The sequence below is a fragment of the Scyliorhinus canicula genome, chromosome 15 (assembly GCF_902713615.1).
Source record: "Scyliorhinus canicula chromosome 15, sScyCan1.1, whole genome shotgun sequence".
NCBI classification, from domain to species: Eukaryota; Metazoa; Chordata; class Chondrichthyes; order Carcharhiniformes; family Scyliorhinidae; genus Scyliorhinus; species Scyliorhinus canicula.
Window position 1 is genome coordinate 121,310,117 of NC_052160.1, and position 1,072,519 is coordinate 122,382,635.

Below are 1,072,519 nucleotides of genomic sequence, written 5' to 3' on the forward strand. Positions count from 1 at the left end.
TGTTTCAGTCTGCTGGGTGGATTTCAGAACACTGGGAATTGGTGCAAAGAGAAAACAAACAAGGAATTCTCTGGACGGAACAGTTTTCTGTTTTGCAAAAGATCCTGGCGTTTCAGGAGTTCTTTGAGAATACAGAAGGGGCTGTATGAATGTGTGTGTTTGCAGTTGGAAAGGACAGAACACTGAATGAAGACAAAGAGTGAGGGATTCTGGATTGGCCAATACCCAATGCTGTTGAGGGTGTGCAAACCATTTAAAGGAGCGAGAGAAGGGACTCTCTACTGATTCTGTTCCATAATGTTTAACTTATGACCCATGAGAGAGAGATTTCATAGACATTCATCTTGCCTATAGTAACCATGCCTGGGGGCTTCAGGTTAAAGCTGCTGGTGAATGCAACTCAAGGGTAATTAAATGATTATGTGGAAAATGAGAGATCATTCAAATTGTAGGCTGAGTTTAGAGTCTGTGAGATTATACGTGATGCCACATTTGTGCAGGAAGTAATGTGAGTGCTGAGGAGTAACTTGTTGTGTCTACTATGTTATGGGCCAGGGTTAGAGAACCCCAAAGTGTATCATGGAGTTCACCTGACCCACAACTTTTAATAGATTGTGGTATGGGGAGCACACGGCCCACTCTACAGGTGTGGTACAGCAGAAATGGAAAAGTATTTTTTAAAGCAAAATAATGTTTATTCTATGAACTCAAGTTAACCTTTTTAAAACATACAGTGAACATCTTAGCAACCATAATTCAAATACAACCCCCTAAGAATACAACGCTAAGTAATCCTTTAAGCTTTCCTTTTATCATCCATAAGACTTAAAGCACCTTTTACCAGAAGCACATCAGGTTAAAGTCACTACTGTTATTAGTTTTAAATCACCAGGATCGATTTACAGTCTTTAGGTTACAGAGAGAGACTCTAATACATCTTCTGGCTGTGGCTGCAGCTATCCAGCTCTGAAAACGAAACCAAAACACACCCTGCAGCAAATAGCCTAAATCGAAAGTAAAAAGCTGACAGACAGCCCAGCTCCACCCCATCTCTGACATCACTGCAGTATTAAACACCGATTTCTTAAAGGTGCTCTCACTACAGATATATATATGCACACCCAATTATAAACACCCATTTCTTAAAGGTACTCTCACATGACAGCTATTTAAAATGAAAGTAATGTTTTAATTGCGTTGTTTTTAATTGGTATGTTACAGTAAAAGTTCTAAAAAATAAAAATCTTGTTCAGTAGTTTTCTTTTTGCTGGCATCGTGGGGATACTTTACTTTTTAAAAAGTTATCGGTCTTTATAGTGACTGAACATTATTCCATATTTTACTGCTTTGGTACAATGCTGTTTTGAAATAAACTGTATGATAATGTATAAATCAACCATTAATACAAACATTTACATATAACTGTATAGAAATGGAAAAATATTGATACTAATTGATACCAACAATATTGATATTAGTGACAAGCAGCATGTCTTATACAACTGATTGGCATTGATTAATACAATGCCGAGTTCAATTGTTATCCTGAAGTTCCACCAACTCTACAATGATGTACAGTTTTCTGTGATTTATTGTCTTGGAAGTTTTAACCGTCAGTTACGACTCTATCTCAAAAGTGGTTCCAAATGATGAGCAAAGTCAATCATGGTGAAAAATGTACAAGTTATCTTCAATAGTTTTTTTCTTACAGCAGTGCTTCAGAGTTTGACTATCTGTGAAAGCCAGATAGTTTTTTGTTTTCCAATTAAGGGGCAATTTAGCTTGGCCAATGCACCTACCCTGCACATCTTTGGGTTGCGGGGGTGAGAGCCACGCAGACACGGGGAGAATGTGCAAACTCCACACGGACAGTGACCCCAGGCCGGCCGGGATCGAACCCGGGTCCTCAGCGGCGTCAGGCAGCAGTGCTAACCACTGCGCCACCGTGTCGCATGTGAAAACCAGAAGTTGAAATAAGATCTTCCTCTTGTTTACAATGAATGAAAATGAAAATCACATATTGTCACGAGTAGGCTTCAATGAAGTTACTGTGAAAAGCCCCTAGTCACCACATTCCGGCACCTGTTCGGGGAGGCTGGTACGGGAATTGAACCATGCGGCTGGCCTGCCTTGGTCTGCTTTAAAAGCCAGCAATTTAGCCCAGTGTGCTAAACCAGCCCCTTACAACAAGGTGTCATCACCAGTCCTCATGCTCCCCCATGTTCAGTCTATTCTGTACTTTCACCATCCTTGCTTAAGTGTATTAATACTTTGCAAAAACAGAAACACAAGATTGAGATAAAATTGGATTACCCACACAATTGCCTTCATTCCTCACAAAAATATTTCTAAAATTTGTTAAGGGTGTGTGAGGAAGGGTTAAAAAATGATTTATTTACCACTCCAATGTCTGACCGTAACAAAATGTTTTTTGTGAATTTGTAAGGATGAAGGTATTTGCTCAATGTTTGCGCTTAATCATTTTTGTGGTGACTGCAGTCAAGGAAAATACAAGGATGCCCTTTTCTTAGTATGCTGTAGGTCCAGAAATCTTAGATTCTTTAATAAACAACAAGCTCACCACTTAGATGTGCCCAGCATGCATGGGAAATCTTGCCCCATAAAAATACTTTAACACGGTGTATTCTTAAAAATTATGGACTGAAAGAAAATGACATGCCACCCTGCTGAGTAGGAGATATTCTTCCGCGTTGAATTTTAAGAAACATCCTCGGTCCCAATTTTGAGATTGATTCTGAGAGATATTGGGAACAGAAAGCGAAAGTTACATTTCAGAATTTAATGTATAAAAGCAACAGATCCCCGCACCCGGAAATGGGATCTGGTTGGCTTTTTGTTTAGCTTTTCATACTTTCTGGCAGTCAAATATTCTAATGTCATGGTCATGTTAATGCCTGGCTCTGAATGTGCTTCTCTTCCAAGGTAACAGAGGAGAAGGACAGGGCATTACAGAAGCATTCTAATTTCAAATGAAAATTCAAAAAAATTAGTTTATGCTGCGAAAACCGACTTCACAGTACTAAATAACATAATCCTTCGTAGGGTCCGTGATGTTTAGAATTGCTCTTCCCATCAGACTTTGTGCCAACAAACTACAGCAGGAATTAAATCTTAAATTATTGGGGTCATGTGTTATCTCCATTCTTGTAACAAAGCAACGATATTTCAAGGTTTATAAAGGATTTATTTTTCAACTACTCAAGAAATAGGTAACTGCTGACGCTAACAGTCTTGCATAAATTTGATTAGAAATTGTATTAACAACCACCCTGGTGTAATGTTTTAATCAGGTGAGGAGTACCAATATTGGAAAATGGTTCATAATTTTGAGCATCTAGAGCCAACACATGACATTCTTCCTACAGTCATTTGTGCATTGAAGTTTAAAGCCCTCGTGATCTGTGCCCCGTGAATCAGGAACAATAAGATGTCCATTGTATTTAAAATTAACCCAGTTGACGTCGTTGCTATCATCCAGGATGAGGTTATATGAATCTCTGCATGCTTCTTTACAAATCTTTCTAACCTTTTGAATGATAGGTTTTGTGCAGTGCGCCGTAGATGCAAACTGAAACCCTTTTGTGGTGCAAAACAAAATGTACTCTAAAACCAACTCTGAGAGAAATCCAATACCATCATTGTGCATTATTTTTTCATTTCCCACATGAGTCATCATTGTGACCTCTCTTGAGTGAGTCTTCCAATTTGTATTTAAATGTGATCAGCCTTCTGCTGTGCCTCCAATGAACTGGGTTAAAACTGCCCAAATTCATTTCTTGTTAGGACACAGCCAGCAGAGAAAAAGAGACATGCATTCAACAGCCTGGACTGAGTTCAAGCCCCAGGCTTGGATGTGAAAGGCCATCTGCTCCCTCACTGCATGTTGTACTGCTCCATCTTTCAATATTCCGGCGAGAAAGATGTTTCTTTTCCTGAGTTAAAGGGAAATTCTTTTTGTTTCCTAAATTTACAAAATTATTCTCCTTAAATTTAGTGTAATTTATGAATTATACACTTTATAATATCCCATCGTGTATAACAAATAATTCCCCGGCTTTGGGTGTTTGGAGTTACAAAGGAAGGGTATGTGGTGCTAATGCTATGTAAAAACAATAGAATGTGTTGTAACTGGAAATTGTTGTCAGCCATTCTGATATGCAAGGATTGGTTTCATTTTCCTAATTTTAGGCAGAACTAAAATTAGCCGAATGCAAAGTCAGTAAACAAACAGTTCAACCAGTGAGGGACAAAAGAAGACATTCATCAGTGACTGGCTGTGCATGCCTGCACCTATTAGTTACATTACTACAATTGAGAAGCTGCTTTATCTGCCTGCAGCCATTCATGTCTGTGTAGACTGGCAAAAACAGCAGGCTTCATTTGTAACTTACGGAATAGAGTTATAGATAACCGGGCCTGTTTAGAAAATCAGGATCTTGCGCACAGGACGGATAAAGTAATTCAAGCACTTATATTTCAGAATGTTAACATGATGTCATTCAAAACCATGTTGGATAGCTGGTACCGACCGCTTCATTTCATCATCATACAATTTACAATGCGGAAGGAGGCCACTCGGCCCATTTAGTCTGCACCTGTCCCTGGAAAGAGCACCAAACTCAAGCCTACGCCTCCACCCTACCCCTGTAACCCAGTAACCCCGCCCAACCCTTTTAGAGACACTAAGGGCAATGTAGCATGACTAATCCACCTAACCTGCACATCTTTGGACTGTGGGAGGAAACCCACAATTTCTGAATTTCTGAAAACCCTTTCCTTAACTAAAGCAGCGTGCGACATCCACAATGGAAGACTTGCAATGCCTTGCATCTTTCACACTTGCACTTTCATACTTGAGTGTTTGGGACTGAACCCTGTGTGGTTGCCTCCTTAAACTATTTCTAATGTCACACTCAGCTGGACTATGTTTTACTATCAAGTTAAAATGAAGGGTGGTGTTAACATAATGATTATGATATTCCGAGATGCGTGATGGGTGGCGTGACTGTTAGGAGACTGGACCAAACCCCAATTTATGTTAGGATACTGGATAAGAAACCATAACAATTTGCAATTTGTAAAACTGTGAGGGAGGAATGATTCAGCTGATAAACAGGGGCCTTTAGGTTAAATCAAACTTTATTTTTAACATAGTATTAAACACATTAACATCACATGTACAATGCACAGTTTAGCAGCACTTAAATAAAATGAAAAACTTTAACCTATGCCCTACAACTTCACTATAAACATTCTAAATCAAGCAACCCAATTCAGTTCAAATACCACTTATATATAACGTTCACAAAACAGGCTTACTTGTTTATCTGAGTAAACCTTTCAGAAAGAGACCCTTTTAGGAGCAAGTCCAGTACACTTCTGCCTTGGCAGACCCTTCTGCTCAACCTGAAAGCATTTGGCAAAACTGCAAACTACAGACAGACCTGGCTCCTCCCATAAATTACATAATCTGTATCCCACTAAGATTCCCCATGCCCTGCTTAGCTAGGACTAAATACCATCCCTCAAAATACCTATACCCCAGGGAACCATCCAAAATATAAACACCATTCCATTAACCCTTTATCTGTAACCAAGTATGTGGTAGAAATGAATAATTACCTCACTCTTATGACAACTTAATTACAACTGTAGCGGACACAGTACGGGTATCTTAACCGGTGTTCTTAATTAATATTGCTGTAACAAATCTATAACTTAACTATAGCAATAGATACATAATACAATGTATAAAACAATTTATTACATTCATCACAGTAGTCATGCTGATCATTTGGTCAGTTTAATGTGATAATGGCCTACGGATTCTTCATGAAAAAAAATATTTGAAAAGCTAACAAAAAGTCCCTGTCTTTCTTGCTGCATGCCACTATTTCCTGGCATGATGGCACAGTGGTGAGCACAGCTGCCTCACATTGCAGTGATCCAGATTCAATTCCGACCTTGGATGACTGTGTGGAGTTTGCAAGGTCTCCGTGTGTCTGCATGGGTTTCCTCTGGGTGCTTTGGTCTCCTCCCACAATTCAAAGACTAGGTTAGGTGGATTGGTCATGCTAAATTGCCCCTTAATGTCCAAAGGTGTGCAGGTTAAACGCGGTGTCGGGTTATGGCGGGGGCGTGGGCCTGGATAGAGTGCTCTTTCAGAGGGCTGGTGTAGACTCATTGGGCTGAATGCCCTCCTTCTGCACTGTCAAGATTCTATGATTTCATTCCCCCCTCCCCCTCAACTCTACCACCTTCTCAGAACATTGCTAGCCTATCCCCTCTTGATACTCTTAATACATGGTTCTCCTTCTTTGTATGCTTAAAAGGACACAACACATCAGACACAGATAGTTTTGGACAGCTTGTCAGCGCTATAGATGAAAACATCCCCCTGATATGTCCGAAACATTGGAACGTCTGAGCATGACAAGTATCTGCGCCACCAGAATTCTGGTGGATGAATCGGCCTAATTGTTTATTGTAGCCGCTATTCATGGCTTTGTCAATTGAAACTTCAAGCTAGCCCTGCAGCGAGCACCTCCTCCCCACTGGAAATAGTGGTGCAGTTTGTTTTGCTTTTTCTCAGCAGAGATAGGGCTGTGCCACTAAATGAAAGCTCAATGTCTGCTGCCAGGATGTTGAGCATTACCTGTATTCATCTGTTCCTGCGGTCTGCCACCATCTGTACATTAATAGAAAGAAAGCTTTTTTGCCATTAATATGTGTAATTGCGGTGTCTAGAGGAGAACTGATGGGCATATCATATCTGAAAAGGTTCTGGGCTCGCTGAAGCTAATGTTCCCATTCCATAGGGAAAGTGATGCTGTTTCCCCTGGCAAACAAAATTTCTGTAACTTGAATATTGCTGAAAAGAGAGATATTTTGCCAAATATTTTCACCTTGCGCCCATCAGGGCAAACACAAGAATGGCAAATGATCACAACAATTTATACTGCAGGAGAAAAGCGTTCTCATTAGTTGGCAAGTCGACTCTGGAGAGACATTTCCATGGAGAAAGCAATAGGGAATCATAGGCTCTCCGATCTCCTGGGTAATTCAGAAAAGGTGTCAGGTTTTAACATATTTGTGGTGGTGTGGCTCCTTTAAGGAGGCGGGCTTTGAGGTCCACATGACTGGCTAGGGAACAAACATGCAAGACAGGAAGCACAGAACCCTGGGAGCAGGGGCCGAGGCACTGTGGACCCTGGAGCTGGAGAGTCAAGACCAATCCAGCCTTATTTTGTGCCTGTATATAGTTACCTTTGCCTACTGTTGCTAAACCCCCATTGCCGTTACTGGAAGTGTCCAGATTATACATTGGTGACAAGGTTGATTGTTGGTCTTCAGCAGTTCGGGATTTGAGGGGTGGAGGAAGAGATCTCCAAAGCCAAACGAGAATCGGGAACCACCGACGGTAGCATCAGAAAAGGGAGTGAAAATGCCAATGATTGGAAAGTTAGACCCGTTTGACCAGGAGATCGAAGACTGAAGTCAGTACACCGAACAACTCTGCTATTTCTTCACAGTGAATGAAATAGCAGGGGAAGACAAGCAGAAGGTGAGAGATACTTTTGATAGTTTGTGGGCCTCAATTCAACAACTTGATAAGAAATCTTACATCCCCGGAGGATACCCACTCAAAAACCTTCGACTAGTTAGTCACATTGGTCAGGGAACATTTTAACCCCATGTCCTCAATGAACCAACAGTGGTATGAATTCAACTCTGCTGTTTGGACCCAGAAGAGTCAATCTCCGCCTTTGTAGTCAGACCCGACAAAATAGCCGAGCATTGTCAGTCCGGTGCATCGCTCAGCGATATGCTGTGTGACTATTCACAACCTCAGCATTCAGAAAAAGCTGCTGACTGAATCTAAAATCACATCAGACAAAGCAATCGAGGTAGCTCAGGTGACAGAGTGCACCAAAGAGGGTGGATCTGAGATCTCTAGCGTGCAAGAAGGGGGAGTGAACAGTTGTGAGCTGGTTTGGCTGCGAGGCACGCATTGAGGCACAGAAGAGAACCAGACAGGGTCCACCAAAGTCAGCAAACAGGGAAAAGAATGGGTCGCCAGCCCAAGACAGATGTGGATTGCTATTGATGTGTGGAAGACCACCCCCAGGAAACTTGCCATCATCGTGAGTTTGTCTGTTTTTGTTGCAAACAAAGGGGCCATAATCCAAGCACATTGCCATGCGAGGCAGAGGACAGCAGTGAAAAATGATCAGCAGCAGCAGCAGTCCACAACATCACTGAACCAAGTGCAGAAGAGTTAGGAGGAGGAGTAGGAAATATGCCATCTGATTGTCTCAAATTAAATGAGACAGCCCTAAAGTAATTCTGCAAGTAAATGGAAGACATTTGAAGATGGAGGTCGAGACTGGGACATTGATTACGGTTGTGGGGGAGCAGACATTTGATTACATTCAAGAAGAGGTTCAGACCCTGAATTTGGAAAGCACCACAACCAAGCTGTCAACCTACATGGGGAAACCGTGAAAATTCTTGGGACCTCCAGTACCCCAGTAGCTTACAAAGAACAAGTTGCCCAGCTGCCTTCGGTTGTTGTTGAGGGGCACACACCCCAAGCTTGCTGGGAAGGGACTGGTTACTGTGAATTAAACTAAATTTGCTGTTAATCTTTAAAATTTCAAACAGTTTTTTCAAGACGATACAAGGATGTGTTCTACAATGATCTAGGCCGGATCAAGGGCGTGAAAGCCAAACTTTATGTCAATCCAGACTCAATGCCAAAATCTTTGAGACCAGGCCCCTAGGCCCTGCATCAAATGGTCAAAACTGAGCTAAAGTGATTAGAGAAATTGGGAATAATTCAACCAGTGCAATTTTCCGAGTGGAAAGCCTCCATAGTCCCCGAGCTGAAGCCAGACCAAGCAATACGAATATGTGGTGACTATCAGCTAACAATCAACCAGGCTTCCCAGATGGATAACTACCTGAACGCCTGAATCTTGGACCTCGAGGCCAAGCTGGAGGAAGGTCTCACCTTCTCCAAGTGGGACCTCAGCCAAGTATACCTGTAGTAGGAAATAGGAAATAGATTAAGAGTCCCAAATGTTAGCCACGATCAATACACAATACACAAGGCGACCTTTCGGAATTTCCTCAGCCTCCACTATTTTCCAGCGTGCCATGGATAACCTCATTCAGGGTATCCCAAAAGCAATGGTTTACCCAGATGATGTTTTAGTCACTGCGGTCCCACACAAAGATCATGTCAAGTTTGGGAGGGGTATTAAAGTGATTCAGAGATGCAGGAGCCCACCTCCTTTGGTGGACCGTGTCCGATTCTCTTCTGTGCCTCACTGTGTGCCTCACAGCCAAACCAGCAATGTACCCCCCTGGCTACAGAAGTCAAGTACTTGGGGTTCCGAGTGGATGCCACAGTTCTACACCTGCTGAAAGAAAAAGCCAAAGGCACACGAGAGGTCCCAGGACCCAGGAATGTAGCCAAGCTGAAATCCTTCCTGGGAATGATGAACTATTATGGCAAGTTCATTGAAGCCTGACCACGTCATTGGCGCCATTACAGCAGTTACTAAGGAAACAACGACATTGGCAATGGAAGGAACAGCAAAAGGAAGATTTGGTAAAACTCTGCAATCATTGAACTTTTTAGTTCATTTCGTCTCGGGGAAGCCAATTTTCCTCACATGCAACTCATCGCCATATGGGATAGGGGTCAATCGATCCCATAAGTTGGAGGATGGATTGGAATGTCCAAATGTATTTGCCTCAAGGACTTTCCCAGAAGCTAAGCGAAATTACACCCAAATCGAAAAGGAGGGACTAGCCATCATCGATGGTGTTAAATGTTCCGCCAATGTGTTTATGGTTGGCAATTCATAATAATAACCGTTCATAACCCGCTATTCATATTTTTGAGAGAGGACAAGCCAATACCCACAATTGCATTTGCCAGGGTGAAACGTTGGGCCTTTCTGTTAGCGGCCTACAACTATACTTTCCAACACAGGACTGGCACACAAATCTCCAATGCCAACCGATTGAGTCGACTCCCCTTCCCAAACAATTTGGCGCCACCGCCAGTACCCCAAGAAACCATCTTGGCACGGAATGTCTTGGACATCTTGCCAATGTTGTCCAGACACATATGAAATATCACCCAGTATCACCCTGCATCCGATTGTTTGGCAGAAAGGGCTGTACAGACTTTTAAAAATGAGATGAGGTAACAATCAGACTGAACATTGCGGCAACAAATGGCCAACTTCCTATTGTCCTACAACACATCCCGCCATGCCGCCACGGGGGTCACGTCGGCTGAATTGCTTATGGGCTGTCGCCTCAGAACTCAGCTGGGCTTGATATTTGCAAATTTGTCAGGGAGAGTGGCGATACGTCAGTCCTCCCAGAAAAATCAATATACTTCACAAAAGGGTGACAGTTCAATCCAGGTGGGTGACCCAGTTCTGGTTCAAAATTTCCCCTCCATGATAACTAGAGGGGTCTCAGTCTACGGAGTCCTCCTCACTCTGATTAGCCTGATGGACCTTGTACCAATCTGGGCCCATATCAATCTGGTAAATGTCAGCGGTAGGACTGTGCGGAAGAATGTTGACCATGTAGGGAGCCGGGGGGGGGGGGGGGGGGGGGGGGGGGGGGGGACCCCCAACCCCCAACCCCCACTCCCGATCAGATGTGTCCAACTAATGCCACTGGAGTTTCTGTGACTGTTCCAGAGTGGAGGGGGCTGGGAATTTCAGAGTCAGCTCCGTCAGCAATCCAGGTATGAACTGGTGAGGTGAGTAGCCCTACATAGGAGGTGGCATCTCCTGAACCGTCATCTTCTGCAAATGAATAAGACTACCTCGCAGACCATGGAGCCGGCTGGAGAACTAAGGAGGTCCACAAGGACTCAAAGGTGTTGTGCAGAGGCAAATGATCAGGATTTATCAACAGAAATCTATTCGGGCAATTAACAATTATACTGAGGGATAGTTGAATTTACATAGTATAGAATAGGATGCTGAGCAGTAAAGGACAATTTTACAAAGATGGCGATTAAAAGCTGATGTGTTAGCATCTGCAGCAGTCAGCATAAGTGTCAAGTAACATGCTTGCAGTTTAACTAGCTCTTAGTGACCTTAACAGCTTGTTCTTAAGACACAATTTACAAGTAGTCAGGATAAAGATCAACAACATATTTCCTTAACTCAACCTAAGATCCGGACACATCTATTGGTCTGGCACCAAGTAGATAGAACATAGAATTTACAGTGCAGAAGGAGGTGGTTGAGGAGGAATCCATAGAAATGTGAAGAACAGATAAAAGTAGATAACATTCACTCTGCTGGGGTGCACCTTTGCAACTTACTTGATGTAACATTTAAAACAGATGTGATCAAATGTAAATGTAAATATTCTTGCCTACGTAACTGGCACTGTATAAATGTTAACTAATTTCTTACGATGGGCTGAGACCACTCCAGAGGCCTTCCTGTTCCCACAACATGTTGGTCAATTGAGGATAATTCAGTGCCTGAGATCCCTCTGGTTATTTCAGGGGGAGTGGGGGGGAAACACAACAACGATCCCCAGACAGACTGACTCTGTGACTAACTCGTTTCCCTTCTGCCTCTTGACCTTGTATATAGCACTTGTATACAGCTTAGTTTGTAAAATGTAATGAGGGACTTCAGGGGTGAGTGATGTGGTAGCATGTCCCCTTTAAGGTGACAGGCTTTTCGGTCCACGTGACTGGCTCAGGACCAATCGCTCGGGAGTGCATGAACCCTGACCAATAGAGAGAAAAGTCGGGGACTTGGGAGCAGGGGCCTGGACAGTGTGGACCTCTGAGAATCAAGACCTATCCAACATTGTTCTTTTCCTGAATCTAGTTGGCTTTGCCTATTATGAATAAACTCCTTTTAGTTGTTACTCCAGCGTATTGTCTGAAGCCACCACAATATTCCTTTTGTTCAGAGAGAATGGGTCCCTGTGTAGGGATGTATGGTCACTTCTCCTTCCTTTTGGTTTCAAGAGCCTTTTGGTTTCTCCATAGCAATGCCTCGGCCAATCAGAGTCAACGTGCCAACCAATCAGCACCTTTTGCTCCTGCAGTATGAATTGTCAGGATTTTATGAAATTTGACATTCTCGCATTTATCCTGATGAGTGCAATGTGAAAAGCTTCAGCGACATGTTTCTCTTTTCAGTAATATTCAAGTTCTGTACTACCGATTGACTCTGTTTCTGTGACTTGTCTTGTGCACGAGTGGACTGAAAACTGATTATTGTGTCAAATGTCTTGGAAGGAGCCTGTGACATAAAAAAGTGTAAGTGTGATAATCATCATAGCCACAGGTATCACCATCTGTGTGTTAGGTTTTATCTAAAAGTGACTTTCAAAAATGGCATAATTCTGTAACTGTGGACGGAATATTCTGATCTCTCTGGGAAGCTGCATAGAATTCCTACAGCACAGAAAAAGGCCCTCCGAAAGAGCACACCATCTCGGTCCACTCCCCGCCCTATCCCCGTAACCTTGCACATCTAACCTATCCACCTAACTTGCACATCTTTGGACCGTGGGAGTAAACCGGAGCACCCAGAGGAAACCTGCACAGACATGGGAAGAACATGCACACTCCACATAGAAAGTCACACAAGGCTGGAACTGAACCCAGGTCTCTGGCACTGTGAGGCAGCAGTGCTAACCACGGTGCTACCCTGACTCTGCTTGGAAGGCAGGGGAAGTTGAATTGCAGTAGGGTAAAAATCGGTTTCCGAATGGTGAAATTAATTTTTCTAATTAAGATCTCACCATTTTAAATGTGGGTGAAAGGCAGACCGAGCTTCCCAACGAAACATGTCGGGAAACCCTTTTGCATGAATTAGTATGTCATGCATGCTCATTAAAAGGCCAGCTCACTGGAATTAATTTTCTCCTCCAAATTAAGCTCATCGCCTGTGAGAAATTATAACATTCACTTTTACGACTGCACATAAATGGCATACACCTGGCGAGGTGGATTTTTCTTTTCCATGATTAGCAGTGAGTTGCCACTGCATTTTCTCCTTGAGGGATTGTCTGTAAATGCCAGTCTGTGCTTGAGGCTGGGTGGTGACAATGCAGGTTGTGTGGGGGATAACCAAGGAAGAGTTAGCAGAGAAGTGTGGAGGCCGTGGCAAGACAAAGTTGGAAGCAAATAGTGCAGGCGACACGAGTGTCCTTTAAACATCGCACCTGAACCTTTGACCCCATGAGGCTACGGCAGGGATGATGACTTCCTTGATGCTCCCACTGTACCAAGTGGTAAGATTACACGTGGTCAGCCGTCCTTCCCACAGAACGGAAATCACTCCCACCTTCGTCACCACCACAATGGAAGATTCCAGCTTGTATTTCTTACCAAGTGAAGACTTGGACTTCACATAGGTGTGTCCAGGCTGGATTCACTTTATAATGAGGCCAGATAGGAACCTAGTGCTTGAAGCGCAGTTTAGTCTGCAAATATTCCCCTTGCCTGATCCCCTCTTCCTCTCCCAAATCCGTCACTGGCTTTGGAATTCCTAATAGAATTCCAATTTTTTTTACTATGATTGGTGCTAAAGAATAAGCTATTGTCTTCAGCAGTGCTGTGGGAAAAGATGCGTGGGTGTAAAAGTACCGTTGGAGGCCGGGATTCTCCGTTTGGGAGTTTTCTCTTGCCGGAGGTGAATTGGAACTGTTTGCGCTCCCGCTGGGAGCAGAAATCAGGAAGAATTTCAGTATCCCTCACCACGCAAATTTATACATGGTGAGAAATGCACGAGGAATCTCACTACCAGGCTGCCCGCTCAGTTAAGTTTGATTTCCAGCTCAGCACTCCAAAATCACTCAAGCACGAGGGGGGGGGGGGTGATTGGAATGCACTTAACTCTCTTTGAAGTGGTTGATGTTTGTAAACATTGTGGTTACCACACTTCATAGTTACGCATCCATGAAGAGGGATGAATGGAGCAAGGCTAACAGCTGTGTTTATGGAAGCTGTCAGTCACAGCTCACTAAGAGAAATGAATGAATGGCTTACAGCTCAAGGATCTGGACACATGGTGCTTTCTCTATCTGAGCCAGCAGGTGTATTCCTGGTGAGTGTTACAAGAGTAGTTTTTTTCACTTTGCCTGTCTGGACTGCTCTCTCGCTTCCAGGCATGTGTCTCTGTTCTGAGGCGTTTGTGGTGGGGGTGGGGGTCCTTTAGTTAGGGGGTCTCTGTGGGGAGTCCTTTTAGTGAGAGGGTCATAGATATCATAGAATTTACTGTGCAGAAGGAGGCCATTCGGCCCATTGAGCCTGCACCGGGCCTTGGAAAGAGCACCCCATTTAAACCCACAACACCACCCCATACCCGTAACCCAGCAACCCCACCCAACCCCTTTGGACACTAAGGGCAATTTAGCATAGCCAATCCACCTAACCTGTACGTCTTTGGACTGTGGAAGGAAACCGGAGGTCCCGGAGGAAACCCATGCAGACACGAGGAGAACGTGCAGACTCCACACAGATTCCAAGCCGGGAATCGAACTGGGACCCTAGAGCTGTGAAGCGACAATGCTAACCACTGTGCTACTGTGCCGCCCCTTTAGGTCCCTTTCGGTAGGGTGTCTCTGTGGGGTACTCGTTTAGTTAGGCGGTCTCTGGGCATCCCTTTGGGTAGAGGATCTCTGGGGCTCCCCCTATCCATGGGGTCGTGCGGGAGTTTTCATATCTAGGGAGGCTCTGGGGATGTCTCCAGTTTTAGGGGATCTCTGGAGCAGGTAGGGGGTGCTCTGTTAAGGAGGGGTGGGTAGTTTGTGTATTGTGGGGGGGGGAAAGAGGGTGGCCCTAGGTGGACTTTGGAGCCAACTCCCTTAAGGGGTTACCCCCTTGGCCCACAGTGAGATCCACCACATCAGCAATACGTTTGGTAATACTTTGATACCCGGCCCAGAGGACCACAGAATCGCAAAGATCCAGAGATTCTGGTGCCAGACCCGCTAAGTGGATGCAAATGGGTCATCAGGAGACATCTGCATCCATTAGCGTCCTCCCGTTGGCACGTGGGCGTGAACCCCGATCCGCTAGTGGGGGACCAGAGCATAGTGGTTAGTTTGCGCCTGGCACGAACCCCGATCGGACGCCCAATTCTCCGGCTGATGACAATCCGCGTTTCCATCGCCTTTGGGTGGAAAACCCAGGCCTGTTACAAAACATGTACACCAAAGCTACTGCAGGCAGGACAACACAAAAAACAAAACAGTTTTAAAAATTGTTGTAAAATATTGATCAGATCTTATAATAATCATAATTTTAATTGTCACAAGTAGGCTTACATTAACAGTGCAATGCAGTTACTGTGAAAATCTCCTAGTTGCCACATTCTGGCGCCTATTCGGGTACACAGAGGGAGAATTCAGAATGTCCAATTCACCTAACAAGCACGTCTTTCGGGACTTGTGGGAGGAAATTGGAGCATCCGGAGGAAACCAACGCAGACACGGGGAGAACGTGCAAACTCCACACAGACAGTGACTCAAGCCGGCCGAATCTGGGGCCCTGGCGCTGTGAAGCAACAGTGCTACCTACTGTGCTACCGTGCTGCCCAATATTTTAAGAACTGTAAAAACCCCAGAAGGCCCACAGGCAAATACTAATTAATCTGCCTGTGGGGCTCTTGGAATAAAGGTTTCTCCACTAGTGGGAGGAGGTCCACACAGCTGGGGCTCATAAGATCGAGCATACAAAACGGCACGAGCAGGGACCAGCATGTTGGTTGTCCCAATGGGAACTGTGAAGTGTAAACAGCTACTGCCGTGGACAAACTTTATTTTACCTTAATTAAAATCTATGTTCTTCTTTCTGCTGCCCTCCTGGTCCTTAAACTGGCAACAAGGAAAAAGGAAAATCTGAACTGTAATTCAGAATGCCCCAGCCGTTCTGGTAGATTGTTGTGCAGCAACGTGTGGAGTTAGCTTTCAACAAAGTTGCTTTTGGGAAACTGGAGGCCTTTGATGCAGGCCTGGAACATTGGGCTCAGTATGTAGAGTGGATGATGGGATCTTGGGAGAGGACCAATAAAAGATAATCCTCCTGGCAGCTTGCGGGGCCCCATTCTTCAGTATTATAAGAAGCCACTTGTATTCGGCTGCTCCGGATTCAAAATCATTTGATGAATTAGGTCTAACCATTATGACCCAAAACCATCAGTTATTATGGCATGGTACTGGTTCAACAAGGTTGCACGAAATCCCGGAGAGTCAGTGACTGATTTCTTAACCAATCGTCAGCGGCTGGCTGAGCATTGCAAGTTCGGTCCATCCTTAACCGAGATGCTGAGGGATTGGCCTACATGTGGTATCAATAAAATGGCCACACAGAGCAAGTTGGTGGTGGACCCTACGTTGGTTTTAAATAGGGCTTTGAGCTACTGCTGCCCTGTGAAACGTGGAGAAAGGAACTCTAAGGTCCCATGGACTGGAGTGTCCCTCGTGTTGCTCGACCTCCATACCGGTCTTCAATAACATGGCCACATCCCAGGGCAGTGCCCGAATGACCAAGTCACTTCCAAAGAGACAACCAAAGGCGGTGTCATATTCTGGAGTTACCAGAGACTAGCGGGACACCTCCCATAAGGCGAGGGAGAATTGCGGCAACATTGCCAGGCATGTGGGGATGGAACACATGGTAATAAAGGATGCCAGAATTGGTGGAGAGGGTGCGCCCTGGACAGATGATGATGTCACCCCCAAGACAGGGCCTTGCCAGTGGCCCCACCCGAGGACAACCTGATGCAACTGAGTTGCATCACGGCCCCAACGGTGGTGCCAATTCAGGCCACATTGCAGATGAACGGGCACCCTCAACGATAGAGATGAACACAGGGGCTGCCATCTCCATCATTGATCAGTAGACCTTCCGTTGACTCCGCACAGGAATCTTGCCACTAAGCATGCATGACACCAAGGCCAGATTGGCAACTGACACTGGTGAAACATTGAACATCATTGGAACCGCCATGACCCCGGTAACCCATGGGCAACAAACTGTCAGGCTACCTTAGGTCATGGTGCAAGGGCCAGGACCTATGCTGCTGGGGCGTGAGTGGCTATGGGTCCTCTGTTTCAATTGGCAGCAGTTTTTCCGGAAGGACACTGGAAACTTGTATGTGGTCCTCAGTAAATATCAAGGGTATTCCAGGAGGTCCTGGGCAAGATAAAGGGAGCCAAGACCCACGTTATGGACCTAGAGGCTCAGCCCCCTATTTTGGGGCCTGTTCACTACGCCTGGCTCACCAAGCTGACCATTGAGTTGCAGCACCTGGAACATTTGGGCGTCATACACCCTGTGCGATTTGACGAGTGGGCCGCACCCATGGTTCTGGTGATGAAGCCAGACAAGTCTATTCGCCTCAGTGGGGACAGCAAAATAAGGGCGAAAAGGGCATCTCACCTGGAGCATTGCCCTATGCCTCCTTCACGGACCTGTGTGCAGAACTGGCTGGAAGATGCTCATTTGCCAAACTAGATATGAGCCACGCATATCTGCAGTTAGAACTGGACACTACATCGTGGAAGTATGCAATTATAAATACCCTCCCTCACTTTTGGGGCCTTTTCAGCCTTTAAAATCTTTCAAAGTGTGTAGGAAGGCATACTCCAGGGACTACTCAAGATGGCGATGTATTTAGACAATGTGCTCATTATGGGCCACTAAAAAGCAGTACATGTATAATCTAGAGGTGGCCCTTCAACCATTCTCCCAGGTAGGCACCTGCCTGAAGAGAAGCAAGAGTGTTTTTCGAGCAAAGGCTGTAATGTGCTTAGGGTATAGGGTGAATAATCTCAACTCTCAGCCTGTAGAGGAGAAGATTCAGGGCATAAAAGGGGGCCCAACTCCATAGAATGCTATTAAATTACAATCTCTATTGGACCTCGTAAATTATTACGGAAAATTCATTCCAAACTTGGCCTCTCTGTTGGCACCCCTTCACATCTTGTTGAGGAAGAACCAGAAGTGGGCCTGGGGAACTCCAGAGGAGGAGGCATTCACAGGAGTGGAGAGAAAGTTGGCATCCTTCCAGCTGCTGGTCCACCATGATCCAGCCCGGCCAATTGTTCTCACTTCTGATGTCTCCCATCATGGCAACGGGGTGATGCTGTCCCATAGATGAAATGATGGCACGGAGCGCTCTATAGCGTTCACACCCAGAACTCTGGCAGACGTGCAGTGCCGCATATTTCCCGAGAAAAAATATTGAGTATGTTTATAGACAATAGAACATACAGTACAGAAGGAGGCCATTCGGCCCATCAAGTCTGCACTGACCCACCTAAGTTCTCACTTCCACCCTATCCCTGCAACCCAATAACCCCTCCCAACTGTTTTGGTCACTGAGGGCAATTTAGCACGGCCAATCCACCTAACCTGCACGTCTTTGGACTGTGGGAGGAAACCAGAGCACCCGGAGGAAACCCACGCAGACACGAGGAGAACGTGCAGACTCTGCACAGACAGTGACCCAGCGGGGAATCGAACCTGGGACGCTGGCGCTGTGAAGCCACAGTGCTAGCCACTTGTGCTACCGTGCTGCCCTATAGGTGACACTCTTCACAATCACCGACCACAAGCTACTTTTGCGCCTCTTTCAGGAGGCCAAGTGGATTCTGCCACAGCCTCAGCTGAATTCAGCATTTGACACTTTTTCTGGCAGTGTGTAAATATACTTTTCAATATTGCCCAAGGGTCCAGCTAGCCCTCGCTAACTACCTCAGTTGTCTTCCGTTGCTTGTGAGTCCCCCATCTCCACCAATGGCGGACCAAGTCATGGCGACTTTAAATATTATGGACACTGCAGGTTACAGCCATACAGATATGCACGAGAATGCAGAAGGATCCCAAATTGGCGAAGGTCCACCTTCGTTACAGCATGGCGGATTTCAGGGGAATCCTCCAGCAGCCCTACAGCCCCATACCTCAAATCAGCAGGAACTGAGTGTGGAAGACGGCATTATCCCGCCAGGCCAGGAATTAATCCTGCAGGATTTACACATGATCACCCATGAGCTTTAAAAATCAAAATGCCGGGTCAAAGTTATGTCTGGTAGGCAGAGATCAATAGGGATATCGAGCACTTCGTGCCAAGTTACCCAGCATGTCAGGAGCACCAGGTGTTCCCCCCTTCGACCGCCCTGGGAATGGCCAGGGCATCCTTGCTAAAAGGCTGCATGCAGACTTCGCTGGGCCTTTTATGGGGTCCATGTTTCTAATCCTGTGGGCGCCCATATTAAATGACTCAAGGTATATACGCTGGCCTTCACCACATCGATGGCCACCATTGAGAAATTCAGGGGCTCAATCAGCATCCACGGGATTCCTGAAGTACTGGTCACCGATAACGGGACTCCGTTCACGATCGAGGAATTCTCCACATTCACACAGATGAATGGAATCAGACACAAACGAACCATCCCGTACCACCCACCATCCAATGGCCTGGACGAACAGGCAGTCCAAACCTTTAAGGGAGGCATGTGGAAAGAGACCAGCTCCTTGGTCACCCGACTGGCGAGGTTTCTTTTTATCTATAGGACCACTCCACATGTTACAACAGGGGAGGAACCAGTGGAGCTCCTGATGCACCAATGCATCAGAACACGATTAAGCCTGACTTTCCCAACCTGGGCAGGAAGGTAGAGCCGCAAAAAGACTGGAAGCATACAATCATGACCACAGGACTCCAGCACAGAATTTTCAACCGGTTTATGCCTGTAACTTCGGAGATGGTGCACTCTGGCTCCCAGGGGTCGTATTGAAGAAAACAGGGCCTGTATTGTGCAGGGTTAAGGCCCATGGGAAAACCTTACACAAACACATGGACCAGCTGAGGGTCTGCACTAGAGGACGCCCGACCGGGGACATTGATATCTCCACCTACCTGCCAACCTCTCCTTAGGGAAGGCATGCAACTCAGCATGGCCTACCGCTCGGACGGTCAAGATGAAGACAAAGACGACTCTGGCTCAGAGATGGACACTGAGGCGTCCACACAGATGGATGATGCCACATACGGAGCCGAAGTCACGACAATAACTGTCGGTCTAAATCGTTTGGAAAAAGGTGGCCTACCATCACACACACCTTGACCCAAACCCACCTCTGGTGGAAGCACAGCCACGTGCGTAGCAGCACCGAAGGCCTCCTCAGGTGTTGCGAAGGGGGAACTTTCAGACCTGGAGGTGGGGGTGGGTGTAATAACCCCCATGAGGCCCACGGGCAATCCATAATTGATCTCTCATGGGGCTCGTGGAATACCAGCTTTCCCCCTAGAGGGCGGAGGCCCACCGAACTGGGGTTCATAAGACCGAGCATAAAATCGAGCCCAAGGAGGGACCTGCATGTTGGTTGTCCCAGTGGAGTTTGTGGCATGTAAGTAGTTCCTGCCATGGGCAGACTTTATGCTACCTTAAATAAAATCTTGTTCATCCTATCGCTGGCTTCCTGATCATTAAAAAAAAAAGTTCAAGAGCAAGTAAGGGGCCTCACGGTAGCATGGTGGTTAGCATCAATGCTTCACAGCTCCAGGGTCCCAGGTTCGATTCCCGGCTGGGTCACTGTCTGTGTGGAGTCTGCACGTCCTCCCCGTGTGTGCGTGGGTTTCCTCCGGGTGCTCCGGTTTCCTCCCACAGTCCAAAGATGTGCGGGTTAGGTGGATTGGCCATGCTAAATTGCCCGTAGTGTAAGGTTAATGGGGGGATTGTTGGGTTACGGGTATACGGGTTACGTGGGTTTAAGTAGGGTGATCATTGCTCGGCACAACATCGAGGGCCGAAGGGCCTGTTCTGTGCTGTACTGTTCTATATATAATCTCAGGGCTCAATCTAAATGGCCAGGTGTGCTGGAAGAGTGAGCAGGTGAAAAAGATTGTTTTTTATTTGGGACCAGATGATTATCCCCAATTATTCTGTTCAATTAGACTCGTCAATGCTCCACACATTACCTTGAAGACATCAGTACATTTTTAAATTGCAAAGTTTAATGCCTTGAATTGGGCACTCAGGCCTACAATCTCAATTCAGTGAGGTGAGCTCTTGGAATACGTTGAGACTGGGTCTATTTTTTATTATACATGGAAATAACATTGAATCAATGGGAGGACAAATGGCTGCCCAATTCCGTGCCCTAATATTTTTGTGATTTTTTTTTACATGCCCACAAGAAGCAATCAGTTTTTGCACAATCCGTGTTGACAAGTGAGTGAGGAATGTACTCTTCTCATCCTTCAATGTCATTGGAGCTCGTGGGGGTGAGGTGGCTTGTGTCACTGTTCTTCAGCCTGCGGTGAAACACGGATCTACTGTGAGATATCACGCCCAGAGAACCAGCTGAGAAGTATCAGAATTAATCTTAGCTGTGGCGGGAGAATTGAAATATTTTAGAACAACAAAGATCATAAGAACCCTGGGGTCTAATTGATTAGTTCTGCATGCTACACAGATTAAAAAGGTAAAATAGATCCTTGAGGCCTTCCCCATCAATATGAAGAGGTGACTTTTTTTTTTTTTACAAACTAGCTATTTTAAACTATGTTTTAGCCGTCAGCCTTAGGTGACTATATATAGAACCAGAAATTAAATGAAAGATCTGAGTAGAGGACAGTAACTTTTGCATTTCTATACAGTCTCTTAACTATGTTGCCTTGCACGCACCAGAACATCAAAGAGTGCCACTCATTAACAGGAAAGGGTTCCACTCCCTGAATGTTCAACTCGTGTGCTGCCATCACCTGCAGATCATGCATGTGTGTGCACGTTTCCCAGGTAGCATGCACGGCAGCTACATCCTGGGACACACGGAGATCCCCAGCATCTTCGAGGACCATCCCAAGATGATGTGGTGGCTCCTGGGGGTAAGGGGTACTCACTGAAGTCTTGGATGTTGACACCAATGCAGAGGGTGGAGACTGAGGCGGAGACCCGATATAACAAGATCCATGTTGCCACCCGTGCTGTCAGTGAGCAGTGCATTGGACTGCTGAAAATGCAGGTCTGATGCCTGGACTAAACTTGTGGTGCATTGCAGTACACCCTCCAGAGGTTCTCCTGCTTTGTGGTGGAATGCTGTGCCCTCCACAACTTGGCATAGCAGCGGGGTGATATGAAGGAGGAGGAAGAGGAGGAACATACGGCCTCGTCTGAGGAGGAGAAGGAGAAGCCAGAGCAGGAGGGGATGGTGGACAAGCCCAGGGAGAGGCCTCAGGTGGAGCCTGAGGCTGGAGGACAGGTAGGGGCCAGAGTTAGACATGCCTGAAGGACCAGGGAGGCCCTCAACATCGCCTGCTTCTGAGAGGACAAGACTTTGTCCGTCACCACACTCCCGACCCCCCTCTCCCCTCCTTCCCCCATTTCATTCTTACCATCCTCCTCCTGACTACCCCATCCTATCCTCACAGTATCTATGTAACAATACCCCAGGGTGATGGGTCTGCATCGGCACTGGCAGCGGTGATGACCATCAATTCAGTCGAGATAGTTTGTACCAAAGAACAGTGGCTTTAATCAACTAGATGTTCGTCAACCTGTAGCTTCTCCCACACTGAGAGCCTATCTCAGATTGGCCGGTTATATACCTCCTCAGAGGGGCGGAGCCAACAGCAGCATCAACACAACAATTCAACAGCAACAGTAACAGCAACAACAGTGAGTATGTACAATAGCCATACGTGGCTCACCACAAGCGGGTCAATGTACAAGGCAGGAGAGTGATGATTACCTGCTGTGTGGTAAGCTCTGGTGCTCCTCAGTTTATGCCAACGTTGGCTCCTGTCTTTCTACTGACAGCATCCTCACACCCATTCCCTGCCCAGGTCTGCCTCGTGGGCGTTGACCACTGTGCCTGGGGGCGTGTGGGGTGGGGGAAGCGGAGAGAAACAGGAGGAGGGGCTGCAGGTAAGCCCATAGTGAAGATTAATGTGGCAGAGGCTGCGCATGTTTTAATAGTGAACATTGGACAATTCCATTCACCCCAGCTACATATTGTCACCGCAACCGCAACCCCCCCCCCCCCCCCCCCCCCCCCCCCCCCCACCCCCCACCCCGCTCCAATGCCCTCTCAGTGCTCCTCAATCTTCTTGATCTTCCGCAGTCCACAGTCTACTGCTATGTCTAGGTGTGTCCCCTCCCTTAGCAACTGGGATATTATGTCGCAGCCCTCAGCCATGGTCATCACAGACTGAGCCATGCCTTGGACACTGCCACTCAAGATGCTGACGTCAGGCAGTACGGTGGCAAAGTAGGTTAGCCCTACTGCCTTACAGCACTGAGGTCCCACATTCGATCCCAGCTCTGGGTCACTGCCGTGTGGAGTTTGCACATTCTCTCCGTGTTTGTGTGGGTTTCGCCCCCACAACCCAAAGATGTGCAGGGTAGGTGGGTTGGCCACGCTAAATTGCCCCTTATTTGGAAGAAATGAATTGGGTATTGTAAATTTTTTTTTAAAAAAGATGCTGACCTCAAGCTCCAGGCTTTCCACTGCGGTCGCAACCTTTGCAGAGTAGGCCTCGGTGCCACGCATTGTCAGCGTTATCTCTTGCGCCCGAAGCCTTTGGGATCCTCCAATCGGCTATGCACTCGCTGGAATGTTACTGCCATCCCCTCCTGGATCCTAGCAATTGCATCAGCTCTGGGATAAGCTTGTCCAGAGGCTCACCATCTGTCCGGCACTCATCTGAGTCCTGGGATCCAGCAGACCTCTGACCGCTGTTTCCCTTGAATGTTTCTGCTTCCACCTGATATGCAACAGTAACTGTGTGGCACTCACCAGATTGTGCCCCAGAAGCCAGTCCACTAATGATACTCATTGAGGTGAGTGTGTCTGTGCTGGTGGAAAGTGGAGTGATAGCGGTGATGCCTCGATGGTAGTCTCCTCGGAGCTCTCCTTCGATGTGATCCCTTGGGTAGCAGTAGATGGAAGAGTCCAGATGGCCCAGCCCCATCAGGTGGAGATCCTGCAAGAGAGAGTGGACACGTGGTCAGTGAGAGGGAACAGTCATTTTGTCTGACGTGAACAACTCATTTGTGACAGGTCATCTGTGTGAAGGGGCAGTGGAACCTCACCTCTCTGGTATAAGCCAATCTCGGTGACTCCTCACTCCTCAGTCAGCCCGCAATCTCCAGGGCCCATCCCTCATAGGGGATGAGGATTTGGATCTCTGGTGTTCTGTCTTGGCGCTTTCTTGCTCATTTTGGGCTATTTTCTGCTGCAGGAACAGAAAGAGGGTTTTGTGAACCACACAATTAATGGATCAGGAGGTATACAGCAGATGGCATTGCAATTCTCCGCCCCGCCACATTTCTGTCTCACCCCACCAGCGGGATGGTCCATTACGCCAGCGGTCAATGGGGTTTCCCATTGTGGGGCTGCTCCACGCCGTCGGCTGCTGGAAAAATTTGAGCATCCCATCGGCAGAGACTCCAGCCCATGATGTCCTGTCAGGTTATTGGTAAGATTTTAGAGTCCATTATTAAAGATGAGAGTGCAGAGTACTTGCAAGTGTTAAAATAGGACTGAGTTAGCATGGCTTCGCCAAGAGGGGGTCATGTCTGACAAATTTGTAAGTGTTCGTTAAGGAGGTAACAAGGAAGTTAGACAAAGAAGAACCAGTGGACGTGATTTATTTAGATTTCCAGAATGCCCTTGACAAGGTGGCACATAAGAGACAGTTAAATAAGTTAAGAGCCCATGGTGTTAAGGATAAGATCCTGGCATGATAGAGGATTGGCTGATTGGCAGAAGGCAGAGAGTGGGGATAAAGGGGTCTTTTTCAGGATGGCAGCTGGTGACTAGTGGCGTCCCTTAGGGGTCGGTCCTGGGACCACAACTTTTCTCGATATACATTAACGATTTGGAAGAAGGAACTGAATGCTCTGTTGCTAAGTTTGATAATGATATAAAGATATGTAGAGGGACAGGTAGGACTGAGGAAGCAAGGGGGGCTGCAGAAGAATTTGGACAGGCTAGGAGAGTTTGCAAAGAAGTGGCAGATGGAATACAATGTGGAAAAGTGTGAGGTTATGCGCTTTGGAAAGAGGATGGAGGGATAGACTATTTATGGGGAAATGCTTAGGAAATCAGAAGCACAAAGGGACATGGGAGTCCTTGTTTGAGATTCTCTTCAGGTTAACATGCATGTTCAGTTGACAGTTAGGAAGGCAAATTCAATGTTAGCATTCATGCAGAGTTGTCTAGAATACAAGAGCAGGGATGTACTTCTGAGACCGTATGAAGCTCTGGTCAGACCTCATTTGGAGCAGTTTTGGGCCCCGTATCAAAGGAAGGATATGTTGGCCTTAGAAAGGGTTCAGAGGAGGTTCACAAGAATGATCCCTGGAATGAGGAGCTTGTTGTATGAGGAACGTTTGAGGACTCTGGGTCTGTATTTGTTGGAGTTTAGAAGGATGGGGGGGATCTTATTGGAACTTACAGGATACTGCGAGTCCTGGATAGAGTGGACATGGAGAGGATGTTTCCACTTGTCAAAAAAACTAAAAGCAGCGGGCACAATCTCAGACTAAAGGGACACTCCTTTAAAACAGAGATGAGAAGGAATTTCTTCAGCCAGATGGTGGTGAATCTGTGGAACGCTTTGTTGCAGAAGGCTGTGGTGGCCAAATCACTGAGTGCCTTTAAGTCAGAGGTAGATAGGTTCTTGATTAATAAGGGGATCAAGGGTTATAAGGAAAAGGTAGGAGAATGGGGGTGAGAAAGTATCAGCCATGATTGAATGGCGGAGCAGACTTAATGGGCCGAGTGGCCTAATTCTGCTCCTATGTTTTATGGTCTTATGATCTGTCTCATATCACACTGTCGAGAAGCCTTGTTGGGTTGACACCCCAAAAGCGAGGAGCAGGTCTGCGCGCTGCCATCCTTGTGTGTCAACTGGCATGAGGGGTGAGAGCGTGCTTCAAAGAAGCTCCTCCTTGTTAGCAGCGAGACACTGAGGTGCGAGTCTGGTGAATCAGACGGCGAGACAACCAGTAATGGTGAGAAGCTCATGCTTTTGACAGTAAGTGCCGTTAAATATGGCCTCGATCTCACCAACCACACCAAAATGACACTTTGGGTTATAACCTGCCCGAATCCTATTGGCTGAGGACAATTGGTTACCGCATGCTTCTTGGGGAATATGAGCTCCACCAATGAGGGGGTGGGGGCAGGACAACCACGAGTAGTTGCAGCCGTATAAATAGAGCTGGCCATTGTTGTACCGGCTGGAAAAAGAAGCAGTGGTGAACTACAGCTGTTGTGTACTTATGGTAAATAAAGTTATTTTCTGTTTCACACTCCAAACACGTGCTGGACATTACCAGAGCGGTAGATAACACACAAAAGGTTGCTGCATAAGATAAAGATGCATGGGATTAAGGGTAAAGTAATAGCATGGATAGAGGATTGGTTAATTAATAGAAAGCAAAGAGTGGGGATTAATGGGTGTTTCTCTGGTTGGCAATCAGTAGCTAGTGGTGTCCCTCAGGGTTCAGTATTGGGCTCACAATTGTTCACAATTTACATAGATGATTTGGAGTTGGGGACCAAGGGCAATGTGTCCAAGTTTGCAGACGACACTAAGATTAGTGGTAAAGCAAAAAGTGCAGAGGATACTGGAAGTCTGCAGAGGGATTTGGATAGGTTAAGTGAATGGGCCAGGGTCTGACAGATGGAATACAATGTTGACAAATGTGAGGTTATCCATTTTGGTCGGAATAACAGCAAACGGGATTATTATTTAAATGATAAAATATTAAAACATGCTGCTGTGCAGAGAGACCTGGGTGTGCTAGTCCATGAGTCGCAAAAAGTTGGTTTGCAGGTGCAACAGGTGATTAAGAAGACAAATGGAATTTTGTCCTTCATTGCTAGAGGGATGGAGTTTAAGACTAGGGAGGTTATGCTGCAATTGTATAAGGTGTTAGTGAGGTCACACCTGGGGCAAAATTCTCCGACCCCCAGCAGGGTCGGAAAATCGCCTGGGGCCGCCGAAAATCCCGCCCCCGCTGTGGCAGAGATTCTCCGCCACCCGGGAAGTGGCGGTGGTGGGAATCTCGCCACTCCGATCGGGGAGGCCCCTGCTGTGATTCTCCGGTCCAGATGGGCCAAAGTCCCGCCGCTGGGAGGCCTCTCCCGCCGCCGAGGTTTGAACCACCTCTGGTGGCAGTGGGATCGGCGGCACGAGCAGGCCCCGGGGTCCTTGGGGGGGGGGGGGGGGGGGGGGGCGGGGGGCGATCGGGCTCCGGGGGGTGCCCCCACGGTGGCCTTGCCCGCGATCGGGGCTCCCCGCTCAGACTCCGGGCCAGTGCCCTGGGTGCACTCTTTCTCCTCCGTGGCCGCCACAGCCTCCGCCATGGCGGAAGCGTAAGAGAAACCCACATCGCGCATGCGCCGACCGGCGAAAGTCTTTGGGCCAGCCCCGCTGCCGGGGGCGCCGGTGTTTTGCGCCAGTCTTCTGGTGCCAACCGCTCCGGCGCGGGGCTAGCCCCCAAAGGTGGGGAGAATTCCCACCTTTTAGAATTCCCCACCTTTGGGGAGGCCTGACCCCGGAGTGGCTGGCGCCACTCCCTTACGTCGGGACCCCCCGTCACGCCGGATAGGGGAGAATCCCGCCCCTGGAGTATTGTGTTCAGTTTTGGTCTCCTTACCTGAGAAAGGACACACTGAAGGGTGTGCAGAGGAGATTCACTAGCTTAATCCCAGAGTTGAAGGGGTTGGATTACGAGGAGAGGTTGAGTAGACTGGGACTGTACTCATTGGAATTTAGAAGGATGAAGGGGGATCTTATAGAAACATATAAAATTATTAAGGGAATAGATAGGATTGATGCGGGCAGGTTGTTTCCACTGGTGGGTCAAAGCAGAACTAGGGGTCATAGCCTCAAAATAAGGGGAAGTAGATTTAGGACTGTGTTTGGGAGAAACTTCTTCACCCAAAGGGTTGTAAATCTATGGAATTCCTTGCCCAGTGAAACAGTTGAGGCTCCTTCATTAAATGTTTTTAAGATAAAGTTAGATAGTTTTTGAAGAATAAAGGGATTAAGGATTATAGTATTTGGGCCATAAAATGGAGCTGAGTGCACAAAAGATCAGCCATGATCTCATTGAATGGTGGAGCAGGCTCGAGGGGCCAGATGGCCTACTCCTGTTCCTAGTTCTTATGTTCTTATGTCCTTATGTTCTTCGTGGCCCTCACAAAACTTAGAACTGTTTCTGTTAAATTGCCTCCAAAGTTCCCAATGATGGGGAAGTCCAGAACTATGGGTCATAGTTTGAGGATCAGGGGTAAACCATTTAAGACTCAGGTGAGGATTAATTTGTTTACCTGCAGAGTGGTGAATCTGTAGCATTCACTACCATGGAAAGTGGTTGAGGCATTAATCTCTGAGATTTCAAAAAGGATTTAGATGTCACACTTAGGGCTAATGGATGAGGGGATATGGTGGGAAGGCAGGATCAAGATATTGAATTTGATTATCAGCCATGATCATTAAGAAGTCTTATAACACCAAGTTAAAGTCCAACAGGTTTGTCTGGAGTCACTAACTTTCGGAGCGCAGCTCCTTCATCAAGTGATGAAGAGGTGGGTTCCACAAACCTACAGAGTCCCCTCCGTCATCCAGTACTTCCCCTGAGCGGGGAAATTCTGCCATCTTCTTTGTAGCCTTCAACACATCATCGATGAAGACGAGCATCTTGCCAAAGCCATTCCCAAACCCCCACTACTTGCCTACAAACAACCGCGCAACCTCAAACAGACCAATGTATGCGGCAAACTACCCAGCCTTCAGGAGAACAATGACCATGACACCACATAACCCTGCCATGGCAACCTCTGCAAGACGTGTCAGATCATCGACATGAATACCGCCATGTTACGTTAGAACAGGTCCAGACTACCATCTGGACCTGTAAAGACTTAACTACCTGCAAAGACTTGCATTCAAAGTATCATCTTGCATCATTGACTTTGTCCATATACGAGTTTGTGGAACCCACCACTTCACTCACCTGATGAAGGAGCTGCACTCCGAAAGCTAGTGACTCCAAATAAACCTGTTGGACTTTAACCTGGTGCTGTAAAACTTCTTATTGTGCCCACCTCAGTCCAACACCGGCATCTCCACATCATGACCATTATGAATGGTGGAGCAGGCTCGTAGGGCTGATTGGCCTCCTCCTGCTTCTATTTTCTGTGTATGTTTCTACGCATGTTACTGATATCATTAGCCAATAAATACATTTCGGTTTGAAATAATGAATACAGGAGTTTCAAGCAAACACGTAAAAAATTTGCATGCTGATTTTGCACAGAAACATCCTCAAAGATAAATTATTCTAAATACATTCTGAAATGCTCAAGGAGCACAGAGAAATATTTAGAATAGAGCATGACCATTCCTGGAGACGAAGTAACAAAATAACGGATGACTCACCTGATATCACAGTGTATTCACTTAAATTCTCATGTTTCACATTTGGTATTCTCAAGAAAATTAATTTGCGAGACATTTAGTCTGGAACAGATATTAACTACACTTTTCTTTACACTTTGGCACGTAATATTTTAAAATTTAATTCCTCACACTTGTTCAAATGACTATTAATAAATAATTGCCAATCCGTAATATAACACAAGTTATAGCCATGAGAAAATTGCATGAGGTTTATACAAAAAAAATGTTCTCACCCCTTTATAAACCATTTTCGATTGATGATTTTAAACCTTTTTTATAGCAATACTTAATACGAGTGGATTTCTTGCCTAAACAACTTTAGTTCTGTTGGTGTTTTTCTTTTTCAATACTGGAAGAAATATATATGATTGCAATGGGTTTTTGAACTTGTTCCTAACACTCAGCAATGAAATTGTCTTCTACATCTTATTTAATATTTTCAAAGTCCTAGAAAGGTACAAGTTCACCTTTGGTTTTCTCGAACTGAGCAAAGCCAACAGATGACATTTCTGTGAAGAAATATTACTGAATGCAGAAATATACTCCTAGTTATTAATATTAAAGTGACTTCAGAGAGCAAGGGTCATCACGTAAACACACAAGGTCTGGTCTAACCACGCACGCCTGTCATTATTTCTATAGTCCTGACAGACAAAATAGCTACCTCTGGCAGAAAATCTATACCATCTGTACACTGGCCATTGCGCAGTGAAGTGTCAGTATTAGCAGTCGATGTAAACCTGATGTGGAGAAAATTTGATTCCTAAATGTAGTTGTCCTAATTCATAAATATTATGCAACATTTCATCACGGAGAAACCATTTAAGAAAGATGCAGAGCACGAGGGAGTAGATATTCTCCCACAAAAAATGAAGTACAAATTGGCAACCGGTTTTTACATCCTGCCTTTTGTTCTGTTCCATGAACCTCAAAGTCGTTTTGCTATCAACCGCTTTGTGTTACTGCCCAAGAACAATTTTACCGTCAACACAACGAATAGATTAATCATGGCGCTTTTTTAAAAAAACACGTAAAAGTCACCTGAACGGGGCAGAGCAAACCTCAGCAGAAGTCGGGTTTTGGATTACTGTAATAATCAGGGTGAACTACCCCACCACCACCGTGATTCCAGAGGTAACTCGCCAAGGTTGCAAGACCAAACATAGGCCTCTTGTCTCACCAACAGCAGCTCTTGAATCAGTCCTTCAAAAGTGAGGATGGAGAACATTAGAGGGTGCAATAGTGGGCCAGCAGTGACCCACATTAATTATGAGGAGTGAGAGAAGCACTCCTGATCCCCACCTCCTGGCTGCAGATTAAGTTTTTTTTTTAAATTACATTTTCCTTTCTGCACTAGCTGCCTCCTCTAAGAATCATTGTGGTTAGGTTACTGCATAACTGTAATCAGCATGCTGTGGCAAATATTAATGAGTTTCACAAACAGATGTTTGGTTTGAGCACTGACTCCTCATCATACTGTAGAAATGAGGACTGGACTTGTTCAAGGCAGTTGAAAGGGTGCCCAAAGAGAGACCATGCCAAAATGGCCAAAATGCACACATTTCATCCAAGGCCATATCACTGCTAAATTTGTCATGATTGCACTTGTTTTATGACCACCGAACCCCTGATGCTGATTTTCTTCACCAATGGTAAGAATTTTGCTGGATTGAAGGCATAAAATTGCTCGTCCACAGTTTTCCAAAGTGAGTCGAAGCGAATCAGAAAGACAGTTGGCCTTGATGGAAAAGAAAATGGGGCATTCACCATCTCACATCCCTCAAAACCACCAAAAATTAAAGGAACCTTGTGCTCCTGGACATCCCGCATGGAAAAGATAATGCAGGAAGGCCTAAGACCAAACCAGAAGTTGCTTTCACTAAAATAAAAGTACGTTACTGCAGAAGCTGGCGATCATAGAATCATACAGTGTAGGATTTGGCCAATCGAGTCTGCACCAGTCCTTGGAAAGAGTTCCCTATTTAAGCTCACACCTCCACCCTATCCACCTATTCTTTTTGGACACAAAGGGCAATTTAGCATGGCCAATCCCCTAACCTGCACATCTTTGGACTGTGGGAGGAAACCGGAGCACCCGGAGGAAACCCACACAGACATGGGGAGAATGTGCAGGCAGTGACCCAAGCCAGGAATCGAACCTGGGACCCTGGAGCTCAGAAGCAACAGTGCTAACCACTGTGCTGCCGTGTCACCCATCTGAAATAAAAACCGAAAGTGCTGGAAAGATTCAGTCGGCCTAGCAGCATCTGAGGAGCGAGAAATGGAGTTAACATTTCGAGTCCAAATGACTCTTCTTCGGGTCCACGTTGAACTTGAAATGTTAACGCTGTTTCTCTCTGCATGGGTGCTGCCAGATCTGCTGCATTTACCGCCACTTCCTGTTTTTATTTCAAGAGTGTATTCACGTGGCTTCCAAGGATACGGAAAAGTATTCAAACGACTGAAACACATCCAAGTCCAAAGAAAATAGAAGTTAAATGTTGACAAAAAAACTCTTCAAATCTCTTTGTATTGCGAGACTACATGTTTGGTCACAAAGAGCAAGGAAACATCTTCAGTTATTTAAACCTTACAGGGCTACATGGGGAAAACAACTTTTCATTATCAATAAACCTTTGGGTCAGCAACAATGTTGAGAAATGCTATCAAAGATATGGCGATTGAAGAAAATAGAAACCCTAATGGTAATGTACTTCAGAGACATCAGTGAGACAATGATTGCACAAAGCTTAACACTGCAACAGAATGGTGCATCAGTAGTGAATCAAGCACCTTGGAGCCGAAAGGCACCATCTCGATGGACCATCAGTGAAATATATAGTGCAGTGCATAATATTGTAATAGAAATCTTTCCACTGCACCATATGTTGCTATCTCATTGACAATGTGTTACTTACGTATGTGAATGTATAATATTCAAAACTGTTTAAAAAAAATTGTTCTCAAAATTTCCCTCAAGCACACAGACTGTCACAGCCCTTTTCCAACCGAGTGGGCAACTACAGACAGACTTCATAAATAGTGCAGCAGTTTATTTCGCACCCTGTGCATTGGGAACAAATTTGCTGCGCTGATAAAATACAAATTGGACTCTATTGAGACTTGCGAGTGGTTTATTGTTCCCAATGCAATAAAGCTTAGTGAGGTGGCACCGGCAAGATTCGATTTTCTGTGAGAAAACAAACGGTTTAATTTTGTAATGTTAACCCTCCAAGGACACTATTTCTTGCCATTTCATAAAACAGAACATGATTAGAATGTTTTGCCTCTTCCCAAGAACCCTATTAAAACAGCAAAATCTCCTTTGCAGTTCAATCACTTGTTAACACCGAGTCAATACTCCTTTCATATATGCTCTGCAAAAATATTAAATTCTGAAATATTTCAGACAAGCTAAATTGTACATATTTTTAAACTGGAAAGCAAATAACTGCACCATACTACTACAGTGTTGATTGGCAAGGCAAGAATGGGAAAAAATCATTTATTTGTCGGTATTCAGCTAGGGAAACCAATTTAGGTGCCACATCCCATTTATGTTCCTGTCCTGGGAGAGTTCCCCTCGGGATGAGGGGGGGGTTGCAGTGACACAGGCATTTTACAATAAGCAATGCAGAATACTCCCTGGTCCGGCACAACTGTAATGATTATTTCCATTTGTCTTTGAATACGTACAAGATACTGAATTATTCAGAATAAATCCCAAAAATTCTAAATGCCTCTGGTATGAGTCAGGTGACCTTGTGTCTCTTCAGTTAGAATGTCACTTCACAATTAGATCCAACATGATGAAGTATTATGGATACTATCCGCTACTGCCTATTAGGTAGATACCTGCTCACCCATCAGCTGCAGCCCCAGCAAGAGAATTTCATTAAAATAAGAAAATTGACCCTGATAAAAGTTGAGATAGATGTTTGGTGCAGGTATGTGCATGGGTAAGTATGTCATATTAAATTTTCTATGTGTGGATATGTGTTTAAAAGCAGTTTAATCGCACTGTGGGATATAGATGGTGAGGTTGATTTTGGTCCTTCTGCCACTCTGTTTTTGGCAGGAATGGAGCAGCACCAGACCAGAAGTGTCACCACGCCTGTCGAAATCGCACCTGCCCTCGTTCTTGGAACTAGCTTGGAGATTTCTTCATTGTCGTTTATCTCATCGACACTGGGTCACAATCTGTGACACCTCATGGGCCGACAGCTCTCTCTACTTTCACCATTCGGACAGCAGCAGTTCAAGGGGGCAGCTCGCCACTGTGAATTTTAATAATGAGCTTCCAGGCCTCAGGTGAATGAAGGTGGGGCCTGCATACAAATCAGAATCCTATGATGTACACAGGACCCTGATACAATTTTGAATTGCGAACTGGAGGCTCATGGCTGTGTTGAATTAATGACTGTTTTGAGAGGCCAGGAATAGCATTAATCTTACCACCTGTTGCCAGACCTTCAGAGTCCCCCAACAATCATCCCTTAAGAGAAACTCCCTCTTAAATTTCAATTGGCAGCTCTGCCTCATGAAGGAACCACTGATTACCTATGACCACAGCCCACTATACCCAGTTTGACTGGCACTCAATCAACCACCTGAGACTGTAATAGATCCAGAAGGAGGCCTAACACCATCTTCTTGGTCAATTAGGGATGGGCAATAAATGCTGGCCTTTCCAGCGATGGCTGAATCCTGTGTATGAAGAAATTTTTTTAAAGACGTTTGCACGTTGATTGTCAACAGTCATTTCACATTGTCACCTCAATGTTTCTTATTTGAAGCCTAATCACGGAAATAGCTCAGATCTCTGTGGAACCACTAGTGGGCAGCAAACTTGCTCCACTCACCCACCGCCGATTCTCCGGCCCGGATAGGCCGAGCGGAAAAAGCAGAGTCCCGCCGGCGCCGTTCACCCCTTGTCGCTGCCGGCGGGAACTCTGCGCGAAGGGTCGGGGGCGGCCTGTGGGGCGGGGAAAGGCGCTCCTTCACTGGAGGGGGGGGGCTTCGATGGGGTCTGGCCCGCAATCGGGGCCCACCAATTGGCCGGACGCTTCCCCCCCCCCCCCCCCGGGGCTACTTAGTTGCGTGGCCGGCCCCTGAACCCCCACACCATTTTGCGTCGGGGCCGGCGTGCTGAAGAAGTCACCCGCACATGCGCGGGTTGGCGTGGCCCAACTGCGCATGCGCAGGTTGGCGCGGCGCCCATTTGAAATGAAATGAAAATGAAATGAAATGAAAATGAAATGAAAATTGCTTATTGTCACGAGTAGGCTTCAATGAAGTTACTGTGAAAAGCCCCTAGTCGCCACATTCCAGCGCATGTCCAGGGAGGCCGGTACGGGAATCGAACCGTGTTGCTGGCCTGCTTGGTCTGTTTTAAAAGCCAGCGATTTAGCCGAGTAAGCTAAACCAGCCCCTGTAAAAATTTGGCACTGGAAAGGAGGCTGGAGCGGCGTGAACCACTCCAACGCCGTGCTGGCCCGGTTGTCCCCACACCTGTTTCGCGCCATCGTGAAATGTGATGGCGTTCATGACAGCGCGACCACTTCGTCTCCATTACGGAGAATTGCGCCCAACATGTATGTAAGGCTGAGGCAAACCTAGGTTGGAAATTGCAGTACACTTAATTTTGCGCAGTCTCTTTGTAAATGAGCAAAACTGAACTTACCTTGTTTAGGGATTTAACAGTTTTGCTGCACATCGATACTTTGGTAAGGAAACTGATTTCTTCCCAAAAGCTAGTGTAAATTTACAATACAGTCATGGAGCTCCAGTGTTGCTCACTCTCTCTAAACTCCACAACACATGTTTCATGGTCAGGTGAAGCTGTTTAACATGATAATTGCTCAGCTCTTCCTGTTGGCAAAGTGGTCTAAATAAGCACTGGACGGTATCCATAAATGGGCAGCTATCAAATCCTTAGCTCCTGCCCTTGAAGAAAGACCAATTTAGCACGATATGGAAAAAAAAACAGCAGGAAATCAATAGCTTTGATCCTTTTCTTAAACACAGCTAACGTGGAATGGGATGAATCCATGGTTAATCTTAGACTTTAACATTTCTACATAGACAATAAGGTATTGGGAAATGTTTCACAAATCTGATTTGCATTTTCCCGGCGACGATGTGTAATGGGGTTTTGTTGTCACCTGTCATGAAGCTCTTCTGAGATCAATTAGTATTTGTAGATGCCGAACTTGGGATCAGAAATGCTTTACTGGCTTTCACTGTTATTCTTATATTTACAATTTCACCTTGGCCTGAAGGACTCTGGAGGGAAACGACCCACCCCGCAATCTACAAAGTCCAAGGCCAAACAGTTTCTGTTTTAGCCTATTGCAATCGGAAGGCTGATTGCAGAAAGTTCCACCTTTTGAACTCCAACAACAGAGGCTGCACTGCCGAGAATGTCAATGGAATGTTGCTTCTGAATTTCAACTAGGAAAGTCACTTGCATCAAGATTTTACCAGAGTACAAAATGGTTGAGGTATATGATCCATGGACAGATATATGGGTGCGTGGTTAATAATGGCTATAAAAGCGCACTAATATTTACACATTGTGACACTTTATATTAGTATTATATTACATGTTACAATGCAGGACTTGAAAAATAGAGTGCACTTAATGCAGGGTAATTTTGCAATCGAGCTGACATTAATATTCCCTGTAATTCTCGCTACTGTATTATTAATCTGGAACACCCTTCTCCTCTTCTCCCAAGACTGATTGCTACAGCCTGAGATATTAAACAGCCTGAGATATGGGGCGGGATTCTCCCAGCCCTGCGCCGGGCCAGAGAATTCCCGCAACCGCCGGGAACACGCCGCCCCGACGCCGGCACAGGATTCTCCACGGAGCGGAGAATCGGCGCCTTTGGCACGGCGTTGGCTGCGGGCCGCCCTAGGCTGCCAGGCCACCAATTCTCCGTCCCGGATGGGCCAAGCGGCCGCTCTGAAAAGGCAGAGTCCTGTCAGCGCCGTCCACACCTGGTCGCAGCCGGCGGGAATCTACGTGCAGAGTTGGGGGAGGCAGCCGATGGGCGGGGGGAGGGGTCTCCTACCCGGGGGGGGGGGGGGCGGGCCTCCAATGGAGCCTGGCACGCTATCGGGGCCCACCAATTGGCCGGCCTCACGCTCCCCGGGATAATTTTCTTACGCGCCGGCCCCTGAACTTCCACACCATGTTGCTGGCATGTTGAGGGAGGCCACCGCGCATGCGTGGGTTGGCGCCGACGCCACTGCGCATGTCCTTGTTAACGCCGGTGGCACTGCGCATGCGCGGGTTGGCGCAGCGCACAATTTGCACCGGGATGGGAGACTGTCATCGAACCAATCGCGCATGTTTACACCACTCCAGCGCCGATTGGTACTCCCAGCGGCCCATTCACGCCGTCGTGAAACACAACGCCGTTTCCGATGGCGTGGGAAGTCTGCCGCCGAATGGGAGAATCCCGCCCATGATTTCCAGCACCTCAGCCAGTGTACAATCATTACAGAGGGTACTTTCCAGAGGAGATTTTGAGGCATTTCGGCAAATGGACAGTGATCATCAAGAAACTCATGATTCCACTTTAGTCTTACAACTCAGACCTTAACTGGAACATTTTCCAGTGAAACAAAACAATCTGGTTTTTTCCTAAGTAGTTACTAATATTTTCCCTTTTGAAATAAGCTATATTCCAACAATGGTTACAATGTGGCCTGATTGCACAAAGTGGGGAATGAATGTTTGAAATCTTTCCCAGCCGCACCACTAAGTGCGCCAGCAGTTACTTACTCTGGATTGGCACATTGGGGAATGAAGACGCAGCTGTCATGATCTTAATTTTTCATCATTCTTTTTGGATGAGTGGCTACATCTCAGCAACTTGACATTAAAAGTTGCTGTGTTTAATTCTCCAGAGAGGTAGACCTCGGTAGCCAATATCACCAGCATGCATAGCATCTGTGGGCATATCTATCACTGTTACAAAATCTCAGACCAAGTGGAAGAGATCCAGAAAGAATATGAAGGTACTCAGTGTGGGATGCATAAATGTAGAGTGAAAACAATGGGCTGATCCTCACTGGGAGAGTAGTCACTGTTTTCAATTTCCTTGGTGAGACATGGGAATTATTGGCCCAGATCTCCCAGTCTCCAGATCATCAGAGAGTATGACCAAAGATGCATGGCGGGACCCTCTGATGTGCAGACTACTGTAGGAATTGTGAGGGAAGTTTTATCTTTCAGTGGGCAATTCCCCTGCTCCCGGGGACCCTGTGTGAACGTCTCCAACTCTGACTCAGAGTCGGAGACTTCTGAGAGTTCTGACGTACGTGCCTGGATAGTTATCCAGGAAATGCGAAACCGACTACCACCTACTCTAACACATGGGTAACGACACAACTGAGACCCCAGTCGCTCACACTGGTGCTCGACCACCAACCCCTCCCCAATCCCCCCCCAACCACCACTTCCGACCACTTGATTATCTCCCTGATCCCCCAACTACCTGTCAACACGGCCTGACCAAAATACTCCCACCTCCCCTCACGAACCTGACCTGATCACCTGCCCCAACAACATGACCTCCCGACTACACCTGACTACTGCCCCCCCCCCCCCTCCACCTGACTACCCAGTTTGACCAACATTGACTACCCTGGCCCACTTACCCACCTGCCTCACTCACCTGACACCCTACCCACCTCACTCACCTGACACCCTACCCACCTATCACCTCACCAACCGATCTGCTCACCCCCACCTTATCCAGTAACCACGTACCCATCCTACCATCCTCCATATTCACCATGTTCCTCCACTCACCCATTCACCATGTTCCTCCACTCACCCATTCACCATGTTCCTCCACTCACCCATTCACCATGTTCCTCCACTCACCTATTCACCATGTTCCTCCACACCCATTCACCATGCTCCTCCACTCACCCATTCACCATGCTCCTCCACTCACCCATTCACCATGCTCCTCCACTCACCCATTCACCATGTTCCTCCACTCACCCATTCACCATGTTCCTCCACTCACCCATTCACCATGTTCCTCCACTCACCCATTCACCATGTTCCTCCACTCACCCATTACTAAGATTCACACTGGACCATCAAACCTACCATACAGCAGCTAGTGCTGTAAAAGGGGCTCTGTCCTGTCTTCCCCAAAATCTACCATGATCTGATGGAGTTCTCCAAAGAGTTCCCGTACCAGCCTCCCCAGACAGGCGCCGGAATTTGGTGACTATGGGCTTTTCACAGTAACTTCGTTGAAGTCTACTCGTGACAATAAGTGATTTTCATTCATTTTCAGAATACTGGTTCACGAAGCCCGGGCCCCGGACCTATTTTATGAGCCACTGGAAAATCTGAACTTAAAACGCAAATGGCATTTATACTTTTAAATTTCTCAATTGATTCCAATACAGCAGTACACGCATTGGGGTGGTCAACACTGGCTAACAGAAATAGATTAGTCTACATTTTCCTGTGTCGAAAATTGGCCATCATGCGCTCTTTGAGTGGTGGAAGTAGAGAGGTACTAGTAGAGAGGGGCCTGACCTTGTCCCTGACCTTCGAGACCCAATTCAATAATGACCTCTGTGGAACTGTAAAAAAGCTGCAAGTAATGGAATATTCCATTTATCACTGTGGTTGACTTTTTGTTAAACTGCATCAAGCAAATTGGATATTTGGATATTTTCAAGTAGACACAAGTAAGTTTTTTCAATAAAAAATACTTAAAACGTATTTTTCTGAAATTTCTAAACTTCCTATTTATTACAAAATTTTAGACTCGTCCACGTAGAGCACAGTTTTGCCACATTTGATCAAGTTGTAAAAACATAATACCCAATTTTTGTTATCGTGAAAGGGTCACATCAGACAAAATGCGGAACTCACTTCAAAAACAGCGGTTTTAACACGTTCTGCATTTCTGGGAAAGTCGGATTTGGTAGAACTGGCAAGATGTGCATGTGCGTTGTGACAGGGGAAAATTCAAGTGGAGTGGAGACCCGATGATGATTGTCACTCCTTCATTTGAAGATCCGGGCCATTATTTTTACAAACATTCAAGCTCTAAATTAGTCTTGTAACCTTTTCCAAATGTCCTCTCCTCCTCTGCCCCTCTGCCTCTTTAAGGCACTGACTCTTGTTGGGGTATGATTTACACAGAAATCAGTACTTTGTGAGCTCAGTTACTTGAGATTGTTCAACATAGTAAATGTCACAACTGACTGAGCCTGTTTTCATCCAACACCCACACACACATATGCACGTCCTCCATTAGGAATCGCTAGTGTGAATCCTATTTAATTTTCACCCACTCTGAACTTCATCTAACCGATTGGAATGAAGCCAACTGAACCACTGTTGCTAGCTAACTCCACAAAGATCACACTGAAGGACCTATGACCTATCTACTTTGATGTTTGGTCAGGGAGGGATATAACCTTTAATTTAAGCCTCTCTTCCCTGCTTAATGGTGAAATATTTTACACTACCTTGATCAACAGATTTAGATCAGCCAAGATCTGTCAAATATAATGCCATGGATGAGAATTTAGCCATAGATAATAACATCTGTAAACCCCAGAAGGTCATCTTTACCTAACCCATCTCTATAATTTGCTTAAATAACAAGATGACATGGCAGTAATTTTCAATGGAATCGAGTCTCATTTTAATTACCACCCTTCCCAAAAAAAATCTAATTTTAAAAAAAATTTAGAGTGCCCAATTCATTTTTTCCAATTAAGGGGCAATTTAGCGTAGCCAATCTACCTACCCTGCACATCTTTGGGTTGTGGGGGTGAAACCCATGCAAACACGGGGAGAATGTGCAAACTCCACATGGACAGTGACCCGGAATCGAACCTGGGACCTCGGCACTGTGAGGTAGCAGTGCTAACCACTGTGCCACCATGCTGCCCCCCAAAAATCAAATTTTAACATGACTATAGGCTCCAGAAATGGTCACTTTCTCCTTTGGCAAAACCAATGTACACGATATAGACTGTTATCCTACTAGTAATGCCTTTATTTCCTTCACACATTTATTCTTTATAAGTCCTTGATCTAAAACCTTGCCTTTATTTTGAGTCCTTTCTGACTTGATGTGTCTTTATTAATAACACAGCCAACGCTAGCCTCCAGCCTTGTAGACAGTCATCCAGCTATCTCTGAATCTGTGATTGTTGTTTGCGTCATTTCTCCATGCTTTCTGCTGATATTCTACTAAGTTTCTGGCAGAAGATCAGAAAACCCAGCAAAACATTCCCGGTCTAGGATTTTAAAATAATTGTAACATTCTAAGCAGGGAGAGTATGATTGTTTTTTGGTTTGTCTTCTTTACCTTCACTGATTACAGCAGGAATTTTAATTCATGTTTAGAAATGTACCTTTAACTCAAAGTAAAACAAAGAATTCCGGATAAACATCTCAGCTTGGAGACATGCCCATGTGATTCGGTTGCCACGGGGAGCGAAACTCAAACAGAAGTCCTTTGAGGTAGAGGTGGTGGTTATTAACACCTTTGTACAGTATCTCAGAAAGAAAAGGACAACTAAGGGGAAGCAAGGGAAACTACCTTGCTGGTGGTAATCATATCTGACAAAAAAACAGGCTGAGGGGAATGGTTATCGAAAGACACTGGAAGTTTTGACCTTGGCAGGAGAGAGTAAACCTCTACTGAGGAGCTGGGAGAGATAGTGAGACTGTTCCTATAATACAACATATCTGCCAGATGTGTAGCATTGTGTAAGACTGTTTCAGAAAGCATATTTCAGTTATGTTACTTTCTGAATGTGAAACTTACCTTTTTCCTTAGCTTAACGTATTAGTCGCCTGTTAATTTATGTTTCATCAAATTGATTTCAGTTTGCTTGTTCTAGTAACAGTGTTAAAATATGGAATATTCTCCTTTCTGACATTTGCTGGTAATTTATCTTTTTTCGGAAGGTCTCCACGTGGATCAGGACATGTCATTCTGCAGGAGGAAGGGGATTACAGTAGCAGATGGGAAACGTGGAAGTAAGGGAAGCATGTTCATCAATGTCTTTTGTCATAATAATGAAGGAAAAAGATTGTATTATGTCTAGTAATATTGAACTTTGAATAAGACCTATGAGCTTTTAAAAATGGAATATAAGCCAAAGATGACTGAGGATGTAAAGTCAATCACTGGTTGAATTGCTTGGATAATTCTCTGAGAGACAATTGAACCATCCTGTTTCCAGACAAAGATACTTCTAAAGCATACAGAAACTAATTGCTATCTCCGGTGGAGACAATGGGACATAATGACAGCTGAGTATCATCTCATGAAGAGATATCCTGTGCAGAATGTCCAGACAGATTTGTGGATATTGCCTTCCAGGAATGTACAAAGGCTGGAATAAAAGATAGCAGCAAAGTGTGTGCGAGTGTATGGGTGTGCATGGGTGTGCGTGTGCGCGTGTGCGTGTGTGTCACATAGAAACAAAAGGCCAGCCACCAGCACCCTTGCAAAAGCTGCAGGTAAGATTGCAGTAATCCAAGTCAGAAAAGACCACAATTGAAACAGAAACATAGAGGTTCTCCACTAAACTGCAGAATATTGGAATGTCAAAACCTTCTATTCACCTGCTGAAATCAGCGCTAGAGGAATCTCGAATCGCAAAGGCCGCAGTGCTCAATCTACTATTCTTTCCGAATGAAGGACTTTTGCGTATATTATTTATTACTTACTTTGGACTTAATTTTCACTTTGTTATGACCTGCCTGCTTATCATTGGCTGGAGACTAATGACAATCCCACAATCCTGTGAGAGTATGAGCTTCCCCGATGAGGGGGGCGGAAAAATTATTAGGAGACTCCCTGCATAAATAAAGCTGGCCAGTTTGAAACCAGCAGAGAGGAGTTAGAAGCAGTCTTCCGGGTCGATCGACACGAGATTGGCTCGTTTTTTGTTTTCCTATAGGACCACACCCCATGCGGTGACTGGGGACGCTCCCGCAGAACTCCTAATGGGCCGGAGACTTCGCACTCGCCTTAGCATGGTTTTTCCAGACATTGGCGCAAAAGTACGCCGCACACAAGAACGGCAGGGACATGGTTTTCCTCGGCATTGGCCGATTCGGCAGTTTACACCAGGTGACCCAGTGTTCATTCTGAATTTTGCTGGTGGTGCCCAGTGGGTCCCTGGCGTAATCTTTTGCCAAAAGGGCCATATCTCTTACCAGGTGCAAGCCCAGGGTTGTCTCCAGCGCAAACATGTAGACCATGTTCAGTCCAGAAGACTATCACTTCCAAAGATTGCCCGCCCCAGGAGCTCATTTCTACAGCCACAGAGACCAGACACAATGGAAAGTATTCCTCACAATCTTCCTCTGGTGCCTTACTCAAAGCCTGCGCAGGTCGTGACAGAACCGCGTGGAGATAACGACGTCGAGATGACGGAGGCAGCAGACTCTGACTCTGAGATCGAGACACAAGACATCTCGGAGGGGGAATCCTCGGGCCCACGGGTCGTGGATGGACAATCGTTGCGCTGTTCATCAAGGAAGCGCCGGTCTCCATCTCGTTACACGCCGCCCGATCCAGCGCCTCGTGCAAATGGGGTCCGACCTGCGGCAAAACGAGTCCGACGCCCTCCTTCGCCAGGGTCTTCAGTGAATTCCTTGGACTTTGCGGGGGGAGGGATGTTATAACCTGCCTACTTACCATTGGCTGGGGACTAATGACAATCCCACAATCCTGTGGGAGTATGAGCTTCCCCAATGAGGGGGGCGGAGAAATCATTAGGAAACTCCCTGCATCAATAAAGCTGGCCAGTTTGGAATCTGCAGAGAGAGAGGAGTTAGCTGCAAAGGAAGTTGCTGCTGTTGTATATGTATGTTATTGTAAATAAATGTTATTTCTTAGTATCCTGAAAACTCGTGCTGGATTCTTCGTGGCCCTCACAAAACTGGCGATGAGGGTGAAAGTGAATAGCTGTCTACACTGCTGAAACCACCTCCCTGGATTTTTGTTGGATACAGGTTGGAAGTTGTTTTCTATTACACCATGCCTCTGTATGGACGTTTGGATGTTTTTGATGCTGAGCTGGAAAGCTGGAACCAGTACGCACAACGGATGCGTTACTATTTCCGGGCAAACAACATCACCGAAAACGAGTACCAGGTGGTCATATTGCTCACCGCCTGTGGCCCGCATATGTTTGGGGTGATTAGGAGCCTTACATACACAGCTGCGCAACCTCTTCCATCCAAAAGCGTCCCCCTGCACCCCTGCGGTACCTTGGGCGAGGCGACGTCCGGATCGGCGCCAATGGCCGTCGGACATTTCGCCCCGAAGGGTGCCCTCTCCAGAACCAATGGATGAGGAGCCATGTCCGTGTCAGACTTGTAGGCGCCGACCCAGTTGAGGACGCTGGTCTTGGCGGCGCCAGAGGCACCGTCGTTCCGACCGAAACTGGGGCCAGCCCAGGGGCCGTACCTTTCATTTGGATGAACCTGCGGCGACTACTCCCAAGGATGTGGAGACGGAGGATGACTGCCTGCAGCTGCATTGTGTGGCAGCTCCCCATGTGGCCCCCATTAAAGTGACAGTACGGGTCACTGGTCACCCGCTTGAGATGGAGTTGGACACTGGCCCAGCGGTCTCCGTGATCGCCCAGAGGACATTCGACCACATCAAGCGGGGTATACAGACCCTTACCTTAACCGACACACAGGCCAGGTTGGCCACCTATACGGGGGAACCATTGGACATTGCAGGAACTACGATGACCCCTGTTGTTTATGGACTCCAGGAGGGACGTTTCCCACTTATCGTGGTGCGCGGCCATGGGCCCAGGCTGTTGGGTCGGGACTGGTTGCGCCATTTGCGGTTGCAGTGGCAGCACATCCTCCAAACAGTTTCTGGAGGGTTGACTGAGGGGCTGGGACGATACCCAGATGTATTCCAGCCTGGTTTGGGGAAAATAAAAGGGGCTGCAGCCCGTATCCAAGTCGAACCAGGAGCCACGCTGCGCTATTTCCGGGCGCGCCCGTGCCTTACGCCTTGCTCGAGAACGTAGAAGGTGAGCTCACACGTTTGGAGACTTTGGGTGTCATCAGGCCCGGCCGTTTCGCTGACTGGGCAGCACCAATTGTACCTGTAATGAACCCAGATGCCACAGTTCGCTTGTGCGGCGACTATAAACTTAGTGAATACGGCTTCCCAACTCGACCGATACCCAATGCCTCGCATAGAGGACCTATACGCGAAGCTTGCAGGCGGACTCACGTTCAAAAAATTAGATACGAGTCCGCCTACCTGCAGTTGGAGCTGGACCCTGCCTCCCGGCCATATGTAACGGTTAATACACACCGGGGCCTGTATGAATATACACGTTTGCCCTTTAGAGTATCCTCTGCCTGCACTATTTTTCAAAGTGTCATGGAAGGCATTTTGAGAGGTTTACCATATGTTGCTGTCTACTTGGATGACGTTTTGATCACAGCGACGTCGGAGCAGGAACATTTGGAAAATTTGGAGGCTGTCCTTCGACGCTTTTCGGAGGCTGGAGTCTGTTTACGTCGCACAAAGTGCGTTTTTCAGGCAAAGGAAGTAGTCTACCTGGGTTATCGGGTGGACCACGAAGGTTTGCACCTTGTCGCAGAGAAGGTGCGCGCGATTCAACAGGCCCCCGCCCCGACTGACACTTCGCATCTTCGTTCGTTTCTCAGCCTCGTAAACTATTCCGGAAAGTTCCTCCCCAATCTGGCAACTACGCTGGCCCCATTGCACCTTCTGCGAAAGAAGAATCACACCTGGGTTTGGGGTCTGCCGCAAGAAACCGCTATCCGGCGGATAAAACAACAATTGTCGTCGTCTGGGTTACTAACCCACTATGATCCTGGAAAGCCTTTGCTCGTCACATGTGATGCATCCCCGTATGGTATTGGGGCTGTCTTGTCCCATAAGATGGAGAAGGGGGCCGAGCAGCCGATAGCTTTCGCCTCCCGCACACTGACTGCAGCGGAAAAAAAGTACGCGTAGTGGTCTTTGCGGTGAAACGTTTCCACCAGTACGTATATGGCCGCCACTTCACTACCGTGACTGATCATAACCCGCTGCTGGGACTTTTCAGAGAGGATAAGCCAATACCGCCCATTGCTTCCGCACGGATCCAGCGCTGGGCTTTGTTGCTCGCTGCATACGAGTATTCTCTGGAGCACAAACCAGGAACCCAGATAGGGAATGCCGACGCACTGAGCCGATTGCCTTTATCGACCGGGCCCTTGTCGACCCCCACGACCGGTGAGGTGGTTGCAACCCTAAATTTTATGGACACCTTGCCTGTCACAGCATCACAGATCCTTGAGTGGACCCAGACGGAGCCAGTCCTGTCAAAGGTTCGGCACATAGTCCTGTATGGAGGGCAGCATAGACAGCTCCCAGGCCAGTTGTGGGCATTTTCCTCCAAGCTGTCCGAATTCAGTGTGGAAGACGGCATCCTTTTGTGGGGGATGCGTGTGATTGTCCCGGGAAAAGGACAGGAGCTGACACTGAGAGACTTGCACAATGGGCATCCAGGCGTGACCAAAATGAAAATGTTGGCCCGGAGTTATGTCTGGTGGCCAGGCCTCGTCACCGACATTGAGAAGGTGGCCCAAAACTGCTCCATTTGCCAGGAGCATCAGAAGCTTCCGGCGGCCGCGCCCCTACGTCACTGGGAATGGCCAGGGCAGCCTTGGGCGCGCTTGCATGCGGATTTCACCGGCCCTTTTCAAGGATCCATGTTCCTGCTATTAATCGACGCCCAGTCTAAATGGCTAGAGGTGCATATGATGGGAGGCACAATGTCCTGTGCAACAATCGAGAAGATGCGTTTGTCTTTCAGCATGCATGGCCTCCCCGAGATGCTGGTCACGGACAACGGCACTCCGTTCACAAGTGAGGAGTTTGCGAAGTTCATGAAGGTGAATGGCATACACCATATCCGCACTGCCCCTTACCACACGGCTTCAAATAGGTTGGCAGAGCGCGCAGTGCAGACATTCAAACGGGGCCTCAAGAAGCAGTCTTCCGGGTTGATCGACACGAGACTGGCTCGTTGTTTGTTTTCCTATAGGACCACCCCCCATGCGGTGACTGGGGTCGCTCCCGCAGAACTCCTAATGGGCCGGAGACTTCGCACTCGCCTTAGCATGGTTTTTCCGGTCATTGGCGCAAAAGTACGCCGCACACAAGAACGGCAGGGACATGGTTTTCCTCGGCATCGGCCGATTCAGCAGTTTACGCCCGGTGACCCAGCGTTCGTTCGGAATTTTGCTGGTGGTGCCCAGTGGGTCCCTATCTCTTACCAGGTGCAAGCCCAGGGTCGTCTCCAGCGCAAACATGTAGACCATGTTCGGTCCAGAAGACCATCACTTCCAAAGATTGCCCGCCCCAGGAGCTCATTTCTACAGCCACAGAGACCAGACACAATGGAAAGTATTCCTCACAATCTGGTGCCTTACTCAAAGCCTGCGCAGGTCGTGACAGAACCGTGTGGAGATAAAGACGCCGAGATGACGGAGGCAGCAGACTCTGACTCCGAGATCGAGACACAAGACACCTCAGAGGGGGAATCCTCGGGCCCACGTGTCATGGAAGGACAATCATTGCGTCGTTCATCACAGAAGCGCCGGTCTCCATCTCGTTACACGCCGCTCGATCCTGCGCCTCGTGCAAATGGGGTCCGGCCTGCGGCAAAACGAGTCCGACGCCCTCCTTCGCCAGAGTCTTTGGTGATTTCCTTGGACTTTGGTGGGGAGGGATGTTATAACCTGCCTGCTTACCATTGGCTGGGGACTAATGACAATCCCACAATCCTGTGGGAGTATGAGCTTCCCCAATGAGGGGGGCGGAGAAATCATTAGCAGACTCCCTGCATAAATAAAGCTGGCCAGTGTGGAACCAGCAGAGAGAGGAGTTAGCTGCAAAGGAAGTTGCTGCTGTTGTGTATATATGTTATTGTAAATAAATGTTATTTCTTTGTATCCTGAAGACTCGTGCTGGATTATTTGTGGCCCTCACAAAACACTTCTAATCTGTATGAATATGTATGCATGTGTTTTATCATTGTCTTGCCTTCAGCAGTTAATACACTCACTCTATCTTTAACTCGAGAAAGCCAACAAGATTTCAATTTTTGGAATTTACTTTCACAGGAATCAGAACCAATGTGAATTAAATATGAATTAACAGCCAAATCAAGCTCAGTATAAACTATACATTAGACATGGAATAGTAGATACAACAAAGATTATATCATGAGATTATGAACATTTGCATCATCCCCTGCACAGATATTACACCACATGTAATCTCACAGACTTCCAACACAGCCTCTGTTACTACAGAATCCCTACAATGCAGAAGGTCATTCAGCCCATCGAGTCTGCACCGACCCTCTGAAAGAGCACACTACCAAGGTCCACTCCCCCACCCTATCCCTGTAACCATACCTAACCTGCACATCTTTGGACACTAAGGGCAATTTTAACGTGGCCAATTCACCTGATCTGCACATCTTTGGACATTGGTACATTGGATCTCTCATGTATCTCACTCAATTAGTTTGACCCTGGAGTCGCTTGCCCGAGGATCTTCACTCTTTCCAAGTTCCCTGGAAATATCCATCACCCAAATAGCAGGCTCTGGCTGAACCTCTTTATCTAGGTTCACAACAGTCTTGATAACACAGATTCCCCAGAGATTCCTTTAAATGATTTATTTAATATACCTCATTAAACAATCTGGCCACCTCTTACAAAACTGAAGAACAGTGTAATTGTCCAGTTCACAATCTGCATTAACCTTGTCTTCAGTTTTAGGGCACGATTCAGAGGCATGAGTTAAAGTCTGCTGAATGGCACATTTAGCTGGGTGTTTCTCGGTGCATGCAGTGCTGAGAAAGACCCTGCTATTCAATGGTTTGGCCTTGGCAAGGAACTCCCCATCGAGGCCGTACTTTAACTCATTTCCTGCACTGGCCAGCTCGGCTCACCAGTGCAGGAAGTCAACCCGCAGATTGGGGCACAAATTTTAAGAGCAGCTCAAACCTTAACACTCCCCCCCTCCCCTCAGCACCCTTATGGATTCCGCCCCCCCCCCCCACTTCACCCAATGTACTTCTTACGGGGTCCTCGAGTCCCACCCAGCCCCACCCCGCTCTTATGGACAAGGACCCTGGGCCTGTCCCCTGGCACAGGCAACCTGGCACCCTGTATTCCTGGCAGTGTCCCTGCTAGCCTGGAAGTACCACCAGGGCACCCAGAGAAGCACTTCCAGGGTACCGGTGTGGCCATGCCAAGGTGCTAGCCTGCCAGGTGCCATAGAAGTGCCAGAGTGCCACCTTGCTCTGTCCCCCATCAACTGGGGGTCTCCAATGGCCTGGGTGACTCCCCAGGTGCCATTAAGTCTGGTCCGTGTTTGTGTGGACCAGTACTAAACGGCGCCCTGGTGTGTCCCAGTATCCAAAACTCAGACTCCGGCTGATCAATGCTGAGCCGAAATTCCTCGAGCAACCAACACTTGCTGCAGATATGTTCACCAGGAACCACAATGAGGTCCACCAGCTCCCACATCATGCAGGTACAACACATCGCCTGGCCCTGCATTTCTATTTTAGTTCATTAGTTTTTAATCATTTTAAAAAATTTCGAGCCTTTTTAATCTGTAAAATATTTCTCTTTTTACATTTAATCTGAAAGCAATCTAGAATAGGTAATGCAAATTAGCAGTTACTTACCAGCCAATTACTTTGTTGTTTGCCTGTGATGTCTCGCCTGGATTGATTTTCGAACTCAGCACGCTGCCCAGAGGTGTTCCTCCCGTTCTTTTTGAATCCCCGCTCGCCCACTTCCCTAAATTCCCACTTTTATCTTAACTCCCAGTGCTCAGAGCAAACTGGCACTCCCAGGAAGCAATACGTATGGACCCCAAATTCCATGTCAAAATCATTTATAATGGAATTTTAACATAATGGAAATAACAGTTCATCTATCCTGAGCGGGCCGTGCAGTGCAGCCAAACACTTTGCACTTATGTGCAGAAGTTGGCAGATTGGAACCAGCTTTCTGACATGCTGATAAGTTTCATGCTTGTAACCCCTTCACCCCCATTCCCAAACCCAATCCCTCCTGCGAGTTAAAATTGCCAACTAATCGCAGTTTGTTCTTATGGACGGCTATATTTTTCTGCAAAAAGTAAGGCATAAAACAGCTTCCAAATATCTTCTCTGCTGGTCATGTAAATTTCATTCAATTCTATTTGAAAACATTTTCAAAATAGGAGTTTGAAGCTTGCTGTTGGCATAGCAATCAGGGAAAGGCTGCTGGGTGAATGTGTGTACTCCATTGAACTGGCTGCTTCCAGCTGTGCAATAACCAATTGAAAGTGATCGCAATGCATAATACACAGTGTATTATGATCACCTTAAATTGGTTACTGCACATAAACTCATACATACATAAACTCCCAGAAAGCAATGATATAATTATAAAGGGCGATTTCACATTACCCTGAGCAATCTACGTTCTGGAAAGGCAGGGAAGAAATGGACAGAACTGTGCTGGGTCCCTGTGTCCATTTCTGCATCCCAAAATTTTCTGGGGTTTCACCAACCAATGGGACTGGGCCAGAACCTGCAGGAGGTGCCAACCCAGCTCCATATAAAAGAGGTGTGAGTACCTAATCAGGGCCTTCACCATCATATCCTGAGGCTGCTTTTTGGATGGTCCAATGTACATCCACCTGTAAATATTCATTGCAAGGCCTGACTCTGGGCTGACATAGACAGGAGAGTCTGCGACATTTCAGATTGCAGGCCAGAACCTCAGCAGAACATTAGTAAATGTTATTTTTTAAAACCCACCCCCTTCACACCACCATCCCGGGTAGGTCAGAATGTCACAAATTTCAGGCTGCTGCTTTCTGATTTTTTGACAGATATTTAGGTACACGGCTATGTCCAGGGGTCGAGGGGAGGGAGGGGAGGGAGGGGAGGGGGGGGCGTGGGATGGTGGATTGTTGGGGTGGGAGCAGACAGCAATGGGTCTTCACCTTTGCAAACATCTTCAGGCAGAAGTGTTGCTTCGAAGAAGCACCTTAGCTCCTCCTGGGGATCCACCATTGCAAATGACAATCTTCAACCAATTTGACTCACTTCATGTGATATCAGAAAACGGCTGAAGGCACTGGATACAGCAATGGCCGTAGACCCTGACACATTCCTAGATGTTGTGCCGAAAATTTATGCTCCCAATGTTCGAAGGCCCACCTGTTCCAGTACAACTACAAACTGGCAATAATGTGAAAAATTGCCCAGGTATGTCCTGTTCACAAAACACAGTCACATCTAATTTGGTCAATGAAGGCCCCAGGAGCCTTGCCTCAATCATCAGCAGCATGGCAGAAGACATCGTGGACAGTGCTACCAAACAGCAATTTCTCAGCAATGTTCACTGGTAGTCAGTTTGGGTTCCACAAGGGCCATTTGTTTCCTGACATCATGACACTCTTGGCCCAAACACGCTCAAAAGAGTTGAACTCCAGAGGTGAGAGTGGTTGCCCTTGACATCAGGGCAACATTCATCCTAGGATATTATCAAGGGCGTTTCGGAATGGCCAACAAATGATTGGCACGACTCGTTAAAGAATGAGAAGAAAAATCACCCAAGGCGAAGTGAATATGCAAAGTGAATATGGAGGAATAAAAGCAGAGGCAGTTTTTTCCTCTCAGTGTAAGTCAGGTGCACCTTCCGTGCCCTCAGCAGTTGCCCGTGGAGGAAAATATCCTCTGCAGTCTTTTCTTTCATTTATTATAAGGCAGATCTCCCCAAACCACCGCAAACCTAAAAGTCAACACAAATGAAAAGAGTGGGCATTCGTATTATTCTGAGTTAATGGAATGGTGCCTTTCTGAGAAAAGTATAATGCAATTGGCTGGATTCTCCGTTCCACAGACTAAGTGTTGATGCCAGGATAGAATTTGTGGACTTCCACGACAGCAAACCTGGTGCCACACCTAGACTGATTCAGAGACTGTTCAGGGGCTAGTACCGGCCCCAAGTGGAACACAATAAATTTCAATGAGAAATGGTGTGGGATTTGAAGGTTTCGCAATTGACACTCAGGAGGCAGACAAGCACTTACACACACTTCACTCCCCACACGCACAATCCCAGCCAACAAGATGGCATCAAGACGCGCAGCGCCAAGATTCACAGATGCCGAGCTCGAAGAGAGGTAAGCCACCCTGTATCTCGGTCTGGGAAGGAGGCTGTCAGCCACCGCCATTCGCCGTGACTGAGCGCAGGTCGCAGAAGCAGTCAGCGCCACGAGCAACACCATCCGGACCAACCTGCAGTGCAGGACGAAACTGCACGACCTGCTCAGCGTTAGCAGGGTTCAAAGCTTTGACAAATGAGCTTTGACAAAGGGTCATCTGGACTCGAAACATTAGTTCTTTTCTCTCCTTACAGATGCTGCCAGACCTGAGATTTTCCAGCATTTTCTTTTTTGGTTTCAGATTCCAGCATCCGCAGTAATTTGCTTTTAAACAAGTCCGAGATACACACTTGGATGATTCACATCATGTGTTCACAGACGATTGGGATATTGAAGAAGCAGAATCCCTTGTATTATATAAATGACTCTGCATGATCATATATAGAGCGCAGGGCCATGTTAGTGCAGTCTATCACACAAAACATCTGGGGCACGCCAGCTAAGCGGTCAAAGCCCAGGGCCCTGGCGTCTTAGCTCTTCTGGTCCTGGTCCAATTTGATATATATGTGGGCCCTCACATAAAGGCCCTCTGTAACCTCTGCAATGCATTTGTGTACAGCTGGCTGGCAGATGCCATACAGATCAACGGTGTTGCTCTGAAATAAGCCGCTCATATAGAGGTTCGGAGCGGAGGTGATTTTGAGAGCAACAGGCTGTGGGTGTCCTCCCATTCCACGTGGTGCCAGCTCTTGCAGGACACGTCAATGGTTGTCCACCATCCCCTGGGACAGCGCAGTAGTCTCTGGCACTATGGCTCTGACATCTGGAGATAGGTAGCCCAACCTCGAAGACCTTTTTGCCAGTACAGTCTCAAACAGGCTGCTCCCTCTCTCGTTCAGCTTCCTGTATGGGCCCAGCCTCCTCCTCTGACCTCTCATGGCACCCCACCAAGTAACCTTACAGTCACCCCAGTGCAAACCCTCAGTAATTCACCTCCTCCCACCCACTTTCCAGGGAATTGGGAACTTTTGTACCATTTGATCTCAGCAATTGCTCCAAAAAGACTAATTTGTGAGTTGGATGTTCCGGTCTCCCAGCCGTTTGTTTCCTGACGGCTTGCCATTCGCTGGCGGTGGGATTTTTCGTTCCCACAGCTTGGAATTTCCCACTGACCACGCTGGCGGGAAACCCACGGGCGGGAGTGCACTACCAGCGGGAGCGGAGAATCCCACCGGCTGGAGAATTCCGGCCTATATAACACAGTGTTAACTTTTCCAGTCCGGAAAGCTGAAATTCGTCCGGGAATTTCTTTGAACAGATCCACCCAATTCTCAGACACCTCAGCCACGGTGCTGCAGCAAATCACACAATAGTGAACGTGATAGTCTTTGTGGTTATCCGAATGGTCCCAGTTCTGCTGCAGATACGAGTAAGAGTATTTGGCTGTTTCAGTGGGAAGTCCACAGGAGAGACAAGATGGACGGCTAATTAAATAGGAATTAATAAATCAAACCTTTCAAAAGGTAGGAAGGAGTACATGGGCAATCTTACTGGGGAAGTTAATTTTTCTCAATAGTTTCAATAATTTCCCCAGCCTGGGCTTGTTGATGGTGCTCATTCTAGATCCTGTGTGTTCTGAGTTTGGGTCCTTCTGTCTTGGACTTTAGGCGTGGGACTGGGTTCTTTGACAGACAGTAGACACACACCTATCTGCTTAACACTTGTTTTTGGAGCTACATCTAAACAAGCTAGAGAATGAGCTCGTAGCTCCGAGGCGTGATTCTAACCTCTGCCTCGCGAGAGCCCAACACATGACTGATTGGTATCAGTGGTACATCATCAATTACATCATATACATCCGCACACCCCATCTGTTAATCCTTCATATGGCACTGTATAGCACTGTGACCTAAGCCTCTGTATGTCCACACTGCAGTTACCAGATGCATTACCAGCCATTGTCCATCTTCAGTTCAATTACCGCAGTGATTTTGAACAGACCCAGTGTAGAGTTTGGCATTTTAAACCATGGCATCTAAGAAATGTGTAGCAAGCACGGTAGCACAGTGGGTGTCACTATTGCTTCACAGCGCCATCGTCCCAGGTTTGATTCCTGGCTGGGGTCACTGTCTGTGCGGAGTCTGCACGTTCTCCCCGTGTCTGCGTGGGTTTCCTCCAGGTGCTCCGGTTTCCTCCCACAAGTCCCGACAGACGTGCTGTTACGTAATGTGGACATTCTGAATTCTCCCTCTGTGTACCCAAACAGGTGCCGGAGTGTGGCGACTAGGGGCTTTTCACAGTAACTTCATTGCAGTGTTAAGTAAGCCTGCTTGTGACAATAAAGATTATTTTTTAAAAAGCATATTTAAAAAAAAATATTCGTGCTTTATAAGGTTGCATGGTGGCACTGTGGTTTGTACTGTTACCTCACAGTGCTAGGGACCCAGGTGCAATTCCAACCTTGAGTTACTGTCTGTGTGGAGTTTGCATCTTCTCCCTGCATCTCTGTGGGTTTCCTCCGGGTGCTCCCATTTCCTCCCGCAGTCCAAAGATGTGCAGATTAGGTGGATTGGCTATGATCAATGCACTTGGTTACGTGGATAGGGAAGGGGAGTGAGCCTAGGTAGAGTGCCCTTCTGGAGGGTCAGTACAGATTCAATGGGCCAAATAGCCTACTTCTTCACTATTGGGATTCTATTGATTTATAATATTTCAGACGCATATTTATATCCAGTTCACTCACTTGTGGTTGAGAATTGGAATAATATTCCATTATTCAGAAAATTCAGAGATCCAGAATGCCTTCTTCCCAACCAATCTAAACAGGTCAGATTAGAGGTTTGAATTTCCAGGTCCAGTTCTTTCTTCTTCATTCTCCTCCCGCAGCTTGAGTGCATGGGCGCGATTTAATGGAAAGGTTTCTAAGTGCGGTAGCGAGCAGGAACTGCCGTCAGCTTACTGACGCTTGAGCCGTCACCAACATTATTGGCGCCAGAGCATGGCGACTCTGCGAGCTCTCCCTAACAGATCCCCTTTTCTTACATTGTTCTAATCTTTTAAAATTTAATTCTAAGACATTATTACCAACCTCTCTCTTTTATCTACTTTGTGTTGCCCTACTGTGTATTTTCTTTTATTTTGTTTTCTTTTCATGTACTTAATGATCTGTTGATCTGTTGAGCTGCTCACAGAAAAATACTTTTCACTGTACCTTGGTACACGTGACAATAAACAAAATCTAAATGTTAATTTGTTCACTTAACAGGGCCCCATGGCTTTGCGTTGCAAATGATGGTCCCACTGGCTGATTCGCCGGGATCCCTCCCGCCAGCTCCCCCCTAATAAGTGGGAGCAAAATTTAATCCAATCCTGCACAGCAAACCCCACATCTCGTAGCCATACCACCAAGGAGACCAGCCCCACGATTCGGGAATGCCGACTAAGCCAGATTGTTGGACATGGTCGAGACCAGACAGGAAGCCTTGTTCCCTCGAGGGGCTTGGAGGGTCAACCACAGTGCAGCCAGTGCCATCTGGTATGAAGTGGCAGCGTCCGTCAGCTCAGCGAGTGTCACCAGGAAGATTGGCACCCATGTGCCATAAGAATACCAACGACCTCCGCCGGGCCGTACTGGTGGATTGGCACCGGACCCCTGGAATCACCCCCGCCTGCAATCCCTCCCCATGAACATGTGCCTGGTTCTGCCCTCATCCAATACCGTACCATGCCCCGGCCCACCCATATCCAGCAATGCCATTCATACCGCCGCCACCCCATCCCCCCATATTCCCTATGCCGCCCCACCATATCCTCCCCCCACCCCCACGATGAATGAAGCCTGTGGCTCATGATGTCCCCTCTGTGTACCCGCAGGAGAAGTTGGCCCACAACAGACGGAAGAGGGCCCAGATGGGCAGCTGGGTCCTGGATATCAGAGTCCTCACCCCTACGAGGAACAGACCCTGGAAGTCGCGGGGATGGCCAAGGATAGATCGGTCACTGGCATAGAAGTTGGTGTACGGCGCAGAGGTAAGGATCCACCATCCCCAATACAGATGACCTGTCACACATGAGTTTCTAATGCCATGCAGACTGACCCATCCCTCCCACTGACCTCATGGATGCACTTGTGGGTTGTAGTTTGTGAGATGCCACACAGGTCACCACACGAGCCCTGGAATGATCCTGAGATGTAGAATTTCAGGGCTGCGGTGACCTTGACCACCACCGGGTGTGGGTACCCTCCTCCTCTGCAAGGATGTGGCACAGGTGCCGCTCAGTCCCTTTGTTGAGACGGAGCGTCCTGCGGTACATGCTGTCCATCATCTGTTCGAACAACCAGCGACACCTGTATACATTGGGCCATCACCAGCCTTCCCCTCTGGGTCCCTCCCAGGCCTGATGGGTGGCCGAGTCCTCAGGGTGTGGAACATGGCCCCGCACATGGGCCACCGACTTCAATCTCTGGCGTCGTTCCTGCGGCTGCCTTCTCTGGCATCTGGCCGCCTGTACTGCCAGCAACACCACAATAGCAGCTTCTGCGGGGCCCAAGGTATCATCCATTTTGTGTAATGTCTGTAAGGAATTGGAGAGGGTGTAAGACTGACAACCAGCAGTGTCTTCCACCCCAGGACCCTCCATTCCCCCCATTGCTCCCCGCTTCCCCCTCACATCCCCTGCCATCCGACACGCCCAGGTCACGCACCCCGGCCACAGTGCGAGCCCCTGGTCCCCGGACTCCACATCTTGTACTCCAGATTCCCACACGTAATATTACCTGTACTGGGTGCTGGTCACTTCACTGATGCCCTCCTCTGGTCACAGAAATGTCCCCGGTGCTGGGGTCCAGACCATGGGTGTTCGGACGTTGGCCGCTGCGTCCGTGGTGTTGCTTCCTGCAGTGCTCAGCCACAGTGCCCTGGCATCTTGCTCTGATTGGGACGCTAGACAATAACTCCCACATACTACATGGCACGCCTCTCCACGGGAATCTACTTGGGAGCTGTAAAGTGCTCATTTAACCAAGCTTGCAAATTTTCTATTATCAATAGGCTTCAGCCACACGGCCAAAGGCTTCCATAGTCAGTGGGTGCTATGGGCCCATGGGTGGTCGGTAGGACAGACAGGCAGGGGCTGGAGTTGCCCCTGTAATGGGTACTCAGTATCCAGGCGGTGGCATGGCTGATCCTCAGGCATCGAGACACTCAGCCCCCTAGACCATGCGTGCCCCACCACCCCTCCCGCCCCACCGATGGCATCCTACCCCCTCTTTAGCACTGGGGCAGCAACCCCAGTGGCCAAGGCTCATTGCCTGGGATAAAAGATGGCTACTCACGTCCTCAGGTCCCCTCAGCAACTATGACACCAGCTCCACGTTTTTAAAAAGGTGTACCATTCGGCACACGCGTGACCACTTGCTGGGTCACAGGAGGCCGTTGGATCAGGGGACATTCCCGTTACATTGGCTTAAGTGGTGATTATTGGTTTTTCGCCACATCATGGCGGTATCCTGATTTCTCTGACTGGAGAGGGCCGATTAGATCCCAAACCTATCGCCGCCCAGCGCGGTTCTCGATTTTGGCCTCTCCCATGATCCTAACAGCTGCGTTGCACTCTAGCTCAAATGCAATGCGGACATTAAATCGTGCGTCATGCTTATGGCTGTTTCCCTAGCTATTTTTTCTGAAAACAGGTTACCAGCCAGTCACCAGAGGCCATAGCTTAAGGGGTGCCAATCCACATTGAGCCTGACTGGTCAGGATACTCACCCACCCTTACCGCCTCCATATTGGAAGGATTTATAGCTTAATAATCAACCTGCTTGGCCATGTTATGAACACACCTCCCTTGGCCATTAAGACCTGACTCGAACACAGAGCCTCTGGCTCAGAGGCAGGGGCGCAACCTGTTGTACCACATAAACCCCCTCCAATTCATCGGTGTTGCAAAAACATATGATCAGTTTAGGAAGAAAAGGATGGGCTTGTATGTGATGTTAAAATTGTACACAAATCATGATTACATTCATGTAATCACAGAGTCATAGAATTGATACACCGCAGAAGAAGAGTATTCGGCGCATCCTGTCAACACTGCCTCTCCGAATGAGCAAGCCCCCCTCGTGCCATTCTCCTGCCTTCTCGGCGTAACCACGCTCATTTTTCTTTTTCATATAACAGTCTAATTCCCTTTTGAGCGCCTTGATTGACCTGCCTACACCGCACTCATCAGGCAGTGCATTCCAGACCTTAACTCACTGTGTGAAAACGTATTTTCCCTCCTCGCTTTTGTTTCTTTTGCCCATTACTTTAAATCTGTGCCCTCTCATTATTGATCGTTTCACGAATGGGAACAGGTTCTCCTTATCTCTTCAGTCCAGACTCCTCATGATTTTGAGCACTTCTTTCAGATTTCCTCTCAGCCTTTTCTTCTCCAAGGAAAATAGTCCCAACCTCTCCAGTCTATCTTTATAACTGAAGTTCCTCATTCCTTTTCTCCACCCTCTCGAATGCCTTCACATTCTTCATAAAGTGTGGTATCAAAGCTGAATGCAAAGTTCCAGTTGAAGCCAAGCAAGTGACTTATACATGTTCGTTTAACCCCCTTGCTCTTATACCTCTTGCCTCTGTAAATAAAGCCTAGGGTACTGTATGTCTTTTTAGTCCCTCTCTCAATCTGCCCTGCCACCTTCAATGAATTATGTCTAATGGTTTTGTCACTGGACTCATAATCCAGAGACCCAGGTAATGCTCTGGTGACCCGAGTTCGAATTCAAATTCAATAAAAATCTGGAATTGATTTTCATGAAGACCCTTCTGGTTCACTAGTGGGAGCGATGCCACGGCCTCATCACGCCTGACTTGATGTTGGGAGGAGGCCACTGAATCTCGTGAGGCACCGCGATCTGGATCTCGCTGGGCTAATTTAAATATGCGCTCTCCCAATTCACCCAGGGCCCAGAATTCACCGGCCTCTTCAGCGAGACCACAACTGAGCACCATTTGGTACTGGTTCATAAAGTCGTAAACTAGTTATGATGGCACGTCGGGGCGGCTCCGCTGGGGAGTTGAGACACCTGGGTGATGGGAGAATGGACAGTGTGGTAACCTGGCACACCCCTGGCACCTGGGTATCTTGGCACTGCCAAAGTGCCTGGGTGGCATTGCTAGGTGAGCAGGGGCACCGCCAAGGTGGCAGGTCGGCAAGATGCACAGGTTTCCCATGCTATGGGCCGGGGTTGGGCCAAGGGAGGGTCGTGCCCATTAGAGGTGGCGTGAGGAGGAGCCCGAGGACCACAGAAGTGGCCATTTGGGTAAGGTGGGGGGGGAGGGTGTCTTGAGGCCATGGTGGGAGGGGGGTAAAAAGATTGGGGCTGCCTTTAAAAATGGCGCCCCAATTTGCAAGTTGTCATCCGGCACTGGCGAGCTGAATTCCCCAGTGCAGGAAATGACTTAAATAGTGGTTTCAACGGGAAGTTCCTTACCGACGCCAAAAGAAATTGGCAAAGTGCAGTTGAATAGCGGGGTCTTTCCCAGCACTTCAGGCGTCAAGAAACACCCTGCTAAACATGCAGTTCAGCTAACTTTATCTTGAGTCCGTTGTATCAGACCCAATGTCCTTTAGGGAGGAAAATCTATCATCCTCACCTGGTCTGGCCTACCTGTGGGTCCAGGTCAACAGCAATGCGGTTGGCTCTTAAATGCCCTCTGAATTAGCCTAACAAGTGACCCAATTGTATCAAACCTCTACAAACTCAATGAAAAAGGAATGGAATTGACCGAGGCACCAGAAAGGACAACAGAAATCCCAGCCCTGTCGACCTGCAAAATCATCCTTACTAATATCTGGGCTGTGATTACTAGAAGACTAAAGGAATATTGGTTTTTAAGCATTGGGCAACTTAAGGGTTAGAAGCCTGGGATTGTGCTTGACTGCAGTGGTCATGTTTTATTAAACATAATTCTGTTTTGCAGGGCTTGGGTGCTTTTAGCAGCCAGAAGGTGAAATTGACAAAGGAATGTGTCATTCAGTCTGGACTAATGGACTGTGGTTTGACTGGGAAAGTCCCTGGGGAGTTAATGTGCTTTTCAGCCGACAGAGATCATTTGTTTTTTAGCTTGTGAAAATGACATCATTGCTGGGTGGAGTCAAGGAACACAGAGAGACATTTTTACAAAGCTTCAGAGTGACAGTTTTTGGAGAAAGTTTTGGAATGAGGAGTTGACTAGCCAAGCAACGGCCTAGCATAGTCATCCACATGGAATCATACCTTCCGGACAATAGAATTCCTACAGTATAGAAGGAGGCCATTCGGCCCATTGATCCTCCACCAACCTTCTGAAAGTGCACCCTACCTAGGCTGACTCCCCCACCATAACCCCATAAACTGGTTTCCTCCCACAGACCAAAGATGTGCAGCTTAGGTGGATTGGGCATGATAACATTTCCCCTTAGTGTCCAGACATGTGCAGGTTAGGTGGAGTTACAGGGATAGGGATGGGGTGTGGGCTTAGGTAAGGTACTCTTTCAGAGGGTCAGTGCAGACCCGATGGGCAGAATGGCCTCCTTCTGCACTGTAGGGATTCTATGTTTCTGTGGTGCTGAGTTCCCATTGCTTCTCTAACCAATGGTTGAGACTCTATTGCCAAAAGTAAATTCCATCCATGATGTCTTTAGCAGAGGGTCAACTGCATCTCTGAAGCCAATAATACACTTCAGTAAACGATCGATAAAAGTATTTTTTACAGAGTGTACAAAATGCTTACAAAAAAGCAGAGGAAATATCAAAGTGTCCTCCATGGTTGGCTTGCAATGCAGAACAATGCGAAACAAGACCAGCAGGGCGGGTTCAATTCCTCTACCAGCCTCCCCGGACAGGCGCCGGAATTTGGCGACGAGGGGCTTTTCACAGTAACTTCATTTGAAGCCTACTTGTGACAATAAGTGATTTTCATTTCATTCATCTAATTTCAGGTAATTTATGAGTTGCATCAACTTGCATTAAACTTCTGAATCTAAGTTATTGATTGAAAGCATCAACTCCTGGGATGGCCCACTTTTACTACCACCCATCCCACACCAACCAACAGCACCCCTTTAGTAAATTGGAACCATTTCCTTTCTTTCAGCCGAGCTCATATCCATATGCAAATTTCACATTGAATTCCCACTGCTTTAAGCTTATGTAACAGCCTCTTGCATGGAACTAAATGAAAAGCTTTCTGAAAATCAAAAATTGTGGTCTGGCAACATCTACTGTGTCTGAATAGCAAGCGCTGCCCTTTATAGAGAATTATTATTGTTCACTTTGTCCTCCAGTGGATTTGTAGTTGCTCAGGTATGTTCTGTCACTTTTTTTTTAATGCTACATGAAAATGTTTCCAATCCAGCAGAACCTTCCCAGTATTCATTGATTTTCTCAGCTGACAGGCAACACTTTTCAAATTTGATACTGTAACTCAACATTCTGCGATAAATAGCATCCATTTCAGGAAATATCTTTTGGAATTCTTTAAGCCTTACTCGAAGCTCTGATTTATTTTGTCAAAATTTACTTGGGTTATCTTTGGTAATGTCCCGCTTGCTTTTAAGCTCTTCCTTAGTAGGCAACAATAAAATGTACAATGATTACATGCATTACTTCATTCTCTCTCCAAATGGCAGTTGTAGTTGATTTTGATTTTATAATTAACAGGATACGGGGCTATTTTTAAAAAATGAAACATCGAACAGAACCATAGGGTGGAATCCCCAATTTTTGAGACTCAGGCATGTACCGGCCACATTGTCTCTCAATGGGTGCACGGTGCGGTTGGTAGATGCTGAGGGAGGCCTCCCCAGGCTTCCCGACAACCATTACGCCTCGCGAGATCTAACCAGATTTCACGAGACGCCGCGATCTGGATCCCGTCCACAATGAACGGGATCTGGTCTCGCACAGCGAAATTGGTTTAGAAACTGGTTTACCTCTGCCTTTGCCGGATTGAAAGGCAACCCGGCATCTACCGGCCTCGCTCAGGAGACCCCAGCTGGTCCCTACAAATGGGGACCAGGAGGATCCATACCTGAGGGGGTCTCCCAGACGACCGGAGGGCCCCGCCACTGCCAGCCTGGCTCTCTGGCATTACCTCTTGGACTCCCTGGCAGTGCCATTCAGTTTCAACCTGGCAGTGCCAGAGTGCCCAGATGGTGCTTCCAGGCTGGCAGGGGTATCAGGCTAATAGTGCCAAGGTGGCATTGTACCCAATCCAGAGATCAGGCATGGAGGTGCCCTTCCCGTATGTGGTGGGATGTGGGGACCCGAGGACCAGGGGCAGGTGAGTTAAGACATTGGGGTGGGGTCCAGGGGTTGTGTCGGGGGTCGGCAGATCGGGGCAGCATTTAAAAATGGTGTCCCAATCCCATCCTGCACTGAGGGCTTCGCTCATAGGAGCTCCTCAGTGTCTGAAATGCACCTAAGTGCGGCCGTAGCCGGGCATTCCCCGTCGGGGCAAAAAAACAAGACAGAGTGCCGTTAGATAGCAGAATTGTTCCAGCGTTTGTAGTGCTGGTAGCGACCCCGCTAATCCTGCCCAGAATGGCAGAATTTGGGTGGTTCAGGGATGCTTGGTATCCAGGTTTGTGGGGGTCAGCTTAGGCAGGCCTAGAGTCTCTCTGTGCCTGCCTGGGTGCAAGAACAGCCAGAGGTTATTCATTAAATAACCAAAACCATGCTGTGTGAAATGGTTATTTAATGAACATTTTTACGAAAATCTGATGTGACTGTCATTCAAAGTTGCCAGTAGTTTTAATCATTTTAGCTTATATTGTTAATCCTATGTTTCTCCATAATCTTACACATGCAAATTAAAACCATTATTTTATAATGATTATCAAAATGGCATTTCTGTTTTTTTTCACGTAAGCTAAATAAATCTCAAAGGGAAGTTATTGTGCATTTGCATTTATCAAAACATAAGAACTAGGAGCAGGAGTAGGCCATCTGGCACCTCGAGTCTGCTCTGCCATTCAAAAAGATCATGGCTGATCTTTTCGTGGACTCAGCTCCACTTACCCGCCCACTTACCAAAACCTTTAATTCCTTTACTGTGCAAAAATCTATCTATCTTTGCTTTAAAAATATTTAACGAGGTTGCCTCAACTGCTTCACTGGGCAGGGAATTCCACAGATTCACAACTCTTTGGGTGAAGAAGTTCCTCCTCAACTCAGTCCAAAATCTGCTCCCCCGTATTTTGAGCCTTTGCCCACTAGTTCTAGTTTCACTCGCCAGTGGAAACAACCTCCCTGTTTCTATCTTATCCATTCCCTTCATAATCTTATCTGTTTCTATAAGATCGCGCCTCATTCTTCTAAATTCCAGTAAGTATAGTCGCAGTTGTCATAATATATACTGTACCAATATACCATGGTGCAGACACACACTGGTGGACACACACAGGGACCAATCAACATGTACAAGCACCGCAGCCAATCACCAGTTAGAATACACACACTATAAAGGCAGAGGGCACCACGGTTCCCGCTCATTCTGGGTGCTGCCTCTGAATGTAACAGGAACTTATTCAGCCCAGCCCAAACTCACAACATGTGCTGAGAGAATCAACTGGTTCGAACAAGGCTTAGGTCTCTAGTTCAAGTTAGCATTATTTAGACCCACAGTCATCATGTGTTAGTTAGTTAGAAGTAGTTAATAAAATTGAGTTGAACCTTCATCTGTGTTGGAAGTGTCTGTTCATCTCTCAAGCCTACACAAGTAAACACATCAGCAGTCTACTCAGTCTCGCCTCATAAGCCAGTCCTCTCAACTCCAGAATCAACCTAGTGAATCTCCTCTGCAACCCCTCCAATTCCAATACATCCTTTCTCAAGTAAGGACACGAAAACTGAACACAGTACTCCAGATGTCGACTCACCAGCACCCTATACAGCTGTAACATAACCTCCCTGTTTTTAAACTCCATCCCCCTAGCAATGAAGGACAACATTTAATTTTCCTTCTTAATTACCTGCTGGACCTGAAAACCAACATTTTGCAATTCGTGCACAAGAACACCCAGGACCCTCTGCACAGTAGCATGCTGCAATTTTTTTATCACTTAAATAATTTTCCATTTTGCTGTTATTCTTACCAAAATGGATAACTTCACAATTCTCAACATTGAACTCCATCTGCCAGACCCTTGCCCACTCACTTAAAATATCTATATCCCTCTGCAGACTTTCAGTGTCCTCTGCACACTTGGCTATACCTCTCTCTTAGTGTCATCTGTGAACTTTTACACATTACACTTGGTCCCCAACTCGAAATCATCAATGTAAATTGTAAACAATTGTGGCCCCTACACTGATCCCTGAGGCATACCACTAGCCACTGATCGCCAACCAGAAAAACACCCATTTATCCCCACTCTTTCTTTCTGTGGTTAACCAATCCTCTATCCATGCTAATACATTACCCGTAATGCTTTATCTTATGCAGCAGCCTTTTGTGCGGCACCTTGTCAAATGCCTTCTGGAAATCCAGATACACCACATCCACTGGTTCCCCATTGCCCACCACTCTCGTAATGTCCTCAAAGAAGTCCAGTAAATTAGTTAAACATGACCTGTTTTTCATGAACCCATGCTGCATCTGCCCAATGGGACAATTTTTATCCAGATGTCTTGCTATTTCTTCCTTGATAACAGGTTCAAGCATTGACCGCACTACAGAAGTTAAGCTAACCAGCCTATAGTTACATGCTTTTTGTCTACTTCCTTGTTTAAACTATTTTCCAATCTGCTGGAACTGCCTCAGAACCCAGCAAGTTTTAGAAAATTACCAAGGGCGTATTTTCTATTTCCCCCGCCATTTCTTTTAGTACCCTGGGATGCATCAGGGCCAGGAGACTTGTTTACCCAACACTACCTCCTTAATGATAATGATATGAAATGAAAATTGCTTATTGTCACGAGTAGGCTTCAATGAAGTTACTGTGAAAAGCCCCTAGTCGCCACATTCCGGCGCCTGTCCGGGGAGGCTGGTACAGGAATCGAACCGTACTGCTGGCCTGCTTTAAAAGCCAGCGATTTAGCTGAGTGAGCTAAACCAGCCCCGAGTGTGCACAGTGTGGAAAATTTGGACCAGATCATGTCAATTCAAATGACATGCAATTATCATCTCCTTACATAAAACTTGCAAATCTACTACAGCGTTGCTTCTGCTGTGCCAGGGACAGTAGAGATTCTAAGATTCTATGAACCAGATGGGTTTCTACAACAATTCCGTAACTTCATGATTAATATTATTATTATTTTATTCCAGATTTATTAATCAATTGAATTTAAATTCCCTTGGCTGCCATGGTGGATTCATGTCTTTGGAGAATTAGCCCAGGCATCTGGGGATTGCTAAACCCAATACTATTACCATGATGCTATTGTTCCCCTATTAGTCTGATAAAACCTTTTTCGATTGTTCCCCAATTTCTCTGCCTCAGAACTTTTGCTGGAAATCTTGGGAAGACTGCAAGAAGTGCCTTTACTCCTGGGATTTTGCTAATCTTCTATCAATGTTAGACTGGGTGATCGGGGAGCATACTAAAATAAATTGGCACTTATGTGCCACGCACCTACGTAAATCAATAAATAAAGGCAGCAGATTTTTACCACGACTACTTATCTACTTTGGAAAGCTTGAACTTTGAGAAATACATAAAGCATTTTTTAATTGGCATCTTTTCCAATATCTCTGCAACGACACATAGTGTTAACAAAATCTTCTGCTCATAAACATATGTTTAAACTCATTACTTCTCTTCAGAATCTTTCAAATTTGAATAATGATACAATCCTTCCAGAAATTGAATTATGTTTTTTTGAGTTCTAAGGTAATATATATAAATAACAGATAAATATTTATAAACTAGGTAAAAATATACAGCTGGTGTCAGCATTTAAATTGTATGAGAAACATAAGGGTCTGAGGCATTCCTACCTAATTCTTTCCCCTATCTATACATCCTACAGTTTCTTTGGGGTTGAGAGGATCAATATGCAAGTGGCTGACCCCTGGCTCTGGGAAATGTGTAGGCCTTGAATTTAATTCACCCGACAGTCAATTTACTACTTTCTACTTCCCTGTCGCTGCAGCATTCAGCAAACATTTTTACAGCTGTGTTCTTAGGGGGGAATGTAAGCTGCAGAAACTAGCAGATATTGATGGGGTGGGTGGGCTTGGGGGCTGGTGGTGTTGGTTGTTGTTCAGAAAATAAAAGTAGCTTCATGGGATTTATATTTGTATGGGTAAACATGAGAAATAGGTTGAAATGTGTTTAATTTAGCTTTTCTTTGCCTGGAGGGCAAACCTTCTCTGCCTGTGACCAGATTCAGTTAGATTCATTCTGGACAAATGTGCTTGTATGTGTGGGGGTTGGTTAAGTACCAACAATGTTTCTATTGTGCTTAGAGTGGGCCATGTGTGAAAAATAAACAAGGCATAGCGTCAGGGATCAGGGTTCAATTCCAGCCTTGGGTGACTGCCTTTGTGGAGTTTGCCCTTTCAGGGTGTTCCGGTTTCCTCCCACAGTCCAAAAATGTGCTGGTTAACTGGATTGGCCATTATAAAATTGGTCCTTAGTGTCCAGGGATGTGCAGGTTAGATGGGGTTAAAGGGATAGGTGGGTTAGTGGCCCTACGCAGGGTGCTCTTTCAGATGGTCGGTGCAGACCTGATGGAATGAATGGTCGCCTTCTGCACTGTATAGATTCTATAATTCTATAATTATAAGCGTCTGGCTGTTACTTGACAACTAGAGGTCCTTGTGAGGTGAAAAGCTTTTAAGTATTAGTTGAGCTACTTTGAAAGCAGTTAGAGACAGGGCACTGAGGAGGGAACAGCTCTCAACTCTGCCAGAAGCAACTGGACAGAACAAGGAAGTTATAGAGATGCGAGTTTCCTAATGAACAAGATAAGTCTAGATAACCAGGGAATAGGAACAGAAAAATGTTTAAAATGACTGAAACTAAGTAAACAGAGACCAAAGTATTGCTTAGAAGAATTCAAGGAAGAGTAAACAAAATGTTCTGAGTTAAAATATATTTGCAGTAACTAAATTTAAAGTGGGTCAGAAGACTTCAGTGGTAGGTGAAAGGTTTGATGTTATTTTAATTAGAGTCTGGGGATTTAGAGTTAAAGTAATTGAGAACAGTTTACAAAGCAGTTAAGATAAAGAATCCTAAAGGATTTGGTGTGAAATCTTGGACTGGATTCGCTGTTAAAAGTAGAGCGGAAGCTTCATTCAAATGTGTCAATTGGAATACCTGGGGCGGGATTCTCCGGGAAGCGGCGGGGCGGGCAGAAACGGCGCGGTGGACTGGCGGGAACCACTCCGGCGTCGGGCCGCCCTAAAGGTGCGGAATCCTCCGCACCTTCAGGGGCTAGGATGGCGCCAGAGTGGTTTGTGCCCTGCCGGCCAGCGTGGAAGGCCTTTGGCGCCATGCCAGCCAGGGCCGAAGGGGCTCCGCCGGCTGGCGCGGGTCCGCGCATGGGCGGGAGCATTCACCTTCATGTTGGCCATTGCGGACACATATATGGCCGGCGCGTGGGAATAGAGTGCACCCACGGCACAGGCCCGCCCATGGATCGGTGGGCCCCGACCACGGGCCAGGCCACATTGGGGGCACCCCCCCCCCCCCGGGGCCAGATCCCCCCGCGATCCCCCAAGAACCCCGGAGCCCGCCCGCGCTGCCGGGTCCCGCCGGTAAGGGACCAACTCCAATTTACGCCGGTGGGACCGGCATAGAACGGCCGGTACTTCGGCCCATTGCGGGCCGGAGAATCGTCGGGGGGTCTGCGGCAGCTGCCGACCGGCGCGGCGCGATTCCCACCCCCTCCAAAGCGGCAGTGCCGGAGAATTCGGCAGCCAGCAAAGGCGGGATTCACGCCAACCCCCGCCGATTCTCCTACCCGGCGGGGGGGTCAGAGAATTCCGCCCCTGGTTTGGATTTTAGAAAGCAAGCTGCTCAGGGAAAGCAATCTGAGAGAAGATTTTAAAGTGTGTTTTTGAGAGTGGAGTTTGGAAACTTTCACACAATAATTATCTGACTGGAGGTGGGCAGGCAATCTTACCTGCTCTAAGGTGGTAGGTTATCACCTTAACCATGAGAATGAAGTTGCATGCCTTGTCTTTCTTCATTATTTGAAATGTAATAATGGACAGCTAAACCCACTTGCCACTCATCTACTGCCAGCGAGCCTGCCAATTCTCCCACTCATTACTAGAAACCCACCTACCCCATCCCCTTCAAATCTTCTGAATTCTAACCCACCCCCCCAGCCCGCCAAAACAAGGGCTTGATTTTCCCCGATCCCCCAAACTATCTGAACCCTGTAATCTACCAGGTCTACCTTCACCAGAACAAGTAAACACCTTCCCTCCCACCCACACCACCTGTGAACAAAATATATTAATAAAAAGGTAGAATTAATGGCCAGAATTCTCCAGCCTTTGGGGTTCTCTGTTCCTGTGGGAAGCGCATCTCCATCCATTGACAAGCGGTGGGAGTAGAGAATCTCGCCACCAGCAAATGGTAAGCTGCCGAGAAACACAAGACTGGGGAACTGAGAATCCCGGCCAATTCATGTTTAGGATATTATACTTTAGAATTGAGAAAGTGGACACCTCAAGTACAGCCATTTTGACTCAGGAGATTTAAAACATATACATGGGCAGCACGAACTGTCAGCTTTGGTCTCAACCAGTGTTAAACAGGTCTCGTCTGTCCGACACACAAACTACCCCAGGGCCTTTCAAGTTCTCTTCACACTAAGTAACGATAGGAAAAAGGTTTAAAGTCATTTTCTAAGGAACTTAAAAATCTTTTCTGATAATATTGTCCTTCCTTACTTATCCATTTAAAAGACATTCTTAAATTTTACCTCAGCAGATTAGAACCCTATTTTCCATAAAGGTTTAAAATTACTTCTGCAGAAATGGAAGCAATTGGTGGTAAACAGGAAAAATATTAAGGGCACATGTTCTAGCATGCTGACTATATATCTGGCTCACAATGTGAATAATAAAACCATTTTAACAATTAAATCATAGAGAATTATAAGGACACATCTGAGGAGAAGAATCAATTAAATAGAGAACACCTGTTTGTTGCTTAGTAATGATGTAATATAGTTTAGAAGGCTGTAATTGTTCCATTTTCCTTTCATAAAAATTGTAGAAGGTACTGAGAGAACCACGTCAATGTTTCTTAAGTTGTTGAGGAGTTGGATATCGTAAAGCATATAATGTTTCCACCTAACTTCCCCAACAACAGGTTCACTTAGAATTCAGGTAACACTTTACTTTGAATAATGATGGATATTTTTAAATTGGTTCACTTTCTCAAACCCAAAATAAGTGTCTGTGTGAAGTGGCTGCCTTGAAATCAGGCGAGGGAGTTCTCCCGGTCCAGGGTAGTCTATATTTAGGGCTACAGTTATAACCCACTTTACACCCACTTCCATCGGAATCAGACTCAGGATTGAATAGCCCCCCACCACCACCACCCACGCAGTGATGAATGTAAGAAATTGGTATATATATCGTATTATATTTATTTGTTGTAGCATTGTTTTAAAAGCCTGGGTTAGGGCGTGTATATATCTATTACAGTAATACTTTTTTAAAAATACTGGTTTAAAAGGCAGACAGACTTTGAGGTTGCAAAAGATGCAATTAAGGTGTTGTGAAAGTGAGATCATCATTCTTTCAGACCATGTTTATGTTTATAAAGGGAGGCCTAATGGGATTTTGTTACATCTGGGATTCCCTGTGAGTAGATAATTCGATACATTTTGAGGTATTCTCTATTGGTGGGATCCTCCACGCTCCCAGTGCGCACCCATGCCCCCGTATTTCCTGACAGCATGAGGTGGCCCCACAATTGGCCAGCTGTGTGAATGGTAAATCACACTGCTGGTGGGGGCACGCTGCGCCGGAAAACAGGGCTGAGGGAACAGAGTAAGTAAGTAGATCATGCGATTTGAGTAGGATAAAGATGATGTGAGTAATGGGAGGAATGTTAGCTGGAAAGAATCTAGCAGAATCACTCAACACTTAGATATGCTTCAATCTCAATCTCAAACAGTTTATTACACTAGCAGACAGCAGTCCACTGGGAATTGCAAGCATCTGTCTGCTGGACATGATAAATCATAAACATTTCATACAGACAGAAATGAGACAGGATTGATTAATAATCTCACAGTTAGGGATCCTCTCGGAAGGAGCAATCATAATATGGTGGAATTTAAAATACAAATGGAGGGTGAGAAGGTAAAATCAAACACTAGTGTTTAGTGCTTAAACAAAGGAGATTAAAATGGGATGAGAGAAGAGCTGGCTAAGTTAGACTGGGAGCAAAGACTTTATGGTGAAACAGCTGAGAAACAGTGGACAACCTTCCAAGCGATTTTTCACAGTGCTCAGCAAAGGTTTATACCAACAAAAAGGAAGAACGGTCGAAAGAGGGAAAATCGACCATGGATATCTAAGGAAATAGGGAGAGTATCAAATTGAAGGAAAAAGCATACAAAGTGGCAAAGATTAGTGGGAGACTAGAGAATTGGGAAATCATTCGGGGCAACAGAAAGCTACTCAAAAAGCTACAAAGAAGGTGTAGGGTGGATACGTGGGTTTGAGTAGGGTGATCATTGCTCGGCACAACATCGAGGGCCGAAGGGCCTGTTCTGTGCTGTACTGTTCTATGTTCTATGTTAAGAGTCAGATAGATTTTGAGAGTAAACATGCTTAGAATATAAAAACAGATAGTAAAAGTTTCTGCAAATATAAAATAAAAAAGGGTTGCTAAGGTAAATATTGGTCATTTAGAGATGGGAACAGAGATTTAATAATAGGAGATGAGGAAATGGCTGAGGAACTGAACAGGTTTTTTGGGACAGTCTTCATAGTGGAAGACATAAATAACATGCCAGTGACTGATAGAAATGAGGCTATGACAAGTGAGGATCTTAAAGACGATTGTTATCACTAAGGAGGTAGTGATGGGCAAGCTAATGGGGCGAAAGGTAGATACGTCTCTTGGCCCTGATGAAATGCATCCCAGGGTACTAAAAGAGATGGCTAGGGAAATTGCAAATGCCTCGTCATAATTTACCGAAATTCACTAAACTCTGGGGTGGTCCCAGCGGATTTGAAATTAGCAAACGTGACACCACTGTTTAAAGAAGGAGGTAGGCAAAGAGTGGGTAATTATAGGCCAGTTAGCTTAACTTCGGTAGTAGGGAAGATGCTGCAATCTATCATCAAGGAAGAAATAGTGAAGCATCTAGATGGAAATTGTCCCTTTGGACAGATGCAGCATTGGTTCATAAAGGGCAGGTCATGCCTAACTAATTTGGTGGAATTTTTTGAGGACATTACCAGTGCAGTAGACAATGGAGAGCCAAAGGATGTGGTACATCTGGATTTCCAGAAATCTTTTGACAAGGTTCCACACAAAAGGTTGCTGCATAAGATAATGATGCATGGCATTAAGGGGAAAGTAGTAGCATAGATAGAGGATTGGTTAATTAATAGAAAGCAGTGAGTGGGGGATTAATGGGTGTTTTTATGGTTGGCAATTAGTAGCTAGGGGTCAGTATTGGGCCCACAATTGTCCATAATTTACATAGATGATTTGGAGTTGGGGACCAAGTGCAATGTGTTCAAGTTTGCAGACGACACTAAGATGAGTGGTAAAGCAAAAAGTGCAGAGGACACTGGAAGTCTGCAGAGCAATTTGGATAGTTTGAGTGAATGGGCTCGGGTCTGGCAGATGGAATACAATGTTGACAAATGTGAGGTTATCCATTTTGGTAGGAATAACACCAAAAGGGATTATTATCTAAATAATAAAATATTAAAACATGCTGCTGTGCAGAGGGACCTCGGTGTCCTAGTCCATGAGGCGCAAAAAGTTGGTTTACAGATACAACAGGTGATTAAGAAGGCAAATGGAGTTTTGTCCATCATTGCTAGAGGGATGAAGTTTAAGACTAGGGAGGTTTTGCTGCAATTGTATAAGGTGTTAGTGAGGCCACACCTGGAATATTGTGTTCAGTTTTGGTCTCCTTACCTGGGAAAGGATGTACTGGCGCTGGAGGGTGTGCAGAGGAGATTCACTAGGTTAATCCCAGAGTTGAGGGGGTTGGATTATGAGGAGGTTGAGTAGACTGGGACTGTAATCGTTGGAATTTAGAAGGATGCAGGCGGATCTTATAGAAACATATAAAATTATGAAGGGAATAGATAGGATAGATGCGGGGAGGTTGTTTCCACTGGCAGGTGAAAACAGAACTAGGGGGCATAGCCTCACAATAAAGGGAAGTAGATTTAGGACTGAATTTAGGAGGAACTACTTCACCCAAAGGGTTATGAATCTATGGAATTCTCTGCCCAGTGACGCAGCTGAGGCTTCTTCATTAAATGTTTTCAAGATAAAGATAGATAGTTTTTTGAAGAATAAAGGGTCATGGTGTTCGGGCGGGAAAGTGGAGCTGAGTCCACAAAAGATCAGCCATGATCTCATTGAATGGCGGAGCAGGCTCGAAGGGCCATATGGCCTACTCCTGCTCCTCGTACTTATGTTCTTATGTTCTTATGTTACACAGCCCATGTTGGCTGGACAAAATCCCACAACTAACATTGGATGCTAAGCAACGCAGGGTTGCTCAATCCTCCCTTCTCAGCTGTCCTTGGGTTCCCTGGATACCTATAGACTAGGACTACACTATCTGCATCTCTGTGTTATAAGCAGCAATTCGTAAGGGCAGCTGCTGATAAAGATTATCTTGCAGAATAGACCTTTTCAGTGCAGGCCCATGGAAACTAAGGGTTTACATATGTGGCCAAGCTAGTTGGCTAAAGACCCATGATGCCTCCCTACCTGCTATGTTCCATTTGGGAGCTGGTTTTAGGATTATATAGGATAGTCAGTGTGTATTATGGTATATGTGTTAGTAAGTATGTATAATTATAGTTAGTGTGTGTGCATTATTACCGTGTATTTGTGATTAGTGTCTGTCTACAGATTGTGCATGGATATGTATTCATACACATACATATATTGCAGGTGTCTGTGCCCCAGGAACCATGCCTAAAGGAGCAGGCAGTTTTAGTTTGTTTTATGTAATCTGTGAGCTGAACAATATCTTTTTCAGAAGACTGTCAGATTCATGAATGAAATGCCAGTGTATGACAAAGAGTCAACTTCAAATTTATGGTGCTCGGGGTGGGGGTAAGGTCGGGGTCGGGGTCGGGGTCGGGGGGGGGCGGGATGGAGGCAATACTAGTGTTAGGACCAAGTCATAATGGGTGAACTGACTCCTTGCTCTTCTCTCAATCCCCAGATTGGTTTGTCACTGAGTTTGAATTTAAAAAGGATGTGACATTGGCAATTCAATGTGCATTTGATGGTGTGCTGTTGTAGGGAATAAGGCAGGCACATAGGTATTCTTTTTTTAAAATAAATTTAGAGTATCCAATTATTTATTTTCCAATTAAGGGGCAATTTAGTGTGGCCAATCCACCTAACCAGCGCATCTTTGGATCGTGGGGTCGAAACCAATGAAGACACGGAGGAACATGCAAACTCCACAAGGACAGTAACCTGGGGCCGGGATTCGAACCCGGGTCTCGAACCCGGGTCCTCGGCGCTGTAGTCCCAATGCTAACCACTGCACTACCGTGCTGCCCTGAGGAGTTTGTTTTATTGCTAAAATCCACAGAGGTAAAACATTAAGGACATTAAAAATGATATGCAAATATGTCCTTCTCCCCTGGTGCTAAAAACAGGCACATGCATGCAAAAAGAATTAAACTGATACAGATTGTTAATGTGGCCAAGTAAAAAAGCTGAACGAAGTAAAGTCAATAAAAATTGACTGATTGTCTGGACTTGCCCCTTCACTGAAACAATTACTCCGTAGCAGTGTCTGGTCAATCTCCTCGAATCACTGTTACTGGCTTGGAATCTTCCTTTTAAAATTCTCGGTTTACAGGAGGTTTTCAAGCTGGTTTTCAAGCTAAAAACAGGGCTCAAAGCTTTCTTCCGAATTTTCGGAGAGTGCGGGAGTTGTGGGGGGGGGGGGGGGGGGGGGGGGGGGCGACGTTCAAGGCAGTCACCCTTGCTGGAGCCTCAGTCTGCCTGTTCAAGTTCAAATTCAGCATTCACACACACAAGGTGGGTTACGTGATCTCTCTCTGGCTTGATCACAGACAGCAGTTCACAGAAACCAATGGTGAATTCCAGAAATCAAAACATAAAATGCTGGAGTGTTTCAGCAGGTCTGGCGGCACCTGTAGAGAGAAAAAAAAACACCTGTTTACCCACCTTGTCTACGGTTTATCTCCAGCCACTGTTTCTTTTAGCTGAGGTACTTATTTTTTAAACATTCCAACCATTAACACCTGAATTATCCGTCCTCCATCTTGATGAGATGGGAAGGAGCTGGTCACATCTTCACAGATGCCATTGTGTGTTTGAGATCTTCATAGTCCCGCTGTCCCCATGAAGTAAAATGTGACTTCATAGGTGCAATTTAGCAGCCAATTTAAAGTTAGTGGGCAGAATTGTCCAAAAGTTAAGCTGCGTCATTTTCGACGCGAAGACCGGTGCCCCGTTGGCTAGGTTAGGTCCGCACTAGAGGCACTTCCCGACGTGAAGAACTACCTGATTTGCTCACCCTGGGAGTCACCTGAGCGGTTCTATCAAGGGGAGGTTGCATTCAAACAGCTCCGCAGCACCTGGTCTCAGTCAAGCCAGGAGGATGACAGTGAAGAAGCCGGCTGGCCACTTCACAGAGGGGACCCTCATCCATATGATTGACTCCCTTTGAGGACAGAGCACTGGAGTTCACAGGAGCAGGCCAGTGCAGAATGTGGGCCTGAGAGAGAAAAATTAGGAGCCCCCACATTTTCATCCAGCTGCCCCAACTCCCATGAGTTGTGTGTGTCCCAGACCTTTGCCCTGGCCAGGCACTAATCCCATGTCCCTTTCCTTGCAAGAAAACCTGGCCCTTCCACAAACAGGGTTCCACTGCCAACCCTCGACACCGGTTCAGAGGATATGTCAGAGAAGGATACATAAGATGTGTCACGGCTGTCACCCGCAATGTCCGCCAACACAGAGACACACACATTAGTGAGAATTGTTGGCAGGCTACGGGGTTACTATCTGTTGAGCACCACACTTCTGCTGATGTACATCAGGTACAGGCAGGGAGATCCCAGGGATCATAGATTATCATAGAATTTACAGTGCAGAAGGAGGCTACTCAGCCTATCGCGTCTGCACCGGCTCTTGGAAAGAGCACCCTACCCAAGGTCAACACCTCCACCCTATCCCCATAACCCCACCCAACACTAAGGGCACTTTTGGACACTAAGGGCAATTTATCATGGCCAATCCGCCTAACCCGCACATTTTGGACTGTGGGAGGAAACCTGAGCACCTGGACGAAACCTACGCACACACAGGGAGAATGTGCAGACTCCAAACAGACAGTGACCCAAGATGAGAATCAAACCTGGGACCCTCTAGCTGTGAAGCAACTGTGCTAACCAATATGCTATCGTGCTGCAGTGAGAACTTTATCATTCTCACCTCCATTGGCTCTCCCATCTCTATGTCAATCAAGGACTTCTCAATGTGAAAATCTGCAACTTACTCATATTCTCACCAGAGGTGGGTTGCTGACCTGGAATCAGACCTGTCCCCTGTTCCTCCCTTCATGGTGAAAATTCAGTCCCTGAACACAATTCTTTAATTTGTAAAATTCTTCAAAGTGTGAAATAAACCTTAAACCTGGACACTCATACCTGCCATTTCTACTCATTCCCTCCATCGCCATGTGCAAATGCTGTGGACCTTTTTCTCTTTGTCACCAATGTAAAACATTAGCCCGAACTGATTTTTCTTGAAATCCCATTGCTATTGCGTACAATTAAAAACATTGTTTCCATGCTTTCCAACTATAGGAATGGAGTGTGGGAGCTATTGACCCTTCCATTCCTATCTCAGTTCTGACAGCGTGTAAAGTTTGTAGCTTGTGTAAATAACTCTCAGTAGACTTATCTCACACGTTATTTATTCTTCCCTGAGAACATGCAGCTGGACTCTCCTCAGTCTTAACCGGTTGAAGATCGAAAGACCCCAGGAGAAGTGGTGTCTGGGGTAAAAATGTTTACACTTTGCGGCAAGCGGTTTCTACTGGTCAGGGTGGGAAATTTGGAGGACCCCCTCATTCTCCCTCATGGCATTTACGTATCAATCTACATCTCCATATAACTGTTTATCATAACAATGCATTCGGTAAATGCATTCTGGAAGTGTTCACGCATTGGGGGCTTTGATTATATTCAGGATTTGCTTGATGGGTATCTAATTGTTTGAAAGATATTGCTTAAAGTCATGTAAAATTGTTGGCTGAGAGCAGCATCCCTCACATTAGCTGAGCCAGAAGCTGCCAGCATGCCCTTTGCTAAATAGTAGCACGGCCAGTGTGAGTGATGTAGCATTGGTAACAAGCACAGAATCTTTACCTTGACAAGTATATTTGTTCCTTGAAAATGTACAAGGGGGAGAATCAATTAATTATAAAAAATAAACCATCAAGTGACATAAGGCCACATAACTCATGACTGCCAGATATGCCACCCAACATCCTGAAAGCTATATCTTTTCATAAATCTCTGGTTCCTTATTGTACGTATTTTATTCATACAACTTGTGTTCTGCTGCACAACAAGATACCTTGCCAGTCATGGCTCATAGTTCATTATTCAACTGAAACAGTCCATTGATCTGCCATTATTGTGTTACATGACTAGATTGAAGAAATCGGTATTCCCAGAGGCAGTGCTAGAAACTGGAAGCCGGCAATAACAATAATTATATTTCTACAGTACCTTTAATGTAATAAAACTTCCCAAGGCACATCACAGGAGCATTATAAAATAGAATGACAGAAAGCCAGATTAGGGGATATTAGATCAGATGACCAAACTCATGGTCAAAGCGATTTAATCAAGGAAAGCAAGTTAGAGAGGCAGAGAGCTGGGGTTGGGGAGCCACCAATCGAGGGGCAATTAAAATCAGGAATGCTAAAGAGGCCAGAATAGCGAAGAGCAGTTAAGTCGGAGGGTTGCAGGCCCTGGAGGGATTTTATAACAAGGTTGAGCATTTTAAGATCAAGACATTGCTTGGCCAGGAGCCGATGTAGGTCAGGGAGAACATAAGAACTAGGAGCAGAAGTAGACCATCCGGCCCTTCGAGCTTGCTCCGCCATTCTATAAGATCATGGTTGATCTTTTCGTGGTCTCAGAACCACTTACCCGCATTCTCGCCATATCCCGTAATTTCTTTATTTTTCAAAAAAACATCTACCCTATCTTTAAATATATTCAATGAGGTAACGTCTACTACTCCTTTCGGTAGGGAATTCCATACTTTAACCACCCTCTGAGTGAAGAAGTTCCTCCTTGATTCAGTCCTAAATCTGCTCCCCCTAATCTTGAGGCTATGCCCTCTTGTCCTACTTTCACCTACCAGTGGAAACAGTATCCTTTCTACTTCTATCTTATCCATTCCCTTCAAAATTTTATATGTTTCTATTAGATCCCCCCTCAACCTTCTGAATTCCAGTGAATATAATCCCAATCTACTCAGCCTCTCCTCATACGATAACCCCCTCAACTCCGGAATCAGCCTAGTGAACCTCCTCTGCACCCCCTCTAGTGCTAGCACATCCTTTCTCAAGTGTGGAGACCAAAACTGCACACAGTACTCCAGGTGTGGCCTCACCAGCATCTTGTACAACTGCAACATTACCTCTCTACTTTTAAACTCAATCCCCCTAGCTATGAAGGACAAAATTTAATTTTCCTTCTTAATTACCTGCTGGACCTGAAAACCAACATTTTGCGATTTATGCCTCTGCATAGCAGCATGCTGCAGCTTTTTACCGTTTAAGTAATAATCCGTTCTATTGTTACTCCTACCAAAATGCATGACTTCACACTTATTGACATTATACTCCATCTGCCAGACCTTTGCCCAATCACTCAATGTGTCAATGTTCCTCTGTAAGATTTTACAGTCCTCAGTACACTTTGCTCTGCAACACACCTTCGTGTCATCTGCAAACTTGGATACCTTACACGTAGTTCCCAACTCCAAATCGTCTATATAAATTGTAAATAATTGTGGTCCCAACACCGATCCCTGAGGCACACCACTCGTCACTGATTGCCAGCCAGAATAGCACTCATTTATTCCCACTCTTTGTTTCCTGTTAGACAACCAATCCTCTATCCATGCTAGTACTCTACCCTTAACACCATGCATCCTTATCTTATGCAGCAGCCTCTTGTGCGGTACCTTGTCAAAGGCCTTTTGGAAATCTAGGTACACCACATCCACTGGGTCCCCTTTGTCTACCTTGCTCGAAATGTCTTCATAGAATTCCAAGAGATTCGTCAAGCATGACCTGCCCTTCATGAATCCATGCTGCGTCCGTTCAATGGAACAATTTCTATCGAGGTCCCCTCCTATCTCTTTCTTGATAATAGACTTAATCATCTTCCCCACGACAGAGGTTAAGCTAACCGGTCTATAATTCCCCATCTTTTGTCTACTTCCCTTTTTAAACAGTGCTGTCACATTTGCTGTTTTCCAATCCTCTGGGACTGCCCCAGTGTTCAGCGAATTTTGGAAAATTACCGCCAGTGCATCTGCTATTACTCCAGCCACCTCTTTCAGTACCCTGGGATGCATTCCATCAGGGCCAGGAGACTTATCTATCCTGAGCTCCATTAGCTTGCCCAACACTTGCTCTTTCGTGATAGTAATGGTTTCCAGGTCCTCACCCACCTTCTTCTCTCGGTCAATTGCTGGCACGTTATTAGTGTCCTCCACTGTGAAGACCGATACAAAATATTTGTTCAATGCCTCCGCCATTTCATCATATCCCATAACTAAATGACCACTCTCATCCTCTAACGGACCAATGTTTACTTTAGCCACTCTTTTTAGTTTTATATAATTATAAAAACGTTTGCTATCTGTCCTTATATTCTGTGCCAGTTTTTTTCATGTTCTATCTTACTTTTCTTTATGGCTCTTTTTCTGCTGACCTTTAAAGTTTTCCCAATCTTCTAGTTTCCCGCTGATCTTGGCCACTTTGTAAGCCTTCTCTTTCAATTTGACAGCCTCATGTATCTCCTTAGACACCCATGGTAGATTACCTCTTTTCTTACAATTCTTCCTTCTCACTGGAATATACTTTTGTTGAGCACTATGAAAGATTTCTTTGAAAGTACTCCACTGCTCCTCAACTGTCCTACCATAAAATATTTGTTTCCAGTCTACTTTAGCGAGGTCCTTCCTCATTCTATCGTAGTCCCCTTTGTTCAAGCATACGACCCTGGTATTGGATTCTGTCATCACACTCTCCATCTGTATACTAAATTCAACCATGCTGTGATCACTCCTCCCAAGAGGATCCCTAACGATGAGGTAATTAATTATTCCTGCCTCATTACACAGGACCAGATCTAGGATAGCTTGCTTTCTCGTCGGTTCCATTACATATTGTTCCAGAAAACTATCCCCGATACATTCAACGAACTCCTCTACAAGGCTACCCTGACCGAGCTGATTTGACCAATCTATATGCCGATTAAAATCTCCCATGATAACTGCTGTACCCTTTTCACAGGCATTAGTTATCTCTTCATTTACTGCCCGTCCCAGTGTGATGCTATTATTTGGTGGCCTATAGACTATGCTTATCAGTGCTTTTTCTTCTTAGAATTTCTAATTTCTACCCAAATGAATTCAACCTCATTCTCCATACAGGGTGAACAGTGAATGGGAGTTGAAGAGAATTAAGATGCGAGCAGCTGAGTTTACAGAGAATGTGGGAGATTAGCCAGAAGTGCATTGGAATAGTCAAGTCTAGAGGTAACAAAAGTAGGGGTGGGGTTTCAGCAGCAGATAAACTGAGACAGGGAGAGGTCAGACCATGTTATGGAGGTGGTCTTAGTGATGGCGAAAATATGTAGTCAGAACATCGTCCCGGTGTTCAATATGGCACCAGGGTTGTGAACAGCCTCACTTAATCCTGGACTGTTGCTAGTGAGAGGATTGCAGTTGATAGCTAGGCAATGGAATTTTCAGTAGGCAATGAAAATAGTAGTTTCAGTATTTAATATTTAATGGGATGAGATTACTGCTCATCTGGCAATGGTTTTTGGATAAGCAGGCTCAAAGTTTCACAACAGTGGAAGGGTTGAGGGAGATTGTGGTGGGACACAGCTGGACACAGCTGCATGTCAGCAGCGTGCATGTGGTTTTTAATGCCATGCCTTCATGTGATGTTGCCATGTGGCAACATGTTGATGACAATTAGGAGGAGGTCAGGGTTAAATTCTTGGCAGCACAGCACCAGAATTAACAGTGAAGCAGCAGAAAGTATAGCAATTGCAAGTGACACTTGGGACTGGATTAGATAGATAAGGTGCAGGACTTACAGGAATAGGGCCTTGACAGAGTGCTCTTTTGGAGGGTCAGTGCAGGTTCGATGGGCAATATGGCCTCCTTCTGCACTTTAGGGACTCTATGGATAAGAATGGGATGAGGTCAGGGCAGTCCCACCCAGCTGGGGAACAGTGGAGTGACATAGGAGCCAACGACAAAGGCTGCAGAGAGGACAAGAAGGGGAAATTTACCTTTGTCACAGTCACATCAAAGTGTAAAATGACATTCTATAAGTTGATTGGATACTATGGTGGACCCAAAATCCTGGTTGGATGGGACATTTAGCATTTGACTCTCCAAAACAAGGCAGCTGCACAGAGCAGAATGCTTTCCTTTTGGATCCAACTTCATTCAGCATTTGTCATTGTATTTATTCTCTGTATTTTATTCTTGGTACTTCCTTTTGAGACTACTATAAATGGAGCTGTCGGAGCTTTTTATGTTTTATGTTAATTTACAAATATAATTATTATTATATGCTATTTGGCTTGTTATATAGGTGAGATTTTGAAAGTGCAGTCTATGCAAGACAAAAAGCACCATCTATAAATCAGCGCATCAAATTTGCACAGTATAGCTATTAGCTAACCATGTATATTCAAATTCGTACAATGAATTATAGGTAATAAGCGTGAAGAAACATCACCACTGGGACTACTTGCTCTTTTTAAATCAGTGACAAATCATAACAGCCTTCATTCAAACATGGACAAAAGAGCTAAACTCCAGAGGTGAGGGGAGAGTGACTGCCCTTGACATAAAGGCAGCATTTGATCTAGTATGGCATCAAGGAGCCATAACTAAAATGGAGTCAATGGGGATCAGGGGGTAAACTCTCCGCTGATTGGAGTCACACCTGGCACAAAGGAATACGGTTGTGAGGTCACTAATTTCAGTCCCGGGACTTCATTGCAGGAGTTCCAAAGGGTAGTATCCTAGACCCAACCATCTTCGGCAGCTTCCTCAATGGTCTTTTCAACATAAGGTCGGAGGTGGGGATGTTCACTGATGATTGTACAATGTTCAGCACCATTCGCGACTCCTCAGACACTGAAGCAGTTCACACGCAAATGCAGCAAGATCTGGAAAATATCCAGGCTTGGTTTGACAAGTGGCAAATAACATTTGCACCACACAAGTGCCAGGCAATGACCATCTCCAATAAGAGAGAACCAAACCATTGCCCCTGGACATTCACTGGCATTACCATCACTGAATTCCCCCATTATCAACATCCTGGGATTGCCATTGACCAGAAACTGCACTGGACTAGCCATATAAATATGGTGGCTACATGAACAAATCATAGGCTAGGAATCCTGTCGTGAGTCACTCACCTCCTGACTCCCCATAGCCTGTTACAACACACAAGTCAGGAGTCTGATGCAATATTCCACACTTGCCTGGATGAGTGCAGCTCCAACAACAATCAAGAAGTTTGACACCATCCAGGACAAAGCAGCTCGATTGATTGGCATTCCTTCCACAACCATTCACTCCCTCCACCACTGCTGCACAGTACCATCTAAAACAGGGGTGGGCAAACTTTTCCGTGCAAGGGCCGTATTCAGAAATTCACAATTCACAAAGGGCCGCATAGTATATTAAGTAAAATAATTACTTCACCTGGTTATGATTCTGGGCGCCTCATATAGAACATAGAACAGTACAGCACAGAACAGGCCCTTTGGCCCTCGACGTTGTGCCAAGCAATGATCACCCTACTCAAGTCAACGTATCCACCCTATACCAGTAAGTAACCCAACAGCCCCCCCACCCATTAACCTTTAAAAAAAATTTTTTTTTTTTTTTAATTTAAAAAAAAAAAAATGTTTTTTTTTTTAATGACTTGGTGGGCCGCAGCAATACCTTTGGCGGGCCGCATGCGGCCCGTGGGCCGTAGTTTGCCCACCCCTGATCTAAAAGATGCATTGCAGGAACTCATCAAGGCTCCTTAAACAGCACCTTCCAAGCCCCTGACCAGTACCATCAAGAAGGACAAGGGCAGCAGACACCTGGGAAAACCACCACCTGGAGTTTACCCTTCAAGTCACTGAACATCCTGGGCTCGATTCTCCACTCCTCACTAGGCGTGGGAGAATCGCGGGAGGGCCCTCTGACAAAATTCACGCCCCCCCTCGCACCCCCGCGATTCTCCCCCCCCCCCCCCTCGCTCGGAAGAATCGCCGCTCGCCGTTTTTCACGGCGAACGCCGATTCTCCGACCCGGATGGGCCGAGCGGCCTGCCGTTCACGGCCGTTTCACGACGGCGGCAAACACACCTGTTTGCTGCCGTCGTGAAACGGGAGTGAGAAGCCCGTTTGGGGCTTGTAGGCCTACAAAGGAAAGAGCACCACGACTGTGCACGGGAGGGGACATGCCCGCGATCGGTGCCCACCGATCGTCGGGCCGTCGTCCAAATCGGACGCACTATTTCCCCTCCGCCGCCCCGCAAGATCAAGCCGCCACGCCTTGCGGGGCGGCTGAGGAGAATGACGGCTACCGCGCATGCGTGGGTTCGTGCCATCAGCGTCATGACGTCAGCCGCGCATGCGGGTTGGAGCCGGCCAACCTGCGCATGCGCGGCTGACGCCATTAGGCGCGCCGGACATGTCATTCTCGGCGCGACGCCCCCGCGGCCAAGATTTACGGAGCGCCGCTCCTAGCCCCGCCGTGAGGGGAGAATAGGGGGCGAGGAGCGGCCTCCGAGGCCGTCGTGAAACTCGGCCGAGTTCACGACGGCCCTCCCGATTTTTCCCGGGAGCGGAGAATTCCGGCAGCTGACTTTGAAATATACCGCCATTCCTTCACTGTCACCAGTTCAAAATCCTGGAACACCCTCCCTGACAGCACAGTGGGTGTACCTACACCATATGGACTGCAGCGGTTCAAGAAGACAGCTCGCTGCCGCCTTCTCAATGGTAATTAGGGAAGAGCAACATATGCTGGCCTAGCCAGCAACACCCACATCCCATAATGTTTTTAAAAAAAACATCAGAGTAATGATCTCCTGACTGAAAATTTGACCCTGGCGCCTCTGGAAAATATTGAGTGCCAAAACGAATATGGTAACTATTTGCAATATCTTCACTGATGCGGACAAGCAGATGGATTATTTTAGACATAAGTATTGGATTCCTTAAAGCAGAAAAACCTTTGTACACTTGTGCAACATTCTCATTCAGAAGAAGCTGGAAAATAAAAAGGTTTCTGCTGAGATTCATGCGCCGGATTTTACAGACAGCAATGTAGTGACAGCAAAAGCAAAATACCGCAGATGCTAGAAATCTGAAATAAGAACATAACATGCTGGAAAATCTCAGAAGAGCATCTGTGGAGAGAAACAGGATTAATGGACATGTTAACTCTGTTTTCCTCTGTGAATGCTGTCTGACTTGCTGGGCATTTTCTGTTTTTTGTTGCTCATTGTTGCTCTTGAAGAAAGCTGTGGCCACAATGATCTTGCAATCTCAGTGTCAGTTTGAATCTGGCACTACGGCAAGGGTATATTCAGGCATTCAGCAACAGTGATGTCATCAGGCAAGGTAAGCAGCCAATCACAATGAAGTACTCACACACACAAACACACACACACAGCAAAATAGTAAGTAAAATACTGAAAAGGCTGTGGGCCCTGACAACAGTCCAGAAATAGTACTGAAGACCTGTATGCCAGAACTAGCCACACCCAAATCAATCTTCTCCAATACAGCTCCAATGTTAGAGTTTACCCGGTAATATGAAAATTTTCCCAAGTATGTCCTGTTCACACAAAGCAGGACAAATCCAAACTGGCCAATTACTGCTCCTTCAGTCTCCTCCCGATCATCAGGAAAGTGATGGAAAGGGCCATCAACAGGGCTATCAAATGGCACTTGCAATATCCTGCTCACTGATGCTCAGTTTGGGTTCCACCTGGACCACTTAGCTCCTGGACCTCATTACAGACCTCAAACATGGACAAACGAGCTGAACTCCAGACGTGACGTTAAAGAGAGTGTCCTTGATATCAATGGAGCATTTTACCACATTTGGAATCAAGGGGCCCTAGCAAAATTGGAGTCAATGGGAATCAAGAGGCAAACTCCCCACTGGTTGGAGCCATACCGAGCAAAAATGGGAATAGAGGGATATGGACCCAGGAAATGTGGAAGATTTTAGTTTAGACGGGCAGCATGGTCAGCACAGGTTTGAAGAGCCGAAGGGCTTGTTCCTGTGCTGTACTTTTCTTCGTTCTTTGTTCAAAGGAAGATGGTTGGCATTGTGGCAAGTCAAGCATCTAGTTCCAGTTCATTGCTGCAGGGGTTCCTCAGTGTATTATCCTAGGCCCAACCATCTTCAACTTCTTCAACAATGACCTTCCTTCCATCGTAAAGTCGGAAGTGCAGATATTAGCTAATGATAGAACTATGTGCAGCACCATTCGGGACTCCTCAAATACTGAAGCAGTCTGTACCCATTTGCAGAAATACCTGTACAACATTCAGGCTTGGGCTGATAAATAGCAAGTAAAATCCGGTCCACAAAAGTGCCAGGCAATGGCCATCCCCAACAAGAGAGAATTCAGCCATCTTCCCAGGACATTCAATGGCATTACCATCACTGAATACCCCGCTATCAGCATCCGGGGTCACCTGTTAGAATCCTTCCTTTTGATTTTCCTTTGTGCCCATTTCTTTTATTTTGTTGTGTTTGGTCCGTGGAGCCATAATCGTGATTTGCCTTTAAACAGTGGACTTAAGCTGAAGCAGCCTGCTAGTCAGGACATTGTGTTCCAGGTTTTGCCGTTGAAGAGCAGAAAACAGACTCATCGGTGAATCTTAAGAAGCAGCTTTGGATGAAGTTGGTTGACTGGCAACCTATGGGTTGGCCAGGGACAGTGTTCTGCCTGACAACAGTCAGTGATTGGTTCCTGTGTGATGCTTCTGAAAGAGCTGGGCAGAAGTGATTGGACTCTGAAAGGAGAAGGGACTCTCTCTCTTATTACTGAAGTAAAGAACATTTTTTTTTGTTCTAACACCAGTGAGAATCTGGCACATCTTTACTATATGTTTGAAATGATCCTGTATCTACAGAGAAAGTGGGTGGTCTTGCCAGAGAAAACCAGCTCATGTCTGGAAGGAATAATCATCAAAATAAAAGCTTAAACTCCTGAATAAGAATCGCTTATTGTCACAAGTAGGCTTCAATCAAGTTACTGTAAAAAGCCCCTAGTTAGCACATTCTGGTGCCTGTTCGGGGAGGCCAGTACGGGGAATTGAACCCGCGCTGCTGGCATTGTTCTGCCTTACAAGCCAGCTATTTAGCCCACTGTGCTAAATCAGCCCCTATAGAATTTAACTGGAGTATTTTAAAATAACATCTAATTTCATCTGTGTTGCAACTCTAGGTCAAGAGGGTCTGGCCCAGGATGGTGTGTGACGCCATTGACCAGAAGCTGAATTGTACCAGCAACATAAATACTGTGGCTACATGAGTAGGCCAGAAGCTAGGAATTCTGCAGAGGTTATCTTAGGTTCTGAGTACCCAGAGCCTGTCCACCATTTACAAGTCAGAAGTCAGGAGTGTGATGAACTACTCTACACTTGCCTTGATGAGTGCAGCTCCAACAGCATTCAAGAAGCTCAACACCATACAGGATAAAGCAACCCACTTGATTTGTACTTCTTCCACAAACATTCACTCCCTCCATAACAGATGCACAGAGGTAGCCACATGTACCAATTGCAAGATGCACCATAGCAACTCATCAATGCTCCTTCGACAGCACCTTCTAAACCCAGAATCTCCACTATCTAGAAGAACAAGAGCTGCAGACGCATGGGAACATCACCACTTGGAGGTTCCTCTTCAAGCCATTCTCCATCCTGACTTGGAACTATTTTGCCGTTCCTTCACTGTCGCTGCATTTAAATCCTGGATCTTCTTTCCTAACAGCACTGTGGGTGTACCTACAGTACAGGGACTACAGCGGTTCAAGAAGGCAGCTCGCCACAACCTTCTCAAGAGCAGTTAGGAATGGGCAATAATGCTGGCCTAGCCAGTGAAGCCCGCATCTCATGAAAGAAAAAAGATGCCCCGAATATCCTTCGCTTTTGATGAAATCTTTCTGAGCAGAAAATAAATTCTTGGGACATGGATTTAGGATTAAGGTAGAACCTGAAATATAATTTGTTTATCGTATGAAGAGAGATTGAACAATTGAAGTCTATACTCTCTTAAGTTTAGAAGAATGAGAGGAGATCAAATTGAGGTATACAAGATGACAAAAGGTATGGATAAAGTAGACATGGAGCGAATGCTTCCTCTTATGGGACATTCTAGAATGAGAGGTTATAGTTTCAGAATAAGAGGTGGCAAATTTATAACAGAGTTGAGGAGAAACTACTTCTCCCAAACGGTTGTGACTCTGTGGAATTCGCTACCCCAGAGTGTGTTGAATGCTGGGACAGTGAGTAACTTTAAGGAGGATCTTTAATTGGTAAAGGGTTGAAAAGTGATGAAGAGTGGGCAGGACAGTGGAGTGAAGACAACAATGAGATCAGCCATAATTGAATTGCAAAGCAGACTCGATGGGCCAAATGGTCTAATTCTGCTCCTATATCTTATGACTTTATGAACCTATAGAGAAACTCGGCATTCCACAAATATGAAATCAGTTTACTGAGGGACAGTGAGGACATCTTACAATAATTATGAAGTTAATATGCCATTAAAAACAGTTACATATCCTTAAACAAGGGTTTTTGCTCAAAGAACAATTGCGCAAAAGTGTACATTAACACCAGTTGAGCGATTCTCATTTGAGTATATACTGCAGGACCTAAACCATACTCTCACTGACAGCAATTTCTGGACTGTTACGTTTACTGACAAATGCAGATTCCAGACCTTCATAACAATGTGTGCTTCCAGTTTCATTATCATTTCTTGTGCAAAATCTGGCCCATCATGTTTTAGAATACTGGTGCAGTTTTGACCAATAGATGTACAAAGGTCTTGATGCATTAGAAGAAAAATAATGTATGTGAGTCTGAGACTTGGCTGGCTAAGGAGAAACAATACGCCAGATGCAAAGATACCTCAAGCAATTGGGTTTGGCTGTTTTTCCATCGCTAAAGAATTAGCATTTGGGCAAATCACAATTCATAGATTCACCTCAGCTGGTGGAAATTTGCTTTGAGACAAATATATTTGCATGTCAGCCAATCAGTGGCAAGTGTGAAAGAAAATTGCTTTAAATTTATCTTCTGTGTACTCTGAATTACGTGTTGCATCTGAGTTGTGACAAATTCAGGAAATGTAATACCACAAGTGTGATGGATGCAAAGTATGTACAGTTGTCTACTGTTAAAAATAAATAAATAGTTTTACAAATGAGACATACACACATATTACCAGTACTCTGTAATATAAGGGTATGGCATATATAGTTATTATGGACTATGGACTAAGTACAGTAACCACCCACATATGTACACACACACACAATGATGTAAGAAAACACATGACCCTAGAGCCAGCCTAGTGTTGAACAGTCATGTGCACAAACAAGCATGGGGACAGCTCCTAGCTTGAATAATTTACAATCTATGTGTACATAATTCTTGTTGTTAAGAAATACATACAGTTAACCTCTTAAGACGACAAAGACTTCATTAAGACCCACCTTAATAGTATCCAACACCCCCACCAACATACTCATACTTGCAATTCACTAACTTTGCCATAGCTATGTCTCAGTACATATTATACAGCTCTCAAACAGATGTACATTCTTGTCAATGTTCACACTGCACTTATAACTCTTTTTGTTGGTACAGATGCTGGTCTGCTCATTTAGTGACTTGTTTCCGCATAAAGATACTAATTAGTTGAGTGCTTGTGAAATGTAAGGCTCAGTTCTCTAAAGGTTCTTTACTAATCACTTCCATGAATGATCTCGCGAACAGTGTATCAGCCTGCAGAATTGTGGATTTACCGGCAGCCTTCAGCTCTTCACTGTCTGTTCAGGTTAAGATTGTAATGCCTGTGCTGAAATGACAATGTCACGTATTTTGGTATTTCGACAACCCTCTTTGTCAATCAAATGAATGAGAGTTGAAATGCCTGATTAGAAAAATGAGTTAATCATTTACCTTCTCCCTATTTATGTTGTGTCTGAGAATGATTTTATCTGCTTAGAAGTAAAGCTTGTTATGACGGTGCTGTTAGCAATAAATAGTTTCTTGAACACTAACATAGTGGCAACACATTGCTGTATCAGCACAGTGCCAAGCTATTCTAGATAACATGCTGTTCCTTTCAAATGGGAAGCAAATTAATCCATTTATAAAAACTCTTAAATTTATGTCAGAAATGCCAGAATATCCATTGAATTTTTAGATCGTGGAATGTCAGATTGTTACCTCACTTAGAGAGGCTGTTCTTCCATTCTGAGTAACTAACACAAGACCTTGCACAAGGGCTGAAAGAAAGATGAGAAGTGTTGAAAACTCCCTATATTGACTAGAGAGTGCAAAGCGGCAATAAGCTAATAACCCACCTATCTCTTTATCCCTGTCACAATCAGCCTAACTGCCCCCACCCTCCTCCTCCAACCGCCCGCCCTCTGCCCCTCCTGGTAAGTTCCCTCTCCTCTCCTCTCCAGGTCTTGCACTGACACCCTTAGTCCTTCCCCTACAGAGCCCAATCTTCCCAATATTAACGCTGGGGTCAGCTCTAGACAGCAGCCTCCTACAACCAGCATTCAGGCTGTTAACTTGGCCAAGAGCCAGCCTGGAAATGGAATTAAAAAGTGATTAGGCTCTGCCATTAAATTTAGCAAGGCCTCAGCTGGTTTCTGAGTTACAAACACAATCGCCCACTGTCTCCCTTTAAAACTGGGGCTGAAAATGTATTCTTATCACAAAAGTTCACACCACTCAGATTGATGGTCATGGTTTGGAAGACTGTAAATAAAGCCAAATATTGATTTCTTGGACAAAAATCCAAACGTTGCCCAACAAAATGTATCAGCAATACCGTTTTTGTTAAGGCAACTCTAATTATATGCTGAAAGACATAAATACCTGTCCTTCATAATGGTACACTGTGGATTGAGACCAAGATTAGTTTATTTCTCATTTCGAATTAATGGGCCTGCAAGTTCTAATGTTCTGGCATTGCAGATCCAAATGGAATTCTGACTGCTACTAATGATACCATTAACTATTTTTTATGTTCTGTCTTCCTAACTCTCATTACCCAATGTTAAAGCTCTTCATTGATCTTCTAACTGTATTCATTCATTTTCAATGACTAAGTTAGTCGGGAACTCGTTTATTCAGAGTGTCGACGCAATCTTTTCTGACACAACTCAGGTACTTCAACTCAGGTACTTTCATAACAGCTTAAAGCAGCGATAAACTGAAAGCGCTCGGTCAAACATGTTGCGAAATGAACATCCGTGCCCCTTTTTGATGAATCAAAGCGGGTATGAAGAGAAAAATGTGCGAAGGAATTTTGAATGTTGTGCCTATAACTAGAACTATTCTATATGCACAGGAATCTCTAGCTTCCCAGCCACATGTTTCTTGGTGGCGGGAGGTGGTGTGCCGTTCGCTGGCGGTGGGATTCTCTGCTCCCACCGCTGTCAATGGGAATTACTATTGAAGGGACAACACGCCGCTGGGAAACCCATGGGCGAGGGAGCGCTGCCGGTGGAACCAGAGAAGCCTGCATCGGCAAATCGACGGAGAATTCCGGCCACTATCTTTAAAAATGGTCACAGAGCAGTTAGGCTAAATGTACACGCAGAGCGTGGAGTTTATGGATTTAAGTGAAAGCATGCTGCAGATGGAGAAAGTGCGACAATGAAAAAAGGCAACAAAATAACTCAACTTATTCTGCAATACTATTGGGGTTCACTTTGCTGTTCTGTGGCAGCAGAGCTGATGGTTTTTGAGAAACGCACCTGTAACACTGAATATAAATCAGGTTGTTTCATCATCTCAATCCTGTACAGCTTATGACATACAATGTGCTGGAAGCAGACCAAGGTCAATGGGTAAGTTGTTGAATGCCTGCATCTCTTAACGGGCTGCAGTCACCCTAACTCTTGCTTCTGAGGAGGGGAAATGGCTCTTAGAGAAACTGTAGCGTTTGCAACAGTCAGCTGTAGAATCGTAGAATCCCTACAATGCTGAAAGAGGCCATTCGGCCCATCAAGGCTGTACCGACCCTCTGAGAGAGCCCACAGCCTAGGCCCACTCCCCTGCCCTATTCTGGTAACTCCACCTAACCTGCACATTCCTGGACACTGAAGGACAATTTAATATGGCCAATCCACATAACCTGCACATCTTTGGACTGTAGGAGGAAAGCAGAGCATCTAGAGGAAACCCACGCAGACACAGGATGAACATGCAAACTCCACACAGTCGCCTGTGGCTGAAATTGAACCCGGACCTGCTGTGAGGCAGCAGTGCTAACCACTGTGCCACCGTGCTGCCCCACCTTTCATCAATTGACACTGCTTTTTGAAATGGAGGGATATGCAATCTGAGTATTCAGAATTGAACTTGCAGAAGAGATAAATGCGGTGTCACATGTGAAGATATAAGGAATGGGTTTGCTGCTTTCTGAAAGGCTGTCAATGTAAGTGTGCTCCCACTATGCATAAATTTTACAATCTAGCTTTTCAGTGAATGTCAGTGCCACTTCAGAGAAAGCTATGCAGCATGTTGACACTCTAGCAACTGTGTACCAGCTTTCCAAATGCACAGATTTGCTCAGTGTTTCTGCAGGGCACACTATACTTTTGCTGAAACAATACATTGGCACCGTTGCCAATAAATCTTGCACATTGCCTGAATGTTGTACATTCCTGAGCACCAGAATAAGATAACTGATAGTTTGGGTCTTGGTGCCACTGACCTTCTCTCATCACCTTCAGCCCAACACATGTCTGTTGTTTTTTTTATCTTTAGAGGTGGTTTCATGTAACAGGTGGCAGCAGATTGGGGTTCTGTGTAGTTAAGACATTTGAGTCTCATAAATATTCTGCGTACATTATATAAACTATGTTCCAAATGCTCTGCATATCTGGTGTTATTACTATCCAAATGGAGGAAATGGAGGTTTAGCACACTGGGCTAAATCGCTGGCTTTGAAAGCAGACTAAGGCAGGCCAGCAGCACGGTTCGATTCCCGTAACAGCCTCCCCGAACAGGTGCCGGAATGTGGCGACTAGGGGCTTTTCACAGTAACTTCATTGAACCTACTCGTGACAATAAGCGATTTTCATTTAGGGGCTGGTTTAGCTCACTCGGCTAAATCGCTGGCTTTTAAAGCAGACCAAGCAGGCCAGCAGCACGGTTCGATTCCCGTACCAGCCTCCCCGGACAGGCGCCGGAATGTGGCGACTAGGGGCTTTTCACAGTAACTTCATTGAAGCCTACTCGTGACAATAAGCGATTTTCATTTCATTTTCATTTCATTTCAATGGCAAAGGTCTACCACATCTCTACCACATCCCATATCACTCGATATTTAACACTGTGGAAATGAGTAATGCGACTATAGAATTGTTCATTCCAGAGGGTTCAGTTAATATGCTGCAGGAGAGAGAACCTGGTGAATTATTGAACTAAGAAATGGAGCAAATGCAAAATTCACAACTTGTGACCAGCTCATGTTCTTTCCATGGGCAAAGCCCAAGGATTCAGGCCTGCCTGCAAACTTAGTATTGGTATTTCCTAAAAACACTTGAAGGACTACGATAGAAATGTTAACAATCTGTCTGGTGATGTATGATCATATCATTGAGATGGGCCTTAGAGATTGTGGACGTATCAAGACCGTGTGATCCAATGTCTCCCCACTTCCCCGTTTGGCTGAGATTCTAAGCACAGACATAGTTGTCTGGTGCCCTGAACGTGTTGAGCTTTACAGCACTTGATCTTGACTGCATTCGTTCTGATGGAGAGGTATATTTAAAAAAGTCTTGAGGCTTTTACAATTCAATGCCGCTCATGATGTGTTCTCACACAAGTCTGAATATGCTGAAAAGATGTGAAGCAGCAGCTGGATAGATGGAGATGTAACTCTGGACAATGCGACGTGTATCTCATCCATCTATCTTGCTCAAATTGTTGTACGATGTGTTAATGTGGGTATAGATCCAAGAAGTCTATTGATCTAGCACTAATCAGCACCAGACACCACGGGCGGGATTCTACGCGATCGGCGCAACAGCCCGACACCGGCATCAAAAACAGCGCAAACTACTCCGGTGTCTGCCTGACCGGAACCGTCACAAAACCTCCGACCCGGAAGGGGCTAGCAGCGGCATGACGCCATTCGCGATGCGTCACCCGTCATTGACGCTGCGCGGCATCATACATGCTGCGCGGCGTCACAGCACAAAAGACGCCCCTGCCGGAGACCTGGCAAAATGGCCGCCCGCAGCTCCGCTCCGAGGTTCCAGGAGCGCAACATCGAGGTGCTCCTGGACACAGTGGAGCAGAGGAGGGAGGCCCTGTATCCCAGGCACGGCCGCAGGGTCACACCACAGCTCAGCCGGGCGCCTGTGGAGGGAGGTGGCAGAGGTCGTCAGCGTCATGGCTGTAACAGCCAGCACAGGCATCCAGTGCCACAAGAAGGTCAATGACCTAGTCAGGGCAGCCAGGGTGAGTACCCCCCCCCCCCCCCCGGTGGGCAGGACAGCCGTACCTGAAACCGACATGGCTGCACCCACCCATGCAGGTTGAATTGGCAGGGTGGATGTGAATCTATGCCAACATACCCACAACTGCTGGTCCGCATGTATGTTTCTGCCTAACACTGTTGCCCTTCATCCCTTCCACCCTCCCCGCAGGAGAAGTGTGCACATAACAACCGGGAGCGTGAGAGGACCATAGGGGGTCCACCTGAATTGTGCCCCCTCACCTTTCACGAAGAGAGGGCCCTGGGCCTTGCAGGCGGACCCGAGGACCGGGAGGTTGCGGATGCAAAGGTTGGGGGCGCACCACCAAGTGAGACGCCCAACTGCCTGTCCCCCTCTCACCCTTCACCCTTTCCCTCCTTCCCCCATACCCTCTTTCCCCCTCCCCCTTTTCCACCTTTCCCCCTTCCCCATTCCTCCCTTTCGCCCATCCCCGTCTGCGTGTCTAACCATGCATGCTGTATTGTGTTTTGCAGGACCAAACGTCGACCCACCTGTCCCTGCGGATGCCAACCGCCCCCAGGACATGCCAGGGCGCCCGCGAGACAGGGATAGACCCGGCCCATCAGGCATACAACGCCCCCACCATGTGTCAGGGCACCCACGAGATAGGGATAGACCCGGCCCGTCAGGCATACGATGCCCTCACCCTGTGCCAGTCTGCCCATGAGACAGGCACAGACCCGGAGCGGCAGGCATACGACACCCCCACCCTGTACCAGTGCGGCGGTGCCGGCGGGCGACGCCCATCGACGAGGAGGGCAGCCACATTAACAGGCCCCCGTCCCAGTCAACCCGGGACACTGACACACATGACACAACCACCCAGGAGATCCACATACAGGGCACAACCACCCAGGACACTGACACACAGTACACCCACACACAGGACACTGACACACAGTACACCCACACACAGGACACTGACACACAGGACATTGACACACAGGACGTCCACACAAAGGACATTGATAAACAGGACACTGACATACAGGGGACGGATGGACAGGAAATACCACCCCAGGGGAACCCGGATGTCGGGTCAGATGAGGACCACGACATGACGCCACTGTTATCCCCGACACCCTTCACCATCGCGGAGACACTCACCTCGGTTGGGCACTTTAGTGATACACTAACTGGTGCGCACAACACAGCTGTCCCGGTACAGCAGGTGGAGGTAGGAGCAGCCGAGGGGACGGGTGGTCGGAGGGCAGCCCGGCGCAGGCAACCATCTTCCGCCCAGACGGGTCCCGGGTTCCTGGAGTTACCACACCCATCCACAGACTCGATGCAGTCATGGACTCAGGGACGATCGAAGGTGGTGATGGCCAGCTTGCGGCAGCTGTAGACAAAGGTGGAGGAATCTGGACTTCCGGTTGCGGCTATGCGGAACTAAGCCGCACGTTCGGCAGCTCCCGCTTTAAAAGGACTTGTGGGCTCTTTTAAGGGCCCAAACGGCGCTGATTCGACGATTCCCGGTGGATAAAGGGGTCTGGAGCAAAACCCCCCGGGATTTATGGTTCGGACTCTAAGTGGGGCGAGGAGAAAAACGGCAGCAGCTCCGCTGGAAAAGCGGGGGAAGGTGGACAAAATGGCGGCCGGTGGAGCCCCTGAGGAGTGGGGGCAGTGGGCTGAGGAGCAGCAGGCGGCCCTTCTGCGCTATTTCACGGAGCTGAAAGGGGAGTTGTTGGAATCCCTGAAGGTGACGACGAGTAAGCTGCTGGAGACCCAGACAACCCAGGGTGCAGCGATACTCAAGTTGCAGCAGCAGGCCTCTGAGCGCGAGGAGGAGGTTTCGGCCCTCGTGGGGAAGGTGGAGATACACGAGGCACTTCATAAAAAGTGGCAAGATCGGTTCGAGGAGATGGAGCTTCGGTCACGGAGGAAGAACCTGCGGATCCTGGGCCTCGAGGAGGGACTGGAGGGGTCGGATCTGCCGGCCTATGTGGCCGTGATGTTGACCTCGCTGGTGGGGGCAGGATCCTTCCATCTGCCCCTGGAGCTGGAGGGGGCCCATAGAGTGCTGGCCAGGCGGCCTAAGGTGAATGAACCCCCGCGGCGGTGCAGGTGCGGTTCCATCGGTTCAGCGACCGGGAGTGTGTTCTCCGATGGGCCAAGAAGGTGAGAAGTAGTAAGTTGGAGAATTCGGTAGTGCGTATCTACCAGGACTGGAGTGCGGAGGTGGCCAAGCGGAGAGCCGGGTTTAACCGGACGAAGGCGGTGCTCCATGGAAAGCAGGTGAAGTTCGGCATGTTGCCACCTGCGCGCCTGTGGGTCACCTACAAGGACCGGCATCACTACTTTGAGTCCCCGGAGGAAGCGTGGGCCTTTGTGCAGGCTGAAAAGCTGGACTTGAACTAGAGATTGGGGGCTGTGGGAGTTTTTCTATTCTATTCATGTATCATTGTTTATGCTGTAGCGGGTTATTCTGTTTGTTTTTGTTTTTTCTCTCGCTTTCGGACGATGCGGGTTATGGTTTTGTGGGGTACTGGGGTTTGTGGTTGATCTGTGTCTTTGTTTGTATGGAGTTGGTGGTTGGGTTGGGACTGCGGTTTGGGAGCTGCGTTGGTGGGGTGGAGCAGTGTGAAAGCGCGGGCTTTTCTCTGGTTTCCCGCGCTGCAGGACGAGGGGTGGGGCTGGTGGCGAGGGGCGTGGCTATTAGACCGGATTTCCCGTGCTGAAGCGGTGCCAAGCGGAGAGCCGGGTTTAACCGGACGAAGGCGGTGCTCCATGGATGCAGGGGGGGAGGGGGAACCTCATATCGGGAGGGGTCGGAGTTAGAGCGGGAGCTGCCGGGGTCAGCAGAAGTCAGCTGGCTCACGGGAGTACAGTGGAGGGTGAGTCGCGGCTAGGAGGTGTCCTAGCCTTGGGGGGGGGGGGGGGGGGGATACCGGGTTGCTGCTGGATTGGCCAGGGAGGAGTTCGGTGGGGTCGGGGTGAGGTTCTATCGCCGTGGGAATCGGGCCAAATGGGTGATGGCCAGGGGCGAGCAGTCGATGGGTTATGGCTAGTCGACGGGGGAGGGGGGTGGGGTGCCCCCTGATCCGGCTGATTACGTGGAACGTGAGGGGGTTGAATGGGCCGGTTAAGCGGGCCAGGGTGTTTTCACATCTGAAGGGGTTGAAGGCGGACGTGGCCATGCTCAAGGAGACCCACCTGAAGGTGGCGGACCAGGTCCGTCTGAGGAAGGGGTGGGTGGGGCAGGTTTTCCACTCAGGGCTCTACTCGAAGAACCGGGGGGTGGCGATCCTGGTGGGGAAGAGGGTGGCGTTTGAGGCATCTGAGGTTGTGGCTGATAGTGGCGGCAGATATGTGATTGTGAGCGGTAAGCTGCAGGGGGAAAAGGTAGTGTTGGTTAATGTGTACGCCCCAAATTGGGATGATGCTGGTTTCATGAGGCGTATGTTGGGCCGCATTCCTGGCCTGGAGGTGGGGGACGTGATCATGGGGGGGGACTTCAATACGGTGCTGGATCCCCTACTGGATCGTTCTAGTTCAAGGACAGGGAGGAGGCCAGCGGCGGCCAAGGTATTGAGGGAGTTTATGGACCAGATGGGAGGAGTGGATCCCTGGGGGTTCGGGAGGCCGAGGGCTCGGAGTACTCCATTTTCTCCCATGTGCACAGGGTTTATTCCCGCATTGATTTCCTTGTTCTGAGCAGGGGACTGGTCCCAAGGGTGGAGGAGGCCGAATATTCGGCTATCGCGATTTCGGACCATGCTCCGCATTGGGTGGATCTGGAGATGGGGGAGGCGCGGGACCAGCGCCCGCTTTGGCGCCTGGACGTGGGGTTGTTGGCTGATGAGGAGAGTTCGGGGATATATCGAGAGGTACCTCGAGGTCAATGATACTGGGGAGGTCCAGGTGGGGATGGTGTGGGAGGCTCTGAAGGCAGGGATTAGGGGGGAGCTGATCTCCATCCGAGCCCATAGGGAGAGGGGGGAGAGGGGGAGACTGGTGGAGGAGCTGTTGAGTGTGGATAGGAGGTATGCGGAGGCCCCGGAGGAGGGATTGCTGGGGGAACGGCATAGCTTGCAGGCCAAGTTTGATTTATTGACCACCAGAAAGGCGGAGACACAGTGGAGGAAGGCGCAGGGAGCGCTCTATGAGTATGGAGAGAAGGCGAGCAGGATGCTGGCACACCAGCTGCGTAAGCGGGACGCGGCTAGAGAGATTGGTGGAGTGAAGGATAGAGATGGGACCGTGGTGCGGCAGGGGGCAGAGGTCAATGAGGTCTTTAGGGACTTCTATAGGGAACTGTACCGGTCGGAGCCACAGGCGGTGGGGGGGGGGGGGGGGGGGGGGTGGGGGGGGGGGGGGGGGGGGGAATGGAGAATATTCTGGACAGGCTCCGATTTCCAAGGGTGCAGGAGGAGCAGGTGGAGGGACTGGGGGTGCCGATAAAGTTGGAGGAATTGGTCAGTGGGATTGGCCACATGCAGTCGGGGAAGGCGCCGGGACCGGATGGGTTCCCGGTTAAATTTTATAAGAAATATGCGGACCTGCTGGGCCCCCTGTTGGTCAGGACCTTTAACAAGGCATGGGAGGGGGTGTTCTGCCCACGACGATGTCTCGGGCACTAATCTCCCTGATCCTGAAGCATGATAAGGACCCCTTGCAGTGCTGTTCATACAGGCCGATTTCACTGCTGAATGTAGGTGCCAAGTTGCTGGCGAAGATCTTGGCTACTAGAATAGAGGTCTGTGTGCCAGGGGTGATACATGAAGATCAGACGGGTTTTGTGAAGGGTAGGCAGCTGAACATTAACGTGCGAAGGCTGCTAAATGTGATAATGATGCCGGCAGCAGAAGGAGAGGCGGAGATTGTGGTGGCATTGGATGCGGAGAAGGCCTTTGACAGGGTTGTCAAAGTAGGGGTACTTGTAGGAGGTGTTGGAGAGGTTCGGGTTTGGGGTCGGGTTTATTAAATGGGTGAGGTTGCTGGACATAAGAACTAGGAGCAGGAGTAGGCCATCTGGCCCCTCGAGCCTGCTCCGCCATTCAATTAGATCATGGCTGATCTTTTGTGGACTCAGCTCCACTTTCCGGCCCGAACACCATAACCCTTAATCCCTTTATTCTTCAAAAAACTATCTATCTTTATCTTAAAAACATTTAATGAAGGAGCCTCAACTGCTTCACTGGGCAAGGAATTCCATAGATTCACAACCCTTTGGGTGAAGAAGTTCCTCCTAAACTCAGTCCTAAATCTACTTCCCCTTATTTTGAGGCTATGTCCCCTAGTTCTGCTGTCACCCGCCAGTGGAAACAACCTGCCCGCATCTATCCTATCTATTCCCTTCATAATTTTAAATGTTTCTATAAGATCCCCCCTCATCCTTCTAAATTCCAACGAGTACAGTCCCAGTCTACTCAACCTCTCCTCATAATCCAACCCCTTCAGCTCTGGGATTAACCTAGTGAATCTCCTCTGCACGCCCTCCAGCGCCAGTACGTCCCTTCTCAAGTAAGGATACCAAAACTGAACACAATACTCCAGGTGTGGCCGCACTAACACCTTATACAATTGCAACATAACCTCCCTAGTCTTAAACTCCATCCCTCTAGCAATGAAGGACAAAATTCCATTTGCCTTCTTAATCACCTGTTGCACTTGTAAACCAACCTTCTGTGACTCATGCACTAGCACACCCAAGTCTCTCTGAACAGCGGCATGCTTTAATATTTTATCGTTTAAATAATAATCCCGTTTGCTGTTATTCCTACCAAAATGGATAACCTCACATTTGTCAACATTGTATTCCATCTGCCAGACCCTAGCCCATTCACTTAACCTATCCAAATCCCTCTGCAAACTTCCTGTATCCTCTGCACTTTTCGCTTTACCACTCATCTTAGTGTCATCTGCAAACTTGGACACATTGCCCTTGGTCCCCAACTCCAAATCATCTATGTAAATTGTGAACAATTGTGGGCCCAACACGGATCCCTGAGGGACACCACTAGCTACTGATTGCCAACCAGAGAAACACCCATTAATCCACACTCTTTGCTTTCTATTAATTAACCAATCCTCTATCCATGCTACTACTTTACCCTTAATGCCATGCATCTTTATCTTATGCAGCAACCTTTTGTGTGGCACCTTGTCAAAGGCTTTCTGGAAATCCAGATATACCACATCCATCGGCTCCCCGTTATCTACTGCACTGGTAATGTCCTCAAAAAATTCCACTAAATTAGTTAGGCATGACCTGCCCTTTACGAACCCATGCTGCGTCTGTCCAATGGGACAATTTCTATCCAGATGCCTCGCAATTTCTTCCTTGATGATAGATTCCAGCATCTTCCCTACTACCGAAGTTAAGCTCACTGGCCTATAATTTCCTGCTTTGTGCCTACCTCCTTTTTTAAACAGTGGCGTCACGTTTGCTAATTTCCAATCCACTGTGACCACCCCAGAGTCTAGTGAATTTTGGTAAATTATCACTAGTGCATCTGCAATTTCCCTAGCCATCTCTTTTAGCACTCTGGGATGTATTCCATCAGGGCCAGGAGACTTGTCTACCTTTAGCCCCATTAGCTTGCCCATCACTCCCTCCTTAGTGATAACAATCCTCTCAAGGTCCTCACCTGTCATAGCTGTACGAGGCCCCGATGGCGAGTGTAGCAACAAATGGGAGGAGGTCCGATTACTTCAGGCTCCACCGTGGGACGAGGCAGGGGTGCCCCCTGTTCCCCTTACTTTTTGCGCTGGCAATTGAGCCCCTTGCCATGGCTCTTAGGGAGTTGAGGAGGTGGAGGGGTTTGGTGCGAGGTGGGGAGGAGCACCGAGTGTCGCTGTATGCAGACGACTTGCTGTTGTATGTAGCAGACCCGGTGGGGGGAATGCCGGAGGTGATGGAGATTCATGCTGAGTTCGGGAGTTTCTCAGGATATAAATTGAACCTGGGCAAGAGTGAGCTGTTTGTCGTACACCCGGGAGATCAGGAGGAGGGGATTGGTAGGCTCCCACTCAAGAGGGCAGTGAGGAGTTTTAGGTACCTGGGGGTTCAGGTGGCTAAGAGCTGGGGGACTCTGCACAAGCTCAATTTTACTAGGTTGGTGGAGCAGATGGAGGAGGAGTTTAAAAGGTGGGACATGCTGCCGCTGTCGTTGGCGGGCAGAGTACAGTCCGTTAAAATGACGGTGCACCCGAGGTTTTTGTTTTTGTTTCAGTGCCTCCCCATTTTTGTTCTGAGGGCCTTTTTAGGAGGGTGAACAGCAGCATTCTGGGATTTGTTTGGGCACACAAAACTCCGAGGGTAAGGAGGGTCTTTTTGGAGCGGGGCAGGGATAGAGGGGGGCTGGCGCTGCCCAACCTCTCTGGGTACTATTGGGCGGCTAATGTCTAGATGGTACGTAAGTGGGTAATGGATGGGGAGGGGCAGCATGGAAACGGATGGAGATGGCATCCTGTGGAGGCACGAGCCTGAAGGCACTGGTAACGGCGCCGCAGCCACTCCCTCCAACGAGGTACACTACCAGCCCGGTGGTGGCGGCTGCCCTCAAAATTTGGGGGCAGTGGAGGCGAAATAGGAAGGAAGCGGGGGGCTCGATGGAGGCCCCGCTGCGGGGGAACCACCGGTTTGTCCCAGGGAACATGGATGGCGGGTTCATGGGGTGGCACAGGGCGGGCATTAGGAAGTTGGGAGACCTGTTTATCGACGGGAGGTTCGCGAGCCTTGGTGAACTGGAGGAGAAGTTTGAGCTCCCCGGGGAATATGTTCAGGCACCTTCAGGTCAAGGCGTTTGCTAGGCGACAGGTGGAGGGGTTCCCTTTGTTACCCCCGCGGGGGGTATGGGATAAGGTGCTTTCGGGGGGATGGGAAGGTGTCTGACATCTACCAGGTAATGCAGGAGGTGGGGGAGGCGTCGGTAGAGGAGCTGAAGGCTAAGTGGGAGGTGGAGCTGGGGGAGCAGATTGAGTAGGGGACATGGGCGGACACCCTGGAGAGGGTGAACTCCTCCTCTTCATGTGCGAGGCTCAGTCTCATCCAGTTCAAGGTCCTGCACAGGGCCCACATGTCCGGATCTAGGATGAGTAGGTTCTTTGGGGGTGAAGACAGGTGCGTCAGGTGTTCGGGGAGTCCAGCGAACCATGCCCATATGTTCTGGGCATGCCCGGCACTGGAGGAGTTCTGGAAGGGGATGGCGAGGACGGTGTCGAGTGTGGTGGGATCCAGGGTCAAGCCAGGTTGGGGACTCGCGATATTTGGGGTTGGGGTGGAGCCGGGAGTGCAGGAGGCGAAAGAGGCCGATGTCTTGGCCTTTGCGTCCCTAGTAGCCCGGCGGAGGATCTTGCTGCAGTGGAAAGATGCGAGACCTCCGTGTGGAGACCTGGATTAATGACATGGCGGGATTCATTAAGTTGGAGAGGGTCAAGTTCGCCCTGAGGGGGTCGATACAAGGGTTCTTTAGGAGGTGGCAGCCTTTCCTCGACTTTCTAGCTCACGATAAGGTACCAGGTCAGCAGCATCAGCAACCCGGGGGGGAGGGGGGGGAAAGGCGGGGGGGGGGGGGGGGGGGGGGGGGAGGGGGGTGGCTGGTTTGGGGGGATAGTGTTTAAGTTAATTTGCTTCTTGTTAATTTATTCTGTTGTTTATTGGGGTTGGGGGGGTGTTGTTATATGCATTGTTACGGGTGCCGGGGGGTGTTTATTATTATTATTATTATTGTTATTATTGTATTGTTTTGTTGATATATATTTTTCAAAAAATTTCAATAAAAATTATTTTTTTTAAAAAGGTGGGGGAATCCACCCGCGTGCAGGAGCAGGGAGTGGAGCCGGTCATATGTGCCACCCAGGCCGACACCGCAAGGGTGGTGCCCGCGGTGGAGGCAATGGGTGCGACGGTGTCAGACATGGAAAGAAGAATGCAAGGCCTGGGGCTGTCCGTGCGGGCAGCATCTGTGGCCTAGGACATGGCTTCCCTCTCACAGGAAGCCATGAGCCAGAGCCAGCAGCGGAGCTCAGAGGTGCTCAACGCCATGGGCCAGTCACAGCAGGCCATGGCACAGTCCCTGCAGGCCGTGGGCAGGTCTCTGCAGGCCGTAGCCCAGCCTCAGCAGTCCATCGCCCAGTTTCAGCAGGCCATGGCCCAGCCTCTGCAGACCGTGGCCCAGTCTCAGCAGGCCATCGCTGAGGGCATCGGCGCCATTGCCCAGGTGCTGGCTGGCGTCGCCCAGACACAGACAGGGATGGACAATTGCCTGAGCTCCACGGCTGCAAACGTGCAGACCCTTGTTGATACCAGGGTGGGCCTCCAGGACTTGCAGTGCCAGGTGTCGGGGGGACGTCAGGTGTTCGGGTCCGTTCGCATCCCCGACCCATGTAGAGGCCCGAGGGCCATCAAGCACCCCAAGGGAGGAGGCGGTCCTGGGGGCCGTTCTGGGTGCATCTGTTGGGCAATGGGCAGAACAGGCTGGCACCACGCCATCCTAGTCACCCGAGCCGCGGCCTGGCCCATCCAGGCCGGGTCACCCCAGGAAATGGCCGCCAAAGGGGTCCCTAGTCACAAGGCAGGAATCACAGGAGTCCACCTCCAGTTCTGCTGTACCGTCTGAGGAAGCACCTAGACATAGTCATAGGGCCCGTAAGGCCAAAAAGTTGACCACTGAGTAAGTTGGCACCGGTGCAGGGCACAGACTAGGTATATGGGCTCGGGATGTGTATGAACTGTTTGTAATTAAAATCACTTTCACACCTACAGAAGCTGCCTCTGTGCTCTGTCCGATGCGTGTGGGGGTGTGGTGTGCGGTGAATGGCAGTGTGTGTGTGTGAGGGGTGATAGGACGTCGGCGTCAGGTGAATGTGTGTGTCCCCCCCCGGGTCACCCTCGCCATCCCCCCGGGCAGACGACGGGACCGTGCGCTGCAGTGTCACGGCCGCATGCAGGGACGGCCCAGGTGGAGGGCGGTACTGTGGCCATTGGTCAGAAATTGTCTAACGACGTAGACCCTGGAGCTCATCGCAGAACGGGTTGTTATCATCCTCCATGGCCTGCAATAGACACGCTGCCATCGGTGACCGTGTGAGCCCTGCCCATTGTGCCGCATGAGGTTGTGCATGCTGGTGGGGTGAGGGTGATTGGTGGTGGGTGGGTGGCGTGAGGGTGGTTGGTGGTGGGTGGTGTGCGGGTGGTAGGCTGGTGCCATACTGTGCCATCTGTGCCCATACCTGCCGATTCACACAACCCCATAGTCTGTGAACCGGGCGGCTATCAACCCATCCTGTGCCCGCTGGCCCAGCCGGTAACGGTGTGCAGCCACCCGTCCATGTCCAGCCCGCTGTCCTGCACATTGCCCCCATCCTCCTCATCCGGGGAGGCCTGCCCTTTGTCATTCTTCTCCTCCCCCTCCCCCTCCCCCTCTGCTGGGCTATGTTGTGCAGGATGCAGCAGACCACAACGATGCGGCCGACCCTATCCGACGGGTACTGGAGAGCCCCCCCCAGAGCGGTCCAGGCACCTGAAGCGCATCTTTAGCAGCCCAAAGCACCTCTCGACCACACCCCTGGTTGCTGCATGGGCATCGTTGTAGCAGTACTCCCCGTCAGTCTGTGGCCTCCATTGATGCGTCATCAGCCGCGACCGCAACGGTTAACCCCTGTTGCCCAGCAACCAGCCCCTCAGCCGGGGTGGCGTCCCTCGAACATTCCGGGGATGAACGACTGTGCCAATACGAACGAGTCATGTACACTGCCCGAGTACCGGGCGCAGACGTGCAGGATCCTCATGCGATGGTCGCAGACCACCTGAATGTTCATGGAGTAGGTCCCCTTCCTATTCAGCTGGTGACCGCACGGCGACATGCATCCCCTCGATCACCCCCTGGACCATGGACATCCTGGCCAGGGCAGCGAAGCCTGCTGCCCGGGCATCCTGGCTCGCCCGGTCCTCAGGGAATTGGATGCACCGGTGCACCGATGACTGCGAGATGCCGGACAGGTCTTCACTCGGCAACTGGAATGACCCCGTGGCATAAATGTTCAGGGCCACTGTAACCTTGATGGCCTCCGGGAGAGGGTGTCCTCCCCCAGTGCCATGCGGTGCCAGTTGTGCCATGAGATGGCAGATATGGGTGACGGTTTCCCGACTCATCCGGAGCCTCCTCCTGCATGCCCAATCTGTGAGGTCCTGGTACGACATGCAACACCGGTACACACGTGGCCTCATCGGCGTCTCCGTCGTCGTGGCACCACCAGCTCCTCCTCCCACCTCCCTCCTCCTCCTCCTCCTTCTCCTCGTCGTGTCAGCCGTGTGGCCCTGCAGACTGGGCAGTTGCCACCTGCCTCCCTGCGGCACGCTCCCCTGCGGCAGCTTCCGCCGCCTCCCTGGCACGCTGCTGCTCCATGTAGGGCAACATGTAGAACAGCGGCTCCCGCCACAGCGGCCAACATCGCTGGCTGATGCCCAAACATTACAGTCTGCAGGGGGTGGGGGTTGTGGGATAGACGACATGTCATCATTGCCCATACCCCCTCTCCGCAGCCAGGCGCCATGGGCTGCATGGTTGAGGCTGTTGCCCCCCATCCCCGGCACTCCCCCTCCCCCCCTCCCCCTCATCCCCGGCACTCACCCCCCCCCCCCCCCATCCCCGGCACTCACCCTCCCCCCCTCATCCCCGGCACTCACCCTCCCCCCCCCCCATCCTCGGCACTCACCCTCTCCCCCCCCCATCCCCGGCACTCACCCTCCCCCCCTCCCAATCCCCGGCACTCACCCTCCCCGGCACTCACCCTCCCCCCCCTCATCCCCGGCACTCACCCTCCCCCCCCCCCCATCCTCGGCACTCACCCTCCCCGCCCCCATCCCCGGCACTCACCCTCCCCCCCCCCTCCCAATCCCCGGCACTCACCCTCCCCGGCACTCACCCTCTCCCCTCATCCTCGGCACTCACCCTCTCCCCCTCATCCTCGGCACTCACCCTCTCCCCCTCATCCCCGGCACTCACCCTCCCCCCACCCATCCCCGGCACTCACCCTCCCCCCCCCCTCCCAATCCCCGGCACTCACCCTCCCCGGCACTCACCCTCTCCCCCTCATCCCCGGCACTCACACCCCCCCATCCCCGGCACTCACCCTCCCCCCACCCATCCCCGGAACTCACCCTCTCCCCCTCATCCCCGGCACTCACACCCCCCATCCCCGGCACTCCCCCCCCCCCCCCCCATCCCCGGCACTCACCCTCCCCCCTCCATCTCCGGAACTCACCCTCTCCCCCTCATCCCCGGCACTCACACCCCCCCATCCCCGGCACTCCCCCACGCCCCCCCATCCCCGGCACTCACCCTCCCCCCTCCATCCCCGGAACTCACACTCCCCCCCCCCCCCATCCCCGGCACTCACACCCCCCATCCCCGGCACTCACCCTCCCCCCCTCATCCCCGGCACTCACCCCCCCCCCCCCCCCCATCCTCGGCACTCACCCTCTCCCCCCCCCATCCCCGGCACTCACCCTCCCCCCTTCCCAATCCCCGGCACTCACCCTCCCCGGCACTCACCCTCCCCCCCCTCATCTCCGGCACTCACCCTCCCCCCCCCATCCTCGGCACTCACCCTCCCCCCCCCCCCCCTCCCAATCCCCGGCACTCACCCTCCCCGGCACTCACCCTCTCCCCTCATCCTCGGCACTCACCCTCTCCCCCTCATCCCCGGCACTCACCCTCCCCCCACCCACCCCCGGCACTCACCCTCCCCCCACCCATCCCCGGAACTCACCCTCTCCCCCTCATCCCCGGCACTCACAACCCCCATCCCCGGCACTCCCCCCCCCCCCCCCCCATCCCCGGCACTCACCCTCCCCCCTCCATCCCCGGAACTCACCCTCTCCCCCTCATCCCCGGCACTCACACCCCCCCATCCCCGGCACACCCCCACGCCCCCCCCATCCCCGGCACTCACCCTCCCCCCCTCCATCCCCGGAACTCACCCTCTCCCCCTCATCCCCGGCACTCACACCCCCCATCCCCGGCACTCCCCCCCCCCCCCCCCCCATCCCCGGCACTCATCCTCCCCCCTCCATCCCCGGAACTCACCCTCTCCCCCTCATCCCCGGCACTCACACACCCCCATCCCCGGCACTCCCCCACGCCCCCCCATCCCCGGCACTCACCCTCCACCCCTCCATCCCCGGAACTCACCCTCTCCCCCTCATCCCCGGCACTCACACCCCCCATCCCCGGCACTCCCCCACACCCCCCCCCCCCCCCATCCCCGGCACTCACCCTCCCCCCCTACATCCCCGGAACTCACCCTCTCCCCCTCATCCCCGGCACTCACACCCCCCCATCCCCGGCACTCCCCCACGCCCCCCCATCCCCGGCACTCACCCTCCCCCCCTCCATCCCCGGAACTCACCCTCTCCCCCTCATCCCCGGCACTCACACCCCCCATCCCCGGCACTCCCCCACCCCCCCCCCCCATCCCCGGCACTCACCCTCCCCCCTACATCCCCGGAACTCACCCTCTCCCCTTCATCCCCGGCACTCACACCCCCCCATCCCCGGCACTCCCCCACGCCCCCCCATCCCCGGCACTCACCCTCCCCCCCCTCCATCCCCGGAACTCACCCTCTCCCCCTCATCCCCGGCACTCACACCCCCCATCCCCGGCACTCCCCCCCCCCCCCCCCCCTCCCACCCCCGGCACTCACCCTCCCCCCTCCATCCCCGGAACTCACCCTCTCCCCCTCATCCCCGGCACTCACACCCCCCCATCCCCGGCACTCCCCCACGCCCCCCCCATCCCCGGCACTCACCCTCCACCCCTCCATCCCCGGAACTCACCCTCTCCCCCTCATCCCCGGCACTCACACCCCCCCATCCCCGGCACTCCCCCACCACCCCCCCCCCCCATCCCCGGCACTCACCCTCCCCCCTCCATCCCCGGAACTCACCCTCTCCCCCTCATCCCCGGCACTCACACCCCCCCATCCCTGGCACTCCCCCACGCCCCCCCCCCTCCCCGGCACCCACCCTCCCCCCCTCCATCCCCGGAACTCACCCTCTCCCCCTCATCCCCGGCACTCACACCCCCCATCCCCGGCACTCCCCCCCCCCCCCCCCATCCCCGGCACTCACCCTCCCCCCTCCATCCCCGGAACTCCCCCCCCCCCCCTCATCCCCGGCACTCACACCCCCCCATCCCCGGCACTCCCCCACGCCCCCCCATCCCCGGCACTCACCCTCCCCTCCTCCATCCCCGGCACTCACACTCCCCCCCCCCCCCCATCCCCGGCACTCACACACCCCCCCCATCCCCGGCACTCGCCCCCCCCCTCATCCCCGGCACTCACACTCCCCCCCCCATCCCCAGCACTCACACCCCCCCCATCCCCAGCACTCACACCCCCTCCCCCATCCCCAGCACTCACAACCCCCCCCATCCCTGGCACTCACATTACACCCCCCCCATCCCCGGCACACCCTCTCCCCCTCATCCCCGGCACTCACACCCTCCCCCCCCCCCCCCCATCCCCTGCACTCACCCTCTCCCCCTCATCCCCGGCACTCACACCCTCCCCCCCCCATCCCCGGCACTCACCCACCCCCCCCCCCCATCCCCGGCATTCACACTCCCCCCTCCCCCATCCTCGGCACGCACCCTCCCCGGCACTCACATTCAACTCCCTCCCCGGCACGCACACCCCACCCCTCCCCTGCACTCCCCCCACCCACAACCCCGGGCCGCCGACCACTACCTCTGCGCTGGCCGGTGTCAACCAGCGTGACTGGTTCACGGCGCTAAATAGGTGGTTTGATTCATGCCGGCGTTACCTGTGGTCACGTCGGTAGGACTTCGGCCCATCCAGCCCAGAGAATCGGAGCAGCTCCGGGGCCCATAGCGTCGCGCCGGTCCTCGCTATTCTGCGAGGCGCACGGCACAATTCCTATCGGCACAACTTTTTGGCTGCCGGAGGATATCGTGGGCGGCATGGGGCGGAATTCACGCCCCCCCCCCCCCCCCCCGGCGATTCTCTGGCCCGGCGGGGGGTCGGAGAATCCCGCCCCACCACTTTGTATTTGGAGTCTTGAAAACATTCAATAAGGTGCCACATGAGAGGTCATTACATAAAATTAAGGCTCAGACCTAAGAGTAATACATTAGCCTGGATTGAAAATTATATGCAAAAAATATTATTTTGGGGCCAGAAAAATGGGATAATCTTATACGCCAGGTTGACTTATATGCTACAGTTTATGGCAGTTTTTAAATGCTGAGAGGCAGGAGATTGTTGGTATTTGGAGGATTTGGGAGTCCTGCACAAAAACATTATTATACAGGTACAGCAGGCAATTCGCAAAGCAAATGGTGTGTACCTTTTATTACTAAGTGGTAGGAGTATATAAGTAAAGAAGTATTATTACAGTTAACTAGAGCCTTGTCATGTACAATTTTGAACATAAGGCTATAAGACGTAAGAGCAGGAGTAGGCCATTTGACACAACGAATCTGCACCACCATTCAATGAAATTATGACTGGTCTGATATAATCCTCAACTCTACTTTCCCACCTTATCCCCTGATTCCCTTACTGATTAAAAATCTGTACATCTCAGCCTTGAATATACTTAATGACCCAGCCTCTACAGCTCTTTGCAGTAAAGAATTTAACAGATTCACTGTCATCTGAGCAAAGAAATTCTCACTCGCCTGTGTCTTAAATGGATGAACCCTTACTCTGAGATTCTGCCCTCTGGTCCTGTGCTCTCCCAGAAGAGTAAACAACCTCTCAGCATCTACCCTGTCAAGCTGCCTGAGAATCCTATATGTCTCAATAAGGTCGCGTCTCATTATTCTCAACTCAATGAATACAGGTCCAACCTACTCAACCTCTCCTCACAAGGAAATCCCTCCATACCTAGGATCAACCGAGTGAACCTGCTCTGGAATTCCTCGAATGTCAGTTTATCCTTCCTTAGATAAAGAGGACCAAAACTGTTCACAGTATTCCACGTTGGCCTCACTAGTGTCTTGCATAGTTTTAACAGGACTCCCCTATTTTATACTTCATTCCCTTTGAAATAAAGGCCAACATTCCATTTGTCTGCCCAATTTCCTGCTGGACTTGCATGCTAGCTTTTTGTGATTTATTCATAAGGTTCCCCAAATCCCTCTGTGCTGCAGCTTCTTGTAGTCCCTCTCTATTTAAATAATATTCAGCTCCTTTATTCTTCCTACCAACGTGTATAACTTCACATTTTCTGACATTATATTCCATCGGCCTAGTTTTTGCCAACTCACCTAACCTGTCTATATCCCTCTGTAGACTCTTCATGTCATCCTCATCAGTTGCTTTCTCACCTATTTTTGTGTCATCTGCAGGCTTGGCTTGACGTTCACTTCCCTCGTCCAAGTCATTAGTATATATTGCAAATAATTGTGGCACTCCACTAGTTATAGGTTTCCACCCTGAAAATACCCACCTTATCCCAACTCTCTGTCTTCTATCAGTTAGCCAACCCTCTATCCATGCTAACATACTATCCCCAACACTGTGGGTTCTTATTTTATTAAGTAGCCTTTTGTGTGGTATCTAATCAAACACTTTTTGAAAATCCAAGTATATCACAATTAATTTGTCAGGCATGATTTCCCTTTGATGTCACCACGTTGACTATGCTTCAGCATAGATTATCATAGAATTTACAGTGCAGAAGGAGGCCATTCGGCCCATCGAGTCTGCACCGGCTCCTGGAAAGAGCACCCTACCCAAGGTCAACACCTCCACTTCTAACCCCATAACCCAGTAACCCCACCCAACACTAAGGGCAATTTTGGACACTAAGGGCAATTTATCATGGCCAATCCACCTAACCTGCGCATCTTTGGACTGTGGGAGGAAACCGGAGCACCCGGAGGAAACCCACGCACACACGGGGAGGATGTGCAGACTCCGCACAGACAGTGACCCAAGCCGGAATCGAACCTGGGACCCTGTAGCTGTGAAGCAATTGCGCTACCCACAATGCTACCGTGCTGCCCAAATGCTTGATTATAGTATGTATTTCTAAATGCTCTGCTATTACATCCTTTGGAAAGAACTCTAACATTTTCCCAATGACAGAAGTTACGCTAACTGGTCTACAGTTACTTGCTTTCTGTCTCCTTCACTTTTTGAATAAAGGTTCATTGGCAGTTTTCCAATCCTCAGGGACTTTCTGGAATTTGAGGATACTTGGAAGATTATTACCAGTGCACCCATTATCTCCATCGTTATTTTCTTTAATATCCTGAGATGCAACCCATCAGATCCAGGGGACTTAGCGGCCTTTAGCTTCATCAGTTTCCCTTGTACTTTTTTTCTAATGATTGTTATTGTATTTATTTCCGCCACCCCCCCTTCCTCCTCCTTCTGCCCCTTGATTAGTTATTATTTTTGGAATATTATTAGTGTTTTCCACCGTGAAGAATCTGCAAAGTATTTGTTTAACTACTCTGCCATTTCCTGGTTCCCCATTATTATTCCCCAGTCTCATTCTCTAAGGGGCCTATGTTCACTTTGGCCTCTCTATTTCATTTTATATTTTTAAAGAAGCTCTTGCTGTCCATTTTTAGATTATTTGCTAGCTTATCCTCATAGTTTATCTGCTCCCTCTTTTTTTGGTCACCTTTTGTTAGTTTTTAAAATTCTCCCAATCCTCTGGCTCATCTTTAATCTTTGCCACATTTTTTTCTCTTTCAATTTATCACTATCCTTCACTTCCTTGGCTGAACATGGTTGATTTATCCCCTTCCTAAAATCCTTCTTTCTCACTGGGGTATATCTTTGTTGTGAGTTATGAAGTATTTTCAGAAATGTCAGCCATCTCTAATCAGCTATCTTTCCTACTGAACTCTTTTCCTCGTCCACTCCAGCTAACTGCATTAATTTGTTCATAATTAACCTTATTTCAGTTTAGCACAGTTGTTTCTGACCCAAGTATCTCACTCTTAAATTGAATACTAAATTCCACCATGTTATAGTCACTGCTCCCTACAGGACCTTTTACTCTGAGATTATTTATTAAAACTCCCTCATTACACATTACCAAAGCCAAAATAGCCTGATCCTTAGTTGGATCCACAACATATTGTTCCCGGAAACTGTCCCAAATACATTTTGTGAATTATTACTCATGGCTACCTCTGCCAATTTGATTTTCCCAATCTATCTGAAGATTAAAGTCACCCATGATAAAAGTACTGCCTTTTTTACATGCCTTTATTATCTCTCGATTGATTCTCCATCTTCTAGTATATCTATTGTTTGGTGGCCTATGGACTACTGCTACCAGTATCTCCTTAAGGTTGATATTTCTTACCTCCACCCATATGGATGTGACATCTTCGTTTCTTGCCATCATACTTATTCCATCTCATATTAACGAAGCGACCCCACCACCCTTTCCATCCTGTTTATCCTCACAAAAAGTTATGTACACCTGAATTTTTAGCTCCCAGATTTGATCTCCTTGTAAGCAAATCTCTGTAATGGCTATAAGATTATATGCATTGTCCTCAATTAATACCATTAATTCATTTATTTTGTGCCGAATATTACGTGTATTTAGGTAAATAGCCAATAATTATTTCTTGATACCATTTTTTCCCCTTTTTGACCCTATTTTTTGCTGTTTTTTGTACACTTTGTATCTTCCTGTCACACTCTGGGTATCATTACCTAAATCGTTGCCTGTAATGCTGTCTTATTCTTTTGCTTTGTTAGCCTACATATCCCCTCTACAGAATCAGCCCCTTCTCTATTTAGTTTAAAGTCCTCTTTACTTCCCTATGCAGTTTGCAAGAACACTGGTCCCAGCATGCTTCTGATGCAGGCTGTCCCAATGATACAGCCTCCACTTTCCCCAGTACTGATGGTAGTACCCCACAAACTTAAACCCACTTCTCCCACATCAGTCTTTGAGTCACATATTCATCTCTTTAATTTTATGCACGTATGCCAATTTGCATGTGGCTCAAATAATAGTCCACAGATTATAAATTTGGAGCTTCTGTTGTCCAATTTAGTGCGTAGATCCTCAAACTCTCTGGGCAGAACCTTGTTCCACATTCTACCCATATCTTTGGTACTTACCTGGACCATTACAACGGGATCCTCTCCCTCCCACTGCCCGGAGCCGATGACCTGAACCCTCACACTGAACAGGTAACACAACCTTCTGGACTCTTGATCCTGGCTACAGAGAACGGCAGCACGGTAGCCTTGTGGTTAGCACAATTGCTTCACAGCTCCAGGGTCCCATGTTCGATTCCGGCTTGGGTCACTGTCTGCGTGGAGTCTGCACATTCTCCCCGTGTGTGCGTGGGTTTCCTCCGGGTGCTCCGGTTTCCTCCCACAGTCCAAAGATGGGCAGGTTAGGTGGATTGGCCATGCTAAATTGCCCTTAGTGTCCACAATTGCCCGTAGTGTTGAGTGGGGTTGCTGGGTTATGGGGATAGGGTGCAGGTGTGGACCGTGGGTAAGGTGCTCTTTCCAGGAGCTGGTGCAGACTCGATGGGCCGAATGGCCTCCTTCTGCACTGTAAATTCTATGATCTATGATCTATTCCCCTAACTATACTGTCCCCGACTACATCTGCATTTCTCTCAATCAATCTCAAACCTGTTGGACATGGGTAACTCCTGCAAGTGCAACCTCTTGGATCCCTCTACCTGCTTCACTTGTAGTCACACTCTCCTGTCCCTGACCATTGACCAAATTCAAATTCGTTAACCTGAGGGATGTGACTGCCTTTTGAAACACAGCATCAAAGTAACTGTCTCCCTCTCTTATGTGTCGCAATGTCTGAATCCCGGACTTCAGCTCATTAACTCTGACCTGAAGTTCCTCGAGCAACCAACATCTGCTGCAGATGACCTTCATTCTCAAAGCAAGTCCGATAAGGTAGAAGGCTGAAACACTCACCCACTGAACAGTTACCTGTGATATCACACGGTGTGTTCATTCGATGTTGTAGGACTGCTGCAGCTCATCTTCCATCTGGCCTTGGTCTGTTCCTGCTCCCACTCAACTGTGGATGTAGTAAGGGAATCATGACAGCAATACCTCCCTCACCCACTTCCTTAAACTCCCACACTTAGCTCAACTCCAGAGTTTTACTCTCTAGTTAGCATTCCATGCAGGTACAACAATCATTTCGCAAAGCAAATGGTGTGTTAGCCTTTATTTCTAACTGTTTGGAGTATATATGTAAAGAAGTCTTACTACAATTAACTAGAGCTCTGGCCTATACAATTTTGCCCTCCTTACTTGAGGAAGGATATAATTGCCTTCGAGAATGCACACCAAGAATTCATTAGACTAATTCGTTGGTTGAGGGGATTATCCCTTGAGGAGATATTAAGTAAATTAAACCTCTACTCGCTGGAATTTAAAAGAATAAGAAGTGATCTCATTTAAACGTAGAAAATTCTTAAGGAGTTTTGCAGAGTAGATGCTGAGAGGATGTTGCCCCTGGTTAGTCTAAAATTGGAGATCAAGGCCTCATAATTAGGGTTCAGCTATCCAGAACTGAGATGATTGGCCTGTACATCCGCAGAGTGGTTATCAGAGCCTGGTGGATTCCAATAGTCAGTGACGGGATAGGGGTAGGGCAGTTGGTGGGGGGGGGGGGTGAAGGTTTGGGTGGCCTGTGGCGAGGGGGATGGGGTTCAGATGATCGAAGGATGGCTCCGGTGCTCAGATGGGGGGGGGGGGGGGGGGAGTTGGTTGTCAGTGGGGGGATCAGATGGTCCGAGTTACGCTGGATGGGGGGTTGGGGGGGGGGGGGGTGGAGGGGGTCCTATGGGAGGTCGAGGTTGGGGAGTAACTACAGTTATCCAGGAGATAGAATTGGTTTAAATTTTTCTAACTTTTTCAGTACAACTATTCCGGTAAGACAGTTGGGACCATCCCAGTGCAGGGCAATTTCCCAATGAAAGTTTGAACTTCCCAGGCATTTGCCATGTGCGGTCCTGACCTGGGGTATTCTGGGACGGGCTTCCCAAGCGTATCATTGGGGTACCTCACAGTTATGATGCTCCAGAGCTCAGAAGCTACGGGCCGATGGGAAATTTCCTCATTCAAAGCGTTGCAAAGATTTGGGATTCTCTCCTCCATCGACTTATGAATGCTCAGTCATTGAATGTGTTCAAGACAGTCTTAGACAGCAGGAGAAATAAAATCAGATATGGACATACCACCTTTAACATCATAAAATATCCCCAACCACTTCAGAGGAGCATTATAAAACAAAGTCATTCTTGGGCCTCAAGAGTGGAGGTCTAAGTACAAAAGTATTGACATTATGCTGAATATTTTATGAAGCTCTGGTTAGGCTACCACCACTGTATTGAATCCAGTTCCGATCACACCACTTTGGAAAGGATTTGAAGGTCCTTGTGAGGGTGCGTAGGAGCCGGGAATCGAACATGGGACCCTGGCGCTGTGAAACAACAGTGCTAATCACTGTGCTGCCATGCTACCCCCATTATGGTATCACGCTGCCTATGTCATTATGAAAATAAACGTGATGTTCAGTGGTGGTGGAACAGCCTTGTAGCAAGATTAAATACAAGTACAAGATGGTAATCAGCCTTAGATCATGTTACATGTCATGAAGTAACCCTTGGCACTACGGTCAGACCTCAGTGAAGTCACAGCATCAGTGAGTGTTGAAGATGCAGAATGGTGACTGAAGATGCAGTGCAGCTATAGTATTCAAGTAAAGAGCCGAGAAATAGACAGGTGAAATTTAAATGCAGACTCTATCCGTTCAGTGAGTGGGGCAATGTTTTGAGAGGACCAGCAATGGGTTAGCTCAATCTGGAAAGCCCAGTGACCAGGGTGTGCTTCAGAACAATAGTGAACAGGTGAGACTCAAACAAAAAAAATCCCCACAAAACCGTCATAAAATTTGGCCAGAGAAAGTTGCCATTATAATGGGCGGAGTTTTGGAAAAGTGGGCGAAAGTGGCTACAGTGACACTCACCCTAAGGGCTAGCAGAGAAGGAAAAGTGTTAATGTCAAAATACCCACAAAAATTCCCCAGATTGCATTGGTATGCTGCTGACCTATCATCCTAATTCATAATGTTTAAACAACATACAGAGCTATGGGGCAGGATCCTCTGACCCTCCGCGCTGGAATCGCGACTGGCGCGGGGGCGGAGAATAACCGTTCATGCTGGTAGTCCAGCACGACGGCGTTTCCGCGGACCCGCCAGTCGACGCAGCGCCGATGGGGGACCGTTGGAACAGGCCCCCAAGCCGATTCTCCGCAGTCGACCGGCCGAACTCCCGCCGGCATGGTTTACATCTGTTACCACCCGGCGGGGAGCTCGGACCTGCAGTTGCGGTTGGGGTCCTGGTGGGGGGCGGGGGGTATCTGACTCTGGGGTGCACCTCAGCGGTGGCCAGGCCAATGATTGCGGGACACCAATTGGCGGGCCATCGCAATCTGTGGGGGACCTATCTTACTCCATGCGGGCCTGCTGTGTGGCTCCGCCATGTTGCCACCGCCCGCGCCGTGGTGGGCCGCCACTTGTGGCCGCCTTGCACATGCGCGGCTGCGCGGTCTGGACAGCAGGGCCCCGCCAGCAGCCAGAGCTGTGGGATGCACGCCGGGGCTCTGCTAGTCCTCTGGAAAACAGAGAATCACCCAGGACTTGAGGAAAAAGTCCTGAGTGATTCTCGCCCATTTTACCACTTAGTCCCCAAAAGGGAGAATCCCGGTCATGGTTTCTTGATTCCGGTGTGTCTAAACCAGATAAACAAGCCGGAAAAATTCACCTAGCAATTGGGAATGAAGGTCTACACAGGCTGAATATGTTAGGATTAACAGCAGAATAACTAATGGATTCCATTGGAAAACCAGTTCAGAATCAAACTTTCATATTCATCGACTAGAGTTGATGTCAATTCAACAATAACCTATAGAATCCAAAGACTACTTCATCAGCAGATGCAGAGAAAAAGGTACATGTTGCGATTTTTCAAAAACAGAGCTAGCAGAAAGAGTTGATTCCAGAAAGACCTGCTTGACAAGCCCAAAATGTATAGCATTGAAGACTTATGCAAGGATGGAGGTAAAAAAAGAAGCGATCCTCGCAAGTCAACAAAGCTTACAGATCCTAAGAACAGCCCCAATTGCTGACAAACTAGAGCACCCAAACCAAGCAAGACATGTGGCCTTCTGCAAGCACCAAGGAAGATGACTAACGTGCACAATACAAATGTGGGTAAAGAATTGCGACGTTTACAGTTGGGATAACAAGTTTGCATCCAGGATCCCACAGAAAGTGCTTGGCAACCAGCGGAGATGACAAGGATTTGTTTGGAACCAAAGCCCTTTGAAGTAATTACTTTCAAAGGTGCAACGGTGAGGTGTAACCTAAGACAAATTAGAGACATTTAAGCTCCAAATCCATCGGACAGTCCTGTTGCATTGAGGATCACATCCCAAATGGAACCAGGAACAACATCCAAGAATGGCACTCCTGCAAACCTTTATGAACTATTGAAGAAACCTCCAGACAAGGTTACCGTTACAATATCTGGATGTACCAGCAGGTCACCTACATGCTTCAGTAGAGTCACAAGTCTTATTCACATACCTAATGGTAACTGTATATGAGCATTTATTATAAATAGTTATACTTCTTTCTGAGGGGGTAAACATCCCTATAAAGAAAGGGGGTTGTAATAATATGTCTTTAAGGGATAGCAACAGTACATCACTAGAAGGGAAGTGTGTCAAGTAATCCAGTCTCATTTTCACTCTGGCCTGTGAGCAGACCATACACAGCTCTGCTACTAATGTCTTCATGCTCTCTATCCATGTATGTGTGTTCTCATATGCCTAGTTTAAATAAATTAACCTACAACATGCTTACACAATTCCTTAGCTATTGGTGGCTTTGTATCATTATAAAAGCACAAAAATCAGGCGCAGAGGTAGGCCATTCGACCCCTCTTGAGCCTGTTCTGTGGGGCAGCACGGTAGCACAGTGGTTAGCTCAGTTGCTCCACAGCTCCAGGGACCCAGATTCATTTCCCGGCTTGGGCTACTGTCTGTGTGGAGTCTGCACGCTCTCCCCGTGTCTGCGTTGGTTTCCTCTGGGTGCTCCGGTATCCTCCCACAGTCCAAAGATGTGCACGTTAGGTGGATTGGCCCTTAGCGTCCAAAAAGGTTAAGTAGGGTTACTGGGTTACGGGGATGGGATGGGGTGGGCTTAAGTGGGGTGCTCTTTCCAAGGGACGGTGCAGACTCGATGGGCCGAATGGCATCCTTCTGCACTGTAAATTCTATGATTTGATAAAGTCATTGATGATCTGTTTGTGTTTCAAGTTCTGCATCCCCTTTACCTGTGGATATTTTGATCCACTTGCCGAACAAGAATTTATCTACCTACACCTTAAAAATATTCAATGCCCTCATCTTCAAGGGCAGGGAGCTCCAAAATTGCTTAACCCTCTGAGAGATAAAATTTCTTCTCTTTGTCCTAAAAGCGCTGGCCATAATTTTAAAACAGTGTCCCTTTGTTCTGGATATTAAAATGCAACAAGTTGAATGGTGCACCTCAAGACACATACATTGCATATTGAGGCACTAGACGGTTAGCATCCCATTGACAAACATCCATAGACAGGATGCAGATTTAACAAGGCAATATTGTTCCAGTGATGAAACTGGAACAAAGCTAATTAGCATTGCTGTGTGAATAGCAGTTGAATTCTGATACCCAGCAAGGTGACTTACTTTTATGAAAAGGGCTTCAAATGCTGAAATGCCTAACAGCCATTTCCTGATTATAGGTGCTGAGTACCTGTGAGTATTTTAGCGAGTCTATCAGACACTCTGAACATACTGTGGCGCCATCAGTCACCCTCAATAATCTTGGGGGTATCTAGCACATGCTAGCTCCCTGATACATGTTGGCATGCTAAGTGATACAGGCACACAACAAGCCAAATGCTTGAAGACCAGATAGTCTTGGACACTAGTTTTCAACTATTGCTATTGCTGAGCCCACAAAATTGACCTCGATAGCACTAAAAATTACACAACACCTTAAAAACATTCAATGCCCCCATGATTTGTGCAAAGCTCAAATTGCTTTGCATTGGTGCTAAGCCAAAACGTATATTTAGTGCCAAAACCTTGAAGTTGCATTTACTTTCAGTGAAACATTCCTGCAAAGTTTTCCACTAATGGTACAAGTTGGAGTCTGAAATTCTGAGGAGAAATGAGTTGCATTTTGCAATCAGTGACAATGCGATATTGTCTGCTGACCTCGAAGAAAGTTTCTAGCGATATTTGTGGCTCGTTTACAGTATCCCCTTTCCCGCTGACAGTTTAATCAAGTCATGGGGATCTTTGACACGCATCAGCAGTGATGTCAGCAAGCAGGAAGCAACCAATCACATTGAAATATCCATACACAGTGCAAATCAGGAAGTGAAAAGCATTCAATACCCCTCACATTTAATTAACATTTTCTGATAGTGAAATAAATTTAAATGATTGTATTTGGATAGAAGCTGAAATATCAGTATCAACGCACTATTATTGTAATAAAGATGTGAAGTTTTAAAACTATACTGGAGAGATTTAACATTCCTCAAGTATAAAATGAGCTTTTCAGGTGTGGTGATGATGTAAGAGGGGTTGATTAGCTCAATGGACTGGATAGTTTACCGATGATTCAGAATATCGTCAATAGAGTGCGTTAGATTTCTGGTAAAGATAGACTTGCAACCTAGCCACACCCACCTTACCCAGACCCAGAAAGTGGAAGGCAATTTCAAACCAACTCTGAAAAAATCTGCCAACAAAAAGTTGTGCAGGTTAGATAGATTGGCCATGCTAAACTGAAATTGCGCCTTCATGTCCAGGGATATACAGGTTATCTTACTCTTTGGTAATATATCGTTACTCTTTGCTTTATATATCCAGAATGGTCTGATGGTGTGATTCTTAACAAACCACCAATCTTCAACTTAAAGCAAAACAGATATATTGAATGACGGAATTGATTAATATTGAGTTTGCACACTCTACAGAACTATAACTAGTAATCAAGTAATCTATATTGAAGTATTAAATAATAAAACTACACATGCTAACTATGCTGTGATCTAGCTCTCTAACACTGCTGTCTAGTCACTCCTGATTGGAAGAGACCCAATATCCTTTGCATTCTCATATATATATATAGTGGAATATAGTGTTGCCCTCTAGTGGTTGTGTTGCACTAAGATGTAATCATTAGCCCTTTACATGTCTCTATATATACATATCACTACACAGGTTAGGTTACAGGGATGGGGCGGGGGAGTGGGCCAAGGTCAGGTGCTCTTTCGGAGAGTCAGTGCAGACTCAATGGGCCAAATGGCTTCCTCCTGCACTGCAGGAGTTCTATGAAAATGACTCCAGAGGAAGCTTCAGCAGACAATATGCCTGGCATGACTTCATCGAGAAGATAAAGTCATTGTAGACATAGTATGTTGTTAAAAACCCAGGAAAACTTCATTTAAAAAGGTGGTAACTTTTTCTAGCGGTCTGACAGTGAATGTCAATGCATAACATTTTTCTTTAATTGCAGTCTGCAGGGGAGGGCTTGTTTGCCTCAACAGCACAACTTCCACAGCAACGTAGAATCACTGACTGCAACCTCTGGATTTCCATTTCAATTTATGCATTGAAACCCTGCAGTTTCCTATGTCTCTATATATACATATCACTACACAGGTTAGGTTACAGGGATGGGGCGGGGGAGTGGGCCAAGGTCAGGTGCTCTTGGTGCCGCAATGACGATGAACAACCTCTTTATGACACTTTGGGTTACCACTGAAAACAGCCAGGCACATGTTCTGCATTTTGTGCAATATATTCGAAGGAAATAGATATTAAGTGTTCATTGATAAACCTTCCCATTGTTTAAATGAATTATAGTTAGCAGCAACATCAATTAATCAGATTGTATGTTTATCTTTTCGACCATTTTCATGTAAACAATGAGTCATTTTGGAACTTCAATATGTTGTGCTGTGGACTCGCGAGGATATAGGCTTGGGATCCCTCAGTTTCAGCTGCCCTGTGAGTGGGGGCCATCCAGGAGTAGCATTTGTAAGATGAGTCAAGTGCAGAGGGCCAGTAACAGAAAATGCTGAATAACGAGAAGCTGGCTTTCAGTGCCAGCCCTCTTTGTTTCAGACAGGAGTGTGGTGTGATGAGGCCTACAGTAAGGAAAGGATAAACTATTAAAATAAAATGCACTGATATAAAAAAAAGAATTCACATGGCTTCATTGTGGGAATTGGCAAAGAAGTGTTATCTAACTAACCATGTGAAGAAAATGAATTCAAATCAGTAAATACAGTCATTAACACAGAATGCTTCAGTAATCATTGTCAATTCAACTGTGTATGCTAATTCAACTCGCTTGACATCTTTCAAGCCATTTCCCTCAATTATATAATCAGCATTTTCTGTTTAAGCAAAAATATTCAAAATATGTTAAATTTGATCATTAGGCTTACTAACTGATTTTTGTTCAAAAAATGTTGGTGATGAGCGATTCTCTTGACGATCCTATTCTGTGACCTCACCACTGCTCTTGCAGTGCAGTAACTGCCACGCCACCAGAAATAAAGACCATATTGTGCACAGCAAGATTCGAAACCAGCAAAGGAATGATTGACCAGTTAATCTGGATTTGGTTGGTGCTCGTTGAAAGAATGTTGCGCATAGTATACCAGGAGAACTCCCTGGCCCCACCAGCGTTACATTACGGGACCCGTGACTTGAAATTTCTTCTCAAAGTTCCACGCAATGTAGCGGAGAAAACCCCCATTGTCGTCTGTGACTTCAACACTACTTTCCCCGGCCGACATCAGACTTCACCGATATCAGAAAATCCTACTGGGCAACAGAATCTATCTGACTAACCAGCACAGCAGGGGGACTTGTCTTTAACATCTACTGAAATGGACAGTGTCTCTGGTAACGGTACACTGCCTCAATACTACACTGGAGAGTCACTAAGACTCATTTGCATTTATTTACATGCTGCCACTGGCATGCAGCCTGGACCTCATTCCCGCCATCAGTGGGGGAGGGGTGAGAGCATCACGATTGGATGGGCGCCTGGTTTCGATGCCAACTTTGCCCTGACATTCGGTTCTCTGTCCCATTAGGGAATCCGATCCGGGCATCCCGGGACAGAGAATCCCGCCCTGATAAATTCTCTCTGAAGAATCCAGTGTGAGTTCTTTTCTTTCCCCAGTAAGGCTGGATGTCATTTTAGTGCAACTGCAAAGGACTGAAATTAAAACTCGGGCTCGAAGCTGGGTTTGGTGTGAGACAAAACATCTTACGAGAGATGCAATCTCAAAGGTTCACCTTTGAAATGAAGACCCAGTTTAATAAAGGCCTAAATTTCTATCCAAAATAAGTCCTACTGTCTGTTAGCACTGAATGAATGTAACTGCCAGAAGACCATCACCAACTGTATACAGGTGGCTTCGGGCAATCAGCAAGCTGAGAGGATTTCCTACTGCAAAGAATTCAGCATCAAAAGCAAGGACTCATTCAATTTTTACCTTTATCCCTTGATTTGCCTATTCCACCCCTCTGTGTTTATTTGTCTTGTGTGTGTGTCATTTTTCTGTTGTAATTACTGCAAATTTCATCTTAATTTCTTTTTTTTTGATAAACAATTTTATTGAGGTAGTTTTTGGCTTTGTAAACAGTTACAGACATCAACAGAAAGAAAGCAAAAAAGGCAAAAATGTGCAAACATCCACGTACATTCAATACTTCAATCAGAACATACTGCACAAGCCCGCTCCTCTCCCACTTCATCTTAATTTCTGATATAAATAAACAGTCATTTTGTTTTAACTTACCAACCAGGCAAATGTAAGGGCAGCCAAGGGCCATTGATTTTGGGAATTTTATGTGAATTATTGGTTCATTGATTTGTGTTGGGGCTCTGGGGCCTGTTGGGCAGGAATAGACTGCACAGTAGCCCAAGATGTCAAAACATAAATTGAAGGCTCGTCTGGAATGTTTGGAACATTTGATGGCAAATTTGGGTTACCATAGAATCATAGAATTTGCAGTGCAGAAAGAGGCCACTTGACCCATCGAGTCTGCACCAACCCCCGGAGAGAGCACCCAAACCATCCTCTCCCCGCAAACCCAGCAACCCGACCGAGCCCCTTAGACACTAAGGGATAATTTAACATGGCCAATCCACCTAAACTTCACACCTTTGGACTGTGGGAGGAAACAGGAGAACCCAGAGGAAACCCACACAGACACGGGGAGAAAGTGCAGACTCCATACAGACATTCACCTGAGGGCATAATTGAACCTGAGTCCCTGGAGGTGTGAGGCAGCATTGCACACCATGCCGACTTTCTCTTTTTCCTGACGGGAAGATAAGAATCTGCATTTAAGAAACTGAAATGAAAGAGAAGGACACGGGAGTAACCTTTAGTGTGAATGGAGACAAGGGAGAGAGAAGCAATTGGTGAATGCTTCAGGATGTGATGAGTGAGATAGCTGGAATAAATGGAAGAGGCGATGGGTGGAATTTTCTGCTCCTCCCAACAGTGGGAATTGTGGCGGGTGGGACTGGAAAATTTGGAGTGAGGCCAAAAGTTGAAAATCCGCTGGCGGGAAAACATGCTACAAATTACACCTCAGTATTTGGGATGCCTTTCCCATTAGTGAACAGGATTGTAATTTGCGGGCAGGATGGTGGCGCAGTGGGTTAGCCCTGTTGCCTCACGGCGCCGAGGTCCCAGGTTCTATCCCGGCTCTGGGTCACTGTCCGTGTGGAGTTTGCACATTCTCCCCATGTTTGCGTGGGTTTCGCCCCCACAACCCAAAGATGTGCAATGTAGGTGAATTGGCCACGCTAAATTGCCCCATAATTGGAAAAAATGAATTGGGTACACTAAATTTAACAAAAAAAGGATTGTAATTTGCATGTCATGAATTCTGATTAATGGGGCTATAGGCCGGAATCTTGCGTCTCCATGAAATCTTCCACCCACCAGCAGGAAATCCGACCATTCCCAATCTTGTATAACTTAAAATAAAGGCAGCAGGTTTGCAGTGATATAACAGGATGGCTTTGGAAGCTGCTAAGCATTTTCTTAAGGTGGAAGACATATCTCTGGTTTATTGAAAACAGCTTTGCAAAGACACCCTAGCCGAATTGGTACGTGAATTAAAAATAGATGTACCAGCTGGAGCTAAGAAGATTGAGATAATTGAAGCAATTGCTCAACATTTGACTTTGCTGGAGATGCTAGGAGCACAGGGGAGTCCACAAGGTAGTGCAGCTATGTTTTCTGATGGGGAAAGTGAGCTGGAAAGAATTTGTTGCAGTTAGAGCATAACGGCAATTAAAAAGAATAGGAATGGAGATGAGGCAAAAAGAAATGGAGATGACGCAGAAAGAAATGGAGCTGGAAATGAGGAGGGAGGAAAAAGAAAAGTGAGAGAGAAAAGAGAAAATGAAAAAGAAAGAGAGAGAGAGGTAGGATGAAGAAAAAGAAAGAGACTTCCAGCTTAAGGCACTACAAATGTGTGGGAAGGTGCCAGAAAGTAGAGGGCTGTTTAATCTTAGAATGGAACCCAGTGGTGATATGTTTAAATGTATACAGGCCCTCCTGAAATTTGATGACAAGAAAGTAGAGATTTTTTTGGACTTTTGAGAAAATAACCCAAATGGAGTGGCCAAGATAAAAGTGGACATTACCCATGCAGAGTAAACCGACAGGGCGGACACAGGAAGTTTATGCTTCACTGTCAGAGCAGGAGTCTATGGATTATAACATGGTAAGAAGGGCTATTCTGGATGCATATGAATTGATTCCCAAAGCATATAGGCAGAAGTTTCAGAATTTGAGGAGACAGCAGGGACAGACTTATGCAGACTTTGAAAGGGTTAAGAGAAACAATTTTGAAAGGTGGGTACGAGCATTGGGAGTTAAAACTACCTATCAGACTCTAAGAGAAGTCATTCTCTTAGAGGAATTTTAGAATTCCCTACCTTCTGTAACAAGAACCCATGTTGAAGACCAGAGGGTGTAAACTACAAGACCACCAGCAATTTTGGCTGTCTATTATGAGCTAATCCATGAATTCAAACCTTTGTTCCATCACCCCCATAATTTTGAAAAGGATAAGAAATGGGAGAGTGGAAGGAAGGCAGGTAACCAAGGTAAGGAATGGGTCGCTGGGAATGTTCCGAGATTTTCACCTCCGACCAGGAAGTTAGATACTGGGTTGGAAGTGAGAATTGGAACCCTAGGTGTCACCCTTATAATAAGATGGTACATGTCTGTTCAGCATGTTGGAAGTTGCAAGGAAAACCCATGGGACTTATGGGGTTTCATAAGGACGGTTTTGAAAAGGGAACAGAAGTGGAGAATTCTACAGGGCAGACAGTAGCGTTGGCTGGAGACCTAAGGTAAGCACTGCTGTGGGTGCAGGTGTGAGGGATGAGGAAGGTGAGAGATATATCATTTTTTTGTTGAAAGGATAGGTCACCCCATTTTCCTCAACTGATGTAGCCAAGCCCACAACAATATTAAGGGGCACAGGGGCTACTAAAACTCTCGTATTGGGGAAGAATTTGGTTTTTCCTCCAGAGAGCACAGTGAAAGTTGTGCTATTAGTGAATGGGATAGGTGCCAATTGTATCCCAGTTCCATCGTATAAAGTGCAATTAGAATGTGATTTAGTGTAGATTCACTAGTTTTTGGAGTGGTTAAGGAATTCCCAGTGGAATAAGTAGACTTAATTTGGTAACGATTTAGCAGGAGTGAAGGTTGTAGCTTCACTCATGATTACAGCGTGTTCGGAGGAAGTATTGCAGATAGCACATGAGATGCCGAAAGTAGGGCATGTGAGAGTTAGGAGAACTGATTGGGCAATAAATGACTCAAAGAAAGAAATGTTGAAATATATGGATCACGGTCCACAGTGCCTCTTCGAGATAAAAGAAGCAGGTAGCAAGGGAGGTGAAATAATCAGTAATCAATTCTTTTTTTGGAATTAAGGGGGAAGTGGATGGAGAACCCTGCTGTAATTCCGCAAACACATATGTTGGAAAAACAAAAAAAATTATAAAGCCAATAATGTGCCATCCCCTGATCCTGAAAGTGGAGAAGAATCATTGGAATCTGGAAGGCACAAATCAAGTCAGTCGTATTATTAATTGAAAGTAAAGGTTGTGATTATGAAAACTATGATGGGGAGGTCAAAGTTGTCATGCAAGGAACGGTGCATGTGACGGCAACCAACTCTGAGAGGATTGAACCCTTAGCTACACTTATAGCTGAAGGTTGCCAGGTGCAGAACAAGAGAAAATGTGAAGATGGAGGTATTGAAAAGAGTTTATTGGTTAAAAATGAACCAAAGATTTCCCTCAGCGTTGACAAACAGTTCTTGCAGTTAAGTTGCAGCAAATTCTCGAATTTGGTCAAACTTTCATTGGACATTCAGGAAAGACTGCATTAACTAAGAGGCAAAAAGAGACAGATACAGTAAATATAATGAAAGAGTACAGGCGGAGTTGTAGGGAAATACCCAGGAGATCTCCATTAACTAATCATGACATAGCCACAAGAAACTTTGAACCACTAAAGCCACATCCATCTCACCTAAAACCACAGATTGGCTCAGTTAGAGACTGAAGAACAATGCATATTGGATTAGTTGCAGAAACGAGTGAAGCCGCTATGGTCCATGGTACATCAAATAAAGTTTGGGAGATGGAAACTATGTTGGAGGACGATCCGGTGCAGGCTGCCCTTGACATTTCCAGATCATAATCCAATTGTGTTTATAGAAAGGTTTAAAACCTGGAATGCAAGATTATTACATTGGAGATTATCATTATAGCCATTCAATATTAAAACTGTACATATTCGCAGAGAAGATCATATGTTTGTGGATGATTTGCCATGCGGTTAAAGGCTGACTCATTACTAATGTAGGGACTGGGAAGGGGACTGTTTAATGGGGTTGATTTGGATGGGTATGAGTTTGTGTTGTATGTCTTGCATACCTCATAATGAAAAGGCCATGCCCTAAAGTTTAATTCTTTTGGAAGGGGAGATATATATGATCCTCCTGTTTGAACACAGTTTGCCCCCTGTATAACCCTTCCTTTTATTTTATTTTTGCTATTACTATTTTAATTCATGGATGTTTAATGGACATGTGACTTTAAGGAAGCCATGGCCTATGCCTTTAATTCAAACAAGCAGCTCTCAGAAAGCTGCACTGTTTTCGATTGATATCAGTGACTCGAATTGACTGACTTGGCTGATGGCCAATGAACTGGCTTAAATGCTGGTCTTTGCTGATAGCCAGTGATGATTGGTTCTGATTTCTCTGGAATGTCTCTCTCCCCAGTAAGGCTCCATTGTTTTAGTTTTGTTTTCAGTTCAGACGTTGGAAGAAGCCTCTCTGATTTTCTCTCTCAACGATCTGGTGAAGTCTCTCTGAAGGATCCAGTGTGAGTACTCTTTTCTCTCCCTAGTATGGCTGGATGTCATTTTCGTGAAACTGCAAAGGATTGAGATCAAAACACAAGGTGGAAGCTAGGTTTGATACAAGACAAAAAGTCTTATGAAAGCTTGGACCTTTGAATTGAAGGCCGAGTTTAATATAGGCTAAAATGTCTCTCCAGAGGAAATCCTACTGCCTGTGAGTGCTGAATGAATGTTCCTGCCTGAAGACCATCACCAACTGTACACCGGTGACTTTGATCAATCAGCATTCTGGGAGGACAGCTTACTGTAAAGAATTCAACATCAAAAGCAAGGACACATCCATATTTATCTTAATCCCCATTTTCCTTAATCCCTTTCCTCCCCTCTGTGTTTGTTTGTCCTGTGTGTGTGTGGATAGAGGATGGGACAGTTCAGGGGGAGTGGTAGATTAGTTTGCCATTATTCTGTTGCAATTACGGGATCTTTCATCTTTATTTCTGTTTAAATAAACAGCAATTGTGTTTCAACATTCTTAACTTGGTGACTGCAAATTATTGGGCAGCCAAGGGCCAAAGAGTTTGGGAGTTTTATACAAATTATTGATTTATGCACATGTGTCGGGACACTGGGGCCTGTGGGTTTGGAATCAACTGCACACTAGCCCAGGGTGTGGTAACACCTGTAATATGATCAGCAATGAATACATAGCAAGTAAATAGGTCTGTTTCGATAAGAGGTACACCAAGCAATTTTTCTAACTGCTCTCAATGCATTTATTCCTACCATTATCTCTTTTATTTTAACCAAGGTAATACAACCTGCCTTGTTTACACGTAAATTGCACTGACAACTTCTGCAGAACTTGTTGCATCGTGTTACTCCATCAGCCTGCCAGCCAGCAACAAGTTGAAAGTAATAACGGTATGAAACAGTTTACAGTTCAATTAAAAGTATGCAATAAATTGAGCAATTGAAAATTTGTAATACTACTTCACTGTGAATTACTGATGACTAAATTCTCCTGGGAAGGGAATTAAATATCATGTCAGGCACTTAACACGAATTAACCACAAGCTAAAACAAAATCTAGTAAAAAAGAAATTCCCAGATGTAATGCCCCTGGGTTAGGGAGAGGAAGGAACATCATTCCCGAGTTCCCATTCCTAAATTGTGGCCAGTGATCCCTGATGTTATTGTGTGGCAATTCAGTAAGAACGATGATCGGGCTTAGCTGTGATTTTCCAGACAATGGGACAACCTACAAGTGCTCAATGCTCAGGGAACCGCTGGGTGAGGTACCAGAGAACAACAGTTGCCTGCAGCACCATATCCAAGGCAGACTTTGTACCTTCAGAAGAGGAATAGGGTGATGTTGGTGAGCCAGGAGGGAAGGAAACAGAGGGAGAAACCACAACACTTTTCCATCGCTCAGGATTGTCATCTTGGGCATCAACCAGGTAAGCTGCCATTTTATTGAGTTCACAATCAGCTGCAAGTACTGCAGAATCCTACTAACTTTAGCCTTCATTAAAGATTTTAAAATGTGGTTATTTGGGGCTTTGGGTTTCAAGTTATTGGCGAGCCTGTACTTATTGAACTAGTGGTAGATAAAGGTCAGGAGTGATATTATTGGCACCACCATTTTTATCAGAAAAAAACATTTGAAGGTTATTCATGCCATCGCTCACTCTAAAAAACTGAAATGAAATATTGATTTCTAAATGTCAACCAGATTAAGCAACTGCAGAGTAATCAATAGAATAATGTTTATTTAATTCTTTGTTCAAATGCTTCTATATTTATACATAGGAGCCAATAATTTTCCCAAAATTATTTAGATACAATTTCATTTCTACCCTCTGGATTATTGTACATATCTTATAATTAAAGGCCCATTTCAATGGTGGTGTGGAAACTTGTGGGCCCCTTAAATAAGCGACATCTAGGACTTTCAGCAAAGGTAGCTTATTTCTAAACTCACAGCTACTAAACGTACTTGTGCACTTCCAGAATCCTGGGCTCCCCACCACATGACCTCTTATGTAACTGCATCATTGCATTCTCAGCTGACTACTCAGTCCACAGGGTGGTTACATTAAATGTCAATGAGCTGGAATATACTTGGAAGCGGGGATGGGCATTTCACAGCACTTGGACCTCTTTCTGCACCCTCCAGTTTGAAAATGTTTTGCGTCCTAACTGCCTGAGATTGCAGGTTGATAATGGCTTGGACGTTGGCAATTGTGAAATTCAGGTCTCATTCTATGACCAGAACAACATCTATTTAAACAATGAGACAAAAGGCTCACAGCTCCAGGGTCCAGGGTTCATATCCGGTCTCGAGTGACTGTGCGGAGTTTGCACTTTCTCCCCGTGTTTGCGTGGGTTTCCTCAGGTGCTCCGTTTTCCTCCCTCAGTCCAATGTTGTGCAGTTTAGGTGGATTGGCGATGTAAAATTGCCCTTAGTGTCAAAACGGTTCGGTGGGGTTACTGGTTATAGGGATAGGGTGGAGGCATGGGCTTAAATAGAGTCCTCTGACCAAGGGCCGTGCCGACTTGATGGGCGGAATGGCCTCCTTCTGCACTGTAAGTTCTATGATTCTATAATTGAGAAAGAACCAGAAGCAGATGTATTTTGGAGCCCAATCAGATACGGATTGAGAAATGACTGAAAGATTAGATAGATTATTGATTCGGTTGGGGCTGGGTGGCAGTCACAAAGTGGTATTGTCACTGGACTAGTAATCCCGAGACCCAGGGTAATGCTCTGGGGACACAGGTTCAAATCCCTCACCACTGCAGATGGTGAAATTTGAATTCAACCTGGAATTGTTGATTATTGCAAAAACCCATCTGGTTCACTAATGTCCTTTTCGAGAAGGAAATCTGTCATCCTTACCTGGTCTGGCTTACATGTGACTCGAGACCCACAGCAATGTGTTTGACTCTTAACTGCCCCCTCAAGGGCAATTAGGGATGAGCGATAAATGCTGGCCCAGCGACGTCCATATCCAAGGAACAAATAAAACAAAGGACAGTAAAATTAGATAGTGAGGAAATATTTGAGGAGATACTGAATAGCCTCTGCCAGCAAGCTGCTTTGGGATGTAGCTCATAAGAACATGAGAACATAAGAACTAGGAGCAGGAGTAGGCCATCTGGCCCTGCGAGCCTGCTCCGCCATTCAATGAGATCATGGCTGATCTTTTGTGAACTCAGCTCCACTTTCCAGCCCAAAAACCATAACCCTTAATCCCTTTATTCTTCAAAATACTATCTATCTTTATCTTAAAAACATTTAATGAAAATGTGGTGAATGTGATTCACACCGGATTGTAATCTGTATATACATGTGTCTGTATTGTAAGTGCAGTTGCACTACCTGTCCTCCAGGTGGAGTAGCTCTGGGAATGCTCGAGTTGTATGGGGCTTCTCCCTTGGCTCTGCCCAGGACTCCTCCCCCGGAAGCTGCTGTATAAAAGATCAGTGCCACATGGTCAGCCGGCCAGTTCACCGAAAGTCCAATGGCTAATAGGCTGGCTGTGTTGTGAGTATATTAAAACCGCTATTCCAATCCTATAAGCACGTGTCCGTAGAATTGTTGGTTCCAACAGAAAGAGCCTCAACTACTTCACTGGGCAGAGAATTCCATAGATTCACAACCCTTTGAGTGAAGAAGTTCCTCCTGAGCTCAGTCCTAAATCTACTTCCCCTTATTCTGAGGCTATGCCCCTTAGTTCTTCTTTCACCCACCAGTGGAAACAACCTCCCCGCATCTATCCTATCTATTCCCTTCGTAATTTTATATGTTTCTGTACAATCCCCCCGCATCCTTCTAAATTCCAATGAGTACAGTTCCAGTCTACTCAACCTCTCCTCGTAATCCAACCCCTCAACTCTGGAATTAACTTAGTGAATCTCCTCTGCATACCCTCCAGCTCCAGTACGTCCTTTCTCAGGTAAGGAGACCAAAACTGAACACAATACTCCAGGTGTGGCCTCACTAACACCTTATACAGTTGCAGCATAACCTCCCTAGTGTTAAACTCCATCCCTCTAGCAACGAAGGACAAAACTCCATTCGCCTTCTTAATCATCCGTTAAACCTGTAAATCAACTTTTTGCGACTCATGCACTAGGATACCCAGGTACCTCTGCACAGTAGCATGTTTTAATATTTTATCATTTCAATAATCCCTTTTGTTGTTATTCCTACCAAAATGGATAACCTCACATTCGTCAACATTATATTCCATCTGCCAGACCCTAGTCCATTCACTTAACCTATCCAAATCCCTCTGCAGATTTCCAGTATCCTCTGCACTTTTTGCTTCATCACTCACCTTAGTGTCGTCTGCAAACTTGGACACATTGCATTTGGTCCCCAACTCCAAATCATCTATATAAATTGTGAACAATTGTGGGCCCAACACGGATCCCTGAGGGACACCACTAGCTACTGATTGCCAACCAGAGAAACACCCATTAATCCCCACTCTTTGCTTTCTATTAATTAACCAAGCCTCTATCCATGCTACTACTTTACTCTTAAAGCCATGCATCTTCATCTTATGCAGCAACCTCTTTTGTGGCACCTTCTCAAAAACTTTCTGGAAATCCAGGTATACCACATCCATTGGCTACCCGTTATCTACCGCTCTGGTAATGTCCTCAAAAAATTCCACTAAATTAGTTAGGTATCACCTGCCCTTTATGAACCTATGCTGCGTCAGTCCAACGGGACAGTTTCTATCCAGATGCCTCGATATTTCTTCCTTGATGATAGATTGCAGCAACTTCCCTTCTACCAAAGTTAAGGTAACTGCCCTATAATTACCCACTTTCTGCCTACCTCCTTTTTTAAACAGTGGTGTCACGTTTGCTATTTTCCAATCCGCTGGGACCACCCCAGAGTTTAGTGAATTATGGTAAATTATCACGAGTGCATCTGCAATTTCCCTAGCCATCTATTTTAGTACCCTGGGATGCATTCCATCAGGGCCAGGAGACTTGTCTACCTTTAGCCCCATTAGCTTGCCCATCACTACCTCCTTAGTGATAACAATCGTGTCAAGGTCCCCACCTGTCATAGCCTCATTTCCATCAGTCACTGGCATGTTATTTGTGTCTTCCACTGTGAAGACCGACCCAAAAAACCTGTTCAGTTCCTCAGCCATTTCCTCACCTCCCATTATTAAATCTCCCTCCCCATCCTCTAAAGGACCAATATTTACCTTAGCCACTCTTTTTTGTTTTATATATGTGTAGAAATGTTTACTCTGTGTTTTTATATTCTGAGAAAGTTTACTCTCATAATCTATCTTACTCTTCTTTATAGCTTTTTTAGTAGCTTTCTGTTGCCCCCTAAAGATTTCCCAATCCTCTCGTCTCCCATTAATCTTTGCCACTTTGTATGCTTTTTCCTTCAATTTGATACTCTCCCTTATTTCCTTAGATATCCACTGTCGATTTTCCCACTTTATACCATCCTTCCTTTTTGTTGGTATAAACCTTTGCTGAGCACTTTTGCTTGATAAAGAGAATCACGGTGCCTATGACATACATCTCGGGCCTACCTGTTCAGGCACAAGGATTGACCTCTGGATCCTTTGCTCACTTGCTTTTGGGTGCAAAGTGAGTCTCAGTATATAATCAAAGACAAAATCAATATAGATGTCAGTCTTGCCAGAAAATCTATGTTTGAAGTACAAAATAAATGTTTTTTATACTATACATATATTATCCATTCATGCACACTTTCGATCTCTGCATGGCACTTGAATTCAGCTGCATAAGTGGTGGGTTTCAGTGGTCTTACTTTTCAGTACAAGCACCTTGAGAAATCAAAATGCTTCCTACATTAGGAGTACTAGAAAAACTGTTCAAGCTAGCATGCTGTGCACTGATGATTGTCAAGCAGCCTGTAACAATCCCTGTCAGAAACCCAAGTCTAGCTAAAAGGTCAGATGAGAAAAAAGGAAATTTGAAGCATTGTAAGTGGAACGGCATTAAGAATCATTCTACGAAACTGAAGACCCCTCGTCATTATTTGTCAAAACTAGTTTAGATTCTGGACAAACTCGGGTATGCAGAAACCATAATAACACTGGCCTCAACAGAGAGCATTGGAGAGGATTCATCTCAAGTTAGCGTTCATTACACTGCCAGATAAGGTATAGGAAGATCTCCGTCACTTGACATGAGATAACCTGTTAATGATACCATCTGGTGCAACATAGAAAAAAAAAATTACGCTTTCCAACACAGCTACTCCTTCCTGTGATAAGCGTAAGAAAATGGAAGGGGACTGCGCAGTTTTTATAATGAGCCCTGTTGAGCAGCGATGGAACAGGACACTGTAACTTTAACATCAACTGGGTTTTTTTCTGCAAGAAGTTCCTGCTGCGAAAAAGCCTTTGCAACAAGCAGAGAGCTCTGATGTAATTACTGTGCTGTTCACAAAGAAAATCGGCCGACAGAAGAGTTCAGCTTAATAGGTGAAAACTGTGCTGATGGTTTCAACCTTGGAACATCCCAGAAGATTGAAGTTGAAATAATATCATCAGTGCAAATTACGCCCAAATGAAAAATACACTTACCGGTTTTAGAAATACATTACAGAGTGAGTCACGGTTCAGTCAGCCAGGATTGTTTGGATTGCAAAAGAATACAGACTGGAATTTGCGAACACTGCTCAGAATCCTCAGACTGATCAATAAACCATTTAAATTTAATGCCTTGGCCAATGCCCTGGAACAATAATCTGACTTGCTGGTGTGGCTTTTATTTCGTCTGTGTTACTTCGCCTTAGAAGCTTTCTTTTTGCAAATATACTGTAAAAACTCTTCATTAAATGATGTGTCGCGAAAATAATCACAATTGCAGCAGCATGCGGTTTTCCTCTTTATAAAGCATTCGACTCGTGTTCAATATTTCCCTAGTCTCTCTTTTTGGCTTTGAAATTTCCCTGCGGCAACACACCTTTCATTTGAAATTCCTCTGCCAGCTAATTTAACAAAGGTGCAAGTCCATTAAACAAAGGACGTGCATCCATTTAACCTCCTTATCAGCCTCAGGTGTATCAAAGTAATACACAACCAACGAAGTACTGTTTGAAGTGTGCCCCACTGGTATAATATAGAGTCAAATAGGTTTACAGCACAGAAAAAGCCCTTCAGCCCCTCTCATCTGCATCGGTCACAAACAACCACCTAAATATTCTAATCCCATTTTCCAGCACTTGGCCCATAGCCTTGTGTGTCTCAGCATTGCATGTGCACATCTAAATACTTCTTAAATGTTATGAGGGTCTCTCCCTCCACCTTTCCCTCCACCAACTGGGTGAAAATGTTTTTCCTCACATCCCCTCTAATTCTCCTGCCCCTTACCTTTAATCTATGTCCCCAGTCATTGATCCCTCCATCAAGGGGAAATGTTTCTTCCTGCCTACTCTATATATACCCCTCACAATTTTACACATCTCAATCATGTCCCCCTTCAGTCTCCTCTGCTCCAAGAAAAACAACCCAGTCTATCCAATCTCTTTTCATCGCTAAAACTCTCCAGCCCAAGCAACGTCCTGGTAAATCTCCTCTGCACCAATTCTAGTACTATCATATCCCTCCTATGATGAGGATTTCAGAACTGCACATGATACTCTAGCTGTGGCCTAACCAATGTTTTATACAGTTCCAACCTAAGTGGTATATCTGTTAGAAAGGGGGATGGCCACGGAGAAATCCTGTACTCCCTCCCTTCCTCTATTCTGCCTGGTGGTCACCCATGCTCTTCCTGCCTGTTCAATCTTCACCTGAAGTGTGACCACCTCTCTAAACGTGCTATCCATAACTTGCTCAGCATTGTGGATGCTCCACAGTGACTCCATCCTCAGTTCCAGCTCCGAAATGCAGTTAGCCAGTATCTGCAGGTTGGACACACTTCCTGCAAACGTGGTCACCAGGGACAACTGAAGCTTCCATGATTTTGCACAGAGCACAGGGGGAGCATAGCATGGGTGGAAGCTCTCCTGCCATGACTACCCTTAAGCCCCTTATTTACTCCTTTTTAAACAAAACATTATGCTTATAAAAGTATACACTTAACTTACCTCCCTTGCGCTAGCTTTACTTCCCTTACCCTACTTTGTTTACTTATATTACTTAATTATAACATATAGGAAACGCTGCCTCTAATTTGCACCCAGCAAACTCTCACAAACAGCAATGTGATCATGACTGGGTGATCTACGGGTGGGATTTTCTGCTCCATCAGCAATGGGCACCCTGCTGGGCGGAACAGGAAATCATGGAGAACAGCAAAATCTCTTTTTCCCACTAGCGTAAAAAATGTTGACAATTTTCCATTCCAGTCTTTCATGGCGGGTCAGGCAGCCCACCTTGCCATTTTGGGAAAGTCATTTTCATGCATTTGAATAACATGAAGGGTCATTAAAAAGGTAGCCCGCCAGAATCACACTCCTCCGCCACACACCCCCTCCCCTGCCACCCCCACTCCCCTTTGGGAAAACAGCACACAGTATGTAACTTGCGGAGTAGGGTAGTGCGGATGTTGGTGCAATTAGTAAGGGGAATCTGGAGATCACTGCCGGATGGCTGGCTCCACCTGGGCAGAACAGAATGTGATTGTGTATCTTGCTCAATAGAGTGTCCACAATGTCTCAAATGTATTTGTGGGCAGATACTTGTGAAATGCTGCAAAGATACTTGTGAAATGCTGCATTCCATGTGAAGTCCTGGAATGAGCCACTCATGAAGAAGTTCAGAGCGGCCGTCCTTTTTAGCGCTACTAGCAATGGATGGCCTCCATTCTTTGTGACGTCAACTCCTCCTGCACAGTATGTCAGATGTGAACTACCACATCCCTAGACATGCAAAGATTTGACGGCACTGTCACCCTTCTATCTGGGGGAACGAGAGGCTTCGACTGGACACCCTTGGGCTTACCAGATGCTCGGTCAGCCTCAGCCTCTGACTCTTGAGCGGGCCCTGCTGGCCCTTATTCATCAGGGTGAGACTCTTCCCTTAGCCCAGGCTGGCGGTGACAGGGCCTTCTTCCCCTCCATCATAGTTGCCTGATTTTCAGGATGAGGCCAATGTTACCTGCTTCATCCATGCGACACCGTGGGCGGGATTCTCCGACACCCCACCAGCTCAGAGAATCACCAGGGAGCGGCGTGAATCGGAGAATCGCCGGGGAGCGGCGTGAATCCTGCCCCGCCGTTCTGACGCTGGCTGCCGAATTCTCCAGAGCCGGTTTTTTGGCGGGGGCGGGAATCACGCCGCACCGGTTGGGGGCCATTGGCAGTGCCCCTCCCCCCCACCCCCGGCGATTCTCCGGTCCCCGATGGACCGAGCGGCCACCCGTTCTCGGCCTGTCCCGGCGGTACAAGCATTGAAAAAAATAACTCAATGTGGCCGATTTTGAGTCCACGCTCTGCGCTCGTGAGAAACTCGGCACGTGTTCAAAATCCAGAGAGAATCAAAAAAAGCGATTCTCGGCGGTGTGATTGGCTTTTGGAATTGTCCCCCCCCCCCCCCCCCCCCCCCCCCCCCCCGCCCCCTCCGATGGAATAGTGCGAATTGCAAGGCATGAGCCCGGGAACCCAATTTTAATACATTAGTTTGTCATCAGCAAGCACTCTGTCCAGGGCTTCAACTGTCACAAAATATTCACAAGGCACTGGCGTGATGTCACAGCACTGACTTCATTTACAACAGGTCTACAAAAGTGTGAACCTGGCAGCCTCATCACCGAGGGGGATGTCGGAGGTGAGCGTTCAGGCAGCTGTGGTTCTCCAATTTTCAGTGCGGAGGGTGCACCGGACAGGACATGGGGGACACACATCATTTCAACTCGTGACCCGGGCTGCGATTCAGTAACTCATTCTTGGGGGAAGGGGTCACTATCAGGCATTCCAATCACTTTGACGCACCCCTTGCTTTAAGGGGGTCTGGAGGCTGGCATGCAGGTATCACATCCTATGTCCTCCTTGGTGGGCCTGTGGCCAACTCACTGCTGAGGGAGTGGCTGTCCTGAGTGGGAGCTGCAAAGTGGGTAGGTGGAGATGAATACTGAGGATCTGCACTGGCGACAATTGTGCCCTCCCATGGGGTCCCATGAGAGGTCAGACTGCAAGAGTAGAGTGAGGTTGTCAGCAATGGATTCCATCCTTGCCTCATGTGGAATGAAGATGCTCTCACAGGAGAAAGCACAACCGAACTGTGAGAGGACGCCACATTCAGGCAGAACTCTGAAGATCAAGGGGTTAAGTTCTATTGAATATAAATTCCATTTGCCTAGGAAGTTTGGGCGCGATTCTCCGACCCCCATGCCGGGTGGGAGAATCGCGGGAGTGCCAGGCGAATCATGACACGCCGCCCTGGCACCCACACGCGATTCTCCCACCCCGCCCCCAAAACGGCGTGTCAAGTTTTGCGACAGGCCACTCGGAGAATCGCCGCTCCGGTCGAGCGGCGATTCTCTGGCCCGGATGGGCCGAGCGGCCTGCCGAATCCGACCGGTTCACGCCGGCGCCAACCACCCCTAGTCGCTGCTGGTGTGAACAGCGTGCAACCGCTGCGTGTGGGGCCTGTGGGGGGCGGAGGGAGAATCGAGCACCAGAGGGATGCTCAGGAGCGGTCTGGCCCGCGATCGGTGCCCACCGATCATCAGGCTGGCGACTCTGAAAGACGCACTCTTTTCCCTCCGCCGTCCTGCAAGATCAATCCTCCATGTCTTGCGGGGCAGTGGAGGGGAAGACGGCAACCACGCATGCGCGGGTTGGCGCCGGCCAACCTGCGCATGTGCGGGTGACATCATTTAGGCGCCACCGGCCGTGTCATTCAGGCGCCGTCGCTTTGACGCAAGCGTCAAGGCCCGGCGCGCGAGATCGACACACCGCCGCTCCTAGCCCCCGGGGGGGGGGGGGGGGGGAGAGAATAGGGGGCGAGGAGCGGCCTCAGACGCCGGAGTGAAACACTCCGGTTTTCACTCCGGCGTCGGCACTTTGTCTCCCTTTGGGAGAATCATGGCCTTTGTCTCTCAAGAATAAGGGTGTCGGGCTGTGAAATGGGAGAATGAGGGTGCCCTCTAGACGTGTGTTTTTCATGCTAATTCACTCTGATCAGCTGTGCATCGTCTGTCACAAGTGACATTTGATTGCTGGATATGCAGTTTCACCCTGCATTGACATGCCAACTGTGCCAATGAAATATACAGAGCTAAAAGTTCACTGTCACTGATTGAAGTCCCATACAGGAGTTTACATCACACAGGATGCACTGATGTGAACCCCAATACAAGGGGCGAGATTCTCCCAAAACGGGAGAAATCGTAAAGCTGGCGTAAAACCCGGGCGGGTTTTACGGCAGCGCGCCCCTTCCCGACCGGGGACCGATTCTGGTCCCCGGTCGGGGCTAGCAGCCCGACGCCGTAGGCTCCGGCAAGACGGGCTTAACGAAAATCGTTAAGCCCGCTTGCCGGAGTTAGCGCCGGCTGACGCGTCATATGACGTCAGCCGCGCATGCGCAGTTTGGAAGACTCCAACCCGCGCATGTGCGGGTGACGTCATCGCGTTTTTGCGCGAAACCCGCGCATGCGCGGGCCGGGTTGCCCCTCAGCCGCCCCGCGAATGGATACTGCGGGGCGGCGGAAGGACAAGTAGTGCGCGGGCATCGGGCCCGCTGCCCGCGAACGGTGCCCACCGATCGCGGGCCCATGGCACCCTTGGCACGGCCGTGGTACTGCCGTGCCAATCGGTGCCATGGTTATTAATAGCGAGTTTGTGACGCCGTTTTGACGAACGGCAAGACCAGGTGTGTTTGCCGTTCGTAAAAACGGCGTAAAGGGCTGGGACTTCGGCCCATCTAACAGCTGAGAATCGCTGCCGGCCGTAAAAAAACGGCGGCCGCGATTCGGGTCGGGACTTCGGCAGGGGGGGGGAGAGAATAGCGGGAGGGCGGCAAAAATGTCGGGAAGGCCCTCCCGCTATTCTCCCACCCGTCGTGGGGGTTGGAGAATTTCGCCCAAGGTTTCACGCTGGAGTCTATTGTCACTCACCCGTTACAGGTCATGACCAAGGGCGTCTTTGAGATGTCCGTGAGCAAGCAAACGCGGGTTCCATGCGTCCACTTAATGTCATCTAACGCAAGGAGTTGGATGGGGAGTGGGGGGTAGGTTGGGGAATGGCTGGGGAATATGCCGGTGAAGTTCCCGAGTGCTCAGGCGCGTAATCCGGCTGGAGGTGCGAGGGACAGGTACGGTCATGCCAATGTGGGAGGGGGGGTTAGTGGAGAGGCATTCACTGAGGGGGAAGCTCATGGGTGAAGGTCCCAGAGGAGTAGGCCACGGAGGGTAGGGTTTTCTCAGAAATCCTCACCACTCACTTTGGTTTTCTTCACTTTTCAGTGCATGATTCTGGAGAACCAAGAGTGGAACTATACCTGGAGGTGTGAACTGAATGGGAGATCTTTGCTTCCGGAAGGAGCATCGAAGAGTTACTGACACACATTCCTCCTCGTTGTCTGCTTCAGTGAGAACACCAGGTTTCCTCTGCTTCCATCTCGGAACCCAAGTCCTCATTAATGGGGCACTTGTAGGTCTCAAATTGTTTGATGACAGCAGCATCTGGAGGGATAGCTCCTTGGAGACAAAGTGCACCCAATAAAGAGGTGGCTGTTGATGCCTGTGTGGAGGCCACAAGCTGAAGGGGAGACTCACTCCATCAAAGCTCAAACTTCAATGTGCATGCTGGTCAACTAGGCGATTAGACAGCTGAGGATGCAGTTCCTGACCCTGGACCGGCCCGGGGGCGGGGGGGGGGGGGGGGGGTGAGGGGGGGGGGGGGGGGCTGCAATACAGCCCTCAGAAGGTGTCTCGCATAATAGGGGACTGCTGCATTCTCCACAACTTGGCTCTGCAAAGGGGAGACCACGTGGAACAGGAGGAGTGGGAGGAGTGCCACATCTCCTTGGATGAGGAGTGGGTCGAGGAGTGGCATGGCCAAGGCTCACTTGGGCCATTGGGCCAGGGATGCCCTCATAGCCTCTAGGTTTGCAGGATAGCAGGACTAGGGATGAGGAGATCTCCAAACATGGGGACTGTGATAGAGTGATGCCAACGGTAGGTTCTGTGATGATGCCCGATTCCATGGGTAGGGCACTAAAGTCATTGGTCAGACTGCAGGAGAATGACGATAACTTGAACTGATGACAGGGTGATGCTCCTCTATTCCGCAGCGATATGTCTGACTACAGCCTGACAGAGCATTCATTCGGGCAGCACAGCATTGCAGTGCTACCATCGTCAATGTTGGGGGCTGGATGTGTGTCGCTCACAGGGAGGGGTAGCACCAGATGGACTGGAAACCCCAGCATCCCTTGGGTGGAGGACTCCTGCCAATCCTCTTCCATTTGGATGCCCACAAGCTCCTGGACTCCTCCATGGGATAGAGGAGCTGTTGGAGTGAACTCCAGAAGATCTCAGAAGGTTCTCTGGCACTGACGCTCGTGGATTCCCACCAGTGCATGCACCATATATTCGAAGCTCCAGGCATGCCAACAGCCATGGAGGTCATGCTCTCAGCCATGGAGGGGACATCCCCCACCATGGAGTGGACGTCCTGCACCAAGGTTTCCACCATTACAGTGTTGGTCTCATTGAGTTGCATTGACGGCGCCTTTACCATGGTCAGAAGCCGATTTGAATCCTAGAGAGTGGGCCTTGCAGTCAAGGAGGGATGATATCATTCCTTCCTGGTGCTTGCGACTCTATCTTGACAGTTCCATCAGCCTGGGGATGTCCAGACTCAGGGGCTCGTCATCAGCCAGAGGCTCAGCAGTGTCCTGGGCTCCATAATCCGTCCAAGTGCCATATCCCTGTGATGTCCCCACTTGCTGTGGATCAGCAGGTGTGAGGTCCTCACCAGTGAGGGACCATGAAGCCTGCCCAAGACTGAATCGCACCGAGGTGTGAGTATCTGTGCTGGTGGAGAGTGTGAATGGCAACTGTGATGCCTCCTCGATCGTGATGTTGGAGTATTCCCCTTCTGAGCTGCTCGGGTCTTTGGTTTCCAGGGGGTATGAGGATGGCCTGGGTGGCTCTCCTGATTGCCCTGCAAATGAAGGGAGATGGCATTAGTGCATCATTGGGGATAAATGATGTGGGATGTTTACTCACGTGAGATTTGACAAATGACTGTGTGTTCTTCGGGTTCTCAATTTTTCTCACTGCCCCCACTTTGCCATCAGCACAGGCGTGGTCCTACTCCTCCCCGGCCAGCTCAAGGGCTCTTTCCTCATGGGGGGTGAGGGTACAGAACATCCACATGACTTCAGGTGGCTGTGGGTGGTGAAGGCCTCGTGACAGCTGGGCAACCCGCGAGGTGAGTGGGTGAGAGATCACCTTGGAGGTTTGAGGGGTGGCTGAGGGGGTGTATTAAGAGACTGGAGGTGGCAGACTTACCCTGGCTGCGCAAAGCAGGTCATTCATTTTTTTTACAGCACAAACTAAAGATGCAATGCCCTCCCTGGCGGGGCTGTTGCTGTTGGGCCCCTTCCTGCAGTACTGCGACAGGATGACCCACCTCTGCTGCGCACCATCCACGATTCTGGTCAGGGTTCCCTCGGAGAAACATGGTGCTGGATCAATGGCAGCCATCCCATCAAATAGATCCTCTAACAAGTTCTGGGGAGGCATTTAAATGGAACTCACCGATTATTAAGTTTCCCTTGGGCAAGCAAACCAGCAAGAGGCTGCCAAGAGCGCGGTGTGATTCATATGGGCAAAAAAACATTTATTTAAGGGCCTCAAAACTCCATGAGAAAGTTGGTGGGATTCGCACGGTTTTTCTCACTGGAACTGACACTTTTTTTAGTACGATTCCCGCTCAATGTGTCGTATACCTTTATGCATATCTTATAAACTAGATCGCCGAAACGTTGGTTCTTCATCCTGGAATCTGAAATTCACACTCCCATCTCAGCTAACACTTGAGTTGCCGTTGAGATGAGTCTTTTGTGATGGGTGGGAGGAGGAAAACTATCTGGAGAATGACTGCTTCCTGAACTCAATTACATCGACTGACAAGCTGACCCAGAGATCAGCAATGATAACATCAATAGAGGTGCCTATAGGCTAGAATAGCCCATACTTTTAATTAAGAAAGAAATAAAGAATGTATAAAACAATCAACGATAGCAGGAGGTTGGTGGCTCTAACAATTTTTTAAAATACATATTTCTTTGTTTCTTAAGTAGTAATACAGAAAAAATGCCTTCAGAGACAGAACTGACTACATTTCAGATTCTTGGAAGTTTGAAGATATTTGGGTTTAATGATGAGTAGATTCTGCATTGCTCATAGATATTCTGGCTTTTACTGCAATTTCAACATGGCCCAAACATAAGGAGATTGATTTTAACCCCAAGCACGTTTTGGTTGCAGTGTGGGGTGGTGGTTGGGAGGACGAGGAAGCATGTGTGGAAGGTTTTTATTGGCTTCAATTCAAGAGATGGGATATTTTAACCCCCTGGTTGGCTTACATTTTGCCAGTGAGTTACATAGAACAGTACAGAACAGGCCCTTCGGCCCTTAATGTTGTGCCGAGCCATGATCACCCTACTCAAACCCACATATCTACCCTATACCCGTAACCCAACAACCCCCCCCTTAACCTTACTTTTATTAGGACACTACGGGCAATTTAGCATGGCCAATCCACCTAACCCGCACATCTTTGGACTGTGGGAGGAAACCGGAGCACCCGGAGGAAACCCACGCAAACAGGGGGAGGACGTGCAGACTCCACACAGACAGTGACCCAGCCGGGAATCGAACCTGGGACCCTGGAGCTGTGAAGCATTTATGCTGACCACCATGCTACCCTGCTCCCCCCTGTTTTGTCTCTGCTAGGATGAAGATGGCAGTCATCAAACAGGATGGTATGAATGTCCGGGCAGCAAACAGCTCTCAAACAGCACCAAGGAAAAGTTCCCTACAAGCAGAGTGAATTACTAGGAGGGGAATTCACGAGGCTTCCACCCCTCTGTCTGCAGGCCAGCTTCAGTCCAGCAGGAAATGGCAACTTCCCTCCTCGGGCACATATTCAAATATCATTGTGCGTCTGTTTTGATGTGGCCCTCATTAGCAATACTTCTGCTTTAAAATTCTGCACCTCATTGGCTTGAAGAACCTTGCAGGTAAACATGGTAAATGGTACAAAAGGGTCAGGTTTGACTGGGTCAGTAACCTTCTTCTCTCTTGTAATGGCCTACAGGGCCCTGTTTTCCAGAGTACATGAAGAGTTCAAATCAACCAGAGATATTCACCCATCCATGAAAGTTAGTGAGCAATATTTTTGTTGAATAATAAAAGGAACTATATTACGCAGTTTTCTGGTGCCGAAATTCCATTACCTCGCAGATATAATAAGAGCAATATCATTTAAGTAACACTTCACAAGACCCGACTAAATACAAATACAAATAACTTGCAAATATCTTCAAAGCCCAAGTGGTTGCTTCAGATTGAATATATATCATACTCTCACTGTCATGAAGAATTTACAGTACTCTTTGACATGCCATTTTGTTGCTGGTTTATGTGCTCGTTGCTGACTCTGTGGGCTGAATCTTCCCACCTCAGAATTTTTTCTGTCATTGGGACCAAAAGCGGATTCCAACTCAAATGGTGTCAACTGGTCACATGGCGTCACGATCTTCCAGTAGGCAGCCAAGTTAGGACGGTGGTGGGGTTCCTGGGATGGGAGGCCCAATCAAAGGGCTCAAAGCTGTGGGCTGCTCGCAGCCCCTCTTAGAGAGGTTGGTGCGGCTGAGGCAGGTAGGAGATAGTGAGGGCGCCCCAAGCCGGATCCGCTCTCTGAAGACTCCTGTAAATTAAAAAATAAAGGATGCCACAGCTGCAGGTTGTCATTGTGGAGGAGGAGGCCCTCCACAGGATTGCTTGTTACCACCCCTTTAGTGCTCTAACCAGCTCAACGTAGCCCAGCCTCCGAGGCAGGCTTGGGTGATTACCAGAGCCTGAAGGAAGCCATATGTGAGTGAAGTTCACCCCTTTATTTCAAGTATAATGGTTCCATGATGGTGGAACTGATATGAGGTGGGGCTGGTGGGGCGGGAGGAGGGGCTGCCCCCACGTACCTGCTGGGCTAGTGCAGCAGCAGGGGCACCAACTGAAGGCAGGAAGATCCTGGCAGTGGCAGCATATTGTGCCCAAGTGGCTTAATTTCCCAGCAGCTAGATAGGCACGGCAAGATTGAACCCACCTCTAGGAAGGTCACTGAGGCAGGAATGGGTCAGCCAGCTGAGTCGATGTGCTATCTTCAAATTTTACTCCAAGTCCCACTCGACATCACCTCCATGGAACTGGGAACATTGTGCCATCGTTCACTTTCCTGGGGGATTTTGGCTGATGTAACAAGTCCGACCCTCGGGATCATAGACACACTGCACCCAATAAAATATTTAATTCAGCTTAATTTGGAAAAAGTGGTGCTTTTCCTCAACCTCATGTACACAATATAATTTAGTTATGCTTATTCTTTGTATCCATACAGCACAGGCAGATTTTCTAAAATGTTCAGATCTCATGTTGAAATACCAACGGCACTCTGTAAATTTCTAATGAGCGTCTGCGACACCAATTTATCACTGTAATCAGTGTGTAAATCGCTCGTCTTCCTCTGGCTCTGTAATTGGTGAAAACAAATGTTTGGGTCAGTGAAATGTGAAATGAATCCTGATTGATGACTGGTGTATAACTGAGGGGATTACAAATTCAGGGCTAATATTCAGGGTAGTGGCTGAATGCACTTTAGCTGCAAAGCAGAGAAAGCAATGAGCGAATAACAGGAGCTCACTGAATCAGAAATCATTATCCAGGGTCCTACTGTGGCTGTAGCGCTTCACAGCATCAAGGTCTCTTTTTTCGCTCATTATGGTGACGGTTGACAGCTTCTGAGATTGGAATATATTTCCTCTGGCATACCTATGATTGCTAACAAGTATGGTTATTTATAATAATGCAATAATCATTTAGTCTTTGCTTTGATTTCCTGGTATTCTTCCAGTTAAGAATAAACCAAATGAAGTGACAAACATTTTCATTCCTCACTGAGTTGTCTTGAGATCGGCCTTATCCACCTTTCCAGAAACTTGGCACTGTATCAATTTGTTCCTCTGTAGCTCTGACAGACCTGGTGTAAGTGCATCATTAGTGCTTTGCTGCATTATTTTACATTCCAGTTTTACAGTGCCACACAAGTATCTCGCTTCGTTTTGCAACATTTGGCTACTTCCAACTTCCAGCCATCAAGCCCTGTAAAACGTCCGTACAGGTGGAGTGTAATCATCTCCTGCTAAAATCTCATTCTGAGGCTGAGAATTCCTCTCAGTTTTATAAAGCAGACACAGGTTTTGTTACGGGGTGTAATGAAATGAAAATCACTTATTGGCACGAGTAGGCTTCAATGAAGTTACTGTGAAAAGCCCCTAGTCGCCACATTCCGGCGCCTGTCCGAGGAGGCTGGTACGGGAATCGAACCCTGCTGCTGGCCTGCTTGGTCTGCTTTAAAAGCCAGCGATTTAGCCGAATGAGCTAAACCAGCCTTCAAAAATGCTAAAGTCTTGCATGAGTTTCTGTTTAATTGTATTTGTGACAAATTATGTACAAAGAAAGGGTTCTCATCTCAATACTGTTCCATGTCAATGAAGCTGCCTTCAAGATTGGGTTTAGCTTCATTGTCAAACATGTCCTTTCCCCTCACTGACCCTTAGTTGCCCATAAATTGTCCATGACTGATCCAGTACCTGTAACATGTTTTCCAAACACCCCTCTCAGATACCAACGAAAAATGCAGAAACACGTTCCCCTTCCTCGCATGACTTTGTTGACCAACATTTTCTTTACCTGTAGTGACCTGTATCTAGGAAGGTATGTAAAGGGTGAACATCTTTAAGTAAGTGCTAGATAACCACTAGATGGCAGCACCAGATATATGTTTTTAAGGTAAACTCAGAGAGAGTTCCCGCCTCTTCCTATCAGGAGTGACTAATGAACAGAGTGTGAGAGATATAGCTAAGTGTGCAGGTGTAGTTAATCATTATGTATATATAATCTTATTTATCTAATCTACAGTTATAGTTAAAGAAGAGTGAACAGACTCATAGTTAATTCATAGTAGAATTCAGTCTGCAATTTGAAAGAAGGAAGGTAGAATCAGATGTAAAGGTTTTACAGTTAAATAAAGGTAATTACAGGCGCATGAGGGAGGAACTGACGAAAATCGACTGGAAGCAGAGCCTAGTGGGAAAGACAGTAGAACAGCAATGGCAGGAGTTTCTGGGAGTAATTGAGGACACAGTGCAGAGGTTCATCCCAAAGAAAAGAAAGGTTATCAGAGGGAGGATTAGGCAGCCATGGCTGACAAAGGAAGTCAGGGAATGCATCAAGGCAAAAGAGAGAGCCTATAATGTGGCAAAGAGTAGTGGGAAGTCAGAAGATTGGGAAGGCTACAAAAACAAACAGAGGATAACAAAGAGAGAAATAAGGAAGGAGAGGATCAAATATGAAGGTAGGCTAGCCAGTAACATTAGGAATGATAGTAAAAGTTTCTTTAAATACATTAAAAACAAACGGGAGGCAAAAGTAGACATTGGGCCGCTTCAAAATGACGCTGGTAATCTAGTGATGGGAGACAAGGAAATAGCTGAGGAACTTAATAAGTACTTTGCGTCAGTCTTCACAGTAGAAGACATGAGTAATATCCCAACAATTCAGGAAAGTCAGGGGGCAGAGTTGAATATGGTTGCCATCACAAAGGAGAAGGTGCTAGAGAAACTAAAAGGCCTGAAAATTGATAAATCTCCGGGCCCAGATGGGCTACATCCTAGAGTTCTAAAGGAGATAGCTGAAGAAATAGTGGAGGCGTTAGTTATGATCTTTCAAAAGTCACTGGAATCAGGGAAAGTCCCAGAGGATTGGAAAATCGCTGTTGTAACCCCCCTGTTCAAGAAGGGAACAAGAAAAAAGATGGAAAATTATAGGCCAATTAGCCTAACCTCGGTTGTTGGCAAAATTCTAGAATCCATCGTTAAGGATGAGATTTCTAAATTCTTGGAAGTGCAGGGTCGGATTAGGACAAGTCAGCATGGATTTAGTAAGGGGAGGTCGTGCCTGACAAACCTGTTAGAGTTCTTTGAAGAGATAACAAATAGGTTAGACCAAGGAGAGCCAATGGATGTTATCTATCTTGACTTCCAAAAGGCCTTTGACAAGGTGCCTCACGGGAGACTGCTGAGTAAAATAAGGGCCCATGGTATTCGAGGCAAGGTACTAACATGGATTGACGATTGGCTGTCAGACAGAAGGCAGAGAGTTGGGATAAAAGGTTCTTTTTCGGAATGGCAACCGGTGACAAGTGGTGTCCCGCAGGGTTCAGTGTTGGGGCCACAGCTGTTCTCTTTATATATTAACGATCTAGATGACGGGACTGGGGGCATTCTGGCCAAGTTTGCCGATGATACAAAGATAGGTGGAGGGGCAGGTAGTATTGAGGAGGTGAGGAGGCTGCAGAAAGATTTAGACAGTTTAGGAGAATGGTCCAAGAAGTGGCTGATGAAATTCAACGTGGGCAAGTGCGAGGTCTTGCACTTTGGAAAAAAGAATAGAGGCATGGACTATTTTCTAAACGGTGACAAAATTCATAATGCTAAAGTGCAAAGGGACTTGGGAGTCCTAGTCCAGGATTCTCTAAAGGTAAACTTGCAGGTTGAGTCCGTAATTAAGAAAGCAAATATAATGTTGTCATTTATCTCAAGAGGCTTGGAATATAAAAGCAGGGATGTACTTCTGAGGCTTTATAAAGCACTAGTTAGGCCCCATTTAGAATACTGTGAGCAATTTTGGGCCCCACACCTCAGGAAGGACATACTGGCACTGGAGCGGGTCCAGCGGAGATTCACACGGATGATCCCAGGAATGGTAGGCCTAACATACGATGAACGTCTGAGGATCGTGGGATTATATTCATTGGAGTTTAGGAGGTTGAGGGGAGATCTAATAGAAACTTACAAGATAATGAATGGCTTGGATAGGATGGACGTAGGGAAGTTGTTTCCATTAGCAGGGGAGACTAGGACGCGGGGGCACAGCCTTAGAATAAAAGGGAGTCACTTTAGAACAGAGATGAGGAGAAATTTCTTCAGCCAGAGAGTGGTAGGTCTGTGGAATTCATTGCCACAGAGGGCGGTGGAGGCCGGGACATTGAGTGTCTTTAAGACAGAAATTGATAAATTCTTGATTTCTCGAGGAATTAAGGGCTATGGGGAGAGAGCGGGTAAATGGAGTTGAAATCAACCATGATTGAATGGTGGAGTGGACTCGATGGGCCGAATGGCCTTACTTCCGCTCCTATGTCTTATGGTCTTATGGTCTTAATTCATCATTGTTACTCAATAAACAGTATTTGCTTTATTTGAGGACTTTGAGTGTTTTTTTTAAGATACGTTTTATTCAAATTTTCACAAAATATCAATAACAAAATACAAAAAGAAAAGAGGAAACAAACCCCCCCCCCCCCACCCCATACATACAAAAAAGAAATAAATTAACACCCGTCATCAACATTGAACAAATATACACGCCCCTTCAACGCAAAACAAAGAGACGACCCCCCCCTCGGGGGGTTGCTGCTGCCGACCTTATTTCTACCGTTCTGCTAGGAAATCTAGGAATGGTTGCCACCTCCTGAAGAACCCCTGCACCGATCCCCTGAGGGCAAATTTCACCCTCTCCAATTTAATAAACCCCGCCATATCGTTGATCCAGGCCTCCACGTCTGGGGCCCGCGCATCCTTCCACTGAAGAAGAATCCTCCGCCGGGGCTACCAGGGACGCAAAGGCCAGAATACCGGCCTCTTTCGCCTCCTGCACGCCCGGCTCCTCTGCAACCCCAAATATTGCGAGCCCCCAGCCCGGTTTGACCCTGGATCCTACCACCCTTGACACCGTCCTCGCTACACCCTTCCAAAATTCCTCCAGTGCCGGGCATTCCCAGAACATATGGGCATGGTTTGCTGGGCTCCCTGAGCATCTAACACACCTGTCCTCACTCCCAAAAAACCGGCTCATCCTTGTCCCAGTCATGTGAGCCCTATGCAGCACCTTAAATTGTATGAGGCTGAGCCTCGCGCAAGAAGAGGATGAGTTCACCCTCCCTAGGGCGTCCGCCCACGTCCCCTCCTCGATCTCCTCACCATGCTCCTCCTACCACTTACCCTTCAGCTCCTCCACCGAGGCCTCGTCCTCCTCCTGCATCATTTGGTACGTTGCCGCGATCCTCCCCTCTCCAACCCACACCCTCGAGAGCACCTTGTTGTGGACCCCACGCGGCGGCAGCAGTGGGAACTCCGCCACTTGCCACCTGACAAACACCCTTAGCTGTATATACCTGAAGGTGTTCCCCGGGGGGAGCCCGAACTTCTCCTCCAGCTCACGCAGGCTCACGAACTTCCCATCCACAAACAGGTCCCCCGTCCTCCTAATACTTGCCCTGTGCCAATTCAGGAACCCGCCGTCAATTCTCCACGGGACAAACTGGTGGTTCCCCCGTATCGGGGACCCCACCGAGGCCCCCACATCCCCCCTGTGCCGTCTCAATTGCCCCCAAATTTTGAGGGTAGCCTCCACCACCGGGCTCGTGGTATACCTCGTTGGAGGGAGCGGCAGCGGCGCGGTCACCAGCGCCTCCAGGCTCGTGCCCAAACAGGACGCCATCTCCATCCTCTTCCAAGCTGCCCCTTCCCCCTCCATCACCCACCTGTGCACCATCGCTGCGTTGGCAGCCCAGTAATACCCACAGAGGTTGGGCAGCGCCAGCCCCTCCTATCCCTACCCCGCTCCAGGAACACCCTTCTCACCCTCGGGGTCCCCTCCGCCCACACAAACCCCGTAATGCTCCTTTTAACGCGCCTGAAGAAGGCCTTCGGGATAAGGATGGGGAGGCACTGGAACAGGAACAGAAATCTTGGGAGCACCGTCATCTTGACTGACTGCACCCTACCCGTCAAAGCCAGTGGTAGCATGTCCCACTTCTTAAACTCCTCCTCCATTTGCTCCACCAGCCTCGTGCGGTTAAGCTTATGCAAGGCCCCCCAACTCCTGGCCACCTGGACCCCCAAGTACCTGAAGCTCCTCTCCGCCCTTTTTAGTGGGAGCCTACCAATGCCCCCCTCCTGGTCCCCTGGGTGAACAACGAACAACTCGCCCCATGTTGAGCTTGTACCCTGAGAAATCCCCAAACTGCCTGAGAATCCTCATTACCTCCGGCAATCCCCCCACCGGGTCCGCCACATACAACAACAAGTCATCCGCGTAGAGCGTCACTCGGTGTTCCTCCCCACCTCGCACCAGCCCCCTCCAGTTCCTCGACTCCCTCAACGCCATGGCCAGGGGTTCAATTGCCAGCGCAAAGAGCAGGGGGGGACAAGGGACACCCCTGCCTCGTCCCTCGGTGTAGCCGAAAATACTCCGACCTCCTCCTATTCGTGGCCACACTCGCCACCGGGGCCTCATATAACAGCCTCACCCACCTGACAAACCCCTCCCCAAACCCGAAACTTTTCTGCACCTCCCACAAGTACCCCCACTCTACCCTATCGAAGGCCTTCTCCGCGTCCATCGCCACCACTATCTCCGCCTCCACTTCTATCGCCGGCATCGTTATAACATTCAAGAGCCTCCGTATGTTAGTATTCAACTGCCTCCCTTTCACGAACCCCGTTTGATCCTCGTGAATAACCTGCGGCTCACAGTCCTCTATCCTCGTGGCTAAAATCTTCGCCAACAACTTGGCGTCTACATTCAAGAGTGAGATCGGCCTGTATGACCCACACTGCAGGGGATCCTTGTCCCGCTTAAGGATCAAGGAAATCAGCGCCCGAGACATCGTCGGAGGCAAAGCCCCTCCTTCCCATGCCTCGTTGAAAGTCCTAACCAACAGAGGGCCCAGCAGGTCTGCATACACCTTATAGAATTCGACCGGGAACCAATCCGGCCCCGGCGCCTTCCCCAGCTGTATGCTCCCTATCCCTTTGACCAATTCCTCCAGCCCAATCGGCGCCCCCAGTCCCTCCACTTACCTCTCCTCCACCCTCGGGAATCTCAGCTAGTCCAGAAAACGCCCCATCCCCCCCTCCTCCAATGGGGGTTCGGACCGCTACAGTTCCTCGTAGAATTCCCTAAAGACCCCTACCCCACTTCGCACCACATTCCCCTACCCCACTTCGCACCACATTCCCTCCCCTATCCTTAACTCCACCGATCTCCCTATCCGCATCTCGCTTCCGAAGCTGGTGCGCCAGCACCCGGCTCGCCCTTTCCTCATATTCATACACCGCCCCCTGTGCCTTCCTCCACTGAACTTCCGCCTTCCTGGTGGTCAACAGGTCGGATTCGGCCTGGAGACTACGTCGCTCCCTAAGCAATCCCTCCTCCGGAGCCTCCGCGTACCTCCTGTCCACCCTCACCATCTCCCCCACCAACCTCTCCCTCTCTCTCTGCTCTCTCCTCTCCCTTTGGGCCCGAATGGAGATCAACTCCCCCCTAACCACCGCCTTCAGTGCCTCCCAGACCGTCCCCACTCGGACCTCCCCATTGTCATTGACCTCCAGGTACCTTTCAATACATCCTCGGACCCGCCCGCCCACCTCCCCGTCCGCCAGCAATCCCACCTCTAAGCGCCAAAGCGGGCGCTGGCCTCTCTCTTCCCCCAGCTCGAGGTCCACCCAATGCGGGGCATGATCAGAAATGGCTATCGCAAATACTCAGTATCCTCCACTCTCGCAATCAGCGCCCTACTCATAACAAAAAAATCAATCCGGGAATAGGCCTTATGCACATGGGAGAAGAATGAAAATTCCCTGGCCCTCGGTCTCACAAACCTCCATGGGTCAACCCCTCCCATCTGGTCCATAAACCCCCTCAGCACCTTAGCCGCCGCTGGCCTCCTACCCGTCCTGGATCTGGATCGATCCAGCGCCGGATCCAGCACCGTGTTGAAATCCCCGCCATTATCAGGCCCCCCCTTCTCCAAGTCTAGAATCCGGCCCAACATGCACCGCATGAAACCCGCATTGTCCCAATTCAGGGCGTATACATTGACCAGCACCACCCGCTCCCTCTGCAGCTTGCATCACATACCTCCTGCCACTGTCTGCCACAACGTTCGACGCCACGAACGACACCCTCTTTCCCACCAGGATCGCCAGCCCCCGATGTTTTGCATCCAGCGCCAAATGAAACACCTGGCCTACCCATCCCTTCCTCAATCTTACCTGATCCGCCACCTTCAGGTGCATCTCCTGAAGCATGACCACATCCGCCTTCAGCCCCTTCAGGTGCGCAAACACGCGGGCCCTTTTGACCGGCCCATTCAGTCCCGTTACATTCCAGGTTATCAGCTGGATCAGGGGGCTACCCACCCCCCTCCCCCGCTGACTAGCCATTACCCTTCCTCAGCCCGCCACGTGCCCGCGCCCCCCACTCAGCCCATTCCCCACGTCGGCAGTCCCCCATCCAGACCCCCTCTATCTGCTCCAGCTCCCACTTAGCCATTCCAGCAGCAACCCGGTACCCTCCCCCCTCCCCCAGGTAGGACACCCCCCCCCAGCTGCATTGCTCCCTCCATTGCACTCCCGTAAGTCAGCTGACTCCTGCTGACCCCGGCCACTCCCGTCCCTCCTTTGATCCCTCCCAGCGTGGGGCTTCCCCTCCTTCCCATTGCCCACCAGTAGGTTCTCCTCCTCCCCCTACCGCTCTCAGCGTGGGAAACAGCCCGCGCTTCTCAGCTCTGGCCCCGCCCCCTTCAGCCCTCAGCGCAGGAAGAAGCCCGCGCTTTCCACCTGCCCGCTGACCCCGCCTCCTCTGACGCCGCTCTCTTTACCGGCCCGGTCCCCTCGCGGGGCCCCAGCCCCCCCTTCCCGCCATCAGCCCTCCACACTGCAGGTCTACCCCCCTCCACGAGCCCATCCGACAGACCCAAGCAAAAACAGTGCCCCACCCACCCTAAAAGCAACAAAGAACCAACAATAAACTGAGAACCCCCCTCAAAATATAACACAGCTACACGCAAACCCCCGTACCCAACCTTCAGTTGGAATCCAATTTTTCAGCCTGTACGAAGGCCCACGCCTCCTCCGGGGATTCAAAGTAAAAGTGTCGGTCCTTGTAGGTGACCCACAGATGCGCCGGCTGCAGCATGCCGAACTTCACTCCCTTCCTGTGTAGCACCGCCTTCGTCCGGTTGTACCCGGCCCTCTTCTTTGCCACCTCTGCACTCCAGTCCTGGTAGATCCATACCTCCGCGTTCTCCCACCTGCTGCTCCGCTCCTTCTTGGCCCACCTGAGCACACACTCACGGTCAGCAAACCGGTGGAATCGCACCCGCACCGCCCGTGGCGGCTCATTAGGCTTGGGCCTCCTCGCCAATACTCTGTGGGCCCCCTCCAGCTCCAGGGGCCCCTGAAAGGACCCAGTTCCCATCAGCGAATTTAGCATGGTGACCACATAGGCCCCCATGTCCGACCCCTCCGGCAGGCCCAGGATCTGCAGATTTTTCAGCCTCAAACGGTTCTCCATCTCCTCGAACCTCTCCTGCCATTTTTTATGAAGCGCCTCGTGCGCCTCCACCTTCACCGCAAGGCCTAAGATCTCGTCCTCGTTTTTGGAGACCTTTTGTCAGACCTCTCGGATCGCCATCCCCTGGGCCGTCTGGGTCTCCAGCAGCTTATCAATTGAAGCCCTCATCGGCTGCAGCAGGTCCGCTTTAAGCTCCCTGAAGCAGCGCTGAAGAGCCTCCTGCTGCTCCTGTGCCCACTGCATCCATGCCGCCTGGTCTCCACCCGCCGCCATTTTGTGCTTCTTCCCTCGCACCTGCTTTGGCTTTGCTACCACTTTTTTACACGCCCCACTCCTGGTCCAGGCCATACACTGCTGGGGAAATGTTGTTGAGTCCTTCCCACGTTGGGAAACGTCGAAAAAGTACCGCTGGGGGCCCTATAAAGAGCCCAAAAGTCAGTTCCTAGCGGGAGCTGCCGAACGTGCGACTTAGTTCCGCAAAACCGCAACCGGAAGTCAAGACTTTGAGTGTTACTGGACATCAAGCATACGACCATTCTGGCAGTAAGCAAATGAGTAAACAAGATATTACTAAACAGAATATAACATTATCTTTCTCCTCTTATTTGTTTTATCAATATAATTAGAGTCATTGTCAGCAAATGTGATGTGAGAAGAAGATTTTTCGCCTGACAAGTGGCTCGTTTGGAGAGCCGGTGCAGGAATGCCCTCCTTCTGCACTGTGACAATTCTGTGACTCAATCCCCCCGAAATTTTCCTGCCTTATTCCTTCACCAGATCTGTTTCCTTCCCCTGACATGACACCATTTGTTGTTTTGTGAAGCTCAAACCTCGAGAACTGTTGTCTCTCGATCTTTCCCTTCTCTTGCAGTGATCAGGCTATTAAAACTTAAGCTGGTCAATCTGGATGAGCACTGCTCCTCGCTTCTGCTTCTCAATTTAAAAAAAATAATTGTGGTGCTATCTGAAGAGAAAAGTGTCAATTTTTAGATTTAAAATTAAACGCTGATGAAATGCTTTAACCGGTTTCCCATTTAGGTTTGGATTTATAAAGAATTTGAACCTGACTGTCACAATTAACCGTGCTCTGTTGTCAAAAATGTTCTCGAAGTTTAAGACTTTCCCCTCTTGTATGTCAACAGTAGCTTCAAGAGATAATTAAAACCAATAGCAATATAATTGATTGGTGGAAGTAATTTATGTTTATTAGAATTTAGGGAAACTTATAGTAATCGAGAACAAATATACCGCATTTAAAGGATCATTTGCTACACTCGAGTGGATATGATTGGAAATGGAAAAGGCATTGCTGAAGGAATTGCTTTCCTCCACTAACTTTGAGGGCTCCAATAAACATTTAGAAGATGACCTCCCTTTCTTTCAGTCTGCCTTCTTACTTAACAGTACAGATGATTCAATAATGCTGCTCTGTCTTGCTTATCTACCAGAATTGCATTGTTTATCATCAGCATCACGGCGCAATGCAAGGTCATTCTTTAATGCAAATTGCAGACTTCCTGCAGCTCCAAGTAATTTTACAAAATCAGTCTTCAACACTTCTGTACTAAATTATGCCACTCAGTTCCAATTATCATTACATTATCTCAAAATGCACATGTGTTTTCAGAGTTTTTCTTTTATTTATAAATATAAGACAGTAAACTCATGGATAAATCAAATTTTTATGTTATTTGTTCAGCGTGTTCCCATGTGTTTATTCATTTATGCCACTCTACTTTGTTTGCTGCACTTCTGTGATCTTCCCATCAGGGGGGTCATTTAAGTTAGATTTATAGCGAAATGCATTACTCAGTATAATCTATTAATAATCAACAGGAACATGTGACTGCAAAACTAATATTCATAAAGCCACTAAACTGTTCACCCACTGAATTAATTTTATGTTGCAATATTTCATGAGTAAACAGACTCTCCTCCATAAATGGTATTTTGAAAATATATTCATTAATGTCAATCTTCTATTGACTATATCAATTAATGCAATATCTTTTTTGTGGAATCACAAATAAGACATGTCCTGTTTGATCATGATTGCAACTCAATCAGCTAATAAAAGAATTTCAGAATTTACATAGCAATAAATAGCACTTCCATCACTGAGTAAATACATAGGTTCCAAGATGTTTTGTAGTCCATTGTGTTTCCACTATAGGTGAAATCGAGCCCATCAAAAAGGCAGTGCAAGTAGAGACTTTGAATATTTTTAAGGCAGAGGTAGATATATTCTTACTGAGCAAGGGGGTGAAAGGTTACTGGGGTAGGCGGGAATGTGGAATTGAGTTTACAGTCAGATCAGCCATAGCTGCACTAAAGGCAGAGCAGGCTTGAAGGACTACTCATGCTCTGAATTTGTAGGGTCACATGTCACATGAACAACTGCACAGCACCCTGAGTGGGTAGGGTGGACAGCTATTAGTCACCATACACACTGGGATGAACAACATCGATAGAAAGGGGGATGCGGTCCTGCAGTCAGAACTTAGGGAGTCAGGTAGGAAATTAGCAAGCAGGACCTCAAAAGTAGCAGTCTCTGGATTTCCCGCAGTACTGTGTGCAAGTGAGCATAGGACTAAGAGGATAAAACAGATGAATGCTTGGCTGGAAAGATGATGCAGGCGGGAGGGCTTTAGTTTCTTGGAACATTGCAACTGACACTGGGAAATATAGGACCTGTACAACAAAAAACATTTAACCATCAACAGCATTACCACTGCTGAATGCCCCTTTATCACATCCTGGAGGTTACCATTTATCAAAATCTAAAATGGGCTAGCCATATTAATACTGTGGCTACCAAAGCAAGTCAAAGGCTAGGAGTCCTACAGCTAGTAACTCACCTCCTGACCCCCCCCCCCCCGCAAAAGCCTGTCCAACTACAAGGCACAAATCAGAAGTGTGATGGAACGCTCTCCACTTGTCTCGAAGAATGAAACTCCATTAACACTCAAGAAACTTGACACCATTCAGGACATAACAGCCTGCTTGATTGCACCTCATCCACACCTTAAGCATTCACACTCTCCACCACCAACACATAATGGCTTCAGTGTGTACCATCCACATTGTATACCGCAGCACACACCAGGGCTCCTTTGGCGACACCTTTGAAATCTGTAACCTTTACCACCGAAAGGGACAAGAGCCGCAGAAGCATGGGAACACTGCTACCTTCAAATTCCTCTCCGAATCACACGCTGTCCTGACTTGGGATTATATCACCATCTCTTCCCTATTGCTGATCACAATCCTGGGACTCCCATCTAACCGCACTCTGGGTGTGCCTACACCACATGGACTGCAGCGGTTCAAGAAGGCAGCTCACCACCACCTTCTCAAAGGCAATTAGGGAAGAGTAACATTACACACATTCTGCAAAAGGATTTCTAAAAAACTGTCTTCAATAAGTTGATTCTGTACATCCTTCAGTCGCTAGTACATGGAGCCAGAAAGAGATATGCAAAATGAAAAGATCTGAATTGGTCAAATGTTGAGAAAGATTTTGGAGCAATCATATCAATTACTTTGGAATACTGTTTTGCAGCTCCACGAGGAATGATCTGAATATTTTTCTGAGTTCAGTTTTTCCATAATGTATTTGATACATACATATTATGTTGTGCGATTGGTGTAAGAACTACAATATTCTGCAGATGCTCTGGCCTGAAGCCTTAGCATTTGTTGAGTACGATTGGCTTTTATGACCTCATACAATCTCATAAACAGAACTTCCCATTGAACCAAAGCAGACTATTCTTTTTTCTTCTACATCTGTATTCTAAGTCTGTATTACAATCTATTTAAAAGGGCTTTTGTAATAACCTCATCAATGCTGTTTTCTTTTCCAGTTAAATTTAAATTCACTGCAGTGAACTGTTTCCTGGTGATCTTGTTCAGTGTAGGGCTTGGGTGAGTTTGACTTTGGCACATGTGGTTTAAAGTTGGCATGCAGATTGTTGGTCGGTTAGCTCAGTTGCTTGGACAGCTGGTTCAGTCCGGAGCACCAACAGACTGGGTTCAATTCCTGTATTGGCTGGGTTTATTCATGAAGACCCAACCATCTCCAGCTCGCCCCTCACCTGGAGTGTGGTGACCCTCAGGTTAAGTCAGCTCTCAAAGGGGAAAGTAGCCTCTGGGACTGTGGTGAACATTTACCTCCTAATTGGTCCTAATCCTCAAATACTTCTCAATCTATTCAAAAATATTTGGACATTACTTTGTACAACAAAACATACCTTTAAGATTTTTGTACAACATGTGATGTTAAGATTCCGATCATCTCGAGCAGGCACTGATAGGGAAGCATGTTCATGTGAAAGACACCAAAGTCCAGGTGAATCGAATATAAAATCCAAAGTATATGTCACAGCATCATATAGATTTATGTTCCTCATGTAGAAAATTGAATTGGATTTCTGTATTCCTCCAGTGTTGTGTTCCAGGCAGAATTAACAGTGACACTTTCAGGAAGACATCCCGTTCACTTTGGACCGTCAAGCACAGGACATACAACAGGGGTTGGCAGTTCAGTTAAATCATTACTGGGGCTCCGACATTTGCCCTTAAACTTTCACGTAATAGCAAATAGCAAAGCCTATGGATTGGTTTCAGCGTGATACAGTCAGCAGCTCTTTGGAACACGCTGCAAAGCCTGAAGGTCAAAACCAATTTAACAAACTGTTAAATTCAACACAAAATTGGGGACGAAGATATTGATTAAAATATTTTTTTAAATCAAAATGCAATTATCGGTAGCTGAAATGCGGCTCCAGCTAAGTGAAGGCTGACAATTAAATACACCCATTCCTTTTAAGCAGAATAGAAAAAGAAGGATGAGAGGACAGATAATGGTATTAATTACAGACTATTGTAGAGGTAAACTGTACAGATGTAAATTAAAAACTGGTCCAAAATGAAACCTTCCAGATAAATTTAAGAAACAGTATTCATTGATCGTGCCACTTCGTGTACATTTTAGCCAGCCACACCATGGAATGGAAATAAAGACAAATTAGGGAGGGATGTATTAACAATAGTTATAGCTGTGGAGGATTTTGATTATTCCAAATGAAGCTGAATGAAGAAAATGTTTGTGGTGAGGAAGGTGAGGGTGATATGTTCACATTGATTCCTCAGTCAATACGTTACTGTTCCAACTAAAAAGAAAACACTACTCTGTCAGGTTCTGGCTAATGAAGCAGAGAAAGTGGCTGATCTAAAAGCAGTAGAACATTGGGAAATGGTGACCACAATTTAATGAAGTTCAATGTAAGAGTAAAATATCATCGCCTCTCTTACACAGAAGAAAATTCAAGGCACGGTTTATGTGACTGAGGGAAATAAACTGTAATGAGATAAAAAGGGTGCGACCCAGTTTCAATGGAAAAATGCGAAAGGGGCACAGGTCACCAGTTAAATAGGAGATAAGACAGCATCAATCAATCAAGTGTGTTCTAGAATGAAAAAAAATAAAGTATATTGAAGCTTGGAGTCAAATGACTAGATGACAGAAAAGCGGGAAATAAAGGTCTGAGCATCTGCGCCTTAAAATCAGTTGGTGACAATCTCTCTCTGAGTCAGGGGTCCCAGGTTAATGTCTCTTTCCATGGAAGGAGCATCCACGTTGCTCAAAGCCAGTCGTTAATCAGCCTGCAAAATCCATCCAAAACTCCCCACTGTTCTCCAAAAAGGAGATGAGTGTGAAGATACTGCCATGGGAATGTCCCTTTAAGAAATGTTTTTGTCTTATCACATGGCTTCAGTGATGTTATTGTGTGGGTGGAGCTGGGCTGTTTTGAGTTGGTTTTAGCTTTGCTTTGGGTTTGGAGCTGGTTTGTGGATCTGAGGTTTTTTTTCACATTTGGTTGCTGTAGACTCAGATCGAGAAGTATTTTGGCCTGTCTCTCTATTTTTAATTTTAAAGAGTTATTCCAAGTATTATAGTTACCTACTGTTTTGGCAAAAAAGGTTTTTTGGCTTATGGAATCTTGTTATTGACTTGGAACAGTTAAGGGGGGATTTATTAAGGGCTATACATAGATTACTGTAGCTATGTATGGTCTTTATGTTTGTAATTGATAATAATTCTTACTGCATGTGTTTATAAAAATGTTCACCAAATTCATAGAATAAAGCTTGTGTTTTGAATAAAAGTGCCTCAGAACTCTGCTGAATAACACCTGATAGGCAGATTCTTGTACTGATCCTTGCCAAATTCAATAAACAGTTGTAGGTCAGGTGAACTCCATAATATGCTTTGAAGTTTTCTGAACCCTGGCCCATACAATACACAAAACAAAAACTAAGGGGAATTTAGAAAGGCTGAGAGAAAATTAACAAAAAAGCTTGAAAATCGATAAACAAGTTTTTGATATGTACATCGGTAGAAAGAGCATGGCCAAGCGATGGGAAAGGTTAAGGAGGGAAGCTTTTAAAGAGGCTGCAGTGAATGACGGAGCTACGAATTAAGCATATTGCTTTATTCTGTAAAGAGATGGATCTTGGTGTTATAGATTCATCAGAGAAGGCTAGTTCAGTGGTCACAATGGACTCCAACCAAGAGGTGTGAAGAAAGTACTTTTATTACAAAGTAAACTATATACACATTAACTTCAGGTTCCAACTGGGACTACACAAGCTCAGCTCCCATCTAGGCCGCTTTTTATGCTAGTGTCCATTTACTCCTTTGTGGGGTCCCAAAGCCAACAGGGAAGCTCGTGTGCCATGAAGCTCACTGGGAGAAAGATTGGTCCGTCCCCATAGGTCTCCTGCGGATTATAACACCCCTTCCACCTCAAAATCAGAAGACCCGTCGGAGAAAGGTGGAGCAGGACAGCGTGCTTGTGCCTCCTGTGCCTGAGGGACTGGAACAAGATGCGTACATCTGGATGGCGAATGTTATTTCCTTGCTGATAGCCACGGGGGGAACGACACCACTGTTCACAAGCTGGTTCACCGTCAGAAACGCCAATGCCTGGGTCTCCATATCGGAGTCCGAGTGCTGGACCTCTCACATGACTGTTGGGCAATCCTTGGATTCATTGGTGCTGTGGCTGTCTGACTTGAAGCTGGTACCTCCAAGGGAGCTTCGCATTGAGCTGGTCTCCTGCTTCTGAGTGGTCGACGTGCTTTTTCACCCGTTTCGGGGTCCTGAGCTCAAACCTGGTATGAAACTGGCATTGTCCTGGGACCCACTATCCCTGAAGTTTCTAATGTAAACTGCGTCACCTGGTCCAGATTCTCTAGTCCAGGTCCACCTGTCTGAGCAACGCCCCTGCTGCTCCTGACTGTGACACACTTTCCTGCCAATATCTGGGAATGGGAGGCTGAGTCGCATCAGTAGTCTGTGGCCCATTAAAAGCTCTGCCGGTGCTACGCCGGTCGGGGCATGTGGGGTGGTACAGGAAAAAATAAAAACCTGGCCAGTCGTGTGTCGAGAGGCCCTGAGGTCTGCTTCTTTTAAGTCTCTTTTAAACCTTTGCACCGTCCTTTCAGCCAACCCATTCAAAACCGGGTATTACGGGGCCATGCAGAACCTCACTCCATTTGCCTTCTCAAACCTCCCGAACTCTTCGCCAGTAAAAGGTGTGTCCTTGTCAGTGACCAACACCTCCGGGATATCATGTATGCTAATCGAGAGTGGTAGTTTTTCAATTGTCGCCTTCAAAGTAGTGGACAACATCCTGTGGACCTCTAGTCACTTTAAACGGTCATCCACAACAACTTAAAACAAGGAGCCCTAAAAGGACCTGCAAAGTCGGCATGAAGCCACACCCAAAGCTGATCCAGCCATTCCCTTAGGCGAAGAGGCACGGCGGGTGGGAGCATCTACTGTTCCTCGCATGCGCCACACTGCTGAGCCAGCTCTATCACTGCAGCCAGGCCTGCCCACCAGACGTAACGTCGGGCAAGCATTTTCATTTTTGATACCGTAACGGTGCCCGTTACGCAGACCTCACAGTATAGAGTCCTGACCCTTGAGTGGTACCATGATGAGAGTGCCACATAAAAGGATGCTGTCTTCAACGCTGAACTATCATATTGCAGTCCAAAAAGCCTTTAACTCATTGGGCAGTTTCCAGTGTTGGCCACCGTATAGCACAATATGGTGGACTTTGTACAATAAAGGATCTGTTAGTGTCCATTCACGTATTTGGGCCGCCATAACTGGCAATGTATTCATGAAGTTAGTAAGGAATGAAGTTAAATCGATAGCAAGGAGCGATATAGGATCAGAAGGCATAGAATCTCTGTGGGTAGAGTTGAGGAATCGCAAAGGTAAAAAGACCCTGATGGGAGTTATGTACAGGGCCCTTAGCAGTAGTCAGGATGTGGGGAAGAAAATAAATCAGGAGATAGAGAAAGCTTGTAAAAAAGGTAATATCACAATAATCATGGGGGACCTCAATATGCAGGTTGACTGGGAAAGTCAGGTTGGTAATGGATCCCAAGAAAAGGAATTTGTGGAATGTTTACGAGATGTTTTCTTGGAGCAGCTTGTGGTAGAGCCCACGAGGGAACAGGCAATTCTGGATTTGGTGATGTGTAATGAGGTAGACTTGATTCGGGATCTTAATGTGAAGGAACCCTAAGGGAGCAGTGACCACAATATGATAGAATTTACCCTTCTGGAATCAGATGTAATGGTATTACAATTAAATATGGGTAACTACAAAAACATGAGGGAGGAGCTACCCAGAATTGATTGGAAAAGCAAACTAGCAGGGAAGACAGTGGAACAGCCACGGGAGGAATTTTGGGTGGTTATTCGGGAGGCATAGCAGAAATTCATCCCAAGGATGAAGAAACATGCTAAGGGAAGGACACGGCATCCATGGTTGACAAGAGAAGTCAAGGACTGCATAAAATAAAAAGGATTAGTGGGAAGCCAGAGAATTAGGAATCCTTTAAAAGCGGGCAGAAGAAAAGCAATAAGGGGAGAGAAGATGAAATATGAGTGCAAGCTAGCTAGTAATATAAAAGAAGATAGGAAGAGTTTTTTTACATTATATAAAAGGTACGAAACAGGCAAAAATTGACATTGGACCACTGGTAAACGTGGTGGAGAAGTAATAATAGGAAACAAAGAAATGGCAGATGAACTGAATAGTTACTTTGCATCAGTCTTTACGGTGGAAGACACCAGTGGGATTCTCCAGGAGAATCAGGGGGCAGAGGTGACTGCAGTGGCCATCACTAAGGAGAAGGTTCTAGGGAAACTGAAAAGTGTGAAGGTGGATAAGTCACCTGGACCGGATGGACTACACCCCAGGATTCTAAAAGAGATAGCTAAGGAGATTGTGGGGGCATTGGTGGTGATCTTTCAGGGATCACTGGAGGCAGCAAGGGTCCCAGAGGACTGGAAAGTGGCTAATGTAACACCACTGTTTAAGAATGGAGGGAGGCAGAACACGGGACATTATAGGCTGGTTAGCCTGACTTCAGTCATTGGTAAGATTTTAGAGTCCGTTATTAAGGGTGAGATCGTGGAATACTTGGAAGTGCATGATGAAATAGGACTGAGTCAACATTGCTTTGTCAAAGGGAGATCATGTCTGACAAATCTGTTCGAGTTTTTTGAGGAGGTTAGACAAAGGAAAACCAGTGAATGTGATTTATTTAGATTTCCAGAAGGCCTTTGACAAGGAGCCGCATGGGAGATTGTTAAATAAGTTAAGAGCCCATGATTTTAAGGGTAATATCCTGGCATGGATAGAGGATCGGCAGACTGGCAGAAGGCAGAGAGTGGGGATAAAGGGATCTTTTACACGATAGCAGCCGGTGACTACTGGTGTGCCTCAGGGGTCTGTGCTGGGACCACAACTTTTCAAAATATACATTAATGATCTGGAAGAAGGAACTGAAAGTCAATGTTGCTAAGTTTGCAAATGATACAAAGCTCTGTAGAGGGACAGGTTGTATTGAGAAGGGAACGGGGCTGCAGAAGGATTTGGACAGGCTGGGAGAGTGGGCAATGAAGTGGCAAATGAAATACAATGTGGAAAATTGTGAGGTTATGCACTTTGGAAGGAGGAATTTAGGCATAGACTATTTTCAAAATGGGGAAATGCTTAAGAAACCAGAAGTACAAAGTGATGCGCCATCAATTAACACAAGACAAGTAGTGAACGAAACTTAGGCTTTCATAAGCTAAACAGAAAGCCACCTGGCCTCTGATCCCGAACTGAGGCAGGGCCGGAGGTCAGCCACCATTATACCGAGCCCGAGGGGAGGCGGAGCCATCAGGCAGAGGTTTACCACAATACATGTAGTACAGTAACAGTTTACCACAATACATATAATATACTAACAGTGGTTTACCACACAAAGGGACTTGGGAGTCCTTGTTCATGATTCTCTTAAGGTTAACGTGCAGGTTCAGTCAGCAGTTAGGAAGACAAATGCAATGTTAGCATGCATGTCATGAGGGCTGGAATGCAAGACCTGGAATGTATTTCTGAGGCTTTATACGGCTCTGGTTGGCTCCCCATTTGGAGTATTGTGAGCAGTTTTGGGCCCCATATCTAAGGAAAGATGTGCTGGCCTTGGAGAGAGTCCAGGGGAGGTTCACAAGAATGATCCCTGGAATGAACAGCTTGTCGTATGAGGAATGGTTGAGGACTCGTTGGAGTTTAGATGGATGGGGGGGATCTTATTGAAACTTACAGGATACTGCGAAACCTGGATAGAGTGGATGTGGAGAGGATGTTTCCACTTGTAGGAAAAACTAGAACCAGAGGACACAACCTCAGATTAAAGGAACAATCCTTTAAAACAGAGATGAGGAGGAATTTCTTTAGCCAGAGGGTGGTGAATCTGGGGAACTCTTTGCTGCAGAAGGCCGTGGAGGCCAAATCACTGAGTGTCTTTAAGACACAGAAAGATATATTCTTGATGAATAAGGGGATCAGGTATTGTTGGGAGAAGGCAGGAGAATGGGGATGAGAAAAATATCAGCCATGATTGAATGGTGGGGCAGACTCGATGGGCCGAGTGGCCTAATGCTGCTCCTATGTCTTATGGTCTTATAAGTTCAACATGGCTACAAATTCATCAGCTCGAGGGGAGTTGGTGGTTGTGTCGCCAGCAGACAACAACTCAGTGCATCTGCATTTGCAATTTGTGTGCCCGGTCAGTGTTTGAATGTGTATTGATACGCCGCCAATAAAAAGGCCCATCGCTTGTTATGGGCTGATGCGATGGACGGGATATCCTTGTCCTCCTTGAAGAGTCCCGACAACGGGTTGTGGTCCATCAGTAATGTAAAACCGCGCCGATACGCGTATCGATGGAACATTTTAACTGCAAAAACCATGGCCAGTCATTCTTTATCAATTTGTGCGTGGTTTCTCTCTGCCGCAGCTCGTGTCCTGGAGGCAAATGCAATCGGCCGAGCTCTACCTTTGTCCAAGCAGTTCAACAAAACTGTACTGATGCTGTACAGCGAGGTATTGCATGTAATTGCCAATGGTTTGGCCGGATCGTAGTGTGTCAGCAGGTCGAATGAAGTTTGTTTATTTTTACTTGGTAAACACCTCTTCCTGTGGCGTTCTCCTCACCAATGCGCCTTGTCAATGCAGCCCTAGATCCGCGTCCCTGACCTTTGTGGTGTTCGCCCCAAGACAGGGATCTGGGGTTTCCTAATCTGGGGGGTGCTGACCACTGAGAGGCGGTACACCCCACACTGTTCACTTCCATCCCTTGGAGTTCCTTTACTCCCTTTTCAGCACTTTCCCTTCACAGGGAAATTTCTACGGCCTCCTTAAGGTCTTGTAATGGCTCAGCCAGTAACTTTCGTCGGGTCTCCATAAGGTTCACGCCACAAGCTAAATGGTCCCACAGCATAGATATCATAGAATTTACAGTACAGAAGGAGGCCATTCGGCCCATCGAGTCTGCACCGGCTCTTGGAAAGAGCATCCTACTTAAGCCCACACCTCCACCCTATCCCAGCTAACCTTTTTTGGACACAGAGGGCAATTTATCATGGCCAATTCACCTCACCTGCACATCTTTGGACTGTGTGATGGAAACCGGATCACCCGGAGGAAACCCACGCAGACATGGGGAGAACGTGCAGACTCTGCACAGACAGTGAGTGATCAAGCCGGGAATCGAACCTGGGACCCTGGAGCTGTGAAGCAATTGTGCTAACCACTGTGCTACAGTGTTGCCAGAAAGGGAATGTTCTTGATCCCAAAATTCAGCTAGTTTCCTCAAACACGTTACAAACTTGGTAACAGACTCCCCTGGGGTCCTCTCAGCCATGTTAAACCAATAATGTTGCGCGATGACCGACAACTTGAGGTCATAATGGTTTGCCACGTGTGCCACCAACTCTTCAAAGGACTTGGAGTCTGGGGCTGCGGGGTACATGAGGCTGTTTATCATGCTGAAGGTGGGGGCTCCACAGTCAGTCAAGGGTATTACTGTCTGTCGCTCTTCAGCAATTATACTGTTAGCCCTGTAAACATATTGCATATGATCTGCTTATTACATCCAATCTTCCATGCTCGCATCAAACACATTCAGACTCCAAAAAGTGTATTTTAATAACAATAAACATCTTTAGTGTCACAAGTAGGCTTACATTAACATTGCAAATGAAGTTACTGTGAAAAGCCCCCAATCTCCACATTCTAGCTCCTGTTCGGGTACACAGAGGGAGAATTCAGAATGTCCAAATTTTGAAATCAGTGCAAATCTTCGTCTGATGGTACACTAGGAGATGACCATTCTTCCAACAGTAGCAGCGCTGAGCATGTGTACTTTTGGCTGGAACCTGAAGTTCTCCCACTTTTGTCCTTGTCGCCAATTTAGTTGGCACAGAGGAGTCCAAACGAGAGGCGTGAAGAGAGTAGTTTTATTACAAAGTAAACTATATACACAATACACTTCAGGTTCCAACCAGGACTACACGAGCTTGGCTCCCACCTGGGACAGCTTTTATGCTAGAATCCATTTAGTCTGTTGATGGGCCCGCGCCCCTCAGCAGGAAAGCTTGTATTCCACGAGACTCACAGAGAGGCTGATTAGTCTGTCCCCATAGCTCTTGTGCGGGTTATAACAGGTAGTTACAATAGTGGAGGCTAGGACTCAACAAGAAATAGAACCAAAGAAGTTAGCTCGACTGTCTGTGCGGAGTTTGCACATTCTCCCGTGGTGCCCCTTGGTGTCCAGGTATGTGCTGGTTGGGTGGGATTGTGGGGATGTAGTGGGGGAGTGGGCCTAAATAAGGTGCTCTTTTAGAAGGTAGGTGCAGACTCATGAGACTGAATGGCCTCCTTCTGCACTGTGATTCTATTGTCAAATTACCAAAAACTACATACAATATCCAGAGGAAACCGAGGGAGGAAATAGTAAAGGTCCTGACTATAATTTTCCAATTTTTGCTGCAATGAAAATTGTACCAAAGAACTGGAGGGTGATAAATGTCACCTCTCGCTTCAGAAAGACAATTACGATAATCCAAGAAATTCCAGCTCGGTTGTTCATCTTTAGTTGCTGATAAACCACCTGTTGGGAAACTAATGCAATGGGACTGGCCCCCTGTATTACACAGCTGTATCATTGCATTAAATTCACTTTGACGTGCTGCCACCAAGGTTGAAAGGCCTCACCTATCTTTACAATGGAGGGTGGGGAGCAGCCTGCAAGTTCTGAGTATCAGTTCAGTATTCAGAGCCAGTCCTCTGGTATCTGGTTTCTCAGGTGTCCGGAGTGGGTTCTGAGTCAACTTCCTGACTCAGAGGCAGGAACGTTACCAACAATCCCCTTCCAGAGTCCATAATACCAGGTGACATTACTTAATACTTTGAAATATTGAACATGGACATCATGTTTCAAATAAATGTTGAGGATCATTTGAACAATTTACAGGACTGTTGCATTAAAGAATGATAGAGGTTTTGCTCTACGTGGATTTTCAAAAAGATTAAATGAGGCAACACATGAAAATGGCGTGGACTTTGCAGCCAGCGGTGAAGAAATAGCACTCATGTTGCTGACAGCTCCACACAAAGTTTCCAAGGGAGATTTGTTCTAATCTGGTGCTGGATCCTGTGCGGTGCCCTCGACAGGGAATCGGTGGAGCAGGGCAGTATTGCAGAATGCAATCAGATTAAATAATCCTCACTGGGACGCACAAGGCATGTAATTCTTAGTTGTGTTATTGCAGCCAATGCGGTTTTCCCAGGGACAGGTTGCACCACCAGCTGCTATGATGGACCATCACTTTTAAGTAATGGTAACATTACTTAAAAGGCCAAGCACCCTGATTGGGGGCAAGTTAAATTTTCGGAACTTTTCTACAGCAACATGTCTGAAGGTAATCTGTAGTGTTGTTGAAGGTGTTTCGGTGTAATCATGCATTTGCCAGAGTGTTGTTTCATCCTCGTAGGGATGGCAGTGCAGTAGGTGACCTGTGCACACAAAGGTTTCAACAGGTAATGGGAGCAGCAGTGACAGGGTCGTCAGCATGACCATGCAACGGAGCAGGGGCTACAGAGAGAGCGACCAAGCCATTCGCTCTGCCAAACTCCTCAAGGCTCCTTGACAGTGGGAGGGGAAAGTCTGGCAATAGCATTTCAAAATGCGTGTCCAGTCAGTGCTGTCCATCTCCGCCGAGATCCTCATCCGTGTCCTTGGCAACAGAACTGATACTAACTCATTACTAGCTTGAAGAGCACACACGGTGCCGGTATCTGACCTGCTGGCTGTAAGTGTCTGATCCAGTGTCAATGTTTCTTCATTAGTGTTGTGTTGTCGCTCTCTTTCTTCCTCCTGGGGACATTTTGGATTGGTAACAGGGTGTCTGAAAGTAGGAACTCAGGAGTGGATGTTTGGTGTGAGGGAGGGGATGGGAAGGGTGGAGCAAGTGTCCATGGTCATGCCAGCTGCAGCTTGTTAATCAACCCTGACGGCAGGATGTGTATATGCTGGGAGTTCAGAAGAAACATAAGGCAGGAACATGTTGTGATTCTTAATGTTCTTACAATGCCGGATGCTACGGATTCCATTGCATCTTATTTGCCATGATGCAGGGAACCATTTCTAATCTGCTCCCTTCTATTGGCAGAATGCCATTGATTGTGGCACTGTCTTTGGGCAACGTACCTGCCACAGCTGAATAGCTGGAGGTGTGTACAGGTTGGTGAGAGGCTTGCAGCATTAATAGGTGTGTGAGGGTGAGGTGAAGTATCTGGATATAAGTTATGAGCCCTGAGTTCGAGGGACTGCTGCTGTGTGAGTGCTGGGGCTGTGGTGCCTTGAGAGGTGTGAGAGGTGGTTAGCAGATGTCATGTGACAATGCATTGATCAATCTTGAACAGCTGTGGTGACATCATTTGACTGCTCATAGAACTGCCCCTTTGTCACTGAGTCCTGATTCTGGGAGTTGACCTCCCTGACTGCCTCCCAATCCCTGCTGAAGGTGGTCCTTGAGGATCTCCTGGTCCCCTCGTGGGACTGTGGCATCTCTCCTCATGACCACCTGCACCACTATTCCTCCAGCACTGGATCCCTCTGTCCACCCTGGTGATAATTTCCAAGAATTTACATTACAGCAATCTTTTCATGCAGCGTCCCTTTAAGAGACAGCTTGCCTTCAAGAAGGAGCCAGCTGCCCGTACCGTGTGATCAGCAATCAATGCTGCTGGGGCCTCCTGTCGTGTGCAGAACAGCGTTAAGAGATCAGTGTTGGCAGCACATTAGCTAGGGGCACAATCATTCAGACAAGATGATTGCACAAACTTGTGAGATCTTGCAGTCAGAGATGCATAGGGAACTTGATGAGGGAGGAGAGGTTGTATCACAAGGCGCTGTGGTTAACTCCATTGAAATTTGGGTCGAGAAAAATGAGAAAGGATCATTTACCTTGAGGCAACAGAGAGAAGAGTTACTTTGAGCCCAGTCCCCACTTCTATGTTCCCTTTCATCATCATCTATCGCATGGACCATCTGCAAATCATTGCTGGCAATGTGTTGGGGAGGACTTTGCTGCAGACCAGTGGGGTGATGTACAGCCAAGGCCAGGGTTTCGTGAATCCAATTTTAGGTGCTATTTGTGGTGTGTGAGCCATTGATAAGGGTTTGCGCAGCCATGCCAAAGTACTTCAAAGGCCTGTGCACTTAAATGACTTAGCTGAGCAATTCCAAAAAAAAAATAGCAGGTCCATTGCCTGTGACATTATGCCTCTCATGCTTGAGGTGACTTCCTCCAATCTCTTTGCAAGTGTGCACAGTGCAGCTGGAATGCCTGTCAGTACATGTTAATTCCTTGCCACTGCCCCAGAAGTGTTTTCTTAGTCAACGGCCCCCGGGTACGGCATCTGCATCCAGCTGAGCAGGGCTCGGAGCATGCTACATCCTCTGATGCAGACTCTCCGCTCCTGTCTCCACCATCTGTTTGTGCTCACTTGTACTGTGTGAGGCACAGGATGACAACCCAGCCATCTTCCTTTCCAGTCCCAGTGAATTGTGAGTATCTGAGCTGGTGCGTGCTTTTCTTGAATCCAGTGACCTCCTTCGAGGAGTCATCACGGTCCTTCTGCAGCAACTCCTGCAGGATACCTGAAGGCCACGTGGGAGGCTAAAGATGTGAATTACAACTGCTGAGGTAAGAATGTTTTAAGCGTTCACTGTTTACGTCAAATCAATGTGAGACATATATGCCATGGTGCATGTGTGATATTTAGTTCCGGCACGAGGTAGCTGAGAGGCCCCATCTCTGAATGCCAGACACTGATGATGCCCAGCGCTTCCTTGCCTTCACCTGACAGTGTATTTATGCATGTCCTATGTTTTTGTCATGTATGGAACAATGTGTCTGGACTGTACGCAGAACAATACTTTTCACCATACCTTGGTACACGTGACACTAAATCAAATTCAATCCAATCCAGTTGTGATATTTCTGAGGACCGATCACCTCTTCCCCTCATGTTCTATATGCTCTACTCTCAAGGATGCAAGGATGGGAAGAGACCTATGAGTGAGACAAATGGACTGTGTTGAATGGGTGAGTGGAGAGCATTTTTTAAGGGCAGCACGGTAGCACAGTGGTTACCACAGTTGCTTTACAGCTTCATGGTCCCAGCTTCGATTCCCGGCTTGGGGCACTGTCTGTGCGGAGTCTGCATGTTCTCCCCGTGACCGCGTGGGTTTCCTCCGGGTGCTCCGGTTTCCTCCCACAGTCCAAAGATGGGCGGGTTAGGTGGATTGGCCATGTGAAATTGTCCTTAGTATCCAAAAAGGTGGGGTGGGGTTACTGGGTTATAGGAATAGGGTAGAGGTGTGGGCCTGGGTAGGGTGCTCTTTCCAAGGGCCGGTGCAGACCCGATGGGCCAAATGGCCTCCTTCTACACTGTAAATTCCATGATTCTATGATTTATAATGTTGAAGGGGAGTGTCAGTGATGGGTGGAAAGTTGGGAATGTGAGGGAGCACTCAGGCAGAAAGAGATGGATTCACCTTCAAGCTTAGTTGAAGTAAAGAGTGATGTGCAGGATGTGAGGAACATATTGAATGTTCTAGCAGGGTGGACAGGAAATCGCCCAATCGGCTGCAATGTCCAGACACCAGACTTAAACGATACCCACGCGGCCAGCCATTCACTCACTGCAAGCCAAGACCTCCAGATCGTGTTTTAAAAATGTCCAGAAGCCTTAAGGTTCAGTGATGCCTCCCTGGACATTCTCCATTCCATCAAGGAAAAATGGGAGGTTCTCTTTCTGAGGGATGGGAGCATGATGCCCTCCCGTCTGACCACGCCAGTCTCATAGAAGATTGCCAGTGAGGTGAGCGCCCATGGCGTCCAATCAAGGGCCACCCTGCAGTGCAAGAAACAGGTGAACAATCTGCTGCATTCCGCCAGGGTAAGCCAGACCATGACTCACAGTAAATTCACACTTTCACAAGGACATCAGGCAGTCGAACAGAGTTTACAGGGCTGTCACACATCATCAGCAGATGGCTCATCAGCACTTAATGTGCTATAACCACTTAAAGCTCACCAACTGATCTAAGTCCCTACACATTTGGAGTCTTGATCCCTTACTTGGGAGGGCTCAGCAGGCACAAGAGGCATCCAATTTTCTGAACCACTCTTCCATCCACAGTGCTCGCGCTCAATCCAGCTGTTGTTATACAGGTGAATGCAGAAAACAAGCCAGAGAGAGCCAGGTTTGGAGGAGGCAGTCTGGATCCTCACTGCATTTCAGCAGCAAGCGTAGAACTGGCAAGGAAGGAAATTAACCAAGCCTGTGTGGAAGGTGAGATTCACCTAGAGCAACAACTTAGTGAGAAAGGATCCGCTATACAGTGGCAAGATGCCGACAATGACCAAATAAGCTGCAATATGTCAGCCTGCCTAGTCAACCACTAATTCTCTCTTCTATACATTCTAGGTACCAACAAGAAGAGGGAGGGACATCATCCTCCACAAGAGGAAGCTCCAGCCCCCAGGCCACCTCAGGGGTGGAAGAAACAGTTCCCGTACCTGTACAGCTGTCATTGTGTTCACTTCCACCCTCCACCAGTGCAGATCCACACACCTCGGTGGGAGTTAGTTCTGGAGTAGGCTGGGTTCACAATCTGGTGATCACATCACTGACATGAGTCCACAGCAGGCGGAGGCATTGGCAGACATGTTCTCCGACACTCTGAGGACTGCTAGAGACCAGGCCCGTGCTGAATCCGAGCCTGATGACAAGCCTCTGGAATCAGTCCTCGGACATATGAAGGAGATGCATATAGAAGCTGGGGAACAACAGGCAGCATTGCAGATACCATCAGCAGATTGGGATGAAGGATGGACGAGTCCATCCACACTTTCCGTGGTGCCATGGCTCCAGCATGCAAAGACATCAAAGTCTTTACAGGAAGGCTGGCGGCCGCCTTGGAGACCCAGGATCAGAAAGACACACAGTTTCTTTCGGAATTGCAATCGGACCTGTACTCCTTTGCTTGCGTAAGGGGTGCCTTCCAGCAGTGGCTAGGCTAGAGGAGAACAGGGTACCATTACCTTCCTCCAGGTGCCCGCCTCCTCAAGGAGTCAGGGAGGGGCCATCAGGCACCCAAAGCGAAAACGAGCGTCAGCCAGGCCCACTGGGGGGCATCACCCAGGGCAGTCCAAGGATCCTCTGCTGCCCTGCAAGTGACCCCACTGCGTCCAGCAGGCTAGGCCGAGGAGTGCTATCCTGCGCTCGAGCAGGTGACCTTTAGCAGGCTAAAACCCTCAAGGCTTCGGGCCTCCAAATTATTCCCACCAAAGTCATCTCCAACAAGAGGGCATCGCAGTCAGTGGACGTCCGACATTTCTGCTACGGGGATGCACGTAGACATAATGATGGGGAAAGAAAAACTTTGAAGTATTGAATGCACACTGCTGGCATGGGTGCACTCATTGTATATATTTTCACTGTTGTAAATACACTGCTTTATTCTTTCTACAGGTCTCATGGATTCAATAGAGAGTCAAGTGATGCAACATTCTGTGTGCATACCCCAAAGAACTCACATCTGGAATGTCTGTTGCATTGGTTCCCACACAATCTCACCTCAGGGGGTATCCTTTAGTTCCACATCTCCGCCGTCCGCAATGGCACATAATATGTGACCATGATGGCTGACCAATACATGTGTCACCCTTAAATCCCAGTTAAACATCATTTGGGTTTGGAAGAATTCCTCACCAGTACTATTGATTATTCTGCTGCGGTCGCAGTGACCTCTGCTTTCTGTGCATGGCAAAATCTGCTTGTTTCTGCGCACAATGCCATTGTTTCCCCAGTGCGTATCTTGCAATGGCGTTTACTTTATGAAAGTGAGTATTTGGAAAATGTAGTATCAAATGTCCAGCACATCGGGCTTCCATGTCTCCCAGAAACTTGTGACCATTCTTGCATTTAAGGCTGAGTGTCCATCCATACTTAATCCCCACTTGCCCCATCTATTAAACTGGACCAGGGCAGGAAGGAATACACAGAATAATCTCAAATGTCTGCAAGAGGGGTTTGAGTGTGTGATATCAGAGGCGTGTCCTCGTCTTGATGAAACCATCTCCTTACCTGTGACAATTTTGCACTGCTCCTAGATGCCTGGTTAACGCTGCTTCACATTATCTTTGTGTGAAGGCACAGCCCACAACAAAAATTGAATCAATTGCAATGACTGTGCACTCATTGACCTTGGCTCAATGGAAAGGACAGGCCGTGTGTGAGTTTGGCAATGTTGAGAACCATGAACGTCTCCCAAGTTGCCATTGAGGTTTGTCATTGACTGCTGTGCCAATACTGACTGGCCGACGTTTCCCCATAACGCAAAGCTCATTCAGAGCAGACGCTTGGCTGGCTTCTGACAAATACAGGCTCCTGAGTGTTAGTAAACAAGCAAACCTATTGTCCTGATGAGGCACTCTGTGTAAGGACAATGCAACACAACTCATAGCTTTGGGTTCATGGTGTAGAGTTGCGGTTCACTGTGTCCAGATGTGCGAGGACCTGTTAGGGCTTAGTAACCAGGTGATGCCTCTCCATTAAGTATCCATCAGGGCTGGCGATGGGACATATGGAGGCCTCTGGATGCAGCTTCCTCTTAAAATATCCAAATGCAAAGCGTTTAAAATTGTCTTTTTGGTTCAGACTGCATAACTGAGCTGGCGTCATATTGCTACTTCCATGTTTAAATCAGCTTTGCAGTTGCTCGAAAGCTGCTCTGCCCATAACCTGGTGAGACTATGGTTGAAAGAGCTGCACTATGTGGAGCGCAATTCACATTCCACAGTGGCCGCATGTTGCCAAGGCTACTCAGCATTCCAAGGACAACCTCATTGTTAGGGAAGAAGATGACTAACGCTGATTTGGTGATCAAATCCAGGCGACTGAATGATAGAAAGCAAGCAGACCCATTATCCTGTGGAGGCCCTCTCTGTGAGGAAAGTGCAACACATCCTTCTCCTGACATAATCATGCTGAGAATGATGGTGTTGTCGTGTACCTTGCCTCAAAGACTGAAGAGAGTCTCCATTATGAAAACCAGTCATGACTGTGTTCCTCCGGGACAGCACGGTGGTGCAGTGGATAGCACTGCTGCCTCAGGGCGCTGAGGTCCCAGGTTCGATCCCGGCTCTGGGTCACTGTCCGTGTGGAGTTTGCACATTCTCTCCGTGTTTGTGTGGGTTTCGCCCCCACAACCCAAAGATGTGCAGAGTAGGCGGATTGGCCACGCTAAATTGCTCCTTAATTGGAAAAAATGAATTGGGTACTCTAAATTTTTTTTTTAAATGAATGTGTTCCCCCTGTCACCTTGTGGCGATGGGGTTGTCATGGGTACATCTGCATTTTGCAGTGAAATGGCATCCTCGTGGCTCTTCTGCGTCTTCGGACTCTTCAGAGTCAGCCTCTTCAACTCAGGAGATGCCTCACTCTTCCATGTCTCCCTCTGGGAAATCATACCCCTTTGCAATGGATGGCTGTGCAAGGCGCAGCAGACAACAATGATACACGAGAGCCTTTGTGATCATTATTTGAGAGTCCTGCTTGACTGGTCCAACCATCGGAGGCTCATCTTCAGAAGGCCAATGATTTGTTCAGTCAGGGGCCTTCCAGGGATCTTATGTTGCATTGTACATCTCCTCAGTTACACCAAAGAGCCAACACTCTAAATGCAAGGCCCCTTAACGATGTGTGGCACCTCAGAGTGACTCAAGATGTAAGACCGACCGACCTTCACCTGCCAGAGCCATAGCCTAAACCTGCCACCCGGCACATCGCACTTAGCTATCCGATTACAATGATTCCCTACTACTAGCAGTGTCCTGAGTTCTCCCCCAAAGACCTCACCATTGCCAACACCACAGACATTTAACAACCATTCCCAGCCACCCTTCCCTAGACACTCTCCACCGTACCACCTGCCAAACCTCCCCCCCCCCATCCATCCCTGGTATCCTGCATAGCCTGCCAACCCTGCACAGCCTCTGCCCAACCCACCCCCACACAACCTTTGTGTGGCTCCCATTTACAGCCTCCGCTCCGCCCTTCCAACCCCTTGCACCCTCACCCATCTCCTCTGCCCAGCCTCCTCTCCCCCCCTTCCACCATCTACCACCCCCACCCCACCACACTTTGCATCCTTGGCCTGCCTCCCTTTTCCAATCTTGGCACAGCTTTGGCTCCTAGAACCCAATATGAGTGAAGTTTATGAGTGGGTCCCAAGAACATGAAACTAGTGAAACTGAACTGTATGCCCGCTGGTGGGGTGTTTAATTTGGAGGGGGTGTGGGGGCAAAGTTCCTCTGTGATAGCCTTTTTATGAGCATTCATGAGATTTAAATGGGGTGCTCAACATAGCTCCGCGGATCACTCGATCTGTCTTTAATCGCCATGAAAGTTGGGAGAACAGGATTCCAAACTAATGTCGCGCCAGCGGCATATGCTTGTAGGCCTCCTGCCAAATTTTTCTCCCCCTCCCGCAGGATTCCCGCTGTTGGTGGGAGCAGAAGATTCCGCCACATGTGCCTGCGCAGTGGCCAAATGATCATGGCCATCCTGTGGGCATGTTCTGTCTGCCAGTTCACAAGAAGAGTGCAACTTAATATGCAGTTTACAGCGGAACTCTTGTGCTGTATCCCCAAGTCCTGGCTTGCAGTATGATAAGTTGATTAGGGACACATGTGAGTAGTGCTATTTCATCTGAGCAGCCTGTCAAATTCATGCTGTTCATGGCATTTCATGAATTAGTCAGCGCAGAGCTGGGATTCAATTTGGCTCCTTTAACAAGCAATAAATGAACCTCTTCGTTCCCTGTTACAAAAAATGTAAAATCTCCAATGAAGATGTAGCGAGAAGATTTCCTCTTTGCCTACTGTGCGGTAAATTCAGATTTGTTCCTTTTATAAATGTATAATATAAGGTGTCAGCCATGGCCCAATTGGTAATACCTTTGACTCTTAGTCAGAAGGTAATGGGTTCAAGACCTATTCCAGAGCCTTCAGCCCATCTGCTGGTGCAACATTGAAAAAAATATTTACCATGGTTTTACATTAGCGGTCACTTAAAGGGGCCACCTTATATGTGGCCACACAGGAACTTTGGTTTCCAGCCATCCAACTTAGAGAGACAATTGCCAAAGATCCTGTCTGCCCTCTCCACTGGAAGTGAAAGATCCCACAGTACTATTTGAAAAATAACAGGGACTTCTCCTGGTACCCTGGGCCCTGAACCAACATGACTAAAACAGATTATCTGGTCATTGTCAGGCTGCCATTTGTGGGTCTGAGCTGTGTGCCTCATTGACCATTGCAAGAATGGCTGCACTTGAAGAGAGGCTATCTTCACTGTAAAGTGCTTTGGGACATGTGGAAAGTAGTGACACAGCTGCATTAATGAAATGAAAATCACTTATTGTCACGAGTAGGCTTCAATGAAGTTACTGTGAAAAGCCCCTAGTCGCCACATTCCGGCGCCTGTTCGGGGAGGCTGTTACGGGAATCGAACCGTGCTGCTGGCTTGCCTTGGTCTGCTTTCAAAGCCAGCGATTAGCCCTGTGAGCTAAACAGCAAGGACCTCATTCAAGTGGAAATATTACGAAAGGAGGGCAGTAATATCCAGCTCATGCATATACCCAACCCCACATTACACAGCAACATAAGGGCACAGAGGACATCAGCAACTAAATCAATCTCTGGTCCAACCCTTATATAATCTGACATGATGTGATAAAACCGACAAGCCAGAAACTGACATTAACTGCAAGACAGAGAGTACCATATATGAAAACTATAAAGGGTGAACGTGCATTTCCCATGCAAAAAATAATTTAGTTTTAAATGGCTGCGTTAGCGTATTTTCTAACGTATCTTTGAATCCACACTTTTTTATTCTTTGGGGAATTATGGGCAGCAGTGATGGAAGGATTCCCAGGCTGATCGTCAGCCCATTGAACCACATTGAACCCTCCTTCCATGGCCCACAAGTCCTGGGATTGGACTTGAACCCAAGGCTTCAGGCCAGTGGTGGGGGGACTACCACTGCACTACAAAGCCTCCATCTTAAAGCATTGGCTAACAGATAATGGCAATAGTTGCTGCTAAAACAAAAGGAGAAAGAAAAAGCTGCACTATGGAGTTAAGTTATCATGTCGAAATGTGTAAAATAATTACTCTCCATAGAATGATACCATGAAGGGATTTCACTTTGCATTTGCAACAGCATCGCAGCTTTAAAAATGACTTGCATAGCTGGAAAGCTTTGGGATGTCATGAGGTCGTGAAAGGCGGTATTCGAATGCAAGTTTTTCTTTTACATCCAGTGATCATTAAGCATAAAGCTGGTTCCTATGGATGCGAGCATGGCATGACAGGTTTATATGTGCGTCTGATGGCTGACAGAGGTTATGAAGCGTTTTCACTAGTGACTGCCCTAACTGAAATGGATGCCAATCAGATTGTTCCTTATTTCTCATTCCAATGCCTCTTTATTTTTTGCTGGGGTAGATAATTGGAGACTTCATAGTGGGTGCGTAGCGCATCTGCAGTTCTCATTCAGTTTAAATTGAATCCCCCTTTTTGAGATCAATGTCATATGTTGTAATCGTTTTACACACTTGCCTGAGATTTATTAGGAACTGCTTAACTTTACTATTAACAGTTCAGGTTTTTGCTACAAGATTAATAGTAAGGCTATACGTGCTCACTGTTATTGAGGAATAAATCACACAGCAACTTCCAGAGTCCACAAAAGCACCTGGGCAGACAGAGGGGGCTCTAGGCCACCTGGACTGCTGACACCCTCAATATTCCAACTGAAAGCTGCCTCCAGGCATTTGAACTGGCCTCTGCTGCCTCTGGGAGACTGGAGACTGACTGGAAAATGTCAGTCTTAATAGACCTTGACAGGTTTTTAATGACATTAATTAACCTGCCACCTCCATCAAAATAGCCCAGGGGCAAGATGGATCTGAGGGACTGGGGCATCTAATGACAAAATTGGCTAAAAATCAAACACCCGGTTTAGACAATGCCAACCCTTCAAGCTGACTGGTTAAGAAGCTACACTAATACTTGCTCTGTTCACAGCAGTCCCAGATCCTGTGTGGAGGACAGCACACTGATTCGGATTTCTGCGCACCCTCATGGGAAGTGTGTATATGGCGAGCACCATTCACTTGCCCCTGAAACATTCTTGTCTTATTCTTGCTTCCCCCCGACAAGAGTAGGTTTGTAAATTGAATTTGAAGTTTCCTAATGCTTACTCCCGTGGATTTTCTTATTAGAGGCATTGCATGGAATTTTGTGTCATTAATATCCCCTGTATTCTCATGTGTTTTATTCAAACAATAGCAATGCTTCCTACTGTTCCCCTGACACACTTTTGGCTCACATCTACTTACTGAGGAACTACAGGGTATTAATGTAGCTGTTTAGTCTATTATTAAGTGAACACAGAGAGGATATGGAGCTAATTCTTCATGTCAGTATATGCTTGCTGCGCTTAAATATACAATCTATGTTATCTTTACTCGGCAAGCATTTATACAGTCTAGTCAGCATAGAGTAAAAAATGTACTGAGTTCATGTTACACATAAGAACATTAGTGCCTTACAGGTATTATAGTCTATCTAGAATTATATACATAGTTATCCAGGCTGACCTGGATAACCTGTTTATGTTTGTCACCTTTATTGTTACTTAACATGAACCAAGTTGAGATTAAAATATAATCAATTATTCCTGTGCATGTATCCATACAGTGACTGGAATTACCGAATGTGTGAGGGCTGCTTGCTAGCGCAGTGCAGTTTCATTAAGCTGTTCTCCCTTTCAGTGTCTGCTGAAGTTTTTAATGTATTAAATTACATGGTTATGCTTCTGATCTTTTCTGGTAATTAGTTTGAAGCTGGCACTGAAGTGGAGGTGAACCATCGGCGATAAAAAGATAATTACCTGAGCATCTGCAAAACTTTTTTTCTCGTTCCGGGGAAAGCTTGAGTGGGTTTGAATAGACCATTGTGTCGGAATACAGAGACAAGTATGTAACTTTTTAAAATACAGGCATTTGGGTATTTGCTTTTAGTCCACACCTGTTTGCAGCGGGTGACAAGAAGGGGATGCATACAAAGGTTCACCACCCTGACCATCCTCGCTCACCACAAAATGAGAATCCGATAGCAATTTTGTTCCTTGAGAAACCAAAGCAGGGAGCCAAGTCTCCCAGCGCAGGAGAGCAAAAAGTGGACAAAATGTAAAGGGGGAAATGAGGTCACTCAGCAATCGGTGAGGAAAGACTAAAATAAAGAGTGAAAAATCCATAGAAACACTGCAGTGCAGAAGGAGGTCATTTGGCCCATTGAGTCTGCACTGACCCATCCGAAAGAGCACCTCACCTAGACCCACTGCCCATCCTATAACCCCAGCTAACCTGCACATCTTTGGACGCTAAGGGGCAACTTCTAACATGGCCAATCCACCGAACATGCAGTAGAAGGAAATCGGAACACCCGGAGGAAACCCCCACAGACACGGGGCAAATGGGCAAACTCCACACAGACAGTTGCTCGAGGCTGGAAGTGAACCCAGGGCCCCGGTGCTGTCAGGCAGCAGTGCAAACCACTGTGCCCCTGGTACGGGTCTACATTTGTAGAGCGTCTTTCACAACTTCAGAACGGCCAAAGTGCTTTTCAGCTAATGAAGTACTTTTCAAGTGTAATCACTGTTATAGTGCAGGGAAACGCAGTTGTGCACACAGCAAGGCCCTGCAAACAACAATGAGACACATGATTAAATGATCTGTTTTACTGATGTTGATTGAGGGAGAAATATTGGCCAGGACATCAGGGGAAATCCCCTGCTCTTCTTTGGATAATGCCAAGGATCTTTTATATCCAGCTGAGCAGGCAGATGTTGGTGATCAGTGCAGGCTTCCCTGAAGTGTTAGGCTGGATTATGTGTTCAAATCACTGGGGTGAAGTTTGCCATGGTCTCCTGACTCAGAGGTAAAAATTGTATCAAGTGAGTCAAAGCTAACACCAGCAGTTGTTACAATAAAATAAAAATCTGGACTAGAGGGAGAAAGGGATTACTTATTTGATAACTGGGTGGGGGCAGGGCAATGTGGGAGGAACTTGTTCACATAGCCTTGCATTAAGTGGCGCTACACAGACTTTGAAGGTGATTTTGTGCCCACGTTGCACATCGCACATCTTGCTATCCAAGGAGAATAGCAGGAGAGCCCCGAATCAGAGTATGCGCCAGGTGTCAAACGGAGCGTAGTGCTCCTGGCCTGCAGTACCTGATGTAGTCTGATTCACGCCTCCGCTGGGTGTTTCAAAATATACTCAGACCCTTTCAAGCCAGAATCTCCCCACCAGGGCAGGGTGAGCCCATGGGGATCGCTATCCATCTCCATCAACAGACGTGATGGCCCCAATGCCAGTGATTCTGGAGAAGGGGGTGCAGGGCTGCACTCTCACTTGGAGATGCCTGTGTGGCCAGGCTTGCCATCATCTTTGGCTCCAACACAACCCTTTTGCAGCGGGTTTCATCCCTAGCTCCAAAAGAATTGCGAAGGGAATTCCGGCATGATCCAGGTTTTCCCGCCCGAGGTGACACTTAGGCTGGGATTCTCTGGGGTCACCGGTCAGTGATGGGTGTCCCTATGACCCGGTGAGTCAGGTGTCAGCCAAAAAACGGATTCCGTGAAATCCGCAGCAAGTCTCGTCGCCCACCCCACTGACCCCGATGATATTCCCGGTGGCCCCAACGAGGTTCCTGGTCCGACCTGGCAGGAGCATGCAAAATCATTAAGCCTAATTTGAATATCATTTACAGACAGGATGCCCGATTCAACAGCCTCCCAGGATGCTCCAGCCCCTCCAGCTGGGCGATCCACTCGCATGAATTGGTGCAAATCTTAAAAAATGGGCCCAGTGGCTTGCACTCCGAGGGATTTCAAGGGAATGAGTACCCTCCCTGCAATTGGCTCTAGGGTGTCAAGGGGAGTCCTTTAGGGGAGATGGGCATCAGGGAGCTTGTGCCGGACTGGAATGGCTAATGGCCCTGGGATGGGGGTTGTTTGCCTTGTCTTCCTATCGATAGCCTTTATTCTTTTAAACTGTCTGTCAGTGTCTCAAAATTAAACTTCTCTGACAAGAAAATGAAAATCCTTCCCTTTGCAGCGTTAAAACCTTTGAACTGGCTGTCAGCATGCCAAGGCAAGCACGGTAGCACAGTGGTCAGCACAGTTGCTTCACAGCTCCAGGGTCCCAAGTTCCACGTTCTCCCCGTGTCTGCGTGGTTTTCATCCGGGTGCTCCGGTTTCCTCCCACAGTCGAAAGCTGTGCAGGTTAGGTGGATTGGCCATGCTAAATTGCCCTTAGTGTCCAAAAGGGTTAGGTATGGTAATGGCGTCTGGGTGGTGGCATGGGTTGAAGTAGGGTGGTCTTTTCAAGGGCTGGTGCAGACTTGATGGGCTGAATGGCCTCCTTCTGCACTGTAAATGCCATGATTCTATAAGTTCAAAGATGAATGAGATGAAGATAAACGTATTCCCTTTAATGTGGTGCAAACCTTTGAAATGTTTTTTTGCCCACTGTCAATTTTATTGCCTTCAACATTTTCTAGCCTATGTGTATGCCTGGAAGCCTTAAAACGTTGAGCTGCATTGTTTACATTCAATTTCATGGATCATTGCCTTTTGCAAGCTTTTTGATCGACAGTTCCGGGCAGTTTCAAAGGGAGGATTAAAGTTGTTTATGTAGCTCCACAGGGGTCCATTAACTTGGAGGAGCAGCTGTTTTTCAACCACAGTTTTTTTTAAAAGAGGCTGCCTCTTTATTTTCAAGAGCTTCCAAGGAGGGAGCTTGAAAAGGGGGTGAATCATGGGGGGAGGATAAAGCAGAGAACTTGGGGACACGAGGGTGGGAATAAAAGGGAGGGTTGAAGGGGGAATTTAGGGGGCTGAAGGGGCTGACTGTGCAGGGCGTCCTTGCCAGGGATGTGGGGTAGTGGTGGTGGTTGGGGGTTGGGGGCTGCAGCAGAATTCTGAGATTCCCAATCTCTGAGGAGTTGGACCTGTCAGAGAGATTTGGTGGTTCCGTCACCATCAGGTACAATGGGAACCCCAATGTGCCAGTGAATGGCATGGAAACCCCGATCCTGAGTAAAAACATTTCTAAGTGCCATTGAATCGGGTTCGCTCCTATGTCAGCGGGAATAACACCAGTATTCCCGATGGCAGGAGCACTTAGTCAGGACAATCATGCTCTTCATCATTTTTGGGAGAGCTGCACATTCCAGTGACATTTTCTTTATTCTTCATGAGAACTGGCATCAGTGACAAGGCTAGCTACCATTTTTTGCTCATCCATAATTGCGGTTGAACTGAATGGCCTGTTAGGCCCATTCAACCACATTGCAGTGGGCCAGGAATCACACGTAGGCCAGACCAGGTATGGATGGTAGATTTCCTTCCCAAAAGGACTTTAGCGGACCAGGTGGGTTTTTAGAGCAATCGGTGATAGTTCTGCACTGTAAATTTTATGATTCTATGATGATTTATCCTGGTTACCATAACTGAGACAAGCTTTTAATTCCAGATTTTATTAATTGGATTTAAATTCCGTGCTGGGATTTGAATGCCTGTCTCCCGAGCAGTAACCTGGGCTTCTGAATTACTAGTTCAGAGGCAATGCCATTACAACTTGGGTGATATCAATGAGGAAAATCACATGGGGTTGCACAGACCATAAGATCATAAGATATAGGAGCAGAATTAGGCCATTCAGCCCATCCACTCTGCTCCACCATTCGATCATGGCTGACACCAGATTTGTTCTTAAGGTGCTGTCACCCACAGGGCTATAGACCAAGAGCTGATAGATGGAATTAGATAGAATAGTTCTTTCTTAGAACATAAGAACTAGAAGCAGGAGTAGGCTCCACCGTTCAATATGATAATGGTTGATCTCACATCACCTCATCTCCATCATCCTGCCCATTCTCTGTAAACATTCAGCATGTTACTAATTAAAAATCTGTCTAAGTCCTCCTTAAATTTACTCAATGTTCTAGCATCCACCACACTCTGAGGTAGTGAATTCCACCAGATTCACAACCCTTTAGGAGAAATAATTTCTCCTCATCTCTTTTAAATTTGCTACCTCTTATCATGAGACTATAAACTCTCGTTCTAGGATGCCCCACATGAGGACTCATCCACTCCATGTCTACTTTATCCATACCTTTTAGCATCTTGTATGCATTAATTTGATCTCCCCCATTCTTCTAAATCTAAGGAGTGTAGGCCTAAACTGGTCAATCTCTCTTTATAAGACAAACCCCTCATCTCTGCAATCAATCGAGTGAACCATTCTGAGCTGCCTCCATTACCATTACATCTTTTCTCAAATAATAAGCCAAAACTACGCCCAATTCTCTAGGTGCAGTCTCACCAATGCCTTGTACAGTTGCAACAACACTTCCTTACCTTTATACTCTATTCCTTTCGATACAAATGGCAACATTCCATTCACTTTCTTTATTATCTGCTGTATCTGCATGCCAGCTTTCTGTAACTCTTAGTTTTCCATTTTTTTTAACCAAAATGGATGACCTCACACTCATCCACGTTAAACTCCATCTGCCACATGTTGGCCCACTCTCCTAACCTATCTATATCCATTTGTCTTCGTATATATTCCAGAGAATGCAGTGTTGGTGCACAAAGCATTTTTGTCATTTCAATGGCCTCATATTGAGTACAATTTATAAACGTTTCTGAGAACTCGCACAGAAATTTTAAACACTATTGGGGACGATCGCATCACGAGAACCCATCAGCGCGAGTCTCGTTTTTCAGCTCTCACGAGATTTTGCACCCCCCTCCATCACCATTTACGTCTGCGGCAAATGAGGGCACAAGATCCCCCACCCCCATGGTTTTCATTATCACCGTAGACATAGAAACCTATAATGGTGAAAGCAGACAGGAGTGTGTGTAAATGGAATTTTTTATTATATGTAACACCAGAAAAAGTTATAGAGGATCTTTATCCATAAAGAGTGACAATCTTTAATGACTATGATGTAATTATATATTAATATATATATTATGCATGTAACATACATATCTTTAGTTGCATAATGTACTGATTTCCTAAGAATTAAGACTTGAACAAAAACAGGTTGTGACACAAGATGCTTCAGCAAGCTTTGACAGGAAACAGAGATTAGCATTTTTATCAAGGGAATAATTCTGTGAAGCAATGATTTTCTATTTTCATCTATATCATGTCCATCTGCAGAAAATATCGGTGTCGCACTGGCACTAAGCTTTGAGTAGAAAGGGCCACAAATGTAATTACTCACACTTTTATTGAGAAGTATCCAATTTTGATGGCCTCTCATGCTGAGATGGTTGAGCTAAATGTGTAGCAGATGAAACTTGGAAGCTGCAGAAGAACCCGCCTGTGTTACTGAGCTAAGCAATGATAGTTCTACCTCACATTTCAGAATGTAACACAGTATATCATCTCTCATCTTTATGAACTCGAGAAGATAATCAAAACTGAAGGGTTATATAACATGTTTAATTTCAGTGTATAAAACTCATCCTGCTGGTAATATGTAGACTCACATTTCATTGCTTCACGAAGCAGGGACAGAGCTCCTAAACCCTTTATTTCACTCATCATCATAAAATAAAAGATTCTACTCCCAGCCACCTTCAGCCCTCAGCCACTGCCATTTTTAAAATCTACACCAACAGATGAGGAGAAAATTGTGCCTCAAATTCCTCAGGGCATTGTGCAGTAATTGTTGGGGGCATTTTTCTCAACAAAAGCGATGTGCTGGCACTCAGAGGGAGATACTGAAAACCGGAGCTGTGAAGCCCTTTTAATTCTCTTAACAATTCGAGGGTTTTTTTTCCTCTTGCTTTGTTACGGGTCAGAGTTTTTGATAAAATGCCTGATGGCCATGGAGTCAGCAGACAACAACGGCAGTGAAATGGCTCTTTCACTCTCCAAGGCCCAAAGGCCTCACATCTGCATTTGCATCGTTTAATGTCAGGGTTAGAATTTTTCAGTTTATTAAGAGAATACTCTTAATACACACGTCTTTGTGGCATTCTGCCCTGTGACTGACTGCATTTGATGATCATTTTAAAAAATTCTTAACAGCTGGAGGCGAGGGTCACCAGTGAAGCACAATGAAGCTCTCTCTATGCCTCAGTGCGTGCGTCTACACCACATCATTCTCAATGTCAGAAAACTTTGCTTCATATATTTATTTCTATTTTCAGTATGGTGTTAATTATAGGTCAATAATATTAATACCATTTCTACTTAATTCAACTGTGTACTTTCTTTCTGAATCCAGATAAATGAAGGCCAAGCTCAAATGTAGAAATGATCACACCACTGATGCGATTGATGCCTATTTTACAATATTTGACAAAATCTCTTGGAGAAGTAATAACAAATTTAGTCAAAATTTAGCGGTATTGTTTTCAAGAAGGCGTGTTCTAATTTAAAAGGGATTGTATTGCTCTCCCAATTATAAGGTGGCGCGGTGGCGCAGTGGTTAGCACTGCTGCGAACAACGTTGAGGACCCAGATGCGATCCCGGCCCCGGGTCACTGTTAGTGGAGTTTGCACATTCTCCCCGTGTCTGCGTGGGTCTCATCCCCGCAACCCAAAGATATGTGAGGTAGGTGGATTGGCCACGCTCAATTGTCCCTTAATTGGAAAAAGATATGATTGGGTACTCTAAATTTATTTTTAAAATAGATAAAGTTTAACATCCAACTGTAGCGTTTCATTGTACAATTTTATATTTGTAATTTTAATTATTAAACTTGAAATTGCAATGTCATCTAACTTCTATTGTATAAATGTCAATGCATAGCCTTGAACATCCTGCTTTATCACATAAGTTGTAATTGAATTAACTACAGGAAACATTAATTAATATTATAAACAGGCTTTCAAGGTGGTTGGCTGGAGTAATATCGCCAGCAAAGGTGTTACCATTACCTTTGCTTTCAATTACTTAACCGACTAATGATTCAGGTTACAAGTTGGATCACATAGCTTTTATATTTGGCACAGGGGGCCGGAGAATCTCCGCGACCAGGCCACGCCGCCAGAACATCGGCATGCGATTCTCCGCAGAGTGGAGAATTGGCGCCGGAATGGTTGGCGCGGCGCCGGTTGCGGTCCGCCAATTCTCCGGCCGAGTGGCCGTAAAACCGAGTTCCGCCGGCACAGTTCTAACCTGCTCTTGAAGGATCGGGTGGTGGCCTGTGGGGGGGGGGGGTTCCAACCCCGGGGGAGCCTCCGATGTGGCCTGGCCCCTGGCCCGCGATCGGGGCCCACTGATCGGCAGGCCGGCCTCTCTGACTGGGGGCTTCCTTTACTATGCGCTGGCCCCTGTAGCCCTGCACCATGTTGCGTCAGGGCCGGTGCATTGAAGGGCGCCACTGCGCATGCGCGCGTTGGCGCTGGCACCACTGCGCATGTCCGCACTGGTACTGGCGCCACTGCACATGCGCGGATCCCGCGTAGCAGAGTTCATGCCGCGATCGGCAGCTGGAACGGCGCGAACTGCTCCAGCTCCGTGCTGGCCCCCTGTAGGGGCCGGAATTACTCCTCGCAGCGGCCCATTCATGCCATTGTAAAACGCGACGGCGTTTACAACGGCGTGGACATCTGCCGCGGGATGGGAGAATCCCACCCAGGATTCCTGTAAGGGGTCTTATCAAATACTTTCTTAAATTCAGCCTACAATTTGGCGAATTACATTAAGTCACCAACTCAGTTTAATAATGAAAGAATTCTAAAAGACTAAAGGGGCAGAACTTGACCTTTTTGAACACTGCCTGTCATAAAACAAAGGCTGACAAAAGAATTGACCCATGTCGGGAGTATTGATTACCGGAGTGACAATGTGGACCATTGCAGCTTAATTTTAGAATCTAAGCTGCAAAATCCATAAGCCAACTGCAGGAAAGGAATAAGTTGCAAGTGTATTCCAATGCAGCTTCCAAACCAAGGAGAGATATGGAGCCAGTGTAGGTATATGGTAGTGACATGCTACACCCAAAAATATTGACTGCCATCCTTTGTTCATTCAAAGCCTCAGTTGTGCCTTACACCAATGGAGCCGCCCACTTTAATAAGCCAGAGTATTGCAGTCAATAAGGAGGGCGTAAACGAGAGTCAAAAGTAGTTTATTTCTTACTCGCATCAGGAAACACAATAACAAAGGAACAGTCCAGGTTTCCTGCCGGGATCATCCTGAGATGCTGGCTCCTTCCTGGATCGGCTTTTATCTGAGGGACTTAATGAGCCTGCGGCTGGCCCTCTGTCCCTCAGCGGGGGAACTCATACTCAATCGAATCATCTCTGTGGATCTTGTGGGGGTTTTAAAACAGAGGTTGCGAAAGGCTGAAAAGTTAGAGAGTGATTTAAGGGCACACTTAAAAGAATTCTCCCGAGCCCCGCTGGCCGGTACAATCGTGCGCATAGGCGGAGAATATAGCGTGAGGCCCAGAAATCAGTTTTATACTGGTGCGACTTTACAGCAGGACCATCCACTGGTTCCCGCCATGGCGGATCGAGAAACCAGAGGCCGGCGTTAATGGGGTGCAAATAATCCCACCTCCACCATGCCAGATTCTCCACCATGCCATCAAGAATACGTGTGAAACCTGTTTGTCGTGGAGGGAGTCTATCTTCCAGCCTCAGAGTTTGAACTTTGTCCCTGTAGTTCTAACTTTGTTCTCAAGATGTCCATCGTCTTTTCTCAGAGAGATCCAGCTTCATTTTCAGATGGTCCACCTTTTATTTTTCAATAGTGGGTCATGACATTGGGCATCTTTTCAATGTGGCACCCAGACAAAATGGCAGACAACGTGCCTTTCAAACCTCCCGCGCCACCGAATACGCCGTAAAACACCTAAGTACATAACACCGCAGTACATAATTAATGAGGAAAGGACTGGTAGATGCGGCATGTTTTCCCGCCAGCTTCCACAACGGGAAACAATCCATGTTCCTGCCCATGCCACGGTAAGCCTCAAAATGGTAGAACTCCGCCACAAGTTTGAACTTAAACAAATTGAGGTGTTACATTATTCTTTGGAGAATCACTATAATGTTTTGAGGTTTCAGTGTTTTGGTGAAATTTGCAATGAAGCAAAAAATTGGATATCTCAGTATTATTAAGTTGACAACAACCTGCATTGATTGGCTATATTCCCTTGTAATTATTTATTCATTTGTGGGATGTGGGCATTTTTGGCTCAACCAACATTTATTGGCCATCCTTTGTTGCTCTTGGGAATGTGGTGATGAGCTGCCTTCATGAACCGCTGCAGACCAGGAGGTGTAGGTACTGCCTGGGAGGATGTTAGAAGCGGGTTGCCTCTCACCCTTTAAAAGGTACCTGGATGAGCACTTGGCACATCATAACATTCAAGACTATGGGCCAAGTGCTGGCAAATGGGTTTAGGTAGGCAAGTCAGGTATTTGTCATGCGTCGGTTCAAACTTGATGGGCCGAAGGGCTTCTTCCGTGCTGCATTATTCTGTGATTCTGTGATCCGGCTTGAGAATGGGATCTATGGAAGCTGCCCACTGGGAGAAATGAACTGGTCTGTTTATGCTGAGTTCCTCTGATCTCTTGAGCTCAGCTTCAACTTTCTGATGCAAGACATAAGGAATCGGTCTGGATCGAAGAACATTGGAGTCAAATCCAGATAGACACAGATTCTGGTTCTGACGCCTTTAATGCAGCTTACTTCACTGCGAAAAATGTCCTCAAATCTTCTCAGGACATCTTGAAGGACACCGTTGGAAATTTAAAACATTTCCAACCAGTTAATTTGATTTGCTGAAACCAATCCCTTCCCATGAGGCTGGGTGTTCCACAGCTGGGTGGGCCTTGTGCTCCTTATAAGCCACTGGTGTGTTGGTGGACTTAAGGAGTTTCAAAGTTTCCCCAGTATAAGTTTAAAGCTCCGACACAAATATACTTGAAGGTCTGTTCCCCCACAACGGTCACCAAGACCCCAGTGTCAACTTCCATTTTCAAAGGTTTGCCGTTTACCTTTATAATAATTTCAGTTGGGGCCGTCTTGTTCAACGAAACTGCATTAAAACGATACACAGTGTGATCCCCTTTGAAGCTCCTCTGCACTATGCAAGAATTATAGCTGGGGGAAAGGCAATTATGATGCTATTCGGCAAGACTTAGGATGTATAGGATGGGGAAGGAAACTGCAGGGGATGGGTACAATCGAAATGTGGAGCTTTTTCAAAGAACAGCTACTGCGTGTCCTTGATAAGTATGTACCTGTCAGGCAGGGAGGAAGTTGTCGAGCAAGGGAACCGTGGTTTACTAAGGAAGTTGAAGCACTTGTCAAGAGGAAGAAGAAGGCTTATGTTAGGATGAGACATGAAGGCTCAGTTAGGGCACTTGAGAGTTACAAGTTAGCCAGGAAGGACCTAAAGGGAGAGTTAAGAAGAGCGAGGAGAGGACACGAAAAGTTGTTGGCAGATAGGATCAAGGAAACCCCTAAGGCTTTCTATAGGTATATCAGGAACAAAAGAATGACTAGAGTAAAATTAGGGCCAATCAAGGATCGTAGTGGAAAGTTGTGTGTGGAATCAGAGGAGATAGGGGAAGCGTTAAATGGATATTTTTCATCAGTGTTTACACTGGAGAAAGACAATGTTGTCGAGGAGAATACTCAGGTTCAGTCGACCAGGCTAGATGGAATTGAGGTTCAAAAGGAGGAGGTGTTATCAATTTTGGAAAATGTCAAAATAGATAGTCCCCTGGGCCAGATGGGATTTATCCTAGGATTCTCTGGGAAGCCAGGGAGGAGATTGCAGAGCCTTTGTCCTTGATCTTTATGTCGTCTTTGTCGACAGGAATAGTGCCGGAAGACTGGAGGATAGGGGCAGCAGGGTAGCATGGTGGTTAGCATAAATGCTTCACAGCTCCAGGGTCCCAGGTTCGATTCCCGGCTGGGTCACTGTCTGTGTGGAGTCTGCACGTCCTCCCCCTGTGTGCGTGGGTTTCCTCCGGGTGCTCCGGTTTCCTCCCACAGTCCAAAGATGTGCGGGTTAGGTGGATTGGCCATGCTAAATTGCCCGTAGTGTCCTAATAAAAGTAAGGTTAAGGGGGGGGGGGTTGTTGGGTTACGGGTATAGGGTGGATACGTGGGTTTGAGTAGGGTGATCATGGCTCGCACAACATCGAGGGCCGAAGGGCCTGTTCTGTGCTGTACTGTTCTATGTTCTATGTTCTAAATGTTGTCCCCTTGTTCAAGAAGGGGAGTAGAGACAACCCTGGTAATTATAGACCTGTGAGCCTCACTTCGGTTGTGGGTAAAATGTTGGAAAAGGTTATAAGAGATAGGGTTTATAATCATCTTGAAAAGAACAAGTTGATTAGCGATAGCCAACACGGTTTTGTGAAGGGTAGGTCATGCCTCACAAACCTTATTGAGTTTTTTGAGAATGTGACCAAACAGGTGGATGAGGGTAAAGCGGTTGATGTGGTGTATATGGATTTCGGTAAGGCATTTGATAAGGTTCCCCACGGTAGACTATTGCAGAAAATAAGGAAGTATGGGATTGAAGGTGATTTAGCGGTTTGGATCAGTAATTGGCTAGCTGAAAGAAGACAGAGGGTGGTGGTTGATGGCAAATATTCATCCTGGAGTTCAGTTACTAGTGGTGTACCGCAAGGATCTGTTTTGGGGCCACTGCTGTTTGTCATTTTTATAAATGACCTGGAAGAGGGTGTAGAAGGATGGGTTAGTAAATTTGCAGATGACACGAAGGTCGGTGGAGTTGTGGATAGTGCTGAAGGATGTTACAGGATACAGAGGGACATAGATAAGCTGCAGAGCTGGGCTGAGAGGTGGCAGATGGAGTTTAATGCGGAAAAGTGTGAGGTGATTCACTTTGGAAGGAGTAACAGGAATGCAGAGTACTGGGCTAATGGCAAGATTCTTGGTAGTGTAGATGAACAGAGAGATCTCGGCATCCAGGTACATAAATCCCTGAAAGTTGCCACCCAGGTTAATAGGGCTGTTAAGAAGGCATATGGTGTGCTAGCCTTTATCAGTAGGGGGATTGAGTTTCGGAGCCACAAGGTCATGCTACAGCTGTACATAACTCTGGTGCGGACGCTCCTGGAGTACTGCGTGCAGTTCTGGTCACCACATTATAGGAAGGATGTGGAAGCTTTGGAAAGGGTTCAGAGGAGATTTACTAGGATGTTGCCTGGTATGGAGGGAAGGTCTTACGAGGAAAGGCTCAGGGACTTGAGGTTGTTTTCGTTAGAGAGGAGAAGGCTGAGAGGTGACTTAATAGAGACATATAAGATAGTCAGAGGGTTAGATAGGGTGGACAGTGAGAGTCTTTTTCCTCGGATGGTGATGACCAACACGAGGGGACATAGCTTTAAATTGAGGGGTGGTAGATATAGGACAGATGTCAGAGGCAGTTTCTTTACTCAAAGAGTAGTAGGGGTATGGAACGCCCTGCCTGCAACAGTAGTAGACTCGCCAACTTTAAGGGCATTTAAGTGGTCACTGGATAGACACATGGATGAAAATGGAATAGTGTAGATCAGATAGGCTTCAGATGGTTTCACAGGTCGGCGCAACATCGAGGGCCGAAGGGCCCGTACTGCGCTGTAATGTTCTATAATGTTATGCATCAGCTGTGCACGGCATTGTTGAGACCGCATCTTGAATACTGTGTGCAGTTTTGGTCTCCTTATTTAAGGAAGGATGTAAATGCTTTGGAGGTGATCCAGGAGAGGTTTACAAGATCGATACCCGAATGAGTATGTTGTATTATGAGAAAAGGCTGGACGGACTGTGCTTGTTTCCACTGGAGTTTAGAAGAGTGAGGGGTGACTTGATTGATGCATATAAGATCCTGAATGGTCTTGATAAGGTAAATGTGGAAAGGATGTTTCCTCTTGTGGATGAGTCCAGATCTAGGGGACACCATTTTAAAATTAGGCGTTGCCCTTATAGTACAGAGATGAGGAGAATATTTTGCTCTCAGAGGGTTGTGCGATTTTGGAACTTTCTGCCTCAGGAGGCAGTGGCGGTGGATCATTGAACATTTTTAAGGTAGAGACCGATAGATTCTTGGTAGGCAAGGGAATCATACGTTATTGGGGTTAGATGGGAATGTACAATTAGAAACACAAATAAATGAGCATTGATCTTGTTGAATGGCAGAGCAGGCTCGAGTGGCCGAATGGCCTACTTCCACTCCTATTTTATATGTTCATATGATTATGAAATCTGGGCCAACATATTTGCAACTTAGGAAATGAATGTTCAACATTGCACTGACAAGCGTCAAGAAAATTGAGAGATAATCAGAGTTATGGTGTAAAGAGAAAGATCACCATCATGTTCAAAATGTTTGACTATTTTTCCCCGTCTTTTGGAAAAATACAGTAACTTTTAATCTTTACAGCCAAATATATTCTCACAGAAGGTATACTCCACTACTCAATATGTGCAACTGTGATTGGTGTAAATGGTCAGGGAGATCAGGCACAGAATGTCCCACAGACATTTCACCATACCATTTGCAAACGTCCGGGGGAGAATGTATAGTAAGGTAAAGTTGCCATAGTCCCAGATAACCATAGGCTGCTTTTCCCTCTGAGGGGGAGAGCTGACTGGTGGAATGTAACAATTATATTCACATTATGCTAATAGAGATCATGTGTAAGATCATGAGCTTGTTCTATCGTAGATTTATATGGAATAGTAAATTGTATCTTCAAATGTCTTCCACCATCTACTTTATTCTTGTCATTCATTTGATGCAAATCTGCCTTCTACCCAAATACTGAAAGTTGCTATTGAGCAATGATACAAAATTATCGCAGTATCAGTCTTGCAATCTGATAGAAAATTGCTTTAGACAGTATGTAACGATGATCCTCTGCTAAAGAATATTAATGCAGTTGCAAAAGGTTACTTGGCTTAAAAGCAATGTTATTTTAATAAAGAGCTTGATGAAATTATTGTCCAATTATTGTGTAACATTGATTCAAACTAACGCATGAATAACTTAGATCGCCCTCAAACAAAAATCACTATGGTCCAACCAGCACGGTTACCTTATTGCTTTGCTCATTCGAAAACGAAAAAGGAATTCTAACATTTTATTGATGAAAGATTTATATTTAAATTTCATTTGAATGTCTACACGATTTTAGCAGCATGAAGATGATGTTATTTTGCTTAGCTTCCAATGTTAACACATATGTGCTGTGGTTTTAAAATGTTAAGTGTTGAAAGTAGGAAGCTTATTTTATTGGCATAATATCAAACAATGCAGACATCAAAATTATTCCGTTTATGCACTCTTTCTATCTACAAACCCATATTTCATGTTATATTTTTCTGTGAACTCTTTCCAATTTTAAATTTCCGTACCCCACATTGCAATGGAAAGAATGTGTAAATTTGTCTCACTGTAATTACATCATCCTACCAGTTGGGACATTACAGCATCTCAGTTCTACATCTCCCATCTCAAACTAGGACGGCTTTATTACCGACCAAATATTACCTACAATTTGAATACAAAATATTATGTAAAAACGATTCCCGGCTTGGGTCACTGTCTGTGTGGAGTCTGCACGTTCTTCCCCGTGTCTGTGTGGGTTCCCTCCAGGTGCTCTGGTTTCTGAAAGACGTGCTTGTTAGGTAATTTGGACTCTCTGAATTCTTGCTCAGTGTACCCGAACAGACGCCGGAGTGTGGCAACTAGGGGATTTTCACAGTAACTTCATTGCAGTGTTAATGTAAGCCTACTTGTAATACTAATAATGATTATTATATTATTATAAATAAAGACAAAATGTCTGACTTTGAACATCAATTAAATTGGATCTTGCATACCCCTATCCAATTACCCTTCAAGAGCATGAATGACCTTTATACAGCCAGGATAAGTCGCCTCCTGATGTGCGCTGCTGCACCCCTTCACACACCTATCACACCTCCACCGTGATCTCTCACCCAGCCACCTCATGGATTATCAAGGCCTCCCCTTGGCCCCTCCCAGCAGATAATCTGCTCAGAGCATCCCCGCTCCCACTCATGTCCCACGCATGCTAGACTCCATCGCTATCTGACCTGGGAGGAATCCCACCTGCACTTTCCCAAGCTGTCTCATTACAGGACAAACTCGAGCACAACCAATGTGAGCGGGCACAGCCTGCCAGAGTCATGCCCGAGCTGAGATACCTAACACCCTTTGAGGAGAGAGCCCTTGATGCTGGCAGGTGAAGAGCAAGTCCAGTCCTGTGCAGAAGGTAAAGAGGGAGCAGCAGACTAAAGTGAGAACCCTCAAGACATGCAGCCATGGTGCAAGCCTCACTTTCTCCCATCAGTTATCGCCCACAATGTACGAATGCCATCTCACTTCCCTTGCAGGTAAATCAGTCGACCAGCCCAGAACACCCACACGCCCTCTGGACACCACAGACCTAATCAGCTCCAAGGGACACTCGGTACCAAGTATCATGGAGACATTGCAGCTGTCACCTGCACTTTGTACCAGTGGAGACACTCACACCTCGGTGGGGTATAGTATGTGAATTTCTGGGTTACTGACTGGTGAGCACGTCACAGCTGGTAATCCACAGCAGGCAGAGGAAGGAGCTTCCCAGGGGATCTGAACTCGAAGGTATCGTGGAGCCCAGGGCACTGCTGAGCCCCTGGTCAATGACGTGCCCTGAGTCCGGTTAGCCCAGAGCTGCTGGAAATGCAAAGTCTTCTCCATCACTGGAGCTCTGACATCTGGAGGTAGGAAGGATGACACTTGAATACCCCTGGTTAGTTTTGTCTCTACCGAGGCTCTGCTATCTGCGTCCTTGCTCCCGGAAGAACAATGGGACCATTCTCCCTCTCCACTGCAGGGCACTGTTCCTGGCCATGTGCAGCTGCACATTCAATGTTACTGCTGCTGGTCGATCGCTATCAATAGAATTGCCAACTCGACTGGCTCATAGGGCCATTAGACCATAAAACATAGAAGCAGAATTAGGCCACTCGGCCCATCAACTCTGCTCCGCCATTCAATCATGGCTGATAATTTCCTCCTCCTCATTCTCCTGCCTACTCCCCATAACCCCTGATCCCCTTATTAATCAGGAACCTATCTATCTCTGTCTTAAAGACACTCAGTGATTTGGGCTCCACAACCTTCTGCGGCAAAGAGTTCCACAGATTCACCATCATATGGCTGACGAAATTCCTCCTCATCTCTGTTTTAAAGGATTGCCCCTTTAGTCTGAGATGGTGTCTTCTGGTTCTAGTTTTTCCTAAAACTGGAAACATCCTCTCCTCGTCCACTCTATCCAGGCCTCGCAGTATCCTGCAAGTTTCAATAAGATTCCCCCCTCATCCTTCTGAACTCCAACGAGGACAGGCCCAGAGTCCTCAACCGTTCCTCATACGACACGCTGTTCATTCCAGGGATCATTCTTGTGAACCTCTTCTGGACCTTTCCAAGGCCAGCACATCTTTCCTTAGATACGGGGTTCAAAACTGCTTACAATACTCCAAATGGGGTCTGACCAGAGCCTTATACAGCCTCAGAAGTATATCCCTGGTCTTGTATTCTAGCCCTCTTGACATGAATGCTAACATTGCATTTGCCTTCCTAACTGCCGACTGAACCTGCATGTTAACCTTAAAAGAATCATGAACAAGGATTCCCAAGTCCCTTTGTGCTTCTGATTTACTAAGTATTTCCCCATTTAGAAAATAGTCTATGCCTCAATTCCTCCTTCCAAAGTGCATAATCTCACACTTTTCCACATTGTATTCCATCTGCCACTTCATTGCCCACACTCCTAGCCTGCTGCAGCCCCCTTGCTTCCTCAATACTTCCTGTCCCTCTGCAGATCTTTGTATCATCTCCAACTTAGCAAGAGTGCCTTCAGTTCCTTCTTCCAGATCATTAATGTATATTGTGAAAAGTTGTGGTCCCAGCACCAACCCCTGAGGTACACCACTAATCATCGGCTGCCATCCTAAAAAAGACCCCTTTATCCCCACTCTCAGCCTTCTGCCAGTCAGCCAATCCTCTATCCATGCCAGGATCTTACCCCTAACACCATGGGCTCTCAACTTATTTAACAATCTCCTATGTGGCACCCTGTCAAAGGCCTTCTGGAAATCTAAACAAATCACATCCACTGGTTCTCCTTTGTCTAACTTCCTTGTTACCCACTCAAAGAACTCTAACAGATTTGTCAGACGTGACCTTCCTTTGACAAAGCCGTGCTGACTCAGTCCTATTTTATCATGCATTTCCAAGTACTCCGCGATCTCATCCTTAATAACGGACTCTAAAATCTTACCAATGACCGAAGTCAGGCTAACCGGCCTATAATTTCCCATCGCCTGCCTTCTCAAACAGTAGTGTTACATTAGCCACTTTCTAGTCCTCTGGGACCCTTCCTGCCTCCAGTGATTCCTGAAAGATCACCACCAATGCCTCCACAATCTCCCTCAGTCCGCAGCTGCCCTGGCGAGGGGCAGGGGGATCATTCATCGGGGAGGGCCTCATGGACGGCAGGGGTAGCGATTGGGCGGCACTGATCCGCGGGCATGCATGATCACGGGGGGGGGGGACCTACGTTACTGGTGCTGCTCCGCGCTGTGAGTCCGCCATTCCGCACAGGGCAGCAGCCACAGGCAGCCACCGTGCACGTGCGCGGACTCCTGACCGGAAGTGCAGTGCCCAGTATCCACAGCCAGAGCTGCGGGAAACACTTTGAGATCCTGCTAGCTCCCTGCAGATTAGAGAATCACTCTGGACTTTCTTAACATAAGTCCAGAATGAAATGCCCGCATTTTGACACTGGTGTGGGGACATATCCCTATTATTGGAAAATTCCTAACCCCAGTTTCTCCTTTTGTTAGGCGAGGCACACCTGATTCATGTGAAGACTGTAATTACCAGGTCAACTTTAGCCTTAGAGGGCACCCTCATTCCCCCAGCTCTTGTGGACTGCAGATTAAACAAGCCTTCCAACTGGAGCAGCCAGCCACCCAGAAACTAATCCCTGACAGCCTGCCCTTCATAACCAGTGGCCTTGAACTTCCATACAGCTCTAGCCCCTGGTTTCACAATGCTGCCTGAGTGTGGTGGTTCATCCTGACTGCCCCCTGTGTAAGGGTCTCCAGGCCTCATGAGGCTGGAAAACACCCCTTGTCAGACTCTCCTGCTGACCCTATGTATTCACCTGCTACCACCCACTTTCCAGCTGTCGCTCTGGAAGGGCAATCTGTCAGTGGTTATATCGCCACAAGCCCTGCAAGGACGACATGGGAGGCACTACCTGCAAACCAGCCAGCAGACTCCTTTAAACGTAGAGTCTCATAGTCATGAAGGACCCCTCAGGTCTGCGAGTGACTTCACCTGCCGTACTGCAGATACTGAACACCACCGTCCCCCCAGCCCCAAGGTCTGGGTCTTCCATGTGGACACTTGACCGTGACTCCTACTCTTTCAATTCTTGTGATTTGCATGAAAATGTTAAAGAGTGCAAACATTAGGACTTAGCAACATTGGCATCAAAAGGCAACTGCATAAATTATTGAGTGATGCTTTTCAAGAGTTCATGGATTTACACAAGAATAATTACATTCCCTGGGCATTACTGTGCTATTAATCCTTCCTCGTATTGGGTAAGTACTGTACACATCTTTTGGTTCTAGGTCAAAATGAACATAGAACATAGAACATCACAGCGCAGTACATGCCCTTCGGCCCTCGATGTTGCTCCGACCTGTGATACCACTCTAAAGCCCATCTACGCTATTCCCTTATCATCCATATGTTTATTCAATGACCATTTAAATGCCCTTAATGTTGGCGAGTCCACTACTGTTGCAGGCAGGGCATTCCCTGACTACTTTCTGAGTAAAGAACCTACCTCTGACATCTGTCCTCTACCTATCTCCCCTCAATTTAAAGCTGTGCCCCCTCGTGCTAGCAATCACCATCTGAGGAAAAAGGCTCTCACTGTCCACCCTATATAATCCTCTGATCATCTTGTATGCCTCAATTAAGTCACCTCTTAACCTTCTTCTCTCCAACGAAAACAGCCTTAAGTCCCTCAGCCTTTCCTCATAAAATCTTCCCTCCATACCAGGCAACATCCTGGGAAATCTCCTCCGCACCCTTTCCAATGCCTCCTATAATGCGGCGACCAGAATTGCACGCAATACTCCAAATGCGGCCGCACCAGAGTTTTGTACAGCTGCAACATGACCTCATGGCTCCGAAACTCAATCCCTCTGCCACGAAAAGCTAACACACCGTACGCCTTCTTAACAACCTTGTCAACCTGGGTGGCAATTTTCAGGGATCTATATACATGGACACCGAGATCTCTCTGCTCATCCACACTACCAAGAATCTTACCATTAGCCCAGTACTCTCTCTTCCTGTTACTCCTTCCAAAATGAATCACCTCACACTTTTCTGCATTAAACTCCATTTGCCACCTCTCAGCCCAGCTCTGCAGCTTATCTATGTCCCTCAGTAACCTGCAACATCCTTCCGCACTGTCCACAACTCCACCGACTTTAGTGTCATCTGCAAATTTACTCACCCATCCTTCTACGCCCTCCTCCAGGTCATTTATAAAAATGACAAACAGCAGTGGCCCCAAAACAGATCCTTGTGGTACACCACTAGTAACTGAACTCCAGGCTGAACATTTCCCATCAATCAAACTGATCCAAACTGCTAAATCACCCTGAATCCCATGCCTCCATATTTTCTGACTGGCCCTACACTTACCCTAGTCATTCTTTTATTCCTGACATACCGATAGAAAGCTTTAGGGTTATCCTTGATCCTACCGGCCAAAGACTTCTCATGTCCCCTCCTGGCTCTTCTTAGCTCTCTCTTTAGGTCCTTCCGAGCTAACTTGTAACTCTCGAGCACCCTAATTGAACCTTCACGTCTCATCTTTACATAAGCCTCCTCCTTCCTCTTGACAAGTGATTCAACTACTTTAATAAACCACGGTTCCCTCGCTCGACCACTTCCTCCCTGCCTGACAGGTACATACTTATCAAGGACACGCAGTAGCTGTTCCTTGAACGAGCTCCACAATTCAATTGTGCCCATCCCCTGCAGTTTCCTTCCCCATCCTATGGATCCTAAGTCTTGCCTCATCGCATCATAATTGCCTTTCCCCCGACGACTTCCGGTTGCGGCTATGCGGAGCTAAGTCGCACGTTTGGCAGCTCCCGCTAGGAACTGACATTTGGGCTCTTTTTAGGGCCACCAACAGTACTTTTTCGACGTTTCCCAACGTGGGAAGGAGTCAGCAACATTTCCCCAGCAGTGTATGGCTCAGACCAGGAGTGGGGCAAGTAGAAAAGTGGGAGCGAAGCCAAAGCAGGTGCGAGGGAAGAAGCACAAGATGGCGGCGGGCGGAGACCAGGCGGCATGGATGCAATGGGCGCAGGAGCAGCAGAAGGCTCTTCAGCGCTGTTTCAGGGATCTTAAAGCGGACCTGCTGGAGCCGATGAAGGCTTCAATTGATAAGTTGCTGGAGACCCAGTCGGCCCACGGGGTGGCGATCCGAGAGGTCCGGCAAAAGGTCTCCGAAAACGAGGACGAGATCTTGGGCCTTGCGGTGAAGGTGGAGGCGCACGAGGCGCTCCATAAAAAATGGCAGGAGAGGTTCGAGGAGATGGGGAACAATTCGAGACGGAAAAATCTGCGGATCCTGGGCCTCGCGGAGGGGCTGGAGGGGTCGGACGTGGGGGCCTACGTGGTCACCATGTTAAATTTGCTGATGGGAGCTGGGTCCTTTCAGGGGCCCCTGGAGCTGGAGGGGGCCCACAGAGTATTGGCGAGGAGGTCCAAGCCTAATAAGCCGCCACGGGCGGTGCTGGTGCGATTTCACTGGTTTGCTGACCGGGAGTGTGTGCTCGGAGCGGAGCAGCAGGTGGGAGAACGCGGAGGTACGGATCTACCAGGGCTGGAGTGCAGAGATGGCGAAGAAGAGGGACGGGTACAACCGGACGAAGGCGGTGCTGCACAGGAAGGGAGTGAAGTTCGGCATGCTGCAGCCAGCGCGTCTGTGGGTCACCTACAAGGACCGACACTTTTACTTTGAGTCCCCGGAGGAGGCATGGGCCTTTGTACAGGCCGAAAAATTGGACTCAAACTGAGGGTTGGGTACGGGGGTTTGCGTGTAGCTGTGTTATATTTTGAGGGGGGGTTCTCTGTTTATTTTTGGTTCTTTGTTGCTTTGAGGGTGGGTTGGGCACTGTTTTTGCCTGTTTTTGCTTGGGTCTGTCGGATGGGCTTGGGGAGGGGGGCAGGCCTGCGGTGTGGGGGCTGATGATGGAGAGGGGGGATGGGGCCACGCGAGGGGACCGGGATGGTAAAGGGAGCTGCGGCAGAGGAGGCGGGGTCGGGCAGGTGGAAAGCGCGGGCTTCTTCCCGCGCTGAGGGCTGAAGGGGGTGGGGCCGGAGCCAGGAAGCACAGGCTTTTTCCCGCGCTGCAAGCGGTAGAGGGAGGAGGAGAACCTGCTGGTGGGCACTGGGGAGGAGGGGAAGCCCCACGCTGGGAGGGGTCGAAGGAGTGGCAGGAGTGGCCGGGGTCAACAGGAGTCGGCTGACTTACGGGAGTGCAATGGGGGCAGCAATGCAGCTAGGGGGGGTCCTAGCTGGGGGAGGGGGGGGGGGTGGGGTACCGGGTTGCTGCTGTAATGGCCAAGAGGGAACTGGAGCAGGTAGAGGGGGTCGAGACGGGGGTCTGCCACTGTGGGGAACGGGCTGAGTAGGGGGCGCGGGCACGTGGCGTACTGAGGAAGGGTTATGGCTAGTTGGCGGGGGAGGGGGGCGGGTAGCCCTCTGATCCAGCTGATAACCTGGAATGTAAGGGGACTGAATGAGCCGGTCAAACGGGCCTGCGTGTTTGCGCACCTGAAGGGGCTGAAGGCGGATGTGGTCATGCTTCAGAAGACGCACCTGAAGGTGGCGGATCAGGTTAGATTGAGGAAGGGATGGGTAGGCCAGGTGTTTCATTCGGGGCTGGATGCAAAAAATCGGGGGGTGGCGATCCTGGTGGGAAAGAGGGTGTCGTTTGAGGCGTCGAACACTGTGACAGACAGTGGCAGGAGGTATGTGATGGTAAGTGGCAAGCTGCAGGGGGAGCGGGTGGTGCTGGTCAATGTATACGCCCCGAATTGGGACGATGCGGGTTTCATACGGCACATGTTGTGCCGGATTCTAGACTTGGAGACAGGGGGCCTGATAATGGGGGGGGGATTTTAACACGGTGCTGGATCCACCACTGGATCGATCCAGATCCAGGACGGGTAGGAGGCTGGTGGCGGATAAGGTGCTGAGGGGGTTTATGGACCAGATGGGTGGGGTTGACCCATGGAGGCTTGCGAGACCGAGGGCCAGGAAATTTTCATTCTTCTTCCACGTGCATAAGGCTTATTCCTGGATTGATTTTTGAGTAGGGCACTGATTGCGCGAGTGGAGGATACTGAGTACTCGGCGATAGTGATTTCTGATCATGCCCCGCATTGGGTGGGCGTCGGGCTGGGGGAAGAGAGGGACCAGCGCCTGCTTTGGCGCTTAGAGGTGGGATTGCTGGCGGACGGGGAGGTGGGCGGGCGGGTCCGAGGATGTATTGAGAGGTACCTGGAGGCCAATGACAATGGGGAGGTCCGAGTGGGGACGGTCTGGGAGGCACTGAAGGCAGTGGTTAGGGGGGAGTTGATCTCCATTCGGGCCCACAGGGAGAGGAGAGCAGAGAGAGAGGGAGAGGTTGGTGGGGGAGATGGTGAGGGTGGAGGTTACAGAGGAGGGATTGCTTAGGGAGCGGCGTAGTCTCCAGGCTGAATTCGACCTGTTGACCACCAGGAAGACGGAGGTGCAGTGGAGGAAGGCACAGGGGGCGGCGTATGAATATGGGGAAAAGGCGAGCCGGATGCTGGCGCACCAGCTTCGGAAGCGAGATGCGGATAGGGAGATCGGTGGAGTTAAGGATAGGGGTGGGAACGTGTTGCAAAGTGGGGTAGGCATCAATGGGGTCTTCAGGGACTTCTACGAGGAACTGTATCGGTCCGAACCTCCACTGGAGGAGGGGGAATGGGGCGTTTTCTGGACCGGCTGAGATTCCCGAGGGTGGAGGAGAGGCAAGTGGATGGACTGGGGGCGCCGATTGGGCTGGAGTAGTTGGTCAAAGGGATAGGGAGTATGCAGCCGGGCAAGGCACCGGGGCCGGATGGGTTCCGGGTCGAATTCTATAAGACGTGTGCGGACCTGCTGGGCCCTCTGTTGGTTAGGACTTTCAACGAGGCATGGAAGGAGGGGTTTTGCCTCCAACGATGTCTCGGGCACTGATTTCCTTGATCCTTAAGCGGGACAAGGATCCCGTGCAGTGTGGGTCATACAGGCCGATCTCACTCTTAAATGTAGACGCCAAGCTGTTGGCGAAGATTTTAGCCACGAGGATAGAGGGCTGTGTGCCGCAGGTTATTCACGAGGATCAAATGGGGTTCGTTAAAGGGAGGCAGTTGAATACTAATATACGGAGGCTCTTGAATGTTATAATGATGCCGGCGGTCGAAGGGGAGGCAGATATAGTGGCGCGATGAATGCGGAGAAGGCCTTTGATAGGGTAGAGTGGGGGTACTTGTGGGAGGTGCTGAAAAGGTTTGGGTTTGGGGAGGGGTTTGTCAGGTGAGTGAGGCTGCTATATGAGGCCCCGGTGGCGAGTGTGGCCACGAATAAGAGGAGGTCGGGGTATTTTCGGCTATACCGAGGGACGAGGCAGGGGTGTCCCTTGTCCCCCCTGCTCCTTGCGCTGGCAATTGAACCCCTGGCCATGGCGTTGAGAGAGTCGAGGAACTGTAAGGGGCTGGTGTGAGGCGGGGAGGAACACCGAGTGTCGCTCTATGCGGATGACTTGTTGTTGTATGTGGTGGACCCGGTGGGGGGATGCCGGAGGTGATGGGGATTCTCAGGGAGTTTGGGGATTTCTCAGGGTACAAGCTCAACATGGGGAAGAGCGAGTTGTTCGTTGTTCATCCAGGGGACCAGGAGGGGGGGATTGGTGAGCTCCCACTAAAAAGGGCGGAGAGGAGCTTCAGGTACTTGGGGGTCCAGGTCGCTAGGAGCTGGGGGGGCCTTTCACAAGCTTAACCTCACTAGGCTGGTGGAGCAAATGGAGGAGGAGTTTAAGAGGTGGGACATGCTGCTGCTGTCTTTGACGGGTAGGGTGCAGTCAGTCAAGATATCGGTGCTCCCAAGATTTCTGTTCCTGTTCCAGTGCCTCCCCATCCTTATCCTGAAGGCCTTCTTCAGGCGCGTTAATAGGAGCATTGCGGGGTTTATGTGGAGCGCGGTAGGGATAGGGGGATGGCTGGCGCTGCCCAACCTTTGTGGATATTACTGGACAGCCAACGCGGCGATGGTGCGCAAGTGGGTGATGGAGGGGGAGGGGGCAGCCTGGCAGAGAATGGAGATGGCGTCCTGTATGGGCACGAGCCTGGAGGCGCTGGTGGCGGCGTCACTGCCGCTCCCTCCAACGAGGTATACCACGAGCCCAGTGGTGGCGGCTACCCACAAAATTTGGGGGCAATGGAGACGGAACAGGGGGAAGTGGGGGCCTCGCTGGGGTCCCCGATACGGGGGAACCACCGGTTTGTCCCGGGGAGAATTGACGGCGGGTTCCTGAGTTGGCACAGGGCAGGTATTAGGAGGATGGGGGACCTGTTTGTGGATGGGAAGTTCGCGAGCCTGGGTGAGCTGGAGGAGAAGTTTGGGCTCCCCCCGGGGAACACCTTCAGGTATATACAGCTAAGGGCGTTTGTCAGGCGGCAAGTGGCGGAGTTTCCACTATTGCCGCCGCGCGGGGTCCAGGACAGGGGCTCTCAGGGGTGTGGGTTGGAGAGGGGAGGATCTCGGCAACGTATCAGGTGATGGAGGAGGAGGACGAGGCCTTGGTGGAGGAGCTGAAGGGTAAGTGGGAGGAGGAGCTGGGTGAGGAGATCGAGGAGGGGATGTGGGTGGGCGCCCTAGGGAGGGTGAACTCCTCCTCTCCTTGCGCGAGGCTCAGCCTCATACAATTCAAGGTGCTGCATAGGGCTCACATAACCGGGACAACGATGAGACGGTTTTTTGGGAGTGAGGACAGGTGTGTTAGATGCTCAGGGAGCCCAGCAAATCACACCCATATGTTCTGGGCATGCCCAGCATTGGAGGACTTTTAGAAGGGCTTAGCGAGGACGGTGTCGAGGGTGGTGGGATCCAGGGTCAGGCCGGGCTGGGGGCTCGCAATATTTGGGGTTGCAGAGAAGCTGGGAGTGCAGGAGGCGAAAGAGGCCGGTATTCTGGCCTTTGCGTCCCTGTTCCCTGTCCACCTTTCCAAAAGGCAATTTGTTGGGTCTCAACAGTCATTTCATTTCATTTCATTTCATGGTAGCCCAGCGGAGGATTCTTCTTCAGTGGAAGGATGCGAGGCCCCCAAGCATGGAGGCCTGGATCAACGATATGGCGGGGTTTATTAAATTGGAGAGGGCGAAATTTGCCCTAAGGGGACGGTGCAGGGGTTCTTCAGGAGGTGGCAACCATTCCTATATTTCCTAGCAGAACGGTAGAAAAAGGCCAGCAGCAGCAGCAACCCGGGGAGGTCGTCTTTTTGTTTTGCTTTGAAGGGGCGTGTATATTTGCACAATGTTGATGACGGGTGTTAATTTCTTTCTTTCTGTATATATGGGGGGGGGGGGGGGGTTGTTCTCTTTTTTCTTTTTGTATTTTGTTATTGATATTTTGTGAAAATATGAATAACAGGCAGAGCAAGGCCAGCAACGTGGGTTCAATTCCCATACTGGCTGAGGTAATTCATGAAGGCCCCACCTTCTCAACCTTGTCCCTCGCCTGAGTTGTGGTGATCCTCAGGTTAAATCACCAACAGTCAGCTCCCTCCTTCAAAGGGGAAATGGCTCATGGTGATCTGGGACTGTGACGACTTTAACTTTTTTATTCCCTGACTGTTGAGACCCAACAAATTGCCTTTTGGAAAGGTGGACAGGGAACAGATAACCAAAGATCTTTCCCAATTGCTGGCACATTCCAACACGGTACACACATACTCGTGAAGAATCAAACTGTCACATCAACTGCTTGCCTTCAGATCAACAGTGCTGCCCTGTACAGTGAAACACTCGAGGTACACATTTTCAACAGTGGTCTCGGGAGCAGCAATGTGAATCCTGCTTCCTTTAAAGTCAACACGTTCTGAGTCATGATGCATCTTTTGTGCACAGCTGCTTAAACTGTTCCTGCAGCACAATTTACCATTTTCACCTTCACATATTTTCACGCCTCCATCGACGTGTTTGAAACTAAAGAGGGATTCTTACAGGAGAGGAAGCTTAATTCTTTAATTAAGTGGTTGACTTGCAACTCAGTAAACCAGTAACGCTGACATTTATGCGGCTGTTTGAAAAGCTAGTTGTTATTTATCTCAGCTGAACATTTTGCTGGAAAGAACTTCTACATGAAAGCAGAGCAATTAAACTTGTAAAATTGGAGAGAATTGTAGAAAGAGATAAACAAACTGAGCGTTATGACCAATTTTGGTCATTGGAACAAGAGGAGATTCCGTCACTGGATGCAATATAGAACCATAGGATTGATGTGTAACATAAGAGGGAAGAATGTGGGTTTTGTGGCTTTGTGCTTTTAGTAAGTGTGGTGATGTTGTGGGCCTCGCAGTGGGCTGAAGGGGTAACTCCTTATGGAAGTTAACCTTTGTAGAAAAGCCTCACCTTCGAGTTTTGGCTCGAGTTAATTGTGCTCTGTGGGAACTTTGAATGTTGTGGTTGGAGAAGAGTGTTGGGCTATCTTGTAAATATCTGTTGGTTATTCTTTGTTCTTGGGTGGGATGGTCTTTTCACATGTTTTATAGTTGTTGATGGGGGTTAACTGTCTTGTAGTTTTATGTAATATTGTTAGAAATATATAACTCCCGGTGGGAATTTGGTATTTATAGAGATGATGGGTTATGCTTTACTTTTTTATATCCGGGTCAGGCAGTAGTGATCTCTTTTTCTTTCTTTACCCTGGGTTGGGGCTGCTCTGTTAGCAGTAAATTTAGTTAGCTAATGGGAGCAAGGTGGTGGGAGGAGCTTCAGCTCATCGAAACAGTTTTGCTTGGTTCAACGAGCCTCGCATCTTTGTTTTGTTGGGGTTTGTTGGGAGGCGGTATTGTTAATTTTCGCATAATCAGTAAGGACATTTGGAAGGGGTGTCGTTCGGGAGAGGGGTGGGGTTGGGGGAAGGGTTAGTTTTCTGAGGGTGACTACAGACCTTTCTTTGCCTCATTTTGTGAGTGAGCTTGGTGGCCATTTTGGGTGGGCCTTGGGCCTGTACTCTCTGGGCTGGTGCTTGATAATCCTTTTCGGTGAAAATGACTGGCTCTGAGATGAGGGATGATTTGGTTGGTCACCTGGAATGTGAGGGGTTGGATGGCCCAGTGAAAAATTTGAGAGTATTTGCTCACCTAAAGAATCTGAGTGCTGATGTGATGTTTCTGCAGGCGACTCATTTGCAGGTAAGAGATCAGACCAGATTGCAGAAGGGGTGGGTGAGTCAGGTATTTCATTTGGGCTTTGGCGTAGGGCCAGGGGGGGGGGGGGGGGGGGGGGGGGGGACAATTTTGATTAACAGATGGGTTATTTTCTCTGCTACCAAAACCACGATGGATCCCTACAGGAAATGCATGATGGTCAGTAGGTCTTTGGCAGGCACATTGGTGGTATTGGTCAATGCTAACTTGCCAAATTGCAGCATTATTTAGGAAGCTGTTGGCTTCTATTCCTGATCTGGAAGTGTTGGTTTTGGAGCAGATTTAAACTGTGTACTTGATCCTAACTTGGACCGTTCCAGGCCTAAGCCGTTGGCTCCATCTGAGGTAACAAAGGTGCTGTTAGCTTTTGCAGACCAATGGGAGGGCAGACCCGTGGTGGTTTTTACACCCAAGAGATAAGGAATTTCTGTTCTTTTCCCAGGTCCACAAGGTTTATTCTAGGATCGCCTTTTTTCTGGTGGGTAGGTAGGTCTCTTCTTCCCTGGGCGAGGAAGGAGTACTCGGCTATAATAATTTGACACCATGCTCTGCATTTGGTGGACTTGGTTTTCGAGTCGGGCTCCGCCAGTGCCCACCATGGAGGCTGGATGCAGCGCTCTTAGCGGATAAAGGGTTTTGCGGGCACATGTCTGCTGCCGGATAGCAGGGGAGTACGGCATGTTGATGTTCTTAGATGGATTATTCTTTCCGGTGATGGAGAGAGTGAGTCGGGAGAAGATACTCAAAGCTATTGGATTGATGCAAACAGATAAAGCTCCTGGCCCTGATGATGGGTTTTGCATTGAGTTTTATAAGAGGTTTGTGAAATGAAATGAAATGAAAATCGCTTATTGTCACGAGTAGGCTTCAATGAAGTTACTGTGAAAAGCCCCTAGTCGCCACATTCCGGCGCCTGTCCGGAGAGACTGATACGGGAATCGAACCGTGCTGCTGGCCTGGTTGGTCTGCTTTAAAAGCCAGTGATTTAGCCCAGTGAGCTAAATCAGCCCCTGATTTAGCCCCTGGGTCAGTTGACCCAATGGACATGTTCAATGACACCTTCGGCATGCTACATTTTCGCAGACTTCTATGAAGAATGTATGGAGACAATAATCAAAAAGACTTAGACATCCTCAAAACATCATCTTCAGGAGCTGACATGGTTTAATATCACCTATTTTACTTGGATCAAGATCAGGGTTGCACGGTAGCCCAGTGATTAACATTGCTGCCTCACAGAGCCAGGGACCCGGGTTCAATTCCAGCCTTGAGTGACTGTGGAGTTTGCACATTTTCCCTGTGTCTGTCTGGGTTTTCTCCGGGTGCTGAGATTTCCTCCCACAGTCCAAAATGTGGAGTTTAGGCGAATTGGCCATGCTAAATTGCCTCTCAATGGCCAAAAGGTTCCCTCAGTGGCCAAAAGGTTATGTGGGGTTATTAGGTTACGGGGATAGGGTGGGGGTGTGGGCCTTGGTAGGATGCGCTTTCAGAGGGTCAATGCAGACTTGATGTGCCGAATAATCTCCATTTGTACTGTAAGGATTCTATGATTCTATGAAGGTCAAGGACCCCATGGAATGTAGGTCATATCGACCCATATCGCTATTGAACGTTGATGCCCAACTATTTGCCAAGGTGTTGGCATTGTGGCTGGAGCCATGTCTCCCGGAGGTGGTTGTGGAAGACGAGAAAGGTTTTGTTCAGGGTCAGCAATTGTCAGCCAATATACGGTGGTTGTTGAATGTTGTTCTTTCCTCCTCTCCCTGGCCCAAACCAGAGCGATTGTATCCATGGATGCAAAGAAAGCATTTGACAGAGTGAAGTGTAGATACCTTTTTTAGATCCTCAGGTGGATTGGTCTGGGGCAAAGGTTTATCTTGTGGGTTTGGTTATTGTATAGGGCAACCACGGCATGTGTCCGTACTAATGCCTTGAGCTTCGGCTACTTTCTATTGAATAGAGGAACAAAACAGGGGTGTCCACTGTCCCCTCTCCATTTTGTTTCAGCAATTGAAATCATGGCCAGTGCTTTGAGATCTTCTGGTAAGTGGAAGGCGATAAGCTGGGGGAGGGAGCAACATCGTCTGTTCTTATGCTGACGACCTGCTGCATCATATTGCAGATAGTCTCTACTATGGCTGAAATAATGAAGCTACTGAGGAGTTTTGGCTCCTTCTCAAGGTACAAGTTGAATCTGGGGAAGAGTGAATACTTTCCAGTTAATCCCCCGTGGAGGGCAGCCAGCCTGGGGATGTTACCTTTTTGTCTGCCAGATCTAGCTTTTGTTATCTGGGTATCCGGGTGGCCCATGATTTGGCTCTGCTTCATAAATTGAACGATGCCAGTTAGGTGGGCAAGGTTAAGGCCGACTTGACAAAGTGAGATAACCCTCCCCTGTCCGTAGCGGGCCGAGTTCAATCTGTTAAAATTAATATTCTCCAGATGTTTTTGTTTCTTTTTAAGGGTCTCCCCACTTTTCTCCATAAATCTTTTGTTGTTTAGGTTAATAAGTTTGCAGCATCCTTTATATGGGCGGGTAAGACTGCAAGGATCTGTAGGGCATTTCTTCAGAGGGACAGACAGTCGCAGGGTCTAGTTCTGCTCAATTTGCTTTTCTATTATTGGGCAGTCAACATTGAGATGGTGCTGGGATGTTTCAGCGAACGGGATTCCATGTGGGACAGATGGAAGTGAGTTTGTGTAGGGGCTCTAGTTTAGATGCATTGGAGAACAGCCGTGTTCTCCTATCTCCCATTTGTGAACCTGTTGGCGGTGTCCACTCTAAAGATATGGAAGCAACTTAGACAACATTTTAAGCTTGGATCCATTGTTGACCCCTATTTGTGATAACCACCAATTTACTTATTTGCCCTGTTGAGATTGGACTCAACAGGATCCCCTCGGGAATTCTTCGCAATCCTTGCCATGCATAAATTTGCATGATGAAGTATTGGGAATCGCTTCCTGATCTCAGCTGCAATTCAATTCCGGCAAGAGTACATAGACTCCCAAACAGAAGAGAATGTTGCCCATTCCCTTCAAATAACTTCTACAGATACCTGGAAGATCTCTAGCAAAACGCAAAGGACACTTTAGCAGTAGGGGTAGTGTTTGGATAATGTCCCATCATTCAATGAAAATTATTTAGCGTTATTCCCAGCCAATAGTCATTCATATGTCACCCAAATGTCCAGCTCTAATTCCCACAGGTGGAAGCAAGCCTGGGTGCAGGTTTATGTCATTATGTTGTTTCTCCGCAGCCTGAATCTGATCTTCCTCATGTACTGATCTTCTTCCACGGCCAAGGAACCGATTCTCTGGTGACAAATCCACTACCCAGAGATAGTGTATACATTGTATGTCCTTTCACTTCTGAATCATCCTGTTCGCCCCCTCTTCCAGTTGCACAGTAATGTTCCAGCCATCGGTTACTCTGTGCACACTCTTTGACAAAAGCTGGTGATAGCTATTCATTTCTATTTGCCCGATGTTGATCATTCGAAATCTTCCTACTTGATCAATTCAATGTTTTTATTCGCAAAGAAAACATCATTGTCCATCTCAGAACAAACCGTTATTGCATAAATAAGGTTTCATAGATAAATCTGCATCAATGAGAGATCCATGCCAGATGGAATCACTGCTTCTTGCTGCCAAATGGCCTGGATCATTCAATGGTAAAATGTTCATTTTTTTCCCTTTGATTCTCTATGGGCTTTCTGTAGTTTATATTGATGCTAGTTTCCTCAGCTGGAATGTGCAATGTTAAATGTCTTCATTGATTATTCTGCACAAAGTGCAAAGTAACTGGAACTGTGCGCAGTAAATGCTTTGGATTCAATCATTGATTGAGGAATAAACAACTGCTGCTGACCCTGTCCAAGGTGCTTGGTGAAAAACTATTATTAATCCTGGTTTAATAGACGCTCCACTCTAAAGGCAAAACAATGAACCCTACAGTTCATCATTAGGATTTCATAGCTCAATGAAATACAATGAACCATTTAACAAATATGATCAGAGATGAATGCATTGGCTTTGAAAGAGATTAAAAACAAATTGAACCTTTGTAAAATGTGATATAAGCACCCATGGGAAGTTCAGTCTCAGAACTAGTTGACTGACAGGATCCAGGCAAAGTAGAATATAGAATATTTGTAACATTTTGTCGGGCTTAAATATATACGTAAATTAACTGATTATTTATCCGGCATTGGTAATTTCAATATAGGTGTGCTTTCTTTCATCATATTGTTTCAATATACTGCTCAACCTAACAGAAAACATGCCTCTTGCATCTTCAGGATCAAGCATTTGAATAAGTTCACTGAGCCCGTTCTCCCACCAGGGAACTGTGTTTGAAGAGGCAATTGGCTGTACATAGGACTACAACAAAGCAGTGCCAATTCTCCAAACTCCACTAGCCTTTACTCGGAACGTGGAAACTTTACCCTATTTGTTGTAGGAATGGTAAGAAGTCTTAAAACACCAGGTTAAAGTCCAACAGGTTTGTTTCAAACACGAGCTTTCGGAGCGCAGCTCCTTCCTCACCTGAGGAAGGAGCTGCGCTCCGAAAGCTCGTGTTTGAAACAAACCTGTTGGACTTTAACCTGGTGTTGTAAGACTTCTTACTGTGCTCACCCCAGTCCAACGCCGGCATCTCCACATCATGTTGTAGGAATGTACATTGCTTATGTATGGATGAACTAAAAACATAAATAATACAGCAAGGAGGAGGTAATTTGGCCCATTGAGTCCTGCACTACCCCATTATATGTTATCTCCCTCTGGTGGCTGGGAGCCTGGGTTCCCTCACAGGTGCAGCCATCTTGGTTCATTGTATTATACTGTTGACGCCAGAGCAGAATTAATGGACCAGGATCGATTCAGTGACTGTGGAGGGGCTAGCACTGGCGGCACGTGGAACACAGTCGATTCCAATGAAAAACGGTGCAGGATTCACCAGGTTTGTGATTGACACTCGGAAAGCTGCAGCCGCTTATACACATTACAATTCACACACACACACACATCCCAGCCAACAAGATGGCATCGGTTGTGCTGGAGCACGCCCATACAGCTGATGGGTCAGCTGGGGCAAGAAGGCATCTAGGGGGGTGGCCTGGGGGGACACCCATTTGATGTGTGGCCCGAAGTTCATACTGGGCTGTCAGCGGGGTGCATAGCTGCATGGTTGCCTTTACGGCTGCGGCAACGGTGTTCCGTGCCCATCCATCCCGACCCCACAGCCCACCTCCTGGCCACCTCCTGCTACTCCTCCCAGCCCTGGCAGACGCCCCCCACTCCGGCCAGCAGCACAACTGTCAGCAAACTATGGCGATGTTGACACTTTCCGTACCTCCTCTCTCTCTCCCTCAGCAGCCACGATGCCAGTTTCACGATTTTCAAAAGCACAAGTGAACCGTGCCGTCAGGAACTTGGCCTATCGGACGTGGAGAATGGCGGAGGCCCTGGAGAATATCCGTCCAGGCCGGCTAATGATATGCAATGGGTGTTTATTGTACGTGCGTTCCGGATCGCCTTGACGGCGCTGTCGAGGTGACGGAGAATTGTGATTTGGCATCAAATCAGCACCCGCCGCAATTTTTGCGTCGGAACCTATTCTCCACCCAATCGCATTTCCCGATTTTGACGTCAGCCAAAGGAGAATCTGCCCCACAGTCTCTGGGTGAAGAAATTTCTCCTAATCTCAGTCCTAAAGTTCCACCCCTGTGCTGAACCACTGTGTACACCTTTATTAGGGGATGTAAGGTAGGACCTGTACTACAGGTTCGCCGGTAGCCCCGGCCGGCTGGCTCCGCCCATAAGGAGCCGTATAAATATGCGCGTCCTCCATTGATCTGCCATTTCGCCAGCTGCAGTAGGAGGCCACACATCTGGCTGTAATAAAGCCACAGTTGTACCCAATCTGAGTCTTTTGTGCAATTGATCGTGCATCAACCCCGCATCCTCAGACTGTGTCCCCTGGTTCTGGACGCCCCCACTATCGGAAACATCCTTCTTGCATCGACCCTGTCTAGTCCTGTTAGAATTTTATAGGTTTCTAAGAGACTCCCCTCATTCTTCTCAACTTACTTCAACAGTAACTGACCCTTCACTGCTCAGGTACAGTGTCTCGTAGATCAGTAACGGGAGAGGTAAATCTGGGCTTCGGCAAGGGTGAAACAGCTGCCTTTCAGCAAAGTAGAAACAAAAATCCTTCAAGATAACTTTGTCCAAAGTTTAAGTAGTGTTTGAATATGTCCTGAAAACGTTTGACTTTATGATATTTTAATTTAATAGAAAGAAATAATTAAAAGAAAAGCAGCAAAGCAATAAACAAGAAAAGGGGCGGTCAGATTTGCGCTGTATCTCCAGCACTAAATTCACAGATTGACTTTCAGACATCACATTTCAAGCTTAAACCTTCGCAAGATTTAGTGCTTGTAAGCCATGCAGCGAGATCGAATGCTTCCACATAGAATAGTAATTCATCTCAAAGTGGTGAAGCAACAGTGGACTAACAACAGTATTATCTCACTTCATGAAAGCAAGCCACTCGGCAGTGAAAAATGCAATTGTGTTTTAGTGTGGCAAGTCCATGTACTGGACCATTCTACCACTCTGGCTGAAAAGTAAAGTATGCAGACCGTGGGCGGGATTCTCCCATTCGGCGCGTTTCACGACGGCATGAACGGACTGCTGGGAGTACCGATTCTCGCCCCCACAGGGGCCCTGCACAGTGCTGGAGTGGTTCATGCCGCTCCAGCCTCCCATCCTGGTGTGAACTGTGTACCGAGGGATCCGTGCATGAGCAGTGGCGCCGGCGTCAATGAGGACATGCGCAGTGGCACCGGCGCCAACCACCACATGCACGGTAGCCTCCCTCAACGCGCCGTTCCCGACTCAACATGGGCGGGAGTTCAGGGGCTGTCGCATACGAAAATAGGCCCGGGGAGCGAGAGGCCGGCCCGCCGATTGGTGGGACAGGCACCATCGGCTGCCCGCCACTTCCCGATCCCCCAAATGTTGGGAAACGTGAATGTGGTGGGGAGGAAATCTTTCTAATCTATTGAGTACAGCATGAACCAGGTCAAGCTTTGAGAAAATGAGTGGATTGTTCCAAATATATCATCACAGGTGAGTAGCAGGTAAGAAAAGTGAGAAATATTAAGAGGAGCTGCTGTTAAGTATGAACAAAATACATCAGGGTATGAAGTGATTGTTACATTTCAAAGGTTGAATATCTAATCAAAATGACAAAATCATTTAGGACCTATTTCATACGCCTGGACATTCTGTTGCTACATGGACTGAGATCCAAAGGGTTAAATTGAGAACCCATTTGTTTTTAAGCACTATGCGACCAAATAAGACTCAAAATTCAGACTAAGATAGACGCGCACACTTCCAAGAGCACTTGGTGCCGAGAGGGAGGGGTGGCAGGTTGAGCCTGCGTCTTGGCCTAGCCAAGCTGGCCATTAATAGATCCAGGCAGTGGATGTCGAGGGGATCGTCCATCCCAATTGTCAGGCCCCTCTTCCACAGCTATGTTTGCTGTCGGGTATCCCTGGAAAGGGTGCGCGCGGTGTCCACCAGCACCGTCAAAGCCTTCCGTGCCTGGTGGGCACCGCAGGGACTAGGATGCATTCTCGCCCCCAGGAAGCAATTATTTTTTTTTAACATTTTAAGTTTCTTTGATGCGGTATCCCTTTAAGGAATTGATTTTTTAAAAATTCATCCCACCATTTGTTGATTCAGTTTGTTTGGTTAATGAAAAGAAGCACACTTCCAAGAGGAAGGCTGTGGAATGTTATCTCGGTAATGGAGTTTGGAAGCACCTAACAGCCACCAGTACCAGACAGAGAAGTGCTGTGATGATAGTGGTGAGTGAGCAACATTGATTTGAAGCACTGAGCAGAATAGCGTTAGACATTGTCAATTGCCTATAATGATCAGATGTAGAGCTCATTTGAACTGACAACCAAGTTGGTCATTTTACCTCGATTACAACTGAATATTTCTGTGAGTAGTCAAAAATAGAAGGCTCTTGAGCCAATGGTTGGAACCCAGGTACTTCAGTGTCTCCCAATCTTGTTGTTTACTGTAGCAATCATACTGTATTGTAAAATAAATTGAAAGCAATCTTAAATGCATGAGCATTAAATATATTTTGCAGGCATGGATGACTAAGTTTATGTTGCTTTGTAAATGAAATTGGGCATGTGAAGAACCAAAAAACATGTTCAAAAGATCTAAGTTGGATAAAGTATAATTAATTAAAATATAATTATTCCAAGCAGCTAAAACTATAATTTGAGTTTTGCTGCATCAATTTTATGACACACAGCAGCTTAAAATTGTTTTACATATATAATGAAATGAAATGAAAATCGCTTATTGTCACAAGTAGGCTTCAAATGAAGTTACTGTGAAAAGCCCCTAGTCGCCACATACCGGCACCTGTTCGGAGAGGCTGTTACAGGAATCGAACTGTGCTGCTGGCCTGCCTTAGTCTGCTTTCAAAGCTAACGATTTAGCCCTGTGCTAAACAGCCCCACACGTATGTATTTTTATATTATATGTATATATATACATATATATATATATGGAATGTGCGTAATGTGTAGTCAACAACTTAGAAAATATTTGAGTCTAAATTGTAGTTTGAGCTTTTTCCTGATGATGGTTGTCTGTGTTAAACCCCTGCCAATGGGTTCAATGGTAGGCAGGGAAGAGAACACAGCGGAGTCCAAAAATTAGGGGCGGGATTCTCTGCTGCCCGACGGCGATATCGCAATCGGCGATCGGGTGGAGAATCCCCATTTACGACTGAATCGGGGGCGGCGCCTTTTTTTTGGATATTCCGCCTCCTCCAAAACGCCATCATCGAGGAGCACGGCACACGTCGCGGTGAAGGGGGCGGAGCATGTGCAACCTGCATGAAACAGGTGCCGCCCCCGATTCGGTCGTAAAAATGGATTCTCTGCCCGATCGGCAATTACGATATCGGCGTCAGGCAACGGAGAATCCGCCCATTGTCATCGAGGGTCGTCCATCTTTTAGCCTCAGAGTGTTGCTGGAGATTCATCAGGGTAATAAAAGTAAAATATTGCAGACGCTGGAAATCTGAAGCAGAAACAGAAAATGCCAGACAAACCGGCAGCATCAGTGGAGAGAGAAACCCGAGCTTGTGTTTCGAGTCCATATGGCCACTCTACCCATCTCTCCAACTATATAATTAATTACATTTCCACCTCTCGTCAGTTCTGTAGAACGGTTGCTTGGAATTGAAACTGGGAGCAATGTAAAAGGACAAAAACAGATTCCCATTTCTGGCACGTTTAGTGGGGTGTTTCTCGGCACCTGCAGTGCCAAGAAAGACCCGGCTATTTAACGGCACTTTGCCGTTTTTCTGGCTTCAGCGTGGAATGTACCGCCGAGGCCGCAGTTACATCATTCCGAGTACTCACGGATTGGGGCACCCTTTTTAAAGGCCACCCTGATCTTCCAACCCCCTTCCCCCCCCCCCCCCTCCCCCACCCCCCACAGCCACCCAAGTCTCTTAGGGGTTCCTCAAGTCCCCCCTCACCCTTCCTTCCATGAGCAAGGCACCACGTGCCCAACTCCTGGCATGGGTAACCTGGCACCTGGGCAGTGCCCCTTCCACCCTGGCAGTGCTAACGTGCCCAGGTGCCAGCATGAGTGCCAGGCTACCCTGTCCAGAGCCCAAGCACGTGGGGGGTTTCTAATGGCCTGGGACACCCACTCCAGGGGCCGCTGGGAAAGATGAGATCACGATGTCTCACAAGATTCACTTGGTTCTCATGAGATGTTTCGAGCATCGCAAAACTCCTGAGCGGCCTCCTGCGAAATTCAACGGCCTCGCCGCGTCACCCTGATCGGGCATAACAAGGCCATTAAATCCCGCCACCTCTTTCTCTCTCTAGAGATGCTGCCAGACCTGTCGGGTTTATTCAACTTTTCTGGTTTTATTTAGTTCTCAGATGTACCATCTTCTTTCTTCAACTGTGCAACAGTGATGTTGGGCGACCTTTCAGTTTGGCACCCAGATACGATGGTGGGGCATGCACCATCATACCCACCCCTCCACAGTATACAGCACTGAACTCCCAGGTGCATAATTAATGAGTTTAGGACCAAAGGACATGGCATGGTTACCAGCCAGATTCCTGCCCTCACCACAGGACTTCGTCCCAGATGGGAGGTATCAGCACCTTGCCACCTGTGAAGCAAAAACTTGCATCCTCAAATGTACCATTTGTGGGATAAAGGTCTGGGATGATGATGGTAAGTGGCGACGTCACATGAGTAGCTACAGGGTACTGTTCTGGGGACCTGGGTTTAAATCCCAACATGGCAGCTGGTGGAATTTAAATTTAATAAATAGTTCTAGATTTGAAGTTTAATCTGAGTAAAGGTGGCCATCGATTATTGCAACAATAAAAACCCATCCAGTTAACTAAGGCCCTTAAGGGAAAGAAATCTGCCGTTATTAACCTGGTCTGGCCTATATGTGACTCCAGACTCACAGCAGTTTCTTAACTTCCCTCTGAAATGGCCGAGCGTGCCACACAGGTCAATAGAAATATGGGATGCCACTTGCCATGATGCCCACATCCCATCCAAAAATATTTTTTACAATCTCCCTAATTCCAGTATATCTTTCACAAGATCAGGGTGGAATTCTCCAGCCATTGGGATTCTCTTTTCCTGCTGGCAGCACATCACTGCCCGCAGGTTTCCCGGTGGCATGGAGTGGCTTCAATGGGAAATCTCATTGGCAAGCGTCAGGAAGATAGAATTCCGTCACCAGTGAACGGCATGTCGCCGAGAAACCCCCTGGGTCATTCAGCCCAGATCAATGTTTATCAGTTAGACTATGAGGCAAAAATTCTTTACACGTTAAATAAAAGTATAGAAGCAGTAAAACATGACAAAATATCAATACAAGGAGTAGACAGTCTTAATTTATGAAAACGATGGGACCTAGGGATGGCATAGTCAACTACAATTCTTATTAGAGCGCAGAGACGCATTGCTGGGTGTGGAAGAAACAATGGGTGCGATCTAACCCCTGCATCGCGCCGGGCACAAATCCGCGTGAGCCGGTTAGATCACGGGGCGGCCTAAGTTGGGAACGGCGCCGGGCGCCAATCGGTTTTCGATCTAACTGGCTCGCTTCCATTGGCGAGATCCGGATCCTGCCACAACGTGGCGAGAAACCATTAATCACCAATGAAGACCAATCTCCACATTGTTAACAGGACATACCTCTATCTAATGGCCTCCTGTGATCTCACTGTGAGTAGTCACACAAGCGCGAATTAGTATTGGTCCACACAAATGTGGACCAGGCATCATGGTACCTAGTGGTCTCCCAGGCCATTGGAGATTCCTGGTGGTCAGACACAGGGCAGGTTGGCACCCTGGCTCTCTCTCTGTCTGGCACCAAGGCACCTTGGCATTGCCACCCTGGATCTTTCAAGGTGCTAGGGTGGCAGTGCCAGGGTACCTGGTGTGCCAGGGTGTCACTGCCAAGGGTCAGTGTCTGAGGGAGTCATGTCCTTGAAAGGAAGGTTGAACGGGTATGAAGTTTGGGGGGGGGGTGAAGGGCAGGTATGAAGGAGCCTCCAGAATGTTGGGGGAAGTGAAGGGTAGTGGTCCTGGAAAAGTTGCAGCAAAAGGGGGCGTGGGGAAGCCTGAAAAGGGAAGGCCCTCAGAGACTCCAAAGTGGGGTGTACTCACTTGGGAGGTTTTGGGATAATGCACATGTGTGTGGGGGGGTGACATTGCCCATGAGCGGGGTTTGTGGTGGACCCTCAAGCTCACTTGGAGATGGGGGGGCAACATTTCAAAATGGTGGCCCAATCTCTGAGGAGCCAGTCTGGCCAGCAAGTTCAGCTCCCTAGTGATGAAAATAATTCTAAGTGTGAGCTTGATGGGGAAGAAACCCCCCAGGCCCCAAGAAACTGACTAAGTATTTTTTCCCATTGTATTCAGGCTTTTGCCAGACTAAAGCTGAGCAACTGGAGCTCTGTTTTATACCTTGCGGTGCATTTTATGATGGAGCTAGAAAACAATGGTTGAGTTTCACAGACCTGACATCTTTCTTAGATAATGTGCTAATATTGCCACATCCTCTCTATATTTCCCTCAGGAACTCCGCATTCAGAGATTAGAATAGTCAGTTCCGCTGTCTGTCAGTCCACGTGTTAACAGTTTTCAATAGTCAGAGGTGAGATTTATTCTCCCTTTAACGTTATAATTCTGCCATCACATTGCCTTAACAGTTCCCAATAAAAAAATTGTAAATCAATTCGGCCAAAGTTTTATTTACAAGTCACATATAAAACATTTCCTCAACCTCCCCTTTTCCAATCACCACAACTTAGACCAAAATTCTGAACAAGCACATTGGATGATGCCATTTTTGATAACTGCTTCCTCTGGGATACATTGACACCATCTGATACATGCAGCCTGTTACCTGTGCTGAGGCCATCAGAGCAGATCTTCATATTTAAAGAGGACCCCACTGACTTGGGAGCAATCGGATTAAAAGGAAGATAAAAAGACTATTCAAAGACTTGCATTTATGCATGAGCACAAAAAGTCCCAAAGTGTTTTTGCCAGTGAAGAACATTTTGAAGTGTGGTCGCTGATGTAACGTAGGAAATCCAGCAGCCAATGTGAGCACAGCAACGTGGGAATAAGCTGATCATCTCTTTGTTGTATGTTGTTGATTGAGGGGTAGATAGTGGCCAGATGCCAGGGACATTGCCCCCGCTCCTCTTTGAAGTAATGCCATTGGATCTTCCGCTCAAACCTGACAGAACAGATGGGACACTGGTTTATTTAATTTGAAAGGCAGCACGTCCCAGAGTTCAGCGCTCCTTCAGTACCGCACAGAAGTGTCAGGCTTGATTTTGGTTTGTGCTGAATCCTGGGATTAAATTTTCTGGCCTGACAGCGGGATTGTAGCGGGGTGGGGGGTGTTGGGCGGGGGGGGGGGGGGGGGGGGGGGGGGGGGAGGGGGGGGGGGGGGGTTTGAAGCGGGACATGCCCCTCTGTGTGGGAATTGAACTCACAACCTTCTAACTCAAAAGTGAAAGTGCTCCGAACTGATGGGGACAGGAAGGTAGACAGTGAGCACGTTGCTCCAATTTAATGCCCATCTACCTGGTTTCTGTCAGCTGGGAAAAGTTAAGACTGAAGTCAATGCATCCATTGTGTAGACTTGCTGACTTTTATGAAATTATGAAATTTTCAGTGTGTGTACTTTATCCCGCAATCACACTTATATATTACCCATTGGAGGAGAATCTTCTAAGGGCAGACAGAAGACCTGTCCACTGCCAATCAACACTCAGATAAGCAGTAAATGGCAATGGGCTTCTGAGAGTCAGCGGTACTGTGCGGCCTCTTGGGATGGCAAGGGCCAAACGCTTTCCATCCTTAACTTTCAACCAATTGATCCAGAATTGAATTGCATCTGACATTTTATAATAATTTTAACCCCATAAACATGTAGATTTGAGTTGGGTTGGAAACCACGATGTCAAGAAAAACTCCCAACCCAAATTTAACCTGCCTCATACAAAAAAAATAGATTCAGTAAGTGGGCAAAGATCTGGCAATTGGAGTATAAATTGTCCATTTTGGCAGCAACAAAAAAAGAGCCCTGAGATACAGAGAAATCTGGGTATCTTAGGGCGGATTCTCCATTCCACAGTCTAAGTACTCCCATTAGCACAGAATTGCAACACTGTTGTGCTGCCACTAGGAGCGCTGGCGTGCAGCAATTCATGGTATGCCAATCGGCCAGCATGCTGGCAACAAGCATCCTGCCTGAATCTGCGAATCTGCAAGAAACTGATTCACTGGGGCCGGAAAAGCCATTGAGAGGAGGACAAACTGGAGTGGTTTTTAAGTTTTCCACGCAGCCCACACTCTCATTACAGCCAACAAGTGGCACATAAGAGACCCGCTCCCAGGTTTCTGGATGCCAAAATCACAAGGATGCCGGATGCCCTCGAGGAGAGGAGAGACACTCTCTTCCCAGGGGCGGGGTGGAGACAGCAGCCATCGTTAATGAACAAAGCCTTTGAGCATGTGGCAGAGGCAGTGAGTTCTGGCAGCCTCACCAAGAGAACCGGCATGCAATGCAGGCAAAAGATGAACAATCTCCTTCGAGCGGCTTGGGTGTCCCTGGCATCGCTCCCACCCTTCACCCCTCACATTTTCCCCAATCCTCGATATTCCAGCAACGCTCCACCTGACAGCATGTCCCTGAACCCACTCTCCAGGAAACTCCAACACATGTCCTACTCTCCAAGGCCAGATGCCTTGCCCACACATGCCATGAGCTAGAAACCACCCCCCTCCCCCCATAAAAAGCTAACCGGCTGGCATCTCACTATGGTCCATCTGTCTCCCCAAGGATATGATTGGCCATAATCGGAGAGAGCGTCGCAAGACCACCGGGGTTAACCCAGAGATTCGGGTCCAAACCCCCTTCTAAGAAAGGAGCATGGAACCCTCAGGGAGGCCAAGGAGAGGGCAATGGCTGACAAGGTGTTTGGCCTGCGGCGAGGAAGTAAAAGTCCAATTCAAATCAGATCTCCCTACCTCAAGTGAGTCCATCCTCTCCCACAAACCTGTTCTTCCTTAGATCTGACCCCATGTCTTTTGTGCTCCAGGATCCCCATCAGATGAGGCCAAACCATCTGTGGTTGCAACCTTCCGATCCAAATCCTCAGAACACCCTGCTCCAGGGAACAAACTGACCCCTCGGCACTGCTTTTGCCTGCATCACCTACCATCGCAGAGACTATCACCTCGGAGGGTAATGTTAGTGATCAGGTTCCTGGATCACCCTCTGGTAAGCACCACACACACCCTGCAGCACATCAGGTGGGAGGCAGGGACTCCCAAGGGAGTGGACCGTCAGAGGGATGCCCGTCCCCGAGAACAGTTACCGGCAAGACAGAGGTCATGTCTCTGGAAAGGATGATCCCATCACGGGTTCAAATGCAGCTTCAGAGTCAGAATCTACAGGAGGCGGTGACAGCAACAGTCTAGCGCTTGCAAGAACAGCTGGATGAGTCCAATTGCCTTCAGGTGCAGGAGATATTGCCAACAATGCGTGGCACCCAGGCTATCCCTGAAAGGGTGGCATCTGCCGTTGAAGACTTGGGGCAAGAATTAAGAGTCATGTGACAAGATATCCAAGGCTTGGGGCACACTGTCCTATCCATGTCTGAGATGCAGGACAGGGGGTCTAACCACTGACAGACATGTCCTGGCTGCATTGAACATTGCCCTGGCGCTGCAGAGTTTGGCCCATTCACAAAGGGTCATGGCTGAGGGCATCATGATCATTGATTGGACGCTAACTGACTTAAGCCAGTCAGAGGGACATGTAAAAATCACAGAGGCAATGAGCGACATGGCTCACTCACTGAGGGATGTGTCCCAATCAGAGAGCTCCAGGGCTGAGGGCATTGACACCTTGGTTCAGACCGAGTCGGGCCTCCAGGATTGACAGTGCCAGGTGATGATGAGGGTTCTGGAGCTCACCCTGGCTCACCCTCCATCCCTTGGGCCAGCAAGCACCCTGAGGGAGGAGGAAGTGAGGCTGCCCATCCTGGCACTCCCGCAGGGGAAGCACTGGAACACTTCATCTCCCACACCTGACACTGGCACATCTGCTGGCATCAGGTAGATTAGAGTGACATGTCATCACCTGTGACACCTGTAAATTGGTCTGACCAATCAAGGCCCACGGACACCTGCCAAGGACATCACAGGGTAAAGGACAGATGAAGCAGCAGGCCACCTTCACTCTTTATGTGCTGTCTGGGGCAACACCCAGAAAGAGCGGCAGTGCATGAAAGATAAGGAAGATGAAGATTCCTAAGTTGGCACCGGTGTGGTAGATTGAACCTTGAAGCAGGGTAGCATGGTGGTTAGCATAAATGCTTCACAGCTCCAGGGTCCCAGGTTCGATTCCCGGCTGGGTCACTGTCTGTGTGGAGTCTGCACGTCCTCCCCCTGTGTGCGTGGGTTTCCTCCGGGTGCTCCGGTTTCCTCCCACAGTCCAAAGATGTGCAGGTTAGGTGGATTGGCCATGCTAAATTGCCCGTAGTGTCCTAATAAAAAGTAAGGTTAAGGGGGGGGTTGTTGGGTTACGGGTATAGGGTGGATACGTGGGTTTGAGTAGGGTGATCATGGCTCGGCACAACATTGAGGGCCGAAGGGCCTGTTCTGTGCTGTACTGTTCTATAATCAATTTGGAAATACGCACCATTAAACACTTTTACACCCCAGTCCAATCTGATTCCAATCTCCACCCCTCTGGTGGGAAGGATGGACTGAGGCTGGGTGTTGGTTAGTTGCCGGGGGAGGGAGAAAGGGGTTCAGGACGTCTTAGGCACATGAACATTCCACATGTATACACGCCCATCTAATGTGACTGCCCTTGGGAGCCGCAGTGTGAGACTGCCAAGTGTGATAGCTTCCCCAGTGAATGAGCCAAAAACCATTCACCATGTCCCACCAATCCACCCAGTCCTCCAGGGTTCTGGGGCCCATGAGAAGGAGACCCCATCGCACAACAAAGCATCATCCGAACGGACAGCGGTATGGGCCGGGATTCTCCTGGAATCGGCGGGGCGGCACATACAGGCGCCAAAGAGCAGTGTGAGCCACTCCGACGTCGGGCTGCCCGGAAGTTGCGGAAACGTCCGCACTGGCTGTCACTGGAGGGGTTTATGATGGCACTGGGCGGAGCCAGCAAGCAGGGATCTACCCCCGTACCTGTAGTACAGGTGCCTTACCATATTACTTCTCATATACGTAATATATACGAACAGTGGTGGCTACCACATTCACCCCCTGTTAAAAAAGATTCCAGCGGGGTGGTGGGAAAACTATTTACACGTATGTGAGCATTTTTAAAGTGTACAGTTTGGGGAAAGTTCACAAATTTAGCCGGTCGGGTGCCTTGATCCTCCGTTGTGAGCGCCACAGTCCCGGTGGCGATACAGGCGCCGGCTTGGTCGCCGGTGACTCCGGGAGCATGTAGTCCTCATCTTCATCCCCGGGTGGGACCAAGAGGAGGACAGTTCGTCCTGGAGTGGGGGCTGTAGTGAGGTGCGCTGGGGGGATGATAGGTGGTGCCGGGGAAGTTGGGGGGAGATGGGGAACCAGCTGGTGCCAGGTCCCTGAGGGAGATTGTGTCTTGGCGACCACTTGTGCGCTGGCACATGTACCTCGGGATAGGGCATCGGGGGGCTTGTTAAGCTTACTGGGGCGATACAAAATCTCGTAATTGTAGGTGGAGAGCTCGATCCTCCACCTCAAGATTTTATCATTTTTGATCTTGCCCCGCTGTGTGTTATTGAACATGAAGGCAACCAACCGTTGGTCAGTGAGGAGAGTGAATCTCCTGCCAGCCAGGTAATGCCTCCAAGTACGCCACATAGGCGTACTGCAGGTTTGCATGGAGTCTGCACCCTCTTGACCAACGGGTCCGCCTTGTGGAGCCACACATGCTTACGGAGGAGAATGGGTCCTGGAGCTGCCAGCCATGTTGGGAGTGAAACCCTGGAGGTGGAGGTCCTAGGGAAGGCAAGGATACGTTCATGGGGTTGCATTAGTTGCAGTGCAAAGTAGCGATCAGATGGAGTGGAGATCGTCGGGGAGGACCTCCTGCCAGCGGGAGATCAAGAAATTTATAGACCGTAGGGCCAGCAAGACGGACTTCTAGACCGTCCGTTCTCCCTCTCCACCTGCCCGTTTCCCTGGGGGTTGCAGCTGGTCATCCTGCTCGAGGCAATGTCCTTGCTGAGCAGGAATTGATGCAGCTCATCACTCATAAAGGAGGATCCCCGGTCGCTGTGGACGTAAGCGAGGAAACCGAACAGAGTGAAGATGCTATTGAGGGCTTTGATGACTGTGGCAGACGTCATATCAGGGAATGGGATGGCGAAGGGGAATCTGGAGTATTCATCGACCACGTTAAGGAAGTACGTGTTTTGGTCGGCGGAGGGGAGGGGTCCTTTGAAGTCCATGCTGAGGCGTTCAAAGGGGCGGGAGTCCTTCACCAGGTGCGCTCGGTCTGACCCGTAGAAGTGCGGTTTGCACTCCACGCAGACCTGGCAGTCTTTGGTGACCGCCCTGACTTCCGAAATGGAGTAGGGTAGGTTGCAGGCCTTTATGAAGTAAAAGAACCGGGTGACCCCTGGGTGAGAGAGACCATCGTGTAGGGCCCGGAGTCGGTCCGCTTGTGCGCTGGCACATGTACCTCAGGATAGGGCATCGGGGGTATCGTTAAGCTTACTGGGGCGATACAAAATCTCGTAATTGTAGGTGGAGAGCTTGATCCTCCACCTCAAGATTTTATCATTTTTGATCTTGCCCTGCTGTGTGTCATTGAACATGAAGGGAACCGACCGTTGGTCAGTGAGGAGAGTGAATCTCCTGCCAGCCAGGTAATGCCTCCAATGCCACACCGCTTCCGGCTGGGCCTCCTTTTCGACGGAGGAATGCCGAATTTCAGAGGTGTGGAAGGTGCGGGAAAAGATTGCCACGGGTTTGCCGGCCTGGTTGAGGGTGGCGGCCAGGGCGATGTCTGATGCGTCGCTCTCGACTTGAAAGGGGAGGGTCTCATTGACCGCATGCATCGCGGCCTTGGCGATGTTGGCCTTGATACGGTTGAAGGCCTGGTGAGCATCGGCCATCAGGGAGAAAACGGTGGAGTGAATGAGTGGGTGGGCCTTGTCCGCATAGTTAGGGACCCACTGGGCATGGTATGAGAAGAACCCCAGGCATTGTTTGAGGGCCTTGGGGCAGTGGGGGAGGGGGAGTTCCATGAGGGGGCGCATGCGGTTAGGGTCGGGCCCTAGAACTCCATTTTGCACCACATAGCCAAGGATGGCTAAGCGGTTGGTGCTGAACACGCACTTCTCCTTGTTATACATAAGGTTCAGGAGTTTGGCGGTGTGGAGAAATTTGAAAAGGTTAGCGTCCTGGTCCTGCTGGTCTTGGCCGCAGATGGTGACGTTATCCAGGTATGGAAAGGTGGCCCACGGTCCGTACCGGTCAACCACTCGGTCCATCTCCCGTTGGAGCACCGAGACCCCATTAGTGACGCCGAAGGGAACCCTATATAAGTGGTAAAGGCGGCCGTGTGCTTCGAACACAGTGCATTGGCGGTCCGCCTTGCGGATGGGGAGCTGGTGGTAGGCAGATTTCAGGTCCACTGTAGAGAAGACCCGATATTGTGCAATCTGATTGACCATATCAGATATGCGTGGGAGGGGGTACGGGTCGAGCTGCGTGTACCAATTGATGGTCTGACTGTAGTCAATGACCATCCTGTGTTTCTCCCCAGTCTTTACAACTACCACTTGGGCTCTCCAGGGGCTGTTGCTGGCCTCGATGATGCCTTCCCGCAGTAGCCGCTGGACCTCCGACCTGATGAATGTCCTGTCCTGGGCATTGTACCGAGTGCTCCTGATGGCGACGAGTTTGCAATCCGGGGTGAAGTTTGCAAACAGGGAAGGTGGGTCAATCTTAAGGGTCGTGAGGCCGCATACAGTAAGGGGTGGTAAGGGCCCGCCGAATTTCAGAGTTAGACTTTGGAGGTTGCACTGGAAGTCCAGGCCGAGTAGCAAGGCAGCGCAGAGGTTGGGGAGGACGTAGAGCTGGAATTTGCTAAACTCTACGCCCTGGACGGTGAGAGTGGCGTTGCACTACCCCCGGATCTCCACGGAGTGGGACCCGGAGGCCAGGGAGATTCGTTGAGTAATGGGGTGTACCGTGAGGGAGCAACACCTTACCGTTTTGGGGTGGATGAAGCTCTCCGTGCTCCCGAGTCGAGAAGGCAAGGTGTCTTGTGGCCATCAACTTTCACAGTCGTTGTCGCGGTTGCGCAGTTATGTGGCAGGGGCGAGCTGCAGCTCGTGTTGGTAGGCCCCGGGCTGGATGGCGGCGGTTGCAGGCGATGAGCGGCCAGATGAGGTGCCCGACGAGCAAGAGTCCTGAGGCGCCATCCAAAATGGCGCCGAAGATGACGGCACCAACGGGGCGCATGTGGCGGTCGCGTTAAAGATGGCAGTGCCTACTGGCCGCACGAGGTCTGATAGGGGGAAGATGGCTACGCCCGCGGGCTGCACGTGTTCTGATGCGGGGCAGATGGCGGTGCCCACGGACGCACGTGGGTTGCGGGGATGAAAATGGCGGCACATACGCGTCGCACGTGGGGGGTTCAGGAACAATGGGCCTAGTTACAGCGGCGATTGACCGGGCCTGGCACACTGCAGCGAAATGTCCCTTCCTCCAGCAGGCCTTGCAGATTGCGCTCCGTGCCGTGCAGCGCTGTCGGGCGTGCTTTGTCTGCCTGCAGAAATAGCACTTGGGCACCAGTTGGCTGGCTGCCGCACGGCGCATGCTTGGGGTTGGCTGGGGGCGGTCGCTGGTGGGGTCCACGATGTCCAGGAGGGGGGCACCGTGCGGTCGGGGGCGTACGCTTGTACATTACGGGAGGCTACCGTTAGTGAGGTCGCGAGTTTCTTGGTCGCCACGAGTCACCGTGTGTACAGGATCTGGAGTTTCTGTGCTTCTGAGGGTTGTTCTGTCGCTGATCCGATGTAGGCTTCAAAGCAAGCTCACCAGTAGTCGAAGGCTGACGTGGCATTGTCTGCTTGAGGGTGCAGCTGCAGGTGATCTGGCTTGATGCGTAGATCCATCGCTGTAAAATCTCTGCTTAATAAATTGATGCACTATCAGCCGAAATGGCTGCAGCTCGGTGAGCACACACATTTATACTCCGCCTACTGGGCGGAGCCAGCAGGCAGGGATCTACCCCGTACCTGTAGTACAGGAGCCTTACCATATTATTTCTCATATACGTAATATATACAAACAGTGGTGACTACCACAACAATCAAATCAGCTATGATCTTCTTGAATGGTGAAGCAGAGTTGAGGGGCTGAATGACCTATTCCTGCTCCTTGTTTGTATGTTCATATATATGTTAATAGACACTCACTTTCAATTTCAATGGAGGTAGGGCCACCAATCCATTCTCAGTAGCCGGATCCCTGATTTAAATATGTTAATTATGATTTTATCACTCTTCTCACTGGTCGACTGGGCTGCCCAGTCCTTTGGAAATCTGGGAGCTGAAGGGAGGTGAGGACTGCTGGATGGAACGGGCAATTGTCCCTCACGTCCTCTGCTTGTGGACACAGGAGTGCTTCCCAAGACAAAACGCTCACTTCTTCACCCTCCCAGAGAAGGGATCCCCTCCTTTTTTCTCTCCAGCCAGTTATCTTCCAGACTATGCCATCCCCAGCCTGCCATTTTATTATCCCTGGTCAGTGATTTCTCTGGATGACCCCACGATGTACATCCTCGCAGCCCAGAAATTGCTCTGTTCTTTCTCTCTGCAGCTGGCTGCGGCCTAGTGCCCCAGAGGAACCAGCCGACAACCAACCAGCCTCTCAATAATAACTTTTGGCCAGACTCCAGGGAAGCTTTTCTTCTGGGTTTCCCGACTGCTGAACTGTGTCCCTCCACCAACCAGGTTCCCTTTCCAGAAATATCGGTGAAATAGCTGGAATGGGCGGGTTGCCTTATGAGGAAAGGCTGGACAGGCTAGGTTTGAATCCACTGGAATTTAGAAAAGTAAAACGGGCCTTGTTTGAAACATGTAAGTTCCTGGGGGTTGTGACATGGAGAAGATCCATGGCGGAAAATCCAGAAATATCACAGTGAAAATGGGCGATCGAAATGGACAATATTGGCAGGTTCCAGTGGTTCTGTTGCCCAAACAAGGATTGAGTTTCTTCAGGAGATAAGGGGTGAAAAGTACGTTTGAATGCTAATGCAGTGGTTAGCATTGCTGCCTCACGGCGCTGAGGTCCCAGGTTCGATCCCAGCTCTGGTTCACTGTCCATGTGGAGTTTGCACATTCTCCCTGTGTTTGCATGGGTTTCACCCCCACAACCCAAAGTTGTGCAGGGTAGGTTCATTGACCACGTTAAATTGCCCCTGTATTGAAAAAAAAGAATTGGGTACTCCAAATTTATTTTTAAAATTTAAAAAAGTTTGAATGCTAATGATACAGAAAGGTTAGAGATAACAGGACCAGTGGGTGACTCTGAAAAGTTGGCAGCTTTATTGTGGTTCCTGTGCCCTGTCAGAAAACACTAGAAACTATAAACAATATAATAATGATTCCGTTTGTTTGCTTATACGCCAGAGAATATGTTTCATGGACATTGTCATGACATGCAGACATGCAGAGAATGATATACAGACAGGCACAGACAGGCAGCTAATGAACACAGAGAACAGGACATGACCAATGAGCAGGCAGGACACTTAGGGGTGGTATCTCACTATAAAAGGCACAATACACTCACACTCCCTCTCTTTTCCACTGATGAACATCTACAGAGTGAGTCAGGGTGTATTTACAACATCACACCTCCAGCACGTGGCTAAGAGCTAGTCTGGTTCAGTCAGACAGAGTAACCACACTTAGGTTATCAGAGAGTCGAACTCATAGAGAACTGTGCTAACTGTGCTACTGGTTCAATAAATCAGATTGAACTAACTTCAAGGTCTGGAGTATCTTTTGGTTAAAGCTGCACCCAATTGCATCCTGTGTCATCCCAGAGTACATAACACAACATGCTACCAGGAGACTGCTTAATCTAGGTGGTTTACCTCAGTCCGTCCCGTGACGACCAGCGAATGTATACTGAAAATCAAGCATATGACCCTGTCAGTCGCAAGTTAAATCTGCACAGTGCTTGAACACGCCAAAAAACGCTATGCCCTGTACAAATTGTCTGAAAATGAGAAACGTGCCCCCCATGTGGCAGAGAGTGTGCAGGCCATCTCCTGGATGCAGCACCTCAGCATTGATGAAAGCGGCCATTTCGCGTGCTTTCCCGGGGCCCCACGCACGCGCGATGCGAACGGGATAATGAAGCAGCCGACACCCGCACTGCGCATGTGCGACGACGTGCGGAGCGTCAAGACGCCGACATCATGATGTGCTCGAACTGCGGCAATGTCCACTTAAAGAAACACTGTCCTGCAAGAGGCAGGCGATGTTTAAACTGCGGGAAGCCTGGACAATATATAGCCTAGTACAGGTCTGCACCACCAGTCAGGGGCCAACGCTCCCAATTCCGACAACGGCGCGTTCAGAGTGTGCAACATCGATTACAGGATTCTGATCCTGGCAGCACAACGGATCCAGAGAAAGAATTCCTGGACTCTGCCTATTGTCAACCACTGCTCCATCCAGTTTAAGCTGGACACAGGTGCTTCTGCAACCTCTTCTCACAGGTAAATTTCAAATGAATCAAGAAGCCCCCCCAAGGTCCTTCCAACAGCCTGCAGGCTCCTGGATTACAACGGAAATGCTATCACGGCACTGGGTTCCTGCCATCTACTCATCTCCAACCAGAGCACCCATGCATGGTTACGTTTTGAAATTGTCAAACCAGATAGGACATCCCTACTTGGCGCACATGCCTGCAAGCAGCTGAACCTCGTGCAGCGGGTTTACACAATGATTTCCTCCAATGTGGATCTTCAGGCTGGCATTGACGACATCCTCGCTCAGTATCCAGATGTGTTCGATGGGATGGGCACGCTGCCATATCGATACAAGAGTCTACTACGATCTGATGCCAAGCCAGTGGTCCAGGCACCGCTGAGGGAGCGCCTGAAGGCACAGCTCAAGACCCTCAGCAACAGGGCATCATTTCCATGGTAACCGAACCGACTGACTGGGTCAGCTCGATGGTATGTGTTAGAAAGCCTTCGGGAGACCTGCGCATCGGCATTGATCCCAAGGATCTCAATAAGAATATAATGCGTGAACACTACCCTATCCCGAAGGAGGAGGAACTTACCAGTGAGATGGCACATGCAGATTTTTTCACCAAGTTAGATGCATCACACGGATTTTGGCAAATCCAGCTGGATGAGTCCAGCAGAAGGCTCTGCACCTTCAACACACCGTTTGGCAGATACTGCTATAATTGCATGCCGTTTGGCATTGTCTCGGCATCGGAGATCTTCCATCACATCATGGAGCAGATGATGGAGGGCATTGAAGGGTTTCATGTACGTGGACGAATCATCATATGGTCCACGACCCCTGAAGAGCATGTTTCCCATCTCCAGCAGGTATACCGCTGTGTCCATGCCAATAACCTGAAGCTCAGCAGGTCCAAATGTTGCTTTGGCATGTCGACACTCAAGTTCTTAGATGACCAGATCTCTCAGCAGAACGTGCGCCCGGACACAGACAAGGTCAAGGCCATAAAAGACATGAAGGTCCCTGTAGACAAGAAGGCGGTATTGCGCTTCCTGGGCATGGTCAATTTTCTGGGCAAGTTCATCCCAAACCTGGCCTCACACATCACGGTCCTACGTAACCTGGTGAAAAAGTCCACTGCCTTTGAGTGGAAGGCAGCACAACAGGCAGAGTGGTTGGAGCTAAAAGCCAAGCTCACCACTGTACCCATCTTGGCATTTTTCGACCCAGGCAGGGAGATGAAGATCTCGACAGGTGTGAGCCAGGATGGCATTGGTGCGGTGCTGCTTCGCCGCGATGACACTTCATCCTGGGCACCGGTAGCCTACGCATCGAGGGCCACGATGCCCACCGAAACAAGGTATGCGCGAGTAGAGAAGGAATGCCTGGGTCTTCTCACTGGCATTCTCAAGTTCCACGACAATGTCTACGGTCTGCCGACATTCACTGTCGCAACGGATCGTAGGCCTTTGGTCCACATTATCCACAATGACCTGACCAACATGACGCCTCGGTTGCAGTGCATTCTCCTCAAACACAGAAGCTACGACTTTGACTTAGTGTACACGCCTGGCAAGGAGCTCATTATCGCTGATGCATTGTCCCACTCCATCACATTGCCTAGTGAACCACTGGAAATCATCCAGCAGATTGAATCACAGGTGCAGCTGTGTGTTAGCACCCTCCTGGCGTCTGATGAGAAGATGGTTTGTATCCGCGAGGAGACGCCAAAGACCCTCTCTTGCAGCGTTTCATGCACCACCTCACCAATGGCTGGCACAAAGGGCAGTGCCCTCAATTTTACAATGTAAAGGACGACCTGACGGTGATTGATGCTATCCTCCTCAAGCTGCACCGGATTGTCATTCCATTCAGTCTCCAGAGCTTGGAACTCAGCCAAATCCATGAGGGACACTTGGGCATCGAGAAATGCAGACGCAGAGCCAGGCAGGCTGTCTACTGGCCCGGTATTAGCCAGGACATCTTGAACATGGTCCTCAACTGTGCAACTTGTCAACGCTTCCAGCCAGCGCAGAGCAAAGAGACACTCCAGCAACATGAAATCGAAACCATCCCGTGGTCCAAGGTTGGCATCGACCTCTTTCGTGCAAATGGTCGTGACTATGTGTTGGTTGTTGACTATTTCTCCAACTACCCTGAAGTCGTGAAGCTCTCAGACCTCACATCTCGGACCGTCATCAAGGCCTGTAAGGAGACGTTCTCCAGGCATGGTATCCCACTCACTGTCATGAGTGACAATGGCCCGTGCTTCAACAACCACGAGTGGTCTATGTTTGCCAAGTTATACCATTTCAAACATGTCACTTCCAGCCCACACTATCCGCAGTCCAATGGGAAGGTTGAAAAAGGGGTGCACATTGTGAAACAGCTCATCTGCAAGGCCGCGGATTCTGCTTCTGGCATCTACCTTGCGCTGCTTGCGTACAGGGCGACCCCACTTCCGACTGGCATGCCGCTGGCTTAACTCCTGATGAACAGGGACCTGCGGATGACACTTCCAGCCGTACACTTGCCCAACCTGGATCGTCTCCCGTGCTGCAGAAGGTGCAGCAGCTCCGAAACCAGTAAAAGCAGGGCTATGATGTTCATGCCACCGATTTGCCCGCAACCGCTTTCTTCTCCATTTCTGTCTGTTGTTTTGCCACCTCCTGATACCTCGAACCACCAGTCAGGCTATCATCCCGCCTGTCAAGGTGCCATCGTCCCCATCACCACCTCTCCAGCGGTCGACAAGGATCAGACGCAAGCCCCAGAGACTGGACTTATGAACATTTGTTTTGTTTGCTGTGTTCTGTTTTCTCACATTAGACAGCTGTCTTTGCATGTAAATACACTCACATATGCCACCGCTTGTAAATATGTTAATATATGCCACCACATGTAAGTACGTTCCCATATGCCAACAAAACATTAAAAAAAGGGGAGATGTCATGATATGCAGACATGCAGATCATGATATACAGACAGACACAGACAGGCAGCTAATGAACACAGAGAACAGGACATGACCAATGAGCAGGCAGGACACTCAGGGGTTGTATCTCACTATAAAAGGCATGAGGGGCTCACACTCCCTCTCTTTTCCACTGATGAACATCTACAGAGTGAGTCAAGGTGTATTTACAGTATCACACCTCCAGCACGTGGCTAAGAGCTAGTCTGGTTCAGTCAGACAGTGTAACCACACTTTGGTTAGCAGAGAGTCAAACCTATAGAGAACTGTGCTAACTGTGCTACTGGTTCAATAAATCAGATTGAACTAACTTCAAGGTCTGGAGTATCTTTCGGTTAAAGCTGCATCCAGTTGCAGTCTGTGTTATCGCAGAGTACATAACACAAGAGGCATAAGTAGCTGTTTGTTTCTTTGGGAATGATTAATGCTGAATAAAATTCAAGTATGCAAAGAATGACAGCACCAATTTGGTCATGAAATCGATGATGGATGAATCATCACCTTAAACATAATTTTATTGTCATTTCCATTGTAATTGCACAATTATTGTGCAAATCTCTTGTGTTCCATTTAGGATTGTAAGAGGACCAGCTGTTTCATAAGGAAATCTTGGAAGCATTGGCTAATTTAGCCCATGGAATATTCTGGTGAGAATGGTGTGATCCATCATTTTTTTTCATCGAGTGACACATTTTGTTCATTTTGGACTCTTTTTCGTAAACTGGAGTTGACCACTGAACGTTTCTGTCTGTATCCAAGGGAACTTTCTGATTACCACTGTGGCTGGATGTGACAGTCACATCTTTGCTCGCCATAAAACCCCTTAGGCATCCTCTGTCCTCACCTCCTCAGGTGAACTTCTACAGTTAAGGGAAGCAGAATTTCAGTGTGGGCTGAATCGTTTCCAGCAACAGGGGGGTGATAAATGAAATGCAAGCTAGTCATTTCACAGCGATTGAAAATTGCTTCAGCATTGCAACCCTATTCTGAGCTCCCGGGAGAAAATTAATCTAAGTGTCACAAGGAGGAGATAGAAGCAAGTGAGGGATGAGAATTGAAGAGAAAGAAAAGCACAATTTCTTCACTGGAATGAAGAGGTTTTGTTCTTATGTCCTGGTTTGCAACAGGAAATAGGTATCTGGGTGCAGAGTAAAAGAGACCACCTACTTTCAAAGAAGGAGGTCAATATTTTTAAGTAAAAGACAATTTTATCATATAAATAATCACAAATATTTGAAGATGTAAATTGAAATATGTGAGTGTACAATCATTTTATAATGAAGAATTTGGGGCAGCTTCAAAGATGTTAATTTTTTTAATAATATCTCAAAACTCTAAAATTGTTTTGAGGGTATGAGTGCTACAGTCCCCCATGAAATAGTGAGTCAGTTCATGTCGGGAGACTTCTATTTTATCGCTTTCAATTTCCGAATCCAAGTAATTAGTGTACATTAATGGTTCCAACAATGAACACTCTGCTCATTTCTTCCTCCCCAACTGGAGAATATGCCTCTAATCGGTAACTGTCATTTTCTAAATGTCAGCCAATTTCTGATCCATATCAAAGTTGTGCCTGGCGTCCCGGCAGCTTGGAAATCAATTCGTAGGGCGGAGTTCTCTTTTTGGAAGCACAGTGATGTGGCGGGCAGGAAGTTGGTGAGATTCCCACTGACCAACAGGTCAGAAGAACCCACACACCCATCTTCCGCTTTTCAGCTCATAATTATGAATCAGCGAGGAACTCATTGAATCTCATTGCGGGTCGGCCCGTAATTCAGTCTGCCTGGTGTTACCTCATGGGGGGGGGGGGGTCAAAATTACTGGTGCCCGCACAGGCATTCACCTACTGCAGACCAGTTGTGTCATTCAGGTTCCCCATGGCGCCAAACCCTCTGCTCCACTGTTCAGTGAGGTCTCCATGGAGTTTCTACCACAAGCTCTCCAGGAAAGGGAGTGATGGAACCATCAATTCAGCGAACACGTGTAGTTGGATCTGAACAGAGGCTTTAATACACTTACAACAGAGCCAGCCTATTCGTCATTGAACTCCAGATGACTGCAGGCTGGCTGTAAGGCACTGATCTTTATACATCGGTCCCAGGGGGAGGAGTCCTGGGCGGAGCCAAGGGAGGAGCCCAGTACAAACTCTCGCGTACTCCCAGAGTGACTCCCCCTGGTGGTCGGATAGTGCAACTGCACTTACAATGGTGGATAGTGAACATATATACACAGAGTTATATTGGCAACTACATACAGCATTGATCTTACAACGGGTAGATAACGAACATATATACATGGAGTGATATTGGCAACAATATATAGTGTGAATCACATTCACCACAACTATATATAGTGTGAATCACATTCACCACAACTATATATAGTGTGAATCACATTCACCACAGGGAGCAGTTTCTCTTACCTCAGGATGGGACCAGGAGGCCCTCCCACGTGGCTATGCCAACCTGGGAAACGGTCACCAGGGAGGCCAGCATTTATCGTAGAATCCCTACAGTACAAAAGGAGACCATTTGACCCATTGGGTCTGCACCGACCCTCCAAAAGAGCACTCTACCCAGGTCTACTCCACCGCTCACCCCGCCATATCCTTGTATCTCTAACCTAACCTGCACATTCCTGGGCACTATGGGACAATTTAGCACAGTCAATCCACCTAACCTGCACATCTTGGAATTGTAGGAGAAAACCGGAGCACCCAAGGTCGGAATCTAACCTGGGTCTCTGCCGCTGTGAGGCAGCAGTGTTAACCACTGTGTCACCTTGCCATCCTCACATGTGGAAACAAACTGCAGGAAAATGATGAATGATCTGATGTGCTCCCTGGTATTTGCGCTTGTAATTGATCAGATAGAATAGAACATAGAACATACAGTGCAGAAGGAGGCCATTCGGCCCATCGAGTCTGCACCGACCCATTTAAGCCCTCACTTCCACTCTATCCCTGTAACCCAATAACCCTTCCTCACCTTATTTGAACACTCAGGGCAATTTAGCATGGCCAATCCACCCAACCTGCATGTCTTTTGACTGTGGGAAGAAACCCGAGCACCCGGAGGAAACCCACGCAGACATGGGGAGAACGTGCAGACTCCGCACAGTGACCCAGCGGGGAATCGAACCTGGGACCCTGGCGCTGTGAAGCTACAGTGCTAGCCACTTCTGCTACTGTGCTGCTCAAGGAATGTTACTTCCTTGGCCATCTCTTCTCTTCTTGATTGTAAGGGTCCTTCCCATTAATTCACTTATTTCTCCTTCATTTGTTTCTGCCGTTATCATTTTTGATCCATGGATGCTCAATGAACATGTATTTTTAAGTCAAGCAGCAGAGAGGAATTCAAGAAGTTGCAGCATAGTATATGGTGCTGCTAGCTTTGGACAGCAAGACCCAGGCTTAGCGACACCTGGAGAATGGGGTGGCTCTCTGTTTGAATGGTTGCCTGGTGACCATCACTAGAAGGGAGGCCTATCCTGTGATCCAGCCTCAGTTTCACTTTGCCCGGTGAGCAGAGCACATCACACACAGCTCAGCTTTCTACCTTTGTAAAAATGTCCTCATGTGCCTAGTCTCAATAGATGACCCCACAACGTGCTTACCCAACCCATTATGTATGATTGGTGCCTTTATATCATTCTCCAAACATGACAGCTGCACTTCTGGACCATTCTGCCATGACAATGACGAAAACACACGGATGACTCATGATTCTCATTTTGTGCTGCATGTAGAACCATCTGTCGGGACTGTCTTCTCGAGTAGTGCATACGCCTAGGTTGTTGGGGCATCTGTCCATGGGTTGGGTGTAAAGCGGTTATGTGAGGCTGCCCCAGAATGTCATAGTATGGGTTGAAGCTTATAAGACTCTGCTGTAGTAATCCCTTAGAGTCGCACATGCCTGCAAGTACCGTATGCTAATTTCATGATTATGGGCAAAGCATTTTCAGTGCCCACACTTGTAAATGTGACAGATGGAATGGTATGTGTCGGGACATGAAGAATCTGGAGATGGGGTCCTGATACCAGCCCTAGAGGTTCCATGCTCATTTCACTTGCTGTGAAGTCTTGTAATCTCCTATAGCTGCAAAGATGCTGACATCTCCATGGGTAGGTGTGGTGGATCTTTACAGTGAATGCCAGATGTGTGGACATTCCTTGCACATTTGCCATAGGTGGACAGCAACATCTGAAGTTTCCTATGGATAGTTTTTAATGGGCAATAATAAGTAGTTGGCCAACATTTAAAGCTTATACTCACATGACAACAAATCCAAGTCTCGAGGTGGGCGCGTAAAACCAGGCACCTTCCCCCTCCCTCTACCCATCTGGATGATGGTAATTCAGACCAATGTCCTGAGGCCCAGTGAATATCAACAGGTGAAAGTTTTGCAAAGTAAAACAATGATGTTTATTCATGATTCACAAAGGTAACTGCACATAAACTTCAAGATGGCAATCTATCAAAATCTAAATTATTCCATTTTCCCTCATTACGTTCCATGAATGACACTGCTGTATTATTTAATTAGGTTTTTGGCTGTGCATATATTAGACATGCACATCAATTCCATTTGAACAAAATATTTGTCTCATTACATTTTGAAGTGTTTTAATTGACGTAGCATGAACTTGTTTAGCACAATTTCTGTTGATTCCATGGATGAAAATGTCCTACTTGAAGCTTGCAGGATTCCTTATAAATGTTAACCATACATTATTACAATTTACAATCTGGATCATGTTCCTCGTGATTTGTAGAATCAAATCTCCAAATAATATTTGCACAATTACTGTGAGGTCTGTTTAACACTTCACGTTAGCTCTTTAGTTCTTTTTTTCATACAGTCCAAGCTTATATTAGGCGGAATTCTCTCATCTGGGGACTAAGTCCCTTGGCATGGGTGGGAACATGGTATGTTTCTTGCTGCGATGGCTGGTGGGAAAGCATGCCCCCAACCTCATTAGTTAAGTAACTGGGTGTTTTGCACCATATTCCATAGTGGGGCAAAGTCCCTTGGACAAAGCTCAAGAGACCGTAACTTTTTATTTTTTTAAGAAACGTGGAGGGGTCACTGTAATGCCAGCTTTTAACAACAATGAAAATTATGAAACATGAAAAGTTTAACTATAATATTCCTTCTCTCCCATTTGGCTTCACAAATGTTTACAGATTTTAAGGATACCACAGGTAACAAAATATGTATTAGGCTTGTATGTTCTCAATCAACATGGTCCCTGCAATGCAGTAGGCTATCTGTAGTCAGACAATGGCCCACTCTGAAACCAAGTGGATGATGCCATTCAATCGACCTTCTATGAATTTCTCTTCAAGTACCAACTCCCCCAGATGACTGTCACACAAGTGTTTCTAAACTCCATTCTCAAAAATACATTCCTTCAAAACTTACTTCAGCTATTGCTTTCCATTGGTTATTTTCATCAAGGTTCCACCTCCAGGTTTTCCATCTATCCTTTCTAACAAGGCTTCATCGCCATTGTTTTAGCAAGGCTCTGCCTCCGGATTTTCCAACTCTCCTTTCAGTGTTCCTTTGGCTTGAATGCTTTTATGTTTTTATATAAACTCTCAGAGATCCAGCCACTAATTGCTTCAACTATCACTTTACATGCTTTAGTAAAACACCACAAACCTTTGGATCACTTTAGATATTTTTGGCGTCTCACAAGTTAACTTCTCAGCTTTGTTTATGACTTCCAATTCCAGTTTTCTCTGTTCCTATAATTTCAGACTTCCTTGAAACTTCTCTTTATTTCAATAGTTTCCTTAACTAGCTGTTCTTTAGATTTCTAGCTCTTGCTTTCTTGCCCATTACTCCATTCTATGGCTTTTCTTCTAGCAAAGCTGTGATAGATTCCCTCTTTCCCTGCAAAGCTCCTTTCACACTGCATTTAAAACGAAATGTAAAAATCTATTTCCCCTCAAAGTGACCCCTGGTTGTTTCGCAACATCTCCTCCTTTTCCCAAGCCCGTCTTTACTTTCTCCATCATGAACTCTATTATAGACCAATAGAAACACAGAGTGAGATTTTACACAGCAGCTTCACGGCAGCAGGGGCAGCCCGCCATTTGTGGCAATGGAATCTTCGAGTCCCACCGTTGTCAACGGCGTGTCCCATTGCACGTACCTCCCAGAGCCAGGGAACCCACAGAGAGAGCTCACCATTGGCGGGACAGGAAGGTCAGAAAATTCCAGCCACAGTTTGAACTGAAACCAAAACCCCATAACATGCAAACACCTTTGCTTAAAATCAATCTATCTAGTGGTTTACCCTTCCTTACACATAAACACTGAATTAACCCCAGTTAAACCTATATCTGATTTCTAATATTTAACAATACAAATATAGATCACTGAAAATTACACCCGTTTTCCTGATAGTTTGAATAGGTTTAAAAGAGACCAAAGCAACATCTGCACACAAAGAAAACTTTGGGCAAGGGCCAGCAGTAACAGGAAATCACAGGTGTGTATCTATTAGAAGCAAATTAAATTAAGGTATGTAATTAAATGTTTATTAAAGGTAATTACATTTGTAACTGCAGAACCTCAATGGAGAGGGCAGAGTCCTTGGCAGCTAGGGTAGCAAAGGGACTTCACCTCGTTGTACAACTTCATATGGTGGTATAACAGAGAGTCATGAACGGTCATTGATCATATTAACTATTACAGTGCCACATCTTGACATGACAAAAAATCATGATGACAATATGTGGAGATTTAACATAACAATTTCACGGTAAGTAATTGTACAGAAATGAAATGTGCAATCTAGATAAGAATGTTAATCTGTTATAAATTCAGAGCTAAAAGAGAGCAGAAGAACATAAACCTTTGGCTTACCACAGCCTTCTCAAATGCAGGTAGGGATGCACAATAAGTGCTGGCCGAGCTAGCCATGCTCACATCCCATGAAAGAATAAACAAAACTAGTAAGCAATTGGAAAGCTGATTCAAGTCAATTTCAATTTAATGCCATCTCACTTGATTGTCCTTCCAGAAATTCATTTCAGGGACATTGCTCATTCATTAAAACAATACATATAAATGAATAATAATAACAATAAAAAGAAAGCAAGTAATCCCATCACAGAGGTCTAACATTAATTAAAGTGTGTTAAAAACTGTTCCAATGCATTAAAATAATCAGTCAGTGAGTCCCGTCATGAGTGCATATCCACATCCATTCATCAAATTCCTGTCGAAAGTCCTTATGGAAAAAGGCACTAATGAGCTGAAGAACTGATTTGTCCTACATCTGAGAGATTGTAATCTTTTCCCTGAATGCAGCCAGCAGTGATACTGAGACAAGCTACGAGATTTTCCACGTCTTCCGCCAGGTGTTTCATGGCAGCAGAGGCAGCCTATCATTGGCCGGTGGCAGGGTCTTCTGCTCCCGCCGCTATCAACAGGGTTTCCTGTTTTATGCACCCCCTGCTGCAGGGAACACCGTGGCGGGGGATGTGCGGTTGGTGGGATCGGCCGAAGAATCTCCGGTCAAGGTGTGCCTCTCAGTATTCATGACACTTCTTACCTTCATCCAAATTCTTCAAGAGCTGGTTTTGTCAAGAAAGATCTTCTCACAAAATGACCTTCCTACTTGGATTAAGGATCTCTGTACCCTTGCAAAGTCTACTTTCCAAAGAGAACAGGAAAAGGAGAGACATCCAAAAAGGAAAACGCTCTCAGCTGGAGCCAGACAGAAGACTTTCATGGGCCGGGATTCTCCCCTACCCGGCGGGGCGGGGTTCCCGGCGTGTCGGAGTGGCGTGAACCACTCCGGAGTCGGGCCGCCCCAAAGGTGTGGAAGTCTCGGTACATTTAGGGGCCAAGCCCTCACATTGAGTGGCTAGGCCCGCGCCGGAGTGGTTCCCACGAACGGCCTTTGGCGCCACGCCAGCCGGGGCCGAAAGGACTTCGCCGGCCGGCGGACGTCCGAGCATGCGCCAGAGCGTCAGCGGCTGCTGACGTCATACTGACGCATGCGCAGGTGAAGACCATGGCGAAGGCAGAAGGAAAAGAGTGCCCCCACGGCACAGACCTGCCCACCAATCGGTGGGCCCCGAATGTGGGCCAGGCCACCATGGGGGCACCCCCTGGGGTCAGATCGCCCCCCGCCCACCACCCCCAGGACCCCGGAGCCCGCCCACGCCGCCAATCCCGCCGGTACCAGAGGTGATTTAAACCATGCCGGCGGGAGAGGCCTGTCAGTGGCGGGACTTCGGCGCATCGTGGGCCGGAGAATCACCACGGGGGGCCCGGCGCGGGGGGCCCGCTGACCGGCACGGCGCATTTCCCACCCCCGCCGAATCTCGGGGGGGGGCAGAGAATTCAGGATACGGCGGGGGCGGGATTGATGCCGGACCCGGGCAATTCTCCGACCCCCGGGGGGTAGGAGAATTCCGCCCATGATTGCTGCATCTACTCAAAAAAGTTTACATTTTCTGGGGTAGTTTAATCGTGTTTGTCCCTTGGCTGCCACATCTGTACACTGCTTTCTACAATTCGACTCATCATCCCTTTCATACCTAGATATTTGTAGTTATCAACTATTTCAATGTCCAGAGTATGAAACTTCATGGGAAATATATATAACTGTCTTTTCCTAAAGTCCATAACTAGTCCGTTCCTCTTGTGCGGGATTCTTCAATAATGGGGCTATGTCCCCACTCCGGCGTGAAAAGCAGCACCAACCACTCCAGCGTCAATGGTCTCCGATAATGGGGAATGCTCCCCTTCTGAGGGAGCTCCGTTGGCGCCGGAGTGGTCCATGCAGCTCCAGCCGGCGCGGAACGGCCCATGCAAGTTCGCGAATGGGTGGAAGGCCAACGTATTTCCGCCAGCCTGCCCGCCAATCGGTAGGCCCAGATTCCCCCCCCCTCCCCCCCCCCCCCCCCCCCCCCCGTACACTCACCTTCCAGGTTCCGCCGTGTTGAATCTGAGTACCCCACACCGGCGGGACACGGCCAAACTCGTCAGCCACTTGGCCCATTGGGGCCCGGAGGATCACTGGGGGGGGGGGGGGGGGGGGGGGGGGGGGCTGTCAACGGCCCCCAACTGTTGCGACGAGAATCCCATGGGCATCTGAGAATTGGCGCCGGAGAATGGGGAAGCCGGTGTTATGGCGGTGGGGCGCGATTCCCGCCTCCCCCCTGGGATTCTCTGACTTGGTGCCAGGTCGGAGAATCCCGGCCCTTGTTTTTCTGTTCAATTTAAGAGAATTGCCGTTGTGGCATTTTACAAACTTCTCCAGTGAGTTCCTGTAGTTTACTTCAACCAAAGATATTCAACAATGATTTGGCGAAGGGATTCCCTTGTTTGTTCAATTTGAAGAAATTCATGAACAAAAGGCAATTAGCAGACATGATATAAATGTCTAAAACTGATTAATAAAGAGGCAGATTAAGAATACAACCAACAGCATTATAGATTAAACATGTGGCATGGTCAATGATCTGTGTTGAAACTTGTAATCTTCCATATCAATACATTTGGGCATACATTTAAAAAGACTCATATCAAAATTTGCTGACGAAATTGAAAACCAAGGGAAATTGAGAAAGAGTGGCCGGAATCTTATATATGAATGAATTAGATGTAGGCCATTCAGCCCCTCGAGCCTGCTCCACCATTCAATAGGATCATAGTTGATCTGATTGCAACTTCAATCCCACATTCCTACCTACCCCCGATAACCTTCCATCCCTTTGTTAATCGGTTCCAACTGCAGTGGGCAGCTTGGTGGGTAGGGGAACTTGATACGACAGGAGGCCAAAAATCAGTCAATCAAAGGCAGGATGAAATTAGGCAATTATTCTCTCGGGACATTTTTTAAAATAAATTTAGAATACCCAATTCATTTTTTCAATTAAGGGGCACTTTAGCATGGCCAATCCACCTAGCCTGCACATCTTTTGGGTTGTGGGGGCGGAACCCACGCAAACACAGGAAGAATGTACAAACTTCACACGGACAGTGACCTTGAACCAGGATTGAACCTGGGACCTTGGCGCCGTGAGGCAGCAGGGCTAACCCACTGCACCACCATGCTGCCCATCTCGGGACATTTTAAGAAGAATCACAATGTCCATTCACATGTCGTGCATGCTCATTAAAAGGTCGTCTCATCAGTTGGGACAACATTTCTAACTTGGTGGGGAGAGCAAAAGCTGATCTGGAAAGGTGGGATGGTCTACCTCTGTCACTGGCGGGTTGGGCACAGCCGATTAAAATGAACGTGTTGCTGCAATTCCTGTTTATTTTCCAAGGCTTGCCGATCTTCCTGCCAAAGACTTTTTTTAAAGAGAGATTCAAGGAATGATTATCTCGTTTATATGGGAGGGAAGGTGGCTAGGTTTAGAAAGGTGCTGTACAGAGGGGAAAACAGTTAGGGAGTTGGGGCTTCCGAACCTGATGTATTATTACTGGGCGGCGAATGTAGAGGAGATGCGGAGCTGGGTCAGAGGGGTTGATTATCAGTGGGTCAGAATGGAGGAGAGTTTGTGTATGGGGTCAGGATTGAAGGCACTAGCAACAGGGCCGCTCTGAATGTGGGATTGAAGTTGCAATCAGATCAACTATGATCCTATTGAATGGTGGAGCAGGCTCGAGGGGCTGAATGGCCTACATCTAATTTGTATGTTCATATATAAGATTCCGGTCACTCTTTCTCAATTTCCCTTGGTTTTCAATTTCGTCAGCAAATTTTGATATGAGTCTTTTTAAATGTATGCCCAAATGTATTGATATGGAAGATTACAAGTTTCCCGATGGCCCCGGGGAAATACTCAAGAGAGTCCGGTAGTAATAACATTGTTAAGAATTTGGAGGCAGTTTCGCCAGCACTTCGGGTTGAGGGCAGGATCAAGGGAAATGCCGATTTGGGGGAATCACAGATTTGAGCCAGGGAAGTGGGATGGAAATTTTCGGAGCTGGGGGGAGAAGGGGATTAAGACACTAAAAGATTTGTTTCTTGGGGGTCGGTTTGCAGGATTGAAGGAGCTTGGAGCGAAGTATGGGCTGGAGCAGGGGGAATTGTTTAGATATATGCAGGTTTGAGACTTTGTGAAGTTGGAGATACAGAGCTTCCCGGTAGAGCCGGTCTCCACATTGCTGGAGGAGGTGCTGAAGACAGGGGAACTGGAGAAAGGGGTAGTGACGGCGGTTTATGGGGCTATTTTGGAAGAGGAAAAGGCACCGCTGGAAGGGATCAAAGCAAAGTGGGAGGAGAGTTGGGGCAGGGTATGGAGGAGGGGTTTCGGAGAGTGAATGCCTCCACCTCGTGCGCGAGGTTGGGGCTGATACAGCTGAAGGTGGTATACAGAGCGCACCTCACAAGGGTGAGGCTGAGCCGGCTCTTTCAGAGGGTAGAGGATGAGTGTGAACATTGCGTGGGGGAGAGGGGGGCTCATAAACCACGTTTATAATATTTGGTCCTGTCCAAAGCTGGAGGATTACTGGAAGAAGGTTTTTAGGGTAATTTCTAAGGTGGTGCATGTGAAACATGACCCAGGCCCTCGGGAGGCCATATTCGGGGTGTCGGACCAGCCGGGGTTGGAAGCCGGTGCGGAGGCAGATGTTGTAGCCTTTGCCTCACTAATCGCCCAATGGCGGATCCTGTTGGGGTGGAGATCAACCTCTCCACCCTGTGCCCTGGCATGGCGGGGGGACCTGCTAGAACTCTTAACTCTTAAGACGGTTAAGTTTGAACTGAGGGGATGGATAAAAGGGTTCTACAATTCATGGGCGTTATTCATTGTGTACTTTCAGGAATTGGATGACATCGAACTTGGGGGGGGGGGGGGGGGGGGGGAGGGAACGGTATATGTTAATCATGACTATGAGTGATTCCAGATTCCTTTTTGTTTATTTGATGTTTTTGTTCACAAGTGGGCTGTTGCTTGGGGTTTGGTGGGAGGACGGGATTGTTGTCGCTGATAAGGGGTTTGACATTGTACTTGTTACTGTTTATTGTTTGTTGGTGGGTGTAAATTTTGAAGAAAACGTGATGAACGAGTAGAATAAAAATATTTTTTTAAAAAGGTCACCTCACCAGGATTAAGTGCCCCCAACAAATTAAGTTCTCTGCCAGTCAGAAATGAGAACTTGTATATTTATGACTGCATATAAGTGGGATGCGACTGGCGAGGTAGACCTCTCCCTGGCATTTGAAGTGAGTAGCCACTACTGTGGACCTATTGGGGACCGTGGAGAAATGTCAGCCTCTTGATTGACATTGGGAGCTAGTAGGTCAAGCTGTGTGGAGGCTGGACAGAGGAGTCAGGTTAAGGGTGTCCAGGGGCGAAAGCCAACCTGTCCAGTACATGTCAGGAAGATGTCCCAACAAGGAAGCCAGACTGTGCAGGGATTATTTAGGAAGGTTTCTGGTGAAGGAAGCCAAACTGTACCAGGGTTTGTTTAGGAGGGTATCTGGTGATGGAAGCCAAACTGTACCAGGGTTTGTTTAGGAGGGTATCTGGTGATGGAAGCCGGACTGTGCCAGAGTTTGTTTAGGAGGGTGTCTAGTGATGGACACCAGACTGTACTGGAATTGATTAGGAGGGTTTCTGGTGAAGGAAGACATACTGTACCAAAGATTGTTTAGGAAGGTGTCTGGTAAAGGAAGCCAGACTGTACCGGAGTTTGGTTAGGAGAGTGTTTGGTGAAGGAAGCCAGACTGTACCAAAATTGTTTAGGAGGGTGTCGGGTGAAGGAAGCCAGACTGTACCGAGATTACTTAGGAGGATGCCTGCAGCGATACCTTCATGCTATTTATATGTAAATTAAGTACATGAGTTCTATTTAGTTGTGGATTTGTGGTGGGATTTATTTACAGCTAAATTAGAACGAGCTGTGGAGCAATCTCTAGACCCATCCTAATTTCTAGTATACTACAATGCAGAGAGAGGGATCATGGTTTCTGTCACATAGTGCATCCTGGTATCTGACTCAACTGCATGTTGAGTTTCTTAAAGCGACATAACCCTTAAAGCGATATTACAACAGTGTTTGAGGAAGGAAGCCAGACTTTCAGGGGCATTTTAGAGTGGTAAGTATGTCATACATGCCTGGTCCCATTGTAAGGCCTCTCTGGGCAGTGAACATGGTCGAAGATGAGTCTAAGGGACTTGATCTGTGAGTTCAAGAATTTAGTCCTCAGGGGAACATTGGAACTCTGGGGATACAGTCACAGTCAGAGGAGAACGTAGGATCTGAAAGTGCAGAAATGCTAGGCTCGTGAGGGGGTGGGGGGCATGGTAATCAAGGAGGAGTCCAGAAAGGAGAGTCAAAAATAGTTTATTTTCACCCGTTGGTTTAGGAAACGTATATACAAGCAACAGTCCAAGTCCCAGCCGGGACTATTCTGGAAACCGGCTCCTACCTGGCTGGGCTTTGTCCTGTGGATTTAACCAGCCTGCTGATGGGCCTCTGCCCTTCTGCGGCGGGGGTTGGAGGGGAGGGGGGCTCATATTCCACAAGGCTCATGGGGAGATTAATTGGGTCGTCCCTGTGAATCTCTTAAGAGTTATAGCAGGGGGTAGTGGATGGCCTCATGCTAAGGGAGAGTTACAAAGATCAGGGCATAATGCGTCTTGAGAACGGGAGGGGTCAGGAAGAGCACAGCCCTGCCGACAATGAAGGGAACAGTGGGGATAATAGGGATGTCAGCAAAAATTATAATTGGCTCCAGGGTAAAGGGGGAAATTTGAATGGTTACAGGATGAAGAGAAATGACAAGATGCTGATTGGGTAGGGGGAATGAATGAAACTTGGTAGGTTACAGGGAGAGTGTAAAGATGCTTGACAGGCTGGCAATCCTCTTACACACCATGCTGAAACTCTCAATGCTGTTGCTCAGTTGAGAAAACCTCTTCAGCATTCAACGGGAGAGTCACTTTTTGAGTGGGCGGAGTTAAGGCCTCGTTTTTTTGGGCCAAGCAAAGGGGCGTCCTATCACTTATTAGTGTACTTCATGGAGAGCCAGAATCAGCTGCATTCACGTCTTAATGTTCCAATGGTCAATAAACCAGCATTGCTCCCCTAATGGGTCACATTCCAGTGAGCACTCATTAAGGCCTGGAGCTGCCGTACATTATTTACCGATTGGCATCTGCTGCTGTCAGAGGCAGGAATGAAGGGAGGGAAGTTTATGCCTCCAGGGGCACGGGTGGTGGACGGCAGGAAACCCCCGAAACCAAACCTCATCCTCCCAAGTAAGTGGCCATGGCTGACAAGGGTTCACATGAAATGACAAGGCAATGGTTTTTCTATAGTCTCGAGGGTAATGTCGGCAAGCTGAATAGTGACTGAGGGAGGGTTCTTACATATGGCAACTAATAGAATATTGACAGCATGAGGTGGCTGCCAGTCATTCAGTGCATGTCTGTGTCTTATATTCTGCGGAGTCCTGCAACCCAAACCCCTGTCTGACATCCCTGTATACTCACACACCTACACTGCCTGATGCCCTTATGGGAGTCACTTTGCTGTGAATAGATGGTGCCACTTATCCTGGTGCAGCACAGTACATTTTTCATTATTTTTCAACACTTCTGGGCCCCTGGCCGCGAACATATACTGCGACTTCTGTCAGGCTGCTGTGTCAGAAGTCTTACATCAGGTTAAAGTCCAACAGGTTGTGGAGATGCCAGCCTTGGACTGGGGTGAGCACAGTAAGAAGTCTTACAACACCAGGTTAAAGTCCAACAGGTGTGTGGAGATGCTTCCACATCAAGGCTGCTAGTGATCAGACGGGAGGCCTCCTGCTGCCTTTCATTGACGGCCTGGAGGAGAATGTGCAGAGAGGCTTCACTGGGGCTGCACATTGTCGGCTCTGCACAATTCTGTTCCTGCAGCATGTGTCCCCCTCTAGAAAGGCAGCTGGACCGATGCTCCTGGCTTACAGTGAGTGAATGGCCAGGAATAACCTGATGTCACCAAGGGAGTGGCTGTGTTTTTGTGAGCTCCAATCTGCTCACCTTTCCATCTTTGTTTTTACCCTTGAGCACATCTCGATATATTTTTTTTGGTTTACATGCCTTTTACTATGTACCGAGGGTTGATGTTCAATGTTTCAGCAATTTATTGGTTCCTTTTGAGATAAGACAATAATATACTTTCATCCTCGTTGATTCATGGCAGCTGGAGGGAGTGGGGGTGGGAAGCCTTTGGTGGCGCAGCTGTCTTTGAGGGGTTTCCTGCCCTGACGATACGGTGCACACTGAAGGATGGTGACTGCGATCGATGAAGGTGATCCTTCTGATAGTTTTGGCTTTGCAGTCCACTAAAGCCCAATTCCAAGAGTTACAAGGTGGCTTTATGGAGGTGGTGGTGGCGCACAAACAGGTTCTTGTAGCAGAGGTGAAACTGTTTCTGCTGGAAACCCTACGCCGCAAAGTCGTGATGGGCATCCCTCAGATTTGAATCCATAATTATCTGGAGAAGTGGAAAATACTTTATTATTGGCGGTTTAATTTCCCTTGCATGGTAATAATGACTACACTTTAAATAATTTATTGTATGGAAAATGCTTTGGAATATTGCTGAATTTTTGTTTTAAAAAAAAAAGGGCTCTCTTTTCATTACCAAACCAATCGATGTTCATTTTCCCCTTGTAAAATTTGCCTATTAATTTTATATTTTGCCAAAGAGGAGGATTTTGTGGTTTGCTCCCAGGTTTCTCAGGCCTTGTTTTCAGATAAAGGTTGCATAACGGCAGGCTAAAATGTTTCCCTTCCTTCCTATGGTCAGGGAGGGTGGTGGGAGATGACCCATGGCTTCAGGCTGTCAGTTCCAGGATAACACAGTATGGAAAAGCATGAACTCAGAGCATCATCAATTTTAATTTTTGAAAATACTTTTAAAATGACAGCTTTTCAAAAGATACCGGGTGAGATTCTCTGGTCGACCCACAACATGTTTCTTGGTGGCCTACCATTGGCCACAGGTGGGATTTTCAGGTCCCGCCACGGTCAATGGGATTTCCCATTGGAATCCAACCCACGCTGCCGGGAATCCCACGGCGGGACTGCGTAGTCAGCAGGACTGGAAGATCTTGCCCATAAGGATGCATTTTTGCACTGGTGACTTCAATTTTATGAAGGGGAACAATATGCCCGTTTCGGCACCCAAACCAATATTGCAAGTAGGGGAAATTTTCCAGTTTTCAGATTTTATAAAACGTGAGATATATTTGCCACTATGGACCACGTGTAGCATACGTTCATCAGTTGCACCACAAGAAATCTGGGCTTGGAATAAGCAGAAAAAACATTTCCAAATTAAAAGAACCGATTCATTCTTGTGTATAATATTAATCCTAGTACAATTGTTTAAACGGCAAAATGTTTGATTTTCCAACTCATAAAGTAAGCGTGAATTGGGTGGATGTGCTTTTCAAATTGACAATTTACACAGTTTTCACAGTTGAGTTCTTGTTGCATGGCCTTGCGTCCATCCTAAAGGGAACAGCTCCGGTTTGGTTCCACAGTCTAAAGATGTGCAGGTTACTTGGATTGGCCATGATAAATTGCCCCTTAGTGCCCAGAAATGTTAGGTTGGGTTATGGGTTGTGGGATAGGGGGTTGGCCTGGGTGAGGTGCACTTTTGAAAGGTCAGTGCAGTCTGGATGGGCCTGATGACTTCCTTCTGTACTGCAGGGATTCTGTGAAAAAAAAGGCGGTGCCTTTTCTTCTTCAGGTCCAGGTGAACTGTGCACTATCCTTTTAATGGCTGGGATATTCCCATTAGGGAGGTGTCAGTCATTTTTTCTCATGTGGGCCTCCCTCTTTGACTGTTATTGGTGTCTGTGATGGCTGGTTGTGGTGGTGTTGGATAGTGAGCCTCGGTGTCATGGACACAGATATGGACCTATGTTGGCTTTTGGGTGGCCTAATGCTTTCTTCCTTTGAATGGCCTTGGTTGCTGGGAGATGGGGGTCCTGTGGTTTGGGGTGGGGCATGCAGTTCCCAGGGAAGTTCCCAGTTTGGGGGTCTCTCTGACAGCACTCCCATCCTGGAGTGGGTTTCCCACCTGTTTTACAGTTGGGACCAGTTGATATTCCTTTTTGTCCTTGGCCCCATGTTACCCTGCTCTTGAGGGTGGTACTGGTTCTGGTGGTTCGGTGACCTGTTTTGTCCTTTGACCTGGGGCTGGGAGATGGGATTATGGAAGCTCAGATTCTTGCTCTTGTCTGTTGTTCTTGCTCTCTGTTTACTTCTATGGAAGATCCTTGCCTGAATATTAAGGTGTGTTTTTTTTCCCAGCCTCTCTTTGTCTTTGGTTTTGTCATTTTGCCACCGAGAAGCTGTAGGCTGCCTGTTCTTGTTTAGATCGGGAGAAGAGTATAAATTGCGCTGTAAGAGTTTGTCGATTTCCTCTCAGCACTGTGGTCCTCTGGGTATTGATTTCTTCTGTCATTCTGTCTTGTAGCTAAGGGTGTGATGAAAACGCTAAATTGAAAATCCCAATAAATAGGCCTGTACGGCTGGCTATTGGGGTGCCTGTTAAGTATGATGCCAGGACTTTCAACCCATGAGGTAGCGAGGGAGGGACATTCCGCTTGTCCCCACCACACGATTCGCCATTCTCCTCACACATGCATATGTAATGAGCTGAACAGCATGCAATTATGGGCGGGAGTTTCCGCCTGCCGCAACGGTTCTTTCATGGTTGCCCACCATTGGCCGACGGTGGGATCTCCTGGTCCCACCCTATCGATGGGTTTTCCCATCATATGCACTCCCTCCCCCCACCCCTGGTGGTGGGAATGGCCAGAAGGTTCTCGCTGACATGTGGCCCCGAGCGGAAATCACCTTCATTTTTACACCCTCCACCCAATTTATATTCCAGAATGGATGATAGAGCCCTCTTAATCGAATGAACCAATGTTAGGCAAATATGGCTCAACATAAATGAGTTAAAAGGACGTTTGGGGGAAAATAGCAGGAAATGGAAATACCTCCTATCCTAAAAAACTCGCTGTAAAGTCTGGTTACAGAGTGGTGGGAGTGCGGACTTACAGATCTTCAAAAACATAGGCATTGAACAGTAAAGAACAGAAGTGATCTTGAATCTGCACAAGGCAGTTTTTAGCCACATTGGAATTGTTGATACAATTATAACCATCCATGTTGTAGGATGATGCCAGGGATTAAAGGATACGGTTATAATGAGAGTGTGAAAAGCAAAGGCAATATTTCCTGGAACTAAGAAGGGTAAAGAGGGATTATTAGAAATGGTGAAAGGTTTTGAAAGGGAAGTTATGGTTGGCGAATCAGTAACAAAGGGGTCACAGATTTAGGATTAGCATTGGAATCTTAAAGCGGACGTTAGAAGAATTGTTTTTCACTTAAGGGGTCATTAAAATATGGAATGCATCATCACGAATGTTTGAAGCACAAACAATCACAGCTGTTAAAATACAATTAGATAAATGCTTGAAGAAGAAAAATATCAAAGGGACCGAGCATAGAACAGAATAAAGGGATTAGAATCAATAGCTCTACTGCAGAACCCGCAATTGCACAGGCAGAATTTTCCAAATGGCTTCCTTCTGAGTTCCAAACTCCATGAATGGTTAAAAGAGACAAGTCTGCTCGAAGTCCAGGGGGGTGGCAATCATGATCGACAAGCGGGTGCAATTTGAGGCGGAGGGCATAGCCGCAGACAGGGGGGGCAGATACCTGATGGTACGGGGCAGACTGGAGGGGAGAAGAGTGGTGCTGGTGAATATATATGCCCCAAACTGGGATGACGTGGACTTCATTAAAAGAGTGCTGGGGAAGATCCCGGACTTGGATTCTCGCAGGCTAATAATGGGGGGGGGACTTTAACATGGTCCTTGACCCGGTTTTGGATCGGTTGTGTCCCAGAATGGGTAGACTCCCAGCAATGGTAAGGGAGCTGAAAGAGTTTATGGAACAAATGGGGGCAGTGGACCCCTGGAGAGCCAGACAGCCGACAGGAAGGGGCTACTCGTTTTACTCGCACGTCCATAAAGTATATTCTAGGATAGGTTTCTTCGTACTAAGCAGGGATTGTATAGGGGAGGTAAAGAACACGGAATATTCGGCAATTACTATCTCAGACCATGCCCCGCACTGGGTAGACCTGCAGATCAGGGGGGCGAGCTACCAACGCCCGCAATGGAGGCTAGACGTGGGACTGCTGTCGGAGGAGGGGTTCTGTGAAAGGCTTCGGAGGTGTATGCAAAATTACCTGCAGGTGAATGACACGGGGGAGGTCTCAGCGGCGACCCTGTGGGAGGCGCTAAAGGCAGTAGTGCGGGGGGAGCTGATTTCAATTGGGGCCCACAGAGCCAAGGCAGACAGGGCAGAGATGGATAGATTGGTCAGGGAAATGGGTCGGATAGATGAAGAGCACGCGGAGTCCCCGTGGGAGGTTTTACTCAGGGAGAGGCAGAGACTACAGGTGGAACTGGGGGCACTATCCACGAGTAGGGCCGTGGAACAGCTTAGGAAGGCGAGGGGCATGGTGTATGAGCATGGGGAAAAGGCTGGCAGACTGTTAGCGCAGCAACTCAGGAGGAGGGAGGCAGCCAGGGAAATAAGCAGAGTGATGGTTGGGGAGGGGCGCAAAGTGGAGGACCCGGCAGGATTGAATAAGGTATTCCGGGACTTCTATCGCAAGCTGTATACTTCGGAGCCACCGGAAGAACCGGAGGAGATGAAAAGGTTTCTGGACGGGTTACCATTCCCATCAGTAGGTGGGGGGCGAGTGGATGAGCTGGGGGCCCCGATTAGAGTGGAGGAGGTATTGGGGGGCCTAAAGGCCATGCAGTCGGGGAAAGCCCCGGGTGCCGGATGGATACCCAGTAGAGTTCTATAGGAAGTTGTCTGAGCTGGTGGGCCCGGTCTTGGCGAGGGTTTTCAATGAGGCAAGGGACAGAGGGACCCTGCCGCCGACAATGTCGCAAGCCACTATATCACTGATATTGAAGCGGGGTAAAGACCCGGAGGCGTGCGGGTCCTACAGGCCAATCTCCCTGATTAATGTTGACGCCAAGCTCCTGGCAAAGGTACTGGCGGTTAGAATGGAGGACTGCATACCGGAGGTGATTGGCGAGGACCAAACTGGGTTCGTGAAAGGTAGGCAGCTGGCGGCCAACCTGAGAAGATTACTTAATATGATAATGATGCCCCCGGCGGGCACGGAGGTGGAGGTAGTGGCGGCAATGGACGCCGAGAAGGCCTTTGACCGGGTGGAGTGGGACTATCTATGGGAGGTGCTCGGACGGTTTGGGTTCGGGGAGGGACTGGTGGATTGGATCAAATTATTATATCAGGCCCCGAAGGCCAGCGTCAGGACTAACAGAGAAGTGTCGGAGTACTTTAGGCTGTACCGAGGGACCAGACAGGGCTGCCCGCTCTCCCCGCTGCTGTTTGCGCTGGCCATAAAGCCACTGGCGATTGCGCTGAGAGCCACAGAGGGATGGAAGGGGATGGTGTGGGGCGGGGTAGAACATAGGGTCTCTCTTTACGCAGACGACCTGCTCCTGTACGTGTCGGACCCAGTGGCCAGGATGGGAAGTATACTGGGAATGTTGAGGAAGTTCGGCCAGTTTTCAGGATACAAATTAAATACGGCCAAGAATGAAATGTTTGTGGTACAGGCAAGGGGCCAGGAGAACAGATTGAGAGGGCTACCGTTTAGGCTGTTTGAGAAAAATTTCCGGTATTTGGGAATCCAGGTGGCACGAGACTGGGGCAGGCTGCACAAGTTAAATTTGGCCAGGGTGGTGGAGCAAATGAAGGGAGAGTTTTGGAGATGGGATGCACTCCCGCTGTTGCTGGCAGGGAGGGTGTAGACTGTAAAGATGACAATCCTCCCTAGATTTCTGTTTGTTTTTCAGTGCCTCCCGATCTTTGTCCCACAGTCCTTCTTCAAAAGATTTAACAGGATGATCATGAGCTTTGTCTGGGCGGGAAAATCCCCGCGGGTGAAGAAGGCGATGCTGGAGAAGAACCACAGCGAGGGAGGGCTGGCTTTGCCGAGTCTGATTAATTATTACTGGACGGCCAACATCGCTATGATAAGGAAGTGGATGGTGGGTACGGGGTCTATCTGGGAGCGGGTGGAGGCGGCTTTGTGCAGGGGCTCCAGCTTGGCAGCCCTGGTCACGGCTCCTCTACCGCTGCTGCCGGCCAGATACTCCACCAGCCCGGTAGTGGTGGCGACCCTGCGGATATGGGGCCAGTGGAGGAGGCATGTAGGGGAGACGGGGGCGTCGGTTTGGGCGCCAATCTGCGACAACCATCGGTTTGCCCCCGGGTGTATGGATGGGGGGTTTCGAGCATGGCGGCGGGAGGGGGTGGGAAGGGTGGGCGATATGTTCCTGGAAGGGAGCTTTGCGAGTTTGAGGAGCTTGGAGGAGAAATCTGGGCTGGTAAGGGGAAATTATTTTAGGTACCTACAGTTGCGGGACTTTGTTCGCCACGCCTCCCGCCAATGGGGATCCAAGACAGAATAGTCTCTAGGGGGGAAGAAGGGGAGGGTAGAGTTTCTGATATTTATAAGGTGCTCATGAGGGAGGAAGGGTCCCAGACGGAGGAACTGAAACTTAAATGGGAGGAGGAGCTAGGCGGGGAAATGGAGGATGGGCTGTGGGCAGAGGCCCTCAGTAGGGTAAATTCGACCGCAACATATGCCAGGCTCGGGCTGATTCAATTTTAGGTCGTTCACCGGGCCCACATGACGGTGGCTCGGATGAGCAAGTTCTTTGGGATAGAGGACAAATGCGCTAGGTGCGCGGGAAGACCAGCGAACCATGTTCACATGTTTTGGGCATGCCCTAAGCTTAGGGGGTACTGGGAGGGATTTGCGGGCATCATGTCCCGGGTGCTAAAAACAAGGGTCCAGGGGTGGCAATTTTTGGGGTTTCGGAAGACCCGGGAGTCCAGGGGGAGAAAGAGGCCGATGTTTTGGCCTTTGCTTCCCTGATAGCCCGGCGACGAATACTATTGGCGTGGAGGGACTCAAAGCCCCCGAAGACTGAGTTGTGGCTTGCGGACATGTCGAGTTTCCTGGGTATGGAAAAAATTAAGTTCGCCTTGAGGGGATCTGTACAGGGGTTCGCCCGGAGGTGGCAGCCATTTATTGACTTCTTTGCGGGAGAGTGAGCGTCAGCGGGGGGGGGGGGGGGGGGGGGGGGGGGGGGGGGGGGGGGGGGGGGGGGGGTGGGGGGGGGGGGGGGGGGGGGGGGGGGGGGGGGGGGGGGGGGGGGAGGGGTAAAGTAGAGTAAGAGGGATAAAATGGCGGGTAGTACCGGTGGGAGAGGAACGGGCTTGTGCCGCATGTTACGATTGAAGTATTGAATGTGCGTGGATGTTTGCACATTTTTGCCTTTTTTGCTTTCTTTCTGTTGATGTCTGTAACTGTTTACAAAGCCAAAACCTACCTCAATAAAATTGTTTATTAAAAAGATAAGTCTGCACAATTCAACGTTAGTGTCCAACTGCACAGATTGTAGCATAAAAGACATTGGCATGAAACATTAGAATTTTTAAAAAAAATTCCAATTAAGGAGCAATTAAGCGTGGCCAATCCACCTACTCTGCACATCTTTTGGGCTGTGGAAGTGAGACGCATGCAGACACAGGGAGAATGTGCAAACTCCACACGGACAGTGAGCTGGGGCCGGGATTGAACCCGGATCCTCGGTGCTGTGAGGCAGCAGTTCTAGCCAGTGCACCACCATGCCGCCCCGAATCATTAGAATTAATTGAAATCTAATAGGTAATGTTGGCTCATTGATTTATGATGGATAAAATAGGCTCTTGGGCATATGTCCTAAGAAAACATATGCTGATCTTTGTTTTGGTGTTACTTGGGTGTGACTGGCAAGGCCAACATTTTTATTGCCCATTCCTGGTTCCATTGGGAGGATGGTTCGAGGTCTTGATCTGCTACAGTCCATATGGCGACGGTGCTTCAAAGGCTCGATCAGATACGTAGTTCCAAGGTTATAACCCAGCAACAGTCATGTGTGTCCAAGACAGAATGGTGTGACTTGGAGGAGATCTGCAAGTGATGGCGTTCCCGTCGCTGAGTATGCATTCGTCACATCCTGATTCAATATATGGATCACAGCTGAGTGATTTGCGTGAAGCTTTTAATTACAATGATTTGATGCAACAAAGTGGCTAACCAGGCCACTTCGAATGACAGCTAAGAACCAGCAACTTCAGCGCAGGGCTGAAGTCACAAATAGGCCAGACCATGTGAGGATGGCAGGTGACTTTCCCGAAATAATCTTAGTGAATCAACAGGATTCATACAACAATACAACGCGACGGCGTTGTGGTCACTTTATATTTATAACCTTTGTGGTCACTTTATAAATATAACCAGCATTTTACTTCTGGATTTTTCAAATTCTCAAGCTGCCATGGCAGAGTTGGAGCTTATGATTTAGATTATTAGTCTAGTCACAAAACCACAGCACAGCAGTGTATTCTATGTACAGTCATGGATCGTTACGCACTCAACATAGGAAAGCACTCTTCTATAGACTTGATTTCAAACCATGAAATATAAATAATTTCTTTATCACCGGTTTTAGTCCTAATGATTGAGGTAAGAACCAGTTATGAATAATGCTTTTGATTTTCGAAAAGAACGATCAATATTTTGCAGTGCCCTCCGTTTCAGTTTGAATTCCTACAAACCTATCTGTGCAAACCTTGACCTCTTACTCATAGCATGGATGCCTTTCATAAGCATACACCACACACATATATATATATAAATAACATATCATTGATCTTGTTTTTGTTCATGCAGACAAGTGTCTTACAGATGCAACTAAAATTAATACAAATCACGTCTGAGTGTGTTGGAGAAACAGATTATCTCAGTCAAAGATCTGAGCATTGGTGGTTGAAAACTGGACTCAGTAGTGAGTCTTTTGCCACTCAATTTATTGCCTGTAAATTGCTTGCCTTAGAGAAAATGAATCATACATGCCCCTATAACCATTACGATGTGATGTTTTGCTGTAATGGTTGGCAAATGTCCACTTTCTTGAAATGGGACTGAACTTGGCAAAATAAATGTTTTCCCTGTAGTCAACCATAGTACTTTTAATAAAAAGTGAATTTAGTTCAAATCTGATATTTTTTTCACCTCTATCTCAAACTCTCTTTTCTTTCTTTCACTTTGCTGCTCTCTCTCTCTCGCTAATTTCCTTCCATCTCGGAGCACTGTCCTTGTTGAACAGTGTTTGACAATCTCATTCCTCTGTCCTTTTGATATTTTTTGCAGACAGGGACACTTAACCAAATATACAATGAGTACTTACAAAGGTTTAATGTTGTCACTACTTTCATGGTCGTCTTTGAAATTGTGTGCCCAGAAATGTGGTATATACGACAAATTTAGGCAGCTTGCATCTGATAAATATGTGATATTGGGAACCTCTTCTTAAGTTTTAAAAGAGCGCTGATGTCGGGGCGGGTGATGTGTTGGGTAAGCTGGGTCTGCGAGGATGGCGTTTACTGCAGTGGTGAGAGAGACAGGCTACCAACACTTGAAGAAGTGCAACTCGATTTTATTGAACACTTAACTATAATACATGCTTTAACTGTGGGTTGACACTATGCTGACTTGACTGGAGACCTGAGGCTAACCTGACCAGACTATCTTACTACCACATGGTGTTTGTTCTAGTTGCTGCTCACGAGCTCTGACTGTCAAAGAGGCTGGATCCCGAGAGAGCGGGAAAACTAGTGCCCTCTGGCTTTATAGTGGTCGTGTCCTGTCTGGTGATTGGCTGCTGTGTTCTGTGGGTTGACCGGTCATCCTGTGTGTCAATCACTGCCTGTCTGCACACCATCATATACTTGGATGTATATTATGACAGCGGGATTTACGTAAATGGGAACAAAGTCCATTAGCGAGCGCTTTTAACTGCGCCGAGAAACGCGCTAGAAAATGGCACCTGGGTTAGATAGGGGGCCTTAACAGGGAATGCATGGGTGAGGCCACACATAGCCCCGTTTTGTGAACTGAGGAGCTCCGCTCACAGGAACTCCTCAGTGTAGCGAGAGATCGAGACACCATTTTTAAATGGCTTCACGATCTCTGGAGCCCATGAAGTGTTCACTCCAAGCCCCAACACACTACAGAGGGCTCCCCGCACACCCCCAACACCCATGCAGTGGACCCCCATCCCAATCACCACCGCACAAAAGATGCCAGCTTGGCACCTTGGCAGTGCCAACCTGGCAGTGCCACAGCTGGCAGTGCCATCTGGACACCTCAGCAGGTCCAGGCTGGCACCCAGATGGCACCAGCAGAGTGGCAGGCTCGCACATGACAGGGTGCCAAGCTAGCAGTGACAGGGTGCCCATGTGGCACCAGCTGTGCCAGGGTACCACCCTGCACAAAGGGCGTGCACCTGGGGGCCTTCAATCCCCTGAGTGATTAGCACAAGTGCCGTTCCATCTGGTCCCATTTGTGGAGACCAAAATTGAATGAGCCCCACCCAAGGTCTTCAAGGCAAAGGGGATAAATCCCAACACCTCAGGTTCCTCGGGAATCTGCACATTACATTGCAACGTTTCTTGAGATTGCGTTAGATCTCATGAGGCATTGCAAGCTGGGGCTGGTTTAGCTCACAAGGCTAAATCGCTGGCTTTTAAAGCAGACCAAGCAGGCCAGCAGCACGGTTCGATTCCCGTACCAGCCTCCCCGGACAGGCGCCGGAATGTGGCGACTAGGGGCTTTTCACAGTAACTTCATTGAAGCCTACTCGTGACAATAAGCGATTTTCGTTTCATTTTCAAGCTGGATAGATCCTGGGAAGCGGGGTCTCCTTGCTTCTATCGGCCATGCTGCACCACAGCAAGCTGCTTGTCAGGTGCAGTGTGGCTGTCTGATTGTGCTCCAGGAGAAAATCATGTTTTTTAGCTACTTGGAGAATAGGAAAAGAGGTAAATGAGTTATAGCCTATTTCTGTTTTAAACATCCTACCATGTGCAAATTTAAATTAGATGTATTTATGTCAACCTAACATGCTTACAGAGAAATGAAGACTAACTTGTCAGTGACTGTGTTATATTTTTCCAAATTGCTCCCTAGTTTTCTCAGAGTTTTTGCTCAAGGTGATGGCTCAATCATAAGCACCACAGATCCCTCATACTTTGCCCAAGTGGCAATCCTTCATATTTAAACAGTCAACACTGGCAGACCATTCAACAATGGGAACATTATAGTACAATCTGTCATGTCTGTCTCCAAAATCCAGCTAAAAGCTGATCATTTAATGAGACGCACAAAATGGCATCCATATTTTCCCTACATCCATGGACACTGAGGCTAATTGTCGTCCCTTCACCGCTGCCTTTCCAGTATGGTTAGCTGAAGTAGGAGGAGTTTGGAGACTCATGTGGAGCATTTCACCAGTAAAGACCAAGGAGGCCAAATGCCCCATTTCTGTAATGTAAATACTATGTAATGTGGTTTGTGGTTTGTGGTTGTCAGAATATGCCACAATTGTGTCATTCCTATTACGAGCATAAAGATTTTGAAAATTGAAATTCACACATCTCATTGTTCGAGGATGGACCAAAACTAACAAACAATTTGGGTTTGTAGACAACCCGTCACCAAGTTTTGCCAGGGGCAAAAGAGACACCAAACTGGAGACACCAAACAAAATGGGTGTTAGGCAAATGTGAGATAGATCCCTTTGACAATTTATTGTATAATGATCACCCCCACACCTCACAACCCCATCAAAACACAAAGTCCTTAGCTGTCTAAAACTATCAAAGTTTGAAAAGCCACAACACACAATGCTTATTGGCCCAACATATCACCTTATTTGGAAAAGGACTTTGGAATTGTAACAGGTCACATGCATCAGATAGTTATGTAACTGCCTGCTTTCAGAATAATATCAGAAGCTGTTCTGAGACAGAGAGGCCAACAGAAAGCAATGGAGACAACCACAGCCAATTAAGCAGCCAATTATCAGCAATGCCTTGAAATGCTCTTTCAAATCTGTCCCCAACAACAAATTCACCTGAAAACCAACCTCTTAGCAATTCAGCCACTAGATGCTTCATAGCTTCTGGAGAATCTCCTTCTTTTAAGACCTTTGCTTCAGTCAAAGCATCAACTCATCTAATAAATTACAGCCCTGATACAAATTAAACTGAAATAATCCAAAATACAATTGTATTGTTATTTCGTCACCTGTATCTAATTTTTGTGTGAGCAATGGGAAGTGTGAGTTGAATTAGTGAGAAGTCACGGGCGCAATTCTCCGCTCTCACGCCGGTTCAGAGTATAGCGGGCCACGCCGATTTTCATGGCGACGCCCTCCCGCTATTCTCCGAACCCCGCACAAACTACACATCGGCATTCCCGGAAAAGGCCTCGACAGACCCCCCGACACGACCAGAAGCCTGACTTTTTGGCCCCCCGTTATTCTCCGGCCCGAATGGGCCAAAGTCCCGACGTCATCACGCAATGTTTTCACGCCGGCCAACACACCTGCTTTACAAGTTCGTCAACCAGTCGTGCTGGCTGACGAGAGCATCGAGGAGGTGAGCGCACCGCTCAGCGCACTGCTGGAGTCTGGCCACAAGGGGAAGGCATCCCCGAGAACGGGAGGGGGGTCCAGAGCGGGGGGGTGTGTGGGAGACTGAGGGGGAGAGTGGGAGATAGAGGGGGGGAGGTGGGAGACTGAGGGGGGAGTGTGGGAGACGGAGGGGGAGAGGGAGATGGAGGGGGGAGTGGGAGACTGAGGGGGATAGTGTGGGAGACGGAGGGGGGAGTGTGGGAGACTGAGGGGGGAGTGGGAGACTGAGGGGGGAGTGTGGGAGACGGAGGGGGGAGTGTTGGAGACTGGGGGGAGTGGGAGACTGAGGGGGGAGTGGAGGTGAGGGGGGGAGTGTGGGAGACTGAGGGGGGAGTGGGGGAGACGGAGGGGGAGTGGGAGACTGAGGGGGGGAGTGTGGGAGACCGAGGGGGGGAGTGGGGGAGATGGAGGGGTGGAGTGGGAGACTGAGGGGGGAGTGTGGGAGACGGAGGGGGGAGTGGGAGACTGAGGGGGGAGTGGGAGACTGAGGGGGGAGTGGGGGAGATGGAGGGGGGAGTGTGGGAGACTGAGGGGGGAGTGGGAGATGGGGGGGAGTGTGGAGACGGAGGGGGGAGTGGGAGAGAGGGGGGGAGTGGGAGACTGAGGGGGGAGTGTGGGAGACCGAGGGGTGGAGTGGGGGAGATGGAGGGGTGGAGTGGGAGACTGAGGGGGGAGTGGGAGACTGGGGGGGAGTGGGAGGACTGAGGGGGGAGGAGTGTGGGAGACTGGGGGGGAGTGGGAAACTGAGGGGGAGTGTGGGAGACGGAGGGGGGGAGTAGCGGATACGGAGGGGGGAGTGGGAGACTGAGGGGGGAGTGTGGGAGACTGAGGGGGGGAGTGGGAGACTGAGGGGGGTAGTGTGGGAGACGGGGGGGGGAGTGTGGGAGATGGAGGGGGTGTGGGAGACTGAAGGGGGAGTGGGAGAAGGAGGGGGAGACTGAGGGGGGAGTGGGGGAGACTGAGGGGGGGAGTGGGGGAGATGGAGGGGGGAGTGGAGACTGAGGGGGGGAGTGCGGGACTGAGGGGGGAGTGTGGGAGACGGAGGGGGGAGTGTGGGAGATGGAGGGAGGGGGTGTGGGAGATGAGGGGGGAGTGGGAGACTGAGGGGGGGAGGGGGGAGACTGAGGGGGGAGTGTGGAAGACGGGGGGGAATGTGGGAGACGGGGGGGGGGAATGTGGGAGATGGAGGGGGGTGGGGACTGAGGGGGGGAGTGGGAGTGGGGTGGTAGGGAGAGATGAGGGTGCAGCCACGGCGCCAGAGCGACGACCAAGGCCGAGGGGGTTGTACCGTGCCGGATCTCTTTCCTAACAATGACGGACATCACCTGCAGGAGGAGACTCGGCTGAGTAGGGGGACGGTGACACATATCTGTCACCTCGTGGCGCACCTCGCCCCACATGGAACGGGGGGAGGACACACGATCCCGGTTGCCATCAAGGTGACGGTCGCTCTTAACTTCTATGCGACCGGCTCCTTCCAGTCTCCAGAGGGGACCTCTCCGGGATCTCCCAGTCATAGGTCCACAGGGCATCTGGGATGTGACCGATGCCCTCTATGCCATCGCCGATCGCTACGTCACCTTTCCGAGGACCGAGCAAGTCAAGATTCACGAGCTCGTGGATTTGCCAGCGTGGCCGGATACCGAGGTACAGGGGGCAATCGTTGTGTTCACGTCCCCATGCGCCCGCCTGCAGGGGCAGGGAGGTCTTCACACAGGAGGGGGTGGTACTCCTTCCGGTTGCGGCTATGACTAGCTAAGTCGCACACTGGAAGCTCCTGCGACAAAGGTGTTTTCGGGCCAACTGGAGGGCCCAAAGGTGCAGTAAAGACGAATCCCGGTGGGGGAAGGTCCCCTGAGGAGAACTAGACCGATTTTATGGTCGGTACCGGAGTGGAGCGGCAAGAAAAACGGCAGCAGCTCCCCAAAAAAAGCGGGGGAAGAAAATCAAAATGGCGGCGGCGGCGCCGGAGGACTGGAGGAAATGGGCGGAGGAGCAGCAGGCGCTCTCCTCCGTTTTTTCACGGAACTGAAAGTGGAGCTTAGAGTCCATGAACGCGACGAACACCAGGTGATGGGGAGCCCAGGCGACCCAAGAGGCGTCGATCAGAGAGCTGCAGCAGGAGATGACCGCGAGGGAGGAGGAGGCCACAGTCATCGGGGCAAAGGTGGAGGTGCACGAGGCACTCCACATGAAGTGGCAGAGCCGCTTCGAGGAGATGGACACTCGGATGAGGCGGAAAAATTGAGGATCCTGGGCCTGGAAGAAGGCCTGGAGGGGTCGGATCTCCCGAGATATGTGGCGGAGATGTTGAGCTCCCTGATGGGGGAAGGGGCCGGTCCGGCGCCCCTGGAACTGGAAGAGGCAACGGGTCTGGCCAGGAGGCTAGGGCAAACGAGCCCCGAGGGCGGTGATGGTGCGGTTCCAGCGGCTAAGTGATCGAGGAGAAAGTCCTGAGGTGGCAAAAAGGGAGAAAGCAGCAAGTGGCAGAATCGACGGTAAGGCTGTACCAGGACTGGAGTGCGGAGGTGCAGCAAAGCGGCGGGCCGGTTCAACGGACAAAGGCGGTGCTACACGCGAAAAAGATCAAATTGGAATGCTGCAGCCGGCGCGCTTGGGGTCACCTACAAGGACCAAACATTATTTTCGAGTCCCCAGAGGGCTGGACTTTGTACAAGAGGAAAAGTTGGACACGAACTAAAACCTGGGAGCACGGCGGTCGTAGCCGCCTGGGGACTCTTGATTGAGCAAGTGGCCATTTTCTTTTTCAGGCCAGGTCGGAACTGGGCAACAGTTCGTGGATTGTTTGGGGTGTTTTTTTCTCGAACGTTTGACTTTCTGAAATCTTGAAGGTTCGAGTGTTGGGTGTTTCTGTATTTGAACTGTTGAAATCTCTATGTGGGTCGTTGGCTTTTATGGGGTGTTTCTTCCCGTCTCCAATTTCCTTAGTCATTTACCCTTTTACCCTTTTCCTTGGGTGCTGTTTTATGTTCTTTCTTTCTTTTCTGGTTATGGTTATCTGTGGTATTTATACTGTTTGATGGAGGGTGATGGTTGAGCACACTGTAGTTGATAGTAGTTAATTATTTTGTTATTTAAGTATGTAGTTAAGTATTAGTATTTATTTGCATGGGTATTTATATCGTTAAGTTGGGGAGACAGGACGGGGGGGAGTGGGTGATTATGCGGGTCTTTCTCTGGGGTTTTAAGGGGATCTTTCACGGGCGCAGATGGGGCGAACCGGGAGGAGTCGGAATGTGGCAGGAGCAGCGGGTCAGGGAGACAGCTGACTCGGGAGTACGAGTTGTGGGTACATCGCGGCTAGGAGGGGTCCTAGCGGGGGGGGGGGGAGGGGGGGGGGGGAAGGGGGGGGGGGGTTAAAGGGGGACACGGGTTGCTGGAAAGACCAGGGACGAGAAGGGGAGAGCCGGGGGGGGGGGGGGGCATCGCTATGGGAAGCGGGTCAGAAAAGGAGGGATGACCCGGGGCAAGCAAGGGAAAGACATGGCTAATCGACAGGGAGTAGGGACGGGCGCTCAGCGATCCGATTGATCACGTGGAACGTAAGGGGGCTGAATGGGCGTTAAAAGATCAAGAGTCTTTCCACCTGAAGGGACTGAAGGTGATGTAGCAATGTGCAGGAGACTCATTTGAGGGTAGCAGAGCAGGTCCGCCTGAGAAGGGGGTGGGTGGGAAGGTGTCCACTCAGGCTTGGATATCAAGAACCGGGGGGTGGCGATTTTGGTGGGAAAGAGGGTGCCGTTTGTGGCGGCAGAGGTGGTGGCAGATAAGGAGGGCAGGTATGTGATGGCGAGGGGTAGGTTGCAGGGAGAGAATGGTATGGTAAATGTGTATGCCCGAACTGGGACGACGCGGGTTTTATGAGGCGCCTGCTGGGCCTCATCCCGGGACTGGAGGCAGGGGGCCTGATCATGGGAGGGGACTTTAATCGGTGTTAGACCTGGGTTGGATAGATCGTTCCAGGACGAATAGGAGGCGGCAGCGGCAGCAGAGGTGTTAAGGGGGTTCATGGAGCAGATGGGAGGGGTAGACCCATGGAGATTTGGTAGGCCTAGGGCGAGGGAGTATTCTTTTTTCTCCCACGTCCACGAGTGTACTCTAGGATAGATTTTTCGTATTGAACAGGGGGCTGATACGAGAGTGCAGGACACGGAGTACTCGGCCATTGCGATATCGGACCATGCACCACATTGGGTGGACGTGGAAATGGGGGAGGCGCGGGATCAACGCCCGTTGTGGCGCCTGGATGTAGGGCTGTTGGCGGACGAAGAGGTGTGCAGAAGGGTGAGAAGGGCATTGAGAACTATCTGGGTACGAATGACACAGGTGAGGTGCAGGGGGGACGGTCTGGGAGGCCTTGAAAGCAGTGAGAGGGAGAGCTGATCTCCATAAGGGCACACAGAGAGAGGAAGGAGAGGCAGGAAAGGGAGAGGCTGGTGGGGGAGTCCTAGAAGTAGATAGGAAATATGCGGCGGCACCAGAGGAGGGGCTATTAAGGGAGCGGCGTAGTTGCAGGCCAGGTTCGACTACTGACCATAGGAAGGCGGAAAACGCAGTGGAGAAGGGCGCAGGGTGCGGGTATGAGTACGGGGAAAAGGCGAGCAGGATGCTGGCACACCAGCTTCGTAAGCGAGATGCAGCCAGAGAGATTAGGGGAGTGAGAGAGAGAGGGGGGGGACGTAGTGCAGAAGGGGCAAGAGGTGAATAGGGTCTTTAGGGACTTTATAGGGAATTGTATAGGTCTGAACCGCCGAAGAGGAGAGGGGGAATGAAGAACTTTCTCGACAAATTGAGGTTCCCAAAGGTACAGGGGAGGGTAGAAGGGTGGGGTGCCGATAGAGCTGCAGGAGCTAATTAAAGGGATAGGCCAGATGCAGGCGGGGGAAGGCGCCGGGGCCGGATGGGTTCCCGGTGGAGTTTTACAGGAAATTTGTGGGCTTGGTGGGTCCAGTGGGTGAGAGCCTTTAATGAGGCGCGAGGGGGGGGGGTTCTGCCCCAACAATGTCGCAGGCCTGATCTCCTTGATTTTGAAGCGGGGACAAGGACCCGGTACAGTGCGGGCCTACAGGCCCATCTCCCTCTAAATGTGACGCCAAGCTGTTAGCAAAGGTCCTGGCAACCAGGATAGAGGACTGTGTGCCAGGGGTAATCCATGAAGACCAGACGGGGTTCGTGAAGGGACGCCAACTTAACACAAATGTCCGGAGATTGTTAAACGTGATCATGATGCCAGCAGTGGAGGGGGAGGCGGAGATAGTGGTAGCGCTGGATGCGGAGAAGGCATTTGACAGGGTGGAGTGGGATACTTGTGGGAGACGTTGGAAAGGTTTGGGTTTGGGGAGGGATTTATCAAGTGGGTAAAACTGCTCTATTCAGCTCCGATGGCGAGTGTGGTAACAAACGGGAGGAGGTCAGAATATTTTGGGCTCCATCGAGGTACTAGGCAGGGATGTCCCCTATCCCCCTTACTCTTTGCATTAGCGATTGAGCCGTTGGCGATGGCACTGAGGGGTTCAGGGGGGGAGGGAGAGGACTGACAAGGGGAGGGGAGGAACATTGGGTCTCGCTTTATGCGGATGATTTGTTGTTGTATGTGGCAGACCCGGAGGGGGGAATGCGGAGGTAATGGGGATACTAGCGGAGTTCGGGGACTTTTCGGGGTATAAATTAAATCTGGGGAAAAAGTGAGGTCTTTGTAATACACCGGGAGACCAGGGGGAGGGAATTGGGAGGCTCCCCTTCAAAAGAGCAGTTAAAAGTTTTAGGTACTTGGGGGTGCAGGTGGCAAAGAACTGGGGGACCCTCCACAAGTTGAACTTTTCCAGACTGGTGGAACAGATGGAGGAGGAGTTTAAGGTGGGACATGGTTGCCGCTGTCGCTGGCAGGGAGGGTGCAGTCAGTTAAAATGACGGTCCTCCCGAGGTTCTTGTTTTTGTTCCAGTGTCTGCCATCTTCCTCCCCAGGGCCTTTTCAAGAAGGTAACGAGTAGTATCATGGGGTATGTGTGGGCACATGGCACCCCTAGAGTTAGAAGGGTCTTTTTGGAGCGGAGTAGGGATAGTGGAGGGCTGGCGTTACCCAACCTTTCAGGATATTACTGGGCGGCAAATACATCGATGGTACAAAAGTGGATGATGGAAGGGAGGGGCAGCCTGGAAGGCATGGAGAGGGCGTCCTGCGGCAACATAAGCTTAGGGGCACTGGTAACGGCACCATGGCCGCCCTCCCACGAGGTATACCACGAGCCCGGTGGTGGCGGCCACCCTCAAGATCTGGGGGCAGTGGAGGCGACACAGGGGGGAAGTGGGAGGTCTGATAGGGGCACCATTAAGAGGGAACCACAGATTTGCACGGGAAATACAGGAGGGGGATTCCAGAGCTGGCAGAGGGCGGGTATTAGACAACTGAGGGACTTGTTTATAGAGGGGAGGTTTGCGAGCTTGGGAGAGCTGGAGGAGAAATTTGGGCTCCCCCGGGGAACACGTTCAGGTACCTCCAAGTGAAGGCATTTGCCAGACGACAGGTAGGGGTTCCCCGCGCTTCCGATAGGGGGGTGAGTGATAGGGTGCTATCAGGGGTCTGGGTCGGGGAGGGGAAGATCTCGGACATTTATAAGATTATGCAGGAGGTGGAGGAGGTACAGTAGTGGAGCTGAAAGATAAGTGGGAGTTGAGCTGGGGGAACAGATAGAGGACGGGACATGGGCAGACGCCCTGGAGAGGGTCAACTCGTCGTCGTCATGTGCGAGGACTAAGTCTCATTCAATTTAAGGTACTGCATAGAGCCCACATGACGGGGACAAGGATGAGTCGGTTTTTCGGGGGTGAAGACAGGTGTATTAGATGTTCGGGGAAGCCTGCGAATCATGCACATATGTTTGGGCATGTCCGGCACTGGAGGAGTTCTGGAAGGGGGTGGCAGGGACGGTGTCGAGAGTGGTGGGGTCCAGGGTCAAGCCAGGATGGGGACTTGTGATCTTCGGGGTTGGGGTAGAGCCGGGGGTACAGGAGGCGAGGGAGGCTGGAATATTAGCCTTTGCGTCCTTGGTGGCTCGGAGGAGGATCTTGATTCAGTGGAGGGACGAAAGGCCTCCAAGTGTTAACACTGGTTAAACGACATGGCAAACTTCATCCAATTGGAAAGGATCAAATTCGCCTGAGAGGGTCGGTGCAGGGGTTCTCAGGCGATGGCAACCCTTCCTGGACCTCTTAGATCAGAGATAGAAACTGAGGTCGTGACAGCAGCAACCGGGAGGGGAGGGGAGGGCGGGAGGGAGGGGGGGGGAGGGGGGGGGAAGGGGGGACAACAACGAAGGAAGTACGGTAGCGGTGGTGGCACGGGCAAGGCTGCCGAGGACACTGCCAGAAATGATAAGTTGGTCTGACTGTCGGTTCGCCGGCGGGGGGGGGGGGGGGGGGGGGGGGGGGGGGGGGGTGGGGGGGACGCGCGAGTAGGGGGTGGGGGGGACTTTTTGTTAAGTAGGGGGGTTTGACTCTGTTTTGATATAATTTAAATTAAATGTAGGGGGGGTTAAAATGTTTGTATTTGAAAAATTTCTTCAATAAAAATTATTTAAAAAAAAAAACAGGAGGGGTGATACTCCATGAATATCCAGGTGGTATGCGACACCCACATGAGGTTCATGAACGTCTGTGCAAGGTTCCCAGGGAGTGTGCATGACTCCTACATACTGGCGCAGTCGTACATCCCTGCGATGTTTGAGGGACATCTCCCCCCGGCTGAGGGGCTGGTTGCTGGGCGACAGGGGTTATCCGCTGAGGTCTTGGCTGATGACGCCTATACGGAGGCCTCAGACCAATGCGGAAACCCGATACAACGAGGCCCATGCAGGAACCAGGGGTTTGGTGGAGCGCTGCCTTGGCCTCCTGAAGATGAGATTCAGTTGCCTGGACCGCTCTGGAGGGGCCCTGCAGTACCAACCCGACAGGGTCGCTCGCATTGTTGTCGTCTGCTGTGCACTGCACAACATCGCGATGCAGAGGGGAGATGACCTGCTGCAGGAGGCGCAGGGAGAAGCCAGTGGCAGTGGTGCCAGCACAGAGGAGGAGGACGAGGAGGGGGAGGAGGAGGAGGAGGAGGAGGAGGTTGGCGGAGTGGCGGGCGCATCACGCAGACACGACCCAGGTGCTGGTGATGCCCAGGAGGCGGCACGACGGACCCGGCGAGGGCGGCGGGCACGCGACGCCTTGGTGGCAGCACGGTTCACGCGTCGCATGCGACGTCCCCGCTGAACACCAAACCACCACCTGCATCGCCAGTCGTGCAGAGGGTCAAGACACAACTGCCACTACCACCACCACCCCCCCCCCCCCACACCCCCTCCCCGTGTACACTGCTCCACTTCGACATCACCCTTACCACTGCGGCACAACGGTATGGCGCAACATTGATGGCTGTGTCAGCGGGTGTGATCAGTGCCATGTGGAATGATGACAGCCTGCTCTGCGATGAGCTGTGAGCTCAGAATCGTTAGAGAGAGTCTGACCCATGGTAACAGCTGAACCATCCACCTTGGTGGCCGCTGAATTCGTCACGGACACTCCATCACGTGCCCGCATGGGCTAGCTGTGGGAGGGGGTGGGGGGGAAGGGACTGCACACCCGGCACCGAAGTTTCATCGCTCGTCAACCCCAGCGACATTCGGTCACCATCACGATATCTGTGGCTGTGGAACAATCACACGGTATTACAAGTAAGGTGGAACAGTGCGTTTAATGTTAACAATAATTTACAGATGCCCTAGCCCCTAAAACTAAACTGTGCCCTTCACCCGTGCCAACTTACTCAGTGTCTCTCTTAGTTGCCTTACGGGCCCTACCACTAGGTCTAAGTGATTCCCCAGATGATACAGCAGGAGTGGAGGAGGGCTGCTGCGAATCGCCCCCTTCGACTTGTTTCTCCTTCGGCAAGCGTTTCCTGGCGACCCGGCCTTGATGGGCCAGGCTGGTCTGCGGGCGTCTCGGGTGACGTTGTGCCACCCTTCCCTGCCCGCTGCCCATCCGATGCACCAGGGATGGGACGGGGGGATGCCGAGCATTCCGGGACGTCCCGTGATGGAGTTAATGGGACGGGCCCCGAAACCTCCTCCTCCCTTGGGGAGCCCGGTGGCCCCCGGGCCTCACTGGGGGACAGAGGTGTGAGCGGGGAGGTGCCTCGTCGCACCACCGACACCTGGCGCTGCCAGTCCTGGAGGCCTGCAATGGTATCCACCAGGATCCGAAGGTTTGCAGAGACGGAGTCCAGGGAGTTAGACATTCCCGCCAGGGACTGTGCGATCTCAACCTGTGAGTGCACAACGCCATCCAGCACGTGTGTCAGGCGGTTGATGCTCTCCGCGACTGACTGCTGGGACTGTGCCATCGATTGCTGTGACTGTGCCATGGTGTGCTGCAACTGGGCCATGACCTGCTGAGACTCGGCCAAGACCCGCAGCGCACCGACATGTTTCCCATCCCGTTCCTGTGCTCGCCCGCGCCTTTTTACGACATCGGGCGGCGTCACGTGGGCGTGTTCGTGGCGTCGCACATTCCAACGTCATCTGGAAAGTAATTGCCGCGGCCCCGTTCCTAGCCCATTTCCCGGGCGTGAATACCTCAGGAACGGGGCCGTGTCGGGCCGTCGGCAAATTCGGCCGTTTTCACGGCCGACTTCGCGATTTCCCGCGGGTGCGGAGGATCGCGCCCCACATTTTTAAATAAGTGTGGGAGAATAAACAATTTCCTTATTTTAAAACTCACGAAACGTCATGATGCTGGCATTATTTAAATTAGGAGAAACACTCAAATACAGACACCTCACATACAGATATCATTTTGATCAGAGATTGTAAGAGAACAATTCAATTCTGTCAATGACGATATATATTTTATTTCCTAGTATGTGTATTCTCGGGTCAATGTATTAAATTATGCACTCTATTGACTTTTGATGGGAATGAACGATCCTGGCGGTGGGCCAAGCTGAAAAATCCCAATGTATGCTTACTTTATGGACGCTTAAACTAAAGCACTTGAATCTCTGCAGTTGCATTTGGAAGCAGAACTTTAAAAATGTATTTTTTACACTGTCCCACATTGCTGGAAGGTGAAGATAAATTGCAGGACGGTCTTTGCTGTTGGTTTTCTGGAAGCAACTGCTGGAAGTTACATACATAGTACTCATCTTCCCCTCTTCGTCTCTCATGAGAAAGCACACCATTTGCATATGGCACCTGTTCCCAACAGTGCACAAAATTGGAAACCCTTCATCTAAGGATCTTTGGTTCAAGCTCATGTTTTGTTGCATTACAGAATACTTCACAGCCGAATGAACTAGTCTTGAATGAGTAATTTGGAAATAAATACACAGTTTCCTGCCAAGGAAAAGCTCAGACCAGTATTCTTATTTCCCAGTTTTACAGGCGTTCCATTTGAACAGATTCAAAACCAATTCGGACCAACGTTCTTGCTCTCCAGTTTTTAATCATAGAATTTACAGTGCAAAAGGAGGCCATTCAGCCCATCGAGTCTGTATCGGCTCTTGGAAAGAGCACCGCACCCAAGGTCAACACCTCCACCCTATCCCCACAACCCAGCACCCCACCCAACACCAAGGGCAATTTTGGACACTAAGGGCAGTTTATCATGGCCAATCCACCTTACCTGCACATCTTTGGACTGTGGGAGGAAACCGGAGCACCCGGAGGAAACCCACGCACACACGGGGAGGATGTGCAGACACCGCACAGACAGAGACACAAGCCGGAATCGAACCTGGGACCCTGGATCTGTGAAGCAATTGTGCTATCCACAATGCTACCATGCTGCCCTCTTACTGGTGTTCCACTTCAATGTGCACAAGACCAGTGCAGCCCGGTATTTTCATTTCCCCATGTTACTGATGTTCCCTTTTAAGGTATACGAGGCCACTTGGGACCAGTGTTCTTATTTTACCGTCTTTATTGTTTTTTATTTCTGGGTGACTCAGCAAGGATGTCAGTTTTCTCTCAAGTGTGAGAGAAAAGAAAATGGTGTCATGACTGTGGACAAGACAAGTAGCTGTGCTGAATGTCCTTTACCTGGTCACGTTCCCATTCCTGTACCACAGCAAATAGGCCTTCATCTATCACCCTTGCAGAATGAAGTGGAATTTGTTTTTTAAAGAAATATCAAATTTTTTTTCTTTTCTTCAGATTTATCACGTTACTGGATCCTTGCAAAGGACTTTGAAAGAAAGTTGTTTATATTTCAGAATACCTTGAGACATAATCATATCCTGTCAATTGTCACTCTGAGACTTTGAAAGCTCAATGAAGCCTTTCTAAACATTCCTTTCATTTATCACCGTGAAAAGAAAGAGCACTTGGGTTTTACGTTATGATCTTTACTAGTTGACATTGAAGATGACGCTCTTTGCAGCAAAATCAGTGTGAAGTACCTCAGGTACTTCATTCAGTGAAACACAGCAATTTTGTGTGGATTTAGATTAACTTGATTTTTCACAGCGAAGCCTGAACCTTGCTGTCTGGCTGATTAAATTGAAGGACAACAAATTAGAAACAGGCTAGCTTCTTAATAAATGACACAAAAACATTAATTGACAGAACAAATATAGAGGAACGTTTTCAGAATGAATTATGTGTTGTTGATCTATTTGATACTACTTTGATTTGTATACCTGGTTTGATGAAGCACTTTAATTTGAGAACAATGTGTTTATTAGCATACACAATAATTAGCAGAACAAACAATCTTTTAATGAATGCTTTGCCGCTACTTTCTTCTCAGCTGAACATCTTGGAACAAAAGAATGAACATTCAGGACCGGGCTTTCATGGAGTCGGGAAGATTCGGCAAATATATGGCAGATGGGATTTGGATGTGGAAGTCCCACTGCATTTCCAATAGATCCCATTTTTGCCAACAGAGGAACGTGAGCGGGAAATCTGAATTTGGCAGGGATATCTGAATTTAGTGCTGAGATCAAACAGACCCCATTTTGGCTGGTGTAAGGGTCCTAATCCGCAGTGAGGGAGTCAAGCATTGATGGAGTAGATGTAAGCGCTCTTACAAGATGAATTAGGTGTGTTTCACCGTCATGATCTTAAGTTTTTAAAAAATCCCCTGCACTTTAAACTGTAAAATAAAGGTCTGGCTGCAGCTGTTAGTGGTTGTTTAAAAAAAAAACTCTATTGTATTGTTCTGTTGGACAGGCCAACCAGACCGACACAGTGGCACAGGGTAGCACTGCTACCTCACAGTGCCAGGGACGCGGGTTCGATTCCGACCTTGAGTGACTGTCTGTGTGGAGTTTGCACGTTCCCCTGTGGCTGTGTGGATTTCCTCTGGATGCTCCAGTTTCCTCCCACTTTCCAAAGATTTTCAGGTTAGGTGGATTGGCCATGCTAAATTGCCCCATACTGTCCAAAGATGCACAGGTTAGGAGGATTGACCATGATCAATGTGTGGGGTTATGGGGTTAAGGTGAGGGGATTGTGGTTGTGTGCTCTTTTCGAGGGTTGGTGCAGACACGATGGCCTACATAGCCTCCGCATGCAGAGATTCTATGGATTTTATGGAACTGGTGTCACATCTGTTGAGCAGGTTCAACAGAGTTATTTGTTGACAGTTGGCCAAAGGCCCATTCATTATGAATGTTTGGCTGAGTTTCAAATCCTATGATTATCTCATCCGGGGGTTCTGTATTCACTATTTGCTTGATAGCCCAAAGAGGATAAGAGGATATTAAAGGATTTGGGCATGGGCAGTTTTTTTTAATAGGAGTTGAACCACATGAGGAGATTTAAAAGCTTTGATGCTTTCAGTGATGTAATTTTTTCACTATCGATATAGAAGTTTTTTTTTCCATTTCCACATGGCTCCTGAGGTTTTTCACGGTGAATACTGGGTGAGTTGGCATAGAGTGTATGATGAAGCATGTGAGTGGATGCGGGTTAAGTGACGAGGGTTAGAGGGGGCCTAAAATCTTCCAAAACAGAGAACAGAGGCAGGTTTTCTCGCCGGTGCACCTCGGCACTTGCCTGCCCCAGTCTCCTCGTGCTATCTGCTTCTGAGGTCAGTGGGTCCAACGTCACCCCACACCCACACCCTTCACTCTGGAGTAAGAATCTCGTGATTTGAATACTATTTGCTCAGGTTTATCAAGGAGCTGGAAAAATTCCTGACTCAAGATACCGACCCTGTTAGCCAATTACCTCCATAAGTGAACATGGTGAAACCAAGCAAGGATGAACGATGAACAAATCAGTTCCAAAATTAATGGGGATCTGGTGAATAAAAAACAGAAAAATAAAAGTGAGGTGCTCGCTGACAGAAATGGGTGACAAACTGGATGAGAACAAGATCATTTTTGAATTCAGATTGTTTGCACTGAATGTACTGTAGGTGGTGCTGTCTTCTGTGCCGACAATATCAAGCAACAGCACATCGCACTTTAGACCCAGTTATTGGGATAATTATCGTTGGACCAACAGAGGAATACCATGGCACTTATATCATTAACCAATGTCAGAAATGCTTCTCTGTTTTGTTGATTACTATTATTCTTTTTGAGCTTTATGAAAATGGTGTTTCCGGTCTGATTGCGGCCATCAAAATAACTGCTGTTTCAGATATAAAGTAGAAATTCGCTCTGCCTTGATTGAATAAACTTTATTCATAGTCACCAGTAGAAAAGCGATTCTCAAGATTGCAGCAAAAATTAAGTTTTTTTACATTAGATTTTTTTTTCTTAGAAATTTGCAGGGCATCCATTTATAGAATCATGGAATAATGTACGCAGTGAAAAGGTAATTCAGAACCTCAGATCTGCGTAAGTTTTTCAATCCAGTTAGTCCCTCGGCCTCACCCTTCACCATATCTCCACAATTTTGTCTCCTTCATGTATTTGTTAAATTCCATCTTAATAGTTACCATTGCATCTTTATCCAGCACCTATCAAGCAGTACATTCAAAATCTGAACAACTCATGATGGAATAAATGCACTCCCCCCCCCCCCCCCCCCCCCCCCCCCCCCCCCCCCTCCCCGCCCCTTTCCCGGCACAGTTGTCTCTGGTTCTTGTGCCAACCACTTTAAATTTGTGCCCTCTCATGACTGACCCTTGAACCATTTGGAAATGATTTTATTTACTCTATCGAAACCCTTTGTGATTTTGGATAGCCTCGTTAAATGTCTTTGAGCCCTTTCTGCTCTCGGTAACAATACCAGCTTCTCCAGTCTTTCCACGGAATTATAATCCCTCATCCTTGGAACCAGTCTAATAAATTCCCTCCAAAGCCTTCATGTCCTTCCTGATGTGTGATGCCCAGAATTGAACACAATACTCCAGCTGGTGCTGAAATTTATATATTTTGCCTCACTTGCTGGGTTTTATGTTCTACGCCTCTATTTGTAAAGCTCACAATCCCATATTCTTAAAAATTGTTTTGTTAAAATGCCATCCCACGAACAAAGATTTGTGCCCAGGCCTGACTTTAAAAGTGCACTATGCAGCTTATATTGTTGCTTCTTTCGCTTCTAAACTTGTTATTACCTCATACTCTTTGCATTTTGTCTGCTGTGTGTCCACCCATTCCGTCAGCCACTCTGTGTCCTTCTGAGGTCTACTTACTATCTTCCTTACCACTTTCCAATTTAATGAGAATGTTTGTCAGATCATAAGAAATAGGAGCATTAATAGGCTGTGTGGTCCCTTGAGGCTGCTCCATAATTGGTTAATAGGTTTTCCCATTGTGGCCGTCACCTCACGCCGCCAGGAAACCCACAAGCTTGGGTAAGCTACTGGCAGAACAGGGAATCCCGCTGACAGAGAATCCCCCCCCCCCCCCCCCCCACTTATTTTAAATCTGTGCCCCCTAGTTCTAGAATCCCCAAGAGGAATAGCATCTTCTCAATATCTACCCTCTCAAGCACCCTCAGAATTTAATATGCTTCAATAAGATCATCTCTTACTATTTTAAACTCCAATAAGTATGGGCTCAACCTACTCTATCTTTCTTGATAAGACACCGTCTGCATCCCAGGAATCAGCCAATGAAGCTTCACTGGATTGCTTCCAATGCAATCATATCACTCCTTAAGTAAAGAGACTCTACTTGTGGCCTTGTACAGTAGTAGTAAGACTTTCCTACTTTTATCCCCCTTGCATTAGAGGCCAACATTCCAATTGACTTCCTAATTACTTGCTGTAACCTACATGCTCTGTGATTCAAATGCAAAGAATCCCATATTGTTCTGTGCTGCAGCATTCTGCAGTCTGTCTTTTCTATTTTCTGCTTTTCTATTTTTCCTGCCAGAGTGGACAACTTTACATTTCCCACAGTATACTCCATCCTCCAATTTTTTTGCCCACTCATTTAACTGAACTGTATCCATTTGCAGACACGTTCGCACAATCCAGTGGCCCTGTTAGCTGTGGGCACAAATACCATGAAACCTTGCGAGCAGCCAGAACTGGGATTTGCACAAGCGAGGTTTCAGTTTGAAATTCTACCCATCCCCCCCGCCGGTGCCATGATCAGGTTCATGCTCAGACACAGCGTGAACCCGATATACATATTCCAACATAAATTATAATCTCATTAATGCGCTTGATGGCATAGCGTCTGCCCATGATGCATCCTCCACCCCCCCCCCCCCCCCCCCCCCCCTCCTCCTCCACCCCACCCCTGGCAGTGTGAAGTCACACCAGCGCGAATCACGACTGGTTTTCAAAAACAAAACTAGTCGTGATGGCCATGACACGGAGATGACACGGAGAGGGCACGGAGATGCTTGTAGGCACCGGGGTTTAATGGGCCCGACCCCGCTGAGCAGGGGTCACATGCAGGGCACCATTGCATGGGGATCACTCTCCTCCACTGGGGGGTGGTTCTCCTTCTGCATGTGTGGGTTGGGGCAGGTTCCCCTCGTCCGCCAAGAGGTGCAAATGTCCCCGGGGGTTCCTGATGTCCATGGGGTGGGGTGGTTCAATGTCTGGGGGGGGGGGTCCCGAAGTCTGTTGGGGGGGGCCCTGATGTCTTTTGGGGGGGGGGGGGTACTTAAAATTAACTTTGAGATCGGGGATCCGTTTAAAAATCGCGCCCTGATCGCAGAACCCTAACATTATCAACATGGTTAGGCCCCACCCTCCCAGCTGGATGTCTGATCCTCGCTGGCACTTTGAAAATACATGGACCGCTTTTTAAATCAGGCAAAGAAAAGGTGTCTGTGAAGCAGACATGTTTTATTCAGCTTTACTCACCTGTTTCCTGGGAAAACTGCACCCTTTCTATCCTGCTCACACTTTGCTGCCGATCTTTGTATCATCAGCAAACCTGGCAAAAATACACTTGGTCCATTCATCTAAGTCATTAATATAGATTGTGAATAGTTGAGGCCCAGCACTGATCGCTGTGGCACTCCAGTGGGTGTAGTTTGCCAACGTGAAAGTGACATATTTACCCCAACTCTCTGTTTCTTGTTACTTAGCCAATCCTCAATCCATGCTGATATAAGTATCCCAACATCATGGGTGCTTATCTTATCTCACTTTAAGAACAAGTGGTTAGCTGCCACAATACATTACATGTAACAACTTGGATTTAGACATTTTATGACATCACACTGATGGGGAAATTCACAAAACAAATTTTAATTCGGCAGCGATAACAACAACAACTTGTGCTTATACAACCGTGGACAGAATTTTCGCCACGCCAAGATCTGCCGGCGGGATCTTCTGGCCCTGCCGAAATCTACAGACATTTGCATGGCTTTCCCACCCCGTCGCTGGGAAATCCGCTGAGGAGGATCAACTTCAACGGGACTGGAAGATCCCGTCAACAAGAAGAACCAAAAAGCCCCACCCAGTGTGTATAGTGCAATGTCCCATGGTGTTTCCCTGGAGCATTATTACACAGAATTTGACACTGAGCAACATAAGGTGATATTGAGGCAGGTGACTCAAAGATTTGATCAAATGGGTTTTAAAAAGGAGAGAGGTAGAGAGACAGTGAGGTTTAAGGCAGCAAGTCCAGACCTTAAGGCTTAGGCAGCTACCAATAATGAGATGATCAAAATCGGCGATGCAAGTTGATTGCTGGTAAGTGTAGGACCAGATGCTGGTGGAGCCTTTAAGAGTGGGGAAATTCTAGGGCAGCACGGTGGCCTAGTGGTTAGCACAACTGCCTCACGGCGCTGAGGTCCCAGGTTCGATCCCGGCTCTGGGTCACTGTCCGTGTGGAGTTTGCACATTCTCCACGTGTCTGCGTGGGTTTCGCCCCCACAACCCAAAAATGTGCAGAGTAGGTGGATTGGCCATGCTAAATTGCCCCTTAATTGGAAAAAATAATTGGGTAATCTAAATTTTTAAAAAAAGAGTGGGGAGAATCAGGCCGAAGACCAGAGTGGGACCGGGAGCCAGCAGGAGAAGAGCGGCCGCCTCGATAAGTCGGACATGGTGAGTATTTCTACTGTCCTTAATACTCTATAAAGCTGGACGAAGTGAAGGTAAAGGGAATACTTTAAGGGAGACATGGTAGGGCAGCTTGGCCATGTGGAATGCTCCTTATGTGCAATGTGGATAGTCAGGGACACTTCCAGTGTCCAGGGCAACCACTTGTGCAGGAAGGGTCACCAGCTGCAGGGACTCGATCCAAGTTTTGGAGCTGGAGATGGTGTCACTGTGGAGCATGGGATAGGCTAAGATATTAATGGACAGCATGTACAGTGAGGTGGTCAGACCACAAGTAAAGAATGCACAGCAGGTAGAGAATGAGTGACTGCCAAACAGAGTAAAAATACGAGACAGTGGGAGGGGGAGAAAAAAGAATGGGATAGCAATAGTGATATGGGGATTCTATTGTAATAATAATAATAGCTTATTGTCACAAGTAGGCTTCAATGAAGTTACTGTGAAAAGCCCCCAGTCACCACATTCCGGTGCTTGTTCGGGGAGGCCGGTACAGGAATTGAACCCGCGCTGCTGACAGACAGGTGAATTTGCAGTTGTGCTCAGCTTCATTTTTGGACACTCCACCCTGGGATTTGAAGGACGAAGCATATCCCTCGCATACACACTCTCTTATCCCCACCCCTTGCAGTCACTCTCTCTTGCCCCTACCCCTCGCACACACTCTCTTATCCCCACCCCTTGCAGACACTCTCTCTTGCCCCTACCCCTCCCACACAATTTCTCTTCCCCTCAACCCTCCCTCATACCCCCTCCCCTGCCCCGCCACCGCCTTCCCCCCACCCCTCTGAGGTGCAGGAGTTCTAATAGAATGTGTTGGCCATACAATTTCTCTATTACGTTCTTTTCCTATGTATTAATCATTTGTAACCCCAAATGTCAGTTAAACTCCTCTTTCTGTGTGAAAATGATTTGTGCTGCTTGGCATTTTATTTTGAATCATGAATGATTGGTCTTTAGCATAGCTAGAACTGTTGGTTAATTCTGTAATTCAAGCCTGTTACAACATGAATAACAGAAAACGTTACTGACAGGGTATGGCAAAAGCTGGGTAAAAAGCGTTAAGATACAGATCAGCTCTAATGGCGGAACAAGCTCAAGGGGCTGAATGGCCTACTCTTCTTCCTGTGTTCCTATCTAGATATTAATGAATGTGGCTTGGCACATATGTACAAGCATTAATGCATCAAGTTTTTTCTTCAGTCAATTCAAACTGATCCAGATCTTAAAGAACTATTAGTCCGCTAAATTAATGACTCGCTTACTATCCCTTTGATTTTCTCCAGTATTCGAGATTAAATGTTATCAGGTCCAGCAACCTGATCAATCTTCAATGCCTCAATTGAAGCTAAGGCCATTTATGCATTTATATTCAAGGAGTCAATATCCAAAGCATTCGAGCCTACCGCTGTATAATCTTCAATAGTGAAAGTGAATATATATTTACATTTCAGCTATATCTTACTCCTCAATCCTAACCACCGTGCTAAACTTTCAAACGACCTATGTGGTTTTTCTGATCACTGACAAAACTTGTAAACCTTTGCCAAGGAAATACCACCTGATCGTTTTTTTTTCCCCCAATGTATCTTTGGCTTTCAATTGTGGCTTTAGTTAACTTTAGCTGTATCTGATACCTAATCTTGCCAATGTTTCATACTTTGTGAAATATATTTTTAAGATACTCTCTGACTATTTATAGAAAAGATTATGGGCTGGATTCTCCCAAAATGAGACTATGTCCCCCACGCCGGTGTAAAAATGGTGGAGTTTTACTCCCGAAATTCCTATTCAAAAGTTGAACTAATACAATGCCCTGCAGGAGGCTAGCAGGGGCCCGGAGCGAATCTCACAGCTTTTGCTGTGGATACGGGACCCCGCACTTCTGGCTTAGAGTCTGCTCATGTGCATGACGGCAGCCTCCAGCGGCCGTGCCGAGCTCCGTGGCGTACACGGACTGCGGAGCCACACAGAGAAAGAAGACACCCTCGATCGGCTGCACGCCCAAGCCTGAAATCCGCGCAGATCTAATCCCCTGGCACCTATAAGGCCCGCCTGGCTTCCGATCCCCCAGCCCCCGCCACGCCAGCATCCCGACCAGCAATAGGTGGTTAGTTCCACGCCATCGGGAACTCGGACGGTTGGGAGCGGAGGATTGCTAGGCGGACCTCTGGCAATGGACCCCCGGCCGTGCAGCGTAATCCGCGGTCACGCTGACTTTCGGGGCCCAGAGAATCGGTAGATTACGGCGGGAAAGCCGGCAGCGATTTCAGCGCAGGGCTGCGGAGAATCCAGCCCTATATTTTTCTTCTCAATAACCTCCATTAACCAGCACATTCCAATCTCCATTTTAGAAACCTTTCTTTATATTTGGGAATTGAACCCATTCTTACAGCAGGCACAGCAAGTTGTCTGCAGCAATACTTCTCTCATCCAAATGAAACTTGATGATACTATTGATCTGAATTGAGTGATTGTTAGGACATGGAATGTTCCCGCCAGAAACTGTGGCAGGAATAGTCTTTGTCATACATTCAATATCTGATTTTTTTTTCAAATAGAGAATAGATCATTCTTTTTGAGAGCTGTGCAGTTGCGAAGATAGGTCAAGTAGCTTCTTTCTGTGCTGTGAAATTGTATGGGTTCCCCCATGGAAATCGGATATCAGCTCAGGAGTACCTGCTACTGATTAAATCCATTACTTCACAACATGTTGAGCAAGGAAGGAAATTCTCGCCTGCATCCTCAACTATCTTTTCCCTGCCTCTGTTGAGTAAGGTCACACACCCTAATTTCTGACCAATTATCATAGTTTCATCATATACATTATTAATTTTAGGTATTTAGGCTTAAATAAGATAAATTAAGTGATTGACAAAACATCCCAGGTCTAAAGAAACCTCTATACTCTTCGAGAATTTTGCATAACCCAAGTCCTGATCCTTGTAAAATATTTATTAGGTCGGGAAGCCTAAAGAGGTTGTGACCCTGGTACTGAGATTCTATAATAGGGGCCATTGCCTTGATTCACTCTCGCTTCCAATAACACAAAGGGAAAAAGGGCATTAATCAAAAAGCAGAATACTTTGTTCTTTCGGAGGGAATGCAGGCTTAAAGGGGACTTCAGTGCTCGGGATAGAAATTTATCTGCAGAATGTGCTTTTTTTCTCCCAGTGTGCTGGTGGTCCCAAAAGACGCTGTTAGGTCATTTGGACATTCTGAATTCTCCCTCTGTGTACCCGAACTGGCGCCAGAATGTGGCAACTAGGGGATTTTCACAGTAACTTCATTGCCGTGTTAATGTAAGCCTACTTGTGACAATAAAGATTATTATTATTAATATTAAATGACTGTGATCCTGGTTCCTGCCACCTCCAATTCCTGCCTCATCCACGTGACAGCTTGATTAACTCGGCAGTGTGATGTAAATCCTGAAAGGGCTTTCAAAGTAGTTCTGCCCTTGAATGGCTGTGAGCAACCCACTCATCATTTTGGGGCCGCCTGTTTGGGGCTCAGTACTTAGGCAGGGTGTGTTTCATTATAAATCTGCCCCTGGAACAAACGGATGCTCTGCAACTGCACATGAGATACCAGGATGATATGTTGACTCCCTGTTGCCAAGGTCAAGGACGTCACTGAACAGCTGCAGCACATTCTGAAGGATGTGGGTGAACAGCCAGAGGTTGTGGTCCATAAAAGGACCAACGACATAGGTAAAAAGTGAGATGAGATCCTGAAAGCAGAATATACGGAGCTAGGAAATAAATTTCAAAACAGGACCTCAAAGGTAGTAATCTCAGGATTATTCCCAGTGATATATGCCAGCGAGATCAGGAATAGGAGAATAGACCTGATGAATGTGTGGGTTGGGCAGATGGTGTTGGAGGGAATGACTTAGATACTTTCCTTCCTGGCACAAAATGCAACAGGTAAAGCAGCCCAACCATTGCTAGCAAAATAAATTAAAGATACTATTAGATCCAAAGTCAGGTAAAGTTGCTGGGAAAAGTAGCAAACCTGAGGTCTGGGAGCAGTTCAGAATTCAGCAAAGGACCAAGAGATTGGTTAAGAGGTGTCAACTAAAGTATGAGAGTAAACTTGCAAGGAACATAAAAGCGGACCGTAAAAACTTCTATCAGTATGTTAAAAAAAAGATTAGTCAAGTCAAACACAGGTCCCTTACAGTCTGAAACAGGGGAATTTATAATTGAGAACAAGGAAATAGGAGAGCAATTAAACAACTACCTTGGTTCTGTCTTCACAGAGGAAGACTCAGAGAACTTCCCGGAAATGCTAAGGAACCAAGGATTTAGTGAGAAGAAGGAATTCAAGGGAGTTTTTAATCGCAAAAAAAATAGTGCTGGAGAAATTAATGGGACTGAGAGCTGATAAACCCTGAAGGCCTGATCATCTACGTCCCAGGGTACTAAAGGAGGTGCCATAGAAATAATGGGTGCATTGCCTGTCATCTTCCAAAATTATATAAATTCTGGAATAGTCTCAGCAGACTGGAGGGTGACAAATGTAACTACACGGGCAGCATGGTCGCATTGTGGTTAGCACAATTGCTTCACAGCTCCAGGGTCCCAGGTTCGATTCCCGGCTTGGGTCACTGTGTGTGCGGAGTCTGCACGTTCTCCCCGTGTGTGCATGGGTTTCCTCTGGGTGCTCCGGTTTCCTCCCACAGTCCAAAGTCCAAAGATGTGCAGGTTAGGTGGATTGGCCATGCTAAATTGCCTTTAGTGTCCAAAATTGCCCTCAGTGTTGGGTGGGGTCACTGGGTTATGGGGATAGGGTGGAGGTGTGGACCTTGGGTAGGGTGCTCTTTCAAAGAGCCGGTGCAGACTTGATGGACCGAATGGCCTCCTTCTGCACTGTAAAGTCTATAAAAAAGGGGAGGAAGAAAACAAAAGTACAGGCCTGTTAGTCTAACAGTTGGGAAAATACAAGTGTCTATTATAAAGAATGCGATAACAGGACAATCAAGGCAGAAATTTGCCATTTTTTGGCAAAGTGTCATCTCAGGCGGGAAAAGTGAAGGGCAGCCCTTCGGTTGCATTGCCGGCTTTTCTTGCTGTATTTTTAAACACTTTGTCAAAAATAAGTGAAGGGACGGGATCCACAAAGTATAAAAGCAAATTACTGCGGCTGCTGGAATCAGAAACGAAAGAGAAAATGTTGGAAAATCTCAGCAGGTTTGGCAACATCTGTAGGGAGAGAAAAAAGCTAACATTTCGAGTCCTATTACTTTTTGTCAAAGCAGACCCACAAAGTCATGCCGGTGGGGTGGGCTAATTCTAACAACTTTAGTTTTTAAAAGATGGGGCGCCCAATTTAAAAAATAAAAATGGAAACCACCGCCACCCTTCACGGAGCTACCCACCCCCCGCACATGGAACTTTCCCTCAGACCACCTCCTCCATAGAACTCCTCCCACCCCCGCACGCAATTCTCCCCCTACTACCGAACCCCCTCTCTACACCCCACCCCCTTCTGAACCCCTCCGCAGAGCACCCCTCCGCGCCCCACCGGACACTGAGACTCACTGTCTCAGTATACAGGTAGGCCATTTAGGACTGAGGTGAGAAGAAACAGCAAATTATTAGACATATTTAACCAACAAGTAGACTTCCAAGGTGGGATTCTCCCGTACCCGGCGAGGCTCTTGGAACCACTCCGGCGTTGGGCCGCCCCAAAGGTGCGGAATCCTCCGCCACGCTAGCCGGGGCTGAAGGGACTCCGCCAGCCGATGCGTGTCCGCGCATGCGCAGGAGCGTAAGCGGCTGCTGACGTCATCCCTGCGCATGTGCAGGGAGGTTCAGATACGCGTCGGCCATCACGGAGGCTGACACGGCCGGCGCGTAGGAAAAGAGTGCCCCCACTGCACAGGCCCGCCCGTGGATTGGTGGACCCGATCGCGGCCAGGCCACCGTAGGGGCACCCCCCGGGGCCAGATCGCCCCGCGCCCCCCCCCAGGACCCCGGAGCCCACCCGCGCCACCAGGTCCCGCCCGTAAGAGACCTAGTCCAATTTACGCCGGCAGAACCTGCATATTACGAGCGGGACTTCGGCCCATCGTAGGTCGGAGAATCGCCGGGGGGCTGCTGCCAACGGCTGCCAACCGGTGCGATTCCCGCCCCCACCAAATCTCCAGCGCCAGAGAATTCGGCGGCCAGTGGGGGCGGGATTCACGCCGCCCCGCGGTGATTCTCTGACCCGGCGGGGGGTCAGAGAATCCCGCCCCTAGACTCTAAAGGCATCAAGTGATATGGGGAAGACAGCAGTATGGCATGAGATGATCGAATTGAATGGCGGAGCAGGCTCAAAGGGGAATATAGCCTTCTCCTGCTTCTATTTCCATGTTTCTAAAAGGGCCCAGTATTGAAGGAGTACAGGATTCTCAAAAGGTTGTCAGGCTGGAGGAGGTTATAGGAAAAAGAAGATTGGTCATATTGACTTGAGGTAGTGTTTCATTCTCTGCATTTTTACTGATTTCTTTTAAAGCATTAAAATTATCGGTGTGCTGCTACTAGAGTAAATCTATGTTCCTTAGATGCTTCATTGCATCTAGCAGAATGCCAGTACTTGAACAGTGCTGGTAAATGAGAATTAAAGTAGTCAATATAGAAGTTCAATTGACTGCTTTGTGGGGAAGTATTGCTTCACCACTTGGAATCTCTATGGACTCTCAGAGTAGGATTGACAGGTTGTGAGAAATCATTGCTGTGAACCCAGAAATTTGCTACACTTTATAGAATGATATCTCACTGGAAGTCCCCATTTGATGTATTTTCACTTTTCTTCAATTATAGATTTTGCAATAGGGCTGCAGTGATTCTATTCCAGATCCAACTCTTTGTAATAATTCCTCGTTTTTACGTTGAACTCTAATCCCCTGTTCATGTGGGGGTGAATTTCTACCTTCATAAAGATGAGAGGAGGAAGGTGAGTGGTGAGGAAATACACCACTGTCCTACTTTCAGCGTGTATCAGCATCAGCTAACCTCCGTGGTAGCTGCAGAGCAACACATTTTTACTTTGCTCCAGTAGTATGGGAGCAATCCTCGGTTGCTCTTTCTCTCGTTTCTGGCCTGATCTTGACAAGTTCCCATGGTGATGTGTAAAGTGGATGGAAGGTGTAAAGTGGCCTGTAGGTTACATGCTTTTGTTAAAACTTCTTCATGCGTCCTCTTCAAAACCTTTAGTTTGAAGCATAATTGTGCCTTTTGGTGTTTGGAGCAGAGGGAATCTTTTCCTCTGTTTAGTATTTTTTGCGGAAAGGCAAATTATAAATTCATTTCAAGTTCTTCAATCAATAGAGCAAACTGAGGAGAATATATCTCCAGGTAACAAATTGTTCATTGCGAGTCACAGGTTCTTCCTTTTAAGATGATTTGGTTGATTCTACAACATTCACCTTGAGTCCGTAGCTTTTTTTCTCTTTTCTTTTATGGGATGTGTGTGTCACTGGCAAAGCCAGGGTTGGTTGCCCATCTCCTATTGCCCTGGAACTAAACATTTCAGAGAACAGTTAAGAGTCAACCACAGCGCTATGGGTTGGGAGTCCCAAGTCGGTCAGACAGGGTGAGGATGGCAGATTTCCTCCCCTGAAGGACATTCGTGAATCAGATGGGCCTTTATGATGATTATTTATTATTTCATGGTCATCATTACTTAGACCAGTTTTTATTTGCAGAACTTAAACTCCGCCAGCTGTCATGGTGGAATTTGAAACTATGTCCTTGGGGCATTGAACTGGACCTGTGCATTACTGGTTCAGTGACTTTACCACTATGCTACCATCTTGCCTTTGAGTACAAATACTCAATAACATGAAAAGTGTAGCAACCACAATTTGCTGTTACAGGACATGAAGTTGGTCATGCAATTACAACTTTCTAAATTAGAATTTTTTTTAATGCAAACGTTCTTTGTGAATGTCAAACTTTAAAAGCAAAATAAAATCCTAAGGCAGTAGACAAAAGGATCTTCTGTCATCCACACTGAGGATCAGTGTCATCCTACTAATCTGTATGTATCTGTTGTAACTTATACAAGAGTCAATGGACCAGACCGCTCAAGTTTCCTGTGACTCTCGAAGAATAAGAACTAGAAGAATAAGGGGGCAGAGTTTCCTTCATGAGTGGAATCACCCGGATATTAAAACCCTGGCCCGGATGTGGGCTCGTGGTCACTTTTGATGCCTTGCCCTACGGCATCAGGGCAATCCTAGCCCAATGAATGGACAATGAGAAGGAGCGCCCGATAGCTTTTGCATCCCAGATGCTCGCAGCAGCCAAACGTAATTATGCTCAAATTGAGAAGGAGGGTTTGGCTGTGGTGTTTGCCATTAAGAAATTTCATTAATATGTCTACGGTGCTAACCAATCATAAAACACTGGCAGGGTTGTTTAAAGAGGACAGGGCAATTCCGTCCATTGGGCCTGCTAGGATTTAAAGGTGGGCCCTACTTCTGGCAGCTTAGAGTGCGTGTTGGAACACTACCCTGGAACAAGATTCCACACGCAGATGCCTTGACTTGGCTCTCACTCCAAACCAGGCTACCAATACCCTCCAGTGCCGGCGAGATCATCGCCACCTTACTCTTCATGGACACTTTGCCCATCATGGCAGTCCAGGCATGAGTGTGGATCCAGACAGACCCCAACTGGCCTGGGTTCATAGAACATACAGTGCAGAAGGAGGCCATTCGGCCCAACGAGTCTGCACCTCAGACTCAGTTCTGCCAATGGTCTCCGAGCTGACCTCAACCTCCATCCAAGAAGAGCACCCACAATCACCGCCGTTCTATCTTGACCAAGTCCCACTTACTAATCACCCTTGTCCTGGCTGACCCCAAGACTGCCCTGATGTATTTGCTTTTCATCTGGGCTTCATCCCTCACTATCTCTAAAACCTCCACCAATGCTACAATGAAACACCGTACTTTCCCACAGCTCTCCATTCAGTATAGCTTCTTGTGTGATGCCCTTCTGTCCCCAGGATTAGTGGTTGTGCCTCCAGTGGCCTAGCCGCCCATGCTTCTGTTGTACACAGTACATAGAACATACAGTGCAGAAGAAGGCCATTCGGCCTATCGAGTCTGCACCAACCCACTTACGCCCTCACTTCCACCTTATCCCCTTAACCCAATAACCCCTCCTAACCTCTTTGGTCACTAAGGGCAATTTATCATGGCCAATCCACCTAACCTGCACGTCTTTGGACTGTGGGAGGAAACCGGAGCACCCAGAGGAAACCCATGGAGACACGGGGAGAACTCCGCACAGACACTGACCCAGCTGGGAATCGAACTTGGGATCCTGGCGCTGTGACGCCACAGTGCTAGCCACTTGTGCTACCATGCTGCCCGAAAACATTGTTCTGTGTGGGGCCCAGCATTGCGCACTACCAGGCGATCTGAAGCCGTTTGCGACCAATATCGTGGAACTCAGCGTCAAAGATGGGATCCTCTTGTTGGATACACGCATCGTGGTTTCAAAGAAGGAGCAAGGTCCCATCCTGGTGGACTTACATAATTGGCACCCAGGGGTGTCAACGATGAAAATGCTTGCCCGCAGCTATGTGTGGCAGCTGGGCATGGAATTCGGAGATTGAATGGCTTGCTCCGTGCTACAGTCTGTGCTTTGAGCAGCAGAATCTCCTGCCAGCAGCACCCCTGCACCTGTGGGATTGGCTGGGGCGCCCATGGGCTCACCTCCATGCTGACTTTGCTAGCCCTTTCCAAGGGTTGATGTTCCTTATCCTCATCGACGCCTACTTGAAATGGCTGGACGTGAACCATGTGTTGTCGATGACCTCCAAAGTGATAAATGAGAAGCTCCAACTCTCCTTCAGCATCCACGGAACACCGGAGATTTTAGCCTCGGAACATGGAACACCCTTTACTAGAGCGGAATTTGGGGTTTTCGTGTGGTCCAATGGGGTACGCCACGTCCATACCTCACTGTATCACCCTGCGTTAAATGAGTTGGCCGGTCCAAACATTCAAATGTGGAATGTGTAAGCAGACAACAGGGTCCCTTGATACTCAGTTGGCATGTTTACATTTTTGTCATTGGACCACACCTCACACTACCGCGGGCATGTCCCCAATAGAGTTGCTCATAGGGCATCGCCTAAGGAGCCACGTAATGCAGGAAGATTTGCCGGGGACAGGAAAGGTTGGAGCATAGCTCTGACGGACATACGCCACTCTGACATAGAACATAGAACAGTACAGCACAGAACAGGCCCTTCGGCCCTCAATGTTGTGCCGAGTAATGATCACCCTTCTCAAACCCACGAATCCACCCTATACCCGTAACCCAACACCCCCCCCAACCTTACTTTTAGGACACTACGGGCAATTTAGCATGGCCAATCCACCTAACCCGCACATCTTTGGCCTTTAGACTTTGGGGGGGGGGGGGGGGGGTTGACGTTTCACACCTGGGGACATGGTCCATGTGCAAAACTTTGCGATGGTGCTACTTGCGTTCCGAGCATTGTCATTCAGTGGACAGGGCCAGTGTTGTGTACAGTCTGCAGATAGGACTGGGAGTCGAACCACCACCTGGAACATTTCTGCAGCCGCGCACCGGTACTGCACAACCTCCCGATAGAAGGCCCATTGTAGTCTTTGGCAATGCCGCCGCCACCCACTGCATGCCCTTAAGTATTTTGACGCCGAGATGTCAGAGGCTGATGCCTCGGACTGTGAGGTGTAGACACAGCCACCGGAAGGGGCTGGGAATGACAGCCTGAGAGAACGGCCGCCAGAGGCAGTGGCACTAAGCTGATCAGCAGCGTCAATCCCCTGGTCGTTATACGCCGCTTGTTCCAGTACCGCCGACACCTGAGTGACACCCACGGGCAAAAAGGCAATGGGTCTTCCCCTGCACCCCCTCTTGGTGGATACATTTTTGGGCTGGGGGGGGGGGGGGGGGGGGTGGATGGAGCATTATAACTTATACGAGAGACATGGGAACGGACCGATCAGGTTCCCCGTGACTCTCGAACAATATGAACTGCCCGCTAAGGGGGCGAAGATTCTTTCATCAGTGGGATCACCCCGAATTTAATAACCCCGACCTGGACTTGGCCGGGACACGGGAGTCCCTTTGGTAGGAGGTATAGAGTTTGCAAGTGTTTATTAAACGTTGTTTGTTTTTCCTTACGCTTTCATATGGTTGCTTCCTCAAAACCTAACAGTTTCCCAAATGGCCAACTGCACTGAGGCTAGTTTATTAGGACATTAATTACATGTCCCAATGACGGTAAATGATTCTAATTCTTGGTCATTACTGTCATAGCCACTTCCATGTCTGATACAAATTATAGTATATTGATCAAAACATTAAGATACAGCACAAAGAAATAAAAAAAAAGTGTTCAGATAGGATTTGGGTTGTGTCCAGGTGACCGAATGCACCCTAGTGAAAACTCAGATAAATCCCTCCATTACACTCTTGCATCTGCGTTCATAACAATTGAGTCATTGGGTAGTATTTTCAGGCAGATGTGGTCGAAAAGTACTAGCCTTGGCTGGGATGCCTGTTTCCTGACATTGTTCCCACCACCGAGCATTTTACGGGAATCAATTCTGGGGCCTAGCCAGGTTTCCTGACCCCAGAAGGTGCCTCGTCAAGCAGGTTCATTAAGGGTGCTAACAGGCAGCCACCTTGGATTTTCCAGTCGGCCTCCAGTTTCCCGTTGCAGTGGGGGCAGTTTATCTGCCTGGAGGTTGCCGCAGCAGCAGGTTAGTGGGGGGCTGGGGGAGTGGGGGGGGGGGGGCAGTACCCCAGGCATGACTGCAGTCCGCCCTTGCTTGCCTCCCTGGCTCTGGGTGCCTGCCGGCCTGGCTGTGGATGCAGCCAAAGGCTGCCGTGTAGAAGGATTTCACCCCATAAGGGTAGCCTGGGTGATGTGACCATCAATTCACTAGACACACGATTGGAAGTAAACTGTGGTTTTAATAGTCTTACAATTAAGCCAGCCTGCGACCAGACTGAGAACAGGCTTATGGCTGCAGCACTTTATACTTACGGTTAGTGGGAGGAGCCATGGGCAGAGCCAAGGGTGGAGCCCAGTACAAACTCCTGATCTCCCCTATGGGCAGAGCCGCGTAACAGATCACATACAGAGTCCAGAAGGACACAATACAACGCAATGCAATACAGTGTGAATTACATTGTAGTATAATTCACCACACTGGGTGCCACCCTTTTTTGTTTACATTTTAAAAAAAGTTGGTGAGAGGACACTTCCATGTTGAAGCACCCTCTCTTTTACTGACCCTTTGTTGCAACCTGCTGCCCTTCTCAAGCTAGAAAGTCTCCGATTGGCCCTTTGAGTTTTGAGAGCTCACCTACCGAGCAGGTAACCTATCTCCATGCTCAATAAGGGGGTTCCTCTGTGAAAAACCCAAGTTAGGAATTGCTACCCTAAGGGCACGTTCAGGACATGGAAAAGGCCTTGTTCCTAATTTCCCGTCCCCAGAGAGGAAATTCAGCCCATTGCAATTCCTTGGTTTTGGATAGCACAGAAATTCAAATATTTTCAATCCCCAGTGAAAGAGTTTGGACTACAAAGAGTAGCTTCTAATTGATTTCAGGAGACGTAGATTATATTAAAATAAATCATAAGATAGAGAAGAAAGCCAATCTGACCTTTGATTGACCTGAGGATCTGCTGCAGGATAACATTCTCTAATGTACCTCAAGAAGGCAGAACAATTACATGCTGTGGCCTTAAAGTGACTGTCTAATTACACACAGCTGCACTTTAGCAGCGAAATAATGTATACCAATTCCTATGGTAGAATGCTCTTGTTCTTGCAAAAGAGTATATTCTGTGACTTACCATATGCAGTCCTACAGGAGACTTGTTCGGGCAATGTAAAGGAGGTGAAGAGGAACATCGTGACATAGAAGTGTTTTTAAAAGACCTGAGGCTGTTTAAATAAAAACACAAAATATTTGAACTCAACTGCTGAATAATCAACCGGTCAAGCACCCCCTGTGGATAGAAACAGAGGTTTCAGGTTGATCATGACCCTTTACTTTTTAAAGCAAAATTATACAGTCCGTCATGCAGGGGGCGGGGCAGTAAAATGCGGCGAGTCATTCAAAAGTCCACTAACTTCAGCGGGAGCGGAAAATCCCAGCTGGCGGACAAAACCCAAGTGTTGACACTTGAGGTTATCATAGATTATCATAGAATTTACAGTGCAGAAGGAGGCCATTCAGCCCATCGAGTCTGTACCGGCTCTTGGAAAGAGCACCCTACCCAAGGTCAACACCTCCACCCTATCCCCATAACCCAGTAACCCCACCCAACACTAAGGGCAATTTATCATGGCCAATCCACCTAACCTGCACATCTTTGGATTGTGGGAGGAACCCCGGAGGAAACCCACGCACACACGGCGAGGATGTGCAAACTCCGCACAGACAGTGACCCAAGCGGAATTGAACCTGGGACCCTGGAGCTGTGAAGTAATTGTGCTATCCACAATGCTACCGTGCGGGGTGATGGGTGAGGATCTGATTTATTTAAAAAATATTAGTGTGTTAATATGGTGATGCAGCTTTACTTCTGCGTGAAGATATGAGCCCCGTCTGTTAAGATAATTACCCCCTCCAACTTTGCCCATCATTACTGGATGCAGAATGGAATCTTCCAATGATTGATGAAAACCTAAAATGATCGGAGTAATAAATCTGCTGTTAATAAACTGAACAACATAACAATTTGCATTGACATAGCCTCCTTAACAGACAAAAATCCCAAGGTGCTTCATAGGAGTGTTAGCAACCAAATATGGCTAAATGGCTGGATGCACTGTGTAGAATTTTCACCTATGCATTGCAAGTAGGAAGATCCAAAGTTCAACGTTTGCTCTGCAGTGATTTAACTGCTCCTTGTTCGGTGGAAGTTCTGCAAGGAATTGAAGAAATGGCCGTGGTGATTAGACAGGGGCATTAGGTGAGACAGACACACCTGAAGTGCCTCACACAGTGTAACAGCCTGGCAAAAGTAATTCTCACATATTGAGAATAGCTACTCCTATGCAGTACCATTGGGTTGCCTGGAAATATGGTCCTGCATTTCAAAATTAATCTGAATGAAATTGCAGTAAATGGAGAAAATGTGTGTTTGAGAGGAAATTAACTCCTGATTTAAGCATATTTGTTATTCAGTCCCAGTTTTGTCTCATTTTTAGCATGTGTGCATCTATAACCAGATGTGTTACGTGATAGTTCAGCTACATCAATACAAGATTTATTCCATCTGCCTTTTTTGGACTGTACAGAGTTAGAAATAGAGATGTGCATGAGAATGAAAAGCCTACAATAGACGTGATATTAACCCCTGTATATCTAATTTATAATCTATGCTGTAGGTGGTTCAATTTCATTTTTAAAATTACATAGCAGCTCCTCTTATGGTATGCATCAACATCACTCAAATAAAGCATGAATAATATTGAGCCCTTTCGGTTCTCACACAATACTTACCAATGAGCTTTATTTCAAAAGTACTCATTGTTGGAGGGAAATGTTCTGCCAAATGTGTGCAGTTCAGTCTCATCCGCAGCAAATAAGCTGAGTGACACAGTTTGTGGTGATGTTGACTATGGGGGACGGAAGGCCCATTTGTGAGATTCAGCAGACTTCTGAATTTCTTTCAGTGGCAGCGTCACTGGTGAGGTGGTGTGCCCTCGAAAAGATGTGCCCTGCTTTTGAACTGCTGCAATCGAACCTATGTTGGATTGGATTTGTTTATTGTCACGTGTATTGAGGTACAGTGAAAAGTATTTTACTGTGTGCAGCTCAAACATTTAGTACATGGAAAAAAAATACATACATCAACCCGCTCAGGCGCAGAGGAACAAGGTTTAGTAACGCCGAAGAAAATGCCGGAAACACTCAGCACTTCGGGCAGCATCTGTGGAGGGAGAGAGTTGACGCTTCGCGCCCAGCCTGTCCCAAATGTGGTCAACCTCACCGATGAGCAGCAACGTTTAACGTGGGCGGGGTTTCCCTGTTGCCAACCGTGTGCACCCCGAGAAACAGTGGTCAATCATTTATCAATTCCATTCAGAGTGAGAAAAAAAATTCTGGCAGCAAATTCAAACCTAAGAGTTAGTGGATTGACAGGTTTCTCCTGCTGTGGTGACAAGAGAGAGTCTGGTGGTGGTGGTGGTGGGGTGGGGTGGGTGGGAAGAGTATGCTAATGAGCACGCAATATGCTAATAGGCGTCATAGGCTAATGAGTGCGTGATATGCTGATGAGGCGTATGCTAATACGCGTACTATGCTAATGAGCCAGTGGCGGAGCTGTGTCTGCGCTGGGATTAGGAGAGAGAGAGAAGGACGGAGCTTCTGCGAGGAACAACATTTAAAAGGAGAAGCTGAGCGGAGTCAGTTCGGGACTGGGAGCGGGGATCACACTCCCGGAGGAGGAGTGCATGCAGCCACAAGCGAAGAGGAAATTTAAAGAGGGAAAAGAAGCACACAACATACAGACAGTGAGTGAAATGTTTTCAATTATTAACGTGGAGAGAGAGAGAGAGAGAGAGCAGAGTGGATTAGGCAAGAGGAGGAAAAATTTGCAGAGAGGATATTTTTAACATGTTGGTGTGAGTGGGACATTTCTGGTCGGAGTGTGGGGCTTGGGGAAAGGGGGCGAGTGGGATAGCTGGAGGGAGAGAAGTTGCTGCAGCCACTCGGCTGGAGGGAGGGCGAGGGTGAGGGTGTTTTGGAGGTACAGCTGAGGATGCAGAGGGTGAGACAGATGGTCCCGGGGGCGACAGGGAGCCGCAGCTCCTATAAAACATGACCAACTATCAGCCGGCTCGCCCTGCAAACTGCGGAGACTGGCAGCAGGGGAGACGCCAGAGAAGGGAGAGCTTTTCCTGCAGGTTAGCAATTGTGTTCCTGGTCTGTTTGCTTCCCCCCCCATCATACAGGATGGAGAGACTGGCACTGGGAAAAGGCAAAGTGACTGATGGGCAGATTACAGAGGAGCAGATGGGAGGCTCCAACTAGAATGAAATTGTCATAAATCTGTCAATTTCTTCCTAATAGTTTTTTTTCCAACAAGGGCGGATTAAGCATTTCTCAGCAGCCTTGTCCCATCACTATTTTTTTTTAATCCTTTCTTTTTAAAAAAAATCATTAGTGGATTGTTGCAGTTTGACATTTTTGGCTTCAGTTGGGTACGATGCCTTTCGGCTTTAGAAAGAAATTGTTTCAGGAAAAGTGTAATCCCCGTGCGAATGTGAATCCACTTCAGGTTAATCCTGAACCAATTGGGAGTATGGGTGTCTCGGGGTCTGCGGGCAAGGTAAAGGTGTTCTAAGTCACAATCGGTTAACCACATGAGAGGGGCGCAAGGGAAAACCGTAACAAGAGAAAACGGTGAGAAGTAAGGACAGGTTCTGTCAGTAACATGGATAAGGAGAGGTGTTTTAAATATATATTGATTAGAATGGAGGGGGTTCTGTGAATAAATTTGAGTGTTGTATATTTTGAAGTTATTGTACAGTGCGTTTACTCATCCTTTTGTAGCGTTCAGCAAATACTGTTGTACAGTTCTCTGCACATCGGGGATGTTGGATCAATGCATAGCAGTAACAGATGTCTGTTTCTGTTAGTTTCCTCTACTGATGGATATAGCCAAAAGGGATCTGTTTAATTACATTGTATATGCTAAAGCTATGGAGCAAGTTCAGCAGGAAAATACAGAATATGCTGGAATAGGAAAAAGCCCCAAAGCATTATTTCTTTTTGCAAATGACCTGAATTACTATCTATCCAAAAGCAATTTTAGAACCTATTCCTGGCAATATCTTTCCAGACTCTCTCTCTCTCTCTCTCTCTCTCTTTTGGCTTGTGCTTTTTTTCTCTCTCTGTAAACTGCCATTCACCCTTGGGCATCTCTTTGGGGGTCAGGTTGCTCTGCCAAGAAAGAAATTGTGAGCAGTAGGGGGAAGTGGAGGACAAATTGTACTGCTCAAATGTGCCTCCTAGTGGCTCCGGGATCATCACTGACCATGGCCACAGGAGGTACTTTTTATGCAGGACCTGGAAGGCAAAGGGGATAAATGGGGCTTGGGACCAAAATGAAGCCAAAAAAACAATGATTTTTTTTAAGAAAAGAAAACACTAAAACCTGTGAATATAATTTCGCAAGTTAACAGGGATATTGGTAAATGTATAACATGATCATCACAGGCAGCTGGTAATGTCTTTTTCAGGCAATGTAACTTATGGTTCGTACATCTGACAGGAAAATATTTGAACAAATCCAAAAGCATAATCATCTGTGATATGCCTTAATTTCTGGCATCCAAGAATCTTGTGCACAAAGGAGCCAGAAAAATTTGTTTGAAAAGTGGAGATAGAGATGCTAGTCAGTAAAACTTAGAGGGTGGGGGCGGTAGAGGCAAAGATCACTCATGAAGAATTACCTGAAAGAATACCTGCTTGCTTTGCTGGGGTCTAGATCCCTTTTTTTTGGTTCTAGTTTCTTGTATCCGGAAAGGGGGAAAGAACATCGATATCTGTGATTTTTGTCAATGCATTGTCAACTTTATTCAGCCAGAATGGAAGATCAGTGGTCCAGGTTGGTGTATACCCCTGTACAGGTTTTCATATTGGTTGGGAGGAGCTTTGTTTCAGGAGATGTCACTAATTTTGCACCTCCGAAACTGTCTTCCAGTGATCTGTGTGCTACGGCACTGAGCATGATCTAGTGTTCCACTGGGTTAACTGCTCCAAGGAGAGTGGGTGCATTTGAATGTCCGAATCAATGAGAATTACACTTGGGAGGTATGACTATCACCCATGATTAACAGTTGGATTTTTTTTGTGTTCAGCAATCCTTGCGATGTGAAGTTTGCGGGCTGTTCAAATGGTTGAATCAGCTATTTAATTCTTCAAATCAGTCAAATATGGGCAAACTAAACATTTGTGGAGATACGCTATTCAATTTGTAGAAATATTAATGTACAAAACTGTAAAGAAAGCAAACCTCTAAATCCCCCTAAAACAGCACTGCTGTAGGTGCAAACTGCTCTCTCTTCACCCTTCTATCTCACCCTTCCGTCACCTCAATTCTTTTCTTGTCTTCTGAAGGAACTTTACGCTTCTGTATAATTCAATGGGTGCCACCCATTCCACTTTATCCATGAAAATGAAAAATGAAAATCACTTATTGTCACAAGTAGGCTTCAAATGAAGTTACTGTGAAAAGCCCCTAGTCGCCTTTTCGGGGAGGCTGTTACGGGAATTGAACCGTGCTGCTGGCCTGCCTTGGTCTGCTTTCAAAGCCAGTGATTTAGCCCCGTGCTAAACAGCCCCAAAGTGGGCATGCTTCATTTGTCAGCAGGCAGTAAGACCCAGAAATCTGTGGCTATACCCAAAGTTCTAGTTCTAGAGCAGTGATCATCAATGGGGGGCTGATTTACTTTCTCTATTCCTAAGCTGGGGTGTTAGGGCCAGTTGCAGTGATCTGCTGGAACATCAACTTTCATTTAAGGGAGAACTTTTAATGCAATAAAAGTCCGGAGGTGTTTCACAGAAGTGTCGTAGAACAAAATATGGCACTAGGCCAAATCAGGAAATGTCAGGCTAAATGGTCAAAGATGTAGATTTTAGGGAGAGACTTAAATAAGCGAGGAGAGGAAAATGAAATGAAAATCGCTTATTGTCACAATTAGGCTTCAAATGAAGTTACTGTGAAAAGCCCGTAGCCGCCACATTCTGGCGCCTGTTCGGGGAGGCTGGTACGGGAAGAAGAGAAGGTGGAGAGATATAGGGAGGGAATTGTTCCCTCCCGTAAGAAATTGTAGATCTGGGTTTAACCCCAGGGTTATGATGTATATTAGTACACAAGGGCAGAGCATTTAGCCAGTTGAGCCATTGGGGGAGCTCTAGAACCAACCATTTTGCACATCGGAGTGTATGCAAGATATGGGAACTTGTAATGACCATTGTTCTTTAAATAATGTGAGTGAGGGACTATTCTCTTGAGAAGCTTCTGTTCAGATTCCATTACGTTATTGGCAGTTATGCTTGAAAAGACTGCATATTTTATAAGCTGAAAAGAAAATTCAGCATCTAATGTTGTAATTCATACCACACAATTGTGTTGAGAAGAAACACTGTTTAAACACAGCGTGCGTATCTTGAACTGTGAAGTCTGAGTTTGGAGCTGGCCTTGATTGAGAACAGGGATTGCAAAATCTATATTTTGTTGACATTTGCGCTTGAGCTTCCATTAAGGTGATTTTGCAATCATGTGTGAATCACTGGGTAATGCATTGACTGACTGAGGGGGTGGAAAGGAAAAAGTGGTATAGGTTTCTCTTGGACTGAACTTTGTATCCATTTTGATGGTGGAGGAGGTCTATCAGTTTCTGAGAATAGTGCCGCTGCTCTTGTATCCCCCAAAATGTACAATGGGGCAAAAATGGGAATAAATTAACAAATCAAAAGTACAATAGAGGAAAATGTAAACCGTATCAAGTGCAGAACTAAACCGATAATTAATATGGGAAGAACAATAAAGTGAGTTTTGAATTACAGTATGGGATGTTTTAAAAATCGGTCTTTGCATTCGTTAAATGAGGAAATCCTTTTGGGAGTTTTGGGTGACAATGGTCTCTTTATATCCACACTCTAGTTCTCTTATTGAAGAATGTGAACATCATGCCAGAATGAGCATTTTCACCTTACTGGGTGCTATTGGAGAGCTGTGTTTTATTTTTATTTTTTAAGCAAGCGCAAACTCCACTTCAATGCCTTTTGAAGTTGGGGATAAAATTATGATGGGCCGGAGAGTTTGCGAATCTCACTGCATTGAAAACATGGTTCAGTAAAAAGGATTCCTCCGAAAGCAACTGGTTTGGAATATCTTGCTAATTATTCTTGCCCAAGCTGAATAGCTACAGGCTATCTGCCTCTTGGAAAGGTGGGCTGGCGATGTAATTGCCTCTCCATACCAACTTTTATTTTAAACGTTTCGGTGAAAATTTGCAATGACCATGGTAAAATAGGTTTATTAAGTATGAATGCTTTGGGTGTTTGCATGAGCACCCAAAATATTTATAGTTCGTATTGGGTTGCATTTTTAGAAGATTTACCCTTGCCTCACTGTTAACAACCTCCCCTTGGAGTTAGTTATAGGATGCAACCTCATCGCAGCGCTTGAGAACATAATCTGGCCTGATTCTTCAGTGGAGCACTGAGGGAGTATTGCATTGCCCGAGGTGCCATTTTTGGATCAGATGTTTAATTTGAGGTGTGTTTGTCGGGTGTACATAAAGGATGCCATGCCACTTGCTTGAGCAAGGAAGTCCTTCTGGTGTCCAGCCCAATATTTATCCTTTTAACCAATGCCAAAAATGGGTTAGCTGTTTAATCTTCAAGCTTCAGGTATCCAGGTGGTCGAGTGGCTCGAGATTGGATCCGGCTCCATAAATTGAACTACGCCAGTCTGGTGAGTAAGGTTCAGTCTGACCTGCAAAGGTGGGAGAACCTTCCCCTCTCCTTGGCGGGCAGGGTCTAGTCTACCAAAATGAATATTCTCCCAGGGTTTTTGTTTCCTTTTTCAGTGTCTTCCATTCTGCAATCCTTTTTTGGGAAGGTGAATGGATTGATAGCAGCTTTTATCTGGGCAAGTAAGGTTCTGAGAATTCATAGGACAGTTTTACACCAGGGCAGACAATCGGGGGGGGGGGGGGGCCTGGCATTGCCCAATTAGCTTTTTTGAGCAGCCAATGTGGAAAAGGTGTTGGGTTGGTGTAGTGACCCAGAGGCTGCTTGGGTCCGGGTAGAGGTAATGTAGGGGTCAGGGCTGGGTGCGCTGGTGATGGCTTGCTCCTGTTTTCGCCGACATAGTATTCTACAAGTCAGTTATTCGTAGCCACTTTGAGGATAAGCAGACCGTTACTCAACATTTTAAGCTCTGTCGAAGTTGGCCCCTATTTGTACCAACCACCTGTTTGAGCTGACGAGGCTGTATGCTGTGTTCTCCTTTCGCACCATACTGGTGATTTTAAATGTCGAATTCGGGCCCTGTTATCAGGTTGCTCTATTTGGGGTGTCGGATTCACGAGAGCTGCAGACAGGGGCGGAGGTGGATGTCCACAACCCCACTTGGCATGGTTAGGAGACCTAATGGAGTTTCTGTACCTAGAGAAGGCCAAGTACACCATGAGGGGATTGGTTGATGGATTCTACCGGAGGTAGCGCCCTTCATTGCCGATTTTAAGGAATTAATAACTGTCAGTTGCTTGAGGGTGGGGGGGAGTGGGAGCGGGAGGTGGGGTTTGAGGTGCATGGGTGTGTGTTCTGTTTAATATTTTTTCTGTCAGGTTGCATTGGTGGTTTTGTAAAAAAAAATATTTTTGTGTAATATTTGGTAAACTTAAGGCTTTAATAATTTGTTTTTAAAATTGTTTAATCTTTGCTGTTTGTGTGACCTGCTGTAGTAATAATAATCTTTTATTAGTGTCATAAGTAGGCTTGCATTAACACTGTAATGAAGTTACTGTGAAAATCCCCTAGTCGCCACACTACGGCACCTGTTCGGGTACACTGGGGAACAATTCAGAATGTCCAAATCACCAACAGCATGTCTTTTGGGACTTGAGGGAGGAAACCCGCACAGACACAGGAGAACGTGCAGACTCCGCACAGACAGTGACCCAAGATGGGAATCGTCCCGGGTCCCTGACGCTATGAAGCAACAGTGATCACCACTGTGCTACCGTGCATGCCACATAGCTGGAGTTTGCCCAGAAAGCAATAGTGACTACGTTTGAAAAGAAACACATTTCCCCCAACTTGCTCTGGGACATCCTGAGGATGTGATAGCTACTATGTAAATGCAAATTTGTTCTTGTGGACAAAGCAGGAGTTTAAAGATATAATTTTCCCCTTTCAGATGCTTCCCATTCCTTTTAAAGGCTACCCTGCAAAGCTTTTGCATGTTCTTGGTTGAAGAAACAATAAGGATTTCTTGTTATTATAGATTTAATACAGAAAATTACACTGAAGTCATTTGGTTCAAATAGTTATGTGAATGAGACATTAACTTAAAACACTACTTCCTCAGGGTATCTGAACCTGTGCAAGTTCAAAATCATAATGAATAATGGTGTGTGCAAATTATTTTTTGCACTCCAGGCCATTTTTAACTTGGCATGAGAACAGATTGTGCTCATGTACATAATACCCCAATGGGCTCTGAATGTGCTATGGTAATTTTAGGATCTTTTAAATAACTTGGGCAAAACTGTTCACTTTTTTAAATAAGGAGGTGAAATTAGTTTTTGAAGTAGATTATGCCCTCTCTGAGCACCATTACAGGGGTGGTGTCACCATGTGAGGAGTTTTCATAACTTAAATGGGAACAGGGCTGGACCATTTGACTTCTCGAGCTTGCTTTGCCATTGAATGTGAACGTGGCTGCTCTGCCTCAGCTGTACTCTTTACCCTCCACCCCCAATCCCTCGATTCCCTGAGAGACCGAATATCTGCCCATCTCAGTCTTAAATATACTCTACAAGAGAACACCCACAATCCTCTGGAGCAGAGGATTACAAAGATTCACAACACTTTGAATGAAGAATTATCTCCCCATCGCAGTCCTAAATGATTGGCTCCCTTATCCTGAGATATACCTGATGGGTGCCACAGTGGTTAGCACTACTGCCTCACTGCGCCAGGGACCCACGTTCGATTCCTACCTTGGGCTGGAGTTTGCACATGCCTGTGTGGAGTTTATATATTCTCCTGCATGGGTTTCCTCCCACAATTCAAAGATGTGCAGGTTAGGTGGATCGGCCATGCTAAGTTGCCCCTTAGTGTCCAAAAGGTTAGGTGGTGGTCATGGGGATAGGGTGGGAGAGTGGGCCTTTGTAGAGTGCTCTTTCAGACGGTTGGTGCAGGCTCAATGGATCGAAATGGTCAGCCATATGATTGTTTTGATTTTGTCAATTCATTAGAGAACACTTTTTTAAAAAAAATGTACTCTTTAAAATGCCAGGTCGTGGGTAGGCATACTGTAACATGTTGTCACTGAGCAGCCAAGCAGTGGTGGTGAGGATTTGATGTTGGCCGAGTTACTGTGGTTACACCTTTGGATGCCTTTTCACTGGGTTAAAATCATACCAGAAGCTGTACAAAACCAAAACTTTTAATACCGTATACAGGCACTAGACCCTTTAACCAGCATTCCATCTGGAAGGATCTGAAGACTGGCTACGTTTGAAGCTGGGCAGCAATTTGAATAAAACCCATTTATTCTCGTTATTTTTCCAACTTTAATCGATGCAAAAATGCGAAGTCGAGGACAGCAAATCCCTAATTCCACCATATCCAGCCCTGAGATTCACGAATATGGTGTCTAGTACCTATAATTAAAGCTGAAAGAGAGAATCCTCGTAGCTGCAGGTGTTTAACTTGCAGTTGGAAACACCAAAGGGAGTTGGGTTTTTAACACTGGAAACTTCAAACTGTGCTACGTCCCCTGATAGAGAGTGCAAATTGCTAGTATAACTCTTGTCTGGACTGGTCTCAATGTAGATTCTGGAGCCTGTGATACAAGTGAAACATTAGACATTTCTTTAGGGGTAAATCCGCTTTCACCTAAAATGAAGTAGTGTACCTGAATTAAATATCATGAAGGTTTGGCAATTATCTCCATCTTTGAAGAAAGGTGCATTGATCTTTCCATGGGGTATACTATTTGCTTAACTCTTTAAGAATCATAAGAGAAGTCTTTATTAATTTAACACAGATAAATGTCAGGTTTGATCAAAAGTGTGAATTAGTGGAGGTTTTCTGGGGGAAGTTGTCTTTGTTTAATGGTGTTTGCTGAACAGCTGCTTTTTCTCTGTTTTTCATGAACCAAACCTTTGTACCGGTGCCCGAGAGGCAGCATGTCACAGTGTCGAGTCCTTCAGTGGAACTTAACCATCTGGGCACTGAGTCTCTCTTTTCGCTTTCTGCATGAAAAGATGCTCTGAATCACATAGCAGGCCCTGAAAGGACCTGCCACTACTGTACAATAACCCTGCCGTGTCGATATGCCCGTAGGCCACTAACAGCTGCAATATCTCGTGCACAGAGCAGGTGAAGTGTTCAGCTGGATCACTGGCTTTTCTGCTTTCAGGCTCGGCTGATGTGAAACATGAAAACTGTCATCGTGATCACTTTTATCGTCCTCTTTTTTAAAAAAAAATTTAAGAGTACCCAATTCATTTTTCCAATTAAGGGGAAATTTAGCACAGCCAATCCACCTACCTTGCACATCTTTGGGTTGTGGGGGCGATACACACGCAAACACGGAGAATGTGCAAACTCTACATGGACAGTGACCCAGAGCCGGGATCGAGCCTGGACCTCGGCGCTGTGAGACTGCAGTGCTACCACTGCGCCACTGTGCTGCCCTAACCGTCCTCTTGATAATACAAATGAAATGTAACCTAAGCTTATTAACACAAGAAAATCAAACTATCAGTAATACTCATAAACACAAGACCAGTAGCAAAGATGAAAGACATTGATACAAATCATTTGCTGGCACAGAAAATTTGTCAATCGACACTTAAGCTAAATTTTTTCAAAATTAACTCCGGGTATGTTAAGCGGTACAAGAGTGGTTTGTCACTGCATTATTTGGCTTTTTACATATTTTTGACTTTCCTTCATTTTGGTGATTGCTTGCTCACCATCTACAGTGTCCAACGGTCGTCTTAACAAAAAAAACCACAAGAAACCCAGGAATGTACCACTGATTAACCTAATCTTTATGCTGATCCAATCAAGTAGCTGAGCCATTGGGAAGTTGAAGCATATGGATATTGGAAATTCTGACCACATTTACAGTTGGACTCAAAAGAAAATTTCTTGTAGAATGGTGGCACTGCTGTCTGAGTGCCAGGGACCAGGGTTCGACACTGACCTCGGGTGACGCTCCAGATGTGAAGTTTGCACTTTCTCCCCGTATCTGCGTGGGGTTTCTCCGGGTGCTCCTGTTTCCTCCCATGGTCCAAAGATGTGCAGGTTAGGTGGATTGGCCATGCAAAATTGACTCTTATGTGTCCAAAGGTTAGGTGGGGTTACAGGGAGATGGCGGGGGAGTGGGCCTTGGTAGGGTGCTCTTTCAGAGGTTTGCTGCAGACTTGATGGACCAAATGGCCTCCTTCTGCATTGTAGGGATTCTATGAATGGTATGGTGGCTAAGTGATTAGCACTGATGCCAGGGACCACAGTTCAATTCTACTTTTGAGTCACTTTTATGTGTGGATTTTCTACATTCTCCCTGTGTCTGCATGGGTGTACTTTGGGTGCTCCAGTTCCCTCCCACAGTTTAAAGATGTACGGGTTACGTAGATTGGCCATGTTAAATTGCCCCTTAATGTCCATGGATACGAGTGTGCATGGATTTGCAAGTTAGGTTATGGGGATAGGGTGGAGTGGACATAGGTAGAGTGTTCTTTCAAAGGGTTGATAGAGACTTGATGGGCTGAATTACCTCCTGCACTATAGGGATTCTATGATTTTAACATTATTATCTATTTCCAAATGAGCCAATGCCTTGTAGTACACAAACATAATCAGCGATGCCCAAATTAACTTGTGTATCAAAAATTTGTAACAAGTTTAAAAAGTAATAACAGTAATTATTTTTGTGGTGCAATTGATCAACATTGATGCTATTCATGACAAATTTATTAGTTTGTTGGGGAAGTAACAAACAGGATGGATAAGGGTGAACCAGTAGATGTAGTGTATTTGGATTTCCAAAAGGCATTCGATAAGGTGCCACATGCAAGGTTACTGCACAAGAGCTAATGGTGTTGAGGGTGATATTAAAGCATAGATAGAGGATTGATGTAACAGTAAACAGAGTCAGAATAAATGAGTCATTTTCAAGTAGAGAAACTGTAGCCAAGGGACCACTGCTGGAGCCTCGTCTATTTATAATCTATATTGGATGAAGGGATCGACTGTATTGGAACCAAACTAACTGCTGATAGAAAGACAGGAAGGAAAACAAATTGTGAGGAGGTAAGGTGCTCTTTGAGCTCACTGAGCTAAATCGCTGGCTTTTAAAACAGACCAAGCAGGCCAGCAGCACGGTTCGATTCCCGTACCAGCCTCCCCGGACAGGCGCCGGAATGTGGCGACTAGGGGCTTTTCACAGTAACTTCATTGAAGCCTACTCGTGACGATAAGCAATTTTCATTTTCATTCATTTCATGTGAAGAGTCTGAAAAGGGTAAGGGAGTGGGCAAAAAACTTAGATGGAGTGCAATGTGGGAAAGTGTGAGGTTGTCCACTTTGGCAGGAAGAATAGAAAAGTAGAATATAATTAAAATAGTGACTGCAGAATGTTGAGGTGCGGGGGATCACGGCAGCATACTAATGAAGTCCACATGTAGAAAAACGGATGGGATTCAATAAATCTCAATAGCAAAAAATGGCAAATTCATTGAAGGTGTCATGTTTGAAGCCTTAATTATGTTTCTGGCATCAAAGTTTGCGTTGCTTCCTTTAGATGGCTTCACCAGTTAAGCGGAATGTGAGGAGCATGCAAGAGATTCATTTGAAAGGACAAAAGGAAGGGTATTTTGTCAACACGCGTTTGAGTCCTTGTATTCTAGTTTATAATAAATTATTCATTAACAGTTGTATTATTAAAATGATACTGCTGGGCCAGGGTTTCACTCTAGCATTTTTAATGAACAGAAATTGTGTTCAAGTAACACTTCACAGTCGTAGTTAGGTCTTGGTGTTGTATGATCTCCATTATCATTATTCCAATTATCTTACATTTTGGTTTGGCACCAGCATTATCTTGCGACCGTGACTTGACCGAGTCACGGCAAAAACCTGCCTCTTCCTGTCTATCCTGAATCACCGTTTCAAACCACAAAAGACTAAATTCACTTTAGATTTTGTATCAAACTTGTCTTCATCCCCATTGCCTTCGGGCAGTTTGTGCTATTTGTATAAGGACAGGATTTGTGGACTTACTTACCTGTCAATTTTGATTATCAATCAGGGTAAACCTCCTGCTACGATAAATAATGGAGGCTCCACCACTGAGCCCTTCAGATGAAACACGCTAGGCTGCTGAAAAGTCGAGTGTATTTTGCAAAACCATTCCAGCCTGCTGCTTCTATCTTCCTTTCTTAACAAATGAAATGGATGTTAAAATATAAAATGTGGACAAAAGGCTTGGTTCTTTCTGCAAATTTCTCATTTTATTCCTTCCTGTTCTGCAGTCCCCGATGGAGTATTGTTTCTTGGATGCCCTTTGGATCTCCTCGGGTGTCCTATTTTCATGTGTAATCAGACAGTGCTTGTGCATAATGGGTTCTGGAATGTGGAAGTGGAGGGGAGGACACCACACCTAAAACAAATCTTTTTATCCACGATAGCAATCCAAGTGCAAAATCTCTGATCAGTATTCTCTTCCCCATCCCATTTAGTGGGCTTGGTGGATTTCTGCCGCTGTCCCAACTCAAATTAGCTGACCCCCTACAGTTCAACGGTTTAAACCTTAAAGCTTCCTTCCCTATGTCGGTCAGTTTAATCTTTGGATAGACTTACTATGACATCGTCATTTTAGCGTTCGTTAAAGGTTCCTGTGGTGTCCGGTCCCTTTAAGGGTGATCGGCTTGGTTTTTGGGACCAGGGTGGGGGCGATTCACCCTAGCTGGTTTTGGGGTCCACCGTGGGGGATTCGCCCTAGCTGGTTTTGGGGACCAGGCTGGGGAGATTTGCCCCAGCTGGTTTTGGGGACCAGAGTGGGGTGGGGGTGGGGGGGGGGTCACCCTTGCTGGTTTTGGAGGTCAGGATGAGGGGGGGGTGGGGTGCACCCTAACTAGTTTAAGGGACCAGGATGGGAGGGGTGCACCCTAGCTGGTTTTGGGGACTGGGGGGGGGGGGGGGGGGGGGGAGGGGTTCACCCGAGCTGCTTTTGGGGACCATGGTGTCGGGATTCATCCTAGCAAGTGAGTTTTTGCCTCCGATCGCCTCTAGACGTTGACTGTCGGCCACGATGCTGCAAGACTCAGTAAGGTAGTATTTTCCAAATAAACGTTAGCTGTTTCATATCGAGCTGGAGAGCCAAAGTTATTACATTGGCGACGAGGATAAAGCCGAGGCTGTCTGATCCCAAGACTGAACGTAGAACCTGCTGAGGTCAGTCCGGTTGCAACTCCGAAGTGTGCTGCAGGAAAAATGCCTCCATTCGGTCGATTAGATCCCTTTGATACCTTCATTGAGGATTGGACACAATATTTAGAACATCTACGTTATCATTTTATGGCCAATGGAATAAAGGAGTGGACGAAGGCAATCGTTTCAAACACTTGTGGGACTCAGGCCTGCTGTCTAATCCATACCCTTTCATCTTTCAAGATGTCCAATTTTAATTCATTCATGGAGATAGTGTACCTTCACGATATACACTATCATCCAAAGTCCTCTGACAGCCTGCAGCGTTTTAAGCTTAATTCCATAGGAGAGACCGTTGTGACCTATTACGAAGCTATCGCAAAGCTTTGCAACTTCGGGGTCACGCGGAATGCTACGCCAAGAGATAATTTGTTGAGTCAATAATGAGGCCATCCAGAGAAAGCAGTTGGTGGAGGAAAATATCAATTTTAAAAAGGTACTGAAATTAATGCGCACAGGAACTTCAGACAATGCAAAATGGTGGCAGGGTTCATCAATTAAAGATGGAAGTTGTGGTCAGCAGTGGGGCCAAAAATGAAGACGCAAGTTTTAAATAGGAAACAAATGTAACAGCAAGCAGAGCCTGAAGTGAATGCAGCAAGGATTGAAGCCGAGCGTTACCAGTGCGGGTGTAATCAGGCTCCAGAAACTTGCAGGTTTAAGGAAGCCGAATGTTATTCATGCCGCAGGCAGGGGCACTTGAACCCCCAGTGTAAAAGAGAGCGAAACCTGTTCACTAAAGGCAGCACGTCGCAAATACACCGCGTAGAAGGTTTCCCTACAAATGATTTTGAGTGTTCATTCACTGAACAACGTGAAGGCTGGCAAGGTAGCCCCCATCACCGTGGTGCTTTTGGTTCATGCCAAAACTATAGATATAGAAGTAGACACTGGAGTATCCGTTAACGTAATAGCGGAGCACATGTTAAGATTGTGAGAAGGGGGGGCAGCATGGTGGCGCAATGGTTAGCACGGCTCCGAGGTTTGATCAGGGCTCTGGGTCACTGTCCGTGTGGAATTTGCACATTCTCCCCGTGTTTGTGTGGGTTTCGTCCCCACAACCCAAAGATGTGGAGGTTAGGTGGATTGGCCACGCTAAATTCCCCTTTAATTGGAAAAAAAATTAGGTAATCTGAATTTTTAAAAAAGATTGCAACAGGTTTCAACCTTTGAATTTTAAGGATTATCAGCAAAATTGGTCCCGTATATGGGAGAGGCCATCAAGATCATGAGTATTACCACCATGCCAGTGAGTTATCAACAGTAATCCGCCCAACTCCCACTAATAGTTGTATCAGGCCGGGGACCAAGTCTACTGGGCCGTGACTGGCTCAAAGAAATGAAACTAACTTGGACAGAAATGTTTTTTTAAAAATAAAAAGAGGACTGCTCGAATTAATAAAGAAGTACAAGGATGATTTTGCGATGGGCTGGGCGATCCATGTACGCCCAGTGCAGCCTTGTTTTGAAGACCAGACCCATCCCCTTTGCCTTGTTAGAAAAGGTGGAGACAGAATTGGAAAGGTTAGAAAAACTGGGAATCATCCAGCCAGTGCAGGTTGCAGAATGGATAGTCCCCATAGTTCCAGGTGAGATCACCCACATCTGTATGGGGACTACAAATTGATGGGATCAGGCTGCTAAGTTGGCGAAGTACCCGATTCCAAAGATAGAAGACTTGCATGGAGAGCTGGCCAAAGGCCATTCTTGTATAAAGTTAGATGTGAGCCATCTCATTAGCAGCTTGAGTTGGACAATGCTGCCTGTAGTTCTGTTGCTTTTAACACACCCACATGGGTTTGTTTCAGTATATGCACATGCCTTTCGGCGTGTTGTCAGCTAGTGCCATGTTCCAGAGAATGGTGGAAAGTTGGTTGCACGAATTGCCACGTGCAATAGTTTCTCTGGATGATGGATTCATACTGGATCGATGGAGGCCAAGCACCAAGCTAACTTTAAAGAGCAGCTAAGATGATTTAAAGAGGCTGGGGGTTCAATTTAAAAAAGATAAATGCACTTTTCAGGCTAATGAAGTGGCTTACCTGGGTTTCTAAGTAGATACACATGGGCTGCACCCCATGGAAGACTAGGTTAGAGCAATAAACGAGGTACCGGCCTCCAGAAACACGTCTGAGCTGAAGTCCTTCTTTGGCATGCTGAAGTTGTTGATACTGTTGGCCCCCCATAAATGTGTTGTTTTTGGAGGACACTTTTGAGAGAAGCTTTTAATGAAGTAAAGCAGCTCTTGTATATGGTGCACTTCAACCTGCCCAGAAATTTTGTGTGAATTTGTGATGCCTCTCCTTACAGCATTGGTGCAATTTTGTCCCATATGATGGATCTGAAAGACCTGGAGGATATGCCTCCCGAATCCCCTTGAGGTCAAAAAAGGCTACTCTCCAATTGAAAAAGAAGAGTTGGCTGTTGTGCATGCAGTAATAAAGTTTCACCAGAATGTGTATGGAAGGCATTTTACCATTGCAACAGACCAAAAAACCACTTCTGGATCTTTTTAGGAAGGCGGGGCTATTTTGCCTGTTGCATCAGCAAGGATTCTGTGTTGAGCACTAATCGTATCAGCATAAGAGTATACATTCCAAAACAGCCTGGACTGCAGATAGTAAATGCGGATGCATTGATTTGCCTACCATTGTCTGATGTAGGGCCCAACCCCGGTACCATGGGAAATTGTGACGCACTAAACCTCTTGGTATACGTTGCCAGTATCAATGCAGGAAACCAAATATTGGACCAGCAGAGAGCCACTATTGTCCAAAATGAAGCACCAAATATTAACAGGATGGATCAACCAACCAGTGTCTGAAGAGATTAAGATGTGGCGATGCCGGCGTTGGCCAGGGGTGGGTACAGAAAGAAATCTTACAACACCAGGTTAAAGTCCCAACTGGTTTGTTTCGAATCACTAGCTTTCGGAGCGCAGCTCCTTCCTCAGGAGATTCACCTGAGGAAGGAGCTGTGCTCCAAAGGCTAGTGATTCAAAAAAACCTGTAGGACTTTAACCTGATGTTGTAAGACTTCTTACTGAAGAAATGAAGATCTATTATATTTGAAAAGACAATATGATTTAAGTTGTGAAGCCTGCATCATGCTTTTGGGGAGCAAAAGTAGTTGTCCTTGTATCAGTAAGGGAGTTACTCTTGGCTGAATTACATAGTGCCCATCTGAGTCTGTCAAAGATGAAGATGTTTGCCAGGTAGTTATGTTTGGGGGCCTCGTATAGATGCCAACATTGATTGCAGTGCTTCACTAACCTCTCGGTGCCAGTCACAACAAAAGTTGTCTCGCTACAACCCCTTTGCACCCTTGAGAATAGACTGGTCAGCCATGGGTGTGTGCCAAGTTGATATATGGGGCCCATTTGTGAGCCCAATGTTTTTGCTCATGATGGATGCCCATTTGAAGTGGATGGAAGTGTTCAAAATTAAGTCTACCACGTTGCAGGCCACAGTTGAGAAATTGTCACCGTCTCGCAGCCCATGGGGTACCTGAAGTAATCGTGTTGGACAATGGAACGGCCTTCACAAGTTCTTAATTTCACTTCCATGAATGGTATAAAAGCACATCCAGATTGCGCTATACCACCCAGAATCCAATGGGCTGGCTAAACGAGTAGTACAAGCCTTTAAGGCAGATCTTAAAAAGCTGTTGAGTCCAAAAACCAAAATGTGTCTCTATTTCTTCTGTTAGTGGACAACGCCGCATTCTACCACTGTGCTGCCAGTGGAATTACTATTAGATTTAGATTTAGATTTAGAACAGTACAGCACAGAACAGGCCCTTCTGCCCTCAATGTTGTGCCGAGCAATGATCACCCTACTCAAACTCACATATCCACCCTATACCCGCAACCCAACAACTTCCCCATTAACCTTACTTTTTAGGACACTACGGGCAATTTAGCATGGCCAATCCACCTAACCCGCACATCTTTGGACTGTGGGAGGAAACCAGAGGACCCGGAGGAAACCCACGCACACACGGGGAGGACGTGCAGACTCTGCACAGACAGTGACCCAGCCGGGAACCGAACCTGGGACCCTGGAGCTGTGAAGCATTGATGCTAACCACTATGCTACCGTGCCCCAAGGCTGGCATATTCGACCAGACCATGTCTGGCATTTCGGTGGGTAGAGAGAGGCCAGTCAGAAGAAAAATCACAATTTGGACAAAGTAGCAATGTCGTTTGCAATATATGAATCATATGTGAGAAATTTCGGAAGCGGACCAAGATGAATCCCAGGAGTTATTGTAGCCAAGATAGGATGAACAAAGTGAATGTTGAAGATGAAGGTGTCAGGAAACCTGATGGGCCACCAGACAAGATTGTCCTAACATGCCAGTAATTCAGCTTTAAACCATAGCGGCAGCAGGAAATGTTATCCAAACAGTGAAGTACCGAGTCCATCTGTGCCAGAGAGCCTCCTGTCGCTACAGAAACAGGTGAGGCTGAGTTGCCAGTCCCTGAGGAGATATCAGGTGCAGCGTTTCTGCACAAAAGTTACCCAGCATAATCGCCCAAAGCCGGTGGCATTGCACTGCTCTGCCAGAAAGGCAGGCATGGCGGCACAGTGGTTAGCACTGCTGCCTCAGTGCCAGGGACCCGGGTTCAATTCTGGCTTAGTGCGACTGTGTGCGGAGTCTGCACATTAGAAGCCTGTCTGCGTGAGTTTCCTCCGGGGTGCTCCGGTTTCCTCCCACAGTCCAAAGGTTAGGTGGATATGTCCAGAAAGGACAGGTGGGGCTACGGGGATAGGCTGAAAAGGTGAAAATCGCTTATTGTCAAATGAAGTTACTGTGAAAAGCCTCGAGTCGCCACATTCCGGCACCTGTTCGGGGAGGCTGTTACGGGAATCGAACCGTGCTGCTGGCCTGCTTGGTCTGCTTTCAAAGCCAGCGATTTAGCCCTGTGCTAAACAGCCCGGAGGTGTGTGCTTTAAGTAGGGCGCTCTTTCCTAGGGCTGGTACACACCTGATGGGCCGAATGGCCTCCTTCTGCACTGTAGATTCGATGACATTATAATATAAATGATTCAATACTAAATTGTTTATTTGATTTCATTAGAAACAGCAGCCAAATAGATTACCAAACGCTTATTGCAGGCCAACATTTTCCAGCTAATTCTTGCTGGAGGAATCTTCAGATCGGACTGGCGGTACCCCCACCTCCACCTTAACCGCAGGTTCCCCTGCAGTGAAGGGGGCAAATAATGAGACAACCCATTGACCGCAGACGAACCAGAAGAGCCCAGCGCCGGCCAATGGCAGGCCACAAGACACCGTGGGGGCACATGGAAAATCCCACTCTTCGGTTACAAGCGAAGTAGCCTATATCATAAGCTTTCTCTGGTAAGTCATTGTAGAAAGGGAAAGGTTGGGGCTTACCCAACCTTGTTATGGAGCACTGGAGGAAGGCCATCTGCCCAGGAGGAGCAAAGGGTGCCAATTAGTCGGGTTGGAGTGCTTTTTCTATCTGACACCCTAGACTGCGTGTGTATTCAATGAATGGAAACCATTTCCAAAAAGTGCTCTTATTGTGGGCAGGTGTTCTTAACATATGTAGCTCTCAAGCAGTTGGCCCCAAGGCATCCGGAAAGTCTGCTGTTTGTTACAGCTCGTGTTTAGTGTGCTATTCCTGCTGGGCTTGACCACAGGAAGGCAAAATAATGACCTGGTGTTACCGAGAAGAACATCAGTCATTTGAAACGTGCAGTATGATTGCGGCACCTGGCTAAAGCTTGATTACTTCACTACCCCTCCACTTCAAGATGAGCCAGAGGTAGATAAAAGGTCAATACTGCCATGACCTTTGCATGCAGACAGAGCTCGGTTTCGATGTCAGGAGCAGGGGCCACATAAAAGCGAGTGGTATCCAGGTTTCAGCACTGCAGTACGGAGTTGATATAAGTGTGTATGAAAGAAATTAATAGGTGGTGAAATATGGAACACATTCTGGGTGTAAGTAGTGTAATATATGTCAATTCATATTGATAGTTAAGAAGCCGTATTTCTTATTTTCCACTCTTAATTTAAATTCAAATAATTTAATTCCATTTTTTATTTTGAAGCCCTGAATTCCAACTTTTCTGTGTTATAAACATTGAATATTTAAATAATTGGATAATGTTATGAAGTGAATGTGACAAAAGATTTTGAAATGAGAATTAGATTTTATTGATAAATATGACAAGTAATCTGTTACGGTGCAAGGAAGATTCATACAAACCTTTTTGTCTTTTTTTGCATCTATCTGGTTCAGTGCTCTTATTCAGATTGTTACCAATATATTAAGAGTAAAAGATTACTATGTTTTCATTCAGTATGCTTTGCAATGTTGCCAGTGCGTACTTATTCCATTAATATGCAGATACGTTGCTTAGAAGATGTATTAACAAGTGTAACTGGTATCTGATTTTTAAAAAAACTGTCCAGCATTTAATGGGTGTTTTGTGTTTAGTGCTCACAGTCCAGTACGGTGTCTGGACAGGAAATGTTGGATTTTGTGTAGCCTAAGATAACTTTGCCATAATGGATGGAAAGCAACTTTTGGGGAAGCTGATGTTTTGGTCCGACGAAAAATGGACTTCATTGTTCTCTTTATTAGAGTATTGCGTGTACACTGAGAGGTACATTCAGTTAAGCGAACTGTTTCCAAATACTAGATGCCGCTGTTTGAGAAGAGCTGGGAGGGTGCTTGGATTTAGTTGGCTCCATGAGACAACATGGGTCTGTTTGCTTTGGGAGAACAGCTGATTGTTTCAAAAACTGCCTGTGCTGAGTGGATGTATCCGGCCTATTAGAACATAAACAATGGCTAAACTCTACACTGAGTAAAGCATTAGATATTCTTTTTTTTTAAAAAAAAGAATAGAATTCTTCATGTGGCAAAACCCACTGTTCAAGTAGTTTATTTCTCACATTGAGGGGATGTGATTACAGTGAAGTACTCTACTTCTCTTAATAAAATTTCAAAACCAGTTATTTGCTTAACTCCTGTCCGGAATATTGACATCAACTAAACCGATGCTTCAAAAGTCAGTCTGTTAGTGTTGGCTCGGGGAAGGCAAAAAGGCAATTTTGTTTTCACAGTCATCCAGTATTTCCCTTTGGCCCTTTACCTAGCAATAGACGACTCTGTTCTGTTGTTTTGCATCCTTTGGGGATATTTTCTCACCCTTTTTAGAGACAGGCTGTGAAATGGGAGTCAGGGAAATTTGAAGAGTTGAATTTCCCAACTCTGGCTGCTTTTCCCCAGGAGCCAACCACTGGTTCCAGAGGGAAACTTGCTTGGCAGTGACAGGAAATCAATAAGGCCATTTTAGCACCCAATAGCCAGTGATTTCCCGCAGGTAATGGCAGTTTGCCAGAAATGTATAGTTCCTTGCTTTGTCTGCAGCTTATCTCCTTGCAAGAGCACAGTGGAAGATTGCCAGGAAATGAATATACAGTAATATCTTCAAATGGACACACTGGTTTCGTACTCACCGCGCAGCCACGGGCAAATGCTTTAAAGTGGAAAGCATTTCTCCTGAAGACAGATCCACCCGAGTTCTGGATATCATAGAATTTACAGTGTAGAGGGAGGCCATTCGGCCCATCGAGTCTGCACCAGCTCTTTGAGAGAGCACCCTACCCAAGTCCACACCTCCACCTTGTTCCCATAACCCAGTACCCCACCCAACACTGAGGGCAATTTTGGACACTAAGGGCAATTTAGCATGGCCAATCCACCTAACCTGCACATCTTTGGACTGTGGGAGGAAATCGGAGCACCCGGAGGAAACCCACGCACCCACTGGGAGAAGTGCAGACTCCACACACAGTGACCCAAGCCAGGAATTGAACCTGGGACCCTGGAGCTGTGAAGCAATTGTGCTAACCACTATGCTACTGTGCTGTCCTATTAGGAGTTGTCTGCCGGTTCTAGAATTAGTAGTGTGTCCCTTTCCCCCTCTGTTCGCCTGAGCAGTGCATGTCGTTCTTAGTGGGGCTACAGGTGAGCCTTCCCTTCTGCCGTCCCTGCAAGGCGATGTGGAGGTGGCTTGTTAATTGGCTACCTCCCATAAAATTACACCAAAAGGCACATTGCTGACACGAGCTGATTCTCGACCTAGGAGTGATCCCAACGCACTAAAACATACAGGTGAAAATTCAGAACCAAGATTCGCTGGAATGACTGTTACCTAGTCGGATAGGTGCCCAACCCATTAGTTCTATGATTTTACACTGCTCGACAATGCTTATTGAATTCAAATAATTCTCTGTACTTTCAAGTTCCTGTGCTATCTGATTTTCTTTAAAGGGTGATTTATCTTGGACTGCATAGTAGTGAAGCTTCCTGGACAATTTCTAATGTTTTCTTTGAACTGCCTTTGCTCACACAGCACTTGCAAGTGCAGGATAAGACTCGGGACTAATAAATTATATGCCAGATATCAAAACGGAACTGAGGATCACGATTTATTTTCGAGGATGAAGCCTCAATTGATGGAACTGCCTTGCAGAACCTGCATTTCCGACAGAAGTGAGTTTAACGCTCCTCCTGCCATCCTGCCAGTATTCATCAGGAAGGAGGCAGTAAAATAGAACAAGTTTCAGCGTCTGCTTGCTGAAACTGAAGCTATTTCAGCAGAGTAATAATAAAATTTGCAAAGGTAGGGGCGGAAGAAAATGGTTCATAATGACTTGGAAATTAAATGTTTGGCTTTTCACCACGGACGTCCAATCCCTCTGCATTTCCATCCCCCACTTGAGCAATCTGAAATTGCTCCACTTGATCAGAGACTCATCCAATCTCATACCACCACTGTCCTCTTCCAACTGACTGAACTTGTCATAACTTCTGCTTTAACTCCATTTATTAATTGATAAATTGTAATAAATTATACTGCTCCTGGTACTCACTGGAGTCCAAAGTGTAAAGGCCTTTGTGTGGGATATGTGGAACGTTCTTTGCTCCAGTCTTGCTCTCTCATCTCTCTTTTTCAGTGCCATTTTCTGCCCGCACCTTGAACCGGACAATTGAATTAACTTTGCTTCCAATTTCCACCATTCCGCTCCCTTTATGTTGTCCATAATTGCCTTTCCCCCTTCCCATTTGTGGGGCAATGCTAGGCTATCAACCAATATTTAATCTCAGTCACACACACGCATTTGCAATCTTGAATGAGATTTCTTCCACCCTGCTTCCCATAATCAATCAACACTCCCAGTTTCTCCATATCTGTTCTGACAATGCAACCTTCCATACTCGGGTATCCATCATGTCTTCAACCAAGGATTTCCTTCCACTATGGTTGACAGGGCCTTCGCCTCTCATCTTTCCATTATACACCCTTCTCTCATTCCTTCCCCTCCCTCTCCGAAGCAGTGTTCCCCTTGTCCTCTCCTTCCAACGTATCGAACTCTGTATTCAACGGTTCATTCCCGCCTTTCATTTTGTAATATGCCACATCAGCATGACATCATTAGAAGGGAAATGCTACTCTGAGTCCAGTAATAATAGCTTCATTGAAAATTTAGAGGCAGTTTCACCAACACTTCGGGTTGGGGGCAGGGTCAAGGAAAATGCCGATTCGGGGGAACCACAGATTTGAGCCAGGGAAGTGGGATGGAAATTTTCGGAAATGGGAGAAGGGGAATAAGACACTAAAAGATTGGTTTCTTAGGGGTTGGTTTGCAGGATTGAAGGAGCTGGAAGCAAAGTATGGGCTGGAGCAGGGGGAAATGTTCAGATACATGCAGGTGCGAGGTTTTGCCAGAAAGGAAATATCGAGCTTCCCGGTGGAGCCGGCCTCCATATTGCTGGATGAGGTGCTGACGACAGGGGGACTGGAGAAGGGGGTACTGTCGGTGGTTTGCGGAGCTATTTTGGAAGAGGAGAAGGCACCACTGGAAGGGATCAAAGCAAAGTGGGAGGAAGAGTTGGGAGAGGCTATGGAGGAGGGGTTCTGGTGTGAGGTGCTCCGGAGAGTGAACGCCTCCACCTCATGCGCGAGGTTGGGGCTGATACAGCTGAAGGTGGTATACAGAGCACACCTCAAGAGGGCGAGGATGAGCCGGTTCTTTGAAGGAGGAGAAGATGTGTGTGAACGTTCCGAGGGGGCCTCCGCTAATCACAGATATGCTTTGGTCCTGTCCAAAGCTAGAGGATTACTGGAAGGAGGTTTTTAGGGTAATTTCTAAAGTGGTGCACCTGAAACTGGACCCGGGCCCCCGGGAGGCCATATTCGGGGTGTCGGACCAGCCAGGGTTGGAAACTGGTGCGGAGGCAGATGTCGTAGCCTTCGTCTCGTTGATCGCCCAAAGGTGGATCCTGATAGGTTGGAGAGCAACCTCTCCACCCTGTGCCTTGGCGTGGTGGGGGGACCTGTTGGAATTCTTGACTCTTTAGAATGTTAGGTTTGAACTGAGGGGTAGGATGGAGGGGTTCTACAATTCATGGGCATTATTCATTATGCACGTTCAAGAACTGGATAACATCGAACATTAGTTGGGGGGTGGATGGAGGGTTGGGGGGAGGGGGGCTGTGTGTTAATGGTGACATAAGAACATAAGAACTAGGAGCAGGAGTAGGCCATCTGGCCCCTCGAGCCTGCTCCGCCATTCAATTAGATCATGGCTGATCTTTTGTGGACTCAGCTCCACTTTCCGGCCCGAACACCATAACCCTTAATCCCTTTATTCTTCAAAAAACTATCTATCTTTACCTTAAAAACATGTAATGAAGGAGCCTCAACTGCTTCACTGGGCAAGGAATTCCATAGATTCACAACCCTTTGGGTGAAGAAGTTCCTCCTAAACTCAGTCCTAAATCTACTTCCCCTTATTTTGAGGCTATGCCCCCTAGTTCTGCTGTCACCCGCCAGTGGAAACAACCTGCCCGCATCTATCCTATCTATTCCCTTCATAATTTTAAATGTTTCTATAAGATCCCCCCTCATCCTTCTAAATTCCAACGAGTACAGTCCCAGTCTACTCAACCTCTCCTCATAATCCAACCCCTTCAGCTCTGGGATTAACCTAGTGAATCTCCTCTGCACACCCTCCAGCGCCAGTACGTCCTTTCTCGAGTAAGGAGACCAAAACTGAACACAATACTCCAGGTGTGGCCGCACTAACACCTTATACAATTGCAACATAACCTCCCTAGTCTTAAACTCCATCCCTCTAGCAATGAAGGACAAAATTCCATTTGCCGCCTTAATCACCTGTTGCACTTGTAAACCAACCTTCTGTGACTCATGCACTAGCACACCCAAGTCTCTCTGAACAGCGGCATGCTTTAATATTTTATCGTTTAAATAATAATCCCGTTTGCTGTTGTTCCTACCAAAATGGATAACCTCACATTTGTCAACATTGTATTCCATCTGCCAGACCCTAGCCCATTCACTTAACCTATCCAAATCCCTCTGCAGACTTCCAGTATCCTCTGCACTTTTCGCTTTACCACTCATCTTAGTGTCATCCGCAAACTTGGACACATTGCCCTTGGTCCCCAACTCCAAATCATCTATGTCAATTGTGGGCCCAACACGGATCCCTGAGGGACACCACTAGTTACTGATTGCCAACCAGAGAAACACCCATTTATCCCAACTCTTTGCTTTCTATTAATTAACCAATCCTCTATCCATGCTACTACTTTACCCTTAATGCCATGCATCTTTATCTTATGCAGCAACCTTTTGTGTGGCACCTTGTCAAAGGCTTTCTGGAAATCCAGATATACCACATCCATCGGCTCCCCGTTATCTACTGCACTGGTAATGTCCTCAAGGAATTCCGCTAAATTAGTTAGGCATGACCTGCCCTTTATGAACCCATGCTGCGTCTGCCCAATGGGACAATTTCTATCCAGATGCCTCGCAATTTCTTCCTTGATGATAGATTCCAGCATCTTCCCTACTACCGAAGTTAAGCTCACTGGCCTATAATTTCCTGCTTTCTGCCTACCTCCTTTTTTAAACAGTGGCGTCACGTTTGCTAATTTCCAATCCACCGGGACCACCCCAGAGTCTAGTGAATTTCGGTAAATTATCACTAGTGCATCTGCAATTTCCCTAGCCATCTCTTTTAGCACTCTGGGATGCATTCCATCAGGGCCAGGGGACTTGTCAACCTTTAGCCCCATTAGCTTGCCCATCACTCCCTCCTTAGTGATAACAATCCTCTCAAGGTCCTCACCTGTCATAGCCTCATTTCTATCAGTCGCTGGCATGTTATTTGTGTCTTCCACTGTGAAGACCGACCCAAAAAACCTGTTCAGTTCCTCAGCCATTTCCTAATTTCCCATTATTAAAACTCCCTTCTCATCCTCTAAAGGACCAATATTTGCCTTAGCCACTCTTTTTTGTCTTATATATTTGTAAAAACTTTTACTGTCTGTTTTTATATTCTGAGCAAGTTTACTCTCATACTCTATCTTACTCTTCTTTATAGCTTTTTTAGTAGCTTTCTGTTGCCCCCTAAAGATTTCGCAGTCCTCTAATCTCCCAGCAATCTTTGCCACTTTATATGCTTTTTCCTTCAATTTGATACTCTCCCTTATTTCCTTAGATATCCACGGTCGATTTTCCCTCTTTCTTCCGTCCTTCCTTTTTGTTGGTATAAACCTTTGCTGAGCACTGTGAAAAATCGCTTGGAAGGTTCTCCACTGTTCCACAACTGTTCCACCATAAAGCCTTAGCTCCCAGTCTACCTTAGCTAGTTCTTCTCTCATCCCCTTGTAATCTCCTTTGTTTAAACACAAAACACTAGTATTTGATTTTACTTTCTCACCCTCCATCTGTATTTTAAATTCCACCATATTGTGATTGCTCCTTCCGAGAGGATCCCTAACTATGAGATCATGAATCAATCCTGTCTCATTACACAGGACAAGATCTAGGACCGCTTGTTCCCTCGTAGGTTCCATTACATACTGTTCTTGGAAACTATCGCGGATACATTCTATAAACTCCTCCTCAAGGTTGCCTTGACCGACCTGGTTAAACCAATCGACATGTAGATTAAAATCCCCCATGATAACTGCTGTACCATTTCTACATGCATCAGTTATTTCTTTGTTTATTGCCTGCCCCACCATATCGTTACTATTTGGTGGCCGATAGACTACTCCTATCAGTGACTTTTTCGCCTTACTATTCCTGATTTCCACCCAAATGGATTCAACCTTATCCTCCATAGCACCAATGTCATCCCTTACTATTGCCCGGATGTCATCCTTAAATAACAGAGCAACACCACCTCCCTTACCATCCACTCTGTCCTTCCGAATAGTTTGATACCCTCGGATATTTAACTCCCAGTCATGACCATCCTTTAACCATGTTTCAGTAATGGCCACAGTGACAATGGGTGATTTCTGATTCCTTTTTGTCATTTGTTTATGTGAACATGCGGGCTAATGTTTGGGGTGTGGTGGGAGGATGGGATAGTTGTTATTGATATGGGGATTGAAATATTTATTACTGATTATTGTTTGTTGGTGGGTGTAAAATTGGGAGAAAATGTGAAAAAAGAGGAGAATAATTTTTTTTTTAAAAATTTGAAAGGAAATGCATCATGTGGGGGCCTCCCGGTAGCATGGTGGTTAGCATCAATGCTTCACAGCTCCAGGGTCCCAGGTTCGATTCCCGGCTGGGTCACTGTCTGTGTGGAGTCTGCACGTCCTCCCCGTGTGCGCGTGGGTTTCCTCCGGGTGCTCCGGTTTCTTCCCACAGTCCAAAGATGTGCGGGTTAGGTGGATTGGCCATGCTAAATTGCCCGTAGTGTAAGGTTAATGGGGGGATTGTTGGGTTACGGGTATACGGGTTACGTGGGTTTAAGTGGGGTGATCATTGTTCGGCACAACATCGAGGGCCGAAGGGCCTGTTCTGTGCTGTACTGTTCTATGTTCTATGTCATGTGATTAGTTTCACTTTTGCTTCGAATAGCGCGTACGCGTACAACTCTAATGTCTTCAAGAATTATATCTACGTCAAACTCTTCCTGTGCCTAGTTTCAATATAGGAACCAAAATGTATTTACCCAATCCCTTATGAGTGTTGGTGCCTTTGTACTGCAAATAAACCCAAGGTTTTATATCCTAAAATTCAGCAGTGAAGAGCCATATGGCAGCAAGATTAAAAATGGGTACTACATGTTGAACAGCCTTAGATTGTGTCACGTGGCATGAGGCAACTCTTGACATTTTGTCAGGTTGTGACAAAGATATGGGGCGCTATTCTCCGCTCCCCTCGCTGGGGGGGTGAATCGCGGGAGGGCCGGGCGAATCACCCCACCCCCCCCCCCCCCCCCCCCCCCCCCAAAAAATGCGACGCGCCGCTCGGAAAATCGCCGCTCGCCGTTTTTCCCGGCGATTCTCCGGCCCGGATGGGCCGAGCGACCTGACTACCCCGACTGGTTAACGCCGGAGGCAACCACACCTGGTCGCTGCGGGAGTGAACATCGCGCGACAGGTAAGTGTGGGGCCTGTGGGGGGCGATGAGAGGATCGAGCACCACGGGCGTGCTCGTGAAGTGACTGGCCCGTGATCGGTGCCCACCGATCGTCAGGCCGGCGTCTCTAAGAGACACACTCTTTCGCCTCCGCCGCCCTGCAAGATCAAGCCGCCATGTCTTGCGGGGCAGCGGAGGGGAAGACGGCAACCGTGCATGCGCGGGTTGGAGCCGGCCAACCTGCGCATGCGTGGCTGACGTCACTTAGGCGTCATTCTCAGCACGGGGGGGGTGCAAGAGAATAGGGGGCGAGGAGCGGCCTCCGACGCCGGAGTGAAACACTCCAGGTTTCACTCTGGCGCCGGCACTCAGTCCTCAGTCTCCCTTTTGGAGAATAGTGCCGTGGTGTTGGAATGTGTTGAAAATGCAGCATGGCATCATGACTGTGAAGTTTTGGTGATGCAACACTGGAACTAGTACTGGTGAGCAGACAGATCCAACAGCGTATAGAGCTATATTTGATAGGAACCAGATAGGCAAGCCCTAAAAATGTACCGAGCAATTGGCAATAAAGGTCTACACCGGTCGAACGTGTCAGGATCAACCGAAGATGAGCTAAATTCATTCCAGTGCTGGCATATCATAGAATCCGTACAGTGCAGAAGGAGGCCATTTGGCCCATCAAGTCTGAACCAACCGTCTGAAAGAGCACGCCACCTAGACCCACTCCCCCACCCTATCTGCACAATCCCACCTAACCGGCACATCCCCGGAGGTCACATTTTAGCATGGCCAATCCACCTAACCTGCACATCTTTGGACTGTGGGAGAAAGCCAGAGTACCAAGGGCAAATCCATGCAGACAAAGACAACGTGCAAACTCCACATATAGTCACCTGGGTTTCTCGTGCCGTGAGGCAGTAGTGCTAGCCACTGTGCTATCCTGATTCAAGCTCCTGAAGATGTCGAGACCTTTTAAATTTCCTGTCTCCATATGTTCCTGATTTCGCTCAAAAATAGTCATCACTACAGAAATTGTTGCCAAAGGATGTGTCTTTCCAGTGGCATGGAGACCATCCATACCTCCTTTTGAGGCACTGCAGAAGCATTGATATCGCAATTTTCACATCTTCTGGAGACAGCTACCCTGGAGCTAGTGCCTCACGGAAAGATCTGGGAGTATGCATACAACAAAAAGGCAAAGCGATTTGCATTTGTTTTCAAAATCTGTGTCCGTAACAGCACAATCCAGCTACTCCAGAGTTGATCAGGAAACATTAGCATGATGTTTGGAGTCAAGCATTTCAGATGCATCTATTTGACTCGGGATTTGTGGCAGGTTCTGACCGCAAGCCACTGGAGATGATTTTACAAAAGCTATTGACTGGTGCACCATAAATATTGCATCATCTCTTTAAAAAAAACATTCGTGATTACGAAGGTAGGATGAGGTACTAAGCCAGAAAATCTGATGGTCACATCAGATACACTTTGCCTAATCCAGCAATAGCCAAAGCTGTATCCTTGGATCTACAAGTTGATTTCACTGACATTGAACTTGGAAGGTTTCTCCAAATTGATCTGGTATATTTTGAGCAATGCAAATGCCAGCAGCATGTGGAAAACTAGCATCAAAGTGTTTTTGTAAATTCACCACTCTGTCTTAGAATTCCCCCTATACCAAAAAGGGCCGATATTCCAAATGGTGAACAGGGATTCTCACTCCCTGACTCCGATGCAGGCTTCGGTGGGTGCTATTCAGGTCAAACTATATTTCCAAGTTATTCCCCGGTATAACCCATACCTTCACCGAAGAATTTTACCTTCCTTCCCCTTAATAGCATCGATGTCCTGGGTCCTGCATTATTATGGAAGTGAAGTAAGCTAATAACCACTTTTTCAGGTTAAGTTATTTTATTATTATACTTTTTTTTAAAGTTGCAAACACTTTCTTTACAGAAAGGAAAAACGATTAGTGATTCTGGATGCTGCTGGCTTGTTGTAGGGACCTTCAGACTCTCTCTCTCTCTCTTGTAGTTCTCCTCCCCTTCTCTCCTGTTGCTGTTTCTCTGTTTTCTCTGTTCTCTGTGTTCTGTCCTCTGTCCTCCCCATTGCTGCTGGTTTGTTGTAGGGACCTTCAGACTCTCTCTCTCTCTCTCTCTTGTAGTTCTCCTCCCCTTCTCTCCTGTTGCTGTTTCTCTGTTTTCTCTGTTCTGTCCTCTGTCCTCCCCATTGCTGCTGCTGGTACACTTCTTTAGGTTGGGCCAATTTTATTTCAACCTTGCCCTTCATAGCCTGAGCTTTCTTGGGATCAATAACTCTCCCATCAAGTTTGTGCTCCCCATTCAATACCCTGTCTACTCTTTCAGGATCCTTGAAGAGGATAAACCCAAATCCTCGCGAACGCCCAGTCACAGGATCCATTTTAATTAAGCAGTCTACAATCTCTCCACATCCAGAAAAGCAGTCCCTTAAATCTTTCTTACTTGTTTCCCAGCTGAGTCCACCAACAAACATCTTCCTTCTCATCCTCCTAATTCTTGCTGGCGTTGATCTTCGAGCCTTCCACCTCCTTGAGGGGAGCAGAGCTCCCCCGGGCCGTGTCCCGGCCGCCAGCTGTTGCTGCTTCGCGTTCTGCTGCTCTCTGCTCCTGCCTCGCGCATGGGGGGAGGGGGAGGAGCGAGGGGAGCCCGCGCTTAGTGCTTTTTGGCGGGAGAGATCGGGACCTCCGATAGGGGATGGACTACGGGGCTTAAAGGGGCATGGTTGGACACAACCAGGCCAATGGGTCCCCCTCTATTCAGTACGTCACAGTGCTTCAACACAGCACAAAGAAATCTATGCAATCTCTCCTTTTCTTTTTCCCTTTCTCCTGCTGCAGGTTGTAATAACAATTCTGACAGACTGAAATTGACTGCATTTTTGACAGAAGAGCTGACCACAGTTTCTGCTCTTTTCAGCTGCCATCAACCACTTGTGGGATCTTTCCCTGCACTCTCCCAGACCAGATATTGGCAGACTTCTATGTTTCAAATGACACATTCTGTATTTTCCAGAACAAAAGGATGGTCTGATTCATTTCAGCAAGCCCATAAACGTGTGAGACCGTTGTGGCCTTATCAAGCTGAGCGAGACATCTCCCAGGAAGTCACTTTTAAAGGCAGGCAGGTCACCAGACAAGAATATTTGCCCCCAAAGGTCTTCAACTCACTCATCACTCAACACATTGAGCAGAAATCGGGCAAGAAGACTCCCTAGAAGGCAGCCCATTGGCTAGCATGAGCAATGACATTGACGTCATCACCAAGATATGTTGAGCATATGGCAAATTAGCACAAAGCATTAATTCCGGGATACAGTTGGCAATGGCGACGACGTTTGTGACATAAAAGAAAGTCGGATGCAAATTTAGAGCAAGGATAGGTAGGGACTTGGTGCAGAATTAATGGTGCTTTGTGATAATTTGGCATATTTTATTTTCTATACCTGGAGAGATCAGAAATGATGACATTCCGCAATCAATTCATAGATGTTACAGTGCAGAAAGACGCCATTCGGCCCATTGAGTCTGCACAGTGTTGCGTTAGGTACATTGGTATAACACTGGCTGCAACTGGATGCAGCTTAGATCAAAATGATACTTCAGACCTTGAAGTTAGTTCAATCAAGTTTATTGAACTAATAGCACAGTTAGCACAGTTCTCTGAGTTCGACTCTCTGCCAACTTAAGTGTGGTTACTCTGTCTGACTGAACCAGACTAGCTCTTAGCCACGTGGTGGAGGGGTGAGATTGTAATAACACCCTTGACTGACTGTCTAGATGTTCATTGGTGGAAAGAGGCGGAGTATGAGTGCCTCGTGTCTTTTATAGTCAGATCCCACCCCTGAGTGTCCTGCCTGCTTATTTGTCATGTCCTGTTCTCTGTGTCCATTAGCTGCTTGTCTGTGCCTGCCTGTATATCATTGTGTGTGGCTGCATATCATGACACACCGGCCCTTGGAAAGAGCATCCTACCCAAGCCCACACTATCCCAGTAACTCCACCTAACCTTTTTTATCACTAAGGGCAATTTAGCATGGCGAACCCACCTAACCTGCACATCGTTGGACTGTGGCAGGAAATCTGAGCACCCGGGGGAAGCCCACGCAGACACTGGGAGAACATGCAGACTCCGCACAGACAGTGACCCAAGCCGAGAATCAAACCTGGGACCCAGGAGCTGTGAAGCAACTGTGCTACCGTGTTGCCCTAATTCATAAGCCATTTCAGGATACGGTATGTGTAAGAAGTGGAATAGCGATCACAGTACTACTTCTTCTCCATACTCTAGATCAAACGTCCTAGTTGACTGATTGGCATGGTGAGATCCCTAATTCTCAAATGTTGACTGACCAAGCAAGATCTACACATCTGAGAGCAACACCTTTTTAAGTGCAACAGTTTCATTACTGACAAAACTCTTATTCTTCATTCTTCATGTTCGCCCATATTACTCTAACAAAACTGGATAGAAATTCTTAAAACTATAAGAGATTACAACCAATGTGCAGGTACAGAGTTGCCAAGTTTACAATTGGGTTCACATCTTGGATTCTAAAGAGGATGTGGCAACTAGCTGAGGTGACAGGATTTGTTCTGATCCATATTATGTATGAAGGTGCAATGGTAAGGCATACTAAGGACAAATTAGATCCATTCAACCACCATGCAATCCTATTGCATCTGAGGCAAGATCTCAAATACAACGAGGAAAACATCCAAGAGAGAATAATCCCACAGATCACTGAGCGATGAAAGAACCCTTTTAAACAAGGTTACCATCTCAAGATCTGGATGTACCTGCAGGTGACCTTTATATTTTAGAGACTTGTAGATTCATCAGTTCCAGTAAGTAAACGGGAGCCTGAAGTCTTAAACTCTGTTTTTCTCTCTCCATAGATGCTGCCTGGTCTGCTGAGTATTCCCAGCATCTACAATATTTTACTTTGGCAAAAGCTTCTGCAAGTTGCGCAAAGTTCCCCCCAAGTGTTTTAAAGCTAATGAAGTAACGTAAGCTGTTTTGCATATGAGGCAGCAGTACAGCGTGGAAATCTGAATAACGAGTCCTCCCAGAACTGACTAAAAAGTGATCAGTGTCTCCTGTAGAAGGGGTCAGAGGTGTTAACGAAATGTTTCTGGATTTCCACTGGAAAATGATTTTGGGTAGATTTCAGTCCTCAGTGGACACAAACCTATAAAACAGAATTGTCTATAGGTTTGTCATGCCCCAGTTCTCATTTGTCAAAGCAAGCATATGAATGAAGATGTCACACATCTGTGGAAATAATGATTTTTGCGGCATGGGTGCATCTTTAGTCATGTGGAGGAAGGGAACTGTATGCTCTGTATTGCTGGATGTGATTTGTTTGATTGATAATGTTGCTGAAGTAAAAGTATATCCATCTCCAACTGCATGCGCACATGTGCATTCATTCTCGTTCTCTCTCTCTCTCTCTGAGGAATGCAATTTACAGAACTGAAAGAAATATACTGACCATTTTTATATCAAGTGCTTTGTTATCTATGACACCATGCAGTGTGAAAATGCTCATTATAAATAGTGATCATTCATGGTATTTGGTAGCTCAGCAGTGCTATAAAATAGATTTTCACAATAAATTAATGTAATGCATGCTCCTGTACTGCATAGTTCAAACTAAATTCAGCACTCGTAAGATTAATTTTCTAGTCACTGCGTGTTTGAGGAATTAGCTGTGTACTGCTCAGCACTACTTTCTAAGGACACAGCCATGCTTACTCAAATCAAGATTACTTAAGAGTTGTATTACTTTATTATAACAACATGTGTAACTCTGCTTTAATCAATTACATCAGTGGAATTTTGCTTGTCCTATTTTTAAAATCCTGTAAATCCAAAACGGATTTACCTTTTGTGTACAGTAACACAAGTGAACTGCATGTGGACCTTTAAATTACTTATAGTATCCCTTTTTGAGCTCTTCGCAGCCAAAGGTCATTTAATTTCATGCTGAGTGTCAAAGCCTTAATTCTGTAGACTACGCTTCCCCAGCCTTGCTCTTTGCAAAAGTGTCACCACAATTTTACTGATTTCACAGCCCGAACTAATCTGTCACAGACACAGAGTTACCAGCCTGGAATTCTTGGATGTGCATTGCATTCATGACGGCTGGTCTGATCCTTTTTAACTCTTCCAGATTGATTTGTAGGGTCTTACAGCTCAGCTTGTCCCTCTTGCCCAGTAATTTTCAAAGCTTTCCTCCGCAGTTACCTTCAGTTGGCCTGGGGCAACTGGGCAATCTTCACACTGAGCTCTGTTCCTGGGCATCCACCAAATACAGTAGAAATAATTGAAGTGACTAGTTGACTTGCTGTCTGGTCACATAGTTGATTATTTGATTCATAAGAAAGGAAATCCAGCAAATTGAAATTAATTCTGCATGGGTCTCCATTCATTTGAGATTTGTGGTGAAGAGGCTTTGTGTTTGGTTCCCATTGGTGCTGCACAATTTTTAGTGTGTCATTATGCTTCATCTCACACATCTGGGTTCGGTATAGCTTGTAAATTATTGCACATGCAAGAGGCCTGCTGCAATTGTTCTGCCACGTTATATATAGGCATATTGTAACTCGGGAAGGAGAGTTTATTGTTTTTTCAATAAAACTCTCATCCTGCCACACCGTTTTATTATTTTTTGCTCTTTTGTCTGCTCTGCAATGCTGATTTTTATGTATTTCCTCCTCTGCCTATGCCTCCTTCCCTCGCTTTCGTATCCCTTGACAGTGTTTACACATTCGAATCAAGTTTCACAGGTACCAGGTGACCTCCTGAAAGAGCTAACTGGGCCATTGACCATCTGTGTATGTCTAAATAACAGTATTCCACCTTAGTAGAATAGTTTTATTGTTCCCAATTTCAATGCTGTGGTTCATAAGATTCCAGATATGTACAGAGGTGACAGCACTGTAATCAAGAATAGGGGTTGGACTGTTCAGAAATGGGGCTGTGTCCCCACATCGGCGTTAAAAAGTCATGGGGTATTCTCCTACCTGCAGGGGGCTGGCAGGGCCCCGGTGCGCTTCACGCAGCTCTGGTTGTGGATACAGGCCCCCGCACTTCCGGTCGGGAGTCCATGCATGTGCAGGGCAGCGGCCGCGCCAAACGCAATGGCGGACTGAGCCGGCAGACTGACATCGAAAATGTAGGGCCGCCGCGAGATGGCACGCCCGTGGATCCAAGCCACCCGATCGCTGCCTCGGCCGCCCTTGAGGTCTCTTTCCCCCCCCCCCCCCCCCCCCCCCCCCCCCCCCCCCAACCGGTGCTCGATCAATCAGGAAGAGAGGGTAATGTGTGTATTAGGTGCAGAGTTCAGCCTGTTCCCTTGTGCTGTCTTCACCTTTGTGTTGGGTAAGCTGGGTCTATGTGGACTGCGTTTGATACAGTGTAGAGAGAGACAGGCTTCCAACACTTGAAGAGATGCAACACGATTTTATTGAACAACTAACTATAATCCATGCTTAACTGTGGGTTGACACTCTGCTGACTTGACTGGAGACGTGAGGCTAGCCTGACCAGACTATCTTACTACCACATGGTGTTTGTACTAGCTGCTGCTCACAAACTCTGACTGTCTCAGAGGCTGGATCCTGAGAGAGTGGGAAAACTGGTGCCCTTTGGCTTTATAGTGGTCGTGTCCTGTCTGGTGATTGGCTGCTGTGTTCTGTGTGCTCACTGGTCATCCTGTGTGTCAATCACTGCCTGTCTGCACTCCATCATATACCTGGGTGTATATTATGACACACCTTTTTTATGAGGATGGAAAAATGCACCTTGCACAAGTAGGTCATTGTGAAGCGGTATAGGACCAAAATGCTTGTTTTCTCAGCACTGGATACTCCTTGGAGGCACTATTCCAGAATGCTGACCGCTTCATAGATTGTGGCGTGGGCCGCATGGACTCGTGGTATGGTTTTAATGTGCTGTCACAGGTGAGGTGCAAAAGTTTCGTCTTTTTCATTTGGAGTCGGCTGAAGTTAATTGACTCTGGGATCACAAACCCTAAGGATTTTTCACCCACTTCCTCTTTCAAAATCTGAACCTTCTCCTCTGGAAAGTAGCGGTAAAAACCGTTGATCAGTGCAACCAGATCTGACTGAATGAGGTTTGCCAGTCTATTGACAGTTTCCTTACTAACATGATTTTCTTCGATGCGTTGTAGCAGTGTGGGGAATATGTAGTAGTTTTGGCGTTGTACTTGCACGTGCCAAACTTTTAATGACTTTTGGAAAGCATTTATTTCTTCAGTGTCAAATGCAATTATCCTTTGCAATTTGAGGCTCAGCTCATTTAGAATTGATAAGATGTCCGCAAGACATAGTTTGCATCCAAGTTTCATCGCCAAACAAATCGACCAGAGGGGCGATTTCTCAAGGAGGAAAGCGTGGATTTCATACCTCAGTTTGTACACTCTGACAAGCACCTGACCCCTTGACAGTCAATGTACCTCCGTGTGGAACAATAAATGTGTGTGCTAGGCCGTAATATCGGAACACACAGCCTCAAAAAGCCTGGTCTGAATGTGCTGATTTAATGAAATTCAAAACTTTTACAATTCCTTTCAACACCATTTCAAGATCAGATGGAATTGTTTTTGATGCCAATGCCTCACAGTGAATAAAACATTGGATGGAATTCCTTTCGATGCCAATGCCTCTACAATGATTCCGAACAATATCCTGACCAGCTGCCTCCTTAATCTTTATTTTAGCTCCGCTGTTTTTCCCAGTTATGTTGGTTGCCCCATTTGAACCCAGTCAAGCCCGCACTTTCCAACCATGGAGCTAATCAATGCAAAAATCTGTGTCAGTCATGATGGTTGGTCGGGCAACACAGCAAATCCTCAACAAATCCATTGTGCCAAACATACCTAACAAACTAGCAAGTTTGCACAATCTGAAATGTTTGTACTTTCATCCAGTTGTATTGAGAACTCCTGTGCTGACTCTTAATGAGAAATAAGCTGGGCTTCTTAATTCTCAGTAATATCACAAATTTGGCGAGCCACTAGGACCATACTAGCCATGTCTAATGCTGCAGGGAGAATTAATCTCTTTGCTACAGTATGGGGCATGTTTTTATTTTTAGCTACACGGGAAGCCACCATGTAAGAGGCTAATTTTGCTTTGTCATTGTGTTGCATTTTTGCTCAGGACTTCAGCTTTAAGTCCTCGCTGCATTCTTTGAAAAAATAAATCAAGAAGTTTGTCCTCTAACTCGCCATGCTTAGTCTTCAAATGCCTTTTTGAAGTTTTGAGGGTTTTAAAATTTCATTTGCCAGTACTTCCCTGCATATAACACACATGGGCTTTGCATCCAGATTTGCATTGGATAATTAACAAAGCCAGACCACAAGGAATCATCTTTATACTGCATTGTTTCCAATTTCAGTTTCACCAGAGACCCTGCAACTCTGTATTCAGCGCTCACAAGCACTGCTTTGTCCTGCCGTTGACTCTCCTGTGCAGCTCCATCAAGTAGATTCAGTTTTGAAATCCTGGCCTGTCTGTCTCTGGCATTTCCTTCTGTCAAAACGATCAATCTTCAGTTCTTCACAGTCTCAATGCCATGCTTTCTGGCAGCAAGAAAGGAGGAATCTCCTCTGCAATTATGTGCCAAAAGCACTTATGTACAATGTGCATAATGACAGTGCAGAGGCCAGGCGCTTGACCTGCTTTCAGGTGGGAAGACCGCATCATTTGCATTTAAAAGCCGGTTGCGGCCGGCATTCTTAAAAGCCGGTCATGGCCATAGAGCACTTCGCCCGCAATTAGAAATGCCATGATCGATCGCTCCGCAACCCACAGTTTCAAAAACCCTGCTCGAGGGTCATAATTCGACCAGTCTTCCAGAGAAGGGTTATCATAGATCATAGGTGAAATGCAGGCTCAAGGAAAGCCCAAACTCTTCTCTCCACCATGGACATTTGCAGAAACTGCAATGGCTGCTGTACAGCTGACTGGAAATGGGTAGCCAGTTAACTTATCTATTAGCGGCCATTTTATGGCCCTCTCAACATCCTATCGCTGTTGGAACAGCCCTCTGCTGTGTGAGGAGACCACACACATAGGTGGCTTCCTTGGGGCGAGCTGGGATTTTTTTCCTGAGGGCTTCATGCCCCATAGAGACTCCTCCCCCAGCAACTGTAGTTCACACACCTTCAATCGATGGCTTGCCTACCTGGCCACAGCACATTTTAAAACGTTACTTACCTGGCCTTGATCTTTTTTATCTGGCGGTCAATCGGCCAAAAATAGATAGCGACGTGAGCAAGGTGAATCAACTGGCAAAATGGTAATACTAATCTCGTTTTCAATTTATTCTCCGAGATTAACATCGCAAAACAACTTGAGATTTTTATGGTTGTTGTGTGGGTCCTTCTTGTTCAATCTCCGTGTAGTTACCAGGAACTATTGTCAGTCTAAACTGGTGATGAGCAGCAATCTCAAGACCTCTGTTTTGAAAGAAGGCTTTCATGTCAACAGTGCCAGCTTTGCGATCTCCCCTGCTTTACTGGCAAACAATGCCCCCTGCAGAGCAGATGTGACAGATAATTTATGCCGTACATTGAGGCATTAAGCAAACCACTTTTTGCCCCAATCAGGATTGTCTGTAAGCAATTAATATAAACAAGAGGTAAACTGTCCTGTCAAGCTAATGCCTATAAACTCCAGGCAGCTGAAAAATCTCCTCCAGAAAGCAGTCAATGGAAACTAGTTTAAATTTGTCATTAATCTCTAATGCATCCCAATGGAGAAATATTTTTAATTTCGGTCAACAGGCTAGCGAGCTGAAAGGGCAAAAACAGAACTGGGAAACAGCAACCATGCTTTTCCATTGTGTTTTTAAAAAAAATCCCAAATACTGTCTCGTCGTTACTTAAATAAAAAGGATACCACACTAGAAATATTAAAATAAGGCCGAACAGATCCTTGTTTCCACCACAGCCAGGTGTCTTTGAAGAGCTTCCTTTGTCCTCCTCTTGTTTCGGATCCTTCCTCGAGCTGGGTGAGGAAGATTTGCTTTGGCAGTTCCGATTCTGCAGAGTTGGTTTCAGATGATCATGGTCTCGATACTAGTGCTGTTGACTCCTTTGAGGGCACGAATGTTAGCACGCCTGTCTTCCCAGCTGTTTCAGAGCTAAAGTACATTTGGATTTTGCAATGCATTTTAAGCTGAGTTGTTTACGAGTTTCCCTGATGTTATATTCATCCTTAGAAGCCCCAGTGATTACTTCAAATGCTTTAACAAGTTTATTGCCTCAGTTGATATATGCAAGCCTCCTGTGAGTTCATGTGATCTGTCTGTCTGACTGGTATTGCAGCGAATCAATCACCAATCCTCAAGAGTGTACTGCCAGAGGACGTAGTTCCAGTGGGTAGAACTGTAGCTTCACAGCTCCAGGGTCCCAGGTTCGATTCCTAGCTTGGGTCACTGTCTGTGTGGAGTCTGCACGTTCTCCCCGTGTTTGCGTGGGTTTCCTCTGGGTGCTCCGGTTTCCTCCCACAAGTCCCGAAAGAAGTGCAGTTAGATGAATTGGGTATTCTGAATTCTCCAGTGTACCCGAGCAGGCGCCAGAATGTGGTGACTAGGAGCTTTTCACAGTGACTTCATTGCAGTGTTAATGTAAGCCTACTTGTGACACTAATACTTGTGACAATAATAAAGATTATTATTATTTCAGAGATGTGTGCCAGAATACTGCGCTTCAGCAGCTGCTACTTTTGCATGTTGACTTTGTCAATTAACAAGTCACAAAACCCTTCCCCCTCCCCTTAAAACAATGGTCCCATTGTTAAGTGAGAAAATATATTTATTGCAAGAAATTTGTAGGCAGTTTTAGGTCATTGTTCAGTTGATGAATTTAAACTTTAAGTTAAATGTTAACTGGTTTCAAAGTTTTGTACTTATAAAATTATTTTTGTTAATAAATATTTTACATTTCAATTTGAGCTTCAACGAATGCCTTGCTGAAACATCAGAACACAATTAATTGAGATAATTAATTATGAATGAACAAGATAATTGAAGTAAACAAGGCAGAAACATATTTAATATGGTGGCAGATTTGTTAGCACTGCTACATCACAACACCAGGGACCTGTGTTCAATTCGGACCTTGGGTGACTGTGTGGTGTTTGTACATTCTCCCTGTGCCTGTAGATTTCTCAAACTATGGAATCCAACCTTAGAATTTCTACAGTGCAGAAGGAGGCCATTCAGCCCATCAGGTCTGCACTGACCCTCTGAAAAAGTCACTTAGGGGCAAATTAGCTTGGCCAATCCACCTACTCTTCATTTCCTTGGACTGTGGGATGAAACCAGAACACCCAGTGGAAACCCATGCAGCCACTGGGAGAAAGTGCAAACTTCACACATTCAGTCACCCAATGCTGGAATTGAACCCGGGTCTCTGGTGCTGTAAGACAGCAGTGCTAAGCACTGTGCCATCATTTCCTCTGGGTGCTTCAGTTTCCTTCCATAGTCCAAAGATGTGCAGGTTAGGTGGATTAGCGTTGCTAAATTGCCCCTTAGTGTCCAAAAAGTGGGGGAATGGGGATAGAGTGGCGGCATCAGCCTAGGTAGGGTACTCTTTTGGAGTTGGCTGGGGTTACCAGGATAGGATGGAGGTGTGGGCTTAAATAGGGTACTCATTTCAAGGGCTGGTGCAGATCCGATGGGCCGAATGACCACCTTCTGTGCGAGTCTATGATTCTGAGTGTCAGTGCCGACTTGATGGGCTGAATGGCTTTCTTCTGCACTGCAGTGATTCTATAAACTCCAATCAGATGTTACAAGGACAGTGACGGCAAGCAAGACGTTACGCGCCATTTTCCGAGTGAACAATGTTTATATGAAAAGGCTTTTTGTGTTTTCCTGTGGATCATCTGCTGGTTTATTTTATCAGCAAGTAAGCCGTTTGATAAGCATCATCACTGCTTCTAGCTGTCCTTTCTTTAATGGCATCGTAGTATTGCCCTACTGGTTGCTGGTTTTAATATTGTACTCCCAAAATGGTAAATCGCATTGTAAACGGCCATTGGTTATAATGACTGTAACTCTAACTCAATCTCTGGGCTCTTCTATCACTTGTTCTTGGAGCAACATACTCTCAGTTTGAAGTCATAACAGCTTCGATCTACACCCATAAAATCCATCATTTTTATGTATAATTGACATGGCCACTCAAAGCGTTTGAGCCCTCGAGTATATCTGAGGGAACTGTTTCCTGTTCTGCGCTGTTGCAGAATATTCTCGCTAGCACATTCCATACTTCAGATTGTAATGTGTGGAGTGGGTTACCCATCTGTGGCCTGGTGAGACGTTCCTTGTAGTCGTATATTCCGGTTTACTCTTTTTCCTTCTCTCCTCTTTGTTCTTCCACCTGCCTCAGAATGTTTATGTTACTGAAGGTTTTCTAATTACTGTGCGTCTTTCCTGAAACAGGAATGTGGGACAGGTGGGCTGCAGCCGAGTGCATACTCTGCATTTGCTGTTAGCACTTGTGTATCAATTACCCTGAAATGCCTGTTGTTGGCTAATTTCACATTTGGGCTCTCTTGGAAGGAGGGGGGGGGGGGAGCGGGAAATATCGGAAGGAATTGCTTCAACATAAAAGTCATTTGTACAGTAGAACTCCAGCCTAGAGGGTATGTGGGGGTAGCAGCGCTGTGAGAATAGAGATGCAGCTATTGCCCCATTCCTGCCACTGCCGCTTTCTTGAGCCTTCTGTGAGAAGGGTCAAGGCCAGACGGCATGTTGGAGTCTAATTCTGTTAGGCTAACCGGTGTTCTTATACTTTGAATCTCAATGCAAACTGAGTCACTGATGTAATGAGTTTGCCATGCGAGTTCTGCCCAGTGGTATAAAGAGTGTGCATGTACAACAGCACATCTACCTGGAAGATAAAACCTCCAGCACAAGTTGGTAAAAAGCCATTGGATTCTTGCCCATCACAATCTGTGAGCTGCCCATGAGCATTGGCTCAATGCTCACTGATCAGATGTAAATGAAGCTCGGGCATCACGCCAAAAACATTGGGTGGTTGGCATAATTGCACCGAACGATGTCTGCCTGGTGTTCCAAACCGACCCCTCTGTGTAACTAGCGAATAGAGAAATTTACCTGTATAATCAGAAACGGCTGTTTCACTTCAAGTTGGCATTGTGTTGTGTGGTTTCCTCGAACAGTCTTTTGAGTATTCGCTGCAAGGATGTGCCGTGATGTGCTGCCCTAGTTAGCAGCATGAGGTTTTGGTGCTTGATAGCCTGTAGCGTGAGAAGGTTTCTGTAACGTGTAAGGGAATAATTGTACCTTGTATGACAGTTAATGATCTTCGACATGGCACTCTGGAGAATAATCAGACAGAATTACTTCAACATCCAGCTTCCTGGGGTTAGCATTACCAGAAACTAAACTGGATCAGCCATCTAAATACTGAGGTTACAAGAACAAGTTAGGTGCTAGAAGTTAGGGCGGCACAGTGGTTAGCACTGCTGGCTCACAGCCGCAGTTAGTTGGGTTCAGTTCTAGCATTGGGTGATTATCTGTGTGGAGTTTGCACACTCTCCTTGTGTCTGCGTTGGTTTCCTCCCACAGTCCAAAAATGTGCAGGTTAGGTGGATTGTCCATGATAAATTGCCTCTTGGTGTCCAAAATATTTGGTAAGGTTATTGGGATAGGGTGGGGGTGTGGCTCTTTCAGAGGGTTGGTGCAGACTCGCGGGCCGAATAGCCTCCTTCCGCACTGTAGCGATTCTATAATTCTGCAACGAGTAACTCCCCTCCTGACTGTCCACCATCTATAAGGCACAAGTCAGCAATGTGTCATAGATATATCATAGAATATGGAATGCTCTCCCTTGCCTGGATGAACGCAACACTCAAAAACATGGCACCATCTAAGACAAAGAGACCCGCTTCATTAGATCACCATCCTTCACTCCCTTCACTACACAATGGCAGCAGTGTTTACAATCTACAAGATGCACAGCAGCAACTTCTTCTCCGGAGCTCACCGATCAGTGGGCGGGCCTGTGCCATGGGGGCACTCTTTCCCTTCCGCCTTCACCATGGTCTTCACGATGGCAGAAGTGACCCACTCCCCTGCGCATGCGCGGGGATGACGTCAGCAGCCGTTGACGCACCGGCGCATGCGCGGGCTTCCACCAGCCAGCGAAGTCCCTTCGGCCCGGCTGGCGTGCGCCAAAGGCCGTTCCCGCCAGCCGGCGGAGTGCCAACCACTCCGGCACGGGCCTAGCCCCTCAATGTTAGAGCTTGGCCCCTAAAGGTGTGGAGACGTCCGCACTTTGGGGCGGCCCGACGCCTGAGTGGTTCACGCCACTCCATCACGCCAGGACCCCCCACCCCGCCGGGTAGGGGAGAATCGCGGCCGTGGCCTCTGCCATCTAGACGGTCAAAGCCAGCAGATGTATGCAAACAGCACCAGCTGCAAGCTCCCCTCCAAGCCACGCGCATCCCGACTTGGAACCATATTGGTGTTCCTTCACTGTCACTGGTCAAAGTCCTGGAACTCACTCCCTATCAGCACTGTGGTTGTTATCTACATCGCTCGGATTGCAACAGTTCAAGAAGGTGCCTCGTCGCCATCTTAAGAGCAATTGGGAAGGCGCAACAAATGCTGGCCGAGCTAGTGACTCTCATCCCGGGGAAGAATGAATAAAATGTTAATGTTGCTTCAGCTAACCGTCTCGTTGTTTTGTGAGCATTATGACCAATGTACTCGCTCAACTGGCTGCACAATGGGCCATGGAGATGCAAGATGTTTATCCAGGATGGATTTATTTTTTTGTTTTGCAAGCATCACAACTTAATTTAACTGAGTCGAAAAACTGCTTCTAAGCTTTGTCTACTAGTTTGAAATGTTACTGTCTATAGGTCAATGAACTTTGGAATGGGCAAATAAAATAATTGAACCACTGAAAAATGGCAATAACGCACCTCGCAGGTTACCTGACTTCAAAAGCCTGGCTTAAACGAAAAGGGTTCCCCTGACAATGCGGAATTTTGTTACTTAGTTTTAATTTTGACTGGGGGTGTGAGCTCATGGATTGGAAATTCATATCTGTAAACTATAACATACAGTGTGAAGATCCGTGAGAAATCGTTTAACCAAAACTGTTTGACGAATGCATTCTGAGAGGAACATTCAAATTTCTTATTGACCAACTATGCGATTTACTGCGCACCTGTCTCCATAATCCCCTCCAGCCCCACATTCTAGGGCAGCACGGTAGCATTGTGGACAGCACAATCGCTTCACCGCTCCAGGGTCCCAGGTTCGATTCCGGCTTGGGTCACTGTCTGTACCGAGTCTGCACATCCTCCCCGTGTGTGCGTGGGTTTCCTCCGGGTGCTCCGGTTTCCTCCCACAGTCCAAAGATGTGCAGGTTAGGTGGATTGGCCATGATAAATTACCCTTAGTGTCCAAAATTGCCCTTAGTGATGGGTGGGGTTACTGGGTTATGGGGATAGGGTGGAGGTGTTAACCTTGGGTAGGGTGCTCTTTCCAGGAGCCGGTGCAGACTCGATGGGCCGAATGGCCTCCTTCTGCACTGTAAATTCTATGTCTATAAAGAGCTGAGCAGAAAGCACTCATCCTTGAAATGATCTATTAGTTTGGGGTAGCATGGTGGTTAGCATAAATGCTTCACAGCTCCAGGGTCCCAGGTTCGATTCCCGGCTGGGTCACTGTCTGTGTGGAGTCTGCACGTCCTCCCCGTGTGTGCGTGGGTTTCCTCCGGGTGCTCCGGTTTCCTCCCACAGTCCAAAGATGTGCGGGTTAGATGGATTGGCCACGCTAAATTGCCCGTAGTGTCCTAAAAAGTAAAGTTAAGGGGGGGGGGGGGGGGTTGTTGGGTTACGGGTATAGGGTGGATACGTGGGTTTGAGTAGGGTGATCATTGCTTGGCACAACATCGAGGGCCGAAGGGCCTGTTCTGTGCTGTAATGTTCTATGTTCTATCCCTTCAACATACCTGCATTCATTTAATTCTGGCCTCCTGAGCAACCCTGATTTTAATTGCTCTACTGTTGGTGGCCGTGCCTTCAGCTGCCTCAGTCCAAAGTTCTGGAATTCCCTCCCGAAACCCCTCTTGACTGCCATAAATTGCTCCTTAAAACCGACAACGTGACCAAACGTCTGAATGTCGCTTTATGTCTAATTTTACTTCATAACGGTCTGGTGAAGTCTTGGACATGTCCACAAGACTCCCTACAGTGCAGAAGGAGGCCATTCGGCCCATCGAGTCTGCACCAACCCGCCAAAGTCAAAGGTGTTATAAAAATGCAAGGTGCTATTGTTTCTACTGTTGTATTATTCATCTTGTAGGTGAATCTTATTAATTTTAGCTTGAACAATTTGGTATTCCCTGCTCTTCAGAGAAGTCTTGCATTTTCCACTGGCTCTCTGTATCATAATGTACCATACGGGAACCATTCTTAAGCATGTACATGAGTTTTAAAGTTTTGCTTTGCAGGGGTTTGGTCTGTTGTGGAGATTACGTTTTACCATGATTGCAAATGAGCTGAATGCCTGAAATATACCAGGGAGATATTTTGTCATAGCTTTCACAAATCCTGACATTTTTGTCCATTTTTAGCAGGGTGGACATTTTTCTTGTTTGGCAATCCTGTTGAATTTTCACTTTGTTTAATGTGAATCGGGTTTAAAAAAAAACCTGCTTGAGAAAAAAAATACAAAATTTTTAAGGATTTTCTTCGAAGTGATCGGATTCCCGCTGTCTCCTACAAGATTTTGGAATAGGAGCTCTTGCCAGAATCCTTTGCTAAGGCTTTTAAACAATAATGTGTATTCGCTTTTGAAGACTGTAGCATATGTGAGGGATTACAGAGCTTATGCTGTGTGTGTCTAGTTACAGGCATTGCTCAATGAATCATAGTGATGTACTGGGGTTGTGGTATTGCATCACATTGCAGAATGCACTTACTCAGTGTTTGAGAGTGCATTCCTGAGGCTTTAACCAGCAACGGAATTGCAAATGTTTGATATCCAAAATCAATAAGTGTTAAAATATTACAGGTTCAGTGGCTGTGGCAGCAACAAAATATTAAGAAAAGTATTTTATTTCCAGGAAAGTAATGCATAGCCACATAACCAGCTAGGACTAGCAATTCTGCTCCTAAGTGGCTGAAACAAATGTCTTCAATTTTGTGAAATTTGTAATTAATCTTTTGCCCAGAGAAGTAATTGTAGCAGCGATGATACTAAGTCGGCGATTGGGATGCAGAGTGGAAAAAGGAAGAAGTCAAACAACTATTGAGTAACGTCTTTAGTACTAGCACACAAGTGATTGACGGTATCGTTTGCAGTCCTGCACATTTGAGCCTTGATATTGGCACAAGTTGTCTCTCCCAGTCTCCGCTACGTTAAGGCAGTTTAGTGCAGCTGAATTTTACCCGTCTCGAATGTCACTTGCGCATTACACGGAAATAATTTTCGAACAGCTGTTTTGAACAGGGCTACCTAGTTTTAAAATGAAAAGTCTTATTGATTTTGTGAGTTACTCCCCTAAATATAAAAGTGGAGCTTTTTAAATGCATTTTTAACGATTCCCCATGTTTAATAGAGCTACTGACCTCTTGTTTTTTTTCTTTCTGGACTCCAAATTTTCCCACCAGTTTGCTTCCCTTCGACGTCAGTGGTGCATGCTCACGCATGCTTCATAGCAGGTATTCATCCTTCTTCTGTAAGCTTGGATAGTGAGTCATCTGTTTCACCCAGGGGAACGGCACTGCAGCTAATTCTAACTGGGACATAGGAAAACTTGTCGGACATTCTGTCTCTTGAGCCTGTTAAATGTAATTCAATGAAATCATGGCTGCTATATGACTTGACTCCATGTACCCGTCTTTGCCAAAAACGGGAGTGATGGTGACGAAATGATAATGTCACCGGTAGTCCAGAGGCCCAGGCTAATGCTCTGGGGACATAGGTTCAATCCCACCATGGCAGCTCGTGGAATATTACGTCAATTAATACAATCTGGAATTGAAAACTAGCCTCAGTAATGGTGACCGTGCAATTACCATTGATTGTTGTAAGTACCCATCTGGTTCAATGGCATATTGGTTTTGTCACTGGACTAGTAAACCAGTGACCCAGAGAAATGCTCTGGGGATCCAGGTTCAAATCCTGGTGAAATCTGAATTGAAAACAAATTCACTGCAGAAGGTGAAATTTGAATTCAGTAAAAATCTGGAATTATAAGTATTGTTGAAACCATTGTCAATTGTCGTAAAAACCCATCTGGTTCACTAATGTCCTTTAGGGAATGAAATCTGCCATCCTTATCTGTTCTGGATGAACTGTGACTCCAGACCCACAGTTATGGGTTGACTCTTAACTGCCCTCTGGCCTACCTAGATATTTAGCTCAAGGGAAATTAGGAATGAGCAAAGAATTCTGGCCTTGGCAGGTATGCTTATCCCATGGAAGAATAAAGAGTAAAAAATCTCATGTTATCAATATCAGTTTTAAAAATAGCAATTGATCGAGCACCTTTTGTGGAAGAGAGTTCCAAACCTCTACCATCTTTGCATGTGGTAATGTTTCCTAACTTCATTCCACTCACATGATGAAGGAGCTGCGCCGTCCGAAAGCTAGTGATTCCAAACAAACCTGTTGGACTTTAACCTGGTGTTGTAAGACTTCTTACTCATTCCAGAAAGGCAGGGGTCGGTGAACATCTTGGCCAGCGGGCCACATCTGGGTATGGGAAAGGGGTCATAAATTCTTCAGAAATGTACAATTGTGATTCGGATAAATTTTGGTTTGGATAGACAAAAACCTTTTTTTATTATGAGAATTTTGTCATAACGATTCCATTTATTTGCACGTTGTTGTTCTTCTTTAATGTGAACAATACAGTTGGCCACCTCCCTTTACAATTGTGCCAAATTCCGGCATTGTTTTGCTTGTGGCATGAACTCATGGTTTGTGTTTATTGGTCCACCTTGCGATCTTCCCCCTGTGAAGAGCCTTGGGCCAGATTAGAAACGCCCCGAAACAAATGTGACCCATGGACCACAGTTTGCCTGTGCCTGATTCAGGTGATGTTGTCTTATCCTCAGTCCGTGAAAGTAGTTTATCTGTACCTACCTCATCAGCTCCTTTTTAATACCTTGTAACCTTGGATCAATTCACACCTTTGCCTTCCAAAGTCAAAGGGATGCACCCCTAATTTGTGTCCGCATGTAGATGTAGTGATATCATGGTTGTGTTGTAATTCACCGACTGAACTCTAGGAGTCCCATTAGTGTATAAGTGAATGTTAGAGCCAGGTGACCACTCAGACTGGCTGGAGGAAGCTGAAGGGAGAAGTTGCTTGTGTTTAATCTTGCTGTTATTCATCTGTCGTTTTGTACATAGTTTACCCACAATTAATGTTAATAAATTGTTTATAGCTTTAGCTACAGTTGTTCTTGTAATGTAAATCAGACCATCTAACATAAACAGATAAGTAATGGCAATTCCATGTTAATAGTTAAATTTGCAAATTGTCATAACATTGTGATGGAGTTTTGATTATGTAATGTAATCTTGTATAAATCGATTTTATCTTGCATAAGTAGGACCATTTTTAATGCAGTGCCCAAGGTTGGTGTAAGTCAATTCCCCTTTGAATGCCTTGATTGAATCTGTTTCCACCTCAGACTCCAACTCAGACTGGACTTCCTGCTTCTCGTAATCGCATAGTGACATTTGCTGGGAAGTGTGGAGTTTGGGTGAAATAGGAATCGGACTGCATTTTAATGACTGTTGCTTCCATGCTGCATGTATGCAAACCGCTCTAGTAATGACTTGCACCCACGTAACATGTGCAACATAGCAAAGCATCCCAGGGTATTTTACAGGTACGTACTCTGACAACAGTCTTACTGAGACAAAGAAGGCATTATGACAGATGACCAAATGCTTGGTCAAAAATTTAGGAATTAAAGCAGGGGCGGGAAGGGTGGGTGATATGTTCCTGGAAGGGAGCTTCGCGAGTTTGAGGAGCTTGGAGGAGAAATTTGGGGTGGTAAGGGGAAATGATTTTAGATACCTACAGTTGCGGGACTTTGTTCGTAGACAGGTCCCATCTTTCCCGCGCCTCCCGCCAATGGGGATCCTAGACAGAATAGTCTCTGGGAGGGATGAAGGGGAGGGTAGAGTCTTGGGTATTTATAAGGTGCTCATGAGGGAGGAAGGGTCCCAGACAGAGGAACTGAAACTTAAATGGGAGGAGGAGCTAGGCGGGGAAATGGAGGATGGGCTGTGGGCAGAGGCCCTGAGTAGGGTAAACTCGACCGCGACATGTGCTAGGCTCGGGCTGATCCAATTTAAGGTCGTTCACCGGGCCCATATGACGGTGGCTCGGATGAGCAAATTTTTCGGGATAGAGGACAAATGCGCTAGGTGTGCGGGAGGACCAGCGAACCATGTTCACATGTTTTGGGCATGCCCTGAGCTGAGGGGGTACTGGGAGGGATTTGCGGGGGTCATGTCCCAGGTGCTAAAAACAAGGGTGGTGATGAGCCCAGGGGTGGCAATTTTTGGGGTTTCGGAAGACCCGGGCGTCCAGGGGGAGAAAGAGGCCGATGTGCTGGCCTTTGCTTCCCTGATAGCCCGGCGACGAATACTATTGGCGTGGAGGGACTCAAAGCCCCCGAAGACGGAGTGGTGGCTAGCGGACATGTCGAGTTTCCTGGGGATGGAAAAAATCAAGTTCGCCTTGAGGGGTTCTGTGCAGGGGTTCACCCGGAGGTGGCAACCATTTATTGACTTCTTTGCGGGAGAGTGAGCGTCAGCAGGGGGGGGGGGGGGGGGGGGGGGGTTAGAGTAGAGTAGGAGGGAAAATATGGCGGGTAGTACCGATGGGAGGGGAGCGGGCTTGTGCAATATGTTACGGTGGAAGTATTGAAAGAACGTGGATGTTTGCACATTTTTGCCTTTTTTGCTTCCTTTCTGATGATGTCTGTAACTGTTTATAAAGCCAAAAACTACCTCAATAAAATTGTTTATTAAAAAAAAAAAAAATTTAGGAATTAAGCAGCAGCTTAAATAAACATATGGAAGCAAAGGGCTTTGGGGAGGGGAATTTCGGAGCTTGGGGTTGAGGTGATGGAATGCACAAGTGCCATCAGTGCAGTGAAAGAAGTGGGGGTTGGACAAGAAGTCGAGCAGTCTCTTAGGGTTACAGGGCCAAATGAGGTCGCCCAGATTGTGATGGGCAAAACCTTGAAAGGATTTGGATAGTAGGACTAGAATTACATCATTGTGGCCTCCAGGATTAGGAGCCAGGTGGGGAGCATTGTGCATTCCCGACTGCCATTTAAAATGTGCATTCAGCGAGAATAAACCTCTCCACGAAAGGAGGCAAGAGAATTAGAAGGGCGGGCTGTGGTTGCAAATTAGTTGTGTTGTGCATTGTAAGTTTGATGTAATTCAGTAGTTTCTGGCTTGTTGGAGATGTGTCACAGGTGCTGAGTCCATTCTCTTTGTCGGTGATGCTAAACCTAACCCCGAGGGAATTAATCAATGAAGCAGCATTTTACATCAAATTTACAACATTTTCAGCAGGAGATTTAAGATTTTAATGTATTATGGCGAAAATGGATGGCTAATTTTGAATTAGGTACTCGTGTGCTTTGAGCTCAGATTTCTGACTAACACTTTTTTAGAATTTGGTTAATCTGCTATTTAAGAATTGTTCTATTTAACATTTTATAAGCTGACTAGTAGAAACATGGGGGTTCGGGTAACAACGTATTAACAAAAGGAAATTAAATTTCAGCCTTTTATTTCATCATCAGACTCTCCAGTTTGTGTATGGAATTGAATGATTATATATAAAGTTTGATAGTCATTGTGAATCCGTGCTAAGGGAAACTGCTACTTTCCTAGTAATACAAGACACATTTGAATGCATGTAGGGTCCAGAGACCAAGGATTTACCCCCCATTCAAACCAATCTGTTTCCTCTCTGAAAACTGTCTGAGAATGAAAAATATATGCTTAGTCAGATATTTGGGATGTATTAAAATAGCAGAAACCTGTTATGATATCTGTAGAGATCAGCAACTTTTAAAAGAGCAATTGAACTTCCAGTTATTAGCTGAATGGTGGCACGTCAAAATGTAATGTTTTACAAAACTATGGCCAGAATTTAAGAGGAGGAACAATCGCCGTCTGATTGCCATTCCACTCCATTTTAACTTTTCAAGATCTGGTGTTGCACATTTCTCCTCCCGCTCTTCTGGCTAGGACTTGGTGCGAAATGTGCAGCATGCCTGGTTCATAAGGCCTCCCGTGGAGGGCAGCAGCTGTTGAGAAAAGTGAAGCCACATCTTTTTAAAAAGAATTTACAATGCTGAAGGAGGCCATTCGGCCCGTCACATATGCACAGGCCCTTAGAAAGAGAACCCTATGCCTCCACCCTATCCCAGTAACCCCACTTATCCTTTTTTATAGCTGTCGTTGCCATAAACCAGGTGAGTTTAAGGCTTCCTCTGTTTTAAAAGCACTTTGAGAAGTGTATAATTGTGAATCCATGCTAAGAGAAACTGCTACTTTCTGAGCAATACAACACCATATCTGAACGCATGTAGGGTCCAGAGACCAGGAATTTACCCCCATCCCAACCAATCTGTTCCCAATCTGAAAACTGTCTGAGAATGAAAAATATATGCTTGGGATGGGAGGTGGTGATGATGGTGGTAGGGGGAGGAGGGGTAGGACAGGTCAGGGAGTTGGCAGAGGTCAGGATGGTGGTCGAGGTTAATAGTGAATCCAATAATCTGATCTCAATGACTTCCACTGCTGCCCTCTTCAGGGCAATGGGAACACACTAGTCCTGGGTCCAAGTAGAAATATTAATCAGTGACCTCTAATTACCATTGCTTTTTAACGTCAATCAAGGTGCAGTTTCAGCCCAACTATTTGCAACTCGATATCAATGATATTTTTCTGGTTTAGGAGACTTTGGGTCATCTTATTGTGGACTTAGAAACAACTGCCATTGGCCCCAGGTGTAAGCATTTGGCACCTCTCTTTCAATAACACAATGTAACTCTTTTGCTTTAATTTAAGGGTTCTTTCCTGTAAATTCCCTTTCTTCCCCTTTTATGTTGGCTGCTATCATTTTGATCCATGGTTGCTTAAGGGGCATATAATAGGTCAAGCAGGGAAATTAGCAACTTGAAAGTTACAACATGGTACGCTGCTAGCTTTGGACAACAAAACCCAGACTTTGTGGCAGCCGAGAAATGGATTGGGACTCGCGTTGACTGATGGTCAATGAATTGGTCTAAAGGCTGTATTCTGCTGGAAACAACCATCTGAAACAAACATTCCTTTCTTTATCCCTTTCTACTTATTATATTTGCACCCCTCTTCTCCAGTGTGTATTTGTGTGTGTTCCATATTTAATTATAGTTACTGTTATTAATAAACTTAATTGTGTTTAAATTTAAAAACCGGGTGACTAGTTATTGGGCAGCTAAGGGTGAAAAACTTTGGGTGCTTTTCTAAGAAAAATATTTATAACTTTCAGTTGTGTTGCAACAGGGGGCTGGAATTAACGCTCACAAGCCCAGGGGGTCGTAACAACAACACCGGAGCCACCCGAATGTATTGTCAGACTCCAACATGACTTTTTTCGTTCAACCTACATTTAATGATACAGCTCCAAACTGTTATCTATAAACCTCACACTTATAACAATACTTTTCGGAGTGCTGGAAGATGCCTTGTCTTCCAGTTAAGTCTTGCACAGTATTAGACTCATTGTGAGTGGCTGCCTTAAACTCTAGGAGTAGGTTCTTAACTCAATTAGATCTCCCCTCATTCTTGTAAACTCCAGCAAGTATAGGCCTAAACTGTTCAATCTCGCTTCATAACAAAAAGTCCTTCATCCCTGGAATGAATCGGATGAACCTTCTCTGAACAACCTCAAATACATTTCCGCCTGTTAAAATGACCTACGGGGATGGGCCTTTGGGCCAATTAGCTTCCCCTTGAGCCTCGGTGAATACATACTTCCCCGCATCAGCGGAGTAAATGTGTAGTCCACAATGATGCTAGAGGTTTGTAAAGTTTGTAATGAACTAACTGGTAGAAGGTGTGTTCAATCCTGAAAAGAAAATAGGTAATGTTGCAAACTCTGAATCTGCAATGGAGCTTGAGGCCCAGAAAGACCCCTTGAGAAGAGGGGGAAATGTGTTTGTGTGGATGAACTCGCATTCCTGCGGTAACAATTGGGCAGCTGGCTGCCAAGCTTGAGGGCTGGTTGGCTGCCTGATCCCTCTGGTGGGAGGCTTTGTCAATGTGAGCCATGGAAATGCCAGAAATTTGCACATCCCAATTTAACATCTAACTGCAGCTCACTGGATCCTGACCAACCTAATATCTCCCAACCTGGAGGCAAACCTTGTAACTGCATGTAGTCTGCATGTTTGAACATCCTGATCCAACCTTTAGTGAAATTGGATTGCTAAATTATGCAGATTTTTTAAAAATGCAGTTTTAAAAAAAAATCCAGCCTTTTGATTTGATGAGACACAGGATTTGCAGCATAGAAACAGGACATTTGGCCCAACTGCTCTATGCTACTATGCTAATTTGAGAAGATAATTTATCTTCTTTCTCATATCATATGGTCACTGTAATTGAACTTAATTAATCAAAAAATCCAGCAAAATGGGTGCTTCTGTGCCTTATTTTATTTCAGATTATATTCTGTGGAAGACCACACTCTCTTCTGCAGTGACTCAAATGAATTTCTTGGCTCGACAGTTAAAATATGTATTCGCTGAGAAATGGAATCTCTCAAGTCATATTTTCAGGTAGCCGTGTTTTCAATGCCTTGCAAGTACTGTGTTGACTGTGCAGAATGAGCTACAGCTCTGTGTATTGAACCATTTCAACAGTATTTTGCTTACAAAATGATTGGCACAACCCTAACGCTATATGTGCAGTGCATATGCACCTTAGTTATTTTGCACAATGTTCTGGAGAGAGCATGAGTTAACCTTTTGTCTATTATCATACAGTGGTGCAGTTTGAAGAGAAAGTAACTTAACTTTTAATGGGAAATATTTTAATTAATCTCCTGCATTGTTTGGCATCCTTGCTCTAAACCAACTGCTACTATTTACCTCATGGTTAAGTATTGTACGGTGATGTTGTGACGTGCCTCTATCAATGGTAAAACATGTTGCCTTGATATTAAAGCAGGTAGAAAATGCAGTTTTCTGTTCCATGGTTGTTAATGGTCAGTGCTATTAATTGGAGGGCAAGCTTGTTGTTAATCTGCTTTGATAGACGATTTTGAAATGTGCTGTTCATCTGGAAAGATATTTATTGCTCCAGTAAGCAGACAAACCCCAACTTTAAATAAACTTCTTAATTGTTCTCAATTAACTTGGTTCCTTAACACTTTTCCTGGAGCAGATTTTGATTTTATGGTACATGAGCCATTGAAGAATTTTTTAACAGGTCTTGTGTTCTTCACCTCTTCTTCTCCGGTTGGGATATTACCAGTGCAGTTTCTTATTTCTGTTGCTTGATCCCATTACTTTGGGCTTTCTGATCCAGCTGCTGAAGTTGTTAGTCAAGTCATTGGCAGTCATTACGGAAGGCTTTTATACAACCCTAGCGTTTTTCATGTTTTACCTCGACATTTTGAAAGTGCCTATTGAGGCATTCCAGTAAGAAATGTCTTTCTGGTTGTAAGGGAAAAAAGCACTGGTGGCTCGTAAAAGGGTAGTGCAATCCATCATTGTGTGACTGTATATCATTGTGAAATACTTGTGGAGAACACTACGCTAATAGCATTCAGTGAGTTGGACCATACGTCTAAACATTACAGGCTTGACCACTAAGCGATTTCTATGACTTTTTCTATCAATCTTCTGGAATTTCTGCTGTAGTTCAAGTTCTTTTTTTTAAAAAACAAATATGCTGTTGTAATTTTATAAAGCTGTAGCATAGATTGTGCATAATCACTGGCTAAATTGTGTTTTCCTCATTTAACATTCATGTTTAGTTTAGACCTCCCGAATAAAATGCACCCCAGGTTGACTATTATCTTCTTCAATGCCAAATAAAGGTGACAAACAAATACATAGTTTAAAGGGCATGTGAACTTGCAACTAAGCCAAAAAGGTACTTAAAGAGGGTTCTTTACACAGTTGTAATTTAAATGCTGTGGCTTATATTACTGGTACTTTGAGTCTACAGGACAATTTTGCATTAATGATTTATTATATACAAGGACCCGATGTTCTTATTTGTACCACATGTTGATTAAAACAAAATAGTTTTCACCTCCTTGTTGTTCTTTCATAGAATCATAGAATCCCTACAGTGCAGAATGAAGCTCTTTGACCCATCGAGTCTGCACTAACCATTCGAATAAGTGCTCTATCCATCCCCACTTCCCTACCCTTTCCCCGTAATCCCAGTAGCTAACTTGGACACTAAGGGGCATTTGAGCATGATCAATCCACCTAACCACATCTTTGGACTGTGGGAGGAAACCAGAGCACCCATAGGACATGCATGCTGACTAGGGGAGAACATGCAAACTCCACATAGACAGTCACCCAAGGTTGGAATTGAACCCAGGTCCCTGGTGCTGTGAGGCAGCAGTGCTTACCACTGTGCCGCCATGCCACCCTGGAGGTAGTGAATTGAGAAGATGTCTTGGGCTCGCAGATAGTAACACAGTGCATTATTTATGGTAAGTGGACAATGTTGAGTGTTTGGTTGTTGAACCCTAACTGAGTTCAACTTTGACCTCCTTCAGCAAGCACAAATATAGGTCCCCTTAAAGGTCACTAATTAATTTGCAGAAATTCTGGATATTTTTTGTCCCCAGGTCAAATGTAATTTTTCATTTGGCGCACTTTGGCTTGGCTGTTTTGTACATAAATTCTCTTTTTAGTAAGATTTTCATTTATTAAAAAAACACTTGTTTACAACTGCAAATCTTGAAAATATTAATTTGGCTGGTGGAAAAGGACAAAGGAAAACAGTTAAAATTACAATTGGGCACAAGTTGTGTCAATCCTTTGGAGAGCGTGTTTATTAAATAGTTGTTTTTATTTAGCAAAGCACAACAAATAAATCATTGGCATTCCGTTTCTGGTGTGGTATAAAGTAACATAAAATCCGACTAACCTAGTTCTGAGAACAGACAGGTATTTTAAAATCTCCAAGGTCTTCTCTACATGTGATAAAGTGGTGATCAAGCAGCTGTCAAGACTGTTTCTTCCTTTAACTAGTTTATCATCTGAAGAAAAGACCTCTTGAGGTTTTGGAAGCTTGTACGATTTTCATTACAGAAATGATCATGTTGAAGGGTTGAGGTTTTCAAAAGGCAAAACACGTCTCTCCTTCTGACGTGTTTTTATTCTTTGACGTGTAAGTGTGCAGAATGGTTTTATTCTGTCTGCCAATCGTAGATCATTGCTCTTCATTAATGGTGTGGAGGCCATATGCCATTCACCATTGCTTTTAGAAGTTTTCCCAAGTATTTCCTGTCTGTTGGAATGTCCTTTGAAGGTTTGTAAGGTTTCCAGTAAAGTTCGTGATCTCCGAAATGTTGTTGAGGAAGTTATCCCTAAAAAACCTTTTAGACCACACCTTTGGGTGCTGTGCACCACATCGAAGGAAGGATACATTGACCTTGTAGAAAATGCAGCTTCGATTCACTAGAATGATACCTAGACTCGAGGGTTAAGCTATGAAAATTGGTTAAATAAATTAGGGTCGTATTCCAGGAATTTAATGTATAAATGGTGATGTAATCAAATTTGCAAGCTATAAAGTGGCATTGATAGGGTAGCAGGAGAGAAACTGGAGGGAACATGGATTTGGCTCTAAGTTTTATCCTTTGAGAAGTGTCATTAGGAAACACCTTTTAAGTGTTAGCTTCTGAAAGTTACTATTTGTGCTCCGTGTTCATCTTTTAAGTCTGAGATTTTATTTGGTTAACCCGCTATTAAGGGATTTGGGACAAAGAGGGGTGTCTGGAGTTTTTCTTGTCCCCATATTTCTGTCATTGGTGCCATTTTAATGAATGGTCACAAGTGCATCAACTTACCTAAATTAATTTGAAGCCTGGTGTTCAGTTAAAATATGATTAGATTGTTTATTAGATTATTTACACAAGAAAATGTCATTGTACTGATTTGAATATATTGATAATCAACTGGTAACAGAATGTTTTCTTTTGCAAGGGAATCTCCTCATTAACTTGACCTTCATTCAGATTGATAAATCTCACCAGAAAGCATTGTGGACAGAAAACCCTGTTAAAATTGTGAAAAAGAGAGCTTTCAGTCTGCAGCCAGTTTTATTATCGAAAGGAACTCTGATGCAATGGGTCATTTTTCACCGATTGACACATTCTCTCACACACACGACACACACCCACACACACTCCCCCCTCCACTTCCCTCTTCTTTATCATAGAATTTACAGTGCAGAAGGAGGCCATTCAGCCCATTGAGTCTGCACCGGCTCTTGGAAAGAGCACCCTACCCAAGGTCAACACCTCCACCCTATCCCCATAACCCAGTAACCCCACCCAACACTAAGGGCAATTTTGGACATGAAGGGCAATTTATCATGGCCAAACCACCTAACCCGCACGTCTTTGGACTGTGGAAGGAAATCGGAGCACCCGGAGGAAACCCACGGGGAGGATTCTTTAGGTTGCTCCTCAACATTTATATATTTAGCCAAATATTTGTGCACTTGTTCTAATTGTTATATGTCAGAACGGCAGTTGAAGGATAGAACTGTAACCAGTCTTTACACGCGTTCAATAAACATTTATTTAGAGTAGCACAGTGCATTCATATACCTCCTTACCCAACAACCACAGTTTCAGTCTCTTATCTATACGTGCACAAGTGAGTCCCCAGTAAATGCCCATCTGCATACAATTTAAACACAATGGGCACGATTCAACTAAAAGGGAACAAGGTCTAATTATAAGCACGTTTAGCCATGTCTTTCCCAGCATTCGCATTGCCAAGAAACATGGCTATAAAGTGCCACCGTTAGGTAAGGGGTCGAAGCAGGGAGCTCACGGCTGAGGCCACACATGGCCCCATTTTGTGCACCTGAGGAGCCCTGCTCACCAGATCACCTCAATGTAGCAAGTGTGGTCCTCAGCCTCTCCACACACATCCCCAATACCTGCGCAGGGCACCTCCAGCCCAATTGCCAGCTTACAAAAAATGCCAGCTTGGTGCATTGGCTGTGCCAGGCTGGCACCCAGGTGGCAGGATGGCACCAGCAGTGTCAGGATACCACCCTGCCCAAACGGCTTGCACCTGGGGGCCTCTGATGCCTGGGTGCCATTCTGTCTGTTCCCAGTTTGTGGAGGCCAGTACCTGAATATTGCTCAGGCCTCCCAAGGCGAGGGTGATTGATCCCACGCCTCGGGTAACTCGGGAATCTGCACCTTAAGTAAAGTGAGATCATCTGTCTTGCATTAATATGCAGATTTAATAAAAATCTGCCCACAATGGGCAGGATTTACATCGCAATGTCTCAGGCGATCGCATTAGATCCCTTGAGGCGTTGCAAACCGGATAGATCCCGATTTCTATCTCCATGTGCCTCCCTGTTCAATTCTGTCCGATTAATGCTCCAGAGAAGCGCCTTGGGAAGTTATTGTTTCTAGATTGAAAGTGGTATATACAATGCAAGTAGCTGTTGTGATTCAAGATTTGAAATGGTTGTTTCTGACTTCTAGGTTTGTGGAATTTTCTGCATGTTAAAAACATGTGAAATAACCTAACTGTCTTAGTTACTGGAGCCTTCATTCATTAATATTAGAATATAAGTGTGCCTTTACCACAGCACAACAGACAATTTCCATTTTGTCTGAAAGTGGTAGTATGAAAGCAACTCTCCGTTGGTACCTTATTTGGAAAAGTGTGATTAATGTTTAAATTTTTCAAAAAAATCTTGAATACTGATAAATGCTGGCTGCCCTAAGCCTGAATGTATGAGAGAGTTGAATTAACAGCAGCAGCGGCAAGCTGTGGTGCTTCAGTTCAAGCTGTGAATGTTAATTCGGCTCTCTAATCCTATGGGGTTCAGTGGTTCTCCTATGTCATCAGGATCCTCAGCTGAACAAAGGTATTTTTAGAACTGAACAGAAGGACTTGTTGCTTTTGCTATTGGTTTAAAAGTACTTCTGGCTAGTTTTGATTTCATATTTTCGCAAGTCTGTGTTCTTGTACCTCCTTTTGTTTATTTTTTAACACTTGACTGGATCAAAACCCTTGAGTACTACCTGCTGGCAGCAGGCTGTTCAGTCGAGAGCTGCAGAGAATGAAGATGAAAAAGTAGTTAGTGCTCCAGGATATTAGGACTTATTCTCCAGTGCCTCTGCATTGAGACCCATCTTTAATCATGATTTCTGGTTTCTATTACTTGGTCTTTTTGTTGATCAATCGCTGAAGGATGCTTCAGAGTGGACCATTCTGCGACTTGAGTGATCTTCAATTGGATGATGTGATCGTCCCTTTTGACTATTCCCATTGGCTGTGTTTTCTTGCAGGGAAGGGGTTCAATGGTTTACATTGCACTGGACCTTTTATAGTTAATATTGAGCAATGGTTGGACAAGGAATTCAAAAGTTCACAGTGAGATATTTTTGAGAATGGATGTAATGGATAATTGTTTTTCACTTTCGCAGCCTTGGCAGGTAGAGAGATTCCAGTTATTTCCCCACTGGGGTGGTAGTAATTAATAGAAGTTACAGTGCACAAACCGGTCATTCCACTCGTGTATTTTTTATGCTGGTGTTTTTTGCTTTGCTGGAGATTTCTCCCACCTATTTCTATCTAACCTAGCAGCATATCCTTCTATTCCTTACTTATCTGGTTTCGCTTAAAGGTGTTTCTTCAGTTCACTCGACTATTCCATGTGCTAGTGTGTTTTGTTGTCTGGATAAAAGGAAAACGTGACCATGAGATGGTCAAGTAGATTTTAAAATGAGGAAGAAACTGAAGCTATGCTATAGCTGCTGGATTTGTGAAAAGGATTATAACCACAGACTGCTGTAACTTCAGCCAATTTAAATGACAGCTTATGAAATAGTTTTAATGTGAAAATGCAACTTGACGAGCCAAAACTATGACTTGGAATATGGGTGCTGGCATTAAGAAATCTATAACTTCATGTTTTTGTCACTATATATTGTTTTCTGAAGCTTAATTGTAACACTTTTTGTATCCAAGGGTTAACGTAAAGAAAGACCTTCCTTTAAGGGTTAACGTATTAAGGGTTAACGTAAAGAAAGACCTTCCTTTCACATAATGCCTTTGAGGTCCTTGGGACATCTGAAAACAGGTCGTAGCCAATTCATTTTAAAGTTAGGTCACTTTGTTTCCTCGATATCCATCAGCGGCACTCTAGCACAGTGGTTAGCACTGCTGCTTCATAGCACCAGGGACCTGGGCTCGATTCCCGGCTTGGGTCACTGTGTCTGCGCGGAGTCTGCACGTTCTCCCCGTGTCTGCACAGGTTTCCTCCGGGTGCTCCTGTTTCCTCCCACAAGTCCCGAACGACGTGCTTGTTGGGTGAATTGGATATTCTGAATTCTCCCTCAGTGTATTTGAAGAGGCGCCGTAGAGTGGCGACTCGGGCTTTTCACATTAACTTTATTGCAGTTAATAAAGTTCCCATTGGCTGTGTGTTTTCTTGCACGGAAGGGGTTCAGTGGTTTACATCGCACCAGACCTTTTGTATGGTTAATATTGAGCAAGCATATTTGCTCAATATGGTTGCTGACATAATGTAAGCCTACTTGTGACACTAATAAAGATTATTATTATTATTAGCTGCTCCAGCTGTCTATAAATTCTGAAACTTATCCCACCATAAATCGGAGTTCTTCAATCTGATTGGCTCAAGTATGTTGCACTCGTACAAATTTCTTTGTAAAGAGCAGGTGAATCACTTTGAAAGTATTTCCATGCAACATTTTTTCACTTATCCTCCAACTACATAAGGTTTGAACATAATGAAAATGTGGCATGGATTTTATATTTTTGCCAATAATGTTGCCCATTAGATTGGGTACAGATCATTGAGACTTTGAGATGCATTGTGCAACAGCGTCTCTGCATGTATCAGTTGTATTTTAAGTCGCCAAATTATACATTGGTTACAAAATTAATTGTAGAAAACCTAGAGTAGGAAAGGTAAGCATTTATCACACCAAATTTAGGTGGATTTATAAAAAGAAATGCATGTGTGTGTATGTTCCACCTCACTGTTGCACCATTCCAGCTACCTTGTGTGTATCTATTGACTGTCCATGAGTCACACCTGAGGAGCGATACTAGTTTTATTGTAGTATTTTATGCTGTAGTCTATTATTAAAGGACAAGCGCGTGTGCACCTCTGGTTATTCACACTTGGAATAAACTGCATCAGTCAAAATATTCACTTTCTGTTTAGTTGTCATTATTTTCTTCATCCAGCAGATTACAGAGATAGAAAAAAGTTGGAAATAAGGTGTATAATGCATTCATACAGATGCATATTTTGCATTGCAGTCAAATTTGTTCCCACAATCTTTTGAGCCATAATTTTACCTGCCGATTTCAGCCTGTCTGAATTCATTTTTTTTAAACCTTTGCCCGAGTCCTCCAGCTTTGTTCTCCCAAGGTAGGTGGCACTGCAGTGCTAATGCGTGTCATCCTAGCTCATCGTCGGGCCACGTGCTAGTTGGCTTGTGCTAACATTGCCAACTCAATTACTGCCTCCTGATTTCCCCTGGGTTGCAGTAGGATACAATGTTGATGTTTCTTCTGTGTTTTTCAAACAGAAAATCTTATTTTAAAGACCACTGCTGAATTTCAAAGCTGGCTGCTGGTGACCAGAGAAAACAAGCTTTTGTCACTGGGGCAGAGGCCAGTGGGGGGAGAGGAAGGGGGTTGGTGTGGTGGTGGTTAGGGGGTGAGGGGGAAGGAAGAGAGGAGAGAGAAATGCTTTTCCCGTAGGTATTCTTCACGTTTACGTGGGAAATGTTGTCGGTACCATCTCAAACAGACTGGACCTTGAACTGCCACTAGTTGATGCATCCCGATCCCAAGTTGTATAAACCCCACCTACCATTCAATACTTTGCTAAACTCATTGACCATAGTTGGAGTTCCAAACGCAATTGCTTCACAGTGTACGACCCAAGCCATTACCTCTAACATTCTAGTATGAATACTGGTGGATTTCCTTTACTGATTGAGCTGATCTGTGCAATACCTCTGCTGCCCTGCACCTTGCCACCTCCTCCTGTGCACTGATCAGAATCACCAATTGGACTTCGGGATTTAAAAAAAATCCCTATCCACAATCCATGGAACCCATCTTCTACTCCCTTGATTTCACCTCTCCCCAAGTCTAATCGCCTAATTATTTTTCTTGCTTGCGAATGCATACACATGATGTACACTGTTTTTGTCATTATCCCACCCTGCCCACTCCATATCTCGCTGCAGTATTTGACATGACCAACTGTACCATCCTCCCCACTGAACCAACCCTTTTCTTTTAGACTTCTCCACTGTGGTTCTACTGATCCCTATTCAAAAACAGCAAATATATTGTTGTCTTGCCCCTGTGCAGCCATAATTGGCGTTTAAGAAGACTTTTTTAGCTCTCTCATCGACATGGTGCCTCTTGGTGGCCGAGTGCTGAACACACTTCTCCATTCTCCAAATGCTTCATCGTTTGAACATCTATCAACGTCTCTGACATTGCTGCCTCCAATCTTTTCATGCATCAAGCTTGGCTTTCTATCCTACCTAATGGATTGGGTTGATAGTTTTTTTTTGGCATCTGCATGAATCTCTTCCCAACGTAAACCAGTCTTCTATTTGCAGTCTCCTCCAACAATTTATCCCTTGTGGTGATACAACCACTGTATATATGTGTGCTTGCAGTAGGGGGATGTATGGCTGTACCTGTAATACAGGTTTCTCCGGTAAGCCCCTGCCGGCTAGCTCCGCCCACAGGGAGCTTGTGTATAAATATGCGTTAGCTTCACTGAGATACTATTCTACAGCTGCCGCCGGAGGAATAGCATCTCACAGCAATAAAGCCTCTCTTGTACTTCACTCGAGCCTTTGTGTACACTTGTTAGCGCCACATCCCTATTCTTCAATTCTATTCTGTTCCTTCTGTGCATCCTTTCTTTTGCTCCTCCAATGATGACTGAGCTTTCAGTGCCTCAGTCCTACTTTCTCTGGAAGTTCTGCTGAAACTTCATCAGCTCCCATTTTTTCATTCGCCTCTGAATATCGCTACTATTTCAATCAAGCTTTCACTTATTCCTCTTAACTATTCCACCACAGCTTGGCTCCTCCTTGGCTTTTTATTGATCCTACCATGAACCGCTATCAGATGCTTCTCTATATTAAAGGTGCTATACAAAGCAAATTGTTACTGCTTTAACCTGAAAAGCAAGAGTAGTGCGTTATTAATGCTGTATACTAGCTGATACCCCATAACTGCAGTTTTCAACTAGAATAGGGATTTTATAGACACATTGACAGAGGAGCAAACTACAGTTTGGAAATACTTTAGTGGCACCAAAACACAGAATGGGTCTTGACAGATTGCAATTCTTTTATTTAAGTTTGATCTGAACAAGAAGTTTCAAATGAGCACCAGAGATAATATGAATAAAAATCTTTAAATGGTTCTTGTTTTGAAATTGTTCGGTTAGTTTCTTCATGCAAAATGACCAGCTTACTGAACCATGTAACAAAAATCTATATATCCCCACACTGAAAGCAATAATGTGCGTGCATATAGTGCCTTTGATGTGATAGAATACTCCACAGCACTTCACAGGAGCATTTCAAATGGAATTTGACTGATCTGCGTAAGAAGAGATTTAGGATAGGTAACCGAAAACTTGGTCAGAGCGGTAGATTTAAGAAAAATCTTAGAGGATAGAGATGCGGAGGTTCAGGGAGAGAACTCTTAAGCTTGGGATGTAGATAGTTGAGCACACGGCTGATGGTGATTATTACAATGGCTGCACGAAAGAAGGGTATTGAGTTGTCAGAGACAATCAGGCAACCCAAACGACATCGGAATGGCAATTCAAGATTCAACCATTGCGGTTGACCTGACATCCTTCTGATTAGGATGCAAACATCCATCTAAGGATTACGGCTGTGCAGCCTCGTGGCGCAGCACTAATGACCAGATTGAACGGGTGATCAAGAAGAAAATAAAACTTGTAGAACTGACTGCAGCATTTAACTGCGGCTGACTTCTCTAACCAGGGTGTTAAATATTTATGTGAGCTGAGATTGTTTTCGTTCTCCCATGCATTTCACAAATGTGAAATTATTTTCTCTGTCGCCTTTTAGGACACCAGGGAGAATCGATCATTCGTTCACTTTGCAGTATGATAGGAAATTAAGAATCTTCACGTGACGTCCTGAAGTTTAAAAGCATTTGTTTCCTGTGAGTATGTCATCCAATCAAAAAATGTGCAAACCTACTTTCGAGCCATATTTTGATAAGGCTCCTGGCTAGTCAATTTAAACAAAAGTGCTGTCAATTGGCAATCATTGTACTCTACTCATTTAATCATTCTTTCAGGAGTTTTATTTAAGCAGTGTTTGGAAAAACATGAAACGCAGCGGAACAATTTAAAATTAAATATCTTCTCCCAAGTGCAGTTCCAGAACAAAATGGTTGTATTTAGCATAAATGTTAGGTTCAACTCTGAGCACTGACAGCCTCTTGCCTCGATGGTGTGTTTTTGCCAAGGGCTACATAATTTACTGATTGATGACCCTATAAACTTGTTTTATAAAGATGACATCTAGAGTTTGACCTGATCCTGTTCTGTGAGGAGACCTGGTCAATCTTTCAACTCCTGAGCCTTGATTAATTGGGGGGAAAACCAGGGTTTGCAGTTTATTTGCAGCCAGTTAGAAACCAATTTTGAATGATGCAGGTTCCACCCCCTGAGGATTCTGGTGTCCTGAAGGCTCAGTAGAAGAGCTGAGTGTGATGTTCTGACGGTGAACATAAGCTATGATTATCAAAATATAGAAGAGGCAAATTGTAAGGGAACAGACAAAAAAGAGCAACCAGATCGGAAAAAAGGCTGAATCTTTTTGAGCTTTTTAAAATCTTTAATACAAACCCTGCCACCATTTAAAAAAAAAACTAAGATATTCCTGGCATTTGCAAAACAGAGCCTGGCTAATCTTGTTTCTCTATTCAAAGAATATGCCATGATGTGGAGATGCCGGCGTTGGACTGGGGTGAGCACAGTAAGAAGTCTTACAACACCAGGTTAAAGTCCAACATGTTTGTTTCAAACACTAGCTTTCGGAGCGCTGCTCCTTCCTCGGGTAGGAGGAAGGAGCACCTGAGGAAGGAGCAGTGCTCTAAAAGCTAGTGTTTGAAACAAACATGTTGGACTTTAACCTGGTGTTGTAAGACTTCTTACAAAGAATATGCAACACAGAAATAATCTAGTCAGTCTGACAAGACTATGCTGCTTGCGGACGACATACTTCCAGTAACCACTTATATATCTATCTCTATTTAACTGATATATGTTTACTTGTACACTGTACCAGTTACACTGGATTTAGATTTTTTTGTCACGTGTACCGAGGTACAGTGAATATTTTTCTGCACACAGTCCCAAGCAGATTGCTCTATACATGAAAACATAGAAACGTAGAACATATATAAATGAATGAAAATACATAAACATAGACAGAGGGTGTAGTATACGGTATGTGCTAAGGGAAGTGCGAGGGGTGCAAATGCTCTGTATACCAGCTGGGTCTCCTCATTGAAGTTCAGCCTACCTGAACTGCATATATCCAGTAAAGAGTCAGTCTGTGCAATCCACAAACACAGATCACAATTGTGTCTTTAGCCAGGCAAAAAGGACATGCAACTCCCTGCTGCAATGAGAAACCAGGGATAAAATCCCCAAAGTCCAACCCCATTGCAGAGGGGCTAAGACGAGGTCTGAAATTCCACGTCACATGTGAGCTAGGCCAGACCAGGGTGGCAAGTTCCCAGGCCTGAAGGATGCTTGAGAACCAGTTGGGGAGTACAATCTGACTGCATACACTGTTTCTTTCCAGCCTTGTTCTATTTCCCATTTAATCAAATAATCAAACTCAAATTCACAAATCTCAATGGTGAGATTTTGAACTCGTGGGTCGGGATACATGGACACACAGAAGATAGGAGCAGGAAGAGGTCTTTTGGCCAATTAGGTGTTAGTGGGCTCATGCAATTAAGGATGGTGGATAGGGTCCTGAGGCTGGAGGGTGAATAGGAGACCTACCAGCAATGAGACTGTGTGTGGGTGTGTGTGTGTGCGTATAGGTGGGTAACCTTGCCACAGGACAGCCGGAGTGCCCAGGGTATGTTATGTTCCTAACGGGATGAAACCTTGCTTGTAGCCTTTAGGTTCTCAGTCCAGTAATTGACCACTGCACCGTTTTTACTGCCTCTGGGTTTAGCTGAGGTAGTATGTATGTACCATATCGTCCAAAGATGACGGACATTCCAGCCATGCAGCACTCTCCAGTGGTGCATCAGCCATCAACTCTGACTGAGCCACGGGAATCTGGCTAAAATGAGATCCAAATTGAAGAAACTCCTAAGAACTGGGAAATTAGCTTGGCAAGAAGTTGACTGTTTCAAAGTGAGAGTTGGCAACATTTTTCTATCGTACATGTGGCCTTTCATCCAGCAGAATAACTGTCTCGACTACCCAAAGAATAACTTCACGCAGGCTCCTCTTTGAACTTGCTCTGTGGCTGTCATATTAAAATTCTAAACCAGAATTGAGGTGAAATGTTTTGGTTTGTTCGAGCTCTTAATATAGCTGCTTGCAGAGCTTCTGAAAGTATTGATTTATTTTTTTCTCAGAGCTGTAGATTTTCGGCTCCTTTGGTGATTATATATTCCACTAATAAACTTGAAAACCTCTCTCCAGCAATTCAATTTTAACCTGGAGGATGTTTAAAATGACATTTTTTTTTTGGTCTCTTGCTGCTCCGCTATCATTGAAGTATATTTACAGCTGGTACAATAATCAGCTAGTTCGACAGTCTTCACACCCTCTGCTTGATGGTAACTGTTTAACATCAGAGTCTGAATCCAAACGCCAGTGAATGGAGCTGGGCACAGACTGAGTAGGCAAGACCAGCTGGCCACTGTAACAGATGGAAGCTTCTTTCACTGTTGGCTGGCTGGAGAGTGGCAGCACATCAACACTTTACGACACCTTCCTAATGAAAATTAATGTGGCAGTGACAGAAGTGAGACTGGTCCACATCTGCAAGGAAGGCTTCCTCTGCCACCGTGTGCATTGTTTGCCCTACGAATGTCAGATTTGTCCAGCTCATTGGATGGGACTTCAAGCTTCACCTTGACCCCAGTGAATCAGCCAAACACTTCTTCTACTCAGAAAACTAATAGTGTACCATTTGGAATAGTTTCTGGTTGCAGATTATGCAATCAGAATTGCATTATGCAATGTTAGATTTCACATAGCCCTGAGCATTGCATTGTTGGATAATAACTTGGCAAACCTATTAACAGCAAAAGTAATCGGAACAAATATCTGACAAAACTAAGGCAAGAAAGGCAGCAGAATTCCCCATCAGCGGGATCCTCCGCTCCGCCGGCAGCGCACCCACGCCCATGGACTTCCCGACGGCATGGGGTGGCCACAATGGGAACTCCCATTGGCTGGCTGCTGGAAAGGAAGATCCCGTTGCCAGCGATGTCGGTCACCACGCTGTGGATCTGCAGTCGAATGTTGACCAGATAAGGAGGGCAGACTTCCTTCCCTAAAGGACATTAGTGAACCAGAAGGATTTTTAATGACAATTGGTGATGGTAATGGTGACTGTGAAATTGAGACTGGCTTTTCAATTCCTTCAATTTACTTCCAGTGATATTACCCTTATGCCACCATCTCCCCATTGTTGGCAATAAGGTAGTCATTAAGGACTGCATTAAGCCATTGAGGGATTGTATGGAGCCAAGATATGACCGAAGATTTCTGATTACTTTCCATCAGTCTTTACTGCTGAGAATGATGCTGAGTTATCAACGTGGAAACATGGGTTTGATACTCAAATATAGCATGTCTGAGCGGCTGCAGAAAAAGTACCCACTTAAAATCAGGTCTCCAAAAGCAGATTGGGCTGTAGGCCTTAACTGTATCAATCGATGGTGTTAAATGAAATGGGGGCCATGTTATACAAACCAATACACATATGCTTATGCTGCTCATTTAGGTTTTGGATTGTTGCCATAAACTGGAGAGAATCTATGGTGCATCTCTCTTTTAAAAAGGACAATGTCAAATCCAGGAAACTATAGTTAGTTTAACTTTGGGCAAATTGTTTGAAGGGATAGTTGGAGGTGTGCTCTACGTGTATCATCAAAGAGGAAGAACTATTAAGGGATCCCAGCATGTTTTCTGCACCAGTTTGTCACCGACTTAATTGATTCCAACAGGATCTAGTTTGGAGTTGTTGCTTTTCATAATTGTCATTTTAAAAATCTGGATGAAAGATTCAGGGAATGATTTGTAAGTTTGTAGAAGACCAACTGTGTGGTGGCTGGAAGAAAAATAGTTTGTTGGCAGATTTAAATTTGATGGATGATTTGATACCATGTCTGCCAGGTGTCTTTCAATATAGACGAGTTCATTCTCCTCATGAATAAGACACGTATGCTTGCGTGTTGAGTGGAAGAAGGGATTATGGGTTATAGTTCATGAAACAAGGTAAATCCATTTTCATTGTTGCCAAGCTCTTTTAAAGACAAATATGATTTTCTGATGGAGCATGGCCAATTTAATTTAAAGCTAAAAGCACAATCCTTGTACAAAATGACTTGGTCGCTAATGCATGCAATGAGGATGTATTTGTGCTAAGTGTTGCTTAGTAGAGATTAGTGGTAATAGTCTTTACTGGTGATTTATTTTACCCTATGGTGGCCACTTGCCATCCCCTTGCTCTCTCGCTCTTTTACCATAGTTGACTGCAAGCTCAGTCATGGCAACTTTAATTACCTTTTACATAAATCTTCATTGGGCACCTTTAATTACTATTGCTCTTCTTTTCGGCGATCACCGTACTGCAACATCGGAAGATTTTTGGGGGTGGGGGTCTCACTCCCATGTAAAGATAATTGGCTTTACCTCAGGGAAAAACGAGCTGCGAGTGGGTGGTGGATGGAAGTCCAGGCTGCACTTACAGCAGTAGCCCAATCTTTTGATACCCTAAAATGTTTCTATTCAATATATTTGGCATGTTATGACATTTTTAGATGTACTAATCATGTGGCTTGTCTTTCAGAGCCATGTAAGCATCTACATTTTGGTAGAGATTGGAATTGAGCACTTTTTGCAATGAAGCCAAGGAAAGGGTGCCCCAAAATGTCGAACTGTGTGGTTCCTCTCGCTATCCTCCTCATTGTATTTACGCAGTCCTCATGGAGCAGCAAGGAATACGTCAACTTTCCCATCCAAAATCGGGATTGGACACTCAACCACTTGGCTGTTCATAGTATAACAGGCAATGTTTATGTTGGAGCTGTCAATTGGATTTACAAATTATCAAGCAACTTAACATTGTTATTGAAGCATGAAACTGGTCCAGAAGAGGACAACAAATCCTGCTATCCTCCGTTGATTGTTCAGCCTTGTAATGAGCCCCTAACAATGACTAACAATGTAAACAAATTGCTTCTTATTGATTACTCTGAGAACAGGTTGCTGGCCTGTGGGAGTCTCTTTCAGGGAGTCTGCAAGCTCCTGCGATTGGATGACCTCTTCATATTGGTGGAGCCGTCACATAAGAAGGAGCACTACTTGTCGAGTGTTAATGAAACCGGGACAATGTATGGTGTAATTGTGTCATCAGAAGGATCAGACAGCAAGCTCTTTATTGGAACTGCGGTGGATGGCAAACAAGACTATTTTCCAACTATCTCGAGCCGGAAATTGCCACAGGATCCTGAATCTTCTGCCATGTTTGATTATGTGTTGCACAGTGACTTTGTTGCTTCCTTGATTAAAATTCCTTCAGACACCCTGGCTATGGTGTCTCACTTTGACATATTCTACATATATGGTTTTAGCAATGGAAATTTTGTATATTTCTTAACTGTGCAGCCAGAAACTGAAGGAGTTACTGGGTCAACAAATGATCAGTTCTATACCTCCAGAATTGTGCGATTGTGCAAAGAAGATCCCAAATTTCATTCATATGTTTCGCTCCCTGTAGGCTGCGTAAAGAATGGAATCGAATATCGTCTTTTGCAAGCTGCATATTTGTCTAAACCGGGCAGTGTTTTGGCAAAGTCCTTAAATATTTCAACGGACGATGATGTTTTGTTCACCATATTCTCCAAAGGCCAAAAACAGTATAAGCACCCACCGGATGAGTCGGCACTCTGTGTGTTTGTTGTGAAGTACATAAATCAGCAGATAAAGGACAGACTGCAGTCCTGTTACCGTGGCGAAGGGAATCTGGAACTGAACTGGTTACTAGGGAAGGATGTCCGCTGCACCTATGCGGTAGGTCTCCCCACTATCCATCCCCCTGTTGAAACATTTCTGTGTTCAAACTTTGTTTATATGCCACTGAAAATCTATTTGCTTCACTCATCCAAAGTAAGTTTTGCACTCCTGCAACATATTTCACAACCTCGGGATGTCACAAAGCACTTGTAGCAAACAGACCCCTTTTGAAGTATAGTTTCCATGGTAATGTAGGCAGCCAATTTGTGCACAGCCAGGTCCCACAGCAGTAGTATGATGGCCAACAAATAATCTGTTTTTGTGAAGTTGATTGAGGGTAAACATTGGCCAGGGCACCAAGAGACCATCCCTGATATCCCTCGAATCACATTTGTTGTCGATCATGTCTGCACTGGCTGTGATTCCTTGAAGCACATCACGGGATCTTCCTACATCCACCTGAGAGGCTGAATGGGGGGTGGGGGATTTAATGTCTTATCTGAAAGACGGCACCTGCGATTGTGTAGTTTTCCCTCAGCACTGCACTGGAGTATTAGCCTAAATTTTGTGCTCAAGTATATTTCTAATCCAGGTAGACTGCAGATGGTGTAAATCTAGGATAGTTATTTAAAAAAATCATGGAAATAATATTGAATTGAAAATATCTTTCTGCACCCACAAAAAAATTAAATATTGATTGCTTTACTTTAGGATGAAAGCCAAGATATGAAGGGAAATCTATTTCCATTATTTGATGGTCTGGCAGCTAGAGGACATAAAAAATATAATGAAACGAAAGATTAAATTTCTTTGTTTTAAGATTTAACAAGCATTTGTGAGGATATGGAACACTCTACGGGGGGGGAAAATCCTACATTAAGCAGACTCCATCATAATTTTGAAAAGAAAAATGGTTACATATATTAGAAACAAAATTGGAAGTGTATTTTGGAAAAGGCAGGAAATGTACAAGTGTGATGGGATAAATAACCTATGCAATTCTTATAGAACATGGAAAAGGACCTGATCAGTAAATGTTGGTGTGTAAGTGTTTTTAATGTTAATATGGCTGTCCTCAATCTCGATTGCCAGACTGTTTTCCGGATGTACTGTGGCATGCAGTGGCAGGATATCACTGTGCTCATGTACACATGGTGAGTTCTCAATCTCATTCAGGACTTATCATGGTGAGGTGTTTGTATTTAAATTGAGGTTAGGAGCTTCCTCATCGGAAATTGGAGAACTTCATATCTTTATGGCTGACTGCAAAGTGAGCTGGCAAAGGTTTGACAATAAGTCATCTACCTGCCTTTTTAGCAAAGGGTGAAAGCATCAATATGCCTATCTGGAAGGAGAAAGGATAGTAGTTTCATCAAATAGTAAGTTTTATTGATGTGCAGGTACAAGTGTTTCAAATCCAGCTGTCTGAAAACCAGACATATTTTGTTTTTACAAGCATGAATTTTAATTCGTATGAAATTAGTGAAGTGACTTCGCAGTTTGTTCGGCCAGCTGGGTGCTGCACTGGCACGGTGGCATGGCGGACCAGTAATCATCTTTGTGCGCTAGTCTTTTCCCAAGTTCCGAATGGCCGGAGTGACTCTTGACTCAACCTAACCTGACTTGGCAGCAAGATCCAAAATCTGGCACGACCGCCATCTTGAGATTGCTGCATCTGAAACACTGTACCTCTATATCTTCACATTGTTTATCTTTGCAGTAGAATTAAGTAGCATTTTTCACTAACACACCAGGTCTTACAAAAGCAAGCAGTTAGCCCAATCTTGAATCGGTGTCACAAACAGTTCAATTGTATGCTTTAAACTGAGAAATGTTGCAAATCCCAGCTGCTGACATTGGGTCAAGACATTCCGTTCACGGGGACGCAGTGGTTAGCACTCCTGCCTCACGGTGCCGAGGACCCGGGGGTCGATCCCGGCCCCTGGTCACTGTCTGTGTAGAGTTTGCACACTCTCCTCGTGTGTCCCACAACCCAAAGATGTGGAGGATAGGTGGTTTGGCCACGCTAAATTGCCCCTTAATTGGCATAAAATAATTGGGTACTCTAAATTTATATTAAAAAATATGCAATTCATATTTATTGTACAGAAAGTCATTTTGCTTCAGATTCATAACCCTTGGCTTCACCGGCGTCTATCATGACTTCCACTATACGCTTCAGTTATGGAACTACGATGCCATGAGATGAGTTTTTCGTGTTGGACATGGGCATTGCTGGAAAGGCTGACGTTTATTGGCCATCCCCAGTTGCTCTTATGCAATTGTCTGGCCATTTTTGAGGGCAGTTTATGGTCAGTCAACCATCTTTGTATGGGGGTGGAGTCAAATATAGACCGAACTGGGATGGACAAAAAACATTAATGAACTAGTTGAGTGTTTATGACCACCCAGTAGTTCCGGAATCACTTCCCCCAGATACTTTTAGGATGCAGTTCAATCACATTCTCTGGGCAGAACGGTGGTGCAGTGGTTAGCATTGCTGCCTCACGGCGCCAAAGTCCTAGGTTCGATCATGGCTCTGGGTCACTGTCCGTGTGGAGTTTGCACATTCTCCCCGTGTTTGTGTGGGTTTCGCCCCCACAACCCAAAGATGTGCAGGGTAGGCGGTTTGGCCACGCTAAACTGCACCTTAATTGGAAAAAATGAATTGGGTACTGTAATTTCAAAAACAAAATTCTCAAACAGCCTTGGTGAGATTTGAACAATTAATCCAGGAGTCTAAATTCCCTGTCCAGTAACATAACCAGTACATTAGCAAATCCCAGAATTAATTTACTCTGGTATCCTTTTGGAAGAGTTAAATACTTAATCTCAGCATGTGTTTCTATTCTGAGCCCTGAATCGGCTTGGAATTGATCCGGTTAATTTTTTCTTTCCTGTGTGTCACTGACGAGGACAAACATTTCTACCCATTCCTAATTGCACTGTGTGCAGATATTGGTTTCATCCCTGAATTTTATTTACCCAGATATAGCTAGCCATCCTGTCCCTACCTAACTGTGCATGTTGTGGTAATTGAAGAAACGTGCAGTTTTTTAAAAGTCGCTCTGCACGCTTGGCTCTGCGTGCCTTTAACCGTAGAATTCCTACAATGCAGAAGGAGGCCATTCGTCCCGAGTCTGAACTGACCCTCTGAAAGAGCACCTTACCCTAGGCCCACTACCCTGCCTTTTCTCAGCAACGCCACTGATCATGCACATCTTTTTAAGGGGCAATTTATCATGGCAAATCCTCCTAACCACATCTTTGGACTGTGGGAGGAAACTTGAGCGCCCGGAGGAAAGCCACGCAGACACTGGCAGAAAGTGGACACGTCTCACGGGCAGTCACCCAAGGCTGGAATTGAACCTGGGTCCCTGGCACTGTGAGGCTGGGTTGCTTGTGCACACCTGTTCCTTTTTGATTTTGTTGTGGACAACACTTTAAAAACAGACATAATAATAATATTAGTAGTCACTGTGTAGATCTTTACTGGAATTTGATCTAAATCGAAGATCGCTGTTCACGTCCCAACATGTACTTATATGTCAGCATGTAGTACGCCCCAACATATACTTGTATGTCAGCATGCAGTACTTCAAACAAATGCTCACTAACAATAATGATGATCAGAGGAGCCAGCTACCTCAAAATATAAATATGTAACTAACAAAAAAAATTAATATGCTAATCCTCTTGATCACTGTTTTTAGCCCTCTTATCAGAATCCGCTTGCTCGGCTGGGTGTGAAAAGTGGTCTGTGATGAACCTGACACTTGCTCCTTCTCTTGAGAAATTTGCTTGGTGCATCCCTAGTTGGCATTGTCGAGATTGAGTGGTTGCTGAGATTGAGTACTTGTTGTGTTTCAAATGTGAAGTTATGTCCTGTCACTTCATGAGACAGCACACTGTAACATCAGTGCACTGCATCATTTCATTGACCTCTCAAAGGATATCTTTCTCTGAATTTTTCACAGAAAATCAATTTGAGAGCAAATCTTCGATGTATCCTATTTAGTGGGTGCCTCATGAATGAATTATTGCAACCTGAGACCTTGTTTTCTTCCTTACAGCCTGTCCCAATTGATGATGACTTTTGCGGATTGGATATAAACCAACCCCTTGGGGGCTCTGTACTTGTGGAAGGCATTACAGTTTTCACAGAAGATAGGGACCGAATGACATCTGTGGCATCCTATGTCTACAATGATCACTCTGTGGTTTTCATAGGAACCAAGAGTGGGAGACTTAAAAAGGTAAAATAGATTGTTCAAATGCCGTGGTGCTACTCGCTGGCCAGGGACAAATCAAATGTGCCTCCATATATCGAGACAATCTCAAAAAGAATATTTGATTATCTCAAGCTGTCAAAAAATTAATCATACTGGAACTTTTCTTGTTTCATAATGAGCAGAATGCAATTTGATATTTGTGAGCAAGTTTCTATTTAATTAAAGACCGCTCAGCCAGGGATCAATACAGCACCATAATAAGTCAACGGTGATTATCTGAGGAGTGTGTACATCGATGACCCTGTCAAAGCTGAGAAGAAATGGCTGAGTATACGAATGAGATTTTTATTAGATATTCAACACCCAAAATCTATTCTCTTTGCAGATACTACCTGACTTGCTGTGTGTTCTGTATCAAAACATCTTTTCTAGCACTTCCTGAAGTCTGGTGCAATCACCGTTGACTTATTGTGACACAGTGAATCAATAAACATTTCCCCGTAGATTACTTTTTTTCTCTCTCAATTCTGCACGCAAGTATTAAATGCGAAATGTTCACATTTACGGTGTCTCCAGAAGGGCCCCTATATATATGTGCACATCATTGTACAAATATGCCCCAAGAAAGTGTTTCCTTAACTCCCTTCTGTGGTATCATTTATTGATCTAAATGATCAAAAATGCTTTTCAATGTCATTATTGGTAGTTATTAATAGTAGTGCTTCACCATCGAGTTACCTTCAATTTATTTTTGACTCTCTTAAACCTGGGCAAAATGTTTAGACGTTTCTTCTTTGAATGTTTCGAATTACAATGAAGTAATTTATAGGGAATGCAGTCTATGGATTCTTATATTTGTTGCTGTATTTTATTCCAGAGTTCTTCAATGAGCAGAAGTGTAAAATTTGTATTTCTATAGAGTAAATTCTGCCCATTCTGTGCGAGCTTCTCGATACGAGGAACAAAGGGGTTTTGGTAATTAGTTGGTAGCTGCTGCGGCTGGCATGATGGTGAACGCTTGTGCTTTTACATCCAGCTAACGTGTGATATTCGTGGTTCTTGACAGTAAATTTGTTTCTGGATAAAGTGCCTCATGAAATGTTTCACAGTATGGCTAAGAGTTGAAGCTGTGTTCTGTTTGCAGGAACAGGGTTAGGCTGTTTACCCCCTTGAGCATGTTCCAGTATTCGAATAGTGGCTGATCTGAAACCTAATTTCATATATCTACCTTTGCCCATGTCACGTCAATCGTTGATTTAAAATTGACAAGTGGCCCAGCTTCAACAACCATTGAAAGAGCATAGTTCCCTTTACATTAAAAGTGTTTCCTAACTTTGCTCTTAAAAGATCTTGCTCTGTTTTTTTTGTGGCTATGTTTTCTCTTGCCCAAATCAGTGCAAATTATGTGCCTGTTTCTAAAAATGTTTCCTTGTGATGCTGGTGAAGACATAATTAAGGTCCAGCCCTATTTGCATTAAAAATGATGAACCTTCCTCTGGGTGCTAAAGGCTCTTGCCTTTGGTGTTCAGTTCCTTTATTCTTTGCAGTGAAAATGTGGAACTTGCTCTTTCGAAAAGCTGCAGATGCTCGGTGAATAAACATTTTCAATAACTATATCGATAGTTATTATAATTGTGTCGATAACCATATAGTTGCATAGGGCCTCCAGTGTATGTTTCTGCTTGCACCTGGAGGCACCATAATAATCTACCAGAATCTGCACTCATTTGGTCAGAAAATAACATATTTTGAGAGGGAACAATGTGTTTGTTTTTTAAAGAATGATCTTATCGCATTAACATAGCCAGGTGCGTTGATCCAGCAATGGGTTTTGCCTGGTGTCGGAGAGCATTTGAGGAATCCGGGCTGTTTCAAAACTGAACCTTCAGAGCAGGATCTCTTTATTTGGGGAGCACTGAACTAAACATGGTTTTCTAGTTGAATGCAGGCACCATCGTATAAGACTTGGTCGAATACAAACAAGATTCGCCTGTGGCAAGATCCATTTCTCTGGTTCTAAATTTAAAAAAAATAAATTTAGAGTACCCAATTCATTTTTTCCAATAAAGGGGCAATTTAGCATGTTCAATCCTTGCACATCTTCGGGTTGTGGGAGCGACACCCACGCAAACATTGGGAGAATGTGCAAACTCCACACGGACAGTGACCAGAGCCGGGATCGAACCTGGGACCTCAGTGCCGTGAGACTGCAGTGCTAACCCACTGCACCACGGTGCTGCCCTAGTTCTAAATTTTTGATTGTGGTAAACAGGCTCTGGTTCAAGAAGAATGAACTCTTCCTGTGCCTTTCATTCCCTCGGAGTGTCCCGAAATGCTTCAGACCCAACAAATTACTTTTGAAGTATAGTAACCTTTTTTTTAAACTTTCTCTATAAATTTAGAGTACTCAATTCTTTTTTTTTTCAGTTAAGTGGCAATTTAGAATGGCCGATTCACCTCCCTGCACATCTTTTTGGGTTGTGGGGGTGAGACCCACGCAGGCACGGAGAGAATGTGTAAACCCCACATGAACAGTGACCAGGGGCCGGGATTGAACCCGAGTCCTCGGGGCCGTGAGACAGAGGTGCTAACTACTCTGCCACCATGCTGCCCTGAGGTATCGTAACTGTTATTATGTAGAGAAATGTGGTAGCCAATGCAAGCATGGCAAGCTCCACCAGATACCAGTTAAATAAATGAACACCTAATCTGAAGGTGATGTTGGCTGCAAAATAAATGTCATGTAACACCCGTTTTCGCAAGATCTTTTCCTATGTAGTCGAGACAGCAGATGGGCCAGAGATTAACATCTGATCTGAAAGGCAATGGCCGTGATTTTTCTGGGACCGTTTCTGGGGTGGAGGGGATTCTCCTCGTGAAGCCAATATAATGATGCTGAAAGGCATTATGCAATGAAAGTGAATATATTTGCAGAGTAACCAGTGACAATATTGTGTTCACCCGTGCAACCAGTGTTGATCAAAATTTCTTGATTTTTCATGGTCTACCACTTTTTTGATAAATATATTTATAGAAATTTTATAAATAAAGTTAATCATATTTAAGTACTCACAGCAAAGAGATAAAAGTACAAAGTCAAAAAGATTTACACAAATCTTTCATCAAAATTGTAGCATAAAACTAAGTTCACCAACAGCTGACGGTGTCTAAGCTTTTAAAAATTAGATAAATAGTTGCCATTGCCACCTCTGGTGGAATCTCCCCACCGACTCCTTGATGATATACTTAATTTTCCCCAAGTGTAGAAATGACATCAGATCGCTCAACCAGGCAGATGCGCTGGGGCAGTGTGGGAGACCTCCAACTAAGCAATATTTGTCTCCTGGCCACCAATGAGGCAAAGGCCAGAACATCCGCCTGTACCGCAGAGTGAAAGGCTGGTGAGTCTGAAACCCCAAGTGTGGCTACGAGTCGACATGGATCGAGAACCACCCAAATAATCTCCGACATAGTATTAAAAAAGAAAATTTGAAAGCTAGCAAGTTTGGGACAAGACCGAAAACTTTGGTTAGCTGGCGCAAGAGAGCAAAGATCATGGGCGAAATTCTCCGACCTCACGCAGGGTTGGAGAATCGGCCAGCAGCGGCGTTAATCCCGCTCCCGCCGGGTTTTTTATTCTCCGACCGGCCAAAAACCGGCGTTGTGCAAATCCCGCCGGCAGCCTCTGAAAACAGCTGGCGCCGGCGGGATTTCATTATATTTTTCTTTCACCAAATCTCCGGCCCGGATGGGCCGAAGTCCCGCCGACATGGCCACGGGTCACATCGGCGAAAAACAGAGTAGCTTTAAAACGGCGTCAACCATTGAAGATGGTTGACGCCGTTCAGTGTCCGAGGGCGAGGGGGGGGGGGGGGGGTAGGGGTGTTGGAGGGGGTAGGGGTGGTGGGGGGGGGGGGGTTGGGGGCAGCGGCATGCAGAGAGGGGGGGGGGCGACAGATGCCCGGGGCCAATGCACCGTCGCCCCCCCCTCTGCACGCCGCTGCCCCCTACCCCAACCACCCCCCCCTCACCACCCCTACCTCCCTCCAACGCCCCTACCCCCCTCACCACCCCTACCCCCCTAACCACCCCTACCCCCTCCAACGCCCCTACCCCCTCACCACCCCAACGCCACCCCCCCATCTCTCGCAACGCTGCAACCCCCCACTCTCAACGCCGCAACCCCCCCTCGCAATGCCGCAACCTCCCCTATCGCCGCAACCCCCCACCCTCAACCCCTACCTCCTCGCTGCAACCCCCCCCTCTCAACGCCGGGCCCCCCACCTCTCAACGCCGGCCCCCCCCCCTCTCAACGCCGGGCCCCCCCCCTCTCAACGCCGGGCCCCCCCCCCTCTCAACGCTGGGTCCCCCCCCTCTCAACGCCGGGTCCGCCTCCTTAACGACGGGTCCCCCCCCCCAACGACGGGACCCCCCCCCCAACGACGGTTCCCCCCCCCCCAACGACGGATCCCCCCCCCCCCAATGACAGGTCCCCCCCCAATACGGGTCTCCCCCCTCCTCTCAACGCCGGGTCCCCCACCCCTCTCCACTCAACGCAGGGTCTCCCCCCCCCCCCCCCCTCCTCTCAACGCCGGTACACACACCCCCCCCCCCTCTCAATGCCGGTACCCACACACCCCCTCCCCCTCCCTCTGAAGGCCGGTACCCACACCCCCTCCCTCTGAAGGCTGGTACCCACACCCCCCTCCCCTCCCTCTGAAGGCCGGTACACACACACCCCTCCCCCTCCCCTGAAGGCCGGTACCCACACCCCCCCCACTCCCTCTCTCTGAAGGGCGGTACCCACACACCTCCCCCCTCTCTCCTCCTCCCCCCCTCTCTCCTCCTCCCCCCTTTCTTTCCTTCCTCCTCCCCCCTTCCTTCCTTCCTCCTCCCCCCCCACCTTCCTTCCTCCTCTCCCCCCCACCTTCCTTCCTCCTCCCCCCCACCTTCCTTCCTCCTCCCCCCCCCACCTTCCTTCCTCCTCCCCCCACCTTCCTGCCTCCTCCCCCCCACCTTCCTGCCTCCTCCCCCCCCCACCTTCCTTCCTCCTCCCCCCCCACCTTCCTTCCTCTTCCCCCCCCCCACCTTCCTTCCTCCTCCCCCCCCACCTTCCTTCCTCCTCACCCCCCCCCCACCTTCCTTCCTCCTCACCCCCCCGCCCATCTTCCTTCCTCCTCCTCCCCCCCCCCCCCCCCCCAACCTTCCTTCCTCCTCCTCCTCTCCCCACGCCGGTACCCGTCCTCTCTCTCAACGCGCCACTTCTGCAGCGCATTAAAATGACGCGTATCGCGTCGGTCCGATGCTGGCCCCTCCGGGAACGGAGATTAGCGGCCTAAAAGAAGGCCCCGACGCCGGAGTCATCTGCACCACTTTTGCTCGACGGAAATCGGCGTCACGACGGTCCGCGGAGAATTTTGCCCCATATTTGTCTTCCACATCCTGGAAAATCTGAAGGGGTGAGATCTGACGAAAGGATAAGGCCATATACATCGAAAATACACCCCCTTCTCTGCCTGCGTCAAGAACAAAATCATCCTCAGTCAGGAGGGGCGTGGCTCCAAGGCTTAAACAAAGGGTCCAAACCAAAAAGCAAAAAGAGGTGATTATTACAAATAGGGGCTGAAGAAGATGGGGAGAGAAATTTCAACTGCCGCCGAAACTGTCTTCAAATCCTGAGGGAGAAAATCACCACAGGAGAGTCCCGTAGGGGAGAAAGGCATGGGAGCAGTAATTATAGTGCGGAGAGAGGAGGTGATGCACGAGCGAGCCTCCATTGTGCCCCATACTGAGTCAGGGTCATTGAACAACTGCAGGATTGTTTGTTGGCTGCCTAATATTAAAACAAAAGATTTGTGATGGACAAACCTCCTGATCCTCTGTCTCTCTGGAGCAGAGCACTGCGGACTCTGGGGCATTTACCAGCCCAAATAAAATCAGGAATCAATTTGTTGACCTGAGTACAAAGTGATTTGGGCAAGAAACAGTAGGGATACATTGAAAGAAAAACAGAAATCTGGGAAGCACATACATTTTGATTGTATGGATCGCACTTGCCAGGGATAGAGGGAGGCTACTCCACCTCTGCAGATCCACATTGACATTACTGATGAGACTTGAGTCTAACCCCGCAGGAAATCCCACCACTCGGACATTTTCCCACCTTGAATAGTTTTCACGGTCACATACTTATTGGCCTTTAGGATTTTATTTTACTCAACCACTGAGGTTAAAGAGGTTTCCAAAGAGATGATCTATGATCCATTAGGGCCATTTCAGTGCCTTTCAGTGTGGCACCACGTGCCTTGAAGATTTTATTCATTTTTTCCAGCTTCAAACTGCTGTGGGCCAGAGCCTGATCAATTGATATTTTTAGATCTGCCAGACTGGCAGTGCTTTTCCAATTCTCCCACCATTGTGAGGCAGAGATCGTCTGCCATCAGTGGCATGGTTGGTCATGGATAATGATGATCTTTATTAGTGTCGCAAGTAGGCTTCCATAACACTACAATGAAGTTACTGTGAAAATACCCTAGTCTCCACACTCTGGCGCCTGTTCGGGTACACAGAGGGAGAATTCAGAATGTTCAATTCACCTAACCACGTTTCCGGGACTTGTGGGAGGAAACCGGAGTACCTGAAGGAAACCCACACAGGCGTGGGGAGAACGTGCAGACACCGCACAGACAGTGACCCAAACAGGAATCGAATCTGGGAACCTGGCGCTGTGAAACAACAGTGCTAACCATTGTCCTACCGTGCCGCACTAGTTGGAACGCCAATTGCACTGGCTCACCATCTGACTCTGACATCGCAGAGTTCTCTTCAGCAGCAGCCCTCCAAGAGCCGGTGAACTTGGGTGAAATTGTTTCCTCCTTCTGCTGGCATATATCTTTGTGGTCACCTTCAAATTTAGAGACTGTTCCTAAAGTAGCACTGCCATTGAGGTGTGTGTTCCTGAGATGGGCCGGTTTGGCTGGACAGCTGGTTTGTGAAGCGAGCAGCAGCGGGTTCAATTCCCGTACCGGCTGAGGTTATTCATGAAGGCCCTCCTTCTCAACCTTGCCCCTCACCTGAGATGTGGTGATCCTCAGGTCAGCTCTACCCACGCAAAGTGGTTACCTGGGACTATGACGACTTTACCTTTCACTTTGGGGCAGCACGGTAGCACAAGTGGATAGCACTGTGGCTTCACAGCGCCAGGGTCCCAGTTTCAATTCCCCGCTGGGTCACTGTCTGTGCAGAGTCTGCGCGTTCTCACCGTGTCTTCGTGGGTTTCCTCCGGGTGCTCCTTTTTCTTCCCACAGTCCAAAGACGTGCAGGTTAGGCGGATTGGCCATGATAAATTGCCCTTAGTGACCAAAAGGGTTAAGAAGGATTATTGGGTTACGCAGATAGGGTGGAAGTGAGGGCTTGAGTGGGTCGGTGCAGACTCGATGGGCCGAATGGCCTCCTTCTGCACTGTACGTTCTATGTTCTAATGGTAGAGGGTGGAAGTGAGTGCTGTGATGTCCCTACAGGTGTGCAGTTCTGCTGTTCCGCTCCCTCCTGGCTTATCAGAGAGTCGTCGTCATCCTCGGGCCTTGCTCTCTTCCTGGGGGCACCTTTTTCTTTATTCATTCTTGGGATGTGGGCATCACTGGCTGGGCCAGCATTTGTTGCCCATCCCTAATTGCTGTTGAACTGAGTGGCTTGCTGGGATATTTCAGTGGAGCAGTTAAGAGCCAACCTCATCACTTTGTGGGTTTGGAGTCACATGGAGGTCAGACCAGGTAAGGATGGCTGATTTCCTGAAGGAGTGAACCAGATGGGTTTTTACGACAATCGGCAATGGTTTCATGAAAATGAAATGAAATGAAAATCGCTTATTGTCACGAGTAGGCTTCAATGAAGTTACTGTGAAAAGCCCCTAGTCGCCACATTCCGGCGCCTGTCCGGGGAGGCTGGTACGGGAATGGTCATCATTAGACTTTTAATTCAAGATTTTTAAAAATTAAATTTGAATTTCACCATCTGCCATGGTGAGTCCACTACGCCACCGCCTCACTTGTAAGTGAAAGAGGAGAGTGCAAGTGATGACATCAGCTATGGAGGCATATTCAACCTTCTGGTTTCCATTGAATGAATGAATACTTACTAGGTGGATGTCCAAATCCAATGGATCTTTCCTGCTCCACTCTGCAAGCTTAGGGGCCCACTCCTCAATCTTGGAGAGAACTGAGCAATGGGTGACTCCCTCCCACCTTCTCTCCGTTGTGTCTGACCTTTCCTGTTCATAGAGGAGTTGCATGGATTGGAGCAGTGGAAATTGATTCATTCATATCACTTTCGGAAGGTAGCCTACTTTTCTGGTTGTCCATCACTGGTGTGAATTGGACAGAAGGGTTGCGGACCAGCTGCCTCCGTGACGCTGCACATATCACGTGCAAGGGAAAGGCTCAGATAGGCATGTGATTTGTGGAGGATGCTGGTTTCCGCCGACATCTAAGCCGGTTCCCCCCAACTCCTCTTCCAGTGTCCATGTGTGCTAAAGGGTGAAGGAGACTCAATGGTCACTCCACCACAGTGTGGATGCACTGAAGTGAGACTGAGGGGCAGGACATGCTATTGCCATTGGGGCTTGGACACTTACATATTGAATGAAACCTTTGTGATTTAAACACCATCTGATGAGAAGTACCCTGCTGGAGCAAATAAGGTCATTCATCCTCTTGCACAGTGTTGCTGACCTCTTGTACACCACCTGGGTACTAATGATATTGGCCACTGGTGCCCATGCAACATTGGTCTCCCTGCTTGACCACCACCTCCAATCAGGTGTGTACAGTACGTTCTTGCACACCTCGACATGTTCCAGGGAGGCGTCACTGAATTCCAAAGTTGTTCCAGCGGATGACCTTGCAGCCATCTCTTTTTGGCTGATGTTGTTGATGCCCGGGCACCTTTTAAATATGGTACCTGGATAGGACAGTGGAGCACAGGCCATCAAGCCTGGCCCACCACAGAAAATGACACACAACCTATAGAAGCATAATTAATTAAGTTGGGGCCAGAAGATTATGCGGGATTTCCTGTTGTCCTCCGCAGTGGAAGGCATTCCCTGTCCCCACCCCTGCTGTAGGACATTGTCTCAGTTGGGAGAATCCTACCCCTTGTATTTCGTGGTAAAGCCATCCTGTTGTACCTTCAGTTGCCAACTGAATTCACACTAATCCTCCTCTGTGTGGCACACTTTGCTGCATTAGGTATATATAATGCAGCTGTGGGAAAATCTCCAATGTTGTGGAACGATTTTGTTGCCGCTCGAATGCAAACTTTAAAGATAGGTGGGTATAATTTGTCGGTTATATAAAGTGTTATATTTAACAATTCTTTGTCTAATTCTAGTGAAAAATGACCAAAAAAGCTGAATATTTAGTTTCTATTAGTTTGACATACTTTCTGCAAAAATTACCTCAGACTAATAATCTTGATAGTTTTAATAAAATCCATGGATCTTTTGTTTGAATGATGCCTCAATATAAAAGTCATTGAAGTATATTATGTAGAGGCTTATGTCCTAGAAATTTCTGTTTTGCAAGCTTGACCTTTTTTTGCTTTCGTTTTTTTGTATTTCTGTCCCTTAAATTTAGCCACATCTTGACTTTCTGACGTCTCTCCCCTCCTTAGTTTAGTATCACTTTTTACTTTAGATATTTTGTAGCCAAGAAGTAGCAAAGCCACACTGGTTAATTGAAGAGTGAAGAGCACTGAAAGGTTCTTGTGAAATAACAGTCAGCACATTGAAGCCTGACAATTCAGGTCTCTGAAATGTCAAAAGCATGTTGGGTATCAAATGGAGAGTGCTCTGCTCTTTTATGACTGTATTTTAAACCGAATAGGACATTAATCTTTTACCTCAGTTGTCAGTTATTATTTCAGTGTCAGAGGCACTTTATCTTTCTTTTCCTGTTTACTTAATAGAAGCACAGTTTCTATTTCTCTTCCCATAAGAGCCTCACTTAATCCCCAATATCGAGGTGTGTGGATGCATAATTCGACGCAATGTCCTTTTTACAAAATGTCAAAACAAATTTTTCAAATGCTAAGCTTTGCAAGGTTTTCATGCTGGTTTTTGATTGAACTATGGAAACCAGGTTGCGCCATGAGCATTACAATGATAAAATCAAAGTTAACTAGGTTTCCAGTGAGTTTATCTTCCACGATAGCAAAAGTGTGCTCAATGGTTAGTGCTGCTGCCTCACCGCGCCAGGGATCCCGGTTCGATACCGGCCTTGGGTGTCTGGGTCGAGTCCACACATTCTCCCTGTGTCTGCGTGGGTTTCCTCTGGGCGTTCCGGTTTCCTCCCACAGTCCAAAGATGTGCAGGTTAGGTAGAGTTATGGGGCAGGGGATTGGGCCGAGGTAGGGTGCTCTTCCAGCGGGTCGACACAGACCCGATGGGATGAATGGCTGACCTCTGCACCGAAGGGATTCTATACTCGAGGATCTTTAGTCTTGTTAATCACTGATCTCTTTCTTTATGGTGAACAGGTTTTCTTTTGTCTGTCAGTTTTTCCCTTACTGTGCCAAGACTTCCAATATTTTCCACTTTCCTTTTTTTCTACCTCTCCACTTGCATTTTGCATCTGAGGCATTGAGCATCACATACTGGTTCTTACTGTTGCTTTTTTGCACACAAATGAGCTTCTTATCCACCATTTAGTCCTTGCACCTTAGCTCCACCTTCCATCCAGATGATAGTTCTACATAGAAACAGTTATATAGTACCGATGCATTCCATATGGTCTTCTGCAATTGCGTATACAACATTGCTGAAATATTGTCAAGTTTATTCATTTTTTTTAAAAAAATCTATTCTATCCTGTTCTTTAATTGCACCATATGCAAGTCTGGGTTGCATCACCACTAGATTAGAAAGACCACTGCCAAGAAGAAAAATGTTCCTTGAAAAAATTAGCATGCGATGAATATGTTGGAATAATGAGTAACAAAGTTTTAAAATTCGTCTCTACCTTTCTGTGCATGGGAAGTCGGTAGGATTGACATTTAGAAATATTCATCTTTCAGTTGATGTCTCGTGATTAAGACAAGAACAGTCCTATTGGTCCATTTTATTCATTAATGAATTTGATCAACAAAAATAATTGTTCTCGATCATTGATTTTGTAAACTTGGTGCTGAAAGGGTCAACTTTTTACTGTGAATAACCTTGTTTCTAAGGGCAGAACTCCTAGTTCGCCTTGGAGAAGATGCAGATGAAAGGGTTAAAGCAATAGTTGGCCTCGACAGTAATTTACATTATCTCAGCGACCCTTTGGAAGTGCCCCCAGTGGAATCCCAGAAAGCATGTCCTTTTTAACAAACCACAACTTCCTCCAATACGTTCACACGCTTTTCAAAGCTTTAGAATTCATGGATGGAGCAATCCCCTGAGAAATTGCAAATTGGCCAAGTGTTTGGGCCACATTCCTTCGTGCCATTGTCATCTGTTTATTAGAAAAGCGGCATCCGAGTCTGCTCCACGGCAGCCACAACACAGTGCATAAGGTAAGCTTTCTGTTTGCCTGCAAAGAGCATCAGTCAGAAGCAATATTGTGCGCTAACATATGGAATCACTCCAAGGAGCCATTCTTGGACCATGTTTTTTAAAATTCGGCCAGAAGCACAAGGCTGGACAAATGATTGTGCCCGTCCAATAGAATTGAGAGGTTATTTCTGTGCGGCATGTCAGTGTGCAGACTTTGATAGACTTAAAAGTTTTCATGCCTCCTAAATCTGGTTTGCAAAAGCCTCCAGCAACACGAGGAATACATACATATAAACGCTAGAAATGGATTACTGCCTCCATGTGAAATAACTTCCATTCTAATCGACTTACTGATAAGTTAGAAGATACCAGGCAAATGAAATGTGCTGTTCTAGTGACTCAATTACTTCTTTTCCCTATCGTCTGAAATTCCTCTTTGCATTGACTTAAAACCTTGATGTTGAGCAGTGCAGATAAGTGTATTAAGATTAGCTATGCAAATTACTCGGGCAGCCTTACGGGGTAGGTGGAATGTGAACAGTTGCGCGCTTTTTAAAAAAAGATGTAAAAGGGCCGATTGGCTATTTGCATGTTTAATATAGTTAAACAGGCTGCCAGATTTTTTATTTGCATGTTCAAATGCTTCTGCGACCTTCAAAATAATTGAATTGACTGGATCCAGGCTGAGGTCACGTTGGTTTTTAAAAATCTTAAAAGCTCTGTTCACCAAAACCCTTACTTTGGGAACAAGGGGAAGCATTAAAAGACCGAAGGAACAGATCAGACTTAACTGAAAGCCTGATGTGAATTGAGTGGAAGGCACTTTGGGCTTGGCAATCATCTGGCCTTATAATTTGGCTTAATTCCCAGAGTAACTGTGAAGATTTAATGTTTGTTTTCTCTTTTTTGTTAATGAGTCCCTGTGGATTTGAGAGCTGGACTTTAGAGGAGATGGTCAGCAACAGGGTGCTCGCTGGCCTGACATGACCAGTGCATAACAAGGAACATAACACAGCAATTCTTTTTTATTATCTTGTAAAATCTTTTGTGTTTCAAGACCATGTTCTTTGTCTCTTGTATGCAGCACGGCCACCTTCCAAAGGTGAATGTATTGTTTTCAAATTCCTTCACGTTTTTGACATTTCCTGGAGCAAAGGTTTGCACGGTTTAGATGAGCAGCCATCAGCAGCTTGCTTTCCTGTTTCAGCTGACTTTTTTTGGTTTCCAAGTTCACGGAGGCTTGACTCATTTTCCTTTTGGATACTGCTCAAGGTTTCGGGCAGTTTTCAAGTCCGTTAGATTTGTGCTTCATTGCTTTGGGGTGGGAGTGGACAGCGAGAGTCCAAGCTGTTTTTGTGCCCGAATTGTGGTGCGGCTATAAAGAAGATATAATGCAAGGACAAAATCTTTCATCCTGCTCTCTGCCTCTTAATAAAGCTCTTATAAAATTGGCCTTCCTGCCAATGCAATTTTATGAAGAAGCTAATGGTTAACTATTTCCCAGCCAGGCATCAACTTGATAGAACGCTGAATCATAGAATCATTGAATCCCACCCATGCGGCGGGAGGCCATTCGGCCCATCGAGTCTACACAGACTCTCTGAAAGAGGACCCTCCCGAGGCCCACTCTCCTGCCCTAGCTCCAAAGCCCCACCTAACCTTTTGGACGTTAGGGACAATTTAGAATGGCTAATGCACCTAATTTGAACATCTTTGGACTGTCGGAGGAAACCAGAGCACCTGGAGGAAAACCACACAAACATGGGGAGGACGTGCAAACTCAACACAGATAGTCGCCAAAGGTTGGAATTGAACCCAGGTCCCTGGCAATGTGAGGCATCAGTGCTAAGCACTGCCACCGTGCCATCCAGGGGTGGCCTATTGCATTATATTGCCGTTTACTGGACAGTAGGGCAGTGCCAAATATGACATCAGACACAATAATGGTCAGCAGTGTTCTGAGGAACACCTTTGACCCTACTTATTAACATTTTGTTCAGCTGAGATGATTGCAAGAATGAATATAGCATCACCATAAAGGGGTATATTTAGCATTTCATTTTATTATTTTAACAGCTGCATTACATTTCTCTGCCAGTACAAATGACATGACTCAATGCTTATATCTTTGATTTATCTGTGTGTTCAATGCAATAATGCCTTGATGGCATTCTGAATTGGACGAGGCTTTGGACATGAGTAATGGTACACACTAGCTAGGAACTATAGTCGAGGAATTGGCCATCTGGCCCCTTGGCCTCGAGAGTCATCTGTTCTAGGTTTTTCTCCATATCCATTGATACTTTTAAAGAAAAAAGGGAACTTGCACTTGTATCGTGCTTTTGGCAATTTCAGCACTTCTCGGAATACCTTTTGAAATATTGTTGCTGTTGTAATGTGGAGAAATATAACATTGTGTGTTAACCGTACATCATCACTGCAGGTCTTGAACACAAAAAAACTAAATGCTGCACTGTTCAAAATGCTGTGCTTTGGATAAGACATTTATTACCAAGGCACTGTTTGTTCGCTCAAGCGGACATGATGATGGGGGGAGGGGGGGGTGGTTGGTGGAGAAAAAGCCCCGTGGCATTATTTCAAATCAGAACACTGGGAATGTCCGACTAATATCCTGGCTAATATTCATCACCCCACCAACGTCAAACAAACAGATTATCTGGTCAGTATTGCATTGCTAATTGTGGGATCTTGCTGTGCAAAGATTGGCTGCCATCTTTCCTATAAATAGGGGATTGGTTAGCTCAGTTGAGTGGACAGTTGATTTCTGATGCAGAGCGAAAGCAACAGCGTGGGTTCAACTCCGATATCGGCTGAGGTTATTCATGATGACCCCACTTTCTCGACCTTGCTCCTCGCCTGAGGTGTGGTAACCCTTGGGTTTTTTCACCACCAATTGGCTCTCAAAGGGGACAGCAGCCTATGTTCCTCTGGTACTGGGGCATATTGGCTGCCACCTTTCCTATAATACGTCAAAAATATATTTTGTTGTCTTTTGGAGTGTCCCATCATCATCCACGTTCTTTCTCATCACAGCCAATTTTCACACTGCAAAATCCCACACAGAGTAAGGCAATAGATGAGCAGAGAGATGTTAGTCAGAGCTTGGTGAAAATCTGCCTGCTGGTCTCAGTAGGTTTGTGGCATCATTTATATCCACCTAATGAAAGCAGGCGGGTACAATTTAATATCTCCAATGAATGAGAGCACCTCCCAGCAGTGCTGCAAGTTAGGATGGTGTGTGGCTTTGAGAGGAACGCTCAGGTGGTGGTGGTGTTCCTATACATCTGCAACCCTTGTCCTTCTCGGTGGTTGAGGTCATGCGTTTGGAAGGTTCTGTTGAAGGAATCACAATGAGTTGCTGTTGTCCATCCTGTAGACAGCCCACACTGCTGCCACTCTGCATTGGCAGTGGATGAGGTGCCAATAAAGAGGGGGCTGCTTTGTCCTGGATGGTGTTGAATTTCTTGAGTGTTGGAGTGCACTCATCCAGGCAAGTGGAAAGTATTCCATCGCAAGGGCAGCATGGTAGCATTGTGGATAGCACAATGGCTTCACAGCTCCAGGGTCCCAGGTTCGATTCTGGCTTGGGTCACTGTCTGTGCGGAGTCTGCACATCCTCCCCGTGTGTGCGTGGGTTTCCTCCAGGTGCTCCGGTTTCAGCCCACAGCCCAAAGATGTGCAGGTTAGGTGGATTGGCCATGATAAATTGCCCTTAGTGTCCAAAATTGCCCTTAGTGTTGGGTGGGGTTGCTGGGTTATTGGGATAGGGTGGAGGTGTTGACCTTGGGTAGGGTGCTCTTTCCAAGAGCCAGTGCAGACACGATGGGCCGAATGGCCTCCTTCTGCACTGTAAACTCTATGATCAATCCTGACTTAATTTTATAGAATTTACAGTGCGTATAGGTTTGTGCAGATCAGGTGAGTTGCTCGCTACAGAATACTCGGCCTCTGACCTGATCTTGTAACCAGCAGGGGCCGGTTTAGCTCAGTGGGCTAGACACTAGTTTGTGGTGTTGAGCAAGGCCAGCAGCGCGGGTTCAATTGCCATACCGGCTGAGGTTATTCATGAAGATCCTGCCTTCTCAACCTTGCCCCTCGCCTGAGGTGTGGTGACCGTCATGTTAAACCACCACCAGACAGCTCTCCCTCTCAAACGGGAAAGCAGCCTAAGGTCATCTGGGACTATGGTACCCTCAAGGCTGTTGTTAGCTATAGTGTGAATATAGCATTATCACCCCAAATTAGATTAGGTAATTTACATACTTCAGCCATTCAGCTGCACCGTCAATGATCATTCCTATTTCTAGTACGTTTTCCTGAGTTTCAGGGCGAGCCCCATAACTCCAGCTATCACTTGGATAGCCAAAGATGTATTTATTACAAGTTCCCATTCTCTAGCACCAAGTAGGAAATGTCTCAAACAATAATAAAAGTACCTTGGTATCTTTCCCACTTGGGATTCGGTTGCTGTGGGGTGCAGAGTGGGAAAGCAAACCTTGTAATATGTACTTAAAAGTGTTAGCTCTGCTTGTTGGCCTTGGGAGCTGCTGAAATCGTTAATATAGAAGAAGCTTGCAGAATTGTTCTGCAATAACTACGTTGGTCATCTGAGCCTGCATGGAGGGGCCATGGACTCTGAGGGGTTGGCAAATAAATTGGTTCCAATTCTGAGCAGTGTGGATCACCATAGAATGTTTTCAAAGGATGGATCTGCATTCAGAGCCTGAGCATTCGCAGAATGAAAAGCCTATCTGTGGAGATTAACCGGACGTTCATTGATTTGGAGACCAAAACTGCATTGATACAAACTCATTGAACAGTTGTTTGAATGATTGGATTGCACATGCTATGCTTAAGGCTGCCCTGCATTGCTGTGCGACTTGGAGAGGGCCCAGGAGGACTGATTTTTAACCCCTCCTTGCCTGGTGGGAAATGGTGAGGACAATGTGTGGATGGAAACAGTAAAAATGGGCCAATAAGAATACTGGCCTGAACTGTTGTTTTGTTTTTCTTTCTGGGATCCCAATTATGTCAGCGTAACCATGACCTTGATTTTTTTTTTTTTATCAAGCACACAAGTTTCAGACGAAGTTCTTCATGGAGCAGGGGAATGAAAGAGAGCAGGAGAAGGGAGCGGGGCAATCCGAGTGGGCAGGATGAGGGGAAAGAGAAGTCTGAAGATACAACAGTATGTGAAACAGAGTATCAGAGTTGAAATTATTAGCATTGATCATACTCCCCTGGAGGGAATGGGCTCTAAGATGATGCTAAACTAGCCTTTTCTTTGGACTGATACGTTTAATCGTACATCACCAGCTTTCAAAATCTTTTTAGGTTATCTTCAATGACCATCAGTTACCATCTGACAGTTGTAAATGATTCTCCATTTGATTGGTAATTGTTTCATCACTTGAGAGAGGAGCCCTCGAGACCTTGAAAGGCTGGATTTTAAAATATTCCAGTTACAAAAGGTCACCATATCCCTATTTTTCAATTGGTTATGACAAAATAAAAATCCTTGCACGTTAGACTGGCTGGGAAGCCAGTAAACAGAGTTATTTATTCCAGCTGTTGTGTATTTTTATAAAACCTGATGCAGATGTGATCTGTTTCTGATAACATCAAAACCAAATAACATGTCCGCCCCCCTGTTCTAACATGGGTTACAGTGTTCTTCCGTTAGATAACATATCTTCCCCAGTCTCGCCAGTGTTGAGGGTCCAGATAACGGCTGCAATCCTGTTACAGTAACTGAGTAATATGGCCTCATTTTCAAAATATTTGTGCTGAGGTGAAGCTTGTCTTTGAGCAACATGAAGTCAATTTATTGATTTTTAAAAATAAATAAATAATTACATTTGTGCGGTAGTGAACCACATTTTTTTTCCCTTAAATATTTTCAGTTATGGCAAAAATGCTATAAAAGACATGGTCATTCCTGTGAGTAATGTTCAAAATAGAAACCAACTTCAAATAAGCAACTATTTCTATAAAGCGCGATGAAAAACGACAAATGTACGATATGTTATTTTTCATACCTATAGTTTTTTTGGTTTTAAATACACGGGGCTGAATTCTCCGCCGTTGGGATGCTCCGTTTTGCCGGCAGCCTGGGTGTTTCCCGGCGGCGTGGGAAACACAATGGGAAACCCTTTGACTAGCCGGTGAAACGGAGAATCCCGATGGTGTGCGGAACCAGAAATCTGGTGCGCTGGGACGGAGACACCTGCCCCCTGTCGACCCGTGTGTTGAGTTAGCATTGTAAAAGTTGCACTTAATTTAGCTTAAGTGATTACCGTGGTTGTTTTAGAACATAGAACATAGAACAGTACAGCACAGAACAGGCCCTTCGGCCCTCAATGTTGTGCCGAGCCATGATCACCCTACTCAAACCCACGTATACACCCTATACCCGTAACCCAACAACCCCCCCCCCCTAACCTTACTTTTTTTAGGACACTACGAGCAATTTAGCATGGCCAATCCACCTAACCTGCACATCTTTGGACTGTGGGAGGAAACCGGAGCACCCGGAGGAAACCCACGCACACACGGGGAGGACGTGCAGACTCCACACAGACAGTGACCCAACCGGGAATCGAACCTGGGACCCTGGAGCTGTGAAGCATTTATGCTAACCACCATGCTACCGTGCTGCCCTTTGTTTTGTTAATATTGTTTTGTTGTTTATATTTTGTGAAAATCTTAATAAAAATTATTTAAAAAAAAGAATTAGCTTAAGTGATGGCAAACAGATAGGCCTGCAGTTTCCTGTGTATTTTCACGCAGAGCCACGCAACAAGGAGCCAGCACAAAGTCATGAGTGTAAATGAGATGCAATGCGCCCATCAATCCCCCATCCAAACACAGATGCACTCGTAGTAATGGCTTTACCTTGTGGCTGGAGTCCCTGTAATTTCACTTGCCCAGAGGCTCTCTTCGGTGGTGGTGGTGGTGGTGGGGGGCGGGGGCGGGGGGTTTGGTTGGGGCAGGAGGGAGGGCAGAAGAGTGTGGGGGGAAACGAAAGGGAAGGAGGGACAGGGGAGATAGAAGAGAAGCAAATCTTTTTCAAGTATTCCTTTGCAATTTTCTGTGCTGAACTTTCTGCCTTCACGTATTCTCGCTTGAGACTTGCACTGCATTTTCTGCTGTATTTAAAAGCTTTCCCTAATTTCAGGTGCCCAAATATGCTGTGTTTAGTGTGCATGAATGATGCTGAAATGAGTTGAAACTTTTATCGTCCTGCTGAAAAAGGAATATATGGTGTTCATTTGGTACTTTGCTTGGGCACCAATTGTTTGCATTGATTTTCACTCACTTGGACTTATTTTTACCTTTGGAAATGTTCTATTGCCATTTGAGCTGTCTCTTTAAATGTGCAATTCAGGTCTGATGTTGCTATTGGGCCCCGACTGCTATCTTGACTCTTAAAACCTGAATGGGAAAGCCAATGTAACTTTCCCACTAAGTGAAAGCATCAGAAGCAAAAGTGCCACGTCCAGGCCCCACAAAATGTGCTCTGTCTCAGACCTGCAGTTCAGTGGATAAAATGGCAGGTTCAGGAAAATGCACCCTGGCCTCCAATTCACGTAGCTTTATTACATCAAGGGGAAGGTGAAAAGGAAGTTTGTTTTCAAACTGTGCCACAAGCTGGAGGATGCTTGGCTTGTTATTTGAAGCGTGGGGAGTTTTTGGCTTTGGAGAGATGCTAATGACCACAATGGAATGCAACCCTGTAGCGTGATGGTTCTGGGCGAGCTCTTAATGGCCAAGTTTATTTTTGTAGAAAGGAAAAAAACAACTATGGGCCCATAATTGTCTACTGGCAAGTTTTTAAGTGGCACGAAGTCTGGTTTCCTCTGTTGGACAGTGTTGTGGATTTCAGCAAGATATTTGGTTTCTTTCATTATGGATTAAAGCTGTCTTGGCTTGCCCCGAAAGCACAGCAATCCAGCAGGAATTAATTGTGGGGGTGGAGGTCATGGGAGCGTCTCTGGATGTAAAACTGTCAGCAGCATTGTGCTGCGGCTTCATTTCTCTTCAAGCACTAAATTAAGCTCTTTGCATGAAACTTAACTGGCTTTGCCTGTGATTTCCTCCTACGTTTCCTACCCTCACTTTCCCTTTCACACCTTCTGTCACCCAAAAGTACTGTATTTTCTGTCACGAAACCTTGTTTGCCCACTCTGGCCCTAATAATAATACATGTTGTTGACCTTCCCCCTCCATCTTTAGAGCTACTGCTCGCAGCTAAGTGGGTGAATGACTGGTGTCTCTCCTTGGCCTCGTATTGCTCCATAACATTTCTGGCAGAAGCTGCCCTGAGCAGGACATCTCTTAATGTCTCACATACAGGTAAAGACCCAGCTGAGAGCAGCTGGAATTCGGGAAGGTTATTGTGTTTCAGCTACTGTAATCTTCATTTTAATTGTTAGATGTGCTCCAGTACCATTTTTAAGTTAAAAAGAGAACCTTGCATTTGGATCTTTCTTTCATGGCCACAGGCTATCACAAAGCAGTTGATGACGTACTTTTTGGGGTGTTATGATAGTCCAGTAAAGTTTGAAAGAAAACATCCAAAATCCAAATCTTTACCAAAAGAATAAAGCTGTGTGATCCCATGGTTTAAAAAGAATTTGTTTTTAACCATAAAATAGTCAAACAAAGCAAACTCTGCCCAACCGTACTTTAAAACCCAGAATCAACATATGTTCAAACTAAATTACCAGGAAAATTTGTTGATTTATAAGCTATAAATTACACATTAAATGGCAGATACAACCAAGACAGGTTTTTATGAATTGGCTCAGCAATCCATTCCACATATAAGACATCAATCTCTGTTACAAAAGTCCTTCAAAACTCGTGTCTTCCTCAAGGATGTTGACAAAGAGCCAGCCAGACTCGAAACGTTAGCTCCGTTCTCTCTGCAGTTGCTGTCAGACCGTCTGACATTGTCCAGCATTCTCTGTTTTAGTTTCATTATGCCAACTTGGCTCCCTAGATTTTCCCATGATGGTTAGTCGCTGAGTTGGCATGGAGGGGATAATGGCAAAGGGTAGAGGGTGGGGGCACAGATTGGTATGAGTTGGTGTTAAATTGGCATCTGACTGCGAAGGGCTATTGGGGTGAGTTGGGACGTAGCTTGGATGAGAGGCCATGGGCATAGCTAGAGATGCAGAGGATGACATAGAAGATATGAGGCCTTGGGAGTTTGATGTGGAGTTGTGAGATTGCATGGAGTTGAATGAATGGTGCATGGGTACTACGTGGAGGGGGGGGGGGGGGAGCAGGTGAAGGGAGGGTGAGGACTGAAGGGATGTTTTCTGGTTTTTGCTCCATAATTTATGCACAAAGGTTGATGTTCCAGCGAGCCGGCCTCCGCACCTGGCAGCCTCCTCACTTGTTCAAGGGGCAGTGGGCCCCTTTCTAAGCACGGGCCTCCTCCTTTGTTTCCTTACAAACTGCGAGGGTCAGTTTTCTTTCTCTCTCCCTTTCTCAATTCCCCTTTTTAGTTGGGGCTTATCTCGGAACATTACATCTTTTGAAACTATAGATTTCATCTCGCGTTGCTGCTGTAAGGTGGACTGCTAAAGCCCAACCACAACACGTACCACCCCAGACTGTAATCAATTGGAAATTGGAACTTGCTGAACTGGCAAAAGTCACAATTTTTAAATCATTAATCTTGCTGGAATACCCTTGAAAAGGTTAAAGCCAATTGTTGAATGAGGCTTAACTAATGTACTGGCCTTGAAATGCACATTTGATATTGTTGGGATGTCAAATTTCTATGTAAAGTGGATACTTTGGAGTGGGACTTGCATCCACAACCTTCTGACTCAGTCATGAGAGCACAGTGGTTAGCACTGCTGCCTCAGAGCTCCAGGGACCCGGGTTCGACTCTGACCTTGGGTGACTGGCTGTGTGGAGTTTGCACATTCTCCCCATGACTGCGTGGGTTTCCTCCGGATGCTCCGGTTTCCTCCCATAAGTCCCGAAGGACGTGCTTGTTAGGTGAATTGGACATTCTGAATTCTCCCTCAGTGTACCTGAACAGGTGCTGGAGTGTGGCGACAAGGGGATTTTCACAGTAACTTCATTGCAGTGTTAATGTAAGCTGACTTGTGACACTAATAAAGATTATTATTAATATTATAAGGAGACTAAAACTGGACAGAATACTCCAGATGTGGCCTCAAATACAATTGCAACAACAATTCTCTACTTTTATACTCCAATCCTTTTGCAATAAACACTAAATTCCATTTGCCTTTTTAATTACATGCTGAGCCTGCATACTGACTTTCTGTGAACAAAAACACCCAGATCCCTCTGCCCAGATGTGTTTTCAAACTGCTTTACATTTAGATACTTTGCCTTTCAGCCAAAATGGATAACCTCACACTTGCCACATTAAACTACATCTGTCAATTTGGCCCATTCTCCTAGCCTATCTATATCCATCTTTAAACTCTTTATATCCTCTACACTGCCTGCTTCTTCTGGATCAAACGTTTTCTGGAAGTGTAGATGTACAACATCCACAGGTGCCCCATTCTCCACCTTGCTGGTTACATCTGCCAAGAGCTCAAGCAAGTTGGTCAAGCATGACTCCGTTAAACCATGCTGAAAATGGTGGATTGAATTTTGTCTTTCCAAATATTCCATCATCTCCTCCTTAATGATTGATTCCCACAACTTTCCCACCACAGAGGTCAAGCTAACCGGTCTATAGTTCCTCCTTTTGGCCCCTCTCCCTTTTTGATTAGGAGTGTCTCAGTGTGTTTCCCATCCACTGGGCCCTTTCCGGAATTCAGGGAATTTTGAACTATCACAAGCAATGCATCCACTAACTCTGCTGCCACCTTCTTTTAATACCCGAGGGTGCAGGCCACCATGGCCCAGAGACTTTTCTGCCTTTAATCTAATTAGTTTATTCAATACCTTCTCCCAAGTGATGGTTTTTGCACCAAGTTCCTGTGCATTAACTGCAGTTTTTGGAATTATTTTATTATCCTCTTCCATAAAGACAGAGGCAAAATATTGGTTCAGCGCCTCAGCCATTTGTGTTCTCCATTACTATGTCACCAGTATCATCCTCTAAAGGGCCAACAGTTACTTTAGTTATTCTCTTCCTCTTTATATACTTATAGTGGCTTTTGGTATCAGTGTTTATGCTTTCTGCTAGTTTTCTTTTGTGGTTCACCTTGGCTCTTTTAATGTTATTTTTAGTTCTCTAGCTTATCACTAGTCTTTGCAGTATGGTTTGCCCGAGCTTTTGCATTTATGTCGTTTTTGGCTTCCTTTTTTAGCCATGGAATATTTTTATCCCTTTTACAATTCCTCTTCCTCTCAGGAATATAATTTAATTGAGAGGTATTTAATATCTTCCTGAACATCCACCATTGTTCCTCAACTGTCCTACCCTCAGTTATTTGTGCCCAGTCTACTAGGGCCAACTGTATCCTCAGGCCTGTATAATTACCTCTGCTCAACTCCAAAACTCTTGTATGGCACTCTGCCTTCTGTCATTCAATCTGAATTTGAAATTCTAGCATACAGTGATCACTCCTTCCAAGAGGATCCTTAACGTCAAGAGTATTTATCAACCCTTCCTTGTTACATAATACTAAATCTAAAATTGCCCGTCCTTCCACTACCGCCATAAAAACACCGGTGGAGGGGGTGGCCTGAAAATCCACACCACAGACACAGTTTTGCTCTCCATATTTAAGGAAGGATATACTTGCATTAGAAGTGGTAGAGTGGAAGTTGAGGATGAGCCGGTTGTTTGAAGGCATGAACAATACGAGTGGTATGGGAGGGGCCCGCCAATGATACGCATATGATCTGGTCCTGCCCCAAGTTGGAGAAATGTTGTAGATCGATCTTGAGCACCATGTTGGCGATCTTGCAAGTGGATTTTGAGCCCAATCCCCTGGGGGCCATATTTGGGGTGTCGGACTTGCCGAAACTACAGATGGGAGCAGGGCCAGAGCCTTCACCTCACTGATTGCTCATAGGCAGATCCTGTTGAGGTGTCGGTTAGTTGCTCCACCCTGTGCCTCGGTGTGGCTGGGGGATGTGATGGAGTTTTTGTATCTGGAAAAGGTGAAATTTGCTTTGAGGGGGACAATTGAGAGGTTGCACAAGAGATGGGGTTTGTTTGTGCTACATTTCAAGGAGCTGGTTGCCATCAACTGTGAAGGGAGGATGGCAAAGTGGGGTGTTTGGTTGAGGGGGGGTTGGTTTGTTTTTTCTATGCTCTGTTGGGTGTTTAAAATATCAAAAGCTTGAATAAAAATATTTTCAACAAAAAAAATAGTACAGTGAAGGTTCAGTAGATTGGTCCCTGGGATGAGAGGGTTGTCCTAATGGTGAGAGACTGAGTAAATTGGGTATATTCTAAGGAGTTTTGAATGAGAGGCATTCGCATCGAAAATGGAAGATTCTGAAGAGACTCGAGAGGGTCGATACCAAGAAATTGTTTCTGCTGGTCAGAGAATCTAAAACCCGAGGACACAGTCTCCGGATAAGGGACAATGCAATTTTGGACTGAGATGAGGAGAATTATTTCAATAAAAGATTGTGAATCTTGGGAATTTTCTAGATTTTGTGGATGCTTCATCATTAACGAAATTTAAGACCAAGATAGACAGATTTGTCGTGTCTCAGGGAATTGGGCGATATGGGGAGCAGGTGGAACAATTGAGTTAAAGTCCTTAATCAGCATGATAATGAATGGCGGGGCGGACTAGGCTCAAGGGCAACATGGTCTGCTCGTGCTTCTTCTCTTGTGAGGCAGGTAATTGAGGGCAGCTTAGCAATGGTGCAAAAATACAATACCGTCCAGAAGATTTTCACCGGGTATGAATCGTTTTTATTAAATTGCCTTCCTTGCACAGTTTTGTTCATTTTTAAAATCTCACCGCAAACGTCAGGAAGAGGGCAATGGCTTACTTTGATCTGGGTGAATTGGACTGCCCACCTAAGTTCACAAACATCACCTGTCTCCTATATGACAATATGCAAATAACAGCAAGCTGCAATTTAAATATACTTATCAGTCTTAATAAAACCTTCCCACCAAAACTTGGTATTTTCTTTTTAAGAAGTTGCTCTTTTTCGGACGCAAAGAATAGCAATTGTTAAAGTTCGGAATTCTAGGGATAGCTCTTGATGGGAATAAAAATCAGTTGAAAAGAAAACCATTGCAATTAAGTACTTTTCCGATGTGAATTTTAACCAAAGGAGGAAGCCGGAAGAAATTAAAGGTTCACTCCAAGAAAGCTCTGGAGTGGGAAGGTAATGGTGAACTGTGCCAGGAGTTGCATTACATGAAAAGAAAATGAGATTTTAGTTGCGAATCTGAACTTAGCGAAGACCCCAGAGGTTTGCAATGCTCAGTCATGTTCAAAGAACGCATTAATCTGCCATGGATCATTCACAGATAGCCTTGTGTCTATTTTCTTTTCTTTCACTTGATGAATATTGTATTTTCCGAGTTGACTGTTGGCAATGCTAGGAATAGAGCATTTCCACGCTTGGCACCCACTACTGACATTAAGCATTCTTAAGGAATGGTCAGGTTCTTGTGCAGAGTAAACGGGTGGGTTACTGGGTTACGGGGATTGGGTGGAGGTGTGGGCTTGGGTAGGCTGCTCTTTCCAAGGGCCGGTGCAGATCCGATGGGCCAAATGGCCTCCTTCTGCACTGTAGATTCTACAAAATCTCTCTTCACCAACAGCATGTCCAAGTTACAAGCCCTCTGTCCCTCTTTGCATTTTTAAAAAGTTGCCTTGTTTATCAGTTGTCCGAATGTAATTGCCAAATTACTGATGGTTTGGATTAGTTTTGTTCCCATGGTTTATACCCATTTGGAGCTGGATTAACAACGCTCAAATTCAACGGCAAAAAGAGGAGACTTCCATTCCTTCAGTCTGAGTTCGCTCCCAGGTTACATGATGAAAAGTACTCAAAACTATATTTTCATACTGTAGCCTACAAAATAAATTCTGATAATAAAGCTAGGTATATCATCCTTGAAAAGGGAAAACAAAGAGTTTACTAGATCAAAAGGTGATTAAAAATAAGGAAGGTCATTTACTCTAATCGGAATTCCCTTCTTGCCCAGGTTTCAGATCTGACTGTTTTTAAAACATTCTAGGGTTGTTCCCTCCACTAATGTTTGTGAGAATCTATTCCATGTATTATTCCCTTTTTTTTCTGCCTGATTATAAGTCTGAGTGATACACTCTGAAACTTGTTTCTATGTTGAGGAGTCTATATAAATACAATGTTTTCCATTTCCTTACATCAGTCTGAAGTCCAGCTTGTACTCCCTTGAATCCATATCCATTGATCTATTCTCTTGTTTAATTTAGTGTCATATTCTGAATTTATCTTTTCCATTCACCTGTCTTAAAAACACGAGTACCCACTTTGACTTGTCATTTAGAGCCTTTGAATATTGAATATTGGCACAGCCCAATTTAGTCTTGTTACAGTTTTAAGTCATAATCAGCCTAATTTTGTAGAATTTAATGACCCCCAATTAACTTGATAGTTGGGTGCAATTTTCCTTGCAGGCAATTTTGCAAAATCTAGTTTAGTCAGCTAGAGTGCACCATTTTGGGGCAATTGAGCCTTGTGTGTAAATAATGGGCTTGATCTAACAGAAAAGTGTCATTATTGGCGGGGTTTGCTGGGGGTTTCTGCCGGCTCTTGTCGGCGAGTTCCCTACCGCTATCTGCCCACACTCAGGCACTCTTTTGCGCCTTGGGGAGTTTCTACTCTTGTCAAGCCCACATTTGGAATTATTTTCACTACTGGGGAGCTGAACTCCCTGGTCAGACTGGCTTCTAAAGTGACCGGGCCACCATTTTGAAAGGGTGCCCCAATCTCCAAGAGGGTTTGTGTGTCCCCCTACAGACCCGCAACCATGGGCAATGACACCACCCCCCCACACACACACACACACACACACACACACGGGCATTACCCCACACATGCCCAAAGTGATGACACCCTGCTTATGGGGTCACGGAGGGTCCGCTCGTTTTCAGGTCTTCCCACGCTTCTTGTTCTCCCCCCCGCCCCCCCCCACGCTCCTTTCATGGGACTGGCTCCCCCAGGCCCAGACCCTTGGCAGGCACACCTGAGCACCCTTGCCATGGCAGTTCTCCTGTTGGTTTTGCAGTGCCAACCAGGCACCTTGGTGATGCCAAGGTGCCAGCTTTACAGTGCCAAGGTACCCATGTTCCCGGGTGGGCAGGATGCCAACCTCCCCTGCCACTGACCATCCAGGGGTCTCCGATGGCCCTGGACCGCCTGGTCCAAGTTTGTGTGGACCAGTGCTGAACGGTGCCCAGCTGGGGATTCCCTCAGGAGACCGTTAGATGCCGAGAGCCTGGTAGATCCCAGAGTAGTATGACTAAGTGGATTTAAAACCGACTTTGGCGTGTGAGCTTTGGTCCCGCCCATTGTGGGTGGGATCCTGATCTCAACACATCGCAAGGTGTGGATCGATCTCACGAGGTGTACTGGCTGTTGGGAAGCCAGAGGGAGGCCTCACCCGGGCATCTACCAGCCATTTTGCATTCCTGTTCAGGCACGCCGTGATCGGTCGATCATGCCCAATATTGATATTGCTCTTTTTATCATCTCTAGTACCTAAATAGCCACTTAACCAATATAACTGGAGAAACGTTTGGTTTATTCAGCTGAACAAAATGTGAAGTAAAACATCTGCTCGAAAACAGAAAACTAATTTCTCCCCACCCTCGGTGTCGAGTTCACAAACTGAGAAAACTGTTTTACTCTCCATTTCTGCCACTCCTGAATCCTTTAAGTCAGCCAAAAACCAAACCGCAATCTTTCCAAATGAGCCCCCTTTTTTATTTTGATGTCTTCGTTTGGTTAACATTCTTTCTTCGTTAAGTCAATTACGTTTTTTAAGGAAATAGTTCATTTTGACTCGACTAAGTATTAATATACTTAAATGTAAAATAAAATAAAATAAAATAGAGCTGATCTTTGGGAATGTGAATTATTGAAATGGAAATGGAAAAGGTTAATTATTAGAAATGGGCAGTACTTCCATGTACGCATAATGTATATCACATGAGTGTTTGTGTGTACATATGGTCTGTGTATAATTGAAGTTGTTCCGAGCTGTAGTTCACTGTGCTCATCACTTCCTAGTCAAGTTCAAGTTCATTGTGATTGAAATACTACCGGAATTGTATCTTCCTGCTGCAGAATATTACTCGTGTCATGAACTAGTACATCATTGCTCTAGTCTTATATAATATTTGATCTTTTTAACCCTTTCCTTTAAGGATTTCATTAGCAATGGGTCTTTTGAAGACTGCTTTTAGGGTTGTGCACTGGCCCTTGGAGTCTAGTATATCCTGCTTAATAAATGCAACATTTTATATTTGATTGTTTGCAAGTGTTAACACACTTCCTGCATTTTATTTAATGGGCCTTTCGGGGTTACTCTGGGCAGTTACAATGGACAATGACTAATTATCATGTTTCCTGTTTGGAAAGTGAACAATATCAAAATGCTTTACCTCCCTTTTATATTTAAACCTAAAGCAGAGAAAATCTTTTTATTACCTCTAGCATCACTTAACTTTGAGAGTGGGAGCAATTCTCCGGCCTCGTTGCACTCTTGCTTGAGCGAGATGAGGCCGGTGAATAGTGGGAGGGGCCGAAAACAAGAACCGTGCTGGGTGGCAAACAGTTTGCGATGCAACCGGCTCGCTCCCATGGGCGAAACTGGAATCCTGATGTAGCGTGGCGATAAACCAAATCACCACTTTAGTCCTATTTCCACATGATTAACAGGAGCCACCCCAACAAGTGGACACGCTGGCTCCGATTAGCACTCCTTTTGAAAAACGTGAACCTGGCGGATGGGCTGCTGTGGGGCGCTTAGGAGATGAGCAGCCAAACAGGCAGCGAGCATGCTGCCCTGTGCTCGGGATGGGAGGGGCAACCAATGGGTGCAGCTCTGGTTATCAGGGTTGGCAAGACGCTGCGGAATGGTGGGGGGGGGGGGGCGGACGGACATCCGTGGGTCCGGCATGCCAGTTCCTGGACCGTGTTCCCGTACCGGGGGCAACCCTAGCCCCTGTCTGTCTACCCCACCAACCACCCATAACTCCTACTAACCATGGAGGCCTCTGGCCGTGTGGCTGAAGGCTTTGCAAATAGGAAATTAGCAATCGAATTGGTTCAGCCTCCCCAGGTCCGCGTCTCCAAACCTTGGGGCTAATCGTCTCGACGACCATGCTACGAGCTGAGTGGGGTTGGTTGTGCAAGCGTGAATCCCGGTGAATCGGCTGGCGAGCTTTCATTTGCAGCATGAAGCCCATGAGGCCACGTTTAGTGGACCAATTAACGTTGAATAGCTGGGAAGCTCACGACAATTCCCACTTGATACTACACTTAGAAATCTTTTGCGCCCAATGTATCTTTAACGTATTTCTGTAGTTTCCCATGCAATTTATTAAAATTCAGGACATTGAGGTCTGCACTACAAGGTCTGTGCTTGTCATCTGTCCTTTGTTTTGTGGATATCTTTAAAATGCAATTTAAATCAAGTCTGCATTTCTGCAGCTTTCCCCTAGTTCCAAATCGGTTTCTTCCCTGTTCACACCATCAGCTCATTTTTGGATATATTTGAAACTCCCTCTCATATCTTTTGCCGAATCCCTTCTATTTGTTCCTCTTGATTGATTTTTTTTTTGCCTTAAATTATCAACGGGTACTTGGGATCTGTGCCGCTGTGGAACAGGAGATTTACCGCCGTATTTCTGTAATACATTCTAAAATGATGCAGGATTTATAAAGTATTTTGAGGCACTTCTTGCAGTTGTGAACAGATATTCTGTCATTCTGTGAAAGAATTTGCTTCAAATTGTGACAACTAATTTAACATATTTGTCCCTTTCTAGTTAAATGCCTGTTCAGTGCAGAGCAATGGAATTGTTTTGCTGGTAAACAAAGGCTGAGGACTAAGCTTTAATGGCCAGCATGGTAGCACTATGGCTTCGATTCCTCGCTGGGTCGCTGTCTGTGTGGAGTTTGCACGTTCTCCCCGTGTCTGCGTGGGTTTCTTCCGGGTGCTCCGGTTTCCTCCCACAGTCCAAAGATGTGCAGGTTAGGTGGATTGGCCATGCTAAATTGCCCTTTGTGTCCAAAAAGGGTAGGAGGGATTATTGGGTTACTGGGATAGGATGGAAGTGAGGGCTTAAGTGGGTTGGTGCAGACTCGATGGGCCGAATGGCCTCTTTCTGCACTGTATATTCTATGTTCTATGTATGTACTGGAGCGTCCGTTAAACACAAATGTGCTATTGGAAGGTTTATATTGGTCAGATATTACTGAATCTTTGTGCGGTTTAAGAAAAGAAGCTGGGTGTACAGATTAGAATTCGGTCCCATAATTTCTGCCCTCCTGGTTTAGTGTCTTGCTCCAGTGAAGGATTATTATACTTGTAGACAGTTTGGAATAATTTTATGAAGCATGTTTGTCATCCATGCCCTTCGAAGATAAACTTGGCTTTTGTCATGGGTTCTGCTGAGTGCAATCAGGAAAAAATTATCAAGTTTTGTGTGCGGCACTTTTTTTCTACTGACATTGTCAAGGTTTAAAACCAGTTTCGTTTTGATTTTTAAAAATTTGCAGTTGTAACGAATTGCTGGAGGCCTTCCTCATGAAATTTTAAACATAGCCAATATGAAGCCCCAACACAGATCAACTTAAATGTTGTCCAGAGTGTCCCAGTAGGCAGTCCCTTGGCTCTATGGTAGTTCAGGTCTGAAGCTTGATGTAATTTTTCTGCTTGAAGAAATGCCTCATGCTGATGGAACATTCCGCTCACACTTGGTGGCTCGAGAGAAAAATGCCATATTGCCTGTCCTTAATTTAGTGTTGCTTCCTATTGGCTTAGTGAGGAGATAGCATTGACGTTTCTGCTAGCTCTGCTACATAACCTGGTGGGATAACAGTCTTTTTACACTGAATTTGGAAGTGATCTATCCAGTACTCCACCATTACCACTTTGTTTCACCATAGGGAGGCTTGCTTTCTTGTCCGTGTGCGCACAATAGAGAACATGTGATGGAGCGTAGCTACTGAAAAATTGAGTATGGCACGCATTATTTTTCTCCCCCCAATCCCTCAGGGGATATCAGATGAAAAGCTAACCGACCATTGCGACGTACTGCAATGATTGAAAAATTAAGTCTGAAATTCAGACAGTTAGCACAGTACTGTGTTTCTGGTTTTCAGATGATGACGACGCATTCTGTCAGAGTGCAAGAAATAGTGTCAGAATAGCTCATCGGCATGAAGTTTTGCAACAGTGGAAAGATTTTCATGCTGATTTCTGATGGCCCTGTTTACACATTTAGTTATTGCGTGTTAATATTTGAAAAAAGACCATCATATTTTCAGAGTTCTCTCCATCTACTCTAGGTGTGGATAATGGTTGGCTTTGGACTGTATATATTCGTGTTGCTTTTCCTGTCGTATAAATTTGGTGCAACTTTAATTGGACTTTGTGACAAACGTACTGCTACAACGGTTATGACTGTTTTAAATGAAAATTGGGATATATCCAGATAATCACACTTCGTTCCCCCTGCACATGGAAGTCCAGACAAGCTAGAAAGATCTCTAAATTTGCAACAGCAGTCCGAGCTATGGCTTGTGTTCATGTTAGAACCAGCAGAGGGCAGCAGAGCAGAGCTACTGATCAGCTGTTCTGGGGAAATTTGCATACGTGCAGTGCGGTCAGCCTAAGTTGAAGGTGAACCTGCGAAGAAGACCCAAGGAGTTTGAGTAAAGGCAAGCAACCAGCAGAGGGCAGCAGAGCAGAGCTACTGATCAGCTGTTCTGGGGAAATTTGCATACGTGCAGTGCGGTCAGCCTAAGTTGAAGGTGAACCTGCGAAGAAGACCCAAGGAGTTTGAGTAAAGGCAAGCAACCAGCAGAGGGCAGCAGAGCAGAGCTACTGATCAGCTGTTCTGGGGAAATTTGCATACGTGCAGTGCGGTCAGCCTAAGTTGAAGGTGAACCTGCGAAGAAGACCCAAGGAGTTTGAGTAAAGGCAAGCAACCAGCAGAGGGCAGCAGAGCAGAGCTACTGATCAGCTGTTCTGGGGAAATTTGCATACGTGCAGTGCGGTCAGCCTAAGTTGAAGGTGGTTTGTGGAGGGGCTGTTGGCAAGTGACAGTTAAACCCGAAACACTTTGTGAGTGTTTCCCACCCTACCTCCTCCTCTAACCAACCCCCCCACCCCACGGTGGTTGGGAAGCGGGAGCAGGGGCCTGTCGTGAAGGTGAGTGAGTGCCTTTAAATTTGCTTTCCTTTCAGCGGGATCAGGGTTTGAGGTGATATCAGGTAAGCTCTTCCTTTCTTTTTCTTTTTCTTGTTTTTTTTTTAATCTAGAGGGGATGTCAGGGAAGGCAGTACAATGCTCCTCCTGCAGAATGTTTGAGGTGAGGGACGCCGTCAGTGTCCCTGCTGATTTCATCTGTGGGAAGTGCACCCAACTCCAGCTCCTCAAAAACCGTGTTAGGGACCTGGAGCTTGAGCTGGATGAACTTCGGATCATTCGGGAGGCAGAGGGGGTCATAGATAGGAGCTTCAGGGAAGTAGTTACACCAAAGACTGGAGATAGATGGGTAACTGTCAGAGGGACTGGGAAGAAGCAGTCAGTGCAGGGACCCCCTGCGGTCGTTCCCCTGAGTAACAAGTATACTGTTTTGGATACTTGTGGGGGGGACGACTTACCAGGGGTAAGCCATGGGGTACGGGCCTCTGGCACGGAGTCTGTCCCTGTTGCTCAGAAGGGAAGGGGGGAAAGGAGTAGAACATTAGTAATTGGGGACTCAATAGTCAGGGGCACAGATAGGAGATTTTGTGGGAGCGAGAGAGACTCACGTTTGGTATGTTGCCTCCCAGGTGCAAGGGTACGTGATGTCTCGGATCGTGTTTTCCGGGTCCTTAAGGGGGAGGGGGAGCAGCCCCAAGTCGTAGTCCACATTGGCACTAACGACATAGGTAGGAAAGGGGACAAGGATGTCAGGCAGGCCTTTAGGGAGCTAGGATGGAAGCTCAGAGCGAGAACAAACAGAGTTGTTATCTCTGGGTTGTTGCCCGTGCCACGTGATAGTGAGATGAGGAATAGGGAGAGAGACCAATTAAACACGTGGCTACAGGGATGGTGCAGGCGGGAGGGATTCAGATTTCTGGATAACTGGGGCTCTTTCTGGGGAAGGTGGGACCTCTATAGACAGGATGGTCTACATCTGAACCTGAGGGGCACCAATATCCTGGGGGGGAGATTTGTTAGTACTCTTTGTGGGGGTTTAAACTAATTCAGCAGGGGCATGGGAACCTGGATTGTAGTTTTGGGGTGCGAGAGATTGAGAGTAGAGAGGTCAGGAGCACAGTTTTGACTTCGCAGGAGGGCGGCAGTGTTCAGGTCTGTGGTTTGAAGTGTGTCTATTTCAATGCCAGGAGTATACGAAATAAGGTAGGGGAACTGGCAGCATGGGTTGGTACCTGGGACTTCGATGTTGTGGCCATTTCAGAGACATGGATAGAGCAGGGACAGGAATGGTTGTTGCAGGTTCCGGGGTTTAGGTGCTTTAGTAAGGTCAGAGAAGGGGGCAAAAGAGGGGGAGGTGTGGCGCTGCTAGTCAAGGACAGTATTACGGTGGTAGAAAGGATGCAAGATGGGGACTCTTCTTCCGAGGTAGTATGGGCTGAGGTTAGAAACAGGAAAGGAGAGGTCACCCTGTTGGGAGTTTTCTATAGGCCACCTAATAGTTCTAGAGATGTAGAGGAAAGGATGGCGAAGATGATTCTGGAAAAGAGCGAAAGTAACAGGGTAGTTGTTATGGGAGACTTTAACTTTCCTAATATTGACTGGAAAAGATATAGTTCGAGTACATTGGATGGGTCGTTCTTTGTACAATGTGTGCAGGAGGGTTTTCTGACACAATATGTTGACAGGCCAACAAGAGGTGAGGCCACTTTGGATTTGGTTTTGGGTAATGAACCAGGCCAGGTGTTAGATCTGGAGGTAGGTGAACACTTTGGAGACAGTGACCACAATTCGGTGACCTTTACGTTAGTGATGGAAAGGGATAAGTATACCCCGCAGAGCAAGAGTTATAGCTGGGGGAAGGGCAATTATGATGCCATTAGACATGACTTAGGATGTGTTGGTTGGAGAAGTAGGCTGCAAGGGTTGGGCACACTGGATATGTGGAGCTTGTTCAAGGAACAGCTATTGCATGTTCTTGATAAGTACGTACCAGTCAGGCAGGGAGGAAGGGGTCGAGCGAGGGAACCGTGGTTTACCAAAGAAGTGGAATCTCTTGTTAAGAGGAAGAAGGAGGCCTATGTGAAGATGAGGCGTGAAGTTTCAGTTGGGGCGTTTGATAGTTACAAGGAAGCGAGGAAGGATCTAAAGAGAGAGCTGAGACGAGCAAGGAGGGGACATGAGAAGTCTTTGGCAGGTAGGATCAAGGAAAACCCAAAAGCTTTCTATAGGTATGTCAGGAATAAAAGAATGACTAGGGTAAGAGTAGGGCCAGTCAAGGACAGTGGTGGGAAGTTGTGTGTGGAGGCTGAGGAGATAAGCGAGATACTAAATGAATACTTTTCGTCAGTATTCACTCAAGAAAAAGATAATATTGTGGAGGAGAATGCTGAGACCCAGGCTATTAGAATAGATGGCATTGAGGTGCGTAGGGAAGAAGTGTTGGCAATTCTGGACAAGGTGAAAATAGATAAGTCCCCGGGGCCGGATGGGATTTATCCTAGGATTCTCTGGGAAGCCAGGGAAGAGATTGCTGAGCCTTTGGCTTTGATTTTTAGGTCATCATTGGCTACAGGAATAGTGCCAGAGGACTGGAGGATAGCAAATGTGGTCCCTTTGTTCAAGAAGGGGAGTAGAGATAACCCCGGTAACTATAGGCCGGTGAGCCTAACGTCTGTGGTGGGTAAAGTCTTGGAGAGGATTATAAAAGATACAATTTATAATCATCTAGATAGGAATAATATGATTAGGGATAGTCAGCATGGTTTTGTGAAGGGTAGGTCATGCCTCACAAACCTTATCGAGTTCTTTGAGAAGGTGACTGAACAGGTAGACGAGGGTAGAGCAGTTGATGTGGTGTATATGGATTTCAGTAAAGCGTTTGATAAGGTTCCCCACGGTCGGCTATTGCAGAAAATACGGAGGCTGGGGATTGAGGGTGATTTAGAGATGTGGATCAGAAATTGGCTAGTTGAAAGAAGACAGAGAGTGGTAGTTGATGGGAAATGTTCAGAATGGAGTTCAGTTACGAGTGGCGTACCACAAGGATCTGTTCTGGGGCCGTTGCTGTTTGTCATTTTTATAAATGACCTAGAGGAGGGCGCAGAAGGATGGGTGAGTAAATTTGCAGACGACACTAAAGTCGGTGGAGTTGTAGACAGTGCGGAAGGATGTTGCAGGTTACAGAGGGACATAGATAAGCTGCAGAGCTGGGCTGAGAGGTGGCAAATGGAGTTTAATGTTGAGAAGTGTGAGGTGATTCACTTTGGAAAGAATAACAGGAATGCGGAATATTTGGCTAATGGTAAAATTCTTGGTAGTGTGGATGAGCAGAGGGATCTCGGTGTCCATGTACATAGATCCCTGAAAGTTGCCACCCAGGTTGATAGGGTTGTGAAGAAGGCCTATGGTGTGTTGGCCTTTATTGGTAGAGGGATTGAGTTCCGGAGCCATGAGGTCATGATGCAGCTGTACCAAACTCTGGTACGGCCGCATTTGGAGTATTGCGTACAGTTCTGGTCGCCTCATTATAGGAAGGACGTGGAAGCTTTGGAACGGGTGCAGAGGAGATTTACCAGGATGTTGCCTGGTATGGAGGGAAAATCTTATGAGGAAAGGCTGATGGACTTGAGGTTGTTTTCGTTAGAGAGAAGAAGGTTAAGAGGTGACTTAATAGAGGCATACAAAATGATCAGAGGGTTAGATAGGGTGGACAGCGAGAGCCTTCTCCCGCGGATGGAGGTGGCGAGCACGAGGGGACATAGCCTTAAATTGAGGGGTAATAGATATAGGACAGAGGTCAGAGGTGGGTTTTTTACGCAAAGAGTGGTGAGGCCGTGGAATGCCCTACCTGCAACAGTAGTGAACTCGCCAACATTGAGGGCATTTAAAAATTTATTGGATAAGCATATGGATGATAAGGGCATAGTGTAGGTTAGATGGCCTTTAGTTTTTTATGTTCCATGTCGGTGCAACATCGAGGGCCGAAGGGCCTGTACTGCGCTGTATCGTTCTATGTTCTATGTTCTAATTGAGCTTGTGACTAGCGTTCTACTGAAATAGCCTCAGAACCACTCTCTGGGAGAGTTGCAAGAGCAGTTGGGAGAATTTCCGCTCTCCAGCTCGGACTTGACCTTCCGCGACAGGAAAGGAAAGGGAATAAGATGTCTGAAACGCCAAACTGCATGCCGGGGTGGGGATTTGGAGGATTCAGGAAGTGCAGAGACTAATCGTGTCCTGAGGGATGGTGGAAGGCAGGAAATTACACAGCTAATATAATCAATCACTAATTCCAGGTGAGCACAATTAGTGCCATCCTAATCCCACTGAGGGACATCCGGGAACCAGAGCTGAGTCTCGCTGCACAGCTGAGAGATTTTAATTGAACCCCATATTAAAAAGTACACACGAGGCAAAACTAGGCGAACATGTTGATGTCTGTGGAATCTGAGATAAATAATTTATTGGGAGATCACACAAATCATTGTTGATCTCTGCAGAGGGTTTTGTTTTTAATGGTTTGTGATAATACTTATTACAGCAGGTAAGCACCTGTTCCCCCAGGAGAGAGATTACTGTTTTCAACTTGTGCTGATCTTCTGAAAATGGAAATCTTTCACTCGGTGTCTCTATTTTAAGAACTGATTAAGCATTCTTACACCTTGAATTGTTTTATTACAGATTCCAGTCAGTGATTGCAGCAATGCTTTCTCCAGTTATGTAGAGTGCAACGGGACAAGTGCACCATAAGCAAAATTGCACTCTGGTTAAAATGCTTTCATGTTTAATACATTTCCTGTGGGATATACTTAATTTATCACCTCAAATAGCTCCCGCTGTCAGTTAAAGACCTATAACCAGCAATACTTTCTTCCATGTTTTGTAGATCAAAATGCTGTCTCTTCACATTGCTCAAATTAGTGTAAAATGTCATTCGCTCCATTAAAGATCCTCGTGGCAAAATAGTGGAGGTTCATTTGCGGTGAGAATGAGAACAACTTATTTCTCGAAGATACAAATAATGTCAAAACATCTGGGGATAATGTGGAGATTGTCATGAAAATTTGCAAGGATGAAGGAGGCCCGTTATGCATCTGCTCATTATAGTCAACTCCTCTGAATGAGAAATGACCCCATTCAGCATTGTATATTTTTGATGCTGCTTAGGGATATTTTTGTTGTTGAACATATTAAAAGCTTAAACATTCAGTTTAACTTTTGAACCATTTGCTAACGATGAGAATAATGTGTTTCCAAAAATTGGATTATCCTATCCTATAATGTTTGTACTATTGCTTTTGACTATTTTGTATCGTATTGGTTCAATGCTTGATAGTATATTGTTCTGAGATTGTACAATGCATAAAAACATCCGTCCGTCCTTTTTGTTTTGTACTGCCAATAGCCAAGTTTGGACCATAACTTTCGCTTTTGTAGAGCTTCAAAGGGTATAGTCCCGAATTTCATTTTTCTCAACTTTTTTTGCAATTTGTGTGCTACAATTCTGAGGTTATGTTGACGTTTAACAATATTTAAAATAGCTATTTGATTTGTTTTAAGCATGACAAAACCAACTAATTTGTCGTTTAATTCTCCTGAACAATCTCAATAAATGTCAACTCCTCTAACGATCTGATTCTATCCTATTGTGAACAATCCTGCTCACCCAGTACAGTTTTGTAAGCGCTGGTAACATCCAAATACAGTTAAAAGGAGATCTGTTTAAGGTGGTGGAGAGTTCTAAGAAGTTCAGATGAGGTAAATAGAGTGACCTGCTTGGACATGTTGTGAGTTGATAACGGCACAAAGTGTATTTTTCAACAAAGCAAAGAGAGAGAATTCGGAGGTTATATTTTCAAGCAGAGGGGATGCAATGTCCTGTTAGAATATAGACCTTAATGGGGTAGATTGTCAACTTATCATATAACTTGTACTGAGTGGCCGTCCATGGTTGCAAATGTGAAAATAAAGTTTGCCCTAATTAAACAATGCTTTAAAAAGAACTTCCTTTCCTCCAAAATATCATGTATTATTCTCTTTGTTCAGAAAAAGATCGATGGGCAGCACGGTGGCACAGTGGTTAGCACTGCTGCCTCACGGCACCCTTGTTCCAGGTTTGATCCCAGCTCTGGGCCACTGTCTCTGTGGAGTTTGCACATTCTCCCTGTGTTTGCGTGGGTTTCACCCTCACAACCCAAAGATGTGCAGGGTAGGTGGATTGGCCATGTTAAATTTCCCCTTAATTTGAAAAAATGAATTGGGTACTCTAATTTTTTAAAAAAAGAAAAAGATCTCTAATGTGTTTACTATAGAAAGTCTAGGATGTTTTTTTGAAAAGTTAAGAATAATCAAATCCGGACTTGTATGCTAAGATTTTGTGAATCTTATTCACCATCCTAATAGCTGAAATTGTGAAGTAAAAAAAAACACATTCTTCACTGATATGGTTGTCTGTTATCAATAACATTTATAATATTGGTGTTTTCAACATGAGTGAGCTTGAGTTCTAGGAAGAGGAACAGTACAAACTCTTTTGTTTATGGTTTGTTTTAAGGGCAGTATTCCTTTGGTGAAAATTGTACCCAGGGGAGTGGTTTAAAGCAGACTAAAGCAGACCCTGATGTAATGTGGCATGCTGGTGATAGTAGCGGTCCTTTGATTTCTTGTGACACCCATTGAGTATATAACTTATCACAGCATTGCATTGTATGGTGAGTGGGGGAGTGCACATCTGTTATTGCCATTATCGCTGAGGACCCTGATTTGTCTTTGTGATGGAAGGTGTCAGAGGGCAAAGGTGAAATGATTTGTCAACACAATGGGGAAAGGTATTTGCCACTCTTGGATTTACTGACCCATCGCAACAGAAACAAAGTAGAAGAAACAGTGTAACTCCTGCTAGGAGAACCATGCACTTTTAGGGAGGCACGGGGGTTAGCACTGCCACATCACAGCACCAGGGAGCCGTCTCGATTCTGACCTCTGGTGACTGTGTGGAGTTTGCACGTTTTCCACGTCTGCGTGGGTTTCCTCCCATAGTCCAAAGATGTGCAGGTTAGGTGGATTGGCCATGTTAAATTGCCCCTCAAGTGTACAGAGGTTGGGTGGGGTTACGGAGATAGGGTGGAGGAATTGTGCCTGGGTAGGGTGTTGTTTGAAGGGTTGGTGCAGACTCCATGGCCTCCTTCTGCACTGAAGGAATTGTATGATGAACATACTTGGTTACCTTGTAGAACACGGCTGCATTCCAGTTTCACTTTTCCCAAGCCCGCAGTCAGGGATCAAACATTGGGGTGGTTTATCAGACATTGGTGTGCTGAACATGTGTAACTTCCCCTGCTAACTTTCCAAAGAGCATATATTCCATTTTGAAAACTACACAGTTGCTATTCTGAGATTGTTAGTTTGATGTAACACGACTGCTTACATATGGTCCTGTTTAAACATCTTTGCGGGAGGATTAAAAGATAATTACTTATCCCAATATTCTTCTTCAGGCACTTGTCATGTTCAGAGCATTATTAAGGGCTGTTGAACAGCAGAGGCGTATTCTGCAAACACTTCACAATGAAGTAGATTGCACTTCTGTCTTTGCCTAAAAATATTTTATTTCAGAACGTTTCCGGCTGTGAATACTTTTATGCACCTATGATCTCCATCTGTACGTGATTAGTTTGTCATTAACACCATATTGAGACTGTTGTCACTTCTGCAGGATGACAGGAAGTGAGCGTTTGTCTGAAACTTTGCAATAAAAGAACTACTTGGGTGTGAACGGTAGTTGTTCATGCTTTCGAGTGTAGCTGAAGCAGCAGAGTCCAAAAGATTATGGGTGTTGATGCTTCATGCATATTCCATACTGTGGTTAGAAGTATAAAATGAAATGAAAATTGCTTATTGTCACAAGTAGGCTTCAAATGAAGTTCCTGTGAAAAGCCCCTAGTTGCCACATTGTGGCGCCTGTTTGGGGAGGCTGGTATGGGAATTGAACCCGCGCTGCTGGCCTTGTTCTGCTTTACAAGTCAGCTGTTTATCCCACTGTGCTAAACCAGCCCCCTCAAGTATGCATCTGGAGATCAGATGAGGGCAGGGCAGGACTAGCTGTGATGATGCTTGCCATGTTTGAATAACCCATTGATCCACTGTCGATGTAAAAATATTATGGTTGTTCATTCATGTGATGTTCTTCAGGAAGTCTGTCATCCATGGAGCTGGACCCTACATAAATCACAACCTCCAGCAGAAGAATAAAGAGAGACATTCTGAAGTTTTTTTTTGAAACTGGAAAGGAACAATGATGTTTGCTCTTTAGCATTTTGTTAAATGCATGGATGTGGAAGTTCTTAGTGTTTTATTTTGCTTTTTGGGTTTCACTGAAATGACTTTGGAGGAAGTGAAAATAAGTACTGATCTGACACCTTAATGCACTGATACTTTTTTTGTTTGTTCATGGGATGTGAGAGTCACTGGCAAGGTCCATACCTGATTTGCTGGTGAGAGGGTGAGAAAGTAGGGGTGGTTAAGGCATTTGGATTTGGAACACAACTTCTTGATACTGTTTGATTTTAGCTTAAAATGAGAGAGCATATACTCCAGTGCTTTTCGAACTATGCAATTTCCATTGGTGAATGTGACCGAAAGGTTTTTACTCTTGTCAGCTTAAATTCAGTGTAATCTGAATAATTTTTAAAATTGACAGAAACAAAGCCATATTCAAAGCTTCAGTGTGTGGCCCAAAGCAAATGAATGGGATAGGTAACATGCACTTAAATGGGAAGATAAAGTGGATCTCAAATAGCAGGTTTCTTTTGCATCTGTGCAAAAACCATAATTTGCCTAGTAGCTTGTGCAGAATTTGCTTTTGTCGCAACGCATCAAATAAAGCTGTAAACCTGTCTGAACGGGTGCCACGTAAATGTGAGTTTAAGAAGTGGCTTTCCTAGTTAAGTGCACTTCAAAGCAAAAATGATTGTAACTCGGGAGCGTTGATGGATGTTTGCTGGAGAAAGGCAGATTCGCATCACAGTGTGAAGCTCGGATGAAAAGTTTGGGAAGTTGAACAAATAGGAGCAAAATGTAAACGCATTGAATTTATCCATTTAACTTTCAGCAATCATTTTTTTAAAAAAATTGCTGGTATTACATTTGACACTTTCAAAACGAGACATTTAAGAATAAAGGTACAAAATGAAAACCTCTGCTTGAAAGGTAAAAAGCCTTGCCCTTCCATTTCTGTTTTAAGCAAAATAATGCTTTTCACATTGAAAAAGGTTGGCAGCAGGAATTAGTTTCATGTTGAGAAAATGGATTAAATTAAACCCACTTTAGCTCCTGTAACACTGCGTCGCCTGTAAACATTTTGGAACATGTATTAAAGTGTGTGGGGGGGGGGGGGGCACGCTGTGTTGTGTTGTACAGTATGTAAAGGCGATATAATCTCATAGAAACTATTAAATAATTCACAAATTGACACAGCGTCAGCTGTCATGCTGAAATTTATGATAATGTGGATTACACTGACATTAATAGTATACGGAGAGGTCTGTGGCAGGAGGCTGAACCCATTTGAGCAGAACAGTTTTCAAAAGAACATATTGCCTTAGCCAGCTTATCCTCTTAAACATTCTTCTCATTTTTTTTGTTACTGTGTTGCAATGCTTGAAATTTTGAAGATTTAAAGGATATCTGGAGTGCCAACAAAATGTGATTATTTTAAACTCTTGCAGTCGTCACTTTGAACCAGTGCAGAAGTTTTTCACTGTCATTACGTAATGGCTGACTGATTGGCTGATCAGTCAGCTGTAATGTCCTACCCATATGTGCTGTTGAAGTACAGCACGAGTCAACAAGTCCTTGGGGAAGGGAATGAGGGGGGAGGGAGAAACGAATGTACTCCAGAAAGGAGCCAAATTAGCCAAATGTTCTCTCCATATTACTCCCAACGTGAGTAATCTGCAAGACATTGGGAAATCAAACAAAGCTGTTATAAGGATTAAAATGTCCTTGCTCGCATGCTCTAGTCACCCCTCAGGTATTCACTTGACTGGTTGCAGGACATCCATTCGGATTAAGTTTGTTCACTTTAATTCTTCCAATAGTACTTGTAATTTTTTTTAAAGTTGGAGCATTGATGGTGTAATTAAAAACACTGCGAGTCATGAACCCGCGTGCCGGTGTTTCCTCTTTTTATGCTGTCACTTTAAGTTTCCAATTGAAATTGTGCCAATGTTGTCTCTTCTCTGTCTTCTCTTGAATTACCGTGTGATCTGTTTTTTCAGCGCAGAGCAGATTCTGTCACAAAGTCGTGCTAAAATTCATCCTTTCCATTGTAAACTTGTCTGGGTTCATCCCATTGCTGGCAGCCTCCGCATTGATTGGAGCTCCCATGTGTTACGGTTCAATTTGCCCTTCCCAATTTTTTTATGTTGGTGTCCATTTTCCCTTTGGTTAATTCACTTCAATTAATTTCAAAGAACAATACAGCACAGTAACAGGCCCTTCGGTTCTCCAAGCCTGTACCGGTCATGATACTAACCTTTGCCAAAACCCTCAGCACTTCCTTGTGCCGTATCCCTCTATACCCGTCCTATCCATGTGATTGTTAAGATGCCTTTTGAACGCCGTCAATGTAAAAGGCACTCCCCATCCTCTGTGTAAAAAAAAAACCTGCCTCACGCATCTCCTGTAGACCTTGCTCCATGTATCTTAAATCTATGCCCCTGGTGACTGACCCCTCCACCCTGGGTAAGAGTGCCGGCCCATTCACTCTATCCATGCCCCTCATAACCTTGTAGACCTCGATCAGGTCACCCCTCAACCTCAGTTTTCTAATGAACAATTCAGCACTTTTGAATTCCTTGATGAATAATTTTGATACAAATAGACGACAGACTTTGGCCACCTGCAACCCAAGTGTGAATGTGTATTTTTTTTAGCTGTATTGCAGCCTGTGAATGAATTAACGTTGAATTGCGAGTCTCTGCAGTTCAGGTCAGTGATGTGTGAAATGAACTCTTAGACTGATTTGAATACTCGCTCTAAATAACCACTTATTTACCTGAATAACATTTGCTTATGCCAAACATAATCTGTTCTTCTGTGTCTGTTTATGTTACATTGTTGCGACAACCAAGCGGGTGTCAAGTGAAGTCTGCTCAATTTAATGACCTATGTGCTGGAAATCTAGTCATGCAGACAATACAGTATGTCGTGACATGCGGGAGTTACTTTCTGTACAATGTCATGACTGAAAAATCCTTTTGTAAGATTAGGCTAACAGTCAGACCATTGACCTTAATTTAAACAAACTGCATGTTAGTAAAATGAAATCCTAATTTAAAACATTTTCTCTCGTTGTCTGCATCTTTATGGTAGGTCTGTCATCTTGCTTAGAGAATAATTACTGATATGTTTCTTTCCCTCTGTACCAATGGTGCAGAAAAGAGTTCTGAGCAAAGGCTACAGGCCTGAAACATTAGGGTTTTTCTCTCTCCACAGATACTGTCAGACTAGCTGAGCATTTCCAGCAATTTCTGTTTTTACTGCAGAACAAACTCCTCATTTCTTGTTCACTGAACACGAGTGTGGGCTTGCTCAGAATCACTGTCAATGTGTCTCACACTAGGTTTGGAAACTTTGCAAGTCTTGGCAGGGGACATTTCTCTTACAAAAAGTAATGTTACTCAGTGCTTGACTCATTCAAAATGTTGGCTGTTTTGCGATTTCAAATCAGAAAGGGCATTTATCAAGTCCCTGGGGTGTTGTATTCAGCTGTAGTCTGCTGCATTGTTCAGTGGGATGATTCCATAGCTCATCATGTGGCAGTTCTACAATGTGACAGTTGCCTAAATGCTGCCCTGGAAAAATGATCAAATTCACAGATGTAAAGCAGACAGTTGTTTTTTTTTGTACATTTTGGTTAAGAGAACAACTTCCAAAACTAGGGTATCTGACATTAGGACTGCAATTTTATTACCAGCGCTAATTTTCAAAATGTCAAAGTTGCAATCCAATCCCAGGTGTGTTGGATATTTCAAATCCAACATTGAAGCAAGTAGTTAAACAATACTTCTCCAGAAAGGAATGCAGTCTTTCATATAGAGATAAACGCAGTCTTTCATATAGAGATATAGAATATGCATTCCATAATACTGGGGACTGTAGTGATCTCTGTATATTGATATACATGATCAATGTATGTAAATGTAGTGCGGTCAATCCAACACTAGATGGGTCATTATCAGATGGTATAAGAAGGACTTTCCCACTCTTTCTGAGAGTGTGCTTCAGGAGAATGAACAGACAAGACATAGAATAGCTAGAGAGAGAAGTTATAAGTTATTTCATTATTACATTGTATCGTTAGTTAGTTACCTATATTTTATTTCTTTTACTAGTTGAGTATTGAGTACAAATGACTCTCAAATATTATTTATATTACTCATTAAATTAGTTCATTTTTAAAAGAAGACTATTGTTTATTTCATCAACTCGGCTGGTTCAAAGAGTAACATATATATTACGTAAAGGAATATAATAGAGACTAGTGTACAGCAAATTACCAGCTTTGTTCCAATAAATAGTGCTATAGATGCTAGAGTTCTTAATTTAAAAACAAAACACCTTGAATCTGTCCGACTCCGGAATCTGATCTCTGACCACAGTTTCAGTTACAGTAACCCTCCAATATAAGAGCTTGGGGATCAGACCTTGATGTCAAACAGCTTAAGTTCTAAACCGTCAGTTGTTGTTTCTTAACCCAGATGAGCAGTTCTTGGTGCGAAATGTTTCTATACGGAAAGAATTAAAGCACTTTGTTTCCAAAAAATGTCATCAACCATATGAAGAAATGTATGTTTTTTAATAGGTTCAGTGTCTTTGCGTTCCAAAGATATCTTTAATACGTCTGGCTTTTTTTGTGTAAAGATTTGGATTTTCTAACCATTCTGTTTTTCTTGCATGCTGGGTTCACTGCCCCAGAAAGAGGATTAAGTCTGGCACAGTTCCTCTCAGGAGCTTCCATAGATGGCTTGGAAGATCAAAGAAAATGCCTTTTCAGTGAAGTGAAGGTACTCGATGGGTCTTGGGAGCCTGGAAAATCTGGTTTTAAAACATTTTAAGTTCACATAGAATAGATTCAATTTAAGGTCTCTTGGCAATTACCTAACAGCCGTAAATTGAGAATGTCCCAAGAGTCATTGCCATGATTGTTTGATCAGAACCTCAAACCTACCTTCATTACAGTTAATCCCTAAATTTCTATTCTCCTGTAAATAAAAAATCCATGATAAAGCACTGCTTGGTGTCTGGATTCATACAAAGGAGTTGGAAGATCAAGGCTTCTGCCTGTGTTAGCATTTCCTAAATCTGACATGCTCTTTTTTGAGTGTAAAGCACCTTGTCACCTCAAATTCCTCCTATTTGTCATAAAATTACTTTATAATGCAACACCCATATTAATCTTTATAATTGTCCTCCAGCTAAGATCAACAGACCTTTGCATTAACTTTATGCCAATAATATTGTCATAAAATTACTTTATAATGCAACACCCATATTAATCTTTATAATTATCCTCCAGCTAAGATCAACAAACCTTTGCATTAACTTTATGCCGATAACGTGAGCATAAATTTCCTAATCCATCAGTGGATTAAGAAAGTCACCATGTCCAGGCAATGAAAGGTTTGAATTTTCTGCCTTTGGTATTTTTTTGAGATCCTTCCCATAGGATAGCAAAAGAAAACAAATTATTTTACATGTCTGCGTCTGCTTTTTAAATCAGGTTTTTGTAAAGGAAGTTTGCAGAAACATACTGTGGATCAAAACTACCACCGGGTGGTTTTTGCCTGTTTTTGCCTGCTCACCCGGGGAGCAAATTAACATGCAGGCAATTTAATGGCCAAACAGATAAATGCCTCTGGACTTCAGTTCAGGTACCAATCTGCTGTCGAATTGCAGGCTCTTATTCTAAATCGCTAGGAGAAATGGAGAAAAGAATCTCTGCAACCATGATGGAATAAAACAGAGAATGCAGGAAATACTGACCATGTCGGGCAGCTTCTGTGAAACAGAAAGCTGAGTTAACGGGACGATCTAATGGTTGGGGGGGTGGGGGGGGGGGGGGGGGGGGGGGGCGATCTAATGGCCGCATTGTGCCAGACTCAGCCTCTCGTGAGATTTACCGGGCTCGTTAAGCCTCACTAGATCTAACGAGATCTTGAGGCTTTGTGATCTGGATGTGGGCAAGACCCAGATTTGCATGTTCAATTGTGTAGTCCGGCTCACTTGAATATGCTTTTGCTGGAGTTAACCAGGACATGGGATCTAACCATCCCCCCCATGCCTCTGAAGCTGAGTGAGCACCATTGGCACTCCAGCATGGACCTGGTGTACCGGCATTTTGGAGGAGGGGAGGGGGGTGGCGGTGCCAGGTGGCATCATGCACATGCCGGGGATCGGGCCCAGAGGTGCCCTGCCCTTATGAAATGGGGTATGGGGGGACTCAATGACCCTTATAGGTGATTTGGGCCTTTGTGGGGATCCAAGGCCATGGTGGGGAGTCTAGATAGTGAGGCACCAATTAAAAATGGCCATGCACAGGCAAGCGGAGCTTGTTAGTGCAGGAATGGGACTATGTACAGCTTCAGTGGGGCATTCCTCGCCGAGGCCCAGAAATGAAGCAGTGTCCATTTTAATAGCACAATAAGAAGTCTTACAACACGCAGTGCAACATGTTTGTTTTGAATCACTAGCTTCCGGAGCACTGCTCCTTCTTCAGGTGAATGAAGTGGTGGGGTCGTTCTCGATGCTTTACAGTTTTATTTTTGCTAACATAGAAACATGAAAACAGAAGCAGGAGGAAGCCATTTGGCCCTGCTAACCTGCTTCACCATTCATTATAGTCATGGCTGATTACCAAGTTCAATACCCTGATCCTGCCCACCATTCCCACCCCCATATCCCTTGATTCCGTTAGCAAATTCCTTCTTGAAATTACACAATGTTCCGGTCTCAACTACTTTCTGTGGTAGTGAATTCCACAGATTCACCACTCTCTGGGTGAAGCTATTTCTCCTTACCTCAGTCCTGATAAGTCCCGTATCCTCAAACTGTGATCCCTAGTTCTGGACTCCCGCACCATCAGGAACAGTCTTTCAGAATCTGCCCTGTCTAGTCCTGTTAGAATTTTAGAAGTTTCTATGAGATTCTTGCTCACTCTTCTAAACTCCAATGAAAATAATCCAAACCGATTTAGCGCCTCCTCTTTTGAGAGTCCCATCACCCCAGGAATCAGCCTGGTAAACCTTCACTGTACTCCCTCCACAGCAAGAACATCCTTCCTCAGATAAGGACACCATAACTGCACACAATACTCCAGGTGCGGCCTCACCAATGACCTATACAATTGAAGTAAAACATCCCTCTTCTCCAATCCTCTCGCTATGCAGGCCAACATACAATTTGCCACCTTTACTGCCTGCTGTACCTGCACGAGGACACCAAGGTCTCGCTGAGTATTCACCTCTCGATTTACACCCATTCAAATAATAGTCTGCCTTGTACTTTTACTACCAAAGTGGATCACGTCATATTTATCCACGGTATACTGCATCTATCATGCATATGCCACTCTCAACCTGACCAAATCCCATTGAAGCATCTCTGCATGCTCCTCACAGCTCACCTTACCATCCACTTTGTATCATCTGCACGTTTGGAGATAATACATTTAGCTCCTTTGTCTAAATCATTATTATATAATGTGAACAGTTGAGGTCCTAGCACAGATCCTTGTAGTACCCCACTACTCACTGCCTGCCAATCAGAAAAAGATCCATTTATTCCAACATTTTGCTCCCTGTATGCTAACCAGCTTTCTATCCATCTGAAGACATTACCCACAATCCCATGCACTTTCATAATCTGCTGTGTGAGATCATGTCGCAAACCTTCTGAAAGTCTAAATAAACCATATCCACCGGTTCTCCCTGGTTAACTCTGAGTTACATCTTCAAAGAATTCCCGTAGATTTGTTCGAGCATGATTTCCCTTGCGTAAATCCATGCTGACTTTATCTGTTTTTAATGCTGCTTTCCAAATGTTGTGCTATGAAATCATTGATTGTGGACTCTAACAACTTCCCTACTAACTGACATTAGGCTCACTGGCCTATAGTTCTCAATTTTCTCTCTACCTCTCTTTACGAATAGAGGGGTTATATTAGCTACCATCCAATCTGTAGGAACCATTTCAGAGTCCAAAGAATTTTGGAAAACGACCACCAATGGATATGCTATTTCTTAGGCCATTTAAATACACTTGGATGTAGATTATTAGGCCCTGGAGATTTCCCCGTCTTCGACCCCATTAATTTCCCCAAAACAATTTCCTCACTAATAATTTCCTTCAGCTCTTCACTAAAACTTGTGTTTCTCAGAATTTCTGGCTCATTATTCATGTCTTCCTTTGTGAAGATGAGCAAAGTACGAATTTAGTTCCTCAGCCATTTCTTTGTTCACCATTATGAATTCCATCGTTTCTGACTGTAAGGGACCGACATTGGTTTTTATCAATCTTTTTCTCTTTACATACGTATTGAAACTTTTTTTTTTTAAATAATTTTTATTGAAAGAGTTTTTCCATACAAACATTTACCCCTACTAATTTTTAAATTATTTACAACACAATCCCTCTAGGCAAATGTCCCTCCCACGCCCACCCTCTCGCGCGCACCAGTCCTCTCCCCCCCCCCCCCCCCTCCCCCCCCCCCCCCCAGGCAACCTTAACAAACAAGGCAGCCTACAGTTTCAGACATGAGCAGCGAGCAGACTTGCCCGCGTTACAGTCGTGCATGTCCCCCCACGACCCTTGCTGCCCCCCCCTCCCCTCCCCCCCCCCCCCCCCCCCCCCGGGTTGCTGCTGCCACGACCCCGAACGTCTATCTCTGATCTAAAAAGTCAAGGAAAGGTTGCCACCGCCTGGCGAATCCCTGTACCGACCCTCTCAGGGCAAATTTGATCCTTTCTAGCTGAATATAGCTAGCCATATCGTTAATCCAAGTTTCAACGCTTGGAGGCCTCGCGTCCTTCCATTGAATTAATATCCTTCGTCGAGCCACTAGGGACGCAAAGGCCAGTATTCCGGCCTCCCTAGCCTCCTGTACCCCCGGTTCTACCCCGACCCCAAAGATCGCAAGCCCCCATCCTGGTTTGACCCTGGACCCCACCACCTTCGACACCGTCCTTGCCACCCCCTTCCAGAACCCTTCCAGCACCGGACATGCCCAGAACATATGCACATGGTTCGCTGGGCTTCCCAGACATCTGACACACCTGTCCTCACCCCCAAAGAACCGGCTCATCCTTGTCCCCGTCATGTGAGCTCTATGCAGCACCTTAAATTGAATGAGGCTCAGTCTCGCACACGAGGAGGAAGAGTTGACCTTCTCCAGTGCATCCGCCCACGTCCCGACGTATTGAAACTTTTACAGGTCAGTTTTTATGATCCAGCTAGCCTACTTTCATATTGTATTTTCCCCTTCTTAATCATCCCTTGGTCCGCCTTTGCTGAATTTTAAACTGTTCTATGAACAACCACGGAAATGTGCAATAATTTCAACAGCAACAATGCAATCTGTGGCACCATCATGATTGCTCATCTAACAATATAAAATAACTAGATTTTCCTGCTAATATTGATCTTGTAGAAAAACTTACTTATAATTTAAAAAAAAGTTGTGTGTAATTGGTGGTAATTTTGACGTTGGGCAACAGTGTAAAATGACAACAACGAATTGCCAGCTCGCTTTACGCCACTTCCTGTTTTCATTTTTGTTGGCTTCAATGGGAATAAAAATTGACGAGCTGTAAAATGGGCTGCTGATTTGTTACCATTGGTTCACAGACTGGCTTGAATTTTAGGGTGACAAGTATCTTTATTATTAAGTTGATGGAACAAATTTTCCCCATTGCTTTTTGTCCCATTCCCCCAAGAAGGGAGATAGCGAGCCTGTTCCCTAAAACGTGCTGAGCCCCACTTACATTCTCTATCACCCTGCCCCCCCCCCCCCCCCCCCCCCCATCAAGCCCAGCTTTCTCCCCTGCAACTCACAATGATGCTGACTGTTCCCCTTGGATTATTCCAGGAACATTAAACAACACTCTACTGTAAGTAAAAATAAATTTGCCGCAGTCCCAGATGACCATCGATTGCTTTTGCCTTTTGAGGGGGAGAGCTGACTGGGGGTGGTATAACCTGAGGATTAAGACGAGGGGCAAGTGGAGAAGGTGTGGCCTTCATGACTAACCTCATCAGGTATGGGGATTGAACGTACATTGTTGGCTTCGCTCTGCATCATGAACCAGCTGTCCAGCCATGCATCCAAATAATAAAAGCTAATTACTGTGGATAAAAACAAATTGCTGAGGATGCTGGAATCTGAAACCAAAGAGAAAATGCTGGAAAATCTGGCAGCATCTGCAGGGAGAGAAAAGAGATAACGTTTTGAGTCCAGATGACCCTTTGTCAAAGATCTAATTCTGTTGCTAATTTGATGTTTTTTCACTGCGTAAGTGCAAGATGCAATTTGACTCCTTCACAGTTTTGGAGAATTTAAACATTTAGCACAGAACCACTTGGAAGAGGCTGCCTTACACCGTAAGGGTGGGAATCATATCTGTTGTAAAGGCTGTTTTCTAAAAATTTGGATTCAAAAGTTCATTTTAAAAGCCTTTGCAGAATTTTATGTTGCCAGTCTTTATTGGCCTTTTACTAATTGATTTCCATCATCAGAAATTTTTTCAATGTTGGTAGTAGATGGTAATGTGTGTTGTATAATAAAACCACCTTTACTCTTGCTTCATTTAATATCTGCTACACTGATTCTTGAGGTTACCAAATGGGCCACATTAACTGAAAATTGTTTCAACCTAGCAGAATATGCACTCAGTTCAATTATTTTAGATCCTGTTTTGTTGCAAAGACACACTGCCACACTGAAGGCAAGCTGTTATAGCTGGTGGCTGTCTATGACTGGCTGATTTCACAGTGCCAACATCCCAGGTAGATTATGGGTCTCACAAATTTGGGTCAGTGATCCCAGGTCTTGATCCCATCTGCAGTGTCATCATATCTGCAGACTTGTCAACTGTCTTCCCTTTCATCATTCCTGACTCTGCTGTTCCCATTAATGTAGGTTGTGTTTTCTTTCATCCTTCCCATCTATCCAAGCCCTGATTCTGACTGTGGTGTTTATACCAAATTAAAAGAAAGGAAAGCAATTTAATGCTTTTTAAGCTTGTTGTGTTTGTGTGTGGGAGAATGTTGTTCATGCTTCCTGTTCCGCAATATATGTGGTGTCATTCATATCCTTGGAAGATTGTTTCAACACTTTCAAACCAGCGAGTTACTTTGTAAATGTAGTCATTGGTGTTAATATAAGTAATAGCGACAGCCACATAGACAAAGAAAGGTCCCAGCAATAGCATTGAGGAGACAAGTTCATTTCTTGTTAGTGGTTGAAGGAAGAATGTTGTACCAAGATCTTGAGTGAGCTCCCTGCTATTTTTACCTTTCAGGTAGTCCTTTTTTTGTTTACAAATCTGAGCAAGGAGCAAAGGTAGGCCATTCGGCTCCTAGGGTCTGCTTCATTGTTTGATAAGATCAGGACTGACCTGATTATGGTCTCTATCGTCCTGTCGACACTTTGGTTCCCTTGTCCGTCCGAATTGAACTAAATCTGCCTTTAAATGATTCAATGACCCTACCTCCACTGCCCTCTGAGGAAGAGAATTCCACAGACTAATAACCCTCGAAGAAAGGTGCAGAATTCTCCAACCTCCCAGCCACGTGTATCTCGGCGGCGGGAGGTAGCCTGCCGTTCGCTGGCAATGGGATTCTCTGTTCCTGCCGCTGTCGATGGGAAATCCCATTGCCACCAGGAAACCGACAGACGGGGATGTGCTACTGGTGGGACCAAAGAATCCGCCACCAGTGAACAGTCAGAGAAAGCGGCCAAGATTTCTTGTCAGCTTCTTAAAATGGGAGACCCTTTATTTTTACATTGTGTCCTGTAGTTTCAGTCTCTCCCACAAGTGGAAGCATCCTTTCAGTATCCACCCTATCAAGCCCCCTCAAGATCTTGTGTATTTCAATAACATCACCTCCCATTCTTCTAAACTACAATGGATACAGGTGTATCCCTTTCTCATAAGACAACCCCTGCATTCTAGGAATCAGCCAAGTGAACCTTCGCTGGACAGTTTCTAATTCAATTATATCCTAAATAAGGAGGCTAAAACTGTACACAGTCTAACAGATGTGGCCACATCAATTTCCGTACAATGGTAGAAAGGCTTCCCAACTTTCAGGGAACGTGGTTTAAGTGTGTTATCTGGAAATTGGCATTTATTCCACCCTAGATTATGTGCACAAATTCTGGAGTGACTTTGAGTCTACACTTTTGGACTCAAATGAGGTGGGAATGTTACCAACTGAGCTAAACCCTGATTTGTCCCATGTCACTGTCAGTAAGTGTCAAGGAGAGACCTGGGGCGGGATTCTCTCAGCCCGGGGCCGGGCTGGAGAATCCCTGTGACCGGTGTGAATCGTGCCATGCTGCCCCGACACCGGCATGCGTGGCGCCATTGACGCTGGTGTGGTTGGTGTGGCGCCAGTCACGGGTCGCTCTACGCGGCCGGCCTGCTGATTCGCGGCCTGGGATGGGGCGAGCGGCCGTCGTGAAAATGGCGAGTCCTGCCGGCGCCATCCATACCTGCGCTCGGCCGGCGGGACCTTGGCGTGGAAGGGTCTGGTCTGACCCCGGGGGATCCGACCCGTGGGTGGGGGGGGGGGGGCCTCCTCCGATGTGGCCTAGCCCGCAATTGGGGCCCACTGATCGGCAGGTTGGCCTCTCTGGCTGAGGGCCACCTTCCTTGCGCGCCGGCCCCTGTAGTCCTGTGCCATGTTGTGTTGGGGCCGACGCATTGAAAGAAGCCACTGCGCATGCTCACGTTGGCACCACTGGGAATGCTCACGTTGGCACCACTGCGCATGTGCGGATTCCATGGTGCCCAGTTCGGGCTGGATCAGCAGCTGGAGCGGCGTTAACAGCTCCAGTGCTGTGCTGGCCACCTGTAGGGGCCAGAATTAGTCATGGGATCGGCCCGTTCACGCCGTCTTAAAACGCGATGCCGTTTACGATGGCATGGACACGCTGCCGTGGGATTAGAGAAACCCGCCCCTGGTGCCTTTCCATCGGGGAAGAGCGAAAGGAAATGCCCAATGGTAGAGTCCCAAACCAGTGTTACACTGACTAGAGATAAAACCAAAAATGCTGGAGATATTTGGAAGGTCAGGCAACTCTGTGGCGAGAAAGTGTATTTCTAGCATTTTCTATTTTTATTTCAGACTTGCGGTATCTGCATCATTTTGCTTTTGCATAACGTTTAGAATTTGTTCTGGATATTCTCTTGGGTATAACTTGATTGACCGCTTCATAAGTAGACTTTGAATCCCTTTGTGATCAAGACGTCCTGGGCTGGATTCTCCAGATTCACCTAGCCACGTGTTTCTCAGCGGCGTGTATCATTCGCTGATGGTGGGAATCTTAACCCCCGCAGCTTGTCAGTGGTATATCCCATTAGAGCCACCCCACACTGCCGGGAAACCCGTGGGCAGGGGTCTGCTGCCAGTGGGAAAAGAGAATCCCAATGGCCGGAAATTTCTGGCCCATATTTCTTTCTTAAAAACCTATTTTAAATGGTAGTGTGAGCTAAGGATGTTAAAGGAGAGCCATTCCTATTGAAATGTCTCATCTTCCATTATCTGGCACTATATTGAAGCAAACCCAGGTACAAACCAGCCCATGATGTACTTGCATCAATAGTTTTACAGTCATTTTCACTGTGCTCAACCATGGGAAACACCAAAGTCACAACATACTGAGTCTTTAAGTATCTCTCCTAATCCCGCTGCTGAACTATCTGCCTAAGATCCTTTAAAACACAAAAACTAGAAGCAGGAGTTGGCTACCAGGCCCTTCAAACTTGCCATTTCATACGATCTATGCAGATCTCAACTCCTTTTAATAGAATCATATAATTCACAGTGCAGAAGGAGGTCATTCAACCCATCGGGTCTGCACCGGCTCCTGGAAAGAGCACCCCACCCAAGCCTCCGCCCTATCCCCGTAACCCAGTAACTCCACCCACCTTTTGGACACTAAGGGCAATTTAGCATAGCCAATCCATCTAACCTGCACATCTTTGGACTGTGGGAGGAAACCTGAGCACCTGGAGGAAACCCACGCAGTCACGGGGAGAACGTGCAGACTCCGCACAGACAGTGACCCAAGCCGGGTATCGAACCTGAGACCCTGGAGCTGTGAAACTAGTGTGTTAACCACTGTGTTACCATGCTGCCGATAAATATCTGATTTGGCCAACATCAAAGGGCTCCATCGGGATTTGAACTCGGGACCTCTACCAAATTTGCAGTATCCCAGCCTGGAAGCGAGAGTCCTACCCTCAGACCAACGAACCCATGTGTTTCTGTGCTATTTTCCCATGGCCTTCCTATTCCTGGATCTATTAAATATTTATTCACCTCCACTTTAAATGCTACTACCGATCCAGCCTCCACCACCCTCTGTGCCAGGGAGTTCCTAAGATTCACAATCCTCTGCGAGAAGAAATTTCTTTCTCCTACCAAAGGGCAGGACCTCGCACTGAAACAACTTCTAACTGATTTTATTTTACAAAAATATACTTTTATGGCAGCGCAGTAGCAGAGTGGTTAGCACTGTTGCGTCACAGGTCCAAGGACCTGGGTTCGATTCCCAGCTTGGGTCACTGTCTGTGCAGAGTCTGCATGTTCACCCTGTGTCTATGAAATGTTGCCTGGACCTGTGGGTGTCACAAGGGCTTGAAATTTTACACTATTTCACTCCCTCTTCGTTATTTACTGATCGACTAATGCCAAACGGAATGTTAAAGCTACAATGTTGGCAATAGGTGATGTATGTGGTCCTGGAAGCTAGCCTCTAACAAACCAAATCTTGAATGTTATCATTCAGAAACTGAATACAGACAATACAGGTAAACCCCAACCATTGGAATTGTATAAAAGGATCTTTTCAAACCTTGGTCACAATTTATTCGCCAGGTTATCGATGATGCATGGCATTTGCATAAGCCTCTATTACTTGTTAAATTTCCCCTTAGTGTCCAAAGGCTAGGTCAGGTTGGGTTAAGAGGATGGGGCAAGGAATGGGCCTCGGTAGGATGCTTTTCGGAGGGATGGTACAGACTCGATGGGCCGAATAGGCACTGTAGGGATTTAATGGATTACCACAGGGATTCATGCTTGTGAAAGAGTTAACAATCAGAGTTATATTCCACAAACCAAATGGGAATATTACAGGTCAGGGACCTTGGGGTACATGTGGCCCAGAAGGGTGGCTTGTTTACAAACTAACTGAATAAACAGTAGATATGATTGTTATCTCTGTTATTCAATCAATTGACACCATTGCATATGTTTTCGAAGCTGTTTACACAAAATAAATAGTTTAAAACTACATGGGGAGATTTTGATCAGAGACTGAGCAGAGCTGAGAATCTTGTAAGGACACCTAAAAGGAGAGGGGGAAGTTGGTGGCATCCTTGCATTAAATAAGCACAGAGAAAAACGAAGGAGAAGAGATGTACAAAATAGCCACCAGTTAAACCCAATGAGGAATTCATGCAACACAACTGAAGAATAAGGAACGAGCAAACACGAGGAGTAGCTGAGTTGAATGCATACAATGCTAAGAATCGGGAGTAGGCCACTGGGGCCTTCGAGCCTGCTCGGTACATTTATGGGGAAGCGAGACAGATACGCAAGTAGGAATGTAAAACGTTGGGCTAAGTGGTCCGGCACTGTTGTGTAAGATTCTGTGCCATTTTTATGGATTCAGATGATGGGAGAGCAATGTCCATGCTCTCCCAATGCAAATGCAATGCGTATTTAATGTCTGCAATTCTAAATTTGGTCCTCTGATTAGATACGCATAATTGCTACACGTTAAAACCACTCTTGAGTTATCTATTTATCTGCAATCCTGGCAATTGATCAGCAACACTGCACTTGCACAAAACAAGCTCGAAAATGTATTCAAGTGAAGTGCCCATCAAGCTTTTCCTCTCAATAAACTGCGCAATAGCCAGATGTGAAGTGGGTATCTAATTTGCAGCACTACAGCTCATTTCACCACAAGTAATGATTTATTGCTGCATCATCTAAGCAGTTCCATTAAAAATGAGTCAATTAGAATGGCAACATTTTCATTATCGGAATTAATAAACCAATCGTAAGCGGTACCTTGCCAATTAAGTATGTACTGTAAATCAGGCAAATGACTTCACGTGGCTATTTTGTCAAACAATGTGCCAAGTCATGAGGTGGACCTCAGCTACTCTTCATATCTGGCATCGTTGTGTGGGCTGTTTCTCAGGGAATCATCAATTCAGCTTGTGCATCTTCATTGCTTTTGCATTTAAAATTAGCCTGATAATTGGCCTGATTTGTACTGGCCTGCATCTAGAAAGGGCGACTTCCACAGATAGTTGTCACGTTATAAATGCCTGTGCACACCCTGCCTCCTCAGTGTCTCCATGAGTTGAATGTGCCATTACACTGTATTACTTCAAAGGCTGCAGGTGGGAAGGTTGTTTCTCAATGGATGCAGTGTACTTAAAACCTAACTGCAGCAGCTGTTCATAAAAGGGATTGTTTTCCCTTCAAGTGAATTTCTTTGCAAGACAAAGCCTTTAATTTTAATTTTCTTACATACCTTACTTGGTTAGGGTGGAATTTCTCCCCCCCCCCCCCCCCCCCCCCCCCCCCGCCCCCGCCCCGAGTGTCAGTCTCTGACTGAAGCTCGGAGTGCGGCTCTCCAGCTGCACAGCTGAGTCATTAGTTCAGACTTTGAGCTTCCCTGGGGGGAAAAGAAGAGCACTGGGCGTGGCTTATGCTGTCAGTCTGGCGGGCAAAGCCTGATAGAACTGGCAAGGCCGGCTTCAAAGAGTTTGGGTAGCCATATTTAAAGGGCTCTCCGATCAGCACAAAAAGAACCCTCCCATGAACATCCGCAATGGGGTCTCCCTCCAATCTGGCAGTGCCAACCTGCGTCGGGGGAGGGGGGGGGGGCAGTACAAGAGGGGTAGCGCCAGGGTACTGTCCAGGCATGTCTCACTCCTCTGGGGTGGGGGGGAGGGGGGGTAGGGGCTGTACTTTGGATCCTGGAGAGGGGGGGAGGGGTGGGGGCTGTACGTTGGGTCCTGGAGAGGGGCGGTCCCCTCAACAGAATCTCATTTTTCACAATCTGTTGTAAGTTTGATGAGGTTTGAATATTCATATGTAAATGCATTAAAATTAGGTACTCTTTGTCGGCATGAATCGTGTTACGCCACTGGCGAGGGACATGGAAAATCAGGAAATGGGATCTCGCCGAGGTTTTGCGCCCACATTGCGGTTCGTGCTGATGGCAGACGCGGGTGCGAAATCGCCCACGTTTATTAAAGAAAACAAATCCTTAATATTTATGCTGTTAACTTAACCAGGCAGTCTCGCGTGTTTAGAAAAAAAATGAATCATAAAACTCACCTTTTTACCCCTAGCTAATGAAAATAAAGATATGGCTATTTTCTACACTAGTAACCTATTCTTGTCTTTTGCACGCATTTCATACATTCCAGAAAATAAATACCAGAAAAATGGATCGGTAGTGAAAGAAAAAGAATGCCTTTCTATGGGATTTTCTGAGAATGTTTGAATTGAATCCGATAACATTCTGACAGGACTGGGACAAACTGGATGCAGGGATGTTGTTTCCTTTGGCTGGATGGTGCAGAACAAAGGGTCACAGTCTCAGGATGCAGGGTAGACCATTTAGAAAGGAAATGCGGGGCAACTTGTTCACTAAGGGTGGTGAGCCTGTGGAATTTTCTACCACGAAAGCTTGTGGAGGCCAAATCACTGACTATATTTAAAAAGGAAATAGATTTCTTCACTCGCCAGATGTCAAGGGGTATGAGGAGAGTGGCAGAATGGCCTACTCATGTTTCTGTGGCTTTGCATGATGATGAGTTATGGCTGTAACTGTGGGTAACGTTCCTCAACACATGTCGTTGGAACCATTGATGATTTTCAGGTATAATTGTCAGGGCTCCTGGATTCACAATGGTAACTTTACAAGAAAGGAGAAGTGAATTGAGTGAGAGATGAAGAGAAGTGCCTTTGCACTACTGAGTGGATTACCTTGGTTGTCTGGACGGCTGGTTTGCGATGTGGAGTGAGGCCAAGTGCGTGGGTTTGATTCCCGTTCCCGCCTTCTCAACTTTGTGCCTTGCCTGTGGTATGATGACCCTCTGGTTAAATCACCACCATTCAGCTCTCAAAGGGGAAGCGGCCTATGGTCCTCGGGGATTGTGACAACATTTAAATCCACCAACTTGTGGCGGGATAGGAGGAGGAAGTTTGCAGGGAAATTCCTCCAGGGATGCTAAAGGAAGCAAGGGTGGAAATTGTGGAGGAACAGCCCATAATCTTCCCATCCTCCTGGAATAAGGGGCTGGTGCCGGAGAACTGGAAAATTGAAAATGTTGCAGCTTTCTTCAAAAGAAGGGAGCAAGGATGAATTAGGAAGGTCTAGTCAGTTTACCCTTGGTGATTGGGAACCTTTTAGAAAGCATTGGAACCTGGAACACAATTGGCAGTCGTTTGGGCAAATGCAGGTTAATTTAAGGCATGCCAACAGGAATTTTGTTAAAGGTGAATTATGTTCGACTAACTGTCTGAGGTTTTGTTTAATGCAATACTAGAAAGGGCGGATAAGTATCACAGCACGACAGCATATTCAACCCACCCTCCTGCTGCAGCCTCTCCATCTCGAGCCACCTACACTGATTCTGATTCCTTTCATGTTCTTCTTTTTGAAATACTTATCTAATTAACTTGAAAAGATATAGTCTCTGCATTAATAACCACCTGTGGTAACGTATTCCCATGATCTAAACAATCCTCTTTGAAACATTTTTTTTTCCTTCGTCTCCTCTTTCAATTGTCTAGTGATCTTCAATCTACTTATCAGTTTGCCAACTAGTGGAATCAATCTTTTATTCTAAAAAGCATTCAATATTTGAACCCCCCACCGCCCCCCCCCACCCCCCCGCGCCCCCCCCCCCCCCCCCCCCCCCCCCCCCCACTTTAATGTGTCCCATTCTAATGAATAAGCCAAGATTTTTGAGCATTTCTTTAGAGCTATGACTTGTATCCTGGTATGATTCAACGCACTGAATTTTTGCTGGACCTTTTTTATTAATTTCCTACCTACAATGGATTATTCAGATATGCATTTAATACTTCAAATGGTCTGGCATTTGCATTCATTGTAACATTCGCAATTTCATTCTGTTTTGGACAACTTACCCGTGCACAACTTTGTAGATGTTAGTGTTTCTGTACCTCTCTTTCTTCAGTCTGTTACCATTTAGGGTACACTTTCTTTCACTTTTCTAAAAGGGTACAACTTCACATTGAACTACATAATGACACCTTTCTACTCGGTCTGCTTTCAATCTGTATGCTTCTTGCATTCTGTCTGTTTTCCATTCCTGTTTTCTTTAATCGGCAAACTTTCAAGCATTCCCCTTGTACCTTTGGCCAAATAATTTATATAAATAGAAAATAAATGATGCCTTGGCACTGATTCCAAGCGCAAGGCTACCTATCACGCCAATCTTGAAAAAAAAATCATTTGTATTTCCTAACTAAATGTGTATTCTGTGGCATTTTTGTATTTATTTTAATACCGTGCACTTAATTGTCGCGTCTCGTGTGGTACCTTAACAAAAATCAATTTCTCTGATAAGATGGTTAAATATGCTTTTTTCAGCAGTAAGTACTAATCCACTTATCAGGAGAATTGGTTTTGAGGAGTTAGCGCGATGAGGGAGTTGAATTCACCTTCACACATTGAAGCTGAACCACCTCAGGTTAATGAATGGCGTTAATTTAGTTCCTGCAGTCTCAATTTATCAAGCCCCAGTACCCTGATCACTTGACAGAATGTGCTGTTTCAACAATTTTTCTCTTTCCAAACTTAAATCATAATAAGTAGCAATGAAGCACAATAAAGTGGCGGATAATTATTTTTTGTGACCATTTTCCATTGTTAAAAGAGATGCTGATTGAGATCTTAGTGTTTACAGGTTAGAAGGAGTAGTTCATCTTTATGTAGACACAGATCATGTATCTTTTATCCAGCACCCTTGGGGCCGATTGTAATTGAAGATTTTGTTCTTTGGATGCTGCATATAGATTTACAATAGCCTAAGCCTAGGCCAGCTACAGTCTAAAATAAAAAAATGGCTATAAAAGTAAGATGTATCACTGAAAAATAAATACAGGGGACCAGCAATACATTTCTTTGTGACATGTTCACAACACCAATCGCAAGGGAAGATGGACAGATGATGCGGATGGACAAATAGACTTCCTGTGCTAAAGGCCGATGAGATTTTAAAAAGTGCAGTTTTGGGATAAACTGGATTTTCAGATTCACCAGTAAAGGATATTCTACCTGAATTGTGCTTATTGACTTCAGCAATCAGTATTTTGGGGTATTATTCTGTTGCTTAAATCAAAAATGTAATATGCCTCACCTATTCAATTAATTCTGATTGTGGCAAAGCTCTACTTACGACATTATACTCTACTTACGACATTATACAACTTTCTACTTTTGACCTACAGTGATTGCTTTAGTTAAATTGCATTGCTGCATTTTTAAACCATTTTCATTTGAACTTTATCCAAATGCCAATTGTCCTCCATCACACAGCAGTGAGAAAATGGCAGGAATCTGAACTATACGTTGAGGCACTTTGATGAAAGGGACAGCCTTCTATTTGTCAGATTATTAGCATAAAATATGTCAGGATTGACTTTTAGCAGTGTGCATCAGGTTTTGACAATGTTTGATGTAAATAAACTTATTATTAACCATGTCCCTTTCTTATATAAAAATATATGGGCAGGCATCCAATTATTAGAGGGAAATGGCTTGGATGCTGTGCTTTTAAGAGTTTGGTGGGTCATATATTGACCTTTGGACTTCCCTTGCTGTTCATTCTCCCATCATTAGCAATGGCTCATTGCATTGTCAATACCCTAGGAAAACATCAGAATACATGAACGAATTTCTGGTAGAAATATTTTAAATTGAATTTATAATTGTGTAAGGGCATAGAGATTAATTTTCAGTCTGGGGAAAAACAAAACCTGGTTCTTTTTTTTTAAATTCAATCAGTCTGCAACTCTGTTGACATCCAGCTTCCAAACATTTGCCCATTTACTGATACTCGTGAGGCATTAGTATTCTCAAGCCAGGACTTCTAGAAGTCAATAACTTTTACAGAGCTCAACTTTAGGCTTGTGACCGTTGAAACTGCAGGGCTGGGGTAAGGTGATGAACTCCAATCAGCAAGTATTGTAGATCAGTTGAAATACAAAACTTCAATTGCCGTTTCAAGATTTTCACACAATATATGCATCCTTGAGGTCCGTTGCTGTTGGCAAGGCTCCTGACTATTGTTGGTCGTTCTGGGTGAGTGTGCTTAACACTCGCTTTGGCTCTGTTTCACGTTCTAAGCTCTGGAGTCGCCAGGTGCCGTAAAGACACCGCCACAAGTTTCAAGGTGAAGTTCAAAGCAATAAAGCTGTACACCAATTAGTAAGTCCAAAACAATTAGAGTTTATTATAACACAATTATAATAACACTCATGCACACGCTAAAGATTAAACTTGCTTCTACCACTAAACAACTAATACTTAGCTAGGAAGGAACTGCGAGGTCAGGGAACAAGGCCTTTGTTCTGTTCTGGTCTGCAGGCTTCGGATCGCTATCAATTTGCAAGGGTGTCAGTAATGCCGGTTTCAGGTAGCGGTCGTCGTTTAGGCACTTGTTGGTGGCTGCTGCTCAACGGCTGATGTAGAAGACAGGGGTCTGGAGGCTGGAGCCGGAGACAGGAGACTGAACCATGTGTGGGACCTTTCTTTTATAGGTCCCAGGGGGTCCGCGCCCCTTTGGACGGACTCCCTTACCTGCTTGGGATCGATTAGGCCTCTTCCCAATCGATATGTTTTGAACCCCCCAATCATAGGGCCGTTCCTTGGTTGCTGGGGCGGTTCTTAGGACTTATTGTCCTGGGCTTCTCTGGCGCCACTGGGTCTGGTCTCCTATAGAATGTATCGATTGATACTTAATTCGTGTCCATTGTATCTGGGACTTGCCCGGTATCACCTCATTAGTATGCTAATGATTTCTCTTTCACAGCGCTGCCTGGTCTCTGCAGCAGTCAGAAACCGGTTTCTGCAGTTGTCCCAATACATAATTGCTCTGCAAGCTGTTTGCTCTTTAACATGTCCATTTTCCCTGCACTCTTTGCAGTCTTCCATTTTGTGTTCGTTAGTGACCATCTCAGGTGGCTATACTATAACATCTGAATATCTTTTTTTCCCTTTATTCATTTATGGGATGGTCGCTGGCTAGACCAGCATTTATTGTCCATCCCTCGTTTCCCTTCAGAATGTGGTGGTGAGCTGCCTTCTTCAACCGCTGCAGTCCCTGAGGTGTAGGTACACCTACAGTGCTGTTAGGGAAGGAGTTCCAGGACAGCGACAGTGAAGGAACGGCGATATATTTCCGAGTCGGGATGGGGAACCTCCAGGTGGTGGTGTGACATTTCTTCTTCCCTAAATACTATTTCATCAGAGTAAATGCATGAAATCTGCCTGAAAAATTGAATAATTCCAAATAGTAAACTGTACATTGGATTTAACTCTTGTCTACACCGTTTACGGTGCACCAATTCAACTAATATTTTTCAAAGTAGTTACCAGATGTTGCTGGCCAATTTTTTTTTTCATAATAACATTGAGCCCTATATTAGCCTCAATGTTATTCTAAATTCAAAATCCAGGCCTGCTTCATCCTCTTGGCATGGAGTAGTTGGATTAACAGCCTAGATCAACTAAATATGTTTGTTATCTTAAATATGTCAATCTCAACTGCGGAGAGATAGCCAGAGACTGAATTTTAGGGAGATGTCAGAGAGTATTGACCTGCCGGGCTCTTTTCACAACAGGAAGCTGTTTTAGCTTCATGATTATTGCATATTTGCACTGCTGAACAACATTCATAAAACTGGAGGAGTTAGCTGCAAATTATATTTGATAATAGGTTTTCTTTCCTGACTCCGTGCTCTTTTTGGGATCTGTTTTGAAGATTTGAACAGAACGGTCACATGCTTCCACGAGTACTGTTCGAAGGGATGTTGGATGGAGCATCATGTGGGGAAGTGGGAAGGTTTGGCTGACAGAATGGAAAAGCAGATTTTGTAGGTTAGAGATGAGCAAATGTGAGAACCCAGAGAATTTTGGGAGTCCTTGTGCACAAATCACCATGCTAACATGCAGGTACAGCAAGCAATTAGGAAGGTAAATGGTGCTTTAGCCATTATTTCCCCAGAGTAGAGAAACGACGACATTTGTTTTTGCAACCTTCAACACATCATCAATAAAGACGAACATCTTGCCAAGACCATTCCCACACCCCACTACTTGCCTTCAAACAACCACGCAACCTCAAACAGACCATAGTTTGCAGAAAGCAACCCAGCCTTCAGAAGAACGGCAAACACGAAACCACACAGTCCTGCCATGGCAACCTCTGCAAGATGCAACAGATTATCGACATGGGTACCACCATTAAAAGTGAAAAAAACACCCATCAGATATGCGGTACATATTTGTGCAACTCAGCCAACGTTGTCTACCTCGTGTGCTGCAGGAAAGGATGGCCCAAGGGGTGGTGCATTAGCGAGACCATCCAGATGCTGCGACAACAGATGAACGGATATCGCGTGACAATCGCCAGGCAGGAATGTTCCCTTCCAGTCGGGGAACACTTCAGCAGTCAAGGGCATTCAGCCTCTGATCTCCGGGTAAGCGTTCTCCAAGGCAGCCTTCAGGACGCACGACGATGCAAAATTGCCGAGTAGAAACTGATAGCCAAGTTCTGCACACATGAGTACGGCCTCAACCGGGACCTTGAATTCGTGTCACATTACATTCACCCCCCACCATCTGGCCTGGGCTTGCAAAATCCTATCAACTATCCTGGCTTGAGACAATTCACACCTCTTTAACCTGTGATTATCCCTCTCTCCAGTCGCACTGTCTGGACCTGTAAAGACTTAATTACATGCAAAGACTCGCGTTCAAAGTATCATCTTGCATCAGTGAATTTGTCTCTGTTGTTGTGGAATCGGTCTCTTCATTCACCTGAGGAAGGAGCTGTGCTCCGAAAGCTCGTGATCCAAAACAAACCTGTTGGACTTTAACCTGGTGTTGTAGGACTTTTTACTGTGCTCACCCCAATCCAACGCTGGCATCTCCACATCTTCGCCTTTATTGTAAGCGGATTCGAATGTGAGAAGTAAGGGAGTCTTGCTGAAATTAGATAGGACTTTGGTGGACCACAGCTGGAGTACTGTGTACAGTATTGGTCTCCTTACCTAAGTAAGAATGTACTTGCAACAAAGGTTTATTAGTTTGACTCATGGGTGCGAGGGCTGACCCATGAGGACCAATTTGAGTCAAATGGAACTGAATTTAGAGGAATGAGAGGTGATCGCATTGAGAGGTATAAAATTCTCAGAGGACTTGAGGATACGTGTTGAAAGGATGTTTTCCAACCCCCCTAGCTGGAACTAGGGTTCATTGTCTCCAGTTAAGGAGTTGGCAATTTAGGACTGAGATGAGGAAAAATCTCTTCATTCAGTGTGGCGATTCTTTGGAATTCTCTACCTAAGGGTTGTAAATACTTAGTCAATGAATATGTTCAAGACTGAGGTCAACAGAGAGTTGTCCGCTAAGCGATTCGAGGGATATGAAGGTAGACTGGGAATATATAGTTGATGTCGAAGTTCAACTGTGATCATATTGTCTGGCAAAGCAGTCTTGAGGGGCCAAATGGCCTACTTCTGCTTCTCATGTTATGTTTTTATGTTGTAGATCTGGAGTCTTTTGTTCTTCCCCAAAGTGGTATCAACTAACAGTATTTACAGATTGCATTGACGTAAACTGTTTGATTTGGGCTTTCTAATTACATGTCTGACTGTATTGATGTTTGATTTGCACTACTTCACGCTAAGGCTTTACTTGCTGATACCTCTCCGCTTAAACTCATTAAATTGCCTTGATGAAAGAGGTGAAATAGTGATGAGCGTTTTGAGAATCATTGTGAGATTCTTGTAAATTCATTCAAGGCTCACAATATAATTCCTATCTTATTTTACCAAACTCGCTGATCAGTCAGTCAAAGTTGTTGATGGACTCTGTGTACTCCTTCTCATTTCACGTCAGGAGTTTACAGATTACAATGCTTTAGGGAATGTAGTATGGAAAGTGTGACAGGCTCCTCGTGTATTAAATATCTTCAAAAAGCGGCAAAGTGAGTCTAAATGTAAGGCGATGGAGTGAGCAAGTTGGATTTTTGTAGCTAAATTTGGATTGTTTACTCTGTGGGCCAAAGTAAGAACCAAGGTGGCACATTTTTCAGAAGTGTGTTTGGAATCATTAATTTACCACATGGTATACAGCTTGTGATGGGAAAACGTTCAGACACAGATTACACATCAATCTGGAAAATCAGCAAAAGCTGGCTCACCGCATCAAAACAAAGCCCCCATAAAGCTGATTCTTCAAGAATCCTGAACATAGACCATCCTATAAATTAAGGCGAGGAGTTGCAGTAAAGATAGATCAAGATGAGACTTGCCATAAATTAAATTGGAAAGTGCATCCAAATTTGATCACATTTCATCACTCGGTAAATAATCTAAGATACGCAAAAATTATGGTTTGCCTCAGTGGCGCATTTAGATGATGATTGATGTGTCGAACAGGCTTCTTAAGTGTATTTTATGATAAATGACTAGAGGATGGTGAGTTTTGATAGCATGATGTTGCAGTTTCAAAATATTTGTTTCATGAAATATTGCTATGTTAACAATAATAAAAGTCGTTGCGGGAACTTAGCAGTCTAACTTTGCAGCGTTCAGGTCTTTTCATTTGGAATTAAGTTCAAATGCATCATGACTTGTTAACTAAAACATGTTTATTAATTCCAGCCCCCCATGGTGGCCCATTGGTAGGCTGGAAGTACTGAGATTGATGATGCGGTGACAACTATTTTGGACAGATTTTACTCCAGCTTTAGGAGGTTTTGGGGAAGATGAACAAAATATTTGAATTAAAGATTTGGTTTTAGTAGCCTCTAGTTAACCTGAATGGTTGTCAACCTCTAATTACGGTGGAATAGGGGAACATGTAGGTTGAGAAATTGACGTTGTTTTAAAAATGTTGCCTCCAATGCCAGGAGCTGTATTAGAAGAATATAGAAGCCCTGATGTGTTCTTTCTTTCCCTCTTTTCTTTGAGTGTTGTGGGGCCTCCTGCAGTGTGGATTCCACCTGGTACTTCAGCTGAAATTCTGGTTGTAGTATAACTAAGGTTGTCCACGATTTTGTGTCTGGCCACCAAGGTTCATGCTATCTACAGCCCAACAATGCACATTTAATATTTGTGATGTATATGGAAACCCCAACACTCTGGGTAACAGCCGGACAGTGTGATCATGATATAACTGTATAGATTTAACGGAATCTCACGAGACGTCACAATCTGGACCCTGCCCTGGCTGGGCGAGATCAAGATTAAGTGAGTCATTAGGCTCATTTAAATATGTCTGCACTGGATTCTCCCAGGGCCCGGGAACTAACAGTTGCACCTGGGAGACCTCAAGGCGCCGTTCGGCACTGGTGTCCACAAACATTTATTGTTGGGGCAAAATGAAAAGAAGTGTTTTTATCTGGAAAAGGAAGATTTCCATTTACGTAGCGCCCTTTATGACTTCAGAATGTCCCAAAGTACTTTTGATGTGGAGTTACTGTTGTGGTATAGCGAACACGGCAGCAAACATTACACACTGCAGCTCACTAACAATAGCATGATAATGACCCCAAAATCTAGTTTTTGTGATGTTGTTTGAGGGATAAATCACAATCACAGGAGAGGGATAACTGCTCTGCTCCTAAAAATACTTTGGGAGTATTTTGTTTCGATATGAGGTGCACGTAAAATCAGAAATATTCCATTCATGTGCAATGATACACTTCGCTGATCACACAATAACAAGAACGCTCAATTATTTACAGGAAGTTTTTATTTGTTTTATAAACATGATCTGCATTGTAATGTGCTTTTTGTTCAAGTATTGACCAATCGGTTTTAAAATAATAAATATTTCACACTGGCATATAGCAATCCCAATTGCTGAGTTCTTCCTTGATTGATTGTATATTCTTGGACTGTAGTGGTGGAACAAGGGTTTTAAAGCAGTTTATTTCTGCACTGGAATGCATTGTGCCCTTTATTGAAATTATTAATCAGTATCAAAGCTGATATTATTTCAAGTCAACATCAGTATTGGCTGTGCAACCTACTGTTTAGTAAAGTTGACCAGAAAATATTGCCAGCAAGTAATCTGTAGTTAATAATATTTCAATTTTCTACCTTTAGTTTATCTCTCCTTCTCTCTCTCTCTCTTTCTTTTGATACCTATCTCGATTATTGCTCGCACGCTCTCGTTACTGCGCAAGCTCTCTCGCTTCCCTCGTCTCGCTTCCCTTCTTACCTCACTCACATGGCCTGCCCTATAAAATTTTATTTTATTATTGTGTCTTGTGAACAGAATATGATTGATTGATATGTGATCAGACCAATTGATTTTTTGTGTAAATCAGACTTGTAACTATTACAGTATGACAGCATTAGATGCAGTGACTGCACTCATTCATAATTATAATCCTGTCTATGTTGAGGGTGCTCAGCACAACAGCAGTAAATAAATTATACACTTAATTTAAAAATAAATTTATTTTTATCACATTTGACTACCCTAACACAGCTATTTGTTACGAGTATCATAAATCAAATGTATGAAATACACTGTGAATCGATGAACGTTGCTCCGATTCTTAATTTTTAGCTGGGGATGTAGCCTTCTGCTTTAATGGAGGTCGGAGAATATATTCTTGAAGCAGAAAGGTTGTAAATGGGTGCCCTAATTGTTAAATATGTTGAGAAATCAATCATTTATTAAAGGTTCCAAAAGTTTTGCAGTAAGAGAATACAAATACATCCTTTATCTTGCACACAAGAGCTGAATGAGGTCAGAGGAATTAACCTTTCTGCCCCTCTTTTCCAAAATAACACACGATAACTTCAGTATGAGTTCGCAGGTTAGTGCTTCCTCATTTAATATTGCTGGTGTTCCTAACCCACAACCATGCCCTGCAGTAGCATTCCCTAACTGAAAGGGCAGCTTCTTTGTGTCCCTGACTCTTCATTCGACACGACTCTATCGCGCACCAGGGAGGTCTGTTGGAGTTGATTCAATTCTTCATTTTGACGCAAAAATAAAATACTACGGGTGGGCTTCTAGCTGACAAACTATGCCTATAACTAGGGACAGAGAAGTTGAGGAAAGGAAAGCAGGAGCCTGAGATGGAATATATAAAGATGAGGGAAGGGTGGAAGTTGGAAACAAAGTTGACATAATTTTCCAGGCTGCACACGAACAGGAAACAGCATCAAAATGGTCACCAATGTACAGAGAAGAAGGAAGGGAAGAGACACAAGTTGGATTAGAATAAAGTGTTGCACATATCTTGTGAGAAAATTGCCATATTTTGGACCCATACCAATTCCTATGGCAACACATCTTACTTGGAGGAAGGGAGTGAAATTAAAGAAGTAGTTCTTCAATATAAGACCTTGAAGACCAAGTTCACCCATCCTTACTTGATGTTTGGTTTGATAGGATGAGCAAGATTATGAGGCTGTTTTTTGTTTCCAAAGCAACCATCAGCAGCAATGGAATCCAGGTCCTCTGTGGATCTTCACATTGCTACTGATTTGTTGTCCAGTCAATGATCTAAGAGATTTTAAGTATTGGAAAAGACTATGGGACAAAGAGATCTGAGCCTCTTTAATATCTTGCCTGCCTTCTAATGACACTTATTCGTACTTTGTCATTTAATAATTATTCCTAATTGCTCTTAACCCTTGAATATTGACCACCTTTGCTAACCGATTCTAGAGCTTTGTTGTCCTCTGGGAAAAATTCTACCCAACCCTAGTCATTATAACTTGAGTGCCTTTGTATTTGAATCATTTCCCTATACAATGAAAGAATTATCTGGATCGACAAGGCCAACTGCAATTATTATTAAGGCTGGTAAGAAAAATTTGACTGATAATGGTGAATAATAGCAAAACTGAGGAACTATAGGCTTGAGTGAGGAGCGTTGAGGGGAAGGACAACAATGGGAGCAATTGCAGTGACTCTGGTGATTCGAATAACTGAATAAAGCACTTTTATGGTATCATCCAGATTCCCAGACATGGGTCTGAAAAGTTTAAAAATATCAAAACCTCAAACCTGATTCTAACCCACTCACCTCTGGATTTAATACAGGGCAGCACGGTAGCATGGTGGTTAGCATAAATGCTTTACAGCTCCAGGGTCCTAGGTTCGATTCCCGGCTGGGTCACTGTCTGTACGGAGTCTGCACGTCCTCCCCGTGTGTGCGTGGGTTTCCTCCGGGTGCTCCGGTTTCCTCCCACAGTCCAAAGATGTGCGGGTTAGGTGGACTGGCCATGCTAAATTGCCCGTAGTGTCCTAAAAAGTAAGGTTAAGGGGGGGGGTTGTTGGGTTAAGGGTATAGGGTGGATACGTGGGTTTGGGTAGGGTGATCATTGCTCGGCACAACATCGAGGGCCGAAGGGTCTGTTCTGTGCTGTACTGTTCTATGTTCTCTATGACAGCCTCTGGGACAGTGACCAATTTACTCCCAGGAGAGGGCTCAGCCATTTTCCATCTTATAAAAGAGGCTATGCCTCCAATTTGTTAAACAGCTTATGTGACTCATGGAGGCTGGTATTCCTTTAATAATTAATCCCCCCAAGTGGTGGAAATAATACATTTTAATTCTGATTTTTCCTGTATTTGGATTTTCTTTCAGAAAAGCTCATCCAACCTCTAGTCCAGTTCAAAGCAAGCTGAAGAAAAGCTAAAAAGTGAATACATGCCGGCTTGGATTATGACTGGGGCCTGCGTTACCCACGAGTGCCATGGGGTAACCCGGCTATTTCATTTCTCCTGGGAGAAATATTCTATTCATTGCTTCAGGCCTCCTAATTTTGAAGAAATGGGGACAAATTGAATCCCAATACTCTGATCACAACAGCCTCAATATTTCTCTGGAGGTCAGGGACATTGGGGTTCAGGTAGACTCGAAGTCATGGAGGTGAGGGCTGGGCCGGTCATGGGGTGGGAAGCAGGTTAGTTTGTTGAATCGTGAGGAAGCGGTGCAGCAAACATGTTCACCTTTATGGATCTGACTAATATTCCTTTGAAGCTGCCACACGGCAATCAGAAAGGCACTGTGCAGGCCTCCGAAGTCGTCTCCTTTCAGTTAAACGGTGCACGGTGGTTAGCACCACTGCCTCACAGCATCAGGGACCCCGATTCAATTCTAACCTTGGGTGTGGCATTTGCACCTTCTCCCCATGTCTGCGTGGCTCCGGGGGCTCAGATTTTCCTCCCACAAGTCCAAAGGCATGCAGGTTAGGTGGATTAGACATAGGCATAGAATTTACAGTGCAGAAGGAGGCCATTTGGCCCATCGAGTTTGCACCGGCTGTTGGAAAGAGCACCCTACCCAAGGTCAACACCTCCACCCTATCCCCATAACTCAGTAACCCCACCCAACACTAAGGGCAATTTTGGACACTAAGGGCAATTTAGCATGGCCAATCCACCTAACCTGCACATCTTTGGACTGTGGGAGGAAGCCGGAGCACCCGGAGGAAACCCACGCACACACGGGGAGGATGTGCAGACTCCGCACAGACAGTGACCCAAGCCGGAATCGAACCTGGGACCCTGGAGCTGTGAAGCGATTGTGCTATCCACAATGCTACCATGCTGATCATGTTAAATTGACCTTTGTCTGAAAGTTAGGTGGTCCAAGATAGGGTGCTCTTTCAGAGGGGCAGTGCAGACTAGATGGGCCGAATGTTTTCCTTAGGCACTGACGGGATTCTATTATTAAAGGCTGTTGAAAATGCAACATACTAAAATGAACGGGTTTTGCACGACAAAGAAGGTTGAGTAGGATATTGGAACTCACTCAACTTTGCTCTTGTGCAATGTTTGCCTAGCGCTGAGAAACCCCGCTGAAATGGGTTTAAAAAGTTAAAATTCCACCTTAAAAAGCAACGGAGATACACCGCCCTTTGAGAATTTCACTGACTGACTGTTTGCTGTGAGTAGATTGACTGCCCTCCCCTGATCCACCTCTGTTACAGCATTCAATTGATGGATTGGGGGGTCAGGATTGAGTTTACACAAATTTTACCTCTTGCCCGCACCCAACCTACCAGTTCTTGGGGGTCAAACCTAACCTCCAATGAGTTATAAAATCAATACAGTATGATACACCAGCTACTTTTTATGTTTATATATGTAAGCAACGTATACACGCAAACAATGGCTGGTTTACAGTTCCTGTGAGAAGCTGTATGTGTGCTGAATGCATAGCTTTGTAGGCTAACAGCTTGAAGCAGACAATTTCATTGTGACATGAAGTACACTAAATGCATCAATAAAACCGTGGAATGGGCTTTTAACTATCATCTGTATTTTTAATGGTAGTTAAAAACCTATTCTAGTGCCTTAGTAATTGAGATTTTTCCTGTTTCAGAAAGTGGCCACCTATAATTGTTTTTTTTCCCCCAGTACAAGAGTACAAAGGGGACTCATTTTTCTTTTCCATCCAAAAAAGCATACTGCGTGAAAAAAAATTGTGGAAAAATGATCAATTTTGTATAAAGAAGAGATCAGCTCTTAATACGTTGGAAAAATTATGCCAATTGCCCATGCCTTGGAAATAATTTTAGATTAAATGGCACTGTTACCAAACCCACAGAAAAGGGTTTTGCAGCTGCGCTCTTAATTAATGATACACTGAATTCTTGGAATAAAGCTGTGAATAAGGAGTATTTGCATAGAGAAAATGTTTTATGTGGTTTTTCAATTGTGCGTCGAGACATAAGCGCTTGTGGTATGTCAAGGAGCTCCAGCTTTGTCTGAAGCTAAAGTCGATGAAAAGAAGCAGATGAGTAAACTGGTTAGTGAGACTGGTAAGTGGCAGGAATGCACTGTGCAGGTGAAGGCCCTTCATAAGAAAAGCAAGTTCCTCTTGGCCCCTGTGGTACATTATTAAACCTTTAACTCAGGGCTTTCCTTGTTGAATTTTGTCATACGGCTGCTGGCTTCCCAATGGAGAGAAGATCACAGATTAGACTATTAAGATGCCAGAGTTTTTAATACCTTTTTAACAACAGAATTCTTAGTGAGGTCTTACTCGACTTTCAAATGCTTTGGAGTATTATTTGTCCCCCCCCCTTGCTTTACTATCGGTACCAAATTAATCAATTTCATCAATTGTACACTTGTGTATGAAATAAAAGGCAACAACAAAAAATTAGCGGGAAATTAGTGTTTGCGGATTGTAGCACACGATAAAGAGGGGACAATAATTTTAGTACTTTACCAAATTATTTCAACCTCAGTATGTTCTATATCTGAGTGGTTGCTGTGTACGTTCCCACAGTGATGGGTGTTGTTTTTATAGTCTAACCGTCAAATTGAAGCACTGGAATGCTGTGTCATGCCCTTCAGCCCAATAGATTTGACTTCATGTAAACACAGGAATGAACACACACAAAGTGATAGATTCGATGTCACTGAGTGGGGTCAGGATGAGGTGGGAAACTAAGGATTTGGGTTTCAGGTCAGTAATTGTGTGATGAACCTCAAGCATGTCTCCAAATTAACTCACACCTTCATGCTTGTTCGCCCCCAAAATGTTTTTATTTGCGCAGATGTAAGTTCCCTCTTCTCCACCCACCCCCACCCATAGAAATTAGTTTCCAGAAGATCTGTTTGCCTTATGTTCGTTGTTTATTAGAAGAACATTTTGCTTCAGAGTGCCAGGGTCCCAGGTTCGATTCCAGCTTGGGTCACTGTTTGTGCGGAGTCTATACTTTCTTCCTGTGTCTGCATGGGTTAGGGTTCATGCCAATGAAAGGAAACATGTTTTTTTTTCCATTTAAAAAAAAAAGTAATAATTTAGAGTACCCAATTCATTTTTTCCAATTGAGGGGCAATTTAGTGCGGCCAATCCACCCACCCTGCACATCTTTGGGTTGTGGGGGTGCAACCCACCCAGACACGGGTAGAATGTGCAAACTCCACACGAAAAGTGACCCAGGGCCGGGATCAAACCTGGGACCTCGGCGTCGTGAGGCAGCAGTGCTAACCACTGCGTCACTGTGCTGCCCCGAAAGGAAATATGGTTACTGTCAGCCATAGTGTCCTAAACCTAATTGATGTCACACTCACTCCTGGTCCTATCAGATCAATTATCAATATCCATATTCATCCACTTTATACAACAGACTTGATTGTGTTGTTTTGATGCTGGAACAGAAGGCCAGTCGCTAGTTTTTTTTTAAATTCTGAAAAAGCAAAAGGAAAGGTCATTTAATGTGATTTGTGCTCCCTGTGGTCATGCCTCACATGTGCAGACAATGAAATGTACACCAACCCGGGGCAAGTGTGCACTATGCTTGTTTAAATCTGTTTAATGTATTCTTAATATACTGCACACTGGGTGGGGAATAGCAGCTGTGCACATGTGAAACATTGCTCATGACTTTGTGCATTGAATTGAGTTGCAGAGCACAAAGGGAAAAATCAAGGCTCTGTCAGTAGGGGGTGGTCGGTGTAGAATCCCCTATTAACAAAGAAGGAAACCTTATAGAATCCTAATAAGGAAATGTGAGAATGGTGGAAATGCAGGATTTCACATTTTTCTATAGCCCCCTATGCACGTGAGCCGCAAAGCAGAAGTTTTGAATCCGATATTCACATGATTAACTCATTGACATTTCAATTTTCATATTTGAAGGGTTATTGCACAAGTTAAATTTACGCAATCAGGCTTTAAGGTATTACCTCATGATTCTCCTCAAAATGAACATCGAAAAGGTCATCTTCTGCCAGAACCTTTGGTTAGAGAGGGTTCACTGAGCCACTTTTAAATATGAAATAAATATTTTTATGCAGTGTGATCCTTCGCAATTAATCAGATGACTTTCTTGGTCTGAATGATTTGCCCCAGATTCAAATGCAAAGGTCAAACAGAGTTTTCAGTATGATCCCAGAATTTTATCTGTAAATGCAAACTGTTATTCTGATCTGTCTCATTTAAATTGCTGGACCCTCTTGCAATATATCAGAGCAAAGTCTTCTGATATTGCTCTTTTAGTTTTAATAGTTCCTGGATGTTTTTAAATTTAAAGAACTTGTTACAGTAAAAATGATTATTATAGCGAACTATTATACTAATTATTTTTACTTTTGATGGTCTAGCCTGTAATTAGAATTAAATATACCTTCCAGTAGTCTTCTGGTTTACAACAATTTTGAGTAACGATTAAAAGCTAAAGGAAGGATTTGCATCTATGCAACGTATTTTGCAACTTTGCGTGCCAAAACACTTTTAAACCAATGAAATACTTTTGACACAAAGTAACTTGTAATGTAGGAAGGGTTGTGTACAATTACTCTGAGTAAATGAGTTCTGCCAAGTTTTTTTTTGAATGAGGCTCCTGTTTATCTTGTTGCGTTGTTTTAAAGCTGTGGATTTAACGCTGTGGATTACATCTTTTCCATTTGCTAAACACTCTTCTTAAGGGCCCATTGAAACATAACTGAAAGAATACAAGCGAAAGGAAGCAGTGTAAATGCAGATTTGTGTTGCTGAACTGTTTAATCTCCTTTGTACCTCATGTTATTGCTGAAGTATTGCATTTTGTGTCAGTTTCTGCTCGTTGTTTATTTAAAATTCACCTATCGCTTGGTCCTTGATTTGAAAGCCCGTGGTGAGCTGTGATGAAGTCTTGATGGTCTGCACAGTATTTTATATGATTGTGTTGGGCACAAAGCCACTCATTTTGAGTAAATCAGCAGCAAGTGCAGACAAGAATGTAGCAGAATTAGCAAGTCTACATTGCACATGCAACATCTATTGAAGGGAATGGTTTGCATTTTACATCTCAAGAGCAGCCTGCTTGCTGACTAAATGAGGGACTGACACTAAAGGTTCTAATGGGCTATTCAGCAAAGAGCGGTTATAATACAGGAGTCACACTGTGAAAATCCCCCTGCTGTTCTTGTCTTTGGAGCACTTTGCAGAAGACTTTATGGAGGAATGCTACATTCTAAAAATCATCTGTCACTCCGATACAGGGCAATGTGTCAAAGTTACAATTAGAGTGGCTTCAGGATCTGGAATGGGGTCAGCATGCGTGAGTGAGCCGACTGAAAGGCAGACAAGAGGCAGGAGGAGATTTGAAAAGGGCAGCCCTTTTGAGTGGATGATGTTTTTTTGTCTCAGTGTATCAGCTGTAGTTTAGCAGCTCATTTCTTTGTTGAAATATACGATCGAAACCCTGGTTTTATACTTGTGTTTAGAGCAACTCCAGTCCCGTTCACCCCAGGTATCACTCAGGCAAGAGTCTGTGCTGTGCTCTTGCAGTGCGGTCACAGTGGGGGCAGCACAGACAACAAGAGTACCATTCTCTACACGATACACAACTGCAGTAAAGCTCAGCTAGCCGTCATTTCTAAGCAAGCTTAGGCCTTATAGGGTAGCTACTGTATAATTGCACTGGTGAAAGGCTGTCAGTGGGGTTTTTCCCCAGTGTAGAACAATGTTGAACCCAATGTTTGAGGGTGCATTTGCAAAGGATCTGGTTTGTTACTATGAATTTAAGTGTAAGTAGAATCATGGAATGTGACAGTGTTCCAGATTTACTTAAGGTAACGATGCCAGTGAATATGGGGGAGCCACGATATCCCATTTTTAATCCCATGAGTAAACACTGTATCCAATATGAGAATCACTTTTTCGCAATATAATTAATTTGATATGGTTATAATCCTCACTTATTTGATAATTGTATTTTGGTCATAGTTGCCCGGGGGATGGCCAACATCTATTGTCTATCCCTATTTTCTCCAGAGGTGTATTCAATTCGTATTCATCCTAGCTAACGGATAGTTGGCAAAACTAAACTTTAAGGAAATAACTTTTATGTGATCTGTTTTGGGACATGTTGTCATTGAAGAAAAATGACAAAGACCAGAAAGTCCTTTGCCTCCTTCTGGAAAAAGTTTCTAGATCAGATTGCATAATGTCCTCTATTTCTTGTTGTGAATAAATTCAAAGCTGAACATTCTCCCTAACATTAGTCCAAGGAATCATCTATACAAGTGCCTTAGAAAATGTATTTCCAAGATGCAATGTTATATATATATATAACCAAATAAAAGGAAGTTAAATCAGTTTCTCTTGACTTGAGGGTGTTGCACGCTGACATTAAGTGTTGCATCAAACAATTGCTGAATGTGGCGACTAGGGGCTTTTCACAATAACCTCATTGAAGCCTACTTGTGACAAGCTATTATTATTGTTATAATTATTATTGTTTAGCTCCACAGCACAATAAAAGCAGGATGTTCTGGAAAATCTCATGAGGTCTGGCAGCGTCTGTGGAGAGAGTTAATATTTGTCTTCTCTTTTGTCCTCTCTGGGGACTGCAATTAACACTCTTTCCCCTTGGTATCTGTGGCCATTAGCACACAGTTTCCCTGGGTTTCTGTGGCTATGACTCATCTTTCATTCTCACTCCACAGTATAAATATTTCCCACTTTCTCTGTTAGCTTTGACAAAGAGTCATCGGACTCAAAACGTTAGCTCTTTTCTCTCCCTACAGATGCTGCCAGACTTGCTGCGATTTTCCAGCATTTTCCCTTTCGTTCGAGTTAATATTTTGAGTCCTTCAGTTGAGAAAGAAAAGTCCTATTGGACTCGACGTGAGAAATGTTGCAATGTTTCTCTCTCGATTAACAGATGCTGCCAGACCTGCTGTGTTTTTCTAGCGCTTTTGGTCTTAATTTCCAATTTCCAGCACCCGTTGTATTTTGCCTTGCTTATTTGTTCAGCTCTATTTTAATAGCCACAAAATTTCATTCCCACACTCCCTCCCACCGCCAAAGAAAGAAACTCAATCGGCAAAGTTCAAGATTGTTTCTGCGCCAGCCATTAGCATGGTTAACTTACTGCAGTAAAATTAAAATAGAAACAGGGGCTGCATTAATAGACCTGATAAATGGCCACGTCCAACTCCAATATAATTAATCCCAGCCAGCTATTGCTTTTGTATAACTTTTTAAATTGAGGATCAGTGAAATGGTTTTAAGTTCAATTACAGGTAAACAGGACTTCACACCTTATCATTTACAATTCTTCACTAAAGTAACACGCCAAACTCTTTTTATCAAACCATCTAAATCTCCAAACATTTTCTATCTTTTCCAATTTGTAAACATGATATTGATTCCTAAATTTGAAAGGGAAAAACAAATGGGAGTTGAAGGATAGATGTTTGTGTAACATGGAACACTACTACATCAGGGAAAGCCCAATTATTAAAAAAAAATATTTTTATTGTTTTGCATTTAACTTGAAGTATACAAGATAAGGGGACAAACAGTTCAAAGAAAACACTCTGTATAAAACATAACAAAGACTGGGAGATGAGGTGATCCGGTCTAGATACATGGGTAACCGTTGGCCCCCAGTAGTTGGTTATCCCAACAGCTTTGTTCCACTATTTACATTTGGCCCTATGAGGAGCTTATTCGGTGTAAAGCTCAATTATGCAAGGTAGAATTAATTTCCCTACTAGCAAGTTGCCCTGGCTGAAGAAGAGCGCCCTCTACTGAATTAAGTTGACTCTTCCTTCAGTTATTTTTCTTGCCCATCATAATCCACACTGACAATTCACAGGCTTTTGTGACATTTCTTGGTCAGTGCAGTGCCAGTCTCGAAGAAGGAACATGACATATTGGAAAGCAAGATGAATGCTCTTTGATTCTGCTTTGGTGGCAGTCCATTGCTAGGGTAAGTTAAATTCGGGCTGGCATCCAATTGTAGGGTTGAGAGAGCATGATACTGTTGGAGGTATTGATTATTGATGAGAAGTTAAACTGAGGCCTCATCTTGGGTAGATGTAGAAGATCCCATGACACTATTTTGACATAGACCATATGGGAGCCGAAGTACAGTAAAAAGTATTTTTCTGCGGCCAAGAGAACGTACACAGTACGTACATAGTAGACAAAAAGAATAATTAACAGAGTACATTGACAAATGGTACGTCAACAGTGATTGGTTACAGTGTGGAACAAAGGGCCAAACAAAGCAAATACATGAGCAAGAGCAGCATAGGGTGTTGTGAATTGTGTTCTTACAGGGAACAGATCAGTCAAAGGGAGAGTTATTGAGGAGTCTTGTAGTTGTGGGGAAGAAGCTGTTCCTGTGTCTGGATGTGCGGGTCTTCAGACGTCTGTACCTTCTGCCTGATGGAAGGGTCTGGAAGAAGGCAATGCCTGGATGTGAGGGGTCTCTGATAATGCTGTCTGCCTTCCTGAGGCAGTGGGAGGTATACACAGAATCAATGTGAGGGTGGCAAGCTTGTGTGATGTGTTGAGCTGAGTTTGCCACACTGCAGTTTGTTGCGATCTTCAGCCCAGCAGTTGCCATACTGTTATTGACCAGGGTTTAGAGAATCCCAAAGTGTATCATGGAGGTCACCTGACCCACAACTTTTAATAGATTGTGGTATGGGGAGCACATGGCCCACTCTACAAGTGTGGTACAACAGAAATGGAAAAGTATTTTTCAAAGCAAAACAATGTTTATTCTATGAACTCCTGTTAACCTTTCTAAAACATCCAGTGAACATCTTAGCAACCATCAATTCAAATACAATCCCCAAAGAATACAACACTAAGTAATCCTTAATAAGTTCCCAAACAACATCCAGAAGACACAAGACCCTTTTAACACCGAGATCAGGTTTAAATTCTCTAATGAGAGCAGTTATCCCAATTAAATCACCCAAATGAACACATTTAGCTTGTCGAGAGATCCATGCACATCTGCTGGCTTTCAATGCATCTCTTTTCTCTGAAAACAAAACTAAAAACTCTATAGCAGCCTGCTCAAAAACAAAAGTAAAGCAGACAGACAGACAGCCCATCACCACCTACTCTGACATCACTGCAGTAATAAACACCTATTTTGTAAAGGTACACCCACTACAGTTATGCGATTTAAAAAAAACCAATTTCTTAAAGGTACTCTCACATGACAATGCCAAGCTGTAATGCAGCCAGATGCGGCACATCTGTAGACATTGTGACAGTCAATGCAAACATGCCATCTTCCTGTGGACCTGGCCAATATTGTTACTTCAACTAACATCATAAAAACAGATTAACTGGTCATTATCACATTGCTGGCTGCGGGTGTTTGGTGTATGCTGATTGGTTACTACGTTTCCTGCATTACTACGGTAGCAATACTTAAAAGATACTTCATGTAACTGCAAAGCACTTTGAGATATCCAGTGATTGTGAAAAGTGCTACATGAGTGTAAGTTTTTAAAAAAAAACAAATGAGCTGCAAGTGCATTTAACAACATGCATCCCAGCTGGTGGAATTTAAATTTAATTAATAAGATCTGGAATTGAAAGCTAGGCTTCGTGATGGTTAGCAAGAATCTCTCGTCAGTTGTCATAAAAACCCATCTGGTTAATAATGTCCTTTTAGGGAAGGGAATTTGCCATCTTTAACTGGTCTGATCTGAATGTGACTCATTTATATAGCACCTTTCACAATATAGGGGCCGGATTCTCCGTTGGCTGACGCTGGAATCGGGAAACGCTATTGGGCAGAGAATTGGTTTTGATGCCGAAATCATGGCGGGCGTTGGTTTCCCGCCAAATCTCAATTCTCCGGTGTCTCGACAGCGGTGTCAATGTGTGCCATTCCGCACGTACAGTAAACACACTTGGCGTATCAGTAGTGAGCCTGACCCAGTACTCTCCAGGGCCTCCGTGATTCTCCACCTCCACTCGGGGGTATTCCTGATGGCGAGGTATATTTGTGCTTTTAAAAATCATGAAACAGGCGCCATGGCTGCTGAGGGAGAGAGAGGGGGTATGGAAAGTTTCCAACATCGCCATACTGTGCTAACAGTCGTGCTGCTGGCTGGGGGACCTTCTTCCAGGAATGGGGGCAATACCGGTGGGTGGCCAGGAGGTGGGTTGTGGGGCCGGGGTGGAAGGGCGCAGAACACCATTGCGCTGCGGCATGCAAGGCAGCCATGCAGCTGCAAGTGCTGCTGACTGCCCACTGTGAACTTGGGACCACATGTCGTATGGGTGTCCCCCCCAGACCACCCACCTAGGTGCCCCCTGGTCCCAGCCGACTCATCAGTGGGATGGGCGAGCTCCAGCACAACTAGTGTCATTCTGTTGGCTGGGATGAGTGTGTGTGGGCAGTGAAGTTTGTATGTGCAGCTGCAGCTTGTCAGCCACCCGAATGTCAATCACGGACCCAGCGATTTTGGCACTGTTTCTCATTGCATGTGTTCCACGTGGCGCAGGTGCTAGCTCCTTAACAGTTGCTGAATCGCTCCAGGTGTGGTGCCAGTTTTGCTGTTGTGGAAGTCCGTGGATCTGTGAGTCCTGCCCCAGGGTCAACGTTTAGTCTCGGGAACGGAGAATTCCGCCTAGGATGTTTTGAAATGTTTTGCAATAGGTTAAGTAAGTTTTGACGTGTAATCATTTGGAATTATAGGGAACTTTGACACCACAAAGTCTCACAACAGCAATAAAATGATGTTTGGGATATTCTGTTTTAATTATGTTGGTTAAAAGGTTAATTTTGCCAAAACACTGCTCTTCTTTGAATCTTTATATTCACCCATGTTCTTCGTACTTTCAGCTACCCATCTTTCAAATTGAATTCTCAAACTTGGTTGTATCTGTTTTGCTTAATAGGTGAATATCGATTTCCCAAATTAAGCAGCAGAAGTCATTCTAATGATTCACAAGTGTTTGATTATGATACTTACTTTCTATTCTTCCCTTCGTGGTCCTCTCCATGTCCAGAAGCTGCCCTGCTACTGAGGAAAATCCCAGCTCTTGGGTACCATCTTCCACCAGCATCAACTGCTCTCATTTCTCACTTACGTGTGTCGTGGTTTGCTCTTCTGAATATCAAGAGCTGAATGGAATCTGGGGTTGATAATGGAGATAAATAGTGTGTACTGTATATAGCAGGGTTCTTCAAACTGCAGGGGGGTGGAGAATCGCATGAGGGTCAGAGAGCAATTGGCCGTGGCGTTCCTGATCATGGGAGAATGCCCAACAGCTGCGAGTAGCTTTAAAGAATAATGGCTGCGACAGGGTCTTGTATGCGAACGATGCAGTCATCCTGCCAGAAGCGGCAGCAGAGAGCAGGTCATGTGCCCAGAACGCACACTGACATCACGTGCCCTGTTTGTTATATGTTTAGCTGCTGTTGTATAAAGAGTCAAAGATTCTGCTCCTTTTCCACAAACGCCTTTAATTTACTTCAACAGACTCTGCACAAAACTCTTAACATCACATCACCTGACACAAAGGCCATCTGAAGCCCCTTTACATATGTGTCAATTATTGGATATTTAACATAAATGAGACAACTAATTGGAATGTCTCTTAAACCATTACTTAACACTGTACACCCATGTTTTGAATCTCACAAGGAGAGATTCCTCCATTTTCCAGCTGTGTGCAAGCAAACAAGCAACAGGACTGTGAAGAACTGAAGATGGATTGTTTTCTTATGAGGAAGAGAGGGCCAGAGACAAACAGGCCAAGATTTCACAACTGAATCTGCTGGAGAGAGCTGCTCACGTCAAAGCAATGCGAGTGTGAGCTGTATCAGCACCAGGTGAGCACCAGGGCCTCTGGTGAACAATCTACTAAGAAGAAACTGAACTTGGGCACAAAGCAGCATAAGATGATTTCTTGGGTGGGAGCATTGTTAATTACCATAGAATCCCTACAGTGCAGAAGGAGGCATTTCAGCCCATCAGGTCTGTACTAACCCTCTGAAAGAGCACCCTACTGAGGCCCTCTTCTCTATCCTATCCCAGTAAGCCCATAACCACACTTAATCTTAGCATGGCCAATCCACCTAACCTGCACATCTTTGGACTGTGGGAGGAAACCGGAGCACCTGGCGGAAACACACGCAGACATGGGGAGGAAGTACAAACTCCACACAGACAGTCACCTAAGGCTGGAATTGAACCCGGGTCCCTGATGCTGTGAGGCAGCAGTGCTAACCACTGTACCACCGTGCAGTGTGTCCATGCAAATCGGGATGCAAAGCCCATGTGTGATATATGTAGGAAAGTAGTGGCAAATGAGATCTGAACTTCTGCGCTTCACCTATCGCATATTAAAAACACACCAGGTCCATGAGACTGTCAGCATTCTGGAGTAGTGTCTCCGAGGAGCATCCATTGCTCGAGTGAAATGAGCATTTTGTTGGTGTTGTCTTTCACAATGATGTACAAGTGCGAGGTTAGATTTTCCATCCTCATAAAGATGAAGTCAGCACAAAGGAACTGGCTGAACTCTGCACCTGATATGCTCATTGTTCTCTCCTCCTGTGAGCCTGATTGGAGTGGGATCGTGAAGATCAAGCAGACTCGACGATCGCATTAAAGGTAAATGAAAGTAGTGTGTTGCAGAGGTTGGCCGCATGAGTCCCGGGGGGAAAGAAGTTGAAAAACACTGGTCTATTTTATCATTCAAATTTGTGAATTGACAAATTTCGGTGTTGATGAGTATTGCCAGAATTAACACTGCCTAAACATGTCCATGTGTAGATTAGCTTTTGACCACAGCGAGCATTTCATACAAACTTGACCGCATAATACAAAAATAGAAATGGGGAAACACAAATTATGGTCATCTTTACAGCATGATCTATAGCAGACATTTTTAAAGTCGGGGTCACGACCTGCTGGTGGGTCGTGGACATGTCGGGAGGGTCCCGGAGCGGTCCGTTGGAAGAAAAAGAAGAATCTGAAGAGTCTGATGATGACATGGGCCTTGGTCTTTTTGATTAAATGTGCCGTGCAACAACATTGTTACAATTTACAAAAATTAATAAAAATTGAATATAAAAGCCGGCTGCCGCGGCTGTTTTCCACGAATTTACGCAATCGGGGCGCAGAAGATTAAAATAAAATTCCATGTAATCTTCCTGCCTGACTGAGGCAGAGAGCAGGTCACGCCACCCCCACCCCCCCCACTCCCCCACACCCGCCGAACATCACCATCACGTGCTTTGGGCATGATTGAGATTCCTCCATTTTGTCAACCGCAAACCAGGGGCGAAATTCTCCGACCCCAAGCAGGGTCGGAGAATCGCCCGGGGCCGCCGAAAATCCGGGGGTTGCCCCGACGGTGGCCAGGCCCGCGATCGGGGCCCACTGATTGGCCGGCGGGCCAGTGCCGTGGGGGCACTCTTTTTCTTCCTCCACCGCCATGGCCTCCATCATGGCGGAGGCGGAAGAGAATCCCCCAGTGCGCATGCGCCGGTGGTGACGTCGGCGGCAGCTGACGCACCGGCGCATGCGCGAATCGGCGAAGGCCTTTCGGGCGGCGCCAGGCGGCGCCAGGCGGCAGGCGTTAAAGGCCATTGTTGCCGGTTTTGGCGCAAGTTGGTATGGTGCCAACCGCTCCGGCGCGGGCCTAGCCCCTCAATGTGTGGGCTTCGCCCCTAAAGGTGCAATTCCGCACCTTTGGGGAGGCCCGACACCGGAGTGGTTGGCGCCACTCTGCTACGCTGGGACACCCCGCCCCGCCCGGTAGGGGAGAATTTCGCCCCAGGTAAGAGAAAATGGTGGGCTGTGAAGGTCGGCCGGCGTGGGCCGCAAAGGTCTGCCAGCATGGGTCCCGAATGTTGGCTAGTTGGTAAAAATGGGTCCCCGGAAAAAAGGTTTGAAAAGCACTGATCTATAGTATCCCTTTGGGAAAAATACAGGGCATCAAATTTGGCAAGAGATGCTAAGAAAGAGCCTATATCGTGAAGAGTTAGGATTTCAGAGATTTTTGGCTGGGAGGATATTCTGATGGTCTGTAAGGTGTTGCAATTAAATTATATTTAACCTACGTGATGGGTCCTCAGAACATACATTCAAGGAATGAAAATCCCGGGGCGATTGGTGTTTTCCCCCGCACCAGCATGAGACTTTGAGGTTTATTAGCATCACTGGGGGTAGATTAGATGCAGTATGTTGGACAATCTTCACAGATGGGTCGCTGCGAATGAGGCCCTCACCCAGCAGGATGTTGCTTCTTCAGATTGGCAGCTCAACTGGCCAGTCCCAAAACCTGGAGAGCCAGAGCCGAGGTCAGATCAATGTTCATATTGTTTGGCTTTTTGCTTCACTTGGAGAACGCAATCTTCAGCAGCTTGGAATGGAATGGATCTTCAGTTTGAGTTTGGCACTCATGAACTTGAAAGATTTGATAACCGGAAAAGTAAGGTTAGCCTTCCAGCTAATGTCACCTGTTTCATTCACAATGTTATGAGGGCCATTCCGGATTATAGGTGGAAATTCACCTTGAGCTTTTCACCTCTGTTTAATCCCGTATTAAATGTAAAGTAATTCCGTTAGTTTGCAAATAGTGCTATCTCACTGGTGCACTCATGGTTCACTGGGCGGTGTGAGGATGAGATTGTGATATTCAGTACACTAGACCGTGAGAGTTGATGATGGGAGTGCAGCTAAACTGCTGATCGTGGAAATGCAGTCTGCTTGCAAAAGCAACCACTAGTGCTGAACTGAGAGATGTCTGGTGCAGAGATGATTTGTGATGAAGATGGTGCTCATGAAATGTTCTGAATTAGACCTATTCTTTTCTTTCTCGTGCAATTGTACAATTTCCAGCTTAATTTTGTGAGCAGCCATTTTGAGGGAGGGGAAACATGCAGCTCATTTGGAAGATCTGAAACGAAAAGAAAAGATGGGCCAAAATCCCCATTGAAATACCTTTTGGAGTTTTTTTTACTTTAAAACAAAGGTGCAAGAGCCCTTCCAGGCAGCATTCAATTATGAGCTCAATGATGTTATCAATTGTGAATTAGTGAAAGATGTGGCTGGTTCCTGACTGGCCCATTTGGGTCAAAATGTGATTCTCAGCAATTGTTTTATTGAAACTTAAATGCCATAGATTGTGTGTTTGTATGAAAAATTTAAGAGACAGATAAGGGGGCTATTTGCTTACCTCTGATGTGCACCTGAAGAACAGGGTTACAGAAAGTGTGCTGCCTGTGCCAAAAGCTGCTGAGTGATGCTATCCAGCTGCATGTGTGATAAGTGAGCTTGGAGTGGCATGTGAAATGTGCCAGGCTTCTAGTGATGTTTAATGTCGCAGATGTTTAATATATTCCGATTGGCTCATTGCCAGCATTTGAAGACTGCAATTGGTTTTATGTTTTGTTTTAGTCAGCTCTGTGAACTACTTAATTACTTTGTAAAATGTTCCAGAAGTTTATAGTAACTGAGACGGGTGTTTACTGTATATGGCATACATAGCAGAGGACGATTCTCTTCCTCTGTGCATTTCAATGGTCTAGTGTTGCCACAGAGAGAGATGACGCTTCAAATAGCGAGTCAGCATTTCCATATTGTGCAATGGACTTGTCAAAGTTCAAGCGATTGAATGATTATTCAGACAGTGTCGGATATTAAACTATTAGAAATGCATTATTTAAATACACCCATCTGTGAAGCCTGAACACATGCAGTATTCAGGATGTTTAGCCTGGTTTGGAGCTGGTCAGTTTTCACAAAGAGGCTGAGCCAAGTTTATGTTGCTGGCTCCTGGTGAAGGTTGCACAGCATTCTGCTCCCTTGCATCCTCATTAATGGTGCAGTTGGAGTATTTTTAACAGTAATGGTGCAGGGCGGAATATTTGTGACAGTAATGGTGCAGGTTGGTGTGTTTGTGACAGTAATGGTGCAGGTTGGTGTGTTTGTGACAGTAATGGTGCAGGTTGGTGTATTTGTGACAGTAATGGTGCCGGTTGGTGTATTTGTGACAGTAATGGTGCAGGTTGGTGTATTTGTGACAGTAATGGTGCAGGTTGGTGTGTTTGTGACAGTAATGGTGCTGTTTGGTGTATATGTGACAGTAATGGTGCAGGTTGGTGTATTTGTGACTGTAATGGTGCAGGTTGGTGTATTTGTGACAGTAATGGTGCTGGTTGGTGCATTTGTGACAGTAATGGTGCAGGTTGGTGTATAATGTGACAGTAATGGTGCAGGTTGGTGTGTCTGTGACAGTAATGGTGCACGTTGGTGTGTTTGTGACAGTAATGGTGCATGTTGGTGTGTTTGTTACAGTAATGGTGCAGGTTGGTGTGTTTGTTACAGTAATGGTGCCGGTTGGTGTATTTGTGGCTAATGGTGCAGGTTGGTGTGTTTGTTACAGCAATGGTGCAGGTTGGTGTATTTGTGGCTAATGGTGCAGGCTGGTGTGTTTGTGACAGTAATGGTGCAGGTTGGTGTATTTGTGACAGTAATGGTGCAGTTTGATGTATTTGTGACAGTAATGGTGCCGGTTGGTGTGTTTGTGACAGTAATGGTGCACGTTGGTGTGTTTGTGACAGTAATGGTGCCGGTTGGTGTATATGTGACAGTAATGGTGCAGGTTGGTGTGTTTGTTACAGTAATGGTGCCGGTTGGTGTATTTGTGGCTAATGGTGCAGGCTGGTGTGTTTGTGACAGTAATGGTGCAGGTTGGTGTATTTGTGACAGTAATGGTGCAGTTTGATGTATTTGTGACAGTAATGGTGCAGGTTGGTGTATATGTGACAGTAATGGTGCTGGTTGGTGTATTTGTGACAGTAATGGTGCAGGTTGGTGTATTTGTGACAGTAATGGTGCCGGTTGGTGTGTTTGTGACAGTAATGGTGCAGGTCGGTGTGTTTGTGACAGTAATGGTGCCGGTTGGTGTATTTGTGACAGTAATGGTGCAGGTTGGTGTGTTTGTGACAGTAATGGTGCCGGTTGGTGTATATGTGACAGTAATGGTGCCGGTTGGTGTGTTTGTGGCTAATGGTGCAGGCTGGTGTGTTTGTGACAGTAATGGTGCAGGTTGGTGTATTTGTGACAGTAATGGTGCAGGTTGGTGTGTTTGTTACAGTAATGGTGCAGGTTGGTGTATTTGTGACAGTAATGGTGCAGGTTGGTGTGTTTGTTACAGTAATGGTGCCGGTTGGTGTATTTGTGGCTAATGGTGCAGGCTGGTGTGTTTGTGACAGTAATGGTGCAGGTTGGTGTATTTGTGACAGTAATGGTGCAGTTTGATGTATTTGTGACAGTAATGGTGCCGGTTGGTGTGTTTGTGACAGTAATGGTGCAGGTCGGTGTGTTTGTGACAGTAATGGTGCCGGTTGGTGTATTTGTGACAGTAATGGTGCCGGTTGGTGTATATGTGACAGTAATGGTGCTGGTCGGTGTGTTTGTGACAGTAATGGTGCTGTTGGTGTATTTGTGACAGTAATGGTGCAGATTGGTGTGTTCGTGACAGTAATGGTGCAGGTTGGTGTGTTTGTGACAGTAATGGTGCTGTTTGGTGTATTTGTGACGGTAATGGTGCCGGTTGGTGTGTTCGTGACAGTAATGGTGCAGGTTGGTGTATTTGTGACAGTAATGGTGCTTGTTGGTGTGTTTGTTACAGTAATGGTGCAGGTTGGTGTATTTGTGACAGTAATGGTGCAGGCTGGTGTGTTTGTGACAGTAATGGTGCTGTTTGGTGTGTTTGTGACAGTAATGGTGCAGGTTGGTGTGTTTGTGACAGTAATGGTGCAGGTTGGTGTGTTTGTGACAGTAATGGTGCTGTTGGTGTATTTGTGACAGTAATGGTGCCGGTTGGTGTGTTTGTTACAGTAATGGTGCCGGTTGGTGTATTTGTGACTGTAATGGTGTTGGTTGGTGTGTTTGTGACAGTAATGGTGCAGGTTGGTGTGTTTGTGACAGTAATGGTGCAGGTTGGTGTATATGTGACAGTAATGGTGTTGGTTGGTGTATTTGTGACAGTAATGGTGCAGGTTGGTGTGTTTGTGACAGTAATGGTGCAGGTTGGTGTATTTGTGACAGTAATGGTGCAGGTTGGTGTATATGTGACAGTAATGGTGCAGGTTGGTGTGTTTGTGACAGTAATGGTGCAGGTTGGTGTATTTGTGACAGTAATGGTGCAGGTTGGTGTGTTTGTGACAGTAATGCTGCAGTTTGGTGTATTTGTGACAGTAATGGTGCAGGTTGGTGTGTTTGTGACAGTAATGGTGCAGGTTGGTGTATTTGTGACAGTAATGGTGCCGGTTGGTGTGTTTGTGACAGTAATGGTGCAGGTTGGTGTGTTTGTGACAGTAATGGTGCAGTTTGGTGTATTTGTGACAGTAATGGTGCAGGTTGGTGTGTTTGTGACAGTAATGGTGCAGGTTGGTGTATTTGTGACAGTAATGGTGCCGGTTGGTGTGTTTGTGACAGTAATGGTGCAGGTTGGTGTGTTTGTGACAGTAATGGTGCCGGTTGGTGTGTTTGTGACAGTAATGGTGCAGGTTGGTGTATTTGTGACAGTAATGGTGCAGGTTGGTGTGTTTGTTACAGTAATTGTGTCGGTTGGTGTATTTGTGACTGTAATGGTGCAGGTTGGTGTATTTGTGACAGTAATGGTGCTGGTTGGTGTATTTGTGACAGTAATGGTGCAGGTTGGTGTATTTGTGACAGTAATGGTGCAGTTTGATGTATTTGTGACAGTAATGGTGCCGGTTGGTGTGTTTGTGACAGTAATGGTGCAGGTCGGTGTGTTTGTGACAGTAATGGTGCCGGTTGGTGTATTTGTGACAGTAATGGTGCCGGTTGGTGTATATGTGACAGTAATGGTGCTGGTCGGTGTGTTTGTGACAGTAATGGTGCTGTTGGTGTATTTGTGACAGTAATGGTGCAGATTGGTGTGTTCGTGACAGTAATGGTGCAGGTTGGTGTGTTTGTGACAGTAATGGTGCTGTTTGGTGTATTTGTGACGGTAATGGTGCCGGTTGGTGTGTTCGTGACAGTAATGGTGCAGGTTGGTGTATTTGTGACAGTAATGGTGCTTGTTGGTGTGTTTGTTACAGTAATGGTGCAGGTTGGTGTATTTGTGACAGTAATGGTGCAGGCTGGTGTGTTTGTGACAGTAATGGTGCTGTTTGGTGTGTTTGTGACAGTAATGGTGCAGGTTGGTGTGTTTGTGACAGTAATGGTGCAGGTTGGTGTGTTTGTGACAGTAATGGTGCTGTTGGTGTATTTGTGACAGTAATGGTGCCGGTTGGTGTGTTTGTTACAGTAATGGTGCCGGTTGGTGTATTTGTGACTGTAATGGTGTTGGTTGGTGTGTTTGTGACAGTAATGGTGCAGGTTGGTGTGTTTGTGACAGTAATGGTGCAGGTTGGTGTATATGTGACAGTAATGGTGTTGGTTGGTGTATTTGTGAAGGTAATGGTGCAGGTTGGTGTGTTTGTGACAGTAATGGTGCAGGTTGGTGTATTTGTGACAGTAATGGTGCAGGTTGGTGTATATGTGACAGTAATGGTGCAGGTTGGTGTGTTTGTGACAGTAATGGTGCAGGTTGGTGTATTTGTGACAGTAATGGTGCAGGTTGGTGTGTTTGTGACAGTAATGGTGCAGTTTGGTGTATTTGTGACAGTAATGGTGCAGGTTGGTGTGTTTGTGACAGTAATGGTGCAGGTTGGTGTATTTGTGACAGTAATGGTGCCGGTTGGTGTGTTTGTGACAGTAATGGTGCAGGTTGGTGTGTTTGTGACAGTAATGGTGCAGTTTGGTGTATTTGTGACAGTAATGGTGCAGGTTGGTGTGTTTGTGACAGTAATGGTGCAGGTTGGTGTATTTGTGACAGTAATGGTGCCGGTTGGTGTGTTTGTGACAGTAATGGTGCAGGTTGGTGTGTTTGTGACAGTAATGGTGCCGGTTGGTGTGTTTGTGACAGTAATGGTGCAGGTTGGTGTATTTGTGACAGTAATGGTGCAGGTTGGTGTGTTTGTTACAGTAATTGTGTCGGTTGGTGTATTTGTGACTGTAATGGTGCAGGTTGGTGTATTTGTGACAGTAATGGTGCTGGTTGGTGTATTTGTGACAGTAATGGTGCTGTTTGGTGTATTTGTGACAGTAATGGTGCAGGTTGGTGTGTTTGTGACAGTAATGGTGCAGTTTGGTGTATTTGTGACAGTAATGGTGCAGGTTGGTGTATTTGTGACAGTAATTGTGTCGGTTGGTGTATTTGTGACTGTAATGGTGCCGGTTGGTGTATTTGTGACAGTAATTGTGTCGGTTGGTGTATTTGTGACAGTAATGGTGCAGTTTGGTGTATTTGTGACAGTAATGGTGCAGGTTGGTGTGTTTGTGACAGTAATGGTGCAGTTTGGTGTATTTGTGACAGTAATGGTGCAGGTTGGTGTATTTGTGACAGTAATGGTGCAGGTTGGTGTGTTTGTTACAGTAATGGTGCAGGTTGGTGTATTTGTGACAGTAATGGTGCAGGTTGGTGTGTTTGTGACAGTAATGGTGCAGTTTGGTGTATTTGTGACAGTAATGGTGCTGGTTGGTGTATTTGTGACAGTAATGGTGCCGGTTGGTGTGTTTGTGACAGTAATGGTGCTGGTTGGTGTGTTTGTGACAGTAATGGTGCTGGTTGGTGTGTTTGTGACAGTAATGGTGCTGGTTGGTGTGTTTGTTACAGTAATGGTGCAGGTTGGTGTATTTGTGACAGTAATGGTGTTAGTTGGTGTGTTTGTGACAGTAATGGTGCAAGTTGGTGTATTTGTGACAGTAATGGTGCACGTTGGTGTGTTTGTTACAGTAATGGTGCAGGGCGGAATATTTGTGACAGTAATGGTGCAGGTTGGTGTATTTGTGACTGTAATGGTGCAGGTTGGTGTATTTGTGACTGTAATGGTGCAGGTTGGTGTGTTTGTGACAGTAATGGTGCAGGTTGGTGTGTTTGTGACAGTAATGGTGCAGGTTGGTGTGTTTGTGACAGTAATGGTGCAGGTTGGTGTGTTTGTTACAGTAATGGTGCAGGTTGGTGTATTTGTGACAGTAATGGTGCAGGTTGGTGTGTTTGTGACAGTAATGGTGCAGGTTAGTGTGTTTGTTACAGTAATGGTGCAGGTTGGTGCATTTGTGACAGTAATGGTGCAGGTTGGTGTATTTGTGACAGTAATGGTGCAGGTTGGTGTGTCTGTGACAGTAATGGTGCACGTTGGTGTGTTTGTTACAGTAATGGTGCAGGTTGGTGTGTTTGTGACAGTAATGGTGCAGGTTGGTGTGTTTGTGATAGTAATGCTGCAGGTTAGTGTGTTTGTTACAGTAATGGTGCAGGTTGGTGTATTTGTGACAGTAATGGTGCAGGTTGGTGTGTTTGTGACAGTAATGGTGCAGGTTGGTGTATTTGTGATAGTAATGGTGCAGGTTGGTGTGTTTGTTACAGTAATGGTGCAGGTTGGTGTGTTTGTGACAGTAATGGTGCAGGTTGGTGTATTTGTGACTGTAATGGTGCAGGTTGGTGTGTTTGTTACAGCAATGGTGCAGGTTGGTGTGTTTGTTACAGTAATGGTGCAGGTTGGTGTGTTTGTGACAGTAATGGTGCAGGTTGGTGTGTTTGTTACAGTAATGGTGCAGGTTGGTGTGTTTGTTACAGTAATGGTGCAGGTTGGTGTGTTTGTTACAGTAATGGTGCAGGTTGGTGTGTTTGTGACAGTAATGGTGCAGGTTAGTGTGTTTGTTACAGTAATGGTGCAGGTTGGTGTGTTTGTGACAGTAATGGTGCTGGTTGGCGCATTCCTGTGGGACCAAGAGGAGAACACACTAAGCTTGGAATATTTAACTCTTTTTGAACACCTGCAATGAGCCCTTTAAAACCTGTCTTTTAAGCTACCCAGAACCCGAAACAGCTGTGTGGGGCAAATGTGCTGCATACTCCGTCCAACTATAGCAGATTTTATGTGTGGCAATTTCTAATCTGGGTAGGAGCCTGATTTGTACTTTTAGAAGAGCCGCACTCCTGTTTTAAGCATGTGCGCCAATCAATTAAAAGTGACTTGGATTCAGTGGTTAGTGCACTTCCTGTCCAAATTGCAACATGAAATGTAAAGACCGAATGACCTGTTTTATGGATGCTGCACGGGCATCGGCATATGCAATTCATTCCTCTCTGCAAGTTGTGCATTCTTTTAGTCTATGGGCTTGACATTACCAAACGATTCGTTGATGATTGTTCCCATTTATCGTAACGTAAATCTTCATAATTTTGCACATCCTCATTAGTGATGGGCACTGACTTTACTATGTCAGGTTGCCAGATGTGCATTCCTGTTTCGGGTACTAATAAATGACATGGCATCCTGCAAGCGATATAATATATATTTATTTTAGTTAATCAGCGCAATTATTGTGATCCATTCTGGTAAACATACGTTACTGATTCTTTAGCTTATGAAGAAATTATGTGCTTCTGTTAATGTGGAAAATTTGCAGCCATATTCTATTTTGTATTAACATTTTTAAATTTAACATTCCGTGGTGCTCTGTGACTTGATTCCCATTTAAGCTGTTGAGTTTGGTTCATATCGGAGGTGTTTAAACTATATACACTCAGTTTAGGTTGAACAATTTTTATGCTCCAACGCTGACAACATTGAAGAAATCTAGCAGGCGGCCTGCCCGATGTCTACCCATCCATCCCTGACACCACTGTGGTTAGAAGGTGGCATCAAGTTGACTGCCTGCAGGTGAGGGAACTGAGGCCTTTGATGGGGAACCGCTGCCCACTGAAGGGCTTCATTCTGCCACCACTGGGATTTTAAAACTGTGGGAGAGGCCAACGCAAAGTGCCCAGTCCAGCCGTTTTAACAGCACACGCTGATGGTGGGAGAGTGCAGTCCCTTCTTAATAGGCGGCACATCACAGAGCACCTCCCCCTCCACCATGGCCTCTCAACAGCAGCCTTGCACCGGGCGAGATGTTCATTCAATTACCCAAATCTCCATCCAAGCCCCATGCCTCTGTTCTGAAGTTGTGGTGAGCTGCCAGCCGTTGATTAGCCAGCAGCTCTCTGGGTTTGGGCCTTCGTAACCCAGAAGGGTGGAAGCCCTCCCTAAAGTTTGAGTTTAGTTGGCTGTTTGATGGCTGTGGGGCAGCCATGAATCTACTTTGCTGGCGGCCCTCTAACATTTTAATGGGGTGGGGGTGGGGTGGGGGGGGGGGGGGGGGGGGGGGGGGGGAGGAGAAGAGAAGAGAGAGAAAGAGTGTGAATCCAATATTGCTTCTAATTCAGCCCTATTTTAGTGGTTAATTTTTTGGAATTCATGGATGTGATCATTATTGACCAGATCCAGCATTTATTGGTCATCCCTAATTGCTCGAGAAGGTGCTGATGAGCTGCCTCATTGATTATAACTGTGTGGCGCTAACTGGACCATTACAGAGGAAAACCGAGAGTTAATCACATTGCTATCAGTACAGACTTGAATGTCGACCAGACCAGGTAAAGGACGACAGGCTTCCTTTCGTAAAGGACATGGGTGAACCAGATGGTTCTTGTGACAATCTGGTCGTTACAAGTTGCCATTACTGATGCTCGCTTTTTATTCTCGTTTTATTTGATTACATTTTTTAAAATTCATTTACGGGATTGGGGTATTGCTGGTTAGGCCAGCATTTATTGCCCATTCCTCATTGCCCTTCAGAAGGTGGTGGTGAGCTGCTGCCTTGAACCGCTGTAGTTCCTGAAATGTAGCTACGCCTACAGTGCTGTTAGGGAGGGAGTTCCAGGATTTTGACCCAGCAACAGTGAAGGAATGGCGATTATATTTCAGTCGGGGTGGTGTGTGATTTGGAGCGAAACCTCCAGGTGCTGGAATCCCCAGTTGTCTGCTGCTGTTTACTTCTCGATGGTAGTGGCCGTGGGGCTTGGAAGGAGCTGCCTGAGGAACGTTGGCGAGTTACTGCAGTGCATCTTGTAGATGTGGAGATGCCGGCGTTGGATTAGGGTGAGCACAGTAAGAAGTCTTACAACACCAGGTTAAAGTCCAACATGTTTGTTTCAAACACTAACTTTCGGAGCACTGCCAGATGGTGGGGGATGAATGTAATGCGACATGAATCCCAGGTCCTGGTTGAGGCTGTACTCGTGTGCGGAACTTGTCTATACGTATGTGGCCTAGGCTTGTGAAATCCTGCCAACTGTCCTGGCTTGAGACAATTCACACCTCTTTAACCGGGGGTTACCCCTATCTCCGGATCTGTAAAGATTTAATTACCTGCAAATGCTTGCATTCTACGCATTGTCTGGCATCTTTGACTTTGTCTATATATATATGTTTCTGGAACATACCTCTTCATTCACCTGAGGAAGGAGCAGTGCTCCGAAAGCTAGTGTATGAAACAAACATGTTGGACTTTAACCTGGTGTTGTAAAACTTCATCTTGTAGATGATACACATGGCTCGCACTGTTTGACGGTGGTGGAGGGATTCAATGTTAGTGGAAAGGAAGTAGCTGCTTTGGCCTGGATTGTGTCGAGCTTCCTGTGTTGTTGGAGCTGCACTAATCCAGGCAAGTGGAGAATACTCCATCACACTCCTGACTTGTGTTCACAGTATTAATATGGCTAGTGCAGTTCAGTTTCTGATCAATGGTAACCCCCGAGGTTGTTGATTTATGGGAGATTCAGCGATGGTACTGCCATTGAATGTCAAGAGACGATGGTTAGATCCTCTCTTGTAGGAGATGGTCATTGCCTGGCACTTGTGAGATGCGAATGTAACTTGTGGCTTGTTGGCCCAAGCCTGGATATTGTCCAGGTCTTGCTGCATTTGGGCATGGACTGCTTCACATCTGAGGAGTTGCGAATGGTGTTGAGCATTGTAGGCATCTGTGAACATCTGCACTTGTTTTTTTTTTTAATTTAGAGTATCCAGTTCATTTTTTCCAATTAAGGGGCAGTTTAGCGTGACCAATCCACCTACCCTTCACATCTTTGGATTGTGGGGGCGAAACCCACGCAAACACGGGGAGAATGTGCAAGCTCCATACGGACAGTGACCCAGAGCCGGGATCGAACCTGGGACCTCGGCGCCGTGAGGCTGCAGGGCTAACCCACTGAGCCACCGTGATGCCCAACATCTGCACTTCTGACTTTGTGATGGAGGGGAGGTAATTGATGAAGCAATTGAAGATGGTTGGGCCTAGGACACTATGCCTGAGGAACTCGTGCAGTATTATGTCCTGGTGCTGAGATGATTGACCTCCAGCCATCCCAACCATTTTCCTTTGTGCCAGATATTTATTAATTTTTTTTATAAATTTAGTGTACCCAATTCATTTTTTCCAATTTAGCATGGCCAATCCACCAAGCCTGCACATCTTTGGGTTGTGGGGGCGAAACCCACGTAAACACGGTGAGAATGTGCAAACTCCACACAGACAGTGACCCAGAGCCGGGATCGAACCTGGGACCTCGGTGCCGTGAGGCTGCAGGGCTAACCCACCGCGCCACCGTGTTGCCCTTTGTGCCAGATATGACTCCAACCAGCGGAGAGTTTTCCTCAATTCCCATTGACTCCAGTTTTTCTCGGGCTCCTCGATGCCATACTCTGTCAAATACTGCCTTGATACCTCACCTCTGGAGTTTCAGCTATTTTGTCCATGTTTGAACCAAGGCTGTAATGAGGTCAGGAGTGAGTGACCCTGATGGAACCCAAACTGAGCGTCCGCGAGCAGGTTATTGCTGAATTTGAATTCTCAATCTGCTGCTGTGGTGGGATTTGAACTCATTTCCCTCAATTACTAGTCCAGTAACGTTGTCACAACACTACCTAACACCTGACTGTGCAGTGGATGAACTTTATTTTTCCTCATCAGTGTTTGTTTGAAGAAGCATTTTCCAACTGACAGAAATCCAACCATGAAATCCTATTTCCAAACTATTGAAAAATGTGGCAGAGGTTTTCACTTACATTGTCCTGCTTCAGACGACAGCATTAATTCCAATTTCAAGGGCCTTCAGCTCAGCATTTTCTTCCATTTAGCATGCGTCTCTGCCATAAATCAAAACTTTGTCTGTGCCAAATTATGATCCACCTTTGTATCAGTCAGTACTCCTGGCGAAGGCAGCCTTGCCTCTCACACTTCTACCGGGTAGACCATTTAGTACTGGGTATGGGGAGAAATCCTCTTACTCGGTGGTGGTGAACCTGTGAAATTCTTCCAGAGAAGGCTGTAGACACCAAGTCACTGAATATATTAAGAAGGGTACAGGTAGATTTCTAGACTCGAAAGGCATCACGGGGTATGGGCAGAGTGCTGCAGCATGGTGTTGAGATCGAGGGCCAGCCTTAATCATGTAGAATGGCGGAGCAGTCTTGAAGGACCGAATGGTCTACTCCTATTTTCTGTGCTTCTTGAAGGCCATTCCATTGCAATTAATATTTTGTAAGGAGATGAAATGTTTAGTTTGAATTAACTCGAGTGCAACGTGACATGCAGTATTTAATTTCATTAGCAGTTTTTCCAACTCTCTTTTAAACCTAGTTTTACTGGCCTTGTGGTGAATGAAGAACACGTATGTGTTTTGAAAGTGCCCCTGTAGCTTCCGATCAGTGTAATGCACTTGGGACCAAGTGCTGAACTGTGATGCCTTGATGATGAATCGGAGGCTGCTGGAGGACATGGTGCAGAATGTTGACTCGGAAATAGCACGTGTCAGAGTAAATTAGATGCCAAGAATACCGGCTGAACCTAATTAGATTATAATAGAAGCATTCTCTGAAGAACAATACTTAATTAATTACATCCAAATTTGCATAATGATGCATATTAATAGTCTCTCCAGTGAATAGTGACTTGATGAGAAGTAAGCAGTTAGTCTTTGGGGGGGAAAAATGTCAAAAAGAATTAAACTGGCCAGTTTCAGGTGTTTGCATGTTACCAAACTTCATCAATTGAAGAGGAAAATACTACCAGTTGTGAAAATCTGAAGTAAAAACAGAAAATACTGGAAATATGCAACAGGTCAGCAGCATCCTGGGAAAGGAAAATGATTTAGCATTTCCTTTTACTGCTCAAAGATGATGGTGAGTTTTCACTGGGACTGAGGAAAGGTCACAAACCTGAAACTTTGGGCTGAATTTTACGCCCCCCCGCCAGGTGTGTTTCAGGTGGAGTTGACTTAAAATCTATCGGTTGACTAGCCCACCAACTTCCAGCCCACCCTCTAACTCACTCATGAGCTGGATGGACATTCTCATTCTTTTATCTGGGTGCTCGTATGGTGGAATATGGATGAGTGGAAGAACATTGGACGGCTGCAAATCAAACCCCAGTTTGCAATTTATTTTGAAAACCTCAAAAACTTTCCCCTTCATTTTGATGCATGTTGGGGAAGTCCCAGGGATAACTTAAAGTGCCTCCTCTCGATGCTAAATTTTCTTTGGGATGGAAATTAACATCCAAGTATTTTAAGCCACCGTTCCAACTGTAAATAAATGCATTTATTTTCAGGTGTTTGATTTATTAAAAAGTGAGTCAAGAGCCGCACTGGCTAAAACAGGTTATGGTGCCATAAGATGAGGACAGCCATATCTGCCACTCCCTTCCCTGCCCCTCATTGGAGGGGATTTTCTACTCCAAGCCTAAGTCCTTAGTTTGGATATGAAGGAAAACTTGTAGTTCTACCAGAGATCTGATTGTGCCCATGCAACTGCACCAGTCACTGCCTTCAAGGTAAAAATCGATTGGGGGGTAGAAAAAAAGCACAGTGGGTTTTTATTTTGTTGACTGTAAATATTGGACAGTAAGAAGTCTTCCAACACCAGGTTAAAGTCCAACAGGTTTGTTTCGAATCACTGCTCCGAAAGTTAATCTTCAGCGGCATCTTCACATCGTAAATATTGGAGACATTTGTTTTTTTCTAAACTTGACCTCTTGTGCTGTGATTTTTAACCAATTTGTGTTGATCCGTCAGATGTACCCAGTTAAAGTTTTATAATACTGGAGAGCGAATAATATGATTACCATGGGTTTTAGATAGTGCAGTAAATCTGTCTGTCCAGTTATTGTCATATTACTCTTTTTAATATGGAATTTCACAACTGCAGATTAGATATTGCTAAATTACAGTTGGCTGAATGGACCTTTTTTTAGGGGGAAAAAAAAAGCCTCCGTTCCTCTATATATTTTTGAATTGTAAAACAAAATCTCCAGAAACTGAATGAGATGCGTGTTTCTGAACAACATATCTTGATGCCAGCCATTAACATCTTCAGACATCTAACCAGTTCAAAAGCTACATTGTGACTCTGATTAAATTATATTGAATTCCAGCTAATGTAAAATGAATTTATTTTACATTTCTGCAGTAAATAATTGCCCACCCACATAAGCCGTTTTCCCCCCATAAGATCATAAGCCACAGGAGTTGAATTAGGCCACTCGGCCCATCGAGTCTGCTCTGCCATTCAATTATAGCTGATATCTTTCTCGTCCCCAATCTCCTGCCTTCTCCCCATAACCCCTGATCCCTTCATTAATCATAAAAAGCTCCAACACCACAGCATTGCCGTGTATTTGTTAATTTCGGTGTTTGATTCTGTTCTTCATTTCAATTCCTTTTTCAGTTCTCTAAGCTTTATCAAGTCAGCAAAACTTCTTGCCTACTGCCGAAATAATTACACATTGTTTTAAAGCTCAAATTTAAAATAATCTCCTTGGAGATGTACTTTGCCTCTCCTGTCAACTTATGCGACATATGTCTTTTCTAAAATAAGATGAGCAAGAATACAACTTGGGTATTCTCGAATCACTCACCAGATAATTGCAGGAGAATAGCTAGAGGAAGTAAACCTGAGGCGACTGATGAGTAATCATTCATTATCCATAAGTAACCTCCAAACCCCCAGAGTACAGCACAGCATTATGAAATTCTCACCTCCTTGCTCATAAATTACAAGTGAGGAATGTCTACTGGTTGTCTCTCGCCAATTTCCAACTGATCAATTACAAGTAGCGATATTTCCAAGGGATATTACATTTTTTTTTAAAATCACAAAGCTGCTAATTATGGTCACATGTGCCTCTGAACTGAAATTAAGCTAATATAGTTGGAGAGGAGGGCACATAGAGGTGAGGAGATTTACAATGTTATAATAATGTCTCCCAGTAAAATTTTCTTTTGTTTTGGCAATCAAATAGAAGGTGGGCTTTTCGCAAGTCAAGTTAATTCTATTTGAGAGCCTGTCTTGGTGTTCCGGTACTGTTCAATGTATTGGCAAGTAAAGGAAGACCTGCATCTACATATCACCTTTCCGAGGACCTCGGAAGTTTCAATATGTCACAGCCATAAAAGTACTTCTTGAAGTGTGGCCATTGTTGTAATGTGGAAAAGAAGTAGTCATTTTGGAAGCTTTTGGTATGAATTAGTTCATGTTATTTGGTACATTTGTTACATATGATATAACAAGGAGAGATTCAAGAAAGAGCTGGCGTTGAGCCGAAGGAAAAAGAGCCGCAAACGTTTCCAACATCGAGGAGGCCATTTGGCCCATTGAGTCTTTGCCAGGTATTTGCCACAGCAGCACAACACCTTTGTCCTGCTCATACCATTTAAAATTAATCCCCAGTTACTGACTCCCCAACCAGAGAACGGTCTTTCCCTATTTAGCCTATGAATACCCTTCATAATTTAAAATTTTACATAACTATCGTTCCATAACTCTGTTATGAATTGGTGCAGCTACACTTGATTCTCCCTATGATATTAAAGCCCTTTCTACAATGTGTCACCCAAAACTACACACAGCATGCCAACTGTGACATATTTATCATTACCTTTTACCTCAAATGCTCCAATTCGTGAACTAAAATTCTTTTGACTTTTTATTGCTTTCTCTACCTATGCTTGTACTTTCAAGGAATTTTGTTGTTTGAACTTCTTGAAGTGTTCTACCAAATTTACGATGCATCCCAGGTGAGATCTGTGAAAAATATTTATTGTCCATCGTAAGAGAGTTCTGTGAAATCACTGACTCTAGAAGACCATTAAAGGCAGTTACTGTGAAGAATGTTTATTATCCATCTCCGGAGAGATCCATGAAAATGATAACGCACCTTTTATGTGAAAGTCCTCCCAGGGAAACTCATAAAGACCTCCGGGGAAGAAAATGGGGGCCAAGTCAAAGGTGGCAATATTAGGAGTGGTGGGTGTTCGAGGCTATTAAAGGAATCAGGTGGTGGGGGAGGGGGGGCTGGTGCTAGTGAGGTGAGGTAAGGTGGAGAGTCAGGAACTGGGTGGCTACGCATAGTTATTAATGGTGGTATGAAGGAAAGCAGACCAAGGCAGGCCAGCAGCACGGTTCAATTCCCGTACCAGCCTCCCCGAACAGGCGCCGGAATGTGGCGACCAAGTGCTTTTCACAGTAACTTCATTGAAACCTACTTGTGACAATAAGCGATTTTCATTTCATTTCATTCATGAATAAGAGGATTGAGTCATAAAAATAGTGTTTAGGCTAGTGTTTTGCAGCACTGGGTAGGGCAAGGCCATGAAGAGCTGAGAATTTAAGAATTTGAAGTATTGAGAGCCAGGTTATCGGTGCAAGTCTGCAAGGGCGAGAACGATTGGTGAACAAAACTTGGTGTTGGCTGGGTTATGAGTAACCCGAGTATTGAGTGACCTGAAGCTTCTTTAGCCGAGGATGGAAGATGGGATTTAAGCCAGAACATGATTGGAAATAATAAATGGAGATGCCAAAGACTGGAATGAGGGTTTCAATGTCAGATGGGCTGCCGTAGGGTAGAAACAGGTCATTTTTCAAATGGAATTAGGATTTTTTAATACTGTTGAGGCCATGGGATTGGCAGCCGTTACCAACTAACCGGGAGACCTGATTAAATACATTTACCATCAGTCCTAAGAAGCTTCCATGAAATTTCACTTCATCCCAAGAGAGCTGCATACAAGATTATTACTAACTACCCAGCTCAAATTTGCACATTTATTGTTATAAATAAACATTTTTGCAGTTGTCACTTTTGACTGGCACAATATATACTTAAAACATAATATACATTGCAATCAGGAATTTTGATTTCTAAAATAGGTTTTAAATCGAATTGTCGTTGATGGTGATACTTTATATATTTATATTTCTATGTCTAAATGCAAGATGTTCTGCTTAAATTGCTTATAATGGGTATCATTAATTCTCAAACTGTCAACAGAACCATTTTTCATCACAATGTGTGATTTGATATTTACAATCCATTCTTCGGAAACGGAGACTTTGCTAACAACAAATGCTGGAATATATTTGAGAAGCAACTAACGTGCAGTCATTCCAACAGTAATCTTAACAACCTGAACCTCATGCAGCACCTCAGAAATGTTCTTCAAAATCTTGAATTAAAAGTGAACCAACGATCTGAATGTTTTCCAGTAACTTGTCTTAAAGTATTGTAACTTCCCTTGTTCGAATAGCTCAGGACTAATAATTTCTGGATTTTGGAATTTTCCGGATTGCCGAATGACAGAACGCCAGAAATTAAATGTATGTTAGCAAGAATAAGGATGATGGTTGAACGCAACTTAGTGCAGGCTAGGTTATAGCAAAGGTACAAATGAGCTGTAGCTTTAAAATGGTTGGAAGATGGGATGTAGGCCTATACTGGAATAGAGTAAACCAGTCTGGATATGACTGCCAGAATCTGCTTGATTGATGAACAAAATTTTCCATATTGGTCAGGTAGTGTAACATTCTGAATAGTTTGTATGTTGAAGCTTGACTTGAAGTCAATCTTGCACAATTAAGAATTCCTGCATTGGGCACTCTGAAATAAAACTGCATAGCACCTAATCAACACTTCTTGTGCATCCGCAGCAACGTAGTTTGCTGTACATTAGTGCCCACTTAGTGTCCTCGGGCAGCACAGTGAGTAGCACTATTGCTTCACAGCTCCAAGGTCCCAGGTTCGATTCGCGGCTTGGGTCACTGTCTGTGTGGAGTCTGCACGTTCTCCCTGTGTGTGCGTGGGTTTCCTCCGGATGCTGCGGTTTCCTCTCACAGTCCAAAGATGTGCAGGTTAGGTGGATTGGCCATTCTAAATAGCCCTTAGTGTCCAAAAAGGTTAGGTGGTGTTACTGGGTTATGGGGATAAAGGGGATAGGGTGGCGGCGTGGGGCTTAGGTAGGGTGCTCTTTCCAAGGGCCGGTGCAGACTCGATGGGCTGAATAGCCTCCTTCTGCATTGTAAATTCTACAATTCTATTGAGGGCCTTAATTATAATAATCGTCATTAGTGTCACAAGTGGGCTTACATTAACACTGCAGTAAAGATGCTGTGAAAAGCCCCAAGTCGCCACAATCCGGCGCCTGTTCGGGTACACAGAGGGAGAATTCAGAATGTCCAATTCACCTAACAAGCACATATTTCGGGACTTATGGGAGGAACCCGGAGCGCCCAGAGGAAACCCACGCAGACACCGGGAGAACGTGCAAAGTCTGTGCAGACAGTGACCCAAGCCGGGAATCGAACCCAGGTCCCTGTGAAGTGACAGTGCTAACCACTATGCTACCGAGGTGTGGGAAGGTTGTCCACTAGCATTCCCACCAGTGACTTAATGGGGGTAGAGGCGGGATAGCAGCGAGGTTCCCAACCGTCATTTTCCCGTTTGATTAATTGCCCCGCGTCGCCAAACTTGTTTTGAGGGAGAGTGTTAAATTACGTCCAATATTTCTGTTTAAATGTCAGTATGAGAGCACAGACAACAGACGAGCTAATTGTTTCCCAAGTTGCCTGGTGGAAAGTTCCTTACCCGCATAGTGGCACCATTTGTTACTTCAATGTTGTCTGACTGAATGGGTAGCAAGGACAACTGCCCAAAGCTGCCGGGGTTATAATAATAATAATAATCACTTATTGTCACAAGTAGGTTTCGATGAAGTTACTGTGAAATGCCCCTTCATCTGCAAGTTGGGTTCTGTTGACAACCCGGGATGGAAGGTGACCAGCCCGTGAAGGGGTTGACGAGGGTCAGTACGTTTTATTGTGGGATCTGGTGAAGTGGGAGTGCTCCACCAGGCTCTATTTTGTTTTTAAAGCTTAATGTCTCCAAATGCCTTCTTTCACCCCCCTGGGCATGTGAACCCTGCCTGTGAGGGCAGGGAGTTGACTGGCGGCATTTGATTGAGGTCCGAGAGTTAATTATGATTTTTGGGGGGATAGTGGGTGAGATTCTATCTACCCTCAACACGCTCTGGCACAAGAGTTAAAATTGGGGCCAGTGATAGTAACTTTACATACATCCTTGTGCTACGTTGCATCGTAGCACAATTGTATTTTGACCCCGGATCTCTGAGCAGTTGATATTTCTGAGTCACTGTTGCTTGTGATTGTAGATTTATATTTAAAGAGGTAATAATCTACATTATTTTTTGTTGTCGTTCAATCAGATTTTATGTAACCAGAGCTCCACTGTAAGTTGTCTATTCGGTTGAGGTGCACAGCGGGGGGATGGGTGTAGTGTTTTTAATCGGATCAACTACAAACTCCTGGACCTCCTGCACGCAGATGCAACCCTAACCATTGCTGAGAATGATGATGGTCCTAAAGGTACCTGCTGTGCACATACATACTGCAAGTAATCGAGCCCAAAAGCAAATATCCTCCTGTTCACGAAACAGGGATTTTGAGTGAAGTACTGCTGTGTGCAAGCTGCAGAAGGAAAGAGTGGATCAGGAATTTTTCAATTACAGGTGTATTTTTAGTCTGTCAGCCTAGGATCATCTGCTGAGGGAGAAGATTGTGGGTTTAATTAATCTTGAGATTTCAACTTGTAATCCAGACCTGCACTTCAGTGCAACACAGAAGGAGTGCTGCATTATTGGAGGTACAGACTTTCAGACGAGATGTTAAGCCAGTTAACCTGTTTGTGTGGACCTAAGTAAAATCCCCTGGCACTGTTCAGACAACAGCTGAGGAAGCTCTTCCAGTGTCCGGCCCAACATTTACCCCAAAACTGACAGTTAAAGCAGGTCGTTGCTATGCTATGCTAATTTCATTGCTATGTTTATACTCTTGCTGAGCACAAATTGGTCGATGCACTTCAGATGTGTTTTATTGGCTGTAAAAATGTGCTTTGTAATGTCCTGAGTTTCTGAATGCCGCCATGTAAATGCAAGTTAGTATTTTCAATTTTTTACACCGTGTTTCCTTTCAGCAAAACTCTGAGCAGTTAGGATAGGCGGGCGACTCTATGAAATGCTGCTTTCAATTTGTGTCAGTCTATGGATTTTCAGCAATGGGAATTGGTTTTAAAAAACGTTGTTGTGTATAGGGCATTGGCTGTTGCCGAATACTAAATCTCCTGAAGAGTAAAGCAATTTATTCATTTGAATTTCAGCAGTTGGAGCTTAAGTCATTGTTAAAATAAAAAAGCAAGTTTCTTTGTGTGTGTTTGTGTGTGTGTGTGTGTAAGCCTATTTGTGAAATTTGGAATTGAGTCAGAGGTGCAGTGAGCTCAAAATCATCTGTCATTACGTATGAAATGATGTTGATTGTGGTAGATTATGTTGACGTTTTTTGGCTATTTAATTGCTGATATGCAATAGATGGTTGGCAAATAGTTGGCCATAAAATTTTGTGCTGTTGGCTACATTAACCTCTGGATTTATTTTACCTGGTTTTGATCATTGAGCACTTAAATATGTGCTTGACCTAATAATAATAATAATCCTTGTCACAAGTAGGCTTACATTAACACTGCAATGAAGTTACTATGAAAAACCCCTGGTCATCACATTCCGGTGCCTGTTCGGGTACACAGAGGGACAATTCAGAATGTCCAGTTCACCAAACAGCATGTCTTATGGGACGTGTGGGAGGAAACCGGAGCACCCGGAGGAAACCCACGCAAACAAGGGAGAACGTGCAGACTCGGCACAGACAGTGACCCAAGCCGGGAATCGAACCTGGGACCCTGGAGCTGTGAAGCAGCAGTGGTACCCACTGTGCTACCATGTTGCCCAAGCTTGAACTTGTTGAACAGTTCGGTGTTATTTCTTGTTTGCTTCGTAAACCAAGCAGTGGCACCATTACAAGCAGCCTGGGACAGAATACTCCAGTCGAATTAATAGGAATGGTGGGCGTGATTCTCCGCTCCCACGCCGGGTGGGAGAATCAAGGGAGGGCCGCTCTGGCACCCCTCGTGATTCCCCCACCCCGCCCAAAATGGCATGTTGCAAAACGCGACACGCCGCTCTCCGACCCGGATGGGCCGAGCGGCCTGCCGTTCCCGACCGGTTCACGCCGGCGGCAACCACACCTGGTCGCTGCCGGCGTGAACATGGTGCCGACAGCTGTTTTGTGGCTTGTGGGGGTCGGAGAGGGGAATGAGCACCACGACCGTGCTCGGGAGGGGACCCCACCGATCGTCGGGCCGCCGTCTCAAAGGGACGCACTCTTTCCCCTCCGCCGCCCCGCAAAATCAAGCCGCCACGTCTTGCGGGGCAGCGGAGGGGAAGACAGCAACCGCGCATGCGCGGGTTTGAGCCGTCAGCCGTCGTGACGTCACCCATGCATGCACGGCTGAAGTCATTCTCAGCGCGCCGGGCCTTGATGCCAGCGACAAGGTCCCGTGGCCGAGATTCAATGCACGGGGGGGGGGGGGGGGGGGGGGGGGGGGGGGGAAGAGAATAGGGGGCCAGGAGCGGCCTCCGATGCCATTGTGACCCTCTCCGGGTTCCACGACGGCGTCGGGCCTTGTGGAGAATTCTGCCCGGTGTACTTTCTGCATCTTAATTAGGATCATTTTGCATTCCTCTGCCGGCATAAGATGAGCAGTTGACAACCTGACCTCACAGTTCAGAGGAGATTAGAAATGTGTTTTTGGTAGTAAAAGTTGGTTTGTGTTTCCTCTGTTTCCAACAATTTACCTCCAGTTCGCAGTAACTTAATTGCAATGTAAGCCAATGTAAGACAATAAAGATTATTATCAAGTACTCGAGTAGATTAGCTAATGGTTGGTTCTGGGGCTCGCCAGATTTTAGTGAAAGTACTGAAGCTTCACAGCAGTCCAGGAGTATAGCAGCACTATTCTGTCAAGAACAAAACAGACAATGTCAAGCAAGTGAAGGCTCATTAAAACAATGGCAATCCATTACCGATGGACGGTACTTCCTTTCCTTCATGTTTCAGATTAATCTTTCCCCCGATGTACATGCATCTACTTTATTAGCGGTGTTCCTACTGACAAAATGATCTCACCAGATTTTATCCAGATTCTTAATGAATTTACAATCAAGGTTTTGGTGGAAGATTACAGGACCTGCTAATGTATGTTAATGCATGTTGATTTTTGATCCAACTGCTGAGTTGGCAGTGAGTTTTCAATGCTGTTTTACAGTGAATTTCTAAGTCTTGAGAGCAGTTGTTATAAATAGATGATAAGAAGGTAGGTAGGTGCTGCAACTACTATCACTTCTGCACCATTAATTTGGCACCAGATTTGTGCTGTATATTCGCCATCAGATTTGTGGTAAAACAAATGCCTCTTCAATCAGTAGCCTAATTTCACTTCTTCTCGAAGACTAGCGACTGAGTGCACTTTCATATTGCGTTGGCTCCGTTTATAACAGCTGGAGCCAACATCACAAGAACGAAGTCTGGTGAATCTCATTACTGGCACCAGTCTAACCCCAACCTTGCCCCAGGATTGTAAACTGACACCGCTAATAAAGTAAATGTATGTACATCTGGGGAAAGTTTAGTCTGAAACATGAAGCACAGGAAGTATAGTCCACCGGTATGAATTGGCATTGTTTTAATGAGCCTTCACTTGCTTGACATTGTCTGTTTTGTTCTTGACAGAATGGTGCTGCTATACTCCTGGACTGCTGTGAAGCTTCAGTACTTTCACTAAAATCTGGTGAGCCCCAGAAACAACCACTAGCTAATCTACTCGGGCTCTTAATAATAATAATCTTTATTGTTACAAGTAGGCTTACATTGCAATGAAGTTACTGTGAAAGTCCCCCAGTCACCACATTCCGGCGCCTGTTTGGGTACACTGAGGGAGAATTCAGAACGTCCAAATTACCTAACAACACATCTTTCGGGACCAGTGGGAGGAAACCCACACAGGCGCAGGGAGAACGTGCAGACACCGCACAGTGTACCAGCCGGGAATCGAACCTGGGACCCTGGTGCTGTGAAGCCACAGTGCTACCCACTGCTATCATGCTGCCCTCTGTAATGTGGAGGAGGGCCCTATGAAAAGCACTTCGGTATGTTTTACAAATGCAAATTGTTGGAGAAAGATTTTTGGTGCGAACGAACGGCCTCGCCACACCCGACTTGGTGAGGCGATGAAGCTGTGAAATCATGCGCGAGGCGTCGCCATGATATTTGCGACGCTGGAACGCCTCGCAAGGTCTAATGAGATCTCACAAAATGCCACCATCTGGAGTGAGATCCGGAGGCTGCGGTGGGATGTCTGAGGGGGGGTCAAGAGATTGTGGTGACATTTAAAAATGGCACCCCTATCTCTCCCTACTCTGATGAGATGAGTTTGCCACTGCAGGAAGTGTGGTAAGTGCGCCCATGACGGGGCATCCCTCACTGAAGCCAAAATAAATCCCAGAGTTCCGTTTGATAGCGTAGTTTTTTCTGCCGTTGCAGATGCCAAGAAACACCCCGCTAAACACGCTTAAAACGGGACCTTTTTTTCCCCCTGTTAAATCGCGCCCCTTTTCTTTCTCTCTGGTGAATTTTCAACCGAAATAAACAGGCCAGTGATAAAACGCTGTACTCCGAGAAATAATCTTTGTTTCTTTTCTAGCCATTTACAAAAGCACAATCAAAGGTGCTGTTCATCAGATATTGCTATCGGTTATCTACCTGGAGCAGCCCTCCTTTGGTTGGTAAAAGTAAGGGACGGAGCCATTTTCCCATCAACTCCTGCTAGGGCAGTAGTGGTTAACCTGCTGCCTCACGGCGCCGAGGTCCCAGGTTCAATCCCGGCACTGGGTCACTGTCCGTGTTTGCACATTCTCCCCGTGCTTGCGCGGGTTACGCCCCCACAACCCGCAGATGTGGAGGGTAGGTGGATGAGCCATGCTAAATTGCCCCTTTATTGGAAAAAATGAATTGGGTATTCTAAAGTTTTAAAAAAATAACTCCTGCTGGTGTACATTGCATGCTGGGAAACTCTACAAATGGCAAGAACAGGAAAATGGCTCCACGCTCTTTTCAAATGTTGAGATTGTTCAGTTGAGACCCACGGTGTTCAGAAACTTTTAGACCTTTAAACAAAGCACAAACTTAATAGGGAAGGTTCATCGTGCTATTATGAAAAGTTATATTTTAGTTTTATTTAAAATCTTATGTTGGAACATTATATATCTAAGTTACTGAGGGGAAATGGTGAGCATTGAGGCAAATAGTGTAGATACATTGAACCAAGTTAGATAACTTCATGAGGGAGAATAAAATAAGTCATACTTATCGAGTTGGAGGAAGTAGCATGGAGAGGCTTGTGAGGACTATGAACACAAGCATATATGGGCTGAGTGGCCTGTTTCGCTGATGTCGTTTTCCATGTACCTCTATGCTAAACACTATTTGGAATTATTTAGTTCATCAGCATACCGCTGAAATGCTTCCACCTGTCCGTAAAGTTTTTATTGTAAGCATGTATGTTGGTATTTCCAGTTTAAATATTGATAGTAAAAAGAGTGAGGAAAAACTGAGACGAGAGTGAAAGTTTGTGAATAGCTAGTACGATATGTGAAACTCCTGTCCTTAGAAAATGCCAAATCTTCCGATTTACTCGCTGCAGAGCTGGTAGAAATACCAATATGTGTCCTTTAAAATATTTGTAAGTGAATATTTCGCCAAATCATTTCCACATTTAACATGACCAAATAATTTTAAAATGCATTATGCAGGCACATGAAGCATTCCTCATTCTCCGTGCATTACTATCCTGGAAAACAATGTTTGTTTATTATCTTTATTAGTGTCTCGGGTAGGTTTACATTAACACTACAATGAAGTTACTGTGAAAATCCCCCAGATGCCACATTTCGACGCCTGTTCAGGTACACGGAGGGAGAATTCCGAATGTCCAATTCACCCACTAGGCTTTGAAAGCAGACCAAACAGGACAGCAGCACGGTTCGATTCCCGTAACAGCCTCCCCAAACAGGCTCCAGAATGTGGCGACTAGGGCCTTTTCACAGTAACTTCATTGAAGCCTACTCGTGACAATAAGCGATTTTCATTTCATTAAGCATGTTTTTCAGGGCTTGTGGGAGGAAACCGCAGCACCCGGAGGAAACACACGCAGACACTGGGAGAACATGCAGACTCCGCACAGACAGTGACCCAAGTGGGAATCAAAGCTTGGGTCCCTGGTGCTGTTAAGCTACAGTGCTAACCAGTGTGGTACCATGTGTTCATTTGGAGGAGAAAAAGACCATCAATTCTGAAAAAGCAAAAGAACGGAAGAAAGGTTCTGATTTGGCAGACTGGTTTATCAAGCATTTATTAACTGTTTCTGACACTTTTGTTGTTGTTTTTCCTGGGATTGCCCCTGTTTTTTAATTGATATATTCTCATTTGATATATTTTCCCTTTCTCCAGTCAGATGAATACCTCAAATTGATGTGAAGGACTGAAATGCAGTGCCTCCCATTTAATTATACAAAAGTCTTCATTTTATTCTCTTCCACTTTTAATACAGATGTAACCTGCTTATTATAATAAAATGCATAAGCTAACAATTTGCATAAATCATGAGCTGTCAAATTGATTTGCCATGCTTATTTGTGTAAATTAACTCTTGTATTCTTACCAGTAACAATCGTAACCTCGTGCTCAGAAAATAAAGTAGAAAACGTTGCTTTATGAAATAAACGTGTTGAGAAAATAAATTTAGATCACTAATCTTTTTTCATCCATTAACAACAGCAGCTGGAATGCAAAATTATAAATGTTTTGAAGAGCTGGTCATAGCAGCAGATCAGACTGCTACCTTTTCTCCCTGTCTTAAACCCCGTCCCTCAACCTCACTTATTTCAGCGGGGATTATTTAATTATACAGTCTTATGTTACTCCAGGAATGTAAACTGAGATGAGATGGTGTCATGCAAGGGGGTATTGCGTGGAGAGGGCCTAAATTCTCTGGAAGAAAGGGAGGCCACCTTAATGAAGCGTATAAAATATTTAGCAAGCTTGACGGGGTAGCTACTGAAAGGCCGCTTTTCCTGGTTCACAAGTATAGAACTAAGGGGTCCCTGTCCCTGGATAAGGGGTCAGCTATCTAAGGATTAAGTTGAAGTGACATGTCTTCACACAGGGTTGTGAATCTTTGGAGTTCTCTACTCTAAAAACCTGTGGATGTTCAGTTACTGTGCGTTCAAGAATGTGGTTGATAATTGTTTTGGCAACTGAAGGACCAAGGTATCTTGTGATGGGGCAAGAAAATGTGGTTGAGCGAGAGAAGATGAGCAAGGATCTTACCGAATGATGGAACAAGCTTGATGGGCTATATGACCTACACTCACTTCTATATCCTATGCCTGGAATTCTCCCATTTTGAGGCTAAGTGCGGTGGTGGGTGGCTCCAGCAGTGCCTGTCCTCTCCAACCAGAATGGCAGGATCCCGTGCCAGATTCTGCGCTTGGACCCTCGTTAGTTATGTACAGGTCAGTCCCTCCTAACTTCTGGCGGGCCATAGTTGATTCGCCCACCGGTCCTCGGCTGATGGATTTGAAGGTCTCAGCACTATATTTAGATATCTGCCATCGTGAACCTTCATCCCGTCTTGTACAGCCCTCCTCCACAATGCTCCCATTATCTTCATCAGCTCCCACACCCCTCACCACACACTCCACCCCCCCGGTAGAACTTTGGATCTCTGTTGCAGTGGCGGCATGAGTTCCACAGCATAGTGCTTTCCAGATAGACTCTGGTGTGTGGCGACAAAGCCGGGGGAAGGACCCCCTGTACTCGCCATCGCCAGACACAGTACTGAACTGAGACAGTCACACAGTAGGGTACATGAATCAGCAGCACGGTTCTGACCATGAAGACCAACTCGGCATGGAGATGGAGGGCAAGAACCAGCCTGCATAGTGGTGAACAACATCCAAGAGCAGTGCAGCACTGGAAGAAAGCTTTACTGCATTCACCTCAAAGCTTCTTGCCAACTGAGGCCCGCCTTGTGTATGTCACTGTTTAGCAATTAGGTTTCCCATTGGCAATGTTGGAAGACCTGTTGGCACAATGGCGGGCAGATGTTTTAATGAGCATTAATGAGATGCTGACTGCATTCGTGCCACCTGCCAGCTAGATGATCGACCCTACATTGGGAGAATTGCAACATAGGCTGGGATTCTCCATTCTGGTGTCTAATCCTATCAGTGGAGAATCCGGACTGGTCCCTGCTGGTGCTAGGAGTGGTGCTCAGGGGTGAAATTCTCCGACCCCCAGCAGGGTCGGAGAATCGCCTGGGGCTGCCTAAAATCCCGCCCCTGCCGTGGCAGAGATTCTCCGCCACCCGGGAAGTGGCGGGGGCAGGAATCTCGCCACTCCGATTGGAGAGGCCCCTGCGGTGATTCTCCGGCCCGAATGGGCCGAAGTCCTGCCGCCGGGAGGCCTCTCCCGCCACCGAGGTTTAAACCACCTCTGGAACGGCGGGATCAGCGGCGCGAGCAGGCCCCCGGGGTCCTGGGGGGGCGGGGGGCGATCGAACCCCGGGGGATGCCCCCACGGTGGCCTGGCCCGCGATCGGGGCCCCCCGCTCAGACTCCGGGCCAGTGCCCTGGCTGCACTATTTTCCCCCACGGCCTCCGCCATGGCGGAAGCGGAAGAGAACCCCACATCGCGCATGCGCCGGCAGTGACGTCAGCGGCCAGCTGCCGCTGACGTCACTGCCGGCGCATGCGCGGACCGGCGAAAGCCTTTCGGCCAGCCCCGCTGCCGGGGGCGCCAGTTTTTTTGCGCCGGTCTTCTGGTGGCAACCGCTCCGGCGCGGGGCTGGCCCCCAAAGGTGGGGAGAATTCCCCACCTTTGGGGAGGCGCGACCCCTGAGTGGTTGGCGCCACTCCCCTACTCCGGGACCCTCCGTCACGCCGGGTAGGGGAGAATGCCGCCCTAGGTGTGAGTCACAGTCTTTTGGCATGCAAATACGTGCAGAGCGACAATTACTCTTGTCATTTAGGAACGGGCGGCCTGATCACAAAGTGCAGTGTCAGGCCCCGGCCCCAGCAGTGCAAATGTCAATCGCAGCAATGGAGAATGGTGAATCGCTGCCATAATTTTACACTGGCGGGTTTTGGCTCTTAGCTGGATTTTCAAACCTGCCACGAGTTGGATGGGAGAACTAAGATGAAAATAAATTGAACTTTAATGTTTTTGAGCTTTTGCCATTGTATGCCTTTAATAATGTAATTAGCAAGCAACATTTTGCCATTGAGATGATGGGAAGTAATGGCAAACTGTGGTACAGCCTAATATGAATAACTATTTATGTCTCGTCTTTTGTATTAATTTAGTTTAGCAAGTAGAAAATTCATCATAGAAAGGCAATGTGTGTACAATGGATAGGTGGTGAGGAGTGTATTTAGTGAGGGTGACTGGAAGTAACTGCAGCCAGTAGAAATGGCAGGGTGAAACCAAGATGATGCAATGCATTATTGTTATCGCCTTCTCTTTGGATGTTTGCCTTTTGACGTGCAAAAGCTAGAAAGCAGATGTTCACAGGCACGTTGTTGGATGCAATTTTCCATTAGCAGTGCAAAGATTTGTAAACGGCAATGTCTTACAATTATTCCGATATGACGCTTTTTGTTTAAGTAGAAGGACCTGTTTCCTTTCGGTTCAGACAGGTCGTCTTGTAGGTGGCCTTCAGGCAGCTCGAAGTGCTCACCATCCACTGCTTGCCCCAGCCCTGCCACCATCCAGAGCTGGTTTATAACACTGGGAAAAGCACATTTGGACCTCGTGTTCACTTAGGTGAACTGCAGGGGAAGTGAAACATTTAAAATCTATAAAGGGTTTAAAAAGATGGCAATGGAATCATCTGCCGATTGGATTTTAATGAATAATGGGCAGTTATTTTTTGTTAATATGCAGCTATTGCGAGCCCATGGCTTTATTGAATGGCTCTAGATTCCACAACTACATTAAGTGAATTTCAGTATCATGTGCTGCATTCCAGTTACATACACATTAAGGAGAGAGGAGAAAATGTGAATTAAAATAGTCAAGCAATAGGGAATATAAATTTCTAATCTGTAACAGAAAGCAAATTGCTGCAGAAATAACAGACAAAGGGGCCCCACAATTAAACAAGGATGTTTAACAAACTGTCCAGAAAGAAAATCAAAATGTTGAAAGCACAAATTTCCTGGTGCATTTTCAGAGGAGTTCCTTATCAGCATTACAAGGGTTAATGTAGTACCAAGAATAGTCACTAGAGTGAGCTGCAGATACTACTATATAAAGCAGTGATGCTTGTCCTTGGGGGAGGAGTTGCAAGCAGGAGACAGCTAATGAAGGTCATCAGAGCAGTTAGTGTGAGAAGGTTAGATTATGGTTATACCAGTTAGTGAGATTAGCAGTAGGTGAGTGTAGTTAGATGTCATTGATCAATTTTGTATTCTAAAAGGACTAAGTGTCGGAACCCAGTTTAGTAGTGTAAATAAAATCATAGCTTTGTTGAAGTAAAAGCTATACTGTGGTCGTTCGGGCTGGAAAGTGGAGCTGAGTCCACAAAAGATCAGCCATGATCTAATTGAATGGCGGAGCAGGCTCGAGGGGCCAGATGGCCTACTCCTGCTCCTAGTTCTTATGTTCTTATGTTCTTTGTGGCATACTACGCCAACCATCCTAAAGAAGCAACACAAAGAACACCACATTTCTAGGTGATGTGGACTTACATTTCACTGTACAATATTGAAAGCTTATATTAAAAATGCAATCCAATATATTTTCACGACCCTTATGAATGATTAGGGGCGCAATTTAATGGAAATGAAACAGAGGACATGATCCAATTGCCACGCTGCGCCTGAAAGTCAGCTCACCGCGGGGCAGCATGGTCAATTAAAAACCGGGAGACCCCCGCTCCCGGGATCTACCCGACTCGCTGTGCCTCACGAGATCTAACGCGATTTAGCGAGACGTTCCAATGTAAATCATCTCTCTCTTTCCCCCCCCCCCCCTTCATTGTGACAGCTAGTCTCACTTTAAAATGCAGATTTCCGACGTACCCGAGGCTTTGAGATTTATCCCCTTGGGCTTGGTGACCTCGGGTGAGCGCCGTTTGGAACTGGCAATCATGGAGGTTTCCCAGGGTTTTGGAGGCTACCAGCTGCATGCCTATTGTGCAGACTGGTACCCTGGCACTTCTGGTGCTAGCCTAACACCCTGGAAGTGCCAGCCTGGCACTGTTTAGGTGCCCTGGCAGCACTGCCAGGTTGGCACTGTCCAGATGCCAAGCTGGCATGTTCTGCATCCACGAGATTGGCATGGGTGTTGCAGGGGGGTGGGATGAACCATCTCATAGTGCGTTCGGTCTTGAGGGTGGTCAGGGTGGCTTCAGGGGCCTCCAAGATCAGGTCGCCATTTAAAAATGGCGTTCCAATCTCTCGCTACACTGAGCAGTTCCAGTGAGTGGATCTCCTCGGTGTACATAATGTTCCCCGCTGAGGCCCTTTCTACACTGTGAGTAATGTTGTAAAGCCATGTGTTCGTTGGTGGTGTGACCACCGGGAAACATGTGGCCAAAGGCGCTCACCATGGGACTCTGTTCCCAATTAGTTGAATCGTGCGTGCCCAGAATCCAATGTTGCGCGTGTTCAGCTGGGTGTTTCCCGGCACTGGCAGAGCCGAGAATGACCTCGTGATTAAATGGGTCTCTGCTTCTTTTCAGGGCCTTGATGAGGAACGTCCGCTGAGGCCGCACTCAGTCCCATCAGGGTGCCATTTAAAAGTACAACCCTGCTGTGACCTCCAGCCCCCCCATCCCCCACACCACCACCAATGTCCCAACTCACCTATAAGGGAGTCATTGAGCCCCGTGCGCCCCACCTCATAAGGGCTGATCCCTAATGTGGACAATAAAGAAGGAAAAACAAAGAAGCATTTTGCTTTCAACAAACTGTCATTTAATCCCAGAGTTAGCAGTCACTCTCCCATTCCTACCATCCACTGTTACTCAAACATCGTATCAGTACACCAGAACACACACCACACAAAAACTAGCTCAGGGCTATTGTGAACATCCAACTCTGCTACATTTCAATCTCATACTGGAGAGTTTTCCTTTACCCTCATCATTTCAACATGGCACCGTTCTTCCTCCAACCCAAATAATTTGATCCCAACCCCCACTCCACGTAACCTCTGAATACTCTCATGAGACTTCCTCTTCTCCTGAGAATTCCTACCTATGGCATGTAGTGACCTAACGGTTCTTTCCCTAGTGCTCCATCAGGGCCATTAGAGAGAGAAATCTGATTTGATGCACCAGCAGCCAAGCTCAGGTGGAACGGTGACACGGAGGAGAAAGGCAAATCTGTGTTGATGTTTGGAAGATGATGCTACCATGGTATTTGTTGTTGCATGTATAAACTTTTGGGTAACTCCAAACTGAACTCCAAGCCAGTTTATTTCTGGTTAGTTTTGTTAAATTCATTTCTGATCTGTTGGCAGATGAAGCGTTTCTGCCATTTGTTACAATCCCCATGGAGACCGATAATTAAAAGAAAATTGAACTCCCAGTTAATGGCTGAATGGATAACATGACAGTATTTCACTTTTTAAAACTTTTGCTGTAACACAAAATTAAAATCATTCTTGATTGAACACTATATTTGTAGCACCATCTACTTTAAACCACAGAACACAATTTCTCCCATTTGACTTTCAGCGCAGTCAAAACGAATCCACTAAACGGGTATATTTTAAGTAGGAATTCAATTCTTTCAGAATTGATCCAAATTATTCTCCTGTCCTGAGGCTTTACTTCTGATCTTTTACTTTCCTCTCCTGAAAACTTTTAACTCCAGAGCTGTTTTTCATGGTGCCAGTTTTTCTGCAGACTTCTTCCTCCAGCTAAAGCCAGGTAAAGCTTTCAGTCTTGTTTTAACTCCCCACAAATTTGGTCTTTCTGAATGCATGTTCCTACCTTTATGCTGTATGGTGAAAACTGTCTTGCTGCTTACAACCGCTCTCCTTTTCCCAGATCCGGCCGACCAACCAACTTGTCGGTAGTATTCAAGTGATATTTTAGGAAAGCCTGTAGCCCAACATCACAGTGACTTCCTCTATGCCCTTCCCATCACTGTGGCAGTATGACCCACATGGGCGTTGTATCCAGGTAGACATGCTGATTAGCTATCCTGGAGACCCCCAACCCCCTTTTACCTTTGAAGTAAATGGAAAGTACAACTACTTACAATCAGATATGCTCAATACTTTACTAGGACTTGGAGTCTCCCAGTCAATGAATGGACGGGACGGTAGCACAGTGGTTAGCACTGTTGCTTCACAGCACCAGGGTCCCAGGTTTGATTTCCGGTTTGGACCACAGCCTGTGTGGAGTCTGCACGTTCTCCCTGTGCCTGTGTGGGTTTCCTCCGGGTGCTCCGGTTTCCTCCCAGAAGTCCCAAAGGATGTGCTTGTTAGGTGAATTGGACATTCTGAATTCTTCCCCTGTGTCCCTGAACAGGCAACTAAGGGATTTTCACAGTAATTTCATTGCAGTGTTAATGTAAGCCTACGTGTGACAAGAAAGATTATTATTTTTTAAAACTGTGAACACACAGGCTGCTACCATTGTCTCCAGCTGTAAATCTCTTGTGCCTTTTTGCCATTAAAATGACCTGGGCCTCCTTAATTGGTAACAGCCAAACCAGCCAGGCTTTGTTGTCAGGTAGACTTCAGGACACATAATCCCCTTCATTCTTCCCAAAATTAAAGAGACTGTCCCAAAACAGAAAAATCTTGTAACCTCACAATTGTTAGACATTTTCAAAGTTGGGACCAAGTGATTTTTAATTTAAGTTTGATGACTTGTCGGTGGTCATTTGGATCTGGAGTGAATTTTATTTACATGAATCTCCTAACCTAGAAAAGATCTTGCTGATCCTATCCCTCAGGAGGGAAATCATTTGGAATTGGTTTTGACCCACAGAAGTAGGAAAGAAATCATGGATCAACAATGGTAAATTATGGACCATGTTCCACTTGCCCTGTCCAACTTGAGAACATCTGCTGAGGAATATGCCAATATAACGTTTGAACTACATTGCTAATTTCAGACTTAGCACAAGTTTCAGGTTAAAAACGGGGCACATTTTAAGAGAACAAGTATCCGTAGTCTATCTACCTCAGTAGGTCCAAAGCTGTTCTGCGGCAAAGCTGGAAGGATTTTAACACCTGAATTATGAACATGACATCTCGCTATTAATGTCTGGACTAACTCCTGAATGAAAGGCAGATTTTACTGCAAATATAGAATGGATTTATTTTGCAGTGGAACCAGTCTCTTTTTAAATGGTTAATATGAGGTAGGAGTTTTCAGCAAATTGCACAGTGGAAGGTTGATTGATAGCTGCATTATAAGTTTAATGACCGACCATTTTCTGTCTAAATAAAGATGATTCTGATGGCGCTTTTTATTATGTTTTGTGCAAATGTTACAGCAAATTCAGCCGAGGGCAGATGTGAGATTAAATGCAGATGTACCGTTCTGCTAATAGATTCATGAAAACAGCACCTCACTGTGCACCTTACCAATTAAATTGAAGGGCATGAAGTTACTGTAGTTTCATAGTTCCTCACAGCTTCTGATCACTAAGATAGATCCGTAACTTCCAATGTGTTGGCTCTCTAGAGCATATAGTGATGAAGATGGTATGTACAGCGTACAGTAATGAGAAATCCAGACTTGTATTCTGGAGTAATTGTAATGCTACTGTTCAGAAATAATAAGATTTAGGGAATTCTCTCAACCAAACTCGAGCTCTGCCAAAGACTCATCCAGACTCGAAACATTAGCTCGCTTCTCTCTCCACAGTTGCTGTCAGACCTGCTGAGATTTTCCAGCACTTTCTGTTTTTGTTTCAAATTCCAGCAACAACAGTAATTTGCTTTTAAGCACTCACCTGTTCTCACTGACTAATGGGACTTATCTAAGGAAAGATATTCTGGGGTTGGAGGCAGTCCAGAGAAGGTTCACAAGGTTGATCCTGGAATTTGGAGAGATTTTCTTATGAGGCAAGGTTGAGTAGGTTGGGCCTGTACTCATTGGAGTTTGAAGGAATTAGAGGCGACCTTATTGAGATTCTCAGGGGGCTTGATAGGGAAGATGCTGAGAGTTTGTTTCCTCTGGGACACTCTAGGACCAGAGGACATAATCTCCGAGTGAGACCGAGCTGGGGAATTTCTTCTCGCAAAGGGTAGTGATTCTGGAATTCTTCACCGCAGAGAGCTGGACCGTATGTTCAAAGGCTGAGATGGACAGATTTTTTTATCAGTAAGTGTTTGTGTGATCAGGCGGGAAAGTGGAGTTGAGAATTATCACATCAGGACAGTCATGAACTGACTGAATGGTGGAGCAGACTGCAAGGGCCAAATGGCCTACTTCTTCTCCTATGTCTTATGCAGTCTCAAATGAGCATAATATGCATATAAGTGTCCTGAGCGATGTTTGTAAAATGAGATCAGACTTTGAAATGCAGTGGGTGTATAACTTGTAGTTCTTCCTCTGAGATATGTTGAAAATTGAAAGATAACAGCACCCCTGCCTCTCTGCATATTGTTTTAAAATAAGAATTGGGCAATTGTTAAATGTAGAACTGCAACAACAGACAATAGCCCTCTTGGAAAGGCCAGCTCAATACAACTTGTGCTTGACACCAAAAGGAGGTTTAATCCTTTGGGTTATCCAGCCAGCTTGTCAAATGTGGTTGAATCTCCTGGGCATTCATTATGTGAACTCCAGCATTACTTTTTTTAATGCCAGCAATGTGGACGCCCCCACCCATGCTCTCAAAACATTGCAAAAAATTACTATCAAGGTGTGGAGCTCCGGGAATATAATTCAACGTTCAATTCCAGAGCACTTTGCTGCATGCAAGCTGAACTCCACAGCTATTGCTCTCAGACCAGTAGCACTGCACAACCTTCCTCTCCTCATTTTTTTTACACTAAGGCATCTGTTTTGAGTTTCTGAAATTGGACTACCCTGGCAATTCCACCCCACCAATATAAATTTGATTGTAACAATCTATCGACTGATTGTTCCACTTCTAATTCTATCCCAGAACAAAGGCAGCACTGATTAGTTAAATCGTAGGTTATGAAATTGACAAATGGGTGTTGCAGCTTTAATTTTGTGACTCCCATTCTGCAGCAGACCAAAGACAAAAGGGTCCATTGAAAACCATTTTTCTTCACTGCTCATTAAAGCGTTCTCTGGTTCTGAATTTCCTTTGTAGCTTTCAAATTATGCAGATGTTCTATATGGAACATCTGCAATCATTTTTCAATAGGTTTTGAGTGTTGAATATGTAAGAATGCACACTGCCAATGAACAGACCATTTACAAGGTGGGATCGGCAAAGCCTTGTCGTAGCACAGCCCTCGAAGGACACGAGAGCAGTTAGTGTGCGCATCATTTTAATTAAACGTAAAAATCTTTTTGAGTCACTTTATGCGAGACTTGCAATAAGATAACACGTACATTTTAAAATAACTCTTCCAGCTTTAGGGATAATTTTCAAATTCATCTTTCAGTCATTATACGTGCCTGAGCCAACACAGTGGTTCTCCAATAGGAGTTCAAAACTTGAAATATTTCTAATTTAATTTGGCATTTAATCTTTGCCCCTGCTAGATATGAGCATTACATCATTCTAGGCAGCAGCACTCGCTGTTCAACTGCACTCTGCACCAAGCTGTCAGTCTGTGTTTGAATCACTTCATCTCAGTACTGAGTACAGTACCCATTTAACTCAAATACAAGACAACAGGGTGAAATATGTATACACTCAATTTGCCTTGGCACCTGCTCCGCGCGTGACTCTTCAATTTCTAAAGGCAAGCCTGAATAATTACTATAACGTCTGTAGTTGGAATGTTTGCAATATAACATACTTCTCTCCTACCCTCCATCCACAGTATTTATGTAATAATAAATGAGAGGTATCTTTGCTTTGGTACAACTCTGATGATCTGTTATGAAAACCTTGTCCTCCCTTGATAATTGTAGGTATATCAGGAAGCTGCAATACACAAAGGAAAGTTATAATGATTGAAAGAAGCTTATCTGTATGTTTAGGAATTTAGTGAATCCACTTTTGCCAAATATATTCTCAGTTCGCTTTCAAAACGTTTGGAAAAATGTGGGTGCCTCCTTTTTTTAAAGAAAAACTGTAATATCTGGTTCAGATTGTCGTGAGACACATTCTATGTGTTGGGTTCCCATTATCGTACTGTTAATTTTTGGAAAATATGGGTCAGACTCTCGAGGGAAGAAAGTCACACCGCCAAACAGACACTAGCTCTGTTTCACCAGACAGAATATCTAAACTTGTAACAATTTCTCAATGAACTTGTTTTGGCCGTTTCTATCCCAAACCATTATGGTGCTGCTCGGGAATTCCCAATGAAACCAGTCCCCGCACACTCGCTGTTAATACTATCCGGTGATTTGGAATAACCAATATTTCCAGTTACATAGTTGGCTTGGAGAACAATTGAAACTATTCCTTCTATATACACCCACCGTTTCTTGGAGGAGTCCACATTCGACCAACTCGATCTTCAGTCTAGCTCGAGTTCCTTGGTGCAGACGCATCAAATAGCAGATCCTTTGAATTCCGATCTTTCTCCACCACTTCCGCAAGCTTCTCAATCGAGTCTTGTGGGCAAGATGCGTCTCAAGAAATTGCGTTCCTTGCCTTTGCAGAAGTGTTGAGGAATAATTTGCAATTATGCCTTTCAGAATATTTCCAAAGCAAACCTTTTGCATTGCTCGACTGCACTGAGCTGAACAATATGGAACTTATTAATGGATGATGGCCAACAATATTTGTGTGGAATAATTGGACGGCTGCAATAGATTCTAACAAATTATAATTGTGCACCTTGATTCTAATAATTGTCTGTAGTTGGCAGCACTGACAGTTGGTCTGTCATCTCTTTTGGCACTGTTTAGCCTGGGGACAGAGACAATAACCTTGTTAGTATTGCAAATGCACTTGAGATAAAGCTGTTGGAAAATGAAACCTAAAAGTAGAGTTTGACTTGCAACCTCTCCCTGGTTGGAGATCACAGTACACTCCCGTGACTCGGATGTTGCCTCATTTTGGATGTTTGACTAATGATTCTGGCACACCACCCCCTGCCCTACCCCGGCATTACTCTGCACTCACCACCCTCCTATTGTTTTACCGCATTGTAAATGGCTTCATTAATGGATCATTCATATTCTTTTGTGGAAAAACAATTTTGCTTGTGCAGAGTTTATTAATTGATTCACCTGAAGAGGCACAGGATTTGTGCTGGTTTTGCTCTGCGTACTGTTGACATCCCACTAACCTCTTGCTGTTGCCTGGCAACATAAAAGCCGGTAAGGTAATGGTGATGCTTTGTGACAGGACAGAAATGTACGTCACAGCACAAAATTTGTCCTCTGGCTTTTTCTGTGCTTCAGAGCTGCTCTGCTGCTTCTGTTCTATTAAGAAGGCTACAATGATGCTAACCTCATAAGAGTCTGGAATAAATGAATGTGGTTATTTAAGAGAACTGCTGCAGAGACCAATATAAAAAGGGTTTTGGAGACTGACCAATAATACTGTCAGGTGCAATAAATTTGATTGAACCAAAGTTTTAAAAACTGATTCAGTTAGAGGAGTGCACAGCAGAAATGAGGAGAATGGATCCTGATTGAAGGGTGGTTCATTTCTTTATCCGGATTAACTCCAGCCCAAATCAGAAACCATGCTGACTGATGAAAATAGGGGGTGGGTCTGGATTCCCATTACACATCCCGCTCCATTTTAATATCCACTCATTTCAATGGAGGGTGAAATACAAAAGAGATTCAACCCAAATCCACCGAGCAGGTTAGATTATATTCGGAGTTAAGTGTCGAGGGTTCACTTTGATTTAATCAACGTTCAAAATTAGTATTTTTTTTCAAGTTATTTACAGTCTGCCTGTCCTTGTCAATTTGAAACTGCAGGAGTAATGCTTCATTCAAAGAGAAGAGCTGCTTTTTAAAAAAGAAAAATTGCCAACACAAACTCGGCCTTTGTCTGTGCTCTTTGACTCTTTGTCTAGAATTTTCCGGTGTCTCCGCCGGCGGGATTTTCTAGTCCCTCCGACGTCAATTGACAGTTGATTGGCTTGCCAGATCTGCTGTGTGGGAGCCCACTGTTGAGGGAGAGGAAAACCCCAGCCTTTGTGTCAGCTTGGGGGGAGGTCATTGTTTGTGCTCGTTTCATTCATTAGTGCTCTGCTCGAAGGCTGGTCCTTACTCGTTTTGTGACGATGCTTCATCCTGAGCCATTTTCTCGGCAGTTCGCGCCAGGGATGATTTTCCATTGCCTTCCATTCTACGGAACAAGGTATGGAGGCAGTTCCCAAGTCCACCTCAGCCAGAACTGGAATCGGACCTGTGCTTTTGGTATTATTATAAACCCCCCGCAAGCTAGCCATCGAGCTAACTGAACCTGTGAACTTTCTGCCAATGACTTAAAGCCCGGCCTTGAAACTTGCACATTAGGGACTGGTTTAGCACAGTGGCTGAACAGCTGGCTTGTAATGCAGAACAATGCAAGCAGCGCGGGTTCAATTCCCATACCGGCCTCCCCAAACAGGCGCTGGAATGTGGCTACTGCAGCTTTTCACAGTATATTCATTGAAGCCTACATGTGACAAGTTATTATTATTATTATTATTATTATTATAACTAGAGTAGTACTGAAAATGTGCCCGCAAGAGGAGTTGGCATCTTTGAGATGCCATGTTAAAAGGCGGGCATTTGCTGCCTGTTCGGGTCATGGTAAAAAGGTCCCACAATTGCATTGATGTTTGTGGAATCCTGCTGTGCACAAAATTGGCTACTGTATTTGGTGTGCATGAAAACAATGACTGCACATTGACAAACAGTGGATTCTTTAGCATTTTGGGGCATCTTGTGAATATGCATGGTGCTAGAGAAATGCTAAATATTTTTCTTTTTAATGTTCATATTAAATACCTGAAGTTCTAAGAGTATCCAGCAATGTCTGTATTGTTCGGTAAACCGGCTACAGTATGTTTGGTCACCTTTTGGTAACCAGTACTCATGCCTGTGGTATAGTTTGTGCTGTGAAGTGTGTATGTGTAACAGGACGTTGTACCTGTGCTCCTGGCACAAGCTTGTTGTGCCGGATGGAAATGTTCCACTACTGCCTTTTTAAAAAAAAATAATAATGTGGGTGTTTTAGACAATTATCTAAATAAGGCTGCTGAACACTTTCAGTGCTCAGGTGATGTACTTTCATAGAGGCATCAGTTTGTTTTATAAACAAAAACTATGAAAAGCCCCTAGTGTTAGTGTTCAGCGCAATGTGCGTATTTTCTGGCTTTGTACATTTCTCCAATTATAATTGATTTCAGAAAATGGATTTGGTTTCTTTTATAGGAAGCCCTGCTGTTTCAGAATTACAATGGAATGGGTGTTGCATATATTTTAGCAGATATTTTATTCTGCAGTTGCCTTTGATGGCACTATTATAGCAAACTTGGGTCCAGTAACTGCACAGTAAAGTGGTGACTGCAGGCTGCTAACTATTGCTACCAGTGGAGCAGGAATCCATCACTTCAGGCTACAGCTTCTGCAAGTGTCTGTAACATAATGGCACCATTATGCATGCTTGTTCTATGCTGAATTAGCTGGCACAGCAGGGGCACTATATTTTGCCACAGCACCTCGGGCTAGGAAGAGCAAAACTCAGCCAGGCCTCCCCGCCTTGACCATTGTGTAGCAATAGTGGGTGACATTCATTACAATGGTGCACATGTGAAGAGTGGCCTCTCTTGTGAAGCATCAGCAAGAGGAGGTGACTGACCATGAAACGGGATTCCATCATGGAGTGAACGGAACTTCACGTTAGTATAAGTCACTTAGAAGCGTGAAATAGGAGGAAGAGACATTATCAGGCCCGGTGTTGTGTAATGGGTTGATTAGTAATCTTTATCATAAACAAAAATCAAGGGAAGAAGGATTATTATATGATGGACATTCTTATCAAGTTTGAGAGTGATATGGCTAGGTTTAGAATCAGGATCTAGTCAATTATGGAGGTACAAGGGTTGTGTTGGTGGAGGTAGATTGAGAAATTAATTTAAAAGATATAAACAATGGCAAACCTTTTCAGAAATAATTTATAATTGTCACTGAGTTTGTTTCCTTGAAGAATAAAAATTCCACTGGAATAGTGGTACAATAATGGGAAACTAGAGAAGTTATAGATAGATTAGACTAAGGTGGTTGCAATGAAATGAGGAAATGCTTGGTAGGCTGGCTGGAGAGAAACTAAGCTAATGTTTCAGATTGGTGACCTTTTAATTGGAACCAAACTTGATGGGTGGATACAGAGAGGGTATTTCCCTGTTTGGAGAGTCTAAAGCTCGCGATAGTCTCAGAATAAGGAATTGCCTGTTTAAAACTGAGATGCGAGATTTCTTCACTTGAGGGTTTGAGTCTTTGGAATTCTCTACATCAGAGCATTGTGAATGCTTAGGCGACCAGTATATTCAAAGCTGCGATTGAAAGATTTTTGGGCAATACTGGCTCCCAGGGATAGGGTAAGAAAGTAGAGTTGATGCAGAGGTTTAACCGTGATCATACTGAATTGCAGAGCAGCTCAAAGGATCTTAAAGCTTACTCCTGCTATTTCTTTTGTCCATCCATCTCGTACAATTGGTTGGGAATGTAGCTGTAGTATTTTAGGTGGTTTCGAAATTCATTGATCATTTAGCAGTTATAACAGGAATTTTTATTTTGCAACAATTAAGCACAGTTGCTTCTTACCGTGCTAGAAACGGTTAAATGAGAGGTTCTCTCTTCTACAACCAGGAACTATCTGTAATCACTGTTGGAGATTATTTCTTGAGTACTTGACCTTACAATGCATTATGTTGTCAGCTAGCTGATGTACAGTAAATACTCCCGGTATACCAGGGTCAAGGAGCAACTTCAAACGTTGCACCTTTGGCATAACCACCCTTTTTAATGTAAACCTATCAGACCTTTGATTCTTATAACCTGTCGGGCAGCTTTACCGTGGCCCTGCTCAGATACTGTGCAATTCTCTCCTCGTAACTCATCCCCCTGTTTGTAGAGGGATAGGGTATACATATAAATCCTAATTAATTAAACCTGAACCTTTTAGCCCGGCAGATTTTACAATATTGACCAACTACTTCTTGTAAACATGGCCTGTTAATACAGAAAATGTTAAGTAGGCTATCACTGTAAATAACTACTCCATTGTGCTGCAAGCCCATTAATTTCAAGGTGGTTATAGTGCAACGTATTAGTAATTCTGAGCTTGCCATTCCAGTAACTTGGATTTGCTGAAGACACATTCTCCTCCTTTCTTGACTTAGAAGGTTGCTTGTTAGATGCAGTCCCTGCAATCTATTTTTGATTGCAACATGATTGCCACTATGTTAAAGTAGCTTGCATTGGGGAGGAGGACAACTATAATGAGTCTTGGTAATTATTAGATTTTATGGAGTTTTATCCTTGAATTAGGGACATACCCAACTGATTCAAAATATACAGAAAAATGTGAGGGTGCATTTTTACCTTGAAAACAACCCCCCCCCCCCCCCCCCCCCCCCCACACACACACACACACACACACACACTCTCTCTCTCTCTCTCCCCTCCCCTTGTCATGAATGCAAATTTCCAGTAGCCAGCCAGCCAAGACAGATATTCTGAGCTGGAGACCCGGGTGAGTGATCATTTGAAGGGTCGGTGCAGACTCAACGGGCTGAATGGCCTCCTTCTCCCTGTCCCGTTTCACCCTGGACTCCTTTGCAGATCTAAGGTCTGTCCAACTCAGCCTGAAATATATTCAGTGACCCAGCCTCCAATGCTCCCTGGAGAAGAGAATGCCAAAGACCTAACGACTGGCAAAGAAGAAATTCCTCATCTCCATCTTAAATGGGAGATCCCTTATTTTTAAAATGTGACCCTCTACTTTCGAGATTCCTCCACAAGAGCAAACATCCACAAGCATGTACCTTGTCAAGCCCCCTCAGAATCTTTTATGTTTCAACAAGGTCACTTTCTAAACTCCCAACAGGTGTAGCAATCGGCCGGGTGAGCCTTCTCTGAACTGTTTCCAATGCAAGTGTGTCCCTTAAGTATGAAAACCAAAACTGTACTCTAGGTGCGGTCTCCAGATACTTTTATGGTCCATCCCCTTGCAATAAAAGACAATATTACTTTGCTTTTCTAATTACTCGCTGCACCTGCAAGCTGCTGTCCCACCCGACCCCACTCTGCCCTCCCACCAACCAGTTTTGGAGCACTACAACAGCCTCATTTATGCCAGGACACAAGAAGCAAGACCAGGAGTAGACCATATAGAACCCTTGAGCCTATTTCTTCTTGTTTCGTTGGATGTGGCATCACTGGCAAGACCAGTATTTGTTGTCCCATCTCTAACTGCTGTTGAACGGTGTGGCTTGCCGGTCAAGTTCAGAGGCGACCATCTTGCTCCGAACCTGGAGTCTCGGGAAGGCCAGACTAGGTGAGGAAGACCGAGATCCTTCCCTAAAAGATATCAGTTTTGAACCAGATTCTTTTTCACTACAGTCCATGATATTTTCTTGGCCACCAGATATTTTTAATTGAATTGAATTTCCGTCCGCCTTTGTGGTGGAATTTGAACCGCTGTCCCCAGGGTTTTTAGCCTGGGCCTCTGCATTACTAATCCATGATATTTCCAGTAAACCACACTCTCCCACCTCCTCCACCATTCAGTGTGATCATGGTGATCATGGCTGACCCTCTGCTGTAGCTCCACTTTCCCTCTCCCCATATTGGTTGACTCCAAGAGACCAAAAGCCAGTCCTATCTCAGGTGAGAGGGCACCACATAATAATCCAGATTTCAAAAACAAAATACTTGACCATACCTTTAAGAACGGTGCACCTATTTTCCTAGTTCGCGATGATTTTGATGTGTAGTACCATTTCTTTGGCATTCCCACAGATATATTTATAAGGGTGAATAGCAAAGAAATATACTGCAAACATGTCTGTTAATAACACTGTGTGGACTCACTGGAATACGGAATGTCTGTCATATCAATCGACTTTGTGCCAAATTGCTACCATGGGCCTGGGAGGATTAATTAGATTAAAGCCAGACGTTTAATAGATGTGCCTCAAAGATTGTTGCCATGGCGATAAGCTTCTAATAGCTGATTTAATGACGGGAATGGATTGGATGAGAAAAAGGTCTGTTTCCTCTCGAGACTGGAGTTGATAACCAGTCCAGGTGGGAGCAGTTGTCACCAAAGGCTGTTGTATGTCACAGGTGAAATAAGCTGGCGGCAGAGTCCCTGTGGATCCGATATTGCAACAAAATCACTGCTCATCCAGGGGGGAACTCTTCAGGACAAAGTGTGTCATTTTGTGAAGCCTGTTGTGTGTGTTGAAATGTCTATTGTGGGGAAACATATACTAATGGAGTGAAGGAGTCATGTTCTCTGTAGTTAAAGTATATACTGATTTTCCTTTACTTCACTTCTTTATTCCATGACGGCTAAAGTGTTGCAAGTAAATCTTTTTCGTAAAGACCAATTTTTCTAACTGTCAACTTGGCATAATTGGAATGAATACATTAATAGAAACTTATACTTGTACAGTACCAAACTGTTAAATAATTCCTCTTCGTGCCTTCACTTCCCGACGCAAATGTTTCTCGATTATTCAAATGAGGATCTTGAACTTTTTGACATGATGCCCAAAGATGTGCCAGATGGGTGGAGTTCTCATGCTAAATTGCCCGTAGTGTCCAAAAGGTTAGGTGGGGTTACAGGAATGGGGATGGGCCTTGGTGGGGTGCTCATTTGGGGGGTGGGGAGGGGGCAGTGTCGCCTCGATAGGCCAAATGGCCTCCTACTGCACTGTTGGAATTCTGTGACATCCATCCCAAATTTTCCTCCCGTCAACCCCCACCTTTCTTAATGTTGATGTAATGTTTCAAATTTACTGAAGCTACTGTCTTACGATCTTCATGAAATTTCCACTTGAGCTCTTCAGTCCCTTGTTCTAAAATCTAACAACTCCACATTTCTCCAGTCTTTCACAAGTCAGGCATTAGATGGGTGATGGTCAAATTCATGGTCCTTCTCTAAGCTGCCTTCAAAGGTTGAATATCTGACTTCAGTCCTGACTTGGTCAGTGACGCTCGAGGTATTATTCCATTAGAATTTTAGTTTGGCATACTGTGACTCGTACTAAGGTTTAGCACTGTTTTAATTTTGCTGATACATGCAGTGGTATTCTCTGACCCCCTGCCGCGATCGGGGCCCACCGATCTGCGGGCGGGCCTGTGCCTTGGGGGCACTCCTTCCTTCCGTGCCGGCCCCTGTACTGCTCCGCCATGGTGGGCACGGAGAAGACAAGCCCCTGCGCATGTGCCAGAATACGCCAGCAGTTCCGCGCATGCGCGAGATCACACCACCCCTTCGGCGCATGCGCTACTCGGGTAGTCCCTTCGGCGCCAGCTGGCACGGCGCCAACCCCTCCAGAGTCCACCTAGCCCCCGGAAGTGCTGCAAAATCTGCACTTTCAGGGGCTGTTAATGCCGGAGTGGTTCGTGCTGGTTTTCCCACCGGCGTGGGGATGTAGTCCCACAAAAGGAGAATCCTGCCCATGGTGTCTGCAGTGACTGGACATGTTAAGCATCAAGTCGGATAATACTCCTGCATCATCACCAAGCTAGAGTGAGGTAAATCAAAGCAGCAGCTCACATTTTCTAACTCTCAACCTGGACCAGAATGCCTCCAGTCTATCTGTCCTCTCCCATCATTTCTCCCAGATGTGGAAAGTGATGATGGTTGCCCTCTGACTGGAGGCCGACATAACCAAATTTTCAGACCTGGCAGAACCTTAAACCTCTTATTCTGCTGGATTTCTATTGAAATTGTTTTGCATTTTCCACCAAATTGCTCGCATAATAACAATGACAATTTGCTGTCAGATGGTGGGACCAATCTCGAGTTGGTACATAAGAGGGCAATTCAATTAATTTCTCCATCTGCATAAAATTATTAAAAAACCCACTGTGGTCACTGTGATGTGCTGCGTATTGTGTGTTATCAGGAGACATGGTAGGATATTTGATTCCTGTTTCAGTAATGCAATGTGTTAATGTCCACAGGATTGAAAAGTCTTTTCGTTTGTCAAAAAGAAACATGAAGCTTATTTTGACTGCAAGTTATAGTTTGGAAAAAAAAAAATCTGGACAAGAAATTGGATCTTTCTGTTGATGAAATTAATTTGCTGCAGGATGTGGGGTTTTAAGTGACCCAACTAAAATCAAACATCCGATGTATGTATTAACCATTTTGTAAGGAATTGACACATGCACAATCATATGACAGAAAACAGGGATTCATGATTGACTTCAGGGCATCATTGTTGGCTCCAGCTAATGGATAAATCAAATTGAAGAACTGTGATAGATGGATTCATTTTTTTAAATATAGATTGATGATGGTGGCCATGACACATCCAAATATATATTAATGAAGACAATGCGTGCTGGATTAAAGAAAGTAGAAGATGAATTTAGCCTACCCATAGTGTAGTGTTAATTGTGCCCTGAACCATTTAGATATCCACGACCATCTGCAGAGGCCAGATCATGCAGCTTCCAGTCCTCGGCATTGTTTGGAATGCAATTCCCGTCTGTGCTCGGCATTAACTTTAACCAACTTTATTGTTTCTGTAGACAGACCAGTCTTGTGTTTTGTGTATCTCCCCTGTTGAATTATTGATTGCTTTGATTTTAACTCTTTAAGTGGCTTAAGTACTTCACTGCAGTGATGTCAGGGCCCAAACTGGTGGGACAGAAGGTTTTTAATATAGTCCGCAGGCCTCTCAAAGCAGCTGATTGATAGGACAAAGATGTTACTGCCAGGAAAAGGTTTAAGTCTGATGATGATTACATCAGGATTTCTCTGTTAATATTAAGTGTAAAATGCTGTTCATAGAATGGAATCCCAACAGTGCTGAAGGAAACCATTCGGCCATCGAGTCTGCACCGGCCCTCTGAAAGAGCACCCTACCTATCCCCGTAACCCAGTTACCCCACCTAAGCTTTTGGGCATTGAGGGGCAATTTAGCATGGCCAATCCACCTAACCTGCACATCTTTGGACTGTGGAAGGAAACCGGAGCACCCGGAGGAAACCCACGCACACACTGGGAGGACGTGCAAACTCCACACAGTCAGCCCCAAGGCTGGAATTGAACCCAGGTCTCTGGCTCTGTGAGGTAATACTGCTTACCACTGTGCCACGTCAATTAACCAATGTCATTTCTCATGTTGGATGACTCAAACTCTAGGCCAGGTAGGCAGTGGTCTGCAACACAAGAGTTTCAAATGCCTTTTTTTTCAAGGAGCATTTCAATATATATTCCAAATGGTGTTTTAAAATGCAGGAAAGGATTATTTTTGGAGCTTCCATTGCAACGTGTATCTCCTCTCCTGCAGAGCACCAAGTGTATCCTGAAGCCAATATTTATCTACTGCAAAATACATTACCTAACTAGTTAATTTAGCCAAGATTTGTTATGTTAAGCAAGTAAATATGCAAAGTTTTAAAAGACAATGCTACACTGAGAATGATAAACTCAGCCATTCTGGGGGAAGGTTATTGCAGATGTTAATCATGAACGATACTTAAGCTAAAGCTGATATTGGTACCTTTCTCTTGTCTAATATCTTGTTGGAAAAACATACTTGTTGACCTGGAAGGAAAAAAAAATCAACCTCTCTGGACCACATCAATGAGCCAAACTGGCTTGCCCATTATCAACAGTGTCCTGGAATATGAAGGATCTGCTTTGAATATTCGATTATGTCTTGAGTATGAGCTTACTTAGCACCTATTTGGATCCAGCTGGCTCCAATGTCCGAGCATGTATGAGCTCAGACAAGCTCAATTGTAAAGAAACTCGCCATCATCCTTCTTTTCTCCCTCCCCCCTTCTCCCAAAGGGAGATTGTTATTATTGGTTTAGAGACCTTGTGAAGTGTGAACTTGAACCTTGCCTAAAGGCTGGATGCAAAGTTGCCCCTTGTTTTTGAAGGTCTGATGTTTGATGTTGATGTCAGGCTGACATTTACAATTTCGCTCTTCAAATTTTAATGGGAAGCAGCATCTTTTTGTCCAAATCGGGGGAACCGTTCCTAACTGGGTCTGTGGTTTTCTCCTGTTTTATTGTATGTTTTGTAGCCACCTAAGATGGACACTGGGCTACAAAATGGAGAACTGCTAAGGCTGCAGGGAGAAAACAGTCTTAGCAAGGACAAGCAGTTTGCAGAAGGATAATTAGCATTCTGCACGTACAGAAACCAGTTTGTGGCCAGGTACAGAATCTCAGCTAAAGGTGTAAATGGCATCAACGATTTACATAGTAATGAGGTGATCCAGATCCAGGCCCACACAATAGAAACATTTAGGTATGAATGGATACTTTTGAGTAGACGCCCAGACGAAACGGCACCATAAGTATCCATCACAAAGAACCATAGAGACCGCCCCACCCATCGAGAAGCGACCCTCAGATTGGGGGTTTGGAAAATATCGATTGGGAGAAGGCCCAATCGATACACAGCAGGTAGAGAACCGCCCCGAAGAGGCACGGACTTTGGGGGACCTATAAAAGTAGACCCCGCACATGGTCCGGTCTGTTGTTTTGGCTCCGGCTCTCTGCTGTTTTCATCGCTTTGCTGATACATCGCATCCTGACTCCAGTTCCATCACCAGCCGTTGAGCCACCAGCCATCGAACAGTAAGTGTCACCACAACGATCGCTACGTGATCCAGACTTTGCTAGACCCTGACGATTTTAAGACCCTGAGAGTTGCAGACCAAGAACGGGACGAAGGCCTCGCTCCCTGACCTTGCCTGTTCCTGTCTAGATAAGTATTTTAGTCGTTTAGTTTCGAAGTAACGTAGTCTCTTTAGCGTATGCATGTGTATTTATTATATTTGTTATAATAAATATCAATCGTTTGAACTTACTAATCGGTGTACAGATTTATTACTTTGAACCTGACCTTGATGTACTTGTGAGGTGTCTAAATACGGCACCTGGCGACTCCTGAGCAGAATTACATAATCAGAGCCATAGTAGTGTTAAGCACACGGCCTTTAAACGGAGGCGTGTTAATACACTCCAATAAAACGCGTAACACTCAAGTAAAACGTGCAACAGTTTCCAGTTTGAGTTAAAAAGCATGTGGCCATTGACTTTCATAAGGTAATGTAATTGTTCTTAACGTCCTAAATTGCACATAACAGCTGTGTTTGTTTCTGCATATGATGGGAGGTGGTTAGACATCTCGAGTAATTGACCTGAGATGAACTTTGAGACTATGATTGCAGCTTCTGGAAAACTGTAATAAAGTCATAGTTTGATATAGAGTATAGATCAGCGAAGGCTTGTCGGGAAGTGGCGGAGGAGGAGGAGGATCGATCAGGGTCGGTGTGAAGAGGGTTGCTGACGACCAAAAAAATGAACTGGTGTTATCATAACTGCAAAATTGAATTGGAGCTTGTGCAGAATCTCTCAGCAGTGTGATGGTTTGTGCTGTACAGTACACTTTCACTGGCCGTGCCTGTAAAGCAAATTTGGAAGAAGACCCACACGATTCTTTGCAAGTGAGTCGATTAGGTCCAACTCCGTTTTGTTCCGTGTGGCTGCAGTTTACAGCCAAAGTTTGGGTGCCAGATGAGTGCACTTATATTTTTTCTAACAGACCCCTAAGCACCCTCCTTTGTGCTTCAGCTGGGTTGTTATCAATATTGTGCTAAATTGTTGTAAAGGAGGTAAGTGAACAGAGGCCTGCGGATGTACACACACAAATCTTCGAAGGTGACAGAACAAGTTGAGAAGGCTGTTAAAAAGGCGTACGAGTTCCCTTCCTTAATAAATAGCTACATGGATTACAAAAATGAGAAGCAATGCTAAACCTTTATACGGGTCTGGTTAGGCACCGGCTAGGCTATTGAGGGTAAATCTGGGCAGCAGAACGTTTAGCAAGAATGGCAAAACCTTGCAAAGGCTACATTGGAGATTTACTAGAAAGATAACAGAAATTTAGGACATCAGTTATGTGGAGAGATTAAAGAGCAGAGAAGGTTAAGAGGAGATCTGACTGAGGTATTCAGAATCATGAAGGATTTTTTGAACCGTAAATACGGTGAAACCGTTCCAGTGGCAGAAAGGTTGGTAACCGCAGGGCACAGATTCCAGGTAATTGACAAAAAAAGAGGCGACATGAGGGAGAGTACGTTTACGTGGTGAGTTCTGATAAATTTGAAAGTGTTACTTAAAAGACTTTTAACAGGGAATTGAATCAATACTTGAAAGGGAACATTTTACAAGGTACTGGGGGGAGAACAAAGGGATACAACTAATTGGACAGCTCATTCAACAGGCATCTGATGTGGCAAATCGCATATATAAAGTGTCCCAAAGGTCTTCATAGCCAATAGATTACTTATTAAATGTAGTCACTGTTGATTTGTAGGAAAATATGGCAACGAATGCCCACAGGGAAGTCCTTCAAACAACAATGAAATGAATGACCAGACAATCCAATCTTAATGGTGCAGATTGAGGCTTAAACATTGCCAAGGTTACTGGAGCAATTGCTTTGCAGAATCCAAATACTGTGGAGGCTGGAAATCTGAAATTGAGGCGGGATCTACCCGAATGAGGGCAGAGCCCGTAGTGTGCGAGATTAGCCCGGTGTTTCCCGGTGCTCGGAGTGCCGAGAAACACCCTGCTATCTAATGCCCATCGGGATAGATCGGGGACGTCAGCAGGGTGCACCCCGATAAGGCCCACTTAGTTCCGTTTTCTGAACTGAGGAGCTCCGCTCACCACAACTAAATGGCGTCCTGATCTCTTGAGCCCTGGCGCGATCCCCAAACCCCCAACTCACTCTAAGAGGTACCCCCCCACATGCACCTTGCAGGGCATTCCCTCAGCCTGATCACCACTGGCCAAACAAATGCCAGATTGGCACCCTGGCAGTGCCATTGGGTAACCTGGGCAGTGCGAGGCTGGCACCCAGGTGGTGGTGCCAGGCCATCAGTGCCAGGGTGCACAGGTGGCACCGGCAGTGCCAGGATATCACCATTCCCAGAGGGGACAATCCCCTGGAAGACCCCTACGAGTGCCGTTCTGTCTGGTCCCCATCTGTGGAGAGCAGCGCTGAATGATACTCGCCCGAGGTCTCCCAAGGAGAGGGAGGTAGATCTCGGGAACGCATTGCCTCACACCAGTATGCAGCTTTGCCAGGAAGTGATCCCGACCACTATGGGTGGGGATTCACATGGGGGGGCCACATTAGATCTCGCGAGACGTGACAAGACGGGTAGATCCAGAAGTGGGATCACCCGGCACCTACCGGACGTGTTGCTTTTCGGGTGCAACGCGATTGGTTGATTTTGCCCTTTGTGTGCAGTTTTGAGCTCCTTATCTGAGGAAGGATGATCTTGCTATGGAGGGAGTGCAGTGAAGGTTTACCAGACTGATTCCAGGAATGGTGGGACTGTCATATCAGGAGAGATTGAGTCGGTTAGGATATCTTCTCTGGAGTTTTGAAAAATAAGGGGTTATGTGGAACCCATAAAACCATAGAAACCTATAAAATTATAATAGGATGAGACCGGGTAGATGCAGGAAGGATGTTCACGATGATAGGGGGGTCCAGAAACAGGGTACACAGTCTAAGGATACAGGGTAAGCTATTTAGGACCAAGATGTGTGTAGATTTCTTCACCCTGAGAGTGGTGAGCCTGTGGATTTAACTACCACAGACAACAGTTGAGGTCAGAACATTGTATGTTTACAAGAAGGAGTTAGATAAACCTCTTGGGGCTAAAGGGATCAAATGATATGGGGGAAAACATGTTACTGAGCCATGATCATAATGAATGGCGGAGCAGGCTCGAAGAGCAGAATGGCCTACTCTTGCCCTTATTATCTATGTTTCTACTAAGAAACTAAGTTCGAGCAGCATTTGTGGGAAGAGTTAATCTTTCAGATTGAAGACCTTTCTTTCTTCCTTAAGTTCCGAGGAAACATAAAAGATTTTAACTGAGTGGAAGGGAAGGGGCAGGAGAAACAAAGGTGAAGGTCTGTAATAGGGTGGTGCTCAGAGTAGGTTATTTAACAAAAAAAATCATGATACAACAGCAAAAAGAGGGTGGTCACTGACCATGTAACATCCGTATTATTTTGTGCTAAAGTTTCTGGGACGGAACATTTAACTCTTGATCTTCTGCCCCCGAGATGAGAGTACTAACACTGAGCCATGTTGACTGTAGATGCATGGCCTTAGTTATTTTGTGTTCCTTCACTGAGCCTGAAATTACTTGGCACAGGAGCACAGACTCAAAAGTCTGTCACTAGCCCTAATTATCCTAGAAAATAATTAAATCCACAATAGCAATTTAGAAATTACTCCTGTCACTCTTGACCATTTTGTTGTGAAGTTTATTTGTGGCATAATATATTTGCATTGGTAATTTAACTTAATACACACTTTGTGCCATAAATTCCATTTGCAACTCACCATTAATAGCTGTGGCTATATCTTCCTGTTTAGTTGATTTTCCTGTCAGCCTGCTGGATAAATCTACTGTGGGTGGGTGCGAATAGAAGATACCAATAAAGCATTCACTTCACATTTTATTCCTCAATCAATATTGCATTGAGAAAGGTGATTGCAATTGTTCCTATGCAGAAAGTATCAATTTGTGAACGGTTTCAAACGGTTGACGTAAGATCTTAATTTGCTTTTGTGAGCAGATTGTTAAGCCTCTTATTACACAGTAGAATTGTAAGACTCATGCATATTGCTAGAATGCTCTGGAGAATATATTCACAAAAGGAAGGTAAAATTCTGTAGCTAATTTGATTTTTAAAAAAAATAGGAGTATAATCATTTAGTGCCAGTGATTATTCACGGATTCCAGGGGATTATTCATCAGTTCAACTAAAGTTCGCACACTAGGCTAAGAAATGATTACTTGACAAGATGGAATTGTTGATTTTGGATTTTATAATTAGTGTGCAAGAAAACTGTAATTAATAGTTTAACATAAAATGATTTTCTTTTTTCAAAATACTATCAATGGTGACAAATTGTTGGGTGATTTTTCTACTTGAAACATGTTGCAAACCTTCATTGACTGAAGATATATTGCAATGCTATATCAGGTCAGTATCATCCACTCACAAAACAGTTTTTTAATTGTGTAAGTGGCCAGAGGGAAATTAATTGATTAATGTAGAAACATTTAACCATATCTAACTCCCCATCTTCCCTGGTAGAAAAGTGATCTAGCAGAAAGGCCACCTTATTCCTCTTTTGATCCATTCCCCAGCACAGTACACAACGGTTTGCAGTTGCCATTGATCCGACCTCTTTGAAGAAATCTTCCACAGAAATTACCGTTTGATTCTTTTGATTTGATGAATGCCATCATTAATACTTGATAGATAATGAATGTACCTTCTCATGTAAAGATGTGTTAAGTCACATCAAGGTACCTTCATTTATTGCCTATCAATGAGCTGTACAGGGTTTATTCAGGTAATTGAATTCATTCTACAGTAACGAGTGGCTATATGCAACGTTTGCGATTGTTTCTGTCAGATCCTTGGTGAATTTAGGTGTTTGCCTTGTACCGTGCAAACACACTGGTTAGTACTTAGCTGGTTAGAATTCCAGTATTTTCCAGAATGCAATCTTTCTGTTAGTGCAGTCGGTAAATTTCCATTCTCTTTTGCTATAAAGAATCATATAACCAAAAACATTTCAGTATGCGAGAAGTTTATAACATTGGAAGAACAGAGGAATACATATTTAAAGCTTCAATCATCATTTTGTGTTAGACAGCAATTGCTGTCTTCGTGACAGCTATTCAGTAAATATAAGTGAGTGTTTATACATCAACCAGTTTGGTAAACATTGTGCTCACCTTGCCCGTTGTATTAATTCCAGGTAATTCTAACCTCTTCAGCTGCAAATTCTTATTTAATGGATACATCAAATTAGCATCTCATTACAGATTTGGAAAAAACAATTCTGTTTACGAAATCTGTAAAATGATTTGCCCACGAAAAGGTTCTCTCCTATGTAACATTAATTTTTGTAGTGCATCCAACCTATCCTTTTGCTGCTCGAAGATTATAACCTGCTTATATTCTGCATTCTATTTAATGTGGATTAAGAAATAAAGTTCTGCTCATCTTGAAATAAAACATAATTTCTAATATTTGTAAATTTGGTTTAACTTCTTTGTGCAATTGCAGATATTAATGACTTTAATTCCACGCATTGCTTGTGATGATCAAAATGAAGGATGTTGATTGTTCCAGACCGGCCACGTTAGACCAACTAGAGTTTAATAGTGAGCACACTGTTTCCATTTGTGAATGAATCCAGAACAAAGTACAAGCTAAAAGCAAAACTTTTTTTTTTTAGAAGCATTGACTATAGCTCGGAGAGGAATAAGAATGAGATCTCCCTCTCACACTCGCTCTCATACTCGCTCTTTTCCCCCGCCTTTTGACATCTCTTGATCTTGGTTATATAGCTCTCCAACAATCATGGTCAAGGTTTATAAATGAAGAATGGCAATTTGGGCGAATTACTGTGGATTAATTATTTTAGCTTATTTTTCGGATTTCTGGGAGTTAGTCACCATCTTCGGGGAAGGAGAAGTAAAGGGAGGAAATTGTATTTAAACAGAACATTTCCAGAGAAGAAAACGCTTCAATTTGGTCCACAAATGTGAAAGCTAAATAGATGTGTAAATTTGAAAACTTGATTTTCGAATGGTCTAATCAGATTTTTCCTGCTAAGAATATGCTCAATGTATGCCTTGGCTGTGACGATGCATGCGCATAATTAATAAAATTTCTTGCTTGTTTTCAAACAGATTCGTGTCGATGGTCCACCCAATGGTGGTGGTCACTATGAGACGGTCCATGTGATGGTGGATGGACGAATGATTCTCAGGGATATGGGTTTCTCGACAGATCAACAGTACTTGTATGTCATATCGGAACGACAAGTAAGTGATTGGTGGACTAGTATTCCCCTATGCAGAGATTATCTAGGAACGATTTCGCTGCAGTTTTTGCAGTTGCTAATTGCACACTATAATCATATGCGACTGACAGCTATTGATTGCGCATCTGGTAACAGGCCTGACATTAAAGACACTTATGAAGGAATTATTGAGAATGGTCTAATGAAATACTGCAGAACGAGGCTGTCAACCCAGAATATTAATTAGAGCAGAATTAGTGCTGCAGTGCGTGCGAGTTGGGGGCAAGGCAGATGAATGGCTGCTCAAATGCATCTAAACTTGATGCTTGTGTAGGGTGAGATTGTTGTAAGAAGGGGAAGCAAAAGAGGGTAAGATGTGGAGAAACCCTGTGGGATATATCCTCCAACCTCCCCAATTGACCCATCCTCTTCTATAGTGTTGTGCACCTCCTCCTCCTGTGGCAGACAGGATGTGGGCATAAGATCATCATTCCATTCATCACGCCTGCTCCCATGTATTGTGGACCAAGCTTTTCCTGAAGGAAAGAAGTGAGGTGTTTTAAGCAGAGAGGTTGTGTGAAAGATTGCAAAGACTTAGGGAGCTGAGGGCAGCAACTGCGAGGACAGTAGCAGCAACAGCCAGAGCCAGTGGAAGGGGTTCAATGAAGTGTGTAAGGTACTTGAAGCTAACAGACGGGAAGCAGGGGAGGAAAGGTGTGTGCGGATTGTTGCTGCAGGTGGAGTAAGAGTATAACAGGGGTAAGCGCTAGGGGTCTTGGCTCAACGACTCTACTCGGGTCATTAACCTTTTTCCCAGATTGCAGCTTGTACCTTGATCGAACTCTGCAGAGATTGACCTGTCTAATCATATTTTTCCAATGACGCTGCTCTAGTTGAACAGCTGCAGTCCATGCTGGTTAAGAAAGCAGCTCACTGCCACCTTCTCGAGGACAATTAGGGATGGGGAATAAATTCTGGCCGATCCAGGGATGCCCACATCCAGTGAATGGAAAAAAAAACACTCGTCTTGGGAAAGGACAGCTTCCTCCTCCTGATACCCTACATAAGGATGTCAAATATATGGGGCAGAATTTTACGCTCTCCCCAAGGTGGGGTCTGAGGGTGATGTTGGGGGGGGGGGGGGTTCGGGGGAGTGTAAAATTAATTGGATGGGATTTCTCCCCTCCCGCCCAGGAACCTGCCTGCCCAAACCCAGACACGATTTTGCCCTTGGGCGGGTAGGCTTCAGGCAAGAAACCCACCTATTCACCTATTTGTGCCCTTAAATCACTGCTTAAGGGCTGTATCCCAACAAGCCTCAATTTATAGGGGGAGGGAGCAGGTTCGGAGGGGGGTGTGGTCGGGAAAGTAATATTTTCACTTTTCCCCCATCTCGGGAAGGAGGGGCAGAATTCTCCGCTCCCCATGCCGGGTGGGAGAATCGCGGGAGGGCCGGGCGACTCACGAAACGCCTCCCTGGCGCCCCCCGCGATTCTCCCACCCCCCGCTCGGATGGGCCGAGCGGCCTGCCGTTTCCGACGGCGGCAACCACACCTGGTCGTTGCCGTTGTGAACATGGGCGCCAAATGTTGGTTTGAGGCTTGTGGGGGGCGGAGAGGGGAGTGAGCACCACGGCCGTGCTCGGGAGGGGACTGGCCCGCGATCGGTGCCCACCGATCGTCGGGCCGGCGTCTCAAAGTGACGCACTCTTTCCCCTCCGCCGCCCCGCAAGATCAAGCCGCCACGTCTTGCGGGGCAGCGGAGGGGAAGGCGGCAACCGCACATGCGCGGGTTTGAGCTGACAGCCGTCATGACGTCAGCCGCGCATGCGCGGGTTGGAACCGCCCAACCTGCGCATGCGTGGCTGACGTCACTTAGGCGCCGCCGTAGGCCCGGCGGCCGAGAGTTACGGAGCGCCGCTCCTAGCCCCCCGGGTGGGGGCGAATAAGGTGAGAGGAGTGGCCTCCGAGGCCGTCGTGAAACTCGTCCGAGTTCACGACGGCGTTCCCGATTTATCGCGGGAGCGGAGAATTACGCCCGAGATGTCCCCACCCCACCCAGGCATCCCCATTCCCTCCTGTCCCCGGGACTTATCTTTTTCGAAGGTCCTGGGACATAGTCCCAGGCAGAGTGTTGCAGTTCTGCTTCTGACCACTGCTGTGCTGTGTCTGGCTGGGTTGGAGATTGGCCTATGGCTCTCGCAGGCAGGACCTCTGCCCACCCGAGGAAGGAGGTTCTGTCCAATGCCAATCGATGCTTAAGTGAGCGTTAAATTGCAGAGGAGTCAGTGGCTGCGTGTTAGCCACTGATTCCTGTGATGGCAAATGCGGATTGCTCGCCTCTCTTAAAATTCTACCTGCGAGTCTGGAGGCTCTTACTTCACCAGTTGTTCCTGATGTTCATAACAGAATTATATGCAGTCAAAGAGTGCCTTGTTTTTGGGAGGTACAGGCTGCCCTTCAATGCAGTCGGTGATTCCCGACATACAATGCCTCACCTTTCAATTCAATGAGCAGCCAAGAATTTCCTAGCAACTGGCCTGTTTTCATTAACTGAGAGCGCATAGCACAAACTTCGCTCATGTCTCTCGCTCACGTGATCTGGTGAAATTCCAAAAAACTTGGTCAAAATAAATTGCTCCGTCATCGTGGTTTAGCTTGTCTTTTTGCAACTAGAGAGTTGCACTTGTTGCAGAACAGCCCCTTCGTGGTTATGAACAGTTTCTAATATTTCTAGGAAAGTGACTGTCTTGTCAAGACTCCCTTCCTCTATTCTTCACTGTTGTCTATTTTCACTCCGCTTCGTGCTCTGAAGCCAGTTCAGATTCGTATGGAAATACTTTAGCCATCTCTTGACAGAAATGAATAGTGAGTAAAGCGATTTGGGCTGAGGTTATTCATGAAGGCCCTGCCTTCTCAACCTTGCCCCCTTGCCTGTGGTGTGTTGGTCCTCAGGTTAAATCTTTGCCAGTCAACTCTCCCCTCAAAGGGTAAAGCAACCTATGGCCATCTGGGTCCATGGCAGCACGGTAGCACAATGGTTAGCACTGTTGCTTCACAGGTCCAGGGTCCCAAGTTCTATTCCCCGCTTGGGTCACTGTCTGTGCGGAGTCTGCACGTTCTCCCCGGGCCTGCGTGCATTTCCTCCGGTGTTCCGGTTTCCACCCACAGTCCAAAGATGTGCAGGTTAGGTGGATTGGCCATGTTAAATTGCCCTCGAGTGTCCAAAAAGGTTGGGTGGGGTTACTGGGTTACGAGGATAGGGTGGAGATGTGGGCTTGGGTAGGGTGCTCTTTCCAAGGGCCGGTGCAGACATGATGGGTTGAATGGCCTCCTGCTGCACTGTAAATTCTATGATTCTATGGCGACTTTACTTACTTTACTATGCCTCATGTACCAACTGGGAAAAGCTCTAGTACAGTATAAGACTGAGTGAAATTGTACATATCTATTCAAGGATAAGTGTCACCTAATTAATTTACCTTCCTGTGGTTATTATAATACCTGAAATTCAGGGCTTCGGCATTGTGCTCTCACTTTTCAGAAAAAAGGGATTTGACAGAGTGACATAGAGCATGGGGATTCTCATGCTGTGTGTCAGCTCTATAATCATGGGTGTCAGTGAAATGGACTAATCTGCTTATATCCTATAAACCAGATTTCCCTTGCCTTGCGTCACTCCCGACATGTTTACTGCTCTAACTGTCCGTGTAAGTACAGAACCAGGGCTGCAACAAAGCACTTCAACCAGTCCAACATTGATTCAGCAAACTCCTTTGCGTGTTCCCCTTTTAACCAGCTGCACGCACCTTTTCTTGTGCTATTGCACTGCCTTTGAATAGGAATGATGTGTGTATCTACGCATTGGAAAGATGACTAACTTAAATGTTGCATTTCTTAAATTGCCTTGTACAAAGGAGTCTACCCTTTGTAGATTTCATGCTAAAACAATTTGTCTGACCTCTGAGCGGGTAACCCTCATCTCACATGATTCTATTTTTCCACGGTTTAATATATGCCACACCCCTCAGCATTTGTTCTACACAGCACATTCCTGCATCCGAGTGTGCAGTTTGAACAGGGCATCGTCACTGGAGTCAGTACCCATCTAATATGACTACAGTGGGTGAATTCCACCCCAGTTTAAAATGAGCTTGTAAACTCTCTCATAGACCACTATTGGTTAGTTTCTTGTTGTGGTTTTACGGTCAAACCATCAAAGGAGTGCTGTGAAATGGCGAGCAACAATGAAAACTGCAAAAACTACGAAAAATGTTTCTTAAAAAGATCGAATGAAATACAATTTTTCAGCACGGAAACAATCTGTTTAACCCATCCTTCCTACACATGAGTTTGTTTCTCTCGTTTGCTTACCAAATCCAGAACAAACCATGCTTTCATTTTAATACCCAGGAGAATGGCGAATAGAAAAATATGCAAAGAGAAATAAAGCTGGGTAAGATATGATGAGAATAAATATTTATGGTGCTGTTCAATTGAAAAATATTCTTTCTGTGGCCCAATTTCTCTTGTAGTTAAAATGTTCAGTTGATAAATTTTCTCCATTAACCTCAAAAGTGTGCACATAATCTACAATATTTCCATACTTGTATATTGCACGTTTCATACAGAGATTTCATTTAATGTGCAACTGCAATGACTATAGTGACATTTTGTGGAATGATTAAAGAGGAGGAGCAAGATCAAGATAAGTGACGCACATAATTAACCAAATCTTTGGCAAGTGAAGCCAAACTAAGCAGTCTTTGGCAATCACTCGCATCTTTGACCGTACACTTAGCAGGTGTTTCCGGGAGGCGTGATCGATCCTTGGATTCTAGGTCACGTGTATTCCTTTCTCAGGCTCCTTTCCCGGGCCGCCTCTTGCTGTCGGGTGTCCTTGAAGAATTGTGTCCCTTCATTCAGGAGGTTCCTCCAAGTAGGCCTCTTCTGAGCAAAGATGTCTATATTAGATTGCTTGAGGTAAGCCTTCAAGGTGGCTTTGAAGAGCTTCCTTTGTCCTGCTCTTGCTCAGAAGCCTTCCTTGAGCTTGGCAAAGAAGGTTTGCTTTGACAGTCGGGACTCTGGTATTCTAAGCGGAGTTGGTTTTGGATGATTATGGCCGCAATACCAGTACTCTTGGCTCCTTCAAAGATGCTGATGTTAGTATGCCTGTGCTCCCTCTGTTGCAGAGAATCCATTTCGGACAGCACTGATGGTACCTTTCCAGGGTCTAGTGGTAGTTCTGAGCCGTACAGAAGAGTTGGAATGGTGACTGCCATACACTAGGATCTTGGTGTCAGAACGGATGTCACCATTGTCAAAGATTGGATGCAATGTTTGATCTCTGCTTTAAAGGAGAGGTGGCTCCCCAGCTATGGGAAAAGTTTCACATTTGGTAGAGTTTCTATGTTGATCGTGATGGGGGAAGAGACCAGATCTTACCCTGTGGCGGCTTGAAGCTTCTTGAGGTTGAGACGGGGACCGGTTCTTTGGTACACTTCCACGAAGGTGTAAAGCATGGCTTTGGATTCTCATCTGAGGGAGTGGAGATGGCAATGTCATCTGCATACTGAAGTTTCACGAGCAATGTCAGTGTTGTTTCTTCTTAGATTTCAACCGGTTGAGGTTGAAATGTTTTCTGTCCATCCAATGGATGATGTCCACTCCATTCAATAAGATCATGGTTGATTTTTATGTGGACTCAATTCCACTTATCCAGCCGCTCATCTTAATTTGTTTACTGTTCAAAAATCTATCTGTCTTTGCCTTAAAAGCATTTAACGAGGTAGCCTCAACTGCTTCACTGGGCAGGGAATTCCACAGATTCACAATGCTTTTTACTTTTGGTTGATTCACAGATATTCAGTGTCTAGCTCTTAACTCTGCTCCTCCATCAGTGGTAACACATCTCTCTTTACATATGCTCAAACAATCATCGAACCAGTGCCCTCCGCCGCTATATTTTTAACCTGAACTTCCACAATTAACAGTGGATCTTTGGACTTCTCTACCACAGAAGGAAATGAATTCTTAGTTGCTGAACATATTCGAGACTGAGATTGATGGATTTTTAGGCCTCTTGGTGGTCAGCAAATTGAAGGAATGATATGGGGAGGTGGGATTGAAGTTGAAGATTATTCATAATCCTATGTTGTTTGCTGGAACATAATCCTATGCTGATTCCTGGAGCAGGCTTTAAAAGGCCGAATGCCCAATCCTGCAGCTCTTTCTTGTCTTTCTCTAAAGGATTCCTTACCACTCTCTGTCATCTCTCTTCAACATAATAATAATTGCTTGTTGTCACAAGTAGGTTTCAATGAAGTTACTGTGAAAAGCCCCGAGTCGCCACATTCCGGCACCTGTTCGGGGAGGCCGGGAATTGAACCCGCGCTGCTGGCATTGTTCTGCATTGTAAGCCAACCATTTAGCCCACTGTGCTAAACCAGCCCCTCATTTACAGGTGTTTCAAATTCAAACTTGACATGATCACAGCTGAGATTCATCTTTTTTCCTGCCCCACACGTTTCAACGTAGGTGGTGTTCTGCACAATAGGCCTTTCACCTGGACTTCCTCCTTCTTAGAAAAAATGAGAGCTCATTAATAATATAGATATCTCCCTGAGCAGAATTTTGAATTATGACATTCCAGTACAATGCCCTTTCTCCATAAATTCCTAATCTAAGCTTGCCAGACGCTCCAGAGGTTTTCAACAAAAACAACTCCAATTCTTGGAATAAGAGTAGAAGCATGTTGACAATATACACAGATCCATCAGACTCTGAATAGAGAAAAGTGAGCTCTGTGTTTGGACCGTCTGACTGTGTTTTTGGAATTATCTGTTATTGTGCCAGTTAGTTCATTTAAGAACAGCAAATTGTGATGCTTTTATTGCCTTTGTTTAAAAAAAAAGCATTTCCTCATGACCAGTCCATAATACCTTTCCTCACTGGAGATCGGTTCCATTTCCAGTGAAATTGAACAAAGCTGTTAATAATTTTAAAGGGTGTAGTAATTACCAGTTGTATCTGCTGTAAATGCTTTTTGATAAACCTTTTGTGAAATCCATTACAATAACGAGCCTTGCTTGATGGTGCTGATGTACTATAAACCGGCTCTGGTTTTTGCAAGGATCCTTGAGTCTGTTGTGTAGTTTGGTGTTGTGCAGATTTAGAATTTTACGAGTGCAATCTTTTATTCTGGTGGGTGGTCATCCGTTTAACGCCTCACTTCACCTGTTTGCTGCAAAATGAGAAACTTTCAAAGTCTTTTGTTTTTTCTCCCCCTGAAGAGCAAGTACAGCCATGTGCACATATATAGTGTGGCAAAGGTTTAAAATCCCGGGCTAAATTCTCCATTTGAGAGACAACGTTTGTCTGCCGCAGCTGAATTGCGCCTGTTTTACCCTCCCATCCCAATCCTTAGGCATGCCAGTTTGGGTGGGTGGTTCGATAGCGAGGTCCTGCAATTCATTCCCCACCCCCCCAGTGTGGGGGAGACCGAAAGGTGATCCCCGTCAAGAAGCCCCCCAGAAGAGAGACCCCTGTCTGGCTGTCTGCAAGCTAGAGAGCAGTCCAAACCGAGGCAGTGGGAAAAAAATATCTGCTTTAACACTCACCTGGGCAATACACCTGCTAGTTCAGGCAAAGGAAACAGCACCTGTCAATCCCTGGAAAGAGAAAACCAGTTAGCTGGGTTTAACCCGCTCAGATCTGCAAGCTTTTCATTCATTTCTGTTTGATGTTGATGTTACTGGGATGTGATTGACAGCTTCCACACACTCCCAGTTGTCAGTATTTTTCCATTCATTTCCCTTCACGCTTGAGTAACTCTGACCAGTCTTTATACACATTAAGCTTTGATTGACAGTGCCTGGATCACTTCAGACAGAATTAAGTGCTTCCCATTCACCTCCTGTCACGGTCGAGTCATTTTGAAGTGGTCAGCTAGATACTGACAGCAGATAACTCAGAGGACCAGAGAATCAAGACGGCCTGGAGAATATGATGCCTGCCACACATGGATGCAAATGGACCATTAAGAAGCACAGGGTGCAAACCTCGATACCACGAGCATCGGAAATGGGTGCTGTTACAACCTGTCCTATTGGCTGGGACAATTGGTTACCCCATGTTAATTGGGGAATATGAGCTCCCCCAATGAGGGTGGTGGTGGGGCAATCATTAGCAGCGCAGCTGTATAAATAGAGCTCGCCATTGTGGTACTGGCTAGAGAGGGGACTACTGGCCCTGTGTATGTATTGTTGTAAATAAAGTGACTTCCTGTTTGACTCCACAAACGCGTGCTGGATTCTTCGTGGCCCTCACAAGCGCGGATCTCATTATCTTCACAATGCTGGATTCTCTACCTCGACGGTATCTCCACTGCGGTGGCATGAGGAGGAGAATTCAGGCCCCTGTTTCATGCATTTGCTATTTAAGTGATCCCATGCCTGCATTGCATGCCTGCAAGTTGACTCAAGGTATGTTGTTGCTTCAGTAGGACATCCTGCAGCAAAATGTTGCTCTTTGTTTTCTCCCCTTTCTTGAACTCTTCCACTCAGTGTGCCACTGCCTGCTGGGATACCGTTCCATTGACATTTGGGAGCCCTCTTGTACTTTTTTCCAAGTTCCCACATTCTTGCTTCACCCTGGATAACCAGTGCCAGCAGGCAGCTTTATTATGGAAACCATCATCGTCAAGCTTCTCCTTTGATGCATGCCTTACGTGCATATTCCATTAGGGCATGATTCAAAGTGGGAAGCCTGAGCTAAATATCACCCTTTCCCTACCTTGGGTGCATTGAGGTTATCTGCAATGCCTCAGTCACCACCTTCGTGAAATCATCTACTTCAGCACAGCCTGAGAATCCAACCTGTAACCATCAGCTTTGCACAACTTAGCACTTATACATGCTCATTTATCCATTAGCTACAGACTCTAACCAGCTCATATTTGCTTCCACTTTTCTCCTAAAGCTTGCTTTCCATTAAAATACAGAACCTTCAGTCTGTAACCCCTAATGCTGTTAGCCACGTGTTTCTGATAAATTTGATTAGAATGAATCTTTATATATTTAAGTATATTCTACTTTCCTTGGTTTTATTGTGAAGTGAATTGGAACCATGTGGCCTGAATAGCAGTTTTCCCCAGATGGAATTTACTATGCTGATTTGAGTAATTCCTTTGCATCAAATGGTCGGCAAACTAGCTTCAGGCTCTTAAGTATGAGAGTATATTAGGCAGTCTCCATCAGAATTACTGTGCCCTACCTGAACTGTGCAGTTCTCTTCAGTTGTCATTAACATGTCAAACTGATGCCTTTCCTATAATTCCATCCGACTTTTGAAGCATGTCAGGCTACTGTGGACTGCAGGACATTCCGGGACATAAGAAAATCATTTTTGGAAATGGGGACCTGGATTTTCACCGCCCTGGAATAACAGGGGGGAGCCCTTTAAAAATGGATTTCTGGGATGCCTGACCCGTTCTCAACTCTGATTTTTGGGAGTGCATTCAAAAGATGCTTCGGGCACTCCTGTTCTAACTTTCTCCATTGTGGAGATAGGCAGGTCCTACGCCTCTGTATTTTCTTAGTGTTGGGCCAGGTTTTTAAAAGGTTGTGGCTCGCAACCCCACCCCAGGAGTTCGGAATCCTAGTCTGCATAAGGGGGCCTTTTTAAAAGGCAAATTCAAAAGGTCCACTTTGTGGCCCCTGTCTTCACTTCTCAAACTGGGTCCTCTCTAGGTGCATGAACCTTGCTACTTTTCCTGGCAAGCTTTGTTTGCTCTGCACCATTGAATCATCACCTGGTCTGGCTCACAACTCTCCACGTACATGTCTCCAACCGCCGACGGCAATAGAGAGAAGTGCTTAAGATTTGTCGCCAGCAATTCACCATTGCGCTGGTCTCTAAAGAGCTGCCATTGGCTATGCAGTCGCGTTTTGTGGCCAGCTGTCGAGTAGGGCCAAGCTAAGAAGCTGAGGTCACAGATGAACCAAGAAAAAGTGGAGGCGTGGCCAGTCGGTTTGGTCTCTTCAGCAGTAAGACTGTGCCCTGAAGCAAGAAGTGTTTTGTCAGCTTCAACGCCCACGTGTTCTTTCACTAACATTGAAAACTACTGACAACGAAAGCAGAGTGAATTAGTGTTCCACCACATATATTCCTCACACAGTCTTTTCCTGAGCATCGCAGCATCAATTCTCAGCTCCCTTTGCATCTTCCTGAGAGCCTCCAGACCTGTGCGTCAGAGAGAAGACCGCAAATGCTCTTCCACACCGCCAAACACAGGTGTGGAATTGCTTGAACGGAATCTTTAGCTCTCCATTATATAGCTACCAGATGTATTTTTTTCCATATATTTAATATTAGTATTGATTTTTTTCTACTTGCCTTGTTTGTGCTTCCTAATGCAAAACCAGAGATGGTGCAGCTAAATTTTTAAAGTCCTCCTTGAAGCAACATAATCAATGTAGGGACTTGCTGTGTGAAGATTTACTGCTCTGTTTCCTTGCTTCTGACTGCATTAGCACATGGATACACTGAACAGATTTTGCCAGTTGATCTATCTTATGACATACAAATACTCTTCAGATCTCATTTAGGTACTCATTTACATTTCGGTTTTTGTCAGATGTTGGCCTCTCAATTCTGTAATCAGTCTACTGAAGTACTTTATCAAGGCTTTCTGACTCCACGTTTTGAGAGTCACATTTACAATTAGTTAAATTCCCTTCATAACATCAATGCCCAGCAAGTGTGCTGTTAGCTGAATGTAGACTGCTTTGGTGTCAAGGTAATGGAGATGCCCATGGCTCATTTGTCTGCCTTTCAATCTAAAATGGGATCTATGGAAACATGAAATCTTCAGGGGAAAACACAGGGAAAAAATTAATTGAAAAAGCATTCCACATTTTAATTGGAACTCAATTTCTCAATCATCAGTCTGGGATGATGTAACCTTTTTTTTTAAATAATAAGAAAAATCCAAATATAATCTCCACTTATTGGCTGCGTTGCAGGCACTGAACCCAGACTGTTTAAAAAAAAAAAACAATTTTAAGATGAGAGATAATGCAACACGTGTTTAATGATTAAATTCAACGTTGAGCATTATTTAAAAGTTTCAACACACACAGGAAGTGACAATTTGCTCCTCAACAAACTCTTCAAAGCCCCAGCCTTAATACAATCTGAAGTTTGTGGACATGTGCTATGTCAGCCATTGTGAAAACAACAGTCCCAAGTTAGCCAGTTTTGTTTCTTGAATTCCTACTATTTTCCAAGCAACCTCTAACCCTCTTGAAACTTTTTTTTTGGATGCACATTTCAAAGCGTTTCAGTTTCCTGGAACAAGGCTCCATGGGGTTGGGTGGCCCGTGAGCAGGCATGTCTTGACAGTGTCTTTCATGTGTGCCAGCTGCCTGCCAGCAAAATGACCCGACCCCTTTCGGTAACTGCCTGGTAGTGGAATGAAATAGCATTTTCAGGTTCCCCTGCAGCTGTGTGAGATTACCACGGGAGCCCTTTCAACAGAAGAAACATTCGGGGCAAAACAAATTAGTAATGCTCTGACACTGGACAGTTGTACTTGCTGCTTCTGAAAGTCAAAACGTTATGCAACCCTAAACTTTGGAAAATAGGGTACCTGGATCCTAATTGTGTTTCTCCACTGTTCCTGGTCTTCATGTTTATTGATGTAAAATTGCTCTGTAGTCTGGGAATGAACATTTTGTGTGGAAATCTCACTGACCTGATTATCAATTTCTTTTCGAGGGATATTGCAGACAGAGACCGGTGGTCACACTCTGCAGTTTCCATTGAACTATTCTAAAACCAAATGCTTTGTGAAGTTATGGCAACAGATACTGCTGCGTCATGGCGCCAAGGACCCTAGTTCGATCCTGGCCCTGGGTCACAGTGTGTGTGAAGTTTGCACCCCCCCCCCCCCCCGCCCAATGCCTGCGTGTGACTCACCCCCACAACCCAAAGATGTGCAAGGTAGATGGATTGGCCACGCTAAGTAGCCCCTTAGAATTTTTTAAATTAAATTATGGCGCTAGAAAAATTAGAAAATAAGAGGAGTAGGTCATTCAGCCACTTGAACCTGCTCTGTAGTAATGTTGAGGCTTTGAATAGTTTGTTGAGTAGCAAATTCCAAATGCCATATCACTTCCTGTATACGTTGGACTCAATGTTTACATAGTGTTCAACATCAAACTCCATGATTGAACATCTGCTGTGTTATCTCTCATCTTAAAATATATATATTTTTATAAGTCCTATAAAGATGGGTTTAGTGCCTGCAAGACAGCCAGTAAGTGGAAATCACAGTTGGATCATGGCTGATTCTCCATCTCAAAGCCATACTCCCACGCTCCCCTTGATGCGGTTTAGAGTCTAGAAATCTATCTATTTCCTCAACTATATTCAGTGACTCCTTCCCCAAAGTGAACGGACATCTCATTTTGCAACATTTAAAAATATGTGTCAGCAAAATTACGCTTTATCCAAAATGCCTATTCAAAAGAAGATTCTTGTGTGCTAATGCTGAACTGAATGTTTCTACAAATAAGTACCTTTAAATCAATAATTCCAACCCAATTAATTTGCATATTTAATTATATCTTTAATTATTCAAAGCCAGGAATATATCTGCTGCAAGTTTTAGTGGAACTCGAGATAAAATTACACATTATTTACAATGCTGGACCAGGGAAAATGAATTGCAGTAAGTTTGCCAATAAAACAATTGAAATGCAAAATTCTCTACTTCCTCCCATTACTCAGTCGTAACCTGGCTATGTAGGAATGTAATTTACAAGATGTATTTATTAAAGCAATTTGGGCAGAATTTTCCATTCTGGAGACGGAAGTGTCGTGGTGGATGAATGAGTTGGTGTGATTGCTGCTCAGCAGCTGGTCTGATGAACCCCGGCGATCATCCACTTTGATCATCCACTTTTCAGCTCATTAATTACGCATCAGTAAGGAGCTTGGCGAATCTGATGGTGGGATGACGGGGATTCATCCGCACCACTGTTATCGCATGATCGAAGGTCTTGTCCCCATATTTAAACAGCACCAGGACACACATTCGCTCATTGCAGCTTAAGGGGTTGTGTTGTTCAGGTTCTTCATGCCTTCTGAAAGAGCCAAGCCCTCTGCTCTACAGTTAAGTGAGGCCTTCCGAGGGATTCGCCTCCAGGCCATCCAGGAAAGGCAAGAGGTCATCATTCCTCAGGATGGGAACAGCAGGTCCTCCCACCTGACTCTGCCGGTTGGGAGGCGGTTGCTGGGACGGTCAGCAACTATGAGAGACAAAACAAAAGCGCCACCCTGGAGTGCAGAAAGGAATGAATGACCTGAAGTGCTCTACCAGGATAAGTGAAATTTCTACTCGCTCCAGTTCACACACTGTTAAGGGCATCAGGTAATGGGAGGGTTAGAGTCCACAGGGGTGTCACACATGACCATCAGACTGTCATCAGCACTGAAAGTCTTAGTCAATTTAACCTAGCCATTTTATACAAAATCCTAGACTAATAGAATCTTGAAATGAAATGAAAAATGAAAATCGCTTATTGTCACGAGTAGGCTTCAATGAAGTTACTGTGAAAAGCCCCTAGTCGCCACATTCCGGCGCCTGTCCGGGGAGGCTGGTACGGGAATCGAACCGTGCTGCTGGCCTGCTTGGTCTGCTTTAAAAGCCAGCGATTTAGCCTGGTGAGCTAAACCAGCCCCTTAAGAATCTTAATCCCTTACTGGAGAGGGCTCAGTAAAAACAACAGGTATGCGTGCTTCTGAACTGCTCTGCTCTTTCATCCAGGGAGTCGCAGTCAATCCACCAGGACAATTTCTTTTTTAGTTCCCACTCTCCCCGTGTATGCCGTTGAACGATAGAAGTTTGTTTCTTTTGGTGACATTAGAAATGCCTGCAAGAGGGCAGCATGGTAGCACCGTGGTTAGCACTGCTGCCTCACAGCGCTGAGGGCTCGGGTTCGATCCCGGCCCTGGGTCACTGTCCGTGTGGAGTTTGCACATTCTCCCAGCATCTGAGTGGGCCTCGCCCCCACAACCCAAAGATGTGCAGGATAAGTGGATTGGCCATGCTAAATTGCCCCAAAATTGGGGAAAAAAAATAATTGTGTACTTTAAAATTTAAAATAAAAAGACATGCGTGCAAGAAAGGAATGAGTGTGTGATGTCAGAGGTGTGTGCTCATCGTGATGAAGTTGTCTACTTCCCTGTGAGGATTTTACTTTGTTCCTTAACAGATTCCTCGTGGTGCTTTACAGGATTCTTCTGTAAAGGCACAGTGCACAACTCTATGGAATTTGTTGCAGGACTCTGCATTCATTGACTAAGGATATATAGAAAGGATTGGCCTTTTGTGAGCTGGATAACTTTGAGGATTGTGATGCTACGAATGCGATGGTTTGGCATATCTCCAAGTCCTCAGTAGGATCTATGAAGGGAAGAAGTTGGCATTAATTGCTGTATCAATACTGACTGGGCCACGTTTCTCCCAAATGCCATAGTAACGCAGGACATAAACTTGGCAATCTGTCAGTGAATACAGGGTCTTGAGTGCCTGTAAATAATCAAATGCTGATCCTACTGAGCCGCTCTCTGTGAGGACATTACGAACATGGAGCTTTTGAGTGTATGCTGTAGACTAATGGGTCACTCTGTTCTGATGTCTGAAGGCCTATTGGGGCTCAGTAGGAGATGATGTCTCTGCATTATTTATAAATGTGAGTTGGCGATTGGTGAGATGGTGATTTTCAGATGCTGTTCCCTCTTGAGACAGTCGAGAGCTGACCATTGACTAATATTTTTTCTGTTAGCACCAGCTTGCTAAGCTATTGTAATATTGACATGTGCCCACTGTCATTTCAGCCACTTGAAAGCTGCAATGTCCACAAGTCTGTGTTGTCCCAATTGGGTGCATATACATTCACCAAAACCACCTGTGCTTCTTCACCTGTGGATGTGCATCCTGCAGGAGAGCCACATTTGCTCTCAAATTCTTTAGGTGCGCAAAAAGCCCGTGAGTGTTTAATCGGACCATTTAGCCCACGCACATTCCATGTTACAATCCTTACTGGGGGGGGTTTTGACCTTCCCCTCTGCTACAATCTGCCATCATCACTGAACCCAAACCCGGGCCTGCCATCCCTCCCTTCACTCACCCTGGGCCACTCAAAATGGCCATCCCCGCCGCCCTCACCAAGTCCCAACCAAATTAACCAAGTGCGGCACCAACCCATCAATCAGCCCCCCCCCCCCCCCCCCCCCACCCCCCACCCCCCACTACTTCCAATCACCTAGCATGGCGAGTCCCACCTGGAGGTCCGAGCAAAGGATCTTACCCCAATTACCCATCCCCGCACTCTACTTGCTCCACACCGCCCCCCCCCCTTCGATACCTCAATGCCCACAGAAAACAACCGACTGGAAGCCCACTGTTATATGCACCTTTCGCATTTTTAAGGTACTATTTTTTTTTTTTATATAATTTTATTGGAATTTTTTACAGAAAATATAAAACATAACGACAAACAATGAAATGCAACAAAATAACCCATAATAACTGTAACACCCCCAGACCATATGTATCCCATCCCCCCACCCCCCAACCCCAATGAACAACAAAAGAACTTAAAAATAAATTAAAATTAAATAAACAAACATAGTCATCGTCCGCCCCCCCCCTTTCCCTCCCCCTCCCCCCCCCCCCCCCCCCCCCCCCCGGGTTGCTGCTGCTACTGTCCCTGTACCCTATCGTTGAGCCAGAAAGTCGAGGAAAGGTTGCCACCGTTTAAAGAACCCTTGTACCGACCCTCTCAGGGCGGATTTGACCTTCTCGAGCTTAATGAAACCCGCCATGTCTTTGATCCAGGTCTCCACGCTTGGGGGCCTCGCATCCTTCCATTGTAGCAAGATCCTTCGCCGGGCTACTAGGGACGCAAAGGCCAGCACACCGGCCTCTTTCGCCTCCTGCACTCCCGGCTCCACCCCAACCCCAGAAATCGCGAGTCCCCATCCTGGCTTGACCCTGGATCCCACCACCCTTGACACCGTCCTCGCCACCCCTTTCCAGAACTCCTCCAGTGCCGGGCATGCCCAGAACATATGGGCATGGTTCGCTGGACTCCCCGAGCACCTGACATACCTGTCTTCACCCCCAAAGAACCTACTCATCCTCGTCCCAGTCATGTGGGCCCGGTGCAGCACCTTGAATTGGATGAGGCTAAGCCGCGCACACGAGGAGGAAGAATTAACCCTCTCCAGAGCATCAGCCTATGTGCCGTCTTCGATCTGTTCCCCCAGTTCCCCCTCCCACTTAGCTTTCAGCTCCTCTACTGATGCCTCCTCCGCCTCCTGCATAACCTTGTAGATATCAGATATCTTCCCCTCTCCGACCCAGACCCCCGAAAGCACCCTGTCGCTCACCCCCCTCGCAGGAAGCGAAGGGAATCCCTCCACCTGCCGCCTAGCAAATGCCTTTACCTGCAGATACCTGAACATGTTCCCCGGGGGGAGCCCAAATTTCTCCTCCAACTCCCCCAGGCTCGCAAACCTCCCATCAATAAACAGGTCCCTCAGCTGTCTGATGCCCGCTCTGTGCCAACTCTGAAATCCACCATCAATGTTCCCCGGGACGAACCTATGGTTCCCCCTTAACGGAGCCTCCATCGAGCCCCCCACTTCTCCCCTATGTCGCCTCCACTGCCCCCAAATCTTGAGGGTAGCCGCCACCACCGGACTCGTGGTATACCTCGTAGGAGGGAGCGGCCACGGCGCCGTTACCAGGGCCCCCAGGCTTGTATCTCCACAGGACGCCCTCTCCATCCGTTTCCATGCTGCCCCCTCCCCCTCCATTATCCACTTGCGCACCATCGACACATTGGCCGCCCAATAATACACCGAGAGATTGGGTAACGCCAGCCCCCCCCCCCCCATCTCTACCCCGCTCCAAGAAGACCCTCTTCACCCTCGGGGTCCCATGCGCCCAAACAAAGCTCATGATGCTGCTAGTCACCCTTCTAAAAAAGGCCCTAGGGATAAAGATGGGCAAACACTGAAAAAGGAACAAGAACCTCGGGAGAACCGTCATTTTGACGGACTGCACTCTACCCAACGATAGCGGTACCATGTCCCACCTTTTAAATTCCTCCTCCATCTGCTCCACCAGCCTGGTAAAATTAAGCTTATGGAGAGTCCCCCAACTCCTGGCCACCTGCACCCCCAGGTATCTGAAACTCTTCACTGCCCTCTTAAATGGGAGTCTCCCAATTCCCTCCTCCTGATCACCCGGGTGTACTACAAATACCTCACTCTTGCCTAAATTTAACTTATAGCCCGAGAAGCCCCCAAATTCCGCTAACAGCTCCATCACCCCCGGTTTTAAGGTACTATTAACTGCAAAACCACAACAGTGGAAAGTACAGATATACAAAAACAAAACATTCCATTAAAAACAAAAACTGGCATAAACAAGTAAGGTCATAAACCACACATAAACCACACAAGTCCCAACATTAGCCTCCCCTAACCCATGCTCCTTGAGGAATTCGTTGGCCTCATCTGATGTCAGAAAATCATGATTGCAGCCTTTAAAAAGTTACCCAAAGTTTGGCCAGGTACAACACCCCAAACCGAACCTTGCTTTGAAAGAGCGCCACCTTGGCCCGATAGAACCCCAGCCGTCCGTCCAGGTCAGCTGCAATGTCCTGGTAGATCCAAATCCAAATCCCCCACCCCCCCAGCTACAGTCCCAATTTTCTTTGGCCTACCTCAGAATCTTTTATTTTTTCTGAAATATGTGCATACGCACAATCACCACCCGAGGCAGCTCCCCAGCCCTTTGCCTCTGTCTCTGGGACCCATGTGCACGAGTCACCTCTGAGTCTTGTCGAAAAGCTTCTCCTCCATCAACTTCCAGAACATTCTCGCAACATAACCCGTGGCACTTGTTCCCTCACCTCTCTCCAGCAAGCCCATGATTTGCAGGTTCTGCCGCCTGGACCGATTCTCTTGATTGTCCACCCTAGCATGCAACACCTGACCTTCCCCAGCATCGCCATCTCCGCCTCCAATGAAATGATCCAGTCACTATGGTCCAACACAGTCCTTTCCACCTCTTGGATCATCGTACCTGCAACCTCTTCTCCACCCGACCCAAAGTCCCGCGAAGAGGACTACTGCTCCCTCAATCGCACTGGACCAGTCTCCCTGCATTTTCTTTCATTGATGGTAAAATTCTCTTTTAATGAAATCCATCTACTGCTCTACAGGCCATGTGGCAGTCGACGGCAAACGTTGCCCATCCACCATTTTTCCCAATGGCTCTGCGCCACGAGCGTCCTCCAACTCTTGAGCTACGGCTCTCATCGACTGTTGCCGTGTCTGATACTCTGCTGGCATTCCTCTCTGGTTGACAGTACATTGCAATTTTCAAAGGTTTTATCTTTCAGATGACATGTTAAACTGAGGCACTGTGAGCTTGTGCATGTGGATTAAAATGCCCCCTGGATTATTAGATGTACTGGTGCCCTGAATGACATTTGTTCCTCAACAATGCCACCAAAGGCAGACTAACTAGTCATTTCTGTTGCTGCTCTTTGTGAGACTGTGCTTTGTGCAAATTGGCTTTTGTGTTGGTCTATATAACATTGACTGCACTTCAAAGAATTAAGTAGATTAAACTGGGTTGCCCTGAGGATATGAAAAAGTGTTGTGTAAATCTTGCTTTGTTCTTTTGTTTATTTTCCCTCCTTACTGTTACCTCAGCCCTGCCATATGTAGTACCGTTGCAATGCAATCCAGGCTGTATTGTAGCCAGAATATAGACAGAAATGGAGTTTTCACAAAGTAATTTAATGCACTTTTTGGCAAACGTTCTCCCCCCCCCCCCCCCCCCCCACTCCCCAGGGTCAGGTACCTAGAGAAACAGTAGAAAAAACATTTCATAATCAAATTGGAAGATTATATTAATAAATTATGTTTTCTATGTTGTCTGAGCTGGAGTTTAATTGTGCTTCATATTATGAAAATGAGCATACTGTCTATATCATAATTCAATTAACAAATGATATGCCTTTCCATTAAGTACATTCAACTTTGACTCTTGTTGATCTTGACTCCGATATTAACAGACATTTGCACTGTATGATGAACCCCATTTGTTCCAAGAAGCTGAATCTCCCAGTATTGCATGCTACATAGAGCTGAGTTGAACTCTTGATTCTGCTTTTCTCAAAGTGAGAAGAATGATCCTTTTGCAAAAATAAATGTTTGTAAACCACAGGAATGAACTAAAATACAGACCAGCATTAGTGGAAAGTTGAACAGATATTTATAAGTATGCGGTGGTCAGATGCATCAAGACCTCAAGCTCAGTAAAACCACATTAGAAAAAGGACAGAACGTTCAGAAACAAAAACAGCGGAATGCAAAAAGCATCTTGAGAATCAATTAGCCTGAATCAGGCATGAAATCATTGTAGCCCAAGTGTTTAGAATTGTGATGTTGAGACCACTTTCCTGACAGCGGATGCAGTACTTTGAAGGAATGGTGGAATCCTTTGTGGTGTAATCCATAAAAATGCACTGGTGCACCAGTTGTAATTCTGTGTGGTTAAAGTATTTTAGAAATAATATCCTGCGTCATTCATCCTTGCTTGTGGTGCCTGAAAATTATTTCAAAAGTTTTGTTTAGTCTTCTGAAAAAATCTTGGGCGTGATTCTCCGAAACGGAGAGAAACAGCCGAAGCCGGAGTGAAACCCGCAGTGTTTCACTCCGGCGTTGGAGGCCGCTCCTCGACCCCCGTTCTTCTTCCTCCCCCCCCCCCCCCAAACCCGGGGGCTAGGAGCGGCGGTGCGTAAATCTCGGGCGTCGGGCCTTGACCCTTGCGTCAAAGCGGCGCGCCGAGAATGACGTGGCCAGCGGTGCCTAAGTGACGTCAGCCGCGCGTGCGCAGGTTGGCCGGCTTCAACTCGCGCATGCGTGGTTGCCGTCTTCCCCTTCGCTGCCCCGCAAGACATGGCGGCTTGACCTTGCAGGGCGGCGGAGGGAAAAGAGTGCGTCTCTTAGAGATGCCGGCCCGACGATCGGTGGGCACCGATCGTGGGCCAGTCACCTAATGAGCACGCCCGTGCTGCTCGATCCTCCTTCCGCCCCTCACAGGCCCCGTGGTGCTCGCCGTGGCGCAACATGGCCGATTTAAAACCGGCCCCGTTCCCGGGATCTACCCAGCTCGCAACGCCTCGCTCGATCCAATGCGACCTCGCAAAATGTTGTGATGTAAATCCTGCCCATTGTGGGCAGGATCACCTTTTGGCAAATCTGCTAGTCTCGTGACGATTTCTGAGGTACCTAAGGCTTTTGAGATTCGTCCCCTTCGTGTCAGAGATCTCAGGCGAGCGCTCTCAGCACTGGCCCCAACAAACAGGGACCAGACGGAACAGCTGCATTGCTGGTGCCACCTGGGTGCCCTGACAGTGCTGTCTGTCACCCTGGCAGTGCCACCTGGGTGCCAGCCTGGCACTGCAAAGGTGCCCAGGCAGCTGCATGGGCACTCAGGGCACCAGGTTGGCACTGCTATGGTGCCAGCTGGCATTTTTTTGTGCGACTGGGCTGGAGGTCCCCTGCGTTGGTGTTTGGGGACAAGGGTTGCCTGGGGGGGGGGGGCTGCAGCGACCCTCCCATACTTCAGACTGGGTGGGGTGGGGTTAGGGCCGCCTCGGGAGCCTCTGAGATCAGCATACCATTTAAAAATGGCATTCGGATCTCTTGCTACGCTGGAGAGCTCAAAACAGGCTATGTGTGGCCTTGGATGCACATTTTCCGCCGAGGCCAGTGTTGTACAGCCATGTCTTCCTCGGCACTGCGAGCACTGAGGAACACATAACTAACTGTGCTCGCTATGGGACTTTACCCCCAATTAGCTGATTAAGCCCTTTATCGGTTGTGCTGACAGAATTACTTGCAAGTGCAAAATATCACATTTAATAAGCACAACTGTATGTTTTATTGGAAGAACATAAAGCCATTTTATATGTGCCGTTTCTGTCCCTGCCTATCCTTTTTCTCATTGTGCTGCATTTCTTTCCCCCATTTCAGTTCCCTTTTGAAAAGTTACAATTACATCTGCTTGCACCATCATTTCAGGCCGTGTGTTGATGAGATCTGGAATACACTATTAAGATTTCTCCCCATCTCTGCTCTGGCCCTTTGTCCATTACCTTAAATTTCAGCCATCATCCTCCTGCCAGTGAAAAGTTTCTCCTTACTCGCTGTTTCAAAATCTTCCAAGAAATTTGAACACATCTATTTACTAATTTCCTAACCTTCTCTACTTGAAATAGAATAATCCCAGTTTGTGTATCCATGGAATTAAAGCCCTTCGTCCTTGGTATCATTCTACTCAATCCCCATACACCCAAACCAAGACCTTGACATTATTCCTGAGAATGTGGTGCTCCGAATTAGACACATTATTTCAGCTGAGGCCAAACGATAATTTATTAAAAATGCTATAAGTATGATCAGTGTTGCAGAGAGAACATGGTCTGGAATTCAATCAAAGTTCTTGTGTGATAATTTATGAAAGTACATTGTCATTATCAAATGCTGATTGTAGTTGGGCATGACTGTCTTTAATCCTCTATAGCATCCAAACGTATTATATTACTTCAGCTAAAAGCTCCTTTTAATTGGGCCAACTAATGTTTTGGTCTACTGGAACAAAGCTGCATCAAACCGATTGCCGAAATACAGCTTGCTACTGACAGTACAGAGCTATAATTTTTCTACCAAATTTATTGTTTTCTAATCAGTCTTTGCCGGTTAGCCCTCTCCACGGTGTGGCGCCGAATGAATTTCAATACCAAAATATGTCAGTGGAATGGTTTTGTAAAAGAGGATAGAATTATTTATTATTGTTACGATAATTAGTAATTTCGAGATACAAATGCCAGCCTGCTTAAGTTGATGGGTGGAATTTTCTCAACATTTGTCAGTGTCGGGTTCTGGCTGAAAACCGGCGTCAATCTCTCCAGGTGCAAAGCCGAATTTTCAGGCTTCTGGTGCCCAGAGAACCGAGAGACGTGGGGCGCGATTCTCCGACCCCCCACGCCGGGTGGGAGAATCGCGGGAGTGCTGGGCGATTCCCGCCATGCCGCCCTAGCACCCGCACCCGCACCCGATTCTCACACCACCCCCCCCCCCCCCCCAAAACGGCGTGCCGCGTTTTACGACAGGCCGCTCGGAGAATCGCCGCTCGCCGTTTCTAACGGTTGAGCCTCCTCCATGTCTTGCGGGGCGCCCGCGGGAGGACAGCAACCGCGCATGTCGCGGGTGACGTCATTTAAGCGCCGCCGGTTGCGTCATTTACGCAGTACCGCTTTGACACGGCGCCAAGGCCCGGCGAGCGGCCTCCGACGCCGGAGTGAAGCACTCCGGTTTTCACTCCGGCGTCGGCACTTTGTCTCCCGTTGGGAGAATTGCGCCCGTGGTTTCTGTCATCACTCTGGTGGGGCGGGGCTTGATCGAGTGGGCAAGGCTGGCTCCGCAGAGATTGAATGGCGACCTTACCTGCACTGGAATAATCTAGCACCCCCTAATCCCTCCCCTCACCTCTCCAACATATATAAGAGGAATCCGCACACCCCAATGGGGCTCCCCAGACGGCCTAGCCCTGGCAGTGCAGTCCTGTTTTAAGAAGCACTGTGGCCCTGTGTCGGAAGGCAGGTTCCTCTTTCACCCCCAATCACGCGTGCAAAATCCCTCCATCCCAAAGCCTTGACCTTAAAATGTGGTGGTCTCTCAGCTCTTGGGATGTTATTGCACAGATTACATGTGTACCACATTCTTTTGTACACACAGATAAAATTCAAATGTGAGAAGTTTGTTAAGCACGTTCATTGTTAAGTCTGAATTCACACAGTCTAAAAGTTTTAGTAAGAAGTCTTACAACACCAGTTTAAAGTCCAACAGGTTTGTTTTGAATCACTAGCTTTCGGAGCACAGCTCCTTCCTCAGGTGAATGTTTTAGCACTGTAACATTGGGATTTTACAACGGTCCCATTCTGTGCTGCTTTGTGAAAGTGGTTAACTAATTTACAGCCCCCACTCTCTTCCAAGATTAGCTTGGAGTTGCTAGGCATTGAAAGCAATCTGAGGGAAAATTCACAGTGGGGAGATGGAAATGGATTGTGCTGTTCATTTTCTTTCGGCATTTCAATTAATTATTTTATTAAGAAAAAATGAGCCTATTCGAAGTGTAATTATCAAGTAGCGTAATGAAGAGTATTTTTATTTACCAAATGGCGTGGGAAGGCAGTACATTGTGAGGATCAACATGTTGGGCAACTAATGGTGGGTGGCAGTGGAGTGGGGCAACTGGAGGTGAGGGTCATGTGACGAAACCCCAAGGAATATAATTCAACTATAATTGGCAGTTCCACCACTGCCACCATAAACATTAACCTTTATTTTGATAAATTCTTTACCAGATCTTCTTAACCTCATCCCAACTTGCTGAAAGGGTGCTAACAGTAAAATATCTTTCACGTGTTGACTGGCCAATGCATTGGCTGTGTTTTTGATTTTGGTTTTCTGGCAGTTAATGTTAGCGTTAACAAGTTGCTGCAAGACATATTGGTGGTTTCATACTCTTGAGTTAAGACCTCATTAGCTTAATGGCCGTAACCTTTTGTATCCTCATCAGTCGAAACTGACACTCGGTCCTGAGCAACTTGTCATCATTTGCTACCCCTGTGGTGATATGCACATAGTCATATCTTTGTATAACAGGCAGCACGGTGGTGCAATGGATAGCATTGCTGTCTACGGCGCTGAGGACCCGGGTTCGAATCCTGGCCCTGGGTCACTGTCCGTGTGGAGTTTGCACATTCTCCCCGTGTCTGCGTGGGTTTCGCCCCCACAACCCAAAAGATGTGCAGGGTAGGTGGATTGGCGATGGTAAATTGCCCCTTTAATTGGAAAAAATAATTGGGTACACTAAATTTATATTTAAAAAAAATATATATCTTTGTATAACTGTACATAGTTGCACCAATGTACATATTTATTTATATATAACAGCACCAGTATACGTAGCCACTTAACAATACATGTAGTGACAGTTATGACCTCCCACCAAGAGGTGGAACTAGACACCCATGCAGACGTGTATATATACCGACCGGGGAATGGACGAAACAGGGGCACTCGGTGGTAGAACAGACAATGGAACAGTCACATCTCTCCTTGGCTTCACAGTAATGTAGACATAATTGGTTGTACATAGAATTGCATGGTTACCATCATGCGTGTCAAGAATAAATACTTATTACAACCACATCGTCATGTTCTATGTGTGCCTTCATGATCAGGGGAGCCACAGAACACAACAATCCCCAGTAAAGGGTAATTTTACAAGCTGCTCACAGTTCCAAAGCCAATAATAAGAATACATTCTTGAATATGAATGAGTCATAAGAATTTGTCTTTTTGCTGCAGAGAAACCGTATGAACGAGGAAACAGTACTTCTGTATTGAGAGACGATCATTTAAAAAGTGTTCTGTTAGCGTGAGAGATAATACAGGATGGCCCTGTCAATTTTGTGGCAAATCCGCTGTTTCACCTGGTGAATAGGGATGCGCTGAATGGATTTGAAGTATATCCCCGCGGAACCAGAAATCTGAAGCTGAATCAACTCTGACCGCTTTTTGTTTTGGGCAGAGGGCTGAGAGTACAGCTCCTGGCAAAAAGATGAGGAGAATTTATTTTCATAAGTTAATTGCAAAGACACTAATGCTCTGAGTTTCAGTAATGGAGCAGCCAATTGATCCAATCAACTGAAGCACTCTGCTAGTTTTGAATGTTGCAAAATGTAGGGCAGCACGGTAGCACAGTGGTTAGCACGGTTGCTTCACTGCTCCAGGATCCCAGGTTCGATTCCCGGCTTGGATCACTGTATGTGAGGAGTCTGCACACTCTCCCCGTGTCTGCGTGGGTTTCCTCCCGGGTGCTCCGGTTTCTTCCCACAGCCCAAAGATGTATAGATTAGGTGGATTGGCCATGCTAAATTGCTCATAGTGTCCAATAAAGGTTAGGTGCGGTTACGGGGATGGGGTAGAGGTATGGACTTAGATGCTCTTTCCAGGGGCCGGTGCAGACTCGATGGGCCGAATGGCCTCCTGCACTGTAAATTCTATGAAAAAGCTAAGAACACCCGTACAATAATTCAACTAGAATCAGGGGATTTTAGTGAATTTCTATACTGTACATTTGGTCTCCAAAATGCTGTGCAAAAAAAAGATCCATTTCAATCCAATTAAATCACAGTTCCTGGTTTTTGGATCGTAAAAGATGCAGAATATAAAGAATATTAATGGTTACAGGAAGAGTGGTAATTAGACCAACTAAAAAGAAAAGGGTGCTCCACCAGGAACAGTAATACTTATCAGCTTGAAAAGAGGTCTGTTTGAATAAAATCCACTCCGAACATCATTAATCCTTTTGTACTGCAAGATGTGCTTGTGTCCTGTGAATGTAATGCAAGAAAAGTAAAACAATTAGATATAAATTGTCCTTTCTGGCAATTATTAAAAACAATCTCAATTCAGCAGTTAAAGAAAACTCAGCTACAAATTTAATTAAAAAGCTCTGATAATTTTCTCTTTCAAAACATTGCCCATATATTGCCATAAGATAATAGGTAACATATTCCCAAGGCTCCAGACTTCAAAGGAATATCAATGTGCGCTTGGAAAATGCTGTCATTACTTTGCAAGTAAACGAACAGCACTGGAAAATCTCCTCCAATGGCTGAGCAGTGTGTATCTGAGTCAGGAAGGAATGTCTCTCGTTCAATCAGGAGTCTGCTGGGCAAGCCAGGTTGGCTGTCACTGATTGTTGTTCAGTTACCCATATGAAAGGAAATGTGTGCAGATATCTGATGGAAACGGGAGGGGATGGTGGTTGGCGTCAATGCCCCAATGATTAAATGACTTAGACCTGTGAGCTGTAGATCAGTAAGGAGTCCACTCGTTCAACGGGGGATATACATTGGCGGTCAGGGGCGGAGGTTATTGAAGGGTAACAGCAGTGATTGTTTCCCAGTTGTTGTGTTAACTGGAACCATTTCTTTCCTCGTGAGTTATGGGTAAATGATGGAAAATCCTCATGACTGCAGACTATTACTTGAGAAACTGGAAGATGAGGGCAGGTTTTTCGCTCTTAACACAGTGTTGGTGAGGGGGGAGGGGACGAGCACGAGTAACATGAGGTGTAAACGGATGTAATTTAGTCATGACACATGACAAAAAGAATCTCCACCTTAGAGTTCTGTAGCAAGAACGGAATTTCTCTTTGAAAAAAAAGTGGCCCTTCACTTGCTCAGAGGGGCAGTCTCCATTGGATTGCCACTCGACAGACTTGCCCATGCGTTAATTATAAAATCTGTCTTGCCCAACCTTCCTCACAGGCTGCGTGAGACCAGAGCAGCGAAGCTGGCTGTATCAGCATGGAGTAACTGGGATGCAGAGAGGTAAGAAACAGCCCCTTTTTACAGCACGAACCGCTGTAAAGGACGTATTTAAAGGGACAATTAAAAGTTAAGTGGTTCAGGTACCAGGGTGAGGATCAATTGGGATGGTGTGGGAGTTTATGTATGTGGGTGAGGCTGGGTCTGGGTTTTTTAAATAGGTACTCTGTAGTTAGAAGTAATCCCCCCCCCCCCCCCCCCCCCCCCCCCCCCCCCCCACCCAGCTCTTTCAGAGTAACTCTCTGGGTAAAACTGGCACAACTATTCAAAGTTGCCCATTAAATCACTTCTGTCAGATGGTTCCCAGCCCAGCGCAATTATCCCGAGGAAGTCAGCACTTCTGGGCACTTGGCAGGAAAACCCTTACACGGGATCTTTCTGGAGGAATTGCCATTGCATCATTGGGGTACCCCCTAAATGGGACACAATGGAACCAGGAAGTTATAGCCCATTCTCAAATGATTTGGCAGACAAGTGGATTGTTGAAGGGCAATATTGTTCATGGAAATTAAATTCATTTTTAAGGTTGCATTCCCACACTGACTGCAATATTGCTACAAAAGGGCACCTTATGCTGTAATACTGAAGTTGGTGTACAATGAGATCAAGGCAAGTGATGTCCAAGCAGATCACACTGGAGATGTCAAACTGTAACCCCTGAGCTGAAGATCCAAGATCACCATTTTGTATTCTTTGACAGTTCTGGTACAAGTCTGCAATGTCGCAGCTAAGGCAGGTGGAATGAAAGCTTAAACCTTTTTTAAAATGTTTGGACGTCCAGAAGGGAAATAAATTAGAAAACCTTTTATAATGGTTTGCATGTTTAACTGGGATCATTATGCACAAAAGCCTGACGTAACAGTCCACACAATGGTTTACATGCAGGAAGCAAGATTAAGATTTAGAGGAGCCTGTTTATAGAGGCATTCCAAATTCAAAACAAGCAAAGGAGAAGTGTTGACTCAGTGGTTAGCACTGCTGCCTCACAGCACCAGGGACCCGGGTTCAAATCTAGCCTTGGGTGACTGAGTGGAGCTTGCACATTCTCCCCGTGTCTGTGTGGGTTTCCTCTGGGAGCAACGGTAGCCTCCCACAGTTCAAAGATGTGCTGGTTAGGTGGCTAGGCCACGCTAAATTGCCTCCTAGTGTCCAAAGTTGTGTAGGTTAGGTAGGGTTATGGGGATAGGGCAGGGGTATGTGCACAGGTAGGGAGCTCTTTCAGAGGGTCGGTGCAGACTCAGTGGGCCGAATGGCCGCCTCCTGCACTGTAGGAGATTCTATGATTTGATTTTATTTGTCCTTGGGATGTGGGCGTAACTGGCTATGCCAGCAAGTGTTGCCCAACCCTAATTGCCCTTGAACTGAGGGGCTTGTTAGGCCATTTCAGCACGGGTCAGTTGAGAGTCAACCACATGGCTGTTTGGGTCTGGAGTCACATGTAGGCGAGACTGGGTAAGGATGGCAGATTTCCTTCCCTGCAGGATGGGGTTAGTGAACCAAATGGGTTTTTTGACAATCGGCAATGGTTTCATGTTCATTAGCATATAATCCAGGATAATTTTTTTAAAATTCAAACTTCACCATTTCCCAGGATGGGACTTGATCCCAGCACCCCAGAGCATTACCCTGGGTCACTGGATTAGAGTCCAGTGACAGTACCAGGGCGCCACCCCCTCCTCGCCCCACTGTGCCAGCCCCTCCTCACACCACTGCACCACCCCCTCCCCGCCCCACTGCGCCACCCCCTCCCCGCCCCACTGTGCCACCCCCTCCTCGTCCCACTGCGCCACCCACTCCACGTCCCACTGCGCCACCCCCTCCCCGCCCCACTGTGCCATACCCTCCCCGCCCCACTGCGCCATACCCTCCCCGCCCCACTGCGCCATACCCTCACCGCCCCACTGCGCCACACCCTCCCCGCCCCACTGCGCCACACCCTCCCCGCCCCACTGCGCCACACCCTCCCCGCCCCACTACGCCACCCCCTCCCCGCCCCACTGCGCCACCCCCTCCCCGCCCCACTGTGCCACCCCCTCCTCACACCACTGCACCACCCCCTCCCCGCCCCACTGCGCCACCCCCTCCCCGCCCCACTGTGCCACCCCCTCCTCGTCCCACTGCGCCACCCACTCCACGTCCCACTGCGCCACCCCCTCCCCGCCCCACTGTGCCATACCCTCCCCGCCCCACTGCGCCACACCCTCCCCGCCCCACTGCGCCACACCCTCCCCGCCCCACTGCGCCACACCCTCCCCGCCCCACTGCGCCACACCCTCCCCGCCCCACTGCGCCACACCCTCCCCGCCCCACTGCGCCACACCCTCCCAGCCCCACTGCGCCACCCCCTCCCCGCCCCACTGCGCCACCCCCTCCCCGCCCCACTGCGCCACCCCCTCCCCGCCCCACTGCGCCACCCCCTCCCCGCCCCACTGCGCCACCCCCTCCCCGCCCCACTGCGCCACCCCCTCCCCGCCCCACTGCGCCACCCCCTCCCCGCCCCACTGCGCCACCCCCTCCCCGCCCCACTGCGCCACTAACCTCCCGCCCCCCTCCCCACCCCACTGCCCCTCCCCGCCCCACTGCCCCACCCCCTCCCCTAAGGAACAACATACTCTGGTGCAATATAAACATAGCCCAAGCCAGTTGTGCTATCTTGAGTTGCCTGTATATTTATATTCTTAGTAATAAAATAATAGCTGCTTGTTGGACAGATTTAATTATACTGTGGTGAAAACACAAAATGTTAAAACTGCCTGAAAAATCTTGAATGCTTGGAAGTTTTCTTCTGCAGGAGAGAAGCCAATCCTCTGAGAATTGTAATAAGATGAATTCACAAACCGTGTTAGCGACTGCAGGCTGGGGAAAGGTTAATGATAACCCACAGCTGTGTTGCATCAGAAACCGTGCAGTCTTGAAAGGTAGCCTGTCCCATGCACAGACTTGCATCTGACTCCTGGCTTCCATTATTCATGATGGATTGCAGGTCTTTTGTGAGTTTATGGTCATTGAAACCCCTCATCCACTGTTGGGTGGTGGGGACAGAAGCGAATGAGAGTTGACACCACGGCCTTTCGTTAGAATTAACTCTTTTGTATAGCTGCGTTTGGCTCCTTTTGAAGTTAATCTAAAGTCGTTCTGGATACAGCTGTTTACATGAATCCTGGCAATGCCGTTTAATTTACCAATAGTCTTTTGTACTCTGATCCAAGATGCCTTTGCAAAATCTAGCAGCGTACTGCATTTCGGTTGGTCTATCTTCTGGAAATTATATTCTTTGTACAGGAGATACACATCATTAATCATGCTGCCAAATCGGTCTGATGGTGGTGTTCACACCTCAATTTTTGTGCTGAGATCTAGTGTTCAGAAATTGCTACACATTTTTCAAGTTGTCAATGGAATCATTACAATACGGCACTTTATTATCAATCCAGGTACAGCATTGGAACCTTGTTCATTTCCCTGACTTTGCACCTTGTAATGCAGAGATGTGAATAATATATTTGTTCCGCTACACATGTATATCTTGAAACTTTTAATAACTTTTGGAGGTTATGTATTTAGCAATTCTGTACAAGTGGAATCAGAAACCGGAATTAGAACCTATCTTAGATTAGCAATAGCAAGCTGTGCAGCGATGGATAAATGAACATGGGGCTCCCTATACACTGACAGTTTATCCTACTCTCGAATCTGATCATGCTCCGTTTATCAGTTTGTATCACATGGTGGCATCTAACATTTGTGTGCCAGTTTAGCACAAGGTGTGACATCTAACATTTGTGTGCCAGTCTAGCACAAGGTGTAGCACCACGGGGCTGGTTTTTCTCACTGGGCTAAATCGCTGGCTTTTAAAGCAGACCAAGCAGGCCAGCAGCACGGTTCAATTCCCGTACCAGCCTCCCCGGACAGGCGCCGGAATGTGGCGACTAGGGGCTTTTCACAGTAACTTCATTGAAGCCTACTTGTGACAATAAGCGATTTTCATTTCAATATGTGGTCCGTTATCATCATCTGATACAAGAGAGCCCAACATCAATTTGTAATATAACAGTTTTTTCCTTTGTTTCTTGACTCTGTGTAGTGTGTCCACACATTTTTTTTTCTTAGCAGGCTGAAGGAGGACCTCTCAAAGTAGTAATATTTTGTTGGTTTAATGAGCAGATATGTCGTCTTGCAAAGGAGCACTGGACCATGGCGGAATAGTGCAATTTGACGTTGAAAATTGTACCATGCGCATTTAGAACCATTTGCTTGTGCTTGTAGAATGGGACCATGCTGATTTTATGTTGCTACAGAAAATTCAGGCTAACTGTGAAATACTCCTTTCTCTCAGTAAGCCAGCATGGGGTTGCTGTAATTACACATGGTAGGCGTGACATTTGTTCCATATAAACCCTCCCATCATGAAAGGTGTGAAGCAAAAATTCTGCGAAGTGCACTGAGCAGATTACCGTGATACCATCCTCATTGGTGTGCACTGTTGAAAACTGTAGGTTGGAATTCCCTTGGTGGTGACAAGCTGGTGTTAATGAGCAGGGTTTTTTTCAAAATTCAGTACAGTGCACTGATGTGAGCATTTGGCATTGCTTCCTCTGAGCAAGCGGTGAAGTTCCTCTTTAATATTTCACAGACTTTGCTGCATCCTTAGTTACTGTTGTGCAAACTTTTCCAGGACTCGCCGCTGGAGTTGTCCTGCAGTTCACTTAATTGAGACGTAGACATGTCAGTGCACAGAAATTATAATCTCCGTTCACAAATTTGTCTGTTTAGTTTCGTAGGTTGAGTAGAATATTGCTTCATCAATTGCTGATGACTACAGATCATATTAAATTGTGAGATATCCCAACATTGATTGTTTAATGAATGCAATAGCATTCATGCAAAAAAAGTTCACACAGCCGCCATTCGAGTTATTTTGTACTTTTACTCCCTTTTCTAAGATTTTTATCAATTGCTTTTGTTACGATCAGCAGCAGGTGATGTTCCCCAAAAGCTGTTGTTCCGGATGAGATCTCTAGATTTGTCATTGTATGGCTGGGATACCCCCAGATTGTTATAAATCTGGATGAGGAGGGATGACTAGCTCCGAGTCTTTATTCTTTATTCGAGTCTTTATTCAACTGGTTAGGTTTCAACTAACAAGATTCCCTTTCCCATGGATGTCTTTTCCAGACCTAACAGTCATGTTTAAAATGGAGCCAATTTACTTTTTAAATTCAGAGCACCAAATTCATTTTTATCCAATTACGGGGATATTTAGTGTGGCCAATCCACCTACCCTGCACATCTTTGGGTTGTGGGGGCAAAACCCATGCAAACACAGGGAGAATGTGCAAACTCCTCATGGACTGTGACCCCCCCCCCCCCCCCCCCCCCCCCCGAGCCGGGATTGAACCGTGAGGCAACAGGGCTGACCCACTGCGCCACCGTGCTGCCCTAAAATGGAGCCAATTTAATCAGGGTTTCTTGAGTGCGTTTATAAACAACTAAAAAGGTATGGCTAAATGATAAAATACATGCATCTACATTCATTCAGATTACAAGTAAGAATTGAGTCTAATAGTAAGTAAATAGAAATAAAACATTATTTGGAACAGTCCTTGAATTGCAAGGAGTAGGTGATAAAGCGTTGCGGCCGTTGCATATTGTTTCCAGTATAGTAGACGTCTGCAGTAGACGTTTGATTCTTCGATTCAAATGTTCCGTGGGTTGGTCGAGGGATTCTGATTCCCTTTTCTAGGTATAATAGGGTTTTTTTCTGCTGGCTGATTAACTTCCACAGTCAGAGAGTGAGTTTTTAGATATTCCTACAAAAGGTGGTTATTTCCTTTTTCCAAAGGCACTGCTTCCAGCACTGTATTGCACTTCTTCAGTGTGGGAAAACCTACAGCTGCTTTTCCTCGCAGCATGCGCACACCGACCAGTAGGAAAGTCCCAGCCGGGTAGGCAAGTGAGCACTGGGCAGCTCTCTCTACTTGGCTTCTAACCCCCTTAATTGTGTATTCCAAGAGGAAACCGAAGACCCCAGTCCGTCTAGGCAATTACGCCCACGGTCTTTGAGATGAGATGGCTGTTATGTTCCTTTGTCTTTACCAGGGATAGCAATCAGCCTTCAAATGAAATGAAAATGAAATGAAAATCGCTTATTGTCACGAGTAGGCTTCAATGAAGTTACTGTGAAAAGCCCCTAGTCGCCACAAGTACCTTGTTTGGAAGAACAGGGCGAGGTTCCGTTGTTCCTTCGAGAAGCATCGTGCAGCCACTCCTGTCAGTGGCTAACTGTACATTCTCATCAATCTTCGCAGCTTGTTTCCATTTTAAAATAGAAAACCCAAATCGTCAAAATTTCTGTGTATGATTGCATGATTTATTTCTCTAGAGAGACTTTTGATTTCTGAGACATAAGTGAAACTTACCTTTTGTCACTGGGATTCCTGTCATCTATCCCTAACGTTCTTCTGTAGTTTTGACTTTTAATTGTTCATGTCATGAATTTTACTATTTAGTTCAGACTGCATATCCCCATCACAATTTTCTGCTTGTTTTTAACTCTGTGCTATATGTATACCATTCCCTTGGGTCCATATGTATCTCCAGTAGACGTCTGCAGGCAAATAGTTGATTCTTCGATTCAAGTGTTCCGTGGGTTGGTAGAGGTATTCTGATTCCCTTTTCTAGGTATAATAGGGTTTTTTTCTGCTGGCTGATTAACTTCCACAGTCAGAGAGTGAGTTTTTGGTTGAAATTCTGGTTGAGATGAAGCTGTCCCGAGTTCACACAATACATTTGAATTCCTTTCATTATGGGACTTATTACATAGGGAATTATTTTTCCAATCACATGACCGAGTTTACTGAATTGCATATATATCTTGTGTATATTATTGTGAATTTCTTCTTATTAACGGAAACTATCTAAATTTAGATTTTCTGATATCCCCAGTCTTGAGCATGCAGCTCATGTTTAATAGCCCTTGCAGACAAATTGTATTCTTCTGTAGACACCATGGCCAAATTGCAATCGTTAATCCCTCAGTAAGGATTCCAAAATCTGTCAACTGTGCAAAAGTTTTCTGGCTGTTGCTGCCCATCAGAACAAGTCTGGAATATGTTGGGGGGTGGGGCAGGCAATGGAGAGTAAACCTGCTCTTATCAACTGTACAATACTGCATAGGTATTTAATGAGGCAAAAGTGTGATAAGTAGGTTATCTAATTTCTGGGTTCAAGTTATTGTCATCCACTGCCTTTACTTCCTATTTTTCCTTTAGCGGTCTTGTTGTCCATTGTTCTTCACTTAATATGCACGGCATCTGTTAATTGGAAAAAATATGTCTGTGAAATCTGTGACAGTGTTGTTTCTGGGAGATGGACTCCTTTGAAGGGAATCTCAACCGTTGTTGAAAATGTTAGAACACTGTTGTGGCAACCATGGAATGTGGCGGATTATAATCGTTGCCCTCTTTTGGGACAATCCAAGATTACGTCTACTTCTCGCATGACTCCCCTCGACTTTGAAGATGTTAAATCGGTCCCCAAAGAGTATTTCCACCCAGCCTTTTTAATCGGTTTCAGTCAAATTGTAATGTCGCTGACATTATTAGGTCCAGAAGTATCTCCCCAGTGTCTCTGCCTCCTCATCAAAAACGGTCTGGAGTTGGGTTTGTGAGCTAGTGTTATCGAAAGCTATGTAAGGCAATATCAATTCTAAGCTATAAAGATGTTTATTAAAGAACCGAGCAGACAATTCACAATGTGGTGAAAACAGTCGATCACAACGTTAAAAGGTTTTGGGAAAATAGAGAAAAATAAAATCTTATTTCTAGTAGAGAATACAGCTTTCAAATTTGATTAGTGTTACTGTAAATTATTCTAGGTAAGATATCCATCAATTTTAAAAGTGGCATTTACCTTAATCCCTGAGGGAAGATTAGAGAGTTAGCGAGGTGGCTCTGTCCCAGTTAGGGAGAGAATTACGATCACCAAGTCCCAATGTCATTCCTTTACGAAGTCAGATGTTGTCGTGAATTCAGCAAATTTAAAAATCCAGTGTAGGTTCTCCATGTTTCCTCTTTGATTTCCTCAGAAAGTTTATATATAGCTGTTAATTTCCGGGTAAAGTTTGTCTCTTATTCTAAGTTGGGCTGCGAGAGCCAGTGATGGTCAATTTTCATGAGGCATGTGCCTGTGTTTTAAGATTATAATGCAGTTTTTAGGTTGAGCTCGCTTTCTAAAAATCTCAGTTGATTGTGCTTTAGGGCTGTCGAAATTATATCATATCAAATTCTACACTGGTGGCCTTTGTGACCGTTGGTTCTGTGTGACTTGGGCAGATAACTTTCATCAGGAGTTCTCCTCTTGCTGTCAGAGGCAACCAGCTTTCAACAGAGTGAAGTGGGTTTTGAACACTTATTAATTTTTTAAGCTTTTATTTATAGGAAAATAACTCTCTCGATCTAATAACCTTTTATTAAGATTGGATTTCTTTATTCACGTGTGGATGCAATCAAGCTGTTTGGTTGACATTCATTTGCCGAATAATTCTATCGCTTAAGTAGTTATGAAGTGGGTTTCAATTTTGCCGCGATAAAAGCCTTGAGACGATAGAACTGTTGTTTTTTCTTGTGTTTTCTGGAAATTTGCATGATTGCATGTATTGGTTGCCATGTTTAGCCAGCCTTGTACCAACTCTGAATTAGATGTTCCTCATACTTGGCTATGTCATATTGTACGATGCTGTATTGAACATTTATAGCTAAATGTCATGTGAGAGTACCTTTAAGAAATGGGTGTTTACTACTGCAGTGATGTCAGAGTGTGGGTGGAGCTGGGCTGTCTGTCAACTTTTTACTTTCGTTTTTGAGGAGGCTGTAGGGTGTTTTAGCTTCGTTTTCAGTGTTCTGTTGTTGTTCTCTGCTGTTCTCTCTGCCATCAATAGGCTATCTCTTGATCATTTGATGAATTCAGAATTATAAATGTTTTCAGTAGTGACTTTAACCTGATGTGCTTCTGATAAAGGTTTTGTTTTTAAGTCATATGGATGTTAAAAGGAAAGCTTAAAGGATTACTTAGTGTTGTAGTCTTTGGGGGCTGTATTTGAATTGATGGTTGCTAAGATGTTCACTGTATGTTTTAAAAAGGATAACTTGAGTTCATAGAATAAACATTGTTTTGCTTTTAAAAAATAATTTCTCATTTCTGCTGTACCACACCTGTAGAGTGGGCCGTGTGTTCCCCATACCACAATCTAGTAAAAGTTGTGGGTCAGGTGAACTGCATGATACACTTTGGGGTTCTCTAAACCCTGGCCCATAACATTAATGAAAGAAAATGGCTATTAGTGCAGTACAAAGCCACGTCCATGGAGATGGCATGATAGCATTATGCTGCAGTCACGACAAGAGAGAAGTCAAATGATGACCCAGAGATTTCTCATGTTGTCAGAAACTTATTGCAAGCGTGGACTAAATGGCTCCAGGAGGGATGAACAAATCTCTGCCAAGTGTTTGCCCAAAATTGGAGTCGCACAACTTCATTTTGGTATTGGGAGAAGTGAGGAACCTCCGTCTCAGACTTAAGAAAAGGGCAATGGAAGAAATGTCATATTTGTGAAAGGTTAGTCTAGTCACTGCCTCTGATTTACTGGATTGACTTTATTTTTTCCATCCAAATTAAAAGCACAGGACATTTAAAAATAATTGCTTGGAACCAAAAGGGATGAATTTCATAAATCAGCCCCCCCTTTTCATACCCTAAGTAAATTTAGTTTAAGAGTTTAGGAATGGCCTGTCCAAAGCTCTGGATATTAATTTCTTAGTAGGAAGAGCTGGAGAAGCGGATACTGAAACTTCCTTATGTTGACTCTACGGTATGAAATATAATTTAATTACTACGGGGAGGCCAGATTTTTCATCCAAACTGTCAGCCTTGGCGCAGTAGCAGCAATCTTCTCCCCGAGTCAAAAGGTCGAAGGATCAAGCCCCACTCCAGAGACTTGAGCACAAAATCCAGGCTGACATTTCCGTGCCGGATTGAGAGTGCTGCTCTATTCTTAAGTACTATCTTTCGGATGAGACGTTTTTGCCCTTGGACATGATTCCATCGAACCTTGCCGACATTTTATCCCTCGAGCAACATCACTAAAACATATCGCTACGTGACTTAACCTGATTGCTGTTTGTGGGATCTTGGTGACGCATTTGCCTATGCCACAACAATAACTACACTTATTGGCTACAGTGATAACTTCTGGGGCATCCTTGAGCTCATGAAAGGCGCTATATAAATGCAGGTTCTTTATTTCCTAGAATGCAGTAGCTGAAAGTTCAGTACATAGGCAGGCCAAAATTTATCTGTGACCCTGGGGACAGATCACAAGAGAAAAGCTTTGCTTTCTTTGGGAACAAACACTTTCCAATTCTACCTATTCCCCTCCCCGACCCAATTTCAACTTGATAGCCCTTCAAAATTGCACTTGCTGAGGAAAGAATATTTTGACAAATTAAACATAGCTTGGATTTTAAGGCAACCAAATAGTTGCTCAGTGCACATAAAGTACGAAGAGTACGAGAGGAAAAGATCAAAGTTTAAAATAGTCATGTTAGTTAGCTCCTGTCCATCTTCAAATGTTATTCCCTGGCACTGCTTGATTCAGGGAGCAAGGAGGCAACTTGCCCCCTGTCGTCATCTCTGTGATTCTTTAGCTAACAGTGAGCGATTGGGCTGAATTAACTACAGGGAGGTCAGGACAAGGCTCCCCGAACACCAGCTTCATTACAGCCCAACCTATTGCTCTCACTTCAGCAATGTTGGTATTCAACCCTGACAGAACTTCATATTATGACATAAAACACTTTGTACCACTGTTCCTTTTTTGTTTCATTTATATTAACAACATGACCTCAGCTAACACAGTGAGGAATATTATTTTTCTTTTCATTCACTGTACTCCAAAATGACGACCGACAAAATGTTGTTCATATCTCCTCTTTTTTTTTAATGCAGAAATATGATTCTCATTTTCCCAGGGGATGAATCGGATTTTACAAACTAACACTCTGGGTTGCAACATCTTATACGTGGAATTCTCCTAACCTGCCCATGATGGGTCGGGTGGCGGGGCGCAGAGAATCAGAGAGTCTGAAACCAGTCAGCATAAAATAACGTTACAATTTTCCCAATGGTGGATGAATGGTGGGTCGGTCACTCTGCTAGAAGGTGGTGTGAATTCTATTTGCATTCATTTGCATCTCATGAATGCTCATTAAAGCAGCTGCCCACCAGTGTCCTGTCAGGCCTTCCGATCCTGCGTCACGCCATCGTGAAATTGCCGGCGCTAAACATTATAACCTGATTGCTGAAGAGTCGTGAACACAAGGCGATACTCTGTTGGCAAGAGACTTTGAGGTGAATGCAGCAAAGCTTTCTGCACTGCTTCTGAGGTGATGTTCACCACTCTGCCACGAATACTGGTTCCTGCCTTCCATCTCTATAGCGAGCTGGTCATTATGGACAGCACCGTGCTGCTGGACCCATGGACCCTTTTGTGTCACTGAGATGGATCAGTACAGCACCTTGGGATGGGGAGCACAGGGCTCTCCTACTCCATGGCACCACACAACAGTGTCCATCTGGTCACCCCAGTGCTGTGAGACCCCTGCAGTCAGCGCAACAAAAGGGGGGTGGGGCGACCTTCAAACCCTCCAGCTGAGGTCATGTGGATGAATCAGCTACCAGTCTGCTAGAACAGATGGAGGAGAACTTGCCCAATCATAATAAATGAGATTCCTGCCGTTCCGGTTGGCAGGACAGACACCATTGGAGTCACCCACGTCCCACCCTCAGCCCTCTCCCTCCCTCAGCTGTCTCCCCCTCCCTCCCTAAGCCCTCTCCCTCTCTCGGCCGTCTCCCCCTCCCTCCCTCAGCCCCCCCTCCCTCAGCCGTCTCCCCCTCCCTCCCTCAGCCGTCTCCCCCTCCCTCCCTCAGCCCTCTCCCTCCCTCCCTCGGCCGTCTCCCTCTCCCTCCCTCCCTCGGCCGTCTCCCTCTCCCTCCCTCGGCCGTCTCCCTCTCCCTCACTCCCTCGGCCGTCTCCTTCTCCCTCTCTCCCTCGGCCGTCTCCTTCTCCCTCTCTCCCTCTCCCTCTCTCCCTCGGCCGTCTCCTTCTCCCTCCCTCCCTCGGCCATCGCCCTCCCTCCCACGGCCGTCGCCCTCCCTCCCTCCCTCGGCCGCCGCCCTCCCTCCCTCCCTCGGCCGCCTGTCTGTCTCCCTCCCTCCCTCGGCCGCCTGTCTGTCTCCCTCCCTCCCTCCATCCCTCGGCTGCCTGTCTTCCTCCCTCCTTCCCTCACTCGGCCGCCTGTCTCCCTCCCTCCATCGGCCGCCTGTCTCCCTCCCTCCCTCCCTCGGCCGCCTGTCTCCCTCCCTCCTTCCCTCACTCGGCCGCCTGTCTGTCTCCCTCCCTCCCTCGGCCGCCTGTCTGTCTCCCTCCCTCCCTCGGCCGCCTGTCTCCCTCCCTCCCTCGGCCGTCTGTCTCCCTCCCTCACTCCCTTGGCCGCCTGTCTCCCTCCCTCCCTCGGCCGCCTGTCTCCCTCCCTCCCTCACTCGGCCGCCTGTCTCCCTCCCTCGGCTGCTTGTCTCCCTCCTTCCCTCCCTCGCTCCCGCCCTCACTCCCTCCCTCACTCGGCCACCTGTCTCCCTCCCTCCCTCGGCCGCCTGTCTCCCTCCCTCCCTCCCTCCCTCTCTCCCTCGGCTGCCTGTCTCCCTCCTTCCCTCCCTCGCTTCCTCCCTCACTCGGCCGCCTGTCTCCCTCCCTCCCTCGGCCGCCTGTCTCCCTCCCTCCCTCCCTCCCTCTCTCCCTCGGCCACCTGTCTGTCTCCCTCCCTCCCTCAGCTGCCTGTCTCCCTCCTTCCCTCCCTCGCTCCCTCCCTCCTTCCATCCCTTGGCCGCCTGTCTCCCTCCCTCCCTCCCTCGGCCGCCTGACTCCCTCCCTCCCTCGGCTGCCTGTCTCCCTCCCTCCCTCCCTCCCCCCCTCGGCCGCCTGTCTCCCTCCCTCTCTCTCATCCTCTCCCTACATTGCTCTACCAACCCCTCTTCTCCTCCCATCTCTTTCTCTCTTCCTCACCCCTTCTCTATCTCTCTCTCTCTCTCTTCCTCACTCTCTCTCTCTCTCTCTCTTCCTCACCCCCCCCTCTCTCTCTCTCCCTGCCCCCCTCTCTCTCTCTCCCCCGCCTCTCTCTCTCTCCCCGCCTCTCTCTCTCTCCCCGCCTCTCTCTCTCTCACTCCCCACCTCTCTCCTTTCCTGCCTCCCTCCCTCTCTCTCCCTCCCCGGCTCTCTCGCTTGCCCTCCCCGCCTCACCCTCTCCCCTCCTCACCCTCTCCCCTCCTCACCCTCTGCCTCTGTCTCTGTCTCCTTTTTCCCTGTCTGTGTGCATCTCTCTGTCTCGTGGCAATCCAAGTACTAAGTGAAATGTATTTGGATGGTTTCAGTCTAGTTACCTATGTATGTAGCTCTACAACACAAACTCTATCACATCTGTCATGTGTACATGTTCTGATAATGGGTGTTTCATGTCATTGCATCTTTTAGAATGTCATTCAGCTGTATCAGCATGTCAGTTTTGGCTTTTAAGCTGGAGATGGTGTTAATGGTGACAGGCCCAGTAGTGCAACCATTAAGATGGCTGTTTCACAGCAGTATATTATGGGATTGAGTCATGGGGCTATTTGTACTTTGCATTCATCAACTGTACTCCACTGAAATTTGCCATGCGATAAGTTACTATTTTCAGGGTTTTTAACACCATTGAGATCTTTTTGTGCCACAGGAAGGAATTCTTACATTTTTAAAAGGAAATAGTGTTTTATCACCTTAATTATTAACCAAATTCTGATATGGTTTCAAGTAAAGGAGCACACAAATAATTTAAGGTAATTTACCTGTAATTGACCGCTGCTGCTAGTAAATAAAAAGGAGATATTAAACTAAATTAATGTCTAGTGCAGTCGGCGAACCTCAATGTCAATGCTGACCACTGCTTGTTTTTCCTCGTGCTAAATGCTGGCTTATACCATCTTTAAGTTACTCCATTTTCTGCTTTTAAGCAGAATCCAGTAATACAAGAAATAGCCAAAGTGTCCTACCGGGAGCACCGGATAAAAAGATGTGCTTCTCAACAATGGGACTTTGGGTTCAATTTTGCAGTTTCTCTCGTAATGTTATACTTAGATATTTCAAATCATTGCAGTCGAGTTTACTGTAAATTTAATTTTTGTGCAAATTTAATGTGGTCATATCTTTTAGTCAACATCAATTCAGCTTAATAAGAGTGATCGTTGTCGGTAGCTGAAGTTTGGGGTGAATTTTCTGCCTTGTTGTTTTATGCCCCAGTAGTTTGAAATAATCACACTTTTCGACACAAATGCTGGAGCGGAGTTGAAGTTAATTTCTCACCACTTGCGATATGCTGTGGAATGATGCGTCATCAGTTTGAAAGCATCTTGGATACTTCTGTAAACATGCTCATTACAATATAGTTTCTAGTTCTTTTTGAATAATATAACACTCTCTGCTCTGCTTTGTCAGTTTAGACACGGCGCACGTCTTTACAGACATTCTCGCAATAATTACGGCAGCATTGCTTCCCTTTTCCAAGGCTGGATCCATTGCTCCTGGCCACTTTGGAAGGTTGACAAGCTGCACGCAGGCCTCTGTGACAACAGTGTTATCGATGCCTAGTCAGGTCTCAGTGGCTAAGAGACTGAACCAGGACCATAACTTTAAGTATTAAGACCATCCAAAAAGATTGATTTGTTCCAGGAGTGATAATATAAGACCGGGCAGCATGGTGATGCAGTGGTTAGCATGGCGCCGAGGTCCCAGGTTCAATCCCAGCCCTGGGTCCCAGTCCGTGTGGAGTTTGCACATTCTCCCCGTGTTTGCGTGGGTTTCTCCCCCACAACCCAAAGATGTGCAGGTTACGTGGATTGACCACACTAAATTTCCCCTCAATAGGAAAAAATAAATTGGGTACTCTAAATTTATAAATGTAAAAAAAAAATACGAATTAGGGCATGGTTATTTTAGAAACTAACTTTATTTAAAAAAAGAAAACAATATTTAAATTTCAACCCAAACAATAACAGAGAACATGCAGTTTCTTAACCTTAACGCACTAGTTCCCATTAAGCAACACTATACAGGGCAGCATGGTGGTGCAGTGGTTGACAGTGCAGCCTCATGGCGCTGAAGTCCCAGGTTCGATCACGGCTCTGGGTTACTGGCTATGTGGAGTTTTCACATTCTCGCCGTGTTTGCGTGGGTCACGTCCCCACAACCCAAAGATGTGCAGGGTAGGTGGATTGGCCATGCTAAATTGCCCCATAATTGGAAAAAATTAATTGGGCACTCTAAATTTTAAAAAAAGGCAACACTATGCAGAACACGCAGCTCTCATGGCACTTTTACAGGCAGATAAAGGTAATTCTTGCATTTACAAAGCAATTTTTCTTCTGGTTGGGACATTCGTTCTGAACCCTTTTTCCAAACCCTGCCTTGTGGCAACTTTCATGACATTCTTGGTCGATTTCCAAAGCCTTCTCCCTGTAACTATTCAAAACAGCATTCCTTCTCTCTCTCTTCTCTCTAACCTTTGCCCAGCCCCGCAAACAAAGGTTTTCTGGGGATTCCAGACTTGAACCTATCATCGTTATCTCAGCTACTTGACTGCCCACTCCTGTTTATACAAAAGAACAGGACCTTCCTTTTAATATGCAACTAACCTTGCGGGTTGCGGGGATGGGGTGAAGGTGTGGGCTTAAGTGGGGTGCTCTTTCTAAGAGCTGTTGCAGACTTGATGGACCGAATGGTCTCCCGCACAGTAAATTCTACAATTGACTGACAATTCTCAAATTGACCATCAGACTCTGTAATGGGCTAATAGCTGGTCAGACAAACTGTTGCAATTCACTTTTCCTGCTGACCGAGCATTCCCACCCATGTGTTTCCTGACAGTATGGGGTGGCTTCATTTGGAAATCCCATTGACAAGCTGCGGGCATATAGAATCCCTCCACCGGTGAACAGCGCACCGTCGAGAAATGCGCAGCTGTGGGACCGGGAATCCAGTCCCATATTTTTTTCCAATAACATGTTCATGTGAATAAGTTTATTGCCCTCCGGTGTATTAGAAAAGTAGTTTAACATAAAGGAAACAAGCAAGTGTTGAATACAAACACTGATTATTTTTCTGCTATCTTACGTGAATCTATATGAAGCACATATGTTGGCGCACTCATGTTAGTAAAAAGAGCTGTTGAGTGTTTGACGGCTGATTGTTGTATAGTCCAAATGGCCATGTTTGATGAACCCCACAACAATCATGCGTTTGTCAATACATTGAGCCACAGCAGACAATATATTCTCTCCACTGACCCACTTCTCGCCCCTCAGTTCCATGTGGGTGGGGTGCCAACCTTCTTGACCTGAGTCTCCAGGAAGAGAAAGATCATAGAGATGTGAAAAATGTGTTTTTTAAATTATCTTCTTTAACCATTTACTTATTAGTTATTAAAAAAAAATACAAGAGGAGAAAAGTAGGCTGTTGGCTGACAGGAATCATTGAGTTGGGTAATGAAGAGCCCATTTACTTCCAGGTTGGACTGAGAATGTGTGGACCATGAGGATGGACATGACCAATGGTGAAAATGTATGATGGTTGAAAACAGAAGGTCATGTGATGTATCCTGCAGGAACTTTTCCAGTGAGAGATGATGATCGTAGTTCCAGGCCTTAGCTTCTTTAGGTTATCCCAGCCCAGCCTCTTTGCTCCTTCCCAGTTCAGGCCCTGCCTACTCTTGATTAAGGCCTGCTTGCACGGTGCAGATTTTCACCATTTTGAGCTCTTGTCAGTAATGCGTACCATTCTGGTGTTGCTCCAAGAACATTGTACAGATGCTGCTGCACCCTCTCAGCCCATTGCCACTGATTTTAAAAATGGCGTCCCAATTGCTCGCTACACTGAGGAGTTCCGGCATAGCTCCTCAGTGCAGGAAACGGGGCCAAGTGCAGCCTCATTGGTTAGTTGCCTACTGAGGCCCCCGATCTACCCGGATGGCCATTAGATAGCGGGACTGTTTCTTGGCACTACAAGCACTGGGACACACCCAGCTAATCTTGCGCTATGGGACTCTGCCCCCAATCAGGTAGATCGCACCCCATATTTCCTCACCTGGATTTGATGTAATTTTTTTGTTCGATTAACACTCCTGCGAAGCACTTTGAAACATTGCACAATATTGCAGGTGCTATATGAATGCAAGTTGTTGCTACACATGATCAAGTTGCTGAAAGTATTGTACTGGAACAAGGGAGCAAAAGAAATTTGAGTAAAAGTCAAGAACTGCTGGAAAGAAAATTGGAAAGTCTGAAAATGACACGCGAAGGAACTTGAGGCAAGTGGGATCGCAGGATACAGAGATTGGAGAAGTTCGCAGAGTGGCAAATGGAAGAGAGTAACCTTGGCTTTCGCCTTAGCACTGCAACACATCATCTTGTATCTGTTCAGCTCACTGATTTGAATGATTCAGGGGTCATGACCCAAGCACTACGTGACTGTAGTTGTTCCTGGATAAATATAATGTTAGGTTCAGAAATAAACCACAGATTCTAAGTTCATTATAGGAAGTATAAATCGAATCTCTTTAATAAGTAAGTCTGAATTACTGAAGTCATCTGATTGCTGTAATAGCCTTCTGGGTTCGCACAGCTATATTGGGGTTGAAGTTGGAAGGCTAATTACAGAATTATTGTGTTTCTTCAACTGTTCAGTCTCTGAGAGAGTTTTGGTTTCCAAGATTATCTTGGTTAATAACTATCAGAAAAATGAGTAATGTAATTACATATTTGTGGATAATAGTTGCCCACTATGGCAGCACATGCTAATATCAATACGATGGAGCAAGGGTTAAAGGTGCTTAATCCTTGTCGACTCCGAACTGATCAACGGCAAATGGATTGCAGCACGGGAATTTTGCATTTCCCAATTTCAAAATGTGTTCATGTGTGAACATTTTAATGTAACATTAATATAGATCCATTTCAGGCACTTTAGATGCACTAATGATTGTGGAGACCAGTGAAGCAAATCAGTTTGCTGTCAGCTAGCTCAACAGGGGCTGTATTTGCACACAGAGTCTACAGGGACTCATATTGGTCAAAACCTGAAAAAAAAAGAGAGAAATTGCTCAATTCCAATTTTTAGTGTTGTAGTGCGTAGAGAATTTCACAGTATCACAGAATAATATAGTGCAGAAGAGGCCCTTTGGCCCATTAAGTCTGCACCAGCACATGAAATACTCCTGACCTGCTTACCTAATCGCATTTGCCAGCACATGGCCCATAGCTTTGCAACAAGAGAGTTTTAAAATAAATGATAAATAATCTTTATTGTCACAAGTAGGCTGACATTAACACTGCAATTAAGTTACTGTGAAAAGCCCCTAGTCGCCACATTCCGGTGCCTGTTCGGATACACTGAGGGAGAATTGAGAATTCTCAGCTGGTACGGGAATTGAACCCGCGCTGCTGGACATGTACTGTATCACAAACCAGCTGTCTAGCCCACTGAGCTAAACCAGAATTTTGCAGTAACAAGAACATTTTCCTGACCCTATAGTCATGTGTCCCATCCCAAAAATGCATGCCACTAGTCTTTGTCTTAGCCAGACTGCACCCTCGGCTGTGATATCATCACCCTCTTGCATCCGGGGGAAATGAGACAATTTTTGGAGAAGCTCCAATATCGTATCCATGAATTGAAGAGCCCTCTCTCTCTCTCTCTACCCCCTGATTCTCCTTTTTGAAACCAGGCAATGCACGCAGCCAGCTGCATCTCCCTTCCACTGAGTGCAGTTTCATTTCTGAGGCACGGATCATCTTTACGAGGAGCATGCCGTCTGAATGATGAGTGATCTTCAGATCTTTCTCAGCCACTTGCTGAGTGTTAAAGCAACAAACAGCTTGGTCCCCACTCAGACCAGTGCAACAATCGGGTGCATAGCGGGTAGCACCAAGTTTGCCCGATGCCTCCTAACTCAAAGGCAGTGGGCCCAGGCAAGTCGCAGATCATGACCCATCTACCTCAAAGACTGATCATAGTCAATTTATAACCCATGGCTTCTTTATTTGGCCCTGTCATCATATCAAATTGTTTATCGTTGTAGAATCTCGATGGCTGATTTCTCGGTCCGTTGTGTCAAAAATACATCCTCAGAAAATTTCTATCATCAGCATTGTTGTACTTGCATAAGAAGCTAATGTATATACTGTGTGACATCTTCAGAAATAATCATGAAAAATAATGTCTTGGTAATTCTCTAATATTGATTTCATTGGATCTTACTTTTGTCTGTTAAATCCCTTTTTATGGAGAAATAGTTGGAATGGCATGGAATAGTTGGAATATTAACTACAGTAAACTATTTTACTCTTGGGTTTGGAATCTTGTTTTTGTGCAGCCGAGAAGGTTGTTAAATTCAGACCAATATCTAAATTTCAAAGTGAATTAACAATCGCACTTAATTTGACTTCTTCCAAAATGAGCTTTCTTGATTTCAGGTTTCAACCTGGTTAATTGTGAGAACTTCCACCATGATTTACCTCCAATTTCTACCTGCCTCTACTGGCCGAACACAAGGCTGTAGTACAAATATCGTGTGTTGCTCCATATCCCCTGCATTACCTGAATCAAAGTTCTGCTCAACTTGTTGAAGATAGTGCCCGAGAACAAGTCCAGTAACAGTGCCTAATGTCTTAGACATGTTTTCAGGCGACCTGTGTTTGTTTTCTAGCTATGTCCACTTTTCCCAGTCACTTACCGCCTCATTCCATACACTAAGGCGCAGGTTTCTGTCATAATATCCACTCATGTATATCATGAGATGCAGGCAGGTAGTGATTGACACACAGGATAACCAATGAACACACACGACACAGAACAACCAAGCACCAGACAGGACACCACCACTATAAAGCCCACAGGGCATTAAGGCTCTCTCTCTCTCACAGGACACGGCTAAGGAGATAGTCACAGTGCACACGCCAATGAACATCATCACCATGTGATAGAGAGCTAGTCTGGTCAAGCCAGTAGGAGGTTATCAGTTAGGTTAATGGAGTGTCAACCCACAGCAGATTATGTACAGCAATCAACAGGTTCAATAAAACCGTGTTGGACCATCTCCTGTGTCGGAAGCCTGTTTTTCGTTTTACTGCATCCAGTTACAGTCGATGTTAGACCAGCACAGATAACACATCAGTTTCCTTGCCTCAGCAGTGTTGCTGAATCTGGATGAGAAAGGAAGATGTTGCTTTCAATGCTGTCGGACTCTTATTTGATTTTGGGCTGGTCAATGATGAAACATCATTGCGAGTGCCTATGTAGATGCTTGAGCTATATTGCCTCACTGCCAATTGTTCAGCAGAGCATGTTATGGAGGTGGAGAATTGCAAATGCAAAAAATGAAAAGGCTGTCCAAGCTAAAATGAATCATAATGTCTGTTTATTTTGTGTGATGCTTTCAAGAATATTGCTATCTTACCGGTTAATTCGGTGGCAAAAGTTGGAATCAAAAGTGAGATCCTTAACATTGAAAAGTAATAATTTAATTCTACTTAATCTTCAAGTCAGTAAGAGCCACGAGCGGGGAAAGGCAGATTGTAATCCCTCATCTTTAATTTGTTATTCTCAGGAGAACCCTTGCTCTGCTGCCGTTGATTTTTATTGACACAGTAACAAATAAGTACAAATGTTGGTGTCAGTGGCCAGTTGCATTCTGACTCCTCAGGTTATTGACTTTCTTTTAAACTTTGAAAAAAATACTAAGTAAGGCCATGTTAGGATCCAATAGGTTACTTCTCTTGTGATGGAGTTTGAGCCCAGAGATTAAAAGTTGATAACCACAGTAATTAATGGACAGAGGTCATTACATTTAAAAACAGGCCATCATTGATTGAGTCAAGTTAAGAAAAACAGATCTATCTCTCTCTCTTGCTATAATATGTATTGCACTTAAATTGGGCATCATGTGACACACAACTTTCCATATCATGCTTCAAAAAAAGGTGTAAGGAAACGGGAATGGTCACTTCACAAAGGAACCACAATGTCTCACCCCTGAGTACCCGAGTATGAATATTTTAGATTTTTTCAGAGTAGATTTTAAAATCTTAATAAATTGATTTTATGGCCATTAGTGAATAATCCATTCTTCATCTCATTGTCACAGTATGCTTTATATAAATTAGTAGATCATTTAACTCACCATTAATAATGGCATGGTAATCCCATTATCAATGTATTAGAAACAATAAGGTTTGCTTGCCCAGTGGAAACTAAGGGGCAGCTAACAGGGAACTTATCCATTCCTGTCCTGATCTGGCACTGGGCAATTAAAAATTGCTGATGACAAGAATATCCATCATGCTCCCACACTTCAGCAATCTCTTCCAGTTCTTTGCTCCTGCACTGCTGCCATTGCAATGTCCCAAGGCCCCATCCCTTCCCACTATCCTCCCTTCCAACACATTTCAAACTACATGTACTCTTGCATCCAGAACTCCCCTCCACTAAGTCCTTCCATTTCTCATAACCCTCCATCTCAAACCTCTCGTGTCCCAATATGCAATCCTCTGTACGTAGATTTGAATTGTGAGCTGTGAGGATGGTGCTGTAGAACTTCAAAGACTGTGACCTGAATATTCAAGGATACATGATATTTAGGAAGGTCAGGAATGAGGAAAAGGTGGAGGAGCAGCTCTGTTAATTAAGGATGACATTGGTACAATAGAAAATGATGAGCTTAGTTCTGGAGAAATAGAAACAGAATCTGTTTTGGTCAAATGAGAAATAGTGACGGGTAAGAATTTACTTTAGTGAGTGGTTCACAGGCCCCCTAACAATAACCACATTAGTACGAAGTACACTGGAAGAAATAATTGGGGGCGTGGTATATTGGAAGAAATAATGGGACCTTGTAAGAAAGGTGTGGTGATAATCATGGGTGATTTCAATCTATACACAAATTGGAAAAATCATTGTCAAAGGTAGCCTTGGTGATTAGTTCATACATTTTTTGGGATAGTTTCTTGAAGCAGCATGTTTTAGCACAAGCCAGAGAGGAAGCTACATTTGCAATATGACAGGATTAATTAATGACCTCATAGTGAAGGCACCCGAGGCAACTGTAATTGAGTGAATTTCACATTCTGTTTGAGGGAAGAGAAGAGTGGATCTAAGACTACTGTTTTAAACTTAAATAACTGTGAAGGCATGAAGACAGAGCTGCTAAAGTGAACTGGGATAGGTTAAGGATAGGTTAGTAGCGATGCAGTGGCAGACATAGAACGATATATTTCAGAATACCTGGAAAAGATACATCCCAGTGGAAAAGAAAGACTCTTTAAGGGAAGGATTCAGAATCTGTGGTTAACTGAAGAAGTTAAGGATTGTATCAAATTATTATTCCACAAGGATGAGCGGCAGGTCAGAAAATTGAACAGAATATAAAGAATGGCAAAAAATGACTATGATTAATAAGGAGGGAGAAATTAGAGTACAAAAGAAAGTTAGATAGAAATATAAGCCAAAATTATATGCTCCTGTCTGCCATGGGAATCATCACAGCGGATAGACAATTTGATGGATAAGCAAAATGACCATTGACTTTGGGTGGGAATTGCCAATCCCACACCAGTCAGGACTGGAGTGTCCTGCCCATATCCTGGGGGACACTTTTTTAAAAATACGAATCTCTCATATAAGGTGGAGAAGGTTGTGAATCTTTGGAACTCTCTTTGCACAAAGAGTAGCTAAGACGGGGTCAATGAGTATTTTAAGGCTGAACTAGATAAATTCTTGACTAACAAGGGAGTCAAAGGTTATCAGGTCTAGGCAGAATGTGGAGTTGATCAAATCAACTATGAACTTATTAAATGGCGGCACAGGCTCAAGGGGCTGAAAGGTCGTCTGCTCCTATGTGATTAACACTGTTGCTTCACAGCGCCAGGGATCCGGGAGCCATTCCCGGCTTGGGTCACTGTCTGTGCGGAGTCTGCATGTTCTCCCATGCCTGCGTGGATTTCCTCCGGGTGCTCCGGTTTTCTACCACAAGTTACGAAAGATCTGCTTGTTAGGTGAATTGGATATTGTGAATACTCCCTCCGTGTGCCCGAACAGGCGCCGGAGTGTGGCGACCAGGGCTTTTCACAGTAACTTCATTGCAGTGTTGATGTAAGCCTACTGTTGACACTAATAAAGGTTATTATATGTTCAAGAGGACAGAAGGGGACTGTTGGAATGTGTGGATAAATGGCAGATGAAATTTAAGGCAGAGCAGTGTGAAGAAAGTGATGTCCAGTTCAGGGCGCCACACTTTTCGAGGGCGTAGGCATTAGAAAGGGTTTAGAAAAGATTCACAAGAATGGTGCATGGGTGAAGAACATCAGTGACATAGATTGGACAAGTAGGGACTGTTTTCCATGAAGAGAAGGTTAAAAGGAGATTTTGGGGTCTGAACAGAGTAGATAGGGAGAAGCTGTTCAAAAACAACAAGACACAAATTGAACGTAATTTGCAAAAGGAGCAAGTAGATAGGTCCAGAATGCACTGCCTGAATATGTGGTGGAGGTAGGTTCAATTGAGACAATCAAGAGGGAGTTGGATTGAAAATGAAGAATGTGCAAGGCTACTGGAAAAGGCTCAGAAATTGCACCTTAGTCTTAAAGGTTAGGCACAGCGGAAATGTTGAATGCTCTGTCAGCTGCAGTTTAGTTTATATCCCTGACCACAGATTTCTGTTCCAGTAGTTTACACTTGTCATGGACTTGTTCTTTTCGGATCTCCCCCCCCCCCCCCCCTGTAATAATTGCCCAAATTTTGACTGCTCTACTCAAATGAAATAAAATTGGATCTTAGCATGGAAAAAGCTCTATAAAGTTTGAACAAAAGTCTTCATGAGGGCAGGGCTGGGGTTGTAAAAGGTCAGTGAAGGTTAACCTGGTCAAGTGGAGTGTCCGGTTACTAGAGCAAATATAGCATGTTTGTTACATCAAGAATCTCATCCCGAATTTTAGAAAAAACAAACTTATGCAGTTACTGGAACGAGCAGTTAATGCTATTTTTCCTGACTTTGCAAAACTTTAAAAATATCGGGCTGGACCTAGATATGGAAGTGTCTGTCCAAACCCCCCCCTCCCCCATTTGCAACAGATCCACTATCAAATTTATGTTGGTTCAGGGAAGGGGGAGGGGCATGACTCAAGGAAAGCTTAGAGAAAATAAGTAGAATGTGGGCGTGCACTTTCAACAGTTCTTTTTGTCGACATTATACTACGGGCTTTTATCATGTCACTGAGTACTTGATTCAGTTTCAAAAGTTGAATGATCTCAGCAGGGAATCCGAATTCAAAGTTTGATTGACCACCTCAAGGGGCTACTAAAGAATTTGCTGTCTTTGATTTAGCCTCTGAATTGAAGTTTGTTTCTTTATCAGAGATTAGCCACTTGAGATTTAATAGCTTTTAATAGATTTATGAACAGGGGTTTTTCATTATGATGTAGGCTAGAAAGCTGTATTAGATTGTTAAAAGTTTATATATATTTTGATCGCCACATGGCTCCTGAGGTCTGCCCATGATGGATACTGAATTAGTTGACTTGGAGGGTATTTGGGACATTGGATGAGTTGGAGGGGAGCATGAGTTGGCATGGATGGTATGGGGGTGGGAGGAGTGAGAGTTGGAGGAACTGACAGCTTCTAAAACAATGGTGATGAAATCCCAGAGAAGTGAGCTCTTCTAAGCAACCTGACTCTGCACTCGTCTGCCCTCATGGCCGCCTATGCTCTACTTCCTGGTGAGTATCATAATTTTTATAGGTACTTTTTACAGAGGCTGGCTTCAGCGAGTTTGGAAATGTTTTCCGACATGGGTTGCCCACCTCGGTAGCCAAAATCTGGCCATATGTTTTTCCTCTGATGTTTAAAAACACTTTCCGATCTATCAAAACAAATAATATATTCTCCTTGCACCATTATAATTCCCTTCTCTTTATCACCCATATTATGTGCATACAATCAAGTAATTCATTTCTGAAAATGCCATTAACACTCCCACAATTCTCTATATTAAAATGCAATTTGACTTATTCAATCTTCATGAATCATTGACCCAGTTAATACACTGAATATTACATGGAATTAAATAGTGCAGCCTCTAATTTACTGTGGGAAGTGCCATGGAAGAACCATTTGATTAAACAGTATCCAAAATCTTACACGCAATATCATTTATGGATCATCCTTTCTTAGACTGAAAATGTGTCATACCCATCAGCTCTGCAATCTTTGAGGTAGAAACATTTACAAAGTGGGAAATAATTCCGCCACTCTCTTCAGATCTGTTGTACCCTTCAAAATGTGAACCAGGGAAAGAGCAAGTTATTTACAGGCACCAGCCAATCTATCAAAACTTAGCTCAGCAACTGTAACCAACCTCTAGCTGATGTTAAGGTGTGCTTATTTTGACCTTTATCCTAATGAGAGCAGCTGAACAGTACCCTTCAAGGATATTGTTAAGGATACCGAAGGAGCTAAATATCACAACTGGTAAAGTCTTTGAGATCCATGTTAAAAACCATTGACTCATCTTGGAGCTGCCTATCCAGTGTACTGAAGGCAGATATTCATCATGTAGCTGATGAAGTAACTAAAAGGCTTGGGATATCAGCTGTTAGATAACAATATCTGGAGGCCCAGTATGAGCGCCTACTCATTATGCATTATATTGACACCTACCATCACTCTTGAACGTCACTCCTTCAAGATACCTTTGCAATCACTGTTTAGTGGGGTCATGCTATGAGTAAAAGGACTGTGCATTTTTAACTGAATCACGTTGCTCAGTGTTCTTGTGAGGAGTTTCTGGTACCTGACACTGACCTGGAAAGGCCCAAATTTCAGCCAGTCCTGATTTTCTCATCACTAACCAATAACAATGCTTGGCAATTGATCTCTACAGAGTCCGCTTGGGTCAGAGATGAAACAATCGGTGGTTAAAGTGCATCAACCCCAGTGGCACATTCGGCAATACGGTACCTGGGCCAGGCACTAGGGAACAGTTAATGATTGGCCAGTTGGTTGATTAATGGGCCTGGGGACGGCCATTCTTTGCACTCTGGTCCAGATAATTCTGAAACACGTGCATCAGTTTTACCGAGAAATTGCAGCAAAGAAACCGTCTCTTCAACCCAACCAGGCAGTGTGGCATGGCATGATGGATGGAGCTTGGGAAGGTTTGAGCGAATTGCACGACCATAGCTGATGAAATATCAGCACTGCTATGCCCGTGTTGAGTTCCCCAGCCTTGGCTGGGGCCAATTTAACTTGCCATTGAGGTCGACAGTGAGAGACTCTACAAAGAGAGAGTGTGGTTTCAAACAGGCATGTGGATTTGTCAGTAGCATGTTTTTGGAACTGTTGAGCGCAGCAATGGTATGATACCCAGCTGACCAAAAAAAAATCATCTTCAGTCTACTTGTGTGAAATACAACAAAAAATGAAATCATGTGCTCCCTTTTTTTCCTGTGGATTTTTGACCCACCAATGAGAAAATTGAATTTGCCACTTGGTGAACATTCATGAATCTGGTACTATATTGGAAAACGCTTGTTAATGAGGTAGGCAGACGCTGCAGAACTATGACAAACTTTTTATTTAAAAATCAGTACTTTTTGTTTGTGTATGAGTTCATATATGAGCAAACATCGCCATTTATAGAACCTTTATTTATGGGATTGGTGACATTGAGGAATGGGGTGGGGGGGAAGGGAATACTGAAGTTGGCAGTTATCAAAAGGATGCCAAAACATGACAAAAGATAAATGTTCTCAGTCCAACGTAGCCAATGAGTGTTTACAGCCAAGACCAGTTGCCCACTGAGAAGGTCAGCTAAGGACACACAATAAATCCTGAGCCGAGATAGTTGTCACCAGAGCTGAATGATAAGACTGTCATTTCGTTACATGTTTCTCTTATGGTGGCAGTGCCAATGAAAAGCTAAACCAGCTTTGTGACAAATGTACTTTGATTTAGTTTGTAACATGGGCTTTTTCATCGTGCAATTATGTTGTGCATGTAATCTGAAAAATAAGTGTTACATTCTAGATTGATTAATGGTGTATTTCCAAGCCCACTTGGGATTGGCAAATAATACTGGAAATTATTTCACTTCTGACTTTTATAGCCATCATACAATGAGGGAAATTCTTCATTTTATTTCTTGGCTGCATGAGAATAAAGATCCCAAAGGAAATAGAACTATGCTTTGATACAGGATTATACTTAGCTAAACTACTCTGCTGCACAATCGGTGATTTTTAACTGTGAACGAATAAATTTGTTGTAAATGACTTCGTAAAAGTGGAGAAATTAAGCCAACAGTAGACTTCTGGTATAACACTCTTCCACTTGTATATTTTACCACACGGGGTCTCACTCACCTATCAACCCTGTCCTCACTAATTTATTATTTGGTATACAATCCCAACAGTTCCAATTTAAGATTCTTTTCCTTGTGTTTAAGTGCATCACAGCCTTGCTCCTTCCTCTCTGTAACCACCTCTTGCCCCATGCTTGCCTTGCCCCCTTTCCAATCTCTCCAATCTGCTGACTCTCACCCAACATCCCACAACTTTAGCTCTACATCGGCAGCCATGTTTGTAGCTACTTGCAGGCCCCATGCTTTGGAATCCCCTTTGTAAATCACTGCCACTCTACCACCCTAGATTCTTAGAATCCCGACAGTGCAGAAGGAGATCATTCGGCCCATCGAATCTGCACCGACCCTCTGAAGAAGCACACCACCTAGGCCCACTTCACTGCCCGATCCTCGTAACCCCGGTTAACCTGCACATCTTTGGACTGTGGGAACAAACCAGAGTACCTGGAGGAAACTCTCACAGTCATGGGGAGAACTCCACGCAGGCCCAAGGTCGGAATCGAACCCAGGTCCCTGGTGCTGTGAGGCAGACCACTGTGCCACCATGCTGCCCATTCCTGCACTCCTTTAAACCTCTCCATAAAACCCACCCCTCCTAAAGTCTGTCATTTTGGCTTGGTCGACACCCCTTTAAACATGTTTCAACATTAAAGGTACCATATAAATGCATTTGTTGCTATTGTCATGATGTTTGCTGACTTGAAACAACAGACATTGTGCTGGCGCACCTTGCAATGCCAAATCATTTTTTAAAAAGCTGTCCCATATTTTCAAGTAAAGATTTATTTTCTGAAATGAACTGTAAACTTTTTTTTTGTTTGATCAGGTCACTTGAGTTGATCTTCAAGCGTTTGTTTCTAGGTGTAAGTAGATGAGAATTGTATTTTCCAGAACCTCAGTTTCCAAGTATGTTTACTGAACTTAATGTTATGCAGATGTTGTGTATAAAAAATTCAAAATCTGATAAATAAAACGGATGTTTGAACCAGTGGTTGCTGGAACACATTTACATGGAGTATGAGCTCATTAAAGGGACCAAGTGTATTTGATGCTGGTTACACATGAAGAGCTCTTGCTGGAAGTAACAGCGAATGCAGATAATACCACTCATCATGCTCTGAGTTTTGCTATAGAATTGTTCTTGGGGTTTGAAAGTCAGCTAATCCAATTGAGAATTAAAAATAACCTTGTTGGGGTATTCTTTTATAACAGTTAGTAATTCACTGCAGTTCATAGAAGGAGCTCTGTCTAGACTTTCTAGATTTAGAATCTGATGAGTGCATTCACCAGAAGCCATGGATCCCAACGCACAGACGAGAGAGGGTGAAATGGGGAATCTCGGGGAGGGGGGGGGTCGCTGACTGGACACAGGTAGGGGCTCAGAAGGAAGTGCATGGGCCTGACCTTTAGTGGCCCCTCACATTCCCAATGCTGGGTCCCTCGGTCAGCTATTACCTGTATTTATTATGACTCTATAAAACATTCACACTTTATGCTTTATAACAGTCGATTCTTAACTTCGAGTCACATAATTCAAATGATCTAATTTTAGAGAATTGCCTGCCCGCTTTGCTGTGTTTATTTTCTGTTGCTTATCTTGAATTGCTAGATGATTCTAATTCTTCAACGCGATGAGCAATTTAAATTATCAAGCGTAGAACGTGCATAATATAAATTATTGGGTACTTTTTTTTTAGTGAGAAATGTGATGGATGTAAAATTAATTAATTGCAAGGTTCTGAAAAATATGATGACCAAAACATGACTCACCGAGGTTAAAATGCCAACAGATCACAGAAGGTCAGATCAACAGATAGTTCAAGGTTAAGGTTTATTTATGTACAACACAGACCGAAAATGAAAATTAAGGTCAACAAATCTTGAAATTCCCATGGAAAAAAAAGGCAACATGATATTTTTCAAAATCAGAAAAATAAACACTTTTGGTCTCATGTAATTTAATTGTTACAATTTTTGCCATGTTTCTGTTCTTGCTGCTCCAGATTCAAAGCTCCAAGTACAAAGTTTTGCGAGTCTACTCTCGACACACTCTGTTTCCCAGTGGGGTTGCACATGGGGGACAGAATTTAATGTTTGCTCCGAGCTCTTGCTTGCCAGCTGCAGAACTGGCACGGTGCCCCACGTGACATCAGTTGCAGTCAGCCTGCTGGTAGTTAGTGTCCATCAGGTATTTTAAGTGGTGAGCGTTTGGGCTTCCCTGGGTTTGAGGACTTTTGAGGGTAGAAATCCCACACCGTGAGAATTGCCTTCCAATCAAAGACCGTTGGATCCATTGCCATCAGTGCTCCCAGAAACGATAGCAGCTGGAGGCAGTGCATCCACTCGAAGCTCAGGATCAACGAGAGACCCAGATGGACGGAAGGAGGATGCGATAGGGGATCACAAACACCGTGGGGTTGGGGGGGGGGAAGAGTGTTGGCTGGGGGTAGGTAGGGGGTCAGAAGAAAGTAAATGGGCGTGACTCTCAGCAGCCCTTCCCCTTCCTGATGCGAAGTCCCTTGATCAGGCAGTGAATGCCTTTGAATGAGAGAAACCTCACTCCCTTTACTTCTTCGGCTCCACGTGTGACAGTACCATTGTATGTCACCTCAATTGGCATCTGCACAGGAAAGCCATTGCAAACCTTCTTGCCCCAGACTTAATTGAGTGGAGGTGACAAGATGGAGGGCCCCAATGCCACACCCTCTGACCCACTAAATACTGTTTTCCCCCTTCTCCCCCAATGTCCCAAATCCAACTCCCTTCCCCCAGCCGAGAGGTAAATCTGAAAAGTGCAGACTAGATGTGATCTTCAGCTGAAACAATGTTTAAAGCGATAGGATAATAAGCAATACATTTGAATATGGCTTTCTGATATAATAAATAGAATGCATTATTTATAGTTGAATATCAAAATGCATGGTAGCTGTTGCGTTGCGAGGTGATAGACGAGGCAATATTGAAACATAAAAGATGTTTACTGAACTAAGGCAAACTATATGCACTAGACAGCACAACTAATACGTGGGTCTTGCTCCCACAACACCCGGCCTAACTGACTCAGCCCCAATGGTCAGAGCCACGCTAAAACTCCTGATAGGCTTATGTTCGTACACTGTGCCCCCATAGCTTCTAGTCCCGTCACGTGGTATGTGAAGTATCGCTTCCTTAAAGTGGCCATGCTACCACAGTAGCTTAGGAAGAATGGAACATCATTGGTGATGTCGTCTGAAGTTTTTATAGAACAGACTGAAGCATTGGGAGATACTGCAGTGCTGCTATTGACAGGAGGGTGTGATTACAGCCTGTCAAGGTTTTCCATTTTATACTTAAGATATGCATTTCTAATTTTAAAAGTGGAGAGAGAGTGCTGTGCTCCCAGGTTCGATTCCGGGCTTGGACTACTTGTCTGTGTGGAGTCTGTACATTCTCCATGTCTGCGCGGATTTCCGCCGGGTGCTCCGGTTTTCTCCCCCAAGTCCTGAACGACGTGCTGTTAGGTGAATTGGACATTCTGAATTGTCCCTCCGTGTACCCAAACAGGCACCAGAATGTGGCGACCAGGGCTTTTCACCGTAACTTCATTGCAGTGTTAATGTAAGCCTACTTGTCACAATAATAAAGATTATCATTATTATGTTGACGTGCTGGAGAATGGGGCCTTACTTGTCAATAACACCCGATCGCCTAAAGTACTCCAGGAACTGATTGTTTTCCCTATGTCCCAAAGCTGTTGTCAGAGGCAGTGAAAAGTGCCTCCATCCAATGGGCTCTGCAATCATATCTCACTGCAGGAGTGTTGATTTCTCTGAGCCCTGCCACCCTAGAATGTACATCCTCCTCATTCCAACACCAGAAACAACACCATGTCCTTTGCATCCTGCACTTGACTTAAATTGATATTGAACAACACGCTTTCCAAGATTGTAAATAAATAATGTAATGCAAAGTAAACTGCCTGTCTAGAAACAAAAGGAACCTTTTATTCCTCAAAGAATGGAAAAGAAAACATTTCCACCCATTGTTTGCGCTTTGAATTGATGCAATAGATGACTGGACTTAAAATCGGCTAGTACCTTCCCGGCACCCCTACTATCAGTAAACATTGCTCAATATGAATACCCGTTGGGTCTTTCTTATTTATCATTTTCAAATAATTCATTTGTTTTTAATTTGAGATTTATTTTTACACTGTCTTGGGGGAATAGACGCTGGAGCCCATTAATTCCTCATTATACAACTCCTTTCATTACTGTGTGTTCAGCTCGGTCTCCTGGGATCTTTAATCTGTCAGCAAGAGACTTTACGAGACTCGGCAAAGAGACAAAAGGAACTGAATTGGATGCATAAATGCCAGAGCAGTGAATCAACCATTCCAGATCCTAGACTCCTCATACTGAAGCACAAACTTGTTCTTTCCACACACAAATTAAAGTCTTTAAAAGCTACTTTGTTACACCTAGTGATAGTGTTTCTACACTTACTTCCACAACAGTATGGTAATACCTGTGCTTGGCGCACTAAAAGATCACTTATCGTTTTGGTAAATATGTGTGCATTCAATTGAACAGAGCTGGTGGTCCCTGAAAATGAATTTGAATCATTTGGGATTTGGGATTATTTTGTTATGTCTTTTTTTTCCAGAACTGTGCCTGCAAGCTTTCTTTTATGTTACTTGCTGTTTTAAACAAAAAAAAGATTTGCAGTGTTGTAATAGTTCAAATTGATGCAAAGAATGGGAGGAGAAAAAGGCCTGTGTAGTTGAATAGCTAATGAGCAATCACTTTTGTGTTAATCAGCGCTCCTTGGAAGCACTCCAGAGTGAGTTGGAACCAGAGTATGGAACATGGATGGAAAGACACTGCAGCAGATTGGTTAGCACTGTTGCTTCACAGCGCCAGGGTCCCAGGTTCGATTCCCGACTGGGTCACTGTCTGTGCGGAGTCTGCACGTTCTCCCTGTGTCAGCGTGGGTTTCCTCCGGCTGCTTCAGTTTCCTCCCACAAGTCCCGAAAGACGTGCTGTTAGGTGAATTGGACATTCTGAATTCCCCCTGTGTACCCGAACAAACATCAGAATGTGGCGACTAGGGGCTTTTCACAGTAACTTCATTGCAGTGTTAATGTAAGCCTACTTGTGACAATAAAGATTATGATAAAAAAATGTATGTGGTGATGGAGATGCAGAAAAGTTGAGGTGTACGTCTTTTATATATTTTTTTGTTGACATTTTCCTTCGGATCTCCCTCCCCTCTTAAAACTCCAGTATTGCACCTGATGTTCTGCCTCAAACCCACCAAGGAACTCCTTCCCATCCCCGGGCACTTTATAGTTGGTCTTGCCTTTTGGAAGGAAAGAGATAAAGATTAAATTATATAAAATGTTGTGGTCATCCATTTCAGAAGCAGACATTTTAACAGCGTAGCTCTTGAGAAAGTAGAGCAGGAAATGTTCCTCCCTTTTTTAATATGAATGATTGTTCTCAACTGTTCATGAATCCCAATAAGAATGTGATTATTTTTCCAAATACCCAGTTATTTACAGAATATTCTTAGACTCCCTACAGTGCAGAAAGAGATCATTTGGCCGTTGAGTTTGTACCGATCCTCTGGAAAAAGTCCCTACCTCGGCCCACTACTCCGCACTATCCCTGTAACCTCACCTCACCTGGATATCGCTGAACACAGGGGCAATTTTTGCATGTCCAATCCACCTAACCAGCACACCAGACTGTGGGAGGAAAGCAGAGCAGCCAGAGGAAATCCACGCAAACGGGGAGAAAGTGCAAATTCCACAGTCACCCAAGAATCCTGGTCTCTGGCGCTGTGAGGTGGCAGTGCTGACCACTGTGCTGCTCTATGAGGGCAACTGCTTCAATTCTGTACACGCATCACTGCTTGGCTTTGGAAGTGGGGGGGCCGGGGTGTCCAACCTGCTGAGAGTGTAAAAGTTAAACAACTTTGAAAAGGAACACTTCAGTTTTCAACTAATATTTAGCAGCAGGTTCTTTTGAATTTAATACAAGAATTGAAATACACAAGCAACAGAACATTTCTCGCTTAGGTTATCTGAGGACTTTATTTTTAATCAGTGACAAAACTATTTATTTTGAGGGAAAAATGTTACAATGCACATTGAAGGGTTAAGATTGAGCCTTAACAGCTGTCACTGCAAACCTTGACAGTTTGTGCAAAATGAATTAGTGGGAAGGGAGCCAGAGCTGGATCGGACACGAAGCTCTGCTGCGGTTCTATAGAAATCTTTGGGTCCAGTGGGAGTCTGGACATTGAAGGAATCAGCCTTGGCGTGCAATTCCTGTTGGAAGTGTCTCTTACTAAAACGAGAGTGGTAATTCAAGCCTTCTGTGTACAGGATAGGGTCACGGTACGGTCACCGTTAACCATTTATTGTTCTCGTTTGGGGACTTGACCAGCCAATTCAAATAGAGCCCCCTTTAATAAAAGTGCATTTAAAATGCCCTGATGACACAATATTTTAGTGAGGTTGAGGAAACTCATTTTGACTGTCATGACTCTTAATTAAAAAAGGTAATTAACAGGTTTGCTTCACAGTTCTCGGGTTGTGAATCTGAGTTCTGAATCGTTTGACGTTGCCGATCTGCCAGGCACACATGTAATTTTGTCAGCTTTTTGACATGTTTCTGGGCACAACAGTCACTAACAGCAGCACAGCACCATGTCCATGGGGAGGGAAGAAAGGGGACTGATGTGGTGCAGTTTACCCTGCATTATATGTGCTCTATGTTCATCGTGTGACATTTTGAAATCGCAACGTTGTCTGCTGTTAATTTATTAGTCCTGAGAGGGCCACAAAACCAGACATTGCCTTTTAAGTTTCCTTATGCACCTGTCCACACTGCATATGCACATCGAAGGGTTTAGCAAAGCACCACATTGCTTTCCTGATGGACCATCTGGTCAACAGCAACGTAGCTAACTCCTATTCACAAAATGTATGTGACATCCATCATTTAAAAACCTAAAGGCTTTCAAGGGAAGGTGGTTGACAATAGCTGTTTGTGTGTTGTTTGTATGGTCCTCTGTTATACATTTTGAGTCTTCTCTCGATAGTCTTTCATATTCAATGGAATTAATCAGTGCCCGGAGGCGGGATGAACAGTTAGCTAGAGTGTGGATCAAATTAACACCAACAGTACTGGGTTCGACCTCTGTTCCAGCTGGGTCAGACTCGGAGCCTGTCCCGGAGTTTTGCATGTAGCAAAATTAATAGAAATCAAAATCGACTAATTGCAGAGAACTTAAGAGGAAGAAGTCAGTCTTATAAACAAACCTTGTGGCTCTGTATTTGGTGCTTAACTCAACATCATCTCGGTTGATAGAATTGAATAACCCAGGATGTTCCAACGTACCTCCTTATAATAAAAACTAGATACCATGCCTTGGCACATTCCTGATTTGTCAGTAGGTGGCAGAACTGATAATCACTCTGATGAGATGAAGTCCATGGAAAATCCAGGCAAATGTCAAGATCGTTCGGCTGTTCACGCCGACTGGTTCTTCTGGTCCTGCCGCCGGTGCGCACCTACCACGGGTTTGCCAGAGAGGTGGCGTTTGATTCAATGGGAAATCCTATCGACAGCGGTGGGATCAATGTTCCCGCAGCCGGCCACTGGGGGGCACCCCAGTGCCAAGAAACACACTGCGGGAAGGCCAGACAGCCCCACCTAACGTTACTGTTCACGAGGTATACATTATTGAACAGGATAATATTTCCAGACATTGTACACAAATTCTATCATGCTTCCCATGACCGACTAGTCAGCACTTCTGCCTCAGCGCCAGGGACCCATTTTCGATTGCAATCTCGGGTGACTTGTGTGGAGTTTGCACATTCTGCATGCGTTCCCTCCGTGTGCTCCGGTTTCCTCCCACAGTCCAACGATGTGCAGGTTAGGTGGGTTGGCTCTGCTAAATTGCCCCTAGGTGGGGTTACGGGGTTAGGGCGGGGTAGTGGGCTGAGGGTAGGGGTGCTCTTTCAGAGGGTCGTTGCAGTTTCGAAGTGGCGAATGGCTTCCTTCTGCACTAGGGTTTCTATGAATAACAGCACACCATGCTATCTCCAGAGGTGGGTAAAACAATCTTTTGTTAAGCTTTTCAGCTCTTGTAAGAGCATATCAGTTTTTAGCCAGAGGCAGGATTCAGACCTCCCAGCCTTTGTGACGTTTGAGTGATTATTGTTTCTTCTGAACACAGAGTGTGGGCCATTCTTCTTTACCCCTCTGGCTTGTTCTGCAGCTAATAGAGTTGCTAGCCCTCTAGCAATGGCAGTGAAGATCAATTTCCAGGGCACCATTCTGTGCAAATTTGGAAAAAAATCATGGTGATCTTTAATTGCTATTGGGCGGGATTTACCAGCCTCACAGCCACGTGATCCTTGGAGCTGGGAGGCGGCACACCGTTCTTTGGCAGTGTAATTCTTTGTTCCCGCCACTGCCGATGGAAATTCCCTTTGATGCCGGCCCATGCCACTGGGGAACCTGCAGGCGGTGGTGCGTGATGTACCATCAATTGGACTCTGGACACAATGAAAATCCAAACTGTGGCTTTAATCAGCTAGTAGTTAGCCCGGTGGTCGACTACAGAGAAAGGCCGACCGCTGGGAACTCTGGGAACTTATACCCCACCTCTGAGGCAGGGTCTACTTGCCCCTCGACCAATTGGTGAGGAGTCACATGACTAGTCCCAGCCAATGGGAAACCAATGCTCTGCACCAATGGCAGTGCTCACATTCATACCACCACATTGCTCTGCTGGTGGGATAAAAGAATCCGCCGCCAGCAAACGGCCAAATAATTCAGGCCATTGTTCTTTCTGTCACTTCCTTTGAACATTTGTTTTTACCGGATATAAAAATATTGAAAATGGGAGGTGGATGAGGAAGGCTGTTTGGCTAACAGTCAAAACTCATCCAGTTGGGTAATGAGTCCTTTTGCTTTCCAATTGCCGTTGGAAGGCAGTGCATCACAAGGATGAATGTGTTGGCCGACTACTGGCAAATGCACGGGTGCAAGTCACGTGATGCAACCTCTAGGAATACAATTAAGCACATTTGGCAATTCGAGCAGCTAAACATTGTAAAGCACTGGTTTTGTTACATGTGTATGGGCAATTGAGCGGTTTCTAGTTTTCATTTCCACATAACCATGTGGATGTTTAGAGCCTGAATATGATACTTGTGCAGCTGTATGTCAATCTATATAAACAAATATTCACTGCATCAAAAGTGACTTTGGAATCGATATAGGACTCGGTGAACTTTTGTGTTTTTTTTTCGTGTCTGATTTTATTTTGGCTACATTGATCCAGATTGGAAATAAATGTTCTTTAATTATCACTGCTATCATAAGGGCAGCCTTGCATTAAATAATCTGTGTATAAAATGAGCTGACTGGGTTCCATACAGTCCTACTCTGCACCTGCACAGACACGTGTGCTTGATAAAACTAAATTTTCTTGCAGTAATCATAACTGGTGCCTGTTGCAAAGATTTAAGCTGCATTGCATGCAGAAGAAACTCCTGTTGTTTTAGATACTTAAATTTGCTAATCTTAATGTCCAATCATTTGCAGCGGTGCTTAAGCAACTCAGCCATGAATGGAAACTCTGGCCTCGAGTGTTCCATAAATCTGTAGAGAGTAAGTTTTGCCTTAAGTACGTGTTTACTTTAATGGAATATCCATTGGCATCAAAGCTTAAAATCTCTGGGATCAAAGTATTGTAACATTGGACTGTTTGATCAGTTTCCTTACGGAACAATGTTCACACTTGCGACTTTTAATTTCTCCAACATTTATGTACTAAAGCCACCCATTACGTTGCCTTGTTTGAATTTATGTACGCAAATAGAGATTAGCTATACATCTGTGTTAGCTGTCAGTGAATTTTTTGAATTCAGTCAGTTTATCACCGAGATCGCCAGTAACGTTAGAGCACTCGAGTGTAGCTGCAACAAAATATGTATTGTATTATTTTTCAATTTTTTTCTTTTGTCTGATTTTTTTCCCCCCATGCTTTTCAAAGCACTCAGTTGGCTCTCTGTGCACGCAGCAAAGTTATTCATGTGGCACCAAGTTTGAGCTGCTGTGGGGAATGTCTTTGAAGTTTGTTTCCATTCATTTGTTCGGCTGATTTGTGAAAAGCTAGCAAATTTTATTTATGGATTACTGCATGAATACAAGAGTTACGCATCTGGCAATTTGGTGGAGGAGCAAACGCCTGCTTAAGCCTCAGTTCTGTGATACTTCAGACATGAAAGGGCTGGATTTTCATCCTTGAGGCAGGCGATGGATTCGGGAAAAAAAAAGTAGACTCCGCCCACCCGCCTTGGGAGCCAGCCCCGGCAAGGACGGGGGGACGGGGGGGGGGGGGGGGGGGGGGACAGGACAGGTGCGGACAGCTCAAAAGGCTTTTGCGGCAGCCGTTACTGGGCATGGATGGCCTGTTTAAAAGCCCTCCCACCCACTGCTGTTGGACATGGTCTCAACTAAATTAAAATTAGCCATTACTGGTAGAAATGGTTGAGGACGCAATGGTTTGCCGAAAACGATGGGACAGGCCTCCATCTCTTTGCTGCCTAAGAAGGATAAGAACCCGGTAGAGTGTGGGTCATACAGACCGATATCTCTGCTGAATGTGGATGCCAAGATATTGGCAAAGGTGCAAGTGTTAAAGGTTGGAGGTGTGCCTTCTGAGGGTTATTGGGGAGCATCAGATAGGTTTCGTTAAGGGCAGACAGTTGTCATCAAATGTGAGGCAGCTGCTGAATATGGTGCTTTCACTGGCAGAGGGAAGGGAGGTGGCACTAGATGTGGAGAAGATGTTTGATCAGGTGGAGTGGGGTTATCTGATTGCAGTGTTGGAGAAATTGTGGATTGGGTCGAAGTTTGTGGCATGGGTGCAATTGCTCTATAAGGAGCCAATGGCAAATTCAGGGTATTTTTCCTTGCACTGGGCAATGAGGCATGAGTGTCCCATGTTCCGCCCCTTCTGTTGGCATTGGCCATAGTAAAAAGGAGTTTATACTTTTAAAGAAGGTTGAAAGTTATCAGTGACTTTTGAAAGCTTTTTTTAAAACAAATGCTACTGTCACTAGAGGGTGCATTGTGCATAGCTTGGTATGAGGGACCATAGGAGATGTTCGGGGGGGGGGGGGGATTGTCGTACCTTAACATGGTGGGCATGAAGAGGACGTTTTCAACTTGCCTTTCAGAGGTTCCCTCGTGCACACTATGGTTCATGGCACCTGAGGTGCTGTGGCCCAGGATATTTTGAAAAGCTGGCCCAACTCCATGAAAATTGCAGAAGACTAGGACAATAGGGCCTACCAGGTCAGGAGTGCCTGGTACAGACTGGTGACCCAAATCAGCCCAAACCCTTATCAGTCACTTCCAAAAATTGGAAACCACTGGAGTGGGGTCGGGAATCTTGGAGCTGCGTCCAAACTGCATTTGCTAATGACTTCCGAGTCATCCCAATTTGGTGAAAATCCAGCTCATAATGATCAAACCTGCACCAAGGCACAAGGCCTGCTGTCCAGCTTTCTGGACCATCACACCAGTTCTCTTTGCATGTGAAAGAGGTAAAATCTATGAGCAACTGGTTCTTGGAAATGCGCTGGGCACCTGTAGGGTTGTGTCAGTTTGTTTGTTCTGCAGTTGCCACACTTACATGACGTCTTAGTGTGCACGGAAACTGTATGGAAAGGAGATCTGAAGTTGGGGAAGTCCTGGGTGGGATTCTCCGCCCTGCCGCGCCACATTTCTGGCCAGCGGGATTCTCCGTTACGCCAGCCGTTCAACGGGGTTTCCCATTGTGGGGCAGCCCCACACCATCGGGAAACCCCAGGCGCCGGCATAATGGAGAATCCCGCAGCGGAGAATCCCGGCCTCTGTCCTTGGATAATTGCTTGGTGATTGGCAATTTTGGTTTTACAAAAAGTAGAACAGAATATATTGGGGTAGATCTGAAACTTGCAATGTGGGTGTAAAACTGACTTTATGGATCAGCCATTGCTATTAAAAGGAACACACAATTTTCATCTCCAGGTACTCCATTTAGGGCATCACGGTAGCACAGTGGTTAGCACTGTGGCTTCACAGCACCAGGGTTCCATTTTCGATTCCCCGTTGGGTCACTGGCTCTGTGGAGTCTGCACGTTCTGCCCGTGTCTACATGTGTTTCCTTCGGGTTTTCTCCCACAGTCCAAAGACATACAGGTTAGGTGGATTGGACATGCTAAATTGCCCTTAGTGTCCAAAAGGGTTAGGAAGAGTTATTGGGTTACGGGGATAGGGTGGAAGTGAGGCTTAAGTGGGTCAGTGCAGACTCGTTGGGCTGAGTGGCCTCCTGCACTGTATGTTCTATGTTCTATATTAGTAGGTACCCTATTATTTGGCAATCAGCTGTAGATAAGTACTTGATAATTCCTTCAAAAAGCAACAATTGTGGTGCAGTTGTTATCGTTGAGCTTACATTTATATACTGCCTGGACCATCCCTGGCATTGATGTTTGATTCAGGCTCCGCACTATTTAACCAAGTACATTTTTGGTTTGGAGAGCCCTGTTTTTCCATTGTGCGACTATGTGCCTTGTGTAGATGATGTGTACAAACACATATCAGAGAAAAGTGAGAGACATTAAGAGGTTTGAATTTGCAACCAGCTCACAGCAGATAAACCTTGGTTTCTGCTAATGTTGCACGAGTCAGCAGAAATAAAATGCTTATTCATTCCCGACTGGTTAGGTTCTGGTAAAATCTATGCTGAGCATCTGTGCAAGGTACCATCATATTGCAGGTAGACAGTGCGTCTACTCCCACACCATCAATTGCCAAAACTATGCTAACTACAGAGAAAATGAACAAGAGTAGGCCATTCAAACCCTTGAACCAGCGCCACCATTCAATCAGATCATGACTGATTCTTAACTCCCATTTTTTGTCCCCTAATGACCCAATGAAGGATATATTGTAGAACAAGAGATAATGCAAGAAATAAAAAAATGAATTGTTAAGCTTTTTCAACCATATAAAAAGGAAATGGTAGCATCACGAAAGGAAGAGTAGAGGGAAAACTGCCGCGACCAAATGCTGACAGGTACATATTTTTCAGGAAAGGAGGGAGACAAAGCAGAAAGCTATAGGTTAGTGAGGCTAACAGCTGTCACAGGGAAAATGCTGGAATCCAGTAAGGAGATAGTTCCAGGACATTTAGAAAATCATAATACAACAGGCAGAGTCAACATGGTTTTCTGAAACAGAAATCCTATTTGACACATTTATTACAGTTATTTGAGGCTGTTACAAGCAGAGTAGATAAAGGGGAACCAGTGGATGTAATGCATTTGGATTTCTAAGAGGCATTTGATAACCTGCCACAATAGGTTACTGCACAATAAAGTTTGGGACCTGCAACATCAAGACCCTCATGGACACACCCAGAGCTTTATACTGCGATTTTTCACCTGAGAACTCTGGCAATATAACATCGCCGCTCTGGGTGAGACCTGACAAGTTCACAAGACGTAGTTTAAGAAACTCTGAGGCAGCTGTACTTTCTTCTGGAAAGTGAAATCAGAAGAAAAAATAGACTTTGCCGAGTTGGAGTTCCATCAAGAATGAATTTGTTTGCAACTTCATGAGTCCCTTTTTGGACAAAATCAATGCCTCGTGACTCTTTATCTCAATTCACCAGGGTAGTTAGTGCATATGTCCCAACTCTGGAGATCGATGACAAAACCAAGGAAGATTTCTGAACTTGACAAAAATATTCCGAAGAAGGACAGGCTTGTTCTTCTCGGGCTTCAACACCAGCATTTGAAGAAATTCCAATCTCTGGAATGTAACTATTAGCCAGGAAGGAATTGGAAATGTCAACTCCAACGGCATTCGGCTCCTTACCAAATCCCCGGAATATGGGCTCCTCATCACCTAGCTCTTGTTCCACCAGAAGAAGAAGTACAGAATGTCCTAGCAACACCCACATTCAGACATCAGCTGACTTCCCAAAACATGTTCACCATCTACAAATCACAAGTTAGACATGTGATGGAATATCCTCCACTTGCCTGGATGAATGCAGCTCCAACAGCACTAGAAGCTTAACACCATCCAGGACAAAGCAGCCTGCTTGATTGTCATCCCATCTACTACCTTCAGTATTCACTCACTCCACCACCAACACATAGTGGCAGAAGTGTGTACCAACTACGGCAACTCACCAAGGCTTCTTCGACAGCACCTTCCAAACGCCTACTCTACTCCCCATACACACACGACTGTGTGGCAAAATTTGGCTCCAACTCCATCTACAAGTTTGCTGATGACACGACTTTAGTGAGTCGGATCTCAACATCGATCAGTCAGAGTACAGGAATGCGATAGAGAAGCTAGTGGCATAGTGTAATGACAACAATCTCTCCCTCAATGTCAGCAAAACTAAAGAGTTGGTTATTGACTTCAGGATGTAAAACATCGTACACACCCCTGTGTGCATCAATGGTACTGAGGTGGAGATGGTTGACAATTTCAAAATCCTGCATTTGCACATCACCAACAATCCGTCCTGCTCTACCCATGTCAATGCTACAACCAAGAAAGCACAACAGCGCCTATACTTTCTCAGGAAACTAAGGAAATTTGGCATATCTACATTAACTCTTACCAACTTTTACAGATACATGATAGAAAGCATCCTATCTGGCTGCATTACAGCCAACGACTCGGCCCAACACCGTAAGAAACTGCAGAGAGTCATGAACACAGCTCCACGTCGAAGTTCTGGAGAATCAAATTAAATGAGACCAATTTCAGCAATGCCTTCAAGAAAATCTTCCAAGATCAAAGAAGAATGTCCCCAGTGTTTGGGATGTCCTAGAGTTCACTATCATCTATGCCTGCGAAGAGGCACTTGGGATTTTCTATCAGGACTCGTGCGATGAAAATGATCAGAATATCAATCAACTGATTGATCCTAAGTATAAGACTTTCTTTGCCATGAAGATAAAGAGCAAGATGGGGCTGTTTAGCACAGGGCTGAATCGCTGGCTTTGAAAGCAGACTAAGGCAGGCCAGCAGCACGGTTCGATTCCTGTAACAGCCTCCCCGAACAGGCACCGGAATGTGGTGACTAGGGCTTTTCAGAGTAACTTCATTTGAAGCCTACTTGTGACAATAAGTGATTTTCATGCATTTCAGTTTTCATTTTCAGATACAGAGGTGCACCTGTGACATGTGGAACATATGGTGGGAAGACAAGGCAAAGGAAATTCAATATTTTGCTGACTTGAATGATATCTGTGGCTTCTTCACTGCCACAAAAAACATTTCAGGCCCAAGTACTCAACGACCAGCTCTTCTGAGGTTTAAGGACTGGGGATATCTGATTAAGGAAAGGGAAGCTGTGCAATCAAGAATGAATTGTTGACTAGAGTGCTTTCAACTCAATCCCATAACACCCAATTAGGGACGATCTCCGAGTCCTCCCTATGGAGGTGGCAAACGCCATCACATAAATGAAGAACAAATCTTCATGCTGATATGAGTGGTGATCCATTACAATGTCCTTGTCATTAAGACAGGAGTCAAACAAGCATGTGTCATTGCCCCAACGTTTTTCGATCTTCAATGCTGCCATGCTACATCTGACTAGATAGGACCTCCCTACGTGAGTGCAGCTTATTTATCGAATGGACAGTGAACAAAAACCATCCTGACCCAAGTCGTTGAGCTCCAATAAGCTAATGATGCGGCAGTAAGTGCCGTCTTAGTAAATACGTCGATGATTCTCTGGATATCTGTTTCTGAGGCATACGAGAAGATAGGATTGACACTCAACATTCATCAAAGCTGAGTCCTCCATCAGCAAGCTCCAAATGAACACGTCCCAGCCCCATTAATTAGGATTATGATGAGTGTCTGGAAAATGTGGATCACTTCTAATACCTTGGGAGTTATCTTTCACAGAAGGCTGACATTGACTAAGAAATCCAGCATTACCTGAAATCGACCTGTGCAGCCTTTGGCCACCTTAGGAAGCGAGTGTTTGAAGGCTGCAACATCAAAAAAGAAACCAAGCGCTTGGTCCACCAAGTGGTTGTGATGCCTTCCTTAATATATGGGGCTGATTTGTGGAGGTTTTTGCACCCACGGGGCAGGGAGCATTCGTTCTCTCCGGTACACAAGGTGTACTCCAGGATTGACTTTTGTGTAGCAGGGAAGGTGCTGCTGCCTGGGTATAGAAGGTGGAGTACTCGGTGATCGTGATATCGGATCATGCGCACCACACTGGGGAGATGTGGTCTTGGAGAAGGGTCCAGCCCAGAGGCTAGATGTGGCATCTTTGGTGGACACAAATCTTTGCTTGAAGATGGGGAGGGTGATTGAAGAGTATGTGGAGTTCAACCGAAATGGGGAGGTCTTGTTGTCGGTGGTTGGTTTGGGAGGCATTGAAGGCGGTAGTGAGGGGTGAGGTCATTGCATCTAAGGGGAAGGTGGATCGGGAGGCAAGGGCAGACCAGCAGCAGCTGATGAGGAGATTTTGTAGGAAGGAGTTGCAGGCAAAGTTTGACCCTCTGTCTACAGGACAGTTTGGCAGTTGAGGTGGAGGGGGGGGGGGGGGGGGGGGGGGGATTGAGAATGGTGAGAAGGCCAGTCAATTGCTGACGGGCAGCAGTGAGGGAGATTGTGTAGTTTAGGGATGGAACGGGAGGGGTGGTGCTGGCTCCGGAGCAGGTGAATAGGGTATTTGAATCCTTTTATAGGGAGTTACATATGTCGGAGCTGCCGGAGGTTGAGTCGGAGATGAGGGGAGTTTCTGGAGCAATTGGAGTGACCAGAGGTGGGAGAGGAGGAGAGGGCCAGGTTAGAATAGCCTTTAGGTGTGGAGGAAATGAAGGTAGCAATAGGGAAGATGCAGTCAGGTAATGCACTGGTGCCGGATGGGTTCCCAATAGACATGTATAAAAGTTTAAGGACAAGTTGGCGCCGCTGATGGTTGAAATGTTTAATGATGCAATGATGAAGGTGGGGCTGCCGCAGATGATGAGGCAGGCATCTATTTCATTGTCACTGAAAAAGGAGAAGGATCTGGAGTATGGGTCGTATAGGCACATTTATCTACTGAATGTAGATGCCAAGATATTGACAAAAGGTGCTGGCCGTGTGGCTGGAGGAGTCTCTCCCCAAAGATAGTGGGGACGTTCAGACGGGATTCGTTAAGGCAGGCAGCTGTCATTAAACATGAGGCGATTGCGGAATGTGGTGCTATCTCTGGCAGAAGGGAGGTGGGTTAGATGTGTAGAAAGCATTTGACAGAGTGGAGTGGAGTCATTGCTTTGCGGTACTGAAGAAGTTCGGGATTCGGTCGAAGTTTGTGGCGTGAGCAAAATTGCAATACCGGGATCTGACAGCTTACGTGCGGACGAATGAGATGCGTCCCACTATTCCAGCGAATGAGGAAGGAGTGCCTCATGTCCCTCCCCCTCTTGTTCACATTGCCGATTGAGCCCTTAGCGATTGCACTGAAGGGATCGGACTTATGGAGAGGGATAGAGGGGCGGGTTGAGCACAGTGTGTCTCTGTGCGCAGATGGCTTGCTGCAGGACATTTCAGACCCGGGATCATCGATGAGGGACATAATGGGGTAGCGGAGGGGGGCGTGGAGGGTGGGGGGGGGGGGGGGGTGCGAGGTAGCGCAGGGGTGGGGGGAGTGCGAAGTAGCGCAGGACTGGGCACGACTCCCTAAGCTAAATTTTGCGAGCCTGGTGGGGAAAGTGAAGGAGGATTTGGGAAGGTGGGGTCGCCTCCCTTTGTCGTTGGATGGCCGGGTGCAGGCAGTCAAAATTTATATTTTGCCACAGTTTCTGTTTTTATTCCATTGGCCACCAGTCTTTTTGCCAAAGGCATTTTTTCGAGTGGTGGATAGGCTGGTCTCGCTGTTTGTCTGGGCAGGGAAGGTTGCGAGGGTAAGGAATGCGGTGCTGCAAACAGGGTGGCAGTCAGAAGTTTTGGCTCTTCCGAATTTGTTGCACTATTACTGGGTAGGGAGGTGCAGGGCTGGAGTAAGGGGACTGAAGCTTTGTGAATGCGGATGGAGGAGGGGACCTGTAAGGGGTCATTGCTGCGGGCGCAGGTAACGGCGCTGCTGCCGCTTTCCCCGGGGATCCGGTAGTGGTAGCCACGCTGAAGATTTGGGGGCAATTATGAAAGCACTTCAAGTTGAGGGCAGGGTCGAGGGTGATGCCGATAAACGTGAATCATGGATTTGAGCCAGGGAGGATAGTTGTGAGGTTCTGAGGATGGGGACAGAAAGGGGTAAAAGAGATGATGGAGGGAAGATTCACAAGTTTGGAGGAGCTGAGAGTGAATTATGGGCTGCAGCATGAAGAGGGCTTTGCGTATTTGCAGGTGTGAAGTTTTGCATGAAAGGCTTTCCCGAGTTTTCCAGTGCCACCATCTTCCTCCTCATTCTTGAAGGAGATGCTGTCGGGATGTTGAAGAGTGGAATCATCTGTTGTACGATAATGGAGGTGGATGAGGAGTTTATGGAAGGGATTAAGACCAAATGGGAGAAAGAGTTGAGGATGACGCTGGATGAAGGATTATGGCGCAAAATGCTGCAAAGGATCAATGCCTCGAATTTGTGTGCGAGCCTGTGTTTGATTCAACTAAAAGTGGTGTATAGGGTGTACTAAATGAAGGCAAGGATGAGCCGGCTGTTTGAGGGGGTGTAAGATGGTTGCGAGCGGTGTGGGCGGAGCCCAGCCAACCTGCCAAAGTGGAGAAATGTTGGGGGGTTTTTTTCAGCACCAGGTCCAAGGTCCTGCGTATCGAATTGGAGCCGGGCCCCTTAGAGCCCATATTTGAGCTGTCAGACCTACCGGAGTTGCAGAGGGGTGTGGGGGAAGACGTTTTTAGCCATCACCTTGTCGACTATTCGCAGACGAGCTTCGTTCGGGTAGAGGTTAGCTTCTCCCCCAGAGGTTCGGTGTGCGTGGGTGATTTTGGTGAAATTTTCTCCAAGAGGGGCGGATGAGAGGTCCACCAGAGATGGGGGTTGTTCATTTTATATTTTGGAGACCTAGTTGCTACCAAAAGGTGGGGGGGGGGGGGGGGGGGGGGGGGGGGGGGGGGGGGGGGGGGGGGGGGGGGGGGAGGGGGGGGGGGGGGGGGGGGGGGTGTTGCGCAGTGATGGTGGTGGGGGGGGGGGGGGGGTGGTGGAGAGGTGATGGGGAGCGCGGGTGTTAAAATGTTGAATGAAAATATTTTTCCAAAAATAAATGTGTGGGGCTGAAACATGGATAACGTAGAGGAGGCAGCCCAAAGCAGCAAAGTCGTACCGTCAGCGTTGCCTGCAGAATGTCTTGTATGTTAAGTGGAAGGATAGATCTACCAGTATCAGTGGCTTCTTGCAAAAAAGACACCACGAGTATAAAGGCCATGACTATTCGCCATCAGCTTTGTTTGGTTGGCCATCAGATATCAGACACCAGGCTCCTAAAACGGATTGTCGTCTTCCGGTTCAGTCAGGGCAGATGCACCAGGGGAAGACAGAAGAAGCGCTTCAGGGATGTGCTGGGAGCCAACATGAAAGGCAGACATCAGCTCCTGGGAGAACATCGCCTTGGAATGAACCAGGTGGTGGCAGAGTCTGTGGGAAGGAACCAGCATTTTGAGACCCAACCACCAAATGAGGAGGAAAAGCGGGAAACGGAACACGCCATGGCCTGAACACAGAACAGACAACCAGACATCACAAGAAATGCCCCGTGCGCCATAAAGTCTGCAAATCTTGAATGTGCCTCGTCAGCCATCTTCAGACTCATGGAAGGCATCCTGGCTACGAAGGGAGAGCCAACAATATATTTCCGAATAGATTTGCCATGGAATTTAGCCATTCTGGATTGAACCACTCCAGATCCTCAAAATATATTTAGTCAAAACTCTGATTTGCTCTCCAAATTGTCAGTGAAATGAATATCTCTAATTATAAAAGCAAATGAGTTGAATTTCTTGATACCCGAAAGCGTTAGAAAAACATTCGCTATTTGACCTGTATGACCCAAGTACTTCTAATGGAGTTAGCTGTTTTATGGGCTGCCTTTCAGCTTGCTGCTGTGGGGAGAGTTCAACGGTTGCCATGGCAACCACCAGTTTAAAAGTGTTTCAAATTGAGATTTTATTTTAGTAACCTTAGATGTGATTGCTGTCCTGTTAAAATTGCTGAAATATTTTTGTCCTATCGATTGTGGGTATGTATAAAAAAATCCTGTTTTACAAATAAATTCTAGTTGTGCTTTTTTGTTTTTTAAAAAAAAAACACACATGAAAAATGGTATTCTGCCCTGGGCAGTAAATATATTTCTGTAAGACTTGTATGATCTTATAGTGATGATTATAACTAATATAATTTCCCTGGTCACGAATTTCAGTTGCAGTCATAGCCTGCAGTGAAGCACATTAACATCTCCAAAAGCTTGGCTTATTTATTTTGTAATACAAAATGCATGAGGTGCAATACAATGCAGCTTACTTTGTAGAGATTATAACCGTTCACCTAGGGCACATACAGTTTTAATATGCTGTACTCTCACTTGATGAGAAATTTCTAATCATTTCCACTTGCGTGCATGTGTGTACGTATGTGAAGAATTAGGACTACTAATTTTCATTTAACCTGGGAAGCATTCCCACTTCTAATCATTTCAAATAGTCAGATCCACTTATCAGTGATTCTGGTGGAGGTACAGCAAGAGATTGATAGTTAAATCGACTCAAAGTGCAACCATGTGATAGATTGTGCTGCCAATTGCGAGCAATTACATTGTAAAATCCTTGTCATTTTTAGAAACGATTTTTTTTCCCCAGAGAAGAAGGACACAATGTTGCTTGGTACTTTCCCATTTTACTGCAGTCATTCTTCCCTCGCTTTGGCTGGGAGTTGGCCTGAATGGGGTTTATCTCCTGTCGAGTGCATTCCTGCTTCATCTTCCAGCAACACGACCAGTGTCTTTTATTATTTTGATCTTCACTCTCTTCAGATTATTGTCGCCTTGATGTACTTCACCCAGAAGTTACATTAAACTGAAATATTTCAGTCCTTTACTAATGAAAACATGAACCACTGGAATTAATTATTTAGAGGTACATACAGGCAGCCATGTGTATGATTGATACAAACAATGCAAACGTATTTCCCATTGTAGTTCAGTGTATGGGTTCTAAAGTGTTAGTTGTTGGTTGTGTTTTATTTGGTAATGTTATATTCCACCCATTACTGTAACACACAACACACTACATGTCTGATCCCCAGAGCACTGAATTCCTTCACAACTTTTGAATTCTGCACACTTCCTCCCCATAAGGAATGAAATGTTTGAGTGTGCCTTTCTTCTGAAATGCTGAATATTATCTTTTGAATGATAGAAAATTCCCTTTTAATAGAGTTGTCTTTGAAAAAGCTCCCACTGTCTTGAGTGTTGGTTTATCTGTCGATCTGTGGCTTTGAAGACTTTTCTACATTTCTTTGAAATGGAGAATGCCCATGTCTACAAGCCAATGCAGGAGAAAATGTGTGCCAATATACCGTGCAGAATTTTGTATGGAATAATAACCAACACGTATCATGCCAAAGTTTATATTTGGTTTCTGTTCTGGTATGACAGGACATTGGCTATTCTCTCGGTTACCATTCATCTATACCAGCATTGTTTCCGTGATTTATAATAATGTATAAAAGGTTTACATTGGGCAAGATATTATGCTTGAGCAATAGATTTGTGTCCAGCTAGCCATGTGTCCAGCTAGGCCTGTGATGCGGGTGGAAAATGTTTGTATCCTGCTGTCAATCACCATTTCTAATATGTAGTCAGTTACAGCAATGTCTCCTTTGTTGACTTTTCTGCACAGAGAGCGGCGTGCTATCAGAACATGTTCTTGGAAGTATTTCAGTGGTCCTTCAGATCTGCCTTTTGATGGATTGAAAATATTTTGAGGGCGAGCAGAAAGTCAAAGAATTGCCTTTTTTGTTTCCTGTCGATCCTTTTTTGCAAAGGGAGGTTGTCCTGCTTATTGGATTTGATTGGATTAGATTTGTTTATTGTCACATGTACCAAGGTACAGTGAAAAGTATTTTTCTGCGAGCAGCTCAACAGATCATTAAGCACATGGAAAGAAAAGGGAATAAAAGAAAATGGAACCATTTATGGATGTACTCCAAGTGGCTGCAGTGCGAAAGTATGAGATGCACAATAAGTGAACCTAAGGTTGAGCTGTAGCATCAATTAACTGCCAGCTTAAATATCTCCTGGAGGGAAAGTTTTATCCATCTTGGTAGAACCCTCTTCACAAGAGTGTAATAGTATTCGAGGGGGAAAACGGTGCTTCAACTGTTTGTGCGCCACTTGAAGTTGCGAAGCTGTTGAATGGTTAATAATGCAGCACAATTAATCCCGTAACTAGAAGGCAGAGGCCAGTTATAATTAGGAGATCACTAATGCATGAACCGAGATTTCTTCCAGGGCGCAAGTTACTGGTACATTTACGTCAAAGCTGAGAAGACCGATTAACATAACGGAGAGGGGCGAAAGGGAGAATGTGGAAATATGGTGACTATGTCGTAATAGGATTGTGAAAAAAATTATCTTACCGAGTTAGCAGTTCTTATAATGCCGCACCATCTCATTTTGAACTGAAAACTGGAAGGAAGGAAATACTGATACAGCTCAAAGGCAAACCTGCAATGGCATCGACTGGGAAAGAAATAACAGGAGCTTCGGAAGAGAAGGAATCACTGACGTGACAGTGGCACAACTTGCAGGAATTAATATGAAAGGCAAAATTGGGGGAAAGAAAGGAACAAATGCCTTTTAGGATGAGTTTGGTGTGCAGCCTGCCACTTTTCATATCCCGTGGCATTATCATAACCTGTTGCTTGCTGTTGGAGTAAAATAAACATCCTTCTCACAGCCAGATGACACATTGCTGAACCAGATTGTTTGCATAGTTCCCATTTATTAGTCATGGCAGCAGTGCAGCCATAAAGAGCATCCTTTATTCCAGAAGCTCAGTGTAATGATATGGGTGGGTGTCGAAACAGATGTAGTAGCCAAGTGTTGAGCAGTGGTGGCCACTTGCTTACTCTTCCACACCATGGTTCTTCAGCATGTGTCTGTCTCTCCTTTAGCTGTACAGTGTGAAAATGCCTATTGTAGAGGGAGGACACTAGTGCTATTGAGCCAGACCAGCCTCAGCTGTTGGATTTGTCTAGGGTTTCAATAGCTGTGCTAAGAGAGTGGGCTGCAGTTGTTCTTTATTTGGGACAGGTGGAAGCATCACTCTCCACAGATTCAGCTGGACATGAAAAAGACCTTTGACGAATGGATTATTACGGGCGTCTCCCTGTTAGGTTTCCATAATTAAGAATGCTACTGAAATTTAGACATGTAACTTAATATGAATATTGCACTGTGACCCTTCACACAATCAGCAAATATATAAAGAACGACTCTGAATATTCTACAGATGCTCTGTTGATACATATAGACAACAGCCTGAATCCTAGCCCTTCCTTTCTTTTGCACATTCCTCTCCCCACTCCCCTTTAATCAGGTAGACTGGACCCCAAATTATTTCTGCCTTTTAAAAAGTGACTCCTATCAGTCAGTTATATTATAATTAGATTCCCTTTTATGTGCATTTTATATGCAGCTTATCATTCTGTGATAATGCCCGATGATTAACCTTTACTATCTACGGCTTTCATACTGACAGTTTGGTTATGCTTTGTGTCAGACAACATCAACTAAATGATTTTGTGTAAATATCTGAAGCTAAATGCTTTAAAGTAGTGGAAAAGGTTAAGAGCTACCAAATGTTTTAATGCTTTCTTTGTTTCTAAATATCTTTATTAAAAATGTTTTTTGTTATAAACAGAATAACATAATAATATAAAATAGATGCTTCAAGTTACAATATAAAAAGAACACCATCAACAATCAAGAACACACCCAATCTTAGTCATTTCCCCCCCCCCCCCCCCCCCCCCCCCACATTAAACCAAAACCCCCTTAACAACTGACGGTGACTAACTCTTTGAAAAGGGAAATTAATGGCTGCCATCTTAGTTAGAACCCTTTCACCGACCCCCTAACGGTGTACTTAACCTTTTTCCAATGTAGGAAATCCATCAGGTCACCCAACCAGACCAAGTAACCTCCTCGTTTTGATATGTTGCTGTTACAGCTTAAACCGAAAGAGTTACTTAAAATGCAACCCTTCCCCTCCACTTCCTTGTCTGATTTACCTTGCTGCTCATCCTGTTTTAAACCCTGGTTTGAGAAGCGTTTTCGAAGGCCAGATCCATTTTCCGCTGTAGGTTGCATCCAGCATTGTTCAAAAAGTTCCTTCCACAAAATGTTTCTTCAGGATTCTGCTCTGGAGATCCGAGAGAATCTTAATTTTAAGCAACTGAATATCTGCTGTCTGAATGAGGAAAACTCTAATGGGAAATAATGAGAACACTATTCATGCATTTTAAAATGGCAATGGTATGTGCATATGAAATATAAATGCCTACGCATCTCAGCTGCGCTGAATATTTTTCCATTAAGATCCCTGATCAGCTGGTTTAAGATGAATAATTTTCTACCTGGTTCACCAAATAGGCAAACAAAAAACGCTGTTGAATGGTCCTATCCGTGACAAAACCTCTTTCATCAAATAATAATTTGTGCAAACAGAAAAGGCCACCTTTTGAAGGTGCTTGTTTGAAGTCTCTTTCAAAGTTGCTCAGTTGCCCCAGGTAAGGTTCAGGTTGCTATAAAATGACTATAATGCAGTCATTGATGAATATCACTAATGATCACTGATGTCCAAATGAAAATCCAGCTGGACTTTCAGGCCAGTTGCCATCAGTTGATGAATTAAATGAAAAGCATACCCTTTTCATGTTTAGGATGTACTAGTCTATTAATATTTAAAATAAATGGGTTAGTGTCTTTGAAAGGGTGGCACGGTAGCACAGTGGTTAGCGCTGTTTCTTCACTGCACCATGGTCCCAGGTTTGATTCCTGGCTTGGGTCACTGTCTGTGCGCGGAGTCGGCACGTTCTCCCCCGTGTCTGTTTGGTTTTCTCCGGGTGCTCCGGTTTCCTCCCACAAGTCCTGAAAGATGTGCTGTTATGTGAATTGGAAATTCTGAATTCTCCCTCTGTGTATCCGAACAAGCGCTGGAATGTGCTGACTAGGGGCTTTTCACAGTACCTTCATTGCAGTCTTAATGTAAGTCTACTTGTGACAATAATAAAGATTATGGATTATTATAAGTAAAGGGTGCAGTGATATCATGGTTGTGTCATAATTCATCGACTGGCCACTAGGAATCTCAGTAGTATATAAGTGAATGTTAGAGTCAGTCAGGTGACCTCAGATTGACAAGGGAGCTGGTGAAAGGTTGCTTGAGCATGTTCACACTGTTATTCATCTGTTGTTTTGGGTATTTTTGACCCACAGTAAATGTTAATAAATCGTTTATAGCTTGAGCTACAAGTGTTCTTGTAATATAAATCAGGCCATCCAACATGAACATTACAGAGGGGTTGGATGGGCAGGTATTAAGGATAGATGCTGAGAGGCTGGTATCAGGATAAGGATTGACCATTCAGAGCAAGGAGATATTTCTTCACATGAGCTGTGATTTTTTTTTTGTCATTCTCTGCCCCAGCAGGTTGTGACTTCTTAGTGAGTATATTTAAGAATGAGATCAAAGAACGTTTGGACACCAAAGTATATAGGCAGAGAGTGGAAAATGGATTTGATATGCATAATTAGCCATGATCTTCAATGGGGAAACAGGATCAAGGTGGCATATGACCGACTAAAACATACTGAATTGGAGCAAGTGTAGGCCATTTAATAATAATAATGATCGCTTATTGTCACAGGTAGGCTTCAATGAAGTTACTATGAAAAGCCCCTAGTCGCCACATTCCGGCGCCTGTTCGGGGAGGCTAGAACGAGAATTGAACCTGCGCTGCTGGTCTTGTTCTGCATTACAAGCCAGCTATCATAGCCCACTGTGCTAAACCAGCTCCTCATTTGGCCCCTCGAGCTTGCTGTGCCATTCAATAAGACCATGGCTGATTTGTTTGTGTTTTGAACTTCACATTCCCATCTACCACTGATCACATTTCATTCCCTTACCTCCTTTAATTCCCTTACCTAATAGAATCTATCTGCCTCTGTCTTTAAAAATATTCAATGACCCCACTTCCACTGCCTTCGTTTGTAGAGTTCCAACGTCGCACAACCCTTTGAGAGTTCCCCTCACCTTTGTCCCAAAATGGAGACCCCTTGTTCTAAAATGGTGCCCTCTAGTTCCAGACTCACCCACAAGAGGGAACATCCTTTCCACATTCCCCTTATTAAGACCGTTCAGGATTGTGTATGCTTCAATGAAGTCACCCCTCATTATTCTAAACTCCAGTGAAAAACGAGCACAGCCTGTCTAAGCTTTCCAAATAAGACAACCCGCTCGGAAAGGCTGCTTGGGTGCCAGAGGGTTTGCTGGCATCAGTGAACGTCTATCCCAGAGTCAGAGCCTTGCAAGGAAATGGCAGGAAGACTGGGGGAATATTTTGACTGTTGGTATGTTAGCATAGTCACTTTTCCTTTTGACCTCATGCTGCTAGAGATGCTGATTAAACTATCTCATTACACCTGCTTCAAAAAAAAGACAACCCACTCATTCCAGGTATCAATCTAGTCAAGTGCAGCACGGTAGCATAGTGGTTAGCACAATTGCTTCACAGCTCCAGGGTCCCAGGTTCGGTTCCCGGCTTGGGTCACTGTCTGCACGTTCTCCCCGTATGTGCGTGGGTTTCCTCCGGGTGCTCCGGTTTCCTCCCACAGTCCAAAGATGTGCAGGTTAGGTGGATTGGCCATGATAAATTGCCCTTCGTATCCACAATTGCCCTTAGTGTTGGGTGGGGTTTCTGGGTTATGGGAATAGGGTGGAGGTGTGGGCTTGGGTAGGGTGCTCTTTCCAAGAGCCGGTGCAGACTCGATGGGCCGAATGGCCTTCTTCTGCACTGTAAAATTCAATGATTAAACCTCCTCTGAACCGCCTCCAATGCATTTACATTGTTCCTTTAAATAAGGAGACCAAAGCTGCGCACAGTTTTCAAGGTGGGGTGTTATGCCCTGCATAACTGAAGCATAACATCCTTACTTTTATGTTTGATTCTTCTTTTATAGTAAAGGATATAATTCCTTTTGCTGTAGAATCATAGAATCTACGGCACGGAGATGCTGGTCCATGCCAACTAAAAAATTCATTGAAGCTAACCCCATTTTCTGCATACAAATATTTTGGGATTCATGCACTAGGACGCCTAGATCCCTCTGCACCTTGGAATTCTGCAACCGTTTCTGTTTATGTGAAACTCTGCCTTTTTATTCTTCCTGCCAAAGTGGAAAACTACACATCTTCCCACATTATGGCCGGAATTCTCCAACCATTGCGATTCACTTTTACCGTCGGCAGCGCACCATTGGGCTTCCCGGCGCCATGGGGTGGCTTCAATGGGAAATCCCATTGACAAGTACAGAAACCCGCTGCCAGTGAAGTGTTACTCCGGCTGGAACACCGCCGTGTAACACACGACTGGGGGAATGGAGAATCCAGCCCTTGATTCCATTTGCCAGATTGGCTACCCGCTCACTCCATCTGCTTGGACATACATGGATATCTACATCTGCGACCTCCTTATATTGTCTTCACTTTCCTCCGTATCTTTGCAGCTTTCGCTCCCCTCATCTAGGTTATTGGTATAAATTGTTCCTATTTCATATGTTCTAACAAATTGGTTGCTAACCTATCACAAGAGAGTTTCAAGCCAGTCCGCTCTATCTGTGCCTCATCCTGATGTTTGTGTTTTGGTTTTCTTTTTTAGCTCTCGAGGGTGCCGGTAGAATCATGTGAACAATACGAGACATGCAGCAAATGTCTAAGTTCTGGAGACCCTCACTGCGGCTGGTGTGTGCTTCACAACATGTAGGTATCAAAAAGTTGCTCATTTGTGCATTTATTTATTAACAATGGAAACATACTTGGTTAACAACCTTTTTCCCGAACATGTTCCTTTATGCTCCCTCAACCCCCTGGAGATCACTCAACCCTCTAACGAGACTCCAGTGAATATTTATCTGTGAATTTAGACTGAGTGGTGGCAGGATATAGAAATATGAGACAATCAATGTCGAGCACGAATTTCCAGCAAGGATCACAGAAATTGGACAAGAATGTTGCTTGCTTTTTGTTTTCTCTAGACCACCACCGTTGAGACCAATTGTGGTACCTCTTCCACTGCCACCCTTGCTGGGAGCAACTAACTCGAAACAGACCAGTAATTCCACCTGGAATGTAGCTTGGTCTGAAGGATTCAGTGCCATGGGAGCATGGTTTGTTTTTATTCAAGATGAAATGCACAGATTGTGATTGACGAAACTCGAACCACGCAGTCTAGCAGCTCTGTGCCACACTGTGCAAAAATGACTTCTCTGTTCAATGCTATTTTTACCCAGCTCTTTAACAATTAACTTTATCAGACTCCCTGTAACAATTTTAAAACTTCTGACTGGGAACAAGTTGTCTGCTAGGTGGCTTAGGATGGTATGCGTGGAGAAAGTGATCACCTCTAGATGGCATAGTTTAGTTAAACCTTTTTGCAATGATCTTAACATTTCAGGCTCCTTAGGACCTGTGGCCCTCATGTATTTTGATTCCAGCAGTAAATGAACCTGAAGCTAACTACATGTGTGGCGCTTTTTGTCTGTTGCCTTGCTAATTGGATTTTATAAGTTAACTTGAAGCATTTGGAGAGATGCATAGAGGGGCAGGAAACAACCGCAACTTACATTCATATAGTGTATTTAATATAGGACCCTCGCCATTTGACAGGAGCACAATCGGATAAAGTTTGACATCCAGCCAAACAATGGGATATTTGGGTGACCTACAGCTCGGTTAAGAAGGTAGGCAGATTCTAAGGAGGGTCTTAAAGGAAGAAAGAGAGGTGCAGAAGTAAAGGAAGGAAATTTCCGAAGTTACCAAATGAACCAGGAGCAGGCCATTCGGTCCCTCGAACCTGCTCTACCATCTTAAATAACCCCCCCCCCCCATAACCTATCACCCTCTTGCTTACCAAGAATCTAACTACCTCTGCCTTCAAAATATTCAAAGATTGTGCTTCCACCACCGTCTGAGGGGGGAGAGGCCCAAAGACTCACGACCCTCTGAGTGATAATTGGGCCTCATCTCCATTTTAAATCCCCCACCCCCCCTTTTAAACAGTGACCTCTAGTTCTAGATTCCTCCACAGGAAAAAACATCAGATGGGATTTACCGACCAACCTGCCGCGTGTTTTTCGGAGGTGGAGGCAGACCGCAAGCGGGATTTACCAACCCGCCGTTGTCAACTGGGGATTTCCCAGTGACTGCACCCCTCATCGCCGGGAAACGCGGGCAGCGGTGTGGGACCGGAATATCCTGCCGGCGTGAACAGCCAGTAGATTGCACCCACCTTCTCCACACCCACCCTATCACTACCCCTGAGGATCATGTATGCTTCAATCAAGTTTAAGGTCTTTTTGGCTAAATCCCATTTGGGGGCGAACAACAAGATTCACAAAAGGTCAGAGTTGGGGGAGAACAAGAGTTCTTAGTGGCTTATCAAACTGAATGAGGCTATTGTAACAGGGAGCGGGTAAGGCTGTGGGCAAATCAAACTGTTTGTGGATCTGTGCGGGTAAAGGAAAATAGTGTTACTTTGCCTATCGTACTGGCCTCCCCGAACAGGCGCCGGAATGTGGCGACTAGGGGCTTTTCACAGTAACTTCATTGAAGCCGACGTGCGACAATAAGCGATTATTATTATTAAATAATGTGCTGCACTTTTCTTTGAGTTTGGAAGCTAATGGTGATCCCATCTGTGGGGCAGCCTTGATTGGTCACCTAATCCTTTGGCCTGCCCTTCAATATTAAGTGTCCAGAAATATTGGAAAGTGTGCGACCATTGGGAGATGCTTGGTCAGTGGATTCGGTCAGAACAGGGGGGAAAAAAGGTAGAAAAATAAAATCTCAGTTCAAAAACCAAAAAATGACTTTGTGATGAGTGATATATCTTATCAAATTCTTTCCCCAAACTAAATCCCTCTTTAGAGTTGAGCATGTCAGATTATTGCAAGATAGACGGGGCACCTAAATTTATGCAGTCATTTATAGCTGGACAGGATTGACTAGTTCTGCCCTGAGGGTCATTCCATAATAACCTGAAAAATTCTCCAACACTGCAAGTAAATAGCAACAGTGAAGTGATGAATAAGGCATATACCCAAGTTGGGGAATGAAAACATAATGAAAATCAAGCATTTTTGAAGTTAATCGAGTCGGCACACTTGATTTTTGGGATTATATTTACTATTTTTCTGAAGGCATTTTCTTTTCCATGCTTGCCACATACATTTTTTGGCCTTTTCATAAATGAAAGGCTATTGTGTTTTGTGGAAATCAAACGCCTTTCTCCTGCTCCTTGATGATTTGTGAAACCATAACACCAACTATCACACTCGGCAATAAAACCCAAAGCGTAAACAATTGAACAGATGGAATGGTTTTTTTCTATTTCTGATGGACCCAAAAAATATGGATTTTAAAAAAATTCATTGAAGGTGGGACAAAGATGCCATTGAAAAGAAAGATAATGAAACGGTTGTTGAATTTAGGTCACTGAATACCCATGCTGCCAGTATATCAAATGCACAATAGCACAATATATTTAAAAGCATTTGTCATTCAAATTTTCTTTCTTTGAGAATTGTTAGCACTGTTACAACACCCTGGGCGAGTGCGCTGTCCATTCTAGCCCCACAACCTCTGAGTCCCAACACAAGTGAGTGAATTAACCAGTCATTCATTAAAAGTTTCTGAGATCTTTGGCTCTCAACTGCTCCAATGACTTATAGGCACCAGATTTGTAAGTGAAACACAGAAACAGTTAATTTATAACAACAATAAAGATATGACATGCAATAATTATATTAGAGTAATGCCCCCCCCCCCCCCCCCCCCCCCCCCCCCCCCCCCCGCAGAAGTGATTAAGAACCACCGGTTGGATGGCTAACACAGATCTTCTGGCTGGAACATTCAGTCCGAATCCCCAGGCTGTGGGATTCCCTCTGGAGAGTCACTTTAACTCTTATTAACTTAGGCCTTCACTCGAAGGATCCACTTTAGGTCTGTTTAATTCTGACTTGTTTCCAACCCCAACAGAATGACCAGCAGCCTTTTTGAGGAAAGAACGGAGTTCTCCCCATGAGAATGCAAGAAGGGTTTTTTAACAACTGACCCTGCTTCCAGCTCAAGTTTGGATTGGATCCTTAAGGTTCTTTGTCTCCCCTCAAACCCAGCTCTCAACTTCGGTCTTATTCTTACTTGGTGTCCAGTCTTATTAGAATATCTAACAGCCTCCAACTGGGGTCTTTGAGAGGGATTTACCCTTTTGGGGAGAGAGAAATTCAAAAAATCCTCCTTCAGCTGTGAGTTCAAAATGAAAACTATAAACCAGATGAAGCCTTCCTGTCCTTGGGCAGAACATTCCGAAACGGCCAGCACCAACCAGCATACACTATCAGCTCATTAGTCAACAGCCAAGTCCATCAAGATGAGGCATCACCAATGTCAGCACATCTTGCTGGATTATTTTTTAAAATTAAAGATGAAGTCTATCTTAAAGGGATAGGTCCCATTAATTGTCCAGGTAGACAAATTATAAAAGCCAAAACAAAAGAAAACTAAGGGAATACACGGGAACAAACAGGGGTTAAACGGGAGGATCTTTACATCACCTATATTTTCAAACGTATATATAAAGCCGATCTTAGCAGTATAAAAATTCAAAACAGTTGGCCATAAATGCACGTTTACTCTACCGGCAGATATATATGTGTGGTGAATGTATTCACCATAATATAAGTTGTCTGTATAGTACTGTGGCCTATGGCCAGGGAATGGTAATATGATCTCCTTCCATGTATTGTACTGGAATCCTGGTGGGCTCTGCCTCTGCCCCCCCCCCCCCCCCCCCCCCCCCCCCCCCACCCACCCCCGGGGTTGTATAGACCTGCCGCCTATGGGCGGCGCTCATTGTTACAGCAGTCGCAGGCAGGCAAGTTCTTGGATAGTAAAGCCTATGTTCACTCGTTCTCATCGTCTCGTAGTGAATTGATGTTACATCAATATGCAAGTTGCGATTCCAGAAGGTAAGATGTCAGATTGAGTTCTGTGGTGGTCGTAAAAATACACTGATGACATCTTGTGGCAGGGTATTTATATAAGCATTAAACTGACAAAATTTCTGCTGGTAGTGCTGAAGACGAATATGTATTTAAGTCACCTTGTTTAACTGACGCTTGCACTAATGTAGCCATGTAAAATCCAGCAAAAACTACTTGTTAATCATGCACATATCCCACATGATTTCATGAACTCTGAAAGAATACAAAATCCACTGCAATTTTCTATTCTTTTAAAAACAAAGCTTCACTTTGCACCATAAACTTTGTTCTTCCATGTCTTTAAGTACTTTCTTGGATTGGCTAGTATGCTTGACAAGGAGAAGCCAAAGTTTTGAAGCAATGTTGTAGGGAACAGGTAGCATCAATATTTGATTTATGTTGGGTCTCCAGGCAGTAGCTTTAAAAAGTTGCTGGTTGAACTCGCAGGAGATCATAAGATTTGTAGTAACACTGATCAGATTTTGTTTGTTTTGCTTTTCCTTTATTTGGGTGCTGTAAATCGGAAAGGTGAGACAAGTGAGAGTTGACCGTTGCCCTGTATGAAGGTAGATAAATCGGCTTGCTGTGTCGCTTGTCTGGATTTTGGTTCTTTGTTGCTAAATAAACTTTAAACTCAAATTGAAAGCTATTTACATTTCAAAACAAAGTCCTACAAAACCTGAACGCCCACAAAACAAAGTCCTATTTGGATAGACAAAGCCCACCTTTGTGCGGAAATTAAATTTGCTGCTTCTTTCCGTCGAGTGAAACCATCGGCATGCGCAGATGTGAGAGCTTTTGTCTGAATGAGCCATTTTTCTTGTTCTTCTTGACTGATCAGCTGTTGCAATAAAAGCTGGAGCTGCAGTTGAGTGTTTACTGCCCTGAGATAACTTGCCCATAGGCTCTGGATGCTGTTGCTTAGCTCTGGGCATGAGTTTTGTGCCATTCGCTGCACCTTGACTTCCAGCTTTCGGAACACTTTTTTTCCCAAATGGGAGTTCCTGGGCTGGATTCTCTGAATGTGAGGCTATGTCCTCACGCCGGGGTTAGAACGGTGGTGTTTAACGCCCGATAATTTGGTGCAAAACGGCTACCGATCCTCCGTGTAGCTGGGGGTTAGCATGCCAGCAGGTAGAGCACCCAGCTTCAGCTGCCGATGCGGGCCGGAGAATTGCCGTGCCGTGCAACATGGTGCCGGCCGCTCGCGGACCCGGCCTGCGAAATAGTGCCCCCTCTTTGACTGGCTCGCGCATCCCAGACCAACCCACAACAGTGCCCCCAGCCCCTGATAAAGTCCTCCATGCCCACAGACCGGCCCTCCCCCGACTGTGGCAGTGCTGGACTGAGCCTGCAGCCGTCACGCCGAGTTCCCAACGTGTGAGACCAACGCCGTCGGGAAAACAGCCATTCGGGGGCAGAGCATCAGGGGGCTGGCCTCGAGCAACATCCTGAGGCTGTCGATACGGCGCTTTGGAGGGAGCGGAGCATCGCGAAAGCGGCGCCGCCCCCGATTTGGTCAGGGACTTTGATTCTCCAGGACGATCGCCGAACGCAATTTCTGCGTCGGTAACCGGAGCATCCAGCCCCGTGTGTGCAGAGCACAGCATTGCACAGCAGTGGGATCGGGAGTTAGCATCAAGAAATGTGTCAGAGTGAGAGAGCAGGGCGTGGGGTGAAGCCAAAAGAGCAGCATCTCTGTCATGAAGAGGGGTAAAAATGAGGCTCTCAGCTTAGAAGGCGGGGAGGGGGAATAAACCTGTTCAAAAACCTTTGGGCATTGGAGGAAGTGATGATCAGTTAAGTTTCTTGAATGATTTCTGACTGGCACCACTGCAACATTATATCCATTTGGGGGTAAATAATGCTTACGTTTCTTGATCACAGAAGAAAGCAATTGTTTGAAGGGAGAGCTGATTTAAAAGAACAAGAAGACTAAACCCCTAGCAGGTGTTGTGTAAAACCAGACTGCTTTAGGGCTTGAAGATACGGTAACCTCGCTGTTGCCAATAAATGCCTTAAGCAGCCAAAGCAAACAGTCCGTTAATTCAGTTAATTGTGGCTGAACCACCTTTCATTTTTTTTTAATATAAATTTAGAGTACCCAATTATTTTTTCCAATTAAGGGGCAATTTAGAGTGGCCAATCCACCTACCCTGCACATCTTTGGGTTGTGGGGGTGAAACCCACGCAGACACGGGGAGAATGTGCAAACTCCACACGGACAGTGACCCAGGGCCGGGATTCGAACCCGGGTCCTCAGCGCCGTAGGCAGCAATGCTAAACACTGTGCCGCCGTGCTGCCCTGAACCACCTTTCATAAGGTTAGCAATCAGAGTTTTAAAATCTGTTCATCATGGGTTTTTCGTCCGGGAACTATAATCTTCGATAGAGAAACCAGGTTCGAAAGGTGAAGCCTTCATTAATAATTTCTTGAGATGAAAATAACATTCCACTCTCAATTTAGTAAGCAGGAATATATCAGTAGTCGTTTTCTAAAGAATCCTAGTTATGCGACTAACATGATGCACTTGTCAGTTAATATAATACAATTCATGAATACCGTGGTATTATAATGTCTTCTTGCGACAATATAATTGCTTACCTCTGCAAAAGAAATATTCCCTCAGTACAAAGCATTCAGCTCTGCAGGGTCATTACAGCATGAAGGATTACTGCAGCAGAGTAGAGTTCTGACAAGTTGGAAAATTTGACATATGGCTTTATTACTGGCGTCCGTTTGTCCTTTCAATTCTGAATGGTTTGGAGTTCTCGGTCTTTGAGGAGGAGCTGTAGGAATGAGCCTCAAAATAGTCTCATAAAAAAATACTTATTAAAGCCACTCTCACTTGAAAAATGACTGGCTGATTTTGAAACGTGGAAATCACCCTTGTCATTCAGTGCAACGTAGTTTCACACATAGGTGGACGTGGAAACGGGCGATAACCCTGGAACCGCTACCTGACCGAACCTAAATCCTAAAGGTAGCAAAACCTGGAGGTGCAAGGCTATTTGGAGTGGGTCATCTCAAACCCTTTGAGCTCCACGCTTGAGTTCAGTGCAAATCCAGTCCAGTGCAAACTCTTTCAAAGTGTCCACATGTTCAATTGAAACTTTATGGGCAATTTTTGCATGTAAACTGAGAACAGAAAGCTCTGGAAATGCCCAGCCAGTTTGGCACTGTAAAGGAAAAATGCAATTTGTGTTTTAGAACTGTTTCAATTGAGGTTCCACGCTGCTATTTGAACTGACATTTCTCTGACCTGACAGATGCTGATGGAGTTGCTGAATATTTCCAGTGTTTTTTTTTATTTGTACGATTTGAACCTAGGCTGGAATCTTTTTTTAAAAAATAATTTTTATTCAAATTTTTCACTACAAATTTTCTCCCAACAATAAAGTAAACAAGGTGTAGAAATAAACAGAAAGAAGGACCCACCCAATACAAAGCAATAAATGAATAACAATACAAAAAAGAAGAAAATAGCAAACACACCGTCGCAAAAACAAACCCCCTTGACAGCCCCCTAACAACCCCCCGGTTGCTGCTGAGAATGACCACCCTCTAACCCTCAGCCAGAAAATCGAGAAAGGGCTGCCATCGCCGGAAGAACCCTTGTACCGACCCCCTCAGGGCAAACTTGACCTTCTTCAGCCTGATGAACCCGGCCATGTCATTAATCCAGGCCTCCGGACTCGGGGGCTTCGCGTCCCTCCACTGTAAGAGAATCCTACGCCGGGCTACTAGAGACGCAAAGGCCAGGGTACAGGCCTCTCTCGCCTCCTGCACTCCCGGCTCCGATGCTACCCCAAAGATCGTAAGCCCCCAGCCTGGCTCCACCCTGAAGCCGACCACCTTGGACAAAGTCCCCGCCACCCCCTTCCAAAACCCCTCCAACGCCGGACACGCCCAGAACATGTGGGTGTGTTTCGCCGGGCCTCCCGAACACCTCCCACACCTGTCCTCTCCCCCAAAGAACCGGCTCATCCTGGCCCCCGTCATGTGCGCCCTCTGCAGCACCTTCAGCTGAATTAAGCTGAGCCGTGCGTAAGAAGAGGACGAGTTCACCCTCCCCAGGGCGTCCGCCCAAGTCCCATCGTCGATCTCCTCCCCTAGCTCCTCCTCCCACTTCGCTTTCAGCTCTTCCACCGAGGCCTCTTCCTCCTCCTGCATCAGAAACCCACCATCTATTCTCCCTGGTTAAACCGGTGATTGCCCCGTAACGGGGCCCACACTGAGGCCTTCACTTCCCCCCTATGCTGCCTCCACTGCCCCCAAATTATGAGGGAAGCCACCACTACCGGACTCGTAGAGTACCTTGCCGGGGGGAGTGGGAGCGGGGCCGTCACCAATGCCTCCAAACTCGTACCCACACAGGACACCACCTCCAACCTCTTCCATGCGGCACCCTCCCCCTCCATCACCCACCTATGAATCATTGCCACGTTCGCACCCCAGTAATACCCACACAAGTTGGGCAACGCCACTAGGTTGGAATCTTTAATGTGTTGAGGTAACACTATCTCCCATTCCTTCATAACGTTACCAAATTGCAGCCCAAGGAGGAGAGCTATGTGAAAGCTTCCAGTCATGAGGATGTCCTGTGCTGCTTTTGTTACTGGTTGCAATGGAAGACACAACAAGTTACAACCACCATTACAACTCAGGCTAGCCAACTAGTGTTGAGACTCGCATCAGTACCATAGTGGTGATGTGAATGCAGGAGGATTTATCATGGAACGGGAGTGTTCAAAATTGTACTCGAATTGTATTCAAAAAGTATTCCGCCAAAGTACTCTGTAGGCCCGATCCAACTCTGGAGGGACATTCGCCCGTCCCCTCCCCCAAAATCTTACCAAACATCTGGAAAAAGCACTCAAGACGGCCTCGGGCCCTCCTTCTGGCAGCACAGTAGCCTTGTGGATAGCACAATTGCTTCACAGCTCCAGGGTCCCAGGTTCGATTCCAGCTTGGGTCACTGTCTGTGTGGAGTCTGCACATCCTCCCCGTGTGTGTGTGGGTTTCCTCCGGGTGCTCCGGTTTCCCCCCACAGTCCAAAGATGTGCAGGTTAGGTGGATTGGCCATGCTAAATTGCCCTTAGTGTCCAAAATTGCCCTTAGTGTTGGGTGGGGTTACTGGGTTATGGGGATAAGGTGGAGGTGTTGACCTTGGGTAGGGTGCTCTTTCCAAGAGCCGGTGCAGACTCGATGGGCCGAATGGCCTCCTGCACTGCAAATTCTATGATAACCCCACGATTCTGAGGTTCTGTCTCCTCAACCTATTCTCCAAGTCATCTACCTTTGCCCTCAGAGTCTTGTTCCTCTCCTTTACCAGTGCTCCTTCGGAGGGTTGGTGCAGACTTAATGGACCAAATGGCTTCCTTCTGCACTGCAGAAATTCTATGGATATTCCTTCACCCCAGCTATATCTTTGCAGGCGTGTACAATCTGAGAAAGGCAAGTATTCATTGCATGTGAACCAACTGGTGCTCAGGTGCACCACAAATTAAAGTAAATGACAGATGCAACCACAGCAGATTCTATGGATCTCTCAACAACCCACCCAGATGCCTGTCACACCATGAGCCGACCAGTTTCTCTGAAACTCTGTCTTTCTTACAAGGGTTTCAAATTTACACTTTTGAAGAACTTGCCTGGGAATTCTCTCCCACATGTCTCTTTCACTCGGAAAGCTCACCAGGATTCATTTCCAGTGTTTCAGTCTTGCCTTCTGAGACCCATTTCTCCTGGATCGCCATGCCCAAAATCTTCACCTTCCAAGCACAATTTCAGATCTTTGGCTGTGCCAACCAGAACACCACTACTCCAAAGGGTATCTTTACCCTTCTGGCCCACAGCACAGAGTCACCAACCTGCAGCTGCCCTCTTGGACCATCAAGGTTTTGCTCGAGCCCACCTTGCTTCAAGTCTCCTCCCCAGCGTTCTCTCTTTAACTCTGTGCCTAGTGCCCTGTTTCTTTTTCTCAATTCTTGCTCAACAGGATCTGACCTCTGTCCTTGTCCCTTACCTGGGACCGTCTTCTGGAACCTGCCTGTGCCCCACTCCCTGGTTTGAGATCATTTCCTTTGTTTTGGACCTTCTCCTGTCCCCCTCCCAATGTCCTGCTGCTTGGGTGACCTATCTAGCGGTGTTCCTCTTTAGATCACCTAGCCTGCCCTTTTCCGCAGTTACACTTTTCTCTTTTATCTTCAGCGCAGGGCCGGTTTTGGCTTAAAGATGGTGAAGTCAACAAACTGCTCATGTGCGGCCATTTCCTGGCAGTCCCATGCCCAGAAGGCCCAAAGCCTTTGTAATTTGGGAACTGTAGTTCCCAAACTCCTGTTTTAAACTAAAGCAAATCCTTTTTTGTGACATCACAGTGCTGTAGATAGCCATGTGTTACAATTGTCATTGGGCACTCTTGGCTCAGTGGGCAGCTTATGCTGCAAGACATTTCCCCATCAGCAAAATGGAGTAAATTACTATTCCATAGGTCCTGAGAGAATTTAAAAATAGACGTGTTGCCTAATTGGATGCCAATGTTGGTCAGTGAATATGGGGTAGGTACGTGAACAGGACGATGAACGTAAACAGATGGGCAGCAGAGTTTCGGATGGCTTCAAATTTATGGATGGTATCGTGTGGGAGGTCAGCCAGAATCATTTTGGAATAGTCAAGTTCAGAGTTATCGAAGTCATGGATGAGGGTTCCAGTCGCAGACAAGCTGAGGCAAGGGCAATGTTACAACAGTGAAAATTGGAGGTCTTTGGGACGGGGTGGATATGTGCCTGACAGGCCATCTTGGGGTCTAATCGGACGCCAAGGTTGCAAATGGTCTGGTTTAGCCTCAGTTCCCAGGAAGAGGAATGGAATCGGTAGCAAAGAAATGGATTTGGGGCGGGGACCGAAAACAGTGACTTCAGCCTTTCCGATATTTAACTGGGTGAAATGATAATTTTAGCAAAAAAGAGACGACGAAAGAGGTGTTGGTCCGAAGGAGTTGTTGATTGTCGGTGTACATTTGAAAAACTAGTGCTGTTTCTTTTGGCTGATGTGTAGATCAGCATAAGGAGAGGACCTGGGATAGATATTTGAGTGGGGTGTGTTTCTCCCGTTCTCCAGAGATAACGGTGTGGAAGTGGGAAGAGAAGCTATTGAGAATCAATACGTTCAAGTAAATGAGTAACGTAGGGGTAAAAATTGAAGTTACTGCTTGGCTATAAATGTTGTTGAGGTGAATTGTTATTGGTGGGTTGGCACATTAATGTGAGTGAAACCATTAAAAGTCGCCTCAGAAATTTAATGGGGGAAAGCGAACAATCTGAGATCTGGCACCAATCCATCCAATTACTAATAGTACTCGATTCCCATGTGCACCATCTCATCGGACATAAGGAATTCATCCATCCAGGTAAAAGATCTAAAGCATGGGAAGCCACCTGCTGCCGCTTAGAGGCATGAGCAATTCCATCAAGACTGTTCAAATGGGATGCAAGTCAGTGGCAGGTCTCCTCTGCTGGAATCGATTTGCCACCTTGCAGAACTCTCCAAGCCAGTTTTACCCAATTGCATCACATCGTACTTCATTTTTCAGCTGTTCTGGGTTTACCACGTGGTAAGCCATTGCAACCTGCCCAATGTTATTGTGAAGCAGGCGCGCATAATGACATGCAGCACTCAGCGGCAGTTTTCTGTTCCTGCACTCAGCACACCGCTTCTGAACTATGAGGGTGAAATAATGGTGAATAATGCACCGTGTTATTAGATTGGACATCAGGCTACGCATATCATAATCAATACTGCTTAATTACAGATCCCCTTTCTGAGTGCATCATTGTCGTAATGCTGTGGAAAGTTCACCATTGATTTCCTGGTATGAAATTGGTACTGCTAGCATTATGAGGCTGCCTCTGTGCGCTGGAATGTTTTCAGTACACAAGGGACAGAGTCGATTTGATGAAACCTTTTTTTTCTGAATTCTGTTATGGAAGAGTCAATTTTGCCTTTTCAGCAGTTCTGCTTGTTACTGGATCTATTTCATAAATTAGAGGTGCAGCTTCTCCTTCCCAGTGTTCAGCTTGTCAAATGTATGTCTCTTTCTCTCTCTTATAAATTCGATATAAACCAACCACTAGCCTCGCTCTGCTCCTCGAAGGCAAATCTGTAATGGGGACTGTCATAGTCTGGATTATTTCTGTGTGATAGGGTTTAAATAAATCAGAATATTATCAAGTGAAAACCATCAAAGGAATTCAAAATGGGTTTGTGGTACAGTTCAACTTTTGAAAAATTGCAAGACCTATTTTACACTGATATGACTGCAGATAATACGTGTATGAGACCAGTGCATCTCAGAAAGGAGACTTTCTGCCATTGCATTTTTGGTTTGTGTCTCCCTTTCTGCATCAAAACTTAAAACAAAAGGAATGAAAACGGATGGGCCATCCAGAATTGACCTCGATGCTGGAAACAACAATGGTAAACCCAGCCCTGTAGACCCTGCAAAGTCCTCCTTACTAACATCTGGAGGCTTGTGCCAAATTTGGCAGAGCTGTCTCACAGGCTAGTCAAGCATTAGCCTGATAGAGTCACACAGCATCATGCCTTACAGACAATGCCCCAGGCACCACTATCACCACTCCTGGGTATGTCCTTTCTCATAGACAGGGCAGACCCAGCAGAGATGGCAGCGCAGTGTTATTCAGTCGGGCGTTGCTCTTCGAGTCCTCAACATTGACTCTGGATCCCATCAAGTCTCATGGCTTCAGGTTAAACATGGGCATGGAAACCTCCTGCTGAATTCCACGTACTGTCCACCATCAGCTGATGAATCAGTACTCCATGTTGAAGACCACTTGCAGGAAGCACTGAAGGTGGCAAGGGCACAGAATATACTCTGGGTGGGGGCCTTCAACGTCCATCACCAAGGGTGGCTCGGTAGTACCACCACACACCGAGCTGGCCGGGTTCTAAAGGACATAGCTGCTAGGGGTTGCAGAAGGTGGTGAGGGAACTTACAAGAATGAAAAACATACTTGCTCTCATCTTCACCAACCTGCCTGCTGCAGATGCATCTGTCCATGACAGTACCAGTAGATGTGACCACTGCACAGTCCTTGTGGAGACTCAGCCACATCTTCAAATTGAGGATACCCTCCATCATGTTGGATGGCGCTACAACCGTGTTAAATGGGATAGACTTCGAACAGATCTAGCAACTCAACTGGGCATCCACGAGGCATCGTGGGCCACCTGCAGCTGCAGAATTGTACCCAACCACAATCTGCAACCTAATGGCCTGGCATATCCCCCACTCTACTATTACCACCAAGACAGGGAATCAACCCTGGTTCAATGAAAAGGGCAGGAGAGCATGCCAGGAGCAAAACCAGGCACAGCTAAAAATTAGGTGTCAACCTGGTGAAGCTACAACACAGGATTAGCTGTGTACCAAACAGCATAAGCAGCAAGTGATGGAAAGAACTAAGTGATTCCACAACACACACATCAGATCTAAGCTCTAGAGTCCTGCCATATTCAGCCGTGAATATTGCCGGACAATTAAACTACTTATTGGAGGAGAAGATTCCATAAATATCTCCATCCTCAATTCTGGGGCACATCTGTGCAAGAGACGAGGCTGAAGCATTCGCAACAGTCTTCAGCCAGAAGTGCCGAGTGGCTGATCCAGCTTGGTCTCCACCAGGAGGTCCCCAGCATCACAGATGTCAGTCTTCAGCAAACACGATTCGCTCCATGTGATATCAAGAAACTGCTGAAGGCACTGAATTCTGCAAAGGCTTTGTGCCTTGACAAATATTCATCAATTGTCCTGAAGACTTGTGCTGACTTGCCACACCCCTAACCAAGCTGTTCCAGTGCAACACTGGCGTCTACCTGGCAGTGTGGAAAATTGCCCAAGTGTGCCCTGTACACACGAAACAGGACAAATCCAACCCTGCCAATTACCACCCTATCAATCTGCTGTCCATCATCAGCAGAGTGATAGAAGGAGTCATTAACTGTGCTACCGTGCGGCACTTAGTCAGCGATAACCTGCTCACCGGCACTCAGTTTGGGTTCTGCCAGGGTGGGGGGACTCTTCGCTGGTTAGAGACATATCTGGCACAAAGGAAGATGATCGTGGTGGTTGTAAGTCAACTATCGCAGCTCCAGGACATCACTGCAGGAGTTCCTCAAGGTAGTGGAAAATGTCCTAGGCCCAACCATCTTCAGCTGCTTCATCAATTACCTCCCTTCCATCATAAGGTCAGAAATAGGGATGTTAGCAGATGACTGCACAATGTTCAGCACATTGGAGACTCCTCAGATACATGTCCAAATGCAGCAGGCCCTGGACAATATCCAGGCTTGGGCTGAGAAGTGGTAAACTACATTCGTTCCACACAAGTGCCAGGCAATGACCATCTCCTACAAGAGAGAATCTAACCATTTGCCCCCTGACATTCAATGGCATTACCATTGCTGAATCGCCCACTGTCAACATCCTGGAGGTTACCATTGATTAGAAACTGAACTGGACTAGCCATATAAGCACTGTGGCTACCAGACCAGTTCAAAGACTAGGAATCCCTTTGTTTTCCTGCACTGAGCTGTCGGTGGAGCAATGGCTGAGCGAGCGCTGGGAAAGGCTAAGAATCCCACAGCAAGTAACTCACCGCCTGACCCTCCCCCTCACCCCCCAAGCCTGTCCACCACCTCCAAGGCGTAAGTCAGGTGATGGAATACTTGCCTGGATGAGTGCTGCTCCAAGAACACTCCAGAAACCCCACACCATATATTTTTCTTTCTCTTTTCCCCTTCCAGGTTTATTAGGAATACAGAAGTCGAGTTGGAGCTTAGTGTGATATTCAAAGAAGTGCTGAAGCTACTTTGATTATTGCTGCAGAGTCATAGGGCGAAAAGTCACTTAGTGATATGCATCAGGAAAATATTTGCAAAGGAGTACTGCTGTCTATCCATTGCTTTAATTTGTCTTTATAATTACCATGGAAACGCAAGGGTAAAGTTGTATGACAGTCGCATTGGGCACATTAGCAGATTTGCTATGATTGCATGGCACCATTTCTTTCCCATTAGTGAATTACTTTTAGCAGATGCTGTAGAGACTGATGCTTATAGAAGATGTGCATTTTTCAGTCAATATGATGGACTCCGCCACTGATGGCACTGGTCTCAGTTTATGTGTGGGTATCTGTTGGCAGATTCATCTTGTAAATAGATCATGGTATGAGAAAATCATGTTTGAACAGATGGTTATAATTACAAGAATTCCTAAAGCAAACAGTGTCATTTTAATGATTATAGTTTTTGTCTCTTGAGTTGCATTTGTTCCCTGTGCGATTTATTCACAAAATACTCTCAACTGTGATTGAGTCTTGAATTCATTTCATGTGAGGCCAGTGCAGAATGAGCAACTAAAGTGTGTGCCAACCTAAGGCTAATTTGTTCATTATAGCGCTATTGCTGTTTTCTCGCCATGTTTCTCTTCTCACTCTGTTGTCGACTCGGGTTAAAGATCAACTAAATATTGCACGCTGTACTTCCCTATTCCCTCGGTTGGGGTTGGAGGTGACATAAATATTCATGAGGGTTGAACAGGTAATGCACACACTCTGGAGTGCACACACTCTGGAACTGACTAAATGCGTACTGTGGGAATACCAAATCATCTCTCAGAATTAAAAATCAATTCATCACTATTCAAGAGAGCTCCTGTCTGTGTAAATCCGAGCGGGGTCAAGAATCTGGAGCTCAGACAATATTAAATAATACAGAAATTTCCAGCACTCCCAGTCAGGTTAGGTGAATGCGCAATAAAACTTGGGCGGTATGAGAATTATAAATTCCGCGTCTTGATTTGTTACCGCTAACTCTAATCAGGAGACATTGTATCAATGATGTGGAGGAAAAATGGCCAGTTTCCCCATTAATATGCTGGATGTAAACCACCTGGTTGGTATACACCAGCAGGTATGACGTGGTAATGGAGTTATGGCACCAAATTTGTTGATATTCTATTTATTCTGGTGAAGTTAGAATTGTTGTGAATTTAAATACAGAAATATTGTGAGGAGATGCATATGATCACAGGGAAGCTGAGTAAAGCCGCAGAATTATTTTTAAAAGTTCACTTTTGCCTTGTACAGTATCGCAAAGAAGTTCTCACCAGACTGTAATAGTATGTATACTGCCAGTGTAGTAACATCTGAAACTATGTGTAAATCAAACACTCGATGTCGTTGCTAATTCATTTGTAAGACAGCATCTCTAGGAATTCTGGGAGAAGCTGAAGAGAACATGATGAGAAACTGAGGAGAACAGACTCAGAATTGATTGTAGAGATATAGCACGTGGTCAAGTCATAGTGTAGTTTATTCGTTTTTTAAAATAATTTAGAGAACGCAATTATTTTTTTCCAATTAAGGGGCAATTTAGCGTGGTCAATCCACCTACCCTGCACATCTTTAGGTTGTGCGAACGAAACCCCCACAAACATGGGGAGAATGTGCAAACTCCACACAGACAGTGACCCAGGATCGAACCTGGTACCTCGGTGCTGTGAGGCAGCAATGCTAACCACTGCGCCCAGTAGTTTATTAGTTGGATAGTATATTGATTACTGTACTACAGATTCAGTATTATTAGTTTAGTATCTGTTACTCAGTACAGTGTGTGAACCTAATCAAAGTTAGACGTGTAAAATAAATTTGTTTTGATTCAAACTTCGTATTTTCATATTCTTTGTCAACTCTACATATCTGGCTATCTTGGAGGAAAAGGCAAGGAATATAACACAGACAACTGAAAATATCTCGCAGCAATCTACATATTTCAGCAATTAATTCCAAGTCAGCACGAGTGTCAGGCAGGTAATTTAATTTAATCCTGGCTTATGCTGCAAACCCAGGGTGACATGCAAGCACTGTGGGCCATGATGGCCCAGGCTGAAGGTGGCCTCAAGTTTGATGAAGAATAAATGAGACCCCAGAGCTCTGGCGTACTGACGTCCCTCTGAAAGTGGGAAACAGTTTGATTCTGGGGTTGGTCGGATTGGAAATGAATTTGTTGACTAATTTGGTTTGTAATGCTGCACCATTACCTGGGAGGATACTTTCTACTAACATCCTTTTATCAGGCAAGGGATGTTGAGGGGGTTTTTTTTGAACCGTTCCATATCTCCAGATTAACCTGGATCTTTTCTGTTTGTTAGGTGCTCAAGGAAAGACAAGTGTGAGCGAGCTACAGAACCGTATCGATTTGCTGCTAATATTGAACAGTGTGTAAAACTCAGTATCCAGCCAAACAGTATCTCAGTGTCCGAACACAGTGTACCGGTCAGTATTTTCCACTAATCCAGTGCTGTTATAATTTCTGATTTAGTCGCAGCCAGGAAAAGAATGTTGTTCCAGTGCAGTTTGAAACATTTTTGCTAATGGTGATGAGGGAACCTTCCCATCGCATTTCAGAAATTAAATGATTACAAAGAATCGTAATTACCTTAAACCCTGCTATTGTTTCACTTTAATTCCATTTTATCTTTTAATTTTGTTGTAATTCCTCTCAACTTGTTTATGCATTCAACCCAATTTATGCATTCAAAAAAACCATTAGAAGCAAGAAACTAATCGCAATTCCTAATGGCTGATTGTTTTTTAAAGACACTGATCGTGAGATTCCTTTACTAAATTGGTTACTAATGGAAAGTAATATATACATTTATTTGAGAGTTCAAAGATTGGTAGCTCGCATGCTGGCTTCCAAGACGGGATGGATCAAATTCCTACTTTTAATCTCCCTGCAAGCCATTAATGGAGTGAAATTGTGTTGTGCAATTTTAGTAAAGAATGGATTAAAGCATTGATGTGAGATTGTGTTGTGATTTTAATGAAGGATTATGTTAAGTAGGTTCAGTAAAATAATGTGCAGTGGAATTTCTTGCAAATGTGTCAACAGGTTTGTTGCTTGTATTGGACTACGGAGTTTTGTCCTGTTAATCATAGGGATAAATCTCTCCAGAACAGTTGAAAAATTGATTTTGGGACTTCTTTATTCCTATAGTTAGTAGTTTAGTGTGTGTAAACGTTCAGAGCACTATATCATAGAGTGCAGAATGAGGCAGTACAGCCATTAATGTTGACACTTGTTCTTTCAAAGATTACTCTAGTTATTAATAACCCAAACCCACCCATCTTTTCTCCATATTCATGGCAATATTTCCTGGGAAACAATACCTGGGGCAGGATTCTCTCAGCCCGGGGCTGGGCCGGAGAATTCCCGCGACTGGCACGAATCACGCCGCCCCGCGTCGGGACATGATTCTCCACAGAGTGGAGAATCGGCGCCATTGGCCGTCGTAAAAAACCCAAGTCCAGCCAGCGCCATTCGCACCCGCTCTCAGCCGGCGGGACCTCGACATGTAAGGGTCTGGGGGCGGCCTGTGGGGGGGTGGGGGAGGGAGAGTGGGGGTCCTCTGATGTGGCCTGGCCCGACATCGGGCCCACCGATTGGCAGGCCGGCCTCTTCTGGGGACCTCCTTTCTTCCGCGCCGGCCCCTGTAGCCCTGCGCCATGTTGCGTCGGGGCCGGAGCAGAAAAGGGAGCCTGGGCGCGTTGGCACCAGTGCCACTGCGCATGCGCGGACCCCGCGGCGCCCAGTTCATGCCAGGATCAGCAGCTGGAGCAGTGTGGATCGCTGCAGTGCCATGCTGGCCCCCTGTAGGAGCCAGAATTGTTGATCCTGAGGCCGTGTTGACGCCAACGAGAAACGTGACGACGTTTTCAATGGTGTCAACATTTAGCCTCAGGATCACAGAATCCCACTTGAGCAACACTGAAAAATGGGACAATGCAGGCAGGAGAATCGTATAACAGTTACAATACAAGAGACAACCATTCAGCCCATCATGTCCTTGCTGATATTACAATTTTGTTTGAAACCCAAAAGTGAACATTGCCGGTAAAAACATTCCTCTTTGTCATGTAGCAGGATCTGCACAGTGTTTGGGGCAACAGAGGTATGCATTTAAGCCTATTTAATATTAAACATGTGAGTGCTTTAGTTTCCTGGCACTGGAAATACCATCAGAAATAAGTTTTCTTCCCTCCAATTGTGTCTTCTCTCAGTTTGAGGTTCCTGACTTCTGCTCATTTTCTACAGCTTATTCTGAAAGTTAGCGATGTTCCAGACCTTTCTGCTGGTGTCGTCTGTGCTTTTGGAGAATTGACAGAGGTGAATGGCCAGGCGATTGGTGACAAGATTATGTGCGTTTCACCAGCTGCTAAAGATGTGCCTCCTATTCTTGCAGATCAAGGTAACAAAACTCAATTAGAGCAGAACTTTCCATCATTAGATTAAGTCCAGTCTTTCTGAAACTGAGTACGTAGTTTTCCATATTTTCTAGTTTTATTTTATTGCTCTTGAGTAACAAAAATATTTGGCAGGTTACTTTCAGTCAAATGAAGAGGCAGTACGGGTAGTGGTATCATCACTGGAATAGTAATCCAGAAACCTTGCATGATGCCCGAGGGAACCAGGTTCGATTCCCACCATGGCAGATGGTAAAATTTGAATTCAATAAAACCCTGGTATTAAAAGTCTAACGATGACAATGAAACCAGTGTTGATTGTCATAAAAACTCATCTGGTTCACTAATGTCTTTTAAGGAAGGAAATCTGCCATCCTTGCCTGGCCAACATGGGACTCCTAACCCACAGCAATGTGGTTGACTCTTAAATGCCCTCTGAAATGGCCGAGTAAACTACCCAGTTCAAGGGCAATTAGAGATGGGAAATAAATACCGGCCTAGCCAACGATGTCCGCTTCCCCTGAATTATTATTTTTTTAAATTCTGTCTTTGTGTGACCACAGTTAAATTTTCCATCAAATTAGTGTATTTAAAAAAATAATATAATGAACCCGAACATCATAGGTGTATTTCTTTTGATCAATATAATTGAGAATGACAACAACGACAATGTATGTGTGTATATCAGCGCCCTTAACATAATGAAATGTGGCAAGGTGCTCCACACAAGACAAAGTAGGAAGAAGATATTCGGAAAGCTTGGTCAAAGGTGTAGGTTTTAATGTGTCTTGGAGGAAGGAGAGGTAAAGAAGCAGAGAGGTGTAGGGAAGGTTTCCGGAGCTTGAGGACTAGGCAACTGAAAGCACATCATCATTAGTGGAGCAATAGTAATAGGGAATGCACAAGAGGTCAGAATTAGAGGAGTGCAAATATTGTGGGAGAGCTTGCGGGCCTGGAGGAGATTGCATAACTCAGGGCAGGTGGTGGCCTTAGGGCCAGGAGTCTCTCAGTTGGCAATCATTCACCTCGTTGTTGGCATTTCTCATGTTGGATCATATCTTTCTCCTCTCAATGGAGGACGAAGGATAACCCAGTGTGCAGCTGAGGCAAGAAAATCCAAAACACAGAGCATCTTGTGAGCCATTACCCACTAAGATATTTGATGGAAGAATACCTTCCATTCCAATCCCATTGCCGGTGGCAATCAAGTGGACCATCAGTCTAAATGCCAAATTCAAAGTGTTACTTTTCAAGCTGCCACAAGAAAGCATCCATTTGGGAAGAATGAATATGATTTGTTATGTTGAGTGTTTTAGATTTCAAAATGTGTTCAATAAATTATTATATTTTATTAAAATTTTAAAATGCTTATTTAAATACAGGAGGGACAAAAAAGTAATAGTGGACATAATTTTTATGAATAAACCTCACCCAGGAGGGACATGACATATTGGTGTGCTCTGATTTGCCCTACATTAGACTTGATGAAGGGATCGTATTTGAGTCATTATCGTTATTTTGAGCGTTTTTGTGTTTATACTCTTAGACGCTTGGGCCACATTTTAAGGATATCAGCCGTGACTGAATACAAAGATGTGTCTTTATAGAGCAACTTATCACATCCCTGGGACATCCCAATGCACTTTGCGGTTAATGAATCACTTTGTAAAATGGTTTCTGTTTCTATGAAACCAAGTTGTATGCGGCAAAGCCGCACAGACAGGAAATGTGATAAATGAGCAGTTTGTCGGTGTAAGTGTAGGAAGACATGTTGGCCAGGCCATGGGGAGATCTTTTGAGTCGTTCATTTAGAACGTCTGTGTTCACCACGTAACTGGGGCCTTGGTAAGACGCAGGAACACACAGGACTGGAAAAGACTCGGTTAACCTCTGGCTGTTTCAACAATTATGCTCAAATCATTCCTTTCCCTGGTCAGACTGAGCAGTCTGTTCACATCATTATCCTGTGTATAAAGCAGTTAAATCTAAATTACCTTCGCACCCTTCCTCTTCTGAGCTTGAGCCTGTGCCCTATAATTCTATCCTTTGAAACAATCTTGAGTGTAACAGGGTTGAACTCAGCAATTCCCTTAAGAATCTTCCCTGACCATTCTCCAGAGTAAACAATCTCAGGCTCTTTAAACTTTCTCCGTTGCCTTTCACCGGGTCCTGTTTGGTTATTGATTAATATGTCACCTCCAGCAATGTGGTGCTGCCTCAGCATTACACTAAAGTGTCGGCTTCATTGCCAGCTCAGTAATCGGGCGGTCAATCCACAACCTTTTGGGGCTCAGATGGGAGCTTTGCCAACAGATCCAAGCTGACAGCGAACATTTAGAACCAGTATTCACCTAGTGAGAGGCAAATTCTGAACAGGTAATTTAATTGAGCGGAGGGGGGTTTTGGGAGGGGGGGGGGGGGGGGGGGGGAGACTCTGGAAGATCTGAGAATAAATAAACTAAATATTTAAACTTGAACAAAGGGAGACTGGGGAAAGATAAAATGACCAAATGGAACAGAAATCTACTTTACATTTTGGAACTGCATGAGAAGTGAATATGGCTTTGTGGTCAACACTAGACTTTTAATTACAGACGTTTATTCAATTCAAATTTCGCTGTCTGCTGTTGTGGGATTTGAACCCGGATCTCCAGATTGTTCCCCGAGTCTCTGGATTACTAGTCCAATGATAGTACCACTGCCTCCCATAGAATCCCTACAGTACAGAAGGAGGCCATTCGGCCCATCAAGCCAGCATCAATCCTCCAATAGAGCACTTTACCTAGGTCCACACCCCCGCCCTATCCCCATAACCTTGCATATTGATCATGGTCAATCCACCTAACCTGCATATCTTTAGACTGTGGGAGGAAACCGGAGTACCCGAAGGAAACCCACGCAGACACAGGGAGAACGTGCACACTCCACATTGTCACCCAAGGCCAGAATCCCCTAGCCTTGTGGGGGAGCTGTACTAATCAGTGAGCCACGATGCTGCCCTTAAGTGCTCTGTTCAGTATTGGCCTCCTTATTTAACAAAGGATGTAAATGTTTTGGAATGAGTTCAGAGAAGAAAATTGCTGGTTGGGGGGCAGGGATTGGTTGGGGGGGGGGGGGGGGGGCGGTTTATGAAGAAAGGTTTTTACGCACTGGAGGTTAGAAGAGTAAGAGGTGAATTGATTGAAACTTTAAGGTCCTGAGGGGTCTTGACAGGGTGGATGTGGAGAGGATGTTTACTCTTGTGAGAGAATCCAGAACTAGGGGTCGGACTCTCATTTCAAGACATAGATGAGGAAAATATTTTTCATCCGAGGGTTGTGAGTCTGGCGTTCTCTCCCTCAAAAGGCGGTGGAAGCAGATTCTTTGCATGTTTCTGAGGCCGAGCTGGATAGAGTTTTGATGAGCAGGGGGGTGAAAGGTTATCTGGGGTAAGCAGGAATGTGGGTTTGAGGTTTCAGTCAGATCAGCCGTGATCATATTGAATGGTGGAGCAGGCTCGAGGGGCCGACTCCAGCCCCTGATAGTTTGTTCATATTGCTTAGCTGCTCCAGGACAACTCCCTGTTTTTGAACATTACCATGGGATCATTGATGTCCAACAGAGTAGGCATCTGCTTTTATGACATGTGAATTAAAGCACCTCTAATAATACAGTACTCCAGAGTATTACATTGAGGTGCCAGCCCTAGATTGCATGTTTAAATCTGTGGTGGATCTCCAGCTCGTAAACTAACTCCAGTGAAAGTGTTAACAGCTTAGCCAGAAGTGTCGTTGAAACAGTCGAAAATTGAATGGCTCACAATTGTTTCGTGAAACAATGGTACAGAGACCAGACCAATTGCAGACAATGCATTTTAGTTTCAGAAAATATTTTCCCACCCCATCAGAAACATCAACCTACATACAAGAGGATTTGAATATTGGCAAAAGCAAAATTTACTGTTGTCCCTGTGATGAATATTCGTATCTTGTACAAATACCAAAACCACATAACCTTGCAAGTATTCAATTGTAAAGCAAACAAAATAACACTGAAAACTGAAGAATCAAAATCCCTGTAGTTTGGGAAACTGTGAAAACGGATTCCTGACCTCGGCACTGGGTGTACTTGCTAAATAAATAACCAATGTTCCCACCAGTTAATATCACAGCAGTTCCCAGCAGTTTTGTTTTCGTGATCTCTCCACATTGGAGTTTGTTTTCATTTCTCTTTTGCCATGTCATTTTCCAAGAGTGTGTCTCTTTTTTTTCTTCAGCTCCCTTCCTTTCCCATTCTCTCCCACTCGCTTCATTCTTGCAATCTTTTCTGTTTCTTCTCACTTTCCTATCTTTCCGTCTTCCCTTTTCTTGAGTCTCTCTCTCTCTCTCTCCATCTCTCCCCCCTCGATCGCCCCGCTCTTCTTGAGCACAATCTTTTAGCACCAGCAGCCGCAGTCCAAATGACCAGTGCCACAAATGGGAAATTGGCACAACAATTTATTTTTTCAGTTGACAAAACAACATTTCTGAGCCCGCTAATCAATAACCATTACCAAAGGGGAAGAGGCAGCGGAGAGTTTAATGTAATCACATTGAAACAAATGCAAATCAAATTATTGTACGTTCTAATTAATCAGACATGCTCCAGATTTACCAACTTCAATGCTGTTGTATTATTGAGGACTGCTGAAAGTGCACACTTACGTACTTGGTGCATTCCCAAAGCAGTGTGGTTAAGATCAGGAACACGCTGGTGGATAATTAGAAAGGGAGCAAACTTACATGGGAAAGTCTAAAAATATTTGTGACCAATTAGATAGTTTTTGATCATCATGGTATTACATCTCCGTTTATTGATTTCTGCCGTGCTGTAACTCTGGGCGCGATTCTCCCAAAAGATTTATTATAATAATAATCTTTATTAATGTCACACAAAGGCTTACATTAACACTGCTGTGAAGCTACTGTGAAAATTTCTCAGTCGCCAAGCCCCCTTACAGCACCTCCTCCCATCACCACCCCCGCTCCACCCTCCTTTCATGGGCATGATCCCCTTGGGCCCTGACCCTTGGCAGTGCCACCTACGCACCCTTCCACTGGCACCCAGGCAATTCTCCAGCCTGCTTCACAGTGCCAACCAGGGTGGCAGTGCTAAGGTGCCCACTTTCCAGGGGGCCACCCTGCACTTACCCTGATCACCCAGGGTTTTTTGATGGCCCGGGAAACCCATCGGGTGCCATTCTACCTGGTCCATGTTTGTGTGGACCAGCACTGATCGGCACCTGTTTACAGCCTCCCTTGGGAGGCTAGAGAATCGCGGAGGCCGGTGTATCCTGGGTGAGTAGGTCTTCAGTAGGTTTAAGACCTACTTCCAGGAGTACCATTTGGTCACGTCCCTTTTCGACAGAGTTCCGACTCCGAAGCCTCGCGGGAGTTGGGTGAATCCCACGAGGCACGGAGGCTGCCGTGGAGCCTGTTAAGAGGGCTCTCCCGAGATTTTCCGTCCGCGTTGTGCTCTCGCTTGAGCGCACTGCAGCCAGAGAATCATGCTCTTGGCCGTCTTCCATGCGTTAACAATCAGGATTTCATGTTGTGGCTAAACCTCTCGCCCTTTGAATGCCTAAGTCTTAGAAAATGCATCAAACATACCGGGGAATCCACGCTTGTTCTGCAAGTGAAGACAATCTGATGATTTACAAGTAGTTATCATTATAAAGTATTCTATCAAGTAGATTGGACTGGATAGTTAATTGGTTCTCCCTTGGGTAAGTTATACATCGGGGCAGCACGGTAGCATGGTGGTTAGCATAAATGCTTCACAGCTCCAGGGTCCCAGGTTCGATTCCCAGCTGGGTCACTGTCTGTGTGGAGTCTGCACGTCCTCCCCGTGTGTGCGTGGTTTTTCTCCGGGTGCTCCGGTTTCCTCCCACAGTCCAAAGATGTGCGGGTTAGGTGGATTGGCCATGCTAAATTGCCCATAGTGTCCTAAAAAGTAAGGTTAAGGGGGAGTTGTTGGGTTACGGGTATAGGGTGGATACGTGGGTTTGAGTGGGGTGATCATTGCTCGGCACAACATCGAGGGCCGAAGGGCCTGTTCTGTGCTGTACTGTTCTATGTTCTATCGTACACATAGGAATAATCAAATATTAAAATAAATGTGTATTTTTCCGAAAAGAATTACATTTTTCCAAGGGAACCATTGAATACACAGACAGCTTAATACTTCCCATGAAGTTTTGTCATGTGATACTTTCACCCTCCTCGATATTGCTCCATCTCTTTTCCCCAACAATGTGGAAGTAGTGAAGCTTCAACAGCTGAAAACAATTAATGGTTTTGGACAAAAACAAATGTTAAGTCAGAAGCTCAGAATCCAGCTTACTTCTTGAAAAAGAAATTGGGCAAAGTTTTAATTTCAAGTGAATCAAACAGGGGTTTATTTTAAATCTGAGCCAATTTTAGGGTCTGAAGAAGGGAGGGCAGTGGGACGAATGTGAGAAGTATTCGAAGGCCCCAGGCACGCAGTAATTCTAACTCCTAGGCTTGATTTAAACACCATCAGCCCACTCTAGAGCCGGTTCCAGCAGACACAGCATGTGGGAGGTCCTATAGGCCGCTCATCAGTACCTAGCTAAGTGACAGGGAGCGGATTTTGGGAGCGTCGTGAGAGAGATGGAGGGGGTGCTTGGTGAGGTAGTACTGAGGGCGGACGGTCGACACTTTGTGGAGTTGGAGTTTTTGATTGTCGGCTTCCAAGAAACTCACTCTTGGGGGCAACAAGTAACAGAAAAGGCAGAGAATTGTGTAGTTTGTAAAACATTCGTTTGCACAGGAAAAGGGGACTTTTAGATATGTTGGATTTTTGTTTTCTTGAAAGCCAGGGCAGGATTCTCTGAGCCCCACGCTGGGCCAGAGAATCGCTGCAACTACGCCCCGACGCGGTGCGCGATTCTCCGAGGTGCGGAGAATCGGCACCATTTGCGCCAATGTGTTTGGCGCGGCGCCGGTCGTGGGCCGCTGTCCGTGGCCGGGCCGCTGATTCTCCGGCCCGAATGGGCCAAGCGGCAATGCGGAAACAGCGGAGTCCCGCCGGCGCCGTTCACCCTTGGTCGCTGCCGGCGAGAACTCTGCGCGAAGGATCGGGGGCAGCCTGTGGGGCGGCGAAAAGCGCTCCTTAACCGGGAGGGGGTGCCTCTGATGGGGTCTGGCCCGCAATCGGCGTTCACGACGGCGCGAACACTCTGTCTCTATTTCGGAGAATTGTGCCCCCTTTGTTCAAACTGCTTTCCAACAAATTACGAGGATTATGCAGCACAGACTGGCCACGTTGCTCAAAGTGTTCAATGAGGTGTATGTGCTTCATTCAAAATCCTTCCTGCCCTTCCTCATGTAACTATGGGTGCAATCTTCCCAAAAGGGAACAAAGTCCCCGAGCGAGCGCGTGTCAAGAAACACATGGCTATTCAACGCGACACACTTTGAATAAGGGGCCTAAATGGGGAACACTCGACCGAGGCCACACGCAACCTTGTTTTTTTGCAATGGGAAGCTCCAACTCATCAGAACTCCCTGTTGTCGCGAGAGATCGATGGCGTCCCAATCTCCGAGACCCCGAAAAATATCCCCAGCCTCTCCTATTGTCTGAACACAACATGGGAGGGTCCCCCGCACCCTCCCCCAACACCCATGGCGGGCAACCCGGGCCCGATCATGCCTGGGCAAAAAACGCTAGCTTGGCATCTTTGCAGTACCAGCCCCGCACCGTAGCAGTCCCCCTGCTGGTGCCACCTGGGCACCTTAGCAGTGCCAGGCTGGCACCCAGGTGGCACTGCTGGGGTGGAAGGCTACACTGCAAGTGGCACCAGCAGTCCCAGGCCATCACGCTGCCCAAAGCTGAGGGCTTCAGATCCCCTTGGAGAACCCCACAAGTGCCGTTCCGTCTGGTTCCCGTTTGTGGGGGCAGTACCAAACGGCGCTTGCCCGAGTACCCAAGGCGAAGGGATTGAATCCCCAAATCCTCAGGTACCTCGGGAATCTGCCCATTAGAGTAAGGCATACTGCCTCGCTCTAATATACAGATTTGCCTAAGAGTGATCACATCCATTGTGGGCGGGATTCACCTTGCAACGTGTCCCGAGGCGTTGCGAGCCAGGTAGATCCCGGGAGTTGTCTCTCCCGGATTTCAACAGCCACCCTGTGCCAGGAGAACTGCTTTTTCAGCGCAGGAAGGCCGGAGGATCACGCCCTATATCTGCACAACCCTCCATTCCTGCCTCTCCTCATGTGCTTATCTAGCTCTCCCTTAAATTCATTTACAGCATTTCCCTCCAGCACTCTGCTTTCTCACCACCCTCTGGATAAATAAGTCACTTCTGACTGTCCTGTTGGATTTTCTGATGATCATCTTGTATTGATGACCTCTAGTTTTTCTCTTCTCCATGAACTGCACTCATTCTGTCTGCTCCATTAAAATCTTTCATAACATTATAAGGACCTCTATTTGGTCACCCTTCTCTTTTCAAGAGGAAAGTACCCAACCCGCCTTGCCTTTCATGATGGGTGTAAATGCTTATGTTTCAGTAAGCTGGCTGATCAAATTTTGTGATAACGTGAACTAAGCAGACTGATACAGTGAGACATTATTTACAGAAAAATTTGTTTGAACACTTAGTAAAAAAAGATGTTTGAATAGTGTAAACGCAGTGTATGACTGGTATAGCATTTCCAGGTGGAAACGTGTGTGTGAAATGTAGCAAAATTTTTCAGTCATGACTTAAACCATAATTATTGAACTGTCAGCTAAAAGTTGTAATTCAATCCACATTTGCAGTGCACAGTCCAGCACCTCCCCTGCCTCCCCCCCTCCCCCCTCCATATGCTTATTTGTACAAAAAGCAAAATTTAGCAGATGCTGGAAATCTGAAATGAACACACAAAGCTGTGGAAATACTCAGCATACTAGGCAGCATCCATGGGGAGAGAAACAAGTTTGAACGGCCCAGATCTTCTGCTTCTCCCCCCCCCCCCCCCCCCCCCACTTGCATTGCCCCAATAACCCTCCCTGGCCACTCCACTCCACATGACCGTCTGATATGATCTGACTAGCCTCCACCATGACGCCCCCAACCCAACATGACTAGTCCCTAAGGTAAATGAAATGCTGTGGATGCTGGAATCTGAGACAAGAACACAAGATGCTGATTAAAAAAAAAAACTCAAGTCAGTCTTTCAGCATCCATTAGGGCAGAAAGTATAGATAACGTTTACAGTCCGAGAGTTAAAGGAATCAAATCGTTAACTCTGTTTCTCTCCTAATAGATGCTATCAGACCAGCTGTGCTTTTTCATCATCCTCTGTTCTTTACTATCCCCCAACCTCACAAAGCCTCCCCCCACTCCCACCCCACCCATCACCCAAAATGCCTCACCTAGCTGCCACACCACCCAGCTACCACCCTACCCACCTTTCTCACCTCCACATTAACCTACTTCCCTCATCCTGCCACTCACCCACCCACTTGTTCACTCACTTCATCGCTCTGGTTAAATGTCCCAACGCTTTTCAAGTTTACTGGCGAACACCTGCCATTTAGCTCTTAATCACCACCATTCCAATAAGATCTGTCTTGGGGCTACCAGGTAAGCAAAAGCCAAAACTTCATCCTCTCTCAACCCCTGGACTCCCAAGTCTTCTGACACTCCAAAGATTGCCGCTTCCAGGCTCGGGACCACCTTCACCCCAAGACCTTTGACATTACCACGGCGAATCCCCAACCAATTTCTCCACTTACCTAGAAACTTCTACCTGGCCTGATGGTTTCATAGAGGCCTGCTTTTCAGCAGCTAGTGCAGTAGCTGGGTTCACTGTTGTAACCTTCAGGGACACTCTGACTGCTGGTGTCCAGCAACCCCAGCCAGGGGAGATTTGAACTGAGTTTTCCAGAACTGGCCAGTGAGATTTAAACTCTTGTAATTTCCGCGAATGGGGACTTTCCAGTGCCTCTAAAAGGCCCAATAGGGCGACATGGTAACAGTGGTTAGCACTGTTGTTTCACAGCGCCGCCGTCCCAGGTTCGATTCCCGGCTTGGGTCACTGTCTGTGTGGAGTCTGCATGTTCTCCCCGTGTCTGCGTGGGTTTCCTCTGGCTGCTCCGGTTTCCTCCCACAAGTCCCGAAAGACGTGCTGTTCGGGGAATTGGACATTCTGAATTCTCCCTCAGTGTAACCAAACAGGCGCTCAAATGTGGCAACTAGGGGCTTTTCACAGTAGCTTCATTGCAGTGTTAATGTAAGCCTACTTGTCACAATAAACATTATTATTCTTATTATTATTTCTATGTGTTCATTTGATATGAAAAAATAAACTGACCAAACAAATCGCCAAATTGTAATGTCTTCTTGAACAAGTGTTGACTAAATGTGCTTCTCTTTAGATTGGATTGGGGTGGTTCTGCAACTGAAATCCAAAGAGACAGAAAAGATGTTTGCAAGCACGGAATTTAAGTTCTTCAACTGCAGCGTTCATCAGCTGTAAGTTCAATTTCCATCACGGCTTAAAACATGATTTATAAATGTCTAAATTCTTGTCATTTTCAACTATCAGCCCAAGTCCGCTCAGTCGTTGCAAATCACTTAAAGTAACTATTCAAAAAAATCTCATTTATCTGCCTGATGCACAAGGTGGTGGTGCTATGATCTTCAGTGATTTGTAAACCGTGTATTCAAATCAATAGTTCTCTTCTCGACATTATCCTCATGTTTCTAGTTGTTTGTGATATTGGAAAATGGCAATAAACTAAACTAATTCCATTTGTAAGCAGCAATTTGCAAATATCTTTTGAGCCAGAAATGCACCATCCAAACTTGTTACTTATTGATTGCAAACCAGTTCCGAGGAATGAGCCTGTTACACATTTATAGTAGTTCCTGGTCAATGAATCTCTGCCGTGGCATACATTGCAAAGTGCTTCTGTACAGATTGCTAATATATTGCTTCTTTACAAGCAATAATTCATCGAAATCTCTCAGTAAACACAATTTCACTAATGAACCACAATTTTGGTGGTGTGCATCCAGCTGACCACTCCGTCTTTAAAGACCTCAGCTGCTCTATCTGATGTGCCGTCCCAATGCGAAACAGGAATTTCCAGAACAAATTTAAATATCCCTTCACCACCTCCCCAGCACCACCACCACTTTGTGCTCTAGATTAGTAGTACTATTGTAAGCAGTATTAAGAATAAGATGTTAGCAGCAGGAGCTCTGATTTATTGCCCAAAATACATTTGGACAATGTCCGCCAGAGCAGACTTTGCACAGCTCTGCTCTGACGTTGCCTGTGACGATGTCCAGTTACTGCCAATAATGTGAATGCCCAGCTGTCGAATATATTCAAAACCAAGATCGATATATTTTTGGGCACTAAGGGAATTAAGGAATATGGAGGCAGTGTGAGAAGGTCAAGGAAATGATCATCCATGTTCCTATTGAATAAATTCAATATATATTGGAGGAACCAGCTGGAAGGTTTGGGTGGCCCCTGTTTCCTATGGAACTTGATGTCAGGTGAGGTTTTTGTAATGTGGAGCCATACCTGCCAAGGAGCTGGGCTGAAACTGTCCAAATTTATTTTTATTGGGCCTGTGCAGCCAGCCGAGCCCAGGAGAGCTGCATCTCGTTGGTCCGGCCTGGATTTGGATTCAAATCCCAGAGCTGAAGAAAACTGGCGTCTGTCTGCATCGACAAGCTGCCCTTCGGACATCATTCCATCCATTAGATTGATGCTCTGGCTTGTATTAGCTGTCTGCACCTTCTGCAAAGCTTCTATCATTGTTCATTCTGATGGCTGCCTGGATGATGCAGCGAGATGCTGGTGTTTGCAGCTACATGATTTTCAACTAGTTTCTCAAAAAATGTATGGATACATGTGTGCGAATTCTCAGTGACAACACCCGCAAGGTGATTTACTAATCGGGCATTATCTAAATTCAGTTTGTTGTAGTCAGCCTTTTAAATAACTTTGACAGTGGCAGGCGGAGGAAACTAACAACAGCTCCCTCTACAGGTGATGATTGTAGACAAGAATGTTATGTATTGTCAAATTCCGATGTTCGTGTCAGTGTACTTGCTGACTTGCTGATATTAATGCAATGTTTTGTGAAGTTGGAGAATTACCTCCTGTGCGCCGTCAAACTTTAAAAAAAAAGACTCATGCCATTCTCAGATACTTCGACCAAGAATGTTCAGCAGATGTACACACGGCCATATTGTCTTTTGTGCTTATCATATAAAATGCCCCTTCATGTACCCCAGAGCATCATATTGAATTTTATAGGACTGCTTATTTAGATCTCTTTGAGCGGAAACCAATTACCTCTTAAAAGCCAGTGCAATAGGAAAAGGCTAGGCAGTGTGACAGGTCACTTAGCAGTCCATGAGTTGTACCTCAGACTTACAGTTCTGTATTTAATAATATATGTTCCTTACTTCCTTTAATACTTTTAATTAAATCACCAGCTGAAGCCCCTACCTTTGTGTGATAGTCCAGTCATCTGCAGCTCTCTCACTTGTGTAGATTCTGCCAGCATGTAGGAGTTTTAAGAGACGGTACTTCAAAAATAGCACATTCCAGAGTTCGAATTTGGCTAAATCTCACAGATGAAGTGTTTTTTGACACTTCTTAGCTTATTCCAAGGATTATCATCAGTGAAGAACTACATTGATCTCCCAGTCATTCTTGGAGGCATCCCTGTTTCCAAGTGGCTGATGATTTTGATTGGAGTGACTGATATCTGCAAGGTTTATAAAAAGGCCGGTTGCATGTTCCACCCCCACATGGAATGATTTTACTTTTGATTTCTTGTTGCATTGTTCCTGACTGTGTGCTTCCAAGTGGGTTCAAGGATCATTGGAATTGGTTTTTAATGCAGTTTTTAAGCAGGCATTGTGCTGTGCATAGGATAGATATTCTATAGATTATGTATTTTATGTAAGTGCGTGCTGCAGTTGCCTCTTTCCAACCTTGCCAGAAATCAGATGAGTGTTCAGGTGTGTGCCCTGCTAGGATCTGGTGGCATTTGTCTGCATTGAGATTTGAACAGTGCAGCAATGTAACGCTGGCATTGTAATAGTCTCCGTGCCAAATTAGGTTAATATACAATTCGAGCTATATCTAAGATCAAGTTTAATTTCATCTCCTGACTGGTAGATGCCAGGTGAAGCAATCCACGGGCTTCCCAGCAGCCTCTACAACCTCGTGGAATCTACCCAAGTCCCGTGAGGCGGTGCGACCAGAATCCCGCCCACAATGGGCAGGGCCAGGCCGCGTGCGCTTAAGTCGGTTTTGAACAGCAATGCAAATGTACTTACTCGTGATTTACCAGCCTCCTGGGATCTACCAGCCTCCCCAGAGAGGTCTCAGCTGGGTGCTGTTCAGTACTGGTCCACACATACGTGGCCCTGAGTGGCCAGGGATAATGCACGGTGACCCCCTGGCCTTCCCCCTGGAACATGAGCACCTTGGCACTGCCAGGCTTGTACCTTGGCGTTACCATCCTGGCACTGCCAAGGTGCCCTGGTGGCATCAAAGCCAGGGGCAGGAGCACTTCCTAGGTGGTGGTGCCACATGCCAGGGTGGCACTGCCTAGGATCAGGGGCTAAGGGGACCATGCCCTTGAAAGGAGTGTGGAGGGGAAATGTGAAGGGTGGGGAGGTGAAGGGCAAGTAAGTAGGGGCCTCTGGGAGGTTGTGATGGCGGGGGGGGGGGGCCTATAATGGGGTTGGGGTTGTGAAGAGGGAGGCCCTCGGGGTCCCCATAATAGGGTGTCCACACTTGGGGGGAAGAGTTGGGCTAATGCCCATGTGTGGGGGGGGTGGCCGACCCACAAGAGGCCCCTTTTCAAAATGGCAGTCTGATCTCTGAGTTCAGCTCTCCAGTGATGATAAAAATTCGAAGCATGGGTTAAACTAGTGAGAAACTCTCTAGGGCCCAAAAAAGTGACTAAGTGCCATTAGATAACGTGGGCAACTTGCCGGCAGAGCCAGAGGGAAACTTCCAACAAAGCCTGTGACAAATAACCCTTAGAAACCTTTCTGTTTGATAGCGCATACTGTGTCCAGACAATGAGAGATGTATACATTAGTCATATCTACAATTCCTGCAACTTTTTTTTAAATTTAGAGTACCCAATTATTTATTTTTTTCCAATTGAGGGGCAATTTAGCATGGCCAATCCACCTAACCTGCACATCTTTGGGTTGTGGGGGTGAAACCCACACCTGCGCCTTTCTGAGTAATACTGTTATCAATATGTAATGAAATTGTAAACCAGTTCTTACTGAATGGATGTACAATTTGTTAATAGCACAAAGAGGAAATCTCACCCTGAATTGTTTCGCGAGCTTTGGGTTATAATAAATGCTACTGTTGTGTTTTATCTTTCCAGAGAATTCGATATGACTGTGATGATTTTTGCTTCATTCGAATCTGTATCTCCTACTGTTCCACATGGGGTTTATTTTAATATTATCTTTTTGTCTCAGATGTCTGTCCTGCGTGACGAGTGCGTTCCGTTGTTATTGGTGTAAATATCGAAACCTTTGCACTCACGATCCAAGTATTTGCTCTTTCCAGGAGGGACGGGTCAACGCTTCCGAGGTAATGAGCTCTCACCCCATATTGTTAGAAACGCTTTTACTGTGTGCTGATTAATTAAGCTTTTTAAAGATCGTTGAATATGGCCACCTGTTCAAAAATATTTTAAGGAATGCATGATGGTTATGTTTCTGGACATGAATATAGACAGACACTGCAAATCCGAAACTTGCATTTATGTAGCATTTTTCACCACCGCTGGATGTTGTTGGGCAACTTCTCTCACAGTATTTTATGTTGGAAACCCTGAAGCTTGAGTCTGCACATTAAACTAAAGGTGTGGGTGGGTGTGTGTCAATGAATCTGACTGATTCTGGGACTAATACTGGGCCAATTTTAAAGATAGCAGATCTGTTGATGATGTGTCAGGCTGCATCTTAGCATGTTTTGATGCGAGCCAGTGATCCTCTACAAATAGAAAAAATGCTTTGGCCAAGGCATCAAACCAGTGGTTAGATAAAGCCTCTGCAGGAAGAAAGTAATATTCTGATTGTGAGTCAACTGTTGTGAACTTGGTTGTAGTATGATACACAACAGGGATGATAGAGTTCTCAGAAGGTCACCAGTCTGCCTCTTCAATCTGCTCTAGGCAAATACTGTGGGAACTTCGAAAGGGGAGGAGAGGCTTTTGAAAACAATTGAAGAAAACAATGCAGAAAGCATGAACATTTTGTCATATCTTCAGTCACTGTATTTTTTTCACTCTGTTGCTCGTCTTGTGTGCTATAGTTTCCATGATAATCTAGTGCTTTGGGAATTGTTCTGTAAAGGAGAATCTTCTGTGTTTGCAGATTGGCTTGTTAAGCCCTTGATCATCTTGGGCTGTTTAGAAAGTGGAAAAAGCATTAATGAGCATGTGGGAGTTGTAAATATGGGCATAGAAGTATTGAATTCAAAGTAAGAGTGCTGGCATGTATACGAATTTTAACCATTACAGGTTTAGTTGGCTTTGTCAGAAATATTTGAAATATGTTAATTTATGGAGATTTGTGCTAAAATTGGATTCTACTTTGTCAAAAACAATGTGGTTGTCACTAGCCTTTCTTCACCCCTCATAAGCATGTGCCTTTCAGAAAATTCCATATGGAATATTGAATCGGCTCACAAATATTTGTTTGTCAAACCTTGAAGAGATCTTGATATCAATGCAGATTCAATCATTATTTCTAATCTTTCAATGTAAAAAAAAACTTGCGATTTATGTAAGAATTGAGATGCTTTTGGAAGGACTGTGTAAAATCATAGTACTTGCAATTTGGCCCCAGGGGGTCATTGGTGGCCAAGCTCCCCTTCACTTGTGACCCTTAGCAGATTCTTTGCTCGCTGGACCTCTGGGCTTCCTTTCATGGCCTCCCCAGCTGTAGATGTTAACTGAACAGATGATGCGTTGTTTCTACTCCATTTCTCCAGTTGCACAAAACAGAGGCAAGGAAATGCTAGTCGGCCCATGTCTGCGTGGGTTTTTCTGGGTACTCCGGTTTCCTCCCACAAATCCCGAAAGATGTGCTTGTTAGGTGAACTGGACATTCTGAATTCTCCCTCCGTGTACCCGAACAGGCGCCGTGTGGGGCGACTAGGGGATTTTCACAGCAACTTCATTGCAATGTTCACGTTCGTGTACTTGTGACATTAAAAGGTTATTATTACAAAAAGAATGGCAGCCGGGGTCCCCCGGTCCGTGGAGACCTCTGTGAGGCCAGGGATAGTGCAGCATGGCCCCCTGGACCTCCCCCTGGAATGTGGGCACCTTGACAGTGCCACCTTGGCACTGCCAACCTGGCACTGCTGAGGTGCCTGTGTGGTACTGCCAAGCAGGCAGGAGGACTGACAGGGTAGCAGTGCAAGGGTGCCAAGGTGGCACTGCCAAGGATCAGGGCCCGAAGGGGGCTATGCTCAAAAAAGGACGGTGGTATGGGGGTTTTGAAGGTTGTGGGTGTGCAGGGAAAGTAAGTAGGGGCCTCTGGGAGTTTGGGGGTTAAAGGGTGGGTGTCCTGGCGGGGGGATCTGTAAGGGGCGTGAAGAGGGGGCCCCCAGGGACCTCATAGCAGGATGCCCTCACTTGGTGGTATGGGGGTAAAGCCCCTGTGTGTGGGGGGTAACATTGCCCATGGCGGGTGGGGGAGCCAGGTGGCCCACAAGCTCACTTAGAGATCGGTGCACCCTTTCAAAATGGTTGCCCAATCTCTGCATTCAGCACCCCAGTGATGATGAAAAATTAAGTGTGGACTAAACCGGTGAGAAACTCCCCAGGGCCTAAGAAAGTGATTAAGGGCGCGATCTTCCGACCATGCTGCGCCGGAAAGGCAGCTCATCATGGCGCAAAGTGGCCGTTGAAAGCCAGTCGACCCCTCTCCCGGGATCAACCCGGTTTGCAACGCCTCACTAGATTCAACATAATCTCGCGAGATGTTGCAAGGGTAATCCCGCCCACAATGAGCAGGATCACTTTTCAGCAAATCTGCATTTTAGAGCGAGGCAGTATGCCTTACTCTAGTGTGCAGATCCCCAAGGATCCTAAGGCTTTGCGATCAATCACTTCACCCTGGGCGAGCGCCATTTGGTACTGGGCCCCACAAACGGGGACCAGGCGGAACGGCACTCGTGGGGGGTCTCCAAGGGGTTCGGAGGCCCCCAGTTCTATGGTCTTTGGGCAGGGTGGTGCCCTGGCACTGCTGGTACCAGCCTGGCACTCTGGCAGTGTCACCTGGGTGCCAGCATAGAATTTACAGTGCAGAAGGAGGCCATTCGGCCCATCGAGTCTGCACTGGCTCTTGGAAAGAGCACACTACTCAAGCCCATACCTCCACCCTATCCCCATAACCCAGAAACCCCACCTAACACTAAGGGGCAATTTGGACCCCGAGGGCAATTTATCATGGCCAATCCACCTAATCTACACATCTTTGGACTGTGGGAGGAAACCGGAACACCCGGAGGAAACCCACGCACACACGGGGAGAACGTGCAGACTCCACACAGACAGTGACCCAGCGGGGAATCGAACCTGGGGCCCTGGTGCTGTGAAGCATTTGTGCTATCCACAATGCTACCGTGCTGCATGGCACAGCCAAGGTTCCCAGGTGGCATTGCCAGCTTGCAGGGGTGCTGTCAAGGTGCCAGGTTTGCACTGCCAAGCTGACATTTTCTGTGCGCTTGCGATCAGGTCAGGGCTGCCCGCGTTGCAGGGGGTGGGGGCCAGGGATCCCATATTTCTTTCGGGCTGTGGGGAGGTCGGGAATCTTTTCGGGGCCTCGGAGATCGGGATGCCATTTAAAAATGGCATCCCAATGTCTCAGTTCAATGTGGAACTCCAGTGAGCGGAGCTCCCCATTGTAAAAAACAGGGCTATGGCGGCCTTGTTCCCCTTTCAAGCCCTGTTCAAAGTGAGGCGCAATGAATAGCCATGTGTTTCTCAGCACTGCCAGTGCCGCGAAACGCGCGGCTAAACGTGCTCACTTGGGAACCTTGTTCCCTTTTGGGACGATCATGCCCTAACTGTCGTGATAGCACTGGGGAACTCACCGGCAAAGCCAACGTGACCTCGCGAGATGTTGCAATGTAAATCCTGCTGACACTACCACCTGGATGCCAATGTGGCATTGCCAATGTGCCAAGCTGGCAATTTTTGCATGTGCACGATCAGGCCGAGGGTGCACTGTGTGGGTGTTAGGGGTGTTTCGGGGGTGGGGGGAACCCTCCCATAGTACATTCAGTGTCCGGGGGGGGGGGGGGGGGGGGGGGTGTCCGGGGGGGGGGGGGGGGGGGTGTAAGGTTGTGGATCACAGTTTCCTGTTGCATTATGTGATCATTGCACTTGCAATAGTTTTAGTGGCCAAACCAATGCAAAACAGGACGATTTCTTTACATAAACAGACTTGACAAACTTGCAGATCATGATAGTGGATGACGTGCAAATCGAAGTGGTCATGGTTTGAGATGTGATGTGGAAATAGCCATGCACAGTCCGACATAAAGGGTGGGATTTTCAGCCCTCCGGTGTTAAACGTCAACTGCTCTGCAAACATTCCCATCATGCCTTCGACGATGTCCACTGGTGTCGAGCCGGAAAATCCTGGCCACGTTCCAGCTTGCTCTGAACCTCGTTCGACTCCGCCTCAACGCGTATTACATTCACGGCAAGACTTCTGCAAGACACGAGGAGCAAAATCTATGGGAGGAATAGACGGGAAGGAATTTTAATGAATGGCCTCTCAAATGTATAATTAGATAATGGTTTTGAACATAAGTCCCAATATTTAGGGTGACACAAAGAGGGAACGGGTAAAGCCAAAAGTGGAGAATGAACGCTGCAAAGCCAAGGACGATGCCATCTTGTTGAAAGTAACGGGAGCTGATTGTCAGCTTCAGTCGACCAGAGAGCGAGAAAGAGGCCATCACGAGTTGGCAGGGAGGCTGCCAATTGTGGTAGTGGCTAGAGTGGGGGGGGCTATGATTGACAAGAGGCAGGCCAAAGGCTTCTTTGAAACCTTAACCTACTGAATATGGTTGAGGGCGAGAACACAATACCAAGGGCAAAAGTCTTCAGGCTAATTTGCCATATTATCTATTCCAATACTCCAATTTCAGGGTAGGTTCTATCTCGCAACAGTGGCGTCTCTCAAAGCTTAGAATTCTATCAGAACCAGAAGCTGCTAAATTAATGAGTTGCAACATTTGGTAACTTAAGTGCGCAAAGTCTTTTTGCCATTCAGAGGATTAATCATATTTCACTGGAACTCTGTTAATCTCACTGTAATTAGTTGCTGAATGCAGAAATGCACCTTTGGCACATAAGACAAATATTACTTCATCAACAAACAGATGTTCCTCTTGGCTTTATTAAAAACTTGAGATTAGATTTTATTGTCGGTGCACCACATAATGCACAAACATAACTGCATATTTTAATTGCTTACCTTGGTCCTCCCACCATAAGCTGGATTCCCACGCTGCACTGTTAAAGCTAGAGCACAGGGGGAAGATTATCATTACCCTTGCTCTGCATACAGCAGTGGTGATATTTTACCAAATGCTGTGAGTGCGGAGGCCTCAGCCCAATACAGTCACTGATGCCATTTCAGAAGCAAGCTGGGAATAAAAGGTGCAGAATGCGTTTGCATTGCTACATCTTTTTAAATACATTTTCTTTTGGTAATACAGACTTTGTATTGCTGAATAAAGGAACTATTCTGTCGAAGCTTTTCATCTTGTACTCATCACATTTTGCAAGAATGCTAAATGAGAGGGGAGCAACAAATTATTGTGTACAAGAGAGAGTGCTGATATGTTGGCAAGTGGACTTCGATTGATAGACGTGTTGCCATGGAGAATGCATCAGGTGATGGCAACTGACAGTTAACTGCAAAATCCTGTTTGAAATGTCAAGCAGGCTGCTTGATTCTTTTGTTTTCCAATTAAGGGGCAATTTAGCGTGGCCAATCCACCTAACCTGCACATCTTTGGGTTGTGGGGGTGAAACCCATGCAGACATGGGGAAAATGTGCAAACTCCACATGGACAGTGACCCAGGGCCGGGATTCGAACCTGGGTCCTCAGCGCCGCAGTCCCCGTGCTAACCACTGCACCACATGCCACCCTTGGCAGCTTGATTCTGATTGGTCAAGGCATGGCCCTGAATTATGAACTAACTAATGATTTGTCACTCACCTTGTTTAGCTGAAACATATATATATATATATATATATATATATATATATATATATGTTCTTTCTGTTTGCAAAGAACAGGGGCCCTGTGTACTAATGTATGTAGCTTCCAGTGCACAAAATGTGCCACACTTGGTGAGCAAATGGCTCATGCAATATTTTGGAGATTGCCAATAGGGTAAATCCAATACTGTGTGGAACTGTAAGAATCCCAACGTGTATATTGACCAGTGAAGTCAAGCTTGCGATGGACCGTGGTAGAGAACCCTCTGGCAGATTTCTCAACTTGCATCAAGGAAAGGGAGTGCATTTGAATGCTCCATTTCAAAGGTGAATTTGAGCCCTACAAGACATGCAAGGAGATTTATCACATGCAGCTGCAAATTTAAATATAATGAAGGCATCAGCCACGCCTCAGAAATAGCAAGCGGTAGGAGGTTAGGTGTAATTTCCATCAAAAGCACGTTTCTCATGGAACCCAACAAAGATGTTTGTGAGAGCTGAGACTGGAAAGTAAACGTTGCAATTGGGCAAGGAAAAAGTGACCACGTTTTCTCACATCCTGTCCAATCACTCTTCCCTGAATTCTAACTGATGATAGCTTGACTGTGCTTTAAAAAATCACAGTGAAACCTGTGTAAACTGACTCTTGTCTAAACGGACACTCCCCAAAGACAGACACATTTATGGACCAACTTACTTGTTAAAATATACAAGAAGCGCTCGGACACCGTGGACAATCGTAAATTATGAACTACACACACCGTTCACAGCCTGTTGCAAACTGCTGTGCCTGGAATATTTACGGAATCAGAATAGATGGCTTTCAGTTTGCATTCTTCCTGCTGCTAAATTCTCTTGGGCCCATCACTTTCATGAGGTCATTGTAGACCAGTCAGTGCAAGGCAGCAATGAGATTTTCGGCAATGGAGAACTCTTTACCCAGCGTCTAAACTGACCGCGAAACTGTTGTAATTCTAGAACGGAATGCTTCCTGGGCTGAAATGGATTCTGGATTTTTTTTAAAACACCCACACGACCAAAGGCGTTTACTTCACAAAATCCATTCCCATCTTGTGCTGATCTGCACCCACTGACCACCCCAGCCTTCCAAATCAAGGAAAGAGTATGCAAACACAGAAGAAGGCCATTCGTTCCTGCAGCAGCTCCTATCCCCCTGGGCTTTACTGTCAACATCTTTCCCTTCCCTTCTGATGGTGAGCGTGCTTCCTTGAGGAACTTTTGCTTTGGAGAGTTAAGGTGGATGGCCGCCTCGTGCCTTTCTGCCTCCCTGCCAGTCTACAGAGTGCTGGAGCTGGTCTGCGAGTGCCAGCTAACAATCAGCCTTCTTGCAAACCCGCTGCTCAAACAGAAAACGGCAATTTCCTGAATATAACGTGACCGATGGTGCTCTCAATCTATTTGAAGAATTGTCTTTAGAAGCTTCACTACATTAACACAACTTGTCAGCACATTGCCTCCTTTTCTTTTCTCTTGTGACTGTTGTACTTGTGATAAGTGGGATTGAGAAGGACAGTTCATTGTTGAAGTTACACTCTGCTCCATGTGGGAATGGTTTGTAATGAAACAAGAAATTAGCTTGCAAAACTGTTAAGTGGATAGAGCTGAAATTTCAGTTGGCTCTACAAATGGAGGGAAAATGCTTACTTACTGTACATACAATAACCACTTGAAAATAAGGGCAACTACGAAAGGAAGGACAACTGTTGCCTGTCTCTAAAATGTCTGTCATTTATTCAGGAGTTTTATCCTCTTCCTTTTTTAACAAAAAGGAAATATTAGAATTGCCAGAAGTATTGTCACTTACCCAACATGACCAAGCAAGAACAAAATGGAGGAGCACATTGTTGGCGGAAATGTGACATTTTAACAGATGTGTACAGAGCTGTTTCTCTCATCTTTAATACAATTTTTCTAGGCTATACAACAAGCCCCCATGTAATTAAACAGTTTATCCTGTATGTACACTGACGAGTGTTGCTATCTGTAGATTTATCAACCCTCACTCTTGCATGAAATCTCTTATTTCCGTTTTGCTGTTGTTGAATTGGAGTGAGTGGTTCAACCATTCATCTGAAATGCAGACAGATGAAGTGATGTGGGGGTTGGACGTTTCAATCAGAGATTATAGAGCATGTTAAACACCATGGGGGGTAGAGACTGCAGGGGAGTTTTGTTACCTCTGATAACCTCATGTTCACACTTGGAAAAGATTATTTAGTTACGAAGATTTAGAGATATAGTAATTCATTTGATTTCTTTTAATGTAGTAATTCATTTAGATTTTTTATACTCTGGTGTGTGATCTGAAAGCCAAAATAGATTCAAATTTCTGCATGTGTTTTGATTGTAAAGTTGTAACGCCCTATTAGTCGCATCAATTCTTTGTACAAGCAGATGTATTGATGTATTTTCTTTATTTTTGAGAGACTGGTCAAAAGTACAAAAGTATTTCAAGGTTGTCTAGAATGTAAATTGATGCACCCTTTCTTCATTCTAATAGAAATTGGGACCTGAAAATTATCAGTGCTAGCAAAGGGATAACACAAAGTGCCAGCACAATTATTTAACAACACCTTGACCGGTTAGCTCTTTCTGGACATGTTTTTCAATAATTTCTTGTGAGTTGCTTTACTGAAGAGATGACGCATAGTGGTAAAATGTTACTTATATGTATCCATATGTCTACAAGAATCCAAATCTGTGCATTATGAAAGGACTTGCATATATAATGCACATTATTGCATTTACAGGATATGGAAAATACTTATTGATGGATGGTGTTAAAGTCATTGACAGAGACGATCATGGCAGCTAATGTGTAAACAATAAAACTAATGAATGGCCAAGTAATCTACTTTTTCCTTGATGTGGGAACGTTGATCAGGACATTGGAAGAACTATTTGCCTTTTTTTTTTAATTTAGAGTACCCAATTATTTTTTTTCCAATTAAGGGGCAATTTAGCATGGCCAGTCCACCTATCCTGCACATCTTTGGGTTGTGGGGGTGAAACCCATGCAGATACATGCAGAATGCTCATTGCCTTTTTTAAGTAGTGATGTTAAATCTTCTAATATCCATCTGAGCTGATAGGTGAAGCTTTGTCTCATCTGAAAGGTGGTACATCTGCTAATACATCTCAAGTATTGAACTATTAACCTAGATGCTGTGGTCATGTCCATGAAGAGCTTGAACTACAATCTCTGGGAGCCAGATGTAAAACTGCTACAAACTAAGCTGAGCTGAGCTAAGTGACTGACATTTGTCCATATAAGTTTGTCACAGGATCCAATCACCACAATTCCCATGAGTACCTTGTCAAGAGCATCAAACTATTTATCAGGCTGACTTTATGATTTCTGTTTCAATCCTTTCCAATTTAGGATTGTCCACAGCTGGTGCCCTCAGATGAGATCCTTATCCCAGTTGGAGAGGTGAAGCCAATCACACTTAAAGCACGGAACCTGCCCCAGCCACAGTCTGGGCAACGAGGATACGAGTGTATACTTAATGTACAGGGTGTAACCCAGCGAGTGCCAGCTCTCCGATTCAACAGCTCCAGTGTTCAGTGCCAAAACAGTTCGGTAAGTAGATAGTTTGTCTCTGTCGTCTTGATGTGTTCCATTTATAATCATGCGGAAGTTAGGAACAGGTCAGATTTAGTCTGGACTCTGTTGCACCACACCATGTTAAACATTGATCATTCTGAAGGGATGGTTATATTCCATTACTATCTGCAGGAGATGAACGGATTTGGAACCCTTTAAAATGTGAAATGACTTTGTAAATTAGATTTATCACAAGACACCACAAAGTTTGAATAAATGAGAGCTTCCAGTTGTCTGTCATGTAGAAAGCAATAAAGAATCCGCAGTGTTGATTAAATGCTAATCGTGAAGATTGAAAAGTGTAATCAAGTTCCGGAACCATTTATTAAACATAATCTATTGGAGAAGCAAAACTGCTGCACCAGATTTTACTCACAATTGACGAGATAAAGCTACCAATGTCATCATTTTATTTCGTAGGCAATACTATCTGAAACTCTTTCCACTACAGGGATGAGATGATGTTTTGACTTTGATTGAAGGATAATGATATTGATCATTCATTTTAGAGAAAATCTTTCACTTTTCTTTAATTAAAATTGTTTTATTTCAATTTATATGACTGGTGACAAAATAAACCGTTGACTGGTCAGTTAGTTTTGCAGTTGTAGATGAATGCTATGAAAGAATAACTAGTTTGTTCACCATATCTGAATGTTTAAAACAGGGCTTCCATGATCTCCATAAGCCAAAAAGATAATTTGGCAAATAGTTTAACCATTAAGCTTTTGTTCAGCAACTGCACTCACCCTTGCCTTTAACAACTTTCATCACACAGTTTCCTATTCTGATGCATTTTTTGCGAGATCTCAAAACTGTGCAGCACGGTGGCACAGTGGGCTAACCCTGCAGCCTCGCGGCGCTGAGGTCCCAGGTTCGATCCCAGTTCTGGGACACTGTCCGTATGGAGTTTGCACATTCTCCCTGTGTTTACGTGGGTTTCGTCCCCACAACTCACAGATGTGCAGGCTAGGTGGTTTGGCCATGCTAAATTGCCCCTTAATTGAAAAAAAATTATTTGGGTACACTAAATTTATTAAAGAAAACTGTGTAACACTTTTTTTTTAGAAATGTTTTTTATTGGGTTTTTGAACAAAGTATATTTACCGTTATGTTCACAGGATAAGGGACATATATATATATATATATATAATATATATATATATACACATATATAGAAGAGAAGGGCACACCCAAACATACCAAAGAAAAGAAAATAGTAAATAAAATAAAAAAATACAATAAAAAATAAAATAGAATAACTGGTAGGGTATTGTGCACCAGCTCAACAGCAGCAACTCTGTACACCTGGTAAAGTTATTTACAACACATAAGTGGGCGACTGTTGGTGGGGGGGAGGGGGGGAGACTGGGGAGGTAGATATACATTTGGGTGCTGGAGAAACAATTACAGTGGGCAATACTCAAATGGGTTTGGTGTTGGTGTCGCTTGCTTCTCCTGGACGGATCTCGCTGCTGTCTCGCGCTCACCTCCGCTTCTGCCTTTCCTCCCATCTTTCGTCTTTATTCTCCTCGTTACCTGCTCCTGGAGATGCCATGGTCGTTATTGTATCCCGTGCCTTCCTTCCGACTCTCATTTCCCTGCCTCCCCCCACCTCCCTGGTTCTCCTCTCTTGTTCCCTGTCTCTTTCCCCCCCCCCATGGTTCGCTTTTCTATCCTCTTAGGTTTACCTGTTCCCCCCCCCCCCCCTCCCCCCCCAACTCCCTCTCGGTCTATCTGTCCCTCTCATGCTTTGGCGACTTTCCCCTGATTCTTGGCTACCTGGCTATTTTTCCACTTGTTCGTTGGTCACAAACAGGTCCCGGAACAATTGTGTGAATGGCTGCCACGTTCTGTGGAAACCGTCGTCTGACCCTCGGATGGCGAATTTGATTTTCTCCATTTGGAGAGATTCTGAGAGGTCGGTCAGCTAGTCTGCAGCTTTGGGTGGTGCTGCTGACCGCCAGCAGAACAGGATTCTATGGCGGGAGATCAGGGAGGTAAAGGCAAGGGCGACCGCCCTCCTCCCCAGGAATAGATCTGGCTGGTCCGAAACCCTGAAGACCGCCACTTTCGGGCATGGCTCCACCCTCATCCCCACCACTTTGCACATTGCCTCGTAGAAGTCTGTCCAGTACCCTGCATGTCTGGGGCACGACCAGAACATGTGGGTGTGGTTGGCCGGGCCTCCTTGGCACCATTCACATCTAGCCTCCACCTCCGGGAAGAACCTACTCATATTGGTTCTTGTTAAGTGGGCTCTATGTACCACTTTTAGCTGCGTCAGGCTCAGCCTTGCGCATGTGGAGGTGGAGTTGGCCCTCTGCAGTGCTTCGCTCCAGAGTCCCCACCCTATCTCAATCGCCAGGTCCTCCTCCCATTTCTTTCTTGTTGCGTCCAGTACGGTGTCGGCCCTTTCTATCAGTTGGTCATACATGTCACTACAGTTTCCTTTATCTAGTATGCTTGCGTCCAGTAGTTCTTCCAGTAGTGTCTGTCGTGGCGGTTGTGGGTACGTCCTTGTCTCCTTTTGCAGGAAGTTTTTGAGCTGTAGACACCTTGGCTCGTTCCCCTGGCTAGCTGGAATTTCTCTGTCAGTTCGTCCAGTATTGCGATCCTGCCTTCCATGTATAGGTCCCTGACTGTCAGTGTCCCTCCGTCCTGCCCCTACCTTTTGAAGGTGGCGTCAGTCAGTGCTGGTGTGAACCTATGGTTGTTGCAGATGGGAGCTTTGTCCGACATTTTGGTCAGGCCAAATTGCTGCCGCAGTTGGTTACAGGATAGGAGGGTGGCTATCACCACCGGGCTGCTGGAGCGGTCCCTCGGGCAGTGGTTTGTTTTTTGTTCAGGGTGCGCTCACCGTGGGGTTGGGGGGGGGGGGGGGGGGGGGGGGCTGGCATTGCCTCACCCCCGTTGGCGTGTTGTTGCCCCTTACCAGGGGCCCCTCGTTTCTATCCTCACTGCTGGGTTTCCAGCCCGTGTTCCTCGACAAACTTGTTTGCTTCGGCGGGGGCTGTAAAGAAGTATTTTCTTTCTTGGTATGTGACCCAGAGTTTCGCTGGGTACAGCATACCAAAACGCATGTTGCTCTTGTGAAGAGCTGCTTTCGCTCTATTGAACTCTGCCCGTCTCCTGGCTAGGTCTGCCCCAATGTCCTCGTAGATTCTAATGGAGTGTCTTTCCCATTTGCAGGCTCTATTTTTCCTGGTCCAGCTTAGGATTGTTTCCCTGTCTTGGTACCGGTGCAGTTTAGCTATAACTGCTCTCGGGTGGTCTCCTGCCTTGGGCTTTGGGAACAGCGACCGGTGTGCTCTGTCCATTTCTGGTGGGTTGACAAAGGTTTCCCTCCCCACTAAGTTGTCCAGCATCTTGGCCACATATGTCGTGGGGTTTCTACCCTCAATCCCCTCTGGTAGGCCCACTATCCTGACATTTTGCCTTCTCGAGTGGTTTTCCTGGTCGTCCACTCTGCCCTTCAGGTGCCCCTGTGTTGTGCCCAGTCTCACCACCTCCCTCTCCAGGGCTGTGATTTGGTCGCTCATGACAGTCGCTGCTTTCTCCAGCTCCTTAATGGTCGCCTCTTGGGCTTCCAGTTTCTCCCCTTGGGCGTCCAATTTCTTCTCTGCTCTGCCCAGGGCATGCTTCACCTCCGTCAGAGCCTTGGCTGCACTGCAGCCTCTATGTCCGCCCTAGTCTCTGCCTTGTTTACCTGCTGATGTTCCCTCAGCGCTTTGGCAAAGGCTGCCTTCCAGTTCCAGTTCCCCCTGGCCCCGGGGGAGAGTGCACCTATCTGTCCAGCTCTTTTTGATGCGGCGATACCTCCGTTCCACCACTTCGTGCGCTGATTAGCTCATCTGAGCTGGCTCGCCCATTGCCTTTGGTGCCCCTTCTCGCTCTGCGTTGGCTCCCTTCTGGCATTTTTTTTACCCCCCTTCCCTTTCTTCTTTTTGTTTCTCTTTTTTTTTCTTCCCCCCCTTTTTTTTATGTTTGTTTCTTCCCTTTTTCTTTTCCCCTCCCTTCTCTCCTTTACCACTTTATTTTTCCTCTTTTATAAAATTCTTTTCAGGAGAACTTGTTTTGGGTGAGTAAAAAAAAAAGTGCAAAAATAATTATTTTTGTTTTTCCCCCCGCGTCTCTTTAAAAGTTTTGTTTTTGCAAAAGTTTTTTTCCTTTTTTTGCCCTCACTCACCCAGGGTCTAGAGAGAGAGGCTTCTGGTTGGGAGTCCCTTTGTTCCTGCCTCGTGATGGTCGCTGCCGGGAAGGTCCCTGTTGCTGTCCCCGCTGCCGCTCCTGCTGGAGGGGGAGACTGTGTAACACTTTGGGCGGGATTCACCAACCTCCCGCCGGGTCGGAGAATCGGCGGGGCCGGCGTGAATCCCGCTCGGACGCCGGCTGCCAACTTCTCCAGCGCCGTTCTTTTGGCGGGGATCAGGCTGCGCCGGTCAGCGGCCATTGGCAGTGGCCTCCCCCGGCAATTCTCCGGTCCCCGATGGGCGGAGCAGCCGCCCGTTTTTGGCCAGTCCCACCGGCTTGAATTACGCAAAGTCTATACCGGCGGGACCTGGCTTTGAGGGCGGCCTGCGGAGTCCTCGGGGGGGGGGGGGGGGGGGGATCATGCCCCGGGGGGTCCCCCACAGTGGCCTGGCCCGCGATCGGGGCCCACGGATCTGTGGGCGGGCCTGTTCCGTGGGGGCACTCTTTCCCTCCGCGCCGGCCTGTGTAAAGCTCTGCCATGGCCAGCGCGGAGAAGAAACCCCCTGCGCATGCGCAGGAATCACGCCAGCGGTTCTGGGAACACACTGGCGCTCCTGCGCATGCACCAATTCGCACCGGTCGGCATGGCGCCAACATCTCCAGCGCCAGCCTAGCACCCGAAGGTGCGGAGGATTACACACCTTCCGGGCAGACAGACGCCGGAGTAGTTCACTCCACTCTTTGGTGCCGGAGGGCCCTCCTCACCGGACACCGGAGAATCCCGGCCTTTAACTTTCAATGGCTCTTGTTTATTTTTTGCACAAGCTAGTCTTTTGTTACTTGGTGTTACTAATTGTTGCTGATCGATTGTCTATGCTTCCAGTTTGATGCTAAAATCAAAGAGATAGTTGGGGAATGTTTTGCATCTATACAATCGGATGTGGTTTGTTCCAAATGTAACTCATTGCCTCGATCAGATTGGGTTAATTGAGAGCTGTCAGAGAGTCCCTTGATTGACAGTGGCTGGTGATCAATCAAAGCAGAAATGCATGATTGACATGTTAAAACCTGGTTGAATCGACTGTCAGTCACTGTTAAGACCATTTTGCATATCAGAGAGACATTTAAGCTTTTCTATGTGAGATTAGACACAGTCTATTTTTTCTATCATGGGTTTTGTCTTTTCAACAATGAGATTGGTAGATATGATTGCTATTTTCTGGGCCTGTGCTTTTCTGATGACAGATGCTGTACTTCTGACTGATCAGCCAACAATAACTTGCATTTTAGATCACAATTATCTGGGCATGGGGGAGGGGGGCGGCAAGCAATAGGTTTTTTTAAAATTACAACTTGGCAGGAGAAAAGAATGATGTGGCTGAGACTTGGGGGAAAATAGAAAACCAGAGGAATTTCGAGAGGGGTGTTCTAAAGTAGGATTGAGCCCACAAAGCTCTGTTAACCAGGGTGGGACGAAGGAAAGTGGAATCAAAGGAAATAAGGGAGGGGAGGGCATACAAGGACAAAGTTGAATGCAGGGATAGGATGAGGCAAGGCTTTGGAGGGATTTGAAGATGAGGACAAGATTTGCGCATCAACGCACTGAAGAAGCTGGGAGGAAATAAATGCCAGAAAAGTAGGGAGTGAAGAGGCCTCCATATGGGGAAATGCATAGGAGGCTGACTTTGTGGACTTGGAGTTCAACAAGCTGGATCATAAGCCAGCAAATAGGATCTTCAGAGAATTTATATCTAGAGATGTGGATACGAGTTCCAGCAGCAATGAAGCTTGCAGTAGGGCAACAGGAAATGTTGCAGAGCTGAAAATGAATGACCCTAAATGATGAATAGAATGTCAGGTCTATTCCTAGTGGACAGATGGTAAAGGTTTACCTGGTTTGGCCTGGCAACAGAATGGCTGGTGAAAGGAGATCTAAGGCAGAATTCTCCCTTATTGAGACTTAAGTGTCGTCATGGGAGAGGGGATGTGTAGTGTTTCCCGCAGCGGAGGCTGGCGGCAGGAAAACACACCAAACCTTCAAGCCCCAACCTCCTTACTAAACACCTGGGTGTCTTGCGCCGCATTCAGTTGCTGAGTCAGACCTCGATAGCGCACAGTCTGCCGTCATGCTCAGGTGTCATATTGAAAAGACCCCCATTTGTTACTGTCCCACTATTGAAGAAAGAAGGTGGACCTTCTGAAAACTATACAAGATCTCTGGGAGTACTGTGAGACTGGAAGATGGACCGCCTGAGAAACATTAAACTCTCGGGAACATTCTGAGGCTGGAAGATGGACCTCTTGCAGGATACTGAATCTGGAATATCCACCTGCAAATGCTGCCTGATCCACTGCTCTGACGATTCAGGATCCAGGGTTGCTTCAGAGGGAGCCCCCCCCCCCCCCCCCCACCAGGCTTGTTCAGGTCAGTCCTGACGCTTTGTTGTTCGAAACGTGTTTCACATCGGCATGTTTTCCTGCCAGTATCACAGAGCATCTGGCGATCGAAGGTTAGTCCTTCATCTGCAATCCAGTAACGAGATGCAAATGAGGTTCATGTTAGCCTCTGGTCAGTTTTCCAACCCACCATGTCTGGCACCTGCTATAAATTCACGCTGGCATAAAACTGATGTCTGGGCCTCCCACCATATCACCCCCTCCTCCCGTCCCTCATGCCTGCCATCAAACCCATTGGTGGGGGCTTGGGAGAATTCCACCCGTAATGTGAGGCGAGGGAACAGAGTTCATGGAATGGACAGAAATCCATTACTTTTCTCTTTCCTAATTTTTGCGTCACAGATGTGTCCACATTTCTTCCACAGATAACTGCCAGACAGCCTGACAGTATAGAGATGTTGTGGGGGATGAAAGACATGGAGAGGTGGCTAAAAAAAAAATCTGTTTCAGGAAAACATTCTGTGCACCCAAAAACACATGCACATAGCAGTAAGGCACCTGGAAATTAGCCTAAATAATGTCCGGTGCACTAAAAACGTGAGTGTATAGAATAGAAATGTGTGTGGTTTTTTTTTCTAGCTAACTGATTGTAAGTGGCACCCTGTGAGAGCTTCGTAGTCTGTTAAGTAGTCTTTGACCTGCATGTACTACAAGTAGCTGGTGGCCTGGACTGACAAAGCAGTATCCTTTGAAGGGTCCAGGGCTGCAAGGTCTAAAGCTTTACTCTTGTACAAAGCAGGTTTTCAAAGAACAGAAGGCTACTTCATCAGGTATTACAATGGCAGAGAGGTGTGTAATTATATTGGGGCACTGACATGACTGCTTCTGAAATAGAATCCTTATCTTGGATTTAACTAGATGTGCCCTATCTGTCTGTGTCGTTCAAAGGGTGGCAGGGGCACTGAAGGCAATAATAAGAGAAACCAAAGTCTGTTATCAGCAACTGTCAGCTTTCAGGACTTGTAGCTGAACTGAATTAAGTATGAGTCACATATACAAACTGAGTAAGGCCTGGCGTAAGATTAGTCTGCTGAGGCTTCCACCTTGATTTAAATACGGTCCATAAGTTAGTATCCAAATCATACCCGATTAACTAATTGGAGGAATCTTTGGCAAATAAACAAAGAGGTGAATGATTGTATCTTTGTGCATTTTTATTTTGTTATGTGGTGTTCTATTAAAGATGAAGTCAGCAAATTGCCCGAGTAATTCACTGAGAGTGTCTAAGCTGTGCATGTCAGAGGGTTTCCAGTTTTGATCGCCGGTTTGTACTGGGCCAATAAATCTCAGGTGCAGCATCAATAATGATACAACTCTTGCATTTAAGTTCATAAGGGGGAAGAAAATGGCCGTTGGTTCAGTATTTAGTGACTCGGGCACAATTTATCATAATATACATAATATAAAACCACATTGATAGCTTCGTAAGAATAATCATATTGAAAGCGATCTCGATACTGTGAAGAGGTCAGTACCAGATTTCTGCAGAATACTTGAAATAGGTTGTAAAATTGGAGGCAACAGTAACTTGTGGTTAGGACAAAAAAGAAACCTTGAAAATGAATTGAGTAAACATCAGGGGGTGGTGGGATGGGGGGGAAAGAATTATGTCAAAAGGAATTTGGAAGATCACTGGAAGGAAATAAAGTTGCAGGGCTACGTGCGACTGAGGCAGTGGGACCAACTGAATTGTTCACCGAGAGCTGCCACGGACCCGATGGGCCAAATGGCCCCACCCTGTACCAGAAATGAAATGACGTTTATGAAGTGATGATGACAAATTCCAATACGAAAGGAGACAAGTTTTGAAGAACAGATATTCCCTGAGACTGAAGTGCTCAACTTGTGGGTGGCGCAGTGGTTAGCATTGCTGCCTCACAGCTCTGAGGATCTGGGTTCAATCCCAGCCCCGGATCACTGTCCATGTGGAATTTGCACATTCTCCCCTGTCTGCATGGGTTTCACCCAAAGATGTGCAGGATAGGTTGAATGGCCAGGCTAAATTGCCTCTTAATTGGGAAAAGAAGAATCGGGTACTTTTAATTTAAAAACATAGAAAATGCTCAACTTGTTGCTATTATTGACCCACAACCTCCTGAACTGTCAAACCTGTATTGTATATACTTAAAGAATTACCCCAAGTAAGAAACCTTGATCATGTACACTATGCTTCTTTCATTAGCTGCAAGGGCCCACAGACTGGACTACAGGCTTTTATCATCATGGCTATCAATAAAGTTGATTTCTAATTGATCAAATGCTGATTATTTTTACAGGACTTTTGATTATTGGTTTGATAGGATAGGGTTCAACTGTGTTACCTTTGGCTAAATGCCAGCCTGGAATTGGTGCAAATACACCTCCAGAGGCATAGTTAAAGTTGGAATCAGTGCTAAGGCAGAGACTGGCTTTGTCTGAGAGTATTAAGTGGATTATATTAACATGTTTAAATACAGGGACTGAGCTATCATTAGCAAGTTCTCTTTCTAACAGAGTAATTGAAATGAAAAACAGTGGTGTTTCCCTTGCACAAGAACGTCAGGCAGCGTAATAAATTGGAAAGAAGAATGGTATCTGATATTTTCCACAACAGGTGTTTTGGTATAAAATGAAATTTAGAATATTTGAAATAATGGCCAGATATTTCCCCACACCCTTGCGCAGGCGTCCTCCCATTGGCTGGTGTCAACGGGATTTCCTGTTGTATGCACCGCCGCTGCCGGAAAACCGAATGGTAGGGCTTTGCTGTTGGTGGAACCAGAAGACCCCGTCAGCAGGAACAGCCGGAAAATTCCGGCTATAAATTTGACATTGAAATGTTGTTGATTGGGTTTCTAACTTATGGCTACGTGCATTTTTCTCATCTCTCATTTCAGTACCACTATGACACAATGGATATCAGTGACCTGCCCATCGAGTTTTCTGTGGTGTGGAATGGTAACTTCATCATTGACAACCCAGCAGACATCAAAGGTAAAAGTGCAGCCATTAGCGCAGGCCCCGTTCTGCAGTTAACGTTTTGGGGATCAAAGATCCATTTTAACATGCAATTTGTAAAGCTGTAAGCCAAGCTCATTGACCCATCCTTGCAGGGTGGGTATAAAGACATGGAGGTGAGATTTAACTTAAGCAGCTGGAAGTGGTGACGGGTCTGCGATGGGTTGGTGGTGGTGGTTTCGGATTGTTTGGGGGGGGGGGGGGGGGGGGGTGGCCATGGTAAACCTGGTAATTCCAAACTGTGCATGCAAATGACATCATGCGTAGGTTGCCCGCCAGGAGGTATATGGGATGGAGTCAGGATTCAGACATTTACCACTTCTTACTCCCTCACCTGCCCCAAACCCATCCCTTTTTAAAATTTGCCCCTTGTAAAAAAAAAGGCAGTTTAAAAAAAAAAATATTGGGTTGCTAACTATATTGTGGACTGATGCAACATTTTCTGTATGAAGTGCTCTCTTTAACACAATTCAAAGACTTTTGTTTCCCTTGTTAACCCCACCCCCCTAAGGAGGTTTACACCCTACGTGGTACAAGCGTCCCAAATTTCCTAGGTATCATGAAAGTACTTCTTATCTGACTGGGACCGTCAGTCCTAATTGTATTCTTCTTGCTTTCTTTAAATTAAATTAAATTTCCTCCTCATGCATAGTGGTGCATTGTGTGATCGACGAGACAGATTGATGACTTGTCCGAAAGCTTCTGACATTGGAATTCAACACTGGGCACCATTAGGCATGTAGGACCACTGCAGTGTGTCTTGCTGCCAAACTTCTCTTTCCAATTTTTCTTATCTTTTTTTTGGTAAAAGTCTTTGTGTTTTAGGGCAGTGCCTCTCACTGCTAAGTAAGGGACAACATCATTCTGAATTTATGGCCTCATTTGATGATGATGTTTATGTGATTGTGAGTTCAAGTGTGAAGTATAAATCAAGAAATTTAATATGAAGTCTGTAGAAAAGTGAACCTCTAACTGATTGTTCTGCAAACCTTGCTTATCTCTGGTCAAGTTATAGTGCAACGCCTCTCATTTGCTCTATTAAATAGCTTTCTGTACCTTTATTCCATTTTCCACTGTTTGTTTGCAAACTCAGAACAATGTAAACTAATGCAGTATTTGAGTTTATAATGTCTAAGAGTTCATGTACTGTGAATAGAAATATAGAAGGAAGACTAGACTTTCATAAGTAACAACATGGCAATATTTGAGAAAATCTACCTTCTACCTGATATTCCTCCATGTTGTTGCTGTAATGAGATGTATTAGCAATACCAGTTAGGGGTAAAAAGCCATGTGTTTATCTTTCAAAACATAATGCTCGTAAAGTTATTGTAAATAAAAAGCCTCGGTTGGATAAGAAGTTTTGAGATCTGCGTTGACAACATCTCTACAGATGTTTTGCATTTCTCCGAGTTATTAAACAGACCTCACGCTGCTCCGCTAACAGAATCCTGCTGTTCCCCCTTGACTTTGTATAACACTCATCTCTCACTTTCTAACATTGCATCAAACTGGTTTCCCTCTGTACTCCGATAATCTTTAATCTTATTACAGAACAGCAGAGGACCCATTTTTATATAAAAAGAAACATTTGGCTTCACAATAACAGGATCTGTTCGTCAGATGAAATAAATTAATATTGATTTTGTTATATAAATGCAATTTGTTGAAAGAGTTTTATGTACTCGTGGCTTCAAAGAACATAGTTCCTCTTTTAAACAGCATTATGTAAAGTCACTAAGATTTATACACAAACCCATTAATTCTTGGAAGGCCTTCAATGTGCATAATTGATGTTATAAACATGTTCCTTCTGGACATCTTCACAGTGTCCCCTAATATGCCCTTTAACGTCAACTTCAATAATTAGTTTTACTACAATATAACACCTGTATCCCGAACAAGTATTCCAATACCTATTGATGTAACTTGGAAAAGGGTGCAATACCACTATGATAGGGTTTGATGGTTCAAGTGTCATGTTGATGAACAGTATTTTCTGATTCTGTGAAAGAATTTGCTCGTGGTGAGGTTCAACCAGTTGACACTGAAGATGAAGACCTGGATGTCCTATGTTTCAAACTGACGTCTTGAGACTAAATAGCTCCAGCTATGTTGTCTGGTGGTCACGAGAGGGGTCTTAAAAAGTCAGCCATATTCCCGTACCAGTCTCCCCGGACAGGCGCCGGAATGTGGCGACTAGGGGCTTTTCACAGTAACTTCATTGAAGCCTACTCGTGACAATAAGCGATTTTCATTTCATTTTCATTTCATTTCAATAAACGATTTTCATTTTTCATTTCATTCATATTGCTTTGGTAACCATGAGCTATCTGCCATTCATGTTGTTTCCCCAAATTTTGGCCGCAACTTTGCTGTCCAAATATCCAAGTAGTGTAAATTTGACCATACTCTGTACATAACTTGTTTGACGAGCTACCCAGATCGGTATTGCCAATCTCTTCAGACAAAACTACCAACTACTCTAGAATCATCCTGAAGGGCAAACATACATCTCGGTGTTCTTTTTCTCTGCTACCAAACATCTCCTTTAACCTCTTGTCCCTGCTCTCTCCAGTCTCACCTTCAATGAAAAGTGCGAGAAGCCTTATTGATCATTTGTTTACCTGTCACTGCTGTTTACCATCTTTCCCTTTTGATTTAATGTCTTCCACAGATAAGGGTTTAACCTACATCTAACTCTCCACTATTTTCTGACCCCTTCATGGTTTTTGTGGCATCTGGTTTTGAATGAACATAACGTTCTCCAGCTGACCGGACACAGGACAGAAGCCATCATATTTGACACCCACCACAACCTTACTGTCCTCACAACTGACTCAATTCTCCCTCTCTGGCCACAGTAAGGCTTTTGACCTCCTCGTCCTGTTTGACCATGATATTGTATCCTCTCCATACAAAGAGAACATGTCTGCTTCCACCTCACTTGTTTCCACTCCTATCTCAACCCAATACCCACTTAACTTCTTCTTGGTATCTTTGCTACTTCAGACTCAGTTCTGCCAATGGTCTCCGAGCTGACTTCAGCCTCCACCCTGCAAAAGCACCCATAATCACCGTCGTTCTATCTTGACCAAGTCCCACTTACTAATCACCCTTGTCCTGGCTGACCCCAAGACTGCCCTGATGTATTTGATTTTCACCTGGGCTTCATCCCTCACTATCTCTAAAACCTCCACCAATGCTACAATGAAACACCATACTTTCCCACAGCTCTCTATTCAGTATAGCTTCTTGTGTGATGCCCTTCTGTCCCCAGGATTAGTGGTTGTGCCTCCAGTGGCCTAGCTCCCCACGCTTCTGTTGTACATGGTACATAGAACATACAGTGCAGACGGAGGCCATTCAGCCCATCGAGTCTGCACCGGCCCACTTAAGCCCACACTTCCACCCTATCCCCGTAAACCAATAACCCCAATTAAATTTTTTGGTCACTAAGGGCAATTTAGCATGGCCAATCCACCTAACCTGCAGGTCTTTGGACTGCGAGAGAAAACCGGAGCACCCGGAGGAAACCCATGCAGATACTGGGAGAACGATGCAGACTCCGCACAGACAGTGACCCAGCGGAGTCTGGAATTGCTTCCCCTTACCCTTTCCCTGCCAGGACCAGCCCACCTTTCGCCCTCCTCTTAAAATCTACCTCCTCATTCTGGTCACTTTTTCTGCTTTTTAGATCAAGATCTGCCATTGTTTCCCCCCATTTTTTTGCCCTTGGTTGTACCTTGGTATTTTCTCCTTGGAGGCAATGTATAAATGTAAGTCATTGCTGCCACCACATGCCATAACCTATCACTGGATGTTGCTTAGAATTTTATCAAACCACAGATTTCCATTGCAGTATTTGTTTATTGAGGAGACATTAAATGTAAACATAATTCTTTTACAGATTGAATAAAAGCTTTTCTTAATTAATGAGAAGGAAAGAATATTAAAGTTCATAGTGGGTCTTAAAAGTTAGCAGTGCTCCTACAGTTTCAGAAGTACAGCACAGATGGTATGTGTGAGGAAGAGTAATGATCTTAGCAGCTTTCTTGAAATGCTCGTCCCATGTCACAACATCTTTCTCGGCATGAAGCCCGCCCCACAACCTGAACAGTTCCCCTGCACCAGCATTTCTTGATTGCTGATTTGTCATCTTACCTATTCAGATCCGACATTGAAATAAAGTAAGCCCTTGTCTTGGTATTTATGCTGATCTATTTAGCGGAGGTCGATATTTGAGGTCGGTTAACGCCTGTATGACCCATGCCCTGCAGCCGGTGCAAATATGGGGCCCTGGTAATACTTGCCAGGCAAACGGAATGCAATCTCTAGATTAGTTTAATTTAAAAAAAATTTTAATGTGTTGTGATTTGCTTCAATGTTACTGTGTCCCATCATTCTAAACGCCTCTGTCTTTTTGTAATTTTTCCTACACATTGGGCAGGATTCTCTGTCCCGCTGCGCCAGATTACTGGTTCAGCACGCCGGCGGGATGCTCCGTTTTGTCAGCTAGTCAATGGGGTTTCCCATTGTGGGGCAGCCCCACGCCGTTGGGAAACCCCCGGGCTGCCGGCAAAACGGAGAATCCCGACAGCGGAGAATTCAGCCCTTTGTGTTTTAATGGATAATGGAGGACAGGGCATGTGGAAGGGCCTTGAATGTTCTTTGTGCCCAAGGCCCCCAAGAACTCTTAATGCAACCCTTGTCTGTGGTCGTATTCACCATACCGCAATGAGGCTGGTACCCGTTACCTCCAGTTCCAATTAGAATTCGCTTTCTTCAAAGCGTACCAAACATAATATTGAACCTCTACATCCTGTTCACTTTAGTCGGATTCAAAATCTTTATTTCTTACATAGCTTGAGTATTAGACACTGAAATTTTAATTTGACTTTTAAAACAATTAATGATTATTTTCTTTAATTTTCTCTGGCTACAGTTCACTTGTACAAGTGTGATGCGCTGAGAGAGAGCTGTGGCCTTTGTCTGAAAGCAGACCAGAAGTTTGAGTGTGGCTGGTGCAGTGGCGAAGGAAGATGTACCCTGAGGCAGCATTGTCCCATTGTGTCCTCTCAGTGGTTGGACCTGTCCAGCAAAAATGTGAAGTGCGCCAATCCTCGCATTACAAAAGTAAGAACAATATAATATTCTCCTACCCCATGCTGTTCTGTCGTCTCTTATGGATAGTGTTCTTTTTTTAAACTTCTGCATGAGTGGACGATGAATGACCTGCGCAATGAGCAATAGTTTCCTCTCCATGTCCATTCTTGACAATTCTGAATTTGGATTTGAAGCCCGTGATACAATGCGCAAGTTTCTTTCCTACTATTTTTCTCTATTTAGCTGCAAAGAGCTTATCATGGTTCAAATAAGACTGAGGCTAGGATATCAGAAAATATGGCATCTCCAGTCAAGCAGTGGGTAGTGAGTTTGTTGACTGCTGCTCACTCACTTATAACCTGATAAGGCAGAGGTTCAACCATTGTATTGTCTACCAGTATTAGCCGCATATTGGTTTGCATGAACACTAACCTTGTCTGATAAGCCAATTGTGAACTCTTGCATTCATTGGTCCCATATATTCTGGTCTGATGCACAAACTCTAATTAAACTCTGTTCAAAGTGGAAAATCTAATTAGTCCAAATTGATTGGCTCATTATATAAATGTAACATTCGGGACCTTACACAAGGCGACTGAGTTATCACATGCAGGTCAGCCATTTTAATCGACCCATCACAAAAACACTTACATTTTTTCAGCCTATCTATGGGTTACTTATTTGGTTTCCTGAACGATTAATGTCAACAAAATAATTTCTATTGTGGCCTCCGCATTACCGCACCTATGTGTGCTGTGTTGGCATTGCAAATTATCATTATTCTCCTGAGGCGTAAGGGCTGGCTCATTGTTGTGTTCTGTATTTATCAGTCCCTAATCTCTAAATTGAGCCTTGGATCAGATAATTTGTCAAACTCCATTCTGCTGGTCCTTGCAAAACTAACATTTTAAGGATTTCACTGCAATAAACTAGTGCTGTTTAGATTACCAGACAACCGCTAATCTTTCCAGGCTTTGTTGCAAATGGATTCACAATCTTGTGGATGTAGCGTGACTGCTTGTGTTGATGTGATACATAATCTGCATCCTTAATATGGAAATCAGTTTAAAGCATTGAAAACACGCACGCAAATGTTACCATTTACTTTGAACAACAAAGCCTGAAGATCGATTTAGTAACCGTTTGCCATCAAAGCTGTGTGCAGATTTTAAAATTTGTATAAAATGTTTCTGCGACTACCTTTGTTATCCCGCACCGCCATTGGCCCTCATGTTTGTATGCTGTTTTTATCACAAGAATACATTCCATAAATGATATGGTCCATAAATTATATGGTCGATAAATTATCAGCCATTATCCATTCACCACCAAATTTTCAGCTTCTGTTTTGTTGGTGTCAACTAACCAGGCAGGAATTTAATTTCTCTTGGCATCAAAGCCAAGTCAAATGGTGGTCCATCAACAAAGTAATTGCTATTGCTCAAGCGTAAAACAGTGTGAGCAGATACCGTGACCCAGAGTCATCTGGAAAGGTGTATTAGAATAACTCTACATTTGTTTGCTCTCAGTTAACACATGCCACATGCTGGTTACTCTGCGTTTATTAAAATCTGGAGCAGTACTACGATATAGGGGGACGATATGTATACAGTGCATGTAAAGCAAGAACAAAATGTGCCAGACATGTAGGGGTAGAGATTTGTGTCGGGCGTTGATGCAAAGTGGGCGACATCTGATCCGTCACCATTATACACAAATGAGCCCAGCAGCAAGCTTTTGTGAATTTAATAACAGATGATAATTTATTACGACACATTTGCCCGAGAGGTTTAAACATGACATCTCCGACAAACTGTCACGCACAGAAAGGTTAGATATAAATGAAGGAAAACAATAAGATTATAATCTGGAATTATTTTGGTCTCTTTCATACCAGGCCTGTAGTCTCTTAGACAAACTGATGCTTGAGCTGCAGTGGAGGTCTTGTAAAAACAGCAGATTGTCAGCAAGTTGCATGGCTTCTTGTATTTGAGTTGCCAGGAGATCTGTACTTAGGTGAATTTGAAATTGGAACATGTTGGGGAAAGTCTTTCCCCACTTTCATGGTTTTTCTGTTAATTGATTTGGCCGAATAATTGTCTTGCAGCTGGTTTGATGGCTTAGATGGTGTTTCTGGATTCTGTCTTCCAACAGCTTCTGCTGTTATATTTTAAAAGTGGGTAATAAACATGGCTGCCTTACCCATGTGACCTGTTACAAGTCCACAGTCCTTTTGCAAAGGAAGTGGTTTGGTAGAGCAGCAGATATTCTCTGTTGTGACCTTTCACAGCCTGAAAGTTTCAGGCAGCCGTGATTTTTTTGTTTGGATGAGGAGCCCTTCACATTACAATGAAAGATCGAGAAAATCCATTTCATCTTCCTCTAACATCCACTGAATTTTGAAAACCCCACCCAATGTGTCCACAATAAAGAAGGAAGATAAGTTGGCTGTTATGTTATGGACCGTTTTGTTGATGGTGCATCCTTAACAAGGGGATGTGTGAATTTTGCAAATGGCTGTGACTGCCCATAGTTGATTGATTGATTTGATTTATTGTCACATGTACCGAAGTGCAGTGAAAAGTATTTTTCTTCGGCCGAGGGAATGTACACAGTACATACATAGACAAAAAGAATAATCAACAGAGAACATTGACAAATGGTACATCGACAGCGGAACAAGGGGCCAAACAAAGCAAATACATGAGCAAGAGCAGCATAGAGCGGCGTGAATAGCGTTCTTGCAGGGAACTGATCAGTCTGAGGGGGAGTCATTGAGGAGTCTTGTAGCTGTGGGGAAGAAGCTGTTCCCATGTCTGGATGTGTGGGTCATCAGACTTCTGTATCTTCTGCCTGATGGAAGGGTCTGGAAAAAGGCAGTGTCTGGTTGGGAGAGGTAATTTGGCATTTGCTTGAGTCTCCGGGCTGTCTTGGGGTTGGACACTGGAGTCACGTGATGTGCTGCACCCACCTTCAACTGCTATTGGATTATCCACTTTTTAAAATATGGCTTAAAAGTTTGAAGTACTGGGTGTGACGGGAACTATTCTAAACTACATTTTTTCCCCAAGTTCAAAGATTCGATTATTGTCCCATGACTCGTTATCTCTAGGTTGAAAAGATTTACACCTGTAATGACGGTTGGAAATAACATTTGTCTCTGCTTGCGTTAAGTGCATAATGGAATAAAATCCAGTTGCTGAGTACACGCAGCAGGTTCAAACTGAGACTGACAATGAAAGTGAATTTTCAAGTTTTTCATTAGTCAGTAATCAGGGTCTTCTTTGTGTTTTTCTTATTTACTTTTGATAAAGTGGGTGGGGCAATAGATAGTGCAGAACAACGAGAATTTTGAATGATTTCGCAAAGTGAAAGGACGATTGAAATAATCAGTTTGATGACAGTGGAAATCGGGTTCAATAAATTTTGAAGAAAAATACTAAGCACAGTTAATGCAGGTTACAAATCAAATCAGATATGACTTTGCATCAGATGACATCATTGTGTGACACAAGTGTGCTTTGTAATTCAACTGTGCAAATATTTAGCCAAGGTTTTGGATGCCTCGCTGTTATTTCCCTTCCGTATAGCTGTAAAGAATTTTGATGGCCATCATGCTAAGGTACTGAAGGTGAAAAGACAAATGCAACCCCCTATAATACATAATTTTTCATTAAGTTTATCAACTATGCATCTTCCTGTGATTAAGAGCATCCTTTACCCTTACCCTGGCACTCGTGAGAAAATAGGTGTTTGACATCCTGTCATCTTTTCATGTGCCAGTGTTTGCGATATACATTCTTGTCACCTATTGCATACATGTATTGATGTATAACATACCTCATGAAATTTAACGTTTACAAGTTAGCCTCATAACTTGTGCCAAATTAGTCTAGAAAGCTGTACTACGAGCATAGGATTGCACTCGCCCGTAGAATAAACTACGCGAACTCACCAGTAAAGTATAATTGTTCGTTCACTCATGCAAAAGGCAGCCATAACTCAATTTCATCTGTGATCCTCCTGAGTTATAGGTCTTTGATACTTATGGAAGAACAACAATAATTCGCTGCTATGATGTGGCGTGCTCTACAAATCAATTAATCACTTATATTTGATTAATTAAGGAAGTCTGTGGTAAGCCGTGACAGTCTATCTCTGTCAGCGTTTTTCTCATTATTTTATTGCAAATCCCAAATTATTATACTATCTAAATAGCACATATATAATTGGTGAAAGATAACCAAGATAGAAGAATTTAGAACACTTTACTCTTTATCAATAAAACACCCATTTAAAAAATGGATTATCATTTACGTTTACAATTGTCATATTTGTGCGCTCTGCCTAAAGGTAGACAAGGCTCATTGACTGTTCATGTTTCACCCTGAGCCTTTTTATTGGTAGTTTTGTCAGGGGCGGTTTGCTATTGCCTTCCCTCGAGGCCAGGATGTGGCGGCATGTCCTAAGTCTATCTTAGCCAGAATAAGAACTGATCTCGTGCTGTTGGCATTATTTGGAAATATGTTCTCACCAAATGAGCGAACTGGCCCCAACATTTGTAATACGCTTATGAATGCTCAGCTGGTTTATGTTTAGCCTTCCCAACGTGGGCTTAATATGGACCGAGGATTTGGGAAGGTGGTGGGGGCCACCCTACTGCCTGATTGAATGCCCCCCACCGAACTCACCATGGGGAGGGCATTAAATTCGACCTTGTGATTTAATAGTAGATTTACTCAGTCTTTCAGGACCAAATTAGAAGAAATCTGTTGGCTATTTGATCACTTGAAGAATAATTGTAAATCAAATAAGATTTGTATTCACTGCACTGAATATTCAGTGACAGAATTTGCTCACAAAATATAAGCCAAACACCCTAAAACCATTGGAGTGGTTGTCTAACAATCCTGCTATCGACATTTATTTAAATTGTGAAACAACAGCTCTTTAGAAAGACAGAAACCAATCCATTTTTACTACTGGTTCTTTTTGTATGAGTGACACGTTTGTATGTAACTGAGTGAGGAGAGAATGGATAGACGATAGTGAACAAAATAAAAATGGCAATTAAACATATCTTTGCAGTGGGCAGAAAACAGTTTAATTTTCAATTTGGGATACTGATCAAAAGTATCAAAGCTCTTCTCGTGTGACGCAAGTTGCTTTAGGCAATTTGTTTTTAAAAGAGAAGGCAAGGTGCTATATTTCCTCTCCCCTTGTGCACATTTATAATAAGTCATTGATGTGTTGGGTAAGCTGGGTCTACATGGACTGCATTTGATGCAGTAGCGAAAGAGAGAGGCTTCCAACACTTGAAGAAATGCAACACGATTTTATTGAATAACTAACTATAAGACATGCTTGACTGTGGGTTGACACTATGCTGACTTGACTGGAGACCTGAGGCTAACCTGACCAGACTATCTTACTACCACATGGTGTTTGTTCTAGTTGCTGCTCACGAGCTCTGACTGTCTCAGAGGCTGGATCCCGAGAGAGCGGGAAAGCTAGTGCCCTCTGGCTTTAAAGTGGTTGTGTCCTGTCTGGTGATTGGCTGCTGTGTTCTGTGTGCTCACTGGTCATCCTGTGTGCCAATCACTGCCTGTCTGCACACCATCATATACCTGGATGTATATTGTGACAGTCATGATATCGCAAGGGGCCCAAATCATGTTTTACATCGGTGGGACTTCCCGCTGCACTTGCCCCCGCCAATGACATACCGGGAATCCCAATGTTGTGTCGCAAGTCGGCTTACATTGCAATGAAGTTCATGTGAAACTCCCCCAGTCGCCACACTCCGGCGCCTGTTCAGGTACACTGAGGGAGAATTCAGAGTGTCCAATTCACCTAGCAAGCACTTCTTTTGGGACTTGTGAGAGGAAACTGGAGCACAATGCTATTACCTCAAGGCTGGAACAGCTTTAATCGGAATCACAGAAAAATACAGTGCAGAAGAGACCCTTCGGCCCATCAGTCTGCACCGACGCATGAAAAATACCTGACCTGCCGACCTCATCCCGTTTTCCAGCACTCTGCCCATAGCCTTCAATGTTATGACGTGGCCAAGTGCTCATCCAAGTACTTTTTAAAGGATGTGAGGCAACCTGCCTTGACCACCCTCCCAGAAAGTGCATTCCAGACTGTCACCACCCTCTGGGCAGAAAAAGTTTTTCCTCAAATCCCCCTCAACCTCCTTCCCCTCCCCTTGATCTTGAGTCCCCTTGTAACTGGTGCTGGTTTAGCACAGTGGGCTAAACAGCTGGCTTGTAATGCAGAACAATGCCAGCAGCGCGGGTTCAATTCCTGTACCAGCCTCCAGAACAGGCGCCGAAATGTGGTGATTAGGGGCTTTTCACAGTAACTTCATTGAAGCCTACTTGTGACAATAAGCGATTATTGTTATAACTGACCCTTTAATTAAGGGGAACAACTGATCCCTAGCCACCGCCTCATGATCCTTTTTTTGTTCTTTTTTTAAATTAAATTTAGAGTACCCAATTATTTTTTCCCCCCAATTAAGGGGCAATTTAGTGTGGCCAATCCACCTAACCACATCTTTGGGTTACATAGAACATAGAACAGTACAGCACAGAACAGGCCCTTCGGCCCTCAATGTTGTGCCGAGCCATGATCACCCTACTCAAACCAACATATCCACCCTATACCCGTAACCCAACAACCCCCCCTCCCCTCCCTTAACCTTACATTTATTAGGACACTACGGGCAATTTAGCATGGCCAATCCACCTAACCCGCACATCTTTGGACTGTGGGAGGAAACCGGAGCACCCGGAGGAAACCCACGCACACAGGGGGAGGACGTGCAGACTCCACACAGACAGTGACCCAGCCGGGAATCGAACCTGGGACCCTGGAGCTGTGAAGCATTTATGCTAACCAACATCCTACCCTGCTGCCCCTCAAGGGGGTGAAATCCACGCGGACACGAGGAGAATGTGAAAACTACACACGGACTGTGCAAACTCCACACGGACGGTGACCCAGGGCTGGAATTGAACACGGGTCCTCAGCGCCGCAGTCCCAGTGCTAACCACTACGCCATGTGCCGCCCCCCCCCCACCTCTCATAATCTTGTACACCTCGATCAGGTTGCCTCTCAGTCTTTGCTCGAGCGAAAACTTGGCACTCTTCAGGATGATATTTAACAGGAAGCTGTGGGTTAAGCAGTGATCAGGAGCTGCGAGGCATTTGCAAATCCTTAGTTTTATTATGTTGCCACACTGGATGGTCCTCGGGAGGTGTTCTTTATTCTGATTAAATCTAATTCTGAAGCTATGGTGCGCTCACAGTTGACAATCTAGTTGTGCCAATGAACTCATTCGAATAAATGAAGGACCAAGTGTAAAATTAGAGTTAGAATAGAGGGGGACATGGCTGCATCCTTTCTTGCTCTTTGTGGTGCAGCTTTGGTCTGTCAGTGAGGTGAGTGCGGAGGCATCTTGGCATGCCACGATTCCAACAAAGCTATGTCCCTTGAAGTCTGCCCCTGGAAGAATGACAGATAAGTGTTTTTGATCTTAAATCGTATTCATTTTTAATTCTAGTCATTGTCCCCATCTCCACTCTCACCTTGGCACCAACAGCTCCACACTAACATCAGGGACGGGTGCGGTGGAGGGGCGGAGGTGAGCAGAGCCAGAAATGAGGGTGAACAGAGCCAGGAGTGAGGGTGAACAGAGCCTGCGGGCTGGGGGAATAGTGGATGTGAGCAGATCCAGGATTTCGTCAATGTTTTGATGGTCCATTTGATTTGTTGGGCTGCGCTCCTGAGAGGGCTTTCACGTCTGCTTGAAGCAACCCTAAGTAAGTCGGTGTACAAACTAGGTAAGTACAATGAAAACAGCCCAACCTTTCACACTTGCAGACCCCAATGGCTCCCCCAGAGGCCAAAATAGCATACAGCAAGCTCTGGCTTGAATGAAAGTCAGCTCACTGGGACATTCAGTACCGTCATGGTCCTCAATAACAGTGATCATCTTGGGTTTGCTGCCATGGTAACTGCAAGATCCAGCCCATTACGAAATGCACAGTTTTTTTTTATAAATTTAGATTACCCAATTATTTTTTCCAATTAAGGGGCAATTTAGCGTGGCCAATCCACCTACTCTGCACAGTTTTGGGTTGTGGGGGCAAAACCCACGCAGACACTGGGAGAATGTGCAAACTCCACACGGACAGTGACCCAGAGCCGGGATCGAACCTGGGACCTCAGCGCCGTGAGGCGGTTGTGCTAACCTCTAAGCCACCGTGCTGCCTTAGAAATGCACAGTTGACCCTATAATGTTCATAACGTGCTTCCTGCTAGTGTTCCTTCGAAATTCCTTTCATGTTTGACTTCATTGATTTGCTTGCAATCCAGACTTTGCAGCAGGTAACTGGAAAGCAATGAAACTTCTGGAAAAAGTTGATATTGTCCTTCTCCTATTTTTTTCACATGCGTTTGTAATATTCTGCCCCCTCCCTGTTTGTATAATGACGTTTTAGAACAATTTTTTGTTTGCTGGCAGGGCAGAAATATTTCAAGTACTTGGGGTAAGAAATCCCATTTAATTATAGAATAGGTTGTGAACAGTGAGGTTACTCAGCTTTCATTACTGGTCAGTCTGGTCACTAGAATTAAACTAGAATAAAGAAAGCAAGATGCTGTACTTCGTGGAGAAGAGTTGAAACGTTAGTGTTCACTTCAGAAGCATTTGACACGTTATCTGCTTTATGAGGTGAACGGTTACCATGGTTGTTAAAACACGTTTTCTATCACATTCGTAAAATCGTGCATAGGTCATTGAAAATTCGCACTTCAATCCCCTTTGAGGCAAGAAGAGAATCTTTCGGCATCACTTGCGCAAATTCAATTCCCGTACTGGCCTCCCTGAACGGGCGCTGAAATGTGGCGACTAGGGGCTTTTCATAGTAACTTAATTGAAGCCTACTTGTGACAATAAGCGATTATTATTATTATTCGGGACCCACTCCGGCCGACCTTCGTGACACGCCTCTTTCGCTTACCTTTATTGTGAAAGGGGAACGATGCTTGGTCTTCACAGTCTCACTCCAAACAGGTTCAAAGGAGGCGAGGGCAACGTGCATATCAGGTGCCGACTCCAGCTAGTTCCTTTGTACCTTCTTCATCTTTGTGAAAATCCAACCTAGCACATGTACATCATCATGAAGGACAATAGCAGCAAAATGCGTGTTTTACTTCGCACCTAATGCTCCTGGGAGATGCAACTCCAGAATACTGACAGCCTCATGAGTTCTTGACTTGTTTTTAAATTTGAAATCAGCTGTAAGTTTAAAAACTGACTCTGGGGTCTCAGCCACAAAAGGACTTCTTCACCCGCCACATCTCTTTGAAAAAATATAACTTCTCTTATTTGCCAGTACTTCCCTGCATATAACACATGCTTTGCATCATTATTTGCATTGGCAGAATTGACAAAACCATACCTCAAGTAATCATCTTTACACTGATCTGTTCCCGAGTTAAATTTATTTTTTGTACTCTGTTGACCAGAGACCCTGTACAGGGATAACACTGGTACTGCTCTGCCCTACCCTGGATTCTCTTGAGCAGCTCTCTACAGCAGACCCTGTTGTGAGATCTTATCTAGTAGGTACACTGCCTATTTGAGCCTCTGGCCAGCTCTTACTTTTTAAGCAAATGTTCTATCTTGACAGTCCTTATGCCAGCAGTTGGAAATTAGAAGCAACTCTGCTTTGTGATTTGGCACCAAAAGCATATGCATGGAGGGCACTTGACATCAAGTGGACCGTGCTGCCACTTCTGGCTGGAAGACTGCACACAGCTTAATTTATTTTCATTTAAAAGCTAATGGCCAGCTTTCTTGATGTAAAAGCCAGCAGCAGCCGTTGGGTGCTTCTCACGCAATCGGGATCACCGCGGGAACGGCGTGACCGATCGCTCCGACACCCGCCTGGGACCCACCCTTTTGAAAAATCCTAATCTGAAACATGAAGCTAATTGCCCTAAAATAAAAGGAGGATTGTTTTGTTTTGGACTTACCGCCACAACCAAGTGATTTGGAAGTTCCAATATATTGGCCAACAAAAGGATACTTCAGCTGCGAATATTAAAGGTGCACTTCTTTTGTAAGCGATGTGTGAAATCAAACTGGAGGGAATAATAAAAAGTATGTAAAAGATGCCAAACATTGTGCTGACCCCCTCTTGTACTGATAGAAATTGGAGGTTAAAAGGTCAAAAACATGAGTCTCTAAAACAGGAGAGAACTGAACTCTCCATTAATGCACTAAGATGGCTATTGTTAAGGGCGACTGTGGGAATTACTATAGTTTGTTTCTGCAGGATTTATTACTTCTGTTATTCAATATTAAAATAAAAAATTTTAATGCACAGAATATTACAGGAGTTGTAATTAGCATGTGACTTGGCCAACCCACTTTGTGTGGTCTGATTACGGTGATGTTTCCATTTAATTTATTTTCTTGAGCTTTATTTATTTTGAGGAATGCAACTTTGAGATGTCGCAGTAAGATAGAAATCTGGAGTTTTTAAACAATGAAAAATAATTTGATAATTGAAAGTCTTCTCGGTGGTTATATATGGTGTGCTTGCTGTTGTCAAGTTGAGCTTAGGCTGGAAGAGTGGGAGACTTGGTCTCATCTTTCAATTGTCTAACCCTTCCTCCACTTGGCAGCAGGCTGCAAACACATCCATTTTTGCTTATTTTATGATTTTCTTTTCATAGTTTTCTGTTTTTATTCTACACTCTCAGACACTCAATCTCGGATTGACAAGTGGTAATGTTATTCCAACAGTGTAAATGTGGATATTGCCAATCCTGTCTTCCCCCCCGTGACAAAATGCAGAAAGGCAAGCTGATGCACTGACAGATAAAGTAACGTTCCTGTCACTTCCGTGCTCAATCCGACTTTTAACTGAGTTGTGAATTTGCCTGTACTTTGCACGGCGCAAACTTTTTTTTTCATTACCTAACGTCTACAAGAATAATTTTAATAAAATGATAATGTTGAAAGGTATTCAGGATAAGGGATTCTGCACCAAGAATGTTCCAGGAGAGTTCCACACAGATAAACTTGTCAGTGATGATCTCCAATGAAGAAAGCACCAGTCACTCAGAATATGAGAGCCTTTATATTGAAAGGGGCACAATAGACATTGCCTGCAGCTCATAGAGTGAGCTCTCTCCTGAGTTATGATGAAAGGTAAAACTTACTGAACTTTTATAGAGCCCTGCCGGTCACCTCTGCATGCCTATTCCTGTGTTAGAAAGAATATTTCCACATGAATAAATTCTTTAAATTTACCAAAGACCAGGCTTGTCCTGAAACTGTGGCCTATTGAAGCCACTCAGTGAAGAACCAGAGCATAAAACAATCTTTATTCATAGGAACATAAGAATTAGGAGCAGAAGTAGGCAGTTCAGCCCTTTGAGCCATCTCCACCATTGAATCAGGTCTTGGCTGATCTCTTCCTGGTCTCAAACACACCTCCCAACTGTTCCCCATATCTCTTTAACCTTCATTTTTATCAGGAATATACCTATCTCCTCCTTGAAACAATTTAGTGACTCTGATTCCACCGCACTATAATAATAATCTTTATTACTGTCACAAGTAGACTTACATTAACACTGCAATGAAGTTACTGTGAAACTCCCCCAGTCGACACACTCCGGCGCCTGTTCGGGTACACACAGGGAGAATTCAGAATGTCCAATTCACCTAATCAGCACATCTTTTGAGATTTGTGGGAGAAAACCGGAACACCCGGAGGAAACCCACGCAGACACAGGGAGAACGTGCAGACTCCACACAGACAGTGGCCCAAGCAGGATTCGAGCCTGGGACCCTGGTGCTGTGAAGCAACAGTGCTTACTGTGTCACCCTATGGGGCAAGAATTCCACAAATTCACCACCCTCTGCGAGAGGTAATTCCTCCTCATCTCAGTTCTAAATCTACTCCTCTCAACTGATATCTGTGACCTCTCGTTCTTGATTACCCCACAAAGGAACATTTGGTCTACATTTATTTTAGTATTTTCATAGATTATCATAGAATTTACAGTGCAGAAGGAGGCCATTTGACCCATCGAGTCTGCACCAGCTCTTGGAAAGAGCACCCTATCCAAGGTCCGCACCTCCACCCTATCCCCATAACCCAGTAACCCCACCCAACACTAAGGGCAATTTTGGACACTAAGGGAAATTTAGCATGGCCATTCCACCTAACATGCACATCTTTGGACTGTGGGAGGAAACTGGAGCACCCAGAGGAAACCCACGCAGACACAGGGTAGATGTGCAGACTCAGCACAGATAGTGACCCAAGCCGGAATCGAACCTGGGACCCTGGAGCCGTGAAGCAATTGTGCTATCCACAATGCTACCGTGCTGCCCTCATTTATACACCTAGATCAGATCCCCTCTCATCCTTCTAAATTCCAGAGAGCATGGACCCAAACTGTTTAATCTCTCCTCGTATGTCAACCCTTCCATCTTTGGAATCAATCTGGTGAACCTCCTCTGAAAAAAATGAAAATTGCTTATTGTCACAAGTCGGCTTCAAATGAAGTTACTGTGAAAAGCCCCTAGTCCCCACATTCCGGCGCCTGTTTGGGAAGGCTGGTACGGCACACAGCAGCCTCAAATGCCCCCACATCCCTTTTTTGGCCCAATCTCCGAGCCTGTCTATATCCATCTGTAAATTTTTTATCTCCTCTTCACTGCCTGCTTTCCCACCTATTTTGGTACCATCAGCAAAGCCTGATATGTTACACTCTGTCCCTGCTTTCAGATCATTTATATCGATTGTAAACAGTTGAGGTCCAAGGACTGACTCTTGCAACACCTCGCTAGTTACAGTTCGCCAGCCAGTGAAGGCAGAACCAGTAACCAAAGGAAGTACAAACTTAAAAAAAAAATGTAGTCTACCCAATTGATTTTTTTTTCAATTAAGGGGCAATTTAGCATGGCCAATCCACCTAACCTGCACATCTTTGAGTTGTGGGGGTGAAACCCACACAGAGGCGGGGAGAGTGTGCAAACTCCACGCAGGCAGTGACTGGAGGCCGGGATCGAACTGGGACCTCAGTGCTGTGAGGTAGCAGTGCGAACCAGTGTGCCACCGTGCTGCCCTAAGGAAGTAAAAACTTATCAGTGCTTCTCTTTAGAAGTGTGAAGTCCATAACCATATTGGATTTTTGTTCTGTCAGTCTATCACTGCCTGCAGTAAACTGCATACTTTGTCTTAATTCATTTGCACTCCTGCCATGTGAAATTATTCGCTGATCGTGTGATGATCAATCCCATAACAAGGATGCTGCCAATAGTAAAACCAAGTGAAAATTCTGGCTCCTCAGTTCGCTAGATCTGCACTATGTCAAGTGAAATCTCATTGTTGAAACTGTCCTTTGAAATTTCCATCACGTGATGAGAATCCTACCTTGCAGGAAAATGGTTGTTTTTCAGTGGGAGCAAAAAAAAAATCTATACTAGTCTTGATTCAGTTTTCAGAACTTGGAATAACGAATCACCATCTTCAATTACCCTGTGTTAAATTGGGAATGAGCCAGTTGTTTTAACTTTTCTCTCTGAGCAATATGTTCACTATTAATCTGTGGGAGAAACAAAGCTTTTTTCTTGATAAATATTTTTATTCTCCTTTTTCACATTTTCATCACATATTTACAACAACAAATAATTAACAATAACAACAAATACAATGGCAATCCCGTAGCCAACAAGCCCCTCAACACACCCACCCTCAAACTGCTCCCAACATTTTGAACACAAAAGGCGGCGAAGCCGACCTCCACCCCAACAGAATCCGCCTTCGGGCAATCAGCGAGGCGAAGGCTAAGACATCTGCCTCTGCAGTGGGAGGAACAAAGTTGGGAGGTTTCATCAAATTTACACAGTAGCTCACACCTCATGCCACCTCGTCAGTGAGAAGTGTTTGCCAAGGTCACCCCCCCCCCCCCCCCCCCCCCCCCCCAACTTCATTGACCAAGGTGCCACTTCAGGTGGCCGGACAAACGGGTATACCTTAGCCAGGAAAATGTTCGCTACAAAGAGATAAGTGAGAGCAGTGGATATGGGAAGAAAGGCTTTGGTATTTTTTGCAACTATTGGTTTACATGTCTCATAAGTATTTGTTCAATAATGAGTAACTGTATGTGCTGACTAACTGTCAAGTTTAGTTGTTTCTTCAGCAATAACAAATATAGTGAGAGCTTGCTGACAGCTGAGAGAGGCAGTGTGTGGTATGATGGGCTGCTGACAGTCCTGCTGGGTTCAGTCGCAATTTGTTCATTGCTCAAGGAGCTCTGCATAAATTCAGCGTTGGTGTCGTTAAACCATTAGCGATGTCATCCGTGGGTTATACTATAAAAAGCACAAATGAACCTGTGGAGATACTTCTGGCTTATTTGACTGAGAATTGTAGCTCATTAAAGTCATCTGTCAGAATGATATACTACCCACAGTTACTAAGCAGAAGATACATGTCAAGTTTGACTGAAACTTCATTCTCTCCTTTATCTTCCTAAAATTTTCACTCAGCTGGTTTGGAGGTTGGGGAGAGGGGAGGGGGGTCTTCAAGTATTACCCAGAAAAAGGGAAACCATTAAAATATATCTCTTATATCTTTAATTTTGTGAATTTGAACAGCAGTATTTTTCATTTTAATGAATTCATAGGGTTTTAAAGGTTTGCTCCCCGAGTTAACATTTTAAGCTGAATTGAGATTTTTGCCTTTCTTCTATTTTTCCCATTCCTCCACCCCCCTCCGCCCAAACAAAATGTTAATATTCTAATTGATGTAACTATGAAGTCAGAATTAACCTTGTAATTTCTCTGCTATATAATGGATTGCCTACCTACAGGTCAGTAATTTACAGTTTGCCAACAGACAGATTTCCTCACCTTGACCATGCTGGTCAGTGAGTTCCTGTTGGGCACATTGCAGGCCTCGCGACTCAATGTTGAGTTTGGCACCTTCAAATTCTGACCGTTCTCCTCCATCTTAAAACTCTTTGCCCTCTTTTTTTTTTTAAGTATCCCACGCATGTATTGCTTCAATGTAAATCCCCCTCCACCTCTCACACCAGGCTATGTGTCTTTTGTTCTTAAAGTTACTACTTTTTGTTGCAGTTTCTACTGTTCCAACACATTCTCCCTCCCGTCAGTTCTGACAAAGAGTCTAAGGATTCTAAACGTTAACTCTGTTCTCTCCTAATAGATGCTGCCAGACCTGCTGAGGTTTTCCCGCATCTTCTGTTCTTGTTTCAGTTTCCAGCATCCACAATATTTTACTTATCTTTGTGGTCAGTACATGATCCTGACCGGAGGCTGACTATTTCCTCCGGGAAGAATCAAGGCATTTCTGCTGACCCAGCTTGACTTGAAAATAATAATCTGGATACATTTTATCTACACCATGAGAAATTTCATATCGCTTTTCCTTGGCATCATTATTGTGAAGATTCCACACTATTTTAAACAAAGAAAAGTGTTTATTATCACAATCTTGTCATGAGTCCTCATGGGTACAGCACGTTGAGAAAAATGTTGTCTTTATTACTTCTTTTTAACGGACTTTCATGGCATGAGGAAGAAAAATTGTTCAAGCTTTTCCCAAAATGGGTACTTGACATCCACAAAGCAATTCATCTCCATGATTGTGTGAATGTGTCCACATTTTACAACATTTGATGGAGCTGCTCAGAAGTGGATATTTTGCTCCTGGTGATGTTGCCATGATGAGCTATTTTAATAATTAGCTTGAAAAAATTGTCATTGTTTGAATGATAGTCTAAGCAGTAATGTTATAGGGAAACATTTTTTTTTAAACGGAATAGTAAAATACAGTATTAAATGTGAATCCATTGCCCCCTTGCTTTCTTTTTCATTGGAAAGAAATTTATAAAATCTGTTATTCTAAACCCGCCTTGTGCAAGTACCATTCTTTGGATTAAGCACACAACCTTCATGCTTGCTAATGAACTGGACTCCTGTCGATATTGTTGCATGTTTTATACATTAAGGGCAGGATTTTCCATTCTCCGCCATTGCGTTTGGGAATCCCTCTCTGGCGGATAATGGTGTGTTGGACAAAAAATGGGATTGCGTCTGCTGGTACACCTGGCCCCAGTCTTCGCTTCCACACCGCTGCCCACTGCGGGCTACCTGCCTCGTGGCGGACGTGAACATGCAAAGTGCTGATTCATATACATCTGCATGAAATTAACGGGGTAGAAGCCCGGGGACCCTGGGAATTTGGCGGATGAGGGCTATGGGGTGAGGGTTGACTCCAGGACCCTCTCCTGGGATGAGGGGTCCTGTGTCTGGAAACCTGAAGATCACCCTTGGCATGGTGATCTCAGGCAGCCTTCTGCTCAAGAGCATCATCCTGGTCAGACGTTTGAAACTCTGAAGTGGCCTCCTTCCCCTGAACTGCTTGGCCTGACACCTGATGAGCAGTCCAGTGAAGAATCAATACATGAACACTTTCCCTTTCCTAACATCTGCTCCCTGAGCCCTATGTCCTTGAGATTGCAGCTTTTTGAAGTGGCAGAGCCTTCCTAGAAAGCCCTCAATACATTAAAAGGATTCAAGTCCCCTGTGCTCTGTTGAAATGCGAGGGATTCATTCATTTTCACAGAGCAGTACCTTTCACTGTGATTGACAGCTCAGTGGTTCAGACGCAGCTGCTAGGGGATTTGTTTATTTAACTTTCCCTTTATGCTTGAAAGCATCCCTCGCACCCTCATCAATCTTTTCTTTGTTTTAATTTTAATTTAGAGTACCCAATTCTTTTTTTCCAAATAAGGGTAATTTAGTGTGGCCAATCTGTCTATCCTGTATATCTTTGGGTTGTGGGCGTGAGACCCACACAGACACGGGGAGAATGTGCAAACGCCACACGGACAGTGACTCGGGGCCAGGATCGAACCTGGGTCCTCAGCGCTGTGAGACAGCAGTGCTAACCACTGTGCCGCTGCACCACCCCCAATCAATCCGAGCCACAGTGTTTATAAACACTCTTCTGAGGACAGCAAGGTGGCGCAGTGGTTAGCATTGCTGCTTCACGGCGCTGAGGTCCCAGGTTAGATCCCGGCTCTGGGTCACTGTCCGTGTGGAATTTTCACATTCTCCCCGTGTTTGCATGGGTTTCGCCCCCACAACCCAAAGATGTGCAGGGTAGGTGGCTAAATTGCCCGTTAATTGGAAAAAATGAATTAGGTACTCTAAATAAATAAACGCCATTCTAATGAATGACAGCTCCTGACCACTTCAGAGCAGCTAACTGGTTTTACTTTTGTAACCACAGAAAGCTTTTAGCGTTTTTGTAGTGGTTGCATAGTTACATAGAACATACAGTGCAGAAGGAGGCCATTCGGCCCATTGAGTCTGCACCGACCCTTTTAAGCCCTCACTTCCACCCTATCCCCGTAACCCAATAACCCCTCCTAACCTTTTTTTAAAAATCATGGCCAATCCACCTAACTCTTTGGACTGTGGGAGGAAACCGGAGCACCCGGAGGAAATCCACGCAGTCACGGGGAGAACGTGCAAACTCCGCACAGTGACCCAGCGGGGAATCGAACCTGGGACCCTGGCGCTGTGAAGCCACAGTGCTATCCGTTTGTGCTACCGTGCTGCCCTATTAGGCGCTGTCAATCATAGCAAGAATGCTTATAAACATACCTTAGAATCAATGGTGTTACTTCAGAAGCATTCAAATGTGAAGGGGGCATTGTGTTGAAACCATTAAGCAGTCAATCAAAAGATAGGTAAAGGTAGTAACTGAAATTGAACAAACAATTACCATTTCAAAGGATGATAATAATTGCTTATTGTCACAAGTAGACTTTCATGAGGTTACTGTGAAAAACCCCTGGTCGCCACATTCCGGCACCTGTTCAGGGAGGCTGGAACGGGAATTGAACCCACGCTGCTGGTCTGGTTCTGCAATACAAACCAGCTGTCAGCATACCATGCTAAACCAGCCCCTGTTTCTGTGGCTCTCTGAGGATTTCGTGCTTTTGTCGTGCTGTGAGCTTTCCAGGAAGACTCTGACACCTCGAAAATCAGCAGTTTTACAATCCTAACATTGAGGGAACAGGTGGAAGGAAAAGGAAAGTCTTTTTGGCTAGAATCGTCAATGATCTGCCTGATCTGTTCTGCACCTGTCTGGCAGAGCAATTTAAAGTGAGAAGGCCACATCAGCATTTAAACAGATAAGACTATACGATGAATTGGAAGAGAGGACTGCCCGAATTTTTTAAAATAAATTTAGAGTACCCAATTTTTTTTCCAATTAAGGGGCAATTTAGCGTGGCCAATCCACCTATCCTGCACATTTTTGGGTCGTGGGGGCGAAACCCATGCAAACACTGGGAGCATGTGCAAACTCCACACGGACAGTGACCCAGAGTCGGGATTGAACCTGGGACCTCAGCGCCGTGAGGCAGTAGTGCTGTCCACTGCGCCACCGTGCTGCCCCGAGACTGCCTGAATGAAACATGCACCCCCCCCCTCCCGCACCCCCAGTACCGTTCACCTGGTCCACATTTGTGGAGACCAGAGCAAAAGACGTCCAGCCTGGGTCTCCAAGGAGAGGGGATTCAATCCTGGGCGCTGGGTAGAATTGCTCACTTGAATATGCAAATGTAGGCCCTGCCCATTATAGGCAGAACGTAGTTTGTGACGTCAGGCGAGATCTCGTTAGATCCGGCAATTTGTAACGAGCCATTAACTCTCGCGAGAGGCCTCTCAGGAGATTTACCAGTCGCATCCCGAGTCCCAAACGGCACTGGCATCAGATCGCTCCATGGAATCCTTTTCTTGTATACCATGGATTTGGAAGAGGCTGAAAATAGTGGTTTGCTGCAAATTAATATACTTCAATGAGAAGTCAGGCATGATCCTAATTAAGAAAGAACTTCAGTAAATTTCAGCACCTTACTTGCCAGTGCAGTCACCTCCCCAGTGTTGTGACCCGTGGGCTGTTGTTTTGTAGTGAATTCCAGTTTGTAGCAGTGCACTTGGAAAGTGTCATTTGTTCCATTCCCCAGAGCATGTTTTTCAAACATTTCAGTGTTTTCTAATCCCAGATCTTTTGGCCTTTCTCCTTTCAGCACACAGTTAAATGTGCTGTTCTATTTTCAAGATACAGGCTGATTTTGCAGAGGACAGCTTACCAATAAAAGGATCCATCTAATTTTTGCAAATTTGAAGCACACTAATAAGAAACCAGATTATGCACTGCTATCAGATTGTAACCCAGAATTTAATACAAGACAATTGCGCTACATCTTGATTTGTGCACAGCATGCCTGTAAGTATAATAAATCTAAAGTATGCAATTCAAACGGTAAGGTTTCAGTGTGTTCTAGGCTGAAGTAAGTGAAGTTAAATGCAGAAAAATAATACGGCATCAACAAGCTGCTCCAAAGGAGGGAACTCTTTGTTAAAACAAGTTAGATGGATGTAAAAAGTTCACATGCATTGACATTGCACTGTGCAATGTTATGAAATTCCTCTGTCATTTTTAAGAAGCTTTACCTTAAATGTAACTCGAATTTCAGGCTTCTTCAGCGTAACTTCATTGCAGTGCTAATGCAAGCCTACTTGTGACAATGAAGATTATAAAGATTATTATTATGAGTGGCAAGTGACATTCGTGCCTTGCAAGTGTCAGGTATTATGGGCCAGGGTTTAGAGAACACCAAAGTGTATCATTGAGTTCACCTGACCCACAACTTTTAATAGATTTTTGGTTATGAAGAGCACCAGGACCCACTCTACAGGTGTGATGCAACAGAGATCTAAAGTACTTTTAAAACAAAACGATGTTTATTCTTTGAATCCAGTTAACATCCATAAGACAAATACTCCTTTTATCAAAGATAGCAGGTTTAAATTCTCTATTGAGAGCAGCTATCACTTTTTAAATTAGCAAGTGATCTGAAGACATTCTGTTTCATGAAGAGAGAGATCAAAATTTCACCTTGTTTGGCTGGATGCAGCTCCAACTCTGAAAACGAAACTAAAACACAGACACACACCAGCTTTTTACTCAAAGTGAAAGTAAAAAGCCACAACCCAGCTCCACCCACACTCTGACATCACTGCAGCTATTTGATAAACACCCATTTCTTAAAGGTACACCCGCTACAGCTATTTGATAAACACTCATTTCTTAAAGGTACTCTCACATGACACAGGCAATGACCATCTCAAACAAGAGAGAATCTAAACATCTTCCCTTGACATTCAATGGCATTAGCATTGTTTAATTCCCTACGATCAACATCCTGGGGGTTGCCATTGACCAGAAACTGAACTGGACCAACCGTATAAACACCATGGCTACCAGAGCAGGTCAGAGGCCAGCAATTCTGAGACTAGAATTTATCTTCTGACTCCCATCTGCCTGTCCATCACACAAGTCAGGAATGTGATGGAATACTCTCCATTTGCCTGGATGAGTGCAGCTCCAGTAACACCTTAATACCATCGAGCACAAATCAACCCATTTGACTGGCACCCCATTCACCACCTTCAGCATTCACTCCCTCCACCAGTGTTGCACAGTGGTAGCAGTTGTACCATCTAGAAGATGTATTGCAGGAACTCTCTAGCTTCCTTTGGCACATTCCAACCCGCAACCTCTACCGTAAAGAAGGACAAGAGCTGCAAACGCATGGGAACACCACCACCTTCAAGTTCCCCTCCAAGCCACACATCACCCTGACTTGGAACTCTTATCACTGCTCATTAATTGTCGCTGGGTTAAAATCCTGAAGCTCCCTTCCCGGCATCACTGTGGATATACCCGCACCCACCAGATGGACTGCAGTGGATCAAGAAGGCTGCTCACCACCAACTTCTCCAGCAGTAAAGGATGGGCAACAAACGCTGGCTCAGCCAACGATGTCCACATCCTGTGAAGATAATTTTTTTTAAAGCTCTTCAAATATGTATACAATATTGCACCATGCATTTTTATTTGCAGTCCGAATTGAGATGATGCTGGCAAGAGTGCTTCTGCATTGTGTAGGCAGAACATTCAACAGCCACTAATGCACTGGTGATGGAGGGGGAGAATGTTGAGTTTGGTGGCCCAGGCAATGATCAAGTAAACTGTCCTGTGTGATGTGGCTGTTCATTGGGAAGATTAGATTTTAGTCATTTTCAATTGAAATCAACCATTGGTGCTTTCTCTTTTTATCAGTCACTAATGCACAGAGATAATTTGCAACTGGAAATTTCTGTTCCCTCCATGTGCTTAGTCAAAATATTTCTGTGTACAATTACAGTGTTGCACAAAACAAGTCAACATGATCGCTGGCTTGTCTCAAAACAAATTTTGCAAACCAGGTGGCCTGCACAATAGAGGTAAACAAGCACATTCCCATTTGGAAAACGTGCCCTGCTCTCCCTCAACCTTAATTTAATTTGTATATCTCTCTAATATCTCTCTGATACAACTGGGCTTAATTACAGCATCTAGGTAAACAGAGGCTTCTATTCATAAGTTTCTTTTGTTTCGATGTTTGAAGAAAGCTTTTGTTTCCCCTACCCCCTCGCCCTCTTCCCCACAACAAAAGCATTTTGTTTTTAAGCTTTCCAATTACTGAAATGCTCTATGTAATCCTGAGGACGAACTGTCAGCATTTTTAATTCACTGATCTCTGGTATCTCTGTTGTAATTTTGTACACGTGTGTGTTATTGTTGCTTGGCAACTGTTAGTTCTACAGTGCGGATAAGCAGAATGCTGGCTTTGCGGCAAATTAAAGCACAATAGGTTATCTACGCGCTATTTATCATAGAACTGTCAGAACTGTTTGATTCTTCAGTAAAGCTTTCCAATAGGACTAGTCTGTAAATGCACCCTCAGCAAATACCTGTCGGCATTTCCCTTTCCCTGCATTTATGTGTGCTTATCTTAGTATCTTTTTTAATTACATTGAAGACGAACACAATCAGGCATCCCATTCAAATGCCTGATGCTGACAGAATAAGTAAATAACACTTGAATCGATTACTCTGAATTTATTTCTTTATTTGCCTCTTTCAGGTAACTCCAGTGTCTGGCCCACAGGAAGGGGGAACACAGGTGACCATTCATGGAGTCAATCTGGGCCTGGATTTCCTGGACATTGCCAACAGTGTACGTGTGGCAGGAGTGCAATGTATCCCACTGTTAGATGGGTATATAATCGCTGAACAGTAAGTTCAATCTACAATTTAGGAAATAACGAGTTTCATAAGCAAATTTTCTTCTCTTCTGGTTTGACTTTTGATCGGAACCGTCCCAGGTTCATTAACCAGTGGTCCAGCCTGGCAGCATTTTGTGCGAACTTGTAGAGGAATTTATAAAGCAGATCAGCTGAACCAAAGTTGAATCTTGTTTACTCTTGATATCTGCCAGCACTTGAGATTGAATTATTAATTTTAAATGCTTGCATTCCAAGTGAGTGACCTTGTCATTATTGCAGTCAACACTCATGTTCCTGTGATGAGTTTTATAATGTTACGGAGCTTGAAATTGTCAGCAGACATCAACTGGGCCTGGACGTTGTGTCAAGCACAGCACTGACTTCACTACTGAATTGTGTAGAGACTTGTTCATTTTTAATGGTGTTCTGCCGTCTTCCAGGCCACCCGTGTTATAGTTTTTAATTTCACCTGAAGTGTTCACACAAACCTAAGAACATCGGCCGAGTTCCCAGATTCAATCCCAGCTCTGGGTCACTGTCTGTGTGGAGTTTGCACATTCTCCCCGTGTTTGCGTGGGTTTCGCCCCCACAACCCAAAAGCTGTGCAGGGTAGGTGAATAGGCCACGCTAAATTGCCCCTTAATTGGAAAGAATTAATTGGGCACTCTAAATTTACACAAAAAAACATGAGAACTTTGGCTGTTACTGGGCCACAAGCGAGGTTGGAGTCTGTACCTTGGCAACATAGAGTAGAGTTTTACCTGCACAGTAATCACAGTAGTCGATTATTGAAGCCATCCGATTTTAATTCCATAAGAGGTAATGGGCCAGGTAACCACCTCGGGGGAAGAGGATGGAAATCTCCACATGTACCTGCAGCTGGATTGAGCTTGTCAGAAGATGTTCGGAACTTTCTGCTTTCTCCCTGCGACGAGCTGCTTTTGAATTCGGACTTGTGCATTCTTATTGACAATTGCCTTTAGTCTTGGGGAATAGTGGGTCTGTGCTGTAGATTTCTGGAATTTGATTTAGTGGTGCGTTTAAACTTCTTTTCCAATTCTTTGAGCCACTGCTGTGGCGCCTGAGGCTTGGCAGCAGCATGACTGAACTTGCTCACATCAAATCAATGGCAATCGCATTGTACAGTGCAGTAAATATGTCTCCAGCCGCATGTGAGATTTTAAATCAACTGCTGAAATAAGGTTCTTGCAGGTCAAGGGCTGTCATTGTATGTGATATATATTTTTTTGCATATCTATTCTCTCGCGCTCGGGTTTAGAGAAGTCAACGCTGCAAATTTCTTTCATTGTTTACTTCAACGTAGATGCAGCGTTTGATCTTATGCCCTGCGATTTCTTATTCTTTCCACCAGCGATTATTGTGCATCTAAACAGCAGCTTGCATTATCTGGCGCCTTTAGCAGAGTGAAACATCACAATGTTTCACAGGAGTGTTACTCAAAAGATACTCACACCAAGTCACAAAAAAACCATAGAATGCCAGCAGCAATACTGTAGGCCATTTAACCGTCACGTCTAACACTATCCACAGGAACAAGATACCTCGTGCCACCTCCCTGCCTTAGCCCTGCAATTATTTTTCTTTTCAGCTAATGACCCAATTCCCTTTTGAAAGCCGCAATGAAATTTTGCCCCCACCACACTCTGGCAGTGTACCCTAGAGCCCTGGTCACTCACAACATAAAGATTCTTGAACTTTCCGCCGATGGGAACGGTTCCTCTCTGCCTTCTCTGTCTAGACCCTTTGTCTTTTTGAACACTTCTAACAAACCTCCGCTCAACCATCCTTTCTCCCAAGAGAACAGCCCCAGCTCTTCTATCATCTATCCCTTGAACCAGTCTCCCGAATCTTTTCTGCACCCTCTCTAAAGCTTTCATCCCATTCTTAACACATTTCCAGAATTGGGGACACTACTCCAGTTGACACCGAACCCATGTTTTATAAAGGTTTGCCATGACTTCCTTGATATAGATATAGAACAGTACAGCACAGAACAGGCCCTTCGGCCCTCGATGTTGTGCCGAGCAATGATCACCCTACTTTAAACCCACTTAACCCGTATACCCGTAACCCAACAATCCCCCCATTAACCTTACACTACGTGCAATTTAGCATGGCCAATCCACCTAACCCTTTTTTGCCCTTGCTTTTTTATTTACCTATATTTATAAAACCTAGTATTTCATATGCCTTAATGATGGCATTTTTAATCTACCCTGCCACCTTCAGTGACTTTGGCACATAAACTCCCAGTCCAACTGCTACTTCATTCCCTTTGCAATTGTATCATCAATGTGTATTGGATTAGCATGATATAATTGCCCTTAGTGTCAGTGTCCTAAATGGTTATTTGGGGTTACAGGGATAGGGCGGAGGTGTGTGTTTAAGTAGGGTGCTCTTTCCAAGGGCCGGTGCAGACTAGATGGGCCGAATGACCTCCTTTTGCACTGTAAATTCTATGACTTGCCTCATTCTTCCCACCAAGATGTATCATTTCACACTTTCCTGCATTAAAATTTATACTATCACGTGTCTGCCAATTCTACCACCCTGTTTATATCCTTTGAAAGTCTATTACTATCCTCCTGACAATTCACAATATGTTCACGTTTGGGTAGTCCGCAGATGTTGAAATCGTACCCAGCATGCCAAGTCAAAGTCATTGATATAAATCAAGAAATGCTGTGGCCTTAATATCAAACTGGGGGGAACCTCACGAGACACCCCTGTCCACTCTGGAAAAGCAGCTGTTCGCCACTCCTCTTCCTGTTGTTCAGCCAAACGTTGTATCCATGCTGCCACTATCCTTTTATCCCACGGGCTTCAACTTAGCTGACAAACGTGTTATGTGACCTATTGGAGGTCCAGGTACATGACACCAGCTGCAATACCCTCATCAAACCAGGTTAGCAAGCAAGAGGGATTGATCAGTAGCTAGGGAATGGAATTTGAAATGGGGACTGTGTGCAGCTCGCTGGCTACACGGCCAGCTTTTGCTGCCATGTTTTGAAAATTGTTTGGGAGAAGAAAAATGTTCGGAAGCATAGCTCACGGCTTCACACCAGCAGGGTGGGGTGAAAAGGGTGCCCCGATCTCAAATATTAAAAAGACAGGAAATCCCCCTCGCCCAGCATACAAGGGAACACTCCCGTGCCGTGCCCCCCCCCCCCCCCCCCCCCCCCCTCCACCACCACCATCACCATCACAATGGAGCTCCCCAGAAGGCCTTCCTCTAGCTGCCCGGGTGTGTCTCTCTTCCCCCGCCCTGGAGCCTATGCTTACAGCCGCACCCCTGGAGAATTCCCTTCACCTGCTGCACGTTTGTGAGAAGCAGTTGTAAATCCCCATTCTAAAGATGGGGGAGGAGGGGGGGTGGGAAACAATATGGAGCGGAAGCTGCTAATTACATTTAAATGTATTTAAAGGGTGGGAACCTCACTATGCCACCAGTGAAGGGGGAAATCTGAAAAGGACGTCTTGCGGTTGACAATCTCATTTCCCGATTCTCGTGAGATTTTGCTCCCGTTTCCTCCGCTCGCAGGCCCAAATTCACGGCCGGCGATACTGGATGGCAAGAAAAGTCCCGCTTTCAGTGATTCTCCGATATGTAGGAGGCAAGAAGGAAAGTGCAGAATTTCCCAGCTGGACAACAGAGGAGACATTGGGGGAGGATGACGTGGTCAGCTGCAGGCCGGTCGAGAAGGACCTGGAAGGATTGGTTGTCACATTCTGATGGGATGTTATTTGTGATTTTGACAATAGCCGTTGCATGACTTGGCAGCGGCAGAAAACTGATTGGAGATTAAAACTCCAGTTACACCCACAATTTTGTGTTCTCCTAATTTATAGTACGTTATAATATTGTAAATTATGCTTATGATTGGTCGGTAACAAAAGACAACATTAAAGCCTTTTAAACGTGGCTTACACTTCTGGTAATAACGTTGCGATTTACTGCATTCAAGAATGTCATTGGTCAAATTATTTTGAAATTGAACAAAAGATGTTCTGATTACTGCATTCTATCTTTTGTGCATCTTTCCCATCCTGGTCTCTCACTGTGTCCTTTGATGCGACCTGTGCTATGAACAACTCGACTCTGCTATAGTGCTCTGGCTTCAGATGCAGTAACTCCTAACTCACATTAAAATCAAATCCAGATCTGGGCACCAGTTGAGGAACTATTATGTCATTTGGTAAGATCAGAGAATGTTCGGTCCTGCCAATTTTTGTAAACTATTTTGAACTGGAAACCGAACACATCTGCTGTAAATTTAAGAAAAAGGAGACAAATGAAAAAGATTTTACTGGTTTTCGATCTTTCAGCATGACTAAATTGATGTTGTGTGAGGCCCAGTGTTTTTCTGATTGTGTAGTTCCTAGACATCACGGAGGAAGGGAATGCATTACGAAGCTGTGTTGTGTTACGATTACAATCAGTTTGAACCCATTGCTGCTAGTATGATTGATGAGCGCAATAGTCTAATGGTTTACCTCATAATGCACATAAATCTGCCAATTATTACTTTGCACCATCTAGCTCTATCAGGAATGAATGGGCTTTGGTGCAAGATTACCCAAGCATGGCCCTGGCGCGGTGGACCACAAGGTGGGTCAAGGGGTTGAGTACATAATGGATTTGCCCTCCAAAGTGCATTCGAGCCCCCCCCCCTCCTTCTCTCCCCCCCCCTCCTTCTCTCTCCCCCCCCCCTCCTTCTCTTCCCCCCCCCCTCCTTCTCTCCCCCCCCTCCTTCTCTCCCCCCCCTCCTCTCTCCCCCCCCCCCCTCCTTCTCCCCCCCCCCCCCCCCCCTCCCTCCAGCTGACAGGTAGGCGCTGCCCGCCCCAACCTCTGGAATAATGAGTCACATGTGAGGGTGACCTGAGCCCCAGTGGCCTAATGGAGAAGGCACTGGCCTCCTAAGCCAGGGATTGTGGGTTTGAGTCCTATCTGGGGTGAAACATATTTTGGGCGGCATGGTAGCCCAGTGGTTAGCACTGTCGCTTCACAGCACCAAGGTCCCAGGTTCGATTCCCGGCTTGGGTCACTGTCTCTGCGGCGTCTGCACGTTCTCCCTGTGTCTGCGTGGGTTTCCTCCGGGTGCTCCGGTTTCCTCACACAAATCCCCAAAGACGTGCTTGTTAGGTGAATTGGACATTCTGAATTCTCCCTCAGTGTAGCTGAACAGGCGCTGGAATGTGGCGACTAGGGAATTTTCACAATAACTCCAGGGCGGTGTTAATGTAAATCTACTTGTGACAATAATAAAGATTATTATTATAGAAGAGGAGGTGAAATCACTTGATTCCTTTTGATGTGGTGAGGGGCTGTCAATCATAGCAAGAGTGTTTATAAACATTATGGTTAGTATCAAAGCAGGATATCATAGAATCATAGAATTTACAGTGCAGAAGGAGGCCATTCAGCCCATCGAGTCTGCACCGGCTCTTGGAAAGAGCACCCTACCCAAGGTCAACAACTCCACCTTATCCCCATAACCCAGTAACCCCACCCAACACTAAGGGCAATTTTGGACACTAAGGGCAATTTATCATGGCCAATCCACCTAACCTGCACATCTTTGGACTGTGGGAGGAAACCGGAGCACCCGGAGGAAACCCACGCACACACGGGGAGGATGTGCAGACTCCGCACAGACAGTGACCCAAGCCGGAATTGAACCTGGGACCCTGGAGCTGTGAAGCGATTGTGCTGTCCACAATGCTACCGTGCTGCCCCGAATACTTGAGATGTGTTTAAGCATGAAGGGAAAGATGGATAAACAATCCACCAAGCATCTGTCTTTGGACTAATAAAGCTGGCAATTACTGGCTAGCGTAATGTGTAAAATGTCAAAGGCTCAGGGGATTTGAAGGCTTTTCAAATGTACTTGTCCTTCGGGGAACCCTCTGACATTTGTAGCAGCTACTGCTTTAAACACATTTGTCTGAGGCAGCAGATGGTAGGCATGGGTGAGTAAAAATACCGTGATTTTTCACTGTGCTGCTTGGTCTGCTCTTCAGCTTTCAGGTCGGGGTTGCTGATGTGAGTGACTGATATTCATGACTGATGGTGGGGGGTGGGGGGGGGGGGTCCCTGATGAAGGCAAGGAGTCCCTGATTGTTGGGGGGGGGGGGGGGGGTCACCCTCTTGGATGCGTGCTGTGGGATGGAACCCATTATTCCCGTGGTTGGGGGCTGAGGTGGGAGAGGATTCCGCTACTTACCAGGGATTGGGATTGAAGGGGAGGGGGGGTCTGCAGAATTAGTATTGTATGTGTGGGGTGGGGGGGGGGGGGGGTTTCCTGCCGCCAGACCTCGGGATCAGGCCCACTCAAAATGGCGGCCTGATGCCAGAATTCAGGTGAGCTCTCCTTCATGCATATATTTGCATGGCAAACGAGTGAGACTCTCACCTGGGCCCCGCTTCTAGTGGGGACCAGTCGATTTTCTGTTGGCGGGAGCACTTAGTCTTCAGCAGGAGCATTTAAGTCTCCAGAACAGAGAATCCAGATCAGTATATAATGTTCCAAGTGGGTTTTTTTCAGTTGCATTCTGTATCCCAAGAATGAGCAAAACTGAATTATTCTAATACTATGTTAATGCTTGTCAACTATTATAATGCAACTCTCTAAAGTTTTAACACCTAACTCTTTTAAAAAAAACTATATTCAATGGAACACAGAACAGTGATCATTAAACCGCTGGTAATTTTGCAGGTAGCAAAGGCACTGGTAACTGGAGGAGCATTTAATTGGATTATTTGTTACTAATGTAAATCAGAGCATTTTATTGTTTCTACTTAATTTATTTGATAATACAATCTTGGAAATTACTCAGTATTGATATAAACTTTGCTCAAGAATGTTAAATTTCAAAATGAGTGTTGAACTCTTGCCTTTGTGATTGATTGAAGTCATCGACTGAATGGGTGAGTTAGACGGACCAAGCGGGACCCATGAGTCATCCAGTTAATCAGGGCCACAGCAGAAATGCCCCAATGGTGGACAAGGACAACATGGGACATGGCCTTGGCCTTGACCAAATATACTGAAGACACCCACTAATTAAAGCCCATCTAGCTCATCTAGCACTCCGTAAAACTGTAATCCATGAGAAACCAACATAATTAGAAGCGACGACAATTTTTAATTTCAAAAAAATGTTTTCAATCTTGCGTGGTATTTGTGCCCTGTGGACTGTTACACTTTCCTGTCGATTAGAATGCCACAGATATAAAAGATTAACACGTAGAGAGGGTGAAACAGATCTATACACAGTTTCTTCTCCAGTTGCAGTAATACTCTCTGGCCTTGGACTGTTAAACCTGTGGGTATTAATAATCTTATTAGTGCCAAAAATCGAACATTTAACATGTTTAAAATAAATTGAGCTCTGTAAGAGTTAACTCCCTCATAAAAAAAAATAATTTCTGTATGAGGGAAGTGATTTATTTAGACTTCCATCTTTAGACCAGTTTCCTGCTGTGAATCTGTCCTTTGGGAACTAATCTCAATAAATTTTAACCAAATGAACATTTGTATTCATGAAAACCAGCGATTAGCGCTTTGAATTCTGAGATAAGATTTCAAAATCAATATGAACATTATTGGCTCGAAATTGCTGTTGTCAGACAAACATTTAAAAGTACATATGCGATATTCCCCAGCTCATTATTTTAACCTATATCTTTTGTTAAATTAGAGGACAAAAGATCATCCATAACGTTTTAAGCATTTGCCAGTATGACTTCTAGCTCTATAATTAATTTTTCAATTGAGTGTAGGATTATTGCCGATGATTTGAACTCTTGAGGTGCATGGTGAAATTGGAAATGTGGTGTTTGGAAGCCAGTTTATAATTCTGCTGAACAGTGCACACACAATATCTTCTTATAGTCTCAAATTCCATGTTCTGTACACCCTTGTTAATTCAGAATCTGTTCTTCAGAACTTGTTAGTTAGGAAATATATATCCTTTAAAGCAATAGATTCACTCTCCTCTCCCGTTTATCTGAATTTTCTCCCAATATTTCATGTGCTGAAGTAAATTATCCTGTAAGATTTATGACTCCATTGTTCAAAATTAAAGCTGTCACGAAGCAGCCAGACTGAACACTCAATTGGTGCATTTACACATTGACCTTTAGAAATGCGCTGGTCCTTGGCCAGACCTTTGTCTGAAGCATTCAAGCTGTGTAATAAATGAAATGAACCAGTTTGGTCTGCCAACACTTTGTGCAATATATACAGTCTGATATCTCCTGCAAAATTCTGCTGGATAAGTTTAACATTCGCTGTGATTAATGCATGTTTGCCATTAATTCTACTACTATTTGAAGTAACAGAGTCATTTTTTGATGGACAAGCAGAACCAATGTTGAAGAGAAATTATCCAGGTTTGCCAGTATTGCAGTACTGAAGGGAAAGTTTCATTTAGTGGTGTCCATTTCATCTATCCAACCAGTAGGTGCCTCCATGGATAATGCTGTTATCCTTCAGGGTGTCACCATCTTAGTTGTTGACAGATCCATAGGGTGGTGTGTTTAAAGGGATGATTGGGCGCACAGTAAATCCAACAGGCAGGCTTCCCGATACCTACCTGCTCCACGATTGTTTGAAACTGTACATGGTAGGGGTGTGGCAGGAGACGTGTCGCTCCTGCCTTTGGCCAACCTATTGAGATCAAGTAACCAATTTATAGCCACTTAAGAGCCTAATCCACCACTACCCATGGCAATTTACCACCGGTGGAGGGAGACTCTTTGGGAGGCTCGGTACTTTTAGCTGTGGAGGCTACTGTTAGGCAAAGTGGGAAATCTCCTTTAGCAGCCTTCTGGGCTAATTGTAGGCAGCCGCCTCCCCCTCTCCCAGGTACTTCCCCATTTAACCCTCTGCCCCAAGCCTCTTGAAACCGTCCCTCTTGTCTTCCTTGCCAGGATTCTTGACTCCTGACTTGCCTGGGCATCTCGGTGTGTTGGGACTACAGAACTGCCCGTCACCTGATTGATCAGCTGCTCTCTGGACTCACTCGAGAAAGGGGCGGAAACTTTACCTGAAAACAATTAGCAGTACTCCTAGCTGCCGTGGGGGTGAGTTATAATGGCAGAGCACAAAGTCACTCGGCCCATCAAATCCATGCGGATGTTGAATGTGCTGGTTTGAAACATAACATTAACAAAACATAGAATGAACAAGAAATGTGAAAAAGAGAACGTTGGTTCAGGAGGCAGTATGGAGTGTAGCACTAATGGTTGGTTTCAAAATTGGGCCAGAATTAAAACACTAAGACCTGTGCACATCCACGGGGAAAATTTTAGAATATTTGCACAGATACCTAAAGCAGGGATATCACCACAAAAGTCCTAAACCCAACATTGGCTTGTGGATGGCTGGGAAATCTAGCCCAGTATCATAGAAACCAGAAGTAGGCGATTCAGCCCTTTGGGCCCACTCCGCCATTTAATGTGATCATGGCTGATCTTCAATCTCAATGCCATATTCCCGCTTTCTTCCCATACCCCTTGATACAATTGAAATCTAAAAAAAAATGATCCAGTTCCTGTGCTGTAATTTTCTTTGTTCTTTTTGGAAAATAGGCGACAGGTTTAGATAAAGGATCTGGATCGGCGCAGGCTGGGAGGGCCGAAGGGCCTGTTCCTGTGCTGTAATTTTCTTTGTTCATTTTGGAAAATAGGCGACAGGTTTGGATAAAGGATCTGGATCGGCGCAGGCTGGGAGGGCCGAAGGGCCTGTTCCTGTGCTGTAATTTTCTTTGTTCTTTGTTCTATCTTTCTCTTGAATACATTCACTAACTTGGCCCCCACAGCCTTCTGTGGTTGAGAATTCCATAAGCTCACTTCCCTTTGAGTGAAGAAACCTTTCCTCAACTCAGTCCCACATGGTCTACCCCGGATCCTCTGGCTGTGTCCCCTGCTTCTCCTTCTCGATTCCCCAACCAGGAAAAACGTACTCCATGCATAAAGTCCGTCCAGCCCTGTTCAAATTAAATACATTTGAATCAGATCTCCTCTCATCCTTCTAAAATCTAGTGAATACAGGTCCAGTCGAACCTCATAAGACAGACCCACTAACCCCAACATCAGCCTAGTGAACTTCTGCTGTACTCCCTCAATGGCAAATATATCCTTTCTTAGGTCAGGAGACCAAAACTGCACGCAATATTCCAGGTTCTTCTCGCCAAGGTCCTGTATAACTGCAGTAAGACACTCCTACTTCAAATCCTATTAAACTGAAGTGAAATAGTGCAGATGCTGGAAGTGTAAATAAAAAAAACAGAAAATGCTAGAAATACTCAGCAGGTCGAGCAGCATCTGTGGAAAGTGAAATAGAGTTGAAGCTTCAGGTCACCAAGCTTTCATCAGAATTGATTCTGATTTAAGTTCCGATGAAGGCTCTCGGGCCTGAGAATCATTAACATTGCTCCCCTCTCCACAGATGTTGCCAGACCTGCTGAGTATATCCATATCTTCGAAGTTACTTTTGGCTCACTTTCCCTTCTAATAATCAACTTTTTTGTGCAGATGGTCTGAATGGTTACCTCACCTCAACAACAAGAGGGGCCATTGATGTGCTTTGTTGGTTTTTCCAAAAGAAAGGGCCTTCTCCGCCAACAACTTGCAGTTTTGTCAATTTTAGTTGGAGCTGATTTAAACTTGGAGAAATACCACAATGGGATGTTGCTAACTGACTGCTTTCTATTTTTAATATTAATTATGTACTAAAATCCGCAAAGTCATTGCTTGCAGAGATTAAACCCTCTTCCGTTGTCAAAGCTCAACTCTGTAATGGAGGAGGGGTTGGGGTAATGGAGGAGGGGGAGGGGGGGGAACGTTATCTGATTTAGCTGCCTAATGGCAGTTGGAATGGCACCAATGGCTCGTGCAAAGCCACATCGGCGGTGCTTCATTTCCATGTTAACGAGGTGTGTGCTTAAGCCATTTCCAATTTAGTGCATCACCCCTTGAAAATAGTTTTGTGGGATTTTATGAGGAAGGAGCAATGTTGTAGTGACAATAAAGTATCATTGCTAAAATTGATTCATGCAAATATTATGTCATTCATCAGCATCTAGTTCTATCCTAAAGTGAGAAAATTAAGAAATGTCTGTACATCATTAATTCTACTTCATTAACTTAAAGACGCTATTAGATTTTTAACAAATTGTGTGCTGTTAAAGCATATTATTCTTTCCTTTGTATTACGTTTTGCCTATGGTTGAATGCTAATCATTCTGGAATTACTGTGCTATCTTAAAAGAGGCAGTAACATGTCTGAGAATCACTGTTTTTTAAAAAATCTGCACCCAATGATGTTTGCATTTTGTTCTGGTAAATTGCTTTTAGAGTGGTTTGTGAAAGTCATAGAGTTGTCTTTTACTGTTGTTCAGTTTGCTCATCTAATCTGCCATTACTTTGTTGTGTGGAATGATGGAATATCGCAAAATGAGAGACAAAGTGATGGTTAATGGTCATAAATGGCTTTGTACGGCACTCTCTTTCTTCCGGAGTTAATCTTAGTATTATATTTTCATGTTTTCTTTTTACCCCGTATAATTGAAATTCGCCATGTGCTACTTTGCTGTAGGGGACAATTTGTTAGTTGTGCAGGAGTGTGACAGCAGCTTAATCTGTCCCGCTCTCTGCCAAGGAGCATTCATTTATTTCAGTAGAAAATGTCAGCGTAAAATTAGAAAGCAGCCATTTAACGGCAGATGCGCATACAAGTGCTGGAAGGTGACATATGTTCTAATTCTGTGTTCTTACTTTCATGCTTTCTTTGCCAGAATTGTGTGTGAAATGGGGGAGGCGAAGCCTCACAAAGAATCTGGTCCCGTGCAGCTCTGTGTCGGGAAGTGTAAACCTGAATTTATGACCGAGTCTTCACAGCAGTATACCTTTGTGGTGAGTCAATCTGAGAATGAGTTGCTCAGTGACCAGCTGAGAAATGTCATTGTGCCACAAAACCCATCCCAGGGTATAAAAAGATAAATTAGGATTTTTTTGTCGCTTTTGTACAATCTACTTTATATTTTAGATTTACTTTGATCTTAAAATCGCCCCATGATGTGGTGGTACCTAATAAGTGCTTCCTGATTTATCTTCTCTCCTTCCGAGACCGGCTTTAGTCCTTCTACCAGGTTTCTTAGTTGTTTGTTACATTTACTCTACTCACTTAATAGTCAGGATCAAATCTAACCATAATAACTGAGAAAAAGAGACACAGTTACAACTTTTTATTGATGTTCCCAACCGGCACCAGAATTTAATATACTCAAAATGTTCTTGATTTCTGACTTTCTGACCACACAATTGTAGTACTCAATTCGGACTCTGAACATTGGAGTTCCAGCAAAGTTACATTCGCTTTCGGCGCCATCGGAAAATTCCAGCCACAAACAAGGACTGTCAATTTTGGCCTATGTTTTCCTTTCCCACTCGGCCTTTACTGTTGTTGCCTTTGTCTTCCGTACTTCCGTAGGGCACTTGTTTGACTCTGTGTGCGAGTATCTCTGTCTCCTTACCTATTTTCTATCTTGTCTGTCTGTTATTTCTCTGCGTTATTCTTGTTTGTTTACACTCCTGCATTTCCCATCTCTAATTACTTAATTTATTTGCCTCATGTTCTCGTCATCCCAACTTCAAGGATCCTCTGAGCATCATGAAATTGTTGAGTTTCCATGAACACTGGGAATTTTGTAGAACAAGTGAGCTGAGAATATTTTGCCCCAATAAAGTTCCTGTGCGCACAATTTCATGGAAAGTACCGAACCTTTCAAAATAAGAGAATTTAAATTTGTGCATTAGAGTCTGCTGGTCTGATTTGGTCTGAAAGCTGAAGGTTTCACTGAATTTATTTAAGGTACTGCAGTTCATTGCTGGCAGACATAATGGTGTGTGGTATGTATAAACACACTGTGCGGGTATGCACATGCATCAATGTCTCTATGTACCGCAATATTGATTTCCCTGAGGATCGTTGAAGGCACTCTTTTCCGAATTGCCTTCAGGAATTTCTGTGAAAGCTGAAATCTATCACTTTTGGACAATACCAAATTACTAAATAACCAAATTGTCCAACCTAAATTCAGTTTTTATTAAAAGAAAGATCATCATTACCATTTTTGTTGCTTTAAATAAGTAATTTGTTTGCATTTTATACTGTTTAAAAATTGAACATTTGTCAAAAAAACAGGCTGGACTCCCACTTTCCCAACTTCTTTTATCGCAGTGTCCCAAACATTTTCACAAGTTTTCTATTTCCTCCATACGAAATGTGTTTCACCAACCATCAAAGAATATTCTGATTACTTGATTAGCATTACAATGAGGGATTGATTCTATTCTCGTGAAGCAAATTTGACTGACACTGTTTGAGCTAAAAATTATTCAGGCTGCCTTTGGTAATGTACACCAGATCTGGAACCATGTTGTGAGAGTGAAAGCAAAGTGAATAGATTCCTTTAAAAATCACCTTTTCGCAACATGCATCAGAAGCTATTATTTATTTTTGTTAGTTAGCCATTCAGCAAGGGGAGTGCAGGAGGGGGGCTGAAACTTGAGCTCACTTATTTGAAGAATGTGCTCCACTGCCCAAGGTATTTATGGTAATTTGTTTATTGCCTTTTGTTCTTCCAAAAGTTAATGCAGTTCCAAAAGCCTTTCAGGTGGTCTCAGAAATACTGCCATGCAAAACCAACTGTATAATTCAAGCTGATAGCGCTGGCGGTAAAAGTTAAATGAATGAAAAGGAGGGCAGTCATTGAAGGTATTCTTTTCAAACCTTCAAAGATGACAGCCTTCAGAGATATGTAGATTCCACTACGCGCCCTTGGGAAGGGAGAAGAAGGGGAGTTAAATAAATGTAAGCCAAGGATCTTTGGTATGCTATCATCGGAACGATACATCATGCAAAAAAAACTCTTTAATAGCATCAGTCAGAACAAACCGGAGAAGTAATTTTATTTTTTAATCAGGCCTTTGTCTCTGTTTCTCTTCAAGTGATGTCTTTGTTTCCTCGTTTCCTTTCGACAGAAGCCTTCTCTGGAGGAACTGAACCCGAGTCGAGGTCCTGAGTCTGGGGGGACGATGGTAACGATTACGGGAAAATATCTTGGAGCCGGCAGCAGCGTCAATGTGCTGTTTGGGAATCAAACCTGTGAGTTTTACAGGTGAGGGGGAAAAAAAAGCACATGCGATGCCCAGCATTCTAGAAGCTAGACGATCGTTTAGCGTTGAGTTGGAACTGTCCTTTCGCTCTTAGCGGAAGCATTTAATTTATTGAGTGAACTGAGTCGCAATCATAAGGTGTGAACTTTACTGTTATTCATTATTTTTTTATATTATGCCTATTCCAGATATGGTGAGAAAACTTGATCTGTTTTGTGCTGAAAATAATTGGCATGGTTGATATCAGCTAAAGTGATTGTGATATAATTAGGGCAAGTATCTCCTGCTATAATTTATCATCACCAATTGGAAAATACGAAATTGATGCATCGCTTAGATAGCAATTTCAAATGTCATAAATTAAAAGGGACAAAATTTGCCCAATACTCTGTTATTGCAATCAATGGCAGCTTTGACCCAACGATAGCCAGATGATGATACATTTGAATAATTTGTATCAACTTAGGATCTTATAAAATGGAGCTGTCGGTACTTCCAGATATATTCCAGCTATACTGATCATGTCAACACATGCAATTAGCAAAAATAAAGGAAGCACTAACCTTTCAAGCCTGTATTGGATTCAAACCAATGACATATAAGAAGGCCTTGTGTGAATAGATGCAAGGAGGAAGTCACAAAGGAACATGTGGATCAATTAAGTGAGTGGGCTAAACTATGGCCAGAGGAGCTAATGGAGGAATTGTCAGGTCATCCAACTTGGCATCAAGAAAGATAAATGAGAGTATTTGCTAAATGGTAAGAAACTAGGATCTGTGGGGGGGGGGGGGGGGGGGGGGGGGGGGGGGGGGGGGGGGGGAGGGGGGGGCAAGATGTTTGGGTGCCCACTTACACAAATCACTAAAAGCTAGTGGTCAGGTTAAAAAAAAATCAATCAAAACGTCTAATGGAATGTTGGCCTTTGCCTCCAAAGGACTGGAATGAAAAGAGAGAAAGCTATGCTTCAGTTGTATGGAGCACAAATTCTATTTGCATTCCCTCCAGTAATAGAAAATTGATGGATAATCTAATTCAGATGTTTAAAATAACAAAAAGTATTTGATAAGGTACAGTAGGAAAGCTTTTTCCTTGTATATGGAGCTTAAGTAAAAGGGGACATAATCTTAAAATTGGAGCCAGGCCATTCAGAAGTGAAATAAGGGAAACACTTGATCACACAGTCGATAGTACACGTTTGGAACTGTCCTCAAAAGTCTGTGGATAGAGGGTTGGCATGTGGCGCAGTAGATAGCATTGGGACTGCGGCGCTGAGGACCTGGGTTTGAATCCCAGCTCTGGGTCACTGTCCGTGAGGAATTTGCACATTCTCCCCGTGTCTGCGTGGGTTTCACCCCCACAACCCAAAGATGTGCAGGTTAGGTGGATTAGCTACGCTAAATTGCCCCTTAATTAGAAAAAAAAATAATTGGGTACTTGATAATTTTTTTAAAAGACAGTGGATAGTGGGTCGGTTGAAGTTTTCAAGAGTCGGATTGATTGATTTTTGTTAGCTGAGGTTATTGAGGAATATGGAGCAAAGACGGATAAATCAGGTTGAGGCACAGATAAGACCTGCTCAAATTGAATGGCTAACAAACTCAAGTGGCTGAATGACCGACTTCTGTTCCATTGTATGTTCAGGCAACAATGCAGAGAGGCCTGCATTCAGGTATAACTCAAAGTATATGCTTCAGGTAACGGAGCAAACTATATTTTAAAAAATGAACACATTCTTTCCTGTTAAAACACGGGCGGACATAACGGCAATACTGGGAGGGAAGTCAGAAATATCAGCATTGGGTAATCTTCCCAGCGGCAGGTCACCACTGGCAGAGTTTACCCGTCCAGCAGTGGCAGGTAGCCAATCTGCAAAACTAACGTGCCCATTTGTGAGGTTATCGCGATCTTCCCAGTGGTGGACAGGTTTGATGTCCAAATCTGGCTGGTGCTTGGAGGGACATTGCTAGTGGCTGGCCAAGGAAAAGGAGCTCTTTAAGACTGTGGCACTTTTTCGTTTCCCTTCCCAGAACACAGCACCAGAGAAGCAGCGATCTGCAGGCCACAACAGTGGCTGCTCGCCATCACATTTCACTCCACATAGAAGACCTAGAAGTTGGGGCTATTATTTGTTTTATTAAATTGAATACCTTTTCAAATGGAGATTTATGTTTCCCCTCATGTAGGTGCAGTGCCCATTTCTGCTGTGGGAACTAACATCTTTCTACGGCTACAGGCCTTCCGTTTAGATCTGCAGCCTCGGGAACATCCCCTCACTGTACATTTATTCATTTATTTTATTCATTTAATTTTAGTGTACCCAATTCATTTTTTCCAGTTAAGGGGCAATTTAGCGTGGCAAATCCACCTAGCTTGCAGACCTTTTGGGTTGTGGGGGTGAAACCCACGAAAACACGGGGAGAATGTGCAAACTCCACACGGACAGTGACCCAGAGCCGGGATCGAACCTGGAACCTCGGCGCCATGAGTGCCACCGTGCTGCCCCAAATGCTGTAAATGAATCTGTATTTTTTGAGGTGGTGGGAGTATCACCTTTAATAGATAATCCTGTTGTTTTTCAAAAAAGCTCAAAAGAATGCAGATGGCTTGCCAATAAGAGGTTGGCCATTTAGTATTGCACTATTTTTGTTTAATCCTTGCACCATCTGCCATTTAATGTACTTCAGTCCGGGGACCCATTTTTACCAACCGGCCAACCATTGGGACCCAACCTGGCCGACCTTCGCGGCCCACGCCGACCGAACGTCGTGACCCACGCCGACCGAACTTCATGACCCACGCCGGCCGACCTGCGCGACCCATCATTTTCTCTTACCGTGTTTGCTGCTGACAAAAGTGGAGGAAATGGTTTTGGGTCCCTTTGTCCCTTGTACATGCTCCTCCAATGGAACCTGTTGGATGAAGGTGAAGCCTTCTGGTGTCGGAAAGTATGAATTCTCCATCTGTCCAAAGTTCTAAATTTTTTTCCTGTAAAGTTTTATCAAATAACCCCCCCCCCCCCGAACTTGTAAAAACAAATGAGTAAAATAAATGAAAAAAATGAATAAAACCTCCCCCAAACTTGTTTAAAAAAATAACACAAAATGAATAACATAAATAAATAAAAACCACTACAGAACTTGTGAAACAAAATGCTGCAACCGTTAAAAACAAATAGCGGTTGCACTGCGCATGCGTGCCCGATTTGCGCATGCGCACCGATCATCGTTTGCGCATGCGCAATGCTGCCGAATTTTTGTTTGACATGTTCCCGGCCGCTTGCAGCCGGCGTTATGAAAAGCCGGCTGCTGCGTGGGATTTGCGCGATCGGGAGCGCCGCGGACATCGGCTCCACGACCCTTCCGACACCCGCCCGCGACCCACCCGCGGGTTGCGCCCCCGACTTTGAAGAACACTGATTTACTTAATATGGATTCTTTATATTGCAATGGTGGTGGCTTATTGATGAGATCTTGAGACCTGAGCATTAAACATAACACCTTAGGCTTTAACTAGAGTTCCAAGTATGGCCTGAATTGTGTTGTTACCACCACTCAGGCTAGATTCTTGCAGAATTCTTCCAGACTGTTCTCAGGCTCTGTGACAAAATGCATCTCAGTGTAGGTGGTACCACCCTCCAGTCCCGCGTGAACTCTTACTCTCCTGAGAACCCACTGCATGCAGGCATGTATCATCACATCCCCCATTTTCAAAAACATTCACCTCTTTCTAACAGAGAAAACAATAAAATATTTACTTCATAACATGGTTCTTTCACATCACGATCTGCCACATGTGAAGGAAAGGTAATAGTACTCTACGTTTCTGGTACTTGGGTCATGTGATAGTTTCTTCTCTTTCCAGAATTTCAATTCGGCACCTTTTTCATTGAACATTTTATCACATCAGTGCTTGTGCTTTTCCATTATAGTGACCATTTCAGCAATTTTGTTCTGGCACGTAATCTCAGGTTCTTTCTGTGTGTCTGAATTGCTGATTCTGCTGCCAATTTCAATATTTTTTTAACCTCTTCAGTTCATTTCTCATTGTCAAGCTTCCCTTCTGCAACTTCCTTTTGAAGGCTGTGAATAGTTTCTTCTGTTTCCTTGTTAAGACTTGACAGTTCCAAATTCAGTTGTTCTATTTGAGTTTTATAAGAACTGCACTGCTTGGTTTCTTCAACATACTTCTTCCCTTGTGGGATCACTCGTTGCCCTCTTTGTGGGGTCTTTTGTTGCCCTCCTCACGGAGACTCACATATGCGATGGAGTTAAAATTTGAACAGAATTATGAGGGAAGACCCTGGATCTTTTTTGAACGTTGCCCTCCATCCAGGGTCTTCCCTCATGTCCATAGCCCGTTCATTTCTTCTTTGGGTTGCTACTTTGAAGTGTGTTTCCACTTTAAAGATATTACCGCTGATTGCATTGCCACTTTAAGACTGTCACTGTTTATTTTTCACGCAGCTTTCAGGAGCTGCCAACAGTGTCTCTGGTTTTCTACACTTTTGGTGTTTTGGCAAGAGTGTGGCTGCTCTTTTTGAACTTTTTTTAAACTTATACTTTTACTAAAGGGAGGCCATTGCAGCAATCTCTGCTATTTTCTTTTCGGCCATTTGCAGGGCTTGTTTATTTTTTTGAACGAGCCATTTTTTTTTGTCTGCTCGGGACCACTTTTTTCCCATACTTCAAGCTGTAGCACTACTCTGTGTGCTCTGGTTTTTGAACTTTGCAGCAACTCTCCTTCGTTTTTTTACTTAGGGTTTTTTAACCAAAAGTCTAGCTTCCAGCTGCCCAGGATTAGTTTCTCTTTTTTTACTCTGTTTCATTTTTAAACTTTTGACTCAGTTGATCGGTTTTACAGGGATTTTTCTTTTCTACCAGCTTTCTTTCTTCACAGTTTTGCTGTGCCTGTCTTTCAGTTTCTTCAATCCACAAAGCCTCCCGGGACCACTACCTGGTCTAACATGTAAGCACAGGTACTTTACTGTATTCAGCTCACCCTTGCGGATTATGACCAGGGGTCTTGCTGTGGTCTCTCTGTTGCTCGCCTATCTCATAATGTTCTATGTTTTCTGATTCCACATTATTCACGTTCTGGCAATATCTCCTCTTAGGTGCATGTCTCTCCAGGCTTCAGTGTTCCATACCTTCAGGTACTATTCTGTGTACCTTAATTTAGTTGACATCTTTCTTATTGCTGTTGATCGCCATGTCATTCCTGACTGTTCCCTGATCATGGGCGGGATTCTCTAATCTCACGGCAGTGTGTCCAAGCCGTTGTAAACTCCGTCTCGTTTTACGACGGCGTGAATGGGCCACTGCCAGGACTAATTCTGGCCCCTACAGGGGGCCAGCACGGCACTGGAGCAGTTCGCGCCGCTTCAGCTGGCGTGAACTGTGCGCCACGGGACCTGCGCATGCGCAGTGGCCTCCTTTAACGCGCCGACCCCGATGCAACATGGCGCAGGGCTACAGGGGCTGGCGTGTAGGAAAGGAGGCCCCCAGTTAGAGAGGTCGGTCTGCCGATCGGTTGGCCCCGATCGCGGACCGGGCCACATCGAAAACAGCACATCTCATCTACCAAAAGTTATCGACATGAAACATCGGGCGCGATTTAACGAAAACATTTCTAAGTGTCGTTTTGGTGAGTTTGACGGGGGTTTCTCGTTGGCTTTTTCAGTGAGATCCACACGGGTATTCACCTACATGTTTGGGCTGAGGGGAGTTTCTCCCCAGTGTAGCCCACACAAAGAAACCTCGCTGGCAAGATCAGCAATCCGAGATTGGGCCATCTCGACACACCCCACTCACGGGCAATGCCCCCCCCCCCCCCACACACACTACAATTACCCCAAACCCCCTTCCAGCTGAGGACAACCTGCTATAGGGTCGCTAAGTGCAACCTCCCCCCTTTTCAGGATCATTATCTTCGCCCCCCCCCCAACCTTCCAGAGGCTCCTGTCATACCTGCCCTTCACCCCCCACCCTTCATTCCCCCCCCTTTCATGGGCATGACACCCCTCAGGACTAGGTCCTTGGCAGTGCCACCTTGGGCACCTAGGCAGTACCATCTGGGCACCATGGCAGTGACAAAGTGCCATTCTGGCACTACCTAGGCCAGTGCTAAATGGTGTCATGGTGAGATCTCTCCGGCGCAGGCATTGGTTCCTGGGCCTCGGGAGAATCAGGCATCTGCGTATTTAAATGAACCTAATGGCTCACTTAAATATGTAAATCTGGATCTCGCCCAGTGGGATCCAGATAACGATGTCTCGCGAGATCTCATTTGATGCATTTTGAGCATTGCAAATCTCGCAAGAGGCCTCTTGTGGGATTTAACAGCCTTGTCAAGTCACAGAGCCAGGCGCAACAAGGCCATTCAATCGCATCCATTCACTGTATTTCACTCTCCATAGATGCTGCCTGTCCTGAGTGCTTCCCACATGTTTTATTCATATTTAACCCTTTTAGCCTCCACAATTTGTGTCATTGTAGCAGACTTAGCTGTCCTTTCGTGTGATATCTATGCGATGGAGTTAAAATTTGAACAGAATTATCAAAAATGTTTCATCAGTTTAACTTGTCAATCAGAGTTTAGCACTGTACAAGCATTTCGGCAAAACACAATCTTTGCATGAAGTTAAATTTATTTTAATTTCTAAGTTAAATGTAGTGCATTTCAACAATACCCGTTTATTTCTGGGTCCAAAATTCAGATCCAATGCAGACAAACGGACAAAAGCTCCTCCAATGGCCACTTGTTTGTTCGACAGCTGAAATAAAATTAGTCCGGCTGATTTCAATCCAGTCTCCTGTCGGTATAATTCGATACAAATTGTATTCCAAGTTGACCATTTCATGGCTGGTGCATCTTCCTGTAAATTTGAGATAAAGTATGCTGCCTTGAAGAAAATCCAGTGGGAGTCCAGAGTGCATCTGATTGCTGGCTTCAAAGAGCCAATGCTTTGATCTTTTCGGGTGAGGACCATATTTTCACCATTTTGTACGGAAGACTTTATCTTCCTATGACTTCTTACAGTCGGCAGGGCTGCTTGATCTTGGAACTGCTGTTCCTTTGTTCTACGTTCAAAAGATTCCCACCAGCTACAGGGAATGAATCTTCCATCCTGTGTCTTAAAGAGCAGGTAGAAGTCACTGAACTTGGCAGACTTGGTGAAGCTGGCCAATGACATTGCAAGTGAGGTACCTTTTTATTTGGGCTCCCGATTGCTATTCAACATGGGACAGGTGGGGAACATGCTCTCGGTGGGGAACATGCCTGTGCTGAAGCTTTATGAATGGCTGTATCAGCAGGCATGTCAATGGGCACAGGATTTTTAAGAAATTTCTGGCACTGCTGTGAAGTAAAATCCATGCTGCGTTTGGAAACATTATTGTTAATTGTATTAAAACACAAATTGCTTTCAGATATTCGATTTGGTAGCTCTCAGCATTGCAGCTATATTTCAGCAACAGCACACTGAGAATGGGCACTTGAAAGTTAGTGAAAGCGTTTTACAAGGCTGGAACCAAACTGTGTTATTCTGGTGCTATCAAATATCATTAGAGGAGAGTTTGTGCTGATCATGATATTTAAACCCAGCGATTCGATTTTAACCTTTACCCGATGACCAGTTAGGGTTGTAGCTTTGCCAGTGCTTGGGTTGAAAGCTCTGCTGTCTTGGAAAGAGTTCCAGTGTTCGTGCAGTGCGCGATGACAATTAAGCACATGAATTAGGAGCCATTCAGCCCCTGAAGGGTGCTCCTCAATTCAATAAGATCATGGCTGATTGGAATAAGGCCTCGCTTTGTTGGACATTGTTACTACAAATTTACATTTTGGGGATTGCAGGAATTCTACATGTACGATATGCCGGTACACAATTGCAAAGATAAAAGAATAGTTTTTAAAATTCTCACCATCTTTGGACTTCAAGCAATGGGAAATGGCAACAAAAAAAAGATTTTGCAGGTGGAAAATGCTGAGAAATTTGCAGATTTAAATGACTAACAAGAATTTAAATGTAAAAGTCACCACAGTCCAGCGGAGCCCTTTGAGAGAAGACGGGTGGTGGTTTAACCTGAGGGTCGCCATACCTCAGGCGAGGGGCAAGGTTGAGAAGGCGGAGCCTTCATGAATAACCTCAGCTGGCACGGGAATTGAACCCGCCCTGTTGTCATCCACATCACAAACTAGCCGTCCAGCCAACTTACAAGGATATTCAGGACCTGATGTGTTTAATGCTTAGCAATCAAATAAGCGGCCTGAATGTGGAAGAGAGGGGCAGCAGGGTAGCATGGTGGTTAGCATAAATGCTTCACAGCTCCAGGGTCCCAGGTTCGATTCCCGGCTGGGTCACTGTCTGTGTGGAGTCTGCACGTCCTCCCCCTGTGTGCGTGGGTTTCCTCCGGGTCCTCCGGTTTCCTCCCACAGTCCAAAGATGTGCGGGTTAGGTGGATTGGCCATGCTAAATTGCCCGTAGTGTCCTAATAAAAGTAAGGTTAAGGGGGGGGTTGTTGGGTTACGGGTATAGGGTGGATACGTGGGTTTGAGTAGGGTGATCATGGCTCGGCACAACATTGAGGGCCGAAGGGCCTGTTCTGTGCTGTACTGTTCTATGTTCTATGTAGAGCAAGTGAGGGGAGTTTTACTTGTTTGCAAGATGCAGTCTACCTTGGCCAATGCTGATTCAGAACAAGAAATACTGTGCATACAATATGAAGCTATTGACCAAAGCAGCATATTGAGGAAAGATTCAGTCTGTACGCAGGCACAGAACAGTATGTTAGTCAATAAGCTCTTAATATAGAACCGATCTGTCTTCCATTAGAAATAATGTGGTTTGATTTCTGGCTGAGCGCCACAGGCTGGAAGAGTTTAATGAGATCCACACTAATTACAGCTTTCTATTTTCAATCTCCTCTGATGAATGGAGTTGAACAGAATAGAATTACATGAAAATAATCCTGACAGGCTAATAATAATCTGAATAGCTAATTACTGGAGAATTCGGAGTAGCTCAGACGGGTGTTGCCAGCACAGAATACAGTCTATTATATATCCCATCCAACTGTAATGCTGCATATGGATCACCTGAGGCTGGCAGGGTGCCCTAGCTCTTCTGCTGGAGTGTATTCCGTGCATTCCAAATCTCTAAATGTTCTTTCTCATACGTTACAGTGGAAAACCCTAGCACCACCGTGCTAGCCTTGGAACATAATAGAACTATCACTGTGATGCTGCACTACATTAATGATTCCCTTTATGGTGCTCATGGTTGTCGTCTGCTTTTGTTGAATGTAATAATTGCAATTCTCATCAATCAGTATGCACCACTGATCTCATTCGGTGGCACTTAAGCGAATGTAAACAACTGTCCAATTTATGAGCTGTGGGAAATGTTTTTCTCATGAACATTAAAAGAGAGGGAGAATGTCAATATTTCATCTTGGGTTCTTAATGCCCAGTCTGAAAGTTTCAAGCGATATATTGACACAAAATTGACTTTAGCAACCTACAAGCTACCATAATTATTTGAAATTCTCTCTCTCTTTCCCCCCCCCCCCCCCCCCCCCCCGAGACAACTTGAACACTATCATTAAAGGGACAAGCCAAGGTAGCAATGTATGTGCTGCAGTCTCCAACACCATGAGCAATTCCCAGGGAGATTCAAGTCAACAAGACAAAATAACGTAACTGAGTGAGAATAAAAGACTGGACGCTATCTCTCAGAGTTTGGGTAAATATATGGGAAGAGAAGTTCACTTGTACGATTGGCACAAATGTACAATCAATGAACCATAATGAAATTTCCAAACCTATATTAGGACCACTATTTTCCCACTGCGTTGCATCTGGCGCCAATCTCGTTGCGGCAGGGGTATCGTTCGTGGGAGAGGCACAAATCGGGGTTCGCACCGGGTGTGAAACTGCTCGCAAGTCACCCGGCCCATTAGGCGCGATCCAGACAATCCATATAGCTCAGTTAAATATGCACGAACGGATTGAGGCCGCGCTCTCTTGGCTCCCAGGGGTCACTGGCCACACCGGCGAGGCCTTATCCGGGCGCTGATTAGGACTGGTCCCCAGAAGCGGAGACCTGGCTTGATGATTACTCTGGGGGGTCTCTGAGGCCATTGGAGGCCCCTGGCTAGTCAGTGGCTGGACAGAGCAGCACACTGGCAGCGCCAACCTGGTGCCAAGGGTTGTGGCATGAGGGGGAGCATGCCCATTAATGGGGGATGAAGGGTGGGGACTAATGCAAGTGCCTGTTTGGGTACACTGAGGGAGAATTCAGAATGTCCAAATTGCCTAACAGCACGTCTTTCGGGACTTGTGATTGGAAACCGGAGCACCCGGAGGAAGCCCACACAGACACAGAGAATGTGCAGACTCCGCACAGACAATGACCCAAGTTGGGAATTGAGGCTGGGACCCTGGCACTGTGAAGCAACAGTGCTAACCACTGTGCTGCCGTACCGCCCATAGTTCCAGAGACATTTAGGCGAAAGTTTTGGAAATTAAGGAAACAGCCTGAAAGGGTATAGCAGAACAATTTTAATAGGTGAGTACAAGCATTGGGAGTTGAAACTGCCAATGAAGCTCCGAGAGAAATCAATTTCTTAAGAAGAATTTAAGAATTCACCACCTTCTGTGACAAGAACCCAATTTGAAGACCAAAGGGTTATGACCACGAGAAAAGATGCGATAATGGCTGATGATTATAAGCTGACCCATAAATATAAACCTTTGCTCCTTCACCCCCATAATTTTGAAAAGGTTAGGAAGTGGGAGAGTGAAAGGAAGGTGGGAAGCTAAGGTGAGGAATGGATTGCTGAAAATCAGCGATGATCTCCTCAGACCAGGAAGGGAGGAGGGTGGAGGTGAGACATGAAGGCTGAGGTGTTACCACTTGCAGTAAATTGGGACACATTCGTTCAGCCTGTTGGAAGTTGCGAGGAAAGCCCATGGGACTTGATGGTGTTCATACGGAGGATTCTGAAAAGGGAACGAAAGTGCTGAATGCTACAGGGCAGACTGTGGCCCTAGCTAGAACTTTGAGACCTGAGGTAAACACTACTATGGGAGCCGGAGTGGAAAATGAGGTAGATGGGAGATAATGATGTAGCCAAATCCATAACTGTTTCAAGGGACACAAGTGCTATGAAAGATTTTCTTAACTAGAGAGGGATTTGGATTTCCTTCCGGAGGATTGAATGAAAGCTAAAGTGTTGTGTTGGTGAATAAGGTAAATGGAGATAACATCCCAGTTTCATTTTATAAAGTGTAATTGCAGTGAGTTATTCCCAGCTCCAGTAGTTGTTAGTGAGGCTAAGAAGTTACCAGTAGATGGAGTAGGCTTACTTTTGGGGAATGATTTAACAGGAGTGTGGTTTATAGCTTCACCCATCATTCAGGAGAGTCTGAGGGAAGATGAGGAGGCACAACAGTCTCTCTCCCCCACTGGAGAAGTAAAGAACTGTTTTATTGTTCTAAAACCAGTGAGTGCTTGGCACATCCTTGCTGCAATCTTGAAATGATCCTGAATCTCCAGAAAAAGTAGACAATCTTGCCAGAAGGCTCGAGACCCTCGAAAAAAGAGAAGCAACGTTCTCTCCCTCTCTGCTGTCGGTTGCCTGCTGTCTTTGTGAGTCTGCAGTGAAGATCATTACAAATACCCAATTGAAGTCCTAATGGTCAGAAGGTCTTCCCAGTACATCAAAGATCCTTTATCCTTGTATTTTTATTAATATTTTCTCTCAACCATCGTTGTGTGTGCGTGTGTGTAAGTAAAGTGGCCCTAGTTATGAAAGGGTACTAGATAGTCAGTTGTATTTCCCCCCCCCCTATTTAATTGTAATACTGTACTTGTGTTAAAGTTACAAACCTGATGACTGCAGTTTATTGGGTTCAACCAAGGTCCTCGTGTATTTTAAAATAACATTTAATTTTACTTGTATTGTGACTCCTACCTGGTCCAAGTGGCGCTGGAAGTGACTGTGCACTAGCCCAGGAGGCCGTGACATGGGGAGGAATTTCTTTACTTGGGGTGGTGAATTTTTTTGGAATTCTCTACCTCAAGAGGGTTGAGGAAGCTCAATCAGTGAGTATGTGCAACTCCGAAATCGATAGCTTTCTGAATACTGTTAACATCAAAGGATTGGGCTGCATGGTAGCACAGTGGTTGCACTGTTGCTTCACAGCTCCAGGGTCCCAGGTTCAATTCCCAGCTTGCGTCATTGGCTGTGCGGAGTCTGCACGTTCTCCTCGTGTCTGCGTGGGTTTCCTCCGGGTGTTCCTGCTTCCTGCCATGGTCCAAAGATGTGCAGGTTAGGTGGATTGGCCAGGCCAAATTGCCCTTGGTGTTAAAAAAAAAGGTTAGGTGGGGTTACGGGGATAGGTGGAGGTAGGTAGGGTGCTCTTTCCAGGGGCCCGCCAGCAGCGACCAGGGGTGAACGGTGCCGGCTGGACTCTGTCCGCTCGGCCCATCCGGGCCGGAGAATCAGCGGCCCCGCCGATTCCAGTGGCTGGCGCCGCGCAAATGGCGCCGATTCTCTGCACCTCGGAGAATTGCGCGCCGGCGTCGTGGCACAGTTGCGCGATTCTCCGGCCCGGCTCGGAGAATCGCCCCCATTACCTTTGCCCACTGTTAATGGCAGATGAGCTACAGAAGAATTCCTTCCAGCATTTGGAGTTGCTAAGATTGATGAAATCCTGCAGACAGATTTAGCCTTGAGTGTTGGATATGGATTTCAGAATCGATACATAATACAATAATGCTACCTTTTAAATTAAGTTACTCTGAAATGTAAATGTTTTAGTTGCAAATTTGTGGTTATGTGCAAATTTGTGGATATGCACAGATTTAGGCTGTCCTAATTCAGAACTGCAATATATGTGCATCGCATTAATTCATCAATCAAACGTGAAGCACAACTCAGTCTTAAAATAATAGCAAAAAAAACACCACTTTCAACTCTTAAAAGTATAGGAATATTACAGGGAAGGATATTGTTGGAATATGCAGGTTATCAATAGTACAAGAAAATCTGTATGTAATAATCAGTGTGGTTACTTGGCATCGATAACACTGTCAGACTTGAGGAGCTGTACCCTTTTGTATTGGAAAAAAAGCAGGGCCACATTTTGTTTTTGCAGTGCTGCTGCCAAAGACACACTGCATTATGTTTTTTTAATTAACTTTCTCCACCTTTTTCTTTAAAGGAGGTCTGTGTCCGAAGTTGTTTGCGTTTCTGCTCCATCCCTTCATGGTCCTGGCATTGTGCGTGTTTTGGTGAGTGTCGATCGAGCTCAGATGGAGGACAGCCTGCAGTTTGAATTTATTGACGATCCCACTGTCCTACGGATTGAACCAGAGTGGAGCATTGCCAGGTACCAGATCTTTTATCATCCAAACTTCAGATGACATTGATGCTCAAAACTAAAGTATTACTCGGGGTGAATTGAAACAATTGTACCGTCCGTACAAAATATTTTTGCTTTGTATCAACAGTATTGTTACACCGTCAGTGCAGCCTGAATCAGTCTGACTTAATCTCAGAGTGAAGCAGAATGAGACTGCCAGAGGAGGGAATCTCTTTGTTTCCCATCAGAGTTAGGTCGAGACTTAAAAACCTGCACAAGTTTAATGTAAAAGTGACGCTAGAACCATTTTACACCAAAATAGAGTAGAAACATGAGGTATTTCCTTTCAGCTGCAATATATAGAACTTCAAGCAGCTGTCCACTTTTCTTAAATATATGAACCTGGTATATGATATGTCAAAGTAAAACCATAGTACTCAAAGCAAAGAAGCGAGAATGTGTTTCTATTGATTATAAATGGCTTGGATTTAATATATTACTTGTTAAGGTTAGTCAGACAAACAATGGTGATTGTTCTATTTCTTAAATGCATTTTATGTAGGAAACAATATGCTGTTTTGTATACTTTTAATAATAATAAGTGCAGTGAAGCTATTTTGTTTTTTTAATTTGCCACACAAAAACGTGACTAATCAGTAGGAAGTGGCAGCAGCAGGACTTTTCTGTGATATGATTTTCACTTCCACAGAGTGCTTTCCTCTGGGATATGCCTGAGAAGCATCATGTACAGCTATAAGAATTACTGTGCAATGTTTCACCTCTTCGCACATCCTTTCACTGCAAGTTTATCAAGATTTTGATTGCATCGCTAATTTAAAGCACAGATCTATCACAGGGTGACAAACACTCCACATAACTGGCTTTTTAATCAGTAGGAAGTACGTGAATCCCAAACACTGTGGCAGAGATGCTAATGACTAGGATATACTCATGTACGGCACACTGGACATATAGGCAACATGTACATTTCACGACTACTTGTATTGCAATCTTTTGGGACCATAAAAGACTCTTCAACTTTAAAAAAAATCTATAAGCCAAGATCATACTACATTAAGAACAGCAAAACTGTTAATATTCATTGTCATGTACAGAATACCCAGGAACTCAGAAGAAGTTGTGGTGACTCTGTGCTTCTCCAGAAGGTGCACCATTGAAGTATCCCTGACTACAATCATTGTAAAATCTTGAACTGAGAAGAATAGCCACCTTCTGCTCTGTCAATCTCACTGTAAAAACCCTTGAAAAGATTGCACCTTGTTGACCGAGCTGCAACAGGGCTTTTAATGCCATGCTAACTTAAGAATTGTGAGCCACCAACTAGCCCTGAGAAGCGAAGATCATGGGCGGGATTCTCCCCTACCCAGCGGGGCGGGGGGGTCACGGCGTAGCAGAGTGGCGCCAACCACTCCGGCCTTTGACGCCCGGCGCTGGGGCTGCCCGAAAGGCCTTCGCCGGTTCGCGCATGCGCCGGTGGTGACGTCAGCGGCAGCTGCCGCTGACGTCACCACCGGCGCATGCGCGCTGGGGGATTCTCTTCCGCGTCCGCCATGGTGGAGGTCGTGGCGGCGGCGGAAGAAAAAGAGTGCCCCCACGGCACTGGCCCACCCCCCGATTGGTGGGCCCTGATCACGGGCCTGGCCACCATGGGGGCATCCCCCGGGGTCCGATTGCCCCGCCCCCCCCCCCCCCAGGACCCCGGGGGCCCGCTTGCGCCGCCGATCCCGCCGCCGCCACCAGAAGTAGTTCAAACCTCGGCGGCAGGAGAGGCCTCCCAGCGGCAGGACTTCGGCCCATCACGGGTCGGTGAATCGGCCGCGGCCGCCGAAAATCCCGCCCCCGCCAAATCCCGGGTGGCGGAGAATTTCTGCCACGGCGGGGGCGGGATTCTCGGCGGCCGCGGCCGATTCTCCGACCCATATTTGTGGGATGTCAGATTTCTTCATAATGATTTTTTAACAAAACACACACATTAAAGTAGTTTTTTTTTAAGTTTATCTTTGGATTGAGATTAAAAGATGAAATAATTTGCTTTCTGAAATTTTAAAGTCGAAGAATTCTGTGTTAAATTCCTGGTTTCCTTATCTGTGAGAATGCAATTGGCTGCGACCCTGTTTGTTGACAGGACTGCTGTTCCATGCCCCTCAACTTTAAGCTACTGTCTTGAAAGGGGGAAGCTTTGCCCCAGAGATTGCTACACCTTTGTGGGAGCTTCCTTCATGGTCAACGCTGAGTTCTGTTGCTTTGCCGCTGCCTGCAAAATCCGAACAAATTGTCTGTGCATTAATTAGAAAGCAATTAAAAGACAATAAGAAAAACTTTACTGATGTCGTTATTAATGCAGAATATCATTACGCAAATATTTTGAGGCAGTAGAAACAGCTTCTTAAATCCTCTGCTCCAAGTGAAAGATTCTTTCTCATTTCTTCACCCTTCATATTGTTGACTGAGACCCCTGCTCCAGAGGATTGGTAGACACAACCATTTTAACTTTGAATCACATGACTTCTTTATAAACACAATATAAAAATCCCAATGCTTATCACTATTACAAATGAGGTTCTATCAAGCACTGTATCAAAACTCCATTACACACAGTATCAAAACTATGTTCTTCAAAGCTGTTAAAACATACTCTTGGACCTAAATACCACCAATTAAGAGGCGCGGTGATCAGACTCCATCTTGGTGCATCCTGATGTCCTCTCTGGTTACCAGACCCAAAGCCCGGCTTCTTAATATGGGTATTCCTGCAGGCTATCGCTTCAGAAGTCTCTTTGTTTTTCCTTCTTACACCAATGTCGTTGGCACTGATCTAGTGCTTCCAGTCAGATACTCTCACGACAGCAGTAATCAATCAATCAATGTCTGGTCACAAATGTGTAAGAGTCGTGCCTCATTCAAGGGTCGTATTTCATCACAGGAGTATGACACACTGAGGTCTGTGTTTAATTACGATCTGTCCAAGGCGTAGCAACAATCAATGTCCTACCAGTTCCTTTTCTCACACCCTGACGGCACATCCTGTTCTCACTGCAGACCCCTGCTGTTTATGCTGATATAGAGTTGGCATTTTTAACCATCAGGCATTGCTTGTGTCTTCACTTTTCTGGCATCTTTGCAAATATCTATCAGGCTATAGTATGCTCAGAAAGAAGTTCATCACTTCAATGCTGGAAAAACAAAACTACTGGATCATTTTTTTAAAATGCCAAAACAACAAAAATAGAAAGCTGCAGCAGATAATACCGCAATCTGTTTGACAGGAAGATCCCAACAGTGGGAGGGAAAAATCCTGTCCTTAGTCTAGGCCTCTGGATTACTAGTCCAGTGACGTTACCAAACACCATCCCCACTTCAATTTAATTTTGGTGGATTGACCTGTTTGGTGGGTAATCAGACTCAAATAGAGGCAATTTATGCCTGGGTTCAAGAGAATCAAGAAGAGGGAGCCAGAAGAATCCTAAAAAGAAAAATTGCTCTCCACTACTGCTTCTGTGCTACGTGTGGTGAGTCAAACTTATTATCATTCTCAACACTTTGAGAGATTTGTCCATACGTAATGGCGTCTATTTTGTAAATGAGAATGATGCCTTACTGGATGCCTGAGTTGTCTTCAGGACTTGGGGGAAGCTTTAGCAAGATGATTCTGCCAACGGGCATTTGGTGCTGGAAGTGTGGAGACTTTGCAGCTGTTTATTTGTTGCCCCAACAGAATGGAAGAGTTGAGACCCATTGTGAACCAAACTTGAACACCCTTCTCCTGAAGGGAAAAGGTGTTGATGTTGCCACAGATTATCCAGGTGCATCCTGCAAATGATGCAGGGGCTGTTTAGCACAGGGCTAAATCGCTGGCTTTGAAAGCAGACCAAGCAGGCCAGCAGCATGGTTCGATTCCCGTAACAGCCTCCCCGAACAGGCGCTGGAATGTGGCGACTAGGGGCTTTTCACAGTAACTTCATTTGAAGCCTACTCATGACGACAAACGATTTTCATTTCATTTTCATTTCATTTCATCTGTGGATTTACACATCAGTGTCTGAAGAATGCTGCAAGGGAGCACAGTACTCGAAAGTGACAGTGACTAGACTTCAATATATCCTTAGTTCCAGTACGTTATGGTGGAAACATGCCACCTGCGATAAGTCAAAGGCATATGACTCTTTTAGGAGAGAAATGTAGGCAAATATCGTAAGCTCAGGCTATAAAGTGAGCACTCACCTAGGTCATAGTGGCATGGTGCTGAAGTTGATTTTACTTCTTGATCTGCCAGACCTTCGTGTCAGCATTATTTATATGCTTGGATTTATTGAGGCACATAATGCATTCTGCTATCCAGTTGAATTTCCATCGATAATTTTGGTTTGAAAATGTTCTTCTTGAATGCTTCCATTTTGGATTTCTGAGTAGATCAATGCTTGTACCTTGCTGACGTCTAAATTAAGCTCTTTATTCAACATCTGTTGGTGTTATTTTCACAGTTTCTATCGGTGATATTTCATGACACTGAGAAAAGAAATATTGCACATGCGAAAATATCACTCACTGATCCTGCCACGTGCTGCAATTGCATATCCATACTCCTGAAGAAAGTATAATTGCTCTGTGCAGAACAGCACAAGGAGGAAGCACTCCGAATAGCAGAACAGATGCCGAAGCATAAAACCAGCAGTGCTGCATTACCGGTGTAACATTGCCCATTACAGTCAAAACTTGATGTGGTGCAAATTGTAAACACCTCTCAAACCATCGGCACTTATTTAGCAATGCCACATTAAAACTGTTTTTAAAAAAAAACTGCTGTGATTATGGTTTTCGAGCTCTTCAACGTACAGCATAAAACAAAGACATTTGACAAGTATTCCGAGGGATGTTTGACTTGCAGAATAGTTTGCAAGAAATTGCTGAGGTGCTGTTTTTTTTTTCTGGAGGAGCAAGCTTCTCTTTAAATCTGCAGCTGTTTCTTCATTACCGTCCGTAAACTCCATGGGTCTGTTTTTCATTTCTCATGGTCCATAATGTGAGAAATTCAGCTCTTTGCATCTAATTAACATTTTGACAGAGCAGGTGATTCCTAATAAATAATGAACAGTCTGCCAAGAAATGAAATTCTGCCACAATCAGCATTGCAATATTTGGAAGAGGATTTCATTAGGCTGCGCTTTTTTGTAATATTTGTGCCTCAGACTACTTAATAATTTATCATGCAATATCTAGGCAGCAAGACCTGTTACACCAATGGTACATTCAATTTACACTGAAGACTTTACTACAAAAGCGTACGCGTTTTAGGGAATTAAATTTTCCCTGCAAATCTGGGCGACCAACGAGTGGCCACAGGGCCCATTTGCTGTCCAACTAAATTTGGCAGGTGAACTCTAAGCTGGAGGGCCAGGAGGCACAAAATGAGCAGAAAGCTGCTTTTGTAGGTGGGAGGTGAAGGGGGGGGGGGGGGGAGAAAGATAGAGAGAGTGTCTCCAACTTGATGTGCCCTCTTTGTATTTTAAAAATATTGGAATTTTTAAAATGGCCACACCGATTTGGTCACCATTGTTGAAGACTGCCTCACTGCGGGTAGTGGGGCCAGCAGGCTGTTTGGAAAATTAGAGATGCTCTGTGATAATTGGCCTTAACTAACTTTAATTGACTACCTGCTACATGAGGATGGATAGCCCTTCCATCCTTAATACCGCCTCTGGAACATACCTTGAAGAAGGGGTGGTACCGGCATCCTGGCCTCTGGTGCAATATTATGTGCTCACCCATCTCTGACATGTCCGCCCATGATTCCATTTGCTTCACTTCCTTCTATAAATTTAAGCAACTTAATTATTCTTATCTGACCTTTCTCACTGTCTTGTTTCAGCCAGCTTCAGAAAGATTAGTCAAGTGTGTGCAAGACGCAATATCAAATCATAAGAGGATCCTTTTGTGATAACTCTGGGTTATGCTTTGGTATATTAAAGTTTTGGGCAGCGCAGGCATTTCAACTAAAGAGGGTGGTCAGGATCATTGGGTCTGAGAGAATATCTCAGGCAGACCTCAAAAAAACAGACCTTGGACAGCACGGTAGCACAGTGGGTAGCACTGTTGCTTCACAGCTCCAGAGTCCCAGGTTCGATTCCCAGCTTGGGTCACTGTCCATGTGGAGTCTGCACGTTCTCCCCTTGTCTGCATGGATTTCCTCCGGGTGCTCCGGTTTCCTCCCACAAGTCCCGAAATATATGCTATTAGGTAATTTGGACATTCTGAATTCTCCCTCAGTGTGCCCTGGCGACTAGGGGCTTTTCACATTAACATCATTGCAGTGTTAATGTAATCCTACTTATGACAATAAAGATTACTTTACTTTAAAGTATTGACAAGCAGAATACAATGTTGCTGAACTCTCCAGTGTTGACAACATAGATTATTCCAAGGACCAAAACAAATAATTTTAAAGATCTTAGTCTTTTAGTTGGAGCAACTATCTTCTGATTGAGGTTTTAGCCAACAGAAAATGAAGAGCCGCAACAGCTTTTCTTCTGTGCAAGTGGGAGAATGATGTCCTTTAATGCGATTTGCATCCGTTTCTGTAAAATGACAAATTGTTTTTTTTTAATGAAGATTTGAAGACAACAAATAAACATTCCTGTTTTATTTTGACATCATTTAATATGAAGTTCTGGAAACTAAATTATTTATTGGAAACAATATTTATTAACAGTCAATTATATTCAGTGTATTTGAGTACAAAATTCTTCTGTTCTTTTTTACTTCAGTGGCAATACTTCTCTAACTGTGTTTGGAACGAACTTGGATATAATCCAGGAACCCAGAATTCGTGTGAAGCATAACAGCCGAGAATCACTTAACGTAAGTCTTGGATTGGTGTCAATTGCAGTTCTTCTATTACCCAGAGTGCACATTTGTGTGTTCCATGGGTAGAACAAGAACATTTTAGCCAGAAGTTCCGAGGAGTGGTAATCACAGATACATTGCCACTCCACTCTTCTTACTTGCCCTAGCCGGGAGCTCCACATTTCTCACACGATCTGCCACCTCAAATACTGGTGAGAGAGGTGCCAGCTCTACCGGCTCCTGGGGCTCAGCAGTGTATCGTGGCACGTTGGAGGCAATGAAGCCTTTTAAAGACACCCTCTGCCCTGAAGCAGGTGGGTTTAAATGCCGCAGCCGCTTTGAGAAGTCAGGGAGAAGGTAGAGTATGTGGGCGGGGATGGGTCGCTGGGGGTAGAACATGGCGGTTTTTCGTATAATGCTCCATTCTCCGCCCGATTGGGATTCCCTATCGCAGCGGCTGGAAATTGAAAATCCCGGCTGTTATCTATTTGGGGAGGGGAGTGAGAATCAAAATTAGACAATTGCGAAGAAGTACAATATTCAACAAAAATATAACAATTTAGAACCTCTACAGCATGTGTTTGCCCAAACAACCAGCAAAATAATATATTTTATATTACACTGTGTAATATATAATTATATATATATATATATTAAACATTTTGCCTAATCCAATAATTTATAATGAGGTATTATGGATTGATGAAATTATCATTGTTTACACTTATGAATAATACAAATGTAGAGAAGGATTAAGAAACTGCATTTTAAATATTCTATGCCACAATAATCTTTAAATCCAGTAAAACAAAAACAATGAACTACAATTTCAGGATGATGCAGTGCAAACGTGTGGTAATGTAAAAAAAGTTAATGCATTTGTGCAAAATCTTTCACTTTTAAAGTCACACAGAGAGGGTTAATGGAATTTCTGAATCTCCTTAATGGCGTTTAATGGAAGATTAACTTTTGACAAAAGAGCCTTTGTCAGCACAAAGAGAAACAAAACAAGGAGAACAAGAGAAAGAGAAATCTATATAGATTTAATTTTGTATTTTATCTGTGGTCATTCTTTAATTAAGTAAATTAGCCATTTCCTCACTGGGGAAAAACTCTTGGGAGTCTGCTTGACTCGGGTGAATTGACCGTATGGAATTTCAATTCAATATCTGGAATGTTCCGTTTTGCTTCAGCTCACAGGAGCTCATTTGTGGAGTGTATTCATGCTCGGAAATTTAGTTCAAATTAACTGTCCCTGGAGGGAAACTGAAATGAAAAATAAAGCTTACTGTACATCGAACTATACTCTGGTACATCCCTGTAGTCTGTAAGGATATTGATTTTCTTTAATATATAAAAGAAAGGTATCACTGCAATGTTTGAAAAGACCACAGGGAACATGAGTTGTTCCAAAGTGTACCCTTATGCTCATGTAATTTGTAGGACAGTTTAGTTCCTATGGTTTAATAATAAAACACAATCATTATGCGAAGCACTATGTTTCCAATCCCCACCCCTCGGTTTGGTGACAGAGGAGCAATTAATTGAGTGGGAGTGTGCATCCCTCCACCCTGATTAAGTCTGGGTGGGAAGGCCCATGGCCGACCGTCCCATTAAGCCAGCGGCAGGCAGGGGTCACCATGCAGGGAATATAACAAGCAAACCCTTCCCATGACCCCCCCCCCCTTCCCTCCATCATTCATCTGTGGCCTAAGTCTCCCTCCTTGATCCAAGGCCTCAGGTGGGTAGATGGTTGAAAGCAATCTCTAATTGGCTGGCAGCTCTTGGAACCTCTGTCTCCAGGGTCCTTAACCCCAGACCAAGGCCTGCTGCTGGCCTATCAAGTGCCTGAGTGTCATAAGCTGTGGCTGGCCTTCCTGAAAAGAAGCAACGTGGGGTTTCACAGTTCCCGGCCGAGACCCCATCACCTCCACAAGATTCCACCCTATAATTCTCTCTAAGGTGTGATTGTGCACAATGTATTGGTCATTATTTGGATACCAGGGAAATAATTTTCCTTGTGAGCTTCTGAACCCCACTGTCAGGGTTATCTGATGTTCTGCAGCTCACACTGTAAGGGAAACGGTCACTTATTGTGATTTTCCCAATAAATGGCCAGAGAGCCAGCTCACCGTCTAATTAAAGATGGAAGGTGGGCTCTCCAAGCTGGAGGGCCAATCGGAGGCCTTTCAGCTCAGAAGCTTCAGCAGAATGTCATGGGTGATCAGTGAGGGTGAGGGAATGTCAAAATGGAGGAGCCCCATTGCCAATGTCTTCAAAATCTCTCTTCAATGTGGCCACCACTGGAGAGAAGGCCTCTAAGCCTGCCTAGAATGCCGGCCACTGGCTACCCTGGAGAACGACTGGAAAATCCTTGTGGGCCTCCTTCAATGGCTGTTAACTCACCTAACCAGTGCAAGCCACCAGTTATCCCCTCCCCTTCCCTTCCGGCAAAATGGCCCTGAGGCAGATGGACCGGAAAACCCAACATGTCAGCTGGTGACGCTGTTTTTAGCACCTGCCCAGAACCAATCCTGGCCATAGCAGGTGTTTAAAATCCTACCCCGATTCACAGTTTAATGGGCTGTATCTTCTCTGTAATTGTGACTCCTTCTGGATGTGCCCATTGACACCCTTGTACTGCACGAAAACCTGCAGGAGGTGCCTGTCAGTAGTGCTGCAGAGGTGACCCCCCCCCCCCCCCCCCCCCCCCCCCAGACACTTGATCCTCTGGTTTGTAACCAGTGTGTAGTTTAGTGACACTTCATAATTGTTGCTGTACTGTGAATTATTAACTGTTAGTTTCAATATGCTTTCAGTATTACATTCTCTCTGAATAAAGCTCGTGGAGGTCTATGGCTCTAATAGCAAGCAAATGATTCCTGAAGTGTAAGCAGTTGTCGCAGCACTTCTGCGCATTTCCCATAAGTCTCAATCAGACTTGCACATTTATGCAAAGTCCAGGTTATAAAATAAAATATTCCAGATTTCAAAAGCATTTTAAAAGTTAAAACTTGTTCTTTTTTCCCCTTCTGCCACCAGGTGTGTGAAGTACAGAATTCAACCACCATGACATGCCGTGCCCCAGCTCTTACGCACGAGTACCGACCTGGGGTAGACACTGTAGAGCGGCCAGATGAGTTTGGTTTTGTCTTTGACAACGTGCAGACGCTGCTTATCTACAATAATACAAATTTCATTTTCTACCCCAACCCGACCTTTGAACCTCTGAGTCCAACAGGCATGCTGGAACAGAAGCCGGGCTCCCCCATTATACTGAAAGTATGTGCTAAGATCCGTAAGTTGGAGTGCTGTATTATAAACCCCTCCGCTGACATTTTCAGATCATGATTTTCATTGGTGCTGCAGCGGTCAAATGACAGGCGTTGATGATGATGGGTTGATCTTGGCATTTCTTTAACCCCCCCCGTAGATGTCAGTGTCACTGTCCAGGTCCTTAGTTGCCCTGAGAAGGCAGCAGCTTGTCATGAACTGCCACTGGCAGCTTCACACAACTGACTGGTTTGCTGGACAACTTTAAGTATGCAGATAAGAGTCCACCCTGATTATTTGGAACTCAAGTCTCATATAAGCTGGGTCGGGTAAAGACAGCAGGGTTCTTTTTGCTGAACAGTGTTTAGAACAATCTAATGCTTCCATGATCACTTTTCCTGAGTTTTATTGCCAGTTTTTTTTCCTAAAACTGCATTCAAAATCCCACTTAATTTCAGTCCATTCACTCTGTCCTCTAGTCACTAGTCCAGTAACATAACTATGCTACTCTACATAATAATAGATCCAAACGACAAACTATTTAATCCAAAATTTGCAAAGCTGAATTTGTAGATGTGGAGGTTCTTTTTACCCTGTCACACACTATTTTGTTGGGGGGGGGTAAAAAGTACAGTTTTTGTCAAACTAGCCCGTGGAGGGAGACACAAAGCAAGAAGGAATTTTGGGATGGAAATGACCATAACCTTTGAAAATAGATAAAGATTGTAAGAAAAAAAAGTCAAAAATTAAAATGTTGGAATGGAAATGGTCTAATTCGTATGCAATGAGAGAGGACTTAAACCTGATTAGTTCACTCAAAAGAGCAAGAGACTGGACAAATTGTGAAAAGAAAAAATTGCTTTTATTTGACAAATTGAAAAAAAAGAGAATGAATTCAGGATTGTGGGATTTTTTTTAACCCAAATTATTAGAACATGCAATGCTTTACTAAGTCTATTCAAGAAAGAGATCATAACATTATGTAAAGGGGATTTGGATTAATATGTCTCGAATGAATAAGGCAGGGAAATAGGATTAAAGTAGATAGCTCCAGTTGAAATGACAGCACTGGCACTGGGGTGAGGGACTGAATGAGGCTTGTGTCCAGCACTGTAAGCTATTTTCATAACATTTAATTTTCATGAGTCGGGGGGGGGGGGAACTCCCACCCTTTTGCAGAAAGGAAGGGAACACTAATTGAAAATATTTGATTAAGACATATTCAGGGTTTGTTTATTAAAAGCACTTGTGCAAGTCACAACCTTTCAGCACCAGTGGTGATATTTCCTAATTGTAATTGATGGCTGGTGTTTATTTTTACCGTTGGTGTTGAGATAAATTAACTGAGGCAAATGGATGTTACCATGTGGCAGGCCTAAAAGTATCATGAAGAGGCACATGGCACCTCGATGGTTCCCGCTGGTTAAACCGTGTTCCAGTGGTTCCAAACAACACTGAGGCTGGATTGGTTGGGCAGTTTTGAAAATGAAATGTTTTTCTTTTGTGGCCACAGGCAAACATGCCGGCATCTGTTTCTTATTTTCATTTGTTTTTCTCAGGAGATTCAAAGCCAAATAATCCAAATAGATCTGCAACTCCCTCTTAAAAGCAATATTTGGAGAGATTTAATAATTTAACATTTCATTCTTGCAGCATGGCAACAAACTACTTTTGAAGCATCAAGAACCTGAGAGCGAGGTGCATTAAATTGCTCTCCACGCTTTGAATTATTTATTGTCATCCCCTGTATTCTCTGACCTACATTGGCCCCTGGCCCAGTGACGTCTTGATTGTAAAAATCTTGTCCTTGAAATCAAATCCCTCCATGTCCTCACCCCTCCCGATCTCTGTCATTTTCTCCTGTCCTTCAAGCCTCCCAGATACCTGCGTTCCCCTAGTTTTAACCATCCCAACAATGGTAGAATCCCCTCCCCATTTCTTTTTCACCAGCATTGCCCCTTTAAGATTCTCCTTAACCTGCTTCTGTGACCAAGCCTTATCACCTAACCAATATCTCCTTATGTGGCTTGGTATAATTTTATTTTATGAGGCTCCTGTGCTGCACATTAGGATGTTTATATTAAAGGTGCTGCACCAATACAACTTGTGTTAGAATTAATTTAAAATTAGGATTTTTCATGACCGCAACAAATCTCACACAGCTGTAAGACAAAATTCCTCTTTGTAGTCCATCTCACCTCCTCTGCCAAAGACTTGGATAAGGGATCAATTTTAGCCAAGACCTGGGAAGAAGTCACCCGCCCTTCAGGTAGTGCAGGTGGACTGTTTTGATGTCCGCCTGAGAGGACAGTCGGAGCCTTCGTTTAGAGCCCCATCCTTCAAAGCTGCAGCATTCCCTCAGTACTGCCCTGACGTATCAGCCGAGGTTGAGTGCTCCAGTCCTGGAGGTGCATCCCGAACCCACAGAAGTGAATTTGCTGTCGACTGAGCTGAGGCCGGCACTTTTGTGCACAGAGCCTTTAATCCTTTCATAATCTTGGCAAAACAGATAGTCTTTAAAGCTTTAATGCATTATGCTGGAAGCTGCCTTTTGGCCAATTTTCCATTGCCTGGTTATTCTTGAAAATAATCTATATCTGGGCAGAATTCAAGTGATCATTTTGCACCTTATTCATGGCTTGTTGGAGTATATGGAAAATGCTGTGTGAGCACTTAATTTTTACTTTTTAACTGTTCACTGATCTAAATATGCCATATTTTTAAAATCTAACAAATCGGCTTAAATAATGGTTATGGCCAATCTACAGATTGGGCTATATCTGTGTCAATTTAACATCTCTGAATTCATAAATATAGAATAGAATCGCTACAGCACAAAAGGAGGCCATTCGGCCTATCTAGTCTGCATCGAACCTCCGAAAGATCACCCCACCTAAGCTCACTTCCCCCTGCCTATCCCCGCAACCCCACCTAAACTGCGCATCTTTGGACTTGTGACGCAAGACCGGAGGAAACTGGCGCAGACACTGGGAGGACGTGCAAACTCCACGCAGTCTCCCAAGGCTGGAATTGAACCCGGGATCCTGGCGCTGTGAGGCAGCAGTGCGGACCACCATGCCACCGTTCTGCATGATATCATAAAACAAAAACAACTTGTTAGTGGTTCATAACCACTTCAAAGCCTGAGGTGAAATTGAAAGCTCTGGCTTGTTGCCATATTATGTAATACATAAGAAAACAAAAGCGAGGGAATGGAGATTGGCAAATTTAGTGATCCATGCTTCCAACATGCAGTTTCTCTCATAGTGAGTGCAGGTCAGTAAATGTTATGTTCCTTTTTCCAGATCCATGGGGGTCGCAGAATTTATTCCATCATCCTTTAGCAGATATGAAAATGTAGAGCAAGAACGAAACATTTTGGAGTGATGTTGAGCTTTCCAATATACTCTGGTGTTCTTTGCACTGTTTTCCACAGCATTAGAGCACCAAGCTTCACTCGCAAGTCCTAAGGTTAACGGAATTTTTTCTAATGCTCAAGGCTGGTAGCTGCTTAAGTTTCCAGCACGAGTATCGAGCATTTAAAAGAAACTCCTTATATTGCAAGATTCTTAAATGAGACCCATGTATTAGTCTCAATTTAATTAATCCTCCGAGGGAGGTGAAAAACGACAGGTCAAACTTTCGAGAAGACACAGGTCCCTGAAATTTCCCCTTAAATCAGCAAAATAATCTAATGAAACTCGATGGTTAATCTAACCTTATAATCTATGCTATTTAACCTTGTCCAGTTTCATGATGTTGACAGTAAATTTTGGCTCCAATTCTCCTCCGTTTTTGGCTAATAACCGAGCAGCAATTATTGAACAATGGAGTAGTGTTAAAGGTCAGGAAAGAGAGATTTGGAAAATAAATGATAGCTATACCAGCCAAATGTAATGCTGAAAAATAATGGCCCTTACTAACCCCCAACCCATTCACTGTGCCCCCTCCCTCCCCACATTCCCTGAGGCTAGCTGGCTCTGGAGAAAATTGCATTCAGGTACATCGTGTGCAGAGATGTGTTTGTACAAAGTCTTTGATTTTTTTTTCCAAATGTCATTTTATTGGTACTTCCTAATATTGTTGCTTTCCTAATTTACAAAATGGAATCAACTTCCTTGGCGCTGCCAAAGACTCAAACCTGAGCTTTACCAGTTTCGAAGTGTCTCACTGCCCATCTATTGAACGTACCCACTTAACTAACTGGAGAGACATTTTATTTATGGTTTTATTTAAATCGTTGCACGCACTTCGGGCTTTGGAGAACTTAAAATTGAAGTGATTGGATTTTTAAGGTGTCTTCATGTTCTGAACTGAAAAGGTGCATAGCAATGTGACAACATAATGTTTTATGGTGTAACCTTTCTGTAATTTTCAGCGGATCGCACCACATGATATTTGAATACCTTCTGAGTAATGAAATGTAATTTCTTCAGTATTACAGAGTGATGATATCAAAAAGCAGTTATCTTAAAATGTTTTTTTGTAAAGTTTGCCCTTTCATGAAATTTTGCACAATTTCAGTGAGATGTAATCCTTGTCCATGTCCCGGCAAGGTGTTGTGCTCATGAATAGGGTAGCAGCAGATTCTCGAACCAGTGCTCACAGGGAACATAGAACTAGGTCTAATAGGGTTGCAGGCTATAGCAGCAAACTTAGTTTAGAATCATATTTCTAACCTTTTGATAGAGGTATGTTAAAATATACTTTTACACTACTTTTGTATCATTAACCGAATTGTATCATTGACATTAATTTAATTGTTGATCATTGGTCCAATTATGATTAAGCCAAAGAGATGACCGCAATTAACTGGAATCTATCCATGAACTACAAGGCAGAGAAATGCTATGTTGATTAAAATGTAGTATTAAGTTAAGTATAGAGTAATTATGTGGATGTTGTCCTGTAAACTGACAAACTATTGCATTTTAATAATTAGTTATGGGAGGTCAAATCTTACAAAAGAGATGATTTATCTTAAAGTACGAAAGGCTTTTCCATACTGAATTATATTTTATGACTTGAAACTGTAATTCTCGTTCAATATTCAAGAGGTTAATAGTATTTGATCAGTGCAGTTTTATAAAAGTGAAACCATTTATATTCTGAATAAAATTAGGCTTATTTAAAGGTTTTGCAAAGTAATTAACGTGTGCTAACCATGAAAAGAAGTAGACCATTCAGCCTATCGAGCCTGCTCCACCTTTCAACACCACCGTCATGGCTGATCATCCACTTCAATGCCTGTTGCCCAGACTCGCCCCATGTCCCTTTATCTCATTGGTAGTTAGAAATCTGTCAATCTCTATTTTAAACATGTTCAATGACTGAACTTCCACAGCCCTTTGTGGTAGAGACTTCCAAATAATGTCCTTTCTAAGGTAAGGGGACCAAAATTGCACACCGTACTCTTGGTGTGGTCTAACCAGGGTTCTTTACAATTGATGCAGGACTTTGCCATGCTATTCCTGCACTCAAATCCTTTTGTGATAAAGGCTAATATACCGTTTACATTCCTAATTGCTTGATGCACCTGCACTCAATGATGTATTGATGAGGACACCCAGGCCCCTTTGTACATCTACATTTCCTATTCTTATAGCATTTTAAAAATACTCTGTACCTCAGTTTCTCCTACCAAAATGGATACCCTCACCTTTTTCCACATTATATTCCAACTTACCCATTCACTAGTCTGTCCAAATCCTTTTGAAGCCACTTCGCAACTTTCCCACAGCACACATTCCCACCTAGCTTTGTGGCCTCTGCAAACTTGGTAATGTTACATTTGGCGCCCACTTCCAAATCATGGATAAATACTGTGAACAGTTGGGCCCAAGTGCTGACACTTGCAGTATTCAATTGTAGTCACGGCCTGCCAACGTTAGTGTGACCCCTTTATTCATACTCGTGTGTTTTCTGCCCGTTAGCCAATCCTTAATCCATGCCATTGAATTACTTCCTATCCTATGTGCTTGAATTTTGCTGACCAACCTCCTGTTGGTGGCTTTATCAAAAGCTTTCTGAAAATCTATGTCAACCAACTCTCCTTTATCAATTCTGTTGGTAACAACTGCATGAAAAGCTTCCAATAGGTTGATCAAATATGATTTCCCAATCATCAATCCATGTTGAATATGCCCAATCAGATAATTGTTATCCAAGTGTCCATTCATATTTTAAAAGAGAAAGATCTTCTTAGTGACTGTGTATGAGAGCTTCAACCAAGACTATTTATATTGGCAATAAACCTCTAACACATCTGATAAAATGCTTGTCTGTATTCTGATTTAAATTCAACTTGATTGAGTCTTTTTTGTTCAAAGACAGAATATCAAGCTTTGTGTTGCCTTTTGACAGGGCCGGAACCTGTTGCCTCCTGCTGCTGGTGGTGCAAAGCTGAACTATACTGTATTGATCGGTGACACACCGTGTGCTGTCACCGTTTCTGAAACACAGTTACTCTGTGAGCCTCCAAATTTAAGTGGACAGCTTCGAGTCCTGGTGAGTAATTGGAGGTCATACGCAGTAATGGTCTTTTGGTTTCCAGTCAAATTCTGTACCTTGCCTAAACGTGCTGAAACTCATAACTCACTCCCCTTCAACAAGAAAATGAAAGCCTTAGAACAAACATAATGTTGTATACCTGGACGATGCAGCCAGATGGTGAACTTGGATTCCATATCTGCTGTTGTGCTTCTTTCAACTGTAAAATGATTCAGCAGATTTTGAACTGAACAGTGAATTGCATTACTGGGCCTCGCATTCACAGGGCCCCCAGACTTCCATCCCCCGATCAGGTATGCAGAGTCAGGAGATTTTCAATCAGCAAACCCGACCTTTAAAAATGTCTCTCTTCCCCCACTCCCACGCCCCACCCCACCCCCAAACACTTCCTATGCCTCACCCATCCCAGCCAATGCCAAACCCCATAGCTCTCATATCCCCTATGTCAACACATTTATTTAAGCACAGCGGCAGTCAATCTACCCAACTCCCATAGCCCTTCATACGCCTTATGCCAGCTTAGTGCCAACTCTGTGCCCACCCATTATTTGCCTTTATTCCTTGCATGCCAACTCACATGGTATCCTTGGACACTTCCTTGACAGCTTTGACACTACAATGACAACTAGATAGTTGTTTGAGTGTTGGATAGTTCCAATGAGTTTTTACGTAAAAAATGCATCATGGTTTTCACTTTTACCAATCCAAAATGGTGAATTGGCTCTCCCAAAGGATAGCTATCCGAAAGAAGCCACCAAGTTCAGACAACCGCTTACGTGGCCTAATCTGCGCACTCCGGATTTCACACTTCTGGTCTACCAAAATTCCACTTTAATGGAGGAAGCTAGTCATTCAATTGGCTGGTTGCCACCGTGGGTCATGTATTAGCGAACCTCAACCTCACTCCACAACCCTCCACCCCCAAGAAGATGGGAAATGCTGAATTTGGGGGCGAAACTGGAGAGCCCATCTTGATGAACATCTGGGCTCCTGTCTTACAAGGGCCAAATGTATGATGCCTTCTGGGCAGGGGAAAACACTTCAATCCAGCCAGCCCGTCTGTCCAATGGATCCCCTTTCTTCCCTTTGAGATCTTTCTGCATTGTTTATTAATCTTAATAGCTCGAAATAATTTCAAATGCCAAGAATTTATATTTTCTTTTTGAAATCCTTAAAGAATTTCCCACTTTAGTAGCTACATTGGTAATTTTATACAGCCGTTTTTGCTAAAGATTTTCTGTATGCATTGGCAATTTATTTTTGTTTTCTTCTCAGAAACCTGTATACATGGCAGAAAAATCTGTCCATTTCCAACATGGTCATCAAATTCTCTGGCCAGTTGACTTATAAATCAGAAATAATTAGCACATTTTAACCCGTCTTAAAAAGTTGCATCAGCAATTTCTATTATTTGAAGGGAAAAATCAAAGTTTGGAAATATTATTGAATCCCTACAGTGCAGAAGGAGACCATTCAGCCCATCGAGTCCACAGCAACACTTGGAAAGAGCACCCTACCTAGGCCCACTTCCCCGCCCTATCCCTGTAACCTGGCACATTGTTCATGGACAATCTACCTAACCTGCACATCTTTGGACTGTGGGAGGAAACCAGAGCACCTGGGGGAAACCCACACAGACATGGGGGGGGGAAAAGTGCAAACTCCACACAGACAGTCACCCAAGGCTGGAATTGAACCCGGTCCCTGGCACTATGAGGCAGCAGTGCAAGCCATCGTGCCGCCCCAATTCCCTATTGTGAAGCCTAATGCTCTCCTAAAATAGAAAGAGCTCATCAAGGTCTCCCCTCTCGGGTTATGAAGATCTCACACCATTCTCTAATTGCATGTGGCTTCAATTTAAAAAAAATTATAATTGGAGGTTAGGGAAAGGGAGAAATGAGTTGCACTCTTCGCACTTTTGCTTTTCTGAGGCTAATGCTGGCATACATTGTTGGAACAGAATAGAGAGGGTTGCACTCTTTCCCCTGGCCAGTATTTGTACAGGAACTATTTAATGCTGCCATTGAATACCGAAGTAGAGAAGTGTTCCTCAGCCCATCACAAGAAATCACTGCCCTGAAAAAATATTCAAAAATCTCCTCAACCGGGTGCATTTCCATGAAGGAGATTATTGAATTTGCCGTGCCTTTTTACACTCGGTTGTATTTTCTTTCCCACTAACTTCTGTTAAAAATTCCCTTTCATTTGTTTCTTGACGCGCATTCTGCCTTGTTAAACAGGTCCAGGTGGGTGGACTGCAGTTCTCCCCTGGTGTGGTCCATGTCATATCTGACAGCCTGCTCACCCTCCCAGCCATCATCAGCATTGCAGCAGGCGGCGGTCTCCTGCTCGTCATAGTTATTATTGTCCTGATCGCCTACAAACGGAAATCGAGGGAGAATGATCTGACCCTGAAACGGCTGCAGATGCAGATGGATAACCTCGAATCACGTGTCGCTTTGGAATGCAAAGAAGGTAAGCACCAGGCTATGGTTTTATTGACAACAAGCAATATGTTTACTAAATTGGTTTGGGCTGGTATCTAGAGTGGGTGGAGTTTAGGATTCCCTTTTGGAGAACTTAATGTTGAATTTTCTACTTGAAGTGACACTTCTACATACTTGTAATTTGTTAACCAGATCCAAGGGACTGAAGGAGGGAAGCTATATTTAGATTGCCAATTCGAAGGGTACATTCTGCCACACGCCTTGCAGGAAGTGGCAGTTAAGGGGAGTGTCAGGAGGTGGAACTACAGTCATTTATCACCAGTTCTCTAATCTGTACTCTTCTTCCAGCACAGAGCCAGCAGATGTTATCGATGGTACCACAAGCACCTAATAATGTGAAATAGCTTCCTGCTAAAAGCTTTTTTTTGTGCAGACATTTAGAGGATCAGATATTTGGTAGCGGAGTTGCATGATGTCGAAATGTGTGGCAAATGTTGAAAACATTCTAAATAGGGTTGGATTCCTGAAGGGGGACAGACTTCAACATGTTCACCACACCATCATTTTCGAGTAGTTTCAGAGGGGATAGCTAAAGTCACACACGTCTGATACCAACTATTAAGATGCTAGTAGTTTAACTTTGATTGTTCTTAGTGGGCAAGTACTGTGTAGCAGCTGTTCAACTCGGATTCCAATATGAGAAAGGAAAATTGCTTTGCCTTGGGACTGCGAATGATGCATTATTCGTTTAATACCTAGCACTGTAAAAGTAATTTTCTTCAAAGGAAATTTACTTGCTGAAAATGGGATATTGTAGAAGACTAGGCCCTAAATAAAAATTACAGCTGAACACTAAAGTCCTTCTGTTAAGAGAATCAGCAACTTTGGTACACTCCTCAAATATTCAATCTGTGAAAATATGACATCTAACCCTAACTTCACAAAATAACCCAAGTTCAGATTTAATTTGGGACTTTGGTGTTCTTGCTGAGCAATCACAATACCCGAGCCTCAGTTGTTCTCAGAAACATCAGTATTTCCTGGGTAGCGCACACTGGTATCTGTGACCTTTACTGGCATGGTTTGCATTTATTGGCCACCCCTAGTTTCCTCAAGAAAGTTGTGATGAGCTACCCCTTGTACTGAAGTTAATTGTGGGTGGGCGGGGGGGGGGGGGTTTCTTCTTTGCAATTTGATGCAAGAAGGGAAACTAGTGGTCGCCAATAAATGCTGACCCTTATCCATTCTCCCGACCCTCACACAGAGTTGAAAACGCACATTTCTATGGAACATACATACACATGAAAGATCAGCCTTTTGTGTCCTCTTCGAAGAACTGATCACTTTCCTCCAAATCGGGGAAAGCTGCAGGATCTTAGCATTGCACTTCAATGTCTTAAGTGCTGGAAGCAAGAGACTTGTGGAGAAATGGAGTTGACGATAAAAGTTTTACAGTGCAAAAGAATTAGATGAAAGCACCTCGAGAGTCAATGCACCAATGAACGTGTAGCTAAGCCACTAATAAATCTAGCTCTGCAACTAAGATGCCAGCCTTATCTCGCGAGCCGTAGGATATACTAGTGAACGATTAGAATGAAAGCGCTACATCTACTGCTGGATTTACAAATAACGTTTGAAACTATTGTGTGGCTTGCCCCGATCATCAGAGGAATAGCCAAAGATTGGCTTCTTATTGAGAAATGCACCATATTGGGCAAGCAATCACTGCTGACAAGACTCCATTGTGTCAGTGGAGAGTTTGTACCCATTTGTTAAATTTAATTACTGTATTTTGGATTTGGCTTGTTGGTTTTAGAGGCTGTATTGTGGGTTTCTATTCCAAAGTCTGTACTTTGCCTATAATTGAGGTACATTCACCTCAACCGTGTGCATTCTATTGCTTCTCGCATATTCTGTTGGAATACCACATTGAACCCATTGAAAACAATGGTGGGCCATTGGCTAATTTATTCAAATACAAAAATATGTTATAAGTGCAGTCTACAGTCACTCTGGCTGGAATTCGTCGGCCGTTGGGATTCTCTGTTCCCGCTGGCAGCGCACCCCCACCCGCGGGTTTCCTGACGGTGTGGGGTGGTTTCAATGGAAATTCCCATTGACGAGCAGTGGGAGTAGAGAATCTCGCTGCAAGCGAATAGCGCACTGCCAAGAAGCTCATGGCAAGGAGGATGGGGAATCCAGCCCTCAATGTGTATTCTCTCAAGTGAGGTATTTTCTGCTTCATTAAATATTGTTTTCATTGTTCCATATAGGAAATTTTCCATAACTGTTCCTGACTTTTTCCACAGCTATTCATATTGAAGCAATAGTGAGGAAATAGTGCAAACCATTGCTCTGTTTTGTTTGATAGCTTTTGCAGAACTTCAGACAGATATTAATGAGTTAACCAGTGACTTGGATCGAGCTGGAATTCCCTACCTAGACTACAGGACATACGCAATGCGAGTTTTGTTTCCTGGAATTGAGGATCATCCTGTCCTACGCGAGCTGGAGGTATGGCCAAATTTCAAATATATTATGGCTGGCGATAACCCAGCTCTGCCACAAAAAGAGGATGGGAGTGGTGTTAAGTATCCGTGTTGTACCACTTGTGGTTCTGCTCTCTCACCAGCTTTATTGGAGTCTTTCTCTAAGCCTAAATCAAGTAGGATACACACAGCGGTGCAGTGGCTAGCACTGATGCCTCAGTGCCCGGGATCCGGGTTTCGATTCAAGCCTTGGGTGACTGTGTGGAGTTTGCACTTTCCCCCATATCTCTGTGGATTTACATAGAAACATAGCAAATGGGAGCAGGAGGGGGGCATTTTGCCCTTTGAGCCTGCTCCGCCATTCATTATCATCATGGCTGATCATCCTACTCAGTAGCCTAATCCCGCCCCCCCTCTTATTCTTCGATCCCCTTCACCCGTAGAGCTTTATGAAAACATGTTTTGTTTTGGCCCCAACTACTTCCTGTGGTGACAAATTCCACAGACTCGCCACTCTCTGGGTGAAGAAATTTCTCCTCATCTCTGTCCTAAAGTCTACCTCTCATCCTCAGAATGTGACCCCGGCGTCTGGACACCCCCACCATTGGGATCATCCTTTTTGCATCTGCCCTGTCTATTTCCGTTAGAATTTTATACGTCTGTATGAGATACCCCCTTATTGTTCTGAACTCCAGCGAATACAATCCGAAGTAACTCGATCTCTCCTCATATGTCTGTCCTGCCATCCTCGGAATCAGTCTGGTAAACCCTTCGCTGCACTCCCTCTATAGCAATAACATCCTTCCTCAGATAAGGATATCAGAACTGTGCACAATATTCCAGGTGTGGCCTGACCATGGCCCTGTATAATTGCAGCGAGACATCCCTGCTCCTGTACCTTAAATCCTCTCATACTGAAGGCCAGCATACCAAAAGCCTTCTATCCTCCATGCTTACCTTCAGCGACTGGTGTATGAGGACACCTAGGTCTCGTTGTACATTCCTCTCTACTAATTTATGGCCATTCAGGCAAAAGTCTATAAGAGTGGGAACCTCGCATTTATCCAAATTATACTGCATCTGCCATTCATTTGCCCACTCACTCAACTTGTCCAAATCACATAGCAGGATCTCTGCATCCTCCTCACAGCTCACCCTCCCACCCAACTTGGTGTCATCTGCAAATTTGGAGATATTTTGTCCCCTCATCTCAGTCATTAATGTATATTGTGAATAGCTGGGGTCCCAGCACCAATCCTTGCGATACCCCACTAGTCACTGCCTACCAAATTGAAAAAGACCTGTTAATTCCTACTCTGTTTCCTGTCTGCCAACCAGTTTTCTATCCATCTCAAAACACTACCCCTAATCCCATGCGCTTTAATTTTACACGTTAATCTCTTGAGCGGGATTTTGTCAAAAAAACTTTTAAAAGTCCAAATAAACCACATCCACTGGCTCCTCATCATCAACTCTACTAGTTGTGTACTCGAAAAATTCCAATAGATTTGTCAAGTATGATTTTCCCTTCATAAATCCATGCTGACTCTGTGTAATTCTGCCACTGTTTTCTTAGTGCTCTGTTATAAAAGCAGGCTTGCTGGTCCATATTCCCCTGTTTTCTCTCTACCTCCCTTTTTAAATAGAGGAGTTACATTGGCTACCCTTTACCGAGTCTAAGAATCCTGGAATGTGACCGCCAATGCTTCCACAATTTCTAGAGCCACTTCCTTATGTAGTCTGGGATGTAGATTATCAAGACCTGGGGATTTATCAGCCTTCAATCCCATCAATTTCACCAACACCATGTCATCTATTAATACTGATCTCCAGTTCCTCCCTCTCACTAAACCCTGCGTTCCCCAACATTTCTGGTAACTTATTTGTGTCCTCATTTATGAAGACAGAACCAAAGTATGAATTTACTTGCTCGGCCCATTCTTTGTCCCCCATTATAAATTTCCCTGTTTCTGTCTTCACTAATCTTTTTCTCTTCACATACCTATAGAAACTTTACAGTCAGTTTTTTTTTCTATTCCTTGCAAGCTTACTCATGTGCTCTATTTTCCCCTTCTTCATCAATCCCTTGGTCATTTGTTGCTGAATTCTAAACTGCTCCCAATCCTCAGACCAGTTGTTTTTCTTGGCCAATTTGTATGCTTCTTCCATGGATCGAATACTATCTCTAATTTACCTTGTAAGCATTGATTGGCCACCTTTCCTGCTTTTTTATACGCCAGACAGGAATAAACAATTGCAGTTTTCCCATGCTCTCCATGAATATTTGCCATTGCCTATCCACTCTCATCCCTTTAAGTAATGTTTCCCTATTGATCATAGCCAAGTCATGCCTCATATCATCGTAGTTTCCTTTATTAAGATCCAGCACCCTAGTCTTGGAATCAACTACTTCACTCTGCATCTTAATCAGATTATGGTCGCTCATCCCCAAGGGGTCTCACACAACTAGATTGCCAATTATTTCACTCTCACAATATCCAGTCTAGGGCTGTTCTCTAGTTGGTTCCTCAACACATTAGTCCAGAAACCACGCCGTATACACTCCAGGAATTCCCCCTCTGCAGTATTGTGACTTAATTGATTTGCCCAATCTATATGCAGATTAAAATCACCCATAATTCCGGATGTTCCTTTGTCACATTCCTCCCGAATTTCCTGTTTAATGCCATTCCCAGCATCACCACTTCAGTTTGGAGGCCTGTATTGATGCTCACTAATGTTTTTTTCCTCTTGGTGTTTCTCAGCTCGTCCTTTACAGATTCCACATTGTCGGAGCTAATATCCTTCCTCACTATTGCGTTAATTTCCTCTACAACCAGCAGTGCAACTCCACCGCCTTTTCCTTTTTGTCTCTCCTTCTTAAATATTGAATACCCCTGGACGTTCCATTCCCATCCCTGGTCACACTGCAGCCATGTCTCCTTGATTCCGATTATGCCATACCTGTTTTTATCTGCATGATTAGTTTATCCGCTTTATTACAAATGTTCCGTGCACTGAGGCACAAAGCCTTTAAGTTTGTCTTTTGAACATTACTTGCCCCACTCCCAACGTTTTTCACTGTGCCCCTGTTTGAATCAGGTTTCTTACAGTTTCCTCAGACAGTCGAAAGATGTGCAGGTTATATGGATTGGCCATGCTAAAGTACTGTCCCACAGTGTCTAAAGATGTTCAGATTAGGTGGGGTTGTGGGGATAGAGCGGGAGGTGTGTACTAGGTCGAGTGCACTTTCAGAGGGTTGGTGCAGACTTGATGGAGTGAATGGCCACCTTCTGCACTGTATGGATTCTATGGTTCTTAGCACATCAATATCGTTTAATATAATTTACAGGAATGACTGGACAGAGCCGATTTTTACTTTGTGTGGAGCAGGATGAGCAGTCTTACTCACCATTTGATGGACCACCCCATCCATGGTACTACCTGCCTGCCAACTGTGGCTAACCACAATGTTGTGGAGGCCTGAATGTAGCAGCAGGCTGCTCAATCTGGCTGTGTATTTCATCAGTATCATAGTGATATAGCGCTCAATGTAGACTGGACCCCGAATATCCACTGTCTACCTAGAGATAGCTGGAGACAATACTTGTTGCTTCTAAAATTGGAACAAAATTAATTTGTATCTATAAAGATATGATAAAGACTGAAAGTGGTCTGATGTACACAATGCATTATTAATGTTTCTGGAGACTGATGGTAGTGTGAGCGGGTGTAGCAATGAAATGTTTTTGGCTGAAAAGGCACTAATTATGCTTCTGTAACCATTGTGTCCCAGGTCCCAGGAAATGGGCAGCAGAATGTGGAGAAAGCACTGAAGCTCTTTGGGCAACTCATTAACAACAAGGTTTTCTTGTTGACTTTCATTCGAACACTGGAATTACAACGGAGCTTTTCGATGCGGGACCGTGGAAATGTGGCATCCCTAATCATGACGGCACTGCAAGGCAAGCTAGAATATGCCACGGATGTTCTAAAGCGGCTACTCTCTGATCTTATTGAGAAAAACCTTGAGAGCAAGAACCATCCCAAGCTGTTGCTTCGCAGGTGAGAGAAAAGAGAGAAAAGTCCCATGGTTAGGTTGTTAAGTAAATGACAGTATTATGCCTGCTAACACAATGATAGAGAAACTCATTCCCCTGTGTCTCTAAACTCAAATTCAAAAGCTGCATGACACAAAATGAGTTCTTACAGCTATTAATTGGACAGCCCGTATCTCAGCTTGAGGGTAAGAAGCACTTTGACACATTGCAAGTATCTAGTAACACGCACTGCTCTTGATTAACCTTTAAACAGAAGTGTCTTTAAGTGCGTGAGACATGCATAGCTTTCTCATCTGACTACCTAAAAAATTAAGAGTGGATTAGAGTGTAGAAAATGGGCAAGATAAAATTCCATGAAAATGGAAATATTGCAGTAGCTTCAAAAATCAAATCCTCATGTAATCAATACATACTTTTCTTTGTAAAATCCCAACTATAAACTGGATTGCCAAAGCATATGTTTGCTTTCCAAGTTGCAAGGGCTTCTTGTCATTCCAATCCTATCTACATCGTTTCAGTGAATTGAATCGGTCCTTGTTTTCGTCTCCAAACATTAAGGCACCCTGGGCAGGATTCTCCCAGCCCTGGGCCGAGAGTGGAGAATTGGTGCCGGCGTGGTTGGCGCGGCGCCGGTCGTGGGCCGCTATACGTGGCCAGCCTGCCAATTCTTCGTCCCGGATGAGCTGAGCGGCTGGAAGAAAATGATCGCCGGTAGCATTCTAACCTGCTCTGAGCTGGCTGGACCTCGGCGTTGAAGGGTCAGGTGGCGGCCTGTGGGGGGGTGGGGAGGGGGTGTCTGACCCCGGGGGGGGGGGCACCGATATGGCCTGGCCCGCGATCGGGGCCCACCGTTCGGCGTGCCAGCCTCTGTGGCTGGGGGCCTCCTTTCTTACGCGCCGGCCCCTCTAGTCCTGTGCCATGGGGCTGGTGTGTTGAACGAGGCCACTGCGCATGTCATTGTTGGCGCCGGTGCAATTGCGCATGTCCTGGTTGGCGCCGGCGCAACTGCGCATGCACTGATCCCGCGGCGCACAGTTCGCGCCGGGATCTGCAGCTGGAGCGGCGCGAACTGCTCCAGTGCCGTGCTGGCCCCCTGATGGGGCCAGAATTAGTCGTGGGAGCGGACCTTTCACGCCGTCGTAAAACACTAGAGCGTTTACAACGGCGTGGACGCTCTGCTGCGGGTTTGGAGAATCCCGCCCCCTGTGTTCAAAGGGAAAGAACAGATTGAGCCACTTAACTTCAGTGGAGCTCAAGCAGAATATGGGTTTGATTCTAAGGTTGCAAAAGGGATAAAAAATAGAGAAACAATTTATTTAAAAGAAAACTGAATTGTAATTTTAATATATTTTTGTTCGTAAACATCAAAATATTGACGCATCCCTAAATTTCTCGATTAGAATCAAATGGCCAGAAAACCTAATGACTAATAACTGACAAACACGATATGTTATTTAGCTCGAGAAGTGGCGTTCATGATTTGACAAGATATTAAAGTACGACTGCATAATCAACATTAGCCATCAAAACAAGAAATAACTGCACAACTTCATCGCAAAAGGGCAATAGGCCCATTGGCGCCACAGTCTGACAAGAGTGGATATCATTAAATCTGGGGACGGTAGTAAATTTGCTAATTCTCTGACATGCTACATTAATCTATGTAGATGCAAGGAAAAATGTCAGTTTGATTCATGGCGGCTGCTATTTTATCTCCGTGATTATCAAACTTTTATGTGCTTTATGTGAGTAAATAATAATTTCCTGTATCCACAATACATCATAGATATCCATTGACTTCTGCAACAAATAATGTCATGTCATGTATTCTTTGATTCTCCTTCAACTGTGCATTATCTGTGCTACATAGCGCAAAGGACTTTGCTGGCCAATTAAAGTGCAAGTGATTGTAACTTGTATGGTCGTTTGGTAAATCAAATTCAAATAAATGAAGATGTGTGAGTATTCTACTCAGACAATAGACTCATAAACACGACAGCCATCCTTTCCTTTGGGCAGGGTATATATTTGACACACCGCAGAAGCGTGTCGCTCTTCTGGTTACAAGGAATGGTGTTGTATAGATCAAGTTGACTATTGTACATTCCGTGCCTAAAATACCATGGAAGGATTCTCCCAACAGGCGGCTTAGTGCCGACGCCGGAGTAAAAACGGGAGTGTTTTACTCCGGCATCGGTGCCCGTTCCAGGACCCCATTCTGCGGTCCACAGGGGGCTAGGACCGCGTTGGAGTCCGCCGCCCCAACTGCCGATCCCGGCCGGAACTCGGCACCGTGGGGTCCGCGCATGTGCAGTTGGGACGGTGCCAACTAGCGCATGTGCAGTAGCCACCTTCCCCGCGGCGGCCCCGATGCCAAATGGCGCAGGGCTACAGGAGCCGGTGCGGAGGAAAGGAGGCTGTGGGGCACAGAGGCCGGCCCGCCGCGGGCCAAGCCACTATGGAGACCCCCAGGGGTTGGATCCCCCCCCCATCCCCACACACACACAGGCCGCCCCCGGACTCTTCAAGGCCGAGGTCCCACCGGCACAGAGGATGTTAGAACAGCGCCGGCGGGACTCGGCTTTTTGATGACGGCCACTCGGCCCGGGGCCAGAGAGTCGGAGCATACCCCAACCGGCGCCACACCGGCGCCATCAAAATTGCGTTCCGCTGTCGGGGTGGCGTGGCACGATTCGTGTGGCGCTGTTGATTCTCCGACCGGGGGGGGGTGAAGAATTCCGGCCCATGGTTTTAACAGTGTCCAGTAACGTAGTCTGAATATCATTTAAACTACAGTGTGCCAAACCTGGTGCTTCAACTACAGAAGCATATTTACTCCTCTTGCCCTTACAAGCTCGAAGGGTGATGTGTTTTGCATGAATATGGAGGTGAGTTTGAGCCCACATTGAATGGGAGGACACCCATTGCCGTGGCTCTTAAAGTTACCGCTGCTCTGAACTTCTATGCAAGCAACACGTTTCAGGGCAGCACAAGCAAATGCATCAGGGAGGTAGCAGATGCCTTTTATGCGAAGGCCCAAGTGTAGAAATTTGGATCAGGATCAGGACACCAGGGTCATGGGCTTTGCCTGCTTGGAAGGCATGCCCCCGGTGTATGGTGTAAACAAATTCAACCACGTGGCCCTGCGGTCTCCATGTCCAACTCGTTTCTGACCCCGCGATGTATGTGTGCCCTTGTCCCGGGGATGAGAGTTACATGTTGGAGTGCTTGCAGATCCCAGACATTTTTGAGGAAGAGCAGCATCTAGAGGGATGGCTCCTCGGGGATAAGGTGATACCCACTCAGGAGATGTGTGGAGGCTAGAAACACCTGCCACAAGGTCATGCATCAACGTACGTGCTGCTCCAGCAGGCGGCAGGACTGCTGAAGATGGGGTTCCGGTGCCTGGGCCGGTCAGGGTGTGCCCTCAAGTACAATCCCCAAATGGTGTCCCATATAATAGTGGTTTGCTGCACTCTCAAACAACTTGGCACTGCAGAGGGAAGACCAACTGGACTAGGAGGAGATGGGGAAGCGACACCTCCTCCGATGGGAAGAAGGGTGGCAAGGGGCAACACTTGGAGGAGGAAAGACCTCAGAGGCCACAGCCAGGGCCTGCATGGGTCATTGAGCTATGGATGTGCTCATAGCCCCTCAGTTGGAGGACGACCAGTCTAGGGAGTACAGACCTCTCCCACTGTGGGGTATGACATCTCATTAGTACTGTGCTGCCAGCAATAGGTTCTTATGATGGTGCCCAAGCTCATGGGCAGGACAATAAAGCCATAGGCTGGACTCTGTGGCGAACTTGCATTGAGGACTGAGCGATGCTCCGTTCATCCTCAGCGATATGTCTGACCCCTGCCTGACAGATAGCTAAATGCATCCTGTTAATGAACAGGCTTAACATGGGGTCTTGAGATGCTGGATAACCCCTCATCTGCTGCAGCCCGCTCCGAGATCTGAGATCCTGGTGTTTTCCTTCAACTAACATCTGAAGTGGACAACATTTCTACACATTTGTCAGCCCCTGGCCTCCTCACCATTGGAGAAGGGTGTCAGAAATTGGAAGCTTGAGTGTTGATGGTAGGGGATGATGCGCCAAATGTACGCGGAGTTCTGCGGGACATGGTGCCATGAAATGACAGGGTGGAGGATCTGGTCAACATTGATGTTTAATACAAGTGTGCTATTACAATGGGGACCTATTTGTGCCAGTGGCTAGGTTCACCCCTGCCCACTAGGTTCCTACAGTTTTTTCCTCGCCTACCACATCTAGGTATATCCCTAGCTGAGGTCGAGGCGGCCTGCTGTCTTCCACGGCCTGTTACCTGAGATGATCTTGGCTGACATTCCCTGGGGAACCTGGAGCTCGAGAATCCAGGACTACTTCCGATGGGCACAGGTATTGCAGTGCTACCTTCCTTGTTTGCTGGGCTAGAGGTGTGTTGCTCACAGGGAGGGGAGTGTCAGATGGCCTGGACACCCCATAGTGTCCCCTGGGTGGAGGACCCCGGAGGCTCCTGCTGATCCTCTCTCTTCGGGTGCCCGACGGCCCCTGTGCCGCTCCACGGAATAGAGGGGCAGCTGGGGTGAGATCCAGAAACCCTGCCGTCCTCTGGCACAGATACTTGTGGATTCCTATCAGCACCTACACCAGCAGTTGAAGCCTTGCACCTTTGAGATGAGGCATGGAGTGGATGTCCCCCACCATGGAGTGCACCTCCTGCACCAGTTCCCCACTGTGCACGCCACTCTCGCAGTGTTGGCCTCATTGTGTAGGAGTGCCGGCATCATGTCCTTGGACAGAAGACGATGTGACTCCTCCAGTCAGCCTTGCACTCTGAGGAGAGATGCTGCCATCACTTCTTGATGCTCACGACTCTGCCTTTGCAGTTTCAGCAGCTCTGGGATACCCGGACTATTGAGCACATCATCGGCCATGGACTCAGCAAAGTCCTCTGAGTTCTGGTTCCCTGGGACATTTCTTCCTCTGCCTGCTGTTGATCTTCATTTGTGAGGTGCTCATCATTGAGTGGCCTAGAAGCCTGCTTGCAAGTTAATCCCACTGTGTTGTGAGTATCTGTGCTGATGGTGGGTGTGGATGATAGATGTGAAGCCTCTTCAATGGTGATGTCCAAGAAGAATCCCTCTGAGCTGCTCGTGACTATGGTCTCCAAGGGTGGAAAGATGGTCCAGGCTGGTTGGCTGATTGCCCTGCAAGGCAACGGGGATGAAATTGATACATAATGGGGATAAATGATGGAACAATGTTGACTCGGGAGGCTTGGACAATGATTGTGTGTCCTGAGGGTTCTCATTTTTGTCTGCAGACCCTACCTCGACCTCTGACAGGCACAGTCTTGTTCCTCCCAGCCAGCTCAAAGGGCTCTTTTCCCAAAGGATGTGAGGCATCTGAGCTCAGGCATGACTCCGGCAGGCTATGCCCGCTCACGTCTGTTATGCTCGTTTGTCCTGCAAAGAGACAGATGGATAGAGTGTAGGCGGGGATTCTGCCAGGTCAGACAGTGTGGCTTGCGCGGGACTCGAGGGGGAGCGAGGAGCAGAGTAGATGCTGGGGGAGACCATATGGAAGGAAACCAGAGGAAACCTATGCAGACACCGGGAGAAAGTGCAAACTCCACACAGTCACCCAAGGCCGAAAATGAACCCGGGGCCTTGTCGCTGTGAGGCAGCAGTGCCAACCACTGTCCACCGACACATCTGGTTGTGGCTTCCTCTGAGAAACGCGATACTGGCTTCCTGTCAGCCATCCCCTCCTCGAATGGATCTGGAATGAGTGCTGGGGAGGTGTTTAAATGGAGTCCCCCATTAATTGCAAAAATTAAGTTGCCCCAGGGCTAGTGAGTCAGCGGGAGGCCGCCATGAGAGCAGTGTGATACACGTGGTTAAAATAAAACTGTGTAAAACCGACATAAAAATTATACATTTTCTTTGGTGTTGGACTTCTTTGAGCGAACAGAAGAAGAAAAATAATATGTTATTGAAAAATACTGCGCAAAAAACACGCATTATGTTAACCTTAGCTCGGTGCTATGGTACACTCACCTTGGAGTCAGAGATCACAGGTTCAAGTCCCACTCCTGAGACTTGAGCACGCAATCCCAAATTGGTACCTGCATAGGACTGAGGGACTACCGTATTCTCTGTGGTGCCTGCCAAATAAAGGGAACCTTAACGCCTCATCTGCCCTGGGTCGACGAGTGGAGGAATTCTCGGGTTCTCCTGGCCAACACCTTATCCCTTACACAACAACTAAACAGAAGACCGAGTCATTTTTACATTGTTGTTTATGGGGTGTTGCTGTGTGAGAGTTGGCTGCTAGGTTTCCAACATTACAACAGTGACTACACTTCAGAAGTCTTTTATTAACTGCAAAGTGCTTTGGGATGTCCCGAGGTGCAGTATAAATGAAAATGAAAAAATGAAAATCGCTTATTGTCACAAGTAGGCTTCAAATGAAGTTACTGTGGAAACAGTGGAAAAGTGAAAAAATGGAAGTCCTTTCTGTATATGCAATTTCTAGCTCGCTGCCACGTGAGAATCTCGGGAAATAATTAAAAGGGGGAAGTTTTATATTAGGATCTCACACTGCAGGAAACTGGCTAAAAGGATTTGAAATGTGAAGCGCCGGACTCGTAGACTGTTCACAGTTATAGAATGTTTTTAATGCTCTGCTTCATGTAGATTTCTTGTCTGAAGCATGAGGATTATAAAATGCTTGTGCTGTCAGTTATAACACAAATGTTTTACATTCTAGTTTTATTAGTATTACAAACCTTTGTGCATGCCTGAAATTTTCCCCGATATAAATGTTGGCCAGGGTCATGGGAAAATTCCCCTGCTATTCTTCGAATGGTGCTGTGAGATCTTCTCTGTTTACCTGAGCGAGCAGCCTGGCACCTTTATTTAACACTTCATCTGAAAAGCAGCTGCAATATTGCCAAAATTGCAGTTTGCCATTTATTCATAATTTGTGGATTTTTAGTTTAAATGCAGATTTCCTGTACTAAGGCGTGTGGTTCCACAGTATGACTTGGATGAAGACATTTCTTGTGTTCAGTGGGGCTGGTGGGTCTTCCATGTCAGCTCCCATCCAACATTGAACACTCCGTTCAGTAGCTCAGTCAAAGGCCACAGAACTCCCCAAAAGAGGAACATTCAGTGAGCATTCGGACCTACACTGGTAGAGTTGCCAGCTGACCCATTTCAAACCAATTTCATAGCTGAAGGCCACTAAATATTATCAGTTGTGATCATCTCAATTTTAGATTGATCTAAGGTGGAATAACTTTCCATCAGTTCAGGGTAGAGGCTCCCTAAGCCCTATTTGATCCTTCGTTTGACATATAAATCACTGAGAAAAGTAAAAATGATGTTGCATATTGTTAGATTTTAAAAAAAAATAATTTTATTGGCATTTCTCATTTATAAATAATTGTATATATACATCACATTTTTCTTACCCGCGTTAATTTTTCTTCATTATACAGAGAGGTTTATTTTGTCTTTCGTTTAATTGACCCGATATACATTTTGACGCTCTCTGGATCGGTCTATAGTTCCTACCCCCCCCCCCCATCCCCCACCCCCCTTGGCTTCAGGTGTGTTTTGCTTTTATTTTCAGGGAAAGGCGGGTACCCCCTCCGTCCTCTTCCCTTCTTCTGTGGTTTCCCCATCTTCCTTCCATCTCCATCCCACCCCCTGGGTTGCGCAGTCCTCATCTATCTTGGTTTTTCCGTTCCTCATCTATCTTGGCTTTTTATTCTTAACTTACTCCTCGTTGTTGGCCACGAACAGGTTTTGGGACAGGCAGATAAACTGCCCCCAAGTATCCAGGAAGCCTTCCTCCTACCCTCGGATTCCATACTTAATCTTCTCCAGGTGGAGAAAGTCTGAAAGGTCAGCGAGCCAATCTGCAGCTGTGGGTGGTGCTGCCGATTGCCAGCCGAGCAGGATTCACCGGCGTGCTTTATGGAAGCGAAAGCAAGGGCGTTAGCCCCCTTCCCCACGTGTAGTTCTGGCTGCTCCGATACCCCGAAGATTGACACTATCGGGCATGGCTTCACCCTCACCCCCACAAATTTGGACATTGCCTCGGAGAATTCTGTCCAGAACTCAACAAGTTTGGGCGAAGCTCAGAACATGTGAGTGTGGTTAGCCGGGCCCTCTGGCACCGTTCACATTTATCCTCCACCTCCAGGAAGAACCTGCTCATTCGGGTTCTGGTCAGGTGTGCTCTGTGCACCACTTTGAGCTGCATTCGGCTTAGCCTTGCGCAGTTGGAGGTGGAGTTAGTCCTGCTCAGTGCTTCGCTCCAGAGTCCCCACCCTACATCTGCCCCCAGTTCGTCCTCCTATTTGTGTCTGGTCTCGTCCAGTGGTGTTCAAGCTCTGACCAGTAACTGTCTGTATATTTTCCCACGTAGCCCCCACTTCTTGCTGCCTGTGCCTATCATCAGGTCCTCTAGTATTGTGGTTTCTGGGGCCCTGGGGTACCCTACTGCCCCTTTGGGGAGGAAGCGTTTATTTGGATGTCTCATTTCCTGTCCTTTTGCTAGTTTCCACTTACTCATCAGTTCGTCCAGTGTTGCAGTCTGTGCCCTATGTAAAAGTCTCGACCTGTCAGTATGCCCCGTCCCGCCTCCCATCTTTTGAAGGTGGTATCTAGCATGGCTGGGGGGAAACTATGATCATGCAAATTGGGGCCATGAGGGACATTTTAGTTATCCCGAAGCGTTGTCTCAGCTGGGTCCACATTCTCAGCTTGGCTGCTACCACTGGGCTTGTTGTGTACCTTGTTGAGGGGGATGGGAGTGCTGCTGCAGCCAGGGCCCGGAGGGTCGTTCCTTTAAAGGAGGCCTCCTCCATTTGTACCCAATATGTGCCGGGTTCTTGTACCCATCCCCTCACTCTTTCTGCTGTTGCTGCCCAGTGGCAGTACTGTAGGTTTGGTAAAGCCAAGCCCCCTTTGATTTTCCTTCTTTGCAGTGTCGGTTTTCCTGTGTTTACAAAGGGAACAGGAGTGATCGAGAATGACTAAAGCATGAATTAGTATGTTACCTGAGAGGACTTGTAGGTAGCAATCTAGGATATTAGTAGTATTTAATATAATATTTGTTGCTGAGTTACTGAAACATTCAATTCTAATTCATTTCAACATGTCTGTTTTCCATAGGCCAGAGGGGATACAACAGATTCTTTCCATAAAATAAGAAATATAATGCTTTCCAGCTATATTAAATTAGCCAATTATCTTGGCTAGTCTTTCCCCAAATTCCTCCCCTCTTCTGCTGCTGGTTACTCTTCCAGAACCTTGGGCCAAGACTTCTTTCCCCATAACAGTTGAAGCAGCAGTAATATGTTGACAGTACCTCATAGCCATTCCAGCATCTGCTGGAGACATTTTCCGCTGCATAGCAATCAGACCGAAGCCGCCAAGATACTCGCTTCCTTTCAAAACCTGGTTGCACTGGCACAATTCCCTCTTAGCTGCTGTAGCTGGGATTGCACCTGGCCTTTCCTGCTTGGTGTCATGTTCCTGAGATGTTGGGAGGGCCGACGTTATTTATTTTTTATAAGAAGATGTTGTAACCTCAAATTTAAACCATCTTTATTTCAGCTACCAACACATGCAATTGTCACCACCATTGATAGGAGTAGCACGTTCTCCCCGTTTCTGCGTGGGTTTCCTCATGGCTGCTCCGGTTTCCTCCCACAAGTCCTGAGAGACATGCTTATTCAGTGAATTGGACATTCTGAATTCTCGCTCCCTGTACCCGAGCAGGCGCCGGAGTGTGGCGACTGGAGGCTTTTCACAGTAGCTTCATTGCAGTGTTGATGTAATCCTACTTGTGACAATAAAGATTATTATTATCTTGCCATAGGTAAGCATGCTCAAGCTTGCAAGAGCAGGGTTGCAGTTTGTGATCGCTTTTCTGCCTATTCCAGTTGACACAGCAATCCCATGTTTTGCTCCTTGTCTTCAAGTCGAACCTAATTTCTCATTGAGCAGTTTGGATTATTCCCGTTAATTGGGGCCAACTGTGGGGCAGCTTCAGTCAGCAGAGAAAGTAAAACGATCAGTTTTAATTTGGAATCTGTACAGTTACAATTGGTCCATTCCCATGCGCAAGTAGGTTTTGATTTGAGCCTCATTTGTTCTTGCAGATTCAGATCAGCAGGGAGACTTTCAGTTGCTGTGGACTAACATTAGTCTGCACAGATTGCCGTGATTCCGATGAGCTTATGTCACTTAGCTTGTCTGCAGCCTTTGGAGGGGGCTGGGACACAATGTGAGCCTCAACCACAATCTAATTTACAAAACACAACATGCCCTTTACTTTGTAAGAACATTCAACCACCCGATACTGATGAAACTCAGATGCTGAATCCATCTTTGTGTACTTGGGTGGGGTTAAAAAAGAATATTTTTGTTTTTTCCATGTTCTTATTTGTGATATTCCAGAGCTCAGACTGGTTTAAGGATGTATCTCATGTTTTTTCATATTTCATTCCTTGTATTGTGTGACGTTCATATTTTCAAAATGCTTATGGTTAGATTTATGGTTAAAATTGATGGGAAACAGGTTTGTGTGTATTTTAAAACTGTATTGACTTGAGCTGCTTCCCAGAAAAATATGTTTGTGATTGAAAATTCTGCTTTCTTTGTCATTCCTCTTATTATGGTGAGGTCAATTTTTAGGGAACTATTGTTTTGTTTACCACAGGGCAAGTGTTATGCTGTTAGATACTTTTAAAGTGTCTCAAAGCTACAGTAAAATCAAAGAGCTCTCGTGATATTGTGAACCATAAATGTGTAGCTTTTCTTTCTAAATATTGTCAGAATTCTGATACAGAATCGAATCCCTGCAGTGCAGAAGGAGGCCATTCAGCCCAGAGTCTACGCCGACCCTTTGAAAGAGCACGGTGGCGCAGTGGTTAGCACTGCAGTGTCACAGCACCGAGGTCCCAGGTTCGGTCCCGGCTCTGGGTCACCGTCCATGTGGAGTTTGCACATTCTCCCCGTGTTTGTGTGGGTTTCGACCCATCAATACAAAGATGTGCAGGGTAGGTGGATTGGACACGCTAAATTGCCCCTTAATTGGAAAAAATGAATTGGATATTCTAAATTTTTTTAAAAAGAGCACCCTACCTGTTATGTTCTTGTACAGAGACAGTTACTGAGTCGGCATGGTAAAGAACATCTAGTTCAAGACGAGTTAATTTTATTATAGTATAATAAACTGTGGGTCGGAATCTACTGTTATAAAACTGGAACTAATACACATTCGACTGACCACAATGGTTTCTCTGAAAGACCCCCCCATCCGCCGCTACAGTGTCACGTGCTATTATTTGCCTGACACCTGTTGGTTGGAGGCTACACATATTTACACATGCACTTGTTAATGCATATCATTCCACTACCTAGGCCCAAATCCCCACCCTATTCCTGTAGCTCTGTGGTCAATCCACCTAACCTACACATCTTTGGACTATGGGAGAAAACCGGAGGAAACTCATGCAGACATGGGGAGGATGTACAGACTTCACACAATCACCCGAGGTCAGAATCAAACCTGGATCCCTGGAGCTGTGAGACAGCAATGCTAACCACTGTACCACTGTGCCGGCCTCGACGCTAATGATCTTTATTGTCACAAGTCAGCTTACATTAACACTGCAATGGAGTTACTGTGAAAAGCCCCCAGCCGCCACATTCCGGCTCCTGTTCGGGTACACAAGAGGGAGAATTCAGAATGTACAAATTACCTCAGCAAGTCTTTCGGGACTTGTGGGAGGAAACCGGTGCACCCAGAGAAAACCTACGCAGATACGAGGAGAACGTGCAGACTCCGCGCAGACAGTGACCCAAGCCAGGAATCGAACCTGCGACCCTGGGTGCTGTGAAGCCATAGTGCTAACCACTATATACCATGTTGCTCACAGATACAGTGCCCAATGCATTTCAGCTGCCCAATTTGTTACGTACTTAATTTGGTCATGTACAAGGAGCCTTAACCTATTATCTGCTGTCATAGTGACTGCCCATTTAGCAGTCGATTGGTAAAAATGTGGCATGTTATTCACCTGAAATTAATGGGGGGGTTTTTTGGAGCAATAGTTTGCCCAGGAAAAGAAAATTATTTTGTCACAATCCTGGTTGCTATTCTGACTTCTGAAGTTGCTGAATTATAACAAAACTAGACGCAGTAGGTTCCCATTATGAATGTACTGTTGGCAATTAATTTGAACAGTCCTATTTGAGGAATTTAAGGGTTCACTGTGTTATCCTATATGGATCACTGGCTAGATTTGTAACAACACACACTGCTTACATTTGTTAATTTAATTGCATATGGAGATGAACCAAGCTTTATGAATATGTGAACCTCAAGATGTGCAGAATTTTGCAAACCAGAACCAGTCAAGGAGTCATTCCTTGAGCTGATACCTACTTTTGTTTGAGAAAACAGTTGAAAGTGCACAAGGTCGTCTCTGATTTCCTTTTGACTTATTCAAAATTTTATTTTTCCCGTCGTCTTTCTTTCTTTGGCATTGCCTATTCCAGAGGGCATTTTAACACCTTCAAGAGCACACTGCACCACACACACACACACACACACACACACACACACACACACGCTGGTTAGTGCGGTATCTGTGCCATACTTCAACATCCCCAATCCCTACAAAGAAATCTCCAGAAATTGGTCATCGACAGTGCCCACCCGTGAAGAAGTAGGGGGCTCAGTTTAAATTGAGTCACACCCAATTTGTAACTGGGCCAACTAAAGGCTGCTCAGCCTCAGGCCTGTCAACTAAAGTTAGTGACAGGCGGCCCCCTGGCCTCAGAGATTTCTATCTTCAAGCACCATTATTGCCAGTGAGGGGTCTGATCCTCTGTTAATTTTCTTTTTCTTAAATTCATTTATGGGGTGTGAGCATCGCTGGTTAGGCCAGCATTTATTGCCCCTACCTAGCTGCCCTTCAGAAGGTGGTGGTGAGTTGCCTTCTTGAACCGCTGCAATCCTTGACGTGTTGGTAAACCCACTGTGCTGTGGGGGGAGTTCCAGGATGTTGCCCCAGCAACGGTGAAGGAACGGCGATACATTTCCAAATCGGGGTGGTGAGTGACTTGGAGGGGAACTCCAGGTGGTGGGGTTCCCAGGTATCTGCCGCTCCTGTCCTTCTAGATGATAGTGGTTGTGGGTTTGGAAGGTGCTGTTGAAGTAACCTTGGTGGGTTACTACAGTGCATCTTGTAGATGGTACACACGGCCCCGACTCTTCGTCGGTGTTGGAGGGTTAGATGTTTGTGGAAGGGGGAGCAATCAAACGGGCTGTTTTGTTCTGGATGGTATTCAACTGCTTTGTCCTGGATGGTGTTGAACTGCTTTGTCCTGGATGGTGTCGTCTCCTCCCTGTCGGTGAATCCATAACGCCATAAGTGGTAGTCAGTGTCATGATTTTCCATTGAGGTCCGGGAGATAAAATCTCCCAGGTTTCATGCTGTGGTAGGAGTAAAATGGTCACCACTCACTTTCCTCTCTATTCCCACAATCCAACCCCTACACCAAGTTACAATTAGGGTTTGTGGATGATGATTGCTCTCACCCAAGTGCGTGTTTTACATGAGACTGCCCTTGCATATCTATGTACGGACAACTTCTAGCACGGATCTGGGGAGGTGTGGCATAGGTGATATTGTTACTGGACTAGTAATCTCGAGACTCGGGTTAATGCTCTGGGGGCCAGGGTTTGAATCCCACCACGGCAGTTGGTGAAATTTGCAATCTATTAAAAAAAACTGGAATTAAACGTCTAATGATAACCATGAAACCATTGTTGATGATTGTAAAAACCCATCTGGTTCACTAAAATGTCCCTTAGGTCTGGCCTACATGTGACGCCCAACCCACAGCAATGTGGTTGACTCTTAAATCCCTCTGAATGGCCCAGAAAGCCACTTTGTTAAAGGGCAGTTGGGCAACAAAGTGGCCCAGTCAGCGATGCCCACATCCAATGAATATTTCTTTTTTAAATCACCAGATAGCAATCAAAGTTTGAGAATTTGTTCACTGTCAAGTCAGCAATGAGGGTGGTGTTGCACACCATTAATTCCACTTTCCCTTCCCCCTGCCTTTCATGGACCAATGAAGTAGGGCTTAAGTTGGGTGCTCTTTCCAAGGGCCAATGCAGATTCGATTGGCCAATGGCCTCCTTCTGCACTGTAAATGTTATGATTCTAGTAACATCCTGAAAATGAACCAACTTTCATATACATGCACCAAATCCTTCAGTTAGAGAATAAGCAGAGAAACATGGGCCGGGATTCTCCCCTACCCGGCGGGGCGGGGGGGCCCGGCGTAGCGGTGTGGCGCCAACCACTTCGGTGTTGGGCCTCCCCAAATGTGCAGAATTCTCCGCACCTTTGGGGGCTAGGCCCACGCCGGAGTGGTTGGCGCCACGCCGACTGGCGCCAAAACCGGCGCCAACAGCCTTTGACGCCCACTGGCCAGCGTCGGGGCTGGCCGAAAGGCCTTCGCCGGTTCGCGCATGCGCCTGTGCGCCAGCTGCCGCTGACGTCACCACCGGCGCATGTGCGGTAGGGGGGTTCCCTTCCGCCTCCGCCATGGTGCAGGCCGTGGCGGCGGCGGAAGAAAAAGAGTATCCCCACGGCACTGGCCCGCTCGCCGATCGGTGTGCCCCGATCGCGGGCCAGGCCACCGTGAGGGCAGCCCCCGGGGTCCAATCGCCCCGCGCCCCCCCAGGACCCCGGGGCCTGCTCGCGCGCCAATCCCGCCGCCACCAGCGGTGGTTGAAACCACGGCGGCGGGATTGGCCTCTCTGCGGCAGGACTTCGGCCCATCGCGGGCCGGAGAATCGCCGCGGAGGGCACGCCGATTGGCGCGGCGCGATTCCTGCCCCCGCCAATTCCCGGCTGGCAGAGAATTCTGGCCACGGCGGGGGTGGGATTTTCGCCGGTCCCGGGCGATTCTCCGACCCTGCGGGGGGTCGGAGAATTTCGCCCATGCTACCCCAATGCAATGCAGATCAAATCTAATGTAACTACACTGCCATTAAATCCTCCCTAATAGTAGTGTTAAGCTGCAAGCTATCCTTGGGCACTGATGTGATCTAATGAAGAGCATTAGGTACTGCTGATAATCAACAACAATGTTGGGAATTGTTAACAGGAGAGAGAGTACTTATCAGATTCCACCTTTAGAATCTACAGATGCAATTTTGCTCCGTGATTGCAAGTTTTTATTTAAAGAGTGCGCTAAATGAAAGCATCTGTAAATTCCTCCCTCTGTGTCCCACATAAAATGGATATTATCTACTCTACCTTTCCAGAAACAGTTTGGCCTCTTTGCAACTAAAATACGGGTCTCAATAATTCAAGATGAAGTTTTGACCAGTGTTTGCATTTTATTTAAAGGAAATTGCCTCGTTGTTGGGTTTTGGGTCTCTGGGACCTTGATACAGTCAGAAAAATATCAATTACTCCCTGTTGGGATGTTAAGGAGGAAATCCTATCCAGAAATTAAATAGAGAACATCTGAAAATCACATTCCAAATAACTGAGGAAGATGGCCCCATGCAGACGCAGTGACATTTGTGTGTGAATTGGCTTTTAAAATATTTTGAAGCATCTGGAAAAGATTGCCTGTGGCCTGGAGGAGACATTTTATTTTAACAAATGAGGGGTAAACTAAAATAACAATGGACAGTTTAGTTCTACTAATAAGTTTTGACTCCAGTTGTACAAAAACAGAAAGATACGATGAATACTGCTGTAGATACTGTAATGTCAGCAAGAACTCTACTGTACGTGTAGGTCGCATTCTTTCACAGTAATATAAGCGTCTGTGGAATGCAAAATACAAGAGTATTGACAGTAAATATGTTATCACTTGAGAAAGACTTGAATGTGTTACTTCAAATTTAATGTTATGTTAACTGATCATCTTTTCATTGTTCTTATTAAGTTTGTGGGCGGCACGGTAGCACAGCGGTTAGCTCTGTTGATTCCCGGCGCCAGGGTTCAATTCCCGGCTTGCGCGCGTCACTGACTGTGTGGAGACTGCACGTTCTCCCAGTGTCTGCGTGGGTTTTCTCCAGGTGCTCCGGTTTCCTCCCACAAGTTCTGAAAGACGTGTTGTTAGGTGAATTGCACATTCTGAATTCTCTCTCTGTGTACCCAAACAGGGTTGGAGTGTGGCGACTAAGGCTTTTCACGGTAACTTCATTGCATTGTTAATGTAAGCCTACTTGTGACAATAATGATTATTATTATTGTATTCAAGCAGCCCAATATTTCAAATAGCTCGATATTTCATTCCCACGTTGTGCCTAAGCCCCAGACTTCAATAACTTGCAAAAGGGAACTGAATATTTACTTGAAAAGAAACTATTTGCTGGACTCGTGATGGGTTTAGAGATTTGGGACTAAATAAATCATCATCATCATCATAGAATCAATGGGCAGCACGGTGGCCTAGTGGTTAGCACAACCGCCTCACGGCGCTGAGGTCCCAGGTTCGATCCCGGCTCTGGGTCACTGTCCGTGTGGAGTTTGCACATTCTCCCCGTGTCTGCGTGGGTTTCACCCCCACAACCCAAAAATGTGCAGAGTAGGTGGATTGGCTATGCTAAATTGCCCCTTAATTGGAAAACATAATTGGGTAATCTAAATTTATTTTAAAAAAATTTTTTAAATCATAGAGTCAGCACAGTGCAGAAGGAGGCCATTTGGCCCATCTAGTCTGCACTGACCCTCCCAAAGAGCACTCTACCTAGGCCCATGCCCCACCCTATCCCCATATCCCAGTAACCTCACCTAACCTTTTTGACAAGGGCAGAATTTACCAGCTGTTACGCTGGCGGGATATTTTGGTCCCACAGACGACGCAGAGATTTCCCAGCAACGAGGGGTGCAGTCAATGGGAAATCCCGTTGACAACAGCGGGACCAACAGATCCTGCTGGTGGGCCGCCTCCGCTGTCGATAAACACGTGTGACGGGTTGCTCAATAAATCCTGCCCTTGGGGCCAATTCATCATGCCCGGTGGCACAATGGTTAGCACTACTGCCTCACAGCTCCAGGGACCCGGGTTCAATTCTGGCCTCGGGTGACTATCTGTGTGGAGTTTGCACTTTCTCCCCCTCACTGTGTGGGTTTCCTCCTACAGTCGAAAGATGTGCAGGTTAGGTGGATTGGCCGTGCTAAATTGCCCCTTGGTGTCCAAAAGAGATTCGGTTGGGTTACTGGATTTATGGGGATAGGGTGGAGGTGTGGGCTCAGGTAGGGTGCTCTTTCCAAGGGCCAGTGCAGATTTGATGGGCTGAGTGGCCTCCTTCTGAACTATAAATTCTATGATTCTATCTATGCCCAATCTGCCTAACCTGTACATCTTTGGACTGTGCAAGGAAAGCGGAACACCTGTGCAGACCGGGGAGCAAGTGCAAACTCCGCACAGTCACCCCAGGCCAGAATTGAACCCAGGTCCCTGGTGCTATGAGAGAGCAGTGCTAACCATTGTGCCACTATGCTGCTCATAGCTCAAAGACCGGATGAGTCCACATTCCTGTGCTGGTCAGGTCAAAACTGAAACAGTGATGTGAACTGAAGGGTTCTGTAATTTGTGTTACAGAAATGGGGGCCGAATTCTTCAACTGTTGGGATTTTCTTTCCCTGCTGGCGTCACCCATGGGTTTCCTGCTGCTGTAGGGTGGCTTAAATAGGAAATCCCGTTGACAAATGGTGGGAGTACAGAATCCTACTGCCAGGGAACTGAGAATCCCGCCTGGGTTGCAATCTTTCTTCTCCTTATTCTGTCCTTTCTTGCACCTTTGCCAGCATACTGTTCCCTGGCAGCCACTGGACCTGTCCCCCACAAACACCCAACAGTGTCACTCTGTAGCCATATGCTAGTAAACTGGGCTTGCCTCTGGTTCAAAGTTTTTCCATATGAACTCACACCATTCTCTCCCACCATGTATAATCCAAGTGACATAGCTCATCTGAATGCTTGACCAGCACTGAAATGAAATGAAAAATGAAAATCGCTTATTGTCACGAGTAGGCTTCAATTAAGTTACTGTGAAAAAATCCCTAGTCGCCACATTCCGGCGCCTGTTCGGGGAGGCTGGTACGGGAATTGAACCGTGCTGCTGGCCTGCTTTGTCTGCTTTAAAAGCCAGCGATTTAGCCGACCAAGGCAGGCCAGCAGCACGGTTCAATCCCCATACTAGACTCCCCGAACAGGCGCCGGAATGTGGCGACTGGGGGCTTTTCACAGTAAATTAATTGAAGCCTACTCGTGACAATAAGCGATTTCCATTTTTCATTTTTCATTTCATTTCAGTGCTGGTCAAGCATTCTGATGAACTATGTCACTTGGATTATACATGGTGGGAGAGAATGGTGTAATTTCATCCTAAAGTGGATCCTCCCGATTACCAGAAACCAATGCAATGTGCATTCCTCTCAAATTGGTCTCTGGTGAATACAGTGGTGAATATTAGTGGGCAGCAGGGTAGCATGGTGGTTAGCATAAATGCTTCACAGCTCCAGGGTCCCAGGTTCGATTCCCGGCTGGGTCACTGTCTGTGTGGAGTCTGCACGTCCTCCCCCTGTGTGCGTGGGTTTCCTCCGGGTGCTCCGGTTTCCTCCCACAGTCCAAAGATGTGCGGGTTAGGTGGATTGGCCATGCGAAATTGCCCGTAGTGTCCTAATAAAAGTAAGGTTAGGGGGGGGGGGGGTGGTTGTTGGGTTACGGGTATAGGGGTGGATACGTGGGTTTGAGTAGGGTGATCATGGCTCGGCACAACATTGAGGGCCGAAGGGCCTGTTCTGTGCTGTACTGTTCTATGTTCTATCTGTTGAGAGGCTCTGTTCCGAGAGCGCTAACTTAGAACTGCAAATCTATACCTTGGAAAGAGCATTAGGAATGCGTGCATCTGACAAGAAGGTGAAAGGTTGTTTTATTGCCACCCGAATTGGATCAATGAAGTGTTCAATTGTTTTTCTGTCCCTTCACCATCACCGTCCCACACGTGCACACTCGTCCATGTACACACATTTGTTTGCATGCGCACACTCAATGCGCACACACATTCATGCATACTTAATGATAAAGATGTTCTGAATCGAACGAGAGCATGCATAGCGCAACAAATATTGAATTTATTTTGGTAACCGAAGCAAGAATAGACATGCTTTTATAATGTTAGGTTGGAATAGCTGATGTCCTTCAATTGATTGTTCCACTTCTCTGTTGCGGGATAGATTCATTTTACCATTAGGTAAAAATTGAAAACGATTCCTGGCTTGAATTGGAGAAACCAAAGTGAAATCTTCGCAAGCTTTGCATTATGCCACTAGCAATGTTGTAAAGATTTCTGGTTTCTTTCATGTCATTCTGAGTGGTGCTTTACAAGTAATTCTGGCATCCAAGACTGAAATCACAGCTACTCAAAACAGAGCTGATGAAATGCAGCTCCTAGCACTATGTTCAGTCATGGAGTGACCTTCAATGTGTATGTGAAAATTATATCCATCATCATGACTGGACCTTCCCCCTTAAAATGGCATGTAATACCTGCAAGGGGATTAGAAAACAATTACCCTGCTATTGTACCACAGCATATCCTGGATTCATACAGTACAGAAGAGGCCCTTCGGCCCATCAAGCCTGCACCATCAAAAAACTACTCTAATCTACAGCAATCCTAGTTCCCATAGTCTTGAATGTTATGACATTTCAAGTGCTCATTGAAGTACTTTTTAAAGATTGTGACATTTCCTGCCTGAATTACCCTTCCAGGCAGTGCATTCCAGATTCTCACCACTCTCTGGGTGAAGGAATATTTTCTCAAATCTCCTCTAAATCTCCTGTCTTTCACCTTAAAATTATGCCCCCTTGCAATTGACCCTTCAACTAAGGGGAACAGTTGCTTTCTATCCACCCTGTCCATGCCCCTCCTAATCGTATACCCCTCAATCAGGTTCCCTCTTTGCTTTCTCTGCTCCAAAGAAAACAATCGGAGCTTATCAAGCCTCTTTTCATAGCTAAAATGTTCCATTCCAGGCAACATTCTGGCGAGTGTCCTCTGTACCCCCTTCTAGTGCAATCACATCCTTCCTGTAGTGTGGTGACCAGAACTTGGCATCACCAAGGTTTTGTATAGCCTCCCTGCTCTTGTAACCTATGCCATGACTGTTAAAGACAAGTGTCCCATATGCCTAACTACCCAATTAAGCTGTCCTGCTGCCTTCAGGCATCTGTGGACATACACCCAAGATCCCTCTGTTCCTCTGAGCTTCTTAATGTCCTGCCTTTCATTGAGCTCTCTCTTGTCATGTTACTCCTTCCAAAGTGGTTCACCTCTCACTTTTCAGAGTTAAAGCCCATCTGCCACTGATCGTCCCATCTGGTCAATCCGTCTATATACCCCTGTAACCCAAGACCTTCTACTTCACTGTCACCCACCAGGTCAATCTTTGTATCCCACCCCCCCCCCCCCCCCCCCCGGCCCCGCCTCCACCTCCACATTCTCATCTATATTGCTTATGTATATCACAAACAATAAGGGACCCAGCGCTGATCCCTGTAGACACCAGCCTCCAGTCACACAAACCTCCTTCGACCACCACCCTCTGTCACCTATCATTCAGCCAATTTTGAATCCAACTTATCAGCTTAGCCTGGATCCCACGTGCTTTTATCACCTTTATCAGTCTACCATGTGGGACCTTGTCAAAAGGCTTTGCAGAAATCTATATCCTGAGTATCTTCCAAATTCTGCTGTCAATGAAATGATCTTAAAGTGCAATCAGTATTCTTCTGGATTTTTAGACAGCAGCTAATTGCCACATAAGATCCTGCTAATGTACTGAGAGAAAATGGCCATTTGAGCTGTTTTTTTAGTAATATTGATTTACTACTGGCCAGATCACATGGAAAACTGTGTTTCATTTTGTGCTTCCTGGGAGGATCCACCTGAGTAGGCAGAGGTGGATTCCAATGAATGTCTTGTGCACAAGGCCGCAGTTCCGACAGTGGCACTCTTTCTGCACAGCACAGAAGTACGAGAACAGTACACGTGCTCATGTTCTAGTTTGTGGCTTGAACCCATAATCATCTGATGCAAAGTGATTTATTATGAAGGGCTGAACTGGTATTTTCCGGAAAAGAGAATATTGTGAAATCAAATCTGAAATGTGTTTCTTACACGTATGACATTTTCAGGCATATCCATCAATTTTCTGTGTCCATCCGAAGACCATTTTGTATTTGCATGGCATTTCCATGTGTGATTAATTCAATGATCACTTATGCCAAATGGTAGCTTTAAAACTTTTGGTCCTCCTTCAGTGTTAACCATGGACCAAGCCAATCGTGACTGTTAATCTAAAACAAAAAAGGAATTAGACCTCCTGGCTGGAGTATTATTAAGATTATGACTTTTAAGTAGCTTTGGCTTCACTGCTAATATTCCTTAGAAAGATGTTGGTTGAAACGATTATTAATTGGAGAATAAAAATCAATTTCAATGTATTTGAGCCGACAACTTGGAAGGACTGGATTTTTTTTTTTCTCAATCAGCATTTTGCTTTCCCTGATTGTAAGTGGCTGTTTCAGCTTCAAGTTAAATTTAAGGCATTACGGTGTAATTTTCGACACCTGCATCTGCCGACTATGTTGCCATAAGGTCAAGTGATGAAGTGACAGCCTTATATTGCTCATATTCTATCTTTTCCCGTGGATGAGTCATTTGCATATTTGAATTTCTAAAAAGGGACAACCTACACCTTCTGCACAGAAATAGAATGATGTTTTCAGAGATTAACATCTTAATGGAGTTTCAGTCTGCAGAATATCCTGCAGATGTTAATAACCAGAGGTGACAGTTTTAACACTATGCATCATTATCTCCCCACATATTGTATATATTCAGGTCAAGGGGCACCATTACCAGCCCCTACTACTTGCAAAACCATTTCATCACTTCTCCCATCTATTACTTGCAGCCATAGATCCTGTTTTTTGGGGAATGTTTTCAGCAAAGATATAATAGAAGGAGAATGGCATTAAACTACAGCGAGAGGACTGGCAAAAATGTGCAAAGCAGTTCTTGCATTTAATCCTCAGAGCACCTACTGCCTACTGTCCCGGATTTGAGCTCTGCATAACAACCTGCAACAATAAGTTGAATGACGGTGATCTACGGAACTACGGAGCATTTTTATATGATAACATATGATATTAAGACCTTTTTTTTTAGATGAGAGCTTGAAAAATTGAGATAATGTACCTTTTGTCATTGTGACTTGTGCTACTGTTTGGAACATGGGTTTGTTTCAATTAAGAATGTTATTTGCTACCACCACATGTCCAGCCCCCTTCAATTCCTATGGAATCATGTGATTTCATAACTCATCGCCACCTTCTCTAATGCATATAGTAGCCCCTATTGGAAGTAACTAAAACCACCTTATTGACACCGAGTTCAACAGCTAATAGCCGAGGGATTTCAGCTCAAAACAAAACTTGCATTTATGTTGTGCGTTTCACAACTACAGGGCATCCCAAACCTTTACAGCCCATGAAGTTCGTTTGAAATGTAGTCATACATTTATCATACTGTGGCAAACATTGCAGCCAATTTAGTGCACCACCAGCTTCTAAAAATAGCAATGTCATAATGACCAAACTGTTTGATTGTTTTAAAGATGTGATTGAGGATAAATATTAGCCAGGACACCAGAAATAATTCCCCTGTTCTTCTCAAAACAGTGCTGTGGGATATTTTGTCGACCTGAATGAGCACATGAGGCCCAGGTTTAATGTCCAAAGGATAGGACCTTTTGAAAGTGTAACACTCCCTCTATCAGCCTAGATTTTTGTTCTCGGGTCTCTGCAGTGGAAATTTAACTTCCATCCTTCTGATTGAGAGATGAGTGTGTTGCCAACTGAGCAAGTGTCAAAATCACAGCTCACCATATTCTTATTGGTGGTTGAGCATTGAATTGGACTGGCAATATACATTTTATTGCATTAAAATATAATGCATGTGGCATCCTCGGTGTGGGGTGAGTTGCATCATTTAGAATTCGCATCTAAATGGCAGCATGGTAGCACAAGTGGATAGCACTGTAGCTTCACAGCGCCAGGGTCCCAGGTTTGATTCCCCGCTGGGTCACTGTGTGGAGTCTGCACATTCTCCCCGTGTCTGCGTGGGTCTCCTCCGGGTGCTCCGGTTTCCTCTCACAGCCCAAAGACATGCAGGCCAGGTGGATTGGCCATGAAAAATTGACCTTAGTGACCAAAAAGGTTAGGATAGGTTATTGGGTTACGGGAATTGGGTGGAAGTGAGGGCTTAAGTGGGTCGGTGCAGAGTCGATGGGCCAAATGGCCTCCTTCTGCACTGTATGATCTATGTTCTAAATACATTCAGATGTGTCCCACATTTGTTACTCTGTAGAGACTGATAACTTGTAAAAAGAATATGGATTTCCCAGTGACCAACTCAAAAGGACCAGTGTCAAAAAGTCAGATTTTTAGACTTTTATGGTAACAAATACACCGAAGTAAACATTCCTCAGTAGGCAACTAATAGACTAAGCTACAGAAAAGGTATTCCCCATGAACTTCTTAATATGACCAAAAGCTCCACGCCATGGGCTGGATTCTCCCATTTAGAGACTATGTCTTGATGCTGGCGTGGGAATGGTGGCGTTTTACAACCGAAAGATTGACGCAAAATGGCCCCCGATCCTCCGTCTGATGGGGGGCTAGCAGGCACGCAGCGTAGAGAACCCAGCTCTAGCTGCCGACACAGCTGGAGAATTGCCAGGTCCGTGGCCACGCACGCGCATGGCGGCCGTGCCACGCAACATGGCGCCGGCCACGTACAGACCCAGACTGTCGAGTAGTGCCCCCCTTTGGACAGCCCCGTCATCCCCGGACCACCCCCCACCAGTGCCCCCAGCCCCTGACAATGGCCCCCCTGCCTGCGGATTGGCTCTCCCCCAACTGCGGCGACGCTGGACTCAGTCCGCAGCTGCCACATCGAGTTTCCGAAATAAAATTGCATGAGAGACACACACCATTGGGAACTCGGCTGGTCAGGGGCGGAGCATCGCAGGTGGGGGGAGAGCCTTTGGTAACGTCCTGAGGCCATCCATATAGCGTACGCGTTTGGAGGGGGCAGAACATGGTAAAAGCGGCGCCATCCCCGATTTCGGCCCCAGCGTGGATTCTCCAGCAGATCACCGAATGCAATTTTGCCGTCAGAGGCAGGAGAATCCTGCTCCATGTTTATACATTACCTGGCACTTTCAGTGGAAATGCAGTCTTCTGCTTAAAGTCCCAAGCTCCTCCCATCTTTAACAGGATTTCTATTCCGTGCGCCACTGGGGTGAAACTTCGTTTCACTCAACCCGATGAGCGTAATTGAAAACACTTCCAGTAGCAAGGTACCTCCTGGTGATTCCGTGGGAACTCTTCACCAGCTTTGTTTCATAGACCTGGTAATCCATCCTCACCAGCACACCACCTGGTGGTTAATCCAAAATCTGTCCTTTTTTCCTGTTCGGCATAGCAGCACCTCTTGTGGGTCATCTTTCCCCAAATCTCTAGATCTGACTGACTTTCTAGGGCTGGGATCTTCTCGCCCCAGTGCAGAGGTCCGTTCAAATGTCTGTTCACTTCAGTGCGACCAAAACATCTCACCGATGGGAGAGGTTGGAAAATTCGAGCCTGAGAGCCTGGACAGCAGCCAGTCTTGCTGCCTTGTCCTTCGTGTCAAGGTGTCCAAACTTGCACCTGACGCATTGTAAGTTTCAATTTGAGTTTTTGTCTTTGTAACAAGAAGGCCACATAGACTTCCCTCCTGACAAATCTCAGGCATTCCCCTCTCCCAAGTGATTCCATTTCATCTTGAATTAAAGGAGCCAATTTAAAACATGACCATCTTACAGAGAGTCCAATGCTTCTAACACAACGGATAATGGCTGGCCAATAATCACACAAACCATGAAAGTCCTGGGTTCAATCAACAATCTGTGTTAATTTAGCTGGTCTCTGTTGGCAGTTGTGGCTGTATGGTTGACCACTGAGAGGAAAATGACACCAAGTTGCACGTAGCTGGCCACAATTCAGGGATACTGTGACGTGTGTACATATTGGGTGAGGAGAATATTAGGCTCAAACTGTGATGGCCCCTGTGTCTGAACAGCCTGTCATTAACTTAGCTGTCCAGGTTCATACATATGAAGATTGGTTACTTGAACAAATCAGTGAGTTGTAATTGGTGCTTCTTAAGTTGATGGTTGTCAGGAGAAGGAGAAGCCAAACCCTGTCCTTCACCAGTAGTGGAAGATGGAAGCATTGAACTTTTCTTTGCTTCCAAAACACGAGTCTTTTGAGCTGAATACTGCTGTGAGAATAGATAGTACAATGCAATATGACTGCAGCATTTGTCCCTGTCCTTGCTGGAGTAGCTGCTGCTACATTTGTTCTCTTCCCATTCCAGCCAACTGTTGATATGGTTTGCAAGATACTCGAGTTAGATCAGTGTAAAATTAGATGGACTATTGTGTGCACGATCGCTGCCCCAGCCATGCAACTCACTCCTACTCGACTGTCACTTCACAGCCATTCATTTCACAGCAGTTTCACTTTTTGATTTCAGTCATATTTTGGACATTTCTGCCTGTTTGAAGTGGATGAAAGAAGTCATTGCTATCGTATTGAACTATCTCTCGAGATTGTCCACAGCACAAGATATCAATGTATATTTACACACAAATTGCAACCAATTTTTTGTTTCCAGCATTGACGATTGTTTCCTGTTTTTCAATGGTTGTACTTTTCTTGATCCTGTTATTTACTTTTGGGTGATTTCTATATTTATGTTTATAGCCATTTTCCTATGGTCAGACCACATTTTTTATTGCTGTCTACAAAAAGGACAAGACTAGTATTTATAAAAATATTGTTTCTTAAATTAAGCTGAACAATGAACAGTTTGTTTATGGTACAGGCAGGCAAGCAGCATTGTAAGAATCTGGCTGACAGGCTTTCGTAGATTTCCTCATGAGATTATTCATCAGATTTTTTTTCTCATTTCCCAACCCCCCCCTTAATTTGTGCATTTTCAAATCAATTCTGTCAAATAAACAGTTCACAATGTTGCATTCAATAGAGTTTATTAGATCTTAATCAATGGGATTTTATGAGAACTTATTAATTTTAACCTGAAATCAGTAAACACAATCATGTTGTAAATTCCTTGAACGTTCCACTTGCCTTTCTGTTCTCAGGACTGAATCTGTGGCTGAGAAAATGTTGACAAATTGGTTTGCGTTCCTCCTCCATAAATTTCTGAAGGTAAGTTCTGATGATCCCTATGGAAACTTGTCAATGATTTAAAATACCGTTGTCACACAATTCTTGTGAAAATGTTGCTTAGATATGTTTAAGTTCATTTTTAATTTGAAAATATAACAAAAAATGTACTTCTAGTGGAAAATGCTTTAAAATCATTACCCTCGGGAGACATGGTCGTGTAGATATTAGCATTGCTGCCTCATGGGGCCGTGGATCCGGGTTCGATGCTGGCCCCGGGGGTCACTGACGTGTGGAATTTGCATATTCTCCCCGTGTTAGCGTGGGTCTCGCCCCAACACCCAAAAGATGTGCGGGGGAGGCAGATTGGCCAAGCTAAATTGCCCCTTAATTGGAAACATTTAAAAAAGTGATTTAAAAGGAAAAAATAATTGCCCTTATTGAGAGTCGCTAATGAAATTCAGGATGTGCAGAATTAATCTTCTCTTTAGGTCCAAGATATCGTTTAATGTTGTACATTTTTGCAGTTAATGCTTAGTTTGAGAAAATGACTTTTTAGTAGTAAACAGTTCAGATTTGTTTAAAATCACAGAAATTATCATGTAGAAACAGTAACAACTCAGCAGGTGAGGTTTATGTTAGTGCTTATCACCTTTCCATCTTTTTGCACAAGTCATGATCCTCCTTGAGTGTTGATTGTCTAGCCTGTCCACAGGTTTTTCAGCAATTTCCCCTGTTGCTACCATTAGGCACCTTTGACATTGATTCCATCTTGGCTAAAAAGAAAATGCACACAATGAAGCTCAAGATAACAGATGTCAAGTAGTTACTTACCGCACAGTGAGGATCTCCTTTATCATGTTCTGATAGTGCTGGGGACGTACTTTGTTGTTTGAGAACAGACCAGTTTGTCACTCCCAAGTCTTGACATTTCAATAGCTGGCAACACTTGGCTACCGGCTATGAAAAAAGTACCATGAAATTATTTGCATGTCCCTGAGACAAAGAAGACTATTGCCATTTCTGCCATTTAAAATCACTTGTAGATTGGTAATAGATGTTTTAAAGAGTTAAATCATTGTGGTGCAAGATGAACCCAAAGGAAATTGTTCTATTCAATGTTTCAGGAGTGTGCCGGAGAGCCTCTCTTCATGTTGTACTGCGCCATTAAACAGCAGATGGAGAAGGGACCAATTGACGCAATCACAGGCGAAGCACGCTACTCATTGAGTGAGGATAAATTGATCCGACAACAAACTGAATACAAGACTCTAGTGAGTTCAGCTGTCAAGCTCCAGTTGAGCACCAAAATTGTATGTGTGTACGAAGAAACTGGTGTTTGAAGCAAAGTGTTCATTTACATTAACATATAAAGACTTTTTGATGAATCACATTAAATGAACGTCAGGCCCCAGTTTTGTTGCCAGCGCTGAACAAATGCTATCCACTATTCCTTACACTTGCACATGCCCGCAGACTTTATATTGGCTTTCACTCTGAAACGCGCTGTGATTGGCAGTTCATTTCAGCACAGTGCCCAGTAGAGTGGATCTGGAAGATGTGCAAACAGGGATTGCAAATGTGCATCTACCTGGACAATCACATTGGAGAATTCTTACTGAGGCACGCAGAGATTGAACCAGGGCGGTTCAGCATAGTTAACTTAATACCAAATCATGTATAAGAAGTGAAATAAAAATAGAGAAAGGAATATCAGGAAGAGAGAGACAGCTGAATAAAAAAGAACATGCTAAAACTTGAACCAGAGTTAAATCTGAAAGGATGAGACTCTGCGCTTGCAAAAGTTTTGGTGCAAGAGTGGTTGCAAGTAATTGAGAATTATCATGCTGTTAAAAGGTCACATCGATTAGAGTAGATGAGGTCTAACGTTTTCTGGTATGTTTAATGGGTATTACAGAAGTTTGCTCATGCTGTTGAGGAGGGTTTAAACTAACTTGGCAGGGGGATGGAAACCAGGATGTAACATTAGAAAGGATCACCAGTACACACAGGATTGGGCAAGGGAACTAGCACTGAAGTAAGAAATTATGTCGGGTCAGACTTAAAAGGGAATGCGATAAGACTTAAATTAATCTAAACCGTGCTATTTGTAAAGCACTAAGCGCAGTGAACACGTTTGAGCTGTAGGCATACATAGTGAGATGTGAAGATGATGATGTGGCGATAATAATGGGGTGGAATTTCGATCCCTCCTGCTGGCGAGTTTGGAAGCTGGTGGTGGGCGGGAGGAGGTTATTCAGGCAGGAGGGTGGCAGTAAGGATCCGGCCACCTTTCCGCCACTGCCCGTAATAAACTTGTGGCAGGAAGGCTATCTGGGCCATCCTGCCTCACTGCCAATTGAGGCCCTTAAGTGGACAGATCATGCCCACTTAAAGGCCTCGTCCTGCTGCCGTTGCTGTTAACCCAGCAGCCACCGTGGACTCACCATGCGAGGCGACTGAAAGGTAAACCTTGTTGGAGTTGCTACTGTAGCAGGTTTCCAGAGTCGGAGTGGAGTGGAGAGGGCCCCTTTTCCAAAGGAACTTGGCATAGGGAGGGCGGGTAGTGATCAGGCACTGGAGCTACCGCTGCTCTTGCTGCCGATTCCCCGCAACCCTTCTCCTGCCATCACTCATCTGTGCCCGGGTGATCCTTCGCCTCTGATTGCCCGGCAGTTCTCAGCAAGCAAGGCTTCCACCACCTCCTCCCACCCACACTATCCACATGCCCCCTCTCTCAGGTGTTCCTGATCCTGGGGAAAATGCACCACTTCCTAGTTAAGTGTCTCATTGACAAAGAAAAAGGATAACAAAGGAAGGGCTGAAGCTGGGCAGGGATCAGAAAGCAGGTTTACATGTGGACACAGATGGCATGGTTGAATTTGTAAGTGAGTAGTTTGCATCTGCCTTTGCAAAGGAACATAGAACAGTACAGCACAGAACAGGCCCTTCGGCCCTCGATGTTGTGCTGAGCGAAGAACTATCGGAAGTCGAGGAGAAAGAGGGGGTAGTTGATACACTAGCTGGGCTGAAAGTTGATGATGAGGAGGAACTGAGAAGACTGGCTGCACTTAAGCTTGCTAAGTTAACAGGACCAGATACTGAAGGGAGTAAGGGTGCAAACTGCAAAAATACTGGCCATATTCATCCAATCCTCCATGGATCGGGGAGGAGTGCCAGAGGACAGGAATTTACACACTTGCTCAAAAAAAATAATGATAAAGCCAGAAAATTGCAGACCATCAAGTTAACCTCTGCAGTGGGAATGCTTTTGGATAAACTGGGACAAAATTAACAATCGCTTGACAAGCATGGATTGATTAAAGAAAGCCAGCATGAATTTGTTAATGGTAAATTGGTTTAACTAACTTGATGGAGTTTTTTTTAATGAGGTCGAGGAGGGGTGATGAGGGTAACTTGGTTGATGTGGTATACATGGATTTCGAAAAGGTGTTTGATAAAGTGCCACACAGTAGGATTGCTGGCAAAGATGAAACCAGTGGAATAAAAGGGGCCAGCGGCAGAAAATGGCTGCAAATGTTAACTAAGTGGCAGGAAATGGAGAGTAGTAGGGAATGATTGATTGGTTTTCAGATGGGGGGGGAAGGAACACAATGGCATTCCGAGGTGATTTTCTTTGTATATATCAGTGACCTTAAATTGAATGTACCGTGGGCACAATTTCAAATTTTTACAAACTTTGAAGTATTTTGAACTGTGAGGAGGATGGCAGTAGTCTTCCAGAGGACATAAACAGACTCGTGGGACGGGCAGACAAGCAGCAGATGAAATTTAATGCAAAGAGGTGGGCATGTTGGTAGGACGATCGAGGAGATATAAAATCAAGGGCACAATTCTAAAGGGAGTGCAGTAGCAGAGCAACCTGTGCACTCGTCATTGAAGGCCACAGGGCAGAGAAAGTGGTTAAAAGAAGCAGACAAGACCTTGGGCTTCATAGATGGAGGCATTGAATACAAAAGCAAGGATATAATGATGAACCTTAATAAAACACTGGTTCAGCCTTAGCTGGAGGATTGTTTCCAATGCTGTGTACCACAAGAAGGATGTAAAAGGCTTTGGGGAGGGTGCAGACAAGATTTACAAGAATGGTTCCAGGGATGAGCTGTCCTTAGCTAAGCGAAGATTGAGAGGAGATTTGGTGGAAGTGCTGAAAAGTGAGAGGTGTAGGAGAGTGTAGAATCTGTCCTTGGATCCATGCATCTGTTTAGTCTTTTGGGTTGGATATACCAAGCTCATCTTTATCTTAATCATAGCTGTGTTTTTTTATATATATATATATATATATAGATTCTGAACTGTGTGAATCCGGAGAATGAGAACAGTCCTGAGATTCCAGTGAAGGTGCTGAACTGTGATACAATCACGCAAGTTAAAGAGAAAATCCTTGACTCCAGCTATAAAAACGTACCTTATTCTCAGCGGCCACGGGCAGTTGATATGGACCTGGGTATGCATTACGTCAAATCTTCTTCATTTTAAATGCTGAACAAAGTTATCACGCCCTTCATTCCTGTGTCAGTGCTAGATCCAGATCAGAGCTAGTTATTGTTCTTCCTTAATTGTAAAATGTGTTGATTGGGTGGGATAGGGCAACACAATAGCTCATTGGTTAGCGCTGTTGCTTCAGAGCTCCAGGATCCCAAGTTCGATTCCTGGCTTGGGTCACTGTCTGTGCGGAGTCTTCACGTTCTCCCCGTATCTGCGTGGGTTTCCTCTGGGCGCTCCGGTTCCTCCCCACTGTCCAAAGATGTGCAGGTTAGATGGATTGGCCCTTAGAGTCCAAACGAAAGGTTATGTGGGGTTACTGGGTTATGAGGATAGGGTGGCAGTGTCGGCTTAAATAGGGTACTCTTACGAAGGGCCAGTGCAGACTCGATGGGCTGAAATGCCTCCTTCTGCACTGTAAATTCTATGATTTCCCCCACCCCCCGCCATGTTTTTCAGCAGCGGATGTGGCTTGTCATTGGCAGGATCTTCCAGTCGCACCCATGCCAATGGCATTTTCCGTTGTTGCCAGCTGCGCCAATGGGAAACCTGCAGTGGGCGGTCGCTGCCAGTGGGAATTGCCGAAAATTGCAGCCCATAGTTATTCTAACCCAAATCATTAATTATTTGCAATCAAGTCTACACCCTAATAACCCCTTTGCGTGGAAAAATTTGATTGTACCTCCCCTTTCAGGTATATATGCAAAATCCATGCCTCTTGTTTCCAATTCCCAGCACAGGGAAAATAATATTCACTCTTTACTCTTGTTATGGGCCAGGATTTAGAGAACCCAACATGTATCATGGAGTTTCTCTGACCCACAACTTTTACTAGATTGTGGTATGGGGAGCACACGGCCCATTCTACAGGTGTGGAACAGCAGAAATGGAAAAGTATTTTTTAAAGCAAAACAATGTTTATTCTATGAACCTTTTTAAAACATACAGTGAACATCTTAGCAACCATTAATTCAAATACAACCCCTAAAGAACACAACACTAAGTAATCCTTAATAACTTCCCAAAAATATCCAGAAAACAAAAGAAACACCTTTTAACAGAAGCACATCAGGTTTACATTCACTACTGAAAACATTTATAATTCTGAATTCACCAAACGATCAAGAGATAGTCTTTTCATGGCAGAGAGATCAACAGTACACCTGCTTTCTCTGGCTACAGCTCCAACACTGAAAACGAAACTAAAACACACCCTGCAGCAAACAGCTTAAAACAAAAGTAAAAAGCTGACACAGCCCAGCTCCATCCACACTCTGACATCACTGATAAACACCCATTTCTTAAAGGTACATTTCTTAAACACCCATTTCTTAAAGGTACTCTCACAGGACACTCTTTCTGAGTTTATGAAATCCGCGGCAAAACAACAATTCTCGCTGCTGTTCACAAAGATCTGGCAACATCTGTGACGTGTATTTTCCCTTTCCAATGGCCATTTAAATCTGGCACCAAGTTGAGTGACCTCCAGGAAGCCTGCAGCAGTGATGTCAGCAAACAGACTAAGTAGCCAATTGCAGTGAACTCTTCTCACAGACAGCAGGCCAGGCAGTTAGAAGCATTGAATCATTTTTTGTAAATTTAAATTATCGTATAGCAAAATAAATTATTCTGGTTGATTTAAGACGGAAGGTAAAATAAAAATAAGCAAACAAAAAATAAAAGCTTTTTGAAAATATGTAAGATTTCTTTTATCATAATGGTGTGTCACTCTTTTTCATATTCTTAAGCCCCACAATCTTTTTTTTTGTCTGGCCAGTCCCCTCATTATTGTTTGTGGGACCATGTTTTGTGCAAACTGCAGTGTCAGCATAATAGCAGAGGCTACACCTTGAAAGTAATTGGTCGTAAAGTGTGTCATAATGTCCTCTAAACATGCGAAGCACCAATGCAACTTTTTATTCCATCTGTCTTCTACCTAAAGTACTTTCTGTTTCTAGCCGTTTTTCATCTACCAAAGTTTCCTTCCAGTTAATTCAGGAAATACATAGAAACATACATAGAAAATAGAAGCAGGAGGAGGCCATTTGGCCATTCGAGGCTGCTCCAACATTCATTATCATCATGGCTGATCAAGTCCAAACCCTAATCCTGTCTTGCCACCATATCCCTTTATATCCCTTGATCCCTTTTGCCCAAGAGCTATACCTAATTCCTCCTTGAAATTACACAGTGTTTTGGCCTTTGCTACTTTTTGTGGTAGTGAATTCCACAGATTCACCATCTCTGGATGAAGAAATTTCTCCTCACCTCAATCCTAAAAGGTTTACCTCTTATCCTCAAACTATGACCCCTTGTTCTGGACTCTGCCACCATCGGGAACATTCTTTCTGTATCTATCCTGTCTGATCCTGTTAGAATTTTATAAGTTTCTGTGAGATCCCCCCTCACTCGTCTAAACTCCAATGAATATAATCCTAACCGATTAGTCTCCCCCCATATGACAGTTCTGCCGTCCCCGGAATCTGCCCGGCAAACCTTTGCTGTACTCCCTCCATAGCAAGAATGTCCTTCCTCAGATAAGGACACCAAAACCCCACACAGTACTCCAGGTATGGCCTCGCCAATGCCCTATACAATTGTAGTAAAACATCCCTATTCCTATACTCTCAAATCCTTTCACTACGGACGTCAACATACAATTTGCTGCCTTTTCTGCCTGCTGAACCTACAAGCTTACTTTCAGCGACTGATGCATGAGGTCCATCAAGGTCTCATTGAGTATCCACCTCTCTCAATTTACACCATTCAAATCGTATTCTGCCTTCCTATTTTTACTACCTCACATTTATTCACATTATGCTGCATTTACCATGCATATGTCCACTCACTCAGCCTGTCCAGATTCCACTGAAGTATCTCTGCATCCACCTCACAGCTCACCCTCCCATCCAACTTTCTATCATCTGCACATTTGGAATTACTACAATTAGTTCCCTTGTCCAAATCATTAATATATAATGTGAACAGTTAGGGTCCTGGCATACATCCATGCAGTAGCCCACTAGTCACTGCCTGCCAATCGGAAAGGACAAGTATCTTTTTCAAAGGTTGCTGCTTTCCAGTTCAACAATTTGGGCTTTAATGCATTTCTCTCTTCATTCAGAGCTCAAATTTAATTATATTATGATCACTGCCCCTAAATGTTCTCCTATCTTCATATTGCTTCCGTGTCTGTGTTGATTACGGAGCTGATAAATCAGAATTTTGTTTTAATGATTCCAAAAGAAACACCACTATTCCTGCAGTTTTGTGGGCTTTTGTGCAACCGTCAGTGGGTGCAGGCAATAGGGTTTTATAATTGAACTTTCAATGTCTGTTGTTTCACATCAATTCCACTGTCACCACTTAATGAAAAATTCATTCTTTCGATAGAATTTTATTTAAATCCAAATTTTTAAAAATGAATCCACTGGCATTTTTGTCATAATGGTGGTGGATAGGTACTAATCTGCAGTATATCTGTGCAGAATGGCGTCAAGGACGAATGGCTCGAGTTGTTCTTCAAGATGAAGACATCACCACAAAGATTGAAAATGACTGGAAGCGCTTGAACACTTTGGTGCACTATCAGGTAATGCAGACGTACAACTGAGTCACTCAGCACCAGAGGGAACACGAGCAGAGGGCACTCTGCCCTCACCTCGCCCCTATCAAGGTTTAGAGCAAACATATTAGATTTTGCACAATCGACTTTTATTATAACTTTTAAACATTTATAGCCCTGCCTCCAAAAGTATAGTTGCTTCCTTTGTTTGAAATGTAGAAACAGCTGGAGAGATTGGCTACACCATATCTGCCGATAATGTTAGACTTGACTCAGATGTCCTCGCATCTTACCTGAGGAATAGTCCACACTTTGCATTCAAAGAATGTAGGCAGCTACTGGGTGTCACAATCTAAATCATCTCTGCTGCAGGTCCCATCCCCCAATCGCCACCAAGTCCGCATCCCACCCAGTGATACCACCTCCAAGTTATGTTTTGCTCACCCTCAGCCACCTCGCCATCCATCTGATATTTTACCCTTGACCACATTGCCGGTCCTGCACCGTGCTTTGCCAATCGGCCTCTTCATCGCCCACCAGAGAGTTGCTACTAGCTTTGCCGAGGCCCAATTTTCCATTATACTTTGTAGGAGAGCTGCTTGCTATTGTCCACAGCTCATTGGCTTGATGGAAAGAAGATAAATTCTATAGCAGTTCTGCATTAACACATGGTAGTCAACCTGGTTAAGCGTGCATCTTGGACATGCGTAACAGAGTTTATGGTTGAGAAATGCTTGGTCGTGTGAGGAGAGTGGGGAACAAGTGCTGAGTTGAATGACAAGGGCCCAATATGAGATGCTTTCTAGCTCAATACAGCACCAAGCGGGAAGTTCATTTCCTGAACCAGTGATAAAGCAATTACTTTGTCTCAGGAACTCTATTTTACCAAATTATAAGGAAAATTTGAAGAATGGAGGTTATTGACTGATGTATCTAGTGCGCCAATCTTATAGAACTGACAACTGTCCAATTGTTAAGCATGTAGAGTCTGCAATGCAATGGAAAGTTGAAAACCATTATGCAACGTTCACCATTTCAGATTTGGTAACATTGTAAGTATAAATAAGACAGATTAATAAGCACGTGGGTGGAATGCAAAAGGGAATTGGTACTGAAGAGGTTAATGTCAAATAAGGAGCTGATGAGTTGTCAGTCATTATGTGCTTTGAACGGTGGCAGATAATGAAGAGGAGATTTGAAGCAAATTCAAATTAGCGAAAAGCTGACGGGGACTGACAGAAAATTAAACCCTTTGCCTTTGACAGCAGCAGCCCCAAATCATGTCAGTGAATAGAATGGGATTAGCATTTTCTATTTCCTCAGAGAACAGGATTAATAAAGAAATAATAGATGTGCTGGCTTCTTTGTACACATTATTCATTATAATAGTCAATCAGAATATTTCACCTGGAACGTTTTACATTTATTATGTCAAAGCTAATAGTTTATGCTGCTAAAAAATAAAATTGGTGAGGAAAATATTTTTTTTCAATCTAGTGACAGAGATAAACATAGAATTATAAGACTGTACGGCAGAAAAGTATACATTTAAAGTCAATTACATATTGATGGTGCGAATCAAAATGCTGTCTAAGACTTGTTTGAGAAGCTCATCCCCAATAGCTGGAAGTTTAGTTATGTTGAGGAGGTTATTTATTGGATTCTGCCTTCAATAATGGCCTTCAATAATAATCCATGTCTATTATCACATTAGATCTGGAAAATTGTTATAAGCTGTATTAAATATTTGGAAAATAACACATGAATACACAACAAGGTCAGGAATTTTCCGTCTGCAGTACGCTTTGCAGTAAACACACAAAATCCTGGTTAACTGTCTTGCCTCATGTTTTATTTTCTGGTTGTGACTGCAACAATTTTCTTGTTAATATTCACTTCTTGCGCCTTTCCTCGTGATCAAATGCACACGCTGCACCCGAAAGGCTGTTCGCTGCAGCGCAGCGTGGCTGATAAAAGCCGGGAGACCCCGCTCCCGGGATCTACCCGGCTCGCAACGCCTCACGAGATCTAACACGATCCCGCGAGTTGTCGCGATACAAATCCCACCCATTGTGGGCAGGGTCACTTTTTAGCAAATCTGCATATTAGACAGAGACAGCTAATCTGACTTTAATGTGCAGATTCCCGAGGTACCCGATGCGTTGGGATCTATCCCCTGCACCTCGGAGACCTCGGGCAAGCACCGTTCAGCACTGGTCCCCACAAACGGGGTGCCAGATGGAACGGCACTTGAATGGGTCTCCCAGGGGATCGGAGGCCCCCAGGTGCATGCTGTTTGGGCAGTGTGGTACCCTGATAATGCTGGTCCACCTGGACACCCTGGCAGTGCCAACCTGGCATCCTGGCAGTGTCAGTGTGGTTGCCCTGGCTTGAAACAATTCACACCTCTTTAACCTGGGATTACCCCTTTCTCTGGATCCGTAAAGACTTAATTACCTGCAAATGCTCGCATTCAAAGCATCGTCTTGCATCTTTGACTTTGTCTATATATATATGTTTCTGGAACCTACCTCTTCATTCACCTGAGGAAGGAGCAGTTCTCCGAAAGCTAGTGATTCCAAACAAACCTGTTGAACTTTAACCTGGTGTTGTAAGACCTCTTACTACACTGAAGAGTTCTAGTGAGCGGATCTCCTTGGTGAAGAAAACGCGCCCTCAGCTGCACGTTTCCCACTGTGGCCCCTTATGTAACGTGAGTGCCGTTGTATAGCCATGTGTTTCTCGGCACTGCAAGCACCGGAAAACATGTGGCTACATGCACTCGCTATGGGACTTTGGTTCATTTTAATTGAATGGTGCCACATTCCCTTTTAGTTGAATGGTGCCGTATGTGTCAACCATGGTCGTTTCTCCCATCCCATGTTAAATTCTTGCCATATGTCTATTATCATATTATCTATGGAAAATTGTTACCAACTCCATTAAATATTGAGAAAATAAGGTGTGGCCTTGCAGCCATTCGTGGACCAGGCCAATTCTCAATCTTTGATATTTCTTTGGGGAAGTGCTTTGTTGTTATTGGCATCGCCCTTCAGGGCACAGTTGTGGTATTCTGGTCATTTAAAGTTTTAGGGCTGAATTCTACCGCCCCGCCCTCCGCAAAATCGCCACGGGTGAGACGCGGACAATAGAAAAGTCCTTTGATCTCGGGCGAGATTCTTCAGTCGCCGGCCGGATGTGGCCTGAGAATCCCGGCCATTGCGTTCCATCTCAGCAAATGAAAGAGGTCAGCACCTCAAGTGAGTACCGCATGTGATGGGACTTCCCCTTCAAGAATCAGTGCGATTGTGTGGCTGTATAAAGTGGGGCACAGTTGGACATTATTTGTATTTGCTTACATTTAGTTTTGCCAGGAGTCCGATGCGTATAATTCCTGATTGGTGCAGTGCAGGCTTGTGTGCAAGTTTTCTGTTGGATTACGGTTTCTGCTGTGAAAAACAATAACCTAGCTCCTCCCTCAGGAGTGAAGCCAAGGCAGCTGCCAATCCAGAAAACGTTCTGATTGGAACAGTAATTAGCCTCTAATTGATCTCGAGGCCCATTTATTTTGGGTCACCTCCCTAAAGAGATTACCTCAGCAGTGATCTTAAAAGGACAGAGAAGGTTAGTAACTAGACGTTATGACTGCGCTACATATTGCAATTTACAAGTCAGTCCTTGGGGGATTTTTTGTCGGCTTCCGTTCTGTCGTTAATGCACTACCCCCCCCCCCCCCCCCCCCCACCCCAGCAGAGCCACCATCCAAATCTTTTTTTAAAAATGGAGTGAAATATAATTTTCCTTTGTAATGCCAGCTGCAAGTTCCTTGCCCTGTGTCCAGTAGAATTGCTTGCTGCTTCCATACTAGCCTTGCACTGGAATCTTCCAACATCCATACTGCACATAGCTCTCTGCTCTGATTGTCCTTCAACACCAGGTTAAAGTCCAACAGGTTTGTTTCAAACACGAGCTTTCGGAGCACGGCTCCTTCCTCAGGTGAAGGAGCCGTGCTCCGAAAGCTCGTGTTTGAAACAAACCTGTTGGACTTTAACCTGGTGTTGTAAGACTTCTTACTGTGCTCACCCCAGTCCAACGCCGGCATCTCCACATCCTGATTGTCCTTGACATCTGTCTGCCACTACATTGTTCACTCCCTCCATCTCATTTTCCCCAGTCTCCCCTCCCAGTCAACACCAAGGGTGATGCACTCATGAGTATGTATTTGCTCATGGGCAGCACAGTGGTGCAGTGGTTCACACTGCTGCCTCACAGCACCGAGGTCCCAGGTTCGATCCCAGCTCTGGGTCACTGTCCGTGTGGAGTTTGCACATTCTCCCCGTGTCTGCATGGGTTTCACCCCGACAACCCAAAGATGCTCAGGTTAGGTGGATTGGCCACGCTAAATTGCCCCTTAATTGGAAAAATGAATTGGGTATTCTAAATTAAAAAACACAAGAAATAATTTGCTCATGCTAACTTGTGGATTCACAGAAGCTGTAATCATATCCTGCAATAGCTTCTCACCCTGGACCTGCACTACCCACGGAGCTTCCCACGGATCTGTTCTTAGCCAATGCACATTTCTCATCTACAGTCTGCTCCTCAGCAACATCACCCATAAGCGTGATGTCAAATTCTGTGCTGGGGCATTTTACTCTGTTAAACTTGTACTCCAGAGAACATGAGATCAGGGGCGAAATTCTCTGCAGACCGTCGTAACGCCGATTTCCGGCGAGAAAAATCGGTGTAGATGACTCCGGCGTCGGGGCCTTCTTTTAGGCCGCTATTCTCCGTTCCCGGAGGGGCCAGCATCGGACCGACGCGATACGCATCAGTTTCACCAGCTGCGGAAGTGGTGAACCCGGCGTTTTGGGGGGGGGGGGGAGGAGGAGGAGAGAGACAGCCCAGCGTTTGGGGGGGGGGGAGGAGGAGAGAGACAGCCCGGCGTTTGGGGGGGGGGGAGGAGGAGGAGAGAGACAGATGGCATTTTGGGGGGGGGGGAGGAGGAGAGAGACAGCACGGCGTTTGGGGGGGGGGGGAGGGGAGGAGGAGAGAGACAGACCGGCATTTTGGGGGGGGGGGGAGGAGGAGAGACAGACCCGGCATTTGGGGGGGGGGAGGGAGGAGGAGGAGAGAGACAGACCGGCATTTGGGGGGGGGGGGGGGGGGGGGGGGGGGGGGGGGGGGGAGGAGGAGAGAGACAGACCCGGCGTTGGGGGGTTTGCGGTGTTGAGTTGAGAGGAGAGGGGGGGGGGGGTTTGCGGCGTTGAGTTGAGGGGGGGGGGGTTTGCGGCGTTGAGTTGAGGGGGGGTTGCGGTGTTGAGTTGAGAGAGGGGGGCGGCGTTGGAGGGGGGCGGCATTGGAGGGGGTAGGGGTGGTGAAGGGGGTAGGGGTGGTGATGGGGGGGGTTGGGGGTAGGGGTAGCGGCGTGCAGAGGAGGGGGGCACCGTCGCCCCCCCCTCTGCACGCCGCTGCCCCTACCCCAACGCACCGTCGCCCCCCCTCTGCACGCCGCTGCCCCTACCCCAACCCCCTCCCCTCACCACCCCTACCCCCTTCACCACCCCTACCCCCACTCCAACGCCGCAACCCCCCCCCCACTAACGCCGCACCCCCCCCCCCAACGGAGGAAGGAAGGGGGGGAGGAGGAAGGAAGGGGGGAGGAGGAAGGAAGGGGGGGAGGAGGAAGGAAGGGGGGAGGAGGAGAGAGAGGGGGTTGTGTGGGTACCGGCCTTCAGAGGGAGGGGGACGGGGTTTGGGTACCGGCGTTGAGGGGGGGGGGAGGAACCCGGCGTTGAGAGGGGGGGGACCCGGCGTTGAGAAGGGGGGGACCCGGCGTTGAGAGGGGGGGGACCCGGCGTTGAGAGGGGGGGGACCCGGCGTTGAGAGGGGGGGACCCGGCGTTGAGAGGGGGGACGACCCGGCGTTGAGAGGGGGGGTTGCGGCGATGAGGGGGGGTTGCGGCGTTGCGAGAGATGGGGGGGGCGGCGTTGGAGGGGGGGTAGGGGTGGTGGGGAGGGGGGTAGGGGTGGTGGGGAGGGGGGTAGGGGCGTTGGAGGGAGGTAGGGGTGGTGAGGGGGGGGGTGGTTGGGGTAGGGGGCAGCGGCGTACAGAGGGGGGGGCGACGGTGCGTTGGCCCCGGGCATCCGTCGCCCCCCCCTCTCTGCACGCCGCTGCCCCCAAACCCCCCCCCGATGCCGCAACCCACCTCCCCCCCCGATGCCGCAACCCCCCCCCCGATGCCGCAACCCCCCCGATGCCGCACCCCCCCCGATGCCGCAACCCCCCCCCGACACTGAACGGATGGTTGACGCCGTTTTAAAGCAACTGTGATTTTCGCCGACGTGACCCGTGGCCACGTCGGCTGGACTTCGGCCCATTCGGGCCGGAGATTTGTGGAAACTAAAAAAAAAATGAAATCCCGCCGGCGCCAGCTGTTTTCAGAGGCTGCCGGCGGGATTTGCACAGCACCGGTTTTTGGCCGGTCAGAGAATTAAAAACCCTGCGGGAGCGGGAATAACGCCGCTGCCGGCCGATTCTCCAACCCTGCGTGGGGTCGGAGAATTTTGCCCCAGGTTTCACCATGGCTGTTTGAAAATTTCAAATTGACTATGAAAGCAGGGACATTTTCCTCAGAGACCTAGTTGGCTCCCTCATGCCCCTTGGAAGAGGAGACTTGATGTCCTTACCCAGTCTGATCAATGTATGACTCCAATCCTGTGCTCAGTCTCTGAAGCAGCCTGGCGAGTAACGTGGTTGCATTAAAACTGCCGAAGATGAAAGTCCACCATCTCTTTACAATGTATAGTACCATTTTCAGTGATGTTCACATTCTGAGAACAAATTAACAATTTAAACTGGAGCTTTTTTCAACTCTTGTAAAATGGGGAATGTGCACATGATGTGATTAATTCCAGTGTGCAATATAAGGATTCTGGCATAATGTATACGTTGAAAGCCAGAATGTTTACTCAGTTCTGTTTCAGCCACTTCTGATTTCTGTCAGTGGGAAATGCATGTAAAGCAACAGTGACACATTTTGATGAATGAGCTCCTTTACTTGTATTACCCTAAATATGTATTTTTAACGTTTCCAAAATTGGTTCAGATTCTGATTTGTTGGTTCTTGCCAAGTATTTTTCACTTTTTAGTGAGCTAGCACAGCAGGAAGCAATGTTCCTTTAATGAGCTGATGGATATTTCAATGGATTTCCTTCCATTGCAGACAGCCCACTACCAGACAGCACCAATCCCCACATGCCCTTCATCCTATTAATTGCAAAGCTCAGTAAACTTAAAATGTCATTTATCTTTAAGGGCTATTGTTATCTTTGGGGGAGGGGGGGGGGAGAATAAAGTATTTGCAATCAATTTTTCCAAACAAGAACAAAATCTAACCGATTTATTCATCTCGAACTATGGGGCGCTATCTATCGACCTCGGGACACGGGTAAATTTTGCGACAGGCTGGCAGTGCCCAGGTGTCATGCCCGTGTCCAGTTGGCATCATGCCCGTGTCGGGGATTGGGCCCATGGGGGACCCTGCTCTTATGAGGTGTGGGAGTCTCAACCCCCTTATTGGTGAGTTGGGACATTGGGAGGGTCCGGAGCCGCAGTGGGGGGAGTGGGTGGTGTTTGGAGATCGGGCAACATTTACAAACGCTGCCCTGATTTCTTCCTGCACTGGTGAGCGGAGCTCGTTAGTGCAGGAAATGGGACTCAGAGCTACTTCAGTGGGACGTTACTCACCAAGGCCCAGAAATGAAGCAGAGTCCCATTTGATAGCGGGGTCGTACTCGACACTGTCAGCGCAGGGGAAACACCCTGCTAATCGTGCTCGCCACAGGACTCTGTTTAATTTCAGTTAAATCGTGCCCATAGTATTTGCCTGTGACTGCATGATATTGTTCTGACAATAATTATGCAGAGCTCGTTCCAGCTTTTTTGCCTGCCCAAACAAAACTGATTTGTCCAAATAAATTTTCATTAAAGCATTACAGCTGTATGTTTGTCGAAAGATCCATGTCAACTTACACTTGACCTGTAATCTTCAAAGTGGAGCTTAACAATGTGTCAGCATCTTGCAGTCTGCAGTCTTCCAATGTATTGTTCTGTTATTCGATTCTGATTCTCGATTTTCTTATAATTTTCCTAATCTTTATTTGCATTTGACATTCTTTAGATTGAACAGAGCATGACAATGCTCCCCATATGCTTAAGAATGTATGCTATTAATAGAACAAGCCAAAAATGCCGCCTCGTCAGTCCTCTGATGTGGCAGTAAATATCTACTATTTTCTACACCAGCCATGTATGTTTATAGAACCCAGTGGTGGGGAACTTGCGGCCTAGGAGACACATGCAGCCGTTCTGGGTTCTGAGTGACCACTACCCACGTGCAGGGTGATGTACCATCAATTCGACTCGAGACACGATTAAGATCCAAACTGTGGCTTTAATCAGCTAGTTGTTAGCCCAGTGGTCGACTACAGAGAAAGGCCGACCGCCGGGAACTCTGGGTACTTATAACCCGCCTCGGAGGCGGGATCTACTTGCCTCCCAACCAATTGGTGAGCAGTCACATGACTAGTCCCAGCCAATCGGACGAGAGGCGCATGACCAGCCAGAGCCAATGGGAAACCCATGCTCTGCACCAATGGCAGTGCTCACAATCATTCCACCACACAGGGTTAGCACATTCCTCTAGTTTCCGTCGCGTAGCTTCTTTCCTATCAGTATGACTGAAGTGATGCACGCACAAAGCAAGGGCAAATAAAGTGAAATGTGTACTGATTGCTCACGACATTGACTGTGAGAGCCGCGCGCTCACTCTGTGTCCAAAATGCAAATATTTCTCCTGTTTTACCATTTGAAGTTGATAGTTCTATTAATATATAAGTCATTAAACATCTATCATTTGTGAAACATTCAGCGTGTATTAAATGGATTTGATAATATTCATGAGGCATGGTTGGAGAACAAGCCTGATTTTAAACATGCCGCCCACTGAGATTGAGGAGGGACACTCGTGTGGCCCATTTACTAACCTAGGTTGCCCATCATTGTTGGAGACAATGGGCAAAATTCTCTGTTTGAGAGACTATGGGCGGGATTCTCCGCTTGAAGATGCCAAAATTGTTTTTACACTCTAATCGGGGGGGGGGGGGGGGGGGGTAGCACCACTTTTCGGATGCTCTGCCACCACGAAAACGGCGTCATCGCATCCCGCAATGCGCACCACACGCAATTGCAAGTGTGTTGGCGCGTCATTGGAAAGGCCGTCCCCCGATGCTCCGCCCCCAGTGGGCCGAGTTCCCAGTGGCGTGGAATACTTATCCTTTTACTCTTTGTGAACCAGACATGGCGGCTGCAGACTGTGTCCGGCGTCGCAATGGGTGGGGGGGGGGGGGGGGGGGGGAGAGCCGTGCCGCTGGCCAGGGAGGTTGGGGGTGGTCCAGGTGTGGCGAGGAGGGGTCCAGGGGGTCACTATTTGGCAAGCCAAGTCTGCGCATGGCCGGCGCCATGTTACAAGGCGCGACCGCTGTGTAGGTAGCAGCCCTGCGTTGGCGCAGCCACGGACCCGGCAATTCTCTCGGTGCTTATATCAGGAACGCTGTAGGTTTTACGTGGCTTGCTGCTAGCCCCACCTATTTTTTTCATCGTAAAACCAGATGGACCCTCTCCTCAGAGACCCCCTAAAGAAAGGGACCCTCTCCCCAGAGATCATCTAAATAAAGAGACCTCTCAAGAAGAAAGACCCCTGTCAGGAAGCCCCCCAGAAGTGAGACCCCTGTCAGGAAGCTAGAGAGCAGCCTAGATGGAGGCAGTGGAAAAAATGTCTGCATTAACAGTCACCTGGGCAATACCCTGCTGGCTCAGATAGAGGAAGCAGCACCTGTCAATTCCTGGAAGGAGAAAACCGGTCAGCTGGGTTTAACCACCCCCCTCCGATCTTTGAGCTGCAAACCATTCATTTATTTCTCCTTGATATTGATTTTACAAGGCTGTTATTGACAGCTTCCACATGCTCCCAGCTGTCAGCTTTGCTCCATTCATCTCCCTGCACATTTGAGTAGCTCTAACCGCAATGTCTATAAACATCAAGTTTTGCTGGACAGGTCTTGGACCACATATACAGAATTCAGTGCATTCCAATCACCTCCCTTCACGCTTGAGTAATTTTTGAAGTGGTCAGCTGGACATTTGACAGCCGATCCTGTTTTATTCACTACCGCTGGATTCTCTGCCTCACCGGGAGCTCCGCTACGGGCTGCAAGAGGCGGAGAATTTCACCCAGTGTGTGACTCACCCAAATCCAATTTTGAGTTTTTAAAAATAAATTTAGAGTACTCAATTATTTTTTTCCAATTAAGGGGCAATTTAGCATGGCCAGTCCACCTAACCAGCACATCTTTGGGTTGTGGGGATGAGACCCATGGAGACAAAGGGAGAATGTGCAAACCACACAGACAGCGAACCCGGGTCTTCAATGCCATAGGCAGCAGTGCTAACCACTGCGCCACTGCCACCCTGTCCGATTTTGAGTTTATCCATATTCTGGTGCTCATTTAGCAAGCAAATGAGGTTAGAATGTATTCCTAAATATCGAAAGAAAGTATTGCAATCTGCACTTCCAGCTGAGACCACTCGCTCAGTGATATTTGCCCTCATGTCCAAATGAAAATCTTTCGTGAAAACCAAGCAAAATAACTATAGTATGTTTGTATGTAAACGCGAGGTCAACATGGCAGTTTGAAATAGATGGTCCTTGTATTTGTTTTCATACTGCTAAAGTACATTTTATGATTTTGCAGTTGCTTGATTTTGGTCATTCAGGGATACATGCTGGGATTTAGGAAAATAATTTGAAATGCATTTTTGTAGGGGTGGCATAAAATTACTCCATGTCAGAAGGAGCGAATTATGGATTGAAAAATTCAACTGCTCCAATATTCAGGGCCTACCTACGGTTAGGCGGGCACTGGGAATATGCATTTGACTGTTGTGAAGGCAAATTTTGTGGACACGGAGACAATTCGTTTTGACCACCTTGTTATTAAATATGGTATTTAAATTCCTCTGCAGGTGTCCGATCGTTCCGTTGTTGCTCTGGTTCCTAAACAAACATCTTCTTACAATGTTCCAACCACAACCAATATGTGTCGGACATCCATCAGCCGCTATGGTAAGTTAAGATCCCAGCAAGTTTCTGAGCTTCTTGTAACATAATTGAGTTCACTAAATTATATTTATTTATTATGGAGGTGCTGGCGGGAACTATAATTGGTGCTAGTTATAAAATCCAAAGGAACGACTAACTACACTTTTGCAGCCACTCTCCCCAGCACACTCCGTATCATCAGTGACTGACCACGACATGGCCTTTGTTCACTGTTGCAGCATAATGCTATTATTGGTTCCTTTTGGGATTGTGGCTCTGGACAATCCACTTGTTATCAACGTAACTTCCCACTCATGAGGTATGCAAAACAAATTGAAGAATCAAGAGTTTGCAACGAGACTCTTTGACACCTGTCGAATTTAAGCCTTTTGCACACCAGCGACCCAGATATATAAACATGACTGATCCAAGGTCACCTGTTTGTTCCAGCCTTTCCTGTATATCCCTACCATTATTACAATAAATCTTGATCATCTGGAAATATAAAGAATGACTTCCTTTCAAGAGCTAGAACATAGTTTGCATTGCAGACGAGAAAAGAATGATTGATGTTTCAAGCTCGGAATCATGTATTGCACAGTACAGGAAGCAAGGATGTAACAATGTAATGGTTACCTCGACAACTACAATTCAGTACCTTTAGAACATGAGAGAGAATAATTGGGGAGTAAATTGTGACTTCTCTGCTCAGAGGAGCAATCTGTATTAGTCTTTGTACTCTGCAGTAAGTAAGCTCAAGTTGAGCTTGTGTGGGGCAATATACTCCCACATGGTTTTAATTTGTTGCTAACTTCACACTGTTGCAAAATAGTAGGATGCCAGGCTTTCCTCTTTGAGGTTCATTACTACATGTTTCTATTTTTACAATTGTTGTTTGATTTGATTTGAATTGGAAAACTTTTGACTTTCTTTCATTCCAGACTCCACTCTACGCTACACTGGAAGTCCTGACAGCCTCCGTTCTCGGGCCCCAATGATTACTCCAGATTTAGAGAGTGGTGTTAAAGTGTGGCATCTGGTAAAGAACCATGATCACGGCGACCAGAAGGAGGGTGACCGTGGCAGCAAGATGGTATCTGAAATCTACCTGACAAGACTGTTAGCAACAAAGGTACGAGAGAGAAATGCCTAGATTAACGGCAGTTCTCATGGACACACTTATGGAGGTGGTGGGGAAGAGGTTCAAAATTATTCATCAGGTGCACACACCCCGAACTCAACTGGGGCAAAATAAGCCTGGCGAAGGCATTTAAAGTTTAGATGCTGTTCAACATGTTAACTTCACAGATTAAGGCTGGACTTTTCCAGTCCTGCACGCCAGCAGGATCCCATTGATGCACTCTTTGAGGGGTCGGAGGGAAGGCAGTGTTGGATTTAAAATGGTCAATTACATTTATTCTTGCTACATCTTCAGATATTCATTGTTCAGCCACGTTGTAGTTTCTATTTTGCCCATTATACTGGGGTGGGATGTGCAAGTTTATCACTGTCCAGAAACTCAAGATGATTGCAGGCATCGTGCCAATTTTAAGATGGAAGGTCCACCATGTAGACTATTGCACAATAAACATCATTTTTTCAAGCCTTATTATAGAAAGACATTGGCTTTGGCGGCCGTCGCTTCAGCTGCCTGATTTCCCTCCATAAAGGTCCCCCTAAACCTCCTTGTCTTCATTTAAAGGGCTGGTTAGCACAGTGGGCTAAACAGCTGGCTTGTAATGCAGCACGGGTTCAATTCTCGTACCGGCCTCCCCGAACAGGCGCCGGAATGTGGCGACTAGGGGCTTTTCACAGTAACTTCATTGACGCCTACGTGTGACAATAAGCAATTATTATATTTTTAAAGTTCTCCTTTCAGGCCAACCATTTAACTACATTTTTGCCCAATTGTCCCATCACATCGTCATGTGATTCAGTGTCAAATTCTGCTTGATGGTTCTCCTGTGAAGTCTTTGGCAAGTTTAATTGAACTAAAGGTGCAATATAAATTAAGTTCTGGTTGTTACATGCTAATATATCAGATTGTTCTAAGAGAACGACTTAACAATTAAGTGCACTCCTTCACTCCTTTTCTTCACAGGGCACACTGCAGAAGTTTGTAGACGACCTGTTTGAGACACTGTTCAGCACAGTACACCGTGGCAGTGCCCTACCACTTGCCATTAAGTACATGTTCGATTTCCTGGACGAGCAAGCTGACCGACATGTCATCCATGACACAGATGTTAGGCACACCTGGAAAAGTAACTGGTAAGTGTTGTGATTGGCTGCTTCATCTGATCGTGGTAACACTCGCTGGGACCAGTAATGCAGGACCTGGGAAGCAGCCACACACCTTGAATTGAACGAGCAGGGTTTATCCTTTTAAACTGTATATGATGCACTGGGGGGTGCTGCTGATGGAATGGGACATGGGGTTATGTGTCAGGAGCCAACTGTTCAGGAATCCATTTTTATTGTGATGGGACATGGGAGGGCATCATTGGCAGTAGTGTACTTTGACCTTTTGAGGCGCTTTCTTTTTTTTTTTTAAATAATTTTTATTGAAAGAGTTTTTCCATACAGACATTTACCCCTACTAATTTTTAAATTATTTACAACACAATCCCTCTAGGCAAATGTCCCTCCCTCGCCCGCCCTCTCGCGCGCACCAGTCCTCCCCCCCCCCAGGCAACCTTAACAACCAAGGCAGCCTACAGTTTCAGACATGAGCAGCGAGCAGGCTTGCCCGCGCTACAGTCGTGCGTGTCCTCCCACGACCCTTGCTGCCCCCCCCCTCCCCTCCCCCCCCCCCCTCCCCCCCCCCCACCCCCCACCCCCCCCCCCCCCCCCCCCCCCCCCCCCGGGTTGCTGCTGCCACGACCCCGAACGTCTATCTCTGATCTAAAAAGTCAAGGAAAGGTTGCCACCCGCCTGGCGAATCCCTGTACCGACCCTCTCAGGGCAAATTTGATCCTTTCTAGCTGAATATAGCTAGCCATATCGTTAATCCAAGTTTCAACGCTTGGAGGCCTCGCGTCCTTCCATTGAATTAATATCCTTCGTCGAGCCACTAGGGACGCAAAGGCCAGTATTCCGGCCTCCCTAGCCTCCTGTACCCCCGGTTCTACCCCGACCCCAAAGATCGCAAGCCCCCATCCTGGTTTGACCCTGGACCCCACCACCTTCGACACCGTCCTTGCCACCCCCTTCCAGAACCCTTCCAGCACCGGACATGCCCAGAACATATGCACATGGTTCGCTGGGCTTCCCAGACATCTGACACACCTGTCCTCACCCCCAAAGAACCGGCTCATCCTTGTCCCCGTCATGTGAGCTCTATGCAGCACCTTAAATTGAATGAGGCTCAGTCTCGCACACGAGGAGGAAGAGTTGACCTTCTCCAGTGCATCCGCCCACGTCCCGTCTTCTATCTGCTCTCCCAGCTCCCCTTCCCACTTGGCTTTCAGCTCCTCCCCCGATGCTGCTTCCGCCTCCTGCATTATCTTGTAGATGTCTGATATCTTCCCCCCTCCGACCCAGACCCCCGAGAGCACCCTATCACTCGCCCCCTTACTGGGGAGCAGGGGAAACCCCTCCACCTGCCGCCTAGCAAATGCCTTCACTTGTAAATATCTGAACATGTTTCCCGGGGGGAGCTCAAACTTCTCCTCCAGCCCTCCCAGGCTCGCAAACCTCCCCTCTATAAACAGGTCCTTCAGCTGCCGTATGCCCACCCTGTACCAGCTCTGAAATCCCCCGTCGATGTTCCCCGGGATGAATCTATGGTTCCCTCTTATTGGCGCCGCCAACAGACCTCCCATTTCACCCCTATGTCGCCTCCACTGCCCCCATATCTTGAGGGTGGCCGCCACCACCGGGCTCGTGGTGTACCTCGTGGGGGGGAGCGGCCATGGTGCCGTTACTAGGGCCCCCAGGCTTGTGTTGCCACAGGACGCCCTCTCCATTCGTTTCCAAGCTGCCCCCTCCCCTTCCATCATCCACTTGCGCACCATTGACACATTTGCCGCCCAGTAGTACCCCGAGAGATTGGGCAGTGCCAGCCCTCCACTGTCCCTACTCCGCTCCAAAAAGACCCTCCTCACCCTTGGGGTGCCATGCGCCCACACGTAGCTCATGATGCTACTCGTCACCTTTTTGAAGAAGGCCCTAGGGAGGAAGATGGGCAAGCACTGAAATAAAAACAAGAACCTTGGGAGGACCGTCATTTTGATTGACTGCACCCTCCCCGCCAGCGACAACGGTACCATGTCCCACCTCTTAAACTCCTCCTCCATCTGTTCCACCAGCCTGGAAAAGTTCAACTTGTGGAGGGTCCCCCAGTTCCTTGCCACCTGCACCCCTAAGTACCTAAAGCTCTTTCCTGCTCGCTTGAAGGGGAGTCTCCCAATACCCTCTCCCTGGTCCCCCGGGTGTATCACAAAAACCTCGCTTTTGCCCAAATTTAATTTGTACCCCGAAAAGTCCCCAAACTCTGCTAATAGTTCCATTATCTCCGGCATTCCCCCTTCTGGGTCTGCCACGTACAGCAGTAGATCATCCGCATACAGCGATACTCGATGTTCCTCCCCTCCCCTAGTCAGTCCTCTCCACCCCCCTGAACCCCTCAGTGCCATCGCCAACGGTTCAATCGCCAGTGCGAAAAGTAGGGGGGATAGGGGACATCCCTGCCTGGTCCCTCGGTGGAGCCCGAAATACTCCGACCTCCTCCCGTTTGTCACTACACTCGCCGTCGGGGCCGAGTAGAGCAACTTCACCCACTTAATAAACCCTTCCCCAAACCCAAACCGTTTCAACGTCTCCCACAGGTACTCCCACTCCACCCTATCGAATGCCTTCTCCGCGTCCAGCGCTACCACTATCTCAGCCTCCCCCTCCACTGCCGGCATCATAATTACATTCAGCAATCTCCGCACGTTCGTGTTGAGCTGCCGCCCCTTCACGAACCCCGTCTGGTCCTCATGGATTACCCCTGGCACACAATCCTCTATTCTAGCTGCCAGGATCTTTGCCAGCAACTTGGCATCCACGTTCAGAAGCGAGATAGGCCTGTAGGACCCGCACTGCACGGGGTCTTTATCCCGCTTCAATATCAGGGAGATCAGAGCCTGCGACATTGTCGGGGGCAGAACCCCCCCCTCTCGCGCCTCATTAAAGGCTCGTACCAGTACCGGTCCCACCAAGTCCACATTTTTCTTATAGAATTCCACCGGGAACCCATCTGGCCCCGGCGCCTTCCCCGCTTGCATCTGACCTATTCCCTTGACTAGCTCCTCTAGCCCTATTGGCGCCCCCAGCCCTTCTACCAGCCCCTCCTGGACCCTTGGGAACCTCAATTTGTTTAGGAAGTCCTCCATTCCCCCTCTCCTTGTCGGCGGCTCAGACCGATACAACTCCTTGTAAAAATCCCTGAAGACCCCGTTCACTTCTTGCCCCTTCTGCACTACCTTCCCGCCCCTCTCCTTCACTCCCCCAATCTCCCTAGCCGCATCTCGTTTGCGAAGCTGGTGTGCCAGCATCCTGCTCGCCTTTTCCCCATACTCATAGACCGCGCCCTGTGCCCTTCTCCACTGCGTCTCTGCCTTCCTGGTGGTCAGCAGGTCAAACTTGACCTGCAGGCTGCGCCGTTCTTCCAGCAGCCCCTCCTCTGGTGCCTCCGCATATCTCCTATCCACTTCCAATAGCTCCCCCACCAGCCTCTCCCTCTCCTGCCTCTCCTTTCTTTCTCTATGCGCCCTTATGGAGATCAGCTCTCCCCTGATCACTGCCTTCAGGGCCTCCCAGACCATCCCCACCTGCACCTCACCCGTGTCATTCAAGTCCAGATAGCTCTCAATGCTCTTCCGGACCCTTTTACACACCTCGTCGTCCGCTAACAGCCCCACATCCAGCCGCCACAGCGGGCGCTGGTCCCGCGCCTCCCCCATTTCCACATCCACCCAATGCGGTGCATGATTAGAGATCGCAATGGCCGAGTACTCAGCTTCCCGTACCCTCGGGATCAGCCCCCTGCTCAAAACGAAGAAATCGATTCTGGAGTACACTCTATGGACGTGGGAGAAAAAGGAATACTCCCTCGCCCTCGGCCTACCAAACCTCCATGGGTCTACTCCTCCCATCTGCTCCATGTACCCCCTCAGCACTTCTGCCGCTGCCGGCCTCCTATTGGTCCTTGCGCTCGATCTGTCTAGCCCGGGGTCCAGCACTGTGTTAAAGTCCCCCCCCATGATCAAGCCCCCTGCCTCCAGTCCCGGAATGAGGCCCAATAGGCGCCTCATAAAACCCGCGTCATCCCAGTTCGGGGCATATACGTTGACCATCACCACTTTCTCCCCCTGCAGCTTACCCTTCACCATCACATACCTACCCTCCTTATCCGCCACCACCTCCTCCGCCACGAACGACACCCTCTTTCCCACCAGAATCGCCACCCCCCGGTTCTTTGCGTCCAATCCAGAGTGGAACACCTGTCCCACCCACCCCCTTCTCAGGCGAACCTGGTCCACTACCTTCAAATGGGTCTCCTGTAACATTGCTACATCAGCCTTCAGTCCCTTCAGGTGTGAGAATACCCTTGATCTCTTGACCGGCCCATTCAACCCCCTCACGTTCCAAGTGATCAGCCGGGTCGCGGGACGACCCGCCCCCTTCCCCTGCCGATTAGCCATGTCCTGTTCCCTGCTCGCCCCGGGTCGACCCTCCCCTTCTGACCCGCTCCCCATGGCGATGTCCCCCCCCCCCCCCCTCTCCAGTCCTCCACTTCCCGTTTCTGGTCTTTTCAGCAGCAACCCGGTGTCCCTCCCTAACCCCCCTCCCCCCCCCCCCCCAGGCTAGGACCCCTCCTAGCCGCGATGTACCCTCCATCGTACTCCCGTAAGTCAGCTGGTTCACGCTGACCCGGCTGCTCCTGCCCCACTCCGACTCCCCCCGGCTCGGGGGGGGGCCTCCCCCCCCGTTGCCACTCCTCCCTGGCCCCGCTCCAGCGCGGGAAAGGTCGCCATTGCTAGCCACGCCCCGCACTCCTCCCCTCCCCCCTCCTCTGCCCCGCGCGCGGGAAAACAGAGGAAAGCCCGCGCTTTCGCCCTGCCACACCCCACCCCGCCATCTTCAGTTCCACCCCCGTCCCCGTCCATGCCTGTAAAAGAACCCCCCCTAGGAGCCCGTATCCCCGATCTGCTCTCCCCCCCGTCCCACCTCCCCAACTTAACATTATAAATAACAGATAAATAACAAATAACAATGTACTTAACAGTCGCCCTCTACCAAACAGCATAAATAACCCTAAATAACCATGAATAACCACAATAACAATAACTAAGGGAAGTTGGCAAAGGGGGAAAAAACATCAGAAGAAAAACCACAGCAAGAGTTCAAAATCCAAACAAAGAATTCAGCTGAAAGTACCCGAGCGGCTACGGCCGCCAAGTATCCCCTGGGTCTAATTCGAGTCCAGTTTCTCTTCCTGTACAAAGGCCCACGCCTCCTCTGGGGACTCAAAATAGTGGTGTTGGTTCCTGTAGGTGACCCACAAGCGCGCTGGCTGCAGCATTCCGAACCTGATCCGTTTTGCATGTAGCACCGCCTTCGTCCGGTTGTACCGGGCCCGCCGCTTTGCCACCTCCGCACTCCAGTCCTGGTAGACCCTCACCGTCGAATTCTCCCACTTGCTGCTCCTTTCCCTCTTGGCCCACTCCAGCACTCTCTCACGGTCGCTGAGTCGCTGGAACCGCACCAGCACCGCCCTCGGGGGCTCATTTGCTCTTGGCCTCCTAGCCATGACCCTGTAGGCCTCTTCCAGCTCCAGGGGCGAAGGGACGGCCCCTGCCCCCATCAGGGAGCTCAGCATTTCTGCTACATATCCCGGGAGGTCTGACCCCTCCAGGCCTTCTGCCAGGCCCAAGATCCTCAGGTTCTTCCGCCTCATTCGGGTATCCAGCTCCTCAAAACGGCTCTGCCATTTCAGATGGAGTGCCTCGTGCACCTCTACCTTTCCCACGAGGACCGTGGCCTCCTCCTCCCTCACAGTCATCTCCTGTTGCAGCTCCCGAATCGACGCCTCTTGGGTCGCCTGGGCTCCCATCAGCCTGGTGGTCGTCGCATTCATTGACTCCAAGAGCTCCATTTTCAGCTCCGTAAAGAAGCGCAGGAGAGCGGCCTGCTGCTCCTCCGCCCATTTCCTCCATTCCTCGGGTGCTCCACCGGCCGCCATTTTGGTCTTCTTCCCCCGCTTTTTTTTGGGAGCTGCTGTTGCTTCCTTTACCACCCCACTCCGGGTACCGACCATAAAGTTGGTCTGGTTCTCTTCAGGGAGCCTTCCCCCACCGGGATTTGTCCTTACAGCGCCGTTGGGGCCCTCCAATCGGCCCGAAAACACCTTTGTAGCAGGAGCAGCCAAACGTGCGACTTAGCTGGTCATAGCCGCAACCGGAAGTCCCTTTGAGGCGCTTTCAAGGTAGCAGGTTGGGCAGACCTTTAGGGAAGACTGGACACAACCCTACAAGCATGTTTACGGTTGAGCACACAGTGAGTAAAATGCTGTTCAGGCGCCTAAAGTGAATTATGGGGCGATTCCATAATGCAAACATTTTTAAAGCCCAAGTGAGGCAGCGCAGTTTGTAAAATAGCTCCACACATATCGCTGGCTGTATTGGGCCAGATGGCGCCTATCCTTGACCTTTGGCCTCTGTGGTACAGGTCATTCATAATCACAATATCACCCCTATATCTTTTTCCAAATGTTTGCACAATTTTGTCTTCTCTCCACATTTCCTTCAGCAGGAGGAAAGCAAGTCCCATTTCCTCTTTCAGAAAAATGCACCAGCAATTGTCGCAGCCTGGATGCGACCAAAATGGTCGCAGCCTGAGAACTTGCTCTAATGCACATGCATTGTAGAATTTTAGCAGAGGGCAGAAGTCCCAATCATGCACCCCAACGGCAGTGGTAGATCTTCAGCAACACAAATTTTAAGCCTTTTCCTGGAGCTTCTGCAGAAAGTCTGCCAAAGTTGTGGTCGACATTCCGAATAATCCTCCACAGAAATTAGTGTGTCTCTATTTACTTGCCTGTAGTCTGCTCACTTGCATCCTACAGACAGGAGAGAAAGATTGTTGGTTTCAGAGTGGTTCAGTGATTTAGCTCATAAGTGAAGTGAGCCAGAAATGGTTTGTTTCAAAGAATCACTCAATTGTTACGGTGGACCATTGTGCCTGCAACAGTTCTCCAAGTGAACATCATGACTTAGTACCATTCCCCTGCTTTCCCCATATACCCTTGTACATTGTTTTTATTCAGGTAATCAGCTAATGCCCTCTTAAATGCCTCAATTGAAGCTGCCTCTACCACACTGGCAGGCAGTGCATTCCAGACCCCAACCGCGCTTGTGAAAAAGATTTTTCTTGTATCGCGTTTACTGCTTTTGCAAATCAGTTTAAATCTGTGTCCTCTCATCGTTGATCTTTTTACAAACTGGAGCAGTTTCTCCCTATCAACCCTGCCCAGTCCCCTCGTGATTTTGAACACCTCTATCAAATCTCTTCTTAACCTTCATCTCTCCAAGGAGAACAGTCCCAGCTTCTCCAATCTATCCTCTTAACTGAAGTTTCTCATCCCCGGAACCATTTCCATGGGAGCAAAGAATAAACTGGAGAACTGATTCCTGACAGTCCGACTGAAAAAGGGGAAAAACTTAGTCAACTTTAATAAGAAGGCACAGGTGATTCAGAGTCCATGACAGCACTTTCTGAAAATATGGCAGAGTGTCACTCTCGGCGAGAAAATCAGTGCCGTTCTCACCGGCCCTGGTGGCTCGGTCTACTGCAATTTTCAGGCAATTAGAAGAATTTATTTTTCCCGCACGTGGAAAATGACACACTTGAGGCACCAAGAGTCTGACTCACCCGCCCTAGGGGCCAGCTGAGCTCTTCAATGAAGGGAACGCTGCTGTTAAACGGCTCCACTGCACTTGCTTTCATTCAAGCCAGGAGGATGGCAGCGAGGAAACCAGCTCCTGGATGTAGGGAAGAGGCTTTCACCCATATGCTGGATGCCGTGGCGGAGAAGCAGGTTACAATATACCCTTGGGCTGGCAGGAAGCCCCCCCGCAAGGTGACAAATCCCACATGGGGACAGTGACAGCACTGGTCAGTGCCAGCAGACAAATGCCACCCAGAGACAGTGAGAGCACTGGTCAGTGCCTGCAGACAAATGCCACCCAGGGACAGTGAGAGCACTGGTCAGTGCCTGCAGACAAATGCCACCCAGGGACAGTGAGAGCACTGGTCAGTGCCTGCAGACAAATGCCACCCAGGGACAGTGAGAGCACTGGTCAGTGCCAGCAGCCTGACCAAGAGGACGCGTGTGCAATACAGAAAAAAGATTAATTACCTACTCCCATCAGCCAGGGTAAGTGCTCCCTGTCTCCTCTCTGTACTCCACCCTGCATGAATCGCACCATGTGATCACACACCTGTTTCACATTGATATAGTGGATCCTCTTCCTGTTCATTGGGGAATACCCTGAAGCCATGGGACTCGAGAGCGCCATGGGGCAGTCGATCACTCCTCCACCTCTGGCAGATCGGCTATGTTGCCAAAGCCCTAGCCTTCTTGTCTTGCTGGGTCTGGTTCAGGTTGAAATGGATAAAGTCTAAAGCTCTTGCACAGAGTGCATCGCTGACCTCACGGATGCACTATGAGCGGATGCCTGCAAAATGCCATAGATGTTACCTATGAAGCCCTGGAACAACCCCGTATAAATTTTGGGCTGCCCTGACCTTTACAGCCACAGGGAGCGGATGTTCACCATGCCAAGGCAGCAACGATGTGGCACAGGCACCACACAGTCTCCCTGGTGAAGTGGAGTCTTCTACGGCACTTGTGTCCGCTCCTCCATGAAGGACATTTGGGTACTGTACACCCTCGATCTGCATCTTTGTGACCCCTGCGTGGGTGGTGCGGCCTCTGAGACTGCTCTGTGGCCCCCTGATCTTCTGTCGCTGGGTCTTCCCTGGGTGCTGCCATGCGTTGCTGCTGAAGTCTGTGCTCCTCCAGCACTGTAATAAGTTGTTTAGCTAGCTCTAGTGGCTCAATACTGATATCAGTCTGAGAGGTTAACTGCGAGGGATGGCAGACAAAGTGTCAGGTTGGTGTCGCAGCCCGAAAGCATCAGTACCTCCCCTGACCAATTAGCCTCCCAGACCTTGAAGCAGCCAGTCCCACACTTTATCCGGCAGCTACCGCTCATTCACACCTCAATTACCCTCTCATCTCCATTGCAAGACTGATCCCGGCTCATGCCCTTTCCCAATCAAGAGCCACCTTTGGGCACCCACCGGGTCTCCCCTCGCTTATTCTCTATAACACTTGGTGTTCAGGACTACGCAAAGCTAATAGGTACCCTTCCTACTCGGGCTGCATCATTCTGCAGTCCATTACTGTCAAGCACTACTGTCAACCTCTACAACCACTCTTTGAAGTGTTTTCCCCGCCCCTTGGCTCTGATCACACACTCCCCTATGTGGCCCACATGTCACAGAGATCAGACTACCAAAGCCCTATAAGAAATTTTAAACAATAAACCACAGAGTTCAAGACCACCCACACCAAACCCACCCCCCCCTCCCCCGAGCTGGCCAATAGGTGCTGTCCCCTTGGACTCCTTGATGCTCAGTGGAGATAGCACTCAGGAGAAGCTGCTGAGTCAACCAAGGGAAACCTCTTAACATTTTTGACTTTGCTAGACCTGGCTAATATTTACTAATGACTGCACAATATTGTACAACTGCTAATAATGGCTGCAGGATCTTGTCAACAGCCACTTGTGGCTGGTTATTTTATTGCATTCTTCACGAGACAATACATAAACAGTAGATGCTATCTCGTCTTTCAGCTTGAGCCCTTCCACCCTGTCTGGAATTGAATTCCCGTTATTGTTTTCACAGGCTGTGAACAGTTGCAGAATGTCAAGTATCCCATCATGCTCCCTGAGTCTAGCCTAAGGCTGTTAATGTATATATATTTTAATACCAACCCTAATTGTCCCACTTCATCTTCAACTGGCATCAGAGCTGGAGGTTGAGGCTCTTCTCATTGCTGGTTCCTCTCTTGACTGTCATTTACTCAGTGCCACGGTAACCATCTGAGTGGTTGGCTGGTCTGATCAATGAGGGATTCCCAGCACCTGTCACAAATGTGGACAGGTCTGCTCTGCAAAGAGAGAAGGCCGTTCAGAGCTGATGTTCCAGTCGAGAGGATCTTTCTTACTGCCGCTCTCTGGACCTTGCAATTTTAGCTAGTTTACAACATTGTTTGTTTTGACACCTTCTGAAATTTTGGGGAGATCCAAGGCTACACTGAGGTCTCTGCTCAGGAGAAAAAGACTGGTTTCGGCAGATGAACATCAAGTCGAAGATTTGTTCACCGCTGAGCCTGTGATCGGGAGCCGGATTCCTTCTGACCCATAGAGTGGTGTATTGTTGCTCATAACCAGAGATGTTCCCCCATGGTTCTTGTGCGACAAGATTGTAACAGTGACTCCAGTCTCCAACTTAAAGTCTCCAACTTAAAGTGTGCAAGGTGGCCATTAACAAATATGTCCGCACTCCAGAACTAAAATCTAGGATCTTTGACTTCACTTTAAGCAGCATGGTTGTGTGCCATCCTGGTCTGCTGCCTCACATGCGCAAATCTGCTTGAGACCTGTCCGCTTTGACATTATGGCTATTCACAGCTTCCCAAAGTGTCCTATTCAGTTACGTTGAAAGCATTGGGCTTAAATTGCTGGACGTTAATTGTGCTTATAAGGGCGCTTTGCTCCACAGCGTTGACATGGTAGATTCCTCGTCCTGCTATTTATATTGATGGCCATTGGATCTACCTAGTAAAGCAATGTTTTCGTGTTCAGCTTCTGACTTTTTAGCCAGACTTGAAGCCATCATGCATCTAAGGAATCTCTTTTTCCAAATTCCACAATTTTGAGATTGATCTGGATCTTGGATATGTCCAAAATGATCTAGGGGAATGGATTTCTGATCCACCACTAAAATTTTTAAATTGTAGATTCGGCTTTAAGATATTTCTGAAAATCCAAGAAGGCTCCTCTGTACTCTTATGCACAAAGGGCTTTTCCACACTTTCCAATTTTGGCAGGCTCCTGCAGTAACGGTGATCTTTACATTTAAATTGACTGGTTAGAGTCTTCCCCGCTTTAGCGCAATGTTCTCTGATCTTGGAAGAATTGAATCCCGACTTCTTTTCCTCTCGTGATTTCCTTTGGCACATTTGCTTTTTGAGCTTTCCTTCAGGTCAGAATGCTGATTTGATTTTTCCTACAATTTTCCAGGATTTAATTTTCTTCTATGAGGTTTTGAGTCATTACAATAATGTATGGTGTTGTGCGTAGTTTGGTAGATCTTAATATGGTATTTTTGGTCTTGAGTAGTTCAAAGGTAAGTATTTATTAACTACTAGAAATTATATACATTGGTACACTAAAGATCCAAGCTAGCAGCTGTCTCCATGCTTGCTTCTACACACGGCTCTGTCCAACACGTTACTGAACTTTAGGTGCGAGTCATCGAGTCACTACAGTGCAGAATGAGGCTATTTGGGCCATTGAGTCTGCACTGATCCTCTGAAGAACACCATACCTAGGCCCACGTCCCCACCCTATCCCCGTAACCCAGTAATCCCACCTTACCTTTTTAGACTTTAAGGGGTAATTTAACATGGCCAATCCACCTAACCTGCACATCTTTGGACTGTGTTCTCTGTGTGGGCGATACTGTATTCAGTATCACCCGAACTGGCTGAGGTTATTCATAAAGGCCCGCCTTCTCAATCTTGCCTGTCGCCTGAGCTGCAGTGATCCTCAGGTTAAATCACCACCAGTCAGTTCTCAAAGGGGAAAGCAGCCTATGGTCATCTGGGACTGTGGTGATTTTACCTTTACCTTATGTATTTATGCACTTCAACCCTTTATGTGCCAGACCCTTAAAATGGACTCACCCTTTGTTCAGATCCATTCATGACCTTGCCCCTCCCTATCTCTGCTATTCCTGCATTGTTAAACCTCCCACGATCTCTGCGTTCATCCAGTTCTGCTCACTTGTGCATCCCCACGTCCCTTCACCCAAGGATTGATGATCATGTCTTCAGCTGTTCAGCCCCAATCTCTGGAATTCTCTCTCCAAACTGCTCCTTCTCTTCTCTATGCACATATCATACATATATATGCAAAAGCTATATCTACAGTGTAGTGGAACAGATTAAAGCTACTTCCTCAGACCTACACCTTAATTTCAGTATCTGTGCTTTTAAACCTCAGTTGTCACTCTGATTTATAGATGAGAATATTTTCAGAAATGCGGCATCTTAGATTTTAACTTCACCCAGCATGCCAGTCACAAAGACCACTTATTTTCTAACCTTGCATGCAATATTGACCTCCACTATTTTCCCTGTCAGTCAAGCTGGAGGTGTTTGTGTGGGGCAGGTGAGGAGGGTGAAACACACGTAAATCAAACCTTAAAACGTCACAACCATATCCAAATCAAATCTTTGTTCTTTAAACGACATTTTGTAATGAATTTAGCTTTTAAAATGAGTGTATTTTCAGATGTAATTTTGCAATACCACTGATGTGAAATGTGAAGATTAACTAGCCTATTGTAAATCTTTATAATGGAGGTTCTCAGTGTTTCCATTCGAAACACACAACCTAGCAGGGTAGCATGGTGGTTAGCATACATGCTTCACAGCTCCAGGGTCCCAGGTTCGATTCCCGGCTGGGTCACTGTCTGTGTGGAGTCTGCACGTCCTCCCCCTGTGTGCGTGGGTTTCCTCCGGGTGCTCCGGTTTCCTCCCACAGTCCAAAGATGTGCGGGTTAGGTGGATTGGCCATGCTAAATTGCCCGTAGTGTCCTAAAAAAAGTAAGGTTAAGGGGGGGGTTGTTGGGTTACAGGTATCGGGTGGATGCGTGGGTTTGAGTAGGGTGATCATGGCTCGGCACAACATTGAGGGCCGAAGGGCCTGTTCTGTGCTGTACTGTTCTATGCTCTATGCATAGTGGCGCAGTGGTTAGCACTGCTGCCTCACGGCACCGAGGACCCGGGTCCGATCCCGGCCCCAGGTTCCTGTCCATGTGGAGTTTGCACATTCTCACCGTGCCTGCGTGGGTCTTAGCCCCACAACACATAAAGATGTGCGGGGTAGGTCGATTGGCCACGCTAAATTGCCCCTTAATTGGAAAAACATTTTTTACAGGAGAAAAAAAAGAAACATACAACTTTTAGTTTGTTCACTCACTTCACGCAGATGGTGTTTGAGCCATGTCCTGATTTTATTCTTTAATTTGTAAACTATTTTCTATTGTTCCTGATTCTGTGTTTTAAGTAGAAATTGTTTTTAAAAACAACATTAAAAACCCAAACATAAAATCCCAGTATCAATTTTTTAAATGTGCAACATTTGAGACTTCTCTCCTTATGCCTACAAGCTAACCAAACCACAATCATAATCACAAACCCTTTTATACATCCACTCCCACCATATGATTTGCTTCTAAATAAAAACATCAGATTGGTTTGAAGAGTACTGATGATGAATACACTACAAATAGTTATTCCAGGTATAACAACAATTAAATGCATTTCTGTAGTGGCTTGAACATAGTGAAACGTTTAAGGAGGTTGGAGCATGTCTAAGAGAGCACTGTAATAATCAAGGTTGGAGGTAGCAAATGGATAAAGGTTTCAGCCACAGATGGGCTGTGTCAAGATCAGAGACAGGCCATGTTATATAGTATAGGGAGGGTGTTGGTTACAAAATAGTGCGTTCAGTAGGTTACCTAAAAGTTGTTATTAGCAAATAGAATTATTTAAAGAAGCTATCTCCATGGTTAGCTCTTTGCATGTCTCTGCTCAACACCACACTGACTCCTGGGTCTAGGTCATGTGCCTTTTTACATCATTGTCGATGGTACTGTACGGCCCCAGGGTAACACAGCGGTTAGCACTGTTGTCCACGTGGGTTTCCTCTGGGTGCTCCGGTTTCCTCCCACAAGTCCCGAAAGACGTGCTGTTAGGTAATTTGGACATTCTGAATTCGCCCTCCGAACAGGCCCCGGAATGTGGTGACTAGGGGGTTTTCACAGTGTTAATGTAAGCCTACTTGTGACAATAAAGATTATTATTATACTCAGTGCCACATTAACTATGTATGTGCCAGACCCTTATAGAGGTGGAAAGTGCATTCGTTGTGGTGAAATGGATGTGTTGTCGGGCTTTCAGCTCAGGGTCATCTAGGTTGGCAAGGTTGTAAGCGGTTGTGTTCAGCTTGAGATTCCGGCCATGGGGAGGCAGGGTGGAATGAATAGCACAGGAGCAAAATCTGTGGAGGGGACCAAAAACAATGGCTTTGGTCCTCCCAATATTTAGTTGAAGAAAGTTTTGTCACATCCAAGACAGGTAGTAGGGCCAGCAGCCTGGCAACACCGTCTCCATGGAGGGGTGAGGAAAGGTGGTGATGAAGAAAAGCTTGGTATTAGCAGCATATATATGAAATCTGATCTATTTTTGGATGATGTCATCAAGAGACGGCATATGGACAAGAAATGGGGGATGGGGGGGGGGGGGGGGGGGGGGGGCGGGTGGAGGCAACCAAAGACCCTTGAGGAATACAAACCATATCAAAGCAAGATGCATAGCAACTGCATGAATTTCTCTGGGTATGGCGGGACAGTTAACAGCAGAACCAGGCCAGGACGGAGCTGCTCAGCTCAAGGCTGGAGGAGAATGTTGTGCTCAAATGTGTCAGTGTCTGCAGGTGGGTCAAGGAGGAGGAGGGGGCATACTGTATCACAGAATGTCATTTCTGACTTTAATTAGGGTTGTTTCAGAGTTGGCAGGGGTGGGAAGCTGATTGGAGAGGTTGCGACATTGTGCTGTGGAACAGATGGCACAGGTTTTGAAGGCAGTAACACATTCAAGGACAAAAACAGAAAATGCTGGCCGATCTCAGCAGGTCTGACAGCATCTGTGGAGAGAGAAGGGAGCTAATGTTTCGAGTCTGGTGACTCTCTTTGTCAAAGCTGACACATTCGAGGATTTAGGGAGTTGGAGATGGGCGGTAATTTGCAAAGACAAAGTTAATTTTTTTTGAGGAATAGAGAGTGATAGTGGCAGCCTTGAAAGAGCAGGAGATTGTACATCAGGATAGGTCACCGACAGCTAGCATGAACGCTGGGCTGAGGAATTCAGTGATCAGTAGTTCAGTGGGAATAGGATTGGAAGAGCAGGAGGTGAATCTCGTGGACAAGATGACATTAGACAGGACGTGAAGTGACAGGAGAGAAACTACAGCAATATGTGAGTTCAGGGCGAGGGCAGAGGGAGTCTTTGGCGGGCAAGCAGAAGCAGTGATTATAAAGAAGCAGCTGAATGGATGGTCTCAATCTTTGCTCCTTGCAATATTAGCTGCAGGGGAGGGTGAGGGAGGCGAAGAGAGAATATCGGTACTGGAAAAAAAAATAGCATTGTAGTTAAAAGAAAAATACTGAAAGTGCTTCATTGCTGCTTTTGAATGGGTAGACATAAATTTTACTTTATTCGGTGAACTTGACAGCTAGGTAGAGTGGAGGAGTAATTCATGCCTGCTTTAAATGCTAATGAGCATTGAGCATCTTTCTTCTGAAGATAGGAGTGTAATCTTGAGAGTTATGACACGACAAGGACATCAAGGTGATCAGAAATGTTCTTTCCTGTGAGCTGTCCTCGGGAAGTAGCAGTATTATCTAAAGGCAGGTGTGCCGAGAGATTGTGGAGACACTTGAAATAAAAGAGCAATATATTGGCGTTCACTCTGCTTATTTTATTACACGGCTAGCTAATCTCGTACTGTGTGTGGCTGGAGATTTGAACCGAGGTGCTGCCTAGCCTTGCTTCACCAATGGCTGCTCATGATACGATTCATCCAACTGAATCATATGTTGAGGTCATGTGATGGCAAAAGCTGGAAGGGAAGTGCTCTGTGGGGTTTTTTCCCCCCAAAAAGAGATGACTCTATTATGAGGGGGAAATGAAGTGGTCAGAGTTTTGGGCCTTGTTTCCACTGTGATGAGTGTTTTGCTTTTGAGAAGCAGCAGTTTTGATGGTTCTTGTAATATTTTGTATGCTTTTTAAATGCAGTTAAAGAAAAATACCTTCGGAAATGTTTTTCTTTTGGGGGCTATTGTTAAACTCTGATAAGATTACATTTGTTAACATAAGAAATTGCTTTCACAGCAAATTCACGGGGTCGCACAGTGGTTAGCACTGCTGCCTCGCATAGCCAGGGCCCCGGGTTCAATTATGGCCTCCGGTGACTGTCTGTGTGGAGTTTGCACTTTCTCCCCATGATAACGTGGGTTTCCTCCGGGAGCTCCAGTTTCCTCCCACAGTCCAAAGAAGTGCAGGTTAGATGGATTGGCCATACTAAATTGCTCCTTGGTGTACAGGTTAGGTGGAGTTATGGGGTTGGGATGGGGCCTCGATAGGGTGCTCTTTCAGAGAGTCATTGCAGACTTAATGGGTCGAATGACCTCCTTCTGCACTGTAGGAATTCTATGAAAAGTAAATTTTCAAACCCAATTCATTGCCATTCTATTCATGCAGTAAGGAGGTAAGAAGTGATAATGTCACATAGAACATAGAACAGTACAGCACAGAACAGGCCCTTCAGCCCTCGATGTTGTGCCGAGCAATGATCACCCTACTTAAACCCATGTATCCACCCTATACCCGTAACCCAACAACACCCCCTTAACCTTACTTTTAGGACACTACGGGCAATTTAGCATGGCCAATCCACCTAACCCGCACATCTTTGGACTGTGGGAGGAAACCGGAGCACCCGGAGGAAACCCACGCACACACGGGGAGGACGTGCAGACTCCGCACAGACAATGACCCAGCCGGGAACCGAACCTGGGACCCTGGAGCTGTGAAGCATTTATGCTAACCGCCATGCTACCGTGCTGCCCCAAATTTCTTTAATTAAATCCCATCCTAGTCACATATTGCTTTAATTAAATCCCATCCTTTCCTAACAGTCTGATCTTCTCAATTGACTGTATCTCAATCAGTCTGAAAGGTCTCCATGGAATACCAGCAGCAAAAAAGTTGCATATTGCCTCTGCCAGTGGAAATTATTTATCCTTACTTAGGATCCTTATCCTTTGTATGAAGAGGTAGAGTTGGGCTAGAATTCCACCGCTTGTTAAACCAGTGCATCCTGAAGCTGGGCAGCAGGGAAGACCTTGACTTTGCTGTGGTGCCTGTTAAAATCTCTTCAATTTTCCCTCCATTTTAAGCCACCACGAGGAACTAATCCGCTTCAGGTGTTTGTCCTTTTACAACAATAGCAACTTGAATTTGTATAGCACCTTGTGGAACAGCAACATTGATGGAGGGAACATCCCAAAAGTATTTTTGGGAAGGGAAGGCAAAAAGCATATAAGTGAAATGTAGAAATGCAGAGACAACATGGGAGGGTGAGGAGAGATGGTCAGAGAATTGGTCAAAAAGATGGGTTTTGAGAAGATTAATAAAGGTAGAAGGAGATGTGGGCCAGATTTGCAGAGCAGCAGCAATGATGAGGGGATTATCGCTTTACTCGTAAATTCCCCAAATTCTGTGGTGCTGTGAATTTAATTTGGGGTCTTCCGATCCCAGATTTTACAAGAATGCGCAGCACAGCAATCGTCAGAAAAATCTGTCAGAGTGAAGTAGGTAAGACAGGATGCTCCCCCTTTTTTTGCATGCCTGCTGCCATATGCTAAATTTAAAGGTTCAATATTGGACTATTAGTGAATGGACAAATGGCTGCGTGAGTGAATGGGTAGGTTGGCAAGTGGGTAGTTGGGTCAGGTTGAATGGGGGGGCGGGGGTCATGATGAGGGGTGAGGCATGGGGATTTATGAGGTCGCGTCAGTGGAGCAGCTGAGGAGGTTGGGGTTTGGGAGGGCAGTTTCACAGGTATCAGACACGGTTTTAATCTGTCTACTATTTCCTGGATAACTATGGAGGGACTGTAGAGCTGACCAAAGTCTCCATCTAGCTTGGAGCCAGGGACATTTGTGGAGGGCCCTGTGGAGTAGGCAAATTGCCTATTGGAAATTTTAACTCAGGCAGTTCCTTTGATGGTCCATCGAGATCCTGGCGTGCATTTTAAGTAATATGCCCAGTTTCCTCCCACAGTCCAAATAGTCCTGTAAATAGTTGATGACTCCTACAATATTAATAGGCATTCATGACTCTGGAATTCATGAACAGGAGGGTGGCACAGTGGTTAGCACTGCTGCCTCACAGCGCCAGGGACCCGGGTTCGATTCCTACCTTGGGTGACTGTGTGGAGTTTGCACATGCTCCTCATGTCTGCATGGGTTTCCTCCCGGGTGCTCTGGTTTCCTCACGCAGTCCAAAAGATGTCCAGGTTAGGTGGAGTTACAGAGATAGGGCATGGGGAATGGGCCCAGGTAGAGTGCTCTTTCAGAGGGTCTTCTGCATTGGAGGGATTCTGTGGCATGGCCTCCTTCTGCACTACAGGCATTCTATGATTCTGTGAAGCAACAGGCAGCCAATGTATGTCAACAGGGGTGGGATACTGGCGAGTAGGAATTAAAGAAGGTTTCAGTTGGCTGAGATTTGCACAGATTGGAGTTAAAAGTGGAGGTGGTGGGTTGTAGAATGGTGATTAGCCAGAAAGCGGTGTCAAAGCATAGACATAAAAGCTGCTGCCTCTATTCTTCTGTTATGCTGCCTAATAAACTGTGCCCAAATACATTAAGCAATGATTTAGTTTATCCGAGGGTAGTGCATTAAGAATAGCAATTTTACTATATTGTAACCCTACAGGAAGAGCATTGGTTCCAATTTATCTTGTTAATTTGATGCTACAAGAAAAAACTTTAAAATAGATATAAAAGCCTGTCTCCCTCCATGACCAGTTTATTCAATGACTCACGGATTCGGTGCCCAATCTGAGCAGTTACCCAATCTCCAATCAGGCTATTACAGTTGGCCTCGGCGTTTTCCTGAGTGAAGGAAAAGTCGACCACAATTGCCAGTGTTGATGACTGTCTAGCAATAAACCATGGATTGTGATTGTCAGATGAGAATGTGATTCATTGTGTGTCTTATGGACACTCACCTTGCCTTGAGTTAATAGTTTGCCAGCTGTCAGGGTGTCATGTGAACAATGGTTAATGTGTGAGATATCAGCACTTAAAACACACTGCAACTCGAGTCCAATGCCTATTTGGGGGGATTGGGGTGGCAAAGAAAACTGCTGCATAATAGTGGGGGAAGGGATAATACATTTCTCAGCCTACAGCTTCGATTTTCAAGCTTTTCTGTGGTACCAGAACAAATGCAACTAGACATTTTATTTATTGGTTCATGGCAGTCGCTGGCTAGGCTAGCGTTTATTGCCCATCACTAATTGCCCTTGAGAAGGTGATGTTGAGCTGCCTTCTTGAACTGCTGCAGGCCATGTGGTGTAAGCAAACCCACAGAGCTGTTGAAAATAAGTTCCAGAATTCTGACCCAGCGACAGTGAAGGAACGGCGATATAGTTCCAAGTCAAGATGGTGTGTGTGTGTGTGTGACTTGGGAGGAAGGGAAACTTACAGATGGTGCTGTCGCCAAGCGGCTTTTACCCTTGCCCTTCTAGGTGGTAGAAGGCACGGTTTGGGAGGATGCTGCCGAATGAGCCTCGATGAGTTGCCACGGTTTGTCTTGTAGGTGGTGCACATTGTTGCCCCAGTGCACCGGCGGTGGAGGGGATGGTGAAGCGGGTGCCAGGAAGCAGGCTTCTATATTCTGGATGGTGTCGAGCTTCTTGAGTGTTGTTGGAGCTGCACTCATCTAAGCAAATGGAGAGTATTCCATCGCACTCCTGACTTGTACCTTGTTGGTGATGCTCAGGCTTTGAGGAAATGGACACTCCACTTCTGCTGATCTAAAAAAAAATGAATACTTAAGCTTAAAAATTCAATCAGAATTCTGCTGAGACTAATATTTATTCATTTAAAATGGGGAGTACTTTTAAAAAGTAAGCTCCATGGCAGTTCTTCTCCTGTAAAGTCAAGTAGCTTTAACCCTAAGAGCAATACTTTTTTTTTCAAAATGTGTCTAAGACAGTGCTTGTTGCATTTCATTGTTACAAGTTATGTTCTTGTTGGTCATGGGATTATGAATATTATCACCTCTTATTCATCCACTTCCTGACACCATGTGTTTCCTTCTCAGATCTGTGTTATGATTAGCAGGCTGCCTTGACAATCCATTTTAAATAAATCCAGTGGTCAATCCCAATATTGATCTTGCGTTCTCGACAAATGTGGAAGAAGCAGATAATAAAACTAATTAAAGCTATGTTTTTTTTTCTATTTTTCTAATTACTCCTTTCCTATCATTTCTGCAACATTGGGTTATTGCAGCTGAGGAGGGTAAATATGCAGTTCCAGTTGATTGGGAATGGCTAGGGAAATTGCAAATGCACTAGTGAAAATTTACCAAAATTCACTAGACTCTGGGGTGGTCCCGGTGGATTGGAAATGAGCAAACATGACACCACTGTTTAAAAAAGGAGGTAGGCAGAGAGCGGGTAATTATAGGCCAGTGAGCTTAACTTCAGTAGTAAGGAAGATGCTGGAATCTATCATCAAGGAAGAAATAGCGAGGCATTTGGACAGCAATTGTCCCATTGGGCAGACGCAGCATGGGTTCATAAAGGGCAGGGCGTGCCTAACTAATTTAGTGGATTTTTTTGAGGACATTACCAGTGCAGTAGATAACGGGGAGCCAATGGATGTGGTATATCTGGATTTCCAGAAAGCCTTTGACAAGGTGCCACACAAAAGGTTGCTGCATAAGATACAGATGCATGGCATTGAAGGTAAAGTAGTAGCATGGATAGAGGATTGGTTAATTAATAGAAAGCAAAGGGTGGGGATTAATGGGTGTTTCTCTGGTTGGCAATTAGTAGCTAGTGATGTCCCTCAGGGATCCGTTTTGGGCCCACAATTGTTCACAATTTACACAGATGATTTGGAGTTGGGGACCAAGGGCAATGTGTCCAAGTTTGCAGATGGCACCAAGATAAGTGGTAAAGCAAAAAGTGCAGAGGATACTGGAAGTCTGCAGAGGGATTTGGATACGTTAAGTGAATGGGCTAGGGTCTGACAGATGGAATACAATGTTGACAAATGTGAGGTTATCGATTTTGGTAGGAATAACAGCAAACGGGTTTATTATTTAAACGATAAAATATTAAATTATGCTGCTGTGCAGAGAGACCTGGGTGTGCTAGTGCATGAGTCACAGAAAGTTGGTTTACAGGTACAACAGGTGATTAAGAAGGCAAATGGAATTTTGTCCTTCATTGCTAGAGGATGGTGTTTAAGACTAGGGAGGTTATGCTGCAATTGTATAAGGTGTTAGTGAGGCCACACCTGGAGTATTGTGTTCAGTTTTGGTCTCCCGACTTGAGAAAGGACATACTGGCACTGGAGGGTGTGCAGAGGAGATTCACTAGGTTAATCCCAGAGCTGAAGGGGTTGGATTATGAGGAGAGGTTGAGTAGACTGGGACTGTACTCGTTGGAATTTAGAAAGATGCGGGGGGATCTTATAGAAACATATAAAATTATGAAGGGAATAGATAGGATAGATGCGGGCAGGTTGTTTGCACTGGCGGGTGACAGCAGAACTAGGGGGCATAGCCTCAAAATAAGGGGAAGTAGATTTAGGAGTGAGATTAGGAGGAACTTCTTCACCCAAAGGGTTGTGAATCTATGGAATTCCTTGCCCAGTGAAGCAGTTGAATCTCCTTCATTAAATGTTTTTAAGGTAAAGATAGATAGTTTTTTGAAGAATAAAGGGATTAAGGGTTATGGTGTTCGGGCCGGAAAGTGGAGCTGAGTCCATAAAAGATCAGCCATGATCTCATTGAATGGTGGAGCAGGCTCAAGGGGCCAGATGGCCTACTCCTGCTCCTAGTTCTTATGATTGTTCAATACATCAGTCCTGATGAGAACTCAAAAGGGTTGCGATATCATGAAAGTTCAGTGCATCTTGTCAGTGGTATTTCAACACAGCCACCATATTATCGTATTCCTTCCATGTTGGGTATTAATTGCCTGGCGGCAGCCAGCTGAGGTCCCGTGCCGGGCAATCTCCAGCCAATCCAAAATATAGTTTGGAAACAAGGGAAGACAGGCTATGGCGATGGATTCCCGACACACGCAAGTTGTGACTTGCTTCGGTGATACATTCCTTTGGATACTGCGGGAGCCTGTGAGACGCCAGTGACAGGTGTCCCTTCCTGCGCCTGCTGCTGCTTGACTGAAGATAGACTACAGGAATTCAACAGCCAGAAGTACTTGTGCTATTGCATTCAATGCAGGATACGTTTTAATGTCCTAACTAGCAAAGTGGCACCGTGGTTACCACTGCTGCCTCACAGCTCCAGGAACCCGGGTGCAATTCCAGCCTTGGGTGACTGTCTGTGTGGAGTTTGCACTTTCTCCCCGTGTCTGCGTGGGTTTCCTCCAGGTGCTCCGGTTTCCTCCCACAGCCCAAAGATGCGCAGGTTAGGTGGATTGGCCATGCTAAATTGCCCCTTGGTGTCCAAAAGGTTAGGTGGGGTTACGGGGATAGGGTGGAGGGGTGGGCTTGGATGGGGTGCTCTTTCCAAGGGCTGGTGCAGACTCGATGGGCCAAATGGCTTCCGCACTGTAAATTCTATGATGACACAAAAGATGCTTTGGAAGCTGCATCAAGCTTAAATATGTGTCAAAGTAAGGTTCCAATTGAGCAACTGTCGTATGTTAGTAGGCAAGCTGCCTGTGCAAAAGTGGGTTGTGTGAAACCAGCCTCATGGTGCGAGTTAAACATTAGTTTACCAAAGCTGGAGCCAGTTTCCCAATACACTCGCATTTTTTGCCAGTTTCCACCTCCACCCACACACAAACTCCGTTCTTTTTTCCCTTGTTATTTGCAGCTGCTCTTCCAGTTATCGTGACCCTGCCCTAGAGGGTTCCATCCCAAAATCCCTGCAACACTTCATTCCGCTTATTCTCTTTCCTCCAGCTTGTGTTTCATTCCCCAATCTTCCCAATGTTAGAATCAGCCAATAAATGCAAGTGGGGTGATGATGTACAGATTAATTCTCTGTTAAATGTTGACATGAGAAGAGTCTTATTATGTGATCGAAACTAAATGTGGAATTTTGTGATTAAACAATTGAGCCCATTTAAATTTGAACCCTGTTGTTGGTAATTCACCCCCACCCCCCACCCCCCCTCCACTGTGTCTCCAGTTGTTGATCTGGCAGAGAGAAGGGTTAACGGAGGGAACTGAAGCCTACTCTCACCGAGATGATGTTCTGGCCTCAGCAGTGGGAGATTATCTTCCCAGAGCCGCCCACCCACCTCCAACCCAACAAATAGATTTCTGCCTTTGCTGCTTATCCCTAATTCCCATCTGCCGCTGTATTCCTTTGTCTCATCCCCTCACCCTGGTGCTGTACACCACTCCAGTTATAAACTCAGTTTTGCCTAAGTACGGTACTTGTCGTTAACTTGTGCAACATTGGGCAGCACGGTGGCCTAGTGGTTAGCACAGCAGCCTCACAGCGCTGAGGTCCCAGGTGCGATCTCGGCTCTGGGTCACTGTCCATGTAGAGTTTGCACATTCTCCCCGTGTTTGCGTGGGTTTCACCCCCACAACCCAAAGATGTGCAGGGTAGGCGGATTGGCCAAGCTAAATTGCCCCTTAATTGGAAAAAATAATTAGGCAATCTAAATTTTTTTTAAAAACTTGTGCAACATTATGGAAGGTCAGCCAGCATTAAAAACATATGATCGGAATTCAGCGACTGTGTTTGAATGTTGTCAGCTGACACAGTGACACGTGACCCAGTTTCAGTGATGTGATTATCCTGCAATTGCACTCAAACCCATGTGTTCCTTTTCTCTTTTGCAGTTTACCATTACGATTTTGGGTCAATGTGATTAAGAATCCGCAATTTGTCTTTGACATTCACAAGAGCAGTATTACAGATGCATGCCTATCCGTGGTGGCACAGACATTCATGGACTCGTGCTCAACATCTGAGCACCGACTCGGCAAGGACTCTCCATCGAACAAATTGTTATATGCCAAGGATATCCCCAACTATAAGAGCTGGGTTGAGAGGTTAGTATATACTGGCATCGACCCTGGGTCAGTATTGATCAGGCTTCATTTATGAATAGAGAGCATGGCATGTGATATAACTGATGACATGTGAATTGAGTGCTGCTTAATGGAACATGTTCGTTAGCTGGGTGCCATTAACAGATTGAAACTGACGTGCTTTGTTCACTGTAGCAGGAAATGGAGCACTGCCATTAAACCCCATTGCTGCAAGCTTTCCACTAGAGCAAAATGGTTTTGACTGATCCCTATTGAAGTTCCATTATATTTATTAGAACAGTTTCAGAACTCTCTGTGATGAACCTCTAATTCAATTTTTTAAAAACAAAGTGCTTTGACAGTCCCTGGGAGTTTGCAGTAACCAGGTTTAACTGTTTAAATTAAGTTGACTTTAGGTCAACATGTGCTGCAAAACAATCATTTTGCACATCACATTGTAGTGTAGTGTCTTGAGGCACGATGCATTTGCACGCCAATATTGCTGTTGTTTAATAGAATGGGAAATCAAACATTTTTAATGTGAATGCCCCATTCAGTAATTGTGTGAAACTGCAAACTTCTTTATTTTAACCTTATTCACAGCATTGTGCCCCATTATAATCGCTTCTGATTTCAGTCCCACTTTACAGCATTCAATCTCTAGGAAATGTTGCTCAAATGTAAAAGTAAAATACTGCGGATGCTAGCAATTGGAAATAAAAATAGGAAGTGCTGGGAATAGGCAGCAGATCAGACAGCATCTGTGGAGAGAGAAAAGCAGAATTAGTGTTTTAAATCGGCGGTGCTGCCCTCTTCTGCTATTTCCACAACTTTCTGTTTTTATTGACGTATAAATGTATACCGATTCAAGCATAAAATGAGTCCTGCTTATTTATCTCCGTGGCTCAACAGTTGGGTATTGTTACGAAAGAAAAAATGCTGGAAAATCTCAGCAGGTCTGGCAGCATCTGTAGGGAGAGAAAAAAAGCTAACGTTTCGAGTCCAAATAACCCTTTGTCAAAGCTAACAGACGGAGAAAGTGGGAAATATTTATACTGTGGAGTGAGAATGAAAGATGAGAAGTGGGATATTGTTGCTCCCTTCATTTCTGGTGGACTAATAATTTTCTAGAAAAGGACACATTGACAAAGGTTCATTTTTAGTTCCTTGTGGTCCACGTGAATGACTTAGCAGGTTGAGGTCAATTGCCACAGAATTACCAGTTTGTAGATTTGGGCTGGTTAGTGTTTGCTTTTGTCAACATTTCCATCACTGTAAATCACATTCCTTTGTTCCTAAATGGCGAGGATATACACGGGAATGCTGCAAACAGCTTCCTGCATGGGAAAGTGCATGTAGGTGGGCTTCTTGCTTCAAGAATGAATTGCTTCCTCGTTTGTCTTGGTTTGCCCTAAATGTGCCTCGCGCATTCATCACGCGCATTAGCTTCGTAAACTGTTGATCGCCTGTGATCAATTAATCCACATTTCAAAGTGCGAAAGGAAAGTGAAAGATTCAGAAATGGGGATTAATTAATGAATGAAAGTAGCTCTGTAGTCCCCATTCAAATAACTGGAAGGCAGAGCTCTGAAATCTGCTGACAGTGTGATTTCACTCGTGCAGCGCAGGGCATTCCAGATGTCTGGGGGCAGTTTTCATTGTTGTCATTAATCACAGTTGCAGTCTGCGTCCGCACAATATTATTTTTTTCCCCATTTGCATTCAAATGTGCCCGCAGGCAGTCCCCGCCTGATTTCTCTTACCCTATTCGTCAGTGTGCGTGCTGTAAAATATAATTCTAATGGGGTTTATGTCAATGGCCTATTTGCCCGCAATTGATTTTTTGATTCTGAGCTGTCGGCTGTCCAGGTATTATCTGTGTGTGATTACATTTGTATATAATAAAACCTTTCCAGTGCAGCAGTAGATCTCATTGACTTTGGGTAGGAGCCCAACATTTCACGGTCAGTACAGGTGCTTCCAAGATTTTTTTTAGTGTGTCCTACAAGTGGAATGAACTTGATGCTGCTAATCGCATGGCAGAATTTGGCTTCAAATTCCATTATCAGCATGTAATTAGTAGATATTGACTTGTTTGTCCCAGCATCAAAGTAAAGTTGATTTTCATCCAATTCTTTTGGCCCATTTACCTGCTGTCCTTCCATGCGGAGAATATACATTGGGAGACAGATAATTAATTCTGGACGTTATTGCTTATATTGTGCAAATAGGCTGCTGGTGAAACACATATCTTTTGTTTTAAAGGTACTACGCTGATATTGCTAAAATGTCTGCAATTAGTGACCAGGATATGAACGCTTACCTGGCGGAGCAGTCCCGTTTGCACGTGAATGAATTTAACATGCTGAGTGCATTGAACGAAATCTACTCTTACGTTATTAAATACAGTGAAGAGGTTAGTGCACAAAATACTGCTACTATACTCTGGCCACACTACTGGCGTGAGGAGGTCTGGCCTAGTGTAAGTTTAATGGTTCTTCCAATTGTCAATGTACATTGATGCCATTAATTGTATCATCGACCCTGTCATTTTCCCCGCCAACACTCATCCTAAATACTGAACCTTCTGAGTTTTGAATGCTTTTGCCGACTTTGCCACATAAGCATCTTTGCTTTTTAAGGTACACTTTGGGTGGAATTTTCCAGCCAAAATCCATTGACCTGATGGGAAATCTTCTCCACTGCCAAGGTGGGGGCACTAGAAAATCCAGCCTTTAGTCAAATTTTTTATGTATGGAATTGTTGCATTCCTGATTAACAATTGAAAATGTGATTCACTCCATGGAAATGTCAAAATAGTTGACTTTTTCTCCACTTAGAAGGCTGCATTATAACATTGCAGCTAATTTTCAAGTCAATTTTCCCAACTTTCAAAATATCATGTCATCTTCACTTGCACTCAAAGCACCTTAGGACCTAGTTGGAAAGTGTCTGACATTACATTGAAGCTCGATTGAACTTTAGTAGTCATTAGTTACCAGACTGAATTACCATGATTGGAGAGCACGTTATAAAATGCATTTGATAAAGCAGGGATTATCCTTTATGTTGATGTGGTTTACTGCTGCAAATCATTTAAATGCAATGATCTTCTCAATTGGGGGGAGGGATTAGTGTATCTGGCCCCTGAATCATTTCTTAAGTCGTTCTCATGAAGCTTCCTTGGGCCTTAAATTTGCACTGATTAAGAAGCCAGCAGAAAGATAAAATCATTTTCTTACCAAATAAATGATAGTCCTTGTGGTACTTCATTAGCAGTGTTAATGAACATCATTTACTATGCTATCCACTGACTAAAACTGTAATTTCACCGCAAACAGGTACCAATGTAGAAAATTCTCATTATTACAAATTACCACCATTCTCAACATTTTATGCTTGTTATCTGGAGCGTTGGCTTTGCATTAGCAATGCTTTAGTTGCATATTAAGCATTTGAGTATAATTTGCTCCAAATAAAGCAAAATTGTATTTTACTTCATTTGAAGCCTGCTGCACAGGAATCTGATGGGATAATATTCATTTGGAATATGTTCAGACCATCATTATCTCTGAGTATATTATTCTGGGCAAAGTATTCTGTATTGCTTAGGAAGGTGGTCTTCTAATTAAGGCTCTGGGAACACTTCTCCCCCAACCTATGCTTATTCTATGTGCTTCTAAGCCTACAGTATATCAATACAGGAGACACATGCAGCATAGAATACCATATGGGATCAAAATGTGAGCGTGTCACTAATAATATCCTGAAATTAAAATTGTAGTCAGCTAATGCCACAACGGAACCAGAAGTTGGGACTTATTTCCAAGGTGAAACCATCTAGCTGGAAGTAATTTATTTGATCTGGAAAGCTGTGTTTTTTTTTCGTATTTAAAATAATTTAGATAGGTATGAGTGAGGAAGATCATTCAAATTATTTGACCGTATCCATCCAGAAAAGCAAATGAATGTTTACATCATGGTTCCTAACCGATTTTTGTCTCTGCTGTCGGAGGAAGTCAACACTAGATGTGACCTAAAGGACATTGGAACAGGAGTAGGCCATTTAGCCCTTCAACCTGTTCCACCATTCAGTGAAGTTACAGCTGATCTGTGACTCAACTCCATGAGCCTCTCTGTGGCCCACAGCCTTTAACACCTTTAGCAAACAACATTCTATCAATCTCCATTTTGAAGTTAACAGTTGATCTCGTACCAATTTCGATTCGCAGAAGAGAGTTCCAAACTTTTATCGTTCTTTGCATGAGGACTTGTTTATCCTCGCAAAGCCTGGCTATAATTTTAGACTGTACCTTCCATGAGACTCACTAACGCGCATAAATAATTTCTCTTTATCCACCCTATGTAGGTTTTAAGGTTGATGAGTTCTTTCCCAGGCCAATGAGGACTGCAGTCAGCTTGAATCACTTCATCAAGCTCTTTCCTCTCGAGCGATTTCTCTTCTCAAGAGCCTGTTTTTAACCATTTACTTAGACATTTGGTTTAGGTATCCACCATTAGATCCAACCGTATCAGAAATTTATGTGCTAGAGATACGTCCTTGGCAGAGAGAACAGGCTGAATTACTATTAAGCTATTATGGTGGTTGGGACCAGCTGGTTTTCAAACAGATTGGCTTCAGCAGTCACATGATGTGGAATTTTACGCTCGTTGAATAGACCGGAGAGGTCACTCTCAATCTTGCTTTTTGACTTGAACGGTTTTTCACTGCAGAGCCTCGTCAGCTTCTCTTCGATAACCAGGTTTCTCTGGCCTTGGAGATAACAGGCCTGACTTGTGTTTTTCAGGCAGCAAGCTGTTGTGGAAGCTTTATTCATAAGATGTTTAAAATATTCAATGCATTTCTTGAGATGTTATAATTTTGCGAGACAGAAATTTCTTATACCTATCTGTTCCTCGTAATATATTGAAAACTTCAATCAAATCACCCCTTAACCTCAGAAATTCTGGAGATATAAACCTAGTTTGTTAAATATCTCTTGCACGGCCAATAAATCCTTCTGAGGTGTCGTCCTGCTCAGAATACGCGAGGTGTGGTCTGACCAGGGCTTTGAGTAGTTGAAGCATGACTTCTACCCCCTTATAATCTGGAAACAAATGCCAGCATTCCATTAGCCTTTTTTTTGATTATTTCCTGTTCTTGTCTGTGACATTTTCTGGATCAATGTACCTGGATCTCTAGTTCTAAGAGTGATAATTTTCCACACCAGAGATTCTGAAATGTCCTGTCCTTTTCTTAATTCTTCCATTCTTGACCCTTTCCCTTCTCAGTGACAGGGATGCCCTTTGTCCTCTCACTTTTTGTTTCCAGATTCACATGATCAAATGTTATTCGTACAATGTGATGCCCACAGTGAAACACATCTTTTGCTTCCCTCTGCCTAGTGTTTATCCTACTACAATAGCAAAGCACCACACATTCATCCACTCTCTTTCCCCAATATTGGCCAGGACCCCACATGCTCCCTACATGTTAGACGTTAATTTGGGGACCTAACTTTAGGAATGACCTGGTCTATGGAGCGAATACAGAGAAAATTTACTTAGATAAAATCAGCAATCTGGAATTTGTATTTTTCAGGAGACTAGAGTACAGAGAAAGTTAAGACGAGATCTGATGGAGGTATTCAAAATAATGAGAGGTGATGAAGGGAAAAGCAAAGTCAGTGTGTAAAGGGTATAAACTTATCATCAAAAGAAGAGAGACATTTTTTCACCCAGAGACTGTTAAGGTGTTAAATGCCAGCTCAAGAATGCAGAAGCAAAGTCCATGGTGGTTTAGATGGGAAATAGATAAGTGTTTGAAACATATCAAAAGAGTTTGGAGAAGGCAACGCATGAGGTTGGGATAAGTGACTGGATCATGTCAGCGCCTGGTCTTCTGAGCCGACATCTCCAGCACTTTGAGATATAGACACTTTTTCAGGTGAACGTCAACACCTTGGGACTTGTCAGGTTTTTTTTGTCATTTCAGGATAAGGTATATTTCCAGTACTTTGTTTCTAATTTGGAATTTCTATCATTTGTCCTTTTAATTGGAAATTAAGGCATATGGAGCAGATTGTGTAAATGTGATTAGGTATATTCGCTTGGATTGAGGATAGATGCTAACATGGATTGGTTGGGTTGAACCAGCTGTTTGTGTTGTCACTTATGTGTATTTCTATGAATTGGAATAGTATTGTCACAAATTGAGAAATGTTGAGGAATGGAATTTAATGGACCTGCCATGATGCAGGAACCTCCTTGGAGGATAATGAAGAGTTCCTGAAGTTGCTCTGAACTTCCATTGTTTTGCTTTTCCCCACTTACCTGGCTCATGGTTCTTGAAACATCTGCCTCGGGCAACAGCACCGGACTGCATGATTGGTCCATCAGCATATCTATGTCACCGTTCCCTCATGCACAATGCCAGCTGCCAACCCAAGAGAAGAAGCCCCAAATTCTCCTGGCATTAAACCATAGCCACTCATCTTTGGAGAGAAATGTTAAACCCAATATGCACTCGAATCATCTTAGCAGTCTCTGCAATGCTGATTTGAGCTGAACTGTCAATTTTTAGGTTTACCGCTGATGAAACATCTTTTGATTAAATGCTGTTTTGACTGTATTACAGTCTCACTTTTCTCTTCCCTTTTTATTAGATAACCGCTGCTTTGGAGCAAGATGAACAAGCGCGGAGGCAACGGCTGGCATATAAAGTAGAGCAACTGATTGTCGCCATGTCACTGGAGAGTTGAGAGCTATATTGTCAGGACCTTGTGGCTGAACAATGAACTCATTGGAGAAAGAGAAGCCGTCAGAGGGGGAGAGCAAAGCATGGATCATGTGGTTAAATGCTATGTCCAAAGTTGCACAATACCAAGTGGCTGGCATGGCCATTTTTTGTTTGAAAGGTGTCGGATACCTCTTCGTTTTGTTTTTCTGTGAGTACGGCTGTGTTTCAGTGTACTACCTTTAGTCGACTAGCAACCAGGGCTGAGATAACCTGGAGTACAATGGTTTATGTTTACAAAGGATAACCTTTGGGAGCTACAGCTATATTTGTGGTGAGGTTACTGCTAATTTGAACAGGACCTGATGCGAATGAGCATTACAGGCAACTTATGTGGCCACGAGCAAGAGAGGATATGTGAAATCAGCACCATACCGCAGAATTCTACCGTTACCCACCCCCACCCACCAGAAGGAGTCAATTTCAACCAGAGCAGCATCACGCACAGTTGAATAACCAAAGCCCCATCCAGCAAGATGGGATTGGTTCGAGGCCAACGCACCCCAGAAAGAGCAGCAGACTTCTCAAATTGAAACGTATTATTTGGGCTCCAGAATTTTGCCTTTCTGAAATCAGTGCCATCCCTGTATCATCATGTATTAAAGGGCATTCGTGAACTTTACATCGAGACAGAAACCATGAATGCACATCTTTGTGTGTGTGTGTGTGTGGGTGGGGGGAAACAAACAATCATCCCAATGGGTTTGTCATTTTTTAAGAACGCATTTTCCTGCTTTTATTTTTTACAAATCCAAGTTCCGTCAGTGCTGCTATTTAGTCAAACTACTCCATCTTGTAAAAGCAGTCGGTAAGGGTCAATGTAAGGTTTATACAGGGCTTTCTCCTTTATTCTAACTTCCTGAATGTAACATTGTGGCTCAGTTGAAGACTCAAAGAAATTGTACAGGAAAATCTGTCACCTTCGCACGTTGTTCAATGATCCTGTAAATCACAATCGTGTCATTTTAGTGATCCCTACCACAGTGCTTAATTTCACCTTTACAAGGCATTACATGTTTAATGGGTTTTCTACCAAACTGTGGTGTGAAATAAAGAAAAGGAATTTGGAGAAATTTCTCACCTCAGCGGGGGATTCGCTCTTTTTGTCTCGTCCTTTCATCAAATCAAATCACAAGGAAGGAGCTAATGGAGGTATTGGTCAAACCACAGTTCCAGAGGCAATATCCTCCATCCAAAGTTGATCGGTTGTCGAAATCTGCATCAGTAAAATGTGAATCAGGTGGGAAAAGGTGAACATGAAACAGCTGACAATCTATGTGAGCAGCTGTATAGCCTTCAGTGAGAGTATCATACCACAAAACTTTGCCATCTCCTTGCTCCCGCTTGATCATTTAAAGCCTGCTTGAAAGATAACAATGCTGTTTGCCGAGTATCAGTGTTGTTGTCTTGGCTTCTACGTGTGCACGTTGGTGGATTTGTGGCACTATTGATGATATTTGGAAGTTGCCGCGCAACATAATTATGCTTTGGGTTTGTAGAGTTGCCACAAGTCATCTGAGGAGAATTAAAATAGTTCTCCAAAGGGAATACAATTTTCCTATTGTCTTCTTTCCATCTCCCCTTTCTCACTTACTGCCTTTATCTCCCTATTTAGTTGGTAACGTGGACAAAACATGTCTGTACTTCTCAAGTACGTTCAGTCTGAGCATCACTTCCTGGTCAGCCTAGCAGGAAGTTCCAGCTAGGAAGCAAAGCGGGCTTGTACCTCAGATGCGAGAGGCTTTGCTTTCCGCTTAGATGTGAGTGAGTACAGTGGAACTGTACCCAACCAGATGTTCTGGCACAGGATAGGCCTGTACTTTCAACACATGGTGCGAAGCAAGCATCATGAATGCTTTGCTACCAAAGACTTTATTTTAAAAACATTTCATTCTGTATCTGCAAAATGGATACTGTCTCTTGACATCAAATATCTACAACAGTTTGCCTAAAAATTCTCCCCAACCAGTCTTCTTTTCAATTTTGCATTGAATAAACCAAAGGTTTTAAAAGTGCATGTCCTAGTGCCACAAAGTGTATAGATGTTGTAAATATTAATCATACCTCAGTGTGGGATCAAAATCCCAGAACTGCTTTTTATTGCTGTTGTCATTGTTTCTCTCGTAATTCGATTCTTATACAAAGAAGTGGATAGTGTTATTTGCACATTTGTGAAAAGATGTTAATGGTGTTTTGATACGGTTCAACCTGATGTTTCAAAAGCGTGGATCAGTAACGAAAACAAAAAAAATTGAGCGTCAATGTCTTGAGGATTGACGGCACTTGATCCCATGCAACAATTTCATTTGGAAAATTGGTCTTTTCATTTGTTTGTCATGTTATTAGTCATAACCCAACATAATGCAGCTCATAGAGTGGGGGGAGGGGGGGTGATGTAAATGAGGCTGAGGAGTCATTAAGCAGACATGCAGATGCTATTCCTTTATGTGCCATTCAGCCCTGCAGGGTGCGGTTCATGTTCGGAGGACAATATCTTCATGCAAAGAATAAAGGACACTACCTTCACTGAATAGTTTGTCTTTCAGTAGTGGAACCAGGGAGGGGTCGAGCTTTTCTTTTTACACAGTATGTGTGTAATTTAAATGTGCAGCCCTTTAAAGTCTTTAAAGCCGTGTTTGAAATGTTGAGAGGGTGTGCAGCCTGAGTGGGGAATTTTGGGTTGGTGAACAATCAGATGGCTTACAGGACCCCCCCCCCTCCCCCCGCTACTCCCGGCCACCGCAGTCACTTCAAGATCAGCCAATTTTGGATACCAGTCTGCTAATTTCACACTTAAATTCCCATTGCTACCTTGAGTCTGATGCAAAAACAAATCCGCAATGAAGATATCACCGTGACTCAGCTGCGGAGTGCCCAGCCAGCTATATCTGCCTCTCCGAACACCTCAACCCTTCAACCTTAGCTCCATCCTTGCTACCTTTTATTCTATTACACGATGAAACAAAAAATAAAGGGAAGCTTGATGATGGACATTTGAATGAATATCACAGGCAAGATTTTAACTCCATATCTATTCACTTGCATAATTAAAATTGGGCTGCACAAAGTCTATCTTACACTTATTAGCTGGCAGAATAAATCATGATGCTTCAGATGCTGCCATCTACCGTTGGAGGGGAATAACAGTTCGTAACTATTTTTGAACACAAAGTAAGAAACCAACTGGCCACTCCTGAAAGTATTAATAGGAAATCCTTTTCCACTTCTGCTAAAACTTGAACATGTTCCAAACTGAATACTGTAGCATATTCGTGGTCCCACAGCTGCAGAACCAGTGACTCTCGAGCCATGTTGTCTCAGTTCCTTTCTTTCTTAACACATTTTTTTGCATTTACTACTTCAGTGTTAATGGTGTTGCTCAGTGCTGACAGGCAGACCCTGGGTGCTGGTAGTCTTGTGATTTTTGGATAGTCTGTTGATTGTGGGGTCATCCAACTCTGAACCATTGTCCAACTTTCCAGCAATGATCCACCAGACAGTGACCAAGAATGGAGGGTTAATCCATAGAAACTGATACCGAGCATAATAACACACCATCATCCCGCCGATGCCTAGCTGATTCGGGAGAATGGACCTGTCTGGGGTGTTCTATTATGTAATACACCTGCGAGTGTGTCTACCAAGTAAGACACTGGCAAAACATGTGTTGAAATATGGAACAAAATAAAATGTACAGTGGAATCCAGTACCGGTGCAGTTGATTGGGTGGATTAAAGAGGTGACTAGAATCAGATCTGCAAGTAACAGGACAGCTAAATCATTGCTTGGTTAGAAATTTGGAGCGTGATAACAATCTGTGAATGTCAAGACCTTGTCACAAATTGGAATGTATCACATTAGCATGTTGAGTAGGTGCACTCAACTGTACACTGGTTTCTGGTTAAATTCTGAAATGTTTAATCATAGCCCTCATTTAAGCAATAATCGAGAAGCCTGGATACAGTAGCTTGCAATTAAGGGCAATCAGTCAGGCTGCTTCTCAGTTACCACCTACTGAGCTCCCATGCATCCATGATTACTATTCAATAATACCTTAAACGCATTTGTTCTAGAATCCTTCATCACAAATTGGTTATTGACATTTATGTAACTTCAGACAATATTTGAAATTCTTTAGGATGCACAGCGAAGAAAATTCACTCAAGTACATGATATCCCAAGTTTGTTGGTTCAGTGTGTCAGAAATTGATGTGAAATTGACATTCCGATAATTTGAAACAGGACACGGCAATGTTAACATAAATACAGAGCAAGTAACTATAACGTATCTCCATCTTCAGATATTCAGACGTGGTTAGACAACCCAGAACACACAGTATTGAAGAGGTTTCTAAAAAGTAACGTAAGGAAAAACGTAAAACAAATTCTTGCAGAACTATTGCAGCCAGCACTTTTCCAAAGATTGACAAGGTTTAAAAAAACAGGACAGTACAGTGATTAAAGTGAGTGATTACCGGGCAGCATGGTGGCACAGTGGTTAGCATTGCTACCTCATGGCGCCAAGGTCCCAGGTTTGGGCCACTGTCCATGTGAAGTTTGCACATTCTCCTTGTGTTTGCGTGGGTTTCGCCCCCACCATCCAAAGATGTGCAGGTAGGTGGAACTAAAATTGCCCCTTAATTGGAAAAAATGAATTGGGTACACTAAATTTATAAAAACCAAAACAAAAGTGAGTTATTAAATGCAGGTTCACACAAGGAAAATGGATGCAAAGCATACCATTTTGTATCCCTGTGTTTCCTTATTAGTACAGCTAAGACAACTTCAGACAAGCTTTATTATTAAGAGAGAACGTAGAGCTGTACAAAGCTGGCATCAATAGATTTTAACTGGTTTCATCAATAATTTATCTTCTGAGTTATCTCCAGCATCTGTGTATTCAGAGTATCCCTCACCTTTAATGTCTGACCTCCATTTCTGACCCTTTGCCTATCTCACAATGAAACACTGGAGTTCTGTGTTACACAAAGGAGAGTACATTGTCATGTCAGCTCAAAACGAAAAGAGAGATGTGTGAGAGAAAAAAACAGTAAACTATTTAAAATTGGTCCTGTTTGTTATATTGTGTACCTATTGTAAATACGAATCACTCCTATTTTGCAAGCCAGAATCACTTTGTACTGTTGTTGTAGATAAATAAAGGTAACTTGATAAAACATTACCGAATATATTATTTGGGGGGTTTTCAAAGTGTGGGTCGCGACCTGCGGGTGGGTGTCTGAAGGGTCATGGCGTTCCCGAAAAGAAAGAGTGGTTCTCGCTGCGCCCATCAGCCGCTATCGCAAAGTTTCCCAATGGCAACATCCAGAAGCCTACAGGGAAAATTCTGCCTAATGTATCAATTTGGTCCTCTAGAGGGAGCAATTATTTGACGGAGGAAAGGAATGAGCAAAGCAAATTATTATCTGGCAGAAAAAGTAACAGTGTGATGGCGGTTTCTAAGTGTCTCCTTGTAGTCACAATGATGGGAGAGTTTGAATCCCCGAAGAATTTTTGAAACTGATTGCAGCTCAATATCATGGCATCTGAGCAATGTCGCCAATGAAACTAATAATATTATGGGGGTATTTTTAAATGTCGCTCCAATAAACTCGCAGTTTCCCCCTCCCCCACCACCACCACCACCCCTTTCCCGACGGTGGCTCCACTTCACAAACCATGTCCCGCCTTCGCCCTCTCCTTCATTTTGGTCAAAGCTGTGACCCAAGAGTTCACCCAGTGCTTCCGTCCCCTGGCCATGGACCCCATGTGCTCTTCACTGACTCAGAATGATTGGTGAACGGCATCAAGGGGACCATACACGAACTCTGAGAGACCATCCTGCAGCAGAACAAGACTTTCGTGAATCAGAAGGAGACTATCAGAGAGCTCAACGCCAAGCTCAGCAGATGTGAGAGCCAGATTATTTCAGAGCACAAACCCAGGTTCAGGGAGCAGTAAGAATACTCTAGGAGATCTCTCTCTAGCTCAAGTGGAGACATTAAATCAACTTGGACAAACTTTACAATCACTCAAAACACCTGGAGAATTGAGGTAAATCAACGTTGAAACAAAACTTCTAAATTTTGTCAATCTAGATTAGAATTAAAAATAAATGTGGAGACGACCCAATCAGGCATTGGGACAATGACCGAGTAGAATTGATCTGAGATTCCCCTGATCAAATAGATACAACTTTTTTTTTTCAAAACTGAATCCTTGCAAAATGTTTGTCCAAGTTACAGGCAGTGAAAATTTGAGTTGTTTACATGAAGTGGCAGTTCCCATTCCTTTTTGACACCTTTTTTGTTGGCATGAGTAATATCAGAAATAGCTGGGTTTCAGATGACAAGCGCTCTCATTCAAACTGTCTTGGCCATTTCTTTTAGTGTGGGTCAACGCAATGCTCGCGATGCAGCTTGTACTCATTCAGTAACATGTTTCTTATACCTGTGGTGTGTATGCGTGTGCACAGGTCCAGAACAGGGAGCTTGTCAGTTGTTTGTCGAGCAATTTTAGTTTTGTCAGCATTCATCAATATTGATTAACGTGTTCCTAATACGGTACTTTGAAGTTGAATAAACATGCATTAAGTAATTGAATTGCATTTAAACCAATTATAAATCAAGATTTTAATATCATTATCTTCAGATTTATGGCTGTTTATTTACAAGAATCACATATGTCTCTCTCTCCCAGTAATAACGCCTCTGTGTTCTCCTCTCCTCAGTCTTCTTCCTTTGCTTATATTTTTCCTTGAGGCGGTGTCCCACGATGAATGCAGGTTCACAATTATTGGTGGCCCTCCAGTATCTCTCATGAGGAACTAATCTTCATGTGTAAACCTGGACAGTGAACTTGGAAGGCCATCACAGCCATGTCTGACTCTATCCTCACTCAACATGACACACGTTCAATGCACCAGGGACTACTGGATAGTGATTAAGAACTGGAAAACTAGATGATTTCTTTCCTTCCCTTGCAAGAAAACTTACCCAAACACTCTCTTGACTCCGGCTAGACTGGCCAAGCGAAAGTGACATGGATCACGAAGGTCAGCCGGCGCGGGTCCCGAAGATCGGCTGGTTGGCTAAAGTGGGTCCCAGGAAAAAAACAGTTTTGAAAAACACTATTATTTCATTCTCTGTTTGATATTCTGTTGGCCTGAAGGTGACTGACTTATTCTGGAGTATAGGTGTACATTTTGCAGCTAGCACAATAGCCATATGTGTGCTTCCACATTGGCAACTAATAAAGACCACTAAATAATGCACAATGCATCTGTTTAGTATCTCAATTTGAAATTTATTTTTTATACCCTACATAGCCTGCGAAATATGAACTTTTAAATTTGTACCATTTTTACAAAACACAAGTTTTTGAATTCCTCGCCTTTGCAAGATTCCCTGTTTTATTTTAACAGTTCCTAAGTTCATTTCATAATCTGACATTTTGGGAGACTATTAGCAGTCAGAGTGACCTGACATGTACTACCACAAAGCACTGCCCTTGGGAAGTTAGAATAATAGGAATAGTGAATTTGCAATGTATCTATACAACAAACTGACAGGGTGCACATCTCCAAAAATCTGTCCTGGTCCACCCACGTCGACGCTACCACCAAGAAAGCACAACAGCGTCTATACTTCCTCAGGAAGCAAATGACCGCAAGAAACTTCAGAGAGTCGTGAACACTTCCCAGTACATCACACGAACCTGACTCTCATCCATTGACGCCATTTACACCTCCCGCTGCCTAGGGAAAGCGGGCAGCATAATCAAAGACCCCTCCCACCCAGCTTACTCACTCTTCCAACTTCTTGCATCAGGCAGGAGATACAGAAGTCTGAGAGCACGCACGAACAGACTCAAAAACAGCTTCTTCCCCGCTGTTGCCAGACTCCTAAATGACCCTCCTATGGACCGACCTCATTAACACTACACCCTGTATGCTTCATCCGATGCCGGTGCTATGTAGTTACATTGTATACCTTGTGTTGTCCTATTATGTATTTTCTTTTATTCCCTTTTCTTCCCATGTACTTAATGATCTGTTGAGCTGCTCGCGGAAAAATATTTTTCACTGCACCTTGGTATACGTGACAATATCCAATCCAATCTCATTTCAGGTAATTGGAACAAAACCTGATTCAGATGCCATTAGTTTATTGTTTGTTGCTTTATTACCCACCAAAAGTGATGTTGTATTTAATCAGGCCGATATTTACGACTTCACTTTCTACTTCAATTCTGTCCAGACAAATCTGGAGGCAGTGGGAACACAGCTGTGGGTTCAAGTCCCACTCCACTTGTGAGCACAAAAATCAAGGCGATTGAAGGTGTGCCGCACTCTTGGGAGTGTCTTTCAGATGCAACGTCAAACCAAAGCCGCCTTGGCGGGTGTAAAAAGCACTGTTTCAGAAAAGAGCAGGGGACATATCCTCATTGTGTTTCATTGGCTGTGAGGTGTTTGCTAGCCATGAAAGGCGCTAGATTAATACAATCATTCCTTTCCATGTCCTGGCTAATATTAATCCCTCGATTAAGATCACAAAAACAGATTATCTTGTCATTATCTCATTGCTGTTGGAGGAGTTTACTGTGCACATATTGCCTGGAGTTTACAAATTCCGACATTGACTCAACTTCAAAAGCACTTTGACTGTAAAGTGGGGAATCTAACGGTATTGAGAAACACCATATAAATGCAAGTCTTTATTTTAATACTCCTCCAATATTAAAGTATTTCTTTTAATGGGTGTTTTGAAGCAGAAGTACAAAATGAGGACATAGGTAGGTGAACAAAAGCAAATATAATAAAGTGGGACAGACAAAAGACTTTCAAACATAGTTGCCATAGATTCAATCAGATTATCAGGACATGGATTTGTGAGGTATATATGCAACACCCCCTCACATCCACAACCCCTGTAATTTGGTCATCACAGATCGAACATTTCAGTCCTATCTGCATTTATATTTCTGATTGATCAATTATTCCTGTTTGAACTCGTGAATCGATACTAAATTGGAACATTAAGATAATCGTGGGTTGAAACTTCATAAGGCTCTATGATTTTCTTCTGTGGCCCACAATGACAACAATTTAAGACAACTCCGGATTAAATCGATAGTCAGGAAATTGTGATATGCGTCTAATTGTTAATCTGTTTAATCACAGGTATTCATGCCCTGAGAAACACCGAAGTGTGATTCTCTGCTCTGTTCAGGTTTAGTATAAGTGTTTTTGACTAATGAAAAATGAACGAACATTTTACAAAAAAGAGAGGCATTTTCATACTTTCAAATTGTGTAAACAATTTAAGATAATCTTATAATAATCTTTATTGTTCCAAGTAGGCTTACATTAACACTGCAATGAAGTTACTGTGAAAAGCCCCTAGTCTTCACATTCTGGCGCCTGTTCGAGTTCACAGAGGGAGAATTCAGAATGTCCAATTCACCTAAAAACACGTCTTTTGAGACTTGTGGGAGGAAACTGGAGCACCCAGAGGAAATGCACGCAGACACGGGGAAAACATGCAGGCTCCGCACAGACAGTGAGCCAAGCCAGTAATCGAACCTGGGACCCTGGCGCTAGCATGTTGCCCTCTTCTTGTAGATAAATAATGGGCAAAAATATATTCTCCTCAAATCAAAAAATGGTTCCAGGGACATATTTTGTTATTGCAGAGCGTCTAACAGCATTTACTTTTAGTGAGAAATGATATTGAACATTCAGATTTTCTTTTATGTGGCAATTTGCTGGAAGTTAAGTGCGAGCAGAAAACATGACAACAAGGGAAACCATTTCTGGGGACCTGTGAGAATGGGGCAAGCAATTGTGTATCTCATTAATCAATCAGATTGAAAGCTTGAAAAATTAACAGGGCAAGGATTTTGATAAAGTATTTACTTGAGCAGTGGCTACGAAATGGCAGGTTCAAAGAGCATAAACGTCTTTCAGTTATTTTATCAACAAGTTATGCTGTGAAAATCACTTTCCATGTACGATCAGTAATTTATTCAGACAAAAGTGACCTCATCTTTTTATTATTTTCAACATCCTTTCACATTGGATCACTTGTTCTGGTTTCAGAGTTTGCCCTCAAGGTCGAGATTTTCCTCTGGGAGGGATCTACGGGATCATGTGATTGTCGTACTCACATAAGGCATCATTAAGGTACCACACAAAATGCTCTTTAATAATATAAGAGCTCATGGTGTTGGGGGTAGTGCATTAGCATGGATGACTGGCTAACTAATAGAAGACAGCAAGTTAGGATAAGAGCAGCATTTTCAGAACAGCAACCTGTAACTAGTCGAATGCCACATGGATCAGTGCTGGGGCCACAATTATTTACAATATATGTTAATGACTTGGACGAGGGAAGTGAATGTACTTTTGCCAAGTTTGCGGATGACACAAAATTAGGTGGGAAGACAAGTGGTAAGGATGACACAAGAGTCTACAGAGAGATTATCCACTGGTTGAGTGAATGGGCAAAAACTTGGCAGATGGAAGAAAAACGTGAAGCTATGCAATTTGGTAAGAAGAATAAATGGGCTGGATATTATTTAAATGGAGAAAGACTGCAGAAAGCTGCAACACAGAGGGATTGGGGGCAGGTCCCCATGCATAAATTATGAAATGCTATAGCATACGGGTTCAGCAGGTAATAGGGAAGGCAAGTGGAAGGTTGGTCTTTATTTCAAAAGGGAATGAAGTATAAAAATAGAGACGTCTTGCTAAAACTATACAAGACATTAGTTAGACTGCATCTAGAATACTATGAACAGTTATCCCCCCCCTTATCTAAGGAAAGATATACTGGCATTGGAGGCAGTCCAGAGAAGGCTTACTGTGTTGATCCTGGGTATGGGGATTTGCTTATGAAGCGAGCTTGAGTAGGTTGGGCCTGTACTCACTGGAGTTCAGAAGAATGAGAAGAAAACTTACTAAGCCATATAGGATTCTCAGGGGGATTGACAGGGTAGGTGCTGAGAGGATGTTTACTCTTGTGGGTGAGTCTCAAACCAGAGGGCATAATCTCAGAGTAAGGGTTCGCCCGTTTAAGACAGAGATGAGGAGGAATTTCTTCTCTCCAAGGGTAGTGAATCTGGTGAATTCTTTGCCACAGAGAGCTGTAGAAGCTGGGTTGTGAAGTATGTTCAAGGCTGAGATGGACAGATTTTTAATGGAAGAGAGAATCGAGAGTTATGGGATAAGGCTGAAAATAGAGTTGAGGATTATCATGGTCACATTGAATGACGGAGCAGATGTAATAGGCTGAATGGCCCACTTTTGCTCCTCCATCTAATAGTTTTAGAGATTTTAATTGATACAGAATTTGCGCTTTATGGCTGCAGTGTAGATGCTCCATACCCATCCCTAAACCCTCCACTGAACAAATCCTCATTAGCACTGCTGCCTCACAGCACCAGAGACCCAGGTTCAATTCCGGCCTCAGGTGACTGTGTGGAGTTTGCACTTTCTGTTTCCTCCAGGTGCTCCATTTTCTTCCCACAGTCCAAAGATGTGCTTGTTAGGTGGATTGGCCATGCTAAATTGCCCCTTACTGTCCAAAAGGATGGTGGGGTTACAGGGATAGGTTTAGAGTATGGGCTTGGGAAAGATACTCTTTCGGGGGGGGTCAGTGCAGAGTCAATGGGCCGAATGGCCTCCTTCTGCACAATGGAGATTCTATGGACGTTGCAGGAACCATTCTTCGATAACGTGGGTGACTGTCAGGCTGTCCCACAACCCCCACCCCCAACCCCAATTCGAATAAAAAAATATGACTATCCCACTTCAGAGGACAGGGCAAGAATTGAGTAACACTCAGCACAGGCTTCTCTCACTTTCTATCCCCCACACTGCACCAACAACAAAGGAATTATTGGACATCACCATTCTGGAGTAGAAGCTATGACTGGTGCCAAACAATGGGGTGAGGGGGGCTATCTCTTCTAGCTGAGCTCCAGGGGTAGGTGGAATGTGGGGTTGAAGTTCCAATCAGATCAGCCATGAACTTCTTGAATGGTGGAGCAGGCACAAGGGCCGAATGGCCGACTCCTTTTCCTAATGTATATATCTGCTTTTTTGTGAACAGCACAGAAATACAGATCAGAGCTTCACCAAGCTGGCCAGTGCTCTCGGCTGCATTGCAACTGTTTATTACTGTGACTAACTGGGTCCAGCATTAGTAACTTGGTCTATATGTCCTCCCATTTTAGAGTTGCAGACTGTCCCATGTCTAGTGATCCGGGAGGAAGCCGATGTATATGCCTCTATCTTGTTCAACGGTCAGTTTTTCCTGTACCAGGTTGCTAGCCTGTCGCCAGAGGTTATGGCTTATGGGGTACTGCTCTGTATCAAGCGTGGATCATCAGGAGACTATCCCGCTCTTACCACCTGCCATAACGTTATATTGGAAGACGCACAAGTTGATAATCAATCTGCGTGGCCACATTGTGAACACATTTTCCATGGCTATTAAGTCCTGGGGTGGGAGTTGAACCTGGCACTTCTGGCTAGCTGGTAGGAATACTCCCCACTGTACCAAAAGACATCCCACCCTGTGCTCATACTGCCTCGCAATCATATCACATGGATGTTCACACCCACAATAGGCTCTTAGGCAGAAAGTAACCAGGGTCAGTCTGCCCCTGCAGCAACATGAACAACATCTCCTATGACGGGTCTCTTAAGGGCCTTGGCTGAACTGAGAGCAAGGAGCCCGCCCCCTGACCCAGAACCACACTGCACATTCATTAACTCAGGCCTCAGACATTTAAAACCCCAAAAATCTGGTTAAAGTGATTGATCTTCAATTTTATGCTTTGTCTGTAGCTCTTTTTTTGGACAGGAATGCGGTCTCTATTTCCCTTCAATCGCTCAACATTTATTTTGAAAGTATTTTGGAAAATTATATAAAATCCTCAGTTCAGATCTGAGCTGTCACAAATGATTCAGTTAAAACCTTCAGAAGGTGGCTGCATTCTGTCACATTGCCTGCCTGCAGGTGATATCTTTCCCATGTGGGTAAATGGAGCAGAAATGCATCTCTCATGGATGGTGAACTTGCTGCTTTCAAGGTGCTGAGGGACAAAATCTAGGACACTGCAGCAGCAGCAATCTTTAGTGAGCTTGGCGGCAGTTTGTCAACAGCATTAAGTCAAGGACTCCGCTCCTGTGCCAGAGCACTGTACCACGCTGTGGATCCGATCAGTACCATTATTAGCAGAACAGAAACAGCCATCTCATTCTTAATGCTCCGGCCTGTCCAGTCTCTTGTGTCACAAATTGTTCCTGAAAGCAGTCCCTATACAAGCAACACCGAACATTCAGGCACATGTTCTGGGCATTTAGCTCCAGAATCAGATGGGGAGGTCATGTCACACCAGAATCCCAAGATCATGCACGGATCACCTCACATTTGCCCCTTTCCATGAGACGTGTATTCAGAAGTACTTTTTAGCTAGTAAATATGGTAGTTCGTCTGCTGCAAAAGCTAATCGCATAGAGGTTCAGCGCATATCAGAGACACTCTTACAATGGACACTAATTAGTTCCCTGAACCCTTGCAGAGTGTGTTTCATTTTCTGATTACATGTTCAGTGTCAACATCCATACAGGGGAATATTCATCTGCACTGGGAGCTGGCCAGCCAGTCAAGACAAGTTAATTGCCAAATTCCAGTAATTGTAAGGCTGGCCTGTTGGAGATGCTCCTGCTGCTCTGCATTGAGAAAGCCATCAATGAGGGCCTAACATATTAGTCCCAGCTGCAGCAGTGTCAGTTCACTTACTGACTGATCACATATATCCTGCACTTCATCTGTCTAGTGGAGCTCCACTCATAAAGAAAGCCACTATGATGCCTGTAGTGAGGGGGGTTTTGTGAACAGACCACAGTTAATTTGCCAGCTCTGTCAACAGTGTACTGCGAGGCCATTCCCAGGTCAATATAAACATCAAATCTTTGCCCAGACAGCCCAAACATTTCCTCGATAATCCCCCTTGACCTAGTATGTGCTTGATTGTAGCTCATTCAGATTGGATTTTGGAGATCAGTGGCGAATCGCCAGTGTTATAACAGGTGCACAGATCACACCCAGCCCCTTCGAAACCCTTACAGGTTTCTTATTAATTACTTTATCAGAGTTATAAACCCAGAGCTCAGAGTTATAAACCCAGAGTGTGGACAGGGGGCAAACCCCTAATCCAGCTCCTTGCCTGCTCCAAAAACCAATTCAAATTGAATCCAATTTATGGTCCCCACAAGAGAGACATACCAGATCCAGGAATTACACCTGATCTCAAGCTCGTCTTAGCTAACACTCGTTAAAAATTCTTATCAGACATAATTGGCTCAGAATGAGTGAGTTATGCGAATTTGCTGATCTTTCATTCAGGTGCTTGTGTTTCATTTGATTTACGTCATTTCAGAAGTTCACAAGTAAGATCTTTCTATTCACGGATATTTCACTACATGTCCACGGACACACACAATGTAGGTCCTGTCAATTGCACCTCGTACAATGGGAAAACGTTGATTGAACAAATGCAAACTCTACTGTTGCCTTTCCTGGCTGCTTCTGTCCTGGGAATTGTGTCTACGTGTTTACTTGTGAAAAAAAAAGTCTGTCACATCCCCCGATTGCTCGAGCCGGAGATATCGCCTGGAACTGTAAAGACTGTCAGATAACAGTTCAACACTGTCAGCACTCTGGCTCTCAAGGGGAACGGCAGTTCTAATAGTTAAGTGCATCGGCAGCTCCTGTTCTTAGAGGTTACAGAAGTCACTTAATGGCCACCCTCCTTGGCTCCTCTAAGAGCTTCAGATAACTGATTCCACAACAATACATGCACCCTGGGGCAAGAGAAAGATGCGTTCCCTCAGTACCTCAGTATTTGTGGGCTGAAAACTTTATCTCCTCCAGCCTTTCATTGGTGTCAGTGTTGGCTACTCCCTCACACTGATATAGCCAAGCCACCAATCATGGAAACTAATTTAGTTTGTCTCTGTATCTCTTCCAACAACAAGCAACAGAGTAAATGGGACAGAGTAAGACTGCTCCATCTGGATTGCCCCTTGGTTTTCGTGTGTCAGCAGTGAATCAGTTGGCATCATTCTCACCCTGGATCAGATTGTTGCAGGTACAAATCCCAGTCCAGATGCTCCCTGAGTGTCTGCTCTGCAGGAGACCTGAAATCTCCATCCAGATTGAAAGCCACTCCATCAAAGATCAGAGATATTCTCAAAACAGCATACACTTTTTGCAGTGGCCATTTCAGTACCAGTATTTGTACTTGCAACCTGATACAGTGGGTGCCACTGCAGGAAGAAATCAGACATTCACTGGAGGCTTCCAATAGTTATCAAAGGGGTTCATTGATAAAAGGCAGTTAAGTCGCCGGGACAAAACACTGCACAACAGGGCCAGGATTCTCCCTTACCCGGTATAGGGGGGGTTCCCCGCGTACCAGAGTGGCGAGAACCACTCCAGCATCGGGCCTCCCCAAAGGTGCGGAATTCTCCGCACCTTTAGGGGCTAGGCCCGCGCAGGAGTGGCTCCTGCTCCGCCAACCGGCGCGAACGGCCTTTGGCACCCCGCCGACTGGCACCACGGCTGGCCGAAAGGCCTTCGCTGGCCGGCTTAAGTCCGCGCATGTGCCGGAGCGTCAGCAGCCGCTGACACCACCCTGGCGCATGCGCGGTGGAAGGGGTCTCTTCCGCCTCCGGCATGGTGGAGGCTGTGGCGGCGGCGGAAGTAAAAGAGTGCCACCAAGGCACAGCCCTGCCTGCCGATCGGTGGGCCCCGATCGCGGGCAAGGCCACCGTGGGGGCATCCCCCGGGGTCAGATCGCCCCGCGCCCCCCCCCCCAAGACCCCGGGGCCCGCTCGCACCGCCTGCTCCCGCCGGCACTAGAGGTGGTTTAAACCACGGCGGCAGGAGAGGCCTGACAGCAGCGGGACTTCGGCCCATCGCGGGCCGGAGAATCGCCACGGGGGGCCCGCCGACCGGCGTGGCGTGATTCCCGCCCCCGCCGATTCCCGGGTGGCGGAGAATTCCGGCCACGGATGGGGCGGGATTTACGCCGGTCCCGGGCGATTTTCTGACCCTGCGGGGAGTCGGCGAATTCTGCCCCAGGTCTTTACTCTTGAGCTCCCGAGTCCACATGCCCAGGACCATGCACAAACTCCCCACAGGCAGGGGTTCGCGCTCTACTGCGTGAGTGGCCTCGAGCCGGTCACGTGATCAGTGGATCTCGACCCCTTAAAAGGCCACGGTACCACAGATATTACATACCATTTTTAAAAAACATTTTGTTGTTTGGATGTAAGCATGGCTGGAAAGGCCAACATTTATTGCCCATCGCTATTGATGTTGAGAAGATGATGATGATCGCTGTAGTTCATGTTGGATTGGTACATCCACAATGCATTTAGGAAGGAAGTTCCAGAATTTTGACCCAGCAACACTGAAGGAACAGTGATATTTTTCCAAGTCAGGATGGTACGTGGCTTGAAAGGGAACTTGCTGGTGGTGGTGTCCTCCTGCATCTACTGCCTTTGTCTTTCTAGATGGTAGAGTCACTGGTTTGGAAAGTGTAGCCAAAGGAGCCTTGGTGAGTTGCTGCAGTGCATGCTGGATGATTCACGCTTCTACCACTGTGCATCGATGGTAAACAAAGTGAATGTTGAAGATGCTGGATCACAGGTTTAGAAGACTGTTGAAGGAAGCTTGGTAAGTTGCTGCAGTGCACCTTGTATATGGTGCACCCTGCTGCTCTGGTGTGCCACTATTGGGAGGGATGAATGTTTAAGATGGTAGATAGGATTCTTGTTAAGTGGACTACTTTGTGCGCCGTAATATCAACTTCTTGAGTGTTCCAGGAGCTGCACTCATCCAGGCAAGAGAAAATTATTCCACCAGATGTCCGACTTGTACCTTTGAGATGATGGGCATGCTTTGAAGATTCAAGAGGTGAGTTACTCCCCTGTATCATTCGTGCAAAGGAGACAGATCTGGAGGGATCTCTGATCACTTATTTTTTATGTCAGCATTTTTAATTGGTACATTTTCTCCTGATGTTGTATGGGGTGCGAGGCGGAGGGGGTGGATGTGGCAGTAGGGACACAGAAAGCAGTCAGTCTCATCAGTGGAATTGTTAATTAGGTAACCGGTGGAGACCTATGCAACTGGATCCATTCTAAATTCCAGCACTCTATTCAGTGTGCTGCTCTATAACAACCTCCCAGGCCAATGTGCATCAGGCTCAGGATATTTAAACTTGAGAAATATTCAAGAATATTACTGGCAGCACGTTGGCTCAGTGGGTTAGCCCTGTTGCCTCACGGCGCTGAGGTCCCAGGTTCGATCCTGGCTCTGGGTCACTGTCTGTGTGGAGTTTGCACATTCTCCCCGTGTTTGCGTGGGTTTCGCCCCTACAACCCAAAGATGTGCAGGGTAGGTGAATTGGCCACGCTAAATTGCCCCTTAATTGGAAAAAATGAATTGAGTACACTAAATGTTTTTTTAAAAATTAAAAAAAAAAAAGAATATTACTGACAAATATTGGGCGGCACGGTAGCACAGTGATTACCACTGTTGCTTCACAACACCAGGATCCCAGGTTCGATTACCAGCTTGGGACACTGTCTGTGCGGAGTCTGCACGTTCTCTCTGTGTCTGCGTGCGTTTCCACCGGGTGCTCCGGTTTCCTCCCACAAGTCCCGAAAGACGTGCTGTTAGGTAATTTGGACATTCTGAATTCTTCTTCAGTGTACCCGAACAGGCGTAGGAGTGTGGCGACTACGGGATTTTCACAGTAACTTCATTGCACTGTTAATGTAAGCCTACTTGTGACAATGATTATTGTTATTATTGACTGCACTTTGACTGTATCACCACTAATGAAATATTGAATAATTGTTCAGCAATAGCACACAATTATACAGTGCCTTTAAAATAGCAAAACATCACAAGGTTGTTTCACGAGCATTATGAAACAAACCACATGAGATAAGATGGCAGGTGACCATAAACATGATCTAGGTGTTAAGGGGCTTCTTTAGGAGGGCAGAGAGATATATAGAGGGAGGTCCAAAGCTTAGAAATAAGGCTTGGCTGCCAATGGTGTAGTGATTAAATTTGGGATGTGCCAGAATTTGAAGAGTGTAGGTAAATCAGAGGGCTATAGGGCTGGAACAGGTTACAGATATAAGGGGCGGGGAGGCCAGAGAGGAAGTTGAAGACAAGGTTGGTAATTTGAAACCCAATATGCAGGTTCAGGAGCCAATTAGTCAGCAGTCAAAGGGACAATGGGACTCGGTGCGAGCTAGGACATGGGGGCAGAGTATTGGATGAATTTAAGTTTACAGAGAGTGCAAGGTGGACATGAGAGCACTGGAATTGTCGAGTCTAGAGGTAACAAAGACGTGGATAAGGGTTTCAGTAGCCCATCAGCACCTTCTCGAGCAAATTTAGGAATGAGCCACCAATGTTGCTGTCATAATATACACACAAGTATATGATTGGTACATTTTCTCCAGATGTCATATGGAGTGCGAGGCGGATTGGGTGGATGCGGCAGTAGGGACACAGAAAGCAGACAGACAGTGATTGACACACAGGATGACCAATGAACACACAGAACACAGCAGCCAATCACCAGACAGGACACGACCACTATAAAGCAAGAGGGCACTAGTTTTCCCGCTCTCTTGGGCTGCAGCCTCTGAGACAGTCAGAGCCCGTGAGCAACAACTAGCACATACACCATGTGGGAGTAAGACAGTCTGGTCAGGTTAGCCTCGGGTCTCCAGTCAAGTCAGCATAGTGCCAACCCACAGTTAAAGTATGTATGATAGTTAAGAGTTCAATAAAATCGAGTTGCATTTCTTCAAGTGTTGGAAGCCTGTCTCTCTCACTGCTGCGGTAAACGCAGTCCTCGCAGACCCAGCTTACCCAACACATCAGTTGCCATTGCCAACTATCCTCACACCTACCGTTAAAGAATTCAAATAAAATAAGCTGAGGCAGGGGTGGAGATTTTTTTTAATTCTTTCATGGGATGTGGGTGTCACTGGCTGTGTCTTCATTTGATACCCATCCCTAACTACCCTTGTATTGAATGGTTTGTCTGGCCATTTCAGAGGGCCGTGAATAATCAACCACGTTGCTGTGGGTCTGGAGTCACATGTAGGCCTGACTGAGACCGGAAGATTTATTTCCCTCTAGGATATTAGTGAACCAAATGGGTTTTCACAACAATTAATGGTAGTTTCATGGTTACCAAAACCTAGACGCGATTTTATATTTCAATTTTATTAACTGAATTAAAACTTCACCAGCAGCTGTGGTGGGATTTGAACCCATGGTCCTAGACTGTTAGCCTGGGCCGTCTGAATTACTAGTCCAACTGCAGTACCACTATGCCACCATCTCCCCTATGAACATCTACAGAGGTAGGAATCAACAGTCCTAATGATGGGCAGGGTTATGGAGTTGGATGATCGGCTGCGGGTCAATTCGGAGGCCAAGGCTGCAAAGAGACCCGTTCAGACTCACGGAGGGGGTAGGGGGTGGGGGTGGGGGGGAGTGATGTTCATACAAATTGAAATCTCTGAGTGTGCGGTTTTGCTTTTACTGACTTGAAATGATAATTTCTTCAACCCACTTCATCAAAAGCACCGCATGTCACCCTTTATGTGAACATTCCACTTTAGAATATTTCCAAACAGCACAAGAAATGAAACGATGTATTATGACAAAACATCCATATGTACAAGCAAGAAAGGAATGTTCTAAACCAAATTTTCAAATATTTTGTGTATGGCGATAATTTGTCCACAAACCTGAATTCAAATCAGAAGTGCTCATGAAGTAAGTGAGTGACAGAAAGTTGAATACCTGAGCCAGTTACACAAATGTCAAATTTTAAATAGTTGCCTTTGACGTCACCCTGCGCTTTCAGTTATGTCACCGTCTGTAGTCATTTGCTTCTGCATATATCTGTCTCACTGGTAATGAGCTCAGACAATGTGTTTCCTTGGATAACAGGTACTCCTGATAACCATATTCTGCGCCAATACACTGGGGACCTGCCGATGGTGCTTTGCTCAATGACAAATCCAAGTATCTTCAAGTAATTAAGTAGGAACCAATACATTGTTATCTTTAGATAAATGTTGTTTAATTTTTTATTTTGTTTTGTGTTTCTGGTCATCTTTGTCTCTTGGACCGTTCTTAAGGAGCGAGATGATACTTATATTGGAAGACAAGTAAACAGATTTAATGTTCTGTTATGATGCCCCTAAGAAATGTTAATTTTAGTCTAACCTGATAATATTCAATATGGTGAATGTATTAATGAAATATGCGTTGTACATTATTTTGCGGATTTCCGATACCAGGGCTGTATTAATAGTTCTGTACACCTATAAACACACATTTCAAAAATGCAATTTCCTTCAAACTTCTAAGACATTTGTTCCAGCTCAGTAGCTTTCTCTCTTTCTGCGCCTTGTAATTTCAATATCGACAGGTTTGATATCTCGTGTGTGGAAATAAAATTACAATTTACACGCCTGAAATTATGCTTAATGGTCAGCATCAAGTACAATTTCCAGAATTTATGGCTAGGGTCGTTGCAGGTTTGACTAGGTGTCATGTTCCTGTGGAAGATGCCGAGTGGGCTCATCAGTAACAATGTAGTCCGGACATTTTTTTCACTTGAGTGGGAGAAAGCCATAATTTGCTGATCTCTACAGTGCTGTGAGTTATGAGTCTTTCATGGTTATGCAGACTGCTGTAATTCACCTTCATATGTGAGGCATCTTCAATCTACATTCTACCCTCAGTTACAGAATGCCCTATTATAGGCAGAAACCCCCTTGTGATTTCAAGATAATAGAGCGTGTGCTGATAATTGGCATTCCGCTCTCTTGAAATGATTTCTAATCTTAAAGTACAGCTTTTCAGAAATTACAATTATTAAGCTCTTTAAACTTAAATGGTAGTTTTCCTTTGAGTCCTGAAAGTAAGATCCAATGGGGAATTCAGGCAAAGCATCTTTACCCAGGGAGCGGTTAGATTGTGCAACTCACTCACACGGGGAGTAGTTGAGGCCAAGAGCGAGCACGCTTTCAAGAGAATGTTGGATCAGCACATGTAGGGGTGAGAAATAGAAGAATATGTTGATGAGATTAGACAATAGTAGTGGAAGGTGTCTTGTGGGGCCTGAGCTCCAGGATGGGCCTGCCAGGCCAAATGGGCTGTTTCTGTGCTGGAAATGCTTTGTAATTGTGGTATGCTATTGTATATACTCATTGTTGTTCTATTATTACTATTGTCATTGTCATCCACTATTGTATATACTTACTGTTGTTGCTGTTACTGTTGCTGTTGAATTGTTGTGTTGATGCTGCTGTTGGCTCCGCCTGTGGCTCCGCCCCCCCGAGGAGGTATATAGCCGGCCGATCTGAGGCAGGCTCTCAGTGCGGGAGAAGCTACAGGCTGGCACACATCTAGTTGATTAAAGCCACTGTTCTTTTCTACAAACTGTCTCGACTGAATTGATGATCATCAATTTAATCAACTATTTTTTTTTTCCCAATGGACGCCGCTCTGAAACCTGAAACGTCTTGAACTCGACCTGCAGGCAGCTGAAGCTACCGCTATCTTCAAGCATTGACTCAGTTACTTCGAGGCCTACCTTGACTCCTCAGCCACCGTGGTCTCCCCGGTACTCAAACACCGTCTCCTCAATGCCCAGGTGAGCCACAGGATTTTACGGTTAATCAGGAGCGCGGCCTCGTACACGGAGGCAGTGGAGCTGCTCAAAGGACAATTTGTGAGGCCAGTGAACGAGGTACTCGCTCGACACCTCCTGACCACGTGGTGTCAGCGCCAGGATGAGTCGCTGGCTGAATATCTGCGCGAACTGAGGGTACTCGTCCGGAGTTGTAACTGCCAGACGGTCATGGCAGTACAGCACGCAGAGCTGATGATCCGAGACACCTATGTGGCAGGAGTCAGGTCCAGCTACATCCGGCAACGGCTTCAGAGAAAGGGTCCCTCGATCTTGGAGAGGGTGAAACTAGCTACCTCGCTAGAAGTGGCCTTCCAGAGCATGGATGCCTTTCCATTTGACCATGCCGCATCCTCGGGGGCATTGGAGGTGCAGCCATCACCTGACCCGGGTGTGCCCCATACCTGTGCCGGGTGGCAGCCTGCCAGCTCTAGAGGGCCGTATTCTTACTTCTGCAGGCAGGGCCAGCATCCCAGGCAGCGTTGCCCAGCTCAAAACGTGACCTGCAACAAGTGCAGCAGGAAAGGGCACTTTGCCAGGGTATGCCTGGCCCGACCTGAAGTCCCAAATCAAAAGCCTGCCAGGCCTGGTCTGAGGCTCACAGACCCCGCATCGTGCGTGCCGGGCCCACGCTCTTCTAGCGCGTCGTCCGCCTCATGCGACCAGTGGGGGGCAGCCATCTTGGTCGCCATCTTTGACGCCGCCGGCCACGTGCGTCTCATCGGGGCCGCCATGTTGGGACAATCGCGCCACTGCCGCTACCAGTCGCCCGCAACTTGGCTCGGTTCAGCTCGACCAGTCCGGGCCTTACCACCTTCAAAACTCCATGATGGCCGTCCGACTCAATGGACAGGAGACGTCCTGCATCTTCGACTCCGGGAGCACAGATAGCTTCGTCCACCCGGATATAGTAAGGCGCTGCTCCCTCCGGGTCCTTCTCGTATCACAAACCATCTCCCTTCCGGATCACATTCCGTGCAGATCCGGGGGTATTGCATCGCTAACCTTTCGATACAGGGCGTTGAGTACGCCGATTTCAAGCTTTATGTCCTCCCCCATCTCTGCGCCCCGCTGCTACTAGGTTTAGACTTTAAATGCAACCTCCGAAGCCCGACCTTATAGTTCGGGAGACCCCTGCCTCCTCTCACCATCTGCAGCCTCACAACCCTGAAGGTCGCCCCTCCCTTGCTCTTTGCGAACCTCACCCCAGACTGTAAGCCCGTCACCACCCGGAGCAGACGGTACAGTGCTCAAGACAAGGCCTTCATCAGGTCAAAGGTCCAACGGCTCCTGACGGAAGGGATCATTGAGGCCAGTAACAGCCCCTGGAGAGCACAAGTGGTGGTCGTCAGGACCGGGGAGAAGAACTGGATGGTAGTCGACTGCAGTCAGATGATCAACCAGTACACGCAGCTCGATGCATACCCTCTCCCCCGTATATCTGACATGGTCAATCAGATTGCGCACTACCGAGTCTTTTCCACGGTAGAATTGAAATTTGCGTATCAACAGCTCCCTATCCGCCCGGAGGACCGCCAATACATTGCCTTTGAGGCAGACGGCCGCCTCTTCCATTTCTTCAGGGTTCCCTTCGGCGTCACCAATGGGGTTTCGGTCTTCCAACAAACGATGAACCGAATGGTCGACTAGTACGGGCTGCGGGCCACGTTCCCGTAATTGGATAATGTCACCATCTGCAGCCATGACCTGCAGGACCACAATCTTAGAAAATTCCTCCGCACCGCCCAATTCCTTAACTTGATGTACAATAAGGAGAAATACGTTTTCTGCACAAGCCGGCTAGCCATCCTCGGCTATGTCGTGGAAAACGGAGTCCTAGGGCCTGACCCTGACCACATGTACCCCCTCCTGCAGCTCCCCCTTCGCCACTGCCCCAAGGCCCTGAAGAGATGCCTGGGGTTCTTTTCTTACTATGCCCAGTGGGTCCCCAATTACGCGGACATGGCCCACCCACTTAAGTCCACTACTTTTCCCCTGACGGCTGAGGCCCACCTGGCCTTCAACCGTATCAGAACCGACATTGCCAAAGCCACGATGCACGCTGTGGACGAATCCATCCCGTTCCAAGTCGAGAGCGATGCGTCAGACTTTGCCTTGGCAGCCACTCTTAACCAGGCAGGGAGGCCTGTCACCTTTTTTTTCCCGTACCCTCCATGTCTCTGAGATTCAACACTCCTCTGTCGAAAAGGAGGCGCAAGCCATTGTGGAAGCTGTGCGACACTGGAGGCATTACCTGGCCGGCAGGAGATTCGCTCTCCTCATAGACCAATGGTCGGTTGCCTTCATGTTTAACAACACACAGTGAGGCAAAATTAAGAACGACAAGATTTTGCGGTGGAGGATCGAGCTCTCCACCTGTAACTATGAGATCTTGTATCGTCCTGGGAAGCTCAATGAGCCCCCAGATGCCCTGTCCCGTGGTATCTGCGCCAACGCTCAAGCAGACTGGTTACGGGCAATCCACAATAACCTCTGTCATCCGGGGGTCACCCAGCTTCTCCACTCATCAAGGCCCGCAACCTGCCCTACTCCAATGGGAAGGTCAGGGCCATGACCAGGGACTGCCAAATCTGCGCAGAGTGCAAACCGCACTTCTATTGGCCAGATAAGGCCCACCCGGTGAAGGCCTCCCGCCCCTTGAATGCCTCAACATGGATTTCAAAGGGCCCCTCTCCTCCATTGACCATAACGTGTACTTTCTCAAGATTGTTGATGGGTACTTATGTTTTCCCTTTGCCATCCCATGCCCCGACATGACCTCTTCCACTGTCATCAAGGCCATGCGCAGCATCTTTACCCTGTTCGGTTTCCCTACCTACATGCATAGTGATCTGGGCGCCTCGTTTAAGAGTGATGAGCTGCGTCAGTACCTGCTCAGTAAGGGCATTGCCTCGAGCAGGACTACCAGCTACAACCCCCGGGGGAACGGCTGGTGGAGAGAGCGAATGCTATGGTCTGGAAGGCCGTCCTTCTGGCCCTACGGTCTAGAGGTCTCCCAGTCTCCCGCTGGCAGGAGGTCCTCCCCGATGCGCTCCCTCCATCCGGTCACTCTTGTGTACTGCAACTAATGAGACCCCTCACGACTGGCTATTTGTCTTTCCCAGGACGTCGATCTCCGGGGTCTCGCTTCTGTCCTGGCTAACAACACCTGGGTCTGTCCTCCTCCGGAAACACATGACGAGCCATAAGGCCGACCCTCTGGTCGAGAGGGTCCAGCTCCTCCCTGCGAACCCTCAGTATGCCTACGTGTCACACCGCAACTGACAGCAGGACATAGTCTCCCTCCGGGACCTGGCTCCCATGGGTACCCCCGCACCCACCATCACTGTGCCCCTTCCGTCTACCTCCCCATCTACACCAACATCCCTCCCTGGGCCCATTAGTTCTGCCCCTGTATCGTCGCCCTGTCCGGGACCCTGTTGTGAGGACGACATGCTCCCAGAGCCGAAGGTCTCGACACCTGTGCCCACACCACAGTCGGGGCTGCACTGTTCGCAGCGGATGATATGGGCTCCTGTGAGACTTAATCTGTGAGCATGCTTCACCCCTGCAAGACGTTTTTTTCTTAACAGGGGGTGAATGTGGTGCGCCACGGATGGTTATTGTATATACTCACTGTTGTTCTATTATTGCTATTGTCATTGACATCCACTATTGTATATACTTACTGTTGTTGCTGTTACTGTTGCTGTTGAATTGTTGTGTTGATTCTGCTGTTGGCTCCGCCTGTGGCTCCGCCCCTCTGAGGAGGTATATAACCGGCCGATCTGAGGCAGGCTCTCAGTGCGGGAGAAGCTACAGGCTGGCACACATCTAGTTGATTAAAGCCACTGTTCTTTTCTACAAACTGTCTCGACTGAATTGATGGTCATCAGTAATATTCTGTTAGCTCAACAAAAAGAAAAATGGATAAAAGAAAAATGGTAAACAAGTGAGCTTTTCAGGTGCGGTTTAGATTTGATTTCCAGATTTTGTTTTCATTTGTATTGAGAGGGGTTTCCTGCACTGGCATTGTGGGTGAATGCCCTTCTCTATGTACTGATTCATGCAGGGAGGTGCTATGTTCAATCTTTGGTTTCTGTGATGTAATTGATCCCATGCTGAGCAGACAGTAATTACTGTCAAACCTCACTTAGACGATATGGCAAAAGTCTGCTGCCACCAACAGAACTGTACCCTCGCATAAGTAACTGCTTTGAACGAGGACAAGGGAGAGAATGGGATAATAATATTGAATATATCAAACAGGCAACGCTTCAGTGCTCTGCACTTATAAAATGCTCAGCCCCCACCTCTGTCTTTGAGTTACCTGAAAAAGGTTTTGTTTGTCACTGAGGGTTGGACTATCAGGAAGTTTAATTTGAATTACATTTTTGTTATCATAAATTCTATTTATATACAAAATATACTTTTGTCATTTTTTTCATCCTCTTCTGCTCTTCACTCACAGATGAGCGCACAGTAAGAAATTAGTATTGATTTCATGTACAGAGGAATATAGTAGTGCAGTCTTAAACAAAGGTTAATTATGTCCGAGAGGCATTTGTTAAAACCTAAATATAGTTTCATTGTATATCAATAAGTATTAGTATGGTTTTATAGGTATTTTATAGCTGGAAATGCAGTATTGGATTATAAATGCTCTCATGCTGGGCTTCTACTGGACAAGAAATAAACATATATACTTGCAATGTGCTGTGATATTGTGCACATTTCAGGCTTGCAAATTGATTTTATATCCATCTTCAGAGTCTCCTAATGTGTGCAGAATACTTTTTTCAGGCCATAAAGTCCTTTAAGAATGAAAGCAAAATTTTATTGTGCTTTGCAAAAATATGGCCAGGCTAAAGAAAAGTCAGAATCCTCGTTGATGTGTGGCTTTGTCCTTTTAAAACAGAGTTGTGAGTTTATCCTACTTATTCAGCAGTTAGTGGTCGTTTCTTTGTGCTTCAATTGATTCAGAAGCGAGGGACAGCCACACGACTGATCCTCAGTATTGAGACTGGGTGATAAGGAAATTCCCAATGAAGACTGTCTATTTTCCCTTCGAGCCCCTTCCCGAGAGACGTGCATAGACGGAATTTACCGGCTGTTCATTTGGCGGGATATTCGTGTCCCACCGAGAGCGCACAGGTTTCCTGGTGACGAGGGGTGCAATCAACAAGAAATTGCTTTGACACCGGCGGGTCCAGAAAATCCCGCTGGCGGACCGCCTCTGCTAAACACTTGGCAGGTTGCTCGGTAAATTCCGCCCGCAGTAAATGAGTATTTTGTGGGCAGCACGGTAGCCTTGTGGATAGCACAATCGCTTCACAGCTCCAGGGTCCCAGGTTCGATTCCGGCTTGGGTCACTGTCTGTGCGGAGTCTGCACATCCTCCCTGTGTGTGCGTGGGTTTCCTCCGGGTGCTGCGGTTTCCTCCCACAGTCCACAGATGTGCAGGTTAGGTGGATTGGCCATGATAAATTGCCCTTAGTATCCAAAATTGCCCTTAGTGTTGGGTGGGGTTACTGGGTAATGGGGATAGGGTGGATGTGTTGACCTTGGATAGGGGATAGGGTGCTCTTTCCAAGAGCCGGTGCAGACTCGATGGGCCGAATGGCCTCCTTCTGTACTGTAAATTCTATGTAATCGTGGAATTTCCTCCTTGGAAAATCTGGACTTTTCAGTTTTGAAAGAAGATGACTGAGAGTTGAATCCCGTCTGCAAAATGTAAATCTACCAATTACAGCTTAAAAGTGAAAATTACCACAAGGGAGCTCCGATTCATGGATAGATTAATGTATAAACCGACAGGAACCCACAGGTTGGTATCATCCTAAATCACCACCCATAATGGGGAAATTACATACACAATTGCCAGAATATTTTGATTTATTGCAACATGATCTGCTATATTATATGTTTTTTAAATAAATTTAGAATATTCCATTTTTGTTTCCAATTAAGGGGCAATTTAGCGTGGCCAATTCACCTATGCTGCACATCGTTTTGGGTTGTGGGGGTGAGACACACGCAAACACGGGGAGAATGTGCAAACTCCACATGGACAGTGACCCGGGACCGGGATCGAACCCGGTTCCTCGGTGCCGTGAGGCAGCAGTGCTAAGCACTATGCCACCATGCCGCCCTGATTTGCGATATTTTAATGCACTTTACTGCAGCTTAGCATTTTAATGGATTGGGGCTGGGGTGAGGTGGGCTGCTTGTGCAGATTGTACAAGGGCCCTGAGTATTCTTGATATTCAGGTCACCAAGAATTTTTAATCTGGATCTGCACAGGTTCAAACTGCTGAAAGGAGTATTCAATCAGGTTTTCTAAATACCATATTGCCTGCAGAACTGCCTAAGGCCTTGTCTCCCATTGGTGCAAAGGTCTTTCTCGGGTTATGGTTAGTTTCATTGTTTGCTTTTCATTCTCTTGCTCTTTAATCACTCTGTCGCACATTGACACAGAATGCAATGTAACATGTTGGAATATCTGAGTGGTAAACGTTAACATCAGAAGCATATATGATACTGATGTAATAATGATGTCAGAGCAGTATGGGAAATCTGGAAGGAGGAGGATCTTCAACCTTGGGTAGAGGTCCATTAGTGTAAATTCGTGCTGCAAATTAAGAGTAATGGTAAAAGTTTTTAAAACTACAGTTTGGAGCAGCATGCTTTGGAAGAATAGATAACCCCCTAAACCCAGACCATACAATGGAGCATGGTGGCAGCGAGTAAAAGACCCATCAAACTTTAAAAAGAAGATACAAGGCTAATATGAAAAAGAGATTCTTGAAGGAAGTAAGAAGAAAAACAACTAAGTCTCACCAAGATATCAGATCATCGCAGAAGCAACAGAAACAAGCTGAGGGACAGTGCGGGAGACATGGTCGCGGTAGCAAGGAAGCAGCAAACAATTCTAGGGTTCAGCAGAAATGTGGATCCACACTCCCAGAACCATTTCAGAGTGCAGAACACACGCAATGGGACCAGAACTGGGACAACGGGATGAAAGAATTTTCGGGTACAGAACAGCTTCAGGATTACACAAAAAAGATCAAAAAGGCCAGTTGCAGAACACTATGTTGTAAGATCCATCACTGATGATGCGATCGCAAGGCAGCAGTTATTGAGACTTCAACTTCTTATGAAGAAGTCCTACAAGCTTTTAACTTTTATTTCAGTGGCCATCATTAAAAAATAGAGAGGGTTAAATCAAATAAAAGAAAGCAAAGATCAGGCGAAAGCATTGATTTGTTCCTCAACTATCTCTATGGGCTGTCGGAGAAATGTAGCTACATAAACTCAAGGCCCTGCACAGCCCGAGCTCTACCATTCTGACCAACCCAGACAATCAAACCTGGTTGAGTGAAGAGTGCATGCCAGGAGCAGCACCGGACATACCTAAAAATGAGGTGTCAACCTGGTGAAACTACAACTTAGGACTTCCTGTATGATAAGCAGCAAGTAATAGAGCTAAGCGATACCACAACCAACTGATCAGATCTAGGTACTGCAGTCAAGCCATATTCAACCATGAATGGCGGTGGAAAATTAATCAACTCACTGGAGAAGAACTCAACTCACCTTAAGAGGTGAGTGTGACTGCCCTTGATATCAAAACCACATTTGACCCAGTGTGGCATCAAGGAGCCCCAGCAAAACTGAAATCAATGGGAATCAGAGGGCAATTCTCCACTGTTTAGAGTCATACCTGGCTCAAAGGAAAATGATTGTGGTTGTCGAAGGTCAGTCAGCTCAGTTCCAGGATATCATTGTAGAGGTTCCTCAGGGTAGCTTCCTAGGCTTAACCATCTTGAGTTGCTTCATCAATGACCTTCTTTCCATTATAAGGTCAAAACTAGGGATGTTCGCTGCTAATGGCACAATGTTGAGCACCATTCACGATGTCTCAGATACTGAAGCAGACCATGTCCAAATGTAGCAAGACCTGAGCAATATCCAGGCCTGCGCTAACAAGTGGCAAGTAATATTCGTGGCTCACAAGTGTCATGACCAGCCCCAGACGAGGTCCAGCTGGTGGTTAAGGTCTGGAATGCACTGCCTGAGTGTTTGCTGGAGGCAGATTCAATCGAGGCATTCGGAAGGGAATTACACAGTTATCTGAAAAGTGTAAATTGCGGTGTTTTGGGAGAAGGTGGACAATGGCACCAAGGCACGAAGGATCAGCTGATTCTGAGACCCAGGGAGATACGATGGACCGAATGGCCGCCTTCTACGCTGTAACAATTCTGTGAAAAGCCTCCTCTTCAAATCCTGCCTCATTTGTGTCTTTCCCCTACCTTGGCCCTACCCCTTCATTTACTTTCCTTGGAAGGTCCCAGCTGCATGAAAGTAAAGGTGTTCTGCTTCAGTTATACAGGGCATCGGTGAAATGTCATCTTGAATAGTGGGTGCAGTTTTGGTCTCCTTATTTAAGGAAGGATGTAAATGCTTCGTGGCGGCATATTAGAGGGGATTTAACTAGATTAATACTTGAACTGAGTGGGTTGTCTTATGAAGAAAGATTCGGCAGACTGGACTTGTTTACATTGGCGTTTAGAAGAGTGAGAGACAGCAGGGTGACACAGTGGTTAGCACTTCTGCCTCACAGTGCCAGGGACCTGGGTTTGATTCCAGCCTTGGGTGACTGTCTGTGTGAAGTTTGCACCTTCTCCCTGTGTCTACGTGGGTTTCATCCAGGTGCTCAGGTTTCCTCCCACAATCCAAAGATTTGCAGGTTAGGTGGATTGGCCTTGATCAACAAGTGGGGTTACAGAGATAGGGTGGGGAAGCGAGCCTTGGTAGAGTGCTCTTTCAGAGGGTCAGTGAAATGTGATGGGCCGAATGGCTTCCTTCTACATTGTAGGGATTCTATTCTATACGTTCCCCCAAAGGTGTTGATTTGGGTGAGGCGCCTCAAGTGGGCTACCCCCAGATTGTTACAAACCTGGGTGAGGAGGTTTGACTGGCTCTGTGTTTTTAGTCAACCCATCCTCTGCTGGTAGCAACAAAGATTTAATCTAACAAGGTTGCTTTTCCCTTGGATATCTTTTCCAAACTCAAAGCTTTGTTTAAAAAAGGGCCAATTTATCCAAGCTTTCTTGAGTACGTTTATTAACGGCTAAAATGGTAAGGAGAAATGGCAAAGCAAATACATCTACATTCATACAGGTTAGAAGGACATTTACGTGGATTTCACTCCCTTAAAGAAATCAGTGCAATGGGAGGTCCATCTGATCACCTCGGTGAATGAAAGCCTTGCCAAACCAGCCAAGCACACTTTATTTCCCAAATTGGATGAGGTCGATGGACTTTGGCTTTGCCTCTGGACAACGGATCCGACTGCTGGCCATGTTTATAAGTCAACTTGGTCAGTATTGTTTCAAAAGATTGCTGCTTGGAATAGCTGAAGTTTTCCAGAGAACAATGCCTCACACTCCAGAGCAGTGATAGGCAACCTAGTGAGTGGGCTGCAAGAGTGGCCCTCCTTCATCTCAGTGGGCCGTAATACTGAAATCGGTGTTTGTTCACTAACCATGCCTGTATGAGTAAGATTAAATACATTTAATACATGCCAAAAATGGCATTTTTAGAAAATGCTTAATGATTCCTATATTAATAGAACTGTCATCAACGTCAAATGGTTAAAATAAAAAGATTTATGCTTTGATTGGATGACAGGGGGCGGACAGCACTCGATCAATGTTATGTGCAATCAGCAGGTACCTCACTGCCCATGTCCTTGCTTTGCAAGTGTTTCACTTCAGTCATGCCAGGAGGAAAACCAGTGGAATCGGGCAACCCTGTGTGTGGTCAACAAAATGCCACGTTGGCCATACTCATTACCCCAATGGTCCTCATAGGGCCTGCAGGTCGCATTTTACCCACCGCTGTTTTAGCTTTATGGGAGGAGTCATATGCCATTTGGATTATATACTTATACATGGCGGCAAACATGAAGAATATGATTGCAAAATCAGAGATGTTCAGGACTTCAAATAGAAAATGCGAGTTCACAAAACCAATGACCAAGGGCGCAATTCAGCGGACATAAAATAGCATCCGCTTTCAGGCACGTTTGGCGGGATGTTTCCTGCTGGCTGCAGTGCCGAGATACACCATACTATTCCCCAACACTTTCTCATAGATTGGGGCACTATTTTGAACGGCAGCCCTGATCTTTCCCCGATCTAGAGCACTCCCAGTCGAGACCCCTGACAATGCCATCCTGGCACCTGAGCAGAGCCTTTGGCACCCTGGCAGTACCACCAGGACACATTTAAATATGCTGAACTGGACGATGTCCAGCAAGGGCAAAATCCAGATTGCACCAGGCGGAGCGAGTCGGTTGATTCGCAATCGGCCTGGCACAGAGCCCGATTTGGGGCTCTCATGGAATTCACTTGTTGGAATTCCAATGTGGTTTATACTAAGGGCACGATCTAACCAAAATAAAATGAGTGTCATTCTGGGTGGGATTAAGCGTTGGGAATTACCCCGCTATGTATCAGCATTCTGTCTTGCTTTTGTGCCTCGCTGGGAAACGCCGCTCCGAGGCCACACTTAGCCGCGTTTTCCGCACAGGAGCTCTGACGAGTGGGGCTCCTCAGTGCAGGAAGGGATTGGGATCCCCATTTTAAATGCCACACCGATCCCACAACTACCTGATGCAACCCCCTCCACCCCCCACCCCCCAATGCCCCAACTCACCTGTCAGGGGTTCTTAGGGATCCCGGACCCCACTACATACTGGCAGGGCACCCCCGGGCCTGATTCCCGGTGTGGACACTATACCAGCTTAGCACTTTGGCACTGCCAGCTTGTAACCCTGGCAGTGCCCCTGCCAGCCTGGCAGAGCCTTCAAGGCATTATGGCAATTCCAGGCTGGCACCCGGTTGGAACTGTCACAGTTCCAGGCTGGAGGTGTCTAAGTGCCTGAGTGGCACCAGCAGTGCCAGGATGCCACCTTGCCCAGAGACCAACCGCCTGGGAGCCTACGATTGCATGTATCAGTCCCCCTGGTCCTGGTTTGTGGGATCAGTACTGAATGGTGCCCAGCCGGGATCTCCGAGGTGAGGATTGTTGATGCCCGATGGTCATTTGATCCAGCGACGGCAGAGGTAAGTCAGTTTCTACACCAATTTCACTCTGTACGACTGGTTCTGCCCATTGTGTGGGGGATCCAGATTGTGAGATCTGGTTAGATCTCTTGAGACATAACGGCTGTCAGGAAGCCCAGGGGAGGCCTCTCCCGCCATCTCCCAGCCTCATCACGACCCCGTTTGAGCGCAACATGGAGATCATGTAGGCCGGTAGATTGCGCCCATGGTCTCAAGAGAGACAATGGAATGTTGCACCTGGATAGTATCAAGGAACTTCAGACAGAAACACTTCAAAAGACGAGATTGAATTGTAATCTCCTGTGGATGTTGATTACCATCTCAGTAGAGGTCATCTCATGTGAGTTATATCCCAGACAGTGGACATGATTGGAGTTGAAAGAAAGCAGTTTCTGGGTGAAGGACATGTTTGTTTGTTTTTCCTTCCACGAATACACAAGAAAAGCGATTAAAAGCCAACTGCAACCCAGGTCTCTGTGTTAGTCTGGTGTTCTGTTTCTCCGTGCTCGTGTCTGCTGTGAAGGTCATAGCTGAAGAACATCCACTGGGCATCCCTACCTTTGCGGGTAAAAAAAGTCCCCTTTCTTGCTGATTGTTGGGGGCAGGTAATAAGTCAGCAAAGCCACCATCGAAAAGGAAATAGGACCGCCACTGTCAGCTCACCTGCAGAACCAATAATCTCCAAACCAACTGCTCAACTATCAAAGTCAATGCTACTGGAATTATCCAACTGAATGGTTGCATTGTTTGACCAGCGACTCCTCGAGACAAGCAAAAGACCGATTCATGTTTTAAACTTTTATTTGAGACTCACTTCATATTACTAATCTCTGTATGTGTGTTGCATTTTTCTCCTTGTGTTTTTTTAAACAATAAACTCAAGAAAGACTGGTTAAACCGGTTCCTTTTAAAACATAAATGCATGTGGATTGGGAAAAGGTGTCCATGAGGCACGTGGCCCTTGTTAAATTAACTCTCTTGCAACCAACTGATGGGGTTAAATAAAGAAGTGGAGCCTGTTCATCCCTTCGTACCTGGGAGCATAACAATCATGGACTATCCCATCCGGAATTGGGAAACCTCACCTGGGGACAGGTCATAAAGCCAATGGATCCATGGTTGATCTACAAAGAAACAAAAGTAATCAGAGCATTTCCGCAACCCAAGACCATAACTGAGCACCAATGATTCCTTGGGATGTTCAACAAAATAGGCAAGTTCCTACCAAATTTGGAAGAAGTCAATCAATGAGCCCTTGAAACAGCTTATTTCCCAAATGTTATTTTGCATCCAACGTTCTAAAATATGTTGCTTGTTTGCTCTTGTGGGGGAGAGAAGGATGTGGCAGAGCTAATGTTCAGCTTCAGCCAAGCTCCTCACGACAATTTGCATTGTTTACAGGTATATACTTCCCGGGTGGGTTCATTGGTGGGTTCTGGGAGGGAACACAGAACATGTGGGAAGAGGATAGGTAGAGATGAAATTGGAGAAAGCGCATTCTGGCCAGTGGGTCAGCGTGAGAGCTCCCACCGATACTGAGCCCACAGGTTTGAGCTGGCTACAAATGCAGTTAAAGGAGTTTGGCATCATCATTTTGGAGCACGCCAAGAAGTCTCTATGTTTGAATCATAGAAATCTACAGTCCGAAGGAGATCATTTATCCCACATGTCTGTGACAGTTAAATAAAAAGTTAACTGAATTTCACTTTCCTGCTCTTGCTTGGACTCCTATAGGTTTAGCACTTCAAGTGTACATTCAATGTGTTCTTAAGTATAATTAGGGTTTCGGCCTCCAGCGCCCTTTCAGGCAGTGTGTTAATATGCTCACTACCCTCCCAGTTAAATAATTTGTCCTCAATTTCTATGCAATCCTTCTACCATTAACCTTAAACCTATGGTTCCATAACCCCTCCCCTACAAACCTTTTGACCTCTCTCCAAAGGGAAATATTTCCTTCCTATCCACTCTACCTAGACCATTCATTATTTTATACACCTCAATTAAATCTCTCCTCAGCACCCTGATGTTCCAAAAAAAAACCCTCAGCCATCCGAAATCTTCCAAGCTTAAATTCTCAAAACTGGAAATATCCTCTCCAATCTTTCCTGTCTCTCTAGTGCAATGACATCCTTCCTGTGATGTGGTGACCAGAAATGTAAGCAGCATCCAACAATGGCTTAACTTGTGTTTTATACAGTTCTAGCATAACATCTCTGCTTTTACTTGCCTTGGCTAATAAAGTAAAACATCCTGGGTGGGATTCTCCATCCCACCAGCCCCATTTTCCGGCACGGCCCACCCTCGCTGGCAACGGGATTCTCCAGGAAACCCGCGGACGTGGGTGCGTGGCCAGTGAAGCGGAGGATCCCTCTGACGGAGAATCCCACAGCCTATGTGTCTTAACTACCTTATCTACCTGTCCTGCTGCCTTCAGGGATCTGTGAATGTGTACTGCAAAATCCCCCTGTTCCTCTGCACTTCTTAGTATCTTACTGCTTATTGCGTATCCCTTCACCTTGCCTTACACTTCTCTGGATTGAATTCTATTGGCCACTTTTCTGCTCACCCAATCTGTCTCTTGATATGCTCTGTGCAGTTTAAAGCTTTCTTCTTCACTGTCAATCACTCGGCCAATTTATAGGAATATTCACAGAGTGATCCACAGTCTGCACCTGTATAACGGTACAGAGAGCATGGCCACTCCAGGGACCACTCCAGTATATTCCCATGGCTCAGATCCTCATCTCAACCATTGCTTCTTAAACAAATGCTATGATTACGGCTCTAGAGACCTTGAACTCCAATCTACATCAATCTTCTTCCCTGCATTCATTACATTAAGAAATCAGATAATGCAGGGCTCCAAAAAAAATTTGTAACTTCACAGCGATTGACACTTGCACAAGTCCCTGCCTGCTTCATGCTCCCACTGAGAACATTCTCAGAAGGAACCAACAGTTAGGTTGTGGAAGGCACATACAAGACAATTTCGCTAAAGAGAAGCAGATTGCTGCATAAATTTACATCATTACCTATAAAAGGTAATATAAGTTGTGATTAGTCCTATTGTAAGGTGTCCATTTTCTTGGTATGGGGCAGATTGAAGTAGTTCTGCTATTCACAGTTCTGCTATATGGCCGAAGTCTATGAAGGCACTGCTTGATTTGACAAAGATGTGTTTTGATGATTGTTAAACACTGTGACTCTTGCTGCGTCATTAGTTCTTTGTTCAGGCCAGACATCTCTCAAGTGCTTTGGATTGTCTTCTTTCACTGATTGCTGCTGCCTATCGTCTCCTGCCTGCACCATGTCATGGCTACCTTGCAAGGTAAAGTTTTGTAAGATGCAGCTCAGGCAATCATAATGTAAATGAATCCAGCATTTCGTTCATTGCTTTTACTGAGATTCGTGAGAGCCAATACACACCTGTGGCTGGAGATGAAAGTGTTGTTATGATCAAGGTTTATGTTAGAACTGGATGGGAAGATCCCAGAATAGAACCTTGACTCAAATGATCGTAACCTTTCCTTTATTCCAATAAAGCATAGAGGAGCAGAGTCACAGGGCCGCTGATTAGCTTCAACAACAAGAAAAAAACAAATTTATTGAGTATGAAAACATTGATTTTTTTGATACACTTCCCCTTTACCCCCTCCTCCTTTGTCTTAACAATTATGCACAGATTTTAAGATTAATGAGGATTGTAAGGCACATTTAATATACAGTGGTCTAACTGACACACAAAGTCCCTTTGCTGTACGGTAGCACAATGGTTAGCATTGTTGCTTCACAGCTCCAGGGACCCGGGTTCTATTCCCGGCTTGGGCCACTGTCTGTGCGGAGTCTGCACGTTCTCCCCGTGTCTGCATGGGTTTCCTCTGGATGCTCCGGTTTCCTCCCATAAGTCCCGAAAGATGTGCTTAAATTGGACATCCTGCATTCTCCCTCAGTGTACCCGAACAGGGGCAGTGATGTGGTGACGAAGGGATTTTCACAGTGGCTTCATTGCAGTGTTAATGTCAGCCTACTTGTGACACTGATAAAGATTATTATTATTTTAAGCACACAAGATGATTGTGGAAAGAAACACTCCTTCCTGAATATGAGTGAACATCTGAGGATTTCTGCACAAACTCCCCACAGATAATTCTTCTACCCTGAACAACCTTGTCTCACTGAACTCCGGCTTGCACATTAATCATTTCAAATTCCGCTTTTGAAAGTCACACTTTCAAATCTTATTTTAAATCTTCTTATCAATAATTTATTCCCCTCTGTTGCTTTCACCAAAGTTTTACTTTCAGGTTTTACACCTCACCTTTCAGATCTCCTTTGTCCTCAAGGTTTTTACACAAACCGCGAGGTTCAGCTACTGATTTCCACATTTATTTAAAATAATCTCCCAAACTGTAGTCATTTCTCACAAACCTCAGCACTACAGCAGATACCTTTCTGGCCTCTCACGATCCAATGCCTTTTCAACTCTTTGTGACTTTACCGAACAGTGATCTGTCTGGTTCCCAGTCTCCTCTACTCCGTCAACTCCAGACTTCTTGGAACTACTCTTCATATTTCTAGTTTCCATAGGTTGCTGGACTTTTGATTTCCGGCATCTATTTTCTTAACCATTACTCCATTGTATGGCTTTTCCTCTAGCAAGGCTGAGAGATGTTTTCTCTTCAGCCTACTAAAGCCAACTGCTTCTAGTAGAGCGGTGAGAGTTGCGTTGTCACTCATTATCTATCTTCAATGGCAATCAAATTTGCTGAATTAAAGCTTAAAAGCTTCTCCGCCTTATAAGGCCTCAGTTGCTAAAAACCACTGCTGGTTTATTTACTCTTCATGCCGTGGCCCTCTCTAAGCACAATAGAATGTAATTTGGAATTGAAACCAATCCCCATACATACCTTTGTCCAGCATAAGTCCAACCATAGGTTTTACCCTTCCTGGCATAGCAACATTGAATTAAACCCACTTAAAATTATACGTTATTTATGTTTACCAATACAAATACAATCATTTAAAACTACCTTTATTTTCCTCACAGTGCACATGTTGAAAACTAGAATATCTTAGCCTCAATGTGAACTGAAGTGCTACAATCAAACTCAAATCATGTTCCTCAGCTCTAGAACAGTACAGCACAGAACAGGCCCTTCGGCCCTCGATGTTGTGCCGAGCAATGATCACCCTACTCAAACTCACATATCCACCCTATACCCGTAACCCAACAACCCCCCCCTTAACCTTACTTTTTAGGACACTACGGGCAATTTAGCATGGCCAATCCACCTAACCCGCACATCTTTGGACTGTGGGAGGAAACCGGAGCACCCGGAGGAAACCTACGCACACACGGGGAGGATGTGCAGACTCCGCACAGACAGTGACCCAGCCGGGAACCGAACCTGGGACCCTGGAGCTGTGAAGCATTGATGCTAACCACTATGCTACCGTGCTGCCCCTATTTGTGCTCTATTTGTGTTAATTTTAATCATATCAGCTTCTGGTCCTGATCCTATTTTGGGGGCTTGTACCAGGGATGTTTTTAGCTGGGTTTCCCTCTTTACTGCTCGCAATGCAATTGCCATAACATGGGAACTATTATTCCAATGCAATTTCTCGATATGAAAATTGGTGCTGTCGCTGCACCGGTGAAGCCATGGCTAGCACTCCATTCACTGTGCTTGACCTTCAGGTTAAGTGTTGTGCTTGCCAATTTTAGTGGAACCGTGACAAATACAGGAAAGAAAAAAAATACATTGGTTAATAGAGCACAGATTGAGCTTTAGACCTTCCTAGTCCATGTTCTTCAGTAGTATGCAAGGCAGGGCAGTTATCTGTGATTAAACCATCAAAGGAACAGTAAACAATTATCTCAGTGCAGGTGAATTTGACATCAGTCACGGTGCTATATTATTTTTAATTTCCATGTTAACTGGAGCTATCCAACCGACCTATAACATCCTACTTCTAAAGATTTAAATCCTATTTTCATTTGACTCAGTCTTTGAGTGGCTTAAAATATTTTCTCTTTGCTGATGGGGAATTTCAAATTTGGATGGTATGAGAGTGGTAAGAATTGGTCTTTGATGCTAGTGATTCATCCATTTAAATACAAGTGTAATTATGCACCTCTCCAGCAATGCCTTGTACCAGCTTGGAATTTGTATCAACGCTGTGCTGATTACCAATAAATGATTAATGACTCCATTGATTTTTCAATAACATTTAAACCGAGGAGTTTGGTGTTTGTACATTTATTGTCGCAAGGCATTTTAATTGCAGAGAAATTGAATAAGGATCTACATCCTATTGAATTTTCCTTCACATTTTTCAATCGGAGGTAAAAATAAACAAAAAGCACTGATGTTTTTGCTCAGAGTATTTTACATATATATTGCATTTTACACCCAAGCTCCAAACCACAAAACATGCATTTTTCATGCCTTACTTCAATGAGTCCAAAGATGTGCAGGTTAGGTGGATTGGCTACGCTAAATTGCCCCTTAGTGTCTAAAGGTTATATGCCGTTACGGGGATAAGGCAGGGGTGTGGTCCTAGGTAGGGACCTCTTTCGGTGGATAGATGCAGACTCGATGGGCCAAATGGCCATCCTCTGCACTGTAGGGATTCTATGATATAAATAGGTTGAACAACCGAATGGCAATTCCTCTATAACATTTCTCATCCATATACTGCTTTCTTTTCTTTCTGCATTCTTTTCTTTTCTTTTAGTTTTGCAAGCAGGCACCAAATTATTATGAAACCAATGTACGAGCAAAGAATTTATTCATTGACAGTAGTATGTATTCTATAAAGTTGCAGCAAGTTTTACCTCAGTCCGAGTGGGTCTCTCATGATGTTTCACATGGGTTATCCAGGATCGGGAGTGAATACACGCCAGAGTTTTTTTTTCATAACTTTTTTATTGGGTTTTTGAAAAAAGTATATTGACAGTTATGTACACAGAATAAAATATAAATATATATAGAAGAGAAGAAAACTAAAGAAAAAATAACTGGTTGGATATTGTGCAGCAACTTAGAACATAGAACAGACAGTGCAGAAGGAGGCCACTCGGCCCATCGAGTCTGCACCGACCCACTTAAGCCCTCACTTCCGCCCACCCCCCCCAATCCCTGTAACCCAATAACCCATCCAAACCTTTTGGACAATAAGGGACAATTTAGCATGACCAATTCACCTAACCTGCACGTCTTTGGACTGTGGGAGGAAACCGGAGCACCCGGAGGAAATCCACGCACACACGGGGAGAACGTGCAGACTCCACACAGACAGTGGCCCAGCGGGGAATCGAGCTTGGGACCCTGGCGCTGTGAAGCCACAGTGCTATCCACTTGTGCTACTGTGCTGCCCCAACTCTGTACAGTTAGCAAAATTATTTTTAACACAAGTAGACACCTGTTTGTGGGGGGGAGGTACATTTGCATCTGGGTGCCGGAGAAACAATTACATTGTTTATGTCCAATACAGAGAGGGCAATACGAGAATGGATCTGGTGTTGGTGTTGTTACTTCTCCCGGACGGTTATCGCTGCCGTTGTTGTCTCGGGTTCACCTCCGCTTCGGCCGTTCATCCCGTCTTTCGCCCGCATTTTCCTTGCTCTCTGTTACTGTGTTTGCCAAGTTTGTTATCGTTTCCCGTGCTCCCATTCCGGCCGCCATTCCCTTGTCTCCCCCCTCCCTCTCTGGTTCCCCTCTATTGTTCCCTGTCTCCTCCCTCTTTTCCCTCCCCCCACCTTCTTCTGTCTCAACCCCCCCCCCCCCTCCTTTCACCTTTTTTTTTTCTTAGGTTTAGCCATCCCCCCCCCCCCCCAACCCCGGTCTATCCCTCCTCTCACACCTTGGCTACTTTCCCCTGATTTTTGGCTACCTGGCTATTCTTCTGCTTGTTCGTTGGCCACAAACAGGTCCTGGAGCCGTTGGGTGAATGGCTCCCACGTTCTGTGGAAGCCGTCGTCTGACACTCGGATGGTGAATTTGATTTTCTCAAGTTGGAGAGATTCTGAGAGGTCGGACAGCCAGTCTGCAACTTTGGGTGGTGCTGCTGACCGCCAGCCAAACAGGATTCTATGGCAGGCGATCAGGGAGGCAAAGGGAAGGGCGTTCGCCCTCCTCCCCAGGAATAGATCTGGCTGGTCCGAAACCCCAAAGACCGCCACTTTCGGGCATGGCTCCACCACTTTGGACATTAGAATTAGAACAGTACAGCACAGAACAGGCCCTTCGGCCCTCAATGTTGTGCCGAGCAATGATCACCCTACCCAAGCCCACGTATCCACCCTATACCAGTAACCCAACAACCCCCATTAACATATTTTTTAGGACACTAAGGGCAATTTAGCCTGGCCAATCCACCTAACCCGCACATCTTTGGACTGTGGGAGGAAACCGGAGCACCCGGAGGAAACCCACGCACACACGGGGAGGACGTGCAGACTCCACACAGACAGTGCCCCAGCTGGGAATCGAACCTGGGACCCTGGAGCTGTGAAGCATTGATGCTAACCACCATGCTACCATTGCCTTGAAGAAGGCTGTCCAGTACCCCTCAAGTCTGGGCCAGGACCAGAACATGTGGGCGTGGTTGGCCGGGCCTCCTTGGCACCGTTCACACCTGTCCTCCACCTCCGGGAAGAACCAACTCATACGGGTTCTTGTTAAGTGGGCTCTATATACCACTTTTAGTTGTGTCAAATTTAGCCTTGCGCACGTGGAGGTGGAGTTGACCCTCTGCAGTGCTTTGCTCCAGAGTCCCCACCCTATTTCAATCCCCAGGTCTTCCTCCCATTTCTTTCTTGTTGCGTCCAATACGGTGTTGGCCCTTTCTACCAGTCGCTCATACATGTCGCGATAGTTCCCTTTATCTAGGATGCTTGCGTCCAGTAACTCTTCCAGTAATGTTGGTCGTGGTGGTTGTGGGTACGTCCTTGTCTCCTTTCATAGGAAGTTTTTGAGTTGCAGGTACCTTAGCTCGTTTCCCCCTGGCTGCCTGGAATTTCTCTGTCAGTTCGTCTAGTGTTGTGATCCTGCTGTCCGTGTATGTCCCTAACTGTCAGTGTCCTTCTGTCCTGTCCCCACTTTTTGAAGGTGGCGTCACTCAGCGCTGCTGTGAACCTATGGTTGTTGCAGATGGGAGCTTTGTCTGACATTTTGGTCAGGCCAAATTGCTGTCGTAGTTGGTTCCAGGATCAGAGGGTGGCTATCACCACCGGGCTGCTGGAGTGTTTTTTGGGTGGGGATGGGAGTGCCACCATGGCGAGGGACTGGAGAAGGTCTCCTTGCAGGAGGCCTCTTCGGTGCGCACCCACTCCCCACTCGGCTTCTGGCTCCTGGATCCATCCCCTTAGTCGCTCGGCTATCGCCGCCCAGTGGTAGAATTGTAGGTTTGGGAGGGCTAGCTACCCCCCTGGATTTTGTTTTTTGAAGGACCTTCTATGTATCCTAGCATTCTCCACCCCCCCCCCCCCCCCCCCCCCCCCCCCCCCCACCACCACCACCACTTGTGGGTGTACCGGTAAGATCTCGCTTTTGCTCATGTTGAGTTTGTAACCCAAGAAGGCGCCAAACTTTTTCAGGAGCGTGATGATTCCGTCCGATCTGCTTTGTGGGTCCGAAATGTAGAGGAGCAGGTCATCTGCATAGAGTGAGACTCTGTGCTCTCTGTCGCCCCTTCGGATCCCCCTCCAGCTTTTTGCTGCCCTGAACGCAATTGCTAGTGGTTCATCGCTAGAGCGAACAGCAGCGGGAACAGTGGGCATCCTTGTCTGGAGCGCCTGTGCAGCTGGAAGTAACGTGACTTGGTGTTATTTTTTCGTACACTCGCCATGGGAGCATTGTATAGGAGTTTTACCCAGGAGGTGAACCCTATTCCATGCTTGAACCGCTCAAGTACCTCTATGAGGTATTTCCATTCGACTCTGTCGAAGGCCTTTTCTGTGTCTTGGGAGACGATCACCTCTGGTATTCTCTCCCCAGATGGGGTCATTATCACGTTCAGCAGGCACCTGATGTTCGAGGTTAGCTGTCTACCTTTGACGAAGCCTGCCTGGTCCTCTGCGACCACCTCTGGTATGCAGTCTTCTAGCCTTTTGGCTCGGATTTTGGCCAATATTTTGGCATCTGCGTTCAGCAGAGATATGGGTCTGTATGACCCACATTCCATTGGGTCTTTATCTTTCTTAGGTATCAGCGAGATTGAGGCCTGTGCTAGCGTAGGTGGCAGTGTGCCCCTAGCTAGCGAGTCAGACCCGCCAGAGTTTACAGTTCTGAGAAATAAAGAGATATCTTTGATGGAGACAGTCTGGCTACGATTGGTGAGGCGGCGAAAGAAATGGGCAATAGAGGAGTAGCATTTGTGTAGAGATCGTGTCAAAAGCCTTAGAGAAGTCAAGAAGAATGAAGAGGTGTAATGGTTCCATAATCATAATCAGGAGAATGCCATTTGTGACTTTGGCTGGGACTATTTCAGGCGCTTTCACTGGGAAATAAGTCACAGAGGAGAGATTTAAATAGCCACAGAGCTCTGGTTGAAGAGGTCCTCTCAGAGTCCCAATGTGGATCCCACCCACCAAGGAGCACAATGGTCATGATCTTCAGCATGTGGAAACTACAAGAGAAATGCAAGGAACAGCACCAATCTTTCTACATGACCTCCTTTGACCTCATAAAGGCCTTAAATACTGTCAACCACAAGGGTATATGGAACCTCCTCCTCCATTTCCGCTGCCCCCAAAGATTTGCCCCTTGCCTGATCCCAGATGACACAGGCCATCACACACATTTTGCACTCCCCGACATGAAAAAAGACACCAATATGAAAGTGAATGAAATGATCAATGGGGAGTAATGATCAGGATTCTTGAAGAACCGCAGGGTAGATTGCAGGATAAGGATGTCTTCTATGTTGCACGAGAAGGCAAAGGATAAGGCAGGATCAACGAGCACTCTCCAGGATATCTCTGGGATTCCATCAATCGAAGCACGCGACACCATTATTTCTACCATGTTGCCTCTCCGATGCCAGGTGCTCCACAGCCCAGACCCCGGCTGGGGAGAATGACTCGACCTGTTCGGCCACCTCCAAATCCCCACAAAGAGCATTGAAATAGGACAATATGGAACTAGTGATCTGTGGGCCCTACCAGCTTCACAGACCAAGTTCCATTGTGCTCCCTCGATTCTGATGCGCCCAGCCTCCAAACCAAGATTACCAGGCAATTTCCGAACTGAATCGGGAATTTATCTCCCATCTCTTGCCATCAGGAACCCATCAGGATAACAACACACCATGCAGCAGGATTTCAACGTCACTAAGACGGTCCCAAACCAGGGTCAGTGCTCTTTCGGGTGCTGTTCTCAAGTGCCTCATCGCTCTTGAAAGGTGCCCTGAAATCCCACAAAGTAAGCCCTAGCGACTTGTATCCCAAAGGCAAAATTCTCAGCCAAAGTAACATCTTTAAAAGCGGCCATCATGCAATGCATATGGTCCTGCTGAGGCGAGGGTCCACGCAGCAGCAACTGTGTCACAACCAGCTGGGCCCCACCGGAGCCCATTCTGATTGCCAAGAACAAACGTGAATTTTAACATGTTATTTCGGTTCATTATCACAAAAAGGCCAATTGGGAATTTCCAGGGAGATTGCACAAGCCCTGTAGCCCAGGGAAAAAAACAAGCCTGAAATGTGCATCAGGATGAACTGATGGATTAAAATACGAGCCGCGCCGGAGCTCGCGAAAACACAACAGCTCCCGCGCTCACATAAGACCATAAGTCATAGGAGCAGAATTAGGCCACCTGGCCCATCGAGTCTGCTCCGCCATTCAATCATGGCTGATATTTTTCTCATCTCCATTGTCCTGCCTTCTCCCCATAACCTCTGATCCCCTTATTAATCAAGAACTCCGTGAAGGCCTCCACAGCCTCTGCGGCAAAGAGTTCCACAGATTCACCACCCTCAGGCTGAAGAAATTCTTCCCCATCTCCGTTTTAAATGATCGGCCCTTTAGTCTGAGATTTTGCCCTCTGGTTCTAGTTATTCCTACAAGTGGAAACACCCTCTCCACGACCACTGTATCCAGGCCTTGCAATCTCCTGTAAGTTTCAATAAGATCACCCTCATCCTTCTAAACTCCAACGAGCACAGACCCAGAGTCCTCAGCCGTTCCTCATACGAAAGTTCTTCATTCCCAGGATCATTCTTGTGAACCTCCTCATGACCCTTTCCAAGGCCAATACATCCTTCCTTAGATATGGGGCCCAATACTCCTCATAATACTCCAAATGGGATGTGACCAGAGCCTTATATAGCCTCAGAAGTATATCCCTGCTCTTGTATTCTAGCCCTTTCAACGTGAATGCTAACATTGCATTTGCCTTCCTAACTGCCGACTGAACCTGCACGTTAACCTTAAAAGAATCATAAACAAGGACTCCCAAGTCCCTTTGTGCTTCTGATTTCCTAAGCATTTTCCCATTTAGAAAATGGTCTATACCTCCATTTCTCCTTCCAAAGTGCATAACCTCACACTTTTCCACATTGTATTCCACTTCTGCCACTTCTTTGCCCACTCTCCTAGCCTGGCCAAGTCCTACTGCAGCCTGCCTGCTTCCTCAATACTACCTGTCCCTCTGCAGATCTTTGTATCATCTGGAAATTTAGCAACAGTGCCTTCAGTTCCTTCCTACAGATCATTAATTATATTGTGAAAAGTTGTGGTCCCAGCACACACCCCTGAGGCACACCGCTAGTCTCCAGCTGCTGTCGTGAAAAAGACCCCTTTATCCCCACTCTCTGTCTTCTGCCACTTAGCCAATCCTCTATCCATGCCAGGATCTTACCCTGAACACCATGGGCTCTTAACCTATTTTACAGTCTCCTATGCAGTACCTTTAAAGGCTTTCTGGAAATCTAAATAAATCACGTCCACTGGTTCTCCTTTGTCTAACTTCCTTATTACTTCCTCAAAGAACTCTAACAGATTTGTCAGACATGACCTCCCCTTGACGAAGCCGTGCTGACTCAGTCCTATTTTACCATGCACTTCCAAGTACTCCGCGATCTCATCCTTAATAACGGACCCTAAAATCTGACCAATGACTGAGGTCCGGCTAAGTGGCCTATAATTTCCCGTCTTCTGCCTCCCTCCCTTCTTAAACACCAGTGTTACACTAACCACCTTCCAGTCCTCTGGGACCCTTCCTGCCTCCAGTGATTCCTGAAAGATCAACTCCAATGCCTCCACAATCTCCCCTGTTATCTCTTTTAGAACTCTGGGGTGTAGTTCATCCGGTCCAGGTGATTAATCCACCTTCAGACCTTTCAGTTTCCCCAGAATCTTCCTGTTGGTGATCGTCACTGCACTCACCTCTGCCCCCTGATTCTCCTGGAGCTCTGGAATCCCACTGGTGTCTTCCACCATGAAGGCAGATGTAAAATAACTATTCAGTTCCTCTGCCATTTCGTTGTTTCCTATTATTACTTCTCCAGCCACATTTTCTAGTGGTCTAATGTCTATTTTTACCTCTCTCTTACCTTTTATATATTGAAAAAACTCTTCCTATTTTCCTATATATTACTAGCTAGCTTGCACTTGTATTTCATCTTCTCCCCCCCCTCATTGTTTTTTTAGTTGTCCTCTGCTCGCTTTTAAAGGCTGCCCAATCCTCTGGCTTCCCACTAATTCTTGCCACTTTGCATGCTTTTCCTTTTGCTTTTATGCTGTCCTTGACTTCCCTCATCAGCCATGGATGCCTTGTCCTCCCCTCAACATGTTTCCTCCTCCTTGGGATGAAATTCTGTAGTGCCTCCCGAATAACCCCCCAATACCCCTGCCATTGCTGTTCCATGACACCCCCCCCCCCCCCCCCCCACGAGAACTACTTTATAGTGCGGAATAAAACTCTCCCACAATCCCAAAATTCAAGTCCATCATTCTTTGGAGTTTATCCCAGTGAAGTTATACACCCCAATTCCCTATCCCTTGGTTAAATTCTTTATCGCAATCTCCATTTCAACATTGGAGCCTATGTTGCATTTTTCTGCAATTGAAATTAATTGGTCCATTTTAGAGAAATTGATAATCATGAGGGACCTTGACACAAGTAGTTGATTAGATACTGACTTATTTTGCACTGTGTGAGGACAGACAGCATGGTTAAAATCTACTTTAACTAGTTGCGATTGTAACAGTTTTGTTTTGTTAACTTGTGATTCAAAATGATCGTTAAATAATGTGGTGAACCATTTTCCTCAACACGTACTCCAAAACCATGTCCAAAAAGTTACCTTGTAATCCTAAAAAGTAAAGGCAATCCACAAAGGGAGCGCAGTTATTCATGATTAAACCATCAATTCCTAATAATTCTAATTACAAGTCATAGTTAAAATCTAAGATTTCATTTCCTCCCTGACACAGTATTATAAGACCATCCATTGATTTATGATGACCGCACTGATTTGGATCTGATATGTATGATTTCTAAAACAGAATTTGGTGACTTAGGCTAAGCTGATTGAGATAGTGGAGCAGTGAATTGCTCTAAGCTATTACACCTCTTTGGTGGATGTATATTGACAACTGCAATTTCCTACATGCTAATACTCTGATCTCAGTTGGGTTGTGGAGACAATATGCTTTCCAAGGAGAGTTACACATGAGGCAGCCTGGCCTGCTACCAAATGCCTTCTGACACCAAGTTATGGATTAATGAAATGAAAGGTCGCCATAGTCCCTCAGGACCATAGGCTGCTCGCCCCTTTGAGAGAGAGCTGACTGGTGGTGATTTAACCTAGGGTCACCACAACTCAGGCGAGGGACAAAATTGAGAAGGCGAGGCCTTCATAGTAACCTCAGCCAGTACTGGAATTGCACCCACGATGTTAGCATCTCCCTGCATTACGAAGCAGCCGTCCAGCCCACTGAGCTACCCGACCCCCCTACAGATCAATACTGGCAAAGCACAAAGCGTAGATCATACACTTGCTCACTCTCAGCCAGAGAGCCAAAGGGCCAATTAAATGAATTGAAAAAACAAAACCTTCATGAAGAGTAAAATATAAGCACGGGTTCGAGCTTGGTTTTCAGATTTTTGGGAAGTAGAATTCAGTTCAAATGAAAAGAACCTGAGATTGAGTTTAGAAGCAAAGTACAATGTTAAAGGTGAACCGGGGAACAAATAAGAACAGTAACAGCCACAGCTGGTGGCACTGCTGCGCTATGAGGTCTCCTACCTCCTTGTGAATTTGTTTCAAGATTAAGCCAGAATCACAGTGGCAAAGTGCCACATGAAGATTTATGACGATGCTTGACTACTCCAGATTCAAAACTTGCCTGAACATTTTACACATCGGATCTGAAATATAAGTACTCATTGCACTGGAATTGTCACGGGGTGCAACAGGAACTCAGTTAAATGTTTGCTGTGTGTATGAAAATCAAGGAGGATCACAGCCAGAAATCAGGTAAAAATGTTTTGTCAGTTTGATTATAGATCTATTTCGCGGTCTGACTTGTTACTCACATTTTAACAATCACAACCAACAACGTGTCTTGCTATGTTTACGCCTGATCCAATGTAGCACTAACTGTTCCAATCATGAATAGAATGTTCAGTATATTATTGTTGCCCAATGGTTCTCCTTTACATAATTTATTCAAACAATTAAAGTGAAACTAATTTTAGACTTAAGTTCAAAGATAATGCTTTGAAGCTGTAATTTTTAAAAAATGTTTAGAGTGCCCAATTCATTTTTTCCAATTAAGAGGCAATTTATCGTGGCCAATCCACCTACCCTGCACATCTTTGGATTGTGGGGGCGAAACCCATGCAAACACGGGGATAATGTGCAAACTCCACACGAACAGTGACCCAGGGCTGGGATTGAACCTTAGACCTAGGCGCCGTGAGACAGCAGTGCTAATGAAGCTGCCATTGTGCAAGTGTTTCATGCAACTAATCTTGATTTCTAAACCTCAACATAATTTTGTGTTTAAATCACAGATTTTGGCGAAGTGCAAAGTACAGTGTGTTACTCAGCAGTAAAACTGATACCCATTAGATTTACATACATTCTAATAATCACAAAATTGTTTATGGTGTGGAAGAAGGCCATTTGGTCCATCATGTCTGCACCGGCTCTTCCACCAAGCATCATGACTTTGTGCCAATTCCTTACCATTTCCCTGCAACCCTGCACATTGTTTCGAAAAGTAATCATCTAATGCTGTCTTGCAAACCTTGGCTGAACTTGTTTCCATCACACCGCCAGGCAGTGCATACCAAACCCGAACCACTCGCTGTGTACAAGTATTTTCTGACATCACATTTGCTTTTTTTGCAAATCTCTTTAAATCTGTGCCTTCATTTTTTTTACCCTTTCACAAGCAGAAGGAGTTTTTCCCTATCTACTTGGTCCAGCTCCATCATAACTTTGAACATCTCCATCAAATCTTCTCTTATCCTTCTCCTCTCCAAGGGGAACAGTCCCAATTACTCCAATCTATTCTCATAACTTAAGTTTCTCATCCCTGGAATCATTCTTGTAAGTTTCTTCTACACTCTGTCTCCAATGCATTCACATCCTTCCTATAGTGTGGCACCCATAACTGAACACAATACTCAACTGAGGGCTAACTAGTGTCTTGTATACATTCAGCATAAGCTCCTTTCTCTTGTTCTCTAATATTTAGTCTAACCTTTAGAGTCTTCAAAAGATCCAGAAACTAGATGCGTAAACCAGCCATCTAACAAGTTAACAACAAAAATGTGTCGTACTTATCCAGAATTTCAAACTTTAATCCTTTTTCAGAGGATTTTCAAGGAATGAGTGGAAATCTTCTACAATGAACTAAAAGCCCCTTCGTATAAAAAGGTAACGGTATTACAGTTAACATAATACAATAATAAAATAACGTATTTGCATTGCATTTTATGTTACGGTTGTGATATCTGAAGACTTTTATGGTCAGACATTGAATTGATCATGATAGGCATCACACAGTTCAGATGTGAGATTATATTCTGCATTCAGTGAACTCACAATTGAGTATCATCTATTTAGCAAATGCAAAGCCTTAATCACTGAGTGAGTTAGTGCACAATATATCCAAAAAGCATCAAATGGATTCTTCACGTATAATGGAGAAAAATAAAGAAGTCTTGTCTTTTTATATCAGATAAAGGCTATCAGACACACCGAGAAAGTATTTACATTAATGTATTACTTTATTACTTCACCGAAATGTCTCAAAGCACTTCACGCTATGTATTATCTTTGCTGTCTGATGGCTTTTAGATAGATAAGTGGCACCAGACATATATACATATATATATTTACTTGCACAACATATACTTGCACAATATATATTAAGGAGGCTCTCTCATTACAAAGTAACCTGTCTCATTCTTTAACTGTGTTGGTGCCAGTTTATGCCTGACCAATATTGTCAGCATAAAAGCAGTTAGTGCATTGTTCCGATGTTTCTTTTGTGAGGTTGGAGCAGAGGCGTATTGATGAGTTCTTTACTCTGCACCTAATCGTCTCTTCAAGCACTTCTGTCATGACCAAAAATTAGTTCAAAAGGACTGAATTTGACTCATTAGGTGCATCCCTAATTGCAAACAGTATGAATGGAATTCCTTTATCCCAATCTTCTGAATAATCTTGGCAATAAGCCCTCAACGTTGTCTTTTATGTCTGATGCCACTTTTCTAACACTCCCTGCGATTCTGGATGGTATGCAGTTGATTTGAATTGTTTTATTCCTAAGATAGCCATAACTTCTTTGAATAACCTCGAGGTAAAATTTGATCCTTGATCCGATTGTATTTCTGTGGGTAGTCCATATCTAGTAAAGAATTTAATTAACTACTCCACAATCTTTTTAGCTGTAATATTACGTACTGGAATGGCCTCTGGAAACCTAGTAGACACATCCATGATAGTCAAAAGATGTTGAATCCCACTTTTTGTTTTAGGAAGCGGTCTTTTAGTACCCGTGTAAAAGGTTCTCAAATGATGGAATGGGTATTAAGGGCGCTGGTTTTATCACTGCTTGAGGTTTCCCTATCACTTGACATGTGTGACATGATTGACAAAATTTAAAGACATCTTTATGTAGTCCAAGCCAATAAAAATGTTTCTGGATTTTAGCTTGAGGTTTCCTTATTCCCAAATGACCTCCCACTGGTACCTCATGTGCAACTTGCAACATCTCCTTTCTATACCTACCGGCAACTTCTGCCCACTGTTCATCCACCTGTATATGTAAAGGTCTCCATTTTCTCATCAAGACATTACTTTTACGGTAATAATACTCTGGTATACACTCAGATTCCTCTTCGGTATATGCTTTCTGATACATCCATTTTATTTCTACATCTTTCTGTTGTAACTCCGCCAATTTTCCTGAACTAAAAATATCCGCCTCATCCTCCACCTGTTCTTATTCTTTTTCAGCCGTGTGATCAAAAATAATTTCTGATAATTGCACTTCAACTTCATCTTCACACTTTGATTTCTCCTCTTGTCTTAACCTGTGACTTTTCGACCTTGTTACTACACAATCCGGAAAAATCCCAGGTTACTCATCCTTCAATACTTTAGTTGTCTGATTTTCCACTGGCGTATCAACCACAGTAGGCATCACTCCCACCTGTGATCCAGCTATATCATTACCCAAGATAAACTGTATTCCTGGACAAGATAGTTTCTCTATTACACCTACTACCACTTCACCACTCTTCACTGGACTTTCCAACCTTACCTTATATAATGGAACACCACTACTCTCACCCTGAATTCCACATATTCCCACCTTTTCTGGCATCATTCGTCCCAAACTACATAACTCCTAATTTCTTACCATTAAAGCTTGAGTAGCTTCCATATCTGTTAAAATTGTGACTTCTTTACCTGCTCCTACTGATACGCATAAGTAAACTTTGCCCAAACAAGTAAATTCTTTAACGGCATCTGGCACCTTCTTATCAATCACCTCTTGATCAGGCTGTACAATCTTTTGCCCCTCCTTCGCTTCACTTGAGCTTTCCTCTAACACTTTAACAATCCCCACTGTCTTGTCTTGTTTTACCACATCAGACTTCCCAGTGCTTTTCTTCAACCACATTTTCTTCAACTGTGACTTTACATGGCCTAGTTTATTACAGTGAAAACATTTGAAACTTTTTGTTTCTTTTTCACCCTCCTGGATTTCTTTTTAAATCTGATTATTATCTCCCCTTATTATCTCCCATCAGATCACCTTTACCTTTACCACGGGTATTTCTCGTGTCCCCAGTTTCTATCCCTCACAGGCTGAAACTGATGTCGGAAACCAAGCTTTGATTTATGTGCTAATTCATAATCATCTGCCATTTCTGCTGCTTACGTCGCAGATTTAACCCTCTGCTCTTCCACATGAGTTCTCATTACATCAGAAATTGAATTTTTTAACTCCTTCAAAAGTATAGTTTCTCTGAGAGCTTCATACATTTGGTCTATTTTCAAAGCCCCTATCCACCTATCAAAATTACTCTGAGCCTTTCAAACTCCATGTATGTTTGACCAAATTCTTTCCTTAAATTTCTAAACCTTTGTCTGTAGGCTTCAGGCACTAGTTCATATGCATCTAAGATGGATTTTTTCACCTCCTCGTATGACTCAGATAGCTCCTCTGATAGTGATGCAAACACTTCACTAGCCCTACCTACCAGCTTTGTTTAAATCAGTAATATCCTGTGGCCATTTCATTTGTTTAGCCACCTTCTCAAATGAAATGAAAAAGGCTTCTACCTCCTTTTCGTCAAACCTTGGCAATGCTTGGACATATTTAAATAGATTCCCACCAAGCCTTCGACTTTGACGCTCTTTCTCACTATCCTCATCACTATCATCCAACTGTACGTTTCCCTTTACATCTGCCAATTTTAACTGACTGTCATGTTTCATGGCCATTTTCTGAAGTTGAAACTCTCTTTCTTTACTTTTTTCCCTGATCTGTATCTCCCTTGCTCTTTCTTTTTCCTCTCTATCACTTTTGTATTCGAGTTGCTTTAATTAAATGAAATGAAATGAAATTGTTTCTCATGTTCCATTTGTTTAATTTGTAACTGAATTTTTGCCATTTTCAATGAGTCAAACTGTATCTCCGGCAACTTTAAATGCTTAGCCACTGCCATAATTAACTCATCTTTTCGCATTTTGTCAGGTAATATTTTTGCCAAATCTAACTTTAGTCTCTGTCTGTAAGGTACTGCGTGTGACCGTCTCCACCCCCCAAAACGTCTGAGCCTCTGAAAGAGCTATTGTCCACAACACACTCCCTACTTAAACTAGAATACCACACCTGAAAAGCAACCACAATATGCTCACCCCTCACTGTCTTTAAGTTCACGAAGCCAATCCAATAGATAGACTTTTATCCCCCTTGAGCCCCCAATTTGTTATGGGCCAGGGTTTATGGAACCCCAAAGTGTATCATGGAGTTCACCTGACCCACAACTTTTAATAGATTGTGGTATGGGGAGCACACGGCCCACTCTACAGGTGTGGTACAGCAGAAATGGAAAAGTATTTTTTAAAGCAAAACAATGTTTACTCTATTAATTCAAGTTAACCTTTTTAAAACATTCAGTGAACATCTTAGCAACCATTAATTCAAATACAACCCCCAAAGAATACAACACTAAGTAATCGGTAAGCTGTCCTTTTAACATCCAGAGACTTAAAAAGAACCTTTAAACAGGAGCACATCAGGTTAAAGTCACTACTGAGAGCAGTTATTAGTTTTAAATCAACAAAGGATCGATTTACAGTTTTTAGATTACAGAGAGAGAGACTAATACCCCTTCTGGCTGTGACTGCAGCTATCCAGCTCTGAAAAATGAAACGAAAACACACCCTGTAGCAAACAGCCTAAAACAAAAGTAAAAGCTGACAGACTGCCAGCTCCACCCACACTCTGACATCACTGATAAACATCCTTTTCTTAAAGGTACATTTCGTAAACACTCATTTCTTAAAGGTACTCTCACATAACACGTCATTATTGTGCAAAGCACAGGAAATTAAAGTGAAGGTTTATTTCCATACAAAATGAAGATAGTCCTATGTTATAAACAGATTGATATGTATAAATTACAGGAGAAATAAAAATTTTCCCTGCACGAGTGCAATAAACTAACATAACCAGAAATATTATTGTTCTGGGGCTCATCAAAGGAAATGTATGTTTGTTTTTCACTTGACAACATAGTCCAAATGTTAGAAATGGATGCTGGCATGGCTGGCAATGAATTCTGATAACTATCTCTATTTGTGATGATGGTGATCTCCATTATTCATGGCTTGGCAAGACACTCACATTTGTGGAGGTATTTATTGCTTACTGGTTAAGGAATAGCCCGTACATTTGTGGAGAACTGAACAATCAGTCCTGACTTGATGGACCTATTGAGAAAGAGATACATCACAATTAATTCAAATGCACAGTCTGTTTTCATCAGCTTTAGCAGAACCTTCCAAGGATAATCTGAGGGAGGATGAAATAAGGGAGGAGATTGCTGCACCATTGGCGATCATTTTTGCATCCTCACTCTCCACTGGAGTAGTACCGGATGATTGGAGGGAGGTGAATGTTGTTGCCCTGTTCAAGAAAGGGAATAGGGAAATCACTGGGAATTACAGATCAGTCAGTCTTATGTCTGTGGTGAGCAAAATACTGGAAACGATTCTGAAAGATAGGATTCATGATTATTTAGAAAAACATAGTTTGATTCAACATAGTCAGCATGGCTTTTTGAGGGGCAGGCCATGCATCACAAGCCACATTGAATTATTTGAGGATGTGAGGAGCCACATTGATGAAGGTCAGGCAGTGGATGTAGTATATATGGATTTCAGTAAGGCATTTGATAAGGTTCCCCATGGTAGGCTCATTCAGAAAGTCAGGGGGCATGGAATGCAAGGAAATTTGGCTGTCTGGATACAGAATTGGCTGGCTGAATGAAGACAGCGAGTGGGAGTGGATGGAGGTCAGTGACCAATGGTGTCCCATAGGATGTGTTCAGTGACCTCTGTTCTTTGTGGTTTTTATAAATGACTTTGATGAGTAAGTGGAAGGGTCGGTTAGTAAGTTTGCTGATGACATGAAGGTTGGTGGAGTTGTAGATAGTGTCGAGGGCTGTTGCAGGTTACAACAGGGCATTGGTAGAATGCAGAGCTGGGCTGAGAAGTGTCAGATGGAGTTCAACCTAGATAAATGTGAAGTGATTAATTTTGTAAGATCGAATTTGAATGCTGAATACAGAGTTAAAGGCAGGATTCTTGGAAGTGCGGAGGACCAGAGGAATCTTGGGATCCATGTACATAGATCCCTCAAAGGTGCCACCCAGGTTGATAGGGTTGTTAAGAAGGCATATGATGTGTTGGCTTTCATTAACAGGGGTATTGAGTTTAAGAGTCGTGAGGTTTTGCTGCAGCTTTGTAAAACCCTAGTTAGACCATACTTGGAATATTGTGTACAGTTCTGGTCGCCTCATTATAGGAAGGATGTGGATGCTTTGAAGAAGGTGCAGAGGAGATTTACCAGGATTCTGTCTGGAATGGAGGGCATGTCCTATGAAGAAAGATTGAGGGAGCTGGGGTTTTCACACCGGGGCAAAGAAAGCGTGGTGACTTGATGGAGGTGTACAAGATGATAAGAGGCATGGATTGAGTGGATAGCCAGAGACTTTTCCCCAGGGCAGAAATGGCTGTCACAAGGGGACATAATTTTAAGGTGATTGGAGGAAGGTTTTGGGGAGATGTCAGAGGTAGGTTTTTTACACAGAGAGTGGTTGGTGCGTGGAATGCACTGCCAGCAGAGGTGGTGGAGTCAGAGTCATTCGGGACATTTAAGCGACTCTTGGACAGGCATATGGACAGCAGTAAACTGAATGGGTGTAGGTTAGGTTGATCTTAGATTAGGATAAATGGTCGGCACAACATCGTGGGCCGAAGTCCTGTTCTGTGCTGTACTGTTCTATGTTCTATAATCTACAGCGTAATGTGAAGTATCCCAAAATACAGGGCTAAAATTATATATTTGCATACAGGCACAGAAGGAGACCATTTGGCCCATTGTTTGTTTTCTATTCTTTCATGGTTTGTGAATGTTGCCCATCCCTAATTGCCCTTGAGAAACCAATCTATCCAATTAGTCTGACTCTCCTGTTTTCTCTGCAAAACCTTGAAATTTTTCCCTTATCAAGTATATATCCAATTCCCTTTGGACGGCCACAATTGAATCTGCTTCCACCACTGTTTTAGGTAACCGTGGCTCAGTTGGTGGCATATTCATCATGGCTAATCCACCGAACCTGCACATCTTTGGACTGTGGGAGGAAACCGGAGCACCCGGAGGAAATTCACACAGACACAGGGAATGTGCTGGCTCCACACAGACAGTGACCCAAGCCAGGTATCGAACATGGGACCCTGGAGCTGTGAAGCAGGTGTGCTAACCTCTGTGCTACCATGCTGCCCTGGCAGTATTTCGAAGAATATGAAGGGAATAGTCCTCTCCAATATTTATCCCTCAATCAACATCACAAAAAAATCATTATCACATTGCTGTTTGTGGGAGTTTTTCTCTGAGCGAAAATTGGCCCTCACATTTTCTACATTACAACAGTGACTACATTTCAAAATACATCATTGGTTGTAACATGTTTTGAGAGGTCTAGTGATCACGGAAAGCTCCTTTTAAGTGTGAGTTTTTCTTTCTTGTTTTCATTCCGAGGCGTCAGCACTAGCAGTGTCATAGAGCCATACAGCCAAGAAAGAGGCCCTTTGACCCATCCTGTCTGCGTCGGCCATCAAGCACCTATCTACTCTCATCCCATTTTCCTGTACATGGTACACATCTTTTTTTTAGCTATGGCATTTCAAGTGCTCATCTAAGTGCTTCATAAACGTTGTGAGCGTTCCTGCCTCTACCACCCATTTAGAGAGTGAGTTCCAGATTCTGGCCACTCTCTGGCTGAAAAGGTTCCCCCCCAAATCCCCTCTAAATCCCCTGCTCAATACCTTAAATTTATGCCCCCTGGTTATTGATCCCTCTACTAAGGGGAAAAGTGTCTTCCTATTTTCCCTATTGATGTCTTTCACAATTTTCTACACCTGGAAGAGGTCTCCCCTCAGTCTTCTCTGCTCGAAGGAAAGCAACCCCAGCCTAACCAGCCTCTCCTCATAGCTGAATCGCTCCAGCCCAGGCAACATCCTGGTGAATCTCCTCTGCACCCTCTCTAGTGCAATCACATAGTGTGGTGACCAGTACTACTCACACACTACTCCATTCAAAATATTCTCCTATCTTTACTCTGGTTCTTTTGCCAAACACCTTAAATCTCCTCCGGTTACTGGCCCTCCTGTCATTGGCAACAGTTTCTCCTTTTCTACTCTATCAAAACCCTACATAATTTTGAACACCATTATTAAATATCCCCTTAACCTTCCCTGCTCTGAGGAGAAGAATGCCAACTTCTGTACTCTTTGGAATTTTTAGGCACATTTCAATCAGAGACCTACAACTGGTAATATGATCCTGATTTGCATATACAACTAATGCTCAGTGTTCCAGTTTTATGGCATATCCATTTCCACCGTATCAGATGCACACGGGGCTGTTTAGCACAGGGCTAAATCGCTGGCTTTGAAAGCAGACCAAGCAGGCGAGCAGCACGGTTCGATTCCCGTAACAGCCTCCCCGAATAGGCGCTGGAATGTGGCAACTAGGGGCTTTTCACAGTAACTTCATTTGAAGCCTACTCGTGACAATAAGCGATTTTTATTTCATTTTCATTTCACAAGATCACAAATGATGGCGTAGTGGTATTGTCACTGGACTGGTAATCTAGACACCCAGAGTAATGCTCTGGGGTCCTGGGTTCAAATCCTGCCACAGCAGATAGTGAAATTTGAATTCAGTAAAAATTTGGAATTAAAAGCCTGACCATTGTCGATTGTCATAAAAACCCATCTGGTTCTCTAATGTCCTTTAAGGAAATAAATTTACCATCCTTACCTGCTCTGGCCGGCATGTGATTCCAGATTCACAGCAATGTAGTTGACTCTTAAATTGCCACTCAGTCCGAAGGTAATTAGCAAGGGCAACAAATGATGGCCTTGCCTGCAACGCCCACACCCCATGATAGAATTAAAGCCAAAATGTAATCCCTTTCCATTCTTCACCCCAAAAAAAAGGAGGAAAAAATGTTGAATTTCTCGCCAATAAAGTCCCGGCCTTCAATACATACTCCTCTATAAGCAGAATAGTGGACCTTCATTCCAAAAAGACATTTGAAAGCATTGTCTGCTTGCACAGCATGGTTCCTCGATAAAAACCAGTGGCTAAGGAAACTAAATGTTGTTACTAAAGCCTTCATCCAGACAGGACTGATGGGAGATTAGAGTAGCACAACTTGTGAATTTGATTGAGGTGATCAACTGCATTAATATTATCTGGTCCATACAAATCCAAAAGATGGGGCATAATTGTAATATCAGCTGAAATAGCTATCTCTTGTCACTGTCCTTGTGTTCGTCAGGAAAGTGCTCCCATAAAACAATTTAGTCTATATCTTCCTATACAATATCTTTGATGGCTTGATTATAGATTGGTGCCTTCAGCAATCTCGTGAAAGGAAAGCAATTACATGATGATTTTGATTGATTCATGCAGTTGCCTTGTTGAATTCTTTTGCCAATCCTTCCAGCAAATCCTTTTGTGTTCTAACCTGAAATAAAAAGAGGATGGATGCACTCATCACATTTGCTACCAGAATCTTAAGCGTAGCTGGGGGTTTTTAAACAAAGGGAAAAGTTTTCAGTTGCATGCATTTTGCATACATATTTTGAATGCCCGAGTTGTATTTGGATTTTATGCAGCAGACTTTACAATATTGCGGAGCTATTTTTTTAATGAAAACAAAGACTGCTTGTGTAGCTGATGCTTGGAGACAACCTAGTTTAATTTCACTGGCAGAGCTGAAATGCCTGAAGCCCTTAAATTGGCAGACACTGGAGTCTCTAATACTCCACTTTTACGTGCCCAGAATCAGGAAAGGGTTCTGACTGCATTAGGAATGGAATTGTAGTTGGGAGCACTTGTATTAGTGTCATCACAAGTAGCCTAATAGGTGTGAACAGGGTCATGTAACAAAGGATTTGCAACTAAATGAATACGATAACAGTCCTCAGTTTCTCTAGGTGGATTATAAGTGGACACAATGTAAGTGTTTGAGCAGTCAATGCTTTTGTGTTTCCTTCACGTCTCTTCTAAACCCCCCCATATCCCCACTGCTGGCAACATTGGCCACGCATGTACAGGTCACAATGTAATGCGTTGTGCTCTGGACTGGTGATGTGACTCAGCAATGGGGCACATACTCATGTTGCTTAGCAGTTTCATTGCACCCAAATCCACACCGTAAGCAACTCAGTATCCTGCTGATTTGCAGCTTCTGCTGCTCTGCGAATTAAATCATTACAATATGTCTTTTCTTTGGTGTTGCAGATTTTTACCCAATTTCCAGCTGTCCAATTTCAGGGATGTTTTAAAACTGTCGTATCTCCAATGCGTGATGATCTGTTTCAAGTTACTCTAAGATTGGCTGATGGAAACAATCTGTTTAAAGCTCCTGAACCCACTTGTGTACAAAAGCTGAGTGAAACTATGTTCCTTTTATGTTAGGAATAAAAATCCCAGTGTTAACACTGATTAAATCATGTGGTTGGTGTACGCTCTCACAATAAACAGAAATGGAAAGGAATCATTTTGGGTGCTGTTAGGTTGGGTAGTTTACATCTTGCAGTGAACTCTGGTGGCATTTGTTGCTGTTATGAAAATCCTTTAAGTCGATGAACATTAGGAAGGTGTTGCAGTGATAGGGATGCCCGAAGTTCACCGCGATTGTCCGCCCCCCACGCTGGGTGGGAGAATAGCGGGAGGGCCTCCCGACATTTTTCACGCCCTCCCGCTATTCTCCCACCCCCCCCCCCCCACCCCACGCCACGAATCGAGGCGGCAAGTGACGATTCTCCGAGGCCGAGCGGCCGGGCCTTCGCGCCCGTTTCAACACAGCAGCGAACCTGATCGCTGCCGTCGTGAAACGGGCGCTAGATGCCCGTTTGGGGCATGTGGGGGCCCAATTGGCACGGCAGTACCACGGCCGTGCCAAGGGGGGGCATAGGCCCGTGATCGGTGCCCACCGATTGCGGGCCGTGTGTCCGTAACGGACGCACTCTTTTCCCTCCGCCGCCCCGCAAGATCAAGCCGCCACGTCTTGCAGGGCGGCGGAGGGAAAAGACGCCAACTGCGCATGCGCGGACAACGTCATCGGCCATGTCAGCCGGCGTGACGCACGACGGTCGTCAAGGCCGCCGTGACGCACGGGGCCGCGCTCCTAGCCCCGCCCGGGGGGGAGAATCGGCCCCGGAAGTGGGCGTGAAGGCTGCCGTGGGTCACGGCCTGTCCCACGGCAGCCTTTACGATTCTCCGCATTTGCGGAGAATCTCGCCCTCCTGTCTCCTAGGTGGCAATGTGTAAATAACATTAGTATGCAATGGCTCCATCATGGACCCCTTCCCTGTCAAAACAGGTGTCAAACAGATATGGTGCCGTTGCATCAACACTCAAACAGCCAGGTCTTCACCCGTATTGTTAAATTGGCATCTGTTATATGCACCTTGTTTCAGCTTCATTTTACTCTCTATCTCTTGTTCCAGAGAGCTCTGGCTTTGTTTGCCCGACCATTCCCCCTTGTAGGAACATACTTCAATTGTACCCATACTATCAAGTCTTTCAAGGGAGTCCATTATTCCAATACACTTTTGCATGCCAATTTTTGATTCAAATTTACCTGGATCAGATCCATTATTCTCAACCCACTGAAACTGGTCCTCCTCCAAGAAAATACTGTTACTCTTGATTGCTCCTTGCCCTTTTCCTTAACTAACCTAAAAAGTTACGATATTGCGATGACTGTCCTATCAAGGTTCCCCCACTGACACTGACACCACTTCCCTATAACCAGATCTAGTAATATTCCCTTTCTCTCTGGGTCAGAGACATACTAATCTAGAAAAGTATTCTGAGAACACTTCAGAAGCTCTTCTCCCTCTCTGCACTGTACACTATTCTATCCCAGTTTTTATTATGGTGATTGAAGTCCTCTATAATCATTATCTATTGTTTTATGTGTGCGGTTCTGTAATCTATAATTTCCTTGTATACTTGCTCCTCAATATCTTTCCCACTAGTTGATGGGCAACAGAATACATTCAGTAGTGTAATGGCACCTAAGGGCAGCACGGTAGCACAAGTGGGTAGCACTGAGGCTTCACAGCGCCAGGGTCCCAGGTTTGATTCCCCACTGGGTCACTGTCTGTGCGGAGTCTGCATGATCTCTCCATGTCTGCGTGGGTTTCCTCTGGATGCTCCGGTTTCCTCCCACAGTGCAAAGGCGTGCAGGCTAGGTGGATTGGCCATGATAAATTGCCCTTAGTGACGAAAAAGGTTAGGAGGGGTTACGGGGATAGGGTGGAAGTGAGGGCTTCAGTGGGTCGGTGCAGACTTGATGGGCCGAATGACCTCCTTCTGCACTGTATGTTCTATATTCTATTTTGTTTCTTAACTCCAACCAAATTGATTCTGTTATTGACACCCAAGCCCCCCCCCCCGCACCCTCGCACCCCAGAATATCTTCTCTCTCCAGCACTCCAATCTTCTCCTTTATCAATATTGCCACCCTGCCTCCTTTCCTCAAATATTTAGTACTCGGCCCTGCCATTTTTTCGTCTGCATTATTGCCATAACATCATATTTGCATATGGATATGTGCACATGCAACTCAGCAACCTTGTGCATCATACTTTGTGCATTTATGTACATGCACTGTTAATCTTACTCAGGACTTTTGCATTCTCACTTACTCTGACCCATCAAATTCCTTACGATTTCGTCCCTCGTGCTATCTCTTCCAAATTTGTGTGCACCTTTTCATCCTTTCAAATGTTGCATCTTGGCTCCCTTCGCTGATCAAGAAAGTTGGAATATCGCCAATAGCACAAGCAAACCATACCACAGAACATTGATTCCCAGCTCTGGTACAAACAATCCGGTCTGCATAGGTCCCACCTGTGTTCTAGTAATCTAAAGCCCTCGCTCCTGCACCATCTTTCCAGGCATGCTTTCACTTGTTCTCCCCTCCCTATTTCTCTACTCACCCATGCTTGTCACTCAAAGCAAGCTGGAGATTCCTCCTTTGCTTGCCTCATCACTACAATCCCTCAAATCTGCCTGGAGAACCTCATCCATCTTTCCACTTCTTTTGTTGGTGCCGCTATGGACCAAAATCCATGGCTGTTTACCCTCCTTCACAGAGTTTTCTGTGCTGGTCAGTGACGTTCTTGAACAAGGACAGAGGTTGCTGGAAACATTCAGGTGGTCTGGCAGCGTCTGCAGGGAGAGAGAAACAGAGTTCAGGTTTCAGGTCTGTTTGGCACTTCATCAGAACTAAAGAGAGGGAGAAATGCATTAGGTTATAAACTGTAGCTGTGAGAGATTGCAACAACATGTTGCAACTTCAAGAACAAAATAAGGTGGCCTGGCATGGGAGAGGGAGAGGTGGGGGGAGGGTGGATTTGCCTTGAGGCAATAACAGTATGGGATGTTTTAATAAAAGGATTTAAGATGGAGGAGGAAGGTCACAGTCTAATGTTGTTAGACTGTCTTGCTTATTTTAGTGGCATTCTTAACCCTAACACTAGGGAGGCAATCATGGAATCACGTCCGTGGCTGCAGAAACACTCGCTGATTTCTCTTAAATAGAGAATCCCCTCTCACTATTTTGTTCCCAATCTTTTTACTGCTCCATTGGGCAATTGAGCCACCTGTGGAGGGGTGGTCTTGGCTTTGTCTGCAGTCCCCAGCGGAACCATCAGTATTCAAAAGTTGAAAACCGGTGAGAGAGCAAGATGCCACTCTGGATGCCTGCACTACCTGCCTGGTCCTTGTTGACCTCCCTATTCACATGCATACCATTAAGCGAAGAGGTGACCACCTCTCGAAACCTGCTGTCCACATGGAGCTCAGCCTCACGGATGCACATCAGTGAAGCCAGCCGTCGCTCAAGCTTCAAAGCCTGGGGAGTGAGGTTACGTGCTGTTAATAAACTGCTCTCTATTAATCTACATAATTTTGCCCACGGTGTTCGTCTCAATTGTTCAAAATCCAGCAGTGCCTTGCATCACCTTAGACTGACTGTTATTCGACATATAATTCACTGAGTTCTCTAAACACATTGTAGGCAACATAGTGATATGTTTACTCTCTGTTGCACATTCTTGGGTGCAAATGTTGAGGGGTGTGGAATGGAGTGGGTGCAGCTTGGAGCAACAGAGCAGAGAAGGTTCCAGAATCAGGGGAAGAAGAAGAAAACTAGGGGAGCAAAAGCTGCGGCACTCGAGGCAATAGAAATAGAAAGAGGTTGGAAGAATGAAGTTAAAGGCTCAATATTCCCAAGGCAGAGGCCAGTGCCCACAAAGCAATCAAGAAAAAGCTGAAATTGGACTCGTGTTTGAGAGCACGCTGGTCCGCCCAGCTATGCCTTGCTGTGTTGCATCATGTGACAGGAAAAGTTATTTTCTTTTTTTAAAAAAAGATAAAGCGCACTGTTGTAGAATTTAGCAGGTGGGTGCCAAATTCAATCCCTGGTTTATGTTGACATCTTGGTTAAAATGGCAACGAGGCAGCAACATTTGGTGTCACTGACCCTGGATTGAGAAAGGGGAGAACCAGTCATGTCTCCCCTTCCTGATCACATTCCAGTGAGCCGCACTGCAACAATCCAAGCATGTGGACATTGTTTGAGGATAATGCATTCCTATGAATAGTGGCAACTGGGACATGATTTTGGAGGACTGCCACAGCCTGAAGAACTGCATTCCCAAGGGAGTCAGTACCCTCAGAAAAGGAAGGGGACCTGGAAACAAGTGCAATGAAATAATTTTGCAGGAACTGATATAATAGTTTCAGCTGACAGGAAGAGAATGTTTTATTAAAAATTATTGCAAGTTAGATTGCTCCAATATGTACTGTAAAGAAATTATTTTCAGCATGGTACTTATAATAACAAACTCATAAAAAGGAACTGAAGCAGTTGTGGCAGATACAGACTGTGCCAAGACGCAGTGCATGGGTAGATTTCATGACCCTTGATGTATTAAACTATAAATATTTAACAGCTTACTAATAGAGTGCTATGAATATTTATAATTGTTCCATTATTCTGATGCGTGCAGTCTTCTCTCTTTGTCCATTAATGCAAAAAGATGATAATGAACGTAACAAATTAATGACTAGAATGTAAAATGTTTTAGAAGTATGATTTCCCTAGCATTTAGTGCTGTTGATAGTGCAAGAATGCAGGTGTGCATATATGAATGAACCATAGGACAACTCAAACACAATACCCAGAGATATACTAATGATATAGGCCGACATGTATAGTGGAGGAGTGAGAGAGAGTGTGCAGGGCTGGGAGTGTTCCTGGTCATAGTGTGGCCTAACCATGGGGTGGGAGGAAGCAATGAGAGTTGGGGTGTTAATGGAGGTCGACAGAGCAGAAGGTGGTCATGGGGGTCCGATAGTGTTTGGCAGAGGGGACAGATGTTGGTCATTGGAGAATCTAATGGTGGTGGGTGACAACTAGCAAATTCTGGGGGCAGCTGAAATCTGGGGTAGAAGACAGATTGTGCAGAAGGGGAAGATTTACAACGTAGCTTGTTGGGCCTGGAGGAAACACTCCAGCTCCTCCTGGCCCACAAACAGTGCTGTAAAAGCACTTATCTCATGGATTTCCCACCATTCCCTCTCATCCCCATACCCCCTGCTACTGCCTGGTTTCCGTGCGGCGTGGGGAAATCAACTGAAGTGAATTTTCTTTAAATGTAAAAGTTAAAATGGAAGCAAGTAGCCGTGTTCTAATGTTTAAATAGCCATTACACTTCCCAGGAGTGGATTGGTCACTCACCTCTTATCTTAGCTCCTTGAAAGTGGAATTGGTTGAGTTTGAAATAGGTTGAGTTTCTGATGTAGATTTATTCGCATTTCAACCTCTGTCGTGAGTCCAATCCACTCCTTTTTTGGAACTAATTTTCAGGCCTGAATTTTCATACCTCTCATGTCCGTGCATAAATGCTGGCAGAGACCCCATTCTAGAAATCTCTTCCCCTGAACCTAGCGTCCACCATTTTCACCTGGGGAGAATGGGAATGGGTTCGTAATTGCTCGTCCATAGTTCATGGAAGGAGGTATCTATTTAAATCAGCAGCTTTGGAGGGTAAGTCACATCTTTGGCTTTTGTGCACGAACATCTTTGGGAGAGGTGAAACTCCCTTTGGAAGAGGTAAAGCACCCAATGTGATTGTTAAAAATGGACATGTTTACATGTAGAAAGTACTTAAGCTCATTGGAACTGTCAAGCTGTCAAAGAACAGTCGAAACTCATTGCAACAGTCAAAAAGCTCATTGCAACAGTTAAAGCTCATTGGGACTGTTAAAGCTGTCATGGGTTTTTAACTCACCTGGGTGGTGTTTCTTTTTAAAATGTGTGTTGTTTGAAAGAAATCAATGCCTGCTATTTCACGCTATCAGTTACCATAAGCCTGAGTTACCATTATAGGATTTATGCTGCATGACTTTTTATAAGTGATTAAGTTATTAAATGAACTATTTATTTTCAGAAGAGATTATTTGAAAGAATTTCAGCATGTTGATTTTTTATTACCAAGGAGCATGTTCTTCAAATGATGATGTCATCAAAATACATATAACTTTATTTTGTGCCAGCTTGGTTGCCAAGATTTGCACATGGTGGATTCTAAGTGAGTTGACATGGAGGGGGTAAGGGCAAAGGGGGAATGGGTTGGCATGAGTCACCACTAAGTTGGCATGAAGGCTGCAAAAGACCTTTAGGATGAGTGAGGAGCATGGGTTGGCATGGGGGTATGAGAGGCCATTGGGGATGAGCAGAGGGGCATAATGTGGCAGAGGGTATGAGGGGCCATGGTGGTGTGCAGAGGGGGAAGAGTTGGCGTATGAGGTAGGAGGACCCATTGTGGCATGGGTAGAGTGGCAGAGGGTGGTGTGGGGCATGAGGGTTCATGGGGAATCCATGTTGGGATTAGGACTGGAGAACTTTTTTTTCTCCTTAATCATTTTTTAAATAACTTTAACAAAGTGCTGGAGCACAGTGGCAGTCCTTCTGCCCAAACAGCCTCCACACTTTAACTATCCTTTGCAATGTGAATGTGTTTCCTAGCTTCAAACTTCAAAGATCCGGCTCTAATTTTTAGGCAGTGTCCCCAAGTCTCAGGCTGAGATTTTCTGGCACCCCTGATGGATGTTTTCCAGTGGCAGATGTGGCTCAGAATTGGGAGCTTCCGGCCTCACCGATGTCTACAATATCTTGCGTGGCCCATCGTGGGGGGTTACATTTGGTGGGATTTGGAAGATACCGCCGGCAGGAAGTGCTGTAAAATCCCACCCTTGTTTTCAAAACACTCCTATGACCTTACTCGTTAATAACTCTGTAGCCTCCTCCAACCCCACAACCCTCTGAGATCTCTCTGCTCCTCCAATTATGACCTTTTGGGCAAATTCATGTTTGTTTTTTCCATCAACTTATAGGCCCTAGACTCTGCAGTCCCCTCCCTGAACCCCTCAATCATTATACTTCATATGTTTTGGGTGTGCAAGGTATTGGTGGGTTGAATGAGTGAACATCGCAATAATTTTGGGTGGAATATAAGACATAGCAAAAAGCCTTTTTGGATTGTGCTGATTATTAAGATAATTCAAGAACTAATAATGCTGATCCTGAATGAGATGTTGCTCATGGGAAAAAGGCTGAACATTTGGAAATGGAAGTTAAAATATCCACCTTGTGTAAAGCACTGAGTCAGTATTGTACTGAGAGGGTTTGTTCGAGCAAAATATTTGCTTAATTGGGACTAGAGTCTGGGACCGTGGGGGGTATTTAGTAAAAACAGTGATCCTGGGTATGCATGTTGGCTGGCAACGACAGGCAAGCTTTCAATTAGGGATTGAGAGGAGCATTCCTATATTAAAATGTTACTTTATGTGGCTTGACAGGTGTTCCTTTAATGAAGACCTTTTTAAATGTATTCATTCAAGGCAGGAATGACTAGACCAGCATTTATTGCCCATCCCTAATATTTCCCTTGAAAAGTTGATGGTGAGCTGCCCTCTTGAACCGCTGCAGTGCCCTCAGCATAGTACATCTACAGTTCTGTTAGGGAGGGAGATCCAGAATTTTGACCCGACAGTGAAGGAACAGGAATATAGTTCCAAGTCAAGATGGTGTGTGGCTTGGAGGGGAAAGTTTATGTGATGATGTTCTATGCATCTGTCCTTCTAGGTCGTATATGTGGCGGGTTTGGGGGTTACTGCCTAAGGAACCTTGGTGAGTTCCTGCAGTGCATCTTGTAGATAATGTATTCTGCTGCCAATGTATATTGGTAATGGAGGGAGTGAATGCTTAAGGTGGTGGATGGAGTGTCTTACAAGTGGGGGCTGCTTTGTCCTGGATGCTGTTGAGCTTCTTGAGTGTTATTGGAGCTGCACTCAACCAAACAATTGGAGAGTATTCCATCACACTCCTGACTTGTGCCTTGTAGACAGTGGCCAGGCGTAGGTGAGTCGGGAGTTCATCAAGACTAACACTTGTTTTAGACATGAGACCTGGATGTTGATTCCATTGCCTGTGTCAATATAGAATTTATTTATTTTTTAAGAATTTACAGTGCAGAAGGAGGCCATTCGGCCCATCGAGTCTGCACCGACTCTTGGAAAGAGCACCCTATCCAAGTTCAACACCTCCACCCTATCCCAATAACCCAGTAACCCCACCTAACACTAAGGGCAATTTTGAACATTAAGGGGCAATTTATCATGGCCAATCCACCTAACCTGCACATCTTTGGACTGTGGGAGGAAACCGGAGCACCCGGAGGAAACCCACGCACACACGGGGAGGATGTGCAGACTCCGCACAGACAGTGACCCAAGCCGGAATCGAACCTGGGACCCTGGAGCTGTGAAGCCATTGTGCTAACAACTATGCTACCGTGCTGCCCAATATGGCAGACATTGCACTCATAGCTGACAAGCGCTGTATACTTCCTGTCTACCATGCTGGAGTTTTAAATGGCCATTTTGTGCCAGATAAATGATAATACGCATCCCAATTTCTTAGTCTTATAATTAGTTAAGAAAGGTGCTGCTTACTTTAGGATCAAAAGATTTCCCCCTCCACTTTTTCTGCTATCATCCTGAAGGATTTAACAGCTCCCATTGTCAGGTGGGAGATAATTTGTACAACTTGACACTGTCTTTCCTAAAGCATCCACTGTGATGTTGGCTATTCTAATAATAATAATCGTTATTAAAATCACAAGTAGGCTTACATTAACATTGCAATGAAGTTACTGTGAAAAAACCCCCAGTTGCCACACTATGGCGTCTATTCGGGTACACTCGAGGGAGAATTCAGAATTTCCAATTCACCTAACAAGCACATCTCTCGGGACTTTGCTGGAGGAAACAGGAGCACCCGGAGGAAACCCATGCAGTTACGGGGAGAACATGAAGACTCCGCACAGACAGAGATCCAAACCGGGATTCGAACCCGGGTCTCTGGTGCTGTGAAGCAACATTGCTCAGCACTGTACTACCGTGCCGCCCACTTATACTCAGTCATCACATAACAGCACAAATATTCAGGTACTCCATCTAAACACCTCCTGTCCTTTCTATCCCATGGCATTGTAATGACAATAACTTGTCTACTATGTCTGTAAATGTGTCATAATCCCTGCTGTCAAGTATTACAGAGCACGCTATTACTGTTCCCTTTATTTGGCAAACCCTGAATATATTTTTCCAATGGTTTTTGCTGGTAAGATTCGAGAAAAAAGCAATAAAAAACAATTAAAGACTCACAAAAAAAGGAGTTGATCATTTTGGCATTTGCTGCAGTTTATGGAGACTATTTTTTAAAAATTCAGTGAAGCAGGTGAATATGGAGCATCGTATTAAATTGCCTTTTTAGCGAGGCTGGGAAATTGATCAGTTGTTACTGAACTTTCTTGATGAAAATGAAGAAAATAACGTATAGTTCTAGCCTCAATATTTCATCAGATATTTTATCAACAGAAATTACATTTTGCTTTGACTCATGCAGAACGTCATCTTTCTATTTTGAAGCTCAAGTTATTGAATCCTGTGCTCAGTATTCATGAGAAAAGTGCAAATTCTAATCAGTTTAAAGAGCGCTGAGCAAACGCAGCAGCAGGTATATGTAATTATGAATATTAGAAGGACAGGTGATTTATTGGGGTGAGCCGTTCTCTGACATATCCTGCGACTTTCTATTCTTCTCATGCGTTGTCCTGTTTGCTGCCTGAATGCCTCAAGTTCGCAAAAGTGCCTAAAGACCTGAGCAACAATAATCACTTGCCCCAGTACTAACTAAATAGTAGGACTCTGATTCAATGTGCTATCCATTCATTTGCGTGTTTCTCCTCTGGAATAATTTATTTTTATTTTTCAATACATAAGCATTTGAAAAGTTGCATTCAAAGTTCCCATTTTGGATAATGTTTTTTTTATTTTTAAAAAACCCTCCATTTTTTATAGTTTTTTCATGGGATATGGGTGTCACTGGCCAGGCCAGCACTAATGCCCTAATTGCCCTTTGTGAGTCATTTCAGAAGGCAATTAAGAGTCAGCCGTATTGCTATTCGTCTGTAGTTGCATGTAGGCCAGACCAGGTAAAGATGGCAGATTTCCTTCCCCAAAGGATATTAGTGAACCGGATGGATTTTTACAACAAACAATCATCATTACCGAGACTAGCTTTCAATTCCAGATTTATTTGAGTTCCACCAACTGGCGTAGTGGGATTTGAACCCACCATCCCCTGGAGCTCTAGCCTGGGCCTCAGAGTTGCTAATCCAGTACGATTATCACTCCGTCACCAGTTCCCCATTTACAACTGGTTGCCTTAATTTGAACCCTGGATGAAAAAATAACTAAGAAGGAAAGAAACCTGATCCTGTGTTCGAATCAGTCTGGAGCACCTCTTGATGTGCTTTTATCTGCTTTTATGTGGCCAGACTATGTATAGATTCCTGCTAGCTTGGTATTCTGTATGTGCTGCTCTGTAGTGCTATGACCAAGGGTGGTTATAAATTAGAATGATTGCATAAAATGTATTAAATATACCATGAGTTTCTCATAGTCTTATAGAATTGAAGAGATTCATTAATGATAAGCGGAAAATTAGATTTGATTCAATGGACTACCTTTACTTAACCTAAATATTAAGGAAATTCACTGAAATTTAAAATTCACGCTCATTCATGGCCAGCTATTTATTATAATATGGTCTATAGTTAATATAGTCGAAAAAAAATGTAAATGCTACACTATTACTTGGATTCTCTTTTTAAAATTTTGGGAATTAAAGTTAGAAAAACTCTCATCCAAAACAATTGCAACATTGTGTAAATAATCTCACATCGGTCCAAAACAGTACTTTGGACGGAATGGGAATGAATGGCTACAAGTATTGTGTTAAGACAACAATATTACGGAATAATGTGGCAATTATAATGTATCTAAAAAGAATATTTAAGGAAGAGAATATATACAAAAAGGAAGAATGATAACTTTAGTGAAAGGAGAAAGCTAATAATAATAATCATTATTATTGTCACAAGTAGGCTTACATTAACACTGCAATGATTACTGTGAAAATCACCTAGTCACAGTGACAATCCCAATGGGTGGGACTATGGTCGGCCTCTCCATTTCTGACCCTTTTTCCCTTTGTCCATGGATGACAATTCCATCTGGCTGCAACCCTGAGCCTCTGAAGCAATGTCTCTTTACAATGGAGTTTTGGCTTCATCCCAGTGTCTGCAAGCCTGCTACGCAGTCTTTCCCAAGACAAATCTCAGCTCTTACAGGGATCTCAAGATTAAGCAGACTTTGCAATATTCAGTTTGTTTACGTAGGACTTGATAGTGTCTGCTCATTCGTCATCAATCAGGCATTATGTTCATCAGTTAACCCCTCCTGCTGATTCCCCCATTCAATGAGATCATGATTGATCTGTGACAACTCCATATAGCTGCCTTTGCCCCATAAACCTTAACAGTGTGAAACCAGGAGAATAAAAGAGTGAGACTCAGAGTGGAGCCGGAAAGATAAAAGAGTATGGGAAATAGCGCGACTGAGAGTGGAGCCGGGAAGGTAAAAGAGCGCGAGAAAGGGCAAGACCGAGATCAACGTGTTAATTTGGAGTTTGATGCTCCTGAGGTGACATCATGATTCAAAAGTGATGTGGGGAAAGTGGAACCAGCTGATTGGGTGAGAGCAGTCATGTAAATATTTCCTACTTTTATTGCTTATAGTGTGTAACGTCTATATTTTGTAAGGACTATATTCTGTAGAAACGAGGAGCAGCGAAGAATGGCCTGACAGTAATATCGTGGATAGCACACATGGAGAGGTAATCACACCACAGGCTAAGACTCCACAGGCAGAAAGGGAATGGGTGACCACCTGATAGAGTAAGAGGACTAGGCAGCTAGTGTAGGAATTGGCTGTGCCACTCCTCTGCAACACCAATATACCACTTTAGATACTGTTGAAGGGAATGGCCTCTCAGGGGAAAGCAGCAAAAGCCAAATTTATGCACCACAATTCGCTCTGCTGCACAGGGGAAAGATAAAACGTGTGGAATTCAATAGTTATAGGGGATTCAATTGGCATTTCTATGGCCGCAAACAAGACTCCAGGATGGTATGTTGCCTCCCTGGTGCTAAGGTCAAGGATGTCTCAGAGCCACATGCTCATCAGAGCAAAAATATCAGGCTATACCGGCTGAAGAGATGGTGCGGGGGGGTTTCAGTTTCCTGGGACACTGAAAATGGTTCAAGGGGAGGTGGGACCAGCACAAACTGGATAGGTTGCACATGGGCAAGACCAGGACAGATGCCCTATTTGCTAGTGTGATTGGGGAGAGTTAAAACTAAAATGGCAGGATGATGGGAACCTGTGCAAGGAGTCAGAGAAGGGGACACATGCCAAGAATAAGACAGAAAGGGGAATACAAAAAGTGATAGGCAAAGAAATCATGGGCCAGAATAATACAGGGTCACAATGAAAAATAATGGGAATGAGACAAGGAATGTTAAAAAGACAAATCTTAAGGCTTTGTGCCTTAATGCACAGAATATTCACAATGAAGTGGATAAATTAATCACGCAAATAGATGTAAATGGGTGTGACATATTCGTGATTATGGAGACATGGCTGCAGGGTGACCGGCGATGGGAATTGAACATCCTGGAGCATTCTCAGTATTTAGGAAGTTCGAAAAAAAAACAAAAAGGTGGTGGGCTTGCATTGCTGGTTAAAGAGAAAATTAACATAATAGTGAGGAAGGATATTTACTCCGACAATGTGGAATCTCTATGGGTTGAGCTGAGAAACACCAAGGGGCAAAAATCATTAGTGGGAGTGCTGTATAGACCCTCAAACTGTAGTTGTGATGTTGGGAATGGCAGTAAACAGGAAATTGGATGTCCCGAAGCATGGTACATTGGCGAGACCATGCAGACGCTGCGACAACGAATGAACGGACATTGTGTGACAATCGCGAGGCAGGAATGTTCCCTTCCAGTCGAGAAACACTACAGCAGTCAAGGGCATTCAGCCTCTGATCTTAGGGTAAGTGTTCTCCAAGGTGGCTTTCAGGACGTGCGACAATGCAAAATCGTCGAACAGAAACTTATAGCCAAGTTCCGCACACATGAATACGGCCTCAACCGGGACCTTGGATTCATGTCGCATTACGTTCATCCCCCACCATCTGGTTTGGTCTTGTGAAATCCTACTGACTGTCCTGGCTTGAGACAATTCACACCTCTTTAACCTGGGATTACCCCATCTCTGGATCTGTAAAGACTTAATTACCTGCAAATGCTCGCATTCAAAGCATTGTCTGGCATCTTTGACTTTGTCTATATGTTTCTGGAACCTACCTCTTCCTTCACCTGAGGAAGGAGCAGTGCTCCGAAAGCTAGTGATTTGAAACAAACCTGTTGGACTTTAACCTGGTGTTGTAAGACTCTTACTGTGCCCACCCCAGTCCAACGCCGGCATCTCTGCATCAGGAAATTGGAGACACATGAGGTAAAAAAGCACCTGTTATTATGGGTGACTTTAATTTTCATATAAATTGAGAAAATTAAATTAGTAACAATACTATAGAGGAGGGACTCCTGGAGTATATACGGGGTGGCTTTCTGAACCAATACATTGAGGAACCAACTGGATAACAGGCCATCCCATAATTGGTATTGTGTAATGAGAAAGGAATAAATGATAGTCTACTTGTGCGAGGCTCCAGGGAAATGAGCAATCATAATATGATGGAGTTCTTCATCAAGATGGAGAGTGACGTAATTGATCCTGGCTTTCGGGTCCTGAATCGGAATAAAGGAGACTACGATGGTATGAGGCATGAGTTAGCTATGATGGATTTGGCAATGTCACTTAAAGGGATGACAGTGGCGAGGCAATGGCAAACATTCATAGAGTGGGTGAACTGCAACAATTGTTCATTCCTACCTGGTGAAAACATAAGATGGGAAAAGTGGATAAGCCATGGCTTACAAGGGAAATTGGAAATAGTATTAGATCCAAGGAAGTGATATGCATATTGGCTACAGAAAACAGCATCTTGAAGATTGGGAGTTGTTAGAATTCAGCAAAGGAGGACAAAGGGATTGATTGAGAAGGGTAAAATAGAGTATGAGAGTAAGCTTGTGGGGAGCAGAAAAACCGTAAAATCTTCTGTAGATATGTGAAGAGAAAAAGATTGGTGAAGACAGATGGAGGTCCCTTTCAGTCAGGAACAGCAGTATTTATAATGTGGATGAAAGAAATGGCTGACCAACTAAATGCATACTTTGGTTCTGTCTTCACAAAGGAGGACACAAATAATATATCAAAAATGTTTGGGAACACAGGGTTTAGTGAGAGGGAGGAACTGAAGGAAAACAGTCTTAGTAGGGAAATGGTGTTGGGGAATTTGATGGGATTGAAGACCAATAAATCCCCAGGGCTTGATAATCTACATCCCAGAGTACTTAAGGAAGTGGCTCTGGAATTAGTGGATGCATTGGTGGTCATCTTCCAGACCTCTGGAACAATTCCTGAAGATTTGAGGGTAACTAATGCAACCCCACTAATTAAAAAGGGAGGGAGAGAGAAAACAGGGAATTATAGACCAGTAAGCCATCGGTAGTTGGGAAAATGCTAGAGTCCATTTACCAGCAGGGCACTTGGAAAACAATGACAAGTTCCTACAGAGTCAGCATGGACCTACAAAAGGGAAATCATGTTTGACAAAACTACTGGAACACTTTGAGGATGTAATTAAAAGAGCTTTTGAGGGGGATCCAGTGGCTGTAGTTTATTTGGACTTTCAGAAGGCTTTCAACAAAGTCCCACATAAGAGATTAGCATATAAAATTAAAGTGCATGCGATCAGAGGCAATGTATTGAGATGTATAGAAAACTGGTTTTCAGACGGGAAACAAGGAGTCACTATAAATACGGGCCCCCTTATTAAAGGGATCCCTGGGGGCGTTCCCTATTACAGGGTTCCTTGGGGGTGTCCCCCTATTACATGGGTCCCTGGGGAGTACCTCATTATAGCGGTCCCGGTGGGGAGTCTCGCTATTACAGGGGTCCTGGAGGGGATGGGTCAGGTCATCCCTGTACTTGTGGGTAGGCAGGGCATCCAGGCAATTCGGGAATGGAGGTGCCGCTGTGTGGTGGTGGGAGGCGGGGGGGGGGGGGGGGGGGGGGGGGGGGGGGGGGGGGGGGGTGTCGGGGAATGTAAAAATGGTACAATTCAGCTAATGTGGGAGAACGTAGGGCTGGATTCATCGATTTGGAGGCTAAGTGTGGATGTGGGAACTGTGACGTTTTACGACGCCAAAATCGGCGCTGAACCCTCACCGATCCTGCGACCGATGAGGGGCCAGCAGCCGCACTGGGTACAACTCCCGGCTCCCATGACAAAAATGGCTGGGGAATGGGCAGATCCATGGCCGCGCATGCGCATGGCGACGGACTGCACCAGTTGCGCCGTAAAACATGCCGCCAGTCGTACGCGGACTCGACCTGCCAGATAATACCCCCCCTGGCCACCCCCACCAGCACCCCCCAGCTCTCATGGAAGGTCCCCCCCCCCACCCCCATCCAGCAGCACGGCTTCTAGCCAACTATGGCGGCGCTGGACACAGTACCAAGCGCCACGCTGGGTTCCCGACCGCTCAGACCACACGTCAACAGCAAAGTCGGGACTCGGCCTATCGTGGGCGGAGCGTCGGAAAGGCCTTCAGGAGAAACACTAACGCCATTCCAACGGTGTGCTGCGTGCGACGCGATGACGCGATTTCGAGGCGAAGGAGAATAGAAAACCGGCGTGAAAACAGCGCCACCCCCAATTTTGACATCGGAAGGGATTCTCCACCCGATTGCCGATTACAATATCGGCGTTGGGCAATGGCGAATCCTGCCCATAGTCTCCCGAATGGAGACCCCCACTGTTTATGTTTTCAAGGAGTTAGATATTGTTCTTAGGGCTAAATGGATCAAACGATATGTGAGGGAAAATGGGAATAGGTTACTGAGTTGGGTAATCAGCCATAATAATAATGAATGTCAGAGCAGGCTTGAAGGGCTGAATGGCCTACTCCTATTTTCTATGTTTCTTTGTTAACACTTCTGGTAAATTAAAAATTTATCAATCTCAGATTTAATTGAACAATTGACTGAAGCTTCAATTGTGAGTTGCAGTGTGATTCCAAGCTTCTACAACTCCTTGCAATGTGAATGCATTTCCCAGCTTCACTCTTGAAAGACGTGACTCTAATTTTTCGGCTATGTCCCCAAGTCTTAGATTGGGATTTCCCGGCCCTGGCAATCATCAGAATCTTTCAATCCCACCAAAAGTCAAAGGATTTTTGACTGGTCCGCTGCATCCCATGCAATAGGTCCCACCGCGGCATAACCGAAAAATCCCAGCCTTTGTCTCTTCAACCAGGAGATAAACTAGAGGGGACTTTGCGCCCCATTTGCCATAAGCGTAAATAGCAACAGAGGCGCAAATTCGCGGGAGAGCCAAAAATCAGGATATGCGCTGGTGAGATTTTGTGGAGCGGTTGGCCCTGCCCCCAACAGTGATGTAATGGAGATGTCGCCATGAAAGGGGATTGAGGAGTTGGGGGTCTCAGAGACCAGTCTAAGAGCAGGGCACTGGGGACAGGGGGGGTAGTGGGGGTGGGGCCCTGCTGCATGGATCGCGCTCTGGAGGAGTGGGGTTTGCACCGGGATGGTGGGAAAGGCACTGGGACTGTCGTGGGAGGGATGGGGCGAAGGCATTGGGGCTGCAGTGGTGGGATGAAGAAAGCTCATCAGCATGGGTTGGGCGTGCTATTGGCCTATATTAGAGAAAATGGGGAAATAAAGGAGTGCACTCACTGTAGTATATCTAATTGGTTAGTTTCATTCATGGTTTATAGGCTGCCATCATAAATAGCTAACCAAACCTCTGGACTTAGTTGCTCATTCGTGTATGCAAAATCTGATGAAAGGAAGAAGTACTCACTCTTGAGTGGTCCAAACATATACCAAGTCCCATATGTTCATTTTGACGAAATCCTGTAGTGATGTGGTGTGTTAATGAGGTAATTAGAGAGAGAGCCACACACATAGTTTCTGGTACCTGATTGCAATGCCTGTGTCTCAGCAAGCAATCCACTCGGCACCTCAAATCCAGGCCTTGACTAAAAAAGAAAAAGAGATTAAAAAACATGAAAATAAAAAGAGGGAATAGCTTTCTCTTTTTTTAAATGAGGAAGGTCCTTTAAAGTAGGTTTTAGATCTCAGTCAGATCCATGTGTCAGGGCTTACCTAACCTTTTATTAATACTTATATTTCAGATGGAACTATTCTCTGCCGATGACAAAATGTCACACTGATATTCTCAACACTCGATGGAAAACTTCATATGTATTATTTACTTAATATTGAGCTGAAATCCAAAGGATTCAGGGGTATGAGTAATCAATGCGCAGACATACATAGAACATGTCTTGTTGTAGAAAAATAGTGTCATCAATAAACATTTAGTTTTGTAGAAAGCAGAAATTTAAAATTCGGAGGTAAGGAAAGATTATTGCAACTGTGGGACAACCAGTGTCTATTAAGATAAATGTTTTTTGGGGGGATTATGTGAGTACAATGACAGCCATCTCTGAAATATCTCACTGTACAACCTGCATAATAGAAATCTCTCACTCTCTATTTTGAAGTAAAACTGCAATACTCATTAACCCGAGTTCTGTTGGTTCTGTTGCCATCACTTTATCTGTATTCATGGTGGATAACTTCTATTTGAACACAGAGGAGTGAGAAATTGCTTCATTTGCACCCATTTTGTGGGGGGTGTTCTAAATGCTCCAAGAACTCCAGAAAAAACTTGCGGGTTGAGTCTTGCTGGATGGTGTCTTGATAAGAGGATCGCTGCATGGACAGAGTGGTAGAATGGGGCAGATCATGACATGAATCAGAGTGTAGCATGCACTTTATGCCAGCAGCGTAATGTTGGATGGGATCTCCCAGTCGCGTTACGCTCGAAAGGCAGCGTAGTGCAACTCAAAAGGCATATTATCATAGAATTTACAGTGCAGAAGGAGGCCATTCGGCCCATCGAGTCTGCACCGGCTCCTGGAAAGAGCACCCTACCCAAGGTCAACACCCCCACCCTATCCCCCATAACCCAGTAACCCCACCCAAGACTAAGGGCAATTTTGGACACAAAGGGGCAATTTAGCATGGCCAATCCACCTAACCTGCACATAGAACATAGAACAGTACAGCACAGAACAGGCCCTTCGGCCCTCAATGTTGTGCCGAGCCATGATCACCCTACTCAAACCCACGTATCCACCCTATACCCGTAACCCAACAACCCCCCTTAACCTTACTTTTATTAGGACACTACAGGCAATTTAGCATGGCCAATCCACCTAACCCGCACATCTTTGGACTGTGGGAGGAAACCGGAGCACCCGGAGGAAATCCACGCACACAGGGGGAGGACGTGCAGACTCCACACAGACAGTGACCCAGCCGGGAATCGAACCTGGGACCCTGGAGCTGTGAAGCATTTATGCTAACCACCATGCTACCCTGCTGCCCTATGCCGGGTGATCCCTCTTCCGCGATCTACCCAGCTCACCATGCTTCGTGGGATCGTGTCAGATGTCGCAATGTGAATCCCGCCCATTGCGGGTGGGATCAGTTTTTAGCAAATCTGCAAATTATAGTGAGACAGCTAGTCTCACTCTAATATTGCTCCCACAATTTATTCAAGGTGTGGTATCTAACCCCCCTGCCTTGGAGATCTGGGCAAGCACTATTCAGTGCTGGTCTCCACAAATGGGGACCAGATGGAATGGCACTCTCGGGGGTCTCTCAGGTGATTGGAGGCTCCCAGGTGCTTGCTCTCTGGGCAGGATGACGCCCTAGCACTGCTGGTGCCACCCATGAACCCTGGCACTGGCAGCCTGGCACCCTGGCAGTTACAACTTGATGCCAGCCTGGCACTGCCAAGCTGACAGGCCGGCATTTTTCCATTGCTGCTGATCAGGCCCGGGGGTGCCCTATGCGGTTGCAGGGGGATGAGGGGAGGGGGAGGCCTGAGGACCCCCTTATCAGTGAGTTGGGGCGTGTGGGGGGGTGGGTTCTGAAGTCGCATCACTGTGTCGTGAGATTGGGACGCCATATTTAAATGGTGCCCCAATCTCATCCTGCACTGAGGTGTTCCGATGAGTGGAACTCCTCAGTGCGGGAAATGGGACTATTGCCTCGGCCACCCATTACCTGCTGAGGCCCCCAACCTACCTGAATGGCCATTCGATAGTGTGGTGTTTTTCGGCATTCTGAGTGCTGGAAAACATCTGGCTAATCGCACGCACGGGACTCTGTTCCCATTCGGGTAGATTGTGCTCATTATCTCTTAACCTTACATAGCTGAACACATATTTGGCTGCAGGGAAAGCCCCACACCAATGTCAACTACTGACAGCTTAGTTGTGGTTTGATTTCTTCAGATCTATCAAGCCCAATTTCACACCCATACTCTTCTCTCCATCCTAACAATATGCCTCAATTGAAAACTCAAGAGAAGCAACTCCTATTGCACCAAATGTAGGAAATTTCCCCATTGCCTACCTGAACGTACTTGCTTGTTGGATGCCAAGCAACTAACTTGCACTGGTAACCAAGGTGAGACTGGTGACTATTTCTTAGGGTTATTTAGGGAGGATGTGCGCTAGCGATAGGCATACGCTGTGTTAATGTGGATCTGCTGGTTTCTTCCCCAAAATGATCAGAATGTATTAGAACATAGAACATAGAACATAGAATAGTACAGCACAGAACAGGCCCTTCGGCCCTCGATGTTGTGCCAAGCCATGATCACCCTACTCAAACCCACGTAACCACCCTATACCCGTAACCATCCGCACAGACAGTGACCCAGCCGGGAATCGAACCTGGGACCCTGGAGCTGTGAAGCATTTATGCTAACCACCATGCTACCGTGCTGCCCAGGTATTGGCATGTGAATAAACTGCAGCCAAAACATATGACATACATACAGCCCATTCTTCAGTCACAAGATAGTCTAAACTTCCATATAGCAGGCAGTTAACGCTATCAGCAAGTAATGCATTAATACAGTAATATGTTAAGAGTTCGTTTCTAGAAGCCTGAAGATCAACGTGAGATTAGCAGTTGAAAATCTCCACTAGGTCTGTCGAAAATACTGCATGTGTCAGAAAAGCTATCACTTGATAGAGGAGTCGTTGTTGCAGACTTATTGTAGGCAAAATAAGAAACAAAAATCTGCCTTTCAAAATAATTGCAACCTGAAATGTGTACATGGGGATTTGTCTGTCATTTATGGTGACAATCAAATTGGATATCTTTTACAAAAGCTACGTTTGGAATTCATTTTACCAATGAAAGATGTTGTTTTGATTTAAAACCTCGGTTGGATTATTCCTGTGTAATGGAAAAAGGATTCTCCGAGTTAACTTTTCTTTTACATAACTTTAATGGTGATTGCACAGGTGCATTGAAGGGGCAATGAGAGAATTAAAACGGTCTGTATTTGAATTTTATTTCTTTATTACCCTCTGTATTTTTGTAACCCAGTGAAAACTGTTCTGCACATCAAGCAATAGATCCAGGCTCTACCTTTATGTCCATCAGTATTACATCAATACCATCCACTGTCAACTGAGAAAACTGATGGGCTGTCACGTCTTTGAAGGATGTCTCTTCATTCCTTAGACATACATCATCCGCAAATCAGAAAGAAAAATAGTAAGTATTGGCGACACAAAGCAGGTAAATCAACATCTGGGAGAAAAAGACAGGTTTTTATTTGGAATCACGTGGCGACATACTTGCTTTGTATTTCCAGCATTTTTTCCATTGTATTATTTATCATATTTTTCCATAGTTTAACAGGGTTTTTTTAATTTGTTTTTTTTTTCAGCTGGCGGGCAGGGTTAGAGAATGTGTACACCAAAATGGCCACCAAAATGGCCACCATGAAAACTAAGCTTTCTTGCAGTGGATGTTTCATTCCTTCACATGTGCAGAGGCGCACGACACATGAGCAAATTGTGAAAAATGGACTGACAGAAGAAAGACTTGTATTTACCTCATGTCTTCCATGATGTTGAGACAACCCAGTGCCAAAATGAAGGACTTTTCAAGCATAGTTACTGTTGTAATATAAGAAACGTGGCAGTGAGTTTTCACAGAGTAAGATCCCACAAATGAGCAATGTGATAATGACCAGACAATCTGCTTTTTAATATTTTTGGGTGGAGGATTAATATTGGCCAAAGATAACTCTCCTGCAACTCTTCCTTCGGGGACATGTTTGGCCTTCTGCCAAAGTTACGCTGGCCAATCAGGATGACTCCTAAAGTAATTCCCAGCACAGATTTAAGATGATTGGCAAAAGAATCAGAGGCTAGATGTCAAGACCAAGCCAACAGAACCGAGTGCAGTGTGACCTGTCTGTGGCTTCTACTTTAATTGTGCCATTTGTCAGCTGGAAAATGAAATGAAATGAAAATCGCTTATTGTCACGAGTAGGCTTCAATGAAGTTACTGTGAAAAGCCCCTAGTCGCCACATTCCAGAGCCTGTCCGGGGAGGCTGGTACGGGAATTGAATCGTGCTGCTGGCCTGCTTTAAAAGCCAGTGATTTACAGACACATGGAGAACGCACAGACTCTACACAGACAGTGTCCAAGGCTGGGAATCGAACCTGGGACTCTGGCGCTGTGAAGCAATAGTGCTAACCACTGTGTTACCTTTGCTGCCCATAAAGTCTCTCAATAAAGAAAAGCTTTGTGTCTCAGCTTGAGCTTCATCTGGCTTGGAACCTATTACGCCCCATGCTATTGGTTCCCGGTACCTTACTCCCGGTCCACAATGGAATCAAAATGATTCAGTGATATTTCATCTCGGCATTCATGCCTGAATTGTCGCTTCTCCACTCATCCTATAAATTCTTTGATTCAGTCAGCATAGCATTGGGAAGGGCAGCACGGTGGCGCAGTGGGTTAGCACTGCAGCCTCACGGCGCCGAGGTCCCAGGTTCGATCCCGGCTCTGGGTCACTGTCCGTGTGGAGATTGCACATTCTCCCCGTGTTTGCGTGGGTTTCGCCCCCACAACCCAAAGATGTGCAGGGTAGGTGGATTAGCCACACTAAATTGCCCCTTAATTGGAAAAAATGAATAGGGTACTCTAACTTTAAAAAAAGAAAGCATAGCATTGGGAGTTAAAACCTCTTAGAGAAAAGCAGCTAACAGGGCTGTTGTTTCGCACTTTTTTCATTCCATGTATTTACTTTGAACAGGCTGGTATCTTTAAATAAGGCACACAGTGATTGGGTTAAGTTCTCAGCAAATATAGAGTGCTCTAAAAATATGTAGCATCACCATTCCCTTTATTGAGCAGCCAAATTCAATTTAAATGCATTATTAACCTGGAAGCAAGGTGAGGACAGGGGAATGTTGAAACAAAATTTTAATTAATCAAATCAAAGGAAACTTAATAATTCCATTAAAACTTCAAAATGCCTGGCTTCAAAAGTTGCTGAAACTTTGCATTTGAAGCCTGAGTGAATCACTTCATCTCCCTTTTATGAGCATCTGCTGCTGTCAGCTGGGACATGCATCATGATGCGATTGTATGTCTGCAAGAGATGGGGTGGAACGTAAACAAAAAACATGATGAATTCCTTCCTTTTTTCTCTTGCAATTAGCAAAATACCTTTGCAAAGAGGAACCCTCTGTTTCTAATTAATCAGCTTGTGAGTGCTGATTAAAGGACAGAACCCACATAATTATATTTACCAAGGAGTGTGGCTGTGGTCAGACATGACAGAGTCAGCTACTCTCCAGTGATGCAATTAATATTTCACACCTGCCAAGCAAAGTGGTGACAGGGACGAGAGAATCGAGTAATTCACAGGAGAGTGTGAAGGAAGCACAAAACACACACACCATTTCTTATTAACATTTTCCACACCGACCTCCAGGTTTGATGGCTTTTCTGTGTTGATATTGTTCATGAAGAGTTCTGTTTGGGATTCATATGGTGTGAAACTAGAGGGTGACTTAACGGTAGCCGTGATGCTCTCATAACTGAATTTGAACCCTCTGTTTGTTCATATAAATTGCTTCATATTCAGCAGAAATGTGCAATTTTTGTTTTCAATTTCCCTCCAGTTCTCTCCCTTCTTCTGAACACACTAACCCATCAGCAGAGTTGGCTGCCCGGGTATTCCCCTCTTGGTGCTTATTTATAATGTTAGAGCAGAGGCTATAGGTGTCGACAGATGTTGGATCACGGAGAACTCTGATCCGATCCTTAGCTAATGCACGCACATGCAGATGTCCGAGAACTAATTCAATAAAAACATGGCAAGAACAGGATTGAAGGAATGAGGATTGTTCCCGATGTCTTTTGGGCAACCTTAAATTAGCTGCTGTTGGGCCTTGACAAAGCTACCAGCATTTCTGCATAAATTAGGAGATCCCTTTCAAAGAAGCTGTAAAAATGGTTTGTACAAAAGCAAGTCGCATTTCCTAGAATCAAAGATTTTACAGTGCAGAAGGAGGTAATTTGGCCCATTGAGTCTGCACCAGCCCTTGGATAGGGATTTATATAGTGTTGTTATTTATCTTTATTCAGGGCAGCACGGTGGCCTAGTGGTTAGCACAACCGCCTCACGGCGCTGAGGTCCCAGGTTCGATCCCGGCTCTGGGTCACTGTCCGTGTGGAGTTTGCACATTCTCCCCGTGCCTGCATGGGTTTCACCCCCACAACCTAAAAATGTGCAGGGTAGGTGGATTGGCCATGCTAAATTGCCCCTTAATTGGAAAAAATAATTGGGTAATCTAAATTTATTTTAAAAAATTTAAAAATGTATCTTTATTCATTCCAGGGATGTGGGCTACGCTGGCTTGGCCAGCATTCATTGATGACCCCTTGAGAAGGTGGCGATGAACTGTCTTCTTGAATTGCGGCAATCACTGTGCTGTTAAGGAACGAATTCCAGGATTCTAAACCAGCATTGGTGAAGGAATGGTGATACATTTCCAAGTCAATCTAATGACTGACTTTGAGGGGAACATCCAGGTGGTGCTGTTCCCATGTGTCTGCTGACCTTGACTTTCTAGATGGTAGCAGTCAGGGATTTGGAAAGTGCTGTCTTAGGGACAATGGTGAGTTCTTGCAGTGCATCTTGTAGATGGTACACATGGCTGCTAGTGTGCATCAGTGGCAGAGGGAGTGAATGTTGTAGAAGGAACGCCAATCAAGTGATTTGCTTTGTCTTGGAAAGTGTCAAGCTTCTTGAGTGTTGTGTGGCTGCATTCATCGAGGTAAGTTGAGAGTATTCGATAACACTCCTGACTTGTGCCTTGTCTTAGGACCAGCCCCAGTTGAGGTTCCCCAAACATTGGACGAGACCCCTCAATTTGTCACCAACTGGTTGGGATAGCCCGAAATTGTTACAAATCCAGGTGAAAACAGACGACTGGCTCCAAGCCTTTATTTAACCTGCACGGTAGCACAGTGGTTAGCACAGTTGCTTCACAGCTCCAGGTTCCAAGGTTCGATTCCTTGCTTGGGTCACTGCCTGTACAGAGTCTGAAAGTTCTCCCCCGTCTGCGTGGGTTTCCTCTGTGTACTCCGGTTTCCTCCCACAGTCCAAAGATGTGTGGGTTAGGTGGATTGGCCATGCTAAATTGCACTCAGTGTCCAAAAAGTGGGGTTACTGGGTTACCGGGATAGGGTGGAGGCGTGAGCAGGGTTCTCTTTCTGGGGCCAGTGCAGACTCAATGGGCCGAATAGCCTCCTTCAGCACTGTAAATTCTATGATTCACTCTGCTGATAACATTAAGGTTTAATCTAAAAAGGTCCCCTTTCCCGTGGTTACCCTTTCCAGATCCAATAGTTATGATTAAAAAGGAACTAATTTAAACAGACCTTCTTGAGTTAAGATGGGGTAAATATGTTAACTACTAAAAAGGTAAAGAGAGGTGGTAAAACTTGTACATCTATATTTATACAGATTAGGGGCGGAATTCTCCCATCGGGCGGCTAAGTGCTGACGGCGGTGTAAAAACGGGAGTGTTTTTTTCCAGCGTTGGCGCCCGTTCTGGGACCCTATTCTGCGGCCTACAGTGGGGTAGCACGGTGCTGGAGCGGCCCACGCCTCTCCAGCTGCCGATCCCAGCGTTGGCCCCGACGCCAAATGGCTACAGGAGCCGGCACGAAGAAAGGAGGCCATGGGGCAGAGAGGCCGGCCCGCTGATCGGTGGGCCCCGATCGCGGGGCCCCGAGTCGCTGCATATCCCAACCGGCGCCGCGCGGACAACGCCGGCCCCAGTGGCACCGATTCTCCGCTCTGCAGAGAATCGCGTCCCGGCATTGGGGCGGCGTGGCGCAATTTGCGCGGCCCGCCGGCGATTCTCCGACCGGTGGGAGTGTCAGAGAATTCCGCCACAGAAGCCTAACAGTAAGTAAATATAAATAAAAAGTTATACGGAACAGTCCTTGAGTTGTGAGGAGTAGATGGTGAAGTGTTGCGCCATTACAAATTGATTCCAGTATAGGTGACTTCTGCAAGACAGTGCTTGATTATATGGTTCAGGTGTTCTGTGATTTGTTACAGGTATTTTAGTTCTTTTTTCCAGCTGTGATTCCTTTTTGCTGACTGGATTACTTCCACAGTCACGCTGGCATTCCCGCGCATGTGCCAACTCGCGCCGGCCGGCGGAGGCCCTTTGGCGGCAGTTGGCGTGGCGCCAAGCCCCTTCCGCGCCAGCCAGCGCAGCGCAAACCATTCCGGCGCCAGCCTAGCCCCTAAAGGTGCGGAGGATTCTGCACCATCGGGGCGGCCCGACGGCAGAGTGGTTCATGGCACCCCTTCGCGCCGGAATTCCCCGCCCTGCCGGTTTCCGAAGAATCCCGCCCATTAAATCATTAGCTGGACTATTCTATAAAGTTATGTTTTGTGCTTTTTCAAAATGGGCAATGGCCGAGCAGACAAAATGATTCAGCCAATCACCTGATGACTTGCACCAGTTTCAAAAGTAACAACGCCAACAGGGACTGAGTCTGCTCCAGCTACGTTTGAACAAGGGCATCGCAGGTCGTAATCTCCCAGAATGGTGCTAATGGTTGAAGCATTCGCAATTCTGACACAATGGCCTCAACACACGAGAGCCTGTTTACCAACCCGAAACCAATGTCTCTGAGAACAAAGGAATCCTGACTCCAATTAAACATCCCAAGATTCCAGCCATGGGAAGATACCACCTGTGTCCAGTATCAAGCAGGTATGTCACATGATTTCTCCCAAGCTGCATTCTTATCGTCCAGTTGAATTAATTTCCAGCAGTTTCTGTTTGACCTTCAACCTGAACAGAACCCCAGGCAACAGCCTGTGCCACCTACCATCACACTAGTGACAGCAGAAAGGAATTCTCCGCACCTTTAGGGACCAAGCCTTCAAATTGAGGGGCTAGGCCCGCTCCGGAATGGTTCCCACTCTGCCGGCTGGCGTGAACGGCCTTTGGCGCCACGCCAGCCGGGGCCGAAAGGACTTCGCCAGACGGTGGAGGTCCGCGCATGCGCCGGAGCGTCAGTGGCTGGTGACGTCATACCGGCGCATGTGCAGTGGAGGGGGTCTCTTCCGCCTCCGCCATGGTGAAGACCATGGCGAAGGCGGAAGAAAAAGAGAGCCCCCATGGCACAGGCCCGCCCGCCGATCGGTTTCAGTTCAGAACATACTTCAGTTGAAGCCGAATCAGTGATTTGTAAAGGACGTCTATGCTTTTTTCTGTTCAATGCCATTAATTACAAAGTCAGATATCCCATTCACTTTCTCGACCACCTTATAAATCTGACCTGCCACCAGCCAAAATTTCTGAAAATCCATCACCAGGTCACTCTACTCTTGCAATATCTCAAGAGTATTATTGAGAGTGGGCCGGTTTAGCTCAGTTCGCTAGACCAGCTGCTTTGTGATGTAGAGCGAGGCTCACCGCACGGGTTCAATTCCCGCACTGGCTGAGGTTATTCTCAACCTTGCCCCTCGCCTGAGATATGGTGACCCTCAGGTTAAATCACCACCAGTCAGCTCCCCCCCCCCCTCGAAGGGGAAAGCAGCCTCTGGTCATCTGGGAATATAGAGACTTATTATTTTAATTAAACAGTCAGTGCCTCAAATTTGACTGCCCAGAAACTGGAGTAGTCTGAAAACAAGAAGCTTTTAGAATGTGCCATGCTAGACACTGCTGACATATAGCATATTGCTAGTTATCCCCTTTCCAACTTGTATGTCAGACTACTTGCACACTCTGAGCGAACCTTAACTCCACACAACCCAGCTTGACCTGAACAACCAATGGCCTGAACTACTCAATTTGAAATCTGGCATGACCTGAATCCTGAGGTTGCCAGTTCTGAGACACTGCCCCTGTACTGCTTTCTTATATTGCTCTGTTATCCCAACTCGCCGTTGTTCTGCTTCAGATCGGCACGGTAGCACAGTGGTTAGCACTGTTGCTTCACAGCACCAAGGACCTGGGTTCGATTCCCGGCTTGGGTCACTGTCTGTGTGGAATCTGCTCGCTCTCCCCATGTCTGCGTGGGTTTCCTCCGGGTGCTCCTGTTTCCTCCCACAAGTCCCGAAAGACGTGCATGTTGGGTGAATTGGGCATTCTGAATTCTCCCTCAGTGTACCCAAATAGGCGACTGGAGGATTTTCACAGTAGCTTCATTGCAGTGTTAATGTAAGCCTACTTGCCTGCTTGTGACACTGATAAAGATTATTATTATATTAGCCATGTGCTTGTTCATTTCACCAGTCTCCTCTGTTCCCCCTCACTTTTTATTGTGTCGCCAGGTTCTGTACCATCATCAAACTTAAAAACTATAATCTTCATATGAAAATGAAATGAAAATCGCTTATTGTCACGAGTAGGCTTCAATGAAGTTACTGTGGAAAGCCCCTAGTCGCCACACTCCGGCGCCTGTCCAGGGAGGCTGGTACGGGAATCGAACCGTGCTGCTGGCCTGCTTGGTAAGCCAGCGATTTAGCCTAGTGAGCTAAACCAGCACCTGGTTCTAAACCAGCCCCTGGTGAACTATATCCAAGTATAGTTCATTTAAACATTTTTCAAAAATCAAGTAACTTGCAAATAACAAGCAGGACTTGTCACTCTAATGTTAAAGTCAACATGGTTAGATGTCATCTAACCACTGCTATTAATGATCTCCCAAACTGTCTGGAGTGCCACTACAAACTCAGCATCGAGTCTTTTATGAATACACGCTACTTGGCAGTAACAAATGTGGAAAGTTGACATCAAGTTCCAGTCTGTCTCAAATGTGTTTTTTCAAGATCAAACATCAGTCAGAAAGTAACAGTACTACTGTGCTGCAGGAAAAGAGGTAGCTGTTTGATCTTGGTCTCGGGTGCCTATCTATCTTTCTATCTGAATAATCAGAGTCAAAATGCAGGGAAATTCATTTTGAAGCAAATTTTGATGGCCTCGAGCAATTTATGGCCACAGTTGGTGGATATATATGAGTGGTTGTAATTGACCATATCAAAGCAGCAGTATATACCATAAACATAGTATGGAAAATAGCAAGTGAGCATTAATAGATTAATTGTCTAACTTTATGCTGTTGGTAGTGTCATGTTCTGTAGACTGACCAAAGTGAATGATGAACTACACATCATCTAATTTAAATAATTTATTATGAAACAACTGCGTGATAAAGATAACTAAAATAAATAAAATAAAGTACTAGCACTAATTAACTATTGTAGAGCTACTGCAAAATGTGTCTACCCTCCAACACGACCTACTCCCAACTCCCCAGCCACAGGGTCACATAGTGGGTTTACATTGCCACCTTGTGATCGGAGGTCGTGCATAACATTATGTACAGAATTGTTTTATGCTATCATCACATTTAGGGCTCTTTGCGAACTATTAGCATTTATTAGAAATTTGGGTCTTTTGTTGTATACGATGTTCATTTAAGTCAACAGAAAATCCAATTCTGGGGCCATCCAATTTTCCAATGTGGGTTCACAGTAGCTAAGGTTTAGGTTGGCCACGTGACATTCTACCAACGTTGTCGTGCAAAAATAATGTGATAACTCCAACGTCAGGAGTTGCGAATACAGCAGCCTGTGACTCACTGGAGGAGAACATCTCACCCATTATGAAGATGTGCTTTTTGGAACATTGATTCACTGTGTCGTTGACTGTTTTTCACATATTGTGTCATTTTTCTTAAAAAATGGTGATTTCCCCAAAGCTGCTAATTTGTCCTGATTTGTGGTTACGTTCCACCTCTTGGAGACAGGTGTCTGAAGATCTCAACCAGACAAAATGAGATCGCTGCGCGCAGGTGTGGACAGTTCCATAACATTTCATCAAGGATTAACGGCTGGACCATTAATAATTAGTCACCTCAGCTATAAAGGACAATGGCTAAAGCCAGGCCCCAAACGTGGGCTCAACAGTTTCCTGGAATTCACGATCAGTTTCTGTGAGCTGCTGTGATCAAACCAGAGCGAGGGGGAGAGACAGAGGGAAGGAGGGGGAGGAACAGGGGGAGATTGTGTGACCCAGCTCTTGCTGCATTTGAACTTGAACAGACAGATTGAGGGTGGGCTACCTCCGGGGTAACTGCCTTGTCTGCACCCCCCACACTCTCTGAAACTACCCCCCCTCTCAAAAAAAGATTTTGAGCTCTTCTTGCTTGCTGCTTGAAACCAACCCGAAGCCTACCTGTTGCAGAGAGCTTTATAGGAAGATTTCAACATAAAACCACTGTCTGCAGGAGCATACCTGAATTACAGGGCTCCACCTCCATTGCAAAAGCCTTGGAAGCACCTGACCAGCAATGCCACTCAATTGCTGACCACTCTCACTATTGACTTTAAATCTGATAAGAACATGCTTCCCCCATTCTGTAATTTCTATTTCTGAATGCTTGAGTGTTTGAGTGGGAGTTGTGTTTTTGGCCATTATTGGAAGGTGGCCATATTTGTACATGGCTTTCTATGACAGACCCTTGAACAACGCATCCCCCAAGTCTTTATCCAACGTATTTACAATGCATTCCCGTTTACGCAACATATTTACATTCATTCTATTACCCCTTCTCCCTCTCTGTGTTTACAGTCAGGCATTCTGGGGGTTATATGATTCTCCATTCGGTACTTTGTATTTCTGCATGCTTGGGAGTTTGAGTGCGGGTGTATTTTTCGGCATTATTGGAAGTCGGGCATATTTGTACATTTTAATGTGTTTTTAATACTTTGGGTTTTAGCAACATGGCTAACTCCTTATGTGTTTACTCAAGAAAATCTGTCTGACTTATTTCTTACAAAACGTGCACATTGTAAAAGACACTGACTTGGGCAGCATGGTGGCGCAGTGGGTTAGCCCTGTTGCCTCACGACGTCGAGGTCCCAGGTTCGATCCCGGCTTTGGGTCACTGTCCGTGTGGAGTTTGCACATTCTCCCCGGGTTTGTGTGGGTTTCGCCCCCCACAACCCAAAGATGTGCAGGGTAGGTGGATTGGCCACGCAAAATTGCCCCTTAATTGGAAAAATGAATTGGGTACTCTAAATTTATAAATAAAAATTTAAAAAAGACACTGAATTGGCAATATCACATCCTTTTAAATTTAAACCTCGTGATATTACCAACTGAAGAGTTGGAAAAGAGGCAAGTCATTCCATTTCTCCTCACCTGGTCATAACATATCATTCTGGTTTGACATTACATGGGAGTTTAATGCTAACATGATAAGCTAGGTTTGAAAAGTATTCAGAAAGGGTAATTAAGGGCCTTTGCAGCATGGCAGCACAGTGGTTAGCACTGTGACTTCATAGCGTCAGGGTCCCAGGTTTGATTCCTGGCTTGGGTCGCTCTCTGTACGGAGTCTGCATGTTCTCCCTGTGTCTCCGTGGGTTTTCTCCAGGTGCTCCGGTTTCCTCCCACTAGTCCCAAAAGACTAGTGGGTTAAGTAATTTGGACATTCTGAATTTTCCCTCTGTGTACCCGAACAGGCAACGAGGGGCTTTTAACTGTAACTTAATTGCAATGTAAGTCTACTTGTGACAATAAAGATTATTATTATTATATTAGGGCATAGTGGGTGTTGTAAGATGTTGTGTGTTGTTTGATCGGTCTCATTAAGTGGCTCTGTATAGTTTAACAATGCATTTTTATTAACTACTTGTAATTATAAACAGAAACAGCATAAGGTTGCTGTCTCCATGCTTGCCTCTACACACATCTCTGCACAGTACAAGTCAGTCCTCAAGAATTATGTCATGTATTTCTTTACATCACACCATGGACAATACTGTACCCAGTCCCACCTTAACGCTTTCTGTGCCAGACCCTTACAATGCCTCCCACAAGACTTTATCCAATATATTTACAATGCATCCCTGTTTACCCATCATATTTACACTACATAGAACATAGAACAGTACAGGCTCACGATGTTGTGTCGACCACTTATCCTAATCTAAGCTCAACCTAACCCACACCCCTTAAATTTACTGCTGTCCACGTTCCTGTCCAAGAGTCACTTAAATGCCCCTAATGTCTCTGACTCCACCACCTCCGCTGGCAGTGCATTCCACGCACCCACCACTCTCTGTGTAAAGAACCAACCTCTGACATCTCTCCTATACCTTCCTCCAATCACCTTAAAATTATGTCCCCTTGTGGCAGCCATTTCCGCTCTGGGAAAAGTCTCTGGCTATCCACTCTATCCATGCCTCTCATCACCTTGTACACCTCTATCAAGTCACTTCTCTTCTGTCTTCGCTCCAGTGAGAAAAGCCCTAGCTCCCTCAACATTTCTTCATAAGACATGCCCTCCAGTCCAGGCAGCATCCTGGTAAATCTCGTCTGCATCCTCTCCAAAGCATCTACATCCTTCCTATAATTAGACGACCAGAACTGGACACAATATTCCAAGTGTGGTTTAACCAGGGTTTTATAAAGCTGCAGAAAAACCTCGCAGCTCTTAAACTCAATCCCCCTGTTAATGAATAATTTTGAACTGTTCAGCTGGAAATTGACAGCTCCACAACTTGAAGGTTAAAGCATTTGTCAAAGGCTTTTTACTATTTCATCATAGCTGGTTGAAGATTCATCACATTATGATTACTTCATCTGCAAGTTCACTGGACAAGTATAAAAACACATTAATCCAGATGTCTTCTCATTTCCGGCTTAGTCTTAATATACTCCAATAATTAAAAAATATTCTTCACCAGGATGCCCAATTCTGCATTATGTTTGCCCCATGTCTGAGTCCAAACTGGTCTGGAAACTTAGATTTTTGATGCATGATAATTTAATATTGAAAGAGTTTAAAGCTTTAAATGCTGTGAGGAAATCTAATATGGTGCTGCTCGATGCTTTTCATGAACTTGTTGGTTTTGGCAGGATCCCGCAGTAATGCTAATTGCAATTTCTGTGTTTTCGATTGTTAGCAGCGACTCCCTGGATCAACCTTTATTGGGGTTCCCCTATATGTTCGTGAAATTGTCAATTTCAGACATTTGTTGGGTCTTTTAAATGCTGAATATTTGTTATTTAGTTTCAATTTTATTTTTGTTTGGAATGAACTTATGGTTAGGCAAATGAGAAAAGAAATTCCCCATTCGCCTTTAAGCATCAACAATCGTAAACTCCATTCAACAGGTTGTTACAGATTAACACTTATTCACATCCCAGGTATAAATGTACTAGCTGAACAGCAAAATATCAACTATTTTTAATTTTAATGAGGAAACCTCCACTAAAAGGCATCAATATCGCAGAAGATAGTTCTCCATAATAATCAGGTTGCCATCCTGAATTTTTCAGTGTTATGTTAATCATAATGTTGGTATATTATTGTTGGAAAAGTGGAATACTATGAATGCTGGAAATGTGAAACAAAAAATGCTACAAATACTCAGCAAGGTCAGGCAGCTTCTTTGGTGAGAGAAACGGAGTTGATGTTTCAGGTCTGTGACTTTGGCAAGTTTTGCTGAAAGGTCACAGATCGGAAACATTATTTCTGTTTCTCTTATTGTTAGAACTTTGCTGAGAACCGGTAGCATTGTGGATAGCACAATTGCTTCACAGCTCCAGGGTCCCAGGTTCGATTCCGGCTTGGGTCACTGTCTGTGCGGAGTCTGCACATCCTCCCCATGTGTGTGCGGGTTTCCTCCGGGTGCTCCGGTTTCCTCCCACAGTCGAAAGATGTGCAGGTTAGGTGGATTGGCCATGATAAATTGCCCTTAGAGTCCAAAATTGCCCTTAGTGTTGGGTGGGGTTACTGGGTTATGGGGATAGGGTGGAGTTGTTGACCTTGGGTAGGGTGCTCTTTCCAAAAGCCGGTGCAGACTCGATGGGCTGAATGGCCTCCTTCTGCACTGTAAATTCTATGAAATTTAGCTGCCACACGGTCAGGTGCCGACTTGGAAACCACAGCTGTTTAAAATGGAAATTCTGACTTCTGCTGACTTAAAATCTTTTAAAAACTTGCCCTTGCCAAGAACTTTCAGCTCACCTCCACTAGGTCTTCTGGCTCTGTGCTCTCTCTATTGAAGCTGGACTTGTGAGGGATGCAATGGAATTTTATGTTGAAGTGCAGAATTTTATTTCTGCTTTCTGCTTCCAATCCTGCTTTGGAGATTTTTTTTCTGGTGATCTCCTTCTTTGTCTTCGTTTCTGGTGCTTTTCATCAGGTTCAAAAGGCATCTTGACAAACACATGAATTAGATGGGTATAGAGGGACAAGGCACAAGGAACTGCTGAGGGTTTTGGCAAAGGTTGGTGAAGGGAACTGGCTACTTCTGATAGATAAAATGGTCATTAATTTAGCCATTTTAATGTAAATACTAAATCTATTTTTAATGAATTTCATCATAAAACTTCAAGCATAAAACCATAGATTACAAAAACACACAGCTTGCAGGATTTGCAGTGGCAAAGCACAGCATTTGGAACATCTAAAAGCTAGCTCAAGCTTATGCAACATTTTACTGAAAAGTTAAATTGACATTATAAACTGTCCATTGTTCTAATGAACAGTATTTCAAAAGTTATGCAGCCATACTACAAACTGATCAAGATCGCCATGACTACATGAACCCACCATTGTTCAGAATACAGATAATACAGTAAAACCAGTGAAAGCTAGAATTGATTAAAAGAATATATCACATTCCAACACAGTACAAGCATCTAAAAAGCAACATGTCTTCAGAAATGTTGCTTATTGATGATTGTCAACTGACCATCCAACCAAATGCATTTGAGACCCATCCAAGCCAATCAGCACATTGCAGGGGTAGGGACAGATGGAGTCAGACTGATGACATTTTCCTTAAAGATAGATGTCCGGACAGCCATTTTCCATCCTTTCCATCCTCTATACCTTTTACCTAACTGCTCGCTATCCTTATTTCGTATTTTCATATTTCCATTCTAACTCTTAAAGCCTGCGCGAGCTGTTTTGCTTTGAGCAAAAAAAAAACATTTCTGTATTTTGAAAGTTAAATATGTTTGTAAACCATTAAGCCAATTATATCTCTTTACGTCTTCTGCTGGCAGGGCTTATTGAGAATACTTGATTTGTAACCACAAGAAGATTTCAGTCTCTCAATAGACACAATAAAAGATTCTTATTTCGCATCTGAGAAGTGTAACTTAAAGTCTACTGAGTTTTGAAGTGTATACGAGACCACACGTAAACCGCACAGTAGATTCCTACAATTGGTATCATGACTGGTACTGGCTTGGAGGGCTGAAGGACCTGTTCCTGTGTTGTATTGTTCTTTTTTCGTTGTTGGAATGTCATATTTTAACTTTTTCACACTTTCAGGATTTCGGGGTCCACCCTCCACTGCCACCATATTGTAAGGTGTTATGTGTAGTTTGCTAGGTTTTGTGCAGATTTCTGAGTCTAGTATAGTTTAACAGTAAGTGCTTATTAACTACTGGCATCTATGTATATATACAGTATAAGCTAGGAGCTGTATCCATGCTTGTTTCTACACACATCTCTGTCAAGTACAAGACTGCCCAGAACAATCAAGTCATGTGTTCATGTGGACAGTACTGTACCCAGTTCCACGTTAATCCATTCTGTGCTACACCTTTATACAACAGCGGGTATTTGATAATCTACAAATTTTTAAAAATGCTTCGGGAAAGTGAGCCTTTCTCTTTAAAGTTCAGAAGATTCAAAGTTTACTGGTCAGGAATAGAGCTCTGTTCAAGTACCTAAGTATATGATTCCAACGAACCAGCACAAATCTTACTGACTGCAGATCATTTCTGAAGCTTTTAGCTTTCGATCAATAGCGCAGCACAATTACAGTGCGAAGCAAGTGAAATGTTCCTGTTGATAACCTTAATGAAAAGCAGGTGGTAAGTGAAATGTCACTTCGGAAGCATCTAACCAGAGAGTTATGCTATTTATAGGTGCTGAGACTGAGATTGTATTGTCCTTATCCAGGCACATTTTGTACACATCCCCATAAAAATTGGCAATGTTCAATTAAATGAAAGTTGTCACAGTCCATAAGGACCAGAGGCTGTTCTGCCCTTTTAAGAGCAAGCACACTGGTGGTGATTCAACCTAAGGGTAACCACACCTCAGGCTAGGGGCAAGTTTGAGAAGGCGGGGCCTTCATGAATAACCTAGGCTGATCCGGGAAATTAAGTCACACTGTTGATGTTGCTCCACATGACAAACCAGCTGTCCGATCAACTGAGCTTAGCCCAGCCCTGAATTAAATATACTACTGATATTTCTGTTCAGTAGAGGTCAAGACAATAGCGCGATTATAAGCTGCAGGTAAGATTTCATTTTAAATAAAATTAATTTGTGTGATGTGAGCGTTGCCGGTTGGGCCAGCATTTATTACCCATCTTAATTGCCCTTCAGAAGGTGTTGGTGTGCCTTCTTGAATTGCTGCTGTCCCTGCAGTGCTGTTCGGGAGGGAGTTCCAGGATGTTGCCCCGGTAACAGTGAAGGAACGGCGATATATTTCCAAGTTGGGTGATGAGTGACCCTCCAGGTGGTGCTGTTCCCAGGTATTTGCTGCTCTTGTCCTTCTGGATAGTGGTGGTTGACTTCCGGTTGCGGCTATGCGGAGCTAAGCCGCATGTTCGGCAGCTCCCACCAGGAACAGACTTTTGGGCTCTTTTAAGGGCCCCCAGCGGCACTTGATCGACGATTCCCGACGTGGAACGGTGTCAGCAGCAGATCCCCAGTGTTTTATGGTCTGGACCAGGAGTGGGGCCAGCAAAATAGCGGTGGACCTAGGAAGTAGGACCTAGGAAAAATAGCACCAAGGAAAAAGCGGGGAAAGAAAAACAAGATGGCGGCCGGCGGAGGCCTCGAGGAATGGAGGCAGTAGGCGCGGGAGCAGCAGGAGACTCTCCAGCGCTGTTTTCGGGAGCTAAAAGTGGAGCTGCTAGACTCACTGAAGGCTACTACGGACAAGCTTCTGGCGACGCAGACAGCCCAGGGGGTGGAGATCCGGGAGATCTGACAACAAGCCTCTGAAAGAGAGGATGAGGCCGCGGCCCTCGCGGTAAAGGTGGAGATGCATGAGGCGCTCCATAAGAAGTGGCAGGAGCGGTTCGAGGAGATGGAGAACCGGTCGAGGCGGAAAAATCTGCGGATCCTGGGCCTCACGGAGGGGCTGGAGGGGTCAGACCTGGGGGCCTATGTGGTCGTCTTGCTGAACTCGCTGATGGGAGCGGGGTCCTTCCAGGGGCCCCTGGAGCTGGAGGGTCCCCACAGAATACTGGCCAGGGGGCCCAAGCCGAATGAGCCGCCACGGGCAGTGCTGGTGCAATTCCACCGGTTCGCTGACCGAGAGTGCGTGCTTAGGTGGGCCAAGAAGGAGCGGAGTAGTAAGTGGGAGAACACGGTAGTGCGGATCTACCAGGACTGGAGTGCGGAGGTGGCTAAGCGGAGGGCCGGGTACAACCGGACGAAGGCGGTGTTCCACAGAAAGAGTGTGAAGTTTGGCATGTTAAAGCCGGCGCGTCTGTGGGCCACCTACAAGGACCGGCACTTTTATTTTGAGTTCCTGGAGGAGGGGTGGGCCTTTGTGCAGGCCGAGAAGTTGGACTCTAACTGAGGGTCGGGGGTTTGTAAATAACTGTGTTAACTTTTGGTGGGGGGTTCTCTGTTTCATGCTGTTTCATGCTGTTTTATGCTGGTTGTGTGCTGTTTCTAGGGCGGGTGGGGCGCTGTCTTTTTGCCTGGGTTCGGTGGATGGGCTCGAGTTGGGGGGTAGACTTGGAGTGTGGGGAGCTGGTGGTGGGGACCGACAAGGGGAGCTACCCTAGAGGAGGCAGGGTCGGGCAGGGGGAAAGCGCGGGCTTTTCTTTGTTTCCCACGCTGAGGGTGGATGGGGGCGGGGTCGGATCTGAGAAGCGCGGGCTTTTTTCCCACGTGAGAGCGGGAGGGGAGGAGGAGGGTCTGCTGATGGGTCTGGGGGAGGAGAGGTAGTCCCATGTTGGGGGGGGGGGGGGGTCGGAGGTGTGGTAGGAGCCGCCGGGGTCAGCAGAAGTTAGCTGGCTCACAGGAGTGCTATGTAGGGAGTAACGCGGCTGGGAGGGGTCCTAGCCTGGGGGGGGGGGGGGGGGGGGGGGGGGTACCAGGTTGCTGCTGAAATGGCCAGAAAGGAGCTGGAGTCTGCGGGGGAGGCCGGGGTGGGGGTTTGCCGCCATGGGGAACAGGCCGAGTAGGGGGCGCTGGCCTGGGGCGGGCAGGGGATGGGTCATGGCTAGTCGGCAGGGGAGGGGGGCAGGGAGCCCTCTGATCCGGCTGATAACTTGGAATGTGAGGGGGCTGAATGGGCCGGTCAAACGGGCCCGGGTGTTTACGCACTGAAGGGGCTGAAGGCGGACGTGGCTATGCTCCAAGAGACGCACCTGAAGGTGGTGGACCAGGTTAGACTGAGGAAGGGATGGGTAGGTCAAGTGTTTCATTCGGGGCTGGATGCACAAAATCGGGGGGGGTGGCGATCCTGGTGGGAAAAAGGGTGTTGTTTGAGGCGTCGAAGGTGGTGGCTGACAGTGGCGGGAGGTATGTGATGGTGAGCGGCAAGTTGCAAGGGGAGCGGGTGGTGCTGGTGAATGTCTATGCCCCAAACTTGGACGATGCGGGTTTTATGCGGCGCATGTTGGGCCGCATTCCCGATCTGGAGACGGGGGGCCTGATATTGGGGGGGGGGGGACTTTAATACAGTGCTGGATCCACCATTGGATCGATCCATGTCCAGGATGGGCAGGAGGCCCGCGGCGGCTAAGGTGTTGAGGGGGTTTATGGACCAGATGGGAGGGGTGGATCCTTGGAGGTTCGCGAGGCCGAGGGCCAGGGAGTATTCATTTTTCTCTCACATGCATAAAGCCTATTCCCGGATCGATTTTTTTGTTCTGAGCAGGGGGCTGATTTTGAGGGTGGATCATGCCCCGCACTGGGTGGACCTTGCGCTGGGGGAGGAGAGGGTCCAGCGCCCGCTCTGGCACCTGGAGATGGGGCTGCTGGCGGATGAGGAGGTGGGCGGGCGGGTTCGGGGGGGGGGGTATCAAGAGGTACTCAGAGGCCAATGATAATGGGGAGGTCCGAGTGGGGATGGTTTGGGAGGCATTGAAGGCGGTGATTAGAGGGGTTGATTTCCATCCGAGCCCATAGGGAGAGGGGAGAGCAAAGAGAGAGGGAGAGGTTGGTGGGGGAGATGGTGAGGGTGGACAGGAGATACGCGGAGGCTCCGGAGGAGGGATTGCTGAGGGAGCGGTGTAATCTTCAGGCCAAGTTCGACTTACTGACCACCGGAAAGGCGGAAGCTCAGTGGAGGAAGGCACAGGGAGCGGTGTACGAATATGGGGAGAAGGCAAGAAGGACGTTGGCGCACCAGCTCCGTAAGCGGGGTGCGGCCAGGGAGATTGGTGGAGTGAAGGATAGGGGAGGAAATGTGGTGTGAAGGGGGGTGGACATTAATGGGGTCTTCAGGGACTTTTATGGGGAATTGTACCGGTCCGAACCCCCGGTGGAGGGGGGGGAATGAGGCGCTTTTTGGACAAGCTGAGATTTCCGAAGGTGGAGGAGGGGCAGGTGGAGGGGCTGGGGGAGCCGATTAAGCCGGAGGAGCTGGTTACTGGGATAGGCAGCATGCAGTCGGGGAAGGTGCCGGGGCCGGATGGGTTCCTGGTCGAATTTTATAAAATGTACGCAGACCAGCTGGGCCCCCTGTTGGTTAGGACCTTTAACGAGGCAAGGGAGGGGGGGGGGCTTTGCCCCCCGACTATGTCACGGGCGCTGATTTCCTTGATCCTTAAACGAGACAAGGACCCCCTGCAGTGTGGATCATTTAGGCTGATCTCGCTGTTAAATGTGGATGCCAAGCTGTTGGCGAAGATCTTGGCCACAAGGATAGAGGACTGTGGGCCGGGGGTCATTCATGAGGACCAGACGGGGTTTGTGAAGGGAAGGCAGCTGAACACCAATATACGTAGGCTTCTGAATGTTATAATGATGCCGGCGGTAGATGGGGAGGCGGAGATAGTGGTAGCATGAGACACGGAGAAGGCCTTTGATAGGGTTGAGTGGCGGTACCTGTGGGAGGTGCTGGAAAGGTTTGGGTTTGGGGAGCAGTTTGTCAGTTGGGTGAGGTTGTTATATGAGGCCCCGATGGCGAGCGTAGCCACAAATAGGAGGAGATTGGAGTACTTTCGGTTGTACCGGGGGACGAGACAGGGGTGTCCCCTTTCCCCCTTGCTCTTTGCGTTGGCATTTGAGCCCCTGGCCATGGCATTGAGGGAGTCGAGGAATTGGAGGGGTCTGGTGCGGGGTGGGGAGGAGCACCGAGTGTCACTTTACGCAGATGACTTGTTGCTATATGTGGCGGATCCAGTGGGGGGAATGCCGGAGGTGATGAAGATTCTTAGGGAATTTGGGGGCTTTTCAGGGTACAAGCTCAACCTGGGTAAGAGCGAGTTGTTCGTCGTGCACCCGGGTGATCAGGAGGAGGGGATTAGTTGGCTCCCACTGAAAAGAGCAGGGAGGAGCTTTAAGTACCTGGGAGTCCAGGTGGCTAGGAGCTGGGGGGCCCTACACAAACTTAACCTCACTAGGCTGGTGGAGCAAATGGAGGAGGAGTTTAAAAGATGGGACATGTTGCCGCTGTCGCTGGCGGGCAGGGTGCAGTCAGTCAAGATGACGGTGCTCCCGAGGTTTTTGTTCCTGTCCCAATGCCTCCCCATCCTTATCCCGAAGGCCTTTTTTAGGAGGGTCAATAGGAGTATTACGGGATTTGTATGGGCGCATGGGACTCCGAGGGTGAGAAGGGTGTTTTTGGAGCGGGGCAGGGATAGGGCGGGAGCTGGCGCTGCCCAACCTCTGTGGGTACTATTGGGCTGCCAACGCAGCGATGGTGTGGAAGTGGGTAATGGACGGGGAAGGGGCAGCATGGAAGAGGATAGAGATGGCACCCTGTGTGGACACGAGCCTGGAGGCGCTGGTAAGGTGCCATTGCCGCACCCTCCAACGAGGTATACCACGAGCCCGGTGGTGGCGGCTACCCTCAAAATCAGGGGGCAATGGAGATGGCATAGGGGGGAGGCGGGGGGCTCGATGGAGTCCCCGATACGGGGGAACCACCGGTTTGTTCCAGGGAGCATCGATGGCGGGTTTTTTGGCTGGCACAGGGTAGGTATTAGGAGGTTGAGGGACCTGTTTGTGGATGGGAGGTTTGCGAGCCTGGGTGAGTTAGAGGGGAAGTTTGGGCTCGCCCCGGGGAACATGTTTAGGTACATGCAGGTTAGGGCGTTTGCCAAGCGACAGGTGGAGGGGTTCCCTCTGCTGCCCCCACGTGGGGTATGAGACAAGGTGCTCTCGGGGGTGTGGGTTGGAGGAGGGAGGATTTTGGATGTGTACCACGTAATGCAGGAGGTAGATGAGGCCTCCGTGGAGGAGCTGAAGGGTAAATGGGAAGAGGAGCTGGGTGAGGAGATTGAGGAGGGGACTTGGGCGGATGCCCTGGAAAGAGTGAATTCCTCCTTTTCTTGTGTGAGGCATAGCCTCATACAGTTCAAGGTGCTGCATAGGGCTCACATGACCGGGAAGAGGATGCATAGGTTTTTCGGGGGCGAAGACAGGTGTGCTAGGTGCTCGGGGAGCCCAGCGAACCATGCCCATATGTTCTGGGCATGCCCAGCGCTGGGGGAGTTTTGGAAGGGGGAGCTAGGACGGTGTCGAGGGTGGTGGGATCCAGGGTCAAGCCAGGCTGGGGATTCGCAATTTTTGGGGTTGCAGTGGAGCCGGGAGTGCAGGAAGCGAAAGAGGCCGGTGTTCTGCCCTTTGCGTCCCTAGTAGCCCGGCGGAGGATTTTGCTTCAATGGAAGGATGCGAGGCCCCCAAGCGTGGAGGCCTGGGTCAATGATATGGCGGGGTTCATCAAATTGGAGAGGGTGAAATTTGCCCTGAGGGAATCAGTACAGGGGTTCTTTAGGCGGTGGCAGCCTTTCCTTGACTTTCTGGCAGAACGTTAGGAAAATAGGCCGGCAGCAGCAGCAACCCGGGCGGGCGGGCGGGGGGTGGGGGGAGAAATGTGTACATGTGTTTATTGAAAATGCCGGGTGCTTATCTATTTCTTCGTTTTGTAGTTACTGGGAGAGGGGGGGTTTCTTTTTCAGGGTTATTGTGTTTCTCTTTTTTTTTTTGTTGTTAATACTGTTTTCTTGTTGATTTTTTTTTTGTTTCTGATATTTGTGAAAATCTCAATAAAAATTATTTATAAAAAAAATAGATAGTGGTGGTTGTGGGTTTGGAAGGTTCTACCTCAGGAACCATGGTGAGTTCCTGCAGTGCATCTTGTAGATGGCACACACAATCAGTGGTGAAGGGATTGAATGTTTGTGGGAAAGGGTAGCGAACGAGTGGGCTACTTTGTCCTTTGACATGTTGGGCATGTTAAACAAAGAAAGAATCCTCGTGGAATTAACTGTTGAATTCATGGTAGGTACAGCATTTTGGCTAGGGTTTGATCTGCTGAAGCTATGAAAGACATTGTATTCCAGTAGTCAAGTTGGATGTCATTTACTAAGGGAATGTCTTGTAACTACTCAGGTAAATTATCACAATTACTTAGTGGTTGCGTATCCTCATCATCGAGTTCCTATTCTGAGCCTTAGACTTCAGTAATGAGGTGGTCTATCAGTCGTATAGCTGTCCAAATTGCACTAGAAATTGAGCAAGCTGTTTTGCTTTCTCCAGCTTTGTTGCTGGATGATTAAAGAGTGCTATAAATATAAATCGGATATGGTACTGAAATAAAATAGTGTAGATCTCAGAAAGTTTTATACATGCCAACGGCTATGTCAGGGCAAACTAAAAGCCTGTCAGAAACAGAAGAAAAATCCTGGAGCTGAATTTGACCCCAAAGCCAACACACACCTGCATAGAGTCTGATTGGCTGCAAGCTTAACTGGTGATGGGTTTTGATGTGCATGATAGGATAAAATGAAAAGTTTTAATTCGAGACAATGATTCCTTGGGGCTCCATTTCAGAAGTAACAGCATCACCAAAGTAATAAAAGCCATAAAAGTCTCTTGAAATGGCAACATTATATTTAGTTATAAAACTGTAGCTTGAAGACAAGTCTTATTATTCGAATAAGGGAGCTTTGGCCTTTAGATTCAGCAATAGCCAATAAAGCAAACTGCTTAATACAATTTACCTTTATATCTTTTGGCATTTTTATTGCCAACCTTTTTGTGTGTTATCTCATACCGTTAAAAAGTTATGAATATATCTGATCGGATTCACTAATAATTAGTTTTCTATTACAGAATATTGCAGCGTTTTCAACATGAAATCAGGCCACTTGCCCCAGCAGGTCTAGGACAGAGTTCGCTCTCCACATGAGCTTCCGCCCTCTCTCTTCATCGAACCCCATCAACATATTCTTCTATTTCTTTCTCCCTAGTTTACCCTTGAATGCAGCCAAGCTATTTGCCTCAACAACTCCCTGTGGTAGTGACTTTCACACTTCAACCACTCTCCAGATGAAGAAATCCTGAATTCTCATTTGGATTTATTCAGATCTTTATAGCCCCTAGCACTGGTCTTGTCTGCAAGTGGAAGCATCTTCTCCATAGCTACCCTATCAAATTGTGGTCTAATTTTGAAAACCTTTATCAGCTCACATCTGGCTCCTGTTATGGAGAGAAAAGAGTCTCTTGTTCAATCTTTCTTAAGAGGTATAACTCTTTAGTTCTGGTACTACATTGTGGATACCGGTCTGTATTTTAGGCCCAATAAAATCGGACACTTTAAATTAAGAATTGGACATTTTAAATCCAATCACAGTCAGAACCACAAGCAGGCCTTATGGGAACACAAACTTGATCAAGTTCAAATACACTGAACACAGTTAAACGGCCAGGGCATGTCTAGACCTACTCTGTCAATCGCCCATCAGGAGATAATCGATCCTATTCACATGGATCAATTGCTTTGGATTGCTGAGTTAAAGCTAGACTTTCTGGCACCCAGTTACCATATATGGAGTAATATACATGAACAATACACCTAGGAATGAATCCCTGGAGTTGGGTTCCTGGTGTCCTGCAGAATTGCAATCGGCAACATCATTGGGTATTGCAAAACCCCACCCTGAGACCTCACTGGCTGAGGGCTAGAGAACTTAATGTCAAGATGAGAAGAGGGGTAAAAAAAGATTGATCACCAGAACCTTTCCCAGCGAAGACTCACTGAGGTAGCAGAGAAGATAGGATGACCGACCAGAGATGGAAGGAAGCAACGTACGAGACCCACCTTCGCAGATGGAAGCCCTGAGGAAATCGAGACTGAGAGAATCAGACCCACAGCTCGGCTGAGTTCATCGGCACGAACAACATTAAGAATCTTGAGATTATTATTATTGTTTGGGATAATTTAAACCGTGTTGGACAATAAATTTGTTTGAATCACGAACTTGTATTTGTCCTTCGTTCATCTTGCCAAGAAAGACACCTGGGTAAAATATTTGAGTAATAAACTGGTCAAAGTGTCTGAGGTTTTGCAGACAACAATATTTTTTACCTTTTCCGGTGCCTTTATGTGCTTCGTACAATGTGGAGTGCTGTTCATTAGTCACAGAACCGTAGAATTGTTATGGCACAGAAGAAGACCATTGCCCCTTAATTGGAAAAAATAATTGGCTAATCTAAATTTATTTTAAAAATAAATAAATAAATAAATAAAAGCATTGTGCAGGATGACAGGGAAAAGACAGGAGAGTGGCACAAAGTCATAATGCTCATTCGGAGAGCTAGAGCTGACTTTGTGCCACTCTCCTGTCTTTTCCCTGTCATCCTGCACAATGCTTTTATTTATTTATTTATTTATTTTTAAAATAAATTTAGATTAGCCAATTATTTTTTCCAATTAAGGGGCAATTTAGCATGGCCAATCCACCTACTCTGCACATTTTTGGGTTGTGGGGGCAAAACCCACGCAGGCACGGGGAGAACGTGCAAACTCCACACGGGCAGTGACCCAGAGCCGGGATCGAACCTGGGACCTCAGCGCCTTGAGGCGGTTGTGCTAATCACTAGGCCACCGTGCTGCCCTCACAATGCTTTTATTAAAATAATCATCTCATGCCCTCCTGAATGCCTCGATTGAACTTGCCTCCACCATACTACCAAGCAGTGCATTGCAGCCCCGATCAAATCACTGTGTGATAAGGTTTTTGCTCTCATCACATTGGCTTCTTTTGCAAATCACTTTAAAATGTCCCCTCACTTTTGCAAACGGGAACAATTTCTCCCTATCTACTCTGTCCAGCCTCCTGATAATTTTGAACATCTCTATCAAATCTCCTCTCGGCCTTCTTCTCTCCAAGCAGAACAGTCCCAACCTCTCCAATCTATTCTCATAACTGAAGTTTTCATCCCTGAGAACAGAGATGTAAATCTCTATTGCATTCACTCCAAAACATTCACATCAGGTGCACTATCAATTACGATGATACGAGAGTAGAGAGTAATCGAGGCTTTATTAAGCAGAGATGTGTTGCCTCCTGCAGCTGCTACCAGAAATGGTAGCAGCTCGGTGTGCACACACATTTATACTCCGCCTACTGGACGGAACAAGCAGGCAGGGATTTAATACAGTACCTGTAGTACAGGAGCCTTACCGCATTACCTCTAATACAAACAGTGGTGACTACCACATTCACCCCCTGTTAAAAAAGAGTCCAGCAAGGATGGTGGAAAACTATTTACAGGTATATGAGAATTTAAAGTTTACAGTCTGGTGAAAATTTACAAATTTCCCCGGTCGGGTGCCTTGATCCTCCGTTGTGAGCGCCTCGGTCCCGGTGCTGATGCAGGCGCCGGCTTGTTTGCCTCTGACTCCGAGAGCATGTTGACCTCATCTTCATCCCCGGGTGATACCAGTGGGAGGACGGATCGTCCTGGGGTGGGGGTTGTAGTGAGGTGTGCTGGGGGGAGGGTGAGTGGCGCCGGGGCAATAGGAGTGGGGGTGTCGGGTGGTGTGGGGCCCTGGGTGGGGATCCAGCTGGTGCCAGGTCCCTGAGGGAGACTGTCTCCTGGCGGCCGACGGGGTACGCCACGTAGGCGTATTGTGGGTTTGCATGCAGCAGATGTACCCTTTCAACCAGCGGGTCCGCCTTGTGGGGCCGCACGTGTTTGCTGAGGAGGACGGGCCATGGAGCTGCCAGCCACGTTGGGAGCGAAACCCCGGAGGTGGACTTCCTAGGGAAGGCAAGGAGACGTTCATGGGGTGTTTCATTAGTCGCAGCGCAGAGTAGCAATCGGATGGAGTGGAGGTCCTCCTGCCAACGGGAGACCGGGAGATTTTTAGACCGCAGGGCCAACAGGAAGGCCTTCCAGACTGTCCCATTCTCCCTCTCCACCTGCCCGTTTCCCCGGGGGTTGTAGCTGGTCATCCTGCTCGAGGCAATGTCCTTGCTGAGCAGGAACTGACGCAGCTCATCACTCATAAAGGAGGATCCCCGGTCGCTGTGGACGTAAGCAGGGAAACCGAACAGGCCGAAGATGGTGTTGAATGCTTTAATGACCGTGGCAGACGTCATGTCGGGGCATGGGATGGCGAATGGGAACCTGGAGTATTCATCGACCACATTCAGGAGGTACGTGTTTCGGTCGGTGGAGGAGAGGGACCCTTTGAAGTCCATGCTGAGACGTTCAAAGGGGCGGGAGGCCTTCACCAGGTGCTCAATCCTCCACCTTAAGTTTTTATCATTTTTGATCTTGCCCTGCTGTGTATTATTAAACATTTTTTTTTTATTTATAAAATTTAGAGTACCCAATTATTTTTTCCAATTAAGGGGCAATTTAGTGTGGCCAATCCACCTACCTTGCACATCTTTGGGTTGTGGGGGTGAAACCCACGCAGACACGGAGAATGTACAAACTCCACACGGACAGTGATCCAGGGTCGTGATTTGAACCCGGGTCCTCAGCGCCGTAGGCAGCAATGTTAACCACTGTGCCACCATGCTGCCCTCTGTATTATTAAACATGAAGGCAACCGACCGTTGGTCAGTGAGGAGAGTGAATCTCCTGCCGGCCAGGTAATGCCTCCAATGCCGCACAGCTTTTACGATGACTTGGGCCTCCTTTCTGACAGCGGAGTGCCGAATTTCGGAGGCATGGAGGGTGCGGGAAAAGAATGCCACGGCTCTGCCTGCCTGGTTGAGGGTGGCGGCCAGAGCAACGTCCGATGCATCGCTCTCGACCTGGAAAGGGAGTGTCTCATCGACCGTGTGCATCGTGTCCTTGGCGATGTCGGCCTTGATATGGTTGAAGGCCTAGTGGGCCTCAGCCATCAGGGGGAAAACTGTGGAATGGATGAGTGGGCAGGCCTTGTCCGCATAGTTAGGGACCCACTGGGCATAATAGGAGAAAAACCCCAGTCATCGTTTCAGGGCCTTGGGGCAGTGGGGGAGTGGGAGTTCCATGAGGGGGCGCATGCGGTCGGTGTTGGGCCCGAGAACTCCATTTTCCACAACATAGCCAAGGATGGCTAAGCGGTTGGTGCTGAAGACACTCCTCCTTGTTGTACGTGAGGTTCAGGAGTTTGGCGGTGTGGTAAATTTGAAAACGTTAGCGTCGTGATCCTGCTGGTCGTGGCCGCAGATGGTGACGTTATCTAGGAACGGGAAGGTGCCCGCAGCCCGTGCCGGTCAACCATTTGATTCATCTCACGTTGGAAGACCGAGACCCTGTTGGTGATGCCGAAGGGGACCCTAAGGAAGTGGTAAAGGAGGCCGTCTGCTTCGAACGCAGGGCATTGGCGGTCCGGCATGCGGATGGGGAGCTGGTGGTAGGCAGATTTCAGGTCCACTGTCGAGAAGACCCGGTACTGTGCAATCTGATTGACCATATCAGATATGCGTGGGAGGGGGTACACGTCGAGCTGTGTGTACCGATTGATGGTCTGACTAGTCAATGACCATCCTCTTTCTCCCCCAGTCTTTACTACTACCACTCGGGCTCTCCAGGGGCTGCTGCTGGCCTCAATAATGCCTTCCCGCAGGAGCCTCTGGACCTCCGACCTGATGAAGGTCCTGTCCTGGGCACTGTACCGTTTACTTCTGGTGGTGACGGGTTTGAGGTGAGGTTTGCAAACACAGGGAAGGTGGGTCGACCTTAAGGGTCGTGAGGCCGCATACGGTGAGGGGTGGTAGGGGTCCGCCGAATTTCAGAGTTAGACTTTGGAGTTTGCACTGGAAGTCAAGGCCGAGTAACAGGGCAGCGCAGAGGTTGGGGTGGACTAGAGCCGGAAGTTGCTGAACTCTACGCGCTACACGGTGAGGGTGATGATGCAGTACCCCCGGATTTCCGCAGAATGGGATCCGGAGGCCAGGGAGATTCTCCGGGTAACGGGGTGTACCGCGAGGGAGCAGCACCTTACCGTAGAGGGGTGGATGAAGCTTTCCGTGCTCCCGGAGTCAAGAAGGCAGGATGTCTTGTTGCCAATCGACGTTCACCGTCATCGCCGCGGTTGCGAGGTTGTGCGGCCGGGACTGGTCGAGCGTGATGGAGGCGAGTTGCGGCTGGTGTTGGTAGGCGCACATGGAGGGCAGCGTTAAAGATGACGGCGCTCACGGACCACACATTGTCTGCTGGGAGGAAGATGGTAGCTCCCGTGGGCCGTACGTGTTCTGCTGGGAGGACGATGGCGGCGCCCACGGGTCGCACGTGGGGGGTGCAGGAACACAGGGCCTATGTACAGCAGCGATCGACCGGGCCTGGCATACAGCAGCGAAATGCCCCTTCTTTCCGCAGGCCTTGCAGGTTGCACTCCGCGCTGGGCAGCGCTGTCGGGGGGGGGGGGGGGGGGGGGGGGTGCTTTGTCTGCCCGCAGAAATAACATTTTAGCCCCCCACAGTTGGCTCGCTGCCGCGCGGCACAGGCTTGGGGTCAGCTGGGGGCGGCTGCTGGTGGGGTCCATGATGTCCATGAGGGCGTCGTGCGGTCGGCGGCGTATGCCTTGCGGTCGGGGTGGTACGACTCTACGTTACGGGAGGCTACCGTTAACGGGTTTGTGAGTTGCCTGGTCGCCGCAAGGTTGAGCGTACCCCCTTCTAATAGGCACTGGCGGATGTACGGCGACTCCATGCCTGTAACGAAAGCATCGCTGATTAAGAGTTCTGTACCATGGCCGAAACTGCTGGCAATCGCAGTTCCTCGCCAGGATGTGCAGGGCACGCCAGATATCGTCTAATGACTCACCGGGGAATTGCTGCCTAGTGGATAGGAGGTGCCTGCCGTAGAGTTTGTTGATCGTCCGGATATAGTGTCCTTTTAGAAGCTCCAGAGCTTCAGGGTAAGTGGGCGCATCCCGGATAAGGGGAAAAATCTCGGAGCTCACCCATGAGTACAGGATCTGAAGCTTCTGTGCGTCTGAGGGCTGTTCAGTCACTGATCCGAGGTAGCTTTCGAAACAAGCTAGTCAGTGGTCGAAGGCCGACGTGGCGTTGTCTGCTTGAGGGTGCAGCTGCAGGCGATCTGGCTTGATGCGTAGCTCCATCGCTGTAATATCTCTGCTTAATAAATTGATGCACTATCAATTGCGACGAGACGAGAGTAGAGAGTAATCAAGGCTTTATTAAACATAAATGTGTTGCCTCCTGCAGCTGCTACCAGAAATGGTAGCAAACTGCTGGTTTCGGTGCTGTCTGCTTTCTTTGCAGCCAGAATATACATGAACTTCTGCAAACTGCTTGTCTCTTTATAATTGTCCCGTTTTCCCTGCAACCTTTGTAAATCGCCATTTTGGGTCGGGAAGTGGCCAACTTCGGTGGTTACAGGACTCTGGGTCTGTACTCGTTGGAGTTTAGAAGGATGAAGTGGGATCTTATTGAAACTTACAGGATACTGCGAGGCCTGGACAGAGTTGGTGTGGAGAGGATGCTTTCACCAGTAGGAAAAACTAGAAGCAGAGGACACAATCACAGACTAAAGGGACAATCCTTTAAAACAGAGATGAGGAGGGATTTCTTCAGCCAGAGGATGGTGAATCTGTGGAACTCATTTCTGCAGAAGGCTGTGAAGGCCAAATCACTCAGTTTCTTTAAGACAGAGATAGATAGGTTCTTGATTAATAAGGGGTTATGGGGAGAAGGCAGGAGAATAGGGCTGAGAAACATATCAGTCACATTTTGAATGGCAAAGCAGACTCGATGGGCTGAATGGCCTAATTCTGCTCCTATGTCTTATGGTCGTATGGAAGCCAACTGTCCTTTTCTACCATCATCCTAAACGTTATGATACAATGATTACTGTCTTCTAAATGTTCCTACACAGACTTCATCTTCTTGGCCCACCTATTTTCCAAGAGCCAGGTCCAACAGTGCATCCTTCCTTGTTGGACTGGACACATACTGCTTTCGAAATTTCTCCTGAACACAATCTAGGAATGCAAGCCCCTCTCTGCCCTTTATACTACCTCAATCCCAGTCTATATGTGCTATACAACTTTAATATATCCCTCACAAAATGGACCCAAATGTCTTGCTTGCGTTTTATGGCTTTTTTATCTGTCTCACTACTTTTAGTGATTTGTATATCTGTACACTAGATCCCTCTATTTATTTTCCGCATTTAGACAACAGATAAAGAATAGGAAGACCCACAGATCATGGGCGGGATTCTCCGACCCCCGCCGCGTCGGAGAGCCACCGGGGGGCGGCGTGAATCCCTCCCCTGCCGGCTGCCGAATTCTCTGGTGCCGGGGGTTTGGCGGAGGCGGGAATGGCGTCGCGCCGGTCCTCCGGCCCATGATGGGCCGAGTGGCCGCCCGTTTTCGGAGAGTCCCACCGCCGTATGTAACACCAGGTATTTGCCGGCGGGACCTGGATGCGCGAGCGGTCTCCGGGGTCCTTGGGGGGGCACGGAGGGATCTGGCCCCGGGGGGGGGGGGGGGCAGGGTGGTCTGGCCCACGATCGGGGCCCACCGGTCTGCGGGCAGGCCTGTGCCGTGGGGGCACTCTATTGTTCTGGCCGACGCGGAGATGAACCCCCCTGCGCATGTGCTGGGATGACACCAGCACATGCTGGCGCTCCCGCGCATGTGTCAACTCGCACCGGCCGGCGGAGTCCCTTTGGCGCCGGTTGGCGTGGCGCCAAGCCCTTCCCCACCGGCCGAGAGGTCATAGTCTTAGGATGAGGTAGAAAATTCAAAACAGAGTTGAGGAGAAACTACTTCTCCCAAAGGGCTGTGAATCTGTGGAATTCACTGTCCCTGAGTGTGGTGGGTGCTGGGAATGTGAGTAAATTTAAGGAGGAGTTAGACAGATTTTTAATTGCTAATGGGTTGAAGGGTTATGGAGAATGGGCAGGACGGTGGAGTTAAGGCCTGGGTGAGATCAGCCATGATCAAATGGTGGAGCAGACTAGATGGGCCAAATGGCCTAATTATGCTCCTATATCTTATCAACTTCTGACGTAGTTGTGGGAAGAGAACTGGAATTCTATTTAAGTGGAGACAGATTGTAGAACTCAGTGGTACAGAAGGATCCGAGTGTCCTGCTGCATGAACCACAAAAGCTTAGTAAGTGATTCGGAAGACAATTGAAATGTTGCCATTTATTGCAAGGGGGATGGACTATAAAAGTAGAGAAGTTTTATTGCAGTTATATAGGGTCTCAGTGAGACCACATCTGGAATATTGTGTTTTTGGTCTCCTTATTTGAATAAAATACCTAATTGCGTTAGAAACAGTACAGAGAAGGCTCACTCCAGTCTATTTCTGGGATGAGGGGCTTATGTTACGCTAAAAGTTGAACAGGCTGGGCCAATACCGACTGGAGTTTCGAAGAATGAGAGGCAATTTTATTGAATCATAGAAAATCCTGAGCACATTCCCCCCGTGTTTGCGTGGGTCTCACCTCCACAACCCAAAAAATATATGCAGGGTAGGTGAATTGGCCACACTGAATTACCCCTTAATTAGAAAAAAAGAATTGGGTACTCTAGATTTCTAAATGATCCTGAGGAGAATTGAGAGGGTGGATACCACAAAGATGTTTCCTCTTGTGTGAGAGATTAGAACGATGGGACACAGTTTAGGAAAAAGAGGTCTACAATTTAAGATGGGGATGAAGAGAAATGTTTTCTTTCAGAGTTACTATTCTGTGGAATTCTCTTCCTCAGTGCAGTGGAGGCTGGGTCATTGAATTTATTCAAGACAGACTTAGACAGATTATTGATAGACAACGGATTCCATGATTAATGGTGAAAAGGGGGAATTGCAGGCCACAATCAGATCAGCCATGATCTTATTGAATCGTGGAGGAGGTGCGAGGGCCTGAATGGCCTATTTCTGCTCCTCAGTCCTATGTTCCTATGCCTTCTCAGAGGACAGTTAAAAGTGAGAGTCTGGAGTCATCTGTTGGTCAGACCAGGTAAGGACAGCAGATTTCCTTCCATAAAGGGCATTAGTGAACCAGAGGGTTTTTTACAGAAAGGCAGGTAAACAAATAGGGGTTTATTTTGGACCAACAACTATACAGAGGACAGCAAGAGGAAAATGTTTTAACTCAAAGGCTCTGGGACTTTAATTGTCAAACAGCACAAACTCGATTCTCGCGTCTCCCAAGGGGCACGCCACCACATCTCTCTCCCTTCAAGACCTTAATTAATATTTTATAATAACATCAAAACTATTTACAATAGTACACAGCAAAGGTTGGGAGGGGTACACAATAAATAAGACTATCCGGCAATTTTCTAATTTGTTGAGAGAGTCACAATTCTTTAGCAGATGCTTCATTCGTCGATATAGTTTTGTCTGAAATGACAGCAGAAAGGCTTCCAGTTTTCTCAGGTGCTACAGAGCCACTTAGCGTTCCAATTCCCACTGGAATGTTGCTCGGCCCCTAAGTGTTGCTGGATTCTGTTCCACTTACAATTGCTGGAGCCACACTATGTAGCCGGGGCAGACTGCTCAATTGGTCCTGTGCTTGGTCCTGCTCTCCCCAGGTGGTCCACATGCTTCTCCATTCTTTTCCCTTGTATGTCAACTACGTTTGACACTGGACACTTGGCCACAACCATCCCAGGGACCCAATTCACGGCAGCATTAAAAATTCTTACGCAAACTAAATTGTTCACCTGAAAATGCCTCTCAACCTTGGTGGAATCCGCCGATATCTCTTCTGCACATCTTGTTTTGCCTCCACTCTCCTCGCCAAATTTGGAAATATTAGATTGCGTCATGTCCGAGGACTACTTCTTTTTAAAAAAATAATTGTTATTGAAATATTTACAAAATACAAAATATAAACATCTTAACTCTATTAACAAACAACCGCGGTAACACCCCATGAACAATACCCCCCCCCTCCCCCAGCTTCAAGAGCAACCTCAAACAAAAGGAAAGAACAAAAACAAAAAACAAAAAAAAAACAAAGAGCACCCAGACAATGAAAGGGAAAGAGATAGCACCCTCCCCAAACCCATGTGCACAGTTCTCCCTCCCCCCAATCCTTACCCCTCCCCCCCCCCTCCCGGGTTACTTCTGCTGTCGGCCTATTTCCCTACCGTTCCGCCAGGAAGTCCAGAAAAGGCTGCCAGCGCCTGAAAAACCCTTGTACTGATCCCCTCAGGGCAAATTTCACCCTCTCCAATTTGATGAACCCCGCCATATCAGAGATCCAGGCCTCCACGCTTGGGGGCCTCGCATCCTTCCATTGGAGCAAGATCCTCCGCCGGGCTACTAGGGACGCAAAGGCCAGAACACCGGCCTCTATCGCCTCCTGCACTCCCGGCTCCACTGCAACCCTAAAAATTGCGAGTCCTCAGCCTGGCTCGACCCTGGATCCCACCACCCTCGACACCGTCCTTGCTACCCCCTTCCAAAACTCCCCCAACACTGGGCACGCCCACAACATATGGGCGTGGTTCGCTGGGCTCCCCGAGCACCTAGCACACCTGTCCTCTCCTCCGAAAAACCTGCTCATCCTCAACCCAGTCATGTGGGCCCTATGCAGCACCTTGAACTGTATGAGGCTAAGCCTCGCACAGGAAGAGGAGGAATTTACTCTCTCCAGGGCATCCGCCCACATCCCCTCCTCAATCTCCTCACCCAGCTCCTCTTCCCATTTACCCTTCAGTTCCTCCACCGAGGCCTCGTCTACCTTCTGCATTACCCGGTATATGTCCGAAATCCTCCCTCCTCCGACCCACACCCCCGAGAGCACCCTGTCCCGTACCCCACGTGGGGGCAACAAGGGGAACCCCTCCATCTGCCTAGCAAACGCCCTAACCTGCATGTACCGAAACATGTTCCCCGGGGGAGCCCAAACTTCCCCTCTAACTCCCCAAACTCGCGAACCTCCCCTCCACAAACAAGTCCCTCAACCTCCTAACCACTGCCCTGTGCCAGCCCAGAAATCCGCCATCAATGCTCCCTGGGACAAACCGATGGTTCCCCCGTATCGGGGCCTCCATCGAGCCCCCCCATTTCTCCCCTATGCCGTCTCCATTGCCCCCAAATTTTGAGGGTAGCCGTGGTATACCTCGTTGGAGGGAGCGGCAACGGCGCCATTACTAGCGCCTCCAAGCTCATGCCCACACAAGACGCCGCCTCCATCCTCTTCCATGCTGCCCCTTCCTCGTCCATTACCCACTTGCGCACCATCGCCGCGTTGGCAGCCCAGTAGTACCCACAGAGGTTGGGCAACGCCAGCCCCCCCCCACCCCCCCATCCCTGCTCCCTGCCTCGTTCCAGGAACACTCTTCGAACCCTCGGAGTCCCATGCGCCCACACAAATCACGTGATACTCCTGTTGACCCTCCTAAAAAACGCCTTCGGGATAAGGATGGGGAGGCACTGGAACAGGAACAAAAACCTCGGGAGCACCGTCATCTTAACGGACTGCACCCTCCCCACCAGTGACAGCGGTAACATATCCCACCTCTTAAACTCCTCCTCCATTTGCTCCACCAACCTTGTGAGGTTGAGCTTGTGCAGGGCCCCCCAGCTCCCCGCCACCTGGACCCCTAGGTACCTGAAGCTCTTCCCTGCCTGCTTCAATGGGAGCCTACCAATCCCCTCCTCTTGATCCCCCGGGTGCACCACAAACACCTCACTCTTGCCCAGGTTCAACTTATACCCTGAGAAACCCCCGAATTCCCTAAGAATCCTCATCACCTCCGGCATCCCCCCCACCGGGTCCGCCACATACAGCAACAGGTCGTCCGCGTACAGCGACACTCGATGCTTCTCCCCACCCCGCACCAGGCCCCTCCAGTTCCCTGACTCCCTCAATGCCACGGCCAGGGGCTCAATCGCCAACGCGAAGAGCAAGGGGGACAGGGGGCACCCCTGTCTCGCCCCCGGTACAGCCGAAAGTACTCCGACCTCCTCCTATTTGTGGCTACACTCGCCATCGGGGCTTCGTAGAGCAGCCTCACCCACCGGATAAACCCCTCCCCAAACCCAAACCTCTCCAACACCTCCCACAAATACTCCCAGTCAACCCTATCGAAGGCCTTCTCCACATCTAATGCCACCACTATCTCCGCCTCCCCTTCCACAGCCGGCATCATAATGATGTTGAGGAGCCTTCGTTTGTGTTCAGCTGCCTTCCCTTCACAAACCCCATCTGGTCCTCATGAATGATCCCAGGCACACAATCCTCTATTCTAGTGGCCAGGATCTTTGCCAGCAGCTTAGCATCGGCGTTCAGCAGCGAAATCGGCCTATATGATCCATACTGCCGAGGGTCCTTGTCCCGCTTCAGGAACAAGGAAATCAGCACCCGTGACATAGTTGGGGGCAGAGCCCCCCCCTCCCTCCCTTGCCTCGTTAAAGGTCCGGACCAACAGGGGGCCCAACAGGTCCAAATACTTTTTATAGAATTCCGCCGGAAACCCGTCCGGCCCCGGTGCCTTCCCCGACTGCATGCTCCCTATCCCTTTGACCACCTCCTCCAGCTCGATCGGCGCCCCTAGTCCCTCCACCTGCTCCTCTTCCACCCTCGGGAATCGCAGCTTGTCCAAGAAGCGCCCCATTCCACCCCCCTCCACCGGGGGTTCAGACCGGTACAGTTCCCCATAGAAGTCCCTGAAGACCCCATTGACATCTACCCCCCTCCGCACCACCTTCCCAGCTCTATCCCTCACTCCCCCAATCTCCCTGGCCGCGTCTCGCTTCCGGAGCTGGATCGCCAGCATCCTGCTCGCCTTCTCCCCGTATTCATACACTGTGCTTTCCTCCACTGAGCTTCCGCCTTTCTGGTCGTCAGTAGGTCAAATCTGGCCTGAAGGCTACGCCTCTCCCCCAGCAATCCCTCCTCTGGGGCCTCCGCATATCTCCTATCCACCTGCACCATCTCTCCTATCAATCTCTCCCTCTCCCTCTGCTCCCCCCTCTCCCTATTGGTTCGGATGGAGATCAATTCCCCCCTCATCACCGCCTTCAATGCCTCCCAGACCGTCCCCACTCGAACCTCCCCGTTATCATTGGCCTCGAGGTATCTCTCAATACACCCCCGGACCCTCCCGGCCACCTCCTCATCTGCCAACAGCCCCACCTCCATGCACCAGAGCGGACGTTGGTCCCTCTCTTCCCCCAGCCCGAGGTCCATCCAGTGCAGGGCATGATCCGAAATGGCAATGGCGGAGTATTCCACATCCTCCACCCTCGACACCAGCCCTCTGCTCAGGACAAAAAAATCAATCCTCGAGTAGGCCTTATGTACATGGGAGAAAAATGAGTATTCCCTGGCCCTTGGCCTCGCAAACCTCCAGGGGTCCACCCCCCCCATCTGGTCCATGAATCCCCTCAGCACCTTAGCTGCCGCCGACCTCCTACCCGTCCGGGACTTGGATCGATCCAATGGGGGATCCAGTACTGTGTTAAAGTCCCCCCCCCCAATGATCAGGCCCCCCGCCTCCAGGTCCGGAATGTGGCCCAACACACGCCGGGTTAACCCCGCATTGTCCCAATTTGGGGCATAGACATTCACCAACACCACCCGCTCCCCCTGCAGCTTGCCACTCACCATCACGTACCTCCCGCCACTGTCAGCCGCCACCTTCAACGCCTCAAACGACACCTTCTTCCCCACCAGGATCGCCACCCCCTTACTCTTCTCATCCAGCCCCGAGTGGAACACTTGGCCCGCCCACCCCTTCCTCAGCCGGACCTGGTCCACCACTCTCAGGTGTGTCTCCTGGAGCATGGCCACATCCGCCTTCAGTCCCTTCAGGTGCGCAAATACTCGGGCCCGCTTGACCGGCCCATTCAGCCCCCTCACATTCCAAGTTATCAGCCGGATCCGAGGGCTCCCTGCCCCCTTCCCCTGCCGATTAGCCATACCCCATCCCTTGCCCACCTCCGGCCAGCGTCCCCCGCTCTGCCAGTTTCCACGGCGGCAACTCCCCCCCTCCAGCACCCCCTGCGTCCTCCAGCTCCTTCCTGACCGTTTCAGCAGCAACCCGGGAACCCCCCCCCCCTCCCCCCCCCCCCCCCCCCCCCCCCAGGCTAGGACCCCTCCTAGCCACGCCCCCCCTCTACAGCACTCCCGTGAGCCAGCTAACTTCTGCTGACCCCGGCGACTCCCGCCCTCCTTTCGGCTCCCCCCCACATGGGCCTGCCCCTCCTCCATTGTGCCCGTCAACGAGTCCACCCGCCCCCCGCTCCTGCGCGGGAAAAGAAAACACGCCCCCACCCTCAACAGCGCGGGAACCCCACAGAAAGCCCGCGCTTTCGCCCTGCCAGGCCCCGCCTCCTCCAGGGCCACTCCCATTGTCAGTTCCCCCCACCAGCTCCCCGAACTCCCCGTTTACCCCTCTGCCCGAACCCGTCCACCCGACCCCTGCTTAAAAACCCATATAGAAAAAAACCGTACGACATCACCCCACCCACCCTAAAGCCACCCCACATCTTACACTAAACCAAGCAAATACAAATACAGTATTATACAACATCCCCCATCAGGGGGACCCTCAGTTTGAGTCCAACTTCTCGGCTTGCACAAAGGCCCACGCCTCCTCCGGGGACTCAAAATAGTGGTGTTGATCCTTATAGGTGACCCACAGACGCGCCGGCTGCAACATTCCAAACTTCACCCTCCATCTGTGGAGCACCGCCTTCGTCCGGTTAAACCCGGCCCTCCACCTCGCCACCTCCGCACTCCAGTCCTGGAAGATCCGCACCTCCGTGTTCTCCCATTTGCTGCTCCGCTCCTTCTTGGCCCACCGGAGCACACACTCACGATCCACGAACCGGTGGAACCTCACCAACACCGCCCGCGGCGGCTCGTTCGGCTTGGGCCTCCTAGCCAGAATTCTGTGGGCCCCCTCCAACTCCAGGGGCCCCTGGAAGGACCCAGCCCCCATCAGCGAGTTTAGCATCATCACCACATAGGCCGCTAGGTCCGACCCCTCCAGCCCCTCCGTGAGGCCCAGGATCCGCAAATTCTTCCTCCTCGACTGGTTGTCCAGCTCCTCGAACCGCTCCTACCATCTTTTATGGAGCGCCTCGTGCATTTCCACCTTCCCCGCCACGGCCACGACATCGTCCTCCCTTTCGGCGGCCTGCTGCTGCAGCTCCCGGATCGCAGCCCCCTGGGCTGTCTGGGTCTCCATCAGTTCCCTGTTGGTTATCTTCAGGGACTCCAACAACTCCAACTTCAGCTCCTGGAAGCAGCTCAGCAGAATCGCCTGCTGCTCCTGGGCCCACTTCCTCAGCTCCTCGAGGCCTTCGCTGGCCGCCATTTTGTTTTTCTGCCCCCGATTTTTCCTAGGTGTTTTCGACGGTTTTCTCACTGCCCCACTCCTGGTCCGGACCATGGCACCGTTGGGGTCGACTCCTGGCCACTTCCCCCGTTGGGATTCGTCGCCTCAGCTCCGTTGGGGGCCCTGAAAAGAGCCCCAAAGTCCGTTATTCGCGGGAGCCGCCGAATGTGCGGCTCAACTGCGCATCGGCGCCACCGGAAGTCATCCGAGGACTATTTCAATGAGCAACTCAACAGGGGCAACTCCTGTAGTGGTATGATGCATTAGTAGAAAATGGGCCATTCGAAGTTGTAAAGGCACACAGGTCTGTTTTTTTCACAACAGATTCAAATGTCTGAATGGCCTTTTCAGCTAACTCATTTAAGGCCGGTTGGTAGGGAGCTGTTCTTGCATACCAAAACACATTGGTGAACATGAAATGTTGAAGTTCTTTGCTTGTGTATGTAGTTGCATTGTCAAAGACCGGCACTGCAGGCAACCTATGTGGAGCAAACATCTGCTACAGTTTATCAGTTGTGGCTAACGAGGTAGTGGTCTTCATCTTCTGAATGTCCATCCATTTTGAATGAATGTCAATAATGAGGAGCCCTGATGTAGAGATGATGAGGAGAATCATGGGGCGGGATTCTCCGACCCCCCCCCCGCCAGGTCGGAGAGTTCGCCGGGTGGCGGTGTGAATCCCGCTCCGACGCCGGCTGCTGAATTCTCTGGTGCCGGTTTTTTGCCAGGGGCGGGGATCACGCCGCCGGTCGGGTGCCGTTGTCAGCCCCCCCCCCCCCACACGGCGATTCTCAAGGCTCCAATGGGCCGAGCGGCCGCCCGTTTTTGGCCAGTCCCGCCGGCGTGAAATGGACAAGGTCCATACGGGGGGGACCTGGTTCTGAGGGCGGGGGGATCCGGCCCTGGGAGGGGGGGGGGAGAGGCCCCCACGGTGGCCTGGCCTGTGATCGGGGCCCACTGATCTGCGGGCGGGCCTGTGCCGTGGGGGCACTCTTTCCCTCCCGGCCAGCCTGTGTGAAGCTCCGCGATGGCAGGCGCGGAGAGGAACCCCCCTGCGCATGCGCAGGGATCATGCTAGCGGTTCTGCGCATGCACAAGAACATGCTGCCGGTCCCGCGTATGCGCCAACACGCGCATGGCCTTCGTCGCTAGTTGGCGCTGGCCTAGCCCCCGGAATTGCGGAGGATTCCGCCGGTTGGGGGGGAATCCCAGCCATGATGCCCATGAAGTGGCCCACAAAATCAACATGGCCGACCTGGACATTCTCACAGGTGCGGAAGAGTCAAGGGTGGTAAATCTTGCTGTACTTAACTGTGGTCACAGTGTCTAATGAGGTTTTTGATGTCTTTATTGATCCCAGGTCACCACACGTAACTCTGGGCTAATATTTTCATTTTCGTCATACTGGGATGTGCACAATGCAATTCCTCTCATAGCATCGTCCGAGCAGGAATGAAACACCTTGGCTGCCCACAACAGTACGTCACCTTCACAACTTAGTTCATCCTTTCTGATTTTGAATGGAGGAAATTATTTGGACAGTCCATTTTACTCTGGACAAAATGGAGTCCCTTCTGCCCAAACATTGATTTGTCACGGTGATACAAGTAACCCAGAAGGTTAAGAGCGAGCATAATTTTTTTCTGCCCTGATGGTGGTAGAATTCTTTCTGGCCTAGGAAGGCAGCATGAAGTATTTGTATTGGGAATATGGGCGCCTGACTTATGTTGGAACATATAGGGCGGAATTTAATGGAAACATTTCTAAGTTCATTTGTGGCGGGTTTTTTCAGGGAGTTTTCAGGCGGCAAGTTCCCCGCTGCTATCAGACAGCACTTTGTCACTTTTTGGGGGCCCTGGGGAGTTTCTCATTGGTTTAGCCCACACTCTGGGTGGGATTGTTCGGCAATGTCCGCCCTGAGAGCGGAAATTCCCACCCAAAGTCAACAGACCTTTAAGTGCTCCCTGTCCGGTCCATGATGATTCTTGCGGCGGGCGTGGCTGAAAAATCCCGCCCTTAGAATTTTTTCAGCTCTGATCTCGAAGTAAACTTGTGGATCCCCTAAACCCGACAACCATAGGCAGTGTCACCCCCCCCCCCCCCCCCCCCCCCCCCCCCCGACACACACACACGTGGCACCACCTCTGTTCCCACCCAAAGTGAGGATGCCCTGCTATGGGGTTTCTGGTTGCCCCCTCTTCAGACATACCCCCATAATGACCCACACCTGCCCCCCCACCTGCCCCCCCCACCAAAACTTTCAGATGCCCCTACTTACCTGCTCTGCACCCCCTAACCTTCAAACCACCCCCTACCCTCCTGTCATGAGCATGCCCTCCTTCGGTTCCTGGCTGTTGACAGTGCCACCCTCGCATCTGGTCACCCTTGCCCTGCCACCCTGACAGTGCTCCTGCCAGCTTGGTAGTGCCACCTAGGCAGCTTGGCACTGCCACCGTGGCATCTTAGCAGTGCCAGTGTGGCAGTGCCAAGGTCCTAGCTCGGCAGTACCAATGTGCCTGCATTCCAGGGGGAGGGTTAGGGGGCCATCTTGCACTATCTCTGGCCACCCAAGGGCTTCCAAAAGCCTGGGAGACCCCCAGGTGCTGTTCTGCCTGTTCCGTGTTTGTGTAGGCCAATACTGAACGCCGATGGCTGCAGCTTCGCTAGGGAGGCTGGTAGATCCTGGGAAGCCGGTAGATCTTAGGCCATCACACCTAAGTAGGTTCAAACATACTTAGGCGCGCGCCGTTTGGTCATGCCCGTTTTTGACGTGATTCCAATTCTGACTCCTCGCAGTACTTGGGTAAATCCTGTGAGGTGTGAAAGCTGTTGGAAGCCCATGGGAGGCCTCTCCTGGAATATACCGGCCAGCTTGCGCTCAAACGAGAGCACAACGTGCCCGATAGTTCACGCCCATAGGCAAACGCTGCCAACGGCAGGGCCCATTGTTGGACCCTTGCTGAAGCGATGGGTGAGGTGCTTTGTCCATAAGACCATAAGACATAGGAGCAGAATTAGGCCACTCAGCCCATCAAGTCCGCTCCGCCGTTCAATCATGGCTGATATTTTTCACATCCCTATTCTCCTGCCTTCTTCCCATAACCCCTATCTCTGTTTTAAAGACACTCAGTGATTTGGCCTCCACAGCCTTCTGCGGCAATGAGTTCCACAGATTCACCACCCTCTGGCTAAAGAAATTCCTTCTCATCTCTGTTTTAAAGGATCATCCCTTTAGTCTGAGATTGTGGCCTATGCTTCTAGTTTTTCCCACAAGTGGAAACATTCTCTCCACGTCCACGCTATCCAGGCCTCACAGTATCCTGTAAGTTTCAATAAGATCCCCCCTCATCCTTCTAAACTCCAACGAGCACAGACCCAGAGTCCTCAACCGTTCCTCATACGACAAGCTCTTCTTTCCAGGGATCATTCTTGTGAACCTCCTTTGGACCCTCTCCAAGGTCAGCACATCCTTCCTTAGATACGGGGCCCAAAACTGCTCACAATACTCCAAATCTGGACTGACCAGAGCCTTATACAGCCTCAGAAGTACATCCCTGGTCTTATATTTTAGCCCTCTAGACATGAATACAAACATTGCATTTACCTTCCTAACTGCCGACTGAACCTGCACATTAACCTTAAGAGAATTGTGAACATAGACTCCCAAGTCCCTTTGTGCTTCTGATTTCCTAAGCATCTTCCCATTTAGAAAATAGTCTATGCCTCCATTTCTCTTTCCAAAGTGCATAACCTCACACTTTTCCACATTGTATTCCATCTGCCACTTCTTTGCCCACTCTCCTAGCCCTCTGAAGCCCGCCTGCTTTATCAATACTACCTTTCCCTCTACAGATCAAACTTAGCAACAGTGCCTTCAGTTCCATCCTCCAGATCATTAATGTTTATTTGGAAAAGTTGTGGTCTCAGCACCGACCCCTGAGGTACACCGCTCCAACAATCCTAATGGTTGTCAATCATTTTAAAGTGCTGTCCGTACATGTACTGATTATACCTTTCACCCCATAAATAATAGCCAAACCTTCTTTTTCGACCTGAATATAGGCTCCCTCAGCATCTGTTGGTGTTGTTGGTCTTTCTACACCATCTGTGGGACAATACTGCTCCTATTCTGTCGGGCAAGACGCCACTGGTCAGCACTATTTCTTTCACATGATCCGGGGGTTGTTGGGTTACGGGTATAGGGTGGATACGTGGGTTTCAGTAGGATGATCATGGCTCGGCACAACATTGAGGGCTGAAGGGCCTGTTCTGTGCTGTACTGTTCTATGTTCTATGTTCTATGTTCTAAAACAGACCAGAGACTTGAAGGCTGCGAAGTTTGGTGGTGGGGGGGGGGGGGGGGGTGGGGGGGGGGGGGGGGGGGGGTGGGGGGGGGGGGAATGGCAGTAAGGAGCGTTTGCCCAATGGGTCATGTGAGGGGCAGCACGGTAGAGCACAGTGGTTAGCACAATTGCGTCACAGCTCCAGGGTCCCAGGTTCAATTCCCGGCTTGGGTCACTGTCTGTGTGGAGTTTGCACATTCTCCCCGTGTGTGCGTGTGTTTCCTCCGGGTGCTCCGGTTTCCTCCCACAGTCCAAAGATGTACAAGTTCGGTGGATTGGCCATGATAAATTGCCCTTAGTGTCCAAAAAGGTTAGGTGGGTTACTGGATTACGGGGATAGGGGGGAGGCGGGGGCTTGAGTAGGATGCACTTTCCAAGGGCCAGTGCAGGCTCAATGGGCCAAATGGCCTCCTTCTGCACTGTAAATTCTATGATTCTACGATAACTCCCCTTACCACCCCCCCCCCCCCAAAGAGGCCGCTCCCAGTCACATGAATATAATAATTTTATATTCCAGATTTATTTGTTGAATTTAAATCCCACCTGCTGCCATGGTGAGATTTAACCCATGCTCTCTGAGCAATAAGTCTGAGTCTTTGTATTACTAAACCAGTGGCATTACTGCTACACCATCATTCTCCCTAAAAAGAATAAAAATTAAAGCTCAGTCAAGGTATTTGAAACATGGAAATAATAATGACGACACCCAACTTCCCTTCTAACATTGGCCCTGGAGTCCTGGGTACGGCGGGTGGAATAAGTGACAGGACCAGGAACATTTGACTGGGCGAATATTACACTAACATTGGTGTAAACTCTGCTCAGTTTCAGGGTCCTACGGTATCTGCCTCCCAGCGTTAGAGGCATTCATATGAATTGTGAGACTTGGGCCGTCCAGTCCACCCTCGGCACTGTGTATCATTGTTTAAGAGGGAACCATTCGTTAAGGCCACATCGCTTGATTAAAGGGATGTTGCTCAATAAAGGGTGCTTATCGGAACTTAAAGCAGAAAATGTAACTGTTTGGTTCACTATTAATATCAGGATGCCTTCCAGTGCTTTCTGCATTATCCTCAGAAAGCATTGTCTTCAACGCAATTTCCCGGCAAGAATCTGAGGACTGCACAGTGGTTTTCCCAATAGGAAATTTTCCAAGCAAAATGCAAACCCCAGGTGCACTTCCCAAGACGTATCCCACGAGTTCTGTTCCGTGCTTGAGGCTTGAATCTTTAGAGGAGCTCTGTTTATTGCTCCAGCCAGATGTGCAGCCAGAGCATGTACAATTGTGAGCTTTGATGCTGCGGGCTCATTTTAGGGAACCACAGGGGACTTTTGACAGATCAGCCAATTTTCTGATTGCTCCTCTGTGTTCCTGCCGTGAGGAGTACAATTTCAGTTACCCTAGTGGATTATCAATCACTGGAAGAATGGACCTCACAGAAGCAAAAAGATATTTAATTGCCTGATAGAGAGTCAAGCAAACACCCTTTAGTATCTGGGATGCTGACCTGAAAACTTTGCAATCCATTCAATATTGAGATCTCTAGATGATTCCTCGAAGCCCAGAATTCTTTTATTTAATACCGGCACATTGAGTTGGTGACTGACGAGGCTGATCATTCCTGAAGGTTTTATCTCCCATTGTAGCTGTCACTTTCTCTCGGTGCCTTTTTGATGATGGCACTCACTGGACGGAATTTTCCATTCTCTGTACAGAGTGCCAGCTGCGCAGTCGACATTTCTCTCCAGATAATCCAGCATTCTGTGTAAAAGAGAATCTGGAGGCGTAGCCCACCCCATCACGCTGCGGGGCTGAAAAAAGCTACAGGCAGGAATCCAGGGATCAGGGTGCCTATCCTCGATAGGCAACACAGATACCCCACACACAAAGGACCCCATCACCCCCATGGACATGGGGGTCCTCCCCGCCATAGAAAGACGGAACCCCCCCCCATTACGCAAAAGGAATCCCCCCCCCCAAATTGATAAGTGGATCGCATCCCGCTTAATGAAGCTCCCCAGAGGGCCCCACTGGCACTGTCCCCATGGGGCAGTGACAGGGTGCCAAGGGACCAGGGAGTAAGGAGGAGTTCTAGGGACCAGGTAGGCAATGCCAGTGTACTGCCTGTGCATGGCCCTCTATCCCCGGGGACTCCCCTTACCTGTGCGCCCCTGGTGGGTTCCCTTCAGCTCGTTCCCATCTTTCACAAACAGTTGTAAACTTCGTTGACATGACATTATGTCGATGAGGGGGCATTCCAAATGAGGAGTGTCGATACAACGGGTAAACTCGCTAATTATACTGAAATGAGGTTCCCAAACTTCCTGGGCTGGAACCTCGTTATGCCATCGACGGGAGTGGTGGGAGTGGGGGTTATTTTCTGAGCCTTGCGCTATTCTGTGCCCACATTGCCGTCTGTCATACACCCTGTTGTGATACACAGGGACACAGTAGCCAACGTGTAGATAGACACTGCGGGTGTAGCGGCAATATTCCATCCCCTCAGTGCCCGCACTTCCCCCCCCCCGACCACATAATTAGAAACCCCCCTCCGCTCTGCACATGAGCTCCCATGGGGGCCTGCCTCCGAAACTGCCCCCAGTGCCAACCTGGCAGTACAAACCTGTGCCGGGAGTGTGCCCAAGGTAGATCCCAAGGGCAGGGTACTGCCCAGGTATGCCCCCCCCCCCCCACCCCTGGGCTGGGACTATACTTAATCTTTACGCTCCCAGAGGATTGAAACTCTTTCTTTTTAAAGCCTGTTGTAAATCTCACCAACGTTTCGGCGGCAAGGCTTGAATATTCAGTGAAGTGAATGTATTCAAATGCATTAAAATGAGGTTCTCGCCCTTTGTGGGCATGAACCTCGTGACGTTGCTGGTAAAGGGTGGGGAAAATCGGGTTACGCAATCTCTCCGGAGGGAATCGTGTTTTCCGATCCTCTCCGGATTTCCACACGCGTCGCCATTCCCTCCGACGGCAAACGCGGGCTGAAAACCGCGCCCAATATCCCAGCAGGATATCATGTTCCTCAGGGCAGAGACCTAGGCCGTACCATCACCCCTTCAGCATAAAGTCAGAAATTATGTTTGTTCGCTGATGTTTGTACAACGTTCAGTTGCATTCCTCAAATCAGTCCTTGCTCACAAAGGACAAGACCTGGTCAACATTCAGAATTAGGCTGACTAGCTGCAAGTAACATTTGATTTATACACATGCCAAGCGACTTAACTGAATCAGCCACATAAATACTGTGGCTACAAGAGCAGGCTGGAGGCTGTGTTTTCTGCACTGAATAACTCACATCCTGACTCCCCAAATCTTTTCCACTATCTACAAGTCACAAGTCATGAGTGTGATGAAATATGCACCACTTATTTGAATGAGTACAGTTCCACAATACTCATGAAGCGCTACACCAACCAGGACAAGGCAGCCCGCTTGATTGGCATCCCAGCTACCACCTAAAACATTCACTCCCCCTCCCCACCACCAGAAAACCATGACTGCCTTGTGTACCACCGACAGGATAAAATGCAGCAACTTGCCGAAGCTCCTTCAAATTTATCTGCGAAACCCCTGGACTTTTATCACAAGGGTAGAAGATGCCACAGAAACACCACCACCTACAAGTTCCCTTCCGAGTCATAGACAATCTTTACTTCAGAATCTTTTGCAGTTGAATCAAAATCCAGAAACTCCCTCCCTTAACTGCACTGTGAGAAAACCTTCACTACGCACTCAGCAATGATTGCACAAGATCTTCTCCAGGGCAATTGGGCAATAAATGCTGGTCTTATCAGTGACACCCACATCACACGACCGAATAACAAAATGGTGTCAGCCAGTGTGAAGAATAGGTTCAACATATACGTGGACTAAAAGATGGTGAGAATTAAGCAGTAAGCTAGCCAACTTTATCCCTCACTGGTGTCATGCGAGAGTACCTTTAAGAAATGGGTGTTTAAGCAATGTATCTTTAAGAAATGAAGCAGCTCATATTACTGAAGTGTTGTCAGAGGGTGGGGGAAGCTGAGCTCACTTCTGCTTTTAGTTTCAGTTTGAGAGAGCAGCTGAAAAGTGCCTGGCTGGTTTGCTGAGAGCTGCATGAAGAAAAAGAGCTTGGCTGTGTCTGTGTTTGCAGTGAGCTGGATCTGCTGTGATCTCTGCCAGGAAAGACTATCTCTGAATCATTTCGGTGATTTAAACTCATAATAGTAATGTTGTATTATTTTCGGGGCTATCTTTGAAGTAAGGGGTGGTAAATGATCCAATGTTTATTTAAAAAGGTTAAGTTGAATTCATGGAATAAACATTGTTTTGTGTTTAAAAACCCACATGTCCATAATTGTAATACCACACCTGGAGACCAAGCCGTGTGCTTCAAAAGCGACAATACGTTAAAGGGAGAGGTTGGTTGAACTCCATGATACATTTTGGGGTTCTGAAAACGCCGCTCCCATAACACTGGTTCACCTGCTCCACACAGTCACCATGTGAGTCTGGAGATCCAGCAAACCATCATCCCCAGTGCTTGGAGTGAAAATACATTTCTGTTGACATTAGCAGCATTTGTACTGTTATTCTACAGTTTTTGGCTTCAAATTCAAAGTCATCTAAATCACTTGTCAATCCCGAGGAAATTATCTGGGTTTTTTTTCTCCTGGACAGGAGCTAATTCAGAAGATCATCAGTTAAATGCATCCATGATCTGCACTGGTATAGTTACACAACACAAACAGGTACACATCACCTATTACCTTCATTCATTATAATGTCAGTAAAATTGACCTTGCCAATCAATAAAACTGACAGTGAAGCTGCCGGCAATCCTAAAGGTGACTTTGCACGCTTCGTGCTGCAGCTTGTTTTGTTATTTTGTTAAAGGAGTGTGCTGGCGGAAGGGGGAAGAAAAAGCTTTCAAAGAAAAATACTCTAACCCCCCCCCGACTGAGAGGATGTTCCGTGTTAGCCCAATGCCACACACCCATTCAGGTTCTCTGTAGTGTGTCAGGAGTCATTGAATCCTGCTAAGCTGTCACCAGTGATTAGCAGAGTCATCTACTCCCCGTAATGCAGTGCCGCCTGAGCACACAGCAATGCTCCCCGAGGAAATAATTCCTTCAGTGCATCGACATCCAGGAAGGAAAAGGAAGCTGATATCCCTTCTTTAAAACCAGCCATTGGCCTAATCAACTCATTGCTGATGCCAACTGGCAGGGAATGGGTCGCTTTGATGTGAACTGTCCGGTCTCTGCAGAAACTAAAACATTTCTCTTTGCAGTTAAAAAGCATTTTTTAAATCTACATTTCGAACAAGATGAGGAGATGTTTTGTTTGGGAAACTCTTTGCTTCACAAAGCTATGGGGCTGGATTCTCGGTTCCTGCGGCTAAGTGCCGACGCCAATGGAGGATCCGGGATGTTTCACGATGGGAAAATCAGTGCCTCACCTGCACCGATTCCACGACTGGTGAGGGGCTAGCAGTGTTGACCCATGAAACAGTCACAGAATGTGTGAAAAACGGTGGGAGAATCGTCGGGTCGTGCTGGACATGGGCAGGGTTGATAAGCTGCAACCGCGCGTACGTCTACACTCCCCACACATGCACGACCGTGCCGGAAAAGATGGCACCGGTTGTGCTGGACCGCGTACCCACCCACCCCGACCCCACAGCCCAACTCCTGGCCACCCCACATACCCCCCTCCACCCCCAGCTCTGGCAGAAGCCTCCCGGCCAGTGGCGCAGCTCTTGGCGGAGTATGGCGGTGCTGGACGCCGTCCGCACGCCTTCTATCTCTCTCTCCACAGCCGCCACACCAGGCTCACAACCGCTGAGACCACACGTGACCTGTGCCGTCTGGAACTTGGCCCATCAAAGGGCCCAATGAATGAAAATCACTTATTGTCACAAGTAGGCTTCAAATGAAGTTACTGTGAAAAGCCCCTAGTCGCCACATTCTGGCACCTGTTTGGGGCGCCTGGTACGGGAATTGAACCCGTGCTGCTGGCCTTGGTCTGCATTACAAGCTAGCTATTTAGCCCACTGTGCTAAACGAGCCCCTCAAGTCTTTAATTGCACAGTCGCTTTGATTGGCATAAGGAATTAGTAAAGCAGCAGGAAGAAAACAAATACATTTTCAGAAGGATGCCACGAGAGTGGAGGAGAAGTTTACAAGAATGGTTCCAGGGATGAGAAACTTCAGTTATGAGGATAGATTGGAGAGATTGGGACTGTTCTCCTTGGAGAGAAGAAGGCTAAGAGGGGATTTGATAGAGATGTTCAATATCATGAAAGGGGGGGGGGGGGGGGGGGGGTAGACAGGGAGAAACTGTTCCAGCTCGTAAAAGGATCGAGAACGAAAAGGCGCAGACTTGAAGTGATTTGCAAAAAAAGCAAATGTGATGTGAGAAAGAAACGAGTGGTTCGTGTCTGGAGTGTGCTGCCTGGGGGGAATGTGAGACGCAGGTTCAATCGAGGCATTCGAAAGGACGTCAGATGATTACTTGAACAGAAAAAATGTGCAGGGGCATGAAGAAAAGGCAAGGGAATTAAGTCATGATGCTTGTTTGCAGTGTTGGCACAGGCCCGATGGGCCAAACGGCCTTTTTCTATACCATAACAATTCTGAGATTCTGTGAAGAACTCGCTGTCCAATTTTCTCATTTTCGCACCTCAGTACTGCCCAACGAGGTGAGGGAAATCCAATCCTAGTTGCAAAAACTGTATCAATGCCACAAAACCGCTTGTATTATTACTCGGCCTAATAAAATATGCACGTCCTTGTAGCGTCTGAGATGATTGGTCCATTCTGTATCAAAGTAATGATGTATTATTGGGTTGGTCTAGGAATGTGACAAATCCATATCCGCAAATACCGCTGAAGCAAGTATCTTTCTCATGAATGGACATTCAGCATTCCCAGTGCAACGTTGTTATATAAAGTGCGGCAATATTTCGACTCTTGAGGGAGATGGAAGCTGTTTTGTTTTAAGTTTTAAATGCTAACTTTTTTCCCCCCCCAATTTGTTCAATAATATGAACAGCTCAAGACTGCAGATGTGCTTTTGTTAATCAGTTTGTGCGTGGAGGAGTACTCAACATGGTCACACCATAGCATATGGCAGGAACTGTGAGTTTTCATTTATCAGGTGAGAATTGGCTATTTTTTATTTTTACTGGTGTGAAAGAACAGTGCCCGGAACTGTAAAAGTAACACTGATATTTCAGAAATACATCGTCAGATTGTAGACTTTCTACTCAATGAATGAATGGATGTTCTTTTCAGTGTACCCCTGCTTCAGTCCTCTCCTGAAATCACTGACAGTTATCGGAGTACAATCCCTCAATCAGCCCTCCAGTACCCTTGCCTGACAAGCGTCTGCCTTCCTTTTCCAGTGGAAGTGGCCAAAAGGGATGGGAAGCCTGGCTGAGTTTTCCCGTCTGCATTCCATGGTCTGATTTCATTCCCAGCTGCAAGACCAGCTGACTGGGTACGAGTCAGGAATTGGACCTGGGCCATTTAATGCTACCTTCATTGTTTTTGATATTTTTGAAGTCTTGAAATCTGGCTGGGCCCATGCCTGTTTCTCACGTGCCTCCTAATTCTCCGATATAATGGGAAGGACATATATTACGAGCCTCATTGTTACAGACAAAAAATGTGTGCAGAGCCCATGCCTCAAACGTGTGTTCGCACTTATGTAAATGTAAATAAGGACCCTCTTTGAGATCTCCACCTCAATATTAATTTGACTTGGGCACACATTCAATTAAACTGAGGTTTGCAGGTGGTCAACCTGTGATTCTGAAAGTGACAGTGGTAATGCCACTGGCTGAGTAATCCAGAGGCTTTGGCTAATGCCCTCGGGACACGGGCTCAAATCCCACAATGGCAGCTTGTGGAATTTAAAGCAAATTAATAAAATATCTGAAACATAAAAGATTTTGTTAAAAATTGCCTGTTAAACCACAACCAGCAATTTGCGTGTAAAATGTTTTGTCTATTTCTCTGTTTGAGACGTTGATAAGTCATCAGGACCAGGTGAAATGCATCTGAGGATACTGAGGGATGTTAGGGTGGAAATTGCAAAGTCAGAGGCCATAAGTTTCTCATGCTCCTTAGATACTGCCAGAGGACTGGAGAGTTCTAAATGTTTATATCCTTGTTCAAAAAGAGTGTATCAGGATAAGATTAGCAACTACAGGACAGTCAGTCTAACCTTGCTGGTGGGGAAGCTTTTAGAAATGATAATTTGGAACAAAATTAACAGCCATCTGGACAAATGCTGAGGAATTAATGAAAGCCAGCATAGAGCTGTAGAGGGTAATATATTTAACTAACTTGATTGAATTTTTGATGACGTACAAGAGAGCTGAAGATAATACCATTGATGTGGTGTTTATGAACTTCCAAATGGCATTTCATAAATTGCCTCATAACAGACTTGTCTGCCAAGCTAGAGCTTAGAATAAAAGGAATACATGGAGCATGTTTACAAAATTGGTAAGTGATAGGAAACCGAGAGTATGGTTGTTTTTCAGACTGGAGGAAGTTTTATAGTGGGGTGTCTTGGTGTTCAGACCCATAGTTTTCTTGACTTAAAGACTTAAACTTCGGTGAACAGGGCACAATTTCAAAATTTGCAAAACTTACAAGTATTGGAAACAGTCAGGAGTCTGGTGTTAAACTTCAAAAATGACAGGTAGGCCAGTGGGATGGGCAGGACAGGTGGGAGATGAAATTTAAATGCAGACAAGTGTGAAATGATTCAATTTAAGTGAGGAAAATGGGCAGAGACAATATAGAATAAGGGGAATAAGGGGTACCATTCGAAAGGAGATGCAGGAGCAGAGGGGCATGGGGGTACATGTACACGTATATAATCATTGAAGGTGGTAGGGTTGTTTGAAAGAGCGACAAATGAATCATACAGGATCCAAGACTTTATTAATGAGGACATAGAATACAAGAGAAAAAATGGTTACTAAGAAACATGTACATAACAGTAGTTCAGCTTCAACTGGATTATTGTGTCTGATTCTGGGCACCACACGATGGGATGGATGTGAACGAAGAGGCTGAGGAAAAGTCTCACGAGAATGGTTCCAGGGATAAGGAACTTCAGTTACATGGATTACAGGGGCAGTTCTCTTAGGAGAAGAGAAGTTAAAGAGGCAGTTTGATAGAGGTGTTCGAAACCATGAGGGATCTGGACCAAGTAGTTGGGGAGAAACTGTTCCAATTTGGAACAGGATACAGCATGATACACAACCAGAGAGAGACAACTGAAGGTGATTGGCAAAAGAAGAAACGGTGATCTGAGGAAAAGCGTTTTGGCGCAGCGCGTAGATAGGATCTGGAATGCATTGCCTGAGAGTGTGGTGGAGACAGATGAAATTGAAGCTTTCATAAGGGATTTGGACAATTATCTCAAGATAAAGCAATTGCAGAGCTACAGGAGAGGGGAATTGCTCTTGCTGAGATCCAGCACAGCATGATGGTCCAAATGGCCTCCTTCTGTGCTGTATCATTCTATGATTCTAATTTGTGAAGGAAAGGTACTGGACAACACACCTCCTGCTTTATGCAACCATTGGCCAGGCTAGCAACCTTTGACTTCTAAGATTTCCTAACCACTTGGTCATTCTCACCTAATAGTTATTAATTTTTCATAAAATGTAACAGGTCTATGACTATATTACAATTAGTGTCAATACCGTTTCTCAAGTTGAAGTACGCCCCATTAATATCTCTATTCTCTTCACATGTTCAGTTTTGAAATCCTTAATCCATTCCTTTCAGAGTTGTTATGACAAGGCTTAGATTCCTCTGATCCAGAGGGGGGCATACTGACAGCAGCACGGACAACAGGGACTTCACAGAGGAAAGTACTGTGACTGGCAGTGACTCCATAGATGGGAATAACAGCAGCTTGACTAATGAGAGTAGGCATGGGAAACCTGAAAGAAAAGCAAATGTTTAAAGGAACAGGGCAAATCATTAGTCTGACTTGGCGTGTAGCCAGACCCACATGGGAAAATAAGATTAAGTCTAATATCCTCCACCTTCTCCCCAACACAAGTCATGCAATCAGAGCAGAAACTAACACTAGATGCAATTATTGCTTGTTTTTATTTACTCTTGTCTTCCGCAGTTGGAGGTTTGGGGGGGGGGGGGGGGGGGGGGGGAGGCCACAGTTCAGGAATCCTCCAGTTCAAGAGAAATAAAATCCAAATTTATTTGAACTTAAATCATTTGTGCTGTTTAAAAATGGAAGGCGTATCCCTTGAAATATCTTGGTGCCTCCCAACGTCCAAGAAATCTTTTCTGAACATTTTTATTTTGCCCCGGCTACTGGAAGCTCATGAGAAGGGCAACTAGGGGATGGGCAATAAATGATGGCCTAACCGGCAATGCCCACATCCCATAAATTAATTTTAAAAAAAGAATGCATGGAACTGGGTTTGCTCAGATGCCCACCGGAGGGTCCAAATTTGGACTTTGCAGGAGAGTGATAGTGAAATGAAAGTCGCCGTAATCCCAGAGGATTGTAGGCTGCTCTCCCCTTTTGAGAGAGAGAGCTAACAGATTTAGCCTGAGGGTCACCACACCTCAGGCGAGGGGCAAGGTTGAGACATCGGGGACATTATGGATAACCTCAGCTGGTACGGGAATCGAACCCGTGCTGCTGGCATCGCTCCGCAGCGCCAACTAGCCAACCAGTCAATCGAGTTAAGAAACAGTTTTTGGCCACTTTTAACTTTCTATCTTTGTATTTCATTTTTTTAATTCTGGATTTTTCTGTGTGAGACTCTGTGATTGTCTCTGGTTTCTTGTCTTTTATTCCACTAATATTTAGGTTTTCCCCAAAACATCCTGTACCTCTGTTGATTCCAGCAGCTTCACCAAACTTCAAACCTCAATCAGTGCTCAAAAAGGCATGTTCAAGGCATTTGTGCTCCCCATTCCCCAAGCCATTGAACAGATGTTCAGTGCACTGTGCAAGTTCCACCTCTGCTCCCTAATCTCCAGAGCAGTTGAACTAGCCACTGTTTAAATTGCTCTCTGTTTCTCTGGCACCTGACAAAGTAATCAGTCCCCCCCTATAAGTTGCTGCTTCACTTCCCCAAGTACATTAACAGCTGCTCCGTGCACAGTTAACACTTAGTAAGTTTGAAAAGATAAATCCGAGCAGCTCAACCTTGGGGGCTCCTTTGAAATGCTGCCCGTGATGGTAAGATTCACAGGTGCCTTGAACCAGCCTCAATGACTTGTTAACCTTCTATTTGTTGACCTGTAGAACTGACCCTTCAATAGCATGGGGGTTGTGCTCTTTGCATGCTTATTGACTGAGTGGCTAATGCTCTTTCAGTGCTCAGGGAAACAAGGATTTGGTGAAAACGTAATGTTCAGCTTGCTGCAGGGGTGAGCAAGCTAGCCTTAACTCCGACATTTAACACCACTTATTGTGAGCTAATCATAGTTATCATAGAATTTACAGTGCAGAAGGAGGCCATTCGGCCCATCGAGTATGCACTGGCTCCTGGAAAGAGCACCCTACTCAAGGTTAACACCTTCACCCTATCCCTATCCCCATAACCCAGTAACCCCACCCAACACTAAGGACAATTTTGGTCACTAAGGGCAATTTATCATGGCCAATCCACCTCTCCTGCACATCTTTGGACTGTGGGAGGAAACCGGAGCACCCGGAGGAAACCCACGCACACACGAGGAGGATGTGCAGACTCCGCACCGACAGTGACCCAAGCCGGAATCGAACCTGGGACCCTGGAGCTGTGAAGCGATTGTGCTATCCACAATGCTACCGTGCTGCCCACACGGTAATCAAGCTCATCAATTTTGCAATTGGACCCCCAAGTCAACAAATCATAGAATTTACAGTGCAGAAGGAAGCCATTCGGCCCAACAAGTATACACCAGCCCCCGAAAGAACCCTACCTAAGTCCAGACCTCAACTCTATCCCCGTAATCCAGCAACTCCACCTAACGTTTGGACACTCCGGGACAATTTAACGTGACCAATCCATTTAACGCGCACATCTTTATAAAAGCAAATTACTGCAGATGCTGAAATCTGAAATCAAAAACCGCACATCTTTGGACTGTGGGAGGAAACCGGAGAACCCGGAGGAAACCCACGCAGACAAGGGGAAAACGTGCAGACTCCACACAGTGACCCAAGCTGGGAATCGAACCGGGGTCCCTGGCGTTGCGAAGCAACAGTGCTAACCACTGTGCTACCATGCCTAGTCAGAGCGAGAACCTGGGCCAGATCTTAAACTTTGGTCTGGCGAGACTGGGGGCTCTGGCTCAATATAGATTATCAGCATATCCTTCAAAATACTTGAACATGGACTGGTTTAGCACAGGGCTAAATAGCTGTTTTTTTAAAGCAGGCCAAGGCAGGCCAGCAGCGTGATTCAATTCCCGTACCAGCCTCCCCAGACAGGCACCAGAATGTGGCGACTAGGGCCTTTTCACAGTAACTTCATTTGAAGCCTACTTGTGACAATTTCATTTGATTTCACATGCTGCAGGTGACCTGGTCTACTAGTGGCTGATTCACATTTTGTTGAGGCTTCAAGGTCTCACCTGCCGGCTGGAGAGGCGGCGAGAGAATATCTTATCAGAATGATCCACGCCAAACAACAAGCCAACCAGGCAATAGTGAGGCTAGTGGCGGGTCTTCCCTTATATCAAGACCCAGAAGCCAGAAGTCTAACCTACTGAGAACTGCTGGCCAATCAGAGGCTTGTGCTCAGCAGCACCACTGGGGAGGCTGTGGCTGCCTCCGAAGGACAGACACTGGAGTCCCAGGATTGCAGAACGACCCCGAACGCAGTTAAGTAATGTGGGGGGGGCGAGGTTTTGTGGGATGGGGGTCATGGGGAGAGTGGCGCAAGGGCATTGGCAGCAAGGCAGGGGGTGGCTATCAGCATGCCCCCACACTGGATTCCATCCCAATACACCCCCCACCTCCAGGACGTGACAAGCTGGCCGCACAGCGTAATCTGCCGTGCATGCAGGCCCATCTTTGCTGGGTTCATGCCTCTGGGATGAGGCCTTTGAGTGGTCATTAATTGGTCAATTAAGTACCTCCATTTGCAGTAAGCTGGGAAGGTCAATTATGGGCTTCCCGCCCAGAGTTTAATTCCAGTGGAGCTGGGTAGGCAGTGTTCCAATAAACCACCATCTGTCTAATGACATGTCCTTCCCACATCTAAACTGGCCATCAGCAAAAACACAAGATTCCTCCCAGAGTATCAAAGTCGTGGCGATGAGGGCAAAATGACAAATCAAATGACTGGGATTCTTGCAACTTTGATACATTTCTCAGATTTAACCCAACTCAAACATTTCTGGTTAGTTTGTTCATTCCTAAAATCTCACCATGTGTACTCAGAAGGACACATTGTCCGCTGTGACTGAACACTGCTATTTTTGCTTTCCTGTTATCCGTCTCCCTGTCACAGTGGGAGGCAGGCAAATGCTTGACATCTGTGCTGAAGCCAGAACAACAAATACAAACTTTTTTTTTCTAATTTGTTTTAATTAGTTTAAAAAGCTCTCGTCGTTAATCTGGTCGGAAAATCTGTTGATGGAATGTGGCTGATGCTAAACTGTGGGAGGAAGGATATATGCCCTGTTCCGTACGTTTGTTTTCAACACAAGTCCTTCTTACTGAACAAATGCGTATGTTCCTGTCAGGGTGAAATTTGTCCCGAAATGGTGCGATATGTGCAACTCTCTCCACTTCTTTCACACCTAGGATTTAATATTTGCATCCTGCTTCAGTTCCTGCCAGCTCTAATCAGCACACAGATTAATGGAATTTTTCAGCATTACTGCAGCTATTTAAGGGGCTGCAGCAAATGTTTGCAGATTTGTCGAGCTGGATTTTCAATCTGGGGTCAGGGGCCCAAGGCCTGGATCCTATCCGGGACCCTGACCCGTGCCATGTAAACAACAATGACTCAACCCGATTGTTACATGCCAAAGCCCTAATTGGGCCAAAGGTGGGTTCAGCGCTCAATTATTATCTCCAGGAGCTGCCTGCTGGATCTATCTCAGAAGGGTAGATGGCGGTCGTGATTGGGGCTTGCCATTGCCTCGAGGAATGGCCAGACAAGCGAGTAGAGGGCCATTGGGCACCTGGTCCAAGTGACCAAATGCTCATCACATTGGGTAATTACTCTGAAATAAAATACAGAAAATACTGGGAAAACTCAGCATATCCGGCAGCATCTGTGGAGAAAGAAACAGAGTTAATGTTTCGTGTCCGTATGACTCTTCTTCCGAACCAATTAAAGTAATTAATCTGTTCTTCTCAAGTGGAGACAAGCTTTCAACACTGCATGAACAGCTCAGTTTGACTATCGTTTTATTGAATTGAAATAAGTCACAATAAAAGCTCCCCGTTGCGCTGCCAACAGCTGTGCACCAATGTGTCCCAGAGCATTTGCCCTTTCCATTCTCCGAAAGTTTGATTCTGGTCCTGTCTAGCCCATTAAGAAGCTCCTCAATGAGTTGTGTGGATTACTTCACACCGTCCTCCCTCTCTTTGAAGCCTGCACATTATGGAGCTAATAGAAGACTGACCTTCCCTCAGAGTGCACTGCTTTCAAAGAGCATCTGCTCGCGCCCCCTTAGGGGTTTAACAGGCAGGCAGGGCCACAACTTAAACATTCCATGTGAAAGACAGAAGCCGAGAGGTTCAGTCTTGCTGCACTTTGTTCTGCAGGCATAAATGGGAGTCTTAAGGGTCCAACATAGCAAGAGGGGTACGTGTTGTGCAAGAAGTGAGCCAGCTGCCATAGTGTCCCTACAATGCAGAAGGAGGCCATTCGGCCCATCGAGCCTGCACCATCCCCTGAAAGAGCACCCTACTTAGGCCCATGTCCCCACCCTATCCCTGTAACCCCACCTAACCTTGTGGACACTTAGGGGCAATTGAGCATGGCCAGTCGACCACACCTGCACATCTCTGGACTGTGGGGAAAACCGGAGCATCCAGAGAAAACCCACGCAGACACGGGGAAGACCTGCAAACTCCACACAGACAGTCACCCAAGGCTGGAATTGAACCCGGGTCCTGTGTGGCAGTAGTACTAACCACTGTGCCACTATGCCTCCATATTGCATTTTACCCATAGTTGATATCCAGGGTCATGCCAGAAGCAGTTAAAAGCCTCATTAAAATATTAAGAACAGCATTAAAATACACTACTGGAAGGGCCCTTCTGTGAAATTGCTCTATGCCAGTAACTATGTGGTAAACGCACCCTGCACTTCATAGCACTAACATGCAGTAACAAATCTGCTGATAATTATTTAAAAGTCCATGGTCACTCCATTCAGGTTTTGCTGGTTTGTCACCTTAGGCTTCTGGCAAATACCTGGGCCTTTCCCGTGACTATATTCTGCTTTCCACTGTGGAATTCTGACTTTTGGGATAATGTTGAGCCTGATACTCAAATGCTGGAGGTAGAGGGGTGCTGTTAATTCTCCCACTAGGGAATCACTTGGAAGAAATCACAGGTTAAGGGTTGTATTTAATACACTAACAGTAAGTTAAGATATGTTGGGAAAAGCATAATTAAAGAAAAGCTAGCACATGATTGGTTAGAGTCTACTTGAACATTGTGCGCATGGTTTCTTTCTGATTGTGGAGAATAAAATAGAGCAAATACTGAGCATTGATGTTGGCTGGCAAAGTGCAGAAGCCGTCATTTCAGACGATGTTTGGAGCGACTGTCTGAATGCTAACCAGGATTCCTTAAAGAGGTGGCTCAAGTACTCAGCTGAGTATCTCTTTCATTAGTTTTCACTGTTGTGATATTTTTCTGTTCTGACGTTGATTGTATCATTATCATGTTCGAAGAGTCGAGGTCGCCAACAAGTCATTCTCATAGCACAGAAAGGGCAGCACGGTAGCATTGTGGATACCATAATTGCTTCACAGCTCCAGGGTCCCAGGTTCCCAGGTTCGATTCCGCCTTGGGTCACTGTCTGTGCGGAGTCTGCACATCCTCCCCGTGTGTGCGTGGGTTTCCTCCGGGTCCTCCTGTTTCCTCCCACAGTTGCCGTCAGTGTTGGGTGGGGTTACTGGGTTATGGGGATAGGGTGGGGGTGTTGACCTCGGGTAGAGTGCTCTTTCCAAGAGCCGGTGCAGGCTCGATGGGCCGAGTGGCCTCCTTCTGCATTGTAGGGACACTATGGCAGCTGGCTCACTTCTTGCACAACACGTACCCCTCTTGCTATGTTGGACCCTTAAGACTCCCATTTTATGCCTGCAGAACAAAGTGCTATAATTCTATGATTATAGTTTCCCCCTCAATTAGGCCTGGCACAGTTTATTATCTTAAATGAGTGAATCGTCTCTGTTTTCTGGATAACTGAAGTCGATGCCATTTTCCCAGTCCCGGAGTGTTTATTCAAGCTGTTGCATTGCGCGAGAGGTCAGGGTGGCCACATGACACCATTAACGAGCCCTTTTTCTTCGCAGTGAGAAAGATTGGTCGGTCCGTTCACGTTAGGAAAGGGAATGAAAATATTGGCCTCATTGAACATGGAACCAGTTACCTGTTTGATACAGCAAGTTGTCTAATACTGCAGATGTTCTCTGTGGAAACAGCCAGAAGTATATAGTTTAATGTACTGCGGGCCTTGATAGGCAGAACCGTGTCTATGGTGTGGTTGGCTGCGAGGCTAACTTCAGCAGATGGCACAGTTCTCTAACTGGGTCCCTGCTGCCTCCCACAGTCCAAAGATGTGCAGGTTAGGTGGATTGGCCATGCTAAATTGCCCGTAGTGTAAGGTTTATGGGGGGATTGTTGGGTTACGGGTTACGTGGGGTTAAGTAGGGTGATCATTGCTCGGCACAACATCGAGGGCCGAAGGGCCTGTTCTGTGCTGTACTGTTCTATCTCTATCTATCTATCTGTCAATGAATGCCATTCCTCTCCATCACTATTGAACGCGTGTGCCTATAGTTCCTTTGGGTGGCATCATGGTAGGGGGTATCGTCTGCCTCTAGGCTCGTCTAATGTCCCTGGAATACCTTTCTGCCTTTCCACTGAACTCCTAACTGAAATCCAATTAGAGAGGGAGTACTAATTAATCCAGTAGCTTCCAATATTGAATGAGCTGGGAAAGCTTTAAAGGATTCCTTCTTGACAGATGATAGCCCAGCTGTCATTTAACCCCTTTTTTAAATGGGTAAACTTAGTGCTAGATGAATAAACAATGGAAAATCCAGGTGTTGACCTTTCTTAATTGCTTGAATCTGCACTGATGATAAAACACTCGCATTCTGCGTGAGAATGAAGACGTGAATAATCAGGTCAGGGAAATAGTGTAGGTCAGCAAGCAAGATCAAAGCTGCACAGGAACTGGGTATGAACTTGGAACGGGGAGCTGGGTTATGCATTTCTCTAGCTGCTGTAATCTGCTGGAATTGAGTTTTATATTGAGAATTTACTAACTGATCCTATCAAAGCTCCATTCTAATCTGTGAATATCAAATTGCTGTTGTAATACTCATCATAAGAAGGTTACACAACTCAGAGTCACAGGTTGTTCATAGTCAGTGGGGGAGTTGCTGAAGGTGGGAGGAATGCAGATTCATGTCTGTGCCATTTTGATGAATGGATTACGGCTTTAGAATGAAGGACTGAAGTGTTATACCCTTTGAGGCTGACTCTGAATACACAGTCTGAATTGACCTCAACAGACTTTTATTTATAGATTAATACCAATCTATCCATCATTACACAGCATTAATGGCACTGTTTGATGGAGTGCAACCACTCATTTGGTTGCTCTCCTCCGAGGAGTTTGTGTCCGATTTACATCCGCAAGAAACTAATTTTCCCAATTTGGCTTCGAGAAAATTCTATTTCAGCCTCTGGAGCTCAATAAAATACGTACAGGTAAAACATTTCTCATCAGTCATTTCCACACGCGGATCTGTTGCCACTGAAGGTTGGATGGCGGAAATGTGGAACCTTGAGGGAGTCGGAGGGCAAATGGCATTTTCCCCTTTGCTGTAAGCTTTGTGGAGCTTTGTTATGTATAAACTGGCTCCAGGCACACTCCTCAACCGATCAATGGCTGACAGAGATTCTGTGAGCAAACAGAAAATGGGAATCTTGCCGCATGAAAAATGAAATGAAATGAAAATCGCTTATTGTCACGAGTAGGCTTCAATGAAGTTACTGTGAAAAGCCCCTAGTCGCCACATTCCGGCGCCTGTCCGGGGAGGCTGGTACGGGAATGCAGAGCAGCAGCGAGGCAATGCACACTTTAATTTCAGAGAGGGCTTCCTTTTCACATGCATTTACATTTACGTCTTGTAAATCTCGCAAAGAGCTTCAGAGCAGTAAAACACCAGCTGGTTTTACAGGGGTGTCTTATAAATCTGCGGTTCAATTCCTTCAGAAGGGATGATTGATAGATTTTAAATTCCAAAATAATTACCAGAGGACAGGAAATGGGAGGGTGGGTAAATTTTAAGGGGACAGGTGTCGTTGAACTACATGAACAAGTGGTAGGTCAGGGCGAGTGAATGAAAATCAATCTCTTTCTAGATTGAGGAGATAAAATCCAATTATAGTCTCTCTGTAATATAGTGTGGAAGACGAGAAATAATGTGGACTTCCTTTCGCAGTTGTGCTTTCCAATTAGGGTTTCAGGCTGGATTTTTCTTTAAACTGATTAATGTCAATAATAAAGTAATAAGTTTCAAGTGTTAATATTTTATTTTAAGAAAAATAATTGTGATTTTGTAAGTAGATATCAATAAATGTCTTATCCTCCTACTTTGCTACCTAAAACTGTTTGGTCAGGATGATGAGTTAGCCTGGGAGGCAATTGTCTTTGTGGGTACTGCCAATACCACTTTGTAATCTGTGCTTCTGAAGAGAGAGACAGTTTAAAAAATGTATTTACGAGATGTGGGTGTCGCTAGCTCAGCCAGCATTTATTGCCCATTCCTAGTTTCCCTTCAGAAAGGTGGTGAGCTGCCTTCTTGAACCGCTGGCAGTCCCTGAGGTGTAGGTTCATCCACAGTGCCGTTAGGGAGGAAATTCCAGGCTTTTGACCCAGCGACAATGAAGGAATGGCAAAAAAAACTTCTAAGACAGGATGATGAGAAACATGGAGGGGAACCTTGAACCTTCTAGATAGTAGTGGTCGTAGGTTTGAAAGGTGTTGCCTAAGGCTTCCTTGGTGGAGTCCCCTGTCGCACCCCCCCACCCCCCCACCGCCCCCCCCCCCCCCCCCCCCCCCCCCCCCCCCCCCCCACCGCCCCCCCCCCCACCCCACCCCCCCACCCCGGTGCATCTTGTAGATGGTACACATTGTTGCCATTGTTCACTGAGGTGGAGGAAGTGAAAGTTTGTTGAAGGGGAACAATCAAGCGGGCTGCTTTGTCTTAGATAGTCTTGAACTTCTTGAATGTTGTTGTACTCATCCAGGCAAGTGGAGAATATTCCATCACACTCCTGACTTGTGACTTACAAGTGGTGGATAGGTCTTGGACTGTAAAGAGGTGAGTTACTTGCCTTTGACCTGCTCTTGCAGCCACAATATTAATGTGATGTTTCCAGTTCAGTTTCTGGTCAATGGTAACCCCATTGTTCAGTAAGAAGGCTTGCAACACCAGGTTAAAGTCCAACAGGTTAACGCCTGCATCTCCACATTATGGCCCCCAAGATGTTGATAGTTGGGGGATTCAGTGATCTTAATGCCATTGAATGTCAAGAGGCAATGATTAGATCTTATCCTGTTGGAGATGGCCACTACCTAGCACTTGTGAGATGAAAATGTCACTTGCTATTGGCAGCCCAAGCCTGGATATTGTCCAGGTCTTGCTGCATTTGGACATGGACTGAGGAATTGTGATTAATACTGAACATTGTACAGTCATCAGCAAACATCCCCATTTCTGACCTTATGATGGAAGGGAGGCTACTGATTGAGCAGCTGAAGATGGTTGGATCCAGAACACCACCCTGATGATCTCCTACAGTGATGTCCTGGAGCTGAGATGAATGTCCTCCAAAGACCACAACCATCTTCCTTTGTGCCAGGTATGACTCCAACGAATGGAGGGCTTTCACGCTGATTCCCATTGACACCCGTTTAGCTTGGGTTCCTTGATGCCACACTCGGGAAAAAGCTGCCTTGATGTCAAGGGCAGTCTCTCTCACCCCACCTCTGGAGTTCAGGGTTTTGTGCACTGGTAGAACCCAAACTAAGCATCAGTGAGCAGATTATTGCTGAGTAAGTGTTGCTTGATAGCGCTATTGATGGCCCCTTCTATCACTTCACTGATGATCAAGAGTAGGCTGATGGGGCAGTAATTGACCGGGTTAGAATTGTCCTGTTTCTTGTCTACAGGACAAACCTGGGCAATTTTCCACATTGCCAAGTAGATGCCAGTGTTGTAACTGCACTGGAACGTCTTGGCTAGGGGTGCGGCATATTCTGGAGCACAAGTCTTCAGTACTATTGCCAAAATATTGTCAGGGTCCAGAGCCTTTGCAATATCCAATGCCTTCTGCCGTTTCTTGATGTCACGTGGAAAGAATCAATTGGCTGAAGACTAACTGATGCTGGAGGCCTCCGGTGCAGTCCGAGATGGATCATCCACTTGGCACTTCTGGCAGAAAGATGCTTCAGCCATATCTCTCGCACTAATGTACTGGGCTCCTCCATCATTGAGAATGAGGCTATTTGTGGAGCCTCCTTCTAAAGTGAGTTGTTTAATTATCCACCTGTGATGAATGCAGAATTCTAGATATATTGGATTATAAACATTTGGAAATTTAAGGGCTAACAGCCTGGGTTAGAGTGTGTTTGACTGCAGTAGTCCTGTTTTTAAAGTGTCTTGTTTTGCAAGAGCGGAAAGCTTTAAGAGCTAGAGGTGAAATTGACCATCATAAAAGGATGTGCAATGCACTGCAGTTGACTACGGAGAGTCCCTGGGGAGTTAATGGCTGGGATTCTCTAATCCCGCGTCCAAGTTCTGACGGCGGCATGAAAAGCGGCGCCAACCGGTCCGGCGTCAATGGTCCTCGATCAGCAGGTATGCTCCCCTTCCTTGGGGGCTAGGTCGGCGCCAGAGTGGTCTCCACAGCTCCAGGAGGCGCAGCACGGCTGGCGCGAGTTCGTGCATGCCGCTACGGCCGGCACAAGTTTGCGCATGTGTGCCACGGCCGCCGTGATTCCGCGCATGCGCGTGGATCCCTGTCTCCGTGCTGGTCATCGGGCAATATGGCGGAGCCCTACAGTGGCCTGGCGCGGAGGAAAATAGGCCCCCATGGAACCAGCCCGCCGATTGGTAGGCCCCAATCGCGGGCCAGGCAAATCCCCCCCCCCCCCCCCACCAGGACAGGCCCTGCACACAGCTTCCATGTGCCGCTGTCGGGGGGGGGGGGGGAGGGCGCTTTCAACGGCCCCTGACAGGCGTACCGACGATACTGAGGGTGCCCGAGAATCGACGCCGGAGAATCGCCGAGCCAGCGCCGGGGCGGGCTTGGCGATTCTCGTGCCCCCCCCCCCCCCCCCGGGATTCTCCCACCCCGATGTGTTTTCAAACCTGGGGAGTTGATTTGTTTTCAGCTTGGGGAGATGATGCTATTGCTGGGTGGAGCTAAGGCATTCAGATGTTTTGAGAAAGCGTTTGAGTGAGATCCTGATCTGGCTAACACGAGCCAATAAGAAAGGCTTTTTCTCTCACAGTCGGATCGTTTAAAAAAAAAGTTAGTAGCATTTAAAACAATGCAGACTTGTCAGAGGGCAAGGGGGAAGCTGAAATAAACCAGTTGAAACAGCTTTTTGAAGTCATCCAGTCAGAGTCTGCATGGGTTCTAACAGAAGCCAAGTATGTTCTGCCTAGTTAGGGTGCTCTTTCAGAGGGTCGGTGCACACTCAATGGGCCAGATGGACTCCATCTGCATTGCACGGATTCTATGAATGTCTCAGATTGTGATTTCCAGTCCCGACAACAATGGGGTTTAATGGCGGTGTTGTGGGGAGGGGGTGGGGAGACAATGAGGCGAGAACTGAAAAATTGGTTTCCCACCACCATGAAATAACAATAGGAATGTGCGTCCCCATTCATCATGGCGGGACGTCATTCCCACCGGAGGCCGGTGTGAAGTAATTTTGCTTCCTGTCCATGGGATGCAGATGAGCCCTGACTGAAAATGTCCACCCACACATCCAAAACATGGCGTGGTCATGTCAGGGCTCCCCTGGAAGAAGGCTTGGGGAAACTAACGCTGTGCAAGATGGAGGGTCTATGTCACAGCTGACCCTTGAACACCACGTATACCAGTGGGTAGATGGAACTTCTACCATGTGGACCTTCACTCTGATGGAGCGTCCAAGTTGCAGATAGTCACACTGCAGGTGTCCAGTTGCATAAGGTACTGTTAGGTGGAAATGGTCTGTGCTGGGATGCGGGGGTCGGAGTGGGGGGGGGGGGGGGGGGCGTAGATTAAACAGGGAGGAGAGGAACAAAAAGGTGGGGATGTGGGTGGAGGCCTTGAAGGGAGCAGTGGGTAGGTAGGGTGGAGGTTGAGGGGTCCTGCAATGATGGGTGAATGGATGTTGAGAATGTTGGAGAGGACACGGAAGTAAAACTAGATTCTTGTGGTCGGCAGATGAAACAGTGAGAACATGTCTATTGTCACGGGGTGGGCTTATTGGGAAGGATGGTAGGGGAAGGTTTTAGGGTCACTGTGTGGGTCGTGTGAAAAGTTGCACCAGAAGGGCAATGGTCATGGGGGTGCGGGGGTAGAGGTCACAGGGGAAGGTGTGGACTCCACCTGGAAAGTCACAAAGACCATGGTCGCTTGCAATTATGTAGAGACAGGATGGAGATTCTAAGATGCACCTTGGGAGTTGGGGTCAGTGAGGATGAGTGGATCGCACAAGCTTAACGATGACAAATCACAATGAATCCACATCAGAACTCATTAAGGTTCAAGTGTAATCCATTTACGAAAGTGTAAGAACATTAAGAATTATAGTGCACTGATACAACTACATGTGGAATCATAACCTTGTGGTCCTGACCACTTCTTCTAGGTGTCCCCCAACATTTGCAGCAGGGATGGAGGCAGCCTGCTCACCACTTTGCCTGTTGTCTTGGATGTCCTTGGCCAGTGTCCTCTGGAGAGCCGAAGCCTGGAGGGCCATGGCTTACTGTTAGTCTGCCCTGTTGTGGGGCAGCTGCTCCTCTGTTGTCACAGAGGACGAAGCTGAAGGGGCACGGGCAAGGGTGGATCTGAATGGCTGACATCTTAGAGAGACCTGAGTGGAGGTTCCAGGGGTGTTAACCAGCTACTCCTTCTCCTTTTGGGGGATAAGGGCCCCTCCCTGTCTCCTTGAGGGGAAGAGGAAGCTGGAGGGATGGTCAAGGTGCCCCAACCCCCTATCACACAGTCACAGCAAATTCTCACCCATGGCTGCAGTGATGGAGTGTGGGTCTGTGCGCATCTCTGACAGAAATTTAACATTCCACCAGACATGATTATCTGTGGCGTTACCATCTTCCTCATGGAGACCTCCATGCACACACAGGTCTGAACCACTTCAGCAGAGAGCAGTTGGAGGTCAGCACGGTCGGTAGCATTGTGGAAGTACAATTGCTTCACAAGCTCCAGGGTCCCAGGTTCGATTCCGGCTTGGGTCACTGTCTGTGCGGAGTCTGCACATCTCTCCCTGTATGTGTGGGTTTTCCTCCGGGTGCTCCGGTTCCTCCCGCAGTCCAAAGATGTGCAGGTTAGGTGGGATGGGCCATGATAAATTGCCCTTAGTGTCCAAAATTGCCCTTAGTGTTGGTGGGGGTTACTGGGTTATGGGGGAAGAAGGGTGGGGTTCTGGGCTTGGGTAGGGTGCTCTTTCCAGAGCCGGTGCAGACTCGATGGGCCGAATGGCCTCCTTCGCCACTGTATAATCTATGATAATCTATGACGATTATCCTCCACTTCACATGCTACTCTTTTCAGGGCCTCCATCAATTTCTGTCTGCCTGATGTTTCCTGCCCCCTCGCAAATTCTTCAGCGTCTCAGGCTGGGCCAATCTCAAAGTCTCATCATTCGAATTGGGAATCGCAGTTGCCTCCTGTGAGTGCTGGTGAGCTTGGCTGATCCTGCCTCCTCCTGCTGTGGGCATGTTGTCTGTACAGTGTTCACCAGAACATGTGATTCTGCTTGAACTAGATCTAATGCCCACTGAAGTGTGTGCCTCTGTGCCGGTGGAGGGTGCAGGTGACTGTTCTATAGGTGCAATTACTTCCCCCTCCCAATTGTCCAATTTCCTCCGTGGGCTGGAGGTACTGCTGGACAGGGCTTCTTCTTCTTGCCTTCTCCCCCACCCCCCACCCCCCCTCCCCCCCCCCCCCCCCCGCTTCCTGCTCGCCTCCTGTAAGTGAGAGAAGGGAGAGCAAGTGACTGCATGAGCTGCCTCCAACATGGAGGAACACATGATCCTTATGTTTCTGTATGACTATGTTATGCATGGATTCTTATTGGATGGTGACTACCCGCTGACCTCTCCATCTGCACAGGCTCGGTCTGACTCCTTCCCTGCCGGTTCAGCTGCCCACTCCTTGAACTCTGTGATGTTCTTACACCTTCTCTTCCGCTCCTGCTGTTGCAAGAAATGCAGTTTCTCACAGCTTACAGATGCATGTTATTAGTGCTGCACGTTGCTGCCCTCAGCCAATATCTTCCAGACAGCATCTGATCCTGTGGAAAAGTCAGGGGTCACAGTGGCTTCTCCACCTGCAGACTAGATGGACTGCAGTGGGGCTACGAGGCATCACCGTAACTCCCAAATGCAGAATTAATAAGCCCAGAATCGTGCGATTAAGCACAAATTCCCACCGGACACACTCCCGGTTCCCATCCTTGCCTTTGGATTTCGGTGCTGAATGGAAAATTCGGGCATCATTTATTCCCTGAATAAATCTTCAGGGCAGGGGAGGGGGTGGGGGAGGGGGGGGGGGTGAGCGGTGGCACAACTCCAGCTTATGTTCCCATTTGTGATCAATATCCAGGCTTCAATGTATGTGTACAGGTAGTATATGAGGACGGGAAAGTGTTTGGACAGAGGAGACATCGGGAGATACTGTTCCCAATGGTGGATAAATCAAGAACAAGATGGCACATATTTGAGGCAACAGAAGCATGGCGACAGGAGGAAAATCTTTTCACGTAACGAGTTGGAGTCGATTCAGAGGAGATTTCAGAGCAGGTTTACTAGATGATCCCTAGAATGAGTGGGTGGCTTATGAGGAAAGTTTGGACCAGCTGTGCTTGTTTCCACTAGAATCCAGAAGAGTGATGGGTAACTTGATTGATATATAAAGCTCCTGAATGGTCTTGGCAGGGTAAATGCGAGAATGATGTTTCCTCTTGTGGGTGAGTCCAGAACCAGGGCGCATGGTTTTAAAATGAGGAGTCGCCCTTGAGGAGAGATCATACAATGATAGAAACCCTGTGTGCAGAACAAGGCCATTTAGTCTATTGAGTTTGCACCAACCCTCTGTAAGAGCACCCCAGCTGGGCCCAATCCCACACCCTATCCCCGTAACCCCATCTACCCTGCACATCACTGGACACTAAGTGCCAATTTTATCACAGCCAATCCACCAAACCTTCAGATATTTGGACTGTGGGAGGAAACTGGAGCGCTCGGAACCCTACACACACTGGGAGAAAGTGCAAACTCCACACAGTCATCCAAGGCTGGATGTGAACCTGGGTCCCTGGCATTGTGAGCCAGCAGTGCTAACCACTCTACCACCATGACGAGGAGAAATCTTTCCTCCCAGAAGGTCGTGCTACTTTGGAACTCTGCCTCGGCAGGGTAACTGAATACTTTTGAGACAAAAGGTAGGTCGATTCTTTTTCGGCAAGGGAATTAAAGGTTATCAGGGGTCGATGCAAATGCAGAATTCAATGCAAACAGATCAACCATGACCTTATTGAATGGTGGAGCAGGCTCGAAGGGCTGAATGGCCTACTCTGCTCCTATTTTGTATGTTCGCATGTTCATATCTGGAATGCATTGCCTGAGAATGCAGTGGAGGCAGGTTCAATCAAGGCAGTAAAGAGGGGTTTGGATTATTATCTGAAAGGGAAGAATGTGCAGGACTACAAGGTGAAGGCGGGGGGCGGGGGGAGGCAAGGAATAGCTCCTTGAGAGACATGACATGACAGGCCGAATCACCTCCTTCCGTGCTCTGACCATCCTGTGATGCTGGGTTTCATTAACACTTCACCTTCCATTGAAAGGTTGCCTACTCACTGTATAGCTTCAAAATGAAGAAGGCTCCTTCAGTGGTGATATTGAAGAGCTGTACAGAGCAATGTACCAGCCTGTATCAGGAGGAGGGAAATTATTTTGCATTTTCTATTTAAATAGAGGAAGGAAATTATATGTTTAGCTCCTTTCTTCTGCATCCCTGATGTATATTCATTGTACGGAAAACCTGTTTCCGAGCTTGTGTCAATGTGCCTCTGAGTCTGTAACCAGCTTGTGGTAACAAACCTGGCAATTGTCCCTATCTGCTTCTTTACAGGAAAGTGCTTAGTTTTTGTTCCCTGTTTGCGCAGCAGAGATGGGAAAGTGAGGCGGGGGATGGGGAGGATGTGTGAGGGGTGGTGGTGGGGGGGGGTCTTAGGTATAAAGCCATCCCAACATAATGAATCACCGTGTCCCGACAGCTGTTTTGCATAACTAACGTTTTGGCACACATAAATCAAGTGAAGTGTCCTGGAACCAGTAACGATGAACAATTCTGGATAAACTCCAAGAATTGAAGAGTAGCAAAGCGTAAAAGGAGCCCCCCCCCCCCCCCCACCCCTCACTCAGTCCATTGTAAATTTGTGTCTGACATGAGCATAATTTTTCTTTTTCAATGATTTTCAGAATCTATTTCTTCACGTAAATGGAGGGGTGGGAGGGCTTTGAAAACATAGGATTGTCACCTGTGCAGTTCTGGACTGGATAGGCATGTTTTCATTAATGTGTAGCTTCAACAGTTTTTAAAGGCTGAGAAATTGCCAGAATGTCTTGTTTTTAAAGTTGGAGCAATCTTTTCTGCCTATGTGTCTCCTAGTGCTGTGTTTTATTCCAGCGCTTGAGATTAGAAATTGTGCGGAGAATTGCTCTTGCTGATGTGTGACGTGAAATGAGCATATTTTGAAAAGTGGAGGGAATTCAATGCTCATCAGATACAGATGTTGCAACACTCAGATTGAATTATATTTGAGGGTTGGCTTATTGAATTTAGTAAAAGTTTAGTTTCTGTAGAATTAATTCTTGATGGCAGAAAAACGGCCTCTTTTCAGAAAAAGCTATGATTTGCTCTTCCGTTATGTGATGCCTGGGTTTGCTGACTTAATCATAAACCAAGTTCAGAGGCCAAGTTTAAAATATGGTCCTTGTTTCTTGCAAAATTATCTCTCGACAAATGACAGAACTATCAGATCATTGGGTTTGTACTTCCCCTAAGATGGTCCCCACACTCTCGTCGGTTTGATAATGACGACTTGAGATTTGCTTGTGTTGTATTTACTGCCGACTCACAAAGGGCCTGACATTTTCTGGTCAATAAACGTAATGAAAAAGTGGATGTAAATAAATAGTGGGGCGATGTCGACAGAAAAGTTTATTGCTTCTTTGACAACAGCTCAACCCTGCAGACAGAAATTATTAGTGCAAAGTTGGGGAAAGGAAGATCCGTTTAATTTGTTCATACCAGATACGAAAAGGAAACTTGCGCTAAGTTGCTTGGCTTCTGGATGTTATCAAAAAAGTACATGTCACGCAGACCTCATGTGACTGACCTTAAAGAACAGGACAATACTGTTGACACAACAGTGAAAAAAAGAAATAATACAGAGGGGTTTCTGCCTGAGAGCTTGGTGTATAGCAGCAATTGAAGGCTGTGGCTTTTGATTTTAGAGATTGTATGACTTGGGCTGGGAAACTGGTGTGTGAAGCTGCATTGTGCCTAGATGTGGATTTGGACTGAAGGACCAGAAGGCCCTTTTTCCTATACCATCTAAATCTGTTGCCCATTGTAGGGCTATGGGGAAAGAGTGGATCACAATTAACTAGCCTTTTCAAGCTAAATTGTTCTTTTCCCCAATTTGCACTAATAATTCTTGTTTCAGGATTTTATCGTGTTCAAAGAAGCTTTTTCAAGGAACAAGCACATATACAACGGGGCCAATGGCCTCCTTGGTGCTGTCTGCTTCGATGATATTCAGAATTGATGAAAACACATAGTCAGAGACCAGGCCTGCCCAAGAGTAGGGAAGACATAGAAGGTGCATGCTCTGCCACTACCGAACAGCCTAACATGCAGCCAGATTCCTGGGCATGATGGATAATTTAAGTTGTGTGTTTATATCATGTTATTGTTTCTTGTGTGTACACATTCTTCCATGCAGTGCGTGCATGTTCCCTGTTAACAACACATCTATTATTTAAATGAAATGCTTCTGTTTCAGAATTTTAAAAAAATATTTCATTATTGCACGTGTGCATTTATTGATATGTGTTCATTCGTTCGCAGTCTAACAAATCACGCTGAAATGCCATGCCTTGCGTGAATTTTTGAGCATTTGATCACTAACTTTCTACAACAAGCTGTTTTGCATACTTTGAATGAAAACACCAGCCACAAAACAGATGGAACGTTCTCATAGCACTCATGAGGGTCTCCGAGGGGATTGGAAGCCCCCAGCTGCATGCATTTTGGGCAGGGTGGTACACTGGCACTGCTGGTGCCACCTGGACACCCTGGCTGTGCCAGCTTTGCAACATGGAAGTGCCACCTGGGTGCCAGCCTGGTTCTTCCACAGTGCCCAAGTGGCATTTACAGCTGGCATGGACACTGCCAGGGTGCCAGGTTGGCACTGCCAAGGTGTCAAGCTGGCATTTTTGCACGTGCACAATCGGGCCAGGGTGGCTGGTCTGGGTGTTGGGGGGGGGGGGGGGGGGGGGGTTGCAGGGGAGCCGAGGACCCTCCCATAGTGTGTTCGGGTTGGGTGAGAAGTCGGGCATCATTTTGGGGGCCTTGGAGAGCCGAGCACCCCACTGTACAAAATAGGGTGATTTGCGGCCTCGGCCACACTTTCCTCGTTCAGGCCCCTTATACAACACGAGTTGCGTTGAATAGCTATGCGTTTGTTGCCACTTCAAGTGGCGGGAAGCACACGGCTAAACGTGCTCACTAGGGGACTTTGATCCCTTTTGGGAAGATTGCACCAGTACCTCATTGTTGATCTCTACCCCACCCTTACTGGCACAACTGAGATCAGCAACTCCAGACAGCACAACTTGGGCCAACAACTTACATCCCAGCACTCTGACACAGTGAATTGGATCTTCACTGTACTTGCTAACTCTACCGTGCCTTCAAAGAAATCAACATTTTGATTATCACAATTGATTTTTAGTGCTCCAGTGTAGTGCAAGTTAAAAACTGCTGAATGGAAAATATTGGCTAAAAGGCTGTGATCATAGCAAGAAAGGTAAATCTTCAGTCTTTTCCTTAAAGCCATATTCAATGTAGAACAAAGCTGAATGAAGAACTTCATTTGCTGATTTGTTTTTTTTAGTTCAAACTCTCATCATCAAACTCTTTCCTGCTTTCCGATAACTTTTGTAATCCAATGCGTTAAATGGGAATAAATTCAGAAAATGTGAGGAATGCTCAGCCGGTTCGATTGGATCTGTGAAGAGGGAAACAGAGTTAACATTTCAGGTCGAGAACCTTTCATCAGAACGGGGAAAAATTAGAAACTTAATAGGTTTTAAGCAAGTGGAATGGGGGGGGCTTGGAAAAAGCGAAGGGACGGTTGGTTATAGGGCGGAAGATGGGAGACCTTAAATGACAGAAGAGTTGGTGGGAACAGCCAAAGGTGATGGTAATAGGATAAGTAAATAAGGAAAAGATGCATCTGGAGGAGGTGTGAATGGCAGAATGGTAAACTTCTGCCATTTGAAAGCAAAACTAAGAGAAAAGCAAGGTTAATATTGAAGAGTGCAAGCTAAAAGGCAAGAAAATGGGGACAGAAATTATGATCTGAAATTGTTGAATTCAGGTGTTTAAGTCTAGAAAGCTGTAAACTCTCTAATTGAAAAATGAGGGGCGAGTTTCTCCCACATGAAGGCAGCGTGTTAATGCCGTCGTAAAACCTGGAGAGTTTAACGACAGCGTCATCGGAACGCTATGTGTAGTGATCCTCTATCCTATAGGAGGCCAACGTGGCACTGGAGCGACCCACACCGCTTCAGCTGCCAATACCGGCGTCAAATGGGCGCCACAGGTCTGCGCATTTGCGTTGTGACCAGCGCAAATGCGCACATGCGCATTGCGACCGGCGTGAATGCACGCATGCGCGGTAGCTTCCTTCTCCACGCCGGCCCCGATGCAACATGGCGTAGGGCTACAGGGGCAGGCGCAGAGCAAAAGAGACCCCCACCACGAGAGGCCGGCCTGGCCCTGATCGTGGGCCAGGCCATGGTGGAGGTCGTCCCCAGTGTCGGATCCCCCCCCCCCCCCCCCCCCCCCCCCCCCCCCCCCCCCCCACCGGGCTGTCACTGACAGAATGGACGCTGAGGTCCCACTGGGTAAGACCAGATGTGAACGGCGCTGGCGGATCTCGTGCTTTTTTGAGCGGCCACTCGGCCCATCCCGAGGGGAGAATCGCCGAGGGGGGCCGCTACCGCCTCCGCGCTGACCGCTCCAGCGCCAATGGCGCCGATTCTCCACTCTCCGGAGAATTGGCGGACCGGCTTCAGGGCTTCGTCGCTCGCACCACGCCCAGCCCAGCGATTCTCCGACCCGGCATGGGCTGAGAGACTACTGCCCGAGGTGCAGTTCCTCCAGCTTGCGTTGAGCTGGACTGCGGATGGCCAATAGCAGAGATGCTAGTGTGAGAGCAAGGAGGAGAATTTAAATGACAATTGACCAAAAGCTTGGGGTTTTTGTTGCATCATATTGTAAGCAGCAAATACAGTTTACAAACTTTGTCATGTGAGAGTACCTTTAAGAAATGGGTGTTTAAGAAATGTACCTTTAAGAAATGGGTGTTTAGCAGTGATGTCAGAGTGTGGGTGGAGCTGGGCTGTCTGTCAGCTTTTTACTTTCATATTAGGTTGTTTGCTGCAGGGTGAGTTTTAGTTTTGTTGTCAGAACTGGATAGCTGCAGTCACAGCCAGAAGGTGTATGAGTTCTCTCTGTAATCTAAAAACTGTAAATCGATCCTTTGGCGATTTAAAACTGATAATTGCTCTCAGTAGAGACTTTAACCTGATGTGCTTCTGTTAAAAGTTTTTTTAAAAGTCTTATGGATGTTAAAAGGGCAGCTTAAGGATTATGTAGTGTTGTATTCTTTGGGGGTTGTATTTGAATTAATGGTTGCTAAGATGTTTACTGGATATTTTGAAAACGTTAACTTGAGTTCATCGAATAAACATTGTTTTGCTTTAAAAAATGCTTTTCCATTTCTGCTTTACCACACCTGTAGAGTGGGTCCATGTGCTCCCCATACCACAATCTATTAAAAGTTGTGGGTCAGATGAACTCCATGATACATGTTGGGTTCTCTAAAACCCGGCCCATAATAAATTGAAAGAAGCGCACATAAATCACGTCACCTGAAAAAACACACTTGCAGCTTGAATGGTGAGGAAGGAGGAGGCAAGAGGGCAGATGTTGCATCTCCTGTGCTGGCATTAGCAAATGCCGTGGGAAGGGGGTGGGATGCTGGGGAGTGGATCATGACATTGTAGAGGGAATCCTTCAGAAAGGGAGGGAGGGGAAGATTTGATAGATGGTGGCCTCATGCTGGAGGTGAAAGATCAGGAGGATGGTGGGGTAGTGGGTGAGATCAAGGGGAGCCTTATTATTGTTCGAGGAGGGAGGGAAAGGTTTGAGAGAAGAAGGCCATTGTCTTTGTTGTATCCATTGTTGTCGGCTGTTTCTCTGTCAAATTCTAATTTAGGGATGTTACATTGAAGATGCTATATAAATCCATGTTGTTGTTGTGAACTGACATGATTTCTTTTGTCAATAGTTCGGGAGCTGAATAGGTCAGGCTGATCATCAGCGCTTTGTAACCACTGTGGAAAGTATCACTATGCTATGTGTAACCTCAAACTTACGATCTATTGGAGCTACACCTGCTGCTCCCGTTCTCTTATTGAAACTCTGGTGTCTTTCCTGAATTGGACACAGTGGGCTGACTTCTCCCAAAATTGGAGTATGTTGCCATGCCAGCGTCACTCCCGAGTTTCTGGTAAAAAAGGACAATTGATTCACTCACCTGCAGGGGGCTAGCAGGGACCCAGAATGATTCACCAGCTTTGGCTGCGGATACAGGCCCCTGCACATCCAGTTTTGAGTCTGCGCATGAGCACGGTGGCGGCCGCCAGCGGCCGCGCCGAGTGCCATGACGGACTCGGACCGCGGTGGCAGCTGCAAGATGTAGGCCCCTCCCGATCGGCTGCGCACCCGAAGATCCAATTCGCCAGAGCTGTCTCCTGGCAACCCATCAGGCACCCTCCACAGTGGCCGATCCCCCTGCCCCCCACCAGGGCGCTCTGAGCCTGCAGCCGCCCCGCGAGGTTCCCGAATGGCAGTAGGTGGTTAGAACCACGCCGTCGAGAACTCAGCTGGTTGGGAGCGGAGGATCGTTGGGTGGGCCTCTGGCAATGGCCCCCCCAGCCGTGCGGAGTACTCTGCGAACACACCGATTCTCGGAACCTGGAGAATCGCCGGACTGGAGCCGGGCCCGATTTCGGTGTGAAAGTTGATTCTTGGCCCCCGCGCCAAACGCGATTTTGGGGTGAGGCTGCGGAGAATCCAGCCCAGTGTCTGGCTCTTGTTGCAGACAGGCATCTTGTGATACTTGCTTTTTGACTTCTTTCTGCAATTTACAGATGAAAACTTGTTCACGTTCTAACTTGTGTGAGCTGAATGGCACATAGAAGGTAACAGGGCATCTGGGACCCCAGTGAATAGCAGGACCAAGAATCCTTAACCTTAATCCTTATACAATGAGATTGAAGAGAGCGGGGCAGTGGGATTAGTTTGGGATTAATACAGGGCCATGGGGACAGAGCGGGGCAGAGAATCAAACAAGAGTGATGGAGAGGGAGTTGGTAGTCCAGGGGTGGAAAGAGAGAGAAAATAGGGAAAGAAAGATTGGATTAAAAGAGACAGAAAGGAAAAGTAAGTTTTAAAATCAAACATTCTTAAAATCTCAATAATTTACCATCTAAAGGAATGAGGCTCCACAGTTTTAATTGTTCATATTCTGGGTCAGAGAGCTGATTGGCTTGCTTTAGCATATACATTAGGCAGGTATTTTCTACAGTGAGTTCTCTTGAAAATTAATGTGAAAATTCAACAACTTCCGAAAAATCATGGAATCATAGAATTTGCAATGCAGAAGGAGACATTCGGCCCATCGAGTCTGCACCGACCCTTGGAAAGAGCGTCCTACTTAAGCCCACACCTTCACCCTATCCTCGCAACCCCACCGAACCATTTTGGACATTAAGGACAATTTTATCATGGCCAATCCACCTAACCTGCACATCTTTGGACTGTGGGAGGAAACCGGAGTACCCGGAGGAATCCCGCGCAGACACGGGGAGAAAGTGCAGACTCTGCACAGCCAATGACCCAAGCCGGGACTCAAACCCAGGGCCCAGGCATTGTGAAGCAATAGTGCTAACCACAGTGCTACAAATACTGAAAATAATGGATGGGGAGCTGTTAGTGGGAAGTAAATGGTTGAGCAGCCTAAATCATGCAACAAATTTCTGGGGATGCCAAACTCATGCGACATCTCTTGTTGGCTGACATGCATAGAATCATAGTATTCACAGTGGAGAAGGAGGCCATTCGGCCCATCAAATCTGCACCGACCCTTGGAAAGAGCACCCTACCTGAGCCCACACATCCACCCTACCCCCGTAACCCAGTAACCCTACCTAACCTTTTTAGACACTAAAGGCAATTTATCATGGCCAATCCACCTAGCCTGCACATCTTTGGACTGTGGAAGGAAACCGGAGCACCCGGAGGAAATCCACACGGACACGGGGAGAAAGTGCAAACTCCGCACAGACAGTGACCCAAGCCGGGAATCAAACCTGGGATCCTGGAGCTGTCAAGCAACTGTGCGACCGTGCCCCCCCCCCCCCCCCCCCCCCCCCGACCAACAGCATCGTAAACACACTGATATTTTACCAGCAATGTGCAATCCAATATTGTAAATACTGCCACAATATATTACCTTCCATGCTTACAGCAGTACTCACCATTGCTAAGTAGAATATTGTAAATTTCAACTAAATATTTTATATTTTTAATCACTGGGCATATAGACTGAGTAATTGACACCCCTCTTGTTTAATGTTTCCCTTTACAAGAGAGGAAGATACCTACAATGAATTAAATGGTCAATAACCTTTCTTCCATCATTAGGCCAGAAGTGGGTGTTGTGTTCTGTGATATAACCATTGTAATGAGGTGCACAGAACATCTCGATGTTTCACTAGAAAGGTGATTTCTTAACAAACACGTGGAAAGATAATAAAAGATTACTATACAGTCAATGGCTACTAAATGAATTCAGTGAATTCTCCTGGAACTACTCTAAGTACGACTACCCACTTGTACGTCCTATTACCTACTCGAGGGTGTCTCCAGTCATGTGATGGATGTCTGACACCACCTGCTGGTCGGAGGTCATATCAATACTATGTGCACTGATATACAACTGTATACATTTATGTGTACATGCACATCACCACAGTGGAGGTGTTTGCTCATGACCGCTGAATGTTCAGTACCATTTGCGATTCCTCAGATACCGACGCAGTCCATGTCCAAATGCAGCAAGACCTGGTCAATGTCAGGCTTGGGCTGCGAAGCGGCAAGTACCATTCGTGCCATATAAGTGCCAGGCAATGACCATCTCCAACAAGAGAGAATCTAATCATCGCCCCTTGACATTTAATGACATCACCGTGGCTACACGACCGTGACTGCAGCGGTTCAAGATGGCAACTCACCACCACCTTCCCAAGGAAAATTAAGGATGGGCAATAGATATCCATGAATGAATTTTTTTTAAATTCTTGATTCGGAGTAGTTTCTGTTCCCTTCATTCTTATTGAGTAGAGAGAGGAGAGAGAATTTATGAGGGAAAAGATGACAGATACCCTGTTTAATGGGCATGAGAAGCTAAGGGAGTCAAATGCTGTTAGTGAGAGAGGGAGTGATTTGAAGGGATAGTTTCTGTGCGAGCTTTGTGTACCCATTTTACAAGGACTGCATCCACCTCAGCACAAGCAATTCCACAGAAGATACACTGGTACTTTTAAAGACATGACTTATTTCACTTATTTTTGACTTTCAACATTCTGGAATATAATACTTTTGCAGGCGTCATGAGCAGAAAAGACATTGCTATTTTGAAACCAGTAAAAATGAAGAATTTCAGTGTTAAAACACGAGCTGGCTAAGGTTAATGCTCCTGATGCAGTAATGATGGGGCTGTATAGTGAAATGGGTTATAAATCATTTATATGCATTGGTCCCATGTTCAGTGTACAAATAAATCGAGAGAAAAATCTCCACCACTGAGATTAGGAACAAATATCGAGACCTCTAAATATTTCAACAATTGTAAATCATTCGCTGTGATGGATCTCAATTGGTACATTCCATTTTTCCATTTTGTTTTCCTTCTGCCCTATTTGAGAGACTGTTCTGTTCATGCATTAACTATTTAAGACCTGTAGCAAGCAATAAAGTATTGAGCGGTGAAATGGTAGGATTGGAGGGTAAAGCTTAGTGTCCAATGCATGGTGCAATTCTAACTGTCTCTAAACGCACATTTAGTTTCACATGTCAGACAGGGAATGACATTCCCGATGTTCGGTGTGTTCCCCTGTCCATTATACACTGACCCTGGGCTTCCGATTGAGCTGAATTTTGATAAAGTGTTACTCACTCTCTGCTCTGCGCAAGCACCAGCTTGGACGTACCCATCCCAGGGAGCGAAAAAGCCAAAGCAGCACATTCAATCAAACATAACACCAGCGAACGGAGATGGCACAGGAAGAAGGGGAATCTGCTGTCTGATCGCCTGAGCGTTGTAGGGTACATGCGGCCCATGAGATATTTGGTTGATTGTTGCCTCCACGTAGGGTTACCACATTGCCCTGATTTTCATCCACGTAGCTTTTTTCCTATCAGCACGACTGAAGTGATATGCATGTAAAGCAAGGCCAAATAAGGTGAGGTGCGTGCTGATTGCTCACAACATCAACTGGGAGAGCCATGCATTCCATCTGCATCCAATCAAGTGTAAATATTTTTAAGTTGATGACAGTTCTATGAATATATGAATGATTAAGCATTTTCTATAACTTGTTGCAAAATCGTTGGCGTGTATTAAATGTATTTAATCTTATTCATAGGGTCACAGTTAGTGAACATGCCCGATTTCAAGCTTGCGGGCCACTCCTGCGGGCCACTTACTACCTAGCTTGCCCATCATCATCTTACATGGGTGGCACGGTGGCGCAGTGGTTAGCACTGCTTCCCACTGCGCTGAGGACCCGGATTCGATCCCAGCCCTGGGTCACTGTGCGAATGGAGTTTACACATTCTCCCCGTGTCTGCGTGAGTTTCACCCCTACAAAACAAAATATTTGCAGGTAAGGTAGATTGACCACACATATTGCCCCTTAATTGGAAAAAAATAATTGGGTACTCTAAACTTTTTGAAAAAAATCCCTCGTTAACACTTCAGTTAATGAGCTGGGGATCTAATGGACTGGTCTTGTAAATTAAGATAGTTTCTGGGCATCAAGCACTGGAGCAGTCATTGAACCCCAGTGTGCTGTAGGCATCAAAACAGATGTTCCCTATCCACATGTGTAGTACCATGTTAATTACTTGGCAACAGTATAATCGGCCAATAGACATCTGCAGGGCGTTTCTGCATAACAGAGGCTTTGTGAACATCAGGACTTTTCTTTATTTTTAACTTCAGAGTACCCAATTCATTTTTTCCAATTAAGGGGCAATTTAGCGTGGCCAATCCACCTACCCTGCACAACTTTGGGTTGTGGGGCGAAGCCCACGGAAACACGTAGCATGTGCAAACTCCACAGGGGTAGTGACCCAGAGCCAGCAGACATCAGGACTTTTCGAACTGATATTCAGACTATAGCCGCCGAAACTACTGGTTCTAGAATGGTCTGAGATATTTATTTCCCATCCCAACCCCAATGACTAATTGGTAATTGATTATAGGAATACCTGAGAGAGGACTTCCCTCATCATGAGAGCTATTGGGCGGGATTCTCCGCGACCCGGCGGGGCAGACCACTCCAGCGTCGGGCCGCCCCGAAGGTGCGGAATCCTCCGTACTTTCAGGGGCTAGGCCGGCGCCGGAGTATCTGGTTCCCCCCCCCCAGCTGTTGCAGAAGGGCTTGGCGCCACGCCAACCGGCGCCGAAGGGCGTCTGCTGGCCGGCGTGAGTTGGCGCATGCGTGGGGGGGGTTCTTCTTTGCACCGGGCATGGCGGACGTTGCCAGTGGCCGGTGTGGAGGGAAAGAGTGTCCCTGCAGCACAGGTGTGGATCGGTGGGCCCTGATGGCAGGCCAGGCCACTGTGGGGGCAACCCCTGGGGCCAGATCCCCCTGCGTGCCCCCCCCCCCCCCCCCCCCCCCCCCCCCCCCCCCCCCCCCCCACCACCAATGACTCTGCAGGTCGCCTGTGGAGCCAGGTCCCGCCAGTCAGGACCTGTTGTGATTTACGCCGGCGGGACCCGCCGAAAACGGGCAGCCTCTCGGCCCATCGCGGGCTGAAGAATCGGCAGGGGGGCCGCTGCTAGCGGCCATTGACCGGCGCGGCGCGATACCCGCCCACGCCAAAACCCCGGCGCCGGAGAATTCGGCAGCCGGCAGGTTCAGGATTCACGCTGCCCCACGCCAATTCTCCGACCCAGCGGGGAGTCGGAGAATCCCGTCCATTATGTCAACTGATGGTCATGTTGAGATAGTAGCCAGTTGAAGGACCGCAACATTCTTAGGTACAGATGATGCTGTCTCCTAGTTGGAAACATTACTGGCACCTAGATCCCTCTGACACAAATAAAAATGGGTGGGATTCTCCGACCCCCCGCCTGGTCGGAGAATCGCCGGGGGGCGGCGTGAATCCTGCCCCCGCCGGCTGCCGAATTCTCTGGCGCCGGAGATTCGGCGGGGGCGGGAATCGCGCTGCGCCGGTCGGAGGCCGCTCATAGTGGCCGCCCCCGGCGATTCTCCGGCCCGCGATGGGCCGAAGTCCCGCTCGTTCTATGTAGGTCCTGCCGACGAAAATTGGACTAGGTCCCTTACCGGCGGGACCTGGCAGCGCGGGCGGGCTCCGGTGTCCTGGGGGGTGGGGGGGAGGGGGAACGGGGCGATTTAGCCCCAGGGGATGCCCCCAAGGTGGCCTGGCCTGCGATCGGGGTCCACTGATCCGCAGGCGGGCGTGTGCCGTGTAGGCCTCCGCGATGGCTGGTGCGAAGGTGAACCCCCCGCGCATGCGCGGGGATGACATGAGCAGTCACTGACGCTCCCGCGCATGCGCGGACCTGCGCGGGCCGGCGGAGTCCCTTCAGCCCCAGCTGGCATGGCGCCAAAGGCCTTCCATGTCGACCGGCGGGGTGCAAACCACTCCGGTGACGGCCTAGCCCCTGAAGGTGCGGAGGATTCTGAATCTTTGGGGCGGCCTGATGCCGGAGTGGTTCACGCCCCGCCGGGACCCCTCCCCCCACCGGGTACGGGAGAATCCCCCCCAATGTCTCAGTCTCTGAGTGCAGTCCTCACCCTGCTCCAAACGCCAGCAGATCAATCGGCTGATTCATCAACATTGAGGCAAAGACCAGCTCCCTGATACAGAGTAACTGGCAACCTCAACTCCCGTCACCATGGCAGTGCTTCAATGCAACAACAGATTAGCATTCAGAGGATAATTTAATCAAACAAAATCACAAACATCGCACAGTGTATTTGGATAACAAAAATCTGGATTGTGGAGCAGGTTATGTTACTTGAATTGTAATTTATGAGTTGTACGGGCTTCGTCAAAGGTAGACAGCTTACCTCGAACATCAGGCGCCTGCTGAACGTGATAATGACTTCGACAGAGTCGAATGGAAATACCTCATAGAGGTACTGGAGTGGTTCGGGCTTGGAACAGGGTTCACCTCCTGGGTAAAGCTCCTATACAACGCTCCCATGGCGAGCGTACGGACCAACAATACCAACTACCAGCTGCACAGAGGCACCAGACAAGGATGCCCACTGTCCCCGCTGCTGATCGCTCTTGCGATCGAACCACTAGCAATCGCGCTCAGGGCAGCAAAAGGTTGGAGGGGGATCCGAAGGAGAGGCAGTGAGCACAGAGCTCCTGAAAGAGTTTGGAGCCTTCTCGGGCTACAAACTCAACATGAGCGGAAGCGAGATCTTCCCAGTACACCTGCAAGTAGGGAGGGGGGAGCGGGGGGGGGGGGGGGCAGCACTAAAGGGGGGAATGAGCTAAGTTATCTGCAGCTTAAAAACTTCCCAGGAAAGGAGACAAGGACGTACCCACAACCGCCACGACAGACACTACTGGAAGAACTACTGGACGCAAGCATACGAGACAAGGGAATCTGTAGTGTACGACCGACTGACAGAAAGGGCCGACACCGTACTGGACGCAACAAGAAAGAAATGAGAGGAGGACCTGGGGATTGAGATAGGGTGGGGACTCTGGAACGAAGCACTGCATAGGGTCAACTCCACCGCCACGTGCGCAAGGCTCAGCCTGACACAACTAACAGTGGTACATAGAGCCCACTTAACGAGAAACCGTATGAGTAGGTTCTTCCCGGGGTTGGAGGATAGATGTAAACGGTGCCAAGTAGGCCCGGCCAACCACGCCCACATGTTCTGGTCTTGCCCCAGACTGGTGGAGTACTGGACAGCCTTCTTTGAGGCAATGTCCAAAGTGGTGGGAGTGAGGGTGGAGCCATGCCCGAAAGTGGCGGTCTTTGGGGTTTCAGACCAGCCAAATCTATTCCTGGGGAGGAGGGTGGACGCCCTTGCCTTTGCCTCCCTGATCGCCCGCCGTAGAATCCTGTTCGGCTGGCGGTCAGCAGCACCACCCAGAGCTGAAGACTGGCTGTCCGACCTATCGGAATCTCTCCAAATGGAGAAAATTAAATTCACCATCCGAGGGTCAGACGACGGCTTCCACAGAACGTGGGAGCCATTCACGCAATTGTTCTGGGACTGTTTGTGGCCAACGAACAAGAGGAAGAATAGCCAGGTAGCCAAGAATCAGGGGAAATTGGTCAAGAATCAGGGGAAGGTAGCCTAGGCATGAAAGGGAGAGATAGACTGGGAGGGAGGAAGGGAGGGCGCGGGGAGGGGGGGGGGGGGGGGGGGGGGGTGCTAAACCTGAGGAAAGAAAGGCGAACCGTGGGGGGGGGTGGGACAAGAGGGGAACCAGCAGGGTGGGGGTGGGGGGGTGGCAGGGAAACGGGAGCCAGAAGGAAGGCACGGGATACCAAAACGTGCATGACATCTCCAGGAGCGGGGAACGAGGAAAGTAAAGATGGAGGGCGTGAGGAGCCGCTGAAGTGGAGGCGAGCTCGGGACGGCAGGAGAAGCAGGCAACAACAACATAAAACACAGCCAAGTATCGCACACTGTAATTATCTCCCCGGCATCCAAATGTATATCTGCCTACCCAATCCCCCCCCTGAAAAGTTTATGAGTTGTATTGAAAAAAAGGTAGACACAGGGATGTATATCGGAGGCATGGGGAGGATGTAAATTTGACTGTTAGTGCAATAAGCACATCTGCAGGAGAAGACTGGATGTAAAAATAGGTGAGGACATTTCACTTGCACTCTACGGGCTGTTCCAGCACCTTACTGAACCTGCTGGGACCCCATGTTGATACCTCTTTTTATAGCAATGTTTCCCAACATAGCGAGGCTATCCTAGATAGTCTAGCTGGGCAACATTACTGGATGGGAATTCACAGATCAAACCTGACGCTTGTAGTTTTATTTTAACAGTGGATAGGATGGAAAAGAAGCAAAGGCATTTTCAGCTTGTTTAGAAATTTGGCCAGACAATGCTAAGAGTTCTGTGAACATTTCTGGGGCTGGATTCTCCGTTCTGTAATGCCGGAAGGGCGATTTGCGATCGGGTGGAGAATCCAGCATGAAGCAAAAAACGGTCATTCAGACCTATTTGCATCCCATTAATGGGCCGGGTAACATATCCACCAAGTCGGATATCGGGATATCAAATAAGGTGATGAAAAAGAAATTAAGAGCCTCCTTTCCCAATAGCGCATGGTTTCCACACTCCCTCCCCATGGATAAGAGGATTTCCTTCTTTAATATCACTGTCGGGATTTACGTTTGAGTTTGCGTGCAATTTAGCGGCCACTACGGGAATCTTCCACATGCTGAAAGTGGCTGCTAAATTGTGGCCATTGATAATGGCCAGCAAGTTGACTGTCACTGTAGGCTCCCCCCCCCCACCCCCGGGCAAGGTAGTGGTGTGCTGGTGTGGAGAGGACAAAATAACACAATTTATGTGTTATTCTATTCCCCTCTTGCAGCCATACCTCACAGACAGGGTGTCTGTGAGGTATGGCTGCAAGAGGGGAATAGAATGAAGGCAATTGTAAGTGTTGGTTTCTCAGATGTGGATGTGAGGTTCCCGGAGAGAGTGGTATGATTGGAGCTGTCGGTGTGTTGTGCTGAGGAGCGCTGTTTGGGGGAGTCAGAGTGTGGGGCTTGGCACCTGAAATTACTTTGACATTTACCTGTCAGACCCTCCTGAGTCCTGCATCCTCTTTGTGCTATGTCTCCAGGTCAGTGGGGCCATATTGTCCGCTTCCTCCCATCCTTGGGCTAGCTCACACCACTGCAGCCTCTCAGATCCTGTGTATACCTCAAAAACAGGTAAGAGTGAGAGCCTCAGGGGAGGCAGCCTTCAAACGTCTCCATTCACTCCCTTGGTTCCTGCAGCTTCCAAAATCAAAGTGTTGGAGAGCCATAATCCATGTCATGGAACCTTTAATTAGAAAACCTTCCTTTGACTGAATGGCGTGTCACCCCATCGCGCTCTCTAATTGGTTGGATTACCTGAAGGTGGGATGCTCATGCCGTTGCTCCAGGAACGAGCCGACACGAAGCCTGAATGTTAGGTCCCAGACCTTACGAACCCCATTTTGGCAAGGGACTAAATGGAAATGAATCCACCCATTATATCTGTATTTAGCAGGTGTTGCATATTACCACAGGACTGTTAATAGCCTTCGCTGCAGAGGCCAATGTTGGTCTTCCATGAATTATAAATTTGCTTTTCACTGTCAAATATTGGTGGCACTGTAGACTGACTTAAAATTAAAGGTCCAGGGTAGTTGCCTGAGAACTGAGTTTTTACTTACTTAGCACAGTACTGATAAGAGATAAGAAAGAAGACTGGCATTTATAAAACACCTTTCATGGCCTCAGGACAGCCCAAAGCACTCCACAGCCAATTAAATACTATCAGATTAGTTATATTTTAATGCTGGTAGCAAATAAGCTGAACAGAGAATAAGGGGCGGGATCCTCCGATCCCCCGCCAGGTTGGAGAATCGGCAAGGGGGCGGCGTGAGTCCCGCCCCGTCGCTCCGACGCCGGCTGCCGAATTCTCCAGCGCCGGTTTTAGGGAAGGGGCTGGGATCACATCGCGCCAGTCGGTGGCCATTGGCAGCGGCTCCCCCGGCAATTCTCCGGGCCCCGCTGGACCGAGCGGCCGCCCGTTTTCAGCCAGTCCCACCGGCGTGAAATGGACATGGTCCACCCCGGCGGGACCTGGCTTGTCGGCTGTCTGGCGAGGTCCTTGGGGGGGGGGGGGATCCGGTCCCGGGGGGGCCCCCAAGATGGCCTGGCCAGCGATCGGGGCCCACCGATCTGCGGGCATGCCTGTGCCGTGGGGCACTCTTTCCCTCCGTGCCGGCCTCTGTAGGGCTCCGCCATGGCTGACGTGGGGAAGAAACCATGCCGGCGGTTCTGCGCATGCGCCAGAACACGCCGGCGTCAACCCCTCCAGCGCCGGCCAAGCCCCAGAAGTGCAGAGGATTCGTGCCGTTCTTGGCGCCGGTATGGGCCGCCCTGCCAATTGCGGGAGAATCTTTATCTGATTCATGTAGAGAGTGGCATTGTGAACTGGGGCAATTGGGCACAACCTGCATCCCTGCATCTTGGGACCCCTTCCACTCTATAAAATTACAAAGATCCTCTTCTGTTGCCGATGAAGAACCCCAAACAAATACTGCTCCTGTGGCTTGCTTTGCTAATGCACATCTGATTGGCTGGAATTCACAGTGTCCCAATAGGCAGTTTGAAGTGACACCCACACATTAAAAAAAAACAGAGGAGTTGCGATTCATGCAAACACTGGTGAGGCCAGGCCGGGCCTGCACTGGAGTTTGGTTGAAGGCCTACCCGCTGCATGTGGTATAACTCCATATATTCTCTGACAAATCAGAGTTTCTTACTGTTCCCTGAGCAAGTACACACATACGTGCCCCACTGCCCGTATACTTCAAGGTGGGGTGTGTCTGTGGTTGGGTGCAGAGTATCGCCGTTTGACCCGCATAACATCCCACAGTTGGGCCTCCTTTGTTCCTTCTAAAAAAGAAAGGCTTTAAAGGACATTCACATCAGAAATCTATTATGTCACCATGGCAACAGAAGCCAAAAAAGGCATCACTAGAGCAATAGCCACAGGTTCTTCAAAGGCCTCGGTGGCAACACAGAAAAACACAAGCCAGAAGAGAAACATTTCAATAATTTGGCAGTGTTATTGCCAGCTTTAAAGAGTACCATATGAAAATGTGATTAAGGCTTGAAGGCTATTTCTCCATTTATTTTCCTGCTTTTTTTCTATTTCCTGTTTCCACTTTGTGTGTATTCTTAACCCCCTCCTCTTCCTCATCCACTTGGCAACATCATATATGTGGACAGTGAGACAGAATACTTTGTGCTAACTGTTGCGGAACTTCCAGTTTATTTTGGGGTAAGCATACTCGTAGCACAGTGGGTTCCTACATTGGAGTTCTTCTTCACTTGTGTCTTTTGGAAGAGGAAGAGCATCGATGATGGTGATGTCAGGTTGGACCAGATGCACTGATTCATCACCCATTCGCTGGGGGACTCATTTTTATCTTCACAGGTAAGTCACATGTATCTTGTGTGGTAGTATGACTAGGGGTATTAAGGTACCTCAGAAGTGAGCTGCTATTGGTGCATAGGACTCGCTGCCCATTGGCCCGGGTAAGTCATGTGCCTCTCAGCTGATTGACTGAGAGGTAGGTAGCTCCGCCTACAAGGCGGGATATAAGAACCCATGTTCCCTGGCAGTCGGCCATTCTTCTGTATGTCTGCTGCCGGGCACACATCTTGTGCGTTAAAGCCTTTTGTTTGGATCACATCTTCGTCTCGTGTCCAATTGATGGTGCATCACCTTGATTATAGAATCATAGATTCATAGAATTTACAGTGCAGAAGGAGACCACTCGGCCCATTGAGTCTGCACCGGCCCTTGGAAAGAGCACTCTACCCAAGCCCACATCTCGGGCTGAATTCTCCGCTCCCCACGCGGCCTGGGATAATCGCGGGAGGGACCCCCGACATTTTTTACACCGCTCTGGCATGGCGAACGGCGATTATCCGAGCCTGATGGGCCGAGCGGCCGGCACTTCACGCCCGTTTCAACACGGCAGCAACCATACCTGGTCACTGCATTCGTGAAACGGGCGCCTGATGCCCGTTTGGAGATCTAGGGGCCCGATTGAGATGGAGCACCACGGCTGTGCTCGGGAGGGGACAGGCCTGTGATCGGTGCCCACCGATCATCGGGCCAGCGTCCAAAACGGACGCACTCTTTCCCCTCCGCCGCCCGGCAAGATCAAGCCGCCACGTCTTGCCGGGCGGCTGAGGAGAAAGACGGCCACCGCGCATGCGCGGGTTCGTGCCGTCTGCGCGATTAAGTCATCCGCGCATGCGCGGGTTGGAACCGGCAACCCGCGCATGCGTGGATGATTTCACAAATGCGCATCATTCTTGGCGCAACGAGGATGGGGGTGAATTAGGTGCGGGGAGCGGCCTCTGAGGCCGTCGTGAACCCTCGGCCGAGTTCACGACGGCCTTCACGAATTCGGCCCCCTGCGGAGAATTCGGCCCCTCCATCCTATCCCCATTCCTCCGCCCTATCCCCGTAACACCACCTAACCTTTATTGGACACTAAGGGCAATTTAGCACGGCCAATCCACTTAGCCTGCACATCTTTGGACTGTGGGAGGAAACTGGAGTACCCGGAGGAAACCCACGCAAACAAGGGGACAACGTGAAGACTCCGCAGAGTCAGTGACCCAAGCCAGGAATCGAACCAGGGACCCTGGAGCTGTGAAGCAATTGTGCTAACCACTGTTACCATGCTGCCCACGGATTGTCGAAGGAGCAGCACACATGCTGAGGCAACAACTCACAAAGGGAGGTCATGACAGATTTGTGCCATGTTGTTGTATATTCCCCAAATGGGCTGCAGTGGTTTAACAAGAGGGTTCACCATTACAGAAGCGCTGGATCCCAAAAGACTAGCGACCAAGGGTTTATACAATAGTTTATTCATAATTGAGCAGCTATTACATGCCCGCGCTCCTGGGAGAACTCCCATGCTTCTATCATGTGAGTTTATAAGTAACCGTGTCATCACGTGACCACGTGGATTACAATCATGAAAGAGCAACTAGGGATGGGAGGGAAATGCCGCCTTGCTGATGTTGTCCATATCCCCCTGAGAAAGCATTCATCAGAAAATCCCCAAAATGGTATCACTATTCTACGACGTGCTTTGGGCTCCTACAGATTACACGCAGTTATCTGGCAATGATTTGGACACATTAGGATAAAGTTTTGTTTATTTTTATGAACTGGAAAATTGGAAACATATTTTGTAATTTCCTTTGCTCACCTCAGACAGGAGGTTCAATTTCTGTGGAGCATCTACAATTTTAAAAAACTTCATTCATGGGATGTGGGCATCACTGGCTGGTCATTATTTATTGGCCATTCCTGTGGGCATTTAAAAGTCAACCACATTGATGTGGATCTGAACCAGACCACGTAAGGACATCAGATTTCCTTCCCGAAAGGACATTAGTGAACCAGATTGGTTTCATGGTCAGCGTTTGACTTTTAATTTCAGACTTTTACTGAATTCTAGTTTCACCGCCTGCCCTGGTGGGATATGAACCCAGGTCCCCAGAGCATTACCCCTTGGGGGTAATGTGCCGTGGGGGCACTCTTTCTCTTCCGCCGCCGCCACGGCCTCCGCCATGGCAGAGGCAGAAGAGAATCCCCCAGCGCGCATGCGCCGCTGACGTCACCACCGGCGCATGCGCGAACCGGCGAAGGCCTTTCGGCCAGCTCCGGCGCCGGACGGCGGGCCTGAAAGGCCACTGGTGCCGGTTTTGGCGCCAGTCGGTGTGGTGCCTACCGCACTGGTGCAGGCCTAGCCCCTCAATGTGTGGGCTTGGCCCCTAAAGGTGCGGAGAATTCTGCACCTTTGGGGAGGCCCGACGCCGGAGTGGTTGGCGCCACTCCGCTACACCGGGACCCTCCCGCTCCGTGGGGTAGGGGAGAATGCCACCCCTGTTCACTGCCTTCCCCGAATATCTACAATAATAATCTACATGTGCAATACTGTTGGCAACTATGCTTTATCCCAAAACATAGTTCAACATATGTTTTTAAACAACCTGCAAAGAAAAAAGATCCTGGTATGTGGTGCTGGTCTCTACGGAGACTTAAAATGTCAGTGTCAAAGTCAATTCAACAGAGAGTGTTGTGGATGCTGGAAATCAGTAAAAAAAAGACAGAAAATGCTTGAGATACACATTAGATCAGTCAGCATATATTGGGAGAGAAAATGAGTCTAATGGCTGGGATTCTCTTGCCTCAGGGTAAGTTCTGACATCAGGTGCATATACAGGTTCAAAGTCCCCTTGGGTGGGGGATGAGAGGGGGGTCATTTGGGGGTGGGGGGGGGGGGAGTCAGTAGGAACCGTGATGACAATTTTCCTGGAGGTGGCATCTCAATTGGGTGACACCAGGCCCACAATCCAATCAGAGGGCTGGCAGCAGTGAGGTCTCGGCTGCATCATCAAACAAGGGGGCCTCTGCTGAGGAGACTTGAGCGTGACTCCATCTTCATGGTGCTCCCATTTTGAGGTATTGTCACAAGAGAGTCAGAATTTTCTTTCTCTCTGCTGGGGCTAGGCAGGCGGGCCCTGGTGATTGGAGGGGTAACCCCTCCAGTTGGGACCACAGGAGGAGCCTCCCCTGCTGGATACCCCTCCTTGGACCATGTGGGTTCCAGCTCCAATGACCTCTCTCAGGCAATTGTGGAGACGACTCCTTGTTGCAGCTGACAGCCTCATGATGTTTCGGGGGCAGCTCTGCTGGTGGAAATATGTTGTCGGCCCCTCAACATGACTCCTCGAGTGGGCCTTAATTATTTAAATTAGCTGCCCGGCTCCAGCATTTCACAGTCTTTCCCTCCCCCAACCAACTGCAATTCTCACTGGGGTCTTTCCCACCTGACAGGTAACCAGAGCTGTCAATTAGGCTGGCTTCTGGATGGGGAAGCTTTTTTAAAATAATAAGCGCACATGTCCAAAGATGTGTGGGTTAGGTGGATTGGCCATGCTAAATTGCCCGTAGTGTCCTAATAAAAGTAAGGTTAAGGGGGTTGTTGGGTTATGGGTATAGGGTGGATACGTGGGTTTGAGTAGGGTGATCATGGCTCGGCACAACATTGAGGGCCGAAGGGCCTGTTCTGTGCTGTACTGTTCTATGTTCTATGTTCTATGCGCGAAAGTTTAAACAGAGGGAAAATCTGCACTTTCACATTTCCTGGGCATGGCTCCCCCGCTGTGCTCCAAATCCGCACCCCGGTGAACATTGGGGTCAATGTTTCTACATGTGGAAATTCCAGCACTGGGAGCATTAAAAATCTCCGATATTCAAAGAGTGGTAAGAATGTGCAACTTGCTTCCAGAGGGAGCAGTCAAGGCAAATAGTATAGGTGCCTTTCAAGGGGTGCTGAGTGAGTGAATAAGGGAGAAAAGAATAAAAGAAGATGGTTATGGGGTTAGATAAGGAAGAATTGAAAGAGGTTGGAATGGAGCATAAATGCCAGCATAGACCATTTGGGCTGAATGGTCTGTTTCTGTGCTGTACATTGTCTGGTGTAAAGTTTCTGATCCCGCACACTATGGAAATCGACACAGGCGGGGGACAGACGGACAATTTGATGGACCAGTTAAAGGTCCTTTGACCTCGGGCGGGAATTTCGGTCTGGGGGGCGCGCAACCAGAAAATCCCGCCCTGTGTCATCTATCAAAAATGCTAGACTGGACATTTGCAAATTCAGTCTATTAGATTAAGCTAAAGAGATGAGGGAGAAATCGGCCTTTTATTTGCACGTAATGAGAGGCGGTAAGTTGGCAGTCAATTGAAGAAAATCAGCGGAAAGTAAAAAATGGGCTCAGATGCATGATCGCCCATTTCCTTCCACTGCATTGCCGACCAATGTCCTGCCCGCTAAGTTTTATCTCACAATTGCCAGTTATAACAGATGCAATCTTTAGAAACTTTAACAGCTAGTGTATAGGGTGCTTAAGACACAAACAACGTCAAAATCTAAAACAAGATGATACTCTGTACAAGATCAGTAAAGGTCAGAAAAAGGTATGAAATCATTACTTGGACTTTCATCAGATAGGTCGAGCCAAATTTTTAAAAATGCTTCCAATTGTAATTATTTTTCAACATCAACCAGCACTATTTTTAGATCACAGTGGCTCTTCTCCTGGGCCTCATGTCAAAACTGCCAAATAACTTCCAATTCTCTCATGTTTGAGTCACACTTATTTCAAACCTCCTCTTAGCTATCAGAACCTAATGTGATATATTCAGAGACAATTGTAACAAACGGAATGAACTGAAATAAAACTCCCTTGTGAAGTTGTTATGGAAAAGCAGCTCAGTCAATCCCCACATACACTTGGTGTGAGAGACACCTACAGACCAGAAGAAAAAGCATTTCAGCACTGCACTCCATTATAATGTTGAATGAATTCTTGAGTTCGCGGTTAACATTTGTAAGGGTTACGCACGCAGGTATCTTTTGAGGATAACAGCTCAAGAAACAGTCAAAGCTAGAACCTTCTACTGCCTTTTAGTGTGGCCTGCATATTCTGAATTCTGTGGAGCTTTGTGACTTAAATTGATTCACAAAACAACCATTAAAATCATTTCATATTTTATAATCCAGAATGGGCGTGTTTGAGCTCCTGAAATGATTTGCCTGTTGAATGAGGAAAACAATTTTGCTTTTCATTTTGTTGTCTGCGATGCACTGAACTGTAAATGTCTCCCATGCTAGAAAGATTCATTTCCAGCAACCACAATCATGAAATATTCATTTGCACAACTTCCTGAAGCTATTTCTTTTTATTAGATCTTTGCAGGTTGCAATATCACAAATTCCAATTCAGAATGTTCTGGGCTACCTCTACCAAAAAGAGTGCGACAATCCAGCAGTGCAGATGAAACAAAAAGTGCAGAGGACACTGGAAGTCTTCAGAGGGATTTGGATAGGTTAAGTGAATGGGCTAGGGTCTGGCAGATGGAATACAATGTTGACAAATGTGAGGTTATCCATTTTGGTAGGAATAACAGCAAAATGGATTATTATTTAAATGATAAAATATTAAAACATGCTGCTGTGCGGAGAGACCTGGGTGTGCTAGTGCATGAGTCGCAAAAAGTTGGTTTGCAGGTGCAACAGGTGATTAAGAAGGCAAATGGAATTTTGTCCTTCATTGCTAGAGGGATGGAGTTTAAGACGAGGGAGGTTATGCTGCAATTGTATAAGGTGTTAGTGAGGCCACACCTGGAGTACTGTGTTCAGTTTTGGTCACCTTACCTGAGAAAGGACGTACTGGCGCTGGAGGGTGTGCAGAGGAGATTCACTAGGTTAATCCCAGAGCTGAAGGAGTTGGATTATGAGGAGAGGTTGAGTAGACTGGGACTGTACTCGTTGGAATTTAGAAGGATGAGGGGGGAACTTAAAGAAACATATAAAATTATGAAGGGGGGTGAAAGCAGAGCTAGGGGGCATAGCCTCAAAATAAGGGGAAGTAAATTTAGGACTGAGTTTAAGAGGAACTTCTTCATCCAAAGGGTTGTGAATCTATGGAATTCCTTGCCCGGTGAAGCAATTGAGGCTCCTTCATTAAACATTTTCAAGATAAAGATAGTTTTTTGAAGAATAAAGGGATTAAGGGTGATGGTATTCGGGCCGGAAAGTGGAGCTGAGTCCACAAAAGTTCAGCCATGATCTCATTGAATGGCAGAGCAGACTCGAGGGGCCATATGGCCTACTCCTGCTCCTAGTTCTTATGTTATGTTCTTATGAAAGGGAGAGAGTTCTTGCACCATGATTAGAAAAGACACTGAGAAGGCCATTACTGAGTCACAATCCAAACTTACTACGTTGGACTGATGTATTCAGTAAGCCCTCGGAAAGGTTTAACTTTCTATCGGAGTGAAATGGTCCTCTGGCACCTTTATTCCGTTTTAGGTCTATTTTATTAAATGGGTACACACACACACGCATATAAACCCCATAATGGGTTCTGTCTTTTCTTTGATTTTGATGGGTAAATGAAGTGTCAACTGCTCAACTGACAACGGGCATGTTGGCTACTCAGCGCACTTTGAAATTTCTCTAGTACCGCAGAACTGTATCGCTTTCCTGCATGCAAAAGGGCCATTCAGTCCATCTCATCTATGCCAGCTCAAGAACCTGAGCAATCCAGAACACTTCACATCCCCCTGTTCTTTCCCCGAGGCTGCGTATCTTCCTCTGCTTTGAATATTTCGCCAATTTCAGCAATCACTACATTTAACATGTTGCACTATAACACGGTTTTTCAACATTTAATATAGCATTTACCATAGTGATGAATCCAAATTTGACACCAAGCCACATCAAGAAATATTATCTAAGGCTCGGTTAAAAAGAGAGGCATGTCTTGGATTGGATTGGGATTGGATTTGTTTATTGTCACGTGTGCCGAGGTACAGTGAAAAATATTTTTCTGCAAGCAGCTCAACATCTCATTAAGTACATGAAAAGAAAAGAAGGGGCAGCACAGGTAGCGCAGTGGTTAGCACTGGGACTACGGCGCTGAGGACCTGAGTCCGAATCCTGGCCCTGGGTCACTGTCCGTGTGGAGTTTGCACATTCTCCCTGTGTCTGCATGGGTTTCACCCCCACAACCCAAAGATGCGCTGGTTAGGTGGATTGCCACGTTAAATTGCCCCTTAATTAGAAAAATAAAAAATTGGTGCTCTAAATTTCAAAACAAAAGAAAAAAAATGAAAAGAAAAGAAATACATAATAGGGCAACACAAGGTACACAATGTAACCACATAAACATCGGCATTGGGGGAAGCATCCAGGGGTGTGGTGTCAATGACCAGCTCTTTAGTTTTGCTGCCATTGAGGGAAAGATTGTTGTTGCTGCCCAACTCCACTAGGTTCTCTATCCCCCTCCTGTATTCTGACTCGTTGTTATTCGAGATCCAGCCCACTGTGGTCATATCCTTCGCAAACTTGTGGATGGAGTTGGAACCACGTTTTGCCACACAGTCGTGTGTGTACAGGGAGTATAGTAGGAGAAAGAGCTGAGGGCCTGGACACCTAAAGGTGTGAGCACCAAAGGTACAATGCTTAAAGGATGCAATGATCTCCACTCCCTCTGAAAAAGCAATTTATTCTCCAACATGTGAGGAAATTCAAACAAACTCTGGATTGGATTGGATTGGATTGGATTTGTTTATTGTCACGTGTACCGAGGTACAGTGAAAAGTATTTTTCTGCGTGCAGCTCAAACAGATCATTTAGTACATGAAAAGAAAATAAAATACATAATAGGGAAACACAATGTACACAATGTAAATAACCTTAGTATCACTCTCCTTGTAACTACAATTGACATCATTCACAATTGAGACAATTAAAAATGATTTCTGGTAATATAAGGAAAATTAAGGTATGTTTAATTTTAATAAGAGTACTGACTGTAGTCTGGGATTTTTCTAGTTGGCCTCCAGTTTCCCGACTCAGCGTGGGGGAGTACAAATAAGGTATGTTTCATAACTCCCCCCTCCCACCCCCCTGCCCCCATTCGTGCCAAATCAATGCACAATATGCAATTTGGATGGAGTGCGATGGTCTGAGAATTGCAGGACAATTGGATACATTGAGAAATGGGAGCAAACACAAGATGGTTTGTAATTCAACCATACACAAGGGTCAGAGTAATACAGCTCTGGTTATTGTTTGATAGTTGGTGTTCAGTTGCTCCTGCAATTTAATAAGAGGTTCGAAGCAGGAGCTCAGACTGACAAATTCTCAAGTTCAGCCACAGGGAAGGAGCTGCAGGCAGTTCTTTGTTGCAGCAATGTAAGCAACAAAACAAAACATGAACGGGACACATGGACTTAAGCGAGAATCACAGCAGGAAAGCAGCCAAAGGACTGAGGGAGAAAAAGCAATGCAGGACAGTGAGTATTTATGGTCAGGATCTTATAGCCCCACCAAGACGTGTCTCCCCAACCCCTCTCTACCTAACAGCGGGTGCAATGGTCCATTTAAATTATCGTTTACCTTAGTGGGACAGGAATATTCAGTTGGGATGGGAGGGGCTCTAAAATCCTGGACGATGTTATCAGCAAAGTATGGTGCGTTTATACTGCAACTTTAGACTGAACTTCATTGTTATTCTAAAATGACAAGCTAAACCCTCGTAAGACATGGGACAGAATGTTTGGGCCCCATCGAGGTTGAAAAGGGTGCTGGCCTTTTTAGGGGAACCAAATTCAGGGCCCAGCAGAACAGCCAACACCCACAAGGCAGGCAGCTAGCAAGACTTTATAAGAGTACTGACTGTAGTCTGGGATTTTTCTAGTTGGCCTCCAGTTTCCCGACTCAGCGTGGGGGAGTACAAAGAACAAAGAAATGTACAGCACAGGAACAGGCCCTTCGGCCCTCCAAGCCCGTGCCGACCATGCTGCCTGACTAAACTACAATCTTCTCCACTTCCTGGGTCCGTATCCCTCTATTCCCATCCTATTCATGTATTTGTCAAGATGCCCCTTAAATGTCACTATCGCCCCTGCTTCCACCACCTCCTCCGTCAGCGAGTTCCAGGCACCCACTACCCTCTGTGTAAAAAAAAACTTGCCTCGTGCATCTACTCTAAACCTTGCCCCTCGCACCTTAAACCTATGCCCCCTAGTAATTGGCCCCTCTACCCTGGGGAAAAGCCTCTGACTATCCACTCTGTCTATGCCCCTCATAATTTTGTAGACCTCTATCAGGTCGCCCCTCAACCTCCGTTGTTCCAGTGAGAACAAACAGGGTTTATTCAACCGTTCCTCATAGCTAATGCCCTCCATACCAGGCAACATCTTGGTAAATCTCTTCTCAACCTCTCTAACGCCTCCACATCCTTCTGGTAGTGTGGCGACCAGAATTGAACACTATACTCCAAGTGTGGCCTAACTAAGGTTCTATAAAGCTGCAACATGACTTGCCAATTCCTATACTCAATGCCCTGGCCAATGAAGGCAAGCATGCCGTATGCCTTCTTGACTACCTTCTCCACCTGTGTTGCCCCTTTCAGTGACCTATGGACCTATACACCTAGATCTCTCTGACTGTCAACACTCTTGAGGGTTCTACCATTCACTGCATATTCCCTACCTGCATTAGACCTTCCAAAATGCAGTACCTCACAAAATTTCCGGATAAAACTCTATCTGCCATCTCTCCGCCCAAGTATCCAAATGATCTAAATCCTGCTGTGTCCTTTGACAGTCCTCATCGCTATCCGCAATTCCACCACTCTTTGTGTTGTCTGCAAACTTACTAATCAGACCAGTTACATTTTCCTCCAAATCATTTATATGTACTACGAACAGCAAAGGTCCCAGCACTGATCCCTGCGGAACACCACTAGTCACAGCCCTCCAATCAGAAAAGCACCCTTCCATTGTGACACTCTGCCTTCTATGACCTAGCCAGTTCTGTATCCACCTTGCCAGCTCACCCCTGATCCCGTGTGACTCCACCTTTTGTACCAGTCTACCATGAGGGACCTTGTCAAAGGCCTTACTGAATCCATATAGACAACATCTACTGTCCCACCAGCATAAATTATCTTTGTGACCTCTTCGAAAAGCTCAATCAAGTTAGTGAGACACGGCCTCCCCTTCACAAAACCATGCTGCCTCTCACTAATACGTCCATTTGCTTCCAAATGGGAGTAAATCCTGTTTTGAAGAATTCTCTCCAGTAATTTCCCTACCACTGATGTAAGTTCCCTGGATTATCCTTGCTACCCTTCTTAAACAAAGGGACAACATTGGCTATTCTCCAGTTCTCCGGAACATCACCTGAAGACAGTGATGATCCAAAGATTTTTGTCAAGGCCTCAGCAATTTCTTCTCTAGCCTCCTTCAGTATTCTGGGGTAGATCCCATCAAGCCCTGGGGATGTATCTACCTTAATATTTTTCAAGAGGCCCAACACCTCGTCTTTTTGTATCTCAATGTGACCCAGGCTATCTACACACCCTTCTCCAGACTCAACATCCACCAATTACTTCTCTTTGGTGAATACTGATGCAAAGTATTCATTTAGTACCTCGCCCATTTCCTCTGGCTCCTCACATAGATTCACTTGCCTTTCCTTCAGTGGGCCCACCCTTTCCCTGGCTACCCTATTGCTTTTTATGTATGTGTAAAAAGCCTTGGGATTTTCCTTAACCCTATTTGCCAATGACTTTTTGTGACCCCTTCTAGCCCTCCTGACTCCTTGCTTAGGTTCCTTCCTACTTTCCTTATATTCCACACAGGCTTCGTCTGTTCCCAGCCTTCTAGCCCTGACAAATACCTCCGTTATCTTTTTGACGAGGCCCGCAATATCTCTCGTTATCCAAGGTTCCTGAAATTTGCTGTATTTATCCTTTTTCCTAACAGGAACATGCCGGTCCTGAATTCCTTTCAACTGACGCTTGAAAGCCTCCCACATGTCAGATGTTGATTCACCCTCAAACATCCGCCCCCAATCTAGGTTCTTCAGTTCCCGCCTAATACTGTTATAATTTGCCTTCCCCCAATTTAGCACATACACCCTAGGACCATTCTTATCCTTGTCCACCAGCACTTTAAAACTTACGGAATTGTGGTCACTGTTCCTGAAATGCTCCCCTATTGAAACATCTACTACCTGGCCGGGCGCATTCCCCAGTACCAGGTCCAGTATAGCCCCTTCCCTAGTTGGACTGTCTACATATTGTTTTTAGAAGCCCTCCTGGATGCTCCTTACAAACTCTGCCCCGTCTAAGCCCCTAGCACTAAGTGAGTCTCAGTCAATATTGGGGAAGTGAAGTCTCCCATCACAACAACCCTGTTGTTTTTACTCTTTTCCAAAATCTGTCTACCTATCTGCTCCTCTATCTCCTGCTGGCAGTTGGGAGGCCTGTAGTAAACCCCCAACATTGTGACTGCACCCTTCTTATTCCTGATCTCTACCCATATAGCCTCGCTGCCCATTGAGGTGTCCTCCCATAGTACAGCTGTGATATTCTCCCTAACCAGTAGCGCAACTCCGCCACCCCTTTTACATCCCCCTCTATCCCGCCTGAAACATCTAAATCCTGGAACGTTTAACTGCCAATCCTGTCCTTCCCTCAACCAGGTCTCTGTAATGGCAACAACATCATAGTTCCAAGTACTAATCCAAGCTCTAAGTTCATCTGCCTTGCCCGTAATACTTCTTACATTAAAACATATGCACTTCAGACCACCAGACCTGCTGTGTTCAGCAACATATCCCTGTCTGCTCTGCCTCAGAGCCATACTGGCCCTATTACTTAGTTCTTCCTCAATGCTTTCACCTTCTGACCTATCGCTCCGGTGCCCACCCCCCTGCCATACTAGTTTAAACCCTCCCGTGTGACACGAGCAAACCTCGCGGCCAGGATATTTATGCCTCTCCAGTTTAGATGCAACCCGTCCTTCTTATACAGGTCGCACCTGCCCCGGAAGAGCTCCCTGTGGTCCAGATAAGTGAAACCCTCCCTCCTACACCAGATGTTTAGCCACGTGTTTAGCTGCTCTATCTTCCTATTTCCAGCCTCACTGGCACGTTGGACAGGGAGTAATCCCAAGATTACAATCCTAGAGATCCTGTCTTTTAACTTTCTGCCTAGCTCCCTGAACTCCTGCTGCAGGACCTCATGCCCCTTCCTGCCTGTGTCGTTAGTACCAATATGTACAACAACCTCTGCCTGTTTGCCCTCCCCCTTCAGGATGCCCGCTACCTGTTCGGAGACATCCTGGATCCTGGCACCAGGGAGGCAACATACCATCCTGAAGTCTCTTTCAGAAGCGCCTATCCGTGCCCCTGACTATAGAGTCCCCTATGACTATTGCTCTTCTGCGCTTTGACCCTCCCTTCTGAACATCAGAGCCAGCCGTGGTGCCACTGCTCTGGCTTCTGCTGTTTTCCCCTGATAGGCTATCCCCCTGACAGTATCCAAAGAGGTATACCTGTTCGAGAGGGGGACAACCACAGGGGATTCCTGCACTGACTGCCTGCCCTTTCTGGTGGTCACCCATTTCTCTGCCTGCACCTTGGGTGTGACCACATTTATATAACTGATATCTATGACGCTTTCTGCCACCTGCATGCTCCTAAATTCTTCCAACTGCTGCTCCAACCGAACCATGTGGTCTGTGAGGAGCTCCAGTTGGGTGCACTTTCTGCAGATGAAGCCATCCGGGATGCCTCCCGGACCTGCCACATATCACAGTCAGAGCACTGCACCCCTCTAATTGACATTGTGTCAATTAATTAGTAAAGTAAATTTAAGTTTAAAAAAAAGTTACTGTTAACTATATGTTTCCTAGCATTAGATTTCTACTATAAATGTGAAAGCTAAATACAGTACTCTCCGATCTCTGGCTTAGATACCCCTCTTAATTATAATTAAGTAATAAGTAATTATGTTTATTTAGTTTAACAATGCTTAATTTTTAAATTTACTGTAGATTCCCAACCAGCCAATCAGGTCACAGCTTTACTGTGATGTCACTTCAGTTTCCCCACCCCCAGACAATTTGAAAAGGTAATGAAAATAAAAATGTGTAAAAATCACTTACTTCCTTCCCAGGGTCTCAGATGCTCTCTGGTTCTCTCCCATCAGATTAAAAGTTACAGGCCAGGAGAAACAGAGAGAACAAAACAGTAGGGAAAAAGCATCTTCTCCCACTCTGCACCGAATTACCAAGTTCCAAATTCCCACTCTGGATGTGTCTCACTCCGGCTGTGTCTCCTTGACTTGCACAAAGCTTACTGAGTGCGCTTTCTGTCTGTCTTTTATCCAGACCTCAGCTAACCAGGGTGATTCAGACTACTTATGATGTGGAGATGCCAGCATTGGACTGGGGTGAGCACAGTAAGATGTCTTACAACACCAGGTTAAAGTCCAACATGTTTGTTTCAAACACTAGCTTTTTGAGCACTGCTCCTTCACCTGAGGGAGGAGCAGTGCTCCGAAAGCTAGTGTAAACATGTTGGACTTTAGCCTGGTGTTATAAGACTTCTTACTGTGCTCACACTACTTATGCTTCAAAGAGAAGAATACAATGTGCACCTTTGTGCCCCTAAACAGGCCTCAGGTGACTGACAGATAACTGTCTCTCAGCAATTAGGGTGGGGGCAGCTTCAACCAATCAGACACTAATCTACACACTGCACTTTTAACTGAAAAACGGCAGAATTAGACTTACCACTTACCTTTCCTGATTACCTCACTGCACCAAATTGCCAAGTTCCAAATTCCCACTCTGGGTTTGTCTCACTCCGGCTGTGTCTCCTTGACTTGCGCAAAGCAAGTAGGTGGGGGAGGGGCAGTTAAACCAGCTGAAGGTGGCATGTAGTGCCGGTTGGCAGTGGCAGTGCTCCAGGCAGGCCTACAGGCTCCCCCCCCCCCCCCCCCCCCCCCCCGCCTGCTTGTGTGCAAGTGCAGCCAAAGACCACCCAGTGGAGGGATTCCACCACCAGGGAAGTGGCCAGGCAGTCTTTTCTGACTTTTATTTACATTTTTTAAAAAGTTGGCGACGACCACCTATTGAGGCACCCTCTCTGTTACTCACGCCTGCTGCTCCTCTCAAACTGGGAGGCCTCAGACTGGCCCTCCTGCTTCGAGAACCCACCCACCACCCTAAAGAGGACAGGGAACCCGTCGTCATGTCAATTAAAGGGGAAAATGCCAGGTCAGTGACAGGTTTCCCTCTGGGTTTGGGATCCAGAAACATTACCTCCTGTTGCTTCAGGGATAAATGCTGGGCAGGTCACAAATAGAATTCCTCTGCTATTCTTCGTTTGGTGCCATGGGAATCCTTCCTCCGCTCCTGAATGGTCAAATTAAAGGAGATTCGGCTCAGCGTCTCTTCCAGCAGGCGGCACCTTCATCAGTACAGCACTTCCACAGTAAAGTACTCAATTGTCAGCCCAGATTCCCTGCTCAAATATCTGGAATGTTATTTGAATCCCACAACCTTTGGATTCAGATGTGAGGGTGCTTTCTTTGAGCTGCTTGTTCACAAAAGGTTCCTGTGCAATCTAATCTCCTTTCAAGAATATAAAAACAGAAGATAACAAATAGCTACATCGAACATAAAGAGGAAAAATGGGATAGGTGGCTCTGATGGTAGATTCAAATGGGAGGCAGCTCAAGTGGAGCATTAACACAAATGTAGAATGGTAGGGCAGAGCTATATATGCTCTGTATACTCCTCTTCCCATCTCTGGCTTCCCACCCTCAAAGTGAGCATCCAGCTTGTGAGGTGAGATTCCCCAGAGGGAGCAACCGCAGGATATTTGGGTTTGACACGGCATGCTGTATAACGCTGCATAGTATAACCTATCGAGGCTTCGCTAAAATGATTGCCAAGTGCTGATGTTAGAACTTTCGCTGCGCAGACATTTACAATGAAAGACATGAAGCGTTCTTGGCATAAAAAGGAAAGAGAGCTAATTCGGTAAATTCAAGGAACAAAATATTTCCAGAAGCTTTTGGGCTTTGGAACCAGGGAGCAAAATTGCAGACCGGCAAAGACCGAATGTTGAGCAGGACATCATGTGATGAGCTCAAAATGAGCACAAGGAAGGGAAGCTGCATTGTAGCAGAGGAGGCGTCCAAGTGGGAGATCCTGAACTTTGGTCGGAATTTTCCAGTGATTCCCACTGGATGGATCCTCCAGTCCCGCTGATGTGTACGGAGATTTCAACCCCCTGCCATGGGAGAACCTGCTGTGGGCATTTGTGAAATTCCGGTCGTCAGGTTGAAACTTCAATGGCACTTGCTTCAAATCGAAAAACTTGAAATCAAAAAAGAATGACAGTGTTGAGTTTGGGTGAAGTGCTGATGCTGCTTAACACTATATCGCGGTCGGAGAATGACTTACTGGAGGCCATTACCAAACTGCGCGGAATTCTGGAGAGTTTAAAAGGGGAAATGTGAGAATCAGGAAACCAAGCAGAGTAGGGAATGCCGGCAGCTTTTAAACGACAGCCGCAAAGAGCGTTTGGAAGAAAAACATAAGCTGCAGGGTCATAATGCAGAGCCTGAGGAGCATCACAGTGAGGTCCAAGATTGGCTGCAACGTGCTACTTTAGCTGAGGCGAAGACGCAGCATTTTACCACCGAAGCAATAGGGCAGGTACTGGCCGGAATTCTCCGGCAGTTTGCTGGCGGCGGGATTCCTGGTGGCACGGGGTGGCTTCAATGGGAAATTCCATTGAAGTGGCAGGAATACAGAATTCCGCCACCAGCCAACGGCGCTCCACTCCCGCTGCCGAGAAACACGTGGTTGGGAGGCCGGAGAAGCCACTGTTTTTTTTTTAGAAAAAGTAACATATAAAAGACTTCGAAAGGTGTTCCCTTCATTGAGAAACACCTTTGGATGTGCTGGTTAGGTGGATTGGCCATGCTGAATTGTCCCTTGGTGTCCAAAGGTGTGTAGGTTAGGTGGGGTTACGGGGATAGGGTGGGGGAGTAGGCCTAGGTTGGCCGCAGTTTCAGAGTATCTGCACCAACCTTCTGCACTGTAGGGATTCTATGGATTCTATAGGTCATAGAATTTACAGTACAGAAGGAGGCCACTCGGCCCAGCGAGTCTGCACCGGCCCTTGGAAAGAGCACCCCACTCAAGCCTGTGCCTCCACCCTATCTCCATAACCCAGTAACCCCACCCAACCTTTTTGGTCACGACGGGCAATTTAGCATGGCCAATCCACCTAACCTGCACATCTTTGGACTGTGGGAGGAAACCGGAGCACCCGGAGGAAACCCACGCACACACGGAGAGATGGTGCAGACTTTGCACAGACAGTGACCCAAGCCAGGAATCGAACCTGGGACTCTGGAGCTGTGAAGCAACTGTGCTAACCACTGTGCTACCGTGCTGCCCTGTAAAAGCTGATTGTTAATCTACTTTAGTTTCATAAAAATGTAACAATTTTAAGTTATGATGATGTGTGGCATTTTCTATTTCTTTTTAAAGAAACCGGATGTATTGTATTATTGTATTATTCCTAATGAGTTAGGAACTAATTGTCATGAGAATGTACATCCAGGTGCGATATTTACTGCTGCACTGCAGTCAGTTGCCGAGCAACAATGTATGAGTCCATCAACACATGGAGAGCTTGAACGCCTCCACCTCGTGTGCGAGGTTGGGCTGATACAGATGAAGGTGGTGTATAGAGCAGACCTTACAAGGGCGAGGATGAGCTGGCTCTTTGAGAGAGTAGAAGATGTGTGTGAACGTTACGGGGAGGGGGAGGGGTGCAAACCACGTTCATATATTTTGGTCCTGGCCGAAGCTGGAGGATTACGGGAAGGAGATTTTTAGGGTAATCTCTAAAGTGGTGCACGTGTAACTGGACTCAGGCCCTCGGGAGGCCATATTCTTGGTGTCGGACCAGCCGGGGTTGGAAATGGGCACGGAGGCAGATGTTGTAGTCTTTGCCTCGTTGATTGCCCAAAGGCAGATCCTGTTAGGGTGGAGATCAACCTCTCCACCCTGTGCCCTGGCGTGGCGGGGGACCTGCACTTTCGAGAATTGGATTACATCGAACGTTGGGGGCGGTGTTGGGAGGGTTGGGGGGGGGGGGGGGCAAGGGACTGTATTTGTTAATGGTGACTATGGGTGATTCCTGATTCCTTTTTGTCATTTGTTTATGTTAACATGCAGGCTAATGTTTGGGGTTTGGTGGGAGGATGGGATTGTTGTTATTGATATGGGGATTGACATTACATTCGTTACTGATTATTGTTTATTGTTGGGTGTAAATTTGGGAGAAAATATAAAAAAGGATGAGAATAAAAATATTCTTTTAAAAAAACACATGAAGAGCTGTCAGAACTGAATGGAGCTCCAGCATTTTGACTAAAAGTGTGATTATTTTAAACTTCTGGGAACAAGTAGACATCATACACTGTAATCGTCATCCATGCCTCTAGGTAGGTTCCATTACTCCAAGCCCCTTTCACAAACCTCCCAAGATCTACGCTGCATGAACCTTTCATCCCTGTGCCCCCATTTCCCAGCCAACATTAATTCTCCACCACAAACCTTTTCCGGCGTTTCCCCCCTCCGCCCCAAATTCAAAATGATTATCCTTGTCTACACCCCTGCATCTTTCCCTGACTCTGCAAACTTTTCCAGGGTTAAGTGAAACTCTGCTGCCCTACTCTTCCAAGGTTTGTCTCCTTTCTCTGTACTGCCACCACTCTGTGTCTGCTCCCTGAGCCTCCATTCCTCTTTGTTCCTTACGCTGGAAACCCCTCTTAAATCCCAGAGACCAAGGGTTGAATTTTCCAGCCCTTTATCCTGCCGGGACCTTCCTGTCCCGCCGATGGCAAATGCCCCGCAGTGGGTTCTACATTAACTCTGTATATGCCAGACCCTTATACTACAATATACATACAGCCTGTAGTCCAGCCTTGAGCATTATATTGTGCTAAAGAAGCTGTTGTGTTATGCTTCGTCACGTAGCACGAGCTACTTCCTTGATGTATACTCTGACAAAGGAAGGTTCAGACTTGGAGATAGATTTAACACATTTATTGAACAGTTAACAATTCTCCTACTTGGGTTTGACTCTCCTGCTAATCTAATAATGGTAACTCAAGCAGTCTGCTCTAATCCATACGGTGGGTGTGATGCTTCCCTGATCTGCCCCTGTCTCTTTGAGTGGCGCCTATGGAAAGAGAAAGGAGCATGTGTGCCCTGTCCTTTTATATGGGTAGCCCCCTTGTGGTAGTGTCATCTCTGGGTGTGTCTTGACTGCCCATTGGTCCTGTCCTATCTTACTGACCTATTGGTTGAATGTCTGCATGTCATGATGTCTCTGGTGCTCCCTCTAGTGTTTATTTAGTCCCAGTGTATTTGCATTAACCCCTTGTGTATTTACAGTGATGCATGTCACCACAGAAGCTATCTAAATGCACTTGCTGTTTGGAACGGGAGCTGTGTGTGTAATCATGTGCAGAGCTCTCCTCTGGGTTGGTGAATGGGAGTTCCAGCTGGGCAGGAATGTAAGGAGGGGGCTACCTGATGCTAGATTTCACACTGCAGTTATGAGTTTAACCTTTTCACTCAAAGAATGTGAACATCGCTGGCCAGGCCAGCATTTATTTCCCATCCCCAACTACCCTTGAGAAGGTGATGCTAAACTGCATCCTTCAATCGCGCCGAACATTGTGCAGTCATCAGCGAACATCCCCACCTCTGACTTTATGATTGAAGGGAGGCCATTGATAAATCAGCTGAAGACATTTGGACCTAGGACACCTCATTGAGGAACTCCTGGAACAGAGATAATTGGTCTCCAGCCGCCACAGCCATCTTCCTTTGTGCCAGGTGTGACTCCAACCAGTGGAGGGAGAATTTGCCCCGATTCCCCATTGATTCCACTTTTGCGAGAACTCCTATCAGAATTCCTTTGGTTTGACATTAAAGCCTGCGGAAAAAAGGTAGGTTCATTTTCAAATGTCACTTGCAAGATTGGGAATCCAATAATTTCTCTCAATGTTTTTTGCAGATTTGTGCCTGGAGTGTGGATGATGCTGGCAAAGCAGCTTTAATAACCTATTCCAGGAGAAGTTAGTTGCTGAGGGGTTCCTTGCGCTGTTACAGACCTTAGGACATTTGTGTCCTCTTGATGGTAGTTAGGTTGAGAATTCCATTGTTAGAATTGCAGTTTGATGGAGGAAAAAGTTGACTTTTTCAAAATTGATGGGGTATACCCAATACTGCCACAAGGGGGTGGTGGTACACCAGTAAATGTTACTTAAGTTCCAGCAAAAATCTCATTCACATTTTAGCTATCGCACATGCTAGATGGAGGTTAGTCTTAGGCACCATGGCAATTGATGATTGTACCCTAATCCGAAGTGACATTGGGGCCTGTACTGAAATCAATATCCTATTATGCAGCGTACACCCAGCCCCTGATTCGTAAGAACTCAACCTAGCTAGGGGGTTTGCCTCTAACCAAATTTCTTTGAGGGTCAAATATAGAATACTGTCAGAATTGGGGTAAAGAACGTGTATCCAATAAACACTGACATATATAAGAGTTTAGATACCTTCAACCATATCAACCAGGGGTTGGTTTAGCTCGCTGGGCTAAATCGCTGGCTTTTAAAGCAGACCAAGCAGGCCAGCAGCGCGGTTCGATTCCTGTACCAGCCTCCCCGGACAGGCGCCGGAATGTGGCGACTAGGGGCTTTTCACAGTAACTTAATTGAAGCCTACTCGTGACAATAAACGATTTTCATTTTCATCAAAATCTCGGCTCTCTGCCAGCAATGCAGGTAAATAAATATAAAGGTATAAGAAAATCAATAGAAATACATCAATGTCTGGTGGAGGGAATGGATCAAGTTCCTATTTCAGCTCATAGTGGATTTATTTCTACCCACAGGGAAATAAGACAGAAAAGATTTAGCCATTGTTAACTATTTTGTGTAACAATGAAAAAAAAATCACATCAGACTAAATTTTTAAATAACTTAAAAACATAACATAACATGACACCGCTCTGCGGAGAAGGGTTATTGGACTTTTGGGCATCTGAATGGTGAGGTTGGAGGTGGTCCTGACATGGCGCCTCAGGCATCTTTTCTGTGTAACAGGGAAGTTAACAGGCAGCTTACCAGCAAAGAGGGATTGAAGTTCAGGTTGCTGTATTGTCAGTTGTGGGTCTGTGGTAAGCAATGATGTGGAGATGCCGGCGGTGGACTTGGGTGGCACAGTAAGAAGTCTCACAACACCAGGTTAAAGTCCAACATGTTTGTTTGGAATCACTAGCTTTCGGAGCACAGCTCCTTCCTCAGCGGAGTCACTTCACCTGATGAAGGAGCTGCGCTCCGAAAGCTAGTGATTCCAAACAAACCTGTTGGACTTTAACCTGGTGTTGTGAGACTTCTTACTGTGGTAAGCAAGGGAGGGGGTGACCAGATTGGAAGTGGGGGGATGGGATGAGCGGTTTGAGAGACTGGACGAATCAAGAGGTTATGGCGGCTGAGGATGCCGAGTGGAATAGATGTAATTGAGGGCGGGATGTAGGGATGCTAACTGTGACTGGGTGGTTGGAGGGTTTATTGGTTGTAAACTGTTATGCCACACGCAGGCCTGGTTTTTCAGGGTGTCACCAGAGCTGGCTCTGGCTGTGTCTGAGCAGTGGTTCAAAAAAGTGTGGTCTGTGAGGGTCTTCGAGGTAGTTCGCGGGCTGATCCAAAATTAAAGTCACCAAGGCTGCTGTTCGGTGAGAATGGTCTGAGAGACCTTTTGCTCCACATTCGGCCTAAGTATCCTGCGCTCACCGACGCAGGCCTGAAATACCTCCTGCTATTTCCAACAACATACCACAGCGAGATCGGATTATCAACACTGGTGAGGCTAAAAACGAAGAAGAGGAGAAGGCTCTGGCCTGTGACTAAAGCTCTTCAGCTTGAATCCGAGCATCACCTCATTGGTGTCTCATTAAGAGCAGTACCATTCTGACCATTAATTCTGGTGCGCTTTTTTGCAGTGCCAAGCGAAGGCGGGTGGGGGGGGGAGGACTTGCAGGTGGTCCGTGGGGTCATTTGCCCCAGATAAATGGGCCGCGGAAGAAAATGTTTGAGAACCACTGCCTCAGAGCAAAGTAATTCTGCAGCGGGCACATTTAGCAGACAAACTTCAAGTCCGAATACCTGTTTCACCCACACTGACATTTTGCCCCTTGCCAATGTCATGGGTGGCATACCTCCGGGCCAGAATGAGCTGGCGCTGGGCGCTGTGGAATAGCCACTTTCCTGGGGCTTCCAGGTTGATGCTCAATGCTTGGAAATTAGCCTCACAGTATTTTACTCAGAAGAAAAAGGGATTGTTTTAAGAAATGCTAATTATTCAAATTGGGGCTTGACAGTTTTTAAAAATCTGTATCCAATGAGAGTTTCTGAAACTTGAAGCTTTAATGCCGCAGATTAACATTTTAATTAAAAATATCAGGTGCAATCAGAGATATCAAGTAAATGACTTTTATCTTCATGTTTATTATTGGTTTGGTGGTGTTGAGCCTGGTTGATTTTGATGACATTTTGACTCGCTTTAATTCAGCTCTGTGCATTTGCTGAACCTAACCAGGTCAGTAAACAATACAGAAATGAACATCGTAAATTTAAATCACCGTCCGATTTACAGTGCTCTGCCTATGAGCACATCGGCTATAAAGCTATCACATCGCTGAGATATTCCCATGTCTTCCACCATTTTCGCTTGATTTGAAAACGAGCTATGTTGCCATGTCAACAATTCAGTTCTGGCCCTCTGAGCCTGAAGTGGACGGGGTTACATTACACCCACTGACCCAGGATACCCAAGAGTATGTTGTGTAGCCGACTGCAAAGGGCAAGTCATCAAGCACAACTTTTAGCCTCCTTGGATTAAAGCCAGATTAAATATTGGCTCCTCAGACAGCATTTTTCACATAAACATCTGCAGGATTAAATCAGCAAATGGATATTCCTCATGAATTGATGGAAGTGGAGGTGCTACCGGGAGTAGGGAGGGGGTCAGTGCCCTGAAGTTTATACATTCTTAATTGTTTTTCCAATCTACTTGCGTCAGGAATGCACATTTTGTTAAGATGAGGGTGGGGGAGGACTTTAACTTGGACTGGATTTCAGTGGGGTGAGCATCAGAGATGGCTGACGTCAGCCACTTGAGGCCTGGGCCGTTAGCTCTCCAAGACTTCAGTTACACCCTGACAGCCAGCTGTCGGCCCCAATCAAGCAAAAAGAGACAGCTGACTGGGGCCATGGGTGGTTCATTGGCTGATCATTCAGTCAATGGCTTCAAAACGACAACTTGCATTTATATAGCACTTCACTGTATTAAAACACTGCAAGATGCTTCACAGGGACATTATTATACAAAATAGGAGACCGTCACACCAGGAAATATGGGTCACATGATCAACAGCTGGGTCAAAAAAGGTTGTGTCAACAACAATAGGAAACGATGACTGAGAGCAGCCAACAACTTTACCAGCTAACCATAAACATATTGCACTGTTCAAAGGAGACCTGGGGCGAGATTCTCCGTTGTCTGACGTCAAAATCACGCGATTGGGCAGAGAATAGGTTCCGAGGCTAAAGTCGCGGCCAGCACCGATTTGACGCCAAATCGCTATTCTCCATCACCTCGACTGTAGCGTCAATGCGGTCCGGAACGCATGTACAGTAAACCCCGTATGCATATCATTAGTGGGCCCAACCCGGTATTCTCCGGGGCCTCTGCGATGCTCCGCCTCCAATGGGCCAAGTTCCCGATGGCATGGTTCACTTGTGCTTTTAAAAATCATGAAGGGGGTACGGAAAGTGTCCAACATCGGCATAGTTGGCTGACAGGTGTGCCGCTGGCCGGGAGTCCTCTGCCAGGGCTGGGGGGAGTAGCAGAGGGGGGGGGGGGGTTGGCCAGGAGGTGGGCTGTGGGGTCGGGGTGGACGGGCACGGAACACCATTGCCGCAACTGGCAAGGCGGCCATGCACTGCGCATGCTGCTCACAGCCATTGTAAACACGGGTCATAAAGGTGTCTCCCCAGGCCGCCCCCTAGGTGCACTCTGGTCCCAGCTGACCCATCAGCTGTATGGGAGCGCTCAACACAACCAGTGCCATCTTGTTGGCTGGGATGGTGTGTGTGGGGAGTAAAGTGTGTATATGCAGCTGCAGCTCGTCAGTCTCCCGAGTGTCAATCACGGACCTGGCGAATCCCGCACCGTTTTTCATTGGAATTGATTGTGTTCCTTGTGATGTCAGTGCTAGCCCCTCCACAGTTGCTGAATCGGTCCAGGTTCGGTGGCAGCTTTGCTGTCGTAAATGTCCTCAAATTCTGCGTTGCCGTCAACACTTAGTCTCAGAAACTAAACACACTCCAGTTGTTTATAAAACACAAGAACATTGCTGATCAACAATGGCAGCCATGGGTCACCTGATCTGATATTGTGATGTTGACTGCTTCTTTGTAAAATCTATGGGCCCGATTCAGCGAACAAAAGTCAAAGTCCTTGTTTGGTGGGATGGTTCTCAGCGGCTACAGTGCCGAGATCCACCCCACTATTCATCGGCACATTGCCGGTCTTTTGGGCCTCGCGGAGTTTCTCAGAGATTTCCTGCTGGTGAGCTGAGCTCGCCAACAAGAACGTCTCCTCACAGGTCGGGGTGTCATTTTGAGCGGCAGCCCCGATCTATAAAATCCCCCTCCTTTCAGGCTCCCCCTGCTTTCTGGACCCCCTCCAATAGGCAATGGGTCTGATGCCTGGCAGAGCCAACCTGGCACATGGGCAACCTGGCACTGCCAGCCTGGCACCATGGAAGTGCCAGGGTGCCAAGATGGCACTGCCAGGATGCTTGGGTTATGGGGAATGCCAGGGCAACACCCCACCCTGTCCCCAACCACCTATGGGTCTCTAATGGCCTGTGACACCCCCATTAGGCCTGGCCCATGTTTGTGGAACCCAGTGCTAAATGGTGCCCTGGTTAGGTCCCCACTGACTGTTGATTCATGGGTGCTGGGTAAATCTTGGTATTTAAATTAGTCAATTGGATCATTTAAATATGCAATCTAGACCTTGCCCAGCTTGGATTAAAATTTCTGCAGCGGATCACCTGAGTTAGGAAATATATCCGAGGTGAAAATAGGTGTTCTTCGCAGTAGCACAGACGATTAGCTTTTCTCAGGGTGAAGTATAATAGCAGTGTTGCGAAGAGTCTGTTTCAGGCCCAGATGGTTGCCAGAGAGATGGATGGATCTGGTGGCTAGTGAATGAAGTTTGTACCGGGGCCTGAAAATTATGGCAAGAATTATCCGGCCGTTACGACTCACTATTCCTGCCAGCCCACAGGTTTCCCGATGGTGTGGGGTGGCTGCAATTGGAAATCCCATTGCCAAACGGTGGGAAGATAGAATCCCGCTGCCAGTGAATAGCGTGTGCAACCGAGACTGGAGGACTGGAGAATCCAGCCATATATTTAGCTGGGAAAATTTCTGCTCATCCAGAACTATGGCTGGGATTCTCCGTTTGGGAGACTGTTCTAACCCACACGAGGCCTACGGGGTTGGAGCAATCAGTCTCCCCGTGAGTCCCCCGAATATGAGCTCCCTCGCTAAGGGGCAGGGAGCCCAGGGACGTTCATGGTTGTGATCTGTATAAAGTCGGCCAGGTAAGGAGTCGACAGCAGACCCGGCTGGGATCTGTATATTGTAAATATAATTGCTTTGCAATAATCCAAGATTTCTTTTGACCATCTTTGTTTGGGTTTGTATGTGGCCTACTAAAGAGACTATGTTCTTCTGCTGGAGATGAATTGCACCTAATTTGCCGTCCCCCTGGCCATCCTCCCCACCCAAACCAGACTGCCCTGTCCCCACACCAGGGGTCACCTAAAAATGTCCCCGCCCCCATAGGCCCCCCAGAAGAGAGACTTCTGCCAAGAAACCCCCCGGAGAGTGATCCCAGTCTGTGTGCGAGAGAGCAGTCCAGACAGAGTCAGTAAACAAAAGTAACTGCTTTAACACTCACCTGGGCAATACACCTGCTGGCTTAGGCAGGGGGAGCAGCACCTGTCAATTCCAGGAAAGAGAAAACCAGTCTGCTGGGTTCACACCTCCTCAGATCTTTGATCTGCAAGCCATTCATTCATTTCCCTTTGACATTGCTTTTCCTGGGCTGTGATTGACAGCTTCCACACAAACCCAGCTGTCGGCAATGTTCCATTCATCTCCCTTTACGGTTGAGTACGTTGAACTGATCAGCTGAGAAACTAATCACAATGTTTATAAATATCTTTGCTTTGTCAAGCTTTGATTGACAGCTCCTGGACCCCCTCAAACAGAAGTAAGTGCTTTCCAATCATCTCCCTTCATGGTTGAGTAATTTGCGGCACAGAAGCACAGTAGTTAGCACTATTGCTTCACAGCAGCAGGGTCCCCAGGTTTGATTCCCAGTGTTAGAGGTGAAAATATTCACACGAAGGCCTGAGGATGAGTATAAAGAAGCAGTTTATTATTTCAGATCTGGGAGAAAGATTTGGAGACTACACAGTCTCGCAATCCTCTTTCTCACTTGAGCTAAGGTTCGCATTGGGTGAATATACAGATTCAAGGGGCGGAATTAGTTGTATTCTCATTTACATACAATCAATCAACTATATTTGCATTTCAATTCATTACATGCAGTCAATCAATTTTCTTAGCATCACAGTTATCACATATATGGTTAAAGTGGGTGTTTTCTTACCCGATCCTAACTTCATACAGAAGTCATTCAAAACTAACACAAGGATATGTCCTGTCTACAGTGGAGGACCTTGAGCTTATACGTTGCATTCCTTGTTCTGTGAAGCTGTTATCAGCAGCTGTTGAGATACTCCCTAGGTTCTCATGAGGTAGTTTACACAATTTGTAACTTATTGTTCAGGAATATGGCTAGTTAGTGTTGCTTTAATAGCAACAGCCAATTTGTGTCCTTTCTGATATTATCAAGCATTGTGTATACACTATCTATTTCTACAAATTGCCTCTTCTAAACAGGCATCTAAGCCAATGAGTACTTTTTGTTTCATCCGAACTATTCAAAAGTAATATAGGAGCACAAATATAGTTACAGATCCACCTATAATTTATATCATAGTCCAGTATCAGAAAATGCCCTCCAACAGTTCCCCCTTTTGGTCCTGGAATAAGTTTACTGAATCCCAGATGACCACAAGGGTTCAATATGAGGGCAGCAGGGTGCGTTTAATATGGCCTTTGGGGCATGCAACGTCCCAGATGTTCCGTACATACACCGTGCATGTGATTCAAAGATCACCCCTCAAATGAACCCATGTATGTCACACTTAATGTCTTGATATCAATCATTCCTGCCTCCCTGACTAACTCTGCTGTCTGTAATTAAATGATGTTATTCATAACAATTTTCAAGTAAGCTCATCTAACAGTCCCACACTCTCTGCCACTAACTTTCACTCTGAAGTAGTTCCTCTGTGTGTGTCTGTGTGCTTTTTTGTCAAGCATGGATTTTTCGTTAACTGGTGGTAACGCTTAACTGATTGACGGATCTTGAATCTTCGTTCCCTCAGAGTTTCTGCAAGATGTGGGACCATCTCTGGCTATTTATAATCCTAACTCAAATGATCATTGCTAGGCCTATAGTGGTGGAACTAAGGGGTACAAATGTTATAGCGATAGGAGATGCAGTATTTTCCTTTTCCTCTGTCAACTTAAAATGCATGTGGCAGGTGTAATCCCTCAGACACAACCATGAGTCCTGATTAACCCACATTCGTCCAACTCTCCCTGTCCCACCAGGCCTTGGTGAGATATTACCTGAGGGAGGTGTTAGACTGTATGATTCCAATATCCTCCAGTTGGTTGTGCGTCCGGCCCTGAGACCAGTGTGATGATAGGAAACATCAGGACCATCTCTACCCTCATTATCTCGTCCATTTTGCAGTTGGGGGTCGCTAAGTATACTCTGGTACCTTGAAAGTACAGTTGTCCAGTGTCCATTGTCATTTGGCTAGCTTAGCCAGTTGTGGGCTGTCAATTTAATCAGGCACCTCCCCCCTTTAGATCTGATCAAGGTTGTGGCTTAGCTGCCCCTGTCAGTGCCTTCCGGCTGTCTCCCTTTCTCAGTCGATGAGTTTGTTAATTATTGTTGATTGTCTTAGTATGTGTCCCTAACACTGTTGTCCTATTCAATTGTATACCCAGGCCCTCTTTTCCAAAGCTGGCTGGACCTTTCTCTGCTTTCTCTAATATTCTCTTCCTTATTCCTGTAAGTTGTTCCACCTTTGCATTTAACCTTTGTGTGTCTAGTGACTTTACCATGGAAGTTTATGTGTTAAGTCATGTCACTGCATCATTGATACATGATTATGTATAGGCCGAACACGTATGTTATTCAGGGGTTAGTAGTTCTCATATATTACAACCTTTTCATATCTATTCTCCTCGTGGTTACGCACCTAATTCTGTTGCGCTTGAACCCGACCCAATGTGCTTTTGCCTGATTAATTAGCCAGTTTACAATAACTCAACTATCTCAAATTCCAGAAGCTACTGCAAATATTGTGCCACTTGTAGTTACTTGTAAAGTAAAACACAAAAGATCCATTCTGCATGGAACAGAGTGGGTTAACTAATCTGAATATATCTGGCAATTCAAATCTTAAGATTTGTAAGTTCCAATTAAAAATACATCTTCAGCTATTTTTTTTAAATTACTTTATCAGAATTACAAAGCCAGAGCTCAGTGTGTGGACAGGGGCAAACCCCTAATCCAGCTCCTCGCTGCTCCAAAAATCAATTCAACTAAATACAAATTAAGGAGACATTCCAAATCCAGGCATTAACAAGCACGGGTCAATTCTCTGCTGGTTTGAAAAGGCGGTGGAGTAAGAGTTCTCTACCAGACGTCATTTTGTCACCACCCTTCTTTTGTTTAAACAAGAAACATGATCATGGACATATTTTATTTACCCATCTGTCCTTTACACTTAATTCTGCAATTTCAGAATTAATACATCTGCGTTGAGTCAGGGAAGTTTTAACCCTGAACTAATGAAACACCGGATTGGTCATATGTGTTTCAACTATGCTAACTTCCAATGAACACCATAAAACTAATCATTTCTTATTCTTACATACGTGGTTTTGTACTCTGATAAAAATTCCTCGTGTATCAAAATTACCCTGGAAATGTCAATGATAACCTTTGAAAATAAAAATTTGTTAATTACACTCAAACTACCATCTGTAAATCACAATGTCAGACGACACACAAATATCACCACACTCACAAAGGAAACCTACCACTTCAGTGCTTTAACCAAACTTAGTTAGGTAAAAATCTTTCTGGAGCCTATTCTAAAGTTGCAAATTATAAACTCAAGGTTACTTCTCAGAAGATAAATCATAGCAGAGAGATATTAACATTCACAGGCCAAACACACACATTCTCACAGGTCGCAAATATCAGAGTTAACTGTCAGCCCTCTCTCATGGCCACAGATTCTCAAAGAGTCAGCAATTTCACAATCGCTTGATTAAAATACTGAACAAAATCTTCCATTCTCCTTCGTCATAAAACTTTACCTGTGTTATTCCATTCAAGTCAATTTCCACTGGTTGATTTTATAGGCATTAGCTATTTTTAGAGACGTATCTTTTTTTGTGCAGATGACCTGCTTGCTGAAATTATTAAATTTTGTACAGAACCTAAGGAGGCGGAGAACTTGGAATGATGCCATTTGCGTCTTTTACGTGATCTCAAACATTATTTATTCTTTCCTTTAATGTTACTCAAATTTCTATCTTGTTCTTTAAACTGATTTCAATTTTCAATGTTTGCTATTTAACCAGTGTTTGAAAGAGATATTACAGTTTTTTTTTAACTCAAATGAATTGAATTACTGTCGAGTTTATCTGGACGGCTTGAATGGCTTAATCACAAACTGAAATCCGATCTCGGCAAATTTGAAACGACCTGAAGTTCTTCTAGACAAGAATCCATTGTTAAGTTTCTAACCTTAATCTTGTATTTACTGTACTCCCCTTTTTTTTTGTTTTGGGAGGGGGTTTGTCATCCTCAGATATTTCTGAACAAAAAATTTGTTGATCTTTTCTGCCCCTTTTCAGCCCCTTTTTTTTTTACTGTGCCGCAGAGCGTCTTATTGAAATCCAGCCGGCTTCCACATTTGATTAATTGGGTTACAATGCTCCTGGGTGAACAAAAGCGACATTGTACCTTCCCCGCCTCATTCCTCAATGACCATGAGGTCTGATCTTTTGGATTTTACTTTATTTGATTTTTTTTCTTTTCCTTTGGACATAGACATGGAGTCCAGACTGTACAGATCACAATCTACAACCGAGGTACTGAAGCAGCAGCAGATCCAGAGCTTAGGGTCAGCATAGAAAATGCATTGCCCCTCCAAGAAACAGTCCGAAGAACTGAAGACTCAAGGCAGGCTCAATAGTGAGTCAATTGGAAGCAGAGATTTTACAAATATAGATCAGCTTCAGGTTTACATAAGAAAAAACTAGAAGAAACAGATTAATGCGTTTCCCTATGCAGTAGAAGCCCATAGCCACTGATATTAATGGAATACAGGGCAATGATGAAAAGCCCTCCAGGCATTGAATTTATATTTGAGTGTTCAAATAAATTTGATAAGTAAGTGAGCACCTTTAATAACAGAAGGCGAAAGCTGATTGAATCCATGGATTAATCTTTGTGCAGCCTCGCAGTGAATTATGGAATCTTCAGAGGTGAATTCATACATGATTGTATAGCTGTTGGAGCCTTAGATAAAATCTTATCCGATCTTTTGAAAACAAGGGAAGATTTAACTCATAAAAGCAGTACAAAGAGCATGTTATTTTGAGCTTCGGAAGCTAAGAAGAGTGGATGTTTGTGGGGAAAGTGATATCCCTTGGAAAATAATAAATAACGCCATTCAATATGTTGGATACAAACGAGGAAGTGTAATGAAGCAAAGCCCATGAAATTGTGAAAAAGCACATCAACTGCCATCTTGAGATGCTCTTGGTATGTGCATGGGGGGCGGGGGGGGGGGGGGGGGGGGGGGAGTGGAGGAAAACCCAACAGAAGTAGTAGGAATGCCCAGCAGATCAGTGTCACAACTGTTACACAGCAGTTACAAAATACCCGCAGATCCAATGTTCTCGTAGCTCATAGGAAGAAAGATACCATAATGAAACCAAGTAAATTCTAAGTAGTGGAAATGCCACAAATAACCTTCTTCTGAGAGCTTAGCGAAACAGAACATTATTATTGGAGCATTAAATTAGAAGTTGATGGTCACCCCACGGAATTCAAGCTGCTACAATGTTGCAGCACTATCTGATTAAGTAAAATGGCTTAAAAATGTCACATTACAAACTTCCACAATCCAGTTACATGGCCTAGGTGGGGCTACACCAGAGGTAATAGGCTAACACCTGACGAGATTAGGATAGAAAGATGAAGAAATGATTGAACCCCTGTATGTTACGCAGAACCAGAATTTATCACTATTGAGCAGAAAAGTGTGTTTTCAGCTGAGGCTAATTTACAAGGTTGATGAAATTGCTGATGAGCATTTCAGTAATACATTCAGAAAGGAGTTTTCCTTATTTTCAAGCTTAGGAGAGCTGAAAGCAGAACATCACATAACCCCCCTAAGGGAAATGCTAAACCTATATGTTCCTTCACAGTGAGAACAATTCCTCAGCCATTCTGAGACAGAGTCCAGAGGAAGATTGAACACATGTTACAACAAGGAGTTGTTGCTCCATTAACCACATCGATGAAGTGATATTCCAGATTGGTCACAGAACCAAAGCCTAATGCTTCAATTAAAATCTGCGCAGATGTGATTCAAGCAAGCTAGGAGGGCACAAGAGCATCAGTGGCTATAAATGTCGCCATATTAACAGAAACACCCTCTTCACACAAATGGTTCCTAACAGTAACTTTTGGCAGCTGAATCCAGCTTGCTTTCATCACCCCATTTGGTCCTTATTGTTTTAACAGGTTACCATTCAGTATTGCTTATGCACCTTGAGATATTCCAAAAAACGACCCTACAAGGCATTGGAGGAACAGCATGCCCTATGGATAACACTCTCTCACATGGTTCATAAAGGGAAGAACGTGACCATCAAATGATAGCTGTCCTCAAACCCCTACAAGATACAGATTTGGCAATGGGGTTGGAAACCTGAGGGAAATTCAGAGTGGAGAGGAGAAAAACTGGCAGTGAGAAGTGGGGAATTATTAACAGACAAGAAGGATCTATCAGGTAGTAGTATCAAGGTAAATAGTATACATGGAGAGTTTGATAAAATCAGAATAAGCAATAGTTAGTCATTGGATGGAGTCAGAGTTGGGGAGAAAGTAAAAGAGCCTAAATCAGAATGGATGTGAATTCACGGGGAGTGGTTAATAGAACATAGAACATAGAACAGTACAGCACAGAACAGGCCCTTTGGCCCTCAATGTTGTGCCGAGCAATGATCACCCTACTCAAACCCACGTATCCACCCTATACCCGTAACCCAACAACCCCCCCTTAACCTTACTTTTAGGACACTACGGGCAATTTAGCATGGCCAATCCACCTAACCCGCACATCTTTGGACTGTGGGAGGAAACCGGAGCACCCGCAGGAAAACCACGCACACACTGGGAGGACGTGCAGATTCCGCACAGACAGTGACCCAAGCCGGAATCGAACCTGGGACCCTGGAGCTGTGAAACAATTGTGCTTTCCACAATGCTACCGTGCTGCATTGGTGAACTGCAGGCACGGGTTGACAAATGGTACTATGATATTATTGCTGTAACAGAGACGTGCAGAATGGAGTGCTGCTGTGATTTGGAAGCTTTCCGGGTGTCTGGGGGCATGGGGGTTAAAGTGACCAAGCCACTTCAAAGTTTCCACAGTATACAGACAAGAGTGAAGATTTTGATCAGAGAGCTGCCTGAAGTCATCATGCCAAGAGTGATCTTCAGGTTTCCCAGGGCTAGGAGGGACAGTCCAAACATGAGACCCTCATTGTGGGGGAGAGTCCTGAGGTCAACCCCTTGCCTGCAACCCAAGCCCACCAAACTTCCAGGACCCTTACCTCTGTAGCCTGGCAGTAGCAGAGGGGCACATAGGCACAGGACTTACCTCCATGAGCCCCCTTGGGGTCCAACACACCAGGCCAAGGTGTCATTGCTGGGGGCAGAGCCAGGGGGCAGTGAACTGTTGGCACTGCCAAGGGGTGGACCCTGAAGGGGGGAACCTGATAAGGGGGATCGGGTCACCCTCTTGCATGTGTGGGGAAGGGGGGGACTGACTCCTTATTTTAGTGGTGGGGGAGGATGCCCCTCTTTGCTGAGCGATTTGGTGTGTTCCCCTTGCCATTGGGGGTTACCATTTCCATTGTGGGGGAGGACTGCTGGCCTGTGAACACTGGGGTGAGGCTCCCTTTAAAAATGGAGTGCTAAAATGGGTGAAGGGGTTGGGGGGGGGGGGGGGGGGAAGGGTGGACAGCATGCTTCCTGATATGCACATTTTGAAATAGTAAACATGACTGAATCCCAGCTGGCAGGTGCTGCCAGCAGGAAGCAACTTTTACAGATGTACCATAGAAAGCATCCTATCTGGCTGCATCAGAGCCTCATATGGCAACTGCTCGGCCCAAGCCCGCTAGAAACCACAGAGAGTCATGAACACCGCCCAGTCCATCACACAAACCTGCCTTCCATCCATTGACTCCATCTACACCTCCCGCTGCCTGGGGAAAGCGGGCAGCATAATCAAAGACCCCTCCCATCTAGCTCACTCGCTCTTCCAGCTTCTTCCATCGGGCAGGCGATACAAAAGTCTGAGAACATGCACAAACAGACACAAAAACAGTTTCTTCCCCACTGTTACCAGACTCCTAAACGACCCTCTTATGGACTGACATGACCAACACTACACCCCTGTATGTTTCACCCGATGTCAGTGTTTATGTAGTTACATTGTGTACCTTGTGCTGCCCTATTATGCATTTTCTTTTCTTTACATGTACTTAATGATCTGTTGAGCTGCTCGCAGAAAAATACTTTTTACTGTTCCTCGGTACACGTGACCATAAACAAAATCCAATCCAAGCAATCCGGTTTTCCCGCTGGCGAGAGCACTTAGTCTACAGATGGGGGAATCGCGCCCAAAATGGTTTTGACAAGATCGAAGGTCTTCTAATTTCATCAGTACGACTGGCACACTATGATCCAGAGTTGCCAACAATTGTAGCAGTAGATGCATCATCGACAGGATTGGGAGCTGCGCTGTTTCAGGTTTTAAAAAAAAGAAACAATTTATTATTGATGTGCCCATCAATTCACTCGAGACATGATAGGAAGTAAACTGTGGCTTTAATAGACTTACAACTGAGCCTGCCTGCGACCAGAAGAACTGAGGGCAGACTCACAAGGCTGCAGCACTTTATACTTCCGGTAATGGGAGGGGCCATGGGCGGAGCCGAGGGTGGAGCCCTGTACAAGCTCCTTATCACCCCCTGTGGGCAGAACCGCGCAACGGCTCACAGACAGAGCCCACAAGGACACAATGCTATACAGTGTGAACACGATACTATACAGTGTGAATTACATGATGTACATTCACCACAATTATACCGCAAGATCTCTCTGGGACAGAGAGAAAAAGTGTGCAACCATCGAGAGAGACGCATTCGCAGTCACATAGGCCGGCGAGAAGTTCTCTGATTAAGGTTTAAAAGTGAAACTGACCACAAATCTTTGATTACTCCTCTTAACCTAAAGAAAAGTACAAAAAAGACTCATGAGATACGATTTAGTTAGTGATCAGGGGCGAAATTCTCCGACCCCCAGCAGGGTCGGAGAATCGCCCAGGGCTGCCGAAAATCCCGCCCCCGCCGTGGCAGAAATTCTCCGCCACCCGGGAATTGGCGGGGGCGGGAAACACGCCGCACCGAGCGGCGAGTCCGCTGTGGCAATTCTCCGGCCCGCGATGGGCCGAAGTCCCGCCGCTGGGAGGCCTCTCCCGCCGCCGAGGTTTGACCACCTCTGGTGGCGGCGGGATCGGCGGCGCGAGCGAGCCCCCGGGGTCCTGGGGGGGGCGCGGCGCGATCGGACCCCAGGGGGTGCCCCCACAGGCCCACGATCGGGGCCCACCAATCGGCGGGCGGGCCAGCGCCGTGGGGGCACTCTTTCCCTTCTGCCGCCGCCACGGCCTCCACCATGGCAGACGCGGAAGAGAATCCCCCAGCACGCATGCACCGGTGGTGACGTCAGCGGCAGCTGCCGCTGACGTCACCACCGGTGCATGCACGAACCAGCGAAGGCCTTTCGGCCAGCCCCGGCGCCGGGCGGCGGGCATCAAAGGCCGCTGGAGCCACTTTGGGCGCCAGTCGGCGTGGTGCCAACCGCTCCGGCGCGAGCCTAGCCCCTCAATGTGAGGGCTTGGCCTCCAAAGGTGCAGAGAATTCAGCAGCTTTGGGGAGGCCCGATGCCGGAGTGGTTGGCGCACTCCGCTACGCCGGGACCCCCCACCCCGCCGGGTAGGGGAGAATCCCGCCCCAGAAAAGGATAGGATCAGAAAAAAAAACACATGCATTATCAAAAATCCCACCGGAAGGAATCAAAATGGAAGATTCAAATTTTATTGAGTAAGTGGAAGCATATAGTATGCTCTTTACTAAACACCAGTCGCTGAGAAAAGATTACAAGGAAAAAAGCAATTTCAACAGCAGGATGATTAGTGCATCAGAATAAAAGAATATTACCAGAGCAGATGGCTGCATTACACTCCTAACAACCCAATATGTTGCTAATACTTCAAACAGAGAAAACATCTCCCCATTATCGACGATTTCTTAATTTTGAATGACAGACGTCCCTAAAACACTTTAACTCGACATTCTCCAGAAAATCCAGCAAGATCACTTGGGATGGGTGAAATACGGAAGAGCCCAGCAGTCAGTCTAGTGGTCAGGCATCAGCCACTCCATGGAAGAGTTACTCACAAACTATCTTATATATGAGGTGACTAGCCAACAGTACAGCAAACCACCGGCACCCTCCACTTAGGCACCATGATCGGAACAGGCGTGGAGGGCCGAAGGGCCTGTTCCTGTGCTGTACTTTTCTTTGTTCTTTGTTCTTTTCCTTCAAGGCCATAGCAACGTCTGGGAATGGATTTATTTGAGTTTAAGGAAGATACAAATCTGAATGCTTAGAGCATTGGAAGGCTTGCCAGGAAATCTCTGTCCAAGGTCAAGGAGCATGGAGACTTATGTGGCACCAAGTTGGCTTTGTACAGAACCTGGAGTTTATTCTTTCCATCGAGGAATGGTTAGATATCTCCAGTTGTGCTGCAGCGTGTGATGGCAAATGTGTCAGCTTCCATTGCAGTACAACCAGCATCCAGCCAAAGTCTAAGTGCTTCAGTTGAAGCTCATTCTGGTCTCATGCACTAGCGGCTGGCTGCCATTATTGTTTTGCAAACTGCAGTTCAAATTATGTTTGGAGTGTAATGCAGCACACAAGCAACCTTCTCTCCAACAGATTACCAGGATTATTGAGGCATCAGCTTGGGTGACTGGCTAGGGGTCCAGAGACGACACTCAGGATGACAGCATTTGTGTGCTTCTCGCCCGGCCACTCCACCAGTGCTCTTACTTTGCCTGTTAGCCAACCAGCCAGCCCAAAATTGCTGCGACCCAGGCTGAGATGGTGCAGTTTGAAGCCAGACCTTCAGGAACTGTTTGAGGTCATTCCCTCCCGAGGTCATCTCAACTCTTCTCCATTAAAAGCGAAGAGCCTTCCATCACCCATTCTGCAGCCATTGATTGAAGTAGGAGCAGTAGGACATAAACAAGGGCACAAGGGTGATTAGGTTATTATTGTATTCACTATAGCATGATTTATTTTTAAAATATGAACCGGAATGTGTTGGCTTTTGTTTGTGCATTGTGACCACACACAAGCTGCATGCAGAGGGAGTGGAATATCCATTGGTTCATATCCATGGCGGTGCAGACGTGAGACACATGCAAAAGCAACATGTGTGCGGTCAATGGCACATGGGGATGCCAGTAATCCATGCAAATAGAACATAGAACATTACAGCGCAGTACAGGCCCTTCAGCCCTCGATGTTGCGCCGTCCTGTGAAACCCCTCTAAAGTCCCTCTACACTATTCCCTTATCGTCCATATGCCTATCCAATGACCATAATCCTGCTCAATCCATCTATTTCTGTAAGGAGATGTCTCTGTGTACATAGTGTAGCACCTCAGTGATCTCCGCAGCAGGGCACTGCAAACTGAGAGATGTCAGTTATGTCCAGCAGCAAATTACAGCTAGATTGAAATTCAGAGCCAGTCACTTTGATAGCTAGAGGCAAAGTGATCCTTGCCCTCCTTTCTACATGGAGCCTCGGCTGCAACAAGTGGCAGACTTTCATCACAACCTCTTCAGTGAAGTGCAGATATCTGAAGCTGAGGTTGGAGAATTTGGTCTCTGAAGATCCACTGGGGATATGAATTTCTAGGTAGTATCGTATGAATGGCCCAAAGAAATAAATAAGCTACCACGGTTCTGGCCTGGTTGCCAAATCTATTTTAAAAATTAAATCGCAATGAGAGGCTGTTTCTCACACAGTGTGGACCTCTGACACCCATCTGACCCTGACGCCTGGGTTCTGAAGAAGTCTGCAGAGAAAATCCTGAGTTAACAGGTTACTGAATCTCCACTAACACTGAAAGGGTTCAATTTACTTGAATATAAAGATGTTCATGCTTCATACTCATGGGATTTCTTCTAAATTAACCCCAGTGAACTGGGGGAATATACACCTAAAAATCAAGTTGAAAAAGTTCCAAGGTGATTCATTATGCTGCCAGCAAATGCTTCAAACTTTGCTTTGCACTGGAATGCAATTATACTGGATCCAAGATTAAACCCTTTTACACTGTCCAATTGGATAAGAGGTCATTGCCACACTGTGGCTAGTGTGAATGTAGAACCAAACTACCTCACATGAATCATAGAAATTACAGTGCAGAAGGAGGCCATTCAGCTCATCGAGTCCGCACTGGCCCTTGGAAAGAGCACCCTACCCAAGCCCACACCTCCACCCCATCCCCGTAACCCAACCCAACCTTTTTAGACATTAAGGGCAATTTATCAGGACCAATCCACCTAACCTGCACATCTTTGGACTGTGGGAGGAAACCGGAGCACCTGGCGGAAACCCACACGGACACGAAGAGAACGTGCAGACTCCACACAGACAGTGACCCAAGCCGGGAAGCGAACCTTGGGCCCTGGCACTGTGAAGCATCTGTGCTAACCACTATGCTACCATGCTGCCCTGCAGCACGTGAAATGTCCAATATAACCTGGCTGCTAGTTAGTTAAAAGTTAGAAAACATGAGACAAACTTCTTGTGGTTGTAAATTATGTGGCGTGCTTCTTGTTAAAGTGGAGACAAAAGGACGTGAGCTGCGTTTAAGGAAACCCCACTGGACCTAACATCTGTGGTGGAAAGCAGCAAGGCTGCCAACATGGCAGCTCAACACATCAGGGCAGGGCACTCCTGTGGATTGAGCCACCGTTACAACTCCCTGGAATGATAGCACCACCCTTCAACTTTTGCAGCTGTTGCTGAAGTGAACAACATTGCTTTAAAAACATGCTTCGAATTGGACCCAAAATCACGTTCACCAGTGAAGGATCATGCCAGTTTCCGAAGTCAGTCAATAACCACAAAGGTCAATAACCATTGCACTGCTTCAGTTCAGTGGCAAAATACTTGCTTTGGCTGTTTACTGCTGTTAATGTTCTTTCTATAATTCAGATCAAGATTATTTGCTTTATTTGTATCCTGAAATTATCAGTACATTGAATCCTTTGCTTTCTAAAAAGTAAAATAGTTAAATATTGATTTCCTAAAACTGACTTTCTTGATCAATATATAAAATAAGATATGAACAGATGACAATAAAATGAAAACAACGTTGATGCGTTGCAGTTACAGGTTGGAATCAAAAAATATGAATTGCCATAGTTATAGCTTATTTATAAACATAACCAACTTGCGATATTCAGCAAAAGATATTCTTCTTAATATTTTTGGGTCTTTTCTGGAATCATAACTCTAAATTACTTTGTTCTCATATCACAAATTACGGTAAGTGCCGAATGCCTGTGTCTTTGGGAATGTTAATCGTACCTTTGAGATCCAGGTGAGATTTTTAGTGACGAACTGGATATAACAAAACAGGAAACACCATCAGTTAATTATTCTTAATTACCAGCTTTATCTTCTGCCTTCATTTGGTCTGACTTGTCTTCAGTGAGCATCTCGAGAATCATACCATTCGGTCATTTTATGTTCAAAACCATGAAGTGAAGCTATCAAATCAGGTAAAAAGTGAATTAAATGCTGAGCTTTAAATAAATGCCCCCTTTAACAGTGGAAACATGATAACTAACTGCTTGGAGACATGACCATATAACCTGGTTGTCATGGGGTAGCAAAACTCAAACAGAAACCTCTTGAATTGTTATATGACAATCTTAACAGCTTTCACAAACAGTGTCTTACAGAACAACACTAGAAGCTGAGAAACAAAGAAGATGCAGCTGTGGATAAGCAAAGAAGTACTATTTTTGTGTTAACAACTAAGCAGGATGCTGGGGCGGCATGGTAGCACAGTGGGGGTGGCATGGTAGCAGATTGGTTAGCACTGTTGCTTCACAGGGATCCAGGTTCCTGGCTCAGGTCACTGTCTGTGCGGAGTCTGCACGCTCTCCCTGTGACTGTATGGGATTCTTCCAGGTACTCCGACTTCCTTCCACAAGTCAGGTGAAATGGACATTCTGATTTCTCCCTCAGTGTACCAGAACAGATGTCGTGGTGTGGCGACTAGGGAATTTTCACAGTAACTTCATTAGAACAAAGAACAAAGAAAAGTACAGCACAGGAACAGGCCCTTCGGCCCTCCAAGCCCGTGCCGACCATGCTGCCCGTCTAAACTAAAATCTTCTACACTTCCTGGGTCCGTATCCCTCTATTCCCATCCTATTCATGTATTTGTCAAGTTGCCCCTTAAATGTCACTATCGTCCCTGCTTCCACCACCTCCTCCGACAGCGGGTTCCAGGCACCCACTACCCTCTGTGTAAAAAGCTTGCCTCGTACATCTCCTCTAAACCTTGACCCTCGCACCTTAAACCTATGCCCCCTAGTAATTGACCCCTCTACCCTGGGGAAAAGCCTCAGACTATCCACTCTATCTATGCCCCTCATAATTTTGTAGACCTTTATTAGGTCGCCCCTCAACCTCCTTTGTTCCAGTGAGAACAAACCGAGTTTATTCAATCGCTCCTCATAGCTAATGCAAACATTGCAGTGTTAATGTAAACCTAATTGTGACAATAAAGATTATATTATTATTACTATTAAGAATTGGTTTTCTGTTTGAAAGAAAGAGAAAAGTTGGACTTTTGGAGATTTAAGGAACATGGAATTACCAAAAGAGGCCTTGCTGGTGAAAAGTGGCTTCAGAAAACACAGAGCTAAGTAGAACAATTTTCAAAGGACACTGGGAGTTTTGAGCTAGCATGGGGAGTGGGGAGAAGTGAGCCTGCTGGAGAGCTGGGAGATACTTTGTAACTATTCCGGTAATGTTACATATGTGCCAGAAGTGAAAATGGTTGTAAGACAAATCTTAATTGCATTGGTATGTTAATGTGAAAGTACCATTTCTTCAATAAAAGCAAGAAGTGGATGCTGGAGATTTGAAATAAAAACAAAAAGTGCTGGAAACGCTCAGCATGTCTGTCAGCATCTGTGGAGAGAGAAACAGAGTTAGCATTGAGTGTCCATGTAACACTTCTTCAGTACTCAGTGCTTTTCCAATACTTTTTGTTTTTATTCCAGATCCCCAGCATCAACAGCATTTTGTTACATTAGTGTTCACTATACCCTTTGTCCTTCCCCTCTGATGCTGAATGATCTGTGCTTAACCAAGGACCCAGTTTTATCCCCTCATCTCAATTAATTCTGGGCTCAGCACAATGTTGAACTCTTCTTCTGTCACCTTCACCTTCATGTTCTCTTCTTTGGGCAGGTGTCCTCCCTCAGCTCAATTGACCCTTTTGCTCACCTTCAGTATTCTCCCTCCCCCTGGACCCTCTCTTTAGCCTCCTACCTACTCAAAGGTCTTTTCATTGAGAACTGTTGGTGTGACATCAGCCATCTTAATTTCTCTGTCTTATTTGAAAAGGCTGGGCCTGTTCACATTGGAGTTCAGAAGATTGAGAGCTGATCTTATTGAAACATGTGAGATCCTGAGGGGAATTGACAGGGTGGATACTGAAGCAATGTTTACCCTTGTGAGATAGATCAGACCCAGGGGACACCATTTAAAAATAGGGGGCTCGATTCTTCATAGCCCGATGCTGAAATCGGGATCGATGATCAGGCGGAGAATGGATTCCGACACCGGAATCGGGGCAGGCACCGATTTGATGCCGGTCCGCCATGTTCTGTCCCCTCCAAACGGGCGTCATCGGGATACGCGGGTGCACCGTTGCAACACAGTTGTTGTGTCATCGGCCGGCCCACCTGCGATGCTCCGCCCCCGAATGGCCGAGTTCCCGATGGGCAGTCCACGTGTGGTCGCAGCCGTCGGGAACCCGGCGTGCCGGCTGCGGACAGTGTCCAACGCTGCCACACTCATCCGGGATCCATGCCGCTAGCTAGGGGGGCTTCTGCCAGGGGCGGAGGGACTGCTGGCCAGGGGGCTTCTGCTAGGGGTGAGGGGACTGGTGGGGGTTGGCCAGAGGGTGGGATGTGGGGTCGCGGTTGGCGGGTTAGCGTTTGAGCACGGCTGGCGGCATGTTTTATGGCATGACTGGTGCGGCCCTGCACATGCACGGCCCGGGGCCCAGCAAATTTCCGGCCGCTTCCGGCGTGATCTGTGGGCATTTCACGCGGCGCCAGTGCTTGACCCTCACCGGTACTGGAATCGGTGACGGGTTCTTGCCAATTTTCCTGTTGTGAAACTCCCATGGATCCTCGCACTGGCACTTAGCCTCAGGAATGGGGAATCCAGCCCAAGGAGTCTCCCATTCAAGATTGAGATGAGGAGAATGTTTTTCTCTCAGAGCGCCTTTAGCATTTGGAACTCTCTTCCCCAGAGAGTGATAGAGGCAGGATCACCGAAGAATTTTTTAAGGCAGAGGTAGATAGATTCTTGACCATCTAGGGAGTCAAACGGTATTGGGGGAGGGCCACAAAGTGGAGTTGAGGTCACAATCAGATCAGCCATGATCTTACTGAATGGCAGAGCAAGCGTGAGGGGCTGATTGGCCTTCTCCTGCTTTCATAAGTCTGTTTGTTTGTAAGCAACATATAAAACAGAATCAAAATTACTATTAAGTGGAATGGCAAATCTGCATTACCACATTCTGCTGCAATAGTTACAACTATCCTATTTGTTCGAAAAATGACCAACGAATATGAGCCGACCAACAAATATGAGGCGAGGAGAAAATATTTCACCCAGAGAGTGGTGAATCTGAGGAATTCACGACCACAAAAAGTAGTTGAAAGGAAAACATTGTGTAATATAGAGAAGGAATTAGATATAGCCCTTGGGCAAATGACATCAAGGGACATGGGCGGAAGGCAGGATCAAGGTATTGAACTGGATGATCAAACATGATCGTAATGAATGGTAGAGTAGGCTTGAAGGACTGAATGGTTGCCTCCTGCTTCTATTTTCTATGTATGTCACTCAATCTAATGCTCTGCATTGTGCATTTCATAGGTTATTCATGAAGGTATTACCTTCTCGACCTTGCCCATTACCTGAGGTGTGGCGATCCTTAGGTTAAATCACCACCAGTTAGCTCCCCTCCTCAAAGGAGAATTTGATTTTGCCTCTGGTCATCTGGGATAATGGCGACTTTACCTTGTCACATTTCATTAATGCCGCAAAAACGATGTGGCACAAGATGATTACCTGTTACGCCAGCACAGTTTCCTTGCAGCATTGCATATGTTATCCACAAAATCTACCAGCAAATTAAAACATCAAGGTTTGTACTTGAGAGTTTCCTGCTGCAACAAGTGAAATAAGCCAAGTCACAGTAAATGTAAGGAAAGGGTACTGGTAACAAGCATCCCCTTGTTAAGTTACTTCTCATCCATCAATTTCAAACAATGATATTTATCCTCTGGAACCAATGAATGAGCACATCAAGAGATTCAGACTTGGTGGCAGAAGGAAAGGTGAAGGTAACAAGGCAAGAAAATGGTCTCACAAGGTTCACAGTGGTGCTCATTTCTTGACACCCGCAACAAATTCTTGAAAGCTTGTTGGATTTATTTTTTTTGAATGACTGAAGATCTGAAAGTTAAATATTCTTATCCCTCAGGGATCACACTTCTGGTTCGCAATATAAATATGCTTGGTGTATTTAATGTGTGTGTTTTTCTATTCACTGATATCGATAACCAGTTCCACTGCAATCCAATTCTGACAAATGAAGAATTAATTTCGAGAAAATTGTAATATGCATGAAATTCCGGAAGGATAATCTATTGTCGTTTTGATTAAACCGAACAAGGAAGATGTTTAATTAGAGATTATAGTCCAAAGGATCCACTTTATCAAATAATACAATAACCCATTTACAACTTTCAACATCAAAATGTTCCAGTGTCTTTAGAGGGATTTAGAACATAGAACATAGAACAGTACAGCACAGAACAGGCCCTTCGGCCCTCGATGTTGTGCCGAGCAATGATCACCCTACTTAAACCCACGTAACCCGTATACCCGTAACCCAACAATCCCCCCATTAACCTTACACTACGGGCAATTTATCATGGCCAATCCACCTAACCCGCACATCTTTGGACTGTGGGAGGAAACCGGAGCACCCGGAGGAAACCCATGCACACACAGGGAGGACGTGCAGACTCCACACAGACAGTGACCCAGCCGGGAATCGAACCTGGGACCCTGGAGCTGTGAAGCATTGATGCTAACCACCATGCTACCGTGAGGCCCCCACGGCCCCACGACAAATGGATTTGTCACACCATTGTTCACGGAGCCATTTGGAAAAAGGTTTATGGAAATACTTCATGAGCAAAACAAATTCAGGTACAAATCTCTGAGCCAAGAGAGTTTTAAAATAAGCATTAGATTTAAATAAAATTAGTGATTTACTTGCAGAGGCCTGTCTAGTGCACCAGGTAAGGCCTACTTGCTGCTAACAGATGAACGAATGATTACGGGTCTGTCAGGTGGACAACAAAACTTCCATTGTAAATTACTCCATAGCTTTAACAGATATTTAATGGAAAGAAAAGTCAGCTCTTTTCCTCCATCTATAGCTGCTGCCGGGTATTTCCAGCATTTGCTCTTTTAACTACAAGATGAGATGCCTGAGGGGCAGCACGGTAGCATAATGGCTAGCACAATTGCTTCACAGCTCCAGGGTCCCAGGATCGATTCCTGGCTTGGGTCACCGTCTGTGCGGAGTCTGCACGTTCTCCCCGTGTGTGCGTGGGTTTCCTCTGGGTGCTCTGGTTTCCTCCCATAGTCCAAAGATGTGCAGGTTAGGTGGATTTGCCATGCTAAATTGCCCTCTGTGTCCAAAAGTGTCCTTAGTGGGGTTATGGGGATAGGATGGAGGTGTGCGCTTGGGTAGGGAGCTCTTTCTAAGAGCCAGTGTAGACTTGATGGGCCGAATGGCCTCCTTTTACACTGTAAATTCTATGAAATCTATATTTGGTCACGTTGTCAGGAGACAACTTGGATGGAGGTGAGATACCTGTCCACTGGCTCAAAATTATACTCTTTCGTTATAGATCTTCCTTATGTTTCTTTTAAATATACTTTTCACTTTGTTCTTCTTTCATTTGCTGGTCTTATTTACTTACTCAGGTTTGAATCCGCAATCTAGCCACAAAAAAGACATGCTATCAATGGGTACTACATGGACAAGAGCAACAAGACTGGTTTGAGGCATAAAGGGGATAAACCATCAGAACCAGATATTACACGCTCTTGTTAATTTGATCTTCTTTCTTTCTCTACAATGATCGGGGTGACCCGACCTGCCCCCTCCCCCTCAACAGTGACCCTCAAACTAGAGACCCCCAGAGACCAGCTAAATAAAGAGAACTGCCAGAGACGCCCTAAATAAGGAGACCCACCCACTAAGAGACCCCCTAAATAAAGAGGCTCCCCCACAGATCCTGGACCACTTCAAACAGAGTTAAATGCTGTTAGATATAGATATAGATATAGAACAGTACAGCACAGAACAGGCCCTTCGGCCCTCGATGTTGTGCCGAGCAATGATCACCCTACTCAAACCCACGTAACCCTTATACCCGTAACCCAACAATCCCCCCATTAACCTTACACTACGGGCAATTTAGCATGGCCAATCCACCTAACCCGCACATCTTTGGACTGTGGGAGGAAACCGGAGCACCCGGAGGAAACCCACGCACACAGGGGGAGGACGTGCAGACTCCACACAGACAGTGACCCAGCCGGGAATCGAACCTGGGACCCTGGAGCTGTGAAGCATTGATGCTAACCACCATGCTACCGTGAGGCCCACTTAGTTTCTGGCTGACCACTTGTGAGAGTACCTTTAAGAAATGGGTGTTTAAGAAATGTACCTTTAAGAAATGGGTGTTTATCAGTGATGTCAGAGTGTGGGTGGAGCTGGGCTGCCTGTCAGCTTTTTACTTTTGTTTTAGGCTGTTTGCTGCAGGGTGTGTTTTAGTTTTGTTTTCAGAGCTGGATAGCTGCAGTCACAGCCAGAAGGGTTATTAGTCTCTCTCTCTGTAATCTAAAGACTGTAAATCGATTCTTTGGTGATTTAAAACTAATAACTGCTCTCAGTAGTGACTTTAACCTGATGTGCTTCTGTTAAAAGATTTTTTAAAAGTCTTACCGATGTTAAAATGACAGCTTAAGGATTACTTAGTGTTGTATTTTTTGGGGGTTGTATTTGAATTGATGGTTGCTAAGATGTTCACTGTCATGTAACACTGCATCAGAGTTACATCAATAGAAGGTACTCCTGATGTTAATCCTTTACTGCACAATTGTGAATGGACTGAGGAAGATGGGTCAGTGAAAAAGGGAAAGTTTTCAGCAAGAACATGCTTCATTGTAACTGTTCAATATGCTGAATAGTGAAGGTGTGTATTGAAATGTAACAAAAGAAAGATCGCACTGTCAGTGTTAAATTACCTGTGACTGGAATGTTTGCACTTCTGATGAGCATGGCAATTAATCCTGTTCAACAATGGAGATAATCTCCCTGCTTAAATCAGTTAACATATTGGAGAGATTATACACTTATTAAAATATTGAATGCAAATATCAATAATTGCTTTAACTTTATAATATAATTAATTGAACACATCGTTGAAAATGATCAATAAGTCTACAAAATTTTTATTTTGTGGAATCCTACCTGTTTAATTTATGCATTATTGATTAGTCTGGGCTCATAAATAAAATGAGAGCATGTCAACCATTACAAATGCAATTCACCCTGCTAAACTTAATCCATTCAAACTTCAATTAAAAAGGAGTGTTAATTGTTAAGGTGCATTGGCTTCTACTACTCTATTGCTAAATGTAAGTGAGTGAGATGCCTTTGGTATATTAAAATGAAATCACTTATTGTCACAAGTAGGCTTCAAATGAAGTTACTGTGAAAAGCCCCTAGTCACCACATTCCAGCACTTGAACCGTGCTGCTGGCCTGCCTTGGTCTGCTTTCAAAGCCAGCGATTTAGCCCTGTGCTAAACCAGCCCCTGGTATATCATTACTTATGAGAGCGTGGTGCAGTTTTTGCCCGTGACTCGTGCTGGGGAATGAATGCACCACTACAGCAGTGTTTCAGTATCTCGACATAGCGGCGTTTCACAACACATGAACCTAGGTAGATTATCAGTATCCCTGCCTACGTGTTAAAAGCGGTCTGTGATAAGTCAGGATGGGAAGCTCAGGAACCTATAACAGAACCTACCCGATTGTCCATCCATTAAAAATTCAGAGAAGGAGGCAGTACAGTAGCACAATGGCTAGCACTGTTGCTTCACAGCGCCAGGGTCCCAGGTTTGATTCCCGGCTTGGGCCACTGTCTGTGTGGAGTCTGCACATTCTCCTCGTACCTGCGTGGGTTTCCTCCGGGTGCTCCGGTTTCCTCCCACAAGTCCCGAAAGACTTGTTGTTCAGTGAATTGGGCATTCTAAATTCTCCACCGTGTATCTGAAAAGGCACTGGAATGCGGCGACTAGGGGCTTTTCACGGTAACGTCATTTGCAGTGTCAATGTAAGCCTATGTGTGACAATAAAGATTATTTTTTAAAATGCAGAGAAGAAAAAGATGAAAATCTACTGCAGTGAATATTGGTGGGTTATTTAATGTGCACCCAATTTGACATCTTCCAGCTCATGTTGGCCTTTGGAAAACCTCCACAATGTTACATCATCACTGATTGGCGTACTTACTAAAAACCTGGTGTGATAACCAAGATCCCACTTAAATAATGTTGGTATCTGGTTCAGGACCAGTAATTATTGTTGCAAAGGAGATGAAATTTGAAATCCCAGTTGCTCACTAAGAGAATAGCTTTTAAACAAACAGAAGAATTTTATTATACAAGAGTCAATGAAGCAAGCAGTCAATATTATCTATCTTACACTATAACATCTAGAATAAACATGAGGTAAACATGGATGAACAGGCCAACTGAGTTTGAGCACAAATCACAAATTGAACAAATGGCAGAAATAACCAAGATTGATGCCACAATTTTTCTCACAGCCCATCCAGACATCAGTAACTACTGTGAGTCATGAAACATCCTTTAAACTCTGTCTTTCCAATGAAGGGTTTCAGCTCCTTTCATTCGAAGGAATAGCCTCTGATTTCCCTTCAACAACCACCCTAACTTAGACTGCCCCAATGATTACCAATTTCCAAGTTGCTCAATCTCCTCTCCCATGACTGTGTTCCACTAGTTTACAACGCTGCACCCCAGCATCTAATCACTGGCACAGTCCCAGCTCTCTAACTGCACAGAACAGAGCACCACTGCCCACTTCACATAGAACAAACACCGCTTCAGTTGACAAGGGAAGTTGTTCCCAATGGTGGGTGTGGCCAGAAACGGGGTCAGAGTCTGAGGATTCAGGATAAACCATTTTGGACAGAGATGGGGAGACATTTCTTCACCCAAAGAGTGGTGAGCCCGTGGAATTCATTACCACAGGAAGTAGTTGATACTAAAACATTGAATATATTCAAGAGGCAGCTAGATATTGCACTTGGGGAGAATGGGATCAAAGGCTATGGGGAGAAAGCAGGATTAGGCTATTGAGTTGGATGATCAGCCATGATCGTGATAAATGACGGAGCAGGCTCAAAGGGCCTCCTGCTCCTATATTCTATGTATCTATGTAAGTTTCATTGCGATGATACTGTTTGCAGGCCTACCTGAGTCCCAGACTCCCAGCAGCAAGGAGCTATCAACCTTCTTCCGTCAAATCCTATAATGTGGGTGTGCTATTTACACCATTAAAATGATCCTGTGGCCGCATTAGTGCACTGCACAACATGTCGCCTGGTTGTGTTTTTTGTACTATCTCTGAGCATGTGTGTGGCCTGCCTCCCTGTCACTCTCTGCAGGAGAGTGCTGGAGCATGAGCACATTGGGAGCTGTAGTCCTCAGGCCCCGAAAACACACAACACAAACCCCAAAATACAGATTCCCTCACAATAATGATCCTTCTTACTCATCAGACAATGTAGCAGGAAGAAACATCTGTCAGGTGACCTAATTATAAATTACAGACATACTTGAAACACTTTTACTTCATTCTAATTAATGCAACAAAATGCTCCCGACTCCTCCCATGATAAATTCCTTTTTGACAATTATCTCTTCTCCAGCAAGTTGAAATTGATCTGGAAAGAGCTACAGGAAAACATTGGTGACTCATTGGCTGCGACTGAAATAATTTAATGTTGTCTAAGCATTTAGAACTTTAATCTTCAAACAGTCAGAATGTGAAAGATGCATGAACTAACCTCACAAATGTGACAAATGACATCATTTCCCTCTAACATCTGGTGTTTGTGAATAGTTTTAAAAACATTTCTCTCTTTATAGAGCCAATAGTATGTTTTTAAGAGTGCCACATTTACAGTGGTTAAATTGGATAGGTGTGGCTCGGACATTTCAAAAACCCTTTATGGCTTCAACACTGAAGCACAGCACCTTTGCAGTGCAGAAGGAGGCCATTCGGCCCATTGAGCTTGCACTGGCTCTCTGAATGAGATACTTGGTCCCACTCCCCTGTAACCTTGCACATTCTTTCTTTCCGGATGGCAACCCTTTTCGAATACCTTGACCGAACCTGCCCCCACCACCCTCTCCAGTTGTTTATTCCAAATACCAACCACTCAGTGCGTGAAGAAAGTTTTCCTCCCATCATTTCTACTCCTTTTACCCATTATTTGAAGCTGTGCCCTCTCATTATTAATATACTTTTGAGTCAGAGTAGTTTTATCACCAGTTACCCCTGTCCATACCTCTATCAAGTCTCCTCTCAGCCTCATTTTTTCCAAGGAAAACACATGCCTGCAATGTTCTAGGGGCAGGAAACTCCTTCGGGCGACGCCGGAATCGGGAGACGCGATTGGGCGGAGAATCGATTTTGTCACCGAAATCGTAATTCCCTGGTGCCTCGACAGTGGGGCAGTGCATTCCACTCCGCATGTACAATAAACGCCGGTGGTATATCATTAGCGGGCCGAATCTGGTATTCTCTGCTGCCTCTGCTATGCTCCGTCTCCACTGGGGCGAATTCCAACGGTGAGGTTCACTTGTGCTTTTAAAAATAGTGAAACAGGCGCCGTGGCTGCTGAGGGAGAGATTGCCATACTTTGCTGACAGTCATGCCGCTGGCCGGGAGGGCTTCTGCCAGGGCCGGGATGGGGGGGGGAGTAGCGGTGGATTGGTGGTGGGCTGTGGGGTCGGGATGGAACGGTTCTGAGCGCCATTGTCACAACCTGCAAGGCAGCCATGCAGCTGGGCACTGTGAGCTTAGGGCCACAGGTCATATAGGTGCCCCCCAGGGCACCCCACGAAGTTCCCTCTGGCCCTCGCTGACCCATCAGTGGGATGGACATGCTCCAATACAACCAGTGCCATCTGGTTGGCTGGGGTGATGTGTGTGGGGAGTTAAGTGTGTATATGCGGCTGCAGCTTATCAGCCTCCCGAGTGTCGATCACGGACCTGACGAATCTGGCACCGTTTCTCATTGGAATTGATTGTGTTCCATGTGGCACCGGTGCTAGTCCCTCCACGGTTGCTGAATCAGTCCAGGTCCAGGAGGCCGTGCAAAGTCTGTCTCAGATGATGGCGCACCTTGAACTGCGGAGGGTACGGAGGAGGACACCTGCTCCTGGTGGTCGTCAAGGTGATGGTCACCCTGAACCTCTTTGCCTCTGTGTCTTTCCAGGCGCAGAGTGGGAACCTATCTGGGATATCACTGATATCCGTAAACAGGTGCATCCACACTGTAATGGATGCCGTATGCGCCCGGGCAGTGAACTACATAACCTTTTGTCAGGATTTTCTGCCCTCGCTGGCATGCCCAAGGTCCAGGGGGTGATAGATGGGACACATGTCCCCTATGAGCACCGGCTCATCACGGGGTGCCCTTCATCAACATGCCCGATGCCCAGGCAGCGTGTACAACGCTTACTTCCTGGTGCACTCTGAGGTTCCTGGCACCTTTGAGGTGCTCCCTTGGGGAGTAGTTGGCTTTGGATGACAAGGGTTACCCGCTGAGGTCATGACTAATGATGCCTGTCCGGAGGCCCCAGACTAATGCGGAGACTCATTATAACGATGCCCATGCAGCAACCAGGAACATCATTGAGCGATGCATCAGGGTCCACAAGATGCAGTTCCGGTGCCTGAACCGCTTTGGTGGGGCTCTCCAATGTAGCCCCAGGTCTCGCACATCATGATGGCCTGCTGTATCCTGCAGAACATCGCGTAGCGAAGGAGGGACATGCTGGAGGAGGAGTAAGAATGCCAGACCTCATCTGATGAGGAGAATGGCAAGGAATACCAGGAAATGGAACTTGAGCTGTCACAGCAGGCTGCTCCTGAATGCACCAGGGCTGCCGCACATAGAACAATCTCATCATCTCCGTGTTCGCCGACTACGCATCTGGCCACCTGCCATTCTGCCACTTTGTCCCATCTCTCCATACTCCCCCATAGCTGTTCACATCCTCTTCCGTCCCTCCCCCCTTCACTCCATTCCCCAACCCCAGCTCCTCCACCCCTCTCTGTGGGACCTAGCAGTATCACTACGTGTTGTTGGCCCTGGGTTGGCAGTCTCAGCGGGCCTTGTCCACGGGACAGAGGATGATGTCTCGCTGTGAGATGGAACTGAATGGGCCCAGCCTACATTCGGGTGTCACAAGTGAAGATGTGTCACCCTGTTCTTCCTGCTGCTAATCAGATGTGCCAGTGTCAGGTGGAGGGTTGGGGGGAAATTCAGAGGCACTGGGGTGTCCCAGAAACTCCCCAACGAAGGCACTGCCACAGGCCCCATCACCTCCTCCTCCCTCGGGGTGCTTAATAGCCCCCAGGATACTCCATGGGATTGAGTTGAGGCTGGAGTGAGCTCTGGAGGCTCCACCTTCACCTGTTGCCAGTCCTTGTCTCAGTCAGTGTCTCAATACCCTCAACCCTGGAGCACAGAGACTGGGACATGTTCCTCAGCGAATGCAACGTGTCCCTCAGCGCTTCGGTCATGTCACTATGTGATTGGCCGAAGTTAGTACACGGCCAATGCCTGTGATACCCTTAGCCATGAGCCTTTGTGACTGGGCCACTCTCTGGAGCGCTGCAGCGATGTCCATGTGGGCCCGGTGCATGGCTGCCTTGACTGGGCTCCCCTGCCCTGAGCTTCAGCCATCGACCGCACAGTGTGCCCCAAGCCTTGGACCTCTTGACCATGGCTACGACTTTCTCGCCGAAGGCTTCCACCACGGACGCCACCCGTTCGGTGTTGGCCTGGGTACCACATGGTGCTGGCATGAGCTCCTGCACCTGAAGGAGGGTGGACTCCTCCAATTGCCCCTGTAGGTGCTGGAAAATTTCTGACATCCCTCCTGCCGACCTGACTCTGCGTCTGCATCTCTAGCGGTGATGGAATTGTTCTTTCTGGAAGCGGAATACTTGTCTGGGCTATAGTTAGTTCCGAGGGAATTCCTACCTCCACCTAATGTGCTGCAGCATGTGTGAAATGCGCACCAGAAAGTGACCCAGGAGCCTCTTCACTAATATCGCCCACCGAGGTGATAGTCTCTGGGACTGTGGCGGGTTCAGGTGAATGCAGGTCCAAGATGTCCGTGTCATCCTCGTACTAGTCCTCCGGGGTGTGCTGGCATTGTGGCTGGGTGGGGTTGAGGTACCACGATGGGCCGGTCTGTTGGTGATCCTGCAAGATAAAAGACAAGACACACGATGAGATATTGGTAAGGAATGGTCTAGGCTAAGATTGAGGGGTGACTCACTTGCTCGGAGACATCACTTTAAATTGGGGACTCACTTGGTTGCGCCATGCCCACCGATGCCTGGGAGATAGCCCTCTCTTCACCATCCTGGCCCCTTCATCACCCTCAGCTTACCTGTGGTGAGAACCCGCTGGTCTGGCGGGCCTCTCTTATCTTATTCTGCTCCCAGCAATCTTATCCTGGGGGAGGGATTTTATAGGACATGGTGCAATGCCTGGATGCTAGGTGGGGGGGGGGGGGGGGGGGGTTTCTTTAGTTGGTGGCCTGTGTGTGCAAGACACCTGGCTCAAGAGGACAATACAGGTGTTGGGGTTTGATGCAGGGTGGAATGTAAGGAGGATGCAGCCTGATGGTCTTTGTTTGGCCCCTTAGGAATGTGAGGGTGTTGTGAGGAGTGAGGGATGGGAGTGATGCCAGGGGCACAGAGGTGGTGCCCAACCCAAGCTTGCCAGTCCACCTGGTGATGTTGGCAGCACTGACCACCTCTGCCACCTCCGCTCCAGGCCCAGTTCACATCAGCAGGCGGTAGTCCCCTGACCACCCTGGGGAACAGAGTGCCCTGCCTCTCCTCCACCGCATCTAGTCCAGCAGTCTGTCAGCAAATCTTGGTGCTGCCCACTGCGGGGCCATCCTCTTGACTGGAATGGGTGTGTTTGGTGGAGTGGAGTGGATATAAGCAGTTCCAGCTTGTCAAGCTCTCCAGCGCCAAATCCGGCCCGAGCGAATCCGGCGTTGGCTGCAATTAGAATTGCTCTAGATTGACAGGGCAGAGTACTGGCCCATTAGCATATCCTGAATTGCTCTGGAACTAACGCTCCCCAATGGGACTGCGAACCCCATGCAATTCAGTCCCGGCGTCAACACTAGTCTCTGAAACGGGTAATCCTGTGTCACTGCACCAACTTTGAAGTCCCTGGCCCTCCCTCAGCCCCCTACCCCATATTCCGCCTCCCATACCAGCAATCTTTGCAATCTACTTTGAGGGTGTTGGGTAGCACCAGTGGACAAGTGATTCCAAGCAATGCTTAAACTCAGGGGAACATTGTGCTTCAACCAGTATCGCACTCAAATTGGATTGGATTGGACTTGTTTATTGTCACGTGTACCGAGGTACAGTGAAAAGTATTTTTCTGCGAGCAGCTCAAACATATCATTTAGTACATGAAAAGAAAAGAAAATAAAAAGAAAATACATAATAGGGCAACACAAGGTGCAAAAATACTAACGAAAACATGGATCTGCCTTGCCACTAATCTAAATAAAGACCAGGGGTGGGTCTCCAACCTACCAGACCCATTTTCTGGTGCGTCGTGGCTCGTCCTGACCAGCAGCGGGATCCTCCATCCCGGAACCCGGCCAATGGCGTTTCCCATTGTGGCCATCCCCACGCAATCGAGAAGCCCGACTGCCGGCGAAGCAGAGGATCCCGTCGATGGAGAATCCTGCCCCATGTGATCTGGACTGCTAGAACCAGCAGCCGAAGATCATTAGAAAAGACAAATTGGGTGGTTTAATGTTATTAATGCCACTTATGCTCACGGTCATCTGGAGTCACTATGCATCAAACCCTTCCAGCCTTGGCTGGATACAAACACAAGCTGCAGAATTGAAAGGACATTTTGTGCATATTATGATGCGGCCTAGTAATCAAAAAGCCTTCCACCCATGAAAACAAATTGTCGGAAGTACAAATGGTCCCATGGCATGATTCAAATAAGAACAAGAGAGTTCTCAGAATGACCCGGCTAATACTTACCCCTCAATCAACACAACATCAAAAATGAAAGCTGCTTTTAGAAGTGCGAGTTCCTTCTTTGCAATGATCAGTTCAGTGTGCTAGCTATGGTTGTGTGCCTGTTTGGTCAGTGCAAATGCTGTGATTCTCTGACTCTGTCGCACGTCTAGTTAATTCAATCTCCGTTGCTATGGTGCGGGGTTCACTCCATATGTGTTTAACATTTGCATTATTGTGCTTCAGTCTGTGAGATCATGTCCCCAAATGGGACCCCATTGCGTGAACAAGAAACAGCTGTTTGAAGCATGATGCAATCTTGCTCACAGTTATTAGAAGCAAACATTCACAAATGTTCACATAAAGTGTTTGTGATCTTCCAGCGTAAATACTTTCCCATATCCTTGCAAACAGTATGGGGAAGAATGGCAGCCTTTTTAATCTTATTTTTCTCACCACAACATGCTTTCCTTACTTACTCCTATCACTTTGCTACCAGAAACAGTTGGATTGCTGCCTATTTCTTTCTCTCTCTCATTCTCTCTCCCAAACTACCAGCCGTTAAATTCAGCCTGGATTTTATTTTTCCTTTTTGAATTTGGCACAGCATACTTTACAAGAGCTGAAAGGAAGCCAATTGCATAATTGCCATTTTGTAACAGATATTATGGAAGTTATTATAATGTACGAAAGTTTATGACACTGGATTGGCAACCCATGGCAAATTGGGTACTGAATTCAGCAGAAATTCTGCCACACCCTGATGCACGATCAATTGCACAAAGACGAGAGTTGGATACAACTGAGGCTTTATTGCTCTAAGATGTGTGGCCTCCCACAGCAGCTGGCAAAATGGCAGCTGCATGGAGGACACACATATTTACATTCCGCCTACTGGGCGGAGCCAGCAGGCAGGGACCACCGTCGTACCTGTAGTACAGGTTCTACCAAACATCACTTAATATAGGTGCAACAGTGGTTTACCACACACCCAGAAACAGAACCAAAATGGTCATCGAGATCATCTGCCTGAACCAGGTGCTCAGTTAATTGCTTATGTAAATCAAGGGCCTAACACCTGTTGAAATCCCTTTTCCAATGGTCCTTAGAGAAGGTCACCAAAAAAAGTAAGTAAAATACATTTACCTGCCTGGATGTGGACTGAAAGGAGAGCAACACTCCACATTAAAACTGAGGGCAGCTCAGCTTCATTCATGATTCGACTTATTGACTACTAAAATGTATTACTTTATGTTCTTGAAAGCCTTCCTCAACACTCCCAGTCCCTTTACGGAATTTTCCTCTCTCTGACCTTCACCTAATTTCGGGGCTAAGTTCCTCTTGACTTTAATAATGATTACTTCAAAACATCCTCATACTTTTGTCACATCCTTTCTCTTTGCTGTTTGTTCCATTTCATTTCCTTCATATGTTTCCTATAATGTTGGCTCGCCTAAAAGTGACCTTCATAGACGCTCTTCAACTTTCCATCTCAATTTTCCCTTGAAAGTGTCAATATTATGGTCACTTGGCCCGGAGATTCCTTCACTGCCACTTAATTTATTGCCTCCTATTTTTTTAGGTCAGACGAAATGTAGTGTTCTAGTATTGCCCTTGGCTGGTTCACTTGCACGCAGTGTCAGCAGTAAATTCTGTGTAGAAACACAGATGAATGAAGTCCAAAGTCCATCTAGTCCACCTTTTACCATCCTGGTTGTTGCATTATGCAATGATAATGGAGACATTTACTAATCATAGCAACCAGTCCCTATCTCGTAGCCTGCAACAAAGCCAGGCAAAAGGACAACGAACATCAAGTGGGGGAGAGCCTTGGGAATGACAGGTTCAAAGATACCCCTCAGTCTTCACAACCGTGCTCCACCCACCACATCTGAAGCCTCAAATTAATCATATATCATATCTTAAGATATAATTTTCTGAAAGAAATCACTCCAATCATAGAATTTACTGTGCAGAAGGAGGCCATTTGGCCCATCGAGTCTGCACCACCCCTTGGAAAGAGCACCCAACTTAAGCCTGCGCCGCCACCCTATCCCCACAACCCCACCTAACCTTTTGCACATTAAGGGACAATTTAGCATGGCCAATCCACCTAATCTGCTCATCTTTGGACTGTGGGAGGAAACCGGAGCACCCGGAAGGAACTCACGCAGACATAGGAAGGACCCGGCTTGGGTCACTGTCTGTGTGGAGCCTGCACATCCGCCCCGTGTGTGCGTGGGTTTCCTCCGGGTGTTCCGGTTTCCTCCCACAGTCCAAAGATGTGCAGATTAGGTGGATTGGCCATGCTAAATTGTCCCTTAATGTGAAAAAGGTTAAGTGGGGTTGTGGGGATAGGGTGGCGGCGCAGGCTTAAGTTGGGTGCTCTTTCCAAGGGGTGGTGCAGACTCGATGGGCCAAATGGCCTCCTTCTGCACAGTAAATTCTATGATTGGAGTGATTTCTTTCAGAAAATTATATCTTAAGATATGATATATGATTAATTTGAGGCTTCAGATGTGGTGGGTGGAGCACCATTTTAACACAATTTCACTTCTAGAAACTAGCCCAACATTATTACAAGCATAATAGCTACAGAACAGAAATTACTTCACCTACTCTCTCTGTCTCTTTTTTTAACCCGCTGGTATGCATGATCCTTAAAGAGGCCACTTTGGTCGTGCAGAGCACTCATCTTAATGATTTGCTGGGGTTTTTTGCACAATGTGACTGTTTGGCTTGTGGTAGGATTCTCACCTCAGCAGATCATGGAATCAACTCCAGATCCAGAGAACTGGGTGCATAATCTAGGCTGACACTCCATCGCTGTACTTCTGGAAGTACTGCATTCTGAATGAGATGTTAAAGTGAACAGCTGGAGTAATGAGCAGCTGGCATAATGACAGCTGGAGTAATGAACAGCTGGAGTAATGACAGCTGGAGCAACGAGCAGCTGGAGCAATGAGCATCTGGAGCAATGAGCAACTGGAGTAATGAGCAGCTGGAGTAATGAGCAGCTGGAATAATGAGCAGCTGGAGCAACGAGCAACTGGAGCAACAAGCAGCTGGAGCAATGACAGCTGGAGTAATGAGCAACTGGAGTAATGAGCAGCTGGCATAATGACAGCTGGAGTAATGAACAGCTGGGGTAATGACAGCTGGAGCAACGAGCAGCTGGAGTAATGACAGCTGGAGCAACGAGCAGCTGGAGCAATGAGCAACTGGAGTAACGTGCAGTTGGAGTAATGAACAGCTGGAGTAATGACAGCTGGAGCAACGAGCAGCTGGAGCAATGAGCAACTGGAGCAATGAGCAACTGGAGTAATGAGCAGCTGGAGTAATGACAGCTGGAATAATGAGCAGCTGGAGCAACGAGCAGCTGGAGCAACAAGCAGCTGGAGCAATGACAGCTGGAGTAATGAGCAACTGGAGTAACGTGCAGTTGGAGTAATGAGCAGCTGGAGCAATGAGCAACTGGAGCAAGGAGCAGCTGGAGTAATGAGCAGCTGGAGTAATGACAGCTGGAGTAATGACAGCTGGAGTAATGAACAGCTGGAGTAATGAGCAGCTGGAGTAATGACAGCTGGAGTAATGACAGCTGGAGTAATGAGCAGCTGGAGTAATGACAGCTGGAGTAATGAGCAGCTGGAGTAATGACAGCTGGAGTAATGAAAGCTGGAGTAATGAGCAGCTGGGGTAATGAGCAGCTGGGGTAATGACAGCTGGAGTAATGACAGCTGGAGTAATGAGCAGCTGGAGTAATGACAGCTGGAGTAATGAACAGCTGGAGTAATGAGCAGCTGGGGTAATGACAGCTGGAGTAATGATAGCTGAAGTAATGAACAGCTGGAGCAACGAGCAGCTGGAGGAATGACAGCTGGAGTAACGAGCAGCTGGAGAAATGACAGCTGGAGTAAAGAGCAGCTGGAGTAACGATCAGCTGGAGTAATGAGCAGCTGGAGTAATGACAGTTGGAATAATGAGCCGCTGGAGTAACGAGCAACTGGAGCAATGAGCAGCTGGAGTAATGAGCAACTGGAGTAACGAGCAGCTGGAGTGACGAGCAGCTGGAGTAATGGGCAACTGGAGTAACGTGCAGTTGGAGTAATGAGCAGCTGGAGCAATGACAGTTGGAGTAACAAGCAGCTGGAGTGACGAGCAGCTAGAGTAATGAGCAGCTGGAGTACGTACAGTTGGAGTAATGAGCAACTGGAGCAAAAAGCAATTGGAACATCCAGCAGCTGGAGCAATGAGCAGCTGGATTGTCAAATAGTTCACCTGTAGTGAGGTATCCTGTGATTTGGGGGGGGGGGGGGGGGGGGGGGGGGGGGGGGGTTGGTGAGGGTGCGGTTGGGTACTGTGACTTGGGTGGTGATGGTGGGGGTGGGGACTGTGATTGGGGTGGGGACTGTGCTTGTGGTTTGAGGGTGAGGGTGGGGACTGTGATTGGGGCGTGAAGGTTGGGGTGGGGACTGTGATTGTGGTTTGAGGGTGGGGGTGGGGACTGTGATTCGGGGGTGAAGGTCGGGAAGGGGACGGTGATTGGTGTGCGAGGGTGGTGACTGTGATGGGGGAAGGTGGGGGTGGGACTGTAATTGTGGTACCTATGGCATCAATTAATGAATCCTGTGGGACAAAGTGAGGGGATTGATTGTAGGATGGTATCGTGACTGTTAAAAGTTAGTACTGACTTGTGTAAGGGTGGGAGGGTGATGGTCCTGTGATGGTGGTGAACTGTGGTTGGGTTATTGGAGTGGGGACAAAATGAAAAGCCAGGCTTTAGGGTGAAATGGGGTGAGGGTGTGCATTTCCACACTGACTGGGGTGAGACGGAAGGATGTGGATGGTGATTGTGATGAGAAGGAGGGTAACAGAGGAGTGGGGATTCAGGCGTGACCGTGGGGGTGGGCGGTTAACTATGATGTATGGGGGAGGAGGGCGATCAATGGAGATAGTGGGGAAGGTGATGGTGACGGTTGGAGGTTGGAAGATAGTGGAACACATTACAAACAGCACATGCACCATAACAGTTGTGGCTCTACCCAGAGCCTCGACGTCCAGATATCAAAATGCTGGGTGGGAGTTGGGTGATCAGGAGGGCGGAGCTGCAGGTCAACTCAACTGGACAACCAAGGGAAAACCCCAGCATGTAGTTCTAGCTAAGGCATTTGGTTTGAAGAGGATGTTAAGGACAAAGGAGCAGCATGCATGGGTGGGGGGGGGGGGGGGGGGGGGGGGTACTCTTACGTAGTTCATAAGGATCGTGGCAAAGATCGATGACTCCCTGCACAGACCTAAATTCCAGGGGGCATAGACCCAGCCTGGATTCTCCTGTTGAATATAGGGGTGCACACAGGCTTCAGAAGTAACAGATACAATAAAACACGTCAGACCTCCTTAGAGTGCAAATGTGCATACATTAACAACTGTGCATCAACAATTGGGAATGAGAGCTCACCAGAGTGAAATCTAAATCTGAGCTTCTTATTTTTCATTGCCTGCCATTGCGTCGAGCTGCTTCCTTGACGCCCGAGCAGGGGTGAAGGCAGGCTGCTGACCACTATGCCCTGTTGTCTTTGATGACTTTCATGTTCGTCCTCTGGATTCTTGAGGGCCCAACCTCACTTTGGGTCTCCTGCTCTGGAGCAGGTGCATCCCTTGTGGTCCCAGAGGCTGGAGCTGTGGAGGGGGGTGGTCACAGACAAACGTGACTTGGATGGGCTGGATACACCCAGAGAGTCCTGAGTGGAGATCCTAAGTATGTGCACCTGACGCACTTCGTCCCTTTGGGTACCATGTGCCCCTTCGTGACTCCTTGATGAGAAAGGACACTTAGAGGGAGGTCAATGTGTCCCATCCCACTCTCACATAGCCAGTGCAAATGCTTGCCCATGGCCACAGAAACAGAATGCAGATCTGTGCACATCTCTGGCAGAAACTGGGTGTTCTGCTGGGCATGGATCTCCATGGTGGCTGCCAGTCTCCCCATGGAAACCACTTCATCAGCCAACGGGAGGACATACTCCTCCGCCTCATTTGTCACTCTGTTGAGGGCCTCTGCCACATGTTCTCATGCCCCTTTCTGCATCTCCAGCATATTTTCCACACAACGTCCTGAGGCTCTTCATTTGACTTAGAAATTGCAGAAGCCTGTTTCTCGGCAGTCCACCAAGTACCATTGACCATGGCTGTCCCTCCCTCCTCCTGCTGTGGGCACATATCATGAGGTGATCATCAGAATGAGGCCCTGCCTGAACTACTTCTGATACTCATTGGGGTGCGTGTCTCTTACGCTGCTGGAGAGTGCTGGTGACTGATCAACAGATGCAGTATTATTGTTATCATCATCCTCCTTGCTCCTATTCTGGCTGGGGCAAGAAGCTGGACTGGAGTTTGGTATCTGGTCTCATCCTCTTCCTGCTGATACCTGTAATAGAAAGAGGAGAAAATGGCCGACTTCCAACAAAGCACTGATCATGACCCTTGGTTTTCTATGTGAAGACATTAAGCATGGTTGTTCACTGGATGGTTGGGCTTCCTGTGAGCTGCTTGTATCTTAGATTAGCGAACATTTTGAAAATTGCCTAACTTTCCACAGCTGTGGCAATCTACTCGCAAAGCGCTGGACATTCTTGCCACTTGTGATGGCTTTTTCTGCCACACTGAGAGCATCTAAAGATTTTTTTAATAAAAAACAATAAATTTAGAGTACCCAATTCCTTTTTGTTTTAATTAAGGGACAATTTAACATGGCCAATCCACCTACCCTGCACATCTTTGGGTTATGGGGGTGAGACCCATGTAACACGAGGAGAATGTGCGAACTCCACACGGACAGTGACCCGGGGCTGGGAACGCACCCGGGTCTTCAGCGCTGTGGGGCAGCACTGCTAACCACTGTGCCACCATGCCGCCCGAGAGCATCTCAAGATGGCAGTTAATGCACATTTGTCCCGATTTCAAAGGCTTTTGCTTCATTACCCTTCCACTTTTTCTTTTCTGACATTTGGACCTCATTTTCCCCTCAAACAACCATTCTGTTTAGGTTCCTAAGCTCACTATGTGGTGCTATTTGTTCTGCACTTGAAAAGTTAAATCGTCTCTTGTTTGTAAGAGATCTGATAGTTTCATCTCAGATCCCAACTACTCGTCTCTGAAGAACTCATAGTCACAATTCTCCATGAACTAGTACAAATCAATTATGAATGAATCTATGCACTAACCCAGCTTTACTCTTTCCTCTTACTTTATGTCACTTGTTCAACGATCAAATATTTTTGAACACTGAGGTACACATCAAATGTCTGGAGGACTTCATCATATGAGCTTGAAGCCTCATCGAAGCCCTGTCTCACTATTATATCATCTGCATTAGCCCCTACTGCATAGAGTAAAGTACTGATCTGATCTTTTTGTTCCTTCTTGTAAAACCTGAAGTTTCTCCAAATCTGGAGAATTTCTTCTTCCTTTTATCCCAAAGTAAAGCCAGGGAGGTAGGTCCAAGATCTTTAACCAACAATAGTGAAACAAAGGGACTGGTGATAGAAGTACAACGCTGTGGTGAGAATCATTCTAGAGTACTGTGCCAAATCCTGCACATGTAGCTAAGGAATATATATTGGCCTTAAAGGGATGCAGTGCAGTTCATTAGAATGACACCAAGGTTAAAATAGAGTTGATTATGTGGTTGCTATCGCTTAAACATTGAAGATCATAGGGGCTGGTTTAGCTCACTGGGCTAAATCGCTGGCTTTTAAAGCAGACCAAGCAGACCAAGCAGGCCAGCAGCACGGTTCGATTCCCGTACCAGCCTCCCCGGACAGGTGCCGGAATGTGGCGACTAGGGGCTTTTCATAGTAACTTCATTGAAGCCTACTCGTGACAATAAGCGATTTTCATTTTCATTTTTCATTTTCAAGGCTTGATCTAACTGAAATATTTAAGATGATTAACTGATTTGATAGGGTAAATGGAAGGAATTTTTTTTCTGATGGGAGAGTCGAGGATTAGGGGTACAATATTAAAGTTAAGTAGTTTGATGGTGAAGTCAGAACTCATTTCATCACAAAAATCACAATAGATAATAGGAATCTGGAATAACTTTCCCCAAAGCCTGTTGTGGCAAGTTCAATTTAAAATTTCAAAGCTAGGTGGCACTCATAATAGTTTTTAGTGTGAATAAACCCAAAAAGTTACCTTGATTTGAAATCAACAAGTTTTTAAAAATATAGTTCAAGCCTTTCTATGCATGCAACCGCCGGGAAATGGTTGCACATGAGCAAATATTGTTTTCCCTGTTCTTCAAGCGGGAAATTGGCCCTGTACATCTGAGCAGAAGAAGAGAAGAAAAAGGTGCAAGAATAAATGGTACAAAAAACTCAGGTCAGATGAACAATGGTGCCATTCTGGATGTGGGTGTCTCAGGGAGCAGGACGCAGGGAGAGGAACAGGGAGAAGATCCCAAACTAGGGAGTGGGACAGGAAAAAGGCCCTGAAGGAAGACTAAGGTAAGGGCCTAAGGCAGGGGGTGCGATTCTCCACTCCCCACGCCGGGTGGGAGAATCGCGGGAGGGCCGAGCGAATCACGCCACGCCGCCCTGGCACCCCCCGCGATTCTCCCAACCCCCCCTCCGGATGGGGCGAGCGGCCTGACGACCCCGACGGGTTCACGCTGGCGGCAACCACACCTGGTCGTTGCCGGCGTGAACAGTGCGCAACAGGTAAGTGTGGGGCCTGTGGGGGGCAGAGAGAGGATCGAGCACCACGGGCGTGCTCAGGAGGGGACTAGCCCGCGATCGGTGCCCACCGATCGTTGGGCCAGCGTCTCTAAGAGACACACTCTTTCCCCTCCGCCGCCCCGCAAGATCCAGCCGCCACGTCTTGCGGGGCAACGGAGGGGAAGACGGCAACCGTGCATGCGCGGGCTGGAGCCAGCCAACCTGCGCATGCCCGGCTAACGTCACTTAGGCGCCGCCGGCCGCATCATTCTCGGCGCGCCGCTTTGACGCAAGCGTCAAGGCCCAGCGGCCGAGTTTCCCGCAACGCTGCTCCTAGCCCCCGGGGGGGGGGGGGGGGGGGGGGGTGAGAGTAGGGGGCGAGGAGCGGCCTCTGACGCCAGAGTGAAACACTCCAGGTTTCACTCCGGCGTCGGCACTCAGTCTCCCTTTGGGAGAATTTCGCCCAGGATTATAAAGAGGTCCCTCAGGTGAAGTTAAGAGCAAGGAGCAGAGAGATAGATCCAAACTAAAGACTGAGCTGGGGAAGATTTGAAGCAAAGTGGGCTCAAGTGAAGTCCAGCAGATTCAAAAGGGCAGCCTAAGGTTTGTGGCTTGATGCTATAGGCCAACACACCAGGCCGTCCTATCGTTTCAGGCAATGGGACCCTGTGTGAGAACCTCTCAGGCCACATCAAGGGCATCTTGAAACCCATCATACAAGGTACACCCAGCTTCTGTCGCGACACGACGGACTTCCTACAGAAACTCAGCACCCATGGACCAGTTGAACCTGGAACATTCCTCTTCACAATGGATGTCTCGGCACTCTACACCAGCATCCCCCATGACGACGGCATTGCTGCAACAGCCTCAGTCCTCAACACCGATAACTGCCGATCTCCAGACGCAATTCTGCAACTCATCCGCTTCATTCTAGATCACAACATCTTCACCTTCGACAACAAATTCTTCATCCAGACGCACGGTTAAGCCATGGGGACCATATTCGCACCTCAATATGCCAACATCTTCATGCACAAGTTTGAACAAGACTTCCTCACCGCACAGGACCTTCAACCGATGTTATACACCAGATACATCGATGATATTTTTTTCCTCTGGACCCACAGCGAGAATCACTGAAACGACTACACGATGAGATCAATTAATTCCATCCCACCATCAGACTCACCATGGACTATTCTCCAAATTCAGTTGCATTCTTGGACACACTCATCTCCATCAAGGACGGTCACCTCAGCACTTCGCTTTACCGCAAGCCCACAGACAACCTCACGATGCTCCACTTCTCCAGCTTTCACCCGAAACACATTAAAGAAGCCATCCCCTATGGACAAGCCCTCCGTATACACAGGATCTGCTCAGACGAGGAGGAGCATAACAGACACCTACAGATGCTGAAAGATGCTCTCGTACGAACGGGATATGGCGCTCGACTCATCGATCGACAGTTCCAACGCGCCATAGCAAAAAACCGCACTGACCTCCTCAGAAGACAAACACGGGACACAACTGACAGAGTACCCTTCGTCGACCAGTACTTTCCTGGGGCGGAGAAACTACGACATCTTCTTCGCAGCCTTCAACACATGATCAATGAAGATGAACACCTTGCCAAGGTCATCCCCACACACCCACTACTGGCCTTCAAACAACCGCGCAACCTCAAACAAACCATTGTTTGCAGCAAATTACCCAGCCTTCATAACAGCGACCACGACACCACACAACCCTGCCAGGGTAATCTCTGTAAGACATGCCAGATCATCGACATGGATACCACCATTACACGTGGAAACACCACCCACCAGGTACGTGGCACATACTCATGTGACTCGACCAATGTAGTCTACCTCATACGCTGCAGGAAAGGATGTCCCGAAGCGTGGTACATTGGCGAGACCATGCAGACACAGCGACAACGAATGAACAGGCATCGTGCGACAATCACCAGGCAGGACTGTTCCCTTCCAGTCGGGGAACACTTCAGCAGTCAAGGGCATTCAGCCTCTGATCTCCAGGTAAGCGTTCTCCAAGGCGGTCTTCAGGACACGCGACAACGCAGAATTGCCGAGCAAAAACTTATAGCTAAGTTCCGCACGCATGAGTGCGGCCTCAACCGGGATCTTGGATTCATGTCGCATTACATTAACCCCCCACCATCTGGCCTGGACTTGCAAAATCCTACCAACTGTCCTGGTTTGAGACAATTCACACCTCTTTAACCTGGGATTATTCCTCTCTCTGGATCTGTAATGATTTGATTACCCGCAAATGCTAACATTCCAAGCATTGTCCGGCATCTCTGACTTTGTCTATATAAATGTTTCTGGAACATACCTCTCCATTCACCTGAGGAAGGAGCAGTGCTCCGAAAGCTCTTGTTTGAAACAAACCTGTTGGACTTTAACCTGGTGTTGTAAGACTTCTTACTGTGCTCACCCCAGTCCAACGCCGCCATCTCCACATCATTACTACATGCTGTGAGGGTTCCTGCCTCTACCACCCTTTCAGGCAGTGAGCTTCAGATTCCCACCAACCTCTGGTGAAAATATTTACCCTCACATCTCCTCTAACCCCCTGCCCATTATCTTAAATTTATGCCCCCTGGTTATTGATCACTCCATTAAGGGGAAAAATACCTTATTATCCACCCTATTTTCCGCACCTCAATTAGGTACAGCTCCAGGGAAAACAATCCCAGCGTATCCAGTGCCTCTTGATAGCTGAAACAATTCAGTCCATGCAACATCCTGGTGAACCTCCTCTGCACCCTTCCAGTGCAATCACTTCCTTTCTGTAGTTTGCTGACCAGAACTTTACACAGTACTCCAGCTGGGGCCTAACCATCATTTTATACAGCTCCAGCATAACCTCCCTGCTCTTATACTCAATGCCTTGGTTAATAAACGCAAGAATCCCATAGGCCTTCTTAATCACCTTATCTACCTGTCCTGCTATCTTCAGAGGTCTGCGAACCTGCACACCAAGGTCCCTTTGATTCTCTGTACTTTCTAGGACCCGACCATTCGCTGTATATTTCCTTGTCATGTTACTCCTCCTAAAATGCATTCCCTCACACTTTTCATGGTTAAATTCCATTTGCCGCTCTTCTGCCCATCTAAACCGTACATCTATATTATCCTGAAATATAAGGCCTTGCTCATCACTATTTACCACATCACCAATTTTTGTGTCATCTGAAAACTTGCTTATCATACCTCCTACATTCATATCCAGATTATTAATGTGTACGACAAACAACGAGGCACCCAGCATCGATCCCTGTGGAACACCACTGGACAAGGCTTCCAGTCACAAAAACAACCATCAACCATCACCTTCTGCCTCCTACCACTGAGCCAGTTTTGGATCCAGTTTGCCAAATTGCCCTGGATCCAGTGGGCTCTTACATTTTTCATCATCCTCCCATGTGGGACCTTGTCAAAAGCCTTACTAGACAACGTAGACTACATCAGCCACACTACCCTCATCCACACACCGAGTCACCTCCTCAAAATATTTAATCAAATATGTTAGACATGATCTCCCTTTGACAAAACCCCCTGACTAACCATGATCAATCCTTGCCTCTCCGAGTGGAGATTAATTCTGTCCCTCAGAATTTTTTCCAGTAGTTTTCCTACCACTGATGTTAGACTCACTGGCCTGTAATTTCCTGATTCATCCCTACTTCCCTGCTTGAATAATGGCACCACATTAGCTGTCCTCCATGTCATAATATACACACAAGTATATGATGGTGCACAGACAGACATTGATTGACACACAGGATGACCAATTAACACACAGAACACAGTAGCCAATCACCAGACAGGACACGGCCACTATAAAGCCAGAGGGCACTAGTTTTCCCGCTCTCTTGGGATGCAGCCTCTGAGACAGCCAGAGCCCGTGAGCAACAACTAGAACATCCACCATGTGGTAGCAAGATAGTCTGGTCAGGTTAGCCTCAGATCTCCAGTCAACTCAGCATAGTGTCAACCCACAGTTCAAGTATGTTTAACAGTTGGTAATTCAATAAAATAGAGTTGCATTTCTCCAAGTGTTGGAAGCCTGTCTCTCTCACTGCTATGGTAAACACAGTCCTCGCAGACCCAGCATACCCAACACATCACTCCAGTCCTCTGGCACCTCTGGTTAACAGTGTTAATACCTTCTCCTCTTAATGTTAAGTCATTCAAGTAAATCACAATGTGCCTCCCTGATTTCTATACCCACATCATCCTTCTCTGTCGTGAACCCAGATGCAAAGTACTAATTTAAATCCACACCTATATTTTCCAGACACAAATTGCCATGTTAGGTCCCTAATGGGCCCTACACTTTCGATCCTTTGTGTTTAAGCATTCTCGTAGCTTTCCATGTTGTTTCGCTGCTTCCAAGCTACCAGTATGTAGTTGTCACATCTTTGATTACTCCTTTCTTTCGAGCTCTTCTATCTTGATTTTATAGGGTTGACTTGAGGGCAGCTGGAGCACTTCTCGGCCGATTCTGAATTGGTCTGACACACTCATCTACTTTGAGATGATGTTTTTAGGTAGGAATCCAAACCATGTAAACACATCTTTGTACTGCTCTCGGATCTGTTCAGCCATCAATGCGTTTGTGTGCTGTGGCACCTTGTAAATCTCTGTTGGCATGCTTAGGGTTATCAGTCCAAGCTTTAGACTTGCTCCAGCTGATATGAGTGGCTATTGTATACCATCGATGATCTGGAATTGGAGATCTTAATTTGTGCTATTGCATCAGGCTCTCGATTAATTTGTCCTCTCAGTAAGAGTACCATGTTATCATCTAGTCTCAAACTTACTCTCGAGGGCTTCATTTTGGATTCCTATGTTAAGCCACTTCGCAAAGGCTGTGAAGGTCATGATGTTGAATGACACACCAAAGTTGTCCTGACACTTCTTCTTCACTAGGCGCTCCCCTTCTGCATTCATTGTTCTGACAGACACAAACCATTTATCACCTGTAGACTTGACGGAGCCAACCTGTTCTATCATGGGTAGTCCTCATCAGACTCGTGTGCTGACCTCTCTCCAGTGGACTTCTGTACGGGCTTGTTTTGCTTCTTTCTAGCCAAACAAGTGTGTGTGAAATGATTTAGCTTTCTTGCAGTGAACACATTGCTTTTCCCACAGTAGACAATCCTTCTTTTCATTCGTATAATATCCTCTGCAGTATTTGCATCCTGTCCTTCGCCCATGATTGTTCTGCTCTTTCTGTCTGGAATGTCACTCCGCGTAATATATCTCCTGATCTTTCTGCCATACATAGAACATAGAACAGTACAGCACAGAACAGGCCCTTCGGCCCTCAATGTTGTGCCGAGCAATAATCACCCTACTCAAACCCACGTATCCACCCTATACTCGTAACCCAACAACCCCCCCCCCCCCCTAACCTTACTTTTTAGGACACTACGGGCAATTTAGCATAGCCAATCCACCTAACCCGCACATCTTTGGACTGTGGGAGGAAACCGGAGCACCCGGAGGAAACCCACGCACACACGGGGAGGACGTGCAGACTCCGCACAGACAATGACCCAGCCGGGAATCGAACCTGGGACCCTGGAGCTGTGAAGCATTTATGCTAACCACCATGCTACCATGTTGCCCCTTACATGTGCTCTTACTGATGTTTTATAATCCTCTGCGTTTCTGCATATCTATTGCTTACTTGGGAGTAAGTTTCTCCTCTCCCAGTAGACTTGCTGCTCTCAGTGTAGGATCTCTTAATGCGTAAGACAATTCTATCTCTAATGAAATCACCTTTCAGTTGCCTGAATTCACATGATTCTGTGAGCATTTACTGAAGTCACATACTGATCAATATACTCTTTTTCACCTTGAACTCTGATGTTGAACACATACCTATCATAAGTTACGTTCACTTGGGGTTGAAAGCATGTTTTCAAAGTTTTCAAAGTTTCTGCTGCTTTTTCCTCTGTTTTTTGGATCGATTTAGAATGGAATATAATTTGTAGTGGTCTCTGCCTAGCGTTGTTAAAAATATTGCTACTCATATGGGATCCCGCTCATTATTCAAATCTTTTGCAATCTTATAGTTTTGCCAGGTGGATTGGACATTCTAAATTTCCCTTAGTGTCCAAAATGGTTAGGTGGGGTTACCGGGATAAAGGGGATAGGGTGGAGGGGTGGGGCTTAAGTAGGGTGCTCTTTCCAAGGGCCGATGCAGACTCAATGGGCTGAATGGCCACCTTCTGCATTGTAAATTCTATGATTCTATGATTCTGTTGCTGGTCCTGCTCCTGGCTTCAGTATTCCAGCCACTCCTGCTACCTCACCCAGTATTTTACTTTCAACCTTCAACACTGTGTTTGCTTTTCCTTGTCGGTCTTTTTTTTCCCCGCAGCTTTTAGCAGGTTGGGACATTTCTGTGTTCCTCTTTGAGTGGCTGTGGGTTCCTGTTATAGCTTTCCAAAACTCAAGCTCAGCTCCACTAATGACACCATGTTAATGAGCTCCAAGTCTTTCTAGTCTAGTGCCTTTACGGAACTTGTTTTAAGATGGCTGCCAGCAGGGAGGCCCTCATGGCAGAGGTCACATGACAATGGCCAGTGATAGGAGAAGTAGTAATGATTGATTTCAAAACCCAAATAACAGCCACCTGTAAACACAAATTTTGGGAATCTGGAACTCACTCTCTGAAAGGGTGGGAGCGGCAGGAACCCTCACAACATTTAAAAAGCATTTAGATGAGCACTTGAAACGCCATAGAATATAAGGTTACAGACCAAGTGCTGGAAAATGGGATTGGAATGGATGGGTGTTTTTCTGGCCCACGCAGACACAATGGGCAGAATGCCTCTTTCCGTGCTGTACATCTCTATGACTCCATTTGCCATTGTGTGTACAGGTTGGGCGGGATTCTCTCAGCCCGGGGCCGGGCCGGAGAATCCCCGCAACTGGCGCAAATCGCGCCACGGCACCCCCAACGCTGGCAAGCGATTCTCCGCAGAGCAACCGGCATGGTTGGCGCAGCGCCGGTTGAGGGCCGCTCTACGCGCCGGCCCGCCGATTCTCGGCCCGGGATGGGCCGAGCGGCCGTCGTAGAAGAGCCGAGTCCCACCGCCGCAGTCCACACCTGCTCTCAGCCGGCGGGAACTCGGCGTGGAAGGGTCGGGAGGCGGCCTGTTGGGGGGGAGAGGGTGTCCGACCTGAGGGGGGGGGGCGGGGGCCTCCGATGTGGCCTGGCCTGCGATCGGGGCCCACCAATCGGCGGGCCGGCCTCTCTGGCTGGTGGCTTCCTATCTTCCGTGCCGGCCCCTGTAGTCCTGCTCCATGTTGCATTGGGGCCGGCGCGTTGAAGGAAGCCACTGCGCATGTGCGTGTTGGTGCCGTTGCACATGCGCGGATCCCGCGGCGCCCATTTGACGCCGGATCAGCAGCCGGAGCGGCGTGAACCGCTGTAAGGTCCACAAATGTTGATCCTGAGGCCGTGTTGACTCCGTTGAGAAACGCGGCGGTGTTTCTGACAGCGTCAACACTTAGCCTCAGGATCACAGAATACCGCCCGTTGTTTCAGGTGGAGACCAATGTTTTGCAGCCATGGCATCGGATTTGTCCTGAACAAAGTTTCTGACTCAATATCTTCTCCATCACTAAAACTATCTCCATGATGTATGTCTGTGCTCCTGCCACAGCTCATCGACTACTTGACTTGAAACCATAATCCATGTCTGTATCACCTCCAGATTCAATCATTCCAATGCGCTCTTGACTGACCTTCCATCCTTCAATTTTCACAATCTTCAGATCAGCCAAAACTACTCACCTATAACCTTTTTGCTCGCAGATCCACTCATTGCAATCTGCCCTCAACCTGACGTTTCCAATTTAAAATTCTCGAGCGGTATTCTCCGCTCCTGATAAAAATCGGGATGGCCATCGTGAAATCGGCTGAGGTTCACGACGGCCTCGGGGCCCGCTCCCCACACCTAATTCACCCCCACCTGGGAGGCTAGGAACGGGCCTCCGTCTTTTCCGGCCGCGACCTCGTCGCACCAGAAATGACTAACAAAACGGCGCATTTGTGAGGTAATCCGCGCATGCACGGGTTGCCGGTCCAACCCGCGCATGCGCGGATGACTTCATCGCGAAGGTGGCGCGAACCGCGCATGCGCGGTGGCCGTCTTTCTCCTCAGACGCCCGGCAAGACGTGGTGGCTTGATCTTGCCGGGTGGCGGAGGGGAAAGAGTGCGTCCGTTTTGGACGCTGGCCCGACAATCGGTGGGCACCGATTGCGGGCCTGTCCCCTCCCGAGCACAGTCGTGGTGCTCCCGTGCCAATCGGGCCCTTAGATGCCCCAAACAGGCATCTGGCGCCCGTTTCACGAATGCAGCGACCAGGTGTGGTTGCTGCCGTGTTGGAACGGGCGTGAAGGGCCGGCCGCTCGGCCCATCGGGCTCGGAGAATCGCCGTTCTCCGTGAAAAACGGTTTTTCCGAGCCCGGGGGGGGGGGGGGGGGGGGGGGGAATCGCTGGGGGCGCCAGAGGGGCGTAGAAAATGTCGGGAGGCCCTCCCACGCCACGTGGGGAGCGGAGAATTCCGCCCTTCATCTTTATGATCAAATCCATTAAAGCCTTGTCACTCTCTGTCGGCAGAATCTCCTCCAGCCCTACACAACTCCAAGGGAACTTCATGTAGCCATCTCTGATGCACCCTCCTTTCCATTTTCCCCAACACGGCCTACAGCCCGATAAGCTACCACCTCTCGCATTTTCTTCCTTCACCTGTCTCTGTACATCATCTCTCCTTCTAGAAGGTCTCTTTGATCAAACTTTTAGTCACCCCGCCTAGTATCGCCTCCCTTGACTGGGTGTCAATTTTTGTCTAATAATATGTCCTGGGAGATTTTATTTTGTTAAAGACACCGTAAAAATGTAAAATATTGTTGTTAAGGAACCAATATGGCAACTCAAAGAATCGGGAAAATATTTGGTCGTAATTCTCGGGTCCTTCGCTGGCGGCAGGAGTCTCTGCTGCCGCCGGAAGCACCCCTGCCCATGGGTTTCCCGAAGGTGTGGAGTGGCTTCAATGGGACTTCCCATTTACAGCAATGGGAGCAGGGAATCCCGCAGCAGCAAATAACGCACCACCTCCTGTCACCAGGAACATGCGGCTGGGAGACTGGACAATCCCGCCCATGTTGTTTTTTTGCTCTTTTTATGCGAATTAATGATTTCCAATTGCTGGGTCCCTTTCAAATGAATGAAGATAAAGCACCTGCTTATGAGTAATAATGTCTTCCTGGCCAAATATTCTGTTCCATTTCAAATTATCATTTAATTTTTGGTTTTCCTCACTGGCATTACTTCTATAAGTTTCTTACTTGTATCTTAACACCAGTGGCCTATATTCCAGATTTCATTGCAGTTTGAAAATTATGCATATCGATATCGGAGGAAGGTAAAGGTATTGCGTTTTAATGTCTATCTGGTTTCATTTGTGCCTCTTTTTTTTTATTTATAAATTTAGAGTACCCAATTATGTTTTCCAATTAAGGGGCAATTTAGCATGCCAATCCGCCTACCCTGCACATCTTTGGGTTGTGGGGGTGAAACCCACGCAGACACGGGGAGAATGTGCAAACTCCACATGGACAGTGACCCAGGGCCGGGATTCGAACCCAGGTCCTCAGCGCCGTAGTCATTTGTGTCTCTTTGACAAAATGTGAGTTTTTTCGAGTGAAACTCTTTAGGTTACATCCAGCAGAAGGAAGAAACAGAGTGAAGTAAAGTGAATGAAATGTTATCTTTACACAAACAGTGGGCAGAATTTAATGACCTCCCTACTCAATGTATCCTCTAGCGGCAGAGGCAGCCCGTCATTGGCTGGCAGTGGGATCTATCGTTCTTGCCAATGTATTGGGTGTTACGTTCGCACCCTCCGCCACCGGTAAACTGGCTATGTAGGCAGTCACCATAGATAGGCGGCTGGAAAATTTTGCCATGAATTTTAAGCAAGACTTAAAGCTTGTCCACCAGTCAGTAAAATTTGGTAAGGAAAGAAATACAACAATTGCACTTCACGGATCAGGGTTGCAAGATTCAAATGAGGAAACTATCATCTTCATTACTGGAGCAGTAACCTGCTGAAGTGAATCGGAAATCCAGTGGAAAGTAAAATTGTGTGCGTTCTTTAACGGGCAGATAATTCACTCTGCTAGTTTACTGCCTAAATGGTAAAGGTGAACATATCCCCCAGTTCCACACATTGGTTAGGATGACAATTGTCTTTACATTTTTTTCCAAAGTGAGAATTGTATTTTTTCTTCACTCCCAGGTAGTTTGTGATGCTCAAAGTTAAAAATCAGTGCTTTAAAGTGTATCAGAAAGATTGTTTATTAAAGATGCTTCAGCTTTCCACATGGAACCACCTTTACAAATCCCGGCTCAAAATGACTAATTTCCTGATTGTATGTGGTTTTGCTCATCGCAAAGTGCCCCAGCTGTCTGAAACACAACTCCCCTATGATCGTGTTTAGGCTTGTTTTCCAATTGCAGCTGGAACTGTGCAAGGGCTGACTTTCAGAATTAAAAGCTGTTTAGGTCCAAGTTGAGCTTTGTTTTGGCCAAGCCCAATCAACCAGCCAAGCTAGGATAAGCTCGTATTTCTGCTCTGGATTAAAATGTATTTCCAGCTGGTGCTGCGCGTGTTGTGTTAACCCACCAAACTATTATCAATAACTTGAGTTCTCAGCTAGGACATTAGGTGCAGCTTTCCTATGCACCCAGCAAAAAGATGCAAACTCAGCATATCATAGAGTAGCTACTTAAATTGTCTTGCCGGCCAAAAGATTTAGGGTCAAAGCGGGAAAGCCGTCAAATAGAAATACAATAAGCAACAAAGATTGTTGAGCAATACGACTATTATGGGCCAGTTCAAAACAGACCACAGGTGGGATTTTCTAGTTATGCCGCCCATAAATTAGCTCCCATCCCAGATCATCAAACCTTCAAATAGTCTGCCAAACTTTCCGTCCCTCCTGCAACAATTCCTGTGTTGGGTGGGAAGGGAAAATTTACCCCTACATTTTCAAAAGTGTCAGCTTTATTTAATTCTCAAAATGACCTTCATCATCAAGGTTACAATTTTGAACAAATGAAGAGGGTGCTTAAGAGAGCACACACTCTTCTTAACTCTATGTTATTCCAATTAGATTGCTCTTCCTTGATGCTTTCCCCTACCTAGTTGATTCGCTAGTACTACCAAGCTGACAAAATAAATATTTTTATTAAGAGCTATCATCTCACTGAGGAGACTTCAGGACAATCCATATCCAACAACCTGCTCTGAAAACTCGGCTCTCATTTTGACAGCTGTGACAGATTCCACCAGCTCAGGCAATCCACAGCTCAGACAATCCACAACATTGTAAAACAACTCACAACATTCCAAAGTCCACTTTCCCTCAGTCCCAATGTTAACAGATTCTTAAAAAAATTGAGGATCCAATCTGGATCTGCATTTTCTCCAAACTCTAATCAGTTCTTCCTTGAGCCTGACCCTACCTGTGCACCACATTTCATGTAAATCCATCCATTATGTTTTGAGATTAGAGGTATATCAGCTTCTTCCCCACTGTCACCAGGCTCCTAAATGACCCTCTTATTGACTGACCTCATTAACACTACACCCTGTATGCTTCATCCGATGCCAGTGCTTATGTAGTTACATTGTATATCTTGTGTTGCCCTATTATGTATTTTCTTTTATTCCCTTTTCTTCCCATGTACTTAATGATCTGTTGAGCTGCTTGCAGCAAAATACTTTTCACTGTACCTCGGTACACGTGACAATAAACAATCCAATCCAATCCAATACCATTTTCAGGCAAACAGATTAATAGGTGAAAACATTACCTCCTCCCAGCTTCAATGGCAGAGGTAACTAAAACAAGGAGCTATGGATGACTGATACTTGGATACTCTGAAAAACAAAACTTCTTCAAAGTATAATTATACCCTCTTTGAATCCTGCAGCTGTTGAGTTTGCAGGAATATATGTGAATTTTTATTGCAAAAGGATTTGAGTATAGGAATACATAAGTCCTATTGCAATTGTGTAGAACATTGTGAGACCACACCTGGGTTATTGTGTATAGTTTTGGGCTCCTGACCGAGGAAAGGATATACTTTCCTTAAAGGGAGTGTAACAAAACTTCAGCAGACTATTCCCTGGGATGGCAAGATTGTCCCGAGTAGACGTTGAAGAAACTGGACCTGTACTCTCTATAGATTAGAAAAATGAGAGGTAATTTGATTAGAACATGCTTAAGAGATCAACAGAGTAGATGCAGGAAAGATGTCCCCCCCTGATTGGGGGGAGGGAGGGGTGGTGTTGTAATTCTCCAACCAGGGGACACAGTCTCTGAATAAGGGGCAGGCCATTTAGGACTGGGCTGAGGAGGAATTCTTTATTCAGAGGGTGGTGAATATTTACACCAGAGGGGCATGGAGGCTCAGTCATGGAACCTATTCCAGACAGATCGATAGACTTCCAGATATTAAAGATATGAAGGGTATGGGGATAGTGTGGGAAAAAGGGGTTGAGATAGAATATCAACCATGATTCAGTTGAATGATTGAGCAGTTTCAAAGGGCTGAATGGCTTTCTCCTGCTCCTATTTCCTATATTCCTATCCTTTTTGTCATCTTAGTTAATATTCAAATTCCTACATCAAAGCAACTTTTTATTATTCTTTCATGTGATATGGGTGTCTCTGACAAGGCCAGGATATATTGTCAACCCACAACAATCTGCGCGGTGTAGGTACACCATAAGCGCCATTAGGGTGGGAACTTGTCGGTGGTGGTGCTGCCTTTGTTCTTCTCAGCAATGGAGGTCGCCAGTTTGGGAAATGCTGTCAGGGATGCCTTGAGGAGTTTCTGCGATGCATCTTGCAGATGGTACACAATACAGTGATAGATGCTCTGCCAAACAAGTGGGCTGCTTTGTCCTAGGCGTTGTTAAGTTGCATTCATCCAGGCAAGTGGAGAGTATTCCTGCATAAACCGGACTTGTATCTTGTAGATGCTGGACATGCTTTGGGCGAAGGAGATAAATTACTCCTCACTGAATACTTAACCTATGATCGGTCCTTGTAACCGCAACAGCTATATGGCTGGTTCAGTTAAGTTTCTGGGGGATGCTGAATACTCCCTCCTCATCCATACTCCTCATCCACCCTCCCAACCTCCCCCAGGATGTTGATGTAGGGAACCTTCACCGATACAGCCTTCAAATGTCAAGGGATGGTGGTTAGTCTCTCCCTTGTTTGAGATGGTCATTAGCCTGGCACTGTGTTGCGATTGTTGCCACTTGTCAGCCCTCCGTTGAGGTCATTCTACATGAACAGCTTCATTATCTGTGGAGTTGAAAATGGTACTAAACACTGTGCAATTACAAGCAAATGTCCACACTTCGGAACATAGGAACATAGGCATTATTCTGGCATTATAGAATCATGGAAAAGTTACAACAAGAAGGAGGCCATTCAGCCCATCTTGTTCATTGCAGAATGTTGGAGGGAAGGTCATTAATGAAGAAAATGAAGATGGCTGGGACTAGGCACTGTGTCGATGAACTCCTGCAGCAAGTATTGGGATCTCCAACAGCCGCAACCATCTTCAATTCTGCGAGCAAGTTATTCCCCGATTCCAATTGGCGTCAATTTACAACGGTCCATGATGCCACATTCGGTCAAATACTGCCTGACGTTTAGGCCAATCGTTCTCATCTCAACTCTGTAATTCAACTGCTTTGTCCATGTTTGAACCAAATGGTAAATGGTAATGCTCTTGCCAGGATCCGAACTGAGCGCTGTGGAAGTTAATGGTGAGTAAATGCTAATTGATAGCACCATTGAGGACACCTCCCATCATTTTGCTGAAAACTGAGAATTTTACTGATGGGGCGGGAACTGAATAGTCTGGATTTGCTGTTTTTTGTGGATAAGACATACTTGGGAAATTATCCACCTTATTGGGTGGAAGCCAAACTTGTAGTTGTACGAGGTCAGCTTGGTGAGAGGCATGGATAGTTTTGAGGGTAAGCTTTCAGCACTACAATCGAATGTTGCCAGGGCCAATTGCCTTTTCTGTCTTACCTTTTGTGGCTACCCATTTTAATCATGCCAACACTGCTGTCTGTGCCTTCAACTGACTAGGCCATAAACTCTGGGGTTCCTTCTGATAATGGTAATAATCTTTATTGTGACAAGTAACTCGCATTAACACTGCAATGAAGTTACTGTGAAAAGCCCCTAGTCGCCACATTCCGACGCCTGTTCGGGTACACGGAGGGAGAATTCAGACGGGACTTGTGGGAAGAAACCAGAGCATCCAGAGGAAACCCACGCAGACACGGGGAGAACGTGCAGATTCTGCACAGACAGTGACCCAAGCCGGGAATCGAAGCTTGATCCCGGCGCTGTGAAGCAACAGTGTTAACCACTGTGCTACGGTGCCGCCCTCAACTTCTCTTCGCCTTTACCTCAATCTCTTTCCTTTAAGGTGCTCCTCAGAACCTATCTCTTTATTCAAGCTTTTAACCATCTGTCCTAATATCTTCTCATGCGATTTGGTAAAAGAATATTCTTGGGTGAGGCAAGCTGGGAGACATTTTACTATATTGGAGGTGCTATATAAATGCAGGTTGTTGTTGTCGCGCTGAGTTAATCTGAGCCAGGATACCAGTAAAGGCCTTGGTACCCTTAACTCTCCAAGAAGATTCAATGGCATGTTTCTGTCTTAAAATGGGCTGCAATCATTCTACATCCAAAGTGCATTGTTTACTGTGTTAATTACCAACTCTGTATCCACCTCCAGCATAGAGCGCCTGAAACAGGCATCAGCTTCAGTGGTGATGCAACCATCAATTCACACGAGACGGAGAATTGAAGTGAATAGTGGTTTTAATCAGCTCGAACTGTGCCTGCCTGCTCTGTACTGAGAGCCACCTGCAGGCAGCAGATCTATATACCTCCCCCGAGGGGGCGGAGCCAGAGGCAGAACCCACAAGGGCACCAACATGATACAATGTAATGTAACGTAATACATTGGTCCATAGGTGGAGACAACAAGGGCATCAGCATAGTACAATGTAATGTACAAAGAACAAAGAATAAAGAAAAGTACAGCACAGGAGCAGGCCCTTCGGCCCTCCAGCCCTTGCAGGCCCATCTAAACTAAAATCATCTACACTTTCTGGATCCATATCCCTCTACTTCCCATCCTATTCATGTATTTGGCCATATGCCCCTTAAATGTCACGATCGTCCCTGCTTCCACCACCTCCTCTGGCAACGAGTTCTAGACACCCACTACTCCCTGTGTAAAAAACTTGCCTCATACATCTCCTCTAAACCTTGCCCCTCGCACCTTAAACCTATGCCCCCTAGTAATTGACCCCTAATTGACCCCTCTACCCTGGTGAAAAGCCTATGAGCATCCAGTCTATCTATGGCCCTCGCCCCTCAACCGCCATCATGCCAGTGAGAACAAACCAAGTTTATTCAACCGCTCCTCATAGCTAATGCCCTCCATACCAAGCAACATCTTGGTAAATCTCTTCTGCACCCTCTCTAAAGCCTCTACATCCTTCTGGTAGTGTGGCAACCAGAATTGAACACTATACTCCAAGTGTAGCCTATGGTTCTATACAGCTGCAACATGACTTGCCAATTCCTATACTCAATGCCCCGGCCAATGAAGGCAAGCATGCCGTATGCCTTCTTGACTACCTTCTCCACCTGTGTTGCCCCTTTCAGTGACCTGCGGACCTGTACACATTGATCTCTCTGACTTTCAATACTCTTGAGGGTTCTACCTCAATGTAACGTAATACAGTGGTGAATGGTTGCCGTAATACATTCACCACAAGGGGTTTAATGTCTTTTTGGGATACCCTTTCCAAATTTGGTTTGTGTCTGACCTCAGCATGTACTGTGTGTTCTGGGGAAAGAATTCTGAGGCACTTGGCAGCTAAACCAGCAGTCCTCAAAGGAACCACTGGAGGGTGCCTCAGGAAAGGCAAGTTTCAATACTTTTACTCAAATTACTGTGGAGTCAGGATGAGAATGTGGACTGCTGCTTGCCGACCATATGCATTTTGTGGGCTGCTACTGCCTATTGCTTGCTCCACCTCTCGGTTGCTTTGGTCCCAGCACGCGTTGCTCCCTGGACTGCTCATATATACTCCGACATGGGCCAAATTTGAAGCCTGTGCCACCAATACTGGCACTGCCTGTGACCCAGTGAAAATGAGCCTGGCGACCAAATGGCCTGTCACCCATTAGGCTTTTGAGTGTAAACCAGTTTCCAAGTCAAAATAGAGATCTTGGGTGAGTCCAAGATTGGGTTTTGCTGTGACTCCCCCACTGAACTCAAATACATAATGACACTCCGCATCGAGGTTTACGTTTAGAGGAAGGCTGTAGAATTCCTGATAGAACAATTGTCCAACCACACCAACAAGAAAGGAATTAAATAAAATCTACTCTAATTATCTTACCTCATCAGGGAAATAGAGAGATTTGCACTCTCTATGTCATTGTTTAGAAACATTAGTGCAACCCATGTTGTGTATTATGTTGAAATAAAACTTGACAGCAATAACTTAGTCTTGCACGAACACTGGGGCCTGACCTTTGTTTCTGTGTTTCATGGTGCCCTCAGAACCCCTCGATTAAATCACAGTCTTCTGATTTATTTAACAGTCAATATTCTTTCAATGAAGGAAACTCAACTTTTTGCCTGCTGCGTTTGCAGAATCGGTTGAAATGCATTTCCGCCGTGGTCGACCCCAGAGCATAGTTTCACGCCAGCCGGCCAATTAAAAGACAGCCCGTGTGAGACACAGGCTGGGAAAGGCTCGGCGCCACCGGGAAAGATGGCAAGAGGGCGGGCACTGATAAAAAAGAGGGTGTGGTTTGGTGATTCTAATATGTTCCATGGGGGGTGGAACAGTCACTGAACTGTCTCAGGGAGCTGCAGACCTGTGCAAATTAAATAAAGGCGGGAAAACGATGGAAGGAGTGTCTACGCAGCACATTCAAACACAAAACTCAGTCCTCAGGCAACATTTTAAATTTTATTCCAGCCTGGACATTTCATCCCGCCATGGTTCAAAGTTGAAGTTAAAACATAAAGGTTGCCTGGCCATTCGGCCCGTCTGCCAACCGGAAAAACAGGCAGGCCGTGAACAATTGCGCCTATTTCGGCCCTTAATGTGCTAAATTGGCATCTTGATTGTCGGCGGGCGCCCTTCCGGTCCACGCGCGCGCCTCTGACCAGAATACTGCATGAGTGCCGATGACAGTGGGACACACGCCTGACGTTATATGCCATTTCACAAGCTGCTGGTGGGGCACGTGGCCGCCTGTGCAACATTAAATTCTGGCCAATATTTAGCCAGTGGAGGCAAGATTTCCTCTGCACACTGGCTGCTGCAACCTGTAAGCACATTCTGTATAAATCATTCCTGCTGTTGCTGCATCTCGTGCACAGAGGAAGCTTTTCCCCATGATCTTTCAGCAAAATGTGATTTTCCTTCTGTCAATTCAATATTTCTGTTCCAATACATTGGGCTGGATTCTCCATTTGAGAGACTACGTGGTGACACTGGGACTGGATCGCGTGAGTTCTACGGCCCCTAAAACGGTGCCGGACCCGGAGCGATTCAGGATATCCTAACGGTGCCCCGTGGAACTAGTGCAATGGGGTCAGGATTGACACTCGGGAGCCTGACAAGCTGCAGCCATACATAAGCTCTCCATTCCCCACACAGCTTCATTCCAGCCAAGAAGATACCACGACAAAGAGCAGCACCAAGGTTCGCTGATGCCAAGCTGGAAATACTATTGGATGCTGTGGGGGAGAGGCGGGACTCCGGGGTGGGATTCTCCAATAATGGGGCTATGCCCTGAGGGATTCTCCTGCCTGCAGGGGGATAGCAGGGCCCCAGAGTCCTTCTCGCAGCTCTTCCGGTCGGGAGTCCGCGCATGCGCACGGCAGCGGCCTGCAACGGCTGCCCCGTGGGACATGGCGGATTCGGACCACGGAGCGGCAGCAAAAATGTAGCCCCCCCCCCAGGATCACGTGCCTGGCCGTCCATGCGGCCCCCCTACCCCGGTGATCGATCCCCCCACCCAACACCAGGGCACCCGCGGACTGAGTCCACAGCCACCACCAGCCGTCCCAACGGCCGATATGTGGTTAGAACCACACCATCAGGAACCCGGCCTGTTTTCCTCCGAGAATCGTTGGGGGGGGGGGGGGGGGGGACCTCTGTCAATGGTCCGTTACCCCTGTAGTTCGCGCGCGAGAGAGACTCCCGAGCGATTCTCCGTGGACCGCGGGAGCAGCGTCGGACCGGATTTCGGGGTAAATGCTCATTCTCTGCCCCCTAGCTGATGGTGATTTCAGCGCAGAGGCTCAGAGAATCCAGCCCCCAGTTTCCCGGGGTGGGAAGGAGGCTGCCATCCGTGAATGTCAACAGGACCTGTGCACAGGTGGCAGAGGCCATGAGAGCCATGGGCCCCACCATTAGGACGGGCCAGCAGTGCAGAAAGAAGCTGCATGACCTCCGCAGGGCAAGCAGATACCCCGGCCCCTCGGTCCATCCCCTGGCTGCCTCCGCTACTTCTCCCAGCCTTGGCATACACCCTCCCAGCCAGGAGCAGGACTGGCAGCCCATGGCTGCGCCTTTGGGACCATGTCTTACCTCCTCTCTCACCCTCATCAGCCATGGCGCGTGTTTCTCGATTTTAACAAGTGAACCACGCCGACGGTACTTCCTGGTGGGGGCGGAGTTTCACAGGAAGCCCGGAAAATGCCAGGTTGGGCCCATTAATGATATGCCAACGGCCTTTACTGTACAATCAGCATGCCCATACCGCCGCGTGGCGTAGAATACATTCACGCCGCTGTCGAGGCACCGGAGCATGGCATTCCATTCAGTGTCCAGCGCCGGCTTTGATTTTCGGCTCGTGCACGATTCTCCGCCCAATCTCGTTACGCGATTCCAGAGTCGGAAAATCCCGCCCATTAATTTAATTTAATTCTGCCAGGTAGTGACACTTACAGGGCTGTAGCTGCACAATAGATTTCTAATACCAAGTCATTTTTTAAAAAAGGAGTAAAATAGTTAAAAAGCAGGAAGTAGAATTGCAAGATGGTTTGGTAATCCAGGATGTTGGGTTGGGGAGGCATATTGTAACACAGTTGAGCGCTAAATTAGTGAAACAAAGGAAATTGCCTTAAAAGGACAAAATCAAAGTCAGTTTCACATCCAGTATAAGGAAGAAAGAATCAGAGGAAATGACTGCAGAGTGGTGGCAACACGAAGACAGCATCTTGTCAATAGTCATTAAAAGTGCTATGATCATGCGGGTGGCTATAGATGGGCACAAATACTGCCACTCAAAAAGGGCAACTCGGTGGACCTGATAATGCAGAAATTGCAGAGAATGTAGTGCAGGGGTGAAAGGAGTGAATTAAATTGCAATCAATGTAATCAGCACTGTGGCAGAGACTGCGCGATATAAAGAAACCCAACAGCAGATTCAAATCAAATGTTTGCTCAACCGTTTTGATGTTAATCATAATTACTCTGTTATTGCAAATCACAATTTGTGATTTCACAGGGGGCAACGTGTGTTTAAAAAAAAGTATAAGGGAAAGCTAACTCAGTTGTGATGGTCCGGATTAGAATTTTATTTCTCCAAATTTACAGCTCTCCTGTTCTGGGCTCTTTTACAAATGATGGAATTTCCGGATGTCGTTATTCCCGGTGAGACAGACGCTCTCTTCTACAGGTGTGCAGCTTCTGGTCGAACCTTCAGTTTGTCTCAAAATTAATCCTTCGTTGTTGATGGTTGCTGCAAATAAGGGTTAGTGTAAATCTGGACAGTGACCCAGGGCCGGGATTCAAACCCAGGTCCTCAGTGCCGTAGTGCCAACCACTGTGCCACGTGCCGCCCTCCAAACCCAAGGTTTTAACGTTACATCAGTGAGCAATTAACCAGCACCTGACCAGCGTCACAAGTCCATCCTTGGAGAATATGTGTGATGTACCATCAATTGAACGCGAGACGAGTTGCTGAACAAAAGTATGGCTTTAATCTACTAGATGTTAGCCCTACGGTCGATTACAGAAGAAGGACGACTGCCGGGAGTACTGGGTATTTATACCCCGCCCTGGAGGCGGGGTTAACTCAACCTCTCGACCAATCGGGGCGCCGTCACATGACTGGTCTCAACCAACCGGTCGAGAGGCACATGACCGACCAGGGTCAATGGTAAGCCGGTGTTCTGCACCAATGGCAGGCAGCTATGCTAATCATACCACCACATTCACCCCTTTCGGAGAAAGAAGCCGGAGGGGTGTCAACGGGAGTTTGGGAGGGGGTAGAACTGATGGGGTATGATGTATGATGGGGGGGGGTGTATGAGTAGGAAGGAGAGGGAAAAAAAATGTATCCTTGGCTTCCCACTGGCCCAGACAGTTAGCAACAGTACATAGTGTCCATACAAGGTCCATGGTGGTGTTGAAGTTAAATGGACTCGATCAGCCTTTTCGTTGCCCGTGACGTCCTGGCAGACCGCCACAGGAGAGTTGGTGACGTTGGTTCAGCCGATGGTGGTGGTTCAGCTGATGTCCTGGACTCCGGGAGTGATGGTCCTTGAACTGTCTCCGTACCCCGGGCTGGTGGTGGAGACGCCATGGATGAGGAAGGGGTGGCCTGGGTGGGGCGCTGGGGGAAAAGGGGTAGGGGATGGGTCTGTGGTGAAGGGGGCGGAGACCGCACGCCGGCGGGTGCCAGGTCCCGGAGGGTATCCTGCCGACCGTCGGGGTACTCCACATACCCGTACTGCGGGTTAGCGTGGAGTAACTGGACTTGTTCCACCAATGGGTCGGACTTGTGCACCCGCACATGCTTCCGGAGCAAGATGGGTCCGGCGGCGGCCAGCCACGTCGGGAGAGGGGATCCGGAGGACGACTTCCTGGGGAAAACAAGAAGACGTTCATGAGGTGTTTGGTTAGTTGTGGTACAGAGGAGGGAGCGGATAGAATGCAGGGCATCGGGGATAACCTCTTGCTATCGGGAAATAGGGAGATCTCTGGACCGGAGGGCCAGTAGGATGGTCTTCCAGATGGTGCTATTCTCCCGCTCGACCTGTCCGTTACCCTGGGGGTTATAGCTGATCGTCCTGTGAGAGGCAATGCCCCTGCTGAGCAGGAATTGACGCAGCTCGTCGCTCATAAATGAGGACCCCCGATCGCTATGTATGTACGCGGGGTAGCGGAACAGGGAGAAGATGGAGAGGAGGGCCTTAATGATGGTCATGTCAGGGCAGGGAATGGTGAAGGGGAAGCGGGAGAATTCGTTGATTACCGTCAGGAAGTAAATGTTGCAGTTGCTAGAGGGAAAGGGGCCCTTGAAGTCTATGCTGAGACATTCGAAGGGACGGGATGCTTTGATCAGATGCGCGCGCTCGGGGCGGTAGAAGTGCGGTTTGCACTCTGCGCAGATGTGGCAGTCACGGGTTACTGTCCTGACTTCCTCGATGGAGTAGGGCAGGTTGTGGGTCTTTATGAAATGATAGAAACGGGTCACCCCTGGATGGCAGAGGTCCGCGTGGAGGGAGCGGAGGCGGTCTATCTGCGGCGCTGGTGCAGGTGCCGTGGGACAGGGCATCAGGACGATACAAGATATCGTAGTTGGACGTGGACAACTCGATCCGCCACCGCAAGATCTTGTCGTTCTTAATCTTGCCCCTCTGTGCATTATCGAATATGAAGGCTACTGACAGTTGGTCTGTGAGGAGGGTAAACTTCCTGCCGGCCAAATAGTGCCTCCAGTGTTGCACAGCTTCAACTATGGCCTGGGCTTCCTTTTCCACTGAGGCGTGGCGGAGTTTGGAAGCCTGGAGGGTTCTGGAGAAGAAGGCCACGGGTCTGCCCGCTTACTTCAGGGTGGCCGCCAGAGCTACTTCTGATGCGTCGCTCTCGACCTGGAAGGGGAGGGACTCGTCGATGGCGTGCATCGTGGCCTTTACGATGTCCGCTTTGATGTGACTGAAGGCCTGGCAGGCCTCTGTCGACGGCGGGAAGGCCGTGGACTGAATGAGGGGACGGGCCTTGTCGGCGTAATTGGGAACCCATTGGGCGTAGTAAGCGAAGAAACCCAGGCAGTGTTTAAGGGATTTGAGGGTATTGGGGAGAGGGAGTTCCATCAGGGGGCGCATGCGTTCGGGGTCGGGGCCTATCACTCCGTTACGCACTACGTAGCCGAGGATGGCTAGACGGTCGGTGCTAAACACGCACTTATCCTTATTGTAAGTCAGGTTAAGGAGTTTTGCGGTTTGGAGGAATTTTCGGAGGTTGGTGTCATGGTCCTGCTGGTTGTGGCCGCAGATGGTGACATTATCGAGATACGGGAAGGTAATCCGTATTTGTCGACCATTCGGTCCATCTCCCGTTGGAAGACCGAGACCCCATTTGTGACACCGAATGGAACCCTGAGGAAGAGGTAGAGGCGCCCTTCTGCCTCGAACGCGGTGTACTTGCGGTCACTCGCGCGGATGGGGAGCTGGTGATAAGCGGACTTGAGGTCCACCGTGGAGAAGACTTTGTATTTCGCAATCTCGTTTACCATGGCGGAAACACGGGGGGGAGGATACGCGTCCAGTTGCATAAACCGGTTGATGGTCTGGCTGTAGTTGATGACCATCCGGTTATTCTCCCCAGTCCGGACCACCAGCACTTGGGCTCGCCAGGGACTGTTGCTGGCCTCGATGACCCCTTCCTTCAGCAACCTAAGGACCTCGGACCTGATGAAGGTCCGGTCCTGGGTGCTGTACTGTCTGCTCCGGGTCGCGACGGGTTTGCAATCGGGGGTGAGATTCGCAAACAAGGAGGGGGGGTCCACTTTGAGGGACGCGAGGCTGCAGACAGTGAGGGGGGGTATAGGGCCGCCGAATTGGAAGGTCAAGCTCTGCAGGTTGCACTGGAAGTGCAGTCCAAGTCCGCAAATTCCTCCATACCGCAAAGTTACAACAAGGAAAAATGCGTGTTTAGCACCGACCGCCTAGCCATCCTCAGCTACGTAGTGCGAAATGGAGTGATAGGCCCCGACCCGGAACGCATGTGCCCCCTTATGGAGCTCCCCCTCCCCCAAAGTCCTCAAGCGCTGCCTCGGTTTTTTCTCATATTACGCCCAGTGGGTTCCCAATTACGCCGACAAAGCCCGTCCTCTTATCCAAACAGCCACGTTCCCCTTGTCGATGGAGGCCCGCCAGGCCTTCAGCCGCATCAAAGCGGATATCACAAAGGCCACGATGCGCGCTATCGACGAGTCCGTCCCCTCCCAGGTCGAGAGCGACGCGTTTGATGTAGCTCTGGCAGCCACTCTCAACCAAGCGGGTAAACCCGTGGCCTTCTACTCCCGTACCCTCCATGCTTCCGAAATCCACCACTCCTCGGTGGAGAAGGAAGCTCAGGCCATAGTAGAAGCTGTGTGACACTGGAGGCACTATCTGGTCGGCAGGAGGTTCACCCTCCTCACACACCAACGGTCAGTGGCCTTCATGTTCGACAACGCACAGAGGGGCAAGATAAAGAACGACAAGATCTTGCGGTGGAGGATCGAGTTGTCCACGTACAACTACGACATCTCGTATCGTCCTGGGAAGCTGAACGAGCCTCCCGACGCCCTGTCCTGTGCCACCTGTGCCAACGCACAAGTGGACCACCTCCGATCCCTCCACGCGGGACTCTGCCACCCAGGGGTCACCCGCTTCTTTCACTTTGTAAAGACCCGCAGCCTGCCCTACTCCATCAAGGAGGTCAGGACAGTCACTAGGGACTGCCACATCTGCACGGAGTGCAAGCCGCACTTCTACCGCCCCAAAAAAGCGCATCTGATAAAGGCTTCCCGCCCCTTTGAACGCCTCAGCATGGACTTCAAAGGTCCCCTCCCCTCTACCAACTGCAACACGTACTTCCTCAACGTGATTGACGAGTACTCCCGCTTCCCATTTTCCATCCCCTGCCCCGACATGACCACACCCACCATCATTAAAGCCCTCCACACCATTTTCTCTCTGTTCGGATTCCCCGTGTACATTCACAGCGGGTCCTTTATGAGCGTCAAACTGCATCAATTCCTGCTCAGCAAGGGCATTGCCTCAAGCAGGACGATCAGTTATAACCCCCGGGGTAACGGACAGGTCGAGAGGGAGAACGGTACGGTCTGGAAGACCGTCCTACTGGCCCTACGGTCCAGAAATCTCCCAGTCTCCCGCTAGCAAGAGGTCCTCCCAGACGCCCTCCACTCAATCCGGTCACTGCTTTGCACAGCTAACAATCAAACGCCTCACGGACGCCTTCTTGTCTTCCCCAGGGAGTCTTCCTCAGGGACCCCGCTCCCAGGCCCATCCTGATCCGGAAAAACGTGCGGGCGCACAAGTCGGACTCGTTGGTCGAGAGGGTCCAGCTGCTCCACGTGAACCCGCAATATGCGTATGTGGAGTACCCCGACGGCCGACAGGACACGGTCTCCCTACGGGATCTGGCGCCAGCCTGATCCCCGCCACCGCCCCCGGCACCAGCCCCCCCACCCCTACACCAGCCGCAACTGCTTCCCGCAGGGGCTCCCCTCCCTGGCCCGCCAACCCCCTCACCCGCGCCGCCTAGAGGACCAGACGCCCCACCCCGACTCCAGTCGCAACTGCTTCCCGCAGGGGCTCCCCGCCCTGGCCCGCCAACCCCCTCACCCGCGCCTCCTAGAGGACCAGACGCCCCCCCATGGCCTGGCCCTCACCAGCTCTGCCTAGGGGTACGGACGCAGCCACTAGGACCGGATCATCGCTCCATTGATGCGTGATCAATGAACACAGAAACGAAGGAGTAGTCCGAATCGAAGGCTTTAATCTACAAGAAGTGTGCCCAGCAGCAGGAGTACAGAAATGACCTGGCTGCTGGGAAAACATGGGTTCTTATACTCAGCCTCGTAGGCGGAGCTACCTTCCTCCCGACCAATGAGAAGACAACACTTGGGCCAATGGGCAACGAGCCTTCTACACCAATAGCAGCTCACACTCTCAGGTGCCGTAATACCCCTAGTCATACTACCACAGCGGGACAACATGGTTGAATGTGTCCCCTTCGGTTGCAATGGAAGAACACAAACTCCCGAACACGGCAGATTTCCTGGGGATGGTCCCCCTGCAATGTTAGCAGTCCTGTCGGATTCTGTCTGATACCCCGATTCCTTCCTGCTCCTTGGGCTCCAGTTCTGTCCCAAGGACCGTGTCTGGTTCTCCACTGTGCCTTCCATGCTGCCGCAGACCCCCACGGCCATATAGCCCATACTTGGTTAACCACGCTTGAAGATCAGTGACTTTTTCTGGCTCATTCCGTTGCCTGAGCTATCTCGAATGCTTTTTCCAATGTAGTTGTGGTCTCTGTCCAAAATCTGTTCTCGATATTAAGGTTATGGATTCCATTAACCAGCCGGCCATGCAACATATTGCTAAGTGCGGTCCCAAAGTCACAGTGCTTAGCAAACTGACTTTGAAGGTTGAGACAGAGTCTTCCTGATCCCTCACTGCACAGTTAAACTTATAATGTTGGAGCATCATCAAGGGCCTTGGGTTGTAATGTTCTTTAAACAATTTTACTATCTGGTCAAAGGTCTTCAAGTCAGTTGCCTCTGGGGACATGAAGTTCCTAATCAAATTAAAGGGGAGGAACTTTGGCGAAGTGGGAGGCACTGTTGCCTCATGACGCCAAGGACCTGCGTTCGATCCCGGCCCTGGGTCACTGTCTGTGTGGAATTTGCACATTTCCCCCGTGTCTGTCTGAGTCTCACTCCCACAACCCAAAGATGTGGAGGCGAGGTGGATTGGCCGCATTAAATTGTCCTCAATTGGAAATTTTGTTTTAAAATCATACATTTGGGGCCGATAAATGGTCAGAAGTTTCACCTTCTGCTTGTCTGCACCTGTGATCTTGTTCATGGTCGAGAAGAACCGGCGCCGTTCAAAGTACTGAATCCAGGACTCAACCCCTTGGTCAAATGGGTCTAGTTTCCCAATCATAGGCATTTCCATTTCTGGTTTAAATTATTCCGACTCTTGCTGGAGCTTCCCTACTTCCTAAACTGTTCCTTCCTTCTGCATTCAATTCACGCCAACTGTCTACTGCGATCGAAAACTTTTACATCGTCGCCAGTGTGTTTGCTCGAGACAAACTCTGGAGCTTCCAATAATAAACAAAGGGTTTTATTGATGAGAGGCAAAGTAACAATAATAATATAATAATCGCTTATTGTCACAAGTAGGCTTCAATGAAGTTACTGAGAAAAGCCCCTAGTTGCCACATTCCGGCGCCTATTCGGGGAGGCTGGTACGGGAATTGAACCCGCGTTGCTGCCTTGTTCTGCATTACAAGCCAGCTATTTAGCCCAGTGTGCTAAACCAGCCCCTCAAAGGCAATTTGGATAACAGGCACAGAACATAATACAACAGGTCTTTACTCTTCAGCTCGCTGGTCCACACTGCCTGGGGTCCTCTTCCCAGGACCCCGTGCAAAGTCTCCATTGGCCAGACTTCATGCGCTCCTGCGCAATTGGCCCCAAGCTGCTCACATGATCTGTGGACCCGCACTCTTAGATGGGCCACGCTATTACACCTACCACCCCCTGAATTTCTTTACAACAGCGTGTTATGAACCTACATAATATAAATTATGTATGGTGGTGTTACAGGTGAAAATATTCACACGAAGGCCTGAGTATAAGTAATAAAAAGCAGTTTATTATGTCAGAATTGTGGGAGGGAAGGTATCAGATTCCGTAGTCTTTGACAGCACCTTCTCTCACTTGAGCTAAAGCTCACACGGGTTAACATACAGATTCAAGGGGCGGAATGAGTTTGTATTCTCATTTACATACAATCAACTATATTTGCGTCACACTTATGACATGCAGCCAATCAATTTCCCTAGCTTCCCAATTATCACATATATGGTTAAAATGGGTGTTGTCTTACCCACCCCTAACTTCATACAGAAGTCATTCAAAACTAACATAATAATGTGTCCTGTCTACAGCTGTAGACCTTGAGCTTTATCAAGGATACATTGCATGTCTTGTTCTGTGAAGCTGTTATCAGCGGCTGTTGGGACACTCCCTATACATACCCATGGTTTGGTTTTCATGAGACACTTTACAGGAATGTGGCTTTTCAGCCATTTTATATTACAAAATAGCTAACAGCCATTTTGTTGCCTTTTCTGATATTAACAGCATTGTGTATACACTATCTATTTCTGCAAATTGCCTCTCTAAACAGGCATCTAAGCCAATGAGTACCTTTTGTTTCATCAGAACTATTCAAATGTAATATAGGAGCACAAATGTAGTTACAGGGCCACCTATAATTTATATCATAGTCCAGTATCACAAAATGCCCTCCCACAGTGGTATAAATGCACACATAGAAATTTAGGACATTGTTCAGGGGTTGGAAGTAGAGTCATTTTACATGCGAGTCATAGAGGTCTACTGCACAGAAATGGCCCTTTGGCCCGTCGGGTCTGCAATGGTCAAAAACAACCACCTAAGTATTCTAATCCCATTTTCCACCACTTGGCCTATAAGCTTGTATGCCCTGGGGTCACAAGTGCATATTTAAATACTTCTTAAACGTTATGAGGGTCTCTGCCTCCACCACCCTTTTAGGCAGCCGGTTCCAGTCTCCCACCACTCTCTGGGTGAAAAGGATTTTCCTCACATCCCCTCCTTACCCTCACCCCTGGTCATTGATCCCTCCAACAAGGAGGAACTTTTTTACTGTCTATTCTATCTATGCCCTTCATAACTTTATACATCTCAACCATGTCCCCCCAATCAGCCTCCTCTGCTCCAAGCTAAGCAACTCCAGTCTATCCAATCTCTTTTCATAGCTAAAATTCTCCAGTCCAGGTAACATCCTGGTCAATGTTCTCAGCCCCCTTCCCAGTGATATCACATCCCACCCATAATGTGAATTCCAGGACTTCTCACAATACTCCAACTGTGAACCAATGTTTTATACAGTTCCAGCATAATCTCCCTGCTCTTAAACTCTATTGCCGATAAATAAAGACAAGTATACTATACGCCTTCTTAACCAGTTTACCCATCGGCGACCTGAAGGGACCTGACACGAATGCAGGATTTTAGATATATTGGATTAGAAACGTTTGGCAATTTATGGGTTAAAAACCTGGGTTAGAGTGTGTTTGACTGAAATAGTTACGTTTCAAAAATAATCTCCTTTAGGAGCCAGAGGTCAAATTGACCATCATAAAAGCCTGGGTTAATCCAAACGTGTTTGACGAGGGGGGTCCCTGGGGAGTTAATGTGTTTTTAGCGTCGGGAGATTATGTCATTCCTGGGTGGAGCTAAGGCATTTAGACCTTGTGAGAAAGATTTTGAGTTGAGTTCTGATCTGCCTAACACTGAGTTCACAAGGAAGGTCTTTTGCCGTCCAACAAGGGCAATTTTAAGCTATTTTTGGCTGTGAGGTTAAAGAGTTCAATACTATATTAATAATAAAGTGTTGTTTTAAAATACCAAATCCTTATTTCCTCATGCAACCACTCCTGGAGCGAAGTATCCTTTGCACACAGTCTGAAAAAAAAATTATGATTTCAATCCAGGATTTTAGCTACTGTTGGGGTCTGATCAGGGATTGTAATAAACCGTTGTAAACGCACGCCAAGGTCCCTCTGATCCCTTGCCTAGTTTGGCCTGTTCAAGAGCATCACGTCAGACTTATCTGGATAGGATTCCAATTGTCATTGTGATGAATAATACAATAACTCAGGTTGGATTATGGCCTTGCCTGATCTTGGCTTGAGTCCCACTTTCCTCTATAGTTTGGACTCTTCAGTCCCTCTCCAGCTCATAGTTTCCTATTCCTCATTCTTGAGTCCTTGATTCTCCAGTCACTTCTCTCCAGCCCTTTGGCCTCCCAGGCTCCCAATCTGAGTACAGCAAACATTTTGTGTATTTAACATGCATTCAAATCAAAGTTCTTCTCTCAGAGGAGCCATAGTGGCTGATGGGCTGTGCGGCAACAGAGTGTTAGTTCTTTTTATCTCTTCTTCTAATGGAAAGTAGGCTTGTTCCCCTTATATCTGAGTGTCTATATATTATTGCTTATTATATATAGGGCTGAATGCTCTGTTTAGGAGACTATGATTTCCCGCCGGAGATGAATCACCTCCGATTTGTGCTTGTGTTGGGAGTGGGAAACAAGAGGCGGTTCACTATCCCTTGCCATACAAATGTATGCATGGCAGGGATTATGAGGGATTCCTTCGTGAATCCACAATCTGACTGCCATTTTGAGAGGGCAGCTCAGTATCGACGTCCAGAGCTGCCCCCCCCCCCCCCCCCCCCCCCGCCTCCCACCCCTCACCACCACAGGATTTCCTGGGTCACCCCACCCAGTATTAGGGTGACCCAACCACCCCCCTCCAGAGAACCCAGATAAGAATGACCGCCACCAGAGACCCCCTTTAATAGAGATCCCACCAGAAACCCCCTATGAGACGCCCCACCACAAACCCCCATAATAGAGACCCCCACCTGAAACCCCCCCCCATAAGATAGATCCTCACCAGAGACCCCTGTCTCCACCGCGATTACATAAACTGCTGCCTGCAAACCCCTATTACGGACACAAAATTTCACGACCGAAAAATCGGCATGAGACCCTCACTGATTCCGTACTGGTGAGAGGCTAGCACCAGCGGCGACTGAAACTCCGGAAAACGGCCGGAGAATGGCCGGGTCCCGGGCCGCCACACATGGACACGGCTGTCGACTTGCACCAGTCGCGCAATACAACATGGCACTGGACATGCACGAACCCAACCCGCCAATCGTGACCCAACAGCTCACCCCCTGACCACCCCTCACCAGTCCCCAGCCCTAGTGGAAGCCCCCCCACCAGCAGCACGGATCCTGCCGCTGGCCACTGTCCGCAGCCAGCACGTCGGTTTACCACATGGTTGGGACCACACGTGGTGTGTGCCATCAGAAACCCAGCTCTTCGGGGGCAGAGCATTGCAGTTCGTTTGGCCGATGATGCGCCAAAGCCACAAACTGTGCGCGGTGTGCATCACGATGTGCCAGTTTAGAGGAGGCAGAGGATGGCAGACTATTTTCCACCCAATCGCCGATCACAATTTCACCGTCGGGCTGTGAAGAATCCCGCCCCACAGCTTTAAAACTCCCCTGGGAAATACATCTGCTGGCTGAGGCAGAGAAAGCAGCACCTGTCAATTCCAAGAAAGGAAAAACACATTATCTGGGTTTAAACCCTCTTTGATCGGCACATCGATGTGAAATTGATTTTACTAGGCTGTGATTGACAACTTACACACAGCCAGCTGTCTGGATTGTTTCATCTCATTTCCCTTCACGCTTGAGTGGATTTCAATTAACCTACTGTTACCGGAGAATCCCGCTGCCGTGAATGGACGGAGAATCCCGCCCCATGTTAGTGAGAAGCAAAAAAGTGAACAGAAGTGCAGAGATACTGAAATCTATTCTATTCTATCAAATTCTGTGGGAGTTGTCAATAAGTCTCTTACTTCAACTTGTACTGGAGCACCAATTTGCAGTTACATATGCCAGTAATTATTAACACTATTAAATTTAGCTTGAATACTGGAATCAATCACTCAAAACATGTTCCTGCTGGTAAAACGTAACTCAGAAGTGCAGCTCTGCTGAAACTAAATCGTAATTTGGATGCAATTCATTTGGATATAAAACGTTTATTTAATTGTCAGTGTAAGATCAGCTCTTATCACACTAGGTCCCATTCCTTCATGGCAAAGGGTTGTTCATTCTGATATAACTGAGAGGCATGTCATTATTACCCTTTTGAAAATGACGCAACAAAAAAAAAGTTTATTCCTTGCTTGTTCAATTGATTTTTCTTAAAAGAATTAATGTCATTTAAGCAACTGCTGATGACATTTAAATAATGTATTTCATTTACACAATGAGTGCTGATGACATTACCAGGGGAACAAAAGAGTGGCATATGCATTAACATGCACAGTTGAAGCTGAAACACTTGCAAGTCACTGACTGCAGCTTTACCAATGTTAAATCAGCTGTCACACTGTCAGGCTCGGTAATGAGAAAGGCAGAAATAAATGAATAGTGTGAAGGAAAATACTTTTATGTGATGCACTTGCCAAATAGCTTTCCTAACCACTCGGAAGAAAGAAAGGTGTGCATTTATATAACGCCTTTCCCAGCCACAGGAGATCTGAAAGTGCTTTACAACCAATGAAGTGCTTTTGAAGTGTGATCACTGATGTACTGTAGGATATATAGCAACTAATTTGTGCCCAGCAAGCTCCCACAAACAGCAATGTGATAATGGCTGGATTATCTGTTTTTGCGGCTTTGAGTGAGGAATTAATATTGGTCAGTTTTGCAGGCAGTCACTCAGCTGATTCCTAGAATGAGGTCTTATGAGGATAGGTTGAATAGGGTATGAGTTATGTATGCGAGAATGCATTCTTGCTGGTTCTGTGCTACGTAATGTGCAGTGTCATCAGCAGCAGAGTGTTTGCGCGGGCTTTGAGCAGATCACGATCTTGATTTTATGTGCAACACCCTTAATAATCCTTTCATCATGTTTTACAAGAATCTACAGCGTGGGCACCTCCATACCTTTTCTCTTACGTCAACAAAGAAAAATGAACAGGTGAGAAAACTGGCGATGAGGGTTGAGGGAGAACAAAATCGCTGGACAGAAGATTTTTGTTGATTAATTGTGGGACAGCATCGGGAGCAACGGGATATTCTTAGGACGCACACACACACAGACATCGGGCAAAGCACTGTTGCAGTTGTGAAGGTTTAACAAACGTTTTCGACAGTAAGAAGGCCGACAGTCGGAAGACTTGCTTACGTTGAAGTGAGTGGGGTCTGGGCTGCAGGGACCACGCACCTAACGAAGCTACACGGGCTCTGGGGAACAGGGATTTCAAAGTCTTCCGACTGCACTGGCCACTACTCGATAGAAAAGTTGAAATACTCAGACAAGAAAGAAAAAGGTTTCCTTGTTGCTTGTTCAAATGATTGTTTGTGCCACACTTTCCAACACATTTGTACACCTGAGCAGTCAGGATCCAAACATGGTGGGAAACAGGAACCATGGACGCGTTTGATGAGGATTATGGAACATGGAATTTGATTCCAATTGTTTTTAATGTCTAACCAGACTGAAGGGCCTAAAGGCCGCAACATGTCTCAGCTCAGTTGGTAGTAAAATGTTTATGCTGCTACAGAATCTAGTTCACCCAGCAAAACCAGGAATCAAGTCCTTCAGTGAATTAATGACATTTCAGAGGGACATTGCTCTCTTAAACCTTTATTGATTGCAGAGAGGTTTCAGTTCCACCCCAGTAGTCAGAAAGAAGTGTAGCCATTCAAAGTTTGTAACATCATTAAGAAGATTAGCTAGATATTGTGAATTTGGTGCAAAACTTGGTGATACTCTTCAAGACAGGCAGGTTAGCGAGTTATGCAATGAAGCTTATTCAGAGGAAGATGCTACCTCAGTGATTTAACTCAGCAAGACGTTGTGGAAGTTGCGGCATTTAAGGAGCTTGCAATGAGAAAAGCTTCACAGGGGCTCGAGAAAGGATCCACAAAATGGATACGTCAATGAACAGGCTGCAAAGGTGCAACCATGTCACCGTTGTACACAGGGTTTAACACTCAGCGGGGGGGGGGAATACTAGGGTAATTTCAAATGCATGCAAGAACTGTGGTAAGGAGGGCCACATTGCCAAAGCGTGTTGGGCTCGGAAAACTTCTTTAACACCAAGTAAACAATCTAGTCATGTCTACATATTAGTGGGTGAAGCTCATGATCATTCAAAGGACAGTGTCACCAAGCGACAGCAAGAGATAAGCTAGGTGTTTTGTCAATGCAGGGTGATCAATAACGTTTTTGGGCATATCCAAATAACGAAGTTCATGAGTGGATACGGGCACAGCAGTATCGGTAATACCCGAGACAATTTATCATCAAAAACTGAAGCCTCTGCCTTAAAACCATCAAATGCTATCCTAAGGACACACTGAAGAAGTCATACCATTAAAAGGATGCATTATGACGAAAGTTGAAACATTTGGACAGACGACAAAGTTGCCTCTTCACGTTGTGCGTGGAGGTTTTCCTGTTCTGTTTGACAGAGCATGGTTAGCTAAGATTAGGATTAACTACAAAACAGTCAATTAATTTGTGGATTTAAAGTGCAAGTATGAGAAGGTATTCAAAGATTCACTAGGCTATATGACTGGAGTTTAGCTACACCTAAAACTCGAGACAGATAGCACACTCAAATGTCTCAAAGCTAGAACCATACAATACGCCATCACACCTCATTTTGAAGGTGAACTAAACAGATTTATAGGGACAGGAGTAATTGAACCTGTTGCTACAAGTGATTGGGCAACACCAAATATTCCTGTATTAAAACGGGATAGCTCAATGAGAATTTGTGGAGATTTAACAAATATTATTAACCTAGTTTTGCACATAGATCATTATCCACTGCCACTGATTGAAGACCTTTTCTGGACTTTCTGGAGGACAAAAATTCAGGATAAAATTGATCTTTCACAGTCATATCTGCTGAATCATAGCCACTACTCACCACCGTAACGCACAAAGGTCTATCTCGTTACAGAAGACATCATTTTGGAATATCATCTGCATCTGCTCTTTTTCAAAGCTCCATGCATCAAATTCTAAGTGGGTTGAATGGAGTGCAGTGTTATTTAGATGACATACTCATCATACTAAGCATGATCCAGAAGAAAATTTTTGTCAATATTTTCTATCTCTCGTTAGTGGATAGTGTATCTGTCACTTCACCTCAAGTTGAAAGATATACAAGAACTGATCCAGTGATGGGGAACGTGATGGACTTGGTCCAAAAAGGATTGCTGTCAGATGATCGTGAGAAAAATCTAGACCTCAAACCTTACATCATACAAAGGCTTGAGTTGGAAGTACAGAATAGAGTTCTATTGTGGGGATCCATGTGATTATTCCTCCATGCTTACATAATAGACTCCTTGACCATTTGCATGAGGGACATCCTGGTGTGGTAAGGATGAAGGAGTTAGCGCACAGTTATTTTTGATGGCCAGGATTAGATGCTCAAATTGAAGAAAAAGTTAGGTAATGCCAATCTTGTGCAATACTAAGGAACACCCCACCATTACAACAATTCCATCTGTGGGAATGGCCAACTCAGCCATAGCAGAAACACACATTGATTATGTTGGTCTACCGGAGGGCACATTTTCTTCGTGATCGTGAACGTGCATTCAAAACGGCTTGAAGTCACACAAATGAAGTCAACAATGACTCACCAGACAATTGAAAAACTAACCAAAATATTCACAAAATGTGGAACACTGGAGCAGATTGTTAGTGACAATGGTACACAGTTTCCTTCTGAGGACTTTGAGAACTACTTGAAAGGGAATGGTATACACCATATCATGTTAGCTCCATATCATCCTGCAATGAATGGATTGGCTGAATGCTTGATGCAATCATTAAAGCATTCTATTAAAGCATTGAGGGACCAGAGAACATTACAAAGTAAACTAAACAAGTTTCTGATATCTTAACAGAACACTGCACATGCGACCATACAAAATCCACCGATAATACTGTTGTTCCAGCGGAACCAACAAACAGTTTAAGTTGTTAACCCCATCGGAAACTTCAGAGATTGTCAAAGGACAACAAACACAAATTGCTCGAAGGGAGAAAATCTCTAAAAAGTGAGAATTCAACCAGCGAGAGAGAGTGCTAGCTAGCAGTTTACACCACTAACGAGAAATAGGTACCAGCTATGATCCTCTCAAAGACAGATCCAATATCATACACCATACAGATGGATGATGAAAGAGTTTAGCGATGTCATGCTGATCAGTTACTTGCTGCACAAAGTGAGTTTGCACAAACCTCTCAAGAGGGTGTCCCTTTGGGAGATCTAGAGAGCTATACTTTGGAATGGAGACCAGAGACAGTGACGAGTTCAGATTCCGTTTCTGAGGATCTTTCAATGCCTATAGTGAAATAACTACTCAAGAAATATCATCTACAGAAAGAAATGAGGACACTTCTGAAGTCGCAAGAAGCTGAGTTGAAGAATGCCAAATTCTACCCAAAAGGAATTGACGTTCACCACAGAGACTGTCTTGTTGAATTGTATATGCGTACAGAAATAATATATCAGGGATCTGTTGTATTGTTGTTGTTGCATTAATGAAGTCAAGAGGAAGGGGTGTTATGTATCTAGGAATAGGTTCCTGCTGGTCCTGCATCACATGGTGTGTAGTGGCGCCAGCAGAGTGTTGGCGTGGGCTTTGAGCTGACCGCCATCTTGACTGTATGAGCAACACCTGCAATGAACCCCTCTTCATGTTTTACAAGAATCCAGAGAGTGGGCACCTCCATACCTTTTCTCTTTGTGGTAACAAAGTAATATAACAGTTGGCCTATCATCATTAGAGTTTAGAAGAATAGGAGGTGATGTAATTGAAAAAATGTAAGATTGTGAGGTGGTTTGGCAGGGGAGGTGTTGAGACGATGTTTCCCCTTGTGTGAAAGTCTATTATGGAGCGAACAGTTTAAAAATAAGGACAACATTTTCCGGCCCTTTTCCCCCTGGCGGGTTCTTCCGGTTTCTCCGATGTCTACCTAACATGATGGGTTCCCTTGCCGTCAAGGGTGTGGGTCACAGGAAAAGGCCTAGAAATCGGCGCGACTGGAAGATTCTGTCAGCAGCCAACGACAGGCTGCTACCCAATTGCAAATTATCCCATGGGAGGTGGGGGTGGAGGGGAGGGTTGTAACAGGGCATGGGGGGGGGGGGTGGGGGGGGGGGGGGGGGGGGGGTGGTGCAGAAAATTCCATCACAGGAGTCTTTCCTTTTAGACTGAGGTAAGGAAGATTTTTATTTTCTCTCAGAAAGTTATTAATCTTTGGAATTTTTTTTCACAGGGAACAGTGGAGGTTGAGTTACTGATATACTGAAGGTTGTGTTAGACAGATTTCTTTACATAAGGGAGTCAAGGGTTTTGGGGACAAGCAGGAAATTGGAGTTAAAGCCACAATCAGATCAGCCTCGGTCTTGTGCAATGGCGGAGCAGGGTCGATGGGCAAAGTGGTCTACTCTACTATTCCTTAAAACTTGTGATCGGCAACTGTCCTTTTCTTCTTTAAAATAGTTCCATGGGATATTTTATGTCCATCCGGAGCTTGAACACATTGGTTTTAAGATCTTGCCCAAAAGACTGAACTGTTGACAGCAGCAACTTTGATCTTTCATTTGAGGTCATGGGCTGTGTCTTAAATTCAGAAACTGCTATCCACAACTGATCCACAGCTGGCATAAGGGTAATTATGGCCTAGAAATTCATTAATGCTGTGCCTGTTCTACTGGTGTAAAATTGATGCTTAAACATCCAAAACTGCATGTGGCTTTTGCATCCACATAACTCACTTGACGTTCACCCAAGGCCACTTTGGTAAGGCTATGTTTAATTGTACTGAAACAGTAGGGGGAGCACTTCCTGCACATGCATGGTGTCAGCTGTTGCATTGAAACAAGCAGGTTGGCTTGGCACAGATGCATTTTTTCATATTGCTGGTTCATTTTTTTAAGGGGGAGGGTTTCATGAATGTAGGGAATTGTTATATTATATTTTAGATCTGTTGCCATAATGTTATTAAAAACTCTGGTTTAAGATACATATAGACAGTATATCCACTAAAATTGTGTTAAGGGGTCATAACTGTAAGATGTTTTTTTAAAATTATGAATGCATTTGATATAGTGATGTGAGAATTATTTCCTTTGGTTAATGAGTCAGATACCAGCGTAAATGCTTCAAATTCCTTGTGAATAAACAATCCCTCTATATTCCTTACAGACATGCAACAGTCTCGTCTCAATTCTCTGTTCCTGGTGTCCCGGGATTCCCATGCCTCAATTCTCCCCGCACTCTTCCCCATGTACCGGTGTCTCCTGTCTCCCTTCTCCCCTGCCCTGTTCCCGGTGTCCTGGGGTTCCCTTGTCTCCCTTTTCCCTTGCACCGTGATGCACCGTCAATTACCACAAGACAAGAATGGTGGAACAATCGAGACTTTATTGAATAAGAAGTTGTGCCTCCTGCAGCTCAGAAGAGCACACACATTTATACTCCGCCTGCTGGTACATATAATATATCACTAATGGTGGCTACCACATTCACCCCCTGTTAAAAAAAAGAGTCTGGCGGGGGTGGTGGAAACATTACAAGTTAAGTCTGTCGGGGGCCTTGACCCTCCTCTGCGATTGCCTCAGGCCTGGTGGTGATGTGGGCGCCGACTTGGTCACCTGCGACTCCGGGAGTGTGTTGTCCTCGTCTTCGTCATGCCTGAGCGGAACCAGTGGGAGGACGGCTCCTGTTGGGGTGGGGGCTGCGGTGAGGTTTGCTGGAGGGAGGGTGAGTGGCGCAGGGGTGAATGAGGCAATCGGGGGGGAGGGCGGTGTGTTAGGTCGAGGGTCGTGGGTGGGGATCCAGCGGGTGCCAGGTCCCAGAGGGAGACTGTATCTTGGCGTCCTTTGGGGTGTGCCACGTAGGCGTACTGCGGGTTTGTATGTAAGAGGTGGACTTTTTCGACCAAGGGGTTCGACTTATGGGTCCGCACATGCTTCCGGAGGAGGACAGGTCCAGGAACTGTCAGCCATGTTGGGAGTGAGACCCCAGAGGTGGACTTCCTGGGGAAGGCAAACACACGTTCGTGAGGGGTTTCATTAGTGGAGGTGCAGAGGAGCAACCGGATGGAGTGGAGCGCGTTGGGGAGGACCTCCTGCCAGCAGGAGAACGGGAGATTTTTAGACCGCAGGGCCAGCCTTCCAGACCGTCCCGTTCTCCCTCTCCACCTGCCCGTTTCCCTGGGAGTTGTAGCTGGTCGTCCTGCTTGAGGCGATGCCCTTGCTGAGCAGGAACTGACGCAGCTCATCGCTCATGAAAGAGGATCCCCAACCACTGTAGATATAGGTGGGGAAACCAAACAGAATGAAGATGCTGTGCAGGGCTTTGATTACTGTGGCAGAAGTAATATCGGGGCATGGGATGGCGAAAGGTAACCAGGAGTACTCATCAATCACATTCAGGAAATACGTGTCGCAGTCGGTGGAGGGGAGGGGCCTTTGAAGGCCACGCTGAGGCCAGTGTTCTCTATCTGGCCGGTAGAAGTGCAGCTTGCACTCTGCGCAGACTTGGCAGTCCTGGTGACAGTCCAGACCTCCTCACCGGAGTAGAGCAGGCCTTGATAAAATGGAAGAACCGGATGATCCCCAGGTGGCAGAGGTCAGAATGGAGAGCCCGGAGTCAGTCCACTTGTGCGCTGGCACATGTACCACGGGTTAGGGCATCAGGGGGCTCGTTCAGCTTCTCCGGGTGATAGAAGATCTCATAATTATAGGTGGAGAGCTTGATCCTCCACCTCAAGACCTTGTCATTTTTGATCTTGCCCCGCTGTGTATTATTAAACATAAAGGCAACCGACCGTTGGTCAGTGAGGAGAGTGAATCTCCTGTCGGCCAGGTAATGCCTCCAATGTCGCACAGCTTCCACAATGGCTTGGGTCTCCTTCTCGAGAGAGGAGTGCCGAATTTCGGAGGCATGGAGGGTGCGTAAAAGGCCACGGGCCTGCCCGCCTGGTTGAGGGTGGCGGCCAGAGCTACGTCCGATGCCACACACCATTCCCCGTGTCTGGAGTTCTCTTGTCCCCATTCCCCCTTGCACTCTTCCCCGTGTCCCAGATTCTCTTGCCTCCATTCTTCCTGGCACTCTTGCCCAAATCCCGGAGTTCTCTTGCCTCCATTCTCCCCGGCACTCTTCCCTGTGTCCTGAAGTACTCTTGCGTCCATTCTCCCATGCACTCTTCCACGTGTCCCGGAGTTCTCTTGCCACCATTCTCCCTGGCACTCTTTCCCCGTGTCCCGAAGTACTCTTGCCTCCATTCTCTCTTGCACTGTTTCCCGTGTCCCGGAGTTCTCTTGTCTCCATTCTCCCTTGCACTGTTTCCCGTGTCCCGGAGTTCTCTTGCCTCCCTTCTCCCTTGCACTGTTTCCCGTGTCCCGGAGTACTCTTGTCTCCATTCTCCCTTGCACTGTTTCCCGTGTCCCGGAGTACTCTTGTCTCCATTCTCCCTTGCACTGTTTCCCGTGTCCCGGAGTACTCTTGTCTCCATTCTCCCTTGCACTGTTTCCCGTGTCCCGGAGTTCTCTTGCCTCCCTTCTCCCTTGCACTGTTCCCCGTGTCCCGCAGTTTTCTTGCCTCCCTTCTCCCAGGCACTCTTCCCCGTGTCCAGGAGTTCTCTTGCCTCCATTCTCCCAGGCACTCTTCCCCGTGTCCAGGAGTTCTCTTGCCTCCATTCTCCCCTGCACTGTTCCCCGTGTCCCGGAGTTCTCTTGCCTCCCTTCTCCCCTGCACTGTTGCCTGTGCCATAGCATCACAAGACAGACATAGGGAAGCTGCTGTAGAAACCTGCCTGAGGCCCCAACGGAATCCACGGAGCTGATTCCTTGAATTGCGATTCTCATGCGAGCTATATCAGGTTGAGTGCACTCACCTTCAAGTTCCCCTCAAAAGTTCAGATTGCCTCTAATAACCAGCAGCCAGCGATCCCAGCCACGGCGCAGAAGCGTCCGTTCAATACAGCATGGCATGCCAGATTCCGATCCCGACAGCCCAACAGATCCTGATGCTGAGTGCCTCAAATCCCCATACCGGGTGGGGATCATTATGAAGCATGCGCTGCCTTTCTCCAAGATAGTGAAGCACCTCCCGATCCTCAGCGTGGATCCCGACGATGATTGGGGTCCTCACAGTTAACAAGGCTCACATCCGGTTCAAACTGGATACTGGCGCATTGGCGAACCTAATCTCGAAATCCGATCTCGACACCATCTGCGTCAGAAGTACTGCATTCTTCCACCGGCCTGCCAGCTCCTTAATTACTATGGCAATGCCATAGCTGCCAGTGGCTCGTGCCAACTCGGAGTGTCCAATAAGTCAATTAAAGCGACGGTGCAGTTTGAGATCGTAGGACCTGACAGAGCATCCCTGCTCGGTGCTCGGGCCTGCAAGCTCCTGAACCTGGTTCAGCGGGTCCATACCATGTCATCGTCACAGGCAACGGCCTCACCTGATGAAAACTTCCAGGCTGAAATTGATGACATCATCACGCAGTACCACAGTATGTTTGACGGAATGGGCACGCTCCCATACCGATACAAAACCCTGCTCAAACCGAACGCCACCCCTGTAATTCACGCACCACGTCGGGTGCCGGCACCCCTCAAGGGTCGCCTCAAGCAGCAATTACAGGACCTCCAGCACCAGGGCATCATAGCAAAGGTCACAGAACCCATGGACTTGGTCAGCTCCATGGTCTGCGTCAAAAAGCCACCAGGGGAGCTTCGGATCTGCATCGACCCCAAGGATCTAAACCGCAACATCATGCGGGAGCATTACCCGATACCAAAACGAGAAGAGTTGACCAGTGAGATAGCTCATGCCAAATTCTTTACGAAGCTGGACGCCTCCAAGGGGTCCTGACAAATACAGCTGGATGCATCCAGTCGCAAACTGTGCACATTCAATAGCCCGTTCGGTCGCTACTGCTACAACCGGATGCCTTTTGGCATCATCTCTGCCTCAGAGGTATTTCACCGCATCATGTAACAGATGATGAAGGGTATCGAGTGGGTACGAGTGTATGGTGACGATGTCATAATCTGGTCCACAACTCCCCAGGAACACATCGCTCGCCTCAAGCAGGTATTCCACAGAATCCATGAGCATGGTCTCCAGCTCAACAGAGCCAAGTGTTCGTTCGGTCAATCAGACTTCTTCAAATTTCTTGGTGACCACATCTCGCAGCAAGGCGTGCGGCCAGATGCTGACAAGGTATCGGCGATCAACGCCATGAAGACCCCAGAGGACAAGAAGGCGGTCCTCCGCTTTCTAGTGATGGTCAACTTCCTCGGGAAGTTCATTCCCAATATGGCATCACACACCACAGCCCTCCGCCATCTCATCAAAAAGTCGACGGAATTCCAATGGCTGCCTGCTCATGAAAAGGAATGGCTCATGAAAAAATGAAGCCGAAAGGCAAAGCTTACCACAGCCCCGGTTCTGGCGTTCTTCGACCCAACCAAGGAGACCAAGATATCCACTGACGCAAGCCAGGATGGCATTGGGGGGGTGCTCCTCCAACGGGATGACTCCTCGTCCTGGGCCCCAGTTGCGTATGCCTCCAGAGCCATGATGCCCACTGAGCAACGGTACGCTCAGATTGAGAAGGAATGCCTGGGCCTCCTAACGGGAATCGACAAGTTTCACGACTCTGTTTATGGCCTGCCAAAGTTCATGGGAGAGACGGACCACAGGCCGCTAGTCCACATAATCCAGAAGGATGTAAATGACATGACGCCTCGGTTACAGTGAATCCTTCTCAAGTTACGCCGCTATGACTTTGAACTTGTCTACACACCAGGCAAAGAACTCATTGTTGCAGATGCCCTTTCCAGGTCTATTACCACACTGTGTGAACACACTGACATCTGCCACATCAACGCGCAGGTGCAATTGTGTGCCTCCAACCTTCTGACCTCTGATGAGAGGGTCATTCGAATTCGTGAGGAAACGGCCAAGGATCCTCTGCTACAGCGAGTGATGCAGCACCTTACAAATGGCTGGCAGAAGGGACAGTGTCCCCAGTTCTACAACGTCAAGGACGACCTGACGGTGGTGGACGGCATCATCATGAAGCTCGACAGGATCGTGAT

The 1,072,519-nt window shown here is 46.1% G+C and overlaps 1 protein-coding gene, 1 non-coding gene and 1 pseudogene across 4 annotated transcripts; 2 read left to right on the forward strand and 1 right to left on the reverse strand.

Moving 5' to 3' along the window:
* Positions 1 to 293,795: 293,795 nt before the first annotated feature.
* LOC119978730 (plexin-A2-like) lies at positions 293,796 to 806,518 on the forward strand. Of its 3 annotated transcripts, none has more exons than XM_038820560.1 (33): positions 293,796 to 293,981; positions 357,693 to 357,789; positions 362,688 to 363,910; positions 367,927 to 368,109; positions 506,622 to 506,756; positions 588,831 to 588,931; positions 606,447 to 606,570; positions 608,393 to 608,546; positions 618,952 to 619,048; positions 623,060 to 623,174; positions 632,244 to 632,444; positions 641,996 to 642,092; positions 647,062 to 647,252; positions 669,340 to 669,491; positions 681,305 to 681,422; positions 683,553 to 683,689; positions 696,912 to 697,079; positions 703,835 to 703,928; positions 706,956 to 707,195; positions 713,550 to 713,693; positions 715,937 to 716,171; positions 718,515 to 718,657; positions 722,429 to 722,697; positions 749,054 to 749,120; positions 750,206 to 750,352; positions 753,387 to 753,546; positions 757,073 to 757,176; positions 768,235 to 768,334; positions 769,252 to 769,442; positions 770,412 to 770,581; positions 794,354 to 794,566; positions 796,811 to 796,961; positions 801,211 to 806,518. In XM_038820560.1, the coding sequence occupies exons 3-33, from the start codon at positions 362,741 to 362,743 to the stop codon at positions 801,304 to 801,306; spliced, it is 5,667 nt and encodes a 1,888-aa protein (XP_038676488.1). In that variant the 5' UTR covers positions 293,796 to 293,981; positions 357,693 to 357,789; positions 362,688 to 362,740; the 3' UTR covers positions 801,307 to 806,518. The 3 variants fall into 3 exon arrangements, with proteins under 3 accessions (XP_038676488.1, XP_038676490.1, XP_038676489.1); XM_038820561.1 differs by lacking the exon at positions 293,796 to 293,981 and adding an exon at positions 294,286 to 294,374; XM_038820562.1 differs by lacking the exon at positions 357,693 to 357,789.
* LOC119978175 lies at positions 329,043 to 347,907 on the reverse strand (annotated as a pseudogene).
* On the forward strand, positions 674,386 to 674,458 carry trnar-ccu. Its single transcript has one exon. It is a non-coding gene; the product is annotated as a tRNA-Arg (tRNA).
* Positions 806,519 to 1,072,519: the final 266,001 nt, after the last annotated feature.

Excerpts from the sequence above, each read along its gene's own strand:
- LOC119978730 (XM_038820560.1), top strand. The coding sequence starts at position 362,741 with ATGAAGCCAAGGAAAGGGTGCCCCAAAATGTCGAACTGTGTGGTTCCT. Across the intron at positions 368,110-506,621 it reads AGAGTGGGAGACTTAAAAAG|ATTCGTGTCGATGGTCCACC; the intron begins GTAAAATAGATT and ends GTTTTCAAACAG. Across the intron at positions 697,080-703,834 it reads CCAGAGTGGAGCATTGCCAG|TGGCAATACTTCTCTAACTG; the intron begins GTACCAGATCTT and ends TTTTTACTTCAG.